Below are 1,153,433 nucleotides of genomic sequence, written 5' to 3'. Positions count from 1 at the left end.
GATATAAACCCAAATCTAGTCGATCTATCAGTAATGACCCAGGGTTATATATAAGTGTAATAGCTTCATTGCGATAACTTTTAAAAAAAACGCAAGACTGTATCGATAAGTAATTGTTCATTTCATTACTATTTTTTGTAACGCCTGGATTATATCTCGCAGCGAATGTACAACTGTAATTTCCATATTGTTACTGTTTGTTCCTGAAAAAAAAAAAACTGTTTCGATGGAATGATACAAGTGTTTGTCGGAAGATCATAAGGAAAATAAGGACACTTGAACGCTGTACAGGTTGCTCAACGGTTGGTGTCGTCATATTCCGTTCAAGAGGATCGCAAAATACTTTAAATTTTGGTTACTTGAAATTGCTTGAGAAGCGTATCGTACTAGAGCAGCATTTTCTGTGCTAAAATCGTGCCAGAGATGAGCAAAATAGGTGACTGGCTTGACGTCAATTTAAAAATTTCAAGGCTGGATTAACAAAAAATAGAGGTTTTAATGCCTCCGGTGTTCTACATAGTCTCGCCTCACCTGGGTGCAATGTACAGAACGTTCATACAACCATGTGAAACTTTCAGGAAAGTCCTTTGGGATGTTGTTCAATTCACGCGTTACATTCGCTTGAATGTCAGTTCTGTCGTTAAAGCGTTCAGCCTCATATGAATTTCAACACTTTGTAGTTATGTAGTAGGTTCATATTCATAACACCAAGTCTCATCGCACGTGACAATTTTTTGCAGACAAAAAATGTCTGCGTTTTACATTGAACCAAGTCGCGACAGGCGTCCACGCTTCGTTGTTTTTGTTCGGGAGTCAAGATGTGCGGGACAATCTTTGCTCAAGGTTTTCTCTTCTTGAAAACGTTTTGCAGAAGGACTTAACACTTGATTTTCAGATCTTCAGTTCGTTAATGTTGTGTCTAGGAATTCTGCCCACTCGGTTCGCTATACAAACAATCAAACAACTCGTATTAATGAGTTTTATTACAATAAGAAAACTACAAATACTTGACTTTGATCAATTTTCGCCGCGCGGGATTAGACGAGCGGTCTTAGACGCTGCAGTCATGGACTGAGCGGCTGGTCCCGGCGAAGGTTCGAATCCTCCCTCGGGCATGGGTGTGTGTTTGTCCTTAGGATAATTTAGGTTGAGTACTGTGTAAGCTTAGGGACTGATGACCTTAGCAGTTGAGTCCCATAAGATTTCACACACTTTTTTTTTTTTTATAAATGTTCCGCAAGCAAAGGGCGGCATACAACATAATCTGTCTTCTTCAGAATAGACAAAACAAGTCCGTGCTGTATAGAGATTGCTAACGAAGTGGCTATCTACATCTACATCCATACTCCGCAAGCCACCTGGCAGTGTGTGGCGGAGGGTACCTTGAGTACCTCCATCGGTTCTCCCTTCTATTCCAGTCTCGTATTGTTCGTGGAAAGAAAGATTGTCCGTATGCCTCTGTGTGGGCTCTAATCTCTCTGATTTTATTCTCATGGTCTGTTCGCGAGATATGCGTGGGAGGGAGCAATATACTGCTTGACTCCTCGGTGAAGCTATGTTCTCGAAACTTCAACAAAAGCCCGTACCGAGCTACTGAGCGTCTCTCCTGCAGAGTCTTCCACTGGAGTTTATCTATCAACTCCGTAACGCTTTCGCGATTACTAAATGATCCTGTAACGAAGCGCGCTGCTCTCGGTTGGATCTTCTCTATCTCTTCTATCAAACCTATCTGGTACGGATCCCACACTGCTGAGCAGTATTCAAGCAGCGGCCGAACAAGCGTACTGTAACCTACTTCCTTTGTTTTCGGATTGCATTTCCTTAGGATTCTTCCAATGAATTTCAGTCTGGCATGTGCTTTACCGACGATCAACTTTATTTGATCATTCCATTTTTTAATCACTCCTAATGCGTACTCCCACATTTTATTGCATTAAGTGCTTCCAGTTGCTGACATGCTACATTGTAGCTAAATGATAAGGGCTCTTTCTTTCTATGTATTCGCAGCACATTACACATGTCTACATTGAGATTCAATTGCCATTCCGTGCACCATGCGTCAATTCGCTGCAGATCCTCCTGCATTTCAGTACAATTTTCCATTGTTGCAACCTCTCGATACACCACAGCATCATCTGCAAAAAGCCTCAGTGAACTTCCGATGTCATCCACCATGTCATTTATGTATATTGTGAATAGCAACGGTCCTATGACACTCCCCTGCGGCACACCTGAAATCACTCTTACTTCGGAAGACTTCTCTCCATTGAGAATGACATGCTGCGTTCTGTTATCTAGGAACTCCTCAATCCAATCACTCAATTGATCTGATAGTCTGTATGCTCTTACTTTGTTCATTAAACGACTGTGGGGAACTGTGTCAAACGCCTTGCGGAAGTCAAGAAACACGGCATCTACCTGTGAACCCGTGTATAAGGCCCTCTGAGTCTCGTGGACGAATAGCGCGAGCTGGGTTTCACACGACCGTCTTTTTCGAACCGCACGCTGATTCCTACAGAGTAGATTTCTAGTCTCCAGAAAAGTTATTATACTCGAACATTATACGTGTTCCAAAATTCTACAACTGATCGACGTTAGAGATATAGGTCTACAGTTCTGCACATGTGTTCGACGTCCCTTCTTGAAAACGGGGATGAACTATGCCCTTTTCCAATCCTTTGGAACGCTACGCTCTTCTAGAGACCTACGGTACATCGCTGCAAGAAGGGGGGCAAGTTCCTTCGCGTACTCTATGTAAAATCGAACTGGTACCCCATCAGGTCCAGCGGCCTTCCTGTTTTGAGCGATTTTAATTGTTTCTCTATCCCTCTGTCGTCTATTTCGATATCTATCATTTTGTCATCTGCGCGACAATCTAGAGAAGGAACTATCGTTGACACTGCTATCGAAGTGCCTATCGTCGACGCTGCTTTTCAAGTGGGCTGCACCAGTCGGGCGCGGCATCCGTCCTCTTCACCTAGGGGCCGCTGCTGTCATGGAAGGGGGTCTGTCACTGTGCGATTGGCTGACTTTTTCTCACAGCCTTCTCTCCTTTATCGTTCCCTACGGGCGTGTCGGCGATGGCTTTACGCCGTAACAGTTGCCCCATTGCGATTTGTGACACGACAGAGTTGACACACTACGACCAGGTGTCCACTTCTTGGCGCTACCTGCTCCCAACTGATTGGTCGAATGCATAATTGCTGTTTACAGTAGTTAGTTAAGGATACCACATCAGTTACTGCAGGGGACTAAAATCACTCTCGGAATATTTTGGACGGACATTGTATGCTACAGCCGTTACTCCATAACGAATCACTAAAATTTACGTCTATTAGCCATGCAGGAGATATGTCATTCCGTTCTCTTCGAGTACTAGTTCTCTATAATTCGCGAGAGCAACATCTCCTGTATCCGAAAATTTATATTTGCGTTTAGGTCTGTTGCGCTGTTACATAGTCTACACCGACCTGTTAAGATCCTTCTGCTACAATGACTGCTTCAAAATGACTCGAAATGCTAAGACAGCTCTGTGTAAGTGTTCACGCTAAGGTCTTGTATAGGATTTCCTTTGCAGATGCATAGTAGTTTCTCACAGCCTATCCAACAAAACTAAGAGTTCCACCTGCCGTCCCTGTCACTAATTTTACGTGTTCGTTCCATTTCAAATCCCTTTTCGCCTGAATACTTGTACGATGCGAAATTATCCATGCTTTCCCCACCAATCTTGTCATCGGATATTATTGGGTTTTGCGTCACACGAAGCGGAAATTTTTTCTCAGTCTTTCTGCATTTCCTTACTTTCATTGAAGGTAGTTTCCTGCACAGAATGTCTTCAGTGAACTATGTCACAGTTTTGCTGACTCTATCTGATAAATCGTTTATGTATATTGCGAACATTGGAGATGCTATTACCTTTCCTCGAGAAGCAATTGATGTAACATTCGTTTCGGATGCTACCTAGCGTCAGCCCAGAATTTGTGAGTAGTCCGTAATGACATCAGTTCCGACTAAGACTGTTGCTTGTACATGTGGAGACATGTAAGCAGGCACTGTGTCGCAGACCGGTGACTCTTTGGGAAAGATTTGTATTGTGGGACGAAGCGGGAGCTGAAAGTAATGACTCCAGGAAAGCTCGGGTAGGGTCGCTACCTCAAAAAAGGGTGAAAGGCTCTTTGAAAGTACGCCGCTATTAAGGGAATTTTGTAGCTAGAACTACGAAAACTAGTATTTGGTTTCACAGTCAGTAAAGTCGATTGTTCGAGTTCATGGGTGCAAGTAGTACTGCATCGATTGGGGCAATTATGATTATTCTGGGGATCTGCTCTGAGCTTCGGAGAAAGCTGCGTACCGGCTGAGGCTACAGTAGGAGAGATCGAAGAAGCGAAGAAAATCGTACACTTTTAAACAAGTTACTGTCCGAGAAACACTTAGTCATAGTGCCATATTACATGGATCCAATGGCGAGGAGCGTTTGGGATATGGAAGAAAGTCCATTATGTACATTTTATTTAACTACAGTACAGTGAAATGACTTACCGTCGTAAGATATCATTACATTTAAATGCTGATATTGATGATAAAACATTAAAAAAATTAATTTTTAGAGCACATGTTAAGATGTTCTAAGGGGTTTCGCAATGGATGTTTCTTTCATTCAGTCTTAAAACTCCACCATATCACCCACAATACATTCAATACGCCCTGACACCATGTTACATGTAAGGCAACGATGTATCTGACGCTTTTATGGCCTAATAATAAGCCCTCAAGTCTTTATAGAGGTTGCTTTTGGTTCTAGTATTCTCATACTTGGCACAATTTGTTGATAAAAGTGAAGTTTTGGAAATTTGTGGTAAGTTCCTATGGGACCAAACTGCTGAGGTCATCGGTCCCTAGGTTTACACACTACTTAATCTAACTTAAAGTAAGTTACGCTAAGAACAACACACACACCCATGCCCGATGGAGGACTTGAACCTCCGACGGAGGAAGCCGCGCGAACCCTGGCAAGCCGCCCATAGACCGCACGGCTACCCCCCGCGGCAAAAGTGAAGTGTTGGTAATGAGAAAAGACTTTAGTTTTTTACTCTTCAATCTCTACTCATGTGGTACGTCTCATGCGACAGCACTGTGGTGCCATTTTCAACAGGGCGATTCTCGTCCATACATGCCAAGTGTCCCTATGAACGGTCTGCGTGATGTTGATGTATTCCCGTGGCTACCAAGATTCCGCCAGTCTCCGATAGAACACTTATACGACCAGCCTGGACGTCAACTCCATCCAGGTGCAGCATCCAGGATTTCAAAGGTCAGTTACAACAGTTGTGGGCAGCTTACCTAAGGAGAGGATACAATGCCATTTTGACTGCCTTCCCAACTGAATCAGCGGATGCAGTCAGGCGAGAGCGACTGCAATGTAATGCTGATAAGTGAAGAAATACTGTAAATTCTCTGTAAATTTGACTCGACTTTGTTAATCGGCGACATAACACTACATGCCCTCTCAGCCAGCTAAGTTTCATAGCGTTTCTTCCTTCCCTTTTGGGTGTTCTACTTTTTTTTTTTGCCAGGCAGTGTATTATATTGTCATTGACAAGAAAGGATGCAATTTCGAGACTGAAAAGTTTCGTATGAATCGATATGTAAACATCTAAATCTACATAATGTACTTCGCAACTCAATGTACAGTGCATGGTGGAGGGTGCATAGTACCAATATTTTCTGTCAAATTCGATTCACGTATTGAAAGACGGAAAAATGAATGTGTGAATGCCTCTCCTCGCGTCCAAATCTGTCTCACCTTATTCTTCTGATCCTTACGCGAGATATTCGATTGTGGCAGCATAGTGCTTGCACAGTTATCTTCGAATAAAAGTTCTCCAAATTTATCAAAAAAACATTTCAGAACTACAGGATCTTTCATCCAACGATTCTCTGTTAAATTCGAGTCATCCGGTAGTCCATGTTCACATGGCCTTAATTAGTGTGAAAAGCTTATGAGGTGTATCAATTTGTGAACAACGTAAAAATTCGATTAAATAATAAAAAAAGATAAAAACAAAAAGTATCTGCAGACTATACAGTGTACACGCGCGAAGCAGCGGGTCCCAAGCAAGTAAAGATATACTATTATTATTGTTTTATTAACGCATTTTATATGATTTGTTTACCGTGGTATGTACTACATCGCTTCCTCATAACTTTGAAATAACTACAATCCATAGCATTTGTCAAAACATTTGAAAGTAGCTGTTTCATGCAGTTGGGTTATGAGCTATCATAGTAACAAAAATTTCAAAACTTTGCCAGCTTCACAATTTACACGATATGGAATCGAAGTGTATACTCATCTTTATCAGTATTTCACTTAGCTCTAAGACTGCGAACACAGATCTGCGGATTACAGCTAAGGGAACATACGAGGGAGAATGCTGCTTCTTTAAGTCGTTTCCACCTACGTTAGTGAAAATCAGATTTTGTGTCATTTTTCTTAATGGAGCATCTTTCTCCTTTGTCTTGTCTTCCCTCGAGTTACCGATTTTTTTTTTTTTTTTTTTTTTTTACCGATACTCACGAAGTGAGTCAGATATGTTGTTAGCAGCTCTTATGGTCAGTCTGTGAATGGGCGCCTCTCCCTAACTAGAATGTTTTCTGCAGTGTCAAGCCGTGAGCTACTCCATGTTGAGTAACTTTCAGGAATGTAACTGAAAACTATTCTGTAGTAAACGAAGCAAACTATTTTGTAGTAAACGAAGCTTATAATTTTTTGAATGTCTTGACATTTTTGAGACTCCTAGTTCTTATGATACTGCATTCTCTGAAAGGTAGCTGCAAAATTTGTATATTAATATACGTAAAAATACAAACACTTTTAGTGGTTAGTGTTTAACGTCCCGTCGACAACGAGGTCATTAGAGACGGAGCGCAAGCTCGGGTGAGGGAAGGACTGGGAAGGAAATCGGCCGTGCCCTTTCAAAGGAACCATCCCGGCATTTGCCTGAAACGATTTAGGGAAATCACGGAAAACCTAAATCAGGATGGCCGGAGACGGGTTGAGCCGTCGTCCTCCCGAATGCGAGTCCAGTGTGCTAACCACTGCGCCACCTCGCTCGGTACACTTTTAGTAAAACGTTGCTTGGGAGAGGGGGTCGTGACCTCGATGACTAACTCTTTCCATACCCCGCTTCCCCTTTGATCTGCGTCTGTTCGTCACAAATTATAATTTTCTGCTATCTCATCAGTGTCGGATCCCTGGCGGTTGTACAACGAATTCTTATTGAGGACCACAGAAGGTCCCAGTTTGTCCTTTTTGAGTACTCTTTTTATTAATAATTGACCTGGGCTGTTTCTCACATCACCTGTCGGGAAAAAGTGTATAACGTTATGTTCACTAACTGTAAGACATCCCACTTGCCGTCACACTGTAGACGTTCCGATTTGTTGTGGTTACGTCAACATTTGAATTAGTACCAGCTCAGTTGTGATATATGGTAGGGTTCAGATATCCGTTCAGATGTGAGTTTTGAATCTAGTTCCTTCACTAAATTTTGCAGCTCTAAGCCTCTGTCATGTGTTTCTTTGCTGATGCAAAGCGATGAGTTTGTATTAGTATCTGTTATAATATCACACCCCAGCAAGAAAAGTGACACAGGTCAAAAAATAGCGATTTTTAGTTTTTGTAATCGAAAAATACGTCTAAAATGCCCCAACATGGACGGAAAACGCCACACCTCTATCTCTCAATTTGTCCACTCCAGAGCAGTTGTGTCAGGTTCCTTGTAGGCTACTTCATGTTTTGCCATGGCAAAAACATTGCCACTTTAGCGTTGGTACTGCAGGTGGCATGGGTTATTCACGAAGAGAGGCACATTCCGATTTGTGAGACATTTCGTGTTTAAGGTAAGTTTGTGTAAAGCAAGTTCAACGTAATTTTTAATATCATTGATTATTACAATGTCTGCGTTTATAGTTTCTGTATCTTACATTAAAATATACTTCAGATATGCATTTGACCAGTCCAGCGGTTGTAAATATTGCGAAATTTCGAACGTTATAGCGTACAAGGAAAACAGAAATTTCGCTCATAAAGAAAATTCATACTGAATCCCTTCTCTCGGTGAAAAGTATTCCTACATTATACAAGCCTGTTTATGATTCTATGTTTTCGTAAACTGTTGTTGTTGCGGTCTTCAGTCCTGAGACTAGTTTGATGCAGCTCTACATGCTACAGCCCGCATCTCGTGGTCGTGCGGTAGCGTTCTCGCTTCTCACACACGGGTTTCCGGGTTCGATTCCCTGCGGGGTTAGGGATTTTCTCTGCCTCGTGATGGCTGGGTGTTGTGTGATGTCCTTAGGTTAGTTAGGTTTAAGTAGTTATAAGTTCTAGGGGACTTATGACCATAGACGTTAAGTCCCATAGTGCTCAGCGCCATTTTTCTCCATGCTACTCTATCCTGAGCAAGCTTCTCCATCTCCCAGTACCTACTGCAACCTACATCCTTCTGAATCTGCTTGGTGTATTCATCTCTTGGTCTCCCTCTACTTTTTTACCCTCCACGCTGCCCTCCAATGCTAAATTGGTGATCCCTTTATGCCTCAGAACATGTCCTACCAATCGATCCCTCCTTCTAGTCAAGTTGTGCCACAAACTTCTCCCCAATCCTATTCAATACTTCCTCATTAGTTATGTGATCTACCCATCTAATCTTCAGCATTCTTCTGTGGCACCATATTTCGAAAGCTTCTATTCTGTTCTTGTCCAAACTATTTATCGTCCATGTTTCACTTCCATACATGGCTACACTCCATACAAATACTTTCAGAAATGACTTCCTGACACTTAAATCTAAACTCGATGTTAACAAATTTCTCTTCTTCAGAAACGCTTTCCTTGCCATTGCCAGTCTACATTTTATATCCTCTCTACTTCAACCATCATCAGTTATTTTGGTCCCCAAATAGCAAAACTCCTTTACTACTTTAAGTGTCTCATTTCCTAATCTAATTCCCTCAGCATCTCCCGACTTAATTCGACTACATTCCATTATCGTCGTTTTGCTTTTGTTGATGTTCATCTTATATCCCCCAGTTCAACTGCTCTTCCAAGTCCTTTGGTGTTTCTGACAGAATTACAATGTCATCGGCGAACCCCAACGTTTTTATTTCTTCTCCATGGACTTTAATACCTAATCCGAATTTTTCTTTTGCTTCCTTGACTGCTTGCTCAATTTACAGGTTGAATAACACCGGGGAGAGGCTACAACCCTGTCTCACTCCCTTCCCAACCACTGCTTCCCTTTCATGCCCCTCAACTCTTATAACTGCCATTTGGTTTCTGTACAAACTATAAATAGCCTTTTGTTCCCTATGTTTTAACCCTGCCACCTTCAGAATCTGAACGAAAGTATTCCAGTCAACATTGTCAAAAGCTTTCTCTAAGTCTACAAATTCTAAAAACGTAGGTTTGCCTTTCCTTAATCTAGCTTTCAAGATAAGTCGCAGGGTCAGTATTGCCTCACGTGTTCCAATATTTCTACGGAATCCAAATTGATCTTCCCCGAGGTCGGCTTCTACTAGTTTTTCCATTCGTCTGTAAAGAATTCGCGGTAGTATTTTGCAGCCGTGACTTATTAAACTGATAGTACGGTAATTTTCACATCTGTCAACACCTGCTTTCTTTGGGATTGGAATTATTATATTCTTCTTGAGATCTGAGGGTATTTCGCCTGTCTCATACATCTTGCTCGCCAGATGGTAGAGTTTTGTCAGGACTGGCTCTCCCGAGGCCGTCAGTAGTTCCAATGGAATGTTATTTACTCCGGGGGCCTTGTTTCGACTCAGGTCTTTCAGTGCTCTGTCAAACTCTTCACGCAGTATCATATCTCCCATTTCATCTTCATCTACATCCTCTTCCATTTCCATAATATTGTCCTCAAATACATCGCCCTTGTATATACCCTCTATATACTCCTTCCACCTTTCTGCTTTTCCTTCTTTGCTTAGAACTGGGTTTCCATCTGAGCTCTTGATATTCATACAAGTGGTTCTCTTTTCTCCAAAGGTCTCTTTAATTTTCCTGTAGGCAGTATCTATTTTACCCCTAGTGAGATAAGCCTCTACAACCTCACATTTGTCCTCTAGCCATCCCTGCTTAGCCATTTTGCACTTCCTGTCGATCTCATTTTTGAGACGTTTGTATTCCTTTTTGCAGGCTTCATATACTGAATTTTTTATATTTTCTCCTTTCACCAATTAAATTCAATATTTCTTCTGTTACCCAAGGGTTTCTACTAGCCCTCGTCTTTTTACCTACTTTATCCTCTGCTGGCTTCACTACTTCATCCCTCAAAGTTACCCATCCTTCTTCTACTGTATTTCTTTCCCCCATTCCTGTCAGTTGTTCCCTTATGCTCTCCCTGAAACTCTGTACAACCTCTGGTTTAGTGAGTTTATCCGGGTCCCATCTCCTCAAATTCCCACTTTTTTGCAGTTTCTTCAGTTTTAATCTACAGGCCATAACAAATAGATTGTGGTCAGAATCCATATCTGCCCCTGGAAATGTCTTACAATTTAAAACCTGGTTCCTAAATCTCTGTCTTACCATTATATAATCTATCTGATAGCTTTTAGTATCTCCAGGATTCTTGCATGTATACAACCTTCTTTTATGATTCTTGAACCAAGTGTTAGCTATGATTAAGTTATGCTCTGCTTAAAATTCTACCAGGCGGCTTCCTCTTTCATTTCTTAGCCCCAATCCACATTCACCTACTACGTTTTATTCTCTCCCTTTTCCTACTTCCGAATTCCAGTCACCCATGACTATTAAATTTTCGTCTCCCTTCACTATCTGAATAATTTCTTTTATTTCATCATGCATTTCTGCAATTTCTTCGTCATCTGCAGAGATAGTTGGCATATAAACTTGTAACACTGTAGTAGACGTGGGCTTCGTGTCTATCTTGGCCACGATAATGCGTTCACTATGCTGTTTGTAGTAGCTTACCCGCACTCCTATTTTTTATTCATTATTAAACCTACTCCTGCATTACCCCTATCTGACTTTGTATTTATAACCCTGTATTCCCCTGACCAAAAGTCTTGTTCCCCCTGCCACCGAACTTCACTAATTCCCACTATATCTAACTTTAACCTATCCATTTCCCTTTTTAAATTTTCTAACCTACCTGCCCGATTAAGGGATCTGACATTCCACGCTCCGATCCGTAGAACGCCAGTTTTCTTTCTCCTGATAACGATGTCCTCCTGAGCAGTCCCCTCCCGGAGATCCGAATGGGGGACTATTTTACCTCCGGAATGTTTTACCCAAGAGGACGACATCATCATTAACCATACAGTAGAGCTGCATGCCCTCGGGAAAAATTACGGCTGTAGTTTCCCCTTGCTTTCAACCGTTCGCAGTACCAGCACAGTAAGGCCGTTTTGGTTAGTGTTACAAGGCCAGATCAGTTAATCATCCAGACTGTGTAAACTATGTTCCTTAAATTGAACCTAAACAGTGTTGCTCATTAAAATGTATTAATTTTCATAAACTACAATTTGACATTTTGTATTTTTCTAAGACATCAATTTCAACTTCTTTTTCGTATTTCATTTCAACTTAAGTACTAATTTTGCATAAACGGGCGAGTAGTGCAGTCGACGTAATTTAGTGGCTGTTGTACTAAATTGTTTGCATGGAGGGTCGTGAGTTCAAAACTCACCTGCACTGAAAAATTTGAATTTCTATATTCTGTTCGAGTACATTCTATAAATATGCACAAATGGCAAGAATCATTGTACTGGAATGTTCTGTAGCCGTATATATACCGTATGTGTTCTGGCTGGAGGCAGTTCGTTCCGCGCTCTTGTATCTGCAAGTGCTATATCATTCGGAATGAAAAAGTGGCAAAAGCATTTAATGGTGGGTCATAACAAAAACAAAAAGTTTTTAGAAAATCAATAAAAATGACTCAACTCAAAGAATTAATTGATAATTACCTGATAACATCTCTTATTCGATGAGTACAGAACTACACGTCCATATTGCTGTTGTATAGACTATAATGGAATTAATATTAAATGTTTTTCCAAGCACCGACGAAAAATTCAGTTAATATTATAATGGAATTTACTGCTAAAATTACTAACTTGAAATTTAAAGGACGCTTATACTATCTCACTATAGGTGTTGTAAATTCTTTAAATCGATTTTTCTCAAGCACTGGGTTTTTGAGTTGTGTCACTGTTCTTGCCGGAGTGCGATATGATTAGCGGTTCTATCACTTGTTCGGCGCATCTTGATTGCACAGCACGCTTCTTTTCACCTCGAGGTGTGCTGAACCCGCGCCGCGCTGTGTGTGTGTGTGTGTGTGTGTGTGTGTGTGTGTGTGTGCTACAGCAACGCAGCAGCACTGCTAAGTCGATGCTGGAATATTGTTTCCTCTCCGTGTTCTTACTGTCCGTTTTTTTCCCCTTTATTGTTATTTTAATACCTATACAAACAGGTAGGCTGTCAGCAGCATGCTACGCCGCTCTTCAGCCATAGTGTTGACAATGACAGAACACAGGTTGGAGGAACAGAATGAACAGAGTGACGGGCTAAAAAATAGTGGTCACAGATACACAAAAAAAAAACCATGGAGCCATTCACACTCGACGATAACGACACCGAAAACACGTTGACACGGCACACAGAACACTGACGAATCCGATGGCACAAGTGAACGTAGAAGCGTGACGGCGGACACTAAAAACACAAAACGACGTCACACAAACACGAGACACAGATGGCGATGATCTCCGGCGCGCGAAAGTCCACGTAGCGTGTGCGAGTCCGGGGACCTGCCAAGAGGGGAAGAAAGGTGAGGGGGAGAGGGTGGGGAGGGGAGAACAAAGATGCCAATGGCTGAGGAGATGAGAGGAGGGGGAGAGGGACAGGGGTGCGGAGAAAGGGAGGAGGGAGGGTGCCCAAAGGAACAGACAGAGGAAGAGGGAGGGAGGATCAAAGTTGATAGCAGGGGTAGATGGAGGGGAGGAGGACATCATCAGGGAGGAGAAGCTGCCGGAAGCCACCTTGGGAGAGGGTAAGGAGGGTGGAGAGATGGAGACCGGGTGGGACGTGAGAATACAGGTGCGGCAGCGGGCGGGGTTGGGAGAGGATGGGCGAGACAAGCGGGTGAGGAGGGTCGAGTTTGCGTGAGGTGTACAGGATCCGTATCCTTTCAAGGAAAAGGAGGAGGTGGGGGAAAGGAATGAGATCGTACAGGATCCGTGTGGGGGAGGGGAGGCAATAGGCGAGGCGGAGAGCATGGCGTTCAAGGATTTGAAGGGATTTATACACTCCTGGAAATTGAAATAAGAACACCGTGCATTCATTGTCCCAGGAAGGGGAAACTTTATTGACACATTCCTGGGGTCAGATACATCACATGATCACACTGACAGAACCACAGGCACATAGACACAGGCAACAGAGCATGCACAATGTCGGCACTAGTACAGTGTATATCCACCTTTCGCAGCAATGCAGGCTGCTATTCTCCCATGGAGACGATCGTAGAGGTGCTGGATGTAGTCCTGTGGAACGGCTTGCCATGCCATTTCCACCTGGCACCTCAGTTGGACCAGCGTTCGTGCTGGACGTGCAGACCGCATGAGAAGACGCTTCATCCGGTCCCAAACATGCTCAATGGGGGACAGATCCGGAGATCTTGCTGGCCAGGGTAGTTGACTTACACCTTCTAGAGCACGTTGGGTGGCACGGGATACATGCAACGTGCATTGTCCTGTTGGAACAGCAAGTTCCCTTGCTGGTCAAGGAATGGTAGAACGATGGGTTCGATGACGGTTTGGATGTACCGTGCACTATTCAGTGTCCCCTCGACGATCACCAGAGGTGTACGGCCAGTGTAGGAGATCGCTCCCCACACTATGATGCCGGGTGTTGGCCCTTCCGCCGGCCACTGCCGACAACATCGATGTACTGTGGAGACCTCAAGCCCCACGTGTTGAGCAATTCGGCGGTACGTCCACCCGGCCTCCCGCATGCCCACTATACGCCCTCGCTCAAAGTCCGTCAACTGCACATACGGTTCACGTCCACGCTGTCGCGGCATGCTACCAGTGTTAAAGACTGCGATGGAGCTCCGTATGCCACGGCAAACTGGCTGACACTGACGGCGACGGTGCACAAATGCTGCGCAGCTAGCGCCATTCGACGGCCAACACCGCGGTTCCTGGTGTGTCCGCTGTGCCGTGCGTGTGATCATTGCTTGTACAGCCCTCTCGCACTGTCCGGAGCAAGTATGGTGGGTCTGACACACCGGTGTCAATGTGTTCTTTTTTCCATTTCCAGGAGTGTAAAAGGAAGGGGGGGCAGAGATCCAGGCCGGATGGGCGTAGCAGAGGATAGGGAGGATGGGGGATTTATAGGTGTGGAGGAGGGTGGAGGGGTCCAGACCCCATGTACTGCCCGAAAGGAGCTTGAGGAGGCGGAGTCGGGAGTGTGCCTTGGCTTGGATTGTCCGAAGATGGGGGGTCCAGGAGAGGCGACGGTCGAGGGTGACGCCAAGGTACTTGAGGGTGGGAGTGAGGGCGATAGGACGGCCATAGATGGTGAGATAGAAATCAAGGAGGCGGAAGGAAGGGGTGGTTTTGCCTACAATGATCGCCTGGGATTTGGAGGGATTGACCTTGAGCAACCACTGGTTGCACCAAGCGGTGAACCGGTCAAGATGGGATTGGAGAAGGTATTGGGAGCGCTGCAGGGTGGGGGCAAGGGCAAGGAAGGCGGTGTCATCGGCAAACTGGAGAAGGTGGACGGCAGGGGGGTGACGGCGGCGGCATGTCCGCCATATACAAAAGGTATAGAAGGGGGGAGAGGACGGAGCCTTGGGGCACACCGGCGGAGGGAAAAAAAGGTGTAGGAATCTGTGTTATGGATGGTGACGTAGGAAGGACGGCGGGAGAGAAAGGAGCCGATCAGACGGATGTAATTAATGGGAAGGGCGAAGGTTTGGAGCTTGAAGAGGAGACCGGAATGCCATACGCGGTCATAAACATGTTCGAGGTCCAGGGAGAGGAAGACTGCAGAGCGACGGGAATTAAGCTGTTCAGAAAGGAGATGAGTGAGGTGAAGGAGAAGGTCGTCGGAAGAGAAGGATGGCCGAAAGCCACACTCGGTGATGGGAAGGAGGTGGTGCTGGCGGAGATGCTGGTGGATGCGGCGGGTGAGGGTAGAATCCAGGACCTTGCTGAAGACCGAGGTAAGGCTGATGGGACGGTAGGAGAAGACGGCGGATGGTGGTTTATCAGGTTTAAGGAACATCAGGATCCGTGAGGTTTTCCACAGGTTGGGGTAGTAACCGGTGGACAGGACTACATTGTAGAGCCTGGCCAGGGTGGAGAGGAAAGAGACAGGAGCTTCACGAAGGTGACGGTAGGTGACACGATCGTGACCAGGAGCGGTGTTGCGTTTGGTGCGGAGTGTAGCAATGAGATCCTGTGTAGTGATAGGGGCATGGAGTTCTGTGAGTGCAATCGTGTCCAAGTACTGGAAACCAGGCGCTAGGGGAGGGACAGAGGTGTCAGTTCGATCGCGGACATCCGGGAAGAGGGAGTAATCCAATTTGGGATCATCAGGGATGGAAAATACATCGGAGAGGTAGGAGGCAAAGTGATTGGCCTTACTAAGAGTGTCAGGGAATGGGTGATCATCATGGAGGAGAGGATAGTAGGGGGATGGTTTAGTTCCGGTAAGGCGACGGAAGGCTGATCAGAACTTGGACGAGTTGATAGGTAGGGTGGCATTCAAATGGGTGCATGTCTGTCGCCAGTCCCGGCGTTTCTTGGCCGCGAGCAAATTACGAATGTGTCGCTGGAGTTGCCGGTGGCGTCGTAGTGTGTCCGGGTCACGCGTATGGAGGAAGGCACGGTAGAGACGACGGGATTCACAGAGGAGGAGGACAGCCTGTGGGGGTAAGGTAGGATGGTGGGAGTGGATGGCGACAGTAGGGACGTGGGCTTCCACGGCCTCAGACAAGGTCTGCTGGAGAAAGGAGGCGGCATGGGTTACATCATCAGGGTGGCGGTAGGTGAAGGGGTGGCTATCAACCTGGGTGGAGAGGGTATCCCAGTAGGCAGTCCAGTTGCCATGGGAATAGTCATGGATATACTTTGGGGGAGGGTCATTACGAGGGTCGGGGCGGGGGCGACGACCGTTGGAAACGGTGAGGAGGACAGGGAGATGGTCGCTACCAATAGGTTCCAGGACATCCACCGTTATGCGGCCAAGGAGGTTAGGGGAGGAAAGGATAACATCGGGAGTGGAGTTGGATTCGGGACGGGTGTGCTGGGGGATGGGGATGAGGTCCCCTTGAAGGGAGGAAAGGAACCGATGCCACCGCCGTAACTGGGCGGCGGAACGACTATGGATGTTGAGGTCAGCGGCGATCACGTAGGAGGAGAAGGTACGGTCAATGTGGGAGAGGAAGTCGAAGGGAATAGGGACGTTAGGGCGGACATAGATGGTGGCGCAGGTGACGGTAAGGCCAGGGAGAAGAGACTAAGGATCAGGTGTTCGGTGGGGTCGGGAAAGAGAGGTTGGAGCCGTACTGGGATCTGGCGGTGGTGACCAATGGCAACTCCGCCACGCGCAATCGGGAGGAGATTATCGGAGCGGTGAAGGAGGTAGGGCGACATGTGGACGGTGTGGTGGGGTTGGAGGAAAGTTTCACTGAGGAGGAAGGCATCCATGCAGTGGGTGGCAAGGGTGTGCAGGAAGAGGTTTTGTTGGCAGGAATGGAGCGGATGTTGTTGAAAAGGATACGGTGCTGTCGTGCCATGACAGGGATTTAGACAAGGGTGTCAAGACGGGAGAAGGTGAAATGGGCCTGGTTGTTGGAGTAGGTGGCATACATTTTCAAGTGGAAAATGGAACGAGCGGCGAGGGAGACCTGTTGAAGGGTGTGAGGGCGCTGGGAAGGGTGGTCGTTTTGTAAGACAGTGGTGAGGAACCTGATGATGTCCTCAGCGGTGGGGGGGGGGGGGGGCGAAGGGAATTGCCAGGAGGGGTGGGAGCGTCCAGAGGATGGATAGGTACAGTGAGTTCAGGAGTGGTCGGAGGGGGTCGGGCTTTACACTTTTGGGAGTAGGTGGGATGGGGGAGATTGCAGGTTTTGCAGGAGGGAGGGGATTGTAGGTTAGGGCACTGCCGGAGGAAGTGCATTTGTTTACAATGCGGGCAGGTGGGGGCCTCGCGGCACTCAGCTGTTGGGTGGGCGTTATAGCGCAGACACCTCTGGCAGCGCAGGGATTGAGGAGGAGAACGGGAGGAGTCGACCTTATAGCGCTGGTGGAAGAGGAGGGCACCCTCCTTCAATAGACGGTCAATGGAGGGGGCGTCCTCGGAGAAAACCCGCATGAGGTGGGTGGGGCCGGCCGAGTTGAAAATGCGGCGGACCGCCCGCACCTCCAGTGTGGGATGCGCCTTGAGCTCCGCTAACACCTCCTCCTCCGTGATCGTCGGACTGAGCCGAGTGATCACAGCGGTGAGGGTCGGCGAGCTTGCGGGGGTTGGGGTTGGTGGGTGGGAGATGGAGAAGGAGCAGGGATGAGGGAAGCGTTGGGGCCAAAGCGGGTGATGGGGAGGCGGGAGAGGATGTCAGTATGGAGGGTAGGGCTGGGGGAGGAGATGAGTACGGAATCCCGTCTGGGAGTGAGGAGAGAGACGGGGGCACCAGGGACGTGTTGACGGAGGAGGAGGGAGAGATTCCAGGCCTCGAGAAGGGAAGGATCCGGACGGGAGAGGAGGTATTTGTATAAAGAAGGGGGGAGGAGGAGGAGAAAGCGGAGGGAGCAGGGGCAGGTGGGGCGACATCCATGGCATCCTGGGAGGGGGAAGGAGGACGTGGCGGGGCCTTTTTGGGAGCAGAGGAGGTGGCGGTGCAACTAGGGCGTTTAACGGCGGCAGAAGGGTGGGTGGTGACATGAGGGATGGGAGCTATAGGGAGGTGGCGGGAACGGGCAGGTCCCGGCGTGGACGCAGCAGACGGCGCCGGAGATGGTGACGGTGAAGGCGACGGCAGAGGCGGTGATGGTGAAGGCGATGGGGAGAGCTGGGCGTGGGCAGTGGCCCGACGGGCCACCACCCTAGCTGGAGCTGCAGTAACAGGCTGGGGGAGTGGGGGGAAAGGATCAGAGGGAGAGGAGCGGGAGGAAGAAGCTGGAGAGGGGGCGACAAAAAGCGAAGGCGAAGGGAGAGTGCGAACAGGAGGGATGGAAAGAGGGGGGTGTGACTGGGTACACCATGTAATGGTGGTGGTGGCGGCAGAGGGGGAGTGGTGGTGGGGGCTGAGATGATGACAAGGATATAGAAACGTACACAGGACAAAAAGGAAAGGGGAAGAAGAAGAAGAAGTATACTGGGGACAGACGAAGACGGACGAAGGCGGACGACGATCAGAGTCCCACGCTGCTGGCGCGGAAGCTGAAACTGACGCCGACGCCGATTGGCAGGAATGCCGCAGCTGGCGCCGCTACCGCGGACTGGGCTGCTGCTGCTGCTGCTGCTGCTCGGCTGTACCGCTGGCTGGCTGGCTGGCTGGCTGGCTGGCTGGCACCTGCAAAACTAGCGCTTCGATTAGTGCTGGAATGGCACAACCGAAGGGCGGTAACCTTGCGGAATACCGCCGGAGATCTTTTTACTGTCCGTGTTATTACGTATACTTAAACCGAACATAGCGCTAGACTAGACTGGGCCTGTTCTTTCGAATGGGTATATAAAGCTCCGATTTAAAAAGAGTTTTGTTAGTAGCGGGTAACAAACCGACGTTGTCCGTTGACACTGGATATCTCATGAGGCGGCTGACGAATTTCATCTACACGCTGCCAAAACGAATTTGAAAATATCTGCCAAACACCAGAGGAAATGAGTCTCACGATTCTTGCAGGAGACCGTCGGTCTACAGGGCGAGTCGCATTTTATTTCGTTAAAGTTCCAGACATCGAAACAAGGTTTTCAGCAGATAACAGCAGGGAGGCAACCACGTAATTTTGTTGTCAGTTTAATAGTCGTAACTCTTGTATCAACCGAGTTATTGAACTAAGTACGGTATTTTTAATGAAACGATATACACTTTTAAACTGTACTCGTAAGTTGTTGAGGAAAGGAATGCAGTTATACAACGATTGTTGGTGTGAGCACTGTACCTTTTACGCAAAAATATTCGAGAAATTTGCTGAATCTGAACGGCTAGTTGGCCGGAATCTGCTATTGTGGTGGAAAAACCGCCAAGTGAGCCATTCATGCCAAGCTTCACGTTGCATCTACCCTTTATACTGTTTATTCGTTTCCACAAAAGCGGTTCCCTTAAGCATGAGCACCTACACAAACTTCAAATAGTTTTCCCAAACACCATCTGATACTCTGCAGGTCAGCATATAGCCGTATGAAGCAGAGACAAATGTAAATGCGGCTAATCCTAGCAGCGTAGGTCCGTCTTCTCGGTGGATATAACAACTGACAAGGAGACGGCACGACCGTGGCGTCCGGGAGTTGTCCGAAATTTTGTGTGGTGAAAGAGGACCCCTAACACATCACGTGTTTAAAATATATAAGGACGCACTTCTCGGAAAATCCCGAGAAAAATCGATCCAAAGTTTCTTAGGTGCCTTATGAGTCTAAAATGTTAGTCAATTGCCAAGCCGCCGTCTGGTCCACATGGGAGCCGGCACGGTAGCTCAGCGTGTTCGGTCGGAGGGTTAGCTACCCTCTGTAATAAAAAAAAAAATGATTTAATGGATTCAACGACGAACTGGAACGGGTGTCTTGGGACGTCCGCCCCGAGCATATAAAACGAACGAAAACGAACAAAATGAGATTAAAAAAAAATAAAAAAACATGGTTAGCGGGCGGACCCTTACGCCAGAGGTCTCGGGTTCGATTCCTCCTCCGGCACTTTCTTTTTCTGCTGTTGCTTACAAAATTGCAGCGCATTGTTACAGGAGAATCGTGAAATTAATTCCCGGGAAGACTGTATGAAAATTCATTCTGTAATTCACCATCAGTTATCGTCACCAACGTTCCGAGACATGATTCAATATGCCTGGTTTGCCTCAAAATTATCAGAAACTCAAAAGATTTTCGTAAATGTTAATGTTGCATGTTTTTGTACAGATTTATTGCAAACGCCCTGTGATTGTAAAAAATCCGCTTTTATATGTTGCGAAATGTGTCGCAAAAATTATTGCTTTGTTTGTTTTTACGATAATTACCACTGCGGGTCTTGTTTATAATTATTATATGTATAAAAATTGAATGTTTCCTTATCGAATTTGTTATTCTGATTAAAAACCCAATGATTCTCCTTATATACTTACCCATGAAAAATGGAAAACCCACCGCCATGAATTGTCTTGTTGGACAAAAGGAAAATAATTTTTATTCAATAACGTACCTAATTTGTTAAAGATAATGTTGGTTACGGTAACTTTCTGAATAATTGGTGGAATAACAAAAGAAAATGAAACAGAAGAAAAAAAGTGCCACAGGAGGAATAGAACCCCAGACCTCTGGCGTAAAGGTCCGAGCCCCAAACATCTAGGCCTGACGGCTGCTCGGCAATGGACTAACATTTTATACTCATAAGGCACCTAAGAAACTTTGAAACGATTTTTCCCGGAATTTTCCGGGTAGTGCGTCCTTTTTTTTTTTAACCACGTGAGGTGTTAGGGGTCCTCTTTCACCACACAAAATTTCGGACAAATCCCCGACCCCACGCTCGTGCCGTCTCCTTGTGAGCCTGGCAGGAGAGCCCCACAAGGCGGATTTTACACCACAATAGCTGATTCTGACTATACTAGCTTTCATTTCTAGCACTCTTCTGGAATATTTTTGCCAAGAAGTTTCGACGCCAACAAGCGTTATATAACCGTTTTTCCAGGGGCCATCAAATGGCATTACAAAGTAATTAATTCAAGATCTCGGTTGATACGAAAGTTACCGAAGATTATACACGTCAAAAAGTTAAGGGCCTATGAGTACAACCATTTGCCGAAACACTGCTTTGTGTTTAAGAGCGAATCGCTCCTGATGATAAGCGCTCAAGTAAAAGCAGAAGTCTGCCAACCGGCCCTCCGCTGGAAACAAGCCCGGACGACGGCTGCGCCCCGGCCAACAGGTGGGCGGTGCAAATCAATACAGCGAGCTATTGCGCCTCGGCGTACTATCATTTGCAGAAAACTTCATTTCAACATCATAGACCATTCACGGAATGAAATATATGTTACATCTCACCCGATTCGCTCTGTATACGTGAGCTTAGAATTTGAGTAGTTACATGTGAAGTGGTCAGCACGAAATGAGGATCGTTAAGGTGCGATAAAATCTTGTACTGAACCACCACACAAATAGCGTACATGCGGTGCTTTTTAGGCAAGAACATTTGGAGTAATTCGCAATGGTGCCCAATATACTGCACAATATTTAGAATAATGCAGTGCGTTCAACTCAGAGACGCTGTTTTCAGGCCCAGAGCGAATTACACCTGATGAGAAGCGCTAAAGTAAATGCAGCTGTCGGCGGGCCCGGACGTCTGCTGCATCCCGGCCAACAGGTGGGCGTTGCAAATCAATACAGCTAGCTCGTGCTCCTCTACATACTGTCATTTGCCGGAAACATCGTTTCTAGAGCCTGGACCGATCACGAAATGAAAGATGAGCTACGTCTCGCGCGACTCCCTCAGACATGTGAGCTTATACTTTTAGTCGTTTCTTATGACGTGATCAATACCAAGTAAGTAGCGCGCCCACATGATAAAATCTTGCGAAAGTGTTGCCGATGCAGGATTTTTTTCACGAATTGACCTCTCTATTATGTCACATAAATGTTCGACGAGATTCATGTCCAACGATCTGGGTGGCCAAATCATTCGCCCGAAATGTCCAGGATGTTCTTCAAACCAATCGCGAACAAATTTGGCTCGGTGAAATAGTGCATTGACATCAATGAAAATTCCATCGTCATGTGGGAGCATGACGTCCATGAATGACTGGAAATGTTAACCATTTCCAGTCAACCAACGCTTCGGATAGACCAAAGAACGCAGTCCATTCCATGTAAACACAGTCCGCACCATTATGGAGCCACCACCAGCGTGTACAGTGCCTTCTTGACAACTTAGGTTCAAAAATGGTTCAAATGGCTCTAAACACTTGGGGACTTAACATCTGAGGTCATCAGGCCCCTAGACTTAGAACTACTTAAACATAACTAACCTAAGGACATCACACATACCCATGCCCGCTGCAGGATTCGAACCTGCGATCGTAACAGTAGTATGATTCTGGACTGAGGCGCCTAGAGCCGCTCGGTCACAACGGCCGGCGACAAAATGGTTCAAGTGGCTCTGAGCACGATGGTACACAACTTCTGAGGTCATTAGACCCCTAGAACTAGATAAAACTAACTAACCTAAGGACATAAAACACATCCATGCCCGAGGCAGGATTCGAACCTGCGACCGTAGTGGTCTCGCGGTTCCAGACTACAGCGACTAGAACCCACGAACCGGCGATATCTTGAGTCCAAGATTCTATGGGATCTCCGCTACACTCGAAACCTGCCATAAACTCTTCCCAACTGAAATCGGGACCCATCTGACCAGGCCACGGTTTTCCAGTTATCTAGGGTCCAACCGGTATGGTAACGAGCCAAAGTAAAGTGCAGCAGGTGACGTCGTTCTGTTAGCAAAGACATTCACATCAGTTGTTTTCTACCATAGCCCATCAACGCCAAATTTCGCCACACTGTCCTAACGGATAGGTTCGTCGAACGTCCTATAGTGATTTCTGCGATTATTTCTCGCAGTGTTACTTGTCTGTTAGCAGTGACAACTGTACAGAAACGTCGTTGGTCTCGGTCGTTAAGCGAAGGCCATTGGCCACTGGGTTGACCGTGTCGAGATATAATACCTTTTCACATAAATTAGATGAGTACAAATGACAGCTCCGCCAACGCACTGCCCTTTTATAGCTTGTGTATCCCACAGTAACGCTATCTGTATATGTGCATATCGCTATCCCATGACTTCTGTCAACTCAGTGTAGACACCTGTATGCTTTACATCTACCAATTCCGTTTAGAACGTGACGCTTTGGACTAACGTCATCTGTTGTTATATACACTGAAGATGATCATATGACAGTTGAAATCTAGATTTGCTGTAATAAATTGACGGATTTCGCGATCGATTGATGTTCCATTCACTATTGTCTATATTCAAAGATCTCAGCGCACACCGGAATTATATGGATTCCAATCTTGTTAACGTTAGGGATAATTCACAACGGTGTTCCATATACTGCATAGTATTTAGAAAGCTGCAGTGCGTTCAACTCAGAGACGCTGTTTTGAGGCCCAGAGCGAATTGCGCCTGATGAGAAGCGCTAAAGTAAATGCAGCTGTCGGCAAGCCCGGACGTCGGTTGCGTCCCGGCCAACAGGTGGGCGTTGCAAATCAATACAGCTAGCGCGTGCTCCTCTACATACTATCATCTGCCGGAAACTTCGTTTCTAGATCCTGGACTGTTCATGAAATGAAAGATGAGTTACATCTCGTGCGACTCACTCTGACATGTGAGCTTATACTTTTATTCGTTTCTTATGACGTGCTCAGTACGAAATAAGTATCGCGGATGCATGATAAAATCTTGGCATGAACCACCAAACATATCTCGTACATGCCATTCTGTTTGGATTAGAACGTTAGGAACAGACAATGGAAAATTGAACTGCAATAGAGCGCTAAATCCGTTGTTTTATAACAGAAGATGTAGATTTCAGCTATTACATAGTCATCATCAGTGCATATACTATAACAATAGGTGACGTAGCCGACCCCTGTGGCCGAGTGGTTCTAGGCGATTCAGTCCGGAACCGCTCTGCTGCTACGGTCGCAGATTCGAACTCTGCCTCGGGCATGGATGTGTGTGATGCCCTTAGGTTAGTTAGGTTTAAGTAGTTGTAAGTCTAGGGGACTGATGTCCTCAGATGTTAAGTCCCATAGTGCTTCGAGCCATTTCAATCATTTTGAACAAGGGACGTTACTCCAAGGTAGTTCCAAGTCTAAGGGACTGATGACCTCAGATGTTAAGTCCCATAGTACATGGAGCCATTTGAACAAGTGACGTTACTCCAAGGTATCACGCTGTAAACAATATTTGCTGATGTGGTGCATATAGAAGTCTAACATGAGTATAGCATTGAGTTTATATCACAACGGGTCTACGAAAGTCATAGGATACCTCCTAATATCGTGTCGGGCCGCCTTTTGCCCGGCCTAGTGCAGCAGCTCTATGTGGCGTGGCCTCAACACTTTAATTCCGATGCAGGAACACTGAGCCATGCTGTCTCTCCAGCCGTCCATAATTGCGAAAGTGTTGCCGATGCAGGATTTTGTGCTAGAACTGACCTCTCGATTATGTCACATAAACATTCAATGAGATTCATTTCCGACGATCTGGGTGGCCAAATCATTCGTTCGAAATGTCCAGCATGCACTTCAAACCAATCACGAACAAATGTGGCTCGGTGAAGTAGTGTGTTGACATTCATGAAAATTCCATCGTCGTTTGGGAGCATGACGTCCATGAATGGCTGGAAATGGTCTCCACGTAGCCGAACGTAACCATTTCCAGTCAACCAACGGTTCGATTGGACCAGAGGACGCAGTTAATTGCATGTAAACAAAGTCCGCACGAAGGTCGCTCTGGTCCAGCGGTTATGGGTGCTTCGGTCCGGAACCACGCTGCTGCTGCGGTCGCAGGTTCGAATCCTACCTCGGACATGGATGTGTGTGATGTCCTTAGGTTAGTTAGGTTTAAGTAGTTCTAAGTCTAGGGGACTGGTGTCCTCAGATGTTAAGTCCCATAGTGCTTAGCGCCATTTGAGTCATTTTTGGACAGTCAGCACCGTTATGCAGCCACCACCAGACCGCACAGTGCCTTGTTGACAGCTTGGCTCCAAGACTTCATGGGGTCTCCGCTACACTCGAAACCTGCCATAAACTCTTCCCAACTGAAATCGGGACCCATCTGACCAGGCCACGGTTTTCCAGTTATCTAGGGTCCAACCGGTATGGTAACGAGCCAAAGTAAAGTGCAGCAGGTGACGTCGTTCTGTTAGCAAAGACACTCACATCAGTTGTTTGCTACCATAGCCCATCAACGCCAAATTTCGCCACACTGTCCTAACGGATAGGTTCGTCGTACGTCCTATAGTGATTTCTGCGATTATTTCTCGCAGTGTTACTTGTCTGTTAGCAGTGACAACTGTACAGAAACGTCGTTGGTCTCGGTCGTTAAGCGAAGGCCATCGGCCACTGGGTTGACCGTATTGAGATATAATACCTTTTCACATAAATTACATGAGTACAAATGACAGCTCCGCCAACGTACTGCCCTTTTATAGCTTGTGTATCCCACAGTAACGCTATCTGTATATGTGCATATCGCTATCCCATGACTTCTGTCAGCTCAGTATAGACTCCTGTATGCTCTACATCAACCAATACCGTTTAGAACGTGATACTTTGGACTAACGTCATCTGTTGTTATATACACTGAAGATGATCATATGACAGTTGAAATCTAGATTTGCTGTAACAAAACGACGGATTTCGCAATCGATTGATGTTATTTTCACTATTGTCTATATTCAAAGATCGCTGCGCACACGGGAATTATATGGATTCCAATCTAATGAACGTTATGGATAATTTACGACGGTGTTCCATATACCGTATAATATTTAGAAAGCTGCTGTGCCCTTAACTCAGAGATGCTGTTTTGACTCCCAGTGCGAATCGCTCTTGATGAGAGGCACTGAGGTAAAAGCAGTTGTGAGAAGTCTGTTAACCACCCCCGCGCGGGCAGCAGGCCCGTACGTCGGTTGCGTCCCGGGCAACAGGTGGGTGTAGCGAATCAATACAGCAAGCTCGTGCGCCGATTATCTTTATGAGCTCGCCCGTGCTGGCATATTAAGAGCTCAAACGCACCTGCCCGACGCACAGCGTTACCGTAGGAGTGTTGGCATCACAGTTCACTGCTTCAGTACTGCTGCACGGCAGAAAAACTTTATTGTGGACGCTTTTTTTATTGTATTTCCATCAGGCAAGCTCGGAACAAAATAGGTTGAACCTGAACTGACGTGCCAATCGGTATGTCAACATGACAAACAGCCAATGCAGAACCTATATGTACATCAACTTGATTACTCTGACATTCATAGTTTAATGCCTGGCCCAGGGTTCGCGGTACCAGCTTCATGCTGCTTCTCCACCGTCCCACTCTCGAACGGCGTGCGGGAGTATACACTACCGGCCATTAAAACTACTACACCACGAAGATGACGTGCTACAGACGCGAAATTTGGCCGACAAGAAGAAAATGCTGTGATATGCAAATGATTAGCTTTTCAGAGCATTCACACAAGGTTGGCGGCGTTGGCGACACCTACAACGTACTGACATGAGGAACGTTTCCAACCGATTCCTCATACACAAACAGCAGTTGACCGGTGCTGCCTGGTGAAACGTTGTTGTGATACCTCGTCTAAGGAGGACAAATGCGTACCATCATGTTTCCGACTTTGATAAAGGTCGGATTGTAGCCTATCGCGATTGCGGCTTATCGTATCGCGACATTGCTGCTGGCGTTGGTCGATATCCAATGACTGTTAGCAGAATATGGAATCTTTGGGTTCAGGAGGGTAATACGGAACGACGTGCTGGATCCCAACGGCCTCTTATCACTAGCAGTCGAGATGACAGGCATCTTATCCGCATGGCTGTAACGGATCGTGCAGGTACGTCTCTATCCCTGAGTCAACAGGTGGGGACGTTTGCAAGACAATAACCATCTGCACGAACAGATAGACGTTTGCAGCAGCATGGACTATCAGCTCGGAGACCATGGCTGCGGTTACCCTTGACGCTGCATCACAGACAGGAGCGCCTGCGATGGTGTACTCAACGACGAACCTGGGTGCACGAATGGCAAAACGTCATTTTTTTCGGGTGAATCCAGGTTCTGTTTACAGCAGCATGATGGTCGCATCCATGTTTGGCGACATCGCGGTGAACGCACATTGGAAGCGTGTATTCGTCATCGCCGTACTGGCGTATCACCCGGCGTGATGGTATGAGGTGCCATTGGCTACACGTCTTCGTCACCTCTTGTTCGCATTGACGGCACTTTGAACAGTGGACGTTACATTTAAGATGTGTTACGACCCGTGGCTCTACCCTTCATTCGATCCCTGCGAAACCCCACATGTCAGCAAGATAATGCACGACCGCATGTTGCAGGTCCTGTACGGGCCTTTCTGGATACAGAACATGTTCGACTGCTGCCCTGGCCAGCACATTCTCCGTATCTTTCACCAATTGAAAGCGTCTGGTCAATGGTGGCCGAGCAACTGGCTCTTCACAATACTCCAGTTACTACTCCTGATGAACTGTGGTATAGTGTTGAACCTGCATGGGCAGCTGTACCTGTACACGCCATCCTAGCTCTGATTGACTCAATGCCCAGACGTATCAAGGCCGTTATTACGGCCAGAGGTGGTTGTTCTGGGTACTGATTTCTCAGGATCTATGCACCCAAATTGCGTGAAAATGTAATCACATGTCAGTTTTAGTATAATATATTTGTCCAATGAATACCCGTTTATCATCTGCATTTCTTCTTGTTGTACCAATTTTAATGGCCAGTAGTGTAGAACAGTTAAATCTTTCCGTGCGAGGTCTGATTTGTCTTATTTTATTACGATGATCGTTTCTCCTTATGAAGGTGCCAACAAAATATTTTCGCCTTCGGAGGAAAAGTTGATGAATGAAATTTCATGAGAAGGACCTGCCAGAACGAAAAACGCCTTTGTTCTAATGACTGCCATTCCGATCCGTTATCATATCCATGGCACTCTCTCCCCTATTTCACGATAATACAAAACGAACTGCCTTTGTTTGAACTTTTTGGGTGTCTTATGTCAATTTTATCGGACTCTGATCCCATACCGCGCAGTAGTACTACAGAAGAGGACGGACAAGCGTAGTGTATGCAGTCTCTTTAGTAGACCTGTTGCATTTTATATGTGTTCTGCCAATTAATATCAGTCTTTGGTTTGCTTTCCCCACAAAATTATCTCTGTAATCATTCCAGGTTAAGTTAATCTTAATTGTAGTACCTAAGTATTTAGCTAAATTGACGCCCTTTAGATCTGTGTGATTTATCGTGTAACTGAAATTTTCCGGATTCCTCCTAGTACTCACACGGATAACTTCACCCTTTTCATTATTTACAGTCAATTACCTCCTTTCGCACCATACAGATAACTTGCCTAAATTATTTTACAATTGAATGAAGTGCAGTTGCAAATACTAACAACCTTCAGCTGTATAAGGGGATGACGACCGAGAAAATTTCTGTCTGACCGAGACTTGCATCCGGATTACACGTTTTTCGCGAGCGGTCGCGTTAACCACTCTGGCTATCCGAGCACGATTTACCGTCAGACTCAAACTTCCATATGTTCTTGCGTCACATTATGTAATTCCTGCACAAGGAAGATTATTTTTTGATTGAAAGTCACTGCCCACCGGGGAATAAATACGATACTGCAGTGCCGTTGTTAAAAAGAACGATGCAATGCATCATTTTTCGTAACAACACAGGCACTGCAGGGTCGCGTTTTAGAATTGTTTTTGATCATCTGATCACTTTACAAGACCATAAATGACAGCATCATCTGGAAACCATCTAAGATGGATGCTCAGAGCGTCACCTAAATCGTTTATACAGGTGGGGAACATCAGAGGGCCTATAACAATTCCTTGTGGGAACGCCAGATATTACTTCTGTTTTACTCGATAACTTCCCTTCAGTTACTACGAACTGCGACATTTATAACAGAAAATAACGAATCTAGTCGCACAACTGAGACGGTACTCTGTAGGCACCCAATTTGATTAGAAGTCTCTTGTGAGGAATGGCGTCAAAAAACTTCTGGAAAACGAAAAATATGGAATCCCCTATCGACAGCAGTCATTATTTCTTGAGAATAAAGAGCTGGTTGTGTTGCACAAGACGACGTCCGTGTTGGCTATTTGTCAATAAATCGTTTTCTTCGAGATAGTTCATAATGTTCGAACACAGAATGTTCCACACTCCCACTGCAAATCGACGTCAGTCGTATGCGGCTGTAATTCAAAGGATCACTCCTATTTTCTGTCTTGAATATTGGTGTGACTCGTGCAACTTTCCTGTCTTTCAATAAGTTAACTGTTGTATATGACTGCTACAGACAGAGTGGCTGTATCAGCATACTTTGTAAGGAACGTAGCTGGTATACATCTAGACCGGAAGTCTTACCTTTATTAAGTTATTTAAGGTGACGGATTATATGTGTGTCTAAGTTACTCCTGTTTCCAATTGATCTTGATTCGAATTCGGGAATATTTACTTTGTCTTCTTTGCGGAAGGAATTTCAGAAACTGTGTTTAGTAGCTCTGTTTTATTGGCATTGCCACTGCTGTTGCGCAGTGAAGGTGCTGATTGCGTCTTGCTGCTGGCGTGCTTTAGATATGATCAGAATCTCTTTGGGTTTTCTGCTTTATTTTATGACAGAATTTTATTGAGGGAACTATTAAAAGCATCTCGCTTAGAAGTTCATGCTAAATTTCCAGCTTGTGTACAACTTCGCCATTACTGGGGATTTTGCGATCTTTCAAATTTGGCATGCATTTTTCGTCGCTTCTGCAGCAGTGTTCTCATCTTTTGTATGTATCATTGGGGATCAGTACTATATGTTGTTAATTTATTTGGTATATACCTCTCAAATGCGGTCGATACTATTTCTCTGGATTAAAACCACCTCCGGTATACGCTTAGGTAGTCATATAGGAAGGTGTGGAAACTATCTCTTAGGGGAGTGTCAAGCGAATTTTATCCGCTTTTTTAAGCAGATGTATTGTGCATTTATTTTTGATGGGTTAGGGTGTCGCGGTTTTCAGTCTTGCTACAACGATGTTGTGCTCACTAAGCCCTGTATCCGCCAAGATGCTCCCTATTTGCTCAGGATTATTTTTTGCTGAGAGGTTAAGAATATTTTTGCAACCATTTACATTGCAAGTGCGCTCCTGAACTAAATGTTCAAAATAATTTTCGGAAAAAGCATTCAGTACGATTTAGAACGACGACTTATTCCTAGCACCGGCATCAAGCATGTTTTATTTTCGTCAACTTGTCGAGGGTAGACTGAAGTGAGCGAAGTGATTGTTTGAGTGGGTTACCTAACTGAAATGAGACTCACATTCTCTTTGAACTGTTCAGCAACTGTATTATCTGAGTTTGGGGGTTGGTAAAACGGACCACTTATTTGTTCCGGTTGTCAAGTATAGCCCCGACCTATACAAACTCACACGAACTATCTACTTTAGTTTCACTATACGGTATGCTGCTCCTGACAGCAATAAACACTCCACTACCAACTATATTGGGTCTATCCTTTCTGAACACGGTTAGGTTCAAAAAATGTTCAAATGTGTGTGAAATCTTATGGGACTTAACTGCTAAGGTCATCAGTCCCTAAGTTTACACACTACTTAACCTAAATTATCATAAGGACAAACACACACATCCATGCCCCAGGGAGGATTCGAACCTCCGCCGGGACAAGCCGCACAGTCCATGACTGGAGCGCCCCTGACCGCTCGGCTAACCCCGCGCGGCCACAGTTAGATCCTTTATAAAAATTTGGAGTGAACGTATCACCGGTTTAGCCAGCTTTAAGTATCTGTAACGATCTGAACTCCAGTGCCTTCTATTAGAGCTTGGAACTCCGGTCTTTTCCAGCACAGCTACGACAGTAAACAATTACAATAGCGATTATAGATAGGTCTATCCTCGTCCTGTGTTTACGTTGCACTCTTTTAGACTGACGCCCTTTCTGAAGATTCCCTAGACAAACCGCTTTTAAGAAAACTGCCCAATACGCTCCACACAGCTCCCGCTACCTGTACAGCCGCTTCTTGTGTGTAGTGGAGCTCTGACCTATCAACTGGAACCCGGAAACCCACCACCCTACGGCGCAAGTCAAGCAATTTGCAACCTAAACGGTCGCACAACTATCTGAGCCTGCGATTCAGACCCTCCACTCGGACCTGTACCAAATGAACGTAGTCGGTTCTGTCGCCGGCCACTGTGGCCGAGCGGTTCTAGGCACTTCAGTCCGGAACCGCGCTGCTGCTAGGTCGCAGGTTCGAATCCTGCCTCGGGCGTGGATGAGTGTGATGTCCTTATGTCAGCCGGCCGGAGTGGCCGAGCGGCTCTAGGCGCTACGGTCTGGAAGCGCGCGACCGTTACGGTCGCAGGTTCGAATCCTGCCTCGGGCATGGATGTGTGTGATGTCCTTAGGTTAGTTAGGTGTAAGTAGTTCTAAGTTTTAGAGGACTGATGACCTCAGAAGTTAAGTCTCATAGTGCTCAGAGCCATTTGAACCGTTTGAACCATGTCCTTAGTTGTCAGCTCCAAATTATGTAAGGGTTTCTAGGTATATTTGATCAGATAGTGTACATGGTTCAAATGGCTATGAGCACTATGGGACTTAACTTCTAAGGTCATCAGTTCCCTAGAACTTAGAACTACTTAAACCTAACTAACCTAAGGACATCACACACATCCATGCCCGTGGCAGGATTCGAACCTACGATCGTAGCGGTTGCGCGGTTCCAGACTGTAGCGCCTAGAACCGCTCGGCCACCCTTGCCGGCGGTCAGTTAGGTTTAAGTAGTTCTAAGTCTAGGGGACTGATGACCCCAGATGTTAAGTCCCATGGTGCTTAGAGCCATTTGAACCATTTTTTCGGTTCTGTCAATGATGCTGCAGATGGTGATCTACTCCTTCACCTCACAAGCAAGACTGGCAGTCTTTACCATTTAAGATGGCGGCCCGAAACCAGAGAGGATCTCTTCCGATCCAAAGTCACACACATCATTACTACCGACATGAGCCACCACCTGCAGCTGGCAGCACCCTGTGCGCTTTTTGGCATCCTGAAGCACCTGTTCCACGTGTGGAATGTGTCCACCCGGTAGGCATACAGAATACACACAGTGCAGTAATCGAGAACAGGACACGCAGGAATGCTAGGGCCGTTGTACTTCCTCACGAGATACTTTAGGTAACACTACGTAACTCTACGCCCCAGCACCGCTACACGATCAAACGTCGACAGGAAGACATAACTCGACATCCTAGGATCGTTACTGAAATTGCTAAAGCGAAACAATGAGCGCTGAAAGGTCTGTAAATGGGACAAATACACTCTTGTACTCAGAGCCATTGCATCATAGGCGGGAGCACGGCTCCTTTAAATAACGTAGCTTCCGCAGCCCGAAGTCACATTCCGTAATGCTGCTGTTCTACTCTTTCGGAGAATCAGAGAGAACGACAGTCTAATGAGTTACAGTGAAACCACCACGAGCTGTTCCATTATGGCCAACCTGCTCCCTGTTTACTGACTTCAACAACTAGGCAGCCAAACCTGATGCATACCACTGCCGTGGTGTGCCCATTGCCGCCTACTGGTGATGATGATGTTTGGTTTGTGGAGCGCTCAACAGCGCAGTCATCAGCGCCTATGCAAAGACCAAGTTGTTACACAGTCCAATTTTTTTACACAGTCCAATCTAGTCACTGTCACTAATGATGATGAAATGATAAAGACAACAAGAACACCCAGTCCCAGGGCAGATAAAATCTTCAACCCGACAGTGAATCGAACCCAGGACCCCATGATCCAGAGGCAGCAGCGCTAGCCACTAGACCACGAGTTGCGGACTCTGCGTACTGGGTCATTGTAGATGAGAAGACTTTGAGCTGCCAGACCTCCTCCTCCTCTAGGTTATCGTGGATGATCCGCAAGCTGCCATCTTCGCACCGACCAGTCAAGGCGCGTCCGAGCAGCCCCTAGTTGACTTGTGAATATCTGCTGCTTGCTCAATCCAGGGTGGGTGACCAGGGCCTTTGTGCACGATAACGGGCATCCTTGACCACATTCGGCAGGCTCCACCTGAACGCATGACGGAGCGATCATTGAGAATGCTGAGGTGGTACCTGATTGGGTCACCATATCACGTCTGGTGGATTATGCATACCATCCCGACAGCCGAAGCACTGACCTGTGGCAGCTACGTAACGATGTGTTGATAAGGCATCAGCATTCCTTCACGGCACATGCACCGCACGCCTGTACTATTGTAGAAGTTAAACTTCTGTAAACTTTGCTCAACCAATAAATGTATTTACAGCTGACACTATATCACCGATGCGTCTGTGGGTACACTGGATCACTCACCCTCGCACTTTGCTCGACCTCTTGATCACAACGCGACTCCAGCCTCAGGTTGTAACACTGGCATCAGGAAGTGGTGCTTGCACGTAACATAGGTGTCAGAGTGGCTACCATCTCAAGACTTCGGTGGCAGTGAAGCTATGTCTACAGCGCTGTGTAGCAGCACCAGTACATTAAATGCCTTATTTAGTGTATTTGTGTTACTATACACAAACTGTCTCCTTCAGTTTCACTATACGATATTCCCATCTCTTAGGGATATCAATAGCACCCTCAACGTGTCACTTGTTAAACCAGATAAGCCTGCTGGTGTGTCACTGTCAAAGTGGATGTTAGGGACACTTGTAGGTGATTCGTGCATGTGGCACATGACTGTTCTGAACTGAAATGGGCCCTGATACGCCGTATCGATTAGTGTGTAGTTAGTGTTGATGTATTCGGGTACAGTTTTTTCTGTTTAATTGTAAACAGAAAAGGTAAGTTAAGCAAGATGCCTGACACATGTTCTGCTACAACGGGTGAGAGTGTTGCTGCTTTGATGGAACAGGTGCAGTTTTTATCAGGGTTAAACTCACAGCCACAGCAGGAAAGAAAGAGTTATGTAGGCAAGTAGAGGAAATTTTAGTCGGGATCTGATGATGCCATGACAGTAGTGTATGTACCCTCGCCTTCACTGCGTTAATAATACTCTTCCTAGTAATTCAGCAGAAGATGTAACTGCGTTTATGGATAATATTAGGGATACCGCCAAAATGAGTGGCTGACCAGATGGGATTATTCTCCATGTAGCTAATTCGCAATTAACAGGCGAAGCGAAGATCTTTGCGTTGTTGCACGAGGTCCTGGGTAAAGTGGAAACATTCAAGCAGCTGCCTGATGGGTTAAGACAACGTTTCCAGAGACAGAAAAGCACAAGATTTTTCGGGAATAATTGATACCGTAACGCAGAAGCATGAGGAGTTGGTAGAGACTTTTTCAGATAGTATCCCAAGGGTCGTTTCACAGACATACCAGATCACGCAATACGCGAGAGCGGGTACAGTCTTGCTCCAGGAAGACGAAAATAGGGCTTTAGGTGTTTTCTTATATGGTATTGCTTGAGAGATGTCACATAGAGTAGAGAATGAGAAATCTAGGGGCTCTTACCGTCGCGACGCAGCTAGGGGAAATAGTCACTGCGCCTAAGGCATGTACGGACCATCATGGTCTCTCTGCGGGGATAAAATGTTATAGATGCAGACAGGTCGTGAACGGTAATAGTGTCAGCAACTTGAATATTATAAGTGTGGTCGAGTGGTATACCAAGCACAGGAATGTGGAAAGAATAGGAAAGGGAAGAAATGGCAACAGATGAAGCTGTTAAACACAAATGGCAGTGCTTCAGCCGTCAGAGAGCAATCGCAACAACATGTTAGATTGCTGCTTGTCAGACTATATAAAAGGCAAGGAACATAAATTGTAAGTGGATACAGGTGCGCACATGTCAGTCGTCATTCTGGACCTCATAGGAGGAGGAGACTGGGCTTCCCCCACTTACAGGGTGGTCTAGTGGTCAGTCGGCCTTTGGCTGTGGAGCGGTGCGGTACGTCCCGGCCGCTCCGTGTCGCGTTTCCGGGTGTGTTGTTGTTTACCGCGCCGGCGCGCTAGTGTTACGTATTGCCGTCACGTTCCTGACACACGATGGCTCTTTCGTATCGGAAAGCCACGATCAAGCTGCAGTTCGACACTACGTACTCTAGACCCAAGGCCCACGAAGTAGAGCCTTTTTTACGCGATGTGGTACATGTTGATCCTAACGAGCTGATCGGTATCCACTTATCTATTGTCTCCAGCGTCGTATATCTTAAGTTCACTGACGACGAAGCATGTGACAAACTTCTCAGACGCTCGACGGCAGGTTATCGGTTCTGCCACTCAGACGGAAACGTGGGTGTGGTGACGCTTGAACGTGCTGGATTGGGAATCCAAAATGTGCGCGTGTTTGAGCTCCCTTTTGAAGTTCCAGCGGATTTGGTCACCCTTGCTCTTCGACCCTATGGAACAGTTCTCGGCCACACGGCCGAAAAATGGAAGACCTTCGACACCTACCCTGTCCTTAACGGGGTGCGACAAGTCCGTATTGACCTGCATCGCCATATTCCTTCGTATCTCACGATCGCTGGTTGCAGGGCAATAATTATTTACGACGGTCAGCCGAGAACCTGCTCCGGTTGTGGCCAGACGGGACACATGCGTACCGAATGCCTGCAACGCCGTCACGTGCAGACACCCTCGACCGACCAGATTCGTCCGTCGACACCGACCTCTCTGCCGATTACGTATGTTGCGGCGGCGAGACGGGAGACGCCAGCTGTATATGACGACCCCACTGTATTGGTGCGAGCTTTGGAGGACCCTGCAGTAGCTTCCACGGAGCCCCAAGCGTCTTTCAGTACTGATGCTACTGATGTCCTTTCGTCGGACCCCGGCGCACCGTCACAACGGCTCGTCGACGGTGCGATGGAAGTTGAAGCACAGGATGCAGCGTCCTCCCCTTGCCCTACGTCGGAAACAGAGGCGCGGCAGCGTAAGCAGAAATCACCCAAGCGTCATAAGAAGCGGCGCTAGACAACCGACGACGTAGAACAGCCCGAGGCGACACCGCTGGATGACGAGGTGCCTCAACCGCTCCACCGCGCCGACACAGGCGACCCTACCGTCTCACACGGTTCGACGTCTTCTCCCACTACCGCTGGGTCTGGACCACATGGGGATGCGGGAGATCACCGCAGCTCCGACACCGGGGATGCACCCTTGCCTCCGTCTGCCTCTCGAGATCCAGTGGTGTCAACGTTCCTGGGCGACTGGGCGCAGGAGATGGAGTTGCAGGATGCGTTTCAGAACCAAGACGATGCACCGATGCCGATGGCAGCGTCTACGCGGCCGGCGACAGACGCCTAGGACGGCATGAGCACCTCTCGTCGCTGCCTAGCACTTCGCAAGACCGGCGCTCCACGTCACGACTACTGCCCCCCTGTCATACCATGGTCACCTCCCGAGACTTGATGGACCAGGCATACCGCCTCGCCACGATCAACGTCAATGGCATTACATCTGATGTCAAGACCCGTATGCTGAAGGATACGTTACGCGCTGCGGATCTGGACGTTGTTTTCCTTCAAGAAGTCCGATCAGGACTCTGTTTCGATGCCTACGGATATGACGCCTACACTATGCCTGCAGATGTGGGCGGCGGAGGTACGGCGATTCTACTGCGGGAAGGGATAATGGCCACTGATGTCTCCTATTTACTGTCGGCCCGGGGGGTCACACTCACGATTGGTACAGTACGTCTGGTGAACTTATATGCTCCTTCAGGCACCGGCAAAAGGAGAGAACGGCGCACCTTTTTTGCCGAAGATATAGCCCCGCTCTTCCAGGGCAATACCGACCACTTGGTAGTAGGCGGCGATTTTAATTGTGTGCTCCGCCCATCCGACCAGGAGCCACACTATACCACCTGCCCGGCACTCCAGGCACTTGTACAGGACTTGGCCTTGTTGGACACCTGGATCATCCGACACGGCGACCGTGGAGCACACACCTACTTTACTAGTCACTCCGCGAGCCGTTTGGATCGAGTCTACGTCACCCGCGGCCTACGATCGGCCGTTGTCGACGCTGAGATGTGGCCGGCAGCGTTCACGGATCACCTCGCATATGTGTGTACTCTCACACTGCCCCCCCAGCGCGTCCGCCGAAGTAGGGGTCCGTGGCGCCTCAATGTGGCCCTTCTTGATGAGATAAATTGCAGACGCGCAGTCGAGTCCACATGGAGCTATTGCCACCGGCGTTTACCCGCCTACCGTTCTGTACTTCAATGGTGGTTACGGTGTGCAAAACCCGCACTGTGCCGAACATTAGTCAGCTATGGACGCGACCGAGCGCGCTGGTATACTGCGACTACTGATTTTTACTATACTGCGCTCCGCGAACTGGCTGTACAACCGCCGTCGCCAGAGCGACAATCAGCAGTACAACGCGTCAAGGCACAATTGCTTCGTATCAACGCCGTACGTCTTGCGGGTGTGTGGGTGCGAGCGAGGACGACTGATGATGTTCGTGGGGAACGACCTTCCCTCCACCATATCATTCAAGAACGCCGAAGACGCAAGAGGCAGCTCATTACCGAGGTTGAGACGAAGGACGGGCGACGCGTTGACGCACAAATGGATATCGTCCGAGCGTTCACACAGTCATATAAACTTCTTTACGAGAGGGAGTCTCACATGAATGTAGGGGTCAGGGAAGTCCTATCTGACCTACCAGTCTCTCGGAACCTACAAGATGATGCTACGCTCTTGTCGGCGGTGACTTTGGAAGAACTGCGAGAGGCTCTGTTGCGTGGCTCTCCCAACAAAACGCCTGGCCCTGACGGCCTCCCTCTTGAATTTTACAAGCGGTTCTTTGATCTCATGGGCCCAATGTGGGTCAGGATGTACAGTGAACTCCTGGACGCCGATTTTCAGGTACCATCTGACTTTACTGAGGGTCTCTTGATCCCTGTGCCCAAACCCGGCGGAGGCCGTCACCCTCTTGATTTTCGCCCGTTGACAATGCTAAACACTGACTATAAGCTGTTGACACGCATGCTCCGTGAGAGGCTCAAACCTACGGTAATGGCGGCCATTCACTCTGATCAAACCTACCTCGGGGGCGACACTAATGTGTTTACGACTTTAAGCACCTATAGAGACGTGGTGGCGCTCATGCAAACTTGCCGCCTTCAAGGCGCTCTTGTTGCGCTGGACTTCGACCATGCTTTCGACCGCGTTAACCATGGTTTCCTGCGTGCTGTTATGGAACACATCGGTGTCCCGCGTCTGACGACGTCTGTTGTGCTTCGATTGATCCATGGGGCTGTCACGAGGATTATGATCAACGGCTGTCGGTCCGCCCTCGTCCGTGTCAACAGGTCCGTCCGGCAGGGTTGTCCTCTTTCTGCCATGCTCTTCGCCGTTGCCCTCGAACCAGCTCTTCACGGACTACGGCGACGCTTAGAAGGACTTACCCTCCGTTCCGTAACCTTTCGATGTGGTGCATACGCCGACGATGTGATGTTCTTAGCACGGTCTGGTGACGAAATACACACGGCGTTTTCCTGGCTCCACCAGTAAGGGGCGGTGGCAGGCAGTGTGCTCAACCTTCGGAAATCACGCTACATGGAGGTAGGACGAGGAATGCCTGCAGGTCTGGCCGTACCTCTGACAAAGGTCCCGATGCTCAAGTGTTTAGGGATATCACTCCATCGACAAATACAACGCACGGCGGCCTTTACGTATCGTATGGTCTTACGACGACTCCGTTTAGAGGCTCGTCTCAATAAATTCATATCATTGAACATTTTGCAACGCGCCCAATACGTTAATGTGTACATGGCTTCTCACCTTAACCATTACGCCCATGTACTGCCGATAACGGACACGATGGCTTCCAGGATACAGGCAGTGTTTGGACACGTGGTGAACGATGGTGCTGTTTTCAAGATCCGTTTTGTTACGCTTACTTTACCCTTCGACAAAGGCGGTGTTGGACTCACTCACGTCAAGCACAGAGCGCTGGCACTGTATCTCCGTTCCATGAGGCGACTCTGGCTTTCACCAACAGCCAGTCTCCCAGGCCTACTGATTGAAGAAGTGGCCCCACGTACGCTGTACCCACCGGTACCAGTTGGACATTTATCGCCCTCGCTGTCACACATTAGAACGTTTTTCGTAGAGCATAGCTATGTGTTGCGGGTTATATCGGAGACACGGAATCCGACAGCGAAGACTTATTATAGTGCTCTCCAGCACTGGACTCCGGATAACGACATTGTACGGCGCCACCCTACGGTCGACTGGCCACGAGTATGGCGAGCTATCCACGCGCCGTTCCTGTCTACTTTCGTGCGGTCGACGTGGTATGTGGTCGTTAACGAGAAACTTCCAGCCCGACAACGGCTGCATGCCATTCACCTAATTGACGACCCTGTGTGCCCCCGTTGCACGACGTTAGACACGGACGAACATAGACTGAACTGTGGCCCCGCGCGTGAGTGCTGGAAACTGATCCGCCAGATCCTGGCTTTCCTGCTCCGCCGCCCCTACGTTTCGATTTTACCCCAAGAACTCTTTCATCCCGACGCTGTCTATTTCCCTATGACCCGGATGAATGCGGTTAATTGGGTACGAGGAATGGCGATACACTACATATACCGCGATGGAGACAAAGACGTCCTCGATTTATGGTACTATATGATCGACGAGTTTCTGGTCTTAACGAACAGACAGGATTACCGGAACCTTTTTGCGAACTATTTGGGTTCGTCATTCATGAACCCACCACCCAGCTGGGGTGTGCCGGGTGTGAGAAGACATTAACTTGTAGATGTGATCTTTCCACGATTCCCCTATGGTAACAGAAACAGTCTCTGACTGTGTGCAGCGGCCCCGGGCGCTCCAACGATTGGTGGCTGGTGATGTCCAATGCAATGACGACCGCCCGTTCCTGGCCGCCCGCCTAGCAATGTGACCGCGGCGAGCAAGATGGCCCTTTTTAGTTCACTTTATTGGCAACTTTTTGCGCATGGCTGCCTTGTTTTTTTTTATGCATTCTCAAAAAAAAATGTAGTTAGTAGTTTGTGAAATAAGCATTGTAGGCTGTGATTATATTTTTGTTGAGCTTAATAATTAGTGTGTGTCGAAACACCATTTTCTTTAAGTATTCATTGACATATTTCTGTACATGTTATTTGCATAAGTGCCTTAGTACAACTTCAGTTTTGTGGCTTTTTCATCGCATTTCCATGAAAGTAACCAAAAAGATGGGAGGTTATTTTATGCACAGACAGATTTTTTTCTTTTCTTTTTTTGTAATATTTTTATTTTCCATTTGAAGTGTAAAATTTGAGCTTAATTGTTATGTTCTGCACCACAAAGGTGAAGCTTTGTAAGACTTTTCCCAATAAGTTGTTTTCTTGCGTACTATTTTGTAATTGAATCTCATTTGTATTAAAAAATAAATTTTGTACTAAAAAAAAAAAAAAGTGGCTAGCGTTGCTGCCTCTCGATCATGGGGTCCCGGGTTCGATTCCCGGCCAGGTTGTAGATGAGAGGCGGTATCAGCACTGTGAGCTGGAATCCAAAACATAGCCCAAGCAATAGCGATATGTAATTCTCTAACGAAGAAATTCAACATACAGCCATCTGCAGGAAAAGTGATGTGCTTAGTCTTCTAGGATATGCATGATGTGGAGTAGTTACTAATGGAGAATGAGGAATTGGTTAGAATATATTGTTTCACGCGCAGAAGTGTAGACTGCAGGAGTAATATTGATTGTGAGCTTATAGCTGCTGTAGGTCTGTATGACTTTGGTAAGGATGTGGTTAGTTAGTCGAAGGGCCCAGTGATAGTTATATTCGAGGTTTTTGACGAGGAAGACGTTGGCAGGTCAGAGGATGACCAGAGCAGCAAGCAAACCGTCGATACAGCAACATTATGGGGAAATGTGGGTCACTTGCAAGGCAGTGATTGGCAGGCAATGGAAGCTTTGTTTCTACAGTACATAGATTTATTTAATATGAAGGGTCATTTACCAGCAACATCGCTTACCCCACACTGTATACCTGAAAATGACAATGCACCGATTTACTGGAAGCCATACTGCATAGTGAGACACCTTCTACCTATAATGGAACAGTATAGAGATCAGCAGTTAGCTGCTACTATTATACAAAACATTGATAATTTTTGGAGCACTAATATTTTCATCATACCAAAAACGTCAACAAATAGTACCAGGCAGTAAAAGTCCTGTGCCGATTGTCGCTACTTAAGTCTGAAGACTGTGACAGATACATATCTGATCCCTAATAGTATGGAAACATTAGACAAACTAGGACTGCACTGGTGCATTATAAAAATGGGTGTGTCGGGTGGGTATCACCAGTTGGAGGTACTTTTGGAAGACAGACCAAAGACCACTTTTACAGTCCTATTGGAGCATTGTCAGTATAAAACAACGTGCTGTTTGAACTGAAAAATGCGCCACCCACACCCAGAAGGTTATTGGATGGAGTTCTACGAGGGGTTAAAGCCAAAAACTTGCATTATGGATTTGGACAGCTATTTTGGAGTTTATGCAAATTCGTAAACGATTTTGCACAGATTGTGGAATACATTAATAATTTTTTAAGGGAGGGTGTGAAATTCTACTGGTCAGCTGCACATCAAACTGCATTTGAGACAATGAAGGCAGCATTCGCTTCTGATCCAGTACTAGTTTTTCCAGATTTTGAAAAGGAATTTATTCTCTTCCGTGACGCTAGCAATGGTGTGGTTGGTAGTGTTTTAAGCCAGAACATCTATAGACAGGAACATCCAATCATTCAGTAGCATACGCTTCAAGGAAACTGAAAATGAGGTGTTAGCAGTAATATATGGGATAGCATACTTTCACTATTATTTATATGGATGGAAGTTTAAATCATCACAAACCATTCATCACTGAAATCTTTCAAGCAGGTCAACGAGATGGACACTCAAACCCAGTGAGTTCGATTATGAGGTAGTCCACGAACTGGGAGGATGCATGTACATACAAGTAACCTAAGTAGGAAAACTGTAGTGTTAGAGGCACTAGAAAAGAGTCTGACGGAGTGTAAGAGAACACAAGCGACCAAAAAGGACTGTCAGGTACTCAGGTTACAGCCATAATCCGTGACAGGGATTGCTCTGCAGAATACCGAAATGCAAACTCCTCATAGTGGTTATGGTGATGCTGAAAAACGAAGTCCTTAAAAAGACCATCAGACGGATTTAAATCCTTTCAGATGGTTTGACTTGATATTTTGGGACTTTTTAATAGGATATAATCTGATTTCTATCTTCGATTCGAGTACATTCTAGAAGTATCCACAAATGTCAAGAATCATTGTACTGGAATGTTCTGTAGCTGCCGGCCGTAGTGGCCTTGCGGTTCTAGGCGCTACAGTCTGGAGCCGTGCGACCGCTACGGTCGCAGGTTCGAATCCTGCCTCGGGTATGGATGTGTGTGATGCCCTTAGGTTAGTTAGGTTTAATTAGGTGTAAGTTCTAGGCGACTGATGACCTAAGAAGTTAAGTCGCATAGTGCTCAGATCCATTTGAACCATTTGTTCTGTAGCTTAATGTATACCGTATGTGTTCTGGCCGGAGGCAGTTCGCTCCGCGCTCTTGTATGTGCAAGTGCCGAATAAATCTTCGTTAAGTGAAGTTAGTGTTCGTCATTCATCTACTTACACCTTCCTCTAAGTGGCATTATTCTGGTGTAGGCGCTAGGTATTGGAACTTGTGATGAAGAGATCACTTCTGCAGTCAGAGCTAGAAAAGTAGCTGTCATGTGTCATGCCGTGCATCATCCCATGGATCTTGTAGTGGAATGTAAGAGAAGCATACCGCTGAAGAATAACTTGGTCATCCTAGTCTCTGTCATCTCGTTTAAGAACGGATTTGGTGAATTGTGGATAGTTAACTGTCGCCCAGAACCGCAGATCCTTCCAAGACGCATGTGCTTAGCAAACGCTGAGCCGTTAATTGCAGATCAGCTGAGCGTCATAGAAACCTCGACTATCACCAGGTCTCACTAAGGAACAACAGAAGAATCTTCTAGCCATTATTTAAGAGTTCTTTGAATGCTTCAATCCACAGGTGAAGAGGAAATTAGACAAATCGACGGTGAAGCACTGGTTTAGCACTGGAGACTATCAACCAATATGCCAGAGAGCATACTGTGTGTCAGCAACGGAACGTTGAATAATTCGCGATGAGGCAAAGAAAACGATGAATGGCTCTGGCTCTGAGCACTATGGGACTTAACATCTGAGGTCATCAGTCCCCTAGAACTTCGAACTACTTAAGCCTAACTAACCTAAGGACATCACACACATCCATGCCCGAGGCAGGATTCGAACCTGAGACCGTAGCGGCCGCACAGCTCCAGACTGAAGCGCCTAGAACTGCTTGGCCTCTCCGGCCGGCAAAATGATGAAGAATGACATCATTCAGCCTTCGCAGAGCCCATGGACGTCACCAGTTGTTCTCGTCAGAAAGAAGAATGGTAGTTGGCGCTTTCATGTTGATTACAGGAAGCTTAATAAGATAACTATAAAGGACGTTTACCCTCATCCACAAATTGACGATACACTAGATTGTCTGAAGGGGGCTAAGTTTTTGTTCAACATGAACATGTATTCGGGATGCTGGCAAATCGAAGTAGATGGGGCTGATCGTAAGAAAACTGCATTCATCACACCTGAGGCCCTGTATGAGCTTAAGGTAATGCCGTTTGGTTTGTGTAATGCTCCAGCAACTTTTGCACGAATGATGGATAATCTTCTAAGGCACCTGAAGTGGACGATGTGTATTTAGATGACATTATAGTGTTCTCAGAGACATTTGATGAACACATAAAAAGACTGAGGGCCGTTCTTAAGGTTCTCCAACAAGGCGGACTGAAACTTAATCCAAGAAAGTGTCTCTTTGGAGCAAAAGGAATCTAAACACTTGGACACCTTGTGTCAAACGAATGTGTGCGGCCAGACCCAGAAAAGGTGAAAGCTATAACGGAATTTCCTATTCCTAAAAGTTTTAGAGATGTGAGAAGCTTCCTCGCATTGTGTTCTTATTACCGTCGTTTTATCAAAGACTTTTGTATCAAAGCCAGGCCACTCCAAGAGTTGTTAAAAGCCGATGCTAAATTTATCTGGGGTGGTGCTCGAAAAGATTCTTTCGATGTGGTGCGAAAAGCTCTGACGACTGACCCTGTACTTGGTCTGTGTGATGAGAGAGCACCTACAGAACTACACACAGATGCCAGTGGGTATGGGATGGGTGTTCTTCTGGTGCAGATTTCGTATGGAAAAGAGAAGGTTATAGTCTATGCTTCTAGGACATTTACAAAAGCCGACAGAAACTACTCAGCTACAGAAAGAGAATGTCTTGCTGTGATTTGGGCCATGTGCAAATTTCGACAGTATCTCTATGGAAGGCCATTCACAGTTGTTACAGACCATCATTCACTTTGTTGGTTGACAGGTCTTGAGGATCTAACAGGACGACTCGCCAGGTGGGCACCACATATCTTCAAGAGAATGACATTACCAAAGTGTGGAAAAGTGGAAGAAGACACCATGATGCCGCCTGTCTCTCAAGAAACATTGTGCAAGACCATCAAGACTTTGATGAAGATACTGACTGTCTCGCTGCACTCCAGGATCTCTCTGCTGAGGAGAAGAAGGACGCCAAGATATCTCAAATTATGCTTGCCTTAAATCGGTCAGAGGATGTAAAGGACAATTTAAGGTAGTTAATGGATTACTTTGCAAGAAAAACTTTGATCCGTTTGGAAAGGGGTGTCTACCAGTGATTCCTAAACGCATGCGCTTAGATATTTTACAGAAATTCCATGACACACCTGAGGCCGGACATTTAGGATTTATTAAGACATACGATAGGATCCACAAGAGATTTTTCTGGCCATGTTTATTTAGGAGTGTCCGTCACTATGTGTCGTACTGTCGAGAGTGCCAGAAGAGAAAGGCAATTCCTCATTTCTGAGGAACTGACTTTTGTCTTCTGGCACTCTCTACAGTGCGACCTGGCCGACTCATACCAATTCCACCAGCCGAAATGCCTTTCCAGCGTGTTGGGATTGACCTCCTCTGCTATGCCATTACAAAAGCCGTTAAAACAGCCGCAGCATTCGAGGTAGCCAAATTCATCGTAGAAGACGTTGTATTAAAACACAGTGCCCCAAGGTCGTTAATTACGGATGGAGGGAAAGCTTTTCAATCGAATCTTGTGACAGAGATAAACCGTCGGTGCAACATTACTCATCACATGACGACTGCCTACCATCCGAAAACTAACGGGCTTACTGAACGCCTCAATAAGACCTTGGCCGACATGCTATCAATGTTCGTCAATGCTGAGCAGAACAACAGGGATGAGGTGCTACCTTTCGTGAGGCGACGACGACGATGGACACTGTGTTTCCGTTACATCCTGATGACGTGGACGCCGACTACATCAGCCAGGTGTTAACCAGAGCTGAGGAAGCTCGCCAGTTAGCTGGACTCCGCACGCTGCAGGCTCAAGAATACGTTCGCCCAAGGTATGACGGGAGCCACCACCCTGTTGTCTACCAGCCTGGTGACCTCGTTCTGTTCGCAAGGTTGGTCTCTCTGAGAAGCTCCTCAGGCGCTACTTTGGACGTTGTAAGGTTGTAAGACAGTTGTCTGATGCTACTTATGAAGTTGAAGACTTCGACCCCGACACAAGACGACGATAGATCAGAGATATGGTCCACGTTCTTCGAATGAAGCCCTATAAGGAAGGATGCAGAAACCCAGGGTAAATTCGAAGCTCCAGTGACAGGCAACAAGCGGAAAGGTAACGAAGAAGGTAGCAGCAAGGGAAGTTCTAGGAAGATCACCGCCAGGGTGAATATCAGTAATCGGGAGTCGGAGTATGCAGGACCGATGACGTGTTCCCGGACTAGGACGACGTAACACAGAGACGCTCTTCTCTTAAGGAGAGAGCAATGTCGCTGAAGAAGCAGAGTAGCGCAGTCGCTGTAGTGTAGTGGTTATGACACTAGATTGTTACCTGGAGGGTCGTAAGTTCAGAACCCACCTGCGCGGAAGCATTTTAATTTCTATCTTCGTTTCGAGTACATTCTAGAAGTATCCACAAATGTCAAGAATCATTGTACTGGAATGTTCTGTAGCTGTATATATACCGTATGGGTTCTGGCCGGAGGCAGTTTGCTGCGCGCTCTTGTATGTGCAAGTGCTGAATAAACCTTCGTTAAGTGAAGTTAGTGTTCGTCTTTCATCTACGTACACCTTCCCCTACATGACAATATCATATACTACTCTACATAGCTGGAGATTATGAACAGTCTCATTCCCTCCACAGACTAATGGCAGAAGAGAGCAAGTGCATAAGACAGTTTCTAAAATAATCATCTTGGTGTTGAAGCTCTTTTTTTCCGTGTTTGCTTTAACGATACATATGTTTTTGGATAGGGTCCGCCTTTAGCAAAACACAGTTTTGTTTTATAACCCAAACATGTTTCACTGCAGTTGCAGCATCCTCAGTGGGCTTTTATTTTCCATCTTTTTACCACATGGTGTGGTTTTTCTGACGTGTTGTGTTTCTACAGTGACCGTTTGTTCCACACTTTGTCATCTGCAACCACTTAAACTCTTTTTTTCGTCTTCATCACTGTCAAACACTGAATATTGAGTTGCGACTGCCACTGTCACTGTCACTCACTGTTTCACTGTTTATCAGATGTAAAAACAAAACATGAAGACGAAAAAAGAGTATAAGTGGTTGCAGATGACAAACTGTGGAACAAACGGTCACTGTAGAAACACAACACACCAGAAAAACCACACCATGTGGTAAAAAGATGGAAAATAAAAGCCCACTGAGGATGCTGCAACTGCAGTGAAACATGTTTGGGTTATAAAACAAAACTGTGTTTTGCTAAAGGCGGACCCTATCCAAAAACATATGTATAGTTTCTAAAATGTTGAATTAGTGTGTTAGCAGTAGTCATGTGGATTGGGATGCATATTTGCAACGCGTAGTTTGTGTGCATCACTCTAAACTGCATACCGGTACAGGCCTTTCGCTTTTTATGGTGGTGCATGGTAGGAAAATGCCATCCCACTTTGATGACTTTATCCCTAAGTTAGGACCAGACTTTGAACTTGTTAAGAAATTTGCTAAAAGAATACAGGAGGTATGTCAGACAGTAAAACGAGCGGAAGAACAGTCCATACATCATTCAAAATTACCACAGTATTGAGTGCATCTGTGGGTACTAGTTACCAGCCCCTGCACACTTAAAGGAAAAACGAAGAAATTTTTGACGAAGTTACAGCATTCTTATCAGGTCATTGAGATGAGTTCTCCAGCATCTGTGAAAATACAGTTTCCAACCACAACGTTTATCATCCATGTGAGTCGTGTTAAACTGTTCAGTGGTATGGTAGGTACATTTCGCAAGTCCCCATAATGGAGTTGAAGGTACCAAAATAACTGGGAATATTCGGAAGCATATACCAGTAAACAGGCAGGACGTGTATAGTTGACATATGCATGAGGGGTACGCAACAAATAGTAATATTTATGTATAATTGTGTTATGTCTATGAATTTTTGCGTTTTTGTCCCATGTATACGAGATTTCGAAGAAGGGAAGAGATGATGCAAATTTCTTTCCTTAGGTGGCGAACTGGATGGATTGTCATTATTCTGATATCGCTGCACAGGATCAACAGAGAAGGAATGCATGAAGTTCATGTTCAACCACTGGAAGCAGGTCTGTTATTTTCTCAGCAACCGGATGTGTTGCTGAGGGGTCACCTTTGGACACTGAGGATACCACTTATGTGTGGGGGATAAGAAATGAAGTGCGTAGATTGCAGGAATATTCATAGAATAGCATAAGGAAGCAAGTAATAAAATTCTCACCAAGGTGTACCGTCAGTTCCAGGAACTGAAGCTAGCAAATGAGAGACTGAGAACTCAGTTGATGGAAATCACTGACACTGTGCAATGGACATTGGTTCGTAGGAAAAAGAGGGTAGTTAGACGCAAGAGCGAAAATCTTGAAGGTGGTATTTGGAACAGCGGGTGACAATGATAGCCAGGAGCTGAATAACAGAGTCAGGCAAGTGCACATACTGGCAGACACTTCCAAAGCTATAGCAAGATGGCATAAGATGCAATTGACAAACTTAGAGCAAGGCATTCTGAGCAACACCAAGATGGTACGTGAGTGAACCACGGCGGGGTTAGCCCAGTACACCAAGGATACACCGCAGACAGAGAGCAGTGATTCAGGAGAAATGTGGAAACAACTGTGCTTACTCGACAGCAAACTAGCGGTACCTAGAATCTTACGAGTGTTAGCAGAGCAGCTCAGCGGTGGAAGAATTGAGCTGGGGTCATTACAGGAGGCAGTAAACAAGTAGTTAGGTTCTCTATTATTACCGTCGCAATAATTCTTGCAACTAACAGAGAAAGAATTTCCTGCGGAGCTACGGGAGAAATGCAGTCATGTTTTATCACCCAAGAGGCAGTAAACGAGCATTTAGGTTCTGTATTACTGCCGTCGCAACAGTTCTTTCAACTAGCAGGGAAATAAGTGCCTGCGGAACTACGGCATGCAGCTGAAATGTCGGAGAGAAACTTAGCCATGTTTTACTAACCAAGGCAGTAAACAAGCAGTTAGGTTCTGTATTACTCCTGTCGCAACAACTGTTGAAACTAGCAAAGAAAGAATTTCTTGTGGACCTATGGCATGTAGCACAAGTGTCGGAGAGAAACTTAGCCAAGTTTTACCACCCAGGAAATGTGGAAGATATAACAGACAGAGCGAAGTTATACATGGTAGGTCGACTAACAATGGTAGGGATCAATGTGCAATAATGACGTTACATAGTTCATTCTTATCTAGTAAATTGGCAAGTGACAATAAAGTAAAGACCAGAGAAGTGCTCATAGTTTCGAAGCATGGAGAAGCTCACGCTCTTATGCCACTGAGCGAGCTACGTGATTGTGTGTGGGAGAAGATCGCTATTTATCCAACCAAGGAAGAGCAGACTGACGTACAGACATACAAGATGCAACTCTTTCTAGAGAGAACAAAGCCAACGGAATGCTGTGGCCGCATTTTCAAAAGGTGGGAACACACTGATTATATTCAGTTTCTCGCCAGAAACTGTAATTATGAATTGTTTCAAGGAAGGGCGCGTAAAATTTGTGTTACGAGATAGTGACATTTTGATGAGCAGTACGACATGTGAGATAGCCGGGACAAACTTCCGCCTCCCAGCTACACTCAAGGGTACAACTGCACTCCAGTTCACTCATTCTGCATTGTATGAGGTACTGCCAACCCAAAATTAGACTTACTTGAATAACACCCTGAATCCTGATCTCATAAATTTCTTAGGCTTTACTTTTGTTCAAATGGTTCAAATGGCTCTGAGCACTACGGGACTCAATTGCTGTGGTCATCAGTCCCCTAGAACTTAGAACTACTTAAACCTAACTAACCTAAGGACATCACACACATCCATGCCCGAGGCAGGATTCGAACCTGCGACCGTAGCAGTCGCACGTCTCCGGACTGCGCGCCTAGAACCGCGAGACCACCGCGGCCGGCTTTACTTTTGTCTCTGGCGTATGTGTATACATCTGCCAGATCTACCAGCACATCAGATACCTGTTCAGTGGTTAACTAGCATAAACCGAAACAAAGAATGATGGAATTGTAAATAATAATAATAACCGAGTACAACTGTAAAAACAAGTCGTTAACATTAGAATGATAATGCACAATAAGGACACAATCTATGTAAACAAGTTTTGAGAGCAATGGAGTTTGCACCAAGCACAGTTATGTAATTAGCTTTATGAAATACTGTAGGAGCTAAGCAGATGCAAAATTGTAAGCGATATTTTTTGGAATGAGGGAGGAATGATGCACAGTAGAATAATTTTACTGTGCAGGCTTAAATTTTTTTTTAAAGTTCCGTCAGGCGAGCTTGGAAGGGAGTAGGTTGGAGCTGAACTGATGTGCCAATCATTATGTCAACATGGTGTACCACCAATGCCACAGACATTGCGAACTGACTTCAACACCGAGGCAGCCTATGCTGATGAGTACCACGGCCGTGGCCTGTCATTGGTACCTAATGGGTCATCGCAGGTAAGAGGACAGGTGAGCAGCCAGCCCACCTCCTCCTGTGCGTCATCGCAGATTGTCTACACTGAGGTGACAAAACTCATGGGACAGTGATATGTATATACACAGATGGCGGTAGTATCGTGTATACAAGCCGTAAAATGGCAGTTTTGAGGTAACGGGCGAATTGTGACGCCCTGAAAATATTCTACGTTCGGAGTTGGCGTAGCCACACGGGCCGCTGGGCCAGCCGAGGCCCGGCAGCAAATACGTGGTGCCGAACGTTAGCCGGACGAGAGGGGTACCCCCGGCACATGGTCCAGCCGCGTGGCTGGGAATTCCATTGTTCCATTGTGACACTGTGTCGATGAAGGAGACACGCTGGGAGTGCCAAAGATGGCGGACTTTGTGAAATGTTAATAGCATACATTCCACAGTTCGTATAGAAATTAATAGTAGCCAGATGAATCGGGATACCACAAAAAGAAACATGTACATTACCATTATTTGCACGACGCTTCTGATGGTGTAATCAGATTTTCAATATCTTAATTCGTTTGAAGTTTAGTATCAGACTGTAAATTATACAAGCAACACTCAGCAACGAATTTCCAAAATCTAAACGGTTCATCTGATTTCTTCGATTTACGTGTCTTTAGAAAGCTATTAGTGTAAACCTAAATTGGTATAAATTACAGGCAAGTAACTTGAATAGTACATGAGTTATTGGAGATCAAAAGTGAGCGATTACTACTAATCGCGTCAGCCGTAAGTACACCACAGTGACACGAAAAAACGGTAGCAACATGCTTATAAATATATTTATTCACGCATGTCTTTTTTTAGATCCAATATATGGTATTCATGAAGAAATTGGTTAAATATTTGCTGCGTTTAGAAAGCACAGAGACAATATTCTACTGGCCTACCTTTTGTTGCTATTCCTTTGATATATGTTTATTTAATTAGTTTATGTATTTAATAACGTGTGTTAGAGTGTGTTTAGGGTCCAGCTGTAGGAATATTTATTTAATTTCAAGTTATTTATATGTAAATCCAGTATTTCGTGTGTGTTTCAATATGTTTGTGAGTGTACGTTGGCTTGGAGACATGGAGGGAGCGCTCTAGCCAATCACAGCACTCGTTACTAAGAGAGACGTATGGAGGTTGGGGAGGAGCATCGTTTCCGGAGAGGACACGGGCGAGTTCGGGACAGTGTGGCGCGGGAGAGAGTCGCACAGGACACGAGGAGTGCTCGACCTGACGACGTGCGATCACGAGAGTCGTGACAGAGACTTGGGGAGTGAGGAGCGGTTTGCGCGTGGTCGCGGCTGATAGCAATACTTCGGAGTGCCGATTGTGAACTTGTGAGATTTCGGTGGTTTCTACAGTGAAGACGCAGTATGCGTTCAGAAGTGAATATCTCGCGAGCTATGTTGTTGTTCATAACTAATTACGTGCAGTATGAATCTACTGTGTCCCTGTTATTCAACTTATATTTTATTTAATTGCTGGACCAATGACACCAATAACTGTTTTGCAGAAATATAACGCATTCTCAAAAGTACTTCTACTATCGTACTCATCATTTAAAGTCGTTAAGATAGTACCTGCAGGTTATATTTAATTGCAGTCTTTCATATATAAACGTCTATGTGACGTTCAAAATTCGCATTTGCCGAGTGACAGGAACTTCGACCATTCGATTCATGTGTCTATTCATATTGTATACTGTAGACTCAGCAGTATTTGGTTTGTAATGCGGCAACTACGTATCCCAGGTCCTAGACAACGAAATCAGCCAAAACTTTTAATATTTCAGCACTGAGTCAGAGGGTGCGTAGTTGAGGGCCATCATCTCAATTCATATCTTTTGGAATGCCCGCCACTGTAGTGGCAGAGCTGTCGTTTGTAATCAGGTGACCCATATGAAAAGGTTTTCGACACGATTATGGCCGCACGACGGGAATTAACAGACTTTGAATGCGGAATAGTAATTGGAGCTAGACGTACGGGACATTCCATTTTGTTAATCGTTAGGGAATTCAATATTCCACGATCCAGCGTGTCAAGAGTGTGCCGAGAATACCAAATTTCAGGCATTACCTCTCACCACAGACAAAGCAGTTTCTGACAGGCTTTACTTAACTACCGAGAGCAGCGGCGTTCACGTACAGTTGTCTGTGCTAACAGACAAGCAGTATTGAGTGAAACAGCTGCAGCAATCAATGTTGGACGTACGACGAACATATCCGTTTGGACAGAATGGCGAAATCTGGCGTTAATTGGCTATGGCAGCAGACGACCGACGCGAGTGCCTTTGCTGATGGCATGACATCGGCTGCAGCGCCTCTCCTGGGCTCGTGACCATGTCGATTGGACCCTAGACGACTGGAAAACGGTGGCCTGGTCAGAGGAGTACCGATTTCAGTTGGTAAGAGCTGATGGTTGGGTTCAAGTGCGGCGCAGACCCCACGAAGCCATAAGCCCAAGTTGTCACAAGACACTGTGGAGGTGGTGGATCCATCATGGTGTGAGCTGTGTTTACATGGAATCGACAAGGTCCTCTGGTGCAACTGAACCGATCATTGACTGGAAATGATTATGTTCGACTACTTAGAAACTATTTGCAGCCATTCATCGACTTCATGTTCCCATACAGCGATGGAAATTTTATGGTAACAATGTGCTATGTCACTGGGCCACAGTTGTTCGCAATTTGTCTGAAGGACATTCTGGACAATTCCAGCAAATGTTTTGGCCACCGGACCCTTCAACATGAATCCCATTGGACATTTGTGGAACATAATCGAGAGGTCAGTTTGTACACAAAATGCTACGCTGGCAATACTTTTGACAGTTATTGACGGCTGTAGAGGCAGCATGGCTCAATATTTCTACAGAGGAATTGTAACGACTTGTTGAGTCGATGCCACGTCGAGTTGCTGCACATCGCCAAGCTAAAGGAGATCCGACACGATATTAGAAGACTTTTGCCACCTCAGTGTGCAAGCTGCCATCTTTGCACCAACCAGCCGAGGTGCGTCATTGTAACCTCCTGGCTGGCTCGTGAACATCTGCTGCAATCTTGGCGTGACTGGGGCCTCTGTGCTTGACAACGGACAGCCTTGACGACAGTCGGCAGGCTCTACCTGAGCACATTATGGGGCTCGCGTCGAGAGCGCTGAGGTGGTGGCTGATCTAGGTCGCTGTAGTACGTCTGGCGGACGCACCTGCCTCTTCCACCACCGTCTCCAGCTCTGCACGCAGCCGAGGTACCTACCTGCGCCAGCGACGCTGTCAGCGTTCCTTCGCGGCAAGTGCTCTCCGAGCCTGGACGCAGCCCGCAGGGTTGAAGAGCTAGCTAAACTTTTGTAGACTCGACCAATAAATGTATTTACAGATAACACTGTATCACTGACGCCTCCAGGCGTGCACTGGACCACTCGCTCTCACACTTCACTTGAGTTCCTGATTACAATGTGACTGACATAAGGAAGCGGCGCTAGCACATAATAGTACGATCGCTGATGCGGAAGTTGTGCTCCAAAATCGCTCTTCCCTGTGACGTCTAAGGTTTAGTTATTGTGTATGAGTTATGGTTTTACGCTTGGTGCGGTTACATGTGACTAACTATATCATTTGGATTTCCTCTCTCTGAAGACAATAGTGACCATGTATGTGGCGAAGAAGGGGTTGAAGACTTCGACGAGCCACTGGACAACATCGACAGTAATAGGATGTGCAGCGGCTAGATCAAGGTGCAGTTCTGCTTGGAGCTTCCCCAGGAACTACGTTGGGCAACATGACTGATGCTATCAGCTACTCGGTACCAAACACTAGGCATGAATCTGTAACACGTCCTGAAGAGGAGAAGGTCAAGATCTCAGAACAGGAGCCCTGCATCTTCCGCAGCGTAAGAAATAAGCGGCAAAGTGAAGTTACTCTGGAATTAAGGAATTCAAAAACAAATTCAGAAACTAACCAAGTACCGTCTGCTGCTAATACTCCAAACGTAACTGTTGCCCTTGTAAATGTTGCTTTCCGATCCCTACGAAAAAAATGTTGGTTTCTCGTGGAAACTGTAGTTACTCAGCGGGCTACTAACTTTTACAAAAGGACATATAGCTGTTCATCTCTAGTTTTCATGGAATGTTTGGATAAAAACAGTCTGTCTCCACCCTATGACCCAAGGGAAAATATAGCATCTGTCCCTATCAACACTCAAGAAGGCTGTAATTAATGTACTTTCAGTCAGAAACCAAAGTGGAGGTTGAATTAAAATCTCCAGAAACAGCCAGTTTCCTAGTAATAATGATAATGCGTGTGGCTAGACCAGGAGCCCCACCTGTGGGGAATCCGGCCACCTGGAGCAAGTTTTTTAGTTGACGCCCCTTCGGGAACTTTCGTGTCAGTGCGGGTGAAATGGTGGTGAAGACAACACAACACCGTCTCCCCGAATGGAGAAAATCTGAGCCACGCCCCCTCGCATGGCTGACCATTTTACTATAGAGGCAGACTGCTTCCTAACAGCCTGTGAAGTATCAAACTCTAAAAATACGTAAGCTCTCGTTCCTGCTTTCGTTCTTCACAAACAGAGAGTAATCAGAAAATCTGATACACAACTTGAAGAAGCAGAGATACTGGAAGCCGTGCTATCTGTGTTAGAAGGTTTACCAAGCAATATATTATGTGATGGCAAATTGTAATTTTCAGACCGTTAACCTGCTTGTTATGTTTCGACTCAACTTCGCAGGAGGGAAAGTCTATTCATGGGACTATATGTCCTGTAGAGCCTTATGTACCAGCTGTCATTCAGTACTTTAACTGCCTCCAATGTAGGCACACCAGCAATCAGTGTCGGTTCCAGATGAGTAACATCAAATGTAGTAGACCTCATTCTGGTGAATCCTGCGCCTCAGTTATTGCTATTTGTGCTCGGTGTAGGGACGACATCAATTCACGTATTGGCCCTGCCTTAAATGTCATAGACAGCGAAGAACTTAAGAATTCGCGGTGTTTAATAACTTTAACTTCAGGTACGCGCTAAACATTAGTCGTATGCCAACCAACGCGTCCATCACCGATAGACAATAACATTTCTTACCCTCGCCGATCATTACCGCTCAAACAAACTACAGCGCTCCATGTTTCAGGAACACACACATTTTCCGCTCGTTGCCTGGCGGAAGCAGGGACGCCACTCAATATGCGGATGTGCCTCTGCAGGCAAACATCGCTCACCAATTTTATCGACGGCCGACGTAAGTAGGCAAAAGCCGCAAGGTACATCAGTGGTCATAGTACCGAAACCTTCTATACGCCACGCAACGTGCAGCCACATCTTCAAGTCAGAAACCCAGACTGTCGGTTACCCGCAGGCTAGTAACTCCACAAGTGCCAATTCAACGATAGCGTGAAGTTCACGTTAAACTGGTAGAAAAGAAAGTAAATGTTATTGACATTGTCATTTAGAATGTACGAAAAAACAGTGTTATGACCGGTAACGGTATCACATACTTCGTAACAGGCATATTTAATTCTGTTCCAGCCTAAAGTATGAAGCTCGAAAAACTGCTATTTAAAAGAATTGTTGTAGGTTGCGCAGTGTCCTTTATTAGCTCAAGAACGACCCGTTTGTACAGGGCATCATCAGGTTATGTCAAAAAATCAGAAATTTTCTCCCATAAAGCATCCGTCAAAGAAGGCATTGTACCGAATAAAACGTACTGAATGGCAACCTCATGGAGGCGACGACATGCATAGTAGCCCAGAGCGACCTCGCACGCAAACTGTAAATAGCCGTACAGTAGAACGGCGCCAGAGGCTCGCCCGTATTCACGTAGTGCACTCATGTCAGTGAACACGGACGGGCCTCTCGGCCCGATGTAGTGTACGGCTGTGTTTACAGTTTGCGCGCGAGGTCCTGCTCTGCGCTACTACCCCCGTCGTCGCTTTTATGAAGTTGCCATATAGTACGTTTTATTCGCTAAAATACCTTCTTCGACAGATGTTTTTTTGGCATAAAATTTTTGAATTTTTAACATAATCTGACGATGCCCTTGCGAACGCGCCTTTCTTGAGCTAAAAGAGAACATTGTGCAATATACGACTGTTTTTTTTTAAATAGTTGCGGTAGAAGGTTGCTGTACCGCCAGGCTAAAATGGAATGGAATAATTTTTATGAAACTTATAAAAATATTGCAGTGGAACACGAGGTCATCTAACTCCAACAGAGAAAGCTTCCAAAGAGGTATTTCATAATTCATCCTAATATAGCCCTGTTATGCCAAGCATGGTTCAAATATCAGCAGATTGAAACTACCTGGCAGGTAAAAACTGTGTGCCAGACGGGCAATCGAACCTGGGACCTTTGCCTTTCTCAGGCAAGTGCCCTACCGGTCGAGCTAACGAAGTACGACTAACGACCGCCGCCCCCCTCCGAGCCCTCAGAGCCTTACTCCCTTCAGTACTTCATGTCCTACCATTCAAACTTCGCAGATGTACTCCTGCATACCTTGTGGGTAAGAACTCTTAGAAAAAAGGACACTGCGGGGACATGGCTCAGCCACAGACAGGGAAATTATTCTCGGAATGAATTTTCGCTCTGCAACGGAGTGTGCTCTGATCTGAAATTTCCTGTGTGCCGAACTGGGTCTCAAACATGGGGCCATCTCGACATCTTCTTTCATAAAAAATAATTTTTATGGTTCAAAAATGGTTCAAATGGTTCTGAGTGCTATGGGACTTAACATCTAAGGTCATCAGTCCCCAAGAACTTAGAACTACTTAAACCTAACTAACCTAAGGGCATCATACACATCCATGCCCGAGGCAGGATTCGAACCTGCGACAGTAGCGGTCGCGCGGTTCCAGACTGAAGCGCCTAGAACCGCTCGGCCACAACGGCCGGCAATAATATTTATCCGTCGTAAATTAATACCTCCTTGCTCCGTAACATAGTTCTGTATACTTTTTTTTTTTATTAAAATACAGTTCCCTTCAAGAATTAAATCTTCCTTCTTCGTAAAACGTAAAACCATTTATTTATATATCAAGGATAAAAGTTATACCTTGCCTTCCTATGTATTTCATTGCGGAGCTTTCTACTTTATGGTACTCTTTAAAATGATTGCGTAATTTTCACTGTACTTTTTGTTCTTAGCTAGCCTCTGATGTTTCGTACTTAGATGTATCCAATAACCTTCCTTACTTTTGATCTTTTCTTTTAAAACACACTGTCTGCCCTTTCATCTAGTTGACTGCGCTTTTCTTAGTGGTAGGGTATGGTATTTCGCCTGGTTTAGTAAATATGACGGTTTTGTAGCGTTTGCAGAAATTCTGTTGATAATTGCAAGTTTCTGTCTGGAAACATTACAAATGTGTTCCACATTCTCACGCACAACTCTCTGTTCCTCATTACCGTTTAAGTAACAAGTGGGACATCCTAGCTAATTTACTGCTTTTATCTAGTGGGTCTTAGAATTCGTAGGTAGTTTTCTGTTGACTGCTACCTACCAAACCAACCTTACTGCTGCTGGATTACGATTACAGATATTCGGCCAGAACGCGCTGACCAGTCGATATGTGGGAATTTCAGTTCAATATTGTCCAATTCCGGTAGCTGAATGGTCAGCGTGACGGATTGTCTACCATCTGCACCCCGGTTCGATTCTCCGCTGGGTCAGGGAATTTTCTCCGCCCAGGGACTGAGTGTTGTGCTGTCCTTATCGTCATCCTATCATCCTCATTGACTGCAGGTCGCCGAATTGGCAGTCTGCCTTCGGCCGTGCTACGGCACGGACGTCTGTTTACGTCCCTGCCGGAGAAGTTCGCGCTCGCGCAGTTGTTCACCTCTTCGGAGTACTCGCGCGTTTAGACGACTCGATATAGAATGGGACATGCATACCGAAAGTCGACTCTCAAGATTAGTTTTTCGAATGAATATGCGAGACCGAAAGCCTACGAAATAGAAAGGTTCCAACGAGACGAAGTTAAACTTCAATACAACGAACTTATCGGAATCCACCTTTCCATAGTGAGCAGTGTCGTTGACGTCAAGCTGATTAACGATGCAGTATGTGACAGAATCATCCGAGATACTAAACATGATACTCAAGTTTCGTCACTCTGATGGACATGGTGGAGAAGTAACTATTGATCATGCAGGATTGGGCTTACGAAACATACGCATTTTTGAACTTCCCTTCGAGGTTCCGTCTGACTCGGTCGTTGACGCCTTACGCCCATATGGAAGAGTGCTTAGCCACGTTGAGGAAAAATGGTCCAACTTCACGCCTTACCCCATTCTCAATGGGGTGCGTCAAATCAGAATAGAACTGACACAACATGTACCCTCGTACTTGTTCATAGGCGGATGCAGAGCTATAGTCATCTACGATGGACAACCCAAAACATGCTCAGGCTGCGGGAAAGAGGGCCACGTGCGTTCCGAATGTATGCAGCGGAGGATAGTGCAAGTTCCAAACGGCGAACCCGTACCTCCGTCCACGTTGACGCCGCTGCCACTAACGTATGCGGACGCATTTCGAACAGATCCCATCCCGAAGAATGACGAGCTACAGAATCCTGACAGTTTACGACAACCGACTGCAGCAGAGCCCGCCTCCAGTGACGAAACGACGCACACCTCTGCCGCTCCGGCGCCGACGACGCCCTTAACCGAGCGGAAAGGATCGGTAGGAGGTATGTAAATTGATCCTGCTGTTGTGCCGACAGCTGCTTTCGTCCCTGAACACCGGGAGTCACTTCCGCACTCGGGTACGGAGGCGCACACGCACAAACAACGATCGCCGAAGCGCCAGGAGAAACGACGGCTAGCGCCGTCGGATACCTGCTTACTGGAGTCCACGTCAGACGGACTTGGGTGTAACGCCGATACAGTGCATCCGGATGCGCAACGGGAGGTTCTACCTCCCACACAGCATTACGACGCGAATCATGCTAGACAAGGGTTGAATACAGACATACCGGACGGAAAGCCCACGGAAGGAGTCCCTCCACCCACCGCAGCAACGCCACCGCCTTCGGTCAGCCCGGCCGGAGAGACACGACAGGAGCTGGACCTCCAGCACAGGAACTGAGCCGACGAATCCGATACTGACCCACACACCGACGACGCACCCACAATGGCGAGTGCTACGTCCACCGGATGTTAACCGCGCAGAAGATGCAGACTGACGCACAGACAGCATGTCACCGGGCAGCAGCACACAAATTAACATAAGCGTTCGTCTGCGCCTTACGCACTGAGGAACAGCGGCAGGCATATCAAACAGCCTCTATTAATATTAATACGATCAGAATGCCAGTCAAATTGCAATTATTACGAGATATGTTGCATGCGTGAGACGTCGACATCGTTCTGCTCCTGGAAGTATGTGTTGAGAGCTTCCCCGACCTCTATAAGTACGATACATACATTACACCTACTACCGACGGCGGCAGCGGAACAGCGATACTACTACGTAGCGGCATAGTAGCCGAGGACGTGGTGTACTTGCCGTCAGCGCGAGGACTGGCGCTCACAGTGCTGGGAGTACGGGTCGTTAACATTTACGCACCGTCGGTGTCCGACAGAGGGCGCGACCGATCCCGATTTCACACAGAGGAGATTGCAACACTATTCTTAGGTCGGTATGAACATGTCTTATTTGGAGGCGACTTCAACTGCGTGCTCGCACCAAAATATCAACACCCGCATTATACTTCATGCCCGGAGCTGCGGCAACTCATACAGGACATGAGTCTCATTGATACATGGGAGAAGATACATGGCGACAGACGTGGATACACCTACGTTACGAGTCACTCTGCAAGTCGACTCGATCGCATTTACGTAACACGTCATCTCGAACCTGCGATCCTCGATGCGGAATTGTGCCCTGTCGCCTTTTCAGATCACATAGCATATATATGCACGGTCTCCCTGAGTCGTCAACAAGTGTGGAGGAGTCGCAGTGTTTGGAAACTAAGTGCAGACGCTTAATCGAAGACACTTGGCACGTGTGTGAACGACGCCTCCCGTCATATCCGACGACGTTGCAGTGGTGGCTGGAATGTGTTAAGCCTGCATTGCGCCGAGCGTTAATTGCATACGGAAGAGAGCAGATGATGTGGAGGCGACACAAGACGGAATTTTATTTCACGATGCTCCGCGTACTTTCTGTACAAGCACCTTCACAGGAGCGTCGTGCCAGTACAAAACGAGCACAGGTCCAAATAATTTCCATAACGCGCCGCCGTCTGGAGGGTGTTGCAATCCGTGCAAGGGCCTTTGAACGAGTCCGTGGAGAATCACCGTCGATGTATCACGTTATCAGAGAAAAACAACGTAGCCGCAGAACCTTAATACAGACGGTCGTATTTCCAGATGGTAACCGCATGACAACGCAATAAGATATTGCCAACGCTTTTGTGGAACACTACGGTAATCTCTATGAAGAAGCGGAACACGATCAGGTAGCCTTTCATGAGGTCCGACGAACGCTCTCCGCGTGTCTCGACGAGTCGGCCAACCTGTAGTTAACAGGTGAAATCACAGTTGACGAAGTAATGGAAGCGATTGATAAGGGAGCGTCGCACAAAACGCCGGGGCCCGACGGGTTTCCGTTAGAGTTCTATCGTACATTTAAAGATCTCATGACTCCACGATGGACTGCCGTGTACTGCGAATTGATGTCTCCCAACGTGCCTCTTCCACCCTCCTTCGTGGAAAGAATGATCATCCCCATCCACAAACCATCTGGCGGCACAGGGATACAGGCCTACCGGCCACTGACCCTTCTTAATTGCGACTACAAGATCTACGCCAGGATACTTGCAGCACGCTTTAAACGCGTAATACGCCAAGTGATTTCACTCGACCAAACCCAGCTAGGAGGAGATAGCAATATACAAACGGCACTCAGCGACTACTGCGATGTTATCGCACTGGCATAAACATGTCGTCTCCGGGGTGTATTGGCATCGATAGACTTCGACCGCGCATTTGACAGGCTTAGTCATGCTTATCTCACGGACGTGATGACGAAAATGAAGTTTCCGGAAAGTTTTGTCACCGTCGTCATGAGACTACTTCACGGAGCCGCATCCAAAGTGCTGATCAATGGACGCTTGGTGGGGTCCATCACCATCTCACGATCGGTCAGACAAGGGTGCCCGCTGTCAACGATATTGTATGCCATCGCTGTCGAGCCGCAGCTCTGCGAGCTCCGGATCGACTCCAAGGAATGACGATAAGGTACAACAACTTTATATGCCGAACATACGCAGATGACCTAGTGTTTTTAGCACGGTCAGGCGACGAGGCAAGAGAGGCCTTGCATTGCATTAATTTGTATTGTATGGCTACGGGAAGTCGCCTGAACATGGCAAAGTCGGGAGCGATGAACATCGGGAGAGGACTCCCGACAGGAAGTGTAGCACCATTACAGCCGATCAACAAGATGAAATGCCTAGGAATTATCTTCCCTACAGACGATCGACGCACGGTGGCACTGAGTTACAGACATCTTCTACAAACAATTCGTGCGAGTGTCCTAAGTCACAGGTTAAGGGCACTGGATATGATACAACGGGTCACCTTTGCCAACACTTATCTAGCATCTCGCATCCCCCATCTGGCACAAGTTCTTCCTATGCCGGTGGTGCTGTCCCGCCGAATCTTGGCGGCTCTAGGATATTTTGTGAGCACAGGTCTGCTTTTTAAGGTAGGATACGAAACCCTCACCCTTCCTCGTAGTCGTGGAGGTCTTGGACTCGTCCACGTACGCGACCGAGCAGTGGCTATTTATGTAACCACAATGATAAAGATGTGGACACGACACTGGACAAGTCTGACGGGCACCTTGATAGACGAACTCGCTCCAACTTCTCGTTCACCTCCGGTAGCGGTGGCTCACATCTCACCATCGCTTGCCCATATGCGAACCTTTTCTGTGGAACACAGCTATGTACATATGGAACTACCGACTACCAGGACGGCAACGGCACGTGATATATATCACATCTTGACTCGACGACGGCCGAATAATGCTGTAGAGCGCCGCCAACCAACAGTTACGTGGTCAGTGGTATGGCGTACAGTGCACCATTACACGTTTATACGGGAACGCGCGCACTGTGGCATCAGGTGGTAAATGGGAAATACGTGACTCGTTACAGGTTGCATACAATTCATATGGCGGACGAGCCACTGTGTCCGCAGTGCAATGTTATAGACACAGAGGAGCATCGCCTCATGTGCGGACCTTCGGCGGACGTATGGTGTTTCGTCAAAAAATGATCGCTTTCCTCCTTCGGGTGGGGCCGCAAACAATAGAACCACGCACACTACTTCTCCCAGATAGGACATATTATCCCCGAACAAAGACAAACGCAGTGACTTGGATTCGAGGTTTGACTGTGCGTTATCTTTTCCGAGACGGCAGTAAGAATGTGCTCGACTTCTGGGCCTTACTACAGGAACATCACTCACAGCTTATGAGACATCCGAGATATCGAACTTATTACGCAAATTTTTTAGGGAGTGCCTTGCTTGATCCCCCACCCAGTTGGGGTGTCCCGGGTAGGAGAATGTAATTATTGTCTATAAGTATCAGAACAAGAAAGGGCCAGGACAATGGAGAGGATCCACAAACACACGTGAAGACGTACCTGACACCAACGCGAAGTATAACGGGATTAGCGAGGTACGCGCCTAAAAGAGGAACGAAGAACGTTATTGTTTTGTAAAAAACAAGGAAAAGTCCACTTATTTACGTTTCCCAGAAAAATTTTATTTTATAAAAGTCATCGTCTTATTTATTAAAAAAAATGCTAGAAGCAGTTTATGTTTGTTATTGTTGCACCATTCTGCAAAAAAAAAAAAAGTGGTAGAGCACAAAAAAACGTAAGAGTCGCGTGTTCGCGTCCAACAGATTTTTTTTAACCACATTTCAGTGTAAACTTATGAGTAAAAAAAAAAGTGGCTTCACATTGAAAGACCGCACCCGGCGAACGGCCTGCCCGACGGGGGGCCCTAGCCATACGATTAAATAAATAAAGTTCACCGTAATTCCTATTTTTGCCAGCTGTTAACTTTCTGTATACTTCTTTGACGTGTGTAATTTTCTTTTCCTGAATTTTGAGTTAAACGTAGTTTCAATCACTTAGGAAATGTTTCAGATGGAAGAGTCGTCTGGTTTGTGCTGGACATTTATTGGAGGGTTAAAATTGCCTTGAACTCTCTCGTTTAACAAAACAGGCGTTAGACTGTTTGGTGTCATTTTCCATTCACACATACAAAGCTTTAGATTTATTGCAAAGGTCAGTAATATTTAGTCCTCCGTAGCTAGTTGCGAGCTTTAGTGTATCATATTTGAGTATAAATATGTGACCTTCATCCACGAAGTATCCTATCACAAGCATGAATCGCTTTGCTGTTGTTGGGGGCAGTGGCAGAACCTGTGCCACAAAATTAACTTTGCTTATTATATTGATATTGACGAAGATTAGTTTCAGGATCTCGTCTAATTGGCTGTGACTATGTTTCTGTATAGATGCCCGTATGTTTGTTAGTAGCTGCGTGTAGTTCACGACAGTGGTGTGCTGTATGTTGCTTGTAAAGTCGATGCCAACGTATTTCATTTTTCCCGGAGTGGCTAAATGCCTCTTAATCTGCATTTGGATTCTTCTGACTATATTTGTGATGACAGACTTTTTAAAATTTATTCTAGCTTTAGATTCTTGCTCACATTTGTGTACGATCTATAGGACTTCATCTACTTCCATTACACTTCTCACCAAACAACCTACCTTACATTTGTTCTGTCAAAGCGGCAACAAAAGGTTTGATCGTAATAGCGAAGAGCGCCATTGATACTGGTCATCCTTGTCTCAGAAGGCTTTGCATCTTGATTTCTGTATTTAGCTGTCCGTTAACCATTCCTTTTGTTACAACATTACTTAATACGTTTTTTATTAAGTTGATAAACTGAGGTGAAAAGTTTATATCTGGATGATCTTATATAGGTAATGATGGTTTGTTTACCTTATCAAATGCTTTTTCAAAGTCTAAAGAAGCAATTATACAATGCATTTTACAGGCTTCAGCAGTTGCTATTGTATCTCTGTAATCGCTTATGTTTTGAAGAATTTTCCTACCCTTACTGACTCTGTCAACGTGTCCATTTACGTTTTGAAAGTTTGTGCGAGGATAAGCACCATTACTTTATAATCGATGTTCAATAAGATAATTGGCCTTAGGTTGCCAATTATTTTATTGCCTGGGCTTTAAGGAATTAAGACCATTATTCCTTCTAAAAGTTCCCTGGATGTATTACAGTTCAGGTCTTTTAGTTACCTCTATACGTATAAAGATTATTCTTCATTTGTAGCAAAAAATGTAGTAAAATTCCGTGGATATTCCGTCTGGTGCGGGGGATTCTCTTTTGGAGCTTTGTTCGATCGCTGCTGCCACTTCTTTTTCGTCAGTTTCTGTTTTTAAATTCTCTCTTTGCTAAGCTCTCAGCCGTCCTTGGTAGTTTCTTGTTATTTTTTGCTGTGCGCTTTCATCTGTAACTTCTCTCGGGTGGATCATGAGCATATTCCGTATTTTTGGTTTAGAATATTTTAGCCATAGTATTATTGCTGAGCCATTGTTGTTGTCGTTTTAAGTCCAAAGACTGATTTTTTGCCGCTCTCCGTGATCCTCTATCCCGTGCGGGCCTCTTCACCTCCGAATAACTACGGCAACCTACAGCCTTCTGGATCTGCTTACTACTCGTATATTCATCTCTTGGTTTCCCTCTATGATTTTTCTGTTACCCCCCCCCCCCCCCCCAAATTTCCCTCCAATGCTAAAGTGGTGATCCCTTGATGTTTTATAATGTGTCATATCAACCGATCCCTACTTTTGGTCAAGTTGTACCCCTGATTTCTTGTCTCCCTAGTTATGTTCTGTAGCTACGTGATCTACCCATCTAATCTTCAACATTCTTGTGCACCACCACATTTCGAAAGCTTCTATTCTATTTTTGTCTAAATTGTTTATCGTCCATGTTTCACTTCCACACATGGCTGCACTTCAGACGAACACCTTCAGAAAATACTTTCTAACACTTAAATCTATATTCGATGTTAACAAACTTCTCTTCTTCAGAAACGCTTATCTTGACGTTATATATCTACATTTTATATCTACTTCGGTCATCATCAGTTATTTTGCTGTCCAAATAGCAAAACTCATCTACTACTTTAAGTGTATCGTTTCCTCAACTAATTGCCTTGGCATGGCCTGGTTTAATTCGACAGCATTCCATTATCTTTATTTAGCTTCTGTTGATGTTCAAGTTATACCCTCCTTTCAAGACACTGTCCATTCCGTTCAACTGCTCTCCCAAGTCCTTTTCCATCTCTGACAGAATTATAATGACTTCTACAAACCTTAAAGTTTGTATTTCTGCTCCCTGAACTTTAATTCCTTTAGTTTCCCTTACACATCGGGGTAGACTACAGCCCTGTCTCACTCCCTTCTAAACCACTGCTTCCCTCTCATGCCCCACGACCTTTATATAGCATTTTTCTCCCTGTATTTTACCCCTGCTACCTTCGGAATTTCAAAGAAAGTATTGCAGTCAACATTTCCAAAAGCTTCCTCTATGTATACAAATGCTATAAATGTAGGTTTGCCTTTCGTTGACCTATCTTCTAAGATAAGTTGTAGGGTCGGTATTTCCTCGGGTGCGCTTGCGTGTCTCCGGAATCCAAACTGATCTTCTCCAAGGTCAGCTTCAAACAGTTTTTTCATTCTTTTGTAAAGAATTCGAGTTAGTATTTTCTAACCATGACATATGAAACTGACAGTTCGGTAATACTCACACAGAATTATTACATTCTTCCTGAAGTGTGAGGGTATTTCGCCTGTCTCATACATTTTGCTCACCAGGTGGAGGAGTTTAGCCGTGGCTGGCTCATCCAAGACTATCAGTATTTTTGACGGAATATCGTCTACTCCCGAGGCCTTCTTTCGACTTAGGTATTTCAGAGCTGTATGAAATTCTTCTCACAGTATCATATCTCCCAGCTCATCTTCATCTACGTCCTCTTCCACGTCTGTGATATTGTCTTCAATTCCATCTACCTTGTATTGACCCTTTATATACTCCTTCCAACTTTCAGCTTTTCCTTCTTTGGTTAGGATTGGTTTATCATCTGAGCTGTTGATATTCATACAGCTGCTTCTCTTTTCCTCAAAGACCTCTTAAATTTTCATGTAGAAAGGATCTGTCTTTTCCCTGCTGAAATATGGTTCTAAATCCTTACATTTCTGTTCTAGCCATTCCTGCTTAGCTATTTTGAACTTCCTGTCAATCTCATTTTTAAACGTTTGTAGCGCCTTTCGCCTGCTTCATTTTTATGTTTTCTCCTTTCTTTAATCAATTTACTACCTTTTTTCAATTTCTTCAGTTTTAATCTACAGTTTATAATTGATAAACTGGGGCCAGAGTCCATATCTTCCCCTGAAAATGTCTTACAATTAAAAACCTGATTCCGAAACCTCTGTCTTACTATTATATAATCAATCTGAAACCTTCCAGTGCCTCTAGATCTCTTCCACGGATACAAGCTTGTCTCATGGCTCTTAAACCAAGTGTTAGCGATGGTTAAATTTTGCTCTGTGCCAAATTCTGCCAGGGGGCTTCCTCTTTCATTCGTTTCCCCAGTCCATATTCACCTATTGTTTTTCCCTCTCTTCCTTTTCTTATCATCGAATTCGAGATCTTCATCACAATTAAATTTTCATCTCCTTTAACTATCTGAATGATTTATTTTATCTCATCATGCATTTCTTCAATCTCTTCATCATCTGCGAAGCTAGTTGGCATATGAACTTGTACTACTGTGGTAGGCTTGGGCTTCGTGTCTATCTTGGCTACAATAATGCGTTCACTATGCTGCTGTCAGATCACCTGAAGTTTGTTCTTGTAGTAATTTGTTTATTTATTTTATTTTGTGCTCTCATGTTATCGCCGGTCTGATTTAAATATTTGCCCTTATATCGACTTTAATACATGTAAAGAAGAACAAATTATATCTCTGTGCAAAGTGGGCCTATGCCATATCTTTCTGTCAAGATCTTTGTTATAGGCAACAGTTGTAAAGTGCATGATGGATGCTGGAAAAGTTTCGCTGTCAGAATGTAAATTAATATAGTTTGTGTGGAAGTGTGTATAATGATATAACGACTGGACATCAAAATGGAGGCGGACAGATGGACACTAACCGAAAAAACCCGCCTATGCTGTCGCAGTAAGTAAAAAACTAAATTTACATACATATCGTCAGATAAGCTATAGTCATGGCGATACATTAAAGTGTGTTCCATCTTTTTGTCATAGAGCCAGCATTATGCTATCAATAATGATGTAACTTCCTGAAACCATCTGAAGATGAACCTGAGAAGGTTCGAAAACCGGTTCATGGAATAAAACATAATTATTCAAAAAAGTGACTGGTTGCAGTTTTGTATAACTTATTTACATTCAATATACAGCCACGGTTCTAAAATATACGTAACGGATAAGCATAACAAACTAGGAGTAACGCTCACTGGTAGGTAAGGAGAGGTGCGATACAACCTCATGAGGTCGATGTTCCAAAACAGAAGAGAACGCCTTTGAGATGATGGGAGTCGGCAGGCAGTTCTCTGAAATCTCAGGAGGTTTCAAAACAGCGCCGTGACACGCAGCAGACGCCGCCTCGCAGCCGATAAGAAATTGCCTCAGGGCCTTATGGGGAGAGCTCGCCACAGTCTCCTGAACCTGACGTGTCGCCAATTGGATTTCCTGTTTTCAGAGATGTCAACGAAATGATTCTGATCGAGGCAGGTAGCTGCTGCGATCCCCGAACCGAGGGGCACCAGGGACCACAGGCTCATTTCTCGCTGGCAGAAGCTCAAGAGACTGCTGGTATGCTCGTATCCAGTATTCCTACAGTTTAATCTACAGGCTGTCCAGGAAGTGACGAAATATTGTGAACTAACCGTAAAATGCAAACTTTCACGGACGGAAAGTTTAACATTGCGAAGATTCACCGGGATATCACGTCTGTTCTAATGCGATCGTTTAAATAACCCAACGTTTCCTTCCCACCTACGACGGTTACGAAGAGGCCACAGTGGCGTTCAGCTATCTTCTGAATCTAAGCCCTAAGGTCTTCTTAACCTTCATTAAGGATGTCAGTGATCGTATAGGCTAGACCTTAGAGAAACTGAATACTATCGTAATATATAAATCCACAAATAAGATTGTGGGGTATCTGAAGTCGGTAAAGGATACTCGTTAGCTGCTGGAGAAAGCAGGAATGTATATAATTCCGTTTAGCTGTGAACTAGGTAAGAATGGCAGGATAAAGAATAGAAGAGCACAACGGTAAATGCCGGAGAAGGGAAACAGATAATCCAGCTGTAGCGGAACACTCTTTGTAACCAGGAAGATCTAAGATTTTATTTGAGAAAACGTAAGTCCTGGCAGCCGCGAGTAAATTCAGTCAGTACCGAGCCGCCGTGCGCTCCGGACCGGCACGGAAGCCATGAATCTACACAAGGTACGACAGCCAGAAGAACTGTAGAAAGCGACTAAGTTGCAAAAATTGTTCAATGTCTCCATTCTTAGGATTGGTTTTTGGTTTCTGGATCATAAGTTCACGTTTCATTCATAGTGATGAGGTGATTTAAAAATCCTACAAGATCCCAGCGAAACTGGACCAGAATGAAGACATTATGCGATTCACGTAACTGAATACGACGTTACATGTTCTTAAACACATGTTGTAACGTTTCGTGAGTGATTGTAGCAACACATCGTTTCATTTCTTTCTGCAGTTCGGGAGTAGTGTAGATTCATGAACAGCATTCTTAAAACATACCACAAAGAAGAAGTGAGGTAGAGATAAACCAAGAGATCGAGGGGGCCACAACTTCTTGGAAATCACTTATTTATGAAAACACTGATCCAAGAAAATCTTGGCGTTCTTATATGATGTCTCGTAACAATATGCTGCTGAAACCACGTGTACTGTAGATGATCTTTAGATATAGTGTTTACAAATAGTTGCAAACTGCTTACTGTGTCATGATAAAGCTACAAATACGTGGCACTGCACACTAAACACCTAATTTTTGTTTCTACCAAGACGGTTCGTGCAGCGGATGTTGATTTTCTAGATATCCATTATGATATTGGATATTGTTTTGCAGAAACAAAACTTCTTTTCTCAGCTTTCCTCGACATGTGGAAACCAATCGTTGCTTCATGTTATCGCGAAGTTCAACATAGTACTTTGCCATTATGGTTTTAGCATTTTGTAAGTAGTGTCTAAGTTGGATTCCATCTTTATCCCAAAAGACGGATTCGAGGAGCTTGTCTCCCGATCTTTAAGTTTTGAACTTATTTGGACGTGGAGAACCATTATGTCTCCATTCTTAGGACTGGTTTTTGGTCTCTGGATAATAAGTTCGTGTTTCATTCATAGTGATGAGGTGATTTAAAAATCCTACAAGATCCCAGCGAAACTGGACCAGACTCGACAGTGAAACAACCACTTGTTCATGCTTTTATTTTGCACTGAGATATTCGGGAACCTATTCGGATGAGAGCTTTCACATATCCGAAATCTCATCAATACTATGACTGACATGTTTACGGGATATGTTCATGGTCTGTGCTATCACCACAGTTTCTGGAAATGTGACATGAGTTGGCCTTCCAGAACACTCTTCGTCTTCAGTGCTGAAATACCCTATTTTAAATGCAGCAACCCAGTTCTTGATTGTGAAGTAGGAAGGGCAGTTACCGCCCAGTACAACACACATATCACCAAAAATTTATTTGGCCATGTTCCCTTTTTGAAAAAGATAGTTATTCACAGTATGACTATGCTTCACTATGAATTCTCTATTTTATTGCGCAATGATCACTTTAAACCTGCACGTAAAAATAGAAGCCAATGTTACTGCTACACAAGTCCTATCACATATAATGTAAAGAACAAAGTTTAATGACAAAATATCATAGTCAATCTACATCAGTTTTCTAGGAACAACCAAGGACTTACTAGCACCCCATTATAGTTACTGTGCTATGCTTTCTCTTCATATCTGTCACAAGCAGCCAGTTGCATCCTTACTATTACCTATATTATTGAGAATGATATACTCCTGCATTATTTCTAAGCTAAGCATGTCTTTTTATTCTGGCCCTTACTGCTTCCTTCTGAGCCATAGGAATGGGAAAAGGCCTGACATTAAATTCTTCATGAGGTAATACTCTTAAGGATATTCAAAATCTACTAGCCCCTGGGCTTATCAGAAAACACATTCTTGTATTTAAGTAATAATTCAGTAAGCTGCATTTTCATTCCTTTGATAAATTATCCATCTCATCTAACTTATTATATATTGACTCTGTGGACTTCAATCTCTTCATTTTCCCTTTGCAAGTGAGCCATCACTTGACCCCCTTCAAATTCTCTTTTAAATCTAATTTTTGTCAGTATCCCTCAGCTCAAACACCAAACACCAAAATGCTCAAACACCAAAATGCTACCTCCCACAACAATATTACAATCATACTTCTACAGAAAATCTTTCCCTAAGACGATGTTCATAGTCCAACCAGGTATCACAAAACAATTTACACAAAAATAATATTTTTCAATCTTCAATATAACAAAACTTCCCTTACATCTGGTTTTACTGTGTGACCCATTTGCTGTTTCTTTTTTCTTTTTACACAAGTTACAGATAGCTCCATCACCTCCCTGCATCTTATTTGCTACCAGAAAGATTCAGACACTGCTGACACATTAGAATCTGACTAAAATAAAGGAACATTCTCTGTATTTCCCACTTAAGCATCAATAACTGGCTGCACATTTTCAATAAATGCCCTCTCTAATTCTGTTTCCTTCACCAAATCCTCCTCAGTTTCTTCCCTACTTTCTTTCTTCACTGTATAAGCTTTTTTTCACATTCAATTTCTGTACTCCCTTTAAACAAATCATTAAATATTTCCTCAATACTCTGCCCCCACTTAATTCCCACAGCTCTCTGGAAACTTTAAACTTTAACTTATCCCAATCATTTTGTATTAAAACTTTATAGAACTTACCTTAATACACCCAGTCACTTTTTCCCCATCCAATTGCAATTAACATCCTCATTCAGAGCCATATGTTCACGTTACATAAAATACAGGTTTTTTCCAACTTTTCTTTGGGGCAATCCTCATCAAAAACATTTTCATTATTAGGTTGTAGAAAAATGTTTCGCTACCAGTCACAATAAAAATTTATTTATTTGTCACACGACCGGTTTCGTGCTTGCGCCCTGTCCTCAGGTGTTATTTTTGATACACGTTATGAATTTTTTAATCATTGATCATTACAACAAATTCAGTTACCATGTACACTCATTGGGAGAGGCACATCATTAACATTTATTTCATAATCTACTGCATCATTACTATAAACAACGTCAGTAGTAGCACATTACATTTAATAGTCTTACATACAATATTCATAGAATTCTCCTCATCATTCACCATTGTATCTGTACCCATTACCTCTTTACAGTTAATTCCAATGCTACTAATTACCTTGTACACAGTTCCATATTAACATCTGTTTTTGTTTTGCACATAGCTAATGTCACTGTCTCAGATATCTCAGTAATCTTAAATGAAGTTAAAATCACACTATTTTGAATATTTTCTGCTTCAGCCACCCCATTTCTATACTAATTTATGAGCTTTCCTTTTTGTAATAATTTGCCATTCCATTGTAATCATGGTCCTACATATAGTTTAGTTATTGGCCCTCTGTCGCCTTTACGTGAGAAATCATTTAGTTTCTGGACTCTCTGCCCTGAATGTTAGCACCAGCTTGACCCCTATGTCTTAGACCTTGCCTTTCATCATTATTATTTCTTCGCTCAAAATTATCCATTCTTCTCCCAAAATTGCTGTCTTTCACCTGATGCCTGTTTCTCCAGTCCATATTCTGATTACTGTGTCCATTCCTCACATTTCTCCATTCATTGCTTGCCATTAAAATTATTGTTATTGTTGTAGCTGCCCTTCTCCTGATTCCTATCATTCTCTCTATGTGCAACAAATTTCAGTCTACAACATAGAGCCCTACCCAGTTTCTCAATGATATTGAGTAATTGTTCCCCATAATCTGCAGAGCTATAGACGAGCTTCCATTGCAAAGATTTTCGCAGTCTCCTCTTCAGAGTTGAGATTTCGGTAAACACACACAATAGCCTGTCCAAATGGATTTAACTCCCTAACACAAACGTCCCCCATGATTTCATTTCAATTCTTGTACAACCAGGCTACTACAAATAACCCTTCTGCAACCTCAGCTGCTTAGCCTGTCTTCGTTATTTACTCAAGAACATAATTTCAAATGTTTTGAAACCAGCAGACTGCTCAGCAGGCTAATTAGCCCATAACTGAGCTCCCCCTTCTAATGGCCTCTTTACAAATTTAATGTTAGCTATCTCACCCATTCCAGCTACAAAATTATCCTTATATGCAGCCAGTAAATCCACTGCATGATATTTATTCACTCCACTAAAATACTTGGTACAGAATCCTCGCCTGATAGGATACCCTATTATTAAATTTCCGTACCCTGGTGCTTCATTAGACACAGTCTCTTTCAAAAATTTAATTCTAGTTCTAATTATTTTGCATTCCATCTTATCCCTTTATTACATTTAGATACTTCTACTTTTATGGACTTGAACTCTTCATTCATTTGTACATCAAACATCTTACATCTTCGCTCTTGAGACTCAATCTGTACCACAAGATCACTTTGTACAGCTTCCATTTTGTCTGTTAACCCTGTATTTACTTCAACATCCCTATGACTAACCCCCAGTACCAATTTGGCATTAGTTTAAATTTTACTTTCAATTTCGTTAATTTGATTTCCTATTGAGCAGACTTGCTGCTCACAGCATTTGTCAAAACCCCAAGATTTGATTCAAAATTTTAAAGGTTACTCCCAAATCCAAATTTCATTTCCCCTACTTTTGTATTTATCTTTTCAAATGTAGGTTTGATTTTATTTTCCCGTAGTTATTACCATAATCAGCCAACATAATCATGATCAATCTTATTTGATTTCCTAATGCACACTGATATTCCCTATCTTCATTTTGTATCCTAGGGCTGCCTACACCTCTTCTTCCAGTCTATAACCTACAATTATGTGGCGGCTTCTTGGTTTAGTTGGCCATGTATGATGGTCAGAAAGAAAATTACAATGCAACTGTGGCTTTATTTAAATTAAATTTGTAGTGCGCTGCCCCTGCTGCTTTGTGTTTGGTCCACTGATGTTCCCAATCCCGATGCATATGTGGTGCAGAGATGACACAGCACAGAAATGCTGCGCTGTGGAGATGATGCAACTTGGAGATGCTACAGCAAGGAGATGCTGCAGTGCAGAGATGCGGTGGCATGTAAATGTGGCTGTGTGAATGTGCGGTCGTGTGGAGATGCGGCGGAGCGCACATACAGTTGCGTGCAGGCATAAGCAACGAGCGGACAGAGCAACAACGAGACATGACTGATAGGAGGCACTGCGGCAAGCGACACTGTGGCGTGGCGATGTGGCAGTATGGAGATGGTGCGGTGTGGGATGCTGTAGTGCACAGAGCCTGTGGAGTGAAGATGCAGTGGTGCTGAGACTGTGATGTAGAGACTGCTGCCTGGGTTTGCTGCATCATGGAGACTGTGATGTCGACATGCTGTGGCATGGAGACTATGACGTGGTCATGGTGTGGCACAGAGACAGTAGCCCGGAGAAGCTGTGGCACAGAGAAAATGCGGGGTAGCAACGCTGCCCCTGGGAAGCTGCCAGTGTGAGAAGCCACTGCCTGTGATTTACGTTTCCATTGTCTGTGATTTCCCTAAATAGCTCCTGGCAGGTGCTGGAATGGTTCTTGTGAAAAGGGCATGGCCGATTTCCTTCCCCATTCTTGAAACAATCCAAATTTGTGCTCTGTTTCTAATGACCTCAATTTAGATGGGACGTTAAACCCTAATCTACTTTTCTTGAAATACTCTAAATTCAAAAGAGTGCATGTGAATCCAAGTTGTGCTCTTGATTCTTCCAAAGCGATTGGCAAACCAACTGCTCACTGACAAGAGACCCCTTGTCTTGCTGAGCATGTGTATTTAAAAGCACAGTCATATGACTACTATGCTATTCACTACATTAACTTACAACCTGACCATCATTCAGGAAAATTGGAGAAATTATAATATTGAGACATTTAATAATATAAATTGGATATTCTTGGTTAATTTCTGACCTAAATCTAGCAATAATAACTAACCTTAATAACTGAAGTTAAGCAACTCAAAACTATGATTTCACTCAGCTTGATACTACAATCCTAAGCTACTCAAAATTACAAGTTTACACGGATTAAAACTTCGAAGAATCGCTAAATAGACATAGAAATTAATCGGTTGACTCTCATGCTGCTGTAAATCAATTGTGTTCATATGGAAATATTTTGCACACTTCCTTATATTAGTTTGGGAATTGCTTAGAACTATTCAACTATTTTTTATTAATAAAAGTGACGAGTTCTGTTCATTGCTTGTGTCAAAATCATCTAAGTGACGTATCTTATTTATGCATTGTGTGTCTGCATAATTAGTTATGGATCTTATAAACGATAATAACTTCAAATGTTAATAATAATAATGAGCCTCATTGGTGGCCGGCAGACCCCTCGTAGGGCGGTTCGGCCGCCACTCCACAAGTTCTTTAGCGCCACTACGGCGACTTGCGAGTGAATGAGGATGAAATGATGATGAAAGACACACAACACCCAGTCATCTCGAGGTAGAGAAAGTCCCTGACCCCGCCGGGAATCGAACCCGTTACCCCGCGCGCAACAAGCGATGACGCTACCGCAAGACTACGAGCCGCGGACACTTCAAATGTTAATAGCTTTTGTCAATAATATGTTTATAAAAGTGATTTAATTTTCAGTGAGCTCGTCGCACTGCTGTGACTGAAAAGCTGTCTTTAGATCTTCTGTGACACAGCTGTAGGCCATTTAGGTTTCTCCAGTCAATATATCAGCGTTTATTTTATACTCAGTCACTTGGCTCACCTAGACTAGCACTCCGCCTCATACTCTCTTCCCTTTCCATTTGGGATTTCCACGCTGTCTGTTTCCTGTAGCCTTTCGGCCGGCCCCTGTCTGCTCACGGTTTGCGGCAACTGCCCGGCCAAGCTCGTCAGGGTCACGCCTGACTTAACGAGCCGAGTCACAGAATGGCAACTTGCCGACCACTAACGGCTCAATCAAATACTCAGCGCTCATACAACTCTTAGAGGGCTAGCCGCTCGTTTGTCACAGTATCAGGAGCAATGAAAGGAAGGCCGTTGTAATACGGTCGTACCGTTGGATTTACAGTTTATAATTAAAGCATACAACTATTAGAGGGCTAGCCGCTCGTTTGACACAGTATCAGGAGCAATGAAAGGAAGGCCGTTGTAATACGGTCGTACCGTTGGATTTACAGTTTATAATTAAAGCATTTTACGCCACGGCGCAGTACAACACCAGGAGGAATTTTAAGCATGACAGCAATGAAATTGTCGACACCCTCGCTACGAGTGTTATCACCAGTTTACAAAAAAGTACGAACATGTTCCTTAAGCAGACGTTTTCGAAGATTTGCGGTGGCAGATCAGAATCTTATGAAACAATAAGTGGCGCATTTCGTATCAACAAAGGCAAGGATGGTTGACGGGAATGGAAGAAGGCCCAGCTCATAGCAATCTATAAAATGGGTAGAAAATCGGATGCACATAATTACCGGCCAATTTCACTGACATCGATCTGTTGTAAAATCATGGAACATATTCTGTGTTCAGACATAACGACCTTTCTAGACTCTGAGAAGCTCATCTACAGAAACCAGAAATGGGTAGAAATGGGTAGAAAATCGGATGCACATAATTACCGGCCAATTTCACTGACATCGATCTGTTGTAAAATCATGGAACATATTCTGTGTTCAGACATAACGACCTTTCTAGACTCTGAGAAGCTCATCTACAGAAACCAGCACAGCTTTAGGAAACAGCTGGTCCTCTTTGTGCATGATACACAACAGGCTCTAGATACCGGCTCCCAGGCTGATGCCATATTTCTCGACTTTCGAAAGGCGTTCGATTCATTTCCGCACTGTCGCTTGCTCCAAAAAGAGCGCGCTAACGGCCTATCCAATGGTATATGCGGTTGGATAGATAGTTTTCTAAGAGACAGGGAGCAGTATGTGGTCATGAACGGGGTGACTTCGACTGAAAGAAGCGTAACTTCGGATGTGCCCCAGGGCAGTGTAATAGGTCCGCTGCTTTTTACGATTCTCATAAACGATCTGGTTGATGGTATTGACAGCGGCATTAGATTGTTTGCCGCTGATGCTGCAGTCTACAGGAAAATAGTATCACACGAAAGTTGTGAACAAATCAATGAGGATTTGCAGAAAATAAATGCGTGGTGTAATGACTGGCAGTTATCTTGCAATATTAGTAAGTGTAACCTACTGCGTATAACTAGGCGAAAATCCGCATTAATGGTCGAGTACAAAATAAATGCCCAGTCTTTGCAAGCGGTAACATCCGTCGAGTATCTGGGTGTGACTATACGAAATGATCTCAAATGGAATGATCAGATTACACAAGTAACGGGCAAGGCGAACTCTGGATTGAGGTTTATTGGTAGAATCCTGCAGCGATGCAGTCTTTCAACAAAGGATATAGCTTACAATATGTTAGTTCGTCCAGTCTTAGAGTATTGTTCGTCTGTATGGGACACTTACCAGTTGGGTCTGATTCAAGAGAATGAGAAGGTCCAAATAAGAGCGGCAAGATTTGTGACTGGTACATTTAGTTATCGCAAGACTTTGAAGTGGGACACACTTGCAGATAGACGGCGCGCTAAACGGAAGGGGCTGCTCACTAAATTCCGAAATCCGATCTTCGCCGAGGATGTAGAGCATGTATTGTTACCACCAACTTTCAAATCGCGCAATGAGGCGTTCAGGCAGTCTTTTTTCCCTCGCGCGATCCGCGAGAGGAACAGACGTGGGGAAATGTTACTTTGGCGCGTATTGTGCCCTCCGCCACACACCGCTTGGTGGCTAGCGGAGTATATATGTAGATGTAGATACACCAGAGAAAGTTCCTTGTCAGCATATTCCGCCTTCACTCTAACCACGGGTGGTTCCGACTGCACCCCTGTCACCCACAACCTATGACTCACCCCTGTACACTTGTGGGGCGGAGGACGATATATACACTCCTGGAAATGGAAAAAAGAACACATTGACACCGGTGTGTCAGACCCACCATTCTTGCTCCGGACACTGCGAGAGGGCTGTACAAGCAATGATCACACGCACGGCACAGCGGACACACCAGGAACCGCGGTGTTGGCCGTCGAATGGCGCTAGCTGCGCAGCATTTGTGCACCGCCGCCATCAGTGTCAGCCAGTTTGCCGTGGCATACGGAGCTCCATCGCAGTCTTTAACACTGGTAGTATGCCGCGACAGCGTGGACGTGAACCGTATGTGCAGTTGACGGACTTTGAGCGAGGGCGTATAGTGGGCATGCGGGAGGCCGGGTGGACGTACCGCCGAATTGCTCAACACGTGGGGCATGAGGTCTCCACAGTACATCGATGTTGTCGCCAGTGGTCGGCGGAAGGTGCACGTGCCCGTCGACCTGGGACCGGACCGCAGCGACGCGCGGATGCACGCCAAGACCGTAGGATCATACGCAGTGCCGTAGGGGACCGCACCGCCACTTCCCAGCAAATTAGGGACACTGTTGCTCCTGGGGTATCGGCGAGGACCATTCGCAACCGTCTCCATGAAGCTGGGCTACGGTCCCGCACACCGTTAGGCCGTCTTCCGCTCACGCCCCAACATCGTGCAGCCCGCCTCCAGTGGTGACGCGACAGGCGTGAATGGAGGGACGAATGGAGACGTGTCGTCTTCAGCGATGAGAGTCGCTTCTGCCTTGGTGCCAATGATGGTCGTATGCGTTTTTGGCGCCGTGCAGGTGAGCGCCACAATCATGACTGCATACGACCGAGGCACACAGGGCCAACACCCGGCATCGTGGTGTGGGGAGCGATCTCCTACACTGGCCGTACACCTCTGGTGATCGTCGAGGGGACACTGAATAGTGCACGGTACGTCCAAACCGTCATCGAACCCATCGTTCTACCATTCCTAGACCGGCAAGGGAACTTGCTGTTCCAACAGGACAATGCACGTCCGCATGTATCCCGTGCCACCCAACGTGCTCTAGAAGGTGTAAGTCAACTACCCTGGCCAGCAAGATCTCCGGAACTGTCCCCCATTGAGCATGTTTGGGACTGGATGAAGCGTCGTCTCACGCGGTCTGCACCTCCAGCACGAACGCTGGTCCAGCTGAGGCGCCAGGTGGAAATGGCATGGCAAGCCATTCCACAGGACTACATCCAGCATCTCTGCGATCGTCTCCATGGGAGAATAGCAGCCTAAATTGCTGCGAAAGGTGGATATACACTGTACTAGTGCCGACATTGTGCATGCTCTGTTGCCTGTGTCTATGTGCCTGTGGTTCTGTCAGTGTGATCATGTGATGTATCTGACCCCAGGAATGGGTCAATAAAGTTTCCCCTTCCTGGGACAATGAATTCACGGTGTTCTTATTTCAATTTCCAGGAGTGTACAGTATCGGTGCTTTGAGTTTATCCTGAGGCAGTGAGGCGAGCGCACCGCTGCTGCCACGCGCTAAGGCCGCTCGCAAAGGAGTGTCTTGCTGTGGTAGTAGGCAATATAGCAAGTTATCACAATGAACAAATTGTCGTGCCTCTCCACGCCACAGAATGGACAAAAAAACCAGTCAGAAGAAAGCCATCACCATCAAAGAACCGTCGGTCCTGCAGCTCAAAGCGACTGCCAATCGATACAAGAAGAATCGCGAGGAAGAGTTTCAGCCTGTTCCCCCTTTGTGCATTGAGTGCAGAGGTATCACGTGGACAGCGCTGTTCGACACGATGTCGAGATGCTCTAGACACGAAATGATCTTCGAATCTGTTAACTCAGACTCAAAAAAATGGTTGAAATGGCTTTGATCACTATGGGACTTAACATCTGAGGTCATCAGTCCCCTAGAACTTAGAACTACTTAAACCTAACTAACCTAAGGACATCACACACATCCATGCCCCTGGCAGGATGCGAACCTGCGACCGTAGCGGTGGCGCGGTTGCAGATTGAAGCGCCTTGAACCGCTCGGCCACCACGGCTGGCTGACTCAGACTCGCCATTCCGCTCCAAGCAACGAGCATGGCCGTCCACAGGGCAATCAAGAGTCTGTGGCCGCCCATATCGCCGATGCGCTGCCGTCGTGAGAGAAGGCGACTCCGCAGAGAAGAGAGAGGATGACAGAGGCGCTTCTGAGAGGTCCGCCTTGGTACTGTGATGAAGCAGCAGTCTGAGAAGGGCTGCTGCGTGCTGGGTACGGTAATGCAGCTGTAAGGCTGCATAACCGGACCAACAGGAGGAGATCGCCGCTATTTGCCATAACGGTTCAAACGGCAGACGGATCATCGCTCTGTGGGAGCTGCTGGGCTTCCTCGTGATAGTGGAAACTCTCCCGACCGCGATGAACCTTCAACCCCAGTGCTACAAGTGACAGGGCGAGGGCCATGTGGCCAAGAACTGCGGCTACGCAGCGCAGTGTGTAAAGTGGTCTGGCAAACACCGCACCTGCGACCGCAGCAGCCAAGTTTCGCCGAACTGCCTTGGCTGTCCGGCTTTCTCGAGCCACAGCCGGCCCGACGGCGGGGTGGCGGCCGCGGCCGCAACGGCGCAGCAATGGAGAAGAGGACGACGACGTTGACGGTCAAAGACCAGCAAAGTTAAAGCACGGAAACAACTCCCCTCACCGAGAGCAGAGAAGACTTGCCGAAGGCGGTCGGTCGGGAAGCACCTCCCGTCCCTGAGAGCAAGCCGAGCGACGGCCTAAGCACTGCCGTAGAGGAGGCAACAGCAGAAAAAGCCGTCATAGCGGCAGAGATGGCCGCGTTTGCAGCTGCCCGGCCTGCTGAGAAGGAGACAACTGCGCCTAGCCGTCGCTCAACGCCACAGACCAGCCGCAGGGGTGCCAACCCTGGAGACCGGTCCTGCACCATCGCAGATGGCCCTCGCCAAGAAGACAGTTATAAGGGTGCCTGCCCCAGCATCTGCTCCAGCAGCGACGCAGGGGAAGGGCATCATGAAGAAATGAAGAAACCGTTCGCCCCATCGACAACGTCAGCGACGGGGGTGACCCGAGACGAAGAAGACAAGAAAGCAGTACCCATCGCGAAAGCGTGAGAAGCAGGCATGGAGCTCACCAAAGAGACCGCAGCGCAGCTCTCAGACCAGACAGCCCTGCTCGATCACCAGCTGCAGAAAACCTGCGCCACGTAGTAACAGAAGAGGCATAGCAGCAGCGAGCTGCCCCCGGCTGACATCAACCTGAAGCTGCGCCAAGTCGCCACTGACGCGGCACAGCAAAATGGCTCACCGCAGCTCACGGCACTGCCACATTGGATCTATCTTACTAAGACAAACACTGGCTCTGACACGGTATCAAGCTGCATGGTAGCCACCATTAACATAACTTACCCTTACAGGATCTGTCGCAGATAGCAAGAAATCCGCTACTGCTCTTACTACCTGTCCCAACTTCCTCAGATGTTTTTTCCCCTCGGCTCTTGTCTTGGCACTTTTTTCCCTTTGCCTTTAGAAACCGCCTGCCTTCGATCTACTTTCGTCCACTTTCTACCCCCTCCGTCCGTATTATGATTTCATTAGTAGACTATATTTACAACATAATGTAGATATGGATCTTGTCCAAAGACCACAAATAAAATAAGATAACTTATTCACCAGTACACATGTTAAAAGTGTTTGAAAAATTTGGTCCAAATGGCTCTGAACACTATGGGACTTAACATCTGAGGTCATTAGTCCCCTAGACTTAGAACTACTTACACCTAACTAACCTAAGGACATCACACTCGTCCATGCCTGAGGCAGGATTCGAACCTGCGACGTAGCGGTCGCGCGGCCCCAAACTGAAGCGCCTAGAACCGCTCGGTCACGGCGGTCGGCCAAGCATGAAGGGATGCAGTTGGTTCGCAGCTGTCAGCGTGTCTTCGATTGCTACCACAGGTCCCATGCAACCGCAGGAGAATGTCTTCCATAGCAGAATACTGCTCCCACCAGCCTGCGTCCGTGGCGCACTGCATTTTTCGAGCCGCAGTTCACCACGATGACGGCGTTTGTGGAGACGACTATCGACCTACGTACCAAAATGTGACTCACCCGAAGAGCCGACAGGTTTCCATTGATCGAATGTCGAATTCGGATGATCCCGTGCCCACTGCAATCGTAATTGACGATGTCGTTAGGTCAACATGTGCACATGTAAGGGTGGCCTGCTGCGGAGCTCCATATTCAACAATGTACAAGGAACGATGTGATTCGAAACACTTGTGCGTGCACCAGCATTGTGCTCTTTCGGCAGAGATGCCACAGGTCACCGTCCATCCTACTTTACAGAGCAGACAAGCCTCCGAACGCTACGTTCTTTGAAGAGGCGTGGACGTCCAACCATTTAGCGCCTTGTGGTGGTTTCACTGTCCTCCTCCCTATTTCCGTAGACGCTCATGACATTAGCACTTGAAAATTCAACCAGCTTAATCATACTGTCAACATATTCCTTCACAGGCTCAGCGTAACACTAATCAGTTCTTTGAGAAAGGCGCTTACCTTAACGGATTTTCTCATTGACAGCCCATATCATCGCCTGCGTGACTGCTCTGTTTACTTTTTTTGTTATCGCGTCACGTGCCTGCAACGCAACCAGGTGGTATCCGACGTCGCGATGGGCATAGGTCATAGTGTTCTGGCTGTTCAGTAAAAAATGATCGTGCAGCATTGTTGGTCGTGAGGCCCCTTCAGTGCAAGTTCGGCCGCCGGATGCAAATCTTACCACAGGTGACGCCGCAGTAGGCGACTTGCGCGTCCCCAGGCGGAGAAAATCTCCAATGCGGCCGTGAATGGAACCTGCGCCCGCTGCATGGTAGGCAAGCACATTACCACTCAGCTATGTAGGCGGACGGCCGACCGCTGTTCGCTATATTGTCTGTTTAGTCATCTAAAAACTAATAAAATAAAAACTAACAAAATGTCTAATTGATTATTCCACAGCAACTTATTTTGAACTTCCCGAAAATAATAACACATCGAGGAATGAACACAGCAGTTATATGTATACTGAACTGGTGGCCGCGGTTTCTCTGTACAAGTTTTTAGCGCCCCACTGTTAGTATTATCCGTATGATAATGTTGTCTGGAGTCTGAAATTAGACTAAGTTATTTTTCATCTTAGCCCGCTCATCAACTTCTCCTGGTCTTCCCTCCTGCTAAGTGCTCCAAGAGAGCCCTGAAGTCATTGAAACGAGTGCATATTCGAAAGATATATCCAACTGCCCATAAGCTGCCATACTAGCTTCTCGGTAGCCTGAGGGGAACAGTGGCATTTTCTGCAAACCCCAGCGTACTGTGGCACTCGAGAATGGTGTCGCTGCATAATGTACTCAAACGCTCGTACGTGCCGCTATAGTTATTTACTTATCATTACTGTTGCAAAATCTTATTCCAAGAGATCCTGCTAAACGACAGTGTGAGGTAACAGGCGAGTCGTGGCGCCCTGGAAATAATTTTAAGTTCAGAGCTAGCGGCCACCGCTCGGGAAGGCACGGCTCGTTAGCAAGCGCGTGATGTCGCACAATTGCCGGACCGCGTGGTCCATCGAGCACGTGCCTGGGAATTCCGCTGTGACGAGAACGGTGCTTTGTGTAGATGAAGGAGACACGCCGGGAGTGCCAAATATGGCGGATTTTGTGAAGCCTTAATGGCAGACATTTCACAGTTCGTATAGATATTAATAGTAGCCAAATGAATCATGATACCTCAAAAAGAAACATGTATATTACTATAATTTGCACTACGATTCTGACGGTGTGATCAGATTTTCAATATCTTTATTAGTTTAAAGTTTAGTTTCTGACGGTAAATTGTACAAGTAACACCCAGCAACGAATTTACAAAATTTAAACGCTCCATCCGATTTCTTCGATCTAAGTGTCTTTAGAAAGTTACTAGTGTAAACCTAAATTGGAATAAATTACAGGCATGTAACTTGAGTAGTACATGAGTTATAGGATGTCAAAGTGGCCGATTACTATCGATCGCGTCAGGCCATAAGTACTCCGCAGTTACACGAGAAAACGGTAGCAGCATGCTTATAAATATATTTATTCATCTATGTCTTTGTTTATATCCAATATATGGTATTCATGAAGAAAATGGTTAAATATTTACTGTGTTTTAGAAAGCACAGAGACATTAGGCTACTGGCTTACTTTTGCTTGCTATTCCTTTGATATATGTTTATTTAATATGTTTATGTATTTAATAATGTATGTAAGAGCGTTTTTATGGTCCAGCCGTAGGAATATTTATTTAATTTCAAGATATTTAAATGTAAATCCAGTATTTCGAAAGTGTTTTATATTTGTGAGTGTGCATTGGCTCTAGCCAATCACAGCGCTCGTGAATGGGAACACTTGATGGAAATGGGAGAAGAGTACGAGACACGACACGGGGAGGGGAGGGCTGGACGCGGCGGAGCGACGGACGCGGAATCAACGGAGAGACTTGGAAAGTGTGGAGCGGTTTGCTCGTGATCTCGGCAGATAGGAATGCTTTGGAGTGCCGACTTGTGCACTTGTGAGATTTCCGTGGCTTCTACAGTGAAGACATAGTGTGCGTTTATAAGTGAATATCTCGTGAGCTGTGTTGTTTTTCATAACTAATTACGTGCTGTAGGAAACTATTGTTTCCCTGTCATTCAACTTATATTTAATTGCTGGACCATCGACACCAATAAGTGTTTTGCGTAAATATTCCGCATTCTCAAAAGTACTTTTACTATCTTACTCATCGTTTAAAGTCATTATGATAAAACCTGCAGACTTTATTTAATTGTAATCTTTCATTTATAAATTTATATGTTACATTCATAATTCGCAATTGCCGAGTGATAGAAACCTTCGCATTCGATTCATGTGTGTATTCTTATAGTATACAGTAGACTCGGCAGCATTTGGTCTGTAATGCGGTAACTACGTATCCCAGCCCCTAGACAACGTACCAACCAAAACTATTAATACTGCAACTCTGAGTCAGAGGGTACGTAGTTGAGGGCCATCACACCAACCTTATTTCATTCATTTTTTAATTTTGAAAGGCCGCAACAGCATCCTCCAGTGACTGTTTGTACGCGTAATCGGGCCTAGATTTCGCAACCTTACTTTTCATGGGAAGCTCTTTTACTAACCCAGCTGTCCAGTCAACATTCATGATCTCCCAATTTCACTTCTATCACTTCCTCTCTCCTGTTTTCCAAACTTCACAGAAGCCACTTCTCTTCCATATTCTGTCTTCCATGAGTGCTAGACTAGCAATGAATGTAGGAAAAGTTCTGTGGAGGTAGGCTTGCAGATTCATAGACCGATGTCATTTGCGTTTATTTGCAACTGAAACCATTAATTTCAAAATGACTCAAGTCCACCTTTCTGCACTATATGAGTTATTGGTGTCAATGTATTCATTACACAGTAGGCGTATCATTGATAGTCAGAACAGTACAAAATTTTCAATATAGGGGCATTTTATAAAGGGAGTCACATTCATAACAGCACAGGTACTTGACCCAGTGCGCTTCTAATTGTTAGCAAAGTAGATGACTTCATGCTGTTGAATTTCAAAACCGCACATGTTCACCCTTATTTGTTCGCGCGCCTTTGCTGTCTGGCGGAAAAACAGATTGCAGCAGTGACTGTATATGTACTTCTGATCTGCGGTTGGTGTTGGAGTAATAACGTTATGATCCCTTTTTGAGGAAGCTTGAGTATGAATGCCTGTAATAGTTGTGCAGAAGACGCACCAGTTCCAATACCGAAAGTCAAATCCGAAGTCGTTTAGGAAGATCTCATTAAAAGACTACGACTTTTAAGGTCAGCCTTACGTAATCTAGTCTGGGAAACCTATGCCAGAGAGAACTACTGCACGTAAGTTTTAAGTTTATTAAAACAGATAGTTTATGTCATTTAATAAAAATGGCAAATTCCAATTAAGTTGACTATTTCCTATAACACAACTTCAGTTCTCGGAGATATCACTGATAATATCTCTGACCTTTCGTTTTAGGTGCAAGCGCAAGTACATGTCGAATATTTGGAACTTCAGAGAATTTCCTGATTACACAATAGAACACTATGGGTTCCAGGAATGAACGAATACGTACCTTTCAAGCTTGATATCTGTTTCTATGTCAACGAGAAATAGGAAGCGGCTGGAAGAATCACGAAAACGTCATTCAGAGAATGGGAACGTTTGAGCAGGCTTACTCTACGTTAAGTTTCCAGTCGATGACGTCCGACAATAACACGGGAGGATCTAATGGTTCAAATGGCTCTGAGCACTATGGGACTTAACTTCTGAGGTCATCAGTCCCCTAGAACTTAGAACTACTTAAACCTAACTAACCTAAGGACATCACACACATCCATGCCCGAGGCAGGATTCGAACCTGCGACCGTAGTGGTCGCGCGGTTCCAGACTGAAGCGCCTAGAAGCGCTCGGCCACTCCGGCCGGCGCCTAATGTCTCTGTGCTTTCTAAAACACAGTAAATATTTAACCAATTTCTTCATGAATAGTATATACTGGATATAAACAAAGATATAGATTAATAAATATATTTATAAGCATGCTCCTACCGTTTTTTCGTGTAACTGTGGAGTACTTATGACCTGACGCGATCAATAGTAATGGGCTACTATGACCTCCAATAACTCATGTACTATTCGAGTTACGTGCTTCTAATTTGTACCAATTTAGGTTTACACTGATAGATTTCTAAAGACATGTCTATCGACAAAATCGGACGAAGCTTTTAGATTTTGGAAGTTCGTTGCTGGATGTTACATGTATAATTTACCTTTAGATACTAAATTTTAAGCTAATAAAGATATTGAAAATCTGATCACACCAGAATCGTCGTCAAGTAATGGTAATGTACACGTTTCTTTTTGAGGTATTATGATTCATCTGGCTACTATTAATTTCTATACGAACTATGAAATGTCTGCCATTAAGATTTCACAAAGTCCGCCATCTTTGGCACTCCCAGCGTGTCTAGTTCATCGACACAGCGTCGCAATGGAATTCCCAGCCACACGGCTGGACCATGCTCTGAGGCTATCCTCTCGTCCGACTAACGTTCGCCACCACGTGTTTGCTGCCGGGCCGCAGCTCGCCGAGCGGCCCGTGCGGTCACGCCAACTTCGAACTTAAAATATTTTCAGGGCGCCACAAATCGCCCGTTACCTCACACCCTGAAGAGATACTGTTTGTGAGAAAATAAAGATGGAAATTTAGTGTGAGACACTCGCAGCAGTCAGAGAGACCTTAAAAAAGTATCTTCAGCGTCACAAATATAAAATCAAGTGCTAGAACATGCGGAGGAGCTGTCAGAGTTTTGTGCAAGATGGAGGAGCAGACTACAGCATCTCAGAAAGCATGTTACTTGAGGGTATGCGAAATATACCATTTCCCCATATGACAGTGACGAAAATGTTTTATTCGAGGCAGCTGTTGTTGTACGTTCTAGGATTTCATCACATGTCAGATGATCATGCATTTATGTATCCCTATACTAAACTTATTGTCAGAAAAACGCCCCATCAAACACATTTTTAATTACTTATTTGTATTTTCTGCTACCAGTCAATTTTATTTGTTTTTATGTTTAATTTAGCATGTTTCAAGGCGTTTCTAGCACCTTCTGCTTATATTCAGGCGTTTATATATATTAAAAATTGTTACTTAAACATAAAATGTTTTAAACTAAATTAACATAAGACTTTTGATTATTGGCCGCTGTTGGTGCGGCTGCTGGCGTGTTTGGAGAGAGGGCAGGTGACAGCGGTTGGCCAGAAACTGATGTCCAGTGATGTCTTCTGCTGGTGAGAGCTGTGCCTCATTGTTTGTTGTGATTGATACGACAGCCTGTGTCGGATGCAGATGGTTTTGCATCAGTTGTTACGGTGCAAAAATCGAGTGATACACTTTTTTTCTTTGACAGTTAATCTGTATTTGGTGGTTTTATGTTCTGAATAAGCTTCCTACTTTGGTTGTCGCTGGTGCTGAAGGTTATTTTTACATCTGTGTTTTGGAATAGCGTTGCTAATTTGAGGACAATATACTAAGATATGGCATTTTCACATAATACATACAAATATTTAAAAATGCCGTATATTGGTATAATGTCTGACAAATTAGCAATGCTATTCAAAAACATAACCGTAAAAATAAGCTTCAGCACCAACAGCAACCTAAATAGGAAGCTTATTCACAATATAAAACCTCTAGACACAGATCCTGATGCATTCAACATTTACAAAGCTACCTGCAACCAATGCAACAAATATTATATAGGTCAAACAGAACTCGATTTAAGGAACATTGAGACAGCTACAGACTGGATAAATGTAACAAATCAGCAGTGGCAACACCCGTTAAAGACACAGGCCACCTTTTGCAAATTGGAAATAATCTCGAAATTTTGCACGAAATCGGAAAAAGAATGAATATCGTCGAAGCAGGGAAATTTTCATTCATAAAACAAAATATGAAGATAGTATTCTCAGTGAAATAACCGAATTAAAGAACTCAGATGTTTTCAGCAGTCTTCACCTAGTTCTAATGTAATATACTCAAGCTGTGCCAATGTGAGCCAAACAACTACCTGACTGTCAGTATCGCGAATATCGATGTAGTTTGAAATAGTCAATACTCATTCACACGCTGCGAGGCCTCAACATTGTATTAAGTGTTTACTGTTTACATTTATGTAGGACAATTTGTGCAGTGAGTTACGTCAAAAAACAGTATCAAAATAAATAGTGCAATAGCGTAATATCTCACTACAGCTCCACCAACGAACCAATGAAGCAAACGAACCTTTGGGACGCCAAAATCTTAAGTGAACAACTGTCACATAAAAAAGTGTATCACACGATTTTCGCACCATGACAATTGACACCAAACTATGTGCATCCCACAAAGACTGTCGTGTCAATAGCAATAAACAACGAGACAGGGCTCTACACCAGCAGAAGACATCATTGGACATCAATTTCTCGCCAACCACTGCCCCCCCCCCTCCCGCCCGCCAAATAAAACAATAAACATAAAGTCCTATGTTACTTTATTCTAACACTGTTTACTTTTAAGTAATAATTTTCTTTGTATATAAACGCCTGAAGATCAACAAAACATGCTAGAAACTCGTACAATACGTTGAACTTGAAAGCAAAAAAAATTGACTGGTAGCAGAAAATACAAATAAGTACACTACTGGCCATTAAAATTGCTACACCAAGGAGAAATGCAGATGATAAACGGGTATTCATTGGAAAAATATATTACACTAGAACTGACATGTGATTACTTTTTCACGCAATCTAGGCGCATAGATCCTGAGAAATCAGTACCCAGAAGAACCACCTCTGGCCGTAATAACGGCCTTGATACGCCTGGGCATTGAGTCAAACAGATCTTGGATGGCGTGTACAAGTACAGCTGCCCATGCAGCTTCAACACGATACCACAGTTCATCAAGAGTAGTGACTGTCGCATTGCGACGAGCCAGTTGCTCGGCAGCCATTGACCAGGCGTTTTCAGTGGGTGAGAGATCTGGAGAATGTGCTGGCCAGGACAGCAGTAGAACATGTTCTGTATCTAGAAAGGCCCGTTCAGGACCTGCAACATGCGGTCGTGCATTATCCTACTGAAATGTAGGGTTTCGCAGGGGTTCGAATGAAGGGTAGAGCCACTGGTCAAACACTTCTGAAATGTAACGTCCACTGTTTAAAGTGCCGTCAATGCGAACAAGAGGTGACCGAGACGTGTAACCAATGGCACCCCATACCATCACGCTCGGTGATACGTCAGTATGGCGATGACGAATACACGCTTCCAATGTGCGTTCACCCGATGTCGCCAAACACGGATGCGACCATCATGATGCTGTAAACAGAACCTGGATTCATCCTAAAAAATGACATTTTGCCATTCGTGCACTCAGGTTCATCGTTGAGTACATCATCGCAGGCGCTCCTGTCTGTGTTGCAGCGTCAAGGGTAACCGCAGCCATGGTCTCCGAGCTGATAGTCCATGCTTCTGCAAACGTCGTCGAACTGTTCGTGCAGATGGTTGTTGTCTTGCAACGTCCCATCTGTTGACTCAGGGACCGAGACGTGGCTGTACGATCCGTTACAGCCATGCGGAAAAGATACCTGTCTTCTCGACTGCTAGTGATACGAGGCCGTTGGGATCCAGCACGGCGTTCCGTATTACCTTCCTGAACCCACCTATTCCATATTCTGCTAACAGTCATTGGATCTCGACCAACGCGAGCAGCAATGTCGCGATACGATAAAGCGCAATCGCGATAGGCTACAATCCGACCTTTATAAAGTTCGGAAACGTAATGGTACGCATTTCTCCTCCTAACACGAGGCATCACAACAACGTTTCACCAGACAACGCCGGACAACTGCTGTTTGTGTATGAGAAATCGATTGGAAACTTTCCTCATGTCAGCACGTTGTAGGTGTCGCCACCGGCACCAACCTTGTGTTAATACTCTGAAAGGCTTATCATTTGCATATCACAGCATCTTCTCCCTGACGGTTAAATTTCGCGGCTGTAGCACGTCATCTGCGTGGTGTAGCAATTGTAATGGCCAGTAGTGTAACTGATGATGATAAAAAATCTTCCGGGTTATGTCAAACAAGTAATTATTCCACGCAAGTCACGGTTCCTAAACGTAACCAGTACGGCCACAAGCGATTTTAACGCTCGTTTTTGCACAATTTCCTGAAACACCAAATCAGTGGAACTGTGAGACAGTTACTCATTTTCACGGATTCCCGTACAGATCAAAACCATAACACTACTACGGGCAAACATCGACATTCTTTGTCCGCGAGTGGACGTTTTCACTACATACACAACGTATTCCCAGAAGGAAGGAAGGGAAATTCGGGTTTAACTTCGCGTCGACATCGAGATCATTAGAGACGGAGCACAAGCTCGGTTTGTTTCAAATGAAACATCCCGGAATTTGCTGGTAGTAATTTAGGGAAATCCAGGAAAACCTAAATTAAGATGGCCGGACACGGATTTGAACTGTCATCCCCCTGGATGCGAGTCCAGTGTGCTAACCAATGCTCCACCTCACTTGGTGTATTCCCAACCACAGGCCACTCATACATGTCTCGTATTCCTGTTTTTGCCCGTATAGAGCCGAAGAAAAGAAAGCAAAATACAGTCCACACTAAATCGTGGGTTAATCTGTGTGACCACCGACCTATTACCGATATAAACCCGTCCAGGCGATAACGACGTTACCTGGCGGGGAATGACTGAGTTTAACCGAGGGCAAATTGTGCCTTAGGGCCCGGCACGAGCATGTCGGAAACCACATGACATATCTGATTTTCGTGGAGTGCTGTTGTGAGTGTCTTCAACACTTTGCGAAACCAAATAGTGCAGGAAAGTGCAAGTAATATTAACGTTGTTGTTGTTGTTGAGAAATCCATCGTCAAAGATTACAAATCCTTCTTCCCCAGTTCGGAAGAACCTGTTCCTGTGAGAAATAATCAAGGGAAGTAGAAAGTGGAGATATGTAAAGTCTCTGACTACTATACGCAGTATAAGACTGTAAGCAGGACTGCAAGTGGTTGTAATTTAACGGGCTGCAACTAATTACTCCCTTATGAGACGAAACTGCTGCAACCTACCAGGTTGGGTTAATGTTACCAAAATTATAAAGTGGAATTAATCGTCAGATGAACTAATTTGTTGCTCTCCAATCACCAGATGGGAGAGCTCGCAACAATATACTACATTTATGGCTCGACTACTCGTCTTTTGGGTCTGGTTGTGCACTGGCGGATTGTGCCCTAAGGAAATCTTTTAAATCATAAAATTCTAGCCTGAGGAATGTTTAATGAAGATATGAAATATTAAACAACATGAAGCAGGGAAATTTCGTAATGTCAAGGATGTACTTTAACAGTATAATATTAAATTTCAATTTTATATGCATCAAGAAAACACGTTATATTGAGTGGTGACCATGTAGAGACAAATATGATTTGATATAGCAAAAAATGGTTCAAGTGGCTCTGGGCACTATGGGACTTAACATCTGAGGTCATCAGTCCCCTAGAACTTAGAACTACTTAAACCTAACTAACCTAAGGACATCACACACATCCATGCCCGAGGCAGGATTCGAACCTTCGATCGCAGCAGTAGAGCGGTTCCGGACTGAAGCGCCTAGAACCTCTCGGTCACCACGGCCGGCTTGGTATAGCAGCCCAGTCAAAGGGACCAGAACGCTCACAGGCAACGTTCGACACGTGCCAATGGCGTTGTGCAGCGCTCCAGCACATGAACCTGTCTGAGTGCCAGTTCACCAACAACAACGTTCAGCATCAAAACTATTTGCTGATTTACAATGAACATACAATATCTGTTTGTAAACCGATGTACTGAAATGACTATGGTCAGTATAGCGGTACTTCACGATTATAATTCAACACACACACGGCCCACAAGCCTTTACCAACTCTTACCCCAATCAATAACAGCGACCGCAAGATCACGACACATGCTCTGCTGCTCCCGCCTCAGGTTTGTTTGAGCAGCCGCCAGTGCGCTTGCGAACAAGTGCAGAGCTGAAACCGCGTTTGAGTGGCGTCTTCACTCGATTCTGCCTATTTGAGTGTGGCTGTCAGCTGTTTGAGCAGCGGGTAACATGTAACCAGAAGCTGCCCTGAAAAATTTTTCTGGCCCTCTCAAGCTGCAACATTCGCACATGAACATATCTGTCTGAGTTTTAGCTAGGATAATCTCACGTGATCCATGTTTAAGGATCATCTCACGTGGTCCACGTTTACTGCTTCGTTTTCGAAGCTGTTGCAGTAGCCGTGTTAGCGGCATTTTCGTGTTTATGCTTCATACCTCACGGTATAACTGTAATGTTTTAAAACAAATGAACTTTATATATTGTGTGTGTATGTAAATTTTGAGTATCGGTAATTTGTTTTCATTGTATTACGAAGAAAAATCCCGTATCATTGTGAGGTGATCCCTAGATGACGGCTCGTTGCTTACGTAAGAACGTAAGGCTTGTAAATTCTTGTGGTTTGCATTCGCATGAAACCAATAACTCATTGATTATTAGCACCATAGAAAACAAGCAAATGTTTCTTTAAGAGACTTTTACAAATAATATTTCTCGAAATAAAACATGTTGCATAGCTGTTATACCGCATAATCGCCAGTATCTCAATCACATTCATTTATTTCACTATATGCCTGTAATAAGTAATGAATTCCCACAACTGTGCTATAGTTTGCTCCCAGCCAATTCCACTGTAACATGTGTGCTCGCATTTTCACTAGTTTCTCTAAAGTAGATCCATTTGTAGATGCACTGCTGGCTTTTCTAAATTGGTACTAATGCCCAGTCATCAGTTCAAGTTTCTTTGCGTGTGTCTGAATAGAACCTCATGCCAGAATAATTAGAACAGTATAAAAACTAAGTGTTAGTATGAACCTTCAGAGTGTGTCGGATCATGATAGGATCATGCAACAACTTGTAAGGCTACTGTGTGCCGTGTTAGTACAATTAGTAGGTAGTATGCAAATAATGTTTATTCTGCAAGATGCAGGAGTGTGATGAATTTATTCTAGAGACTGTATTTGAAGTGTGAGGATATTTACAGAGAACTATTATTTGTAGTAGTAGTTCTTTTATTGGTGGATTGGCAATTTTGACTTTTTGATGGGTTTAGCTAGGGAATTGTCAGTAATTACTTAACAAAAAGTACCACAGGTGGGAAAGGTTAACATAAAATTCATAAGTCTTGCATGATGGCACCAGAGGTAAGTTACCTACTTTAATATATTAGCAACATATCTTTCAGCTGTCACTGTCTGGTATTTCACCTTCTTGCAGTTGTTAGGTAACGGGCGAGTTGTGGCGCCCTGGAAATATTATAAGTTTAGAGTTTGGCGGCCACCGCTCGGGCCGCTCGGCAAGACGCCGCTCGTTAACGACCGCGTGATGCCGCACAACGGCCGCAGCACGTGGTCCATCCAGCACGTGGCTGGGAATTCCTTGGTGACGCAGTGCGCTGGGAGGGCCAAAGATGGCGGACTTCGTGAGACCTTAATGGCAGGCATTTCACAGTTCGTATGGAAATTAATAGCAGCCAGATGAATCTCGATACCTCAAAAAGGAACCTGTACATTACTATTATTTGCACGACGATTCTGATGGTGTAATGAGATTTTCAATATCTTTATTAGTTTAAAATTTAGTTTCTAAAGGTAAATTATACATGTAAGACGCAGCAACGAACTTCCAAAATCTAAACGCTTTGTCCGATTTTGTCGATAAACATGTCTTTAGAAAGCTATCTGTGTAAACCTAAATTGGTATAAATTAGAAGCATGTAACTTGAATAGTACATGAGTTATTGGAGGTCAAAGTGGCCGATTACTATTGATCGCGTCAGGCCGTAAGTACTCCACAGTCACACGAAAAAACGGTAGCAACATGGTTATAAATATATTTATTCATCTATGTCTTTGTTTATATCCAATATATGCCTTTTATGAAGAAATTGTGTTTTAGAAAGCACAGAGACATTAGGCTACTGGCCTACCTTTTGTTCTATTCCTTCGATATATGTTTATCTAATTTGTTTATGTATCTAATAATGTGTGTTAGAGCGTGTTTATAGTCCAGCCATAGGAATATTTATTTAATTTCACGTTATTCAAATGAAAATCCAGTATTTCAGAAGCGTTTTATGTTTGTGAATGTGCATTGGCTTGAACACATGGCGGGAGCGCTCTAGACAGTCACAGCGCTCGTTACAAAGAGAGACGTATGGAGGTTGCGGAGGAGCATCGTTTCCGGAGAGGACACGAAGTAGTCCTGGCAGTACAGGAGTGCTGGAGGGTACGGGACAGGACGCGAAGGACGCACAGTCGGCAGAAACTTGGAGAGTGTGGAGCGCTTACCTGGTAGTCTTCCTTTCGTACGAATAAGTTGTGGTGTAATGTTAGGCAGTCACACATTACCATTTTCTTAAAAAATTTCAACAAAGACCTACGTCGTATCCATAAGGTGATAATCATCTATAAGAAGCTGATGCAATATTCCAGGCACTTAACCTACTAGATTTTAACGTTAGCCGACTCTACTTTATAAAGCATAGCCATAGGGGTTTCATGTTTCCTCTAAAGGGTTTGCAGCACTTCTCTCCTAATTTTTTCCGATGTCCCTATTTCTGAAGTAGTACAGCCCACGTGTAGAAGAATATGACAGTTTGGTCTTTACACCATGTCTCTAGAGTGTCCTGTCTTTCCACTATTGAAGAACTTGTATGTTGTATCATCTCTCTACTATATCTAGTCGTTACTTAAAGTCCTACAGCTTCTGCCGCAAATTCCGGTTATCCTCACTGTATTACGATTTTTTTTGTAAGTGTATGACTGGTGATTTGGTACCTGTATTCTCGTTTTGTATCACGTTTTTTTTACACATTTCACAATTTTTTCCCCAAATTTTCACAATTTTTCTACTTTTTCCGTATTTTTCCTTATGTTCTTCATATTCTATATGAAAATGTTCAACAATATTTGTGCTCTTATTTTTTACCTTACCAGTTTTTTTTAGCGTCCAATAGTTATTCGGATTCCCGATCCAAGCCAGAGAGAGTCTACAAAAATATCTGCAAGGTCACTTGTTCGTCTTCTTTTTCCAAATGTCAGTCCAGAAAAAAACTGTCAACGCACAATGCCAACTGCCAAAGCTAACCCTTTTATTCACCAAAACACACGTGGACTTCGATGGAGGTGCAACGATACCTTAATTGTCTTAAATACAAATTCATGTTTGCTGATTCTTACAAAAACCACCTACATGACAACCTAACAACGATGGCATTCGTTTCTACTTTCTCGTTTGTTGGTAATACAGAATGCTATCCAATTACGACTGTCAAAGTTTCGTACGTACTACAATGATACAGGATGTACATAACAGATTGAAATAATATTTGAAATTTATCCATACACATTATAAAAATGAGTGTATGCATGTACGTATGTTCCTCATTTGTTCCTAAATCACTGGATCTATTTCATACAAAAATGGGTACATATATCACTTGCTGTTTGGGAAGAACCACAGTGAGAATAAGAACCACCTTTCTCTCAAAGGGGTGGGAAGGGGGTGGGGAGGGTGAAGAGGGAGCGTAGCTCACGACGTGCAAATAGCCAAACTCTGTCCATCGACTACTCGAGAATGAGAGCAGTTAGTGACTTGCAACCAACTTTACACATAATTATGAACATTTACGAGGCTTTTTCTCGCCGATACTCACCCCTCTGCCCAAAAACATGATGAAAGAAAGAAAGTATTTCGCTTACTGCATTGTTGCTGTTCGTGCAATAAAACTGCCACTTCAGGTATTATCTTTTAATTTATTACTTTTTTACTAATTACTCTAACATGTTTTACAGAAAATATTCAGGTATACCACTGAATGTACCTTGAAAAATGTATCTTTGTACGACACATAGTGCATGAGATATGACGTCATAAACACTGAGATGCGTGAAAAACTGCCGCACCATTCATGAAGTTTTAATTTATTACTTCTTTACTACTAATGCTATTTATAACATATACCACTAGAGATTGTGAGCGTGTGGGTGCTATTCTGTCGTTCTGCGCAACTGATTAATCTGAGATGTACCCTTTACCCTGTGGCTCCTGCAAGATGCAATTTCCACCCCCACACTACTACAGAAGTCAGACAGACGCTCCTAACGTTCTAAAGAGGAATGCCTGAAAAACTTTCAGCAATAAATATCTCCTAGAGTCATCCGCTGTAAGGAAATGACACAAAAATTCACAAAATTTCTTACGTAACTAGTGGGATACTTGGGTACTGGAGTAGTGCCAGTTAGTGTAAGATAAACATGAAATTAACGAAAATTATTATTTATTTTGCAAAAATTCTGAGAAATTACAATGGCAGCTTTAGTTATGAACTGATCAAGTTATTTCCGGGTTATTTTTGAAATGTGAAGCTACCTCTCAAGGATAGGATTCGCTAATGAAATTTCTATACAAAGTTTAAGATTGTTATTGACTTGGTAGAATAGCGCCCGCACCTCGTGGTCGTGCGGTAGCGTTCTCGCTTCCCACGCCCGGGTTCCCGGGTTCGATTCCCGGCGGGGTCAGGGAGTTTTTCTGCCTCGTGATGGCTGGGTGTTGTATGCTGCCCTTAGGTTAGTTAGGTTTAAGTAGTTCTAAGTTCTAGGGGACTGATGACCTAAGATGTCAAGTCCCATAGTGCTCAGAGCCGGTAGAATGGCTGAGAGCCGCGCCTACTCAACTTCAATAATTATTTGTTAGAATGTTGCTAGGTATGGTCGACGCTGTCGTGTGTGAAATGCAGTGAAGTGTGGAGGAAATATGGGGCTCGCAAGAGCTGTAGCGCACAATACTGTAATCTGCGGTGACTGCTGTCTGCGCCGCTGGCTGCTGACAAATAAGATAACTCTCTTGCTATCTGGATTGACCTTCGCCAATCAAACTCTCCCTACGCCTTGATGAAGTCAAGGACTCCTATTCGCCCCTAGTCTAACTATTGGCGTGGTACACCGGTCAGATAACAAGTACACCGCGATCCCACTCAAAAATTCGCTCACAGGCGTTTAACTATAACTCTGTCCGTTCACAACGCACAATAAGTGTGGCGGCCAACACAGTGAACAACGCTTGAGAGGTGGCAGAAGCTCCCTCTCATATTTCTATCTTACTCTGAGAAATTCGATTTTCCTCTCTAACTGCATGCGGTGAGAAGTTGCTATTCCTTCACACGCAGACTTCCCACGCAGCGTCTCTCGTCTCCCGGGTGGTCCGGTGACAGGCGGGCTCTGCTGATCTTCAGAGGGTTAAGCCGACGGGTGTGAGGGAGTCGAGTGAATGCTTTCTAGACGCCGACATTGTCAGTAGAGCGGCGGAGACACGCCCGCAGGAGCCTGAAGGAGCGGCTGGGCTAGAGACTCCGTCACTTCGCAGAAACTTAGCGTAAACACTTTCTGGCGGGCTACCAGCGAGGCGTGGGAATGACTTGTGTCCCCAGGCAGTCTTGGTGCGCAAATTCCCGCGTTTTCTGCCAAATCTTAACTATGATTGGCTTGCTCAGGGCATAGCTCCGTGACGTAGCAAAATCAGCGCAGAAATTGGCGCCAAGAATCTCCATTAGTGGAATGGTAGTGCTTCGGCAATAGAGTGGGATTTTCTGCCGGTTTTCGAGTTGCTGATTGGAACGTTTAACCACGGCCACTGTCGTGGGGGCGGGAATGTTCTGTGTTCGGCTTGTACGGGTGCCCTTGAGGGTGTCGGCTCTCGCCTTTCGGTCGGAGTAGGTTACAAGACTGAGCTCTCGCTGTTCTGAACAGCCTGCCTTCCGTTGGCTGTCTAATATACTTCTATTTAATTGCAACTGTTTGGCGAAGTTGCTGAAGTTTCGACTTCAACGTAACTTTCCGATTACAGTTCGCAATTGGGCGTTCTGCGTACAAGAGGCCTATGTTGTCTGTCTTGAGCAGTTTTGGCTAAAGTTGACTGTATCGGAGTTACTGTATGACTTGTTAAAATCAATCACTGTACCGTCAGTGATAGAGTGGTGAACCTTCTTCGTCTCCCTCAGAGGCGCATTTGTATTGCTAGGAAGTCTTTAGTCTGCAACAACCAGGCCAGGACAATTTGTTTCGGGCTATTCTCGCGACATTATCAGCACCACGACGGGACGTCGAAGCAACCAGCCATCGCCTCCGGTATGCCAGATCGTCTCCGTGCAGTTAAGAAGACAGCTTGGTAATGTAAGTCCGCAGCACCAGCAAAGCAGGCAATTTTGCTAGGTGATAATCCGAGCTCAGCAGAGCGCTCCTGTTTGTCTTTCCTAACTTTGATTTGTCTTGGGTGTTCATTGTCTGAGTTCTCACTAATGTAGCAGAAATTAATGTTGGGTTGGCTGTGTGTCTCTCTTAAGATTTGAGTTGCAAGGAATTGGCTCCACATACCACTTCGTCATAAATGTCACAATCTAGTTTAGGGACAACTTCACGTTCACAGCATTTATTTGAGTATCTAATTTGAGCCAATTTGATGTATTGTAAATGTTTCATGTGTTTTTGTTTATTATTTTGTGTTTAGTTATAATAAATCATATTGTTATCTTGGACAGAACTTTCATTCTGTTAATTGGTAGAACAACCCTATCATTTCTCACTACATTAATGAAACTTTCCTTTATTTAACTTATTTATCAAATGAAATTATTGCAGGTGCCAAACTCTTTTCTACTCCACTTGCAGGGTCGATTACAGTCAGTTCACGTTTCTTTTGAATCCATGTGCAACAGCAAAAGTCGCCGTTAGAATAGGGGGGCTTAGAGCATCATTTACATATGTAGATTCTAGAAGAATTTAGTGTTAAATACACTGATAGCCCGGGCACCTCGCACGCTTAATCGCAAGGACTCAGTATAGAGTCGCACTCCGATTTGCTCTCGACAGAGGTGCTCTCCCAGTGAAGTACTGAGGAGAGACTTGTTCCTCGCTCTTTGAGTACACGTACGAGCGTGCACGCTCTCGTTATGTGTTCTCGCTCCAAGAGCGACAACGGAATGGCCCCTCTCTACGCCAGACGTGAAGGGGTATATCTTTTGGTCTCCGCCATTACTCCTTCAGTTCAAGGCGTCAGAAATATCGTCTGCCAATCAGCATTGCTCTTCTAAAATGGGAGAATGACGTTTCGTTTAAGGCGACCAATCCGGAAATCTGTAGCACTGGCATTAGGCGTTTGCTGTCTCCCTGTGAAAATCTCTGAAACTGCATGCTATTTTTGTAAAGAATGAGTAAGCTGGGCGCTCCCACACAGTGTAGCGGAATTTGCTTTTAAGCTGAACACGGGGTCGTTCTTCCTTTCACTCGGGCAAATGCTGTCTGCTCTATGAGTGGTCACCGTCCTCTGAAGGGACCAGCCCCCCGGCGTGTTGTTTGCATCTCCTGACCTAAAAGCCTCTGCGACTGTCGTGTCTTGAATGTGTGTGTGTACGCCAGCTTCAAATATTTCAATCTCGGAGCGCATTTGCGATTTACTAGTTATTTGCATATCGTTTACATGATTTCATACAACATTGACTTTATCTTATCGAGTTTGGGTTCCAATGAAGTGTATTGATGTTCGGAACATGATTGTGAGGGCGGAATATGTAAGCAATGAAGATCAGGAGACCACGATGTCTTATAAGGTACCTGGAAAATTATGTCATTGTACAACACACATTTCAGGATATATGACGTCAAACTCTGAGCTATGCGAAAACTGAACTACAGGGCGAAATACTCTAGAGATAAAGGTGAAATATATGTACAGATATGTGTGAAATATATTACATATGTGTGAACTATATTTGTGACACATGTGCTGTGGGCCAATTCATGGGTAAAAAGCTCTTCCTAAACCTCTGAATGGAGTTCAACCAAACTTGGTAAAATATTATTTAATATCTGGAAAAAAACTGTGGGATAAGAACCAGAAGCCGCATATTGGGGTGGTGGTGATGACTTGGAGGGAGAGAAGGGTGCAGGAGATGGACAGACAGAGGCAGAGAGGCGGAAGGAGGATATGGACACAAACAGTGGGGGAGGGGGTGGGGGAGGAGGAGGAGATTGACAGAGGAAAGGGGAGAAGACAAAAATGAACAGAGAAGAGCCAGAGCAGGAGACGGACTTCGAGAGTGAGGTGGAGACAGAGGGGAAGGAAGAGATGGACTTTGAGGAGGGAGGAGAAGATGGGATTAGGGGGAAGGAGCAGATGGACAGAGAAAGGAAGGACAAGGAAATGGATAGAGACAATGAAGAGGAAGAGATGGACAGAGAGCAGGTAGAGGAGAATGAGAGAGAGAGAGGGATGAGAAAATGGACACAGATAGAGGGAGGAGGAGATCGACACAGAGAGAGGGGTTAGGAGAAAGAAAAAGAGAGACGGGGGAGAAGGAAAGGACTTGCAGGAAGCGAGGTGGAGACAGAGTGGGTAGGAGGAGATGGACAGAGGAGTGAGAGGTAGATGAACAAAAGAGGGAGGCGCAGATTGACAGAGAGGTCGGAGGAGTAGATGGTTGGCGAGAGAGGAAAGGAGAAGATGGATATAGAGAGAGGGAGGAGCAGATGGACAGAGAATGGGGCAGGAGGAGATGGACAGAGTGGGCGATTGGTGAGCAGAGGAGCAGAGAGGGAGAGAGTTGGTTGGTTGGTTGATTTGGGGGAAGGGAACAGACAGCGAGGTCATCAGTCCCGTCGGATTGTGGAAGGATGGTGAAGGAAATCGGCTTCCAAAAGAACCGTCTTGGCATTTGCCTGAAGCGATTTAGGAAAATTTCGGAAAACCTTAATCAGGATTGCAAGATGCGGGGTATGGGGGAGAGACGGACAGAGAGGGAGGCAAGTTTATATATTTCTCTTAATTTCTTCATGGTTTCCTTTATTGATTGACAATATCGGGGGTGGCTACACCCTTAGTCGTTCTCCCTCCCTCATGGACTGAGTACAGAGGTTTTATTCATATACTGATTGGATAACCACCAATTGTCTGGGCTGCAATAAGTTTTTTGTGTCACCTACAGTTCTTATGGCATTACACGTCTCTAAAGTGACCAATTTATTTAGATAAAATGGCAGTTTTAGAGTCTTGCTGCTCTTCCCACCCGCTCCCCAGCCATTCACCCGCCCGAGAAAATGTTCTGCGGACGACCATGGCTACAGGCTACAGCCCTGTCTCAATCCCTTCTCAACCACTGATTTCTTGCGATTCTTAAAATTGTAGATAAAGGAATATTAAGGTTTAACGTCCCTTCGAGTTCGAGGTCATTAGAGACGGAGCAGAAAGACGGAATGGGGAAGGAAATTCGGCAGTGCCCTTTCAAAGAAACCGTCCAGAATTTTCCAGATTTAGGGAAATCGCGGAAAATCTAAATCTGGATGCTTGGACGCGGATTTGAATCGTCGTCCTGCCGGATTCAGGTCCATCTTACAACTGCAAACAGGATTCTGTAAAACTGAAAATAACCATTCGCTCCCTAGATTTTATCTCTGCTACCTTCCGAACATCAGTGAGTATATTCCAGTCAACATTTTCGATAGCTTTCTGTAAATTTGCAAAAGCTATAAACGTAAATTTGCCTTTCTTTAACCTATCTTCTAAGATAAATCATAAGCTCAGTATTGCGTCACGTGTTCCTACTTTTCATTGGATACCAAACTTATTTTCCCCAGCGTCGGCTTTTACCAGTTTTTCCCTTCTTCTGTAAATAATTGGTGTCAGTATTTTGCAAGCATGACTTCTGTTTGAATAAGAATCATTATCTTTTTCTTAAAATCAGAGAGTATTTCTTCTGTCTCATACACATGGTTGTCAGAAACGGTCTGAAAAGCAGGGTAGATTTCGCTGAGAAAAAAATTCGATACGTTGTGCCGTTTCCTACTTAATTAGCATTGAAGTTAGCCAATCAGACCGCTGCGTGCGTAATTTCAAGCGACCCGCCAGATACATTAAGCGTCAGTTTTTCCCATAGCGCCGACTGATGTGGCCGAGCGGTTCTAGGTGCTTTAGTCTGCAACTGCGCTGCTGCTAAGGTTGCTGGTTCGAATCCTCCCTCGGGGATGGATGTGTGTGATGTCCTTAGGCTAGTCAGGTTTAAGTAGTTCTAAGTCTAGGGGACTGATGACCTCACACGTTAAGTTTCATAGTGCTTATAGCCATTTGAACCATTTGTTCCCCTAGAGCACATGACAGCACTCGAGACTGTTCAGCCTTTGAATCGGGCTCGATCCTTACTACTGTCGGATGGCCAACATTTGTATCGCTCTCTTATTCTGTTTTAGGAAACTAAACGGAGGACGCCTTCGGCGACATCGAATCTGGCAGGCCGCTTGCATTTGCACGCGCTACACTCGGTAACTGCAATGCTAATTAACTCGGAAACGGCGCAACATGCCGATTTTTTTCTTAACCATTATTTCTTTGAAACTTCCTGGAAGATTGAAACTGTGTGCCGGACCGAGAATCGAACTCGGGACCTTTGCCTTTCGCAGGCAAATGCTCTACCAACTAAGCTACTCAAGCACGACTCACGCCCCCTCCTCCTCACATCCTTAATTCCGGCAGTACCTCGTCTCCTACCTTCCAAACTTCACAGAAGCTCTCCTGCGTACCTTGCAGAACTAGCACTCCTGGAGGAAAGGATGTTGCGGAGACATGGCTTAGCCACAGCCTTGCCCGCGAAAGGCAAAGGTCCCGAGTTCGAGTCTCGGTCCGTCACACAGTTTTAATCTGCCAGGAAGTTACATATCAGCGCACACTCCGCTGTAGAGTGAAAATTTCATTCTAGTTATTTCTCTGCACAACCTACCGTACAACACCTTTTACAAGCTTTTCAGACTGTTTACGACCTCCTTCTATAGTTTTGTCATTGCAGGATCTGCGGGAATGTCGTTTGCTTCAGGCGCTTCGTTTCGACTTACGTCTTTCAGTGCTCTGTGAAATTCTTCTCTTAGTATTATATCTGCCATCTCATTCTCGTTTACTTCCTCTTCTGCTTCTATAATATTGTCTCCAAGTTAAATGCACTTGTATAGGCCGCGTGGGATTAGCCGAGCGATCTAAGGCGCTGCAGTCATGGACTGTACGGCTGGTCCCGACGGAGGTTCGAATCCTCCCTCGGGCATGGGTATGTGTGTTTGTCCTTAGGATAATTTAGGTTAAGTAGTGTGTAAGCTTAGGGACTGATGACCTTGAGTCCCATAAGATTTCACACACATTTGAACACTTGTATAGCCCTTTTATATATTCCTTCCGCCTTCAGTTTTTCCTCCTTTGCAAGTATGTAGAAGCCCATGCATACGTAGGAGAAAGGCTTATGCCGTCTACAGGAAAATTAAAGTGGATTTTGGAGGAAAGAGAAGCAGTTGTAGGAGTATCAGAAGCTCAGATGGCAAGTCAGTGCTAACAATAGGCAAAGCTGAAAGATGGAGGATATATACAGAAGGGATGCACAAGGAAAATGAACTCGAAAATAATATTATAGAAACGGAAGATCGAGTAACTAACTGGGTGGTACTGAATCGAATTGGGGAAAAATTATTTTTTGGTACAAGCTAAATAATTTTTGCGATATTTTCAAGGCACTGATTGTGTAGTTCATTTTAATCTCTAAGAAAAACTGAAATTTTATGGAACTGATGGCTTTACACACAAGTAGTCTGAGTCATACTCAACAAACAGAATGCAAAAGGTTGTTCTGAATAGTTCGAACGATGTTGGAAAGATAAAAAAAATTAGAGATTAGGGAGAAATCACAAAACGACATCGACAAGACTCAATTTTGGATCCACTCCTATTCCTTATACTGAGTATCTCATTTGTCTTTTTCACCCAAAATAACTTTTCTGGTGCATTAGATGAAAAATTGTTTCAACCAGTGTTTTTTAACATAATTTATTAGTTCTTGCTGAAGGTATAAAATGGTTCAAATGGCTCTAAGCACTATGGGACTTAACATCTGAGGTCATCAGTCCCCTAGAACGTAGAACTACTTAAACCTAACTAACCTAAGGACATCACACACATCCATGCCCGAGGCAGGATTCGAACCTGCGATCGTAGCAGTCCCGCGGTTCCGGACTGCGCGACTAGAACCACTAGACCACCGCGGACGGCGCTGAAGGTATACATTTTATGTATTCCCACAGATGTAGGAGATACGTGGTAAAGGTTAAATTTTTTAAAGGGAACCATATACTTTTTATTCAAGAATACACTCATCCTCTCCGAGAAGTATTCAAAAACGTATCACACTGTACCATTTTATCCACGAAAGTAAAGAGCACGTCATGTAGGAAGGGGGCCGAATTTTCAGTCGTTCTGAGCGTCCCCCTCTATTAGCTGCTGGCAGCCAATAATAATCATTCTCTATTCCAGCGGCTAGCAGCTAGACGGAGAGAATCTCGCTCTTGGATGCTGCACTGTTGCTGTACTTCGCGATAAACGAGTTATTCATTCAACTATCAGTTTTTGTGTTTTCTTTTGTTTTTAGTTTTTCCTTGTAGCTGTGAATGTGTATCTGTAAATGTTTTAGTGCGGTTAGAAAAGTCAGATGACGGCAATAAACGTGAAATGCTTCACTCGCAGGCGAGGGGTATTATTTCCCGCATTTATAACTTTTTCAAACGTGAATTTAAAAGCAGGTCTCCTACTGTTGGCATCTGTAGACACAGGAACGGACTGAAGAAGAAGCATGTGGTGTCGGCAAGAGAACTGTAAAAAGATTGTCAGGGCTGTAGGAACCGTAGAAAAAGTTGGTTTCATTTCGTATGGAAAGCATCGAATTCGCAAGAATCCTGTAACACAAATGGATGGTTTTAACAACGATGTTGTAAACTACTCTATATGAATGGTGAATACCCGACATCACGAAAGCTTGTTATACCGAGGCGCAGTGATTATCACACTGGACTCGCATTCGGGAGGACGACGGTTCAATCCCGTCTCCGGCCATCCTGATTTAGGTTTTCCGTGATTTCCCTAAATCGCTTCAGGCAAATGCTGCAATGGTTCCTTTGAAAGGGTACGGCCGATTTCCTTCCCCATCCTTCCCTCACCCGAGCTTGCGCTCCGTCTCTAATGACCTCGTTGTCGACGGGACGTTAAACACTTATCTGCTCCTCCCCTCCCCCAAAGCTTGTTATAGTTATGCCGGACAAAACTGGCTTCAAAGGTAAGCCCTTTGTCAGTGTAAAGAATTTTATTACATTGGTTCCAGATATGTTAAGAAGAGAGAGTTTAGTTCAAAGAAGTGACATAGGTGCCGTAAGTACTACATCCCAAGATCCACGATATAAGAGGAGGAGGTAGTTCAGCAGTTCCTGGAATCATTTCAGGAAGAGCTCCTGGAAAATAAGTCATGGTACTGATGGTTTTAAAGTTCTAGATTCTCGGAAAGCATTGGATACGGCGTCCCACTGCAGGCTGTTAACGAAGGTACGAGCATATGGAATAAGTTCACAGACATGCAAGTGGCTCGAAGACTTCTTAAATAATAGAACCCAGTATGTTGTCCTCGGCGGTGAGTGTTCATCAGAAACAAGGGCATCGTCGGGAGTGCCCCAGGTAAGTGTGATAGGACTGCTGTTGGTCTCTATACACATAAATGATTTGGTGGACAGGGTGGGCAGCAATCTGCGATTGTTTGCTATTATTTTTTGGTGTACGATAAGGTGTCAGAGTTGAGTGACTGTTGGTAGATACAAGATGAAATAGACAAAATTTCCAGTTGGTGTGTTGAATGGCAGCTAGCCCTAAATGTGGGCAAGTAGGGGTGGCCGAGCGGTTCTAGGCGCTACAGTCTGGAACCGCGCGACCGCTGCGGCCATAGGTACGAATCTTGCCTCGGGCATGGATGTGTGTGATGTCCTTAGGTTAGTTAGGTTTAAGTAGTTCTAAGTTATAGGGGACTGATGGCCTCAGAAGTTAAGTCCCATAGTGCTCAGAGCCATTTGAATCTAAATGTGGGAAAGTGTGAGTAGGAAGATCAAACCTGTAATGTTCGGATACAGTGTTACTAGTGTCCTGCTTGACACATCAAGTCCTTTCAATATCTGGGCGTAACGTTGTAAAGCGATATGAGATGGAACGAGCATTTGAGAACTGTGGTAGAGAAGCGAATGGTCGACTTCGGTTTATTGGGAGAATTTTAGGAAAGAGTGGTTCACCCGTAAAGGAGACCACATACATGACCTATTTTTGATCACTGCTCGAGTGTTTGGTATCCGTATCAGGTCGGCTTGAAGGAAGACATCGAAGTAATTCAGAGACGGGGTGCTGGATTCGTTACCGGTAGGTTCGAACAAGACATGTTATGAAGATGCTTCGGAAACTCAAATGGGAGTCCCTGAAGGGAAGGCGACGTTCTTTCCGAGAAACACTATTGAGACAATTTCGAGAACCGACATTTGAAGCTGACTGCCAAACGATTCTACTGCTTCCAACACACATTGCGCCTAAGGACTACGAAGATAAGATATAAAAAATTAGGCATCGTACAGAGGCGTATATATATAGTCATTTTTCTCTCGCTCTGTTTGGGAGTGGAACAGGAAAAGAAATGTCTAGTAATGGTACAGGGTACCATCCGCTACACATCATAAGGTGGCTTGCGGAGTTTGATGTAGATGTAGGAGTAGAAAATGTTCTCGGCTCTTCTTCTGGTTTTGTTCCTGAGAGTAAACCTGTATTTAGCTGAAAGAAAAACAGCAGTGACGATCATTAGAAAATGAACTCTGTCAGTTTCGTGACGTGGTTCACCATTCTTGTCTTACCTTGCTTCGAAGTCGGCCATTGCCAGTTATAATTCAACTGTTACAGAGAAAGCGCCAGAAAAGCGGATATTTTTCCCTGGCTTAAAAATACAAATATTTCGCACAGTATAAACCAGACTCGTGACGATCTTCTGCAGCTAGTTAATTTATACATGTCACGCGACATAACGTAAAAACTTGACTTCTTTGCTGCTCGTGAATGCGGTCACACAGTTTTGCGTTTACCCACGTATCACTGTCAGAACAGCCCCATGGAATTAATATGGGCAAAAGGTAAAGGCTATGTGGGAGGAAAAAAAACTAAACATTCAAGATAACAGACACTGAATTACTTGTGGGCGAAGCAATAGACAACGTCCTCCCTTTAGCGTGGGCGTAGTCTATCCGGATACTGAAAAGCTTCAGAAATAAAAATCTGACAGGGAAGTGATGGTGGATATATGCCTTGAACTTATCATCGTAAATTTACAATCAAAATGGCTTTGAGCACCGTGGGACTTAATATCTGAGGTCATCAGTCCCCTACAACTTAGAACCACTTAATACTAGCTAACCTAAGGACATCACACACATCCATGCCCGAGGCAGAATTCGAACCTGTGACCGTAGCAGTCGCGCTGTTCCGGACTGAAGCGCCTAGAACCACTCGGCCACAGCGGCCGGCAGATGGAAAACAGACTTAATAGCAGTGACGATGGTATTCCGATGTAGACTTTGGAACAAAGTAAACTAATAATATTTATCAATTTTAAAGACTCATGGTTTAGAAAATGTGTTTGTCAACATATCAGTTGCATACATAATAATGAGAACTTCCTAGCCTTTACTGATTAGGACTTCGTATCCTATGAATTATGCAGACTATAATGTTCAACATATTGCCCTAGGAGAAATTAAGCTTCTCCCAGCATGTTGTATGCCCTAATAACACGCGAGAATGCGGCCAGATAAATTCGTCAAAAGTCCGATATTTCCACATGTAATTCCCTGTCAGTTTCAAAGCCCGAACTGCAAAATGCCTTAAAATGACAGTAACTGTTACTTGTCGAGATATCGGTGGTTTTCGATACTATCGGTTAGCATTCCCTGGAGTTATTCGCAGATGTTGGTTAATTGTTTGCTTTCTCAATGAATTATAAATGCGGTCTCTCACTGTAACGTCGAACTAGTTAGTTTACACTCATAATGCCAGTTGACAGCGAAAAATATGACAACTTACTGACCATTTTTACGATAGTCTTTTACATTAGTCTTTTCTACCAGTAATTCTTTTTTACGCCTAGTGATTACACTTAATTACAGTCAAACACATCCACACACTCACACCTTATACACATTTTTAAAAATTCTATTTAGTAGTAGCAATTGTCAAGCAAATATAGTGATTTAGATTTGTGCTTGAAGTTAATTTTGTTGTGCATTACATTGTTACTTATAATACAGTACAAATCGCAATAAATGGCAATTATTACAAGCAGTTTCAATGAACTTGCCATTAGACAATTGTCATTTCGAGAAATATTGTGCTTCACGTCTTGTCAACTGTTCTCACCTCCCGACGTCACGCAGACTAAATCTGTGGAGCAGTGGGCGCCACTTCGTCGAGACGTGAATTATATTTCTCTCATGATGATTGATCGAAATCGGTATTAAAATTTATTATTCCCTTCATAGATTTGATGTACCGCAGGCATGTGACACTTTTCAGCAATAACACAGTTCCGCGATGTGGTCTTGGCCCGCTCTCTGCTGCCGCGCATTCGCAGTTCTCATCCCTCAACGCTTGCTTACCGCTCCGCCTCTATGGGCGGAAGCGCCATCCTACCAGACGCGGGCCTTAGTAGCTATGAAAATGATAAATACGACATAACGACTCTAACTTAAATAACACTTCAGTGCATTTCATTAACTAAATAATTTAATGTTTCAAGGCCCATTTGAACATTTAACAGATTGGCAATAAACACTGAATGCAACAGTACTGCACTGTAAGTAATCGGATATTGTTATTGTACAGTACCGTATTATAGTACTTGTGACAATGCAGAAGTAACATGGCCTTTTGCGGCAACCTCTACAGTGATACTACCACTACATGAAAAACAGAGCGTTTACATCACATGCCCAAAGTGGTGATCGTTGGCATTAATACACTGGGTCATTATGTGGATGAAGGACGCCCTACATCGTGCTTCTACTTCCTCTATGGTGGCTATACAAGTATCAGCAATGCGTTGCTGCATGCCTTCTGGAGTTGTTGGAATATTTTGATAAGCAGCATCCTTGACTGCTCCCCACAGAAAAAAATCCAGCGCCGTAAGGTACGAGATCGGGCATGCCAGCTAACTGGCCCACAACAACCATTTCACCAACCAGGATATCAACAGTCCAGAATTCGTCATGCTCATAAGGTGCTATGTGCAGGGCATCCATCTTGCTGATACTACGTGGCCATCCTCTGATTCAGAGGTATGGCTTCTAAGAGTACAGGAAGATTGTGTCTTAAAAATCGGGCGTATTGTCTGCCTTTTTGGTGCCATTTACAGAGAAAGGTCCGGTAATGGCATCTCCAACGCTCCATGGACGTTGATGCTCTACCTGGGGAGAGGAGGAGGGGTGGTGCCTGTGTTTACATGAGTCGGAAATCATAGACAAAACCCAAACCTATACTACAGCACTACATTGGGTACATAATTTGTACAATCAAGGCAGTAAACAGCTCAGTTTTTTCACAACCTGTGGACTCTTCATCGTTTGCACGTCCACGTTTTTTTGACAAAAATGCTACAGTGCGATACATTTTTGAATAGCTCTTGGACAGGGTAGGTCTATTCTTGAATGAAATATACATAATTAGATTTAAACAAGTCCTTCTAGGCGCTTCAGTCTGGAACCGCGTGACCGCTACGGTCGCAGGTTCGAATCCTGCCTCGGGCATGGATGTGTGTGATGTCCTTTGGCTGGTTAGGTTTAAGTAGTTCTAAGTTCTAGGGGACTGATGACCACAGATGTTAAGTCCCATAGTGCTCAGAGCCATTTGAACCATCTGAACAAGTCAACCTCTACCCCGTATCTCTCATATCTGTGAGGATATGTAAAACGTATACCCTCAACAAGAACTACCCAGTGATGTTAAAAAGATATTGGTTGAATCAATTTTTCATTTAATGCACCAGAAAAAAGTTATTTTGGGTGAGCAAGATAAATGGGACACCCTGTATATGTGAATGACCTTCCACTTAAATCTCAACAAGCAGAATTGGTGCTTTTTTAATCCATTTAGAGAGAAAGCAACGTAAGAGATGGTGAGCGATATTTTCCAAAGAACTATAAAGTGGCTCTCAGTGAATGGACTCTCCCTAAATTTTGAAAAAAAAAAAACTGCATCCAGTTGCGTTCAAGAAATAGTGTATGCCAACAATTGATGTGGCGCAGTGGTTAAATACTGGACTCGCATTCGGGAGGCCGACGGTTCAATCTCACATCCTGCCATCTTGGTTTAGGTTTTCCGTGATTTCCCTAAATCGCTCCAGGCAAATGCCGGGATGGTTCCTTTCAAAGGGCACGGCCGACTTCCTTTCCCGTCGTTCCCTGATCCGATGAGACGGATGACCTCGCTGTCTGGTCTCCTTCCCCAAAACAACCCAACCCAACAATTGATGTAGCACATGAGCAGGAAACAGTAAATAGAATGCCTCAAATTTCCGGAGTTACATATTAATAAAAACTTGGACTGGAAGTAGCATATTAACGAGCTTCTCAAACTATTAAGTTTAGCTACTTTTACTTTTCTTATAGTTACTAGTCTCGGAAAGAAATGAATTAACTTGCTGACATATTTTGTATATTTCCACTCAATAATGTCTTATAAAATAATTTTCTAGTGTAACTCATCACTTGGAAACAAAGGACTGATTGCACAAAAGTGAGCAGTAAGAATAATTTGTGGTGTTCACCCACGGACGTCGTGTACGTACAACTTCGAGGAGTTAGGAATCTTAATTGTGCTGTCGCAATGCATATACTCGCTAATGAAATTCGCCATATGTAGAAAGGAGTTCAATATTCAGCAACAAAACTCTTTCATCATTTACCCAATAACATAAAATTTCTGACTAGGAGCAAAACAAATTTTAAGTCTAGGTTAAAAATGATCTGTCCTGGAGAACTCCATCTATTCCATCGACGAATTTCTACTTAAAAACTGGCAGCCAGGAAAAAAAGAGCACCCTGAGACTAGAAGGAATCATCTGTTTGGCAAAGTACGGAAGTGAGTGTGTGGGAGAGCGGGAGAAGGGGGGGGGGGGGGAGGTTAAAATTGTAAATGGAAACCAAAGTATGAACAGAGTAAGCAGGTTCAAATGCATGTTGGTTGCAGTCGTTATTTGTATACGAAGAAGGTAGCACGGGACAGCGTGGCGAGCAGAGCTGCATCACACGTTTTCTGAGTGAAGAGTACAACAAAATTAATAAGAGGCGCTTTATGTGTTGGAATATACCGAGATACATTATAACAATGAGTTAATATTGTAGAATTGATTTATGTGATTGCATGTCCATAAATTTAGGAGAGCAATGTTCACCTGCGGAGAATATTTACAAACGGAAATTTGAGAATTTTTTTCCTTTGTTCTTGTTTTCAAAAAGTGACAGTAGGAAACTGTACTACTTCTACATATGACATAAAGAACAGCTATGTGCAATTAATATTTTAGCTTCCTTAACGAAGAACAGAGATTAAAAGGATTGCACAAGAGAGTGGAAACGGAAAAATTTCATCACTAAAAATATTAAAAAGTATAATAAATGGCTTCTTCACTGCACGTCATAACTCAAAACTGGAGGGTTTTCGTGACAGTTTTACTTTGGCGTACTAGGAAATCATTACGTAGTGCCACCGCTATAGAGGCTTGGCAGTGCCATAGATTGCAGTACAAAACTCAAAAGGCTGCCACGACTGTTCTTTATTTCCCCATAATAAAAAATACTGAAATCTGAGCTGTGACCCTAGTCGCAAACAAGCGAAATGATCTATCTGGCTCATATCTTCCAAACCTTAACCCAAGTTAACAGCAGATATCGAATGTGAAATTCATGTTAATTTCGTGTACAAAATTCGAGATACTTTTGAACGGTATCTATTTGTACCAGAAATACCATGAAATCAAAATCTGCAGTGTGTATACGTGCACACCTTACGCTGAGCCAAGTCACGTAATTTTGGAGGCAAAATATGTTGGAGACGAAAATACTGTTCTGCGCATCTGAATGCTCATTCCACAGATGTTCCTACTGTGTGAATGCGGCAATGGACAGTACTGATATTGTTGACGAAATCATAGTTCGAAAATGAAATATTTGCTGCATAATTTAGCATTGCGTACAGCAGTCAATAAGAAACATTACTGGTAAGTAGTACCTTTGTCCTTAAGACCAACAAGCAGTGACATGCACAATTTCCTTTACGAAGTCTGAGTAATGTTTGAAACGGAGTGTACTTGTAGTCGCATCCCCCTCCCTCCCCCCCCCCCCCCCCCCCCCCCGCCCGGCAAAACCACGCAATATTTATATCAACAAACGCTTATGCCCTTTTTTTCCAGCGGAAACGTAATATCAAATAAGTAGTTACACAAGAGCATTGCTGCACTGAGTTTCAAGTTTACATCCGACATATAAATATAGATTTGAAGTTTTCATAAACCGAATCATGTTTTTAACGCTCGCTCTAGAATAATATCAGTCAGAAGCCTTTAATGTCTCGGGTCATGTCCACGTGAAATGAAGTTACACGGGACACGCTGTTACCTTTGTTAAATGGAACACAACAATTAATGCCGTGAACATTAATCATTTTCGGTAACCTTTATGTTCTCCTACTGTCTCTACTACTCTCGGTATTGCAGTTTTCACGGACGTTGGTGTATCGTGTTGCATGCATTACGACCAATTTAGTTATCGTTTCCCCGCAGATAAGCTCCCAGCAACCTCTGAGTTCCTGAATTCAAGCAGTGGGGCAGTTGCAGCTGGCTGTGATGTATCTGATGTGAATAGTTATCGCAGCAAGAGAACGGAGAACTTTGTGTAAGCGGTTGGTGCGAGAAGCGAGAGAGCGCAAAAACATCGATTCGGCGTTAGGCAGGCTGACAGTGAACCCCACTCACACGCAGCCTGCACTCTGCGCCTCGTATATACTGCGCTGTGTCGTGAAGGCAGCCGTCAGAAGTAAGGCGGTAGTAAAAAATCTAACAGCAGGCAGCGTAAAAGTTGGCCTGCAGCGAACATCAACGCAGCCACAAAAGCTGGAGCGAAGCCAGCGCTGTGGAGCCGTGAGTCATACATAGCCTTCGTGAATACGGCACCATTACACGGGCTGCTTTTGCCATCTTGTGTACGCGACCTTCAGTGACACGTGCGACTGAAACATGAGCAGAGCAATGCGGCTCGTATGGCGCCAATTAAAAGCATCCAAACTACGTTTATAAAGTTTTGCTTACACAAACGCAGGTCGCTGCTTTTTTGTTGTTGTTGCGTAGAAGTCTAGATGCTTGGTTGGCTGATTTGGGGGAGGGGACCAAACAGCAAGGCCATCGGTCCCAGCTACATCTACATTTACATCTACATGGATACTATGCAAATCACATTGAAGTGGGCTCATCGAATTAAGAGGGTTCATCGAACCATCTTCACAATTCTCGCTTATTCCAATCTCGTATAGTGCGCTGATAGAATGAACACCTGCATCTTTCCGTACGAGCTCTGATTTCCCTTATTTTATGGTGGTGATCGTTCCTCCCTATATAGGTCGGTGTCAACAAAATATTTTCGCATTCGGAGGAGAATGTTGGTGATTGAAATTTCGTGAGAAGATTCCGTCACAACGAAAAACGCCTATCTCTTAATGATGTCCAGCCCAAATCCTCTATCATTTCTGTGACACTCTGTCCCACATTTCGCGATAATACAAAACGTGCTGCCTTTCTTTGAACTTTTTCGATGTACTCCGCCAGTCCTATTTGGTTAGGATCCCACACCGCGTAGCAGTATTCTAAAAGAGGACGGACAAGCGTAGTGTAGGCAGTCTCCTTAGTAGGTCTGTCACATTTTCTAAGTGTCATGCCAATAAAAGGCAGTCTTTGGTTAGCCTTCTCCACAACATTATCTATATGTTCCTTTTAATGTAAGTTGTTCGTAATTGTAATACCTAGGTATTTAGTTGAATTTACGGCTTTTAGATTAGACTGATTTATCGTGTAAACGAAGATTAACGAGTTCCTTTTAACAGTCAAGTGGATGACCTCACACTTTTCGTTATTTAGGGTCAACTACCACTTTTCGCACCATTCTGATATTTCTTCTAAATCGTTTTGCAGTTTGTTTTGATCTTCTGATGACTATATTAGTCGATAAACGACAGCGTCATCTGCAAACAACCGAAGACGGCTGCTCAGATTGTCCCCCAAATCGTTTATATAGATAAGGACATCAAAGGGCCTATAAAACTACCTTGGGGAACACCGGAAATCACTTCTGTTTTTCTCGATGACTTTCCGTTAATTACTACGAACTGTGACCTCTCTGACACAAAATCACAAATCCAGTCACATAACTGAGACGATATTCCATAAGCACGCAATCACTATGAGCCGTTTGTGTGAACAGTGTCAAAAGCCTTCCAGAAATCCAGAAATACGGAATCGATCTGAAATCCCTTGTCGATAGCACTCAACACTTCGTGTGAATAAAGAGCTAGTTGTGTTTCACAGGAACGGTGTTTTCTAAACCCATGTTGATTGTGTGTCAGTAGACCGTTTCCTTCGAGGTAATTCATGATGTTCTAACACAATATATGTTCTAAAATCCTACTGCATATCGACGTTAACGATATGGGTCGTTAATTTAATAGATTATTCCTACTACCTTTCTTGAATATTGGTATAACCTGTGCAACTTTCCAGTCTTTCGCTACGGATCTTTCGTCGAGCGAACGGTTGTATATGATTGTTAAGTATGGAGCTAATGCATCAGCATACTCCGAAAGGAACCTAATTGCTATATAGTCTGGACCAGAAAACTTGCTTTTATTAAGTGATTTAAGCTGCTTCACTACTCCGAGGATATTTACTTCTACGTTACTCATGTTGGCAGCTGTTCTAAATTCGAATTCTGGAATATTTACTTCGTCTTCTTTTGTGAAGGCATTTCGAAAGGCTGTGTTTAGTAACGCTGCTTTGGCAGCACTGTCTTCGATGGTATCTCCATTGCTATCGTGCAGAGAAGGCATTGATTGTTTCTTGCCGCTAACATACTTCACATACGACCAAAATCTCTTTGGATTTTCTGCCAGGTTTCGAGACAAAGTTTCGTTGTGGAAACTGTTACAAGCATCTCGCATTGAAATCCGCGCTAAATTTCGAGCTTCTGTAAATGATCGACAGTCTTGGGGATTTTGCGTCTGTTTAAATTTGGCATGTTTGTTTCGTTGTTTGTGCAACAGTGTTCTAACCCGTTTTGTGTACCATGGAGGATCAGCTCCGTCGTTTGTTAATTTACTTGGTATAAATCTCTCAATTGCTGACCATACTATTTCTTTGAATTTAAGCCACATCTGGTCTACACTTACATTATTAATTTGGAATGAGTGGAGATTGTCTCTCAGGAAATCGTCAAGTGAATTTTTATCTGTTTTTTTTTTAATAGGTATATTTTTCGCTTAATTTTCAAGGATTTGGGGATTACAATATTCAGTCTCGCTACGACAACCTTGTGTTCACTAATTCCTGAATCGGTTTTGATGCTTGTTATTAACTCAGGATTATTTGTTGCTAAGAGGTCGAGTCAAGAAGATGAGAGAGGACGAGGAAGGAAACAGGCCGTGCCCTATCAAACCATCCTGGAATTTGCCTGAAGCGATTTATGGAAATCACAGAAAACCTAAATCAGGTTGACTGGATGCGGGTTTGAACCGTCGTCCTCCCGAATGCGAGTCCATTGTGCTGACTACTGCTCCACCTCGCTCGTTCAGAAGTCTACATTTCAGCCACAAAGTAGCTGAGAGGACAATTCGATATCAACACGGCAGTGCAGTGGACGGCTCATTTAACGTCTTTTCAGACTACAAAATGGTTCGAATTGCTCTGAGCACTATGCGACTTAACTTCTAAGGTCATCAATCGCCTAGAACTTAGAACCAATTCAACCTAACTAACCTAAGGACATCACACACAGCCATGCCCGAGGAAGGATTCGAACCTGCGACCGTAGCGGTCGCTCCGCTCCAGACTGTAGCGTCTAGAACCACACGGCCACTCCGGCCGGCTGTCAGACTACAATTAGGTTCTTTTGCAGTGTGTACCTACATGGGACGAGGTACTATAAATCTCTTACAACGTGTTACCAAACAGCAAAATTAATGATAAATACTTCTTCCAGAGGGTGTTAATATGCAGCAGTTTGTCACATCTCAGCAAACAGGGAATGGATAGTAGAAAAAATTGTCATTGCAATGTGATGGGTAAAATGTTCCAGCGCTTCACGTTTTAACTCTTATCTTATGAAAAGTCGGACGTATTTGTGCATCCGCACTGAAGAAGGTGGATTCGTTGCCCATGTAGGCGAATCAGATATGTGAATGCGTGGTGTCTGTTCTTTCGGACCGGGGCTCGAACGCAGGACCTCCTACTCACTATACAGTTGCGTCAACCACTGCACTATCTTGACTCAGTGTTTGCCGCACGTACTCTCTCGGCACGCTCCATCTAAGGCCACCTATTCGCAGTCCCTGGACTCGCCTCGATGGGCAATGAGTCCACAACCTCCGTTGCGGATGCACAATATCATTCCACCTCCGACAGAATCTAAAATTAGCGAACATGGAGGACATGGACGGGGATTGCGGAGAGGCAGCGCATGTGGGGGAGCGTGCCGAGGTAGTCCGTGCTGCTGTGTCCGCATCGCGCAGCGCCTAACACCACGGTAGCTCAGCGTGTTCGTTCAGAGGGCTGGCTGCATTCTCTAAGAGAAAAGACTGAGTAAAGGAATCAACGATGAACTTGAACAGGTGTCAAGTGAAGTCTCCTCAGACCAAATGCAACGAACAATCACGAACAAAATAGGAAAAGAACGCGATAGCCTAGTAAGCAGAAGATCCTGGTTCGAGTCCTGGTGTGGCACACATTTTCACTGGTCGCCACCGATTCCGTATAAAGTCCCGATGCAGTTCCATTGCTTTCCTCTTCTGTCTTCATCGTCCACCTTCAGTTTACATAAACACTTTTTACCTGACTTTTTCCACACTAAGACCTTCGTATCGAAAGAAAAGTGAAGTTAACTGCGTTGTCATCAGATTTTACTTTTTCTTAACGTTTAGCAACTAAAAAGAAAGAGGAAAGCAGCAGTTCAGAGAAATAATCAAGACGTGTGATTTGAATCGGACAGTTAAATGCATTTTACCTGTACTTTTATCGATACAATTGTAAAGAAAATTGGGGAAAATTGTAAGACGACAAAATCTTAATATTACCTGACTCACTTCGACAGTTTTCTTAAGAATGTTCCTTTTGCAATATATTTTGTGTCTTGCCTTAACATTGCTTTTAGTATCTCTATTGGGTTAATACAAATTGTAAAACCTAAGTCTGTGTTTTGGGGAAAACCAGAAAGTCATAGATAAAGGCGGATGTCATTTCTGTTTATTTTTGTAACATTTTACGGGTACTTTGGAGGATACGTCTGAAAACAACATGCATTCTATCAATACGTTCGCAGCTTGTGGTCTTGCGGTAGCGTTCTCGTTCCCTCACACAGGGTCCCGGGTTCCATTCCCGGCAGGGTCAGGGATTTTTCCTGCCTCGAGATGGCTGGGTGTTGTTGTGTCGTCTTCATCTTCATCATACATTCCCATTACGGTCGGAGGAAGGCAATGGCAAATCACCTCCACTAGGACCTGGCCTAATACAGCGGTGCGTGTCTCCCGCATCGCCGGCCGCTGGTGGCCGAGCGGTTCTGGGCGCTTCAGTCTGGAACCGCGCGACCGCTCCGGTCGCAGGTTCGAATCCTGGCTCGGGCATGGATGTGTGTAATGTGTTTAGGTTAGTTAGATTTAAGTAGTTCTAAGTTCTAGGGGACTGATGATCTGAGATGTTAAGTCCCATTGTGCTCAGAGCCATTTGAACCATCTCCCGCATCGTCCCCTACGCTCCTCGGAGTATGGGACCTCATCATCATCTATCAATATGATATGATATGATGTTCGACACACGCGACGGCTCTTCACACCATGAAGCTAGGAATAAGGCCGTTGCGCCTCTGTAAAGCATTGGAACAATGGAGCCTCTGCCGAGGTCGCTGCCACAGTTGCCGAAAATGATGATTCTGGATAGTGCTGAACGGTGATTCTTTCGCTGAACACAGTCGTTTGCAGTTCGTCCTTCCCAGTCATGGGAGGCGTTTGTGATGTGATGTTAACGGCGGCGTTCGCACGGAACAATAGTTCTTTAGTCCTGCTGCTGCGGCCAATGGTGGGGGATGACACAAGGCGTCCATTACTTGCTCTCTCATGGCAGGTGCAGATACAAAGAGGTTACAATCTGTTTGATGCGCAATCCGACGATCGTCTCTTGTGGTGGTCAACTGAAACCTTGACGATTACTATGCCTGACTTCACGTTCCCATACAGCCCAATATCGGGTCACTGTCACATCCGAATGGCCCACAAACTTGGACACTTCACTGTTTGACTAGCCATTTAAATGGAGACCGAAATTAGATCCTTTTCTCACTCTGTCAGGTGCTGATAACGCTGTCTCAGACGGGTACGTGTCGCATAGTTGTCCTTCCCAATGTCCACTCAGCATCTGACTCTGACACTCCCTATGTACCCCACAACACGAAAAACACTAATATACGCTATTGGTCGTTTTACCTGTCACAAAGAATTGCAACTCCTATAATGTACACACCCGCCGATGTGTACGTACTTACAGCGACATCCGATCATATCCTCTGCGTCATTGACTTTTTTTAGCAGGCAGTATATTTAAAGAATTATTTCTGTAACAGTTCTTGCTGATGTCAAGGGCCGGCCGGTGTGGCCGTGCGGTCTAGGCGCTTCAGTCTGGAACCGCGTGACCGCTCCGGTCGCAGGTTCGAATCCTGCCTCGGGCATAGATGTGTGTGATGTCTTTAGGTTAGTTAGGTTTAAGTAGTTCTAAGTTCTAGGTGGCTGATGACCTCAGATGTTGAGTCCCATAGTGCTCAGAGCCATTTGAACCATTTTTTGATGTCAAGGAGCAGGTGTAGTCTGTCGAGTTCTCTTTCCCTTTCCAGTAAACTAACCTCAGTAAAAATTAAGGCAGGAGGTGGTGCGCGCTAGTGTAGTATGTCAAACCTAAAGACCCATATGCGAGCGGAGATTCATTGCCAAGTAGTTTGTTAGATCGCTTCACCACGTCTGAATGAACCTGACAAGTTTATGCTAAATACCATTTGCTTCTACACCCTAAAATAACAGCTGAACTTTGTAATGACAAAAATAAAGAGTAAACTAAAAGTTAATTAATACAGGGTGACAATTACTGAACTACTTCATCCAACATGTAAACGTCACTACAGATATTCGGATTTAAGTTACGACATGTTCGATATGCGTGCCATCATTGGAGATGATGTGGCGCAGACGAATATCGAAATACTGCGTGACCTGCTGAAACGGTTCAAATGGCTCTGAGCACTATGGGACTTAACATCTATGGTCATCAGTCCCCTAGAACTTAGAACTTCTTAAACCTAACTAACCTAAGGCCATCACATAACACCCAGTCATCACGAGGCAGAGTGACCTGCTGAAACGGCGGAAAATCGATGCTGTCGATGACCTCCTGAATGGCGGTTTTCAGCTCAGAAATGGTTTTGGGGCTATTGGTGTACATCTTGTCTTTAATGTAGCACCACAAAAAGTTGTCGAATGAGTTCAGATCCGGAGAATATCGCGGCTAATCGAGGCCCATGCCAGTGGCCTCTGGGTAACCGAGAGCTAGAATGTGGTGCTCCCCAAGGAAATCAAACACTCTCTTGCTTCCATGGGGTCGAGCTCCGTATTGAATGAACCACATCTTGTCCAAATCAGGGTCACTTTGGATAATGCGGATGAATTCATCTTCCAAAACTTTCATATACCGTTCGGTAGTCACCGTGATATTAAGGAATACACTCCTGGAAATGGAAAAAAGAACACATTGACACCGGTGTGTCAGACCCACCATACTTGCTCCGGACACTGCGAGAGGGCTGTACAAGCAATGATCACACGCACGGCACAGCGGACACACCAGGAACCGCGGTGTTGGCCGTCGAATGGCGCTAGCTCCGCAGCATTTGTGCACCGCCGCCGTCAGTGTCAGCCAGTCTGCCGTGGCATACCGAGCTCCATCGCAGTCTTTAACACTGGTAGCATGCCGCGACAGCGTGGACGTGAACCGTATGTGCAGCTGACGGACTTTGAGCGAGGTCTCCACAGTACATCGATGTTGTCGCCAGTGGTCGGCGGAAGGTGCACGTGCCCGTCGGCCTGGGACCGGACCGCAGCGACGCACGGATGCACGCCAAGACCGTAGGATCCTACGCAGTGCCGTAGGGGACCGCACCGCCACTTCCCAGCAAATTAGGGACACTGTTGCTCCTGGGGTATCGGCGAGGACCATTCGCAACCGTCTCCATGAAGCTGGGCTACGGTCCCGCACACCGGTAGGCCGTCTTCCGCTCACGCCCCAACATCGTGCAGCCCGCCTCCAGTGGTGTCGCGACAGGCTTAAATGGAGGGACGAATGGAGACGTGTCGTCTTCAGCGATGAGAGTCGCTTCTGCCTTGGTGCCAATGATAGTCGTATGCGTGTTTGGCGCCGTGCAGGTGAGCGCCACAATCAGGACTGCATACGACCGAGGCACACAGGGCCAACACCCGGCATCATGGTGTGGGGAGCGATCTCCTACACTGGCCGTACACCTCTGGTGATCGTCGAGGGGACACTGAATAGTGCACGGTACATCCAAACCGTCATCGAACCCATCGTTCTACCATTCCTAGACCGGCAAGGGAACTTGCTGTTCCAACAGGACAATGCACGTCCGCATGTATCCCGTGCCACCCAACGTGCTCTAGAAGGTGTAAGTCAACTACCCTGGCCAGCAAGATCTCCGGATCTGTCCCCCATTGAGCATGTTTGGGACTGGATGAAGCGTCGTCTCACGCGGTCTGCACGTCCAGCACGAACGCTGGTCCAACTGAGGCGCCAGGTGGAAATGGCATGGCAAGCCGTTCCACAGGACTACATCCAGCATCTCTACGATCGTCTCCATGGGAGAATAGCAGCCTGCATTGCTGCGAAAGGTGGATATACACTGTACTTGTGCCGACATTGTGCATGCTCTGTTGCCTGTGTCTATGTGCCTGTGGTTCTGTCAGTGTGATCATGTGATGTATCTGACCCCAGGAATGTGTCAATAAAGTTTCCCCTTCCTGGGACAATGAATTCACGGTGTTCTTATTTGAATATCCAGGAGTGTATATACCGAATATTCCGTGACTGGACATTGCACACCACACAGTCACCCGTTGAAGGTGAAGAGACCTCTCAATCGCGAAACGCAGAATCTCAGTCCCCCAAATGCTCCAATTCTGCTTATTGACGAACCCATCCACATGAAAGTGGCTGACAACAACAAGGCTCACGTGCGCGCATACTAATTCCCATCATGCCCCGCGGCCAACCGTAGAATTTTAATGCCCTAACGCGAACTGTTTAGAAGTTATGACGATTTTATTTCATATAGTTCAATAATTGTCATCCTCTACGTTTACGTAAGCGATCTACTTATGTAATTTTAGGTAAAGGGGGGGCTTAGTCATCTTGTAAAGCCATTGCTCATTTCCTCTGCAGTGTCCAATCACAGTATTTTATTTCACGTTAGTATCTCACAGCATGAGATATCGTACTCACCCACTCTTGGTTTCACCTTTTGATTCTTGGTCCTGCCAGCCCTGGTGTGTCCAATGCGTGTACAAAAAGTAATGTGGAGAAAGTCACGACTACCTCACTACCTAAAAGGCCGACTCCACTGACCTGGTGGGACGACATAGCACGTAAAGGCCGTGGTACCGTCGCTCGATAACGTCATGCACCACAACGTGGGACGGTCTGTCGCATATTCAAGCATCCAGTGGACACCTAGCCTCAATGTGCCTACACACTTGCGAGCAACGTGCTAGTGAACGATTCTTGAGACGCTCGACGAGAAAAGCTGAAGTGAAGACGTTCGCATAAGCATTCTGCGAACCAAATTGCTCGCGAACACGTAAACAATTTCGAGCGCGTGCGTTCACCACGCTGAGCAGTTAGGCTGCAATGTCAGAAATTTTCTTGCGAGCAACTCATAACCCGTTCGGTTCGAAGTTTGTAAACACCTTCTGTGTCAGTACTTCCTATTCATGCTAGGCCCTACCAAAGAATTAACAGAAAAGCACTCCCCTGTCCTTGGCTTATATAAAGTGAGGCTATCAAACGTCCGGATTTTTCTGACATGTCCTCTTTATGGGTCCTAAAATTTGCGAACGGAAGGAATTTTATAATTTGTTAAAATGTGCGGAATTTTGATTCGTTTTAGTTCAGAGAGACATTACACGACAAATTTTCAGCGCCGACGTTGGCAAAACAGCATTATGTAACAAGAGGTAGTTAAAGTCTGCGTGCAACGTTATGGCCCTGGCATGCATTGTTATGATCGTTACGTGCCGCTAAACTTCGTGCTGTAACGCACACTGCCAACTTTAATGATCTGACAGTGTTCCTACAAGCTTATTTTAACTTCATATTCGCTGCTACCACATTTGAACATAAATGTTTCTACACTGCCCTTTCTCGGAACCTTGTTACTATCCTGTGTAACTTGTTTCACAATAGGTGATCGTTAAGGTGTGTTGTCAGTGCAAAGCAAGACGCTGGAAATGATTTCCCCCGCTCCACTCCTCTCCCAGCGACGGTTCACATTCTTTTTTTTTCCCGCTCTCAACACCACAGATAAAGTGTCATGACATTGCGCACAGACGTCCCAGTCACTGTTTGATCGTAGTTTCAATTAGGTCAACTACTTATTGAGACTGCAGAAACTATCACTTCGTTTTTAAAGAGTGCTCTTCAGAATAAGGGCTCCATGATAAATGTATAGTATTCGCAGCAGATAATTGTAACACAATCTGTGGTCGATTGTATCGGGGTTCAGAAGGGAAAACCGTTTTTCAAAACTTAAAAAAGGCTGATAGGGAGAAAAGGTTTGACTGGGGTCAGGTATCCAGCTCACATCCTAAATAATTGTATTCCTCCAGCTGTGAACACTTTAGAGCCTGGTATCGAATATCAGACAGTTTCAATATTTCCAGAACTATACAGTCCGATTACTGCAAGTATTTTCAAAATTTTTCGATACTGAACACAAGAACTCGTTCTCCCATAGTAAAACGAAGTAGTTGTCACTACTTCTGGTGATAAATAGATTGATAAATACACAAATCAAGAAAAGTTTTGCATCACCTCGGTTTCGAGAGTTTAGGAACCTGTACACAAAATTGGAATAAGGATCAACATAAACATCATTTCCGTTCTTTTTACTGCTCAGGGAAACCACACATTAGATGTTGTAGCACATTACAGCGAGACCTTCAGAGGTGGTGGTCCAGATTGCTGTAGCCACCAGTATATCTAATGCCCAGTAGCACGTCCGCTTGCATTGATGCATGCCTGTATTCATCGTGGCATACTAACCACAAATTGATCAAGACACTGTTGGTCCAGATTGTCCCACTATTCAACGGCGATTCGGCGTAGATCCCTCAGAGTGGTTGGTGGGTCACGTCGTCCATAAACAGCCCTTTTCAATCTATCCCAGTCACGTTCGAGAGGGTTCATGTCTGGACAACATGCTGGCCACTCTAGTCGAGCGATGACGTTACCCTGAAGGAAGTCATTTACAAGATGTGCACGATGGGGGCGCGAATTGTGGTCCATGAAGACGAATGCCTCGCCTATATGTTGCTGACATTGTATACTGCTGATATTGTTGCACTATCGGTCGGAAGATGGCATTCACGTATCGTACAGCCGTTAAGGCGCCTTCCATGACCACGAGCGGCGATGTCGGCCCCCACATAATGCCACCTCAAAACGGCAGGTAACCTCCACCTTGCTGCACTCGCTGCGCAGCGTGTCTAAGGCGTTCAGCCTGACCGAGTTGCCTCCAAACATGTCTCCGACGGTTGTCTGGTTGAACGCATATGCAACACTGCAACACTCATCAGTGAAGAGAATGTGATGCGAATCCTGAGCTGTTCATTCATCATGTTGTTGGGCCCATCTATACCGCCCTGTATGTGTCGTGGTTTGCAAAGATGGACCTCGCCATAGACGTCGGGAGTGAAGTTGCGTTTCATGCAGCCTATTGCGCACAGTTTGAGTCGTAACACGACGTCCTGTGGCTGCACGAAAAGCATTATTCGACATATTCGACATATCACCACCACATGGCTATTGTAATGTGTAGAACATCTCTATAAAATGTACAGCTGTAGCTCTGCTTGCACTGTAATAATAACGATATCCTCAGTATAACATCATACACACATAACAATAATAATAATTACAGATGAATGAATACTTCCTGATTGGTCTTTCCAACAACTGCAGTAAGGGTCCACCCAGGTAATGAATGCATTGCTATTACGTTTGTCGCTACTACTTCTTACATTGTAGGAGCTGGATAGACGTTTTAAAAAGATTATACAATCTCTGCATGTGCAACACATTGGGTTGGTGAACCGAATCAGGTAATGCATCTTCTTGCCATTCTGTTGACTTACCATTATTTGTTGACTAATATTCCTCCTGTCTACAGTCATACTATCCTTAGCAATCATGCCTTTCCATTCTTACGTGACGTCCAATGCTTCGATGCCGTCGCGTAAGAGGACGGCCGTTCCGCCGGCTCTGTCGGTGCATGGGATGCTGTAGGCCGTGTACCCATAAATGTTCAACTGCAGACCGGGTGGACTTCTTGAAGGAGGATGATATCCAGGTCCACAGAGTTTGCCATGGAATATGCGCGTTCTGATGACAGAGTGGATGCCACACGGAAGGATTTGTTCTTGATTCGGTTGAAGGGACGAAACAGCGAGATCATCGATCCCAGCGGATTAGGGAAGGATGGGGAAGGAAGTGAGCCGTGCGCTTTCAAAGGAACCATCCCGGCATTTGCGTGTATCAATTTAAGGAAATCACGGAGAACCTAAATCAGGATGGCCGGACGCGGGTTTGAACCGTCGTCCTTCCGAATGCGAGTCCAGTGTGCTACTCATTGCGCCAACTCGTTCGATCGGAAGGATCGGGACATCTTAATGTGGAGTATGTATGTGTAAATGGCAGCCCACCAATGGTAATGGGGCCGCTTGGCAGCCCAACCTTGTGGCAAGCGTGTATAACGCGCCCCTTATTGCGGGTGTTAGGCTCTCTGCAAGTCAGGCGCCAGCCCCTTGTAGCGGAGGAACGTCAACTGCGTCTGGTGCGTGTTCTGCCTCCATTTCAGCACCCCCAATCAAAATGGTTCAAATGACTCTACGTACTATGGGACTTAACAGTAGTAGGCCAACCTTAGCGTCGCCCCACTCTCCATTGTTGCCAAATTTATTCAAGATGGCGACGATGACGTCATCCAAGATGGCTGCATGTAGACTTGGCAACATCGCATGACGTCATCCAAGATGGAGGGTTTTAGCAGGAGAATAGTCCAATTGTGTACATCCACTATCCAAACCTCAAGAAAATATGGCGGGAAGTTTGAATTTTGGCAGATAAGATAGGCCAATTGTGCTACATCTACTAACCTAAGCCTCCAGAAGGAAAAATGGCGGAAATTTTGAATTTTGGTGGGAAAATAGACCAATTGTGCTACGTCCACTAACCTAACCCTGCAGAAGAAAAAATGGCGAAAAGTTTGAATTCCAACAGGATAATGCATGCAAAACCTGTACTTGTCTTTATTATTATTGATTATCATTTATTATTATTTATTATCAGTTATTATTATTGACCTGCCTCCACTAGAAAATTCCCTCCAAAATCAAATTCCAGCACGATAATGGCTGCAATACCTTACTTTTGTATATTATTATTGGTAATCTTTTATTCTTCCCCCATGAACCATGGACCTTGCCGTTGGTGGGGAGGCTTGTGTGCCTCAGCGATACAGATAGCCGTACCGTAGGTGCAACCACAACGGAGGGGTATCTGTTGAGAGGCCAGACAAACGTGTGGTTCCTGAAGAGGGGCAGCAGCCTTTTCAGTAGTTGCAAGGGCAACAGTCTGGATGATTGACTGATCTGGCCTTGAAACAATAACCAAAATGGCCTTGCTGTGCTGGTACTGTGAACGGCTGAAAGCAACGGGAAACTACGGCCGTAATTTTTCCCGAGGGCATGCAGATTTACTGTATGATTAAATGATGATGGCGTCCTCTTGGGTAAAATATTCCGGAGGTAAAATAGTCCCCCATTCGGATTTCCGGGAGGGGACTACTCAAGAGGATGTCGTTATCAGGAGAAAGAAAACTGGCGTTCTACCGATCGGAGCGTGGAATGTCAGATCCCTTAATCGGGCAGGTAGGTTAGAAAATTTAAAAAGGGAAATGGATAGGTTAAAGTTAGATATAGTGGGAATTAGTGAAGTTCGGGGGCAGGAGGAACAAGACTTCTGGTCAGGTGACTGCAGGGTTTTAAACACAAAATCAAATAGGAGTAATGCAGGAGGAGGTTTAATAATGAATAGGAAAATAGGAATGCGGGTAAGCTACTACAAACAGCATAGTGAACGCATTATCGTGAACAAGATAGATACGAAGCCCACACCTACTACAGTAGTACAAGTTTATATGCCAACTAGCTCTGCAGATGACGAAAAAATTGAAGAAATGTATGATCAAATAAAAGAAATTATTCAGATAGTGAAGGGAGATGAAAATTTAATAGTCATGGGTGACTGGAATTCGGTAGTAGGAAAAGGGAGAGAAGGAAACGTAGTAGGTGAATATGGACTGGGGCTAAGAAATGAAAGAGGAAGCCGCTTGATAGAATTTTGCACAGAGCACAACTTAATCATAGGTAATAATTGGTTCAATAATCATAAAAGAAGGCTGTATACATGGAAGAAACATGGAGATACTAAAAGGTATCAGATAGATTATATAATGGTAAGACAGAGATTTAGGAACCAGGTTTTAAATTGTAAGGCATTTCCAGGGGCAGATGTGGACTCTGACCACAATCTATTGGTTATGACCTGTAGATTAAAACTGAAGAAACTGCAAAAAGGTGGGAATTTAAGGAGATGGGACGCGGATAAGCTGACTAAACCATAGGTTGTACAGAGTTTCAGGGAGAGCATAAGGGAGCAATTGACAGGAATGAGGGAAAGAAATACAGTAGAAGAAGAATGGGTAGCTTTGAGGGATGAAGTAGTGAAGGCAGCAGAGGATCAAGTAGGTAAAAAGACAAGGGCTAGTAGAAATCCTTGGGTGACAGAAGAAATATTGAATTTAATTGATGAAAGGAGAAAATATAAAAATGCAGTAAATGAAGCAGGCAAAAAGGAATACAGACGTCTCAAAAATGAGATCGACAGGAAGTGCAAAATGGCTAAGCAGGGGTGGCTAGAGGACAAATGTAAGGATGTAGAGGCTTATCTCACTAGGGGTAAAATAGATACTGCCTACAGGAAAATTAAAGAGACCTTTGGAGATAAGAGAACCACTTGTATGAACATCAAGAGCTCAGATGGAAACCCAGTTCTAAGCAAAGAAGAGAAAGCAGAAAGGTGGAAGGAGTATATAGAGGGTCTATACAAGGGCGATGTACTTGAGGACAATATTATGGAATTGGAAGAGGATGTAGATGAAGATGAAATGGGAGATACGATACTGCGTGAAGAGTTTGACAGAGCACTGAAAGACCTGAGTCGAAACAAGGCCCCCGGAGTAGATAACATTCCATTGGAACTACTGACGGCCTCGGGAGAGCCAGTCCTGACAAAACTCTACCATCTGGTGAGCAAGATGTATCAGACAGACGAAATACCCTCAGACTTCAAGAAGAATATAATAATTCCAATCCCAAGGAAAGCAGGTGCTGACAGATGTGAAAATTACCGAACTATCAGTTTAATAAGTCAGAGCTGCAAAATACTAACACGAATTCTTTACAGACGAATGGAAAAACTAGTAGAAGCCGACCTAGGGGAAGATCAGTTTGGCTTCCGTAGAAATGTTGGAAGACGTGAGGCAATACTGACCCTACGAGTTATATTAGAAGCTAGATTAAGGAAGGGCAAACCTAGGTTTCTAGCATTTGTAGACTTAGAGAAAGCTTTTGACAATTTTGACTGGAATACTCTCTTTAAAATTCTGAAGGTGGCAGAGGTAAAATACAGGGAGCGAAATGCTATTTACAATTTGTACATAAACCAGATGGCAGTTATAAGAGTCGAGGGACATGAAATGGAAGCAGTGGTTGGGAAGGGAGTGAGACAGGGTTGTAGTCTCTCCCCGATGGTATTCAATCTGTACATTGAGCAAGCAGTAAAGGAAACAAAAGAAAAAATTTGGAGTAGGTACTAAAATCCATGGAGAAGAAATAAAAACTTTGAGGTTCGCCGATTCTAAACATTCATGGTGGTGTCTGTTTGTTCTCTATCGTGTCTCCCTACCACTTTCGCGCAACGACGCTCTGAGCGTGTTTTTTAGGGAATTGACTAGTTTGAACCTGGGACCTGTTGCTGGTAAGGAGACGCCAGACCACACATGACATGTAGAATTCAGAAGAGTTCAGTGAGACTAGCGATGATATAACCAAATACTAAATGATCTCAGCGTCAACTCCACTGCACTCCCTGTAAAAGAATCTTAATACTAACTAAATATAGTGGAAAGGGTTCAAGGCTTTCCTATTTTTAGTTAGCTGGTAAAATAACGTCGAAAAAGCAGTTAAGTTTACCATTGAAAATTTTATTCTACTCACAAAACATCATTTATAAATTGCACTATTGATAAAAGGAAATGTTTTAATACTGGATGGTAAAAAACCAACTGCGTTCAACAAAAATGTGAACAAATATTCCCTGAATGGGTTTCCAAGTTCTACAATCGATAGAAGGATGACCTATGCCATATCACATCTATAATCTAGGTTTAATTTAAGTATCACAAAAGACAAAACTATCAAAATGGTCTACAGTGACCCTCAATTATCTTTAATTACTTATCTAACTTGTCGTAAATTACAGTGGCTGATGTGGCTTCTCAATAACTACATAAAAGAAAAATCATCGCGTTTCAGATCTGTTCTTCAAGTGGCAAATGTGAACACCATGAGTTTTAATTAACGATCGACACTAGTATTACGCAAAAAAGGGGTTAAAAGATGAGACATCTGCAGTTCTGAGTGTAGCTTTATGCGCTATTATGCGGCATAGCGTGCGTTCATTACCTTGTCGGTGTTCGTCAGGGGGGGGGGGCGGCGGCCGGCCCAGCTGCCATCCAGCTCGGCGTCTCGGAACTAACTCTCCTCTAACTTCTCCTTACTACAATTTACCGAAGTTAGTTTAAAAAAACTATCTGGCTATGTTTTCATCTGACCAATCAGGGTCTCAATGTTAACCTTAAGCTCCGCCTACAAAAATTCTGTCTATCAATGAGAAACGTTATACTTCTCGTGGTGAGGCAATGTTTTAAAGTTTGCAACGTAACAGAGACGCGAAAAAGTCTCACGCTAAAACGTGCGGGTTGTGTGGCCCTACTGGTTAGCTGGCGCCGTAGGTGTCCAGACCGTCCATTATCGTAGGGCCTTCTAGCTTAACACGGTTCTGCTCTCGGCTTCTGTCCTCGTTTCTCCCCTCGGAACTGCGTCTGCCTCACGGTGGGAAGGTACGACATGCATTTAGGCATTCTTGTGTTAGTCTGTGGCATTCCATTTGCTCATTCGTTAATTGTATTACTTTGGTTAATTTAATGTCACGATTTACTCGGAGGTATGTAACATACTAGTAGATTTGCTTATTATGTCAGGGTATTCATGGAAGGTGTTGGATTTGCCTGACACCTTACACGATGACATCGTAATTCTGTCAGAGACAGCAAAGGACTTGGAAGAGCAGTTGAACGGAATGGATAGTGTCTTGAAAGGAGGATATAAAATGAACATCAACAAAAGCAAAACGAGGATAATGGAATGTAGTCGAATTAAGTCGGGTGATGCTGAAGGAATTAGATTAGGAAATGAAACACTTAAAGTGGTAAAGGAGTTTTGCTATTTGAGGAGCAAAATAAGTGATGATGGTCGAAGTAGAGAGGATATAAAATGTAGACTGGCAATGGCAAGGAAAGCGTTTCTGAAGAAGAGAAATTTGTTAACATCGAGTATAGATTTAAGTGTCAGGAAGTCATTTCTGAAAGTATTTGTATGGAGTGTAGCCATGTATGGAAGTGAAACATGGACGATAAATAGTTTGGACAAGAAGAGAATAGAAGCTTTCGAAATGTGGTGCTACAGAAGAATGCTGAAGATTAAATGGGTAGATCACATAACTAATGAGGAAGTGTTGAATAGGATTGGGGAGAAGAGAAGTTTGTGGCACAACTTGACCAGAAGAAGGGATCGGTTGGTAGGACATGTTCTGAGGCATCGAGGGATCACCAATTTAGTATTGGAGGGCAGCGTGGAGGGTAAAAATCGTAGAGGGAGACCAAGAGATGAATACACTAAGCAGATTCAGAAGGATGTAGGTTGCAGTAGGTACTGGGAGATGAAGAAGCTTGCACAGGATAGAGTAGCCTGGAGAGCTGCATCAAACCAGTCTCAGGACTGAAGACCACAACAACAACAACAATCTTTTATTAACATTCATTATCATTCATTTTCATTTATTATCATTCATTATCATTTACTATCATTCATTATCATTTATTATTATAGGCCTACCTCCACTAGAAAATAGCGCCAAATTCAAATTCCAACACGATATTGTCTCGAAAAGTGTACTTCTATTTATTATTATCATTCATTATTTATTCAAGATGTCCGATTTTCTCGGTGAGAAAGCCATTTTCCTTACATCCATAGCAAAAATCTATCACAAGTTCAAATCGCAACACCGTAACTGATCACATGTACGAACTTTCTCCCTCACTTATCTTTTTTCACTGGTAGCCTGTCATAATCGTGTCAAATAAGAAACTGCTCTTATAGTAACGTAATTCACGTCCTTTGATTTTGCAGGGGGGAAGGGACTGAAGACTTTATTTCAAGCAGTAAGGTCATCACTTGTTCTCCAACTCAGTCAGCACACACATCTTTGATATCGCAGTGCACTCGCCACGACGTCCGCGCTCCAACTGAATTAGTTCAAATCCTCGCCACCGCCTGGCCAGCACGCGGAGACACTGCTGACGCCTGTCACATGAGGCGGCCGACCACTAGCGCGGGGGGCGAGCCCAGCGATCGCTCCCACGTCGTAAACATGTTTTCGCTGCACACGCTGGAACTTGCCGAGTTTGACGTCACAGCGGCCCCTTGTCCACTCACCAAGTGTTTTCGTCGCCTCCACACATTTCCCGCCAAAATTGTCTTTCTCGGAGCTGAATCCCACGACGGTCGGCCGTTTGCCTGCAACACTTTCGGCTCCACGTTCCAACCTGTCGATGTCGACCACTCATCGTCCACCACGTGTCCCTGTACGAACGAGCACGCAGTGCTACACTTTTGGCCGCAAAGTTTGCTCGACAGTGGAATCTGCCATGACTATATAACAGCACGTTTGGACCGCACTAGAACGCCCGCTAATTGACTCGATCTCATGTGAGCGTAATAACTGTACAATCGCTGCGCCGCCGCCCTGCTTACGTCACACACCCTCCATACATGCGACGGACATAGCCTTCTGTAAATATCTGGAAAATGACTATTTCAGACATTACGGTCATGCAGGTGTGTTCCAACTGACTCCTCCATGCTCACACAGCGAAACTCCAGAGCGCAGCTGACGTATGCGAGGACAGCTGAGCCTGCTCCATTGGCAGCTCCCTGGCCGGCTGACGTCAAGCGACCAGCGGTGCCCGCACACCCGCACGTCCAGCACGCCAGGTAGGCGGCGAGCAGCATCTCAGAGTCCGACTACGTAAACATCTTTCCGCGGCCGCGAGCACTTAACGCTGGACACGATGGAACCTGTCGACCGCGTGGCGGTCAAGGGATACGTTTGGCGCCAGAGTTTGACCGACAGTGGAATCCACCATGACCGTATAACAGCTCGTTTGCTCGTCGCGAGAACGCTCGCTATTTCACTCTCACCACCCCGCTATATTCAATAATTGAATTTACAACTTCATATACATATGCAAACGTGTTGAACTCCCTAATTTCAACCACTTTTCGAGGACCAGACCGCCACCTCCTCTTCCTCCTAGAAACCAGCGCCAAGTTTGAAATCCGCCTATAAACAAAGCTCACTTTCGCTTCCGCTACCAACCTAACAAAAATGTTTCAATCTAAGCCACCAGAACTCAACCTCTTCCTACACGTTTCTGGTAAATTGACTCACCCTGCACTACGTCCATGGATGGAGGAACGAATTTACTTTATTTAGTAATGGAGTATATATATCACACTGACATATACCACATCATACAGACCTGCAAAACACTCCTACATAACCCATTTATAATGTTCTAGACACACACTTGCTAATTGTAAACAGTTAAAAATAACTCATAGCACAGCCTACAGACATGTGAACCACTCATAAATAACGCAAAACATTTACCTCCAAATAGCCAAACAACTGCTAATTTTCGGAAATAATTTCAGAGCATACACTGATGGAAGGAGGGACGAGTGTACTTTATTTATTTGCGACATATCTTTTTGAAACTTTCACTTCTCATAGGTTTCGATATGTAACGCTCAAATAAGGCAGTTTCTGAACTCCAGTAGTGCACTACAGTTGGATACACAACCACACCCATCAAGATATTCATTCCAATCCAGACCTGTAACTCCTCTACAGATAAATTTGTCCAGTTATTTGTCTACTCACTCACATTCTGACCAGATTGCCGTTATTGTGCAAAAACAGCTCAGACTGCGCTGTGCTGCTCGGGGAAGCAAGGAAGGGCTGCACTCTATTTATTTGGAGCCCTTTTATTTAGTCGTGGAGTATATTTGTCACAAAACACCCGCACTGATCTCACTGTGGTCATCTGACACAGGCCACAAACACGTAACCAACTCCTAATTTCACCACACAATACAATAGCAAACAGCTCTTAAATAATGCAATACACAATATCAGCAGACGAGCTCTGTACTCTTAAACTCTCTAAATAAAGCACTGCACAGTGCACAGACATGCTCGCAAAATAGTCCAACAGACGCGCCCAAACACCAACAGCTACCAAACCGACCAAAAAGTCTGTGGTCGGCCTCCCTCAAACATGACCTCAACACAGTCGCATTCGCATCTATCACCGGAGAAACTGATATCGCCTATGCGCCTTAGATTACGCTCCAAGGCAGGCCGCGCGTGCGTGCGGCCGGCGGGGAAGGGGATTCCAGAGTCTTCAGCCAAGTTCAGCTTCCGAGCGCTCGTGACAGCCGACACATGTGAAAGCTGCATTGTTCTCATGTATACCGCCGGCGTCTCAGGTCTGGACCTGCCTTCACGTCTATTCCCAGAATAACTCGCAGCTCGTTGACACACTCGATTAACGCGGCAGGGAGAACATTTACTACTCGCATGCAACCGAGATGGTGACGGAAAACCAATCACTCTGATCTGCACTGCAGGCGCGTGTAATCATTCAGAACACTCTACTTTTTTTCGAACAACTTATTTAACCATACAGTGTATCTATCAAGCTATCACAAAACACCAATCCCAGATGTGCCCTGGGCCATGTTGCACAGCCCACAGACACACACCCAATCATAATTTCAGTACGCACTATAGCAAACTGCTACTAAATGATACATCATACAGATGTGTAGATACGCTCAGTACTCGTAAACTATCCTAATAACGCATAGCAGAGCCTGCAGATCCGCTCGCAAAATAACTCAGCACACGTGCACAGGTACCCCCACTCTCCACCCTGCCCCCAGGATCGTGAAGTCACCCATCCATCTGATTTCAGACCTCGCACAGGCCCTGCTCGGCTTCCGCAAGCGTGAGTTGGCGCGGTCAACGCGCTCGTCAGCGGGCAAAGCACACACATACGTCCGTCCAGGACCGCGATCCCGAGCTGTGACCACCGAACGCGGCTGAAAGTCAACTTTATATCAACGTAGCATAATCCAAAGCGCAGTCTCCATACGCTAGACACATCATAGCAGCACATGTCTTTACCTCCTATGACACTGTAGTACACTGCACATTGCTCCCCACACGACATTAAACGACCCTTTAACTAAAGATAACTACACATCCCTGGTCTCGCCTCGTCGCATGACCAGCCATCTAAAAACCTTCACAATATTATTCTTACTTTACAACATTTTTTTAATAAGATCTGATTTACACCTCCCACTGCACCTAACCTCACACCCGTCCCACCATCAATATACGCAAACGTCCTCAACCCTATCTTGACACTCATATATCACCCCACAAACCATGCACATCAATCAATTTACTATTCTCATCCCCTCTTTTCGAATTACAAACGTAGCCTCTATCTAAACACCAATCAACTCATCTTTCTCGCACTTTCAACAGTAAAATTAATTACACACACACCCAGAAATACCAAACGCAATTGAAGAGTCAAACTTTTATACAGAGCATCAAGCACATACGACAATATTTAAAGCCAGGTCCATATTTACCACCTCCACCTTCAATTAAACATTTTTACCATTTCCGCAAGATTCTGCCAGCGCTCGATTTGTACCTATTTTTCCGCTCTTAACTGTTGTCACTAGTGGTCGAATATCACTTTCTATAGAATGCATAAATTTCCACATTAAAAAAAATCTCGCCCCGCCGTTTAGAGACTCTTATATCCGAACACATAGCATCATTCAACTATCACTTGCTCTTATCTAATAACTCATCCATCAGGTCTAGGGGCAAGGTCATCCCTTTCTTTCTTTCTTTCTTTCAGCAGCAGACAGCTATTTTCTTTACAGTGATAGCTAAACTGTGCCATCAACTTAACATCACCATTCGCGAAACATATCTTCAAATACGTAAACACACTTACTCAATTATACAGCGGTCCCGCTGAGGACATGACCTTCAATATTACAGTTCTTAATCCAATAACCACCGAAACAAGTACTAAATGATCAAACTAATCCCATAGCGCCTTACAAAGCGAGTGTCCGAGCGCCGCCGCCGGCATGTAAAAGCGACATATCTGTCCATCTAAACTGCCGTCCATTCAGCCCCAGGACCAGCATGCTGAAGTGGGCTCTCTCCATACGTGCTCTCCAGCTATTGTCTAATGACATACAGTGCACAAATGGATTCCTGAATAGCGCAGATCTCTATCTCCCCCTTGCATCTCCAACAGGACATGTAAACAGTGTCCCCCCAACCAGTGAACCCGACGTCATTTACCCTTCACAATTTTCACTCGCATATATAAAATCATATTCACTCCTGCCAAACCTCACTTAATAATAAAAAAGCATTCTCCCTTTCTAGGCATAGATGAGTATGCATTTATCTTCACCCATCTGACCTCTGCAATTTAAGTCGGAGAAAGACATATCTATTACCTTCTGCAACCCTTCTATAAACAGAACGATCTCAGTTACTACAACAGGACCTTGTTTTGACCATTCACCACAAATGCGCGCAATGTTGTACACCTCAAACTAGGTACAATTACAACAGATCCTCAACACCCTATCATCTTTATCCTGTACCATCAAACAGTGAAAAAATCACGAAGGAACCAATGTGATCCACCTCCAGCGCGGACAAACGGAATTCACAATACTCCCCCCTCCCCCCCCCAAATAACTCAAAGTGCAACCATCCAAGAATTCTTAACAGCTCACCAAATCCAACACCTCAAACTACAGATGCCTATATGAACAAGATCATATTTAATACACACACACGCTGCAGAGACCCCTTTAAAGTTCGATCACTCATACTCTAAGCGAATGAGAAGCTGCCTCTGGCCCTTGTTCAAACAGTGTTTTCTAACACACTTTTGCACACTGCCGAGCATTTCGTCTTTCTGCCGCGACTTCAAAGTCATTGTCTGATTCTAAACAGACAGTAACAATGACTGATGCACAGCCTCTCACAGGAAACTATACTTCAAAGTCATTGTCTGATTCTAAACAGACAGTAACAATGACTGATGCACAGCCTCTCACAGGAAACTATACTTCAAAGTCATTGTCTGATTCTAAACAGACAGTAACAATGACTGATGCAAAGGCCTCTCACAGGAAACTATACCTAGCATCTTAGAAATCATATTGTTGTGGTTGGCAGGAGAGCCAACCGTATGGTGAAAGGAGGCCGAAATACACGCGTCTCAGCTCACGCAGGCTGGCGTGAGGTATGGAACATGACAAGGGAATTAGAATTGAGAAAAACGGACGTAGCTGGTGGAATACTTAACTTTAATCCATTAATGGAGAACGTCGCTCTTTATGGTACATGATTCACAATATCAATAGTACGGATACTGGCGCCTTGCTAGGTCGTAGCAAATAAAGTAGCTGAAGGCTATGCTAACTCTCGTCTCGGCAAATGAGAGCGTAATTTTTCAGTGAACCATCGCTAGCAAAGTCGGCTGTACAACTGGGGCGAGTGCTAGGAAGTCTGTCTAGACCTGCCGTGTGGCGGCGCTCGGCCTGCAATCATTGATAGTAGCGACACGCGAGTCCGACGTATACTACCGGCGCGCGGCCGATTTAAAGGCTACCATCTAGCAAGTGTGGTGTCTGGCGGTGACACCACACATATGTTTACAGTTGATAGCATAACATTGCATGATTTTAAATAAAGGACAGCCACAACACAAGGAAAATAGAAGAGCCTGCTGGCTTTGTAGCGACTTCCCTCGAAAGTGATTGACCACCTCTACAAACTCATATGTCGCAGTGACCCAATGGTTTATAGCTCTGCATTTCATTTCTAGTGATTGGTCATTTTAGCACACAGGATCACCGTTTTCGGTGCTAGCAACCCGACTCAAGCAAGCATTGTCAGTCAATCATTATGTCGTACCCAATGCAGAGATGCGATGGACAAGACACCACCGATCTGCTGTAATATTATCCATCACAGCTGATATCGCGAAAAATTTTACAGTAAGTCCAACACTGGCCAATCATGTGACAGCTTGTTTTCTTAATTTCAGTATCATAGCTAAACCATACATCCTCTACTTTGCAGGTATCATTGCGATCATTCATAGATGACTGCTCAGAATGTCCATTCACACTTAATTCTCGAACACATAAAGACGATCAAATTATACCAAACAACGCTATACATATTTCTAAGACCTCGCTCATAGTACTCGATCAATCTCTCTGCGTATGGCGGTCACAGAGCTATCTAGTCCTCTTACGTTAAAAGACCATCCTCACCTCGGCATTGACCTACCTACCCCGCAACATCGCTACCCAATTATTCCTCAACCGAGCAGGCGAATACATCTACACTCCACCTCTCTTGACTGAATAGAGCTTCCCTAGTCATAACCCACCCAAGTGCATCACATTTCTCGAAATGTAACCAAGTCTTGGAGCTTAGCACACCATATCGATCTATAGTAACATATCTCGAAGTGCCTTAATTTAATAGCATACAGTTAAGAAGAACAAGAACCGAGCGATATTTATACACAACATAGTTCGATAGATTTTTAAGCAAATCATCCAATCTATCATGTGTAAAGTATTGCTCTAGAGTTCATGATCTGTGCATCGAAGGCTCCGGTAGGAGAGAGAGAGAAGGAGAGAGAGAGAGAGAGAGAGAGAGAGAGAGAGAGAGAGAGAGAGAGAGAGAGAGAAAACATAAACACACACACACTCCTAAGACTAGAACGTTCAGCACTTAAAAACGGGCAATAACCTTAGATCGCTTACTTTTACGTCCTGTCAGACATACATCCATCTCCCCGGTCACCCTACGATGAGCTATCTCTATCCCAATCGTAAAACTTTTCCTTTCTATGATACGAGCCCAATATAGCCCTGCGGACACGTCTAGTGCCCAATGATTACACCAGATCACGAGTCAGAAATAATACTATTACTCCGTCAGCTCTGTATAAAAAATGATAGTTACTAGCAGCCGGTGCATCCTACATCCAAACAGATACGTATAGCAACAGCGTCGAACATGTGAAAATTACAAGTCATCTCGTCACCGACCCTGTAAACACCCGTCTGTCGGGTAAGTGTGTACACAATGATTACAGCCTCCCACAAATACCCACAGCTAACTTAGTTATTACGCTGAAGTCTCGATTTTGCGCCAAGCATGCGACAGGGTGGGGGTCGCGTAAATCAAGCTGCGATTAGAGGATTGTGTCAACTTTTATCACACATGAGATGGAAATTCTCTGATGACCGACGGGGTTCACCGTTAACGATCGCAAGTAGACAGTGCTTTAAACCACATACCGAACACATACCCGCATACGACTAGAACGTTGGCTATATCACGTGACTAAAGTATCCAAAAACAATACTTGAAAAAATCTACCTTCAGCAACTTGTCCGTCTCTAGAATAAATGAGTCAACGTTTGAATCGTACCTAGTTGCAGCTCTGTCTCAAACCATCAGCCCGTACACCCTCTGTTATCATTTAACACAGATTTGAGTAAGTTTAGACGTAAATGATTCTCTGTCCTCCTGAAAAGCATCAAATACTGTATTCAACTCGCGTGTATCACTGCTACCTCAGTAAACATACAAAATAATACGAACTCAACGAAAAAAATTGGCTGCCTTCCTTATTCGGCTAGCTTCGACGTCATCGTTTTCCTGCATTCCTCTTGTTGCCTCATACTTGACTCCATGTACAATATCCCCCCTGCGAACCAGAAGATAAGCAAGTACGTTCTCATTTTCACCGCATTTGGGTGTATATTAGGTTAGTTTATATTTATGCGCAAATTAGTTTACGCATTTGTTTCGATTTTATGTCAGATCCATCCATGCGACCGCGACACAAGTTATCGTTGCGTGTTCTAAAATTGTCTCTAAATGTAACCAAGGCGTATCTAGTCACTTCCACATTCGGAGAGCGCTTGCTCTGTTTTCTGTATCTCTATGTACATGCACGCCACGTGGTGGACGGTGAGCGGTCGGCATCGGCAGGTTTGGACGTGGCGCCGAAAGTGTTGCAGGCAAACGGCCGACCGTTGTGCGACTCAGCTACGAGGAAGACAATTTTGGCGGGAAGCGTGTGGGGGCGACGAATACACGTGGTGAGCGGACAAGGGGCCGCTGTGACGTCAAACTCTACAAGTTCCAGCGTGTCCAGCGAAAATATGTTAACGACGTGGGAGCGATCGCTGGGCTCGCCCCCCGCGCAAGTGGCTGGCCGCCTCACGTGACAGGCGTAGGCAGTGTCTCCGAGCGCTGGCCAGGGGATGTCGAGGATTTGAACTAATTCAGTTGGAGCGCGGACGTCGTGGTGACTGCACTGCGATATCAAAGATGTGTGTGCTGACTGTGTTGGAGAGCAAGTGATGACCGTACTGCCTGAAATAAAGTCTTCAGTCCCTTCCCCCCTGCAAAATCAAAGGACGTGAATTACGTTACTATAAGAGCAGTTTATTATTTGACGCTATTATGATAGGCTACCAGTGAAGAAAGATCAGTGAGGGAGAAAGTTCGTACGTGTGATCAATTATGGTGTTGGGATTTGAACTTATGATAGATTTTTGTTATAGAAGTAAGGAAAATGGGTTTCTCGCCGAGAAAGTCGGACATCTTGAATAATGAATGATGGTAACAAATAGAAGGACAGTTTTCGAGACCATATCGTGTTGGAATTTGAATTTGGCGAAATTTTCTAGTGGAGGTAGGCCTATAATAATAAATGATAATGAATGATAATAAATGATAATTAATGTTAATAAATGATAATCAGTAATAATAAAGACAAGTACAGTTTTTGCATGCATTTCCTGTTGGAATTCAAACTTCCCGCCATTTTTTCTTTTGGAGGTTTAGGTTAGTGGACATAGCACAATTGGACTATTCTCCCGCCAAAATCCTCCATCGTGGTTGACGTAATGCGATGTTGCCAAGTCTACATGCAGCCATCTTGGATGACGTCATCGCCGCCATCTTGAATAAATTTGGCAACAATGGAGAGTGGGGTGACGGAAGGTTGCCCTACTACTCTTAACACCTCAGGTCATCAGTCCCCTAGACTTAGAACTACTTAAACCTAACTAACCTAAGAACACCACACACATCCATGCCCGAGGCAGGATTCGAACCTGTGACTGTAGCAGCAGCGTGGGTCCGGACTAAAGCGCCGAGAACCACTCGGCCACAGAGATCGATTAGCACCCGAGAGGGGAAGGGTTTGGTGACGGTGTGTCGTAGATGGCAATGGGCTCCATCGCCTGGTGTTCCTACATCCACATCGATACTCTGCAAGCCACCTGACGGTGTGTGGCGGTGGCGGAGGGTACCTTGAGTACCTCTATCAGTTCTCCCTTTTATTCCAGTCTCCTATTGTTTGTGGAAAGAAAGATTGTCGGTATGCCTCTGTGTGGGCTCTAATCTCTCTGATTTTATCCTCATGGTCTCTTTGCGAGATATACGTTGGTGGGAGCAATATACTGCTTGACTCCTCGGTGAAGGTATGTTCTCGAAACTTCAACAAAAGCCCGTACCGAGCTACTTAGCATCTCTCCTGCAAAGTCATCCACTGGAGTTTATCTATCATCTCCATAACGCTTTTGCAATCACTAAATGACCCTGTAACGAAGCGCGCTGCTCTCTGTTGGATCTACTCTATCTCTTCTATCTGCCCTATCTGGTACGGATCCCAAGCGGTTCTAGGCGCTTCAGTCTCGAACCGCGGAACCGCTACGGTCACAGGTTCGAATCCTGCTTCGGGCATAGGTGTGTGATGCCCTTAGCTTAGTTAGGTTTAAGTAGTACTAAGTTCTAGGGGACTGATGACATCAGATGTTAAGTCCCATAGTGCTGAGAGCCATTTGAACGATGTCTTTGGGCGGTAGTGGTAGAGGCTACAGGCAACGACCAGTCGGAGACTGTGTCGGCAGCTTGGTTCCTGTCTCCACCCCGTTGGTCGTCTCCCGTCGAGGCGGCGTTTCTTATGACGCTTCGGGGACCGTTATTTCCGGGCCCGCGTGTCCGTCCCCGTCGGAGAGCTGGGATTAGCACTTTCCGCCAAGAGACCGGCGTCCGGAACCGATGCCCCTGGTACGACGACGGTGGTGGTGGTGCCGGGCGCTGTGTCCTTCTAGTGCGGCCGTCACAGCGTCATCAGCGGCTAAGCTCGCGGTCGCGTGGGTTTGCGTTATGGCCGGAGCGTGGGTACACACGGGCCGCACCGCTTCCACGTACGTATGCGGTAACGCGATCGACACCTCTGGATCTTCTGGTTCCGCACGTGGCACCTGGACAAGGTGGCGCTGGAGGCAGTTCGATCGGACGTAGGCTTTCTGTCGAGAGTTGGCACACGTCTTCGCTTGTCCGTTATAAATAGAAGGCTCGGCAACCGCCGATGAACTCGCACGGCGGCACGTGTTTGCGGAGTTCTATGCGTACCTGTCGGACGCCATTAAGAATGTGATAGGTTTCAAAAATGGTCCACTTCTCTTCCATGTAGCTTACAAGGGAACCTCCCCATCGCACCCCCCTCAGATTTAGTTATAAGTTGGCACAGTGGATAGGCCTTGAAAAACTGAACACAGATCAATCGAGAAAACAGGAAGAAGTTGTGTCGAAATATAAAAAAATAAACAAAATATATAAACTCAGTAGTCCATGTGCAAGACAGGCAACATAAAGGAGAGTGCGAGCTCAGGAGTGCCGTGGTCCCGTCGTTAGCGTGAGCAGCTGTGGAACGAGAGGTCCTTGGTTTAAGTCTTCCCTTGAGTGAAAAGTTTACTTTCTTTATTTTGGCAAAGTTATGATCTGTCCGTTGGTTCATTGACGTCTCTGTTCACCGTAATATGTTTAGTGTCTGTGTTTTGCGACCGCACCGCAAAACCGTGCGGTTAGTAGACGAAAGGACGTGCTTCTCCAATGGGAACCGAAAACATTAGTTCGCAAGGTCATAGGTCAACCGATTCCTCCACAGGAAAACACGTCTGATATATTCTATACGAGACTGGTGACTGCATGTGCGTCACATGACAGGAATACGTTGTCGACCCACCTAACTTGTAGACTTGGCGAGTGGGTAAAAAGATTCTTCTACCTTGCCCGATTTAGGTTTCCTTGTGAATGTGATAATCACTCCCAAAAAAGTGATGAAAACGTAAGAGTTAGTCACATAAACTACAACAAATGAATTCAACAGTTTCACAGTCGCACAGTTTTCCCTGTGCTCTGTCTAAACATATTTTTTTAACGTTTTCAAATTTTTCCTTGTGTAGACCGTCAAATCCTGCATATGTCCAAGCAGATCTGAATATGTCCTGGAATTTTGGAGAGCGAAGTTGATTATGTGCGAGTGCCTGAACTTTGATAATTGACACACGGTCACGTAAACAATACTGCTCTGTGTACCTGTGCAGATTCGCAAAATCATAGAATTTGTTCACAAAGTACTTCACTTGCCGAAAACCAAACGCGTCTAACGGTTGCACAAGAGGTGTACAACCTGGAGGAATTGTAATCACGTCTACTCCCACACTAAAATTGTACAATGACTGATCCTTCTGTCTTGTATAGGTTGTATAAAAAATTAAACTTCCACATGAGGGAAGCCTTGAACCAAGAACCTCACCTTCCACAGCTACACATGCTAACCACGGGACCACGGCGCTCCTGAGCTCAGACGGTCCTTGATGTAACTTATGTTTGACATGGACTACTCAGTTCGTATATTTTGCTTATGTTTTTCATAGTTACACACAACTTAGCGGCGGCCTTTGCCTCGGCGGCCCGAACAAATCACTGGGACCGGAAGGCTTACCGAACGAATTCTACCGCTCCTTCTATCCTCAAATGGGTGGTCAGTGGATTCAGATGTTTCAAGACCTCCTCCGTGAAGATTTTACCGTCCTCGTGGATTTCCTCGAAGGCGTCATTATACCATTTACAAAACCGAGAGGTTTTCACCTTTGTCACGACTATGGTCCTCTTAAGCTTCTGAATGCGGATTACAAACTTTTCGCTCTTATCCTTGGCACCCGTCTTCAGGTCACAGACGGCCGCATGATCCATACCGACCAGACATGTTCACAGGGCACTTGGCGTCTACGCCGTGACGGCGCTGACGGTGGCTTGCCACCTCCGAGGCGCCCTTGTCGCCCTCGATTTTAAACAGGCCTTTGATCATATCGACCACGGTTTCCTTCGCACTGCGCTTGAGTGCATGGGCCTCTCACAGGCATCAACAAAGGTGATCCTACGTTTAATTCACGGGGCGCGTATTCGGATTATGCTCAACGGCCACCAGACCAACCACGTCACTCTTGGACGGTCGGTGCGGATGGGATGTCCTTTACCAGGAATCTTATTCACGGCCGCCCTCGGAGCCACGCTGCGCGGCCTTGGCCAATGACTGGAAGGCATCTGCATTTGAGGTGTGACCTTCCGATGTGGTGCCTTTGTAAGGTGTCAGGCAAATCCAACACCTTCCATGAAAACCGTGACATGATAAGCAAATCCGGCAGTATGTCACACAGCTCCGAATAAATCCTGACATTAAATTAACCAAAGTAATACGATCAATGAGTGAGCAAATGGAATACCAAAGACTAACACAAGAACGCCTAAATGCATGTCATACCTTCCCACCGTGAAACAGACGCAGTTCCGAGGGGAGAAACGAGAAGCCGAGAGCAGAACCGTGTTAAGCTAGAAGGTCCTATGATAAGGGATGGACACCCACATCGCCTGCCGACCACCAGGACCACCCTCCAGCCCATGTTAAAGGATAGAGCCCTCCAGAAGAACAGTATAGATCTTACAATAACACTAAAAGGATCACACCAGCTGCAAGTTTTAGCGTCAGACTTTTTTTCGTCTCTGTTACGTTGCAAGCGTTAAAAACATTGCCCCATCACGAAAAGTGTAACGTTTCTCATTGGATAGACAGAATTTTTGTAGGCGGAGCTTAAAGTTAACATTGAGACCCTGATTGGTCAGATGGAAACACAGCCAGATTTTTTTTAAGCCAACTTCGGTAAATTGTAGTAAGGAGAAGTTAGGAGAGAGTTGCTTCCGAGACGGCGAGCTGTATGAATCTGCGCCGCCCGCCGCCCTCTGACGCTGACTAACCAACGACAAGGTAATGAACGCATGTGATGCCGCATAACTACGCATAAAGCTGCACTCAGAACTGCAGAAGTCTCATCTGTCACACACCCTTTTTACGTAATACTAGTGTCGATCGTCAATTAAATCTCATGGCGTTCACATTTGCTACTTGAAGTAAAAATTTGAAACGCGATAATTTTTCTGTTATATAATTATTGAGAAGCCACATCAGCCACTGTAATTTGCGACAAGTTAGATAAGTAATTAAAAATAATTGAGGGTCAATGTAGACCGTTTTGATAGTTTACTCTTTTGTGAAACTCAATTTAAACCTAGATTATAGATGTGATATAGCATAGATCATCCTTCGATCCATTGTAGAACTTGGGAAACCCATTCAGGGAATATTCGTTCACATTTTTGTTGAACGCAGTTGGTTTTTATCATCCTACATTAAAATATTTCCTTTTATCAATAGTGCAATTTATAAAGAATGTTTTGTGAGTAGAATAAAATTTCCAATGGTAAACTTAACTGCTTTTCGACGTTATTTTACCAGCTAACTAAAAATAGGAGAGCCTTGAACCCCTTCCACTAAATTTAGTTAGTATTAAGATTCTTTTACAGGGAGTGTAGTGGAGCTGACGCTGAAATCATTAAGTATTTGATTATATCATCGCTAGTCTCACTGAACTCTTCATGTCATGTGTGGTCTGGCGTCTCCTTACCAGCAACAGGTCCCAGGTTCAAACTAGTCAATTCCCTAAAAAACACACTCACAGCGTCGTTGCACGAAAGTGGTAGGAGACACGACTTGGAACAAACAGACACCACGCAGAATGTTAGACCTTTACTGACGACGTAGTGCACTTGGCGCGGTCCGGCGAAGAAATGCAAGCGACACTTCAGAGGTTGTGTCGCTACAGCGCGGTATCAGGCAGCGTCGTCAACAGGTGCAAGATGACGTACATGGGTGTCTGGAGAGGCCTTCTCTGCCCGACAGTGATCCCCTTCAAGATGGTTCCAACACTGAACGCATTGGGAGTGACGTTCTGCAGTACAGTTCGCTGAACAGCCACATATCGCCGGCTACTGCAACAGACACTTGCTGTGCTCCGTGACAGCAAATTCCGCAACATGGACATGATTCTCCGGACACATTACGTCAACACTTACCTAGCGTCCAAACTTAACGGTCACCATGGCCGATGGTTTCCAGCCAGCGTACAGGAATTTTGTGAGCGCATGCCACATATTCAAAGTCCGCTACACTACTTTAGCAAGGCCTCCGCTGGCAGGAGGCCTGGGGTTGACTAATGTACACAATAGCTCGTAGGCGTTATACATACGGACGACGCTACTCGCATGGACCATGGCCAGCATCAGCTTGATGGGAATACTGCTTCAGATCGTCGTGCCTCGAGATTTTCAACCGCTTGTCCTTGTGGGCCACATAGTTCCATCTCTCACCCACATTCGAGATTTCCTGATCTAACTGACAGAGGATCTACCGGCGGTGAGGGCGCCGAGCACGAGAGACTATTACCCCATCTATGAAGAACGACAACCCTACAACAACGTTGAACAGCAACACCCAACAACCTGATGGACCAGGGCGTGGCAGGCGGTCCACACCCCATACCTCCCCATGTACACTCGTTCCTTGTGGTACGTGATGGTGAACGGCAAATTAGCCACATGCCAGTGCGTCTATTCCATCCATCTTACAGACGACCCTCTGTGCCTACAATTTGCTATCGTCAACTTGGACGTGTGCAGTTTGACATGTGCTGTGACGGGTAGCTGTTGGGATCTTATACAACGTATGCTGGTGCACCTGTTGCGGCGACATCCAGAGTCTACCACACTGCACGAACTCCTATGCCCAGATACTGTTTCTTCCCTGCCAGAACGAACGCCGTCAACTGGCTGAAGGGCATGGCGCTGTATTACGTTTTGCAAGCTGTGCCCATTGTTCTGATCTGTACTTGGCTGCAGAAATTGGAAGACCTCATGTTGGTTGTTGCTACTTTCAACCCCTACGACCTAACAACAGTTGTGTTATACAGGGTCTGTGTGGTGTCACCGCCAGACACCACACTTGCTAGGTGGTACTCTTTAAATCGGCCGCGGTCCGTTAGTATACGTCGGACCAGCGTGTCGCCACCATCAGTGATTGCAGACCGAGCGCAGCCACACGGCAGGTCTAGTCTAGAGAGACTACCTAGCACTCGTCCGAGTTGTACAGCCGACTTTGCTAGCGATGGTTCACTGTATACATACACTCCCATTTGCAGAGACGACAGTTTAGCATAGCCTTCAGCTACGTCATTTGCTACGACCTAGCAAGGCGCCATATTCAGTTACTATAATTACTTCAAGAATTTCATCGCTTACAGAATCAGCAGACACAGGCATTACTGGATGCCATTGGACTGCTCGTCCAGGGTCAACGTGCAATGCAAAACGATATGGCAGCCGTCGCTCCACTGCTCACGCAGCCACAACACGCAGTTGCACCGACCTTCAGATCCTTTGATACTGCACTGGAAAGCTGGACGGAGTGGTCAAGCCAATTTGGATTCCATCTCGCTGCCTACAGAATTCAGGATAACGAGTGGCAGCCTTTTCTTTTGTCGTCTGTCGGTGTGCAAACCTACTGTGTCATAGTCAAATTATTTCCCCGACGCGACGTAGCAACTTTGTCCTACGAAGAAATTTTGTCTGCATTAAATGCCTATTTCAAACAATCAGTCAATGTAGTTTCGAAACGGTATACCTTCTTTTGTACAAAACGTACGGCAGGTCAGACTAATCGGGAGTGGGTTGCAACCTTGCAAGGCTTTACTAGGGATTGTGCTTTTGAGTGTCAATGTGGACTCCCATATTCAGATACTATGGTACGTGATGTAATTGCACAGAACGTTTCTGATGTTCGTATAAGGGAACAGATTTTGAAACTACTCAATCCCACCCTTCAACAAGTGATGGACATATTGGATCGGCAGGACACACTTGATTTTGCTCAGGAATCATTTGAAACTTCGCCAGCCGTGTGTCAGGTTAATCGGACCGCCGGGCGAGCTGCACGGAGCAGTAAACAGCCCTCGCGCCCGGCCGCGCCGCTGCCGCTAGGCTCTCAGCCACGTGTGCCGCGCCGGCAAGCAAATACAGTGCTCAAATCTTGCCCGCAGTGCGCTACTAAACATTCGCGTGAGAATTGCCCGTCCCGCAAAGCTATTTGCTTTTACTTTAATAAAAAAAGACATCTTTAGAGTGTTTGCCAGAAAAAGCTTAGATCGGAAACTCAAAACCATTCCTGGCCCTTTGCTTCGCGCCGGAATAGGAATCGAACCAAGGATACTCAGGCTCGCGAAACTTCGCCCATGGAAATTCATGTCATTCATTCCACTCCGCCCAGTGCCACTCTCTCTAACAGGGACTGTGTTCCTCCCACAAATAGTGTGCGTCAACATCGCCGGAACTCCCGTCAAGTCGCAAGTGATTTTGTACCAGTGTCAGTTCACGTTGCATGAGACAGTCGCTCTTGTCGTCAGCAGGACAATAAAATTTTTGTAGACTTGGACATTAACGGCAAAGTGATACCATTCCAGCTCGATACCGGAGCTGCAGTTTCACTGATCAATCAAGACACTTACAAACTGCTGGGCACACCTCCGCTGCGTGCCGCAAATGTTAAGTTAACTAGCTACTCTGGTCAAGAGATCCCTGTGTTAGGACAGTGCAGCCTTCTTGCAACATACAAAGGAAAAACAAAACTTGTTTCATTTTACGTCCTTCGTTCTTACTGTGCAGTGAGCTTGTTTGGTTTCGCTTCATTTCAGTTGTTTAACTTGTCTATAGTAAATCAGGTCCTATCAGTGAACCAGACTGTGCCTTCAGACAGTGTTTCTCGTCTATGTGAAGAATTTGCAGACATTTTTGCACCGAACCTCGGTTGCGCTAAGAACTATAAAGCACATTTGGAACTGAAAGTAAACGCGCAACCGAAATTTTTCAGAGTGCACAATGTTCCCCACGCATTGCGTGATGAGGTCGCAAAAACATTACACGATTTGGAATCACAAGGTGTAATTGAATGTGTGCAGGCTTCTTTCTGGGCATCACTCTTAGTAATTTTGCCAAAACCTTCGAGAAAGTGGAGACTTCAAGGCAACAGTGAATCCACAACTGGTGATTGCAACTTTTCCTTTACCCCGCCCGGAAGATCTTTTTGACAAACTGTGCCCGGGTAAATATTTTTCGAAGTTGGACCTAGCAGATGCGTACTTGCAAATACCGGTGGATGAAGAATCCCAGCGCGTTTTGGTGGTTAACACGCATCTTGGTTTGTATCAATTCAAACGACTGCCATTCGGGTATGCATCCGCCCCTGCATTGTTTCGGCAATATCTACAAACTGTTTGTGCGTCGGTCCCTAATGCAGCAAACTATCTAGACGATATTGTGATCTCCAGAAAGACGGAAGAAGAACATTTAGCCAATCTCAGAACATTATTTCAGGTCTTGCGACAAAATGGTCTTCGCTTACGGAAGACAAATGTGTGTTGTTTGCTAGTGACTTGCCGTACCTGGGACATGTACTCAATGCCCAACGCATACGTCCCAGTCCCACGCACCTCCGTGCCATACAAGACTTGCCTTTGCCGCAGAATTTGAAGCAGCTACAGAGTGTGCTGGGAAAAATCAATTATTATCACAGATATGTGCCGCATGCTTCTTCCATTTCAGCTCCGCTTCATCGCTTACGCCTTAAAGGTATTCCGTTCGTCTGGACGACAAAATGCGAACGCGAATTTCGCCGGTTGAAATCGGCGTTGCTTTCCACTACTTGCCTTACGCCATTCGATCCCCAGAAGCCCCTTTTGTTGATGGTGGATGCATCGGATTTCGGGATCGGTGCTGTGCTTGCGCACAAAGATGGATCGCACGATCGCCCTATTGCCTTTGCGTCCAAATTGCTCTCGTCCGCGCAAAGAAATAATTCACAGATCGAGAAAGAAGCATTGGCTCTCGTTTTTAGTGTTACAAAGTTTAATGGTTTCTTGCATGGTCGTCACTTTAGCATAATTACAGACCACAAACCTTTGACATCGCTTTTTCATCCGAACAAGCCTGTACCTCCACGTACAACGCAGAAATTTATTCACTGGTCTATTTTCCTGTCTCATTACCGCTACGATATCTGTATCGGTCCACTGCTAAGCACGAAAACGCCGATGCGTTGTCCCGTTTGCCTTGTAAGTAGGCTGTTTAGGTTTTTATATTGGTAGTGCGACATAGCGCTCTGTATGAAAATTACTGGCTGTGCTGTGTGCAGTCGGTGGCTGGTTAGTATTGTTGTAATATTTGCTATTGTAGTGTTGGGCAGTTGGATGTTAACAGCGCGTAGCGTTGCGCAGTTGGAGGTGAGCCGCCAGCAGTGGTGGATGTGGGGAGAGAGATGGCGGAGTTTTGAGAGCGGATGATCTGGGCGTGTGTCCATCAGAGAGAGTAAATTTGTAAGACTAGATGTCATGAACTGATATATATATAATATGACTTCTGAACAATATTAAGGAAAATATATTGTTTGTTCTCTATCAAAATCTTTCATTTGCTAACTATGCCTATCAGTAGTTAGTGCCTTCAGTAGTTTGAATCTTTTATTTAGCTAGCAGTAGTGGCGCTCGCTGTATTTCAGTAGTTTGAGTAACGAAGATTTTTGTGAGGTAACTGATTCATGAAAGGTGTAGGTTATTGTTTAGTCAGGGCCATTCTTTTGTAGGGATTATTGAAAGTCAGGGTGCGTTGCTCTAAAAATATTATGCGTCAGTTTAGTGTTGATCAGAATAAGTAAAGAGAGTAATGTCTGAGTACGTTCAGTTTTGCTCAGCTGTTTGAAAAGCAAATAACGTAAGGGGTTTATCAGCACAGTCATTCATAAATTTTTCGAAGGGGAAGTTTCAGCCTGTTTCTGAGGATAAGGCATTCGATTCCTCCGAACTTGCTTGCATGTTCATTGATTCGGAAACCGATGACGTGGTCGAATCGTTTCCAATTGATTTTCGTCGTGTAGCTACAGCCACAACTGCCGACCCTGTCCTTGCTACCGTTCTGCGTTTTGTTGCTACGCAATGGCCCTTGTCAAAGTCACGGATCAGGGACCCGTTGGTTCGCCGATTTTTTGCTCACAAGGAGAGACTTTTTATTCGACGTATTGTTTTGCTATTGCGTTCTGATAATGATCAGTCCAGGGTCGTGGCTGCACGTTCGTTACAGTCCTCTGTCTTAAAGCTTCTCCACAAAGGACATTGGGGTATAGTGAGATCGAAACAACTTGCTCGTCAGCACTGTACTTGGTTCGGAATCGATGCCGCGATTACGAATATGTGCTCTTCTTGCGTGGTGTGTGCCGAACAACAATCAGCACCACTGCGGAAATTCTTTGCATGGCCAAAAGCCTATTTCCCTTGGCAACGCTTACACGTCGATTTTGCTGGTCCATTCTGGAATGCTCGATGGTTGGTTGTGACAGATTCATTCAGTAATTATCCTTTTGTTGTCCGGATGTCTTCCATGACATCATCTGCCACCATACAAGCGTTATCTGCTATCTTTTGCATTGAAGGTCTTCCACAGACAATTGTTTCCGACAATGGCCCACACAATTCATGTCCGCAGAATTTCAGTCATTCTGCAAGACCAATGGTATTCAACATCTGACGTCCGCGCCGTTTTCACCACAGTCAGACGGTGCCGCTGAACGATTGGTCAGGACTTTCAAGTCACAGATGTTGAAGTTGAAAGAGTCGCTTTCTCGGGATTACGCGTTATTGCTCTTTTTGTCCTCGTATCGCTCTCTGGCTGAGTTGCTCGCTGGCTGAGTTGCTCCACGTTCGCCATCATCGAACCTTGATGTCTTTGCTACATCCGCCGCATCAGGTTCCTGTGCAGTGGCAGACACCTGCTTTTGCCCCAGTCGACGTTGTCTGCTACCGCCACTACCGAAGTTCATGGCGTTCGCTCGAAGGGCTCATTCTTCGCTGCCTCGGTCGCGCTATGTATCTGGTTTTGGGGGCCTCTGGTGAGGTGCGCCGGCATCTCAATCAGCAGCGCCTCTGTCGTCGCACGGGATCTGCCACTCGCCGTCTGCTTTCAGCGACGGTGCCGTCCGGTCAGCGCCCCTGGGACGCATCTACTGGCTCGCCTCAGCCCCAGGTGTTACCGACGCTGCCTTCCATTTTGGCCCATGGCGACGCGCCGCCGCCACCGCCGCCGCCGCCTGTTCTCCCGCCGGCGACGCCCTCAGTGCACGCTCCGCTGCAGCCGTCGGGCGCCTCCCTGCGTCACGCGCCGCCGATCGCTCCCCGGACCAGTTGTCCTCCGACATGGAACTCTTGCCCGCTCCGGACCATATATCGTCTTCGCCCGTCGGGTGCCCCGGTCCGATGGAGGTCGACCCTTCGGCCCCTCCTGTCTCTCTACGGGTGCATACACCGCTTGTTGGCGTGCACCCAGGAGTAGGTTTTCGGTCGTTTCCTAGCTCCCCGAGGTCCGAATGGCAGGGTGCGGGTGGCACAGCCTCGCCTGTTGTTAGGCTCCCCACGTCGTCGCATACGTCAACATGGGGTCCTCCCCACGGCGGGCGGAGGCCTTATACCACAACCGTCCGCCGATTTGTGAGGGAGGAATGTGGTGTCACCGCCAGACACCACACTTGCTAGGTGGTAGCCTTTAAATCGGCCGCGGTCCGTTAATATACGTCGGACCCGCGTGTCGCCACTATCAGTAATTGTAGACCGAGCGCAACCACACGGCAGGTCTAGTCTAGAGAGACTCCCTAGCACTCGTCCGAGTTGTACAGCAGACTTTGCCAGCGATGGTTCACTGTATACATACTCTCTCATTTGCAGGGACGACAGTTTAGCATAGCCTTCAGCTACGTCATTTGCTACGACCTACCAAGGCGCCATATTCAGTTTCTATAATTACTTCAAGAATGTATTCTGAACAGATAATATTGTGAATCATGTACCGTCAAGAGCGCCGTTCATCATTAATGGATTAAAGTTAAGTATCAAACTAATTATGTTCGCTTTCTGAATTCTCATTCCTTGTCATGTTCCAGACCTCACGCCAGTATAGTTCTTCCCGCTTCACGCCAGCCTGCGTGAGCTAAAACGCGTGCATTTCGGCCTCCACTCGTAACACGCTGTTGGATCTTCTGCTAACACAAAAGTCTGTCCCAAAAGTTCCCAGAATGAATTTTTTAAAACCATTTATCATATCAGTTTACAATCTTTTCAGAACTTTCAGACGTTTTCTCTCGATACTGATAGAACCTGAAGATATTAATTGAAATTTGTGCCAGCGCCAGGACTTGAACCCAAGTCTTGTTCTTACTTAACAAATGCGCTAACCATTACACCACCAGGACACGCGAAGTGGCCGCGCGGTTAGAGGAGTCTGTCATGGCCTGCGCGGCCCCTCCTGCCGCAGGTTCGAGTCCTCCCTCGGGCATGGGTGTGTGTGTTGTTCTTAGCATAAGTTAGCTTAAGTAGTATGTAACTCTAGGGACAGATGACCTTAGGAGTTTGGTCCCTTAGAAATTCACGTACATTTGAACCACTATGGCAGTAAAGATTACACACCTGCATGGACTACCCCATTCCAGTGCCCTCCTTAACACAAACTCCAAATCACGCCTTCGGCCTGTTTTCCCCTTCTGAAATTGTCGCTATTGCCGAGGCTCTCCCGTAGTGGAATAGCACCCCAGCTCTGTACATAATGGGGAAATCCTGCGTGTACATCAGGCATAGGTGGTCTATTGATCTGATGGAATTATTGTTGTCTTGAGACATATGAGTCTCAACTTTACCTTCGATAATGAGAGAAGCTGAAGAAATGAATTAATATTTGTGCTACAGCCGGAACTTGAACAGAAGTTTCTTCCTTACTATACAGATGCGCTAACCCTTTAACCACTGCAGCAGTATGGACAATACACCTGCATAGACTATACTAGCCCATTGCTGAAGGCGTGAAACGAAGTTCTTGTTAATGAGGACCCTCAACTAGGGTAGTCTCTGAAGCATTGTTCTGAATAGTGCTATGGTGGTGTAATGGTTAGCACATTTAAAGGGTATTGTACCGGCCGACATTGAAAATAGGTGCAACATTCTTCGTTATTCTTCTCAGAACAACATATTTTTTGTAATCATAACTCAATTTCACTTAATACACCGAAGCCGGATACCAGTGTAGGAAACAAGAACAATTTATTTATTTAATTGATCTCATGTTCACTCCAACAAAATAAATCCCTACATCCAATTGGGTGAGATCTGTGAAATGAATGATTGTATGGTCGTCTGCTAACCGCAGATAGTGAATGTGCAATATATGATCATCTTTGAGAGGGTCCTTTGGTCACCTTTGATGCAACCAAAGAGATGAAATTTACCTGAGCTCTGAGCGCCTGAAATGTGGCTGGCCAATACGGTAGCATGGTGCTCCCCTACCTCGGTGGAGGTGCGAGATGACCTGAAGAACGGCCATGTTTCAGCACTCTGGCGCTGGATCTTGTGTTGGTAAGACCAGTCTTAGGTGTGCTCCGTAAATACAAAAGAGTGGAGAGAATGGTATGCATGTGAAATACTTAAGAGTAGTTTGGAATAATTATTTCTCTATTTCAGGAACTTTTTTTTGGGGGGGGGGGGGAATTAAATGAAACCACGTGTAGCAATAAGTTGAAATACTTGCGAGTGCTAAAGTTAAGCTGAATTACTGGCGTGTGTATTATAAGTTGGAAATATTTAAGAAATGGCGTGTGCGGGACTTGAAATTAGAGACGAGCACTTCCACGTGGTGACTAATGTGTGAGTCTCAATCTGTGTATGAGACAAAGGATAAAGAGAAGTACTCATCCAAGGTATCAGTTGAGGACTCGCGTGTGTGACGAATATGATCTTAATATTACTTTGCGTGTTATGTTTCCGTGTGACGCTTGATTCAAATTATAATACTCTGAGAGAGAAGCAAGGTGTGTCAGCCGTCTATCCAGCAACGCCACTTGGCTTGCATTGTACAGGAAGATGTGCATATATCCCCCAGAGTTCGTAGTAGGAAAGAAAGGTTACGAAGTGGGGCAGTGTCGTGTGTAACTGGGATGAATACTAATTGAAGTGGGGAAGCTGAAAGTGAAGTGATTCTAACGTTGTGACTATTCTTTGTGATTGTATTCTATGTTGCCAATGTGATGTATTTCACGTACTTTAATTATGTGTGGTTTGCATGGGAGAGTAGCAAGATAGGTTCAGAGGCAGTGGGTTATGCATGTTCCTTTTTGTACCCCTCGGTCTGGACGAAATTTTCGTAATGATGGATGTGAGAGTCGAAGTGTGTGATATAGCAAAAGATCCACCATTCTATCCAGAAAGTGCACTGTAGCGTTAGATATTTCGAGACCATAAGATGGAGAATCACCAATGTAATGCCATGCCAACTGGCGGAATTTCTCATGTGTAATTGTGGTATAAAATGTAATGGTGTGTTTAGGTTATCTTTGAATCATAATACTATTAATCAGAATAAAAAAGATAGTGAAAAGAAAAAGATTGGTGGCCTTGTTCTTCGAATAGTGTGTAGTCATGATATCCAGAATTTATAATGTGTTCGCCATTCATATTCAGTGCGATGGCCACGTGTTGATCAAAGCCGTTGGGTAAGAAAGAAAATGTAGTATTGCCAGTGCGTAGTGAACAGTCAGAGTTGTGTAAATTACTAATAGTCAGATGTGCGTTATCCGTTTCCGTTGCGTAATATTCAAACAGGAGAATAATTTGTAGCCTAATTGTGTGTACTAGAGCTCACAATCAGTCATTGATGTTAGACGAGAAACAAGAATAAATCCACTCGCTTGGCAGACCACTCCTCTTGCAGGTCTGACTGCTTGTGCCCCTCAACATTTGCATCATAAGCGGTAAGTGACATACCTGGGTTCAAGTACAGGCTGTGGCACAGCTTTTAATTCGTTTCTTCAGCATCTGTCATTATCAAAGTTAAAGCTGAGACTCATATGTCTCAAGCAAACTATAATTCCCACGTTCTCCCACTGCTTTAATGCACCATTGCCAACGCTTCACCCAGTCACTGAAGTCTTCAGCGGGAATCTCCTTCAGTGTGATCATCGAAGTTGCTTTTATTGCCTGCAGCCTCACATGCCGAGTTCCTTTCAGGATTCTTTTGATCCTTGAGAAAAAAAAGTAATGGTGCTAGATCAGGGCTGTACGGCAGCTGGGGTAGCGCTGCCACACCCGTTTTGGCCAGCAACTCGGAGACAATGAGCACGGTGTGGCATGACGCATTGTCATGGTGCATGATGCAATTGTCACGAATTTCTTTTCAGGCGCATCAATCTCTGTTGTGCAATTGTTTGAGCACTTCACAGTAAACAACCGTTTGAGCACGTCACACTAAAACTCCTTTTGACTGTTTGTCCTTGTGGCACAAATTCACTGTAACAACATTTTTTCTGCCGCAGAACACAGTGAGCATTGCCCTGATTCACGAGTTGCTCATCCTTACTTTTTTTAGGCGAGGGAACTCCTTGGTGTGCCACTGGCTACTCTGACGCTTTTTTTTCTGGATCACACTCCAAACTCTACATCTCGTCCCCTGTGATCACTCTGTTCAAAAACTATGGGTCTGCCCCGTAGCTCTCACGCAAATCCTGGCACTTCAACAATCGCTGCTCCTTCCTCTCACTCGTCAGCACTTTTGGCACTATTTTCGCGCAGTTTCCTCATTTGGATATCCTCAATTAAAATGCGGGAAACGATTTTTTTTTTTGGTATTCCACACTCCTCTCCAATTATCCGATCACTTAATCGTCTGTCCTTGTCCACAGCTTGACGCACTTTTTGTACCGAGTCGTCCATTTGTGTTGTAGATTGGCGTCACGAGCGCTCGTCGTTGTTGACGAACACCCGACCTTCAAAAAATGGTTCAAATGGCTCTGAGCACTATGAGACTTAACAGCTGAGGTCATGAGTCCCCTAGAACTTAGAACTACTTAAACCTAACTAACCTAAGGACATCACACGCAGGATTCGAACCTGCGACCGTGGCGGTCGCGCGGTTCCAGACTGAAGCGCCTAGAACCGCTCGGCCACAACGGCCGGCTATACACTATCTCTTATTCAATAAGCTTTTTATGTAAATGTTTCTCACATGTCACTAGACAATATTCGTTTAGAGTGATCTCACTAGGCTTCTTTTGCTTCCCGGAATCTCTTGTGCCACATGAAAGTATGGCGTTGTTTCATCAACCCATCACCGTAGGCTTTCCGACACATTTCGAGCGTCTCCGCACCATTTTCCCCCAGAACTTGATGTCATAATGCTTCGCCAAAAACTGGTCCATTTTTTGGTCGACGAAGGTGCAGTAGATACTTCTGAGTCGAGCGTGACACTGCCTCAACAGTTGCCCGCAGGCGACTGCTACCGATCTCGTTTCGAAGCTTACATTAGACCCCCACCAACTTCTCCACCCGAAGCTCTGCCCCGCCAGCCAGAGTTGCCAACTACCAAAAATCATTCCGGGAGCTTCTGCGACAGACTCTGTAACAGCCTCAATTTAATTTAATGTTCATTGTTACAAATACGCACAATATTCGAATACGAATGTCTCTTAAGAACCTTTTAGGAAACATTAATAATATCGCGTTTCATTTCTATCACAGGAGATAATCGGTACCTCTGAGCGCAATACCTGACCCCATCAAATTTCACGGGACAACAATACACGAACAGTCAGTGGTTCTCACTGTAAATATTGCTACTGTAGTATTCTGGATGTTTGGAAAAACCTGTGACAGATGTATGAAAATTACCAATTTTTTCCTTTCTTTTCTAAGTCGCCATATTCATTAAATACTAGTACAGAAAGAATTCCTGGAAATTAGCACGTGGAGATCATTTGTGATGGTAAACTGCGCTCATCTGGTAACTTTTGCATTCCCGAATGAGATTTTCACTCCGCTGCAGAGTGGAAATCTCATTCTGGAAACATCCCCCAGGCTGTGGCTAAGCCATGTCTCCGCAATATCCTTTCTTTCAGGAGTGCTAGTTCTGCATGTCTCGCAGGAGAGCTTCTGTAAAGTTTGGAAGGTAGGAGACGAGGTACTGGCCGAAGTAAAGCTGTGAGTACCGGGTGTGAGTCGTGCTTCGGTAGCTCAGTTGGTAGAGAACTTGCCCGCGAAAGGCAAAGGTCCCGAGTTCGAGTCTCGGTCGGGCACACGGTTTTAATCTGCCAGGAAGTTTCAACTTTTGCATTGTTAATGTATAATTGATGGTCGTTCAGTGGCTACTGAATAGTGTATCCTCTTTTTTTTTAATTCCAAAATATGAAAGTGTCCTAATTTTCATTATTAATGGAAAGTATCACCTTTTCTGCATTCCAAAATAAAGTAGCACCAATATTGAGCATAAACAAAGAAAAGGAGGGGATACTGTGTACATCCCAATTATCAGTGGTAGATAAAGAAACAGAAATTTACACTTGAGTCATTCCAATCTAAAGAAATATCCAGAAAAGTTTTCGGTGTTTTATTGGAATGAGTGGACAGACATTCAATGAAATTGGTTCATACATACAACGTCGTAAGATGAAATTCGGAAATTCGTGGTCAGGCCTTTTGGGACCAAATTACTGATGTCATCGGTCCCTAAGGTTACACACTACTTAATCTAACTTAAACTAACTTAAGCTAAGGACGACACACATACCCATGCCCGAGGGAGGACTCGAACGTCCGACGAGGGGAGCCGCCAGGACCGTGACAAGGCGCCTGAGACCTCGCGGCTACCCTGCGCTGCATCGTAAGATGAAAGAGCTCTGCAATCACCAGCTAAGTGGGACATATTTGCAACCATTATTGTACTTTTTATTAGTTAAACACATCGAAGCAGTGAAAAGTCGAATAAAACGCATTGTAGTGAAGGGCTGAAATTCGTCGCTTTGCTTCTCAAGGTCATTTGAAATAGGATTCTTTCACCAACAGCAACTTCTTCTACATCTACATGTGCAACTTAATCTATATCTATACTCCGCAAGCCACTTTTTTGGTGTGTACCAGAGGGTACTTTGAGTATCACTTTCAATACATTTTTTTCCCGTTCCAGAAGCGAATGGTGAAGGCTAAGAACGATTGTTGGTAAAACTCCGTGTGAGCTAGTATTTCTCTGATCTTGCCTTCAAGGTCTTTCCGCAAAATATACGTTGGCGCAAGCAATAGATTGATCTTCCCTGTTTCATCAATAAATCCTATCAGGTGAGACGGACTAGTAACAGTCAAATATCGATCCAACGAGGGTTTTGTAAGCTACGTTCTTGGTGGTTGGACTAAACGTCCAGAGGATTCTTCCAACGAATCTCAGACGGGCATCTGTCTTTCCTATGATTTGTTTTATGTGGTCCTACCACTTTAAATCTCTTCGTTCATATACTCCCAGATATTTATGCATGTGATTGCTTCCAGTGACAGTTCAGCTCTTGTATAGTCACACAATATCTGTCTTTATGAGCAATACGTTATGTGTGTTTATGTTGAGGGCCAACCTGGCAATCCCTTTACAAGACATACGTACTTCTGTCGTTTATTTGTGTCGTATTGTGATTTAATTACTTCAGCCTTCAGTTCCCTGGAGAAATGTGTTCTCAAATTGACATTTCTCCTGCATATCTGCATCGTCTTAGGAGCTTTAACAGGAATGTGACCTTGCATTTATAACACTAAAACATGACTGAACGACTGCGGACCAACGTAGCTCAGTGTACGGCTGTCGGCCGGTAGTTGCACAACTGCTTGCTCGCAGTTCATTAAAAAGATGGTGGATGGGGTTTTGTGATTTTTCTGCGAGCTGCAGGAATTTCCTACCGATCAACTATTCTGTTGAGCGTATGCGCTTACCGATACTATTCCATTACTTTTCCTTATAGAGCCAAAAATGGTATGTATGTGCTTTACCTACAATATAGATATTATCTAGTAATTAATCCAACACAGAATCTTTCGATGGAAAGGAAAGTAAGAAAGTAGAATGGAAGATTAGGGGTCTGACGATATGGTCATTGTAGGTGGAACTCAAACTTGGATGGGACGAGGATGGGAAAAAATTGGCTGAGTCCTTTTAAATGGTTCAAATGGCTCTGAGCACTATGGGACTTAACATCTGAGGTTATCAGTCTCTAGAACTCAGAACTACTTAAACCTAATTAACCTAAGGACATCACACACATCCATGCCCGAGGCAGGATTCGAAACTGCGAGCGCAGCAGTCGCGCGGATCCGGACTGTTGCGCCTAGAACGGCTCGGCCACAACGGCCGGCATTCCTTTTGAAAAGAACCCCTGTGGCATTCGCCTTTTATTCACTTGGGGAGAAGATAAGGGGTCTGAAGATGTGTTTATTGCAGGTGGAGCTCAAACTTGGATGGAACGAGGATGGAAAAAAAATGGCTGAGTCCTTTTAAAAAGAACGCCTGTGGTATTCGCCTTTTTTTCATTTAGGGAGATCGAAAGAAAACCTAAATTTGGATGCACCGATTACGATATTAGTATTCTAATCAATACGGCATTTCACTCAGTAGGAAGTTATCAACGTCTTAGTATCCCCGCTTACAGCAGGCATCGACAGATCGACAGTGGAAATTCAGACATGCTCCAAGTCTCTAGCAGGAAGGCCGTCATTGCTATCCCCAAGACGGGCATATCACTATCGGCACTAGTACTAACAATTAATGCCCACCACATTCACTATTCCTAATGTCCCACAGAAACGGTACGTACGCGCTTGGCATCCGCCTACAGCTGGAATTTTAGCACTTCCCGTTACGTTAGTAAGAAGCAGCAGCATCGGCACTTGTTTTGTTCGGTGTGAAGTGTTCAGTCCACTTTTATACTGCTACGCTTACAACGACTCTGCTTTGTTTTTGATCTGTTTGATTTTCGCTAACGCAGTTAACAAGTCTAGTTCCGTTAACGGTTAAGCTTTCATATCGGGACTGGACAGAAAAACCTGAGATCAGTCAGTAAAGATTGAGCATTATCTCCATTGGACAAGAGTGGGGAGTGAAAGTGCTGTGGCCATTTTTAAGAATCTGTTCCAGTGCTTGTCAGAAGACATTAACGGAAAACCTACATCAGCACGAACAGGCAGGGAATTCAACTGCTTTATATTTTGACAGCAACTTACCAGGGAAGCCATCGTGGTCGGCATAGGGTAGACCTGAATGCTGCCGACAAAATTTCGGCGGTTATTCGGGGATATTTTCTGAGTATTTTGGTATAAGTAACCCGTGGCCCATTCATCTTTATAACGTGTATTACTATGTTTCAAATGGTTCAAATGGCTCTGAGTACTATGGGACTTAACATCGATGGTCATCAGTCCCCTAGAACTTGAACTACTTAAACCTAACTAACCTAAGGACAACACACAACACCCAGCCATTACGAGGCAGAGAAAATCCTTGACCCCGCCGGGAATCGAACCCGGGAACCCGGGCGAGGGAAGCGAGAACGCTACCGCACGACCACGAGATGCGGGCTGTATTACAATGAAAGTATCAGCAAGTCAAAGTAGTGCCGTACTAAAATGAGGGTAGGAAAACCACATCGTCGTTCTGGGCAAGGTCCTAATTGGAGGCGGTTTGGCATTGCCTTTCTTCTTCGAGCTTTTATGAAGTGTCAAATGTTTATCTGTGTCATCTTCATGGTTGTTATGGGAGCTTGTACACTGTAACATCAGGTTTGTGACGGCACATGGCTTGCTCCTTTCGAACAGCATCAAGAGGCCGCTAAGCTTAACGGTCCTGTCGGGCGGACGGATCACCATCAACACATGCTGTTACTTACACTGCGGAGAAACTTTAATCCAGGACAGTGGAGCAAAGAGTGGTGGTCAAGAACTTTATGCCACCACCTTGTCCTCCCCTTGTCGTCAAAATACAGGCAGCGTAAATTTTCTAGCACCAGGATACGAACCGGCTTATCTCCGAATGCAGAGCTTGCGCACAGGCGTTTGTTAGCGACCTCGGCTACGGAGATGGGTTTAAAAAGTTCTACCCAACAGTGCAAATGTCAACGGGATGCGCTATGTCTCTTGTTTCGAAGCAAACATAGACTCACTCATGGTATATGCTGCAGACAACAGTAACGCCCACTTTACTATTCGCCCTCCAGCTTGCCTTCCATACTCCTCGGTTGTGTCCCGGGTTTGTTTTTGCACACTGATGAGCAATACTCAAGTATAGGTCGAACGAGTGTTTTGTAAGCCGCCTTCTTTGTTGATGGACTACATTTTCTAAGGGCTTTCCTAATGAATCTCAACCTGGTACCCACCTTACCAACAATTAATTTTATATGATCATTCCACTTCAAATCGTTCCGCACGCATACTCCCAGATATTTCACAGAAGTAACTGCTACCAGCAGCGGCTGGACTCGCATTCGGGAGGACGACGGTTTAATCCCGCGTCCGGCCATCCTGATTTTATTTTTCTGTGATTTCCCTAAATCGCTTCAGGCAAATGCCGGGATGGTTCCTTTCCCGGGGCACGGCCGACTTCCTTCCCCATCCTTCCCTAATCCGACGAGACCGATGATTTCGCTGTTTGGTCTCTTCCCCCAAATCAGTCCAATCCAATACTTCTACTCGGTGCATATACACCCGCATCGAAGTCAGGCTACATTGAGTATACGCTCCAGCAACGCCCTGAAACGGAAACTTTTCTATCACCTGTTATATAATCTGAATGAAATTCGATTATGGCCTAGTGTATATTTTGTTTTATGTTGTCTCAGTTGCTTTCAGTACTGGGGGTATTTGGATCAACATCTTCCAGCTCTGAGTTTGTGCGACTGTGAATCATTAGTAGGGGGGGGGGGGGGGAAATCCATTTCTAAATGAGGAATTTAATATATCATTCTTGTCAGCTGTTTTCTGTTTCAGCACCAGAGTGATTTACGAGAGACCGAATGGATCTGTTCATTGGCTTTATATCCATCTTTCGCCTGGATCTGACAGCGAGAATTATTAGAGGCGACACACACAGCTATTCACTATCAGTTTTCATGCAGTCACTTTTTGCTTTCACAACAGTCTTCGAATGGTACCATTTTTCGCTGTCTTTTATTACTTTATCTTTTCCACAATTTGTAACGTCATTTATCTTTAACTAAAATTATTTTACGTTTGTTGAATCTGAACTAAATGTTCTTAGTTCTTCTTTTAAGTAGGTTCTGAAGACTATCGATTCGAGCATACAGAAAGACTTTTGTGCAATGGCATTATGCTTTTCGTGCAACAGTATTATGATATTTGTAGCAAAAACTGAAATGTGTTCTTAGGAATAAATCGGCAATCACTTGCTGTACAACAGATTTTATTGTCCGTATAAATTGCGTTTGTTTTTTAAAAATATGACCGTTTGCACGTGAATCAGCTTCAGACATGCAGCTGGTTTACAAGCAGTTCCTATATTTCATGGAGATGGTGTTCCCATGGTTTCAGTATACGGTTGATTAACTTTGAAAACTGCTCGTCTCCGTTATAGCCTGCAGCGCACTGATACTAATTGTAAAGAAATACTGCGTCCTGATCGTGTAAATTGCGTTTGTTTCCTTCATTTTGACATTCCTTGTCCTACCAGCGCGTCATGTTCAAATGGCACTCGGAGAAATCGTATATTTTTAATAATTTAATAAAGAAAAACTCTCTTCCCCAAGATTCATAATAAACACTCTGAAGAACTGAGCCGGCCGGTGCGGTTTTAGGCGCGTCAGTCTGGAACCGTGAGACCGCTACGGTCGCAGGTCCGAATCCTGCCTCGGGCATGGATGTGTGTGATGTCCTTAGGTTAGTTAGGTTTAAGTAGTTCTAAGTTCTGGCGTGAGGTCGGTCGCTTGACGGCGCGTTCGGCGCGGGCCCGCCCGTTGCCGGCGCGCCGTAAGGCACGGAGGCTCGCACTGGGGCGTAACGCTTCCAGTCGGGCGAGCCGCGGTAGTCCTCACAGGGGAAGTGATGCGTCTCTCACAGCCTCTCCTTCCCAAGTGGCCCTTTCCGCCTTTCCGTGGTGCCAGACGTTAAGTTCGGCATTTCTGTCTTGCGACAAAAGGGAGAGCTGCGACCCAACCCGATGCGAAAGCGAAGGGTGCGTGGCACAGGGGGAGCTGTGTCAAGTGACCGAACATCCGTCCCTTTCTGTTCGCAGGGCACAGACCAGCAAGTGCTCTGCATGCCGGCGACCTCGTTTGTCGGCGTGGGATCGCGGCGCGAGTCGGCAAGGGCGCTTCGCCACGCCCCTCGATAACCGGGGCGTGTTCTGCCAAACCCAGGAGGTGGTGACACCGCCTGGGCCAGGTTAGATGGGTCCAGACCGCTGAACGACTGGGTGACAGACCCACCACCTGAGTAGGAGTGGGTCCTTGGCCGAGAGGTGGAAGCTCGGGCTAGTAAGAGGCGAAGGGCGAGAGGTGCATCCGCCTTTCCGGAGTGCGGGGTGCACTAGCCGAGGAGCGTCGGGTGAAATCGACGATGTCGGAGCCACCGATGGGGACCAGTGCGCTGGCAACGGCGCGCTGAACCCTGCATTTCGAGAGTGCCCTTGGCCTTGGGGCGAGGCCGGTGGGTGAGCTGCCTTCTTTGTCCCCCCCCCCCCCCCCCACAATGCCAGAGGAGCCGGTCCGGGGTAAAAGACGGGCTCCAATCTTTTATCACTCGTTTATTCAAGATGGCTACAATAGAAACGAGTGATTCGTGTGCGTCGAAACGCGCTTCTTCTGCGGCTGATCCCTCTCCCCAGGACGAGCTGGGACAGGCAGAGGGTGAGACAGTGATACAGAGCCATGCCAGAATATCACTGCTCTTGGAGCAAAATGTGAAAAATGGCAAGATAAGTCAAGCGGCTCTGTCCGTAATTAAAAACGAACATACAGCATGGGCCATTGCTGATGCAAAGCTTGAAGGCCATGTGCAAGAGCTAGAGAAGGAGAATAGTAGATTACGAAAGCAACCGGTCAAGACCTGGGCGGCGGTGTCTGCGCAAGCGCCTACCAAGCCAAATACTACCAAAGAGACAATAGATAAAGTAACTCTGCCTGGGAAAGACACCAGTGTGAAGAAAATTCAAGAGTTGTTTACCACAACCATCAATCCAGCACAAGATAAGATCAAAATAAAGAGGATTAAACCGAGCAAAAACTCAGTAACGGTGGAAGTTGCGTCAGAGGAGGATAAAGATAAGCTATTGCACAACCAAAAGTTAAACTCAGTAGTTTAGTGCGAACCTCCAAGGAACAGGAATCCCTTAGTTATCCTTTACGACGTACCCACTGTAATGACCGATGAGGAGCTTACTGACACAATTCGAGAACAAAAATTTGACGACATAAATGAGGAAGAATTCAGAAACTGTTTCAAACTGAGGTTGAAGACTGCGCCTCGGGGGCGTGATGTTGTTCATCTCGTTGCCGAGGTCACGGCACCAATGTAGAGGAGGATTACGGTAATGGGCAGATTGTACATTGGCTTCCACTCGGTGAACGTCAGGGACTATATCGTCGTGCCTCGCTGCCACAACTGTGGTGACCGGGACCACATTCTAAGGCTTTGCACCAGGGAGTCGGCTTGCACCGAGTGTGGCACAAATGGTCACAATCGCAAAGATTGCAAGGCAGCAGCTGTCTGCATCCGTTGTAAAAGCCACGGCAGAAAGTCATGCGGTGCCACGGGACGTAATTGCCCAACATATCGGACGCTGGAACAGCGATTAATTTCCAGAATCGATTATGGCTAATTACAGCCTACGGAACAGGATGCCAAAGCGTAAATCCCCGAGGAAGAGGAGGTGGGATGCTATGAGGGCAAATAGATTTAAGAATTTCTTGATGTCGCTCTCAGGCGCCACTAAGACAGAAACATTAGACAAGGCCAACCAAAAAGAGCCCTATATGATAGAAAAAAGTATGCAAACAGATCTCCCCTCAATGGGAATAGATCCCACCCCTCAAAGCCGGGAAACGAAGCCGATAGTCTTTCAGAAGCGGCAGGGGCATCCTGTGGCTGTGACAATCTCAACAGAAAATCAAAATAAAGTAACCTATCCAATTCAAGACAACACAGTCACTAGTAGCGGTCTAAATTCCACCACACAAAGCACTCCAGTAGTCAGACTGCCACCCGGTAAGGGTGTACCCCAATATCGAGTACACGATGTAACTGGCTAGGCTGGAAGAGCCGATTACCCTGGCCACTGCCTTACGACATGTGGTCCGTGTAGGACATGAAGAGGGTAGGAGGGTCACCTTCTCTGTAAGGGAGGCTGTGGACAGAATTCAGCTAAGGTCAGTGAATCTCCCCACTGATTTCGGAGCCCTGCGCGACCTGCTTAAGAAAGTTTTCGAGAGACGAGGTGAGAAGTTTAACCTCAAGGACATCTATGAACAGGCTGTACTGGCAAACGGACGAATTGCTTTCGACTAGAGTAAGACCTAGCCAGACGATCACATGCACACATACGTTCCTTGATGACTGAAATAATTATTGGACAACTAAACACTCGCAATAGCCGACTTGTGATGCAGGAATTCCGTAAAGAGGTGGAGGAGAGGAGACTGGAAGTGCTCTGCCTACAGGAGCCGTACTCCCAAGCTGGTAAAATAGCTTTTGCTGCCGCAACATGGCAAATTGTCAGCAGAGGAGATGACCCAAGAGCGGCGATAGCTATCACAAACAAACTTCTGAGGGTCACTACACTCTCACAGTTCATAACTAGCCGCTGCAACGTCGTGGAGCTTCAATCTCCAGTGGGAGTAATCATTCTCATAAACACGTATTTCCAATACGTAGATGATATCGAGCAACATTTAGAACATCTGGCAAGAGTTACCACGGCGTTGCAGGGACGGAAGGTAGTCATAACTGCTGACATAATGAATCCCCCCTGTGGTACAGCGGCGCTAAAGATACAAACGGGGACAAGGTGGAAGAATTTATCATGACTTCTCAACTCGTGGTGGCCAACAAGCCGGGTAACCCTCCTACCTACGCAGCAGGAGGAAGACAGGACACGAACATCGACGTAACGTTAACATCACCAAATGCAGCAAATCTTATACAGCGCTGGAAAGTCCTGAGCAATACCACCACTAGCGACCACAATTTAATAACTTTCACTCTAGGTGAAAGGGAGTGCCGTTGGGCCATGGGGTGGGAAGTACAATTTTACTACAATAAAGCAGACTGGGAACGCTTAGCAAGGGAGTGCGACATTCCTGCCTTACCGGAAGGTGATATATATCAGACGTGGACGAAAGAGCTGAGGAACTGGTGGGCGCAGTACACAGAGCGGTGCGGGCCGCTGTACCGACCAGGAGGAAGGTCATGGCGGCCTCACCGTCACCATGGTCGGCCGAATTAGAGGAATTACGTCAATCTGTCAGGAGGCTGAGGAGGCACTACCAGCGCAGTGTCGTCTGGCTGGAAAAGCAAAGATGGCAGTTGCAATATAGGGAGGCCAAACAGAAATTTCAGAAGGAACTGCGGGAAGTAAGGATGCGTAGTTGGGAGAGCTACGTGTTGAATCAGTTGGCCTTGGACCCATGGGGTCTCCCCTATAAATTAGTGAGAGGAAAAATCCGCTCTCCCATGAAGTTATCGACAGTCAGGCAGGGGGACAGGATGACGGAATCTTGGCAGGAGACTGCGGAGGTCCTCCTCCGGTGCCTGCTGCCGAACGACAATGCGGATGGAGAAACCGAGGGACAACAGCAACTGCGAAATACGGACTTAGACGAATATAACAACGATACGGCAGTCTACCCATTTTCGGAAGAGGAGGTGGCTGCACATATGAGATCCTTAAAAAGAGGGAAAGCTCCTGGACCAGACGGCATTGTGCCTGAGGTGCTGCAATTCCTGGCACCCCAGTTAATTGCGCCACTAACTCATCTCTTCAACGAGTGCCTAAGACAAAGAAAGTTTCCTAAGAGGAGGAAAACCGCAAACCTGGTAATAATAAAAAAGGGACCTGAAAAAGACCCGGCCGAAGTTAAATCATACAGGCCGATTTGCCTATTGGACCTGTTCGGGAAGCTACTAGAAAAACTGTTGGCTGACAGATTGACGGCTCACCGGGTGCTGTGCGGGATGAGCGGCAGGCAGTTCGGCTTCAGGCCGGGAAGGTCGGCATCTGATGCTATCGCTCTGGCGGCTGAGGTCTGTGGCTCAACCCCGCCTAAGTATGTAATTGGCATCATGGTGGATATCAGTGGAGCCTTCGACAACCTGTGGTGGCCTTAGCTCTTTTCCTGTCTGCGGGAGAAAGAGTGTCCAGGGCCGCTATATGGGTGTCTGAGGAGCTATTGTAAGGATCGGAAGGTATGGTTATCATCCTCTAGCGGGAGAGTTGGGAAAGCAATCACCAGAGGGTGTCCCCAAGGCTCCGTTTTGGGACCCCTTTTCTGGGGCATTCATATTGAACCTTTATTAGACAACCTACAGCAAAGAGAAGAAGTGGTAGAGGTGATAGCCTACACAGATGACCTCCTCCTGATGGTCGGCTGTCGCAGCCGAGAAGACATTGAACCAAAGATCGAAGGGGCCATAGAGAAACTGCACCAATGGTGCCAAAATACAAAAATGACAATATCTCCGAGTAAGTCTACATACCTGCTTCGAAAAAGACAGCTAATCAGGAATCCTACACCAGTTCTTCGGCGACGGGAGACGCGATACTTGGGAGTCATAATTGACGAGAGATGTAACTTCGGGAAACACATAGACACTGTAACCCAGAGAGCTCTCCAGTTACTAAAGAACCTCATCTCCATTGGACATAAAAGATTTCATCTCCCCCTCATCTCATAAAACTGTACCATAACAGTGTCCTAACTTCAGTAGTGGGTTACAGCTCGGGAGTGTGGGCGCACAGGCTCACGAGGGTCGTGCCCACCATGACAGTGAGAAGGGTCCAGAGAAGCATGATTCTGAGATCTTTGGGGGCTTACAGAACATCTCCAGGGGGAGCCCTGTTAGTCATAATGGGGCTCTGCCCGTTAGACATCAAGATACGTGAACAAGCGGCGTGGTACTGGGCCAAAAAGGGGAGCATGGAGAAAATGATAGAGATCATGGGTGTGAGGGTGGAGGATAAGAGGGAAATACGAAACAGAGGGGAGGAACTTTGACAGAGGGCCTGGGAGGAAGAAGAAACTAGGAGAAGAGCCTTCGCCGGCCAGGGCGGCCGAGCGTTTCTGGGCGCTACAGTCTGGAAGCGCGCGACCGCTACGGTCGCAGGTTCGAATCCTGCCTCGGGCATGGACGTGTGTGATGTCCTTAGGTTAGTTATGTTTAAGTAGTTCTATGTTCTAGGAGACTGATGACCTTAGAAGTTAAGTCCCATAGTGCTCAGAGCCATATGAACCATTTGAAGAACCTTCCAGTTTTTACCAGATGTAAAAGAGCGTGGGGGTATGAAATATTTCGAACCTGCACGAGGACTCTTTCATTTTCTCACTGGCCATGGACCCTATCCGACATATTTATGTCAGTTTGGGAAAAGGGCAACCCCCGAGTGTGACTGTGGCGCGGCAGAGGGGACTCCCGACCATGTGGTTTTCGAGTGCCCTCTCTTCAATGATGTCGCGACAATACTCCGAGACAGACTTCCAAATAACGACACATACCAACTACTCAGTCAAGAAGACACTTTTCACACTTTGAATGTATTGGCAGATGGGGTATCACGGAAAATGTTAGCAGAATACCTGAGGGACCAAGAATAGGTATCAACTCGTAGATCAAACCGATTGAGACCAGATCCCATTCCCATACCGCCTGTGCGTGGACTGGCCGACTTCCATCATAGTTGGAAACCGTCAGGTACGGGACTGGGGGGGGGGGGGGGGGGGGTCAACACCATCGATTACTACAAAAGCACCGGATACGACGTAGGTTAAGTTAGTTTTGTAGGACTTAGATGAGGACATTAATTTAGGAAACTGCAGCGATTACTAACCTTGGACAGCCCAGTACCAGGGGCATGCTCGTCGGGTTTAGCTCGTGGAGCCTGGCTATTCTAAGTAGGTTTGTACTCTACTGGCTCATCTGTGACGCTGCAGGTAATAGTCATTTTAGATTAGTTAAGTAACAAGTAGGTTAGATCAAACTGCCCATTGTTATAGAAAACTAAAACTAACACACTGAAGTAGTTTAAACGGTAGCTCACTAACATAACAGTAATAGTAAAAGCAGCATTGTAATCCAATTTATGTTTCAATTTATGACCCACTAATCATCTTAGGAGGTGGGTTAACGTGTGTAATTAGTATTGTTATTGAAATAAAGAGTTAAAAAAAAGTTCTAGGGGACTGTTGAACTCAGCTGTTAAGTCCCATAGTGCACAGAGCCATTTGAACCATTTTTGAAGAACTGAAGGTAGTTCATTTGGAACCGGAACCGTTCATAATGTTAAAAATAAATGCAATCTAAATGGGCAATAAAACCTGTTAAGCCTCATATCCGCTAATCCCTCTCTCATTGGTGACACAATCGAAAAGACTGCTCCTATTTGTAGCCAAGAGGTCTGAATACTTCTTTCACGTGCGATTGTCTTAAAATTTCGCGCCGTTATTTCCGCTGTTTGCCACAAGTGAAGAGGTTTCAGACAGCCAATATGGGCAGGAATGTAAACAGCTGTTGAAGTGGTTGCAGTCTGCCGCAGCAGGGGAGACCGCCGCTGGCTCGGGAAGTAGGTCGGCAGCTGGCAGCTGGCGTTGCCTTGGCAACCAGCCGCGCCTCGCCTCGCACCGCACCTCACCTCTGCCTCGCCGGCACGATGTTTACGACCGGCGTCGTAATTCCTTTGTTACACAGCGAACGTCTGGACTCGTTCGTTTTAAGGCTCGCTGGTCTTCAGGTATGCGAAGTACTCCAGGAAAGCAATTAATTTGAAGCGTGTTAGCAGTGTCTAGCTGAGGAACCTGAGATATGACGAGTACACAGGATCGTGCTGTATGTGCAACACCATTTCTTCCCAGCATACTAATAATCTCGCATACGCTTTTAAAACTAGGAGATAATTTTAAAACAAAAAATAGAAATGTGATTTTCACTACTACTGAGGTATGGTTTTCACAGGGAAACATGAAATTTTCAATTAAGAAAGGAATTATTTCCAGAATATTTGCATTTTACAGGGAGAGTTTGGGCTTTAATTGAACCTAATGATCCCTATGGATAGGTAGCTCCATGGCCAAATGTAAATTTACATTTACATTTATATCCTACAATCCACTTTACTCTGAATGGCGGAAGGTACGTTGTATGGCAATAACAAATGCCTCCTCCTTGTAACAGTCGCGAAGTATTCGGAGGATAGTACCGGGTGGATACAAATGAAGTGCAGCTACTCACAGAGGTCGACTGTGGGCTGTAATTCTCGTATGGCAGCGAAGCTTAGTAGTAGATGTTCTAATACGTTAATGTAGAACCGATTTACGCTGAAAAAAAATGTTCCAATTTTAGTCACTAGGGCGTTTGAATGCAAGTAAGATGTATAGAAACCTGAGCTTCTAATGGCGTAAACTATGTTCAAAGTACTTACGGGCATTCAGCCAGGTTGAATTTTCGACAACTGCCGATATTTCGGCTGATGCACACTCCGCCATTTTCAAGGCTTAACTGCAACGACCAGACGAAGTGCAGAAAACACGAGAGCTCGGTTCTGCGAGTCTAACAGAAAAGATAACACACACCTAAACAAAAGCCACCAAAGATGAACGAAGTCAGAGCTATCGATAGTAAGAAACTATGGACAGGTATTTGAGGAAACGTTAACTCTGTCCCTATGTTTTTTAACAAGTGAAAGAGCAGGATTCCAGGCCGAGTTTAAACAAAAGCCTCCATCCCTATTCACAAGGTTGCTAGCCAATTTAATTTCAACAGACTCCTTAATCACACGATCCCAATAGCCGGACGTGCATGCTAATATCTCGGTATTATTATACCACATGGGGTGACCAGTGTCCAAACAATGTTCGGCAATAGCAGATTTGCTAGGCTGCTGTAGTCGCGTGTGCCGTTTATGTTCAATACACCGGTCCTCCACGGTCCTGATGGTCTGACCAATGTATGCCATGCCACAGCTACAAGGAATGCGATAAACACCTGCCTTACGTAAACCAAGATCATCCTTAACAGACCCCAAAAGCGCTTTAATCTTAGATGGAGGTCGGAAAACACATTTCACATTGTATTTCCGTAAAATACGACCTATCTTGTTTGAAGTGCTTCCTATGTAGGGCAAAAAGGCAATAGATTTAGGAGTCAACTGAGAATTATCATCAGTCACCTGGCACACAGTTGGTTGATATCGCAACGCCCGTTCAATCTGTCTTTCACTATACCCATTGTGGCGGAAGGTAGCCTCAAGGTGGGCCAGCTCAGCAGGCAAAGTCTCAACGTCGGAGATGACATGGACAGATGGAGTTGCGATGGGTAGCCCGTTACCTCCTGTGATTGCAAATCTGTTCATGGAAGACTTCGAGGAGCGTGCATTGGAGTCGGCGCCATTGAAACCTGCCTGTTTTTTCAGATACGTTGACGGTACTTTTGTTGTTTGGCCGCATGGCAGGGAGAATTTGAATGCCTTTTTAGAACATCTAAACTCGATCCACCCCAACATTCGTTTTACCATGGAGGTGGAAGAGGATGGTTGCCTTCCCTTTCTTCACGTTTTGGTTAGGAGGAAGGTGGATGGATCGTTGGGACATGCAGTTTATAGGAAGCGTACTCAAACTGACTTGTATCTGCAGGCGGACAGTTGTCATCATCCGGTCCAACGTGAAGGGGTACTTCGTACCCTGCTACACAGGGCACATGTCATCTCCGACGTTGAGACTTTGCCTGCTGAGCTGGCCCATCTTGAGGCTACCTTCCGCCACAATGGGTATAGTGAAAGACAGATTGAACGGGCGTTGCGATATCAACCAACTGTGCGCCAGGTGACTGATGATAATTCTCAGTTGACTCCTAAATCTATTGCCTTTTTGCCCTACATAGGAAGCACTTCAAACAAGATAGGTCGTATTTTACGGAAATACAATGTGAAATGTGTTTTCCGACCTCCATCTAAGATTAAAGCGCTTTTGGGGTCTGTTAAGGATGATCTTGGTTTACGTAAGGCAGGTGTTTATCGCATTCCTTGTAGCTGTGGCATGGCATACATTGGTCAGACCATCAGGACCGTGGAGGACCGGTGTATTGAACATAAACGGCACACGCGACTACAGCAGCCTAGCAAATCTGCTATTGCCGAACATTGTTTGGACACTGGTCACCCCATGTGGTATAATAATACCGAGATATTAGCATGCACGTCCGGCTATTGGGATCGTGTGATTAAGGAGTCTGTTGAAATTAAATTGGCTAGCAACCTTGTGAATAGGGATGGAGGCTTTTGTTTAAACTCGGCCTGGAATCCTGCTCTTTCACTTGTTAAAAAACATAGGGACAGAGTTAACGTTTCCTCAAATACCTGTCCATAGTTTCTTACTATCGATAGCTCTGACTTCGTTCATCTTTGGTGGCTTTTGTTTAGGTGTGTGTTATCTTTTCTGTTAGACTCGCAGAACCGAGCTCTCGTGTTTTCTGCACTTCGTCTGGTCGTTGCAGTTAAGCCTTGAAAATGGCGGAGTGTGCATCCGCCGAAATATCGGCAGTTGTCGAAAATTCAACCTGGCTGAATGCCCGTAAGTACTTTGAAGATGTATAGAAATGTTTCCATACGTAAAGTATTAGGAATGAGACATGGACAGAACAGGTCAAACAAGTGAGAAAGGCATAATGTTGATTTTATTGTTAACAACGATCTACACAATTTGTTCAATATGAGCACCGGAGACGTCGGCGTGTTGTTGTACAACGCCAGATTTGCACCTGGTGGCCAAAATTGGAACTATTTTTTTTGCCTGCGTAAATCGGTTCCGCATTAATGTTTAGCATATCTAGCAAATTTCGCCGCCATATGGTACATACAGCCTACAGTGGACCTCCTTGAGTACCTGCACTTTACTTACAGCAACCCGGTACATCGATCTAACTTTTTTTCTTTTTGGAACATTTGCTCTTGAAATTTTAATAGCACGTCTCAAGAAAATGTACAACTTTTCTTTGGTAGCGTGTGCCACAGAAATTTGTTCAAATTTCCCGCGAATCTTTCACGCTGAGGAAACATAACTCTTCTCCGAAAATTCTGTATTATCTTGTTCTTCTGAGCGTCAGTCCCGACTAGTAAGGGGGCTGCTGTGCTACAGATTTTGAAAATTTATCTCATTTAACGTTGCTTCCGGAAGCCCTTCAGCCATCGCAGTCGTTATTACCTAGCACAGAGGACTCGTGAGCGTTCCCTGTCAATGAATTGTGTAAACTTTGTGCTGTGTGTCATCGTATTATAGCTGTTCGTTTATCGTATTTTCTGAAGCGGAAATTGGAGACCAGCACAGCATTTGCCTAAACGAGCGTGGGAAACCGCATAAAAACCACACTCAGGCTGCAGACACCATTTCTCGTAAACAGTAACGATCAGGGTAGAATTGTCGGTGTATTTCACAAGCCAATTGATCATGAGCAAGCAGAGATGCACATATGTCTGCCAGCTGATTTTAGTGATTTTGGCTTAGAGCATGCGGTAACCACACATTCAATTTTTGAACCTTCTCCATTGCATGCAAATGTCGCACGATGGTGAAATGATGACAGTTCATCACATTTGCCAATTCTCAAGTGCTCTGACGTGTATCGTTGTGGATTAATGCGTTGAACGAGTTTCATCAAACGCCGAAGGTCTTCCTGGATGTGAACAGTCTCTAACGTCAAAACAATCCTACTTAAAACGAGAAAACGATTTTCTTGCCATGCTCTATCCAATAGCATTATCCCCACACATGGCGCCAATGTTTCTGGCTACCTCCGCTGCTGTCACCCCTCTATTGAACTCAAACATAAATATGTTGAAAATGTTCCGATTACTTCACCTTGCGGGGCCGCCCGTATTGCCACCCGCACCGCCCCCGCCAATCAGCCCGCACGCTATTCGTTCGTTTCTTTTGTCAGTCGACGCGACTGAATAGAGTTATCGAGTAGCTGATGAGTTTTGCTAAATACTGTGTTCATGAAACATACTTGGAGGCATTGATAGGATCAGATAGTCAATACAGATTTAAAGCTGTAAAACATTTCTAGGGGCACTTCCGCAAGAAGCTGCATGGACTTCCGACGTTTCCAACTGGGTAATATTTCATTACAATGTTCGTACATAAAACATTCTCATTCAGCAGTGTAGGATGTGACAATACCAAGAACGTATTTTTCAAATTTCGGGTACTCTGTGGGTAGTAAATAATGAAACCTTATACTAGGAAAAGGAGGAAAAGGAAAAATAGGCGAGTATCATTGCTAAATTTCTTTAGTTTTAATCTGCAGTTCCTACCAATAAATTGAGATCTGAATCCACATTTGCCCCTGTACTGTTGTATTCCGAGAAATGACGACGCTAGAAAATAGTAGCGAACTGCAGGAAGACCAGCAGATGTTCGCCACTCGGCTCTGGAATTGGTGTTTCACCATCAACACAAACAAAATTTACGGATTTTATATAAATAAACACGACTGCCGGACAGTACAGTGTACGGGGGAATGTGTAAGAATAAATTTAAAATTAAATGACAGCATAAAGTTAATGCTAGGTAAGGCAGATGCCACACTAGAATTCAGTGGAAGAACCCTCAGTAAGTGTAGCAACTCACAAAGGATGTAACTTAGAAAAACCTCGTTCGACTGATACTTAAGTACTGAATCAAAGTTTGATGCTCTTAACATGCAAGACTAATAAGGAAGGTTGAAAGAAGGGTAATACGTGTCGCTCTGGTTTGTTTTGCAATCGTAAAAGCGCCACAGTCAATCAGTAAAAGACTCATATTGCGCAACATGAAGTGGTTTACTGTTAAACGTCCGAGAGAGTAAATTTATCGAAGGATCGGACATCTTATTAATTCCTCTTATATATGTCTCGTGACAAGACTATAAAGGTAAAATTAGATATAATCGAGGTCATTTAGAGGCTTCCCAGCAGACGTTCTTCCCACGCATTCTTCGCGACTGGAGCTCTACAACTGTAGCATATCCAAAGAAGAGCGGCGTCTTTCGTTTCCGTGAAAGATGGCCTGTGGAATATACGTGTAACCTTCTTGGCCGTTTTCTTATATCGATTTATTCCGTGGAAGAAAATACTCTACTGGCCATTAAAATTGCTACACCAAGAAGAAATGCAGATGATAAACGGGTATTCACTGGACAAATATTATACTAGAACTGACAAGTGATTACATTTTGACGCAGTTTGGGTTCATAGATACTGAGAAATGAGTACCCAGAACAACCACCTCTGGCCGTAATAACGGCCTTCATACGCCTGGGCATTGAGTCAAACAAAGCTTGGATGGCCTGTACAATTACAGCTGCCCATGCAGCTTCAACACGATACCACAGTTCATCAAGAGTAGTGATGGCGTATTGTGACGAGCCAGTTGCTCGGCCACCATTGACCAGACGTTTTCAATTGGTAAGAGATCTGGAGAATGTGCTGGCCAGGAATGCAGTCGAACATTTTCTGTATCCAGAAAGGCCCGTACCGGACCTGCAACATGCGGTCGTGCGTTATCCTGCTGAAATGTGGGGTTCCGCAGGGATCGAATGAAGGGTAGAGCCACGGTTCGTAACACATCTGAAATGTAAGGCCCACTATTCAAAGTGCCACCAATGCGAACAAGAGGTGACCGTGACGTGTAACCAATGGTACCCCACACTATCACGCTGGGTGATACGCCAGTATGACGATGACGAATACTCGCTTCCAATGTGCGTTCGCCGCGATGTCGCCAAACAAGACCATCATGATGCTGTAAACAGAACCTGGATTCATCCAGAAAAATGACGTTTTGCCATTCGTGCACTCAGATTCGTCGTTGAGTACACCATCGCGACATTGTTGCTCGTGTTGGTCGAAATCCAATGACTGCTAGCAGAATATGGAATCGGTGGGTTCAGGAGGGTAATACCAACGACCTCGTATCACTAGCAGTCGAAATGACAGGCATCTTATCCGCATGGTTGTAACGGAGCGTGCGGCCACGTCTCGATCCCTGAGTCAACAGATGGGCACGTTTGCAAGACAACAATCATCGGCACGGACAGTTCGACGGCGTTTTCTGCAGCATGGACTATCAGCTAGGAGACCATGGCTGCGGTTACCCTTGACGCTGCATCACAGACAGGAGCGCCTGCGATGGGGTACTCAACGACGAATCTGGGTGCATGAATGGCAAAACGTCATTTTTTCGGATGAATCCAGGTTCTGTTTACAGCAGCATGATGGCCGCATCCGTGTTTGGCGACATGTGAAAGCACATTGGAAGCGTGTATTCGTCATCGCCATACTAGCATATCACCCGGCGTGATAGTGTGGGGTACCATTGGTTACACGTCTCGGTCACCTCTTGTTCGCATTGGTGGCACTTTGAATAGTGGGCCTTACATTTTAGATGTGTTACTAACCGTGGCTCTACCCTTCATTCGATCCCTGCGGAACCCCACATTTTACCAGAATAATGCACGACCGCATGTTGCAGGTCCGGTACGCGCCTTTCTGGATACAGAAAATGTTCGACTGCATTCCTGACTAGCACATTCTCCAGATCTCTCACCAACTGTAAACGTCTGGTCAATGGTGGCCGAGCAACTGGCTCGTCACAATACGCCATCACTACTCTTGATGAACTGTGGTATCGTGTTGAAGCTGCATGGGCAGCTGTACCTGTACACGCCATCCAAGCTCTGTTCGTCTCAATGCCCAGGCGTATGAAGGCCGTTATTACGGCCAGAGGTGGTTGTTCTGGGTACTGATTTCTCAGGATATATGCACTCAAATTAAGTGAAAATGTAATCACATGTGTCGCGCGGGATTAGCCGAGGGGTCTCAGACGTTGCAGTCATGGACTGTGCGGCTGATCTCGGCGGAGGTTCGAGTCCTCCCTCGGGCATGGTTGTGTGTGATTGTCCTTAGGATAATTTAGGTTAAGTAGTGTGTAAGCTTAGTAAGCAGTAGTGTGTAAGCATTTAAGTCCCATAAGGTATCAAACAATTTTTTTTTTTTGTAATCACATATTATATATTTGTCCAATGAATACCCGTTTATCATCTGCATTTCTTCTTGGTGTAGCAATTTTAATGACCAGTAGTGTATATTACATAATGAATGTATGACACTTATTGTGAAAAGAACTTGTGATTTTACAGTTAATTCATTGGCCTTGTATCGCCTAACATGGTAAGAAACATTCATGAAATAACCTTTTACGGACATCTGCAGATAAACGGAATGAGAAGCCGCGGTGCTTACAGCTGTGCCACCAGTTGAGCTGACGTCATCATCCGCCAAAGGCGTCTCAGTTACGTCGTAAACTTTGACGGTCGTTCTCTCGGAAACGGTCGAATATCTACGGGTGAACCGAGACACGTGTTCGCTTACTTGATTCCTCTTCACTGAGCGAAGTTTCTGGGAAATAAGTTTATGGCACTTGCCGTGCTCTCCTCACCAGTCTGCTTTCAACTTTACGTTATTCGCGTCACTTCTGATTATGAAAGTGTTCTCGCGTGGTGTTATTGGCTTGTTTAGTGTGAGCTACACGACTCATGCCGTCTTAGGCACTCCACCAGATATTACGCGAGTTATGCCGAGACTAGAAAGCTAGATGATAAGCCGTAATAGCTCCCCTTTTTAAAGCTGTGCTAGTGGTGTTACGTTCTCACGTGGTGCTAATAGCTTGTCTAGTGTACGCTACACGACCTATTTCGTATTATACTATCCACCAGATAATACACAAGTTACGTCGAGACTATAAAGCAAGATAAGCGGTAATACCTCTCCTTTTTAAAGCTGTGCTACTGGTGTTACTTTCTTGGTTCCATTGTATCCCATCCTAAAATCTCTCTTTGCAGCAGCAAATGGATGATCTGACAACACGTAGTACATAAACTTCTGGACAATTGTCTCTTATCTCATTTTATTGTAGAGAAATGAGCTGCAGTGACAATGTTTTTTTAAATCTGAAATGTTTCTTTGATACAATCATAGCACTAAACTTCAGTTTCAGCCTCGTTTCTATAACGACGAATGCCGGAATCTTTGTTTCGCGAATGGCTAACGCTTTATCAGCCAAGATGTTATCGGCAGCGTGCCGCAAATGGACTCTGCTCAGTGAGTGATCAATGTCGCAGCCGCGATCGGCTTTGCCGCAATGAGTCAGCATCGCGTCTGCATCGGTACGCATGAGACAGCATGCGCTGCGTAATATGTTCCTAAGCGCCACGAATATAAACTTTTTTTTTTCAGATCTCATTCCTCCTGTTCTATTGGTGATGGAAAGGTGGGATCAAATGTTTTGAATAGCCCTTGGACTAGGGACCTTTTGTATACCCAACAGAAGAATCGTCTTATTTTCACTATCCTAATAAAAGGATCAAACGGTCGAAGTTAGGATATTACACACTTCTTCCATCTTAGGTAAGCTGAGCGAATCGGTTGGTGTTCTTTTTGCATTAGATATGGTCTGCGGTGCGCCTTAAGGGACTTACGGAGGCACTATTTTGTTCATAGAAGATTCCTGAGATAACTCGAAAAACATGGTTTTTGGATACAGGAAACGAGCCGCGGATTCCAAGACGGCTACGCACAGCAAATGACAGAAATTTTTGTGTTATTTTCTTAAGATCCCGATTTCGAGCAAACTTGAAAATTTTTTTGATATCTTTATCTGCCTCCGACGTGAAGAAGTTAAAATTTGTCCTACTTTTACACTTGAAATGCACGTAAAATTACGTGTGAGGTGAAAACGTAATTTATAAAGTGACGTAACACGGAGAAATATGTTGTAATGTGTCTCTGTATCATCACAATGGTTCTGGAAACTGATGTTGTTGTGGTACTGAAGAGCAAGAAAAATTTTTGTGACCCATAATGTTTTCCTCATATGGGTAATATGCCCTACTGTAGCGGGGGAAAGAAGGAACCAGTGGAAAAAAATCTCCTATCGGAACACAAAAAAAGGCGAATATGCCCCCGCTTATCAAAAGGCTGACTGAAAAGTGGGGTACCAGCCGCTTCATTTTAAAAAATTTCCCTAAAGCTTTGCCATGCGAACATAACATTTGCTGAGACACGAGGAGACAGTGGTAGTGAGAAAGAGACGTAAAAGTAATAACATTAGAATATGGTGAAGACTTATTGTGGCATAGAAAGAGCGAAGGAACGTGGAGGAAAGAGAGGGACACAGGGGCAGCGGACCATAACTGACAGTGACAGAACAGTACTACCAAAAAAGTGAAGGAAATAGTGCCAGTGCGAGAGGAGTAAAGAGGATAAAGTGGAACTGGTTGAGAGCCAGTGATAATCAGATAGTTTATGACAATGACAACGAGGAAGAGAGAAACAGTAACAGCGAGCGGAGACTACGGGAGTGGGAAGGAATGAATGTTAACAGTAAGAGAGAGCAAGAGGGAGACAATGACAGTGAGAGGAGACAGTGTTCGTAGGGCAGTACGAAGGAGATTGTGGTTGTGAGTCAAAATTTTTGGGAAAAATTTTAAAGGTGCTAAGGAAGGTAGAATGAGGCAGCTAGAGCCTCACTTTCAGTCAGAGTCATTTAATAAACAGGTGCATGTTCGCCTTTTTTGTGCTTCCGTTCGTCTAAATCTAAATCAATATTCTGCAGACCACCTTGCGGTGGATGGTGGAGGGTACTTTTTGTTCCCCTATCACATCCCTATTTTCCTGTTCCAATCGCGAATGGTTCGCGGGTAGAACGATGTCTGGTGAGTCTCTGTGTTGCTCGAATCTCTCTGATTTTATTTTAATGATCTTTTCGCTAGTAGGAGGAAGCAATATATTGGTTGACACTTGTAGGAACGTACGCTCTCGGGTCTTTAATAGTGGACCATACAGTGTTACAGACTGCGTCTCTTGCAGCGTCTGTCGCCGGGGTTGGATGAGCATCTCGGTGAAGCTTTCGCGCTTACTAAATGAACCTGTAACAAGACGTTCTGCTCTATTTCCTCTATCAATACTATCTGATTCAAATCCCAGACTGACGAGCAATAGTCAAGAACTGGTCGAATGAGTGTATTGTTAGCTACGTATTCCTTTATTGAAAGACTACATTTTCTGAAAGATTCCAGTGAATGAGGCAACTCTTATCTGCCTTACTTGCCTTATCCGCGATTAATGTTATGTCGTTGTTCCACTTCAAATCACTCCGTACGCATGCTCATAGATGTTTTACGCGAGAAACTGCTTCCAGTGATTGTTCTGTAATCGTATAATCATATAACAAGGGATCTTTCTGTCTATGTATACGCAATTCTGCAACCGTGTAATCATACAATAGTGGGTCTTTCTGTGTATGCACACGTAATATGTTACATTTGTTTATGTCGAGGGTCAACTGCCACTTTCTGCACCAAGCGTAGATCCTCCTCAGGTCCACCTGCATTTCGCTACAATTTTCTAGCGTTGCAGTTTTTCTGTATACAGCATCACCCGCGAAAAGTCTCATGGAACTTCCGATTTCATCTACTAGGTCAGCGCTTCCCAACCATTTTAGCTGCACAGACCACCTATTTTGTAAGAAAATCTTAGAGTTCAGTAACTAAATATACAAGCAAAATATATAAATACTCTCTCTCTCTCTCTCTCTCTCTCTCTCTCTCTCTTTATCAACATATATAAATAAATATATTTAAATATATCAATATATATAAATATATTTTAATCATTCTTGTAATATATATAGTACAAGAAGGATTAAAGAATATTTATCTCTTTTGTGAAGGAAAGATTTTCATTGAATTCACTTAGCTGTCACAGCTACACGCGAAAACTCAAAATCCAGTGGTCAGAATCAAAAAGAACTCAGTGGGATATTTGACATTATTTGTCCCCCATGAGACAATCAAAATCTGGATTACAGCTGTTAATTTTAGCCTCAAATCAGTATCTGCGTTCAGTCTATTGTGGTACTTATGTTAGAAAAAGTAAAGTTGAAAAGTCTCATTAAGACACATAGGTTGTCGAAAAGCTCATCAAATGTCTCAGTAAAATTTTGGAAATTGCTGGGTGCTCTTTCCGAACGTTTATGCAGAACGACACAACAGTGCCGAATTAAAAAAACGATTTTAGAGTCTGGTCTCGTGATATTTCAATTAACTAGTTTTCTTGACTTGATGACATTTTCATTTTTTAAGTACTTTTCATCAAAGGGATTTCCGGTCCATTAGATTTCTCGCTCATTCTTTGGGTAGTAGTTGCCAGAAGGAACACGAAAAGGCTTATTTACTGCCCAGTAACTCTAGTTAGTTGATATCTCATTCACATGAATGCAGAATAAAAGTATACTTACAGTTTAAGACAAGTAACTAAAATAAATTATTATTTGTTGTAAAAGTCGTAGTCTTTGAAGAATGAACTCTTTTAGATGAAGTTTCTCTTTAAAGAAAATTAGTATTTACAATTAGGCTTATTGAAAATATTTGCACAAAATTAAGAAAGATATATACTTTTAAATTATCTGAGGCTGGATATGATCTGTTATGGTTATAGCTGCTGTATCATCAATTTTGACTTCGTTGGTTTCCAGAAAACCATATAATAGTGAAAATACGTCGAAGAAATTTTGTTCCACATTTTCAGCCCATCGAAGAAGTTTCATTATTATTTCTACTCTTGATGAACTGTGGTATCGTGTTGAAGCTGCATGGGCAGCTGTACCTGTACACGCCATCCAAGCTCTGTTTGACTCAATGTCCAGGCGTATCAAGGCCGTTATGACGGCCAGAGGTGGTTGTTCTGGGTACTGATTTCTCAGGATCTATGCACTCAAATTGCGTGAAAATGTAATCACATGTCAGTTCTAGTATAATATATTTGTCCAATGAATACCCGTTTATCATCTGCATTTCTTCTTCGTGTAACAATTTTAATTTCCAATAGTGTAACTATCAAAGTGAAGTCCTTGGAGTTGTTCTTTAAGTTTTGGAAACGAATGAAAATCAGATGGGGCCCACGTCGGGACTGTATGGAGGATGATCGATGACAGTGAACCCAAGGAATCGGACTGCTGCAGATGTCGCAGCATTCGTGTGTTGTTTGACGTCATGCTGAAGGAGAGAGAGCTCCATGTGTGGACGAATTCTTCGCATCCGAAACTCGATAACAGCACGCTGTTTCAGCGCATCAACATAGTTAAGTTACACACCGCCATGTTACACGTAGCAATTCGGAGCACTATAGCGGCAGATGGCTGCAAATATGTAGACACGAAGAATGTAAACATGTGTAACGTTAATAATATTTGTTTTATTTAAATTTTTTTAAGAGTTTTCACTTAAAAATTCCAAGGCATTACTTTTGAGCATATACTAGTAAAATTGTACAAGTGTGCCTCAGCTGCTAGAAAGTTTTCCTGTCTCCATTGTTAATGATTATCAGTCAGAGCTAGGTGTTTTTAAGGAAAGTAACACACAAAAAAGTATTTACAAAAATTTGCAAGCTCGGTCATTGCAGTCATCCATACAGTTTCCATCATGTCTCAAAATATTATTAAATCCGCCTTTGCAAACAGAATATGCTGGTGTAAGTGCTTCCTCTGTTGCAGTTTTGGATGAAGCTGTTGATGGCAATGAACGACGCACGGAAGTGTCGGGTCTCAGCTGTAACGGTGCGTAGGTGATATACAGACTGACTCCTCGATGCATCCTGAAATTTTACCTGTGGAAATTGCAGGTGATATATTAAGTATTAATTTTCACCTTTCTCTCTCTCTCTCTCTTTCTTTATTTTGCAACGACGCAGCTATGAAAATCAATGTACGTGCCGAAACGGCAGTACCTCAGTATTCGTTCTACAAACCTGCTCAAAATTCTTTTATCAGTCAATATGAAGAAAACTCTGTGAATAATAATCCGGCATTATCTCCACGGATTCTAGGCGAGGCGGTGTTGTGGTAGCACCCTCATCTCACATTCGAGAGACCCGTGTGCAATGCCTGGGTCGACCATTCAGACGTAGATTTGCGGTCACACATAAGAGCAAGACCCCACATCTGATCATCTTAGCCGTGGACGGGGGGTAAAAGACTAATTTTCCTTCCTTTTTACTTTTTGTGTCTGGATATTGAGTGAGAAAATTCAAGCGTGTAGTTCCTGAGGACAACTGTGTCCGAGAAATTGCCAGCTCAACAAATTACACTCGGATTGTGGCATGTTATGCGTTTACGTCATGTGCAGCCAGCCAAGGCCTCCCGCCAGCCGTGTAGCACAGTCTGTAGGGTGTAGACTTCCAGCCGCCTAGCGTACGCGATTTTCGTAATTTTCAGCATCTAATAAGGTATACTGGAAATCCATGTTAACAACTTCTTTTAATGTGCTATTTCCGTCTAAATAAAAGTAAGTGGTACAGCGACAGGCATTTCATCTCTTATTTCATTTTGTACTTTTTAATCTTGACGACTGAGAACCCTGAAGCTCTCGATAATTTTTATCTTTTCTTCGACTCTCGACATGCGTTCTAGGCCCTGTGCCACACTGCCCGCAGCCCTCAAAGGGGTCGCCGACCATAGTTTGGGACTCGCTGTTCTAGGTCATTAATATACGGGGTGATTTTTTTCCACTGTGTACAAACTCTAGGGATTGATCGATGAGAGGATATGGAAGAAAAAAAGTCTAATGAACTTATGATTGGAAGTGCATGGTTTCCATGCTAGATACCATTTATTCAATCATACATTGTTACAGAGACTGCGGTCTAATAAGCGCTGTACCATGCAACCACAGCTACAGTATGTGCCGAAAATGGTTTTCATGTGCCTCAACTCATGCGTGTACGCGCCGTTCTGTTCTGTCTCATATGTTCACATTGGCCAGGCTGCAACCGAACAGTGTCAAAGGAAGCAAGAAAATGCTGCTCCATTGCCTTCACATCTGGAATGGGCTCTGTATACACGATACTTTTGAGATGGCCTCATAACCAGGAATCACGCGGGTTGAGACCCGATGAACGAGCAGGCCACGCAACTGGACCCCCTTGTCCGACCCATCGGCTAGGGAAGATACGATCGAGATGCGTCCAGACATTAACGGCGTAGTGGGCTGGAGCACCATCAAGTAGCAGTCACATAACCCTTCGAATCGTCATTGGCACTTATTCCAGCAGGGGAGGCAAAGTCAACCGCAAGGAACGCCGATAGTTCCGGACTGTTAGCCGATGTGGAAGAAAGACTGGTCCCAAAATACAGTCCCCAATTATCCCAGCCCACACATTCCCGCTGCATCGATGCTAATGATTCACTGTCACCATACCATGGAGATTCTCCATACTATCCCACAGACGACTGTTATGAAAGTTGAAGATACTACTCCGTGTAAAGGTGGCCTCATCTGTGAATAGGATGGATGACACAAATCCCTGAATCGTGTTTGCCTGGTGAAGAAACCAGTGACAAAACAGCTCCCGATGTGGAAAGTCTGTTGCTAGTAAGCCCTGAACACCCTGTAAGCGATAAGGGTGGTAGCAACTCATGGAGAATGTCCTACACGGTCGTCCGGTGGGCCAAATGCCTGGTACTGACACGGCGGTTGTCTTCCAGAGTGTTGATCACATTTTCCTCCAAGTCTGGTGTCCGAACATTTCGGGTACGTCCTCCTTGATTTCCTGCTTCCTGAAACGGCCCTGTCTCAGACAAACGGTGAAACACTGTTGCAAACATTGAATGCTCTGGGGATAGGTCTTCTGATACGACCTCGCTGCTCGCGCCCATTAGCATTTGCCTTTCTGTAAGTAAACACCACGTTGGTAAGCTCTCGATTCGGTTACGGAACCATGGCGTAAAACGCTGTATCACATTCACTACAAGATGAGTCAGCAAAAGAAGTGAATCGGACACAACGTTACCAATTACTATGGCAGGAGAGGGCGCTAGGACATGACGTATGAGGATGAGTACCACTATCTAGGAGGAAAATGATCGTGTGCTGAGCTGAGAACTGAAAGAAGAAAAAGTTATTCGAGTGGGAGTCGAACCAATGGTATGTAGTTGAAAACACAGTGATGTGATCATGCACAATGAAGACGGTGACCAACCTAAATTACGCAAAAGTAATTTCAGTCATATGTATAGCAAAAGATAAAACAGCTGCCCAATTAAACTTTACTTCAATAAGAACCTTATTTTGCAATCGAACAAAAAAACGATAGTTTGCAATTGCGATGTCAAAGCTCATGAATTAATCTGCTTCTGGCTAAGTAACTATGACAGTAAACTACTTTATACGAACGTACATTGACTGTTTGTAATGAAACATTATAATTACATTATGTCTCTTAACAGGGGAAAAGTTCTAATCAGTTTGACATAGGGTGGTTCTCAAACTGAACTACCGATAGACGGCAATTTTAAGGTAGTCACTGAGCTATTATTCTAACATGAGCGTTAGTTATTTTCACTGAATTTATATAAGTCTTTGCTCTGTACAGATTATGATTCGTATGTGAGGACACTCAAACTGTTATAGTTAGGTAAATTACTGCAACTCATAATTTTAAGACCACTAATTTTTCAAGAATAATTAACTGGGCTCTACACAAACGTTTACTGTAGAAATAGAGGGGGAGGAAGGGGGGGCAGGTGGCCCTCTCATATTTTTCTTTCTCCTAACGACATTACAGCATGAAATAGTGGCAACAAAAAAACACAAATATAAATAAACTAAAGTATTAGTTACAAGTCTGTTGTGTACGTAGAAATTGTAAGTGGACTGTTTAGGTTTTTATGTTGGTAACACCACGTAGCGCTCTATATGAAAATCACTAACTGTGCTGTGTGCAGTCTGTGGCTGGTTGACATCGTTGAAATATTCGCTATTGTAGTGTTGGGCAGTTGGATGTGAACAACGCGTAGCGTTGTGCAGTTGGAGGTGAGACGCCAGCAGTGGTGGATGTGGGGAGAGAGATGGCAGAATTTTGAGAGCGGACGATCTGCAAGTGTGTCTATCAGAAAGAGTAAATTTGTAATAATATATATATATATATATATATATATATATATATATATATATATATATATATATTGTTTGTTCTCTATCAAAATCTTTCATTTGCTAAGTATGCCTATCAGTAGTTAGTGCCTTCAGTAGTTAGAATCTTTTATTTAGTTGGCAGTATTGGCGCTCGCTGTATTGCAGTAGTTCGAGTAACGAAGATTTTTGTGAGGTAAGTGATTCATGAAAGGTATAGGTTATTTTTAGTTAGGGCCATTCTTTTGTAGGGATTATTGAAAGTCAGACTGCGTTGCGCTAAAAATATTGTGTGTCAGTTTAGTGTTGATCAGGATAAGTAAAGAGAGAAATGTCTGAGTACGTTCAGTTCTGCTCAGCTGTTTGAAGATCAAGTAACGTAAGGGGTTTATCAGCACAGTAAACTGATAAATTTTTCTAAGGGGATGTTTCAAAATTACCTTCATATCTGCACAGCTACTGCTCTTTACATTCAATAGAGTCCGCTACAGCTGGACCGAGCCACCAACTCGGGACCTTTGCCTTTCACGGGCAAGTGCTCTACCATTTTTTCATTTTTCGAAGTGTAAGTGAGCGTGGGGGGGGGGGGGGGGGCAGAGTGGGCAGGGGTCGTAACCGCGAAGCCTGGCCACAGTGTCCTCCTCGCCCGTCAAGGTATGGTGAGCGGAAATCAGTTGTGGGAAATTAATTTTTTAATTATTTTAATTTTTTTATTATTTTTATTTATTTATTTATTTTTTAAATTTATTTGTAATTTGTATTTACTTTATGCCACACCGAAAATAAAGGTACCGAGCACCGAATTGTGCTCTGAGTAAACAAAGCAAATATCTCGGTACTTTCCTACACCGAGGTAATATACCTGTATACGGTGAAACGAAAATGTACTTCGTACACGATGAAGAATGGTGTGTCGCTTCTGTCCTTAAGCTTTATCACGCACGTCGTATGTTATCCCACCGATAATCGGACATGTTCTCATCAGCTCAGTCAATGGGTATCTTCTCCTACCTGTTGATGATCCAGCTGCGTGGAGAGTCGTCTAGGGCAACCCCTACGTAATTAGAAAAATATTGTCCTTATTTTTGGTTCCGTACAATCTTTCAGTGACGTTCTTGTAGGTTGTTCCAGAAGCCCAATACATATTTAGGTCCATCGTGAAGTAAGCATTGTACCACATGCCGACGGACCCACGTGACTGCGTTGGTTTTTGGTGCGCGGGAAATACAGTTCATCCGGACATGGTAGAAGCCGAAGTGTGATGTGTTCCGGATTCAGTCGTAGAAAATACTACAAAATTTGTCGCACCAAGCGCCATACGTCTTCTTCCGTGCCATGTGAGAGACGGTGTTGGTCCGTCTCCGGTACCACACAGTCTGCACATAGAGATGAGTCCACCATATTTATCTTGTGGAGACGTGGTCGGGTGACCGGGCGATCTGTTTGCCGTTGGCTGTGGTGTACCGTGTGGATCGGACGTCTGTAGCCAGTGTAACTGCGTGTTTCGTCCGCCACACCACCTTCCAACTAACCAGAGAGTTTTTGGTCTTCCCGATGTTTGGTGGTCGCCTCTGCTCTAGGACGCGATATATACACTCCTGGAAATGGAAAAAAGAACACATTGACACCGGTGTGTCAGACCCACCATACTTGCTCCGGACACTGCGAGAGGGCTGTACAAGCAATGATCACACGCACGGCACAGCGGACACACCAGGAACCGCGGTGTTGGCCGTCGAATGGCGCTAGCTGCGCAGCATTTGTGCACCGCCGCCGTCAGTGTCAGCCAGTTTGCCGTGGCATACGGAGCTCCATCGCAGTCTTTAACACTGGTAGCATGCCGCGACAGCGTGGACGTGAAAAGTATGTGCAGTTGACGGACTTTGAGCGAGGGCGTATAATGGGCATGCGGGAGGCCGGGTGGACGTACCGCCGAATTGCTCAACACGTGGGGCGTGAGGTCTCCACAGTACATCGATGTTGTCGCCAGTGGTCGGCGGAAGGTGCACGTGCCCGTCGACCTGGGACCGGACCGCAGCGACGCACGGATGCACGCCAAGACCGTAGGATCCTACGCAGTGCCGTAGGGGACCGCACCGCCACTTCCCAGCAAATTAGGGACACTGTTGCTCCTGGGGTATCGGCGAGGACCATTCGCAACCGTCTCCATGAAGCTGGGCTACGGTCCCGCACACCGTTAGGCCGTCTTCCGCTCACGCCCCAACATCGTGCAGCCCGCCTCCAGTGGTGTCGCGACAGGCGTGAATGGAGGGACGAATGGAGACGTGTCGTCTTCAGCGATGAGAGTCGCTTCTACCTTGGTGCCAATGATGGTCGTATGCGTGTTTGGCGCCGTGCAGGTGAGCGCCACAATCAGGACTGCATAGACCGAGGCACACAGGGCCAACACCCGGCATCATGGTGTGGGGAGCGATCTCCTACACTGGCCGTACACCTCTGGTGATCGTCGAGGGGACACTGAATAGTGCACGGTACATCCAAACCGTCATCGAACCCATCGTTCTACCATTCCTAGACCGGCAAGGGAACTTGCTGTTCCAACAGGACAATGCACGTCAGCATGTATCCCGTGCCACCCAACGTGCTCTTGAAGGTGTAAGTCAACTACCCTGGCCAGCAAGATCTCCGGATCTGTCCCCCATTGAGCATGTTTGGGACTGGATGAAGCGTCGTCTCACGCGGTCTGCACGTCCAGCACGAACGCTGGTTCAACTGAGGCGCCAGGTGGAAATGGCATGGCAAGCCGTTCCACAGGACTACATCCAGCATCTCTACGATCGTCTCCATGGGAGAATAGCAGCCTGCATTGCTGCGAAAGGTGGATATACACTGTACTAGTGCCGACATTGTGCATGCTCTGTTGCCTGTGTCTATGTGCCTGTGGTTCTGTCAGTGTGATCATGTGATGTATCTGACCCCAGGAATGTGTCAATAAAGTTTCCCCTTCCTGGGACAATGAATTCACGGTGTTCTTATTTCAATTTCCAGGAGTGTATATCTCGCGCCGACGGCTGTTTCGTCTGTGATATTGCGATACGTACATAACTGTGTGCGATGCAAAACTGCCCGAAGTAGTAGAAGGGTGGGAGTATCTCTTGCGTCGTCAGTGGTGGCATAAGAGAGGATGGAGCTAAGGACTCCAGTAGGAGACCTGATGGCGCCACAGCTTAATGTGCGAGCTGACAAACAGGGCCACCGCTCTGTCGTGGACATGGACTAGGCCAAGACCTCCCTTTTCTGGGGAAAGTGTCAGCGACTCATAACTGACTTTGAAGAGCATGCTTGTACTGACGTAGGCTCCGAATGCCTCTAATAGACGTAGCGCCATCAGTAACGTTATTGGATAGTCACGCGCTATGGGTGGAAGGCCCGATGCGAGGTAAACATTGACGAAATGTGTCTGTTGAAGAATGTCGAGGTTCCGCAGACGAAGGTAAGTGATCTGGACCCGAATTTGTTGTAATAAGCGGCGGTAGTTAAGGGCCGCATTGCGCCGTATGTCGGCGTGAAACTCGGTTCCGAGACATTTGATAGTGCCACTAAGCTGTAGGGAGTCGACACACGCTGGGGTCAACCCATCTCCTATGACCCTGGTAACCGACTTGGTGACGTTGAGACAGCTACCGGAAGCCACACCGTATGTTGTAGGCCATTCTAGTGCGTTGGTTACATCGTCGCGATTACGGAGCTCTAGAACCAGGTAGTCTGCATATGCCATACAGCGAAATGTAACGTCACCTAAGGTGAGTCTGGTGAGGGGTTGACGGAGGCCACAGGGGATCGATTCCAGTGCCAGAGTGTAGAGTAAGGTAGACAGGGGGCGTCCTTGAGCAACGATCTGAAAATCGGGATGACCTGCGTGAGACCCCAGTTAACGAGCACCTTGGAAATCGCTCCTCGGAGGAGGCGCATCACGACGTCTGTGACTGAATCTTGTGCGCCTCTCCTTTACCTACTGCATGAGTTGGAGAACGGACGTTAGGTACGCGTGATTCACTCTATTGAAAGCTTGGCTAAAGTCTAGTGATGCCAGCGTTCCCGGGATGCGGCGTGCCCTCGCTAGTGCTTGTACGTCACGGTATCGACACAGTGCTGTTTGGAAGCTATTGATACCCCCTTGGGAAGCCTTATCTGGTAGGATGACGTGAGGCAGGGTCGGTCGTATACGGTTTGCTAATAGTCTGGTAAATATCTTGATGTCGCAGTTGACGAGTGTTAGCGGGCGGTAATCATATATTCGAACCGCACCTGTGAACCGGTATGATTATTCCATCTACGAAGGACGCTGGGAGCGGCACCGCGGAGGACCTACGCTCAGGACAGACGTCAGTAAATACTGGAAAGTTATATAAAACTCCACAGGGAGCCTGTTGGGGCCAGGAGACTTGTTCGCCGCTCCTTTACCTACGGCGTCGTTCAGTAATTCAGTTCGTAAATCCTGTGGGACAATGCCGTAAACCAGTCGTGAGACTCCTGTCACCGTCGTCGGGTCAGAATACTGAGCAGAATAAAGTCGTGCGTAATAGTCTGCCGCCTCCAAGCAGCGGTCTCACGACCATACGTAATAAAGGTTCTCAGTAGGGCCGGCTTGGCGCAGTTTAACTACCAACTTATCGATGTAGGATACGTCGCGGGGTGGCAGACGCACGAACTCCAGGTATCCTCGATGGCACGTCGAGAATCCGGACTATCGAGATGAGCAAGGTTTAATTTCCAGGGATGCCGGCTGCGCCACACCCGTTGGTGACGAAGGGTTACGGCACATATACAGGGTGAAAAGTATTTAAACCGACAAACTCTGGGAGGTTGCAAGAGACATCGAAACAAATAGTTTTCTCTGATGTCATTTTTCGTATGAGGAGTGTTTAAACCGGTAGAGGAAGGTTTCTCTGGTTGCAAATTAATTAAACCAACAAACACTTTTCCAGTTTTTTATGACCAAGAGACAACATATTAACACAACCAAATTTCAATTATATTAGATTTTCAAAAATGCCTCCATTGACACGTAAACAAAGGTTACACCGTCGGATCATGTTCTGTCTGACACGGGCAAAAACCCCAGGATTATCCTGAATTGTTCCTGCTGCTGCTACTATCCGGGCAACCAGATCCTCCTCTGATGCAACAGGAGTTGTATAAACACGATTGCGCATCTAGCCCCGCAAAAAAAAGTCCAGAGGATACATATCTAGGGATCGAGCAGGCCATGGTACAGGACCACCTCAGCCAATCCACGTTTCTGGGAACCGTCGGTCCAGGAATCGACGCACATGATGACCGAAATGTGACGGCGCCCCGTCATGTTGGAACCACATGCGTTGTCTTGTAGGGAGCGGGACGTCTTCCAGCAATTCTGGCAATGCTCTGGCAAGAAAATTGTAATAGTGCCTGCCATTTAATGGCCTAGGTCACAGATAGGGCCCAGTAAAACAGTCCCCAACAACATCGACCCACACATTAACGAAGAACTGCACTGATTTGAAGGATCCCGCCCCACATGCTGCAAGACAGCTTCCTCACATTGCAGCGTTCTTACCGTGCGACGGCGTCCCTGTCCAGGTAATCTCCTAAATGACCCGGTGTCACGCAGACGTTGGTACACAGCAGCAAAGGTCGTATGATGCGGGATACGGCGATTAGGATATTGTTATTGATAAACCCGCTGTGCAGCTCGTCCGCTGTGGTGCGCTACGTAGTACGCACCAACCATATCAGTGTACTCACTCCAGGTGTATCGCTCCATTAGTAAAGAGAAACAATGCAGTACTACACTGGTGGACAGCAGTTGCCTACAACTGAAGAGCGTAATACGCCCTGTAACTACTGAAGATCGTAATACGGCATCTAACAACTGACGAGCGTAGTACGGCCTCCACCGTTTTAAATAATCCTCATAGGAAAAAGTGACACTAGGGAAATATATTTCTTTTGATGTCCCCTACAACCTCCCAGAGTTTGTGTATTAAAATATTTTTCACCCTGTATAGGCCTCGTGATCAGAAAAGACTATTGGCCACACCTCCGCGTCGCTCACTGTTGCTTCAAGAGAACGGGAGACGTAAATTCTATCAACGAGACTAGACGAGTGACTCGTGAAATAAGAGTATCCCGTTCGATTTCCTCGGACAGGTTCACATGTATCTACCAGCTGGAGATCACTGATGAGTGTTCGAAGTTCGGGGTACGGTCAATGGCGTGGCAGCTGATCTGTAGGTGCTTGGGTGCTATTGAAATCGCCCCAAAATACGAAGTCATCGTGCCTGCTCTGAAAAAACGGTGCTACTCCTTCTGCAAAGAAGAGCGATTGGTCGTGACGGCAATTCGTTCCGGAAGGGGCATACACATTGATAAACTAGACGTCTAGCACCGTTACGGCCATTCCTCTAGCGTCGGGGAGATACCGTACTTCGTCTGCCTCGAGACCCTCCCTGAGAAGAAGTGCGACCCCACTGTTCGTTGGCGAGGAGTGGGACTCATGAGCCGTTTAACCATAGATACACGGGAAATCGGTGACGAAGACTTCTCGGAGAAAGACAGTGGCAACGTCTGCTGCAATGATTATGTCCTAGAGCAGAGACAGTTTCGTACCTGTCCTAATGGTTTTACTGTTGATGGTCGCTAAGCGATAGGTCTGTAGATTGACTCCTACAATGGGGGCCGCCGTCAGCGTCGCCGTAGAAGTTGGGGTCTGTAATCCGCAGGCCGCGTCCGCGCTTTCATCTGTTGCTACTCGGGAGGGGCTGAGGTGAGGGAGGAGAGAACCCTCTCCTCATCCACCACAGCGGACGTCGAATCGTCTTCAATGTTGTCCGCGCAAGGTCCGTAAATTAATAGTGGCTGCGGGAGAACAATTGTGAGCTGAGTGGCTGAGTGACCAGGGGTGAATCCGCAGCTGTTTCTGGTTGTGTACAAGTGGCGGGCGCTGTGCTTGTGGCTTTATCCGAGAGAGGAAACGGGTGTGTCGAAATCAGAGAAAGTGACAGTTGAGGGCGATCCTGTGTCATCCATTTTTCTCGTCTCGTCGGCCATCGCTCGTCAACTGTAGAAGACGTCCGCTGCAGGCAATCGTGTGAGGGTGTGCGACGTCACTTTTTATGTTTCCTCGGTAACCTTTGTTTGCGGACGTGGGTTTCTGTGTCCGAAAGAGTGTGTGGTTCCCGCATCGCATCCACCTCAGGGAGAAAAGTGGAGGTCGGTACAACCCTAGAGTCGAGTTCCATTCTTTCGTCCGAATCTTCTTGTTGAGTCGATAGGCGGCTTTCTGCAATCTGTGTGGACTGCGTAATGGTGTTGGACAATCCAGGACTTGCGACGGGTGTGCATTCTAATGCTTCCTGTCTTCCAAGTGGTCTTTCGTCTGCCATGACGGTAGATCATGTAACCCCTGCGTAATTGAGGGGGAGGGCCGAGAGCGCAGGAGGTGGTGCCGCGTCACCTAATGGGGTTTTTGTGACCAAACGTTGAATACATGTCGAGCGTACATGACTCTCCTGGCCTCAATCAGAACAAGTACGAGGCTGTCCATCGTACATTGCGATTGCTCGACATTCACCTATGACTAAGTAGGATGGCACGTGCTTCCTTAACTCAATTATGACTCGTCGGACGCCGTTGAGGATCTGGTATGTCTCGAAGGTGTTCCATTTTTCAGCCACGTGGCTAACTGCCGTCCCATACGGGCGGAAAGCTGGGGTAACTACGTCCGGCGGCCCTTCGAAGGGGAGTTCGAAGACTCTTAGTGTGCGTAATCCTAGTCCTGCATGGTCAACGGTAAGTGCCCCGATGTGACCATCGGAGTGTTGGAACTTGAGAGTGTTCTAACATCTACTCACAACAGCGTGACATAACTCGTCATCGACCGTCTGGACGTAAACGACGCTACTTGTGATGGATACGTGGATACCGATGATGTGCTGTGGTGGTACTTGAACTTCGTCAGGGATGAATCGCTTGATTTCAAAGACTCGTGGTCTTGTGTGGTCGCGCTGGAATCTGATCTTGATGGTAGCTTTTCTGTATGGATGAGCCATAGCGAGTACTAGCTGCGGCGAGAAAGTATACGAACTACGCGCGCTCGCGGCTTTGCAAACAGGACGTAAACAAGACGTCCTCGCCGCCCAACTGCCGAAAACAGGCTGGCCATCTGAGCTATCCAAGCATGACTCACGCCCCACGCTTGGGTAGCTCAGATGGTAAAAGTCTTTCCCGCGAAAGGCAAATGTCCCGAGTACGAGTCACTGTCCAGCACACAGTCTTAATCTGCTAGAAGTTTCACTAAAGTAACTTTTTCTTGATGCCTCAGATTGAGTCCCACCAATCAATCCTCTATTTTAGCCAAATTACGCCGAAACGTCTTTTCAAAAAAATGGCTCTGAGCACTATGGGACTCAACATCTGAGGTCATCAGTCCCCTAGAACTTAGAACTACTTAAACCTAACTAACCTAAGGACATCACACACATCCATGCCCGAGGCAAGATTCGAACCTTCGACCGTAGCAGTTACGCGGTTCCGGACTGAAGTGCCTAGAAACGCACGGCCACCGCGGCCGGCGAAACGTCTTTCCTTCTAGACGTGATTCAGTACGTCTTCATTAGTTACTCGATATACCCATCCAATCTTCAGCATTCTTCTGTAGCCCCACATTTCAAAACGTTCTATACTCTTCCTGTCTGTTCTGCCTGTGGTCCATACAAGGTTACGCTCCAGACTAATATATCTTCTACACAAAAAATTATATTCGACTTCGCCATTTTTCTCCTTTTCTGAGAAGTTTTCTTGCTACTGAAAGCATGCATTTCTTACTTCTTTGCTTCTTCCATCGTCAGTTTTTCGCCAACCACTACCAAATTTGACTACTACTTTTGGCGTCTCATTTCTTAATTTAAATTCCTCGGCATCGATAACGCCCCAGTACATTCATTTTACTTTGATTTATATTCATCTTATCTCTTTCTCTTAATTGGTATTCCAAGTTCTCTGCCGTGTCTATCAGAATCTTAGAATTTTCCGTCTTACCGTGGTACAGTTGTTGCTGTTGTGGTCTTCAGTTCGAATACTGGTCTGATGCAGCTCTCCACTTTAGCCTATCCTGTACTGGTCCCTTCATATCTGCCTAAATACTGCAGCCTACATAAATTTTCACCTGCTTACTTCATTCAACCCTTGGTTTCCCTCTACAGTTTTTACCCTCCACAATTCCCACCAGTACTAAATGGACAATACTTTAATGCCTCAGGGATGTACAGTCAACAGATCCTTTTTTATAGTCACGTGGCGTCATAAATGTCTTGTTCCCACAGTTAGTTTCAGTATCATTTCATTAATTATTCTATCATTTCCTAACCTAATTCCCTCAACATCGTCTGGTTTAATTCGATCGCATTCCATTACTGACCGGCCGTTGTGGCCGAGCGGTTCTAGGCACTTCAGTCTGAAACCGCGCGACCGCTACGATCGCAGGTTCGAATCCTGGCTCTGGCATGGACGTGTGTGATGTCGTTAGGATAGTTATGTTTAAGTAGTTCTAAGTTATAGGGGACTGGTGACCTCAGATGTTAAGTCCTGTAGTGCTGAGAGCCATTTGAACCATTTTTTCCCATTAGTCTTGAATTACTTCGGCTGTTGCTCATCTTATAAACTAATAACCTGTCCCACTCTAAACTACTGCCTAGCTTTCATGTCCTTCGACTCTTGCAATTGCAGTGTAGTTTTGGAAAAGTTGTTGATAACTTTTCACGAAGTGCATCTCGGTTCTGCTACCTTCAGTCTCTGCTGTCAGCGTAGCCGTAGAGAGAGCTGACGCAAGGGGCCGCGTTATCGGTGACGGGTGATAGAATTACTCTGGCTGCTTGGCCACTTCCGTAGCGGCAGCATACAACACACCGGACCGAACAGACCTACCCAGCAGCTCCCGGCACAACGGAAGGCGATGGCGTGCGCCTGCTCTGCACATTAGTCAGCAACAATTTAGGCCCACACTGGCAGGCGGACAGTGACGGCGTAGCTGCGCAGCTAGGTTACCCAGGCTCGAACCCAGGCTCGCCAGGGAACGAAAGGTAGTCACCCAGCAAGTGATTCTACGTTACGATGACGCAAAGTTGACGTATAAAGTGTAGCTCAGGCAGCTATTGAAGGTAAAATTTATCGTCGGAAGCTGGCTGCTTCATCTGAGGCTGTGATTGGCCTTCTTTTCGTAGTTGCCAGCTGGTACCGACTGCGTCATTCGGCATACCGTCCACATCTGGAGACTAATGAGTACAAGTCATAATGAGGGTCTGGTTTGAGTGGTACATGTGTGAGACAGCTGGTTAGCGTTTCTCGAACAAGCAGCGTCCCCACAATAACAGGCTGAAGCGTCCAGGCATCGCTGTTGTGTAACGATGACTTCATTTTCCTGTTTATTCAGCTCCTCCACAAGCCCTGCTCGACCTGTGAGATCTCACGACTTTGGCCTTCAGAGGCACTGGCTGCTATATTTAACAGCATCAGTGTACTGAATGAGTGTTCTTGCAACTTCAATATGCTCTCTTGCTCCATAGTGCCTGGTCAACAGGCTGACGGGCACTTCTGCCCTTATGACTTCATTGTGCTGATCGACAAACGAGCTTCATCAGTTCGTTGTTACCAGCAAAGACGTGGTGCAACATCCTTCAGTCTCTTTGAAAAATCCTTCTCCAGATTGTGGACTGTTTACATTTCTTTACTAAAAAGTTTTTAACACATATTTCACGTGTTTACATAAGAAACACAGTCCTCTTCGTTTCTCCTTACTTTACGCTAATGCAGTATAAACCACATAGTTCAGTAGCTGTTTACTAACTTCAGTGCAATTTCCTAATATTATCACTGTGTGTACTTGGTGCACTGGAAGTTCACCTATTCAGGTTTTTCGCTTGCCGTAGTACAGATTATGCAAAGTGGAGTCAGAACCACGATGGTACCAGATACTCAGAAACACTTTGCTATGACTACTGGACTGCTTATCATGGCTCCAGCGTAATGGAGCATCTGCTCAGTGGTAATGCGTCCGTTCTGCGTAGCTCTACGTTCATCCAGCGAATAGAGAAGGTCAAGCTTCAAAGTGTTGTTTACGGAAGTTAGGTTCTGATGTGGCAGCACCTCCAATGATTTTTCTGGCCAGTACAGTGAGAGCTGTGTCAGATTCATTACAATAGTACCAGTGACAGTAGCTGGGAGGCGAAAAGTAGTTGCTGCTATATAAAATGTAGTACCGTTAATAAATAACCCACTACCTTGTAATGTCAGTCTCATCATTCTGTTGTGTTGTCCTCAGCAGTGAGGCCAGCCGAGGAAAAGGAATCCACTTCTCTTTCTCTCTCTCCCTTAGAAAGACCAGACTCCCATGACCATTGTCACACACCAACAATCACACAACTCATTCTGTTACGTTACCGTACCCTTGGTCCACTTACACATTATGCTGCTGAAGTGCTGAACAAGCCTGATATTGAATCATATATAAGATAAAAACACAAATCACCCCTAGCTAACGAAACAAAATAACCCCAACAAATAAGACGACTATATGAACACAGCACGGTTTACCACAAAGCTACGCCATATATTTCGTAAGCCACGTTACTTATTGGCGCATCCTGAGTGCATAAGGTAGTTCGCTGTGGGCTCTGACCTAGCTGCTGATCCTTTCCTTTCCTTCTTGCCTCCTATCCTCTTTTCAAGTAATTGTAGTAAGCCATTCAGAGTACCTTCAAAAGTTTTATTGTGCCCCACGTGGACAATGGTGGTCCGCGTAGGCAACTGTAACTTAATGTTTACTGGAGACATCGTTTCTACAATTTGGTACGGCCCTTGATGTCATGTAATAAAGTCCTTCATTCTTAATTTCGGTATTATGGGCCAGCCCTATATTCCAGCAACTTAACAGTACACTGTCCCATTTCGTGTTGCCATCTGAGTACCTTAGTATTTGCACTTTTCATTCACTTCCATACATCACTTACAAGGAACCCCTTGAGTGCGAGGTCGCAAAAGGCCAATGATGTTTACGGCTTTCGACGCCCCACACATTGTCTACCACACAACCACAATATTGGCTGCTAATAGCAACAAGGAGCCGAGCTGGAGGTATCCGACGGTGGACGCAGCATGAGGCCACGAAGCGTTGTTGAACTGCAAGGTCGACGAGTAACTCGCAACAGTGCTATAGTGCTAGTGGTATTGATACAAAGCAGAGCAATGGCAGCGATAAACAAAGCAAACATTGCATTATACCTACAACAGTTGCCGAAGTTGACATTTCGTCAGAAAGGAACCCAAGGAGCTTCGCAGGGTGAGAAAGAAGTGGAAGATGTAATACTAGCGTTTCTGCAAGATGAGCTAGTGGAATTTGTGGTGTTGTATACGCTCGACTGTACTTGAGGAAAATAATGACGACGATACCTGTTTAACAAGTGAAACTAATATTGAAACAGGCGTTGAACCATGTAGTTGATCATTCTTGTTGGACAGGAGGGAGGCATAGATCCTGTCTCCATTGGAACGTACTAAAGGACAATCGTTATCCAAGGAGCGGGTGCTAAGCATAATGACATACATGGAATATCATCCGCAGCATAGCAAAAAAACAGTTATCGACAGATATCGAATAAGTGCGTAGCAATATGACCGTGTCGTTCTTAACAAAAACTACGGATATACAAGGAGGGCAAGGCGCATTTGTTACAAAAACTGGTGTTTTTGCGCGTTCTGAGGATGCTTGATACAATTTACAGGATGTGCATGATAGCGACCAACTACATTATCAAACTGTGCGCGAAGTAGACTGCAGTGATTTCATGGGAAGCAGTGGATGGTTGCATAACTTCAAACGGTGCTACAGAATTGGAGCCATAAGATAACGAAATTTCAAGCAAAGTGCCAACTTGATGATGCACAGCAGACTACGGAAACGGCCCGAAAATATGTGGCTGAGGTAAATAAATTTATTCCATCGTTCAGTAAGGTATTTGTGTTCAACTCCGACCAGTCGGGATTTGAAGAAGAAATGCATATGAAATGAGCCCTGGAAATTAAAGGAGCCAAGAGAGTAGTACCGAGATTAACTAACATCAATGCCTTAACGCACTGCCGGCCGGGATGGGCGAGCGGCTCTACGCACTACAGTCTGGAACCGCGCCACCTCTACCGTCGCAGGTTTGAATCCTGCCTCGGGCATGGATGTGTGTGATGTCCTTAGGTTAGTTAGGTTGAAGTAGTTCTAAGTTCTAGGGGACTGATGACCTCAGAAGTTTAGTCCCATAGTACTCAGAGCCATTTGAACCTTAACGCACTCGTATACAATTATGCCGACTGTTAATCTGGATGGTAAATTGGCTGGAAAGTTATTTACTGTGCTGCGAGAAGCTGGAGATGCTCTGCGCCTACGATTCTTTTTGCGTGCGTGACCTTGAAATGATAGAAGAGAATATTTACATCTCAGCAAGAAAGAGTGGAAAAATGGGCGTAATAAAACTACAACTGTGGTATGAGCACCACTTTTGGCCAACAACTGTTCAAAATTACTTGCGTTTGGTTGATTTCCAGTCCGCATATAAAGATGGTACTTCTTTCAAGCAAGCTACCCATCGTGAAAAGTGTGTGACATTGAAATTCATACCACCTGGAACCACAGCACAAATTCAGCTTCTGGACGTTTATTTTTTCCGTGCCTATAAAACACATTATCGCACTATCTGCTGCTACACATTAAAGGGTAGCCAGGTTCACAATAAGCTCCACGAAAAACTGTTTTGCGTCAGTTCTCATCACCTCGTTACGCCAATATAGTAGGTATCTGGCTGAACGTCCTGCACAGTTTGTAACTTCCAAGGAGATCGCTTTCAACCTTTCTGATCAATGCAGCACTCCATTTTTCATTCGTTGCTCATGGTGCAAGTTAATGGTTTGTTTTGAACATTCCTTGAATGTCGACGACGTCCATTTTGTGAAGTTTAATACATACATTCCATAGAAGATTGACCTCTGAACCTCCCAGACATTCGTGAGTCGCTAGCAGCTTGTATTTCTTCTATCACAATTGTTGACACTTTCAAATGAGCCTTGCAAAAAATTTAACTTGTGACCTTGCAGTTCGCAGCTCGTGGTCGTGCAGTAGCGTTCTCGCTTCCCACGCCCGGGTTCCCTGGTTCGATTCCCGGCGGGGTCAGGGATTTTCTCTGCCTCGTGATGACTGAGTGTTATGTGATGTCCTTAGGTTAGTTAGGTTTAAGTAGTTCTAAGTTCTAGGGCACTGATGACCATAGATGTTAAGTCCCATAGTGCTCAGAGCCATTTGAACCATTTGACCTTGCACTCAAGGGATTCCTTGTTAATTTTCACAAATTTTTTTTATCAGTTCCCAGTTCTTCCTTATTTTAGGTTTAATAACTTCAAAAGATGAAGGCATCTCCCTTCCATACACATCTTGTCTAGCAACATCCCAACACTGTTCTGCACCTTTGAATTCTGTGCAGGCACAACATGGGTAGATAAATACCCCAGTCATTTTATTGACTGTTTACAAAATAGCTTATCATTTTACCGATGGTTCAGTGAATGCTTCAGTCCTTCCATTAACTCATGGGTACAAGGGACTGGTTCATATTTTGTGGATTCGTAACAGGCAACATAGCTGTTTGATTAGTTCCAACATGAAGTTGGTGTTCTACAAATAATAAATGTGTCAGGGTCAACAAACTTCAGTAACCACTAATTCGTGAACGATTGTGCTACTGTACTCGGCTGCTGATTTGGAATGGCAACTGTCATGATGCAGTGCGAAAAATCGTCTATGATAGTCAACATGTAGCGGTTATTCGGCAGTGTTTGACTAACTGGACCCAAACTGTCCATCCCTACCATTTCCAATGGCTAGGTAATCTATGAAGTAGTATTTGTTGATTGCTTAAACAAGAATGTTGTGCACGTGGCACCAAATTTCTCACAGACTAATAAAAATTCTGTCTATGATGTGATTCAGCCATCTTATGATATGTTGTCTTGAAAACTGTGTTTTCTGTTAACACACGCTCATGGCTTCTTTCAATAATTCCTCTTCTAGCACTCCATGCTCCATGATGTGCATCCAAAGTTTAGTTGTCCTACGGAGCAATCTATTGTGCATGGTGAAAAGCGGTTGTGTCTTGGACTGGTGGCAACTTGCATCAGTGATCTGTGCCCTCTGTCGTTCTGCAAGACTTTGACTAAATGTCAATCTGACTCCAGTCTTTCTGCTCAGCCCATCTGCGTTATCATGCTTCTTGTCTGAGTTGTGGATTACCTTAAAACCAAATACACGTAACTTCATTACCCACATGTCAACATGTTCCAGCGATATTTCAACCCTAATAGCCATTTTAATGTTGTATGGTCAGTTATAACATTGAATTTCTGTCTAACTTTAAAACCTAAAGTACGTAACACTGTATATTAAGTGGTACCCTTTTCCATTGCTGAGTAATTTTTTTGGCTTTATTTAAGTTAGTTTCTTGATGTGTATGTCAGTGGGTGCTCTCTTTCTTCCACTTCCTGGCTTACAATGCATCCTATCACTTGGTTGCTTGCATCACAGGACACAATAAATTCCTTTTCATAGTTTGGAAATATTAATACAGGGCTAGTTGTTAGTGCCTCCTTTAATTTCTAGATTGTGGCTTGATTTTCAGGCATCCACTAGAATTTTACACCCTTTTTTAATAAATATGTCAAATCTGGCAACATCAATAAACCCACAGAATTTTTTAAAATAATAATTGAATGCTCCCAATAATGACTGTAGCTGTTTTATAGGCTGCACTGGTGATGAATCATGCTCTGAAGATTTCAACCTTGGATTAGTCTTTACACCATCTTTGCTAATCACATGGCCTAGATAGTTTACTTCTGACAAGACGTAGTGTCACTTCTTGATACTCAACTTTAAGCACACCATATGCAAACTTTTAAACACTTCTGCTAGGTGTTGCGTGTGATTCGTCGTATCCTTGAAAAAGACGACAATGTCATCGAAGCAAACCGTGCACTGATGCAGCTTCAACCTTCTCAGTAAGCCATATAGTGATCACTGAAGTATGGCCAGGCCATCTTTAGACCATACGGTATCTGTCAGTATTGGTAATGTCCCCATGGAATTGTAAATGTGGTCTTTGGTTAGTCATTCGGCACTACTTTCAACTGGCGATAACCACTTCTTAGATCGAAGGCGGAAAAGTACTTGCATTGCTGTAAGTTATCTAATGGTACCATAATATTGGCATTGGATATTCATCCATAACTGTTGTAGAATTTAAGCATTTCAATAGCAATATTCACAACAGCCTGCACTTTTTTGTCGCATTCAACCTTTTTTTTTAGTATAATGACAACCAATTCTCCCTAGGGTCTATTACACTCTTCATTAACACCATCAATCAATAGTTGATTGATAAAATGGTACATTATTACATTATTGGTTTCAAATAGTGAGGCACTCTGTACAGTTTTATGTACACAAGTTATTTGCCCCCAGTCGAGAATCTGTGCTGTGTTGTGGGTGTAGCCAGCAATTGCCCCTTTTTATAAATAGTTCCTCCATGCGTATCCTATCCTCTGCCTTCAAATGCTAAACTTTCTCGCTCAATATAACTGTAATGATAGCTTGTTTATGGCAGAGGTCTACAGCTGACCAGTCTCAATCGTTCTCATCTGGAACATCCAAACTGGCCACTAATAACCCTTTTCCCAAAACGCCTTCAACAGCTCCGAAATGATCGACACTGATGGGAACCACATATTCTCTATTCACCTCTAACATGCATATTATGCTTCTACATAGAAAACTGTATGATGCAGCCAATGTGTCATTGTGAACCAGTGGCTCTACCATACACAAGATACGATATGGTAGCCCATGGGGCCAGGTTGAAAAGTGGGGATGGAGGCCACCATGGCGTCACTATCTGGAGGCCCACCCACTGTCATCCGCGATGGGCCCAAGGAATCACCCGGCCGCCGTTGCGATGACCCAACTACGGGCGGCTCCGGCGCGGCACTGCGGAACCGCGCAGGCGCGTCGACTCGCGCCACGGGCTCTGAAATCATACGACTAGCGGCACAGACTAAAAAATGGTTCAAATGGTTCAGAGCACTATGGGACTTAACTTCTGAGGTCATCAGATCCCTAGACTTAGAACTACTTAAACCTAACTAACCTAAGGACATCACACACATCCATGCCCGAGGCAGGATTCGAACTTGCGACCGTAGCACCAGCGCGGTTCCGGACTGAAGCGCCTAGAACTGCTCGGCCACAGCGGCCGGCTTAGTTAAGTCCCAAGAGTGAAATATGGCGGTGGTTCTGTGATGATTTGGGCCGCCATATCTTGGTATTCCAAGGGCACCGTGATTGATCTGTAACGTCGTATTACTGCCAGGGACTATGTGATCACTTTGGTTGATCAGCTCCATTTCAAGTTTCAGTGTTTGTACCCAGCGCTGCTGCTTTGTACCAAGACGAAATAGATCTTGTTCACACAGCTTGCATCGCTCCAGAACTTGTTTTGCGAGCCCAAGGTTGAAGTGTCGGCCACCCCGGCCGGCGGCAGAGACTCCTCGGCGTACAAGGCGCATTTTGGTTCGAATGCCCGCGCAGGTCTCCAGATGGGCCAGAAACGACGTACAAGGCGTTACCAAGGCGACGATGAACCCGACCTTGTAACCAGCGGCGAGTGCCGCGATAGCTGCGAAAAGATACAACGTCGTCGGGCAAAAACTTGGGAATAGGCCGTGGCGCAGACACACGGTTGAGTGGATCTAGCAAATGCATCAATGTCCGATGCGGACGACCCAATTCAGCCGGTGACGAGCCGGAGCGTGGACCGATAAGACGCCAAAAACAGTAGTAGTGCAGCTTCCCGAGAATGCGATTCGTGCAACTTAGACATTTGCGTCTTAAATGTGAGAACAAAACGTTCAGCAGCACCGTTCGACTAAGGCGAGAACGGAGCAGAAGTGATATGCTGAACACCTTGCGAGTTACAAAAATTCTCGAACTCGGAAGAGACAAACTGGAATCCATTGTCGGTAACGATAACTGAGGCAAACCTTCAATTCAAAAAATTGAAGTCATGGCACGAATCGTAGATGATGAAGTCGTTGATGGCATCTGCACAACTAAGGGAAAATTTGCTATACGAATCGATGACAATCAACCATCGTGCTTTCCAAAATGGACCAGCAAAATCCAGATGCATGAGTTGCGAAGGTGCGATGGTACGGGGCCAAGAGAAAAATGTCTGTAGATGTGCGGATTGATTGGCAGCACACTCCGTGCAAGAAGAACAAAGCTTGTTAATATCAGAATCTGTACCAAACCAGGTACAATGACGGCGAGCTAACTGTTTCGTCCCTACAAAACCCCAATGACCTCGATGTAGCAAGCGCAACACAGCGGATTGCAAAGAACGTGTAACGACAACATGGGGCTGATCATTGTCCGTGCGGAGCAAAAGAACACCACGTTGCACAAATAACCGCTGTCAGTGTGCAGAGAAATGGCGAGCAACAGGATCTGAAATCCGTGAACTAGAAGAAGGCCATAGCGTAGCCATGTATTGCAAAACAAGTCTAAGAGAAGAATCGGCAGCAGTAGCAGCCGCTACGCGACGATAGTCGAGCGGAAAACCTTCGACCACATCATCGTTTTGTAAATCAATAAACATACAAGCCTGTTCAGATTCATCAAAAGTTGTGTCTTCAGAAATGGGAAGACGAGATAACGCGTCAGCGTTACCGTACTGAGCAGTAGACCGACAGAGTATGTCGTAACGGTACTGCGAAAGAAACGAAGAACAGCGGATCAATTTTTGAGTAGTACGTGGAGTACGGGCTTCGATGGGTGAAACAACGAAGTCAGTGGTGTATGGTCGGTGATGAGAATAAACTTGTGACCATACAAGAAATCATGGAATTTTGTCACACTAAAAATGACAGCTAAAGCTTCATTTCGATCTGCGAATAATTTTTCTGAGCAGATGAGAGCAATTTAGATGCAAAAGCAATTGGACGATCGCGAGAATCGGTTTTACGGGCAAGAACCGCTCCAATCCCAAAATGAGAAGCATCAACCATGAGAACTAATGGTTTCTGAGGATCAAAGGGCGTTTAACAAGTACTAGATAACAACGCTGCTTTCAGCTTCTGGAAAGCCTTGTCACATTCTGGTGATCAAACAAACCGAAGGTTTTTCCGTCAAAGATGATGAATATGAGCTGCAGAGAAGAGGCATGGGGTATAAAGCGGTGGTAGTAATTGATCTTGCCTAACATCGCTTGCAGTTCCTTTGCCGTCGTTGGCAAATCGGCGATGGCTCGCAAATGTTCCGGCGATGGGTGTATGCCCTGAGAATTGATTACATGTCCAAGATAAGTCAGTTCACTCGCAAAGAAGGTGCACTTGTCTCTGTTTATTTTCAGTCCATTGTCCCAAAGGACTTGAAAGAGATAATTCAAGTTTTGTAAATGGTCCGTCGGTGTCAATCCAGAAACGACAATGTCATCTAAATAGTTAAGACAAGAGGGTACTGATGCACAAAGGGTTTGTAGATAACTGTGAAATATGGCTGGGGCAGAAGCACGTCCGAAAGGAGGGCGTTTGTATTTGTACAACTAGAGGTGAGTATTCACTTCCAAGAACTTTTGGGTTTCTTCATCAAGTGGTAGTTGAAGATAAGTATCCTGCAAATCTATCTTGGAAAAAAGTGTTCCGGGTCCCAACGGATAATGACACTTAAATCAGAACTTGATTTCTACTACTTAAAATTTTTTGAACTCATCCTTTTATTTATAAATTTACATAATAATAATAATAATTGCATCAGTGCTTTTTTCCAGATTTTGTTTCTATTGGGAATTCACTTGAGGTTTATAACGTTTCATATGTCATTGATTTGTTCTACATGCACACTCACTACTGGCTATCCCAGAGAAGTCTACTGATACCTTGTAGACAAGTCACAGTTGCTTGAGTGCTGCTAATTTCTACTATCCATAAACACATATGTGCTGTGTCCACCGTCTACGTTCTACCACCTTACACATCCTACCCTTTTTCTTTCATCCTCATTTTCTACCATTCATCCGATGAGTTAGATTTTCCATTTTTTCATCACGTTCCATCTTATGAATTCTATTTATATCTTGGTTGGTTCTCTAAACTGAGGCGATTGTCTATCTGGAACATAAGCACATAGATAGTGTGGTTCTATACTTATACGAGGGGACTGATGAACTCAGATGTTAAGTCCCACAGTGCTCAGAGCCATTTATACCTATACGTGAAAGTTACAACAACAAGTCCTCTTAAATTATACGTTATTCTCTTCAGTGGTTTACTCTCACGTTTTATTTTCTCTTACTCTCACCGTTGTGTATGCTGTTTGACATTTTGCTGTGGTTTGTGGTCTGTCCATCTTTGATTTGTGATCTGTTATTACCTCACTCTTTTTCTTCCTAGGTCGTGTAAAGTTCACTCTTTTATCATCTTTTATTTATTTCCTTTCGTCATGGCCTTCGCACAAAAGTTCGGCTATCTTCCCTGTTAACAGTACTTGGAGATTTACAAAAAATTACCTTGTCGTATTCTTATCAAACTAGCATTTAAACCGGCATATTGTTTTAATCATCAACTATATTCTCTCAGGGCAACGTTCCTTCACTTCTGCTTTCGTCAAACTATCATCATCTCAGGGCTACATGACATATCACTCACATAAACCCTAATCATCAATGTCCATGACTTCTTGCTCAGTGCTCCTTCACATCTGATGGACATGTTTAACAAATACGCACATCTTCACCAATGGGCAACTACAGCCAATTATCAGTTTAATGTACCCTTTTTTCGGTATCTCATACACCGTCTTCCTGACTTCACTTGATGATAATTAGACAAAACTTCTCATTCCTTGAAATTCCTGACGTGCGAAATATCCTGTTTTCTAATTGGTATACGGCTCTGTAACGTTTCTAATTTCACGATGTCGTAATGACCGAAAAGAACTATTTTCCACACATGGTATGGCCTAGAAAATACAGGAAAGAACTTCCTGCTCAGATATCTGTTCTTCTTAGATCGTCTCCGCGATCGTAATAAAACTTCGTCGCCTACAGTAAGCTTAACCTCTTTTTTGTCCTCTTTGATTTTCGTTCCTCTTCTTAGCTTTTGTGTCCATCCTCTCCAGCGCTGATTTTGAAATTTTTTGGTGGCCTTTATGTCTTACAGGTGGGTAACCTACAATCTCTCTTATTCATTATTCTTCTCTTGTTAATATCTCTCACGTCCCACTAGTTTATCGACAAAAATAGAATTTTTTCCTATGAGTGCCTTCACTAAGTTTTCTGACCTTACTGAAATTTCCAGCACCTACTGACTGTCTAATTATCTTCGTTAAACAGGGTATTCCACAGATCTTATTCGCAATTACTATCTGCTTCAAAAATGGTTCAAATGGCTCTAAGCACTATGGGACTTAACATCTGAGGTCATCAGTCACCTAGACTCAGAACTATTTAAACGTAACTAACCTAAGGACATCACACACATCCATGCCCGATGCAGAATTCGAACCTGCGACCGTAGCAGGACTGGAGCGCCTAGAACTGCTCGGTTACAGCGGCCGGCCTATCTGCTTCCTCTTTCTTGCTCTACCCCCTTCTTCTCTGTTGCTATCAACAGCACATTTGAACATGTTTCAGTGTTTGAAACGTCCTCTTTCTCGCTCAGTTTTTCTTCTGGTACATTTAACAGCGCATCTACGAATACTCTTTAAGTTTTAAATATTGAATATTGGTAACCCTATTCTGCTGCATTACACCCTATGTATTCCGTTTCTTCTTCTTCCTATTCGCTGCTCCACGTATCTTCCCATTCTTCATCATCTTAGACATCCTCTACGTCAGCTGTTGCTTTAATCTCTATAACGGAAGTTGGAATCAAATCTCCCAGTGAACCAATTGTTTGAGCCTCCTCACAATCTCTGGTTTTTTGTGACTTGTGTAGTCGATTGCTGCTTTCACTTGTTTCTCTTCATTCCCTAGCGTCGTTCCGTCTTCTTCTTCAGTGACAACCAGACATAGCGAGTCAAGTCTTCCTTCTCCCAATGCTTGTGCGTTATCTATGTGTTTTAAGTTAATCTTCTCATCCTTTAAATTCACTAGTGCAAACCTCACCTTCAAGTGCAGCACGACATGATAATACTTCAGGAAATCAAATCCTAATACTACCTTTATGGTCAAATTTCTTACAGCTGAGAAATTTGTACTAAATGATTCTGACTGGCACTCAAATTCAGCTTTCAGTTGCTCTTAGGCCTCTGTACATTTCTCTTTCACTGTGCCTCGTATTTTCATTCACACCATGAATTTTAAACAAAGGCGCCTCTTTTCTCTATGGTCCGTATATACCACATACTCGCCCATTTTCACACTTAATTATAGGATATGGTGGAAAATGTGTCTGTATGAAGTGCACAAGTTCCCTTGCTTCTGTACTTCGAGCACATCCTGATTCATGCAGTAAGTGTTCGAATCCTTGTTCATCTTGCATTCTTCTTCCTGCCATAATTATTTCCCACTGTATCTGGAGTAGTAGCTTCGTCAAACAAATTCGAATTGATTCTGCTTTCTCATGTGGTTCGTCTAAGACCTGATTCCTGTCGACCATCTCCCTGGTATACTGTACTGGTCCTGCCACCTCGATTCTACATAATGATCCATTATTTGTATTCCAAACTTGACTTGGCCCTGCTTCGCTTTACACCAGTATTCGTTGGGGATTGTGCATATGAACTTTTCGTACGTCATACACTCTCTGTAACCACCTTTATTCTCGCGGCTACCTCTTCTCTGAAGAGTGTGCAGACAAAGTCTCTCTTTAAAAGATGTGGCCAGAGTCTCGGTAATGGTTCTAGAAAATGCTCTATCCAAATCTTTAGGTGCAAGCGGTTCGATGTATCCGAAAATAAGGAATTTTTGTGTACTGACAAACTGCTTCTAAACCCTTCCTCATCCACATCGCATGATAAAATTCAAACGGTTGTAGTTCAGTTTACCGGTGGCACTCATTGTGCCAGTACTGACCCATTCACCATTATGTGTCCGTAAGTTCTTTTAACTCTTCTTCTTCTTCTCGAATTTTCTCTCCTTCGGATCTATTCATCTCGTTTTCTCTTTCGTTGTTGGTAAAGTTTCGATTGCTTTCTTTTTCTTTGATTAGCGCATCTAACGTTTTTCTGTTCCTTCGGTTGATGTGGGCCTGCGTCTTCTTGAATTGTACTGAGTCTCTAATATCTTTGTGACCCCGTAGGTTTGCTGGTACCACTATTTCATTGTGTGTTGATAACTGCACGATGGTGGTGGTTAACAGTTCGACTTGCTCTATAACTTTGCTTAACGTACACTTCTGTGAGTCAACGTTCTGTGGACAACTGGACAACTTCTGCTTCTTCACTAACTTCTCGCTTTCAGGTTTTAATTGTTTTGAGGTTATGAGCGTTCATGTTAATGTTTTCCTTAAACTATCCGTAGTTCCTTCTGCATTTAGCGTCGACGTCTCTATCGTCATATCAAAATATTGTACCCGCTCATCTACTTTCTTCGACACTGCTTCTGTACTCCGATAACCTGATCATAAATCTTTTTATTTAACAATTTAATTTGTTCCTCGCAATTATTTATGTGAGCGTCGAGTTTCTTATTTACTGCCCCAACTCCTTCTTCTGTCTCTTTGTTTATATTCTCAAACTGATTCTCATTCAGATAGCACGTCTCTTTTTTCTCACTTTTCTTAAATCGTTCCTCACTTTTATTGAATACTTCAGTTAAGAAACTTTGTGGACAAAATGCTACCAGTTGTTGAGGTGTGGGCTCGAGAGTGACATCGCTGTGCTGCGTCTTCGTGGCCTGTTACTTTGGACGTCTGTTACTCGTGCAATTTCTACATCTTATTCGTTCCTAAACTCAGCTTCTGAAACTTCCTCTTTATTCTGTGCCTGACTTTGTTCGCGCTCTCTACATTAGTTATATTATGCGGTGCTTCACCTTAGCCACGCAAGTAATTCAACAAAGGAAATCAAAATCTAAGTAGCTACGTGTTGGCAGTCACTAGTACTAATTCATATTTCATTATACGGACAAATTAATTTATTCCGATTTAATTTTTCTCTCTCTTACAGGTTTTCCACAAGTTACAGGACAGTATGGTTAAAAGGGTCGCGTAACACCTATATAATTCCAGTATTTCTGTTATTGAGTGTAGTTTCACAACGCATGTAATGAACGCTCTGTTTACCATATACCGCCCACTACTAATAGATATGAACCACATGGAATTCAATTTCTCTTTACTTATCTCACAAGTAGAATTGTCAAAATTTTATTACTGATTTTAAGATATACAAGCAAAGATTTATTTCTTTTTTCCTATAGTAGTATCTGAATGCAGGCAGAACTGGTTGTCATTGTGCCATTGAATGTGGCAGTGTCAAAACTGAAGAAGGTTCAAAACACTGGCATGGTAATATTCTCGTACGTGATTACATTTTTCAGTGCGGAATTTAATATTGCGGCCCCTGCCTGCGGTTCCAACATCCCACCGAGTCATATTCCCCGGTAAAGCGAATAAAACACCGACCCACGGAAAACAGGGAGATGAGTCAGATAGTAATAGCGTACAATCAAGTATTCTTACGAAGGAAGAGATGTATCACTAAAACCATGCATAGCACAACAACTAAACACTGGCTGGAAGTTTCATTTGACAATATTTCTCGCGCAATCTGTCTGTTACAATATTTATTCACAATGTAACGGGTCCGAATAAACCTATGACTTCTTTAATTCAGCTGCTTTATTTTTTCTTAAGAATTTAGTGTTTGACATTATGTGCTCACGTTCGCACACATTTATTCTAGCATAGTTTAAATCAAAATCCTATAGATAGACTATTTTTTTTCAGAGAGTTTTGCTAGACCTGAAGATCAGTTCTGAGCACAAAAAAAGGCTGTCAGTTTTTCCCATAGTTGTTGTTTCCTTCTGTTACTGGTAGTACAGCAGAAACTGCTGTGTAGAAGGATGATGATGATGTTTTGGTTTGTTGGGCGCTCAACTGCGCGGTTATCAGCGTCCGTAGAAATTCCCAACCTTTTGCGCAGTCCAGTCTCGCCACATTAATGAATGATCATGAAATGATGAGGACAACACAAACACACAGTCATCTCGAGGCAGGTGAAAATCCTTGACCCCGCCGGGAACCGAATCCGGGACTCCGTGTTCGGGAAGCGAGAACGCGACCGTGAGACCACGAGCTGCGGACTTGTCTAGGAAACCTACTCCTGTCGCGAAAGGGGTATCTACTGTGTAAACATGGCTTCTACTTCTTCATGGTAGGTACTTGAATTCCACTTGGCAGAGCATCGTGCCCCTCCTTACTCAATTATAACATTAAGTTAATTATATTTAAAACCTGTTTGTGTAGTTACTAGAAAATAATATTTACTACAGGACGTTTTATTGTTATAAAATGTTGTCTGAGGTCTGCAATAAAACATGTTTACAACTTTGGTTCGCTTTCCAGATGTAAATACAATACGTTGAAAACACATCGACATGTGAAGTTGAAATTTTCTGGGTTATTAGGCCGCTTCATATTTCTTCTAAAATGATCGACGTTTCGGCCCCTCTGCTGGGATCTTCTTCAGGATCTTCTGGTGTACACTACCGCTGGAACACTGTCTGAGACGAGTGTCGCATACTCTTACAAAGGGGAGTTTTTTCGCGTTCGTGCTGGAGAAGTGATAGTATTGGTTAAACTTAATATGGTTACCATTGGTGGGCCATAGTCATAGGCTAATATTTCTGCTCTAATGCAGAAGAAGGGGCGTTGTTGGTTAATCTCCTGTGGATACCATTGGCGGCCCATCTTCATTGGATAGGAAGGCACTATTTCACACTTACGCTGGAGAAGGGTTATTGGTTGAAATTGCAGCTACTGCTATTGGTTGATCGTCATCATAGGCTAGATTCGAAACGGACACAGCAAGAGAGGGGGAATGTTTACTCAAAATACTATTGTCCGCAGCGGTGACTTGCAGCGCATTGTTTATGTCGCTCGCACACCGCGGCCGCTCATTCACTTCCTCGATGGCGGGGAGCCATCTTAGAAATTTCAACCGCTTCTCGGACCTTTCTTCTATAAATGTTTGTTTCCTTAGCCAGTACACGTACGTTATTAAAATCGATGTCAGAACCACAGTTCCCATGAAGTTCCGCTACTGCCGATAGTGCACTTTGTTTTAGCCGCATGTGCCGTTCATGTTCTTTAATGCGTTCTTTAACAGTTCTTCCCCTATATACACTTTGCCACAGCCTCAGGTCACTGCACACCACAAAGCTTTACGCCTCGCCTGGGCCCGTCAACAGCAACATTCGACTGTTTATGACTGGAAACATGTTGCCTGGTCGGACGAGTCTCGTTTCAAATTGTACGAGCGGATGGGCGTGTACGGATATGGACACAGCCTCATGAACCCATGGACCCTGAGTGTCAGCAGTGGACTATTCCAGCTGGTGGAGGTTCTATAATTGTGTGATGCGTGTGCAGTTGGGGTGATATGGGAGCCCTGACACGTCTAGATACGACCCTGACAGGTGACACGTACGTAAGAATCCTGTCTGATCACCTGCATCCATTCATGTCCATCATTGCGACGGACTTAGGCAATTCCAGCAGGACAATTCTGCGACAGCCCACACTTTCAGAATTGCTACAGTGTGTCTCCAAGAACACTCTTCTGAGTTTAAACACTTCTGCTGGCCACCAGATTCCCCAGACTTGAACATTATTGAGCATATCTGGGATGCCTTGCAACGTGCTATTCAACCCCTTCGTACTCTTACGGATTTATGGAGAGCCCTGCAGGATTCCTGATGTCAATCTCGTCCAGTGCTACTACAGACGTTAGTCGAGTCCATGAGACGTTTTGTTGCGGCGCTTATGCATGCTCGCGGGGCCCTACACGATATTAGACAGGTGTACCAGTTTCTTTGGCCGGCCGCGGTGGTCTCGCGGTTCTAGGCGCGCAGTCCGGAACCGTGCGACTGCTACGGTCGCAGGTTCGAATCCTGCCTCGGGCATGGATGTGTGTGATATCCTTAGGTTAGTTAGGTTTAAGTAGTTCTAAGTTCTAGGGGACTGATGATTACAGCAGATGAGTCCCATAGTGCTCAGAGCCATTTTTGAACCAGTTTCTTTGGTTCCTTTGTTCTTCCTGAACAATAGTGGCACTTTCAAATTACGAAATAAAGGTGGATAGCGATCACCCACACTTCTCTCCACAGTGGACCACAAAGGCTCAGTAATAATGAGATCTGGTGACTGTGGTGGCCAGCAGAGATGCGACAATTCATCCTAGGGCTCGCGAAACCAGTCCTGGAGCGATACAAGCTGTGTGAACAAGATCTATTTCGTCTTGGTACAAAGCAGCAGCACTGGGTACAAACACTGAAACTTTAAATGGAACTGATCAACCAAAGTGATCACATAGTCCTTGGCAGTAATACGACCTTACAGAGCAATCATGGTGCCCTTGGAATACCACGATATGGCGGCCCAAATCATCACAGAATCACCGCCATGTTTCACTCTTGGGACTAAACTAAGGCGGCCGCTGTGGCCGAGCGGTTCTAGGCGCTTCAGTCCGGAACCGCGCTGCTGCTATGGTCGCAGGTTTGAATCCTGCCTCGGGCATGGATGTGTGTGATGTCCTTAGGTTAGTTAGGTTTAAGTAGTTCTAAGTCTAGGGGTCTGGTGACCTCAGATGATAAGTCCCATAGTGCTTAGAGCCATTTGAACCATTTATCAATATATACGTACACAGATGATGATAGTATCACGAACACAAGATATAAAAGCAGGTGCTTACAGCCATTTGAACCACTTTTCTACATATACATCCATACTCCGCAAGCCACCTGACGGTGTGTGGCGGAGGGTAAACTAGGCCAGAAGTAGGAAACAACGTGAAACAACACTGATGTAACCAAATGACATTCATTCATTGCTCTACAGTCCAGGTTTTGTGGCTTTGGTACCACGTTTTCCTTTACGGGCATTTCCATTACTGATGTATGGTTTTGGTATTATAGTAGCCCTGCAATTCCCTGCATCTGGAGCTCCCTTCGTGTTGTTTTCGTGCTGACAATATCTGTGTGTGTGACATTCATTACGGCAGTGATGTTTAAAGCTCTCGTCCTCTTATATTTCGTCACAATAATCTTCAATGACCGCCCGTCACGATCACTCAACACACACTCACGTTGTGGCTTGGTGGATGATGTTTCTCCGCTTTCCTCGCATGTAGTATAAATCTTCGATACGGCCCCTCTTGAAACACCAAACTCATTGACTATCTTGGTGACAGAAATTTGTCCATGTTACAATTCAGTTAGCTCCGACACAGTGCACTCACAACTACACAGAACACTGTCCTGACCACTACTGACATTTGCTACGTATTGAGGGCGCAGCTGCATCTCGTGGTCTAATACAACTGTGCAAAGTCCAGGCTAATACTATGTGATCAAAAGTATCCGGACACTCCCAGAAACATACGCTTTTCATATTAGGTACACTGTGCTGCCACCTACTGCCAGGTACTCCGTATCAACGACCTCAGTAGTCATTAGACATCGTGAGAGAGCAGAATGGGGCGCTCCGCGGAACTCACGGACTTCGAACGTGGTTCAAATGGTTCAAATGGCTCTGAGAACTATGAGACTCAACAGCAGAGGTCGTAAGTCTCCTAGAACTTAGAGCTACTTAAACCTAACTAACCTAAGGACATCACACACATCCATGCCCAAGGCAGGATCCGAACCTGCGACCGTAGCAGTCGCGCGGTTTCGGACTGAAGCGCCTAGAACCCCTCGGCCTCGATAGCAGTCAGCTGATTGGGTGTCAGTTGTGTTATACGTCTGTACGCGAGATTTAGACCCCCTAAACATCCCTAGGTCTACTGTTTCCGATGTGATAGTGAAGTAGAAATGTGAAGGGACGCGTACAGCACAAAAACGTACAGGCCGACCGCGTCTGTTGACTGACAGAGACCGCCGACAGTTGAAAAATGGCTCTGACCACTATGGGACTTAACTTCTGAGGTCATCAGTCCCCTAGAACTTAGAACTACTTAAACCTAACTAACCTAAGGACATCACACACATCCATGCCAGAGCCAGGATTCGAACCTGCGGCCGCAGCGGTCGCGCGATTCCAGACTGTAGAGCCTAGAACCGCTGGGCCACACTCCGGCCGACGCCGACAGTTGAAGAGGGTCGTAATGTGTAAAAGGCTGACATCTATCCAGAGCATCACACAGGAATTCCAAACTGCATCAGGATCCACTCCAAGTACTATGACAGTTAGGCGGGAGGTGATAAAACTTGGATTTCATGGTCGAGCGGCTGCTCATTGGCCACACGTCACTCCGGTAAATGACAAACGACGCCTCGCTTGGTGTAAGGAGAGCAAACATTGGACGATTGAACAGTAGAAAAACGTTGCGTGAAGTGACGAATCACGATATATAATGTGGCGATCCGATGGCAGGGCGTGGGTATGGCGAATGCCCCGTTAACGCCACCTGCCAGCGTGTATAGTGCCAACAGTAAAATTCGGAGGCGGTGGTGTTATGGTGTGATCGTGTATTTCATGGAAGGGGCTAGTATCTCTTGTTATTTCGCTTCGCACTATCAGAGCACAGGCCTACATTGTTGTTTTAAGCACCTGACCTGAATCCTATAGAACACCTTTGGGATGTTTTGGAACGCCGACTTATGGCAAGCCTCACCCATCTACATCAATACCTCTCGTTAGTGCAGCACTGCGTGAAGAATGGGCTGGCATTTCCCAAGAAATCTTCCAGCATGCGATTGAACGTATGCCTGCGAGAGTGGAAGCTGTCATCAAGGCTAAGAGTGGGCCAACACCATATTGAATTCCAGCGTTACCGATGGAGGACGCCACGAACTTATGTAATTTTCAGCCAGGTGTCTGGATACTTTTGATCACATAGTGTATCTAGCATATGAAGTTGTCCAAGCATGCGTTTGGTACGATGGTTCCATATTTCTTTGTTCCGTCCCTGTACTTTGATCTGGAATATGATCATGTTGGTTCCGCTCAGGCCGAGTTGTGGTTCGCTTCATCGAGTAATACTATATGTATAACAGATGAGATGATATGCTATGATCTTTTTATTTACTTCTTCGGGAAGTGATAAGCAGAGTGGTGCCTTTGTGTATAGCTTTTGCAAGTTTTGAAAGATTTTTTATTCAGTTAACCATACTACTGTCGTGCAAGCCTTAGCTGAAAAAGAGGTAGAGCTCGTTTGTGATAATACTGTACCATATATGCGAAACTTCTACAGATTTTGTTAGTGTCAAGGAACCAACCCACGAGTTTATAATTCACAGGGGAATGAAACAAGGTGACCCTATTGCTCCCAAGCTGTTCTCTGCAGTCATGAAAATGGCAGTGTTTAAATTGAACTCGAAGGAGAAGGAATTAGAATTAATGGGAAGAGACTGAACAACTCGAGGTTTACAGATGGCATTGTGCTACTGGCAAACGATCTTGGAGAACTACAGACGTTGGTATCGGATCAGGTCTTGGAGCGTTAGCAATGAGACTCAACATAAACCTTTCATAGAAGGAAGTTACGTGTAAACAAATGGAGCACGGTAGAAAACGTACAACCAAAAAATAAGTTACTGGACCCTGTCAAAGAAATACATCTATCAAGGCCAGCTTCTAAATACCGCTGGAGACATAAGATCTGAAATCTTTCGAGACCTCAAACTATGCTCGTAAGTATTTGGAAGGCATTCACTTATCTTCAGGTCAAACATGACATTAAAAGTGAAAACAAATAGTTTGAAAAGTATGTTCTCTCCGTGTTGGCTTATGGCTGTGAGACCTGGACACTTCATGAATATACAAGACGGAAACTGAGAACTGCACAGCGACGCATGCAAAGGTCTATGTTGGGATGTACAAGAAAAAAAAAGGGGGAAGAAGACAGCAAATCAAATACTGGCGGCAAAGACATCCAGGAGAGAACATCCTCTATGAAATGGCAGTGCACTGGCCATGTTGTCAGAAGAAACGATGACCAATGGACAAAGACACTGCTGGAATGGAGTCCAGGAGATAGAGACAGATCACGAGGAAGATCGCCAGAACAATAGAACAAGGACGTAGAGTTGACTGACTGAATATCGTCCAAAACTGTCGCTCATGGAAGAAGAAGTTGCAGACGTACCTGGTCTCCGTATATAAAGAGGCTAAATCGTTTACTGACATAAGTGGCTGTTGCTGATTATGAAATATCCAGTCTCTAACAGTACATAAACCTGAATGGCATCTAGCTAACTTGTTAAAGGAATAAATGCACTGACATTGTTAAGAACATTGTGTGATAAAGATATTTTTCTGACCAGCTGTCTATCATAGTGTGCTGGAAAGAATTTGCCCAGAAACCTTATTGGTTTACTGAATACCGCCGTCGTTTTCGCGGACCGATGTAAGCCACCGCAAGTTTAAAGGAAGTTGATAAGCGGCGTGAATTGAGTTAACACGATACAGTGACGTTAATCTGCGCGCGAGAGATAAGCTGGTGTGTGCTGTGAGAGCCCGGGTGGTCGCACGGTTGCGAAGGCAACTCTCCGCGCCTTTACATGCGCTTCGAGGTCACCGCAGGTGCGCGCCCGTCGCCGTGCACCTGTAGCTGAGTTCAAAGCATACACATATCGTTTGACTCTGTTGATCGCTACAGCCTCTGCAAGATCCAACATCACGAATTCAGTGTTGTCTGCAGGAATTAAAACGTTAACATGAATTAGACAAATGTTTATTATGCACATTTGCATTTACATATTTTATACACTCCGCAAGAAAAGTAAAAATAGTTGACGGAGGGTACTTTGTTTACCACTGTATCTTCCCACCTCCGCTGATCCAATCGCGAGTGGTACGTGGAAAAAAAGACTGCCGGTAAGCTTCCGTGAGAGCTCGAAGCTCTCCAATTTTATCTTCGTGGCCATTTTGCGAGGTAAACGTGGGAGGAAGCAATATATTTGTTGATTTTTCTAGAAAAGTACGTTCTCAGAACTTTAACAGTAAGCCACACCGTGATGCAGAATGCCTCTCTTGCAGCGTCTGCCACTGGAGTTGGTTGATATTCTCCGTGACGCTGTCCTGCGTACTAAATAAACCTGTAACGAAACTTGCTGCTCATCTTTTGATCTTCTCTAAATACCTGTATCAATCCTGTGTGGTACGGATCCAACAGTGACAAGCAACATTAAAGTCTTGGTCGAAGGGGGGCTTTGTAAGTTACCTACTTTGTTGACAAACTATATTTCCTGAGAACTCTTACAATGATTCTCAGACTGACACCTGCCTTTCCTGCAATTAGTTTTGTGGCGTCGTTCCACTTTGCATATCTGCGTGCGCATACTCCTACATATTTTATGGACGTGGCTGCTTTTAGTGATAGTTTTGAAATTGTGTTATCATCCTCTGTTTTCTCATTAAGTTACATTTGGTTATGTTGAAGATCAATTGCCACTCTCTGCATCAAGTGTCGATCTTCTTCAGGTATTCCTGCATTTCGCTACAATTTTCAAACGTTCCAACTTTCCTGTATAAAACAGAATCATCCACAACAAGCCGCTTGGAACTTCCGATATTATCTACTATGTAATTTATTATTAATAGTATTATTATTCTTATTATTAGTAGTATTGTTATTAGCGACTTCACCCAATAAATGGGAGTCGTTAAGGAAATATCTGTCAACTTTCTTTTAGGTTCTTCTTGTTCTTCCATTAGGCTTTCATTCTTTCCGAGAAGACTTGCTTACGTTCCCCCGACCACTTTGGTCCGTACTGTTTTTATTTTGGTATCTTTCTGTTTTGCTTGCTCTGATGCAGCTTCCCATTTGACTGCTTTATGTCTGAAGATGTCCTTTTCTGAAAAGTCTGTTGGTCTTATGTTTGCGTTCTTGAGGTCCTTTACAATTTCGTGTAGCCAAGATGTTGAATACTTAAGTGATGTTACATTGTCTATTATCCTGTTTGTTAATCACTTTTCTAGTCGTCTGTTGAGATGACCACAGAATTTCTTTCGCCTTTTCATTTTGAAAATTTTTGTGTTGTTTTGATTGATTCTAGGCTGTGACCGCCTTGGGTATGACTGGCTCTTGAAATTTTCTTAATGGTCTTTCCTTCCTCTTTTTTGATTTCTTCGAGTTCGTGTTTTGTTCTATGCGTCAGTGTTTCGCTTGCGGAGAGGACTGTTGAGTCTGTGTTGTAGCGCCAAATTTTTGTTTGTCTTGACATGGATTTTTTGTTGTAGAGGTTTTGGATTAACCCTAATGCTTTTTTGATTTTTGGGGGAAATTTTGTTGTGAGATTTTATTCATGGCCTGTCGGTTTGATGATTTCTCCGAGGTATTTAAAGTACAGTACCATGTTGATTTTACAGTATTTTGTTTTTAGGCCCGCGATTTCTGTCTTTAGACATAAGAATTCAGTTTTCTCGAATGAGATTTGTACCCCTACTTTTTCGGCACATTCTTCGAGTTTTCCGAGATGTTTGACGGCTGTCTCTTTGTCTTCTGCAAGTATCGCCAGGTCGTCCGCAAACTCAAGGTATGGAATGTAGAGGCTGTTTTTGGGAAAGTCCCGTAGAATTGGCCTCAAAAACTCATGTTGCATGAGTTCTTTCTCCCATTGTTCCACATCCTTGCCTGCGAGGACGTTGAACGAAAAAGGAGAGAGTCCATTCCAAGATGCTACTCCAGGCGGGTGTAAAATGCATGTGCGCAACGGAAAAATATTAAACGCTAAAACGATGGTTTGGTCCTGCCTGCTACCCCCTGAATCAGATCTTAGGATCTCTTAATGCTCTTTAACGGTGTTTCTTATTATACATTTATTGCAGATTAAAAAACAACTCTTTATTACAAATTTCTATAATTCCTAACGGAAATTTCTGATCAATTGCCCAACTCTGCCCCATTTTATGCCCACGTGATCTAACATAAATAACGCGAAATGACTGACATCATCTACGTACCAAACACTAGAAGACACTACTTTCAAAGATGATCTACGGTGGTGTGGAACCTCAGTGGAAATAAACTAGTGTGATCACAGCTGTTTAGCTTTATAGCTCTAATAAGCCAAAGCAATTAGCAATATCACCATATATATACTGCGTCCACACGTCTGCGACGACGGAAGAACCCAGACACAAAATAAAACTCTTTCAAACACTATGACGGCAGAAGGCGGTCCTCTGACTAATATACTCTAATACTGTCTTCTCTTCTCTGTGTTCTACAGGTAAGGACGGGGTTCAAATAACGGCTCAACCTGACTATAGGAAGGACAAGTGTTCTGAATCACTGTTCGCTGCATACTCAACGACCACTTCCAACCTGGAGGCGAAGTCCAGAATCGTGTAAGTGTCTAACCAATCTAACTATAAACTCTCTTCAGAGCAAAGACAGCAAGTCCGCCTGTACCAACAAAGCTGATACTGAGCGACACATACGGGAGCTAAAAAATGGAAGACCCTTCCTCTCGACTGCTAACTTTCCAGCAAGACTCGGCTCCCCTTCCTCGTAACTGCAGATAGCTAATCATATTCTCGAAACCCCGGAATATTCTCCCTCTCTACAGATTCTTTCGAACGCCAAGCAACCACATTTTAGTCTTTTGTCTTCCAGCGCTGTAAGTTTGCGAGGAAAAACCTATACTCGTACAATGGTATGCTTCTGAGTAAAAATCCTTGGAAATAACCCAGTCTTCGTGATTTCCAAGGTGACGCTTCCTCGTTCCTCTCAAATGCGTCCAAGATTTGCAGAGTTCCCGGTTTCCTTCCGGTCCGGCTACAAAACCGGCCGACCGTGATTCTATTGTGCTCCAGCGCTCAGGTGCCCTAACGTTCGTCTTGTTACTCCTGTGTTTAAGCAGGACCAACACACCTGTGGGGACCTTCCACCTAGGTCTTGAGTTCCGTCTGCCGTTTCATCTCCACTGGCGTTCCAACCTCTGCTAGTACAGGCAATCACTCATTACGCCATTTTGATAATAAAAACACTCTGTCACCTTTCATGCAAAAGCGTAACAATTATTTACAAGGCGTACGTCAAAATGTCAGTCTCTTTAAATATCCGTATATACGATGAACAACCTATCAACTGATACCTAATTGTGGTTGTAGATCACAGCAAAGTATATAGATGAGTACTTGTAAGGTGTGAAATTAGAGCCACCTTACACCATCTCTTTGTCTCAAATTTGAATGTCAGAGGTTTCTGAGATTTCTCCCAGAAATTTCACTCCAGATTTCGTGCCAGTTAGTGTTTGTTTTATTATTTTTTGTGTTATGGGATCTAGTCCTCTCTCTTGTAAACTTTGAATAATGAAGGCCTGTCTACAGAGATGTACGCTTTTTTGAAATCTACAAATTTACGTACCAGAGGTTTTTGTCTGAAGGCTCACATTTTGAGGTTAAGAAATTTGTTCTGGGCATGACCCGTTCGGTCTGAATCCTGCTTGATAGTCTACTAATTTAGGATCTAATTGCTTTTGTGCTCTATTCAATACACAAGATGATAGAATTTTGTAAGTGAGCACTAAGAGGGAGATTCCTCTATAATTTTTTACATCTGACTTGTTGCCTTTTTATGTAGGTGATTGATTAGAGCAATCTTCCAGTCGTCCCGCATTTTATCGGTTTGTCAAATGTTGCGGATTACTTGTGTAATTTTTTTGAGTAAGTTTGCCCCTAAATTTTTGTAGAGTTAAGCAATAGTTCCATGCTTTATTGTTTTTAAGTTTCTTGACATGTGAATAAACTTCCTATTTGTTGGTGGTGCCAAACCTTCTGTTGTGATTTCCGGATGCCTTTTCGGGAATCTTTCTTTGGGTTTCGAACAATTTAAAAGCTGTGAAAAATGTGTGGTTAGTTCTTGGCAATTTTCTTTATTTATCAAGGCTAATGTACTAAGAAGTTCTGTAGTGAGTACCCTTTGATTTGGTTCGCAAAGGTCTTGTGAAAATCGTGTGTGTTTTAATTTTTGAAGTTGTCTCCTGTTGACTCCAGTTGGTCATTGACATATTTTCGTTAATTTTGTCTTATAATCTTGGATGTTTGTTGGGAACTTCGAGGAATTTCGAATGTGTTTCTACTGAATTGTTGCAGTTGTAATTTTGAAATGCCTTATTTCCTTTCTTCTAGTGCATTTTCACATTCGTGATTGTACCAAGGGTATTTTGGTTTTTCGTGCAGAGGAATCAGGTCTTTCACTGTTTTGATAATTTTAGTTTGAAATTTCTCCTAGTCTTCTGCAGGTTGATCTTCCCATTTTTCTGTTATTTTGAAGTCTTTGTTTTCTTGAGCAAATTTTGTGATCACCAATGTTTTCCTTTTGAATTTTCTTTTGGGTGTGAATTTAATTTCGATTCTGACTAAATAATGATCTGAATCGATTTTTGCATCTCTGTATAACTTGCACATAGTGTATTTCATTTTTGTTAGTCGTACGAAATTGCCACATGATCAGTCTGGAATTCTCCTAAACGATAGATAGGTGTTCGCCATGTTTTCATTTTTTATTTTTCCTAAGTCGAGTTGATGCAATTTTAAGTTTGTTATCATAATTCAACAAGTCGTCTGCCATTCATACTGATTAACTTGTGAGCAGGATAGTCTCCCACTGTCCTCTTGTATTTGCGTTCCCTGCTAATTTGGGCATCAGCATCACCCAGTAGAATTTTCACATCGCTTTTGGAATTTTGGCCATTTCTGTTCCAAGTTCTTCACAGAACCTTTCTGTTTTCTCGAGCTTTTTTCTATTGTCACTATTTTCTGGTGTGTATACGTTAATCAAGCTGTAGTTTTTGTCTGTGTGTTTGATTTTTAAGGTCTTATGTCGGATGTTTATGTGTTTCACGTCTTTTACACAATAAAGACTATGCAGAATAGTGCTGCTTCTTTGGCAATTTTCTTTTCTGTCCTACTTTTAAAATTATATAATTTCGTTGCCGAATCTGTGAAGCGCTTTTCTTGCAGGGCGAGAAATTGGATTTTCTGCTTCCTGAGTTCTGTTGTGAGATTCCGCAGTTTTCCTGCTCGAATGAGTGTCTGAATGTTGAAAGTTATAATGTAGATGTGTGTTTTTCGTGTAAATTTACCACAGCAAGTTCCCCAGAAACCGAATGCTTCGTTGCCACTTTAGAGTGCGTGGTCGTCCACCTAGGGCAATTCTTTCTTTATTTGTACGAGTCATGTTTGCTTGTTATTAATTTTATAGCTTTTAATAGTGGTGAAAAGCCAAAGACTGTGAGTTCCTGGAGCACGTTTCTAGTCGCAACTCCTCGTGAGGAGACGCTGGTCATACTGCCGCTTGTTCCAAGTCGGACGAAGCATGAATTTCGGCTGTCATTTTGGTCCACGCATTTTATTTCCCATCTACTCTGTATATCTGCCGGCTATTCCCCTATCCGTCACCCGGAGACCTCCAAAGTCACCTGATCTGAATCCCATAGGGGCTATATAGGCCCAACTTAAGAAGACTCTGCGGGACAATTGAGCAGACCGTCCTCCGGGAACTGTGAGTGCCCTATGGGATTTGATTCATTCTTCATGGGACAGAATTGCCATGGATGAGGACTTTTTCCACAGACTTTTTCTTCGAGGAAATATAAATATTGCTACACATGTGAAAGGTCTCTTGCGCACATCGTTTGCCGAAGATCGTGTGTTGAGCCACCACTGTTGTCATCGTTGGCCTCATGGGTCCCCAGACCTCAGTCAGTGTGATTATTGGTCGTAAGGTTACCTGAAGTCGCAAGACTACCGCGATCATTAGGGATGCTGTCCGCCCCGGTAGCTGAGTGGTCAGCGCGACGGACTGTCAATCCAAAGGGCCCGGGTTCGATTCCCGGCTGGGTCGGCCGGCTGGGTCGGAGATTTTCTCCACTCAAGGACTGGGTGTTGTGTTGTCCTAATTATCATCATTTCATCCCCATCGACGCGCAAGTGGCCGAAGTGGCGTCAAATCGAAAGACTTGCACCAGGCGAACGGTCTACCCGGCGGGAGGCCCTCGTCACACGACATTTCATTTCATTGGGGATGCTAAAAGACAACATCCGACAGCAATTTCACCCCATACCTACTGAGATGCTGCACAGTGCTCTTCACAATATTGTCCCTCGACTACAAATATTGTTGGTGAATGACAGTCGCCATGTTGAGCACTATAGCAAATGCTCAAGAACGTCGTGTTCGCTAAAAATCATTTTTTGCTAAGTATTGCTTTTGTATCATATGGAGTGTCATCTGTTCGTCATTTTGTGCAATTTTCTTTGATTTCAATTAAACCCCATCAACGTATCAACTTTGATCTCTCTACCTACATTATTCAGTGAAGTACTGAGATTTCAAATATTAACAGCGTTCTGGGATATCCTATATATTCGTAGACTCCTAACACAGTACTGGTTCTCGAAATGTTTTGTAAGCGGGTTTTCATTGGATATCTGATGTTTGTCTTCAGTCGTCTGAAAGTTCAGATTTTTGAGCATTTCCGCGATTCTCTCCGGTGAGTCAAACAAACGTTTGGCTGTTTCTTCTGTCCGTCTTTTTATACGTCCAGTATCTTCTGTTAGTCATATTTGGTATGGGTCCGACACAGATGAGCAGTTTTCTATGTCCTGTCGCACTAGTGTATTGTAAACAAAATCCTTTGTAGACCTATTGCCCATTTCCAGTGTCATACCACTGAAGCAAATTCTGTCACCTGGTTTACCTACAACTGAGCCCAAATAATACTTCCATTTCAGTTCCCCAGAAATTACTCCACCCAGGTATTTGTGTAAACTGACGGATTCCGGTTGTGACTTTTTAATGTTGTAGTCATAGGATGCTACTTTTTTGGATTTTGTGAAGACCTACCGGGATTTTTGTGTAGCTTTCTCCATAAAGAACTTCATTACAGATAACTGATGCATCTGGAAATTTGAAGTTACTATTGTTATTGTTTCCCAGATCAGTAATGTACGACATGAACAGCAAGTGTCCCAAAAAATCTACGGAGCACACCTGAAGTTACTTCCACATCTGTCAATGATTCGCCATCCAAAATAAGATTGTGTCACCGTCCTTCAGCGAACTGCACAACTCTCCTTTTTGCTCTCATAACACATTTGGGTCATTAAAACAAAATATCATCAATGACTTAATAACGCTAATGTCCAAAAGCTAAGCTTCATCAATTCTTAACTCGTAATGGCCATGATTGGCACTGTAACCACTCTTCTCTGTTTTGTAATATTCACTTCATTTTTTGATAATTTTGAAATTTTGTTACCTCCAATAGAATTCCTATCGATCCTCCCCTTTCTTTTCTTTCTTAATTTTTTCTTCCAAATGTAACCACTCAAAAAATTTAGCGTTAGCCTCTTCACTCAAATAGGTCGTATGCTTTTCGAAATATTTCGCAGTACGCATTCTTAACGGTGAGAAATATTCAGACATGAAAGTAACTTCGGGCGTAACCCAGGAAAGTGGTATATGCCCACGACTTTTCAAAACATAGGAGACGGTGCTGAAAATTAATGCCTCAGAATTTTTATGTGAAAGCTCATAAGGCTTTTTAAGTAAAACAAACTATATAACAATCTACATCTATGTTCTTCATGTATACATATTTATTTCTCAACATAGTTACCCCAGGCGACGAACACATTTCTCCTAACAAGAGACTATTTTGTTGATACTATCACTGTAAAACGATTAACTTTATTGAGGGAGCCACAGTTTCTCCTCTCCTTGCACTGCTTCATCATTACCATAGTGAACTTCCGGAAGGTGTTCCTTAAGTTTATGAGCGGGGAGCGTACATTCCTAGCAGAGTCTACCAATGCTTTACTTCCTCCAAGGAAGAGCAACACGTTTAATGACAAGTTCGCTTAGTAAGCGCCAAAGCGTCATGGTGATGTTCATCCAACTAAATGAAAATGAAGGAAGATTGAGTCGAGCATTTCCGACGACTAGACACTAAAAACGAGTCGGGGAAGGTTGCGAAAGGAAATCAGTCCTGTCCTTTTCAATGGAACCGTTCTGGAACTCATCTAGGTTTCATCGCAGTGTATTTTAGATATTTTCTTTGATTAATGCTGTCGATCAATTCGATCATCTTTATAACGGTCTGTGTTAAAAATTGTAAAAGAAACATAAAATTTTCAGCTGAAAAAAGCATCATCAGTAAATAAGAAAAATGTAATGACAGATAAACAGTTGTTTTTCATCGCTACAATAGTCACGTGTTGTCTCATCTTTCACAGACTTTTGATTTCTTTTTATGCCAGACGTGGCACCATCCAGATGGTGATACCTGTCTAGGGCAGGTCATGCAAATTGTGACAGTTGTTCACGATGTACCTTTCGCCAAGCATCTTGAGGCAGACTGCGCAGTATAGACGTGGATACTTGTGTGTGAAGAAATGGGTAGTCATATTTTAGGCCGGTATCACGTGCGGATGTCGGACGCTTCTCATCACTTTTGAGGTAACTGGGAGCAACATAGTATCGAGACAGAATCCTACAATCTGTTATGGTGACCTAAAGCCAAAATTTCAGCGATGGGTTCGTTTTTCAAGATGATAAATCGGGCACCTGCTTCGACAGCCCACCAGGAGTCAGAAATCAACCGAACAGAATCGTCTGCACCATCTGTGAACGTGAATCCGACTGAGCGTACTTGAGATCATTTGAAACTCTCCCGTTCTCATCGCAAGGACTCTCCTGATACGTACGATTAGCTGAGAAACAAGAGCGGAACAGGCTCGACAAGCAAACTTCTAAACCAGCTTGTGAACAATATGCCAAGCAAGTTACCATGCAACACGGAATCGAAAATTACTGATAAGGTGGAGGGAGTTGAGAAGAAATGATAATGTAGCAGTCTGATTTCATTTACTTTTTTAATTTGTGATAAGTTTCTATGGTACCAAAATGCTGATGTCATCGTTTCCTAGGCTTACTACTTAATCTAACTTAAACTAACTTACGCTAAGAACAACACACACATCCATGCTCGAGGGAGGACTCGAACCTCCGACGCCTGCCGGAGTGGCCGAGCGGTTCTAGGCGCTTCAGTGTGGAACCGCGCGACCGCTACGCTCACAGGTTCGAATCCTGCCTCGGGCATGGATGTGTGTGATGTCCTTAGGTTAACTAGGTTTAAGTAGTTCTAAGTTCTAAGGGCTGATGACCTGCGAAGTTAAGTCCCATAGTGCTCAGAGCCATTTGAACCATTTTTGGAACCTCCGACGGGGGGAGCCACGTGAACCGTGGCAAAGCGCCGAGACCGCGCGGCTACTCCGTGCGGCTGAAAAGCCTGAGAGAAATTTATTTTTCAGGAATATTGTAAACTATTTTATTGATAGTTGTTTAACAAAGAGTTACAATAATTTTAATCAAAAATCAAGAGGTACATTTCTTTTTTAATTACTGAAGAAAATTTCAAAATTAGAACAAGAAGCGCTTTAACAAAAGGATACAAAAATTTTGATCAAGGAATCATTATGTCGTTTCCAACCTTGTATATAGTAGTAAAGTGGGTAAAATTTTCAAAGTCCCAGAGGGGAACTACACTCCTGGAAATTGAAATAAGAACACCGTGAATTCATTTTCCCAGGAAGGGGAAACTTTATTGACACATTCCCGGGGTCAGATACATCACATGATCACATTGACAGAACCACAGGCACATAGGCACAGGCAACAGAGCATGTACAATGTCGGCAATAGTACAGTGTATATCCACCTTTCGCAGCAATGCAGGCTGCTATTCTCCCATGGAGACGATCGTAGAGATGCTGGATGTAGTCCTGTGGAACGGCTTGCCATGCCATTTCCACCTGGCGCCTCAGTTGGACCAGCGTTCGTGATGGACGTGCAGACCGCGTGAGACGACGCTTCATCCAGTCCCAAACATGCTCAATGGGGGACAGATCCGGACTTACACCTTCTAGAGCACGTTGGGTGGCACGGGATACATGCGGACGTGCATTGTCCTGTTGGAACAGCAAGTTCCCTTGCCGGTCTAGGAATGGTAAAACGATGGGTTCGATGACGGTTTGGATGTACCGTGCACTATTCAGTGTCCCCTCGACGGTCACCAGAGGTGTACGGCCAGTGTAGGAGATCGCTCCCCACACCATGATGCCGGGTGTTGGCCCTGTGTGCCTCAGTCGTATGCAGTCCTGATTGTGGCGCTCACCTGCACGGCGCCAAACACGCATACGACCATCATTGGCACCAAGGCAGAAGCGACTCTCATCGCTGAAGACGACACGTCTCCATTCTTCCCTCCATTCACGCCTGTCGCGACACCACTGGAGGCGGGCTGCACGATGTTGGGGCGTGAGCGGAAGACGGCCTAACGGTGTGCGGGACCGTAGCCCAGCTTCATGGAGACGGTTGCGAATGGTCCTCGCCGATACCCCAGGAGCAACAGTGTCCCTAATTTGCTGGGAAGCGGCGGTGCGGTCCCCTACGGCACTGCGTAGGATCCTACGGTCTTGGCGTGCATCCGTGCGTCGCTGCGGTCCGGTCCCAGGTCGACGGGCACGTGCACCTTCCGCCGGCCACTGGCGACAACATCGATGTACTGTGGAGACCTCACGCCCCACGTGTTGAGCAATTCGGCGGTACGTCCACCCGGCCTCCCGCATGCCCACTATACGCCCTCGCTCAAAGTCCGTCAACTGCACATACGACATACGGTTCACGTCCACGCTGTCGCGGCATGCTACCAGTGTTAAAGACTGCGATGGAGCTCCGTATGCCACGGCAAACTGGCTGACACTGACGGCGGCGGTGCACAAATGCTGCGCAGCTAGCGCCATTCGACGGCCAACACCGCGGTTCCTGGTGTGTCCGCTGTGCCGTGCGTGTGATCATTGCTTGTACAGCCCTCTCGCAGTGTCCGGAGCAAGTATGGTGGGTCGGACGCACCGGTGTCAATGTGTTCTTTTTTCCATTTCCAGGAGAGTATCTCACTACATTACGGCAATGTCGAACGAGCCGGCCGCGCTATGACAACATTTCGCGACAGAGACTGGGTCACGGCAAAACACAATATCGAGCAGAATGTAATGGGTCAGAGCAGCCGAACAGGGTCACGTCACCTTCGTTAAGTGAAGAAAGAAAGAATACGCCAATGCAACGAATGGTACCAAGATCTTTTACGAACCAGTTCTATACTAAAAAAAAGTCTTGAAGCAAGCACGGCAAAACCACTGATAGCATCGAAATGGCAAGCCCTACGCGGTGTTGACGAATGACGTCGGGTAGAAATTAACCGCTACATCTGTCCATAAATACCCCAGCAGTTTAGCTCGTAAGGCAGTCAGTCAGACGGATCGATGGCGTACATGACATTCCCTCTCGATTCCCTGGTTGCAGCGAAGTGACGTTTGGCAAAGTCTATTGTAGATTTCCTGCACGCTGCTGACAACAGCCGGTATTACGACAGTTGGCTAACTCGCCATAACCACCAGTCGCAGAGTACAACACCACAGTCTGGCTCTGTTGCAGATGGGAGGACCTGTATGTCTTTCCTTCTCACCAGGATCAGGAGCGTTCCTGACATTCCGGGGGACTGATCGGTGCCTACCTGGACGGCTACGCGGCAACCGTCATCGCGGTACGACGGATTCCGAAGAAGGATGGTGAGCGGGAGGGGGCAGAGTACCTCCCAAGTCGTCGTGTGTAAATTCAAATCACGCCGCGGTACAGTCGGCATCGAGGCCACCGCAAGCGGCGAACCGCCAGTGCAGTAGCCGACTGGAACGAAGCGTGCGGTGGCAGATGCCTTGAGTGGGCTGAAGGCCGCTTACGACACGATTCCTCAGCGGGCGTTGACAGAAGATACCAACCACGAGAAAATACGCCACCTGCATTTTTATAGAAATAAATGACTAATTCTGAATCTTCTTTCACTGTGCCTACCGAAGGCCACAGGTCACTAAACATCCTTCTACGAAAACTGACAAGGAACGAATTGGGAGAGTGCATCCTGACGCAAAAGCAACTCTAATTACGTCCTCCCAATAGTCGACTCTTGCAATTAGATAACCGTTTTAAAATAACTGAAGATAATTCAAAAACAGGATTACAGAATTCGCGGACGGCCATCAACAACAAGACGGCAGTGTAATTTATATACAGTCACTTTCGGTAAGATTGCGCATCTAGCGAGCTATTCATTTATAGAATAATACACTTATAAAGTTTTTAGGCAAAATGCATCCATAATACCAAACCATTTAACAAACATGTAAGCACATTAAAAGGAAACACAAGGACTGATGAGCTGAAGGCTCTTAATTAAACAGAAGCCACTGTTATTCAGTTACAGATGTATAAGGAATACTGTTTTGAAAGAAATATAGATGAAAAACAATGCCACTGACATACGAGATTACTCGAACTGAACAGAAGCCCCCTTACGGTGTTATATGTTATGACTATACGAAATAAAACAGAAATACCATAGCTCGGGAAACGCCAAGTTTCAGCGAACTGAATGTTAAATGCCTGTCATAACCAAGGGCAAATATTAAAATTAATTTTACTTCAACTGCAAGGTCACTCAAAACCTAGCCACCATAAACTGCTTCTGCTTATTGATGACGATTCCCAGCCAATAGTCTGTCACGAGCTTATCCGTTCTGTTGAACGGCCGACCATCAAAACAACAGTGATTACAGGTCAGATACACAGTGATCAGTACTACAACACATAAAACACACAACTGAATGCAGGTTTAACATATACACTGTTAAAGTCTATATAATTAGGACGGCAAATCAGGGGACGCACATTATATCCAACTGCTACACGTAAAACTTATTAACTCTGCCCAGAAGAAAATAGTACTATCAGGATAGATGAACTGCAGTATTAGTTTTTGCTTCATCCACTCGATACTGAAAGTGAATCAACTATTATTCTGGTGACGGCAACTACAAGTGTCTGACATGCCGAACATTACAAATCAGCCTTCGTTAGCCACCTTCGACAACACAGGGAGTGTAACATTCACAAACTGCTCACTGAGTAATCTTTCTCGGCAACTACCAGTCCACATTCGTTACACAACTTGACGAACATGGCTAAGTAGAGGCTGTCTTCCCTTCTTAGAGACCATTCCATACAACCAGTTCTGCTTGAAACTCAACACAAATGTTGATCCAAGTATGCCGCGCGGCCTACACACGTTCACCGGCCAAGTTAACTCCCGGCGTTGTGACCGGCCAACAGCCACGAGGAAAACTGTCCATATAACTGCAGTCTGCAACTTTTTTCTCCTCGCCAGCGGAGCCGCATAATTGCCTTCCCGGGCCATGTCCTCTTTAGGCCGGCTAGGGAAGTCATATATTCTCTGAGCAAAGATAGGCGAGCGTAATAACTATTGACACCCACACTCGCACATATGAATTACCCAGCGCAGATTTTAATTTCACAGATGCCAAGTAGCGGACTTTCGATCAGGTTGCCTTTATTGTTGTTATTGATTTTATTGTTCAGTAATTTTTTATTTACTTTCTTAGCAATTTTATTGTTCAGTAATTTTTTATTTACTTTCATAGCGATTAGTCTTTCATTCCCTGCTCTCCTGAATCTAAGCCCACACACCTTCACAGATATGCAGCATCTGAACCGTTTTTTGAAAAGTTTATACGGTAAAAAATTACCTAAACATATGTGAGAAAATATAGTTTTCCTTATTTGAATAACTATATGAGCTTTCGTCACTCTTTCAACACACCCTCATTGGATATTCATTCTGCCTATTCGGTGCTCGTTGGACACACTTGCACAGCTTCTCAGCCACATTTGTCTGTCTGAACAGTGTCCAGTACACTGTTTGGCAAAAAGCAATGTATAAGACACTTGATAGGTAGAGATTTTAACTTACGAGCTATAGACTGGGAGACTGATGTGATTCGGACGAGTAGGAGCGAAAGAGAATTACGTGAAATTGTTCTAAGTGCATTATCCGAAAATTACCTCAAGCAATTAATCAGATAACCGACTCGCATAGATAACATTTTAGACTTACTGGTGACAAACAGAACTGAATTTTTCGACTCAGCGTAGAACTGGAGTTCAGTATCATAAGGCTGAGTCACCATGGTTTTAGAAAGCTTCGCTTGTGCGAAACTCAGCTTGTCCTTTTCTCACATGATACACTGCGAATTATGGGTGAAGGGCAACAGGCAGATACCACATTTCTAGATTTCCGGAAAGTATTACACAGGGTGCTCCATCGCAAGCTGTCAACGAAGGTAAGAACATACGGAATAAGTTAACATATATGAGAGTGACTCGAGGACTCCTTAAGTAACAAAACCTAGTATGTCGTCCTTGACAGCCGGTGTTCATCTCTATTGTCAGGAGTGCCCCAGGGAAACGTCATAGGACCACTATTGTCCTCTATACACATAAATGATTTAGCGGACAGAGTGAGGAACTAGCTGCGATTGTTTACTGATGATGTTGTGGTATACGGTATGGTATCGAAGTTGAGTCACTGTAGGGAGATACAAGACGACTTACACAAAATTTCTAATTGCTGTGATGAATGGCAGCTAGCTTCAAATGTGGAAAAATGTGAGCTGATGCGGATGAATAGGAAGAACAAACCTGTAATGTTCGGATACAGTATTAGTAGTGTCCTTCTTGCCACAGTCAAGTCATTTAAACATGTGTGCTTAACGTGGCAAAGCGATATGAAATGGAACGGGCATGTGAGTCCTGTGGTAGGCAATGCGAATAGTCGACTTCGTTCTACTGGAAAAAAATTTAGGAAAGAGTGTCTCACCTGAAGGAAGAGCGCATATAGTTTGTTAGTGAGACCTATTCTTGAGTAGTGTTTGGGATCCATGCCATGTCAGATTGAAGGAAGACATCGAAGCAGTTCAAAGACGGGCTACTAGATTTGTTACCGGCAAGTAAGAAAAACACGTAAATGTACGGAGATGCTTCAGGAACTGAAATGAGGATTCCTAGAAGGAAGGCGACGTTCTTTTCGAGAACCACTATTGAGAAAAAATAGAGAACCGGCATTTGGAGCTGACTGCCAAACGATTCTACTGCTGTCGGCATACAATACACGGAAGCACCACGAAGATAAGATACGAGAAATTAGGGCTCATATGGAGGAAGATAGAGAGTCTATTTTCCCTCTCTCTATTTCGCGAGTGCAGTAGGAAAGGAACTGACTAGTAATGGTACAGGGTACCCTCCGCCACGCACCTTACGGTGGCTTGTGGGATATCTATGTAGATACAGGCGTACACGTAGATGTTACAGAATCACTGAATACGGCTATAAATAGGAGTACAAAGGAAGGCAGGATTATCTTTCTGTTAAGAGGGAAATGTCATGTGACTCGGTCCTCCCGTCGGCTAGACCGTACGCCGGGTGCAAGTCTTTCGATTTGACGCCACTTCGGCGACTTGCGCGTCAATGGGTTGAAATGATGACAATTAGGAAAACACAACATCCAGTCCCTGAGCGGAGAAAATCTCCGACCCATCCGGAAACCGAACCCGGGCCCTTAGGATTGACATTCTGTCGCACTGACCACTCAGCTACTGGAGGCATATTTCTGCTTAGCAAGAGCGACAAGAGACAGTTTTGACATTACTTGACAGGTCATCATGAAAATTTCAACTTCACCACTGACATTGTTGAACATCAATGGACATCGTTTAAGGGCTTTAGACAAGTAAGTGTGAGGGAAGGACAAGACTCACCGTGGTTAGGAAGCTGCTATGAAAGCAAAGAGAACTTCACTGTAAAACTAAACGAAGCCAAAGCCTCAGAGATAAACAGAAATGAAACGAAGCCAAAATTAGCGTAAGGAGAGCTATGCGTGAAGCGTTCAACGAATACGAAAGTAAGTTTGACGGGAAATCCTAAAAAGGTTGTGGCCTTATTTCAAATCAACGAACGGAGTGAAGGCGTATCTGCAGACACTCTGTGACTATAATGGAACTAAAACAAAGAATGGCACGGAAAATACCGAAATACTAAACGTCTTTTTCAAAAACTGTTTCACACAAGATGACGCTGTAGCCCCTGCTTTAAATCGTCACACAAACAATAAGTGATCAAACGACAAAATCAGAGGAAAGGCTATTGCACATGACAAGATACAAATTCCAATATACATAGAGTATGTGTCTGAAGTTTCCACTCTTCTAGCAACGGTGTGCAGTAGGTCTCTTGAGGAGGGAATTGTTTCCAGTGATTGGAAGAAAGCACACGTTTTTCTCGTTTTCAAGAAGGGTCCTCGAACAGTCGCACAAAACTGTAGGCCTATGAGTATATATCTGAAGGCGGCCTGTTGCATGATTTTGGAACATGTTTTATGCTTGCATGTTATGAGATTTTCGGAGACAGAAAATCTCCTCTGTAGGAACGGACATGGGTTCCGAAAACAACGCTCGTTTGAAAATTAACTTGTCTGTTCGCCCACGAGGCACAGAAAGCAGAAGATACAGGCGTTCAGCTAGATTCTGTGTTCCTTCACTTCCGAAAGGCACTTGATACAGTTCCATATCGCCGCCTAATTAACAAAATACGAGCGTATGGAATATCAGACCAGCAATGTCACTAGACACAAGAAGTACTAGCATACAGAACACATCATGTCATTCTCAATGGAGAGAAGTCTTCAGTCGTAAAACTAGCTGTGGGCGTATTGGAGAGAAGTGTTGTATGAGGATTACTTTACACAGTATATATAAATGAACAAGTAGAGAAGGTCGAAAGTTAAATGAGGCTTTTCGTGGATGATGCTGTTGTACCCAGAGAAGTCATGAGGTTAGAAAACTGTAGTGAAATGAAGAAGACCTGTAGAGGATCGACGCTTGGTACAGGGAGTGGCAACTGTTCCTGAATGTAAACAAACGTAATGTTTGCGTGTACATAGACAGAAAGACCCATTATTGTACGATTAAACGATTTCAGAGCAATCACTGGAAATAGTTACTTCCATAAAATATCTAGGAATATGCAAACGGAGAGATCCAAAGCAGAATGACCACCTAAAACCAACTATGGGTAACGCAATTGCTATGCTGAGATTCATTGGATGAATCCTCAGGAAATCTACTAAATCAACAAAGGAAGTAACTTACCAAAAATTCGTTCCACCACTACTTGGATAATGCTGGTCAGACTGGGATCTGTAATAGATAAGATTGATAGAGTAAAAAGAGAATGTCTAAAGAAGAGCAGTATGATTCATTGCAGGTTCATTTAGTAAGAGCAAAAGTGTCACAGAGATGCCAATTCTAGCGCAAGAAGCATATTTTCTGAAAATTCCATAATATAAACCAAGATTTTAGTTTTGCTGTATCCCCCCAGCTAAAAATTTATCTATACTCACAAACGAAATTTTTATTCAACTAAAAAGTAAATTTATTTACTTAAATTTTAATATTCAACAAACTAAATTTTATTAGCTTACATCGAGTTACAAATTTTAAAAATGCAAATATTCTAAAATTTATTCGAATTCAATAACATGGACCGATTTACCTTTATACCTTGCTATATGAAATTCAATAAAACTATTGTCTCTAATTTATCATTGTCTTGTGGAAAGATTTTAGTATAACGATCAGAATGGATACTTTCATATTTATCATCTAAAAGTAATATAACTTTTAACCATACTTAGTTATAAAAATTTCAGCTTTTGAATTTTTCTAAGATTTACTTTTTTCAGTTCTGTTAAATTAGTGAACACTTCCCCATAGCCAGTACTCATGTTCACTTTGTTTTGATATTATTTATGTAGAAAAACTTAGATTTTCTAATTTTTTTGAGTTGAAAATTAATACTACATTTCCAGCTTAAAAATTTTCAATAATAAGTCTATGTAATGAATCATAAGTTAAATTTCTTTATGAAACATACTAAAATATGCTTTTGTACAATTTGATATGTTATCATTAAAAATGCATATAGTTTCATTGTTGTTTTTTCAGTAGTCAAAACATTCATTCATCTAGTCATATTTATGACATAGATAGCATAATTTTAAATGAAATTGAATGGACATTCATTGACATCATTATTTACTGTGTCATTCTTTTAAAATCTCTTAAGCATCATAAGTTTTTAAAAAATTATTCGGTGGTTCAAGATTCCATAATTCTTGAGGAAGAACTTCATTTCTTCCATTCTTTCCATAGATATTTTGTAATTTAACATAATCAAATAATGAAGAATCAATTATCTGCTCATTTTTTGATTAGTTTGTAAAACAACGAAAATAAAGTAAGGCATATAAAATTCAGTAGAAATGTAATAATTAGAAACTTATAGTTCAAAATTTCTTTTTCCATTTAATCTGGCAACCTCTGTTGTTTGTGATTCAAAGAAAACACATGGAATTTTTGGGCTTTTCAGTCTTTCTTGTTCTAGTTCCTGTGAATACTCCAGTTCATATTTAAAAACAAGAATACGAATTTCAGTTGATACAGATATAGTACTCCATTTTGCTTGTTTCTAAGTTTTCCATTCTCAACAATATGCCCTTCCATAGATAATTATTTTGGCAGAAATGAAGTCAGTGGAACAAGAGCGGATGAAGGAACAAATGAGTGTTCTATTCTAGACACAATGACGTTTACCTTTTTAATTCTAATAGCACCAAACAGTTTTGCCAAATAACCACTGATCAATTCTTTTAGTGGATTTTTTTATCATATGTTCGATAATCTGTCTTATCTGTTCTAGTAGTACTGAAATTCATATGAAGTTGTGAATGATTTGGATGAATCCATCCACCATCAATATTAATATTAATTTCCAATTCCTTGTGTGGAATATTTAAATTATTTTATGTTGTCCCATTAACTGGAAAGGAGTAAAATTGCTGACCCTCGATTTTATCCATGATTTATTAAGAAAGAATTTCATTAAGTCATATTTAAAATTACTGTTATACAAATATATAAAAGTCAATCAAATAATCATTTTCATCAGTTATAGTGATAACTAAATTTTGAATAGCATTAAAAATTGGAATATGTAAAGGTTAATTTGGTTCATAAAATACTGGTCCTCCAAATACCTTATTTGATTTAAATGAAAAAAAAATTTTTAGGTTCTCCATGAGAATGATCAATATTTTTAACAAACATTCCATCAGCTAGATTAAAATTTATATTTGTTAATTTAAATAGAATAATTTTAGGAAGACTGTTATCAATTGTTTTTACAATACCTTCAATAATGTGACTATTAAATATTAAATTTGCCAAGACAATATTCATTAGCCATAAATAATTTATATTATTTTCAACAACATCTCTATTTAAAATTATGTCTGCTTTAATGTTCATAATAGGGTTTTTCATTTAAAAAATTTTACCAAATTTTTCAAAGTGTATTGACCAATAGGAATTTCTATTGTTTCTTTGTTAGTGCAAAATTGTTAAGTTCTTTATGTAATATGTGGAGTTAAATAATTTGCATAAAAACGAACTAATATAACATTTAAATACGTTTCTCTTATTGTTACCACTAAACTATTCTTAAGAACAGATGAATTATTCCTCAATTGAAATATGCAACCAATTTTTTAATAAAATTTTTATGTAATAAAGACTGATTGGAAACCAAAAATAAGAATTTCTGCAAACTTCCTGGCAGATTAAAACTGTGTGCCCGACAGAGACTCGAACTCGGGACCTTTGCCTTTCGCGGGCAAGTGCTCTACCAACTGAGCTACCGAAGCACGACTCACGTCCGGTACTCACAGCTTTACTTCTGCCAGTATCCGTCTCCTACCTTCCAAACTTTACAGAAGCTCTTCTGCGAAACTTGCAGAACTAGCACTCCTGAAAGAAAGGATACTGCGGAGACATGGCTTAGCCACAGCCTGGGGGATGTTTCCAGAATGAGATTTTCACTCTGCAGCGGAGTGTGCGCTGATATGAAACTTCCTGGCAGATTAAAACTGTGTGCCCGACCGAGACTCGAACTCGGGACCTTTGCCTTTCGCGGGCAAGTGCTCTACCAACTGAGCTACCGAAGCACGACTCACGTCCGGTACTCACAGCTTTACTTCTGCCAGTATCCGTCTCCTACCTTCCAAACTTTACAGAAGCTCTTCTGCGAAACTTGCAGAACTAGCACTCCTGAAAGAAAGGATACTGCGGAGACATGGCTTAGCCACAGCCTGGGGGATGTTTCCAGAATGAGATTTTCACTCTGCAGCGGAGTGTGCGCTGATATGAAACTTCCTGGCAGATTAAAACTGTGTGCCCGACCGAGACTCGAACTCGGGACCTCTGCCTTTCGCGGGCAAGTGCTCTACCAACTGAGCTACCGAAGCACGACTCACGTCCGGAAAGGCAAAGGTCCCGAGTTCGAGTCTCGGTCGGGCACACAGTTTTAATCTGCCAGTTTCGCAGAAGAGCTTCTGTAAAGTTTGGAAGGTAGGAGACGGATACTGGCAGAAGTAAAGCTGTGAGTACCGGACGTGAGTCGTGCTTTGGTAGCTCAGTTGGTAGAGCACTTGCCCGCGAAAGGCAAAGGTCCCGAGTTCGAGTCTCGGTCGGGCACACAGTTTTAATCTGCCAGGAAGTTTCATATCAGCGCACACTCCGCTGCAGAGTGAAAATCTCATTCGGGAAACATCCCCCAGGCTGTGGCTAAGCCATGTCTCCGCAGTATCCTTTCTTTGAGGAGTGCTAGTTCTGCAAGTTTCGCAGAAGAGCTTCTGTAAAGTTTGGAAGGTAGGAGACGGATACTGGCAGAAGTAAAGCTGTGAGTACCGGACGTGAGTCGTGCTTCGGTAGCTCAGTTGGTAGAGCACTTGCCCGCGAAAGGCAAAGGTCCCGAGTTCGAGTCTCGGTCGGGCACACAGTTTTAATCTGCCAGGAAGTTTCATATCAGCGCACACTCCGCTGCAGAGTGAAAATCTCATTCTGGAATTTCTGCAAAAGTTAACAAATAGACAAGGTACACTTTTATCAAGTTATATTACATGTTGAATAATAGGACTGAGGAACTGTGGAAAAGCGACACTAATGATTATAATTATATTGAAGCTGCAGAATGGCTAAATATGAATGAAGTTAATCATTTCTATGTTTTATCTAAAAGCTTTGAACAACCGAAATATCAACAATTTATGAATAAGTTTGAAAAATTTAAGGACCAATTAATGTAAATTTTCTATTTTATTTTAAAATAATGATGGAATTATTTCATTTGATGAATGTGAATATAATTCAGATGTAGTATTTGGCGATTTCATACTTGAAAATCAAGATGTAGCTTAGAGTGTATTTTATTTAAGGTCTACATAAAGGAATAGATATCTTTTAATGCTAACATATTATGAAAAAAATTAGAGATGATACAAAATTTTTAAATACTTGCAGGCAAGGAAATACAATTTTCAATAATTTGTTGGGACAGGTTTAAAGTTTGTTGATTTTAAAGAAATATGTAGTAAATGTTGCAATAAAGATGAAATCGGTTTTATAATGTTAGACATGACAAGATAAATTAATGACAGCATGTATAAACAGAAGATTAAGTTGTTTTGAAGATTAAACAAACGATAAATGTAAACATTAAAGATAGATGTTGAACATAAATGATATGTATTACATACGAATATGGTTACCAAACACGACCGAAAGATAGATAAAACTGAAAGACAACATAGAAAATAGACATTAAGAAATTGAAAATCAATCAGTTACCAATGCAAGTTAAACAAGGAGCCTAATGACAAGGTAGTACTATTTTGAAAGCTATTGAAAAGTTGAAAAAAATGATTTCCTTACAGTCAACAATACGTAGAATAATTTACTGAGAGCCTAACAATTAATTAATATGAAAGTGATAAAAGAGATTACACATTAGTTTACTCAGAAATACAGATTTTATTTAATAAATATGAATAAGAAATTTAAGATAGAAAAAATTAAAAATCAAGAACAATCACTGAATGAAAAAATAAATGTAAGTGAAAGAATGGTAGATTATGTTAATTATAGTGAGGATAAAGTTTTAAGACTAAACCTGCAGGTACATTTAAATATATTGCAATATCTGAAGGTGATAATTTAATAATTGGCCAAAGAAAAAACAAAGGAACTATTGGATTTATGAATCTTTTAACTAAAAAAACAAGTAACCGTGGAAAATGTGAAAGAACTATTTACTACACTTTAATTTTATTTAATTCAGGAGCACTCTGGTCAGATAATAAATCGAATAGAGTAAAATCAAGTGAAGATAAAAAATAAAAAATTTGATGAAAGGAACTGTCAATGTATGTTTGCCAAAAAATTACCAGTAAATGTAGATTAAATTCTACATTCACATGATGCTGAAAAATAGATGAAGCATTTACACAAAAATATACAAAAAAGGCAATAAAATATATTTGGATCAATGATGTTGACAAATTCATTGATAGATTAGCATTACTTCAAGGAGAAAAATTAGCTGGAAATGAGATATATTACAGTGAAACTGTTGGAAAACACAACAAAATAAATAAATTTAGTAAGAAATTCCTAATTTGATTAAATTTTTGAATAACTTTTCTGACATTGTTTAGAAAGTGAAAAATATGGAATAGGATAAGGGAACACATTAATTAATAAGTTGCCAATTGAATTACATACATCTGGTTATAATTATTGAGGTCCTGGAACGAAAGTAAAGGAAATATTAGCTAGAGGTGATCAATCAATTAATCGATTAAATGAAGCTTGTAATAACATGATATTGCTTATAGAGATACAGTGACTTAGAAAAAAGATACAAAGCACATAAAGAACTTAAGTTCAATGCATTCTAACAGTTCCTCATTTGGTCAAAACTTAGCAGCATCTGCAGTTGAGGAATAATATATGGAAAACAAAAATTAGCAATGGGATTAAATGTTGTTGATAAAGGGTGGGGTTTGCAAAATTTTCTGTGTATATAAATGGATAATTTTCTGTGTATATAAATGGATAATTTTAGTATTGATTATACTAAACATTTTAATGCCAAATTAAGCCAAAACCTGTCAAATTTAAATTAAATAATGAACAAAAGAATAGTACTGGCAATTTTAACTCATAACCAAAAAAGAGAAAGAGTTATGACAATTGGTGTAAATTTTCTTATTACATTAGGCATTCCTTCTGTAAAACAAATTGTTGAATATTTAGTGATAAAAGAAACAAAATATTAAGGTCAATTTTTACTAGTTTCACTTGCTAAATTACATGGAATTGGCTCATTGGCTCATGTGCAGCAGCATTTGCTAAATCAGTTCATGAAAAACAAAAAGTGATATAGAAATAGAAGAACAAAAAAGACAGTATTCTGTAAAATTTTCAAAACAATAGTAGAGAAAGGTGATAAGCCTTTACCAATGTTCAGTGTAGAAAAACTTGTAAAATAATTAAAAATGAAACATCTTTGTGTTCAATTTACAATTGATGAGTTGCCTTGTAATTACCTATTTAATGTGGAGAAGTTAATTGAGACACTTCTTATAATTATGGTACTCATTGGGTTTGTTTTTATAAATCAAAAACTTTGAAGTCATAATGATTCATTTTGTGGTACTATAACGATTTAACTAATAAATTAATTATGAGAAAATAACTTGTACTATAACATTGAAGAATACAAAATTTTAATTCTTTGTGGTCATTTGCATTTAACTGTTTTACACTTATTATGATATATTTATAAGCTACAAGATATTTTAAATATAATATACATTTTTTAAAACAAGTTATATCGTAAAGACAGTGGTAAGTAAGGACATAAACATATATCAATCAGAAATTATGAAGAGAATAATTTTATAGTTGAAGATTTTCAATCAAAAGTTAAGAATTTCCAATAAAAAATTAAAGCTATTGAGTTGTCAATAGATTCAAAAATTAATGAAAAATGAAACCAATATCACGGTCCTCAGAACAGTTAGAATTAAAAAATTAAAAATATTCAATCATTCATAGATTGATAAATAAAACCATCATTAGAGCCATTAGAAAAGATGAAAGATATCCAGTGTTTTCAGTCATCAGTAAATCGAAAAATAAACAATATAACCAAGAAATGACATAGCGAATTGAGAGAAATTTTTATTACTAGTAAGAGACGTATTAGTTTCCTTGGTAGATGAATAGTGAGTGTGAATGATCCAATCAATAAAAAAGATGTAGTTAATAAACAATACTTAGAAAAACAAATAAAAGGTCTTACATCAAAAGATGAATATACAAATATTTTAACACACATGAGTAACTGTGAAAAAGATGAATTAAACAAATGTTTCACAAAACATGAATATACAAGTATTTTTCAGAACTAAATAACTATGTCTCTGAAGGAGAAATAAGAAATCTTGTTAGAAAGAAAGAAGGAATTGATATTTTATAAACGATCAATGACCATGTCTATTAAACAGATTTTTAATGTAATAATTAATCAACTTAACACTACAACAAAATTTGATGAAAACATGAAAAGCATGGAACGAAATATTCCATTCGCCTTAGATAAATGCCATAGAGTAGAAAACGTAGTACATGAGACACAAATAACTGAATTTACTTTTATAATTGGATACAACAAAAAATGCATAATGTTGAATAAGATTTTAGCCTTAATGAATTACTGTCATTGGTAAAAATATAAACAGAGATGTGAAATGTGAAAACTGTGATATTACAGTAAGTGCATTTTAGAAGGTATTTGAAATCAATAATAATAATAATCAATCAATAGTGGTACATAAAAGGTACAGATAAAACTTTTCTTATACAGGAAAATTTCCTTACATGTGGTGAAATAATTTATAATTTAATTATTTTTAATTCTATATAGGTGGATAATTGTTTGATGCTTCACAATTATTAAACCTACTCTTTTAAATGTAAAAAATTACTGACACGCATAATACTCATAGAGTAACAATTGAAAACGAAAAACTATGATCTGAATGTCTTTGTTCAATTTGTAAAACTAACAAAGGTAATTTGTTAAAAAAATCATAACTAATATAGTGCACTTATTAATATTCGAGAATAAATTATCACTGAATTACATAAAACAATGACGAAAAATTTTAAAAGGTAAACCGATACATCTTTTGGAATACTTGATTTATGGCACACTGATTTATTAGAAACGGTTCCTGGAAAATTAAAAAGAAAGTAAAAAACAAATAAAGGATATAAATGTTTATTAATTGTAATTGTTCTTTTTATAAATATTGTTGGGAATAAACATTTGGATAAAAATCTTGTTGATGAATATAATAAAACAAACCATTCGACATTAAAAATTAAACCAAATGATGTAAGCAAAGAAAATGAACAAAACTAAATATAAAATTGGTGATAAAGTAAGAATATGTATATTAAAAGGAATTTTCGAAACAGGAAACAATTCTTATCTAAGATAAAATATTTAAATGGTGAAAGAATAATAGGAAATTTTTATGTACAAGAACCAATGAAATAAACTTTTCAGATCTTTGTCTCATTGCTTTAGATATAAAATTATAAATAATATATTTAATTTTTAGGGTTTGATAATTCCTATAATAGTTGGTTTAGTAATATTGAAATTTTCTCATAAAATTTTTATGTGTAAATAGAGATGCTTAAAGATAGAGCAAAACATCTACACAACATCGCTTAGAATTTATAGACTATTTTAACTGAATGTAAAGAAGAAAAGAGAATTAAGATATAACACTATACAGAACTCATACAATTTGTAAAACAAAAAAATTAAAGATTTATTCTGAGGTTAAAAAGAAAAAGTAAACAATCTTCTTATAAATCCTCTTTATAGTCCTTCAAAAGAATGCATCAATTCTGTATAACGAAAAAGTAGTAAGTCATTCTAAACTTAATGAAAACAATTAATCGACCTTACAGAAGATTTAAGGTTAATAATGATGGCTTTTTTCATAAGTTCTAATACATAAATATAAAGAAACTAAGCAAGAGTAACTATCAGAAAATTTTTCAGGTTACAATTTTCGACATAATGACAATTTACCACCTAAACGAATTCACATAAAATCTTGTCCTTTTACATCAAGAACAATAACTTATGAAATTAATCATAATGATAGTATTGTTGAAACACAAGTTTATTCTATTCAGATTAGAGAAGAATTGATAACTATAATTAATATTATTTTATACAAAGAAGAATGATTAAATCTAATATGATACTTAATTGTTATTTTAAAAATCAAGAGAAGATGCAAAAAATTAATGTTAAAAGAAGTAAGAATTTTTATTAATTACAACTGATTTAGAAAATTATTGCCAAAAATCAATAAATAAACTAGTAACTGAAATGGAAGAAATGCAAAGGAAAAATATGGGTGGACTTCCTTTTTATAAATATCTTAGCATTAAGTGTAACAAACACAAACCAATTTCTGGTTCTTATTACATCGATTATGCAAGAGAAATTAAAGCCAATGAAGCATTAATTAATTTAAAAAATGAAGATAAAAAATGTTTTGTTTATTAAATTAAATCAGCTTACATCCAGCACATTGTGGTGGGGAAACAGTTACAAAATACAAAAATATTCCGTTATTAAGTTTTGAAAAAGAAAAAAATAATAATTTTTGTGTTAAATTAACGAATTTAAAGTTGGAAAAGCTGTCAAATACTTCCAGTACCATTTATGCTCAGGATGAAAATTTCATTGTATATACATTTTGTTTCATTTGAAAAGAAATTAATTCTCAGTATCATTGGATAAGTAAATTATCTAGGCTAATTAATTTACAAACAAATAAAAATGGACATCAAATTGATCCATACAATAGATATTTCAGACATTTTTGTTCATAGGAAAGTTAGACAATTATGAAAACATCTGTAAGGTTCATAAAGAAGTAAATGTAGATTTGTCCACAAAAAGCGAAGACATTGTATTTTAAAATAATAATCATTCATTATTACAGCCTCTTGAAATTAATGCAGATTTAAAAGCTGTTAACCCTATTCAACCACATCCTGAACAAGCTTATATAATAAATAACAGAAAGATATGTATTTTAATTTTGTTATTATGTCATATATTCTCATGGCTTTATAGAAATCCTGTTCTGAATATTGGCAAAGGTGCAGAAAAAAAATTGTTTGAAATGTTAAAACAAGTATCTACAATGATTAAAGAAACATATGATAGAAATGTACCAATGATGACCGCTAAAGAAAGTAAGACACATTTTAAAATGTCACTATGGTATAATTTCCCTATCTAGTTTATCTTGAAAACCTCTCATTAAATCTTCTGGTATTTTTTGATTTTTTATACTTTTTCCCAATTTAATTTATAAGGAAATTCTGTCATAAAGCTTTCAGGCAGTTCATAACGATATGATATTTCATCCTATAAAAATACACTGAATGGGTTTTCCTTTTTAATATAATCAATAATTTTACTTCTATAAATTTCACATGTTATTGAAGACAATTTATATAATTCCTTAAAATTAATTTTCGAAATTATAATCAATCAATGTTACAATTGAATAACCTTTTTTAAAAAATAAGTTTCTAAATCAGAATAACTTGATCTGCATTCTTCTTTACAATAATTTTTGAAATAGCTCACCTTTGGAGTACTCCATTTATTTATATAAGGAAAATATATTTTTGGTATTCAAAACATTTACAGTTGAAATGTAACTTTGAAAACTTTGTTTGTTTGTGTGGATGAATACGTTTTGGTAGTAGTTATTTACGAAGAAAAGGTTTTATTAGTTTTTTATACTTTTAAATGAATTAAAATTTCGTTTGAGGGTATAGATAGATGAGGTTTGGTGGTTGTTATTTACAAAGAATTAATTTTTAATACATTTTTTATATTTTTAAATAAATGAGAATTTCTTTTGTTGGTATTGATAAATAAGAGGATACAGCAAAACTGAAATATCCTTTTTAGATTTGGAAATATTAAAAAATAAATAATTATAATTAATTAATTCAATAATATGTTAGTATTAATTAACTGAATAATTAAATTAATAAATTAATAAAACAGAGAAAACTGTCATGTAATATCTACTCATGAACCGTACAGGACTGCAACAGACAATGTGGGAGGTGAGAATGCTACACAAAGTACCCTCTACCACACACTGTAATGGCATATATGTATATATGGATGTAGATGTAGACCATATGTAAATATAATTTGGTAATCGTATACATCATCAGTGGCATATAAATGATTAAAGTTAGAAGTCTCCAAGGCAGGTAAGATGAGCAATGGAATGTACTAGGGTTTTTTATGCAGTAGTACTGCTAGGACTGATGAGATACACTAGGGATCTCAACAGTGTGAGACCTAGAGTGATTGCTGTGGAGGACAGGGAATGCTGCGCTCTCATATGAGACAGTATTACCAGTATGACAGGGTTTGAAGTGGTCTCACTATGGGTCTCCCTTTCTCCAGCTGGTTGGCTTTTACAATATCCAAAAATATGGAAGATGTGGATGTGACAGAGGCCCAATGTTCGGGAATGTGAGGACAGATATACCATCGTCATGGTTCTGGTCAACCACGTCCGACCACACCAAGTGAGAACTGCCTTATTGTGGACCAAGCACATTTTAACTCTTGCACATCTGCGACTGTCATCTGTGGATGAGGTAAGTTGTTGAATCCTTCCTAATTGTCGAATATGGGGTGTCTGGGAAACCTGTTATCTTGGGTCGCTAGACAATGTTCAAACAAATCGTATTATAGAGTTTTACTACGAAAAGTAATTGACAATACTTAAATTTGAGAAATACACTCCTGGAAATGGAAAAAAGAACACATTGACACCGGTGTGTCAGACCCACCATACTTACTCCGGACACTGCGAGAGGGCTGTACAAGCAATGATCACACGCACGGCACAGCGGACACACCAGGAACCGCGGTGTTGGCCGTCGAATGGCGCTAGCTGCGCAGCATTTGTGCACCGCCGCCGTCAGTGTCAGCCAGTTTGCCGTGGCATACGGAGCTCCATCGAAGTCTTTAACACTGGTAGCATGCCGCGACAGCGTGGACGTGAACCGTATGTCGTATGTGCAGTTGACGGACTTTGAGCGAGGGCGTATAGTGGGCATGCGGGAGGCCGGGTGGACGTACCGCCGAATTGCTCAACACGTGGGGCGTGAGGTCTCCACAGTACATCGATGTTGTCGCCAGTGGTCGGCGGAAGGTGCACGTGCCCGTCGACCTGGGACCGGACCGCAGCGACGCACGGATGCACGCCAAGACCGTAGGATCATACGCAGTGCCGTAGGGGACCGCACCGCCACTTCCCAGCAAATTAGGGACACTGTTGCTCCTGGGGTATCGGCGAGGACCATTCGCAACCGTCTCCATGAAGCTGGGCTACGGTCCCGCACACCGTTAGGCCGTCTTCCGCTCACGCCCCAACATCGTGCAGCCCGCCTCCAGTGGTGTCGCGACAGGCGTGAATGGAGGGACGAATGGAGACGTGTCGTCTTCAGCGATGAGAGTCGCTTCTACCTTGGTGCCAATGATGGTCGTACGCGTGTTTGGCGCCGTGCACGTGAGCGCCACAATCAGGACTGCATACGACCGAGGCACACAGGGCCAACACCCGGCATCATGGTGTGGGGAGCGATCTCCTACACTGGCCGTACACCTCTGGTGATCGTCGAGGGGACACTGAATAGTGCACGGTACATCCAAACCGTCATCGAACCCATCGTTCTACCATTCCTAGACCGGCAAGGGAACTTGCTGTTCCAACAGGACAATGCACGTCCGCATGTATCCCGTGCCACCCAACGTGCTCTAGAAGGTGTAAGTCAACTACCCTGGCCAGCAAGATCTCCGGATCTGTCCCCCATTGAGCATGTTTGGGACTGGATGAAGCGTCGTCTCACGCGGTCTGCACGTCCAGCACGAACGCTGGTCCAACTGAGGCGCCAGGTGGAAATGGCATGGGAAGCCGTTCCACAGGACTACATCCAGCATCTCTACGATCGTCTCCATGGGAGAATAGCAGCCTGCATTGCTGCGAAAGGTGGATATACACTGTACTAGTGCCGACATTGTGCATGCTCTGTTTCCTGTGTCTATGTGCCTGTGGTTCTGTCAGTGTGATCATGTGATGTATCTGACCCCAGGAATGTGTCAATAAAATTTCCCTTTCCTGGGACAATGAATTCACGGTGTTCTTATTTCAATTTCCAGGAGTGTACATAGACGTGTCGCAAGCAAAGGGCGACATGCAAAATAATCAATGTTCTTCAGTACAACAATTCCAAGATTGAGCTTTGACGCTTCTGTCTAGTTGCTATTCTTCAGGTTGCTCCGGCGCGGCGATTTTGTTCTTTTCGCATAGAGGCCGCTGCTGTCTTGTTGTCGTCCTGGGGAGGGGTCAGTCAGTGTGCAATTGGCCGACTTCTTCTTCACTGCCCTCCCTGCTCTCTCGTGCCCGACCGGTGTGCCAGCGCCTGACTTTAGGCTGTAATAGTAAGGACTGCATCCACCATTGGTCAGAGACTAGCAGCAGCCGGATAAAGGAATTACAGTCTCATGCGTCGGTTGTCGTTAACGCTACTACATAAATAGCTGCTGGACTGCTGATGAATGGCACCACGTTTTATTCAAAGATGAGTCGTGGTTCTGCTCTGCCATGAGTAACCATCGTCGTCTAGTACAGCAGTGAACTGGGGAGAGATTTCGTTTAAATGCCAATGATGGTTTAGAATATTTCTTGTTTTGTACTATAGTATGGAATGTAACTGTTTTGCTTTGGTAATATTGTTGTATGAATCTTTTTTAATGGAGTATATGAAACTGTTAATGTATGCCTGATCTTCTTTGTAATGCCTTTGTGACATACGCTTTGTAAAACCAAATGTAATGTACAATACGGAAGTATGAATTGTAATGCGAGAGCGATATCGATAACTGGCAGTAGAATAGTGACATTCAGTTGGTGTTCAGCATCGAAGCGGGCGCGCATGTATTGTGTAATCATGCTAGACAGATGCACATGAAAATTTATGGTCGCCCTCTTGTTTTGTCGGTCACGGTATAAACTAAATCTCGACGTGGGCGTTATGAAACTAAATGTTATGTGAATATTGTGAGCTTTATTGAGTACTACAAACAGCAGTGGCAATGCCTACGCGAATGGACTGTGAATGTTGAGGTTAGAGTCGTAACTCAGTTTCACGAACTAATGTACTTTGCATTTATTATCTTCTGTGCAACTTAACGAGTAGCCTCGCGCGTTGAAACGTAACTGTCGCCGAGGAGACTTTTAAACAGTTTATGACCTGTGGTACTGTTTTCGCCAGAACTGTGAATCCGCGACCGTGTTGCTAAACGCTCATGGACTGTAACTTCGCGATAAGCGATGGAAGTGTATTTCATACTGTTTTAAAACGGTATGCGAGACGTTAGAAGCAAAAACGTGAGTGTAAAGTACGTTGTAATCGTACATTTATGAAGGTGGATTTATACAGCAACAACTACGTCTAACCTGCCTGCCAACGAAGGAATGTTACAAATGATGATATTACCGCCTGTAGAATCATATTCCAAGCAGGAGGACAAATATGTTGGAATTTAGTGGCTGATAGAGTTAAAATAATTACGCAGCTAGCATCACCGCGACACCACTGACGCCGCAACGTATCGCTTACAAAAAGATACTCGTAATCTACAACGACAAGCGCTCTCCCTCTGTAAAGACTCAAATACTCATGACAAGGTGGGAATTTATTTGGCTCGCACAGTTTAGCTGAACAAAATTATAGCCCTTTTCCTACATCTACATCAACATGGATCCTCTACAAATGACACTTAAGGGCCTGGCAGAGGGTTCATTCTAAATTATTTACGAATTTATTTACGGGACTCTTCATGTTTTATGTTGTTTTGGTGTTTGTTGCCGAACTCTGAGGTGATTGCTTTCGTTAAGTTTGAAAGTAAAACGGGTTCTTTTGAGCTTAGATAATCGAAATTCACGGCCAAAGATACGGAAAGTACATCTCTTAGAACCATTTTCTTCAGGACTAGGTAACACAGCATGTTATGGCATAATTTGTTTACGCTATTGAATCATTTTCTTCACAGATCCCTTTCTCGTCACTGTTTCGGTGAGGCACAGCAATGTTACTTCTGGCGTCATGGGCGAGGAGCCATCAGGTACGACTTCAGTTCATTACGGCCGGCAGAGTGGTACGTTGGGGACATCCAGCATCATCGTGTGTGATCTCTCATGCGACAGTTCCTAAATTCCATTCTTCAACTGGACAATGCAGGACACGGCACATGTCTCTATGAACTGTGTGCGAAATTTTGAGGTACTCCAAGAGTCAGCAAGATCCCCAGATCCAGCTTGGTCGTCAACTATCTCCCAGTGACAGGATCCACGATATCAAGGACCAGTTCCAACGATTGTGGTCCTCATTGCCTCACGGGAGGCTGCAAAGGTTGTATGACACTCTTCTCAACAGAATCGTTGCACCCACGCAGACCAGAAAGACCGCAGCGTCATACTGATAAGTGGGCTCATACCACCAAGTTCTTTGTAAATTTGACTCAGTTTTGCAATCACAGTTATAATATCACATACTCTCGCAACCCGTGTAGTTTCTTTTCGTTTAATCTTCCCGTTCTGGTACTTCATTCGTTAACACATTTTTATTAGATCGCTTTCTTGTCTGCTTGTTCGGTACAAATTTTGCAACTAATGCTGGCAGCCCAATTGCCTGGTGGTCTACCAGGGATCATATTCCACGGTGTTCAACACCCTTTATCTCCACTGCTCCTTATCTTCTCAGAGATAATTTCCTGGACTCTTCCCAATTTAGTAAAATCGCGATATATGCAGGGTAAAGAAAACATGTCGCTGTTGGAGGTCGGCATGCGATTCATTATCCAGATTAAAGACCAGGTAGCAAAATAAGATTAGCGAACAAAATAAGATGCGTTTTGACAACACATGTATGAAAACGATAAACTGGCAACACTGTCCCACCGTGCAGCACATCGGAATGTACTGAGGGACGTATATCATCCTGCACTACCGAACCAGCCGTTGTTACTCAATAAGTAGACTGCTGGCACATCAAACCCACGTCCACCAGGGAGCTGTGATTGGAATGCTCGCCACGTTCCATTTTTATTTTTTAGAAGTACGTATCCTAGTTCTCGTCGTTAATAAACAGGGCATCATTTTGTCACAAAACAGTGGTCTATTACATGACAGTGGGACCCATTAAACTGCATGCGTGTATGCACTAACCGCGCAGTGCACTGCCATAACCGGTCTCGTCAAGTTCATATAGGGCGGCTTCCTGATGGAGTATACAAACGATGAATACGTTGATACACTTTTGGTGATGGGTACATCTGACAACCAAGGTGCTCGTGCGTATGTTGCACGGTATCCTAAAATGCGCCATCCTGACAAGAATGTTTTTTGCTGTCTTGAACAACGCCTTTGGGAAACTGGTAATATTCGTTGATAGGTAATGGGCAGAGGTCATCCAAGGACCAGACGTACTCCACAAACAGAGGTCGCGATTCTCGAAACTATTCACCAATCACCTCAGCGAAGTACCCGTGATATTGCAGACCAATATCCCTAACATCGATTTGCTGCAGAATCCTTGACATATCCTCAATTCGAATATAACAAATTTTCCTGAGACGGAAAAGCTTATGTTCACGAATCAGCGACGTTTTAGAAAACATCGCTCATGCGAAACTCAGCTTGCCCTTTTCTCACATGATATACTGCAAACTATGGATGAAGGGCAACAGGCAGATTCCATATTTCTAGATTTCCGTGAAACGTTTGACATGGTAACCCACTGCAGTCTGTTAAAGAAGGTACGAGCATATGGTGTATGTTCACAGACATGCGAGTAGTTCGAAGACGTCTTAAGCTATGGAAAGCATTATGTTGTCCTCGACTGCGGGTGTTTATCAGCGCAAAGATCTCGTCAAGAGTGTCCGAGGGAAGTGTCATAGGACCACTATTATTCTCTGTATACATAAATAATTTGGTGGAAAGGGTGACCAGCAATCTGTAGTTTTTTGCTGTTGTGTACAGTGAGGTGTCGATGTTGAGTGACTGTAGGAGGATACAAGATGACTTAGACAAAATTTCTAGTTGGTTGATGAATGGCAGCTAGTTCTAATTGTAAAAAAAAAATATGGTAATGCGGATGAGTAGGAAACACAAACCTATAATGTTCCGATTCAGCATTAGCAGTGTCCTGCATGACACAGTCACGCCGTTTAAATATATGGTCGTAACGTTGCAAAGCGATGTCAAATAGAACGGTCATGTGAGGACGCTGGTAGGAAAGGCGAATGGTCGACTTCGGTTTATTGGTAGAATTATATAAAAGTGTGGTTCATCTGTAAAGGAAACCACTAGTGCGGCCTATTCTTGAGTGCTGCTCGAGTGTTTGGGATCCATACCAGCTCAGACATCGACGCAATTCAGAGGTGGGCCGCTAGTTTTGTTACTGGTAGTTTCGAACAACACACAAGTGTTACGGATATGCTTTTGAGCTCAAATGGGAATCCCTGGAGAGAAGGCGACATTCCTTTCGAGGAACACTATTGATAAAATTTAGAGAACCGGCACTTGAAGCTGACTGCAGAACGATTCTGTTGCCTCCAAAAGGACCGCGAAGATAAGATCCGAGAAATTAGTGCTCATACGGAGGCATATACACAATCGTTTTTCCCTCGTTCTATTTGCGAGTGGAACACGAGAGGAAATGGCTAGTAGTGGTACGGCGTACCCTCCACCAGGTTCCGTAAGGTGCAGTGCGGAGTATCAGTGTAGATGTAGACCCCAGATATCTCAAAGACTGGTTGTTGCACGATGAACAACTGCATCCTTATTATTACATGTTAACTCAACACCAGCAGTCAGGAGACCGCATTCGATGAATACAGTGTTGTGAATAGTTGGCGCACGGAGTGGAAGATAACGCACATTTTATAAAGAACGTGATGTGGACTGACGGATCTAGCTTCACTCATGAAGGTATTGTCAGTCTGCACAACTGCCAATATTGGTCGGAATACAAGCTGCATGTTACCCGTGAACTTGGCTTTGGCATAAACCTGTGGGCTGTAATCGTGGGAGGGGTGCTTCTGGGCCATTGCCGGAAAAGATAAATGCGCTCTGTATCGTATGTTTCTTTGCAACACTTCTCCTGACGCATTAGAAAACGTTCCACTTGGTATTCGGTGACAGCTATGGTTTCAGCATGAAAGTGCACCGCCACACTACGGAATGAATGTGCGTAACTGTTAAAATGAAGTGTTTCCAATGTAACGGACTGATAATGAAGGTTCAATGCTCTGCCCCCCACTTTCCCCTGACCTTAATCCACTAGCTTTTTATTTGTGTGGACACTTGTAGGAACAAGTTTATTTTACTCTGCTCATGGACGTACACGCCGTAACAGCTTGAGTGCAAGCCGCTTTGGCGGTGGTGGATGCAGGTATGTTGCGTAAGGTCCAGCAAAATATGATCTAGCGAGTGGCAAAGTGTTTGCAAATGCTAGCTGGTCAGTTTGAACAATTCTCTAAAGTGAATATTGTTCATAAGTGTACATACTGCCACTGTGAAGATAAGCCTGGACCTCATTTTTTGATAGGATAAAGGGATAGAAGAAATGGTCTCAGGGGCAATGTGGTCAGGGGTCATTGTATGAGACCTGGCCAAGATGTCTCTTCTGTCGCCAAACAGAAACATATGGAAGGGGTACATAGTCATAGGAGAATATTCATTTATTTATTGACAAAAAACTAAATCCGCCTCTTCCATGACCTGTCCCTGAAAAAAAAGGAAACTAAACACAGAACTACACTTCTGTAAGACGCACATGCGGTGTCGATACTCCACGGACGCCACTGCCCCATTTTCATGGTATGTCTTCTTGTAATGTCGTGTGGGTATCATTATCAGTGTGAATGTACCAAATTTACATCCTGCGACGAATAATCCAACTACGGGGCTGTTCGTGCAAGATGCTCCCTAAGAAGTTCGAAAGGTATTGACTCCACTAACAGCACAATGAAGATCGTTTAAATAGTTCCAAAAACCCATAAGTTCTATGACACCACTCCAAATAAATATTGAATCACATGACCTCTGAGCCACGAGACAGAGTTGTGTTGTGCCTCGGGTAATAAACAGCATCCGGGTAGCGGAGAGTGCGGGAATCGACTTAAGCGGGTGACATCCGCAAAAAAGGAGCCACAATTTGGCGCACAAAACACCAGTTCTCTTCCGCCAGCCTTCAATGTCGTCTGTATCCTGGACACTGCAGTGCACACATAAAGGCGAATCCGCAACATATATAATGTGGAGTCTCTCTTGAGTAAAACTTTGAACAAAACTGCTAAGGTTCAGTGACCGTGTCAGAATTACATTAGAACAAATAAGCCCTCGTTCACAAATATTAAGTCAAAATTGACCAGGTTTCGACGCTACTATGAGCGTCGTCTTCAGAATTCTGAAGACGGCGCTCATAGTAGCGTCGAAACCTGGTCAATTTTGACTTAATATTTGTGACCGAGGGCTAATTTGTTCTAATGTAATCTCCCTTGAGTAATTTGTTCTCTGTTCACCGTCAAGTACAGGTCGGACATACGTCTGAAATCTAGCGTGACCGCGTTGACAGTGTGCCATGCCACGTTCCAATGCACGGTAGGATATGTCAATTCGACGAAATTAGATGCCAGTGGGACAGCTGCGGCACAGCCCAGAGTTCATGCTACCTCCTCTCGGCCATGTTGCAATCAGTTACAGCATTGCCAGAGCCTCTTTTTTTATCGCATTTCTATTAAACATATTGGCGGCACTGGGATTTGTTAGCTACAATTTTGTCTTCAATTGTATGAGGAATCGCGTGCCGACCACCAAATGTATAATTTTTTCTTCGCCCTGTATATACAGTTTACTCAAACCATTGTTTTCCACTCATGCTAGATGGCGCTGTACTCGACAAATATCAGGTGTGCCTATTTTAGCAGTTAAGACCCGATGCATTTGATGCTGCATTTCAATTATGATTTACATGTAAACCTTTGAGCTTTTAACAGTGGATAGTGATGTTCAAACGTTACCTGAATGTTGCAAATGTAATTGTACCGTACAATAATATGGATAGACATTGACATTTCTGGCAAATGAGCCGCTTGTATGATAATGTAAGTAGAGTGTCAGTGAACTCTGTATTGTTGCCAAATTTATTCAAGATGGCGGCGATGATATCATCCAAGATCGCGGCATGTAGACTTAGCAACATCGCATTACATCATCCAAGATGACGGATTTTGGCGGGAGAATAGGCCAATTGTACTACGTCCTCTAACCTAATCTCAAGAAAAAATGGCGGGAAGTTTGAATTTTGGCGGGAAAATAGGCCAATTGTGTTACGTGCATTAACCTAGGCCTACAGAAGAAAAAATGGCAGGAAGTTTGAATTCCAACAGGATAATGCATGCAAAAACCATACTTGTCTTTATTATTATTGATTGTCATTTATTAACATTCATTATCATTTATTATTATTTATTATCATTTATTATTATTTATTATTATTGACCTGCCTCTACTAGAAAATTGCGCCAAATTCAAATTCCAACACAATAATGGCTGCAAAACCTTAATTTTGTTTATTATTATTCATTATTATTCATTATCATTTATTAACATTCATTATCATTAATTGTCATTTATTATCATTCATTATCATTTATTATAATTCATTATCATTTATTATCATTCATTATCATTTATTATTATTATTATTATTATTATTATTATTATTATTATTATTATAGGCCTACCTCCACTAGAAAATTGCGCCAAATTCAAATTCCAACACGACAATGTCTCGAAAACTGTACTTCTGTTTACTATTATCATTTATTATTTATTCAAGATGGCCGATTTTCTCGGCGAGGAAACCATTTTCCTTACATCCGTAACAAAATTCTATCACAAGCTCAAATCCGAACACCGTAATTAATCACACGTACGAAATTTCTCCGTCACTTATCTTATTTCACTGGTAGCCTATCATAATCGCGTCAAATAATAAACTGCTCTTATAGTAACGTAAGTCACGTCCTTTGATTTTGCAGGGGGGAAGGGACTGAAGACTTTATTTCAAGCAGTAAGGTCATCACTTGTTCTCCAACTCAGTCAGCACACACATCTTTGATATCGCAGTGCAGTCGCCACGACGTCCGCGCTCCAACTGAATTAGTTCAAATCCTCGCCACCGCCTGGCCAGCACGCGGAGACACTGCTGACGCCTGTCACAAGAGGCGGCCGACCACTAGTGCGGGGGGCGAGCCCAGCGATCGCTCCCACGTCGTAAACATGTTTTCGCTGGACACGCTGGAACTTGCCGAGTTTGACGTCACAGCGGCCCCTTGTCCGCTCACCACGTGTATTCGTCGCCTCCGCTCGTTTCCTGCCAAAATTGTTTGTCTCGGAGCTGAATCACGCAACGGTCGGCTGTTCCCAGCCACAAGTTTGGCGCAAAAGTGAGACCCCTCTGCGAGCGAGAACGCAGTGCTACACTTTTGGCGGCAAAGTTTTCTCGACAGTGGAATCCTCCATGACTATATAACAGCACGTTTGGACGGCACTAGAACGCTCGCTAATTGACTCTGTCTCGCGCGCGCGCAATAACTGTACAATCGCTGCAGCCGCCACCCCACTTACATCACACCCTCTATACGCGCGATGGACCTAGTTTTCTGTAAATACTTAATTGCATTTCGTTTTTAATCATATTAAATAACTGAATTTACAATTTAATATACGTATGCAAAGGTGTTCAACTACCTAATTTCAACTACTTTTCGAGAACCAGACAGCTTGTCTTCCTAGGAAGCAAGGCCGAGTTCTAATTCTGGCAGTAAAGAAAGGTCACTTCTGCTTTTTCTATCAGCCTAACAAAATCGTTGTAAATAACGTGCACCTCAGCAACCCGAATGCCACATCCCTCCTAGGAACCAGCGCCAAGTTTGAAATCTGCCATTAAACAAAGCTCACTGGCGCTTCCACCACCAACCTAAGAAAATTGTTGCAAACCAAGCTCATCACCGCTAAACTAAGCCACCAGCACTCTACCTATTCATACATGTTTCGGGTAAAACGACTCACCCTGCACTAGGCCCATGGATGGAGGAATCAATTTACTTTACTTAGGAATGGAGAATATTTATCACACCGACATGTTCCACACCGTACAGAACTGCAAAACACTCCTACGTACCCAGTTATAATGTTCTAGACACACACTTGCAAATTGTAAACGGTTAAAAATAATTCATAGCACAGCCTACAGACATGCTAACCGCTCGTAAATAATGCAAAACATTTTCCTCCAAATAGCCAAACAACTGCTAATTTTCGGAAAAAAATTTTAGTGCATAGCCAGCTGGAAGGAGGTACAAGTGTACTTTATTTTTTTGCGACATATCTTTTTGAAACTTTTACTTCTCATAGGTTTCGATATGTAAGGCTCACATAAGGCAGTTTCTGAACTCCAGTAGTGCACTACACTTGGCAACACAACCACACCCATCAAGATGTTCATTCCAATCCAGACCTGTAACTCCTCTACAGATAAATTTGTCCAGTTTTTTGTCTACTCACTCACATTCTGACCAGATTGCCTTTATTGCGCAAAAACAGCTCAGACTGCGCTGTGCTGCTCGGAGAAGCAATGAAGGGGTGCACTCTATTTATCTGGAGCCGTTTTATTTAGTCGTGGAGTATATTTGTCACAAAACACCCGCACTGATCCGACTGTGGTCATGTAACTCAGGCCACAAACATCTAAACAACTCCTAATTTCACCACACAATAGCAAACAGCTCTTAAATAATGCAGTACACAATATCAGCAGACGAGCTCTGTACTCTTAAACTCTCCAAATAAATCACTGCACAGTGCACAGACATGCTTGCAAAATAGTGCAACAGACGCGAACAAACCCCCCCAGCTGCCAAACCGACCAAAAGTCTCTGCTCGGCCTCCCTCAAACATGACCTCAACACAGTCGCATTCGCATCTATCACCGGAGAAATTGATATCTCCTATGCGCCTTAGATTACGCTCCAAGGCAGGCCGCGCGCGCGTGCGGTCGTCGGGGAAGGGGGTCCCAGAGTCTCCAGCCAAGTTCAGCTTCCGAGCGCTCGTGACAGCTGACGTAAGTGAAAGCTCCATTGTGCTTCTTATGTATATCGCCGGCGTCTCAGGTCTGGACCTGCCTTCACGTCTATTCTCAGATTACCTCATAGCTCCTTGACGCACACGATTAACGCGACCGGGAAAACATTTACTACTCGCATGCAACCGAGATGGTGACGGAAAACCAGTAACTTTTATCTGCCCTGCACGCACGTGTAATCATTGAGAACACTCTACTTATTTTTTCGAACAATTATTTAACCATACAGTATATCCATCACGCTATCACAAAACACCAATCCCAGATGTGCCCTGGGCCATGTTGCACAGCCCACAGACACACACCCAATCATAATTTCAGTACGCACTATAGCAAACTGCTACTAAATGATACATCATACAGATGTGTAGATACGCTCAGTACTCGTAAACTATCCTAATAACGCATAGCAGAGCCTGCAGATCCGCTCGGGAAATAACTCAGCACACGTGCACAGGTACCCCCACTCTCCACCCTGTCCCCAGGATCGTGAAGTCACCCATCCATCTGATTTCAGACCTCGCACAGCCCCTGCTCGGCTTCCGCAAGCGTGAGTTGGCGCGGTCAACGCGCTCGTCAGCGGTCAAACCACACACATACGTCCGTCCAGGACCGCGATCCCGAGCTGTGACCACCGAACGCGGCTGAAAGTCAACTTTATATCAACGTAGCATAATTCCAAAGCGCAGCCTCCATACGCTAGACACATCATAGCAGCACATGTCTTTACCTTCTAACATTCTGCGTGGCTTCTGCGACTTCTATATCGTGTCTCCCTACCACTTTCGCGCAACGACGCTGTGAGCGTGTTTTTTTAGGGAATTGACTAGTTTGAACCTGGGACCTGTTGCTGGTAAGGAGACGCCATACCACACATGACATGTAGAATTCAGAAGAGTTCAGCGAGACTAGCGCTGATATAACCAAATACTTAATGATTTCAGCGTCAGCTCCACTACACTCCCTGTAAAAGAATCTTAATACTAACTAAATTTAGTGGAAGGCGTTCAAGGCTTTCCTATTTTTAGTTAGCTGATAAAATAACGTCGAAAAAGCAGTTAAGTTTACCACTGGAAATTTTATTCTACTCACATAACATTGTTTATAAAGTGCACTATTGATAAAAGGAAATGTTTTAATACAGAATGGTAATAACCAACTGTGTTCAACAAAAATGTGAACGAATATTCCCTGAATGGATCGAAGGATGACCTATGCCATATCACATCTACAATCTAGGTTTAAATTAAGTTTCACGAAAGAGAAAACTATCAAAATGGTCTACAGTGACCCTCAATTGTCTTTAATTACTTATCTAACTTGTCGTAAATTACAGTGGCTGATGTGGCTTCTCAATAACTATATAACAGAAAAATCATCGCGTTTCATATTTTTACTTCAGGTGGCAAATGTGAACACCATGATCTTTAATTGACGATCGACACTAGTATTACGCAAAAATGGGGTTAACAGATGAGACTTCTGCAGTTCTGAGTGAAGCTTTATGCGCTGTTATGCGGCATTGCGTGCGTTCATTACCTTGTCGGTGTTCGTCAGGGGGCGACGGGCAGCACAGCTCCGCTCACCTCGTCGTCTCGGAAGCAACTCTGTCCTAACTTCTCCTTACTACAATTTACCAAAGTTGGTTTAAAAATCTATCTGGCTGTGTTTTCATCTGACCAATCAGGGTCTCAATGTTAACCTTAAGCTCCGCCTACAAAAATTTTATCTATCCAATGAGAAACGTTATACTTTTCGTGGTGGGGCAATGTTTTTAAAGTTTGCAACATAACACAGACGCGAAAAAGTCTCACGCTAAAACTTGCGGCTGGGGGGTGGCCATTTTTGTGTTATCGTAAGATCTATACTGTTCTTCTGGAGGGCTTTAGCTTTTAACATGGGCTGGGGGGGGGGGGGGTCGTGACGTAACAGAGACGTGAAAAAGTCTCATGCTAAAACTTGCAGCTGGGGTGCTCCTAATGGTTAGGTGGCGACGTTGGTGTCCAGTCCGTCCCTTATCGTAGGGCCTTCTAGCTTAACATGGTTCGGCTCTCGGCTTCTGTTCTCGTTTCTCCCCTCGGAACTGCGTCTGTCTCACGGTGGGAAGGTATGACATGCATTTAGGCATTCTTGTGTTAGTCTGTGTTATTCCATTTGCTCACTCGTTACTCGTATTACTTTGGTTAATTTAATGTCATGATTTATTCGAAGCTATGTGACATACTACTGGATTTGCTTATGTCAGCCTGACACCTTACAACCTCCTATGACACTGTAGCACACTGCGCATTGCTCCTCACACGACATTACACGGCCCTTTAACTAAACATAACTACACATCCCTGCACTCGCCTCGTCGCGATGCAAGCCATCTGAAACCTTCTCAATATTATTCTTACTTTACAACACTTTTTTTAAAAAAAGATATAATTTACTCTTCCCACCGCACCTAACCTCACACCCGTCCCACCATCAACATACGCAAACGTCCTCAACCCTATCTTGACACTCATATATCACCCCACAAACCATGCCCATCAATCAATTTACCATTTTCATCCTCTCTTTTCGAATTACAAACGTATCTAAACACCAATCAACTCATCTTTCTCGCACTTTCAACAGTAAAATTAATTTTACACACACTCAGAAATACCAAACGCAATTAAAGAGTCAAACTTTTATACAGAGCATCAAGCACATACGACACTCACACCAATATTCAAAGCCTGCTCCATATTTATCACCTCCACTTTGAATCAAATATTATTACCATTGCCGCAACATTCTGCCAGCGCTCGATTTGTACCTATTTTTCCACTCTTAACTGTTGTCACTAGCGATCGAATATCACTATCTATAGACTGCATAAATTTCCACATAAAAAAAATCTCGCCCCGCCGTTTAGAGACTCCAATATCCGAACACATAGCATCATTCAACTATCACTTGCTCTTATCTAATAACTCATCCATCAGGTCGGGGGCAAGGTCATCCCTTTCTTTCTTTCTTTCTTTCAGCAGCAGACAGCTATTTTTTTACAGTGGTAGCTAAACTGCGCCATCAACTTAACATCACCATTCGCGAAACATATTTTCAAATACATAAACACACTTACTCAATTACACAGTGGTCCCGCTGAGGACATGACCTTCAGTATTACAGTTCTTAATCCAATAACCACCGAAACAAGTACTAAATGCTTAAACTAATCCTATAAAGCCTCATGAAGCGAGTGTCAAAGTACATAGCTGTTCATCTAAACAGCCGTCCACACAGCTCCAGGACCAGAATGCTGAAGTGGGCTCCCCCTATACCTGCTCTCCAGTTATTGTCTAACGACATATTGTGCACAAATGGATTCCTGATTAGCGCAGATCTCTATCTCCCCCTTGCATCTCAAACAGGACATGTAAACAGTGTCTCCCCCAGCCAGCGAACCCGACGTCATTCACCCTTCGCTGACAATTTCCACTCGCATACAGAAAACCATAGATGAGTATGCATTCATCTTCACCCATCTGATCTCTGCAATTGAAGTCGGAGAAGGACATATCTATTACTTTCTGCAACCTGTCTATAAACAGAAAGATCTCAGTTACTACAACAGGACCTTGTTTTGACCATTCGCCGGAAATGCTCACAATGTTGTACGCCTCAAACTAGGTACAAGTACAACAGATCCTTAACACCCTATCATCTGTATCCTCTACCATCAAACAGTGAAAAAGTCACGAAGGCACCAATGCGATCCACCTCCAGCGCGGACAAACGGAATTCACAATACTCCCCCCGAATAACTCAGAGTGCAACCATCCAAGAATTCCTAACAGCTCGCCAAATCCAACAGCTCAAACTACAGATGCTTATATGAACAAGATCTTATTAAATATACACACACGCTGCAGAGACTCCTTTAAATATTGATCATCCATACTCTAAGCGAATGAGAAGCTGCCTCTGGTCCGTGTTCAAACAGTGTTTTCTAACACGCTTTTGCACACTGCCGAGCATTTCGTCTTTCTGCTGCGACTCCGAAGTCATTGTCTGATTCTAAACAGACATTAACACGGACTGATGCACGGCCTCTCACAGGAAACTATACCTTGCACCTTGTAAATCATTTTCTTACAGTCGATAGCATAACACTGAATGATTTTAAATAAAGGACAGCCACAACACAAGGAAAATAGAAGAGCCCGCTGGCGTAGTAGCGACTTCCCTCGAAAGTGATTGACCACCTCTACATTTAAACCCATATGTCGCAGTGACCGAATGGTTTATAACTCTGCATTCCATTCCAACTGATTGGTCATTTTTGCACACAAGTACGGGATCACCGTCTTCGGTGCTAGCAACCCCGGAACTGGCGGTCCATCAACCAAAATTTGTCCCCCAACTCAAGCAAGTATTGTCAGTCAATCATTACGTCGTACCCAATGCACAGATGCGATGGATAAGACACCACCGATCTACTGTAATATTAACCATCACAGCTGATATCGCGAAAAATTTTACAGTAAGTCCAACACTGGCCAATCATGTGACAGCTTGTTTTCTTGATTTCAGTATCATAGCTAAACCATACATCCTCTACTTTGCAAGTATCATTGCGATCATTCATAGATGACTGCTCAGCATGTCCATTCACACTTAATTCTCGAACACATTAAGATGATCAAATTATACCAGACAACGCTATACATATTTCTAAGACCTCGCGCATAGTACTCGATCAATCTCTCTGCGTATGGCGGTCATAGAGCTAACTAGTCCTCTTACGTTAAAAGACCATACTCACCTCGGCATTGACCTACCTACCCCGCAACATCGCTACCCAATTATTCCTCAACCGAGCGGACGAATACAGCTACACTCCACCTCTCTTGACTGAATAGAGCTTTCCTAGTCCTAATCCATCCAAGTGCACTACATTTCTCGAAATGTAACAAAGTCTTGGAGCTTAGCACACCATATCGATCTATAGTGATATATCTCAAAGTGCCTTAATTTAATAGCATACAATTAAGAAGAACAAGAACGGAGCGATATTTATACGCAACGTAGTTCGATAGATTTTTAAGCAAATCATCCAATCCATCATGTGTAAAGTATTGTTCTAGAGTTCATGATCTGTGCATCGAAGGCTCCGGTAGGAGAGAGAGAGAGATAGAGAGAGAGAACATAAACACACACACACACTCCTAAGACTAGAACGTTCAGCACTTAAAAACGGGCAATAACCTTAGATCGCTTACTTTTCCGTCTTGTCAGACATACATCCTTCTCCCCGGTCACCCTACGCTGAGCTATCTCTACCCCAATCGTAAAACTTTTCCTTTCTATCATACGAGCCCAATATAGCCCTGCGGACACGTCTGGTGCCCAATGATTCACACCAGATCACGAGTCAGAAATAATACTATTACTCCATCAGGTATATATAAAAAATGATAGTTATTAGCAGCCGATACATCCTACAAGCAAACAGATACGTATAACAGCAGTGTCCAACATGTGAAAATTACAAGTCATCCCGTCACCAACTCTGTAAACACTCGTCTGTCGGGTAAGTGTGTACACAATGATTCCAGCCCCCCACAAATACCCACAGCTAACTTAGTTATGACGCTAAAGTCTCGATTTTACACCAAGCATGCGACAGGGTGGGGATCGCGTAAATCAAATTGCGTTTAGAGGAATGTGTCAACTTTCATCACACATGAGATGGAAGTCCTCTGATGACCGACAGTTGCACCGTTAACGATCGCAAGTAGACAGCGTTTTAAACCACATACCGAACACGCAGCAGCATACGACTAGAATGCTGGCTATATCACGTGACTAAAGCATCCAAATAGAATACTGGGGAGAAAAATCTACCTTCAGCAACTTGTCCTTCTCTAGAACAAATGAGTCAACTTTTGAATCGTACCTAATTGCAGTTCTGTCTCAATCGATCATCCCGTACACCCTATGATATCATTTAACACAGATGTGAGTAAGTTTAGACGTGAATGATTCTCTGTCCCTCCTGAAAAGCATCAAATACAGTATTCAACTCGCGTGTACCACTGCTACCTCAGTAGACATACACTATAATACGAACTCAACGAGAAAAAATTGACTGCCTTCCTTTACTCCGCTCGATTCGACGATGGATCTGACATAAAATCGAAAGAAATGCGAAAACTGATTAGCCCATAGATATAAACTAACCTCATATACACCGAAATGCGGTGAAAATGAGAACGTACTTGCTTATCTTCTGGTTCGCAGGGGGGAATTTGTACATGGACTCAAGTATGCGGCAACAAGAGGAATGCAGGAAAACGATCACGTCAAAGCGAGCGGAATAAAGGAAGGCAGTAAATTTTTCTCGTTGAGTTCGTATTATAGTGTATGTCTACTGAGGTAGCAGTGACACACGCGAGTTGAATACTGTATTTGATGCTTTTCAGGAGGGACAGAGAATCATTCACGTCTAAACTTATTCACATCTGTGTTAAATGACAACATAGGGTGTACGGGGTGATTGATTGAGACAGAGCTGCAACTAGGTACGATTCAAAAGTTGACTCATTTATTCTAGAGAAGGACAAGTTGCTGAGTTTAAACACTCCCACTGGCCACCAAACTTCCCAGACATGAACATTATTAAGCATATCTGGGATGCCTTACAACGTGCTGTTTAGAAGAGATCTCCACCTCCTCGTACGCTCACGGATTTATGGACAGCCCTGCAGGATTCATAGTGTCAGTTCCCTCCAGCACTACTTCAGAAATTGGTCGAGTCCATGCCACGTTGTGTTGTGGCACTCCTGCATGCTCGCAGGGGCCATACACGATATTAGGAAGATGTAACAGTTTCTTTGGCTCTCCAGTGTATATAAAGAAAGGATGGAGAGCTTATAAATTAGAAGGGTATTTGGAAGGAAATAGGAGGCGAGGGAGAAAGAGCTATCAGATCCTCTATGATGTGGTGGACAGCAGCACATACAAAACGTTAACAAGGAAGCAACGCATCGCAAGAAATGACGACACAAATGTCCTGATAATATAGCAGAAAACTATTGATGATGATGAGAGGGAATACTGATAGTTTTTATAAACGTGTATTTAGATATTAAGGATGACTAGACACAGTAATGTGAGTCACAAATAGTAAAGGAAGTACGATATCAATTTTAAACTGTAGTTCCTGAAACAGGAACAAAGTAGAGACAGCGCTGATTTAAAAAAATAAAAGTCATATTCAGGAACCTTGCATGAAAAGCGAACATAGAAAGAATCCGGAATCGTGTAGAAACTTAATTTCACTTCTAAGAATTTCAATTTCCCTTTTACAATCGCGACACTACGTTTTATCTGAAGTGTAGTCTTTTATGTCGTGAATGCCGCTTACTGCCGATATTTACGTCGCACCATAAAGCGCACAGATTTTTATGTTTCTTGACTAGGGCAGTTTGCCATGTCAATGGAAAACCAATAGTTTCCAACTACAATGTGTGACCTAGACAAAAATAGTGCAATGTCTACTACGAGAAGAACCGGGTGGAAACTGTATCAAAATGTTACATCCGGTCAAAATAAGACCATACCTTGTGAGGCCAAATAATGCCAAGAAGACCCATAAAAGTGATTCCTATTCATCGAATATTATCAAGAAGTCTGTGCTAACTTTGATGCTCTATTGCCAACAGATCGATCTTTTCTCTTTTCTGGTGACTTTATGTGAAACACTTTTGAGGAAAAGGCTTCTGCAGAATATTTTGTCAGGAAGACCGAAAACTGTTTCAATAAAATTTCAAATCTGACATTGTATAATACTTACACTGACAAGATATACTTGAAATCGCATTTTTGTCTCGAATTTCACGACAATACGTATCACATCCAATTACACGACATATAAACATTGCAAAATCGCAATAAAATTTTTTAGTGTTCGTTGCCAACCACAAAATCAGATGACGCTATCAGGGAACGTAGTTAATATACTGATTAGCAACGAAAACACGAACTGTTGATGTTCTACAATATTTATTAATTTTGTGGAGCGACTTTGGGCTTACAAGGCCATCATCGGACAATAACTGACTATCGCTATGAAGACGTTAACAGTATTTAAACTGCTTCGTCAAAGATATTACATATGCATTTTAAGTAGCGAAGGCACACAGAGAAAAACACTCTCCGACAATGTAATCATGAAAGAATTGGAAGAAATTGAAGCTAATCTTCTTCTGCTATATACTTATATTAAAAGAAGTCTTTCACAAAAATTATCACATCATAGTCGATTCAAACCAGCAAATACTCAAGTAAATCGGCGTATTGTATAACTCACAGTTACCCTCACATCGCTGTGTTCCTTCACATCTGCAAAATCTTCACAGTGCTGTATTCCTTTATGTCTGCTGTCCTCAAACTCTCGTCATCTCATTACTATCTAATATCACTCACATAAATTCAAGTTATCAAGCTTCATGGTTTCTTATTCAGTGCTGCTTCGCATCTGGCCAACATTTAAAAAAAACAACCTCAACCACTATGAACATCTTCATCAATGAGCGACTACAACGAATGATACATTTAATGCTTCTCTTCTCAGTACCTCCTACACTACCTGCCTGACTTCTCGTGATGACACTTGGACTTGTTCTGTGGTATTCTTACATAGAAGTAGTTCACATTATTACTGCATCATCTTACAACATATCTGACACTGGATGTCGTATCATTTCTCGTTTTCTCATTCTCTAAATATCCTGACATGTGAAATGATTTCCAATTGATCTGCGACTTCGTAGAGATTCTCATTCTACGACGCTGTGAGGCACAATCTTCAGCACGTGGTATCCACAAAGTACATAAAAGAATTTGCTGCCTAAAAGTCAACTCTTCCTTTATCGTAATAAAACTTTGTTGCCCACAATAAGCTTTGTCTCACGTATCGATCCTTTCTGATTTTGCTCCCCTTTCCTCTTGTGGTATTCTAACAACACCATCACTTGCAAAGTAGATTAGAAATCAGATTAATAATGTTGCTCACGCAGCATATGTTCGCTTTATTGGGAAAAAACAAAGTTATTGACTGCGGATGGTATCGTCAGATTGGAAACAATGAAGTCACTGTAAAAAAATCATTAATTTTGTCACTTATCTTGAATGGATTTCGTCGAAGTTGTTATGGCTCATCTTGTTGATTCTAGGGTGAGTCCACTTTGAGTGCTAGAAGGTCCAGATCTGTATTTTAGCAATATTTGAAGACCTAAAAAATGCGTTTTTCAGGAAAATCTTAATGATAAAACAATACCAGATCACAACAACGGTATAGTAGAAATAATTTTTGACTTAGAGTTCACGATCCACTTTTTTATTAAACTTCTTGTAAAATCACATATACTTCTTCTTAATTGTCACATCATCAAGAAAACAGTTTTGTATCAATCTTCATATATTTAATTTCCACTTTAACCAAACACAAGACTTGACTGGTCTTTTACAAAGCGAAATAACAACTTAACTTCTGCAAAGAGAAACCAAGTCTGCTGTGTGCGCATTCGCGCCAAAACGGTTACAAGTAAGTCAAAGATTATGACAGTGTCGCAGAAATGAATACACACAAGAACCATATCACTGTAATATATCGATACATCGAAGTACCTACACATTAATAAAACCAAATGTGAATATTGTCACAAAAATATGTCTGTTACTTAGCAGAAAAGTAGTACAACATTACTGGTATCGAGAACTGGGGTTGGAGTGCCGTAATGGTCACGTAAATAAAGAACCATTACAGTATCCACAAAGTACATAAAAGAAATTGCTGCCTAAAAATCAACTCTTCCTTTATCGTAATAAAACTTTGTTACCCACAATAAGTTTTGTCTCACATATCGATCCTTTCTCATTTTGCTCCCCTTTCCCTTCTCTCCAACGTTAATTTTACAATTTCCTGTTGTCGTTTCCGTCTAAGAGGTGGGTAATCTATAATATCTCTCAAAATGGTTCAAATGGCTCTGAGCACTATGGGACGTAACAACTGAGGTCGTCAGTCCCCTAGAACTTAGAACTACTCAACCTAACTAACCAAAGGACGTCACACACATCCATGCCCGAAGCAGGATTCGAACCTGCGACCGTAGCGGTCGCGCAGTTCCAGACTGAAGCGCCTAGAACCGCTGGACCACACCGACCTGCTATGTATCTCTTATTAAGTAAGCGTCTTATGTAATCTTTCTCACATGTCACTACACAATATTCGTTTAGAGTGATCTCAATAATCTTCTTTAGCTTCCTGAAATTACCCATGCGTATTTATTGTCTAGTTGTTTCCATCGAATGGGTTATCCCCCCCCCCCAGATCATTTGCATAAACTTTACCTGCTACTTCCCCGCAGCTCTTCCCTTTCACCTCTGAGAATTTTCCAGCGTCTGAGACGTCCTCATCCTCACTTGTACCCTCTCCCCCTTCTGGTGCGTTTAACGCAGAGTCAACAAACACTCTCAACTTAAAAATTGGACAATCCTCTTCTATTACGTTGCATCCTATGTATTCTGTCGTGTCCTGTTCTTATCCACTGGTCCACAGATCTTTCTATTCTTCGTCATCTTGTAAATCATCTGTTTCACTATTTTCGATGATTTAAGATGGAGTCACATCTTCCGTCGAATCACCTGTTTGAACTTCCTCACCACCTCTTGTCGGTTCACGGCTAAGTTCGCCTATTGCTTCTTCTGTTTGTTGCTCTTCGTTCTCTAACGCCATTCCCTCTTCTTTTTCGGTGACAACCAAACCTAAAGAATAACTTCCTTCAGTCAACGTTTCTATCCAATATCTAAGAATTTCAATTTGATCTTCTCGTTCTTTAAATTAACCTGTGCAAATGCAGCATGAGGTGGTTATGTTTTAGAAAAATCATGTCGTAATATGGCTTTCACCTTCAAATTTATCTCAGACAAAAAGTTTGCACTAAATACACGCGACTGCGGAGGTCAAACACGTCATCAGCCTTTAGTTCCTCTTTGAGGTATACCGCGACGCCGTTGCCAGTGGACGAAGCGTGGGACGTAAATGCATTATAAACGTACGTGTACAGGAAAAGTACTGACCTATTGGCGGAAGGCTATGCCGACGTCAACAGCGTTTAACATGTCCTGTAACAACCATAATTTAGGACTGGTGCATACGTTGTTGACACTGATGGTCGCAATTCTATTTACCTGAATTCCGACTCCTGTGTGCAAGATCACCATCAGCTACTAATGTGCGAAGTGAGCCGTGGTACAACCACCACTTCCTACGATTGCAGTCGTTTTCCCCGACGTCGCGTTTTATATTTCGGTGAAGCGTGTTGCATTAGGACATGTGACTCAGAATCGGAATGCAGGTCGTGAGTTGCCGTTTCATCTCCCTCTCTCCTGACGTCACCACAGTCTTATCATCCATCTACTTCCATGGCACCATAAACCAGGGTTGGCAGTGGCTGCTGTCGAATGGCGTCAGGCTGTTGCTCCCCCTCCGGCACATATCTGTTCAAATCTGTCCTTGGTGTGGTGTCGGAACGTGACGTCTCGGGAGAGAGAGTCCGTCAGGCGAAGATTCTGGCCTCACTACGTAGCCTAAATGTTGGAGAAGGTAGTGTTCACATGATCCTGCGGCTAACCGCACAGTGGTAGTTGTGTAAGGCGTCGTTGGAGACACACCGAACTGACGTAAGCTTCATGGCCATATCTGATTGTCATATTTCATTATTGCTCTGTAGTCGCCTTTGTTGATACATGACGGTACGTGTTTAGTTGACTCCATCTTAACTTGCCTGACTTCGTTGAGAGTCGGATATGTTGTGAACGTATTCCATTTTTCGGCTATGTGGTCGAGCTATATGGTTGTGAGGCAGTAATGATAACGTCAGGTGGCACTTCAAAGTGAAACGTCCCCTTAGAAAAATTATACATAACTGTGCTTAAACCGACACACAATATTTTTTTAGCGCAACGCAATCTGACTTTCAGTTATCCCTACAAGAGAATGGCCCTGACTAAATTAACCTATACGTTTCACAATGGTAAATACGACGCCCTCAAACTTGAAAACATGATTACACTGTAGAGTTCTTAATTTATGATATTTACTAAAATGAAATGATGAGAAACATTTCATGTCTATTGTCTTGCTAGTTGGAAGATTGTTTACTGCATTATGAAATGCCTTATGGCTAGCGAAGGACGTTTCACGCCTTGCTTTGCCTATTTTGTTTAATATCTAGTTTCTAGCTGCACTGCAGCATTGGTTAAAATAAAATTTTATAGATGTACTAGTATAAATATTTTCTGTCTACAGATCCAGCATATAATAATAATGTGATATACTTCCAAAAAATGAGGGAGCACAATAAGACATTTCCCTTCACAGGAACTGCATACATAATTTTCTTTTCAAGTTCTTGGTAATTTATTTCATAGAATAAGTTTTTGTGGTGCACCACTTTAATTATATAGACATTAAGATGTGAATATACATTTCCCTTATCTGCGTTGTTGTCTTTAGTGTACTATTTTTTCTGCTTGAGCTTTGTCATGTTTAGATATAAGTTATTGCATTTGCTGCTGCTTGCTTTGACAATTTCCATTTTTGTTATTGCTGTTTGTGTTAATTGTTTTGTGTTGCTGCATTGCCTCGTCCCTTAGTTTAGCATCTGAGCTCAGTAGATTTAAGTTAACTTAAGAGGGGGTACACTATATAAAAGAATGAGTTGCGATGAATTGGAAGAAATGCACTGAGAGGTTATACGAGAAAAGTACAGATGGCAGGTATAGATAGGACTTTTTGGAAATAATGAAGAACGAAGGGAGATCTCCAAGAAGTAAAGAAAGTTTTGTCTGCAAAATACTGCAGTGAAACAAACCCTGTCCTTTCCTTTTGTGTTATCCCACTATGTGTTTGTGTACCCTTGTGTATTTTTTTCTTCCTGTCTCTGTGTACTGTTTCATACAATTTTTTCTCTTCTAATATTAAGCTACATTCACTATGATGAGGAATATTGTTATCCTCAAATAATTTGCATTAATAACATGTTATTTACTTTGTAAAGATGTTTACACATTATTTATTCTGTTTTGTTCTAATGCTCATGTGTGAAGTTGATGTTTCAAAAGTTATTCAGATCTTTTATATATTCACTTATGTCATAATTCCTGTAACACTAATGTATCTGTTTATTTCTATTCTTTTGTAAAGCCTGTACTACTTCAAATTTATCTGTATTGTGATGTTCTTTAATAATGTATTTTGTACCTTTGTTATTGTTTTCTTATGTTATAAAATTGTAATTGATACCAGTTCATCAAACTAAGTAACTTGTAAATTACATTTCACTGCACTCGTTTCTGTTGGTCATAGTATATGGAAAACATGTGAGAAGTAGGGACTGATAGTGTTTGCACGTGTGTTAATAATTCAGCAGGGGACTGGATAACAGCATTGCTGGTTCTAAGGACATTTCAAACAAATTCCTTGTGAGTGGACAAGTGGTGATTTATGGACTTGTTATATTGTCCACAAGACTCTTCGATGGTGATTGAGCACCTGCACAGTCGCAACAGTTGGCTGCTAGCCATCTCTACAAGGACTACAGTGGGTCTACACCTTTGATGACTCACCAATACCATTATTTCTACAAGGACTGCAGTGGGTCTGCACCTCTGGTGGCCCATCAATAACATAATCTCTACTAGCACTACAGTGGGTCTGCTCTGTGATGACCAACCTACCAATATTCTTCAAAACTTCGACTGACTCTGCTCTGGGTTTGCTCTGTTGTGGCCCATTACCTGTCAGCATGTCAAGAGTCAGCACTGTCTTTCCGTTGGAAGGACAACACTACTTCTTCAAGACTGCATGGAAATCTAATACTTCCATGTGCATTTTCTTTTACTGCTCAGACTTTGAGAAAAAAAACGGCAATTTTACTATGATGAATGATCAGGACTGTCTTTATGGACTGTGAGAAAATTTTAGCTTTTGACAAACATTGTATCGATAAGTGCGTGCATTTGATTTCTTTGTTATTGTAATTATGAAATTTTTTTTTCAAATCTGTATTGGCCACTGCACAAACCAATTTGTAAAATTTTTTGTGGGGAGCATGTGGGCTATGTAAGTAGGCTGTTTTGTTTTTTTTTATTATTGGTAACGCCACATAGCGCTCTGTATGAAAAATCACTGGCTGTGCTGTGTGCAGTCAGTGGCTGGTTGGCATTGTTGTAATACACGCCATTGTAGTGTTGGGCAGCTGGATGTTAACAGCGCGTAGCGTTGCGCAGTTGGAGGTGAGCCGCCAGCAGTGGCGGATGTGTGGAGAGAGATGGCGGAGTTTTGAAATTTGTAAGAATGGATGTCATGTACTGCTATATATATTATGAGTTTTGAACACTAGTAAGGTAAATACATTGTTTGTTCTCTATCAAAATCTTTCATTTGCTAACTATGCCTGTCAGTAGTTAGTGCCTTCCGTAGTTTGAATCTTTTATTTAGCTAGGGGTAGTGGCGCTCGCTGTATTGCAGTAGTTTGAGTAACGAAGATTTTTGTGAGGTAAGTGATTTGTGAAACGTATACGTTAATTTAGTCAGGGCCATTCTCTTGTAGGGATTATTGAAAGTCAGATTGCGTTGCGCCAAAAATATTGTGTATCAGTTTAAGCACAGTCTCGTACAATTTTTCTAAGGGGACGTTTCAGAAGGGAAGCTCGAAGACCCTCATAGAGCGTAATCCGAGTCCTGCATGATTTAAGGTGTACGCTCCCAGGTGTCCACCTGCGAGTTTGAAATTGAGGCCGCTGGCATTTGTGGACACTACGTCATAAAAAAAGTACGGTGCCACTTGTCATTTTGACAAATACCACGCTACTGGTGACAGTTCATTCGGAAACAATACCATACCCCGATTTATAAAGCATGTATAGTTTTTAAGGTGGATATAATTAGTGAGAGTTGTGTATGCCGATAGAAGCAAGACCGCATTTTTTGCAGGGTCGCTGCGATAGTGTTTTTAACACCTGCTCACTTATAAGCGTTGTGGGGCACGGCGAAGCAGCCAGTTCCCACACAAAGGCAGTAGACAACTTCATAAGCAACTTCAAGATGCTCGCAGACTCTGAGGATCTTACGGTTATCTGGCGCAACAGATTTTTAATTGTGACGAGACGGGCCTATTCTGGAAAAAGATGCGGAAGCGCACCTTTATAACGGAAGAGGAGAATGTATTGCTCACTCACAAGCCAATGAAAGACCGTCTCACACTGCTATTCTGTCCCAATGCCAGCAGCGATTTGAAAATTAAACCACTGCTTGTTTACAATTCAGCAAATCCACGATCCTTCAAGAAGTGTAAAGTGCAGAAGAGCAGGTTAAATGTGATGTGCAGGTCCAACAACAACGCTTGGGTGACACTCAATGGAGTGTCTGGTTCTTCGGTGAAAAAATATTTGCTTGAGAACTGTCTGCCACTCCATGTCTTCCTTGTTATGGACAACACTCCTGCCCATTCTCGAGGCCTACAAGATCATCTCCTTGAAGAATTTCAATTCATAAAGGTCCAGGTTCTGCCCCCCAACACCACTCTGTTACTCCAACCTATGGACCAGCAGATGAGTACTGTATTTAAGAAGCTATATACTAAAGCACTTTTCGAGCATTGCTTTCAGATGACTGAAGTTGCCACTCACAGAGCGTTTTGGAAAATCACCTCAACATCGTTGCCTGCGTCAGTCAAGTGTCACCAGATTGGGGCTACAGTCGTAGTATTTAATTGTAATTACAGTTATAAATACGTTTGGTGGGACTACACTGTTTAGCGTGTGGGGCTTGTGACAGAGATAACTGGTGACCAGAACAAACTGACATTTCTGGCTTAAGGCCGTAGCGAGTGGGGAGCAAAAAGAAAAGTTCCAGCTATCCAGGTAGTTGGCTCCTGCCCACAGCTGTGAGGACAACTCGCAGTGGCGGCCCTTGCGGTGCTCTCTGGATAGTTGAATATTCAACTAATACTCAGTATGCATTGGAATGTCTGTGCAATTGTGTGTGTTGGATGAATTCTCCAATTTTTACATGGATATGTATTCTCCAAATTTTGCTTGGATATTTGAGACGATTCAGTATCCATCCTCTTCAAGCATTTGTACTGAACGTATTCATACCATTCATATTCCTGTCACTCAAGTCATCTTGGACACACTCCATGACTGGGCACTCCTCTTCGGCGGGCCGAGTCGGGCTGCAGACCAGGTGCGATCTGCATCTACATCTACATCTACATCCATACTCCGCAAGCCAACTGACGGTGTGTGGCGGAGGGTATCCTGAGTACCTCTATCGGTTCTCCCTTCTGTTCCAGTCTCGTATTGTTCGGGGAAAGAAGGATTGTCGGTATGCTTCTGTGTGGGCTCTAATCTCTCTGATTTTATCCTCATGGTCTCTTCGCGAGATATACGTAGGAGGGAGCAACATACTGCTTGACTCTTCGGTGAAGGTATGTTCTCGAAACTTTAACAAAAGCCCGTACGGAGCTACTGAGCGTCTCTCCTGCAGAGTCTTCCACTGGAGTTTATCTATCATCTCTCTAACGCTTTCGCGATTACTAAATGATCCTGTAACGAAGCGCGCTGCTCTCCGTTGGATCTTCTCTCTCTCTCTTCTACTGTCTGGTACGGATCCCACACTGCTGAGTAGTATTCAAGCAGTGGGTGAACAGGCGTACTGTAACCTACTTCCTTTGTTTTCGGATTGCATTTCCTTAGGATTCTTCCAATGAGTCTAAGTCTGGCATCTGCTTTAACAACGATTAACTTTATATGATCATTCCATTTTAAATCACTCCTAATGTGTACTCCCAGATAATTTATGGAATTAACTGCTTCCAGTTGCTGACCTGCTATTTTGTAGCTAAATAAGGGATCTATCTTTCTATGTATTCGCAGCACATTACACTTGTCTACATTGAGATCCAATTGCCATTCCCTGCAGCATGCGTCAATTCGCTGCAGATCCTCCTGCATTTCAGTACAATTTTCCATTGTTACAACCTCTCGATACACCACAGCATCATCTGCAGAAAGCCTCATTGAACTTCCGATGTCATCCACAAGGTCATTTATGTATATTGTGAATAGCAACGGTCCTATGACACTCCCCTGCGGCACACCTGAAATCACTCTTACTTCGGAAGGCTTCTCTCCATTGAGAATGAAATGCTGCATTCTGTTATCTAGGAACGCTTCAATCCAATCACACAACTGGTCTGATAGTCCATATGCTCTTACTTTGTTCATTAAACGACTGTAAGGAACTGTATCGAACGCCTTCCGGAAGTCAAGAAACACGGCATCTACCTGGGAACTCGTGTCTATGGCCCTCTGAGTCTCGGAGAGCTCGGCAAATACAATAATCCGATTTTCCAGGACTAAGTTCCGTGGAAGAAGGACCAAGAGACACTCGTCCATGACAGTGGCTGTAATCGCGGCGATAGTTTTCTCCAGCCTCTGAGCATTAGCACTGATGGTGCACGAGTGGATAGGCGTATTGCCTGTGGATATCTGGGAGGTGAGTGGCCTGTATGTATGACTTTTTTCTACAATCTCAGGCATCTAGCCATGACAACTACTAGGATCGTGGTTTAGTGCTTCTCAATACAATTCAGTGCACTCTCTCTTGCAGTGGTATTTGTTGTCGTTACTATCCTACCAGGTGGAAGACCCCCCTTTCCCCTTCTTCTTCGTCCTGGTGTAGCTGAGAGAACTAATTTAAGAATTCTGTAGTGCTTTATAAAATACACTTACCAGACCTGTAGTGGTTGGGAATTCTGCTATCATAACACACCGAAATTTGAAATTCCAACAATCATTTTATACAGCCAATCCCAGAGGGGTCAGGGATAATTAACTTAACAGTTTGATAAATCAGACTGCAAGAAAGGTCGACGCCTAAAATATCCCTGGGCTCGAGGCGAACTTTGTCGCGGAGGAACACCTGCAAGAAAGTTACGTTATGTGGGCTACACAAAATCAGGCGAAACTCGACTCCAAAAAGAAGGCGGTGGAAGAATTAGTTCCATCTTTCCTCTGGGTTTGCATTGCAAGGTCGTCTTTAGAATCCTCGTTTCTTTCGTTCCTTCCATTTCTGTTTGTGTTCATCTAGTTTGTCATTTACTACAAAAATATCCAGTTGTGTCTTATATTTTCATTAGAAATCCAGTCCAACTTAAGAGGAGAGCTCGGCAAGTACCATAATCCGATTTTCCAGGAACTTCGCTCCGTGGAAGAACGGTCTAAATAAGCAAATACAGGTCACGGCTTATCCATAGAAATACGACCGTTTCTGAGAAACCTAAGGCCAGAGTTTTCGAGGTATTTATGTGCCTTTTATCACGTAAGTAATTCAACTGAAGTGGTGGCACAGTTGCTTGCATCACGGTTGCACGCCTTTGCACCCCATTACTTTTATTTTTGTTTTTCATCTATCTACCCATACCCGTAGAAGATTGCTACACGAATGTTTTCCAATGCACTGTACACTGAAACAACTCTGTGCTTATTCTTCTTCTGATTGTGACTCTGGTGAATAAATACAAAAGAAAAAAAGACAGTAAATGAATGAGAAAAGTATTTGAAACTGCTTTCGGTGAAATTCCTTACTGTATTTTAATTCATAACCAGCTGCAAGCGCTAGTCTTCGGCAAAGTGATGAGCTTTCGTGATTTGCCGCGAAATTATTGCCAAAGTGAGAAATCTTCGGCAATGTTAACGGCGTTTCTTTCCCGAGTGAGATTCATATGAAGACACGTCACTGTGGAAAACTTACCTTCTCGCGATTCTCTTAGTGTTCGGTATTTCTATGTTTCGAGTGTTCCTATGATCGGTTTAATACAAGGGAAATCACCAAATTTTCCTGAGAAATAAACATAACAATAAAATATAAAAATAAATATAAGTATTGATATCAGAATGAAACATAAGAATATGAGAATCTGTAAAGATTGTAACCCCTGAAAATATCATATATATAGTATTTAATAAATGTATGACACTTATTTTCAAAGCCAGTTGCATTGTACAATTAATATAAACCCCTTGTATCTCCAAACTTGATAAGAAACAATCGTGTTGTAACCTCGTAAGGACATGGGTAAACAGATGAAAAACAAAAATAAAAGTAATAATCAGGTTTCGAATACTGGTTGCGACAGTGTAGTGCCGCGACGCTAGCCACTGTGCTATCATTTCTGCTGAAATTGTGACACGCTAAAAGGCGTCTAAACTACGTCGTTAACTGTTACCGTCGTTTTCTCAGAAACTGTCCAGTATCTACAGATACGCCGAGACACACGTACTTGTTATGACTCCTCTTCCACTGAGAGAAGTTTCTGGGAAATCAGCTTATGGCACTTGTGTTTTCCTTGTTAGTGTAACGTTTCGCTACTCGTAAAAAATTCATTCCAGGCACCTGAACGGGGCTAGAATGATCTCTCTTCATAATCAAGGTTTCACTGCCATGTAGTAAAACAGGTACAGCCATCAGCAAGTACAATTTCATGTTTGTGATTCTACATGCACTTTTTTAATGTTCTGCTTGCAGTGCCACATCAACTCTCATATCTCTGGAATTTAAGATCAACATTGTTAGCTCCTTTGAAAGTGATATAGTCTGCACGTTTCATTTTACTGGGATTGTGCTGAGAGACCGAGGACGAATGAAATGAATGGAGCTACCGTAAAGTGCAGCTCACCGTAGCAGCCACATAAAAAATGTGAAACTACCGCGGCAGCATGCGGTGTAAGCGATGCCGTTATACAGCTGCTGAACAGGTGTGTCACGTGGCTTGCACCCAGACTGAAACTTCAGGTGACACACACAGTCTAATGCGGCATTCCCGGCGGGGTCGGGGATTTTCTCTGCCTCGTGATGACTGGGTGTTGCGTGATGTCCTTAGGTTAGTTAGGTTTAAGTAGTTCTAAGTTCTAGGGGACTGATTCCATAGATGTTAAGTTCCATAGTGCTCAGAGCCATTTGAACCATCTAATGCGGCAGATATTACAGGAGTGACGTAACCTCGTCGTCTGGCATTCCATATCGCTCACAGAATACAGATGAATATGATGTGTTGCACTTCGGCGCGCTGTACATCTGCCTTACACAATGAGAATTTATGAGACTTTCTACTTTTGTTTTGCGATTACCACTGAATCCAGGAGATACTGAGTTCAATATTGGTTTTGTCGGTCTTGTGGAGTATATATTTACGACAATAGTGCTGAAAAGAGCAACGGGGACATAAAAGAGTTAGAAACGACTCCAAGTAAAATGTCACAGACAGGTGCAGTAATCGACATTAATGTAAGGAATTTGAGGAAAAGAAAGAAAATATGGAATTTAACACAAATATCCAATTTGGTTTCCAGTAGTGGGGAAAAACTAAATTCTGGAACAATTTTGATATCGTAAGTGACATGCAAATTAATTAAATTGTGACAGCTGATTGGTTTATGACATTAACCCATTGTTCTGCTAAGTGGTTTTTCATGTAACCCTTTCCTCTCCCCCACCCCTGAACCTATTCTTCTGTTAATTGAGTTATGACCCTCTGAGGATTGATTCATGACATCCTAGGGATAATCTGTCCTTCCAAAAAACTCTCCCTCCCCTCGCCCCTCCTCCTCCTCTTCCCCCACCACTCTGGGAAATCTTTTCCTGATACAAACACAGATTTGGTAGCAAATTAATTGACTAATTAATTAAATCGATAAAATAATTAACCCCTCCTCATGTTGGAAACGTCTAAGTCCTTACCTCCCACCCCCTATTCCCCACCCCCCTCCTCTCCCCTCTCCCATCTAAAAATTGGTGGAAAAAGACTCAGTCTGTACTCGAGAGGAAGGGTCTCATGACAAGAAATTCAAATTCATCTCAATTACAAAGCAGAGGGTATACTGTTTATTTATAAAATTCAGTTCGCAGGGGCTGGATCTCTTTTATTTGGTGGGATAAGCTCATCATTCACAGATGTTCTGGAAGATGCAAGTCTTGTAAAATACATCGAAAAGACGTAATTAAATAGATCACTTTCCTTTCGGATCACGCAAGGAATTCTATCACGACATCGACGTCAACATAAGTTACTACATGTAATTACACTATTAAAAATCTTTCGATAGTGTCTTTGCACCCACTACAGGGCAGATGTGCCGGGTGGGCCACTGCTCGCAAACGCGCTGACCCCTTCGCCGGACTACACCACAAGCTGATGTCTGACAAGGGGAGGTCACCAATCGGGACACGCCTATTTCTCCCAAATTGCGTGTGTAGAAGGAGGTGGGTCTCCACATCACGTGTCGTAAATACACTCCTGGAAATTGAAATAAGAACACCGTGAATTCATTGTCCCAGGAAGGGGAAACTTTATTGACACATTCCTGGGGTCAGAGACATCACATGATCACACTGACAGAACCACAGGCACATAGGCACAGGCAACAGAGCATGCACAATGTCGGCACTAGTACAGTGTAGATCCACCTTTCGCAGCAATGCAGGCTGCTATTCTCCCATGGAGACGATCGTAGAGATGCTGGATGTAGTCCTGTGGAACGGCTTGCCATGCCATTTCCACCTGGCGCCTCAGTTGGACCAGCGTTCGTGCTGGACGTGCAGACCGCGTGAGACGACGCTTCATCCAGTCCCAAACATGCTCAATGGGGGACAGATCCGGAGATCTTTCTGGCCAGGGTAGTTGACTTACACCTTCTAGAGCACGTTGGGTGGCACGGGATACATGCGGACGTGCATTGTCCTGTTGGAACAGCAAGTTCCCTTGCCGGTCTAGGAATGGTAAAACGATGGGTTCGATGACGGTTTGGATGTACCGTGCACTATTCAGTGCCCCCTCGACGATCACCAGAGGTGTACGGCCAGTGTAGGAGATCGCTCCCAACACCATGATGCCGGGTGTTGGCCCTTTGTGCCTCGGTCGTATGCAGTCCTGATTGTGGCCCTCGCTCAAAGTCAGTCATTTGCACATACGGTTCACGTCCACGCTGTCGCGGCATGCTACCAGTGTTAAAGACTGCGATGGAGCTCCGTATGCCACGGCAAACTGGCTGACACTGACGGCGGCGGTGCACAAATGCTGCGCAGCTAGCGCCATTCGACGGCCAACACCGCGGTTCCTGGTGTGTCCGCTGTGCCGTGTGTGTGATCATTGCTTGTACAGCCCTCTCGCAGTGTCCGGAGCAAGTATGGTGGGTCTGACACACCGGTGTCAATGTGTTCTTTTTTCCATTTCCAGGAGTGTATTTCGCTTGAGTCATCCCACAACATAAAACACAGTAACTTCACAATGCAATATATACGCATTTTACGCCACATAAGCCACAGTAATGTTACAAAGCAATGTATACAAATTTTACACAAACAGTTCAATTATCTTTTATATCTGTACAGTACCAGACAAAATTATCGTATGCTTACACTCACACCGACTATATGTCGTGATGCTCCTCAGTCCTAGGGAAGCACCGTCTGCCTTTTCTTTCTTTCTACAGATGTGACATTCAGCAGCAGAAAAGCTGTTTTACACTGATCGCCATACTGCACTGAAAAGTAAACCTCGCAAAGTGCCATACATATAGGGACAGGAGCTTGAATATTAGTGCGTGAAGCCGATCTCAAACTTTCCAGAGATGTATAGTGTCCAATGTTCACATCCAACCACGGTTCAGAAATTATACCATGCTTACGTCAGATGTATATAAAATGATCGTTAGTAGTGGGGGATACCTTCTACAAGGAAACAGATAAACGTATAGCAGCAGCCTCTGACATCTGAAAATTACAAGTCATTCTGTCACTAACTCTGTAAACAGCACATCTGTTTGGCAAATGTGTACATGGGGATTGCAGTGCCTCACAAGCTCCTATCATTAACTTAGCTATGACGCTGAAGTCTCGATTTTACACCCAAGGTGTGACAGGGGGGATCGCATAAATCAATGCTCGTTTGGAGGAATGTGTCAAGTTTCATCACACATGAGATGGAAGTCCTTTGATGGCCGACATTTTTACCGTTAACGATCGCAAGTAGAAAGTGCTTTAAACCACATACAGAACACGAGGCTGTATACGTGTAGAACGCAAGCTATGTGATGTGCTGGAAAAAAAATTGACCTGCAGCAATTCTCCTTCTCTAGAATGCATGAGTCAAGCATTAAATCGTACCTCATTACAGCTCTATCTCAATCGATCACTCCATCCACTCTCAGTTTTTCTTTAATGCAGATGCAACTAAGTTTAAAGTTTAATCGTTCTCTGCTAGCAGCTAAACAGTGCTCGCATACATGACTGCAATATAAGGAATCAGTTGAAACAGAAAGTAGAGTTACCAGCTATTCCATCAGTGTGAGAGACAAGTCTAAATGTAGAGTTTGTGAATGACCTTCGGACTGTTGTTTGGGGGCTCTGCACAAAGGGATAAAACTTTTCCAGTTTCCTTATGTTGAGAGTGTCTTTTATTTAAAATCAGCCGATGTGTGGCGTGTTATGGATCCGCCGTAAGACACAGGGGCAGTAGCAGCAGCAGTTTGAGGTGTAAATTCGGGGAGTGACTGTATATACCGTTAGGAATTCTTGGATGGCTGCACGCTGCGGTATTCTGGGAAGTATTGCGAAATTTCTTTTCCGCGCTGGAGCCCGACGGCAGCTTTGCGTCATCGCGTGAGCAATGGCGCCTAGGTGACTTCTGTGTCAGATGAAGTTAGTGGAACTTCTGTATTTCTTAATTTTTCTCTATTTAGTTGAAGAGAATAACGATGATAGCATGTTGGGGGTGATAGATTAATGGACACGGATCTGTAGTACTTGTATGTAGTTTGGGAATGCAACGTAATGCGCGCGTTTCCATCGAATGGTCAAAACATGCTCCTGTCGCACTGACTCAGATCGCTCTGTTTCTGCATGGGTTGCAGAAGGTGGTGAGTATGGTTTTCTCCGACTTCTGCTCAGTTCCGACTTAAAATGGAACGAACACATGAGCGAAGCTGTAGAAATGGCCGCGGCTGCAGGAAGTGTAGTGACAGGCTAAAAGCAGGTTGTAATTTTACTGCATCAGACAGGTTCTAGGAAGGTGATTCGTTGTGAGATATGAGAGTACCAGAAATATGACTGAGTAGTGGCTATAATCATTAAAGGAATTGTCAATAGGATCCAACGCAAGTATGTCCTTGAATGGAAAGAGCTGTTTCCAAATCCCAGACATCATTTCTAGCGGATAGCGTAACACTAGAGATCTTAGAGGCTAGTGTACATTTTCATACGACCTCAATCGGCACATCATCTACTACTACCGTTTGTGTTCCTTCTCAATCAGTCATCGCCTATAACTCACTGGGTATATCGCAGAACCTCTGACATCGCCTCGAGAAATACTATAGAATTAGCGGTTTGAGAGAATGGCAAATACCGCTTACACACCACGTTCCTTAGCCGAATCACTTTCAAAATTCGGTAATTTTATTACGAGGTTGCATCGTGATCTGAAAATAGACATTCCTACAATCACCGTCACGGTATTTGTCCGGAAAAAACCACCTCATTCAGAGGTAATGTCGTACCTCGATTCGTAAAGTGGGTATAGCTTTTAACATGGATGGTTGTGTGCACTTGAAGAACCAAGATCGCGTGCGGCAGTAACATGCAGTAGTTGTTGCAATTGGTTTTTTTTAAACATCTGGCAGATTAAGTTTCTCTTTCTCACACACAGTGATAGAACTGGTAGGAAGAAATCAAAGAAAAATGCGCACCGATCGTTGATTTTCGGTCAGCATTATTTCGTATCGTAGGCAATCAGCTACTGAGGAAGTCTTATACTTACTAGTATTGGTGGGTGCGTGATTTGTTCGCATTTGAGCATTAGGTTTATAAAGTATGTGTTTGTGGAATGGAAATAACCTAATACTTAGTATGTGTTGGGCGGCTTTCGTGATCAAGTGGAAATTTAAGAAGATTGTGTATGGACGTGCGTTTGCACCAGGTCGTTATTCCCTCCCACGTAAATTGTTCGACTGACTGCTTCTGCAAATTTCACGTCTTTAGTTAGTTGAGAGAAGATCGATTGTGGGGTGTGCATCTAGCATGTGGAAGACACATTTGCGTTTCTCTAGATATGAGAAACACCTTAGTTGACCTTGTAAATTATAGGGATGATTTCGAATCTCTTACATCACCGAGATTGGTAATCATGGGTGGAAATATCATTTTTCGTCTGTTTGTTTCTAGTTACTCAGCAGTCTAGAGTCCACCTAGGTAAAGTTTCGGGTTTGTATGGAAATAATTCTCAGTCCACATTTTCGGAATTACGTTGCAATCGGTAGGGTACCGCTGTGTGTACAAACCATGCGAAAATTTATTCGTTCTTGTAATCCCAGAGTCTGGAGATGGGTGCAGAGAAAAGCAAGCAGGGAAGCAGGTCTGGACCAGAAACGGTAACGCGTTTGTGTCTAGGGGGAAATGGACCAGTCTTTGCACAACAGTTCTGAGAGTAACTTCGATCCACTGATAGCTTTTTGATGTAAAAGGGATGATTTTGTATGGTGGAGTATACGAATTGTACGTTTACTACATGGACATGATATGCGGTGATATATTGCTGTTTGAGATCGATTTCGCACACTAATATTCAAGCTCCTGTCCCCAGTGGGAGGACAGTGTAATTGCGTAGGTGTCCTTCCATATTTGACGATATGTGTGACACTTTGTGAGGTTTAGTTGTTGGTGCAATATGGCGATCAGTGTAAAATAGCTCTTTTGCCACTGAATGTCACGTCTGTAGAAAGAAAGAAAAGGCAGACGGTGCTTCCCTAGGACTGAGGAGCATCGTGATATATACACTCCTGGAAATTGAAATAAGAACACCGTGAATTCATTGTCCCAGGAAGGGGAAACTTTATTGACACATTCCTGGGGTCAGATACATCACATGATCACACTCACAGAACCACAGGCACATAGACACAGGCAACAGAGCATGCACAATGTCGGCACTAGTACAGTGTATATCCACCTTTCGCAGCAATGCAGGCTGCTATTCTCCCATGGAGACGATCGTAGAGATGCTGGATGTAGTCCTGTGGAACGGCTTGCCATACCATTTCCACCTGGCGCCTCAGTTGGACCAGCGTTCGTGCTGGACGTGCAGACCGCATGAGACGACGCTTCATCCAGTCCCAAACATGCTCAATGGGGGACAGATCCGGAGATCTTGCTGGCCAGGGTAGTTGACTTACACCTTCTAGAGCACGTTGGGTGGCACGGGATACATGCGGACGTGCATTGTCCTGTTGGAACAGCAAGTTCCCTTGCCGGTCTAGGAATGGTAAAACGATGGGTTCGATGACGGTTTGGATGTACCGTGCACTATTCAGTGTCCCCTCGACGATCACCACAGGTGTACGGCCAGTGTAGGAGATCGCTCCCCACACCATGATGCCGGGTGTTGGCCGTGTGTGCCTCGGTCTATGCAGTCCTGATTGTGGCGCTCACCTGCACGGCGCCAAACACGCATACGACCATCATTGGCACCAAGGCAGAAGCAACTCTCATCGCTGAAGACGACACGTCTCCATTCGTCCCTCCATTCACGCCTGTCGCGACACCACTGGAGGCGGGCTGCACGATGTTGGGGCGTGAGCGGAAGACGGCCTAACGGTGTGCGGGAGCGTAGCCCAGCTTCATGGAGACGGTTGCAAATGGTCCTCGCCCATACCCCAGGAGCAACAGTGTCCCTAATTTGCTGGGAAGTGGCGGTGCGGTCCCCTACGGGACTGCGTAGGATCCTACGGTCTTGGCGTGCATCCGTGCGTCGCTGCGGTCCGGTCCCAGGTCGACGGGCACGTGCACCTTCCGCCGACCACTGGCGACAACATCGATGTACTGTGGAGACCTCACGCCCCACGTGTTGAGCAATTCGGCGGTACGTCCACCTGGCCTCCCGCATGCCCACTATACGCAGTCGCTCAAAGTCCGTCAGCTGCACGTACGGTTCACGTCCACGCTGTCGCGGCGTGCTACCAGTGTTAAAGACTGCGATGGAGCTCCGTATGCCACGGCAAACTGGATGACGCTGACGGCGGCGGTGCACAAATGCTGCGCAGCTAGCGCCATTCGACGGCCAACACCGCGGTTCCTGGTGTGTCCGCTGTGCCGTGCGTGTGATCATTGCTTGTACAGCCCTCTCGCAGTGTCCGGAGCAAGTATGGTGGGTCTGACACACCGGTGTCAATGTGTTCTTTTTTCAATTTCCAGGAGTGTAGTTGGTGTGAGTGTAGGCATACGATAATTTTTTCGGGTACTGTACAGATATAAAAGATAAATGGACTGTTTGTGTAAAATGTGTATATATTGCGTTGTAAAGTTACTGTGGCTTATGTTGTGTAAAATGCATATATATTGCATTGTAAAGTTACTGTGGCTTATATTGTGTAAAATGCATATATATTGCATTGTAAAGTTACTGTGGTTTATATTGTGGGTTGACTAGAGACGATGACTGTGTGTTCTATCGTGAGGGACATATAGATTCAGCACAGCGATAACTGCGAGAGACTTTTTACGTGAAAAATTATGTGTGCTATAGATACTGAGATACATTCCACAAACACAGCCATCAAGAGGAGACATTACCTGTACATGGATCAGAGTCAGACTGTAAATATGTTCCTGGCTTCCAATATCCTTGTGAGTCTCGTATGTATCTGATGATCTGTGAACAACTTTGCGGGTTTAACTGTCTATGCAATTTAGCGATCTGTGCAAAATATTTTTTCCACTAAAACTCCCAGAAAGAAATAACGACAACAGCAATTTGGCTGTTAAATTCGATAAGAGCCAATCATAACGTAGCAGTGAAAACATTCGCATATGTTGAGAGCAGGGAGGACAGCACGTGATGGCGTGGGTACCACGCTAGGTCCGTGAGGAAGAATGCATTCAATGTTATTCTGCATTATTTTCATAAACAGGTTCTGTTAGGACAGGAATTTTCGTGCATGCAAGCTGAGACATCAAGAAAGTGAGCGTTAACTATTTATGTAACACTATACAATTTCTGCGAGGTCATCTAAGTTCTTGGTTTTTACATAGTCATGTGACATTAGTATAAGATTGAGAACATTGTTAGATGGGTTTGCGAAGGTTTGTAGCTACTCTGTCATCAACGGTAAAGAAAAGTGCTGTCCGGAGGTGTCTCGCATATGGGGGGCTGCGCCTTGGAGTTCTGTGATGTCAGTATAACAGTGGCTGTATACCTGAAAATAGATGTAACTTTCACCTACGTTCGGCGGCGGCTCGCGGCTGTGCTCCCGCCAGATCACGTCAGCACCTGTGTCTAGGTGAACACAAATTTGGATAGGACTTTCTCAGAAATCAAGTATGAAAGGGATATCCCCACCTAATGCATGTGGGCGTCTGTGCATTGTTTCACAGCTGACGACTGCGTCACTTCGCAGTCCAGTGGACATGGTGTGTGTGTGTGGGGGGGGGGGGGGGGTGTCCTTGCGCTTGTTGATTGTATTATTTTGTGAGTGGGCCTGTGGGCTGTGCCATGTGCCATTTGGACAATTTACGAGTACTGAGCGTGTCTACACATCAATGTGCTGCATTATTTAGGAGCAGTTTGCAGGTCTGCACTGAAATTATTTCGGAAAATTAGGAGTTGTTTGCGTGTCTGTGTACTGTGACCCCAAGCGCATCAGGGCGAGTGTTTTGTGCCAGTGTGATAAATATTCTCCATCCCTAAATAAAAAGTTACAAAATAAGTAGAGTGCACTCCTTCCTTACTTTCCCCAGCAGCCCAGCGCAACCTGAGTCATTTTTGTACCATTTTCCCCCTAAAGACCAGCATCTGGGATTAGGTCACAGGAGGGATGACAGTACACTCTGGTGGCAGTAATGTGTACTAGGTCAGTTGGAGTCTAGATCTCGTGGTGGAGTTATTGCTTGCAAAATAAAAACTTATGTCCATCATAGGCAGTGTCGTTTTCCTGCCATTTCCCCTGACGTTAGTACCCTTTTTGCACGTTCGTACACTTTAGTACATGTTAGTGCATGTTAATGTACGTTAGCCCAACAACATGGGTTGGTTATGGGACATGGCGGTCGGTTGAGGATTGTGATGGAGACTTTAACTATTTCCTTCAAAGTCCAGGAGGGTGTGGAATTTGGGAAAATTCATTCCAAGTCCATGGCAGCGCTCTCTGGTGGTGTCAATATATACTACGACTCACAGTGAATACGATGTATTCCACCATCTTGAATAATGGTAGTCGCGTCATCATATGACACCACGGACGACAGCGCCCTTTGGTGCCGGTACTGTGTACTAAGTCAGTTGGAATCTGGAGTTGCCGGTCGCTGGTGGCCAAGCGGTTCTAGGCACTTCAGTCTGGAACTGCTCGACCGCTACGGTCGCAGGTTCGAATCCTGCCTCGGGCATGGAGGTGTGTGATGTCCTTAGGTTAGTTAGGTTTAAGTAGTTCTAAGTTCTAGGGGACTGATGACCTGAGATGTTAAGTCCCATAGTGCTCAGAGCCATTTTTGAAGCCTGGAGTTCTTGGTGAACACAATGTATGCCACCATCTTGGACTACAACACAGATGAGAGCTCCTTCTGGTGGTGGCACTGTGTACTAAGTCAGCTGGAGTCTGTAACCCGTGGTGAACAAGCTGGATGGTCATACTGCATGAAAATGATTAAATAAAGACTTATATCCAAGTCTGTTCCCCACAAATCCTTAGGAGGAGGTGACGGTTGGGCGACTGAGGTTAGTACAAGAGCCCTTCCTTTCGCGCCATTTTATTAGTGTTGTAGAGATACGCCAATTGACCTTTGTTTACTGCCAAAATTCAAACTTGGTGCCAGTTCATAGGAAGAGGTGGTGGTCGTGTGACTTAGATTAGTGGGGTTAGCCCAAGTGAGCTATCTTCCCGCGATTTTCTTAGCTCAGTAGAGGTAACCGGGGTGTGGTGCATTATCCCGTTGGAATTTGAACTTCGTGCCATTTTTCTGGGGAGGGAAGGGCGGGGGGGGGGGGGGGGTGGCATTTTCCCGCCAAAATTCAAACGTCCCGCCAAATTCCTCAATCTTGGATAACATTACAGCTGCCATCATGGATGATGTCATGCGCTGTTGCCAAGTCTACACGACGCCATCTTGAATGATGTCATCACCGCCATCTTGGATACATCTGGCAGCAATAGAAAGTGGGGCCGTACTCGCCTTGCCCCAATACTGAGGTCGGTCTATATGAATTTTTGCTGTACATGTCACTTCACGTTTCTATTTCACTATCACATCTGAAACAATGGACCTAGGGATGTTTAGGAGTGTGAAAACCTCGAGTACAGACATAGACACAAGTGACACCCAATCTCAAGACAATGTTCGACGTCTGTGAGTTCTGTGGAGCGCTCCATTCTGCTCTCTCACGATGTCTAATGACTACTGACGTCGCTGATATGGAGTACCTGGCAGTAGGTGGCAGCACAGTGCACCTAATATGAAAAACAGATGTTTTTGGGGGTATCCACATACTTTTGATCACATAGTATCTGTTACATTGCTCCAGCTGTTAATATAACGCTCTTTAGCTAAGGACAATTGATAATGTGATTGCAGATAATTCTGGGGTGACACCTGGGTTGTGATCCGACATATACGAGGGTTGGAACTTTAATAGTGGCAAATGTTTATTTACAACTTATACAAAATAGTTAAATGTTTCAAAGTTTTGCTGTCCTGCAGAGTAGTCACCAGAATTGTGTATAACCCGTTGTCAGTAATGTGGAACTCGTATTATAGCTTTAGCAGCGCCAGTTGTGCTGATATTTCGAGAGGAGAGGGTCTGTTTCCCGCATCTCTGTAACAGTTCTGAAACGAATGGCAAGAAGTGCTTCCTTCCTCTTAGGAATCAAATTGAAATCACAAGGGCTTAAGTCCAGGGATTGTGGTGGATTGCAGGCTGTGTTCCAAAAGTGAACAGCTTAGAGAATGAAGCTGTGACAAATGGTTCAAATGGCTCTGAACGCTATGGGACTTAACTTCTGAGGCCATCAGTCCCCTAGAACTTAGAACTACTCAAACCTAACGAACCTAAGGACATCACACACATCCATGCCCGAGGCAGGATTCGAATCTGCGACCGTAACGGTCGCGCTGTTCCAGAATGTAGCGCCTAGAACCGCTCGGTCACACCGGCCGGCAAGCGCTGACACTTCCTGCGGGATCCTCCCACCATTTTGTGGGAGAATGCCCGGTCTCGTGTAGCACCAACTTGCGACTGATTTGGTCTATCGATGAGGCTTGATTCCTGAGATGAAGGAACCACTTTATGGCACTCGTTTCACAACTGTTACAGAGATTTGTCAGCCAGTAGAGCGCTCCACTGGATATATCAACACATCTGGCGTTGCTAAATCTTCCTACGACGTCCACATTACTGGCAAGGGGTTATACACAATGCTGATGACTACTCTCAAGGAAAGGAAAACTTTGAAACATGTGTCTGCTTTGTGTAAGATGTAAATAAATATTTTCCACTATTAAATTCCCAACCCTCGTATAAATTTATTACTCTACATTTGGTGGTCATCCACGTCAAACAGTCTATTCGAGCCATCTTATCGCTGTCCACAAAAGATGACTGTTTCCCTGGGTCCTGGTGCTTCAATGTCAACATTTTTTCGTATTCTTCTTGCTGTCACATACTCGTTTCCATGTTCAAGAATTTTTCTGCTCCAAGCAGGAGACATGCAAGTACTCCCTGATTCCCCTTCAATTTCTCCGTATTTTAGCGTATTTTCCGTCAATTTATACATATGTTCCGTCAATTTTCACTTCTATGCATGCATACTTCTTGCCATGTATTCTACAGCTGCCTGAAAATTTAGAACAATTGTCAAGACCTAGAGCAATTGCGATGTTTTTCTGTCTGTGCAATCGTAGTGGTAAATTCCATATCCTGATCAAAGTGCTTGAAATATGTAGATAATCTATGTACACTGGTATAGGACGCCGTCTGGTATACTTTGGTGTATACAGGGTGTTGCAAAAAGGTACGGCCAAACTTTCAGGAAACATTCCTCACACACAAATAAAGAAAAGATGTTATGTGGACATGTGTCCGGTAACGCTTACTTTCCATGTTAGAGCTCATTTTAGTTTCGTCAGTATGTTCTTCCAGCTACGCTCAATGGAGCACGTTATCATGATTTCATACGGAATACTCTACCTGTGCGGCTAGAACATGTGCCTTTACAAGTACGACACAACATGTGGTTCATTCACGATGGAGCTCCTGCACATTTCAGTTGAAGTGTTCGTACGCTTCTCAATAACAGATTCGGTGACCGATGGATTGGTAGAGGCGGACCAATTCCATGGCCTCCACGCTCTTCTGCCCTCAACCCTCTTGACTTTCATTTATGGGGGCATTTGAAAGCTCTTGTCTACGCAACCCCGGTACCAAATGTAGAGACTCTTCGTGCTCGTATCGTGGACGGCTGTGATACAATACGCCATTCTCTAGGGCTGCATCAGCGCATCAGGGATTCCATGCGACGGAGGGTGGATGCGTGTATCCTCGCTAACGGAGGACATTTTGAACATTTCCTGCAACAAAGTGTTTGAAGTCACGCTGGTACGTTCTGTTGCTGTGTGTTTCCATTCCATGATTAATGTGATTGGAAGAGAAATAATAAAATGAGCTCTGACATGGAAAGTAAGCGTTTCTGGACACATGTCCACATAATATATTTTCTTTCTTTGTGTGTGAGGAATGTTTCCTGAAAGTTTGGCCGTACCTTTTTGTAACACCCTGTATATCTGAGAATGAGCAATGAATGAGCATACTGCACAGTCATGTATCTACATTCGCAATCTAGTAGGTGGTACACGCTAAGTAGTGGGGTTGGGGGGGGGGGGGGTGTTATTTAGTGTGACAATACAGAAATTGGAAAGCATGCTACCATGTCCCTGGTCGGTGTTGAAATTATAGAAAAATTGCTAAAACCGATAGCATTGCAAACTGTGGACCTTATTACAGAACATCATCTCATATCGATGGTGCCTTTTCCGTCCCATCCATCTACTGGTACACTGTTGATTAGCATGTAATGATTGACTGACACCACTTGTTTGAGATGGAGAGCGCCACCTTCTGGGGATGGCTGGCATCGAAACAGTGATCGCATACACGGCTGCAATATGAGGAATCGATATTCTTGGTGTCGTCGAAATGGAACCTTTAGAGATGTTGCAGATGACATTAAATGTAGAGGTCATCACTTTTGGACAGCTGTTTGGAAATGATCCACAATGCCACAAACTCTTCAAGTTTCCACGTGCTGTGATGTCCTCCACATTTTTGTCAATAAGAAACAAAGCCTCAGTCTTTTAATTCAAATATCCTGTGGGTTGTGGGAACAGCATAGGTTACAGCATGCAATGTTCAGATTCTTGTGAGAGCCAATGGATAAAATCGTGTTACTGTCAGGTTAGCACCTGATACACACCTCGAAGTCGTGGTTGAAAACAAAATGTATGATCGTGTACCAAGCTGCAGTCATATACAATGTAGGGATACTTTCATCCAATTGACGGCCTGTGGGATATGATCCTCATATAATAAGTGTGACGAAACTTTTCACTGTTCTGTGAAAGTGACTTCGGTCACTCGCCATCTGCTAGAATGGACCAGTTCCTGTATACTTCATAGGGTCGCCACATATGCTCGATGTCAGTATGCAGATGGTATTTGTTTCTATGTATTGGAAGAGATGCACATGGTAATATCGTAATGAGTTCTCTAAAGGGTGACGTTAGGGAAGTTTTTATATTTTGTAGCTTTTGTCTCTTGTATGTTACAAAATAACAAGGAGGTAGAGAATGTTTGGATGACAGACTGAATGCATCCAGAGAGATGCAGATCTCCTTCAGAATGCAGCACCTGAGGGTAGTTTGGAAATGCACCGCAATGTAATAGCAAAATCCTGGTCCTTCTTCCAGTTCCAGTATGATGTGGAGTCTTTCTAATTTTCCTGATAAGAAGCACAACTGAAACTGCTTGTACTGTCTTCTTACTACATCGCGTTGCTGAAGAAAACTTCCTTTGGTACTGGCCTTACACACTGCACATGGTTGACAGAGCTGTGAGAATATGCTCCCATTTCTACCTAGTGATTAAGACACAGTCCTCATTAACTGAGCTCACCCTGTTTCTCTACTGGATGGACAAGGCGGTACACTTCTGCTGTGTTCCAGCTTAACCTGGAACGATCACATGGACAAAGCTGCTTGGAGGACGGGGCAAAGATTGCTGAACAGTTACAAGATGCAGAGAGGGAGTTTTGCTGGATGGGGTCCTTAGCAGGTAGCTTCGAAAAAGGTGACCTGTTTCGAGGTAAGAGAGTGCCACGAGTACGATTCACCATTGGCTATAATCTTCCATAGGCTCCAATGCACGTGTAAAATTGAATGGGGAGACTTGACTCCAAATCACAGGCGCATTTCTACCAGAAAGTGTAACACTATATATCTGAAAAGCCAGTGTATTGATCATAGAATTTTGTACTTTTCTTATGACTTCAGCTCAGCGTGTTTTTTAAGTGATTCCTTGCATTCCATACCATCTACTACATGTCATCATTTTCAGTCAAACATCATGCTCCCTCACCTATAGCCTCTTGATTGTGTCGCTGAACCTCTATTACGCTGTAACATAGTATCGATATAGAATGATTTACAAATACTGTTCGTTAGTGTGAGAAATATATACCAGTGACATGAGGGAGTTGCAAATATCTGCTTAATACCACGTTCCTTATCAAATCACTTTCCAAATTCGGTGTCGGGTTGATTTTATTACGAGCTTAAGCCGTTGGCGATGTGCCCTCGCACTTTCGTTGTGTTAATATATAGCCAGTGATCACCATCTATATTCAATGTTGTGATATTTGTGTGAAACACCACTTCATTCGGAAGTAATATCGTACCTCGATTTATAAGGCATGTGTAGTTTTTAACGTGGATATAATTGGCTCTGAGCACTATGGGACTCAACTGCTGTGGTCATTAGTCCCCTAGAACTTAGAACTACTTAAACCTAACTAACCTAAGGACATCACATACATCCATGCCCGAGGCAGGATTCGAACCTGCGACCGTAGCAGTCGCACGGTTCCGGACTGCGCGCCTAGAACCGCGAGACCACCACGGCTGGCCTGGATATAATTAGTTATACTTGTGTATGTCGATAGAAGCAAGACAGCATTTTTTGCAGGGTCGCTGCGATCGTGTTTTTAATACCTGATCACTTATAAGACGATTACGTCTCTCTTCCTAAGACACACAAGTAGCAACCGCAAGAAAACAAGTGGAGCATGTCCACTGATCGCAAACTTTCTCTCATTGTTGTTTGGTGTCACCAGCATTATTATTTGTGAAGTATTATACAGCGTAGGGGATGTGTGACAGATTCCCTGTGATCAGTATGTGTTGTGATGTAAAGTTACTGTGGCCAGTGTCCACCATGTGCAAGGAAAATAACTATGTTCGATAATCAGTGGGTATGGATTTGACTTGAAAAACTGTGATTTAAGTGCATCGATAGCTGTAGGGGGGATGAAAGTTTTTATGTAGAAAGTTATGTTCAATCATAAGAAGGAAACAGATATTGATATTTATAGAGCCACAGCCTCCAGGGGGAGGTATTTCCAATAGTTTCCTCATTGTCAAATGTCATCATATTGGGGCTGCAATCATAGTATTTAATTGTAATTATAGTGATAAATGTGTGGATGGTTTCTTAGGACTACAGTGTTTAGCACGTGGGGCTTGTGGCAGAGGTAGCTGGTGACCAGAACAAGTTGACATTTCCGGCTTAATCTTCGCTGATCCATTATGGAGCATGGGACAACGGCTGGCATGTATTTCTTGATGCAATAATTCACCAAGAGCCGCATATATTGTAGAAATTTATTTTATGAACTTCTTATGTGCTACCAGTTTCGCCATTACATTGATGTCATCTTCAGCCCCCACACGTCATAGTCGTAAAATCGCTATACACGGAAGGAGGCATATAACTGGATCCGTGAATCAAATCGTTATGCAACAGCTCTTGGTGGCCAGGCGACACTTCATACCATTCGAATTCCTATCACTCTGGTCAGAATTTCAATTCATCGAGGTCCATTTTCTGTACCCCAACACCACTCTGTTACTCCAGCCTATGGACCAGCAGATGAGTTCTGTATTTAAGAAGCTCTATACTAAAGCACTTTTCGAGCATTGCTTTAAGATGACTGAAGCTGCCACTCAAAGAGAGTTTTGGAAAATCACTTCAACATCGTTGCCTGCGTCAGTCAAGTGTCACCAGATCGGGGCTGCAATCGTAGTATTTAATTGTAATTACAGTGATAAATATGTGGCTGGCATTTCTGGCTTAAGGCCGTAGCGAGTGGGGGGCAAAAAGAAAAGTTCCTGCTGGCCCGGTAGTTGGTTCCTGCCCACAGCTGTGGGGACAACTCGCAGTGGCAGCCCTTGCGGTACTCTCTGGATAGCTGAATATTGAACTAATACTCAGTATGCATTGGACTGCCTCTGCAATTGTGTGTGTTGGATGTATTCTCCAATTTTTACATGGATATTTGAGACGATTCAGTATCGATCCCTGTCAAGCATTTGTGCTGAACGTCTTCATACCATTCGAATTCCTATCACTCCGGTCATCTTGGACTCACTCCATGACTGGGCACTCCTCTTCGGCAGGCCGAGTCGGGCTGCAGACCAGGTGCGATCGCTGACACAATCGTCCATGACTTTGGCTGTGATCGCGATGATAGTTTCCTCCAGCGTTTGAGCATTATCACTGATGGTGCACGAGTGGATAGGCGTATTGCCTGTGGATATCTGGGAGTTGGGTGGCCTACATGTATGACCATTTTCTGCAATCTCAGGCTTCTAGCCATGACAACTACTAGGATCGTGGTTTAGTGCTTCTCAATACAATTCAGTGCACTCTGTCTTGCAGTTATTTGTCGTCGTTATTATCCCACCAGGTTGAAGACCCTTTCCCCTTCTTCTTTGTCCTAGTTTAGCTGAGAGAACTAATTTAAGAAATCTATAGTACTTAATAAAATATACTTACGAGTTTTGTAGTGGTTGGGAATTCCGCAACCGTGACAGCATAAATTCACACTGAAATTTGAAATTCCAACGATCATTCTATACAGTCAATCCCAGAGGGGGAAGGGTTAATTAATTTATCCATTTGATTAATTAGTCAATTAAGCTGGTATCAAAGGTGTGCTTGTAACATCGAGGGGATTTTTCCTAGGGGATGGGGGACGAGGATGGGAATGAGGGAGGGTTGGGGGTTTCTCAGAAGGGCAGATTGTCTCCATGGGGTCAAAAATCAACCCCCAAGATGTCACACATCAATTAACAGAACAATAAGTTAAGGGAGGGGGAGAGGTTACAAAAGAAAAAAAAACAGAACAATAGTTTAAGGGCATAAATCAATGAACTGTCCCAATTTAATTAAGTTGCATATCAATTTGATATCAAAAGTGTGCCAGAACATAGTTTGTGCCACTGCGACACAAACATACCAAAAGAACATTTTAAATACCACGTTCCCGTATCTAATCCGTAGGTAAATGTGAAACTTTAACCAATTAATTGTCTATGAGAATATGACTTTCTAATGTTTTTGTGAAAGCAAAAGATTTTTTCGCACGAAAATAGCAAGGAAATTTGCAGTATTGTGGCAAAAATGTAGGGTGGATCCGGAAGTGGGAGCTCGCCTTTAAATAACACTTTACCGAAAGAACTTTATTAATATGAAGAGTATGACGCACTAGCTGGCTCGATGTATGCAGTATTTAATTTAAAACCATATGTTTCAGAAAGACATGGTCCCATTAGAATTATAACATAGCATAATATTATTAAGAACTAGATAATGGAGCCCAGTATTTCCAAAAAACATCATGTTCTTAAATTAAATAAAGCACACATCTGGACAGCAGCTGCGTCACATTTTACTAACTGATACTATAACACAGAACCAAATGAATATTCTACGACCATCCTCGCCCGAGGTAGATCATACTCTTTCTGTAAAATGCTTGACTAAGTATTCCTTTAGAGAAAATGCTGCATCGTCTAGGAAAACATATGGACACTTGATACTCAGTTCTGGCAAAAAATATTTTTCAGGTATTTTTAGTCTTCCCATTTCTGTTTCATGTCAGAAGGAACATTCCATCAAAAACACCTACCTAATTCTCTTTTCCATAGGAGCCTAGATTCAATATAAAAAACCAATAATTTGCATCATTGACAGCTAATAATCCTTTCGAAAAGAAGGATTTTTTGCGATAATACATGGAACCAGATTTATTTGGTCTTTTACTGAGAATGTGTTTCCCATCAACACTTCCAAGACAGTTAGGGAATTTGCCATCTGCCCCAAAACATTGTGCTGTTTTCCAAAAGTCATCTTGCGTTAGCTCGGTCATGTGCTTTGTTAACAATGTTGCCCATTAGTTTTAAAAAGTTGTACATCGATTATGGCAATAGAAGATTTTTAAATTCTGAAAGAAAGACCGAGTTGGCAAAACTGTGTTGTTTGAATTCAATTGCAGAACAGGTTTTATTATGTCCACGATATAATCAAACATTGTAGGTAATATTCGAGCGTATTTCTTGAATAGCAAAGGGCGACATGTCAGTTCTTCATACAAATGATATTAGTCATACGCGTTTTTTGTTGACAATGTTCCTTCACTATTGGAAATTTAAAATAATTGTTTTCCATTTAAAAAAATCTTCGTCTGTCCATAATGAATTAACTGTGGTGAACCGGTGGGTGTGATATCAGCAGAATAACGCGTCTGCTTCCAATAACTGTCCACGACTGAGCTGCTCAGGTACCAGTTAGTTTCCTCAGAACTGAATGACGAATATTATATAGTGAAGAAAACGTGCAAAACCGAAATAAGTAGTTTTAAATTTTTAGACGAAAAGAGGAATCTGTACCGAAAAAGTAACTCCAGCAGTTGATGTTGCTTTGCCTCATTAACATACAGTATTCTTACAGCAAGAAAATAGAGAAACTCATTTTTCTCGTGTACCGCACGAGTCTGGGCGCGCTTGTAGGAGTGTGTAGCTATATCGCACCACTTCGCGGTGGCTCGCTCGCCTACTAGCGCTGCGCCACGGTCGCATCGGACCGCTCACGTAGGACGAAGTAATAGTGAGCGGCGGGTACCGACTGCTGCTCACGCGGCGCTAGGCTCTGCTTCGCACATTCACCGGTCCTTTGGAGAGGGCAAACTTTTCAAGGATCCATTGGGCTTGTCTGAAGAAACTGAGCCACATAGGCCAGTACTATAGGATATTTCCACTACCATTAAAATGCTAGACGAGTTGTAGAAAAAATGCCGGCCGTTGTGGCCGAGCGGTTCTAGGCGAGTCAGTCTGGAACCGCGCGACGGCTACGGTCGCAGGTTCGAATCCTGCCTCGGGCATGGATGTGTGTGATGTCCTTAGGTTAGTTAGGTTTAAGTAGTTCTAGGTTCTAGGGGACTGATGACCTCAGATGTTAACTCCCATAGTGCTCAGAGCCATTTGAACAATTTTTTTTGTAGAAAAAATGGAAACAGGAAACAGTCACATTACAAAGAGGATTACCGAAATTTTATCATCAGGTAAACGAGTGACACTGAATATTAAATTTAAAAATGTCAGAAATCTACATGGAGAAGTTCAAATTGCTCTGAGCACTATGGCCTATGGGACTTAACTTCTGAGGTCATCAGTCCCCTAGAACTTATAACTACTTAAACCTAACTAACCTAAGGACATCACACACACCCATGCCCGAAGCAAGAATCGAACCTGCGTCCGTAGAGGTCGCGCGGTTCCACACTGTAGCGCCTAGAACCGCTCGGCCACTCCGGCCGGCACACGGAGAAGTCCCTCTGTCCGTGTAGAGTTTTGTATTGTATGGAATCAAGGGAGAGGATGTTGTTAAGGGTGCCCAGTATCCTGTTTCTACGACACAAATACACACGTGGGTTAATACGGTTCTTTATTTACATGAAACTGCTACTTAATTGCATAGAATCCATGTTCGTGAGCCGTGCGGAATAGCCCCGCCGTCTGAGACGTCTCGCCACGTTTTGCGTGGCTCCCCCAGTCGGAGATTCGAGCCCTCCCTCGGGCACGGGTGTGTGTGTTGTCCTTAGCGTAAGTCAGTTTAAGTTAGATTAAGTAGTGTGTAAGCCTATGGACCGATGACCTCAGCAGTTTGGTCCCATAGGAACTTACCACAAATTAGCATTAGCATGTTCATGTACAAGCACATCAGTGATAATACTCTTGCAGACAATATTGGTAATATTGCTATTACAGGCTTTGGTCTCACTGCTATAGAAGGTAATCTGGTCGCTTTGTACTGTCGTAACCTGCGATGTGAACTGAGCTGCTCTGTGAGTATCTGACAGACGCCAACCTGGAAGACTGGAGGGAGACAGCGGTGACATTGGCGGCCCAAATACATGCTGTTGAGAGGGTGTTGGCGGCGTGTTTCATGTCGGTGTGTCTCTGGCCTCTCTCGTGATAGGCATGCTTGATCGAGAGCCTACTACCGATCTTCACTCTACATCTTCGCCGACTGGTGTGCTGGTGACAGCTTACACCAGCACAATTTGGTGTATAACTTCGGACATACGCTTTGACGCACGTATCTTCATCAACAATATCTTATCGACCGCAGAGAAACAGCATAGGATTCATCTAGAGCAGAATCCATACTGTCCGCACTGCCATATGAGAGATACCGTCATAATGCAGAAACGTTTGTTGTTTGAAAACCATAGACATTTGGAAATCGGAAAAGCATCAATGCTCCAATGTACTACATAAGCAGCCACAAGACATACTAGAATGGAAGCAGATTCAATTATACCTTCCAGCCTTTCTGTGCAAAAAGTGAATATTAACACTGTTAATTTGTAATTACATATCATATGTAGTAATGCATAATGGAACAAGATACAATAGTTTCCAGGACCACCTTAGGAAAGACAGATGAAAAATATTTATAAATCCACGACTTGGAACATTTCCGCGCAGTCGTTTCTTGGAGAGCTCTAACTTTACTTTAAGGTGACAAAAGGCGTGGGATATCTTCTAATATCGTGTCGGATCTCCTTTTGCCCGGCGTGGTGGAGCAGCTCGGCGTGGCATTTATTCAACAAGTCGATAGAATTCCCGTGCATAAATATTGAGCCATGCTGCCTCGATAGCTGTCCATAATAGCGGAAGTATTGCCGGTACAGGATTTTGTGCACGAGCTGACCTTTCGAATATGTCCCATAGTTATTCGATGGAATTCATGTCCGGGGATCTGTGGGGCCAAATCATTCACTCGAATTTTCCAGAATGTTCATCAAACCAATCGCATATGATTGTGACCCAGTGACATGGCTCATTGTTATCCATAATTGTTTGGGAACATGAAGTCCATGAATGGCTGCAAATGGTCTCCAGGTAGCCGAACATAATCATTTCTAGTCAATGATCGGTTCAGTTCGACCAGAGGACACAGTCCAAAAAATGGTTCAAATGGCCCTGAGCACTATGGGACTTAACATCTGACTGAAGCGCTTAGAACCGCTCGGCCACTCCGGCCGGCGGACACAGTCCATACCATGTAAACACAGCGCACACCATTATGAAGCCACCACCATCTTGTACAGTGCCTTGTTGACAACTTGTATCCATCACTTCGTGGGGTCTGCGGCACTCTCGAACTCTACCATCAACTCTTACCACTTGAAATCGGGACTCATCTGATCAAAAAATGGTTCAAATGGCTCTGAGCACTATGGGACTTAACATCTGTGGTCAACAGTCCCCTAGAACTTAGAACTACGTAAACCTAACTAACCTAAGGACATCACACACATCCATGGCCGAGGCAGGATTCGAACCTGCGACCGTAGCGGTCACGCGGTTCCAGACTGAAGCGTCTAGAACCGCACGCATCTGATGAGACCATGATTTATTTCGCGCGATGTTGCTTGTCTGTTATCATTGTCAACTTTACACAAACACTGCTGTTCTCGGTCGTTAAGTGAAGACCGACGGTCCCTGCGTTGTCCGTGATGAGAGGTAATGACTGAAATTTGATGTTCTCGGCACACTCTTGACATTATGGATATCGTAATATTGATTTCCCTAATGATTTCCGAAATGGAATATCCCACGCGTGTAGCTCTAACTACAATTTCGTGTTCAAAGTTGCTCGTGTAACCATAATCACGCCTGAAACCTTTTCACATGAATCACGTAAGTTTAAATGACAACTCCGCCAATGCACTGCCCTTTTATAATTTGTGTGCGCGATTCTACCTCCATTTTCGTTCGTGCATATCGCTATCCCATGACTTTTATCAGTTCAATGTAAAACGATGGTAAAACAAAGAGTGCGAATCCATACTAATATTGTAGGAGTAAATACAAAAGTGCGATTGTCTATTACGATTTCACGAGTAAACCGCTGAACCGATTTCAGTAAAATTTGGTATGGAGGTAGCTTTAACCCTGAGGAAGAATATAGGCTACGTTAGGAAAAAACAATCAACTGTTAAGAGCGTGAAGTAGGAAATGAAATACATTTTTTTATACACCAGTTGCGACAGTACAGGTTGAATGGGAATGTGCGTGCGGTGCGGATGACGAAATAAAATAAAATATCTCTCGTCAACTCGCCGAAATTCAAAGTTCTAACCTGTTCAAAAGTTCTGTATCAGTTCGGGGCCCCCACGTCCTTCTACACGAAAAGATTAACTCACACATTACACGGCACAAACACCTCGATGAACCACCGTAAGTGTGGCTAGACTTATAAGTTTAGCTACGTTTCGTATATGGGGCGCCAACTCACATTCATCGCAATGTACCCAATCTTCCACAGACGTATTTTGGATTCGCTACGCAAAAATAGTGTACGTACGCATGTATTTTTAAAGTTTCACAAATTCGAGTTTATCTCCAATGAGAACACAGAAAAATCGAAAGCCGCAGTTCAAGCCTGACTGGTGGTGGTGGTTAGTGTTTAACGTCCCGTCGACAACGAGGTCATTAGAGACGGAGCGCAAGCTCGGGTTAGGGAAAGATTGGGAAGGAAATCGGCCGTGCCCTTTCAAAGGAACCATCCCGGCATTTGCCTGAAACGATTTAGTGAAATCACGGAAAACCTAAATCAGGATGGCCGGACGCGGGATTGAACCGTCGTCCTCCCGAATGCGAGTCCAGTGTGCTAACCACTGCGCCACCTCGCTCGGTCAAGCCTGACTGAGTCTATTAAGATCTCAGAGTCAGTTGAATAAACCACGATTAATTGTATGAGTTACCTCTAGAAAACTGTTGAAGTACCACAGTATCTCAAACCATAAATTCCACAATGGCTACAGACTGAAACCTTCTAAGTGGGGCTTTTATCACACGCAACCCAAAAAATAAGTCCATCAGATACCGAAAAAAATGTCCATAAGTAGAAACTCTGAACAATTCACACACGCGAACTAACGGCTGTTTCATCACAAATCGTCCGCCCCCGGTAGCTGAGTGGTCAGCGCGACAGACTGTCAATCCAAAGGGCCCGGGTACGATTTCCGGCTGGGTCGGAGATTTTCTCCGCTCAGGGACTGGGTGTTGTGTTGTTCTAATCATCATCATTTCATCCCCATCGACGCGCAAGTCGCCGAAGTGGCGTCAAATCGAAAGACTTGCACCAGGCGAACGGTCTACCCGACGGGAGGCCCTCGTCACACGACATCACTAATCATATAAAACTTTATTGAAACGCAGCCTAACACAGCGTGACCACCTCCAACAGCACAAGAACATAATCTCTCCTCCGAAATGCCGCTGTTTACCAAAAAAACCTAGGTCAATCACCACTGAAGTCAGTTAAACTACTGAAAACGAAAATTGCTGAAATTCTTAATTTTAACCTTTTATACACATACGATACAGCAAATCACATGGAAATTTTCTGAGAAATATTATACTGATATCAGTTTTCTTTAGTCTGCCGTAGATTAATTGTAACCCATAATTTCTATAGCTTTCCTCCATTTTCATATTTAAAAGAGTAAATATTAACAAACAATTTAAATTATACAGTAAATAATTTCCTATATATCTAACGTTTACAGTACTGCTGCTATTTTAATGTTTCTCTTTTTATTTAGTAAGAGAAACTGTTTTTAATTGCGTTAAATCCACTTTTCGGAGTCTCATTTAAACATATAATTCATTTCTGTAAATCTACTATCACAGTCCGATAAAGTTCTACGAGATTTATCCGTAGACCTCTCGTTTTTGCAATCGCATAATTCATTGCCGAAATATTCACTTTTACAACATTTAACTTACAGTAACTTATAAACTAACGTGGATGTCGAAAGCTCGTCTTAACACACGTAATCGTCCACCTTTTACACTTGAAATGAGCCTACTGGCTCTTCAGTGACACATATGGTTCGATAGTTTTTAATTTTGGGATTGGACACAAAAAGCGGCCATGAGAAACGAGCAGCCATTGTGCTGCCCAACGGACGGGTTTTCCAGGTCGCGCGGTCACCTTAGCGGCCGATAGGAAAAAATGGCTCTGAGCACTATGCGACTTAACTTTTGAAGTCATCAGTCGCCTGGAACATAGAGCTAATTAAACCTAACTAATCTAAGGACATCACACACATCCATGCCCTAGGCAGGATTCGAACCTGCGACCGTAGCGGTCGCTCGGCTCCAGACTGTAGCGCCTAGAACCGCACGGCCGTTCCGGCCGGCGGCCGATAGGAGTCCAGAGACAACCCCATCTGTGCAGCGTAGTGTGAAACTGGCCCTTCAAGTGCTCCTGTCACTCTGATTTCAGCTGTCAACAGGAATATGGCCCTATCTTAGCCACCGCCTGAGCGCCTGCGGTCGTGTTTTTCTGACTGAATAAAGTGTCTCTTCCCTTTACAATAGGATGTCATGTTACACAGTGAACATTAAACACGTTAAAAAATTATTAAAATTGTTTCTTAATGTACACGTTGTATAACATATAGTTACTTCAATAGCACGACGCATAGATGTGTGCCGCTGCGTCATGCTTTGGGGCATTTGGTATGGGGGAGAGAGTGGGCGCACATCAAGAGCTGTGCTTGCCCGAACTGGCTAACACGAGAGAGCAGCAGATGTTATTGAACATACAATCGCTTACTCACTCCCCTTCACTCATCTTAAGAAAACTACTGTTATGGGAGCGCAACTGCTACTAACAGGTGGTATAATAAATGTATGGTACAACAATGTAATGGAAAATCACTTATACTATTAAATTTAATTTCTCAGTCCAGTCAGCTGCATCTGCAGTGAGTGTGATGAAATCCTTTGCGCTGCCTGGATATGATGTTAAAGTAGACTCGTGCACGCTACAATCAATTGTCTATGTTCTCTCACCAAAACAGTAAGATGAGTTAGGGACATTTTCTTTCGTTCGTAAAGGAAGTTTTTGCATTCTCCATTATTTGCGCGGATTTCATCAGCTGTGTTCCATGTTTAATGTGCAGCTGTTTAGGTCACAGTTTCACAAATAAATCATTAATAGTCATAGCTAGGAGAAATACCCGTTTTGACACTTCAATCGGTTCAGTAATCCATCCTAGGAAGAAAAAAGAAGCATTGAAGATAACGTCTCGTCGACATCGAGGTCTTTAGAGAGGGATTAGGAAAGGGTAGGGAAGGAAATCAGTAGTGCTCTTTCCAAGGGAGGAGGAGGAGGACGAGATTAGTGTTTAACGTCCCGTCGACAACAAGGTCATTACTGTAGCGACGGAGCACGAAGTCGAATTAGGGGAGGAAGTCGGCCTCGCCCTTTCAAAGGAACTATTCTGGCATGTGCCGGAATCCTTGCCAAGGAGACAATCCGTGCATTTGCCTGAAGAGATGTAGGGAAACCACGGAAAATCTAAATCTGGATAGCCGGATGGGGATCTGAAGCATCGTCCTTCCAACTGCGAATCCAATATGCTAACCACGGCACCTCATTTTAAATTATTTTATTTCTTCTAGGACTGTCTTTCTTCGCCATTAATATTCTTTAAGGAAATCCCATTTTCTCTAACCGGATATGTACGTATGTATACAAAGCCTACTCGACTGGTTACAATGTCTGATTTGGACCTTCAGTGTCAGAGATAATCATGCACCAACGTCCAAATGGCTTTTTGTATTCTTTTAACCTCGCTGTAAAGCAAATGTCTCTAAACGTATTATTACGGTGGCGAGATTGTTCGCGTAACAACGCCGCCGCTTCGTAGGACTGAAAGAATAAGCTGTAAACTCTGACACCCTCGCTCGCCGTCTGCATGGAAATATTCAGCGATCTGGCACAGACCGGGTTCTAAAGTGTCGCAGTAATTTGTCTGCTTTGTTTTTCTTCCCAAGTAACAGGAGATAAAGCGAATACCCCCTTCTTGGCATTCTCCTTACGGCGTGCCCATAACACCAAGAATTGCTCCCGGGAACTATTGTGATGAAGTTCTCCTTTGAAATTGTTACCTAGAATTCCTGAGAGTAAAACTTCTATGAACGTTGTGTATGTACGCCCGAGGCTGTATCACTGTAACGGCCACGTCTCCTTTTTAACGTTTCCAAGCGACATTTTATCGTAGTCTCACTGCCACCTTAAAACCAATTATGAGGTCTTTCTCTGAAATACTGGCGAGGAGATCACGGCAAATGCCATAAACCGATTTCCCAGAAACTTCGCTTGGTGGAAGAGGGGTGATAATAAGCGAACACACGTCTTGGTTTATCCGTAGATACACGACCATTTCTGAGAAAACGACAGTCAAAGTTTTCTAGTTACTTTATGCGCAGTTTAGCGGGAAATGTGGGTAACTACATGGTGTTCAACATTATAGTAACAAACCGTTCTATCCCCATCCTGTGTCTAATTCACGATATAAAAAAAATGTTCAAATGTGTGTGAAATCTTATGGAACTTAACTGCTAAGGTCATCGGTTCCTAAGCTTACACACTACTTAACCTAAATTATCATGAGTAAAAACACACACACCCATGCCCGAGGGAGGACTCGAACCTCCGCCGAAACCAGCCGCACAGGCCATGTCTGCAGCGCCTTTTTTTAAAAAAAATTTTTACCATCTTTTTTTCTTTTTTTTAACTTTAGACCGATAGTGGTAAAAAAAGTACAGTTGGACGCGAACATGCGACTATAAGTTTAGAACGCACGACGCTTGCCACTATTTTTCGCTCTATCCATCTTTTTTTATTTTTTTGTCGCTCTATCCATTTTTTTATTTTTTGTTTTTATTTTTTGTTTTTTATTTTTATTTTTTATTTTTTAATTGCGCTGACCACTTTTTATTTTTTTTATTTTTTATTATTTACTTATTTTCAATGTCAGGCCTACCACCTTTGCTGTACTACCGCGTAAATAGTGTCTACAAAGTCCATATGTTGACAAATAGTGCCTAATTAGAAAATTAATTAATTAAGGAAATAAATAAAACTGAAAATGCCCAAATGAAAGAAGACAATGCGGATAGTACAAATGCAAAAGAAACATAACATGCTCCTGTAGCAATGAAAAGAAATTCGTGTCGGGGGCGACACCTGCTCACGACCCGACGTTCGATAGAGCAAGAGAACCATCTATCGACTCGTTCTCCAGACGTTGGTGTAAGACTGGGTCGTCTTCTCGAAATTAACTAAGGGTCCGTAAGTGTGATCGATGTCTATCTCGGCTTCTTCGTCTATCTCATCGCTCACCCCTCACACCCCATCTGGCCGGCGGGTCGGTAAATGTAAGTCGCAAGTAATTAGCGAAGTCTTGCCTATATTTCTTATCTGTTGCAGCTTCGTGTGTCCATCCAGGAGAAAATGCCAAAAATCAATTTTGTCCTTTTCCGATTCGTTATACACGTAGCCCACCACCATTCCCCGTACCCATGTCACTGCACTGGTTTTTTGGACCGGAAAATAAGATTCTTGGGGGAAAAAAAGGTGTCTGATGAAACTGTGTGAGGGGCGGAGCGTAACGGGAACGCCAATATCTGTTGTGCCAAGTGCCACACTGGAGCCGTCCCACTACATGCTAAACGATGTTCATCAGTGTCCACTGTTGCGCAGCATAAACATAGTGGAGTGTCTGCCAAATGGCTCGTGTGCCGCCGTTGATTCGTTACGAACTTCCTATTTACCACCTCATACCATGTTGAGCGTACCGACGTTGGGAGGTAAACGTTCCGTATAACGCGCCATATCTGTCGCCAGTTCTTGTCTGGGTACTTCTTTTCCATGGTATTCCTGGGACAACGGCGCAGTAAGAGTTGGTATACATCTCGCGTCGTCGGTAGTCGTGTTGTTGGGAAGGAATCTCTGACATAGATAAGCTCCAAAAAGAAAGACCTGAAATGTGACAGCTTCAGTGAAATATGGCTTACATTGACTGGAGGCAGCATTGAAGTGGGCGCTAGTACATCCGCCAACGCACCCAAGATATGGCGAAATTGACCGCGCCACTGTCGGAAAATCGTACTGACGAATAACGCCCGTGCCTTTTCATATACGTTCACTAGACCAAGTCCACCGTCTCCAGGTGGTAGCGTAAGCGTTGTGTATTGGATCTTAAAAAGGTGTCCCACACTAACGTAGGTTCCGAAAGTTGCTCGTATCCGTGATGCCATTGTGCGCGTTAAAGGCAGGACATGCGTTACGTGAGTGAGTCTCGGTGCTAGGTGTACGTTAACGGTGCTAGGTGTATCTGAATCATATTCAACACTCTTAATTTCTGTAACAGCACCATTGTCCGCTTCAGCTTCAATATGCGTCGGTAGTTATCCGCTGCTGTTCACTGCACATCCGTGTGGAACGTAATAACTAGGCATTTTATGGTCTTAACTAACATGAGCGTGCCTTCCTCCCCCGGTTGTAATCCTCGACCGACATTGATGCAGAGTGATTTTTGTAGATTAAGCACGCTTCCTGCCGCCATCCCGTATCGCTGTATCCATGCCAACGCCGTACGTACTTCTTCGCCTGTCCGTGCCACCAGCATCACATCGTCAGCATAAGCGCGGCAATGAAAGGTCAGTTGTGGCAACGGCACTCCCTCCAACCGTCTTCGGAGACCATATAGACAGGGTTCCAAAGCCACTGCATACAAAAATATCGAAAGGGGGCAACCTTGACGAACTGACCTTGAAATAACAATGTAGTCAGTGCCCCGCCAATTCACCGAGACCTTTGATCGCGCGTGTAACTGTCGCATGATCACTAGAATGACGGCCTGTGGGATTTCCAATCTGCCCATCACCGCATGCAAAAAGGTATGATCCACTCTGTCGAACGCATGCTCGAAGTCAATAGCGACGAGTGCCCCGTGCACCCGGCATGCCGCTGCTAATGCAATGATATCTCGGTAGTCACCGAGCGCCGTATGTACGTTACTCTTACCACCGAGGCAAGTTTGATCTATGAGGAGTCTATCAGAAATTGAAGACCGCAGGCGGGCCCCAAGGATGCGCGCGAAAATCTTATAGTCGCAGTTCAAGAGAGTGAGTGGTCTATAATATCCTGGCCTTCTGCCACCGCGTGGTTTGGGTATTGGGATGATGTTACCCTCCGTGAATTCGGCAGGTATCTCAGTCTGCGGTAACAGGAGTTCGTTGTACATCTGAATCCAGGTCCGTCCCATGAGGTATGCAAAGGCACGGTAAAATTCAATTGGCAAGCCATCCTTCATGGGGACTTGTTCGGAGCCCCCCTGGCAATTGCATCCGTCAGCTCGTCCTCTGTTATCGCTGTGATGAAAGTCTCTGCATCCAGTTGTGGTCCTCTATCTGGCATTTCCGAGATGACATCAAGTAGTGTCTCGTGGTTCACTTGTACAGGTCCATATAACTGGCGGAAATAGTCAGTAAACACATGCGCAATATCACGCTGGTGCACAACTTGCTGGCCAGTTGCAGAGATTAGTTCCCTGATCAATGTCCTGCGGCTTCGTTGGCGTTCACGTACTACGTGGTGCATGGAGGGGGTTTCGGCAGCAACTGTGTCCGCCAATCTCGCCCGGACCATTATACCTTCCATTCTTAGTCTCGTCAGCTGTAATAACTTGGCTTTTATCGTGCGCATGGCCGCGTGCCTTTCCGGCGATGGTTGTTGGGTCATCAGCTCCCTGAGGGCTGTAAAATAAAAATCAGCCGTCGTGCGGTTCCACTGCGATTTGTCCTGCCCGTATCGTATCAACGTTCTCCGTAACGTTGGTTTTGCGCATTTAATCCACCACTGGAGAACCGAGGTGTATACTCGTTGGCGGCTAACGCAGGTCTCCCAGGCCGCCTCTATCGACCGGCGACATTCAGTGTCACCTAAAAGTGCACAATTCATTTTCCAGTGACCCTTACTCCGCCATATCTTCTGACGCGTTAGTGAAATCGTACAGACGTATGCCATATGATCCGTATAAGCCGCTGGCCATATTTCGGCATCCAGTATCGCTGTCCGTAGAGCTCGTATCACATACACTCTATCAAGTCTACTCGCCGAGTGTCCCGTTACAAACGTATAACCCGGTCTGTCGCCATGCTGCAGTTCCCAGGTATCCAGAAGCGCCATTTCGGTAATCAACGCACGCAGTTCCATGCATGGCACATAATGAGGTACTTGGTCCTTTTTGTCGACGACACAATTAAAGTCGCCACCCACTATATAGTTATCATAGCGTCCAGCGAACAACGGTGCTATCTCTTCGGTGTAAAAGGTCGCCCTTTCTCTTAGTTTTGTGGAGCCAGATGGCGCGTATAAATTTATGAAACGAACGCCGTGGACAGTGATCGCTATGCCACGTGCCGAAGGGAGAGACATGACGTCCTCCAGGCCTATTCCTTTCCTGGTCAGAATCGCCACACCGCATCCACTTCCATCGTGCACTAAATAATGTGCCTCGTAGCCGTAGAACTCTCGCGGCGATGTGAAACGCACTTCTTGTAGGAGTACAATATCCACGTCCGCAGCGCGTAACAAATCTTTCAGCATTTGAATTTTAAGCGGTGCCCGAATGCCATTAATGTTTATCGTGGCAATGCGGTACGCCTGGTGTGTGTTCATCAGTTGTAGGGAGGTGTCATTAAGCGTCTATCTGCACCCCCGGCGCTCCTCACCACGCTAAGTTGTTCAACATTTCCCGACCCCTCCCGGCCTCTGGCCAGGACTATCCTCAATCGTCGCGTTCTTATTTTCATTCTGTTCCTGTTGGTCCATTTCTTGCGCCCAGTCTCCCAGCATATTTCCGGAACTGGTCGAAGGATAGTAGGCAACGTCGTCACCGCTCTGATGTTGGACAGTTGTCATCTCCACTTCTGCCTTCCGGTCACCAGAAGGAGAGTTCAAGTTATCGTCGCTGTGTAATTCCAGCATCGTCATCTCGGTATCTGTTGAATCCACTGGCCTCAGGTCGATACTGTCGTTGTCGTCCACTGTCCCCTCGGGACTATGGCTATCGTCAGCAGAAGTCAGTCGACGCTTCTTTCTTCTCTTCGGCGAACGCTGTTTCCGTTGCCTTGCTTCCGCATCGGTTGTTTGGGTTGCGTATCGTCCGTCTGGGTCCTGGCCTATCACGCTCTCGGTGGAAGCACTGGCAGCCACCACGGATGAGCCTGGAGCGGCCGTCAGCTGCATCTCTTGTGTGGTGTCCTGTGTCTGCTGTGGTGGAACCGGTGGTCGGAGTTTCAGTCCGTTGGTGTCCATGTTCTCTATAGGGCGCAGCTGCTGGTGTCCATCGGAAATCTCCCTCACATCGCCTCTCAGGGTTTCCACTAAGGTCAACGGTAAGACAGTCATCTGTTGTGGCGCCTGAACGTCATTCCGTGGAGTTTGCACTAAACGTCGCTGGAGGCATTCCGAGCGGACGTGACCTTCTTTCCCGCACCCCGAGCAAGTGCGAGGTTGCCCATAATACACTCCCGGAAATTGAAACAAGAACACCGTGAATTCATTGTCCCAGGAAGGGGAAACTTTATTGACACATTCCTGGGGTCAGATACATCACATGATCACACTGACAGAACCACAGGCACATAGACACAGGCAACAGAGCATGCACAATGTCGGCACTAGTACAGTGTATATCCACCTTTCGCAGCAATGCAGGCTGCTATTCTCCCATGGAGACGATCGTAGAGATGCTGGATGTAGTCCTGTGGAACGGCTTGCCATGCCATTTCCACCTGGTGCCTCAGTTGGACCAGCGTTCGTGCTGGACGTGCAGACCGCGTGAGACGACGCTTCATCCGGTCAAAAACATGCTCCATGGGGGACAGATCCGGAGATCTTGCTGGCCAGGGTAGTTGACTTACACCTACTAGAGCACGTCGGGTGGCACGGGATACATGCGGACGTGCATTGTCCTGTTGGAACAGCAAGTTCCCTTGCCGGTCTAGGAATGGTAGAACGATGGGTTCGATGACGGTTTGGATGTACCGTGCACTATTCAGTGTCCCCTCGACGATCACCACAGGTGTACGGCCAGTGTAGGAGATCGCTCCCCACACCATGATGCCGGGTGTTGGCCCTGTGTGCCTCGGACGTATGCAGTCCTGATTGTGGCGCTCACCTGCACGGCGCCAAACACGCATACGACCATCATTGGCACCAAGGCAGAAGCGACTCTCATCGCTGAAGACGACACGTCTCCATTCGTCCCTCCATTCACGACTGTCGCGACACCACTGAGGCGGGCTGCACGATGTTGGGGCGTGAGCGGAAGACGGCCTAACGGTGTGCGGGACCGTAGCCCAGCTTCATGGAGACGGTTGCGAATGGTCCTCGCCGATACCCCAGGAGCAACAGTGTCCCTAATTTGCTGGGAAGTGGCGGTGCGGTCCCCTACGGCACTGCTTAGGATCCTACGGTCTTGGCGTGCATCCGTGCGTCGCTGCGGTCCTGTCCCAGGTCGACGGGCACGTGCACCTTCCGCCGACCACTGGCGACAACATCGATGTACTGTGGAGACCTCACGCCCCACGTGTTGAGCAATTCGGCGGTACGTCCATCCGGCCTCCCGCATGCCCACTATACGCCCTCGCTCAAAGTCCGTCAACTGCACATACTGTTCACGTCCACGCTGTCGCGGCATGCTACCAGTGTTAAAGACTGCGATGGAGCTCCGTATGCCACGGCAAACTGGCTGACACTGATGGCGGCGGTGCACAAATGCTGCGCAGCTAGCGCCATTCGACGGCCAACACCGCGGTTCCTGGTGTGTCCGCTGTGCCGTGCGTGTGATCATTGCTTGTGCAGCCCTCTCGCAGTGTCCGGAGCAAGTATGGTGGGTCTGACACACCGGTGTCAATGTGTTCTTTTTTCCATTTCCAGGAGTGTAGATTATAATCGCTCGACAACCTCCTATGTACAAATAAGAGGGGACGTGCTTTCGCAGTTCTATCCGTATTTGTCTCCCCCCATTTAAAACGGGGTACGTGGTAAAACTCGTCCGTTTCTCGGCCACATGGGATAGAACTGTATCGTATGGTTGAAAGGCGTCGGTAACAAGTTCAGCCGGGACCTCAAATGGAAGTTCGAAGACTCGTATAGTGCGGATCCCCATTCCCGCGTGATCGACTGTAACCGCACCAACATTCCCGTCGGCATGACAGAAACGATACCCGTTCGGTGATCGTTGTAGAAGTCTTTCGCAAGCAGCCTCGTCAACAAGCTTGACATAGACGACGCTTCAAACGATCGATAAATTGATTCCCACGATTTCCTGTGGATCGATTTTTACCTCTTCTCTTAAGAAACGTTCAATGTCGTGTGCCTCTGGTCGTGTGTAGTCGTTCGCAAAACTGAACTTAAAGGTCGTTTTTCTGTACGAGTGTGCCATCCCGCACACTCTTTTAGGATATTCCTACTTTCGTAATAATACCGACCATTTTCTTCATTTGTGTTGCCTGTTGTATAATTAGTTTATTAATGCTGATAATGTCCATGCAACAATGGAAATGCTTTTTCTCATCACGGCGAACCAATTAAAACATTGTTATTTGTGACTGCTTTTCGACTGTTTCTAGCTTGCAGTGGAAATATGTTGTTCACATGCATGTAGTACAGTGTGTCGTATTACATTATTACATTCATATAAGAGTAATCACAGTGAAACTTCTTTACTTCAGATCTTGGACGCTTTTTACCGGAAGCACAAAGGGATCACACCTGTGAGATTATCCCTTTCTAAATTTTTGTAACAGATCGTACAGATACGCTAGCTTACTAGGCACCGGGAAGATAACGAAGGTGGTAATAAACGACTACGATTCGAGTGAGTATTGTTCAAAAGAAATGTCGTTTAGTTACTTCTGAACATATATTTTATAGATGGGAAAAAGAAGTTTGAGAATGACGTAATCTGGCGTAATAGGATATAATGGCTTCGTTAAATGCGCCTTGTTTGACCTTTTTTCTAAAGCCAGACTAAAAGAATTTGTTTCAGCGATATCATCTTCTGCTACTAGGTTTTAGATATTGCTAACAATATAGACGCAAAGTAATTTACAGCGACTAATAGTTGGATTAGACACTTAAAAAACAGCAATAAACCGCATTAAAAACTGTTGAGAATTGGGTCGGAAAATGAAGTCACTCAAACCGAAGTGATAGATGAGTTCATTAAAAATTAACTTGAATAGTAAACGCAAGATTCACTGACACTAGCGAGTTTGAGTAAATCTTGCGTTTACTATGCAGGTCAGTTCGATTTTGAAAAAGAAATTGCGAGGTAAAAGTACGGATACACAAAAGAGTAAAAACATTAAAAAAACGTATAGAAACGTCTGCACAGGGCCACGACTGCAGTTACACATTCATACACAATATTGGTCGTAATTGGTTCAGCGGGTTCATTGTTATTTGTACATATACATTGTCTTACAAAAGAAGTGAAGCACCCATAAGACATAAACATATGACAACGTAACTTTGTACACGTATAATCTATCAGAGGATAGACTACGTAAATGATTAAGAGTCGCAATTCTCTGTGACAGGTAGAACGGCCAGTTTTTCGTGTTTAATGTACCTGATACGGTATATGAGAGGTGTGAATAGCGCCAGATGTATGGGCGGTCACTGTGGAGGACACGGATATGCTATGTACTCGTGTGATACAGCATTCATAGCACCTGATGGAGTCTGGTATGGGCCTCGTTATGGCCATTTGGCCATCTGGTCGAATCGCGAAATATCCAGATTTGTGGGGCATTCTGCTACGACAGAGGCCCGATACTAAACTGCATTGGAACGTGAGGGTCGGCATACTTGTCGTCTAGATTTTGGTCGACCAGTCTGACCTCCACAAAGGAAAATCTCTGTATTGTGAACCAAATACATTTTAACCTCTTCACATCTGTACTTGCCATCCCATAATAAGTAAGGACCCCCTGCAACATTCTGTGCATTCGGCACCATTGTTCCGAGGCTAGCAGCATCTGGTCTACGGAATCACCGTCCCATGGGTAGACTGCCATTAAAACCACATCACAAACAGCGGGGCTTAGAACGATCCCGTGACCGGGAAGTATGAACTAATGGTGAATGTCGCATTGTGTTTAGCGAAGAATTCTGATTCCGAACTACCCCAGATGACCATTATCGACGTGTATGGCACGATCTGGGAGAGGTTCCATTCTTCCAACGTTTTGGAGAAGCACAGCGGTGCAACTCCTGGCGTCATGGTGGGACGAGCAATCGGGTATGACTTCAGGTCCCAGCCTGTAGTGTTTGAGGGTACGCTAATGGTACAATGGGACGTTATGGACATCCTGCTTCCTCGTGTGTTGCCTCTCATGTGACAGCATCATGGTGCCATTTTTCAACCGGATAATATACGTCCAAGCATGGTACATGTCCCTAGGAACTGTCTGCATGATGTTGAGGTACTACTGTGGCAGAAAGATCCCAATAGGACATGAATGGACCAGGTCGGGCGTCAACTCCGTCCTTGTATCACTATCCACAATAGCAAGGACCAGTGGCAACAGTTGAGCGTCAACTTGCATCAGGAGAGGAGACAACTACTTTGACACCCTTCTCAACGAAATTAGCACATGCCTTGAGGCCAGAAGGGGTGCTACGTCAAACAGATAAGTCGGATCAAACTGCCAAGTTCTTTGTGATCTTCCAGTTGGCTGTCGACCCTGAGGTCCAAACTAGGGCATTAGAATTACCTGCCCTTCTTTAGACGAAGTGGCTCAGATTTCTGAATCACATGAACATACGGCAGTGGCAGAGGACGTACTTTCCTACATTTGGCTGGTGTCGAAGTTAAATAAGTGAGGTAAACAGCACCGGTGGCCTTTGGGGCTGTACAGGCGACCTTGCCATCCGTTGACCCATCTTGTGTTGACGACGTCGACGATTCGACTGCGGTGACCGCACGGCACTGCCCGATTTCACTCGTGTCGCACTCGGCAGGTACAAGTCAGTCGACGCATCGTGACTCCTACTGGCGACGTTTTTTTGGGTTCTCGACTCGTTATTCTGTCACATCTGTTTCCGGTCCCCTAGAACATAGAACTACTTAAACCTAACTAACCTAAGGACATCACACACACCCATGCCTGAGGCAGGATTCGAAACTGCGACCGTAGCAGCCCCGCATTTCTGGACTGCAGCGCCAGAACCGCACGGCCACCGCGGCCGGCTGGACTGTCATGGTCTGTTGGATTTTCTTCGTGGGGCTTTTGTTGGGGCCCGGTCTTTCGGCCTACGGCAGAGATGGCTGCCAGGCCTAGTGTGAGCCACAAAGGTCGGCATCTGTTTGTGATGGATGTTGGTTGGGAGTAGATGACTCGCCATTCTAATCTGACTTATTCATGATCTGTTGGATCTGCGACGCTGCTGTCTCTGTGTCAGCTGACGATGAGTTCGATAACGGCCTTTTCCCGGCAGGAGACTCCTACTTGCGGCAGTGTGCACTCCCGCTACTAGCCCAAATGGCACTCAGCCATCCTACTTTTGTCTGTGGACTATAGCACTGACGGTGATCGCTCCCGTGACTCATGATGTGGAGCCTACGGATATGAAACCGGCGCTGTCCGTTCTGTACTCGCCCATGAATGAGTTCTCGTGCCCGCTGATGCCAGTGGACCAGATGTTCTTCCAGCCTCCGCAGCGTTTCGCCTTTCCGGCAGACTCAGCTGCATCGGCATTGACAACTTCTGTGACAGACCCACACACACTCCATTTTTGCGACGGAGGGCGCGGCAGAAACCTGGCCGACTTCGGCCCTACAGCCTTTCAGGGGGTATGTGACGTAGACGCAGTTGAGCCCGCGTGGGTCTCGCTGCAGGGCAATGCGGCAAACTACCACAGACAGCATGCGCAGATCGTTGTATGGGCAGAACTGCTAACCCAGGGGTTTATTTGCTGAGCCCGTCAGATCTTACGTTGATATTGATCAACACGGACCTGGCTTTTGCATCGTGCTGTGCGCTTTGTTCTGCGTGCTAGTTGTTCAAAATGGCTCTGAGCACTATGGGACTTAACAGCTGAGGTCATCAGTCCTCTAGAACTTAGAACTACTTAAACCTAACTAACCTAAGGACATCACCCACATCCATGCCCGAGGCAGGATTCGAACCTGCGACCGTAACGGTTGCGCGGTTTCAGATTAGTTGTTCAATGTTTCGCTCTCGATTCGTTTGTGGTTTTGTCTGCGCACATCTCTGCATGGAATTCGGTCCGTCTGCTTCCCGTGGAGTGACTGAAACATCATGAACATTAGGTTTGTTTTCCTCTTCCGGGATTCTGCTCGTTGGCCTCTGGCGTCGAACAACCACTGGCTAGAGTATTCCAATTTGTGCTCACAGGATTATTTGGGGGCGTTGTCATACCGCTCAGATACAAAAAATAGTATTCCAAAAATATTTACAATCTGAAAATATAGCTGTAGACATTTTCAATAAATACTCCATGTGTGCTTTTAAATGTTGTTATAGTACATTTGAAACTGATGTAGACATTGTCCTAATTTCAGAATGTGTTTGTAACAGATATACAAATAACCGCCATCCTAAAATTTGGTGTTTTTTCTCCTACGTCGTAATCGATCTAGAAACTTAAAAATCACATAGTGTACAGACTATCTGCCTACCTGCCTGAATTTTTTCGGATACAAGGAAAATGCCTACGTAATTAATAATTCGAAAAGTAACTAAATGGCCAATGCCGTAGACGGGGTAGAGCATACCGGCCATAAAGCTAAACACGGATAAATAAGTGGTGAAAACCAGTTTTCTCTTTAAATAAAATATATTATTTACTACACATATGACATATTGAGTGTAAAAAATAACCACACAATTTAATTATCTTTTTATTTAAGGAAAAAATTCATTATTAATATCGTGAGAAAGAGGCACATTTTTCATATAAACAGATATTTTCACCCGCACCAATAGCAGTGCACTGTTCATGAGCACGCACTGCATATCGTAGGCACTTGTTCCAATTTTCATAACGAACCGACTGAATATTTTTCGAAATATTACAGGCAGTTTGTACCGTCTTCATCATTTAAGCCTTCAATCAATTTTCGTTGAGGCGGATTTCTGAGCAGTTCTCCTTCTTCACATTGTTTTTCTCCTCACATCTTTTCCGTTTCAAAGAATTCTCATTCTCCTTTGTTTCGTTCGCATCTTTCTCTGCTACAAGACTACAGACTACTACAGACTACAGACTACAGTGCAGCACAACCTTTTTTCCCTACGTCTGACCTCAGATACAGAGCCAACGTGTAAAATCTCTCGGGCTGATATTAAATGAAGACCTTAATCGTGGAACCAGAGTTTCATTTCTTTTATTGGGACTCCAGTCGCTCGAACATCCTGGTTGCCCCCTTCCTTTCTTCGGAGCTCGCATGGCGTCGCGCAAAAACACAGTCGCAGCCGCAGCCAGAAACCACACACCCCTGGTGAAGTGCGCCGTGAGAGATAGAACACGGCACGCACTGCTCCCCGGACTTGGCCGGAATCGTTTAATGACCATCCCGGATTAACTCTCTGCACTGCTACACATGCAAAATTCAGTCTGACAAGGGGACCGTGCCTACTCGTCATCATCGATATCGTCCAAGTTTATGATATATGCAGAGTTTGGCCAGAAATGAAACTGATAGAAGTGGGAGCTCCAGAGGCCAAGCGAAAAAAAAAAAAGCATTTCTGGCAAGGTTTGGGCGAGGTATGAACAATTATATTAGCGTACTTTCCAGGCAGCAGAGAGAATACAGAACGATAACCTGACTGTCGTGGGACATAGTCCCAGGGAGGAAACCTTTCTTTTTATTTTAAATTTTTACATTACTTACACTGAAAATAAAAAAAGTTTAATATTTTTTATTTGTTAATATTCTCATAAACGGAAAGACAAAGGAAAATTTAGGATTGCAAATAAATTTTCAGGAAGGGGTGTTCACGATAACCGATTCAACAACTGCGCCAAACACTTGTCTTATACAGTATAGGCGTTGCTGACCGCAGCGGCGTATTCTGCCCGTCTACATATCTCTGTACTTGAATACGCATGCCTATACCAGTTTCTATGGCGCTTCATTATAAATGACTGATGCCTGTTCTAAATGCTTGGCCGTCTAGAGCTCCCACTTATGTCAGATTCATCTTTGGCGAAGATACGTACGTGCCGCAAATTTGGACGAAATCGATAATGACGAGTAGGCTCGGTCGCCTTGTAAGATATGGGTCGCCAGTCTCGCGTTGACGCGCATGCGAGGGTTAAACTTCACACTTCAAGAATCCATAAGACATCTATTGCTACCCAGTTACTTTCTGGTAATGTTACGAAGTCCGACCACTGGTTTGGAGTACGTTCACCTCCTCGAACTGGCCTCTACCAACTCTTAACGATAACGACAGCCACGAAACAGGAACACAGTAGAGAAAGAGTAGCACCAAGAAACATCACTCTCCAAATTTTGCGAAAATAAATGAAATTTATTGACACGAATTAAGTTTAGCCAAGTCCGTCACATTCATTCAACACACCCTCCAATTAGCTAATGGCTCCACGATTTTGCTCTGAGGCTGCTATTTACGGAACATGGTCAACAACTGCGGAGAGAATCAAGAAACAGCCAAAGCCGAATTAGATACCAGCACGCAGGAACATTCTTTCGAATGATCTGAGGACTTTCCTTACAGAAAAAGTAACATTGTTGATTACTAAGGACTACCCATTCCCGATTTCTGATATACGAACTGAAAAAGCCAACTCCGCCCCAGAGTGAACGTAACTTCTCCAGCCCACGAGGGCTCAGACCTACTCCTCTATTTCGCGAACTCCAAACCGCTCCACGAAATCGTTCAACATAAAGACCTCAAAGCCAATCAGAATCAGAAGCAAAATCAAGGCTTTGTCATTGGCCATTCCCTGCTCACATTCAGAACCTTTTCTGCAACGCCGGCCGCAGTGGTCTAGCGGTATAGGCGCTCAGTACGAAATCGCGCGACTCCTACGGTCGCAGGTTCGAATCCTACCTCGGGCATGGATGTGTGTGATGTCCTTAGGTTAGTTAGGTTTAAGTAGTTCTGAGTTCTAGGGGACTGATGATCTCAGATGTTAAGCACCATAGTGCTCAGAGCCATTTGAACCATTTTTTCTACAACGACTGTCATGGGAAATTGCTCTCTCGGGAAGTGCACCAAGTAATACATTGTCTTGAATACAATTTTTAGTGGGTTTTTAAACTAAACACAATTTCTTCCTGTTTTTATTTGATTATACTCATAGAGAGCCACTATTTTATTGTTGCCCATCACTTGTTCATCATTTTGTTTCCTTTCATTGTGGCGCTAATTGTGACTGTTTGGTAAAAAAAGATAGTGGTGTGTCTACCGGGCGAGATTTTGTGTGTGTGTGTGTGTGTGTGTGTGTGTGTGTGTGTGTGTGTGTGTGTGTGTGTGTGTGTTTGTGTCTGTATAATGAGAGAGAGAGTTAGAAAAAGGTGGGAGGGGTTTAAGAAGCACATGTATTCGAATATTGGAGGATGTTTGAATACTGTGCTTTATGTAGGGAAGTGTCTTTGTATATAGTGTTTTGTTGCACATAGTTGTATTTTAGATCAAGAGTTTTTTCCCTTTTATCGCTGTTTTTTGTTTGGGAGATTTGGTGGAGGCTACGATTTGCCATGAGATTCTTGAGATCAGTCTCACTCTTGTTTGTATGGTGGTTTTCTTGTATGAGGTGATCTGTCACTTTTTAATGCCCTGAGGTAATCAGAATCTCTAGTTTTAAACTTCCTCACGTCTGAACTATGCAGACAGAATGACATAAACAACAGGTTAACTGAAAATTACCAGCTTCGGAAAATTTTTCTGTAGAGGTGTCCTTAATGGTTGAAATGGCTCTGAGCACTATGCGACTTAACTTCTGAGGCCATCAGTCGCCTAGAACTTAGAACTAATTAAACCTAGCTAACCTAAGGACATCACACACATCCATGCCCGAGGCAGGATTCGAACCTGCGACCGTAGCGGTCGCTCGGCTCCAGGCTGTAGCGCCTAGAACCGCACGGCCACTCCGGCCGGCAGAAGTCCTTAGTTTTTAGATTTTTCTGTCCTGTGTTGTTTGTACGGAATGACTTTCATAGTCCTTGTTTCTTCAGAATGCTCCCCACCCTGTGAACGGTTTTGTTACTGTAACTACGTGTCATGCTATGTTCTTCGTAAGGTGTGTCAAAGGCATAAAAACAAGCAATTTCATATGTAATGTAATTCCAGGTGAGAAATCGAAATAAATTAAACAAAACTTTAGGCTTAAAACAGAAACACAACCACGAACTTTCTATGATATTTTATAGAACTAAATCGAGACCGACAGAAGATGACATGTAAATGTCGAAACATGTCAGCGTAAATAGAACAAAAATACATTGTGTTTTGCATAAGGCGGAAGTTAAAAACCCAAATTTAGTTAGCAAACAATCCGAGCAAGATGATTCTCGTGTTGAACACTTAAATGAGTTCAGTTCTTTTGAGTTTTTAACATCAACATTTCATTAAAGGGTGGAATGTAAACCAGATTTTTGCAGAATTAAATAATAAAACGGAACTGTTGCTGTATATGCCGTTGATTAGAAACTTGCTGTAAACTTCTATTTTTGGAGGTTAGTTATCACAACATTTTCCATGTATAGCCTGTACCAGAAGATCAGGCAAGGGCTCTATAGATCCTAAACTGCGGCACTGTTCTTGACCTTCAGCAAGAAAAGAAACATGCTTTACGTACAAACCTCCCGACAGTATGGGCGAGAAACGACGGCTGTTCCGAAGCCACTTTTATTCACGAGTTGGAGCACAGCCACGTCTGAAGCGCTGAGAAATGGCGCCGGTCGCCAGACGTGGCATGCGACTGGCCGGCTCCCCACGGCCTTCAAGGTCGATTGACGCGCCAGTCACGGACGACACGAGCGTCTGGGCGGGCACCGAGGCTCTCGTATAACTTTCGCACTGGTCCCCACATTTTCTCAACGCTGGAGGAAACGGCCTTTGCCAGTTCAGCAGCTCAGAGTTCCACAGCGACTGCGGAACTCAGATGTATTTATAGACTTGAAATGCCTAGACTTCGATTACTTAACGGCACTGCACTAACGTCGTCTCCTCCACGGAGCTCGAGATAACCCAGCGCAGCGTCATTTATCTCTGCATCTACAGTAGAGATGTCTCACGTAAACCTCCACGTACTTCACAAACGCTCAAAATATCAAAACAATACTTTCGGCAAATTAAACATACAAAAGAAGCTACATTTCATCTTTTCTTCTTCTTCAAATACCTCGCCCCCCAAGAACACTAGCGATCAGTAGCATGATCTGTTATTTGTCCGTAACTTTTCTGAATAACGATTTTATGCTAGATCCAAATCACTAGCTTAAGTGTGAAACTAATCTATTGAGACTTGGTAACAGTGCGTGACAAAACCACTTACTTAAGAAAGTTTCTTATTACCATTACTGTATTCCTCGCACACCTTGGCAGTAGTATGAACTTTTATTTTAATATTTCTGCAAAATACAGTGTCAAAGTGTATTACTAGCAATGTGAAACCAAGTATACTAAAATGCGATTACAGTGTTTCCCGTCTGTTCTCATCTAGAATAGCCTTTGCTACCCCACTTTTGAGCACAAACATAAACGTGTAAATTACTTTCAATGTGTGTGGTGCCAGTTACTCAAACTTGAATCTGACTATCTTTAAATGAAATTGAATACAAAGAAAGGATGTCAATAATATGCAGAACGGCTTCCTCACCAAAAAATTATAACACACAAATTGTAGTGTATTGAAACTCTGCCTTTAGAGGAATGCACTTACTGAATTTTGTGGCAATTTTACAAATAAATACACTTTACTAATTCCATCTCACAAGGTTCACTTACGCCCTATCATTGATTCTTACCTGTTGTGTCTGCTTACTGCCTAATAAATCACTGCGGTTTTAATTGCCTTAGTATTTGTTTCTTTAGCTATTTTGTCAAATGAGAATTTTGCTGTCTTTCCAAACATGTAGCTAGCTGTCCACTCAATAGTGCAAGTAATGTTACGATCTACATTCACACTCTCAGAATAAACCTAGTGAAATGTTGCCAAATAAATCAAAGGTTTCTTTTTTTTTAAATTGAAATGATATTGAGATCATTTTAATAACAAGGAAGTGAATCGTAGTAACATGAGATTATGATCTACCTTTACATTATCATAAACTGTGGAAACTGATTCAAGCAAACAGAATTTAAGTTATAAAATTTACTCTTCCCTTTTCTTATAAAATACTTTCAACTTTTAACTGAAAGCGGGAGGTGACGAATAATAACTCGTCCTGGATATCAAATGTAAATACTGTTGCTAAGAATGCAATCTTTACACAACAGTACTTCGTGGTTAGCTCTCGCAGCAAATAAAAATTCTATTAATATTATCTTTTTCCAATCGTGCTGTCACTCTATGAAATCTTCTCAATATTATGCTCTATCCTCAATCATGTCAGGGAGCATCACAAACAAAATTCGTCGTCTATTCAACACCAAAGCTCCTCACTCACCAAACAACACTCTTTCTCTCCACAGCCGACTTACTCTCTGTCTCCTACTACCAATAAACATCCAAACACGCTCATGATGGCAGAGATGCCAACAAAACTGCCATTTCCATTATATGTAAACCTTTCGAGTTACTTAGCCAGGATAATCTTCGTCCTGGACCACAACGCAATGTCCCAATGCAGCTGACACCAGTGATCCTCTCCCTTTCCTTTCTTTCCCTCAAAACCTTCGATTTACATATAAAGTACTAGGTGCTTTCTAGTTTCCATCCTCGAGAAATTCTGAGACCGCTTACGCTACTGTGGCTACACTCTCAAATGAAGTGTCAAACCACCGTATCAGCCGATATGTAGAATGGCGCAGAGTGCACTAATAACGAAGCTGTTGCCCTCCGTCATTACGGATTCCAGTAACACTTCTGCCACTGAGGGACCATATCCTTCAAGATAAGACTAGAGAATGAAATGAAGGCGCTGACGAGCCAAATCTTTATAACCACTGCTCACTGCGAGAAGGAATTCCGCCTCTTGGTGTTACGGGCACATGACGCGGTAAGAAAAGCACAGAATGGGCTGTATAAACCTGGTCAAGATAGTGTTTATGAGACTCTCTCGGAATTCACAGTTGTTAACGAACATGGGAAGAGCCTACCACAGAAACTCATGGAGACGTTGATTTCGATGTAGCAATCAGTTGTTGTCACAGGTCCACGCATGCACACCTCCCACATGCTCTGTCCCCAGTACTTCGCTGTGTCATTACGTCTGAATGAGTGTGAGGAGCACACGTGCTTAGTGTCCAGTTGAGTGCAAATAAAAATGCTGTTCACGATAAGACAGCGCGTGTTTATTGTCGAGTGTTATGTCAAGCATAGTTCACGGAAAACTTGTGCAGAACGGTCTGCGCAAAAATTTAAGACGGGGAGCGATTCAGTAACACGTCCAGTAAAGTCCACAATGAAAAACTTAGTGGTAAATGGCACGAAACGGGCTCTGTAGTGACGGAAAACAAAAAAAAGGACGTGTTGGAACACTAGGAAACATTGCTGTAATGAAGGAAAACCTGGAGCAAAGTCCGACGGAATCTTAACGCCGTTTATTTGTGATAGTGGGAATGAAGATATTGTCCTGTCGAAAAAAGTATCACCTGCGTCTGTATCCGTACAATTTTACTGTTGTACATGAGTTAAACCGCACAGACGAACTTTCCGCGTGTTGAGTTCGCCTATAGCTTCGGAGTGAAATGGAATCAGGGCTTTTGAATCCTGAGTTTTTCATTTCTTCAGACGAGGCCTGGTTCAGCCTGTCGGGATATATGAACGCCAAGAAAATTGCGCCACTATGCATCAGAAAATCCCCGTAACTCTTGAGATTGGTGTTTGGTGTGCAATGTCTGGTGTCCGCATCGCAACACGATTCTTTCACCAAACTGTTAATGCTATTCGACATCTCTAGAAACTGTTTAATCCATATGTGGCTCAGCTAACAGAAGATGAACGATAGAGCGGATATTTTCAACAATACGGAGCATCAGCACATATCTACTTGACTGCCTTGTCACGATTGCACGAGGTGCTCGGTGTTGAGAAGACCGCCATCAGGGGCATTGCAGTCTCCTGCCCATCTCGATCGCCTGAACCCTCTCCCTGTGATTCTTCCCTGCGAGGCAAACTGAAGATTCAAGTATATTCAAATACTTCTCCCCCAGTCGAAGAACTACAGCAGAACACTGAAATCATTACTGCAGCTATCCTTCAAGCAGAGTTGCCATGTGTGTCTCGCCGTTTGATAAATTAAGCACAGCACTGCATCGACGTCAAAGGTGGCCATTTGCGTCATCTTCTGTTATGTTCATTAAAAAGGGTCAGTCCTGTGTCTGTTTTATGGTAAATTTTTTGTTGGTGCATAGTTCGTAGCGTTTTCTCGTAAGTTTCATAAACACAACAGACGCATATAACAGAGACCTTAGTCATCAATAAGATATTTTCCTTCACTATTGCCGGCCGGAGTGGCCGTGCGGTTCTAGGCGTTACAGTCTGGATCCGAGCGACCGCTGCGGTCGCAGGTGCGAATCCTGCCTCGGGCATGGATGTGTGTGATGTCCTTAGGTTAGTTAGGTTTAATTAGTTCTAAGTTCTAGGCGACTGATGACGTCAGAAGTTAAGTCGCATAGTGCTAAGAGACATTTGAACCATCTGAACCTTCACTATTTACAACAGTCTGCCAATGCTGGGGTAGCTTTTCGATTCAGCGACTGTAAAAAACACGTGATCTTGACGCGAAGAACTCCTCGAATCACGTTCGGAGAGCATTTTCGTCCAGGAAATAAGTCCCTTGAAGGTTGTTCGATAGAGTGTGGCCGGCCGCTGTCGCCGAGCGATTCTAGGCGTTACAGTCTGGAACCATCCGACCGCTACGGTCGCAGGTTCGAACACTGCCTCGGGCATATATGTGTGTGATGTCCTTATATTAGTTAGGTTTAAGTAGTTCTAAGTTCGAGGGGACTGATGACCTCAGATGTTAAGTCCCATAGCGCTCAGAGCCATTTGAACCATTTTTTTTTTTTTAATAGAGTGTGGACAAGATGAAAAGTTGAGGGCGCAAGATCAGGTGAATAAGATGGGTGCGGAATGATTTCCCAGCCCAACACCAGTATAGTGTTTTTTGTATTGCTAGCAGAATGTGCACGGCCGTTTTCGAGGAATAGCATCACTTCACACAGAGTTCCTGGTCGTTTCTCTTGTACTGCGTCTGCAAGATGTCTCAGTTGTTGACAATAAATGTAAGCAATGATGGTTATTCTTCGGGGAAGCAGTTCGTAGTGCACCACAATGTCGCTGTTCCGGCAGATGCGTAACATCGTCTTTTGTGAATGCGCGCAGGTCTTTGTATGGAGAGTTGCTGCTTTGTTTGGGCTCAACCATTCGTTTCTTTTCCTTCTGTTAGCATAGAGACGCCATTTCTCATCAGTAGTGATGATACAGTATAGGAATGGTCGGTGTTGTTCACGAGCCAATTGATGGCGAGCAATAAGAGACGCACATATGGCCAGCCGGCCGCGGTGGTCTAGCGGTTCTAGGCGCTCAGTCCGGAACCGCGCGACTGCTACGGTCGCAGGTTCGAATCCTGTCTCGGGCATGGATGTGTGTGATGTCCTTAGGTTAGTTAGGTTTAAGTAGTTCTAAGTTCTAGGGGACTCATGAGCTCAGATGTTAAGTCCCATAGTGCTCAGAGCCAGCCGCACATATGGCCACCAGCTGATATTTGTGATTTTGGCTAGAGTATGCGGTACCCATACACCCGATTTTTGAACTTTCCCCACTGCATGCAAATGTCACACGATGATGTAATGATCAAAACTCAACACGTTTGCCAGTTCTCGAGTACACTGACGTTGATCATTGTGTTTTAATGCATTTAAATGATTTTCATCAAACCCAGAAGGTCTTGGTGAACGTGGAGAGTCACTAAAGTCAAAAGGATCCTACATAAAACGGGAAAACCATTTTCTTGTCGTGCCCTGTCGAGTAACATTATCTCGATACACGCCGCAAATGTTTCTAGCTGCCCCCGCTGCTGTCAGCCCTCTATTGAACTCAAACAGCAGAATACTTCAGAAATGTTCAGATTTATCCACTCGGCACTCCATTTTCTAGCGTCCACAGTTTCACTCATTACCTCCAAATACCAAAATAAAAAATGCAAAACAAAAAGGCTAAGAACCTCGAACCTGCATATAAGATTGCCCGCTCTGTTAAGCAGCACACGCAGCGATCTGTGGCTTCTGACGAAAGGGTTCAGCGCTGGAACTGACACAGGTGTTTCTGAACGCACTGCTCAGTGCACGCTGTTGAACATGGAACTCCGCAACAAATGACCCCTGCGTGGTTCCCATGTTGAATCAACGAAACCATCAAATGCAATTGTAGTGCACAAGGGAGCATCAAGACTGGACTTTGAATCCATTGAAACCTATGCCTGGTCGGATGAACCACATTTCTTGTGATTACCTGGTTGATGCTCGTGAATGCATACTCGGTCATCAAAGCAAATTGCTACACGGAACATGCATTGCAGGCCACTTGGGGCAGTATTATGCTGTGTGGGACATACACCTGGGCTCCCGTGAGACCTGTAGTAATTGTTGTGGTATCCAATGCCAAATGTGGCGTGAAGACACCAAATGTAGTGGATGCATGCCAGGAGGTGGCCTATTAACACTCGGCAGGGACTTTCCAAATGATTTATCTCTTTCCACTACAATGCTCCGTTCACCTCCGTCACAAGGCCCCGCATTGCTGAGGAAGCACCCCAGCAGCCTGTGCAATGCAATGCTGTGTCGAGCTGGCCTTGTACGACAGCAGAGTGCGTCGTCATCAGGATGCCACGGTTGACTCGGCAGTCTGCGTCCCAGCCGACTCAGCGCCGCTAGGTGTGAGCTGCAGGCAGCCAGCTGCGTCCTTCTCCTCGCCAGCGTGGCTGAGATCGACGAACAAGCGCCCACTATTCAGCATCTGCATCTGCAGCCTTCGCCTCGGGAGTCTCCGCCATGTGTCAGGAGCAGAGACGACTACACACAGTAGCGAGCTGAGGACTGGCCCGCCCTGGCTGGCTGCGGACCCCGCTGGCTCCCCATCTGTTGCCGTGTGTAGCCGGTGGTGTGACAAGCCCCACTGTCCAGAAGAGCTGCCACACTTGAATGCCCCACGTTGGCCTCAGAGGGTCGAAGCAGTGACCTGCCATAGACTGGAACGCTGGCGCCGGCTCTGCTCTGCCTGTAGCCGGTGGTGCGACACGCCCCGCCATCCAGGAGAGCTGTTGCACTTCAATGAATCTCGTTAGAAAACGACACCTTATTTATACTCGGCTGCGCTCCTCTATTTCGTTAACGCACCGCTTGGAGACGTGTACGCATAACACGCTAGGCTGGCCAGTGGCCCCCTTCTGCCTGCGACTTGCGCCCTGCAAACTGCTGTGTGTGTCCCCTCCAGCAGTTCTACGCCCCCGTGGCCTCTATTTGCCTTCGCAACTGCTGGTATGTGTAACTTACTGCAATACAGCCTGCACCTGGCTGTAACTCGTGCTCCGAATATCGCGCAAAACTAACTTTCCCTGTCTTAAACTGTGGTGCCGCTACACAATAATCGAAGGCACCATAATTCTCGTAATTTTCTTGAGCGAGATCTGGACTTCCACGTTTCTTATAGCAGCTGTGCAAGGAGCTCCACGTTCGATGCATACACATACGCATTCCCGTATTTGGCACGGGATGTGTGCCGGCTATTTCCTGTGGCAGTTGTCACATGACGGTTTGGCGCCTTTTCACTCAGTTGATTGTAAACTAAGACGTAATGCGACTAAATTAAGCTTTTTTATTTGCTGTAGGTGCTCAAACTGATGTCCCTATGATGCGAGACCAGCCTTGACTTCCTTTAACCCATTGTCAAAACCTCATCGAATTGCGGCTGCCGAATTTCTTGAAATGGCAAACAAATACCGTCTTCTAACTATTCGAGAGTATGGGGATTGTTTATGTACACGTTTTCCTGTAACAGCCACGAAAGGTGAAAATTACATGGATTTACACTATTTAATCGAAAGTATCTGGACACATATCAGTGGACATTAATGTGGTATGAGTCAACCCTTCACATTTAAGACGGCTTGAACTTTGCAGGGGACACTTTCAATGAGTTGTCTGAATGGCAGTAGAGAAATGGCAGTCTGTTCTTCTTCAGTAGCCGAAACCAGAGAACACAGTGATGCTTGACGCTGGGGGGTGCGGAACGAAGTCCACGTTCTAACTCATTTCAGAGATTTTCTAATGGTTTCAGCTCGGGACTGTGGGTAGACTGGTCATTTCGGGAATCGCTGTCCGCAAATAATTGCCTTATGAATACAGCTCTATGATTTGTGTATTGTGACGCTGATACAAAGAATCATCGTCTCATAACTGTTCCTCTACTACAGGCAGTACACAGTGCTGCAAAATGTGTTCATATCCTTCCACATTTAACATTTTCTTAAGCACTGTAGGAGGTCCACCCCCTAACCACGAAAATTACCCCCATAAGATAGCACTACTTCGTCCGTACTTCACGGCACAACACACGATGACAGGAAACATTCTCCAAGCATTTGCCCAACCTTCCATCGGATTGCTACAGGTAGAGCGTGACTCATCGCTTCACATCACTCGTCTTCAGTCACCCACCGTCCAGAGGCTTCGCTCCATACACCATCTCAGGTGTTACTAAGGAGTGACCACAGAAATGTGTGGCTTATAAGGAGCTGTTCCACCATTCTAGCCAATTCTTTTTAACCCCCTACGCACAGTTTTGTGCTAGTCGGACTACTGATAACAGTTTAAAAGGCACGACTGATTATTTCCGCTGATTTCACGAAATATTTTACATCTGCCTTCCAGAATGCCCATCGCTTCCTGTACATGAGGTCTGCCTGGTCTTGGTTTAGCTGAGATTGTTCCTTTGTGTTTCCACTTCCCAGTTTCGTTACCAGAGGTCGACTTGGGCAGATTTAGAAGAGCTGAGATGACCGTCATCGGTCTCTTACTAAGTTTACATCCCATGACTAGTCCATGTTCAGAGCTCACTGATCTCTCATGACGGACACATTCCGATTTTATTGCTTTTCTGCTGACAACACAGTACTCCACGTCTCCTTTTTTACTAGGCGTTTCACCCCTGAAGACATGCAGTGGTCAGTTCAACATTACGTACGGGTATTCGGATACTTTAGATCATATAGTGTATCTCAGGGGAATGAGGAAAACAGTCAACTATTATATCCTTAAAACTAGACGCATGATAGTGGGTGCTCTTGCATTGTCTGACGTGAAATAATCATAGACCTTCTGTTTTTTTGTTAGATCTCTGAAAAATGTTTGCAGTATATTGTTTACTTACCTGTCATATGTTATGGCTTGGTAGGAAAAGATCAATGCAATAACTGGTGCTGCAGTGATTGTAGGAAACCCTCTGCAGATATGTGTGCTGTCACAAAATTGCTACTATAATGTCTGTCCCCGGTAGCTGAGTGGTACTGGTACAGTAGCTCAGCGTGTTCGGTCAGAGGGTTAGCTGCCCTTTGTAATAAAAATTGAGTTAACGGGTCACCACTAATCTTTAAAGGGTGTCATGGGACATCTGCACCGAACAAATGCAACGAACAAAATGAGAACAATATAAAAAAAGTGGTCAGCGCGATAGAACGTCAATCCTAAGGGCCCGGGTTCGATTCCCGGCAGGGTCGGAGATTTTATCCGCTCAGGAACTGGGTGTTCTGTTCTCATCATCTTCATCATTTCATGCTCATCGACGTGCAAGTCGCCGAAGTGGCCCTAATCACACGACATTTACATTTCATTTTCACCACTATAATCCACGAAAATAATTTTTTTCGCATTCCAATGTACGAAGAAAATTTTTGTAAAATGTAACTATTAAATAGAATGGTCTGCACTTATAACTGATTATAGCTGATTGTTCAGCTGTTTTTAGTAATGCTATTTGTTTTTGTTGCAAGTTTCAAATAAATGGTTCAAATGACTCTAAGCACTATGGGACCTAACATCTGAGGTCATCAGTCCCCTAGACGTAGTACTACTTAAACCTATCTAACCTAAGGCCATCACACACATCCATGTCCGAGGCAGGATTCGAACCTGCCACCGTAGCAGCCGCGTGGTTCTGGACTGAAACGCCTAGAACCTCTTGACCACAGCGGCCGGCCTTGTTGTAAGGATTTGTTTTTCGATCCTTCATGTTGAGCAAGTTTAATTACTCATGTTAGTATGACATTATCTATGGTCCGGACAATACTTGATGTGACGGATACGGACAGCACTTGTTGTGTAGCATGCAGGGGGAATTGGGCGCTGTCCGTAAACAGCTGGAGGTCGTGTTGGCCACTGTGAGCAGGTTTCAGGCCGCTGCCCTGGGCTGCGGTGGTGTTGGAGCATCTGAGACGAATGCTTTGGCATCTCTGGAGCCTACAGCGCCACCTGGGATCCTTGATACCGCTGCCTGTTCCAGTTCCCACGTCCCGGCTTGTCGATCCTTACGTGAGGGTGAGTGGCGAACAGTGGAGGGGTCACGAATTTCTGGGCAGCAGGCGAAAGTGTGCACCGGCCGCACGGCTTTCTCCTTGTATCTTAAAAACAAGTCGGACTATTGTCCACTGCTGAAAATACATATGACCCAGCACGGGACGCCTCGGCTGTTGGGACTATGGCCGATTTCCTGAGACGTCAGGATAAGCTCAGCGGGTGAAACTGCTTGTCGTTGGGAGCTCCAGTATTAGGCAGGTGACGGTGGCCCTCAGGAAAGTAGCGCGGAGGTCGGGAAAGAAGGCCAATGTTTCCTGGTGTGGGGACCCGTCCGAGATGTGGGAGGAGGAACAGCGGGCAACGACCGAGTGCACTGGCTGCACCCGGCTGCAAATCGTGGCTCATGTAGGTACCAACGACACCTGCTGCAGGGTCCAAAGGCGTTTCTCGGTTCCGACAGGCGGCTAGCCGATTAGGTGAAGACAGCTAGTTGCGCCTACAGCGTGTATGCAGTGCTGTTGTTTTGCAGCATCTTTTCCAGAGCCAATCGAGGTCCTCAGGTTTGGAGGACGGTATCGGATGCAAATATCTATCGGGTGGCGAACTGTATGGTTACCCTTAATAGGTCAGGGGTTAACTACGCACACGCAGGAAACAACTAGTAGTGTAGCGAAGCAGGTGTGGCGCGCATACGTGTTTTTTTTTTCTTTTTTTTTAGGAAAGAGAAATCTCTCCATAGGCCTGATGTGTTCTGAATCTAGACAGAGTACAATTCGTCATAGCAATTCGGAGAAAGAATATGTTAACATAGTATTAGATAACTGCAGGAATGTCTATGGTAAGATCGCAGAAAAAGTCTCGCTTATAAAAGATAACAGTGCACAAGAAGTACTACGGACAAAAAACTGGCTCAAACCAAATATGAGTAGCAACGAAATTCTAAATTTAGCTTGGAATGCATATCGCAAAGACAGGTAGAACACTGATGGTGTGTATAGCCGCAAAAAAACGATACTATGTAGTGAGATTAATACAGAGTCCGAATACGAAATAATTAGGGTGAAGGCAAGTGTTACAAGTTGATCAAACATAGTCATTGGATGTTTTTATAGACCCCATGCCACAGAAGCAACAGTGGTGGAACATTTGACGGGAAACTTGGGGAATACATCGTGTAAATATCCTGGTCATGTTGTAGTATTAGGTGGAGACTTCAGCTTAGCAGCTCTAGACTAAAAGACTCAAGAGATTAGGGTGGGTAGTAGGGACAAGGAATCGTGTGAAATTGTGTTAAATGTCTTATCCGAAAATTAGCTTGAGGAATTAATCAGAGAACCCCCTCGTGAACATAATGCTTCATATTGCTGGGGACAAATAGATCCGAACTTTACGAAGCCGTTACCGTAGAACAAGGAATCAGTGATAATATGGCCGTTACAGCATCACTGAATACGGCAGTACATAGGAACACAACTAAAGATAGGAAGATCTTTCTGTTTAACAAGAGCGACAAGAAACAGATTTTAGATTACCTGAGAAGTCACCACGAAAATGTCATCTCCAGCACTGATAACGTTAAGTATCGATGCACAAAGTTCAAGAGCATTGAGCAAAACGTTTTACATAGGTATGTGTCGAGAAAAGTTGTGTGGGATGTTACAGACCAACCGTGGTTCGACAGCCATGTTAGAAAACTGCTATGAAAGCTATGGTGTCGTAAGCACAGCACGCACTACAAGGCAACACCACAGCGTTGATAGGTCGACAACCCACTCCAGAGCCGGCGTATAGCACAGCGAGTGCCGCACCTAGAAGTCGCAGCGGTGGTGCCGTCAGAGAAGTGATATGCGCCGGCCCCACTGCAGGGCGGCCAGTTCCAAGTCAGTTCTAAGATCAGCTCGACCACCAAGAAGACCGCCTTCTACTTGTGCCCTTCGTGCTGCATCATCTGCTTCTAGCGAGTTCACGCCAGACCGTCTTCAGTGAACATTCTAGTGGGACAAGAACTGTTTACAATCCAGTCTTAGCTTGTGAAATAGCACCTGAACTTCAAGATCTGCTGCCTGAGCCGATTTGTACAAAAATGAATATTCATCGATAAATGTGTGTGTTCTAGCCACTAATCATTATCAGTGTTTCAGTTCTCTACTCGTTTTTATCTCATAGTGTTTCCCTCAGCGCACTATAAATAGTAAGGGGGGGGGGGGGGGGGGGAGGCGACGAGTAAAACCTCGTTCTGTGGTTGTATCAAAAGTACGATACAACAGCTGGCGACGAGGATGGGATAGGATATGCCTAAGTTACAGGATTAATTTTTATTTTTCCCCGCGCTTCTTACTTGGTTTTTTCTTCCTATTTCTTTGCAGATGATAAATGGGTATTCATTGGACAAATATATTATACTAGAACTGACATATGATCACATTTTCACACAACATGGGAGCATAGATCCAGGGAAATCAGTAACCAGAACAACCACCTCTGGCCGTAATTACGGCCTTGATAGGCCTGGGCATTGAGTCAAACAGAGCTTGGATGGCATGTAGGTACAGGTGCCCATGCAGCTTCAACACGATACCACAGTTCATCAAGAGTAGTGACTGGCGTATTGTGACGAGCCAGTTGCTCGGCCACCATTGACCAGACGTTTTCAGTTGGTGGGAGATCTGGAGAATGTGCTCGCCAGGGCAGCAGTCGAACATTTTCTGTATCCAGAAAAGACCGGACAGGACCTGCAGCATGCGGTCATGCATTATCCTGCTGAAATGTAAGGTTTCGCAGTGATATAATGAAGGGTAGAGCCACGGGTCGTAACACATCCCAAATGTAACGTCCACTGTACAAAGTGCCGTCAGTGCGAACAAGAGGTGACCGAGACGTGTAACCAATGGCACCCCATACCATCACGCCGGGTGATACGGCGGTATATGGCGATGACGAATGCAAGCTTACAATGTGCGTTCACCGCGATGTCACCAAACACGGATGCCACCATCACGATGCTGTAAACAGAACCTGGATTCATCCGAAAAAATGACGTTTTGCCATTCGTGCACCCAGGTTCGTCGTTGAGTACACCATCGCAGGCGCTCCTGTCAGTGATGCAGCGTTATGGATAACCGCAGCCATGGTCTCCGCGCTGATAGTCCATGCTGCTGCAAACGTTGTCGAACTGTTCGTGCAGATGGTTGTTGTCTTGCAAACGTCCCCATCTGTTGACTCAGGGATCGAGACGAGGCTGCACGAACCGTTACAGCCATGCTGATAAGATGCCTGTCATGTCGACTGCTAGCGATACGAGGCCGTTGGGATCCAGCACGACATTGCGTATTACCCTTCTGAACCCATCGATTCCATATTCTGCTAACAGTCATTGGATCTCGACCAACGCGAGCGGCACTGTCGCGATACGATAAACCGCAATCGCGATAGGCTACAATCCAACCTTTATCAAAGTCGGAAACGTGATGGGACGCATTTCTCCTCCTTACACGTGGTATCACAACGACGTTTCACCAGGCAACGCCGGTCAACTGCTGTTTGTGTATGAGAAATCGGTTGGAAACGTATCTATCAGCACGTTGTAAGTGTCGGCACCGGCGCCAACCTTGTGTGAATGTTCTGAAAAGCTAATCATTTGCATACCACAGCATCTTCTACCTGACGATTAAATTTCGTGTCTGTAGCACGTCATCTTCGTGGTGTAGCAATTTTAATGGCCAGTCGTATGTATGTCTAGTACATTTGCGTGTGGATTGACTCTACTACTGAGTGGAGTGTATTATTTTGCGTGTGGCGTCTAATCCACAATCCTTACATCCATGGCTTCTGCGCCACAAGACGGTTCTCTAGTTTGTGTTATTCAGTTACAGGGCTAGCAAATCCATTTCTCATGAAATTTCAATCACCAGTTTTCTCCTCTGACTGCGAAAACATTCTGTTCGTACCCACCTACATAGGGAAAAATAATCACCACGATAAAATAAGAGAAATCGGGGCTCGCCTGGAAAAATTTAAGTGCTCATTTTTCCCGCGTGCCGTTCGGGAGTGGAACGGTAGAGAGACAGCGTGAAGGTGGTTCATTGAACCCTCTGCCAGGCACTGTATTGTGAGTAGCAGAGTAATCACGTAGATGTAGATGTAGATCCTATAATCCGTGACGCGGCTAACACAACAACAGCGGAATCTTCGAGCAGCACAGCAGCCTCAGCCACGGCCTCATCAGCCATTCCACCATTCCGCAGTTTCAACAAACAGCATGAGAACTGGCTCAGCTGATGAATCATACGGACGCATACCAATTGCAAGGTACGAAGAGCAAAGCATTTTTTCTTTCCATAGTGAGCGCGGACGTTTACAGGCTCATAGTGAAATTGTTTCCTTACAGACAACCAAACAGTTAGAATTTGAGACTTTAGTTATCAAGTTAACGACTTACTTTAATGAACGAACAGTCGTGGCTCCTGCTAGGTTCAAGTTTTTCCGCCTTCAGCGGGCAGCAAGTCGATCTCATAAACAGTGGGTAACTTAATTACAAGATTTAAATAGGCATTTCAAATTTTTGGGTCATTGTGGACAGTCATAAAGTCATGTAATGCTGCGTGACACTATAAATAAATAGATTTGTGATAATAGAATTGGTGCTGCTATTTTGAAAAAAAAACTCAACTTTCTTTAGATACCAAAGTGTGAGATGCAAATGTCAACTATTAACTAATGACATAGCGACAGTGTTGGTAGTGCTGTAGAACGTAAGCGGTTCTAGGCGTTACAGTCCGGAACCGAGCGACCGCTACGGTCGCAGGTTCGACTCCTGCCTCGGGCATGGATGTGTATGATGTCCTTAGGTTAGTTAGGTTTAATTAGTTCTAAGTTCTAGACTACTGATGACCTCAGAAGTTAAGTCGCAAAGTGCTCAGAGCCACTTGAACCATTGTAGAACGTAAACAGTCCCGTGCCCGCCCGGCCGTTTGACACAGCGTGTGACGTCACGTACAGAAACAACGAGGCCTACGAGAAAGACTGGCCGCGGCACGTACGTCACGAAGGTAGTCTTGCCCTCGCTCGCTCGCTCGAATCAGCAGACAAACTACGTTTCTACACCTGTTAACTCGTAACTAGGTGTGTCCTTACAAACTATAACTGAATCTTCTACTGGAATCCGCTATTATGGAATCTTATGTTATTAGTCCTACAATGATAGGAATTCCATGGGCCTACTTATAATTTTTTACGGCTGTACTGGCGTACAATAAAATAAAATGATGCTAAAATAATTATCAGTTGCATAAGGCACCAGTTCCAGCATGTAATGAGTACTGTTAAGGAGAAGAGACTAAATGCTATAAACAAGCCTACCATTTATATCGAGTATTGATTGTAAATTAAATTTTGCTGTAGTACTGTTCATCAGTAAGACTTCATAACAGCAGATTCCAGCGGAAGATGCAATTCTCGTTAATACTTACACGCCCAGCCGCGAGTTAACAGGTTCTGAAAGGCATTTTGTCTGCTGAATTGAGCGGGCGAGCGAGTTCAGGAATACCTTAGTGACGTACCCGCCACGGCCTGTCTTTCTTGTGGGCCTCGCAGAGACAAAGAGAGCCATGACGCTCCGGCAGAACTCCGGTAGACGGGAAAACATAGCGAAGTCTTTCCCAAAGTGCTTTAGTCGCCATAAGCGTACTTATTGCCCAAGTCGTGACCGTATTTGTTATTTTTGCAACAAAAAAGGTCATGTTCAGTCAATGTGCATGAAAAAGCTGCGTACACAGCAAATTCCCAGGCAACATGCCACAAAACCAATTCGGCTCATTAATGTCACTGTACAGTCAGCCACGGAACAGTGCGACCTGGTAGCTGTGGTAAATGTTGTGAAAGGTCATCCAAGTACAAAACTTAGCAAACACCAGTCGGATGATTTTCATATGCCAAACAAGTCAAGCCGAAGCAGACGCAAGTGCACTACAAATCATTGCCCACTTCACCTGTCATGCATTGTAGCAGCCCACAGCAACAGGCAGGAAGTGATAGTTCTCTCATAGAAGTATAACGTTGTCGGGACAAGGTGTTTTTTACATTGAATGTAGCTAGACATTCTGCAGAAGAACATTTAGCCAATCTCGAGTGCCTTTGTCAAGTACTGTTATCAGCAGGTCTCAAGTGTAGTAAAGACAAGTGCTCTGTTTTCCAGAAGGAAACAGAATATCTGGGACATGTCATTAATGTGCAGGGTTTTCACCTCACCCAGACTCATTTGCGAGCAATCAAAGGTTTGCCGGATGCCAATTATCTAAAGGAACTGCAAGCAGTGTTAGGCAAACAGAACTATTACTTCAAATTCATTCCTCACGCCTCTCAGATTGTAGATACGCTTCACAAGTTAACACTGTAAGTATAATCCGTTTGCATGGACCAAGGAATGTCAGTTGACTTTTGCTCAATTGTAACAGGCACTATTTAGTAACAAGTGCCTCATGCATTCAGATGAGGCTAAACCAGTGGTGTTAGCGGTTGATACTTCTTCTATTGGCCTAGGCGCTGTTCTGTCGCACCCCGTCTGATCAGCGGACTTGCCTCCAAACTTCTGACTAAGACTCAGGTAAATTAGTCAGACTGAAAAAAAAAGCACTGGCGTTCATTTAAGCGGTAACCAAGTTTCATCATTACGTCTATGGGAGGAAGTTCTACTTGGTCACGGATCATAAGCCACTCACTTCACCCTCCACCCAACCAAGACTGTTACGCCACACATGGTACAGAAATTTCAACGATGGGGTTCATTGCTGTCGAACTACAACTATGACACCTTATACCGCCATGCGGCTCAACGTTTCAACGCCATGTGTTTTCAATGTTAACAGTGGACAATGATGATCAGTGGGACACCTTTGAGGCATCATGTTGTCAGATAGATGCTCTTGACGCTTCCGCAGATCACAATTTTCCAATGGACTTTCGTCGAATAGCACAGGAGACAGCCGCGGATGCAGATTTAAGCATTGTGCTCAATTACATGTGCACAGCGTGGCCAACAAGAGTGAAAGACAGTGTTGAGGTGGAGTACGTCGGTACTTCGATCACCGTCAAGCCTTATCAGTATGGGATCGTGTTTTATTCTTACACGCTAAGAATGACCAGGCCTGGGTAATGAACCCACGCACCCTTCAGCAGGATGTTTTAAGGCTGTTGCATCAGGGGCTCTGGGGTACTGTGAGTACAAAGCAGTTAGCTCGACATTGTTGTACTTGGGCAGGGATGGACGCCCACACTGAAGACGTGACCTCACGCTGCGCCGCTTGCATAGAGCAACAGGTCACTCTACCTTAATGCTTTTCTGACTGACCACTCCCCAGCAGTCGGTCCTTGGGAACGCATCCACAATGATTTTGCTGGACCTTTCTGGAACACAGGATGGATTACTGTAGAGGACGCCTTTAGTCAATTGGCTCAAATGGCTCTAAGTTCTATAGGACTTAACATGAGTTCATCAGTCCCTTAAACCTAACTAACCTAAGGACATCACACACATCCATGTCCAAGGCAGGATTCGAACCTGCAACCGTAGCAGCAGCGCGGTTCCGAACAGAAGCGCCTAGAACCACTCGGTCACAGCGGCCGGCCGCCTTTGGTTGTCTTCCCTTTGTGGTTCTGATGAACTCAACGACGTTCACCAGTACTATCAGAACACTTGTTTCTATTTTTTGCATCGAGGGCTTGCCGGAAGTGTTAGTGTCTGATAATGGACCGCACTTCTCCTCACAGGAATTTGAACAATTTTTCACGGCCAACGGTATTGAACGTGTGGCCACAGCACCGCTCCACCTGCAATCAAATGATGAAGCTGAAAGTTTCGTGCGAACATTCAAGGCGCAGATGAGTAAACTTCGTGGAACTCCTTCAAGGGAGCAGGCCTTGTAACTGTTCCTGTCCACCTGCCTCGAGATGGACCTTCCCTAGCCGTACTCCTTCACGGCCACTGGCGTCGCACCATACTTCATTTGCTGCACCCACCAACGACTAGTACCAGTCACTACAGACATTCTTATTTCTAGACCCAGGACGAAGTACTGTTCAGGACCTTGTGGCCAGGACAGTGATGGCAACAGGAGACCATTTCGCGTGTCCTTGGACGCAACATGTTCTCGGTTTCTTTCCCTACAGGATCACTACTCAAAAGACACCGGCACCAGCTTCGTCCTCTGAGACTCCTTGATCTACATTTACATCTACATTTATACTCCGCAAGCCACCCAACGGTGTGTGGCGGAGGGCACTTTACGTGCCACTGTCGTTACCTCCCTTTCCGGTTCCAGTCTCGTATGGTTCGCGGGAAGAACGACTGCCGGAAAGCCTCTGTGCGCGCTCGAATCTCTCTAGTTTTACATTCGTGATCTACTCGGGAGGTATAAGTAGGGGGAAGCAATATATTCGATACCTCATCCAGAAATGCACCATCTCGAAACCTGGGCAGCAAACTACACCGCGATGCAGAGCGCCTCTCTTGCAGAATCTGCCACTTGAATTTGCTGAATATCTCCGTAACGCTATGACGCTTACCAAATAACCCTGTGACGAAACGCGCCGCTCTTCTTTGGATCTTCTCTATCTCCTCCGTCAACCCGACCTGGTACGGATCCCACACTGATGAGCAATACTCAAGTATAGGTCGAAAGAGTGTTTTGTAAGGCACTTCCTTGGTTGATGGACTACATTTTCTAAGGACTCTCCCAATGAATCTCAACCTGGTACACGCTTTACCAACAATTAATTTTATATGATCTTTCAACTTCAAATCGTTCCGCACGCATACTCCCAGATATTTTACAGAAGTAACAGCTACCAGTGTTTGTACTGCTATCATATAATCATACAATAAAGGATCCTTCTTTCTATGTATTCGCCGCTGCATTTCGTTTTACAGATTCAGCACGCAGCCAGGAGCAAGGGCCACGGCCGTCCGCCACGGACCAGACGGTATCTCAATCCGAGGCACTTTCCATGGAGGTGGACACGCCCTCTTCCCATATGCCTTCGTAACAGCAGCCCACGACACCGTGGGCGATGCCTCTGCGGCCTGCCGCCTTTCTCTCCGAGGGCGGTCCTCCAGCATCCGAGACTCTCACCCCACATGTAGGCGTGCTCCCTCCCTGCAGTTTGCGAGGTATTCCCGTGGTGGCTCGGGGTGAATGCCGTTGCGCGGAAGGGAGCTTGTTACCGTCTTCTGTCCCGGTTTTCGTCCCATCCGCTGCTCCTGCACCCAGATCTCCACCCTTGTCGTCGGTTCGCACCAAAACCATATGCCGCCACGGTCACGTGATTTGAGGGAGGGGCGGGGGAGGGGAGGAGGGAGCAGTGTGGGAGGAGTGTGGTGGCGTAAGTAAGCACAGCAGGCACCACCAGGTAGCACCACAGACATCGATAGGTCGACAACCCACTCCAGGGACGGCGGATATCACAGCGATTGTCGCACCAAGAAGTCGAAGCGGTGGCACCTTCAGAAAAGCGATATGGGCCAGCGCAGCAAGGGGGCGGTGCAGTTCCAGGTCAGCTTGGCTACCGAGAAAACCGCCTTCTGCTTGAGTACCTCGTGCTGCATCGTCTGCTTCTAGAGAATCCACACCGGCCTGTCTTCAGTGTAAATTGTAGTGGGACAATAACAGTTTACTATCCAGTCTTAGCTTCTGGAATAGTAGTTGAACTTCAGGATCTGCTGCCTGAGCCGATTTGTACAAAATTGAGTATCCGTCAATAAATATGTGTGTTCTTGTCACTAATCATTGTCAGTTTTTCAGTGTTCTCCACGTTCTCCTCTCATAGTCTCCCCTTCAGCGCTCTACATACAGTTGAGGGTAACGACGAGTGAAACCTCCTTCTGTGATTGTATAAAAAACAAGATACAACAAAAGCAAAGAGACATCACTGCAAATTTAAACGTAACCACAATCTCCAGACAAACAAAAATGGAACTGAGTCAAAATTAGCATAAGGAAACCCATGCATCAAGCGTTCAACGAATTCGAATGTAAGACTCTGTCTACCGACTTAACAGAAAACTCCTAAGGAGTTTTGAATTTATTTTCAATCAGTAAAGGATTCGAAGCCACCTGTCGAGACGCTTTGTGACGATAATGCCACTGAAACGGAGGACGATACGGATAAAACGGAATTACTAATCTTTTTCGAAAACTGTTTCGCAGAGGAAGATCCCACTGTAGTGCCTCCTTTCAATCTTTGAGCGACAAAAGAATGGTTGATACCGAAATAAGTGACCATGGGATAGAAGGGAAACTGAAGTTGCTCAACAGAAGGAATGCCGCTGGACCTGACGGGATGCCAGTACTATTCTACATAGAGTATTCGAAAGAACTTGCCCTCTTCTAGCTGCAGGGTACCATAGATCTTTGGAGGAGCGAAGTGTTCCTGACGATTCTAGAAAATCGCAGGTCATCCCCGTTTTCAAAGAGGGTTGTCGAACAGACGCACAAACCTATAGGCCTGGTCTTACTTACTGTGTAACAATAAAACACAATCCTATACTTTGACCTTGGTCGGTTGTAGAAATTAGGAACATGTTTTATGCTTACCTATTATGAAACTACTGGATATCTAAAATGTGCTTTGTAGGAATCGACATGGTTTCCGAAAACAACAACTCGCTCTATTTGTCCACGTGCCAAAGAAGGCGGTGGATGCCGGCATCCAGATAGATACCGTGTTCCTTAACTTGGTTCGATACTTCCCCCTAACGAACAAAGTGCGAGCATATGGAATATCAGACCAACTGTGTGACTGAATTGAATTTCTAGAAAACAGAACACGGCACGTCATTTTCAATGGAGAAAAGATTTCAGACACAACAGTCACTTCGGGTGTATCCCGAGGGAGAATTATAGGTCCGTTACTATCCACAATATATATAAATGGCATGGTAGGCAACATGGGAAGTTCTATGAGGCTTTTCTCGGATGATGCTGTTGTACACAGGGAAGTTGCAACGCCAGAAAATTGTAACGAAGTGAAGGAAGACCTCCAGAGGATCTACGCTTGGTGCTGGGAGTGGGAATTGAACCTCAACATAATCAAATGTAACGTACTTCTGTTACACAGACATAAAGTGCCATTACTGTCTGATTACACGACTGCAGAACAATCAATGGAATTAGTTGGTTCCATAATATATCTACACATATAAAAAAAAGTTGTGCATCACCTCGGTTCCGAGAGTTCCAGAACCTGTGCAGAAAATTGGAATAGAAATCAACATAAACATCATTTCCGCCTTTTTTATTGCTCACGAATACCACACATTGCATGTTGTGCCACCATACAGCAAGACCTTCAGAGGTGGTGGTCCACATTTCTGTACACACCGGTACCTCTAATACCCAGTAGCACGTCCTCTTGCATTGATGGATGCCTGTATTCGTCGTAGCATATTACCCACAAGTTCATCAAGGCACCGTTTTTCATGATTGTCCCACTCCTCAACAGCGATTCGGCAAAGATCCCTCAGATTGGTTGGTGGGTCACGTCGTCCATAAACAGCCCTTGTCAATCTATCCCAGGAATGTCCGATATGGTTCATGTCTGGAGAACATGCTGGCCTTTCTAGTCGAGCGATGTCGTTATCCTGAAGGAATTCATTCACAAGATGTGCACAATGGGGTGCGAACTGTCGTCCATGAAGATGAATGCTTCGCCAGTATGCTGCCGATATGATTGCACTATCGGTCGTAGGATGGTATTCACGTATCGTACAGCCGTTATGGCGTCTTTCATGTTCACCAGTGACATACGAAGGCCCCACATAATGCCGCCCCAAAACATCAGGGAACCCCCACCTTTCTGCACTCGCTGGACAGTGTGACTAAGGCGTTCAACTTGACCGGGTTGATGGCCTATGCGACACTCTTCGGTGAAGAGAACGTGATGCCAATCCTGAGCGGTCCATTTGGCATGTTGTTGGGCCCAGCTGTGCCGCGCTGCATGGTGTCGTGGTTGCAAAGATGGATCTCGACATGGACGTCGGGAGTGCAGTTGCGCATCATGTAGGCTATTGCGCACAGTTTGAGTCGTAACACGACGTCCTGTGGCTGCACGAAAAGCATTATTCAACATGGTGGCTTTGCTGATAGGTTTCCTCCGAGCCAAAATCCATAGTTAGCGGTCATCCACTGCAGTAGTAGGCATGTCATCGACAGTTCCTGTCTCTTTCTGTATCTCCATGTCCGAACAACATCGCCTTGGTTCACTCCGAGACGTCTGAACACTTCCCTTGTTGAGAGCCCTTCCTGGCACAAAGTAACAATGCAGATGCGATCGAACCGCGGTATTGACCGTCTAGGCATGGTTGAACGACAGACAACACGAGCCGTGTACCTCCTTCCTCGTGGAATGACTGTAACTGATCGGCTGTCGTACCCCCTCCATCTAATAGGCACTGCACATGCATGGTTGTTTACATCTTTTGGCGGGTTTAGTGACATATCTGAACAGTCACAGGGACTGTGACTGTGATACAATGTCCACAGTCAACGTCTATCTTCAGGTGCTGTGGTAACTGGGATGATGCAAGACTTTTTTTGATACCTGTAGCAATATGCGTGCGGGGCGATTTAAAGTCTAATGACTACATAAAACTAATCGCAGGAAAGGCTGATGCCAGACCCATATACATTGGAAGAATCCTCAGGATATGCAGTCCATCAAAAGATGATGCTTATCAATCCCTCGTTCGACCAATACTTGAATGTCGCTCATCAACATGGTATCCATACCAAATAGGATTGATAGAAGGAACAGAGAGGATCAAATGAAGAGCAACGCGTTTCGTTACAGTTTCATTTAGTAAGCATCATTTAGTAAGCGCGAAAGCGTCACAGAAATGGTCGGCCAACTCGAGTGGCAGACGCTGCAAAAGAGGCGCTCTGCATCACATTGTGGTTTATTGCTAAAGTCCCGAGAGCGTACGTTCCTAGAAGAGTCAACAAACATAATGCTTCCTCCTATGCCTATCTCGTGAAAAGACCATTAAGATAAAGTTAGAGAGATCCGAGACCACACGGAGGCTTACCGGCAGTCGTTCTTGACGCGAGCCATTCGCGACTGGAATAGCAAAGGGGGAAGTGGCTAAGTACCATTCGCCACATACTGCAAGTTGCCTCGCGGGTTGTAGATGTAGGTGTATAAGTTGTTTATTTCGACTTAGAGTCAGTTAGTCAGCTCATCAAAGGTGTCGCCAGTAGATGACAGTTTCCAAGAAACCTACAAACATGTTCTCTCACCAGCAAACAAAATCGCTTTTTGACCAATAATATACGTACTTGTAGCTTCCACCACTAATTGCAGCGCCATGGAAGAACACACCGCACTAGAATTATATAGTCAATGTTGACCTGCATTACAGTATGTAAGAATAACAAGCTGGCTCGCGGGAACTGTTGTCACAAAGTAATATCTGAGTGACAAAGTTGCCCAGTTTTAAGGTGGCAAAAAAACAGCAACAAAAGAAAAAGATGGATACTTGAAGTGTTGAGAAAAATTACTCCATGTTAACATGCTCACTGACATCCAGTGTCTCTTGCCGTTTATGAAAGATTATTAATGATGTTACGGAACAGAATAAAGAAAGAATACATTGTAATTAGAGAAGAAGTTGCAGTTTAAAAATGTTGGTATTGAATTTATGGCGAGTGAAATATCAGTTGAATTACATTTAGTGTTGTAATATAAATACACTCCTGGAAATGGAAAAAAGAACACATCGACACCGGTGTGTCAGACCCACCATACTTGCTCCGGACATTGCGAGAGGGCTGTACAAGCAATGATCACACGCACGACACAGCGGACACACCAGGAACAGCGGTGTTGGCCGTCGAATGGCGCTAGCTGCGCAGCATTTGTGCACCGCCGCCGTCAGTGTCAGCCAGTTTGCCGTGGCATACGGAGCTCCATCGCAGTCTTTAACACTGGTAGCATGCCGCGACAGCGTGGACGTGAACCGTATGTGCAGTTGACGGACTTTGAGCGAGGGCGTATAGTGGGCATGCGGGAGGCCGGGTGGACGTACCGCCGAATTGCTCAACACGTGGGGCGTGAGGTCTCCACAGTACATCGATGTTGTCGCCAGTGGTCGGCGGAAGGTGCACGTGCCCGTCGACCTGGGACCGGACCGCAGCGATGCACGGATGCACGCCAAGACCGTAGGATCCTACGCAGTGCCGTAGGGGACCGCACCGCCACTTCCCAGCAAATTAGGGACACTGTTGCTCGTGGGGTATCGGCGAGGACCATTCGCAACCGTCTCCATGAAGCTGAGCTACGGTCCCGCACACCGTTAGGCCGTCTTCCGCTCACGCCCCAACATCGTGCAGCCCGCCTCCAGTGGTGTCGCGACAGGCGTGAATGGAGGGACGAATGGAGACGTGTCGTCTTCAGCGATGAGAGTCGCTTCTGCCTTGGTGCCAATGATGGTCGTATGCGTGTTTGGCGCCGTGTAGGTGAGCGCCACAATCAGGACTGCATACGACCGAGGCACACAGGGCCAACACCCGGCATCATGGTGTGGGGAGCGATCTCCTACACTGGCCGTACACCTCTGGTGATCGTCGAGGGGACACTGAATAGTGCACGGTACATCCAAACCGTCATCGAACCCATCGTTCTACCATTCCTAGACTGGCAAGGGAACTTGCTGTTCCAACAGGACAATGCACGTCCGCATGTATCCCGTGCCACCCAACGTGCTCTAGAAGGTGTAAGTCAACTACCCTGGCCAGCAAGATCTCCGGATCTGTCCCCCATTGAGCATGTTTGGGACTGGATGAAGCGTCGTCTCACGCGATCTGCACGTCCAGCACGAACGCTGGTCCAACTGAGGCGCCAGGTGGAAATGGCATGGCAAGCCGTTCCACAGGACTACATCCAGCATCTCTACGATCGTCTCCATGGGAGAATAGCAGCCTGCATTGCTGCGAAAGGTGGATATACACTGTACTAGTGCCGACATTGTGCAAGCTCTGTTGCCTGTGTCTATGTGCCTGTGGTTCTGTCAATGTGATCATGTGATGTATCTGACCCCAGGTATGTGTCAATAAAGTTTCCCCTTCCTGGGACAATGAATTGACGGTGTTCTTATTTCAATTTCCAGGAGTGTATAATTGTCATGTAAAACCTGAAAAGCAATTATATCGGTCATGCAATAAAATTTTTAGTTAGTTAAATAATAGCAAAGAAATATCTTTTTTGCGTGTAATTGTCATGTAAAACATAAAAAGCCATTATATCGATCATGCAATAAAATTTTTAGTTAGTTAAATAACAGCAAAGAAATATCTTTTTTGTGTGTTATGATTATTGTTTCGTATGGAACGAATATCAGTGCTAGTGCGAAGGAATATGCAAATATAAAGAAATACGGTTAAAAGTTTAAATATAAGGCGCTTTCAGAACGAGACAGATGGAAGTAAGTAAACTGCTTATTAATGGCTCTGAGTACTATGGGACTCAACTGCTGTGGTCATTAGTCACCTAGAACTTAGAACTACTTAAACCTAACTAACCTAAGGACTTCACACACATCCATGCCCGAGGCAGGATTCGAACCTGCGACCGTAGCAGTCGCACGGTTCCGGGCTGCGCGCCTAGAACCGCGAGACCACCGCAGCCGGCACTGCTTATTGTTTCAAAAATAATCACCATGACTGTTAATACATTTGTCTCAGTATGAGAGAAGATCTTAAGTGGATTCATGGTAAAATGTTTGCGGCTGCCTATTGAACCATCATTGTACACTGGCGTGCAACTCTTTGTATGAAGCAAATTGACGGGCACGAATGTCGTTGTCGTTCTTTACGGCTGCAAAAGCTTGCAAACCGCATCGGGAGATATCGGGACTGTATGGGGAACATTTAAGGGGCCCTCCCAACGACACTTCTGCAGTGTGGTCGAAACAATCTGACAACATAATGCCCGCTCACATATTTCCATTTACCTACATAGACCCCGAAAGCAAGTTGTTAACGAAATCGGATACCAACATGCTAAGACGAAGTTAGAAATTTCCCACCATCAGAGCAGAGACTAGATGGTGTTCGACGCGACTTATCCAACTGTGTAGCAGACGCATTATAGGCGCCTCCCTTATTGCAAGGACATTTACAGTACTTGCGGCGCACTCAACAGGTACCTGTAGATGAGATGGTATTGTCTTGAAATCGATAGTACATAGCCCGCATCTCGTGGTCGTGCGGTAGCGTTCTCGCTTCCCACGCCCGAGTTCCCGGGTTCGATTCCCAGCGGGGTCAGGGATTTTCTCTGCCTCTTGATGGCTGGGCGTTGTGTGATGTCCTTAGGTTAGTTAGGTTTAAGTAATTTTAAGTTCTACGGGACTGATGACCATAGTTGTTAAGTCCCATAGTGCTCAGAGCCATTTGAACCATTTTTGATAGTACTTATCAGGTATCCCCCTCAACAGTCGTCAGGTTCATTTTCTCTAATTTTTCGGCACATATTTGCAATTTCGATTTTGCAATATGTATCTGTGGCCAGCTGAAACAAATACCGCTCAAAACATATTTCACGCGAAACCCAATGTCGACGGAAAGTGTTGTTTCATTTATTCTTACAAACAAAATTATTTTTAAAGAAGAATTTTACTTTTCTGTTAGATAGAGTGATCCCAAATTAGTCTAGTGCCATATTTTTTTATCGATATGATTAAACGGGGACAGTAAAAGACGATGGAGAACCAGTACTCAAGCAGCGACTGAGCAGCGCTGTTGCATAGCGATAGCAATCAGCGTGGGCCCAGTTGGTGGCGCATCTGCTGGAGTACTGATTCAAATGGCTCTAAGCACTATGGAACTTAACATCTGAGGTCATCAGTCCCCTAGACTTAGAACTACTTAAACCTAACGTACCTAAGGACATCACACACATCCATGCCCGAGGCAGGATTCGAACCTGCGACCCTAGCAGCAGCGCGGTTCCGGACTGAAGCTTCTAGAACCGCTGGACCACAGTGGCCGGCGGAGTACTGGTCATTCTTCGTTTTTTACTGGCCGTATTAATTCATATATATAAAACGAATGTAAGTTGGAACTGCTCTAACAAAATGGCACGTAAAATTGCGACGTGAAGGTACATAATTTCCTTTGTAGCGGTAAGTAAGTCGACGCGTTTCGTCGATACTGGGTTCCTCATGAAAGACGTGATGAGCAGTATTTGTTTCGGTTGACTCGCACAAAGGAAATGACAAACATATGCCGAAACACCAGAGAAATGAGCCTGACAACTCATAGGAGAGAAACCCTGTAAATGAGATAAACATCACGATAAAATAAAAAATTGCAGTTACAAGGAATTTGACTTTCATTGGAATAAGTAATAGCTGATATTACTATGGAAAATCTGTGCGTAGCAGACTCCACGAAAATTTGGCGTTTGTTGTATGCTGCCTTCATGGTGTTGCAATTTATTGCCCGGCCGCTGCGTATTTGGTAGGTCCTGAAAATCTGCATCTCCTGTGTCATTGATTTTATGTGAAACTTCGAGAATGATAGTTCGCAGAGGAGCGCAAGAGCCGTGGTTGTAATAAACTACTTGTCCACGGAAACAGTGCTGGTCACTATGATGAAATCTGAGACGTGCGAAGAGCACATGTAAAGTCGGAAATAGTCCTGCACTAATACGCCAAGACACTCAATATATATGGTTACTTAGTTATTGGAACAAGCTTTTTTCATTCGTTTTTCATTATCGGACTCTAAGAAAATACAGGCTTCTTCGGGAACTTGTGGATGGGTTCCCGTCGATAAACGATTTACGAAAATGTAACAGAGATGCTCTGTGGAATCTTTGGAAGGAAGACAACATCGCTGCTCACCCCGGTCCTCGCCAGGCGGTGATGTCAAGCTGGTTTGTGTTTCAAGCTGCGACCATCGCCATACGTCCTGAAACTTGAGTCGTGATTGGTTGCTTCAAGCTCACTCCAGCAGTGCCGCGTTTCACGCTGCTAGCACTCCGCTCGATAGTGAACAGCTGCAGGGAAATTAGTCCCGGCTGGCAGCAGCGAGGCTGCAGGTTAAATGTAACAACGCTATCGGCGATGTGCCAGCGGCTAGCTGCGAGGTGTTAGCAACGAGGATGCAGCATAAACGTACCCAAATGCCCGAGCGCATAGTACTGAATTGAGTAAAAGGTTTGTGAAATACTCTTTAAATATTGGTGACATGCTTTGTCCATTGTGACAAAGTACTTGGTTTGTTACCTGTAGTTGGTGCCAGAAATCTCTTTCGTTCCAACATTTTTATGTTGAGATTCACAAAAGCAGTGTAAAAAGAAGCAGCATAGTGCTCTTCGATTATTAACATCGCTGTTGTACTTTGTTTTCTTTGGATTTTAAAGTTGGTGCTGTTAAAGTGAAGTAAATTTGCAGGGGATGCACTTTTCTTCAACGTGATTGACACGACTGAATTGTAAATTGAAAATCATTAACTACATTTCATAATGATTCTTAAATTGCTTAGGTTTATTTATTTTCATTTTGAGAAACTGATAGATTCAATGGCTCTGAGCACTATGGAACTTAACATCTATGGTCATCAGTCCCCTAGAACTTAGAACTACTTAAACCTAACTAACCTAAGGACATCACACAACACCCAGCCATCACGAGGCAGAGAAAATCCCTGACCCCGCCGGGAATCGAACCCGGGAACCCGGGCGTGGGGAGCGAGAACGCTACCGCACGACCACGAGATGCGCGCAGAAACAGATATAGTTGCAGAATATCAATAAGAAAATATTGTTAAAATGATATTGAACATGAGACATTGACATACTATGCACTCATAACACTGCCTCCCCCAGCGAAATGTGGACCTTGCTGAGATGGGGTGGCTTGTGTGCCTCAGCGATACAGATAGCCATAACGGGATAAGCTGAAAGAAACAGAGGTTGTTGAAAGTCTCAGAGAGAACATTAGGTAACGACTGATGGAAATTGAGCAGGGAATACAGCAAAAGGCGAACAGGTAGCTTACAGAGGTGGAACAGTGAAGGCAGCAAAGACGCAGAGATCAAACGTAAAAAGACAAGCTCTAGTAGTTAGATAACATTGGGTATCACAGGAGATATTGGAGTTAATTAATGAGAAAAGAAAATACAAATGTCGAAAAAATGAGATTGACTGGAAATGGAAAATGGCTAGAGATGAAATGTAAGGAAACTGAAGCATGTAGAAGTAGGGGAAAGATATATACTGTATGTAGAAATATTAAAGACACGTTTGGAGCAAAGAAGTGTAGATGTAAGAATATCAAGAGTTCAGATAACATAATCAGGACTAAGTGAAGAAGGGAAAGCTGAAAGGTGGAAGTAGTATATAGAAGGGCTATACAATCGAAATTAAATTCAAGGCAGTATCATGAAAAGGGAACTGTCATAGTAGAGGATGAAGTTGGAGATATAATACTGCAGGAAGAATTTGACACCGAGAGAGGTGGCACAGTGGTTAGCACACTGGACTCGCGTTGGGGAGGACGCTGGTTCAAATCTGCATCCGCCATCCTGACTTCGGTTTTCTGTGATTTCCCTAAATCGCATCAGGAAAATGTCAGGATGGTTCCTTTGAAAGGGCACGGCTGACTTCCTTCCCTAATCCAATGGGACTGACGACCTCGCTGTTTGGTCCCCTTCCACCAGGTCAACCAACTAACCAACCAACCAATACTCAAGATGTATGAGACAGGAGAAATACCCTCAGCCTTCAAGTAAAATGTAATTCCATTTCCAAAGAAAGCAGGCGCTGACAAGTGTGAGTATTACGTAACTGTCAATTTAATAAGTCAGGACTGCAGAATTCTGGCACGAATTATCTACAGAAGAATGGAAAAAACTGGTGGAAGTCAACCTCATGAATATCACTTTGAGTTAGGGAGAAACTTAGGGACACCTGAGTCAATGCTCACCCTATGATGTATCTTAGAAGATACGTCAAGGAAAGGCCAATAATACACTCTCTGCAATTCTGAATCTAGCAGGGGTAAAATACAGGGAGCGAAAGAGTTTATTCAACTTGTTCAGAAACCACACAGCAGTTATAAGAGTCGATGGGGAAACAAGGGAAGCAATGACTGAGAAGGGAGTGTGACAGGTTTTAGACTAACTCTAACTTCACTGAATTATTACACTGTAAAGAAAACCAAAGAAAATTTGGAAAAGAAATTAAAGTTCAAAGAGAAGAAATAAAAACTTTGAGATTTGCTGACCACATTGTGATTCTATCAGCAAAAGACTTGGAAGAGCAGCTGAACGGAATAACAGTGTTTTGAAAGGACATAAGGCGAACATCATCAAAAGCAAAACTAGGTTAATGGAATAAAGTCTAATTAAAACAGGAGATGCTGAGGGAATTAAATTACGAAATGAGACACTGAAAGTAGTAGATGAGTTTTGCTGTTTGGGCAGTAAAATAACTAATTATGACTGAAGCAAACAGGACATAAAATGTAGTCTGGCAGTGGCTGGAAAAGCGTTTCTGCAGAAGAGAAATTTGCTAACGTCATACCGACTTAAGTATTAGGAAGTCTTTAATGAAGCTATTTGTCTGGAGTGTAGCACTGTATGGGAGCGAAACGTGGACGAAAAACCGTTCAGACGAGAAGAGAATAGAAACTGTTGAAATATGATGCTGCAGAACAATGCTGAAGTTTGGATGGGTAGATCATGTGACCACTGAGAACATGCTCTATAGAATTACGGAGAAAAAAAAGACTTGTGATATAACTTGACTAAAAGATGGGATCGGTTGATATGACACACTCTGAGACATCAAGGGATTACCAATTTGATACTGGAGGGAAGTGTTGGGGGTAAAAATTGTAGAGTGACACCAAGAGATGAATACAATCAGCACGTTCTATAGAACGTAGTTGCAGTAGATATTCGGAAGTGAAGAGGCTTGCACATAGCGTGGAGAACTAAATCAAACCAGTCTTCAGACTGAAGACCACAACAACAACGTTACCTACTATTTCCAGTATAGAATAACATGTGTTCTCGTACTAGATTTCAGAACACGTTTTGCACATGTGTTCACCTCCCTCTTACTTTTCCCTCGTCTTCGACATCCAGCCAATAGGTGGGCTCCGGTTGTCACTCCGCTTTGCAGTTATTCGCGCTGGGGCATTAGCGGGCTGCAGTGTGGCGGAGCGATTGATAAACAACTGGTATGGGCGAAAGTATAAAAGCTGAACTTTCAGAAGATACTGCGTGGTATCAGAATTATGACCCAAATTTTTGCGCGGCATCGATCGCTGGACCCGATATCCTGCAGATGTGCTTTTCTCTCTGTAAATATGAGGTCGAGTTGATGATATTTCCTTGTGAGAAGAGGATATTCCCCGAGAAATTCAGTGACTTCTAACTGTGCAACGTATATGTTGAAACGTGAAGGCGCGTGGTGCTTCGTCCCGGATCGAAGGAATTCAGAATTACCATACCCATCAACAAATCACTATTGCGTTTGAAGCAGTTGTGGTACGCATGAAGGTGCTGTAACATTGCTGACTTGAAACAGCTGACGGCACACGATGTGTCGCATAGGGTACCAACACAGGGCGCTAGCTGAATGCGGCACATTAGTCCTTGTTGTCTCGGCTGCTCCACCACTTCACGCCTAATATAATCACAAGAGCATCATTCAGTCTAACTCTCCAGGACGTAAAACGTTGGCCCATTTCCGCACTGGTTTACCTAAGACGAACGGATACGCTCGTGAATCGAAAATGTACATCTGCCTTAAAGGCGTACGTTAACGGAAATAGAGTGTAGGTAGTAATTAACTGGACAGGTCACATTGAAATGTGGAGTTGTGGAAAGGTACATGGAAACCAGACACAAACATAAATTGCGGCTTTGGACATGAGGAACATTTGTATTTTTCTGCTCAGGCTGATGATTCATCTAATCATAAGAAAACCAGTAAGCTTTAAGTTTTTTTTAAATTCTGAAAAAATTATAATAATATTCTCATCTTGTTCCTACCTAGTCATAACTAATTTTAGAATAACAAATGTTTTAAACTCATCTTATATCCGCAATGGCTTCATTATTTCGTCGGTGTTGTATTATGACGTTGCACTGGTTTCACACATTTCACTGAATCATTAAAAGTTAACATTCTACATCTACATCTACATCCATACTCCGCAAGCTACCTGACGGTGTGTGGCGGAGGGTACCTGAAGTACCTCTATCGGTTCTCCCTTCTATTCCAGTCTCGTATTGTTCGTGGAAAGAAAGATTGTCGGTATGCCTCTGTGGGCTCTAATCTCTCTGATTTTATCCTCATGGTCTCTTCGCGAGATATACGTAGGAGGGAGCAATATACTGCTTGACTCCTCGGTGAAGGTATGTTCTCGAAACTTCAACAAAACCCTGTACCGAGCTACTGAGCGTCTCTCCTGCAGAGTCTTCCACTGGAGTTTATCTATGATCTCCGTAACGATTTCGCGAATACTAAATGATCCTGTAACGGAGCGTGCTGGTACGGATCCCACACTGCTGAGCAGTATTCAAGCAGTGGGCGAAAAAGCGTACTGTAACCTACTTCCTTTTATTTCGGATTGCATTTCCTTAAGATTCTTCCAATGAATCTCAGTCTGTCATCTTCTTTACCGACCATCAACTTTATATGATCATTCCATTTTAAATCACTCCTAATGCGTACTCCCAGATAATTTATGGAATTAACTGCTTCCAGTTGCTGACCTGCTATATTGTAGCTAAATGATAAGGGATCTTTCTTTTTATATATTCGCAGCGCATTACACTTGTCTACATTGAGATTCAATTGCCATTCCCTGCACCACGCGTGAATTCGCTGCAGATCCTCCTACATTTGAGTACAATTTTCCGTTGTTACAACCTCTCGATATACCACAGCATCATCCGCAAAAAGCCTCGGTGAACTTCCGATGTCATCCACAAGGTCATTTATGTATACTGTGAATAGCAAATAATAGCAATAGCACATTACTTGTTCTACTTAGTATCTGTACTGGCGGTGAGTGATGAATTGCTTATGTGGTCTGTAAAATCTTTTTTAGATTGTTATCATTAAATAATTATGTTTTAACGTTTTTTGTATGTCTCAGATTAGACCAGGGGAGCTGAATTAAATTTCCAAGGGTGTCTGCTAGTTCTGAGTGTCACTTTCGAAGGAAAAGCATACATATGTGGCCACGTTTTAAAATAAAAATGGAAAAGTAGACTTTTCTTAGCAGTTTTATTTCTATACTAAAGCTTGTGCTGTAATCTACTTTTCTACGTCATTCTCATCAATATCAGGGCACTTATCGTATCGTAAAACCAGCTTTTCGCTACCGTCCTCTAAGAATCTGCCGCCTGAGCATAGCCTTCGATAATTAAACGTTCTGTGAAAACTAAATAGAGCACACCTCTTTATCTTAGAGAAACTCATTATCTAATGCCAGAATCTTTAACTGTTTGTTCTCTCTCACTTTTTCAGCAACTTTCTGCACCAAACAGTCAATAATGACTGAATGTCGCCCACTTCGTTCCTCATCATTCACATTTGCACGACTGTCTTTAAAAGCTTTTCGATCTTGACGTTATGTGATGAATAGACCGCGGATTTGTAGGTCGTTAAGAGTGAATTTTAGGTGCCTAAAATAGGCCCCTTCAGTACCTCATTTAAGCTATATAAAACCTGAAATAGGCCCTAAAAAGATTCTGCAGAAAAACTAAACATAATGTAAAATACACAAACTTGACATATGAACATATTATTATTCATTAAAAATAAGGAAAATGAAAAACAGACTGATGGCAGTACTTCTCAAGAAAAGCTTTGAAAATAGGATTTTCTAGTTTTCGAAAGGGGATGTTTCCTGCCACTATAGCATAACACAAGTTAACTATAGAGTTGGTTCCTTTTGTTGCGTTTATCAGATGTTTTTGTTAAAAGTGTTTGCTTCAATTTTGATTTAGTTCAACATTTGCCCTACGTAACACTCCATCTGGTAAGTGAGACATTTTATCATTCGAAAGTAATACAAGAAAAAAAAAAACGAGATGCTCTATAGAAGTGAGTATATAAGGCATTTGATATCGTTAAGTGCCTCCGGTACTTAATTTTATCAAAATAAAATAAAAAAATATGATACAAATTAGCGATTTTAGTTTTCCAACTGTCCTGTCACTGAATAGATTTTTGTCATAATTCTAAACTTTTTTTAAAAAAAGCAGTACATGGTGCATCATTGTAAAGACATTTACGCTTTATCTTACAGGTGTCACATTTTCACATTGTTTACTTTTCATTTATATCAAAATTGAACTCTGCTACTTAAAAACGATAATCAAAGTGAACAGCTGAGCCGAGGTGTCTCTTAGTATAATTTTAAACTATATTTATAAATTACTCTGCTTCACAAACGCTGTGGTGTCGAAAGATGTGAGAAAAAATTCTCAATTCTGAAATGGGAAGAAAACTTAAGAAGCATAAAAATATAACATAAAAACTTTGCATGCTTGGCAGAACATAATTTTTCCATCTGTTGTATAGTGTGGAAACTCCGGTAACCACAGTCTAATACGAATAGACTTTCAACTAACAGTTTTCGGCATTTTCTTCTGTTGAACTATTCGCGCATTGAACGATGAACATCTTAACACTTCATGCGTCCATCAGTATACTCCGTACTATTTTAGTTTGGCGAGCGGATAACAAAAATTTAACAACGGCCTCACTTTCCTACAGTGAGAGTGTAACTAAAGAGTTTGTGTTCTTTTTTTTAAATTTTTTCTACTAGAGTGGCTAGGCAGCTTTAAGTTTCCCCTCGTGTATATACCTTTTAGGATTTTATGCTGAAATAGGCAAAAGCAGGCGTTAACGTCGAAATAGGCTTTTTGGATGCTAAATAATTAACGATTTCAAGTTTAGTTAGCCATGAAACGCCTCGGTACAAGTTCATTTGCAACTAGGAACACAGGAAAAGAATAGGTTTTTAACTGAAAGTCTGCTGTCTACTGATGAATTTCCTTAAGTGACAAGAAGTGCGCTTTATGTAGTTGTTCCAAAACGTTTGAAGTATCGAGAGTTACGCTCAGGCGGCAGATTTATATGAGAATTGTATTCAATAGCTGGTTGACGATACGATAAATGCCTTAATATTCGTGGGAATCATGTAGAAAAGTACACACATCAAAAAGAGGTTTTACATTACCCCAGTTCCCAGAACTCCTGAAGACAGACATTGACAGTAGATTTTGTATCACAGACACAGTCCCTTTGACTGTTCAGAGATGTCACTAAACCCGCCCAAAGATGTAAACAGCCATGCACGAGCAGCGCCTATTAGACGGAAGGGGTCAAACAGCCGATCAGTTCCAGTCATTCCACCAGGAAGGAGGTACACAGCTCGTTTGCCTGTAGTTCTACCAAGCCTAGACGGTCAATACCGCGATTCTATCGCGTCCGCATTGTTACTTTGTGCCAGGAAGGGCTCTCATCAAGGGAAGTGTCCAGGCATCTCGTAGTGAATCAAAGCGATGTTGTTCGGACATGGAGGAGATACAGAGAGAGAGGAACTGCCGATGACATGCCTCGCTCAGGCCGTCCAAGGACTACTACTGCCGTGGATGACCGCTACCTACGGATTATGGCCCGGAGGAACCCTGACAGCAACGCCACCATGTTGATTAATGCTTCTCGTGCATCCACAGGACGTCGTGATACGACTCAAACTGCGCAACATGATACGCAATTTCACTCCAGACGTCCATGGCGAGGTCCGCCTTTGCAATCACATCACCATGCAGTACGGTACAGATGGGCACAACAACATGCCGAATGGACCGCTCAGGATTGGCATCACGTTCTCTTCACCGATGAATGTCGCATATGCCTTCAACCAGACAATCGTCGGTGACGTGTTTGGAGGCAATCCGGTCAGGCTGAACGCCTTAGACACACAGCGAGTGCAGCTAGGTGGAGGTTCCCTGCTGGGGTGGCATTGTGTGGGTTCGACGTCCGCCGCTCGTGGTCATGATAGGCGCCGTAACGGCTGTACAATACGTGAAATCCATCCTCCTACCTATAGTGCAATCATATCGACAGCATATTGGCGAAATATTCGTCTTCATGAACGACAATTCGCGCCTCCATCGTGCACATCTTGTGAATGACTTTCTTCACGATAACGACGTCGCTCGACTACAGTGGCCATAAGGTTCTCCAGACATGAAACCTATCGAACAAGCCTGGCATATATTGAAAAGGGCTGCTTATGGACAATGCGACCCACCAACTACTCTGAGGGATCACCTCCATTTCGCCGTTGAGGATTGGCACAATCTGGACAAACAATGCCTTCATGAACTCGTAGATAGTATGTCACCACGAAGACAGGTACACATCAGTGCAAGAGGACGAGGTACTCGCTGCATGGTGGTGCAACATGGAATGTATGGTTTTTATGAGCAATAAAAATGGCGGAAATGACGTTTATGTTGATCTCTATTCCAGTTTTCTGTACAGGATCCTGAACTCTCGGAACCGAAATGATGCAAAAAAAAATTTTTATGTGTGTTGACTGTAGATTAAAATCAGCGATGTACAAGTTCCACTTCCGGCCTTTCTGCCCATGTCTCCGCCGCAGCTTTTAAAGCAGCTCAAGGTGTAACGACGGAAAGCCAAGGGTATACGTTTACTGTAGCACAGTGGTTAAAGCAGGGCAGGTTACGATTCCGCAAGGCTGGCGAGTTTCACGGGACCCGATCAGCCTGCTGCGCATGCCAACAGGTTGCGCTATCGATCCAACGTGACTACAGAGTAGCCAGGTGTACTCTGAGGTGACAAATGTCGTGCGATAACGATATGCACATATTTAGATGGAGGTAGTATCGCGTACGCAAGGTACACTGAACCACCAAATAAACTGGTATAGACATGAGTATTAAATTTCAGAGATATATACACAGGTAGAATACGGCGCAGCGGTCAGCAACGCCTATATGAGACGAGTGTCTGGCGCAGTAGTTAGATCGGTTACTGCTGCTAGAATGGCATGTTATCAAGATTCAAGTGAGTTTGAACGTGGTGTTACACACAGCGCACGAGCGATGGGACACAGCATCTCCGAGGTAACGTCAAGTCCGTATCATGAATTCATAACTGCTGTACCAGATTGGATACCTCCAACATCTCGGCTGTACCTTTGGAGAAGACGAAAGTCTTCTCCATCTCTTTCTCTATTTCAGCCATACGATTGTGGAACAAGCTACCCTGCAACCTGCGCGTTATTAAAAATCATAATACATTTAAGAGTAGATTAAACCTTTATGTGCGGTCTAACGCACGGCTTTCCGGGCGGGAAGGAGCGCCTGGTCCCCGGCACGAATCCGCCCGGCAGACTTGTATCGAGTACCGGTGAGTTGGCCAGTCTGTGGATGGTTTTTAGGCGGTTTTCCATCTGCCTCGGCAACTGCAGGCTTGTTCCCCTCATTCCGCCTCAGCTAAACTATGTCGGCGATTGCTGCGCAAACAACTTCTCCACGCACACGTACACCACCATTATTCTGCCATGCAAACATAGGGGTTACACTTGTCTGGTGTGAAACGGCTCTGAGCACTATGGGACTTAACAGCTGTGGTCATCCGTCCCCTAGAACTTAGAACTACTTAAACCTATCCAACCCAAGGACATCACACACATCCATGCCCGAGGCAGGATTCGAACCTGCGACCGTAGTGGTCACGCGTTTCCAGACTGAGGCGCCTAGAACCGCACGACCACACCGGCCGGCTGGTGTGAAGCGTTCCCTGGGGGGTCCACCGGGGGCCGAACCGCACAATTACTCTGAAAGAGTGGTTCGGTGTGGGGCAGCGGAGGGGTGAAGTGGACTGCGGTGGTCGCCTAGTGGTTGTGGACCACTGCTGCTGCGGCGGAGACGGAGCCTCTCCGTCGTTTCTAGGCCCCCGGTTACCATGTAACATACAATATACCACACAAACCTTTATGTGTCATCAGTGGCGTGTATTCCCTCTCAGCATTTCCCAGCTATTTTCCTTCTATCCAACCAGCGAACCATTATCTCCGTCAAACTGCAAACTATTCATGTTCTTTTTTTTCATCACTGTCTGTGATCGTTTTCTTCCATTCATATCATCTGCCAGTACGGTATTAATTCTCTGTCTTCCTCTGACCATTCAATTTGTTATCGACAGTGATGTCTCCTATAATATCTCTGTTAGATTTAAGTACCCACATTCGACAAGACTAAAGAGAGAACGGCTTAACACAATGTTAATAAGACATTTCTTAAATTCTTTCTTAAATTTCATAGATCCATTATGTCTGTACATGTAGTGTCTGAGGAGGAATAGTCAATATTCGGTGATATTACAGGAACGATCATTGACAGCAAAGAATTCTAGCAAATATGGGCTTTAAAATGCGTACCTTAAGACCTATATGCACGTCTTTATCTTAGATAATGTAAGACAAATCTCTTCTACTGCTCTTTCTTTGCCTTCCTTATTTTGGAAGAAGGAAGTATGGGCCAAAGCAAGAGAAAATTGTCTGGTACACATGGACTCTAAAATTCATGCAATACGAGCTATGTGTTGTTGTTGAGTAGACGAGATGTATCTCACATCAGCGAATATGAACAAGTGCTCATAGCTCTTAAGGTATGAATTTTAGAGCCGATGTTCATTAGACTCTTCTGCTTCGAATGATAGTTCCTGTCATGGACCTAAACGCTGACTATTCCTCCTGGGAGAAGGAGGAGAGTAGTGTTTTAACGTCCCGTAGACAACGAGGTCATTAGAGACGGAGCACAAGCTCGGATTAAGGAAGGATGGGGAAGGAAATCGGCCGTGCCACTTCACAGGAACCATCCCGGCAATTGCCTGAAGCGATTTAGAGAAATCACGGAAAACCTTAATCAAGATGGCCGGACGCGGGTTACTCCTCCTGGGACTTATAGCATTGGCATAGTCATGTGAGTTGAGGCGATGTTAGTGGTACCGTAGTTGATGGCCGGATGCTCTTTCTGAGGTATAGAGCCGACGTACAGAGAGAGAGTGGCCATCAGTGAAATTACACGAGATTGGCTGATTAATTGCGACGCCATTTTTTTTTGCCATTGGTCTCTCTCGATTTGTAGGTTGCAGTGCTTTCTGGAGTATGTTTATTGTTTTGAAGAGTGTAGCAAAACTATTTCAGTTTATAGTGTACCAGTCTACAGAATTCTTGTATTGGGAAGAAAAAATCGATTTCGAAAATTTCTGGGCACTATTATTTACAAAACACTACGTCTGTCAGTCGTAATGTGGCGTGCAGCTCAGTAAGTAGCACTGAAGATTACAAATCCTGCTCTCGGCAGTTTCATTCTCGCTGTCGCCAAATTATTATTATTTTTTATTTATATTTGAATTGAATTTATCGAATTGAAATGTCAGTTCACAAATCCTGGCTCATAATTTTTTTTATTTTTTTTGTTATTATTCGCATGTAAATGCAAGTATCTGTAACAACAAAAGTTTTTTGAGAATCTTTAGCGTTTCTAAACATCATTGAAAAAGTATTTCTTCGGGATTTTTCTGGTATGAAACATAGTTTCCAGCTCGACAGTGATCTCATCTAAAATATAGTAGCTGGGAAGGAAAAAGATGTATAAAGCTGAGAGGCTGCCGAATTAAACAATTAATATCAAACTCTGATATCACTTCAGAGCGTCTGACATAATACAGTTGAAACTCTTTTTGTTTTCCTGATCGATTTCCATTAATGAAGTGTGTTTCATGTGCTGCCCGTCTTTTTTTTTCTTTTTTAATCTGCGTGGTGAGTGGAATATTAAAACCCTCTACTCCCAGGCGAGCTAAACGGTCTTTAGAATTACTCAAAGTGTCGCAGAAAAGAAATTCATACATTATGGAGCTTTGAGGAGATTTATATTCGAAACTGTGCCGAGTGCTGAGAAGCTCATTAACATTTATGTAGTTTGTAAGCAAGCCGTGCGTGGCAAGCTATAAAACTCTTAATATATATACAGTCATTATACACAGCGATCTTCTAATTTTTGCCGCGCGGGGTAGCCGTGCGGTCTGGGCATCTTGTCACGGCTGGAAGGCTCTCCCCCGTCGGCGGTTCGAGTCCTCCCTCAGGCATGAGTGTGTGTATTGTCCTTACGATAAGTTAAAGTTAGATTAAGTAGGCCGTAGGCCTAGGGACCGATAACATCAGCAGTTTGGTCCCATAGTCCTTATCACAAATTTCCGATTTTCAATTTTTCGTTACACCAAAAATAAATGTCTACTCACTAGTAGACATTTATTTTTCGGCTACGGCTAACAGAAACGTGGTCAAGCGGACTGCAAATTGCAAGTAACGGAGCCAGGACTATTTTCTACTTGCTTATGTACGTGATGTGGTGACCGTCCGGGCCCCCATGCGCTGTTGCCGTTTTTCAGTGTTCACTAAGCCTCGTGATGCCAATTGAGGAGCTGCTCGACCGAACAATAGCGGCTCCGGTCAAAGAGAACAATCATAATGACCGAGAGGGCGGTGGGCTGACCACATGCCCCTCCTATCCGCATCATCAGCTGAGGATGAAAAACCGGTCGCATGATCACGATGGGCCACCTGTGGCGTGAAGACGGAGTGCTTTTTATGTACGTAATGTTCGCCCCCGGCAGCTGAGTGGTCAGCGCGACAGAATGTCAATCCTAAGGGCCCGGGTTCGATTCCCAGCTGGGTCGGACAGTTTCTCCGTTCAGGGACTGGGTGTTGTGTTGTCCTAATCATCATCATTTCATCCCCATGGACGCGCAGGTCGCCGAAGTGGCATCAAACGGAAAGACTTGCACCCGGCGGACGGTCTACCCGATGGGAGGCCCTAGTCACACGACACTTTTGTTTATGTACGTAATTTACAGACCCTTGTGGCGCGAATGGTCACTATGATAGGAAAACGGATAGTAAATGTTGCAGCCCCACACTCTATAATAGCATTTGAGTTCCGTCCGGCAAACTATTAGGCAGAGATAGCCCTACACTGCCACGACATTATTAGCGCACCTGTGTGGTATTCATACCCCCCGGGGCGTTGCATCGCACCCGTTCCGCGCCCAGTGATTATGGGGCAGAGGGGCTGATTACTGACCATAGTTGTTGCGCTTCCTTAAGCAGCGCCACCGACCCAAAGCGGAAGCCGTTGCTCGTTTGCAGCTCCAAGTGTATTGAGCGTTCTTGACTTCAGCCCTGTACTCACTTATTATGCATATCCGACATACAATAGAAAGCACAGTAGTTTTACATTTAGTTTACTATGTAGTTGAGTATGGTGGTCAACAAGAAATAAAAGAATCTAATTACTTGCGGGATTGTTTTTCACAAGAGACAAAAGTAACAATATTGCACAGCGCCATTTTTTGTGGTTTCAAAACGAATGTGGGTAGCGTGAGGGGGAATTTGGAGTGAAGGTATCCTACAATAAGTTTATCAGTTCACAGTAATGCAGTAATACGAACTGTTTCGCCGGGCCGGCCTGGGTGGCCGTGCGGTTCTATGTGCTACAGTCCGGAACCGAGCGACCGCTACGGTCGCAGGTTCGAATCCTGCCTCGGGCATGGATGTGTGTGATGTCCTTAGGTTAGTCAGGTTTAATTAGTTCTAAGCTCTAGGCGACTGATGACCTCAGAAGTTAAGTCGCATAGTGCTCAGAGCCATTTGTTTCGCCGGCTTCATTGTAGTAGGCGGCCAATGTGGAACCTATGAAATCTGTAGTACGTTTCTGGAGTCTGTTACAAGGTTAGAATTAGAACGTTGAAACCGATTACTTGTAATTAATAGCTAGGTACATCCCTAGTAGACTGTCTTTATGGAAATCAACGACGATGTTAGAGGCAAAACACAGCTTTGGATTGGAAGAAAGATGGAGAAAGCATTGGGATGTAGCCTTCACAGAGGCACAACCGCGGTATTTGTTTTAAACCAGTTAAGGAAACCAATGAAAACCTATATCAAGATAGGCGATCGAAAATGAGAACTTCTGTCCTCCCGAATGCAAGACAGCCCTTGGTAAAGCAAAGTGGTTTCCTATCCAACCTTCAGGGTGAGGACAGCTTTACTTACGTAACATGCATGGACAGCTTTTCTTTCACACCACTCACGAATGCAGCATCGGAAGAATGACTTCTTACACAGAAAGGCCGAAATGTTATCACCACCTGCCTAATAGCGTGTAGGTCCCCCTCTGGAACGCAGTGATGCTGCGTGACATGGATCAGACGAGTCCTTCACAGGTTTCGGGAGTTAGGTGCCACCAGATGTCTACCCACAGCTCACACAATTTTCGTAAATTATGGACTGTTGCTGGTATAGGGTGCGTTTTGTCGGGTTCAGATCAGGTAAAACTGGTATCCGACACATCAGCTTGAGTTCACTATGTTACTTCTCAGACCACTGCAGCACGAAGCACGGAGAAGGTATAAGGCATAAAGGAATTCAGGTGGTCTGCATTCCACATTTTTTCTCTTGTTACTTTGTGTGTTTCTGCTGTTCCATCTGTTTGCCCGTTTTGACAATATTGATATTAAGCTAGATTTTTACGTTTCTCTTTTTAAACATTTACTTATCGACACGTAGGATGTGTCCCAGCAAGGTTCCTATCTACCTAACCACCGCTGGTTTCTTGTCACACAATTCTCTTTGTTCTGTTCCATCACATTGGTTTACTGATGTTGCTGTCGCTTTAAATCTGTGATCTGGTTCCTGTACATGGCAGTATAAATAATGCTGTGCTGGTATTATACACTGAAGAGCCAAAGAAACTGGTACACTTGCCTGATATCGTATAGGGCCTTCGCAGGCATGCAGAAGTTCCGTAACGCGACATGGTGTGGACTCGATTTACGTCTGAAGTAGTGTTGGAGGGAACTGACACCATGAATCGTGCAGCGCTGCCGTAAGAGTGCGAGGAGGTGGAGATCTCTTCTGAACAGCACATTGCAAAGAACCCCAGATATGCTCAATAATGTTCATGTCTGGGAAGTTTGGTGGCCAGCGGAAATGTTTAAATTCAGAAGAGTGTTCCTGGAGCTACTCTGTAGCAGTTCTGGACGTGTGTGGTGTCGCATTGTCCTGTTGGAATTTTCCTAATCCATCGAAATGCACAATGTACAAGAATCGACGAGCGGTGATCAGATAGGATGCTTACGTACCTATCACTTGTCAGAGTCGTATCTAGACACGTCCGGGGTCCCAAATCACTTCAACTGCACACGCCCCACACCATTACAGAGCCTCCACAAGCTTTAACAGTCCTCTGCTGACATGCAGGTTCCATGGATTCATGAGGCTGTCTCCATATCAGTACCCATCCATCCACTCGATACAATTTGAAACGAGACTCGTCCAACCAGGCAACATATTTCAAGTCATCAACAATCCAATGTTGGCGTTGACGGGCCCAGGCGAAAGGGGAAAGCTTTGTGTCATGCAGTCATCTAGGGAACACGGATCAGCCTTCGGCTCCGAAAGCCCTTATCGATGATATTTCGTTGAATGGTTCACACACTGACACTTTTTGATGGCCTAGCATTGAAATCTGCAGCAACTTGCGGAAGGGTTGCACTTTTGTCACGTTGAACGATTCTCTTCCGTCGTCGTTGTTCCCGTTCTTGCAGGATCTTTTTCCGGCCCCAGCGATGCCGGAGATTTAATGTTTTACCGGATTCCTTATGTTTACGATACACTCGTGAAATGGTCGTACGGGAAAATCCACACTTCATCGCTACCTGGGAGATACAGTCCCCCATCGCTCGTGCGAAGATTGTTAACACCACATTCAAACTCAATTAAATTTCGATAACCTGTTATTGTAGCAGCAGTAACCAATCTAACAACTGCGCCAGACACTCGTCGTCTTATATAGGCATTGCCGACCGCAGCGCCGTATTGTGCCTGTACATATCTCTGTACTTGAATACGTATGCCTATACCAGTTTCTTTGGTGCTTCAGTGAATCTCGTAGAAGTTTAACTTTGCTATAAACTTTTATCGCCATGATTCTGATTTCTGTTTCCAGTGCCGCTATATGCAGAGCTGCATGTATTTCTGCTGCAGGTTCCCAGGGAGGGAAAAGTAAAATCCACCTAAGTGCCTTATTCTGGATGAGTTGTAATCGGATCAGATGGATTTTTATGCTATACCTCGTACATTATATCCACGTAATATGTCAGAAAGTACTGGCCCTTTGCAGAGACGAAGTTTTGATCTTGCTGCAAGATATGCGCTAAGAAAGAATGGCGGAAGTGCTCTGGCTATTTCCGTGCACTTCTTACAATTGTCTCTGCTGTGATGTTTCAAGGACCTAGTGTGATACCCAAGTATATAACAGATTCTGACCACGGGATGATTGTGTCTTGTATTAGAAGATTAAGTCTCTGATGTGGACCTTTCTTTTTGAAAAATATACTATTGTTATTTTGTCTGAATTTCATGTATTTTGTTTTTTATGCACCAAGATATGGCAAGTGCAATCTCTCTTTGTAGTTTTGAGATGATTGCATAGTGTAGCCGGCCTGACATATTGAGCGCTATGTCATCTGCATTTTGTGCTAGACTGACACTCATGTAATGGGATGTCATGTATCTGAACTGAGAAGATCGGTAACGAAATTACAGACCGTAGCAGTAGTCCAGTTTTATATTTTTGTATCTGGAAGGGTACGTTCGATGTAAACATTTTCTTTATTTGCAATTTCCTCCATTGCAACTTTTTGTAATGCTGCATGTTTGTTTTGTGTGTCTGTGTGAAGTGTAGTGCAATGTTTGGGTTGTGTGATGATGATGATGATGATAATGGTGATGACCATGATCATGATGAGGGAAGGGAAAGGGTGAAACCCGGTGTGGACACATAGTCTACTCCTCGCGAATACACCAAGGAGGCCTTCAAGCTTAACATCTTCAACCGACGGGCGGATCATCGTCAACAGTGTCACGTGTCCGCACTTCATGGGACACTGCGGAGAGGTTTGGTATGACATGGGTGCAAATTGTGGCGATCAGGAACTTTACACTACCACCTCTCGTCCCCTCGCCGGCCAAATACTGGCCACTATTATGATTTGAATCGGCTTACATCCGGGCCGAGCACCACCGCACAAGCGGGCGCTAGCAACGTCGGCCACAGAGGTGGGTAGGTAAGCAGTAAGCAGCGGGTTTTACAGAAAGTAATCTGTTGTTTTCACATAACAGTCTTGCATGGGAGTTTATGTAATGAGTTTGTATGTCAGATTGTCACGCAAGACTTTATCGTAGCGATAATGTTTTATCTAAATAGTGCTTGTTCCACTGTGCTCCCAACTCGTCTGAACTGAAAGGTGCAGGAGTACGCGTCGTGGATGCTAAAGAACACCCACTGTATCGAAACTAGCAGCTGCAGAACCAACAGATGGCCATAACACACAATCCAGTATTGTTAAATAGTGCTTTCTTTTTACAGTTCTTTCCAATGATCAGAATATTTTAAAGGATACGTCAGTTGAATTTTGAGTTTGGAGTCAATTTGGTGTGTTGGTAAGTGGAGAATGGTAATCTAATTGGTAACAGGAAAGTAATAGATACCATAACGCCCGACTTACAGAAGTCGCTGATGGTGTGTTGCTTGCGGCGGATACCGGGGAGGATCTTGAAACTCAAGTCCGAACATGGTACGATCGTCTACAAAGACTTGGTTTTATATCCCGCCTGGAAGGCGGCGCGTGTGTTGGATCAGGAAAAGGTAAAACACGTCGGTACTGCTGTATGAATTTAAATCCCCTTTACTCAAGCAATAAGAATACATAGCCTGGAATGAGGTGCGAAGCTGAAGCGAAGTGTCCTGGCTGGCTGCACCTGATCAAAATGGGTCGAAGCAGTCGCGGAGCTCGTACAACTCGACAGCACCGGCTAGGGGGCGCTGTCGTCTGTGTCTCGTGGTAGTGCCAGCCTTTGAAACTATGCGTTGCTAACGATAACACACTTGGCCTCCATTTAATCGTTCATAAGACTAAATACCTCGAAACTATTCCATCTCCTGCAACTCTACAAAATAATGGAGCTCCTCTTATCAAGTTGGAAATCTTTTCTACAGTATATTGACGGCTATGTAAATGTGGAAATTGCGAGCAAGAATCAAAGCGACCTGAATGCAATTCAGAGATGCCACTCGTATTCTTTGTGTTAAGAAAATGCCTAACCACCAAAAATCAGAGATTTACCGCACAATAGTGAGCCCAGTTGTATTGTACGATACCGGGTGTTGTCCCGCACCCCAAAAGCGCCGAATACCCACCACATGTCAAGGGAATTGCGAATACTGAGAAGATCATTAGATATTTCCCTGTTCGGCCACATAAACAATGCAATGATCTGACAACTATCTGAAGTGGTTCCAATCCACGAAAAGATGCAAGAATGGAGACTTTGGTGGTATAGCCACACAATACAAGCCGGCCAGTGTGGCCGAGCTGTTCTAGGCGCTACAGTCTGGAACTGCGCGACTACTCCGATCGCAGGTTCGAATCCTGCCTCGAGCATGGATGCGTGTGATGTCCTTAAGTTAGTTAGGTTTAAGTAGTTCTAAGTTCTAGGGGACTGATGACCTCAGATGTTAAGTCCCATAGTGCTTAGAGCCATTTGAACCACACAATACAAGTACTACCTGCTTTCGTCATCATCTCAGCCTATCGTCCCACTGTCGAAGGCTAGAAACAACGTAGAAGACCTAAATTACGATGGCTGTAATCCATAAACGCAGATCTAAGTTCAAGAAGCCTAAATCCACAGGAAGGGTTAAGACCGTTTTACACGAGCGACTTTCTGATAAAAACTGACTGCTCGAAGTGCGTGCGCCTTTCGTGCCTGCGTGTTAATCAGCAACGAACAATGACGCGAGCGTGTTTATGACGCCAGTGGCCTATTGACTGTGCCGAGTATGGAGTTCTAAATTTACGAGACTGCTACACATTGCGCACACGCACTTACAAGGGACTAAAGCAGCGTCTGTTAACGTCGGAGGTTATAACCTATTCTAGTGAAGCTCACTCCTATTATATAAGTGGATTTAGTGCTTCCGTGTCTTCTTAATCTTTATTAAGTTATTTGATTTCTTTTCGTGGAATATTGCAAAGTTGCAAAATGACATGGTATTTTTCTCTACTAGTGGTCTCCTACAAGACAGACAAAATATCTGAAAGCAAAAAGTACGAAGATAAAGCATAAAGGTGCTATTTACTGCGTTCTAAACATTGCCTGAAATGTTCGCAGGTTCATGTTTTCTCTCGTTATTAGACGTATATGTTATGGAATGTTTGGATGGCAGTGTTCCTATTCCTTCAGTCCTCAGCAGTATGATCAAAGTACCGCACGGCGTTTGACAAGAACTTCCGTAAAAAGTAAAGTCACTCATGACATCACTTCCACCATTCAGATGCCAAACTGCACAGCAGACAGCTCTCAGAACATCGGTAATTTTGGTGCTGACGTGTGAACGAAAATGACCAGTGAGAGCAGAAAAGACTTAGTGTAAAGTATTGATTATTCTTTGCTACTGTAATGTTATCTTGAAGCTGTGAGAAAGGAAGACAGGCACTCTAAGGCGCGGAAACAGAGACGATGCTGAGGGGAGACCAAACTAGGAGAGATACCGTTTCATGAAGTAAGCCGTAAGGGGAGAGCCTTGCGAAAATGGAGACGCCCCCAGACGCGGTCCCAGGGCGTTAGTTACTCTTCAAGGAACTAACATGTAACTTCAAATGTCGTCTAGACGCTATGGTAGGTTGCCACAGTAGAACTTTGTTACCCAGGCACGTACTTGCGCATAAAGCCAGCTTGATACCAGCCCTGAGAACAGCAACGTCAGTAGGCTCACAAGGGTTAGAAAGAGAGCGAAAACCCCAAAAAACTGTTGACGTAGCAGTCCCTACTCTGGGGAGCTCGAGGGGCGGGGCTAAATGACGTATAACAATGATGATGAAAGCCTTATTTGGCAGAGCAGTTACGTTTAGCTTTCAGCTGAACAATGTTGATACCAAATGCGGACTTAGTTAGTGCAACTGTATTAACATACCCGCCTTAGGAGCAGTAGACGGGACCTAACTAAACCGCGATTGGCAGAGACCTGCGGGACTAGCTGGGTGGCTTTAAGTGGGAAACACAGCGCCCCCACGCGACTCATTAAAACCCCTAGATTCCCATGTTGGCGGCGTTCTTAGTCAGACGATCTCGGCGCCGAATCCGCGTCCGTCGACTTCAGCCTCGGTCCAGCTCCGCGTAAGTCTGCTCTCTCACTTGGAGTGCCTCTGTGAACAGTGTCACATTCAGTATGTTTTGTTTTGCAAAGTTGTTGCCTTAATATGCTGCTAGTGTTAGCTACTGTGTTTAGCATCCACTCGTGGGACTTCTGCACTGGTTTCTGTTGTAACAGTTTTATTCATGCTTTTTCTAACCCTAGAACTAGCCTCCAGTGTACCAGTTAGTCCTGTTTGGAATAAACAACTATTTCAATACCCTGTTTCCCCAAGAGTCTCCACAACGAGTTCCCTACCGAGTCTCACCACCTGCATTTCTAGTAAATGCCCTTACCAGTGTTGGCTCAGATAGAAGAAAACAATCAAATACCTTCACTGTCAATTGTCCGTTCTGCCTTCTGCTCTGTACCGCTCGGGAGTGCAGACTGACCAGTAACCCCTTCTCTCCCTCTCCCACCTATGACAGGACAAGACATTAGTAAGGGAATAAAACGCCAGGGGCGCTGCAGTAGGCGCACTTGACTCGAATCATCAATTGAAACAAAGTTGTTCCTGTAAAAGGGACTTTAGACCAGAGGAATTAGCTTGTACTGATACAGAAAGCGAAGCCCACTCCAACTGGACGAAGAAGAAGAAGAGGAAAATAACTATACACACACCAAAAGAAATTTTCTATCACCCTGGTTCCCGGAACTCCTGCAGGTAGACGTTGACTGTGGATATTGTACCACAGACACAGTCACGTTGACTGTTCAGAGATGTAAATAAACCCGCCCAAAGATGTAAACAACCATGGATGAGCAGGGCCTACTAGATCGAGGGGGTCCGACAGCCGATCAGTTACAGTGATTCCACCAGGAAAGAGGTACACAGATCGTGTTGCTGTAGTTCAGCAATGCCTAGACGGTCAATACCGCTGATCGATTGCGTCCGCATTGTTGCTTTGTGCCAGGAAGGGCTCTCAACAAGGGAAGTGTCCAGGCGTCTCGAAGTGAACCAAAGCGATGTTGTTCGGACATAGTGGAGATACAGAGAGAACTGTCGATTGAATGCCTCGCTCAGGCCACCCAAGGGCTACTACTGCAGTGGATGACCGCTACCTACGGATTATGACTTGGAGGAACCCTGACAGCAACGCTACCATCTTGAATAATGCTTTTCGTGTAGCCACAGGACGTCGTGTTACGACTCAAACTGTGCGCAATAGGCAGCATGATGCGCAGCTTCACTCCTGACGTCCATGGTGAGGTCCATCTTTGCAGACACGACATCATGCAGCGTGGTACAGATGGAACCAACAACATGCCGAATGGACCGCTCAGAATTGGCATAACGTTCTCTTCACCGGTGAGGATCGCAAATGCCTTCAACCGGAGAATCGTCGGAGACGTGTTTGGAGGCAATCCGGTCATGTTGAACGTCTTAGACACACTGTCCAGCGAGTGCACCAAGGTGGAGGTTCCCTGATGTTTGGGGTGGCATTATGAAAGACCGACGGCTGGTCACGGCGGAGGTTTGCGTGCTCCCTCGGGCATGGGTGTGTGTGTTTGTCTTAAAGATAATTTAGGTTAAGTAGTGTGTAAGCTTAGGGACTGATGACCTTAGCAGTTAAGTCCCATAAGATTTCACACATATTTAAACTTTTTTTTTGAAACGCCGACTTACGCCGCTGGTGGTCATGGAAGGCGCGAGGCATTCGTCTTCATGGACGACAATTCGCGCACCCATCGTGCACATCTTGTGAATGTCTTCCTTCAGGATAACGACATCACATGACTAGAGTGCACAGGATGTTCTCCAGACATGAACCCTATCGAACAGGCCTGGGATAGGTTGAAAAGGGCTGTTTATGGGCGACGTGACCCACCAACCACTCAGAGGGATGTACGCCGAATCGCCGTTGAGGAATGGGACAGTCTGGACTAGCAGTGCCATGATGAACGTGTGGATAGTATGCCACGACAAATACAGGCACGCATTAATGCAAGAGGGCGTGGTACTGGGTATTAGAGGAACCGGTGTGTACAGAAATCTGGGCCGACACCTCTGAAGGTCTCGCTGTATGGTGGTACAACATGCAATGTATGGTTTTCATGAGCAATAAAAAGAGCGGAAATGACGTTTATGTTGATCTCTATAACAATTTTCTGTACAGTTTCCGGAACTCTCGGAACGGAGGTGGTGCAAAACTCTGTTTGATTTGTGTATATGGGAAAAAGAGAAATTTGTTAACATCGAGTATAGATTTAAGTGTCAGGAAATCTTTTCTGAACGTATTTGTATGGAGTGTGACAATGTAAGGAAGTGAAACATGGACGATAAACAGTGTAGGCAAGAAGAGAATAGAAGGTTTTGAAATGTGTTGCTACAGAATAATGCTGAAGATTAGGGTGGTAGATCACGTAACTAACGAGAAAGTACTGAATAGAACTGGGGAGAAGATTAATTTGTTACACTACTTGACTAGAAGAAGTGATCGGTTGGTAGGACACGTTATGAGGCATCAAGGTATCATCAATTTAGCACTGGATGGAAGCGTTGAGGGCAAAAGTCGTAGAGGAAGACCAAAAGATGAACACACGAAGCAGATTCAGAAGGATATAGGTTGCAGTAGTTACTCAGAAATGAAGAGGCTTGCACAAGACAGAGTAGTATGGAGAGCTGCATCAAACCAGTCTCTGGACTGAAGACCACAACAACAATAACGTGGGATAAATTGGGTACATCTTACTGTTTTCTTAGTTTAGTCCCAGTTAATATTATTTTCTGTTTCTTGTTTTCATCAAGTCTAAGAGAGACGAGATGAAACCGCCACTTACAACATTAATATTTAGTCCAGGTAATGTAGTACATGTTGGGGGGAAATAGTGATGATTAATTAATTGCGAAGTAAATCACGTCGCGAACAGTTGTGGAAATATTTTTTACAGTAACGTTGTTTTATCAGTAATTGTATTGATCCTTATCCGGAATTCGCAGCTAAACCATAGGCATCAGCGTGTCTAGTGACAGCGGTGACTATTTTATCTTTTAGTATTGCGAGAGTATGTTACTTTGAGTGATATAGTACACTTAGTGGTGTTCGGATGGTGAAATGGTTGGTACTACTAATGTTTTCAGGATAGTTCGGGATGTTATAGAGCTAATGTAATATTAAACACCTCATAGAAACGTTTGCTTATTGATAGCTGCATTTTTGGTAGATATTTTAGAGTTGTATTTTGTAAGGAACACCACTATTTACTGCTTAAAGGATAGGCTGTTTCGAGTATCGACCACTTTTTGTAACCAGCTATTTGGGATATTTGCAAGTGAGATGCCAACGCATGATGTGGCTGAGTTCCTTTTGCTTCTGTGTTTATTATCCTAGAGCGGTATCCGTTTTATCGACTTGTATTAACAGGGACGTTCAAACACGGAAATTAACCGGTACTCCAGCAGCGAGTGAGCAGTGCTGCTGCACGGCGCATCAACCAGTGAAGGCCGGGCGCAGCTCATTCGCTGTGGGGTACAGGCTTTGCTCCGTGTTTTAATGTCCGTTGTAATAAATATCGATAAAACGAAAGCCGCCCTTGTGTAATTTGGGACCACTCTTTGAATGTGCAAGAAAAATCTCGCTTTAAAAATCTTTTGTTTGTAATGGGAAACAAACCGACGCTTTGGGTTGACACTGGGCATCGAATGAAAGACACGATGAGCAGCATTTGTCTGCGATGTCTGAAGGTAGACATTGCAAAAATGAAATTGCAAATAATATCAGAGAAAAGGCGCCTAACGATTCTTTTTGAGGATCGCCCTGTACATTACCGTGAGCTGTGGTGCCGGCAGAAGAAAGTCGCCGGCTGGCGGGCTACGGCTCGGTAGTTCAGATCCGACCACCAGAAGTTATGTGTCAAGACACCAAGGATTTGCAGGCGTTGGCTGCAGTTTGGTGTTGATTTAAATCGATGGGGAAGGATGAAACTTTACGCTAGACTGGGTTTCGATTGGTAGGCAGATGCGCTGACCAATAAGCCATCCGGACACAATGGTCATCGCAACCAGCACGCCTGCGTCAGACCCAAATTTTCAACTTATCCACACACTACTAATGCAGTGCCCCTTGGTCAGCATCCTCATTACTGGCGGCATTTCGACGATTCCCGTAAGAGTTAGAGCCTGGTGTGCGTGCACACTGAAGGGATCATCGGCTGTCCTCGTCTTAATTGTAGGCATATATATAATTATGTCTTACTTAGTATTTATCATTCCTGGAAGGTCCTTGAAATATCATATGTTTACAATATCTGTGTATTTTATGACATCCGATGTGTGTGTAAGTAGTAGCATACTGGAATATTCGATATTTGTGTAAACAGTAGCGCTCTCCGCCCAAGAATTCCATTCTAGCTTTGTTCATAGTACATGTGCCTTTATTTCTAAACGTTGCACTTCACTGACGACCCTGTTTTCGGATTTGAACTTGAGTGTGTTTACGACGTACAGAGTGACATTTATTGAATTATATGAAATAAAATCCTCATAACTTCTGAAAGATTTGCTTTAGGACGTTCAAACTGCACGGCTGGCCGCGGGGCATGATAAGAATTAGTATACACTGCATAGTTTGTTTTAGCGACTTTGCCCACTTTCTTTTGGATGGGTTCGTCAATTAGCAAAATTGGCGCATTTTGGGGACAGAATTCGCATTTCGCGATCAGAAGTCTCTTCACCCTCAACAGGTGACTGTGTGGTGTGCAGTGTCCAGTCACGGAATAATCGGTGCGATATTCCTTAATGGCACGGTGACTACCAAATGGTACGTGAAGGTTTTGGAAGATGATTTCATTCCCATTATCCAAAATGACCCTGATTTCGACAAGATGTGGTTCATTCAAGACGAAGCTAGACCTCATCGAAGCAGGAGAGGGTTTGATGTCCTGGAGGAGCACTTTGGGGACGGCATTCTGGCTTTGGGTTACCCAGAGGCCACTGGCATGGGCCTCGATTGGCTGCCATATTTTTCGGATCTGAACACATGCGACTTCTTTTTGTGGGGCTATGTTAAAGACAAGTTGTACAGCAATACCCCCAAAACCACAGCTGAGCTGTAAACACCATTCAGGATGTCATCGACAGCATCGATGTTCCGACACTTCAGCGGGTCATGCAGAATTTCGCTATTCGTCTGCGCCACATCATCGCCAATGACGGCAGGCATTAACCTAAGTTCGAATATCTGTAGTGGCGTTTACGTGTTGAATATAGTGTGTCACGCCCTAGTTTGTAACTAATTTACGTTTGTTTTTCATGTAGTTCAATAACTGCTACCCTGTATATACGTGAAGAGTCAGGTAAGTCGTAACATCCCTCACATTTCGAGAACCGTTTCAGGTATCAAAACGATAGTACGCTAAGGGTCATGTACTTTTATATGTAGTAAATTGTGTTAACACTTGTATCGATCGTGATATTGAAGCACGTATGGTTTTTTAAATGTTGTTGTTGTTGTTGTGGTTTTTAGTCCTGAGACTGGTTTGATGCAGCTCTCCATGCTACTCTATCCTGTGCAAGCTTCTTCATCTCCCAGTACCTACTGCAACCTACGTCCTTCTGAATCTGCTTACTGTATTCATCTCTTGGTCTCCCTCTACGACTTTTACCCTCCACGGTGCCCTCCAATACTAAATTGGTGATCCCTTGATGCCTCAGAACATGTCCTACCAACCGATCCCTTCTTCTTGTCAAGTTGTGCCACAAACTTCTATTCTCCCCAATCCTATTCAATACTTCCTCATTAGTTATGTGATCTACCCATCTAATCTTCAGCATTCTTCTGTAGCACCACATTTCGAAAGCTTCTATTCTCTTTTGTCCAAACTATTTATCGTCCATGTTTCACTTCCATACATGGCTACGCTCCATACAAATACTTTCTGAAATGACTTCCTGACACTTAAATCTATACTCGATGTTAACAAATTTCTATTTTTCAGAAACTCTTTCCTTGCCATTGCCAGTCTACATTTTATATCCTCTCTACTTCGACCATCATCAGTTATTTTGTTCCCCAAATAGCAAAACTCCTTTACTACTTTAAGTCTCTCATTTCCTAATCTAATTCCTTCAGCATCACCCGACTTAATTCGACTAAATTCCATTATCCTCGTTTTGCTTTTGTTGATGTTCATTTTATATCTTCCTTTCAAGACACTATCCATTCCGTTCAACTGCTCTTCCAAGTCCTTTGCTGTCTCTGACAGAATTACGATGTCATCGGCGAACCTCAAAGTTTTTACTTCTTCTCCATGGATTTTAATACCTACTCCAAATTTTTCTTTTGTTTCCTTTACTGCTTGCTCAATATACAGATTGAATAACATCGGGGAGAGACTACAACCCTGTCTCACTCCCTTCCCAACCACTGCTTCCCTTTCATGTCCCTCGACTCTTATAACTGCCATCTGGTTTCTGTACAAATTGTAAATAGCCTTTCGCTCCCTGTATTTTACCCCTGCCACCTTCAGAATTTGAAGGAGAGTATTCCAGTCAACGTTGTCAAAAGCTTTCTCTAAGTCTACAAATGCTAGAAACGTAGGTTTGCCTTTCCTTAATCTTTCTTCTAAGATAAGTCGTAGGGTCAGTATTGCCTCACGTGTTCCAACATTTCTACGGAAGCCAAACTGATCTTCCCCGAGGTCGGCTGCTACTAGTTTTTCCATTCGTCTGTAGAGAATTCGTGTTAGTATTTTGCAGCTGTGACTTATTAAACTGATAGTTCGGTAATTTTCACATCTGTCAACAACTGCTTTCTTTGGGATTGGAATTATTATATTCTTCTTGAAGTCTGAGGGTATTTCGCCTGTCTCATACATCTTGCTCACCAGATGGTAGAATTTTGTAAAGACTGGCTCTCCCGAGGCCGTCAGTAGTTCCAATGGAATGTTGTCTACTCCGGGGGCCTTGTTTTTTTAAATAGGATGATATATTATCTTCTTTAACGGCGTCGGCAAGCGTTTGAAAAGAGGAGTGAACTGATTTAATGCTTATTATTATTGAGGTTGAAACTCATCAAAGGAATCCAAGAAATGTACTAAAATGGGAAAGCAGTGTGACCGGAGTCAGCTATTGCTATGTGAACAGCCCCAAGCATTATTGGCAGCGAGGCTCCGTCTTCAAATGCAGCAAGAAAAGTCTGCGCTTTTACGATAAAACCTCATTTCCTGCACGACATAGATTCAAGGTAAGCTATGAGTTGTGTATGTGATACTATGGCATATTCTAGCTTCTAGCGTATCAGATAGGGCTTAGGAAAAGTATTTCAAATGTGTGTACATTGCCAAGTTTTGTGGAAACAGCTACAGTTGCGTCAGACAGTGCTTCCTGTTGCTGCATACTTCTCAAAGCCGAAACAGAAGAACGATAACAGCTCCATTCAGGAGAAGAAGAAAAGTACTGTATTAACTTCCTTAGATATGAAAAACACTGACATAACTTTGCCTGGAGACGTCTGAATACTTCTTAAAATAAACCACTTGCTGTCGGACAAATGTGTCTATACACACTACACGAACTAGTAATAGCCGAAATACACTTTAAATAAACTAAACATTTCATTCAAAACGACTGGAAAAATGTCACCCACAAAATAAATATTTTTTTTTAACTAAACGTAGTTTTACACTTAAATATATGCTCAAATTGTTTTCCATCGATTGCCACACACATTTCCAATCACCGTCCGAGAAATACATGAACAGATGAAAGTACATTAGATGTACGCCGTTACATTCTGTGGCGATTCGAAGGCGCATATCGTCTGGCATAGTTGGATCTGCATGATAGACTGAATTTTCCAGTGTTACGCATAGAAATAAATTGAGAGGAGTCAAATCAAGATTCCTGCCCAGTCATTGTACTGCAGCATTCCGTCCTATCCAACGGTCAGGGAACTTTTCATTCATTATTTGCGTTGATATAAGGGAAGAGTGAGCTGAGCAACCGTCCTGTTGGAACTACATACACTGTCTGTTATCCAAGTAGTGCCTCTTGTGGAAGAGCTGACAGAATGTTCGTAAGAAAGTGTGCATACGTATTTCCATTTAAAATTCCTGGGGTGAAGCAAAGTCACACATTGGAATTTCCTGACATGGTGCACTATAGATTCACCTCTCAAGGTCGTTTTTGTTGTACATGACGAAGCCAGCATGGATTTTCGGCTGACCAGTGTTGTATGTACTGTATTGTATTTACATTATCGTTTTTCGTAAACGATACTTAATACGTAAAGAGGACACGTTGGAAAGACCTAGTGTCGTCTCCAAAGTAATGCAGGGCAGACCAAAATATTTCTATACGATATTCGAAATGACATCCTCCGAGTGCGTGATGTAGCTGCAGGTGATAATGTTGGAACTTATGTGGATGCAAGATGCGTGTGACCATCCTATGGCTGATCGCACTATCCTTAGTAATACGTCACGTGCCACCATTGACCGTATAAAAGTAGCATATGTAACTTCTCCCGATTGGTGTACATGTCTGCGTGCCAGGAATGCTGAAGCAGAAATTGGCTGCCGACAAACGACACAGCTCCTGCTGTTCTGCAGTGTAGACAAGTAAACAGTCGAGAAGCGTTTTTTTAATTTATTGGCATTCGGGACGTGCCCATACAGCTCTCTCAGAAGTGGAATGCCAGTTATGACGATATGAATACAAGAAAAACACAACACCCAACCCCTGAGCGGAGAAAATCTCAGATCCGGGTGAGAATCGAACCCCGGCCCCTTCGGTTACAATTCCTCCACTCTGATCACACAGCTACCGAAGCGGACCGCGAAAGGCTTGAGACGACCATGTAGCCTGGCATGAGCGCGTTTATAACGGAATAAGCGATTCCGGTCAATTTGCCTATCAATTTTAGAATATTTCTCGATTTTTTTTCGGAAAGTTTCAACCTCAAAAAATGGTTCTAATGGCTGTGAGCACTATGGGACTTAACTTCTAAGGTCATCAGTCCCCTAGAACTCAGAACTACTTAAACCTAACTATCCTAGGGACATCACACACATCCATGCCTGAGGCAGGGTTCGAACCTGCGACCGTAGCGGTAGCCCTCCAGAAGAACAATATAGATCTTACGACAACACTAAAAGGGCCACACAAGCTGAAAGTTTTAGCATGAGACTATACGCAACATTAAAAACATTGCCCCACCACAAAAAGTATAGCGTTTCTCATTGGATAGAGAGAATTTTTCTAGGCGGAGCTTAAGGTTAACATTGAGACGCTGATTGGACAGTTGAAAACACAGCCAGATACCTTCTTCTTAAACCAACTTCAGTAAACAATAGTAAGGATACGTTCGAGAGAGTTGCTACCAAGATGGCGAGGTGTGTGAGGCTGCGCCGCCTGCCGCCCCTGACGCTGCCTAACCACCGACAAGGTAATGAATGCTCACGATGCCGCATAAGAGCGCACAAAGCTTCACTCAGAACTGCAGAAGTCTCATCTGTTACATCCCCTTTTTACGTAATACTAGTGTCGATCGTCAATTAAACTTCGTGGTATTCACATTTGCTACTGGAAGTTAAAATCTGAAACGCGATGATTTTTCTGTTATATGTAATTTATGACAAGTTAAATAAGTAATTAAAGATAATTGAGGGTCACTGAAGACCATTTTTGATAGTTTTCTCTTTTATGAAACTTAATTGAAGCCTAGATTATAGATATGATATGGCATAGGTCATCCTTCGATCCATTATAGAACTTGGAAACCCATTCAGGGAATATTCGTTCACATTTTTGTTGAACACAGTTGGTTCTTATTATCCTGTATTCAAATATTTCGTTTTATCAATAGTACAATTTATAAACAATGTTTTGCGAGTGGAATAAAAATTCCAGTGGTAAACGTAACTGCTTTTTCGACGTTATTTTACCAGATAACTAAAAATAGGAAAGCCTTGAACCCCTTCCACTAAATATAGTTAGTATTAAGATTCTGTTACAGGGAAGTGTAGTGGAGCTGACGCTGAAATCATTAAGTATTTGATTATATCATCGCTAGTCTCACTGAACCCTTCTGAACTCTACATGTCATGTGTGGTCTGGCGTCTTCTTGCCAACAACAGGTCCCAGGTTCAAACTAGCCATTTCCCTAAAAAACACGCTCCGAGCGTCATTGCGCGAAAGTGGTAGGGAGATACGACTTAGAACAAACAGAATTCAGAATGTTAGAAAGGACATCACATACATCCATGCCCGAGGCAGGATCCGAACCTGCGACCGTAGCAGCAGCGCGGTTCCGGACTGAAGCACCTAGAACTGCTCGGCCACTGCGGCCGGCTTCAGCGTAAAAAGTCACATTTGTTTCCTAAGGGACGTCCTGGTGGCAGGCAGCGCCGCCTATGAGTTTGACACTCTGTAGAACTGTTGGATGACAGTTCCTGATATGGCTCTCCATTTGTTCTTCAAGACACCCTCTACAGCCATTCTAAGTTTGTGGCAACATTTCTGGGACACCTTGTATATAAGTCATCGGTTCTTTTGAGCATGACAAGCAGGCCAGAGGAAACAGTAAAGTCTGCTTTTGCTATCATTTAGTATATGTATTGCTAAAAATGGCTGAGATCAGCTACAGGGCAAGCCTATGAAGCATCACAACTGGTGCCCTGCAGCAGTAGAGAAAACATAAATAAACAATGAAGTTCAAAATGGTTTAAATGGCTCTGAGCACTATGGGACTTAACTGCTGAGGTCATCGGTCCCCTAGAACTTAGAACTACTTCAACCTAAGTAACCTAAGGACATCACACACATCCATGCCCGAGGCAGGATTCGAACCTGCGACCGTAGTAGTCGCGCGGTTCCAGACTGTAGCGTCTAGAACCGCTCGGCCACTACGGCCGGCAAACAATGAAGTCTGTGACACACTCCACACAATGCAAATATCTCAGAATAAAGAAATAGCCTTAAAGACAAATTCAGCTTGCTGAAGTCAGTTTGTGTGTGGGTGGGGACGGGGAGAGGGGGGCTGGGGTTAAAGGGGGTATGGGAGAATGGGCGTAGGGTCGTTGGTGGGTAGAGGGTAGGGAGTGTCTGTTTCTCTTAATGTAGCACAGAAAAGGTGTTAACATTTAACAATTACTTTTAAACAAATAGCATGTCTTGTGTTTAATGGCCATCCAAATTTTTGTTTTCCATGGTTTTCCAAAGTTACTTGAGACAGATGCCCACCCTGCCACAATTTGTGAGTGCACTACTTTTCTAAAGAACTCCCCATCGATTGGACTTTAAACCTTAATCTTGCTCCGTTCGTTCACGAAGTGATTCTTGAAACGAACATGTGAAGTCAGTGGTAGGGCAACCAGATGAAAGTCTTAGATTTTTTGTGGGGGTTCTGTGAAATTATGAATTCGTCTTCAATACTCTGTCAGTAATGTCGCTATTCCCTGAAGGTTCAGTATTCGAGTCCGATTGCAGGCGTGGTAGCGTATCCAAATGCGCTATTACTGTGTGTGTGTGTGTGTGTGTGTGTGTGTGTGTGTGTGTGTCCTGTAACTGTAAGGCTCAAGGGTGTCTGTTTTTACTGTGACGCAATTACAAAGAAAATGTTGCAGAACAGTTGCTATTGAAGTGTAATGTATTCTTACACAAAGTGAGTGGCTGTCCGATACAGCTAGAGGATTGACTGTATGACGAGCGGCTGAATGCCATTAAGATATTGTATCACGTGCTTATTGTCTAAGAATGCTGTTCAGTGTTCGGATCTTTATCAAGTGAAGCAGATGGAAGATCTAACTAAGTTAGGATCGTGGAAAACTTTGTCCTTGCGAAGCGTTCGTGTGAGACTCGAGGAACTGCTATTTAGGTAGACAGTGTAACAGTTCTTCTACCTCCACCGTGCAGAAATTATGAGAATGAGGTAAGAGATTCAGGGTACATACAAAGGGATAAAGTTAATCACTTTTCTATTGCTCAGCACTGGAATGGTATAGGAAAGGGAATGGCTAACTATTACTGACAGGAACTACCTACCGCCACGCACTGTATAGAGCTTACACACTTTATTTGTATACTTAAATCTCTTATTCTCGACATTCGAGCATTTTTCCTTAGAAAAGAATATTAATAAAGAAGTAAAAAGGTTAATGTAGGTAGAGAAAGATATACCTTGAGAAATAGAGATTGTAGGTTGGACTGGTATGGCAACTTCAGGCAAGGTCGTTGGCCAAGAAGATATGGGAATTGTAGCCAAAGGAGAGAAGAGAAAAAAGAAGATCCAGAGAGAACTGAATAAAATACGTAACATTAGAATGAAGTCGAGTTGAAGAGTATTTTTTGCAAGACTGGGATTTTTCAACAGAGGATGTGAGAAACGATCTATAAGGCTGTAATAAAAATACTATGAAAAGAATGTCTTCCACGGAGAGTCGCCAGTATATTTCTAAAGCACTATCCCGGAACCGAATTCCTATTTGAGACTGCCTATCCAGCCGCTTTCAGAGGAACATAAATTTTGTTTCTAATATTTCGCCTAACTATTGCCCAAATTTAAAAATCTAAATGCTGTCATAATCTAGTCATTAATAGTTACAATCTGACATTAAAAGTTTAACAGAAGAGAACAAGTAATTCAGCTAGAAACTGTATATTTGTTTTGAGGCTCCGTAACTGATGGCCCGCAAATACCCGCGGTTTATTCGTCCAGTATTTCAGAATGAGAGCACTTAGCGGCTTCCAACAAACTTTAAAAATAATTTCAAACTTTTATAAAACTTAAAACTTTTCTCGTTACACCCCCCCCCCCCAAAAAAAAAATGACGAATTGAAAAAAAGTTTATCGCTTACTACATATTTGCAGTTCATGCATTGAAATTTTAGCATCAGGAATGACGTTTTAATTTATTATTTCTCTCCTACTGACTCTCCTTGCAAAACAGTTTGCCGACAATGTCCGCATACACCACTGAATGTATCAGCTAATTATATCATCGTTCGATCGTCACATAGTTAGAACATATGACGTTATAAACATTGAGATGCGTAAAAAAGTAGCTTTTGCTTAAAATGGAGTGCAAATTATCCCGGACTATATGCATTCAGTGTTTCATACTGAGAGAACATGCGCGGCCCCTCCCGCCAGAGATTCGAGTCCTCCCTCGGGATTGGGTGTATGTCTTGTCCTCACCATAAGTTGCTTTAAGTAGTGTGTAAGTCTATGGACCGATGACCTCAGCAGTTTGGTCCCTTAGGAATTAACATACATTTTTTTGAGAGCACATAGCGGCTTCCAACAATCTTCAAGCATAATTTCAAACCTTACATAAGCTTTTTCTCCTTACATGCTCAAAGACAAATGTTTAACACATAAACTCATCTGCTAAGTAATCATACCTTTGAATCTATCCTGTACTTGGGAGTTTGATTCTTTAAAGAATCAGAGGTTTACTAGACTACGTGACGGACTTTACCATTATCATCCACTAATTTTGATGACTGACTTCACCAAGGATGCCAGACGATGCAACGTATTCCAGAGTTTGCAATCAGAAGGGATATTTATTTGTAGACGTTAAGCATTTCTTACGGATATCTGTTCCCAAAACGACTGGTAAGGCATTTCCCCTCTCCTCTGCTCCCTCTCGCGGCCGGTCGACCACTACCTGACACTAACAGAGCAGTTCTGTACGGGTCAGAGGTCACGTATTTAAATTCCGTACCAGGCTTTCGATGTCGCCGAAAGACTGCCAGGAATAAGTACATCCAAAGCCACGTCGATCGTTGGAACGGACAAGGCCACGGCGCAGCGACGAAAGGATCCCAGAAGAGCTATTTCATTTCCCGTCCGCACAGCTGCAGCCAGAAGAAATTCTCGCCGCGTTTCTTAGCACGGAACGTTTTGTACGATTCTGGCGTAGTTCAAGATACGTCACAAGCGTCCTGCCTATCGAAGGGACTTCGTGTTCAATGACTTCCCTCTAGATCCTTGTACCCACCCACATTCCTGAGAACGACAACAATTTGAAGGAGCAAGCTCTAAATTTTATATTCTTTGCGACATTACACTAGTTCGCTGATGATCGTCATCAGCCATATATCATCCAATCCTGGAGAAAGATATCCACTTTTCCATGAGTTGCGGTCTTCATCCTTGTTGCTCCCGCATTTTTGCTGAGGTCAATCACCCACCTCGGAAATGTTATCTCCGCGGTCTTTTCTTGCCTGTTGGAGTTCAGCGTGAAATTTCTTTAGTCAGTCTACCATTGATTCGTCCTGCTGCATGTCACACTCAGCTCCATTTTTTTATATTTTTTTATTACAATCGCACATTTGTAACGTTCGTTTTTCCGACAATATCACTCCTGCCTACGAACAGTTATAATGGCTACGTGCGGATATGTGTAGAGATTATTGTAGTCTTTTTTTGCACTAAGTTTACTCAGACATTGAACTTCATCTTATTTATCTTCAAATCTATAACGTTTGTCCGAACAGCATAACAGAAATACTCGCTCCTAACAAAGCGTAATATTATCTCTACCACTACATAACACAGAAATCTTCTCAAAATCATTTTCTGTAACAGGAACCATACTTTAGAAAGATCTCCCTCAAAATGTCAAAGAAATTACACTCCTTTCTAACTTCAAAAAGCACCTAACTGCCCACAAGCTATTACAATAGCTATTTCTTCAACATAATTATTGCAGCTGACAATAGTTTTTACATTTGCCTACCGATTGTGCACGGAGTCCTCTGTACAGGGTGTTTCACAATTTTTTATTACAGGCTTCAGGTATCGTAGAGGGCAGTTAGTAGGGTTTGATAGGGAACCCATGTCCGAAAATGTGTCGTTTGCATGAAAAATAAGTTTGAAAATCGGATAACTTTGAAATACCCCGTTTTCCGGTACGCACACAGTGGATACAATGAGATCTGAGGTGCGTGCTCTGTAGGAGACCGAAGCAGTAACAGTGTCTTGAGCACTCGTGTCGGCTTCTCTTCTGCGTGACGAAGGACTTCCTCCTCAAAGTTGAGAGAGCGGCACATCCGTTGTGTACCACAGTCAAGCCGCCTAGATGCGAGCGTATCGGTTCTCCGCAGCCGTTGTTGCAATGGGACGTTAATGGCATGTGATGCCATAATTAGAACAAGGACTGACGACGGCGCCCTCTCCTCAGATTAAGTGGTTTCCGTGAAGCAGGACATCTGAAAGTGATCCAACCCTCAAACTTATTTTATATCCAAACGGTACATTCCCGGACATGGGTTCCTTACAGACATTTTATTTATTATGTTTCCTCTACAACCTCTAGAAGCCTGTAATGGGAACTGTGAAATACCCTGTATGTAGACTCCCTTACGGAAGAAATCTGGTGTCTTAATAGTTTCTGTCATTCACTTCCCTTTTTTGATAATATTAAACACAATTGAAAATGTTTTAAACCTATTAAAATACCTTTGGCTACTAAAACTGCAACAGCAGGAAGTGTGGCAGCTAAAGGTGTTACTTATTGTGTAATAAGAAAAATACAGGTTTAAATTTATGGGTGCTTTGGGGAATACAGGAGGCACAGTGAAGTATATGCCAAGTGGCTAACTTGGCGGTTCACACATGGTATGAGTGAAACAAGGATGGAAATTTTTCTGATTTACTCGAACTGCTGAAAATCTTTGTGGGTACTGTTTTCCACTGTTTCCCCAACCTCTTAGCATGAGATGTAACATGAGAAGTCCATTATTATACGTAAACTAAGCGTCTGTCCACGGAATGGCGTTACGCCGTTTTCCAAGCCCTAATAAGCTGAGGAACCAACCATCACCGCAAAAAGTTGTTCTCTCTTTTCTGAGATGCACTTATTCTGGCTATTTTGTGGCTCTCCCTTCTCGTCTTGAACATACCTGTAGAGACCCAGTGTTTCTTTGTTGAGTTCCTAGTGCTACATTTAATTAATTTCTTGGGAAACTCGACTTTCAGATACCGTTTTGCGCTGCAGTTATTACATGTTAGACCTCAATCGATCTTGCTTACCCGGTCGATTTTAGTTTTTCGCAGCTTCAATTAATATATACGAATGGTGCCTATAAATCACTGTTCCAGTTTCGTTACCACGGTGAAGTGAGGTTGTCTGTACCTCTGCTTATTTGATGAAGAGGCAGTAGGTTTTCCTTATCGATATCGGTAAACTTGGAAGGAGGTGGAAGAGGAGAAGGAGAAGAGGAGGAGAGGATTGCTGAAGCAGGGATTAAAAACAAAAACCATATTTACGCCAATAATGCTGATTTATTAAACGTGCCTAGACCACACACCTTGTGGAAAAAAGAGCAAAGTGGTCATTGATGGAAGGTTATTTCACTGCAACATTTTGCAGGCCAGCAATGGCTCGAAAACTTGGAATGTGTAAATACCCACAGTTATTGCTGTGCACAGAAATTTGCGTTTTACCACCAGACGTTGTGTAAGATAGCCGTTGCCACTAAAAGAGAGAGTGGGCAGAGCGGTTTATAAATTACTCATCTAGGCAGAATACTTGGCCACGCCAATACTTCTTTCGCTTCACTCAACACTACATCACATCGTTCACATGAACCAAAGTTTTAAAAAGCAAGTAGCAACTCGTTAAACCATCCGTGATTAAAATGCGGCATAGCTCGTGTACGGAACACAACGCGATTGTGGAAGCCAGCATAACCCACATTTCCAGAATAACAACCAGAAGCGGTATTAGGAACTTGATTTACGAAAAACCATATTTGGGAGCCCTTGTAAACGTAACAACAGTGAACTGCTGATAAGGTGTTGTCGTCTATTTGAAGCAGTCTTTAACGCTACTGAATGGAGAACAGGTGAAAAAAGTAGGTAGATTTAAAATCCTTGTGGAGAAAGACTGAATACGATTTCTCCCTTCGAGGAAAGCCATGACATTAACGCCGACGCTGGTTTAACTGCTTAACGACTACAGTGCCACATAAAAAACTCCCAGCAGCGTGAGTACAAGCAGGCAAGCTTTCACGCTACCATGAGGCTGAACCGCTGAACGGCTAAGGCAGACTGACTGGTTGCAACGCTCGACTGAGGTGACCTTGACTCGTTAATGGGGACAAAGGCACGGGACGACTTGGTGCGCGTTAAGCAGCGCCAGCCGCTCCCGACCCGCTCGTTTTAAGATCGCTGCAGCTCTAATGCTTTGGCTCTGCTATCTCTCTCTCTCTCTCTCTCTCTCTCTCTCTCTCTCTCTGTGTGTGTGTGTGTGTGTGTGTGTGTTTGTGTGTGTCTTCTCCATTCTTTCCTTCCCATTGCAATAGTTATATGGTGCTTTTAATAGTATAGCATTAATAGTGGAAATAGGGAAGATACAAAAAGGAGCAGTGCGAAAGAGACACGCAGATGTTCATCCAACTCCAATGGCAGACGCTGCAAGAGAGGTGTTCTGCAGCACAGTGTGGTGTACTGTTCAAATTCCATGAGCGTACGTTTCTAGAATAGTCAACCAATATATTGCTACCTCCTATGTATATATCTCCCGAAAAGACCACAAAGATAAAATCGGGAAGTTTCGATCCCACGCAGTGAGTTTCCAGAAATCTTTCGCCCCACGAACCATGTGCGACTGGAATAGGAAAAGGGGAAGGTCACACTGGATACAAAGTACCCTGCGCCACACGCCGTAAGGTGGCTTGCTGAGTATAAATGTTGATGTAGATGTATTCAGGAATCTTCCACAATGATTTGTATTTATTCTTAATTCGGCTCATGCGGAATACTTAGTTTTTTGTGTTCCGCGATTTTCGGTGTTTTTATTTGAATAAACTGATGTTACGGGTTTCATCGTTGGTACGTCAGTGTAGAAGGTGTCAAAATCTAAGCTCAGGGAATAATTGTGTGGTTTCATGGCTGAATGGACCCAGAAGTCCCGAGTTAGATTCCCGGCCAGTCCAAGGATTTTTATCTGCCATTTCTTACTTCTTTCAGCTTTGGCAATACTGGTTAATGTGAAAAAGTGCCTAGTTGCACCGCGGTTCCGAATCCTCGTTAAACTGGCTCTCCGTAAGTCAGCTCGTAGGGCCGAGGAAGGCAACGGTGTATACCTGTACCAACTTCAATAGGTCAATAGGCCTCTGAATAGTAACCACTGTGATGTTCAAAGTAGCCTCCAGTTTCACGACTGCATTACCTTAAGTGAATAATCCGTGCATTTCACAGGCTTATTGAAATACACAATCCGAATTCCAGTATTGCATTTCTGCACGAGTGATATCACGTGTGTGGGACAAATTCGCTTCGAAATTCTACATATAAATATTTTAGATACAATTTAAACGTACTGCTCTCTTCTTTTCCCCATTATCTCAGTATCTTTAATTGATGTTATCGAAATTCCCGTGTGTGTCGCGATACATTGTGTATTTTCGACCGCTGAATGCCGCAGAAAAAGGACTATATCATCTATTCTGAGAAACATTTGTGCGAATCCAAATTTCAGTTCTGTGGGGGCCGGGAGAGGGGAATTGCAGTTTACTTGTCCCTCCCCTCCCCCCCCCCCCCCTCAAATATAATTTGACGTCACCTCCATTTTTAATGTGCCACACGCGACTAGGATTTAGAAGGAAAGAATCAATCTGAAAATTTGAGAAGTCATACAGCTGATTTAAGAGATATAGTGGCAACAAGCACATAGAACTTAGACAACGTCATAATGTGCGAGGGGCATTTTTTACCCGGCCAATTTCGGTTGAAAATTGCAGAATTTGTTGTGTGCCATTGAGGAATATTCCCACTTTAGCCTCTGCAGTTTCATGAAGTTCCAATTGGTGACGGCGCTATATGTAGCCTACAAAATGGCTTCCGTAACGAAGATACATTCCAATCAGACAGCTGTACTGAGATATTTTTGACGGGAAAACAGAGCATCGAAGATATTCATAGGCGCCTGAAGAATGTCTACGGAGACCTGGCAGTGAACAAAAGCTTGCTGAGCCGCTAGGCTAGGCGTCTGTCATCATTGCAACAAGATCGCGTAGAGCTGTCCGATCTCCCGCGGCCGCACGTGGCTGTAACTCGCGCAATGTTAAAACGAGCGCGCACTCTCATTCGAGATGACGCACGGATCACAGTCAGACCCCTCGCTCCTCAACTTGACGTCTTTGCTGGTACTGCTGACACACTCGTCCACCAGCTGGGTACTCACAAGTTTGTGCCCTCTGGATTCCCCGCCGCCTAACAGAAGGCCATGAAATGCAACGAAGGACCATCTATGCGGAATTGCTTGCTCGTTAGAGGGCTGATCGTGACAATTTACTGACGAACGTCGTCACAAGCGATGAAACATGGGTCCAGCACTTTGAACCTGAAACAAAACGGCAATCCAAGAAGTGGCGGCACACCACATCTCCTCCAAAGAAAATGTTCAAACCCGCACCCTCTGTCGGTAATGATACGGCGACGGTCTTCTGGGACTCTGAAGGGATTATTCTCTTTGATGTCCTCCAATACACAAGAAAGGAAATAGGAGTAATCCACTGAATTGCAGACCCATTTCCCTAACGTAGATTTACAGTAGGATTTTGGAATGTCTATTGCACTCTAACATTACGAGTTACCTGGAAGAAAATGATTTATTGACTAACAGTCAGCACGGACTCGGAAATTATTATTGATCTGAAACTCAGCTAGCACTTTATTCTTACGAAGTACTGAGTGCTTTCGAGAGACGTCAAATTGATCCCACATTTTTAAATTTCCAGAAGGCTATCGACACCGTTTCTCATAAGCCAATTCTAATCAAATTGCGTACCTACGGAGTATCGTCCCAGTTGTGTGACTGGATTTGTGATTTCCTGTCAGAAATCATAATCGATGGAAAACCATCGGGTAAAATTGAAGTAGTATCTGGCGTTCTCCAAGGAAGTGTTATATGCGCTCTGCTCTTGCTGATCTGGACTGAAGAGCCAAAGGAACTGTTGAAGGCATGCGTTTTCAAATACAGAGATGTGTAAACAGGCAGAATACGACGCTAGTGTCGGCAGCGCCTATGTAAGACAACAAGTGTCTGGAGCACTTGTTAGATCGGTTATTGCTACTACAATGGCAGGTTATCAAGAGATAAGAGAGTTTGAACGTAGTGTTATAGGCAGCGTACGAGCGATGGAACTCTGCATCTCCGAGGTAGCAATGAAGAGGGGATTTTTCCGTACGACGATTTCATGAGTGTACCGTAAATATCAGGAATGCGGTAAAATATCAAATCTCCGACATCGATACGGCCGGAAAAAAATCCTACAAGAACAGGACCAACGACGACCGAAGCGAATTGCTCAACGTGACAGAAGTGTAGTCTTGCCGCAAATTGCTGCAGATTCCAACGGTGTACCATCAACAAGTGGCAGCGTGCGAACCATTCAACGAAACATAATCGATATGGGCTTTCCCTTGATGACTGCACGACAGCCGGCCGATGTGGCCGGGCAGTTCTAGGCGCTTCAGTCTAGAACCGCGTGACCGCTACGGTCGCAGGTTCGAATCCTGCCTCGGTCATGGATGTGTGTGATGTCCTTAGGTTAGTTAGGTTTAAGTAGTTCTAAGTTCTAGGGGACTGATGACCACAGATGTTAAGTCCCATAGTACTCAGAGCCATATTGAACTGCACGACATATAGCTTTACGCCCCCCCCCCCCCCTGGGCCCGTCAACGCCGACATTGAACTGTCGATGACAGGAAACATGTTGCCTGGTCGGTCAAGTCTTGTTTCAAATTGTATCGAGCGGATGGACGTGTACGCGTACGGAGACAACGTAGTGAATCCGTGGCCCCTGCATGTCGGCAGGGGACTGTTTAAGCTGGTGGAGACTCCGTAATGGTGTGGGGCGTGTGCAGTTGGAGTGATATGGCAGCACTGAGATACTTGGAGATACGTCTCTGACTGGTGACACGTACGTAAGCATCCTATCTGATCACCTACATCCATTCATGTGCATTGTGCACTCCGACGGACGTAGACAATTCCAGCAGGACAATGCGACAGCCAACACGCCCAGAATTGCTACAGTAGTCGCTCCAGGAACACTCCCCATTCATGAGCATATCTGGGATGCCTTACAACTTGCTGTTTGAAGGGGATCTCCACTCCCTCGCATTCTTACGGATTTATGGACAGCCCTGTGGGCTTCATGGTGACATTTCCCTCCATCACTACTTCAGACATTAGTCGAGTACGTCTCACGTCGTACTGCGGAACTTCTGCGAGCTCGCGGGGACCCCTACATCCAAGCTCCGCAAGCCACCTGACGGTGTGTGGCAGAGGGTACTTTGAGTTCCTCTATCGGTTCTCCCTTCTGTTAGAGTCTCGTATTGTTCCTGGAAAGAAAGAGTGTCCGTATGCCTCTGTGTGGGCTCTAATCTGTCTGATTTGATCCTCATGGTCTCTTCGCGAGATATACGTAGGAGAGAGCAATAAACTGCTTGACTCCTCGGTGGCCGGCCGGAGTGGCGGTTCTAGGCGCTGCAGTATGGCGCCGAGCGACCGCTACGGTCGCAGGTTCGAATCCTGCCTCGGGCATGGATGTATGTGATGTCCTTAGGTTAGTTGGGTTTAATTACACTCCCGGAAATTGAAATAAGAACACCGTGAATTCATTGTCCCAGGAAGGGGAAACTTTATTGACACATTCCTGGTATCAGATACATCACATGATCACACTGACAGAACCACAGGCACATAGACACAGGCAACAGAACATGCGCAATGTCGGCACTAGTGCAGTGTATATCCACCTTTCGCAGCAATGCAGGCTGCTATTCTCCCATGGAGACGATCGTAGAGATGCTGGATGTAGTCCTGTGAAACGGCTTGCCATGCCATTTTCACCTGGCGCCTCAGTTGGACCAGTGTTCGTGCTGGACGTGCAGACCGCGTGAGACGACGCTTCATCCAGTCCCAAACATGCTCAAGGCGGGACAGATCCGGAGATCTTGCTGGCCAGGGTAGTTGACTTACACCTTCTAGAGCACGTTGGGTGGCACGGGATACATGCGGACGTGCATTGTCCTGTTGGAACAGCAAGTTCCCTTGCCGGTCTAGGAATGGTAGGACGATGGGTTCGATGACGGTTTGGATGTACCGTGCACTATTCAGTGTCCCCTTGACGATCACCAGAGGTGTACGGCCAGTGTAGGAGATCGCTCCCCACACCATGATGCCGGGTGTTGGCCCTGTGTGCCTCGGTCGTATGCAGTCCTGATTGTGGAGCTCACCTGCACGGCGCCAAACACGCATACGACCATCATTGGCACCAAGGCAGAAGCGACTCTCATCGCTGAAGACGACACGTCTCCATTCGTCCCTCCATTCACGCCTGTCGCGACACCACTGGAGGCGGGCTGCACGATGTTGGGGCGTGAGCGGAAGACGGCCTAACGGTGTGCGGGACCGTAGCCCAGCTTCATGGAGACGGTTGCGAATGGTCCTCGCCGATACCCCAGGAGCAACAGTGTCCCTAATTTGCTGGGAAGTGGCGGTGCGGTCCCCTACGGCAGTGCGTAGGATCCTACGGTCTTGGCGTGCATCCGTGCGTCGCTGCGGTCCGGTCCCAGGTCGACGGGCACGTGCACGTTCCGCTGACCACTGGCGACAACATCGATGTACTGTGGAGACCTCACGCCCCACGTGTTGAGCAATTCGGCGGTACGTCCACCCGGCCTCCCGCATGCCCACTATACGCCCTCGCTCAAAGTCCGTCAGCTGCACATACGGTTCACGTCCACGCTGTCGCGGCATGCTACCAGTGTTAAAGACTTCGATGGAGCTCCGTATGCCACGGCAAACTGGCTGACACTGACGGCGGCGGTGCACAAATGCTGCGCAGCTAGCGCCATTCGACGGCCAACACCGCGGTTCCTGGTGTGTCCGCTGTGCCGTGCGTGTGATCATTGCTTGTACAGCCCTCTCGCAGTGTCCGGAGCAAGTATGGTGGGTCTGACACACCGGTGTCAATGTGTTCTTTTTTCCATTTCCAGGAGTGTAGTTTGTTCCACTCTGTCAGCTTCCAATCTTACCGTGAACATATGCAGATGTCAGAGTTCATTGCACTCGCGTGTGGCAAAATATAGGTTGTGTTTGCCCGTTAAAGTTACTCATACCTAACATTCTTAAACAAGAATGTTAATCATTCTCTTGCCTAATTAGGCTGGCGGCCGTTTTCTTCATTCTTTAAACAGTGCAGCTAGGTAAAATATTATCTGTTACTGTTTGAATATTTACGTTATTCTGACTTTCACTTTCGATAAGCCACCTCTGTTAGGTACAACACGGTCAGTATGACAAAATTCCTCTCAGAGGGTAACACTGCTCTGTAGCGTTATGCCATAATTTGCTTTAACAAGATAGTTATATTTCACGACTTGCCTCCTACTTTAAGGTTATGGCATAGCAGTAGCAGACGGTAGTGTTATAAGCTGACCTCACGGCGACGCGGCTGCCGAGCGCCGACGAGTTTATCTCAACCACAGGGCATCCAGACTTCAGATTGTAGAATGAAGGCTTTCACGACCGGGTGACATGGCTGTTGATATACTTTCCGGGATGTGAGGTCGTGGTCCAAGAACTTTTCTGCTCCTTGCAGTCGGCAAGACTCAGCGGAGCAGCGCCTCTGAGGAAGTCCAGCGCAGTCCTGGGCGAAACGTAAGGAGCAGAAAAGTTCTTGTACCACGATCTCACATCCCGGAAAGTATATCAACAGCCATCCTGACTTCAGCGGAGCACTGGTGGCCTGAGGCTCCGAGTGCGATCGGCGACGTGCATTGCGCGCATTGTCGGAGAATCTACACACCAGCAGCCAGGCGGAGGGATCCTCAGGGCTGGGCAGCGACGACGAGGGAGAAATTGTAAAGAAAGTTCAATAAGTAATTGTAAAACTCCACGCCGCCTCAGTCTTTGGCGCAGCCACTGTGTCTGCTGCTAACAATTACTGCAGAAGCCGTAACAAGTAGCAAACGGCCATAACAGATGTATAAAATTAGTTTTTTTATAGTCTCACAGAAATAAATTATCAAAATTTTGCTGGCCCATAAGATTATTTTCATGCGAGTGACATGCCCTGCTGTGTCAGGGAAAAGAACAGCAGAAAAATGCTCCTATCGGTGCACAAGAAAGACGAATACACTCCTGTTTAAAAGACTCTGACTGTTAAGCGGGATACCAGCTACATCCCTCTACCCTCCGCAGCACCTCTAAAATTTTGCCAAAAATCTAACCACTAACGAGAAAACTGATCATTACAGTTTAAGTCCAAAATGACCACCGGCAGCGAGAACACATGCTTCCAGTCTGGCATGGAACGACAGCTGCACACTTGCTACCATTTCAGTTTAGATGTCCGAACAGGCTGCAGTAATACGTATTGCATATCATCGGATGTAATTGGTATGCCCTTGTAGACAGTGTCTTTCAGTTTTCTCCGCAGAAAAATGTCCTCATGAGTTGGCTCTGGGAAACGGTCCGTCCACTCCATCGATTTGGAAACAATTCGGAAATACATGCTGCAATACTTCGTGCACTACGAGCTAGATAGCTACCACGCTAGTATCAAAGACTCCTGCTCGTCTGCAGAGAAACGTCGTCTAGCATCCGTCGTGGAAGATTGTATGTTAGGAGGCTCGATACTTGTGCGTGTTTAGTATTCCGCCTATGAAAAACATGCCTCTAAGCTAATGGTTCACTATCCCACACCTCACGTATACATTCCATGGACGCTGAAGTTACACCTGACGAAGCCAACGGGGACTGTCAACAGGCCAGTAATGCGTATTTTTGCGGTTTATCGGGTCATGATTGGTAAATGTGGTTACATAATTAAAGAAGGTACATGACACGTCTGGAGTATCCAGTCCTAACATCCATGTACAGAAGTTAACACGATTCTCATAATCATTTCCATGCTGCTCTTGCTGGATAGAGATGTGACATGGTTAGAACCTATGTCGATAGAGAATGCGTAGGACGCTTGCCTGACTCATGCCACTTCCTCGTACAACTGCGCGGGAGCTAACGTGCGGATCAACTGCAACAGCAGTAAAAACTATTGATTTCTCCCTCTACTGGAAGAGCCACTCGTGACGTTAAGCTACAGTCTCATAATAGCCAGCTTGACCTTGTACGTGTATCCCTGAACGTGAAAGCGCGCATGTTCCTACGGCTTGCTTTAAATGGAAACGTCTGTCTTTCTAAACATCATTTGAATGTTACAGTTCTTCCTATTTCCGTGCTCGCTAAGAAAATTGGTGAGGAATTCCGCCTCATGCGAAACAACTTTGTAGTTTTGTTTCCACCCGGACATGTTTCAACACTTTTTGTGCTATCTTCAGTGAGTTTATTTGTTAATTTTCCTTCTCACTTGAAGCTGTTGGATATTTATACTAGTACCTTTGGGTCTACTACGCAATCTAGAGCTTGTCATAGTTTTTATGTTGTGGTGTTTTAATTTGTTTGTGTAGAGGTAACACGTTTATTTATTGAGCTTTCGTCGTTACAATTCATATCCTACGATTTGTTCACCAAGCACAGAGTTTTCCCGTCGTTACGAGTTCAGTCTTTCTAATGGAACTAGATGAAGACTCACAAAAACCTCCACTAAACCTATGTATCATCATTACCTATTTATTGTCTATCGACCGACCTTGCGTCACTGATAAAACTGATATGCAGATTTACACACTCATTAATTACATGCTTTCTGCCTGCTCAGACAGCGTAACGCAAACTGAACTAGCTTGTGAGACAGGGAGATGAACGATTCCGCGCTGTGTATTAACGACCCCATTCGGCGCACCGGCCAGCCCGAGAGTGGCTTTTAGGCTGTTCCCCACGCTCGTTTAGGCAAATGCTGGAGTGGTCTCGATTTTACACGCCAGACAGTAAGGCACACAAACGGGTAAAATGCGTTAGCACACGGAACAAAATTTTCACTTTTCACAGATGTATAGCGCCCATAACTTCCTTCACTTATGCTACCTTGACGGCTGTGGCGTCAGAAAGGGCGTGCAGCCTCAGAGTTTAATAACAAAATCCATGAAAAGCGGACCCCATACTATAAAGGATGAAGGTTAGCGCAAATAAAGAAAGAAAGATTAATTCCCAAAGTTTATGAATTACTCCTTAACCTCAACTGTCTCATATTCTTTAAGTAATGTGAATGTTTTACTGCCATACTTTAAGGGTGTGGTATCATAACAGCCCCCGAGAAGAGTCTTCCAGAGAATCGAAGATGCAGCTGTCCAATCACTTCGTCGCGTTGGGATCTACTAGACAGGCTTTTTTCTAATCGAGGAAATCATGCTCTATTCACGTATAAAAAGACAAAAATTTACTGAATGGAATTATGTAATCATGTAAGAGATACCTGAGTTGAAGATGGAAAACACACAAATAGAAACAGACGAACAAAAGCGATTTCAGGGATACCTGTATGCACCAGGGTACATCAGGCACAATACCCTCCGCCCCTTCAGGAATCGGTCAGCCAAGCAGCCTCGTTTCCCAGTTGACACACAGATACCTAAGGCCGGTGCGCCCTCGGTACATGCCTTGAGCGGAGGTTCCACGTATGCAGTTGACTTGATTCTTGTTGAGTCAGACGGATCGAGTCCACAGAACTGTCTGTGTTCTTCCCTCGTCTTCCAGATATATTGTTATTCTGTAAAAATGCAGCGCGCAACATTTAGACGAACGAATTTAAGACGAGAGGCTTTTCTGAATACTAAATTCAGATTAACTAGTAGTACAGCTACTGTTATAAAAGTTGTGCATGCAGTTGTAGGAGTTGCATACGAGGTACACTTCTGATTCCTATACTGCAAATGCAAACACAGTTATTACTTAGTACCCTTTCCCGGCATAATAATTCTTGATATTCTCCTCGGGTTTGCTGCCAGATCCTAAACCCAACAGTTCTCGATGCGTCGGCGAGCTATGTGTCCGCCATGTACAGAAGAACTGTGCTGCTGCTGAGTCCCGCTGAAAGCTGATGCCAAAGGCCCAAGTCCTCATCTCTTACAGGCCTCCGTACCGTACACGGCACAGGTGCTGCCTATCATAGTTGCTACCTTCCAGGATTGGGCTAATGGCACCGCCTTTAGCGGTACACTCATCCTGTCCATACTTAAAACTTTGTGTTTTGATACGGGATAGTACAGGCTTCCACGTCCTGCTAATAAGTCCCTATTAATCAAATTATCAGCCAACCTAATCTGAACTGGCCCTTTAAATACACTGTTCTAAAACAAGAAGTACCCGGAACTATCACAGTCTCATCAGATTTTATCCAGCGTCAGTCGTTTAAGCAATGTTCTCCTACCGCTGATTTTTCAGGCTGTTGTAGCCTCGTGTGACGGCGATGTTCCACGTACCTGGCCTATTGAACGGCCGATAAATCCTTCCCATAATGACACGGAATTTTATATAAGCCACGTTTCCTAAGTTTCAGATCATCATTGTCAGAGCTGAGTAATGCTCTAATCTTGGAAGGTGGGTGGAACACACTCTTAGTGTTAATACTTCATAGAATTCTTCCAATTGTGGGCGATATGCCTCCAGAATAAGGAATAACGGCCACAGATCTATGCTCCTCTTCATGCATCTTTGAGGATGGTCCTGACTTCATAGCCCAGTGAATCTGCTTCGCAGAATACCCACTTTCCTCAAACGCAGCCTCAAATGTGGAAGTTCCAGGGTTGAATTGGCTCTGAGCACTATGGGACTTAACTGCTGTGGTCATCAGTCCCCTAGGACTTAGAACTACTTAAACCTAACTAACCTAAGGACATCACACACATCCATGCCCGAGGCAGGATTCGAACCTGCGACCGTAGCGGTCACGCGATTCCAGACTGTAGCGCCTAGAACCGCACGGCCACGTCGGCCGGCCCCAGGGTTGAACTCTCACCGTCGGAAATGGCATATACTCTCCGTACCAGAGCCCTAAGAACGCTGCTATGTTGATAATGTGGATGGCGGCTCTTACCGCACAGATACCGATCGGTGTGTGTCGGCTTTCGGTGAATACTATGGCCCAGATACCATCGTGTATTCTGTAAACAGTGACGGTCAAAGTCGATATCTCCCATTACTTCCGTCTCCCACGATAAATTTAATACTGAGATATAGATAGCTGAAGCGGTCCAAAATCTGTTGAGAGTATGAAGTCAGTGTCGCCAGACACAAAAGGATCAGTGTATCTCCAGGAGCACTTCCTTTGCAAATCTCAAGATCTCAGGGTCCTATCGTCGAAGTCCTCCACGAATAAAATGGTGACGATGAACGATGAAGGACTACCTATAGCCACTCTGTCATTCTGCTAATGTTGCCATTAAATGAAAAATACGTTGAAGTCAGCACTTGACGACATGGTTTCACGAGTTTTTCATCCAGTTTTTCAGCTGTCAGACATAAGGACTCTTCCAGAAGGACTCGTGTAAATAGAGATACCACATGAAAACTCACAAGCAAATCCGATGAACCCAGCATCAAAGATTACAATCGTAGGATTAAATCCACCGAACTGAAGATATGGTGTACACACTTGCCAACAAGTGGATTAAGAACAGATATTAATTACTTCGCCAGATTGTAAGTGGGTGCACCCAAATTACTAACTAAGCTGCGTAAGGGAACCCTCCCTTATGTATCTTTAGTAGACCATACAACCTAGGTGGGATGGTGGCACCAGAATGAAGTTTCCTGAGTAAATCTTCCTACAACATGCCCTGTTTCAAAAGAGAAACTGTGAATCCTGTGAAGTCGCTACATAATTTTCTGTAAGCCAGTTCGTTCGGTAGTGAATCCATTTGAAGACGTAATCATCCTGTGTCAAAACAGTTGTGACATTTCCTTTGTCAGCTGCTAAAACTATTTCTTCATCATCATTGCTAAGGGAACGAATAGCTGCTCTCTCCGCGTAAGACTTCTCCCTCGGTGGCCGAGCCCGACGCAATGTACGGAATACTTCTTGCCTTATTTCTTCTACCTGGTATTCAGAAAGGCTGTATTTCGCATGCTCTACAAAGCAGATAAATTCTGTAACAGGAAGTCTCCTTGGTGTGGGAGCAAAACTTAATCTTTCCTCCCATACCACCACCGTGGACCCATCCAACTCCTTACGGGAAAGATTAGACAATTCGTCGAGGTGTATCCCCTTCTGATACTGCAGGATGAGAAAGAAGCGTTCCTATTTGGTCGACTGTCTGGTAACGGCGCACCTATTTGTCCAGTCCGATAGTACTCATGTGGAACAATCAACCCACTCCCACACATCTCTTGAAAACTGCGGTGACAGATTCAGATTTCTGGAAATAATATTCAGCTGTCTAACGGGTATCACAAACACAGTTTCTTGGATAAAATTCACACGCTTTTATTTACAGTACTGCATGCAGCCAAGCTGGCAGAGGTAAAGACTTAACTTCCTCTGTCGGAGTTACAGTTGTTCGTCTAACTGGACACTGTTCTTGGTTCACTGACTAGTCTCTTCTGTTAACTGATGACTGTGGTGGAGGTGTCGATGACAGACTTCCAAGATCCGTCGTGCTTTCTGCTCGCATCACTCCGTGCGCCGAATTAGCTACAAGGGATAGGCAAAATAATGTGAACAGTGGTAGTAATGGGATGGTTGTGTTGGACGGTCAATAACGCAGTTAAGGCACGTGTCGCGCTGGACTGTGTGTGTTCCGTACGGACTAGGCGTCAGTGCAGATTGTTTACGACTAGAGCACACTTCGTATTTGCATTCAGAGGCTGAGGTCGACGTGCAATGAAAGACCTGACAGAGTTCCATAGAGGGTAGATTGTGGGGGTCCGATTAGCTGGAGCATCAGTAACCAAGACAGCCTAAAACACCTTTACGTGCGTTGTGACAAATGTGACCATAACATACAATAAGTGTTAGCCTCTGGGAGGAATTTTGAAATGTTTGACCGTATGTTTACGTAATGGACAGGGGGTATCGGACATTAATTTCGTATAAATGGCAATTAGTAGAAAGACTTTAATTCTAGAAATAATGAAAGCAGTGAAAGTTTTTCGTGAATGAAATAATAAACGGTCGCCAGCCTAATTAGGCTTATTAATATGGGAACATTAAGTTCAAAGAATTTCATTATAATTTTCCAAAAAGGACTCTCATTGCCGGCCGCGGTGGTCTCGCGGTTCTAGGCGCGCAGTCCGGAACCGTGCGACTGCTACGGTCGCAGGTTCGAATCCTGCCTCGGGCATGGATGTGTGTGATGTCCTTAGGTTAGTTAGGTTTAAGTAGTTCTAAGTTCTAGGGGACTGATGACCACAGCAGTTGAGTCCCATAGTGCTCAGAGCCATTTGATTTGAACTCTCATTATTTCTCTCTTTGTAAAGTGCAATGAACACACACAGCAACCGGACGAAGTGAACATTGATTAGCAGTAGTTATCATTCGCATAAATTAGCAGTCATGGAAAGATAAATGGGACTTGACTCCTGTTCATAATAATCATCATCTCAACCATTAACCAATTCAACACCAAAAAGATACCAAAGAGATCGTTGTACGCTAACAAGAATTGTGCCAAGACAACACAATACCACGGCGGCTAAAGTGACTGCAAAGCTCAATAGCCATCTTTGAGAGCCCGTATCTATAGACACTGTCCACCGAGAACTCCATAAAGCGAATATTCGTGGACGAGCTGCTATACTGGCCAACGGCCTTGCCACAGTGGTAACACCGATCCCCGTCAGATCACCGAAGTTAAGCACTGTCGGGCTGGGCTAGCACTTGGATGGGTGACCATCCGGTCTGCCCAGCGCTGTTGGCAAGTGGGGTGCACTCAGCCCTTGTGAGGCAAACTGAGGAGCTACTTGATTTAGAAGTAGCAGCTCCGGTCTCGGAAACTGACATACGGCCGGGAGAGCGTAGTGCTGACCACATGCCCCTCCATATTCGCATCCAGTGACGCCTGTGGTCTGAGGATGACACGGCGGCTGGTCGGTACCTTTGGGCCTTCATGGCCTGTGCGGGAGGAGAGCTGCTATACTGAAACCTGTGGTGACGACAACCAACTCAAAGGAGCGTAAAACATGGTGTCAGGAGCATAAATCCTGGACGGCTGATCAGAGGAGACACGTCAGATAGTCCGACGCGTCAACGTTTTCGTTATTTCCATCATCGGGCCGGGTTTATGTCTGCAGAACACCTACAACCCTGATTGCTTGATTCCAGTGGTTAAGCATGGAGGTGGAAGTGTGTTAGTGTGGGCAGCCGTATCATGGTATTCGGCTTGTCCCATCATTACTCTCAAAGGCCGCCTTGCAGCGAACGATTATGTGAACATTTTAGGCGATCAGGTGCATCTCATGATCCAAATGTTGTTTCCCAACAATAATGCCATATTTCAGGACGATAATAGCACCCATTCACAAAGCGAAGACAGTACAATCGTGGTATGAGGAGCATGCAACTGAACTGCAGCGTCTCCTATAGACAGCACAATCCCCGGACTTGAACATTATCGAACCCCTGTGGGCGGTATTGGAGCGCAGACTCCGGAGCAGATTTCCGCCTTCCTCGTCACTAAAGGAGTTAGTAGAGGCTTTGATCGAAGAGTGGATAACATTCCACTGGAGACTATACGGTCATTATATGCCAGCATTCCAAGAAGAATCGTAGCTGTATTACTGTCAAATGGGGGACCAACCCCTTATTAGTAAACTATTCCAAGTAAGTAAAAGATGTTCACATTATTTTGCCTATCCCCTATATAAGGAGGCGTAGTGAATACGGTTAGCTAGTTTTATGGAGTGGTCTCTATCTACATCTACATCTACATGTATACTCCGGTAGCTACGAAGAGGTGTGTGGCGGAGGGCACAATTTGCGGCAAAGTCAAATTTGTGTCCCCCCCCCCCCCCCCCCATTCCTCTGTTCCACTCGCGGATCGCGCGAGGGAAAAACAATTGCCTGAACGCCTCAGTATGAGCTGGATATGTAGAGCGCCACTCATCGATCTTGCGGCGAGTAACGAACATTCTGGAGCAAGGGCAGCGCCTGCTGGCGGTTGACTCCGTAGCGGCGCTGTAACAGCATCATATGCGTTAGGCGTAAACTTTGCCGATCCCACGCTAAGCAAGCTTTGCAACACTGTGGTTTCACACAGAAATGATATTTCTATTGCCTTTACAAACTGTTTGAATGTGATATCTAACAAGTCGGTGGTGCCGTATGTTCACTGCACGTGTAACTATTTATAAACTGTGAAATTATTCTGTTGAAAATAACAGTATTTAAATGTTCTTCGATACGTATGTTTCCTTGTTATGAGAATATAGAAACAAACTGTAAACTCAGCATCTACCGTAATATGCCTGCGGGGTGCTGTATTTCGGTTAGACACGGACCTGTTCGTAAATTGACCACGCAGCAACTTCATACATGCTTAATATCAGAATAAAAGGTGTTCCAAGAGGAATGGTCAGTATTCAGGGATATGATGGGAACGATCACTACAATCAAGAGTACATTTACATCTACACTCTGCAAGCCACCCAACACTGTGTGGCGGAAGGCACTTTACGTGCCACTGTCATTACCTCCCTTTCCTGTTCCAGTCGCGTATGGTTCGCGGGAAGAACGACTGCCGGAAAGCCTCCGTGCGCTCTCGAATCTCTCTAAGTTTACATTCGTGATCTCCTCGGGAGGTATAAGTAGGAGGAAGCAATATATTCGATACCTCATCCAGAAACGCACCCTCTCGAAACTTGGACAGCAAGCTACACCGCGATGCAGAGCGCCTCTCTTGCAGAGTCTGCCACTCGAATTTGCTAAACATCTCCGTAACGCTATCACGGTTACCAAATAACCCTGTGACGAAACACGCCGCTCTTCTTTGGATCTTCTCTATCTCCTCCGTCAACCCGATCTGGTACGGATCCCACACTGATAAGCAATACTCAAGTATAGGTCGAACGAGTGTTTTGTAAGCCACCTCCTTTGTTGATGGACTACATTTTCTAAGGGCTCTCCCAATGAATCTCAACCTGGTACCCGCCTTACCAACAATTAATTTTATATGATCATTCCACTTCAAATCGTTCCGCACGCATACTCCCAGATATTTTACAGAAGTAACTGCTACCAGTGTTTGTTCCGCTATCATATAATCATACAATAAAGGATAGTAAATATGGGCTCTGAAATGCATATCTTATAAGCTATGTGCAAATTGCCCAGTCACATTAATGTGACCACACGTCATAAGCCTTATTAACCACTTTTTGCAGCACGGACCGCTGGGAGACGTGCAGGAAGAGTCAGTGAGGTTTTGAAAAATGACGGCAGGGGTGTGGAACCATGTCGACTCCAGTGCCTTGGACAGTTGCGCCAGCCTCTCAGTCGAGGATCCATCACGCAATCGAGGTGATCCCACAGATTATCGATTACGTTTAATTACGGAGAGTCTCGTAGACAGGCGAGTACGGTAAGCTCATCCAGGTGCTATCTGAACCACGCACGTATACTGAGAGCTTTGTAACACATTGCACTGTCCTGCTGCTAAATGCCATCGTGCCGTGGAGAAACAAACGGCGTGCAATGATAGATACATACTTGTGTTGGTCCAGCGTGCCAGAATTGCGAGATCAGGAAGGGAATACAACGAAAACATTCCCGTGACCATAACTCTTCCTCCTCCGACCTGGGTCCTTCCGACGACTGTTTGCTTTCAGACGTTTCACGTCGTACACGCCAATGGCCAAATTCATCTGAAAAAAAAACCATGTGTTGCCACTCAGTGGAAGTCCAGTTACGGTACTGTCACGCAAATTGGTGCCTTCGTCGCCAGTGAACAGTAGTCAGCATGGGCGCAAGAACCAGACACGTGCTGCGGAGATCCATACGCAGCAACGTTCACTGAACGCTCGTTGAGCAGACACTGTTGGTAGCCGTTTGGTTCATTCGGTCTGTCAGTTGCTCAACAGTTGCAAGTCTATTCACCAGTACATCTCTCCTCAGCCGTCGTTCACCTCTGGCCCGTGGTGCACCAAGTTACCTCGGCTTCAGTTCTGGGCAGCGCCATTTTGCCATACACGGCATACTTAAACCACGGCGGCACGCAAACAGTTTACAAACTTAGGCATTCCGAAATACTTCCACTATTTGCCCGAAAGAAAATGATTGTGCTGTATTGGACGTCAGATAAATAACTCCATTTCTGCATTATGACAACAAATGCAGTGTTTTCTGCATCCCCAAACATACTTTATGTACCCTCCACTATTACTGCTACATCTAGCGTCTGTGAATGGTTATTGCACGCTGACGTCGAAAATAGGCGGTGATTACATTTGTGTGACTGGACCGTTCATGTTTCAAAGTAGCGAAGATGAACAAGTCCTCGTAGCTCTTACGGTATGCATTTTAGAGGCCATGTTTACAAGACTTCTGTGCTTCGAATGACTGTTCGTTTAATATCCCTCAATGACGCCTGTTCTTCCTGTAACACCCAGTATAGTGACTGCCGTGAACATTAACTTTGTGCTTCCGAGTGAATTATTTTGTCCCTGTCTGAAATATCTTCCTCTGTTCTGAATAATAGTAAAAAGAGTAAAAAGTATGATTCATTATTGTTCTCATAGTTAAATACACGTCCAAAGATTCCGATATTAGAAGGCTGCTTCATGACTTATGGCTCAAAATTATTGACCAAAATCGTGCTACATTGCACCTGGCAGCTGGTATTTGCAATCAAGATTTCTTTCAGCTTTCTAAATTGCATTTACGTAGTCGGCGTTGTTCATTTTGATTACCATTTTGTGTGTTCCGCGATGTATAACTGTGAGCATGTGAAAGAAGTGTATTAGTGGTGACGTTAATTTGTGAATGAATTTGTGTCTGCTATAGTTCTTGCTATGTTTCTTTTGCTGAGATATTCCACTCGAATCGAAGGTGTGAACAAGCGTTTCCAACTTACGTTCACTGAATACTGTCGACGAAAAAGTGAATCCGTAAATTTTTATTCTTTTGTTTACATGTTTTTGTGCATTCTTTGATGGAGATGATTTTAAATAGTTTGTGTCTTGTTCTGCGATTCGTAACAATGATTTTACAAATTACAGCCAGCGTTATTAACAGTTAAATGCGAACAACAGTTAGTTTTATAAGAGGGGTGTAGAATCAAGTGCGTCGCTGCATTCCAGTATACTAAGTTTTCGGCACACAGATGGTGCCCAAAGCTCGTGACATTTCCGTTTAAGACTGTTTAGCATTACATTAACACGATCGCTCTTTCGTTACGCGAACTGCAAATAAAAGCCGCTTTCACCAAAGGTTTCTCTCTTAAGTTATGTGCGATTTAAATTAGTTCCGGTATTCCTTCAGCGCTCGACTACCGTCATAACTGCAGTTGGGCTATAAATGACATAAAGGCTGCTTTCAGCGGGATAAGTACACAAAAACAACCAATAAAAAAACTAGCCATCGGCTTCAAAAGGAAGACGCAATATACCAATTTTTAAACACATTGTAAACTACGAGCTTTTAATTAAATTTAGAATAAAATAAATAAATTCCAATTTCGACGAAAGCAAAGGCCGATATATGTGAAAATTACGGCACCGTCAGTCGAGTATCAAGAGCACCAAAAATAATGAGTATTGTATTGAAGGATACTAGGTTCAAATGGCTCTGAGCACTATGGGTCTTAACATCTGAGGTCATCAGTCCCCTTGAACTTGGAACTACTTAAACCTAACTAACCAAAGGACATAACACACAGCCGTACCCGAGGTAGGATTCGAACCTGCGACCGTAGCGAGAGCGCGGTTCCAGACTGAAGCACCTAGAACCGCTCGGTCACACGGGGCGGCTTATCAAAGGATGGGAGGGAAACTTTAAATTACACTAAAAGAGGATCAGTTTAGTTTTAAGAGGCGCAAAGGCACTCGATAAGCAATTTCAACCTTGTCGTTAATAGTAAAAGGAAGATTTAGGAACATCAAAACATTCACAAAAATTATTCGTAAGTCCCATAATGGTGATGATGAAAATGAAAAAAAATTGGAAATCGAAAAAAGTCAGAACGACTAAGAAAATCCTGTTGCGTGCCAATAAAATTTACCAATAAAAATTCCTCAATAACACTTCTGAAATGGAGAAACGGGACGTAATATTGGAAAAAAGGTGTGATTAACATTTATGAAGTCTACACTTTGCTTGCTGGACTTCATATCTTATGACGTTAATATAGTTATTACATCAATTTGCTGCTTTCTATTTTTTAATTTTGATTGGCTTAACTGAAGTTGGATAAATTTTGTTTTAAAAGCTAATTTTTTTGTGTTAAAATGTAGCCCCATATGGCAAGATGAATGTGGGAAATCTCACAAAAACATCATCTATTGGACGATAGAATCTACTTTCAAAAGCCTAGGACTGAACAAAGGCAGTCCTCGTCCCTCCAGTTTGTCGGATTATTGTGCCAACTAGACTGCAGAATGACTAACTCTTTGAGTGTATGTGGCGCTATGTTACCTCCCACAAAATTAGAGAGGGTCCCAATTACTAGAAAGGACAACTTCTCGATCTTGAAATTTCACTTTTTTTCCTCCATCTTCTAGCGCAGAAAATACTATTTTCGTTTTTCAGCTAACTTACAGTGGGTCCCATTTATCTTGAGCACCCTCAATAACTGTTTGTCCAGATGCAAATTACAAAATGTTTCAAGCAAATGTTCTTTAGCCGTCAGGGGGACATCAATCAGCATGATTGCCTTCGTTGTAGTTTTGTTTTTTACAAATATATGAAAAGCGGTATGACTTTTTTAAATGGCACCCTGTATTTTTTATTCCGTAATTCATTTCCTCTCCTAAAGACCTATTCAAAAATGTATCACAGTGTACCATTCACTGAAATTCAACTTTGTTAATTACATAACACAACATTGACTTTGAGCCCGGGATCACAAACTCTTCCACTTGCTGGAGTTGTCGGAAAACAAATGAAAACCAAGTAAAAACATAACACAAAATTGACTTTGACTCTCCTGTACCATTGCTCAGGAGCAGAACATTCAAAGGTGCTCATAGTGATGACTCTGGACACCGATACACTGGTGCACTCGATGAGTGAAAGAATTATTTACTGCTTCCAGTGTTGCCTGCATAAGAGAATTTGATGTTCCTGCATGTTCTCTGGAGTTGTAAATATCGCGATAGACAACGTCTTTAATTCATCCCCAAAGAAAAAAGTCCAGAGGATTTAAATCAGGAGAACTATCAGGTCAAGTAACTGTTCCTCCTCGACCAATCCATCTGGCAGGATACCTTCGGTTCAGAACACGACGTGTACGCAAGGCATGATGTGCTGGACATCCATCGTGTTGACATCACATAAGCATTCTGGTTCTTAGCGGCACTTCATCCAGAAGAGGAGGAAGAATTCGTCTGAGGATGTTGGCATACGTTGTGCCGTTTAGACTACCATTGATTAAATAAGTGCCAATAATTAGTACCAGGCATCCCACATCAGACGTTAACTCTCCACTGACGCTGCTGTTCCACCTGTCTAAGCCATCGTGGGTTGTCGCTGGACCAATAATGCATGTTCCTTGTTTGAGAAGAAACATTCATTGGTAAATAGTAATTTGGAGAAGAAGTTCGGGTTGGCGAGGATTTGCTGCTGTGCCCACTGACAGAACTGTACACGATTCCGGAAATCATTCCCATGCAGTTTTTGATGTAGGTATACATGGTAAGGATGGATCCGGTGACGTGTAAGAATACTATGTACACTGGTTTTAGAATACCAGTCTCGTGCGCAAGCTGTCGTGTGCTCACATGTGCATTCATAGCAACGGAAGCGAGAACAGTAACTTCGGCAGATCCGTCTGTGCGATTGCTACAACGATTGCGTCGTCGTGAGTTGAAACTTCCCGTTCCCTAAAGCGTCGCAACAAGGCGAGAAAACATCCGTCGGGAAGGTGGGTTCTTGTCAAGGTATCGCTCTCTGTACAGTTCTGCTGCCTGCGTAATATTTCGCCCAAATTAAACAAAAACAACAACAATAAGAAAAGAAACGTTTTGTCGTTGCAGTTTTTAGGAAGGGCAGCCTTTACTGTATGCCTACTCTACACAACAGTATTTAAAAGGACTAAACTACTGTACTAAACGTATCCGAACATAAGAGAACAGTACTGCAATTACTGTTCTGCTATCTTGCATTCCCAATAAATTAGTATCATTTCTACCTTCTCTTCGGTGGTGTACACTCTACTCACATAACTCTTCAACTGACGATGGTTGGCAGAATGACGAGTGCGCATTCTACTTATGTTAACGTTTGTCCTCTGTCAACGTCAGCACGTGGATGTGTTCAATTACCCCGAGTACCTGCACTAAGCACTGGGAGCGTCAAAGTCAGTGTTGTGTTATCTAATTAATAACGTTGTGTTTCAGTGAATGGTACACAGTGATACATTTTTGAATAGGTCTTTAGGAGAGGAAATACCGAATAAAAAATACAATGTGTCATTTAAAAAAGTCATACCGCTTTTCCTGTATTTACAAAAACACAAAACTACAACGAAGGCAATCATGCTGATTGATGTCCCCCTGACGGCTAAAGAACATTTGCTTGAAACATTTTGTAATTTGCATCTGGAAAAACAGTTATTGAGGGTGGTCAACATAAATGGGACCCAGTGTATTTGAGCCCATACATTAAAATGTATGCATACACTTACATGACAGTATTTTTCAGACCCCTTACAATATCTCTTCTATATACAACTGAATGTAAAAACAGCAAGCCATCTCAGGTCTTCTTTGTTCATGGACGAATAATAAAGTACCGTTGTGATTCCGTTTTGCAGCAAAGGAGGGGGCCGCCCTTGGCAGAACTGGAGACAGGTGTTGGACACGTATAGTGCTTCCATGTTTGTATTGTGCGAGGACTGCACGTATCACGGTATTGGACTGCTCCCTTTCTATGGCTCGATAAGGGCTGTTTGAAGATGTGACGGAGAAAAGACTGAGGGCACTATTTCAGCATTATTCTGTAAAGGTTTTCATCCTCGTCGACTTCAGAAGAGCGTTGAAACCTGCGAATAGCGTGAACAGCGTGACTAAGACCTAAGTAATATACGCCGAGGTGACAAAAGTCAGGGGATAGCGATATGCACATATACAGTAATATCGCATACATAAAGTTTACAAGGGTGGTGCATTGGCAGATCTATCATTTGTATTCAAGTGAGTGATGTGAAAAGATTTCCCACGTGATTATTGCCACACGGTGGGAATTAACACACTTTGAAAGCGGCTTGGTAGTTGCAATGAGACGCATGGGACATTCTGTTCCGGAAGTCGTTAGGGAATTCAATATTGCGACATCCACACTGTCAAGGGTGTGCCGAGAATATCAAATTGCAGGATTACCTCTAACCACAGACAACGCAGTGGCCGACGGCTTTCACTTAACGACCGAGAGTAGCGGCGGTTGTGTAGAGTTGTCAGTGCTAACAGATAAGCAGCACTGCGTGAAATAACCGCATAAATCAATGTGGGACGTACGATGAGCGCATTCGTTAGAACAGTGCAGCGAAATATGTCGTTAATAGACTATGATAGCAGAAGACCTTTGCTAACAGGACGACATCACTTGCACAGCCTCTCCTGGGCTTGTGACCAAATGTTTGACCCTAGACTACAGAGAAACCGTGGCCTGGTCTGATGAGTCCCGATCTCATATTGTAAGAGCTGATGGTAGGGTTCGAGTGTTACGCTCACCCCATGAAGTCATGGACCCAGATGTTCAACAAGACACTGTGGAAGCTGGTGGAAGATCCATAAAGGCGTGGGCTGCGTTTACGTGGAATTGACCGAGTTTTCTGGTCCGGCTGAACCGGTCATTGACTGAAAACGATTATGTTCGGCTATTTGGAGAACATTTATAGCCATTCACGGCGTTCATGTTCCCAAACAACGACGGAATTTTTATGGACGACAGTACTCAATGTCACGTGCCGCAATTGTTCGCGAGTGGTTTGAAGAACATTCTGGACATTTCGAGTGAATGGACTAGTCACTTAGAGCAACCGACGTGAATTCCAGCTAACATTTATGGAACATAATCGAGAGGTCAATTTGTGGCAAAATCCTGCATCGGCAACACTTTCGCTGTTATGAACGGCTATAAAGGCAGCACGACTCAATATTTTTGCAGAGGACTTCCAACGACTTGTTGAATCCATGCCACGTCGGGTAAAAGGTGGTGCTACATGATATTAGGAAGTATCCCATGGCTTTTGTCACCTCAGTGTATAGTGGTTGTTAATGTCACAGTATATCGCTCTGTGCTCTGCAGTGTAAATCTGCAGCTTAGGTGAATCGCAGACAATTAGTACTAGAAACTCGTAAGAATTCTGTAATGAAGAAAAAGACTGCACCAAGATTCCAGGAGGGAGCAAGGAAAGTGCCTGACGCTCAACCCCGTCCCCAAACTTGCGGACGCCTATGAAAGATTGGTAAAGTTAAAAATCGCAGTGGCAGACCTATGTATGAATTCTTAAGACAAACTGTGAAACGCAGCAGTTACGCATGAATTGGTAATTAGTTCATGTGTAACTATGTTAAGACCACGAAATGAAGATGAAATGTTGCAGTAGTCACTTGCATTTGCTTACGCAGAAAGGGGAAATGTCCTGTGGCACACTAGCGTCATATCTGGTCGACTGAAACCGTTAGATGGGTTCGTCACGATCGATGCCTCAGTAGCCTTGAACCCGCTGCGCTGAGTCACTCTGAGAGAAGCATTACTTGGACTTGCATCGCTCGAGTGCATTGCTTCATTATGAAGGTCTTTCGTTGACGAACTTTAGAGACTGGAGGTCCAAGCCAACAAATTTCTCTACTTCCATTCAGTTCTTATTCTTTAACAACTTTTAAAAGGCCGGTAATGATTTTGTTGTCGCTACCAACGCACCGTTAAAATTTTGTGTATTACACAGCACGATATTTCGCTTTTATCACTTGAATAAAAATAAAAATCTAGTCAGTAAGGACCAGATGCATGATATGCAGCAACATGAAACAGTATGAATCAAATACTTTCATAAATGCTAAATGTTCAACGTGATAACACACCAGGACTCATACCCAGGCTTTTACTACTATTATTTTTCAGTTCTTTTACCTGTCGTCAACAATGCTGCCATCCATGTGATGTGTCCTCGATGTTGGAAACACGAACATAATTAAACTGGAAATTTCCTGTTGAGATCTTTTTACCTTCGAGAACAAAACGCTTTCTTAAGAGTAGAAATAAGGATCTTTATAAACCATAATTTTCATGCTTGGTGTCGTCTCTTTTGTACATAAATCTCAAAGTGAATGTATGACTTACTGTTCAAACTAAATAGTTCACCAGAAAATGCAAACTAAAACTCTTCAGAACATTAATAACGTCTTTAATCGTGTTTATTCTTTGTTTGCAAATAATCTGCATTACTATGGTTTGACGAGAAACTAAACGCCTGATAATGATACTAACAACAATAATAATAATAATAATAATAATAATAATAATAATAATAATAATAACAATAAAACATCTTCATTTAAATCCATACACTTAAACTCTTCCTTGATTTTACTATTACTACTGTAACATGACTGGTACAGATCGCTTCACGATCTTCTTTCAATTCAGTTACATTTATTTCATAAATAAAAGATGGTAGAGCTGTTGGTGGTGACTAAAAGGTTCTCACGTAAGAAATCAGTTCCCGGACAACCGGTGTTTACTGTTGTTTGCAGCAGAAAAGCTTGCCTGGTTCCCAGGGCCTGCTCGCCATATTCTGTTGTTGGCCTTCCAGGGATTAATCCCTTCTGCGAGATCCACTGGAAATGTAGAAAGTATCTATGCAGCTTGGAAGTCAAGAAGAATTCCACCTTCTCGTTCCCATTAAACGTGAGAAATTTTGTACCATATCAACAGTACTCCTATCTTTCCAGTCCTGTGTATTGTCTTCACTACTCGACACTATGTGTCATATATCAACCAATAGTAAAAGACGTTCAACCTCGGTACCAACTCATTTATTTACACTACCGGCCATTGAAATTGCTACACCACGAAGATGACGTGCTACAGACGCGAAGTTTAACCGACAGGAAGAAGATGCTGTGATATGCAAACGATTAGCTTTTCAGAGTATTCACACAAGGTTGGCGCCGGTGGGGACACCTACAACGTGATGACATGACGAAAGTTTCCAACCGATTTCTCATACAAAACAGCAGTTGACCGGCGTTGCCTGGTGAAACGTTGTTGTGATGCCTGGTGTAAGGAGGAAAAATGCGTACCATCACGTTTCCGACTTTGATAAAGGTCGGATTGTAGCCTATCGCGATTGCGGCTTATCGTATCGCGACAGTGCTGCTCGCGTTGGTCGAGATCCAATGACTGATACCAGAATATGGAATCGGTGGGTTCAGAAGGGTATTACGGAATGCCGTGCTGGATCCCAAAGACCTCGTATCATTAGCAGTCGAGATGGCAGGCAACTTATCCGCATGGTTGTAACGGATCGTGCAGCCATGTCTCGATACCTGAATCAACAGATAAGGACGTTTCCAAGACAACAGCCATCTGTACGAACAGTTCGACGACGTTTGTAGCACCATGAACTATCAGCTCGGAAACCATGGCTGCGGTTACCCTTGGCGCTGCATCATAAACAGGAGCGCCTGCGATGGTGTACTCAACGACGAACCTGGGTGCACGAATGGCAAAACGTCATTTTTTCGGATGAATCCAGGTTCTCTTTACAGCATCATGATGGTCGCATCCGTGTTTGGCGACATCGCGATGGACGCACATTGGAAGCGTGAATTCATCATCGCCATACTGGTGTATCACGCGGCGTGATGGTATGGGGTGCCATTGGTTACACGTCTCGGTCACCTCTTGTTCGCATTGACGGCACTTTGAACAGTGAACGTTACATTTCAGATGTGTTATGACCCGTGACTCTACCCTTCATTCGATCCCTGCGAAACCCTACATTTCAGCAGGATAATGCACGACCGCATGAAGGTCCTGTACGGGCCTTTCTGCATACAGAAAATGTTCGACTGCTGCTCTGGCCAGCACATTCTCCAGATCTCTCGCCAATTGAAAACGTCTGGTCAATGGTGGCCGAGCAACTGGCAATACGCCAGTCACTACTCTTGATGAGCTGTGGTATCGTGTTGAAGCTGTATGGGCAGCTGCACCTATACACGCCATCCAAGCTCTGTTTGACTCAGTGCCCAGGCGTATCAAGGCCGTTATTACGGCCAGAGGTGGTTGTTCTGGGTACTCATTTATCTGGATCCATGGACCCAAATTGAGTGAAAATGTAGTCACATGTCAGTTCTAGTATAATATATTTGTCCAATGAATACCCGTTTATCATCTGCATTTTTTTCTTGGTGTAGCAATTTTAATGGGCAGTAGTGTATTATTATTAATTCCTTTAGCTCTTTATGTGGAGCATAGGGCTGCAACAAAGGATCGCCATCTTGTTCTGTCTTCTGCTAGTATTTTTACTTTTTCCCGTCCTATTCTTTGCTGTTTACCTTCTGCCTCAACTGATTGTGTCCACGTCATTTTGGGTCTGCTTCGTCTTCGTCGACTCTGCGAGATCCAATAAGGTGCTTCCTTCGCAATATGTCCATTTGGTCTCCTAAGTGTATGTCCCAACGATCTCCATTTGCCGGCCGCGGTGGTCTAGCGGTTCTAGGCGCTCAGTCCGGAACTGCGCGACTGCTACGGTCGCAGGTTCGAATCCTGTCTCGGACATGGATGTGTGTAATTTCCTTAGGTTAGTTAGGTTTAAGTAGTTCTAAGTTCTAGGGGACTGATGACCACAGATGGTAAGTCCCATAGTGCTCAGAGCCATTTGAACCATTTGATCTCCATTTCCTGCTTCTTATTTGCAGCTCAGTTGGCTTCCGGCTGGTTCTTTTCCAGTTTCGTTACACATGTCATTTGGTCACCATGCCCCCAGGATGTTCCTCGGACATCTGTTGCTGAATGTATGCAGCTTATGGATTAGCTGCTTTGTCACCTTCCATGTTTCGCATCCATACAGAAACACAGATTTTACATTACTTTCAAATATCCGCAGTTTGGTTGTTAATTGTATTTCCTTCGATCTCCAGATAGAGCGGAGATATGCAAAAGCGCCTTTGTCTTTGTTGATGCTGCTATTAAAGTTCTCTGTTGCACCACCATATGATGTAACCATGCTTCCAAGGTAGCAAAACTTATCCACCCTTTCGATTACCTGGCTTCCATGCTTAAGCTCTGCGGTGTCGTTATGCCTGTATGTCTTTATTTGTTTGGGCATTAATTTTCAAATGGATTTTCTTCGCCGCAGATTTGAGATCTTTTAGTTTCTCTTTCACGTCGTTGAGGCTGTGGGATAGAAAGCAAAGGTCATGTGCAAAATCTAGGTTTTCTAGATGTGCTCCATTGCTTCGTTTTATTCCTCTCGTTTTATCCATTGCTTGCGTCATTACAAGATTCAGTACTATGTTAAATAGTATCGGTGAAAGCATGCAACCTTGCTAACTCCTGTTTTCATTGCTATTGGATATGAAAGCAGACCTTGATGTTGAACCTGGGACTTGTAATTTCCAGACATGCAACTTAGTAAATCTAATACTAGGATTTGCACCCCTTATCACGGACACTTTTGCAGCATTCCTCGTATTTTCATACATCGAAGCACTTTCACGCGTTCATCACATCGGCGGCCGGCCGCGGTGACCGTGCGGTTCTGGCGCTGCAGTCCGGAACCGCGGGACTGCTACGGTCGCAGGTTCGAATCCTGCCTCGGGCATGGGTGTGTGTGATGTCCTTAGGTAAGTTAGGTTTAAGTAGTTCTAAGTTCTAGGGGACTTATGACCTAAGATGTTGAGTCCCATAGTGCTCAGAGCCATTTGAATCATCACATTGGCTACGGGGATGCTGTCAGCCCTCCAACAGAATATGGACTGGAAACGGAGAACTTTGAATTCTTATGATTGGCTTCCTGCGTTTTGTCCTGCGCTGACTGTGCGGTTTGATGATGTTCGTGTCGCTTTTTGCTAATATCATGAAGCGTTAGTTTCATGTTTGAACTTTCGCACACTGGACAGTTCGCATTTAGCTGGTTCTTTTGAGCATCTTGGATATGAGTTTCATTGTGTTATTTCTCTTATTTATTTGGAAACGCGAATTGTGCTTATAAAGAACTCTAATTCTGTTCTCCATTCAGTCTTCCTAATGTTGTCAATCAAAGTCCCACATTACTAGCTTAAGTTCTTCATGTTAGTTTTCTGTGTTTTTGTTTGTTAAGAGTGACATTGCAATAAGATTTCATGTTGATTCTGAATTTGAATAAATCTCGGTAAATGTGACATTGACTTTCATTTATGAACCATACTTCCTATATCTCCTCCCCTGATTAGGCGACGCTTATTTAAGAAGTACGCCATACCCTGCCGCACTGGTAGCATCCGTTCTCGTTACATCGCTGAAGTTGAGCGCTGACGGACTTAGCTGGCACTTGGATGGGTGACCACGCGGGCCGCTTTGGCCGAGCGGCTCTAGTCGCTTCAGCCCGGAACCGCGCTGCTGCTGCGGTCGCGGGTTCGAATCCTACCTCGGGCATGGATGTGTGTGATGTCCTTAGGTTAGTTAGGTTTAAGAAGTTCTAAGTCTAGGGGACTGATGACCTCAGATGTTAAGTCCCGCAGTGCTTAGAGCCATTTTAACATTTTTTTTTTTTTTTTTTTTTGTGACCACCCAGGTCTTCCAAGCGCTGTTGGCAAGCGGGGTGCACTCAGCCCCTGTCAGGCCAGTTGAGGAGCTACTTGATTTTGAACTAGCGGCTCTGGTCACAAAAACTGACAACTGCCGGGATACCGATGTCCTGATCTCATGGTCCTCCATGTTCGCATCTAGCGACGCCTCTGGGCAGAGGATGACACGGATGTCGGTCGTTACTGCTGGGTCTTCAAAGTCTGTTCTAAAAGAGTTCATTTTGTTTAATCAATCTTGATCAGGAATACACCTTAGTGTGGTTTCAATGTGATGGTGTTTCCGTTGTGCGCAGTGGTCAAATTTTGAGTGGAACGTCGCATAATGTGCAAAGCTGTTTATTTGTTGTAACGAGTGGATAGCGCTCGCACATTTGTTTCAGATCTCAGACAAATTACTAATGCAGATTATTTGAAAAATGTTGTCATTACCGCCTTGAGCTGCTGATAAAACGGATGCTATGTGGTATTCATCCGTTCACAGAGTTAACACCGATTGCTGATGTAACCTGAAACGCTGCGCTACCTGTCACAGTTTATATAGTGACGAAGTAATTTTTATTAAGATGTGACAGTAGTGGAAAATTCGTGGTTTTATTCTCTTACATCAACGACGTGATGTTCACCTAATGTGATGCTGTAAATACTTTTAAGAACATGATGATGGTCACTCGACCGACGGATTGTTTAAATAAAGATTTTATCAGCAGATGAGTGCGGAAATCATGACTTTTTCAAATATCTAAGAAATGTGGAGCACCACCTGCCGAAAATAATGCAGATTAATTTCACTTCTCTTCGGTGAGATACTGCCGGTAATTCCGTAATCGTGTCGTTTTCAAAAATGGTTCAAATGGCTCTGAGCACTATGGGACTTAACATCTCTGGTCATCAGTCCCCTAGAACTTAGACTTACTTAAACCTAACCAACCTAAGGACATCACACACATCCATGCCCGAGGCAGGATTCGAACCTGCGATCGTAACAGTCGCGCCGTTCCGGACTGAAGCACCCAGAACCGCTTGGCCACCGCGACCGGCGCTATCGTTTTATTCGTGAGCAGGCAATACACTTATTCGCCGGTTATACGCTGTCTGATCAAGGTTATCTGGACACTTAGTAGTATACGTAACTATGTGATGTTTTCACCGTTCGCCTTTGTGATGATTTGAACTCAGCTTGGGACACTTTCGATGGGGTATCTGAATGTCTGTGGAGGAACAGTTGCCCATTCTTTCTCAAGAGTGGAAACCAGATAAGTTAGTGATATTGGACGCTGGGGTTTGGAGCGAAGTCAATATTCTAAGTGGTACCACAGGTGTTCCATGGATTAAGGTCGGGACTATGAGCAGGCCACGTCATTTCAGGAATTTTGCTGAACACAAACCATTGCCTCGCCGGTGCTGCTTTGTGACAGGGTGCATTTTGATGCTGACACAATCAGTCATCGTCTCTGAACTGTTCCTCTACTGTATGTGGTACGCAGTGCTGTAAAATGTCCTCATATCCCTACGAAATTAGTGTTTCTCTGAGCACAATGAAGAGGCCACACCGTAACCACGAAAAACACCACAGTAACGTAACACCACCTCCTCCACACGTGACTGTTGGCTATACACATGACAGATAACATTCTCCAGGCATTTTCCAAACCCATATCCTTCCGTCGAATTGCCACGCAGTATAGAGTGGTTCATCACTCCAAATCACTCGCTTCAACATAGTCATTCATTACTGAGTGGCGTCGCTCTTTCCACCACCTGAATCGCCGCTTTGCACTGACTGCAGAAATGTTACTCTTATAAGGAGCTGCTCTACCATTGTACCCCATTCCTGTTAATTCACTACGCATCGTCATTGTGGTACCTGGACCGCTGATACCACCTTTAGTGATCCCTTCTGCTGATATAATGCGGTTTTTTACATCCACCCTCCGAAATGCTCGACGGTTCTAGTATATGAGGTGTGCCTGGTATTGGCTTAGCTATGGTCGTTCCTGTGCGTTTGCACTTCCCAATCACATGGCCAACAGTCGACTTGGGCCGGTTTAGACGGGTTTAAACGCCACTGTTGCATTTGTTACTCGGATGATATCCGTTGAAGTAACTGAGCTCTCTTGACCGTCCCATTCTGCTTCTGTACTGACAATAGACGCAGACACAGCAGCTGAACGAGCTTCCCTAGCTCGACCTGGAGCAGGCTGAGCATAGTGTGCTCTTCCAGCAGTACCTGATTGGATTGGGAGTTGTGACCTAACTCAGTGAGGGTCTTAAATGGTGATTTTGGTGTGTCCTGCTGGGAAGCGGATCACTCTCGCAGCAGGTCCGACCAACGTGTTGTTGGCCCTTGGTGTGGTTGATGGCCCAGATCCCTGATGAGCCTGTTTTGGGATTAACCTGCTTTCTCGTAGAACTTGCGTGGTGTGGATCGGAAGCGGTCCATCAGCAGCAGGATGCCGGTGCCTTCGTGTGCACTACTGGTCATTAAAATTGCTATACCAAGAAGAAATACAGATGATAAACGGGTATTCATTTGATTAATATATTATACTAGAACTGACATGTGACTACATTTTCACGCAATTTGGGTCCATGGATCCAGATAAATGAGTACCCAGAACAACCACCTCTGGCCGTAATAACGGCCTTGATACGCCTGGGCACTGAGTCAAACAGAGCTTGGATGGCGTGTATAGGTACAGCTGCCCATACAGCTTCAACACGATACCACAGCTCATCAAGAGTAGTGACTGGCGTATCGCCAGTTGCTCGGCCACAATTGACCAGACGTTTTCAATTGGCGAGAGATCTGGAGAATGTGCTGGCCAGAGCAGCAGTCGAACATTTTCTGTATGCAGAAAGGCCCGTACAGGACCTTCATGCGGTCGTGCATTATCCTGCTGAAATGTAGGGTTTCGCTGGGATCGAATGAAGGGTAGAGTCACGGGTCATAACACATCTGAAATGTAACGTACACTGTTCAAAGTGCCATCAATGCGAACAAGAGGTGACCGAGACGTGTAACCAATGGCACCCCATACCATCACGCCGCGTGATACACCAGTATGGCGATGATGAATACACGCTTCCAATGTGCGTCCATCGCGATGTCGCCAAACACGGATGCGACCATCATGATGCTGTAAAGAGAACCTGGATTCATCCGAAAAAATGACGTTTTGCCATTCGTGCACCCAGGTTCGTCGTTGAGTACACCATCGCAGGCGCTCCTGTTTGTGATGCAGCGCCAAGGGTAACCGCAGCCATGGTTTCCGAGCTGATAGTCCATGCTGCTACTCCTTACACGAGGCATCACAACAACGTTTCACCAGGCAACACCGGTCAACTGCTGTTTGTGTATGAGAAATCGGTTGGAGACTTTCGTCATGTCAGCACGTTGTAGGCGTCTCCACCGGCGCCAACCTTGCGTGAATACTCTGAAAAGCTAATCATTTGCATATCACAGCATCTTCGTCCTGTTGGTTACATTTCGCATCTGTAGCGCGTCATTAGTTGTCTTGGAGTCAGCAGCATTGCCCCACACCACGGTCGCGTACTCAGCACTGGCCGTATATGTGTGAGGTTCGGCGGAATGCTGTGGCGTGGAGGCAGGCTCGACTCCGGGTTCAGCAGGGGGTGTAGTGCATGGAAGCGCCCTATTGTCGTCTCCGTAATCCAAAGAATTTGAGGGCCGCACGAGAGGCGGTGATCTAGCTTGACGCCGAGGTAAACTGCAGTCTTGGACCACGGGATGGAACTGACAACAGAGTACTCCACGCCTCCTTTTATACTTGCATGTTAGTCTCTCGTGACATCTAGCGGTCAGTTCCGCACGACGTAGGGGTGTCCGGATACTTTTTATCGGAGAGTGTAGCTATTGTTCTTTGCTTTTGGATAAATCTGCAAGTCCATTTGGAGTACATATTGAAGTTTTATTACAGTTTCTGACGTCCTGTGAATCGAAGCTAGTTATTTTTGTACTTCTCTATGCCTGGATATAATCACTGCAATGTAGTATATGTGTTAACGTTTCTACTAGATTGCCCTTTTCACAATATGGAGTTGGTCTTAGCTAGATGTACAGTTTTCTGCTGTGCGAATTACCTCACTGACGGCATCGTACCAAGCTGAACTAAGTCTGGATGAATTATATATTTCTTGATGTTCCTCCATGAATTTCTCCAGTTCTTGGCTACACATTTGTTCTCGTTGGAGTTGTCCGTCTGTCGTTTTGTAAACCATTGGGCTGTTTGAGAATACCTCCAATAGATACTCAAATTGTCATGATCATTGTATGTTGAGCCTTTTTGTACGTATTTTACGTGATTTCGTTTCATACTGCTGCATTTAATTGATTTCAGGCCCACTAAATACATATCAATCAATCATACTGTAGTAAGAATCGAAGTTTCCGTCTGTGCGCAATAAGTTAGACTTGTTTATGCTGAGGATCAAATGTTAGCCTGTGTACCGAGCGTCGATCTTCTTCCCGTTTTCCGGCAACTCGCTACAATTTTTTTAATGTTGGTACTTTTCTACCTAAGGCAGCAGACTCCGCGAACAGCCTCATGAAGCTTCCCAAGTTATGTGACAGATCTTTTCAAAATATTCCGAATAGTGGCAGACCTATGAAGTTTGCTTGGGATACTCTCACAATTACTTCCACATTTGAGAAATTCTCCCTGTAAGTACGATTTGCTGAGCTTTTTCTGATACGAACTGTTTATTGTAATAAAAATAATTGAACCCACTTTTTAAAACTCTACACTTGCTGTCGACAGCACTGCAATTCAAATCCCCGAACAGCCATCCAGAATTTGGTTACACGTGGTTTCTCTAAATCTCTTGAGGCGAATGCCAGCATGCTTCGTTTGACCGGCCGATTTCCTTTCTCTGTCCGAGGCTGTCCTCCATGTCAAATAACCCCTTCTTCGACAGAACATTCAACGCCTATCCTCCTTCTTTCCTTCCTTTGCATACCACAAACCTGGCCCATTATCACGTAAACTCGTATTTTCTTCATTAAGCGACAGTGAGGAACTATGAAATGCCTTCCAGTAGTCAAGAAGCACAGCTGAAACCTTAATTGGAAAGCTTTCTTTATTAGCACACATAGGAGTCTTTTCCTTTGAGAAACGCAAATGTTACATAACAAATAACAATCAGTCCAAATCATAAATGGTATTTTCTTTTATGGTATGCAACCGATTTCAGTAGTACACACACTGAAGAGCTAAAGAAGCTGGTATACATACCCAATATCGTCTAGGGTCCCCGCGAGCACGCAAAAGTGCCTCAACACGATGTGGCTTGGACTCGTATAGTCTCTGAAGTAGTGCTGGAGGGAAATGACACCATTAATCCTGCAGGGCTGTCCAGAAGTCCCTAAGTGTTCGAGGGGGTGGAGATTTCTTCTGAACAGCACGCTACAAGGCAGCCCAGATATACTCAGTTATGTTCATGTCTGGGGACTTTGGTGGCCAGCGGAAGTGCTTAAACTCGGAAGAGTGTTCCTGGAGCCACTCTGTAGCAGTTATGGACGTATGGGGTGTCTCATTGTCCATCTGGAATTGTCCTAGTCCGTCGAAATGCACAAAACGAGTGGGCCTTCGTCTCCCGAAAGCCCATATCGATGATGTTTCTTTGAATGGTTCGCACGTTGACATTTGTTGATGGCCCAGCACTGAAATCTTAGCAATTTGCGGAAGGGTTGCACTTCTGTCACGTTGAACGATTCTTTTCAGTCGCCGTTAGTGCCATTCTTGCAGTATATTTCTCCGGCCTCAGTGGTGTTGGAGATTTGATGTTTGACTGAATTTCTTATATTCACGGTAAACTCGTGAAACTGTCGTAAGGGAGTGCGGACCTCTTTGCATTCCTTTAATGTGTCGATACTGGCGTAGAGCAGAAGCATTGCTGCTACTGTTTCAATAAAACAGCTTTACGAGTAAAGCCCTGTTTGTTTTGTCTAGACCTAAGTTGATTGTCTGCAACTGTAATGTACACTGATTATTTTCAACCACAATTCGCCGCTCCAGTACGGGAGTAACAGGTTAGTTAGGTTTAAGTAGTTCTGAGTCTAGGGGACTAATGACCTCAGATGTTAAGCTCCATAGTGCTTAGAACCATTTGAGCAGTGAAGTGTCGTATTTGTCACATTGATGACAATGAGAGACAAGAGGGTGAAACCTAGTAGAAGCACATAGCCTACCCCTCGCGAATAGCATCCAACCGAGATTAACACCCCTTCTGACCGGCGGTTTACCCTCATCAACACTGTCAAATGCTTTCGCTCCATGATACATTGCGTATAAGTTCAAATGTGTGTGAATTCCCAAGGGACCAAATTGCTGAGGTCATCGGTCCCTATACTTTCACACTACACCAACGAACTTATGCTAATAACAACACACACATCCACGCCCGAGTGAGGACTCGAACCTCCGGTCGGAGAGGCCGCGGAATCCGTAACGTGCCTCAAACCGCGGTTGCAGGTAAGTCTTGAGCTTAATGCGCGACGTTAGCTTAAACTCTGACGATCAGGAACTACACGCCGCCAAATCTCCTTTCGTTGTCAGAAAAATTCTGACCTTGAAAGTTTCTTCCCCTCCAGGATTCGAGCTGGCTGCTGTCGAGTAGAACACCCTTGCATAATCGTGCTTTTGTTGCCTCGGCTACTAATTTCGACTCAGCAGCCTCTAACGCATGGGGAAGTGTTTGTACAACAAAACAGGAGAAGAGAGAAATAGATCTCTGTATACAGGACGGTTATAATTAAACTTTCACTATTTGAGCCAGTGTAGACGAAAAACTGTGTACCCAACTTTATAGTAATGATGTTCAGACCGTGCGCCGCAGGATTTGAGTTGTTGATAGTGTTAGTGTAATGACTTGTCGTTAGGCGCCGGTACTGGTGCGGCGAATTAGGGTTGAAAACAAGCATCAGTTTACATTACAGTTGCAGAAATCAACTTAGGTCTAGACAAAATAAACAGGGCTTTATTCGTAAAGATGTTTTATTGAAACAATAGTAGCAATGCTGTTGCTCTTCGCGAGTATCGACACATTAAAGGAATGCAGAGAGGTCCTCTTTCCGCAGCGGGGTTGAAGAACATGATTTGGAAGTTAGAATTAACTGAAAATTTGTGAATTGGTCCTGGGAGAGGCCGACGGCCAATTGCACCACTAGTTGTTGAAAAAGCTACAGTTGCCTTGGACGTGTATGCTGCACGCAGCGTGAGATCTTCAAGTAGTGCACGACCTGTGTCACGACAGCTGAGCATTCCATGGGCCACCGTTCGAAAAGTACTGCTAACAATTGTGAAATGGTATTCGTACACACTTCCAGCCCTTAGTTAATATAGAGGCAAGTCACGCTGAGCAACGGTTGTAACCCAGGACTTAAACATGGTACGCAGTTAACAAATGTTACTCCCTCACGTGGAAATTAAAATCTGTTTCTTTCAATGGTTTATTCTTTCTTTTTGGCACATTTTTACATATGTTTAGACTAAGTTCTATTGTCGTACCATCTCTCATTTTTCGTGGGGGCCCTGCCGAATAGCGGAAGTTTAATTGTAATCGCCCTGTACAATGAATGGCCAAAAGTCGTTGCATGGTAATGGAAATGAGCGTTTGGCGTCATTGGCCGGGAGGCCTCTTACGGGGCAGGTCCGGCCGCCTTGGGTCTTAGTACATTCGACGCCACATCGGGCGACCTGCGCGCCCGATGGGGATGAAATGACAATGATGACAACACAACACCAAGTCCCTGAGCGGAGAAAATCCCCGACCCAGCCGGGAAACGAACCCGGGCCCCTTAGAATGGCAGTCCGTCACGCTGACCATTGAGCTACCGGGGCGGACATTGTTTGGTAAATGGGTGCGAGTCGCTCGGCGACCCTTGGAGTCTATGTGGTTCATTTGTCTCATTACAGTCCTGGTAGAAATGTGTTTCGGACGCCATAAATTGAAATCCGTGACTAACTGAATCACAGTAGAAAAACTGATCATCGACCGCTCATGATCTGCCAAGCCGACGCTACATCAATTTGTCAAACATTTGTGGTCACCCAGCGCGGCGCTTTACGCGCGTGGAAACAATGTCTTTGCTATGTTAAAAATACACACTAGATACTGTTGACCTTGGGAACCCTAATTCTTGTGTAATCTCTGATATGCTATGACCAACGTGTCTTGCATTGTTTATCATCGCATGTTCAAAGTCGGTGCTAAGTTCACTAGAAATCTGCCTGTTCAGACTCACGCCATATTTCACTCCAGCTACAACATTCAAGCGTAGTGGCACATCTTTGAATGAGACAATCCTTCCCGTGAGTTTTGGCCACTCAGTTTATTTAGTGTACGGGAGTTATACTCTAAAAAACGGAAACTACAGTCGATTTCAGTTTGTGCATAAGAAATCACTCCAAACCAACAGACAATTACTGTTATTCTTGCTTTAGACAGAGAGACAATAGTAAGAAAACGTGGAGAAAATTCATTGATAATGGATATAAGGGGTGGCATTCGCAAATTCACATTAACAAACTAATACTTTGAACATGATCAATACATAAAAGCTACTGTATCAAATCTAAAGCAATATTATGTTATTATGAGCCGTCTCCACAATGGACGCGAAAGTGAAATCTATAACTTACGAAATAAGTCTTTAATTTGGCGACACGTACACTAACTTTAATGTACTAACATTTTGACTCTCGCCATGACAATGATAAAACCGTCAAAATTCGAAAAACAAACTTATAATGTTATTAAAACCGCCATTATGTATGTGGTGCTGAATTTGTGATCTACGTGAATAGCAGTTTTGTCACTGTAGCCAGTCATTACTTTGTCTTTTCACAAGATCCGCTTACAAGCAACCCAAAATCGCCCCAGAAGTAAGTAGATCATTACGTGAATCTTTAACCAAACTAATATTAATGTAATGCGTTGGTGATTTCGAAGGCGTAATCGTAAACATGGAGTGGAGATGTGGGACGCTGGGTGGACCTTTTTACTGGCTAGTTGCCAGAGGGCCAATTCACGTGACCAGAGCCTGTCTGGGCAGAGAGTAGACAACCTCCGACGGTCGCCATGTTTTCTAGACTGACATTCAGTTACCTTCCGTCTCAAGCTAAAACGAGTCACCTACCGACTATAACAAGACATGCATTTCACAAACGCCACTAAATCATTACTTCTAATCTTTCAGGGCCTCTCAAATGAAAACCTAACACCTACCATAACACAAAGTTATCTCAGCAGGTGTCCCGACTATTGTTACGTTTCGATAGTGTCTTCGCTGTTGTAGGGGAACGGTATAGTACCACACCACAGGTGAACGCAGTTATTGGGTTATGCTCTTCGTTGTTGGCAGACTGTTCTAGCATCGTACGGCTAGCGCCTGCGATCCGACTACCCTTCATACCACTGTGTAGCAGACGTGGCCTACATTCCTCGCCCGCTCGCTACACGGACTCCGGCGATCACGTCGGGCGTTGAAGCACAATCGGACGAATTATACGCTTCAGCGATTTGGTTGGGAAACACTGAGCCATCTCCCGTGCAACCCAAATATTTCACAGTGTATTTTTCATATCTTTGGCGACCTGAAAGAAGATATGCGTGGACGTCGGCTTCACTAGAACGAGAAAGTGCAAGGGTGTGTGCAGTTGAGGATCCGTTAGCGGCCGACCATGTTCTATGAAACAGGAATTGATTGTCTCATCTTCCAGTAGGCTAAATGTCTTAACGCGTGTGGTGATTACTTTTGAATGGAGTCATTCCATGGTCTCGTTGTGGCTGGTGTTCAGTTTTCATTTGACTGCCCCTCATACGAGGGTGTGCTGAAAATTAAAGCCTACGAATATTTTTTATGTGAAAACTCTTAAATATTTTTAAATACAACAAAAGCTGTTAACGTTCTACATCTTTTTTCTTCATGATTAGATATTTGCAGCCCTCTGCGACAGCCGGACTGCGAATTGTAGCATGTAACATGGCGGTGTGTAACGCAACTATGATGGTGCGTGAGAAACAGCGTGCTGTAATCGAGTTTCGAATTCAGAGTTCGTTCGTACATGATGCACCCTCTCCTTCGACATGACAATTCCAGACGACACACGAGACTTCAACATCTGCAGCAAACCGATGCCTTTGATTTACTGTGAACGATCATCCTTCATACCTGGCCCCATTTCAAAAACTCAAAAAACAACTTCGACGACTTCACCTTGATTATGATGAGGCGGTGTAAGCAGAGGTGATGTGAATCCGTCGACAGTGTCACTCTACAATGACGGTCTCAACAAACCGGTCTCTCTTGGGGAGAAATGTGTCCGTAGTCAGGGTGACTATGTTGAGAAATAAATGACTGGCATTGAAAAATAAAACTTAGAAAATTAATAACGTTCGATTTATTTAAAAACTTTTAGGAGTTTTCACTTAAAAATTTCACAGTCGTTACTTCCCAGAACGCCCTCATATTGCTTAATAACAAACGTCTTTTCTGCAGAGTGTTAAAAAAGTGTCAGATATGTTGAGAGGCTATAGTACTTGTCAGAGGGAGAGAACACAGGCCAATCAACGTGGGTTGCTGTGAAGTTACCATATGAATAGTACTGAAGAAATTTTTGTGATTCATTTGGTTTTTCTGATAGTTTTAACGACTCCGGTTTATCGGTAGTTGCTTGTGTTTCATCATACATCAGAATATACTGCTCTTGAAAATTGACTTGTATACCTCATATATTGCCATAGTCTTGCACTTTTTCGAAACTTTTAGTTTGGATGTTCAAAATTATTTACAGGTACAAGATATAAATTACGTGTAGTTGGTTACTCAGACAATGTTATATAAAACTTTGTCGAAAGAAAATTAAACGTACAATGACATCAGTATTATACGTCTGGAAGAATATTTTTGGAAATAATAAGAGTTTCCCGCTACAGAAGAATGCTGAAGATTAGATGGCAGATCGAATAACGAATGAGGAGGTACTGGATCGAATTGGGAAGTAAAGAAATACATGTCGTAACTTGACTACTGGGAGGAATCGGTTGATAGGACACACGTTGCATCATAAAGAAATCGCCAATTTGGTAACGAAGAGAAGTGTGTGACCCACGGGGGAGGGAGGATGGGAAGTGGGACTGAATACTGTATAGGGAGATCAAGACTCGAATACAGTAAGCACATAAAAATGGATGTGGGATGCAGATATGAAAAAGCTTGCACAGTTCGGAATGAAGACAACAACAGATTGCACATCGTTTGAACGCTAAATAAAATGTAGCCGTCCGTATCCTGATTTATATCAGATGGATCATCATAACAGAATTTAGCCCCTGGTATTTATCATCCATCAAAGTACTGTTAGGTAAACGACTTCGCTGGACACGTCATTTAGAGCTGGCAGCGTCATCTGAGGTGCGTTATGTCATACCCGTGTTGTAGCGAGTTGTTTTTCTAGGTCCCCTTACGACCACAGGTTTATCAAGCGCTAGCTCACAACCCCGGCAGTGCCCGGGTTTTCATTTTTACAATTATCTATTAGAAACGAAAACAAAAAATGAATTGTGTTCGTAGCTCAGTATCAAAAACATTTCATTTCCTCGTATTCTTGAAAACACCTTGGAAATTATGAAACAGTCGTACAAAGAAATATGCATAATGTACAAATGTGTAGATACAGTATCCTAGACAGTTTCTGAACGATGGGTGCAAGTGCTTCGATCGTCTACAACGTGATTTTGTAAACGTCTCTGCGGCAAGCCTCGCCTTGGCTGTACTGACGGCTATTGTTTTCGCCAACAGCAGTTTGCGATTCAGAGTTGAAAGCTGAATCGACTGTAGGAGTACCTTAATAATAAAGAATACATGTATTAAAACTTCATGTATGATGTGGAATTTTTGACGTGTATCAGTGCTTATGGCGTCATCTCTCTTGAAATATGTGTTGTACAGTGGTATATTTGTGTAGGTACATTCAGCGGCCTATGTCGATACTGTCAGCGACATATGTTGTGAGTAAAGTTAGTAGCAAAGAAGTAATAAACTTAAGCGTCATACACGATGCGGCAGTTTTTCACGCATCTCATTGTTAATTACGCCATACATCCTGAACTATGATAAGTACGTCGTTCTTACCCCCATAGCGATTGTTGCCTGACAGGAAGAGATATGTGCACCAACTTTGGTTGAAACCGGTCCAGTGGTTTAGGAAGAGATGTAGAAAACACACACACACACACACACACACACACACACACACACACACACGCACGCACATATATACATACATCCATTTTTATAAAATGTATGGATACCTGAGAGGAGAAAGTGTGAGAGTGTGCACCTTGGACACATATTTGTCCAATCTTAGTTTTTTTCGGTGTTGGACGGGGAGGGGATGGGGAGGGGATAGCAGTCTAGCTTTCAGAATACCTTTCATTTGCAGCCCACACCACGACACATCGCCATCACCAGCGCAAATGAGTGTGGTAGAAGTAACTAGGCAGGTGTCCCCTCGTAAGTGTAGTTTCCTGTTACTCGTTTGTTGCAAAAGTTTCTTGTTGATAACCCAATGTGTTTCTCTTTGAGATACTGGTCATAAAAAAACCTATAGAGCAAGCGTGTGTGTGTGTGTGTGTGTGTGTGTGTGTGTGTGTGTGTGAGCTCGCAGTGGTGAATCTCCTCGCAGGGTTAATTATTAGTTCGTTTGTTGTGTCTGGTACATCTATCTCGTGTACAGTCCACGCCTAATCCACCGGTGTGTATGCGACCCAAGATGCGAACGTGCTTTGCAGAGAATTCTGCATTCACGGCGCTGCTAGGAGGGTTTATTAGCTCCGCTCCCAACTATCTGTACAATGATATGCATTGATCACATATTCTTCGGACAACTTTTACTACTTAGGGCTCAAGAAACCTTCAGTGAAATCCAATATGATTTCTTGAACCTCTAGGAAAGATGGTGTGTGAAGTAGGAAAGAGTGGCGAACTCTTAATTCTACATATATTCTAGGAGGAGGTTAGTTGTGACATTGTGCTCCGTCGACATCAGTGTCAGAAATGTGCTCGACACTCGAGATCAGTTGGAGAGTCACACGAGAAGGAATAGGCCCAAGCTTCATGAAGCAAACATCTCGATATTTGTTCGAAATTACTTAAGTAAACTGGGAACGCGAAATCGGAATGACCGAACAGGGATTTGAAGTGACCTACACTCAGATACGACTCCAGTGCCTTAATGACTGCCTTATATTGTTCAGTTCTCTTTTATGGACCTAACTTCTACTGATTAATGGTTATAATGCTGCACCATTTACATCCAGTGTTTTTATTTGAAAAAGAAATAAAAACAAAAAGCGATGGTAAAAATATGACTTCCGTTTCACACACGAATTTTAACAGGAGGTAGCTTTTCGAATTTCTGAATTACTGTGAAACCACGTCACTATTAAGTATGTGTACGATGCTGAAATATGTTATCGTTGCAACGATTGGTTGTCTAAAATGGAACTAATTTTTCTAAAAGGAGAATAAAATAATGGTCAGTCAGCTGATAGATTACTGATTAGGTGATAAAGACAGGTGAGAGTATTTATCAAAATATTTTAATTTAGAAAACTCTCCAAAACTCGACAAAGCCCCGAGGCTATATAAACTCAATCTCATGTCTTATGTGAAATTTACGGGTTCATTAGCTCCGCGCGTAACCATAATGTACCACCAATCCCTGAAGCAGAAAATCCCCCGAACTAGTTTCAGAGGACCACATGGCAGACACCAGCAAGACAAACAGCAGAAGTAATATACAGACGTTTTGTCCTGTCTGACTGGAATTTACGAAGACGGGAAAAATATGCACATGCTGGTATACCGAAAAAGCTTTTTCAGAAGCTTCTGTATGGCACACGTACAACGCATTGACATTGTCTTGTACCCTTCTACTAAAAAGTCTCGGAGCATGTTCTGAGGCGTTGGCAGGTCGGTAGTCGGTTTGGTGCTGCCTTGCTCTAACGTGATGACTGGACTTGCAGACTTCTAACGAGAGCAACGTCTCAGTTTATGATACGTCTTTTGTTTGACAGCATGTGGAATAATGCAAGGGACTGTCAGTTGGCGCACTTAGAATGATTTAGATCGGCCAGTTTCGATGGGTGATCTTCGCAATATGACGAGATTAAACTTTGACACTGTAGAGATGTGCAGGATAACACCCGTGCCCATGTCACATTCTTATGACTGATGCTGTGTCTCGTTGATGGTTTCGTCCTTGAATATCATGTTCTTTTAGGAATGAATGTTTGTTTTGTCCTCCCGTCTTGTGAGACGTAGCCCGGAATCGGTACCATTCATCAAATGCCCCTTTCCTCATAACGTTTACTAAGTCCGTGTAAGGTGCACATCGAAGGAAGGGCATTCCTTCCGTGACGCTGCTCTTTGCTAACTGCTCAGCTGCTTCGTCGTCTATGATTCCCGGAAACGATTTGACCCAGAGAAAGAGCACTCTTTTGTATTGGTAGAGTCCGCTGAAGTTGAACTACAGGCGCCTGTGTGCTTATGCTGTGGCACCCCGACACCAGGTGTCGGAGCAGCTGCAGTCGTGTCCTTCCGCTCCGCGTCGGGCAGGCTCGGCTCAGAGAGTGCTGCAATGAACACCTGCCTCTCGCCGCATCCGCTCACCTGCGCTCTACTGCAACGGTCGCCCAACACTTTCAAACGTCCAGCGCAGCCGGCTTGTACAAAAAGTGATAGTGCTTGCTTTCTGATCAAGTGTCAAGTATTTCGATGAACAGGACTTTTTTAAAACATTTATCCATATTAATAGTGATATTAATTTATCTATATTAATGGTGGTTGAGGTTTATGGCTGTGGACTTGAATTACTCGTACTGGAAGAAATACAGCAACCAGCCACTTTTTTGTACAGCTTTATGCTATGTAAGGACGTGTTTCAGAATTTCGCCCACCTCCAAACTGTGTAATACTGGTAATTTAATCTTCATCACTATAATGATTTTGTTGGCCGCATTTTGCATGGTGCAGCTACCCTACGCATAGTAAAATATCGTGAGCTAACATGTTTTACGAGTTATGTATTTACGTTTAATTACTAGACAGGTGATCTTACTTTTGTTCTGCAATCATGGCACCTTTTCCACCTCTATACCCACAACACAAAATATTTTATTTTCGTATATGCATTGACGTAACGCAGCATTCGCAGCCGTGTCAACTAATGCGTTTATTTACGTCTGGAGCCAAAAAGGTCAGTTACAGGCTTCTTGCGCATTCTAACAAAAAGGTCAGTTACAGGCTTCTTGCGCATTCTAAAACTACTTCTGAAGTCAGTTATGTTTATAGGTCAAATATTGTTGCCCTTAAAACTATGTACATGACGTTGGATGATTAAAAATTTGTTCAATATACAACGTAACTACTGTAATCAGTTGCACAAAGTGGTTCTTTTCGTTTTCTTTGTCTATACTATGGAAAGACTTGGATTTTTTTAAAAATTGTATTACAAATTTTACTCTGTGGCAGTGAAGCTCGATAAATAGGAAATTTTATTGGGTGTCAATGAATATTTCGCTACATTTCAGACAGTGGCGGGAATTAAAATTTTGCGCCCCTAGGGGCACCATATCATATGCGCCTCCCTCCCTCCCCTCCTCCCCAAAAAATCATGTTTTAAATAATGACTACCACCCGATCACTTCACAATTGCCGTTTTGGGTGGGAACGCTGTGAGCTGTTTCAGTACTTTGCTGATCGTTGTTCTGAAGGACGCGTCAGCAGTCTAGTCGCGCTCAATCAAAATGTAATATATGGCTCCTGAAGTGTACCTGATGTACGGCAGCAGATAAAACACACTTAAAACTGCATTTTGTTAATATATTCTTACGTCGAAAGACAACAGAAACGGACACAAGGAAAAATAAGTTTTCCTTTATGGCCCAAAAATTCAGCAGAGCGTGTAGGAGACGACGGAATTTTGTTATACATTCACTTTTAATATGATCTTTTACACGAAACCGTTGAAAATGAAAATAAAAAAGTTGGGTTACGATCTAAAAATTTAAGCGAACCTGTCATACATAAGAAATTAAAACTTACTTTTACAGAGATGTGTTCAAGATTAAAAATAAACTCTTGTTTTACGATCTAATAACTTGAATGTGTAGTACATAAAAGAACACGTCCGCTATTAATACGTGAATCTATAGAAACGCGTAAGAAATGAAAATGAAATAGAGATTTCTGTGCATAAACTAATAACTAAATACAGGCGAACAAACACAGAACTGGAATTGCTATTACATAATTTTACAGATTAATGTGGAAAAATGAAATTTGTTTTATAATCTAATAGTTAAAGCATTAGGGTCTGTGTAACTAGAAGCTGCATTAATAAGTGTACCCAATACCTTCAATCCATGTAAGGGCTGAACAGTTTTGTACTGCAGCTATTGCTCTCACCATAGCTCTTCCTAACGGTATTAGCAAAGCTTTTACGTATTTATCGACAGAACTGAACTACATTATTTATTAACACTTTTTCATCTGAGCGTACTATCCGATAACGTACATTTCCGCGATAACTATACATTTCAGCAGACGCCAAGAATACGCATCAGTTATAATATACTACAGTAAGGGAAAGAAGGGTCTAAATCTGTGTCATATGACGCTTGGAGTTTTGCTGCACGTTGAGCAATATCGACAGGTGAACTGTTCTTAAGGTTACGGAAAACTGTGAAGGAGTCCAACAGTGTTCTATAGCTTTCCTTTCTCCTCACTTATTCGGTGTACAAGTTGTCGAGTACTGGAAGAAATGTTTCGACTCTAATCCGCTTCTTCATCATGAAATCTGCGTTTTAGTTCTCTTTTATATGTGCATTCATAGTCTATATCAGTCACAGTCTCTTTTAGTACGGCCTCAGCTAAGTTTTCGCACTTGTGTCCCGAATTTGGTAAAAACAGAAGGAAACGTTCAACAGGTTCAAAATTCTCGTTCACATATCGTAATACGAAAGATAATTGATCAATATGTGAAATGTCTGCGTTAGAATCTACTGCTATAGAGAAATATTGGACTGTTTTATTTCACTTACGATAATTCTTTCTATTCGTTCAGAAAGAAGCTCTATTACTTCTTCACAGATTGTTGAAGAATGATAACTTGTATGTCTCTGCTCTGGATTTCCATATCGTTCAATGCCCTCTGTGAGAAAAGGATCAAACTTTGCTATAAGTTCATGAGACATCATAAATTGACCATTATGTAATGAATGGAATCTTTCAACGTGTCCACGTAGGGGAAGTCCACGACTTGTTAGCTTCTTCACTACTGTAAACACCCTTTTCAACACACTGCGCCAGTACATTTCTTCTGTCTCAACATATGACTCGAAATGGTTATCTATTGTTCCAAGTGACTTTTTCTTGTTAAGAGAGATAATTCAGAATTCTCATGATGAGAAAAAATGTTAGAAATATTTTTCCAACCTGCAATACCATTAGTTGCGAATTTGGCCTTACCTCCGAACAATTTACATGGTGTACAAAGAAGAGCACCGGTGCTACAGGAGTATACTAGGAAATCACGCAAAGTTGATTCACCATTTAAAAGTTTTAAAATACAGTTTTGTTCAAATATCTGGTTTTATCGCCTATTGATCTTCTTGAATTAGAAAAACCACCGTTACAATTCTGATTAATGCCACGTTGTAAGAGAATGTCGATTGTTGATTCATTGACACACCATTCTGCAGGATCATCACTAACAAGGTTATTTCTTTTTGTAATGTCTGACTCGACACTTAGTTTTTTGTGAAACTCGAAATGAGGAACATTTGCTTTTCTTCATTTTTAACTCCGGTTTCGTCTGTATTTACTTCTTTTACAACAGCTGCAGTGCCAGAAATATCATCGGTCCTACTTGAACTCGAAGTCGAACCAGCAACATTTTTTGCGAAAAATTTATCTACTCTGCTAAGCGGTTTTAGAACATTGGCTTCTCGTTTCGCCTTTCCTTCGATAATTTCCGAAATTCCGCCTCACTTAATTTTGGACGTTTGCTTTTTTCATTGTTATTCGTTTTAAGGCACTTACAAAATTGTCAACCGACAGTCAAAACAAAAGAAACAAAATTTGTAAAGGGAAAGAAGGAAAGACTGTATCCAGTTCCAGTCGTATTACACCGCACATGAGCACAAAGATGTTTACTTTAAACACGGCACACGAGCACAAAGAGTTTTCATTCAAACACGGAGCGATGAATTGACCAACTCGGATAACTCGACGTAACTGTGCAATGAAAGAACGACAGTGCAGAATAATTTAATTTCATTGTCACCTGTTTCTCTGTTGTCAATGGACAGTAGAAGCACACCTAGCAGCTGGAATTAGTCTCGTAAAGAAAACGGACAGACCCTTTTTTGGCTTCTGTTTCCGGCGTCGACGGAATTTTAGCGGGGACGCAGATATGTTCTGAATATTCTTGACACTGTCTTTCTAATTCAGAAAGCAAATAATTTTTGCCATTTCTTGTAGTGATGTGTGCTGGATCGGCTCTTATCCCACTTATTCTTATTACATTGTACGATTTCTGTGGGCAGAGAAGACAGACTACAAAGTTTAAGTAGTTTTGGTGACAGTTGATGTTGTGTGTTGTCATTTGTGTGAACACTACTGTTATGTCCACACACAAATGCACCTTTTGTTTCACGAAGAAAAAAAGCTTAGTTAAGAAGTTTAATATAAAATTCGATTGCACAGAGTGGGAACTTAGATATGTGCAGGCTGCAGCACAATAAATGAGACAAACGAAAATTGGTGTCTTCTTCTTTTTTGGCCAAAAAAAGTAACTAAGTAAATAAATAAATAAAATTTTTAAACTGTTGTGAAGTGTATTTCACACATTATTAGATATTCTGCTTATGTTCTTTTCGTATAAACATGTGTTTAAAAATGTAAAACATTCCCAGTCTCAACATCTTTCGTTAAATGGGTGAAATTAAATCAAAGCTCAGAATTGAAAATGGTTGAAATGGCTCTAAGCACTATGGGACTTAACATCTGAGGTCATCAGTCCCCTAGAACTTAGAACTACTTAAACCTAACTAACCTAAGGACACCACACACATCCATGCCCGAGGCAGAATTCGAACCTGCGACCATAGCAGCAGCGCGGTTCCAGACCGAAGCGCCTAGAACCGCTCGGCCACAGCGGCCGGCTCAGAACTGAAGACCACATAGCTATCACATTAATTACAGTAATGGTGGGTTGACCTGATACTTCCCCATAATTTCTACAAGAAATACTGTGGCCGACACATGTTACAATATTTAAGAAACTGCTGATTAGTTTATCACAGCTTTTCAGGGGTCCCGGTATTTTCTCGGGGAAAATATAGTACGGTTAAGTAGAAGCCGACAACATTTTCGGAATAATAATGTTTCAAACATTGCATTGTAGATTGCCGTAATGACAGCTTAGTTCAGAATATTCTGAATAATCATGAAGATGATACCAGGCAGAAAGCCAATGTTAAATTTCCATTCAGTCGCCAAGTAAACTATGTATATTTCCAAGCTTGTACTGTTAAATTTCGTTTTTAAGGCTTATTTAAACTATCAAGTTGTTTAACAATATTAAAAAATTTTGTCGTTTGTAAGCGCAGTTATTTTAAAACGTAAGAGGTTACAATGAATACAGTCCGCCCCCGGTAGCTGAGTGCTCAGCTCGACAGAATGTCAATCCTAAGGGCCCGGGTTCGATTGCCGGGTATTTTCTCCGCTCAGGGACGGGTTGTTGTGTTGTCCTAATCATCATCATTTCATCCCCAGCGACGCGCAAGTCGCCGAAGTGGCGTCAAATCGAAAGACTTGCACCCGGCGAACGGTCTACCCGACAGGAGACCCTAGTCACACGTCATTTGCATTTACAATGAGTACAGAGCAAAAAATGCCACATCACCTAAGGTTCTGCCCCCACGCTAGTGGTCCTACATGTAAATCCGCGCCGGCCGGCGTGGCCGAGCGGTTCTAGGCGCTACAGTCTGGAAGTGAACGGCCGCTACGGTCGCAGGTTCGAATCCTGCCTCGGGCAAGGATGTGTGTGATGTCCTTAGGTTAGTTAGGTTTAAGAAGTTCTGAGTTCTAGGGCACTGATGACCTCAGATGTTAAGTTCCATAGTGCTCATAGCCATTTGAACCATTTTTTGTAAATCCGCCACTGATTACAGGTTTGTAGGTTTAGGGTTGCAGTGAGATCTATGGCCGTTTCTAGCGAAAGAAGTATTTTAAAATTCGTTGTATAACCAAATTTAGAGAAAGATTTTGTTTTACAGCAGAATCTATTTTAAACTAAGGTCCATCCTTAAACAGTAGGGATCATTTGATGTTATTTTTAACATTTTATGACATACTATACGAGATGTTGAGTCCTGATAACTACTGTAGTGCACTCATGTGTTGAACATGCACGCCGACGCTTAACCACACTTTAACCACTGAATTCTGACCGACTTTTGAAAAACAAATTGGAAATTTGTGGTAAGGTCTTATGGGATCAAACTGCTGACGTCATCGATCATTAAGCTTACACACTACTTAATCTAACTTTAACTTACGCTACGGAAAACACACGCACACACACCCATGCCCGAGGGAGAACTCGAACCTCCGATGGGAGAAGCCGCGCGAACAGTGACAGGACAGCTAAGACCGCTCGGTTACCCCGCGCGGCCCGACGTTTGAGTGTGATGATTATTTATTCTGAACAAAACTCTGTTCTCGTGCGCAAGTGACTCAGTAGTTGGAGGTATTCCAGAACTAAACACCCGACAAATGTTATTACATCGTAGTGTACTTGACGTCTATACTGGTCAGTTGACATTCATGAACACGCTTATTAGCTGGTTTACACGTTGGGTTCAGTTAGCAGTTGAATAGCCTGATCACTCGTTCGCTTCGTTGTTGCATATCTCAACCTTGATTAGGTGTAGATGGCTTCCTTTCCAGCGCTCAGAAAAAAATTTCCCCAACAACCTGACCATACTGGAGTCAATATAACTATGCCCAAAATGCCTTTCCACTACAGACGATACGTTACTGACACTTATGGAAGACCTCAGGAACTGCTATTGACTTTCGCTTTGGAGACACCAGATTGAATTCCGAAGTTGCGTACTATGAAAGTATGCCGTTTAACAGCATCGGCCCATTGAAGATTTATAATAAAACTCGTCACTCTTAGTACGATTCGTTATAATTAAACGTCACATAATGTCATATCGGCAGTTAAAGCCTTCATCAGATCTAAGTTACAGCACAATATCCAAAAATTTCGCAAGTTAATTGTGGTGTAGTGATAACAGTTAAAAAGCGAAATATTTAAGTATCTGGTTCGTGTTCTACCACGAAAGCAACATTTTTTTCGCCCTCGCGTTTGTAAAAGGTTCGTGTAGTATTCAATGTATGTATAAGTGTGTGCGCACTCTCCATCTCTCTCACGAGGGGCCTATCATTGTTAATAATTTTAAAAATTGAGCATGAAACACAAATGGGGATAAATATTCGAAACACACTGATAATGTGGTAAAACAAACTACCACGCACAGTAAAAAGAAGCTGAAAACACTGACACATTTGCAAAAGAATTAAAACGTAACTTCATCTCAGCCGTCTATAAGGTACAATAGGAAATTTGCGATCAAGGTCGTTTAGAACACTTCTTTTCCAAACAAGAACATTTTCAATTGAAGTACATCTTTAAGCACCAATTTTAAGTTTTTCGCCATTTTATAACAACACATTTTACCAATACCGATGTGTTTTCGAGAGAGCCTCAAGGTACTGGCTTTTTGAAATAGTATTTATTCATAAGATATGAGATAAATGAGCTTCTGTTTTAGTTCGTCTGCTAGAATAATTGTCTACCCAGTCTATTTACAGACCAACTCCTGGAACTAGTTTACGAGTTTGTAAAATGAACTTATGTTGTTGATACACCTTAATGAACACTGTTGAATATATACGTTATTAGATGTGATGCTGACTGGCTTCAGCTTGTTTTTATTTTATTTTATTTTTATTTTTATTTATTTATTTATTTTTTTGCCTGTAAATCAGCAATTAGTCTACTTTCGCGATTGATGCTGGTGCTGAGTAAATGTTCAAGGAGACCAAGCAGCTAATGCCATCAGTCTTGTATTGAATGACCCGGACAGAGGTACCGTATCCAGTCTGTCTGCATACAGAGTAAATTCTGTGTGCAAGTGTAAGAAAGTGTTCTGAATGTTTGTGTAGCTTGTATCTGAGGCGGAACATGGGAACCATCCCTGTATTCACCTATTGGCATGTGCGAAACTGCATAAAAACCACATCCAGGCTGACTGGTACACCGCCCCTTGGTCATTAGTCTGCCGGGAGGATTAAATCCGGGGCCGGCATTTCTTCCCGTCCCGGGAGTGGTCGAGTTAACGCGCGAGGCTGCCTGGGAGGATCTTTTGTGGTTGATGAAGGCGTGTTAGTAAAAGTAGTTAATACAGTTTTTTCAGTATGTTTCGAGCTTAATTCTGCAAACACTTTAATCTCTTTCTCATCCACTGCTCAAGCCACATGAATGCATAGCTTGAAACATTTATAAATGACGTAGCTTCGAGGTTAAGGTACCCTGAAGTAGAGAAAGAGCGTAATTTTATTTTATCTCTAATTGAGGTTAATGTTATGGTTTTTAACGTCATGTCCGCCTCGACTGTTCTGAACAGAACGATCACGAAAGTCGATAGTCAGCTCTTTTCATCTTCGATATAGCGTGTGAGGTCAAAAGGCCATCACATTTGCTCGAAGTCTTGTGAACTGTAGGTTAGTTAGCCAGTCGCACCAGCGCCTGCGGTGTGCCGGGCGGCCCCTTAACGTGCCACGAGCTGGGTCGGCGGTCTCTAGACGACGCGCCGTGACGAACCCGGCGTCAATGGTAACGGCAGCAGGCTGTATTATGTCCCGAATCGCGGACAGAGTGCGGAAAATTTTTTAAGCTCCCAACCCACAATCAACGAAATACCCTAAGGCCCACTGACACAGTCTGAAACCGAAGCGGCGTTCTGGCAGTCCTGCCAGAGACCAGACCTTACCAAAACGACCCCTCACCGACAAAACAACACGCACTCTGTCATGCTTGCCTCTTTGATCACACGGCTGCTCGCTGTTCAAAACATTGTCTCACAACATGAGCACTATTCGATAATATTCCACAAAAATTTATCTATTATACATGTAACGCACAAGTAACATTCTTAGTCAGTTTGTGACCTCATGTTACAATATTCAACTCTAAATCTTGCAATAATGACTAAATTTATGAGATTTATTCGCCACATCCGGCGCTACGATCTCACTGGACAAACCCGAAATTTTACATACATTGGCACTGCGCTCTTACCTTAGAGAAAATGCCAGCTTTATATAAACTAAATGAGAACACAAACTGGGAATCAATGAGAACACAAACTGGGATTCACATGCCGGTATTAATGAAGTGTGTTCATGTAGAAAAAAATTATTTTAGACATTTTTCAGCTCATTATGCAACAAATTGTTTATAAATATTTACTAATTTGTTTTTTAATGAAAGTAGCTCGTCATCTTCATTGCTTTCAAGCGGCATGTCATATGTGCACTTTGTGTTCCTATTACAGCTTTCATGAATTTTATCAACAATAATAACTACAAATGTTAATAACTCTATCAATTTTGTGGAAAGTTGTGGTAGAATATAAAAACTTCTAGATTAAATGAGACCACGCATCTAAAAGTAGAAGCGTTGAGTCGTTGATAGGGATATATAAAAAGAAAGAAAACTAACTAGCTTTCAGAGTAATCCTTTTTCGAGCTAGAGTAAAATACTCGCAGAAAACACCTGCCTAATGCAGCACTGACACTGTTCATCCACCAGGCACAATGTAGGGGCATAGGTGTGTGTGTGTGTGTGTGTGTGTGTGTGTGTGTGTGTGTAAATTACTCTGAAAACTAGCAACATTCCTTCCATTTTGCTTGTGCCTATCGACGGCTTAGCGCTTCCGCTTTTCGGTGAGTGCTCTCCTTTAATCCATAACGTAATCAATTATATATTTAGAAGAATGGTTTAGTTTACAATGAGCTCATTTCACCACCACGAGCTATAGCATGTCTGTTAGGCATTTTAGGTATTTTCAGTGAATATTTAAATTTTGGCTCCACATTTTTATTAGTCACGGCGGACACTTTTGTTCGTCTCGGAAAGCACGCTGCTGCAGCCTCGCTACCCCTTCCACTTGTGATTTCCCCTCTAACCGTTTCTGCTGACCAGCGCTCCCACCTGGTCGCTCACAGCTAGCCGCGACCCCTTGACTGCTCTATCGAGAGCGGAGCCTCACCCGCATTGCCCAACCACATCACAAGTTGCCGGCCGCTAAACCTACTAACCAAAAAAGGATTCACACAGTTCTTAGAGGGCTAGCTGCTCGTGATGTTACATCATATAGCCCCTCACCCCAACCAAACAACATTTTATTAAAACATTAAAGACAAAAGGAGAGGAAGCACCATGAAGCAATTGTCTGAATGGAGCGGAAATCAGTAGACGTGATGTACAGACCAACAAATGATTACAATCCCAGAAAAATTTGATGGTTTATACAAGAGAAAGAGCTTCGCAAATAAAGCTAGTCAACAACACGTTGGGTCAGCTGAGGTCCTAATGTCGACTTGACATTGATTGACAGACTTGCTGGATGTCGTCCTGAGGAATATCGTATCAAAATCTGTCCAATTGACGGCTTAGGTCGTCAAAATTCCTAGCTGGTTGGAGGGCAGTGCCTATTATGACACAAACGTTTTCAATTTGGGTGAGATCCGGCGACCTTGCTGGCCAAGGTAGGATTTGAGCAAGCAGTAGACGAGCATTACCTTGATGAAATGTATGCTCGTGGTGGATCACCATGAATGGCTACAAGATGGAGCGTAGAACATCGTCGACATACTGCTGTGCTGTAAGGGTGCCACGGATGACAACCCAGGGGGTCCAGCTATGAAAAGAAATCCACCCAAGACTACCACTTCAGGTTGTTGGGCTGTATAGCGGGCGACAAACAGGTCACTATCCCACTACCCTCTGGGCCGTCTCCTCACACGTTTTCGCTGGTCATCAGGTCTCAGTTCGAAGCGGGACTCATCACTGAAGACAGTTTTATTCCATTCAGTGAGATCTCAAGCCGAATGTGCTTGACACTACTGTAAACGGGGTGTTGGTGTACAGTGCGCAATGGTAGTCTGCGCAAGGGGCGCCGTGAGCTCAGCCCACTCTCTGTCAGCCACCTGTTAATGTTCCTTGTGGTCCCTGAAACGCCAGGTGCACGTCGGACCGATGATAAAGGCGAGTGCTCTCTCTGACGGTTATTCGGTCCTCACGTTCCGTCGTCTTTCTGGGTCGACAGCTTCCTTTTTGATGCTGTGTTCGGCCATGGTTCACCCAGTTCTGCCACCATCGTCAAATAGTGGCATCGCTCCTATTCGAATGTCGAGCGACTCGTCGATTATTCCTACTGTCTACTTTGAGCCCAACAACACGTCCTTCCTTAAGAACTGACATCTGCATATATTGTGAGGCATAGTTACTGTCCAACTGAATACACGGAATGAAATTCGCAAAGACCGTATATCCTGGTATCGACATGTCCTCTGTTTACTACCTTTTCCAACTGAACGATGAAACTGCACTACAGCGTCACGCATTCATTCATCGGCTGCTGAAGTTTGCAGTTGTGCATTTTCCGTCGCTACCTGTAAGAATATAAATTTGTGTCCAGTTTGCATAACTCCTTCGTGGATCGTCGTTTTTTTTTCTTTTTTGTCTTAGAGTGTATGTCAGTTTACAAGACTTTTTGAAAATTTGGGAAATCAAAGTAGCATGAAAACAGCGTAAACATAGAATGACATTTTCACTCTACAGCGGAGTGTGCGCTGATATGAAACTTCCTGGCAGGTTAAAACTGTGTGCAGGGCCGAGACTCGAACTTTTCAGCGTAAACATGGTATAATTCTAGAAAATTACCGTTGTTGAACATAGGACACTTTTCAGTTACGCTCTTGAGTAACGACAATGCCCTTTACCGACAAAAATGACAGTATCACTGACTTCCCTCGCCGCAGGCAAAAACAACTTAAAGAAACAGTATTCCTCTCATTCACACGATCACATAACCGTAGTCTGCAAACTTGTGTTCATAATCGTAGTTCTAATTTAAATGCTAATAACAATTAGTTTTACATTATGAAAATTATCATTACTGTAAGCTATGCATAAGCTGTATACTAAGCATTAACTTCTGAAAATTATTGTTATACTAAAAGATTTTATATATTGTAAAAGACCTGACGTAGCTGTGGAAAAACCAGAGTTGAACATGAGCAGTTCTTGCTTGTAAGGATGGGTTCGAGTCTTCCTACGGTCGTGGTGGTAAGACCCGTAGATGATTTGGGAAACAGGGGAGATGGGTGGGGAAGTAGCAGACAAATCAGCGGTGGACATATACACTCAGGTTACTAAAGTCATGGAATAGCGATATACACATACACTGATGGCCATAGTATCGCGGACGCAAGGTATAAAAGGGCAGTGCGTTGGTGGAGCTGTCATTTGTACTCGGATGATTCACGTGAAATGATTTCCTACGTGATTATGACCGCACGACGAAAATTAATAGTCTCTGAATGAGGACTTGTAGTGGGAGATAGACGTATGGGGCATTCCATTTCAGAAATCTTAGGGAATTTAATATTCTGAGATCTACAGGATCACGAGAGTGCCGAGAATACCAAATTTCAGGCATTACCTTGTACGACAGACAACGCGGTGGCCGACGGCCTTGACTTAACGACCGAGAGTAGCGGCGTTTGCCTAGAGTTCTCAGTGCTAACAGACAAGCAACAATGCCTGAAATAACTGCAGAAATCGGGGTGAGACGTACGACGAACGTATGCGTTAGGACAGTGCGGCGAAATGTGGCGTTAATAGGCTATGGCAGCAGACGACCGACGCGAGTGTCTTTGCTATCAGCACGTCATCGCCTGTAGCGCCTCTTCTGGACTCGTGACGTATGGTAAACAGTGGCTGGTCAGATGAGCCCCTATTTCAGATGGTAAGATGTGATGATAGGGTTCGAGTATGGCTCAGACCCCACGAAGCCATGGACGCAGGTTGTCAACAAGGCACTGGGCACGTTGGTACTGACCACATAATTGTGTGGGCTATGTTTTCATGGAATGTACTGGGTTCTCTGGTCCAACTGAACCGATAATTGACTGGAAATGGTTATGTTCGGCTGCTTGGACTCGATTTGCAGCCATTCATAGACTTCATTTTCCCAAACAACGATGGAATTTTTATGGATGACAACGCGCCATGTCTCCTTACCACAGTTGTTCGCGATTGGTTTTAAGAACCTTCTGGACAATTCGAGAGAATGATTTGTCCACTCAGATCACCAAACATACACTCCATCGAACATTTATGGAACACAATAGAGAGGTCAGTTCGTGCACAAAATCTTGCACCGGAAACACCTTCGTAATTATGGGCGGCTGCAGAGGCAGCATGGCTTAGTATTTCTGCAGGGACTTCCAGCGATTTCTTGAATCCATGCCACGTCGATTTGCTGCTTTACGGCCGACCGTTGTGGCCGTGCGGTTCTAGGCGCTTCAGTCTGGAACCGCGCTGCTGCTACGGTCGCAGGTTCGAATGCTGCCTCGGGCATGGATGTGTGTAATGTCCTTAGGTTAGTTAGGTTTAAGTAATTCTAAGTCTAGGGGTCTGGTGACCTCAGATGTTATGTCCCATAGTGCTTTGAACCATTTTTTGACTTTTGTCACCTCGCTGTGCACAGTCCTTTATTAAATCATTCAACTTGATCCTGCCATGAACATGAACACATCTTTAATTATTTCATCCTACTGGTGCAGTCATGCAAGTGCAGCTTCTTCTTCAGGTAATATTCCACACTGAGCAGCAGAGAGCTAACGGCCAGTGGCACAGACGGGCGAGCTGCTTACATAGAGGAGTGTCGACACGACGTGCTAACTCGGCGACGATGACGTAGACGCTACACGAGATCCAGCTGTGGCTGCGGTGCGGAGCAAGGCAATGATGTCTTTAATTTTGCGGCAGGACGCAGCGTCCCAGAGGCGTGGCGATGTCGCTGGCCAAAGTAGAAGTCTGAACAGACGGCTGGAGAGCAGAAGCGGGCGACTGGCGCAATTCTAGCTACGCGAACTGGGCGGTCAGGTGGAGGTCTGTGGATCGTGGCCCGGCGGCGACATAGTTACAGCGAATTGTACTGAAATGCAGGAGGATCTGCAGCGAATTGACGCGTGGTGCAGGGAATGGCAATTGAATCTCAATGTAGACAAGTGTAACGAGCTGCGAATACATAGAAAGATAGATCCCTTATCATTTAGCTACAAAATAGCAGGTCAGCAACTGGAAGCAGTTAATTCCATAAATTATCTGGGAGTACGCATCAGGAGTGATTTAAAATGGAATGATCTTATAAAGTTGATCGTCGGTAAAGCAGATGCCAGGCTGAGATCCATTGGAAGAATCCTAAGGAAATGCAATCCGAAAACAAAGGAAGTAGGTTACAGTACGCTTGTTTGCCCACTGCTTGAATACTGCTCAGCAGTGTGGGATCCGTACCAGATAGGGTTGATAGAAGAGAGAGAGAAGATCCAACGGAGATCAGCGCGCTTCGTTACAGGATCATTTAGTAATCGCGAAAGCGTTACGGAGATGACAGATAAACTCCAGTGGAAGACTCTGCAGGTGAGACGCTCAGTAGCTCGGTACGGGCTTTTGTTAAAGTTTCGAGAACATACCTTACACCGAAGAGTCAGGCAGTATATTGCTCCCTCCTACGTATATCTCGCGAAGAGACCATGAGGATAAAATCAGAGAGATTAGAGCCCACACAGAAGCATACCGACAATCCTTCCTTCCATGAACAATACGAGACTGGAACAGAAGGGAGAACCGATAGAGGTACTTAGGGTACCCTCCGCCACACACCGTCAGGTGGCTTGCGGAGTATGGATGTAGATGTAGATGTAGGAGACTTCAAAGCTGCGTCAGTACACCAATAGCGACGACTTCCACACAGCGGGCGCCGCGCCGAACATGACGTGCTCGGCTGGTCCAGCGTCTAAATGCTGGTTCTCGACGCTGAATTCGCAGAAGAACTGCGTTTGTGGGCTACTGTGAACCATTTGAAATAGGTCAATTTTCGGGGTCTTGAGTAATAGGCAGCAAGCGTCGACGACGCAGAAGTCAGTGGGTTCTCGAAGGCTGGCTCCAGGGCATTGGTGCCCGTGACTGTGTCACGTAAGTCTTGCTGCTGCTGAAGGGTGCTGATTAAGCATTGGCTGCAGCGAATGTCAGCGGCTTGTGGCCTGATTTCGGTGCTCGTTGTAGTTGTAGGCTTTGACTTCTGCCTCAAGTTCCCCTGTAGTTGTGTCCGTTACAATGTGCTATCTTTATTATTATCATTATCGAATCCTAGGCAACTTTTGGACATTTAAAGTGAAGTGACAGCATATTATGTTTGGAATGGGGGGGGGGGGGGACAGGATGATACTAAGAAGTTGTGAACCCCCGCCCCCTCTCCCCATAGAACCTAACCCTGGATCGGTGTATGACGGTCAGAGATGGGGGTTTTAATCGGCTGTGTTCTTTTACAACGAATGACTCCAAAATTTACATTAAGCTATTTTGGGAAAGCACGAAAAGCTAAATCAAAATGACCAGGTGGGGATTTGGATTCGGAAGGCCGTTTGAGAGTCTGAACCACTGCACCCCAGACTGGTGGTGTAAATGTTCTAACCGTTTCATACGGGGTGTTCAAAAAGTCTCTCCGCAGTGCCGTATGGTTCAAATGGCTCTGAGCACTATGGGACTTAACTTCTAAGGTCATCAGTCCCCTAGAACTTAGAACTACTTAAACCTAACTAACCTAAGGACATCACATACATCCATGCCCGAGGCAGGATTCGAACCTGCGACTGTAGCGGTCACGCGGTTCCAGACTGTAGCGCCTTTAACCGCTTGGCCACCCCGGCGCAGTGCCGTATGATTGTTGGCCGCGTGTGCCGTATGATTGTTCGCCTGCCTGTGTTACTTCCCTTCAAGTGGACTCTCCCAACATTCCACCGTTTCGTTTATCTCAGCCAGCGTCAGTAGTATCGTTGGTGTGTGTCGTTACGTGTTTGACGTGAACATTTAAGTTTAGTTCCTTTGTTCATTTGTCTCGTTTTTGTCACTGTTAAAATACTAGCCATTGAAGAACGTGTGTTTTTAGTCGAACAAGTGTTCAAAGCTGGCTGTAAATAGACAGTTTCAGTTCGTCAAACATTTAATTCAGTTTTCCCGGAGACAACACTCCCATATCGCTATACTGTGCGAGATTTGATTTATAAATTTCGAAGTACGGTTTCAGTGACAGATGCATCGAGAAGTGGACGTCCTAGCGTTTTGTCTGAGGATAAACTGTTCGATATTTAAGATAAAATGTCCATGAGCCCGAACAAGTCAGTAAGAAAACTTGCCCAGGAAATCGATGTTAGTGTCGGAACGGCCCAGACAGCTGAAAGGAAAAAGTAGAACTTTTCCCATACAAAGTAGCAGTCGTGCAAGAACTGAAAAATACTGATCATGGCAAGAGACTGCATTATTGTCAATAGTTCAAAAATGTCGTTCAACAAAATGGAAGGGATACTCTTAATGAAACATTTTTCACTGATGAGGCGTAGTTTCAATTATCCGGGTACATGAACTCGCAAAATTCTTGTATGTGGAGTACTGCGAATCCATTGTGTATTTATGAGGAACCACTTCATTCCGTGAAAATAAGAGTTTGGATTGCAATTTATAGGCGTCGGATTGTGGATCCCATATTTTTCAACAAACCAATAAACGCACAACGATACTGCAGTGATATTCTGTACCCATTCATAGGAGAACTTGTGTTAAGTGAAATACTGAACGATTATTTTCAACAAGATGGTGCAACCGCGCATATAGCTCGCGTTTCAATGTCACTGCTTGCTGGTGTTTTTGGTGATCGCATAATTTCACAGGGACTTTGTCCTCCACGATCGCCTGACCTAACATCACATGAATTTTTCTTCTGGGGTGCAGCGAAAGCAACTGTCTATAAAAACCGTCCAATATCCACTTTCACTGCTTCTGTTACAGAAGTAATGTTACAGCTTGTGTTTGGAAACATGATTAGACGAATTGTGTATTGTAAATAAAAATTAATATTCAATAAATTAATAACTTGTATGTCACTGAGTTTCATTTCGGGTATATTCACTGCGGCATACGACACGCGCGGCTAACTATCATACGGCACCGCGGAGAGACTTTTTGAACACCCCACATATATTCATCCATTCCTCCCCAGCTACTGCTTCAGTGCTTTCTATGCTGTAGATAAGAACAGTTGTTATCCCCTTTTTGAAACTGAATTTTTATTATTGTTTTTACCAAATACGTTTGGGTAGCTTCAGTGCTCTACCAGGAAACAAAATAGATCTTTTTCTTCTTAACTATAAATATTTTTGTTGTTAGATATGTAGCACTTCATGACACCACGCATAGGTCACATTAAAGTTTACATTATTTACAAGTACATGAATCTGATGCACGTACTTTTATGTCTGCCGTGTTGTGTGTATGTTCATTGGCTCTTGTATTGGCAGTAGATGAACCACAAGATAAGTTTTCAAACAACTGCGGATGACAACCTTGCTGTTCACTGCACATGATCTTGCTGCTTGGACAGCTGAGCGCTCATGGAAATTATGGATGGTACCAGTGGAGCCAGATGCTGTAGTAAGTGCTGAATCACAGTCCTGTTAGCCATACTTGATAATGTAAATATTAAGGTAAGCTAAGTGTGCTGCCATGGAACACTAAGTATCTCAAAAACAAAACAAAAATTAATATATGTATTTTCATGGGTAGTAGTACAGGACAATGTAGCCCACCTCCCCTTTGAATGCGAATGCAGTATTTCGACTTCTAAAATTAACAACTACAACAACGGACAGTTTTATGCAATAATCGATTGTTAGGTACAAATGGTTCTGAGCACTATGGGACATAACTTTTGAGGACATTAGTCCCCTAGAACTTAGAACTACTTAAACCTAACTAACCTAAGGACATCACACACATCCATGCCCGAGGCAGGATTCGAACCTGCGACCGTAGCGGTCGCGCGGTTCCAGACTGTAGCGCCTAGAGCCGCACGGCTGGCTAGATTGTTATCATTCCTCTGTCAGCATTTCAGTTTATTTCATCAGTGATGTTAGACATTTCTCTTTTTTGCTGTCTACAAAATGACTAGATAGAAGAAAAAATTGAAATTGTGGAAGCGTTTGCAAAAATAGGTTAGATTAAGGAAAATCGCGGAATTTTCGAAATCAAGTTTCCGGATAGAGCACTACCAGTAAAGAGAACAATACAGGGTCTGTATAAAAAATGGCGCATCTACGGATCTGTGCAGAATACCTTCACTTCGCACTCCAGAATCTATTGCGAACATTCGCCGAAGAATTATTCAGAGCCCAAAGGCTTCTATATGTAAATTGGCCCAACAGGCGCATGTAAGCAGAAGCAGTTGCCAGCGGATACTGAAAAGTCTTAATTTGAAGCCATATCGTGTGACAGGTTATGCAGCAGTTACAGGAGGATGAGAGCCAGAAACGTGTAGACTACTGCACGTGGCTTTTTAATAACATCAATGATGGTGCTTAGACCCTTTCCATTACATCATGAGCTATGAATCATGGTTTCATCTTGCCGGTCATGTGAATTTGCAGAATACGAGCTACTGGGCAACGGAGAAGCCTAACGTCATGCTTCTTCAGCCACTCCATGATGAAAACGTCGGCGTTTGTTGCAGTGTAGCAGGACGGATATTTTTTTACACTACTCTCAACACGGTTACATATATGAAAATTTTTGACACATTTTGTGCTCAATTCACTGAATATGAAAGGCAATGCTGTTTCTTCCAGCAAGATGCGGCAACATTCCACACGTCTAAGGTAACCATGGAATCAGTCCACGATGTCTTCACTGAGGAACGAATTGTCAGCAAACATTTATGGCTACCACGTTCGACGGGTCTGATAACACATGTCTTTTTTCCTGTGGGGCCACTTGAAGAGTGAAATCTACGAAACAAATCCACACACAATACAGGAACTGAAAGACAACGTCAACTGTGAACCTGACGCCATTGATATCCGAGCTTTACGGCGGGTATATGTGAATGTGCTCAGACCTCTACAGCTGAGTATTTATGTTGCAGAGGATCACTTTTAACATCTTCTATAAATTTATTTTTCAATGCATTTTTCATTCTAAATAAATGGTAAGTGCATTTTAGCTCTTCGTTTCTTTAATTTCACTGCATTTCCTTTATACTTACACAGGCTACTTTCATTTGCGCCACCCTTTAGAGTTAGGAAAACATGTTTCGTATAAATAATAATAACAATTCAGTTGCAAACGACGAGAAACAGTCATTCTTATCTACAACATAAATAGCGTTCTTCACAGCGTAAGAACGTCGTACATTAGTGGCACTTCACTACTAAAAATGATATTTGTAGAGTTTACAGTTGCTATTAAGGTTGGAAAGAAAGGAGACGGTAAGACTCAGTGCTGGCATAGTGTTCATTAATAGTACGAAATGGAACCCAAAGGTAGAAATTCTAGGGAGTGAACAATTTGCCATCGACAGCGCTTTATTCCCTTACTCCATAAGGCAATGCGGAAAGAAAGTGGACCACACCCGCGTAACTTGACACTGTGCAACGCCACCTCAGCCCCTTTCTCATCAATTCAACTGGTGAAAATCTTTTCCAATACGACGGTTCGAAGGTTACATGAAGAGCGAAGTCAACCACACATGCGAGCCTTAGAGACCTTCATCACTGTGTCGAACAGAACTTTTGGTGGATGGTAACCATGCACTGGCACATTTTAACGTTGCAGCAGTGAAGGAAATCGTTTAGTAGTTTAGTCGCGAAACTGTATAGCCCAGAGGTCTGGCGAACACGTGGCAAGGTAAATGTTTGTATTATAATGGTTACTCAACAAGGATACAGCCGAATTTTACTGCAGCTTTCCCTAATTCTAGCTTGTGCCCCATCTCTAATGATCTTGTTGTTGAAAAGAACGTTAAACACTAATCTTCCTTCGGTCCTTGTATCTACCACGGCTGCTTCAACATCATATGTGAAGGAAATGTTCAAAAAGTAACGGGAATTTTTGTTTATGGAAAGAATCTTATTTATTCTTCAACATCAATCTTATCCAATTAAAATAGTCCTCATTAGATATTATGTACATATACCAGCGCTTTTCCGGTCCCGGAAACACTTGTGGAATACGATCTTCGGAACATCTTTTAGATCTCTCAGGGATGAGTTTTTAATCTCATCTATGCTTGTAAAACGACGGCGCTTTAAGGGTTTCTTCATTTTTGGGAACCAAAGACAGTCATAGAGCCAGGTGTGTCAAATATGGACGTTGGGAATCATCACAGTATTGTTTTTGGCAAAAAGATCACGAACAGGGAACGACGTATGAGAAGGTGTGTTATCGTGCTAATCATCAAAACCATTAATAGTTTCACCATAAATCCGGGCTTTATTTTCGAACTGCTTCACGCGAACGGCATTTATCTTCCAAACAGTAACTTTTGTTGATCGCTAGACCTTGTGACAAGAACTCATGGTTCACTACACCGTTAAACTGGAGAAACACAATGAGTATAACCTTCACGTCAGGCTATATTTGTCGACTTCTTTTCGGTTCTTGTGAACCAAAGCCACCGATACATATGAGCTTTACCTATGACGCCAGGAATGTACACGCTATCTTCATCACCTGTTATGACACGTCTCAATAATTCCGCATAGTGGTTGATTTCATCTAGAGTCTCCTCCGCAACTTACACTGCACTGTTTCTATTCGAAATTCAACAGTTCTGTGTCAAACTATAGTGCCATACCTTTCATACTCATGACATCCGAACAAAAATTTCATGACGTGACCAACTAATACGCCAACAACGTTCGTCACTCCTCTGGTCATTGTTCGTAATCATTTATTTCACTTTTTTCACGATTTCATCGGTTGATGGGCTGGCAAGTTTAGGCCGCTCGTCATCTTCGACGTCTTCACTGCCTACTTCGGAACGGTGATGCCATTCTCACATCCCTGTTTTAGTCCTAACAGACTCAACAAAAGGAATATTAACATTTATAAAATTATGCCTCACTTCATTCCACTCTTATAGCAAAATATAATACACATTCTGTGACCCATTTTATACAAAATAAATAATCGCCGGAACAACCGTTTTGCTGCCAGACCACAAACAAAATATCTTATGTGGCTTACACTATACAAATGCGTGTCACACATGATTAGCAAGGCCACAACGAAAACGTAGCGTGAATCTACATAATACAACACACGAAATTAAAAATTGTCCTTACTTTTTTGAGCACATCTCGTACTCACATATTATTCTCTGTTTTGCGAGTTAATATACGCTGTGTACTATTTTAGAAAAATAAGGTTTTGTTTGCGTTAATTATAAACTTTCAGTGATTTTAATATAGGTTTATATAAAGTAATAGGGAACCCGGCGATGTTTCGGAATTGCTAAATATGTGTGGGAATTGGATATACATCCTAAGCTCATTCCTCCTCCCCTCTTCCTGCTCACACCCTCCTCCCTCTCTCTTCGTGCATCTCCCTCTCACTGTCTATCTCTTCCTCAACCCTCTCTATGCCTATGCCCATCCCACCGTCTATGTCCTCTTTCTGACCCTGATTCTTGTTTATTATTATGTCAAACAAAATCTTCGTTGGGGACTGAAGTCGCTTAAAATGAATGCGTAAATCGATTGAGATGATTAGTATACGGGGTATGAGAGAGACCTCTCGATCTGTAGGGATAGTAGGGATGGCTACTATTACAGAGTTTAGCACGATTCAGATTCCGTAATAGAATTCTAATCATTAGCTGATAATCGATAAATATACTTTTCCTGCTTTCTATAAAACAAACGGGAAGGATAAAAACAAAACAGCACGTTGTTGTGTGTATAGTGTTTTGAATTATAGTCTTTCTTTGCAAACCAATTTATTTGCCAAGGTCGCTATGTTAACACAATTACTGGGTAACTAGTTTCGGCAGTATGTATTGCCATCCTCAGATCTATAAAGAGAAAATATGTCAAGGTTACAGGCTTACAGTCAAAAAATTAAAAAATGTAGTAGGCCATACATAACAGCTCAGTGACAAAAATTACATACCCATAAAACCGGGTAGTCGTAGTTATGTCATACGCTGCTTACACCACTCTATCACATGCCGTAAAGTAACATTTCTTATAAAATTCTGCTCATGTGGACGGATGCAAACCACAGTGAACATACAATAACTAATTCCTCTAATAAGTACTTGTTTTTATTTTAAAAACATACCATAAAGAAGTCGAGATATTACAATGACTTGCCAGGTATCTATCCTGAAGAATGTACAACTTTGAATACGTATGGCATGAACAAGTCAGATACATGCCATATTTGCCGTTTGTGGTATAAAGCCATGATGACTGCGACAGAGTAACTGATGACTGGATTTGGAGTATAACGGTAATGAGAGGTACCTTCAGATGGCGGTATGCACTGCCTGACGTCAATTGCAACTAATGTAACGGGATCACATTTTTGCTTAACATTGGAATAACCAGAAGATGTGTAACATCAAAAAGTTATACACCAATTAATCAAAACGCCAAAGTTCACACAGGTTGTATACGAGGGGTGTCTGTGCAAAAATAGTCTCCTTTTAGACTTATACACTTCCTCCAACGCTGTTCTAATTTTTTGATCCCTTCCTACTGATATGAGTTGTCCAAGTTTGCAAAACAGCTATTAGTTACAGCAATCACCTCGTTTGAATAAAATCTTTGCCCGCCAGCCATTTTTTTCAATTTGGTGGACAAATACTAGTCCGAGGGAGCCAAGTATGGAGAATAGGGGGAATGTGAAGCGAGTTGGAATCTTGTTTCCATTAATTTTGCGACCACAACTACTGAGGTGTATGCTGGTGCATTGTCGTGATGGAAAAGGACTCTTTTTGCGGTCGAATCGCGGGCGTTTTTCTTGCAGTTCGGTTTTCAAACGGTCTAATAACGATGAATAATATGCACCTGTAGTAGTTTTACCCTTTTCCAGATAGTCGATGAGGATTATCCCTTTCGAATCCCAAAAGACAGTAGCCATAAACTTTCCGAACAAAGGAATGGTCTTCCCCTTTTTTGTTGCAGATTCTCCCTCGGTAACCCATTGTTTAGATTCTTCTTTGGTCTCAGGAGTATAGTAATGTATCCATGTGTCATCCACAGCGACGAAACGACGCTTTAAGTCGTGCGGATTCTTCCTGAACAGCTGCAAACCATCCTTGCAACACTTCACGCTATTCCGTTTTTGTCAAGCGTAAGCAATCGCGGAACCCATCTTGCGGATAGCTTTCTCATGTACAAATGTTTATGCAAAATATTATGTGCCCGTTTATTCGAGATGCCCACAGCACTTGCAATCTCTCGCACTTTAACTCTTCTGTCATCCATCACCATATCATGGATTTTATCAGTGATTTCTGGAGTCGTAACCTCCACAGGGCGTCCAGAAAGTTCAGCAATACTTGTGTCCATATGGCCACTCCGAAAATTTTGAAATCACCTATAAAGTGTTCTAATCTAAGGTGCAGAGCCACGGTAATGTTTATCAAGCTTCTCTTTAGTCTCCTGGGGTGTTTTGTCTTTCATAAAGTAATGTTTAATCACCACACGAAGATCTTTTTCGTCCACTTTTTGACAATCACTTGACTTCCTTGATTCACACGAATGAAGAAGTCGACCAATATGGCTGAAACGTGGTGTACGTTCTTTCCAGAGATACTACTAACTAAATATGACCTCGATACGCGCCGGTGGTGTCATCTCCCTGTCTTTGGACGGACTTTTAAGCGTCCCTCGTACAAAGAAACAGTATGCTGTAAATTGTCATGGATGGCTGCCTGCAACATCAGATAAATATAGGACAATTTGCGACGTAACGATGACATGATATATTAAATGCGTTAACAAGTTCACCCCTTAAATACACACACAGATGGAAAAAATCACAATACCAAAAAGTAATTAATGTAGAGTAATGAAATTTCGAGAATACGTTTGTCTAGGTAACCTATTTAAAACTAACATTGCAAAATCGCGGGTTAATACAGTGCGAGATAAGCCATTGCAACTGTGAAATTCTGATACATTAATAACAGATGTAATCACCAGAATGTTGAAAGCAAGCATGCAAACGTGCATGTATTGTGTTTGTGCCGGATGTCAGGTTTAGGGATGGAGTTCCATGCTTGTTGCACTTGGTCGGTCAATACAGGGAGGGTTAAAGCTGTTTGTGGATGACACTGGAGTTGTCGACCGATGATGTCCCATATGTTCTCGACTGGATACAAATCTGGTATCGAGCAAGCCAATACAGCATGTCGATATTGCGTAGAACATGGGTTACAACAGCGGTATGTGGGCGAGCGTTATCCTGTTGGAATACACCTCCTGGAAAGCAGTTACAAAATGGATCTGAGCACTATGGGTCTTAACATCTATGGTCATCAGTTCCATAGAACTACTTAAACCTAACTAATCTCAGGACATCACACAACACCCAGTCATCACAAGGCAGAGAAAATCCCTGGCCCGCCGGGAATCGAACCCGGGAACCCGGGTGTGGGAAGCGAGAACGCTACCGCACGACCACGAGCTGCGGACTAGAATTCAGTTCATGAATGGCGCCACAGTAGGTCGAATCACCAGATTGAGGTACGAATTTTCAGTCAGGATGCGTGGGATAACTACGATAGTGCTCCTGCTGTCATACAAAATGGCAACCTAGACAATAACACCAGGCGTAGGTCCAGCGTGTCTAGCACGCAGACAGATTGGTTACAGACTCTCAAGTGGCCTCCTTCTAACCAACACTCGTCCATCACTCACAGCGAGTCAGAATCGGCTTTCATCAGAAAACACAACAGACCTGCAATCTGTGCTCCAATGAGCTCTCGCGTGACACAATTCAAATTGGTGCTGGTGACGCATTACGATGCGCCAGACCCGTACGCTGAACACGCTGGTCTTTCCTCTTCTTCCCTCTCGGTAGTACCACGTGGCTCTCTGGAGCCCGATCTCCTTGCGACCGTACATTCTTGTGATCACCGCTGCGAGCAGTCATCTGCAGTGGCTTCGTTCCTGCCAAGTGGTCCTGCAGTATTGTAGTAGGAACGTCTATCCTCTGGTAGGCCCTCAGAGAGGTGCTGATAATGGCGACTTTCTTACCATAAAGGCATTCTTTACTAACGTTGACTCACAACGTCCAATCTCAAACGCTCATTACTTATAGTGCGTGTACTTAAACCTGATTTGCATCCTCATGTGACTGGTGCGAACAGACATCATCTTTCAGATGTAGAAACACGCCTACCAACTTTCGTTTATGTCGCACAACTCCTCCTTGGTAATGCGTTTTATTCTTTCTTTTTTCCGCCAGTGTATAACAGAATTAGTTTTCGCGGGAAGCCTAACAGTCAATATTTACAGTTTTGTGAAATAGGATTTGACGTTATTGGTTGGTTGCAAGCGAAGTATGACATTAACAAAAGCGTAATAGGAAATTACAAAACAAGCCCACACACCACGTACAATAGTAATATAAAATAGAATTAGTGTAAAAATATTTTTACTAAACATTTGTACCATTATAAAACTACACATAATATATATCTTTATGCTTTACCTGTTTCCATCTTTTGCAGCAACATGCAATCACTGTATGAGCAAAACTGCAATTGGTTTATAATCATTAGACACCATTACTGCGAGTACACAGGAAGACATTTTATGACGGAAATTAAAGTAAGTTACACCTATAAGCCAACTACATCAAATCACAGCAATGATACCTTATTTTCACACTCTACATCAATTAGCATGAACAACAAAACACTTATTTTATAAGTAATATCCGTATTGTATCTGTGATGTACTTGTGGGTTTGTGAATTACGTATATATCAGTATCCTACATATTCCGTAGATCTTATGACAATATGAATACCATAACACTTATAATGCATGGGAACGATATTTGCGTAATTCATAAAACCAGGAGTACATTACAGACACAATACGAATATCTTATATAAAACAAGTATTTTATTGTTTATGTTGATTGATACAGGACGTGAAAATAAGGTATCGTGCTGTGATTTGACGTAGTCGGCTGATAAACGTAACTTACGTTAACTTCCCTCATAAACAGCCTTCCTACGTACTCTCAGAAGTGGTGTATAGTGATTATAAAGTAACTGCAGTTTTGGTCATACAGTGACAGCACATTGATGTAAGGAAGGAAAAAAGTAAAAAAAGGTATATTTAAAATATATTTTTACTAAAAAATGATTTATACATTAATTGTATTTTGTATTACTATCCTACATTGTGTTGGGGCTATTTTACAATTTCTTTCTTAAATGATTGTTAGCTTTCATCCTACGCGTGCAGCGAAACCGACCAATAAGGTCAAATCCTATTTCATCATTCTTTAAATGTCACATGTGTAGCTTTGCCCTAAGACTAACGTTTTTATACGCACTGTATGACATGAACTTGCTAATGTATGTAATATATGTTGTCATCGTTACGTCACTCATACTGTTTCTCTACATATATTTGTGTAAACGTTGCCGTTATTGCGTGTAATTTTTTAATTTTACGTTTGTTTTGTTAATTCCAGTGTTAAACAAAAGCATGAATCTGTTATGCTAGTTGTAATTGACGTCAGGCAGTGTAGACTGCCGTCTGGTGGCACCTCTCAGCTATTTGCTCTGCAGCAGCCAACATGGCTTTACACCAAAAGCGACAAGATGTATCATATATCGTCTTTTTCATGCAATACGTACTCAAAGTTGTACATACATTATGATAGAATACCTGGCAAGTCATTATAATATCTCGACTTTTAATGGTCTCTTTCTATATTAAAAAATTAACTGTTAGTGGTATTCATCCATCAATATGAGCAGAATTTTATGAGAAATATTACTTTACAGCATATTGCATAGTCCTCATGTGACAGAGTGGTATAACCAGTGTATCATGTAACTGCGACTGCCCGGTTTTTTGGGTATGTAATTTCTGTCATTGAGCTGTTATGTATGGTCTACTACATTTTTCACATTTTTCAAGTGTAAGCGTGTAACTTCGAACAATTTTCTTTTTCTGTCTCAGAGGACGGCAATACATGTTGCCAAAACTAGCAATCCAGTAACTGTGTTAACATAGCGGTCTTCACAAATAAATTGTCCTCAAAAGATGACTACAGTACAAAATTGTAGAGCGGCGTCCTGCATTTAATTATCGCGGCAGATAGCGATATACAGTTTTTGTTTGAAACTATACATAAGAAAAAAAAGAGTATACATGTGAGAAACAATTTATCTAATGATTTGCATGCCTTGCAATCGTAGTTGAAACTGACTGCTAGGAAGAAAATAAAACCCACATTTTCACAGCACGCAGCTGCATTTTCTTCCTCGCAGTTGGGTTTAACAGAGCCTGTGCATTGTCCTCTATTGTGTCCTAAGTCAATCGAAATGTTTACAGGTATCATGTAAATGTAACAGTTTGAAGTAGATCGTTCGAGAACTTTCCTAGATTTTTAAAGTTTTGCATCACCCCGGATCCCAGAACTCCTGAAGACAGACGTTGACTGTGGATATAGTATCACAGACATAGTCCCTTTGATGTCACTAAACCCGCCCAGAGATGTAAACAACCATGCATGAGCAGCGCCTATTAGACTGATGGGGTCTGACAGCCGATCAGTTCCAGTGATTCCACCAGGAAGGAGGTACACGGCTCGTGTTGTCTGTAGTTCAACCATGCCTAGACAGTCAATACCGCGGTTCCATAGCGTCCCTCATTGTTACTTTGTGCCAGGAAGGGCTCTAAACAAGGGAAGTGTAAATGTGTCTCGGTGTAAACCAAAGAGTTGTTGTTCTGACATGGAGGCGATACAGAGAGACAGGAACTGTCGATGACATGCCTCGCTCAGGCCGTCCTTGGGCTACTACTGCAGTGGGTGACCGCTACCTATGGATTATGGCTCGGAGGAACCCTGACAGCAACGCCACCATATTGAATAATGCTTTTCGTGCAGCCACAGGACGTCGTGTTACGGCTCAAACTGTGCGCAATAGGCTGCGTGATGCGTAACTTCACTCCCAACGTCCATGGCGAGGTCCATCTTTGTAACCACGACATCATGCAGCGCGGTACAGATGGGCCCAACAACATACCGAATGGACCGCTCAGGATTTGCATCACGTTCTCTTCACCGATGAGTGTCGCATATGTCTCCAACCAGACAATCGTCGGAGACACGTTTGGAGGCAACCCGCTCAGGCTGATCGCCTTAGACACATGTCCAGCGAGTGCAGCAAGGTGGAGGTTCCCTGCCGTTTTGGGATGGCATTATGTGGGGCCGACATACGCCGCTGGTGGTCATGGAAGGCGCCATAACGGCTGTTCTATACGTTAATGCCATCCTCCGACCGATAGTGCAGTCATATAAGCAGCATATTGGCGAGGCATTCGTCTTCATGGACGACAATTCGCACCCCCATCGTGCCCGTCTTGTGAATAACTTCCTTGAGGATAACGACATCGCTCGACTAGAGTGGCCAGCATGTTCTCCAGACATGTTTATGGACGACATGACCCACCAACCTCTCTGAGGGATCTACGCCGAATCATCGTAGAGGAGTGGGAAAATCTGGACCAACAGTAACCTGATGCACTTGTGGATAGATTGCCACGACGAATACAGTTATGCATCAATGCATACAGGTGTGTACAGCAATCTCGACCACCACCTCTGAAGGTCTCGCTGTATGGTGGTACGATATGGAATGTGTAAGGGCGGAAATGATGTTTATGTTGATCTCTATTCCAGTTTTTTGTACAGGTTTCGTCACCCCGGACCCCAGAACTCCTGAAGATAGACGTTGACTGTGGATATAGTATCACAAACATAGTACCTTTGACTGTTCAGAGATGTCACTAAACCCGCCCAAAGATGTAAACAACCGTATTAAAACTATATATCCTACATCCGTCCGATAATGCGTAAGAGTATCTGGTAAAAACTTGTAGTAGATCGAAGAACTTTTCGAGATTTTTGGTAACAAAATTTGTTATTTCCGTCGGAATTTCATTATGAAATAAACTGGTCAAGTACTTTTCGTGGATTTTGGTAACGACTTTAAACAACTACGTGCCTTTATATAGCGTTATAAATTAAGCATCTTTCTTTTTGTTAATAACTGAGGAGGAAAACAATAGGCAAGAATTGTAGGACCTGCTCCTCCGCATGCAGATGGTCTTCGACCTGAAACTAGTAATCCACAAATAAATCATTCAGATGATGAAACAGTGGCTCTGCACCATTTTCCTCACTTATCTGCTAATAACCGTTTTTGTATTGCGTACGGGTTATCGCAAAACCAAAGTGACGCGGCTTTAATCAACAGCATAAAGCACCATCGATGGCGTCTTGAATGTTCGGCACTTACTTACTACCCATCTTATACACAAAGTTCAGTTTTTATCGTGGATTCCTACCGCGGTCCCGATAACATTAGCTGACCGTTTAAGATGCGGTCTTCTAGAAAACACACAGTAATCAGCCACGTGTAGAGTGTTTTTTATTCTCTTGAATGAATAATTCATACGTCACACACGCTGCATATAGCAGTACCTTATCGTATACCTCCACGTGCTCAATGTGTCGCAGTAGTATATAGCTCTTTAATGCCGTGAATTGGGTCAGGTTTTGATACAGAAGACCGACGTAGAGTTTGCCACGGTGTGACGCAAAGAGTACGGAAGTCTCTGCGCATAATGTAAATGAAGGAGTTTATTTGATGAAGGAACAAAGCTTCGCGAATGTATAAAACTATCCACAGAAAACCAGAATATTACGTTACAGTCCACTTACATTGCGAGAGATAACCATCGCGATAAATTAAGAACAGTAGGATCTAGCACGGAAGCATTTACACTATCTGTTCAAAAGTGTCCGGACACTTATTAGTGGACATTAAAATGGTATGCGTTCCATCTTTTGCCTTTATGATGGCTTTACAATGTCGGCGAAACAAGACACAGCCAGGGGAAAAGCACCACAGTCGCAAAGATGCGAGCTGGTGCCAGAGACTCGCCACTTGCGAAAGTTCCACCAGCGCCACGAGCGGCGCTGAGGGTGAAGATATTGACTTCGCCTCGGTCAATTTCCGACCGAGTACAATCAGCCAATGACCGGACGACAACGGGCAGAAGCCTACTCGGAAGATAGAAGAGCAGGTCTCGCCTACTTCGTTAGAGATCATCGTCCAGGGCTGACTTAGACAGGGAACGTCGTTTAGTGAACTCTTAGAATGGAACAGACAGTTTTTGTAAACTGTATTTGCTATGTACTGTGAAGTATACCTACTATTATTTGCTATGAGCCATTGAGGGCTTTTCTGTTTCGCATTACAAGCAGTGTTGCAGAGTTCTTTATTGAACAAGTCACAAAGATAAGAAAACCTTTTAATTCATTTATGACTTTGTTACTAATTTGTTGGACTGTTGTAGAACCTTCGTTCTCCTAGCCTTTTATCTGACCCTGGGGCGTAGCTGTGTAATAGTGGCAGGGAGAAATTGCCTTAGCGTTGTACTGCGCTAGAAGCCGTTTCACGAACTCACAAACTCGGCCTACCGTTACAACAGTGGCAACGCGGCCTCCACAGCAGTAGCGATGGAGATTTGCAAAACTAGCGACGAGGGTTTGCAAAAGGCTTGCACTCTACCGGGGACATTTTCAGTGTATGTATGTCTGTAGATGAATGGCAGCCCATTCTTCCTCAAGAGCTAAAACTAGAAGACGTAGTGACGTCGGAAGCTGGTGTCTGGAGCGAATTAGAGGTTCTAGTTCATGATTCAAATGGCTCTGAGCACTATGGGACTCAACTGCTGTGGTCATTAGTCCCCTAGAACTTAGAACTACTTAAACCTAACTAACCTAAGGACATCACACACATCCATGCCCGAGGCAGGATTCGAACCTGCAACCGTAACAGTCGCATGGTTCCGGACTGCGCGCCTAGAACCGCGACAACACTGCGGCCGGCTCTAGTTCATCCCAGAGGCGTTCCAGTGGGTTCATATCGGGACTATGGACATGCCAGTCCATTTCAAGAACTTCATTGTCCACAAACAATTACCTAACAGATGCTGCTTTATTATAGGGTGCACCGTCATGATGAGACAATCATCAACTACCACCTGTTCCTCTGCTGTAAGCAGTACTCAAAGTTGTAAAATGTATTCATATACTTCCGCATTTAGCGTTTTGTTAAGTGCAGTAGGGGGCCCAAACACTAACGCCGAGCTCCCCCACATCGCAACGCCGCCGGCCGGTGTGACCATGCGGTTCTAGGCGCTTCAGTCTGGAACCGCGTGACCGCTACGGTCGCAGGTTCGAATCCTGCCTCGGGCATGGATGTGTGTGATGTCCTTAGGTTGGTTAGGTTTAAGTAGTTCTAAGTTCTAGGGGACTGATGACCACAGATGTTAAGTCCCATAGTGCTGAGAGCCATTTGAACCATTTTTTCGTAACGTCGCCTCCTCCGTACTTCAACGTTGGCCCACTGTTCCATTAAAATGTGTGTGAGTCCCTAAGGGACCAAACTGCTGAGGTCATCGGTCCTTAGACTTACACATTAAACTAACTTATCCTAAGTGTGGTGTCACCGCCAGACATCACACTTGCTAGGTGGTAGCTTTCAAATCGGCCGCGGTCCGGTAGTATACGTCGGACCCGCGTGTCGCCACTATCAGTGATTGCAGACCGAGCGCCGCCACACGGCAGGTCTAGAGAGACTTCCTAGCACTCGCCCAAGTTGTACAGCCGACTTTGCTAGCGATGGTTCACTGACAAATTACGCTCTCATTTCCCGAGACGATAGTTAGCATAGCCTTCAGCTACGTTATTTGCTACGACCTAGCAAGGCGCCATGAGCAGTTTCTATTGATATTGTGAATCATGTAAAATAAAGAGCGACGTTCTCCATTAATGGATTAAAGTGAAGTATTCCCTTTTTCTCAATTCTAATTCCCTTGCCCTGTTCCAGACCTCACGCCAGCGTGCGTGAGCTAAAACGCGTGCAATTCGGTGTCCTTTAGGAACACGGTTGGCTCTCCTGCCAACCACAACACTAAGAACAACACAGACACCAATTCCCGAGGGAGGACTCGAACCTCTGGCGGGAGGGTCCGCGCAATCCGTGACATGGCGCCTAAGACCGCGCGGCCACTCCGCTCGGCATAGATCCTTCCAACGGATTACCACAGAGTATAGCGTGATTCATCACTCCAAATCACTCGTTTCGAGTATTCCGCTGTCCCCTGCCGTCACTCTGTACACTACCTCAAGCGTCGCTTAGCACTGCCTACATCAATGTATGGCATATGAGGAGCTGCTCGGCCATTGCAACCCAGCCCGGTATTTAACTCTCAACGTCGGTCATTGTGCTAGCTGGATTGCTGTTAGCACTTTGGGACTCACGAGCGATTCCTTCCGCTTGTGTAACGCGATCTGTTTGCAACCATCCTCCACAGTGCCTGTAGATCAATTCATGCCATGTACCTGGTCTTGGTTTAACTGTGGTTATTCCTTCACAATCACATCACCAGCGTTCGAGTTGGGCAACACTAAAACAGTTGAAATAGCCCTGATAGATTCGTTTCTCATGTGGCAACCAGTGCGTATTCCAGGTTCGAAGTCATTAAACTCTCCTGATCGACCATTCTGCTGTTACTGCTTCTCTACTTCTAGCCTCCTTCTACACTAGGGGTCCCATCTCTCGTGACATTTAGTGGACAATTCCATATTATATCGGGTGTCTGGGTGTCCGGATGCCTTTGATCACGTTGTGTAGGTGCTCATTATTACACTCACTATTCGAGGGTAGAAGTATAGAGTATTAGTTTATAAATGGTGTCTTGTGCCCAGTGCAATGCTTTTAAATGCAATTTGCAAAGTAATTACGCAGATGTAGATGTTAACTCTAAGTCAAATAAATGACGCACCACGAAGGAATTATCCGAATGGGACGAAAATCAGTAGATGTGATGTACACGTACAGACAAACAAATGATTACAATTTCAGGAAAACTGGATGATTTATTCGACGGAAAGAGCTTTACAAACCGAACAAGTCAACAACACGTTGTTCACCTCTGGCCCATATGAAAGCAGTTATTTGGCTTGGCATTAATTGACAGACTTGCTGGGTGTGTTATTGAGGAACATAGTGTCAAATTTTGTTCAAATGGCGTGTTAGATCGTCAAAACCAGAGGTGGTTGGAGGGCCCTGCCTGTAATACTCAAAAAGTAGTCAATTGGGGAGGGATCCGGCGACATTAATGTCCAAGGTAGGGTGTGGCAAGTATGAAGTAAGCAGTAGAAACTCTCACGCTGTATGCCGAGAATTGCTTGCCATGAAAGGTAGCAAAGCAGGGCGTACAATATCGTCTATGTGACGCTGTGCTGTAACTAATGGGGTCCTGCTATGAAATGAAGTGCAACTCCAGACCATTACTCCTGGCTGAAGGGCTGTACGGGGACGACAGTCAGGTTGGTGTCCCACCACTGTCTGGGACGTCTCCAGACACGTCTTCGGCCTGTAATCTCATTGACTGGAGTAAAATTGCTTTGAGTGATGAATCCCGCTTCTAACTGAGCCTCAATAACCACTGAAGACGTACATGGAGGTACTCTGGACAGCGGTGTGATATCAACCTACCTGTCTCTGGCCATACTGCTCGACAGTCAGAAATGATCGTCTGGGGTGCTATTTCCTTTCATAGCAAGACTCCTTTGGTCGTCATCTGCGGAACCCTTACGCCACAGTGGTACGTCGATGATATTTTGTGCCCCGTTTTGGTACCCCTCATGACAAGCTATCCTGATCTTACATTTAAGCATGATGATGACCGGCTGTAGACGGCGAGAGTTTCTGTTGCTTGTGTTCGTGCTTCCCAAACCCTACTTTGGCCAGCAATGTTGACAGATTTCTCCTCAGTTGAGAACGTTTGGAGCATAGCATTATGGACAGAGTCCTCCAAACAGCTCGGGATTTTGACGATCAAACGCACCATTTGGACAGAATTTGGCACGGTATCCCCCAGGAGGACATCCAACCAGTCTATAAATCAATGCCAAGCCGAATAACTGCTTGCATAAGGGTCAGAGGTGGACCAAAGCGTTATTGACTTTCTCAATTTGTGAAGCTCATTCTCTTAAATAAAACATCCAGTTTTTCTGAAATTGGAATCATTTGTTTTTTTGTGGATGCACGGAACATCAACCGATTTCTGACCCATTCAAGTAATTCCTTCACATTGAGTGGTTTTTTTCCTTTTTTTTCTTGTTGGAGTACATATGGAACTGCTGACAGAAGTCATTTATTACCCGTTTACAGAAAGTTAATGGCAAACAAAATGTGAGGAGGAAAGTGTCTTTGGCATGATGCGTCATTGCCAAGTAACATAGCTCGCTGAATTTTGGACCACAGATAGAATGAACTACTACAGTGTAGTACAGAAGGTAACGGAAACAAATACACAATGCGACGAACAGTTTTATTCTGACTTGTATTGTGAACATATGTATATTGTGACATTTATCTACCGTTACTGTGTGATGTAACGGTAGATAAATGTCACAATATACATATGTTCCCTATACAAGTCAGAATAAAAAAAGGTGGGAATTTAAGGAGATGGGACCTGGATAAACTGACAGAGCCAGAGTTTGTAGAGAGTTTCAGGGAGAGCATTATAGAACGATTGACAAGAATGGGTGAAAGAAATACAGTAGATGAAGAATGGGTAGCTGTGAGAGATGAAATAGTGAAGGCAGCAGAGGATCACGTAGGTAAAAACTCAAGGGCTACTAGAAATCCTTAGGTAACAGAAGAGATATTGAATTTAATTAATGAAAGGAGAAAATACAAAAATGTAGTAAACGAAGCAGGCAAAAAGGAATGCATACGTCTCAAAAATGAGATCGACAGGAAGTGCAAAATGGCTAAGCAGGGATGGCTAGAGGACAAATGTAAGGATGTAGAAGCGTATAGCACTAGGGGTAACATAGATACTGCCTACAGGATAGATACTGCCTGGCAGATGAAGATGAAATGGGAGACATGATACTGCGTACTGAGTTTGACAGAGCACTGAAAGACCTAAGTCGAAACAAGGCCCCGGGAGTAGACAACATTCCATTAGAACTACTCATGGCCTTGAGAGAGCCAGTCCTGACAAAACTCTACCATCTGGTGAGCTAGATGTATGCGACAGGCGAAATACCCTCAGACTTCAAGAAGAGTATAGTAATTCCAATCCCAAAGAAAGCCGGTGTTGACAGATGTGAAAATTACCGAACTATAAGCCACGGGTGCAAAAGACTAACACGAATTCCTTACAAACGCATGGGAAAACTGGTAGAAGCCGACCTCGGGGAAGATCAGTTTGGATTCCGTAGAAATGTTGGAAGACGTTAGACAATCCTGACCTTACGACTTATCTTAGAAAGTAGATTAAGGAAAGGCAAACCTACGTTTCTAGCATTTGTAGACTTAGAGAAAGCTTTTCATAATGTTGACTGGAATAGTCTCTTTCAAATTCTGAAGGTGGCAGGGGTAAAATACAGAGAGCGAAAGGCTATTTACAATTTGTACAAAACCACATGGCAGTTATAAGAGTTGAGGGGCATGAAAGGGAAGCAGTGGTTTGGAAGGGAGTGAGACAAGGTTGTAGCCTATCCCCGATGTTGTTCAATCTGTATATTTAGCAAGCAGTAAAGGAAACAAAAGAAAATTTGGAGTAGGAATTAGAATCCATGGAGAAGAAATAAAAACCTTGAAGTTCCCCGATGACATTGTAATTCTGTCAGAGACAGAAAATGACCTGGAAGAGCTGCTGAACGGAATGGACAATGTCTTGAAAGTAGGATATAAGATGAACATCACCACAAGCAAAACGAGAATAATGGAATGTAGTCGAATTAAATCGGGTGATGCTGAGGGAATTAGATTAGGAAATGAGACGCTTTAAGTAGTAGTTTTGCTATTTGGGGACCAAAATAACTGATAATGGTCGAAGTAGAGAGGATATAAAATGTAGACTGATAATGGCAAGGAAAGCGTTTCTGAATAAAAGAAATTTGTTAACATCGAGTATAGATTTAAGTGTCAGGAAGTCGTTTCTGAAAGTATTTGTATGGAGCGTAGCCATGTATGGAAGTGAAACGTGGACGATAAGTAGTTTAGGCAAGAAGAGAATAGAAGCTTTCGAACTGTGTGGCTACAGAAGAATGCTGAAGATTATATGGGTAGATCACCTAACTAACGAGGGGGCACAGAACAGAATTGGGGAGAGCAGAAATTTGTGGCACAACTTGACCAGAAGAAGGGATCGGTTGGTAGGACATATTCTGAGGCATCAAGGGATCACCAATTTATACTGGAGGGCAGCGTGGAGGGTAAAAATCGTTGAGGGAGATCAAGAGCTGAATGCAGTAAACAGATTCAGAAGGATGTAGGTTGCAGTAGGTACTGGGAATGAACAAGTTCGTACAGAATAGGGTAGCATGGAGAGATGCATCAAACCAGTCTCAGGAGTGAAGACCACAACAACAACTGTGTGGTGCATATGTTTCCAATTTTTGGTGATTGTCACAAAGCTCAGTGCAACCTCAGTAGGTCAGGCCTTAGAATGAACCAGTCGGTTCGAAACTAGTCACCAAAATAGATGTACTGCAACTGTGACAGATTTGTAATAAACAATTCAAGAAATGATACTTTTATTCAAAGACTGCTATCATACTGAAGTCGCCGCGAGTTATTATGGTCACCTGGATATTACAAAAGGCGAGACATGGTTCATAGTAGGCACAGTGAACACCACGGACGGCAAAGCTTGTTCTGCAACGTGCTTCCATGTTGACCACAAAACCATATAAAGTTAGTAAGGAGTTCTTGTGGTAGGGCGTTCCATTCCTCCATCAGCGAGGTCGACCACTCCTGGATGGTCGTTGGTGTATGTCGATGCGCTGCAGTGCGTCTCCCGAACGTGGTGGGTTTAAGTCGGGGGAACGGAGAGGCCAGTCCATTCGTCGAGTATCATATCGTTCTAAGAGTTCCTCCACCTGCGCAGATAGCCATCGAGGAAAATTAATCAGGGCCGATTGCACTACTGAAGAAGTGATACAGCATCACAATAACAATGACCAGTGTGTGTATCGTGCTCAAAGAACTGGAGGTCTGATGCCCAAGAAACAGTATGCATCTCTATACAATGACCCATGGGCCACCAAAACGGTCATGGTTTACAATGTTCCTGAGTGCATTACGTGTTTCCATGTCCTGCAATATGAAGGCGTGTCAAGCAATAAAATTTAAAGCACTTTTTAGTGAGTTATACGAGGGTTGGAACTTTAATAGTGGCAACTATTTATTTACAGCTCGTAGAAAGTAGATATGTATTTCTAAGTTTTACTGACCTTCAAAATAGTCACCGGCATTGTGTATAACCCGTTGGCAGCGACTTGGAAGTCGTAAGATACTCTCAGCAATGCCAGTTGTGCTGACAGTTCGAGCGGCGCGGTTTATTGCCCGACGAATTTGTAGCAGTTCTGAATCGAATACCGTGAAGTGTTTCCATCACTTTAGAAATCGAGTTGAACTCACGAGGGATTAAGTCAGGTGAGTGCAGAAGGTGGTACAGCACTTAGCAGCCCCATCAGTCAAACAAATCAGTAACAGTTTGCACTGTACGTGCTTGAGCATTGTCCTACAAAATAATGGTCAGGTCCTGCAAAAAGTCTGCCACTTTTCTCTACTCGACATAGTGTTTTGAGGGAATATTTTCTGATCATTGCCGGTACGATCCGTAAATAGCGAAAGTGAAGTGTAATTGGCATCACCCAAGCAAGCTGGTTTATTTTCCTTTCCACGTCTGATAAATTAAATGGTGATCAACCTCTAAGATACTAACGAAAGACATTTCCATCCACATCTGTACTCCACAAACCACCTTACTCTGTGTAGCGGAGGTTACTTCGGGTACCGCTTTTTCTTCTTGCTTCCATGATCAATTCCCTTGGGAAGTATAGTTGACGGTGAACCTCCTTACGTGCCATAAGTTTACTGAGAATCTTTTACGGATTTTTTAAAAACAGGTGTGGGAGGAAGTACTATGTTACTTTACTCTTCTTGGAATGTACGTTCTCGGAATTACGGCAGTAAATCTCACTGTGATGCACAATACTTCTCTTATGGGATCTGCCACTGGAGTTGGTTGAGCATCTTCGTAAGGCCCTCTCACCGAATAAACGATCCTGTGATGAAACACGCTCTTCTTCATTGGATCTTCTCAATATATTCTATTAATTGAACATAGTAAGGATCCCAGACTGGTGAATAACACATGTCCTTCAGGCTTCTGCAATAAATCTCAGCCAAGTATCTGTTTTTCCTACAATTATTTTTATGTGCTCATTCCTCTTTAGGTTACTCCTAGGTATTTGCAATAGCTACTGTTTCCAATTATTTATATCAAATAGTGTAATTGTACAGGAGAGAATCTCTCCGCTTTCTTATGTGTAACATGTTAAATTTATTTCCACTGAGGATCAACTCCCAGTCCTCGAATCCATCATCGATACTCTCCAGGTCCTCCTACATTTCGCCATAGTCTCTTAGCGCTGCAACCTTCTAATAGACAACTCTGTCGTCCTGGAACAGCCCCAGAGAGCGCCCGATCATTTATGCTTACTGTAAACAGTAACGGTTCCATAAAATCCCTCACGGGGCTCGTCAAATTACCTTCACATCTGTCGATTTTAAGAACAACGTGTTGAGACATACCTGCGTTGAAGTTCCTAATCCAGCAAAAAATCTGGTCAAATACTTGGGAACCTCGTATCACCTTGAACGAAATAAGTGCTTCTAATAATACAGTGGTGTGCAAAACATAAGAGCAAAAGTTACTTTTGAATGATGTGTCACTGTTAAGTAACATAACTCGACAAAACTTAGACTATACATAGGAAGAACTGCAAATGGTTCAAATGGCAGTGAGCACTATGGGACTTAACATCTGATGTCATCAGTCCCTTAGACTTAGAACTACTTAAACCTAACTAACCTAAGGACATCACACACATCCATGCCCGAGGCAGGATTTGAACCTGCGACCATAGTGGTTTCGGACTGAAGCGCCTAGAACCGCTCGACCACAGCTGCCGGCTCTAACTCATCCATCAGTACTATTTGAGAGTAGGTAATCAGTACGACTAAGAGATGACACTGCCTTTAAATATTGGGCTACACATCTGGTATCATGTTACGCAGGTTTGCCGAGAGCACTAATGTGCTGCTACCTGGACTCGGATAGGTGCGCCGGCCCTGGATCAAATCCGTCTGGCGGATTACCGACAAGGGCCAGTGCTGGCCAGCCTGGATGTGGATTTTAGGCTGTTTTCCACATCCCACTAGGTGAATACCGAGCTGGTCCCCACGTTCTGCCTCAGTTACACGACTCGCAGACATCTGAAACATGTTCACATTATTTCATGGTTTACACTAGACGCAGACAGCTGGGGTACACTGATTCTGTCCTGGAGCGGTATGGGGTGGCAGCAGGAAGGGAATCTGGCCACCCCTTCCAATTAACCATGCCAAATCTGATTGTAACAATGCCAACCCAGCGAACACTGCAAGCAAAAGAAAGAAAGAAAGACCTGATATCATGTTGTACCTGAAGCAATTCCGCAAGGCCTCACCCCCTCCCCTCCCCAGGGGGGTGGGGGCACCCCATCCAGCCCACACTCTTGAGACAATTGTTTTAGGTCACCCAGGGGAATCCCCTTCCTACCCACACATACATCGCCCTTTTCTTCTCCCTTCCCCTATGGAAAACCCTGGAGCAATAGAAATCAAGTTCAACCATCCCATCCCCTCCCATTCTCTTTACTATGTTATGAATCCAGTTGCTTGAGCCCACAACTTCCTTATTCTAGTTTTGTGTGCCATAGTGAGAGGATCAGATCACCATGAAGTGTAAGTAGGGACCAGCCAGACCATCCAGGCACCAAACGAGGTGGGGCAGTGGTTAGCACATTGGACTCACATTCGCGAGGACAGAAGTTCAAACCTGTGTCCAACCCTCCTGTTTTAGTTTTTCTGTGGCTTCCCTAAATCGCTTCAGGCAAATGCCAGGATGGTTCGATGACTGGGTGTTGTGTGATGTCCTTAGGTTAGTTAGGTTAAGTAGTTCTAAGTTCTAGGGGACTGATGACCATAGATGTCAAGTCCCATAGTGCTCAGAGCCATTTGAACCATCTGAACCAGGACGGTTCTTTTGAAAGGGCATAGCCGATTTCTTTCCCCTATCCATGCCTAATTCAACGGGATCGATGACGTCACTGTTTGGTCCCTTCCTCCAAACCAGTGAAACAGCTATGCACGCAGAATAAGACTTAATTTGAAAGTAATTACTTGCCTGTCAGTTATGTGGGCCTCTCTGTTAGCAGTAAATGACCAATCGTTCAGTACCTGAACGGAGGTACTCACTTCACCTGGCTAGTGAATCTTCTTCATCATCACTGCATTCATTTTCGACATCCATGTCCCAGCCATTTTTATACAGATGCGTTTAACCACACCACAGTGCATGTCACAGCCATTTTTATATACAGATGCGTTTAACCACACCGCAGTGCACCACGACCAGTACAAGCGCTGAGCCACACTGGCATCATGCGGTATCCCGAGCAGCTGGGACGTGGGCTGTGCTCCACAGTTAACGGCTGCGAATCGGTGGCCAATGGCGGTGGTGACAGGTTGTATCTCTTCCATGTGGACTCTCTTCCAACAGTAATAGGAAGCCGTAAACCGTCAGAAAAATATACTTTTTTTGATCGATGGATGTGCTGCATTCCACCACAGTCCACATGATGGACTAGCGCACACACCTGCACAGAAATATAATCGTTCCGTGTATGTAAGAACATTGGTGTGATAGCATCGCCTTGAGCAGGAACCAACTTGCCTAAGTGGAAATAAACATACTCGACCCCTGTTGGCTGAAATAAACAGTGGAATGTTGCTCCTGCCTATAAAAAAGGGCATTTTCGGTGTGGAATCTCGTACCATTCTGACCCCGAGTCACTTCCCTAGCTATCACTGAGTAGACTGGCCTAAGCAACTCTCTGGTGTTTCTTAGTAGAATCTATCCTATCCTATTCTTCCTGGCTACTGAGTAGATTGTCTTGAGCAACTCTCTGGAGCTTCTCTGTCGAAGATATTCTACCCTATCCTTTCTGGCTGTTGATTAGACTGGCCAGGATACTCTCTCGTGCTTCTGATTAGCAGCTGCTATCCTCGTGGTTTTGCAGCCTATACCTTGTTATCTTTCTGTGTGTGAAACATGAAGCACCATATTGGAAGTGATGATGCTACTAATAAGCGTTCCAGAATGGACTCTATTAATTCTGCTGGTATTTGATGATTTCTTTCCATGTCGTTGTTGTGTGCGTATTTTAATTACAATCTGATGATGAGTTACTTTTGTTGTAGATAGGAGCATGCCATCGTCCCTGATGCAAGACAGTACACTGTAGGATCTGATGGACCTTATTGGTGGTCCAGGGGATGGCGCATGGCCAAATGGCGAATTTTGCGAACTTGAGTACTTGCTTTTTCTCTCTCTCTCTTTCTTGTGTGCGAAAAATGCAGCTACCTAACGCAATACTCTTTTCCTGTTTGTTGCAGAATTTTTCAATGACATTGGCCGGCCGGAGTGGCCGTGCGGTCTGGAACCGAACTACCGCTACGGTCGCAGGTTCGAATCCTGCCTCGGGCATGGATGGGTGTGATGTCCTTAGGTTAGTTAGGTTTAATTAGTTCTAAGTTCTAGGTGACTGATGACCTCAGAATTTAAGTCGCATAGTGCTCAGAGCCATTTTTCAATGACATTGCGATGATGAGAATGGATGAAATGCAGCTAAGCCCAATAACTATTAAATCAACGCCACAGTCTGTTATTGAAATTGATTCGTCTGCATTGGAGGAGGTTGAAGTAATAGAGTCAATACCTAATTCTTCTGTATACGACATCCTGGTATATGAACCGATTCCTTTCTCCAGCATGAACTCATGGAGGCTGACTCACTCATAGAGGAGCTACTACTTAAATAGTAGTTCTTTCCTTCTGTTCTAAAATAATACTTTGTTAGTCACACGTACTACCATATATTATTTACTTGGGATTTCGTTTGTTTGAGGGTGCATTAGATGATAACAGAAATAGGTTTCAATGGATTAAAACATGCTGCTGAGACAGAATTGAACGATCAAGCCCAGGCCATGACTGCGTGCTATAGTATTAGCTCATGGGGGATGACAAGAATCATTGAGGAGCAAATACATAAGTAGTAGTAGTTCATTTCCCTTGTTTCTATTCTACAATAATAATTTTACAACCCAGCCACTTGCATTCATTACACTACTGGCCATTAAAATTGCTACAGCACGAAGATGACGTGCTACAGACGCGAAATTTAACCTGCAGTTAGAAGATGCTGTGATATGCAAATTATTAGCTTTTCAGAGCATTCACAAAAGGTTGGCGACATCTAAAACGTGCTGACATGAGGAAAGTTTCCAACCAATTTCTCACACACAAACCGGCGTTGCCTGGTGAAACGTTGTTTTGATGCCTCGTGTAAGGAGGAGAAATGCGTACCATCACGTTTCCGACTTTGATAAAGGTCGGATTGTAGCAGACGTACTGTTAACAACACCTGTCGACATAGGAGTGTTGGCGCAGTGGCTAGCACACTGGACTCGCATTTGGGAGAACGACGGTTCAATCCCGCGTCTGGCCATCCTGATTTAGGTTTTCCGTGATTTTCCTAAATCGCTGTCTGGTCTCCTCCACCGAACAACCCAACCCAACCCATAGAAGTGTTACCTGACGTTAACTTGTTGCTCTTCTTCGAAGGCGGGATCCGCAGGGGACTTTACCAGTACATGTACAGGTACACCATGGCGAATAACGCATGAATGAGTGACGAGGAATGGAACCCATCTGACGATTTAAGTTATATCATTCACTTGGATGTAAACAACCTCTACAGACAGATAATGCGACAAACTCTGGCGTTTGGAGGGTTCCTGTGGCTTCCCAAAGATCAGACAGCCAGACTGAAAGATGAGATCCAAAACGTGGCTGCTGATTCTTATGAGGGATATATCCTGGAGACAGACCGACGTATCCCACCCATTTTTATGGTGCACACAATGACTCACCACAGTGTCTAGAACACATAGTGATGCACAGTGATTCTGTCCCGAAGCTGATGACAATGGCTGAGAATAAGCAGGGGTACATCCTGCAACACAGCAATGTCTGAGCTTGAGGATGTAACTTCCTAGAATCCCCTGCGGCATCTCCTTCATGCAGCATCGTTGGTTAAATGAATAAATTGATTTAAACGCCAAATAGAGGACTCTCGTGACGTGTGACTCTAAAAAACGTGTTTATAAACTAATGAACAGTTTTGGAAAATGTTAGAGAATTTCACGTAATTCATTTAGTTTACCAAATTTTAAAATGGCCACCGTCTGTAATTAAGGACTGGTCGCTGTGGAGGTGGCTAACGTTTCGTTTCTTTGCAGTTCGCAAAACCTATCTACACTCCTGGAAATGGAAAAAAGAACACATTGACACCGGTGTGTCAGACCCACCATACTTGCTCCGGACACTGCGAGAGGGCTGTACAAGCAATGATCACACGCACGGCACAGCGAACACACCAGGAACCGCGGTGTTGGCCGTCGAATGGCGCTAGCTGCGCAGCATTTGTGCACCGCCGCCGTCAGTGTCAGCCAGTTTGCCGTGGCATACGGAGCTCCATCGCAGTCTTTAACACTGGTAGCATGCCGCGACAGCGTGGACGTGAACCGTATGTGCAGTTGACGGACTTTGAGCGAGGGCGTATAGTGGGCATGCGGGAGGCCGGGTGGACGTACCGCCGAATTGCTCAACACGTGGGGCGTGAGGTCTCCACAGTACATCGATGTTGTCACCAGTCGACCGGACCGCAGCGACGCACGGATGCACGCCAAGACCGTAGGATCCTACGCAGTGCCGTAGGGGACCGCACCGCCACTTCCCAGCAAATTAGGGACACTGTTGCTCCTGGGGTATCGGCGAGGACCATTCGCAACCGTCTCCATGAAGCTGGGCTACGGTCCCGCACACCGTTAGGCCGTCTTCCGCTCACGCCCCAACATCGTGCAGCTCGCCTCCAGCGGTGTCGCGACAGGCGTGAATGGAGGGACGAATGGAGACGTGTCGTCTTCTGCGATGAGAGTCGCTTCTGCCTTGGTGCCAATGATGGTCGTATGCGTGTTTGGCGCCGTGCAGGTGAGCGCCACAATCAGGACTGCATACGACCGAGGCACACAGGGCCAACACCCGGCATCATGGTGTGGGGAGCGATCTCCTACACTGGCCGTACACCTCTGGTGATCGTCGAGGGGACACTGAATAGTGCACGGTACATGCAAACCGTCATCGAACCCATCGTTCTACCATTCCTAGACCGGCAAGGGAACTTGCTGTTCCAACAGGACAATGCACGTCCGCATGTATCCCGTGCCACCCAACGTGCTCTAGAAGGTGTAAGTCAACTACCCTGGCCAGCAAGATCTCCGGATCTGTCCCCCATTGAGCATGTTTGGGACTGGATGAAGCGTCGTCTCACGCGGTCTGCACGTCCAGCAAGAACGCTGGTCCAACTGAGGCGCCAGGTGGAAATGGCATGGCAAGCCGTTCGACAGGACTACATCCAGCATCTCTACGATCGTCTCCATGGGAGAATAGCAGCCTGCATTGCTGCTAAAGGTGGATATACACTGTACTAGTGCCGACATTGTGCATGCTCTGTTGCCTGTGTCTATGTGCCTGTGGTTCTGTCAGTGTGATCATGTGATGTATCTGACCCCAGGAATGTGTCAATAAAGTTTCCCCTTCCTGGGACAATGAATTCACGGTGTTCTTATTTCAATTTCCAGGAGTGTATATCGATTTGTGTGTTCTGGACCTCTCCAAACTCCACATGCACCGATTCCATTATGAATCGGATCCCAAATTACTTTATATGCATACAGACAGCTTCACCTATTGAGTGAAAGGCTTTGAACCATACGAAGTAATTAGGTACAGTCCCAGAGCATTCAACACGTCTGTATATATGGCCGACAATCCTTATGTAATAATGCCAGAAAACAAGAAGATTGTCAGCCTGATGAAAGGTGAAGCAAATGATTCAAAGATTGTGCAGTTTGTGGGGTTCAGGACGAAAATGTACGCATAACACATAAATGAAGGTGCCACCCAGAGGGAGGCTAAGTGTGTGCATCACGCAGCCTCAAAGTCTCTCATGATCGAGGGTTACAAGAGTTGCTTGCTATAGGACACTCTGCACATGGTGCGCCAGTCTTTCGATCGCGAGGTTATGAGGTATATGCTGCGCTGAAGCTGGAAGTAATGCTGTCGTCTCATGACGAGGAATGATTCACCTTTGGAGGTGTACTCACATAACTCGCTGAGTGATTAAGTGTGGTTGTGTATTCATTTATTTATCAACAATGGTTGTGTGTGCGAGTGTATGTCGAACAGTTGGATGTACAGTTTGTCATAGTGTGTATGAGTATGAATAAAATACTGCACGCTATTTGTGCATGCACAATATGTACACAACTGCACAGACCGTGTGTATGTGTGTGTGTGTGTGTGTGTGTGTGTGTGTGTGTGTGTGTGTGTGTGTGTGTATGTGTGAAATTTTCTTCACCTGGTGCTGCTAGTACACATTTCCCACATGTTCTACACAGGAAATGATCAGGAAGAAAAGATTAAAATATAAATATAGTGTACAGAATGATCTCACAAGCCTGCCAATGTGACCGAGCGGTTCTAGGCGCGTCAGTCCGGAACCTCGCGACCGCTACGGTCGCAGGTTCGAATCCTGCCTCGGCCATGGATGTGTGTGATGTCCTTAGGTTAGTTAGGTTTAAGTAGTTCTAAGTTCTAGGGGACTGATGACCTCAGATGTTAAGTCCCATAGTGCTCAGAGCCATTTGAACAATTTTTTTTATCTCACCAGTCAGAAAGAAAATAATGAAAATATAACTGTTGTGTAAAAGAGTAACAAGTTTATAGACTGAAAGAACATTATACAATACAAAGTTAATGGGGAACATGGTATTTAAGTACTTTGCTCTGCGAGATTTAGTCTAAGTAAATGTGCCTGATAGTATTAGCTTCGGAAATTGTAAGCCAGTGTATAAGGCATCAGAAAAAATTCTGTAAAAAGCTTTCTAAATAAACCATCGAAAGGATAGCAAAATAATTCTTAATAAATCAAACAACAGTGTTAACAAATTATGTTTCCAGCACCTTTCCCAGCGATAAGTCCCTTCAAAAGTTAATGTATCGAGACCACTCACAACGCGCAAAATACAGAGTCCTTCCGAAGGTTCAGGTCATGAACTTCTCACACAAATGCTTTATGAGCGCGGCTAAACTGCCTCCCAAGCCGACACAGGTGCCTCGCAAAACGTGTCTCATACAGTCCCTTTAACTCGCCCCCTCCCCACCCCCACCCAATATTCGCCTTCCGGAATTTATACTCTTTAGTCCCTCTGTGGGTCTCCAAGTAAATCTGTCCTAATTCACCAGAATCGGAAAGTTCATATCTTTTGAGCAACTCATGATATGTGCGTCATAATTGTACCATGGCAAACACGCTACATTTCTGAATAAACTGTCGCTAAACGCCGGCCGGAGTGGCCGAGCGGTTCTAGGCGCTACAGTCTGGAACCGTGTGACCTCTACGGTCGCAGGTTCGAATCCTGCCTCGGGCATGGATGTGTGTGATGTCCTTAGGTTAGTTAGCTTTACGCAGTTCTCAGTTCTAGGGGACTGACGACCTCAGATGTGAAGTCCCATAGTGCTCAGAGCCATTTGAAACTTTTTTTTTTTTTTACTCTAAACACTGCTCATCCAAGTTAAATATCCTATGGGTTATCGTTATTTATAGCACTTGCATAAAGCAACATTCTCTTAACAGTCAAAATGCATTTTCATTTTAAGACAATAAGTAGGGTGTCTTCCCTGTAGGTAAAGTCCCCGTATTTCCAATTATGGACTCAGAATTGACGTAGCACTTCTGGTTGTAGTGTAGCTGGCGATACTAATAATACGCCCTTGGAGTCATGCTATTTTGATTTTGACTTACGTTAAAGCAAAATTATTTATATTTTTTAGCTTCTAGGACTTAATCTGATGTGTACAGGTCGTCTGGGTAGAATGGTTTGCACTGTCGTATTCGATTTTGGTGCTCTGAGGTGGATAGAGGAACCGTGACAATACAAACCAGTTAGTGACACACAAATATACACTTTATTGCGCTGCATTACTTCACTAAAGTTGTTGGATTTGCTTGTGGACAGATTTATCTAAGCAGAGACCTGTCCAAGCAGGCTTTACTGAATACCATGTCAGCAAGACTCAGCCCATCCTGGGCGCCGCACTGTCTATCACTGTAGTAAACATATTACCCTATGTGAAGGCTATAAGCGACTTCACTTGTAGACTATGTCTCGCAGGCTGGTCACTACGGACTGTAGCTACGAACAGCAACCCTGGAACTCCGTGATAGAACTGTCGTACACCAACACCGAACATGAAGCGTCCGTTGCTGCCTGTGACCACCGCTCATCACAACGCAGAAGTACATCTCATTGGTGGCGAACATCAATGCACCGCCCGTGGTGCCAGTCGGAAACTCAGCGTGCCAGCTCCGGTTGCGTCCGTTGGCTAGGGGGCAAAACTCCTCTCCCCCGTACTTCCTCACTGTCATCGTGTAGTTTCGGTTGCTGCTACGACAGAGAGGGGGGAGGGGAGGGAGGTGGAGGGGAATGTGGATGCAGCAAGCGATGAGGGAGTGGGAGCCAAGTCTGTAGCCGGTGTCGAGCCCATGCTCGTGCCCCAGCATTCGCCTTGCGAACACCTCAGAATGCCAGCCGAAAAATAAGGCGGAGGGCACTCTCCTGCATCCGACAATGGAGCGTAGTCTTCATGGTGTTGACCCACAACGTCGTCATGATGTGGGATACTGGCCCTCGGTAGCCTGCGGCGTGGAATGGACCATGCCCAGAAGACATCTGTTGTCCACTTGGTGCTGGCTGGGATGTCGGATCCAGGTTCATGGGCTCGGGGCCTGATAGTGGCGACGCAGGACGTTAGGTCGTCGAATGGAGTGCAGCAGCTAAAGCAATGTGCGAAGGTGCCGTCCTTGGAGTAACCCCGCTGGTGAAGGTCTGTTGTGGGGCTGGGAGCAGTAAGACGAGAGGGAGGACAGCAAAGCTTGCTCCTGTGTGTGCTGGATGCATACCTGGTCCATTTGTTATTTCAAAGTGCACACGAAGCGCTCTACTGCTCCGTTAGACTGGGGATTAAAAGGAGCACTGGTTATATGACGAGTGCCATTGGTTGTGCAAAAATCCTCAAATTCTACCGACACAAACTGAAGCCCGTTGTCAGTCACAAGCAAATCTGGAAGATCTGCAATGCAAAATATGGACAGTAAAGACTGGAGCATTCAAACTATCAATGTTGGATTCATGGGCACAGGAAAAGGAACCTTTCTATTTGCATTGATGACAGTCAGCCAACGAATGTTCCAGAAGTGTCCAGCAAAGTCCAAATGAACACACTTCCAAGGAGTTTCTGGTTTTGGTTAGTCAAAGAAACGTTGAGGAGGGGCTGCCTAGTGTTACATATAAACATGGCACTGTGCCATCATCTGTTGTATTTGGGCGTCCTTGCCGAACCAAGTGCAGTGTCTGCGAGCTAACTGTTTCATGCTGACCACGCCTCAGTGACACTGGTGGAGCAAGTCTTCGAAGAGCGTTTGGTATCACCACACACGATTGTTCTGATTCAGTGTTTAGCAAAATAGCAGCATGAAGCATTGACAAGTAATGCTAACGTGCGAAATATTGGCGGATCACTGGGTTAATGATTAGTTTCACAGAGCGAGGCCAACGCGTGTGGATGTAGTGTAGCAAAATCTCCAAGTTCAGATCTGTTGCCGTTGCCTGGACGACTCTATAGCGATCTAAAAAGGGGAATTGGTCCAGAGCATCTAACTCATGTGCGTCTATCTGACAACATGATGCTTCCCATGTGTCACGGTCTACATCCACTTCCACGGGGAGACGCGAGAGCATGCTTGGATGTGGGCCTGTAAATTACCACTTACTGATAATCTACATCTACATCTACATCTACATGACTACTCTGCAATTCACATTTAAGTGCTTGGCAGAGGGTTCATCGAACCACAATCATACTATCTCTCTACTATTCCACTCCCGAACAGCGAGCGGGAAAAACGAACACCTAAACCTTCCTGTTCGAGCTCTGATTTCTTTTATTTTATTTTGATGATCATTCCTACCTATGTAGGTTGGGCTCAACAAAATATTTTCGCATTCGGAAGAGAAAGTTGGTGACTGAAATTTCGTAAAAAGCTCTCGCCGCGACGAAAAACGTCTATGCTGTAATGACTTCCATCCCAACTCGTGTATCATATCTGCCACACTCTCTCCCCTATGACGCGATAATACAAAACGAGCTGCCCTTCTTTGCACCCTCTCGATGTCCTCCGTCAATCCCACCTGGAAAGGATCCCACACCGCGCAGCAATATTCTAACAGAGGACGAACGAGTGTAGTGTAAGCTGTCTCTTTAGTGGACTTGTTGCATCTTCTAAGTGTCCTGCCAATGAAACGCAACCTTTGGCTCGCCTTCCCGACAATATTATCTATGTGGTCCTTCCAACTGAAGTTGTTCGTAATTTTAACACCCAGGTACTTAGTTGAATTGACAGCCTTGAGAATTGTACTATTTATCGAGTAATCGAATTCCAACGGATTTCTTTTGGAACTCATGTGGATCACCTCACACTTTTCGTTATTTAGCGTCAACTGCCACCTGACACACCATACAGCAATCTTTTCTAAATCGCTTTGCAGCTGATACTGGTCTTCGGATGACCTTACTAGACGGTAAATTACAGCATCATCTGCGAACAACCTAAGAGAGCTGCTCAGATTGTCACCCAGGTCATTTATATAGATCAGGAACAGTAGAGGTCCCAGGACGCTTCCCTGGGGAACACCTGATATCACTTCAGTTTTACTCGATGATTTGCCGTCTATTACTACGAACTGCGACCTTCCTGACAGGAAATCACGAATCCAGTCGCACAACTGAGACGATACCCCACAGCTCCGCAGCTTGATTAGAAGTCGCTTGTGAGGAACGGTGTCAAAAGCTTTCCGGAAATCTAGAAATACGGAATCAACTTGAGATCCCCTGTCGATAGCGGCCATTACTTCGTGCGAATAAAGAGCTAGCTGCGTTGCACAAGAGCGATGTTTTCTGAAGCCATGCTGATTACGTGTCAATAGATCGTTCCCTTTGCAGGAGAATAAGACCCCATCGTTGCAACTTTTGTGCAGTGCGGTTTGGAATGGGCTTGGCCAGGTTGAAAAGTGACTGCAGCAGTTTGTAGTCAGTGACTAAGCAGAATTTCCTTCCATAAAGGTGTTAGTGAAATTTAGGCACTCCATAAATAATTGCGTGAACCTCCTTCCCTGTCTGAGAATAATTGGTCTGAGCCTTTTAAGGCGAAAGCTAATGGTCTTTCTGCAGAACCAATTCTGTGTGAATGTACCGTGCCATTGCCATAATAGGATGCTTCTATGGCGAAAACAACTGGTTGGCCTGGATCGAAGTGGACCAGACAACCATTGCTGAGCAAAGCGTCTCTCAGTTTCTGAAATGCAATTTCACATCCGTGGGACCACACTAAAGGCACACGATGTAAGGGCGCCGTGAATTGTGTCGGATGAACACCTTGGGAATTTATCACACACCTAAGTACTTAATTTAAGTATGGAAGAATACACTTCTGTCTTTGTTACATTTGAGGCATGTTTCTGACAACGGTTTGAACAGGGTAAGCAAATTACTGAGTTGATCCTCTGCCGCGCAGCCTTATACCACAATGTCATCCATGTAGTTTGTTCATGAAGGCACAGATGCAGTTAATTGTTCCAGATAGCACTGAAAGATCGTTGGTGCAGATGTACTACCAAAAGGCAAGCGAAGAAATTTGTAGAGTTCTACGTGTGCATTGATCACACACTTCCTGTGACTGTTCATCTAATGAAATTTTGTAGGTAGGCATCGGGCAAACCGTTATTGGAGGAGTAGTGACCCGCTTCTAAGTGGTCCATAAGGTCATCAGGTCCGGCAGTGGGAATGAATCAACAACTGCCTGCGGATTCACTGTCGCCTTAAAGTCTGCGCAGATTCTCAATTTCCCTGACGGTTTCTTCACGAAAAGTAACAGAGATGCCTACACACTGGCTGTGATGGACTTAATGACGTCTTTTTCTTGCCACTATGCAAGTTCCTTTGCAACATGTTCACGGAGCTCATTGGGTACCGCGCGAGCTCTGCAAAAACGGAGCAGTACATTGACAACATGAGCAACAAAATTGGTAGCTATACCTAAGCGCTCAGCAAACAAATCTTTAAATTCGCCACACAACTGAGCAAAACTCTTCCGAGAGTCAAACGAAGTAACTGCTAGCATATTGTCTACAATACGCACTCTAAGCGAGTCAAACAAAATCAAGGCCAAAATATTAGCATTGTCCCGTGAACGAAAAACCGGGAATAACAGTCTTTTGAAAATTTTGATAGGCGGCAGGAAGGCTACAAGATCCTAATACTGAAATATCCTGCCCACTATACGCTGTCACCATAGTTGTTGTGTTCTGTAACTTGGGTTTGCCAAGCAGATCATAAGGATTGTGATAATGAAGCACCAGTGTCTAATTGAAACTGAATACTTTGATCACCAATAACAATGTCCACAAAAAGTTTGTTGGAGTGGCGTTGCACTGAAGATACTACTGATCTTTGTATTGCACAGTATCGCTGTTAAGTTCTGCACCAGCATCACAGATCGGCTCAGAATCAACAACATGCACTCGTAAGTTTGAGTTATGTAGGCGTTTGTTCTAAGCGGAAGTCTTCGTCACCTGCAAACAGCTTGAACGTGCCCGTTCTTAGCACATGCAAAACAAGCCGCATAAACTTTCAGGTTTGTGAGATTGGAAACAGCACGGGCAAGATTTCACGCCGGTAGATTTATGGCCAGATTGTTTATGTGGCGAGCTGTGGCGTACCTGATTGGGCCAGTGGGTATTTTCCTTCTAAGTGGGTTGCTTACGTTGCCTGGCAATGTTATCTCTTGGAGCTTCGGCACTAATGTTCCCTGCTTGAAAACTATAATCAGCGCTGTCACACGAATCTTGAAAGTCAATAGTCTGCAAAACATGTTGCAACGTGGGGTCAGGGTATTTTAAGATTTGTTCACGGATTCTACTACCTGTCACGTTTTGAGTAATAACGTCACGAATCATCAAGTCACTATAGTATTTTACTCATTCACGCTTAAATTGGCGCTGCCTTGTGACCCCCTGCATATCGGTCAGCAATTGCCTGAATGATTGACCTGGTTGTTTCTTGAGCCTAAAGAATTTAAACCTGGCAGCCGTCACATTGGTCTTACCGTCTTAATATTTGTTCAGTACTTGAATAAGCTTCTCATACGTAACTAGTTATGGCTTTGTAGTAGGGAATAACTTTGCACAAATGCAGTAAACGGCGACACCAAAGGCGGAGAGAGAAAAAGACTGCTTCACAGTTCCCTGAATTTGGTAAGCTGCCAGGTGTGCTTCAAATTGTCGCAAATATTCCAACCAGTCTTCCTTTTCTTCTTAAAATCTTAAAAATGTCGAAATGGAGGCAGCGGCGAAAGCTGTGTTGCTTGTGGCAATGCAGTAGGTGACGGAGTCCGATTCCATGCCACAGTTGGTGCCATCTACGTTAGCATGAACCCCTCCATCAGTTCTGTAAGCTGATCCATTGACTGCATCTGTAACTAAAGAAGCTGATTTAGATCTAGCGGCTGTGCCACAGGCATAACGTAGGCAAATGAGGGGTTTGGAGCGGTGGGTTTGGAAAAATTTGGAAATTTGTGGTAAGGACTATGGACCAAACTGCTGAGGTCGTCGGTCGCTAGGATTACATCCTAATTAATCTAACTTAACCTAACTTACGCTAAGGACAACACACACACCCATGCCCGAGGGAGAACTCGAACATCCGACGGGGGAAGCCGCGCGATCCGTGACAAGACGCCCCAGACCTCGCGGCTAGTCCGCGCGGCCGTTGGTTTGACATAGTAAACAAATTCTAATACAAGCACACAAGAAATCCTAAAGCTGACTTATGAACTATGGCAGCACAGCACGTAAACAGCAAAAAACGAAAAGCGCCAATCTGTAACAGAAATTTTCCACAAGTACGAAAAGTTAACGAACAAGCAAGCATGGAAAAGCAAAGTAACACAGTAAATGATGCAGTGCAGTGAGTTCGGAATTCTCGTCGCCAAATGATGTGTACGGGTCTTCTGGTTAGAACGGCTAGCACGCTGCTTATTAGGTTTCGGTGCTCTGAGGTGGAGAGTAAGTTAGTGACACACAAATAAACACTTTATTGCGCTGCGTTACTTAATTAAAGTTGTACCGCAACTCGTTGGATATGCTTGTGTACACATACAACAAAGTAGTGGCCTGTCAAGGCGTGAATTACAGAATAAAATGTCAACAAGGCTATGTCCGTCCTAGGCGCCACACTGTCAATCACTGTAGTAAACACCTGTCCGTATGCGACCTTTGCCTTTGCCTTTCGCGGGCAGGAGTGCTAGTTCTGCAAGTTTCGCAGGGAGAGCTTCTGTAAAGTTTGGAAGGTAGGAGACGAGATATTGGCAGAAGTAAAGCTGTGAGTACCGGGCGTGAGTCGTGCTTCGGTAGCTCAGATGGTAGAGCACTTGCCCGCGAATGGCAAAGGTCCCGAGTTCGAGTCTCGGTCGGGCACACAGTTTTAATGTGCCAGGAAGTTTCATATACAGTAACAGCTTACAGTGACAAGGAATAGGCTGTGAAATTCTGGTTGAACGAAAGAGGGAGAAAACGCCTAAAATTAAGCAGAATGCAAAGTCGGGTTTGTTTCGTAAAATCTAAACATGAACAGTACAAACAGTAAAAGGCTGACACGAAGTAGGAAATATACACCAAAATGAAATTTGCGGAACTATGAAAGAAAAACTGTTTGAAGGATTTACTCGTAGAATTCCTCGGAAGAAATGTTTGTAGCGTTACGAGCATGTAGGTGGCCGATTTGGTCGTCTAGAATTGGTAGGCGGTAAGGTGAATTTTCTCATGGCGCGGCTTGGCCGCCTTAGCCAGAGCGCCGCAGCTAGGCAAGTCGCACCTATCGGTACAGCCTAGCCAGGTACACACGAACAGCGTCGCCGGACATGGGTAAATCCCAAAGCTTTGTGCAGGAGACCATACTCCAGTTCTGGCCGAGTGTCAGATAAGCTGAGAGAGGGCTTCTTACAGCTCTTTGAGAGTTTACAATCAAATACTGATGCGAATCAGAATACACTAACGATCCCAGAAAAATGAGTCCAGTCCAATGAAACAACAATGATTTAAGTATCTTTAAAACAACAAAAATTAACAATTTACAGTGACTAAATACACTGCAGTGCCAAAGAAACTGGTATAGGCATGCGTATTCAAATACAGAGATATGTAAACAGGCAGAATAATGCGCTGCGTTCGGCAATGCCTATATAAGACAACAAGTGTCTGGCGCAGCTTTTAGATCGATATTGCTGCTACAATGCCAGATTATCAAGATTTAAATGAGTTTGAAGGTCGTGTTATAGTCGACTCACGAACTATTGGACGCAGCATCTCCGAGATAGTGATGAAGTGCGGATTTTCTCGTGCGACCATTTCACGAGTGTACCGTGAATATCAGGAATCCGGTAAAACATAATATCTCCGGCATCGCTGCGGCGGTAAACAGATCCTGCAAGTACGGTACCAACGACGACTGAAGCGAATCGTTCAACGTGACAGAAGTGCAGCCATCCCGCAAATTGCTGCAGATATTATTGCTTGGCCATCAACAAGTGTCAGCGTGCGAACCATTCAACTAAACATCATCGGTATGGGCTTTCGGAGCCGAAGGCGTTCTCGTATACCCTTGATTACTGCACAGCACAAAGCTTTACGTCTCACCTGGGCCCATCAACACCGACATTGGACTCTTGATGACTGGAAACTTGTTGCCTGGTCGGACGAGTCTCGTTTCAAATTGTATCGAGTGGATGGGCATGTACGGGTATGGAAACAACCTGATGAATTCATGGACCCTGCCTATCAACAGGGGACTCTTCAAACTGGTGAAGGCTCTGTAATGGCGTGGGGCGTGTGCAGCTGGAGTGAAATGGGATCCCTGTTACGTCTAGATACGACTCTGGCAGGTGAGACGTACGTAAGAATCCGATCTGACCACCAGCATCCATTCATGTACATTGTGCATTCCGACGGACTTGGGCAGTTCCAGCAGGACAATACGGCACCCCACACGTCCAGAATTGTTACAGAGTGGTTCCAGGAACACTCTTCTAAGCTTAAACAGTTCTGCTGGCAACCAGACTACACAGATATGAACATTACTGAAAATATCTTGGATGCCTTGCAACCTGCTGTTTAGAAGAGATCTCCAACCCTCGTACTCTTACGGATTTATGGACAAACCTGCAGGATTATTGGTGTCAATTCACTCCAGCACTGCTTTAGACATTATTCGAGTCCATGCCACGTCGTATCATGGCACATCTGCGTGCTCACGGGGCCCTTACACATTCCTAGGCAGGTGTACCAGGCTCTTTGGCTCTTCAGCATACAGTACTGGCCATTAAAATTACTAAACCACAAAAATGACGTGCTACAGATACAAAATTTAATCGACAGGAAGAAGATGTTGTGATATGCAAATGATCAGTTTTTCAGAGGTGGCGACACCTACAACGTACTGACATGAAAAAAGATTCCAACCGATTTCTCATACGCAAACAGCAGCTGACCGGCGTTTCCTGGTCAAACGTTGTTGTAATGCCTCGTGTAAGGAGTAGGAATGCTTACCATCACATTTCCGACTATGATAAAGGTCGGATTGTAGTCTATCGCGCTTGCGGTTTATCGTAACGCGACATTGCTGCTCGCGTTGGTCAAGATCCAATGACTGTTAGCAGAATATGGAATCAGTGGGTTCAGGAGGGTAATACGGAACGCCGTGCTGGATCCCAACGGCCTTGTATCACTAACAGTCGAGATAACAGGCATCTCATCCGCATGGCTGTAACGGATCGTGCATCCACGTCTTGATCCCTCAGTCAACAGATGGAGAAGTGTGCAAGACAGCAACCATCTGCACAAACAGTTCGACGACGTTTGCAGCAGCATGGACTGTCAGCTCGAAGAAAATGTCTGCGATTACCCTTGACGCTGCATCACAGACAGGAGCGCCTGCGATGGTGTACTCAACGGCGAACCTGGGTGCACGAATGGCAAAACGTCATTTTTTCGGATGAATCCAGTTTCTGTTTACAGCATCATGATGGTCGCATCCGTGTTTGGCGACATCGCGGTGAACGCACATTGGAAGCGTGTATGCGTCATCGCCATACTGGCGTATCACCTTGCGTGATGGTATGGGGTGCCATTGGTTATACGTCTCGGTCACCTCTTGTTCGCATTTACGGCACTTTGAACAGTGGATGTTACATTTCAGATGACTTACGACTCGTGGATCTACCCTTCATTCGATCCCTGCGAAACCCTACGTTTCAGCAGGATAATGCACGACCGCATGTTGCAGGTCCTGTACAGGCCATTCTGGATACAGAAAATGTTCGACTGATGCCCTGGCCAGCACATTCTGCAGATCTCTCACCAATTGAAAACGTCTGGTCAATGGCGGCCGAGCAACTGGGTCGGCACAATACGCCAGTGATTACTCTTGATGAACTGTGGTATCGTGTTGAAGTTGCATGGGCAGCTGTACCTGTACACGCCATCCAAGCTCTGTTTGACTCAATGCCCAGGGGTATCAAAGCCGTTAATACGGCCAGAGGTGGTTGTTCTGGGTACCGATTTCTCAGGATCTACGCACCCAAATTGCGTGAAAATGTAATCACATGTCAGTTCTAGTATAATATATTTGCCCAACGAGTACCCGTTTATCATCTGCATTTCTTCTTGGTGTAGCAATTTTAATCGCCAATAGTGCATTTAGACACCAATGGATTACACACATTGACTGCGAGCAGGTACTGATTGACACAAATGAGAAAATTTCTGCCGGACCTAGATTCGGATCACCTGTTTACTAGGCAGATGCTCTGACTGCTAAATCATATGGACACACACGTCAGCGCAGCTGCACGGACTACAATCCCACGTTTCCCGTCAGACCCAAATTCTCAACTTATCCCACGCTACTAACGTAGTGCGCATTGCTCATTATCCTTGTTACTCGCGGCGTTTCACCGTTTCCAGTAGGAGTTCGAGTCTTGTGTGCATCTGCACTGATGAGATTATTGGCCGTCTCACCTTAATTATATGTATGCCTAAGAATTTAGTTGAATTTACAGCCTTTAGATTTGTGTGATTTATCGTGTAACCGAAATTTAGCGGATTCCTTTTAGTAATAATATGGATGACTCCACTTTTTTCTTCGGACTGAAGACCTCAGACTGAAGGCACGGCTTTCTGTTGGCTCAGACATTCAACGGACACAAGCAACAAGCCTCTACTGGTGCAGAAGCCACCCAAAACGGTGAAGTCCGTGATCGTTTGATAGCAGTGCGGGGCCGTTTGCAGAAGCGGTGGCGTTCGCTTAAAAGCTGGCGCGAGCGTGTTTGTCCTCCAGCGGCGAGACTCGCCGATATGCAGGCATTCGTGCTCGCGACATTGATCGGTGCCTCGCTTTGAAGAGACGCTCTCTCTGCCTAACTCCGTTGCTTTGCTGTACCGCGCGGGCTTTCACTGTAAACCGTATCACGGTCTCCTTACGAGTTAACTCGTCACTGGCGCGCTATCTCTCTTTGGCAGATAGCATCCACGTATTCTAAAACTTTTTCACTAGGCAGAGGATGGCAGTTTCTCCTTACAGGGTGGCCATATTCGTTAAGAAAGCAGTAGATACCAATGCCCAGGTTGATACGGTGTTCCTCGCCTGCCAGAAGGCGTTCGATTCAGTTTCTCACTTCATAATCAACAAAATGCGAGCGTACGGAATATCACACTAGCTCTATGATGTTTGAATTTCCCAGCAGACATAACACAACATGTCGTTCCCAACGGAGCGAAATTTTCAGTCGTTAAAGTAACTTCGGGCGTACCATGGGGGAGTTTTAGAGGACGATTACTTTTCACGATATACAGGGTGCCCGAAAAAATGCCGACGAACTCTAGGGAAAGGTTCCTTATACAGAAATAACTAGAAAAGTCTGGTAAACATGGGCTCTACAATGCATTCCTCAAGAGGTGTGAGCACTTGATTATCTTGGTTAGTGTGAAATACAGTATATCTGTTTTACTAAACAAGTGCTCATAGCTCCTAAGTTATGCATTTTAGAGTCCATTTTTAACAGACACTTTTTTCTTGATTTGGTGCATGCTACCTCGTCCTGAAATATGAAAGTCAAAGAGCTTGCAGTAGAAGAGTTGTGTATCATAGTATCGAAGATGAACAAGTGCTCATACCTCTAAGGTATGCGCTTTAGAGCTCTTGTTTACTAGATTTTTTTCTTGTCTTGGTGTAAGGAACCTGTCCCTTAAGTTTGTCGGTTTTTTTTTTTGACACCCTGTATATACATGACCGAGCAAAAACCGTCTTAAATTCCACAAGACATTTTGCGGACGACGCTGCCGTATACAGACAATCTCGCAACACTAGAAAATTATAGCGAAATGTTGGAAGACCTGCAAAGAATTAATGTTTCCTGCGGGGACTGGCTTTCTAGCATAAACAAATGTAAAATATACCACGTAAGGGGGCGTATTTACCCACTATTGCTTGATTATACGATTGAACAACAATCGCTTGAAGCAATCACGCCCATGAAATATTTGGGACAACGTGAGAGGAGCGATTTAAAGTAGAACGATCGTATAAAATTAATCACAAGTAAGGTAAATGTCAGGCTGAGATTAATTGTAAGATTCCGCAGAAAGTGCTGTCCACAAACGAAGGAAGCAGGTTACAAAATCCTCGATCGACCAATACTTGAATATTGCTCTTCAGTCAGGCATCTGTACCAGATAGGATTGTTAGGGTAAATAGAGAAGATCCAAAGAAGAGCGGCGTGTTTCGTTACAGCTTCATTTTGCAAGATCGAAAGCGACATGGAGACGCTCATCGAACTTCAGTGTCAGACGGCAGACGCTACAAGAGAGGCGTCGCACATTACGGTGTGGCTTACAGAAGAGTCAAACATTACATTGCCCCTCCTGCTTATGGCTATCGTAAAATAAGACAGATTCGAGCTCTCACAACCCTTCTTCCCGAGGATCATTAGCTACTAGAAGAGGAAAGACAGGAGGAGACAGTAGCACACAAAATACGTTCCACCGCACCGCGTAAGATGGCCTGTAGAGTATAGATGAAGATGTAGAGACGTAGATATATTCATCTGGCTTCTTCTAAATCCAGATGCTGGGCCGATTACGATCAATGTGATGTCCGTTTTCCCATCCTGTGCTAGGTACATTACGTTAGCTGCTTTTCAATTTTGATTTTTTGTTTTTGCTATTACTTCCCATCCCCTCCCCCGCCCCCTCCCTCACTAATTTCATTCCACTGCGCGAAAAGTGAACTGTGAATTGTTTGGGACCAGTACGGAATGTTGGCCTTCGGATAGCGTCTTTGATTAATAATGAAAAATTTCTAACTCCACGGTTCGATTCCAGCCCCCGTATAAGTTTAGAATAAAAAGTCATCAGCAACGGCTGCCGAAGACTTCTGGTGTACGGAGTTGCTCTCGGTCTATCAACGGCCTTGTCAAAGAGGGCGCATGAGCGTCCAGAGTTTTGGGGCACGCTCTTTCCCTTTGGGTGGGAAACTGACACTAAAAGACTGAAGAATCAGCGATGAACAAAGGCGGGATGATGTTGGAAGCAATGCAAACAACTGCTCTAAAAACACATAAAGTGTATTCACAGCATATATGGCATATATCGCAAAAGAGTCCGGATTAGTCCTCCATTCGGATCTCCAGGAGGCGACTGCCAAGGCGGAGGTAACCACTATAAAAGTATTGAACTATCAACGGAAGCGTAACATTCTACTAGTACGGGTGTTGAACTTCATGTTTGCATGTGACAGAGAAGTTATTAAATTTGAAAAGGAGTGTGCAAAGACTCTGTCTACGTACAATGGGTATCAGTGATGTGCAACTGGATGAAAATAAGGATTTCTTGTGGGGAAGGTATAGAGTAATATCAACAGTAGCAGAAAATTATGCAACGGGTGTAGAATTTGTCATGAATAGGAACCATGGACCTTGCCGTTGGTGGGGAGGCTTGCGTGCCTCAGCGATACAGATAGCCGTATCGTAGGTGCAACCACAACGGAGGGGTATCTGTTGAGAGGCCAGACAAACGTGTGGTTCCTGAAGAGGGGCAGCAGCCTTTTCAGTAGTTGCAGGGGCAACAGTCTGGATGATTGACTGGACTGGCCTTGTAACACTAACCAAAACGGCCTTGCTGTGCTGGTACTGCGAACGGCTGAAAGCAAGGGGAAACTACGGCCGTAATCTTTCCCGAGGGCATGCAGCTTTACTGTATGATTAAATGATCATGGCGTCCTCTTGGGTAAAATATTCCGGAGGTAAAATAGTCCCCGATTCGGATCTCCGGGCGGGGACTACTCAAGAGGATGTCGTTATCAGGAGAAAGAAAACTGACGTTCTACGGATCGGAGTGTGGAATGTTAGATCCCTTAATCGGGCAGATAGGTTAGAAAATTTAAAAAGGAAAATGGATAGGTTAAAGTTAGATATAGTGGGAATTAGTGAAGTGCGGTGGCAGGAGGAAGAAGACTTTTGGTGAAGTGACTACAGGGTTATAAACACAAAATCAAATAGGGGTAATGCAGGAGTAGGCTTAATAATGAATAGGAAAATAGGAATGCGGGTAAGCTACTACAAACAGCATAGTGAACGCATTATTGTGGCCAAGATAGATACGAAGCCCACACCTACTACAGTGGTACAAGTTTATATGCCAACTAGCTCTGCAGATGAAGAAATAGAAGAAATGTATGATCAAATAAAAGAAATTATTCAAATAGTGAAGGGTGACGAAAATTTAATAGTCATGGGTGACTGGAATTCGATAGTAGGAAAAGGAAGAGAAGGAAACGTAGTAGGTGAATATGGACTGGGGCAAAGAAATGAAAGAGGAAGCGGCCTGGTAGAATTTTGCACAGAGCACAACTTAATCATAGCTAACACTTGGTTCAAGAATCATAAAAGAAGGCTGTATACAAGGAAGAAGCCTGGAGATACTGACAGGTTTCAGATAGATTATATAATGTTAAGACAGAGATTTAGGAACCAGGTTTTAAATTGTAAGACATTTCCAGGGGCAGATGTGGACTCTGACCACAATCTATTGGTTATGACCTGTAGATTAAAACTAAAAAAACTGCAAAAAGGGGGGAATTTAAGGAGATGGGATCTGGACAAACTAAAAGAACCAGAGGTTGTACAGAGTTTCAGGGAGAGCATAAGAGAGCAATTGACAGGAAAGAAATACGGTAGAAGAAGAATGGGTAGCTTTGAGGGATGAAATAGTGAAGGCAGCAGAGGATCAAGTAGACAAGAGATAAGAGAACCACTTGTATGAATATCAAGAGCTTGGATGGAAACCCAGTTCTAAGCAAAGAAGGGAAAGCAGGAAGGTGGAAGGACTATATAGAGGGTCTATACAAGGGCGATGTACTTGAGGACAATATTATGGAAATGGTAGAGGATGTAGATGAAGATGAAATGGGAGATAGGATACTGCGTGAAGAGTTTGACAGAGCACTGAAAGACCTGAGTCGAAACAAGGCCCCCGGAGTAGACAACATTCCATTGGAACTACTGACGGCCTTGGGAGAGCCAGTCCTGACAAAACTCTACCATCTGGTGAGCAAGATGTATGAGACAGGCGAAATACCCTCAGACTTCAAGAAGAATATAATAATTCCAATACCAAAGAAACCATGTGTTGACTGATGTGAAAATTACCGAAGTATCAGTTTAATAAGTCACAGCTGCAAAATATTAACGCGAATTCTTTACAGACGAATGGAAAAACTAGTAGAAGCCGACCCTCGGGGAAGATCAGTTTGGATTCCGTAGGAATATTGGAACACGAGAGGCAATACTGACCCTACGACTTATTTTAGAAGCTAGATTAAGGAAAGGCAAACCTACGTTTCTAGTATTTGTAGACTTAGAGAAAGCTTTTGACAATGTTGATTGGAATACTCTCTTTCAAATTCTGAAGGTAGCAGGGGTAAAATACAGGGAGCGAAAGGCTATTTACAATTTGTACAGAAACCAGATGGCAGTTCTAAGAGTCGAGGGACATGAAAGGGAAGCAGTGGTCGGGAAGGGAGTGAGACAGGGTTGCAGTCTCTCCCCGATGTTATTCAATCTGTATATTGAGCAAGCAGTGAAGGAAACAAAAGAAAAATTCGGAGTAGGTATTAAAATCCACGGAGAAGAAATAAAAATGTTGAGGTTCGCCGATGACATCGTAATTCTGTCAGAGACAGCAAAGGACTTGGAAGAGCAGTTGAACGGAATGGATAGTGTCTTGAAAGAGGACATAAGATGAACATCAACAAAAGCAAAACGAGGATAATGGAATGTAGTCGAATAAAGTCGGGTGATGCTGAGGGAATTATATTAGGAAATGAGACGATTGAAGTAGTAAAGGAGTTTTGCTATTTGGGGAGCAAAATAACTGATGATCGTCGAAGTAGAGAGGATATAAAATGTAGACTGGCAATGGCAAGGAAAGCGTTTCTGAAGAAGAGAAATTTGTTAACATCGAGTATAGATTTAAGTGTCAGGAAGTCATTTCTGAAAGTATTTGTATGGAGTGTAGTCATGTATGGAAGTGAAACATGGAAGATAACTAGTTTGGACAAGAAGAGAATAGAAGCTTTCGAAATTGTGGTGCTACAGAAGAATGCTGAAGATTAGATGGGTAGATCACATAACTAATGAGGAAGTATTGAATAGGATTGAAGAGAAGCGAAGTTTGTGGCACAACTTGACCAGAAGAAGGGATCGGTTGGTAGGACATGTTCTGAGGCATCAAGGGATCACCAATTTAGTATTAGAGAGCAGCGTGGAGGGTAAAAATCGTAGAGGGAGACCAAGAGATGAATACGCTAAGCAGATTCAGAAGGATGTAGGTTGCAGTAGGTACTGGGAGATGAAGAAGCTTGCACAAGATAGAGTAGCATGGAGAGCTGCATCAAACCAGTCTCAGGACTGAAGACCACAACAACAAACAACAGGAAGGCAGAATAAACAAATGCCAACAACTACAGATTGTTTATACGTCGCGACGCAATAAGCAGAAAACGAAGATATGGAGGAAGTATACGAGGATACTGAACTTGTAATTAACTCTGTCAAGGGAGATGAAAATCTAATTATCCTGGACGATTGGAACAGAGAAGTATGTGAAGGCAAGAATGACAGAGTCACTGGAGAATTTGTGATCAGTGGTATGAATCAGAAAGCAAAATGACTGACTGAGCTCTGGAACAAATTTCAGCTAGTAATATCGAAATCATTGTCAAAAAGTCACAAGCGAAGAAGGTGTACTAGGGAAAGGGTTGGAGATACGGGAAGATTCCAACTGGATTGCACCCTGGTCAGACAGAGATTGAAGCAACCGTCGGTTTTTAAGGCCTACCCTGAAGCAGATATAGACTCAGGTCATAATGCAGTCATGATGAAGAGAAGTGTAAGAGTACAGTCCTAAAGAATCATTGTGCGAAGATGTGGGATCGTGAAACACTAAAATGATGAGGGGCGTTTGAGGTTCTGAAAGGCTGTAGACACTGTGATAATGAATACCGCAATAAACAATTAAGTGGAAAAGGCATGAAGATATTTAAAAACGGTAATCACGGAAGTTGGAGAGGCAAGTAAATGACCAAGGAAGTTATAGGAAGTCAAAGCTTTTGGCTGGGCTGCCCGTCATCAACTTCTCCCTGCTTCCTGACATGCCACCAACACCACACACCGCGACATGTACGGCAGTATCTGCCGAATATTAGAGAAGGGATCGTGTATCTCAGCCTAACGACGACTCAGGTTCTGACTCTACGTCACTGTGAAGGCCACACAATGGCTGATATGCACTGCAGCCAGTGCCAGTCGCCGCTCACAAGACACAGCGACCAGCGTTAGGGGGCGCTCACAAGACACTACAACACGCTCCGGGAGGTACTAGCAACATGTGCAGTGCTCCCCTCAATTAATTCGCGTAGTCAGCATTTAGAGACCAACATGAGTCGTATCACTTCATTTCGAATCTTCTAGCAGCTTGTGACATGCCCCAACTGATAGTGAAACATGTTGTGCCCAATGGACTTCGATTTTTTTTTTTACACTGAAGCCCCAAAGACACTGGTATAGGCATGCGTATTCAAATACAGAGATATGTAAAAAGGCAGAATACAGCGCTGCTGTCGGCAACGCCTATATAAGACAACAAGTGTCTGGCGCAGTTCTTAGATCGGTTAGTGCTGCTACAATAGCAGGTTATCAACATTGAAGTGAGTATGAACGTGGTGTTATAGTCGGAGCACGAGCGATGGGACACAGCATCTGTGAGGTAGCGATCAAGTGGGGACCTTCCTGTACGACCATCTCACGAGTGTACCGTGAATATCAGAAATCCGATAAAACATAAAACCTCCGATATCATTGCGGCCGGATAAAGACCCTGCAAGAATGGGACCAACGACTAAAGAGAATCGTTCAACCCTTCTGCAAATTGCTGCAGATTTCAAAGCTGAGCCATCAACAAATGTCATTGTGTTAACCATTCAACGAAACATCATCGATATGGGCTTTCGGAGCCGAAGGCCCACTCGTGTACCCTCGATGACTGCACGACACAAAGCTTTACGCCACGCCAGCCGGAGTGGCCGTACGGTTCTAGGCGCTACAGTCTGGAGCCGAGCGACCGCTTCGGTCGCAGGTTCGAATCCTGCCTCGGGCATGGCTGTGTGTGATGTCCTTAGGTTAGTTAGGTTTAATTAGTTCTAAGTTCTAGGCGACTGATGACCTCAGAAGTTAAGTCGCATAGTGCTCAGAGCCATTTGAACCATTTTTTACGCCACGCCTGGGCCCGTCAACACATACATTGGACTGTCGATGACTGGAAACTTGTTGCCTGGTCGAACGAGTCTCTTTTCAAATTGTATCCAGCGGATGGACGTGTACTGGTATGGAGACAATCTCAGGACCCTGCCTATCAGCAGAGGACTGTTCAAACTGGTGGAGCTGTAATGGTGTGGGGCGTGTACAGTTGCAGTGAAATGGGACCCCTGAGACAAATAGATACGACTCTGATGGATGACACGTACGTAAGCATCTTGCCTGATCACCTGCATCTATTCATGTACCTTGGGCATTCCGACGGGAAATTCCACTAGGACAATACGACGCCTCGCACGTCCTAAATTGCTATAGAGTGGCTCCAGGATCACTGTTGTCTCCTTAAACACTTCCGCTGGATACCAAATCCCCTAGACATGAACATTATTGAGCATATCTGGGATGCCTTGTAATGTGCTGTTCAGAAGAGATCTCCAGTCGTATTGCGGTTCTTCTGTGTGATCGCGGGGGCTGTACACGATGTCAGGCAGTGTACCAGTTTCTTTGGCTCTTCACTGTAGATTTCTACGCTGGAAGACTTCGTTATTTGCCTACGACTACCTGGCTTCGGATTCTTGGGCCTTCTTATTATACTATCTTGTTCTGTTTTGGGCTCTAGTGGACTTCCACTCGGCATGCATAAGTTATGACCTAGTTCACTTATGATACTGTCAATGTATTTGTTTCTGAATAAATCAGAGTATTCGCCATGTCAGTCCACCATACTTCACCAACCATGCTGTAATAACTGCAAATTACGGTGTACACATTTATCGAGGATTCCAAGGCCCGGTTGATATTAAGGACATTGTTTAAGCGTGTTTTTCCTCTATTCAACTGTTGAGCTTCATAGCATATCATTTCTAGCTACACTATGGGCCGTCGTCTTGGTGATTAGGGTAGCCAGAGCTGGTTTCTGGTATTCTGAAGTAAGATTCGTTGACACAGCCCGGATCTGAGAGGTTTGTCTTTTTATAGTATTTCTAAAGCAGATTTAGGTAATAAACTACTGGGACAGCGTAACAGAGAATGATTTTCCCATGAATGCAAGTATTTTCCGCGTTGGAAATAAACTTCTGAAAAATCCTGGCGTAAGCACCTACTTTTCAGAGGACTGCTGTTAGTGGAATGAGAAATGACCAATGAAAGGGCTTGCAATTCGCCCCTGAGACTGATTGGCTGAAATGACTAATAGTCGAAAAACATTTCGTGGATGCGCTTGAAGCTCGTGATATTAAGGAATAGCCTGCCATCTAAAATGGGAGACAAGTGATATCTGAAAGAGGGTTGCATACACCAAGTGACGAGTGAGTAATTCTCAGTGACCGAAAAAGTTACTCTGTTACTACAGAAAGTTTAAGAAGTCACAAGTACGTTCCTGATTGTGGTGCGGAATTTCAGAATTTCTGATTTTATAGGCAAGTATTGTAGATTAGGACATGCTCGCCTGTTTGATGAGAAAATATTTTGCACTAGTATTGAAACGTAAATAACGAAATTACCAGTCTGACCAGTAATATCATATCATGCTGTACTGAATATTCATTTCATTGACTATGTAGAAGCTCTTTCTACCCAACATGGCAGCTGTACAGAATAGAGTTACTCAAAGTTGTAAACGGTGTCTCCTGGCCCCGGATCAATACTCATAGCCCCCCCCCCCCCTATAAAGGGCAAAAACTAGCTGTCTAAGTGTGGGGCCACCATCGCTTTTCATTCACCAACATTCGTCAAAATATTATTTCGATATTTTACACTGACATTTTCACTTCGGAATCTCGCTGTTGTTAAGTGATTTTTTATGTAGTGGTGCGTTGTTTACATCTATTGTGTGGTTGCTTCCTGAAAACGAAGTGTCGGGAAACGTTTTATTCTATCTGCACATTTATTAAATCTCCGAATATTAGGGCATTTCGATCCCGCATTACATTTAACCGCACATCCTCATTAATACAATATTACGTGTATTACAAGAGCAATAGATCATAATAACGATAATAATAATGAAAATGGTATAGTAATCAAATTCCAATGTTCAAATGTGTGTGAATTCTTAAGGAACCAAACTACTGAGGTCATCAGGCCCTATACTTACACACTACTTAAACTAATTTGTACTAAGAAGAACACACACTCCCATCTCCGAGGGAGAACTCGAACCTCCTCCGGCGAGAGGAGGGGGGGGGGGGGGGGGCTATCCGTGACATGGAGCCTCAAACTTCGCGGTCACTCCGCGCGGCCTATAGTAAACTAATTTATAGTAAGAACAAACAACACACACTCCCATCTCCGAGGGAGAACTCGAACCTCCTCCGGCGAGAGGAGGGAGGGGGGGGGGGGGGGCTATCCGTGACATGGGGCCTCAAACTCCGCGGTCACTCCGCGCGGCCTATAGTAATCATTACACTTTGCATCTCATATGGCCAATTCATAAAATAATAATAATAATTTCAGGAACTGCTAAATATACTCAGAAGACTTGGAGGAGATTAAAACAAAATTAGTTGAACTGGCTCTGACCACTATGGGACTTAACATCTGAGGTCATCAGTCCCCTAGACTTAGAACTACATAAACCTAACTAACCTAAGGACATCACACACATCCATGCCCGAGGCAGGATTCGAACCTGCGACCGTAGCAGCAGCGCGCTTCCGGACTGAAGCGCCTAGAGCCGCTCGGCCACAACGGCCGGCACACAAAATAGTCAAAGCAGCCTTTGTAATAGCTCCAAAGAGACACGAAAAGCATTACTGCTTAGAAAACAAGGCCTGGTACAAATGTTACTCCACCAAAAGAACTGAAGAATTTATCGATTTTAAACAGCAAATGTGTCATACATCAAAAATGATGAGGGCAGTCAAAAGGAAGTTTGAATGAAACCAGCTGTCACTAATTCAGGAAGACTTCCAAAAGGACAATACCAGAAATGTGTATAAACTTTTAAGCAAAGCCTCCAAACTTACCAACCACCTAACTTGTGCTTCCAAAATAAAGAGGGAAAATTAGCCCTTAATAAACGAGAAAACTGTGAAATACTACAAAGCTATTTCAAGAAGTTGTTAAATTATGAGGAACCAACAGAAATATTTCTAGAACAAAATGGAGGATGCACTTAAACAAACACTAAAGATTTAAAGAACGATAATGCCCCCGGGGAAGGTCCAGTAGCTTCCAAAATTTGGAAGACACTGGAACAGTCAAGAAGCTACGTGGAATATGTCAACAAAAGCTACACCAGGAGACAGGAGAAAAGCATTAATTCACCCAGTCCACAAAAAGGAGATCAAACTGACTCCAACAACACTAGAGGAATATCCCTCCTTCCAGTGACCTACAAAATTCTTTCATGAGTATTGTGAAACAGGACGGAATGCCAAGCAATTAAGATAGTACCAAGAAGGATTTGGAAAAAGACTATCCTGAGTGGAACAAAATTTAAATCTGAAATTTACAATCAGGAATAGAAGAATGACAACCAAAAGCATTTATATAACATTTGTAGACTTCAAGAAAGCACATGATTCGTTTGACAGGGAAACATTAATCAACACCTCAAAAGGGTTTGGAGCTCACAACAAGTCACTGATAGTCATAAAAGACACACTAACAAACCCAAAATGCAAATTTAACTTTTTATGTGAAACCTGCAAAGCTTTTGACATCAAAATTGGTGAAGACAAGGAGAGAGGCAGCCCTCACTGCTGTTCAAATGCGTGCCAGGAAAGGTAGTCAGGGAGTGAAGGACAAGAACAGAATAAGAAGGAATTTTAAAAAATCACAAATTGGAGAAAAGGGTATAGGCTGAATATTGACTGTTTGCCATAAAATTTGAAACAATGCAGATAAATCTCCTACAATGGACGGTTTCAAAAGCTTCGGTTTCTCTTTTGAAAAAACAAATTATACGACAGATATCCAGGAGACGCCGAAATAAATGAAAAAATATAAAAGGACACAACATTTAAATATCTTGGTAAAATAATACAGACAAATGCTTTGAACAAAGAAGTTAACTTGAGGTGGCTTTTCAAATAACAAAAATCCTGTATATTAAGAAATCGATTTCCATAAAAGCGAAATACGAGCACTACAACACTGTCATTAGATCAGACTGCCTTTATGCTTCAGAATGTCTTTCGTTAAATGCAGCCAAACATTTAAGTGAAACAGAAAAGAAGGAAAGGAAAATAATCAAGAAAATCTTGGCACCAAAATGTAACAAAGGGAAATGGAAATTAAGAAGTAATAAAGAAATTTGTGGAAAAACAGAACGAATATTAAAAACAATGAGGCAAAGTTTTATTCTATGGATACCTACACAGGCTAGATGAAAAAAGTAACCTAAAGAATTTCGAACTTTTTTAACAGAAAACCGAACACATCAATGACTTGGATCAAAGAAGCTAAAGCAGACCTGAGGTAATTTGAAATAAGGGAGAAAGAAATAGGAGAGAAAAGTTCAAAACGAAAGAAGAAAGTTTCAAGAGTTTCTAGGAAACAACAAAGAAAAAAATTGCGCACTAGAAAGACGAGAAAACGAAGGGAAAGGATAAAGACCTACTGGAAATAAGGAGAAAAGAAAGAATATGTACGTTATTTGATGTGGACCTCAGTAGGCCAAATTAAAAAGGTATAATAATCGATATTATAATGAATGTATGGCGTGTACGAAATGTCAGTCTAGTTAATAATAGATTTAGTAATTTCTTCTCTTTTTCCAGATGTGAGTAATGATGTCTAACAGAAATTTATGGGATAAATAGGTGTGAGTGTTGTACCCTGAAACGCTTCTCAGAATTTAGCCTCTAGCCAGGCCTATAAAACAAGTTTAATATAAGGGTCAATCAAATGAAAACAAGACCGATGGAAAAAAGTAAGTAAACTGTTTGTCATTTCAAAAGTAATCACCATAATTCTTAATACATTTATCCAACTGAGAGACAAGAAGGTCAGTGCCTTCATGGAAATCATGATTGTACCCAGGCGTGCAATTACCGTTCGGATATATTTCGCTAGGGCTCCAAAAATATGAAAATTGCATGGGGAGAGCTAGAGACTGCATGGAAAATGTGTAAGGGCTTCGCAGTGAAACTTCTGCAGCGTAACAGAAACAACCTTGGCAACATGTGGGCCCGTCGATTTACTATGGGCGAAGAGATGCACGCCTTTTGAAACAATAAACAGTTTACTTACTTTTTTCATCTGTCTCGTTTTCGTTTGACTGCCCTTTATATACACTCCTGGAAATTGAAATAAGAACACCGTGAATTCATTGTCCCAGGAAGGGGAAACTTTATTGACACATTCCTGGGGTCAGATACATCACATGATCACACTGACAGAACCACAGGCACATAGACACAGGCAACAGAGCATGCACAATGTCGGCACTAGTACAGTGTATATCCACCTTTCGCAGCAATGCAGGCTGCTATTCTCCCATGGAGACGATCGTAGAGATGCTGGATGTAGTCCTGTGGAACGGCTTGCCATGCCATTTCCACCTGGCGCCTCAGTTGGACCAGCGTTCGTGCTGGACGTGCAGACCGCGTGAGACAACGCTTCATCCAGTCCCAAACATGCTCAATGCTCAATGGGGGACAGATCCGGAGATCTTGCTGGCCAGGGTAGTTGACTTACACCTTCTAGAGCACGTTGGGTGGCACGGGATACATGCGGATGTGCATTGTCCTGCTGGAACAGCAAGTTCCCTTGCCGGTCTAGGAATGGTAGAACGATGGGATCGATGACAGTTTGGATGTACCGTGCACTATTCAGTGTTCCCTCGACGATCACCAGAGGTGTACGGCCAGTGTAGGAGATCGCTCCCCACACCATGATGCCGGGTGTTGGCCCTGTGTGCCTCGGTCGTATGCAGTCCTGATTGTGGCGCTCACCTGCACGGCGCCAAACACGCATACGACCATCATTGGCACCAAGGCAGAAGCGACTCTCATCGCTGAAGACGACACGTCTCCATTCGTCCCTCCATTCACGCCTGTCGCGACACCACTGGAGGCGGGCTGCACGATGTTGGGGCGTGAGCGGAAGACGGCCTAACGGTGTGCAGGGACCGTAGCCCAGCTTCATGGAGACGGTTGCGAATGGTCCTCGCCGATACCCCAGGAGCAACAGTGTCCCTAATTTGCTGGGAAGTGGCGGTGCGGTCCCCTACGGCACTGCGTAGGATCCTACGGTCTTGGCGTGCATCCGTGCGTCGCTGCGGTCCGGTCCCAGGTCGACGGGCACGTGCACCTTCCGCCGACCACTGGCGACAACATCGATGTACTGTGGAGACCTCACGCCCCACGTGTTGAGCAATTCGGCGGTACGTCCACCCGGCCTCCCGCATGCCCACTATACGCCCTCGCTCAAAGTCCGTCAACTGCACATAGGGTGCACGTCCACGCAGTCGCGGCATACTACCAGTGTTAAAGACTGCGATGGAGCTCCGTATGCCACGGCAAACTGGCTGACACTGACGGCGGCGGTGCACAAATGCTGCGCAGCTAGCGCCATTCGACGGCCAACATCGCGGTTCCTGGTGTGTCCGCTGTGCCGTGCGTGTGATCATTGCTTGTACAGCCCTCTCGCAGTGTCCGGAGCAAGTACGGTGGGTCTGACACACCGGTGTCAATGTGCTCTTTTTTCCATTTCCAGGAGGGTATTTTATTATGCCGTTTGGAAATGTTGGCATTCAATTTCTGTGTGCTGCAGAGTTTTTCTAAAATTACAAAAAATTACTCTTGAGAAGTAGGGTTTTTCCAGATGTAAAAAGGTGTTTCAAGATACAACATGATAAACATGATACTGTATCCTGGAACAAATAATCTATTCAGATTTATAAGTGTTGCAGTTGAGAAAATCCTGTCGTTACTGTCTTTAATAATGTATATGTTACATTAGTACTGTATTACATACCAATAATCAGTAAGTTAAATCAAATTAGGAAGAAGTGTTATCAAAAACCAGTTAAGAGTTTAAAACAATTTGAAAGAGAAGCTATTGTAAACGAACAAAAATTTCAAATTTCCGGGACAGGGAAAGTTGATAAGATGTTAAAGAAACTCAGCTCATTCGCAAATATCACATGTTTCATGGTAAAGGACCTTTCGTTTTAAGGTACAGCATGGTGCGCGACTAACGAAGTATGGCTTAACCGTCCACACATTATGTTACTTGTTTTAAAAAATGTACAACATTTCACTCGTCATAAAACTCTGTAACTGAATAATTAAGAATATCCTCAACATAACTAGCTTATCATACAGAATTGAAATATGTAGATTTAATAATATTTTCAAACGCTGCACGAAACACAACCTCATGTTTCACAAAGACAGAAACAATATAAGATACTGGAAACTGCTAATGGCGGTCTCTAGTGCGAATTCTTCATGTGATTCTAAAATTCCTCACTTGACTGAAAGTGAACATCATGTGTTCCTAGGCAAACTATACTCCAGATCTAATACTATCCCCCACAGAAAGAGCTAAATCTGTGGGAACAGTTAATTGGGCTAGATAAGTGCAAATAAATAAAAGTGACATGTTAAAAATGATATGGAGGAAAGAAAACAGAAATAGACAGGAATGCGGTTTCCTTTCAACAGTTTGACAATACTTCATCTTCTACAATTTTGAATGTGTGTGTGTGTGTGTGTGTGTGTGTGTGTGTGTGTGTGTGTGTGTGTGTGTGTGTGCGCGCGCGCGCGCGTGCTTGTGTGACTACCTGTTGGAAAATAAATTTCTGGCAACTCCAGGCAGAAAAATATATGTAGACCCACAAATATCAGTGCAGATGTGGATTTGTACCTGCAGTTTTTCATGATGGGATTGGTTCATCGTTGAGACCCCACAGTGCCATCATTTCCCTGTATCGATTGAGTGCTTTCTCACAAGCTGAAACCTTGCCAACTCACTAGGGAGATCGGGTTTCTACTCTGATCCAGTGCATCTGATTAGATTTCTGCTCATCACGCCATATTAACTTTATTGAGTAATTAAATTGTACAGGTGGACGTTGCGATTAGACACAGTCATCAGCATCTTCTACATAAAGTCGTTCATAAACGTCTCCTTTCCACTTACTAGTCGGTGTCAGCTTCATTGACCTTGTTGGCCAGGTTGTTCACGAAAAATAAATAGGTGGCGCTCGATACAGGTGCAGGATGTCGTCATACGAAAGATATAGATGGATTTGTATGATCACGCGTTCTATTGAAGTCTCTCATGTATGGAAAGCTCAAGCATAGAGGTTAAAATTCCGCCCACAACACACAGTCTTCAAAGCCATTGTCAATACTGAGTATGGGGCCCCTTAGGGATACGGCGGCTAAGGAGGGGAAGAAATCCAGTGTGCACTCCGTGTGCATTCCGGGAGGAGTCATTCCTGATGTGGAAAGGGTCCTTCCGGATGCCATGAAGAGCACAGGGTGCAGCCAGCTGCAGGTGGTGGCACTAATGACGTGTGTCGCTTTGGATCTGAGGAAATTCTCTCTGGATTCCAGTGGCTATCTGATTTGGTGAAGGCTGCCGGTCTTGCTTACGAGATGAAGGCAGAGCTCACCATCTGCAGCATCGTTGACAGAACCGACTGCGGACCTTTGGTGCAGAGCCGGGTGGAGGGTCTGAATCAGAGGCTCAGACGGTTTTGCGAGCGTATTGGCTGCAGATTCCTTGACTTGCGCCATAGGGTGGTGGGGTTTCGGGTTCCGCTGAATAGGTCAGGAGTTCACTACACTCAGCTGGCGGCTACACGGGTAGCGGAGGCTGTGTGGCGTGGACTGGGCGGTTTTTTAGGTTAGAAGGCCTCGGGAAAGTGCGGGATGGGCTGCGATGTCAAAGGGTGCTTGGCAATTACAGGACGTGCTTGGATCAAGGAACAGTCGGAATTATAGTTGTAAATTGTTGTAGTTGCGCTGGAAAAGTCCCTGAGCTTCAAGCGCTAATAGAAAGCACAGAAGCTGATATCGTTATAGGTACAGAAAGCTGGCTAAAGCCTGAAATAAGTTCTGCAAAAATTTTTACGAAGTCTCAGACGGTGTTCAGGAAAGATAGATTAGGCAGAATTGGTGGTGGAGTGTTTGTGTCTGTCAGTAGTGGTTTATCTTGTAGTGAAGTCGAAGTAGATACTCCGTGCGAATTGGTGTGGGTGGAGGTTATACTTAACAGCCGAATTAAGTTAATAATTGGCTCCTTCTACCGACCCCCAGACTCCGATGATACAGTTGCGGAACAGTTCAGAGAACGTTTGAGTCTCGTAACAAATAAATACCCCACTCATACGGTTATAGTTGGTGGGGACTTCAACCCACCCTCCGTATGTTGGCAAAAATACTTGTTCAAAACCGGTGGTAGGCAGAAAACGTCTTCCGAGATTGTCCTAAATGCATTCTCCGAAAATTATTTCGAGCAGTTAGTCCACGAACCCACGCGAATTGTAAATGGTTGCGAAAACACACTTGACCTCTTGGCCACAAACAATCCAGAGGTGATAGAGAGCATCATGACTGATACAGGGATTAGTGATCACAAGGTCATTGTAGCTAGGCTCAATACCATTTCTTCCAAATCCATCAGAAACAAACGCAAAATAATTTTATTTAAAAAAGCGGATAAAGTGCCACTAGAAGCCTTCCTAAAAGACAATTTCCATTCCTTCCGAACTGACTATGCGAATGTAGACGAGATGTGGATCAAATTCAAAGATATAGTAGCAACAGCAATTGAGATATTCATACCTCATAAATTGGTAAGAGATGGAACGGATCCCCCGTGGTACACAAAAAAGGTCCGAACGCTGTTGCAGAAGCAACGGAAAAAGCATGCGAAGTTCAGAAGAACGCGAAATCCCGAAGATGGGCTAAAATTTACAGACGCTCGAAATTTGGCACGTACTTCTCTGCGAGATGCCTTTAATAGGTTCCACAACGAAACATTGTCTCGAAATTTGGTAGAAAATCCGAAGAAATTCTGGTCGTATGTGAAGTACACAAGCGGCAAGACGCAGTCAATACCTTCGCTGCGCAGTGCCGATGGTACTATTATCGACGACTGTGCCGCTAAAGCGGAGTTATTGAACGCAGTTTTCCGAAATTCCTTCACCAGGGAAGACGAATGGAATATTCCAGAATTTGAAACACGAACATCTGCTAGCATGAGTTTCTTAGAAGTAGATACCTTAGGGGTTGCGAAGCAACTCAAATCGCTTGATACGGGCAAGTCTTCAGGTCCAGATTGTATACCGATTAGGTTCCTTTCAGATTACGCTGATACTATAGCTCCCTACTTAGCACTCATATACAACCGCTCGCTCACCGATAGATCTGTACTTACAGATTGGAAAATTGCGCAGGTCGCACCAGTGTTCAAGAAGGGTAGTAGGAGTAATCCATTTAACTACAGACCTATATCATTGACGTCGGTTTGCAGTAGGGTTTTGGAGCATATACTGTATTCAAACATTATGAATCACCTCGAGAGGAACGATCTATTGACACGTAATCGGCATGGCTTCAGAAAACATCGCTCTTGTGCAACGCAGCTAGCTCTTTATTCGCACGAAGTAATGGCCGCTATCGACAGGGGATCTCAAGTTGATTCCGTATTTCTAGATTTCCGGAAAGCTTTTGACACCGTTCCTCACAAGCGACTTCTAATCAAGCTGCGGAGCTATGGGGTATCGTCTCAGTTGTGCGACTGGATTTGTGATTTCCTGTCAGGAAGGTCGCAGTTCGTAGTAATAGACGGCAAATCATCGAGTAAAACTGAAGTGATATCAGGTGTTCCCCAGGGAAGCGTCCTGGGACCTCTACTGTTCCTGATCTATATAAATGACCTGGGTGACAATCTGAGCAGTTCTCTTAGACTATTCGCAGATGATGCTGTAATTTACCGTCTAGTAAGGTCATCCGAAGACCAGTATCAGCTGCAAAGCGATTTAGAAAAGATTGCTGTATGGTGTGTCAGGTGGCAGTTGACGCTAAATAACGAAAAGTGTGAGATGATCCACATGAGTTCCAAAAGAAATCCGTTGGAATTCGATTACTCGATAAATAGTACAATTCTCAAGGCTGTCAATTCAACTAAGTACCTGGGTGTTAAAATTACGAACAACTTCAGTTGGAAGCACCACATAGATAATATTGTCGGGTAGGCGAGCCAAAGGTTGCGTTTCATTGGCAGGACACTTAGAAGATGCAACAAGTCCACTAAAGAGACAGCTTACACTACACTCGTTCGTCCTCTGTTAGAATATTGCTGCGCGGTGTGGGATCCTTATCAGGTGGGATTGACGGAGGACATCGAAAGGGTGCAAAAAAGGGCAGCTCGTTTTGTATTATCACGTTATAGGGGAGAGAGTGTGGCAGATATGATACACGAGTTGGGATGGAAGACATTACAGCATAGACGTTTTTCGTCGCGGCGAGACCTTTTTACGAAATTTCAGTCACCAACTTTCTCTTCCGAATGCGAAAATATTTTGTTGAGGCCAACCTACATAGGTAGGAATGATCATCAAAATAAAATAAGAGAAATCAGAGCTCGAACAGAAAGGTTTAGGTGTTCGTTTTTCCCGCTCGCTGTTCGGGAGTGGAATAGTAGAGAGATAGTATGATTGTGGTTCGATGAACCCTCTGCCAAGCACTTAAATGTGAATTGCAGAGTAGTCATGTAGATGTAGATGTAGATGTATATTGAGATACGACACTGATACGTGACTTGTCAGTGACATGAGCACTGACCGTTAATTACATAATGAATCATATTACTGCACGGAGCTCGAGCCCGCACGAGCAATGCCTGACCAGTTCGGTTAACTTTGTCAGTACTTCATGCTTTGAACAGTAATCCATTCATCTTCTTATACATTCCTAGATGGGCCTTTAATATTACTTTAAGAGCGATATAACATTATAGACTGCAGAGTTCCTCTGAAGTCGGTATGTTACAGTTATCCTCGGTATACTGGCGTCAATTGGTTAATTATTTCCAGTCACGGCGCCTCAGTGCTTGTTCTGACCCCTTCATATGCACTTCTCACACCTGATTTAGCTAAGGACACCTTGTTGCCACTCGATCCTCTGTGGTCATACGGCATATTAAAGAGGAATGAATGCCAGGTTCATGCTGTTAGCGACCCATATGACCCGTGTTCTTTAATACCACTGTTACGAAATGGATTTGCAGTTTGCGAACACGTATTAAGGTCAACTGTTTGTGCCTGACGTGGACTCGAACTCAGATTTCGTGCTTAACACGAGCGGTCGCCGTAACCACTTCGGCTATCCTTGCACGCATGCAGGTCCGACCCTAACCTTCATAATTATAAATTATTTCACGTTGTCCACAACCCTTATGCTCGGACATTTCGTGATCCCACACAGGTAAAGACAAATATTTCACTATCGTCAGTCGTGTATGAAGACTTAAGCGCAATGAATACAGTGGTATTATCATTGATGATTACAATGTCTGTGTTTATACGGTGTCTGTAACTTTTTATTACAATAACCTACAGACATACATGCATGTCTGGAGGATACTGTAATGTACGGATACAGAGACTGTACAAACGCAGCCATTGTGATCACCAGTGATAATACCACAGTATTCACTCTGCTTCTGATATTTAATCGAATACACGGTGATTCAGCTGAGCTGTTGAACTCAAATATTCCCGGCACCGTTTACTGCATCATAATTCTGTTTCTATCTAGGTGAATTATGAGAAAGTCCTCAGTAAACGACGTATAGTCTCTTTTCGTAAATATTTTTTATTTCAGAGATATCAGTATCACGTTTTCTTTTTCAGATTAAGTTAAAATAATTTTTACTGTTAGTATCGTAGTTCTGAAACAGATGAATTCAGCGGCGTTTCACTCATCAAAATCTGATGTAGGTTGCAGGGTAATGCATAAAGGAGACAAAAGGTAAATGTAAACAGAGTGGGTGTGTTCCAAAATGTCAACTATGGTAGAAGGGCAGGAAGCTGGCATTTAGCTTCACCAAATACACAAAATGATATTAACCTTATTTACAGATCACATTGATGAATGTATGATAATATCGAGGTATATTCTAAACAACTGGTACGTGTGCGTTTTACAAATGGTGCATAATCACGAGAACGAGAAAATAGAACACGTCTGGTAAGTTTCAACTGTTTCAGAACGGAATGGAGTATACTGAATTCGATGGCTTCAACTTTTGAATACAATAACAAAGAGTTATCACAGCCCGAAAGTAACGATAATGGTGATACAAATGACATAAACGACATAATTATAGTAGCAATACGCATAGTTAGTGGTGGCTTAGAAGTGGGAAAGTAAATACTGTAGTGTACATACTTTGTGTCCGCGGCTCGTGGTCTCGCAGTAGCGTTCTCGCTTCCCAAGCACGGGGACGTGGGTTCGATTCCCGGCATGGTCAGGGATTTTCACCTGCCCGGAGATGACAGGGTGTTGTTGTGTCGTCTTCATCATCATCATTTATTCCCATTTCGGTCGGGGGATGGCAACGGCAAACCACCTCCATTAGGATCATGCCTAGTACGGCGGTGCGGGTCTCTCGCTTCGTTCCCCTAAGCTCTGTCAAGACGCATGGGACTTCATTTCCATTCCACATACTTTGTTGAATGGCTGTATTGAAAATAACGAAGAATCAGATGAACAGGTGAGCATGTGCACAGTGTAACAGAAAAGAAGTCTTGTCAGAAAGAAGGAGGGAGCACAGATAAAGAAGGACTGCAAAATGGTTCAAATGGCTCTGAGCATTATGCGATTTAACATCTGTGGTCATCAGTCCCCTAGAACTTAGAACTACTTACACCTAACTAACCTAAGGACATCACACAACACCCAGTCACCACGAGGCAGAGAAAATCTCTGACCCAGCCGGGAATCGAACCCGGGAACCCGGGCGTGGGAAGCGAGAACGCTACCGCACGACCACGAGCTGCGGACAAGGACTACAAGACCTAGAATAGGGAACTAGGAAGGACATTTTGAAGACAGTTAGTGATAATTTATTTGTTTTGAGGACAAAGGGGGTACGATAGTGAAGGTCAGTTATTCTGTAGAAGTGCAGAGGAGGATGAATGTTTAAGGTTCAGAGAGAGGAGACAGGTTTTTTCAAGTTTTTTTAATTTGTCATGAATGGACAGATCGACTAGTTACAAGAGGGGGAGTATGAAAGTAATCCTGCAGATGTATGTGTAATCTCTAGACATGGAAAAGTTTTTAACAGAAGTGAAATTGTGTACATTTTACTAGAGCTCCAGAAAAAAAACAGAAGAAAAAGTTGAGGAATTTCATGAAGTGGAGAGGAGCTGAGAGTGAGATCGCAGATGGAGTGGTACTCTTTTTTCGTAACAATTTCCATTTTACTGCATAACTATTTCTATTAAATACTGCAACTTTCATTTGTTTTATTGCTTGAGTGAACGAGAGATAAATGTGATGCTTATGTTACGTGTTATTATTTACAATTGTGAGTAATTGAGTGTATGATAGCGTGATTCTGTATTGTGTGACTGAGTCACACGAAGTGGGGAAACTTCTGTATTGTGCCAGTTCACGGTAACGGGGAGACTACAAATTTCTTTAAATAATTCAGTCATTTAGAGGAGGATTAATCTGCTATTATTTTTGTTTTCAAAGTTGTTATTCAATAGAACTAATCTAAATTAGTATGTTACTGTGGTTGGTGCAAGACAGAAAATGTGAGATTGAACACATCAAAGTCGCAAGCCGATTGGTTGCATCTGGACAGCCAATCATAAAATAGCGCTTTCGTGCTAACTTGTAACCATGAGTAGGATTACTATGTTGTGTCAGGAGGACCCAGTCAGACGTGTATACACTGATTACTACAAAAATGTTTTAATTTTAAGTGACAGTGAGGTTTAAAAAAATCGAGGAGTGTAGGAAAGTATCACCGAGCGAACGTAAATGACGACTGTGTGAACTGTGACTTTATTTCATACAACGTAATTCCCCATGGCGTACTGTGCAGTGATTACTGAGAACTGCTAGTTCAAAGTGAACAATCACAGAGTACTGAGCGAGCATTCGATCCACAGATAATCTGTATGTCTTTTCTGTAACATGTAGGGCGAATACCTTAAACCGACTGCCAAGGGAGATGGAGTTGCAAATGTGAATGTCACTTTTGAAATTGTATCTAGCATTGATTTGGGCGTTAATTGAGTAGTTAAAAGAAACAATATATCACAAGTTTCATTCTGCAACTTTCTCTCATTTGGTAGCCAGCCAGACCTGGAACTAGCAAAAAATAATTGCACCCTGTCAACATGTCTATAGCTGCTAATTTTTCTTACAGCTTTTTTAGCCTACAAGCACTATTAGTAGCTTCAGTAAGGACTGTTTGCATGCTCATGTCACCAAAAGGGGAGTGAACGTACGACTACAGCAACAGACCGTGCAGCCACAACCTGTTCCTGAAAATCCCACACACTACATTCGACCCTCATGCCACCTCATCCTCTTCAACACAACCTCCCAAACCAGATAACTCTAGTCTCCCCACCGTCTTCCACCCTCACTGCCGTGATAAAGAAGGTTGGACCTGAGATCATGGCAAAAGAGGCGGTCTCTGGGCTCAGTTCCCATCCTGCCTTAGAATTCCACATGGCCCTGTCCATCTACATCTACGTAGGCGCCACTCTCCTCATGGCGTTTTATCTAAGTGTGCTCTCACCACTGATCTGTTTCTCACCGAGAGAGCCCTGACTTTTGAAAGGAACACACAGAAAATGTGGTGGGGAAGGCTAACCAAAGACAGCGTTTTATTGGCAGGACACTTAGAAAATGTAACAGATCTTCTAAATAGGCTGCCTACACTATGCTTGTCCGTGTTCTTTTAGAGTACTGCAGCACGGTGTGGGATCCTTACCAGATAGGATTGACGGAGTACATCAAGAAAGTTCAAAGAAGGACAGCACGTTTTGTATTATCGTGAAAAAGGAGAGAGAGGGTGTCACTGAAATGATATTAGATTTGGGGTGGACATCATTAAAACAGACGTTTTTCATTGCAGCAGAATCTTCTTACAAAATTTCAATCAGCATCTTTCTCCTCCGAATGCGAAAAGATTTTGGTGACACTGACCTACATACGGAGAAACGATCAGCATAATAAAATAAGGGAAATCAGAGCTCGCACGGAAAGATAAAGATGTTCGTTTTTTCTGCACACTGTACGAGATTGGAATAATAGAGAACTATTGTGAAGGTGGTTCGATGAACCCTCTGCCAGGCACTTAAATGTGATTTGCAGAGTATCCCTGTAGACGTAGATGTATAACTTCCGTCACAAACTCGAACCATAAATTTACTTCACCCAATCCTATTATTGCCAAAAATGTATCCTACCTAATGAAAACCACACCACTAACAACAAAAATCCACCCACCTGTCTTCACTGTAAAGCCATCCGTTTTCTCAGTGACTATATCTCGCTTCGTTTCCTCACCTGCAACACCTGCAATGATACCCATTGTACCTATTCTGTCATATTCAAAGCCAAACCCCCACTCGGCAAACCAGAACCAACAGTGCCCGTGTGATCCATTGACAAATCAATAAATGCCTCCTCTCACCTCCCACTGCCAGAGATATCGTCAGATTCTTGACCATCATCCACCAAAATATCCATCCTTTCCAGCGACTTAACACCCTTCAACAAATTTCCCGTTCAGCCCTATATACATTCCACTCCAACAGTGGCATCAGTTAACGGACTCTTCAGTGTGACATTGTCACCATCCTACAGCACACCCATGCTGAAAGTAACACTACTCCACGTATCGTTTTAGCATCTTTCAACCGGATTGGTCACCTTACTGGAGAATCCCTCAGTCCAGCAGAAAGTGATCACCAATCTTTTCTACTCACCATACACAACTCACTATCTCATGCACCATAACTCCATGTAATTTTGATTGTCATTTTACTTCTTAAAATTGTCAATTTTTTTAGTTCAAAGCTGTCCCTGTTCACCCCATTTTATGCTATCTTGCGAACTTAGTTGTCATAAAATATAACTCCCAATGATGTTGAGACACTTATCTAACATGGAGGAATGAATAATGTTTTTGATCAACTTAAGTTTTGGAAAACGAACTTTTTCCACTGCTTTAGTGGCCATAAGTGAGCGTGTTTATTATTAGGAGAATACCACCGACGTTTTACGATTCCTGGTGTGAATGAACTGAGGAATGAAAGTGTGTGCCGGACCGAGACTCGAACTCTGGACCTTTGCCTTTCGCGGGCAACTGCTCTACCATCTGAGCTACTCAAGCACGACTCACGCTCTGTCCTCACAGCTTTATTTCTGACAGAACCTCGTCTCCTACCTTCCAAACTTTACAGAAGCTCTCCTGCGAACCTTGCAGGACTAGCGCTCCTGAAAGAAAGGATGTTGCGGAGACATGGCTTAGCCACAGCCTGTGGGATGTAGAATGAGTAGAGCACTTGCCCGCGAAAGGCAAAGGTCCCGATTTCGAGTCTCGGTCCGGCACACAGTTATAATCTGCCAGGAAGTTTCATATCAGCGCACACTCTACTGCAGAGGGAAAATCTCATTCAGGAATGAAAGCAATCGGGCTTTAACGCGAAATCTAGCTCATTTCAAAATGCAGTAATTGCCTTAATCATTTTTTCAAAAACCTCTTCGTGGTTTTTCCAACTGAAGTGCTACTTGTTTGACTGTATCCCAATGGGCATTTGGCGCGAGGGAACTCGTGGTTTGAGAGGTGAACGCTTACTTAATTCACATCAGCTATCCGCTGGTAATACCAGGTGAATAATTTCATACAAAATAATCATGTTCACACCAGTTACGGTTATCAGGGGACCCGCACCAAAGTAGACATTTGTTTTTAATTTGTATGGCGCGAGCCTACGCTGCAGCACAGATGTGGCCCTGGTGCAGCTCCTTCACTGTGCCGGGTAGTGTGTCGTGCCCCGTTGTTTAGGTACTGAGAGGCTGGCCGTGTCAAAACAAGTGACCGGGGGCCAGCGATCCCGTGGAGCGCGATTGGCCGTCTGCCGTGACGGCGCGATGTGTGTCTGGTATCAACAGACGCCTCCCACCACGCATCAGTCGCGCCTCCTCGACGCCACAGGTTGGTGCTGCTGCTGCTGCTGCGTCTCCGCTGTCTGCCTGCGTGCGCTGCGTCAGTCCTACGTGCCATCGACACCTCATACGTCCGAGTCACCGGAACTGCGCAATAAGTGCAGGTCGGACCGCTTCAGCGTGGCTCACTAGCTAAGCGCGTACTTTATCGATAAAGGAAATCAGTTTCCCCTAATGAACTTGAGATAATTGTGAATACTTTGTGAATAAAGTCGTCTAGATCGCTTAAAACGATGGATATCGGAAAGTGAGATCCGATCGGTCGCGAAATGGAAACCACTGTGAACATCAAATATGTTTTACAGTATTTGCAACAATCAGCTATACCTTCTAGCTACTTCTCTACAGTCATCACTCCGATTGAGATATTTGTCGTAGCGTTGTATTATCCGATACACTCGTCACAGAAGGCAGCCGCCTGTTCTTTCCACCAATTCTCTACGCTGGTCTACAGCTCCTTGTCTGTGCCAAAACATTGTCTTGATAGCCAGCGGTTCATTCGAGCAGAGATGAAACGCAGAGGGAGCCAATTACGGTCTGTATTGTGGGTGATCAGACACGTATAAATATTGATACAGAGTCATCTTTTGACAAATTACGCATACGTCTAGTACGAACAAACATAGGTTTATCAATAAAGAAATTGGTAGACTGGTCGTTCCTCGTCGCAGTCTATGATTGGTTTATCATGAAGTATGGTAGGTGATTACATCCCTGGGTGGAAAATTCTCCAAACTCGTAGCGAGTGAACGTAGAACTGAATCAATACGAACAATGGATACGGTAAGCCACGCATGGCCAACGTCCACGGATACGTCGGTAAGTGCAAAATACACACGTCCGCCACGGCAAACCGCTACATTGCCCCTGCAGAGTGTGGCCTAGAATATTGTCATGAAGAAGGACACGCATGACAGTTATGTTATGTGGGCTGCGTGGTATCAGGCGAAATCCCTCACCTGACCCTCATACTTGGCGGAAGGCACTATTTTATAAACATGTTTAAGTGCTCACTGTGCGCTCAGAAATGAAAAGAAGACGTGACGCGATCGATAGCCAAACTAGAGACACTGCCGAACATATCTGTGCAAAGCTTCATCGGATTTTCAGAGTGGTTTCCATTTCAAACCCAATCGGACCTTACTTTCGGAATAGCTCCCGCAAATTTCTTCATTTATAACTTGGTTTTGGCTACTGCCATAATCAGATCTGTAATCAAGATTGAAGGAACATAAAAATGAGACGTGCTTGTTATTAATTATCAAACTACAAAGGATGTAAAATTAAAAAGTTAAAAATTCAATTTTTTTTTTAAATTTGGCTTACCAAAACTTAGGACTTTTCAGACAAGGCTGTCAATCATTTTATAAGTATTGCTTGAAAGAAAAAAGCGAACGCAACGTCCCCCACCTCTCGTCTAGAGCATGTGACTTTGTGAGTAAGTATAAAGAAATAAAAAATAAAACAGAGAGAGGTCCGAGTTGACAGCTGACTCCCCACTTAGGCATACTTTTTCTTCATACTATCACTGTACGTTGTTTTACGAGCTCTAATTTTAAATTTTATATTATTACTTCATACCCTCATCGTGGTCTAGCAGCGGTCCAACATGCCACTCTTTAGCCATAGGTTTTTCTGTAATGACGAAATACGATGCGTATTTTTTTAAGTAAGTACCGTTTTGAAATTTAAAAAAAGACGTGCTAAGATATCTCAATAATTTTATGTTTACATGAAAGCATGTACCTTAATCTACTTTTCTACATAATTTCCGTCAATATTGAGGCACTTGTGATAACGTTGTGCCAGTTTTTGAATACCCTCCTCATAGAAGTCTGCCGCCTGACTTGTTAACCACTGCGTCACCACTGTTTTGACTTCGTCATGTGGACGTTGACCGCCCAGGTATTTCTTCAAGTGCAGGAACAGATGGTAGTCACTGGGCACAAGATCGGGGCTGTACAGAGGATGATCAAGAGTTTCCAATCGAAAAGATGTGATGAGATCTTTGGTCTGATTCGCCACATGTGGACGGGCATTGTCTTGCAGCAAAACGATGCCCTTGCTCAACTTGCCACGTCTTTTGTTCTGAATTGAACGGCGCAGATTGTGCAATGTCTTACAGTAAGCTGCTGCATTGGTTGTCTCATTACGAGGCAGAAATTCCGCAAGCAATACTTCTTTTCTGTGCCAAAAAACTGTGCACATGTTTTCCCGTGCAGAAATTGTTTGCTTAATTTACACTTTTCTGGGTGAATCTGAATGCCGCCATTCTATGGATTGTTGCTTTGATTCTGGTGTGACGTAGGCCACCCATGTTTTATCTGGGCGGTCAGCGTCTTCAAGACGATGACGATATCAAAACAGTGGTGATGCAGTGGTTAACAAGTCAGGCGGCAGACTTCTATGAGGAGGGTATTCAAAAACTTGTACAACGTTATCACAAGTGCCTCAATATTGACGGAAATTATGTAGAAAAGTGGATTAATCTACAGGCTTTCATGTAAAAATGAAATTATTTAGACATCTTAGCACGTCTTTTTTTAATTTCAAAGGGCACTTACTTAAAAAAAAACACGCCTCGTATTTGATATGATGTTGACCATATTCGTTGTTTCTTGACATAATTATGCGGATTATGTTGTGGGAGCATCTGGTGACAATGAGAGAGGAACATCGCTATGTTGTGCGGTCAGTTATATAGAGGACCAAGGCACGCGTGAGTTACCTATGGAAACATGCTAATTCCGCGACAGGAGAAAAATGGAAGAATGATAGTTTGCATCGTCTGGCTAATTACAACAGGTGACCTTTCAGCCTGTTACCCAGCCACGAACGTAACGGAATCACAAGATTACTTAAGCGTAAACCAGTTGCATATATTTGCTTGTGAAATAGCGACTGGGAATTCTGGAACCATTTATGTATTTTTATAGAAGGGGAAGTGTGCTGTATACGGATCAGATAACGAAGTGACCGACATTCGAGCACATTTAGAGCGATTTTGTCGGTTCGTTGTTGAGCCACGCGTGCAGAATGACTGTAACAACAGCTGTGCGCTTTTGTGCCCGCACGCTCCCCTTTAACGTGAAGTATTGAGTGCGCTATGCAGGATCGTAATACCCTAATCAAATTTCTGTGCACTTCAGCTGATCGCTTCGCAAACTGTATCGAGTAAAATAAACACGCCGCAGAGATAAAAAAGTATACAATGAAATCGAGTAAACAACAGTTACGGTACGAGAAGGAGGAGGGTTAGAACATTGTTAACTTCCCGTCATTAGGGACGGCGTATAATGGAAACGGGTGGGCAACGAATTCAGCCATGTCCGTTTCGAATGAGTTGTCCCAGCATTTGCCTGAAGCGACTTACGGAAATCATGAGAGACCTCTGTCTTGATGGCCAGACTGGGATTTGAACAGGCAATCATCTGAATGCGAGTCCATTAGTAGTAGTTTTTGTAGTAGTATTAGTACTAGTAGTTTTACCTATCCGTGGATCACTTTTGTAAGGGCATTGGACATTTCATGGTTCTACAGTTTAAGAATAAGAAAAAAGTGTGACTCATATATACAAGCATTTACATACATTACGTTCTAGTCTGACGAATATTGGTCAGCTAATCAGCTGTGGCCCTATAGTAGGCTCCATCGGGGAATTTTCCTGAACTAATTTATAGAAACAGTGGAAACCCTAAATCAGGATTGCCGGATGGAGATTGACAACTATGTTCTTCCAGATAAGAGGCCAGAATGTTTAAAACAGCCCAAATAAGAAAAAGAAAAAAAAATGTGGTGCGAACTGTTGTCGATATAAGAGATATTTTATTTTTATTATTATTATATACTTCTGTCATATTTTACACCACAACCTTCCTCTGAGTTGTGTAAACAATTCTTTGTACTATAGAATGTATTACTCACCAAGTATATTTTAATTGCATTTTTAAATAAGTTCGTTTTTCTAATCTCTTTAATCTTGGGAAATTGTTATATAGTTTTACCACTGTGAAGCAAATGCTGTTTTAAAGGTAATTTTAGTATTTTTTCTTATTCCATGGTAGTGGATAGCGCTGTTTGTGATGTAACTATTAACTTCTTTTTGATGTGCATAACGGATTGGTAAATGTACCCAGAAGGTGTAGTTAAAATCCACAGTGTTTCGAACAAATATTTGCAATGAGCCTGATTCATATTTTTGGTTGTTATACATGTGAACCCTTCTCTGCAGCTCGAAAATTGCGTATACATTTTATGCATTTTTTCACCAGAAAATCTTTCCATAAGTCAGCATCCGTGCCACTGCGTCACCTGTATTCCGCAACTGGCCGGCCGCTGTGGCCAAGGGGTTCTAGGAGCTTCAGTCCGGAAGCGCACTGCTGCTGCGGTCGTAGGTTCGAATCCTGCCTCGGGCATGGATGTGTGTGATGTCATTAGGTTAGTTAGGTTTAAGTAGTTGTAGGTCTAGGGTACTGATGACCTCAGATGTTAAGTCCCATAGTGCTTAGAGCCATTTGAACCATTTGAACCATTCCGCAACTGATTGTGGTACCTGACACCTGAGGTAGTTGAGCGACATAAAAACGATCAAGAAAAACAGGCGTGACCAAGTTTATTCAAAATGGTTCCAATGGCTCTGAGGACTATGGGACTGAACTTCTGAGGTCATCAGTCCCCTAGAACTTAGAACTACTTAAACCTAACTAATTTAAGGGCATCACACACATCCATGCCAGAGGCAGGATTCGAGCCTGCGACCGTAGCGGTCACCACGGTTCCAGACTAAAGCGCCCAGAACCGCTCGGCCACTCAGGCCGGCACCAAGTTTACTCTCTGACTGGTTGTTGCTATGATAGCTACACTAAAAGTAACTATAAATTACTTCATTATGTGTGTGAAATCTTATGGGACTTAACTGCTAAGGTCATCAGTCCCTAAGCTTACACACTACTTAACCTAAATTATCCTAAGGACAAACACATACACTCATGCCCGAGGGAGGACTCGAACCTCCGCCGGGACCAGCCGCACAGTCCATGACTGCAGCGCCCGAGACCGCTCGGCTAATCCCGCGCGGTACTTCATTATGCTGATCTAGGTGTAAGAACGATGTTTACGATGTCGAGAAGAAATGCAGTTGTTATTTAAGATGTGACTCGAGCATCCAGATGTGTTACTAGGTGTAGTACTGCCCTGCGTCCATCTCTAGCAAAACCTCTTACTCCGCACCTGTAGCATTGTTGGACGGACGCAGGCAAACGGTGATGGAACACTCCCTAGAAAAATTTACGTGTCTGTTACAAGAATGACGTAGTCTTACAACTAATCGTTCTACGTTGTCCAGTTGTTTCTAGTTATCGGTGCGCCGACGTTTGCTGGATTCATGCCAGCTAGATACCCTGGATTAACATCCCTCCGATATAGAGGTACACGAAAGCCAGCTTTGGCGTAGCACTTGTCTTGTTGTTAGGCTCTCGTAGCAAGGTACAGCTTATACTGTACATGCTTTCCCAGACAGTGTTTACATCCGTGTCGATTTTTGTTACCTGGGCCTTAGGCTGTGGTCGAAGGGCTGTGTCTGTGGTTAAAGTTTCGTCTTCTGATGCTGGACACATGCTCATATGCTATATAACATCAGATTGTAACTTCAAACTCAGAAGAGCTCGGCAAGCCTTACTGCTGAGCAAACAAACAGCATCTACTTTTCCGCACTACATGATTCATGACAAGTCGGCGAGACTTTGCGATCTTAAAAACCGATCTGATGATGATATGACCCGACCGTTGCGTGAATGCCTATAAATATTCTTAATTAGGAGGAGAAACGTTGGACACAGAAACATGCCTACTACCACAACAAAGATACAGTTTATACGACGCAAGAATTAGTAAGCTAGTTAAGACTGAATTATAAAGTAACTTAGATAGTTAATTATTTGCACACTTTGTGGATAATGTTTGTAACAATTCACTATGATGTAATCCATGTCAGTAGACTTAAAAATAATACAAACTCCTCTCTGGAAACATGGCTACTTTCTGGACCTTTCAATAACTGAATTTTTACTTTAATCGTAATCTAGTAGAAACAAGTATAGCTGTACTCAACTTTTAAGGCTTTACTAGGTAGGATGCCAACGGCCTGGTTCGCTGAATACACCGGTTCACGTCAGATCATCGAAGTTAAGCAACGTCGGGCGTCGCCGCTACTTGGAGGAATAACCGTCTGAATACATCACGCTCTGTTGGTAGCTTTCTCTTTGCTATTCCAGAGATGTTGGCATAAAGTTCCTGGACACCAGACTTTGAGCCCATGACCTGAATTAAATTCCATACCTCTCCGCAGTGTTTCGTGAAGTGAGGGCTTACACTGAGGTAACAAAGTCATTGGATAACAATATGCATTTATACCAATGGCGGGAGTATGGCGTGCACGAAGTACACTATGTGATCAAAAGTATCCGGGTCCACAGCTCGTGGTCGTGCGGGAGCGTTCTCGCTTCCCGCGCCCGGGTTCCCGGGTTCGATTCCCGGCGGGGTCAGGGATTTTCTCTGCCTCGTGACGACTGGGGGTTGTGTGGTGTCCTTAGGCTACTTAGGTTTAAGTAGTTCTAAGTTCTAGGGGACTGATGACCATAGATGTTAAGTCTCATAGTGCTCAGAGCCATTTTGAAAAGTATCCGGACACCCCCAAAAACATACGTTTTTCATATTAGATGCATTGTGATGCCACCTACTGCCACTTACTGCTTATCAACCACCTCAATAGTCATTACACATCGTGAGAGAGAAGAATGAGCCCTCCGCGGAACTCACAGACTTCGAACGTGGTCGGATGATTGGGTGTCACTTGTGTCATACGTCTGAAAGCGAGATTTCCACACTCATAAACATCTCAAGGTAAACTGTTTCTGATGTGTTGTGAAGTGCAAACGTGAAAGGACACCGGAGTGGCCGTGCGGTTCTAGGCGCTACAGTCTGGCACCAAGCGACCGCTACAGCCGCAGGTTTGAATCCTGTCTCAGGCATGGATGTGTGTGATGTCCTTAGGTTACTTACGTTTAATTAGTTCTAAGTTCTAGGCGACTGATGACCTCAGAAGTTAAGTCGCATAGTGCTCAGAGCCATTTGAACCATTTTATTGAAAGGACACGCACAGCACAAAAGCGTACAGGCCGACCTCGTCTGTTGACTGACAGAGAACGCCCACAGTTAAAGAGGATCGTAAAGTGTAATAGGTAGACATCTACCCAGACCATCACACAGGAATTCCAGACTGCATCAGGATCCACTGCAAGTACTATGACAGTTACGCAGGAGGTGAGAAAACTTGGATTTCATGGCCGAGTGGCTGTTCATAAGCCACATATCACGCCGGTAAATTCCAAACGACGCCTCGATTGGTGTAAGCAGCGTAAACATTGAACGACTGAACAGTGGAAAAATGTCGGGGCGCGGGTATGGCAAATGCCCGGTGAACGTCATCTGCCACCGTGTGTAGTGCCAACAGTGAAATCCGAAGGTGGTGGTATTATGGTGTGGTCGTGTTTTTCATAGAGGTAGCTTGCACCCCTTGTTGTTTTGCGTGGCACTTTAACATCACAGGCCTACATTGATGTTTTAAGCACCTTCGTGCTTCCAACTGTTGAAGAGCAATTCAGGGATGGCGATTGCAACCTCTACACTATCGAGCATCTGTTCATAATGCACGGGCTGTGGCAGAGAGGTTACACGACAATAAATCCCTGTAATGGACTGGACTGCAGAGAGGCCTGACCTGAATCCTGTAGAACACCTTTGGGATGTGCTGGAACACTGACTTCGTGCCATGCCTCCCCGACCGACATCGAAACCTCTCCTCAGTGCAGCACTCCCTGAAGATGAGCTGTCATTCCCCAAGAAACCTTCCAGCACCTGATTGAACGTATGCCTGCGGGAGTGGATGCTGTCATCAAGGCTAATAGTGGGCCAACACCATATTGAATTCCAGCATTACCGATGGAGGGCGCCACGAACTTGTAAGTCATTTTCAGCCAGGTGTCCGGATATTTTTGATCATATAGTGTAAAAATGCCAATGCCCTCGTAGAGCTGATACGAAGGTTGGAACTTAAATAGTGGCAACTGTTTATTCACAACCGATACAAAAGAGTTACTTATTTGCACCTGTTACTGTCCTTCAAAGTAGTCAACAACGTTGTGTAGAACCTGTTGCCAGCGATGTGGAAGGCGTAGTATACCGTTAACTGAGCCTTTTCTTTTGATGGTGCAAATGGAGCTGTCTACTGCCTGTCGAATGTCTGGAACAGTTCTTAAGCGAATGCCACGAAGTGGATCCTTCATCTTCGGAATCAAATGAAAGCCACAAGGACCTAAGTGCGGGGAGTATAGTGGATGGTACAGTACTTCCCAGTCCCGTCGACCGAACAGGGCAGCCACAGCTTGCGCTGTACCCGCCCGAGCATTGTCGTGCAAAATGATGGGTGGGTTGGGCAGAATGTGTCGCCGCTTCTTTCGCAAAGCTGGTCGCAGGTTATACTCCAAAAACGAACAGTAATACTGTGCATTGACGGTCTGCCGTGGAGGAACGTAATGCGTTAGGATAACACCATCGCAGTCGTACACGAGAACCACCAAAACTTTAGATCGCTCCATTCTCACTATCAACAGAAGATGCTCTGCTAACGGTACACTACGCCTTCCACATCGCTGGCAACTGGTTCTACACAGCGCTGGTGAATACTGTGAAGGACAGTAACTCTTTTGAATCGGTTGTGAATAAATAATTGCCACTATTGAAGTTCCAACCCTCGTCTTTATATTCAGCTGATACATGTGAAAAAGTTTCCGACGTGGTTATGGCCGCACGACGTGAATTCACAGTCTTTGAACGCTGAATGGTAATTGGAAATAAATATATGGCACATTCCATTTCGGAAATCGTTATTGAATTCAATATTCCGAGATCCGTAGTGTCAAGAGTGGTCGGGAATACCAAATTCCTGGTATTACCTCTCACCATGTCCAATGCAGTGGCCGACGGCCTTTACTTAACGATCGAGAGCAGCGGCATTTGCGTAGAGTTTTCAGTGCTAATAGACAATCAGCACGGGTGAAATAACCGAAGAAATCAATGTGGAATGTAGGAATAACCTACCCATTAGGACAGTGCGGCGAAATTTGCGTTAATCGGCCATGGCAGCAGACGACTGACGCGAGTGCCTTTGCTAACAGCACGACGTCGTCTGCAGCGCCTCTCCTGGGCTCGTGACCATATCGGTTGCACCCTAGACGACTGGAAAACCTTTGCCTGGTCACATGAGTCCCGATTTCAGTTGGTAAGAGCTGATGGTGCGGTTCGAGTGTGGCGCATACCCCACGGAGCTACGGATCCAAGTAGGCTACAAGGCACTCTGAAGGCTGATGGTGGTGCTATAATGGTGTGGGCTCTGTTTCGATGGAATGGACTGGTTTCCCTGGTCCAACTGAACCGATTATTGACTAGAAATGGTTCTGTTCGGCTACTTGGAGACTATTTACAGCCATTCATGGACTTCATGTTCCTAAAAGTGTTTTGGTTAGGAAGAGGCTGATTGAGGGCGTGCAACCTACCTTGAGTTATGGTCTGAATGCTATTTCTTATGACAGCGGGAGCATTCTCGTGGTTATCCCAGTCAAATTCGTACGTCAGTCTAATGATTCGACCTGTTGTGCTACCATTAATGAACAGCATTCCCGAGAGTGCTTTCCAACAGGAGATCGCTCGCCCACATATTGCAGTTGCAGCTCAACATGCTGTAGCATCGACATGTTGCCTTGGCCTGCTCGATCACCAGACCTGCCTCAGTCGAGGACATCATCGGACGACAACACCACCGCCATCCACAAACAGCACTGACCGTCCCTGTATTGAACGACCAAGTGCAACAGGCATGGAACTCCGTCACACAAACTGACATTCGGCTTCTGCGCAACACAATGCATTTACGTTTTTCATGCTCGCATTCAACAGACTGGTGGTTACACCGGTCATTAATGCACCAGCGCTTACATAATATGTTATCTTGCAATGTTAGTCACTTAAATGTGGCCGGCCGAAGTGGCCGTGCGTTTCTAGGCGCTGCAGTCTGATACGGGGAGACCGCTACAGTCGCAGGTTCGAATCCTGCCTCGGGCATGGATGTGTGTGATGTCCTTAGATTAGTTAGATTTAACTAGTTCTAAGTTGTAGGGGACTAATGACCTCAGAAGTTGTGTCCCATAGTGATCAGAGCCATTTTTTAACTTAAATGTGCTACCTAGACGGAAGTAGTTCGAAAATTTCGTACCTGTACATTATTTTTTGGTGTTGCGATTTTTTCCCCCAGTGTATCTATGTATTCAGCACTGGTTATACACAAATGAAAAGTTTTTTGGAGGATAATCTAACGTGGAAAGCATTATTAAACCAGTGTTTGGGCAGGAGACGACAGCAGTTATAATTCCTCTTTCTGTTTTTGCAGTCTTTTGGACTTGATCGTGATGGTTACATCATCAGCAAAGCGCACTATTTCCGCTTTGTCAATGTAAGGTGCAAGGTCATTTGTATATGGCAAGAACGGGAAAGGTTCCAGTATTGAATCCTGTAGATCACCAGCAGTAACTGCGAGGCCGAGCGGTTCTAGGCGCTTCAGTCTGGAACCGCGTGACCGCTACGGTCGCAGGTTCTAATCCTGCCTCGGGCGTGAACTTGTGTGATGTCCTTAGGTTAGTTAGGTTTAAGTAGTTCTAAGTTCTATGGGACTGATGACCTCAGATGTTAAAACCCATAGTGTTCAGAGCTATTTGAGCCAACAAGTAGTAAATTTTTCCCATTCATAGGAAGACCGAGCATGAAAATTGTACGAGATATCTAACATGACTCTTTGCTTCCTGTGAGTTAAATCTAAAGTAAATCAGTAAGCACTTAGAAGAGGATCTTTATAATAAATATTTTCCGAAAATATATCGAGTAATTTAACACTGCGATACACGGCTTTATGTAATAAGATGTGAAACCTACATATTCGGAAGTGATATCTGTACCTCTGGTGCGCCAGGAATCCACCTAATCAGTATCGAATCTGCATGTAATCAGCACAGCTGCGACAGCCAGATATCGACAGCGAAGAAGTAAAACAAACAGAGTTTGCAGGGCTCGGTACAATGTGTCAAGTCACAGCGTAATTGAGCGTCGCGATAACACTACGAGTATCTGTGTTTCTCTCATTTGTCAGGAATATACGGAAGTATGTGTAAAACGCTTCCTGTGTTAAAGTAGTTTCCGCCTCAAAGTATGGAGGTAATTCTTTTTCACTATGCAACAGATGAACACGTTGTGTGCCTAGTACGCAGTAACTCTAACTTCTACAATCTTCAACATAATATCTCTGCACCAACTTTCGTTCACAGCACGATTGACGGACGGTGTGGCCTAACGGTTCTAGGTGCTTCAGTCTGGAACCGCGCGACCGCTACGGTTGCAGGTTCGAATCCTGCCTCGGGCATGGATGTATGTGATGTCCTTAGGTTAGTTAGGTTTAAGTAGTTCTCTTCTAGGGGAGTGATGACCTCAGATGTTAGGCCCCATAGTGCTCAGAGCCATTTGAACCATTTGAACAGCACGATTTAGACAGTCCGCTGCACGCTCCATTCAGGAAATATTGTCAGGGATCAGCGAGGAGGTGTTCCGGCGGTTAAGCAAAGAGGGTAATGACAGCCTGATGGCTTCTCGTCGTGTCTTCTGAACTAATGTTTTATGAAATCCGCTTTTTCTAATAACGCCCTTGTCGACTGGCTACATAATGTAGAGTCCACCTCATTTTCTTACTGGTCCCCAAGCTGTTCGTGGGACACTGCAAGAGAACTTCTTCTCAGAGTTAGTTATTTAATGTTTCATAGGTCATTTGATCGATTTCTTGAAATGACGTGGGACGAGTGAGTTTACAAGATATGTATACGTCATTAGTATTTCTTCAGGCACCCAGACTTTAAAGGGAAATTAGTTCATGGAATGTAAGGAGTTGTGCCACGAGAAATGATTTGAGGTTAATTTCTGAAACTTGCTTTGCTATCTGTCGGATGTTTTATATTATTTGGAAACGATCAAAAACTTTGTTGCTGCATATTGATGTCCTTTTTGAACTACTTGCAGCTTTTATAATGGGCAATAAAGATCATTTTTCCTCTGGCGATTTATGTATGGATATCAATGTTCTTCTCAAATTGTGATTGATTATTTACACTGAATTTTATTAGCGAATATATGTATTATGACGGTGCAGGTAAATGCCTATCTCCTTGAAGAGGCGCTTTCGTGATGACATCTGGTGAAAACCACATATTATTCTCACAGGCCTTCTTGTTTGTATTCCGCAAACAGAGACCCCCATAGCCATATTTCTTGCTTCCATGTTGAAGGACCTTCTTGATAGACACTAAGTGACAGCCATATTCGTGTATTAACGATGTGAAGTTGGGACTCTTTTTTTATGATGTCAAGAGCGCCGCACATTATAGTGCCCAGGTTGATGGTGTGTTACTTGGCCACGAAAGTGATTCCGATACAGTTGCGGATTATCTTTTGCCCAAAAAATACGAACTTACCGGAAATCGGACCAGATCTGTGATGACTGGACTCAAAACTTACTAGTAAATAATATCAGTATGTCATTCTTAACAGGACCATACTGACAGATGTAAAAGTGATTTCGACAGTCCCTCGACTGGCTATTATAGTACCGTTAGTGTTTATAATAAATATAAATAATTAAGCGGATTACATTGGAAACTCTGCGAGGCTGTTCTGCGCGAAATTGTTTTATATAGGGAGGCTGTAACGTCACAATACTTTAACAAGATGCAGGAAGACATGAAGAGACTCGACGACAGGCGTGCTACAGGTAAACAGTATATGGCTCAATAACTTATACTTTTGAAAAAGTTGAGCAGTTGAAATATCTGGGATCGAAAGTCACTTCCGCTAATGCTACCTCATATAAAGTTAAAACAGAGATTAATCGCAGGCATCTGAGCCAATTTTGAGTTAAGAACTGTCATCCTCAAGACTCTTAACTCGTGTCGCCAAATTAACCATTTATAGAACACTTAGAGCTTATACAATACTTGCCATTAAAATTGCTACACCACGAAGAAGACGTGCTACAGACGAGAAATTTAACCGACAGGAACAAGATGCTGTGATATGCATATTATTAGCTTTTCAGAGCATTCACACAAGGTTGGCGCCGGTGGCGACACCTACAACGTACTGACATGAGGAAAGTCTCCAACTGATTTCTCATACACAAACAGCGGTTGACCGACGTTGCCTGGTGAAACGTTGTTGTGATGCTTCGTGTAAGGAGGAGGAACGCGTACCATCGCGTTTCCGACTTTGATAAAGATCGGATTGTAGCCTATCACGATTGCGGTTTATCGTATCGCGACACTGCTGCTCGCGTTGGTCGAGACCCAATGACTGTTATCAGAATATGGAATAGGTGGGTTCAGGAGGATAATACGGAACGCCGTGCTGGATCCCAACGGCCTCGTATCACTAGCAGTCAAGATGACAGGCATCGTATCCGCATGGCTGTAACGAATCGTGCAGCCACGTCTCGATCCCTGAGTCAACAGATGGGGACGTTTGCAAGACATAAACCATCTGCACGAACAGTTCGACGACGTTTGCAGCAGCATGGACTATCAGCTCGGAGACCATGGCTGCGCTTACCCTTGACGCTGCATCACAGACAGGAGCGCCTGCGATGGTGTACTCAACGACGAACCTGGGTGCACGAATGGCAAAACGTCATTTTTTTGGATGAATCCAGGTTCTGTTTACAGCATCATGATGGTCGCATCCGTGTTTGACGGCATCGCGGTGAAAGCACATTGGAAGCGTGTATTCGTCATCGCCATACTGGCGTATCACCCGGCGTGATGGTATGGGGTACCACTGGTTACACGTCTCGGTCGCGTCTTGTTCGCATTGACGGCACTTTGAACTGTGGACGTTACATTTCAGATGTGTTAAGACCGGATCTCTACTCTTCATTCGATCCCTGCAAAACACCACTTTTCAGTAGGATAATGCACGACCGTATGTTGCCTTTCTGGATACAGAAAATATTCGACTGCTGCTCTGGCCAGCACATTCTCCAGACCTCTCACCAATTGAAAACGACTGGTCAATGGTGGCGTAGCAACTGACTCGTCACAATACGCCAATCACTACTCTTGATGAACTGTGGTATCGTGCTGAAGCTGCATGGGCAGCTGTACCTGTACACGCCATCCAAGCTGTGTTTGACTCAGTGCCCATGCGTAACAAGGCCGTTATTGTGGCCAGAGGTAGTTGTTCTGGGTACTGATTTCTCAGGATCTATGCACCCAAACTGCGTGAAAATGTAATAACATGTCGGTTCTAGTATAATATATTTGTCCAATGAATACCCGTTTATCATCTGCATTTCTTCTTGGTGTAGCAATTCTAATGGCCAGTAGTGTATATGCCTCCAAAGGTTGGTCATTAAGATCAAAAGTGATTGGAACGCTAGAGGCGTATGAGAGAAAGATGCTTCGAAGAATTGTTGGCCCAACTTATGAAAGAGGAAGATGTAGGAGGAGCTACTGTCATGAGCTGTAAGTAACGATCCATCTATTAGAAGAACAGTGACATTAAGCAGACTGAGATGGGTGGAGTAGATTGTACTAATAAGTGATGTGAAAGAGCTGAAAGGATATTAGACGGAAATATAGGGGCCAAAGAGGACGGGATAGGCCAAGAACCAGATGATTAGATGGAGTCGTGGAGGATTTGTAAAAAATGGATTACTTTATATTGAAAGCTCGAGCGTTGGATCGTGATGATTAGCGGAGATTACTGAAGAGTCTTAGTTCACAATGAACTGTAGAGCTACAGAACAGCAAGAAGAGGAAGTAGACGCAAACAGTACAACGTTGCGAGCTTTTGGTTGTTTTCGTGACGCCGTTCTGTAAACACTTCGAAGTCGTTAGCACTGTTTACAGGCAATATTTTATCTTCAAAAACTACCTGGTTGAGAAATGTTCTATTAACTTGTATTTATTCTTCATTTTTATGTTTTAAGTATCTCAGATCTTCCTGTGCGACTGCTAAAAGTAGTTTTGGTGATCTAGAATTTCGTTGTCTGACCAGTATTCCGATTTTGAAATTCCCCTCTCTCTTTATGAAGCCAAACAGAACTTGTAGAGTCTTCATCAAACACAGATCACTTTATGGTGAATAACTGTTGTTAGAGAAAAAATTTCGCTGAAGCTTCCCGGCGGCGCTAGGCTCCTAAATTATTTACTTGTAGCAACAAAAACAATATCAGCTGTGTGTATTAGTTTTGTTTAACTACAACCGGTTTCGGTGATAGAATCCACCCAAGTTCAGGCCCATATGAAACATATATGTTTTCAACGGAAATCATCTCCATATCTGTACTAAAAGGAGCAGAAGCCATCGACATCCGCCGAACTTTTCTTCGTGGTGCGCCTGGTTGCGACACGTCAACTCAACTACTTTTGTTCTTGGTCATGCCCTGAGAGGCGGAAGGGTGTAGGTACTCTGCAAAGTGCGTATGTGATGTATGTTGCCTATAATGCAGTCATTTACTCCGTGTGATAGGTGTTAAACAGAGCAAAATTAACCTTCCTAATTCGCTTCTAAAATATCTTTCTCTGTTAAGAGACACACATTCTTAATGATTCCGTGTGGAAAAGCACTCTGTCACTTTACTGGACTACAGATGCAGCAAAACTGATTAGTAGACTCTGCTAGACGGGTGAAATCTGATCGTCCCAGGTTCGGTGAATTCAAAACAGCAAAACAGAGACGCCTAGCGTCGCCGGGAAGCAGTAGTGGGCATTTTGTTTCTAACAAAACTTGTTCCCCATGACGAGTTGTAATACCCTTATACGTCTCACGTCACGCAAAGGCTTTGAAGGACCCTCTATGTTCTTCAATCTATTAATTTAACATGAACGAATGTCCTGCTTATGAATGACTGCTGGTGCGGATTCAATTGAAACGGAGTCAAACGTTATCTCAAAATCTGTCAAGGCCAAACAAAGCAATAATTCAGACTCATTGCTCCTTTCTACAAGTTTTGAGGAAACTTTCAACAGCTGAGATAGCATTCAATACTATTTATTCCTGATGAATAATATCAGCGGTTAAGACTGTCATCTTCTTATCTTCAAAAACTTGTTGTTACGCTCCTGTTCCATTATGACTGTATCACGTAATTCATTTTGACATTGTAGTGGAGAGTATTTGGCACATTGCACACATGTTTGCTAAAAATAAAAGCAGGTTTGTCGCAAATAAAACAATACAGTTAAAAAGCACCTGTAACTGGAGATGTCCACATAAATAACATTCCACTGAGACTTGTTAGATGTTGAATTGCGTAAGAGTGCACGTTTGTGTTTACGTTTACGTTTGCATGATGAGCTAAATAATCATGGATCCACATTCTTTGAAACACACTGTTCAACTGTAGTATGCAATATGCTGATTAGTTGAACTGTGCGGTTCTAGCCGCTACAGTCTGGAACCGAGAAACCGCTACGGCCGCAGGCTCGAATCCTGCCTCTGGCAAGGATGTGTGTGATGTCCTTAGGTTAGTTAGGTTTAATTAGTTCTAAGTTCTAGGCGACTAATGACCTCAGAAGTTAAGTCGCATAGTGCTCAGAGCCTTTTGAACAGTTGAACTGTGTACTTCAAAGAATGTGGATCCATCAGTTGTTGAACTCGTCATGTAAAGGTAAACGTGTGCACAAATGTGCTCTGTTACACAGTTCAACATCTAATAAATATCAGTGGAAGGTGGTGCGTGTGGACATCCCTAATTGCCAAGGTGCTTTGTAACTGTGCAGTTTTTATTTGTATTTTTATTTTCAACAAACCTGTGTTGAATATACTGCATGTCATACACTATAATGTCAATAATGTGAACATAGCATGCGTGACACAGTCATAATGGAACAGGACATATAACAATAAGTTTTTGAAAGACCAGAAGATGGTCGTCTTAATGATGAAACCGGTCATAATGTATAAACAGTACTGAATGCAACCAAATCTATAAAAAGTTTCTTCAAAGCAAATACAGATCGCTCCTTCATACCTTTAATCATGAGAAATTCGTGTAGCTGGAAGATTTTTGTACAGTGGAGGGGGGAGCGCCTTGAACAGCATATTAAAAATCCTCTCCGGTGAGGTGTGAGTTTAGGGGTGGGGTTGGGTGTCTTTTAAGGGTTATAAAGGTCACTTTTTTGTTTTTCTTGAATAGCTCTAAAACTGGTAAAAAAAGGAAGCTACATTACATTTCATACAAAAATGTCTTAACCATTTTTTTTCTAAGACTAATAGTCCTCGCGTTACAGGGGATGGAAAAATCGGAGACTATTAAAAATAATGTTTTAACGGTATAAAATTAATGTTTATTGTTAAATGAAATATGTCAAGAGAGAATATTAAATGTGTGTGCCACATCTAAGTGCAGTAGAAGCTATTATCTGATAATCCGTCTATTTGGGGTGTAAGAGGATGGAGGGGGTGGTTTGGAGGCTAGAAGCGCGAAAGACGGTAGGTCACAGAATTGTGGTCATGCGCTTCCCTATTTTGTATGTTTGTGAACTGAAGACCGAAGACGCAAGTGCCGGCCGGAGTGGCCGTGCGGTTCTAGGCGCTACAGTCTGGAGCCGAGCGACCGCTACTGTCGCAGGTTCGAATCGTGCCTCGGGCATCGATGTGTGTGATGTCCTTAGGCTAGTTAGGTTTAATTAGTTCTAAGTTCTAGGCGACTGATGACCTCAGAAGTTAAGTCGCATAATGCTCAGAGCCAACCCATTTGAAGAAGTAAGTCCCTGCTCTTCCTACCCTTCAATGTCACAAAAAGGCACGACAGGGTAATTCACGACGTTGTACCGACCCTTCCACAGCTCACATTTTAAATCACTGACAACGCAGTGCGGAAAATGTGTTAACGCAACAATGAATAGAGACATGAGTTACTGATAATACTAAAGCAGGAAACGCATATGGAAAGATTCCATTTAAGTCTCTGCACACTGTACTATACTGATAGAGGGAAATTGGTGTATAGTCGCGCGGAGTGTCCGCGCGGTTAGAGGCGCCATGTCACTAACTGCGCGGCCCCTCCCGCCGGAGATTCGAGTCCTCCAGCGGGTATGGGTGTGTGTGTAGTTTTTAGCATAAGTTAGTTTAATTCGTGTGTAAGTCTAGGGACCGATGCCCTCAGCAGTTTGGTCCCTTAGAATTCCAATCACATTTTGAACAAATTGGTGTATAGTCATTATGTACGACAGCTGTTGCATTCTCCCGAAAAAGTTCCTCCACCAGCAGCTCTGCTCGCCTTTCAGTTTACAGAAAGATTATACCTCTCTAGCATTTCCTGTCCAGTTCTGTTATGTCAATATACAAAATACTTCACTGAACTAATGTTTCTATAGCAGAGTTATTTTAATTTCATTGAATGAGTGCTGATTAGCGCTTCAGTGAGCTTTTATGTCAAATATATCGAAGCGCCAAAGAAACTGGTGTAGCCACGAGTATTCAAATACAGAGATATGTAAGCAGGAAGAAACGGCGCTCCGGTCGGCAATGCCTATATAACACAAGTGTCATGCACACTTGTTAGATCGGTTACTGCTGCCACAATGTCAGGTTATCAACATTTAGGTGATTCTGAACGTAGTATTATAGTCGGGGCACGAACAATGGGACACAGGATCTTCGAGGTAGCGATGAGGCGGGGATTTTCCTGTACGACCATTTCACGAGTGTACCGTGAATGTCAGGAATCCGGTAAAACATCAAATCTCCGACATCGCTGAGGCGGGAAAAAGATCCTGTAAGAACGGGACCAAAAACGACTGAAGCGAATCGTTAAAGGTGACAGAAATGCTACCCTTCCGCAAATAGCTGCAGATTTCAATGCTGGGCCAACAACAAATCCAGCGTGCGAACCATTCAACGGAGCATCACCGATATGGGCTTTCGGAGGCGAAGGCCCAGTCGTATACGCTTGATGACTATACGACACAAAGCTTTACACCTCGCCTGAGCCCCTCAGCACTGACATTGGACTGTTAACGACTGGAATCATGGTTTCTGGTCGGACGAGTCTCGTTTCAAATTGTATCGAGCAGATGGACGTGTACAGGTATGGGGACAATCTCATGAATCCATGGACCCTGCATGTCAGCAATGGACTATTCAAGCTCGTGCAGGCTCTATAGCAGTGTGGGGGTTGTGTAGTTGGAGTCATATGCGACCCCTGATACGTCTAGATACAACTCTGAAAGGTGACACGTATGTAGGCGTCATGTCTGTTCACCTGCATCCATTCATGTCCATTGTCCATTCCGACGGACGTGGGATATTCCAACAGGACAATGCGACACTTCACACGTCCAGAATTGCTACAGGGTGGCTCCAGCAACATTCTTCTGAGTTTAAACATTTCTGCTTGCCACCATACTCCCCAGACATGAACATAATTGAGCGTATCTGGGATGCTTTGCAACATTCTGTTCAGAAGAGATCTCCACCCCCTCCTTGTACTGTTACAGATTTATGGACAGCCCTGCAAGATTTACGGTGCTAGTTCCCTCCAGCACTACTTCGGACATTTTGGGAGTCCACGCCACCTCGTGCTGCGGCACTTCTGCGTGCTCGCGGGGGCCCTACACGATATTATTATTAACGAGCGAGGCGGCGCAGTGGTTAGCACACTGGACTCGCATTCGGGAGGACGACGGTTCAATCCCTTCTCCAGCCATCCTGATTTAGGTTTTCCGTGATTTCCCTAGATCGTTTCAGGCAAATGCCGGGATGGTTCCTTTGAAAGGGCACGGCCGATTTCCTTACTAACCCTTCCCTAACCTGAGCTCTCGCACCGTCTCTAATGATCTCGTTGTCGACGGGACGTTAAACACTAACCACCACCACCACCACCACCACTACACGATATTAGGCAGGTGTACCAGTTTCTTTGCCTCTTCAGTGTACATTCTTATAAAAATATGGCTGAGAACTGTTTAATTTTTTTATGTGTGGCGTTGTCGATGACTTATGTTGTACTGGTGCGAAAGAGATTATTTTGGTACATGTGACACCTTCCCGCTGTCTCCTGTTGACAGTATATTGTAAATCCGTGTAACTGTGTTGTAGCCAGTTGGTGGTGAATCAATGAATGACCAGAAAGCTAATGCACTTCTCTCGCCTTTAACTGTATCACTGACAGGAGTAAATGTTTCCATTCAAGAATAGCTGGCACTTGCAGAGTTGGTTGCACTGAGTGGAGCCACTAGGTGCGAATATGTGTGGTGGAATGGAACTACTGATGTTCAGGTCTAGAACAGTAATCCTCTGTAAGTCATCTCTTGACTTATGTTCAAATGTCAGAAGTTGTATAACACCTAGGTAACCTACTTCTGTTATAGTCCAGGCAATGAACTTGACATTTGGGAATACATATTGACAGCATGTTACACTTAGGACTCGCCCTTCATTGTGGTAGACAATTGACAGTTTCAGCTGTTGAGCTTTATTACGTATAGCTCACTTCACAATTTCAAGTATGTGCTCCCTGAATAAACTTAAAATAACTCCACTATATAAACACGAACTCGGTGAAGCTGATTTGTCTGTTCACATAATAGCTCTGGACAGAAAACGCTGAAGAGGTACAGTCTGTCTGTAAACTGAAAATTGAGGAGTGATTGTTGTGTGGGAAGTTGCCTTTACCGGAAGAATATTACAGCTGCCGTATGGGTTTACTAATAATCAATTTACTCTCTAGTAGTGTATCATATTTTCATTCCATGTAGTGTTAACATCCCCGGCCTCGTCTGCACACTGCGTCACTAGTGCTTCATAGGGCGCACTGTGGGTGGTCGGTATAACTTTGCGGCCCACCCTGCAATTGCTTCTTTTGGCGTTGTCGGGTAGACAGAGAGCGGAATCGCCAGCTCGATCAGTTTGCATACCTATGAAGGAGGGACGTGAACACAATCCGGTAACCCACCTTCCCTCGCTCTTGTACGCCACACATCCCCCCCTCACCCTTTCACACCCCCGGAACACAATTTGTCCCTTAATACGGCCCATTGCACTTAGACGTGGTAGACATATGTAATATTTCTTGTTAACCAACTTCATTTAAAAATAAACATTAATTTTATACCATTAAAGCCATATTTCTACCTGTCTCCAGTTTTTCCATCCCCTGCAACGCGGTATATTAGTCCTAGTGCAAATATTATTTCTATCAATTGTAGTTTAATTTAGTACTGGGGAATATTTTCGCTAGAATCTGCGTTTTCGACTTATTGGAGAAAAACATCAAAAAGTGACCTTTAAACTCCTCTCACCCCGCCCCCACCACAGCACTCACAAACCCCACAGGTCATGTATTTTAGTATGATGTTCAGAACACTCCGTCATCGCACTGTGCAAAAACATGCGATTGCACGATTGTCTTCATCAAATCGACTTTTTTTGGTTTTCATTGACTGGATTATAGGGCAGCTTTAGAAAGACTGAAATTTTCTTGCTGTATCTGTTAGGTGATATCCAATGCTAGTCCACGTTTTCAAAAATTATGCACCTGAAGGACGCGCTTTTTTGTGTAATTTATTTATTAACATTACATCATTACAGCATAACATCTTTACAACAATACATGAACAGAAACGTAACTGTGAATAGCAGCTGAATATTATACAGAATCGAAATCATTTAAAGTAAACAGAATGAAAACAAAAACAATTGAAATGTGTCACAGGTTATTCACAGAGTTCTTTTGGTAACAATCCTTAAAGAAATGTATATGAGTTGTGAAATTTAAATAAATTGAAATAAGTGTATCATGTAATAAAGTAAAAGAAAATGGAATACTCTAACGAAAAATGGGAAACAAATGGATATTTCTAGCAAAGATATCTGATAACCATACAATTACGCAACTGATAATCTGTTTGCAAAATGTTCGGTGAACGGCTCAGTCGTTGATGACCTTCCCACAGGTAGGCCATGCATTTCACGGCGTCACTCTGTTGTAACTCCAAAATAGCGTAGGGAGTGTGTCCCAGTAGCCAGGACACGGCGTTGCTCTTCGTTCTTGGGTGCAGTTTAAAGTCAGGAAAGAGAATCCACGTTGGTGTCACACTGGAAGGCGCAGTTTGGTTAATAAGCCCCACCATCAATCGGCATAACTCCCATACTTTCCACACGTAGCGGCACGCTATACGGTGGTCTCTGGCGTCGGCATCTCGACACTGGCTGCATTCGTTCGTCTGACTAAGGTGAATGCCTGCTAGTCGCTGCTTAGTCGGAAAGGTGTCATTGACTACTCTGTACCACAGTGAACGGATATCCGATGGCCCGCATCTCGTGGTCGTGCGGTAGCGTTCCCGCTTCCCACGCCCGGGTTCCCGGGTTCGATTCCCGGCGGGGTCAGAGATTTTCTCTGCCTCGTGATGGTTGGGTGTTGTGTGCTGTCCTTAGGTTAGTTAGGTTTAAGTAGTTCTAAGTTCTAGGGGACTGATGACCATAGATGTTAAGTCCCATAGTGCTCAGAGCCATTTGAACCATTTTTTTGATGTCCGATGGCAGGAATGGGTTGTTAACATTAGCCCAAACGTGCTTCCAGATGACCGTTGGCATCCGTATTTCCAGTTTGTGCGCTGGTGGACAGCCTAAGAGAGCTTCATAGATCCGTCGAGCCGACGTATTCCGATCTGTCGCCGCCTCCAAGACGTAACTGCGTGCGAGGTAAAATTCCCTGACGTAGGACATCTTAAAAGGGATACCCACTATTGAAATTGGAGCGTATTGTCATTGAGGCCGGTATCGATCCAATATGGCCGCTGTTGTCCCATTCGGATGGTCGGTTTGTAGCTTCGCTGTTCGGTGGATGAGGAGTGCTGTGCACTTCCGTCGGAAGTCGATCAATCCCAGTCCACCAAGTGATCTATCGAGGACTCAGGTGGTGGTTCGCACTTTGAAGGTGGAGTGTCTCCACAGCATCCAGTACACTGCTTTCATAATCGAATTACCCAGAAGTTTCGGGGCAGTCAGCAGCTGGCCGACATACCACGCCTTGGTGAGTATCGTCGTATTAATGACCGACACTGCCTGGTGAAGGTTCAGACGTCGGTTGGTATGACAACAGCACAATCCTCTGACGGTGTTCAGGAGTCGTCGAGCACTCCTTATCGGCTCATCCCGCAGTTACGTCTTCTCTACTGACTACACAAGTCTCCCCGCCTCCAGTCATACTGGCGGGTCCGCCTCTCGTGACATCTAGTGGTCAGTTCTGCGTTACATAGGGGAGTCGGGATATGTTTGACCATATATTCTAATACAGAGAAGAGGATAGGCACAGATTGAGCAGTCTTTGAATACTATCATACGTGCCGTCAAGGACGTAGGTCTTAGATTACACACAAGCTTTAGATTGTGTCAAACTGTTGTCATCTGTACAGGGTGGTACATAGGTTTGTGACCACCCTTCTAAAAAATTGCGAGGCTATGTTACCAAGAAAATGGCCGGTTTTAAAGCTGCCATCTTGGATACAATTCGTATTTTTGAAACTGAGCAGCAGTCAAATGGCATATCACACAGATGGGGAACCACACGAAAAAAACAATGGTGCATTTCATTTGAGCGTATCCTTATTCATTCTTGATTTATGTCGCATTATGTGTGGCCAATAATCTCATTATTGATGAACGGATGTCCTGCGAGATTCGGCTAGTATTGCGCTGAGGACTTTTACTGAACGATGCCATAACATGATCCGGAGCCGTTCTCGATCGTCCACCTTTCGGTCTGTCCGCGACGAGTCAGTTTCACGGAATTTCGCGAGAAGTTTCACCACCAAACTATGGGTAATGGATGGTCTGTATGAGTATGCGTGGTGTTGGTTGAAGTCTTCTACAGTAACACTCTCTGCTGATTTCAGGACAATCTCAATGTGTTCGGCTGATGTTAACGCCATCAGTCCTCGCTGTAAGAAAGAAGACAGCTATGAGCAACGGAAAGGCCTATTGTTTTTCTCGCGTAATTGTGTATCTATCTCATACGTCATATGTTCCCCTCTCTACTGGAAAATTACGAGTTGTATCCATGATGGCTGCTTCCAAAACTGTCATAGTCTTGATAACATATCCTCACAGTCCCCCCCCCTCCCCCTTCTTCCATCCTCATACTACTTGATATCAAATTTCTGTTTATTCATCTCTTTAGTTGGAAGGATGTTTCCTCACCTATGAACAACCCTGTAGATTGCTATACAGCTGCAAAACCGGGACGCTGAATCGTCGTGATAACAAAAATGTTAATCTCTTCTGTCAGTAAAAGTCCGAAGCAGTTGGAAAGATCGAGGGGGTGGATCACGTCACTAATACTCAAGTCATAGGAAGAGCAGATGTCATCTTCATTGAAGCCACTATCATCCTATACTCGTAAGTTAGCCTTGTGATGTCAACTTCATTGAAGGCACCATCATCCAACAACCCTAAGTTGGCCGTGTGAATGTCACCCGACTTCTTCGGTCATTTCTTTGCAGCGAACTGCAGTGTGTTTCGAGATCTCGTGGAGCCCCAATGATGCGTCACGCATCGTGGGCCGGCCGCTGTGGCCGAGCAGTTCTAGGCGCTTCAGTCCGGAACTGCGCTGCTGCTATGGTCCCAGGTCCGAATCCTGCCTCGGACATGGATGTGTGTGATGTCCTTAGGTTAGTTAGGTTTAGATAGTTCTAATTCTAGGGGACTGATGACCTCAGATGTTAAGTCCCATAGTGCTTTGAACAATTTGAACCACGCATCATGGAGAGGACCCAGCTTAATAGACTGGGCATGAACTTGCAGAACATAGTAAATGTTGGTTCAGACTATCCTTATGGCTCTCTGTAGAGGTACATTGAAGGCATCAAGAGATAAATACTGAAGGTTCACCGGATTCAACTACGTCCACCTTCGGCCATGGAACGTGCTGCGTATGGATGTATACTTCACACTTAAAATGACCTGTGAAGTGAATCATGACTTTTATACAAATTAACTTGGAGCAACAGGATGGAAAACACGAACACTCAGAAACGTGTTATGGCTGACGACGAAGATTGATTCATTATGCTCAGCATCAAATAGAATCAGTTCTTTGTATCGCAAGTGGCTTCTTCTGTATTAAATTAATTTGTTCTGACGATCCCCTGACAATGTTTCACTTTTCACAAAAAAATATAGTACACTACACTCTAACACGAGATCTCTGGAACTATTATACACTCCTGGAAATAAAAAAAGAACACATTGACACCGGTGTGTCAGACCCACCATACTTGCTCCGGACACTGCGAGAGGGCTGTACAAGCAATGATCACACGCACGGCACAGCGGACACACCAGGAACCGCGGTGTTGGCCGTCGAATGGCGCTAGCTGCGCAGCATTTGTGCACCGCCGCCGTCAGTGTCAGCCAGTTTGCCGTGGCATACGGAGCTCCATCGCAGTCTTCAACACTGGTAGCATGCCGCGACAGCGTGGACGTGAACCGTATGTGCAGTTGACGGACTTTGAGCGAGGGCGTATAGTGGGCATGCGGGAGGCCGGGTGGACGTACCGCCGAATTGCTCAACACGTGGGGCATGAGGTCTCCACAGTACATCGATGTTGTCGCCAGTGGTCGGCGGAAGGTGCACGTGCCCGTCGACCTGGGACCGGACCGCAGCGACGCACGGATGCACGCCAAGACCGTAGGATCCTACGCAGTGCCGTAGGGGACCGCACCGCCACTTCCCAGCAAATTAGAGACATTATTGCTCCTGGGGTATCGGCGATGACCATTCGCAACCGTCTCCATGAAGCTGGGCTACGGTCCCGCACACTGCTAGGCCGTCTTCCGCTCACGCTCCAACATCGTGCAGCCCGCCTCCAGTGGTGTCGCGACAGTCGTGAATGGAGGGACGAATGGAGACGTGTCGTCTTCAGCGATGAGAGTCGCTTCTGCCTTGGTGCCAATGATGGTCGTATGCGTGTTTGGCGCCGTGAAGGTGAGCGCCACAATCAGGACTGCATACGACCGAGGCACACAGGGCAAACACCCGGCATCATGGTGTGGGGAGCGGTCTCCTACACTGGCCGTACACCTCTGGTGATGGTCGAAGGGACACTGAATAGTGCACGGTACATCCAAACCGTCATCGAACCCATCGTTCTACCATTCCTAGACCGGCAAGGGAACTTGCTGTTCCAATAGGACAATGCACGTCCGCATGTATCCCGTGCCACCCAACGTGCTCTAGAAGGTGTAAGTCAACTACCCTGGCCAGCAAGATCTCCGGATCTGTCCCCCATTGAGCATGTTTGGGACTGGATGAAGCGTCGTCTCACGCGGTCTGCACGTCCAGCACGAACGCTGGTCCAACTGAGGCGCCAGGTGGAAATGGCATGGCAAGCCGTTCCACAGGACTACATCCAGCATCTCTACGATGGTCTCCATGGGAGAATAGCAGCCTGCATTGCTGCGAAAGGTGGATATACACTGTACTAGTGCCGACATTGTGCATGCTCTGTTGGCTGTGTCTATGTGCCTGTGGTTCTGTCAGTGTGATCATGTGATGTATCTGACCCCAGGAATGTGTCAATAAAGTTTCCCCTTCCTGGGACAATGAATTCACGGTGTTCTTATTTCAATCTCCAGGAGTGTAGATAGTAGAGCAGAAACATAGTCTAGTCAAATACAGGCATTCACCTGAGGAATAGATTAGATATCAAAGTGCAGTTTCTGCTGCCGGAGCATATTTCTGGTGCCTGTCAGATCTTGTGTACCACAGGGTACTCAGCGGAAGCGGTGTGGATGAGCGTAATTCTTCGTTTTCTAGTGGGCTGGCGCGTGGTCGAGACATTGGATTCCTATTTGGAAAGAGCGGTGCTTAGATCCGCCTCAGTCATCCTGATTTCAGTTTTGCATGCGCCTCTCAAACTACTGCAAGCAAATTGCGGGACGGTTCCTTCAATAAAGCCATGGCCTACTTCTCCCACTATGCTCATCGCGTTTGAATTACTTGTTCGTATCTAACGATCTTCACATCGACAAGACACGCAGTGAGAGATTGTTAGCAGACAGAATATTAACTCTGATGTTTTCGTCCTGTTTATTTTCTGTCTGTCTCTCTTTCTCCATATCTGCTAAAGAACATGCTGTAATAATCTTCCTCCGTCTCCGGTAAGCGTTTGAAAGAGTTTTCCTTCTGTTTTCGTCCAGTGTTCCATGTCCTCATTCCGTCCTCAATCTACTTAATTTGTAGTCCCCTTTATCTTTACACATTTCAAATGGTTCAAATGGTTCTGAGCACTATGCGACTTAACTTCTGACGTCATCAGTCACCTAGAACTTAGAACTAATTAAACCTAACTAACCTAAGGACATCACACACATCCATGCCCGAGGCAGGATTCGAACCTGCGGCCGGAGCGACACTCGGCTCCAGACTGTAGGGCCTAGAACCGCACGGCCACTCCGGCCGGCCTTTCACATTTCAGATGTTTCCAATGTCTTGAGGTGTGATTTCCCTACGCAGCAGTAGTGCAGATATTTACGTCTTGCCCCATGTATTAAAAATCCAGATTTACGAGTGTAACGAAGTTTTGTTTGTGCTGTTTCTGACAGTTACAACAGTTGACAAAAGCCGTAGGGAAAGCCTAGAGAAAAATAAAACTTTGTTTTCCTGCGTCAGTGAATCGTGCGTTACGCCCGGCAATTTTATTTATTATTAAGATAAATACGACATTTTGTAAAATATGCTTGGCCTGGATATGTTGGACTGGTTACAAGAACTATTAAAACGATGTTTGGAGAATATAAACGTTACACTCGACTCCATCAGCCGACTAAACCAGCTGTCGCCAAACACTGGCTCACATATGAGCGTGAAATGAAATGCGAAAAGATACAGCTGAGTGGTGCAGGCGCAGAACTTCTGGGACAATCGAGATGAGAGTGGCTGGTGATTTAATTAATAGTAACAAAGGCTTTCGCTTAGATTAAATGTGAGATCCGGCGCTCAATTTGCTTAATGCACATTGGAAAACATATCGATGCACTCTTTCTCTGCTCATACACTGGTGGCCATTAAAATTGCAGTACTATGAACGCGGCATGGGACAAACGTTAGACTGGCGTGAGGTATACAACATGCTAGTGTATACAAATAATTACCATATCAGTGCAACCACACTAATTAGGAACGACTAACAACATACATTATACATTTGTACGTAAGATAAGGATGGGTTTTTTTAGTCAGAAATCGTGTTTGAAAGTTGGTTGTTTTTAAGAAGATCGCGTTTGACAAATGTGTGAAGGAGAAACATCTACCATACCTGTCGGAATTTGACACCGGATGTGTCAAAAAATGGCTCTGAGCACTATGGGACTTAACTTCTGAGGTCATCAGTCCCCCAGAGCTTAGAACTATTTAAACCTAACTAACCTAAGGACATCACAAACATCCATGCCCGAGGCAGGATTCGAACCTGCGACCATAGCGCAGCGGCAGTATCGTGACCTGTCAAGTATATACGATATTACAGTGCCTCTGTTCCTTTTGACATGCATGCAACTATATCCGTTATGAAAGACATTAAATGTATTCGCAATCGCGAATAGCTCTAATGTATTTCATAACGGCTGTAGTCGCCGCAGTGCCTGTGCCTTTGGTCATGCATACATGTCCAAGTTTGCATCGTAATCAGAATACGAGAGGCACTGCAATATCGTATTTCTCTGCCGATACCGGGCAAGCGACTTACAAGTACAACGTCTGACTTGTGCGGGAATATACATAATGGATCTATGAGACCAGGTCATCGACGTATGGTTTGGGTCTGGCAGTGAGTCGTGCACTTACAGCCAATTGGTAAGGAGACCGCTCACGAGATTCAGGAAATCTGGGTTCGAGTACCGGTCCGGCAGAAATTTTCGTTGTCATCATTCCATTATACAGCTTCTGGTTGTCATTATTCGTAATTGCGAATACATTTAATGTATATCAAGTATATGGTTTATCGTACTGGTCGCGTCGGTCACAACACAACGACTGACATGCGAATATGGAATCGATGGGTTCAGGAGGCCCATACACAATGCCTTGCAGGATTCCAATGGCTCCGCGTGAGTAGCCCCCGGGAGGAGAGATTCCGTTCGCTCGGGGATGCAGTGCCGTATAGCCACGTCACATAGCTTGAGACAGGAAACGGACGTGTTTGCAGCAAGACAAGTATCCAAACGGACAGTGTGACGGTGTCTGGGCACCACGGACAATCAGCACGGCTGCCACTGTTGCTGCTTCCCTTGACGCGGCAGCAGAGAGTGGAGCACTGAAAGTGGTTCGATAATGACAATTTTGATATAAAAGTGACACCTCGTCGTCTTTTCAGACGACTCTCGGTTCTGCGTATAGCAGCACTATGAAAGTGCCGGTTGGTTATAGTTAAAGCTCAGTTTTCGCAGAGGCCCATTGTGGTCTGTAATTGTCGTATGGCAACGAAACTCAATAGATACGCTAACGCGTTAATGCAGAAAAGATTTACGCCGAAAAAAATTAGTTATAATTTTGGCCATCAGGTGCAAATCTGCTGCTGTACATTGTCGGTATGACATCCACGGTGTCATTTGACAATGGCCGTGGTGGTCGGTCAGTAGCGTAGCAGTATATCATAGCAGATACAGTTCGTGAACCTACTTCCCCTCTTTGACTCGTCTCACGAGCGCACTTGAAAATTATGTGCTCAAGCATCTCTGTGGGTAGCTACCCAGCTCTGTGCGGTCCATTAATTTATGTAGTAGCGGTATTTCGAGTAGTGCTTCGCGGTTTGCTTCGGCGCGGTGAAGCACTGAAAGGTTGTGCCCTGGTGTGTGATAACGAATTCCCTTCGGCCTCCCTATAGGGCGACCAATGGTAGATTGATAATACGAGACCAATTAGGTATTTTAATACTTGTCAACACTGCTAATAGTAAGGACCAGTGATTCCAGATTATGTTCAATTATAACATCTAAATTTGTAATAAGATTTGAGTCACGTAAAAATCAGAATTTGAATTTTCAGAAATTACCTCTCGTATCCCAAAGCCCAAATTCGTAATTATAAGAGTAGGAACCCCCTTATTACCTTAGTAAATAATGCCAAATCAACTAGGATTTCCCCTTCTTGATAACCGAGTAGGAATATGGGCGTAGGCATGAGAAAATGCTAGTGGTCACCGCCCCCGTTACTGAGTGTGTTGGTTTTGTGCGTGTGTCTTGGTTCAAATGGCTCTGAGCACTATGGGACTTAACATCTATGCTCATCAGTCCCCTAGAGCTTATAGCTACTTAAACCTAACTAACCTAAGGACATCACACAACACCCAGTCATCACGAGGCAGAGAAAATCCCTTACCCCGCCGGGAATCGAACCCGGGAACCTGGGCGCGGGAAGCGAGAACGCTACCGCACGACCACGAGCTGCGTACGCGTGTGTCTTGTTATCCGTTGCGTGCACTAGTGTTATGTCAATAATTAAAACTCAGGGTCGTACGCACACGAAATATTATCACCCACATTCAACTACAGCATCCAGGGGGGGGGGGGGGGGAAATAAGAATACTGTGTCATACTAGTGTGCGAGCACTAAATAACCAAGCGGGCAAACAGTACCGACCAGCACCACAACCAGAAAAGCCGGTTACTGCGCAGTATGACTTTTGGCTCTGGGGATATCCAAAAAAACGCGCTTACGTGAGACACGTTCGGTCTCTACCTGATCTGAACGCCAATATACAAGAACACGTTGCTCAGATTCCACCGAAATTGTTGCGAGAAACTGATGATCACGTCGTTTTACGGATGCAACATCTCGTCGAGGTTTCTGGTGCTGATATTGAACAAATTGTGTAAGTGTCGGTAAATAATAAAAGCAAAATTATGGATTTCTAACTTGAATGACCTTTTGCACCCAAATCCCGTTCGTAATCCATTACATATGGAGTCATTTCTATACGCCTTCCGTGCATTCACAGCGCTAGATTTGCATCACGTGGCCAAAACTAGAACTAACTTTTTCCATCATAAATCCGTTACGCGTTGATGTATCAGCATATCTACCAAGTTTCGCTGACATACGAAAATTACTGCCGACACTGGACCCACTTTAATTATGACCGGGATTAGCCGAGCGGTCTAGGGCGTTGCAGTCATGGACTGTGCGGCTGGTCCCGGCGGAGTTTCGAGTCCCTCCCTCGGGCATGGATGTGTGTGTTTCTCCTTAGGATAATTTAGGTTAATTACTGTGTAAACTCAGCGACTGATGACCTTAGCAGTTAAGTCCCATAAGAGTTCACACACATTTGACCATTTTTTAATTATGACCATGAGGTATACTCGTATGTGTGAGGAGACTCTGGAAAGAACGAACTTCTCCAGATTGCATTTGTCATCTTCATATGGTTCAGAAATTGGATTGTGTACGCGTTGCACTTGGTAAACTACATGACCACCTGTGTGTCGCATAACCGTTACATTTCTGACAAGTTAAGGCCGGTGGCTATGTCCTATCTTCGATGTCTCTGCAACGTTAACTTTCAAGAAGATACTTTCAAGAGCGGTTCTGGCACTACAGTATGGAACCGCGCGACCGCTACGGTCGCAGGTTCGAATCCTGCCTCGGGAATGGATGTGTGTGTTGTCCTTAGGTCAGTTAGGGTTAAGTAGTTCTAAGTTCTAGGGGACTTATGACCTCAGCAGCTGAGTACCATAGTGCTCAGAGCCATTTGAACCATTTGAAGGCTGCGTGTTGTCTATGTAGCCTTGACCTAGTCTGATAGAGGAGGCGTCAAAGTGTTTACCTACGGGTATGTTTTCCACACCTCTCACCATTTGTGGTACGCCACCACTCAGCAGCCACTACGACAGATGAACTCTAGTATAGAGCTGAATCAGGAAGTCATCCAAGTTCATTTCGACACAATGCCCACCCGAGTTATAGCCGTTGTTTCTGCCGGAAGTGGCAGATCTGTGAACTAAATTTCAACCCAGCCAACAGTCTTGCCGCAGTGGTAAAGCCGGTTCCCGTCACAGCACCGAAGATAAGCGCTGCCATGCTTGGCTAGAACTTGGATGGATGACGGCCCGGGTCTGCCGAGCGTTGTTGGTAACCGGGGTTCACTCAGCCCTTGCGAGACCAACTGAGCAACTACTTTACTCAGAAGTAGCGGCTCCGGTCACAAAAAGTGAAAACAGCCGGAAAAGCGGTGTGCTGACCACATGCTCCTCCATATCTGCATCCAGTGGATCCTGTCGGTTGAGGTGACACGGCAGTCGGGCCGTATTGTTGGGCCTTTCAATGGAACGTACGCCCATATCACCTAAAACATCTTATTATGCCGCATACGCACAAAAAGTAAAATTCTGTTGTCTGCTAACCTTCATAGTGTAGCAATTTTATTTGCCTGTAGTGTAGGAGAATATTGTTTTACTTATCGCGTAGCCTTATACTTGGTCTTAAATTTTTGTGAGGCTATTTTATTACTTGACGCCCACAGAAAACAATCGCTAGAACGGGACGTAGCACGATGGAGCCCAAACGGCGAGCACCAAAATCTATGTTCGACGTTTGGAGCAGCAACTGCGCAATTTGGCGAAATACTCTGTAAAGAAAAATACAACCAAGACGTAAATCTAGAAACTTATAAATCAGAACAGTATAATAGCCGCCTAGATCGAGGGCGCAACTACGGCGCAGAAGTCGACATTCCGTAGGCTTATTTGTTCTATTTCGTAATGTCGATAAGCGGAGGTTACCGACCGCGACCGAGTATCAGCAGCCGTGACGTCAAAGCGGAGCTGGCGGATGGTGAAGGGCGTGGCGGAGAGGAGCACGTGCTTAGCTCGCTCGCTGACAGCGGGCTCTCAGGCAGGACGTAAATGGAGTTTTATGGAAGTGTTAGTGACTTTTTTTTTCTTTTCTTTGTGCTACTGCCGTTCAAGTTTGTATCTCAAATGGAAGTCTGTTTTTTTGTTCGCTAGAAGTTATTATTTAACAATATTTATAGCTCAGTTTCCTGTCTACAACATTCATCATTCTTTCAAAGCGCTGATGGAAGGAAGAGAGGAACTCTTAATGTAGCTATCTGTTGAATCATTCTTATATGTCACATCTTTACCTTCCATTTACTGTGTCTGTCCAAATACATTTACCCAAATGTGAATAATGTAGGTTTTAAGTCAAACAATTTCGTAACTGCTCCGAATTTATTATTAGATTGCCTTAACTTCGTGAGGCTATGGCATCCCATCAGTCAAAAACAACAGTGACATATGATAGCAAGAATTCTTTCAAGACGCAGCAATCGATTTGATATTTAAAGTTGAATAATCCTAAATAGTATAGTTTCTTGGAAAATATTTATCCGGTTTAGAAGACTGAAAAGTGGTACGACTCCTTAGTTTGAGATCTGCGATAATAGTAGCAGAAATTACCATAGTTCAATTTGATAAATCAAAGTTCATAGCGAGGTCTCTGCTATTTATACAGTAGTGACTAGACAGAATAAGACGTTTAGTAAGGACTTTCTTACAATTCATCTGAGTGAAAACGGAGTTACACTTTCTCAAACAGTTCTGGAAAAATCTGAGGTAACTATCTTAGCTGATTCACACTATAAGTTACGTTTGCAGCATTACCTTCTGCAGAACACCAGATGTTTTCCATAATTTCCTTATGAAGACATGTTTCAACACTTATGTGTCATTTCCAGTGAGTTTCAGTATATATCCTAGACAATATGATACATGATTGGCAGTTTAACCTCTGTCATTATTAATTTTAGACCTGATGGTTGTACTACTTTCGTTTACTTGCGGTGTGATTGTTCACCTTTAAGTGCATCATTTATGATTTGGATTTAACAAACGCTTAGTTCTGATGTAAACTTTATGACAATGTGTCATCTGAAATGAAACGAGAAATTGACGGGTTCTGGCATAAAAACGTCGGACAATATACTGCAGATAGAAAAAGAATTATAATCCAGGATTTTCTGTAACAACGATTCTCTCCGAGGCATGCTTGTCCGGAAAGTGTGGTGATGAAAGTTACCCTGTCTATTCTTATCTGTCTGGTAGTTACAACGGAGTGGCGAAAATAACTATCACATGATGCAGCATGGCCAAATAAGATAGCTCGCTTAATCATGAACCATGCCACAGTATAGTACGGATGGTAACTGATAGAAATACACAGACGAACCGAAATGACACTAGTCTTCATTCTGGAAACATCCCCCAGGCTGTGGTTAAGCCATGTCTCCGCAATATCCTTTCTTTCAGGAGTGCTAGTCCTGCAAGGTTCGCAGGAGAGCTTCTGTAAAGTTTGGAAAGTAGGAAACGAGGTACTGGCAGAAGTAAAGCTGAGGACGGGGCGTGAGTCGTGCTTGGGTAGCTCAGATGGTAGAGCACATGCCCGCGAAAGGCAAATATCCCGAGTTCGAGTCTCTGACCGGCACACAGTTTTAATCTGCCAGGAAGTTTGACACTAGTCTTGTCTGTATCCTTAGCTGAGAGGTTAGTGTGTCTGATTGCCATGCAGCGGGCCCGGGTTTGATTCCCAGCCACGTCGGTGATTTTCTCCGCTAGAGGACTGGATGTTGAGTTGTCCTCATCATCATCGACACGCAAGTCGCCCAGTGTTGTATCAGCTGAAATGACTTTCAACTCTACGGCTGAACATCCCCGATTGGGGACTCCCGCCATCAATGCCATACGATAATTTCATTTCATTTCGATACTGCTATTCAAGGAAAATAATTAGACTGATCTCTCTGCGATTTATGATGGTCCTCTGGACATCACAGAAGGCGGGACATGGCTCTTAATATGTTGTATGGTCACCGCGGACGGTAATAGGTGCTCTGCAACGTGCCCCCGTACTGACCACAAGGTTCGTAAGGAGTTCTTGTGGTGGGCCATTCCTTCCTCCACCAGCTCGGTTGGCTACTGCTGGATGGTCGTTGATGCATATGGATGTTCTGCAATAAGTCTCCTTAAGACATCCCACTCGTGCTCGAAGACATGTAAGGCGGAGGAAGGGCAGGCCAGTACAATCGTCGATAATACCTCCACTCGTGCAGCTCGATGTGGTAACGCATCCTGTAGCAGGATACTGGGTCGTTAGGAGAAACGTGTGGAGCGACTGGCTGAGTTTGGGTTTCACATTCTGGATAATCACATTTATTGAATTTTAACATGATCATAACCCAACAGAGTAAAATTCAATCCTACATGGACTCACAACCCGCTATAGGGAAGTATTAAGTTAGTAAATAGCCAGCGTTCATACAACAACAGTCGTTATTCAAGAAAGATTAATTCTGCATTTATTTCAATAAGTTGATAACTAAAAGTAAATTAAGGAAACATTAATCTCTTGTTATTCAACAACTTGGCAAGTAACATTCTGTTCAGGCAGCATTAGACAATACACCTTTCAGTTAATGAAACAGGTTCGCCAGCAACACTTAATTCAGAAAACACTTATGCTTTTAGTTATTTAAAAATAGGCTGGCACGTAACACTTAATTAAAAATAATAGCCTAAATATCCTGCTATTTTCCAAACAACACTTACTTAAGGAAGAATTATGCTTTTGTTCTTAAAAATAGACTGGAAGGTAACACGAAATTGAAAGGCATCAACCAATACATCCTTTAGTTATTCCAACAGGTTTGGCAGAACACAATTGAAGAAACAGTATACTTTAGTTGTTAATAATAGGCTGGCAAGTAACGCATAATTGGTAAAGGTTAACTTCAAAAATCAGCCAATATTCAAGGTGCAATTATGATCGACAAGAAAAACAACTTTTTTCAGTATTACAATTAAGAAAATATAGGGAATGAAGTTGCTTAGTGATTGTTAAGGTTATCACAAAAAATCTATCGTACCAACACGTCCTACTAACATGAGCAAAATACTGTTCTAAGAGATACAGTATATTTAGGTTCATGTGGGGATATAAACAACGTTAGCTTTCCTTATTCACTGCGTGGTGTACTAGTGTAGACCTGCTTCCCACATGTGACAGGCATTTAGCACATTGATTAATTTAAGTAATATATGTACAAGGGAATCAGACCTGCAGCAAATTATAATTAATAACCAACAATCAATTTTCTTATTACCAATGCGTTCAGTACTTCTCCTGCTCACTACTAGTGTGATCCCGCCAATATATCAGTAGTCACCCAACCCAAGTATTGAGTGTCAATTATGTGAGCCAAATCTGAATTAAGAAAATAGCATGTAGAAATGTCAGATTCAATAGAAACACTTTGTGAGTAGCAAACACAAGGACACACTCTGTCGGTGGGCTCAGTATAGCCAGCAAATATAAAAGCACCTATTAACACAAAGAACTTGAGCAGCCCAGGCTGGCTACACATGCCAAGTATACAGGCCCACCAGGGTACTGTTACCGCATAAACAGTTCGCCAGTGATCAAACGTAACGCAACTGTTCGGGCCATTTTCTGGGAGCACGTTCAGGAGATAAAAGGCACAACAGCCCACCATCCACTCACGGCCAACTCATCCTCGCTCCGCGCTCTCTGCTCTTCCTCTGCCAACTTAGGCTACCAGTTGGAACAGTGCCAACCATGGCACAATTGTCATCGCTAAAAATGAAGTTCAGGGCCAAATTCACTCCAGACTCAGGGAGGAAGTAAAGTGTCACAATAAAGTGGCTGGTGAATGCACAGTGATCAAATAATTGGAGGTCAGTACTCCCACGCAACATTATGCCTCCCCACACCATAACACCTGGACAACAAAAACGATCAAGGTCGATGATGTTCCTGGAGCCATTATGTATTCTCACCTCTCGCCGTATGAGGGCTCGTCCAGCATTTTTGAACATGATCATTGGAAATGCATCAGCTAGTCAGATAAATCACGTTCCTTGTCACACCAGGTCGATGATCGTATCTGGTTATGCCGTCATCCACGTGAACGGCTGTTCGAAACGCGCACCACACCTCAGAGACAGGTCAGTGCGAGTAGTATTATACCACGTGAAACATTCACTTGGTCTTCCCTAGGACCTATGGTACCATGACAGCCATGGACCGGATGAACATTATTGCGGGGAACTGCATTCCTTCATGTCTGATATTTTCCCAGACGACGACGACGACATCTGACAACAGGATAACTGCCCATCTAACACACCAGAATCGTGCTACACTAGTTTGTGGAGCAAGATAGTGAACTCACGTAGATGCTTTGGCAACTAAATATGCCTGATCCGCTGGAACGCATCTATATTACGATATTGTTTTGTGTGGTGCCCTCAAAATAAAAGTGACTTCCAATTTAGATTCTTTTGGCTTCTTCGAAGAAACCTTTAATTTCATAACAGTATCTGGCATGTACACTTCAAAGACAATCAGTGCAACTTTTCTCGACCTCACGTTGGCTCTTCGTAGCACCACAGCATCTCTAACATACAAAGGACATATAGAAGAAGCACCAAAAAACTGTAGCATAGCCTGTCTCAAAGTAGACAGGTTACACACCAAACAAGACGATCACTGAGTCGATGGCTGAAAATACAGCAAAGAGCAAATGTTACGACTGTACGTGACATGAGGTCAAATCATTACCTATGAAGTTAGTCAGCTGGTGTATCAACGAGGACTGTCCTACATGTCTAAAAGTAATTGTGTATCATTCAGAGCAATGTAACACGGAGTAAGAACAGTGATCGCAAAAAAAATCGTAACTGACAGAGATTGGAGATGAGTATCACGTTTTGTCAGTGATAATCGGTATTAAACCCGACAGGAATTTCTACCTTCAGTAAAATGGGTCAATTTCAACGATTTTCCCAGTGAAGATAGTGAGGCGAGCTTCGTGCAATGGACGTTTGGAGGCGACTTCCTCGAACAAGGTAAGAGCTCACAAAGATAAATAAAGCTGCATATACTTTCCAATGGAACAAAAAACACAGAATCTGGATAGTAGCTAGAAGGACTCACATAATATTGTCTGATAAGCCGCGATTTTACTTTTTTTTTTTTTTTTTTTCAAGTGATGCAAGTCGTCGAGTGGACCGACGTCCCAAAGAGGCGTTTAATCCACAGTGTATGGAGGGTGTGGTTCAGGCTATAGGTTGTTCTGTAATGTTTTGGAGATTTTTCCATATCATGTCTTGGATCCACACATCCAGTTTAATGTGTACATGAACTACAATGTGTTAATTCAGTATTTTTAGTGGCCAAGTGTTGTGCATTGTCATACATCTTACTGATGAGTATAGTGTGTACACGGCAGGATGGTAATGACGACTCTGGACTAAAAGCAGTCACAGTGTGTGCAGTGTGTGCTACCTTTCATTGTACACGATTTCACATTCCAAGATGGCAGCAAGCAACATCCGTTCGTAAGCCACAACCTCTTCCCCTCGACCCTCACCGTCCCATATCCCTCCCCCTCTCCCTCCCCCTCCCTCTCCCTCCTCCCTCTTTCCTCCGTTCTTCTCCCCAACTGATCATAGTGTAGTATTAAAATGAAAATGTAGTTTCAATAAATAAATTAAATACATTTAAAAAATTGAAAATGGCAGAATGTTTTTTATACCGACTCTCCTCTCCCCCTCTCCATCCAGTCTCAGTGCAGTATTAAAATGAGACAGTAATCAGCTACAAATGGAGTTAAGTTCGAAGTTAGGCATTAAAAAATCATGTACCCTTCACTTGAAAGTCGAAGATATGCACTATTTCTAAGGAAGTCAAAAATATTTTTGTACATACCTCTGTATTAAATACACACACACACACACACACACTGATGAAAGATGAAGTTTGGATTTGTCTGAGTTATCAGAAACCAGACACAGAATTTATCAACTCGCATCCAAACTGTATCAACTTGCTCCAAACATTATATCAGTTTGCCCCCAAAACAGTATCAACTTACCCCACAGGTGTAAGAAATTGCCGCAAAACTGTAACGACTTGACCCAAAACTGTAAGAACGTCCTCCAAAACTGACACAACTCGCCCTGAAACTTGCACTCCACCCACCCCCTCAAACTGTATCATCTTACTCCTGAAACTGTATCAGCTTAACCTGAAAGTTTTGTCAGAGGAAGCTTACAACTCCTGTGGAAGGTAAAATGAAAGGCTGGTAAGTTACATTAGAGAAAATAGAGGGTAATCTAGAGATAGTGCTTAGATAAACAATGATGAACTTACTCCACTGAGCCACTGAACCATGAGTAGGTACCATGATGATAATGATACAGGGGAAAATATATTTGAACAGTTCCACCTTCCCAGAGGTGTTTGTCATATCAAAAAAAAAAAAAAAAAAAAAAGTATTCTGGTCATATTGCTATGCATTCCAAGACACATGGATGCCGCTTTTTGTGACCAAAAAATCTTGTCATTGTTCACTTTGCTACCTATTTGTGCACTTCAGACTGTAAGTTAGATCAGCAGTAGTGCTTATGTGTGAGGGATTTGCAACTAATTTGCATTAATTTAACCTGTGGTCCAAAGATTGAAATATGGTTATCTACTACCCTAGAATTTATTTCGGTAGTGTCAATAAGCGAGCTGCATATGTATTTAGTAAGTTAAACAGATAATTTAGATGCGAAAATATTTATTGCACCCAATAAATGATAAATAATTTTACTTTCGAGATATCAACTCTGCCATCTTCGTTGGGGATGTTACATCTTTATCACTGCCTTTGGTCGTGCTGTGTGTGAACAACGCAGACACTCTCCAGTTAAAGTGATACTTTGCAAAAAAACCATTAAAACACATTCTTCCACCGTTTGTGATATGACCAACCGAGGCGGTGCAGTGGTTAGCACACTGAACTCGCATTCGGAAAGACGAGAATTCAAACCCACGTACGGCCACACAGACTTAAGTTTCCTGTGATTTCCCTAAATCGCTCCAGGCAAATGCCTGAATGAAAGGGCGTGACCGATTTCCTTCCCCATCCTTGAAACAATCAGAGCTCGTGCTCCATCTCTAATCACGTGACGGGACGTTAAACCCAATCTTCCTTCTTTCTACCTTCTTATCGTTTATGATATGGTGTATGTCTATGTCGTGTGTGTGTGTGTGTGCGTGTGTGTGTGTGTGTGTGTGTGTGTGTGTGTGTGTGTGTGTGTGTGTGTGTGTGTGTGTGCGTGTGTCTAATTCAGAGGAAAATATCTTACGCTATTTTACGTAAATAATGGAAATTGACACAATATTTACACTGAAATACTAAACACCTTTTTCTAAAGCTGTTTCACAGAGGAAGACCGAACTGCAGTTCCTTCTCTAAATCCTCGCACAAATGAAAAAAATGGCTGACATCGAAATAAGTGTCCAAGGAATAGAAAAGAAACCGAAATCACTCAACAGAGGAAAGTCCACTGGACCTGACGGAATACCAATTCGATTCTACACAGAGTACGCGAAAGAACTTGCCCCCCTTCTAACAGGCGTGTACCGCAAGTCTCTAGAGGAACGGAAGGTTCCAAATGATTGGAAAAGAGCACAGGTAGTCCCAGTCTTCAAGAAGGGTCGTCGAGCAGATGCGCAAAACTATAGACCTATATCTCTGACGTCGATCTGTTGTAGAATTTTAGAACATGTTTTTGGCTCGAGTATCATGTCGTTTTTGGAAACCCAGAATCTACTCTGTAGGAATCAACATGGATACCGGAAACAGCGATCGTGTGAGACCCAACTGGCTTTATTTGTTCATGAGACCCAGAAAATATTAGATACAGGCTCCCAGGTAGATGCTACTTTCCTTGACTTCCGGAAGGCGCTCGATACAGTTCCACAATGTCACCTGATAAACAAAGTAATAGCCTACGAAATATCAGACCAGCTGTGTGGCTGGATTGAAGAGTTTTTAGCAAACAGAACACAGCATGTTGTTATCAATGGAGAGACGTCTACAGACGTTAAAGTAACCTCTGGCGTGCCACAGGGGAGTGTTATGGGACCATTGCTTTTCACAATATATATAAATGACCTAGTGTTGGAAGTTCCATGCGGCTTTTCGCGGATGATACTGTGGTATACAGAGAAGTTGCAGCATTAGAAAATTGTAGCGAAATGCAGGAAGATCTGCAGCGGTTAGGCACTTGGTGCAGGGAGTGGAAACTGACCCTTAACATAGACAAATGTAATGTATTGCAAATACATAGAAAGAAGGATCGTTTATTGTATGATTATATGATAGCGGAACAAACACTGGTAGCAGTTACTTCTGTAAAATATCTGGGAGTATGCGTGCGGAACGATTTGAAGTGGAATGATCATATAAAATTAATTGTTGGTAAGGCGGGTACCAGGTTGAGATTCATTGGGAGAGTCCTTAGAAAATGTAGTCCATCAACAAAGGAGGTGGCTTACAAAACACTCGTTCGACCTATACTTCAGTATTGCTCATCAGTGTGGGATCCGTACCAGATCGGGTTGACGGAGGAGATAGAGAAGATCCAAAGAAGAGCGGCGTGTTTCGTCACAGGGTTATTTGGTAACCGTGATAGCGTTACGGAGATGTTTAGCAAACTCAAGTGGCAGACTCTGCAAGACAGGCGCTCTGCATCGCGGTGTAGCTTGCTCGCCAGGTTTCGAGAGGGTGCGTTTCTGGATGAGATACCGAATATACTGCTTCCCCCTACATATACCTCCCGTGGAGATCACGAATGTAAAATTGGAGAGATTCGAGCGCGCACGGAGGCTTTCAGACAGTCGTTCATCCCCCGAACCATACGCGACTGGAACAGAAAAGGGAGGTAATGACAGTGGCACGTAAAGTGCCCTTCGCCACACACCGTTGGGTGGCTTGCGGAGTATGAATGTAAATGTAAATGTAAAAACTTCGTTTTCGTATTACGCTGATTAAATACAGAAGTATGAATGTGTACGCAAATACCTTTGATCTGTATGAAAATACAAGTAATGCATACATTTGACTTTCAAGCGAAGGTTAAGTGATTTTTAATGCATATCTTCGAACTTGGCGCCTTTTTTACCCAATTGACTTTCTTATTTGAGTACTGCACTGATATGAACTGGATAGGGGAAAGACGGACTGGTAAAAAGCACTGCTGGGATAGTTCCGCTATCTCGGATTTCTAATTTATTTATTTACTGCCTCATTTTTGTACTGACTGTGACTGACGAGAGGAGAGGGGGGGGGAGACGGAGAATGGAACGGGAGGAGAGGGGCAAGGAATGGGGAGAAATGGAGGGGAGGTGGACAGGGCCATGGCTTATGAAGTGGAGTATTGCCGTCTTGGATTGTGACATCGTGTACAAAGAACGGCAGTTTACACTGCACACGCTGTGACTTTTTTTTGTTACAAAGTCGCCTTTACCAACCCACTGGTGACAACAGCCATGTTCACAGTGGTTCACGCATACACTTCTGGTTTGTTGACTGCTCAGGTACCCTATTGCACCTCGATTGGCCAATAAATTCCCAATCCTAATCCTGCAGAAGATGTCTGGGACTGTTTAGAACAAGGAGTGAAGCGTGGCAATAAGCATGTCCTGAATTTGGTAGCTCTTCGGGAATGACTCCAGCTGGATGCCGAGCGAGGTGGCGCAGTGGTTATCACACTGGATGAGCATTCAGATCCGCGTCAGCCATCCAAATTTAGGTTTTCCGTGATGTCTCTAAATCGATCCAGGCAAATTCCGGGTTGGTTCCTTTAAAAGGGCACTGATGATTTACTTCTCTGTCCTTGAACTTGTGTTCCGTTTTCAGTGACCTCGACGTCGACGGGACGTAAAACCCAATCTTCCTTCCTTCCTTCCTTCCAGATGGATATGACACAGCTGGAGAAACACGTCGACTCGTCATCACCGAATTGAGACCATTATCAAGGCTAGACGTTGTGTCACAACTTATCAGCCTAATGTCTCCTGAGGGTGAGTAACTTTTTGTCCGGTTTTGTTACGCCGAGTATCATTAGCACCCTGTTGTAACGGCACGGTAGCTAATGCAACCTGCCGATTACTTCAGGAATTTTTTTTTTTTAATTATCGCTGGACCGGGGCACGAAGGTACGAAGCCAGGTGGCGTTGTGATTATGGCTCTGTACTCGCGTACAGAAGGACTAGTCTTCAAGTTCCAGGCCACCCTTCTGGATTCGGATTTTCAGTGGCTACCTTGAATCGCTTCAGGCAGATATTATCATAGTTAATTTGAAAAGGATACGGTCAACTTCTTTTCCCAGTACTACCTTGTGCTCAGTGTTAAATGAACTCATTAGTCATGATCAACCACTGAGTGATCAAGGGTTGGCACGATATCATGTGAGTGAAAATAAATATGTTTTCTTAATATTTTTTATGCTGATTCAAAAAATATTCATCATTTTCTTCTACCAAGTACATTTTTTTCGTAACGAAGTAAAGTATAATTTATTTTTAGTTACAGTAATTTTATAAGGAAAGACAGGTGGGTACATGAAAATGCCCTGCACTTTATGTGACTGTAGAAAGGTATGGCAAAAGCATTGGAGTGTGAAAGTTTGGTCAAATCGGAGATAATTTGTGCCTTGCTTGAACCGCTTGTAAACCACAAAAAATTGCTTCCATGAGTAAGTATCAAATTGAGGTTTATTGATCAATTTATCTTCATCTACATCTACGTGATTACTCTGCAATTCACATTTAAGTGCTTGGCAGAGGGATCATCGAACCACAATCATACTATCTCTCTACCATTCCACTCCCGAACAGCGGGCGGGAAAAACGAACACCTAAACCTTTCTGTTCGAGCTCTGATTTCTCTTATTTTATTTTGATGATCATTCCTACCTATGTAGGTTGGGCTCAACAAAATATTTTCTCATTCGGAAGAGAAAGTTGGTGATTGAAATTTAGTAAATAGATCTCGCCGCGACGAAAAACGTCTTTGCTTTAATGACTTCCATCCCAACTCGCGTATCATATCTGCCACACTCTCTCCCCTATTACGTGATAATACAAAACGAGCTGCCCTTTTTTGCACCCTTTCGATGTCCTCCGTCAATCCCACCTGATAAGGATCCCACACCGCGCAGCAATATTCTAACAGAGGACGAACGAGTGTAGTGTAAGCTGTCTCTTTAGTAGACTTGTTGCATTTTCTAAGTGTCCTGCTAATAAAACGCAACCTTTGGCTCACCTTCTGCACAGTAGTATCTATGTGGTCTTTCCTTCCACAATTTCTATGAAATTTCCCTTCATTGGTCAAGAAAAATTCATACCTGAATGTTGTACAGTACTTCGAATTCACAAACTGAAACTCAGGATCACGACACTGGGAATACAATGAATGTTACAGAGAGAGGTGAGTGGGTTGCCTTCAGCCCTGTTGCTGTCATTTTTGTAGAAAATAAAAAAACATTCAAATAAAAATATCATGGTCAAAACCATGTTGGAAAATTTTAAGAAATTCGTTTGTCTAAAAGTCCAAATTCCTGTGCTCACATGACGACTACTACGAGAAAATCTGTGACTGTATAGTAAAGAGTAAGGAGAATGCTTCCACCAGGACGTTAAGGAGATGGCAGGGAACATGGAATGAGAGTATGATGGGCGGCTATTGTTGGATGTTGATGATGGACAGTAAAGATGAAGATTTTGCAAGGAAATAAAAAATGAGAAAGTTAGCATATTAAATGAAACGGAATACTCATAATGTCGCCAAGGCAATTGTTTTTAGTATCCTTAATATATGCTTAAAAGAGGAAAACAATAATTATGAAATTACTGACATCGATTGAAATTTTATTTAGTAGTTACGCTTCCATTGTGCTGACGCTGTAGAACAAACTGAAAGAAAATTCCAGAAACAACATTAAATTGATTCTACAACACCTGTTTTTGAGTAATCATTTCACAAAGGTTTAGAAAACGCAGCCTTGTATAATTACTCCAGTCCAGTATTTCCGGGACATAAGCAACACTAGACCTCGAATAAAGACGAATGTTTACACAACTTTGAAGACACACCATACCATTCATCTTGCTGTCACTATCGTGACCTGTCCAAACTCCACAAGTTCACGTCGCCTTGTGATAAATGTCCTAATCTGACTTCTCTGCATGCAAATAAACAACTGAAACATGTTTGCGGTGACTGACCAACTGAAGTGTGTAACTGTTGGCCAAACGGAACATTTTGTAACTACTTGATTTGGGATAAGCACAGGGTATCTTTCTTCTCCGTGTTTCATTATTTCCTCTTCACTCAGGAGAGATGCGCAGGCTCCAAAAGGTTGTACAACTGTCTGTCAGAAAATGTGTTCACTTGCCAGTTAATGGAAGGCAAAACATAACTGAAGAGAGCACTTTACTAAAAATTGAAGTACAAGCTTTGCATTATGCTACAACCTAATTGCTTGATTTGTAATACTCTAAAGCGGATTATAAAACTGGGTTCCTCCAATTTTCGCATATCACGAATTCTTCTCGTTCTTCCGTCTCTAATTATCTCGTCGCTGATGGCATGTTAATCGCTAATCATTCCTTTTTTCTTAATTGTTTTCTCCAAATATGTTTTCGTTCATCTGTGACGTCGCAAGAGTTAATTAGTTTTATATGGTCTACATTACGACACTATGACATCCTTTGTAAACCTTAGCTTATGTAGTCCCCACGTACCAAAAGGTACGACATTCATATCCGTAGCCCAGTTACAAATATAGATTTCCATCCTCGTCACAATACGGTTGAAAGCTGCAAAGACCTTAGAATTTGGTGTATCTTGTGCTCTATTAGCGAATGTAGTTCCTTTGATAAAAATACACGACCAATTTTGTTTACTATTCTTGTACTACTCGAGCTTTGTCTACGTCTGTGATGATGTCGTCGACGAGTCTGTAGACCTTCTCTCCATTTTTTGTGACAGGGAGGCAGATATTCTGCATAAGGTCTTTCAACGTGGTTTCGTAGCGGAAGTAGAAATACGGGCCCTCCCTTCAGTCAGCACATCAACGCCAGAATAGCAGATAGTGAAATAAATGATCACAGAATGAAAAATCGATTAAAATCGCGCAGTCACACTTAAACAGATGCCCTTACGATTCTGTACAGGTTACAAGAAATAACTTGCTGTCCGTCTAACAATATCTCAAAGGACATGGCTGGAGCGACCAAGTGTTCCAAGCTAATGGGAAAAGGTGTGGGTAAGACCCGTTTTTAGAAGAAGTATCATCGGACAGATGCCGATAAATTTAAGGCTAACTCGCTGACGTCAGTTTCTAGTAGAATTTCGGAACCAGAGGCATACTCCTGAGAATCCACAAACAACGACCTTGCGAATGCAGTTCTCATTGTTCGTCTGCGAGGTGTAGAAGCAAATAGATAGCGGTGACGAGGCTGAAACTCTTGAAGTTCTTCGACTTTTTGAAGATATTCAGTTCATTTCCGAGCTGTCTCTTATTGGACCAAATACGATCTTATGGAATATCAGACCAGTTTGTGACTAGATTCGGGACTTCCTAAGACAATGAAATTAGCATGTCGTTTTTAATGGGGTTCTGTACTACTTGATCAAAAGTATCCAGACACCCTATGTAATGCAGAATTGTCCATTAGGTGCAACGACTGGCGGACCCTCCGTTATAAAAGGAGGCGGCAAGTATTGTGCTGTTCGTAAAAAAGCAATAACAGCAAAATGGGTAGCTCGGGAGATTTCAGTGACTTCGAATGTGGGCTAGTGACTGGATGTAACCTGAGTAGCAAATGCATCAGGGACATTTCAACCCTTCCAAAGTTGCCCAAACAGACTGTTCGTGATGGGACTGTGAGGTGGAAGTGCGAAGGGACAACCACACCTGAAAAAGTACGTGGCAGACCTCACGCTCCAGAGATGAACATGTCTCTTCGAGCATTGCGGAGAGCTGTTTGTAAGAAATCGCCTGACATCAGCGATAGGAATCACTCGTGAGTTATAAAGTACTACCAGCAGTCCAGCTGGCAAAATGACTGTGCGCAGGGAGTAAAAAAGAATGGCGTACAGTGGTCGAGCAACTCCAAATCAGTCACAAATGCTAAGCAACACTTGAGGTGGTGTAGAGAACGACGCCACTGGACGATGGATGACTGGAAAGAAGTGATTTGGAGTGACGACTCACGCTACAACCTGTGGCAATCCGATGGGAGGGTTTGGATTTGGCAAATTCCTGGAGAACATTACCTGCCACCATGTTTAGCGACAACAGTGACGTACGCAGGACCCCGAGTTACGGTATGTGGGTATTTTTCCTGCTAACGTGTGTGTTCCGCTTATTGGGCTTCAGAAAAAACTAAATTTGGAAAAAAGTCCAAATGTTGGTGAAATCTTATGGGACTTAAATGCTAAAGTGATAAGTCCCTAAGCTAACACACTATTTAACCTAAATTATCCTAAGGACAAACACACACACCCATGCCCGAGGGAGAACTCGAACCTCCACCGGGACCAGCGGCACAAAATGGCTCTGAGCACTACGCGACTAACCTTCTGAGGTCATCAGTCGCCTAGAACTTAGAAATAATTAAACCTAACTAACCTAAGGACATCACACACATCCATGCCCGAGGCAGGATTCTAACCTGCGACCGTAGCGGTCGCTCGGTTCCAGACTGTAGCGCCTAGAACCGCGCGGTCACTCCGGCCGGAGCACATAAATTTGGAAGGATATGAACACATTTTACAGCATAGCATACTGTGAGCAGTAGAGGAACACATCGGAGACAATGATTGTATCAGCATCTGTGAAGTGAGCGTTTGTGTATCATAACATCCCTGAATTTGTCTGACCTGTCCAGAGGCCCGGCATGAACCAAACGGAAAACACTTGGAATGAATCCGAACATCAACTTCGCTCCAGACCCCGCGTCCATCATTACCTTCTCTGGCTTCGGCTCTTGAGGAAGGATGGGCTGTAATTGCTCCGCAGACTTTCAGACACATCATTGAAAGCGTTACCAGTAGAATTCAAGTCGTCATAAATATGAAGGGTGGACAAACTCCACATTAACGTCTACTAATAGGTGTCCGAATACTTCCTATTAGGTAGTATGTTGTTGTGAAGCAGAATAATTTTACTGTACATGCATAGGTTTTTCAAAAGTTCTAGCAGGCAGCCCGAAACAGAGCACGTTAGCGCTGGTGTGTTGTGACTATCGGTATGTCAACAACGTGTTGCCAGTGCAGCAAATATCAGGGAGTGGTAGGCAGGAAATCAAGCACTGTGTGCTACTTAACAAGTCACTGCGAGGAAAAGCTAGATAACTTCACCGTTGCTGCCTACTGGGCCGTCGCAGATGGGAAAACTGATATGTGGCCTGCCTTCCTACATAACGGGTCATCGCAGATGATTTGCAAGCTGCCATCTTCACACCAACCAGGAGTGGCGCATCCGCGCAGCCTCCTGGCAGACTCGTGAGCATCTGCTACCGCCTTCGTCGACCCATGGTGGATGCCCAGGACCTAGTCTTCACAACAACCGACATCGTGGACCATACTCGGCAGTACCCACCTGAGCGCATGACGGGTTGTCTTCTTGAGCACTGAGGTTCAAATGGTACAAATGGCTCTACGCAGTATGGGACTTAACATCCGAGGACATCAGTCCCCTAGACTTAGAACTACTTCACCCTAACTAACTTGAGGGCATCACACACATCCATGCCCGAGGCAGGATTCGAACATGCGACCATAGCAGCATCGCGGATCCGTACTGAAGCGCCTAGAACCGCTCGGTCATAGCGGCCGGCGCACTAAGATCGTAGTCGCACTGGGTCATCACAGAGTGTCTGAGTGGGCAGGGCCTTCTACGCCCCACTGCCGTCACGAGTACAGCACATGGCTGTGACACTGTATTGTAAGACTAGCTGATGGGGCATCAGCACTACTTCGTCGTAGGACTCTTGATATTTTTAATAATATCGTGAATGCGATACATCGATTTACCGGTCCTCGATATATCAAAGAAATGTATTCATACAGAAATATATCGAAGAAACAAGTATGGACGTACCGTCCTATAAAAATATCGGCTGTACATTCTAAATACACTGCCGGTTTTAGATCTGAATATTTAAGTATTGATTTATTATTAGATATTCTCTACGTCAACAACCTAGCTGCCTGCTTAGCTCCCTTAGAGCAAGAATTGAAAGGAAAACGATGCATGTTACGCTTGGTGATAACCGCTTTGCTAACAGTGGTAACTGCATGTAAGTGGTGCGATAAAATGTGTCCGATGGTCCGTAGTTCTGTTGCGTCACATATCGGATTTGTCTGGAACACTTCATGCCGATTTCCCTGTTTTTTTTTTTTCCCTCCATATCTGCAAACGACAGCGAGTTAGCAGTTATAGTGACATAACTACGTGGTGAAGTTAAACATTGCAGTTTCTATTGGTAGCGCCGAGAGTCGATTACATCAGCATATCCCTGACTCGTCTCCGGCCACCGAAAAAACCAATCTTGTCATTAAGATTACGGTCATCTTTTTCAGCAACTGTTTTTTTGAAGAACGCCGATGTGAAGGAATAGCATATTAGTTGGGTTAAAATTGTTGTTTAACGCAACTAGTGTGCTATATCTCCAAATCGGACATCTTGTTAGCCTATTCAATTCACACCACCAACCCCCAGTGCAATCGGACTACTTCTTTGTGCCACTTATACGTGATAGGAGCTCAAAAAGTAGTAAGACTACATCACACAGTGAAAGAAAAATTATTTTCTACTACAATTAAAAAAGAACAATTTCATATATTTTGCCGACAACTGCGAAAAAAATATAATATAAAATAAAAATATCGGCACTCGTTATTGCTATTTCGGTATCGCTATGTCGATATACGAGGAAAAGATTCACAAGTATATATCGATATTTCTTTAAAAAATTTTGCTGTATCGATATTTTATAAAGTGCCCTACTTCGTAGCACATGCGCTTACGTCCGGCCGCCGACTTCAGCTCTAAAGAAACTTATAACTATGACCACATTGTACGATAAATAAATGTTATTACGCATACAGCTGCGTCAGTGACGCCTCCGGCCCGGAAGTGGACCACTCGACCTCATTCTATGTTCACAACGCAACTCTAGCATGCAGGTTGCAACAGTATGATCGGGTATAAAAGTTATGTTGACAGTACTCAAAGTAAGTTTTATAGATCGATACTGTTCAGGACAACAGCCTCAGGGAGCTTTCTACGTTACCCATCAGATGATTACACACCAAGTGGCAAGAAGTCATGGAAGGTCACTAGATTTGATATTCGGCTGATGAAGCCTATGCAATGCATTTGTCTCCGCACATTTCCGTAAAAAATGGGTTCCTGACGTAAAACATTGAAATCAGCGGAGATGTGACTCAAAGATGTTGTTTGATCGCCCTGTGATGCTCTGCAGAGATGGCGGGACGGGCGTTTGTCAAAAATCTGTGGTCGCCATGTGTGATCGTTTGCGTGTGTAAAAACATCTCTCTGCAATACTGCAGATTCGCCATAGCAACTGCGATGTCGGAAACCTGAGCCGCGCTGCTGCTACGGTCGCAGGTTCGAATCCTGCCTCGGGCATGGGTGTGTGTGATGTCCTTAGGTTAGTTAGGTTTAATTAGTTCTAAGTTCTAGGGAACTGATGACCACAGCAGTTGAGTCCCATAGTGCTCAGAGCCATTCGAACCGTTTGAACCGAACCTGACTTCTTGTGTAATCTCCAAAATGTTATGACCCTTGCACCTTACACAGATTGTCATCCCAAGCTCAAAACATGCTCCTATTATCAATACACACATGCTTGTAGGAGACAGCTGAGATATCTTGTCTTCACTCACGCCATTCGTCACACATAACAGCATTAAATTTCGATTACACGATAAATCACAAAAATTTAAAGGCTGCCGTTTCATCTGAATGTCAGTGGATTACAACTATGAACTTAAAGTGGAACTGTTACATAAAAAATGTTGTCGGGAAGGAGAACCAATGACTCCGTTTATCGTCAGAAAACTTAGGAGCAACAACTCTAGTAAAGAGGCTGTCTAGACAACGCTTGTCCGTCCTGTTCTGTAGTAATGCTGCGTGTATTGGATCCTTACCAGATAGGGTAGACGGAGGACATCGAAGAAGTTAATAGAAGAGCAGCTCGTTTTGTATTATTGCGAAATGGGAGAGGGAGTTTTACAGATATGATAAGCAAGATCGGATGGCAATCATTAAAACAATGATTTTTTTCGTCGCGGCGAGAACTTTTCACGAAACTTCATCAGTTTACTCCTCTGAATGCCAGATTATTTTGTTGACTCAAAAATGGTTCAAATGGCTCTGAGCACTATGTGACTTAACATCTATGGTCATCAGTCCCCTAGAACTTAGAACTGCTTAAACCTAACTAACCTAAGGACAACACACAACACCCAGCCATCACGAGGCAGAGAAAATCCCTGACCCCGCCGGGAATCGAACCCGGGCGCGGGAAGCGAGAACGCTACCGCACGACCACGAGATGCGGGCTTTGTTTAGTAGAAATGACATCTTGATAAAATAATAAAAGTCAGTGTTCGCAGGAAAACATGTAATTGTCGTGCACGGCACACACACACACACACACACACACACACACACACACACACACACACACACAACACACACGCGCGCGCGCATGTACGCACTATGGAAGGAATAACAACTGTAAAATATTTCGATTATCCATCCACAGCGACTTAAAAATGACCACACACGTAGAACTGTAGGAGAATCTGACGCTAGTCTGAGATTCATTATGAGACTTATAACGAAATGTACAAGAGTTGCCCAGAAAGTAATGCACTGCATCTTTTTCTTCAGCGATTCTTTATTGAACACAATGAGAATTACACACACGAAAGGATGGTGTTTCATCTACACACCCTATTTTTCCACGTAATCTCCATCCCGTTATATGGCCTTCCTCCAGCGCGAAACAGGGCGTGTATGCCTTGTCGGTACCAATCCTTATCCTGGTGGCGGAGCCAGTGCTTCACTGTGTGGATCACCTCTTCAAAATGTCTTCCACGAATGGCATTCCTTAGTGGGTCAAAAAAGTGGAAGTCCGAGGGGGATAGGTCAGGGCTGTCGGATGGTTGGGGTAACACGGTCCAACCCTATTTTGCGACGAGTTCAGCAGTCCTCAGACTTGTGTGGGGCCGAGCGTTTTCGTGTTGCACCAAAACATCTCCTGGATTGCTGTGACGCCGAAGTCGCCGGAAGCGCGTCATGAGTTTTGTCAATTCGTTGGCATATGCTTCTGAATTAATGGTACAGCCCCTTAGCATCACATCCATGAGAATCACACCTCCACCGTCCCAGAACACGGTGATCATGACCTTACTGGCAGAAGCAGTTGCTGTGAATTTTTTCTTCTGTGGGGAGTGGGGATGGCGCCATTTCATCGACTGTCGTATGGCTTCGGGCTCAAAAAGGTGAATCTAGGTTTCATCACCTGTCACAATCCGGGAAAAGAAGGCCTTCCCGTCAGCTTCAAAACGTTGCAACAAATAAAGACGAGTGTTTTTTTTTGTGCGATTTGTGATCCACCGTTAGACACCGTGAGACCCACCTTGCACACACTTCTGAATATCCAAGATTGCGGATAACTGCAACCACACTTCCTTTGCTGATTGACAGATGCGGCGCCAACTGCCGAGTCGTAATGCGTCTGTCCTCGCGAGTGACAACATCTGCTCGCTGCAAAATGGCAGGTGTGACAACCGTGGATGGTCTGTCCGACCGCTGCAAATCGTTGAGCTCCACCGACGAACCGCCGTCTAATGACCTCACCCTCCATGCCCAGCGACTAACTGTACTTCTGTCGACAGCAGATGCTCCATAGACTTTGCACAAGTGCCGGCCGCGGTGGGCGAGCGGCTCTAGGCGCTACAGTCTGGACCGCGCGACCGCTACGGTCGCAGGTTCGAATTCTGCCTCGGGCATGGATGTGTGTGATGTCCTTAGGTTAGTTAGGTTTAAGCAGTTCTAAGTTCTAGGGGACTGATGACCTCAGAAGTTAAGTCCCATAGTGCTCAGAGCCATTTGAACCATCTGAACTTAGCACGAGCGTTTTTGAGTATTCTCTACAGTTCCTGTCTCTGCAGTGAGACGTTCAATGAAGGCACGTTGCTATAACGTACATCACTTACAGACGCTTTTTTGAAACAGTCCTGCAGTTATACAATCTGTCCGAAGTAACGGAAACTAAACGCGCTCACTCAGGAGACTTCAGATAATACATACGTAACGTTCCGTATTCGTAGCATTGTTTTCGGCTGAGAAAAAAATGCTGTGCGTTACTTTCTGAGCAATCCTCGTAATTCAGCCGCGAAGGAGACGCCTTACAAAACACTCGTTTGACACGTTCTTAACTCTTTTTATTCACTATGAGACTCTTACCAGAGAGGTTGAATACAAAACACAAGGCAGATTCGGAGTGCAACCGTGCGTTGGGTCCCAAGCCCGCTCAGTAGCCACGAGGGTGTCATGGAGAGGGTCATTAAATTTCAGTTGGAGACGCTCCAAGAGAGCTTTTGTGCAACACGGAGATATTTACTGTTGAACTTCCGAGAGTTCTCGTTCCTAGAAGAGTAAGTACTTGTATCTAATGAACTAATCACGATCGGAAAATCAGAGATTTTCCAGCACATACCGGGGCATACTGCAGCCGTTTGTCAAGCACACCGTTAACGATTGGAACAGCAGCATCCAGTGTACCCTTCGTAACACACTGGAAAGGTGATCTGAACACTCAGTATAATGCGGAATTCACCACCAGATGTCACAAGAGGCGTACCCGCCAGTGTGAAAGAACACGGATAGAGTTTGGGGGGAATGAGTTGTTGGTGGGAAGGGGGGCTGGAGGGACCAAATAGCGAGGTCATCGGTCCCATCGGATTAAGGAAGAACGGGGAAGGAGGTCGGCCGTGTCCTTTCAAAGGAACCATCCCGGCATTTGTCTGGAGCGATTTAGGGAAATCACGGAAAACCTAAATCAGGAAGGCCGGACACGGGATTGAACAGTCGACCTCCCGAAGGCGAGTCCAGTGTGCTAATCGCTGCGCCACCTCGCTCGGTAACACAGGTAGAACTGTGTTGTCAGCAGAGAAGCAATAACAGCGGAATGGGTCGCTCAAGAGCGCTCAATGACTTATAACGTGGACTAGTTATTGGATACGATCTGAGTAACAAATCCACAATGGTCATTACAGCCCTTTAAAGCTGCCCAAGTCAGATGTCGGTGGTGCGATTGTGGAGTGGGAATGTGAAGGAACAACCATATCTAAATCAAGACCAGGCAGATCTCCTTTTCTGATGGACGGGGAAGTCGAACATCGGAGAGAATGATTGTAATAATTCGTATAAAATAAGCATAAAAAATCTCCCGTGAGTTCCAAAGTTTTGCCAGCCGCCCAGCTAGCACAATGACTGTGTATATGGGGCTATAAAGAATGAGGTAAAATGGTTGAGTAGCTCGTCATAAGCTACATATTTCTGTAGTCAATGGTAAGCGACGCTCGAGGAGGTGCAAAGAGTGACGCAACAGGACAATGGATGATAGGAAACAAGTCATTTGGAATGATGACGCTATAGACTGTGGCAATCCGATGGAAGGGTTTGGGTTTGAGGAAAGCCTGGAGAACATTACCTCCCATCATTTTCAGTGCCATCAGTGTAGAACGAGGGTGTTGGTGTTACCCAGTTGCAATGTTGTTCTTGGTTATGGTGTGTTACTCTTACTCCTCTTACGAAAACGCTAAACATGGAAGGATATGAACACATTTTGCAGTTTTGTGCACTGCGTACAGTAGAGGAACAGTTCGGAGAGGATGATTGTTTGTAGAAGCATGGCGATGCATCTTGTCGTAAAGTACCATCTGTGAGGTAATCGTTTGTGTACAATAACGTTCCTGAAATGGACTGGCCTGCTCAGAGTCCTGGCCTGAACAAAACAGTAAATCTTGGAGATAAGTTGGAACTTCGCTCTAGACCCTAGCGTCCAGCATCAGTCCATTCTCTGGTTTCGGCTCTTGAAGAAGACTGGCCTGCCATTCCTCCACAGACATTCAGACACATCACTGAAAGTGTCCCACGTAGAGCTCAAGCTATCGTAAAAGCGAACGGTGGACACATGTCGGATCAATGTCCACTAACAAGTGTCCGGTTATTTTTGATCGGACAGTGTATGTAGATGTTACCGAACATTTAATAAGTGTGCAGACTGTTTGAAACTGAATCAGCAATAACTATTTAAATATATTCAAAATACTGAAATTTATGCGTCAGCTACTATTGCAACCGTGAACGTTGTTCCACGATGTACAATACGGCAACATCACGTTCCGATGCAAAACTGTAATCTAGGATAAGATATTTACAACTGGTTAGCGTAGACTTAGGCATTCGAGACACACCAGGCGCCACAGTTCGTGGACATGAAGGTGTGTTTAAAGGACAGAGCGTAAGTGTGCGTTTATACACTGTAGCCCCGCCCTGTTTCTCCTTGCCGACGAGGGAGTGCCGTTTTGTGACTTGTGCGCACTCAGAACTGCGACTGTGAGTCGCAAGAAAAAATTGGCTTTAATAACTCGACGATGTCATCTGAGGACTAGAGCGAACTCCCATCGGATTTCAGAACGAAACTATTTGTTTAATCAATACCTTCATCATTGTACAATGAAGGCGGAGATATTCTGTACCATTTCTAGACATTCTTTTACCTGCTCCATTCACCAAACGAAGAGAGAGAAGAATGATTATTGTATGCCTCTGTATGAGCGTTAATATCCATTATTTTGTCCTCCTATGTGATATGAATCTTGGAGACAGTGGAAACTATTGTGCGATCTGTAGTAAATACTGAGTATCGAAAGTTCATCAACATCCTATGGTGAAAGGATCGTACCTTCCCTCGACGATTCCCATACAAGGCATGTTCAAAAATAAAACAGTATATAGGAATTTCGTTAGCCCGGTTCGCACGATATTTTCTTTGTGTCTTGTCTGGTACCTGTACATTGTTAGCCATACTGAATATTTAATATGTTATCAACTGTCAGAAAATTTACATGTGTTTTGCTAGTAATTGCGAATACTTGTTATGCATAAGAATGGAAGAGAGAATTAGTAATAAATTTTGTTATAAGAACAATATAAAGTACAGCACAGTGTTATAAATGTTAAATGTGTTTTTTCTTGGGTTGCTATAGAAGAAAAAAAATGTTGCGAGTATTACAAGCATTTCGAAGAAGGCCGCGAATACGTAGAAGATGATGAGCGCCATGGACGCCCCAGCACACCATCAACAGATGAAATCGTGGAAAAACTGAAAGAAATAATTATGAGCGATCGCTGGATCAAAATTAGAAATTTGCTGATGATGTCGTGTTTTGCCATGAATTTCTCTAGGATGTTTTACGTATGAAATGGGTGACAGAAAAATGTGTTCAAAAATTGTCAAATTTCGAACGTAAGTAGCAGCGAATGCAAGTTGAAGGCTTCGTTATCTTAGTGGAAGCAATATGAATCGCCAATGCCGAAGGAACCACGATAATGCATCTGTTCACACTTAGTCGCTTGTTTGTTAATTTTTGGGCAAAAACAAAACTGTAGTGATGCCGCAGCCTCAGCATTCCCCAGACATGACGCCCATGTGACTTTTTTTCTGCTCCAAATATAAATAGAATATTAAAGAATGGATAAGGGAGCTAAAAACTGTCCCCAAGATTGAGTTCCAGAAGTGTTTCGGTGACTGTGGAACGTGCTGGCGCAAGTGTATAGTATCTAATGGGAACTATTTTTAAATGATGATAATACAGATGTAGATGAATAAATGAAATATTTTTCAAAAAACAAAATTCTCCGTTACTTTTTTAAGAGAACTTTTATAAGCTCACGGCGAATTTCCATAACACATTTCCGTTGACCGAAAAATCAGTCTAGCAGCACGCTCTGACTTGGTGGGGATTTTAGACGCTACAGTAGCACGAGTGCTCTGTACGAGCCTTGTTCATAGGTCTACCCCACTTGGTAGAAATCCCTCAATGAACCTTAGACGGCCATTCGCATTTCCTGCAACTGGAATTATGTGCTCGTTCCAGTCGGTGACGTTCTCTAAGTTTAGACCTAGATATTTCATGGGTGTGACTGAGTCAAGTAGAATATTGTTACTACTGTTGTCGAACATTACATGCTTGTACCATCTACTCATATGCAGAAGATTATATTTACTCAGATTTAAATCAAGCTGCCGTTCATCGGAGCAAATACAAATTCTGTCCAAGCCATCCTGAGCCCCCATATAGTTACTCAGTGACGACATTATCCTGTCGCAACAGCATCATCAGAAAACTGTCTCAGATATCTAGCCATCCTGTCCAACAGATGCACAACAGGAGTGGTCATGTAACTCTTCCACACAGCAGTCCGCCTGCTTAGCTGGGTGTTATCGTGCTTGCCTCTCGTGCAGTGGGCCACGGTTCGATTCCCGGACGGGTTCGATATTTTCTCCTCTCGTGGACCGTGTGTTGTGTTGTCCTCATCATCATCATTTCATTCTCATCATCGGCGCACAAGTCGCCTAATGTGGTGTCGACTGAAATAAGTCTTGCACTTAGTGAGCGGACTTCCCCGAATGGGGCCTCCTGGCCAACGATGCCATACGCGCATTTCCAGTTTTTTCCCCGGAGCTCTCCTGACGTTACCTTCGTTTCTGATAAACACTTACCATCAAGGATAATTGGCAAGGCTGTATCACTCATTATCACACTTTGCAGCAAAAACTACTAAATGCTGGGGAGGAAAAAAAAATTGGCTCTGAGCACTATGGGGCTTAACATCTGTGGTCATCAGTCCCCTAGAACCTAGAACTACTTAAACCTAACTAACCTAAGGACATCACACACATCCATGCCCGAGGCAGGATTAGAACCTGCGACCGTAGCAGTCGCGCGGTTCCGGACTGCGCGCCTAGAACCGCTAGACCACCGCGGCCGGCTGGGGAGGAAAAGAAGGACATGAAATGAAACACTACGTATTGAGAGGGTATGTGATGTTATTTCAGTGATTACAAAATAATGTCAAATTTTCAAAAGGACATGGCAATGTCAACCTGGTTGTCAATACGACGTTGCACTCTCTCTGATCTGGATGCATGCAGTGATTCGGTTGGGAAGGGTGTCATTAATCCGCTGCGTCCTCTCCTAACGCAAAGTGATCCATAACTACTCGTTGATATCCTGGATACTGTCACCGGGACAAAGTTTTCATCTGAGGTGGTATCACGCATGTTCTATCGGGGACAGATACCGGGATCTTGCTGGCCACACGGATAGTTGATAAACACGTGCCATGTGTGCACCAGCATTGTCCTGTTAGGAAATGGACCAACTACTCCGTCACATTAGATGTAACACAGGATGTCCGTAACGTAACATTGTGTAAGTAGAGTTTCATAAACTGCTACCGGTCGTCAGCTGTAGTCATACCCGATGGCTCCCAACACCTACGCCAGATAAAACACATGTCTGCAGCTCGTGGTCTAGTGGCTAGCATTGCTACCCCTGGATCACGGGGTCCCGGGTTCGATTCCCCGCCGGGATGGGGATTTTCACCACCAGTGACTGGGTGTCTGTGTTGTCCTCATCATTTCATCATCATTCGTTCAGGTGGCGAGATTGGACTGTGTAAAGATTGTGTATTTGTAAGGGCACTGATAACAGCGCAATTGAGCGCCCCACGAACCAAACATCATCATCAGCAGATATAACACCGCCGCACTTCTCCAAAACATTGGAAGAATGGGAGATCGCGCCAGGTCGCCGCCATACTAGCCGATCATGATCATCCGCAGTAGTACAGAATCGTGATTCATCGCTAAACACAATGCAATACCATTCCATGATGACTGGGTGCTGTGTGATGTCCTTAGGTTAGATAGGTTTAAGTAGTTCTAAGTTCTAGGGGACTGATGACCATAGATGTTAAGTCCCATAGTGCTCAGAGCCATTTGAACCATTTTTGAACCAATAACATTCATCAGCAATCCGTGCTTCCTGGCCATGGCACCATTCGAAACGCAGCCGTTTGTGTTGTGGTGTTAACGGAAGCCTAAGCATGGGACGCTAATTCCCTGGTCCAGCTGCTGCTATTCTCTGACCAGTGTGCGGGATGTTACACAACGTTGCAGGAAGTCCATTCTTGTTCCCGAATTCAGATGTGAAAGGCGTACGGTGTGCTTGGTGCACAATACGGCGATCCTCCTTTGTGGGGGATTAGATGTGGTCGACCGGAAGTTTGACGAGTATTCCTGCTCTCATGTTCCCACGCAATCCAGTATCGAGCCATCTCCACATCGAAATGCCCCATTAATCTGGATATTGCACTTTTCGACCAACCGGTGTGATGGAAATCTAAAAAGAAGCTCCTTTCAAACGCCGTCAGGTACTGACAACGCCGTCTCACACGGGTACGCAGCATCTCCATGTCCTTCTCTGTGATCTCTCTACCTCTGACGCAGTTCATGACACTTACCCTACCAATCCTGGCAACAAGATCAAACACTAACAACACTAATACTCTCTTCTGGCTGTTCTACTTGTCAAAGAGATTCGCAACTCCAATTATTTGCATACTTATCGATGGTGTGTTTGTATACAACGTTACATCAATATCCGACCATGTCTTCTGGCCGCTCCACTTTTGTTGTCAGGCGGTGTGTCTGTCTGTCTGTTCGTAGGACTGCTACAAAGTGGTCACTGACCGGCGAGATTACAGAAATATAGGATTATCTCAAAATGATAGCTTGAGATGATTTTTTGCGGGACGGTGTCGTTCGTCAAGTATCTCAAGGCTATTTGACAGACTTTACAAAAGGTTTTAGTTTCTTTTTTCCTCTATGAAGCGAAAATAAAGAAACAACTGCATAAACTGTCCACTGATTACTGTGCTATGGCGAAACTGGATAAAAAGTGTTCGGCTTTCAAGCTGCCTCAGTTGAGCTAAGATTATCGAGCTTTGACAGTTTTAACGTCATCACCATTAGAAGTTTTAACTATTGTACACTATGATCGAGTGAAAGCTTTCCCAAGTTCGAGAACTGTATCTGTACTAGCAAGGGTTGGAAACCGAAAACGTTTTATCTAATTATGTAGTCTACTTAGATATAGTTTATTGATTTCGTCTATATTAATCGGAAATGAGGAAACGGTTTCATATACAATAGTTCAAAATTTAAAGAAAATTTAATGCTTTTGTATTTATGAATTTAAAATGAGGAAATGCTTTCAAATGGTTCAAATGGCTCTGAGCACTATGGGACTTAACATCTGAGGTCATCAGTCCCCTAGAACTTAGAACTACTTAAACCTAACTAACTTAAGGACATCACACACATCCATGCCCGAGGCAGGATTCGACAATATTTTCATGTTTCACAAATATTTATTGTGTTGTTACAAATTTACATTATGGAAATAATCAATCATGATCCCTAAAATATGTGTTGCTAAATACGATAAATTTGCAGTACCTTTACATTTATTTTATGTGAGTCGAGATAAGAGAAAGAAGTCAGAGAAAATCGTAGTGCCATTTAGCAGTTCGAACTGAAACCTTACAGCACAACGGTAGCCGATCAACTGACGAATTTAGATGCTGTTGCTCGACGCCAAAATTGCAACTGACTATTCGATGACAGAGTGCTGCATTCCACAAATGCTCTTTTATACTTATGAAGCAAGGCTGTATGTCTGGGGGTGCGTGAACTCGCAGAACAATCGAATTTAAAGTTCTGAAGCTCCTCACTCAGGAACACTTTATGACGTGAAACCATGAATGTGATGTGCAGTTACTGTAACACTAAGTATTAGATCGATGTTTCTCCACCAAACCATAATTTCTTAGAGGTATGTGAACAATACACTAAAACCTTTTTTTTTAAGAAACCAGCAGCTAACGAAAAGACCTACGGTTATTTACTGGAAGACAAAATGAACTACCTTAGCATCAAAAACACTTCGTAACATAGGTGTCGACTGATTGGCGGTGACTGTAGGTCTTTTAGTTAGTTGTTAGTTGTCTGAAAAGTGGTTGCAGTATACTATACACATCATTTTGCAACTATAAATCTTAAAATTACAGTCAGGACATTGCATAAATAACTGAGGAAGTTCTCTTTAAAGATGTTAGAAATGATAGCAATCAGTTTAGTGACTTTGTATCCACGACAGTTTATTTAACTGATCGTTAGGCATATTGGTTATCCTTTTTTTATAAATATTAGCTGTGGCCTGAGCTTTTAGGCTGTTCGTTTGCTGATTATGCAGTGTTTGGCCGATGTGGGCGGTAGAAGGAAGCTAGAGTTCTTTAACAAGCTTTTATTTTTATCCTGGTATGTGGGGGTGTGAGCAGATTCCAACTCAATATATTGTTAATTTCTTTAAATCAAAGGTTTTTTTAACGTATTCTGACCATACATTATCACAGCTGTGTTACTCTTCATCATCTTTCAACAGGGTCATTATCGCGAGTTTTTTTTTTTTATTAAATTGCATCAGTGTTGCAGCTTCCTTATAGTTGCTGTAGTGAAGTTTTTTTTTTTTTTTTAGTTTTCATGATTTTATATTTGCGTCATGGGCTAGAGCATTTCGAAAACTTGGTTTAGTTTCGCTGACCTAAAGGCTACTTTGATGTTAATAATTAGGTTCTCTTTGAAAATCACCCTCTGGTTCTTGCCGTGTAATTTGATAACCAGTGAGAAAGAAACTTGCAAGCTTTTGTCAATTGTTCATATTTACAATTAAGTATATGAGTATGTTGTTTATCAGTGACGTTTGAGTTCAGTAAATATGTATGACAGAAAGAGTAGGCGGCAGAGTACATGCCTGTAGTAAGTTTTAATTACTGGGTAGTTTCCATTTTCAGCAGTTTTTATCGATTTCTAGAAATGGATAGAGTTCTTATTTCTTTTATGTCAGATGTTGTAGTATTGTTCTTCTCTCTGTTATTGTCCATAGTCTATTTATGTTTACTTATATTAAGTCTTTTCATAGACAGGAAATATCAAGCGTGGATTCAAGCTGCTTTCCAATCATCCGTTAAGTAGTGAAAATTTTACGTATGTAACACGTTTGTGTCTAATATTAAATGTGCTCCATCGTATATTTCATAACCCATCTGCCGAATACAGAGCAAAACTACAGAAAAACATTTACATTGTAGATGGGCTGCCCCAATACGTAACTGTGCACTCCACAAGGAAAAAAAGATAGGAACATATGAGGAAGCATTTTAATGCAGACAATACGATTATAGGTCTCCTGCTACATACATCTGGTTTGGTGGGGCTTGGTCATATGAAGTATGCACGTGATTGTCACATACGTTTACAGTTGAGGTGGGAATTGTTTGTTTCTCCCTAGAGTCTACGACAACACTGATAAGCGACAAACTACGAAAACATTATCTCTGCGTGACATAATCCAGATTCGTTCTTCTCTTGTATCTCGAGCTCTCACGGCAAACTCGGAGATCGGCGATATTTCGTCTATCCTCTGCTCTGTATCGCACATATGGAGAACACAACAAGCAGAGCCGCTTGGTTACCCAATGCTAGGAGGAACGTGCACAACGCTTTCTACTCGACTGAAGACAACGTTATTTTTGGACAGTTACTGTCATTAAATGCACTCAACTTACGAGAAGATCCTTCTATTGACGGAAAGTGTCACGTCCTAATCATCTGTACTGCTGAAAATCTTCTCTGGACGGATTGTAAAGGAAAACGGAGTCCCAGTTTTGTGTACAGCAGCATGATGGTCGTAGATATTGTCCCCACATCGCTGACTTACGCTTTAGAAGCATTCTTACCGAACGGAATACGATAAATTAACAAATGACGCTAAATTAAGTGATGAAAATGGAATATTTTTATTGTGTTTCTGGTTATCTGAATAGCTTTTGAAAGACATCGAGAGCACAGATCAGTGATTATCACTGCACTGAAAAAACTCATTTTTCTGGAGGAGGCTGTTTGATTGTATATAGCGCGTGTTTTGTATTGATACTACAATCATTGGACTTAACTTTTATTTTTTAAGACGCACCTTCGACTTATAACCTGAAGTCGTCTGGAAGGGACCAGGCGGAATATCATATCTGGTAGAGAAACGACGACCAGCGTCACAGCTGAAGCATCATCGAGCATGTAGGCTTCTTACCTTTCCCGTTTTTGAAACTCTTCTGATAGTATAGCAGCAACAGTAGCGGTATAGTAATCGCAGTGATTGTTATTGGTGGTGTAATCTTTAGCCCGAAGACTGGTTTGATGAAACTATCCACTCTGTTCTGTCCTGTGCAAGTCTGACCATCTCGGCGTAACTACTGCAAACTGCATCCATTTGAATCTACACTCCTGGAAATGGAAAAAAGAACACATTGACACCGGTGTGTCAGACCCACCATACTTGCTCCGGACACTGCGAGAGGGCTGTACAAGCAATGATCACACGCACGGCACAGCGGACACACCAGCAACCGCGGTGTTGGCCGTCGAATGGCGCTAGCTGCGCAGCATTTGTGCACCGCCGCCGTCAGTGTCAGCCAGTTTGCCGTGGCATACGGAGCTCCATCGCAGTCTTTAACACTGGTGGCATGCCGCGACAGCGTGGACGTGAACCGTATGTGCAGTTGACGGACTTTGAGCGAGGGCGTATAGTGGGCATGCGGGAGGCCGGGTGGACGTACCGCCGAATTGCTCAACACGTGGGGCGTGAGGTCTCCACAATACATCGATGTTGTCGCCAGTGGTCGGCGGAAGGTGCACGTGCCCGTCGACCTGGGACCGGACCGCAGCGACGCACGGATGCACGCCAAGACCGTAGGATCCTACGCAGTGCCGTAGGGGACCGCACCGCCACTTCCCAGCAAATTAGGGACACTGTTGCTCCTGGGGTATCGGCGAGGACCATTCGCAACCGTCTCCATGAAGCTGGGCTACGGTCCCGCACACCGTTAGGCCGTCTTCTGCTCACGCCCCAACATCGTGCAGCCCGCCTCCAGTGGTGTCGCGACAGGCGTCAAAGGAGGGACGAATGGAGACGTGTCGTCTTCAGCGATGAGAGTCGCTTCTGCCTTGGTGCCAATGATGGTCGTATGCGTGTTTGGCGCCGTGCAGGTGAGCGCCACAATCAGGACTGCATACGACCGAGGCACACAGGGCCAACACCCGGCATCATGGTGTGGGGAGCGATCTCCTACACTGGCCGTACACCACTGGTGATCGTCCAGGGGACACTGAATAGTACACGGTACATCCAAACCGTCATCGAACCCATCGTTCTACCATTCCTAGACCGGCAAGGGAACTTGATGTTCCAATAGGACAATGCACGTCCGCATGTATCCCGTGCCACCCAACGTGCTCTAGAAGGTGTAAGTCAACTACACTGGCCAGCAAGATCTCCGGATCTGTCCCCCATTGAGCATGTTTGGGACTGGATGAAGCGTCGTCTCACGCGGTCTGCACGTCCAGCACGAACGCTGGTCCAACTGAGGCGCCAGGTGGAAATGGCATGGCAAGCCGTTCCACAGGACTACATCCAGCATCTCTACGATCGTCTCCATGGGAGAATAGCAGCCTGCATTGCTGCGAAAGGTGGATATACACTGTACTAGTGCCGACATTGTGCATGCTCTGTTGCCTGTGTCTATGTGCCTGTGGTTCTGTCAGTGTGATCGTGTGATTTATCTGACCCCAGGAATGTGTCAATAAAGTTTCCCCTTCCTGGGACAATGAATTCACGGTGTTCTTATTTCAATTTCTAGGAGTATATATTTCAACAGAATTCACCGTTTTGACTACCGGTACTTCATTTAGCTTCATGTTTATTTTTTCTCTTATTCCATTTGTTACGATAGCTCCTTCGTGTGTGAAAGAGCGTTGTGCAAACAACGTAGGTACTTCCCCTCGTTTTCGCATCTCCTGTTTGCAGAACTTGCGACATAAACAGAAATTCTGGAAGAAAGCGAAGAGCGTTCAAGAAACTTAGCCTCCATCAAGTATTACAAGCTTCAGCTATCATTAGCTGGCGTGAATAAAAACAAATGTTCTTCTATTGCGCTTCAAGTACGAGTACTAGGCTTTGCCCGTATGGTCTGTGTTACATTGTGGAAGATCTTTGACAAAGATCTTCGATCAGAGCCCTTTGGTCAGACTGATTGTGTGCTAGGAAGGTTTTATCTAAGATATCTTTTATCTAAGGTCTTTGATAAAAGTTAAAGCGTGGGCCTAGCTTTGATCAAAGTTCGCCATCGTTTACTTGTCGCTTCAGTACCTTTAACGTATAAAACAACGTCGAAGACCACATGTGTTCCTCCTAGGAGTCGAGGGTGCGTTTTCTCTGTTTTTGGCACATATTTGCAAGTACATTTTTACAACGTATAGCTGTAGTAGCCCAAACAAATACTGTTTCTCACGTCTTTCATGCGACGCCCAACGTCGACGGAAAGTGTCCGTTTGCTTCCCGTTACAAACAAAATGATTTTAAAGTGAAATTTCATATGACCACGCGACACAGTGGTTCAAATTAGTCCATTTAGATTCATACTAACAGGGACCGTAAAACTTAAAGAAAAAGTACTCCAGCAGTGACTGAGCATCGCTGCTGGACGCCAGAAGAAGTAAGCGCTGGTTGAAGCGGCGTGAAAGTCGCTGGTGAAATACTGGTTATTCATTGTGTTTTAATGTTCCTGTTGATACATATCGATAAAGCAGACATCTTACTGGACTAATTTTTCACCGCTCTATAGAATTGGCACCCAGATTCCAATTTAACAATCTTTTCGGTTATAACGGGAAACCAACCAACGCATTCCGTCTACGCTGGGAAGTGAATGAAAGACGTGATGAGCAGTATTTGTCTGGGATGACTCCAGCTACAGATTTCGAGAACTAAATTGCAGATATCTGCCGAAACATCAGAGAAAATGCCCCTGACGATTATTAGGTGGAATACGTGCATGGCTACCTCAACATTGCGACTGTGGAATTCTTTATCAAACAAAACACTCTTGACTACAAAAACCGCAATAAGTGGTTAGAATCTATAAAGAAATAGCTACAACGATCAGCTGCACTCGAAATGGGTACACCGTGGAAGACGTAAGGAACAAGTTTAATGGATTGAGGAGCGTATTATCCAAGAGTTGTCAACAAAGTGTACATTAATGTAATAAATGTATTTATTTTTTACTCTAATAACCTTACCAAACATTCATAAATTTCACATTAAGTGATTTATAAAATGTTGAGTCATATGTTTCTGGAATAATACGTGAAATGCTACATTGTGGGATGTTAGTATTATATTGCAACATGGAACAGCTTTCCCCTTTTGCTAAAAATGGTAACCTAAACATGAGATGATCTGTATCAGAACTGGTACTCGTGAGTGACATAAAAAGACACTGAAGCAGTTACTTTTTTCCCTTGTTTCGCACGACGCGTTTCGAGAATTTATCCTCACTATGAAGTGCAAATATTTATATAGGATTTTTGCGTGAAGTCTGCAGGTGTTTTGTCCTGTCTCAGATCTATTTTGCGCTTGCAGTAAACGACTTAAGGACGATTACAGGGCAAGAACGCACAACAACACACATTCCAACATCACATAAGATATCTACATACATATTTACTCTTAACAATGAGAATTGCACCTGATAACGATAGTAAATTCTGGAAATGCATCATGCTTAGCATGAAATAATGCAGTCTTTCATTGAAACCTCCTAGCAGATTAAAAAACTGTGTACTGGACCGAGAGTCGAGACCTTTGCCTTTCGCGGGCGAGTGCTCTACCATCTGAACTACCCAAGCACGACTCACGTTACGTCTTCACAGCTTTAATTCCACCAGTACCTCGTCTCCTATATTCAATAATTCACAGAAGCTCTTCTGCAGACTTTGCAGATCTAGCACTCCCGGAAGAAAGGATATTTCCACAGCCTGGGCCGTGTTTTCAGAATGAAATTTTCACTCTGCAGCGGTGTGTGCGCTGATATGAAACTTTCTGGCAGATTAAAACTGTGTGCAAGACCGGGACTCGAACTCGGGACCTTTTAATTCGCCAGGAATTTTCATATCAGCGCACACTCCGCTGCAGAGTGAAAATTTCAGTGTGGAAACATGCCCCAGGCTGTGGCTAGGCCATGTCTCCGCAATATCCTTTCTTCGAGATACTGACGGAATTACAGCTGTGAGGACGGGCCGTGAGTCGTGCTTGGGTAGCTCAGCCAGCCTTCAGCGGTGCAGCGGTTCGGACGGTGTTTACGTTACTGCCGCACGTGGTGCGCGAGAGGTGTTTATATTAAGTGTGTAGCGGCGTGCCGCGGTAACACATAGATCGAATCATGGGCTTGTCGTCTCGCACATCGACACTGAAATTTAGTTTTGTTAACGAATATGCTCGATCGAAGGCTTACGAGACAGAACATTATTTACGGGACGAGGTAAAAATCGAACCTGACGTTCTAGATGGTTCAGATGTCTCTGAGCACTATGGGACTTAACATCTGAGGTCATCAGTCTCCTAGAACTTAGAACTACTTAAACCTAACTAACCTAAGGACATCACACACATCCATACCCGAGGTAGCATTCGAACCTGCGACCGTAGCAGTCGCGCGGTTCCCGACTGAGGCGCCTAGAACCGCTCGGCCACAGCGGGTGGCTGGACTTTGTTTCTCTCATTCGGACGGGAAAGGTGGAGCCATTACAGTTGAACACGAAGGCATGTGACTACGAACGATCAGCGTCTTTGGGCTTCCATTTGAATTGCCATAAGAATTGGTGACAGACGCCCTGCGTCCTTACGGAACGGTTCTACCCCATGTGATTGAAAAATGGGCGAGTTTCTCAACGTATCCTGTCCTCAATGGTGTCAGACAAATACGGATCGAACTACGAAAACATGTTCCGTCATACTTGTGCATCGCTGGTTGTAGGACGATTATCATCTCTGACGGACAACCAAGAACGTGCTCTGGGCGTGGGTGGGAGGGAAACTTACGTTCTGAGTGTAACCAATGAAAGTTGTTATAGCTGTGACGGGATGATCCACCACTCACACCGCCTCCGACTATGCTCCCCATGACCTATGTCGTGGCATTACGCGATGTCGTAGGTCGCGCGACAGAAACGTACCGGAACCTAGAGACAGAGGCAGATCGTGGCGAACCACGGAAGGACAACGTTGCGCTGGACCGTCTGCAGCAGTTACAGGACGCCCTTTCTTCGGTGCAGCTTGCGCCCTTCAGATACGGTTGTAACGGACGTCGATAATTCGACGGCGCGCGATTTAGAAGTCCCCCACGAACATCAAGAGGCAATGCTAACGTCTGATTCCGAAGCCCGGCAACGAAAACAGTGATCACCAAATCGCCGGAAGAAGCGCCGCCTCACAGTGGAGAACGAATAACCAGATCCCGCAGTCAATGATGAGTCGTTTCGGGCACAGAGCAGATGACCATGGCTACAGAAGAACTGTCTAGCTTGGATGCAGGTGTGACCAATGGGACGGTGACATTGCCTTCCGATGACGATGCTTCGGAAACAGTAGAGGAGTCCGATGGTCGGCAACAGGCTACTGAAGACTCTACGGCGACTACAATGCACAACAACGATGGGATGCTGGGGGACCACAAGACCCACCCCAGTGTGGAACAGATGATTCTGGAGGAACTGCTCCCACAAGAAAGAAGGCAGCCTGTGTACGGAAGAATTAGTGACCGTAAGGTGCCTACGTTGACAGCCATGCAACAAGCTTATCGGATAGGATCTGTTAACATCAATATCACTGGAACGCCGGTAAAAATCAAGATGCTCAATGACATGATAAGGGCTGCAGATATAGACATAGCGCTCTTACAGGAAGTTCGGATGCTTCCCCCCTCGGACTTTTACGTTTACGATATTTTCTGTCCCCCTTGTGACGAGAGAGGCCTTAGCAGTGCGATACTATTGAAGGAAGGATTCGTGCAGACGAAGTAGAGTATTTGCCTTTAGCCCATGGTACGGCCGTTACCATAGCTAGAATACGTTTGGTCAATATATACGCACCATCAGGCTCTGATAAGAGAAGGGAACGAGCAGATTTTTACGCCCATGAGGTTACATTGTTTTTCCAGGGACCATGCGATGCTTGCATACTTGGCGAAGATTTTAATTGTGTGCTCGACAGGAGGGACCAACATCCTAACTATATAGGGAGCTGGTCAACGAGATGGAATTAGTCAATACATGGAACCTAAAGTACCGCAAGCAACCGGGATTACTTTTTTTACGAGCCAGTCCGCAAGCTGTTTGGATCGCATCTATGTTTCAATGGAGCTATCGATGTCGCCGGTGGACGCAGAAATCTGGCCGACCGCGTTTATAGACCATGAGGCATATATTTGTACGGTTACCTTTTTTAGACAGCGGGTATGGGTGATTGGAAGATGAGCGTATCCCACTTGCGTGTTGCAGAATGGCGACGCATGGTGGAGGACACATAGCGTAGCGACCTCCGTTGACGAAATTCTTATGGTTGTGTCCTACATTGATGGATCGAGTGCACGAAGCCACCTTTACGGAGGCGTTAATAGGCTATGGGAAGGAGGTTTTTCGATTGCAGCGCAAGACCGCTGACTTTTACCTTACGGCCCTCCGGGACCTGTTTGCCCAACCACCTACACCAGAACGCCAGACGGCCGTCCACTGACTCAAGGCGAAGTTGATACAACTTGTGGCGCTGATGATGGCGGGTACGATGATACGCGCGAGGTCTCAGGACGGCCTGTCCTACGAAGTTTCCTCGATGCATTATGTGATACAGGATAGAAGAAGAAGACGAAGGATGTTAATTCATTAGATCGATCTCGGAGATGGCCATCGTATTTCAACACAAAGGGGCATAGCATAGGCGTTCACGGATCACTTAAGCAGGTTCTATGCAAGCGACTGGGAGGGCCGGAGGGAGCTGGGGAACGTCCTGGAAGAGACCCCAGACGCGACGCGTGTGAACGGGGAAGCGGACGTGTTACCTGAAATTACGAGTGAGAAGCTGGAGGAAGTGATTACACGAGGAGCCCCGAACAAGTCCCCGGGCCCAGTCGATTTCCCCTTGGAATTTCACCGTGCTTTTGTGACCATTATGACACCAATGTGGTTATGCATGTTTAATGAGCTCCCGCGGCAAGAAGTACCGATTCCCATCAAATTCAAGGAAAGGCTCGTGATGCCGATACTCAAGCCACGTGCGGCAAACGACCCTGTGATTGTCGCTCCTTGGACCTCCGTAATAGTGACTACAAGATCTTTATGCGCATACTGGGCAGCCGTATCAAAATGTATATGACGGATCGAATGCATGCTGATCAGACTTGTCTTGGCGGCATCAGTAATATCCACACAGCTTTGGGAGAGTAACGTGACGTCGTCGCCCTCGCGGCTGCACGCCGCCTCCGGGGGCATTGGTTGCTGCAGATTTCGATCATGCCTGTGATCGAGTGGATGATGTGTACCTCGCGGCGGGCGGTGATGAACAGGATGGGTGTCTCGCCATTATTGACCACTCCAGTGATGCGGCTCTTTCACGGCGCCAGATCATCAATGGTGATCAACGGAGGGAGAACAGAGTATTTTAAGATCTTGAGATCTGTCAGATAGGGTTGCCCCTTGTCGATCCTCCTATATTCGATCGCCGCCGACTTACTGGGATCTCCCTGAGGCAAATGTCATTCAAATGTAGAGCATATTCTGACTTCCTGGCAGATTAAAATTGTGTGTTGCGGACCGAGACTCGAACTCGGGACCTTTGCCTTTCGTGGGCAAGTGCTCTACCAACTTTTTTTTTTTTTTTTTTTTTTTTTTTTTTTTTTTTGCTGAATGGTGTGACAATAACAAACTGCTTCTAGCATTTTTTTTAAATATGTAAGACGATGACTTTATAAAATAAAATTTTTCTGGGAAACGTAAATAAGTGGAATTTTTATTTTTTTTACATAATAGTGAAAAAAATATCCTGATTCTGTCAGGACAAAACAACAACGGTCTACATTCCTCTTTCAGGCGCGTACCTCGCTAATCCCGTCATACCTCGCGTTGGTGTCGGCTACGTCTTCACGTGTGTTTGTGGATCCTCTCCACTGTTCTGGTCCTTTCTTGTTCTGATACTTATAGACAATAATTACATCCTCGTACCCGGGACACCCCAACTGGGTGGGGGATCAATCAAGGCACTCCCTAAAAAATTTGTGTAGTATGTTCGATATCTCGAATGTCTCATAAGCTGTGAGTGATGTTCCTGTAGTAAGGCCTAGAAGTCGAGCACATTCTTACTGCCGTCTCGGAAAAGATAGCGCACAGTCAAACCTCGAATCCAAGTGCTGCGTTTGTCTTTGTTCGGGGATAATATGTCCTATCTGGGAGAAGTAATGTGCGTGCTTCTACCGTTTGCGGCCCCACCCGAAGGAGGAAGGCGATAATTTTTTTGACCAAACACCATACGTCCGCCGAAGGACCGCATATCAGGCGATGCTCCTCTGTGTCTATAACATTGCACTGCGGACACAGTGGCTCGTCCGCCATATGAATTGTATGCAACCTGGAACGAGTCAAGTATTTCCCATTTACCACCTGATACCACAGTGCGCGCGTTCCGGTATCAAGGTGTGGATGGTGCAGGTACGCCATACCACTGACCATGTAACTGTTGGTTGGCGGCGCTCTACGGCATTATTCGGCCGTCGTCGACTCAAGATGTGACATATATCACGTGCCGTTGCCGTCCTGGTAGTCGGTAGTTCCATATGTACATACCTGTGTTCCACAAAAAAGGTTCGCATATGGGCAAGCGATGGTGAGATATGAGCCACCGCTACCGGAGGTGAACGAGAAGTTGGAACGAGTTCGTCTATCAAGGTGCCCGTCAGACTTGTCCAGTATCGTGTCCACATCTTTATCATTGTGGTTACATAAAGAGCCACTGCTCGGTCGCGTACGTGGACTAGTCCAAGACCTCCACGACTACGAGGAAGGGTGAGGGTTTCGTATCCTACCTTAAAAAGCAGACCTGTGCTCACAAAATATCCTAGTGCCGCCAAGATTCGGCGGGCCAGCACCACCGGCATAGGAAGAACTTGTGCCAGGTGGGGGATGCGAGAGGCTAGATAAGTGTTGGCAAAGGTGACCCGTTGTATCATATCCAGTGCCCTTAACCTGTGACTTCGGACACTCGCACGAATTGTTTGCAGAAGATGTCTGTAACTCAGTGCCGCCGTGCGTCGAACGTCTGTAGTGAAGATAATTCCTAGGCATTTCATCTTGTTGATCGGCTATAATGGTGCTACACTTCCTGTCGGGAGTCCTCCCCCGATGTTCATCGCTCCCGACTTTTCCATGTTCAGGCGACTTCCCGTAGCCATACAATACAAATTAATCCAATGCAAGGCCGCTCTTGCCTCGTCGGCTGACCGTGCTAAAAGCACTAGGTCATCTGCGTATGTTCGGCATATAAACTTGTTGTGCCTTATCGTCATTCCTTGGAGTCTATTCCGGAGGCCGCAGAGCAGCGGCTCGACAGCAATGGCACACAATATCGTTGACAGCGGGCACCCTTGTCTGACCGATCGTGAGATGGTGATGGGCCCCACCAAGCGTCCATTGATGAGCACTTGGGATGCGGCTCCGTGGAGTAGTCTCATAACGACGGTGACAAAATTTTCCGGAAACTTCATTTTCGTAATCACGTCAGTGAGATAAGCATGACTCAGCCTGTCAAATGCGCGATCGAAGTCTATCGATACCAATACACCCCGGAGACGACATGCTGATGCCAGTGCGATAACATCTCGGTAATCACTGAGTGCCGTTTGTATATTGCTGTCTCCTCCTAGCTGGGTTTGGTCTAGTGAAATCACTTGGCGTATTACGCGTTTAAAGCGTGCTGCAAGTATCCTGGCGTAGATCTTGTAGTCGCAATTAAGAAGATTCCGTGGCCGGTAGGTCTGTATCCCTGTGCCGCCAGATGGTTTGTGGATGGGGATGATCATTCCTTCCACGAAGGAGGGTGGAAGAGGCACGTTGGGAGACATCAATTCGCAGTACATGGCAGTCCATCGTGGAATCATGAGATCTTTAAATGTACGATAGAACTCTAACGGAAACCCGTCGGTCCCCGACGATTTGTGCGACGCTCCCTTACCAATCGATTCCATTACGTCGTCAACTGTGATTTCACCTGTTAACTACAGGTTGGCCGACTCGTCGAGACACGCGGAGAGCGTTCGTCGGACCTCATGAAAGGCTGCCTGATCGTGTTCCGCTTCTTCATAGAGATGACCGTAGTGTTCCACGAAAGCGTTGGCAAAATCTTTTTGCGTTGTCATGCGGCGACCATCTGGCAGTGCGACCGTCTTTATTAAGGTTCTGCGGCTACGTTGTTTTTCTCTGATAACGTGATACATCGACGATGATTCTCCACGGACTCGTTCAAAGGCCCTTGCACGGATTGGGACACCCTCCAGACGGCGGCGCGTTATGGAAATTATTTGGGCCTGTGCTCGTTTTATACCGGCACGACGCTCCTGTGAAGGTGCTTGTACAGAAAGTTCGCGGAGTATCGTGAAATAAAATTCCGTCGTGTGTCGCCTCCACATCATCTGCTCTCTTCCGTATGCTATAAACGCTCGGCGCTATGCAGGCTTAACACATTCCAGCCACCACTGCAACGTCGTCGGATATGACGGGAGGCGTCGTTCACACACGTGCCAAGTTACTTCGATTAAGCGTCTGCACTCAGTTTCCAAACACTGCGACTCCTCCACACTTGTTGACGACTCAGGGAGACCGTGCATATATATGCTATGTGATCTGAAAAGGCGACAGGCCACAATTCCGCATTGAGGATCGCAGGTTCGAGACGACGTGTTACGTAAATGCGATCGAGACGACTTGCAGAGTGACTCGTGTCTGTCGCCATGTATCGTCTCCCATGTATCAATGAGATTCATGTCCTGTATGAATTGCCGCAGCTCCGGGCATGAAGTATAATGCGGGTGTTGATCTTTTGGTGCGAGCATGCAGTTGAAGTCGCCTCCAAATAAGACATGTTCATACCGACCTAAGAATGGTGTTGCAATCTCCTCTGCGTAAAATCGGGATCGGTCGCGCCCTCTGTCGGACCCCGACGGTGCGTAAATGTTAACGACCCGTACTCCCAGCACTGTGAGCGCCAGTCCTCGCGCTGACGGCAGGTACACCACGTCCTCGGCTACTATGCCGCTACGTAGAAGTATCGCTGTTCCGCTGCCGCCGTCGGTAGTAGGTGTAATGTACGGATCGTACTCATAGAGGTCGGGGAAGCTCTCAACACATACTTCCTGCAGCAGAACGATGTCGACGTCCGATGCATGCAACATGTCTCGTAATAATTACAATTTGACAGGCGCTCTGATCGTATTAATATTAATAGAGGCTGTTCAATATGCCTGCCGCTGTTTCTCAGTGCGTAAAGCGCACATGAACGCTTATGTTAATTTGTGTGCTGCTGCCCGGTGACATGCTGTCTGTGCGTCAGTCTGCATCTTCTGCGCGGTTAACATCCGGTGGACGAAGCACTCGCCATTGCGGGTGCGTCGTCAGTGTGTGGGTCAGTATCGGATTCGTCGGCCCAGTTCCTGTGTTAGAGGTCCAGCTCCCATCGTGTCTCTCCGGCCGGGCTGACCGAAAGGCGGTGGCGTTGCTGCGGTGGGTGGAGGGACTCCTTCCGTCGGCTTTCTGTCCGGTGTGTCTGTATTCAACCCCTGTCTAGCATGATTCGCGTCGTACTGCTGTGTGGGGGGTAGAACCTCCCGTTGCGCATCCGGATATACTGTATCGACGTTACACCCAAGTCCGTCTGACGTGGACCACAGTAAGCAGGTATCCGACGGCGCTAGCCGTCGTTTCTTGTGGCTCTTCGGCGATCGTTGTTTGCGATTGTGCGCCTCCGTATCCGAGTGCGGAAGTGACTCCCGGTGCTCAGGGACGAAATCAGCTGTCGGCACAACCGCAGGATCAATTTCCATACCTCCTACCGATCCTTTCCGCTCGGTTAAGGGCGTCGTCGTCGCCGGAGCGGCAGAGGTGTGCGTCGTTTCGTCACTGGAGGCGGTCTCTGCTGCAGTCGGTTGCCGTAAACTGTCAGGATTCTGTAGCTGGTCATTCTTCGGGATGGGATCTGTTCGAAATGCGTCCGCATACGTTATTGGCAGCGGCGTCAACGTGGACGGAGGTACGGGTTCGCCGTTTGGAACTTGCACTATCCTCCGCTGCATACATTCGGAACGTACGTGGCCCTCTTTCCCGCAGCCTGAGCATGTTTTGGGTTGTCCATCGTATATGACTATAGCTCTGCATCCGCCGATGAACAAGTACGAGGGTACATGTTGTGTCAGTTCTATTCTGATTTGACGCACCCCATTGAGAACGGGGTAAGGCGTGAAGTTGGACCATTTTTCCTCAACGTGGCTAAGCACTCTTCCATATGGGCGTAAGGCGTCAACGACCAAGTCAGACGGAACCTCGAAGGGAAGTTCGAAAATGCGTATGTGTCGAAAGCCCAGTCCTGCATGATCAATAGTTACTTCTCCAACATGTCCATCAGAGTGACGAAATTTGAGTCCATGTTTAGTATCTCGGATGATTCTGTCACATACGGCATCGTTAATCAGCTTGACGTAAACGACACTGCTCACTATGGAGAGGTGGATTCCGATAAGTTCGTTGTAGTCAAGTTTAACTTCGTTTCGTAGGAACCTTTCTATTTCGTAGGCTTTCGGTCTCACATATTCATTCGAAAAACTAATCTTGAGAGTCGACTTTCGATATGCATGTGTCATTCTATATCGGGTCGTCTAAACGCGCGAGTACGCCGAAGAGGTAAACAACTGCGCGAGCGCGAACTTCTCCGGCAGGGACGTAAACAGACGTCCGTGCCGTAGCACCGCCAAAGGCAGACTATGCTCTACCAACTGAGCCACCCACGCACGACACACACCCCGTCCTCACAGCTTTACTTCTGCCAGTACCTCGTCTCCTACCTTCCAAACTTTACAGAGCTCTCCTGCAAACCTTGCAGAACTAGCACTCCTGAAAGAAAGGATATTTCGGAGACATGGCTTAGCCACAGCCTGGGGGATGTTTCCAGAATGAGATTTTCACTCTGCAGCGGAATGTGCGCTGATATGAAACTTCTTGGCAGATTAAAACTGTGTGCCGGACCAAGACTCGAACTCTAAAGGCAAAGGTCCCGAGTTCGAGTCTCGGTCCGTCACAAAGTTTTAATCTGCCAGGAAGTTTCATATCAGCGCACACTCCGCTGCAGAGTGAAAATCTCATTCTAGAGCATATGCTGATGAGTTGTGTTCCTCGTCCGGAATGAGGAGGAGACTCGATCAGAACTGGACTGGCTACAGACGTATGGAATGGCATCTGGTGCGAGGCCAGCTTCCGAAAAACCATGTCCATGCCATGTGGGGCGTGGACTAGAACCAGGAACGGAAGTACTGTTACCTGTGGTGCAAACCATCCGATGTTTGGGTATCACCTTTCACAAGGAGACGGCAGGAACGGCTGCAGAAAACTACCGACGGCTGTTGCTCAGAGTCTGTACGTCAGTGCGACTTAACGCCCTACGGTCGATGGATATGCTGCACCGAATGTCACTCGGCAACCTTTCAAATAGTTCAAATGGGTCTGAGCACTATGGGACTTAACTTCTGAGGTCATCAGTCGCCTAGAACTTAGAACTTCTTAAACCTAACTAACCTAAGGACATCACACACATCCATGCCCGAGGCAGGATTCGAACCTGCGTCCGTAGCGGTCGCGCGGTTCCAGACTATAGCGCCTAGAACCGCTCGGCCACCTCGGCCGGCCGTCAACCTTTATGTTGCTCCCATGATGTGCCAACTGACACACCTTCTCCCATTGACGCGCACGATGGCTATGAGGTTACAGGCGACTTTTGGATACTACGTAAGGTTGGAATTGCTTTCCATGGTACAGTACAACTCGCTTACCCTTCCAGCGCGAAACGATGGCGTTGGTTTCGTGAAAGTACACGAGAAGGCGCGTGCCGTGCATATTACGAGTAGTACTATGCTAAAACGGTGGCGCAACAGGAATCACTCCCTTACGGGGACGATCATCGAAGAACTAATTCCAACATCGCATCTTCCCCCGGTCAGGGTCGGCCATATATCGCCCTCTTTAACTTACGTGTGCACGTTGATCGTCGCCATGCCCGAGGCAGGATTCGAACCGCGCGACCGTAGCGGTCGCGCGGTTCCGGACTGTAGCGCCTAGAACCGCTTGGCCACTCTGGCCGGCGCAAACAAGTCATGTTACTATATTTGCTCATAAACAAATCCATGTAAACCAGGATTGAGAACGATGCAGTCTTATTCTTATATGTATTTGCGCTGCTTTCCGTCATTGTCACGGATATGCAGGGATCTGCTAACGCCAGTTTAACAACTGTTGGACTCTGCTATTGCGAGTATTGGGGTACTGCTGATCCTGTGACAGTCAGACTAGCCTATTCTTCAGCGTGGAAGGGAGGCGAATGAGAGTCTCACAGTCCTTGTATCCTCTCCCGAGGACAACGACTGTTGCAACTGTTAGCTGATAACCTCGCGATCGTCACTGGGTCAGAGCTGACGTTTGAGCAGACACAACACGTGTTACGCTGGGCTCAGACGGGAATCTGCCAGACTGCGCGAGTGTGTCAGCGTGACGCACACAGTCCGCAGTTACATGTGCCGGGCAGACAGGGCGTTGTCCTATTGACAGATACTAACACAGCGGGTGCCTCGTAAACAGACACACGCTGATTGCACACGACATTACGCTGTGCAGTCAAGAGTCCGCGAAAATAGGAGCCGACTTGAAGTTTCTGCAGACGACCTTTACCACCCATGACCACCGGCATCAGCAATAATCATGTTTCACACCACAGCGTTATGTGATGTGACCTCTCCCCCTGATGCCACTATTTTAGCAGATAACTGTGTGAGATGGTGCAGTAGCTAACGCACGGGGCTCGCATTTGGGAGGAAGAGGGTTCATTTCCCCGTTCCGACATCGGCCATATATTTACCATAAATCAACTGAGGAAAATTTCGGAATCCACATCTACTTATATACTCCACATGATACTGTACAGTGCATGTCAGAGGGTACTTTGAGCAAACAAACATTGATGGTTTTCTGTCCTATTCCATTCTTCTGTTGATCAGTGGGAAAATGGCTGCCTCTTTCCATGCCCCAGTCTCTCATGTCTTATTCTCATGATTCCGCCGCGAATATACAAGCGTGGCAACAGAACATTCGCAGTATTCCTGGAATACCGACTCTCTAAATATGTGTAACAGGATTTGCGAGTATAACGTCGTCTTCCTTCCAGAGTCGCATTTATGTCACAAGCATTTCTGTTCGTATTTGCTACACCGACCTGTGAAGATCGTAGCAGAGCATCTCTGGTTCGTTAGATGTCTGTTGTCATGCCTACTTGACTCCAAACGATGGAACAAAGCCGTACGCTCTAGCATCCTGCATGCGGTTTCCTGTACGAATGCAATGCACTTTCCCAGAAGCCTGTAAGTTTTACATTTACCATACCTAATACTGCTTTTACGTGATCGCCCCATTACATACCGCTTCTTAGCATTACCCCTAAATATGATGTGACGTGCTCAAGATGTTAATCATTAATCTTGCAATAAGATACCATCGATTTTAGTTCTTTGTTATAGGCATTATCTTACATTAATCCACATTAAAGGAGAGCTACTTTTTGTTACGTCAAGTGGAAACTTTGTTCAAGGCCTGATACATTTCCTTACGATCGTCCGACTACTATACTTTCCTACAGACAAGAGCATAGTTACCGAACGATCTTTAATGCTGCTGATCCTATCTGCAGTGTTGTGCGATTTCCTTTTACTGTCTCATAATGATTATACGTGTTAATGTCTCCCGGATTGGACACCATTCCAAGGGCTCAGCTTGTGCATCTACATCTACATCAGTAATATGCAAGCCATCATACAGTGTTTGGTAGAGGATACCTATTGTACCGAAACAATTATCCACATTCTTCTTATTATATTTGCAGGAGACGCGCGGAAAGACTGAATGTCGGCACGCCTCTGTAGAATCCTGGATTGATCTAACTTTATTCTCATAATACTATTAACGTTCAAGAAATCATAATGAAAATAGATATAATGCCAGGTGCATGAATAAAGACATTCGTTAAATCTGGAGGAAAATTAATATAAAGGGAAATTCGAAAATTGTTAACGGAACGTTTCATTATTTTTCAGAGTGCATCCGGGACAGCAGCACTTCTTTTTTCGACATTTCAGTTGTCAACCTTACAGCCATCGTCGGGGCGAGTCTGTGACTTAGGTACGAGTGTGCACGTGTGCCTCTTTATACTAAGATATGCTAAAATCACATTGCCAACAGGATGTTTGCGAAAGAAGGTAGTTCTTCAAAACTGCAAAAGCACTGTTTGGTTCTACTTCACAAAATAGGGGACAGTCAAACCACATCAAAATATAGACTCATTAACGTACTTTCCATACTAAGATTATCACCAGCTGGATAGGAAAGGTATTCGAATTTTAGACAGGCAGAGGAACCACCTGGCTTTGCAAAAGGCTGTAGCACAATCGTCCAGCTGGGGATGGGAGCTCCTTTTGGCGTTCTTTCCGTGTTTGCGAATGAAATATGATTTTTTAAAGGGGGATTAATCTAAAACGTATAAAAGGAAACCAGTCTCTACAATTACATCTTTGCAATTAATGTATTTTCAGTCGAGTAACACAAAATAGTCACATTTATAGTGTTTAGGCCTAATATAGAAAACCAGCCACCCGATTTCTATAGCAGTTTCACAGAAATAAAACGAGACCCAGCTGTCGAAAAATGTTTAGGTGAGTAGAAATAAAAAAAAATACATTGTGTTCTGCAGAAGGAGGAGTTTGAAAACCATAGTGTTATATCGGTTTCAATAAAAATGTACGTACTGACAGCTGAAGATAAACTAGGCACTGATTTAACCAATAACAGTTCGAAAGAAGGCTTGCAAATCGGCAGTTATAAGGCTAAAATAAGGTATATGAATACATCAAAAAGAAAATTACACAATATTATATTAATGATTTTTAGAATAAGACCGTCTGTATCCAACTGAATAAAGACAATATCTCTTTTGCCACACGCGCTTCGCCGTAATTTATTAAGTTTTTGTGTTTTCGGCAGTTGTAAGTGGACTAACTGTAAAAGGAAAGGTCTCTGCTGCTGCTATTATTTTATAGCCTCTTCCCCGTTTCACTTCCTGCCCGTAGCGTTTTGGGAGGCGATGGAAAACTTTGTTTAACGACTGTGGTGTAATGTACCTAACTGGAGGTTCAGCGCGGGCCGTTCCTTCCTCCGTGACACTGCCGTTCGCAGAAATGCTGAAATGTCCCAACGCAGCACAAATGTTCGACACAGAGGGAACGAGTGCTACTATCTCATTCCCGTGAACATTATCAAGCTATTCATATTGCACTATCAATTAAGTATCGTAATTGTACGTTCACGGTCAGCGTATAGTATTCAGTATTGCATTTGCACAGTTAATTCTTATATAAAGTTTACCGTTCAAACACATGTCTCAGTAACGCCGGCGAGGCAAATGTGTACGAATATAAGATGTAATATGCGAGAATTGTCTTAAATTGTGCACTGAAATGTGCCGTTTGCAGTGTTATGCGGTACGTATGAAAACGCACCACTAAGTAATTGCCTTTTTACCGCTTGGATAAATGTTCTAACATCACTTTCCGCCCCGTTCTTGGGGATAGTGAGCCAATCTTCTCTATCTCTCTATATTGAGGGAACCCAGTACTCCCTGGGCTTGCGCGGCAACAGTCACCCTTCGCACACCAAAGAAAGAAACTCGACGCTACCGGCGGACGATCGATAGCAGCATGAAACGATATACTGATTACAACCTAAAGGCGACGACTTTATGGACAGCAAAAGAACTAGTAAGGAATAAAAGTGTCATCAAATTTTCAAAAGTACGGCTCAGAAGCGAGCGAATTGGCGCAGTAGCAACACACCGAACTCGCGTTCGAGATTACGGTGAGTCAAAACTCTGTCCGACCATGCAGATTTAGATTTTCTGTGATTTCTCCAAATCGCTGAAGGCAAATACCAGGACGATTCCTCTGAAACGACATCGTCGATTTCCTTCCCCATTCTTTCCCAGTACACGCCTATGCTCCTTCTCTAATGACTTCGTCGTCGAAAGGACGTTAAATACTAATCTTCCATTTAAGTTTCCAGTGTGTCTGAAAAGATGGGGGAAATGAAATCATCGATGAAAGGAGACAAGGAAGGTGAAATATTTTGTGCTTCCAAGAGGCTCTACTAAAAGGCTCTTTCTTAATGGAAGGGCAGCAATAGGCATTCAATAGCGCCTTTAACATGGAGATTCCTCTTCTGCGGGAATTTTACTACTGCTCCTGAGAGCAACAACACTGGCTGCAGAAAGACGGTCACTACTGCACATTGCTCTTCCGAATTCTTCACCGCAGTTTGAGCACAGGTCTGGTGTCAGTGAATTTTCTGCCGGCCGCGTAGGTCTTGCGGGTTTTGGGCGCGCAGTCCGGAACCGTGCGACTGCTACGGTCGTAGGTTCGAATCCTGCCTCGGGCATGGATGTGTGTGCTGTCCTTAGGTTAGTTAGGTTTAAGTAGTTCTAAGTTCTAGGCGACTGATGACCTCATAAATTAAGTCCCATAGTGCTCAGAGCCATTTTCCTCCAGTAATGCTAGGCCTGCAAGTCTCGCAGGAGAACTTCTGTATCGTTTCGAGGGTAGGAGACGAGATACTGGCGTAAGTAAAGCTGTGAGGACGGGTCGTGAGTTGTCGTTGGATAGCTCAGTAGGTAGAGCACTGCTCTGCGAAACGTAAAGATCCCGAGCTTGAGTCTCGGTCCGACACACTGTTTCAATCTGCCGGGAAGCTACAATAGCAACCCTCATTACTAACGAATGCATAGCCCTTTCTCTTTTTCTATTAATTCTTTTAGCAGATGTCAGACCTGAGTGTCCTTACAACAAACTACACAATGTTGTTATTGTGGTTTTCTATCCTAAGAATAATCTGATGTGGCTCTCCACGCTAGTCTACCGCGTGCCAGCCTCTTAATTTCGCCACAGCTACTAAAATCTAAAGCCACTTGAACCTGCTTACTATACTCAATCACTGGTGTCCCTCTACAATTTTTACCCTCCACAGTTTCCTCCACTACCATACTGACGACTCCTTGATGTCTCAAGATGTGCCTTATCAAAATGGTTCAAATGGCTCTGAGCACTATGGGACTTAACAGCTGAGGTCATCAGTCCCCTAGAACTTAGAACTACTTAAACCTAACTAACCTAGGGACATTACACACATCCATGCCCGAGGCAGGATTCGAACCTGCGACCGTAGCAGTCGCGCGGTTCCGGACTGAGCGCCTAGAACCGCGAGACCACCGCGGCCGGCGTGCCTTATCAATTTTTAATACATTTTAGTCGAGTGTTACCATATATTTGTTTCCTTTCCAGTTCAATTCAGTACCTGTTTATTAATTATTCGAACTATCCAAGAAAAATACACCGAAGGCTGAATAACGAACCTGTGTTAGGGTTAAGTGGCACTTCTTGTCAGGAATACAGAAAAAAATTAGCCGTAAACTGAATGAATTGCTAATAAAAAATAATGAAAAAAAGAAAAACTAATAGAAAATAACTGCGAATTATGCTGGTAACGACCTATACTCCATTGCGATCTATCGTTCTAAGATATCTTCTAAACTCAACAAAAAATGTTTTCTTATTGTATGCTTACAAGGTATTATTTAAAATGATTCCTTGGACAAGTCGGGTTTGCAGCTTCCACTGCTGAACCTACAAATTGTAACTGTAGTCCTCCGTCTGTGTCTTGTTTACATCGACATGCAAGCATTATGTTTTGATGTTTGTTTGGAACTCCCGTCTGGAAATAGTAAATTTTAACTGCGAGTACATCATTTTTAGCGCTGACCTAGCTATAAAAACTGGTTTTTGCCTAGCAAAATTACAGAGCTTTTGTTACTCTGTACAAGTAAAACGGTGGGATAAAGATGCCACAGCTTTGCATGTCTCGTATTATGGGCATGTCGTTAAGTGGAGACAAAAAGTTTCTCCCAGTGACCACTTCATGCCATATGTTGGATGAATTCAGAGTGGGTTCTCTGCCCTGTACTGGGTGTGGAACGGATTTTTCTATGATATTTTTCTTTGTGCATGACATTGGGAGATGAAATACTTGTGGACGCATGTAAAACACTTCGGCATAGTAGTCGTATACATAATCGAAGCCATCAAATGAGAAACTCAAGTTTATTGGTGGAGTCAAGTATCGTGGGCGGAGCATCTTCAATAATTGCTTGGTTATCGAACCGACCCAAACTTCATAGTCACTTTTGGCTGCTTGTTAGGAATAAAAGAAGAAAAAACGTTGCACCTTTGAGTGTTTTGAGCGGTTGTAGCGGCGTGCTTGGGTGCCCTCATTGGTTCAGGTGACTGCTGGCGCTGGGCACAAGTTTTCGTTTCTGACGTCATATTCATTACATTGCAGGTTCAGTTTATCTGAACATGTAACACTTATATAATTTCTTGTCATTACAGCTACATTCATTTCGTTCCCAAGTATCCACTCAATGCATTTCAATGAATTTAATTCCATCGATGTACCGCTATATCCGGTTAAGACAAGGGTCTCTACCAAATCTCCGTACCATGTGGTGCTGTTCCTGCATACACCGTGGAATCTCCTTTAGCTGTACTGGGCTGAAGTAATAGGAAGCAGCCATATCGATTAAATGTCTGGGGTTACGTGTACCCATAGAAAGCAGAGAGACACATAAAGCTAATCATAGACAAGACAGATGAGCCCTCAGAAAGTGTAGTCCACCCACTGTGGAAATACCTTACAAAACCCTCCTTCGACCGATACCTGAGCATTGCTCCTTAGTTTGACATCCTTATATTCTTACCAAAAAGGATTTATGGAGGAATTAGAGAAGATACAGCGGAGGGCATCGAATTTCGTCACGGGTTCATTTAGCAAGTGTGAAAGCGTCGCTGCAGTGGCAGATGCTACCATAGAAACGCCGCGCGTTACGGTGTTGTTTAGAATTAAATTTCCGAGAGTGTCGTTCGTAGAAGAGCGATCCAACATGTTGCTTTCTCCAACATTTATCGAGATTGGGCGGGGGATTTACATTGGTACATTCCCAACCCTCCGCCACACACCGGGAGCTAAGTGGTAAAGTATAGATGTGGACGTCGAGGACACATCAGTGACAGTGATAATTTGAGACACGTCTGGAGGTATGCTAAAAGAGCCTGATGATTTAAGGCAATTGCTCATGATTCGGCTGCGAATTCTGCTCAGGCACAACTATTTGTTTGTGATGACATATTCATCTTATTTCTCTTAATTTTCTTTCCCGAAGACTACAAGCTCGATACTGCATTCTGACCCGAGTTGAAGCCTCGATCGACGAAGAGTGCAGGTAACACATTATAACTTCAGCTGGTTCTCTCGGCCTTCGAGTAAGACGCACGTAAGAACCGCTATACCGACGAGGCTCTGCACCTGGAATTCTCTGTGCTCCTATCCTACAGCAAATGGTAGTATGCGTATGGTCATTCTGGACCACTTCGACCGTTGGACTGCCTACATTCAAGATCAGGGACGATGACGTTCGACCTTCACCCTCACCTTGATCGACTTATGTAATCACCTTCCCTCCCCCTCCCACCTCCCCTCTCCAGTCAACGACAGCATAGTATTATAATGAAACAACCAATCAAAATCCAAGATTGTGGAAGTAGCCCACCTGTGCTAGAGGTAAAACTAAAAAAAATTTAAAAAAACAAGCTACACTCCCCTTACATCATCCCAGTCCCCGTCTCCAGGCAATCAAAGAGAAGTATTAAAATGAGACAGCACAGTCGTAACGTAGTTTCAATAAGTAAATAATATAAATTAAAAATGTACGCCTTGCTTATAATATCGTTTTTACAAAGTAATCCAGCAGCTGTGTATGGAAAGATTTATTTCCCTTTGCACTTGCGCACACACACACACACATACACATATATATATACACTCCTGGAAATTGAAATAAGAACACCGTGAATTCATTGTCCCAGGAAGGGGAATCTTTATTGACACATTCCTGGGGTCAGATACATCACATGATCACACTGACAGAACCACAGGCACATAGACACAGGCAACAGAGCATGCACAATGTCGGCACTAGTACAGTGTATATCCACCTTTCGCAGCAATGCAGGCTGCTATTCTCCCATGGAGACGATCGTAGAGATGCTGGATGTAGTCCTGTGGAACGGCTTGCCATGCCATTTCCACCTGGCGCCTCAGTTGGACCAGCGTTCGTGCTGGACGTGCAGACCGCGTGAGACGACGCTTCATCCAGTCCCAAACATGCTCAATGGGGGACAGATCCGCAGATCTTGCTGGCCAGGGTAGTTGACCCACACCTTCTAGAGCACGTTGGGTGGCACGGGATACATGCGGACGTGCATTTTCCTGTTGGAACAGCAAGTTCCCTTGCCGGTCTAGGAATGGTAAAACGATGGATTCAATGACGGTTTGGATGTACCGTGCACTATTCAGTGTCCCCTCGACGATCACCAGAGGTGTACAGCCAGTGTAGGAGATCGCTCCCCACACCATGATGCCGGGTGTTGGCCCTGTGTGCCTCGGTCGTATGCAGTCCTGATTGTGGCGCTCACCTGCACGGCGCCAAACACGCATACCACCATCATTGGCACCAAGGCAGAAGCGACTCTCATCGCTGAAGACGACACGTCTCCATTCGTCCCTCCATTCACGCCTGTCACGACACCACTGGAGGCGGGCTGCACGATGTTGGGGCGTGAGCGGAAGACGGCCTAACGGTGTGCGGAACCGTAGCCCAGCTTCATGGAGATGGTTGCGAATGGTCCTCGCCGATACCCCAGGAGCAACAGTGTCCCTAATTTGCTGGGAAGTTGCGGTGCGGTCCCCTACGGCGGTGCGTAGGATCCTACGGTCTTGGCGTGCATCCGTGAGTCGCTGCGGTCCGGTCCCAGGTCGACGGGCACGTGCACCTTCCGCCGACCACTGGCGACAACATCAATGTACTGTGGAGACATCACGCGCCACGTGTTGAGCAATTCGGCGGTACGTCCACCCGGCCTCCCGCATGCCCACTATACGCCCTCGCTCAAAGTCCGTCAACTGCACATACGGTTCACGTCCACGCTGTCGCGGCATGCTACCAGTGTTAAAGACTGCGATGGAGCTCCGTATGCGACGGCAAACTGGCTGACACTGACGGCGGCGGTGCCCAAATGCTGCGCAGCTAGCACCATTCGACGGCCAACACCGCGGTTCCTGGTGTGTCCGCTGTGCCGTGCGTGTGATCATTGCTTGTACAGCCCTCTCGCAGTGTCCAGAGCAAGTATGGTGGGTCTGACACACCGGTGTCAATGTGTTCTTTTTTCCATTTCCAGGAGTATATATATATATATATATATATATATATATATATATATATATATATATATATTTCATAGTACTTTACAGGGTTCTCAAAAATATTCGAACGCACTGAATTTTTTGGACTCTGTTTACCAAACAGATGACGTAAAGCAGCACTTGTGTTTGTACTAAATTCGAAAAAAGTCTCAAATTAATTATTTTACACATCTCGATTGTTGCCGAGTATCACAAAGCAGGTAGACAGGCATAGACAAGACTGAACTCATTGACAGCATTCGAAAAGTCTTGTCTTTATCTTACCTCCAGTCGACAAAGTATTACACACATGCTGATTAGGCATCGGCAAGACAGGACTCCCCTTCTTGAGCACTATGCTTGTTCTGACAAGTCTCACATCCAGTCAGCGCAATACAACATACATGCTGCATTGCAAAGCACACATGGGCACTATAGCTTAAAGAGCACTTATCAACGAGAGTACACAATATTGTTACCATGAGAAAAACTTGTCCGATATCAGTGTCAGTCAAACGTTATATGATCTTCTCAAATTAATGATTTTCCACATCTATGATGCGTTTCAAGTCTCACAGTGCTCTTTCCCAGTCTAAGTCCGCAGCTCGTGGTCGTGCGGTAGCGTTCTTGCTTCCCGCGCCCAGGTTCCCGGCTTCGATTCCCGGCGGGGTCAGGGATTTTCTCTGCCTCGTGATGACTGGGTGTTGTGTGATGTCCTTAGGTTAGTTAGTTTTAAATAGATCTACGTTCTTAGGGACTGATGAACATAGATGTTAAGTCCCATAGTGCTCAGAGCCATTTTTCCAAGTCTAAAATCTCTGCAAAAAATGCGCCAGCAAAGCAAAAAGTTCAACATTTGCGTCAAGTATCACAATGCTATTTTCCAAATTTACACATATCCACAAACTGGTCCTAAAACATGTTTGTGACCTCTAAATTAAGTTTTCCAATGCTATTTCCATGCCCAGTTGCAAATAACGTTCTGAAGTTACAGTTGACGTTGCAGTCTAGACGTAAAAGATGGATGTCATAAAACTAGTTGTCGCTGTTGTGGTAGTCTTCAGTTCTAAGACAGGTTTGATGCAGCTCTCTACGCTACTATACACAATGCAAGCCTCTTCATTTCCGAATAACTCCTACAAACTATATCGTTTTGAACCTACTTACTATATTTAGCATTTCTCCCAATATTTAATTGGTGATCCTTTGATGTCTCGGAATGTGTTCTATCAGCCTTCTTTTAGTCACGTTATGCCACAAATTTCTTTTCTCCCCAGTGATATGTAGCACATCCTCATTAGTTACATGACCTACCTATCTAAACTGCAGCGATATTTCGAAAGCCTATCTGAACTGCTTGTCGTCCACGATTCACTTTTATGCAAGGATACATACTAGAGAACACGTCCAAACACTTAAATCGGTGTTTGATGTTAACAGACTTCACTTCAGAAACGCTTTTCTTGCCGTTATCAGTCTACATTTTATAACAGCCTCTCTACTTCGGCCATCATCAGTTATTTTACTGCTCAAATAGCAAAACTCATTAAGAACTTTTAGTGTCTCGTTTTCTAATCTAATTCCCCCAGCATTCCCTGATGTAATTCGGCTACATTCCATTAAGCCTCTTTTGCTTTTGTTAACGTTCATCTTATATTCTTCTTTCAAGACACTGTCCATTCCGTTCATTTGCTCTTCCAAGTCTTTAGACGTCTCCGACAAAATTACAGTGTCTTCGGCAAACCACGAAGTTTTTAGTTCTTCTCCCTTAACTTTAACTCCTTCTCCAAAATTTTCGATAGTTTTCTTTACTGCTTGCTCAGTGTACAGATTGAATAACATCGGGGACACGCTACAACATTGCCTCACTCTCTTCTCAACAACTGCTTCCTTTTCAATCCCCTGCCATCTGGTTTCTGTACTAGTTGTAAATAACCTTTCGCTCCCTGCTGCAATGTCATAGACTGTATTCCATTTGAAGGGTAACCTAGTGGGGACTGTTTAAATGATTGAGAACGTTGGCATAATTTTAGCGTTCTAACAACATATATATTTTCTTTAAACAGACATAAATTATGCTAAACAAATTACTGATTGAATACTGTAAACGACTAACAGGTGATTCAAGACTACACAGGACCAGGATCCTAAGTAGCAGAGGCGGTACAACTAGTGGAGTGAGTTAAGTACTCTTGCCCTAAAAATGTGGATAACGCAATCTGAATTGATATGACGCTGAGCAGACTTTGATTGATCAAATCTACTGTACTTTCTCTAGATAGGTGCAGCTGAGAGTAAGTGGCGATTGAGATCTGTACACCCTGACAATGCAGGAGCGGCAGTATGTTAACCTGTTCGCTCCGTGCGGCGATGTAAATTGCAGCTGGCGAGATGTGTGCGGCGGAGGTGAGACATGGAGATGGCACTCGCGAATCGATCGCGGCCAGGAAAGAAATGCAGAAATCTCATGGTCTAGCGATCAGGCAGACGGATCGCAATTTACCCTCTACCAGAGTTCAGAAACCACGGTAGATTTCAGTATATGACACACTCATTCGCTAGTTATACCAAGGACCAATTTGGCTCAATTAAACGTCAGAGCGCACAAGGACACCAAACGTGAAGACTGATAAACCAAAAACGAGTAAGTGTGTCCTTGGCAAATGAGCAGTCGAGACGTTTTAAGTCACACTCTCGGTACAGTACGAACTTCACCACAGGCTCCCCAGTCTAAACTACTTGTAAGTGAAGTCAGTCTCGGGACAGGTTCCAAGTTCAAACCACACATACCACAGCCTAGACTAGAAGTGTTTCCAGACCAAAGTCCCACACCCTAGCGCTTTGCACCTCTCCAGAACAAAATTCCGTTTTCCCCGCAAAGTGCATGAACGACACCGCCTTCACCCTGTCGTGAGCCAATCACAGGGCTCTAGAGGCGCTAAACCTCCCACACGACAGCACAAACTCATGTCGAACCAGGGAAAGAGTTAAGAAACCTGCATCTCTGAAAAAAAATAACGCCAATTACTGATTTTCTTAAGTTATCGAAGAGGGGGAAGAGACGATTTTCTCCGAAGTCGAGTCGCCTCCCACGGCAACAAGCGAACAGATACAGTCTCAAAGATCTTTATCTAAATCGCCTGTGCCTTGGAGCTTGTTAGTCGTAGCTATGAGGCGTCATAAAGTTTCTATCTCTGAACGTTTCTCAGACACAGGATTTTTCTTATACAACCGGCGCAGCCGATGGAAGTGGCTCACAGGCCTATTTGCAGTATCGGCGAACACGAAAACGTGTGAATTTTTACTATGTGTGGCTCTGCACACAATGCCCAGTTTACGACTCCAATGTGTAGATGCATACCTTCAGACTGTCACCCCCAGCCCAGGCCTTCTGCTGGCGCCACGGCAGATATCGCGGCATTGTTCTGCTGGAAACCTGCCTCGAAGATGGGCTGCCCTGTCTGCCCTGTACAGCTGTGGGCTTGTCTGGCAAGGTATTTAGTAAGGGGTGGGCTCGCCGCCAATTGCTTTCAACTCCCAACATGTCGTTTCCACAAGCTAAGAACCATAAAAATACCTCATGCTTTTAGCGCCCTACTAGGCTCCATCAACGTTTGCTCAGGCTGTTAACTATCTAGAGCCTCGCTCAAGGTGCATTAGGTTGTAATAAAATATTTAATAATTTTCTGCATGCAGAAAATAGGTGAGAGAGTAACTTGTCCTCTCTCACATTCAACATTGTCAAAAGCTTTCTCCAATTGCACAAAAGCTGTAAACGTAAATTTTCCTTTTCTTAATCTGTCTTCTAAGATAAGTCATAGGATCACTACAGTCTTGCATGCTCCTACATTTCTCCAGAATCCAAACCGATCTTCCTCGAATTCAGCTTCCACCAGCTTTTCCCTTCTCTTATAAATAATTTGTGTTAGTATTGTGCAACCATTGCTTATTAAAATGATAGTTCGGCTTTATTCACAACTGTAAGAACCTGCTTTCCTTGGAAATGGAATTATTACATTCTTTTTGAAGTCCGAGAATATGTCGCCTGTCTCATACATCTCTCACTCCAGGTGGACTAAAATTTGTTATGGCTGGCCATTCCAAGGTTATCTGTAGTTTTGACGGAATATCGTCTACTGTAGGGACCAGGTTCCGACATAGATCTTTCAATGCTCTGTCAAATTATTCTCGCAGTGTCAAGTTTCCCATTGCCTTTTCATCTACTCTACTGGCCATTAAAATTGCTACAACAAGACGAAATGCAGATGATAAACGGGCATTCATTGGACAAATATATTATACTAGAACTGACATGTGATTACATTTTCACGCAGTTTGGGTGCATAGATCCTGAGAAATCACTACCCAGAACTACCACCTCTGGCCGTAATAGCGGCCTTGATACGCCTGAACATTGAGTCAAACAAAGCTTGGATGGCATGTACAGGAACAGCTGTCCATGCATCTTCAACACGATATCACAGTTCATCAAGAGTAGTGACTGGTGTATTGTGACGATTCAGTTGCTCGGCCACCATTGACCAGACGTTTTCAATTGGTGAGAGATCTGGAGAATGAGCTGGCCAGGGCAGCAGTCGAACATTTTCTGTATCCAGAAAGGCCCGAACAGGGCCGGCAACATGCGGTCGTGCATTATCCTGCTGAAATGTAGGGTTTCGCAGGGATCGAATCAAGGGTAGAGCCACGGGTCGAAACACATCTGAAATGTAGCGTCCATTGTTCAAAGTGCCGTCAATACGAAGAAGAAGTGCCGAGACGTGTAACCAATGGCACCCCATACCATCACGTCGGGTGATACACCAGTATGGCGATGACGAATACACGTTTCCTATGTGCGTTCACCGCGATGTCGCCAAACACAGATGCGACCATCATGATGCTGTAAACAGAACCTGGATTTATCCAAAAAAATTACGTTTTGCCATTCGTGCACCTAGGTTCGTCGTTGAGTACACCATCGCAGCGTCAGGGGTAACCGCACATATGGTCTCCTAGCTGATAGTCCATGCTGCTGCAAACGTCGTCGAACTGTTCGTGCAGATGGTTGCTGTCTTGCAAACGTCCCCATCTGTTGACTCAGGGATCGAGACGTGGCTGCACGATCCGTTACAGCCATGCGGATAAGATGCCTGTCATCGCGACTGCTAGTGATATGAGGCCGTTGGGATGCAGCACGGCGTTCCGTATTACCCCCCTGAACCCACCGATTCCATATTTTGGAAACAGTCACTGGATCTCGACCAATTAATTTTAGGATTCTTTCGAAATTGGCACGTACACAATGGCTGCTTTACGTCTTTTTTTTGGATAAACATGTGCAAAAAATTTCATTGTGTCCGAATACTTTTTAGCACCCTGTAAAGGGTGCTATGAAATACTACAGTTTACTACATTTATGTAGTTTTTGGATACATGTGTGTGTGTGTATCTGTGTGTGTGTGCACTAAGGGGGATATCTTGTGAAAGGTGTACTTTTTTGTATTATTTTATATACTTACTGAAACTACATTCCGACTGGACTGTCTCATTTTCATTTACGCTCAGACTGGCAAGAGAAGATGGGAGGGTCGTGAGGTATAAAACACAATAGGGATTGTTCGCCGATTTTTTTAAATTTATTTTATTTACTGAAGTTAAATTCTGATCGAGATGGCTCATTTTAACACTATACTGATATTGGCTGTAGAGGGGTGTTGAGGGAGGAGGAGGCATAGTGAGGGGAAAGGCATACAAAGCACAGTTGGATTAGTTACATGTTATTTATTTATTTATTCATTAAAATAGATTCTGACTGGCTGTCAACTTCACTGTTTCTGGAGCAGACTCCTCTCGATTTGTAATTGTTAGAACCATATATCTGGAGCCAGTAACACTATGTGAAACATATTCGTAATATCAGATTAGATAAATCACGAAGCAAGGCATGTTTTTGGGGAATACTTCGAACTATATTTTAAAATTTGAAAGCTAGGTTTTATCGTATTGATATTCTTCTCCTTTTTCTTCTTCTTTTTCTACCTCTCAGCGTATTGAAGGATCATATTACTGTTTCTGATAATGAATATTTAGAAATCAAGAAAAGGGCATCGTATTAACATTTTTTATCATATAAATTATCGTGTGATTGTGAAGAGATCAACTGATTAACGGTGGACTCTCCAGTTATCATAATTCCAACATTTTCTAGATAGACAATGAGTGAAATGTTGTTGCATGATTAGAAGGTGGGAAACATGATACTGCGAGAAGAATTTGACAGAGCACTGAATGATCTAAGTCGAAACCAGGTCTATATGCGTGAACAAAGTTTAAAATAAGTTAGAATATTAGTTATAAGAGGTCTATATGTTGTAACGAAACACATTAAAATGTTCTTATTTTTTAAAAATCACAACAATTGAAAAAAATTACACTTAAACAAGGAAATATTGGTAGAGAGAAGAAGAAATTTACCCTGCAGTACTTTATTGCTCTTCCTCGGTGCTAATATCCTTCACCATCGAACCACTTAAACAAAAACCGAGTAAATTTAAATAAAACAACAAATTGTCTGGAATGTCACATTCTCCTTTAATTAAATTTGCGGAACTTTGCTGGTCTGGCAATTTATTTTGCTGAATGTATTGTATTCCTTACCGCAGAATAGATGCTGCATGAATTAAAATTTCGAATTTTTCAGTACCTTCAAAGTGTTGTTGCGCAACAACACCTTTTTAAGGTTTCACAAGTTTTTTGTTGTTGTATGTCATAATGGATATTTTCTCTTTAAAAGTTGACGAAAGTCGATTTTCTAAATGATACGCCTTTGTCACGTACACATCAACGTCTTCTTTGGGTTCTTGTAAATCATCTATAGTTGCAGTATTCAGAGACGGTGGAAAAACAATTGATTCGTTGCGATTACATTTTCTGTTACAAAGTTGCACATGTGCTTGTAAGCTTTAGAATACACATCTCGAATTCCATGCTGTTCTTTTTTTTCCTTTTCTTTACATTTCTTCGAGGTACGAGAATTCTGGTAAGTGTTTCGGCAAAAACTGCGGTGAAACATGAATTTATTCTGGGAATGCAAATCGCTTAATTTATGAAGAAAATGTATATCTTCCAAATGCATTGCAAGGTACTCTATGTATACAAACGATTTGTCATTTTCTATTAGATTTAACTTTTGTTTCCGGCCTTGGCATTTATTGAGATTTTTATTACTTCGACGACTCCAGTGACATTCTTGCCTCGATCTACATCCTCGGCTTGAACAGCAGTCTCGTTTTCAGGAGCACTGTCGTTTTGACAGAAAAATATTTTACAGTTAGTTATAATACATGATACTGATATTCAATGTGATACATGGTATTCAAATCAGCACGAATATAAAGACTGAAATGATCTTACATTTTAATTTTTGCAAACTATTTCGTGCGCATAATGAGACATAAAACAACCCGGTTTATAAACAAAATCGCCGCGGTTTGAGGCGTCATGTCATCGGAGGTTCGAGTCCTCCCTTGGGCGTGGGTGTGTGTGTTGCTCTTAGCATGAGTCAGTGTATTTAGTGTTGTTGAACAACAATGCCCTTATAAGGTTTCACATGTTTTTTGTTGTCGTATGTCATAATGTCACCAAACCTCAGCAGTTTGGTCACTAAGGCATTCAAACACATTTTTATAAATAAAATCGATTTATAAATATATTTGTATAAATACTTACTCTCTTTCTGAAAACGAGAGACCTTGCTTTCTCTGATCGTATTCCCTCTCCTTCGGCGGCAAAGCTGTGAAAAGGGTGTAGCACCGACTGTGGTACTTTTCATAATTCTTAATTATTGACGGCACTATAATGTCAGCCGAATGCAGATTATTATCCTTCCAAATTTTTAACATATGTGGGCACTTGCTTAACGTATCCGTTTCGAAACATTTCGATTTTCCACTTTTTTGGGAGCAAAGTGTGCAAAAACTTTTAACGTTAGATATTTTCCTCTCGAGTTTAACGGCCCAACTGGTTTTGGAGCAGACGAGAAGCAGTGAACTATTTTTGTCCTTAAACTGTTCCAATTAACTACGACTTAGCCAAATTTCAGCTTTCTTAGTATCATTGTACTCACTGCATATTTTTTGCATGTTCACTCTTGAGCCGGCCCCTGTGGCCGAGCGGTACTAGGTGCTTCAGTCCAGAACCACGCTGCTGCTACTGCGGCCGCATGTTAGAATCCTGCCTCGGGCATGGATGTGTGTGATGTCCTTAGGTATTTTGGTTTAAATACAGTCTAGGAAACTGATGACCTCAGATGTTAAGCCCCGTAGTGCTTACAGCCATTTGAACCACTTCACCCTTGAAGCACACAAAGTCAGCTGACTACTTTTTACCGTTCGCTGATAATATCTCAAGGACCGACAAGGTCGAGGCATCTACCCACACTATCTACATCCGAAATGGTGCTGAACAGGCGTTATGCTAACATTCTTTCGCCACTTTGTTTGATCCTCTTAGACGGTAAGCTTGTCTTTTGGTGCACGTCAACGGGATTCACATCAACTGGCCACGTACAGCAGTTTCTTTACACTGTATATAATGTATCTTCTGCAAGTCACGTTATGTGGTGAAGGCTACTTCAGGTACATAACTCTCAACATTTCTCCCCCACCACATTCCCATTCCATTCGCGAATGTTGCCGATGAAGAAAGAATTTCGTAGGCCGCCGTATGATCTCTAATTTCTGTAATTTCCCGTTGTGGCCATTTTGAAAAATGTGCGTGGCATCAAGTATAAAACCTGACAGTTCTTAGAACGTACGCTCTTCAATACCAACAGTAAACCTCTCCATGCCTCACAGTGTGTCTCTTATAACGTGCGCCACTGTAGTTTCATGAGCTTCTTCCTAACGGTCTCACACTTGCTAAACGAATCATTAACGAAACATGCTGCTCTTATATAGATCTCCCCTCTCTTATTTTTATTGTATTTACTTGTGTAGTTTCGTAGGACCAAAGTGAGAGGCCCCATCTCCATGTTATTGCAACTAGTCACCACGTGAAATTACAGAAGACAATTTTATAACAAAGAAAATGAAGTCTACACGAATCCTAAGCAGAAGACAAACTGATAAGTAAACAGGGTGGTCAGAAACAGCGTGGAAATCTTGTAAAGATGTTGCAGGGTAGACTATGCTGAGAAATATGTTCTTGTTGTGGTCTTCAGTCCAAAGACTGGTTTGATGCACATCTCCATGTTACTCTATCCTGTGAAAGCCTTTTCATCTCCGAGAACTACTGCAACCTACATCCTTCTTAATCTGCTTAGCTTATTCATCTCTTGGTCTCCGTTTACGATTTTTACCCTCCCCGCTTTCCTCCAATACTAAATGGGCGAGTCATTGATGCCCCCGAAAGTGTCCTACCAAGTGACCTCTTCTTCCAATCAAATTGTGCTACAAATTCCTCTTCTCCTCAATTCTATTTAGTACCTCCTTATCTACTCATCTAATCTTCGACATTCTTCTGTAGCACCTTTCTGAGTTAATCGACATTGAAGATAGCCTATCAGGACGTTGCGCTCGCTAATTCAAGCGGTCCGCAGGATGAATTAGAGCCAGTTGTTCTCATAGAATAGATAATAGCGAACGAGGCTGCTCAGCCTTTGGATCGGGTTCGATCCTTACTACCGTCCCATGTCCAAGCTGACTTTAGGAAACCAAACTAAGAACACGTTTGGCGACTCTGTCTCTGTGTGGCTGCTTGAATATTCGCACGCTGCGGCCTGATTGGCTAACTTCGACACTAATTAACTCGAAAATGGTAACACGTATTGATTTTTTTCCTTAACAATTATCTCTCAGCACAAGCTACCCTGCAACAGCCTTACAAGCTTCCCAGATTGTTTCCGACCACCCTGCATACCACACGCAAGTATTTACAACTCGCACAATGTGTAACACAGTTAAAGGATTACTTTTTCGGAACCCCGTAATTATCTTCCATTGCGATGTGTAAGTTTGAAATTTTGCTCAAAGGCCTCCACCAACGTCCTCTTATAACAGTGCAATAGCGTAGCGTCCTGCGGCGTCTCCCTCGGGCTCTGCGACGCTTCATACAGCAAAGTGTCGATACATGCGAGACAACAAAATAAAAAAAAAACTTTTTTAATGTAACACGTTTTTAAAACGAAATAAAAATGTAAAATAACTTATCGTAGCCTATAAAGATTCCTAACTGCATACGTAAGTGATGCATGAATTGTTCACTTCCCTATTACTGCATGTGTCCAACGTTTTTCGTTTTAAATTCCACCAGTATTTTTATAGCTATTAAAATTTCATTAGCACAAATTTTCGGGACATTTGTTTGGAGTTATAAATCTGTATGTGACTAGGAAAAATTATTTTATACTTTTTAGTATGATTTAAAAAAAACGTGTTATATTTAAAAATATGTTACGTAAGTAATTATTTTCTGCTTTTTAGTCTTGTGTGTGTCAAATTTTGCCATCGATTTCCGACTTTTTGATGAGATTACAACAGAGAAATGTGGTAAATCAAATGGCTCTGAGCACTATGGGATTTAACATCTGAGGTCATCAGTCCCCTAGAACTTAGAACTACTTAAACCTAACTAACCTAAAGACATCACACACATCCATGCCCGAGGCAGGATTCGAACCTGCGACCGTAGCGGTCGCGCAGTTCCAGACTGAAGCGCCTAGAACCGCTCGGCCACCCCGGAATGTGGTAAATTTCAGGATTATTTCAGTTTATCTTCACCTGAGTCAACAAATTTATTGCTTCGCCCTACGACGAAAAGATCTCGAAGGTAAAAATGAGAGAGAACTAAGCTCACAAGTGGAACAGGAAAAGAAGAAACAGCAGTGGTACACCAATTACCCTTCACCACACACGAGACACGAAAGCGGGTTAATATTGCACTGTCATCAACTTCTGAGCTAATATGAATGTTGCAAGTCTCTAACTCATCGGGAAATGATAGTGGTAAACAAAGTATCCACCCACCTACACCAGAGAAAAAAAGGAGTGAATAGCGCATTGTCATTCAGTTCTGAGCTATGTTGAAAATTTTAAATCTCTGTCTCATCGGGAAGTTATTTTAAAACCAACTGCAAAATTTATACCGAAGACACAGAGAAGAAAGCGACCGAATAAAAACGAGTAAAAAATGGCGACACCTCAGAAGTTCATTAGAGGTTTAAGGTGGGTTAATGATGTTGCATTGGCACTAAATTTCACCACAATTCTGCCCAGTGCCATCGTGGACGTGTCACCTGATGGAAAAATCGTTGGCGCGCGGGATTAGCCGAGCGGTCTTAGGCGCTGCAGCCATGGACTGTGCGCCTGGTCGCGGCAGAGGTTCGAGTCCTCCCTCGGGAATGGGTGTCTGTGTTTGTCTTTAGGATAATATAGGTTAAGTAGTGTCTAAGCTTAGGGACTGATGACCTTAGCAGTTAAGTCCCATAAGATTTCACACACATTTGAACATTTGCTGAAAAATCGTCACAACCCCTCGTACACCCATTCTGTTGGTGCCTTGTCGGGTAGTCACACGGTCTGAGGCACCTTGCCATGGATCGAGTAGCTCCCCCCATCGGAGGTTCGAGTCCTCCCTCGGCCATGGGTGTGTTTCTGTTAGATTAAGTAGTGTGTAAGCCTAGGGACCGATGACCTCAGCAGTTTGGTTTCATAGGAACTTACCACAGATTGCCAGTTTCCTTCTGTCGGCGCCTCTGCGATGGAAATCAGAATCGCTATACCCAGGGTAAAAATCAATCGGTTTTCTTATGGGAGGCCGAGGAAAACATTTCAGGCATTCCGATGCTTACAATCGACACGAAAACCCCTCAGGAGATGGCATGTAAGGCGTCACTGAAACCATCCCTTTCCTTGTGGTATTGATTCCCATACCTTTCGCGGTCGAAAATGACAGTTCGTGATGCTGTGAGCAACAGGATGACGTTCTTGAAAACTGCTGACACCCCCCGCTCCTCCTCCCGGACGATCCAACCCTACTCTAAGGACCTTGTTGAGTTGCAGCACCACTGAACGCGATCTGACCTGTTTGGAGTGTAGTACGATCACAATTTAGGCTCTGGTACACAGGATGGAAACACTAGGGATCGTTCAAAACCATTCGACAAAATTTGAGCATGATACGAAGCAGCAAAGGGTGAATGTTCTTTCTCATCCCTCCTGCTACCCGTCTCATGTCGCGTGATCACGGGAGCGGGGAAGGGGAGGGACAACACATGGACATGTGCTTGAATAAAATGGGAAATTGGAAAGAGTCCCTCTAAGATCCCTCCAGTTTGGCAACACCCTCGGTGCCACTCACTCACCTTTGTTGAGCACGTTAAAAACATGACTGTCAGTGACTTCGACAACAGTTCTGTTTATAAATGTGTGTGACCCAAATATTAATTTTTTCAGTAGATTCGGATAGGTTTTGTTTGTAAAAGTCTAATTCCTCTCTCTCAAACGCCACGCTATGGGGAGAGAGGGAGAGTTTTAGTTTTAATGAATCAAAATTTACGAAGTAAATAAGTATTTTTTATTTATACGTAACCATTTTCCACGCAAAAATGAGAACACGGATTTTCCTGAATTTCAGCGCCAACTAGCAAGAATCAAAAACAAATGTTTAAGACAAAATGTACGTAGTTCTTATGTAGAATCTGATTCTACAATAAAAATGGGGGTTCCTATTTGAAATTTTAAAGTTGGCTCCCTCCCCACCCGCAGGGGGATGGGGTGGCGGGCTAATTTTAGCACCAGCAGATGTCCCTCTAGAAAATAATCAACTTTGGATTCTACATATGTTTTCGTGTGAAGCATATTTTTCGAGTTATTCTGGTTTGTCAACTTAAAATTTACACGCTGAATACTGGGTGAACATTAATAAAACCGACAAACTGCACGGGCCGGTTCATGACTGGAATTGAAGTAAAAAAGGTCCTATGAATATGTGTCCAGTAAAGGACGGTGTGTTTAATGAAAAACAAATTGTCCCTGAACACAGTACAGAGGTGCACGTCACAACATACGTTCAAAGTGGGCTGCATGGAATGCATTGCACGCGTTCACACCTTGCATCATGGATTGCTGATGACAGAAATCCCATAACTGTGATAGTCTGGTGCAAAAACCATCGACAAAATCCATCCCATAGAGGGAAATCCGCTGATGATAATCCTTGCACTTATTGCAGGTGACAGTGGATGTGGCGGCTCTCACGCAGAATACACATAATCGTTCTTTGGCTTACACCATGTTGGTGGGCCACGTTCCTGGAACTTGTACTATGGTTCGTCTCTATATCCTGTAGAATCTGTTCCTCCAGATCTGGTGTATGCACAGTCTGCCGCATCCCTGCAGGTTCGCCTGTCTGGAAGGACCCCTGATCACTAAATCGCCTAAAAATGCCTTGAAATTTTGTGTGATGCGGTTGGTGTCTGTGAGGGTACTTGTTTTGGTATAGCCGTGCTGCCTCTCGACCATCTGCATCTGCTAGGCTGCACACAAACACCATCTCGGCTTGTTTCCTGCATGAATACCAGACCATTCAGCTGCTTACAGTACGCTGCGTCAATCACAGAGCCTGTAGTACGCAACTAACACATGGCATGTGGTCAGAGGAACGTTCATTTGTCAACGCCAACTACCGTGGCAACGATGCCACATGTTCGTAGGACCTTTTTTCCTTCAATTGCAGTCAGGAATCCGTTCCTGCAGTTTGTCGGTTTTATTAATGTTCACCCTGTATACATAATTAAGTTTTCACGGAACCGTCAGTGTGTGAGCCGGCCGATGTGGCCGAGCGGTTCTTGATGCTACAATATGGAACCGCGCGACCGCTACGGTCGCAGGTTCGAATCCTGCCTCGGGCATGGATGTGTGTGATGTCCTTAGGTTAGTTAGGTTTAAGTAGTTCTAAGTTCTAGGGGTCTGATGACCTCAGATGTTAAGTCCCATAGTGCTCAGAGCCATTTGAACCATTTTTTTGAACCGTCAGTGTGTGAGTCCTCCTCGCACTTGGCCAATCTTTTTGTGGTCTTTTCGTTTTACGTCGCTTGCGACGCATATTTCTTTTTTTTTACGATATTTTACATCGCTGTCCTCAGTCTGTTGCAGACTTACAGAACATATTCTATGCCCACGCACTATGACTTTGGAGAGCAAAAATCTTCTCTCTCTCTCTCTCTCTCTCTCTCTCTCTCTCTCTCTCTCTCTCTCTCTGTCGTGTGTGTGTGGATTCCGTAAACAGAGATCTTGCTTAACTCAGCTTGCCCTGCTCGTCCATGAGTATCGTACCAGATTTATGACTGGATTCAGCACTTTAAGAGACAGAACTGGGCAAGGTACTCTTAACGGGAGGAAACTGACAGATGTAAAGAGTCATAATAGGGATTGATGACGCCGCCGTTACTGTTTACAATATACATGGTGGACTATTTTAATCCACAACGGGGAAATGTGTTACAGGAAAATGTTCCAGATGAATGGCAATAGGTTAAGCATTGCTGCTAATCGCCGTGACCTAAAACGTGATTTTCAGGGTGATTTGGAAGGTAAAGTGATTTTTTAAAATGGGAACCCTAATATTTGATTTAAGATTTTCAAACATTGAATCAAATACTAGGGTTCCCAATTTAAAAGTCACTTTACCCTCCAAATCACCTTGAAAATCACGTTCAAGGTCACTTCCATTAGTAGCAATCCGTGACCCTCTTTGCCATCTGCAAATTTTATCTAAGACATTTTGCTGTATCTCATTTCCATACCGAGTTATTCCTCATCACGGATTAAAATGCCCCATCCAGTATATAAATGATCTAGTCGGTAACGTCGGAAACTCTATGAGGCTTTTTACATACGACACTGCTGTCTACAGGAAGGCTGTATACCCAAAATGCGTGCTGAAAAGTAAGGAGACCTATAGAGGATCGACGACTGGTGCAGGAATTTGTAGAGGGCTCTGAATGTAAACAAATGTGACGTATTGGCCATAAATACACGAAAAGATTCACTGTTATTCGATTACACACATCGCGATAGCTCACTGGAAACAGGCAAGTACCGTAAAATACCTGGGAACAACCATACGGAGTGATGTGAAGTGGAATGGCCACATAAAACAAGTACCAGGAAAGGCAGATGCTAGACTGAGATTCATTGGCACAAACCTAAGGAAATTTAGTTCACCCACAGAAGAAGTGATATGCTAACCACTTGTTCGACCGATTCCTGATTATTGTTATTCAGTATGGGACCCTTACGAAGCAGTATAAACAGAAACAGTAGAGGAGATATAACAAAGAGCGGAGTTCTGCCGCGGGATCCTTTAGCAGGCGCGAGAATGTTACGGAGATAATCGACAAACTCTAGTGGTAGTCGCTAAAAGAGAATTGTATTTCGCGGGGAGGTTACTGTTGAAATTCCGAGAGAGTACATTCAGGAATGAGTTGGATAACATGTTACTTCCTCCAACATACATCTCGAAAACGATCACGACGTGACATAAGATAAATTAGAGCTCACACGGAACTTAGCGGACAGTCATTCTTCCCATGAGCGATATGTGACTGGTACAGGAAAGAGGGAAGAGCTGGTACCAAAAGTACGTGGGCCACACCCCGTAAGGTAGATTGCGGAATATACACGGCCCAGTCACATTAAGGTGACTACCTTCCTTGTTCGACGTCAACGTGCAGTAAGCACTCACAAACGGCAGGTGGCAGCACTGACAGTGGAGAGTATATAAAAGGTGTCGGGGAGAAGTGGAAAACTGCAGTCGTTGCCGTAATGCGGAAACGGAGCATTTTTATGACGTCCAAAAGGGCATGATGGTTCAAATGGCTTTAGCACTATGGGAATTAACAGCTGAGGTCATCAGCCCCTAAAACTTAGAACTACTTAAACCTAACTAACCTAAGGACATCACACTTTATCATGCTCGAAGCAGGATTCGAACCACCGACCGTAGCAGTCGCGCGGTTCCGGACTGAAGCGCCTACAACCACTCGGCCACCGCGGCCGGCAAAAGGGCATGATAATTGGCTTTCGGGCCGAGGGTGGAAGTATTTCCGTAACGACAAAGTTTGTAAACTGCTCGCGTGCCACAGTGGTTAAAGTATACCGTGCATGACAAAATGGCCCTATCCAAAACCGGCGCCGAGGCAACTGTGATTAACTTCAAGCCATAGATGACGGGGGAGGACTACGGCTGTGGAAATGTGAAAGGACGAATAGACGTGCAACTTCTGAGCAACTGCCCGCCCAGATGAACCAACGACTGATTAGCGAACGTTGCTGCTCATGGGCCTCTGCACCAGGCGCCTGGTTTATGCACCGATGTTGACTGCTGTTCATCGCCGATAAAGGCTGGAATTTGCATGCCAGTATCGCAACTGGAACTCCATTGAATGGCGACAGATGAATCACGTTTTGCGCTCCATCAGACAGAAGAACATTGGCGTGTACGGCCTGAAACGTCTGAAAGCAAATACCTTGCGCCAACTGTCGAAAGGAACCAGGTCGAAGGCATCCCCTGGGTCAAATCGTTATTCTGAAACGCATAGTGGATCACCACAAGTAAGCATCTATCCGTGGGGACCATGTCCGTCCATAGATGCAGTTTGGTTTCGTCGGCACGTAGGCATCTACCCTCAGGGCAATGAACGTGTAACGCACCTTGCAGTGTACGTGCGTGGCTCTAAAAGCTGTAGGATGAGTTACCGTGCCCCCCAAGCCACCAAACACCTCGGATTTAAGACCAAGCGAGAATATATGGGGTCACCTCGATCGGGCTGTTCGCGCAGCTGGCCATGGCACTTGTGTGGGCATGGCTGCACATCACTGTCCATACCTTCCAGAACCTCACTGACTCTCTTCTTGCACATCTTACAACAGTCTGCGCTGCAAAAGGTTGCTGTTCTCGTTTTTAACAGGTGATCACCTTAATGTGACTGGACAGTGTAGATACAGATGTTGTGCTAGTTTTCTGCAACTGATTTCCAAATTTAACTATACAAATGGTACCAAAGTATATCACGAACAAAATATCACCACTCCTTACACGTCCTCAAACGACTTTCTTTGCTCCCTGATGTGCAGTTCTAGTGGCCAGCATTGCATCTTTGACTCCATTCGTTTTCGGATCAAAGATGGAAATTTGCATATTCACAGTAATACACTACTGGCCATTAAAATTGCTACACCACGAAGATGACGTGCTACAGACGCGAAATTTAACCGACAGGAACAAGATGCTGTGGTATGCAAATGATTAGCTTTTCAGAGCATTCACACAAGGGTGGCGCCGGTGGCGACACCTACAACGTGCTGACACGTTCTCATACACAAACAGCAGTTGACCGGCGTTGCCTGGTGAAACGTTGTGATGCCACGTGTAAGGAGGAGAAATGCGTACCATCACGTTTCCGACTTTGATAAAGGTGGGATAGTAGCCTATAGCGATTGCGGTTTATCGTATCGCGACATTGCAGCTCCTGTTGGTCGAGATCCAATAACTGTTAGCAGAATATGGAATCGATGGGTTCAGGAGGGTAATACGGAACGCCGTGCTGAATCCCAACGGCCTCGTATCACTATCAGACGAGATGACAGGCATCTTATCCGCATGGCTGTAACGGATTGTGCACCTACGTCCCTGAGTCAACAGATGGGGACGTTTGCAAGACAACAACCATCTGCACGAACAGTTCGACGACGTTTGTAGCAGCATGGACTATCAGCTCGGAGACCGTGGCTGCGGTTAGCCTTGACGCTGCATCACAGACAGGAACGCCTGCGATGGTGTACTCAACGACGAACCTGGGTGCACGAAAGGTTAAACGACATTTTTTTCGTATGAATCCATGTTCTGTTAACAGCATCATGATGGTCGCATCCGTGTTTGGCAACATCGCGGTGAACGCACATTGGAAGCGTGTATTCGTCATCGCCATACTGGCGTATCACCTGGCGTGATGGTATGGGGTACCATTGGCTACACGTCTCGGTCACCTCTTGTCCGCATTGACGGCCCTTTGAACAGTGGACGTTACGTCTCAGATGTGTCACGACCCGTGGCTCTACCCTCATTCGATCCCTGCGAAACCCTACATTTCAGCAGGATAATGCACGACCGCATGTTGCAGATCCTGTACGGGCCTTGCTGAATACAGAAAATGTTCGACTGCTGCCCTGGCCGGCATATTTTCCAGATCTCTCACCAATTGAAAACGTCTGGTCAATGGTGGCCGAGCTACTGGCTCATCACAATACGCCAGTCACTACTCTTGATGAACTGTGGTATCGTGTTGAAGCTGCATGGGCAACTGTACCTGTATACGCCATCCAAGCTCTGTTTGACTCAATGCCCAGGCGTACCAAGACCGTTATTACGGCCAGAGGTGGTAGTTCTGGGTACTGATTTCTCAGGATCTACGCACCCAAACTGCGTGAAAATGTAATCACATGTCAGTTCTAGTATAATATTTTTGTCCAATGAATACCCGTTTAGCATCTGCATTTCTTCTTGGTGTATCAATTTTAATGGTCAGTAGTGTATGTAGTATAATGGATGCCTCCTTTATAACCCAGCAGTTCCATTACCCCTAATAGAACCGCTGCAAGTATGTCAAACATTGGCTTTTGTTTTATAGTTCCTACTTATTTTAACAAATAATGCGGCGTAATGCCCGAAAGAATTTTGATGAAATTGGCATTGGCCGCGGAACCTTAGGCAAGCAGTTCTGTGTTTGTTACAGATGGTGACCTTTTAGACGCACATGTGGTCGATAAAGGAGTGTGTAACCTGTGATGCATGCGTCTTCAAGTTTTCCTTCTATCGATTGAAGCGCTTAAATATTTCAGAGAGTCACGCAAGGAACAGTTTCTGCGGTCGATGGCGATTTCGCTACCTGGGACGGGAATATTGTGTTCGGCCGTGATTACGATGGGCCGTGGGTGTTTAGCCATTCTGCTACTTCTATAGAGCAGTCCTTGACCATAAATTAAGTGAATAGCAGGTTCTCGCATCTGCTGACTGTCAGCTGAATAGATGGTGGCTTTCCTTTTGGCTTGTCTTCCTAGATGTTTGAAGCGTTCATGGCCCTCCACGTTACCGAGAGTAGTTAAGCTATTTTAGTGAGACGCAATATTGTGAGCAGTGACTCTTACTCACAGCAAGGCACTTCTAGCCTGGGAATACACGTAATATTGCCTTATAAGCGAACACCATATTTCCCCGTTTCCCACTACTGGATTTGAGGCCGCAGTAACAGATACATCTAATCACCTTATAAGGAAACTTGTTTTTTCCTGGCTTCTGGCTGGCTGGGTACCAAGTAATAAAGCCCCTATTAAACTGGAGAAACACAAAGAACATACTACGAGTCTGGAAGTTATAAGCTGATAACGTCTTAGGCGTTGTCGAGTATATGGTCACAATGCAGATTTGTACATCTGAGTACTCATGTTTTGTGTAACAATACTGCATTGTTATTTGTGAACCGATGAGTTACTCGTGTGAAATTGGTCGTCAAGAACATTGTGAATGGTTTTACTCACATTTCTACATCTACATCTACATGGATATTCTGCAAATCACACTGAAGTGCCTGGCAGAGGTTTCATCGAACCATCTTCACAGTAATTCTCTATTATTCCAATCTCGTACAGCACAAGGAAAAAATGAACACCCATATCTTTCCGTCCGAGCTCTGACTTCCCTTATTTTATGGTGACGATCGTTTCTCCATATGTAGGGCGGCATCAACGAAATATTTTTGCATTCGGAGGCGAAAGCTGGTCATTAGCAATAAAGCCTTTTGCAAAAGTGACTGTTTTGTTTCTTTTTGGAAGTTGTTATTAACTTAATTGTTTTACGTGATGGGCTGTGTCCAACAACAAAATGAATAAAAAACTGAAATGAAAGTTCCAAATCATATTTTATGAAAATATGATTGCGCCAAAACGTATTTTGTTCAGTGAATTGGTTTAAAATGTATTAAGTGCAACTTAAAAATTAAGATGGTGGCTTCGTGCATCGGGAAATGATTTCAGTCACGACTAATTCTAGAGCATAATCTAAATACCTAGGTTCTACCGTTAAAAATTTTGACATATTTCATTAGGTCACAGAGCGAAACGTTTTTCTTGCTTCCTGTAAAATTACAGTCTGTGTATTTAGTACGATTTGAAATGATGCTCGTGAAGTATATGCTTGTTTTTTAGCAAATACTGCAGTGAATGTGGGTACTGCAGTTAAATGTGAAAGACAGAAAGATTCTGATAAGCAATTTGTCACATAGCAAATTCTGTTTTGCCGAATCAGCTGCAACAAAGAAATCGGGTATCGCAGAACTGCAATTAGCGACAGGCTACTAAATGTAACGACCGTTGCACCGATTATGTCCTGACGTGGTCGAATGTTCACGTCTTACTGTCGTGAGCATCTACGGAAAGATGATGATGATATTTGGTTTCTAGGGCCCATACGAATTCCCAATCTTTTCTCAGTCCAATCTCGCCGCTTTCATGAATGATGATGAAATGATGGGGACAACACAAACACCCAGTCATCTCGAGGCAGGTGAAAATCCCTGACCCCGCCGGGAATAGAACCCGGGACCCCGTGCTCGGGAACTGAGAATGCGACCGCGAGACCACGAGCTCCGGACTCTACGGAAAGAGGTAGGACAGTGAAATTACCAGTAGGTGCTAAATCGTTGGACGTCCATGATTCTGCACAGAACGTGAAGTTCGGAGGCTTGTCTGCTCTGTAAAATACGATAGATGGTGGTCTGTGGCATCTCTGGCGAAAGAACACAACGCTGGTGCACGCACAGGTGTCTTGGAGCACACCGTTGATGGTACACTTTTGAACATGTAGTTCCCGCAGCAGACCACGTGTTCACATGTTGTCCCAGTGACATCAGTGATTACGGGACCATCCGGATTCGAACGTCGATCAGTGGAAACGTGTTGGATCTTCGGGTGAATCACATTTTTGTTACATTAGGTCAATGGTCATCTCCACAAACGCCGTCGTCCAAGTGAACGGCGGCCAGAAAGGTGCAGAGCGCCACGGACGCAGGCTGGTGCAAGCAATATCATGCTATGGGAGACGTTCTCCTGCGCTTTCATGGCAGTAATCGAAGACAAGCTGACTGTTGCAAACCACCTGCATCCGTTCATGCTTGATATCTTCCCCGACGGCGATGTCATCTTTCAGTATTATTGTCCGTGTCTCGGAGCCAGAACCGTGCTACAGTGGCTTGAGAAGCATCATAGTGAAGTCTCGGTGATGTCTCGGCGACCATATTCGCCTGGTGTAAACCCTATGCAACCCATCTGGGTCGCTATCGGGCAACATCACTGCGTACGCAAATCAGCGGCTCTTTATTTACGTGAATTACGCGACCTGTGCGTAGACATCTAATGCCACATACCTCCACAAACCTATAAAAAAACTGTCGGATCCCTGATACGCAGAAGCAGTGATTTATTCCGCTACAGAGACGGACAAACAAGATATTCAGCAGGTGGTTACAATGATTTAGCTTATCAGTGTATATTACTTTCTGCTGCTAATCTCGAAAAGATGAAAGATACGAATTCAACGGCGTTGCACCCTTCAAAATCCGATTGGTAGTTTCTGAAACTGTGTAGAACATAGGAGTTATTTGTTCTGAACGTGAATCCGATATTATGTTACACAGCAGTTCGTGCTGTTATACGGAATTGTCGTGACATGCTTAAGGGGCGTTCCAAAACTGATACTAATCACGCTTAACTACATGTGGTATGACCTACATACCAACTCGAATGCAAAAGAGGTGGCCTGTAAGGATGATTCGCCTGCTAGCTATGGTATCTGTTCGGCTCTTGTTTCTCCCTTGTAAAAAAGGTGTCCTTCAAAAATTGAATAGATTTTTAAAACAAGGAATATGGAAAAAAGGTTTTTAAAGAATAACTTCGTGCCATGAATTTAATGACTTACATTGCAAAATGACATCGACAACAGCAACAATCAGGAAATCGTAAGAGAATCTGGTTGCAAGCATACCTTTAAAATTTCATTTATGCCATCAAGTGTTCCAAATGCCACCGTCCATTGCAATACTCGCTTGTAGTTGCTGGAGCAAGGACTCCTGGACAGAGAGAAGAGATTTCTTCGATACGATTGGACATGTTTCAATAATGCTCTTGGGTCGTCGGAACGTGCTGCAGAATTCAGCTCTGAGTTTATCCCAGGCATAAAGTCCAGTGGCGTCAAAGCGGCCAAGTGAGCAGGCCAACCGATAACGCCTTCACGTCCCATACAGCGACTTTGAAAGGGCTGCTTGGGCGCTTTCCTAGCCAAAAGTGAGTGGTAAGCCCGGACCCCTTGATATTAATCTCACACACATCGACGTATTTCGAGCGCTACTTCCTCTAGCAAAGCCGGTAGAACTTCAGTAAGAAACTGTGCGCGTCTTTTACCCATTAATGAAGAAGCACCCAATCATGTAGTCTCTAATAATCCAGGACTAAACTTTCAACTCCACTGGTTCTGATTTCCGACCTATCTCTGCTGGTGTGGATTCTCAGCCTGTCTTTACACTGGACCGAATGAAAACGAACACAAGCTAATACGCATACGCATACAATGCGCCAGTGTTCACTGCCGTTCTCTTGTGTCTGTGAAGACCATTTTTTTAGAGGAAACGGAAGAGAACGCGAAATAACAAACATAGCCTACGAACGCTGTGGTCTGATTTTTTGGCTCCATTAAGCGGCGCACGACACGGGATACAACAATCTTTAGTTAGAGCCACGATACAATACTTTGACATTCATTGAGGATTATTTTATACTGCGAGCGCACTGTTTTTGACAGAGCAAGCCAAATGGCCTAGGAAAGAAAGAGTTTAGGTATCTCGATTTGTACGTAAACGTGAATAGTGACAGCCCGCATCTCGTGGTCGTGCGGTAGCGTTCTCAGTTCCCACGCACGGGTTCCCGGGTTCGATTCCCGGCGGGGTCAGGGGTTTTCTCTTCCTCGTGATGGCTGGGTGTTGTGTGCTGTCCTTAGGTTAGTTAGGTTTAAGTAGTTCTAAGCTCTAGGGGACTGATGGCCACAGATGTTAAGTCCCATAGTGCTCAGAGCCATTTGAACTTTTTTTTTTTTTTTTTTTTAAAGTGACAGTAGTGCACTTAACACTGAACTTCAGTTCCAGATTTCCTTAGCATTAGGTCAAAACTTTGCTCGTATGTTGGTTGGCGCTTTTCGATGGATTCTCGTCACAGCTGACGAGGAAATTTAAAAGCGGAGCACTAATTACCGACGAACAACTTAACCTGAGGAAAGGTCAGCATTTACACTAGAGCTATTAGCAACCGAAAATACTTTCGTAAGTAGTTGTGTCGCATTTCGTTGGATGCCATGTAACTGATGTCTGCAGTGACATATACACTGAAGAACCAGACGTGCCGCAACACGACGTAGCATCCACTCGACTAATGTCTGAAGTAGTGCTGGAGGGAACTGAACGCGCCGGCCGGAATGGCCAAGCGGTTCTAGGCGCTACAGTCTGGAACCGCGCAACCGCTACGGTCGCAGGACCGAATCCTGCCTCGGGCATGAATGTGTGTGATGTCCTTAGGTTAGTTAGGTTTAAGTAGTTCTAAGTTCTAGGGGACTGATGACCTCAGCAGTCAAGTCCAATAGTCCTCAGAGCCATTTGCACCATTTCTGAGAAAAAATTTCCATCCATAATTTAAAGTCAACTACTAGCCCTCTCCAGAATTCTGGTGTTTACAAGATTTCATGTAATACTTCCGGTGCCTATTATATTGCTCAAACAGGACGTGCCTTTTCAATTCGCTTTAAAGCACAATTTCTAAGGAAAAACATGGTCACAGTTATACATCGCAGAACACGTAAAATGGTAATCAAAATGAACAACGCCAACTACATAAATGCAATTTAGAAACATATAAGAAATCTTCATTGCATTTCAGCTGCCAGGTGAAATGTAGCACGATTCTGGTCAATAATTTTGAGCCATAAGCCATGAAGCAACCTTCTAATATCGGAATCTTTGGATATGTACTTTAACTATGAGAACAATAATGAATCATACTTTTTACTCTTTTTACTGTTATCCAGAGCCGGCCGCTGCGGCCGAGCGGTTCTAGGCGCTTCAGTTCGGAACCGCGCGACTAATACGGTCGCAGGTTCGAATCCTGCCTCGGGCATGGATGTGTGTGATATCCTTAGGCTAGATAGGTTTAAGTAGTTCTAAGTTCTAGGGGACTGATGACCTCAGAAGTTAAGTCCCATTGGAACCATTTTTGAACTGAAAGTCATGAAACCTGCAGGGCTGTCCCCAAATCCGTAAGAGTACAAAGGAGTGGAGATTTCTTCTGAATCGCACGTTGCGAGGCATCCCAGATATGCTCAATAGTGTTCATGTCTTGGGAGTTTGCCTGCCGGTTAGCCGTGCGGTCTAACGCAGTGATTTCCGGGCAGGAAGTCGTGCGCGTCCCCGGCACCAATCCGCCTCGGCGAATGCGGGCTGGTTCCCCTTATTCCGCCTCAGTTACACTATGTCGGCGATAGCCGCGCAAACACTGCCTGCACGTACGCGTACACCATAATTACTTTACCACGCAAACATTGAAGTTACACTCGTCTGCTGTGAGACGGTCCCAGGGGGATCCACTGGGGGCCGAACCGCTCAATAACCTGGGTTCGGTGTGGGGCGGTGGTGGGGTGAGTGGACTGCTGTAGCCTGTTGTACACAACTGAGGGCTACGGCGGGGACGAAGCCTCTCCGTCGTTTCTAGGTCCCCAGTTCAATATAATGCAATACTGGAGAGCTTGCTGGCCACTGGAAGTGTTTAAACACAGAAAAGTGTTCCTGGAGCCACTCTGTAGCAATTCTGGACGTTTGGGGTGTAGCATTGTTCTGCTGGAATTGCCCAAGTCCGTCGGAATGCGCAATGGGCATGAATGAATGCAGGTGATCAGACAAGATGCTTACGTGCGTGTAATCTGTCAGAGTCGTATGCAGATGATGCTGTAATTTACCGTCTAGTAAGGTCATCCGAAGACCAGTATCAGTTGCAAAGCGATTTAGAAAAGATTGCTGTATGGTGTGGCAGGTGGCAGTTGACGCTAAATAACGAAATGTGTGAGGTGATCCACATGAGTTGCAAAAGAAATCAGTTGGAATTCGATTACTCGATAAATAGCACAATTCTCAAAGCTGTCAATTCAACCAAGTACCTGGGTGTTAAAATTACGAACAACTTCAGTTGGAAAGACCACATAGATAATATTGTGGGGAAGGCGAGCAAAAGGTTGCGTTTCATTGTGCAGGACACTTAGAAGATGCAACAAGTCCACTAAAGAGACAGCTTACACTACACTCGTTCATCCTCTGTCAGAATATTGCTGCGCGGTGTGGGATCCTTACCAGGTGGGATTGACGGAGGACATCGAAAGGGTGCAAAAAAGGGCAGCTCGTTTTGTATTTTCACATAATAGGGGAGAGAGTGTGGCAGATATGATACGCGAATTGGGATGGAAGTCATTAAAGCAAAGACGTGTTTCGTCGCGGCGAGATCTATTTACGAAATTTCAGTCACCAACTTTCTCTTCCGAATGTGAAAATACTTTATTGAGCTCAACCTACATAGGTAGGAATGAGCATCAAAATAAAATAAGAGAAATCAGAGCTCGAACAGAAAGGTTTAGGTGTTCGTTTTTCCTGCGCGCTGTTCGGGAGTGGAATGGTAGAGAGATAGTATGATTTTGGTTCGATGAACCCTCTGCCAAGCACTTAAATGTGAATTGCAGAGTAGTCATGTAGATGTAGACGTATCAGTGATCCCATATCACTCGAACTGCACACACCCCACACCATTACAGAGCCTCCACCAACTTGAACTGTCCCCTGCTGACATGCAGGGTCCATAGATTCGTGAGACTGTCTCCAAACCCGTCCACGCCCATACACTCGATACAATTTGAAACGAGACTCGTCCAACGAGTCAACATGTTTCCAACCATCAATAGTCCAATGTCGGTGTTGGCAGGCCAGGAGAGTCGTAAAGCTTTGTGTCGTGCAGTCATCAAGGGAATACGAGTGGGCCTTCGGTCCCGAAAGCCCATATCGATGATGTTTCGTTGAATGGTTCACACGCTGACACTTGCTGATGGCCCAGCACTGAAATCTGTAGCAATTTGCGGAAGGGTTGCACTTCTGTCACTTTGAACGATTCTCTTCAGTCGTCGTTGGTCCCGTTCTTGCAGGGTCTTTTTCCGGCCTCAGCGATCTCGGAGATTTGATGTTTTACCGGTTTCCTGATATTCACGGTACACTCGTGAAATGGTCGTACGGGAAAATCCCCACATTATCGCTACCTCGGAGATGCTGTGTCCCATCGCTCGTGCGCCAACTATAACACTACGTTCAATCTCACTTAAATCTTGATAACCTCCCATTGTAGCACCAGTAACGGATCTAACAACTGCGCCAGACACTTGTCTAATATAGGCGCTGCCGACCCCACCGCCCTATTCCGCCTGTTTATACAGAGCGAGTCAAAAGTCCTTGGTCACCTTCATAAGTTGGAAGATTAAAGGGATAGTTGAAATGTGATGATGGGAACATAGGTTTGATGTGGGGCCGCATCATTTGGAGTGAATGCCCTTCATGGCCACCATCTTGCAATCCGTTATTTTGGATTCAAGTCATTTTTTAAAAAAATGGGATGCGGGGTATATGACACATAAAATAACACACCGCTTAAGCTCTGGAATTGAGTGGTGTAATTTGTTTTTGTCTATCTTGTACAGTTTAGAGGTTATTAATGTTCAAAGTTGGGAAATTACCTTAATACCGACAGCTACAACACATTTTCTACGTGTTGTCCATCCCGTGCGATGCACAACTGTAGTCGCCGCAACCACTCTGGCTGCACACGGAGGAGAGAGTCTCCTGCAATTTGGTCACAGGCGTGTTGTATGCGTTCCTCCAGGTGTCTAGAATCACGGATGCTCTCAGCTTACACTGTCTGCTTAAGATGTCCCCATAGGTAAAAATCAAGTCGGCGTTGAGTCGGTATCAAGGTAACTTTGAACATTAATAACGTCTAAACTGTACAAGATAGACAAAAACAAATTACACCACTCAATTCCAGAGCTCAAGCGAGTGTTATTTGATGTGTCATACACCCCCTCCCCCTTCCCATTAAAAAAATGACTTTGATCCAAAATGGCGGATTTAAAGATGGCGGCCACATTCACTCCAAAAGTTGTGGCCCCACATCAAACCTATGTTCCCATCATCACATTTCAATTTTCCCTTTAATCTACCAACTTATGAAGGTGTCCAAGGACTTTTGACTCGCCCTGTGTATCTTTGCATTTGAATACGCATGCCTATATCAGTTTCTTTGGCGCTTCAGTGTACGAAGCAATTCAAGGATTTTATTAAAATACGTGTCAGAAATATAATTTCAATAAAATATTTATTACAGATATGTATTACAGATAAAATATGTATTACAGATATTACAGATAACATGAACGTAAGCTATTAGTACGACCAGGTCTTTCGTATGCTTTTAATGTTAATCTTCATACTAGATACTTGTTTTCTTTGCGCTTGTTACTTTTACGGACGTTTTTGTGCTTTTCTTTTTTACGAGGGGCATTCATTAGGTATGCAATTTTTTCTTCTGAAAGCAGATTGGTTTTGTTCAGGATTATTGACACCATATTATTCCCCCTTTTTGGCTGCAAAACCCTATTTTTCAACGTAATTTCCGTTCAATGCGACAGCCTTACGCCACGGGAACGCCCGTATCCCAGCATTGAACTGGTCGAATTTGGAATCAACGTCTTGCTACATCAATAACCTCCCCATCATCCACGTACTGCTTCCCTCGGAGTGCATCCTTCACTGCTCCAAACACTTGGGAGTCGGAAAGTGCGAGTTTCGGGCTGTAGGGTGGAGGAGGAAGAACGGAGTAACGAAGTTTTGTGAGTTTTATGAAGTTTTGTGGGCTCCTCTCGGGTGCGCAAACTTTGGTGAGTCCCAGAAGACAGTCGCCATGACTTTACCGGATGAGGCTGCTGCTCTGAAGTTTTTCTTCGGAGGAGAGGTGGTGTGGCACCACTCTATGGATTGCCGTTTTGTTTCCGTTTCGAAATGATGAACCCTTTTCATCGCATGTGACGATTTTCGACAAATAATTGTCACGTGCAGCCTCACAACGGGCAAGCAATTACGCTCGGTGCTCTTTCGTTGCTCTTTATGGTCCTCTCTTTGACGGCGAGGAATCCTTCGCACACACACTTTTGAGAACGCTAACTGGTAAACGAGTGTGCCAGCACTACCGACAGAGACGTCTAGTTGTGCAGCGAGGTGTCTGATTGTGATACGTCGGTCACCTCGAATGAGAGTGTTCGCACGTACAGGAGTCATCGCTGTATGTGGCAGACGGGCACGCGGGAACTGGTGGTTTGTGTGGCCTTGTTGCGATGGTGGGAGACGCCACGCCCAGCGACTCACCGTGCTTTTGTTCACTGCCAGGTCTCCGTAAACATTCTGCAAGTGCCTGTAAATATCTGCGATGCTCCGGTTTTCCGCCAAAGATACTCAATGACGGCTCTCTGTTTGGAATGCACCTCCGTTACAGACACCGTTTTGAAGGCTATGCACAGCGCCGCCATCTATCGGAACTCGAGGCCCACAAAAAAGACAGGGCTTGGCGCCTAAGTCATAGCACGTGACACTGCAGGTGTTAACGAATGCCAGCAGCCGTCTCCGGTGGCGAGCGAGTAGCTATTTCAGCCGAGTTTAATAAAGCTTGACTGCGTGCGTAAGTGCTTACAAGCTCTCGATAGCACCCGACGAAGTTGAGACCTTTGAGTGGGTACCTTTTCAATTACATGTTGCTTTCCCTTGAGCTCTGCACGGAGCCGATCGTTCGCCAAGTGTGCCGGACAAGCTGGCTACTGTGACGTCACACCTTCATTAAAGGGCTCATATTTCTCGTGCGCTCCGTCAGAACTTCATGTAACTATAGGGGCTGAAGTGGAATTATTCCACGATGTCCCACAACGCATTTTTTCAACCAAAACTAGTCGGGAATGAATGTGTTGCATTACTTACTTAACGCCCTTCGTAATAAAGAGAATTGCAAATATTGTTCTTAATCACTCCGCCCCTTCTTGCTCCAACCATTTAATGAGTTTATCGTCTTTCTTACGTCCACAGTAATACCACTGACGGCTTCGGCAATTTTCTATCGATCATGTTTCTTCTCCTTCGGCGTTTCCGCCGTGGAGCTCTTGGATCACAGAAGCACGGATGATATCTGTATGCATCTATCAGCAACATTACATTCTCTCCGGATAACTACATCGCACGCAAATCATGTCAACAATAAAAAAGTGAGAAAAGAAAGCGGTCAAAAGTTCTCTGTCCTGTTAGTGCCAAAGCGAAGAGAAAGCGAAATTCCTTTTACTGTTTGTTAAAAGACCGGCAACCAGCGGAAAACGAACGAACACAAGCGAATACAAACTGAACGCGACCGAATGCCGTTTTGCTGACGCGTGCCTAACATTTACAGCAAAAAGACTTCTCGTTCCTTGTCGCTAGTTTGCTTGTGTTCACTTCCGCGTATAGTAGACTTCAGCGGCCCAATATGCATATTTTTTACATATATCTTTCACTGATTTCTAAAGGCAGCTTCATCGGTAGAGAAAATTCTTTTATGAAAGTAGCTACTGTCCCGATGTCACAGGAGACCGGAGCAACAGATTTCCATGCGTGTAGCGAAATAACGTAGGTCAATCTGCTGACGAAGTAACACATGGTACGGACAGAAACTGTGTGCGCACAAAATTCGTACAACGCTTGGCTGACGTACTCCAGAGATACTCAAACTTGCTCTGGAGCCAAGTGGATTTTGAACGACAGCTGACAAATCATATATTTCGTCCGCTCCTCTCGTTTCACAGTTGCTCTTTACCCTCCGAGAAGTTTTGCAGCACCATTCCAATAACAATTTTTTGCAAATTCGCTGAATTGTTATTTCATGTTGCTCATCGTCTCTCGGGACATCTTTCGTGTGCAACCCGACTCTTCTCTTCTCGTTCCTTCTGCAGTCTCTGTGAGTAGCAGCGTATATAGTTTCTCTTGGTTTGTGAAAGAGTTTTTTTATTTTTTTCAAACTAATCGGCACTCGATACACGTGAACAACACAGGCAGAATAAAAGCTACATTTCCCCTGGGCCTCTTTTATCATCGCGACTGTGCGACAATGTCCTCCTCATCTCGTGTGACGCATTTCCCTATTGAGGAGAGAAAACTTGACTTCCACATAAGAGAAAAATCTGTTTCATGTTCAAGACAAACAAATCCAAATTTATAAGTACTTCAATTTTTCCGAAAATACTAACTGGATTTTGAAGAGTGATATTCTGTTGAATGCATCTCTTTTAGAACGATACTAGCAGCACAAATCACTAATTACTATAGGCCTAGTTACATTTGAAAAAGCGAAGTTGATGCCACTAATTAATGTAGCTATGCAAATAAAATACACATAGCTTAGTGAGAACTGTCTCAAAAACCATCTGGATGAAAACATAATTACGAGATCTTAGACAGTTCCGGGAATATATGAGTTGAACAGTATAACAGAATCACTCAGCATAATTATTAGCGAAGAAAAAAAAAATGACAAGATTTGATTTGCGTATTGGCATCTACAAATCACACCCTGGCAAGGAAAGTGACAAGTCGGAAAACGGCATCGTTAGTTTATGTCACTGGAAAATACGTGCGAAGTGCCCCATCGTGGACGAAAAAGATCATGAAAGTTATTGCAAACAGTACATACTTGAAATCTAAAGGAAGCTTGCAATATTTCAATATAAGTTTTATAGAATGAATTCTTTAAGTCGAATTTTCTGAAGCATTGCATTTTTGAGCTTTGACACTGTTCTTGTCGTGATGCGTAATGTCCATTTGACAGATACATGGCACTGAATCAACCTTTTTTCCCTTTTTCAGGAAGCATCCGGTGTCATCCGTGCGACGTAAGTACAATATGAGACACATTAGAACTCAGTCTGTAATCCAAGGTATGTAAACTGCATGGCAATACATGTATTGCAAACTGTGAAACTACTATCATAGGACTTGGACAAGTTGGAGTATTTCGCAGAAAATACAAACCGTCTGTACCGGGGAGAAGCATGTCATACATAATCTTTAAATCATCGATCTCCTCAAAATACATTATATTCAAGTAATGAATACTGGTGCACAAAATTTGATGCGACACGAAGTGATGTACGAAAGGCAAAGAAAATAAGCTATCCACGAGAGCTGTAGAAGTCAGTGTTTGTGGAGAAATATACTTATGAGAGATAAACTGCCTAGAACAACGCCAATTCTAAGTAACAGAATTGGCCTGTTTATCATCCTTATGACATGTTCGTATGGTAATTACATGTTACGGTGAAATGTACATAAAAAAGTGCATGCAATACAATATCTTGATTTGCTGTAATTTTAAGGATTTTTAAAGTACGACGTTAAGTTCTCGCTGTATACGGCTTTCCATTTTCACTAAAATTTGAAACGATCGCTAATAAGAACGCGGATTCAACGCGGATTGCGTCTGATCAATATGAACAAAGTATCGCTTTTAGAGGCGGCATGGTGAAGTCTTAAGTAAATACGTGTCACTTGTTGCCATCGGTGTTGCGGAGGGAAGGGGGGAAATGCTCGGTAATTGAACAAGAGAAGTACTACTGCTGCAGCTGGTGCTGGCTGCCATCTGGTGTGCGGGCAGCAAGTTTCCAACTGTTGCCGGCAGATGGCAGGAGACTATGGCCTCACATATCGAATTTCCACGGAGCGCGGAAAATGCGCAGGCGGCCCAATAATTTCTCCAGACTGCGCGCGGCATTTACAACGAGGTAGCGTTGCAACATGAATTGCAGTAGTCTACCTGTTTATAACACGACATCGATCTTGTGACGTCGCCGTTGCTGCGTCTCGATCTATACGTGAACAAATAAAACTTCTGTGAAGAGCGACAACAATCAGTTACGCGATTGTGGGCCCAACAATGAGTTTTGCGGTAGCTTGCTTTTGAGCGGGCGCCAGCGCAGCTACCGCAGATTGGCGGTTTTTTCGCAGGTTTGGGGAAACGTGTTTTTTGAAGAAACAGGAAACTCGTGGAGATTTTTGGACAAGAAAATTTCGGTACCGTGTAAATTACTACTAATGCCATCTCTGATATTTTAATTCAAACAAACATACTTAGTTTTCTAGATATTCTCTAGATGTCACTCTCTCTTCAAGTCAGTAGTTAAAATCTCTCCGTGACATCACTGTGACGTACACGCGGACCGAAATTAGGATTTTTGCGAAGGAAGGCAAGTGTGAAATTTTCTGCCCCTTCTTTCGCTCCCCTCCCCATATATATATAAACAGTTTTATAACAGTAATTTAGATACTATTTTTCGAAATAAATTCACCGTCTCATAACATTAAATCATTTTATCGACTGAAATAAGATCAAATTCAAAGCAAACAATAAAACTATTAAAAATACAAAACACATGATTACTCATTGTAGAAATAAGAAATTTAAAATTTGTCTTTGAAGTTTTTGTGCAAAATTTTTTTTATGGTTTCATCATAGTTTATGAAAGCAGCTCGTTTGTATCCTATGGAGATTATACACTTAACCTCTGTTGAGCAGTCGTGCTCCTCATATAATTTTTAATTAGTTTCAGCTTTCTGACACTTCTTTCTTCGGAGGAGACAGGAACTAGGATGGTAAGGAATATTTTTAAGACTGTAGTAAGTTGGTCTACCATTCTACCAACTAATTTTTCTAAATTAAACTTAACGTGGAAGATGCAGTAGCATCTTGCAAGCCCCTTTCTATTTGTCGGTCCATGGTGCTTGAAACTTTCAAATGAATTCATTCTAGTTACACTGCTGTAGTCTTTTAGTCTCCCACTTTCATTTCTTGAATTTGAACACCACACAGAAAAGTAAACTTTACCTTAACTTTCTCCAGCACGTTAAACCTGGTACTCAGCTCCTTTATCATTCTTGTCAGTTATTGCTGACAGGGACATCCCGAACAAATCTTCCTGTGAATGTTCGGATACTTCATTCTCGCAAAGCTCATTGGCCTTTTTTCTTAACTCTTATCCTTTTCCTGAGAATTCCATTGATATCTCATCATTTTCTGCTGACACTTTGGCCTCTAAAATAGCTTCGGGGTACAGGAGTCCTTAGAAGAAAGCTCAAAAGGCCTTGAATATTTCGACCATCTTTATCAATCGTAAGTTCTTTCTTTGCAGAAACTGATTGGCACGATATATTTTTTTTTAAATACTGCATGCCAGAAACCAGTTAAAGCAATGAATTTGAGTTTTTTCATGTTCTTTATAATAGATATGCTTCAGTTTTAGTTTCTGGTATTGACAAGTTATAAGTTTCAACATCTTCCACAGTCTGCACAACTCTATCAAAATGCTTGTAAACAGCTTCGACCGCCTCTACTCTTGCAGGCCACCTACTCGTGCTCTTGGATGTTAATACTAAGGGTAAATGTCTTATGAGCTTTCGCATCTAGAAGCTGACGCCACAAAGTGTAGATAAATACAATGGATAGTTCCAAAAAGAGTTTGGGCTTCAGCAGATGTGTCTGTTGTATGTGCTCGTATTATATTTGATAAGTCAGCCACCGATGGTACAAAACAGGCCACTTCATTCTTCTCGAGAATTCTTGTCTGGACCCCTTTCTACTTTCCAGCCCTGTTTGCCCCCACGGTCACAAGACTACCCTCTGCAGTATTTCATGTTAAACCCATCGTGTTCTATTTTTTGCAGTATCTCTTGACTAAGACGTTCTCCTGTTTTGTCTCCAACTATAATAAGGTCAACAATACCTTCCACAACTCCTGAATCATTTAACTTGAAAAGCGAACTAATAGAGTCGTCTGATCATTGTGGTTTGTAACTGGTGTGTGGTCAAACATCAGTGAAAAGTATTCAGCATCTAAAGTATCTTTTATTATATGTTGTCTTATTTTGTTCGGAAGTACGTCAAGAAACCCATCTTGCATATTTTTGGAAAAATAAGCTAATCTGCTCTCTCTTGTGACGCTCAATAGCTGACGAAGGGGTCCACTATAGTGTAATATGAGATCAATTGTACTTAGAAATTTGACACTCTCTGGATCACCAAAATCACCAAATTCTTTTGTTCTTCTAAGCGGTCTCGCTTTCTTTGCCAGAAAAAGAACATCAATAATACAATGCAAAACTGCTTTCCATCGAGATTCCTCTTCTTTATTTGGTCTTTTAGCTCTCTATCAAAGCTTCGCTTCCGAGAGAAGCCTCTAGAGCGTTCCATGAGCAAAAACCAAGCTTGTGATTTGGTGAATTTTCATGACCAGGAATTTTTCCACTTAGCTTTTTCCTATTAACTGTTCCTCCCTCTTAAGTTAAAAATGATTTCGACTCAGAATCTAAACACAAGTGAGCAGATAATCTGCAGGGTATACAATATACAACATTTTTTGCTCACACTTAAGTCTAGCCATGATCTTTTAACTTTTTTCACATTTTTATCTCCGAAACCAATCTTTATTTAAATTTCGACCTTCTCTATAGCTTTTACTTACGTTAGGACTACGATCATTTTCAGATTTCGTTTTTATAACATAACATCTTTTAATGTCACAAAACCTTGTTGGCCAAGTATCAGGATCGTTGAAATCAAATTCAAACTCACAAGTTTCACCCTATTGATGGAGGCCAGCTGCTGTTCCAGGAATTGGTGTTTGGTATTTCAGTGCATCGTCTACGTTCTTCTTACTCATGTCATATTGGTAGTTAGCTTCAATTTCACCCAAAATGAAACGGATACGAACATATCAGTAAAGTAAAACCTATGGTATAAGATAATGCAACAAAAATTTATCGTTATTTGCCTCAAGCTTGAATACATATTTTCATTGGTGAATTTATATTCACATGTATACCCTATTTCATCTTCGATTTCATATTTGTAAGTCACTTTTTAGAACATTCAAATCTATTCTTATATGCTCTATATTCCGGTACAAGAAGATACGTGTATTTATGTATGTGTACGGGGTGAACATTAATGAAACCGACAAACTGCAGTGACGGACTACTAACTGGTCCTATGCACGTGTGTCCGGAGGTGGGCGGTGTGTGTGCAACGACAACAGACTCTCCCGGAACACAGTACGAGCCGCATCGCATCCACGTCACAATTTACATCTTGAATCAGAAATTGTTTGACATCTTATATGGTTCAAACCATTTCCATACGAAACCAGAATCTAGACTCGCGAGTTGTGGACTATAATTCTGTGATACAAACAATAATTTTATGGAGCTTCAAACACAGATAACACTTTATGGTTCAGAGGAGTGGGTAGGTTTAGGATATCTGGGGGAAAACTGCCGAAATTGGGGAATTATTTTGTCAGCAATGGGGGAATTTCGAAACCTCACTTTGGAAACTCTACGCCAGCGCACCAGTCATTAATGCGGAACCTTCAGATGCGGTCGGCTGTGAACAGTCGGTCGGAGGAAGATGCGAAAGGTGGTTTACAGAATTTTACGGTTGCGTGTCAGAAGAATACTGAACAGCATTTCACAAATAGGGAATGTCGTCCAAGAAAGATGAAGTTTTATTTCAATCTTATGGCATGATTTAGTTACTATAACTGAATAACAGCTTTCCACAAAGGACATAATCAGCTATGAGTGATATCTTAATACACTCCTGGAAATTGAAATAAGAACACCGTGAATTCATTGTCCCAGGAAGGGGAAACTTTATTGACACATTCCTGGGGTCAGATACATCACATGATCACACTGACAGAACCACAGGCACATAGACACAGGCGACAGAGCATGCACAATGTCGGCACTAGTACAGTGTATATCCACCTTTCGCAGCAATGCAGGCTGCTATTCTCCCATGGAGACGATCGTAGAGATGCTGGATGTAGTCCTGTGGAACGGCTTGCCATGCCATTTCCACCTGGCGCCTCAGTTGGACCAGCGTTCGTGCTGGACGTGCAGACCGCGTGAGACGACGCTTCATCCAGTCCCAAACATGCTCAATGGGGGACAGATCCGGAGATCTTGCTGGCCAGGGTAGTTGACTTACACCTTGTAGAGCACGTTGGGTGGCACTGGATACATGCGGAAGTGAATTGTCCTGTTGGAACAGCAAGTTCCCTTGCCGGTCTAGGAATGGTAGAACGATGGGTTCGATGACGGTTTGGATGTACCGTGCACTATTCAGTGTCCCCTCGACGATCACCAGAGGTGTACGGCCTGTGTAGGATATCGCTCCCCACACCATGATGCCGGGTGTTGGCCCTGTGTGCCTCGGTCGTATGCAGTCCTGATAGTGGCGCTCACCTGCACGGCGCCAAACACGCATACGACCATCATTGGCACCAAGGCAGAAGCGACTTTCATCGCTGAAGACGACACGTCTCCATTCGTCCCTCCATTCACGCCTGTCGCGACACCACTGGAGGCGGGCTGCACGATGTTGGGGCGTGAGTGGAAAACGGCCTAACGGTGTGCGGGACCGTAGCCCAGCTTCATGGAGACGGTTGCGAATGGTCCTCGCCGATACCCCAGGAGCAACAGTGTCCCTAATTTGCTGGGAAGTGGCGGTGCGGTCCCCTACGGCACTGCGTAGGATCCTACGGTCTTGGCGTGCATCCGTGCGTCGCTGCGGTCCGGTCCCAGGTCGACGGGCACCTGCACTTTCCGCCGACCACTGACGACAACATCGATGTACTGTGGAGACCTCACGCCCCACGTGTTGAGCAATTCGGCGGTACGTCCACCCGGCCTCCCGCATGCCCACTATACGCCCTCGCTCAAAGTCCGTCAACTGCACATACGGTTCACGTCCACGCTGTCGCGGCATGCTACCAGTGTTAAAGACTGCGATGGAGCTCCGTATGCCACGGCAAACTGGCTGACACTGACGGCGGCGGTGCACAAATGCTGCGCAGCTAGCGCCATTCGACGGCCAACACCGCGGTTCCTGGTGTGTCCGCTGTGCCGTGCGTGTGATCATTGCTTGTACAGCCCTCTCGCAGTGTCCGGAGCAAGTATGGTGGGTCTGACACACCGGTGTCAATGTGTTCTTTTTCCATTTCCAGGAGTGTACATTGTGCTTAATAAACTTGACCCATTCGATCATCGAATAATGCTAATTATGAAAGAAACCATGACTGACAACGAGAGAAGAAGACGAAAACCAAATTTTTCACATTAACAAATAACTGCCAGAGGCAAGGCCGGTTTAAGGCCCAAGGGGCACAAGCCGCGGGTTGGGCCCCCAAGATGAGAGGGACGCCAGGAGCACCAACGTGCAAAATTTGCAGATAGTATGTATGACAATTAGCACCGAAAAGTGACACCGTTGAAACTGTCGAGGAAAACGGTAGAGCGTCAGATCATAAGTCACTTTCACGGAAAAATGTTCTCGAACCGGCACATACCAACGGTGAAGGATGTGGTAATCGAAACGAAACAAGAAATACGGTTTGCTTTGAATGGAACCCAAGGTACTGGGTTGGTAGTTTTTTTAATTAAATCCTTTACAGAACTGAAAATCAATGAATTTCAAGGTTTTACAAATTTTGATGTATAGCTTAATAATATCAGAATATCATGTAAATCATTCCCATTAAACACGGAATTAATAATAATAATAATAATAATAATATGATACAAAAGGCCATCTATAGCCGTGAACATTTTATATTCACAGGAAATTGTTTTTTAAATAACATACCGGTCCATCTTGTTGCAGAACATTTTCTTCGTGCTGTGTCATATATTGTTCGAACTGCTTTTAGATGTAAATTAGAGAAATTGAACAACATTGTTGAAACAACTGCCATAGGATTTAAGTTTTTTCTGCAAATGAGAATTTTAATTGTTTTACAAGAAAATTAACCAGTAATATTTATGTTAGTGAGATGAATGATTTGTTCAAACTTTTTATAGATGAAAGTGATCTGTCCACTCGCCGTTGAGTGTTCATCAGAAACAACGGTAGCGTCAGGAGTGCCCCAGGGAAGTGTGACAGGACCGCTGTTGTCCTCTGTACACATAAATGATTTGGCGGACAGGGTGGGCGGCAATCTGCACTTGTCTGCAGATGATGCTGTGGAGTACGGTAGGGGGTCGAAGTTGAGTCACTCTAGGAAGACTCAGGACGATTTAGAAAAAAATTCTAGTTGATGTGATGAATGGCAGCTGGCTTCAAATGTGGAAAAACGTAAGTTAATGCAGATGAGTAGGAGGAACAAACCTCTAATATTCGGTTACAGTATTAATAGTTTCCTGCTTGACACAGTCAAGTCGTTTAAATAGCTGGGTGTAACACTGCAAAGCTATATGAAATGGATTGAGCATGTGAGAACTACGGTAGGGAAGGCGAATGGTCGACTTCAGATTATTGGGAGAATTTTAGGAAAGAGTGAGTCACTTGTAAAGGAGACCGCATATAAGATGCTGGCGCAAGCTATCCTTGAGTACTGGTCGAGTTTTTGGTATCCGCACCAGGTCGGACTGAAGGAAGGCATTGAAGCAATTCAGGGGCGGGCTGCTAGATTTGTTAGCGATGGGTTCGAAAAACACGTAAGTGTTACGGAGTAGCTTTGGGATCCCAAATGGGAGCGAAGGCGACGTTCTTTTCGAGAAACGCGATTGAGAGAATTTAGAGAAGCGGCATTTTAAGCTGACTGCCGAACGATTCTACTGCCGCCAACGTACACTGCGCGTAAGAACCCAGAAGACAAGATTCGAGCAGTTAGGGCTCATACAGAGGCATACAGACAATCGTTTTTCCCTCACTCTGTTACGAGTGGAACAGGAAAGGAAATGACTATTAGCGGTACATAGTACCCTCCGCCACTCACCGTATGGTATCTTGCGGAGTATTGTGTATATGTAGAAGTGAAACACCCCAAATACCTTCTGGTTACCAATAGCAAGTTCATTTTTCTTCAAAACTCTCCTCTTTGACGTATTTTTTGGAACTCGATAGATGGCTGCAGCAGTTTTTCACTGTCAGTATTTCTCTGTTCATTTAGCATGGATCCCTTAATTGATTGTCTTGTTATAATAATTACCTTCAATACTTGTTCACATAAATAAGAATACAGACGGAAGAAAAAAGTTGCTGTTCAGAGCGGATATATTGGCCGCAGAAATCACCACTAGCCAGACGTTGTCCTGTCTAGGCACTATTCGCCAAAAGTTGTTAGCTGGCGACGACCTCTGGTGAAGCATTCGTGGACTAGGAAATTTGTGACTAAGTTAGCAGTGTTTCGGCACAGTTATATTAAAAATCTTAATTTGTACGTAAATGTGTTATAATTGCATAAAATGAGAACTTCAATTAAATCAGAAGATGTCAAAACTAAACAAACCGTGACTGCGAGATAACGCAATATCCTGGCGACTACAAATGACTGTGCTTAAATGACAGGGTATTCAGTCAGCCTTCCCTATTTTTCTCGCACATTTTTAGAGTATGGGAACGACTTCAGCTACATGATTGAGCTTGATGTGATATAATAAACCATTTGTATTCAGTTTAGATTCCGTAAGTCTTGGCTTGTTAATGTCGTTTTGACTGATTATACCTTATCCTCCCAGTTGAGTTCTAACACGTGCGTGGGATACGCCTTGATGATCATGCGAAAATGGTGTTTTCTGTCAAATATGTGCAACCATAGGAGCTGCCGATTTAGAGAATTGGGTGGTAGGTCAAAATAAACTGGTAGTCGAGCACGCCTCCATATAGCCACCAATACACATCGTAATATGCGACATCAAATATTTACAAGACACAATGTGTTATGTGCCAAATGAATAATTCTAATGATGTTTGTAGGCTATCTAATAAAATCATCTTATGACAATTTGTTGGTGGTAAAAAAGGGGCTTTTCCATTCTCTTTTGTGCAACCAAAACACAAATTTTACACTGCAGCACTGAATTGTCTTGGAAGAACGGTTGATACGACGAAATTTTATTGGTTAAACATTACCACTGGCTTACCACACCACAACATACGAACTTCACACAGAAAGCAATTATTTGTCAGTGTCCACTAATTGCGTTTAAGACTCCAGTCTTCCGGTTTAACTGCGCACTGTTTCGATCCCGTCATGAAGCCATCTTCACTACAGTTTTTACAGTCAGTATCAAAACAGCTTCGAATTACTCTTTATTGGCCTTAAAAATTACTTAAAACATTCTAGCCATATTCATTAAATCCACCGTTAATCAAAAATTATACTACAAAAATTTATGTGATATTCTAATACGACAGTCGTCACCACAGATTGGACTTACTAGGTAACTGTTACATCGATGTTAAATTTAGTGAGTCATTCGTTTCGAAATCTATATATTTTCCAAAGTATTACATTTACGAATATGACCTATGCTTGAATAGAACCAAAAACTCACGGAGGTTGGATGCGCTTCTCAAATGTTACGAGTGCCCCTCTGGTCATACGACGCACGTGCAAGTCTTAGTCAAGTTCGTCTTATATTTTCTGTCACAGGCCACCACAGAGGTATTCTTGCCTTCTCTGAGCTGTTCCAGTGTTTTCATCTTCAAGTCTTTCTGTATTGTGATGCAAAATTGAAGGCACCGGCCATGATTTTACGGTTTCAGTTGTACTGCAGACGGTAAGCTTTTAAAGTTAACCGCCGTCGTTAAATCTTGCACACAGTTTGCTGAGGTATTCGAAGCTCGTGGCTTGCGAGGAAGGTTGATTTTTATGGACTGCTTAACAAACATTCCCCCTCCCTCTCCACGGTGGCATGTGGCGCACTCGATCGACCGGTACTTTTCTGTTTACAGAGACAACTAGTGTCCCTAAACTGTCGATTCTAACACAAAATGCTCTATTTCCATGGAGGTTCTTTTCATAAGTCGCTATGGATGCCCGCTGCACAAATAAACGCATCGAATATTCCACCAAGCGAGGTAGTGGAGTGTTTAGCACACTGGACTCGCGTTCGGGAGGACGACGGTTCAAACCCGCGTCCGACCATCCAAATTTAGGTTTTCCGTGATTTCCCTAAATCGCTTCAGGCAGATGCCGCCATGGTTCCTTTGAAAGGGCAAGACCGATTTACTTCCCTATCCTTGCCACAATCCGAGCCTGTGCTCCGTCTCTATTGGCATCGATGTCGGCAGGACGTTAAACCCAATCTTCCTTCCTTTCTTCGTGTATTGCAACACACAAAAACTCCTTTCTTGCCTTCTTTCGCCATTTTGTCAAGGCATTGCATTCGTAACCCAACTGGTGGGCACTTGCAAACTCGGTGAGTCTACGTTTCTATTCATGCATCAATCATATCTGAACATGTGATACTTTGGAAAATATAGAACTTTTGAATACGAAGGAATCATTAACAACAGCCATATAACCTAAACCGACAAACCACATGCATAATTGTTACAAGACCTACTGTATTTCTGCCTGCAAGTAATTATGCCACAAAATAGGCATTGGAAGCGTTAAAATCGGTCTACAACAGCACTGCGCACTCTACTCCGACCACGGTCAACACAAAACAAGCAAAAACATGGCGTCCAGAGCTCTCAGTCAATCAGTGTTGATGTCAGCATTGGTCTCATTTGCTCTGTCTCATATATATATATATATATATATATATATATATATATATATATATATATATATATATTTGTGTGTGTGTGTGTGTGTGTGTGTGTGTGTGAAAGACAAGCTGAGAGAATTTTCCGCAGAAACCTAGTTCCAACAACAGTAGAAGCGCTCTAGACTGAGATTTCTCGCTACTTCCCTAAGCTTTACCTGCAGATTCCAGTGGAACGGTTTCTTCATTATGGCAAAAATCAAATTCATTGAGCACCCGTACTGAAATGACCCCATTCTAATTTACCAAGTTGTCATTGCCATTTTGGATATTGACCAAACAACGGTTATTTCTTAGCGCTGAGTGGAAACAAACTACAATTTATTTAAATGACTTTCCTGTAAGTGTCCCTCTTCATTTTACTCCCAATAAGTAAACCCCTCCTAATCGCAATGTACATCATCATCATCATCTTCTTCTTCTTCTTCTTCTTCTTCTTCTACGTGATCAGGCCCAGTAGACCGCACGCTGCTACAAGTTCCTCCTCCATTGTGTTCTGTCCATTCCTGCTATTCGCCATCCGTCCACACCTATTGATACTTGGTTTAAACATTCATCGAGGCCATCCCTTCAACGCTTCTTGGGTCTGTCTGGAGGTCTCTTTCCTGTAGATGTGAAATCCAGGAGCTTTCGAGGCCATCTGTGATCTTCCATCCGGACCACATGGCCTGCCCACTCCATTCGTTTGGCTTTGACACTTACAGCTATGTTGGGCTGCTGCTCTCTTGGTTGTGTCTGATCCTCCATTCCCCTGTGTCTGCATCCACAACCGAACTGAAAATCTTCCGAAGCACTTTTCTCTCAAAAACGAGGAGCTTATGGAAGTTCTGTTTCCGGATACTCCATGTCTCGCAGCCATATAGAACAACAGGCTGGATCAGGGTTTTGTACAGTCGAATCTTGATCTGTCTGGAGAGAATCAGTTGTGCTAGGCTGTAGTAAGATCGGTTTCCAGCATGTATTCTGCCATTTATCTCTGCTTAACATGACGAGTTCTCAGTGAAAAGTGCCCCTAGGTATTTAAGTTCACGCACTCTCTTGTAGGACTGGTCTCCCACCTGCAGTGATCGTAGATGACCAGCAATTTGACTTTGACCACGCGTCATAACTAGGTACCCTGTCTTGGTTTCGTTTATGTTTAGCTCAAATTTGCTAGCAGCCTCCTTTAGTGCTCTGGTCATTTTCTCCAACTCCTCTTCAGACCTAGAGAGTAAACAGTTGTCGTCTGCATAGGCTAAGTGTGCCAGTCTCTTTCCTTCGATTTCAATTCCTTCGTTCTCTTGGTAGGTCTCGCGTACGATCTTCTCGAGGGCAAAGTTTAACAGGATAGGCCCATCTCCTTGCCTAAGACCTGTCACAATTTCAAATTCCTCAGTTAAGCGATTTCCCATCTTCACCTTTGCACGTGTTTTGCTCAGACATCATAAATGGAAAAATATAATTATTGATTACGTGAGTCCACTTTATGCTTGTTCTCTATTGAAAACTGCTGTCGCTAAATGCTTTCCAGATGCTGGGAGACATTGCAAGAGACATTTTTCTGCTCTGAAATTTACCCTCCGTACCGAATTAGCGTTAGAATTACTACTGCAATTAGTGTTGAGTCATTCTCCACTTCACCTAATCATACGTTTCATGCTAGTGTTAAAACGCTACGATACTCCTGTGAAATTAAGAAAAGAAAAAAAGGAGGAAAAAGAGTAGTAATTCCAGCCTCATGACAGAAGCCGTGGAACACACTGCAATTTGTGGAGAGAAGTAAAATAGGCGTGGTGATGGGTTCCGTGTGTGTGCGCACATATTCGATATGACGCTGGCTACACCGCATCCACTCTCTGAACAAATACTCAAACTGATTAAGCAGCCGTCAATACCGACTACTGCGAGTTATTAGCGCGCTCCCTGTATCCCATAAGCCGTTATTTCAGTGTTTGGTTGAATGTAATAACGTGTCTGTTCAGAGTCGTTGTAGTCCCGAAACCGGATGCTGTCTATTGGTCTCCTACTCATTAGTAGAAATTGTAGCATTGGGTTGAAGGATTCACAAGCAAGCATTGCAGTTGTATATGTACTGCAGCAACTCCTAATGTATGAATTTATTTAATTATCTCAACGAATTCTTTCTGACGGCATGATGAGTAACTTTCGAATCCGGCAACTAGTAATTTTCCGTCTTTTAACACGTCCAGTGGCAGTAACCTCTCCGTATCCTGTCAATTCTACAATCACGTATTTAAAAATTTGCCCTCAAAAGGAAACTATTCAACTGGAACAACATTTCATACACCTGTATATCTCCGAGGATAAGTAGATATTTCGACTTTTTATCCATTCGCCTGTCGTCAGTGCAGCGGATGGCGCACTTTTGGCCGCTAAATTTTCAACGCCAAGAAGAATAGCAAATAACGAAAATTTTCTTATTAGGCGTATACAGTACATCAATATCTACATATACAGGATGGTCCATTGATAGTGGCCGGGCCAAATATCTCACGAAATAAGCATCAAACGAAAAAACTGCAAAGAACGAAAGTCGTCTAGCTTGAAGGGGGAAACCAGATGGCGCTATGGTTGGCCCGTTAGATGGCGCTGCCTTATGTAAAACGGATATCAACTGCGTAGTTTTAAATAGGAACCCCAATCTTTTATATATATTCGTGTAGTACGTAAAGAAATATGAATGTTTTAGTTGGACCACTTTTTTCGCTTTTTGACAGATGGCGCTGTAATAGTCACAAACGTATAAGTACGTGGTACCACGCAACATTCCGCCAGTGCGGACGGTATTTTCTTCGTGATACATTACCCGTGTTAAAATGGACCGTTTACCAATTGCGGAAAAGGTCGACATCGTGTTGATGGCTATTGTGATCAAAATGCCCAACGGGCGTGTGCTACGTGTGCTACTCGGTATCCTGGACGACATCATCCAAGTGTCCGGACCGTTCGCCGGATAGTTACGTTATTTAAGGAAACAGGAAGTGCTCAACCACATGTGAAACGTCAACCACGACCTACAACAAATGATGATGTCCAAGTAGGTGTTTTAGCTGCTGTCACGGATAATACGCACGTCAGTAGCAGATAAATTGCACGAGAATCGGCAATCTCAAAAACGTCGGTGTTGGGAATGCTACATCAACATCGATTGTACCCGTACCATATTTCTAAGCACCAGGAATTGCATGGCGACGACTTTGAACATCGTGTACAGTTCTGTCACTGGGCACAAGAAAAATTACGGTACGATGACAGAATTTTTGCAAGCGTTCTGTCCGTAGCTCGTGGTTGTGTGGTAGCGTTCTCGCTTCCCGCGCCCGGTTTCCCGGGTTCGATACCAGGCGGGGTCAGGGATTTTCTCTGCCCCGCGATGAGTGGGTGTTTTGTGCTGTCCTTAGGTTAGTTAGGTTTAAGTAGTTCTAAGTTCTAGGGGACTGGTGACCTCAGAAGTTAAGTCTCATAGCGCTCAGAGCTATTTGAACCATTTTTAACAGCATGCCTTCTCAGAAATGATAAGTTCACAAAGGTACATGTATCACATTGGAACAACCGAAATAAAATGTTCAAACGTACCTATTTTCTGTATTTTAATTTAAAAAACCTACCTGTTACCAATTGTTCGTCTAAAATTGTGAGCCATATGTTTGACTATTACAGTTCCATCTATCACAAAGCGAAAAAAGTGGTCCAACTAAAACGTTCATATTTCTTTACGTACTATACGAATATGTAATAAAAATGGGTTTTCCTATTTTAAAAAACGCACTTGATATCCGTTTGACCTATGGCAGCGCCATCTAGCAGGCCAACCATAGCGCCATATGGTTTCTCCCTTCAAGCTAGACAAGTTTCTTTCTTTGTAGTTTTTTCTGTTGACGCTTATTTCGTGAGATCTTTCGCCCGGTCACGATCAATGGATCACCCTGTAGACTCCTCAAGCCACCGTACGGTGAGTGGCGAAGGGTACCCCATATCACTACTAGTCATTTCCTTTCCTCTTCATTCGTATTAGAGCAAGAGAATAACGACTCTCCAAAAGCATCCATAATTGCCCTAATTTCTCGCATCTTATATTCGTTGTTCTTACACGAAATGTACGTTGGCGGCAGTAGAATCGTTCTGCAGTCGGCCTCAAATGCCGGTTCTCTAAATTTCCGTAATAGTGCCTCGCGTGAAGAGCGTCGACGTCCCTCCAAGGATTCCCATTTGAGTTCACGAAGCATCTCTGCAACACTTGCGTGCTGATCAAACCTACCGGTAACAAATCCCCCTCCATCCATGATTCCCAGGATATCGTGTGAGAAAAGGGCAAGCTGAGTTTCGTACGAGCGATGCTTTCTAAATCCGTGCTGCTTTGTGGTCATAAGCTTTTTTGTCTCAAATAAATTTGTTGTATTCATACTCGGTATGTTATTAAGAATTCTGCAGCAAACCGATGTTAAGGATATTGGTCAGTAATTAAGCGGGAATGTTATTTACGTTTCTTATATACAGGAGTCACTTGCGTTTTTTTCCAGTCTCTTGGGACTTTGTGCAGGGCGGGAGATTCGCGATAAATAGAAGGTAAGTAAGGGGCCAACGCCGCACAGTAATCTCTGTAAAACCGAACTGGCATTCCATATGGACATGGCGACTTGGTCGTTGTCAGCTCTTTCACTTGCTCCTGTACAACACGGAGAAAGAATAAATGAATCTCTCTATGATTTGGGTGTATACAGGGAGCGAAATTTAGAACACAATGCTTAATTTACCTGACTGGGAACCGAGTTGACCTATGCTTTGATGACAGATTCGGGTACGTTAAAAAAATGGTTCAAATGGCTCTGAGAACTATGAGACTTAACTTATAAAGTCATCAGTCCCTAGAACTTAGAACTACTTAAACCTAACTAACTTAAGGACATCACACGCATCCATACCCTAGGCAGGATTCAAACATGGGACGGTAGCGGTCGCGCGGTTCCAGATCGTTGTGCCTAGAACCGCTCGGCCACTCCGGCCCGCCAGTCGGGTACGTCATTCCATGCTGATCATCTCAGTGGCACAGGTCACCAGTCGTTATGACTGGCGAGTGGTGGAGTGCTAGTGTCTCGACAGCCGATGGGTAGATGTTTTACTGATCTGGAGAACGTGCCGGCCAGGGAGCCGAACTTCCTTTGTATTGAGGCAGGTCAAGACAACACGGGCAGCATACGGCCTTGCATTATCTTGTTGAAAGACAGCGTCAAGGTCATCTTGAGTAGAACTACGGGCTTGAAAATCACGTTTCCGAGGTGCTTGCTCCCAGACGACAGGCTGTAACAATCTGCCCATTGTCAAAGTCGCTAATCGTCAGTGAAGAAACAATACCGCATACGTAGCAGAACGCGATTTTTACAGGAGAGCTGATACGTTTTTTCGTGTAACTCTGGAGTACTTATGGCCTGACGCGATCGATAGTAATCTGCCACTTTGACCTCAAATAACTCATGTACTATTCAAGTTACATGCCTGTAATTTATACCAATTTAGGTTTAGATTAATAACTTTCTGAAGACACGTCGAACGACAAAATCGGATGAACCGTTTAGATTTTGGAAATTCGTTTTGGGTGCTACTTGTATAATTTATCGTCAGATACTAAACTTTAAATTAATAAATATATTGAAAATTTGATTACACCATCATAATCTTCACGCAAATAATGGTAATGCACATGTTTCTTTTTGAGGCACCGTGATTCCTCTGGCTATTATTAATTTCTAAATGAACTGTGAAATGTCTGCCATTAAGATTTCACAAAGTCCGCCATCTTTGGCACTCCCTGCATGTCTCCTTCATCGACACAGCGTCACCATGGAATTCCCAGTCACACGGCCCAGTGCAGCCACACCAACTCAGAACTTCGAATATTTTCAAGGTGCCACAACTCGCCAGTTACCTCAAACTAGACAGGTCTGGCTTCCCTCAAGACATGTTAATGTTCATTACGATGTATCGGAGGAACGTTTGGTTTAAACTTTCTGAATACAGCCTACTGATTGGATCATACTGTCTTTTTCAGGACAGCCTTCGCTTTCACTCTGTGTCTACATCCAGAATTCCCCATTCATCAATTTGAGAATCATGTCATGGATTGGGAGAAGCCTCCTGGCTCTGGCTGCCTGCCTCTGAACGAATGACTGAAGTAGGAGATTGTTCATCAATGTTACGTATTTTTCACTCGTCGAAACTCTGTATCTCCACGCACATTGGATGGGGATATCCAGTTGTGGCAGCAAGACAGCCAATTTCAGACGTTTCATGGAGAACACGCTCTTTTTCAGGTGGTGGTAGAACAAATACTTCGCCTTAGGTCTTTGTGCAGTGATGACTTCACTTTAGGCTTTTGTACAGCAAAAACTCCAGGTAAGGAAAAGAGAGATTAATGATGACACGAGCCTTGCTGCCGCTGGAAAGATGTCTGTTACAAAGGGAATGCAGAAGTCATATACAGCAGCCATGACTGTCGTCCAACCCACCAGTGTTGTTGAGATGCGAAGTTATTTGCTCCATTCAGGAGCTGAGTACGCTATCTGAAAGTCACACATCCAGTTTGTTGCTCTCAGTGCGCGTTTTGGCAGTTCAGTGGCGTCTGCTCCTATCTTTACATGTACGTTCTACGTCTACTTAACAACTTATGCAGTCACTGGCCGCATCTGCAAATTATTAATGTAATGGTGTTTTTTCCTCCCTGTCCGCCTGTGCCAAGCTCATACTTTGGCCTTATAATCGTTTTCCTGCTCGTTAATGGTTCCTTATAAATACAGTGGGTAAATTTCAATTCTAAAGATAATACATATTTTAGTGACGATTTGTTTCCGTTCATAGCTAGAAACGTCCTCCTCCCATTAATATGTCTATGTGAGTGTCGTGGTACCCATTTGTTTCTTGCTTAACTGGGCAATCCCTACCAATATTCATTTAAATAAGATGTTTCCCGTCACGTGAGAGTATCGTAATTTCAAATTAATTTACATAATCATCTGAGGTGGTTCCTCACTCTGCTGGTCACCAGTGTTTGGTTCTGTGCTTCCTAGGAGTGTGCTCCTGCTGCAACCGACACCCCGCAATTTCTATCATTATCTGGTATCTACCTGGCCACAGTAGCGTAGCACAACATTGTAGGAGCCGAAACAAACAGCCAAAGCCCATTGATAAAGTGGAATATCGTACGATGATTCGTTTTGTGCATTTGAAACAACACTGCAACAGTTTACACTGAGTTTGTGGAAGTGTACGGAAACAAAGCATCATGATATGACAGAGGCCTCCATGGTAGTCGAAACAAGTCTGAACGACTACGAACTAAACGTAAGACAACTTCTGTTAAGATCCGAGAACCACAAGAGAAATTGAAGCCCTGATGCAAGGAGACCGGCGTACCACAATCGAAGCAGTTGTAAAATAAGCAAAAAATAGGCATGGATCAGTTTTCAACATCTTGCACGACATTTTGAACGTGACAAAGGGCCACGTTGATACCAACAAACTGGGCAACTTCATTCACAGTGCACTCACGCACATGTCCATACACGATAGCTCCTTTCTGCCATTCCGACACATCTCCACATCTTACTATGCTGATTCTGTACAACGGACAGGCACATATACATCACTTCACTGCCGTGAATTCATCAGTGAAGAGTCACCTGATCACCTGCTGCCAGTTTTACACCGCCAACAGTGCTCTAAAGATGCATTTATATAGGCGTTATTTTACGGCAACATTTAACCACAGTAGCATTGCCATTAACAATGCTTCAATGTGGCTGCAATACAAGGAGATATTTCATTATGGCCGGATAATATTGCTGATGCTGCAGGCTGTTGCAAGTAATTGTCGAAGTATTCGAGGTGATGCTGGTGTTGTCCACCAACGGTGGAGAATATTAGGGTAGATCTGGGGGACATTTACACTGATTTCTTTTCGGAATTTTAAAAATTTTCCTTGTCAGATTTATCGTGTAAAAAAACTGTTTTGAATTATATAATGGTTATTGAAATATAACTTCAGTATAAACTTCTAACTCAGACTCAAGTCGAGTGCGTAAACGTGCCCCGTGTTACACACCTATGAGAGCATTTTTACGCATATCATGGAACACAGTGACGAGTTAAAAAAAAAAAATCTCGAATGAAATTTTCAAAATATGTTTTTTGAAGATAATCAAAATTGCTATCATACTTACACCCATTAACACAGTAATACACAACAATTTTACTAACAGTAAACAAATTTTTTGGCGAAGCATAATATGCCCTAAATAGAAGTTTCAGTATTAGAGGCCTGTTTATCATCATTGTCCATGCTGCAGTTGATGATAAGATAATGTGTTTTCTGAGGCACAATCGTCGTGAGCCCACATTTTATATTAAGACATTGCACCCATTCTTGATTTCTTCTTAATCCGGTTTATCGTTCCAAGCAGTAAATACAAAGGAAATTTTCATCTTCTTCATTAGACTGCTGCAGGTTGTAAGACAAAGAAACAAGTACGGAATGGGACATTTATTGAGAGGGGTGTGCTTGCTAACAGACGCTTTGGAAGAGCCGCGCAGCGGAGCCGCGTGGTCTAGGACCCCTTGCCACGGTTCGGGCGGCTCCCCACGTCGGAGGTTCGAGTCCTCCCTCGGGCACGGGTGTGTGTGTTGTCCTTAGCGTAAGTTAGATTAAGTAGTGTGTAAGCCGAGGGACCGATGACCTCAGTAGTTTGGTCCCGTAGGAACTTACCACAAATATCCAAAAAATATCCTTGGAAGCATTAGTTTGTGAGAAGAGACTGAGAGCAAGAAGGAGAAACAGAATGATAGACAACATATAGGGAAGAGGAAATTACGTAGACCTAAGACAGGAGAGCATGGAGAGCTATCATGTGAAAATCTGCCTTTGGGCAGAGCACTAATGTTGACATCAGAACTAGATCTATGCACATTTCTCCTTGTTCTTCCTTTTATCCATTTCTTTGACTTATCAGTCCTTGCTCTCATAGATTTAATTCTTTCTACTCTGAGATTCATTAGGTTCAAATAGCCTGTTTAGCAATTTCCACCTTTTATTCCCCTGTGCCTTAATTTTTTTTTTTTTTTTTTTTTTTTGATTGCGTTTCCAACTGCTGTTGTTTTAAAGTTACCTCGAATGGGGTATCAGCTAGGATGCCAATGCAAAATAATGTGTAAACGTGTCCCATCACCATGTTTGAATTAGTTTAGAAACTACAATAGTGATCTTTAGGCTTTCAAATGACATGAATGTACTTTGTATAGTAGAATAATCTCCTGTAAACGAACATATATTCACATATTCTCAATTCTAAAATTTATGCTCAGTAGGTGCTTCGATATTTGAGTAACAAAATTTACTCACCTTGCAGAAAAACACAAATGCGTTCTTCGCTTTATGACATTCCTTCCACTGGTGCTGTGAAGCTAGTCAGAGTCCTCAGTAGACAGCAGTACTAATCTTCCATTGTCGGTGGCGCTCCAGCAAGAATCGTTCCCGAGAAAAGTGCTCTGTGTAAACGAGCCCCGCGCATAAACGTCCCCGGTGTCCTCTATAGATTGCAGGGCAATATCTATCCCTCTCCTTGCTTCCCTCTCGCTCACACCTTTGTTTCCTACTTTTTTCACAGACAAGGGCTGCAGTCACGTGCCTGAGAGAAAACTATATCGTTTCGCTTTTGTTTGAAAATGCACGCGTATATATTTAATTCCGTTTGATGTTTGTTGTTGAGGAGTTTGTTGTGTGTAGTAATGGAGATGCGGACCAAAAGAGAGAACTTTGAATATTATAAATGCAATTTATCCAAGAACAGAGCTACGGAAATTCGAAAGTAAGGTCACAGTTTGAAAAAAGGCATTAGCAAACTATTGAGGATAAGGCCGAAATCACGCTCAATTTTGTTGTGTGTTTTACTATGGGTGTTTCCGTATGTCAGTGAACAAAAAGAAAATTTAAACAAAAGCTGTGGTCTTATTTTAAATGTATCTTACTAAAATCCGTCAGTCTTTCTACCAAAGCATTGTATACTTCTGGTGCCAAGAGGGTTATTGACGATTAGTGCACTTTAAAGCGGTATGTAAAATTTCTGCATGAAATGGAAGGGTGATCGCCAACCTCGTCGTAACTGGTGCACACTCTCTCATATTTGTATTGGATGTAGCAATTCTCGGACCAATTTGCTTGTACGTGTTATTGGAAACTGTGTTTAGCCATTCTGATAACATTTTGGTCTAGGAATGCATCCAGCATCAGCCCATAAACTAAATTTTCTGAAGCATTCCACTAATCCACAACGCCCGAATTCTCTTGTTTTTTTCTAACTTTACTCCTTGTTTGATGTAAAAGCAGCAGAGGCACAGCCACTTCCACCAGCTGGCGTTCGTCAATTTTGGGGCAATAGTGTGGCCCATTGTAAACGCTTCCAGCCCAGAAGCGTATTGTCGCAGACATTACGGGGCAGTAATGGCCGGTAATCTAGTGATACATGTAGCTGCAATTACTGAGCAATTTGCAATTTTGTAGTTCGTGGAACTTGTAAATAGGCTGTTTAGGTTTTTTTATTGGTAACGCCGCCGCCACGTAGCGCTCTGTATAAAAATCACTGGCTGTGCCGTGTGCAGTCTGTGGCTGGTTTGCATTGTTGTCTGCCATTGTAGTGTTGGGCAGCGGAAGCTGGATGCTAACAGCGCGTAGCGTTGTGCAGTTGGAGGTGAGCCGCCAGCAGTGGTGGACGTGGGGAGAGATATGGCGGAGTTTTGTAATTTGTAAGAATGGATGTCATGAACTGATATATATATATATATATATATATATATATATATATATATATATATATATATTATGACTATTAAGGTAAATACATTGTTTGTTCTCTATTAAAATCTTTCATTCGCTAACTATGCCTATCAGTAGTTAGTGCCGTCCGTAGTATTGTAATAGTTCGAGTAACGAAGATTTTTGTGAAGTAAGTGATTTGTGAAACGTATTGGTTAATGTTAGTCAGGGCCATTCTTTCGTAGGGATTTTTGGAAGTCAGATTGCGTTGTGCTAAAAATATTGTGTTTCAGTTTAAGCACAGTCGTGTATAATTTTTCAAAGGGGACGTTTCAAACTTTTATAAGAATGGTAACAAATATTTTATCTCGTTAGCTTATAATGTGACATTCGGGAGGACGACGGTTCAATCCCGTCTCTGGCCATCCTGATTTAGGTTTTCCGTGATTTCCCTAAATCGCTTCAGGCAAATGCCGGGATGGTTCCTTTGAAAGGGCACGGCCGATTTCCTTCCCCATACTTCCCTCAGCTGAGCTTGCGCTCCGTCTCTAATGACCTAGTTGTCGACGGGACGTTAAACACTAATCTACTCCTCCTCCTTATAATGTGACACGTAATTTGAGGAAAAAAAGTGGCATGAAGCATTGTGGGGCTTAACTTCGATGGTCATCAGTCCCCTAGAACTCTCTAGAACTGCTAGAAGACCAGAACCGTAGCGGTCGCGCGGTTCCAGACTGTAGCGTTTAAGGTCAAACAGCAATTGAAAATAATGTTTGCAATGATTTTACCGGAAATTTCGGAACGTCACAATGAAGCTAGTTTTATGTTCAGGATTATATACTTCTCATTATAACTGAAAAAATGTTTTTGACTTAACTAAAAGCCCTTTGAGCATTAGGGTGTGTCAATCTACAAAACTACAAACAATTATAGAACATAAACGACGTTTCGACCTTCTTTGGAGCGGTCTGCTATTCTGATGTTTCTCCTCCCTATATATAATCGAAACGTCACTGGACAGTCCACAATCAAAATGGCAGTGGTGGGACGCTTATAGGGAAGGCAGATGCATGCGCTACTCTCTTAGGTGATTGGGAGGCAACGGCTAATCTGAAGCTTGTACCCAAGCTGCAAGAAAATGGTATCACACGGAAGTCCCCTTGTTTATACTTTTTTATACTGTGGTACGTGGGTCTTGTGGAGCTGGCTGGCAAACACACGCCGCCTGGCATCGCTGGTAGCCAGCGTGTCTGCAGCTGCAGTTTGTAGCCATTCTCCCCGTTCATGCCGCCAGGGCATTCAGTTACCTCAACAGCACTCTTTCACTTTCCGCCGCAGCAGTCATGCTTACTGAGCGAACAGACGATGAAACGTTGCTTTCGTTCGTCCTCAGAGCTCCTGCGACGTTGCGCGCAGCCTCGCTCACTGCGAGAAACCACACACTAAGGCGTCCTCACACGGGACGAGTTAACTGGCGGTTCTGTGGAGCTGTACGAGTTTTATAATCAATCTCTGTTATTTCACGTTGAGGAGGCATTGCCGCGAATGAAACACAAATTAAGTTCTGTGACATTTCGGCGTCGTGCTACCAAACATTAAACCAATAAGTGGCGAGAATGCTCTCTATGTCACAAGCAGAACTATGGAAATGCAATAGGGTACAGCGGTGCTGTTACACTCACGGGGCTAATCCACCTGAAATAAGAAACGGTGCAACAGTGCGCCAGTTCCTCACAGAGAAGGTCGTTTTGCCTTCAATGTGTGCCAGTGTCTCTGTTATCGCATGTGATTGCAGCAGGGGTGTTATTTGTTACATTATTGACGGGGCTGAAGAACAAACTCTAGAGATAAGCTAACTGTGGTGGATTATTGCCATAGCTAAAGAATACTATTTAACAAATTAAGGTGCACCATGCACAATAACGTGAAATTTTAAACTCTTCAAGTTACCTGTATAAGAACGCAGGGTACTCGGTCTTTGTATCAACAAATATCGATGGATTTTTCCACAAAAGCCTCATTGCCGTGTGCTTGGAAATGTCCGCACTTGGGGCTACTTCGTCCAGTACACGTGGAGTTATTTCCACTTAACAAAACTATTAGTTTAATCGATATTTTACTGTGAAATTACAGAGAACAAATTTTCTTGGTTCCTTTTCAGATGGTCAGTACATACAGAGAGGGAAAATCCAAGTGCTTCATGGTCCAAGGAAGATATGAAACAAGCAGGCATCTTCTCTGGATAAAGTGCTACTTGGTTTGTGTGGATGCAAAAACGACGAAAAGTGTTTGCTTATAAAAAATGCTTCCGATTTTGGCACTGAAATACACTTGGAGCAGTAGCCTCTGGATTGGGTAGAATAGCCCCATCGTTTTTAGATACTGTGATTTTTGCGTTCTTGAGATGAATTCTTTAGAAATTTCGACCTTTCATATACTGGAATGTCTTCATAATCAACATACCGTAATTAATTACATTGAAAGATTTTTTAAAAAAAGTTTCATACCGTATTATATAGGGCTTACAGCTGAAATGTGTAGAATAACCCCGCTGTACTCTACTGAATTTCGCCGTGTTCATTTGAAGCCCATATATGGTGCGTTTTACATTATAATCTACGTCCTGTTGCACAGTAACCCTGTTCCTGGGTACACTAATAAATTTTCGGAGCTATTGTTCGACACAGACGGCAAAAGTCCAACTCAGACCGTGTTTCACAATCATAATCTAGATGATGCGAAGAGTGACAGTATTGCAGAAGAAGGGCAACACTCATAACTTACTGCTACACAGCCAGCGGAGCTATAGCAGGGGTTACCCAAGTCTAGTGTAGTTAGAGCCATCGAATTACAAAGTACTGAATACCTGTGAGAACGAAGTCTTTCACGACGACACTGTTGTATAAAACATTCTCGGTCTTCTTACCGAGTCAGTTCAAGGTAAAACTAGTTGCTCCTGACGAAGGCGGTGGTGTAAATCGTCAAAAGTTCGAGATTTTATCCTAAATTGACGCGACAAGAAGTCAGAGAATGTTTTATTGAGGGCTACTGTGTATCTGATTCGCGTCTTTCTGTTCGCAAATAATTTTTATTCACCTTCTTGTTTTGTGAAAGTTTGCGGGACTTTCTTCTTAATTACATAGCAATATTTTCTATAATGTTCCATGTTATGTAAATAAAACTGCACTCTTTCGTTGGAGTGAACTTTTCTAAGCTGATATCCTTATGGGATGAACACGGAACGTTCGTTTTTGTCTTACAACGTGTTCATGGATATTGAAGTTTTTATTTATGTGTACTATGGACAGGACAACATGACTAACATACGGATAACGAAGAAAATGAGTGTTTCAGTGCAGATGATCTTACACCTGTCCATTTTTTAAACAACTGTGTGGTCCGCTACCCAGGTACAGCCAGCAGCTGCCGTTCGAGAACGCTGCAGTCGCAAATCACATGAAAGCAGCACGCTCACTGTGACGTAGGCACAGCATCTCACGAGGCTGGATTTCCCGGACAAATTACGCTACCTACAACTCCACAGATTTACTCGTAAACGTGTGTTTGGCAGGGCCGGACTAGCTCTCAACACTGCTGACTATTAAAACCAGTATAGGTAAGTGTCGCCAGCCTCTATCTGACCAGCGAGACTGGACTACAGTTGTCGCTACTCCTATGCCACTAATAAAACGTCCTGTATCAGTCGAACTAGTTTCAGTCAGAAACCGTAATTCTACCACTGAAATGGAAAATGCATGGTGTTGACAGTTCCTACGACGCCTGCAGCTGGCTTCTAGCACGTCTTCTTGGGTTGTGAACCAGTTGTCAGTAACAGGGAATGATTCCATACAACCGGCTGGCACACTGACCTAATTTCGCTGCTATGGCCCGCGCCATATGACTGCTTGGCCTTAACTAGAAGTCTACAAACCTACCAGTGAGGCCTTTTAATAGAGGTGACAACTAAATTGTCCCCTGGGGTTACCTCCTGCTCTGAACAATGTAACGTGTTTCCAGAGTGAATGGAATAGTTCGTCGTCTCACGTGACTGAAATGTTGTCAGGTCTTGCACTGGTCGTTAGCGAAAAAGTCTGTCGTACGATACGCATGCAACACACGAGAAATCAGGGCATGGACACTACACTTCGAGGGTGGTCCAGGCTGCGGGTCTTCCACATGCCACCGTGAATACCCTGTCTGATCAAAAGTATACAGATACCCTTTGATAATGCGGAACTGACCGCTATATGACACGAGAGTCAGTATTGCCAGTATAAAAAGGGGCACGGAGAATTCTGTCGTTAGTAGAGAAGCAATGTTGTTGTTGTTGTTGTTGTGGTCTTCAGTCTTTGTTTGACGCAGCTCTCCATGCTACTCTATCCTGTGCAAGCTTCTTCATCTCCCAGAACCCACTGCAACCCACATCCTTCTGAATCTGCTTAGTGTAGTCATCTCTTGGTCTCCCTCTACGATTTTTACCCTCTACGCTGCCCTCCAATACTAAATTGGTGATCCCTTGATGCCTCAGAACATGTCCTACCAACCGACCCCTTCTTCTCGTCAAGTTGTGCCACAAACTTCTCTTCTCCCCACTCCTATTCAATACTTCCTCATTAGTTATGTGATCTACCCATCAAATCTTCAGCATTCTTCTGTAGCACCACATTTCGAAAGCTTCTATTCTCTTCTTGTCCAAACTATTTATCGTCCATGTTTCACTTCCATACATGGCTACACTCCATACAAATACTTTCAGAAATGACACTTAAATCTATACTCGATGTTAACAAATGTGTCTTCTTCAGAAACGCTTTCCTTGCCATTGCCAGTCTACATTTTATATCCTCTCTACTTCGACCATCATCAGTTATTCTGCTCCCCAAATAGCAAAACTCCTTTACTACTTTAAGTGTCTCATTTCCTAATCTAATTCCCTCAGCATCACCCGACTTAATTCGACTACATTCCATAATCCTCGTTCTGCTTTTGTTGATGTTCATCTTATATCCTCCTTTCAAGACACTATTCATTCCGTTCAACTGCTCTTCCAAGTCTTTTGCTGTCTCTGACAGAATTACGATGTCATCGGCGAACCCCAAAGTTTTTATTTCTTCTCCATGGATTTTAATACCTACTCCAAATTTTTCTTTTGTTTCCTTTACTACTTGCTCAATATACAGATTGAATAACATCGGGGAGAGACTACAACCATGTCTCACTCCCTTCCCAACCACTGCTTCCCTTTCATGTTCCTCGACTCTTATAACTGCCATCTGGTTTCTGTACAAATTGTAAATAGCCTTTCGCTCCCTGTATTGTACCCCTGCCACCTTCAGAATTTGAAAGAGAGTATTCCAGTCAACATTGTCAAAAGCTTTCTCTAAGTCTACAAATGATAGAAACGTAGGTTTGCCCTTCCTTAATCTAGCTTCTAAGATAAGTCGTAGGGTGAGTATTGCCTCACGTGTTCCAACATTTCTACGGAATCCAAACTGATCTTCCCCGAGGTCGGCTTCTACTAGTTTTTCCATTCGTCTGTAAAGAATTCGCGTTAGTATTTTGGAGCTGTGACTTATTAAACTGATAGTTCGGTAATTCTCACATCTGTCAACACCTGCTTTCTTTGGGATTGGAATTATTATATTCTTCTTGAAGTCTGAGAGTATTTCGCCTGTCTCATACATCTTGCTCACCAGATGGTAGAGTTTTGTCAGGACTGGCTCTCCCAAGGCCGTCAGTAGTTCCAATGGAATGCTGTCTACTCCGGGGGCCTTGTTTCGACTCAGAAGCAATAACAGCAGTGAAACTTTCAGGCAGATTAAAACTCTATGCCGGACCGAGACTGGAACCCGGGACCTTTGCCTTTCGCGGGAAACGAGTACAGCAGTGACAGAGTATGAACTTATCAGAATATGACACCTGATAAACAAATCAATGACAGACATTTCAACTCCTCCGCTGCTCCTGAAGTCGTGTGTTGGTGGTGTGACTGTGAAGTGGAAACGCGAAGAAATAACCCAGACAAACCTTTCGTACTGATGTGCAGGGGCCGTCGAGCACCGCGGAGGATGGCTGTTAAAATAGTATGGAATTAGCGGAAGGAATCGCATGGTGGGAAACTGCTTCCACGAGAGTTATCTGCCATGAGCAACAATGTGTTTATGACAGAGGCCACAGCCCAATATCAAGGATTGTAACAGTGAACAGACTATCCACGAAGCAGCAGGTCACTCGCCTTTTTTGTATCTACACTCCTAAAATCGCCTTTCTATGTGTGGCAGACGATATTTCTGGTACCACTATCATTTTCCTACTTTCTTGTTACATTCGACAAAGGCACGTGGTAAGGATGGATGTGGGTAAACCTCCAAATGAGCTGTAATTTCTCTGATTTTCCTCGTCGTGGTCATATTCCGAAATATATGTGGGATGAAATAATTTGTTGCCCGACTCTTATTGGAACGTCTCGAAATTTCAACATTAAACCTCTCCGTAATGCACAACACCTCTCTATTAGCGTGTGCTATTGGAGTTCGTTAAGCGTGTACGCAACGCTCTCGCGCTGTATAAACGACCCCGTGACGAAACACGTCGCTTTTTATTAGATAGTCTCTGTCTCTTCCATTAACGGTCTCAGGCTGATGAACAATACTCAACAATTTGGTAAAGAGTGTTTTCTAAATCACTTATTTCATGGATGCTTTACATTTCTTAAGATATTTCCAATGAATCTCAGGCTATCATCTGCTCTTCCTACTATTTGTTTTGAACTGGTCATTCCTCTTTAGGCCACTGCCGATGGATAAGTATTTTATGGCAGTTCCTTCTTCAAAAGGTTCAAATGGCTCTGAGCACTATTTCAACTCCCCTAGACTTAGAACTACTTAAACCTAACTAAGCTAAGGACATTACACACATCAATGCCCGAGGCAGGATTCGAACCTGCGAGCGTAGCAGCGCGGTTCCGAACTGAAGCACCTAGAACCGCTCGGCCACACCGGCCGGCGCAGTTCCTTCTTCCAGTGACTTGTCGTAAATAGAGTAGTCGTATAGTAGTGGATGTCTTTGCCTGTTGATGGGTAATGTGTTACATCAATTTAACTGTAGAATTGACTGCCAATCCCTGCACCAATCAAGTCTTGCTTCATTGCGCTACAGTAATCTTGCGTTACAACTTTCCTATAGACACCAGCTGTTGTGACTGTGCTTCACCTTTAAGCGTCAACACCTACCAGCTGTCAAGTTGACGTTGAAAATTGATGCGGCTAAGTCTCCTCTAGGAGGGACACATGTATCGGATTCATCTATTAAAAAACTTCTGGAGAAAGGAAATCCCAAGGAATTAACACTAAAGTTCAATAGCTGTGTATTTCTGTCCTTGAGCAACTATACAAGAAGTTCATATGACATGCAGAGCGGCTCCACTAGGTAAAGCTCCAACTGTGGAGAGGCGGGGCTCGAAAATGAGAAGTTCTACATCGCTGGTCGAAGATCGAACACCACAGATTTTATAAACTAGAATCTCCGTTCTCTATCTTCATGTTTGGTTGGGGCAGTCGGACAATCCCGTGTGACAAGTTTCCGAGAGCATCGCGAAATTATTCAAATTGTGGTCTTCTTCCTTTGTGTGTGGCCGTGAGGGCGGGTTCCTTGCCGTTTTGGTATAAATAGTGATGACAATTGTCACCTGTACGTTTTTGGTGGAGGGGGGGGGGGGGGGGGCTGAGTGTTGCTACTTCTCTCTTGCTGGTATGCGTTGCTCAATGACCTTCGCTCAGCGTTCGCGAGCATTGAGACTGCTGAGGTATGAATTCATATAAGAAATAGTTAGCAACCACATTCTTACAGCATATTTGATACAAATGTGACCATGAGAGGTCTACCAGATAAAGTAACTGCTGCCTTCAGTGGTCCCGGACGGGTGACCGACGCTGTTATTTCCAGTGATGGAATGGTACCGTATGGGACAGAAAAGATTTGCATTTGCTTTTAGACTGTATGTCCACTGCGTCGAATAGCTCTTCTGATTTCGCCTCTACGATAGCACTGGCTACAGTTGTCGTAGACCACGATACAGCATCGTCTACGAACAGCCTAATGAAGGCTCCAACGTTACTCACTAAATAAATAATGTAAGTTGTAGACATTAATAACCCTACAACACTATGTTTGGTACCCCTGGACTTATCTTTACATCTGTTGAATTCGTTGCATTAAGAACAATATTTTGTATTCTGCCACCAAGGAAGTCCTGAATCCAACCAAAAATCTGGTCTGATACTCAGAAATGGACCTGTTTGATCCTCCATTCTTATAATTGTCATTTGTAATTCCTAGCTTACTGTGAAATAGTCGAGTAGCCTAGTCTTTTTCTCGTTTCGTAATTATACGTCTATTCTGGGAGGAGGACTGCGTAGGAACCCATTTTTTTATTGATTACTGTTTTTGAGCTTCACGTCAGCAACCTGTTTCACAGTTTTTTCTCGTAAGCCCCACTAGAATAAGATCTACAGTGTGGATGTGTGGGTAATTCGATATGCACATGTAGCAGTAGTGATCAGGGTAGATTTTCTTACTTTTCTAGGGGTCTTCGCATTGAAACTCGTGCAAACGTGGCTTGTGGCCTCTTTTTTACCCGTATGCGATAGGCCGAGGGAGCCAACGCAGCTGTGCACCTGTTTTGCCATAAGCACCACTTCATGTCATGTGCTCATCACACGCTAGGTTGGCCAGTGGCCCCTTCTGCCTGTGATTTGCGACATCCAAAACTGCTACGTATACTCTTTCAGCAATTTGACGGCCCTGTGGTCTCTATTCTACTTTGCAACTTTTGATATGCGTAACTCACTGCAATCGGGCCTGCACCTGTTTGTAACTAGTGCTCAGAATACTGCATAAAACTAACTTTCCCTATCCTAAACGGTGGTGTCGCTACAGCAAACACTGGTCTGAGTTATGGCTTGGGAGTGGATAGTGCTCTTCGGAGTACGTTTAGTACACTGGTGTTCAAAACGTAAGGATGAAAGCAAGTAACATAGCCCGATGAAACTTGGACCATACATAGAAAGAACTGTTACAGTGTGGTACAGAAGGTAGCTGAATGAAGCACGCAATGAGACGAGCAGAAACGATAACTGGGTTCAAACACAATAATTACACTGAAGTCACCGCGATTTATGATGATCCTCTGAACATTATAATAGAGGGGCATAGCTCTTAATAGGGCGTATGATCACCATGGATGGCAATTCATGCTCTGCAACATCCACCCATGCTGGCCACGGTTTTAGGTTAGTAGTTCTTGTGGTAGGGCAATCCATTCCTCCACCAATAAGGTTGACAATTGCAGGATGGTCTTTGGTGCATACGGACGTGCTACAATGCGTCCTTCCAACGCTTCCCACACGAGTTCAATGGGACTTAAGTTGGTCAATAGGCAGGCTAGTTCATTCGCCGTAAATCCTCTCGTCCAAAGAGCTCCTCCATTTACGGTGTTCGATGCAGTCGCGCATAATCATCCACAAAAATGAAGTCAGAGCCGAATAAACCCTTTAAAAGATGTAAATGGGGAACGAGAACACTGTCACAATAAAGTTTTCCAGTGAGCAGCCCCTGTTCAAGGATTTGGAAGTCAGTAGTGCAACGTTATGTCTTCAGACACCCTGCACCACCAAAACGATTATTTCGACAATGTTCCTGGATGCATTATGTGTTCCCACCTCACCAATGAGAGTACGTGCAGCATCGTCAAACATAACCGTATATCACACAAGTAAACTTTCATAGAGACTTCACAAGACACTGCACACAGTGGAACAAGGGTATAATAATGCTCTGCCTACTATTAATGAGTGTCATATTAGTTTTCCAAAAGTCCTTGGCATAATGCAAAACGTGTGAACTGAAAAGCACGAAGTTAAATAGATATAGTTAAGAAACATGATACGAACACCTTTTACTCGGAAAACTCATATTTTATACACTAAATTCTAATGCTCGACAACAACAGGGCAGCACCATACCATCCAGTACCAGATTCGGGGAACGGGCTATATCTACATCTACATCTAGACGGATACTCTGCAAATCACACTTAACTGTTTGGCAGAGGATTTATCGAACCACCTTCACAATAATTCTCTCTTATTCCAGTCTCCAACAGCGCGAGGAAAAAATGAACACCTATATCTTTCCTTGCGAGCTTTGATTTACCTTATTTTATTATGATGATAGTTTCCTCTTATGTAGGACGGCATCAACAAAATATTTTCGCATCTGGAGGAGAAAGTTGGTGATTGACATTTCGTGAGAAGTTTCTGCCGCAACGAAAAACGCCTTTGTTTTAATTATGTCCACCCGCAATCCTGTATCATGTCAGTGACACTATTTCTCCTATTTTTCGATAATACAAAACGTGCTGCACTTCTTTGAACTTTCTCGATGTTTTCCGTTAATCCTATCGGGTAAGGATCCCACACCGCGCGGCAGTAATTCACAAGAGGACAGACAAACGTAATTTAGGCAGTCTCTTTAGCAGATCTGTTGCATCTTCTAAGTGTTCTGCCAATAAAACGCAGTCTTTGTTTCGTATTCACCACAACATTTTCTAGGTGTTCTTTCCAATTTAAGTTGTTTGTAATTGTAATTCCTAGGTATTTAGTTGAATTTACGGCTTTCAGATTTGACTGATTTATCGTGCAACCGAAGTTTGAGGGATTCCTTTCAACACTTATGTGGATGACCTCACACTTTTCTTTATTTGGGGTCAATTGCCAATTTTTGCACCATTCAGATATCTTTTCTAAATCGTTTTGATTTTATGATAACGTCACTAGTCAATAAACGACAGCCTCATTCGCAAACAACCTAAGACAGCTGCTCAGATTTTCTTGTAAATCATTTATATTGATAAGGAACAGCAAAGGGCCTATAACACTACCTTGGGGAATGCCAGAAATCGCTTCTGTTTTACTCGATTACTTTCTGTCAGTCACCACGAACTGTGACCTCTCACACAGTAAATCTGGAATCCAGTCACATAACTGTGACAATATTCTATTTGCGCACAATTTCACTACAAGCCGCTACTGAGGAACAGTGTCAAAAGCCTTCTGGAAGTCTCGAAATGTGGAATCAATTTGAGATCCCTTGTGAGTGCCACTCAGCACTTCGTATGAGAAAAGAGCTAGTTGTGGTTCACAAGAACAATGTTTTCTGCATCCGTATGACCGTTCTCTTCGAGGTGATTCATAATGTTCGAACACAATACATGTTCCAAAATCATACTGTATATCGACGCTAATGATATGGGCCTATAATTTCGTGGATTACTCCTACTGCTTTTCTTGAATATTGGTGTGACCTGTGCAGATTTCCAGTCTACGCACACGCTTACCTCTGCCGCACGTCACAGAAAATGACAAGGGCACAGGAACATAACCATTGGACACTCAAACGTGGAATGGGGACTCTTGAGCTGAAGAATCGCGTTACCCGCCGATCACAGGGTAACAGTACGACGTAAAGCTTATCAGGAGGTGCTTCCAACCTGCATACAGGATATCTATCAGACTGCCCGTCTGAAGGTGTTTCGTGCTTCTTTAGCAGAGCTGAACACTATTGGCCATTAAAATTGCTACACCAACAAGAAATGCAGATGATAAACGGGTATTCATTGGACATATATATTATACTAGAATTGACATGTGATTACATTTTCACGCAATCTGGGTGTATAGATCCTGAGAAATCAGTCCCCAGAACAACCACCTCTGGCCGTAATAACGGCCTTGATACGCCTGGGCATTGAGTCAAACAGAGCTTGGATGGGGTGTGCAGGTTCAGCACGATACCACAGTTCATCAAGAGTATTGGCGTATTGTGACGAGCCAGGTGCTCGGCCACCATTGACCATACGTTTTCAATTGGTGAGAGATCTGAAGAATATGCTGGCCAGGGCGGCAGTCGAACATTTTCTGTATCCAGAAAGCCCCGTACAGGACCTGCAACATTCGGTCGTGCATTATCGTGCTGAAATGTAGGGATTCGCAGGGATCGAATCAAGGGTAGAGCCACGGGTCGTAACACATCTGAAATGTAACGTCCACTGTTCAAAGTGCCGTCAATGCGAACAAGAGGTGACCGAGACGTATAACCAATGGAAACCCATAACATCACGCTGTTGTGATACGCCAGTATGGCGATGACGAATACACGCTTCCAATGTGCGTTCACCGCGATGTTGCCAAACACGGATGCGACCATCACGATGCTGTAAACAGAACCTGGATTCATCTGAAAAAATGACGTTTTGCCATTCGTGCACCCAGGTTCGTCGTTGAGTACACCATCGCAGGCGCTCCTGTGTATGATGCAGCGTCAAGGGTAACCGCTGCCATGGTCTCCCAGCTGCTAGTCAATGCTCCTGCAAACGTCGTCGGACTGTTCGTGCAGATGGTTGTTGTCTTGCAAACTTCCCCATCTGTTGACTCAGGGATCGAGACGTGGCTGCACCATCCGTTACAGCCATGGGGATAAGATGCCTGTCATCTCGACTGCTAGTGATACGAGGCCGTTGGGATCCAGCACGGCGTTCCGTATTACCCTCCTGAACCCACCGATTCCATATTCTGCTAACAGTCATTGGATCTCGACCAACGCTAGCAGCAATGTCGCGATACGATAAACCGCAATCGCGATAGGCTACAATCCGACCTTTATCAAAGTGGGAAACGTGATGGTACGCATTTATCCTCCTTACACGAGGCATCCCAACAACGTTTCACCAGGTAACGCCGGTCAACTGCTGTTTGTGTATGAGAAATCGTTTGGAAACTTTCCTCATGTCAGCACGTTGTAGGTCTCGCCACCGGCGTCAACCTTGTGTGAATACTCTGAAAAGCTAATCATTTGCATATCACAGCATCTTCTCCCTGTCGGTTAAATTTCGCGTCTGTAGACGTCATCGTCGTGGTGTAGCAATTTTTGTGGGAAAACTCTTAAAAACTTTTTGAATGAAACAAACGCTATTAACATTATAAATATTTATTGTTCATGCCTACATATTTATTTCTCGACGTAATCACTCTGGCGACAACTATATTTCAGCCAACGAGAGATGAGTTTGTTAATTCCGTCACTATGACATGTTTCACTTTGTTGACGGATCCACACCATCAGCTCTGCTCGCACCGCTTCTTCACTGTCAAAGCGTAGTCCTCGAAAGTGTTCTCTCAGTTTTGGAAACAGACAAAAATCGGATGGGACCAAGTCGGCACTGTACTGACGATGATTGATGACAGCGAACCCAAGGCAACGGATTGTTGCAGATGTCACAGTGCTCGTGTGTCGTCTTAAGGATAGTGTGCTCCACGTGTGATCGAATTCTTCGAAGTGGAAACTCGATTACAGCACGCTATTTCTCACGAACCGACATAGTTACGTTACACACTGCCATATTACACGCAACAGTTCGGAGCCGTCCAGCGGCAGAGGGCTGCAAATATGTAGGTATGAAGAATAAAGGTGTAGAACGTTTGTTTTGTCTAAAAAAGCTTTATGGGCCTGTACATAAAAATATTCAGGCATTACTTTTCAGCACGCCCTCGTAGATATGTCAACTGATTCTTCCGTTGCTTTCTGGTAAAAAAACTTAATTATAAATGAAAATCACAATACTGTGAATGTTCTACAGAACTCTGTGTGAAATTAACAATATTCTAAATTTCATTTATGCCTGTAAATATGTTTATACACTGCTGGCCACTATAATTGCTGTAAAAGAAGGGACTGAAAAATGACAATTTTTTTGTTGATTCTCCCATCACTTCTTGGTAGAACAAATTCATATTTAAGATTGAAAAAAAAGTTGCAGTCTTATTCAATTAGTATTACTGATCATGTGCTGAAGGATATTCTTAGGTACAAAGTCAACACAAAAGTGATACTTACTTAGAGCTAACAAAGCAAAAACAAATCTAACCTAGCAGAAGCACTTGAATTAAATAAGCAGTTAGCTCCAAACCGTCGCCTGATTATGAATGATCAGGTACAGTTGGGCACATCCACACTGTTAAGCTTCATACGATCCAGGCAACCACACTCACTCCCCCAGAGTTCAATCCCAATGATCAGCTTTGTTTCCACGAACCTGTACTACAATATAATTTTCATATACACTCCTGGAAATGGAAAAAAGAACACATTGACACCGGTGTATCAGACCCACCATACTTGCTCCGGACACTGCGAGAGGGCTGTACAAGCAATGATCACACGCATGGCACAGCGGACACACCAGGAATCGCGGTGTTGGCCGTCGAATGGCGCTAGCTGCGCAGCATTTGTGCACCGCCGCCGTCACTGTCAGCCAGTTTGCCGTGGCATACGGAGCTCCATCGCAGTCTTTAACACTGGTAGCATGCCGCGACAGCGTGAACGTGAACCGTATGTGCAGTTGACGGACTTTGAGCAAGGGCGTATAGTGGGCATGCGGGAGGCCGGGTGGACATACCGCCGAATTGCTCAACACGTGGGGCGTGAGGTTTCCACAGTACATCGATGTTGTCGCCAGTGGTCGGCGGAAGGTGCACGTGCCCGTCGACCTGGGACCGGACCGCAGCGACGCACGGATGCACGCCAAGACCGTAGGATCCTACGCAGTGCCGTAGGGGATCGCACCGCCACTTCCCAGCAAATTAGGGACACTGTTGCTACTGGGGTATCGGCGAGGACCATTCGCAACCGTCTCCATGAAGCTGGGCTACGGTCCCGCACACCGTTAGGCCGTCTTCCGCTCACGCCCCAACATCGTGCAGCCCGCCTCCAGTGGTGTCGCGACAGGCGTGAATGGAAGGACGAATGGAGACGTGTCGTCTTCAGCGATGAGAGTCGCTTCTGCCTTGGTGCCAATGATGGTCGTATGCGTGTTTGGCGCCGTGTAGGTGAGCGCCACAATCAGGACTGCTTACGACCGAAGCACACACGGCCAATACCCGCCATCATGGTGTGGGGAGCGATCTCCTACACTGGCCGTACACCTCTGGTGATCGTCGAGGGGACACTGAACAGTGCACGGTACATCCAAACCGTCATCGAACCCATCGTTCTACCATTCCTTGACCGGCAAGGGAACTTGCTGTTCCAACAGGACAATGCACGTCTGCATGTATCCCGTGCCACCCAACGTGCTCTAGAAGGTGTAAGTCAAATACCCTGGCCAGCAAGATCTCCGGATCTGTCCCCCATTGAGCATGTTTGGGACTGGATGAAGTGTCGTCTCACGCGGTCTACACGTCCAGCACGAACGCTGGTCCAACTGAGGCGCCAGGTGGAAATGGCATGGCAAGCCGTTCCACAGGACTACATCCAGCATCTCTACGATCGTCTCCATGGGAGAATAGCAGCCTGCATTGCTGCGAAAGGTGGATATACACTGTACTAGTGCCGACATTGTGCATGCTCTGTTGCCTGTGTCTGTGTGCCTGTGGTTCTGTCAGTGTGATCATGTGATGTATCTGACCCCAGGAATGTGTCAATAAAGTTTCCCCTTCCTGGGACAATGAATTCTCTGTGTTCTTATTTCAATTTCCAGGAGTGTACTTTGCTTTGTTTTCCATACAACCTTTAGTGGTGTATTCACAAAACCTGCATGCTTTAGTATTGTGTTGTTGTGCCGTGTTTGATACCATCGATCTTGTAAATTCTAATTAGCCGTAATTTAGAATGTTTAGTGCATAACAGGAGTTATACGTGCATGGTTTGACACTTCACACCTAATGTCACGAACAAGATTCTGTGTGAGATAAGACTTTTGTTTCTAATGTTTGGTTTTCTACTTACTAGTGATTAGTACTAAACTCCGATAGCTGAGCGGTCAGCGCGACAGCATGTCAGTCCTAAGAGCGCGGGTTCGATTCCCGACTAGGTCAGAGATTTTCTCCGCTCAGGGACTGGGTGTTGAGTTGTCATCATCATTTCATCCTCATAGACGCGCAAGTCGCCGAAGTGGCGTCAGATCGAAAGCCTTGCACCCGGCGAACAGCCTACTCGACGGGAGGCCCTAGTAACACACAGTTACATTTTAGTACAATAAAGATGAATTTTGTTTCTTTACCAATCTTAAACGAATGCAGTATAGTGGTATGCACTTGTAATTAAATTTTTAGGTGATTAGGCCGCATACGGGGTGAGGTATTTAGTACATAGAACTGCTAGGTCACAGCCAACGGCCTTAACCGTCTTAAATGCTGGGCTCTTGTCGCAGTTGCCGGCTGTGTGAATCAGAGATAATCTTATTGTGTATCCACGGCAACCCATATCAAAATGGTTCAAATGGCAGTGAGCACTATGGGACTTAACATCTGAGGTCATCAGTCCCCTAGTATTTAGAAGCACTTAAACCAAACTAACCTAAAGACATCACACACATCCATGCCCGAGGCAGGAGTCGAACCTCCGAACGAAGCGGTCGTGCGGTTCCAGACTGAAGGCAACCCATATCACCACCCCCGGTGCTGTGCCCGAATGACAGTGACGAACAAAATCTGACAACGATCGTTCTCTTTGGAGCCTGTAAGGAAGAAGCATTAATTGTAATGAATGAAGCCTTGTTCGTATGAGAGGCACCATTGTTTTTCTCGTGTAATTCTCTGTCTGTTTGGTATGTCATATGACCCCACTTATATCTGAAAATTGCGAGTTTCGTCCAAGATGGCGGATTCCAAAATGGCAGCCACTTAGATAACTTAGACTCATATGTTTTCCCCCTCACTTATGTCGTATACTTGACTTTAAAGTATGTTTATCCAGCTGTTTTCGTTTGAGAAGGGTGGTCCCACACGTATGGACCACTTTGTATTTGGAATGTTTGGTGAAACGTAGCCAGCAACATCCCCGTCATTTGCTAGCTTTACGCGCTATAAGCTTCGGGTAGATATGGAATATCCGAAAAAACGTCTCCACTTCCTTCCCCGCGAACTGCCGCTATTTTCTACACTAGAGTTTGTGTTACACAGGAATAGTGTCTTGTCTGCTGGGAGTGACAAACTTTTTATCCGGAGCGCTTGGAGACACACAGTAGACATGCACTGTATCTTTGTCTGAGGCACATTGTCCGAAGAACAAATTACTGATAGTTCCAACACTTTGATTATGTCCAAGATTTTCGGCGGGCCACTCTTGGCTGGAAGACAAATGTCAGAACTGGTAGCACCCTCATAAACTGAATATTTCTTTTGTAAGCTGTTCTGCGGCCTCAACAAGATGTATTAAATATTGTAACAACACACCAGAGCTGATTTTTTATCTTTTACTTACTGCCACCGGTTTCGAGCGATGGCTCAATCTCTTGCGATACCTAGATACAATCAAACTAGTATTGGTATATATTGTTGTCTCTTGTTCTGAATTACATGTCATTGATAAGAATTTTCGTAAAGTTATCAATAAATGTTTTCTTTCGCAGTTGCGTTTGTTCGTTTGAGATGTTTTTGGATTTATCTGTCTATTTGATCACATTTACCTATATCACGTACGAAATATTTATTGTGTGCGTTTTACTTGTTCTGCTTTGGTGCATCATGTCCCTCCTTCCGTAATTCGCACACAGTTGGCTTACTTAACCTTTACTAGTAAATATTTGCTTATGGATTCTGTCGTCTTCTCTGTCGGCACTAATCACACTTTTCTCGCTGTTATTGTCGGTAAAATTAATAGCGTGAACAGCAATTTGTTGTGTGTGGTAGGTATTTTCCGCGATAGCTTTTCGCGACAGCTTTCCTCGTTCGCACTGAAAGGTGGCAGTACGCATCATTTTGAATTGGAACGCGACCAAGTTAGCAACTGCTACGGCCGGGTAACCGGTTCGCCTTGACGGGTAATTGAACACAACTGCCAGATAGCAAAAACCTTAGACAGAATCGAGCAGTTCTAACTGCAACCATGAAGGCTAACAGTAATGTGGGGATTACCAAGGGCGATCACACGATAGTTTGTAGGAGGACGCGGTGGGGAGGGGGGGGGGGGGGGGAGGTTAGACCTGGGGGTTTGGGTATTATTTTTAATATTCTGGAAGACGAATGGCAACATGTAGATATCTATAAAAAAGTTTCAGTTCTGACGCAGTTAAAAACCTACATAACACCGATTTTTAAACCATTTTCTTGAAAGAAAAACACCTGACTGCACAATATATTTGCCTTTCCCTTCGAGCTAATCTCGGAGGGGAAGGGGGTGGAGGCAAGGGGAGGCGCGGCTCTCTCTTGCCCCCGGGCATGGGCACCCTTGGGCGTTATTACTGTGAAGAGCAAGTACTGTTAGTGGATGTAAGAAGCTTGTTTCCAAACATGAGAGACAGTACAAACCGTCGACGTTTGCGCTGTTCGGCGGAAATGGTCAGTGCAATACAGATACAAAGATAATCGTAGGTAACAAACTAAACGCGATTATTCTGTAACGAGCCACCGGAGACCACGGGTCGCTCATATCACAAAATATTCAGAAAATATCCCTGAACAGTTTCAGAAATTTTGTCGGTGGAGTTAGTATTCGTCCTTTATTGTGAACTTGCAAGCAACGCCGCATCCGGACTTCCTGTGAAGCTGCGAATAATCATCTTTTTCCCACTTGTAAAAATTTGTTGTAGAAACCTACGTCTGTAAATCTAATGGTTTCATTTTACTGATCACTGTTTTAACTTTGTCTCCTTTGCGAAAAATAAGTAGATGTTCCATAGTTACCTGATACACAATGTTCCCAAAATTGTAAGGAAATGTTATTAGCAGGCAACATAATCGATACTGATAAGTGTATATGAATGCCATGTTTGTTGAATTGTGATGTGCAAGCTATGTGTGTTGCCTCTTCTCGTATAAATATGTCTGTCTCCATCGCTCACTCTCTCTCTCTCTCTCTCTCTCTCTCTCTCTCTCTCTCTCTCTCTCAAAAATATTTAAGTAGCCCTACATGTTTTACATTCCCAATTCAGAAACGTTCGCAGCTCGTGGTCTAGTGGCTAGCGTTGCTGTCTCTGCATCACGGGGTCCTGGGTTCGATTTTCGGCCGGGTTGGGGATTTCCTCTGCCGGGGACTGCGTGTTTCTGTTGTCATAATTTCATCATCATCATCATCATCATTCGTGACAGTGAATAGACAGTGTTTCTGTTGTCATAATTTCATCATCATCATCATCATCATTCGTGACAGTGAATAGATTGGATTCTATAAAAATTAGACTTGTAAGAATTGGGACTTTGTACGGGCAATGATGACCGCGCAGTTGAACGCCACACAAACCAAACATCATTACCCACTTCAGAAACGCGTGTTTGCGTTAGAGTCGACTTAACTAACGTGATATCACAGCTAACAGAGCGCAGATATCATTCTTTAGATGTTCTAACGTAATGCGTGCAAGTGATATCGGGAGTAATTTCTCCAAACGTTTGTGGGATACTCTAAATGAAACAGAGACCCCATGCCTAGCAGCGAATGTTTGTTAACGGTAAAATCGAAACCATTGCAAAGCTCCTACACGATATCCAATGGCGTGGCCAGCCTGCAAATCAGATTTAAGTTGTCCACGGCAAGCGAGAGTAAAAATAGTTTTTAACATCAATACAGGGTCTTAGGGGTACAAGTGTAGACACTATGATCATTGGTACGTTAATATGTACCCACCTCAGTGTGTTAGTTGCTTTTTCTCTGCGTAACAGACTTTCCACAAACACATCAAATAACTTAGTATCTGATGTTTACTACACAGACAAAACTGCATCACTAAGGGGATCACGCCTGTCATTATAGACAGCAAGTTTCGCGTCCACAGATCCACACTTCAATAGCTGATCTGCTGCCCAGGGGAAAATAAAGATTAATGGCTTTCTTGTGCCACGAGCACTTAGAAGTACTAACCAACCTTTAAATATACTACTCATAATAGCTATAATTATTAATCTTGAAATGAAGTAAATACTGATGTAACTGTCAGTACTCTGACGTCAGTCATCAATATAAATATCTGCACTCATTCACCTAAAACTCTGTCTAACTGATTCCCATTCCGCCGGCCGGTGTAGCCGAGCGGCTCTAAGCGCTTCAGTCTGGAACCGCGCGACAGCTACAGTCTCAGGTTGGAATCCTGCCTCGGGCATGGATGTCTGTGATGTACTTAGGTTAATTAGGTTTAACTAGTTCTAAGTTCTAGAGGACTGATGACCTCAGATGTTAAGTCCCATAGTGCTCAGCGCCGTTTGAAACATTTTTTGATTCCCATTCCCCCTCCCTCTTGTCGAACTGACCTGGTATTTCATCAATAATGATCTCAATATTGGTGGATTCCACAAGGAAGTGTTATAGGTCCTCTGCTGTTCCTAATGTATATAAATGATTTAAGAGTCAATCTGAACAGTCCTCTTACATTCTTTGCAGAGGATGCTGTCATTTACGGTCTAATAAATCCATGACAAGATCAGAACCGACTGCAAAATGATTTAGACAAGATACTTGCATGGTGTGAAAAGTGCCAATTAATCCCAAAAATGAAAAGTGTGAAGTCATCCACATGAGTACTAAAAGGAATCCGTTAATTTTCGGCCACATGATAAATCAGACAAATTTAAAGGCTGACAATAATTCAGCTAAATAACTCGGAACTACAATTACGAAGAACTGAAATTGTGACGGTCACATAGATAATGTTTTGGGGAAGGTAAACCAAAGACTCTGTTTTATTGGCAGAACACTTAGAAGATGCACCAGGTCTATTAAAGAGGTTGTCTACACTAAAACTGTCCGTCCTCTGCTAGAGTATTGCTGTGCAGTGTGGGATCACTACCAAATAGGACTAGTAGACACATGACATCGAAAAAGTTCAGAGAAGGGCAGCTTGTTTTGTCTTATCGCAAATTCGGGAGAGAGTGTCACACATATTACACGCGAGTTGGGGTGTCAGTCATTAAAACATTGGAGGATCGAAGAGATCTGTCCACGAAACTTCAACCTCCAACGTTCTCCTATGAAAGCGAAAGTATTTTGTCGACATCCACCTGCATAGGATCGACGTTTATTGCACGGGCTGGCAGTTGACTATCAACATACACCAAAGCAACGTATCAAGTATAAAGAGGCAGGGAGACCTATCATTTTATGATTACACAACTGTAGAACTATCACCGCAGGCAGTCATATCCATCAAATACATTATAGAATGTGTACCTTGCGATTTACAGTGGAACGACAACATAAAAGCAACCGTAGTAAAGGCAAATGCCAGGCTGAGATTCATCAGAAGAATTCTCAGGAAGTGTACCCCACCCACGAAGGAGGTAGCTTACAAAACCGTTGTTCAACCAATTTTTGAATGTCTCGCGTCAGTCTGTGATCCCTACTACATAGTTTTAATAGAGGAACCAGAGAAGGTCCAAAGAAGAGCAGTGTGTTTCGTTACAGGTTCATTTAGTTAGCGCGAAAGTGTAAGTAAGAGGCGCTATAAGACAGGTATTATTCATTACGGTGTGGTTTTCTGTTAAAATTCTGAGATCATACGTTCCCAGGGAAGTCAATCGATATACAGGGTGTTACAAAAAGTTACGGCCAAACTTTCAGGATACATTCCTCACACACAAAGAAAGAAAATATGTTAGGTGGACATGTGTCCGGAAACGCTTACTTTCCATGTTAGAGCTCATATTATTACTTCTCTTCAAATCACATTAATAATGGAATGGAAACACACAGCAACAGAACGTACCAGCGTGACTTCAAACATTTTGTTACAGGAAATGTTCAAAATGTCCTCCGTTACCGAGGATACATGCATCCACCCTCCGTCGCATGGAATCCCTGATGCGCTGATGCAGCCCTGGAGAATGGCGTATTGTATCACAGCTGTCCACAATACGAGCACGAAGAGTCTCTACATTTGGTACTGGAGTTGCGTAGACAAGAGCTTTCAAATGCCCCCATAAATGAAAGTCAAGAGGGTTGAGGTCAGGAGAACGTGAAAGCCATGGAATTGGTCCGCTTCTACCAATCCATCGGTCACCGAATCTGTTGTTGAGAAGCGTACGAACACTTCGACTGAAATGTGCAGGAGCTCCATCGTGCATGAACCACATGTTGTGTCGTACTTGTAAAGGCACATGTTCTAGCAGCACAGGTAGAGTATCCCGTATGAAATCATGATAACGTGCTCCATTGGGCGTAGGTGGAAGAACATGGAGCCCAGTCAAGGCATCACCAACAATGTCTGCCCAAACGTTCATAGAAAATCTGTGTTGATGACGTGATTGCACAATTGCGCGCGGCTTCTCGTCAGCCCACACATGTTGATTGTGAAAATTTACAATTTGATCACGTTGGAATGAAGCCTCATCTGTAAAGAGAACATTTGCACTTAAATGCGGATTGACACATTGTTGGATGAACGATTCGCAGAAGTGTACCCGTGGAGGCCAATCAGCTGCTGATAGTGCCTGCACACGCTGTACATGGTACGGAAACAACTGGTTCTCCCGTAGCACTCTTCATACAGTGACGTGGTCAACTTTACCTTGTACAGCAGCAACTTCTCTGACGCTGAGATTAGGGTTATCGTCAACTGCACGAAGAATTGCCTAGTCCCTTGCAGGTGTCCTCGTCGTTCTAGGTCTTCCCCAGTCACGAGTCATAGGCTGGAATGTTCCGTGCTCCCTAAGACGCCGATCAATTGCTTCGAACTTCTTCCTGTCGGGACACCTTCGTTCTGGCAATCTGTCTCGATACAAACGTACCGTGCCACAGCTATTGCCCCGTGCTAATCCATACATAAAATGGGCATCTGCCAACTCCGCATTTGTAAACATTGCACTGACTGCAAAACCACGTTCGTGATGAACACTAACCTGTTGATACTACGTACTGATGTGCTTGATGCTAGTACTGTAGAGAAATGAGTCGCATGTCAACACAAGCACCGAAGTCAACATTACCTTCCTTCAATTGGGCCAACTGGCGGTGAATCGAGGAAGTACAGTACATACTGACGAAACTAAAATGAGCTCTAACATGAAAATTAATCGTTTCCTGACACATGTCCACAGAACATCTTTTCCTTATTTGTGTGTGAGGAATGTTTCCTGAAAGTTTGGCCGTACCATTTTGTAACACCCTGTATTGTCTCCTCCTACGTATATTTCGCGAACAGACAAAGGTAAAAGTGGAGATATTCGAGCTCAAAGTGTGGCTTACCAACAGTCATTCTTTAGGCGGATCATTCGTAACTGGAACAGGAAAGGGGGGAAGTAATAGCTGAGCATAAAGTACCCTCCTCCACACACCATACGCTGGATTTCGAAGTGTAGATGTAGATATTAATATTAGTTTGGCGGTGATGTAATTGTGAGATATCTCAACAAAGGGTTCTCCTCGAAATAATACTGAAATGAAACGTTTTTCTTCTTGACGGCGCAGGAAGCGAAGTAGACTTTGCGAAAATTTTTCTTTGGATGATTGGAGGGGGGGGGGGGGGGGCGGGGGCGGGGAAGGTGAGATATAAAAGGATCTATCCCACTCCTCGCCGCTTGGTACGCCCTTGGTGTACTGTGTTACCACTGCGACACCTCGCTCCGTGTTTTCTCGGAGCCGGCCGAAGTGGCCGAGCGGTTCTAGGCGCTTGAGTCTGGAACCGCTTGACCACTACGGTCTCACGTTCGAATCCTGCCTCGGGCATGGATGTGCGTGATGTCCTTAGGTTAGTTAGGTTTAAATAGTTCTAAGTTCTTGGGGACTGATGACCTCAGATGTTAAGTCCCATAGTGCTCAGAGCCATTTGAACCTTTTTTTTTTTGTTTTCTCGGGGAAGGATTGAAGGAATTTAAAATAAAGAAGATGATGTTGGAAATGTACAGTGGAAGGATCCAGTAGGTGGGACATCGCCAGACCCATCCGAAGACGCTGTATCTTGAATACAACGTTCATCACCTTCTCTGTAGTTGCCATGTCACGTAGTGTTGCCCTGAGCATGCCAGTAGTCATGCGGCGTTCTGAAAATTTCAAAATGTACCAGAGCCCAACTGTTACTTGTGGTCAATCTCTTGTCTGCAACTGTAGTAGTGGTTGCGAATAAAATGCCAAGACCAGTTGTATTTTTATTTTTATTTTAGAAACCGCGACCTGTTTCGGCCCCCAAAACCGCTGTCCAGTGGTAGATGTCCTGGGAGAACACAGAACGACGTCTGAGTTGTTTTATCTCTTTAAAATACAAAGAAAAGTTTAAATGGTGCTATAACTTTATTCAATATTATTTGTACTCTCATATGGCCGCACATATCTGACAGGTAGCAAAGCAAGTTTTAGATCTAACCTAAAATTATTTCTCCTGGACAACTTTTTTATTCTATGGGCGAATTTTTATTTAAAGACTAGAAGCCTGCCTGTATGATTAGGACCAGAAAATTTTATGTTCATTAATGTTAACACTAATCGTTTATACATATCGTGCAAACTGTCTCGTTCCACATCATATCGATGAAAGAATGGTTGAAATGATCTATGAAGCACGGAACTAACTAACCAACTTTTACATGTACTTGTCCTCTCTGAGAACCTATATTTCACAACCTGAACTGGAGACCTTGCTACACGTGGACTAATTTTCTACGACTGTTTTTCTGTGGCTCCAGCGACTTGTTTTCTTGGGAATATCGAGGCACGACCAGTTGTACAACAGAGACACGTATCTTCATACCGACAAGGCCGTTCTCTCCTGCGCAGCTAGCGCACGTGACAGAGCGCAAAGGACGCTGTAAACGTCTGACGATCATTACTTCTTCACAGTCGCTGCTACAAGTGTCGGTGGTGAAGACAATTTGTGTAGAGTGTTCAGTGACGAATTTGCTTTTACATAATACTGTTTTGATGAACAACGTTTCGCTACACGTACACGCACACATATGTATACGTGGTTATTTACAGTTAAGTATTAACGTAACTGTTGATGGTGTTAGCCAAAATTTCAATGGCTGTTTTGTCAATATAGTAGTGGTTTTTGTCAATATAGTAGTGTTTTCGATATTTAGCGTTGTAAATCGCGAGATACACGTCTTTTTCATTAAAAAAAGTGATAGTGAGCCTTTGAAAACTGTAATAAAAGTGCTATCATTTATTGTTGGCCGGCCGGTGTGGCCGTGCAGTTCTAGGCGCTTCAGTCTGGAACCGCGTGACCGCTACGGTCGCAGGTTCGAATCCTGCCTCGGGCATGAATGTGTGTGATGTCCTTAGGTTAGTTAGGTTTAAGTAGTTCTAAGTTCTAGCGGACTGATGACCACAGATGTTAAGTCCCATAGTGCTCAGAGCCATTTGAACCATTTATTGTTGGTCTTTGTAAATGGGCTAAGAGAACCAAGAGAATTAACCACACGGATCCTACCCCTGTTAATAATGGGAACCGTGCCCACTTCATTGGAAATTGTTTTGAATTTTCCAACAACGTGTATAAAGAATCTGCAGGATTCAAGTTACGTTGGAGGAACGAGCCTTCACCAGCGAAAATGCGTATAGGTAGTGTACGGCTGACATGATAGGTAGATTTCAGAGATGCATTCTCTGTCCGGGAAGAGTGGGTAAAATTAAAAAAGTCATTACCTGGTGGGTCATTTTTTGGGGGAAGGTTACGGAGAAAGTGATCAGATACTGAAAGCAAGGTGAAGGGCCTAACGTTCAAACATCTGATGGCAGTGTTGCAGTCTGAGAAGAAAGATGTTCAATCCAACATTTAAATAAGTGAGGAAGGACAGCGTGAGGGTCTTTTACACATACATAGTGGGAGTCAGATTCAGTTCCCATGTTCGGCCGGTTAGTAATTTTCGTCTATTGTGGACTATGTTTTTGACAGTTGGTAGGACAGAATCAGAAATTAATTTTTGGTCAAATTTCATCTTTTGGCGTGCAGAGACCTTGTTTTGTGAGTTACAGTCGTGATAAATGTTGCGGTTAGCAAAGAGCAAAGAATTCCCGTTCATTTTCGCTCGCCTTCTTGTACGAACAAGCGAACAAGCTTCGAAATATTCCTGCGACAGATAATTAATGAAGAAAACAAAGTGTTTGTGTGTTATTTGTAAGACGTCTTTGAAAATTCTGTGGAACTAATCGCTTTTCAGGATATTTGTTCATGATTTTTTTGCGTGTGGCGGTTACATGACTGCAGTTTAAAGAATTCTAAATAGCATAATAATTTAAATTTAATGAAAGTAAACACATCAGCCTTTGACACTATTCTTGTTAGTTGAGGAACACACGTAAACTTGAGAGTAAAGTAAACATCTTTGTCTTTAACACTACACATTTTACTAGACAAGATTGCGGTAAATAGCTTCATAGAGCATGCGACGTTACATCTACATCTACATCATACTACGCAAGCCATCTAATGGTGTGTGGCGGAGGGTACTTTCGGTACCACTATCTGATCCCTCCAACCCTGTTCCACTCGCGAATAGTGCGTGGGAAGAATGATTGTCGGTAAACCTCTTTATTGGCTCTAATTTCTCGAATTTTCTCCCCGTGGTCAATACGCGAGATGTATGTGTGGGGAGTAATATGTCGTTTGACTCCTCCTGAATAGTGCTGTCTCGAAATTTCGATAGTAAATCCCTCCGTGATTCACAACGTCTCTCTTGTAACGTCCGCCAGTGGAGTTTGTTTAGTATCTCCGTAACGCTCTCTCGCCAGGTAAACGATCGCGTGACGAAACGCGCCGCTCTTCGTTGGATCTTCTCTATCTCCTCAATCAGCCCTACCTGATAGGGATCCCAGATAGATGAACAATACTCAAGAATCGGGTGAACAAGCGGCTTATAAGCCACTTCTTTCGTGGATGGGTTACATTTCCTGAAGAATCTGCCGATGAATCTGAGTCTTGTGTCTGCTTTTCCCACTATCTGTTTTATATGATCATTCCACTTAAGATCGCTCTGGATAGTTACGAATAGATATTTTACGGCAGACACTGTCTCCAGCTATTTGTCATCAATAGTGTAGCTGTACAGTAGTGGATTTCTTTTCCTATGTATGCGCAATATGTTACATTTATTTACGTTCAGAGTCAACTGCCAGAGTCTGCACCATTCATCAATGCAGGTCGTTCAGCAAATTCTTACTATCTTCTAGCGTTGCTACTTTGGTATAAACAACTGCATCATCTGCGAATAGCCTTAAAGAGCATCCGACGCTTTCTACTAGATCATTTATACACGAGGGTTGTCCAGAAAGTAAGTCCCGATCAGTCGCGAAATGGAAACCACTGTGAAAATCCGGTGAAGCTTTGCACAGATGTGTTGGTCAGTGTCTCTAGTATGCCCGTCGATCGTGTCGCGTCGCTGTTTTCAGTTTTGAGTGAACAGTGAACAAGTAAAGATGCGCAGGGAATAGCGTCTCGCGCCAAGTACACTCCTGGAAATGGAAAAAAGAACACATTGACACCGGTGTGTCAGACCCACCATACTTGCTCCGGACACTGCGAGAGGGCTGTACAAGCAATGATCACACGCACGGCACAGCGGACACACCAGGAACCGCGGTGTTGGCCGTCGAATGGCGCTAGCTGCGCAGCATTTGTGCACCGCCGCCGTCAGTGTCAGCCAGTTTGCCGTGGCATACGGAGCTCCATCGCAGTCTTTAACACTGGTAGCATGCCGCGACAGCGTGGACGTGAACCGTATGTGCAGTTGACGGACTTTGAGCGAGGGCGTATAGTGGGCATGCGGGAGGCTGGGTGGACGTACCGCCGAATTGCTCAACACGTGGGGCGTGAGGTCTCCACAGTACATCGATGTTGTCGCCAGTGGTCGGCGGAAGGTGCACGTGCCCGTCGGCCTGGGACCGGACCGCAGCGACGCACGGATGCACGCCAAGACCGTAGGATCCTACACAGTGCCGTAGGGAACCGCACCGCCACTTCCCAGCAAATTAGGGACACTGTTGCTCCTGGGGTATCGGCGAGGACCATTCGCAACCGTCTCCATGAAGCTGGGCTACGGTCCCGCACACCGTTAGGCCGTCTTCCGCTCACGCCCCAACATCGTGCAGCCCGCCTCCAGTGGTGTCGCGACAGGCGTGAATGGAGGGACGAATGGAGACGTGTCGTCTTCAGCGATGAGAGTCGCTTCTGCCTTGGTGCCAATGATGGTCGTATGCGTGTTTGGCGCCGTGTAGGTGAGCGCCACAATCAGGACTGCATACAACCGAGGCACACAGGGCCAACACCCGGCATCATGGTGTGGGGAGCGATCTCCTACATTGGCCGTACACCTCTGGTGATCGTCGAGGGGACACTGAATAGTGCACGGTACATCCAAACCGTCATCGAACCCATCGTTCTACCATTCCTAGAGCGGCAAGGGAACTTGCTGTTCCAACAGGACAATGCACGTCCGCATGTATCCCGTGCCACCCAACGTGCTCTAGAAGGTGTAAGTCAACTACCCTGGCCAGCAAGATCTCCAGATCTGTCCCCCATTGAGCATGTTTGGGACTGGATGAAGCGTCGTCTCACGCGGTCTGCACGTCCAGCACGAACGCTGGTCCAACTGAGGCGCCAGGTGGAAATGGCATGGCAAGCCGTTCCACAGGACTACATCCAGCATCTCTACGATCGTCTCCATGGGAGAATAGCAGCCTGCATTGCTGCGAAAGGTGGATATACACTGTACTAGTACCGACATTGTGCATGCTCTGTTGCCTGTGTCTGTGTGCCTGTGGTTCTGTCAGTGTGATCATGTGATGTATCTGACCCCAGGAATGTGTCAATAAAGTTTCCCCTTCCTGAGACAATGAATTCACGGTGTTCTTATTTCAATTTCCAGGAGTGTATGAGGGTCTGGTTTGAGATTTCGCCTGTGTCACGCAGCCCACACAACACAACTGTCGATCAGTTCCTTCTTCATGCCAATTCTCGGCCGCACACTGCAGGGGCAATGAAGACGCTCCTGCAGCGTTTCCGATGAGAAATGTTTTCTCATCCACAATACAGTTCGTAATTGGCTCCCCCTGAGTCTCATCTCTGCTCACAAGAATCGCTGGCTATGAAGACAAAATTTTCCACAGGCAACGAGCTGCAGACCATTGCAGATAACTGGCCGAAAGCACAGGTGGCTGCTTTCTATGACGAGGATATTGGAAAGTTGGTACAACACCACGACAAAACTCGAAGTTGGAGCGGTGACTATGTAAAGGAGTAGGTGGAAGGTTTACCTAACTGTTGCAAATGAAACGTTTCTGGTTTTCACTATGGTTTCCATTTCGCGACCGATCGGAACTTACTTTCTGGACAACCCTCGTGTATTGTGAAGAGCAACGGTCCTATCACACTTCCCTGTTGTACTCCGGATATTACTTTTACATCTGTCGATTTAGTTCCGTTAAGAGCGACGTGTTGATTTCTATGTGCAAGAAGGTCTTGAATCCAATCGCAGGTCTGCTCCGATACTTAGTAAGCTCGTACTTTTTTCATTAAACGGCAATGCGGGACAGTGTCAAATGTCTTACTGAAATCAATTAACACGGCATCAACCTGAGCGCGTTGTTCACTGCGCTGTGGATATCATGTAGGAAAAGGGGAGTTGATTCACTAAATCGTTCGTGTAAATTGTAAATTCGTAACGGCGAATCAAATATTTTAACGGTTTGTCCGTACAGCAGTTGTAGAAAATGCAAGGGTTCCGCGCTATCAGGAGTCCCACGATCGCGCTGCCTTCTTTCCGGAGAGAAATTCGTATGTATATTTAAACATTAACCGTTATCAGTTTTGATCTGAAAATTATAACACACTTTAGGATGAAGTGTGCATAATTATGAGCTTTTCTTAAAGCACTGTAAATAATAGATAAGCTACATAAAATTGCACATACTATCGAACGTTTGAAGAATAATTTCGTCATAATTCTATTTTGTCAAACTACAACTGAGCATTAGAAAGTGGCACTATGGTCTGGTGCACATTATTACGAACTTGCACCGAGAGATTATTTAATTTACATTGCTAACATAGCTCGTCTAACAATCGTTTGGTGAGACACCCGTGCACGAAAGGACGACCTGGATTACTTTCTCCGGAATATAATTAAAACTAATCGATGGGAGGCCATTTCAAATTATTCCCATAACTAGTGATTACGTTGTCTTAACCACTTTCTTCTCTCCTGGCCTCATCTTGGTTCTGATCAAATCTTAGTGTGACGATCTTTTCTGTGCATAACCGTCCTTTACTGAATCTTTCTGGATACTCTTCTACTTACTGATCTATGTGACATTCTATTCTCTTCTGTAGTACTTTGGAGAATGTCTTGCTGTGGCTGAAAATCGTGATATGCCTCTGCAGTTGCTGACATTAGCTTTGTCCTGTTCCTTGTGTAAAGAATATTTGATTCTAAAATGTAAATTTCCACTGACTGAAATTTCACTCTTATTAAAATACTCTGATCTATTTTGCCATGGTCCAATGAATTTCTTGTAGAACCCCATCTGACGAGGACGCCTTCCAACGGAGCTGTGGCTTCTGCAAGGCCTGTCTTGCTACTGCGTCGAGTTTGTATAAGAGATACGTTTGATGACTGCATAATACCACCGAATGTTTTAATAAGTGTGTGAATATTTATATCTCTTCAAGCATCAGGGATATTTTCTGCATTCCACAAGTGTTCAAAGAACTTCCGTGAATGTTCTTTCTTTGTACCCATCATATTTAGGAGTCTCCACACTGCCTGCTTCTTTGCGAGATGTTGTAGTATTTTTGAGGGGTTTTATGATCTTCCTTATTTTCATCTTATCTGGTGAGGTTAAGTCTAAATTGAAACTGTGGTTCTTGCAAAGGCATTGTAAGCCTTGTAAGGACTTTTGAAAACAGATTACCCATGTATGTAAGTCAGGATATGCCATACAGTAAACGAGATGGCCTCCCATACACAATATTTAGACCTCTGAATCAAACTAGTAACGCAATCTTCACCGAAGTTCTTCGAATGCTACCTAAACAGGGAACGCTTACTGTACATAACGGTTTGTAATGGGCGTAGCAAAAAGGAAATGGAATTTACGTGAGCCTGGGTAATAGTAACAAACATATGATCAAGGACGAAAATGTGGAAACTAAGACCGCTAAGAGCCCAGTGCGGCGCTATGAGCATATGGACACAGTCTATTACGAAAGTTCATAAATACAAGACATTAAATAACCACTCTTACTCTGTCAGCTACATTAAACTCAGACACCGGCTGTGGTGCTGAAAAATCATGCTTTAAAGCAGAGGTAGAATGTTCATAGTAACAGACTCTAGTTTTGATATTTATTGTAGTAAGAACCGTATAAAATCTAACAACTGCTGAAAACAAGTCGCATGTTTTACTTCAAGTGATTCTATACTAACGGTATAAGCTCATAAAAAATTGAGAAGTAACGGTAAGGAAAAATTCATTTAAAAGAATAAATGTAAATACAAGCAATTGTCTCCAAAAGTAACTAAGACATCATAGCACGTGCAACATTAATGCTCAGAAACACGTGGTGCATGGAGTTTCATAACGGGAGAAAGTCAGACAAAGGAAAATCTATGGAAGTCGCAAACATTTTTAAACAGTCAGTGATAGGAAGTTTGAAGAGATTAAACGTTATACCATTCGGATTTATTAGTAACCAATCGTTACTGTGTCGACTACGGAAACCTACTCTCCTAACACAACATAAAGTCCAGATATCTACCATGGGAGACACACTTCGAACTTGACAAACTATTAGTGAAGTCCACCATCTTACACTTCCTGATACTAACCAAGAAAATAGTTACAGGTGAACTTCTGTGTTTTCTCTTATTTCCGACACCATTTATTTGGTATTTTCTCTGAAGAGCCAAAGAAACTGGTATACCTGCCTAGTATGGTGTAGGGCCCCCGCGAGCACGCTGTAGTGTCAGAACACGACGTGGCATGGACTCGACTAATATCTGAAGTAGTGCTCGAGGGAACTGACACCATGAATCCTGCAGGGCTGTCCACAAATCCGCAAGAGTAAGAGGGGTGGAGATCTCTTCTGAACATCCCGTTGCAAGGCATCCCAGATATGCTCAAGAACGTTCATATCTGGGGAGTTTAGTGAACAGTGGACGTATTTAAACTCAGAAGAGTGTCCTTGGAGCCACTCTGTAGCAGTTCTGGACGTATGGGGTGTCGCATTGTCCCGCTGGAATTGCCCAAGTCCATCGGAATGCACAATGGACATCAATGGATGCAGGTGATCAGAAAGGATGCTTACGTACGTGTCACCCGTCAGAGGTGTATCTAGAGGTATCAGGGGTCCCATAACACTCCATCTGCACACGCCTCACACTATTACAGAGCCTCCATCAGCTTCAACAGTCCCCTGCTGACAAGCAGGGTCCGTGAATTCATGAGGTTGTCTCCATATCCTTACACGTCGATTCACTCGATACAATTTGAAACGAACCTCGTCAGACCAGGCAACATGTTTCAGTCAACAACAGTCTATTGCCACTATTGACGAGCCAAGGCGATGCGTAAAGCTTTGTGTCGTGTAGAAACGGCTCTAAGCACTATGCGACTTAACTTCTGAGGTCATCAGTCGCCTAGAACTTAGAACTAATTAAACCTAACTAACCTAAGGACATCACGCACATCCATGCCCGAGGCAGGATTCGAATCTGCGACCGGAGCGGTCGCTCCGCTTCAAACTGTAGCGCCTAGAACCCCACGGCCACTCCGGCCGGCTGTGTCGTGTAGACATCAAGGGTAAAGAAGTGGGCCTTCGGCTCCGAAAGCCCATATTGATGATGTTTCGTTGAATGGTTAGCACGCTGACATTTGTTGTGGTCCAGCATTGAAATTTGCAGCAATTTACGGAAGGGTTGCACTTCTGTCACATTGAACGATTCTCTTCAGTCGTCGTTGATCCCGTTCTTGCACGATCTTTTTGCGGCGGCAGTGATGTCGGAGATTTGGTGTTTTACCGAATTCCTGATGTTCACGGTACACTCGCGAAACGATCGTATGGGAAAATCCCCACTTCATCGCTACCTCGGAGATGCTGTCTTACATCGCTCGTGCACCAACTCTAACACCACGTTCAGACTCATTTAAATCTTGATAACCTGCCATTGTAGTAGCAATAACCGGTCTAACAACTGCGCCAGACACTTGCTGTCTTATACAGGCGTTGCCGACCGGTGCGCCGTATTTTGCCTGTTTGCGTATATCTGTATTTGAATACGCATGCCTATACCAGTTTCTTTGGCGCTACAGGTTTAACACTGTATTTGGAAGCTGCTCTTAAGATGGGTAGGTTTCTGTCTTGAGCAATTGATAAAGACTACTGCAGCTGCGAGTAAGGTGGCAGTTCCCACGGTTGGAAAGAAGGCAACAAGGCTGGTAAAGTCGTATGGCGCCGATTCACAAGGAAGGATGGTTTATCTTTACTTTTGCAGTCCAGGGTGAACAGGATCGTTCAGTTTTATTATACGTTGCCTATTTCAACTCCTACAGAGTCGTGGCTGGACTGAGAAAGATTTACGAGGCCATCTAGAAAAGTAATGCCTCCGGATTTTATATCTGAAAACTCTTAGAGGTATTTAAATAAAACAAACGTTATTGACATTCTACACCTTCATTCTTCATGTCTGCATATTTCCAGTCCTTCGCCGCTTGAGGGCCTCGAAGTGTAGCGTGTAACATGGCGGTATGTAACGTAACCATGTCGGTGCATAACAGCGTGCTGTAATCGAGTTTTGAATTCAAAGAGTTCATCCACACGTGGAGCAGCCTCTTCTTCAGCATGACAATGCCAGAGTGCACACGAGCGCTGCGACATCTACGACAAGCCGACACCCTAGGTTCATTGTCGTAGATCACCTTCCTTGTAGTCCCGACTTGGTCCTATCCGATTTTTATCAGTTTCTAAAATTTATAGGATGCCTTCGAAGACTTCACCTTGAGAGTCACCGAGCGATGTGGCGCAGTGGTTAGACACTGGACTCGCATTCGGGAGAACGACGGTTCAATCCCGCGTCCGGCCATCCTGATTTAGGTTTTCGGTGATTTCCGAAAATCGCTCCAGGCAAATGCCGGGATGGTTCCTATCAAAGGGCACGGCCGACTTCCTTCCCCGTCCTTCCCTAATCCGATGTGACCGATGACCTCGCTGTCTGGCCTCCTTCCCCAAAACAATCAACCTTGAGAGTCACGAGGCGTCGAGGTTACGGCTCCGTCAACAACATGAAACACTTTGCAGTGATGGTAGTAACAAACTGGTCTCTCGTTGGAAGAAATGTGTTTATTGCCAGGATGACGATGCTGAGAAATAAATACCTAGACCTGAAGCATAGAGATTTAGGCTGTTAATAACATATGTTTTATTTTAAAAAGTTTAACAATTTTCATATAAAAAATTCAGAGGCATTTCCACATCAACATCTACGTAGATACTCCGCAAGCCACCGTGCGGAGGGTACCCTGTACTACTGCTAGTAATTTCCTTTCCTGTTCCACTCGCAGATAGACCGAGGGAAATACGACTATCTATATGCCTCGCTACGATCCCTAATTTGTTGTATCTTATATTCGTGGTCCTTATGCGCAGTGTACGTTGGCGGCAGTAGAATCGTTCGGCAGTCAGCTTTAACCACCGGTTCTCTACATTTTCTCAATAGGTTTCTCGATAAGAACGTCGCGTTCCCTCCAGAGATTCCCATTTGAGTCCCCGAAGTATCTCCGTAACACTTACGTGTTGTTGGAACCTACCGGTAACAAATCTGGCAGACCCCCTCTGAATTGCTTCGATGTCTTCCTTCAGTCCGATCTGGTACGGATACCAAACACAAGAATAGGTCGCGCCAGCGTCCTGTATGCGGTGTCCTTTAGGTGAACCCCTCTTTCCTAAAATTCTCCGAATAAACCAAGGTCGACCGTTCACCTTCCCTGTCACAGTTCCTACACGCTGTTCCACCTCATATGGGGTTTGCAACGTGTGCCGAGATATTTAAATGACTTGACTGTATCGAGTAGGCCACTAGTAATACTGTATCCGAACATTACAGGTTTGATCTTCCTGTTCATCCGCATTAAATTACATTTTTCCACGTTTGGGGGTAGCTCCCATTCATCACATCAGCTGGAAAGTTTGTCTAAGTCACTTTGTACTCAACTTGGACATCTTACAGTACACCAAGCCATTACCAGCAGCCGGCCGTGGTGGCAGAGCGGTTCTAGGCGCTACAGTCTGGAACCGTGTGACCGCCACGGTCGCAGGTTCGAATCCTGCCTCGGGCATGGACATGTGCATTACTTTGCAAAACGCCATCATATGAAGGCTAAGTACACGGGGTAGCTGGAAGTATGGCATCCCTACGCTCGAGGCAATTTGGAATATCTGCGATAAGGATATGGAATACAAGGAGTTTTTCAATTTATTGGAGCAAGAAATAAACCCGAAAATAGAATCATTTAAAATATGTGGCTTGCGGGTAGCGTTGCTAAATTATAATAGTGCACATCGCACAGTGTAAAACGTGTGTGTTGCGAAAAGTAATAAGTTCGCGTCGCAGAAAAATTAAATTCGCGTCCAAGATTTACGAACATTTCGCGAGTGGAATGCCATGAATAATCGTCATGAATGGAATACGAGGAAGAAGAGGGGAGCTGACTGCAGAAGACGTGGAGAGACCAGTCATATATCGGGAGAAAGGCTTGTGTGCTCAGGGAGGGCGCAGAAGCCAGTTCAAGTCATCGCAGGAGCAACTGGGGTGCGCTAGGGGTACACACGTGGAGGTCGGAGGTTCGCCGCACAGGCGCGTCTCCCGAACATTCTTCAACCAGCTACGTCATGAGAAGTGCGCAGAAACTTAAAGTAAGACGTCGATCACCTCAGTTATAGAAGGAGCTTAAATATTAGCAATTAGATACTGAGGTGTGTCTTCATGTTGAAGAGCTCGAAAAGAATAAGGGGATACACGGTGAGTGTTTTATAGGTTAACGAAGAGCAGGAAATCGTTCAAAAACCTGTAGATTCAAAAGAAAACAGTGCTGTGGCAAATGGTCAAGTAATGAATAATGATGATGAAACTATTAAAAATGGAACTGTAGATAGTATTGAGAGTTAACAGTTTCAAGCCCTTAGAGCTCTTAAGAGAGAGAGAGAAAATTGGCCTCGGATAGCAAAATTACTAATAATAACAGCAATTTTGATAAAATGAAGGAGGATATCAAGGACAATAACATTAAAATAGAAGCAGCTCTCACTGAAAACACAGAAACTAACAATCAAATGTGAGAGGCGTTCCATTAGAAATGCAACACTTTTTAATTTTTTTTAAACAGATAGGTTTTATTCAGGATTCCAATACTCCATATTATTTCTCACTCTTTTGGCTACAAAACCCCATTTTTGAACAGAACCTCCGTTCAATGCGGCAACCTTACACCACCTTACTGGGGGGTCCTGTACGCCTGCTTGGTTCCACTCTGCTGGGTGAGGTCGAAGTCAACGTCTTGCATTATCAATAACCTCCCCATCGTCCACGCACTGCTTCCTGCATAGTGTATCCTTCATTGGGCCAAACGGATGGAACTCGGAAGGTGCGAGATCCGGGCGGTAGGGTGGTTGAGGAAGAAAAGTCCAACGAAATTTTGTCAGCAGCTTCCGGTTCGAGGTGCTGAACCCGTTTTTCTATACCTGTGAGAATGTTCGACAAAAAGTTGTCAGTATCAGCTCCGTAATGAGCAAGCAATTCCGCACAGATGGTCCTTCGATGATCTTTATGGTCTTCTGTTAGGCGGTGAATGTGTTATTAGTAGCAACAGAGACGTCCAGTTGTGCAGTGAGGTGTTTGTGATCCGTCGATCACGTCGAGTGAGAGAGTCTGCACATTCGAGCACTGCAGGCGTCGCAGCTGTGTGCGGCCGGACAGGACGCCATTTTGAAGGCTACCTAAAGCGCTGCTGCTTGTCGGAACTTCATGAAACTATAGCGGGGTAATATTCCACGATGTCCCACAACAAATTCCGCGTTTTGTCAACCGAAATTGTCCGAGAAAAAGAAAGTGTTGCATTACTTATTTAACGCTCCTCGTAGAAGCACCTGCTACGTACGGTAACAGTAAAATAGACAACAAAACTGAAGAGTCTATTAAAAGTACTAACGAAGGAACTAGGCGATTAAAGTTAATGATTGTGAGTTTCATGGAAGAACACAAATTGATAACAATAGGAGTTATCCAATAGAGTAAGAACAAGTGAGGCCTCTATGGGAAAACAAGATAAAGAGGTCAATGACAGTAAGAAAGCCATTAATCCCTTGAACACTACATTTTGTGAGGAGGCTGAGAAATGTGAAAGGACAGCCTCTGAAACGGATAATAAGGTAGCTCTCCGTTATGGGGAGGTTTACTATCTTTTGGTTCAAAAAATCGATTTTTTTTAAACTGCATTTTTGGATCCATAAACGTTTTTAGAATCAACCTCTGAAACGGTTTTTCCGAATACGGAACGGAAATGTTTGCTATTCGTGGTTGAACAAAAAAATACACCTGCCTGAAACCGGGTTTTTTCACGTACCAGTTTGTTTCTTTCGGAGGACGAGTTACTGTACCGTTGCTTGGGAGGAAACACACAAAATTCAAATGAAAGTTTGAACGTGTGTTTGGAAGTTAGCCACCAAGCATTTGCATTCTGGTGCGAAGACTGTGGAGACTGCGACTCTCCTGGCAGTGAGCAGCTTCAACGAAGGACATTCAGCAATTCAGAGGACGTCACCCTGAGACTCTATTCGACGCAGCTCGCCAAGCATTCGGACGACCACTGGATTCAAGCGGCGGAAAACCGCTTGTCAGCGGCCATACGAGCAGCTCTGGAGCAGCGCAGGATGGCCCAGATCGAACAGAACGGCCTCTATGAGGAAGAGGAAGGACTTGTTTATGGACCCGGAATAGCAGATTGAACGTGCGTTGCATAATATTGCATTTAGATGTAGTCAAAACTTAAAACGCGATTTCTTCGAAATGACTTTTTTTATCGCGGTTAATGGTAACTTCAAATCTACTGAACCAATTGGCATGATTCTTTGTTTCCGACGAAGCTAACCAAATTGTCTAGGAGTTGTACCACTTTTATTCCGATCTATCAACTATAAATATTTTTACTTGTCTGACGAAGTATAAAATTCTATGAAAAAAAACCTACTTATTTTCAAATGGCCGCCATTTTGTTTCCTATGGTCCAAATAACTTAAGCGAGATTCAACTCGTAGATAATCTTATATACTTCGCTAACATCAACTCAATTTTGATTTCAGGCGAGCCGGCTGACCTGTGACATACCACGCATGTATATCTACATCGAAATCTTGTTTCTTTCTGACGGCACCTCCACCTATTCTCTCCGACATTTCCGGTCGAAAAAATTCCAGTTTGTAAAGGAAATATCAATAAACACTGTGACCAAATTTGACACTGATAACATAAGGGGAGAAAGTCAGACAAAGGAAAATCTGTGGAAGTTGCAAACATTTTTAATCAGTCAATGATAGGAAGTTTGAAGAGATTAAACATTATACCATTAGGATTTATTAGTAACCAATCGTTCCTGTATCGACTACGGAAACCTACTCTCCTAACACAACATAAAGTCCAGATATCTACATGGGAGACACACTTCGAACTTGACAAACTATTAGTGAAGTTCACTATCTCACAATTCCTGATACTAACCAAGAAAATAGTTACAGGTGAACTTCTGTGTTTTCTCTTATTTCCGACACCATTTATTTGGTATTTTCTTTGAAGAGCCAAAGAAACTGGTATACCTGCCTAGTATGGTGTAGGGCCCCCGCGAGCACGCTGTAGTGTCAGAACACGACGTGGCATGGACTCGACTAATATCTGAAGTAGTGCTCGAGGGAACTGACACCATGAATCCTGCAGGGCTGTCCACAAATCCGCAAGAGTAAGAGGGGTGGAGATCTCTTCTGAACATCCCGTTGCAAGGCATCCCAGATATGCTCAAGAACGTTCATATCTGGGGAGTTTAGTGAACAGTGGACGTATTTAAACTCAGAAGAGTGTCCTTGGAGCCACTCTGTAGCAGTTCTGGACGTATGGGGTGTCGCATTGTCCCGCTGGAATTGCCCAAGTCCATCGGAATGCACAATGGACATCAATGGATGCAGGTGATCAGACAGAATGCTCACGTACGTGTCACCCGTCAGAGGTGTATCTAGAGGTATCAGGGGTCCCATAACACTCCATCTGCACACGCCTCACACTATTACAGAGCCTCCATCAGCTTCAACAGTCCCCTGCTAACAAGCAGGGTCCGTGAATTCATGAGGTTGTCTCCATATCCTTACACGTCGATTCACTCGGTACAATTTGAAACGAACCTCGTCAGACCAGGCAACATGTTTCAGTCAACAACAGTCTATTGCCACTATTGACGGGCCAAGGCGATGCGTAAATCTATGTGTCGTGTAGAAACGGCTCTGAGCACTATGCGACTTAACTTCTGAGGTCATCAGTCGCCTAGAACTTAGAACTAATTAAACCTAACTAACCTAAGGACATCACGCACATCCATGCCCGAGGCAGGATTCGAACCTGCCACCGGAGCGGTCGCTCGGCTTCAGACTGTAGCGCCTATAACCGCCTGGCTACTCCGGCCGGCTGTGTCGTGTAGACATCAAGGGTAAAGAAGTGGGCCTTCGGCTCCGAAAGCCCATATTGATGATGTTTCGTTGAATGGTTAGCACGCTGACATTTGTTGTGGTCCAGCATTGAAATCTGCAGCAATTTACGGAAGGGTTGCACTTCTGTCACATTGAACGATTCTCTTCAGTCGTCGTTGATCCCGTTCTTGCAGGATCTTTTTCCGGCGGCAGTGATGTCGGAGATTTAACGTTTTACCGAATTCCTGATGTTCACGGTACACTCGCGAAACGATCGTACGGAACGATCCACACTTCATCGCTACCTCGGAGGTGCTGTCTTACATCGCTCGTGCACCAACTCTAACACCACGATCAGACTCATTTAAATCTTGATAACCTGCCATTGTAGCAGCAGTAAGGGATCTAACAACGTCCAGTTGTGCAGTGAGGTGATTGTGATCCGTCGATCACGTCGAGTGGGAGAGTCTGCACATTCGAGCACTGCAGGCGTCGCAGCTGTGTGCGACCGGACAGGACGCCATTTTGAAGGCTACCTAAAGCGCTGCTGCTTGTCGGAACTTCATGAAACTATAGCGGGGTAATATTCCACGATGTCCCACAACAAATTCCGCGTTTTGTCAACCGAAATTGTCCGAGAAAAAGAAAGTGTTGCATTACTTATTGAACGCTCCTCGTAGAAGCACCTGCTACGTACGGTAACAGTAAAATAGACAACAAAACTGAAGAGTCTATTAAAAGTACTAACGAAGGAACTAGGCGATTAAAGTTAAGGATTGTGAGTTTCATGGAAGAACATAAATTGATAACAATAGGAGTTATCCAATAGAGTAAGAACAAGTGAGGCCTCTATGGGAAAACAAGGTAAAGAGGTCAATGACAGTAAGAAAGCCATTAATCCCTTGAACACTACATTTTGTGAGGAGGCTGAGAAATGTGAAAGGACAGCCTCTGAAACGGATAATAAGGTAGCTCTCCGTTATGGGGAGGTTTACTATCTTTTGGTTCAAAAAATCGATTTTTTTTAAACTGCATTTTTGGATCCATAAACGTTTTTAGAATCAACCTCTGAAACGGTTTTTCCGAATACGGAACGGAAATGTTTGCTATTCGTGGTTGAACAAAAAAATACACCTGCCTGAAACCGGGTTTTTTCACGTACCAGTTTGTTTCTTTCGGAGGACGAGTTACTGTACCGTTGCTTGGGAGGAAACACACAAAATTCAAATGAAAGTTTGAACGTGTGTTTGGAAGTTAGCCACCAAGCATTTGCATTCTGGTGCGAAGACTGTGGAGACTGCGACTCTCCTGGCAGTGAGCAGCTTCAACGAAGGACATTCAGCAATTCAGAGGACGTCACCCTGAGACTCTATTCGACGCAGCTCGCCAAGCATTCGGACGACCACTGGATTCAAGCGGCGGAAAACCGCTTGTCAGCGGCCATACGAGCAGCTCTGGAGCAGCGCAGGATGGCCCAGATCGAACAGAACGGCCTCTATGAGGAAGAGGAAGGACTTGTTTATGGACCCGGAATAGCAGATTGAACGTGCGTTGCATAATATTGCATTTAGATGTAGTCAAAGCTTTAAAAGCGATTTCTTCGAAATGACTTTTTTTATCGCGGTTAATGGTAACTTCAAATCTACTGAACCAATTGGCATGATTCTTTGTTTCCGACGAAGCTAACCAAATTGTCTAGGAGTTGTACCACTTTTATTCCGATCCATCAACTATAAATATTTTTACTTGTCTGACGAAGTATAAAATTCTATGAAAAAAACCCTATTTATTTTCAAATGGCCGCCATTTTGTTTCCTATGGTCCAAATAACTTAAGCGAGATTCAACTCGTAGATAATCTTATATACTTCGCTAACATCAACTCAATTTTGATTTCAGGTGAGCCGGCTGACCTGTGACATACCACGCATGTATGTCTACATCGAAATTTTGTTTCTTTCTGACGGCACCTCCGCCTTTGCTCTCCGACATTTCCGGTCGAAGAAATTCCAGTTTGTAAAGGAAATATCAAAGATAGTAAACCTTCCCTTAAATGTCAGGGTAGATTTGGTTCAAAATCTTATTGAAAGAAACACAGAAGAAGTGTATGAGAAAGTAAACGGTAGTTTGTGCGAGGTAAGTGATTTTACTAACTGGGGCATTGATCTAATTGCGGAAAACATATGGAAGCAATTAAATTCTAAATTAAGAAGTATGGTTACAGCAAATAATAACAGTGGTAATACCAAAGAAGTGCAATGTTTGAAAGTGTGTACTTTCCACAATTTCGCTGCAAACGGGAAATTGCTGGGGGTGGACGGAAATAAGGAAACACCAAATACAAAACATTACCAAGCTCACATAATACGGTGTAGGAAAACCGTTGGCATTCGAAGCAGCTTCCAATCGTCTCAGAATGGATAAATACAGGCCGTGTATGGTTTTCAAGGCAGTCTTATATCATTCTTCCCGAAAAAAAAAGAAATACTGGCAAGTTCAGGTAACGATGGTGGAGGTGGATAGGAATCAGGCACCCTTCTTTCCAAAGTGGACCACAAAGGCTCAATAGCACAGAGGTGTGGTGACTGGGATGCGCCAATTCATCCTCGTGCTCACAAAACCAGTCCTGGACTATGCGAGCTGTTTGAGGTTGCGTTACTAGTACGCTGGTAGGTGACGCTGTGACTTGGGCAACGCGAGCTGGAGATACTTGGCAGTCATGTGATGATGATGATGATGATGATGATGTTTGGTTTGTGGGATGCTCAACTGCTCGGTCATCAGCGCCCTTACAAAGTCCCAACTTTTACACAGTCCAAATGTTTTTCCCACAGTCCAATCTATCCACAGTCACAAACGATGATGATGAAATTATGAGGACAACACAAACACCCAGCAGAGAAAATCCCCAATCTGGCCGGGAATCGAACCAGGGACCCCATGATCCCGTTTTTTACCATGGAATATGTGATACCTGCAAATGAAATGACTTTCTTTAATATCTTAATAATTTTACCTGTTTTCAAAATGTAAATTAGTGTTATGTATTCAGCTTTAATGTAGTCAACTGGCAGCTGGTTTTTGATAGCACTTCTGCTTAATTTGATTTCACTTACTAATTATTGTTGATAGTACAGTAATAATGTAAAGGTAGACGATTAAGTACAATATTGATTGCGCGAATCAAAATGTTATTCTCGGTAAACTGTAGTTTTATGAGACTGGTGGCATAGTCAACAAATGTGGTTCCCCAGGGCTCAATATTAGGTCCATCTATTGTTCCCCATGCATATAAACAACCTATACAAGAAGCAGAATTAGTTTGACGGCACCAGTATCGTAATCAATCCAAGAATACATACAACAACAGATCAAATGATAAACAACGTTCTTAAAAGTATCACTGACTGGTTTTTGGTGAATGGTCTCATTCTCAATTTTAGAAGCACGCAACATATACCGTTCTTCGGCCTCTAGAGGTATAACACCAACGATAAGAGTAACACATGCTGAAGAAATAATAAAGTGGAAACTTTAAAATTCTTAGGTGTCTATCCTGATGAGAATGTAAACTGGAAAAAGTATGGGCAAGTCTGTTAGATCTTCTTGAAAGTGAATGAGTTGATAACAATTGAGGTGCAGGATGCGCTTCCTCGTCTTAATCATTTTGAACTCCAAAGTTGGCACTCGTTAATATTAATAAAAAAACACAGCTGTGCTGATGCACATTTATTATCATGAAATGTTTCGTACAAAAGGACATCATCAGGTCACATGCAGGTGGACAAAAGAAAAATTAGGATAATGCAGTAGGATATTGCAGGTATGAATGATATGAAATTCACACTGCCAATAGTATTCATAACAAATTACCACAGAGTTGTGCCAATATCATGACTTACGTAGTCTAATTATGTTTATACGTAACGGCAAATGCTAATTTTGGAACATGAGGATCGTAAAACGCTCCGCTGGTAGACACACGGCGGGGAGTGAGTGCAGACATGTCATGTACACTAGACTGTCCAGAGAGAGGTAAACTCCTAAACATACTGGTCGGCTTCTGTCGAGTACGATTTACTCGTATTTGTTGATGGATAGCATAGCTGTCACAATTTAAGACAGCAACCTCAATCACAGAAATGACATTGAAGTGTGAAAGATACCGCGCAGGTGTTCAAATAACTTGCAAAAATGCGTGTAAACAAAAGCAAGACAAACAATTACGTACAATAAAAGTGAGTAAATGTCAATTCTTACACAAAATTTTATCGTCATTAGACAGATAAAACAATAATTCACTGACTATACGAAACGATTGTGAACTAAATATATGCAATAAACAGAAACAGTACCAGTATCACACAGAATCACCGTAACTAATGAATAAATGTGATTGCAAAAAATCATATTGTCATTCAGTATGTAAAAATGTTTGTGTAGCAAATAGAAATGGAGATTACGAATTAACGCTCCGTCGACGGCAAGGCAATTAGAGACACAATCTAGGATTTGGGAAGGATACGGAGACAACTTGGCCATGTCCTTCTCAAACGATCCAGCCCAGCTTTCGTCTTAAACGATTTAGCAAATCATGAAAAACCTAAATTTGAACAACTGTCCTCCCGAATGGAAGACCAGCGTTTCAGCAGCGCGCCACCTGGCCCGGCCGTGTTGCGAGATGCGTGTTCGCGTGTCTGACTGCGAAGAAAAGCTTGCCACGCACCTTGCTCAACAGCTGCGGCCTTGACATGTCGCAGGCTGCGCGCCACGGGCTCGCGTCCAGAGACATTTATTTGTGATCTCGATTCGCCGCTCAAGGCGTTGCATTAGTCTCGTCCGGTGCACTAGCTCCGATGCGTTTGTCAGCCGAGCTCAGCAACGACGCTGAAAGGAACTAATCAGTTTCAGAGGGTAAAAGATCGAGTGCACAGAATTACAAAGCAACATCGCTTGCTCCCATCTGTTGCAGGAATCTAGAGAATATGCTAAGATCGAACATTATGGTTTTCCTGAAGGAAAATAAACTTCTCCCAAAGGATCAGCATGGATTCAGGATTCCCCATCCTTGCAACAATTTGTCTCTAACAACGTCAATGTTTACGTGTCGTTAAACTCTAATCTTCCCTCCCTCACTTCCTAGTGGACCTGACAGCAAATACCGAATGAATTCATAGACGCTCTGGTAGGATAATAACATTCGGTATAACTGCTACAAAAGTGTAACAGCAGTCCTTGGGAACCTAAACGGAAATCCTTCGGACAAACAAGACAGTTCGGTATAGCCATACTCGTTTTACCCATACGTGACATCTTGCAAACAGCAGGTGCCGGAACACGTACATTCCGACTTCCCAGATTTCTGAAAGGTGTTTGATGCTGTTCCACATCGTCGACTACTAATCAAGATACCATCATACGAAATTCCTCCAATAAGGTGTGAGTGATTCGAGGAATATTTGACTAACAGAACCTAGTATGTCACTCTGGACAGCGAATGTTCGACATAAACTAAAATAACGTTGGGTGCGATACCAGGAAGTGCAATAAGATCTCTGGGGTCTTCATTATACGAGTACATAAACGATTTATCAGACAGAATGTATAGAATTAATAAAGATACCATCATACAAAAGTACCTGGGTAAAGGTGTGACCGATTCGAGGAATATTTGACTAATAGAACCCTGTATGTTACTCTGGACAGTGAATGTTCCACATAAACGAAAATAGCGTCGGGTGTGATACCAGGAAGTGTAATAAGAGCTCTGATGTCTTCAGTATACTAAAACGATTTATCAGGTAGAATTTGCAGTATTATTAATTTGTTCGCTGACAATAAGGTTGTATACAGACAAGCATCGTTGTGCGATTATCGTAGGGAATAGTATAGAGAATTGGAGAAAGTATTCATTTGTTATAATGTACTGCACCTGTCTTTAATGGTAGATAAATGCAGGATAAAGTTGTTAACAAAGAGAAAGAACCCGACAGCATACGATTACAAGATTAGTGGTAAACGTCTTGAGCACGCTATATCACGTAATTATTTTTTTGCGATATTACTAAGAGCAATATGAAATGGGACAGTCACGTAAAATCAGGGCGAACGGAAGACTTGGAATTGTTAAAGGGTTCTGGGAAAATACAGTACCTCTGTAAAGAAAATCGCATAAAATACGCTACTGCGATCAGTTCCACCAATCCTATAAGTAGAGCGTTGTTCCAGCGTTTGGTGTTCTTCCCAACTAGACCTACCAAGCGAGGTGGCGCAGTGGCTAGCACATTGGACTCGCATTCGTGATAACTGCGGTTCAAATTCGCGTCCCGACATTCAGATTTAGGTTTTCCATGATTTCCCTAAATCGCTACAGGCAAATGACAGGATGGTTCCTTTGCATAGGTACGGCCGACCTCCTTCCCCATCCTTGCAACAATTTGTCTCTAACAACGTCAATGCCGACGGGTCGTTAAACTCTAATCTTCCCTCCCTCGCTTCCTAGTGGACCTGACAGCAGATACCGAATGGATTCATAGACGCTCTGGTAGGATAATAACATTCGGTATAACTGCTACAAAAGTGTAACAGCAGTCCTTGGAACTTCAATGGAAATCCTTGAAAGAAACACGACAGGTTTCTCGCGAAACCCTGTCTAGTAAAATTAGAAAACTTGTATTCGAAGAACGATGTACAACAGTTATACTGTCACCGATGTCAATCGCGTATGGGGATCATGAGAATAAGATAAGGGGGTTAGGGTAAATACAGAAGCATATAGACAGTCAGTTCTCCGAGTTTAATACGCCAATGGAATAGGAAAGAGAATCGATAATATTAGTAAAATACCCTCCACCATACGCAGTTCTGTGTCTTGCAGGGTATATATGAAGACGCGTTGGAGAGGCAGAACGCCAACTCCGACAAAGGCAATGGTTTTCCCTATTCGTGAGTCGGAAACGTAAAAAGACGGGGACTGATGCACATTCAACGCTAAACCTTGTGCAAGTGGTGCCCTATTGCGATTACCTTCATTGGTTATTCTGTAGCTCTATAAATTTCCAACTTCTTGTGTAAAAAATTGAGTTGTGTCAGTGTTAGTATTTTATGTACATGTATTTTTTGTCAGGTCTTTATTTCAAAATTTTAATTTAGTATGATGGAGTCATTTATTATACGAGAGCGCTGGAATATGTGGTCAGGCATTTGACGATTTGCATCACTTCCGCACCGTATGATTTCCATCACTCCCGTAATTTTAAATGAATCTTTCCTCTCATAACGAACTACGATTAACAGTACTTAGATAGAACTGCTTTATGATACTTCATTTTCATGTTTGTATACAGCCGCTGTACGTATTTTATGCCATATCACGATCAGATATATACTATCCTATTCTTTTCTCTTATTTTATTACTAGAAGGTGTTGAAAAAAGTATTCCATATTTTGAGAGGCGGTAGTATGGACCAAAGTAAGACAGAAATGTCTTTTAAACGGGGGATCTAAAAAGCATATCTTAGGAACTCGGGACACTTTTCGTCTACATCACTATGAAATATCTCTCGCTGGCGCAAGCTCTTTGCTTTCCACGTTTTGTGAGGTGGTGGTATGGACCAAACGCAAAAAATTACCATTGAACGTGAGCTATAAAATGCACACCCCGAGAGCTATGAGCATTCATCTTTGATTCTGTGAAACACATCTCCTTTACTGAATGAGTACTCATAGCTCTTAAAGTAAGTATTTTACACTCGTGTTTACTGGGCACTTATTTCCTTGTTCTGCTGTGGGGTAAGCAAACCAAAGAATGCGATGTAGGGGCAGAACACTTAGAAAACGCAACAAGTCTACTAAGGGGACTTGTTACACTGCGCTTGGCCGTCCTCTTCTAGAGTACTGCTATACAATCTGAGATCCGCGTCAGTTAGGACTAACAGAGGACATCGAAAAAGTTCAAAGAAGGGCAGTTTGTTTTGTATTATCACGAAACGGGGAGGAGAATGCCATTTATATGATAGGCCTACATGTATTGGGTGGCGATAATTGAAACAGAGGCGTTTTCCATTGCGCAGGACTTTCTCATGAAATTTCGATCACCAATTTTCTCCTCAGAGGGATAAAATATTTTGCTGGCGCCCACCCACATAGGGAGAAATGCTCATTATAATAAAACTAATAATCAAACATCAGGTCTCGCATGAAAAGGAAAAGCTAGAAGGTGATTGTATGAACCCTCTGCCAGGCACTTTAATGTGAATTGCAGAGTAATCACGTAGATGTAGATGATTTGATCCGTAACACTACTTCTCAAAATATGGAAAACAAAGAGCTTGAAGTAGAAGAGATGCTTTTTACAGTACAGAAGATGAAACGCTTATAGCTCTTTAGGTATATATTTACAGGGTGTTTCAAAAATGACCGGTATATTTTAAACGGCAATACAAACTAAACGTGCAGCGATAGAAATACACCGTTTGTTGCAATATGCTTGGGACAACAGTACATTTTCAGGCAGACAAACTTTCGAAATTACAGTAGTTACAATTGTCAACAACAGATGGCGCTGCGGTCTGGGAAACTCTATAGTACGATATTTTCCACATACCCACCATGCGTAGCAATAATATGGCGTAGTCTCTGAATGAAATTACCCGAAACCTTTGACAACGTGTCTGGCGGAATGGCTTCACATGCAGATGAGATGTACTACTTCAGCTGTTCAATTGTTTCTGGATTCTGGCGGTACACCTGGTCTTTCAAGTGTCCCCACAGAAAGAAGTCACAGGGGTTCATGTCTGGCGAATAGGGAGGCCAATCCACGCCGCCTCCTGTATGTTTCGGATAGCCCAAAGCAATCACACGATCATCGAAATATTCATTCAGGAAATTAAAGACGTCGGCCGTGCGATGTGGCCGGGCACCATCTTGCATAAACCACGAGGTGTTCGCAGTGTCGTCTAAGGCAGTTTGTACCGCCACAAATTCACGAAGAATGTCCAGATAGCGTGATACAGTAATCGTTTCGGATCTGAAAAAATGGGCCAATGATCCCTTTGGAAGAAATGGCGGCCCAGACCAGTACTTTTTGAGGATGCAGGGACGATGGGACTGCAACATGGGGCTTTTTGGTTCCCCATATGCGCCAGTTCTGTTTATTGACGAAGCTGTTCAGGTAAAAATAAGCTTCGTCAGTAAACCAAATGCTGCCCACATGCATATCGCCGTCATCAATCCTGTGCACTATATCGTTAGCGAATGTCTCTCGTGCAGCAATGGTAGCGGCGCTGAGGGGTTGCCGCGTTTGAATTTTGTATGGATAGGGGTGTAATTTCTGGCGCATGAGACGATACGTGGACGTTGGCGTCATTTGGACCGCAGCTGCAACACGGCGAACGGAAACCCGAGGCCGCTGTTGGATCACCTGCTGCACTAGCTGCGCGTTGCCCTCTGTGGTCGCCCTACCTTTCCAGCACGTTCATCCGTCACGTCCCCAGTCCGTTGAAATTTTTCAAACAGATCCTTTATTGTATCGTTTTTCGGTCCTTTGGTTACATTAAACCTCCATTGAAAACTTCGTCTTGTTGCAACAACACTGTGTTCTAGGCGGTGGAATTCCAACACCAGAAAATTCCTCTGTTCTAAGTAATAAACCATGTTGTCCACAGCACACTTGCACGTTGTGAACAGCACACGCTTACAGCAGAAAGACGACGTACAGAATGGCGCACCCACAGACTGCGTTGTCTTCTATATCTTTCACATCACTTGCAGCGCCATCTGTTGTTGAAAATTGTAACTACTGTAATTTCGAAAGTTTGTCCGCCTGAAAATGTAATGTTGTCCCAAGCATATTGCAACAAACTGTGTATTTCTATCGCTGCTCGTTTAGTTTTTATTGCCGTTTCAAATATACCGGTCATTTTTGAAACACCCTGTAGTAGCCATGTTTACTGGATATTTCTTCCATGCTAACACATTTCAAAATATGGATTACTTTTCTTTTAACGCCCTCTAGGGGGATGAGATGATGACCTGTAACGTATATCGAAACCGGCAGTCAGAATTGACATAAAAAGTGTTCAGAAATGGCGGCAACCAGTCGTCTTTCATGATTGTAGAATTTTTATTTTCCTATTGCCTGTTTCAAATCGCCTAGCGACTCATCATCAGATGGTACAGTTCTTAGCGGTAGTTCATCGCACTGTTAGGGTCGATGTGTGGCTGTGACAAGACAGAAAATGGTGGCAAAAATGTCACGGATTGTGGCTAGGCGTCTGGAGCTATTTACGTCACGTAATCATAAGTTCAGTTTGATGGCAAGCTGACAGCTATTTGATTCCACGGAATTATTCTTGGGACATAAATCACTTTAGAAAGCATTGTTTACGTTCGTCATATTTGTTACGTAAACACCACTACACACACTTTGCCACAAGTAACGGCTCCTAGCTGCTTTACATGACGCCTACGTATACATCTACATCTACGTGATTACTCTGCTATTCACAATAAAGTGCCTGGCAGAGGGTTCAATGAACCATCTTCAAGCTGTCTCTCTACCGTTCCACTCTCGAACGGCAAGCGGGAATAACGAGCACTTAAATTTTTCTGTGCGAGCCCTGATTTCTCTGATTTAATCGTGATGATCATTTCTCCCTATGTAGGTGGGTGCCAACAGAATGTTTTCGCTATCGGAGGAGAAAACTGGTGGTGGAAATTTCATGAGAAGATCCCGTCGCAACGAAAAACGCCTTTGTTTTAATGATTGCCACTCCAATTCACGTATCATGTCTGTGACACTATCTCCCCTATTTCGAGATAATACAAAACGAGCTGCCCTTATTTGTACTTCTTCGATGCCATCCGTCAGTCCCACCTGATGCGGATCCCCCACCGCACAGCAATACTCCAGAATAGGGCGGACAAGCGTGGTGTAAGCAGTCTCTAAGTGTTCTGCCAATGAATCGCAGTCTTTGGTTTGCTCTACCCACAACATTATCTGTGTCATAGTTCCAATTTAGGTTATTTGTACTTGTAATCCCTAAGTATTTAGTTGAATTTAAAGCCTTCAGATTTGTGTGACTTACCGCCTAATCGAAATTAAGCTGATCTCTTTTAGTACTCATGTGAATAACTTCACACTTTTTCTTATTCAAGGTCAATTGCCACTTTTCGCACCATACATATATCTTATCTAAATCATTTTGCAAGTCGTTTTGAATATCTGATGACTTTAAAAGACGGTAAATGAGAGTATCATCTGCAAACATTCTAAGACGGCAACTCAGATTGTCTTCTATGTCGTTAATATAGATCAGGAACAATAGATGGCCTATAACACTTCTTTGGGGAACGCCGGATATTACTTCTGTTTTACTCGATGACTTTCCGTCTATTACTAGGAACTGTGACCTTTCTGACAGGAAATCACGAATCCAGTCGCACAACTGAGGCGTTACTCCGTAGGCAAGCAGTTTGGTTGAGAAGACGCTTGTGAGGAAAGGTATCGAAAGCCTTCTGGAAATCTAAAAATATGGAATCAATTTGACGTCCCCTGTCGATAGCACTTATTACTTCATGAGTATAAAGAGCTAGTTGTGTTTCACAAGAACGATATTTTCTGAAACCGTGCTGTCTATGTGTCAATAAATCGTTTTCTTCGAGGTACTTCATAATGTTCGATTACAGTATATGTTCCAAAACCCCAAATCGACGTTAGTGGTGTAGGCCTGTAATTCAGCGGATTACTCCTACCTCCCTTTTTGGGTATCGGTGTGACTTGAACAATTTTCCAGTCTTTAGGTACGGATGTTTCTGTAAGCGAGTGGTTGTATGTAATTGCTAAATATGGAGCTATTTTATCAGCATATTCTGAGAGGAAGCTGACTGGTATACAATCTGGAGCGGAGGCCTTGCCTTTATTAAGTGACTTCAGCTGCTTAGTTACACCGATGATATCTACTTCTATGTTTCTCATCTTGGCAGTTGCTCTTGATTGGAATTCAGGAATATTTACTTCGTCTTCTTTGGTGACAAACAAACCATGGCCAGGCATTTTCTTTAAGTCGGAAACCGAGTGCTTATTTTATCCTAACCACTTCATCTCATCTTCATCACAAAGAGGGGCACCTTGTCGAAGTGACGTAAATTAGAATGCTTGCACCAGAAGGCCGAAAAAGACCAGACAGAAACTTCCTAGTAGATTAAAACTATGTATCGGACCTGCAGCCGAAACTCCGACCTTTGAATTTCGCGAGGAAGTGTTCTGCCGACAGAGATATCCAAGAACACCTCCAGACCAGCCTTCACAGCTTTAATTTCGCCAGTACTTCTCCTTCATTTTGGAAACACCAGACAGGGTCTCCTGGCCAATAATGCCATATGATCATTTATTTTTATATATGAATTTAAATTATATCAACTGTTATGTTATTAACGTATCCTATTTACAAGGTGCACATCTCCCTAGCTGAGGGGTCAGCGTAGATGACTGCCATGTGGAGGACGTGCGTTCAATTCCCAGTACTGCCAAGGATTTTTCCCTTGGCGGGAGGACTGGCGCGGGGTGCACTCAGCCTCGTGATGCTAACTGAAGAGCTAATTGACCGAGTAGCACCGGCTCCACGGTCTGAAACGTCTCCAAAACGGCCAGGAAAGCGATGTGCCGACCACGTGCTCCTCCATACCTCATGTACCTGACGCCGCAAGGCGGAGGATGACACGGCGGCCGGCAGATATCCTCTGAGCTTTCACGATCTGGAAGAGTGGCTCGTTTATTTACAAAGTCTGTAAAACTGGGGTTCAAGATTTACATTCCTTCCATATTTCTTGGGACTGAAATTATGTTTAACAGGCTTATTATTGATTGTTACATATTGAGTGTGAGCTACACCACTTAGCTTGCCGATGGCTTCACTTAATGATAATCCTGTTTGGGCGTTGGGCGGGTAGTGAGGGGGGGGGGGGGGGGGGGGGAGGGGAGAGGTGACGGTTTTGTGTGTGTGTGTGTGTGTGTGTGTGTGAGGTGAGGAGTGGAGAGAGAGAGGGGGGGAGGGGGTGTCTGACTGCAGTCAATTCTAAAAAGCTACGTGGTACTTAAACCGGTAACTCTCCTTGTTGCACGTAAAACTGAGTGATGCAGACGACGGTAGGGGTCGAAATAAGCCTTGGCCTTGATTGAGAAACAAAGTTGCCATTTGCAAGAAATAGTTAAGAGGAACCACATAACCTATATCAGTATGACCAGGCATGGATTTCAATCCGTATTTCTCAGACAAGTTTTAAGCACATTTACCGCTCAGCCATCCTAACTCATGCCTGTGCTCTGGAGAACAACTGTAATGTAGAGACCCTTGACTCGCAAAAGAATTCGAAAAAGTATTGAAATCAAATGTGAAATTTTTAGAAATTGACTTTGAATTTCATCGTTTGCCTTCGGTAATTTCTGTGAGTACATGTTTGCATGTTTGGGTTACATTCTAACAACTGTATCTGTGTAACCAATAAAAACTGGACAGATGCTATACGGCATGTTTTATTCGAAGTCCTTAAATGCTTGCTGTTTCGCCTGAAACACCTTGTATCGAATCGTGTAAGTCTCCCGTAATGTCCTGTCACCTTTCCTCTGCTGAACGGTGTTAGTTGATATCCTATTCCGATGTCACTAATTCCAGTCTCTGCCATTTTGGCATTCGTGCAACGATTGCTAAGAGGAAGTGCATTGCGATATTCGTGGAAATATTGAAATATCATGTAAGAGCTACTTCATTCCGGCCAAATAGCGACGGAATGAGATTTGACAGCTGTATTCTGGGACGCAGCAGTGCGTACATGGGACGTCACTCCACACACAGGCAGCTCCCATGGCGGCTCACCTCTCGGGAGTCGGCTGAGCGCTGCCAATTCGGCCGCGTTATCTCGTGTCCACAGCGAACAGACGTTAATGCTGGGATTACAGCCTGCTTGCGAGTCATTAATTGGTTTCATCTGGGCGGGCTATGCGAGATTTATCTCAAACTTCGCACTCGCTCTCACCGAATGATGACAGATTGGCTGGATATTTTCTCACACCCAAATTTATTCATTGAGTCTACGAACTACAGAGGATTTTTTCCATATTTTATCTCTAGGCGGGGCCATACCGGCTGTAGGAATGGCGAAGTACGCCCCATCCAAGGGAACAAACACAAAGAGGGGGCAAAAACTGACTGAAAAAAAGAAAAAAAAGAAAAAGAAAGACGATTTCAGAAATAACTACGAATCCTCAAGCCATTCGTAGTTTTAAAAATCTCCCTGCGAGAAAAGGCTTTTCCCTCGGCTAGCAACTGTAAAAGCTCTTTATTGTCACACTGTAAACTATACAGTGTAATTTCGTATAAGTAACATCGAAAGGAAAGGACTGCTAACGAACAGACGTCTGCCGCTAACATGGGTTTTGTGGCGACAGAGTGGTCGGTTCACGCAGCTCCAGCCTATACAGTTCGACAATGGAGTTTTTGCTTCTAGTTCGCGACGGTATTGTAGGGTCTCAAATGTCGGCGAGCAGATGCTGAAGCAAATTTCCTATTTGATGGAAGGTATCCGATTTTAGCCGATTTCTGCAAACTGAAGACTGAAGTGAGCCGCTACGGTGGAAGAAGCAAGTAAAATTGGTGAATCGCATATGCAATTTACTTACTCCACCAGCCAGTACTTTTGCTACTACTAATCTCCTGTTGGTATAATCTGGTGTGTGAATAAAAAATAATTAAAGAAAAATCGGTCTGTGACCCATTAATAATATTACGAAAGTTGTTAGTCTTTGAGCCTATACACAGCTATACTCTTTTCATATAAGAATTTAATAGAATTATAGATGTAATGGAATGGTATCGCATCATACCATCCTCCTTTCATTTCATGGCAGGAAACGTCTTAAATTAAAACGCAAAATCTTGTTTCGAAAATGTGCATCTGCTTTTGGTCCAAATGTAGGAGAGATACTGATACAGTGGAACTAGTTAACAAAAAAGCTGTTTTCTAGTTTCAGGTGAAAGCGTTGACACGGCTCCCCAACTGTTTATTTGAAGTTTTTTTTTCAATTTATAAGTCAAGAGACGCTACAGAAACAGTGAAAGAGGTTTGAGGATTCTTATGGCAATGCCAGTGACTGCACGTTTTTATGAACATTGTCTCAGCGGGTAAGAGATTATAAAATACCACTTAAGGTCGGGAATGGGTGAAAGCCAACTCTCAGATTTAGTTATCTTGTCTATAGAATACGACACAGCCGCCAAACATGACACCACTGACACAATGTATGAGTTTACAAATCAAGAACATGCAAGTTATAATTGTCATAAAAGTACTGTTCCTGGGAAGATATATTTTCTCAGCTCTTAGTTATAAACATTTTCCTTTTATTCCTAATTAATAATTTATCCATTATTTAAAATTTACGGTGAACAAATAAAATCTGTTACTTATTATACATCACACTGTACCGCATGCCGTAAAAAAAATATACATTTATAGTTTTCTTTCAAATATTTTTACAATGTTTATACAGTTTATAGTTTATTTACTACAAAGATACATTTTATTTATTGTGTGCAATATTTTTCATCAATATAGTTCTGTAAGTAATACTTCCCAATAATGTTTCATTTTTATCAAACCTACTTCCAAAATTATAAAATTTGATAAACCTTACAAAGTCCAAGCGAGCTAGGGGTAAAAAGAGTCTGCACCACTTGGACTCGCGTGATCCCGGCAGTTCTCATGAACCCAACTACCTAACAAATATATTACAGAAGGGAAACGCTAATTCTTTTAATAGATTAATTGTCTAAATGAAATCAAGCTGAGCCAGAGTAACTTAATTATGGTGTTGGTTCCTGTATTAACAACACCTGGCATGATGTGCAGTAAAATTTCACAGTTCTGAAATTGAGTTCAAGTTCTAATTTAAATATTCCTTTTATTATATAAATTTAGGTGAACGCAACAGAGTAAAATAATCTGACATCATGAAATAAAATTGGATAACAATGTATTTCCACAACAAACAAACAATGAAACAATTAATTGATATATGATTATGGTGGCGAGACCACACTGGTTGGTGGTGAACAAATAGATAAAAGCCTACAGAATTTGAATGACAATTAAGCAGTTTACCATCCAAGACTAACGGCTTGAGTGGCTACACGATTCTGTCCACGATTTCATGCCAAGTCCCTGATATCATATTCATCCCTGTAGGGTTTTGGTGAGGCGCGCGAGCTTTTCCAAATATGGAATGAAAATTAGCGACTGAATACAACCCATGTTTCAAGGCAAACACTACGCCGCTAATATAAATTACCAGTTGTGCTTGACTGCAACTGCATGACGACCGTTGCCACCCCCTCCAATGTCCTTCAACCTCTGACGCTCATTAGTGTGAGATTTTCTATGTCCGAAGCCTGCGTGAAAGGTTCTTTATGAAATCAAAGACCTGAGATAACTCCAAGAGTGCGTACCGCGTAATCCCCGAAATTCTCATCGCTTCTTTGATTTAGGGTTCGGTGTTATAATTCTGAGCACCGCTTCTGCCAACCAAAGGGTTAGCTCCAAAGCTTCCGGCCAATGAAAGTTTAATAACAATGTTACTTCTCTAACCTACGGTAATTTTGTTAGGATGAACCAATCCGCGATTCTCCCACACCCGAGGAAAGCGTGTCGAAAACTTTCGCAAGGCTCGGAACCAAAGCGTCGCCTTCTGCCACCACAGAGCAGAAACTAAGGCATATGGTTTCTCATGCAACGTAGAAAGATGTAATCTCAATAAATTGTGTTTTAGCCAGGACTCGAGGAATTCGCCCTCTTAGCAAATAATTACCTTCACTTACTTGAAGCATTAAATGGCTGACCGAAGTGCAATTGTTCTTCTGCTCTGCTTTTCTGGCGAGTGCCTCACATTCACAGACGCAGTTCTCGTAAGCGACGGGAGAATCCAGCCAACAACGTTCATTCTGGCGCCAGTTAACCCACCAGCCAGCAAGTATTTGTCGTCCCGAGGCTGGCGAGTCTTAAGGCGACTTTAACCTCTCCTCCAGGGCAGCTTTCAGGTAAACGGAGGCCAACTTCCCTCTTCCATACATTCCCACACCTCACATGGAGAGCCCAAACCTAGCAATCATGTGAAGTTACTAAAAGCATGCCCTATGCACACCTGATTCAAATGTAACTGGAAGGAAGAGATGATGTTAAATGGCGAATGGAACACATAACCACTCATAGATCCCCGCGAATCTGTTTAATCGTGAGGATGAGTTAATTATTTCCCAAATTAGCGTATCAGCATTAAGAGTTGAGTTAATACGAGAGGAGGCGTCCCACTCTTGTGTATTGTGTATCATGTATCGAACCGGGGACCTAGAAACGACGGAGAGGTTTCGTCCCCGCCGTAGCCCTCAGTGGTACAAAACCCCACAAAAGGCTACAGCAGTCCACTCACCAACCGCCGCACCACACGGAACCCAGGGTTATTGTGCGGTTCGGCCCCCAGTGGACACCCCTCCCCCTCCTCCCACCCCCCCCCCCCCCCCGCGCCCCCTCCTCCCCCCCGCGCCCCCTCTCCCCAGGAACGTCTCATACCAGACGAGTGTAGCTCCAATGTCTGCGTGGCAGAGTAATTACGGTGTACGAGTAGGCGGAGACAGTGTTCGCGCAGCAATCGCCGACATAGTGTAACTGAGGCGGAATAAGGGGAACCAACCAGCATTCGCCGAGGCAGATGAAAAACCGCCTTAAAAACCATCCACAGGCTGGCCGGCACACCAGACCTCGACACTACGCCGCCGGGCGGATTTGCGCCGGGAACCAGCACGTCTTCCCGTGCGGGATGCAGCGCGTTAGCCGCACGGCTTGCCGGGCGGGTATCCCCCCTTAGAATGATCTCTTTCAACTCGTGTAGAAAAACTTGAAGAGTGGTAGTTTTAGAGGGCGAGGACCGCAGCTCTGACAGCTGTTTCTCCGTTGTGCCACATTTTAACAGGTTTAGTCAATTCAACGAGAAAAGAATGTTACGAAATAGCCTAATAGAAAACCAAACCTACATTTAAAAAAAAAGTGAACCGGAGGCTGTGAAATGAAAAGTGCTAGAAGGATCACAATGTCATTGCTTGCGGAAGGAGATGTGGTCCCTATAACGGCGGCCGGCCGCGGTGGTCTCGCGGTTCTAGGCGAGCAGTCCGGAACCGTGCGACTGCTACGGTCGCAGGTTCGAATCCTGCCTCGGGCATGGGTGTGTGTGATGTCCTTAGGTTAGTTAGGTTTAAGTAGTTCTAATTTCTGGGGGACTGATGACCACAGCAGTTGAGTCCCATAGTGCTCAGAGCCATTTGAACCTATAACAGTGCTGAGATCCCAACTCGCCTCTACTGGAACTCGGGCACACACCCATGTGACGACAAAGCTAGCACGCGCAAGCATCTACCGTCCAGTGCACTGTCGGGCATAAAACCGTGAAACGGAGGCTTTAAGAGAAGTAGTACTCTGGGTGGCTGCAACCTGGCAAGCTTCAACTAGACACTTTGCCTCGGGTTCTAAGTAAACTGAGGTTACTAATGTCAAGAGATGACGGTATGCACATATACACATGGTGGTACCATTGCTTACACAAGGTATAAAAGGGCAGCGCATTGTCAGAGTTGTCACCTGTCCTCAGGTGATTCCTGTGACAAGGTTTCCGACGTCATTATAGGCGCACGACGGGAATTAACAGACTTTGAATGCGGAGTGGTAGTTGGAGTTGGATGCATGAGACATTGCCTTTTGAAAATAGTTAGGGCATTCACTATTCCGACACAACTGTGTCAAGAGTGTGCTGAGAATACCACATTTCTGGTGTTACCTTTCACCACGGACAACGCAGTGGCCGACGGTCTTCACTTAACGACCGAGAGTAGCGCCGTTTTGCGTAGAATTGTCAGTGGTAACAGATAAGTAAAACTGCGTGAAATAACCGTAGAAATCAATGTGGTACGAGCGACAAACGTATCCTTTAGGACAGTGCCGCGAAATTTGGCGTTAATTGGCTGTAGCAGCAGACGACAGCCACGAGCGCCTTTGCTAACAGCACAACATCGCCTGCAGCGCCTCTCCTGGGCTCGTGACCGTATCGGTTGGTCCCCAGACGACTGGAAAACCTTTGCCTGGTCAGATGAGTACCGATTTCAGTTGGTAAGAGCTGGTGGTAGGGTTCGAGTGTGGCACAGACCCCACGAAGTCATGCATTCCACTTTGTCAACAAGGCACTGTGTAATCTGGTGGTTGCTCCATAATGGTGTGGGTTGTGTTTGCATGGAATTGACTGGGTCCTCGGTGCCAACTGAGAAGGTCATTGACTGGAAATGGTTATGCGTGGCTACTTGGAGACCATCTACAGCCACTTGTGGATGACAGTGCTCCATTTCACCAGGCCACAACTGTTCGCGATTGGTTTCAATAGTATTCTGGGCAGTTCGAGCTAATGATTTGGCCGCCCAGTTCGCGCGTCATGACTCTCATTGAACATGCATGGGACGTCATCGAGAGCCGACCTCGGTGGCCAAGCGGTTCTAGGCGCTTCAGGTCGGAACCGCTCGACTGCTTCGGTCACAGGTTCGAATAGTGCCTCGGGCATGGATGTGTGTGATGTCCTTAGGTTAGTTAGGTTTAAATAGTTCTAAGTTCTAGGGGACTGATGACCTCAGATGTTAAGTCCCATCGTGGTCAGAGCCATTTGAGCCATAATCGAGAGATAAATTCATGAAGAAAAAACTGCAGTTATGGGCGGCTAAAGGGGCAGTGTGGCTCAATATTTCTTCAGGGGACTCTCAACGACTTGTTGAGCCCATGCCATATCGAGTTGCTGAACTACCCTCGGCAAAAGAAGGTCCGACAAGATATTAGGAGGTACCCCGTGACTTACGTCAGCTGAGTGTAGTTACACCATATAATTACCCCAGTAACCATTCATGAAAGGAACACACTCACTTTATTGCATAACATTGCAGATGTTCGACAGAGACTACAATTCAACATGCTTTCTGTGCTGGTTGAACACCGTGAGGCACCCATTGGGCATACACATGGCGAAATTTCAGTGTGTCTTTAATCATGTTATGCACACTCCCGACGCTCAATCCGACCTCTGTGGCAATGTCTGCTACAGTAACTCGTCTGTCATGAATGATGAGAGCATCTGACTGCTGGACTACAGAACTGGTAATGCGTGCATCATCGGTCAACGACATCAGTGCTTCCCATAACTGCTTCTGTCATTCCTTGACCATCGCAACGGACATGCAGCGCTCTCCTAGTGTCATTCTTCGATGTATTTCCGCTTCCCGCACTGCTTCCGATGACAGGACACCCATTTGCTCTTCTTTTCAAACTTCCATTTCACTGTTTTCAGCCCGACAGAGTGCAGCGAACGGTCGCCGCTTGCACGTGCTCCCTGTGCGCCCGTGTGCCTCTAGCGGCGAGTTTGGGACTTCAGCACTCTTATAGGGACGGCATCTTCTTCCGCACGGAGGCATATCATAACCATTTTAGCGGTTTCCATTTTGCAGCCTCCGGCTCGTTTCTTTATGAATGAGTACTGCGCAACCCACTGTACAGTGCACCGTGGACGGTGTTTTGCACCATTGCTACCCATGTCCTTGCTGGTCCCCTTGCTCATGAAGCGATGCCAAAGTGATCACCGAGAATGGGCCGTGAATCAGTGAAATCGTGTCATCTGTTCTAATGAATAACGCGTTATGTACGCCAGGTCGATTGTCGTGTCTAAATACGCCGTCACTCAGGCGAAAGGTTGCTCGAAACATACATCGCGCCAAGGGGATAGGCTGGAGGGCCAGGATAATGTTATGGGGGACATTCAGCTGACGTTTTAAGGGACGTGTGATAGTAATAGAAGACTTCATGACAACAATCGATTACGTGAATATTGTTCACCTGCATCTCTTCATTCTTGATGTCCTCCCTGAAGGCGATGGCATCTTCCAGTAGGATAACTGCGCGTACCACAAGGCTTTATTCGTCCTACAGTGGTTTGACGTGAGTGATAGTTAACACATGTTGACTTCTCGACTACCAAATTCGCTTGATCTAAACCTAATGGAACACCTCTGGACCATTATCAGGTGCCAGCTCCATGCTCACAAATCACGGGTCGGTTATTTGCAGGATTTTCGAGACCTGTGGTTTCACATCTGGTGACAAATACCCGCAGAAATCTACGAATGCCTTGACACGCACAACTGCTGGTCTATTGCATTCCAAAGGTGGATTGATACGCTGTTAAGCAGGTAGTCATAATGTCTTCAGGCAACGGCCTTACCGCAGTGGATACACCAATTCCCGTCAGATCACCGAAGTTAAGCGCTGCCGGGCGTGGCCGGCACTTGGATGGGTGACCATCCGGGTCGCCATGCGCTGTTGCCATTTCGGGGTGCACTCAGCCTCGTGGTCAAAGAAAACCATCGTAACGACCGGGAGAGCGGTGTGCTGACCACGCGCCCCTCCTACCTGCAGCCTCATTGAGGATGACACGGCGGTCGGATGGCCCTGATGGGCCACTTGTAGGCTGAAGACGGAGTGCTCATAATGTCTTGACTCATCAGTGTATAAATTTGTGACCAGTATGTCAGTGATTATGTGATGGGCTGCAAGTAACAACGCATATATGGTTTTGAACGTCGCCTACGAGACAAGTTGGCCGAGATTGGACAACAACAACACTACGATAAATACGGTACAATGTAAAAACATCACTGGATAGCACCATCTTACTTAGACAGTGTTTATCGATTTTCAAAGTCGTGTGTCGACCTGTCGTACCTCACCGTCTACCTTCGGTGACTGCGCTCTTAATCTGTTACCACTCACTTCGTAGGTCTTTCATGATTTCGTCCATCCATCGCTTCCTGCGTTTGAAAAGCTGACGTGTTCCTTCGGGACCTCCCACATCATAGTTTTGGCCACATGGTGTTCCTGCAAGTGAGCCACATGTCTTGTTCACCTGACTGATAATTCTTCTTGCATTCATTTTCTGTACACTGTTAGTCACCTTATCGATTTATACACGTCCTGGCACTTCCTCTTCTTCGTTTTCTGCCATTCGTATATCGTAACGGACCATGGACTGTTCTCTTGAATTTTCGTTTAAATACGAGTAGTTCATCGTCTTTCGCTTTTGTGATACTCAAGGTCCTGTTCCATATAATGCCACATGAACTATTATATCATTATTGCTTTCTGTGCTGTTTTGCAGCAGACCTTGTATAATGTCATTGTGTGTGCCATGCTGAAGTATGAAATTACAATGAAATGAATACCCCTAGCTTCATACAGGCGTTGATATAAGTCAACAGGGACAGTTGAAAATGTGTGCTCCGACCGGGACTCGAACCCGGGATCTCCTTTTTACTTGGCAGACGCTCTACCCATGTGGGCCGCGCGGTTTGAGGCGCTGCAGTTATGGACTGTGCGGCTGCTCCCGGCGGAGGTTCGAGTCCTCCCTCGGGCATGGGTAGGTGTGTTTGTCCTTAGGATAATTTAGGTTAAGTAGTGTGTAAGCTTAGGGACTGATTACCTTAGCAGTTAAGTCCCATAAGATTTCACACACATTTCAACATTTCTACCCATCTGAGCCACCGAGGACAGAGGTTCGTGCGACTGTAGGGACTTATCTCTGGCACACCTCCCGTGAGACCCACATTCCCAACTTATTGTCCCGCACTATATTCATAGTGCCCCTGCCCATTATACTCATTACTCGCAGCTTTTTGCCGATTCCCTTAGGATTTCGGGCACTGTGTGTGCATCCGCACAGAAGAAGATGATCAAATGGCCAATGGCCGTTTAGCCTTATTTATATATAAGCCTCACTGGCCATTTGACCATCTTCTGTGCGGATGCATTATAATGAGTTTGTTACCTATAAGCTGGTTTACAAACCTTTGCAGAGTCGAAGGCCTGAAGATGATTTAAGCACGACAGATCGAAACCGGTCACCGGTTTAAAATAAAATATTTTTGCGATCAGAACTGTTTTCAGCCAATTTTATTGATATACCTGAGATCGCTGTTTTCCTAGAACAATGTTCCAGAAAGTATTCTCTGGCAAGAGAGAAAATTTCTCATAGCTAAATTTACAGTGTACCACCTATAACGTTAGACTTCTTACCGCAAGGATGATTATAATCCACAAACCTTAAGGACATTGGTACTTTATACTTCCTATATGGAGCATGAGCCGAGTAGTAGCAACATCAATAAGAATATATATGTGTGGTGTCTGCGTTGCCTGCATATTAGGCAGAACAGACACCACTGTTTTTGATACAGTGGAAATAAATATCAGTATTTTGATGGAGGTACCCACGTCAGACGCAACTGGGCATTGTAATAATTCAGTGACGAAAGTTGGAAGGTTGCGCCAACTGGGACTCGAACGCAAATTTTCCGCATGACGCGAGCGGTCACCTTAATGGCTTCGACTATCCGAGCATGCTTTCCCTCCGACGCAAATTCTAAACTTACCGCACACTACGAAGTAGCGTCCCTGTTCATTTACCTCATTTACTCGCACCGTCTCTTGTATTCCCGCAAGAAGTCCCGACCTTATCGAACATCCGCACGGAGGATATCATGGCAGTCAAGCTTACAGATGTACCATATCCACTGAGGTGACAAGTCATGGGATATCTCCTAATGTCGTGCCGAACCTCCTTTTGCCGGGGTAGTGCACCATCTCTATGTGGCATGGACTCAACAGGTCGTTGGGAGTACCTTGCGGAAATACTGAGCCATACTGCCTGTATAGTCGATCACGTTGGTTGTGCATGATTTTGTGCACGAACAGACCTCTTGATTATGTCCCATAAATGTTCCGTGGGGTTCCTATCGGGCAACATGGATGGCCAAATCATTAACTCGAACAGTCCAGAATCTTCTTCAAAGCAACCGCGAACAACTGTAGTCCGATGACATGGCAAATTGTCATCCATCGTTATTTGGAAACATGAAGTCCATGAATGGCTACAAATGCTCTCCAAGTAGCCGAACATGTTTCCAGTCAATGATCGGTTCAGTTGGACCAGAGAACCCAGTCCGTTCCACAGAAACGACGCCCCACACAATTATGGAGTCACCACCAGCTTGCACTGTACCCTGTTGACAACTTGCGTCCATGGCTTCGTGGCGTCTGCGCCATACTCCAACCCTCCATCAGGTCTTAACGACAGAAACCGGAACGCATTTGACCAGCCCACGGTTGTCCAGCCGTCTAGGGTCCAAACGATATAATCACGAGCCAAGAGAGGCGCTACAGGCGATGTCGTGCTGTTAGCAAATGTACGCGCGTTGGTTGTCTGCTGCCATGGTCCATTAACGCCAAATTTGGCAGCTCTGTCCCAAAGGATACACTCGTCGTACGTCCCATATTGATTTCTGCCGTTATTTCACGCAGTGCTGCGTGTCTGTTAGCAGTGACAACTCTATGCAAATGAATTTTCCGTGGTGAGAGGTAATGCTGAAGTTTGGTATTCTCAGCACACTGTTGACATTGTGAATCTCGAATAATTGAATTCCCTATCGATTCCGAAATGGAATGCCTCATGCGTATAGCTCTAACCACCGTTCCGCGTTCAAAGTCTGTTAACTCTCGCTACGGTCGCAGGTTCGAATCCTGCCTCGGGCATGGATGTGTGTGATGTCCTTAGGTTAGTTAGGTTTAAGTAGTTCTAAGTTCTAGGGGACTGATGACCTCAGATGTTAAGTCCCATAGTGCTCAGAGCCATTTGAACCATTTTTTTTTTTTTTGTTAACTCCCGTCGTGCGGCCATAATCACGTAGGAAACCTTTTCACGTGAATCACCGGAGTACAAATGACAGCTTCGCCATTACTCTGTCATTTATACCTTCTGTACATCTGCATATCACTATACCATGACTTCTGTCACCTCAGTGCAATTATTAGAATCAAAACATATTTTATGAGAATGCTTTAGTATACTAGTATATTCGTGAATTCATTTGTTTATTTGACTTCTGAATTTCTTAGTGAAACTCTCACGGTGGTCGTATGATCTTGCTATGACGTTACGAAGCTGTAAGCTATCAGACGCTATGGATCTTAAAGACACCTTTTACGTTTCCCAAGCTGTATTGTTAACGAATAACGTTATCTAATTGTGGTTTTCCACACCTTCAAAGTACTTGAGAATCCACGTCTGGCAGCAGGAAGTAAAAAATTTATGGGTTCTGATTTGTATATTAGTCACTTAAGACTATGAAAATTCCCTTAACCATCCTTTTAAAAATCTTAGTGGTTTTACAAACGGGGACTTGACGTAATGAAGTACCAAGTTTATTTAATTCACATAATCTGTCCGTTACAAAATCCGGACAAAATAATTACGTCTAAAACTTTTTTTACGAGTATAAATGGCCCACATCACCGTATTTTTTTAAATTCATTTTTATTTTAAATTTTTGTTTTGGAATTACCTTTGTTGTGTGAGCCTATATGGCCTGATCGTTAATGTGGACCAGGTATCACTAGGCTGCGAATTTCATAAGCAGTGAGTCACAGCAATGGTGAATGTAAAGCGAGAAGGCAGTTCGTGCTGCAAGAGCACAGGAAAAGCTCAACTGCCCCCGTCATGGGGATATCCCGTGCCGACACGAGGGGACTCTGCCGACAGGAAGAAGGGGACGAGTCATGCCCGCACTTCACAATTACGCTGCAATGCCTCACTTATCCTATTTCATTAATTCTATGCAGCGAACTACCGCCGATTACGAACTATTGCTAGTAATTTATTCATTCAAAGGTCATATTGTAAGGGACAGCCAAGTTTAAACGGGACATATGAAATAATGTAAGTAGACTGATTTTTACTTCAAAATTAATCACCATAGTTGCTAATACATTTAATGTTAGCGGTTGCCTACGGAAACACAATTGTGTCGTCCGAAGTAAATCGACGGCCAGGAATGTCTTCTTCAGGAGTCCAAAATTATGGAAATCATTCGAGGAGAGATTGGAACTATGTAGGGGATATAGAACGGGCCTCCCAGAGAAACTTCTACAGCTTAGTTGAAACAGGCACGCCTGCTCAGGGAAGTCATGAGGACCTATTGGTTTCGCTGCAGGGACCCACTGCTTATTGATTTTCTGGGAGACAGTGCTGCAGTTAACGCATAGCGTTAAGTTGAATCGCGCCATCATGCCGAAACACCTAGGAATAAGAAACATCCTATTACACGTTGCCAGCGTTGTATCGAGTGCGCTGCCCAAGCTCCGCTGCGAAGCCCTTAACGTCTTCCGTACAATCCCGATCTTTCTCCATGACATTTTCATACACTACTGGCCATTAAAATTGCTACACCGAGAAAAAATGCATCTGATAAACGGATATTCATTGAACAAATATATTATACTAGAGCTGACAAGTGATTACATTTTCACGCAATTTGGATGCAAAGATCCTAAGAAATCAGTACCCAGAACAACCACCTCTGGCCGTAATAACGGCCTTGATACGCCTGGGCATTGAGTAAAACAGAGCTTGGATGGCGTGTACAGGTACAGCTGCCCATGCAGCTTCAACACGACACCACAGTTGATCAAGGGTAGTGACTGGCGTATTGTGACGAGCCAGTTGCTAGGCCTTCATTGACCAGACGTTTTCAATTGGTGAGAGATCTGGAGAATGTGCTGGCCAGGGCAGCAGTCGAACATTTTCTGTATCCAGAAAGGCCCGTACAGGACCTGCAACATGCGGTCGTGCATTATCCTGCTGAAATGTAGGGTTTCGCAGGAATCGAATGAAGGGTAGAGATACGGATCGTAACGCATCTGAAATGTAAACGTCCACTGTTTAAAGTGCCGTCAACGCGAACAAGAGGTGACCGAGACATGTAATAAATGGCAGCCCATACCATCACGCCGGGTGATACCCCAGTATGGCAATTACGAATACACGCTTCCAATGTGCGTTCACCGCGATGTCGCCAAACACAGATGCGACCATCATGATGCTGTAAACAGAACCTGGATTCATCTGAAAAAATGACGTTTTGCCATTCGTGCACCCAGGTTCGTCGTTGAGTACACCATCGCAGGCCCTCCTGTCTGTTATGCAGCGTCAAGGGTAACCGCAGCTATAGTCTCCGAGCTGGTAGTCCATGCTGCTGCAAATGTCGTCGAACTGTTCGTGCAGATGGTTGTTGTGTATCAAACTTCCCCATCTGTTGGCTCAGGGATCGAGACGAAGCTGCACGACCCGTTACAGCCATGCGGATAAGGTGCCTGTCATCTCGACTGCTAGTGATACGAGGCCGTTGGAATCCAGCACGGCGTTCCGTATTACCCTCCTGAAGCCACCGATTCCATATTCTGCTAACAGTCATTGGATCTCGACCAACGCGACCAGCAATGTCCCGATACGATAAACCGCAATCACGATAGGCTACAATCCGACCTTTATCGAAGTTGGAAACTTGATGTTGCGCATTTATCCTCCTTACACGAGGCATCACAACAACGTTTCACCAGGCAACGCCGGTCAACTGCTGTTTGTGTGTGAGAAACCGTTTGGAAAATTTCCTCATGACAGCACGTTGTAGGTCTCGCCACCGGCACCAACTTTGTGTGAATGCTCTGAAAAACTAATCATTTGCATATCACAGCATCTTCTTCCTGTCAGTTAAATTTCGCACCTGTAGCACGTCATCTTCGTGGTGTAGCAGTTATAATGGCCAGTAGTGCATTTATGGAGCCTTGAAGTTCGAAGTGGTGCATGCTTAGGTACAATCATGGTTCCGCAGGCAACCTCATTCATTTTCCAAGACCGTCTTGTCTCACAGTGAGATAAGGGTATTAACAATTATGGCGATTACTCTTAGAATAATTAACAGTTTAAGTACTTTTTAGGGTCCTGTACCTCCGTCAATAAGAACGGAACACTTACAGGATCACATTGTTGTCCGTCGATCTATCGATCTATCTATCTGTCGGTCTGTCTCTTTGCCCGACTGTTAAAATTGCTTCTTCTCAAGAACGGTTAGATGCATCAAGCTGAAATTTATGTCGCATGCTAACGTCTGCCGTGCCTCTGCGGTATGAAAAATTTAAGCATCTAGCAAGTAACATCTTGAGTGCGAGGTCGCAAAAGTTCAATGATGTTTACGGCACTCGAAACCTCGCGTATTTTCTATCACCCAACCTAGTGGCAATATGGGGCAGGACTGCAGGTATCCAGTGGTGTGCACAGTCTGAGGCTACGGAGCGTAGTTGAACTGCTTAGTCAACAACAGTGCTACAGTGCTAGTGTTGTTGTTACAAAGCAGAGAAATTGCAACGATAAACAAAGCAAACAATGCATTATGTCTACAACAACACTTGCCGAAGTTGACACTTCGTCAAAATGGGACGCTAGGATTTTTGCAGAGTGAAAAACAAGTGGCGGATGAAATATTACCGTTTCTGTAAGATGAGTCAGTGGAATGTGTGGTGTCGTATATGCTCGACTGTACGAGGCGTCCAAAGATGACGATAAGTGCTTAACATGTGTAAGTGATGCTGAAACAGGTATCGAGCCACGTGTTCATCATCTTTGTCGGACAGGGAGCCACAAATGCCGTCTCCAGTGAGACGTGGCAAAGGACAGTTGTTGTCCATAGAGCGGGAATTAAACACGATTACATACATGGAAGATCACCCGCAGAATAGTAAAAAAAATTATGTACAGATTTCGAATAAATCCGCAAGTATATTATGCTGTGCCGCATACGAAAAACTGCGGATACTAAAGGGAAAACAAGGCACACTTGTTACAAAACCTGGTATTTGCACGTTTCAAGGATGCTCGATGCAGTTTACAGGATGTGCATAATATGACCTATTACGTTATGCACATCAAACTGCTCGCGATACACACTGAAGAGCAAAAGGAACTGATACATCTGCCTAATATCGTGTAGAGCCTCCGGGAGCAGGCAGAGGTGCTGCAGCACAACGTGGCATGGACTCGACTAATGTATGAAGTAGTGCTGGAGGAACTGACACCATGAATACTGCAGGGATGTCCATAAATCCCTAAGAATACTAGAGGCTGGAGATCTCTTCTGAACAGCACGTCGCAAGGCATCCCAGACACGTTCAATAATGTTCATGTCTGGCGAGATTGGTGCCCAGCGGAAGTGTTGAAACTCAGAAGAGTGTTCCTGAATCGACTCTGTAGCAATTATGGACGTGTGGCGTGTAGCTTTGTCCTGCTGGAATTGCACAAATCCGTCGGAATGCACAATGGACATGAAGGAATGCAGGTCATCAGACAGAATGCTTACGTACGTGTCACATGTCAGAGTCGTATCTAATCTGTATCAGGGGTCCCATATCACTCCACCTGCACACGCCACACACCACTACAGAGCCTCCACCAGCTTGAACAATCGCCGGCCGGGGTGGCCGGGCGGTTCTAGGCGCTACGGTCGCAGGTTAGAATCCTGTCCCGGGCATGGTTGTGTGTGATGTCCTTAGGTTAGTTAGGTTTAAGTAGTAAGTTCTAGGGGACTGATGACGTCAGAAGTTAAGTCCCATAGTGCTCAGAGCCATTTGAACTTAAACAATCCTCTGCTGACATGCAGGGTCCATAGATTCGTGAGACTGACTCCAAACCCGTCCACGCCCATCCACTCGATACAATTTGAAACGAGACTCGTCCAACGAGGCAACATGTTTCCAACCATCAATAGTCCAATGTCGGTGTTGGCAGGCCAGGAGAGTCGTAAAGCTTTGTGTCATGCAGTCATCAAGGGAATACGAGTGGGCCTTCGGCTCCGAAAGCCCATATCGATGATGTTTCGTTGAATGGTTCACACGCTGACACTTGCTGATGGCCCAGCACTGATATCTGTAGCAATTTGCGGAAGGGTTGCACTTCTGTCACTTTGAACGATTCTCTTCAGTCGTCGTTGGTCCCGTTCTTGCAGGGTCTTTTTCCGGCCTCAGCGATCTCGGAGATTTGATGTTTTACCGGTTTCCTGATATTCACGGTACACTCGTGAAATGGTCGTACGGGAAAATCCCCAGTACATCGCTACCTCGGAGATGCAGTGTCCCATCGCTCGTGTGCCGAGTATAACACACCATTCAAACTCAATTAAATATTGTAACAGCAGTAACTGATCTAGCAACTGCGCCAGAAACTTATTGTCTTCTACAAGCATTGCCGACAGCAGCGCCGTATTGTGCCTGTTTACATATCTCTGTAGTTGAATACACCTGCCTATACCAAAATCTTTGGCGCTCCAGTGTAAATTACAGAACTGGAAGACGTAAGATAGTTAAATCTTAAGCAAAGTGGCAACTTGACAATATACAGCTAGCTACGTAATCGGCCCTAAAATTGTAGACGAGATAAACAAACTTATCCCATTGTCCAGTAATTAATTTGTTTACAACTCTGAACAATCGGTATTTGAAGAGGAAGTGCATATGTAAGCAACCCTTGAAGCCACAGGTACCAAGTGTGTTGTATCTAGGTCAACTAACGTGAGTGCCTTAACGCATTCATATACAGTTATGTCGACTGTTATTCTGAATGAGAAACTGGGTGTAAGGTTATTTATTGTGCTGTGAGAAGTTGGAGGAGCTCTGTCCTCGACGATTCTTTCTGGTGTGCGTGATCTTGCAAGGGCAGTAGGGAATATATTTACGTCACAGCAAGCAAGAGTGAAAAAATGGCCCTAAGATAACTCATACTGTGATATGAGCGTTTCGTTAGGCCAGTAGCTGGTGAAAATAACTTACTTTTGCTTTAATCCTAGTCTGCTTATAAAAATCATGCTCCTGTAGAGCAAACTATCCCTCCTGAAAAGTGTTACATTTCAATTCTATCACCTGGAACCTCTGGACAAATTCAACCTCTGGATGTTTGTTTTTACCGTGGCTATAAAACATATTATCGCACTACCTGCAGTTGTGCCTTGAAGCATAGTCAGTGTCACGATAAGCTCCACGAGAGACTGCTTCACATTCGGCTGCATGCCATCACATTCCATCAGTTCTCATCATCCCGTTACACGAATATGACTGTATATGCATTCTTTAAGAGTGGATACCTAGCTGAACGACCTGCGGTTTGTAATACCTAAGGAGTTCATCTTAGATCTTGGCGGTGCGAACCTTTGTGATCACTGTGGACGCCATTTTTCATTCGCTGATCATGGCGCAAGTTAATGATCTGTTTAGAACATTTCTTGAATGTCGTCGATATCCATTTTGAGAAGTGCAATGCATACGTCGCATAGGAGATTGATCTCTGCGCCTCCCGGACACTTATTTTCTGTTGCCTTCCTGATGCACATGGTGTGTCATTAGTAGCTAATATTTTCCTCCCATAATCATTAACAGAACACTTTCAAGCGAACCTTGCTAGAGACTGAACTTGAGACTTCGCATCCAAGGGGTTCCTTGTAAGACAGAACAGTCAAAAGATACGGCCTTTTATGTCACATATTTTGATACTTCCGCCTTCCTCATCAAAACCTATTGTAGTGTTCTGATCTCGAGGGGAATGCTCAGGGTTCAATTGTTGAATTAAACTATACACCTGTAGACCGACTGTTGCAAAAAAAAAAAAAAAAAAAAAAAAAAAAAAAAAAAAAAAAAAAACCTAACTTCGATTTCAAAAAAATGGTTCAAATGGCTCTGAGCACTATGGGACTTAACATCTGAGGTCATCAGACCCCTAGAACTTAGAACTACTTAAACCTAACTAACCTAAGGACATCACACACATCCATGCCCGAGGCAGGATTCGAACCTGCGACCGTAGCAGTCGCGCGGTTCCTGACTGCGCGCCTAGAACCGCAAGACTGGATCCTATGTGCCGCTAAATGTTGTTCAGACCGTTTGACATAATTTGACTTTATTTCGACGGACGTATCAAAAGCCAGAAACGTCTGTGGAGCCACTTGTAAGGTGTTCAATTTACCTGTGATGGAATCAACTCTACGAACTATCTCTTGCAACGCTGGCGAGTGAGAGCGAATTTCTGAACGCGTGAGCGTTGCCTGAATTTGCTGTAGTTTCCACCAAGGACTGATGAAACTCCTCAGAGGAGGCCATTCCGTTCGAAATTGAAAATCCCATCCTCGTCGCAACTAACTGTAGTATCCTGCGGTCGGCAGAAAAGACACAGTCAATTTGAACACACTTTATTGTAATTAAAGAAAAACGCCTTCTTGGCATACACTGAGTGTTGGAGTGTTGAAAAAAAAAAAACACAACACTTGTTGTGGCAAACCAGATAAGGAAATAAGAAAATCGAAGAAAATACTGACCAAAATCTACACTACAAAATACAACGTGCTACCACAATGCTAAGGCGAGTGAATACAATGCTAGGGCCGGCGTAAGTACTGGCCGGAGCAGTTCCTAGCGGGTGGTAAACACTGTCGGTGTGACAGTTTAGGCGTGCTTATAAAGCCACGTCGGCGGAATGCTACACGAGTCATCTGAGTTCCGATTGGTGGGACACTGTCACATATTGTCTGGCGAAGTAGTTCCCTGTTTATTTGGAAAGTCTGTTATTGTTTCTATCGGCTGGCGATGTTTCTCTCCGCGCTCTTGAAAGGGGTTCGGCAACCCATCTTGCGTGTCCGTTGTGCGGACCCTCTAATAATAAGGGGCTGCCACGACACCTCAGATTCTTCTGTCATCGTTTTAACATAGCCTTCATCTCTCAACGATTTGAGGAGTCGGTAGAAACAGCGTGATTCTGATTCCATGTTAAACAGTAGGTCCCCTTTCCACGTTGGAAAACTGGGGGAGGTTTCGGACACGCAAGTCGCCGATGTGGCATCCGATATAAAGACTTTCAGCAGACCACTGAACTACACTAACTTATTATTATTATTGTCTATATACATATTTCAGTTTGTTCGAAACCCTGAGAGTGCGAGTCCTATTCGCGCTTGTCTGGTTTTTTCCATGTATGTCGTTTTCATTTGACTACCCTTTGTACAATAATATGGATTTTGTCAGCTTAATACAAGGAGAAGCGCGTCGTATATACGGACATATGAAAATACGCGCGTGCTTAACGATGAGGGGACAAGTGGTCGGCCGTGGCCTTGTTGAAGAACCATCCCGACATTTGCCTGAAATAATTTAACAACACCACGGAAAGAATATATCAGGATGTCCGGACAGAGCATGAGCCCGCATCCTCCCGAATCTCAACAAATCCTGAGTCTTAACAAATGCACTACCTCATTCGCTTATACCTAACTTACAACGTTTTTACAATGATGAGCCGACACATTTCGACCACCATCCACCGCGAGGTTGTATGCTGCCTGTTGGCGCTAAGGGCACGTGACGCGGTAAGAGAAGTAAGTGGGCGGAGTAGAGGAGAATGGGGAATCATTCTAGCGACGATAAGTGGCTCAAATGCGGAAATCATCCGACATAAGCGACTTTGGCAAATGCCAGATTGTTGTGGGCCAGTGTCTGGGAGCGAACGTCTCGGAAACCGCGAAGCTGGTCGGCTGTTCGCTCGCTACTGTCGTGAGCATCTATGGGAAGTGGTTGAAGAATGCTGAAACCACGAGTAGGCGACAAGACGTTGGGCGTCCGTACCTGATCACAGAACATAGGGATCGGAGGCTTGGCCACTCTCTAAAGCAGAATAGGTGGCGATCTGTGGCAGATGTGACGACAGAGTACAGTGCTGACGCAAGCACAAGTGTTCTGGAGCACACCGTTCAGCCCACAGAGGTGAACATGGTGTTCCACAGCAAAGAACCCCTACGTGTTCTCATGTTGACCGATCAGCGTCGTCAATTATGATTAAAATGGGCTCGGGACCATCGAGATTGGACCTCGGATCAATGGAATCTTGTCGCCTCGTCGGATGAATCCCGTTTAGTGTAAATCTAGGTCAGTGGTCGGGTCCACATACGCTGTCTTCTAAGCGAACGGCTTCTCCAGACATGCAGCGCGCCACGGACGCAGGCCGGAAGGAGCAGTATATGTCATGAGTAGGGCCCGGATTTTAATGACAAGTCATATTTTTTTCTGAACTATAGGGTGAATTTTAGAACAATTTATACACAAATCTAGGCATTTTAGTGTCGAAAAATGTATTTTTAATTGTGCATATAAGGTCATATTTCAACAAGTTTTAGTAATAGATCATATTGTGGCTAACTTTTACTATAATAGGTCATATTTCCGTCACTTTTGCCAAAAATACATATCTTATGGGACACACGAATAAGAAAATGAATACGTTGCTCACAAGACAATATTTTACGTGCTATTATGAAAGTTAAACAGATAAATTAGTACACAGCTTTATTTCTCAGGACTGTGTCAGAAAATCGGTGTACCACAACAATCGTGTCGCTAACATAAAACATTGTTGCGCACAGTCGACAATACGCTCTCAGAGCCAACAAAGGCGGCTTCTGCAGTAATAATCATCGCAGTCGCACAGGTGTTTCCAGAAACCAGTTTGAATACAGCCTTCACCTTCTTCAACATGCCTAAGGCAAGGTGCTCCGACAGCGTGAAGTTGCGAGGATATGTTTGAGAATTTGGAGAGAAGTTCTTCTTTAGTACTGATGGGAAAATATTATTTTGTAAACTGTGTGAAGTTAAAGTTAGTGCAGAAAAGCGCTTTAATGTGAAACAACACTGTAATACCGCTAAACACAGCAGCTGTGTGAAACGAAGTGCTGAAAATAACAACAGGAAAACGCTGTTATTTGAACAGACAGGTCAATCGTCAACCGTGCAATCATTCTGCAAGGATTTTTGTGAGATGATGGTGTCCTGCAACATCCCATTGGAAAAGCTGAAGAATCCACGCTTCAGAGGGTTCTTGGAGAAGTACACAACACATCCAGTTCCAGATGAATATACACTGAGAAAGAACTATTTACCCGTATTTACCCGTATTTACCCGTATTTACCCGTATGCTACAATGATGTGCTCAACAAAATACGAATTACTATTGCTGAGCAAAAGACCTGGCTGTCGATAGATGAAACTACAGATATTAGTGGGCGATATATTGCAAATGTTGTTGTTGGTGGTCTAAAAGTTGATGACCCTGGAGATGTGTTCATACCAACGTGTGAAGCTCTCGATAGAGTAAACAATTCGACGATTGCTATTTGTTTGACAAATCTCTGAAGCTACTGTGGCTGAATGGTGTGAAAAGAGACAACGTTTTGCTGCTTGTAACAGATTCTCTACCCCAGTATGGTGTACACCACTTGCCTCGCACATGCGTTGCACAGAGTTGCCGAAGAGGTGCGATCACATTACCCTGATGTGGACAAATTAATTTCCTGTGGCAAGAAAATCAATGCGAAGGCTCCGCTACGGGTACAGAAATTCAAGGAACAAGCACCTTCAGAGCCCCTCCCACCTAAACCTGTTCTTGGCTTGATGCTGCTGAGCATTACTGCATCAACTACACCCAAATAAAGACAATCTTCTGTGAGATTGATAGCGATGAATGAAGTGCTATCAAAATTGTGAAAGAAGTTTTTACATACTTGAGATACATTGTCTCGAAACTTGACATACATCAACGCCAATTTTTCAATGATATCAAAAGCCATCAAACGACTGGAAGCTGTTGGCACTCAGCTATGTGAGGCCCTGAGTATTGTGCAACGTGTGCAGAGTGAGTCGGGTCGAGCTCGTGGTCACGTGACGGACAAAGTGAAAACTAAATTACAAAGTGTTCTCCAACGGAATAGTGGACATTCTACACTGTGCAAAATTAGTGACACTCTTTCAGGGAATGCCGCAACATTTAGAGATACTGAAACAAAGCTGTACTCAAGTGACCTGGCTGTCTTCAAATACGTTCCAGTGACATCTTGTGAAGTGGAGAGGAGCTTTTCCAGGTACAAAACTATCCTCAGCGACAACCGTAGATCTTTGACAATGGAAAACCTGAAAATGCACCTTGTGATCCAGTGCAATTTTGCATATACTGAAGGTTGACATACGGTAATAATTAATGTGAAACGATTTAAATACTATGTAGAAATAAAAACATTGTTTTACTGTTTCGATAGATGATCTTTTCACTGTACTTTGTGTTTAGAAAATAAAACATTCATACATTCAAAAAATAGGTGCAAATTAGACACAAACCCCACAGAAAGAAAGAACTATACTTACAATATTTTGAGAAGTGACTTTTGTATTACTTTATGGTGAATAAAAAATTAAATAAACAAACAAGAATGCTTTAAATAAACTTCTATTAAGTCATATTTTATTTTTAAGGCCATATTTATGTAAGTTTTAGGTCATAAATGCTAGCATATTTCACTGTTTTTGAGGTAATTAAAATCGGGGCCCTAGTCATGAGGGTCATTCCCCTGAACTTCCATGGGATCTGCGTTAGATTGGAAGACACCATGAAAGCTGTGGACTACCTGAACATTATTATGGGCCACTTGTAACCCATTATGCTTGATGTCTTCCTCAACAGATATGGCATCTTGCAACAGGATAACTGACCGTATCACAAGGCCAGAATCGTACTGCAGTAGTTTGACAAGCATGACAGTGAACTCACGTTGATGTCTTGGTCATCAAATTCGACTTATCCGAATCCGATGAAACCCAACTGGAACGCTATCGGGTGCCAGCTCCGCGCCCACAAACTATAGGCCCGTAAATTATGGGAAATGTATGACCTGTACGTAGGTATCTTTTGCCACTAACCTCCGGAAACGTATCAAGTACTTGTCAAATCCATGCCACGCAGAATCACTGCTGAATTTCGCTCCAGAAGTGAACCATCACGCTTTTAAGTAGGTGGTCATTATGTTTTGGCTCATCAGTGTATATTTCAAGGAAATATTTCCGACAGTGGCCGCATTGGGTGAATGAAATTAATCAGGGATGCAAGATGAAAATTTGTGCGAGAACGGGACACGACAACGAATGCTCCACTTTTCTAGAACGGTTCCTTAAGCACCTCAGCCATCCGGACACGCTTCTTCGGCCGACCCAAATGCTCAGCTCGTCATACGCCATTACGGCATCCCTGTCCATGTAGAGACAACACAGGCGTATATACGTAACAGCTCTTGTATTTGTGCGTACTCGGAACAACTTAATAATATGAAAAGAAATTATGCACTGTTCACTTCATCTGTCAATACTACTGTGGCATAAGTGTGCAGCAATTCAGCTCCTACACTGGCTTCCAAACTGCCACTAATTAATCCGTGCGCTGCGAAGCGCGACAACAATATCTTAGATTCCAGAGCTTGTGTACGCGCTCTGTAGCCAACCTTTAGATCCTAGGAGAGTACTGCCATCTCTCACGCGGTCACCTAAGCTATGCAGTTAACTTTTTTTCCTGAGAATTCTGGCACTACCGAGTGTGGTGGCGCAGTGATTCAGACACTATCTCCGTCCTGTCATCCAGATTTAGGATCGAAGTGGTATTTCAAAATTGGTTAAGGCAGTTGGCGGTATGCTGCCTCTGAAAGGTTAGGAGTAGGGCACTTCAAACCAACCGGTTTGGATAACAGTCTGTGGACGCGGGCAGTCTGCTCCAAAAAGTACTCACTCCTGGCGACTGTAGAGTACAGTCGACGGGAGATTGGCAAACGTAAGTACAGCTGAGGCACACATACCTATTTCATGAGTGATGTGCTAGTTATCACGCACCTGGCTTTGTGTAACAGCAGTGGGCATGTCGCCAGCGAAAAGGGATGCCACTCATAATTACAGTCTCGTGATAATCCAAAGTGGTTGAATTATGGAGAATCTGGCGGATGATCGGTGGCTCTCTTCACAACACGACAGTACTGCTATGCTACATTATGAACGATGACACTATTTGCGTAAATAAAATACGTAATGTGAATTTAAATACACTAAAGTGTCAATGAAACTAGTATAGGCATGCGTATTCAAATACAGAGCCGGCCGCGGTGGTCTCGCGGTTCTAGGCGCTCAGTCCGGAACCTCGCGACAGCTGCGGTCGCAGGTTCGAATCCTGCCTCGGGCATGGATGTGTGTGATGTCCATGGGTTAATTAGGTTTAAGTAGTTCTAAGTTCTAGGGGACTGATGACCACAGATGTTAAGTTCCATAGTGCTCAGAGCTATTTTTCAAATACAGAGATATGTAAACAGCCAGAATACGGCGCTGCGGTCGGCAGTGCCTACATAAGACAACAAGTGCCTGGCGCAGTTGCCAGATGGGTTATTGTTGCTGCAATGGCAGGTTATCAAAATTTAAGTGAGTTTGAACGTGGTGTTATAGTTAGCACACGAGCGATGGAACGCAGCATCTCCGAGGTAGCGATCAATTAGAGATTTTCCCTAACGACCATTTCTCAAGTGTACATGAATATCAGGAAACCGATAAAACATCAAATCTCTGACATCGCTGTGGCCGGAAAAAGATCCTGCAAGAACGGGACCAATACGACTGAAGAGAATCGTTCAACGTGTCAGAATAGCAACCCTTCCGAAATGGCTACAGGTTTCAATGCTGGGCCATCAACAGCTGTCAGCGTGCGAACCATTCAACGAAACATCATTGACACGGAGTTTATGAGCCGAAGGCCCACTCGTATTCTCTTGATGACTGCACGACACAAAGCTTTACGCCTCGCCTGGGCCCATCAACATCGACATTGGACTGTTAATGGCTGGAAACATATTACCTGGTCGGACGAGTCTCGTTTCAAATTGTATCGTGCTGATGCACGTGTACTGGTATGGTGTCTACTTCATGCGTGTCAGCAGTGGACTGTTCAAGATGGTGGACGCTCTGTAATGGTGTGGTGCTTGTGCAGTTAGAGTGTAATGGGACCCCTGATACATGTAGATACTACTCTGACAGGTGGCGCGTTCGTAAGCATCCTGTCTGATCACCTGAATCTATTCATGTCCATTGTGCATTCCGACGGACTTGGGCAATTCCAGTAGGACAATGCGACACCCCACACATCCCGAATTGTTACAGAATGGCTCCAGGAACACTCTTCCGTGTTTTTCTGCTGGCCAGAAAACTCCCCAGACATGAACATTATTGAGTATATGTGGGATGCCTTGCAATGTTCTGTTCAGAAGAGATCTCCACCCATCGTACTCTCAGGGATTTATTGACATCCCTGCAGGGTACATGGTTTCAATTCCCTCCAACACTACTTCAGACATCAGTCGAATCCATGTGACGTATTGTTGCGACACTTCTGTGTACTCGCGGGGGGCCTACACGATGTTAGGCAGGTGTACCTGTTTCTTTGGCTCTTCAGAGTATAATAAACGCTAATCGTATGCTCTTCAATCTGAAAGATTTGTTGATGTCACTAATGCTACAAAAGAATAATATTCAGCTATGTGTGACACTAGTACGGCCGGTACTTTTATGTCGTTGTGAAACCTGGGCGACATCGATATATATACCTAGGAGAGGAAGGTACTTCGAAAGATGAATGAGCCCTTTTGCCGTACCATGGAAGGTAGTTGGGAACAAAAGGAGACCTGTACCAGTGGTTTTGAAAGCCACACATTGGTCCAATGTTGGGGCAGAAGAGGCTGCAGTGGTTTGTCTACATCTTCGAGCTGATGGTCCCTCCCTAATCGAGACCTCCTTTATGAAACTGCTGAAAAACGACCCAGAGGACGTCCAGTGACGCGATGGAAGGATCGAGTACTAACTGGAGCCGACTGCGGTGGAAGATAAAGCTAGACAGTGGCAGCCATGAACTACCAGCTGCAGTAGATATCTTCTCCTCTGTGACTGACTAACTTAGCTTTATTTGTTGTGATACGTTTTTAGGAGGTGGTGCCCCACAGCTGTTACATATTTGAAGAATGTCATATTACCACCTTGAACTACTGGTAAAATACTTCATTTATACAACCAATTTCAGTCGTTTGGCCATCATCAGGTTCCTACATAACGAATAAAATCTTATGTAAGCAACATTACAGACTTAAACTGCTACGAATTTGTTAACTGATGTGAATGTTAACAACAAGACGTGACATTCCATTACGTGTGTGTTGTTGTTAACATTCACATCAGTTAACAAATTCGTGATAGTTTGAGCCTGTATTGTTACTTACATAATATTTTATTTCGTTTATAGGACCCTGATGTTGGTCCAACTACATAAAGTGGTTGCGTAAATGAATATTTTCCAGCAGCTCAAGGCGGTAACATGTCATTTATCAACTCTTTTATTGCACTTATTTTTATTTATAGTGTGCAGATTTTTTTTATTTTCCTTCTGTAGTGTGGTTTTTCCTTTTGTTCCCTGCTGTAGGCCTTCAAGGCCCGCTAACGCAATAAACGATAGTGATGATGATAATGAGTGTACGTCCTTGTTAGCACGGCGATTCGGGAAAACCGCGATATGATGGTGTTCGAATTTTTTTTCGCTCGCTGCAGGGCGCTGTAAAGCGAGAAGGCAGAAACAGCTGCGTCAGCTGGCAGAAAACGCCAGGTAGCTAGTAGCGGATTGCTTGTCTCTGGCGCGGCTCGCTGTATCTGCCACCGGAAAAGTTTGCAGCCGCTGTTACTTCTGGCTCAGACAGAGACTCAAATATACATAACCAACGTACAGAAGTGTTTATACAGGAAATTTCTTTGTTAACAATTTACTGTAAATAAGCGTACACACTTGCGACCCAAACGGCTCGGGAGCACGATGCTCACGAGTTTGTACGCTGCCTCATCGTGAGCCACCTGCTTACTGTTTATTTTCCTGGGGAGCACAAATGGCTCATGATTCCGCCGACTGCTGAACTAACTACTGTAGTATTCGCGATTTTCAGTTTGCCTCTCATCCACTAAGACACCGAACCATACAAATTTGGCATACTTCATTGAACAATTTCCACTAATTCTACAAGAAAATTTATGAAAAAGATATGTTCAGATTCATGGCTGTTTTGACAGAAAACTTCACTGATGAGATTAGGAAACTCATGGTGACAAACCAAGGGCTTGTTTCATGTTTTTCGGGTTCATAAACATTTTATTTTTATCTGATATTACTTTTATGTTGTAGTTTATGTAGTGACACGTTCCAAGACCTTGGAGATTTGCTCCTCAATTTGGTCCTACGGAATTTCACGTGTAAATAAAAAAAATAAAAAGACCACCGATTGTCACCTGTATTGTTCACTTCATATATTGACAATATAGTTTCAGCTTGGAAAGCGAAAGTACCTGCTGGAATTTAGCTAAGTCAGTAGAAGACAATCAATACCCTCTTACTGGTCCATGGCGAGGGAAGTTTAGTAGCCTCAGAATATGAAGTACATAAATCCGTTAACCTCCTCTCTGAGAGATAAAACGACAAAATCTCAACAACAACCAAGATAACTGCATTTCGAGGGATACTCACTATTCGTTCAAAAACGGATATCGATGTTGTGATGTGAGAATAACTGGGTTTCGTGCAGCCCCGGATCTACGATATTTCCAAATCGGGAAAAACACTTGGTAGTGGCGCCAGCACCAGCCCCCCCCCCCCCCCCATCCCTCCAACTCAAGCATTAAAAAAAATCGATTTTTCAAAAGTATGTTCATTTTGTAGAGCACATCTTCCTGAAGAGTCTGATATAAAAACTTTTGTTCGAGGAAATGTAAGACATGTTAGTTGGTCTTAAGTGTGCCAAAGTGCAGTGCCATGCCTCTTCACACCGCATTCTTCTGTCGCACGTCACCGTATTTCGCTGTATGGAATTCAGACGTTTAATGGACGCCACCAAACCTATATTCAGGTCAGTGGGATTTAAAATGTCCTGTGGTGCCTCTCCTACTTCCATTCGACCGGTTCGACGTCCTTCCTCCCGCCCCCCCCCCCCCCTCCTTAAAAAACGCAATTAATACTGGGTGGGATTACTTGTGAGCGGGAGAATAAGAATTCTTCAGGAAATTTGCACTCCTTATGGCCTATTAGCTAACAACTTTATCTTTTGTGTGACGTAAAATTAAATATAGGAAACGCAAAACCAATACAGAAAAGAGATAAGCAAAACAGTACACATTTCTTTAGTACTTACGTCGCAGCATTTTTTTCTCTCTAATCTTGCTGCAGCCTTTCATGGTGTTCTTTCCTTTCTGCGAAAGAATTTATTACCTCATAAAAGTTCGTCAAACATTTTGCGCTATGAAAAATTAAAATGTCGTTTTCTAATCCCTAGTAAGCTGTTAGTACGAATAATACTGAAGATTGGTGTGGTTTTACGATTTTATTACGTCTGTTTTGTCACTGCTAGATAAAACGATATAGGCCTTTCTTATGTTGCAGCAGCTGTAACACACACGTAATAAGCGAGGCTGTTTTGGCACATACAGTCATTTTTATCTACGCCATTTACATATCAAATACCTATTAGGCCCACTTGTTCAAGTAAAAAGTTTTATGTTAGGAAATAGTTTCTCATTTCATTCATAAGCTCCAGTTTATCAAGCATGCGATCGAAAAGTAGCAGCAGTGCGAAATTTTTCTATAAAATTGGAATCGCCATATTCTTCAATATAATTTGTGTGACGTCCTCGTTTCTTCTCCTTCCGCTTTCTAACAAACAATATTGTCATCACTAATTCTGTAACTATTCCTGCCATTGTCAAAAATTATCCCCCGGTTTACTTCCAGAATCACGGGTTGAGTTGTCACGCGTTTATTCTCCGGTTATGCGTTATCTCGTGTTCATTCAACGCGTTTTCCGCCCTATTCCGAGAATAGAACTTAAGCGGAGGCTAACCGGGGCCAGTGCGACTGGCCCGTAGTAGTGTAACGATCTGGCAAAAGTTTTCTGTCAAAATTCCATTTTATTCGATACACAGAGGAGAACATAATGTGTAATCTTCCTTGCCTGTTATTCCTGTTAGTCGTTTATTTCCAATCTGGTAGTCTGAATCTATGTATTTCGCTAGTAATTGTAACTACGCTTATCATTCGCACACCCAGTCAACCACATAAACAAACAGCGATTGGTATTCACCCGTTCGGTTTTGTACAGCTCAGCTCGTACAGCCCTGTCCCTTTTGTCTGCGGGAAGGATTTTTTATTTCTTGATGTGACCGGCTTTCCCCTGGCAGAGACATCACCTACACTATGCACATATTCAAAAATCAGCCAATGATTCGTTCAGAAATCAACTTAGAATGTATTCAGAAATGTTCAAAAACCAACAGGGACGCGTTTCACGGTTCAAAATCGTATGAAGAATCGATAGACTAACGTGCGCTGGATACCAGGCGCTTTGTCAGACAAGGTTTCTTTCCTTCAAGAATATGAATTTGGCTCACCCTGCAATTTCCGCCTGGGGCAAATACTCCGAATAATCCTCAGCCCTCCCCCCCCCCTCCCTTCCCGCGCCGGCCGTGGTGGTCGAGCGGTTCTAGGCGCTTCAGTCTGGAACCTAGCGATCGCTACGGTCCCAGGTTCGAATCCTGCCTCTGGCACGGATGTGTGTGTATCCTTAAGTTAGTTAGGTTTAAGTAGTTCTGATGAGTTCTAGGGGACTGATGACCTCAGAAGTTAAGACCAGCAGTGCTAGGAACCTCCCCCCCCCCCCCCCCCCCCGCCACCCCTACATCCGGACGGGCCTGGTTTAATGTCTTGTACAACAGACACTGAAAATAAAGTTGCGAACTTCTCTAAAATGTGTGGCACAATACCTAGGACTTAGGGAACACCTAGCAGAAGAAAAATTCAAAATTCTGCAAAATAATGAGTGACTCATATCTCTTGTGTGGGTACTAGAACTGCGTGTTACAGTGCAAAGCCTTTGGAATCGTAGAAATAAATAACAGTCCTCACAGGTTTTTAGGAGAATCATGTTTTGCAAGAAACACAGGATTAGTGCACCTCTGAAACGATGCAAAACAATCAACAGTAAAAGACCCGAAGAAAAGTGTGTTAACAGGGTTGCTGCATTCAATCGACAACTTGTTCGGAAATATTTTCAAAACCCAGAGGAAATATTTTCTACGTGTGCCTTCACACTAATGCCCGCATCCAGTGACGCTTATCGGTTGAAGATAACACGGTGGTCGGTCGGGTCCTTGATTAGTATGGGACTGACAAAAATTGAGGAGACAGGTCACACTTCAAAAGAAAAACTAGCACTACCTGTTCTGTAAATAAAAATCGCGTTTTCTTGCTGTACTGTATGTTATTTCTTCCAGACGCGGTTCGCCTTAAGGCATCTTCAGTGCGATCTAGAATGATACAGTTTCGTTTCTATATGCGTTATTTATAGATTATAAAACTGTTCACTATTAGTCTTTTATGTAAATGAGTGATTACTTACAGTTCTTCGTGTTTTTGGTTGTCATATGCGTTACCTCTCAACTGCTCGCGTGCTGGAGGTAGCACTATAACTTCATTTGTGAAACATAAGCACATTTACAAGTTCCGAACTTTGATTGCGAAGAAGAAAGTCCGGAAAATAAAAACGCGCTTATGTTTCTTATATGAAGTTATAGTGCCACCTCCAGCATGGGACCAGATGAGAGGAACGCAGATGCAAACTAAACGCGTGAAGAACTGTAAGTAATCACTTATTTACATAAAAAACGAGACGTGTACTGTTTTATAATCGACAAATAACACATATCGAAACAAAACTGTATTATTCTAGGTGGTTATGCAGATGACTTAAAGTAAAAAAAAAAAGGCGAAACGCGTCTGGGAAAATAAAATACAGTACAGTAAGAAAAGGCGGTCCAAACAGATATTTCTGTGCTTGTCGCAGAGGATTTTCACGCAAACAAACTTGTTAAAAATAGCAAGTTCAGCAGAAGAAACGGATGTATCCAGAGTTTATAGGTTCACAGTATTTAGTCGAAGGTAGTCTTCACTAACATTACGCACTCTTATAGAAAATTCAGCTGAAGTTCCGGGAACCACACAACTCAATGCAAAGTTATTTGGCCTGTACAGAGAGCGTTGCTGTGCTGGATGGAGAATGTTGGAGGAAACTGGCTTAAGTCAGACAGAGAGTACTGCACCAGAAAACAACGATTCATATAACAAAGAGGAGGTCACGGTGGAATTTTACCACAAGGCTGCTGTCGACAGTTCGAGCCTGTAGTGTAAAATGTACGCGCTGACCATGTAAACAAGAGCGGAGTGCGTACTCGAGCGACATTACTGTGTTCTGTTCAAGTTATACTGTTACTAACTGCAACGCGGCATCTAATTATAGCAAAACCCGCCTGCGAGATAGACGAAGCTGCATCTTTTGCCCTAACCGACGGAAAAGCGTTCTTCAATATTCTTACGCCTTAACGTGCAAGAAGAAGGAACCATTTAAAATTTGAAGAGTTTTTAAAAATTGCCGCCATACTGAACACATTGTCAACTATTCTCAGAATCACCGCAGCCGAAATCCATTTCCAGATTTCGGTTCTTCACTTCTGCAGGAACGATTTTAGTAACGTCCCTTTTCTCTCGGAACTGTTGGTAATGGATTAAACCGCGACTGAAAATTGAAGGAACTAGAAATAAAAGAGAGATAAAAATGTGTACACCGGTGCGTTTTTCATTATCAAACGGTCCTGAATCTGAGAACAGATTGCGTGTTCTTTTATGATTAATAGTTTCTTTCTTTGTCTGAGGGCTAGACTTGACACTGTGTGTGAGGCCTAGCCCTCGTTACAACCTCTGCCTATAAAAATGGTGCCAGATACTTCCGGAAACTTACCAAGGACTTTTCGAATCCATGTCACGCCGGCCGCGGTGGTCTCGCGGTTCTAGGAGCGCAGTCCGGAACCGTGCGACTGCTACAGTCGCAGGTTCGAATCCTGCCTCGGGCATGGATGTGTGTGATGTCCTTAGGTTAGTTAGGTTTAAGTAGTTCTAAGTTCTAGGGGACTGATGACCACAGCAGTTGAGTCCCATAGTGCTCAGAGCCATTTTTTGAATCCATGTCACGCAGGATTGGCTCTCTATGCGTTCCAGATGTGTACAAACATTTTATTAAGCAGGTGGTCATAATGTTTTGGTGCATCAGTGTAGTTATAACTTAAGTTAGTAGCTACTGTTGAGAGTGTCGATAATTCATTGACACTACTTAACTTTGTGCAGTGTACTGGAAAAAAAACGTTTTTTAATCCAAAGTATTTTGTATAGGGGTTTGGTTGCCGTTGTATTCTTCAAAGTGTGCCTTTCACAAGCAAGTTGGCAGGTACTTGTTGACCCATCTCTTTCCTCAAATTATGCAGTGCGAAAACATCTTTGGCGAAAACCTTGGGTCTGTGGTACGACAGTCGCAGTTTCTCGAAATTCATTATTAGTAGCTACAATTTTCTACTAGTTAGGATAATGTCTTTTGCTAATAATATCTCCGTATATTCTTTCAGCTTCCTGGGCACTACATTCTGCTGCACAATACATCAAATGCATGTTATTTTGTCGCTGTTTGACCTTGTAGAACTTCGTGGCTGTTATTCAGTCAAGGATTCTTTGATGGAGAACGCAAGCAGCCACAAATACTTGTGAGAAAACTTTCTTTTTACCTTTACCCGTTTCGGGCTATCGAATAGCCGAGAGCGTTAAAACACTGCTTCCGGTTTACTGGACCGGACACCCTCTATGTGGTACTTAAGAGGTTTCTCACATCCAACTAGGTACATACCGGGCTAGTACCCACGATCCGCCTCAGATACACGTTATGCGAACATTTACACACAAGTTATACACTTGAACATATATTTACTCTATACGCAGTAGACAGGTGAGTACACAGATTCTTCCGCGGTGGGTGGGTGTGGGGGAGGGGAGAGGGGAGTGGGTGGTGTTGGGAAGAGCATCCGACCACCGACTATCTGTAACATTACTTCAACCCATATAACACTGTGCACGCCATAGAAGAAACAGTAAAAGGCAAGAGGAGAAGAGGAGTAACAAGATCTATTTCGACTTATCATGACACTCTACAGCTCACTGCAATTGGTTCAAATGGCTCTGAGCACTATGGGACTTAACTGCTGTGGTCATCAGTCCCCTAGAACTTAGAACTACTTAAACCTAACTAACCTAAGGACATCACACACATCCATGCCCGAGGCAGGATTCGAAACTGCGACCGTAGCAGTCGCACGGTTCCGGTCTGCGCGCCTAGAACCGCGAGACCACCGCGGCCGGCTCACTGCAATTGTTTTACTGTAGATAAACAGGGCGATTCCAAGAAAACGTTTCCAAACTGACATGACACGTCGAGCATACAACAAAGATTGGTAGTCACCTAGAAACCCAGGGTCGCAAAGGCCATCCAGGGCTACTAAATGGCGTTGCAGTTGTTTAGTCACATGCTGCAAGTGGACGCCCACTACATGAGATGAGAAAAGTTTTGTCCAGATGCAGAGACACTCCTCACATCGACGTTGCACCCTCTCAAAGACACCTGTTGTATCTCGAAGACATACCGTTGCCGTAGCCCTTCGCACTAGGTCCTCCAGCGATGTAAGAGATATTTCACACACAAGGCCCTCCAGATACACATAGGAGAAAATCAATTGGGGACAGATCGAGTGATCGTGGTGACCATGCTACTGGTCCACTTTTTACGCTCTGTACATTACTTTCATAATATAGAAAAATATGCTAATGTGCAACATTGGTAACACATATAAGGTGTGATTTAAAAGTTTCCTTTCGAAGGACGTACAGTCAAGAATCTGTACACCAGTCAGGCAAAATGTCCCTGAGCTTTGAGGCAATCACTCCACCGACCCACTAGGTGGAAGGTAATCGTTTGGTAAAACACCGTGTCCTTGTGGGTGAAGAAATCCGTAATTGCCTGCTGCACATCCTCCTCCAGCAGGTATCGTCGACTTTTCAAGGCCTTTTTTAAGAGACCGGAGGCGCGAAAATCGCATGGGGAGATGACAGGACTGCAGGCCGGGTGCTCGGCTGCCTTCCACTTGAGTTGACGCAACTCTCACATTACGACTTTTGCGATATGGGGACGTGAGGTGTCATGAAGCAGCATCATTCGACAACGGTGCTTTCCGACAGACATGCTGCCCCGTACACATTCTTCATTCTCCGATGGATCACTACCTGTGTTTGTCCTTCGGCATTCAAGAAAAGAATATCAGCATGTTGGTCCTGATCGGACGCATTTGGCAACAACATCTCCAGAGTTCACGTTTACGGATTTACCACACGCACGTCGGCAACACTCAAATGCTACATTAATCCTTGCCTGTATGTCGGTGCTTATGCAGGGCTATTAAAAAGAAGGGACAGATTTTAAACATACACTTGTGCTTATAAATAAGGATAATTACAGAATGTGGTGCCACACAACGTGGCACTGGCGTTAATAGCATAGGCAAATAGGGAACACACACGACACAGATCTGTAAGTCCACGGTATTGGTGATAAGGTGAGAAAACCGTCCCGAAACACATGCGCTACAAAACGTCACTGTTTCCTGCTCATGTACTCCGACGTCTGTATGGCATATAATCACCATACAAACGTACACAGGCCTCACAACGGGTTGGCATACTCAGGTGGTCGAGCAGCTGCTGAGGTGTAGCCTCCTCTTCTTGCACCAGTGCCTGTCGGAGATCCTGAAGTGTCCTAGGGGTTTGACGACGTGCAGCGATACGTCGACCGAGAGCATCCCATACGTGTTTGATGGGGTTTAGGTCTGGAGAACAAGCAGGCCACTCCATTCGCCTGATATCTTCTGTTTCAAGGTACTCCTTCACGATGGCAGGTCGGTGGGGCCGTGCGTTATCATCGATCGAGAGGAAGGTGGGATCCCTCAAAAAGCGTACATACTGGCGCAAAACGACGTCCCGATACACCTGACCTGTTACAGTTCCTCTGTCAAAGACATGCAGCGGTGTATATGCACCAATCATAATCCCACCCCACACCATCAAACCACGACCTCCACACACGTCCCTTTCAAGGACGTTAAGGGGGTGGTACTTGGTTCCTGGCTCACGCCAGATGAAAACCCGGCAAGAATCACTGTTCAGACTAAACCTGGACTCGTCCGTGAACATAACCTGGGGCCACTGTTCCAATGACCATGTACTGTGGGCCGGCCGGAGTGGCCGAGCGGCTCTAGGCGCTACAGTCTGGAACCGCGTGACCGCAACGGTCGCAGGTTCGAATCCTGCCTCGGGCATGGATGTGTGTGATGTCTTTAGGTTAGTTAGGTTTAAGCAGTTCTAAGTTCTAGGGGACTGATGACCTCAGCAATTAAGTCCCATAGTGCTCAGAGCCATTTGAACCATGTACTGTGTTCTTGACACCAGGCTTTACGGGCTCTCCTGTGGCCAGAGGTCAGTAGAATGCACCTTGCAGGTCTCGGAGAATAAACCATGTCTGTTCAGTCGTCTGTAGACTGTGTGTCTGGAGACAACTGTTCCAGTGGCTGCAGTAAGGTCCAGAACAAGGCAACCTGCAGTACTCCGTGGCCGTCTGTGGGCACTGACGGTGAGATGCCGGTCTTCTTGTGGTGTTGTACATTGTGGACGTTCCGTACTGTAGCACCTGGACACGTTTCCTGTCTGCTGGAATCGTTGCCATAATCTTGAGATCACACTTTGTGGCACACGGAGGGCCCATGCTACGCCCTAGTATTCTATCCCTCATAACGTCATCGATATGCGTTCTTTGAGCCATTTTCCAATAATACGTCTAAAAACGTCTGCACACTTACTCGCTGCACCGTACTCTGACATGCACCAACACACTGTGCGTATGTGGACTGTTGCCAGCGCCACCGTGCGACGACTGAAGGTCAAATGCACCGCATGGTCATACCCCGAGGTGATTTAAACCCGCAACCCATCCACCAGAGCGTTGTTTCACCATGTATTGGCATTATCCTTAATTTATGAGCATGAGTGTATATTGCTTCCACACTACAAAAGATGGAAACACAATTCCAACGTTCCTGGAAACAAAAAACTTCAAATTTTTATGAATTAAGTGTGAGCACCATGTGTTACACGAAAAGTATCAAAACGGTAGCTCATTTCCTGCCACACAGCCGCGCGGGGTAGCCGCACGGTCCGGGGCACCTAGTCTTGGTCCGTGCAGCTACTCCCGTCGGAGGTTCGAGTCCTCCCTCGGGCATGGAGTGTGTTGTCCATAGCGTAAGTTAGTTTAAGTTACAGTAAGTAGTGTGTAGGCTTAGGGACCGATGACATCAGCAGTTTGGTCCCATAAGACCTTACCACAAATTTCCAAATTTCCAAAATTTCCTGTCACACACGAAGCAGTTGGTCTCTCACTGTCGAATTCACAGCTTCAACAATGCGATGTTGCATACCTTCAAGATTGTCAGACGTAGGTGGGATAAAAACGCGGTCTTTTATGTAACTCCACAGGTAAGTGCCAAGGGGTGAGGTCTGGAGGTGTGGGAAGCCACTGGCGATGAAGTTCACTTTCTGCTCCTCCTCTTTCACTCCACGTCCTAAACGGTGTCATTCAGGTAACGTCGGACGTGCTTAGAGAAATTCTAATGAATATTGTGATAAAATAAGAGAAATTAGACCTCGCGCGAAAAGATTTAGGCGTTCATTTTCCCATGTTTTAATCGAAACTGGAACGTAGAGAATTGGAAAGAAATTTTGTTGTAGGAAACGGTTGCCAAGTAGGCAAGTGTGAATTCCAAAGTAATTACATAGATGTAGATAACTTTTCACACCCTATGTTTCGTTCCTGTTGTCCTGAGACTGGTTGGAATATTTGGAAATTTGTGGTAAGGTCTTATGGGACCAAACTGATGAGGTCATCGGTCCCTAAGCTTACGCAGTATTTAATCTAACTTAAACTATCTTACGCTAAGGACGACACATACACCCAGGCCCTCGTACGTGTGGTGCTCTACGCGTGCGGCCGGCCATTGTGGCCGAGCGGTTCTAGGCGCTTCAGTCCCGAACTGCGCTGCTGCTACGGTCGCAGGTTCGAATCCTGCCTCGGGCATGGATGTGTGTTATGTCCTTAGGTTAGTTAGGTTTAATTAGTTCTAAGTTCTAGGCGACTGATGATCTCAGAAATTAAGTCGCATAGTGCTCAGAGCCATTTGAACCATTTGAACTAGTATCGGGCTCATAGGCCCATCACAGTGGCATCCGCATTACAGGAGACAAAAATCTTTCACAATAAATTTATTTCTAAACGTCGCTACATCTTTAAGTTATGGTGTGTGGAACTGCGGCTGGTCGGTGAATCGTAAGGACATGCACGGAAACCAGGCGCAAATATAGGTTCCCTGTTTCACACATGTACGACTGGATGCTTTTTGTTGTTTATGCCGCAATTGCTGAAGGTGACTCTATTGAGGAGTCGAAACTGGTAGCCTAAATAAAAAGCTGTAAAAGTAACGGCTGTTGGAAAATTACTTTTGCAAATATTTATCTTAAGTGCATATTGTTTCCTATGTTATAATGTGACATCATTTTTTCATGTAATCTAACCTACCTTACTTAGATTGAATACACTTGTTTCTTAGCACATACCAAATATCTATGCCGATAAAATTCGTGTTATTATCTAATTTTATGTTAGTGGATATCAATACATAAATTTCGATACTAAGTAACAATCACTGTGTGCTTTGTATTCAGAGATACTGACTGAGATTAAATAATTTCATTTCTAAATTGTATTATAAGTTCCTTCGTTTCGGGAGCCACATTAATAAAATTTGCTGAAAAGCAATTCCATTTTTCACTCTGGATTTTTTATAATCACTGTAATTATACCACGATCAGCTCAGTTCGTCATTATATTTATTTTTTGATGAAATCGAACGATATAAATGTTGCAGATGAGTGTCCAGACAGACTGCAATTACATGTGTGTTATTAAATGACAGCTTACAAGTTCGTCAAATTAGTGAAGGTTTTAAATTTCAGTACTTTTTTAACTTCATTTCATAGAATGACTTACTATATGACGTGATGTAAGCATGAACATACTTGGGTCGCAATGTGGAATACATATATGATAATAATAACACAACGACAGAAGATAAACAACGGTGAGGCACCATGTCTCCGGTACATATCGACAAGGTGCGATCAACTGAGCAGTGGTGAATGTTTGTCAGTATATCTTTGAAGACTGCTTACTGCAAACCTGACAGTGTCGAATAATCCTAGGTAGAAAGCAACGTTCTGTGCGATGAGTTTTATATTTACGTAGACGTGCCAGTACCACAATAATGTTATTTTAAAGTGTCGACGAATATGGATCGTTGTTCTCGTTTGTGTTTACTACGACAGTGATAACATGTCAAAATGGCAGATGTAAATTTACATACACCCACATAGGCTGACGGCGTAAATTTTAGAGTACAGGAGTAGCTATTGAAATCAGCAAATGGACGAAATCAGCCAATCGTGATATGAGTGACAATGATTATTCAAATGCCAATATGGAAAATGGATTAAAGATTGTATTGTCTATATTAAGGACTGATTTAAACAGAGAAATGTATTTCAAGACTTAACATTTACAAGGACAACGGTGCATTTGTCAATGAATTTTTTCTAGGTCCGTCTGTTGGTTAAGAATAATATTAGTATGTTTCGTCATGTACGCTAAAATCTATATTCTTTCCAAATTATTTAGCAAGCTGCCTGTCACTCCTACACACTCCCGGGACAGTTCTGACTCGTGTTTCAGTTTTCAGTTTATCGATATATTAATGAAGTCTAACGTAAGCCTCAGCACTGACGTATGTGTTCTTCACTACACTCACGAAGACAAAAACTTTCTCAGAATTTATGAATTCCAGACAAAGTGGTGATCTGTACTCACTGTTCCGTTGCACACTGATGAGCCAAAGCATTACGAACACCTGCATAACAGCACGCTGGTATGCCTTTGGAATGCAGTATACCAGCCATACTACATGCTATGGGTTCAACAAGTGCTTGGGAGATTTCTGGATGTAAGTGTTACCAAATGACTACGCATGGGTCACGCAATTCCCGTAAATTACAGACCGGTGGTTTGCGGGCGTGGAGCAGGCGCACGTTAACGACAGGGACAGTTCCCATCTGGTTCAGACTAGGCGAATTTAGTGGAGAATACATCAACGTGAGTTCGCCATCACGCTGCTCACACCACTGTAGCAAATTTCTGGCCTTGTAACACGGTAAGTTACCCTGCTAGAACATGACATCGCCGTCTGGCACGAAGTTAGCATGAAGGCAGTAGTATTCACGTATCTACAGGTCCCATTGAAGCCGAGATAAATTTTTGTCATGGTATAACGCTGCCCCCACTGCCCTGCGTTTAGGCCCGGTGCAGCCATTGGACTGGATGACGGCGTATGCAGACACAACCGTCGACCTGGAATAACAAGGAACGTGATTCATTTGACCAGCTGGTACTTTTCCACTGATCACGGTATAATCTCGATGATCCCGTGCCCACTGTAATAGTAATTAATGATGCCGTTGTGTCAACACGGGAACACGTATGGGTCGTTTCCTGAGAAGCCCTTGACGAAATCCGCTGAACGATGTGCTCTGAAACGCTTGCACCAGCATTGTACTCGGCCGTCAGATGTACCACAGATCGCTGCAAATCCTATTTTACAGAGCGGGCAAAACCTCCGACCTTCACGTTCTGTGATGAGCCATGGACGTCTGCTCGTGGTATCGCCATCCTCAGTCCACTTTCCATAGAATCTCACGGCAGTAACGCGCCAACAGCTGGCTAACTTCGCTGTATCCGAGTTGCTCGTTTCCAGGCGCCGAGCCATAACAACCTGCTCCTTGTCAGAGTCACTTATGCCAGTGTATTTCTCCGTTTGCGTTCGGTATCGTCGCAAGGAAGGTCCCCATTCGTCTATGTTTCTGTTATATTCTATGCTCGTCGTGTCATGTGTCCGGAACGCCACAAGACGGTATTGTTTCGAGACTGGTAGTGGTCACCATATTTTGGCTATCAGTGTATGTTCAATCAATTACTTATTTCTAGTGGTGAATATTTGGTCGAAACAAAGAATAAAACTTTCTCATAATGTGTGTATTGGAATCGGAGACAAAGTTGTGATCGGTATGCATTATTCCGTTATATAACTCCGTTTAAGGTTTGCAGATAGTCAAAGTTACTATAGCCACATATAAAGTAATCTTGTCTCCTTGCCTGAGTAAATTCCAATGTTGTTACTAATCGCCCAGAAATGCGACATTCGTGGAACTTCCACAAACTGCGCAACTTACACAATGCGGAAATGCGTGAACCCGCTATCCACAAACGGTTTTCTACTCCGTTTCTGGCAAAAGCAGCCCTAGGTAAACGCTGCCCTGCTAATTTTTCCTTTAACTTCTGCTGGCGACTTTTAGTCGCTCAGCACTGTTGCTAATAAAGCGCAAACACCTTTGCAACGTGACAGAAACTTATATACTGACCTGCAAGGGCACACATGGTTCCAAGTAGGAGAGTCAGTGTAAAATAGCCCGATGTCCTTCATGCGGGCCGTCTTTCCGCTTTTTTTTTTTTTACACACACACACACACGCGCGCGCGCGCGCACACACACATGCAGACGTGAGCACACACACACGCGCGCACACACACATGCAGACGTGAGCTTTGCGCCTTCACAGTTCCCAGCTCAGCTACACATTTCATTGGCAATTATCAATCTGGCTATCTCGTCGTAGCCATCCTCATACTAAAGGACGTTTCAGTCTCAATAGAGCATCGAAGATGGTTGCATAGTGGGTGACACAGTCCACTCGTATCTCGGGTGGCATGGTAGAAATTCCCGTCCAGATGCCCGAATTTAAGTATACCGTTTTTTTTTTTCCTCAGTCGTTAAAGGTGGAAATGTTCCTTCAAACGAACTTGGTCGAGTTTCTCCCTACATCATTGCCTTTCCTGAGCTTGTGTGCCATCTGAAATAGTCTCATCGTCGGTGGATGGTTAAATCATCTTTTCTTTTTCCATGATGAACCTGGAAATATTTTCCTGTCTGTATTAACAGCTATTCATCACGAAAAAGATTCATTCGAAAGTTTTTATTGATATCATATTAGAGCTATGGGCCTTAAATTTTTCGGTTCACTGTGTTCAAGAATTTTAGACCCTTTACTCTTAAATAATACTTTCATCATGGTAAATTCACCATTACTTTTCTTCATGAGAAGCAAGTAGCACCTTCAAGCACACATGTTACGCTGCAGTTTCGAGTAAACCAACCTAATACAGGTATTAATCTATAAAATACGACTGAATGTAATGAACATGTGAAACTAAAGTATACTTCTTCTTCGCTTTCTTCTAATGCATATCCGTTCCGGATATGCATCACAACTATGTCATTTTTGCTTGTTCGAAAACGTTTCTCGCACTTGTGTGAAATCCGCGTTCTTAAGTTTCATAGATAAGGTGTTCTTTCTCGCCTTCTTTTACGAGGTAACTTTCCATGAAAGATGTCCCGCAGCAGTTTATACTTGTTTTCCTTCCTCATTACAAGGCTGGTATCTTGTAGTTTTCTTCAGTTTTCTGTGTTAAGAACTTATTTTCTTTCTTAATGTCGTTGCTAATAAACTTTTAGGATTCTCCTGTAGATTCACATCTCAAATGGCGCAAGTCGTATGCCCGTCGTCTCGGTCAAGGTCCAGATCTCAGCTCCATAGAAAAGTATTGGAAATATGTAGCACATAGAAAACTTAATTTTACTTCGATTGAAAGATGATGGCTCTCGAACAAATTTATCGTTTTACTCTAGCTTTCGCACTACGGAATTTAATTTCATGCGAGTTACCCTATTCGTTGTTAATGTTACTTCACACATGCGTATTTGTTTATTTGTTCAATAAGTTTACCATTAATGTTTAGATGACAGTCTTTCTTGCTCATGACAATTAATTTTGTTCTACTTGTGTTGATTTCTAGGCCACAATGCTCCCTACTTTCATTGAACGAGACAGAAGATGTTTAAGACTATTTAGGCGGTCAGTAAATATCACGTGATAAACAGAGTAGCGGATGCTGTTCCGTTTCTCTCCATTAAAGACGATTTTCAGGAGCTTCTTTCAAGATATATTATTCCAAAGAAAGATGAAATACCAATGGTGACAGTGCACAGCCTAATCTCACTCTTTGGCATCTCCCATTTTCTGCCCTCACAGAATCACATTGATTCTAATACACATAAATTATGATGCGAAGTTCTGTGCCGTCTATTCCACTGCTTTTAGCACATCGACCATCTTGTACTGTTCAACCCTCTGCCAGGCACTTTATTGAGAATAGCAGGGCAATCATGTAGATGTAGATGTAGATGTAGAACGATGCTGACAGCTGCTCATCGGCGGCGGAGGCTGGAATTTGCACGCCTGTACCGTAATTGGACTTCCTGTGCTTGGCTATAGGTGATCTTGTGAGATGAGAAGTAGTCGTTGGCATGTATGGTGTGAAAGGTCTGAAAGCAAACATCCTGCAACAACCGTCGGAAGGGTCCAGGACAGAGGAATGTTCTCGTGACATTCCCTGTGTGATTTCGTAATTCTGGAATGCACAATGGATCAACACGAATATGCGTCTACCCCTGGGGTCATGTCCAACCCTACAATCAGTTTGTTTTTCCTCTTCATGATGGCATCTGCTAGCAAGGCAGTGCAAGCTCTCACTCAGTTTGTGGTGTACACGCTTGGTTCGAAGCGAACCACGACGAGTTTACCGTACTCCCCCTGGCCACCAGAGTATCTCTGGATTAAAGCCCAATCGAGAATTTGTGGGACCAACTCGATCGAACTGTTCGCTCGATGCCTCCTCAAGCGAGAAACCTAGCTCTCCTGGTCATGGCACTGGAATCGGTACGGCTCCACACCCCCGCCGCTACATTCCAGAACCTCACTGAATCTCTTCCTGCAGGTCTTGCAGCGGTGTGCACTTGAAAATATTGTTATTCAGGCTTTTGGCTGGTGGTCATATTAATGAGACTGGATGATGTCATACAGACAATTTTATTTTGGTGCAAAGATAGAATTTTCTTTTGCAGTCAGAGAGCTGTGTGAAATTTTGTACCTGATCGTCTTTGAATGAGAGTTAGCTAACATAATGCATTTGGTGCATTTCAGATATATACTACTTAATATGAAACTAAGCTGTTCCAGTTGTATAGCGCATTAAAGATCTCGACAAAACACACCATTTTTAGTATTCTAAAGTGTCGTAAATTATGAAGTCACTGGACAAATGTAGTATAGATGTTGGTATTATTTAGTGGGTGATTGTAAAGGAACAGCCTTAAACACTTTCAGACAACCATGAAACCACAGTTCCAATAAGTAAATGTTGCACCCTCTCTCACAAGATAGATTTTGCACACCGGCCCACACGTACGTCCAACATTAAAAGGAATAAATAAGCTGTATTAACCAGTCAATTACATTTTTTTATAGTGTAGAACATTATGCATTATTATCTTCCTCCCTAAAATGACACTTGGTCAGATGATTGAAGTTCGACTTTGTGCCACCAGTAACATTACCTCATTTAGGCCTAAGAGGAGGTGTTACTTATTACTTCAGTGATTACTTAGCATGTTATTTTAGGTACATATGTTCGTATTGTTACAGAACAATAATACAGCCGGACGTCGTGGCCGAGCGGTTCTAGGCGCTACAGTCTGGAACCGCGCGACCGCTACGGTCGCAGGTTCGAATCCTGCCTCGGGCATGGATGTGTGTGATGTCCTTAGTTTAGTTAGGTTTAAGTAGTTCCAAGTTCTAGGGAACTGATGACCTCTGAACTTAAGTCCCATAGTGCTCAGAGCCATTTGAACCATTTTGAACGATATAGACAATTTAGACGCGTAAATAGCATTGTGGCACTTAATTTTAGAGTCCATAATCATGTTTCAGGTGTCAAATGTTTCATAACCTGTAAGTTACTCAATAATTGCACTCTCCCAGTAGCTGACATAATATTTTAGAAGACATTAGTTTTTACAGTTATAGAACAGTAATACAAACAATTCAGACTTGTAAATACTTAATTTAGAGCGCCATTATACCCTGCATGAAATGTGGCACAAAGATCAACATTTTCTCGTTGTCCAGTGCAGTTTAACCTTGGTAGGGTGTGTATGTGAGTGCTTTGTGCGGACGCAGGAGGAGCTGGCCGCAGTTCGCGAACGGCTGAAGACGCTTGTGTCCGTGGTAAGCCGCTGCTTCTGAGTGTTTGCGGCAGAGGAGAAAATGGTGCGTTACACTGGACATCTCATGTGTCGCATGTTTAGCTCATGGGCTTTGCTGTCGAAGCACCTCTCTGCGTACCAGACACTGGTGATCTGCGCTTACTGCAGAGTGACTGGTTGTTACGCAGTTGCATCGCTCAAGGTGGAAGGTAAATGCGGAAGGTGAACGTCTGGTCTCGCTCATTCACTTTGTAAGTGGACAGGTGGTGGTCATTCCGTCAGAAGGGTGCGAGCAAGCACATGATCGTGAGGGCAGGGGAGGGTTTGATGGTTATCCGGGGCTTCAATATTAGGTGAGTTGTAGAGCCCCTTAGGGAAATAGAGTCCGGGGCTGGACAGAACTCCAATGTTCATTCAGTGTGCCGGCCGCGTTGGTCTCGCGGTTCTATTGGCGCAGTCCGGAACCGTGCGACTGCTACGGTCGCAGGTTCGAATCCTGTCTCGGGCATGGATGTGTGTGATGTCCTTAGGTTAGTTAGGTTTAAGTAGTTCTAAGTTCTAGGGGATTAATGACCACAGCAGTTGAGTCTCATAGTGCTCAGAGCCATTTTTTGTTCATTCAGTGTGTTTATCGGGTAAGAGTGAGGGGTCTCATCCAAGACGTAGAGGAGGTCCTGCTTGCAGCAGTCGAGGGTGCTGGGTCCTACTGAAAGTTGTTGCACACGTCGGCACCAATGACGCCTGTTGCGTGGGTTCTAAGGTTACAGGTGGTAGGCGGCAGTGGTGAAGACTGCTGGCTGCTGGCTTTGCACGTGGGTTACAAGCAGAGCTCACAATTTGCAGCATCATACCTAGTGTCGATCGGGATGCTATAGTTTGGAGCTGAGTGGAGGGTCTCAATCAGAGGTTATATCAATCCTGGAACATTTATGGCTGAAGATTTCTGCGCATGAATTAATGGGGGTGGAGAGTTGTAAGTCTGCCCTAGATAAGTCGGGGATGCGCTATACAAAGGAAACAGCTACTACAGTAGCATAGGTCTTCAGGAGGGTACGTTTTTTTGCAGTAGGCAGTATTGTGAAGTCCTCTGATGTTCGCTCGCCGGTTGATATGCAGAGAGTGAAATCAGATCACGTACGAAGCAGAGATACTTGAGCTGTCAAAATTTTAACAGTAAATTGTTGAAGTATTCGTATCAAAATTCCTTAGCTTACTCCCGTCCAGGAAATTTGTTGAGCTCAAATTGTTCTTGGAAGCAAGAGCTACTGAAACCCAAAGTAGATAGCTCCGAAATATTTAGTTATGCACGATGCGTATATCGTAAAGACAGATTAGGAGCTACAGGAGGGGGAGTATTGATCACTGCCGACATAAATATTTTGTCTTTCGAGGTCGAAATTGAGTATGTCTGTGAAGTTATATGGACACGATTTAGCAGGCCTATGTGAACTCAAGTTAATTATCGGATGTTTTTATCTGCCATTTGATACCGCCGTAGCAGCTGTAGAAGCTACTCAGATCGTGCAGTATTAGTTGGTGGTGACTATAAGCTATCGATTATAGGCTGGGACGTCTATGCATTCATTGTAGGTGGCACAGACAGACTGTCTGGTGAAGTACTTTTGAACACGTTTTCCGAAAAATGCCTCGAGCAACTAGTTAAACAACCCACGCACAATGGAAATATTTTAGGTCCTGCAGCTACAAACAAGCATGACATTGTCGACTTTGTCAGCAGAGAGAGAGAGGTTAGAGATCATGATGTCATCACAGCGACAATGATTACTGTAGGCCGTCAAGAAAGCTAGAAGAGTATTTACGCTAGGAAATGCAGATAAGAAGTTGTTAGGATCCGGCTTAGACGACGAATGGACATCATTTAGTTCCACTATGATGGGCTGAGAGGAATTCTGGTTAAAATTTAAACTGTTTGTAAATCGTACTGTGGAGACGTACGTGTCAACTAATTGGGGTAAGAGCGGAAAAGACGAGCAAAGGTCGACAGACAAAAATTAGTAGAAATTCGTTGATCCGTAAGAAGATCAACGCGGGAAGCATACAACTTCCACCATCATACACTATGTGATCAAAAGTATCCGGAGACCTGGCTGAAAATAACTCACAAGTTCGTGGCGCCCTCCATCGGTAATGCTGGGATTCAGTATGGTGTTGGCCCATCCTTAGCCTTGATGACAGCTTCCACTCTCGCAGGCATATGTTCAGTCAGGTGCTGCAAGGTTTCCCGCGCGGAGTGGCCGCGTGGTCTGGGGCGCCACGTCACGGATTGTGCGGCCCTTCCGCCGGAGGTTCGAGTCCTCCCTCGGGCATGGGTGTGTGTCTTGTTCTTAGCATAAGTTAGTTTAAGTAGTGTGTAAGTCTAGGGGCCGATGACCTCAGCAGTTTGGTCCCTTAGGAATTCACACACACACACACACACACACACACACACATTTGCTGGAAGGTTTCTTGGGGAATGGCAGCTCATCCTTCATGGAGTGCTGCATAGAGAAGAGGTTCGATGTCGGTTGGTGACGCCTGGCACGATGTCGGCGTTCCGAACTATCCCAAAGGTGTTCTATAGGATTCAGGTTAGGGCTTTTTGCATGCCAGTCCATTACAGTGATGTTATTGTCGTGTAACCACTCCACCACAGAGCGTGCATTATGAACAGGTGCTCGATCGTGTTGAAAAGTGCAATCGCTAACTCCGTATTCCTCATCAACAGTGGAAAGCAAGAAGGTGCTTAAAACGCCAATGTAAGGCGGTACTGTGATAGTGACACGCAAAACAAAAAGGGGTGGAAGCCCCCCTCCATGAAAAACACCACCACACCATAACACCACCGCCTCCGACTTTTACTGTTGGCACCACACACGCTGGCAGATGACGTTCACCGGGCATTCGCCGTATCCACACCCTGCCATATTGTGTACCTTGATTCCTCACTCCACACAGTGTTTTTCCAATGTTCAATCGTCCAATGTTTACGCTCCTTACAACAAGCGAGGCGTCATTTTTCATTTACCGGCGTGATGTGTGGCTTATGAGCAGCAGCTCGACCATAAAGTCCAAGTTTTCTCACCTCCCGCCAAACTGTGATAGTACTTGCTGCGGATCCTGATGCAGTCTGGAATTCCTGTGTGATGGTCTGTATAGATGTCGGCTTATTACACGTTAAGACCATCTTCAACTGTCGGCGGTCTGTCAGTCAACAGACGAGGTCGACCTGTACGCTTTTATGCTGTACGTGTCCCCTCACGTTTCCACTTCACTACCACATGGAAAACAGTGGACCTATGGATGTTTAAGAGTGTGGAAATCTCGCATACAGACGTGTGACACAAGTGACACTCAATCACGTAACCACGTTCGAAGTCCGTGAGTTGCGCGGAGCGCCCCATTCTGCTCTCTCATGATATACGACCATTTCACGAGTGTACCGTGAATATCAGGATTCCGGTAAAACATCAAATCTCGGACATCGCTGCTGCCAGAAGACAGATGCCGCAAGAACGGTACTAAAGACGACTGAAGAGAATCGTTCAAAGTGACGGAAGTGCACTTCCACAAATTGCTGCAGATTTCAATGCTGGGACATCAACATGCGTCAGCGTGCGAACCAGTCAACGAAACATCATCGATATGAGGTTTCGGAGCCGAGGGCCCACTCGTGTACCTATTATGACTGCAAGACACAAAGCTTTACGCCTAGCCTGGGACCCTCAACACCGACACTGGACTGTTGATGACTGGAAACATGTAGCCTGGTCTCGTATCAAATTGTATCGAGCGGATGGACGTGTATGAGTTTGGAGACAACCTCATGAATCCATGCACCCTGCATGTCAGCAGGGGACTGTTCAACCTGGTCGGGGTCATTAATGGTGTGGGACGTGTGCAGTTCGAGTGATATGAGTTCCCGGATACGTTTAGTTACGACTCTGAGAGGTGACACGTACGTAAGAACCCTGTCTGATCACCTGCATCCATTCATGTCCATTGTGCATTCCGACGGACTTGGGCAATTGTGGCAGGACAATGCAACGTCCGACACGTCAAGAACTGCTGCAATGTGGCTCCACTCTTCTGAGTTTAAACTCTTCCGCTGGCCACCAACTCCCCAAACACGAACATTATTGAGCATATCTGGGGTGCCTTGCAACGTGCTGTTCAGAAGAGATCTCCACGCCCTCGTATTCTTACGGATTTATGGACAGCCCTGGTGTCGTTTCCCTCCAGCACTTCTCCATGCCACGTCGTGTTACGTCACTTCTGCGTGTTCGCTGGGGTCCTACACCATATTAGGCAGGGGTACGAAATTTTTTGGCTCTTCAGTGTAGTAGAGATGCAGTTAACAAGACCCATTTCTTTTATGTTATATACTCAATAGTAACGTAATTAATTTGAAAGAATATCCCAGTATTGACTTCCGGTTGCCACACAAGTCCATTCTTGACACCAGATGGTGCAAAATTTACTGTAAAACTTGCTGTGCTGTAGAATAAGAAATGGCAACTTCGTCAATGCGTCTTCCTATTTAGGAACTGATAAACATGGGTAGTCTTTCGTATGCAGTACAGCGTGGCATACATCTGCCATGGTCATTCCTCTTTTAAATATATCGATACTTGTGCATTCTTCTGTTTAAGAGTAAGAATTTGTCTATCGGCATTTGAGACCTATAAGTATGAGATATTCCGATTATACTGCATTTGGAGATCTTACATGCCTGTATTGACAACAACGTTTCACGTTCATATTCAAAATCAGAGAGCTCTATTGTGTAAAATGGAATTACAGAGAACTGATTCTTTCATAGCTTTAACTGATACTCTGTCATAGCTCAAAAAGCTGTGCCCACTCACCAAAAACTTGCTTGTTAACTTTCAAACCATCCCAGGCTACATGGGCAAGACCTTGACTCACGGCACTTGGAACTCAATTGAGAAGCTCCGCTTGGCACTGAGATCATGAAACCTTCTAGTATTGATTGACTGAAATATTTCCTCCATGATTTGACACTTAGAACAAGTCTAGGGATATGCAGTGGAGTAACGAGAACACAACAGCACAATGGCACCTACAATGGTTTTTATTTCCGTTCTTCTCTGGGCGGTGACTTTTTAATTCGTATGCAAATTTTTACACAGATTAAAGATGGGATTCGAGAGACTTTCCTTAATACTCTGTTTTCGACAGCCGTCCAACAAACTCGACAGGTTCAGTGGAATAGAAAGCACGTTTTGCAATTAGATGCCTTTCATTTTTCAGGTTTCGAACTTTTACTGGATAACAAGTGGCACCCGTAGCGAGAGGCTTTATTGCTTCCAAAAATAGGACTAAAAATTCAAAATAATTTGGCTTTAACGTAGGAATTTAAAAATATTTTTCTTCCATTTGGCATCGATCCCGTAGGGATTATGATGATCAAATTAAATGAAGAACAGCTTACCAACAGGCGTACAAATAAATATTCTTCACACTCTTCATCGGTTAATGATACGGCAGTTACCGCTGTACTGGAGAAAGGGTCGTCCAGTCCCCATGGAAAATGGAATAATTCGGTGTATCAAGTGATCGAGATGAGGTCATACGTTGTATTGGCTAGGGCTGGGCAGACTATATTCTTATTCTAACTGGCTCGAGATTCCCCGACACACCGCATAGATGAATCAATAGCACGTGACATTTGACTCGCACAGCGAAATTACACGCCTCTCCTTAAAGTCTGACTGTTTCGTGAAATACGGGAGGAAATAGCGTTAAAGTCTACCACCATAAGAAATCTGTTGTATTTGAGAAAATCTCATACAGTACGGTACAGTACAGATATATAAAAATTTATAGTAATTTTTACGTGAAGCTAAGAGTCAGAGGCGAAAATGTCGTCCTTCAAAAAATATTACCTGTCTCTGAACCTGTACAGTTTTTTATTTTATTATTAAAAAAACACAGTTATTTACGAAGTGAGTTGCAAAAAAAAAAATTGTTCAAATGGCTCTGAGCACTACGGAACTTAACACTTGAGGGCATCAGTCCCCTAGAACTTAGAAATACTTAAACCTAAGTAACCTAAGGACATCACACACATCCATGCCCGAAGCAGGATTCGAACCTGCGACCGTAGCAGTCGCGCGGTTCCAGACTGAAGCGCCTAGAACTGCTCGGCCACTCATGCCGGCAGTGATTTGCAAATGAGCCTTTCGACTCCTATTCACATATTAGAATAATGGGTAAAAATTACCAGCTTTTAATCAGTTCGAAAAAAAGATGGTAATATTCAGGTTAAATAAGGAAGAAACGCAATAAAAAAATTACATGCCAAGTAAAGGTAATAACTCATATTAAACGGACGGAAAGTACGATAGCGTAAGTAAATTACCCCGGCATTATCCATCATGGACATATTACAAACTGAGTTCATAGATAAAAATGTTGCCAAATTTTAATCAGCTAACAACTGAAAATCCTCGACATGTGCTCGCGTGTCCCATTAACGATGCCAGAATACTGGCGCCGATGGGCATCTGCGAACGGCAGCGGGGTGGCTAGCCTAGAGCGTGCACCAAGTACTGTCACAGAAAACAGGGGTAACGACAGTCATACATCAGATATAAAAGTTAAACTTTGTAAGAGAGGAATCTAGGTTCCAGACAAAGCTGATTGACATAAGTAAAATGGAAAGTGTCGTTGTGGTCTTCAGTCCAAAGACTGGTTTGATGCAGTTCTCCGTGCTACTCTTTCCTGTGCAAGCCTGTTCATCTCCGAGTATATACTACAGCCTACATCCTTCTGAATCTGCTTAGTTTATTCATCTCTTGGTCTCCCTCTACGATTTTTACCCTGCTCGCTTCCCTCCAATACTAAATTCGTAATGCCTCAGAACGTGTCCTACCAACTGATCTCTTCTTCTAGTCAAGTTATGCCACAAATACCTCTTCTCCACGTTTCTATTCAAAATCTCCTCCTTAGTTAGTGATCTACCCATCCAATATTCAGCATTCTTCTGTAGCACTACGTTTCAAAAGCTTCTATTCTCTTCTTGTCTAAATTCTTTATCGTGCAGTTTTTACTTCCGTACATGGCTACACTCCGTACAAACACTTAAAAGACTTCCAGAGGCTTAAAACTATACTCCATGTTAACAAATTTCTTTTTATCATAAACGCATTCCTTGCAATCTGGTTTCTGTAAAAATCGAAAATAGCGTTTCGCTCCCTGTATTTTAACCCCGTCATCGTTACAGTTTGAAAGCGACTACTAGAGCCAACATTGTGAAAAGCTTTCTTTAAGTCTACAAACGCTGTAAACGAAGGTGTGCCTTTCCTTGACTAATCTTCTAAGATAAGTCGTAGGGTCAGTATTGCCTCGCTTGTTCCTACATTTGTACGGGATCCAGACTGATCTACCCCGATTGTCGACTTCTACCAGTTTTTCAATTCGTCTTTAAAGACGAATCGAAAGTGATGCAAAGAAATAATGAAACGTAATACGAAAAGTAAGTTGCGTTGGGGGATAGCCGCTCTGTTATTTGCAGGCACTCGCCAAGAAGTGTTTATATATCAGAATGTGCTATGCACTTGCGTTTCATTCTCACTTCCAGTAGAGACGTGGTAAATCTCATTTCTCATGTAGACTTAATAGCGTTTACATCTACTGTTGACACATTGGGCCTCATAAGAGAGATAGATAGATTCACATGTCCTCTTGGTAACGTATAGCGGTGCTGTCTCTAGTTTCTGCTTGCAGCATTTTAAACCCCATTTATATTTCATAAATAGTTATGAGATGTTTGTTCGTATACTTACTATGAGCCTCGTTATCAGCAACGTATTAAACGTGCTGAACTCTATAGTAGTGTCATAATGTTATGCAAAAAGTGCTAGTAGGGTTTGGTTATATAAATCGCATATTTTATTGTAGTGTTTACACTTCCAGAGAACTAATCATAACTGCCTGACAAAATAAAATGAGAGCACCCACAAGGAGAGGAGGAAACAAAATGAAGTTTCACAGAATGAGAGGATATGTGATTTTATTTCAGTGACTACAAAATAGAGTTACCTTTACAAAGAATTTGGCAGTATGAGCCCAGATATCAGTACGACGTCGCAACACCTCTGGCCTGACTGCACTCATGCTGTTGGGAAGCGTACTGCGAAGCGGTTCTGTATGATATGCGTGGAGTGGAAAGGCATATTAAAATGTAAATGAAGTCATCTCTCGCAGATAATTATGCCGCTGTGATTTCCAGACGCAATAAAAAAAGCTCAAACATTGTAAAAGCCGTGTTTACTTCTTAATATATCAAATGTGTCTGCAATCCGCAAAGAAACTTTTGAAATTACAATGCACCGATGTCTTTTTTTTTAAGTATTAACACGGTACGAGGCGTTACTTCGATGTCGCATAGGAAAAGTCGCTCGAAGTGAGATTTTTTGCCACAGATTATGTGTCATCGCTGTTAACGTAATCGATATCTGGCTCCGTGACAGTCGCGCCTTCTATATACATAGCCTGCAAGCGTTCTTGGAAATTACCCAAACCAGTTTTCCGACTGAAGATCACAACAACTTCTAAATAAGGTAGGTTGAATAATGCGTTAAGTAAATAGTCTTCATTTTTATTATAGCTCAACATGTTCTTATCACAGGCTTAGCTTAGTAGAGACTTAACAATCTAATATTCATTCACATTGTAGAGCGACATTTCTCCTCCACTACGTGGCTACCTTTAGCAGCAGTCATTGTGAAACAACCAAAACAGACAAATCCCTCGTAAATTTAGAAGGCTCTGCCAATAAGACCTGTTTATGTATTGTTTATTGCTTCCATCTATGTTTCGTTCTAATACACTAAGGCTTATTTCTGTTGACTATTTTGCACCTCACAGCTCTTAAGGTTGTATGTACGTTATCAAGCAGGAACCAGTACTTCTCGGTCATTATTTATTCCAGTTTTCAAGAGCGAATAAGAAGTCACAGTAGTGGCACACTGAACAGACAGTCCTCATTATCTTTCATGGGTGAAGGGTCCGTTTAGGAATGTGCGGAGGGGTGACGGTTAGGGTATATTGTCAGCCATGTGGTGTGGGAGGTGCTCTACTACACTGAGTGAGTTTTCAAACTCGGTAAAGTTTCTACTACAGCAAAACCTTCCATGCAACATGAAGCGTTTCCATAGCAAGCTTGAGTCTTCAACGACCCCAGCACATGCAAGAGACTTCCACCACAAGCTGCAGACAGGCGACATGGTATGTCGGCACTATGTGTATGACATACGATAAATGTGAAAAATTGTCTGAAGATTGACCTGCCGGTTGAAACAGATAATGACATTAATCAAGTTTGATTCCATCGGAATAGTTGGGTGGGGGTGGGGGAAAGGAATTCAGCAATTAGTTGCAAATCCAATCTGTACTTTTATTGGAAATCTAGATTTCAGCTGTTGAATAGCTACCTTTTATGGTTTAATTAAGTCATGTAGAACTTTCAGGCTTCTGACGACACATATTACTAAACGATTTTAAGGTGTACACGGCCAGATTCTCACTGAGGCTCAGTTAGAATCTGGCCATGTACGCCTTAAAGTCTTATACTAACTTGTGTTATCAGAAGCTCGACGAGTCCATACGACTCGAGTTAAACGCACTGAGATAGCAATTCAATACCTGAAATGTAGATCTGCAATTTTATTTATTCGTGTGGCTTACTTGGTCATTTTACAGTCTTGGTCAAGGACTTCACACATAAAAAAATACACAAAAATATTTTTAATGTAAACAAGAAAAGAAACCGAACAGAGAAAATATTGTAACTGAATACCTAGGTCTCTTAACCACTCCACAGCTTTTTGTGTCACCAAATGCAGCTCACTGACTCCAGCACGAAATTTTCGTATTATATATTCTTCAGTCACGTGCTGGATAGTTTTCTGGGAAAACCAAATCCATTCACACGTTTGTTAGGGTCAGTTATAAGATGGAGAATCAGTGGGGGAAACTTCTTTTCATTCTTGACAAACTTCATATGCAAGAGGCGCATCTTGCGTTGGCCAGTGTGGTTTTCTAGATTTCAGTCTGCTGGCAGATGTATTCTGTAGTTGATTATGTCGAAGTGAGTTCTGATGAGTGAAACACTTTTGGAACTCTGATTATTTTCATTGATTGATGCAATTTGACGTTAAGCATGCGTACATGTGCACTGTTTTTCCGTACTGGAGCAAAATATTCTGCTGTGGAGTAAATTAATGCCATTGCAGTAGTACATAGAGTATTTACATTTGCACCCGTCCTGACCCAGCCAGTTTTTTGAGAATAAAAGTTCTGTTCTACAAATTTTCGTGCGAACTGCCGAATGTTTGCAACTTTCTGCCACAATATTTCGGCGCAGAGTCTTCTGGCTATCTTCAGATGATACTGGCCAAAACTCCCTGAGCTCTGGTACGCCGGCTACGGAGGACACGAAGTTTTTCGACGACTGGATTCCATGCCGAATTCAATTGGTAGCCGCCGTCACGATTAATAAGAGACTCATTGTCAGACAGCCGTATTTCCACGGATTCATTAATAACAGAACTTCAAAAGTTAGACGTATGGGCAACAATTTTTGTCTCATTTCCACTGGTCATGCCATGAATTACTATGAGAAAAAAATTGTGGCCCATAGGCTAACTTTTGGAGTTCTGTTATTAATGAATCCGTGGAAATACGGCTATCTGACAATGAGTCTCTAATTAATCATGACGGCGGTTACCAGTTGAATCCGGTATCGAATCCAGCCGTCGAAAAACTTCGTGTCCTCCATAGCCGGAGTAGTTCTGTGATGGAACCTCGGGAAGACAATCGAATTGATATCGATGCGGCGAGTTTTCACCACGGAGGGAGCGCGGCGCAGCAGAATCGAACGCGCTCAAATAGCGCACGAGCAACGCCAAGTGAATCCACCACGAATGTGCCGGAAGGGCCTTAAATACCAGAGCTCAGGGAGTTTTAGCCAGTATCACCTGAAGATGGCCAGAAGACTCTGCGCCGCAATATTGTGGCAGGAAGTTGCAAACAACCGTCAGTTCGTCCGAAATTTTGTGGAACAGTAGGTACGCCGGGAAAGTTTTAAATTTCGCAATCTTAATTCTGGTGTTCACTTTCTTGCTTTGTTTTCTAAATGGTTCTTAAGAGTAAGTGCACGGTCGAAAATGCCCCCCAAGTATTTTGGGTATGAGTCCAGGGTGACATTTTCGAAAACCCCATTTAATTTGCCATTTGCCTCATGGGTATTAAGATGGTGATCATTTACCTCCGTTTTAGATGGATTTGGCTTCAGTCTCCGTTCCTGAAATACCCTCCCATTATGTGTAAATCTGTAGTAAAAATTCTTCACACTCTTCCAGCTTTTTAGCTTGATAAGCTAGTGCTAGGTCGTCAGTAAATTGTATCTTTTTAGCGCTAGTGTTGGACATATCGCTGGTATGAAGATTAACACTGGTTTATGATAACAAAGAGCCTTTCGGTAGTCCATGATTAAGCCTTCACCATTTGGTCCCTATGTCTCCAAGGAATATTGAAATCGTCTTTTGCTGAGCACACTATCCATTAAAATAACTAACCAACATGGTAAGATTTCTGCAAATTTAAGTAGTAGTCCACGGCGCCATACAGTGTCAAATGCTACCTTAATATCAACAAATGCTGTTTCAGTCTTTAATTTGCATTGGTATTCTGCTATTCTGCTTCGATGAAAGATGCTAGTGACAATACCTGATCACAGCAACTGTGATTCTTTCGAAAACCGGTTTAATGCAGGGGAGCTACTTTGTCAATTAATGGTTGAATTCGGTTTAGCAACATTCTTTCTAGAAGTTTATAGACTTTACTAAGTAGTGATATGGGTCTGCAGCTCTGCAGTCTCTTTCCAAGCATTAATCCTGACTTGCGGGGCCTGCTGGTTAACCGGATGCAGAATGGAAATTTTAAGGGGTGGCCAGATGCCTTTCCCATCGCCACCCCATACCCCTCGGGAAGAAATCAGTGCACCCCAACTGTCTGCATCTAGTGTAATCCACGAAATAGTGCGGATGTGTTCAGATGTCTGCGAGGCGTGTAACTGAGGCGGAACGTGGGGACCAGCCCGGTATTCACCTAGTGGGATGTGGAAAACTGCCTAAAAACCACATCCAGGCCGGCCGGCACACCGGCCCTCGTCGTCAGTCCGCCGGGCGGATTCGATGCGGGGCGGGCACGCCTACCAGAGTCCAGGTTAGCGATCTCAGCTACCATGACGGTTACCCTGCAGCTCTGCAATACAAACATGTATTGGATTTGCGACTGATTGCTGAATTCCTTTTCCTTTGAAACATAATGACATTATTTCTCAATAAACAGAGGACTTGGCTGTTTTTACTCTTTGTGAAGTAGTGGATATCGAAAAGCTGTTCATGCATCTGATAAAGTGTGGATGACACTTACGTTTCTGGTCATTAAAACTGCAGTACTGGGAAGGACACAAAATAACGAAATCTTACTTTTTGTATGCATACAATATATTACGAAGAATACGTTATTGAGTTTGTAAGTGATTTGGGGTGTACAGGCTGTCAAATTTAGTACACAGAACTTCCATCTCTGGTAGTAACAACCGTTCTAACCCGGATGGACATCTGGTCGAACTGAGTTCGGATGAGAGATACAGGTACGTCATTACATGTTGCTGCAGTTCTATGACATATACCTGGTGTAGCAAGAAACGTGATTCATCGGACCAGACGACACGTTTGCATCGATCCACGGTCCAGTCTCGATGACCCTCTGCCCACTACAATGGTAATCGACGACGTCGTTGGGATGACGTGGCAACACGTAGAGGTCGTCTTCTGCGGAGTCCTACCTTCAACAATACGCGATGACCACCTGTTTCACCTCCAGCACTGTAATCTGACGTCAGATCTTCCCGTCTCCCTGAGGGTGAGCTCCCAGTTCCACGTTCTTCAGTTGCCTGCTCGTGATTTCACCGTCCACTGCTGCCGCCGAATACCCGAGCCCCGACTAATGCACAGCAGAATGACGACCAAAGCCCTCCTGTTAGAGGAATGTTGCTGGCGAGGGAACAGGAGGGGGGAGGGGATCACGCCTGCCGAATGAGTTTTGAAATCTCTTTCGAAAACACATGTTATTTTACTCGAAAAAAGTAAGTTATAAGAGTGCACGCACATATAGGGATCCTACGTTCAATATTATTTTAGCAATATTTTCTTATTAATATTCTGCACCGATATGTAAAATTTTATGCCTCAGACTGAGAATGAACAAATCCAAGCAGCTGAACAACTATTATGGAACAGAGTCAATAATTTTAGATTTACAATTTAAGCGCGCTAATCTCGTTAAAGAATATCTTAACTGCTGCAAATGTGCATCACTTTAACAGTGTTAACAGAGTCATTTTTACAGCCCAAAGGAAATAACGCACAACAGTTGTGATAATAATGAACTAACGCTGCGCTACTTCTTCAGTGGCTCATTCCAAATTCATTCATTTCATTAATTTACACTGCATTGGTGCATCACAACGTAAGAGCGTTCCAAGCAAAGAAATCTTCGCTGAGTGTTGTGTGATGTCGTTAGGTTAGTTAGGTTTAAGTAGTTCTAAGTTCTAGGGGACTGATGACCATAGATGTTAAGTCCCATAGTGCTCAGAGCCAGCCCCAAGGAAATCTTAAGCGCCAGCAACAGGTTAGAAACCCCTCAGTGTTACACGAGAAACAAACCACCACTATCTCTTGTTAGTTCACCGGCATTATAAACACAAACCTCTTACGCTGCTGAACAGTAGATCGCTCTCGGGCATTAGGAGACTGCGGCAGCGCGAAGCGAGTGACAAGTAATCGGTCAGCTCTAATGTTTAAAAGCTATGCTTTCAGAAGGTCATAACTGCTTATTATCAGATTGATGGTCCAAATTTTCATTTGCAATCGATTGCTTGTGCTGGTATCTTTAAAGTTTAGTTTTTTTTCTTTGAGATACGAGGTGAAGTCGGAGAAATTTGCTTGTAAGTACTTTTTTTTTTGCCTGGGAATTCACTTTCAAATCAATTAAGTACGAAGAAAATCGAAGACAGCCATTCCATTAGCTCCCTCATTCTATCAGTATCATATGTGGTGTTAAATATCACAACTTTCTGATATCTATAACCTACTAATTTATGGCCAGAATAGGGTTAACGGACATCTGGAACTACTGCCATACTCTCTCAGCACAGCCTGACAGACCACGAGACGCCATTTGAGAGCACTGTATTCCTGTCACAATGAAATTGGACTTAAATATCGAATGGGAAATTCTGATTTGTATTTGTTCTAAATTTCTTAAAACTGTGTATAATTGCTTTACTAATTCTTTCATCAAGGAAATAGTCGATTCACTTTCTCAACCCCCTGAAAATCGTTCCTTTTCTCTTCCTTGATTCTGTGGTTGAAATGTCAAGATCCACTCCCAGTTAAATACTCGTATAATATTCCACAAATAGTACAATTTTAAAGCCATTGGGAATACAGTAGAGTCCAGTTAATTCGAACTAACTGGGACCGGACCTTGTTCAGATTACCGATTTGTTCGAATTAGCCATAATTACGGTGATGAGTTTGTAGACTGAAGTATACTCAGCAGATAAGTACGTGCACCATGGTAACAAATGGGAACAAGTGTGGGGACATTGGCGCACTCTCACTACCTGCCCTTGTTGCTGTGCATTGTTGAGACCTTTGTAGTGACTGAGGTCAGTGCACTACCAGTTGGCTAGCAAAGTGCTTGGTTATTTTAGTTATCGATCTCTGGCACGCGTAACAGTTGTATTCGTTCAGTTGTAGTGGTGTACGTATTTTCATCATGAGTAAACGGAAACATACAACGCTAACTCACAAAGAGAAACTGAATGCTTAGCAGCGGATAGACAATGGTGAGAATGTATCTAAACTGGCAACGGAACTGGGTGTCGGTGAAGTAACCATTAGTGAATGGAAGAAGAACCGAGTGAAGCTTCAACAGTCCTGTGCAACGTCTTCGGGAAAAACACTCGAAATTCGGCAGACTTTGAAACAGTCCCAGTACGATGAAGTGGATGAAGCTCTTTTCCTCTGGTTTAAGCAGGAAAGAGAAAGGGGAACTCCTTTGAGTGGAGCACTGGATCAGGAGAAGGCTGTTTACCTGAACAAGTTAATGAATGGTGATGAGTCTTTTAGTGCGAGTACGGGTTGGTTGGACACATTCAAAAAACGTCATGGAATCCGTCAGCTAACAATTACTGGATAGTAGCTTTCTTCTGACCGTGATGAAGCGGAGGAATACTTCGGTGCGTTTGAAAAAATGATAAGAGAGGGAAAGTATTCTCCCTAAAAATTTTTTAATGCTGACGAGACTGGCCTAAATTTTAGGGCATTGACAACAAAAAGCCTGGCATCAAAAGCAGAGGACCATGCTCGTGGTTTTAAAATGTGCAAATATCGTGTAACTTTATTAGCGCACGACTCTGCTGGAAATCACAATCTGCCTTTAATGTAGATCGACAAATCTGCTAGGCCCAGAGCTTTTAAAAACTGCAACATGAAGTCCCTGCCCGTATATTATCGCAACCAGAAAAAGCATGTATGGATGTTAAGCTGTTCAAAGAATGGTTTCACGGCCAGTTTGTTCCGTCTGTTCGACGGTTTTCTAAGGAAAATCATTTGTCTCCCCGTGCAATCCTTTTGATTAATAACGCGCCATCTCACCTCGGCACTGAGGAATTATGTGATGGAGAAATTATGGCGAAGTTTTTGCCGCCGTATGTTACGCCATTTCTACAGCTGATGGACCAGGGCGTACTGTACATTAAAAATGATTTACAGAAAACAATTTTTAAGAATGCTGATCCAAGATGACAGCATTCCTTTAGTGGACAAAATAAAAAATACCAGTGTGAAGGATGTTGTTTATTGGGCCGCTGAGGCAAGGTAGAATACTTCAGAAAATACTCTGAGAAGATGGTAGAGAAAACTGTGAAAATCTCTTGAATTTCAGTATAACCTAGCTGAAAATGAAGAGGAAAATCTACTAAAAATGTTACAGACAATCCCTGGATGTGAAGAAGCTAGTGAAGGAGAGGTAGATGAGAGGATGGCAGCGGATGGGACATGTGTGGAGAACCTTACTGACCCTGATTTAGTTGCTGCTGTGACTCAAGACCAGGAAGAAGTGGAATGCTGTGACGGAAGTGGCAACGAGCCTGAAAGCGACAAAGGAGAGCTGGTGCCACACAGTGACGCAGCAGAAGCCCTTGACCTCGCGCTACGTTACTTGGAGCAAGAGCCCACTGCTACACCTGCTGATTTGATGTTTATGAGACGATGGCGCAACTATGCGTCATATAAAAGTCATTGTTTTTTGCCGTAATGAAGACATTCATTACGCCAAAAAACAATGACTGAGTTTTTGTCGTCTAAACACTAGGGATAAAATGACCGCTGTATTTTAGTAAGTTTGACGGCTTTTCTTTCATTGTTATGCATTGTTTACACTTAACGCCGGCAGCAGTGGCCATGCGGTTCTAGGCGCTACAGTCAGGAACCGCGCGACCGCTACGGTCGCAGGTTCGAATCCTGCCTCGGGCATGAATGTGTGTGATGTCCTTAGGTTAGTTAGGTTTAAGTAGATCTAAGTTCTAGGGGACTGATGACCAAAGAAGTTAACTCCCATAGTGCTCAGAGTCATTTGAAACTTAACGTGTTCTTGCCAATTGTTCTAATACATCTTTATTGTACTATGTAAATAAAATAGTGTGTATGTACAGCAGTTTACCGCACAGTTTTCCATACTTAGACTAATAATTTTCATGTTCGGATTAACCAAACGTTTGGATTACTGGGGTTCGAAGGGCTCTGAGCACTATGGGACTTAACTTCTGAGGTCATCAGTCCCCTGGAACTTAGAACTACTTAAACCCAACCAACCTAAGGACATCACACACAGCCATGCCGGAGGCAGGATTCGAACCTGCGACCGTAGCGCCTAGAACCACTGTAGTGCCTAGAACCGCTCAGCCACTCCGGCCGGCACTAAAACTCCGGTAACGGAATGTAATTGAATTAAGCGATTAATTCAAACAACTGACGATGGTCGGAGTAAAGAGGATATAAAATGTAGGCTGATAATAGCAAGAAATAATTTTCTGAAAAAGAGAAATACACTGCCGGCAAAAAATTAGTACACACTTTTAGAGGTTTCCAATCCACCCAAGACTTATTGTTGCAACAGTGTATGTGGATTACATGAAACGATTACATTTACAAGTCGACAGCACAAGCGGTTCGGAGGTCTCAGGTATCGACTCATCCTGAAACGCCGACATTAGTATATGGTGTAGCCACCACGGCCGGCAATGCAGGCGCTGTCTCTGGCATCCAGTCGATCGTACAGATGGCGAATACTGTCCTTGGAAGAGTTACATTACTCCGACTGCTCGCCCTGTTCACGTAGTTCTATAAGAGTTGTTGGTTGTCAAGTCGCATGAGACACTTGTCGTGGCATCATATCCCATAAGAGCTCGGTTGCAGACAAGTCTGGAGGTCGTGGTGGCCTGGAAGTCGCTTCACGTCTTGCAGAGCACGTTGAGTTCCACAGGCAGTGATGACTGGGTGTTGTGTGATGTCCTTAGGTTAGTTAGGTTTAAGTAGTTCTAAATTCTAGGGGACTGATGACCATAGATGTTAAGTCCCATAGTGCTCAGAGCCATTTTGAACCACAGGCAGTGTGTAGGCGAGCATTATCCTGTTGGAACAACAGTTCACCTTCTTATTCCAAGAACTGCAAAAGAATGGGTCTCACAACATTCTTCACGTACCAAGCGTTGGTTAACGTCCTGTCCAGAAAGACCAAAAGTGAACAAGGATAGTAGCTTATGGCACCACAGAGCATAAGGCCTGGCGAGGGCCAATATGTCATAGACCAGGGCGGCACAAGATGCATGCACCGGTGCATCGCCCAGTGCAGAGTGCAGAAGACGGCTGCGCTATGTTGACGACGGTGCAGACCCCTCCACTCCTCTGCTTTGCGCAACAGCGCTGCCCCTCACTTCCTTAGCTTGTGGCGCGCCGCCTGTATCGACCTGTTTCAAAGCTTTTACCCTGTTGTCTTCGTCATTGCCAAATACTAATGTACACTAGGTGGAGAGCTTAGTTTGGTGTACCGGTACAAAAGAGATTTATATAATAACTGTAACGTTAGAAATAATTTATTCGAAAACGAAAACTAGGGAATCCAAACAAATGTTATTTCGTTTCGCATGACCTTTAGCCAAAATATACATGCTAAAGTACTTGCAACAAACCTCGTTTGTAGATACAGAATTCTCTTCTGAAAGAATTTGCAACTTCCGTAATTCTTCTCTCTGGCATCCCCTGTTATATCACTATACTTTTCTGAATGCAATTTGCTGTAGTGCCTTTCAATAGACGATTTTCTGACACACGCAATTAGTGTACCGCAGATTAGACATTTGGCTTTATCGTCACAACGCACAAAAAGTAGGAGAGTGCCCATTCGGGTTTAAATTGACTTTCGGCAATTTTCCCTTTTTTTGGAGCAGATGGTTCCATTATTCCGGTAATTGTCTTGCGCTTACGTATTCCAATGTTGACTAAGCCAGCGCATTCGGCAGCGCACAGCGTCGGCCTCACCTAGCAAGCCGAGTTGAGGCGAAGTATGCCGAGTTGAACCGATGCACTGTGCAGCACTCGCTGCACGTCGCTTTGCACGCGTGCGGTTTTCCGTGTTTGTGCGGCCCTGTCTTAGACGAATGCACTCTACGAAACAGCGCTCACCAGATCTACGTCGTAAGCGCAAACGACAATGACTTGCGTGCAGGCAGAATCTGCTCTCATTGCTGAAGACCACGAAGGGCCGTTACATCTCTGACAGCACCAGTCCAGCTGTGCACGTCGATGCTGTGGTGTGAGTGGAAGAGGGGCTAGAAGTGTCCGCCCCCGTACAGGGGCTTGTTGAAGTATCTCTCATTGAACCTTCATTCAGCGTATGTGAATTTCTGTGAGTGTGTCCCAGACCCAAGTGACCCAGACCAGTATGTCCCATCCCGCCAAATGCTTCAGTATTTACTTGTACGAACTCAAAGCTTTGGGCAGTTGTGGTGCTATATAATTTCCCAGTGCGTAGAGGCAGGAAAGTATCTTAGAGCTCGCATGGAACTTGGACATAACTGGTGGGCTGCTGTGGTTGGACTGGGAATAACTAGTCGAATATGGGCATATGGGAAGTACCTAATTAGTTGTACTTGTGAATGGTTCTCACAGTTGAAACCTTTCTTGGAGATCCTTAAGGTGAATGGTCAACCATGGTTACCTGATAATTACCACTTTCCTGAAGATCTCCGTCAGTGGCTTGGTGTGAATTTTCAGGAGAAGAAAAATTTGTCACAAAAATTTGGGATGAAGGCAAGAGTATCTGGCAACAGTATAGACAAACTGTTGGATGCATCTGATGAGAATGATATGATGTTAAGGGTGGTGATGATAATGATGATCATGATGATGATGATGATATTGAGATAATAGGTGACAGCTCTACAGCAGAAAATGTGGATAAATGCTCTCAGCAGTTTGAAAAGATAGGTATACCAGCAGAGAGCTTGCAACAAGTGTCACAGAAAAAAACAACTATGCTTTTGAAGGAAGATCTCGGAAAGCTGGTAATGCGGAAAAATGTAGTAGTGATTAACAGAAAGAACAATGATCAAAACTCAGAAGCAGACAGTAGAATGCTCAAACTGACATCACCTAAGAATGAACCAAGTAGTGAATATACTTCACATGATAGTTCTACTATCGAAAACTCAAGTTCCATCACCAAGACTTTGACTAACACCCAAAAAGTGGATTCAAAAGTACATTACGAAGCTCCTCCAGTGGCTGCTACAGAAAAAAATAATAAAGTAAAGAACACATCTAATACAGATTCGCAATCACTAACAAATAGAATCAGTGCGCCGAAGATAGTAAAGAGACAAATTGCTCAGTTAAAAACTCATTTTGACTTGATTGCATTTTTGAAAATGGAGGAAACTCTTAGAAATCAGAACAAAAAATCATGTATTACTCATAACTTGGATATGCTGCAATGGAACACACTAAAAAATCTTATTTCTTTACATATCACAAAGCTTAAGAAGAAGCATGCATCCTGAAATGAAGAGAGATATGAAACACTCATGAAGAAAGTGCGGGAAACAACAGCAGTTAGCCTAGGTTAATATTTATTATGATACTGTTTTTGTTGTTGTGTTGTCTTGGTAGGAGTAACATCTGTATTTTGCCATGAATTATGAATAACTGAAGTGTGAAATTCATCAGTATTACACAGTATATAGAATTCAGTATATAGAGGAAAGTATGCTTGAATTAATTTTGAGAAGACTTTTGCGTTGTTGCAGAATATGCCTTTTGCGTTGTAGCAGAATATGCTGTATATAAATAAAGATGTTAAAAATATATTTAAAAAAAAAAAGATAGCTGAGTGGTCAGCGTGACAGAATGTCACTCCTAAGGGCCCGGGTTCGACTCCCGGCTGGGTCGGAGATTTTCTCCGCTCAGGGACTGGGTGTTGTGTTGTCCTCATCATCATCATTTCATCCCCATCGACGCGCAAGTCACCAAAGTGGCGTCAGATCGAAAGACTTGCAACAGGCGAACGGTCTGCCTAACGGGAGGCCCTAGTCACACGACATTATTATTATGGGCTAGAAGTGTGCATGCCAGCAGTCCCACTGCTAATAACCGGTTCCCAACAGTTTGCGTTGACACAAGGCCTCTTATCCATGCTGTGGTAGCTACACGATCTGCCTCTGCTGTCTTACAATACGGCCATCCTGGCAGGCATCTGTCCTGCGTCGACATCCTGAACCTCGTCCAGGGTGCGAGAAAGTGCCACCACCCCACTCGGCAGGCCACAATCACGCCCCTTTCAAACTCGCTCTGATGGTTGTAGAGAGCACCAGTGCGTCTCCGTGACATGGTTGCCTGCGTCCTCCACACGTTTGCACCACGCTGAGCTTTCTGGCTGTGAGCATTCCCTGTTAGATAATAGACACAGATAGCATTCTTCTAGCTATGCTACTACACTAGCTGTTGGCGGACGACGTTGAAACCATCATCAGTACATCTACTATCCACCCGGTGACATATGCCGTCATCGGATCAAAATCAACGTCATCTTTTCAGCTGTACCAATTTTTTTGCAGCCAGTGTATATTAACATCGGTCATAGATTAAAGCGTTGGGAAATATTTTATGAGAGTATTTATTTGTAGTGTAGCATCGTACGTAAGTAAAACGTGAACGATTAACAGCACTGTCCAGGAGGCAACAGAGGATTTTGTAAGGGAATGCTCCAGAAGAATACTGAAAATTAGCCCTTCAATGCATAGTGTAGCTGATCAGCTACAGACTTCATCTCTTCGATGTATCCTATACTGAGCAAGATTTTGTGACAAATTCGTTATGTAGTTAAGTGTATACACTCTACTGCAGCTGCTAAGATGCTAGTAGTTCTACATAGCTACCGTAAATGGCAGGATGAACTGAACCACTTTGACAATTAGATGTGTGGGTTTACCACCGCGCGTGTGTTTTTGCGGGAAGTAGAGACGTTTTTTGGTGCTTGTGCACTGATTTGTGGGTCTAAAATGACTTTTTTTATTTTGAAAATGTAAGTAGATATGATGTAGACAGTTAATTCGAATGTCTTTATGATATATTTGAAATTAGGTCTGTTTTTGTGTGTGTAGCGATTGTCAACAATACTGCTTTGTTAATTTAATTAAAAAATGTTTTCAATAGTTTTTTTTTTTTGTAATGTAGGCACTATAAAAGTAAACGTGGTAATTTTTACAGCTTGAAATAAAAAATAATCCAGTTAAGGGTTAGGTGGGTAGATCAAGTAACTAATGAAGAAACACTGAACACAACCAGGGAAAAAAGAAAAACATGCCACAATTTGAGTAAACAATGGGGTACGCTACATATTGAGGCATGAAGGAATAGTTAATTCCGTAATGTGGGAAGTGTGAGGGATAAAAAATTCCGAGGGGTACCAAGGCTTGTATACAGTACGGAGTTTCCGATGGATATGGAGTGCAGTTGTTACTCAGATGTAAAAATACTGGTGCAAGACTGACTAGCGCGGAAAGCTGAATCAAAGAAACCTTCAGAGTGATGTCTGTTACAAAAACTGTGACCTCGTAATGGTCCCAATAGCAAACAGTGTAAAGAAAGAGAACGCCTGTTTCCTTAATAGCTTCAGCTCTTGTTAGGAGATATCTCTCGACAGTTATGCTAGTGCAACCATACGGCGTAGTGTTTCACGAACGGTGTGTGCTTTACTAAAAAATTCCGGACTGTGAGGACTTGGTCGTCGTCTCCGACTGCGGGAGAAATCTTCGGAAATAACACGGCAAATACACTGAGAGACGGCCGATTTTAAAGAGCTATATAGGGAGCATCACTACTCGTTACGTGATTTTCTTTTGCTGACGTCATCGTTTCCGATTAGAAACATTCCATTGACGCAAAGTTGGCATCCATATTTTACTTATCCTCACTCCATATTTTTTGTTTAATTTGTGATGATGTTTATGAAACTCAAAACTGGCAAGATAATGGTGCAAACGTTTGAGTAATCATATGCGAGAACGAGACCTCGGTTCATAAGAGATACCGGAAAGCTACAAACACCGATAGACACCTTCACAAGGAATACATCTATCATCCAAAGCTTAAAAGAGGTGTCATATAATCCTTGGTGGAGAGGACTAATAAAATTTGCGAGGCTGCTTATTTATTAGAAAACTTGACTTACTTACGGTAGTCTTTCAAGTAAAACGATTACTCAAGTAAGTAGCTAGAGCCATGACTAACGATAACGAAAGCCGCCAACTATGGAAGTTTCCCTCCCTTTTATTAACAAGATTTCGAATCGCGTCGGAAACGTGTTGACTAAGTGTGGGATTGAAATAATCTCAAATCCATGAAATGTACTCGCAGTTTCGAATGGGAACAATCTTCAGCTGTATGAGGGAATCACGATAGTGAAATTGTGCCGGACCGTGAATCGAACCCGGACTTGCGCTTTACGCGAGCGGTCGCCTTATTCGCTTTGGTTATCTGTGCACGATACAAGGCCAGACCCAAAGGTCCATATGTCCTCGTTCCTGCATCAAAACCTGTACTCGTACACCGTTTATGTAAATCACGTACTGCGGAGGACATTGTAATTGAAAGTCGCTGCCTGGCATTGGTGGATAATTACGAGATTGCAGTGCTTGTGTTGCTGAGAAAAAGAACGATGCAATGTTCCTTCGATGCAGTGCAGTGCCTGTTCGTTCGGTGATGCATGCACGTACCGCATCGTTCTTCTTAACAGCACAGGTACTGAAATATTCTAATAACCTTACAACCGACAAGAAAATAAAAGTACAGCAAAAGATATATGGCGACGTATACGAAATTTCGTGTGGCTGTGAGCAAGTATCGTTTGGAACCACAAAATCAAGTATTAATACCCTGTAAGAGGTCCATGACAAAGGAATTTATGGTAGCGTACTCGAACAGCTGTAATTTCGATGGATTGCTCACGCGCTGCCTGCGATATGTAAGCTATAATAGAATCGCAGACCAGAGAACAGTGTCAGCTGCAGTAGGAGCCGTGTCCGCAGCAGTAGTAGTAGCCAGCAGTTGGGTGTATGGAGGTAGCTGGGACGGTCGTGGGGAGCGATGGCGCCGCCTTAGCGATGTAGTATAAGGTAAAAGCAGCCGCGCGCATATGTAGTTTGTTGCAACTAAATTTGTACTATTGTTATATCAAGTCCCATGTAAATGTTTTAAAAAATCTTTTAATAATAATTTTTCTTATAAAATTAACTTTAATAATCATTCATCTGAATTTAAAGAATTTACTAATTTCTCCAATCCATGGTCATCCCTACTATAGTAAAGAAAAATCAGTTGGTTCTTTTATACATGACAAATCTAGCGCCCAGCATTGCACTGGACTGTGCGAGAAAAAAATTATTATAGGAGCAGATATATACGCGTTATCCGGCGACTTCATTGAGGTAAGAATTTTCAATTTATTCAGAATGATCTTTCCGGGCCAGGACACAGCACTGCCGACGTCCAAATTTACCAGTTTAGATTCACTGTCAGTCAATTATTGAAAGGTTATACATGAGTCACATTTTTATTGGGAGATTAGTCACGTTTAATTGCGAGGTTACGGAATAATAAACTGTTGGGAGGTGACACTGAATGTGAATGCTATACATATTTTACCTGTTGGGAGGTTAAAATCCGCTTAGCTGAACACGAAGCAGACTGCCGCCTAGGACATACTGACAAATGGGCACTGCGTCTACATCAACATCTACACTATGTGATCAGAAGTATCCGGACACCCTCAAAAACATACGTTTTTCATATTAGGTGCATTCTGCTGTCACCTACTGCCAGGTACTCCATATCAGTGACCTCAGTATTCGTTACACATCGTGAGAGAGCAGAATGATGCGCTCCGCGGAACTCACGGACTTCGAACGTGTTCAGGTGATTGGGTGTCACTTGTGTCATACGTCTTGCACGCGAGATTTCCACATTCCTAAATATCCCTAGGTCCACTGCTTTCCATGTGAGAGTGAAGTGGAAACGTGAAGTGACACGTACAGCACAAAAGCGTACAGGCCGACCTCTCACTGATAGACACCGCCGATAGTTGAAGATGGTCGTAACGTGTAATAGGCCGACATCTATCCAGACCATGACACAGGAATTCCAGACTGTATCAGGACCCGCTACAAGTACTATGACAGTTACGCAGTAGATGAGAAAATGTGGATTTGATGGTCGAGCGTCTGTTTATAAGCCATACGTCACGCCGATAAATGCCAAACGACGCCTCCCTTGGCGTAAGGAGCGTAAACATTGGACGATTGAACAGTGGTAAAACGTTGTGTGGTGTGACGAATCACGGTACACAATGTGGTGATCCGATGGGAGGGTGTGGGTATGGGGAATGCACGGTGAACGTCATCTGTCAGCGTGTGTAGTGCCAACAGTAAAATTCGGAGGCGATGGTATTATGGTGTGGTCGTGTTTTTCACGGAGGGGGCTTGTACCCCCTGTTTTGCGTGGCACTATTACAGCACAGGCCTACATTGATGTTTTAAGCACCTTCTTGCTCCCCACTGTTGAAGAGCAATTCGGGGATGGCGAATGCATCTTTCAACACGTTGGAGCAGCCTTTCGTAGTCCGCCACCGGCAGCTGAGTGGTCAGAATGTCAATCCTAAGTGTCGGGTTCGATTCCCGGCTGGGTCGGAGATTTTCTCCGCACACGTTCTGGGTGTTGTGTTGTCCTAATCATCATCATTTCATCCCCATCGACGCCCAAGTCGCCGAAGAGGCGTCAAATCGAAAGACTTGCACCCGGCGAACGGTCTACCCGACGAGAGGCCCTAGTCACACGACTTTTACATTTTATTTACTTGTTCATAATGCACGGCCTGTGGTGGAGTGGTTACATGACAATAACATCCCTGTAATGGACTGGCTTGCACAGAGTCCTGACCTGAATCCTATAGAACACATTTGGGATGAAACTTCCTGGCAGATTAAAACTGTGTGCCGGACCGAGACTCGAACTCGGGACCGTTGCCTTTCACGGGCAAGTGCTCTACCAACTGAGCTACCCAAGCACGACTCACGCCTCGTCCTCACAGCTTTACTTCTGCCAGTATCTTGTCTCCTACCTTCCAACCTTTGGGATGTTTTGGAAGGCCGACTTTGTGCAAGGCCTCACCGACCGACATCAATACCTTTCCTCAGTACAGCTCTCCGTGAAGAATGGAGTACCATTCCCCAAGAAACCTTCCAGAACCTTATTAAACGTATGCCTGCGAGAATGGAAGTTGTTATCAAGGCTAAGGGTGGGCCATCACCATACGGAATTCTAGCATTACCGATGGAGGGCGCCACGAACGTGTAAGTCATTTTCAGCCAGGTGTCCGAATACTTTTGATCTTACTGGCAGGTCAGATCACAAATCTAGCACATCGCCTCTGAATTTCTTCGATGTCTTCCTTCAGTCCGACCTGGCACGGACCCCAAACATTCGAGTAGTACTCAAGAATAGGTCGCACTAGCGTCTTATATGCAGTCTCCTTTACAGGTGAACCACTCTTTTCTAAAATTCTCCCAATAATCCGAAGTCGACCATTCACTTTCCCTGCCACAATTCCCACATGGTCGTTCCACCTTATATTGCTTTGTAACGTTACACCCAGCTATTTAAACGACTTGACTGTGTCAAGCAGGACACTAGTAATACTGTATGGGAATTTCACAGGTTCGATCTTGTTATTCATCCGTATTAACTTACATTTTTCCACATTAAGGCTAGCTGCCATTCATCACACCAACTGGAAATTTCGTCTAAGTCGTTTTGTATCTTCCTACAGTCACGCAACTTCGATACTTCACCGTACACTACGGCATCATCAGCAGACAACCGCAGATTGCTTCTCACCATGTCCGCCAATTCATAGAGAACAACAGCGGTCCTATCACACTTCCCTGGGGCACTCCTGGCCATACCCTTGTCTCTGATGAACGAACACTAACCATCGGGGATGTCATGTGAGAGAAGCGCAAGCTGAGTTTCGCACGAGCAGTGCTCTCTAAAACCATGCTGATTCGTGCACATCCATAGACATCCAGTCTATACTCGGGAGATTAAAGTCGCCTCCAACGAGTACTGCATGATCTGGGTATTTACGCACGCCTTAATGCTTTCCGAGATCGAAACAAAGAAATCAAATTCAGTGAGGCCGGCCTTTTAGCAAATACCCAGTAGCACCTTGAGCGCTTGTGAGAGAGATTATGAAGATTTTTGAACCCTATGACAAGTTCATAGGAGAAGAAGAGGGACTTATGTTAAACAAACTATGGACGCCGACTTTGTGCAAGGAAAATGAAGACAGACTACTTTTAATTGAGAACCATGTAGTCGACCAGAGATAATCATGCATTCGCCTTCAAGTGTCGACTGGCAGAGCTCTCTAAACAGATTTATAAGTTCGAGGACCATCGACCCATTTTACCCACGAAGACGGCACATTAGGGATTATCGTGAAACAAGACGCTGACCATGAAGCACACGGACTAATATTCACACAAGTTTTTACTGCAATTGTCATTATCACCGAAATTAATAACAACAAATATTTTCATTGCAATTTCTGTGAGTGCAGAAATTAATGCCAAGATCTCGAAATTTGAATGAAGTATTTTAGTGGAATTCACCATGTTTCGACTGTCGTGGATGGAAATGCAAGCTGGCCGCGGTGGCCGAGCGTTTCCAGGCGCTTCAATCCGGAACCGTGCGGCTGCTAGGTCGCAGGTTCGAAACCTGCCTCGGACATGGATGTGTGTGATATCCTTAGGTTAATTAGGTATAAGAGTTTCAAGTTTAGGGGACTGATGACGTCAGCTGTTAAGTCCCGTAGTTTTCAGAGCCATTTGAACCTTTTTTTCTGGAAATGCAAATTTTTACATTTTCAAGTTCCGATGACTAAATCTCTCTAACCTGCGCCACTATGTCTTCATTCAAAGGATCGCGTGTGAGTTAGGCATTACGAGATGAATTAAAAGAAAAAATTCGACAGTGAGTGAGATTTGGGAAGACGTTTCAGCGCACACCCGTTGCTCATGCAATTAGAGCGACAGAGTATATTGGCCTGGGCTAGGAGAGACGTCTGACGAGCCTAATAACTGGGAGACGCCCACGGTGCTTTATTCGTAAGACAGTCCTGTGACCTCGTGGCTACGTCACTCCTCGTTTCTCCACATGTCGTAGGGTCCCACGATTCTCTTGCAGTGAGGCAAAGTAGACTGGCGGCGTTGTCTGCCTCGTAGTCCAAACAAACTTCCAACAAAATACCTGTTCACTTTTTGCAAAACTTGTTTCGAGTACTCGGAGACGTTCGCTGGGAAGCATCTGAAATACTGAAATGTCCCGTGGATGATACTACTCATTGCTATTGCTAGAACTACAGTCAAGTACAAAGACAGGATTTCTTATGACTCTGCCCCGAGCTGCAAAAAGACATTAACCCTACCAATCCCAAGCTTCCGGCCACTTCGTTATTCTCTTCTGTGCCTTTCCTTTTTTTTTTTTTTTTTTTAGTGAACTAACGAGTCGTTATATACAAAATTTATCGAATGAAGATTAAAAATATCTGAGTGTAAAATATTTACTCTTTTCTGGTTTATGTTTGTCACCGCTTGCTTATCATTGTCGCTTGTCCAGGACTAACTTTTCGCATTTTAACTGTTCTTGTGCTGTTTTCCGAGGCGGAATACCTCCTAGAAGCCACACTCAGTCTGAATGTCATAAATCATGAGCCCGCATTCGATCTGTGTGCGGTAGACCTCTTTGTGTCGCAAGCTACACGAGGCTTGATTCTCGAAGTGACCTTACTCCTCCATTATTAATCGAACTACTTACACCTCAAACGAAGAAGCTAAATTTAGCGTCCTGCGAAAGATTGCCCATTTCTGGGTACGTGTGGTCGTGCATTTCCTTCGTCTTAACTCTGCACAAGATAGTCGAAAGTGTACATGCTCTGTCACATCAAGTCCTCAGGAACCTCAACGGCCTTTCGGACACCCGCTGCTTTTACGTCTACAGTGACGATTGTACTAGAGGCATGTAACGACTTCCAACACTACAATATACAGCTTACATTTCAAAAGGTCTGACAAAGATGAAGCGAGAGTGTTCACATTTTTAACGTACTATTTATCGTGGCGTATTACTGTGCAGATGTTTTTCGAGCGTGAATTTGAGACGGAGCGGTTTCTCTCTTCCTTTTTTTCATTTTTTAGGTCGAGAAACACGTGTATCAAAACTGGATTGACACGACGAAGCATAGCAAGCAATAATAATATCTAATATTCGACTTATTAAACAGCCAGTCTAGTTATGCTGAAGCCTTTACCCATGCTGACGCTTTGGAAATGCAATTCCATTTATAAAAAATTAACCTGCGAAAGACAACAAATGAATTAAGTTACTGTAACGAATGTCAACGGAGACGGCCGAAAGCGTGCACTGCGCAGGCAGGCGGGAAACAAATACTGTCTAGTTTTTGTAACAGCAAAGGAAAAGGAGGTAAGTTACATAAAATACGGATCTCGACTTTACACCAACAGAATACCAGTAGAGTACTTTTAATCGAGAACGGTCGTGACAGTCAGAGACAATTACGCATTCGTCATCACATGACAGATGGTGGTGCCCTCTATGCAGCTCTATAAATGTAGGGGTCCCTCACTCTTAATGCAGCTCCCGTTTTGTTTCTCAAAATATCTCCCTCAGTCAGAGACGAAACGTCATATAATAGTTTTATATATCGTCCACTGCCTCTCAGACCGGAAGTTTCAGCTGAAGTTTGAGGGCTTTCAAAAAAAATTTAATGGTGGCCCTCAACTACGTAACCTCAGACTCAGAGTTGAAATTTCGTTTTATAGGGGCTGGGGTACGTAGTTGCCACATTACAAGCCAAATACTGCTGAGTCTACAGTATACAATACGAATATACACATGAATCGAATGGTCGAAGGTTCCTACCACTTGGCAATTGCGAATTTTGAATGTAACATAGACATTTATAAATGAAAGATTGCAGTCAAATAAAATCCGCAGGTACTATTTTAACGACTTTAAATGATGAGTACGACAGCAGAAATACCTTTAAGAATGCCTTTTATTACTGTAAAACACTTATTGGTGTCGATGGTCCTGCAATTAAATAAAATATAAGTTGAACAACAGGGAAACAATAGATTCCTACTTCACTTAATTAGTTATTAGCAACAACATACCTCGCGAGATATTCACTTCTGAACGCATACTACGTCTTCACTGCAGATGCCACAGAAATCTCACAAGTGCACGAGTCGGCACTGCGAAATATTTCTATCTCCCGCGACCACGCGCAAACTGCTCAACACTCTCCAAGTATTTCCTGCGACCGTCCCTCACGCCTTCCGTCCAGCACCCCTCTGTCCCATGCGAACTGATACTCCTCCCTCACTTCCATCCATTCCCTCCACTGGCTTCGGTAGTTGCTTACCGTAGTAAGCTGTGATTGGCTAGAGAGCTCCCGCCATGTCTCCGAGCCGACGCACACTCACAAACATATTGAAACACATACGAAATACTGGATTTACATTTAAATAACTTGGAATTAAATAAATATTCCTACAGCTGGACCATAAATACGCTCTAACACACATTATTAAATACATAAACATATTAAATAAACATATGTCAAGGGAATAGAAACAGAAGTAGGCAAGTAGCCTAATGCCTCTGTGCTTTCTAAAACAGTAAATATTTGACCAATTTCTTCATGAATAGTATATATCGGATATAAACAAAGACATAGACGAATAAATATATTTATAAGCATGCTGCTATCGTTTTTTCGTGTAACTGTGGAGCACTTATGGCCTGACACGATCAATAGTAATTGGTCACTTTGACCTCCTATAACTCATGTACTATTCTAGTTACACGCATGTACTTCATATCAATTCAGGATTACACTAATAGCTTTCTAAGGACACGTCGATCGGCAAAATCGGATGAACCGTTTAGACTTTGGGAATTCCTTACTGGGTGGGACTTGTATAATTTACAGTCAGATACTAAACTTTAAACTAATAAAGATGTTGAAAATCTGATTACACCGTCAGAATTGTGCAAATAACGGTAATGTACATGTTTCCTTTTAAGTTATCATGATTCCTCTGTATACTACTAATTTCTATACGAACTGTGAAATGTCTGCCATTATGGTTTCACAAAGTCTGCCATCTTTGGCACATCTCCTTCATAGACACAAAGCACAGTACACGACACAGCGTCAACATGGAATTCCCAGACACGCGGTCGGTCTGGACGATGCGCTGGGGCTACCCCTGTTGCTCCAGCTGATGTTCGGCACCACGCAGTTGCTGACAAACCCCATCTTCCCGAGCAGCCCGTGCGGCCACGCCAACTCCGAACTTAGATTATTTTCAGGGCGCCAGAACTCGCCCATTACCTTACAAATTAAATTTTGCGGGTTTCTTTCCTTCTCCGTAAACATCTCCCGTTCCTCTAGCACATTGTTAGGCTATTACATTTTTAACAACGAGCTTTTATACGCTGTGTTTGTGCTTTAGCAATTTCGGCAATTGAGTACGCACCTGACTCACTGCATTTATCCCTAGTTGAATGTACTCCATGTTTCAAGGCATGTCCAAGAAAATTAAATTATTAGTCCAAATATGACTTTAACTTTCCGCCGACATATAACGTCTTACATAATTCTGCAGATCACTTCAAGGGAATGGCATGATGAGTCTTCAGAAGCACGCGACAGCTGGTTTCCTTCATCATTCTTCCGCATCTTTGGGTGTACCCTTTTGCTCACACCGAGCAAGGTAGCTCAGTCGTTAGCACCCCGGTGCCAGTTCCAAGAGGACAACGGTTCAAATCCGCGTCCGGCCATCTTGATTTAAGTTTTCTGTGTTTTGCCAAATCGCTTGAGGCAAATTCCAGGATGTTTCCTCTGAAAGGGCACGGCCGATTTACTTCACCATGCTTCCTTAATCCAAGCTTGTGCTCCGTCTCTAATGAGCCTGTTGTTGATAGGACGTTAAACTCTAATCTTCCTTCCTTCCCTTTCTCCCACGTAGTCGACCTCTTGGCTTTAGAAACTATTTGTTTTTAATTGGCACATTCATAGCAAGCATTTTGGATGTGCTCGCGCATGCAGAGAGGGCCATTAGAGGAACGGGAGGAAACAATCACTTAACAGTCCGAGTTGGGCGCGTTATTGTTGATGGGATCGTAAAAATGTAGACCACTCGACCGGCTCTGAATGGTGCGTACACATACCACAACCTACGTTTCAGTATTCGTGTCATACGAGAACAATTAACTGGCTGAACAATCCATGTAACAGTTGCCAACTTTGATAGACTTCAAAGAAGTCGATCTATTGAAACGTAAGCACCACGAAATCAGAAAATGTTGGTCTTGAAGAAACAAAACTGGCATTTATTCCAAGAATTAATGTATGCTATCGTCGAGGATTCTCGTGTTGATTCCATATTTCTAGATTTCCAGAGGGCTTGTAACAGCGTTCCTCACAAACGGCTTCTAAAAAATATTGTCCCCATGAAATATCGTCAGATTTCTTGTAAGATAGATCACAGTTCGCAGTAACTGACGGGAAGTCACCTTGTTAAAGGAAAGTAATCCTGAGGTTCCCCAAGGACGTGTTGTAGGCCCTCTCTGTTGTTATTAATCCATATAATTATTTAGTAGACAATATATTGCTTCCTCCTGTGTATATCTTGCGTAAAGACCGTGAAGGCAAAATTAGGCACATTCGAGCCCACACGGAGACTTACCAACAATTTACCTTCTGGTGGACCTTTGCATCTGGTACAGGAAAGGGGAAAAGTGACAGTGGTACACAAAGAACTGTTCGCTACACATCATAAGGTGGATTCCGCAATATAGATGTAGGTGTAGAGTACCCTAAGAACAGAGCAATTAAAGTAAATTGTTCAGATCCGTCATCACAAAAAACTGACCAAGTGATACCGAAATATGCAACTACATCTATACTCCACGAGCCAACTTTTGTTGTGATGCGGAGGGTACTTTGTGCGCCAGGATCACTTCCAACCTTTCCTGTTGCAGTCGCGAGTAGTCTACGCTAAAAACAATTTTTGGTAAGCCTCAATGTGAGCGCAAATCTTTCCGATCTTACCCCCGGAACGTACACACTCCCAAATTTAACAATAAACTACACACTGATGTGCAATGCCTCTCTTTTATCGCCTGTCATTGGATAAGGGTTAGCATCTCCATGACGCTTTCGCGTTTACTAAATGAACCTGAATCTTACCTATTTCCTCTATCATTCTTATTTTTACCGATTCCAGACAGACGATCAACATTCAAATATTGCTCGAACGAGAGTTTTGTAAGCTGCTTCGTGGATGAACTTTGAGGATTCTTCCAATAGATCTCAATCTGCCATGTGCCACTCCTGCAATTACTTTTATATGGTCGTTTCACATGAAATCGATTTTTACTCTTATTTGTATCTGTATGATGGACATGACTGGTTTCAGTTACTGTTCTGTAACTGTGCAATCAAACAATAATGGGTCTTCCTGCATATTTATGCGCTTTTCTTTATGTTAAGGGTGAATCGCTAATCCCTGCATCAAACGTCGGTCTTCTGCAGGTCTTCCTGCATATCGCTGAATTTTTCTTGCGTGACCACTCCTCCGTAATGGCATCACACGCGGAAAGCCTCTGACTACTTCCCGCGTTATCTGCTAAGTCAATTATACATATTCTGTAAAGCAATGGTCGTATAAGACATCCATGGAGTGTGAAACATGATTCAGCATACTGTTGTCAGTGGTGCCGCAGTTTTACAGTTTTTTCTTCTTCCACTGGCGCCTGCCACACTTTGTGAGGAAGAGCCAGGAGGAGGAGAGAGGCCCGGCCGTTAATTAGCCGGCACTTGGGTCGCCAACTTTCCACGCCTGCGTGCCGCGCTGGGCATCTCCCCTGTTGGCGCGTTTAGTCGACACCAAACTTAAGTTTGCTCAGGACCACTACTCTATTGGATTTAGGATCTAATTAAGTTCCGCTACACTCCCTCCTCTCCCCCACACCCCGCTCGCTGTTTCTCACCCGGCATTTTCCACTACTACACAACGAGAGATTGTGGCGCATTGCTGAGAAACAATGGGCGTGTACCTACAAGCGTTAGATAAACAATGGAAACACGCTAGAACATAAATGCAGATGTTAGCCAAGCCTGCAGTTTGCACTGTTGTGTGTGACCTCTAACGGCACCTGTACAGCGTCTTCGACAAGTTGCAGGTGTCAGCCGTGTTCAGAACAGTGTTCTATGTAACGCATTATGTCGGATACAAGTGAATTCGAACGTGAGTAAATTGATGGCGCTCGTATGGGGGGTGCTTGTGTGCCGAAGAGATTGATGTTTCAAGAGGCGCCGTATCGAAGACTCATGCCGCATACAGAGAAAGCGGAAAACATTATCCACTTAGTCACCAAGCAGACGAAAGTGTGTGTTGAGTGACCGTGATGGGCGGTCACTGAAAAGGATTGTGGCGAAAAATAAGAGGGCGAGAGCGGTAAAATTCACTGCGATACTGAATGTCGCAGGCACGCACCCTGTCAGCACTAAAACAACAGTCGGCCGGAGTGTCCGTGCTGTTCTAGGCGCTACAGTCTGGAACCGAGCGACCGCTATGGTCGCAAAAAATGGTTCAAATGGCTCTGAGCACTTTGGGACTTAACATCTATGGTCATCAGTCCCCTAGAACTTAGAACTACTTAAACCTAACTAACCTAAGGACATCACACACATCCATGCCCGAGGCACGATTCGAACCTGCGACCGTAGCAATCGCGCGGTTCCGGACTGAGCGCCTTAACCGCGAGACCACCGCGGCCGGCTGCTATGGTCGCAGGTTCGAATCCTGCCTCGGGCATGGATGTGTGTCATGTCCTTAGGTTAGTTAGGTTTAATTAGTTCTAAGTTCTAGGCGACTGATGACCTCAGAAGTTAAGTCGCATAGTGCTCATAGCCATTTGAGCCAAAACCACACGAAGGAAGCTCAGGAAGCAGGAAATTGCATGGTGACTAGAAATTCCAAAACCACTCATCAGTGATGCAAATGCCCACAACAGCAAAACGAGGTGCCGAAGCCATAAACCCGAGACTACGGAACAACGGAAGAAAATCATTTATTTACTTATATGGATATTGATGACCTGCAGTCGTCTAGAACGAAATCAGAATTATATCAATACCTTCAGCTACTGATATATATCAAGGGGGACAGGTGAAAATGTGTGCCTCGACAGGGACACGAACCCGCGATCTCGTGCTTATAACATGGCAGACGCTTCAGCCTTCTTTTCCTTCTTTTTTTTCTTTTTTTAAAATTTCATTTTGTTCGTACTAGATCGCTGCATCTGCTCGGTGCGGACGTCGCAAGATACCCACTTCAGTTGGTCGTTGATCCATTAATTCAATTTTTTATTACAGAAGGCAGCTAACCCTCTGACCGAACACGCTGAGCTACCCTGTCAGCGAGCCACCGAGGGCACAGAGGATACGGAATCTGCAGCGACTATCTCGCGCACGCCTCCCGCGAGACCCACATTCGCACCTTGTATGTCCACACACTACATTCGTAGTGTCCCACCCGAACAAACTCATTACTCGTGGAAGGCATTCTTACCAAGTCCCGTAAGAGTTCGGGGAATATGTGTGCATCCGCACAGAAGAGGAAGGTCACGGACAGTATTGCCAAAACTACATACAGGGTGTTTAAAAATGACCGGTATATTTGAAACGGCAATAAAAACTAAACGAGCAGCGATAGAAATACACCGTTTGTTGCAATATGCTTGGGACAACAGTACATTTTCAGGCGGACAAACTTTCGAAATTACAGTAGTTACAATTTTCAACAACAGATGGCGCTGCAAGTGATGTGAAAGATATAGAAGACAACGCAGTCTGTGGGTGCGCCATTCTGTACGTCGTCTTTCTGCTGTAAGCGTGTGCTGTTCACAACGTGCAAGTGTGCTGTGGACAACATGGTTTATTCCTTAGAACAGAGGATTTTTCTGGTGTTGGAATTCCACTGCCTAGAACACAGTGTTGTTGCAACAAGACGAAGTTTTCAACGGAGGTTTAATGTAACCAAAGGACCGAAAAGCGATACAATAAAGGATCTGTTTGAAAAATTTCAACAGACTGGAAACGTGACGGATGAACGTGCTGGAAAGGTAGGGCGACCGCGTACGGCAACCACAGAGAGCAACGTGCAGCTAGTGCAGCAGGTGATCCAACAGCGGTACATCGCACGGCCGACGTCTTTAATTTCGTGAATGAATATTTCGATGATCGTGTGATTGCTTTGGGCTATCCGAAACATACAGGAGGCGGCGTGGATTGGCCTCCCTATTCGCCAGACATGACCCCTGTGACTTCTTTCTGTGGGGACACTTGAAAGACCAGGTGTACCGCCAGAATCCAGAAACAATTGAACAGCTGAAGCAGTACATCTCATCTGCATGTGAAGCCATTCCGCCAGACACGTTGTCAAAGGTTTCGGGTAATTTCATTCAGAGACTACGCCATATTATTGCTACACATGGTGGATATGTGGAAAATATCGTACTATAGAGTTTCCCCAGACCGCAGCGCCATCTGTTGTTGACAATTGTAACTACTGTAATTTCGAAAGTTTGTCTGCCTGAAAATGTACTGTTTTCCCAAGCATATTGCAACAAACGGTGTATTTCTATCGCTGCTCGCTTAGTTTGTATTGCCGTTCAAATATACCGGTCATTTTTGAAACACCCTGTACTTATATGGATATGGTGTCTGTTCTTTCGGACCTTCCTCTTCTGTGCGGATGTACACATATTCCCCGAACTCTTACGGGGCTTGCTAAGAATGTCTTCCACGAGTAATGAATGTGTTGGGGTGGGTGGAGGTGTTGCAATAAGAATAATGTAAAATTCCCTTGAAAACCACACAGGAACTTTATCTATCGACTCAGAAACGAATGGAAGCTGTTTTGAATGTCAACTATTTTCAAACACCGTATAAGGCATGGTAATGTTGTACTGTTTTTGGTGTTTCCATATTTTTGTTCTCACCCTGTACATCTAAATGACATCTGCGTGATTACTCTGCAATTCATGCCTAAAGAATGCCGTGAGAGCTCTGATTTCTCTGATGGTTAGCAGTTAAGTCCCATAAGATTTCACACACATTTGAACTTTTTTTTTTGGGGGGGGGGAGTACGGTGAAGACGTTTTGTGATTGAAATTTCGTGAAAGTATTTCTCGGTAGTAAAAAATTGGTTTCTTTTCATGATTGCCACCCTAACTGTCTTATCGTATCCCCGATACAATGAATACCGGGTTATTCTTCTTTGAACTTTATCGATGTCCTCCGTCAATCCTATCTGGTCAGAATCCCTTACCGCGAAGCAGTAATCCAGGACAGGGTTGACAAGCGTAATATATGCACTCTCTTTAGTAAATGTTTCGCATCTTTTATGCGTTCTGCTAGCAGAAAACAGTCTCTGGGTCGCCATCCCCATACCGTTTTCTTAGACATGGTTAATATTTAAGTCCTTTGTAAGAGTAACAACAAGGTATTTCGTTGAATCAACAATATTTAAAATTGGATGATTTATTGTATGACCGAAATCTATCGGATTTTTTAGTACTCCTGTGGAGAAACTCGCATTTTTCTTTTTTTTTTCTTCTGGGTAATTTCCACACCTCCCATCATGCCGATATCTTGTCTAAACCATTTTTATAATATATTTTGATCGTCTCATAACTTTACTAGATGGTAAACGACAGCAATATCTGCAAACAATCTAAGAGCGAATAGTGTGGAAGAAGGGGGAAACGTTATGGTTCAAAAATGGCTCTGAGCACTATAGGACTTAACTTCTAAGGTCATCAGTCCCCTAGAACTTAGAACTACTTGAACCTAACTAACTTGAGAACATCACACACATCCATGCCCGAGACAGGATTTGAACCTGCGACCATAGCGGTCGCGCGGTTCCAGACTGTAGCTCCTAGAACCGCTCGGCCACCCCGGCCGGCAAAACGTTATGGTAACGAAGAAGCTATTAACGAAAATGTTGACACTATATGACCCTGTGAGCGGTAGAATATCCCAAATGAGAGACGCTGGGTACACGGTTATTCCTCATTTGTATCTGAGACACAGGGCATGACTGACTCAATCCAGGGTCGTACGCTGCTGGTAAAGCTTTTTCACAAGAACGGTGATCGTGCGCCAGCAACTCTGCACTAGTTACGGACACTCGAGGGTATGAAAAAAAAGCGTTGGTCCGATGTCTGCCATGCGTCTTGATAAAATGACTAAGAAATTTAAGAACACAGGTTCTTTTGAAGTGTATGGTGGCAGAAGGAGGAAGACAACTGATGCGACGTCAAGATGTGGGCACAGCATTGCAGGAATGATCGAGCGGTTGTGTGCGCACATGCATTCCACTGACAATCGCCCGAACTTCGACTATGCCTGTGAGCACGGTACATAAAATTCTACGAAACATCCTGCATTGTTATCCATACAAAATTAACCATGTTCAGGAGATGTTTCTTGCTGACCTGCCAGTAAGACAAACGCTTTCTCTAGAATTTCTTCCTCGAATGAAAGCTAACGGTGAATGGCCATGGAACATTCTGTGGTCAGAGGAATCCATTTCCATCTCCAGCAGCATGTCAACACACAGAAATGCAGAATATGGGCAAATGAAAATTCGCTCGCACGTCAGTCAGTACCACTTCATTCTACAAAGGTAACTGTGTGGTGCGGGTTAACGGCTTCGTTTATCGTAGGGTCATATTTATTTTCGAGAAGATGGGTCCTGCGGGTACTGTTACCTGTACCCTCACTGATAAACGACACGAGAGTCTTTTGCGCAGCAACATCATTCCAACCCACAAACAGTGTGGATGTGTGGATACGATCATTCTTATGCAAGATGTTGCTCCTCCGCACATCGTACAACCAGTGAAGCAGCTGCTGCAGAGGTATTTTGGAAATGCTAGTATTATCGACCGTCATGTCCCTACAGCTTGGTCGTCCAGACCACCTGATCCTAATCCGTGTGCCTTTTCTCGTTGTGGGGTTATCTCAGAGACAGGATGCTGTGTTCCGTGCTCAGGCTACAAACGTAGCTGAACTGAGGACAAACATGCACAACACATACCGCACGTGATCCCTGGGGCACTCCGGTCAGTTGTAGAACATGCTGCTTCTCGATTTCATCATGTAACAGAAAAAGGTAGACAGTATATTGAACAGAATGAAATGATAATTAATTCAAGACAATAAACTGTCGACGGGCGTTGATATACATCAGCGGGGACAGTTGAAAATGTGTAACACGACGGGGACTCGAACCCGGGATCTCCTGCTTATATGGCACACACTCTATTCATCTGCGCACCGAGGGCACAGAGGATAGTGCGACTGCAGGGATTTATCCCTTGCACGCTCCCCCTGAGACCCATATTCTCAACTTAATGTCCAAACACTACATTCGTAGTGCCCCTGCCCACTACACTCATTCGGACATGTCCGAAAGAACAGGTACCGCCTTCACATAGTTAAGGCTAACTGGCCATTGACCTTCTTCTTCTGTGCGAATGCACACGCATTGCCCGAACTCTTACGGGACTTGGTAAGACTGTCTGCCACGGGTAATGAGACTAGTGGGCAGGGCCACTAAGAATGCAGTGCGTGGACATTAAGTTGGGAATGCGGGTCTCACGGGGAGCGTGCAAAGGATAAATCCCTGTAGTCGCACTATTCTCTGTGTCCTCGGTGGCTCATGTGCCGGCACGGTAGCTCAGCGTGTTCAGTCGAGTTCTGCTTGCCCTCTGTAACAAGAAAACTGAGTAATGGAAACAATGATCACCTTGATCCGATGTCTTGTAGAGTCCGCCCACACCAAACGCAACGAACTATGCAGACGGAAAAAAAAGATGGATGGGGCGTTTGCCATGTAAGCAGGAGACCCCGGGTTCGAGTCCCGGTCGGGGCACACATTTTCATCTGTCCCCGATGATGTATATCAACGCCCGTCGTCAGCTTAGGGTCTTGATTTAATTATATTTCATTCTAAGAGAGCTGCATGGTCTTCGTATATTGAACACGTCTTACGCCAGTCTCACAACAGCTAAAAACTGATTTCATTGTTACTTTTCATGTGGGTTTTGTTCTCGGGACAAATAGCAACGAGATGTCATTGTTGCTTATTACGTAGTTTTTTGGCTCAGGACAATAAAACGGATTCTTCACATCCGTTGTAGTACAACCTTCTTGTTGGGAATGGGCTTGCCTACGTCTCACAACTGTTGAACGAAAAGCATTTGCGGTCATGCACAGTGCACATAGTACAGTTAGTTTAATTTGCAAGGCACATCATAGCCGTCGTATTGGGATTCATCTTTCATCTGCAGTCGAAACCATTCACGTTATGAGGCTTATAGCGACATCTAGTGCGAAAACTTTTATTATTTTCTGTTTCCGTAATGTTTCCCCCTCGTGAACGATATTCCGTTCACATTTGACGTCATTCTGAGTAGTAGTTCTTTTCTTACAGCGTTTTGAAATTGGAACTTTATTTATAACTATTCTTTAGATTAAGATCAGCGTAGGGCCAATTACACCCCATTACGGAACCCGAGATATACACTATGTGATCAAAAGTATTCGGAAACGTGGCTGAAAATTACTTACAATTTCGTGGAGCCCTCCGTCGGTAATGCTGAAACTCAATATGGTGTTGGCCCACCCTTAGCCTTGATGAAAGCTTCCACTCTCGCAGGCATACGTTCAGTTAGATGCTGGAAGGTTTCTTGGGGAATGACAGCCCATTCTTCACTGAGTGATGCACTGAGGAGGGGTATCGATGTCGGTCGGTGAGGCCTGGCATGAAGTCGGGTTTCCAAAACATCCCAATGGTGTTCTATAGGATTCAAGTCAGGGCTTTGTGCAGGCCAGTCCATTACATGGATGTTATTGTCGTGTAACCACTCCGCCACAGGCCGTGCATTGTGAACAGGTGCTCGATCCTGTTGAAAGATGCAGTCGCCATCCCCGAATTGCTCTTCAACAGTGGAAAGCAAGAAGGTGCTTAAAACATCAATGTAGGCCTCTGATGTAATAGTGCCACGCAAAATAAGGGGTGCAAGCCCCCTCCATGAAAAACACGACCACACCATAATACCATCGCTTCCGAATTTTACTGTTGGCACTACACACGCTGACAGATGACGTTCACCGTGCATTCCCCATACCCACACCCTCCCATCGGATCACCACATTGTGTACCGTGATTCGTCACTCCACACAACGTTTTTACACTGTTCAATCGTCTAATGTTTACGCTCCTTACACCAAGGGAGGCGTCGTTTGGCATTTATCGGCGTGACGTATGGCTTATGAACAGCCGCCCGACCATGATATCCAAGTTTTCTCATCTTCCACCTAACTGTCATAGTACTTGTAGCGGATCGGGATGCAGTTTGGAATTCCTGTGTGATGGTCTGGATAGATGTCTGCCTATTATACATTATGACCCTCTTCAACTGTCGGCGGTCTCTATCAGTGAACAGACGAGGTAGGTCTGTACGCTTTTGTGCTGTACGTGTCACTTCACGTTTCCACTTCACTCTCACATGGGAAGCAGTGGACATAGGGATATCTAGGAATGTGGAAATCTCGCGTGTAAGACGTATGACACAAGTGACACCCAATCACCTGACCACGTTCGAAGTCCGTGAGTTCCGCGGAGCGCATCTTTCTGCTCTCTCACAATGTCTAATGACTACGGAGGTCACTGATATGAAGTACCTGGCAGTAGGTGGCAGCAGAATGCACCTAATATGAAAAACGTATGTTTTTGGGGGTGTCGGGATACTTTTGATCACGTACTGTAGCTTTGGTTTCACTACATAACTTCCCTTCAATTACTACGAACTGAGGCCTTTCTGCTAGGAATTACATGTTCAGTCGAGGAGCTGAGACAGTACTCCACGGGCACCCTGTTTGACTAAAAGCTGGTTGTGTGGAATGATGTCATAAGCCTTCTGGGAATCGTGGTATATGGAATGAACTTGTCGATTGCACTCGTTAGTAGGTGTGAATAAAGAGTACATTCAAATCGTCTTTTTTTCCAAGGTTTTTCTAAAATCTATTGAGACGTACAGCCGGATGGTTCATGTGAAAGGTCACCGTCGACATTTTTCCCAACTTTCCCTAATTCAAGCTTGTGCTCGGTGTATGACAAAATCGTCATCAACTAGTCGCTAAGCCCTGACCTCCCTTCATTCTCCTCAGAAATCTAAAATGTTCACCATCCCATTTATGAAAGCAAGAATGGAACTGTCTAGTAGAATACAAGTACCTCTGCAGATGAATTCACGAAAATGTGGAATGTATTGAACCACCTACGATCACGAGTAAGGGAACATCTACATGTATACTCAATAAACCACTGTGGAGTGCATGGCGCTGAGTACTTCCCATTCTGCCACTATTCGGAAGTCCTTCCTATTCCGTTCTCGCATGGAGCGCGGTAGGAATGATTGCCCTAGAGCACGCTTGAAGTTACTTCTACATCTGTTGATGACATTCCACCCTAGATAACATGCTGTGTCGTCCGTAACAAGAAATCCTCAATCCAGTCACAAATTTCGTTTGATACGCCGTATGAACTAACGAGAAAGAGACTGTTGGTCTTGCACGCAGAAGAAGAAGAAAATTATTATTTCGGACACAACAAGCTACTGGCCACGTGCCTCTATTACTCGACGAAGCGGACCGTTAACTCGGCTGTTCAGGGAAGTATTGCGGACTAGATACTGTTGCATTGCCTACTGCACGTTAGTACAGTTCAGTCACGAAAACCAATAGAGGAAAATGCTTTCTCCGGCATCTGCGATTATTGACTGCGAAAAGGGGAACATAGAGACAGCTTTGACGAGAAATGTGATGGAACCTAGAAGAAAAATGTTAAGGATCAGTTAGTCGATGGTATGCAAATTGGGGGAGGAAGGACACGACGCGTATAGGAGTGCAGTTCAAGTACCTACCTCAAATTAGAGGAAGAAATGTAGTTACACTAAATATCCCATCGATGATATGGATAAATGTGTTATTAAGCAAAAATTTATGTAATATTATTGACTAATTAGAAATACAAACTCTGCCAAAAATTGACAACTTTTATCAAAGAGAACTGGACTTCACAGCTAGCGAGGAGACTGAAAAAACTATTCTCTGTATCGGCCATGGTTTTAAAATATGCCAAAATATAGGAGTCATCATATGTGGACGAGTGTGGACGAGATGTACACTATCTGAACAGAAGCGTACGGACACCTCTATGTAACATGGAATTGACAGTTAGATGTAACAAGAGGCGGACCAACCAGTATAAAAACAGGCGGGGAGTACTCTGAAACATCCCCTCAGAAAAATTTATAAATGACAGTGCTGGGAGACCTCTACGTTATTTGATTCTCATACGGCTGAGCAAAACTTAACGTGCTCAGACATTTCTCTCTTTTCTTATTCTGATCAACACTAAACGGACACACAATATTTTTAGCGCAACGCAATCTGACTTTCAATAATCCCTACAAAAGAATGGGCCTGACTAACAACAACCTATACCTTTCATGAATCACTTACCTCACAAAAATCTTCGTTACTCAAACTACTGCAATACAGCGAGCGCAAATACTGCCAGCTAAATAAAAGATTCTAACTACTGATGGCACTAACAGTCGGCCGCGGTGGCCGTGCGGTTCTAGGCGCTGCAGTCGGCAACCGCAGGACTGCTACGGTCGCAGGCTCGAGTCCTGCCTCGGGCATGGATGTGTGTGATGTCCTTAGGTTAGTTAGGTTTAAGTAGTTATAAGTTCTAGGAGACTGATGACCACAGATGTGAAGTCCCATAGTGCTCAGAGCCATTTGAACCATTTGAAGGCACTAACTACTGATAGGCAGTTATCAAATGAAAGACTCTGATGGAGAACAAACAATGTGTTTACCTTAATTGTGCTCAAAATGACTTTTGAGCACTATTATATATATACGGTGAGCCACCTAACGTTACCGCTGGATATATTTCGTAAACCACATCAAATACTGACGAACCGATTCCACAGACCGAACGTGAGGAGTGGGGCTAGTGTAATTGTTTAATACAAACCATACAAAAATGCACGGAAATATGTTTTTTTAACACAAACCTACGTTTTTTAAAATGGGACCACGTTAGTTTTGTTAGCACATCTGAACATATAAACAAATACGTAATCAGTGCCGTTTGTTGCATTGTAAAACGTTAATTACATCCGGAGATATTGTAACCTAAAGTTGACGCTTGAAACCTCCGACGTTCAGTTGCGTGTTGTAACAAACACGGGCCACGGTCAGAGAGCAGCATCTGCAGGGCCAGCCCGTTCTCCTAATCTTACACCTCTAGACTTCTTTTTGTGGGGTACGTTAAAGGAGAATGTGTACAGTAATGTGCCTACAACCCCTGCGGCGACATTACACCAGATGTACTGCGGCGTGTACGACATTCATTACGCCAGGGATTGCAATTGTGTGCAGCAAATGATGGCCACCACATTGAATATCTATTGGCCTGACATGTCGGGACACACTCTATTCCACTCCGTAATTGAAAACGGAAACCACGTGTGTACGTGTACCTCACCCCTCATGGTAATGTAAATGTGCGTCAGTGAAAAAGACCAATAAAAAGGTGTTAGCATGTGGATGTAATGTGCTGTTCCAGTCTCTTCTGTACCTAAGGTCCATCACCGTTCCCTTTGGATCCCTACGTAATTCGGTGCTCTCCGATACACACGATCGAACAGCGGAGGAGTGGTACTCAAGCGTCAACTTTAGGTTACTATATCTCCGGATGTAATTAACATTTTACAATGCAACAAACGGCACTGATTACGTATTTGGTTATATGTTCAGATGTGCTAACAAAACTAACGGGGTTCCATTTAAAAAAACGTAGGTTTGTGTTAAAAAACATACTTCAGTGCCTTTTTTATGGTTTGTATTAACCAATTACACTAGCCCCTCTCCTCACGTTCTGTCTGTGGAATCGATTCGTCAGTATTTGATGTGGTTTACGAAATATGTCCAGCGGTAATGTTAGGCGACTCACCCTGTATATATACATCAGTTCATGGCATCCAGTCTTACAAATTTCCTTTTTCTGACGGACACACGTCCAGATCGTCCGCGTTGCTGGCGGCTCACCTCCATGTGCGCAACGCTACGCGCTGTTCACATCCGACTGCCCAACATTACAGTAGTGAATATTCCAACAATGCCAATCAGCCACAGACTGCACACAGCACAGTCAGTGATTTTCATACAGAGCGTTACGTGGCGTTACCAGCATAAAAACCTAAACAGCCTACTTACAACTATATTGTTAGCAGAGAAGCAGTAACAGCAAAATGGGTCGTTTAGTGCTCACAGAACTCAGTGATCCTGATCGCAGACTAGCCATCGGATGTCACCTGAACAAGTAAGCCATCATGGACAATTCAAGCCTCCTGCTGCTCCCCAAGTCGACTGTTGGTGATATGACTGAAACTGGAAACGCGAAGGAACAACCACAGATAAACCAAGGTGGGGCAGACCTCACATACCGTCCGTCAGGCACTGCGGAAGGGCGTTATAGAAAAATTGCGTGGTATTAGTGAAAGAAGTCACTCGTGATTTGTCAAGTGCTGTCCATTTCTGTAGTCAATGCCAAGCGATGCTTCAGATGGAGTAAATGGCGACGCTACGGGACGGTGGGTAGCTGCAAGGAAAGAAGATTAGGATTAGCGTCCCGTTCACATCGAGGTCATTAGAGACGGATCACAAGATCGAATTGTGTCCAGGATGGAGAAGGAAATCGGCCGTGCCCTTCAAAAGGAACCATCCCGGAATTTGCCTGAAGCGATTTAAGGAAATCACCGAAAACCTAAATCTGGATGGCAAGCCGCGGGTTTGAATCGTCGGCTTCCCGAATGCGAGTGCAGTGTGCTAACCACTGCGCCACCTCGCTCGGCGCGGGTAACGGGAAATGAGTGATTTGAAGTGATGAATCACGCCATAACCTGTGACAATGTGATGGCAGGGTTTGGATTTGGCGAACGCCTCGAGAACGTTACGTACTGTCATTTGTGACGTTAATAGTGAATGGACAACATTCAGTTCCATTATGATATACGTACAGAGGTTATGGGCAAGGTTTAAACGGATTGTAAATCGCGCTCTGGAGAACTGTGTGAGGAGCACGTAGATTAAGGATGGAAAAGATCCACCATGTTTTAATAACAAAATTCGGGAAAATGCTGAAGAAGGAAAGACGGTTGCACTCTCGGTTCAAAAGAGAAAGCACAAGGAACAAGAGGCAAAATTTAGTAGGGATCCTTGCGTGTGTAAAATGATCGATGCACGAAGCGTACAACTACCACCGTCATACCTTAGAACCGGTGAAAATTCTGGTCCTACGTCAAGTCGAAGGTCACTCGTTGATCAGTTTGTTGTCCCAATAGAAGATATCAAAAGGAAAGATAAAGTTTTAAATTTCACGTTTAAGAAATCGTTCACGCAGGAGGATCATGCAAACATACCCTCGGTTGACTATCGCACAGAGTCCTGTATTGAGGACACTGTAATAGGCATTCCTGGTGTAGAGAAGCAACTGAAGGATTAAAAACACGTAAGTCGCCAGGTTCGGATGGACTCCCAATCTGGTTTTACAAAGATACAAAGAGTACTCTACGGCAATGGATTACTTAGCTTCCGTTTATCGCGAACCTCTCGGCCCACAAAAATTGCCAAGTGACTGGAAAAAAGCACAGGTGACTCGTGAATGTATAAGAAGAGTAGAAGAATGAACCCAAAAATTACCGATCAGTATCCCTAACATCAGTTTGCTGCAGAATTTTTGAACATATTCTAAGTTCGAATACAATAAATTTCCTTGAGTTGGAGAAGCTTTTGTTCACAAATCAGCACAGATTTAAGAAGCATCGATCGTGTGAATCATAGCTTTTCCTTTTATCACTTGATAACCTGAAAACCATGGCTGAAGGGCCATGGGCAGGTTCCATATTGCTGGATTTTTGAAACGTGTTTGACGCGGTGCCGCATTGTGGACTTTTGAGGAAGGTACGAGCACACGGAGTAGGTTCCTATAGATGTGAGTGACTCGAAGACTTCTTGTGTAATAGAACCCAGTACTTCGTCATACACGGCGATTATCTTCAGCATTCTTCTGTAGCACCACATTTCGAAAGCTTCTATTCTCTTCTTGTCCAAACTATTTATCGTCCATGTTTTCCTTCCATACATGGCTACACTCCATAAAAAATACTTTCAGAAACGACTTCCTGACACTTAAATCTATACTCGATGTTAACAAATTTCTCTTCTTCAGAAACGCTTTCCTTGCCATTGCCAGTCTACATTTTATATCCTCTACTTCGACAATCATCAGTTATTTTGCTCCCCAAATAGCAAGACTCATTTACTACTTTAAGCGTCTCATTTCCTAATCTAATTCCCTCAGCATCACCCGATTTAATTCAACTGCATTCCATTATCCTTGTTTTGCTTTTGTTGATGTTCATCTTATATCCTCCTTTCAAGACACTGTCCATTCCGTTCAGCTGCTCTTCCAGGTCCTTTGCTGTCTCTGACAGAGAATTACAATGTCATCGGCGAACCTCAAAGTTTTTATTTCTTCTCCATGGATTTTAATTCCTACTCCGAATTTCTCTTTTGTTTCCTTTACTGCTTGCTATACACCAATGAGCCAAAAAAGTAGCCGGCCGAAGTGGCCGTGCGGTTCTAGGCGCTGCAGTCTGGAACCACGAGAGTGCTACGGTCGCTGGTTCGAATCCTGCCTCGGGCATGGATGTGTGTGATGTCCTTAGGTTATTTAGGTTTAAGTAGTTCTAAGTTCTAGGGGACTAAGGACCTCAGAAGTTGAGTCCCATAGTTCTCAGAGCCATTTGAACCAAAAAATTATAACAACTACCACCGCGTGATTGAACGCCGCTTGGCACAGTTGCGAACACGTGACAGTGTAAGGAAAGTGAACAAGTGGAGCAGAGACGAACAGGAAACCATTACAACAACGATGATGCAATCGGAAATGTGCTTACTCTAGCCTAAACTTTGTAATACGAAGAATCTGTAGTCTGTCAATAGAAACTGTTCTTGAATTTATCATTCTATCTAGAGCACTTTTCATACACTGACTACCATTTTCTTTAACGGATAAAAGATGTTCTCACCTAAGCGTAGCTTCTGCAGAAATTTTGAGCTGAATGGTGTCATCGTTCGCTTTTTAAATACGCAGGAAAAAAACTCAATCGTACGCGGTAGAAAATGTTTCAGATGGCTCTGAGCACTATGGGACTTAATCTGAGGTCATCAGTCCCCTAGAACTTAGAACTAGTTAAACCTAACCAACCTAAGGACATTGCACATATCCATGCCCAAGGCAGGATTCGAATCTGCGACCGTAGCGGTCGCGCGGTTCCAGACTGATGCACCTACAACCGCTCGGACACAGCGGCCGGTTCGTACGCGGTAAAAAAGTAAATCCAGGAGGTAATGAATCTTTATTACGTCACGAAACCTGTTTACCGTCACGTAAATGCCTGCATTTTCCAGTTTTACATAGGGCAAGAAAACACCACGTATTAAGTACACTCAGCACGTAAAAAAGTTTATCCTCAACGTGTCATTTGGCATGGCTCCGTCACATTGTTACGCAAACCTGTGTCCAAGAAAATAAGGCACAAAACTGACCGCTGTAAACATTACATCATTCACGGTATATTCGTCTACAAAACAACACGACAACAAGAGGATTCGGGCGCAAACGCCATTTACATTTTTAGAGCTAAAATAAAAAGGCCGGCGTTATTATGCCGCATGCGCGGGTGGAAATGGCGCAGGCACAAAAAACTGAAAACGTACGTAAACAGCAGAGCGGTCTCCCGGAGCTGTAACCGAATGTAAAACGTTTTCCTCTGCTAGTATGTGCGATCCCTCTCAGCTGAGAGGTGCTGAATTTCTCCGGTCGAAATCAGTAGGACGCAAATATCTCAAGTAATGCAAAAAATACGTTGCTGGCAATTAAAGTTGCAACAGCAAAAAGAATAGTAGCCAACGATATTTTACTAATCGTGCATAAAAATATGCTATTAAATTTGTAGGCGATTTGATGGTAGATAGAGGTGCAAAATGTAGTGCACAGAGCTGCCACTCCTGGCAGCAACTACACTATCCCTTTTATTTACCATCCGTTTAATTTATTTGAGAAAATTATAGGAATGCTACGCTGTAGCGCGTGGCGCGCGCCAACGATTATGTTTACCCACTACAAACTACGGCTAAGAGCGCGAGGTGCTCTTTCGAATGAACGAACAGTTTTACTCCGTGAAATGAGAATTCTACGAAGAAGTAATGATTCAGACCGTTCTTGTTCTAGACGAATTTGATGATGGTCGATCTGTAATTCTTTGTCTAGGCTACTCGCTATTGTAATCTGGAAAATATGAGGTGCAACAGGTCTACCAGAGAGACTGTTTACACTTCGCTTGTCCTCCCTATTCTGGAGTACTGCTGTGCGGTGTGGGATCCGCATCAGGTGGGACTGAAGGATGACATCGAAAAAGTACAAAGAAGGGCAGCTCGTTTTGTATTATCGCGAAATAGGGGAGATAGCTTTACAGACATGATACGTGGATTGGAGTGGCAATCATTAAAACAAAGGCGTTTCTCGTTGCGGCGGGATCTTCTCATGAAATTTCAATCACCAGTTTCCTCCTCCGATTGCGAAAACATTCTGTTGGAACCTACCTACGTAGGGAGAAATGATCATCACGATAAAGTAAGAGAAATCTGGGCTCGCACGGAAAATTTTAAGTGCTCGTTTTTCCCGTGTGCCATTCGAGAGTGGAACGATAGAGAGACAGCATGAAGGTGGTACATTGAACCCTCTGCCAGGCACTTTATTGTGAATAGCAGTGAAATCACGTAGATGTAGATATTATATTAATTTCAAGGTATATTATCGACTTTATGCATTTAGTATCAAAGGTTCATTTGTGAAGAGCCGGCTACTTCTGGATTGTAAGAATCGGCTAGGTTGGATGCGTAAACAAAACCTGAAATTTCATAATAGCCTTTTCTGGGGGAGAATTCCTTTTGTTTAAATTTTCACCTTTATTACAGTACGACAACTACCATCTATCCTCCACTGAAAGAGTTACTCTGGCACACGAGTAGACTCCTTACTATTCACGAATTTGTAGAGAAATTCAATGAACAAAACTGCACAGTCAGAAACTTAATATTTTTTTATATTTAAGCCATTTCAGCAGTATCGCCGAAGCAGAAACGAGACCACGTTAAGACATTCAATCAATCAGTTACCAAATCTCCGAACCCATGATAAAACGAATTCAAATTTTGCAGTTTTGTTACAGAAGAATTAGTCTCATTATTCGTGTGCGTAATAATTTTCAGAAATATACTCTAAAAGACAGTCCCTTCAATAATTAACATAAATAGTTTGAGAGGAGGCTGGCTTTGGGAGATATACACTCCTGGAAATGGAAAAAAGAACACATTGACACCGGTGTGTCAGGCCCACCATACTTGCTCCGGACACTGCGAGAGGGCTGTACAAGCAATGATCACACGCACGGCACAGAGGACACACCAGGAACCGCGGTGTTGGCCGTCGAATGGCGCTAGCTGCGCAGCATTTGTGCACCGCCGCCGTCAGTGTCAGCCAGTTTGCCGTGGCATACCGAGCTCCATCGCAGTCTTTAACACTGGTAGCATGCCGCGACAGCGTGGACGTGAACCGTATGTGCAGTTGACGGACTTTGAGCGAGGGCGTATAGTGGGCATGCGGGAGGCCGGGTGGACGTTCCGCCGAATTGCTCAACATGTGGGGCGTGAGGTCTCCACAGTACATCGATGTTGTCGCCAGTGGTCGGCGGAAGGTGCACGTGCCCGTCGACCTGGGACCGGACCGCAGCGACGCACGGATGCACGCCAAGACCGTACGATCCTACGCAGTGCCGTAGGGGACCGCACCGCCACTTCCCAGCAAATTAGGGACACTGTTGCTCCTGGGGTATCGGCGAGGACCATTCGCAACCGTCTCCATGAAGCTGGGCTACGGTCCCGCACACCGTTAGGCCGTCTTCCGCTCACGCCCCAACATCGTGCAGCCCGCCTCCAGTGGTGTCGCGACAAGCGTGAATGGAGGGACGAATGGAGACGTGTCGTCTTCAGCGATGAGAGTCGCTTCTGCCTTGGTGCCAATGATGGTCGTATGCGTGTTTGGCGCCGTGCAGGTGAGCGCCACAATCAGGACTGCATACGACCGAGGCACACAGGGCCAACACCCGGCATCATGGTGTGGGGAGCGATCTCCTACACTGGCCGTACACCTCTGGTGATCGTCGAGGGGACACTGAATAGTGCACGGTACATCCAAACCGTCATCGAACCCATCGTTCTACCATTCCTAGATCGGCAAGGGAACTTGCTGTTCCAACAGGACAATGCACGTCCGCATGTATCCCGTGCTACCCAACGTGCTCTAGAAGGTGTAAGTCAACTACCCTGGCCAGCAAGATCTCTGGATCTGTCCCCCATTGAGCATGTTTGGGACTGGATGAAGCGTCGTCTCACGCGGTCTGCACGTCCAGCACGAACGCTGGTCCAACTGAGGCGCCAGGTGGAAATGGCATGGCAAGCCGTTCCACAGGACTACATCCAGCATCTCTACGATCGTCTCCATGGGAGAATAGCAGCCTGCATTGCTGCGAAAGGTGAATATACACTGTACTAGTGCCGACATTGTGCATGCTCTGTTGCCTGTGTCTATGTGCCTGTGGTTCTGTCAGTGTGATCATGTGATGTATCTGACCCCAGGAATGTGTCAAAAAAGTTTCCCCTTCCTGGGACAATGAATTCACGGTGTTCTTATTTCAAATTCCAGGAGTGTAGTTTATAACGATGGCTCAGACCGGGATTGGACTCCAGTAGAAATGAGCTCAGATGACACATACGGGTACACCATTTATTTCATGCTGCTTCAGCTCTATGACAGAAGTCAACAAGAGCAGTGCCTGACGAGTAGTGGCATGCCAGTCGCTCGGCAACCCATGTACAGAAGTGTCCAGTTGGAGAGAGATCTGGAGAACGTGCTGGCAGGGGGAAAAGTCGAACGTGTTCTGTATCTACGTAGATCAGGACAGCGCGAGCAACCTGTGATATTCGAAAGATAACGTCATGGGGATTTTAGAAACTGCCCACAGCCAACAGACTCCACATGTTGGAGATGTAAGGTCTGCTGCCTCACCTCCCTACTAGGTACTCTAGAGTTGATCGTGTAAACAGTGATATCCAATACCATCACGCCAGGTGGTGTGTCCACATAAACTTCTACATCATACTCCGCAAACCACCTAATGGTGTGTCGCGGTGGGTACTTTTGTACCACTAACTGAGCCCTCCAAACCTGTTGCACTCGCGAATGGCGTGTGGGAAGAATCACTGGCTCCAATTTGTCGAATTTTCTCCTCGTGGTCATTACACGAGAGGTAAATGTGGGGAGGTAATATATTGTCCGACTCTTCCCAGAAAGCGCTCTCTCGAAATTTCAGTAGTAAATCTCTTCGTGATGCGCAGCGCCTCTCTTATAACGTCTGCCAGCGGAGTTTGTTGAGCATCTCTGTAACGCTCTTGCCCCGGCTGAACGATCCCGAGACGAAACGCGCCGCTCTTCGGTGGATCTTCTCTATCTCTTCTATCAATCCTACCAGGTAGCGAAAATAGACAGATGAACACTACTCAAGAATCGGTCGAACAAGTGTCTTTTAAGCCACTTCCTTCGAGGATGAGCTACATTTCCTTAAGAGTCTTCCTATGAATTTAAGTCTTGCATCTGCTTTTCCCTCTCTTTGTTTTATATGGTCATTTCGCTTGTGATGAATGTAATCTGACAACCTTATATGAAGATGGTATATGCTTTTTCGGACATGTCCGAAAGAACAGATACCATCTTCATAGAGTTAAGGCTAACCGGCCATTGACCCTCTTCTTCTGTGCTGGATGCATACGCATTGCTCGAACTCTACGTAAGTTTTTCTGCCGCGACTAATGAGTGTAATGGGCAGGGGCACTACGAATGTAGTGTGTGGATATTAAGTTGGGAATGTGGGTCTCGGGAGCGTGCAAGGGATAAATCCCTGCAGTCGCACTATCCTCTGTGCCCTCGGAGGCTAAGATGAATAGCCCGCACGGTAGCTCAGCGTGTTCGGTCAGAGGGATAGCTACCCAATATATATATATATTGAACTTAAACGAGGGTCATCGGACGTCCGCCCCGAACAAATTCAAAGAACAATATAATGTTATTAAAAAAGATGGATAGAGCGTCTGCCATGTAAGCAGGAGATCTCGGGTTCGAGTCCCGGCCGGGACACACATTTTCAGCTGTCCCAGTTGATGTATATCAACGCCTGTCGACAGTTTAGGATCTTGATTTAATTATCACTTCATTGTGACAACCTTCGTTCTCCTTGTCAGAGACCCCAGAAACGGACACATACACTGTGATGCTGTATACAGGAGCGAGACTCGAGTGAAAAGATAATGCTGTGCCATTACTATGCCAGCTTTGTTGGGCACGGCACTATCGCCGTGCCTCTCTCTCCTCTCACGTCAGGGGAAGCTGCAACGACGATCGCCCAGCTGACAGTCCACAGTGCTCCAAACGTTATCCCACTGTCTGAGTGAATACTAGTCTTACTGGAAGCAAGTTTATTTTCTAACTCAAAAGCAGATGACGTCGCTGTATGATCCTGCAGGGATAAGCGAGCAACAGGTTTGTCATCTCGGACATTAGTCGCACGGTGTCACTAAAATCGTGCATGGCATTCAGAATGGCCGTCTTGAATCCATCGATTCCAGTTTCCGATGACAGTCGTAAGATCCCAATCGATGCAACCAGAAATACTGCGGAGCTATAAATCATAGCCTCGATAGGCTACAATGCTGTCGGCATAGAATTCCGGCATGTGCTGATAGACGTTTCTCCTTCTTTCACGAGGCATAACACGATTGTCTCACAGTGAACCACACTAAAATGCGATTTCTTACTGAGAAACCCCTTTCACTGAAATGCTTAAGTTTTGTAAGCTGTCCAGTCGCATTAATGTGGTCATTTGTCGACATTTTCGAGCCCGGACTGCTGCGAGAAGAGCAGGAAGAGAGTCAGTGGGCTAAGGAAGGTACCGACTGGAATGTGGAGCCATGCCAATTCCAGTGCGGTGGCCAGCTGCGCTAGCTTTCTCAGCTGAGGATCCAGTCCCGAACAGCCCGACCGAGAGAGTCCACAGATTCCCGATTAAGTTTAAATCCGCGGAGTGTAGTGGCCACAGGAGTACGGTAAACTCACCCTGGTACTCTTCAAACCACATTCACTGCGACCTGTGTGACACATTGCATTAACCTGCTGGTAGGTACCACAGTGCCGAGGACAAAACAGACTGCATGTAGGGATGGAAATGGTCCCCAAGCACAGATGCACGATTGTGTTGGTCCACTGTGCCTTCGACAATGACGAGATGACCCAGGGAATGCCGTCCAGCCTGAGCCTCTCTGATGATTGTTACAGGGTGTTTGCTTTCAGACATTTCACGCCGTACATGCCAATGGCCATCCGTCCGATGGAGCATAAGACTCGATTCATCTGAAAAGACCACCTGTCACCACTCACTGGATGTCCAGTTGCGGTACTGACGTGCAAATTCCAGCATTCGTTGCCGATGAATAGCAGTGAGCATGGGTGCATGAACCACGCGCCTGCCGTGGAGGCTCATATGCAACAACGTTCGCTGAAAGGTCGTTGAGAAGATATAATTGGTAGCCCCTTGGTTCATCTGGGCGGTCAGCTGTTCAGGAGTTGCACGTCTATTCGCTGTACACGTCTCCTCAGCTGTCGTTCACCCCTGTCATATACGGCCCGTGGTGCATCGCTGCTGCCTCGGCGCCGGTTTTGAATAGCGCCATTTGGTCATGCACTGTATACTTCAAAAACGGCGGCACGCAACTTAGCTGTTTCGGAAATGCTTCCTCATTTGGCCCAAATCCAATGATCATGCCGCTTTTGAACGTCGGATAAATCGCTCCGTTTACGAATTACGACGACTGCACTGTTTTCCGCATCCCTCCGACACATCCCTCCGACACGATTTTTATACCTTGCACTACTAGTGCTGCCACCTGCCGTCTGTGAGTGGTTACACACTCAAAAATTCAATGTCTCTCTTTTAGTGTAAAGGGCATTACACTTGCGTAAATGAATATATGATCCTTTCCAAACATAGGACATCATCGTCAAATGTTACGATATATCATAGCATCTGTGATACTCATATGTTTGTAAGCTCTTTGTATGTATCAAAACATGGGGTGCGTGGTAAAAATCTCAGTGACAAATTTAAAGTGTTCAGTGAGAACAATTTACGTGTTCAACAATAAGAATGCAGTGGGAATGTATTTACAACTTTTGGACAAATGTTATGAAAACAAACACTCCAGACCGACGTTTCACGTAAGTCACATGCAACAAAAATCTGTAACGCAACCATCTGTGTGTGGCGTGTTTATAATTATGTATTATTTATATTTTATGACAATTAATCTGTAAAAAACACACCACATGTCATAAAGAAAGCGTGTAAACCGTCTGAGGATGAATCACAACGATGCGAAACCGGTAACGGTACCCTTTGGATAACGGAACTGAAAGTAAATTTGTGGCTGGTTGCTGTCCTAACACAATCAACATTTGTCTTCAAACAACAGCCACGGTCTCCGTCATATCATCATATGACAAAATTGCAAGGAGATGAAGGGTAGGGTGGAGGGTGGAGAGGAGAGCAGCAAACAGGGGATGAGGGGGATCAAGGTGGCGGGAGGTGTAGAGGACACGGATATGTTCGAGGAAAAGGAGCAGAGGCGGGAAAGGAATCAGGTTATAAAGGATCCACGTGGAGGATGGGAGGCATATACGGAAGGCGAGGCGGAGTGCATGGGCCTCGAGGATCTGGAGGGACTTACAGAATTTGGGGGGTAGGGGGTGGATATCCAGGATATCCAGGCTCGACACTAAACATAGGCAATGACCACATTAATGTGACTGGATCGTGCATATCCAGGCGGGAAGAAATTATTGTATAGGAGTACCAGTCAAGCATTCTATAGCATTTTCATACAGGAGGAACGATAATTATTTGCGCGTAAGTTCATTAGTAAAAACGTAATGAGGTGCACATTAATTGCAAGTGGTGCTGCATTTCTGTCATGATGCATAGCGAGTAGGCCACCAATTCCCCGTAGCCTGTAACACTGGAGATGACGGCTGGCACTGTTACAGCGGAATGTCAGCAATGCGGCAAATGACGAGCTCATCATAGATGAAAAAATGGGCATCGTTTGTGAAATCGTTCTGTTCGTGCTGCAGTTTATTATGAAACCTTCTTCCTTGAAGCATAAATCTCTATTTCTTCAAAAAATAGCTAAATTTATCTCTTTGTCTTTTCCATATTGAGTGATTCAGCTAAGTTGTTCATTCCAAACGGTAGTTGAATGGCGAATCATTCTTAGATGCCATACTCTTTTCCCTTCCAGATGGCGTCGATCCTATCACATGCAGTCAAGGATCATTAGAATCGGTTTTAAATTAAACTATTCTTGACTATTCCGCTTTTGTATGTGGACTCTCTTAGCCGCGTCGAGCTGGAGCAGCTGACTGTGTAACACAAACTTCTCCTATAACACAGCAATTGATTTCCTACTGAAAACAGATAAATCCTAAGTGCTAAATATTGTAATTTCTCTGAAACTACTAGAAGGGTTTTGAGCAGTGAAACACCGCTGAATACACCTCCATTAGAACTACGGTACTAGCACCAGAAATATCTATTGATCCATTTGTAAAAGACAAGTTGATACCGATATCTCTGTAATTAATACAGCTATTGAAAGACTCTGTACTTCAATAAATGACGAGTTACTCGCAATTCACTTTAGTCAAAAGAGATTTACAACGTCTTAAGCTGTTCAGGAAATATTTGAAACGAACGGCTTAATTGAATCACCTTGTATAAGACTTTTAACTATTCTTGAACTGTTAAAGATATGTACCTTTAGGTGTAATTTTATCTTTTTTTTATCATTACGTAGATAGTCACTTGGCAAATTTTATTGATCATATGATGGTTCTTTGTCATCGTTTTTTATTTACTGACAATTTCATGCCAATCACTGGTTTGGTCCATACTGTTTACGGCGTAGTGAAATGATTTTGTGATTGCGTCGTAAAAAATAAAAGAATATAATTATCGTTTAAGCTGTGATGTGCTGCCCTCTTCAAGTAAGCGTTGCAGAACATTTTTACCTAAAAGCCGAATTAATAAATTTAATAATTTTAAACAGAAACAGTTACTTAGATATTGTCAATGGCTTATTAATAATCAGTCACAATCAGTGGAAGATAAACACTAAAAGCGATTAAAATAAGAAAACAGTCTGTAAACAGCCTTACAGTTTGTCAGTTGTGATAGCAACTAAGTGTTAGATCTTAATTCCTCATTCTTTTGTCTAAGGTAGTCTTATGTCAAAATAAACTAAAAGTTCTTCATTAAACAAGATAAACAAATATCTCTTTTTTGTGACGGAAAACGGAAAGATGTTCAATAATATTGGTAATTCCAATTAGATTATCACCTTCTCCTCGTGATACTTATTCCTCGCACTTACGCCGTTAGTTGGATCGGGGCCTATTGGTGCATTCTCTACTTCATTGCTAAAAAGCGTAACAAGAGCCGGACATTTCCGACTTCTATGTAATTGGCCGGACATGACCGCAAAACGCCGGACATATCCGGTAAAGTCAGACACCTAATAACGCTAGTTTCATCATAAGAAATCTCAAAGGCGGGTTCACATCAGGTGGCAACAGAACGGAACGGCAGGAAATGTCACCATCAAATGGAGACGTGGTCACACTATATGGAACGTCAACACATCTTCATTTCGCTTAGACCAGTACTGAACAGTGAAATTCAGGTTATGAGATACCATTCGTTGGACAAAAAGTCGGAATATGGTATTAGAATTAAGGAACTAGCAAAGATAAAGTTTATTAATGGCCAAAGCAAACCTCAAGACTGATGCTCTTCGTATGGTAAACTGCCCAGAAGGGAAACAATAGAAAAAATGTCATTCAAATATTGCAGAACAGCGACATCTGTTTGCTAGAGGAGATATACGCATCAAACAATATTTTGAATACAAAGCCTAGAGCATTTTTACCTTTCCATAGAGTTTTTTTTAATTACCAAATAACGTTCAAAATAACCGTTCTTCAACTTAAACTGATCTGACTTTTTTATTGTTAAAAAAAGATTTGTTAATACAAATTGCTTCATCAACTTATTTTCTTATTTACACACAGTATAGGCTGTTTCTCTGTTCAGGTATCCTTCTTTTCTTGTCTTCAGCATTCAAACCATCTAGTACGTGCTCCGCTGTATTCACGATTTACCTAAGGGAGGAAAAAACTATGCGCCATCTCTCTGTGAATTGTGCAAACTTTGTCCCGTGTGTGATCGTATTTGAACCGTTTGTGCACTATATTTTTTGAGGCTGAAAGTGGGGACCAGCCTAAACGAATTTGGGAAACCGCCTAAAAACCACCCGCAGACTGACCGGTGAACAAGCTACAGTCGTAAATCCGCTGCGCTGATTCGATCCGGGTGTGGCGCACCTTCTTGTCTCCCACGCTAGCGCGCTTCGCGTCACGCTATAGGCTATACGAGAAGCTTTTATCTGTCGAGGTAATGTAAAACCTAAAACTTTTTCGCTGTCAGTTATGTGTCCTGTCTTGTAGAGGAACACTATAGGCAGAAATATGCAAGTCGTCACGATACGAAAACAAAACACTAAAATAAATGCTACGAAGACACTGAAGCATGAAATCCATTACTATAGCAAGAGTGAGTGCGACGAAAATACATTAATTTCGGATGTTGCTCAGACAACGAGAACGTCCCCCTCACCAACGTCAACGTCAAAACTTTCTTCCGGAGAAACCATGACATTGACGTTCCGCTGTGGGCCTGTATGGATACCGCCATCTCAAATTAACTCTTGAATATTTTGACGTTCCGATACGCCCCGTGTGAAATGATTTTAATTTGGAAGGGCATGCGTCGTCATAATCACGACGTTTACCAACCATAATTTTGTCGTATTTCATCTACAGTGAAAATGACCATTTATTCCATCCAGTTGGAGGCCGTGCAGAAGGGGTAACGAGATAGACGTGCAGCAGTGACACAGGCACAGAGAGGGCGAAAAACTGACCGCAAAATTACAAGAAAAAGATGGTTCAAGAATTAGCAGGAAGAGGTACGTCGGTTCTCCTACACGTGCGCCGTCTAGGAGAAGAAACCTTTCCCTCGGCTCGCGGCTATATACGCAGACCAAGGGCGCCCATACGATAGTTTCTAAGAGAGGGGAACGGGGTATTTTTAATGTTTTGGAAGCGACTTGTAGCACAAAAAAGTTGGAGACGCTTCTCTGCTAAAAACCTGCGTAATAATGACTTCTAAATCATTTTCCTGGAGTAAAAACACCTTACAACATATAATTTTTTTCCTTACCCTGAGAGTTAGGGAGGGCGGCTCTCCCTTGCCTACCGAAGTGGGCGCCCTTGACGCAGAATGTTGTCACATTACCATTTTTACAGGGTCAGTTGATCCAAGCGGCATCACAAATAAACGACAGCCACCGGACAGACGTCAGTCATTATAACGTGGTTAATGTGACAACACTGCGCCTATTTCACACAGCTGCCAGCTACACAACTCGCACATTTTCAACAATGGAATTCTTGATGCTGTTTCGGTACGACACTGTAGGGTCTCAAACGTCGGAGAGCAGGTATTGAACAAATGTGCAGCCGGCCGCTGTGGCCGAGCGTTTCAAGGCGTTTCAGTCCGGAACCGCGCTGCTACTACGGTCGCAGTTTCGAATCCTGCCTCGGTCGTGAATGTGTGTTTCTCCTTAGGTTAGTTAGATTTAAGTAGTTCTAAGTCTAGGGGACTGATGACCTCAGATGTTAAGTCCCACACTGGTTAGAGCCATTTGAACCATTTGAATAAATGTGCTGTCTGACGATGTATTTTCAATTTTTGGCAGTTTCTGTTGGCTGAAGACTGGAATAAGACCCGACAGTCGTGGAAGCAAGGTGGAGAGGATAATTGTGTAATTTACTTGCCCCTCCAGCCAGTGCTTTTGCAGCTCCCAAGTTTTGGTTGGTACGATCTGCGACGCAAGTCAATAATAATTCAATAATAAGCCTTCAAAATGGTTCAAATGGCTCTGAGCACTACCGGACTTAACTTCTGAGGTCATCAGTCCTCTACAGCTTAGAACTACTTGAACCTAACTAACTTGAGAACATCACACACATCCATGCCCGAGGCAGGATTCGAACCTGCGACCGTAGCGGTCGCGCGGTTCCAGACCGAAGCGCCTAGAGCCGCTCGGCCACTCCGGCAGGCGGGACTTAACTTCTGAGGTCATCAGTTCAGTAGACTTAGAACTACTTAAACCTAATTAACCTAAGGACATCACACACATCCACTCCCGAGGCAGGATTCGAACCTGCGACCGTAGCAGCAGCGCGGTTCCGGACTGAAGGCTAATCAATAATGTTAAGTGAGTTGTTGGTCATTGTGGCTATAGACAATTATACACTAATCATTTAAGTTCAACCTTCCTGCAAACAAACGTATGTTTTGCCATTGGTCATCGCCTTCAATGCTCAAGCAAGTGTTGTGTTTTAGCGAGAAAGAAATTTGACTGTCTTGTCGACAGAATACGATTCAGCTGCTAAACTTGATATCAATAATATAAGCAATAGTTTGTTTCTCTCAAAGCAAGAAAATGCAAAGTAAAATTACAATAAAAACACTATTCCTGGAAAGATACGAGGGGCGTCCAGCAAGTAATACATCACTTTTTTTTCTCTTTCAGTTTCGCTTGAAAAAATGTAGAATTTGCTATAGGACATCGTGGTTTGTTATTGGACATCGTGGAATATTCCGCTTCAGCCCCTATAGTTTCAAGAAGTTGTGACAGATGGTGGCGCTATACGTGGCCTTCAAAATGACGTCTGTAACGGAGGTGTGTTCCAAGCACTGAGCTGTAATTGAGTTTCTTTTGGTAGAAAACAAGAGCATCGCAGATATTCATAACTGCTAGACTCCGCCCCCGGTAGCTGAGTGGTAGCCGGCACGGTAGATCAGCGTGTTCGGTCAGAGGGCTTCGTGCTCTCTGTAATAAAAAAAAACTGAGCCAAGGAATCAACGATCAACTTGAACGGATGTCTTGTGACGTCCGCCCAGACCGCACGCAACGAACTAAATCGAAAAAAAAGGTCAGCGTGACGGAATGTCAATCCTAAGGGTCCGGGTTCGATTCCCGGCTGGGTGGGAGATTTTCTCCACTCAGAGACTGGGCGTTGTGTTGTCCTAATCATCATCATTTCATCACCATCGACTTGCAAGTCACTGAAGTGGCGTCAAATCGAAAGACTTGCACCTGGCGAACGGTCTACCCCACGGGCGGCCCTAGTCACACGACATTTATTTTATAACTGCTGGCAGCGAACAAAAAAAGCACGGTGAGTCGTTACGCGAGGCGCTTGTCAACATGGCAACAACATCACGCAAGCCTGTGTGATCTGCCGTGTGCCGACCTGCCGCATACGGCTGTGGCTCTTGCTGTGTGTTCGTCGCCACAGAAATGCAAACGAAATTCCCCGTGACAACGCAAGACCTCACACAAATCTGCGCACCCCAGAGGGGCTCACAAAACTTCACTGGACTGTTCTTCCTCGTCCACCGAACGGCCCTTTCCTTGCACCTTCCGATTTCCATCTGTTTGGCCCAATGAAGGATGCACTTCGCAGGAAGCAGTACGTAGATGATGGCTCTCACGTCGACCTGCAGAGGCGTACCATGTGGAGGCCCTTCCACTAAGGTGGCGTAAGGCCGTCGCATTGAACGCAGATTATGTTGAAAAATAGAGTTTCGTAGCCAAAAGAGTGGGGAATAACATAGTGTATAGCAATCCTGAATAAAACCAACCTGCTTTAAAAAAAAAGTGTGTTGTGTTACTTATTGAACGCCCCTGTATATTTTCGCAACTCTTAATTATAGCCCATTTATGTAATTTCTAATTAATAATTTATACACTATTTATAATTTATGAGGTTCAGGTAAAATCTCTTCTGTATTATACGTCATACTAAAACCAAGGTATAGTAGCAGCCAAAGAATAATATACAGGGGAAGAGACCAAACAGCGAGGCAGCGAGGTCATCGGATTACGGAAGGTCAGGGATGGAAGTCGGCCGTGCCCTTTCACAGGAACCATCCCGGCATTTGCCTGGAGCGATTTAGGGAAATCACGGAAAACCTAAATCAGGATGGCCGGACGCGGGATTGAACCGGCGTCCTCCCGAATGCGAGTCCAGTGTGCTAACCACTGCGCCACCTCGCTCGGAAATATATAGGTCTTACGTTACTTTCAGTTTGTTTAGGAAGTCTATACAATTAGTAATTTATCAGTAAAACCCAGATTTCTTAACGAATCGAACTCCTATGTATAGAATCGTTTCGAACGTCTGATTACAAATGAGTTAATGTGTCAAATATTTGCTTTAAGCATGTTAGCGAGAAAATTTTAGGAAAGTTTTGAAATTATGCTTAAAGTTGTCAGAAGTCGTTAAGATCTCTCATTATGAAACACTACATGAATATAAACTGGGAAATTTGCGCTATATTTTAAGCGGAAGCTTTTTTATCACGCATCTCAATGTTTATGATGCCATATCGCCTGAACTACCTGTCGTACAAAAATATAATTTTGCAGGTACATTCAGTGGTGTATGTGGATAATGTCTGCAAACTATTGCGAATAGTGTTAGTACTAAAGAAGTAATAAATTAAAACGTCATACCTGCTGATGCCGTTTTACTGTAAGAATAGCGGAAGTGTAGTGATGAACTTTTCTCCTTTCATCATTTTGTGGGGGCGCTACAGTCTGGAACCGCGCGACCGCTACGGTCGCAGGTTCGAATCCTGCCTCGGGCATGGATGTGTGTGATGTCCTTAGGCTAGTTAGGTTTAAGTAGTTCTATGTTCTAGGGGAATGATGACCTCAGAAATTAAGTCCCATAGTGCTCAGAGCCATTTTTTTGTGGGGGGTGTCTCCGAGGAAAAATTCAAAAAGATTTGAGGAACGCCGGAACAAAAATCGATAAATCCGCATTTGCTGTCAATACAGAAAGTAACAAATAGTGATCTCTAAATGGCTCCACAAGCTATAAAAAGAAGAAACACACCATAAAACACTTGATGTCGCGTTGTGCTGAAAATTATTTTATGGCAGCATGTATTTTTTCCTCACGTATCTCCCCCCTACAGCACAAACACGCGAATACAGCAAAAGTGGATATACCGGGTTTTGTTCCGGCGCTCCTAATTTTAAATTGTATGTAAAGTTTGTTAGAAGTCGCCAATTCTCAATTACTGGTTGAATAAGTCTGGGCATTTAAGTGCCGTCAATTGCCTTGCCTCGAGAAACATACACAGTTTCTCACGTGGCTTAGTATGTTAAAACTATTAACATAAGATTATACATTTTAATGAGTATTACAGCATTTTAAATTTTTAAATTCTTTCAGTAACTAGGTGAAATATTGAAAATCAAATTTTTAAACCCCTGGTAGATGTTAGAGGGGCAACCTGCAAATTGGTTGGGTTCCGGTTTCCGGGATAGTCGTTTAGTAATATACATACACATTTACTGCAACTTACACTTCATTTGTTGTGTGCAATACTTTTTATGAATACAGTTCATTTAAACAATATTTTACAATAAAGTTTCTTTTATTAAACCAACTGACAAGATTTAAAGTCTGCTAAAACAGCGTAACAAACTGCAGGAAGGTAGTGGATAGTGTTACGGGCGGGGAGGGGAAGGTTGGGGGGGGGGGGGGGGGCGGCGCAGCGCAGCCTTGGCAGTTCTGTCAGGGGGGTAAGATCAGCTGTCAACAGCTCTGTGTATTTCTACGGAGTGCCAACGCGAACCTGCTGTCCGCCGACCTCTACGGCAGTCAGTAGCGTGGTAGTATACACAAGGGTTGCGCAACCTGGAGACGCAGCTGGCGCACGTAATGCTGTGTGAGGCAGGCGCCTGCGCCACACAACTCCAATCACGTGCAACTTGCGCGCGCCAGTGGGAAGGTAGCGCGGCAAGCGGTTAGGCAGTTCCACTGCCTGCCGGCGCTCCGGTAAGTCCGCTGGCGCACTATTCGTTACTCGCTTCTCTGTCACATCTACGGGAACTGATTGCACCTGGTGACAGAGCCCACCCGTTCCTCGAAATCAGTTTCGTTTTACATTCTTAATTTCCAGTGCAGTTATGAGGACAATTCAAACAGAAGTTAAGCATATTTTTGATAGATGGCAGCACTGAGCAACACGGCTGGCGCATGCGCAGAAGAATCTCCAGTACTAAGCGGTGATGAAGACATGTTAGGGGAGACGTAAATGTGGGTGTGTATTGTTGGCGCGAATTATGAACTAACGCACCAGCTAGAAACGTACTCCTCAGCTGAAGTGGCACCAGTAATGTGTGTTGAGATGAGAGTGCGTAGGAATAATTATCCGTACACACAACATTGGCTGCAACCTGTTAGATGATGAGTTACCTTTCCTTACTCTGCGTGAAGTGCAGGACACTCACATGGCTTCATAAGTACGAGAAGTAGTGCTTAAGTTTCAGTCATCACCTCGAAGAAATGAAGTTACGTAATTTTTTTGTTTAGTTTTTTGACAGTAGGGTCTGCAGCATGGGCTAAATCGAAACATACGATATTGTATAAGAAGTCAATTCCGGTAGCCGCAATGTAATCTTTATTTGCTTGTATTTAGAGGTCTCTGCACAACAAGGCTGCCTGTTTCGGTTTACAATGCCATTTTCAAGTGCACGTGCGGATGTTGTGAATAGTGAGTCGTATATACGTCTAGAACGTCATTTTTATAAAACACATTTTTACTTAGGTTTAGGATGATTTGACGATCATATGCGATCCAGAGACCAACTGTGAGCTGTCTGCTATGAAATAATATTATTATAATCACGTATTCTTTATAATACGAAAATTTTCATCACAATCGTTTGACAGATGTTTGACAGTTGGGTACTTAGATAGCCGGCTGCTGTGGTGTCGCGGTTAAGGCGCTCAGTCCGGAACTGCGAGACTGCTACGGTCGCAGGTTCGAATCCTGCCTCGGGGATGGATGTGTGTGATGTCCTTAGGTTAGTTAGGTTTAAGTAGTTCTAAGTTCTAGGGAACTGATGACCACAGATGTTAAGTCCCATAGTGCTCAGAGCCATTTGAACCAATTTTTTGAACCGTCAGTGTGTGAGTCCTCCTCGCACTTGGCCAATCTTTATGTGGTCTTTTCATTTTACGCCGCTTGCGACGCATATTTCTTTTTTTTTTTTCACGATATTTTACATCGCTGTCGTGAGTCTGTTGCAGACTTACAGAACATATTCTATGCCCACGCACTATGACTTTGGAGAGCAAAAATCTTCTCTCTCTCTCCCTCTCTCATCTTTGAAAGTCAGGGATGCCGTGTTTGTTGCAGAGATTTTATGTGGTTAAGAATTTTTTGTATATGTGTTGTCTATGATTTCATATGTTCATCCTTTCTCGTGGTCGAAAATTTCAAGAAAATGTTCTGAGTAGGGCTTGTGTTTCAGGGCAATTTGTTCATTGAGTAAGTCGTGTGGGAAAATTTTCGTATGTTTATTACTCAAAATTTTCCAAAATATTCATAGTGCGTCATTTAGATACATTGTGTAAATTCTGTAGAGTTTTCAGTGTGTTTTGCTTTGTGGTTTTCATTCTTAAGATGTAGGTAGAAAGTTCATCGATTGCTTTCGCATGGTGTCATATGTTCTTTGAACATAATGTTGATGTTTCTTCCTGTTTGCCTGGTGCAGAATTACCTAAAGTTTTCACAAGAAATTTTATAGACTACTGAGTTCGAAAATTCTGAGATTTTGTTCTTTCCTGATCTTATTCGTGTTTTCAGATTACTGGTCGTGCGAAACGCTAATTTTACATTTGTCTTATGTAAAAGTTCGTTCATTTTCTTCGTTATGTGACATAGACATTTCGTTGACACATCTATTACTTTTGTGATAGTTTTAGGTTCTTTTTTCAGTGTTGTATCCTTATGTATGGTTTGTAATTTTAGGTTTTGTTTGTTGGTTGTGCATTCTGAGCAATATATTTCGGAGGAAATTATTTTTCTGTGCTTGCATTCTAGTGTCATAATTTATTTTTGTATTGAATATTGGTCGAATGGCAAATTTACAGTTCTGTTGACCACTGATTTGAAAACTGCATATTTATGTGCATTCAGATGACAAGGATTTTTGTTAATCATGTTGTAGTGTTTGCTGATCAGTATATTTCTTATTTTATTTATTTTTAGGTAAAGAAAATAAATGAAGTTGGTTTCAGTTCATGTGGCAAAGTTTATTTCTGGATGTAAGTTGTGAAAATTTTTGGTATATTTCTTGGACATCAGCACTGATACCATTTATTAGCAATAGGATATCCAGTACTTATCTGTAGTAATATACACTGAAGTGGCAAAGAAACTGGTGCAGGCATGCATATTCAAATACAGAGATATGTAAACTGGCAGAATATGTCGCTGCAGTCGGCATTGCCTATATAAGCAACAAGTATCTGGGGCAGTTGTTAGATCGGTTACTGCGGCTACAATTTGAGGGTATCAAGCTTTAAGTGAGTTTGAACGTGGTGTTATAGTCGACGCACGAGCAATGGCACACAGCATCTCCGAGGTAGCAATGAAATGGGGATTTTTCTGTAGACCATTTCACGAGTGTACCGTGAATATCAGTAATCCAGTAAAAAATCAAATCTCTGAAATCGCTTCGCCCAGAAAAAGATCCTGCAAGAACGGGACCAACGACGACTGAAGAAACTCGTTCAACATGACTGAAGCGCAATCCTTCCGCACATTGCTGCAGATTGCAGTGCTGGACCATCAACAAGAATTAGCGTGCGAACCATTAACGACACAAGGCTTTACACCTCGCCTGGGCCTGTCAGCACCGACATTAGACTGTTGAAGACTGGAAAGATGTTGCCTGGTCAGACGAGTCTGGTTTCAAAGTATATGGACGTGTATGGGGTTGGAGACAACGTCATGAATCCTCGGACCCCGCATGTCAGCAAGGGACTGTTCAAGTTGGTCGAGGCTATGTAATGACGTGGGCCGTGTAATATTGGAGTGATATGGGACCCCTGATACGTCTAGATACGACTCTGACAGATGACACGTACGTAAGCATCTGTCTGATCACCTGCATCCATTGTACATTCCGACCGACTTGGGAAATTCCAGCAGGACAATGCGACAACTCACACGTCCATAATTGATACTTAGTGGCTCCAGGAACACTCTTCTGAGTTTAAACACTTCCGTTGGCCACCAAACTCCCCAGACATGAACATTGTTGAGCGTATCTCGGATGCTGTGCCCCCTCATACTCTTATGGATTTACGGACAGCCCTGCAGGATTCATGGTGTCAACTTTGTCCAGCACTACTTGAGAAATCGTCCATGCTATGTCATGTTGCTGCGTCGCTTCTGCATGCTCGTGGGGGGCCCTACACGACATTAGGCTGGTGTACCAGTTTTTTGTTACCCTTTAGTGTATAATTTTTCCCTGTAAGTGACTGTTGAAACTACAAAATTTCTCCTCTGTTGCATTTATAAATATGTCTGCAATCGTTTGTGCTATACTGTTGCCCATTACAACCCCATCTGTTTGTATATCAAATTTCTTATTAAATTCAAATTAATGTTGAGAGAGGGTAAGTGATAGAAGAAATATGAATTAGTGGGTTGCCATGATAGATATTTTTCTGTATTGAAGTATGATATTTTTCATTGTATCTGTTTTTTCCGCAACTTGTGTGTTGGTGTATAGACCTTTTATGTCGAATTAGTTCAGTTTCACAGTTTGAGGGATTTGTATGTCTTTGATGGTATGGACTAAGGTTCTTTAGTTTTTTATGGTGTGTTTTTTGTATGTACCATGTGATTATAATTAAACTGACAGTGTTTCGAGTGCTGCAGCGTGGGCTGTATTTATCACAGGCCTCTGAAACATCATACATATGTTCATTAATTGGTGCCCAAGGAGAGTATACCTAAAAACTATAGTTCCACTGCCTACCACCGGGTGAAAATATGGCACTGTAAGTAGTCAGAATGTGGCGTGAATGCAGGAAAAGGCGAGGAACGATCAAGCACATAACGGTGGTTCTGGCACTTTTACCGAGATATGGTCACAAGTTACAACATGCATTCCTTATGGTCTCCCAATCAACAGCATGCTGCATCCGTAATCCTAATTTTCGACAGTTGCTCGCACCATATTCAGTGTAATCAGAGCGATTATGTCGTCCTATACTATCCTTCATATCAGAAAGTGTCCAAATACATCCCTGATAGACCCGATCGTTGAGAAATCACATGGATTTAGCTTGGGGGATCTTGATCTTGCCTAGAAATGAAGCAGTCATTACCGAAGGTTTCTCGAAGCATATCTTTCATCTGGCAAGCGACATGTGGTGTCGACCTGTCTTGCATGAAAATAGTTGTGTGGACACAGCCGCGTTCGTGCAAAGCTGGAATCGTGTTTGCACAAGGAAGCCCTCACAACATGTAAATGTTACTGTACACCTAACAGGCCCACGAGGTGTCATCTCCCCAAAAGAAAAACAGACCGACAATGACGGAGTTTGTGAAACGACACCACACAGTCACATAAAGTAAGTGCAACGGACTTTCCTGCGCAACATTTAGCGGAGTAGAACCCCATGTGCGACACTTCTGTACATTTGCGGCACTGTGCAGAGTAAAATGTGTCTCGGCCATCCAAAGCATATTCCCGGACCACATGTCATACATTTCCATTCGTGCCAAAAAACGAAAGGCAAAGTCACGGCGTTGTAGCCTATCTTGGGACTTCATTTGGCGCACATTATGAATCTTGTAGGTATACCAGTGTAAAATGTATTACAAAATCTTTCGAACTGTTAACCAGCAGAGAGGCAATTCCCGTGACACAGCTCGAGCACTGTCTGCAAAATTGGAGGCAGGTGGTGCACGGTCGGCTGTATCTGCAGCAACTTCAACAACAACTGCCAGTCTCCCTATCCCTGCTGCACTAACCGATACACGTGTTTCCTCAGATTTCTTGATCGTATTCTTTATCGAATTTATTGACATGGGGCCTCTTTGCAGCTGTTTCTGCTGGCGATATTCTCGCAATGCAGCGTTGCTATTGCCGCCGTTCTGACAAAACAACTTTACCGGCAGTACATGCTCTTACTCTCAATGGGTATTTCGTTTACTACGGAAAACTTCCTCCTTCTGAACCCTTTACCCAACATTCACTTCACACAAGAAATCTACAAGTGGCAGACAGCATACTGATGTCAAAATAGGAAGCATTTCGTATTCTGACTGCTTACAGCGCTATGATTTCACCTGGTGGCAGAAAGAGAAACTATTATTTTTCATCACACTCTACGAGCGCACCGATCTATGAGCATACGTACGATACTTCAGCGTCCTGTGATGTGCACAGCGTACACTGCAGCACTCAGAATATAACTAAAATTCAGCAGTCAGTTTAATTATAAGCACTGAATTAAACCCACCCAATAGATAGGCTAGTTAACAATTTATTTACTTTTTTAGTTTTTTGGATTCTGATTGCGATGCAAGTACGTACTCCTCGTACACATTGAAAACTGCTCGCCACAATACTATTGCACGCCACTAGAGGTGCCAAAACGAGATGGCGCACCCATTGATAAGATGGAAATGGGCTGTGTCATTTTGTTTTGGCTTTCCTAGAGGAGTGCAACTGTACTATGGCGCGGTGATTTCAGTATGTACCAGGACTGCAGACACGTACCACAAACAAATGAATTACGTAACTTAATTTTTTTGAGGTGATAATTAAAACTTTATGACTACCCCTCATATTGGTTTCCAAACCTATTGGGTTTAGGGACTTACCAATTACGTCAGATCTTCTTCCATTACCATTGAATAGTAAATAATAATAATAATAATAATACATTAAAGAAGCGTAATGGAAATATGTTGCCAGGGAAAGCTATTCAGAAAGCCTGATGGTTAGGGCCAGTTTCTTACGAAAAACAGGAAGTCCAGGTATGGCACGAACTTCCATTAGCCCTCGAGGCGTTCGAAATTTCTGAGTATCGTGTCACGGTTATTTCATGTTGTTGCTTCTTTATTGATTTCATCGCCCATTTCATGCCACTGAAGCTAATCCAACTGAAATAACGAAATGAGAAGTCTTGCAGGGAGACAACATTTTCCAGGAAAGTGCTGTTAATGGAGACAGCTGAAGACTAGTGAACTTCTGGCACTGGAGTCAAAAGCCAATCGTTCGGCAGCTTAGGCTTGGTTAACAGGAAGACTTAAAGTGTTGAAACAATTTGAGGAGCTGCCATGAGTTTACAGAAACTGGGAAAATTGGCCGGCAGCGCCACCGGGTTTTAAGATGCAAGTCATAAGTCTTCTAGGGATTACGTGGTGATTAGAAGTTTTTCACCTGTTCTCCACAGCTTTGATAATAACCATTTTATACTGGTTGTGCCTCGTAAGACATTAGAAATCTTTCATTTGGTGAACGATTCAAGGTATGCGAAACGAGTATTTCGGCAAATGATTGTATGCACAGGGGCATGTATTTTTATTCTATGTTTAATCCTCTCAACTCTTGCATGAACCGAGATATTGATGTATGTTTTAATGGAACGGTATAATTGCATTAATGTCTATGGAAAGCTCTTGAAAAGACGAGTAGAGTGATACAACACTTGTTAATGCCAGCGGTGAAAAGTTTCGCGACAGTATTCGGGAAATGTGCGAAATCTGAAAGGCTAGGCGACCGGAGTCGACCATTACGGTATACACGCCACCAAGTGCGGATCTCATGCCAGGCTCCACTGCTGTATCAAGCCTTTCAACTGGTTATTTTTTCCAAGAAATCTGTTCAATTAAATATGAGTATGCACACACATTTGAAAAAGTGTTACTGTGCCGCTGCTGAAATTAGCGTATTCCATTTACAACATTCACAGCCGTTCCTGTACCTATGTTACATAAAGCAGGGCCACGAGGAAAGACGAGGAGCGTTCAGGAAGTAATCCAACATTTTTTTTCTCGGTCAATTTCGGTTGAAAAAATGCGGAATTTGTTGAGGAACATCGAGGGATATTCTCGCTTTAGCCCCTATAGTCTCATGAGATTCCGGTAGGTGGCGGCTCTATACATAGCCTTCAATAAGGCGTCTGTAACGGAAGTACGTTCCAAGCAAAGAGCTATTATTCAGTTTTTTTTCTTTGACAATCACCATCACATTCAACTAAAAATGAAAAATAAGGTACCATGTGAATATCGTTAGATTTAACAACAAATGAAAAATAATTACTTGTTTTGTAAATAAAGCTGCTTTTTCCTGCTGCTAGTTACTTTATTTATCCCATATGCATTTCGCCTTCTTCTGTTCTAAGGCATCATCAGTGGGATCAATAACGATACAGTTTTGTTAGTTTTAGATTATTAAACAGTTCACTTCGAAATTTTTTTGTAAAAAAATAATTACTTACGATTTGCTAATCTGCGTTTCCTCACATCTGGTCTGGAAGTCGCACTACCACTTTTATCAAAAATGGTTCAAATGGCTCTGAGCACTATGAGACTTAACTTCTGAGGTCATCAGTCGCCTAGAATTTAGAACTAATTAAATCTAACTAACCTAACGACATCACACACATCCATGCCCGAGGCAGGATTCGAACCTGCGACAGTAGGGGTCGCTCGGCTCCAGACTGCAGACTGCAGCGCCTAGAACCGCACGGCCACTTCGGCCGGCCCACTTTTATCACTGCCATATAATCACATCTTTGTGTTCTCGCCTTCCACACACTGTTCACGATGTTTCTCAGTCTTTTTTGTGGTGGACTATTGTTCTTTTGTCACTAGATACAACTATTTCATCGTACACTATTTTAAAAAACGTAAATATTGCGACTCCATTACGTGTTTCATATTCTTTGCTTTGTTTACTTAAATGTTGCCAAGCTAACAAAGTATATGTTCGAGACTAACTTCTATTTATGATGTTTATACCGTGTGGGTGCATGAGTGAGAGAAGGAGAGGGATAGAGCCGACGATTTGTGTGTGTGTGGGGGGGGGGGGGGGGAGGAGGCGGGTGTACTAGTTGTTAGCGAGTGGTTGAAATAAAGTTAAATTTACAATTGTAATATAATATTTGCATAACCGAAAATAAATTTAACAAACTGGGAAAAGAAAATTGAGTTTAGTTATTTAAAACTGTGTCATATGTTTATTGATTTCAAATATTTCCGCATCCCATATCGTATGGGTGGCTTTCTGTTAACAGATGTCCTGCAAAGCTTGAATGTCCCTTTCCTAAGAAGCCAAAGGTCGCTTCGTGACTATATAAATAATATTTTGTAGAGCAAAAAAAAATGGTTCAAATGGCTCTGAGCACTATGGGACTTAACATCTGTGGTCATCAGTCCCCTAGAACTTAGAACTACTTAAACCTAACTAACCTAACGACATCACACACATCCATGCCCGAGGCAGGATTCGAACCTGCGACCGTAGCAGTCACGCGGTTCCGGACTAAGCGCCTAGAACCACTAGACCACCGCGGCCGGCTTTTGTAGAGCATAAGGAAATTGTTTCCGATTCAGTAATATTAGTACTAATGAACTGTGTATGTTCCTGAAGAAACTTAAAGTCTTTTGATTTTGATATGAACCTCGACCTAGGTAGCTTTGAACTTTATACTATTTTGCCTGGGCAGAGGTATCTCCTGAAATATCAAGAAACCGGCTGGAGATGGTACAGTGACTGTTAGCGGTGTACATGTTGTCTGATTTTCATTTTTTTCTGAACGTAGAGCATTTATTACCGGGCAGAGACTATTTTAAGCCTGCGTCGCGGATGACAGCGAGGCTGTCGTCCCTTATTAAGACTGTTTAACAAGTTGAGTCGAGCCGAGAACTGATCTGTGTCCGCGGATCAATATTGTAATCCATCGCATAATGCTCCCGCACATATATAGGACCGCGCTGATTCCAGTCGTCGGCGGCATTCGCAGTGAAATTCGTTATAAAATTCGGTGGGGTATAGGAGCTAATTCGATTTGTGTCGACTCATGGTAAAATTTTGCAGTAATTTGAGCATGGCTGTTCAGAAGATCACGTAGCTCAGAATCTTCTTGTTTTCTTTTTTTTTTTTTACTTTATCTTTTTCTCACATCTACGCGCGGTCGCAATGGTTACTATGAACTTGGCATGGTTAATTTAAGGGGTGGCCGGGTGCCCTTTTCCCCGGGAGACAATATGCAAGTATCTGCGTCCAGTATTATCTATGCCAAAGAGTGCGAAAATTTTTGGAATATTTGCGAATCGTGTAATTGAGGTGGGACTTGGGTACCAGCCCGTTATTTACCTAGTCGAATGTGGGAAACCGCCTCAAAACCACATCCAGGCTGGCCGGCACACCGACCCCCGTTGATAATCCACCCCACCGGCGGATTCGATGGGGGACCGGCGCAACTCCCCATCCCGTAAGCTGCTCTGTAACGCGCACGGCTATGCGGGCGGGTATCGTATAGCTCAGAATGATGATTCGGTGGCACCTATGGTGGACTGGTTAGATTTTTCTACGAACACTGATGACAGTCATCACAACGGATTTAGATTTTTTCTGGAAAGGGATGAATGTCAGATGAGAAACTTCTTGAATAAGTAAACAGCAGTACTGACAGGCAGAGCGCCAAAGTATGATGCGTCGAAAGGGTTGCATCGCGCTGTAAGCTACAAGACATTTTTAAATAAGTTGTAGAGAGTATTTAGTAGAAGAGGAAATTTGCCTACGAATTGAATACACATAACCCAGCCGCAAACTGAATCGAAGACCTGGACAGGGTACAAGCATTGTCGTGTTTACACCCAAGAATCAGGGAGGAAGAGAGGCAAGGGGATAATAACAGCGTACTCTTACAAGTGGAGTGCTTCTGCACAGGTGACCCAACGCCAATACGCATGAATTAAACTCTGACAGGCGCATTTGTTTGACAACGCTCCTCGCACAAGGTCAGTGTACTGTGCCAACGTTTATTCACAGTTTCCGTATAAAACTAATGTACACTGCTGACCATTAAAACTGCAACCCCACGAAGGTGGAATACAAAAAACGTCAAACCGGCGAGAAGTGTGCTATCTACATCTACATCTACATTTATCCTCCGCAAGCCACCCAACGGTGTGTGGCGGAGGGCACTCTACGTGCCACTGTCATTACCTCCCTTTCCTGTTCCAGTCGCGTATGGTTCGCGGGAAGGACGACTGCCGGAAAGTCTCCGTGCGCGCTCGAATCTCTCTAATTTTACATTTCTCATCTGCTCGGGAGGTATAAGTAGGGGGAAGCAATACATTCGATACCTCATCCAGAAACGCACCCTCTCGAAACCTGGATAGCAAGCTACACCGCGATGCAGAGCGCCTCTCTTGCAGAGTCTGCCACTTGAGTTTGCTAAACATCTCCGTAACGCTATCACGCTTACCAAATAACCCTGTGACAAAACGAGCCGCTCGTCTTTGGATCTTAGAAGTAACTGCTGCCAGTGTCTGTTCCGCTATCATACAATCATACAATAAAGGATCCTTCTTTCTATGTATTCGCTATTCATTACATTTGTCTATGTTAAGGGTCAGTTGCTACTCCCTGCACCAAGTGCCTATCCGCTGCAGATTTTCCTGCATTTCGCTGCAATTTTCTAATGCTGCAACTTCTCTGTATACTACAGCATCATCCACGAAAAGCTGCATGGAACTTCCGACACTATCTACTAGGTCATTTATAAATATTGTGAAAATCAATGGTCCCATAACACTCCTCTGTGGCACGCAAGAGATTACTTTAAGGTCTGCAGACGTCTCTCCATTGAGAAAAACATGCTGTGTTCTGTTTGCTAGAAAGTCTTCAATCCAGCCACATTGCTGGTCTGATATTGCGTAGGCTCTTACTTTGTTTATCAGGCAACAGTGTGGAACTGTATCGAACGCCTTCCGGAAGTTTTTGTTTATTAAATTTCAGTGAAACTGCCCATAGTAGGTAGGTGTAACGTCATCTACATTCTGTATCGGATTTAAACAGAGACAGCATCATCGCCTATCGAGACTGCGGTTTCTCATTCCACGATATTGCTGCCCGCGTCGTGCGAATGTTGAACCGATGGGTTCCGGAGGGCCACTATCAACGCCATGCAGAATTTCAACGGTTTCACGTGACTAGCGCCAGAGGGATAGACACACTGAGGTGACAAAAGTCGTGGGACAGCGATATGCACATATACAGATGGCGATAGTACCGCGTATGCAAGGTAACAAAGGGTAGTGCATTGGCACACCTGTCATTTGTACTCAGCTGATTCGTGTGAAAGGTGTTCGACGTGATTATGGCAGCACGACGGACTTAACAGACTTTGAACACGGGATGACAGTTGGAGCTAGACACATGGGTCATTCCGTTTCAGAAATTGTTCAATATTCCGATGTCCACAGTGTCAAGAGTGTTCCGTGAATACCAGACGCAGTGGCCGACGGCATCCACTTAACGAGTGAGAGCGGCGGCGTTTGCTTAGAGTTGTCATTGTTAACAGACAAGCTACACTGCATGAAATAACAGCAGAAATCAATGTGAGGTGTACGAAGTAGGTATCCGTTAGGATAGTGCAACTAAATTTGGTTTTAATGGGCTATAGTAGCAGCTAGCACCATGACATCACTCGAACCGCCTCTCCTGGGCTCGTGACCACATCGGTTGGACTCCAGACAGCTGGAAAACCATGGCCTAGACAGATGAGGCCCGATTTCAGTTAGTAAGAGACGATGGTAGGGTTCGAATGCTGTAGACCACCCGAAGCCATGGATGCAAGTTGTCAACAAGGCACTGTGCAAGCTGGTGGTAGCTCCATAATTGTGTGGGATACGTTTCGTGGAATGGACTGGATCCTGTGGTCGAACGGAACCGATCATTGATTGGAAACGTGTATGTTCGGCTATTTGGAGACCATCTGCAGCCATTCATGAACTTCATGTTCGCAAACAACCACGGAAGTTTTATGGATGACAATGCGCCATGTCATTGGGCCACAGTTGTTCGCTGTTGATTTGAAGAACATTCTGAACACCTCGAGGGAATGATTTGGCTACCCAGATCACCCGACGTGAATCCCAACGAACATTTATGGGACAGAATCGAGAGGTCAGTTCGTGCACAAAATCCTGCACTGGCAACACTTTCGCGATTATGGACGGCTATAGAGGTAGCATGGTTCAGCATTTCTGCAGGGGACTTTCAATGTTGAGCCCATGCCACGCCGATCTGCCACACTGCGCCTGACAAAAGGAAGTCCGACACCATATTAGGAGGTATCCCATGATTTTTGTCGCCTTAGTGTATAGCTCGCTCGACTGTACAAAAGCGTACGGCCGCCTGACGTCCCGTGAGCCTTGAATTCAATTTTTTGCAGCAAGACAAGTATCCGTTTATGTAGTGCGACGCCGACCGGAGTGGCAGTGCGGTTCTAGGCGTTACAGTCTGGAACCGCGAGACCGCTACGGTCGCAGGTTCGAATCCTGCCTCGGGCATGGATGTGTGTGATGTCCTTAGGTTAGTTAGGTTTCAGTAGTTCTAAGTTCTAGGGGACTGATGACCTCAGATGTTGAGTCCCATAGTGCTCAGAGCCATTTGAACCATTTAGTGCGACGATGTGTAGACAATCATGTGCTGTCAACACGGCTACCACCGTTGCGGCTTGCTATGGAGCTGAAGCCGACAGGAGTTTACCGACTGTGGTGCGATTAACGACAACATGGACTAGGAAATGGCAACACAACGTCGTGTTCTTTTTTTCGGAAAGTTCTTGTCCTTTGTATAGAATCACGATATACGTATCTGTCTATGGGCACTCTTTAAAGGAGAACGAACTTTGTCAGATGCGTTCTCATTGTCATGGGGATCCTGCACCTGACGTGATGGTATGGGGCGCCTGTCATTGGCTATATGATTACCTCTGGTTTACATAGCAAGCAACTTGGACAGGAAGCACTATGTTTCTGACGTGTTAACGCCGGTGGCACTACCCCATCTTCAAGGTCTCTGTGACGTTATCTTTGCACGAGGTAAGAGGTAACGCAGCCCTCATGTTACACATTCCGTCCTATTCTTTACAGCTGCAATGTTTCAGAGAGAGAGAGAGAGATCAAAGAACCTACACTCCATATAGAGACTAGTTACAGAACGTCTTTGCATAATTTTAGCAAAAAGCAGTTCGTGAATTATTGTAAGCAAAGCTGTTGGAAAATTCAAAGTGTCATTTATGACACAACTTCCAAACTCTAGAAGGTCTACTGGTGTAATATACGTCTGGAAAGATACATTATTATCGCGTGATCCAGCATCTGCTTTCTGTTGACAGAAGTGGAAGGCGTTACAGCTAAGTTGTCTTTCTGAATGGCGACATCTTGCGCCTGTGTTTCGATAAGCCAGCGCCGGGATATTTTAAATTTTGCAGCAAGTAGTTTCTGTCTTAATAGTTTAGTTGGGATTTATGTTTCCTTGGTTTCAGAGGAATATTTTCGCTGTCTGCTAGGTTATTCGTGAGTTTAAATACTGATTTATTGTACTTATCCATAACCTATCCTTTCAATTTGTGTTCTCAGTACCATTTGATAAGTGGTACAACCCCTTCCTTTTATAGTGCATACTCCCCACTTCTTGAAGGGAATACAGGCTGCTGTGCTCATTTTCTGGGACAATTACGTTTTTCATGATATGCGTCCATTAAATAACACTTAACATAAATTGCAGAGAACGCAGTCTAGAGCTTTCCTCCACTGTTCTACCTGTCTCTTTCTCATACCAGGAGACTCTTCTGCCCCATTATTTAAGTTGACCTTCCCTGAACTCCTTTCTTAAGTTCAGGAGTAAATTCCTTATTAAGATCTTCTCGATTCATTTCTGTGTCGAGATTATGCTAGTAGCTGTTTGGCCTCTTCGTGTGTCGTACTGCAGGGAATATTATACTGCACGGCCAGCGGGCATTTCTTCTTTTTTGGCTCGCAGGTGACCTCTGCTTTCAATTTCTCGTATTCGATTTTTTTTATATCTTTTACGGTAACAACATCCACTATTAAGATGTTCTCAGTTGATCGAATACTGTTTATTTTTAGTTTCTCTTTCTTAGGACCGATAACTTTAGGGATAGTTTCCCTAACTTTCTTGATATCTTTCACTTTCTTCGGTTTGACACATACCGTCAACCCTTGCTTGCCCACTTTCTCGTCTACGTTTTACTTCACCGTCTGAATTGTGAGACCGTTGTTGAAGCCACTGAGTTATGCAATTTTTGAACTTTTTCCACATTCTCCACCCTGTCAACGAGCCTCGCCTGTGGTATAGCCCAAAATATTAATCCTTCTTTAAACACTAACATTTTAGCTGTCGTTATATTCTGTCCGACATTTAACTTCTCGTCCAGGAAACGGGACAGGCATCGGTAAGTTGCCTCAATACTCACGTCACTAGACCTGGTAGCATCTGAACTGCCCGACGCCCCGGTGTCCTTGTCTTCGTCCTTCTCTTTTAGAAGCAATGGTTAAACGTTGCTCACCAGCTGACGGACTGCAGTGACAGGTCGGAGCAGATGTTGCGCCACGACGCCCGCTAACTTAGCTTGTGGGCGTCACGTGGTGCCGGGTGCGACTGTTTCTGCTCACGGTGGAATGTGGACCGTAGCGTAGGCTCAGCACTGCGCAAGTGTACTGCTTGTTCGGCGGAGGAGCAAGCGTCTCGCGAGACACCACACTCACCACAGAAAAAAGCTTCAAAGTTTGTTTATATTGAACCAGAGACTTAGACGAAACGTTTTGTCACTAACTACGAAGCACTGGCACTTAACTAACTGCACACACAACAGGGGTTTGCTTGTATGTTGTATGTTAACTGAAGACCTAGAAACGACGGAGAGGCTCCGTCCCCGCCGCAACTGCAGCGGTCCACAACCCCACGACGACTATCGCAGTCCACTTCACCCCTCCGCCGCCCCACACCGAACCCAGGGTCATTGTGCGGTTCGGCCCCCGGTGGACCCGCCAGGAAGCGTCTCACACCAGACGAGTGTAACCACTATGTTTGCGTGGTAGAGTGATGGTGGTATACGCGTACGTGGAGAACTTGTTTGCGGAGCAATCGCCGACATAGCGTAGCTGAGGCGGAATAAGGGAACCAGCCCGCATTCGCTCAGGCAGATGGAAAACCGCCTAAAAACCATCCACAGACTGGCCGGTTCACCGGACCTCGACACAAGTCCGCCGGGCGGATTCGCGCCGGGGACCAGGCGCTCCTTCCCACTCCGGAAAGCCGTGTGTTAGACCGCCCGGCTAACCGGGCGGGCGGGGTTTGCTTAATCACTGCCCTATTCAGTACGAAATCTGCACTTCATTATGAACCAAAGTTACGGCACGTCTCAGGCAAAGGCCATCTCGACTCCTTCTGGATACAAAGGATGTTTAACAGATGCCCTGGCCTGAACATTCTCCAGATCTCCACTTCATTGGCCGGCCGCTGTGGCAGAGCGGTTCTAGGCGCTTCAGTCCGGAACCGCGCTGCTGCTACTGTTGCAGGTTCGAATCCTGCCTCGTGCATGGATGTGTGTGATGTCCTTAGGTTAGTTAGATTTAAGTAGTTCTAAGTCTAGGGGACTGATGACCTCAGATGTTAAGTCCCATAGTGCTTAGAGCCATTTGAACAATATTCCAACTTCATTGTTATCTTCTACATCTATATCTACACTCCGCAAGCCACTTTGCAGTGTATGGCGGAAAGTACTTGGTTTACCACTGTCGCTTACCCCCTTTCCTCTTCTAGCCGCTAAAAGTTCCCGAAATGAACGATTGCCGATATGCCTCCGTGTTGGCTCGAATCACTGTAGCTTCACGTTCATGCTCTTTCCGCGATGTATACGTAGAAGCAGGGAATGTACTGGTTGACTCTCATAGAAACGTACGCTCTCGGAACTTCAATAATAAACCACGCTGTTATGCAGAACGTCACTCTCGCAGAGTTTGCCACTGCACTTGGTTGATCATCTCTGTGACGTTTTCGTGTTACTACGCTGACCAGTAACATTTATGCGACCACCTGTTTCAAATGGTTCTAAGCACTATGGGATCTAATATCTGAGGCCATCAGTCCCCTAGACTTAGAACTAGTTAAACCTAACTAAACTAAGGACATCACACACATACATGTCCGAGGCAGGATTCGAACCTGTGACCGTAGCAGCCGCGTGGTTCCGGACTGAAGCGACCACCTGTGAAAAACTGAATAGCCCCCTTTTGCAGCGGGTGCGAGACGTGCAGCGAGAGTGTCAGTGAGGTTGTGGGAAGTACCGTCAGGGATTGGAGCCATGCCGACTCCAGTGCCATGGCCAGCTGCTCTAGGTTCCTCGGTTGAGGTCCTATGTTCCATCTTTCGAACAGCCCGATGGAGATGGTCCCACAGGTTCCTGATTGGATTTAAATCCTAGGAGTCTGGAGGCCAGGGGTGTACGGTAAACCCATCCTGGGGCCCTTCAAACCACGCACGTACACTGTGAGGTGTATGACAGTCTGCGTTGTCCTGCTGGTAAATGGCATAGTGTTGAGGCGAAACAACCTTCGTGTAGGGATGGATATGGTCCCAAGGATAGATGCATACTTGTTTTGATCCATTGCTCCTTCCAGAATGACAAGACCACCCAGGGAATGCTATGAAAACATTCCCCAGACCACATCGCTCCTTCCTCCGTCATGGAACCTTTGTATTCAGACATTTCACACCGTACAGTCCAACGTCCATCTGTCCGCTGAAGCATAAAACGAGATTCTTCTGAAAAGGCCGCCTGTCACCACTCATTAGACGTCCAGCTGTGGTAATGGCGTTCAAATTGCAGCCTTCGTCGTCGATGAGCAGCAGTCAGCAATGGGGATTGAAGCAGAAACTTGCTGCGGAGGCCTATATGCAGTAACGTTCGCTGGACGGTCGTTGAGGACACACTGTTGTTGGTAGCCCCTTGGTTCACCTGGGCCGTCAGTTGCTCAACAGTTGTGCGTCTATTGGCCAGTACACATCTCGCCAGCTGTCGTTCAACCGTGTTATCTATGGCCCGTGGTGCACAACAGTTGCCTCGGTGCCGGTTTTGGAGAGCGCCATTTTGCTGTGCACGGCATACTTCAACCACAGCGGCACGCGATCAGTTTACAAACTTAGCCGTTTCGGAAATGCTTTCACCCTTGGCCCGAAAGCAAATACTAATGCCCGTTTGGATGATAAATCGCTCCGTTTCTGCATTAGGGCGACTGCACTGTTTTCCGCGTGCTCCCAACACGCTTTGTACACTCTTCAATGCTAGTGCTGCCACCAGCCGTCTGTGAGTTTTTATTGCATGTTAACGTCAAACATAGGCGGTGGTCACATGTGACTGGCCTACTGCGCTACATCCTTTGTTTATAGTCCACATTTCCTGAGGATTCTTCCAGTGACTCGCAGTCTTACATCTGCCTAGCTCGCAATTACTATAATATGGTCATTCCATTTCAGATCGCTACATATGCATAATCCTAGATATTTTATGGAAGTGACATCTGCTTATAAGTTGCCGAGAATATGGAACAACACCACTCGCAAGTCGCGGCTGTTGTTCGTCTCTGCGTCGACCGTGATGACCGAGCGGTTCTAGGCGCTTTAGTCTGGAACCGCGCCACTGCTACGGTCGCAGGTTCGAATCCTGCCTCGGCCATGGATGTGTGTGATGTCCTTAGGTCAGTTAGGTTTTAAGTTCTAGGGGACTGATGACGCGAGATCTCAAGTCCCATAGCGCTCAGAGCCATTTGAACCGTTTGTTGATCTCTGCCATAGAGCCAAGCAGTGTGGAAAGACGTGCCTGAAAGTCACCCAAGTTCAGTTCGAGCTGATGCCAAAGATGGCAGCTATGTGTACTCAAGTCCGCACCGTGTATACCACCGTATCACCTACAAACTGAATCATGTATTCTCCCTGTTGTAGTGTTTGCGTGCAATAAGTACAGTATCGTTGCTTATTACTCGACCACAGTATATATTGCAGTTGGCCTCCCGCGGCCGTTGACGGACACATGTGGTGACTTCACAGTAAACAAGAACAGTTGTGAGTAAGGTTTGGTTTGGTTGTTTGGAGGGAAGAGACCAAACATCGAGGTCATCGGTCTCATCGGATTAGGGAAGGATGGGAAAGGAAGTCGGCCGTGCCCTTTCTAAGGAACCATCCCGGCAATTGACTGGAGCGATTTAGGGAAATCACGGAAAACATAAATCAGGATGGCCGAACGCGGGATTGAACCGTCGTCCTCCCGAATGGGAGTCCAGTGTGCTAACCACTGCGCCACCTCGCTCGGTGTGAGTAAGGGAAACGCATCGCACTGTGAATGTCTTTAGGACATTTGTGCATATGTTATCAAGTCGTTCAGCGTGTCCTGGTGAAATATCACGATAAAGACTCGCGAAAAAACGACCGAAGCGTCCTCACTCCCAGGTGCAATAATATTGCGACGGCAAATACTAACCTCCTTCGACGGGGGAAAATTCAGTTATCCATTCTGGTGTTGCAATTTTAATGGTCAGTACTGCTGTTTGTCTGTTTTGGAACTTTGTCGTCTCGCTCGGAATTATGACTCGGTTATTCTCGCAGAGCACAGAATCCCACACATGGAAAAAAGTTATCTGTTTCCGTCCTATCCTTTGCGTCCAATTCTGTGATTTAAAAGCTCTCAAGTTTTCACAAAATTGGTGTCTCTCTGTATCGTTCGTAATATCACAAATATTGCTGTCTAATTACACATTATTCAAAAATGTCAAATGCGTGTGAATTTCTAAGGGACCAAACTGCTGAGGTCATCGGTCCCTAGACTTACACACTACTTAAACTAACTTATGGTAAGAACAACACACACATCCATGCCGGAGAGAGAAATCGAACCTCCGACGGGAGTGGCCGCGCAGTCAGTGACATTGCGCTCTAACCGCGCGGCACACATTAATCCACAGCGCATATGGGATTTTTATTGCGTGCACTTCGCTTCTTCCTTGGGGTAGATTCATGTATCGCACTCTCCGAGCGATGTCACGCAGTGGTTGGCACACTGGACTCGCATTTGGGAGGACGACGGTTCATATCCACGTCTGAACATCCTAATTTAGGTTTTCCATGAATTCCCTGTCACTCCAGAAAACTGTCGGGATGGTCCCAGCGAACGGGTACGGCCGATTTCCTTCCCCATCCTCAAATCAATCCGAGCTAGTGCTCCGTCTCTAATGAACTCGCTGTCGAAAGTTTAGCCTTCCTTCCATTTAGAATCCCACCCCACTTGACATTGTGTTCGTCTTTCCGTAATTTGGACACCATCGACTTACTCAACCTGGACATATAGCTTGCTAGTTCCGTCACTTTTTCCTTTAGCATTGGCACTCTTCTTTCCTTTCATCTTCAATTAATTTAATGGCATTGACAGTAAGACATCGTGACTGCCCGCATTTCCAAATGGCGCTAAGCACTATAGATCTTAACATATGAGGTCATCAGTCCCATAGACTTAGAACTACTTAAACCTAGCTAACCTAAGGACATCACACATACATGCCCGAGGCAGGATTCGAACCTGCGACCGTAGCAGCAGCGCTGTTCCGGACTGAAGCGCCTAGAGCCGCCCGAATTTTCCGTATCACTTCTGTGCTTGCACTTCGAAGCAATAAAGCACACTACTTTGCCGTGGAATCTGGCTGTACCTATTATAGAGCGCCCGCATCTCGTGACCGTGCGGTAGCGTTCTCGCTTCCCACGCCCGGGTTCCCGGGTTCGATTCCCGGCGGGGTCAGGGATTTTGTCTGCCTCGTGATGGCTGAGTGTTGTGTGATGTCCTTAGGTTAGGTAGGTTTAAGTAGTTCTAAGTTCTAGGGGACTGATGACCATAGATGTTAAGTCCCATAGTTCTCAGAGCCTATTATAGAGCCGGCGTAAGGAGTTCCCTGACAGGTTGCAGCTGTTGTTGCCAACTTTTAGCTACAAAAGGCTAACAGCTGCAGGCGAAAACAGTAGCCATCTACAGAGCTATGACAACACACAGATATTTAGAAAGTAGCGTTATGTTATTGGTTGAGGTAGACCCATGAAGCTGCTGCAGCAAGCCTACTGCAAAGTTCAAGGAGCAGCTTACGGAGATTTAACAATAGTCGCGTGACCATAACAGTTCTCCCTACTGCCTGGTCCACGGTTCGGTTTGTCGAGTAACAAGTGGGCCGCATTTATTCTGTTGCCTAAGAGCATTTGGATGCTTGTAGACTGCATGTGAAAAAATTTCCTTTGTAGAAGTCAACCACACAAAGAAAAAACGTGCTGGAATTCTCTATGTTCCCTGTATATTGTTCTACGAAAAACATACTTATGTACTTCAGGAACTGAATTGCGCATATGCCTAGTGCCGTTGTCCGCCTCCATAGCTCAGGAATGAGCATGTCCCGGGTGTTATGCAGAAGACCTGGTTCGATTCACGATACTGATGGGGATTTTTTCTGAGTGGCGGTACTGGAAGGGGTTGGAGTCAGCCTTGTGATGCCAGCTGAGTGAAAAGTAGTGGCTCCGAAGTCAAGAAAGCAACGGACGGGAGAGCAGTGTGGTGACACAACATCCCTCTTTACCGAATACAATCATGCTTTTAGCAGAGGACGACACGGCTGTCGGTCACCCGATTATCCCACTAGGGCCATAACGCGGAGCTTTGCGTTTTTGCTAGTAATCACGGTGTCGGCGTGTTGCAGCATGAAAATGGTTCAAATAGCTCTAAGCACTATGGGACTTAACATCTGAAGTCACCAGTCCCCTAGACTTAGAAATAATTAAACCTAACTAACCTAAGGACGTCACACACATCCATGCCTGAGGCAGGATTCGAACCTGCAACCGTAGCAGCAGCGTGGTTCCGGAATGAAGCGCCTAGAACTGCTCGGCCCCAGCGGTCGGCGTTGCAGCATGAACTGCACGCTTCGGTAAAGGCATTTGGGAGCATCCGTGGTGCTTTATTACCTAACCGCCGCACAATACCGACAGAGATTGGTTAGAGCATGCCCGAGTCCCTCTCACATCACTCACAAGTATTCCACATGTGACCAGGACAGCTAAACAAGCAGTTCCTATCTTGTGGATTCTGTCAAACCAAAACTAGCTATAAAACAAGAAGATTCGTTGGGAAAGTCTTCAGGAAATGTAATCTATCCACGAATGAAGTGTCTTACAAAACACTCGTTCGACAGATTCTTGGAAAGAAAAATCGGGCAACATATTATTTCCTCGCACGTACATCTCTCGAAATGACTACGACGAGAATATCAGAGAAATCGGGGGTCAAACTGAGGTTTACCGATATCCATTCTTCCGATTTACCATTCGCGAATGGAACAGTCAAAGGGGAAACTGCATCAGAAGTGCCGTAAAGTTGCTTGCGTAGTGTAGATGTACCCACCCCATTAGGCCAAAAAGTTTCGAGACTGGAATAAAGAAAAATACAGGAAAGCTAAGCTCGTGGTTTGAACGCTTCAGGTGTTACACGCAGTTTCCTACCACTTGAATACAACGCACGTAACGCTTATAGAACCATGTTAAACTGTAAGAAAAGTCCTTCTTTCGGGTGTTGTTCAAGTCATGCGTCACGCTATCTTGTGGCTTGAATGTGAGTTAATGTACGTTTACATCTCCAATCTGTATCGTCACAAGAATGCGAGACGTACAGACGCGTCTCCGGGACTTGTATCGCGACTTGTATGAGAGCGCTACCTGGAAGCCATATACGTGTTGAACCGTGCGTTTACATTTGGCGATTTGTATCAGTGCTTTCGCTGGTGCAGAGCTGTTCAGAGTTCTCGATGGCTTCCCAAAACGATGTGGAAGACTTTAAATTTATGTGTGCTGGTGCACTTTGCCTTTTTGATAAAGAAAGGAAAATCCACAAGACGCAACGAATACAACAACAGACTCGATAGAACATTCAGGATCAAATAATCGTTTGTAAACAGACATGACGACACGGCGCGGAGAACAACTGGTACTGGGCGTGCGCAACTTCTGCGACTTGGCGAGTATATCGCGAATAAACTATGTAGAAAATCTATTTGACTTGTAAAGGCGGGAAAGTCCGCATTCAAGTTGACTCAACTTTTGCATGAGATGATGTACCGCGACATGTCAAATTCACATGACGCTCATATAAGTTGTGATACGTGTATTTCAGTGTCTTTGTCCCTTCCTGTGAACTTCTGCAGCTCGTCGTCTTTTGATTACACCACGTTTCTTCACCCATGATGATTTCGTCCAGGAAAGAATTGTCGGCGTTTCTCATTTTCATCAAGTCGCGGAAGGCATCGACGCGTCGTTGTTTGTTCAGGAGTCAAGGTTCAAAATGGTTCAAATGGCTCTACGAACTATAGGACTTAACATCTGAGGTCATCAGTCCCCTAGACTTAGAACTACTTAAACCTAACTAACCTAAGGACATCACATACATCCATGCCCGAGGCAGGATTCGAACCTGCGACCGTAGCAGCAGCGCGGTTCTGGACTGAAGCGGGTAGAACAGCTTTGCCACAGCGGCCGGCATGTGTCAAGGTCTTCCGGAGAAACTCTGCACACACTTTACTCTCCTTCAACACAGTCTGGGATCTGTCTTGAACACTTGATACAGAGATGTTGCTCGACACACTACGGCCACACGTCCGCTGCTTCCTGCCAGCTGACAACTGACTGGTCGATTGCAGATATATTCTTTACAGTTGTTAGTTAACGCTGACGTACCGAGCGAGGTGGCGCAGTGGTTAGCACACTGGACTCGTATTCGGGAGGACGACGGTTCAATCCCGTCTCCGGCCATCCTGATTTAGGTTTTCCGTGATTTCCCTAAATCGCTTCAGGCAAATGCCGGGATGGTTCCTTTGAAAGGGCACGGCCGATTTCCTTCCCCACCCTTCCCTCACCCGAGCTTGCGCTCCGTCTCTAATGACCTCGTTGTCGACGGGACGTTAAACACTAAGATCCTCCTCCTTAACGCTACGTTACTTATAAGCGAAGAGCAAAATAAGTCTCGCAGCTTCTTGGCCCGCAGGGTAGATGCAGAGAAAGACTGTACTGCAAAAGAATGAGTTATCTCTCCTCGCGGCAACACACATGACAAGAGAGGTCCTTTCGTAATGGAAAAACAAAGAGATTGAAAAGTGAACATCCACTGTATTCACCACGTTTCACAGCCCCGTGATTTACACCCATCCCCACTTATGAATAGTTTTCTGCAGACCACTGAATGTAACGAAGAAGCTATGACGGTGGTAGGTGTGTATTTTCCGTACCTTTCAGTGCTGTAAATGCGTCCGCGTTGTACAAGGACTGGGACATTTCGAAATCTTTGGGAAAAGTTGGTTGCAGACTATTTGCTATTTACAGCTCTTTTAAATCTCTCCAAGTACTAAGCATAGGTAGCCAACTTTATTAACTTTGTATTTGAAAATATGGCTGAAATTCAAGTTGCACGTTCGATTTTCGTTTCATCGAAACAAACTAGATATTGTGGAGGACTGATGATAGTCTTTACAAATTCTAGAAACCTTTTTTGTTGTAAATATATGAGTAACTGGGTAATGTCTGTAGTAGCTCTGTTTGAGTGTGCAATCCTTCTATGCATTTTATATTTAATTTAGGTTTGACGAGCCAGCGGCCTTGCCGCAGTGGTAACACCGGTCTCAGTCAGATCACAGACGTTAAGCGTTGTCGGGTTAGGGTCACACACGGATGGATCACCGCCCAGGCTGCCGAGTGCTGTTGGCAAGTGGGGTGCACTCAGCCCTCGTGAGGCCAGTTGAAGAGCTACTTGGTTCCAGAATGAATTTTTCGCTCTGCAGCGGAGTGTGCGCTGATATGAAACTTCCTGGCAGGTTAACACTGTGTGCCGGACTCGTGACCTTTCGCAAGTTGTGAGTCGTGCTTGGAGGCTCACGGTCAGATGGTAGAGCACCTGCCCGCGAAAGGCAGAGGTCCCGAGTTCGAGTCTCGGTCCGACACACAGTTTTAATCTGCCAGGAAGTTTTATATCAGCGCACACTCCGCTGCAGAGTGAAAATTTCATTCTGGAAACATCCCCCAGGCTGTGGCAAAGCCATGTCTCCGTAAAATCCTTTCTTCCAGGAGTGCTAGTTCTGCAAGTTTCGCTGGAGAGCTTCTGTGAAGTTTGGAAGGTAGGAGACGAGATATTGGCGGAAGTGGATCTGGTAGTACAGGTCGTGAGTCGTGCTTGGGTAGCTCAGATGGTAGAGCACTGGCCCTCGAAAAGCAAAGGTCCCGAGTTCGAGTCTGGGTCCGGCAGCCAGTTTTAATCTGCTAGGAAGTTTCAGCTACTTGGTTGATAATTAGTGGCACCGGTTACGAAAACTGACAGTGGCCGGGAGAGCGGTGTGCTGACAACGTGTAACTCCGTATCCGCATCTGGTAACTCCTAAGGACTGAGGATGACACGGCGGCCGGTCAGTACCATTAGGCCTTCAAGACCTGCTACGTTTGTCGAGCAAGCATGCTAACTTTTAACCAGTATTAAATTCGTGGATGTGTTTTATGCCTCTGATTGGGTACCACTTTGCAGGAGACGGGTAGATTGTTACAAATTATGTCTTGAGGCTTAATGATGTAATATTGAAACATCCCCTTAGAAAAATTATGAATGACTGTGCTGGTAAACCTCTACGTTATTTCATTTTCAAACAGCTGAGCAAAAATCAACGTACTCAGACATTTCTCTCTTTACTGATTCTGAGCAACACTAAACTGACACACAATATTCTTAGCGCAACGCAATCTGACTTTCAATAATCCCTACAAAAGAATGGCCATGACTAACAATAACCTATACCTTTCATGAATCACTTACCTCACAAAATACTTCGTTACTCGAACTATTGCAATTGCGCCAATACTGCCAGCTAAATAAAAGATTCTAACTACTGAAGGCACTAACTACTGATAGGCATAGTTAGCAGATGAAAGATTTTGATGGAGAACAAACACTGTATTTACCTAAATACTGTTCAAAAGTCATAATATATATATCACTTCATGACATCCGGTCTTACAAATTTCGTTTTTCTGACGGACACACGTCCAGATCGTCCGCTCTCAAAACTCTGCCATCTCTCTCCCCACATCCACCACTGCTGGCGGCTCACCTCCAATTGCGCAACGCTACGTGCTGTTCACATCCAACTGCCCAACACTACAATAGAGAATATTCCAACAATGCCAACCAGCCACAGACTGCACACAGCACAGCCAGTGATTTTCATACAGAGCGCTACGTGGCGTTACCAATATAAAAACCTAAACAGCCTACTTACAACATAACAACTATTTTCCTTGAAATTTGTGCTTATTTACAAAGAACTTTAATACAAATGATGACGTCCGCATAACACGGAAATTTATTCTTGAACTAGGTATAGACATAGCAACAAATTACCTTTATCGGATACCTTAATCACCAAATTTAAGAGAGAAGGATGCTTGATCCCTATCCACCTCCATAATCGTTATCTGAACTTGCTAGTATGTTGCAGAAAGAATGGTATAAGATTCCCTTGAAAACCATTCAGGACCTGTAATTATCCATTGCGAGACGACTGGAAGCCGCTTTGAATTCCATCAGTTTTCCTACACTGTATTAGACATGGTACGCTTTATGTTTCTGGTATTTCCATATTTTTGTCCACCCCAAAAACACGACAAAAATTCTGCTCTGAGCAGCCGAGAGCTCACTCCGTAGATATGCTTACTCTACACCTTGCAACGATCATTATCTTATTAAAAGGCGTCATCTCCGACGCCCTCGCTTCAGTTTGCACCGTGGATCTTTCAGACTTTATATCCATTATCAATAGTCTGCCATACAAATTTTACGTTACAAGACTTTTGTACACATTTTTAAAGCAAGAAAGCTAAATCAAGCAGACTTTTCAGACCGCAGAAATAAATTTTCGAAAGACTGTTTGCCTCGTTGCACCGGACTGCGAATATTCCTATGTGAAAATATTGCACTGCCCTATGAGGAAAACCATTTTGGGGTCAAGAGTAGCAAGAATAACTATCTCTGTCCTAGCGTTTATCCTGTCATAAGGGGTGCACTGTCTTCATAGTTTGGCATATTGTTTTTATTTTTATTTTGATGCAGATGCCCTTCCTGTCCGCGCAGTCGTCGGCAAACCTGAGGTAGTGAAGTTGTGTCCACTATCAGTCAAGGAATTGTGCAAATTATGTTCTGTGTATTATTTATTTTATCTGGTTTGTGTATCGTATTTTTACGAGGCGGAGACTGGGGACTATCCCAGCATTTGCCTAAACTATCGCGGAAAACTGCCTAAAAATCAGAGTCATGGTGGCCAGTGTATCACACTAGTGGCGGAGTGGCTGAGCGATTCTAGGCGCTACAGTAAGGAACCGCGCGACCGCTGCGGTCGCAGGTTCGAATCCTGCCTCGGGCATGAACGTGTGTGATGTCCTTAGGTTAGTTAGGTTTAAGTAGTTCTAAGTTCTAGGGGACTGATGACCTCAGAAGTTAAGTCCCATAGTGCTCAGAGCCATTTGAACTTTTTTTTTCCGAGTTACGCTCACCTCCTTGTCTGAGAGTCTAGCCACGCGACAGGCGAGGAATCAGAAATCCTAGTGGAATAAATAAATGTTCGGATAAAATTGTCTTCGCATATTACCTTGGCAGTGCACTTGTTGACCACTATCTCTGTCTTGCCCAAACAGCATGCTGAACCGTGCAGTGCCCATGATCAGTAGAATGTGTTCTTCCATTTGTAGTGGCTTCTAGAAGCTGGTCTTCAGCGCATCAAGTATATCGCGACAAACGCGTTTACCACGTGCGAGCTTATCTGCAAGTCAACTGAGCTGCCTCGTATTTACGCTAAACTAAAGATGGAACGCATGATTTGATCTGTTTTTAAACGGGTTAAAATTGATAAATTATAATCACAAACTCGCTTCCATCGCGGTATGGAGAAAATTAAGGGGAAATCATTGTAACACGATATAGAGTATCGCTTCAGTTTTACTTAATGAGTTCTTGAATAACGCAAAAGTATATCCAAGTTCCATTGAATACGTTCTGCTATGAGCTAAATACGACGTTCTTGCTAATGCGTCGCGTGTCGTAGTCCCCCACTCGGCCCAACACGTGTGGGTCACGTGCAGCTCGACGCTGCACAGTTGCCAACATCTGCAAATGTTTCCGCTGCCCCTGAAGGACGACTGCTTCTGAGGACACCTTTTACCCTCTTGTTTTTATTGGCGTTATAACCAGTTGCGCCTGCAGGTTTTCGTGTCAGGAGGGGCAAAGATTTTCCCCACACATATGATCATTTTCTCCTATTTGTTCCTACAGTGCACTTTTAGAAACTGGTCAATTTTATAAACATTAACACGCTAATATTATAATCATACAAAAACCTGTTTCTGCATTCTCAAACTTCACGTCTTCCCGCCATATACGTTATTTTCTCCTGGATCCATCGCAAACCCTATTTTCTTAATTGTTTTCGAGCCGTTAAAAATTTAATATGAATAACACTTGCTACATTTTGCGCTTTCGAAACAGTACCACAAGCTACAACATCTATTTTAAATCGATTTGTGTGGAAACTACATCATGTTCCCGCTCCCACGCAAACTGTAAGATAATGCATAACATGAAACTGTAGAATTTGTCTCAGAATCTATATAATTTTGAGTTCTATGTGAAATGTAGGTGGCATTTTTAGGGCCACTTCGAAAATGGTTCCGCAAAATTTCGTCACTTGACTATACTCAAACTGTAATAAATCATCAGAATTTGAATTCGTTTTGCTCTTAAAGGGAAGATATGTAATGCACAAAACAACTGATTTCAGCTTAAAAGTTAGCGCGATTGGCTTACACTAATTTAGCAAGATTCTCGTTGACAAGTTCTTCTAGTGTCTTAGATTTGTTTGCCATAACATTAACAAAATTACTTAACTTTTTAACTGTATTTTCTGCCATTCGTAATTCATACGCGTTTTTGCACACTTGTGAAACAGTTCGAAATTGGTGAATGGACAGGTTATGAATGTGCAATGATGACTGGCATGGCAGAATAGCACACACGACTGACAAAGTGCACCGTAATGCTTCAGCATAAATCAACCATGGATATAATGACAGCGATTCTAGTCAACATGTTATCTTTGTACCATCTAAGTCATTCTTGAAATTATAATTTTGTCCACGTTCCTGTGAATTCAATAAAATCTTATACTTAAGAGAATTGTCAGTCTAATTTTTTTTTTTTCAAGTGGTTTCCATCATCATAAATACTATCCAGGAAAATGCTGTCCCTTTAGTCAAAGCACTTGAACCAGTAGAGGTACGTCCTAAGCCTATATTTTCTCCATCAGTACAATTTATGGGATGTTTAATAGTTGAAATGGCTATGAGCACTATGGGACTTAACATCTGATGTCATCAGGCCCCTACACTTAGAACTACTTAAACCTAACTAACCTAAGGACATCACACACATCCATGCCAGAGGCAGGATTCGAACCTGCGACCGTAGCAGCAGCGCGGTTCCGGACTGAAACGCCTAGAACCGCTCGGCTGTTTAATAGATATATCTGAGTTTGACTCATACTTTTCTTGTGGTACTTCATCACAGGTAATATATTTTTAGATTGCCTCAAGTTCACTTTCGGTTTTCATTCGTTTATGAGGTACAAAAAAGTTACTAATAACGATCATTTTTTTACTCTGTTCAACATGTCACAAAGCAAACATTCTAAACAAACAGCATTGATGCACCACTGCTCACATACAATTCGTTGTTGTCTGTGGAAAAACTGAACCCGCATCTCGTGGTCGTGCGGTAGCGTTCTCGCTTCCCACGCCCGGGTTCCCGGGTTCGATTCCCGGCGGGGTCAGGGATTTTCTCTGCCTCGTGATGAGTGGGTGTTGTGTGATGTCCTTAGGTTAGTTAGGTTTAAGTAGTTCTAAGTTCTAGGGGACTGATGACCGAAGATGTTAAGTCCCATAGTGCTCAGAGCCATTTGAACCATTTTTTGAAAACTGAGAGACCATTCACTGCCGACAACATTCTCGTCTGGCTTTCGTGACAGCACGTTATAAAGACGTTCATGCTCAAATGTGCTGGGTATTTACAATGTTTGTTACGCAATTAATTATATGAATGCTTTTGTACGACCCGAGTTTGGTGGTATGTAATATTTCTTTCCTTATTTATGAGACACGCATTGTTGACAAGTAATAAAATCCCAAATATTATGGCTATCGAATGTAAACTTAATTTTGTTCTTTTCGTCATATAGGTTCCGTAATGTATTTAATTTTTCAAGAATGATATCTTTTTAAGACTTCACAAAAATTTTACATGTGTGTGTTTAACGTCCATTTATGACACAACAGACCACTCTTTTAATTTTGGGAAGAACGAAAAATTGACATGCCTCTAGGAAAAACACAACGACGTTGATCAAGAACATATTCGCACATGCTACAATAGCAGGTTATCAAGATTTTAGGGAGTTTGAACGTGGTGTTATAGTCGGCGGAGGTAGCGATGAACTGGGGATTTTCCCGTTCAACTATTCCACGAGTGTACCGTAATTCCGGTAAAACATCAGATCTCCGACATCGCTGCTGCCGGGAAAAGATCCTGCAAGAACGGGACCAAGGATGACTGAAGTGAATCGTTCAAGGTGACATGAGTGCAACTCTTCCGAAAATTCCTGCAGATTTCAGTGCTGGGCCATCAACAAGAGTCAGGATGCGAATCATTCATCGAAATACCATCGATATGAGCTTTCGGAACCGAAGGCCCACTCGTGTGTCCTTGATGACCGCCTGGGACCGTCTACACCGACATTGGACTGTTGATGACTGGACACATGTTGCCTGGTCGGACGAGTCTGGTTTCAAATTGTGTCTAGCGGATGGATGTGTAAGGGTGTGGAGACAACCTAATGACTCCATGGATCCTGTGTGCCAGCAAGGCACTGTTCAAGGCGGTGGAGTCTCTGTAATGGTGTGGAGCGTGTGCAGCTGAAGTGATATGGGACCCCTGATACTTCTAGATACGAGTCTGACAGGTGGCACGTACGTAAGCATACTCTATCACCTGTATCACTTCCGCTGACCACCAAACATGAACATTACTGAACATATCTGGAATGCCTTGAAACGTGCTCTCCAGAAGAGACCTCCACCTCTTCGTACTCTTACGGATTTATGGACATCCCTGCAGTATTCATGGTGTCAATTTCCTCCAGCAGTATCTTACTTCAGACATTAGTCGAATCCATGCCGCGTCGTGTTGCAGCACTTCTGTGTGCTCGCGGGGGCCCTACACGATATTAGGCAGGTGTACCAGTTTCTTTGGCTCTTCAGTGTATTTGGGAATTTGTTATGTCGCAATGCGTAGTAACCTCGTAACTTACTTGAGAGGAAATTCTTGGTGAAGCCAAGAATTTACGTGCCGCAGCCGCAGGCCCTTTGTCTTATCAGGTAATATTTAATGACGCTAGTCTCCGTGTGGCTTCTACGAGGTAATAAGAGTTCTTTCTCTCATCCGGTATCGAGTGTAATTGTTGTTTGAGTCAGCTTCAGAGTGTTTATACTTTTGTTTTATTTTGGGAAAGAGAGCCGTTGAAACAAATCTGTGTAGAACACGACAGAGTCTGAAGTTTTGCAAAAAACAGACATAATGTCTTATGGGACAGCAGCAATCAGTGAAATTATAATGTTACTTAAAAACCGTATTGATTGCAAATATTTTTATTCATATGACCGGTTTCGGTTCATTCAGAACCATCTCCAGATCTGATATTTCAGTTACAAGAGTAACCCGTCCAAATCCAGCAGTTTTCACATGCTACGTCACATGTGATGTAGCATGTGAAAACTGCTGGATGGTTCTGAATGAACCGAAACCGGTCATATGAATAAAAATATTTGCAATCAAGACGGTTTTTAAGTAACATTAGAGTCTGAAGTGTCGCCTTATAGTATTCTCTGTACATCATGTGTCTTTGAAAAACATTATGTAATTTTCCACCTTGGCTGTTTTTTTTACAAGTATTCACTTTATTAATCTTACACAACTGGGTAATAGTGGAGGATGTAATAAAGTGAAAACTTGTCACAAACAGCGGAGATAAAGAGCTTCAAAATTTCTATTAACAAATATGCGGCTGTGGAATCCCACATGATGAAAATATGAATTGTGTAAACTATGTTGTTAATTTTCTTTTTAATACAGTCTGTACACTACGTATCGTGTAAATTATGTTGTTAATCCGATTTTTTAATACATAAATTAAGTGAAAACAAACTTCGTGAGTTTTGGTTAGAGATTTACCTTGTTCTTTAATTCTCTGTCCTAGGGCGACCAATGCGTGAGATGCGATGAAGGAGTGTGTTTTTATTTCAAAGTAATTCGAATATAAATTTTCCTGAGTGCAAATAATGCAAACCCATTTTCGTCCTCTTTAGTTTTATTAACCTGTTCCGGCCGGAGTGGCCGAGCGGTTCTAGGCGCTACAGTTTGGAACCGCACGACCGCTACGGTCGCAGGTTCGAATCCTGCCTCTGGCATGGATGTGTGTGATGTCCTTAGGTTAGTTAGGTTTAAGTAGTTCTAAGTTCTAGGGGACTGATGACCTCAGAAGTTAAGTCCCATAGTGCTCAGAGCCATTTGAACCATTTATTAACCTGTACTGAAGATTTTGTTTCGAACTTATTCGTCACATGGTGCCTATTTTCGCATCTTCGATCAATTTTTTATTCAGACAGACTTACTTTGTGAATAGTAAGCTATCATAATGTCCAGAGATTTAGTATAAGGTGATTTGCACTAGATGATGCGAAATTTTTGTCAACCGTGTCGTCAGGACCGCGTTCATCCATTTCACAATTACGGGTTACAAGGCATAGCACTGCGTCGCTCTCTTTAAGGTTTATGTTCTGGTATAAAGTGCTCTGTGATCAAGATCACAAATAAGTACCAATTGTCCGCTAATTCCACAGAGCTGCTAGTATGTTCAGGGTATGGTTAGATACAGAAAAACAGAGCAGATGGTAGGTATGTCTTCCATGCAGTCAGAAACATTATCCCTGTCTGCAATTTCAGTTAAATAACAGAAAATTAACTCGATTACGTTTGAATATTCACTATAGCCAGATGTTTATTCAGTATAGTCAGATACCAGTCCGTTGCGCATGTGCATTCGTTATCGTCTGTTGGGTCTGCAAATTTAACATTAGTCACATGTCCTTAAATAATTAATCATTAGTCAGGTGTGCAAGAAACGTTTCAATACTAAAGGCGTAAACCGAAATTAGCAAAATGCATCGAGAGCACACATTTTAACAAGAAATGCCTGTAATATAAAGTTCTGTCAGAAGATGACCAGTTACTCGTAGAATAATGAAATAAAAACTCTGAAAAGATTGGTGTAGCTATTTTAGAAGAAAATGTCTTTTATGCAAGCGGTCCCTATTCCATAGTTATCTAACTGGTGCAGAAGAATGGCGTGGTCCACATAAAGTAATGATTTTGTTGGTTGGTTGGTTGATTTGTGGGAAGGGACCAATCAGCGAGGTCATCGGTCCCATCGGAATAAGGAAGGATGGGAAAGGAAGCCAGCCGTCCCCTTTCAAAGGGACCATCCCGGCATTTTCCTGAAGCAATTTACGAAAATCACGGAAAACTTAGTTCAGGATGGCCAGACGCATGTTTGGAACCGTCGTCTTCTGGAATGCGAGACCAGTGTGCTAGCCACTGCGCCACCTCGCTAGGTAATGCGTTTGTTAAATCACAAAAGATGCCAATAGCCTTAACTTATCATTTAGTTATCCACATTCCACATATACAAAACCATAAATACATAAATTGGGTATTGCTTTAACTATGAATCTGTCAATAAATTCTATGTACTGAGATATCTCACTGGGCTCTTTTACGTTTCCCTTTCTCTAGAAACTACAGAAAAAAATAATACTAAAGAAAGTGGGATATAATAGATATTCTCTCTCTTTCCCTGTTGTAAAATTGTTACCATCACCATTGTCGAATCACACCAAACATTCGGCAGCCACGGCTGGATAACAGACTCCCCTAGATTTTCCGTGCATTCAGCCTTCAGCTATAACCATCCAAGTATCTCCGGCATTTTTTCTATTGTCATGTATCCACCTCACGTAAGGCTGTCATTTCTGTGTTTGTGTTTTCATCCCTTGTAATCCACCGAACAACTTCCTTGATCCATCTACAGTCCGTTTGACGGAGCACATATCCCGCCCACCCCCATTTCAATAATAATTACTTCTTTGCCCCAATCTCTTCCCTGATCCATTTGTCTGTTACCTTATCTCGCCCACTGTCTTAACATCCATCTTTCCATTGCTCGCTTACTTCCTCAATCCTCAACTTTTGAGTATTTTACACGCTAAAATTCTTGTGTTATTGCCGTAAGTCAAAATTGGTGACGCATACGGATTGAAAACTTTCCGTTTCACGGACATCAGAAGCTTATTGTGGAATCTACTTGCATAACCATTTGGAACTCTGCTGTTTGTATTGTCTGTTCAGTCATTGTCTTTAACCACAACGAAAAAAGTATCCACTGATTTTATGGCTTCGTTATTAAATTGTACAACTTGATTTGGACGTGTTCGTAATGCATTATTTTAACCTATACATGTTATAAATTACAGTTCCCCGTCGCGTTTTTCTGTCTGTATGTGAAAACCAATGTCAGGAACTTGTTTAGACTATGTCAGCCCAAACTGGAAAAACTGTCACGATTTATAACGTCTTATTTCCAGCTATGTCGTTAGGGATGGAGTGCTCACACGACAAGAATGAAAGACGTAACGAGTCTGCCATGATGAAAGAACATCAGCATTATCTCCAATGAGGTAAACCAAGGAAATTTTAGATCCTTGTGGCTGGACGGAGATTTCCGTATCTTTCGGTCGCTAATGCACATTTTTGAGCTCAGACTCATGTAATGTTAATAGGTTTGTTTTATTATCTCAAACGTGCTGTCCCTGATACATTGGATACAGAATGATCCCTGCCCCTCACAGTTTGTTTGTCCACAATGGAATTCTTTCGCAATGTGCTCTTATTGTCCCATCTGCAGTAGTTTACGAGCTAAGGAACTAAAATAGTGTCAATACAGACTGCTTTATATCGAACAATACAAAATGTTGCAAATATTATACGGATATTATAGAGGCGTTATAAACACGTGAAATTAAAGATTGCCTTCGTCGTTTGCAATGAAGATAAACTGGCAGGCCGTGGATGCGATTATCGTGTTACGGCATCACCGTTGGCGTAATAGGGAAACCTAAGCCTGCTGTCTCTCTAACGACATACGCAATACCCAGCTCTCAGATTGTGTCTTTCGAATGATGAACGCTCATTAAAAGAATTTGTTGTATATTGCTAATGGGAAATTTCGAAATCTCGAGACTTTAACACTAGACGTGAATGCAATACGAATGTAGATACACGTTGTCATTTTCTCCCCCAGTTCTTGGTAATGAACGTCTAATAATGAGTGAAACGTAAACCGTGGTTTGATTAAAGATTAAAGGCTGAAAAATCGTAATTCATTTAATATGTTAGCGGCAAATATAGGGGCAGGAAAGTTGCATATTAGAGCACGTTCTCTGCTGAAATACATCGATCTGCCACATAGTTAATCGTGAAAAACTTGCTGCACCTGTCCTGAATGTTTGATACCGAACATTCACTAACTTCGAATATTTATGGCAGTTTAAACCTGTTTCCCATTATCTTTGACTTCCGTAAGGTGTTCGACACATATCTGCACTGTCATCTAGAGGAAAAAAAATACAAGCTGACGGAATATTGTCCGAGCTTTGTGAACGGATTCAAGACTTACTAGCAGCTAGAACTGAATACTTCGTTCTTCACGGATCGAAAGTGTCAGATGTAAATGTAGCTTCGGGAGTATCTCAAGGCAGAGTTACAAGCCTCGTACGCCTTGCCTCACAGCTGAATAAACGTATTAGCAGATACAGCGATTACATTTGAAATAGTAGACAGATATCTTACTTATTTCCATCAGCTTATTTTCATTTGACTGCCCCATATATAAAAACTATTTGGTGGATCACGTCGGAAGTTTCGTGAAGTTGCCCGCCGATTATACCTTTGTACATACAGCGAAGTTACAACATCAGAATGTTGTAGTAAAATGCAAGAAGACCTGCAGTGTTCAGACGCTCGGTACGAGAACTAGCAGTTGTCCCTCACAATAAAATAGTGGAACGTGTGATGCATAAATTTTCGGAAGGACCCCTTACAATTAGATTACATGACTGGAGATTACTCACTGGAAATCGCCACAACCTTTATACACCTATAAGTAGAATATCTGATCAAAAATACCCGCACACACCAGTGTAAGGCGGAATTGGCCACTAGATGTCACGAGAGGCGGACTAACCATAGTGAGCCTATATATCGAGAGAGTGGCCAATCGTGGCTGCCATGTTTTTACCAGATTGCGCGTGGGACTTGCGATTAGGTAGCGACGCAAGCAGAAGGCTAGCCACTTCACGAGTAAAACAAGGCATGTGTTTGACGCATGAGACAAAAGCAAATCTTCTAACTTAATACTCGGTACATGATTAAAACAAATCCATTCGTCCATGTTTATATAGGCCTAAAAGATTTGTGAGCAAATGGAAGAATCGTGAGGCAGTGTGTATGTCTGCCTAATTTTCATTTAATGTATCTCAGAGTACATGATGGTATTTCAAATTTTTCCGTGCGGATATTCATCGCTGAAATTGGTAAACTCTTGTCTCTTTCCATCCCCACATAATGCATTTTAAGTGTGTGTCGATCTTATAACATTTTCTTATGCTGGCAAAACACGTCATTCTGTACACACTTTTAGGAACTCTATACCACGGGAAATAGGAAAAATATCAGTACTTAGGTACTCTACTGAAACTGCAGAAAGTAATTCAAAATAGTTAACTGAATATTCACACGATAATTATAATTTACAGAAATGTGAATAGCCAAGACTACAGAGCCAAGTGCGGGTCGCCAGTCGGAAGTACGTAGACTTAGGGTTCCGTACACATGTTAAAACACATCGTGTAGCATGAGTTGTCAACTCAGGAACCATTAAAAGTATAGAATATAACGTTTAAAAAAGCCTGGATAGAGCAGAATTCGAACTCACGATATTTTTTTTATTTTTTTTTTTCACTTTGTTCGTTGTTGATCATTGTGTTAGGTCGTTGCGGACGTCACACATCTGTTGAAGTTCGTTTTGTTGATCCTTCCACTCAGTTTTTTTTTTTTTTCTTCCGAACACGCTGAGCTACCGTGCCGGCATCCTTCGGTTTACAAAGTTAAAACGCTGCCCCTGTGCTACACGGCCACACTAGTGACACTGAGCTGTTCATTTACTTTTTTTTCATGGGCCTTACTAAAGATATTTCACAGGGGAGAATTACTTACTTCACAAAGAAAGGAATAATTTATTGGTTTCCATAAGCCGCCTTTACGATTACCACCTTCACGGTTGACTTTCACTGTCCATTGTTTACGCGTTTCTTCATTTCTTGGGTAAACGAGCATCATACTGTACATCCATCTTCACTTCGGTTTTTGCACCCAACAGAGGAGCAACCAGGCATTCCTTTTGACTGTCCTTGATGATTCATATTATTAGTGACACTCAGTAAATCACTTTAAATAAAAATTTTGACTCTAAAATTGCTATGAAGTTGTAAAAGTATCGTCACAGTTACGACCAACAGAGTGACTGTAGGGTAATTTACGTAAATAGAACCGACAGAGAACATGCAAAAGTCCCTCAATACCTACCGTATTACAACCTGTACATAATTGTACAGCCGGCCGCGGTGGCCGTGCGGTTCTGGCGCTACAGTCCGAAACCGCGGGGCTGCTACGGTCGCAGGTTCGAATCCTGCCTCGGGCATGGGTATGTGTGATGTCCTTAGGTTAGTTAGGTTTAAGTAGTTCTAAGTTCTAGGGGACTTATGACCTAAGATGTTGAGTCCCATAGTGCTCAGAGCCATTTGAACCATAATTGTACAATGGAATTGGCGTTCGAAGCGTTGAAGAGAACCAATAGTACATAATCACACACGGTATCTATTTATACTCGTACCAAGTTAGCGCCAGTTTGGTAAAAACATGGCGACCTCGGCTCTCAGCCAATCAGCGATGCTATCACCATTGGCCACTCTCTCCCTCTATATAGGCTCTCTAACTAATCAGTATGAAAGAAAGCATGGAGTATAGTGTAGTCAGTAGAGAAGCAGGAACAGCAGGATAGGCTGGTCAAGACGGCTTAGTGACTTCGAACGTGGACTAGTCGTTGGATGTCACCTGACTAACAAATCCGTCAGGGACATTGCAACCATTTCTGTCTACAAGGTGAGTGTTGGTTATGTGGCTGTGAAGTAGAAACGCAAAGGAACAACCACAGCTAAACCAAGGCCACGCAGACCTCATGTACTGGCGGACAGGGGCCGTCGAATATTCCGGACGGTAGTTACAAAACATCGCACAGAAATCAGCGGAAGGGATCTCTTGTGAGTTCCAAAATCCTAGCAGCAGTACATCTGGCACAATAACTGTGTATGGGGGGACAATGGGCGAGCAGCTCCTAATAAGACACACATTTCATCAGTCGATGCTATAAGCGACGCTTGAGATGATGTAAAGACCGGCGCCACTTGACAGTGAATGACTCGAAACGAGTAGTTTGCAGTAATTAACGAATCTATACCTCGCGGCTGTACGATGGAAGGTCCTGGGTTAGGTAAATGCCATCATGTGTAGAGCCAACAGTGAAGACGGGGGAGATGATGTTACGGTACGGGGTATTCTTCATCGTTATGATGTGATCCCCTTATTGCGCTTAAGGAAAAGCTAAATGCGGAAGGATATAGATTTTACAGCATTGTATAGTTGAGGAACAGTTCAGAGACGATGATTGTATAGCTGTCGTAAAGTAGCATGTGTGAGGCAATGATTATGGATAGGCTTGCCCAGAGTTCCGACCACAACAAATGGCACCTTTGGAAAGAATTAAAACGTCTCCTTCTCTCCAGACCCCAGCGTCCAACTTCGCTATCTCCTCTGGCTTTGGCTGTTGAAGAAGAATGGGCAGCCATTCCTCCATTGACATTCAGACACGTCATTTAAAGTGTCGCTAGCAAAGTTCGAGTCTCATATTACTGTGCACCGTTACGTATCCGGATACTTTTGATCAAATATTATGCAAGTCCGGAGAGTCTGAAACTGGAACGACCACATAAAACTAGTTATAGGAAATCCTGATGCCAGACTGAGGTTAATTTAGGGAGCGCGAAAGCATCACGAAGATATCATCCAACTCAAGTGACAGATAATAGCCGGCCGTTGTGACCGAGCGGTTCTACGCGATGCAGTCCGGAACCGCGCTGCTGCTACGGTCGCAGGTTCGAATCCTGCCTCGGGCATGGATGTGTGTGATGTCCTTAGGTTAGTTAGGTTTAAGTAGTTCTAAGTTCTAGGGGAATGATAACCTCAGATGTTAAGTCTTATAGTGCTTAGAGCCATTCGAACCATTTTTACGGTAATTATTTGTTGGTGTCGGGAATTTTTTTATGGTCAGTGTACATCCAAGCATGTATTACATTTCATGCTTACTTGAAGTTTATTGCATGCGACTACACAGCAGCCGGCCATGGTCGCCGAGCGGTTCTAGGCGCTGGTACATACACCGCCAGAATTTCACGTTGAATCGGTTTGCTATTGGGGCGTTTTACTCAGAAGAATCTTTCTGTACCACGTTCTTCAACTTCGGAAGGCATTTCCATTTGCCGCTCCATTTCACACACGAGCTGTGATGTACTCGTACCTCTTATCCAAAACGCAGCAGAACTTTGTTTTCAGAAACCAGCACATGTACTGTCTTGTACAATGCATATCTCTTGTAGCGCACTTGTCTTAGCGTAGGATGGCATGTTTCACTTACTTTGCTAGGTACCCGTGTATACATTTATGGCAGGTTTTAGGCCCTTGACGAACTGGAAGTTAATCAGACAGTTGCCGGTATTGTTACTCACGTGAATTATCTGAGTAGGTTCCAGTTCTGACAAAAATTTAAATTTTCTACTGTTGTTAAAGTTCTGACACAAATTTAAATTTTCTACAGTTTTTATGGTCTATAATTGTAAAACTGTGATTTTCATAAACAACATTCTTTTTTTCAGGTTTACATCGTCGGTTGATGTGCTGGAACTACAATTATTACGGGTACTTCAGAGTCGTTACGACCCTTTTCGAAAGGTTTGTACCAATTTATGTGCTATAAAGTGTTCTATGACATACTTGAGCACATGTAAACGTAGAAAACAAGTACATTATTTCATGTTACTTTTAATCGAAAATCCTGCTATTCAAGCAATGGAAAATCATATATAACGGTAAATATGTATTGCTTACACGATATTGCATCGAGCTGCCGGATCTAATTTTCTACCATTCTTTATGCTTTGGCGAGCAACACTCGCTAGAAGCACCATAGTCGATGCCTGGAATCTCTAACAATGACACAGACGCTCTACCCACTGCTTTGTTTCTGCTGTAAAATGCTCCAAAAATTCCTGAGAACTTCGCTTTTGAATTTCCTTTTGGTCTGCGTTCTACGAATGTGGCATCTGTTATGTGCAAAGCTTTCTCACTGTTAATAATCCACGAAAATGTGCGTAATATTTCCTGTAGTGCACGTGTGGCGCGAAACGGTAAATACTGCTTATCACCTTTTCCCATTGTTTTCACCAGTGTCTAGATTTTAGGGACGTTTTGTTACGTGGATAATTTCCAAAATAAATACGGGCAGTTTAACCTCCACTGTACATTTTTAACTGGTGAAACCGAAGGAGCAGATTAATTATAAGACGCCATCAATTTCGGATAAATTTCCATTGGCAATGAATCTTACAAAACGAAAAAAATTCCGGGAATACTATATTCCGTTGTTCCATGTCTACGAAACATGGCACCACTATTTAAGAAGGGCTAAAAATAAAACTATTACACATATCAAGTTGACACTTGATGCAAGGATTGCGTTATACACACTCTTGTGGTTGTCGTAGTTTATGTACTATACAGGTATACAATATGTACCAAAATAACCGTAATAACCGTATTTATAATACAACGTTATGGGTTTACCTTGACATTTTATATATTTACAAGAGTGTTACCGAGCGAGGTGGCGCAGTGGTTAGCACACTGGACTCGTATTCGGGAGGACGACGGTTCAATCCCGTCTCCGGCCATCCTGATTTAGGTTTTCCGTGATTTCCCTAAATCGCTTCAGGCAAATGCCGGGATGGTTCCTTTGAAAGGGCACGGCCGACTTCCTTCCCTGTCCTTCCCTAATCCGATGAGACCGATGACCTCGCTGTATGGTCTCCTTCCCCGAAACAACCAACCAACCAACCACGAGTGTTAAATATGGAGCGAATTTTGAGAACAATGGATTCCCTTCGAAATTAAAAATGGCTTAACCACTCACAAATGTGTGTTTACATGTCATCGTAAGGACGTGTCTTAATAGTAGTAGGGTAGTAGTAGTAGTAGAAGTAGCAGCAGCTTTATTCAACCTTGGATCACTTTGGCAAGGATACTGGAAATATCATAGTACTTCAGTTTAGGAACAACAAAGTAATGTGATTCATATATACAGGCATTTACATACTTACAGGTCTAATTTGACGAGGATGGGACAGGTAGTCGGTCGTGGCCTTATAGTAGCAACCACTGCGATATTTGACTTAAGTAATTTTGGGAAACCAAGGAAAACCTAAACCAGAACGACTGATTGAATACTGGAGCCTTTATCCTTCCGAATTCAGTGCCTCTCTGTTATAAACAGCACTACTTCATTCGGTTGATCCATATCGTACAATACTGTTTTACAAAGACGTTATTTAATAATGTAAAAGGCTATTACTACACTGTTCATTCCTTTTTTCCTACCAGTCACCGCACACGATATGTTCACGTAGTATTTCACAATGTTACAAAACATACACTATCAGCTGACATCAAAACCATAGCGACGAGTTTTGTTTAAAAATGTAACCAATGCTGCCAACGATGAACATAGAGCGCACGCTACGCTCCACGCGTATCTATTGCTACAACCTTTTGATTTCGTTTTCATTCGCCGGCGTCGCCAACTCACGTTGTAGCGTGACATCTACATGGGAGGAGATTTTAGTATACCTAGAAGTCCAAAATATGCCAGCGGCCTTGCCGCAGTAATAACAATGATTCTCGTCAGATCAGCGAAGTTAGCGCTGCCGGGCTGGGTTGGCACGTACATGGGTCACCGTTCAGGTCTGCCGAGTGTTGTTGGCAAGCGGAGTGCACTCAGCGCGAGTCCTACGAGAAAGACAGGCCGCGGCGCGTATGTCACGAAGGTAGGCCTGCGCTCGCTTGCTCGCTCACTTCAGCAAACCACGTTTCTGCACCTTTTAACTCGTAACTAGACCTTCTACTGTATCTTCTACTGGAATCCGCTATTATGGAGTCTTGCTGTAATTAGTCCTACAGTGATCGGAAGTCCATAGGCCTACTTATAATTTGTTACGGCTGTACTGGTGTACAATAAAATTAAAATCATGCCAGAATGATTATCAGTTGCTTAAGGCACCACTTCTTGCATGAAATGAGGACTGTTAAACCGAAGAGACTAAATGCTATAAACAAGCCGTTATACCATTTATATCGAGTATTGATCTTAAATTAAATTTTTCCGGAGTGGCCGAGCGGTTCTAGGCGCTACAGTCTGGAACCGCGTGGCCGCTACGGTCTCAGGTTCGAATCCTGCCTCGGGCATGGATATGTGTAATGTCCTTAGGGTAGTTAGGTTTAAGTAGTTCTAAGTTCTATGGGACTGATGACCAAAGAAGTTAACTCCCATAGTGCGCAGAGACATTTGAAACATTTTTTTTAATTAAATTTTGTTGTAGTAATGTTAATCAGTAAGACTTCATATAAGCAGCTTCCAATAGAAGCTGCAGTTCTCGCTAGTACGTACACGCCCAGCTGTGAGTCAACAGGCTTAGAAACGCATTTTGTCTGCTGAGCTGAGCGAGCGAGTGCAGGCCTACGTTTGTGACGCACACGCCGCGGCCTGTCTTTCTCGTGGCTCTCGACTCACCTGTTGTGACGTCACTCGAGGAGCTACTTGTTTGAGAAGTAGTGGCACCGGTCCCGAATACTGACAACTGCCGGGAGAGAGCTGCACTGACCACATGCCCCTCCGTACCTGCACCCGCTGAGGCCTAAGCATGACAAGCCGGCCGGTCGGTTCCGTTTGGCCTTCAAGGCCTGTTCGGACGGTTTTTGGTAGTCCAAAATGTAAGGTCACTTAATTAAATTGATGTGCGATGTTTTGTTTAGCAAAGAAGTTGGTACTTGGTATCTGCTAAAATATGCGGTACGATTTACTGTGTATTCCGGTGAGGAAAATCCGACAACGGTATTCGTTACGCCCGGAAGAGGCTTTGGATGCTTTCAATTCTGAGGTAATTCCTTTCAGTTTATAATTATTCATTTTCACTGAGATGGCACTGATTGTTAGGTATCATGTGGGCACAGCCAGCCAGATAACAGATCCGAAGAGTTTCCCTAGAACCAGTGACCTACTTTCCTTCAAGAACATCCATTTAGGATGGAAATAGAAAGTTGTGCCAGTAACGTTAGCACGTACTTCCTGGCTCGGATCGTGTCCCTGTATAGGACGCAGTAGGATCACACAGTGTCGCTTTTGTCGGTTTTCTGGAGGTGGCAGAACGTAAAATCTGCGTCGAGAAGTCAGTGTAAACTACAGTGGATATCGTGGTAGGCGCCATGATGGCAGAAGGCTTGTACTAAGAGCTGAGTCACTCAAAGGAGTAGTAAGAACCTCTAGTACACACTGATGAGCCAAAACCTAGGTCGGATTGAGGAAGGACATCTTGCCTGTACAGAGGCGGGCTGCTAGATCTGTTACTATTGCGTTCGAACAACACGTGAGTGTTGTGAAGATGCTTCGGGAGCTCGAGTGGGGATCCCTGGAGGGAGGGCGATGTTTTATTCGAGAAGCGCTTTTGAGAGGATTTAGAGAACCAGTACTTGAGGCTAACTGCCCAACGATTACGCTTCTACCAACATACATTGCGCGGAAGGACCGCGAAGATAAGATACGAGAAATTAGGGTTCACGCAAACACATATAGATAGTCGTTTTTCCCTCACTTTATTTACGAGTGGAACGGGGGAGGGAATGACTAGTAGTGGTACATGGTACCCTCCGCCACGCACAGTACGGTGGCTTGCGGAGTATCTATGTAGATGTAGATGTAGACCACCGCTCACCGCGAGGCTAAACGCTCCTTGTGGTATTGCGGACACGTGACGCAGTAAGGAAAGAATGTAAGCGAAGCCGAGGCGAATGGGCAGTCATTCCAGCGAAGATAGGGCCGCAAATGCAGAAATCCAATGATACGAGGTGCTATCCAAAATTTTCGGGACTGGTGCTGCCCTCTGTTGAAAACCTTACCTTTCGACTAATGGTCACAATCACCCTCGAAGTAGGGCCCATTCGCACGTACACACCGGTCCGAGGGCTTCAGCCACTGATCAGACGTTTTCTGGAAGTCCTGTTCTTTGAAGGTCTTTATCACTGCCAGCGGTGCTTCTTGAATCCTCTCTAGAGTGTCGAACCGACGGCCTTTCAACTTGAATTTCAGTTTTGGAAATAGTGCGAAATCGCAAGGTGGCAAATCTGGCGAATACGGTGGATGGCGTACAACCGCCATGTTGTTTTTTGCCAAAATGGTCCTGGTGAGCAAGGACGTGTAACGCGGTGCATTGTCGTGATGCAGCAGCCAGTCCCCTTGATGCCAAAGTTCGGACCGTCGTCGCCGCACGTTTTCACGGAGCCGTCGCATAACGTCACAGTAGTACGCGGAATTCACCGTTTCGTTGAGTGGAACGAATTCTTTGTGCACAATTCCCTTAGTATCAAAGAAAACGATTCCGTGATTTCCCTAAATCGTTTCAGGCAAATACCGGGATGGTTCCTTTGAAAGGCCACGGCCGATTTCCTTCCCCATCCTTCCCTCACCCGAGCTTGCGCTCCGTCTCTAAAGACCTCGTTGTCGACGGGACGTTAAACACTAACCTCCTCCTCCTCCTCCTTCTCCTCCTCCTCAAAGAAAACGATGATCATGCTCTTCACTTTGCTCTTCAGCTGTTTAGCTTTTCTGGGTTTTGGTGAGCCCGGGCATGTCACTCAATCACACGCGTACGGCTCATGCTCTGTCCCCCAAACACTTGTTGAATCATCGCAAGGGTCTCTGCACCACTTTCCCCGAGATTCACACAGAATTTGATACACACGCGCTGTTCTGTTTGCGCATCCATCGTAAAATCGCCACACACCAAACACAGGGTACTACGGAAATCACTGTGGACGCGCAACACGTCCTCCCAGCTGAATGCCACTCTGCACACTGACTCATCAGATACGCAACTCCCGCCCCCTAGCGGTGCAACGATCTACTACTCCTACTTTCCATATGGCAGCACCAGTCCCGGGAATTTTGCATTCAACCTCGTATAAGAAGTTTTCAAAAAGGGCAAATTTTTGTGGCGCTGCGGCTGGAAACGAGAATCCCTGAAATGGCAAAGCTGGTCGCCTGTTGGCGTAGTGCTGTCGTGAGCACCTATGGAAAGTGGTTGAAGGATGGTGAAATAACGAGTAGACCGTATGGTACTGAATGACCACGTCGGAGGCAATGCAGGATAGACAGCGGCCTGTGGCAGATCTACTACGGGAGTACAATGCTGGTGCAATAGAAACGTGTCGCCTGTCGAATGAATCTCATTTCTTGTTACACCAGGTCGATGGTTGGGACCTTACACGCCCTCATCTAGGCAAATGACTGCACGAAACATTCACTGCGCCACAATGCAGGCCGGTAAGGGGAAAATTATGCTAAGGGGTACATTGCGTTGGGCTTCCATGTGAACTGTGGTGGTAGTCGAAGACATCATGATAGCATTGTACTACGAGAACATTATTGCGGGCCACTTGCATCACTTCATGTTTGAAATCTCTCAAAAATGGGTCAAATGGCTCTGAGCACTATGGGACTTAACATCTATGGTCATCAGTCCCCTAGAACTTCGAACTACTTAACCCTAACTAACATAAGGACATCACACAACACCCAGCCATCACGAGGCAGAGAAAATCCCTGACCCCGCTGGGAATCGAACCAGGGAACCCGGGCGTGGGAAGCGAGAACGCTACCGCACGACCACGAGATGCGGGCGAAGTCTCTCCCTACGGCGATGACGCATTCCAGTAGGATAACTGTCCATAGTACAAGGTCAGAATCGTGTACAGTAGTTTTAGGAGCATTGGGTAGTGAACTCACATTGATATCTTGGTTATAAAATGTGCCTGATCTGTACCCACTGGGACACATATCGGACGAAAGCTGCGTGCCTGTAAACCACCATTCCGTAATTTGCAGGAATTGCTTCACTTGTGTGTAGACATCAGGTGCCACATACTTCTGGAATTCTGTCAAGGACTTGTAAAATCCATGCCAAGCAGAATCTCTCTTGTACTGTGTCTGAAAAGTGGAACAACACGCTATTAAGTAGGTGATCATAAGGTTTTGGCTCATCGGTGTACACTGATGTGTATAACAGGGTAGTGCATTGGTAGAGCTGACATTTCTAAAATGGTTCAAGTGGCTCTGAGCACTATGGGATTTAACTTCTGAGGTCATCAGTCCCTTAGAACTTAAAACTACTTAAATCTACCTAACCTAAGGACATCACACACATCCATGCCCGAGGCAGGATTCGAACCTGCGACCGTAGCAGTCACACGGTTCCAGACTGTAGCGCCTAGCACCGCTCGGCCACTCCGGCCGGCTGACATTTGTACTCAGATGGTTCGTATCAAAAGGTTTAAGACGTGACTATGGCGTCACGACGGGATTTAACAGACTTTGAACGCGGAATGGTAGCTCGAGCTAGATCCATGGCACATTCCATTTCGGAAATCGTTAGGGAATTCAATACTCCGAGATCCGCAGTCTCAACAGTGTGCCGAGTATACTAAATTTCAGGCATTACCTCAAGCACGGACTAAGCAGTCGCCGACAGCGTTCACGTAACGACCGAGAGCAGCAGCGTTTACGTAAAGTTATCAGTGCTAACAGGCAAGCAACACTGCGTGAACTAACCGCAGAAATCGGAGTAGGACGTACGACGAATGCATCCGTTAGGACAGTGTACCTAATTTGGCGTTAACGGTCTATGGTAGTAGATGATTGACGCGAGTGGCTTTGCTAACAACATGACATCGTCTGCAGCGCTTACCTGGGCTCGTAAACATATCAGTTGGACCCTAGAAGACTGGAAAACCGTGGCCTGGGCAGGTGAGTCCTGCTTTCAGTTGATAAGAGCTGATAGTATGGTTCAAGTGTGGCGTACATCTCACAAAGCCATGGACCCAAGTTGTCAACGAGGCCCTGTGCAATCTGGTGGTGGCTCCATAATTGTGTTTCCCATGTTTACATGGAATGGACTGGGTCCTCTGGTCCAACTGAACCGATGATTGACTGGAAATGTTTTGTGTTCAGCTACTTGGAGACCATTTGCAGCCATCCATGGACTTGATGTTCCCAAACAACGATAGAATTTTTATGGATGACAATGCGCCATATCACCAGGCCACAGTTATTCGCGATTGGTTTGAATAACGTTTTGGACAATTCAAGCAACTGATTTGGCCATCCAGATCGCCCGATGTGAATCTGTCGAACATTTATGGGATATAAGTGAAAGCTCAGTTCGTGCACAAAATCCTGCACCGGCTACACATTCACAATTACGGACGGCTATTAAGGCAGCTTGGTTCAGTATTTCTGCAGGGAACTTCCAACGATTTGTTGAGACCATGCCACGTCGAGTTGCTGCACTACGTCATGCGAACGGAGGTGCGACACGATATTAGGAGGTCTCGCATGACTTTTTCCACCTTAATTTATATCAAAACGTTTTTCATTCGCGATGTGTTTACCTTCGCGATTTCCGCAATATGAAGATGAACCTGTGAAAAGGTGATCCACACTCCCAGCCGTATGGCTTGGAAACAGGGGTTCACTGCCTCTTCTCTGCCCTGACCAGGCCTAACCAAGGCATCGAATTCGTTTCTTACTGCAGGTGTGGTTCGAGCTTCATCTCTCCCTGACAGCCACGTGTGTTAGCTCGCCATCTCTTGATTCGGTCGCTGCTCCGGCCCTAACTGTGAGGGCCGGGACCAGGTGAATACTAGGCTGGTTCATAAGGGCAAAGTTCCACGATTTAAAAACATCTGAAAAAGTTCACACACTTGGTCATCACGAAGCTAACAGCGATCCAATGTCTGAGGATACCTGGAAACCAAAATCTTTGATCGTGAATTTGCTTTATTCAGCTCAAGACGTTTACAATCAAGGACTGGCTTGTTTTCTACGTATTATTAATAATGTTACATAGAAATATCTTTGATAGACTCAAACGATTGTTAAAACGTAATCACCAGAATCCAGATATGGCGATAACAATTTTTGCCCATGGAGCATGTGGCGTCACAAAGAGATACACGCAGAGAAAGCAGTTTGATGTAAGTGTCCATAGCCACCGCGAGTTTATCGAAAGAACTCTGCATAAGCTGTTCTTTTATTTTGAAATAAAGACATTATTTATCAGATAGCTAATTCCAGTTATCAACCTACACCACACTAAAGCTGTCATGTATATATCGACATGAACCATTATGTATTTCTCGTATCAGTTTGGGATGGGCTAATTAACATATGATAGCGAAGTCCGTACATAAAATGAAAAACCAGGACTCTTACGAGCGTTTCAGCACTGTGCCACCATCCATCAAACACTGAAATACTTTAGTATAACTATTAAAATGCATGTCAACGAACTTAACAGCAGTCGTGTTGTTCACTTCGTTGATATGCATCCCATGTGATTTTAAGACACTGATCACGCCGTCGGTGTTTTGATGTCAGTAGTGAAAACGACCGGAAAACCTAGGAAGACACACAGATTCGCATGTGAGGGATTCGTCCCACAAATCAAAAGGGACGGCACATATCGCCCACGAATTTAGTGATCAGCGTTTATTGTCCTTTTCTTCTCTGAAACGTATTTACGGAGATTTGTTGCACGTTATCCAGTGTAACCAACCGAATACCTTGCGGTATCGACGGCGTCTTTGCCGACAACACAAAGCACGCCCCTCGCCGCACACGGCTATTCGTCAGGCAGCACTGTTAAACCTCCCGCCAACGGGCTCGCTCTTCCATTGCTCGTTATCTCCGATGTGGTCACCACGCACAGATCCCACCAAAGGACGCGGAACTGACACGACCTCACTGGCTGCCACTCTGATTGGCGGGCGCATCTTTTTAAGCAAGAACTTCGCCCAGACTCGGTGTATCTGTAGACTTACCAACTTTTGAACGTAAGACTGCTTTGAGGAAAACACATACACATAAATCTGTGCTGCAAAGCATTAATACTATCAGTGACGTATCGGTGTGTATCAGCATTCAAGAGTCTTTGTTTTTTTATCAAGAAAAGACTTTATGAGGAAGGTAACAAGACAGACTTAAACAGTTATTGTCCACTTGCCTTACTGACATCTTTTTCCAAAATATCCGAAAAAGTAATGCACTCAAGAGTAGCTGCACACTTAAGTGGAAACAGATTACCTAAGCATATCACATTTAGGATTCCTGAAAGGTTGTTCGATTGAGATTGCTAGTTATACATTCACTCATCAAATAGTACAGGCCTTAAATAATAATATTTCGCCAATTGGTATTTTTGTGATCTCTCAGAGGCCTCCGATTGTGTAGATCATGAAACTTTCTCAGAAAAACTCAAATTCTGTGAAACTGATAGCTTTAAACGCAGCTGGTTTGAATCGTACTTGACAAACAGAATGCAAAAGGTTGTGCTGAATAATTCAGACAATGTCAGAAAAGTAGAAAATTTTAGTGACTGTGGTAAAACCACAAGGGAGTCTCACAGGGTTCAATGTTGGGCCCACTTCTTTTTCTTATGTATGTGAATGACTTTCCTCTTAACATTCGACGAGCAAAGCTTGTACTCTTTGCAGACGGTACTAGTGTGACAATAAATCCCATTAGACAGAAAGCAACCGAAGAATTAGTAAATGGTATCTCCCAAAGAATATTAAGTTCTCTGAAAATGAACTCTCTATAAATTTTTTAAAAAAAGCAACTACATTAAGTCCTGTACAGTAAATAGTCACACTAACAATTGATGCTGCACATGAACAGGAGTCAGTAAGTAGGGTAGAATGCTCCAAATTTTTGGGTATACATACTGATGGAAACCTGAACTGGAAGAAGCATGTTACTGAGCTTCTCAGCCAACTACGTTCAGCTACTATTGTTCTTAATTGCTAATCTTATACACAAATTATCAACCTGCTGACATATTTCCCATATTTCCACTCAGTAATGTCGTACGGAATAATTTTCTGTGGTAACTCATTACTTAGAAAGAAAGTACTGATTGCGGAAAACGAGCAGTAAAAATTATATGTGGTGTTCACCACGGACGTCATATAGGCACCTCTTCAAGGAGCTAGGCATTTTAACGGAGCCGTAAAAACATACTCTCGCTAATAAAACTCGTTATAAATAATCCATCACAATTTGAGAAGAGGAGTGATGTACACATCGACTACACTGGAGGGAAAAATGACTTTTATTACCCATTGTTAATGCTGTCAGTGGTTCGTAGAGGAGTTCAATATGCAGCAATAAAGTTTTTGATCATTTGCCCAATAATTCAAAATGTCTGACAAGTAGCGAAACAAGTTTTAAATCTGATGTAAAATAATTTCCCCTGGATAACTCCTATTCCATTGACAAATTTCTACTTAAAAACTGGCAGCCAGTAAAAAAAAAACCTAGTCATTTATATCTCAGTAATTGGGTGTACATATTTTAAATAAAATTATTATTGTGTTATCTTTTTGTAGATTCCTGATTTTCTTTATAAGCCACCTCAGCTACCAACACATCAGCCTTAATCACATGTAGACAACTGCGAGGTAATTCTACCGGCAGAATTTCAAAAAGTGTGTTCCAGTAGTATTGTCAGAAACTTTCTTTAAACGTATGAACGCTACTTACGTAGGTTTGCCTTTCTCTAACCTATCTTCTAAGAAAAGTCGTAGGGCCAGAATTGTTTTTAAACTTTTCGAAATTAATCATTGCAAAATATAATTATTGTGGCTTTAACAATTTTACCTTATGTTAAAGTCTACTTCAATAAGTAACGCAATTTAGACTGCTCAGAACCGAACGCCACGAGGGATTATCCGAGCGGTCTCAGGCGCTGAAGTCATGGACTGTGCGGCTGGTCCCGGCGGAGGTTCGAGTCCTCCGTCGGGCATGGGTGTGTGTTTGTCCTTAAGATAATTTAGGTTAAGTATTGTGTAAGCTTAGGGACTGATGACCTTAGCAGTTAAGTCCCATAAGATTTCACACACACACAGAACCGAACACACCTTTCTCATGAACTTTGTCTCCTAGTATTGCAATACTAACTACTTTGAGATCGAAACAAACGAGGTAACGCAGTTACAACCCTGTTTCCAACAATTCATGGTAGAACATAACAGATAAATCTACACATCAAATAGTTACGCATTACATTTGCATACTGAAAGTGAACAAATCTTAACGGAACACTGGATTTAAGTTGCATTTTTTAAACGATTTTGTGATACCTACGGCTGACATTTCTTTATTTCATGTACGATTGTACAATTTCAGCCTTACACCATTTGCAAAAACAAGAACTGTTGGAAACTTGTTACTATGTTTTTATAAGTTAACTATCTTTATCATACTAAATCGGTTGACTTCCGGAAATGTGAGTTCGCTGCTTCTGGGTAAATAAATATTATTACGTATTCCCCATTTGGTAACTATAATGACGAACTGTTGAGTGCTTATACTTTGCTTAAGATGAAGATCAGCTGCTGAAGATCGTCAGCTATCTCTAGTATTCTAGGACAAGTGTTGCAAACCGAGCGAGGTCGTGCGTGGTTAGCCGGACGCTGTGGCCGAGCGGTTCTAGGTGGTTCAATCTGGAGCCACAGTGCTGCTACGGTCGCAGGTTCGAATCCTGCCTCGGGCATGGATGTGTGCGATGTCCTTAGGTTAGTTAGTTTTAAGTAGTTCTAAGTCTATGGGGGTGATGACCTCAGATGTTAAGTCCCATAGTACTTAAAGCCATTTGAACCATTTTGGTGCGTGATTAGCACATTGAACTCGCATTTGGTAGGATGACATCCTGAATAAAGTTCCCATGATTTCCTTGACTCGCTTCAGGCAAATGCCAGGATGGTTCCTTTCAAACGACAGAGCCGATTGACTTCCCCATCCTCCACTAGTCCGAGCTTCTGCTCCGTCTCTAATGACCTTGTTGTCGACGGGACGTTAAACGCTAATCTCCCTTCCTTCCATTCCTTTCTTTCTACATGTTCTGACACTCAATAGAGACGGGCAAAACCGTCTTTCTCAGGTGTCGTATCAGGACAGCTCACTCACTCGAATGAACTAACTCTTTTCCATGTCACCACTCACCGTTCACTTACTGAAATAACTGAAAGGAAGGCGTTTTGTTCAAAATGGCTGTGAGCACTATGGGACTTAACTTCTGTGGTCATCAGCCTCTAGAACTTAGAACTACTTAAACCTAACTAACCTAAGTACATCACACACATCCATGCCACAGGCAGGATTCGAACCTGCGACCGTAGCGGTCGCGCGGTTCCAGACTGCAGGGCCTAGAATCGCTCGGCCACCTCGGCCGGCGAAGGCGCTTTGTCTTTTCTGTATTTTTACCTTATTTTAACCTGTTCTGAAATGATATAAAAATATGATGAAAAATTTTCGGTTGTATCCCTCCTAATTTTGAAATTTCCGTAGAGTCCTACAGTTCTACCTCTGTAAGGTTTGAAACTATAACAGATAAATTGAGAACACTTTTTCAGTTTGAGAAATTATGAAACAAAATTCATCCTTGCATTTTTTCACAATTTTAGGGAACACAAAATATAATATAAAAACTAAATCATAATTGAATTGAATTTTCTACCTCCTCAAATTATCTGCTGTTGTCGTTCACAATTAACATGACAATATATGTGTCTAAGAGGAAGGAAATGACCAGTATTATGATGCATAAACTAAATTTGACCACAGTCAATAAAATTCTTTTGTGTATGCGAGCGCATTGTAGATGTATAATATTTTCCGACGTTTCGGCCATTGTTGCAAATGGCCTTCTTCAGGGTATTTTTGCTAAACGCTGAACGAGAGAAACTTTAATTCTTATATTCTGGCGAAATAGTCTGTCAGTCCAATTTGAAAGGGTATTGAGGATCAGGAGGAGGGGTGTTAGACGTCCTTTATTGGTGGTAGCATTATTTCTTGTCATTGGTGGAACTAGACATTCTTGATTGATGTTTGCTTAATTGGTTGCCACAATGGAAATATAAGGATGAGAAACGGGCGGAAATTATGACGTAGCGCTGTCTACTTGCTGCCTAGTGCCGTCTGAGGCGTGCCACTAGTGTGTGTACCTAGGTCACTTTGGCCTTTCGCGCGCCTGTGTGTGTGTTGTTTCGCAAGAGCTGCCGTCCCGTAACGCTGTTACTGCTGGCAGCCAAGACGCTGGAAGTCTGTCCATCCTCTCTGTTCGTCTCCTCGATGCGCTGGTACCACGTTATGAACTTATCTGTGTTGTGACGTCATTTCCTAGAAATGTTTGGTACATGCCTTCTGCGACTCCTTTCATTAAATGTAAGATTTTATAGGCTTGTGTGATGCTGGGATTCACAATGCTGCAAAGGACCAAGACATTCTGTGTGTATTACTGTGTCGTTTCGCCACGAATTTGGGCCTTTACTTCAGTTGTTTTTCTGCTAAACGGACTTTCTGTTGATTGCCACCAAATGTTGTCTTCAGTTCGAACTTGCCATAGCTGTAGAGCTTCTCTTCGTTGTTTTTCAACCATTGCTGACCTGTGACGTCCAAGTAAAACGTACACGTGTACCAAATATACCATGTCATCCTACCTGTAGTATTTGGCGACTCAGTCGAATCCTTTCAGCCACTTCGGCAGGTCCTTACCAGAACCTCTGGAAAACACTGATGGATGCGTGATGTTCAGCTGACTTACTACTGAGTTGGAATTCATTGGGTCTTCTAAATATATGGACCATGCGGACGATGTACTGACCGTGTAGGCGCCAAATGGCTCTAAGCACTATGGGACTTAACATCTGACGTCATCAGTCCCTTAGACTTAGAACTATTTAAACCTAACTAACCTAAGGACATCACACATATCCAAGCCCGAGGCAGGATTCGAACCTGCGACCGTAGCGATCGCACGGTTCTGGACTGAAGCGCCTAGAACAGCTGCGGGCTGTAGGCGACAACTTTTACGTTGCCTAATTGGAGCCACTGTGATGTAATCTTCAAGTACCTGGCGTCTCCACCAAACAATGTAACGTCGACACCACAATCAAGTCCACATCCGAAGGCATGGTCCTCAAAGAACCATTACACTAGGAACTGACACCAACGTACAGCCAGAACAGAACTGAACTCCTCGACGGAGATTGCATCTATTTATACGTTCATAGAATATTCCAGAATTCTGGTATTTATGGAAACATCAAATATTCTAGAATATAAATACATGAGATGTTTCAGGAACATTCCAGAAACGATAAATACACTGCAAGAAAAAATAGTACACCTGGAAAGACGACATAGATTTTGATCCGATGATGGAACAGTAAATGTACTGATAACGGTTTCGGCGTCGTCATCCAACAGATAGCGTAGTGACATAGCTACCAGAACGGCACCTGCATCTACCCTTTAATAGGAAATGCTCGCATCCAGAAGGATCAGTGTGTTGTGGAAGTGTGAAGCAAGCTGGCAACCATGTCACGGAGATGCATACGCCTTCCTACAGCCACCTTAACGAGTTTGAAAGGGGTCAGGTTGTGGACTTCCGAGTGGCGGGTTGGTCCTGTCGGAGATTTGCCACTCAATATGGACGTGCTGCGCCAGTTGTGCAACGATAGTCACGTGAACATTCTCACACCCATAGACGAGGTTCTGGACGCCCGCCAGGATCATCCTGTTTGTAAGGGAAGCAGTGACAGATCGTACAAGTACCACAGCACAGAAAAGAGGGCTTGTGAGCCCAGACGTGTCAGCACGAGCTGTTGCGAACCGGTTATTAGCAGTGGGACTACGGGCACACACACCTCTAGCCTCTGTTCCACTCACGCCACAGCATAGACATGCACGGCTCGACTGATACCGTCAGAGCATCACTCGGAAGATGGAATGGGATGGTGCGCCGTGGTCTTCAGCGATGAAAGCAGATTCTACCTGCACACAAATGCTGGTCGTTCGCGCACATAGGTTGACGTGGTGAGCGCTGTCTTGTAGAGTACATTTGTCCGTTCTTGCAACAGGAACGTGATGTGTTTTTCCATCAGGGTAAGGCTCCTCCACAAAATATACATAACCTTGCAGTATCCGAAAACCGGTTCATTGCGTCGGCCCTTTGTAACTGGTTCCGTGGATGTGTCGACCGTTTCGTTTCCGACCTGTTTGTAGGTGCCGCAGGTACAGTGGCACTTGCGACCAACTAGTTTTGTACCACTGTATTTACGACCAGAGCCTCCCCAACTGTTGTGGCTTCCTTTAACGCGGCAACAGATAGGTGCACAGTACCATCATTGCTGCTCCTTTCACTCACAGGAGTTAAATCGTTCATTTTTCAGTTGGATACAATGTAAAGCGACGTTATTATTACTAAACAGTGAGAATAGCCACGTCTAACAGCAACCAGTTTTTCACCGTGATATTTTCGACCACAGCCTTTCCCACTATTGCTGCTTCCTTTGGCAGTTGTAAATGCCATGGCTAAAATATTTCTTGTCAGAAACACCACGCTGGATCGCAAAATTCACAGTTGCAAAGTCCGCGGCACTGCTTGTTTCACTCGCCTCTACCCTATAGCTCCGCAAAACAAAGTATTTCCCCTAATTCGCGTTCTTTAGTCTCAGGTGGTATTTTCATCTTTACATCGCATGGTTATTAGAGCACCCGACAAAAAAATGATCGCCTAACGAGATATCATGCTAATACCATGATAACACAGCCTCTGGCCTTGACAATAGCTTCAGTTCGGCTAAGAAGACAGTCCGCAAGTTTCTTCAGGAATGTTATATCCAGCTGAAGACATTGATGATTAGATACCGTAGACCTACAAAACTGCAAAGGTTTCGACTGCTACGTTTCACCTGCTGCTTCAAATATTTCCAGACATTACCTATGGTTTTAAGATATGGTGATCCTGCGCGCCAGTCGCGGTGCGATACGGTGCCAGAATATTCATCAAACCAGGAAAATATGCCTCGGTAACCTGAATTACTGGGCCTAATTCTTGGTACTAAAACAGATATCACAAACCCACCTTCGGCCTGTAGTACACTATGGGTTGAAACCTCACTGGACCGTCGGTGCACTCGACGTTTTGCATTATTCGGAAAGAGATAATCGCTTGTAGTCGGACCACACAACACGCCTGAAGCCAGCTGTTGTCCAGTGGCCGTGTTATTTGGCCCACTGAAGACGCGTAGCTTTTGTGTTGCTGAGGGCAATGGCCATTCGCGAGGTAACCGACATCGAATGTCCGTTATATGCCCTTTCATCATTTTCGCTTTGAACCTGGTTTAAATGGCGCTGCATTCACTACCAGCAACGATTCCTATCGGGTCTGAAACCTATTGTCATCGAGAAGGCGTAACAGCCGACTCCGGTCCCAGATGGTTAATTTGTTAGGGTCTTTTTACGACCATTGCTCTTCGCTATGTTGCATGGCTGCGAGTGTTAAGCCATTCATTGCAGACACCTGGGGTAGTTCGCACGAATACAACAACGAGTCGCGCAACTTCATTCTCGATGTGCTAATGGGCACAGCCGAACACAAGTCCTTTTTTCCATTCTCTACCGTCTTCAAGTCGATCCATGTTACTGTGCTGATTCCATGCGCCGCCTGGCGCTTACACTCTACTTCATAATTGCTATGACTTATATCTGCAGTGGAGGACCACATGGCCGCCTGCTACCACATTAACGCACTCTACAGAGATCCAAAGCTTCCGCTTTGCTCTTAAGAGACTCACAAACATTTTGGCTGGTGAACTTATATTCAGTCCTACTTAATCGCTTAACGGAAGCCGGTGATAATACAAATACTGTACATGTTAATCTTGAAATTTATTACATTGTACACCGAGCGAGGAAGCGCAGTGGTTATCACACTGGACTCGCGTTCGGGAGGACGACTGTTCAAACTCGCGTCTGGTCCTCCTGATTTAGGTTTTCTGTGATTTCCCTAAATCGCTTCAGGCAAATGCCGAGATGGTTCCTTTGAAAGGGCAAGGCCGACTTCCTTCCCCATCGTTCCCTAATCCAGTGAGACCGATGACCTCGCTGTTTAGTCTCGTCCCCCGAACCGACCAACCAAATTGTGCAGTGTCAGTATTTGAAAGACACTGTCAGATAGAGACACTGCACTAACGTGTTTCACGCTAAAGTCAAAACAACCTAACTAGAAAACTAAATAAGTCTCTCCTTGTGGGGGAATCACATAATTGTACGAGCACCATGGGAAGGCCGGCCGAGTGGCCGAGCGGTTCTAGGCGCTTCAGTTTGGAGCCGAGCGACCGGCATGCCTCGGGCATGGATGTGTGTGATGTCCTTAGGTTAGTTAGGTTTAAGTAGTTCTAAGTTCTAGGGGATTGATGACCTTAGAAGTTAAGTCCCATAGTGCTCAGAGCCAACTGCACCATTTTGATTGTTCCCGTAAAATTCATTCTGTAGTTGGATAACTCAGTCGCTAGAGTACTAGCTCGATGATTTTAGTTCCCGTCCAGCACATATCTTTAATCTGCCAGGAAGATTCAAATGTGCGCACGCTTCGCAGCTGAGTGAAAGTTCTTTCTGGAAATGAAGGTTTTTTTTTCATTATCTTCAGTGGACTATAATTCAATATTTTATACCTTACAGCATTTATATATTAAAGAAGTGTTGAGGTAATTTTAAATTTTCATGCAGGTATGCAACAGGATGAAAGGCAGATTGTTGTCTGCCACATGCGTTTCGCTTCTTTTATTTATGAAGCATCTTCACTGGCGATTTCCAGTGTTGCTAGTTCATGTGCAGATGTGTTTACGCGGTCATACTCTAGAAGGCCGAATGCCAGTGTTTTTTCACACACATTTATTGCTGCACTTCACTTGCACTTCCTTCCTTTATAAAAGACGAGAAACGCGTATGGCAGAAAACGAACTGCCTTTCATTTAGCTGCACAGACGGAACATACCTCCATGAATTTTGAAGCAGCAAAGGAACGACTGAAAACGGAAAAAATGACAATAATTTTGAATTTGCTACTGCAGTACACTTTTTTCCGTTTTCAGGGAGAAGTTATTCTGGGTTATTAACATCTATCGTTCCTACTTAGGATTCGTGTGGTCCTTTTCACGTACGTGCCCCAATAAAACAGTGCTTAGTCGTTCTTTACAGTTCAGGACATAATTTTCTTCGCATCTGCACACACATTTCACAATTATGTTTGAATGAACTGAAAATAAGACTCCCTGGAATTTAAACAAAGGATTCTTATCCGAATATCCATAGCCAAAAAAAAGTAGCAAATCGATAGATGGGGTGCGAAATTGACCAAGTGTAAGGTCTAGTTTTGCAAAGATAAATATAATTGCCAGAAAATAATTGAAGTAATTTAGAAAAACTTAATTAGCGATTTGAGGGGAAACTCTTGTCCGAATCTTCATATCCAAACGGTGAGAGTGATATGGAAAAATGAGATATTAAACTGACCAGCGGGAGGTGTAGTTTTGCAGAAGAATATTTAACTATATGAAAGCAATAATGGAAATTAAGAAATACGTAATTATTTATTTGAGCATCTGCTGCTAGTAAAGAAAACGAAGTGTCAAACATATCATATCACAGCAAAAACGGAAACTTCTCTGCTTTCTTTTGATCTATACACTCGTAATAATAATAGAAATCCGATCGATATTTAAATATATGATATTTCATGCTTCCTGAACAAAACTTGAAAATAAAAAGAAGCTTGAAAAAAATGGTCATGTGTTTTGTGAAATGATTTATCCAAAAGTAGGAAATAAAACAAATTATAGAAACTATCTTAGAATGGTGCTCAAAATCATGTGCATTCGGTACCGAATGAGAATTTAAAGTTCAGTGTTTAACTGGGAATCTTAGGATTTAAAGAGAACTAGAGGATCTACGTCTGGTAGAATTTCATTCAGTGGTCTCCGTACACCTGTAACGTATTACAGCTCATCTGAACATAAAAATAGCCAATAAGCTATAATGTAGGAACAAATAATGAATTATTTCATCATGTATTTGGTACATAAATACAGTAAGAGAAAATATGTCACTATATTCTGTTTATACTAAGCACGAAAATAAATAATCATATACATGCTTAATACAAAAAAGCAGTATATTTTCCGCATCGAAGAAAAACTAAATCATTTGTTTCTTCTGTAGCTTCAAATGGTTCAAATGGCTCTGAGCACTATGGGACTTAACTTCTGAGGTCATCAGTTCCCTAGAACTTAGAACTAGTTAAACCTAACTAACCTAAGGACATCACATACATCCATGCCCGAGGGAGGATTCAAACCTGCGACCAAAGCGGTCGCGCGGTTCCAGACTGTAGCGCGTAGAACCGCTCGGCCACTCTGGCCGGCGTTTCTTCTGTATTAGTGTGTTGAATGTGGTACAAGCTATGACGTTAAGTATCTATTTAGTACAGGACAGACGAAAGAGATGATATGCACCTGCGAGGTCGAATAGCAGTCGATACGTGTGAGTTAGTACAGTTATTTTTGTCGTCCCCTGGCGTGGTAAATATTGCGAGGAAGTGGACGGCTTCCCTGTCTCTTGCCACCGGTAGGTAACATGTTCAGGGAAACTTTCAAGGAAACAGCTTTAAGCTTTGCCCTGTCGCGCCTACACGCTGTCTGAGACACGTGACGATACTTTCATCGTGTGGCCACGTATCGAAGCGGAGATGCAGAAGGCCCATCCAGAACCTCACTTAAAATACGAGTAGTTTCGGAAGAGAGAAAAAATTACGCTGTGATTTCGTTTTTGAACTGGGAATTCTGTAGAACTGTCAGAGTAGTTCTGATAAATACGGCTGCGGTAGTCCTGAACCAGATATCAGCCAATACCCCCAGCAATGTTTCCCACACAACTGTAATTTTTATTGAAAAATATCACGCCTACTTTTTAAAGTGACGAAAGGTAAAAATATTTAGCTAACTTCTAATAACTAGTAGACACATGTTTTTCTGTATTTTTCTTAAAGTAAACCACGCAATAATGACTCACTGAAGTGGTCGGTACCGGTTATTCCTGTCTATGTATATTCAATTTAAATCGTTCAGCACACATCATAAATGATGCCGTAAGTTCATTAGATTCCTCTCTGCTACTATTCATTTCACTCCAATGAATGATATTCTTTTCTTAAATTTTTTTCCCGATGATAATGGATAAGCTCCATTAACCTTTTACCAAAATGTTACCTATTCTGTATTAATATCTATTTCCCTTGTGTTGTCGTCGCACAGTAATAAAGGGTATTTGGACCCAGGAATTTATTTCTCAATTTTCCAATTCAGCAAAATAGCAGATGACAAGTATTGGTTCAAAATGGTTCAAATGGCTCTGAGCACTATGCGACTTAACTTCTGAGGTCATCAGTCGCCTAGAACTTAGAACTAATTAAACCTAACTAACCTAAGGACATCACGCTCGAGGCAGGATTCGAACCTGCGACCGTAGCGGCCGCTCGTTTCCAGACAGTAGCGCCTAGAACCGCACGGCCACTCCGGCCGGCAGACAAGTATTGACAACAAAGGAAATGAACAGACGACTAAAACTGGCCTAGAGTGCTTTTACTAATCTGAATAGAGTTTTCAAAACTGTTTCCGATGTGTCAAATGAAGAGCTTAAAATTGGAATGTATAACCAGTTTTGACTTACGTTCTGGAAGTCTGTTTTTTCGTTAGTGAGGTGGTGGGGGCAGGGGGAATCTTTCTCTTTCCGTCTTGCTTTATTCTACTTCTCAACTTCCTGTAGTTCGCCCGTCCTACCTTCGTCGGGTTTGTTATCGGCAGCAGGTATGGTCAGCCTGTGGATGTGTAGCCATTCCTGGCTGGGATGTTTATGAGCGGTCAGGACACAAGCCCGTCCAAGTGGGCAGAAACTGAAAAATATCCTGTGTTTAAGTTGGCTGGTAATTTCCTAGAACTACTTGCCATTTTAGGCACTTTTAGCTCGTGTGCTACATAATCCTATGACAGTTAGGAGATCATTTTGGAAATGGTTCTTTAGAGAGGTAAACGCGCTTTTAATTATTAGGAGAGAAAATAAACAAATTCAACACGAAACAGGCGGAAACGGAAGATATAATTATAGCAGTAATTAAAATGAAATGGAAATCGGTGCGACATGTGGCCAGGCGTTTAGATGGTACAGGCATGGAGGAAGTATTTTGCTGGAGGCCAAGAAACAGGAAAAGGCCGAGAAAATCACGTAAAATGAGGTAGATATGTTTACCGTGTAGATACCACACGCCTGCTTAGACTCATGGCGTTACCAAATAATGGACATAAAACACTCACTGAAGTTCAGTATGCATCAAATACCAGCCAGAAGATAATTACAGTTACTTTCATGACATCTCACCCTTGGCCTCAACAACACACAGTCAGGCTGTCGCTTTTCAGTCCATTCTAGATCGCGAATTACAGTACAGATCATTCTGTCACCACAACCTACATTCCAAAAAAATAATATAGAAGCAAAAGAAGAACTGGCAATTTTTTGTGCTGTTTCAGTTTGCACCCTTATGACGTCACACACCACATCATCATTACCACACAGGTCATACTCAACATTCGGTATCAGTAATTTCAACCCACTATGACCTTACATTCTACACTGAAGAGCCAAAGAAACTGGTACACCTGGCTAATACTGTGCAGTGCCCCAGCGAGCACGCAGAAGTGCCGCAGCACTAAGTGGCATGGACGCGACTAATGTCTGAAGTAGTGCTGGAGGGAACTGACACCATGAATCGTGCAGGGCTGTCCAGACATCCGTAAGAGTACGAGGAGGTGGAGATCTCTTCTGAACAGCACGTTGATGATCCCAGATATGCTCAATAATGTTCATGTCTGGGGAGTTTGGTGGCCAGCAGAAGTGTTTAAACTCAGAAGAGCGTTCCTAGAGACACTCTGTAGCAATTATGTACGTCTGAGTTGTTGCACTGTCCTGCTGGAATTGCGCAAGTCCGTCGGAATGCATAATGGACATGAAAGGATGAAGGTGATCAGACAGGATGCTTACGTACGTGTCACCTGTCAGAGTCGTATCTCAACGTGTCAGGGGTCCCATATCACTCCAACAGCACACGCCCCATTCCATTACAGAGCCTCCACCAGCTTGAACAGACCGCTGCTGACATGCAGGTTCCGTGGATTCATGAGGTTGTCTCCATACCCGTACACATCCATCCAATCGATACAATTTGAAACGAGACTCGTCCGACCAGGCAACATGTTTTCAGTCATCAACAGTCTAATGTCGGTGTTGATGGGTCCAGGCCAGGCGTAAAGCTATGTGTCGTGCTGTCATCAAGGATACACGAGTCAGCCTTCGGTTCCGAAAACCCATATCGAGTAGTTTCGTTGAATGGTTCGCACGCTGACACTTGTTGATGGCCCAGAATTGAAATCTGCAGAAATTTTCGCAAAGGTTGCACTTCTGTCAGGTTGAACGATTCTCTTCAGTCTTTGTTGGTCCCGTTCTTGCAGGATCTTTGTCCGGCCACAGCTATGTCGGAGATTTGATGTTTTACTGGATTCCTGATATTCACGGTACACCCGTAAAATTGTCGTACGGGAAAATTCCCACTTTACCGCTACCTCAGAGATCCCGTGTCCCATTGCTCGTGCGCCGACTATAACACCTCGTTCAAACTCACTAAATCTTGATAACCTGCCATTGTAGCAGCAGTAACCGATCTAACAACTGCGCCAGACACTTGTCTTATATAGGCGTTGCCGACCGCACCGCCATATTCTGGCTGTTTACATACCTCTGTATTTGAATATGCGAGCCTATACCAGTTTCTTTGGCGTTTCAGTGTAATATTCACTAGATTATTATAATCCCTCATCACCAGTACATTCAGCCATTTGACACTCGTCCCTCGATAAGGCATCTTCTGGTAGGTTGAACCTATCAATACCTTTTAGTATCCCAGACATGTTCCTTCAGATTCAGATCAGTCGAATTTCCTGACCACAGAATCAACGTGAGTATATTATCATGCTCTTTGGATTGTTGTAAAACGATTCTCGCCTTTTGACGAGGCAAGTTATTCTACGGAAGTATCCCTCTCCATCAGGAAGATATCAGGGATGAGGGGATGCAGGTGATTCGCAGTTATGTTCACATAGTACCCAGCTGTCATGGTGCCTTCGCTTACTACCAATAGCCGCATGGAAGCCCAATTGAATATTCCCCATAGAATAATACTGCCCCATCTTACCTGCGTCCATGTTGCGGTGCATGTTCCGAGCAGCAGTTTGCCTGGATAAGCTTCTAACATCCACTTTCTATGATAAGGCGTGGACGTCATAACTTTCTCAGCTGTTCGTTGTTTCAGCATCCTTCAACCACTTTCCACAGGAGCTCACGCAACTAGCATCCTAACTGCTGATAGCTTCGCCATTTCCGAGGTGCTCGTTCCCAGAGGTCGGACAATAACAATCTGCCCTTTGCCAGAGTCCATTATCTTACTGAAATTCCCCATTTGCGCCCTGTATCGTCGCTAGAATGATTTCCATTCATCTCTGCTCTGTTCAGATACTTTCGCTAACGCGTCACGCACACGCACCGCTACCTGTCGATATTAAATCTCGCGGTGGGCAGTGGTCATTATTTTTTGGCTTATTAGTGTATACTGGAAGTTCTGCACTGCCCACATAGTGGATACGAGGAAGCTACGTAGTTGCCACACTCACAGCAGAGAGCGACTACTATTTATTTACAGTTGGAACAGCTCATTAAATTGGCGACAGAGTGTCACTGACGCGACTGTGGACACTGTACAAAGTTCAAGGTGGCCCCTTGCCTATGAGGAAGCCACAGATGCGCCACCTTCAAATAAGGGAAGAGATCAGCATGCTGGCATAACTCAACAACAACAACAACAGCAAAAAACGACAACATTTGGTCACCGAGGACGTAGAAATAAACGTTCTGATTCATGGAGACGATAAGCTGACGTAATGGTACAAAAAATACTCCTAAAACATCACAGAACCAACTCTGCCCTGAACTAAGCCCTTCACATACTGCAGGCTAGACAACTAATAGGGCCGTCGATGCACTCTGCTCTCTGCATCATTTGAAAAAAGCAAGAATCACAGTTGTCGAACCACACCACATGCCTCCAGTCAGCTACGGACCAGTTTGTGTTGCTCAGTCCATTGGAGATATGCAGGTTTGTATCCATCTGCGAGAAATGGACTTTCACGAGGTACCCGACTGTATGCAGTTCCCTTCGTAAAGTTCGTTCCGACACTGATTGAGTTGCACTATCCGATAATGGTACCTGGACAGCTATCAGTGGACATTAATGAGAAGTGTGTTCACGATCAGCCTTTATGAGGGCTTGAACTCTATGCGGGTCACATTCAGTGAGGTGTCTGAATGTCCGTGGAGAAATGGCAGCCCATTCTTCCTCAAGAGGAAGGCTTATCACCTTCCTAAGTGGGTGGAGCTCTGACATTACCATTCCCGAAGGTAGTTCAAACGGGAGTCCGAAAACACGTATCATACACAGCCCAAGTGCTAAATGGTCTACAAACACGTCACAAATACTGCCATCTGAATGACGGAAATGGAGACCATTCATAGTGTCATTTAGAAAACTGCCGCTCGCTGCGTCGTTAATTAACCTCACATATACCACACTGCTAACTATGAATAGGTGTATGACAAGAAGATCGTTATAGTCAATCTTAACATCATCTCTAAGTAATTGTTCGATTTCATGTGCTTTCGGATGGGCATATTCACTTAAAAAACTGACCATCAATGTCGATTTGCGAAAAGAAGAAGCCATTTTTCTTTGAAAGGCAATTTAGCGCGCGAAGACGGCTGAAGCAGAGAAACAACCCCGAACATGATATCAGTGGCAAGGACGTAAACAGAGACGTCCGGCCCCTACACTGCCAAAAGCAGACCGCCACCTTCAGCTATACCCAAACATCGGGGTGTCACCGTGAAACGTCCCCTTAGAAAAAATAATGAATCACTGTGCTGATAAACCTCTTACATTATTTGATTTTCAAACAGCTGAGCAAAACTGAACGTACTCAGACATTACTCTCTTTACTTATTCTGTTCAACACTAAACTGTAAAGCAATATTTTTAGCGCAACGCAATCTGACTTTCAATAATCTCTACAAAAGAATGGCCCTAACCTATACCTTTTTATGAATCACCTACCTCACAAAAATCTTCGTTACTCGATCTACTGCAATACAGCAAGCGCCACTACTGCCAGCTAAATAAAAGATTAAAACTACTGAAGTCACTAACTACTGATAGGCGTAGTTAGAAAATGAAAATTTTGATAGAGAACAAACAATGTATTTACCTTAATAGTGTTCAAAAGTCATAATATACACTCCTGGAAATTGAAATAAGAACACCGTGAATTCATTGTCCCAGGAAGGGGAAACTTTATTGACACATTCCTGGGGTCAGATACATCACATGATCACACTGACAGAACCACAGGCACATAGACACAGGCAACAGAGCATGCACAATGTCGGCACTAGTACAGTGTATATCCACCTTTCGCAGCAATGCAGGCTGCTATTCTCCTATGGAGACGATCGTAGAGATGCTGGATGTAGTCCTGTGGAACGGCTTGCCATGCCATTTCCACCTGGCGCCTCAGTTGGACCAGCGTTCGTGCTGGACGTGCAGACCGCGTGAGACGACCGCGTGAGACGACGCTTCATCCAGTCCTAAACATGCTCAGTGGGGGACAGATCCGGAGATCTTGCTGGCCAGGGTAGTTGACTTACACCTTCTAGAGCACGTTGGGTGGCACGGGATACATGCGGACGTGCATTGTCCTGTTGGAACAGCAAGTTCCCTTGCCGGTCTAGGAATGGTAGAACGATGGGTTCGATGACGGTTTGGATGTACCGTGGACTAATCAGTGTCCCCTCGACGATCACCAGAGGTGTACGGCCAGTGTAGGAGATCGCTCCCCACACCATGATGCCGGGTGTTGGCCCTGTGTGCCTCGGTCGTATGCAGTCCTGATTGTGGCGCTTACCTGCACGGCGCCAAACACGCATACGACCATCATTGGCACCAAGGCAGAAGCGACTCTCATCGCTGAAGACGACACGTCTCCATTCGTCCCTCCATTCACGCCTGTCACGACACCACTGGAGGCGGGCTGCACGATGTTGGGACTTAACATCTGAGGTCATCAGTCCCCTAGAACTTAGAACTACTTAAACCTAACTAACCTAAGGACATCACACGCATCCATGCCCGAGGCAGGATTCGAACCTGCGACCGTAGCAGTCCCGCGGTTCCGGACTGAGCTCCTAGAACCGCTAGACCACCGCGGCTGGCGGAAAAAACTTACTCCCGTGATACATGTATCTCTACAGTAACTTTCATAAACGTGTACCTCTGCTACTCTCTTCAATATAACTGACTCGGTGAACGTAGTATGATGAAAACGGAGCTCGAAAACAAACAGTATATGATCAACACTGTGATTGTTATATCTTGTTTTCATGAAAGGGTCGACCTAATGTTCACTCAGACTACATAAACAAGCACAATATACCCATATTCACTTCGTTTAGCCATTCCCCTTTATGATTCCACTTGGTGACCGAACGAAAACTATACTGTTCCATATTGCACAATACTAATTATTGAATAAATACCTCATCCTCGTATTCACTCCATCGTTTCCGCAACCCAACTCGCACTTATTTACTCTGAGCCGAACATTCAGACTGGGTTTGGGATATCAGATAGCGATGTCTCGGAATGTCGATGTATCGCAATCAGTTACGCGAAATCTTGAATCGATGGTTGCTAGTTGAAAAAAGGCAGCTTGAATATTTTGTGGCAATATATTCGGATAATATTATTATTATCAGCATCTAACTCAGAGAAAACTCAACTCCACTTTCTTTTTAATACTGATATATTTAAACCATAGTAACGGTACCTACAGTTCTATATATTAAATTTATTAGAGGAACTTCGATTGTTGTCAATTTTGTACTGTCGTAACCGCCTCTCACTCAAAAGGAAGATTGGTAGAAATGTTTGAAGTGATATTCATGCCAACAAATTAGTATTTTATGTTCTTTAGTTTTGGACCAGATAATCTTTTCGTGTAAATTATCTGTAGTCAGAGTGATTTTGGTTATTTATTTTCGCCTCTCCATTTTTTCAGCTGCTGTAGTATAACTTTTTCATTTTTCTTTCCTAAGATATCTCTGTTTATATTAAAATCATGCACACTTAAATTTTGGGTTTCCTTTATTTTTTTATCATTTCTTGAAACGCACACCTCACAGTTTTAAATAACATATTGTCATCTGGATTTTAAAAGCAAATTTTTTAACTGACATATTAGACTTTATGAAACGCATGACTATTTATATTTCATTCCAACCGATTTCGGTCATAAACCATGTTCACGGTCATCTAAAAATTAATCTGCAGCCAACATTATGTATCAAAACTCAAATATCGTTCATTTAGGACATTATAAGTATTACATCTGTGCGGAAAGCAGTTAACTGAAGAGGTCAAACACGAGACATACAGTGTATGTCTCATGTTGGTTCTCTCAATTTATTTAGTTTTCACACAGATTTCATACTTGTAATGTTCGAGATGGACAATACTTTCAGTTTTGATATGTAATGCTGGCTGCAGATTAATTTTTCGACGACTGTGAATATGGTTTATGACTGAAACCGATCGGAATGAAGTATAAATAAAGTTAGCATATGTGTGTCATGCATTTCAATAGCTGATAACTGCCTTAACAAGAGATATAGATGAGATAGTCGTCCATATCGATACTTAGTTCTAGGATATTCGATTATTTCGAAACTCGATATTTGTCTTTTGATGTCACACCCCTAATTGAGAGTAACTGCCTGCACGCCTTTTCTGCAGGTGCCAAAAGCCCACCGCCGGCAGGCCGGAGTGGCCGAGCGGTTCTAGGCGCTTGAGTCTGGGACCGCGCGACCGCTACGGCCGCAGGTTCGAATCCTGCCTGGGGTATGGATGTGTGTGATGTCCTTAGGTTAGTTAGGTTTAAGTAGTTTTAAGTTCTAGGGTACTGATGACCTCAGATGTTAAGTCCCATAGTGCTCAGAGGCATTTTAACCATTTTGAACCCACCCCAATCCTTACTGCACAGGACATCCCATGCCACTTTTTATCTTGGGTATAGCAGAGGATGAATCGCTAAAATGAGTAGGGCACAAGTGGCTTTCGGCTGAATTCAGTCAGTTTGGTTGTGATGACAGAGTGATCTCTAACGTAGCCCGAATTCTAGGTTAGGCTGTAATTTGGTTGAGGGTCGGCGATACCGACAAATATGAATGCCACATAGAGGTTGTGGTATCAGACCGTGGTGTAGCGCAGTGTTTACGTTCCCGCCGTATTCAAACGCTCGATTTTAGCCGAACGCCAGTTGTGTCGCACTCATTTTAGTTGCTCGTCAGCAGAGGTGGGTAAAGGTAGGATTCGATATATCGTAGCGATATCGATATCTGTACCCTTACACCTCTTCCACTTCGTTTTTTTTTTCCCCTCCTCCTTCGCTCTCCCATTTCCGTTCCTACATTTTTCTCGCCTGTCACAAACTGCGCAGCTACTGAAACAGCGATTAGGGCACGCGCCCCGGCTTCCGTAGCGTAGTTACAACGCCAGTGGGGCTAATACAAAAGCCCGGACGGCCGAAGACTCAGGGAACGTCCTATTTGTGTAGAGTGGTTTTTGGATGTCGGTGCGGGCGAATACTTATGGGCGCGCGTGTACGATCGGTGCGAGGGATGGGGCGGTGCGCAGCTGCGCCGTAGATTGTTGCATCCGCGGCTGAGTAGATAAGTGGGCGCGCCGGCGGCTGCTGGCCAGTGCGCCGCGGGGCTCGCCATGGCACGCACGCTGCCGCCGCCCGCCGCCGCCACTGCGTGCCGCGACATCGATCTGAGCCGACTACCGCCGGCAGCCGCCGCGCACGGTAAGCGTCGCCCACGTGCCTGCCTCGCCTCCTGTAAACAAACTCCTCCGTGCCCGCACTCCACATTTACTCTCGTTTCCGGGACGCCGACTGGCTCCGAATGGGTGGCTGTGTGAGAGTGAAAGTTACAGATTGTGCTTTTTCATTTTTTATTGTGGCCCAGTGGTAAAGTACCCGACTGTAGATGTGAAGTTCTCGGGTTCGATCCCCGCCCAGCTCCTTGATTTTTGTCTATCAATTCACTGATGCCGACATATCCATCGCGAGAGATTTTGCATCTGTATTGCAATTTAAAATTAATCCTTTCATTTCGTGTTTCACTTGCACATTCGCACCCCGCAAGAAAAGGGACTCAAATCGAAAAACGGTGTATTTAGTTCATATCACCAAAATCAAAAATACGTGTGATGTATCCAACGCGCAAATAAAATAATGCAATTTACTGTCAACAATACTTACATGAAATTTAAAGGAACCTTATACTTCTTAAATATAAGTTTATAGAATTAATTTTTGAGTTGTCACTGTCTTTTCCCGGAGCTTTCTTTTATTATTACTTTCGATTAACAGTTGATCAAATTCTGCGCTATGTAGTCATGGAAAAAATTTTACAAGACGCTCACTGTGTTTTTGAGGTATTGTGCCTAGTATGTGTACATGAGTATATTGTTGTGACGGGGTATATGGTGGGGCTCTCCAGGAAAGATGGAGCAAAGAGCGTACCCAGGAGCTGATCTTGGCGGAGTGTGGGTGGGGGGGGGGACGGTGGGTGATTTAGTATTAGTTTCGTGATGAATTACTAAATAGTTTTAAGATTTCACGACATATAATTCGGAGTTCACTTGTTACTAGTCAGTAACCTTTACATAGCTTTCTTCAAACTGATATGTCTGTATGTGTGGTTTGTGAAGATCAATTTTGCCTGGGATGGGGGAGGAGGAGACGCGGCGGCTGCCTCCTTGCTGGTCACGCCCATGGACGTAGTTGTACCGAGTTCCAATGTCACGGGCAACAGAAGTTGGTGGCACATGTACCCCTGTAGCAGAAGAAAATCACCAGAGAGCGAGATTACAAGTGTCTTCGCGCAGCTAGATGTGGGAATCAGTCTGAGGACCCCTCTTTCACGCCTCCTGATTGATTATTGAATGAATGTTGAACTGTATTGTAGCTTAGAACGCATTCCGTATTGCCCTTGACCTTCGGTCCATCAGTTAACAGTGTACCTAGCGAGAAAGACTGGGCATGGTAAGTAAAATCTTAATAAGAAACGTAAAGATAACAAAAATTTGTAATTTTAATTGTTTAGCGTGAGAACGACAATTGAAGGTGCACTCTCATTCCCGGATCGCAGACGGCTGCTGTGTAGTTATTAAGAACGAGACGGCTATGTTACTGAGTCACAGAAGCAGTGGGCGTTGGTAAACAGTTTGGATTCGTACTCGGAAACAGAGGTGTCCTAACCCCATCCGGTCATTTTGATTTAGATTTTTTTCTTTGAAATTATAAAAGTCCAGAAATAGTAAAAAGTGAGAAAATTTGACATTCTTGCAAGAAACCATGGTAACTTTTTTTAACATAAATTTTTAAATTTTTTAATCTGGACAGGTAGTTTTTATTCTTGCATTTGGGTCAACATACGTAATAATCTCGACGGAGAGTACTACAGGTATAGCCAGTTAAATTGTGGAAACTGGACTTACGCCTTTCTGCCCAAAGACTAGCGTAATTATGATTTCCTCTCAAATGCTTTAGGCAAATGTAAGGAATGCCGTCTTATTCATCAGGCTCTTATCCTTAAGCAGTACTTTATTAAGCACTACAAGCTAGTTTCGATTGTATGCCCGTTATTAGTGCGTAACAAAGTACTACTTCAAAATAAGAGACTGATGAATACGACGTCATTCTTTAAATTTATCGCCGGCCGTTGTGGCCGAGCGGTTCTAGGCGCTTCAGTCCGGAAACGCGCGACCGCTACGGTCGCAGGTTCTAATCCCGCCCCGGGCATGGATATGTGTGATGTCCTTAGGTTAGTTAGGTTTAAGTAGTTCCTAGTTCTAGGGGACTGATGACCTCAGAAGTTAAGTCCCATAGTGCTCAGAGCCACTTCAACCATTTGAATTTAAATTTATTGGGGTTGTGCAGCCCACCCAGAAGTAATCACACCAGGCGAATGACAAACTTCTTGAAACTTTCTGGCGGATTGAAACCGAGCGAGTCTCGTACTCGGGACATCTGCCTTTCACGAGCAAATGCTCTCAGTAGGTAGAGCACTTGCCTGTGAAAGGCAAAGGTCCCGAGTTCGAGTCTTGTTCTGGCACACAGTTTTAATCTGCCAGTAAGTTTCATACCAGCGCACACCCTCATCTTTGCGGCCTTGAGTTGTGCCCCGTCTTTAAGGATGTTGACGTAATTTTGGACGCTAAGCTTCATTCCGGTAAATACGAGACAACTGAGTTAATGAGTCATCGAAATAGTGACCCTGGCCACGAACGCTTCTCACATGTTTCTGGAGTTGTTAACAGCTTTAATTCAATTTGGTTTTGCAATAGAAATAGGTAAATAAATCATATTCAACTCAGATTGGTATGGCCAAGGGTGAGTCAGATACATACTTGTCGGCACACTATGTTCCCTATTAAAAATATCGTTAAAGTTTTATTAGGTGGATGAGTGAGTATCAGAAGTTATCGGTTCGATTCTTAGTCAGCAATATATATTTCTGTCACTTCACACTGAAATTATCTCAGAGTAAGCAACGAACTTGGAATATTAACTGAAATAAATGAATAGTGTCTTGAAAAGAGGTTGTAAGATGAACAACAACAAACGTAAAATTAGGGCAATAAAGTGGATGTTAATTCAGGTGATGCTGAGGGACGTAAATTTGAGGATGAGACAAAATGAATTATAGACGAATTTTATTATTTGAGCAATAGAATAATTAGCAATGGCTGACATTAAGAGGTTATAAAATGTAGACCGGTGACAGCTTTTCCGGAAAAGAGTTACATATTAACATCGATTATAAAGTTAAATGTTAGGTAAGCTCTTCTGAAGGTGTTTGTCTGGTGTGTAGCCTTATACGGTAATGATATATGGACTATCAACAATACCGACAAAAAGAGAATAAAAGATTTTGAAACGTGTTTCTATAGGAGAATGCTGAAGTTTGATGTGAAGGTCGAATAACAGATGAAGAGGTAATGAATCAATTCGGGGAAAAAAATCTTAAAGGACCAATTTAGCTGAAAGGTTGGACGTATTGATGGTGCACATCCTGAGTCATCAGGGAATCGTCAGCTTGGAAATGCAGGGAAGTGTAGCGGGTAAACATTGTAGAGGGAGACCAAGGCTTAGCAACAAACAACTGTTTCAAGTGGATGAAGGTTGTTGTAGTAGATAGGCAGAGGATAGACTAGCGAGGAAGCTGCAAGTGCTCAGTACGACGACGACCACGGAAACAACAACTGCTACTACTACTGCTACTAAGTCTCTCAACTTTGGAAATATTTCATAAACGCGTAAAATACCAATTTATTCCCTAGTTCGGATTCCGTGTCAGAATGTAGACCTCTCTGTAAATGGGTAGTCAGGTTGTCCACAGGTCGAAGAAAAAATGGAGGGAGGTTAGGGGTCAAAGTACAGTTTATGTCCAATTCATTGATGATGGAGATCAAGCTCGCATTGGAGAAGGATGGGGAAGGAAATTGGACGCTCTTTTCTGAGGAACCATCCTGCCATTTGCAATAAACGTCTCAGAGAAATCACATAAATCTGAATGGCCTGACTGAGGTTTGAACCGATGTCTTCCCGAACACGAGCCCAGTGTCTTCCCGTCGTGTGAACTCACTCGATCACCTGTCGAACAAAGAAGAGGGCAAATATCCTCCAATAGGACCATTACTAGCAAAGTACTGCGACTTCAAACCAAACCCCAAGTTGACGACATTTTTACTTTGCCAGTTTAGGTGCAGTTAGATGGAATTTGACGTAGATTTCCTGAGTCAGCCAATAACACGTTAAAATACTGCGTAATCACTGTCACGCCCCTCCCCATTCTCTAGTTTTACACCTTGCTGGCGCTACAATGCATGGTATTTTTCAGCTGTTTTTGACGTCGGAATCTCGCTTGCATTTTCAGTCCATTACTAAAAAAAAAATACTTTAGGCATTTGCATGTCTGAATTATTCGAAACACTGAATCTGTTGCGTTCATGGATGATCGCAAGTTTGGTGTTATCCCAAGAGGAATATATAATTTTAGTGGTACCAATGCAGAGTACAAATTTGTGGTTTTTTGAGGTGGTTAGAACTGTCAAAAAGTTTCAGTTGTCTGACACGTACCGAGTGCGGTGGTACAGAGGTTACCACTCTGCGACAGGACTAGTGCTCAAACCCCCGTCCAGTCATTCACCTTTATGTTTTCACTGTTTTTCCTAAATTGTACACGTCGCTCCTTTGTATCGTATTGGAGTTCATGCGGTTGCACATACGAGAACTATTTTCTTTTTTTTCTCAGGATCCGGTTGGTCGTGAAACGGAAACCACATTGAAAATAAAAAATGTTTTATTTTCAACATTTGGCTACAACTTCGAGCTACTTCTCAACTCCGTCACCGATCCGACTTAGAGTGGTACCAACTTTCCAATACCCTCGTTACTGAATGCAGCCGCTTGTGCTTTCCGCCAATTCTGTACGCTGGATTGCAGCTGGTCGTCTGTGTTAAAATGCTGCCCTAATAGTTCGCGGTTCATGTGAGCAAAGAGATGAAAGTCAGAGGGAGGCACGTCCGGACTGTATGATGGGTGATCAAACACATCCCATCATGGACGTATGTACGCTCTGCTTCAAAGTTCCTGCACCACTGTCGCACTTTGCTGTTACTCGTGGCTATTACGTTATGTGGGCTGCATGGAAATCAGGCGGAATCACTCAACACAAGGGCACGCACTTCATACTTTATGGGAGACTCTGTTGTTGTAGGCTTCTTGATGTGCACACTGTGCGCTCAGAACTAAAAAGTGCAAGGTGACGCGATAGACGGGCATACTAGAGACACTGTGCCACATATCTGCGCAAAGCTTCATCGGGTTTTCAAAAATGGTTCAAATGGCTCTAAGCACTATGGGACTTAACATCTGAGGTCATCAGTCCCCTAAACGTAGAACTACTTAAATCTAACTAACCTAAGGACATCACACACATCCATGCACGAGGCAAGTTTGGAACCTGCGACCGTAGCAGCCTCGTGATTCCGGACTGAAGCGCCTAGAACCGCTCGACCACCGCGGCCAGCTTCATCGGGTTTTCATTGTGATGTTAATTTCCCGTTCGATCGGACCTTGAAAAACAAAAGCCCTCATAGAAGTTAGTTTAATAGTTTCCTAGAACTTTATTAGGTGGTTCTTCGTCTCAGTGAAGAAGTTAGTTTGATAGTTACCTAGAACTTTATTAGGCGGCTCTTTGTCTCAGTGGTAATAGTGCCAGACTATACTAGATTTGACCCCTAGTCAGTTCTAGGATTTTTGTGCATTACTTATCACTTTTTTCGCCTGTGGCAATGTTTGTTGTGTGAAAAACGCCGAGCTGGACTTTGCTTCGCGGTCCCCTACAAATGGCTGAATAAATCTATTCAAACGCCTGAGAAAGGCAACTGCATACCTCTTCCTATAGGACAGTGCCTAGTAAAGTAGTTTAGTGTCCAAACCAACCTTCGGAATGATAACAACTTTACCAAATATTTTACTATCTTCCTTTTTCTTTCTTTTTAAACAGACTATCCGATGATTTGTTAACATGTCGAAACCAGTAGTGAAACCAATTGTGTGATCTGAGTTTGAGTTATATAATTTAAAAAAAAAATCGTTTGTAAGTCGGTTCCTCTAAGGCAATGTGCCTACACTGTGCAACTTGGGTTTACCATGTAAGATCATGATATCTACGGTATCGTCTGATGTCATCTCCCATTTGCATCAGTGGTAAACAAATAAACTTTTTAACTGTAAGATAACAGATAAAGTTACGCTGAACTCAAACCCCATTATATGTAGTAGTTTTATTTGCACAAAGTACCACTCAAAAAAAGAGATCACTGAAAGAGTATGCTCTGTCTGTATTGTCGTGTGTAGTAACATGGTGCAAGGAGTGGCAAACCGTGCGAATGACGTAGGGGCGCTACTGTACGGCGTCACCCAATACTAAGAGTGGAAGGCCGTGTGTTGAGTATTGAATATATAACTGCTCAGACAAGTTTAAGGGAGCACTAGTGGGGCAATAGGCAGTACAGCATAACAAAACGATTGGTGTCAAAATATATCACTGCAAATAATAATTCATAATACGAGGGGTACTCAGTAAGTAATGCAACATAGTTTTTTTCTGAAAGCAGGTTGATTTTTTTCAGGATTCCAATACACCATATTATTCCCCAGTCTGTTGGCTACAAACTCTATTTTCAGCATAATCTCCGTTCAATGCGACGGCCTTACGTCATCTTACTGGAAGGGTGTATATGCCTGCATGGTATCACTCAACCGGCCGTCTTGCTACATCAGTAACCTCGCCATTGTGCCGATTCCCGGCACGAATCCGCCCGGCGGATTAGTGTCAAGGTGCGCTGGCCAGTCTGTGGATGGTTTTTCAGGCGGCTTTCCATCTGCCTCGGAGAATGCGGGCCGGTTCCCCTTATTTCGCCTCAGTTACACTATGTCGGCGATTGCTGCGGAGACACTTTCTCCACGCATGCTTACACCATTATTGCTCTACCATACAAACATTGGGGGGTTACACTCCACTGGGGGCCGAACCGCACAATAACCCTGGGTTCCGTGTGGGGTCTCGGTGGAGTGAATAGACTGCTGTAGCCTGTTATGGGGTTATGAACCACTGACGGCTACAGGGGAGGGGGGATGAAGCCTCTGTGTCGTTTCTAGGTTCCCAGTTCCATACAATACAATACAACCATTATTCACGTACTTCTTGTCGTGGAGCGCATCCTTCATTGGACCAAACACACAGAAGTCAGAAAGTGCGACACCCGGTCTGTAGGGAGGTTGGGGAAGAACAGTACGATGTCGTTCTGTGAGGGTTTTTTTTTTTTCTTTTTAAGGACCAAACTGCGGAGGTCATCTGTCCCTAGACTTACACACTACTTAAACTAACTTACGCTAAGAACAACACACACACCCATGTCCGAGGGAGGACTCGAACCTCCGGTGGGAGGGGCCGCGCAATCCGTGACATGGCACCTTAAACCGGGCGGCCACTCCGCGCGGCTTCTGTGAGCTTATCTCGGGTGCACAGACTTGTGTGAGGCCTTGTGTTGTCCTGCGAAGGGAGAAGTTCGTTTGCATTTTTGTGATCTATCGTTCACCTCCAGTGAGAGTGTCCGCACGCTCCAACATTGCAGGAGAGACAGATGTGTGCTGCCAGCAGGCACGCGGGATATCAGACAGGTTTGCGCGACCATGTTGCGATGATGACAGACGCCTCACCCAACGACTTACTGTGCTTTTTTTCACTGCTAGGTCTCGTAGGCATTTCACAGGCTCCTGTGAATATCTGCAATGCTCTCGTTTTCCGTCAAAAGAAACTCAATGACAGCTCTATGCTGGGAACTCACCTCCATTACAGACGCCACTACGTATAGCTCCGCCACCCATCGTAACTTCATGAATCTGTAGGGGCTGAAACGGGAATATTGCACGATGTCCCACAACAAATTCCGCATTTTTTCAACTGAAATTAGCCAATAAAACAAATGTGTTGCACTACTTATCGGATGCTTCTCGTACAAAAGATCAGCACAAATTGCCAGGGGGGCACAGAAATGTCGAAAAATCTGTAATGAGAGGGCCACGGAAATATTGAAAAATGGCAGACCCTTGAAGATAGACGCCACCTATCCCACACATTCCCAGTTACAATATTTTCAGTATCGAGTGTTACGTGTAGGAATACTACAGCTCCCGAGGTACCACTCCCAAAGAGAGCGTGGAAAGAAGATTAAACTAATTATGGCGCGTGCACTGGCTCTCCATACGCGAAAGGAACCGTAATACCGTAATACGTAGTTCAAAGGGAAGTATCCTCCGCCATGCACTTTACACTGCTTTGCAGAGCATAGATGTAGATATAGATGCAGTGGCTAGACGGGGGTATGACCTCCGTTCCCCGCAGTCCGAATCCAGTGAACACAATGAACTGGCCTAGCGGGCAGAATGCTAATCCGGCGGCGCACGTATAACCCGACGCACGGGATGACGGGTTCCAGGGACGGCGCCACCCGATACACGGTAGTGTTGCAGCACGTGCGGCAGAACTGTACCGCGGCTGCCCCTGAATGGCACGGCCGCCCTTGCGGAAGCTACCCGCCGACTGCTGACACACTGAATAGCCGCTCATTTGATCAACCGCGGCCACCGTCTGTTCCCACACGGTTCTGCCGCTATACTCGTGCCTTGTTGAACTGCGCCGCACTTCTGTGCCGTCAGAGACAGTACACGGATCCTGAATTCAGCATTATTAGCGCAAGCGATTGCCTGTTTGTAACTTTCAATAACTCTGGTTAGCTGAAAGGCAACTATGACGTCTTTCACAACGAAGTCAGTGCATAAACAAACGTGTGTTTAGAATACCTTTGGTAGCATGTCTTCAGTTGTGATGCCTGGCCAAACCCTAAGATATAACATTGTGGGATTTTATGAGTGCTTGCACTCTAATCCGAGTACGTAAATTCCGATGTGCTGTCAGGTGAAATTATGTATAAAACATATAGGATATTTATACGTGCGTGGAAAACAAAGTTTCATGCACATATTAGAATAGACGAAGAGGCTAGGCTGAATTTTGTTTCATATATAGACGATGTCACAGTTTTAAAAGAGAAAGAGAATGATCTGCAAACAGGAAATTATCTTCTAAGCAAAACTGCTGTAGAGTACAATATCACTACATCTGCAAAGAAAACTAGAGGCAATGAATTTTGTGGGAAAGGACTCCATAAGAACAAAAACAGTAATGAACAACACAGTAGCAGAACAGGTCTAACAATGTAATTATCTTGGATGTGACATTACGTACTTGTGTGACAACGATATAGACAAGATGGTAGCAAAATTTTGTAACATATTTGGAACAATGAACAGGTTCATTAGAAATAAAACAAAAAACAACACGAATGAAGTTTTATGACGTATTGGAAGTCCCCACAGTACTTTACGGAAGTGAGTTGCGGCTCACACACAGTTAGGTCCAGGCAGTTGAAATCTTAGGGATGTGAGACACTGTACCAGAGTAGACAGATTAAGAAACAGCTACATCAGGAAGGAATTAAACAAATGTAAGAAACATAATTCACTCAAAAATGGTTCAAATGGCTCTCAGCACTATGAGACTTAACATCTGAGGTCATTAGTCCCCTAGAACTTAAAACTACTTAAGCCTAACTAACCGAAGGACATTACACACATCCATGCCCGAGGCAGGATTCGAACCTGCGACCGTAGCGGTCGCGCGGTTCCAGACTGAAGCGCCTAGAACCGCTCGGCCTCACAGTTGACTACAACAAAAGAAAATGAAGAGGATATCTCGCAAAATGTAATGTGCCAGACCACCTGTTTATAATCCGGTAAGCCGAATAAGTATATGAAGGCCACGGAAGACATAGACATCATGACACGCAAGGGTCGAATAAATAAAGTGCAGAACAATATGTGAAACGTGAAATTTAGTAAGCGTGTTAAGGCGGAGGCAGAGGACTTAATATGTCTGTGCTTTCGCTGAAGCTTCAGCACCATCAGTGGGCTTTATATTGTTGCCTATAAAACAAAAAAATGTTTTTTGCTACTTATACACATATAACTTTGAGTTTTTAAGACAGTATTTAGAGATCTGAAAAACAGACATTGTTACCACATGCTGTGGACTTCCTGGGTTTTATGTTATTTAATGTAATTGTTTTGTTTTACGGTTTGTCTTCTCAACTGTATAGAACTTAATGTAGAACAGTTATTTACTTCGAAATTTTACGCCGACCATTAACTAGTACTATGTGGAAGACTGAGTGTGTGTGTGTGTGTGTGTGTGTGTGTGTGTGTGTGTAGTTGAATTGGTACGACTTTTATTTGTTTACTGCTTTTATTTTTATTTATTCTTTTTTATGTATTTTGTGTGTATGTGTGTGTGTGTTTATGTATTTCGAAGGGGGCTTTCTCTGATAATTTTTTAGGGCAGAGAACAGAGTTCCATTGCAAAGAACTGTGTATTCCTTTATTACTTGTTTTCCTTCAGTTGTGGCATTTTCTTTTTGATAGCGTTCTTTAATTGTTAGTTTTTGTGGTGGGCTGTAGCCGCATTTGAGAATTTTCAAGTCAGTGTTAATGTGTCTTGTGCTGCCCATAAGGTGCTCAGCAAGTGTAGAATGACAGCTGTTACTGTTTAATGCTGTTCTGTGCTCAGTTTATCTGGCATTAAAGTTTCTGCTTGTCTGTCCTATATAAATTGATTTGCAGTCTTGACATGTCAGCAGGTAAACACCAGATGTGTTATTTTTTTCTGTACTTGTGTTGAATGCCTTAGTTTTCTCCATTATTGAGTTATCTGTCCTGTAGACTATTTTAAGCCCTTGTTTCTTTGAATATATTGCCTATTCTATGAGTTGCTTTGTTGTTGTAATGAGAGTGTACCATTTACTTGTTATTACTGATGTTTCTTGTTCATGTGTGCTTGTGTGTGTGTGTGTGTCCTGTGTGGTTGTGTTATGTGCGTTTATGTTCTGTATGACTGTGTTTGTAAGTTGGGGTGCAAAAAGAAAAGAAAAAAATTGTGTTTTGCTCAAGTCGAACGCTCTTCATAAAAAAATGTGTTTGCAAGCAAACTGAGACAGAAGAGCTTCAACCTTAAGTTAATTACCTCGTCATTAATTACTCGACTTGCCCATGTAATCTTCGGAATTATTCTGTAGCACCACATTTCAGAAGCTTTTATTCTCTTGTTGTTTGTACTGTTCATCGTCTACGTTCCACTCCCATATACAGCAACACTCCAAGTACAAAATTTTCAGAAAAAGCTTGCCAATATTTAAATTCATATTCGAAGCTACCATATTAAAACTTTATGGGAAAGCTCTTCTTGCTATTCTTTTTATAGTGTCTTATTTCTGTCAATGTGAGTCATTTTGCAACCCAAATAGTCACCTCCCACTTTTAGTGTCTCATTTCGTAATCTGTTTCCCTCAACATAAACTGTTTTTATTTCGCTTTTTACTTCCTTTAGTTCTGTTGATTTTCGTATTATAACTGTCCGTTTCGTTCAAATGATCTCCCAAGTCCTTAATCATCTCTAATAGAACTCAAATGTCACCAACAAACAGTTCTTTGTGTCTTCTCCATGAACATTAATTCCTCTTCTAGATTTCACTTTGGCTTGCCTTACTGCTTGCTCAGTGTACAGACTGAATAACATGGATGATTAGGGGACGTATTGCAGCTCTGTCTCATTAAATTCTCAATTACTGCATCTATTCCATATCCTTCGACTGTTAGCCCTGCATTCTGGTTTTTGTACACGTTGTAGATAACCTGTTTGTAAAATGTTGTGACATCTGCTTCTACTTCCATATTGCGTACTGTGTATGTTGGAAGGTTCTTTATGTACCAGTATCTTTTCCCCTCCTCCCTGTTCCACTCACGAACTGCGCATGGAAAGAACATTGTGAGGAAAGCTCCGTATGGCCTCTAATTTCTCACTTATTTTCTCGTCGAGATCATTTCGCGAGGCGTACGTGGAAGGATGTAAAATTTTGGTCGTTGCTTCGTGAACCGTACGCTCCTGAAATTTCATTACTGAACTATTCTTGTAGCTTCTGCCACTGGAGTTCGTTATAAATTTTCGAAACGTCCCCGAGCAGAGCAAACGATACCGTGACGACACGAGCCGCTCTTCATTGCTGTTCCTTCAATTAATCTTATTTGTTGAGGACCCCAGACTGGCGAGCAACAGTTATGAGAATCGGTCGATCAAATGCTTTGTAAGACACTTGTTTCATTCATGAGCTACATTTCATTTAGATTCTCCCAATCAATCTCAGCGTGGTAACTGTTTCTCCTGCATCATCTTGAGATTGAAGCCATTCTGTCCGAGTTTTTTTTTTTTTTTTTTTTTTTTGGAAGGTGGTCAGTTTGATCAAAACATATTTTTTTTCTTTTCTCCTGTTAACCAGACGTATTTCGCTGAAGTTTCAGCATCATCAGTGGGCTTTTATTTTTCTTCTATTAAACAGCACAGAAAGTGCTCTTTACTGCTTGTACACATACAAATTCCAATTTTTAAGAAAGTATTTAAAATTTTAAAAACAAACATATGTATACAAACCTTTTCTGTTTTTCAGATTTGTAAATACTTCCCTAAAAATTCTAATTTGTATTTGTACAATTGATAAAGATAATTTCTTCTGTTGTTTAATAGAAAGAAGGTAAAAGCCCGCTGATGATGCTGAAACTTCATCGAAACATGTCTAGGTAACAGAAGAAAAGAAAAAAATGTGTTTTGCTCAAGGCGGACCCTTTCGAAAAACTAATTAACTTTTCCTACAATTTGTTCTATGTGGTCATTCTACTTTAGGTCCGTCTGTCTGGTTACTCCTATTAATTTTACGGTATTTACTGATTCCAGCGATTTGTCGCCAACAGTGTAATCGAACGGTTGTGGATCTCTTCGTCTATGTATACGCAATACGTTACTTTTATTTACGTTCAAGGTGAACTCCTAGTTCCTGTGGGAATCATCGATCTTGCTCGTGTATTCCTGCATTTCGCACGTCTTCTGACAATAGTGAATAGAAAAATGATATAGGTCGTATAAGTGTTTGTTGTAACCTTTGGAGTATGTTTGGACGTGCAGTAGAAAAGAAAAAAGTGTCAGACGAAAGAAAGTGAATCAGCTGGCAAGCCGGCCACGTGAAAGTGGAAGAGGGAATAACACGAGAGGACCACGCCAAGGTTAGCCACTAGGTCGATATCCGAGCCGTCACAGGGTCTGGCTGACGCCCTCTGTTGTAGTAGTAAGCGCGTGGCGCGCCATCACACGAGCGGGTCGGCGCGCCACGAAGCTGTCAGCGTCTTCCACACTCCGGCATACCTCAGAGTATTGGATTACTTGTCTGGGCCCCCATCCGCCACTGTAACCGAGATTGCTGTATCGCAATAACGCGACACGGCTCGATACTGAGGTATCTAAACAGAAAGGTGGGTATAGCAGATACACTGCTGGCTGTAAAATTGCAGCGCAGTGTACGCGCATGCGATAAACTTCAAGTAACCATGACCACGCTTGGATATAAACTGACGAAAAAAAATTCCCGACACCATCAAATAGTTACCGTAGAGTAATGGAATTTGTGGAATACATTTGTCTATTGAGGTTCGCCAATGGCATTGTAATTCTGTCAGAGACAGCAAAGGACCTGGAAGAGCAGTTGAATGGAATGGACAGTCTCTTGAAAGGAGGATACAAGATGAACATCAACAAAAGCAAAACGAGGATAATGGAATGTAGTCGAATGAAGTCGGGTGATGCTGCGGCAATTAGATTAGAAAATGAGACGCTTAAAATAGTAAATTAGTTTTGCTATTTGGGAAGCAAAACAACTGAGAATGGTCGAGGTAGAGAGGATATAAATGTAGACTGGCAGTGGCAAGGAAAGCGTTTCTGAAGAAGAGAACTTTGTTAACATCGAGTATAGATTTAAGTGTCAGGAAGTCGTTTCTGAAAGTACACTCCTGGAAATGGAAAAAAGAACACATTGACACCGGTGTGTCAGACCCACCATACTTGCTCCGGACACTACGAGAGGGCTGTACAAGCAATGATCACACGCACGGCACAGCGGACATACCAGGAACCGCGGTGTTGGCCGTCGAATGGCGCTAGCTGCGCAGCATTGGTGCACCGCCGCCGTCAGTGTCAGCCAGTTTGCCGTGGCATTCGGAGCTCCACCGCAGTCTTTAACACTGGTAGCATGCCGCGACAGCGTGGACGTGAACCGTATGTGCAGTTGACGGACTTTGAGCGAGGGCGTATAGTGGGCATGCGGGAGGCCAGGTGGACGTACCGCCGAATTGCTCAACACGTGGGGTGTGAGGTCTCCACAGTACATCGATGTTGTCGCCAGTGGTCGGCGGAAGGTGCACGTGCCCGTCGACCTGGGACCGGACCGCAGCGACGCACGGATGCACGCCAAGACCGTAGGATCCTACGCAGTGCCGTAGGGGACCGCACCGCCACTTCCCAGCAAATTAGGGACACTGTTGCTCCTGGGGTATCGGCGAGGACCATTCGCAACCGTCTCCATGAAGCTGGGCTACGGTCCCGCACACCGTTAGGCCGTCTTCCGCTCACGCCCCAACATCGTGCAGCCCGCCTCCAGTGGTGTTGCGACAGGCGTGAATGGAGGGACGAATGGAGACGTGTCGTCTTCAGCGATGAGAGTCGCTTCTGCCTTGGTGCCAATGATGGTCGTATGCGTGTTTGGCGCCGTGCAGGTGAGCGCCACAATCAGGACTGCATACGACCGAGGCACACAGGGCCAACACCCGGCATCATGGTGTGGGGAGCGATCTCCTACACTGGCCGTACACCTCTGGTGATCGTCGAGGGGACATTGAATAGTGCACGGTACATCCAAACCGTCATCGAACCCATCGTTCTACCATTACTAGACCGGCAAGGAACTTGCTGTTCCAACAGGACAATGCACGTCCGCATGTATCCCGTGCCACCCAACGTGCTCTAGAAGGTGTAAGTCAACTACCCTGGCCAGCAAGATCTCCGGATCTGTCCCCCATTGAGCATGTTTGGGACTGGATGAAGCGTCGTGTCACGCGGTCTGCACATCCAGCACGAACGCTGGTCCAACTGAGGCGCCAGGTGGAAATGGCATGGCGAGCCGTTCCACAGCACTACATCCAGCATCTCTACGATCGTCTCCATGGGAGAATAGCAGCCTGCATTGTTGCGAAAGGTGGATATACACTGTACTAGTGCCGACATTGTGCATGCTCTGTTGCCTGTGTCTATGTGCCTGTGGTTCTGTCAGTGTGATCATGTGATGTATCTGACCCCAGGAATGTGTCAATAAAGTTTCCCCTTCCTGGGACAATGAATTCACGGTGTTCTTATTTCAATTTCCAGGAGTGTATATGCATGGAGTGTAGCCATGTATAGAAATGAAACGTTGACGATAAATAGTTTAGACAACAAGAGAATAGAAGCTTTCGAAATGTGGTGCTACAGCAGAATGCTGAAGATAGATGGGTAGATCACATAACTAGTGAGAAAGTATTGAATAGAATTGGAGAGAAGAGAAATTTGTGGCACAACTTGACTAGAAGAAGGGATCGGTTGATAGGACATGTTCTGAGACATAAAAGGGATTACCAATTTATTATTGGAGGGCAGCGTGGAGGGTAAAAATCGTAGTGGGAGACCAAGAGATGCATACACTAAACAGATTCAGAAGGATGGAGGTTGCAGTAGGTACTGGGAGATGATGAAGCTTGCACAGGATAGAGTAGCATGGAGAGCTGCATCAAACCAGTCTGTGGACTGGAGATCACAACAACAACAATGTAACCAGTTTAAGGAATGAACTTTGCAAGTTGACAGGTAAATATAAGCGCGAGAAAAGCTATTGCAAATGTGACATGCTGGTACATTAACAACCGGTGTAATCGTCAGAATGTTGAATACAAGCATGCAAACGTGTATGCATTGTGTTGTACAAATGCCGGACATTACTCTGTGGGATGGAGTTCCATGAATGTTCCACTTGGTCGGTCAATACAGGGACGGTTTATGCTGTTTGTGGATGAAGCTGGAGCTGTCGTCCGATGATGTCCCATATGTGCTCGACTGGATACAGATCTGGTGATCGACCACGCTAAGGCAACGTGTCGACTCTTATAGAGATTGTTGGGTTACAACAGCAGGTATGTGGGCGAGCGTTATGCTGTTGGAAAACACCCTCCTGGAATGCTGTCCATGAATGGCAGCACAACAGGTCGAATCCCCAGACTGATTAAACAGATCACAATGGGCATATTGACGTATGTAGAATAAATGTTACCGTAGTACATTGGCCATCTTCATACAGACCGGCACCAGACGTGATGGTGTGGGTGTCATTTAGTACAGAATATGATCACCTCTGGTACGCGTATCCGATAACATGCACAGCAGGCTTTACGTTTCTGGCGTCTTAAGGTCGGTGGCTGAGCGCTTTCCTCGAAATCTCTGAAAAGTTATCTTTCAACGAAATAACGCAAGGCCGCACCTTGCTTATGCTGTCCTGACCTATGTCGATACGAAGGGTCTTCGAATGTCACCCTGGCCAGTACTCTCTCCAGATCTCATATGCACTGAAAACATCTGGTCATAGGTTGCCGAGAGACTGGCATGTCATTACTCACCAGCCAGTGTGATCGATGAACTCTGGCACAGAGTTGAAACAGAATGGAATGAAGTACTTATATCTGTCATCCAAGCTCATGTCGGCTGGATACCCATTCTGATTAGAGCCGTTGCTGTTGCCAGCGGTGATAGCTCTGTATAGTCTCACACCTTCTACAACCCCTAACTACCTACACCTTTAATCTTGTGTTCGTCTTATTGTACTGTATACTAACAACAAGAAAATTTCGTCGATTTCTATAATTTTTATTAGTATACTTTTAATGGCCAGAAGGTATCTCGGTCATAAATCTTTGTACAGGAGATGCCAGCAAACTGGCTGTGATGACAACACTGTGTGAGTTTCTGATCTCGAATGAGTCATAAATTTATCTCTAGTGCCAACTAAAAGGGATATGAAAGCAGTGGGCAAAAGTCACCGGACGTGTTGCCCCGTTTGAAGATGTGCCGTGTTTGACGCCCAAATATTGCTGGTAGATGCCGCGTATGGCGTCAGTGTGGAATCGGTATCCGAGCAGTCTGTTACAGACAGTTGTGTGGTGAACATAGAAGCACGTCACGAGTTAACCGACACCGACTTTGAACATAGGATAATAATACGTGCAAGACGCGTGGATGATAGCATAACGGAGATTACACACGAATTAGGGTTTTCAATGTGTAGGGTGGATCTTTAATATCGCAGAGACCTTGTCCCTCACACAGGGGAAAAATCGGTGTAGTCGCAAATTTTGGTTCAGTGATAGGAGCCCGTAGTGAAGAATTAAAAATCCTGACCCGTGAGGTCTGAGCGTGGAGGTGGTGGAAAAGGGTTTACAGGTCATTGTTCAGTTTTTCTTGAATGTCTCTGAAACAGCGGCATCTAGCAGAAACTTTTTCCAGTACAAAATTAAATTACATTAAATTTCTTACAAAAAAGTCCTATAAATTTTTTCTCGAGGATTAATAGATTCCATCTTGTAAGACACGGAAAATGGCAGATTATTAAAAATAGTTCCCAGAATTAACTTATTCTGGTAACATCTCCACGGACTGGGGCTAGGCCACGAATCCGAAATACCCTTTCTTCCAGGAGTGTTACATCCTCCTGTTGGTGTTGTTACTCGATAAATGGAACAATAGGCCCGGCTGCAGCGAGAACTAACTTAGTCCAGTTCAAAGTAGTGCGCAGTGTTGCCTCGCAGTGGAAGCATTTGCAGTAGCGATGGCTTGCTGGTAACGCGATTAAATGTGTCGGTGATGAGAAGGAGAAAGGAGTAGTAGTGCTAAGGGAGAATCTGGCGGCATTCACATTCAATATGTTAAAGCTGAGTAAGTCGAAGGTGCAAAAACTATCGGACGAGAGACAACGCTTAACGGAGTAGGATTCAAGCATCTGCCCCAAATAAGAAATAAAATTTACACAATAAATACCCCATTGACGGTACGTACAAATGTGTTATTAGGCACCAATTTCTACTAACTTATGAACAAAACAATGAAATACCAACTTTGGGAACATTTCAAAGCTCTTACATCAGAGAGATGAACTCAGGGCTCGAAGGAAATTCTGACAAAATAAATTTCTGTATATAAGATCTGATCTTAAAATGTGCCAGAATAAACGAGGCGACATAGTTTCAGATAGGAATATTACATCAGATTTTTGAGAAACATGAACCGTCGGAATTAAAGAGCTCAAGTATTTACCCAAACACGGCGAGGATTCGTATACATTACACCGTGAACAAATATTGTTAGAGTGATAGTGTGCGAGGAGGACTGGCAAACAAAAATGCAGTAAAGGTGTAATTGTTGTGCTTTGCAGGACTTTGGGCAATATACGCTATCCAGTTACATTTATATGATCACCTGTAAAAAGTCTGGATAACCACCTTTAGCAACATGGAACGTACAGGAAGAGAGTCGGTGAGGTTCTGCAAGATACCAACAGGGATGTGAAGTCACACTGACTCGAGTGCCGCGGTCATCTCCGCTAGGTTTATCGGTTGACGATCTATGGCGCGAACATCCAGATCGAGTTGGCCCACGGATTCGGACTAGGTTTAAATCCAGGGAATTTGGTGGCCAGCGGAGTACGGTGAACTCATCCTGCTGCTCTGCAGACCACACACGTACACCGCGAGCTGTGTGGAACGTTGCAGCGTACTGCCGGTAGATGCCATCGTGCCGAGGAAAAAAATTGCATATAGGGGTGGGAATTTAAGGAGATGGGACCTGGATAAACTGAATAAACCAGAGGTTGTACAGAGTTTCAGGGAGAGCATAAGGGAACAATTGACAGAAATGGGGGAAAGAAATACAGTATAAGACGAATGGGTAGCTCTGCGGGATGAAGTAGTGAAGGCAGCAGAGATTCAAGTAGGTAGAAAGACGAGGGCTAGAAGAACTCCTTGGGTAACAGAAGAAATATTGAACTTAACTGATGAAAGGAGAAAATATAAAAATGCAGTAAATGAAGCAGGCAAGAAGGAATACAGACGTCTCAAAAATGATATCGACAGGAAGTGCAAAATGGCTAAGCAGGGATGGCTAGAGGACAAATGTAAGGATGTAGAGGCTTATCTCACTAGGGGTATGATAGATAATGCCTACAGGAAAATATAACAGACCTTTGGAGGAAAGAGAACCACTTGTATGAATATCAAGAGCTCAGATGGAAACCCAGTTATAACCAAAGAAGGGAAAGCAGAAAGGTGGAAGGAGTATATAGAGGGTCTATACAAGGGCGATGTACTTGAGGACAGTATTATGGATATTGAAGAGGATGTAGATGAAGATGAAATGTTAGATGCGATACTGCGTGAAGAGTTTGACAGATCACTGAAAGACCTGAGTCGAAAGAAGGCCCCGGGAGTAGACAACATTCCATTAGAACTACTGATGGCCTTGGGAGAGCCAGTCCTGACAAAACTCTACCATCTGGAGATTAAGATGTATGAGACAGGCGAAATACTCTCAGACTTCAAGAAGAATATAATAATTCCAATCCCAAAGAAAGCAGGTGTTGACAGATGTGAAAATTACCGTTTATCAGTTTAATAAGTCACAGCTGCAAAATACTAACGCGAATGCTTTACAGGCGAATGAAAAAACTGGTAGAAGCCGACCTTGGGGAAGATCAGTTTGGATTCCGTAGAAATATTGGAACACGTGAGGCAATACTGACCCTACGATTTATCTTAGAAGCTAGATTAAGGAAAGGCAAACCTACGTTTCTAGCATTTGTAGACTTAGAGAAAGCTTTTGACAATGTTGACTGGAATAATCTATTTCAAATTCTAAAGGTGGCACGGGTAAAATACAGGGAGCGAAAGGCTATTTACAATTTGTACAGAAACCAGATGGCAGTTATAAGAGTCGAGGGGCATGAAAGGGAAGAAGTGGTTGGGAAGGGAGTGAGACAGGGTTGTAGCCTCTCCCCGATGTTATTTAATCTGTACATTGAGCAAGCAGTAAAGTAAACAAAAGAAAAATTCGGAGTAGGTATTAAAATCCATGGAGAAGAACTAAAAACTTTGAGGTTCGCCGATGACATTGTAATTCTGTCAGAGACAGCAAAGGACTTGGAAGAGCAGTTGAACGGAATGGACAGTGTCTTGAACGGAGGATATAAGATGAACATCAACAAAAGCACAACGAGGTTATGGGATGTAGTCGAATTAAGTCGGGTGAAGCTGAGGGAATTAGATAAGGAAATGAGACGCTTAAAGTAGTAAAGGAGTTTTGCTATTTGGGGAGCAAAATAACTGATGATGGTCGAAGTAGAGAAGATATAAAATGTAGACTGGCAATGGCAAGGAAAGCGTTTCTGGAGAAGAGGAATTTGTTAACATCGAGTATAGATTTAAGTGTCAGGAAGTCGTTTCTGAAAGTGTTTGTATGGAATGTAGCGATGTATGGAAGTGAAACATGGACGATAAATAGTTTGGACAAGAAGAGAATAGAAGCTTTCGAAATGTGGTGCTACAGAAGAATGCTGAAGATTAGATGGGTAGATCACATAACTAATGATGAAGTATTGATCAGAATTGGGGAGAAGAGGAGTATGTGGCACAACTTGACAAAAAGAAGGGACCGGTTAATAGGACATGTTCTGAGGCATCAAGGGATCACAAATTTAGCATTGGAGGGAAGCGTGGAGGGTAAAAATCGTATAGGGAGTCCAAGAGATGAATACACTAATCAGATTCAGTAGGATGTGGTTTGCAGTAAGTACTGGGGGATGAAGAAGCTTGCACAGGATGGGGTAGCATGGAGAGCTGCATCAAACCAGTCTCAGGACTGAAGACCACAACAACAACAACACTGTCCTCAAGATTAGATGCATACTTTTTTCGATCGCTGTGCCTTCCAGAATGAAAGGATCACCCACCGAATGCCACGAACAAATTCTCCGTGCCATAAAGCTCCCCCCTTGTTGCTTTCAGACGTTTCACTCTGTACACGTCAACAGCCATCTGTCCGATGGAACATAAAACGTGATTCAACTGAAAAGGTCATCTGTCGCTACTCAGAGCACTACCAGCGGCGATGTTGGCGTGCAAATTCCAGTCATCGTCGCCGAATAACAACAGTCAGCATAGGTATATGAACCAGGCGCCTGATGCGGGGGCATATATGCAGCAATGCTCGCTGAACGGACGTTGAGGAGGAGACAGTGTCGGTAGCCCCTTGGCTCATGTGGGCGGTTAGTCACTCAACAGTTGCACCTGTATTCGCCTGTACACATCTCCGCAGCCGTGGTTCGCACTTGTCTTCTATGGCCCGTGTTTCACCACAGTTGCCTAGGCGCCGATTTTGGATAGCGTTATTTTGCCATGGCTGGTTGAAATGGCTCTGAGCACTATGGGACTTAACATCTGAGGTCATCAGTCCCCTAGAACTAAGAACTACTTAAACCTAACTAACCTAAGGACATCACACAACACCCAGCAATTACGAGGCAGAGAAAATCCCTGACCCCGCCGGGAATCGAACCCGGGAACCCGGGCGTGGGAAGCGAGAACGCTACCGCACGAACACGAGATGCGGGCTATTTTGCCACGCACGGTATACCTTAACCAGGGAGGTATGCGAACAGTTTACAGACTTAGTTGTTCGGAAATGCTTCCACCCTTGACCCCAATCCCAATGACCATGCCCTTTTGGACGCCAGATGAATCGCTTCGTTTTCGCATTACAACAATGAGTGAACTGTTTTCCCGAAACGCTTTACAAACCCGTCATTGCTGGTGCTCCCATCTGCCTTCTGCTGAGTGATTATTGCACATCGACGTCGAACATGGGCGGCGGTCACCTTAATGTGACTGGACCGTGTACTGTAGCGTGTTACAGTGCTCCACTAACTCGTCTGTAGTTGTTATCCTGCCAATATTCTTAAGCTATAAGTATTGTACTTGGGTGGTTACTGCAAAATCACCTTAAGTCTTTCTTAAGAGTCTTTATATTTTGGTTTTTCTCTGTATCCACATCTACATATACAGGGAGTCCCAGGAAAAATCGTCAATATTCAGGGAGATGACAGGAAAGACGATTCGCAGCAAAAAAGTAAAGTAAATGGGGCTGTAAATTGCATAGCTTAAGAACTATGAGCACTTCTCCATCAACGAGACTGTAAAAGAAATCTCTTCTGCTACAAGCTCTTTGTTTCCCATATTTTTGGAGGAGGCAGTATGGACTAAAACACGAAAAAGTTGTCTAGTCAACATCGGCCCTAAAATGCATATCCCACCTTAAGAGCTACGAGTACTTCTTCAGTGGCAGAGACATGTTTCACAGTAGCGATGATGAACAAGTGGTCATAGCTGTTAATATATGCGCTTTAGAGCCCATGTTTACTGATCATTTTTCCTTGTTTTGGTCCATACTGTCTCCTCTCAAAACATGGAAAGCAAAGAGTTTGCTGTAGATGAAATTCGTTTCGCAATATCGAAGATGAAGAAATGCTTATGACTCTTAAGGTATGCATTATAGAGGCAATGTTTACTAGACATTCGTGTTTCAAAACAATGGTTCAAATGGCTCTGAGCACTATGGTACTTAACAGCTGTGGTCATCAGTCCCCTAGAACGTAGAACTACTTAAACCTAACTAACCTAAGGACATCACACACATCCATGCCCAAGGCAGGATTCGAACCTGCGACCGCAGCAGTCGCACGGTTCCAGACTGCGCGCCTAGAACCGCGAGACCACCGCGGCCGGCCCATTTTTGTTTCGAATGATCGTTCCTGTCCCATCCCTAAATATTGACCATTGCTCCTGGGACAACCTGTATAGTCCTCAAGCCACCTTACGGTGTTTGGCGGAGGGTATTTAGTGTACCACAGTAACTTCCTCTCTTTGCTGCTACAGTCGAGAAATGGTCTGTGGGAAGTACTATTCTTGGTAAGCCTCTGTGTGAGCTCCAGTCTCTCTAATTTTACCTTCATGGTCTTTTCGGCAGACGTGTGTGGGAGGAAGTGATATTTTGGTTGAGTGTTATAGGAACGTACGCCCTTGGAACTTGAACAGTAAGCCACACTTTGATGCACAACTCCCCTCTTGAAGCTTCTGCCATTGGAGGTAGTTGAGCATCCCCGTGACGCTTTCGCGTCCACTAAATAAACCTGTAACGAAACGCGGTGCTCTTCTTTGGACCTTCTCTATTACCTATATCAATCCTATCTGGTACGGATCCCAACACTGACGAGCAATTTTCAAGCACTGCTCGAACGAGGCTTCTGTTAGCTACCACCGTTGTGGATAGACACTTTCTAACGATTCTTCCAATGAATCTCAGTCCGGCAGCTGCCTCTTCTACAATTCGTTTTATCGTTAAATCGCTCCGTACTCATACGCCCAGATATTTAATGGATGTTATTTCTTCTAGTGATTGTTCTGCCGCGCGACCGCTACGGTCGTAGGTTCGAATCCTGCCTCGGGCATGGATGTGTGTGATGTCTTTAGGTTAGTTAGGTTTAAGTAGTTCTAAGTTCTAGGTGACTGATGACCACAGCAGTTAAGTCCCATAGTGCTCAGAGCCATTTGAACTATTTGATTGTTCTGCAATCGCGTAAACATACAATAATGGATCTTTCTGCCTATTTGTAGGCAATACGTCAGAGTTGTTTATGTTGAGGGCCAACTTTCAGTCCCTGTACAAAGCGTCGATCCTCTGAATATCTTCCCGCATTTCGCTACAATTTCCTACTATTTGACATCTCTGTATACAATAGGACCATACGCAAAAGCCTCATGGAACTTCCAGCGTTATTCACTGTGTCATATATCATGGAAAGTGTTGTTCGTATAACACTCCTTTGCGGTACGGCCGAGGTTACCTTATCGTCTGGCGACATCTTACCGTTCAGAATTAGATGCTGTGTTATGTTTGCTAGAAGCTATTCAATGGAATAAAACAGCTGATCTCATATTCCATACGGTAGTATTTTGTTCATCCGATGGCAGATTTCTTCTTCATGTTTGTACCAAACTATTGTCAGCAGAGTTCCAATAAAATCAAGTCAAATACGCTGTTACTACATCGCCCCTCTGATCCTCGGTCGTAAACACGACGGTGCTGCCATCTTGGCTAAGTCTTGGTTTGTTTCCCACGAATTATTGACACGAACACAAATACTTCGTTATCTACTGTACACACACTCAGGACTGTCGCCGGCAGATACGAAATCTCGGAGACAAAAAGTCTGACTCACGGTCAGCTTTGTCTACAGCTACTGTTTGTCCATTTAGCCGCTGAGTGTGTCTTACCGTGCCAGACAGCGGGACGAGATGCGCTCCTTTCGTCTTCAGATCGAGTTGCAGACCGGAAATGTAGAATTCAGCCTTTCAAAAACTGAGTTCGCTTAATGTCTAGAACACAGTACTTTCGTCCGAAAGATGTTGGTTTTAAATACTCTTTTTACCATCCTGATTACGTTTGTCCATAATTTTCGTAAACCAATCCACTCAGATGCCGGTGTTCCACTATGAAAGGGGCCCTAGTCAATCGTCCGACACCATTTTATACACATGAGCTGCTTTTATGTCTCTGAAATTTTCTGGAATATTGAAACTGTGTGCTGGACCTGGACTCGGATCCGGGATCTTTGCCTTTTGTGGAAAATCGCTCCATCAGCTGAGCTACCCGAGCACGACGCACGGCCAGTCCTCACACCAATACTTCCTCCAGTATCTCATCTTCTAACCTCAAACTCCACAGAAATGCTTCTGGCGTAACAGGCGGGACTAGCACTCATAGAAGGAAGGATATTGTAGAGACGGCCTCGGGGATTGTTTCCAGAATGAATTTTCACTCTGCAGCAGAGTGTGCGCTGATATGGAACTTCCCGGCAGTTGGATTCATGATTTCCTGTCAGGAAGGTCGCAGTTCGTAGTAATAGACGGCAAATCATCGAGTAAAACTGAAGTGATTTCAGGTGTTCCCCAGGGAAGCGTCCTGGGACCTCTGCTGTTCCTGATCTATATAAATGACCTGGGTGACAATCTGAGCAGTTCTCTTAGGTTGTTCGCAGATGATGCTGTTATTTACCTTCTAGTAAGGTCATCCGAAGACCAGTATCAGATGCAAAGCGATTTAGAAAAGCTTGCTGTGTGGTGTGGCAGGTGGCAGTTGACGCTAAATAACGAAAATTGTGAGGTGACCCACATGAGTTCCAAAAGAAATGTGTTGGAATTCGATTACTCGATAAATAGTACAATTCTCAAAACTGTCAATTCAAGTAAGTACCTGGGTGTTAAAATTACGAACAACTTCAGTTGGAAAGACCACATAGATAATATTGTGAGGAAGGCGAGCCAAAGGTTGCGTTTCATTGGCAGGACACTTAGAAGATGCAACAAGTCCACTAAAGAGACAGCTTACACTACACTCGCTCGTCCTCTGTTAGAATATTGCTGCGCGGTATGGGATCCTTACCAGGTGGGATTGACGGAGGACATCGAAAGGGTGCAAAAAAGGGTAGCTTGTTTTGTATTATCACGTAATAGGGAAAAGAGTTTGGCGGATATGGTACGCGAGTTGGGATGGAAGTCATTAAAGCAAAGACGTTTTTCGTCGCGGCGAGATCTATTTACGAAATTTCAGTCACCAACTTTCTCTTCCGAATGCGAAAATATTTTGTTGAGCCCAACCTACATAGGTAGGAATGATCATCAAAATAAAATAAGAGAAATCAGAGCTCGAACAGACAGGTTTAGGTGTTCGTTTTTCCCGCGAGCTGTTCAGGAGTGGAATGGTAGAGAGATAGCATGACTGTGGTTGGATGAACCCTCTGCCAAACATTTAAATGTGAATTGCAGAGTAATCATGTAGATGTAGATTAAAACTGTGTGCCGGGCCGGGACTCGAATCCGGGACCGTTGCCTTTTTTGGGCAAGTCTTCCGATAACTGACCTACCTGAGCACGACTCAGTTTACTTCCGACATTACCGCATCCCCTACCTTGTGTAAGGACAGCTCGCGGATCGTCCCTTGGGTAGCTCAGTTGGGCCTGCTCCTGTGGCCGATCGGTTCTAGGCGCTTCAGTCCGGAACCGCGCTGCTGCCACGGTCACTGGTTCGAATCCTGCCTCGGGCATGGATGTGTGTGATGTCTTTAAGTTAGTTAGGTTTAAGTAGTTCTAATTCTAGGGGACTGATGACCTCAGACGTTAAGTCTCATACTGCTTAGAGCCATTTTTGAGCTCAGTTGGTAGAACACTTACTGCGAAAGGCAAAGGTCCTGGTTTCAACTCCTGGCCTGGCATACAGTTCCAGTCGACCAGGAAGTTTCATATCAGCGCACACTCCACTGCAGAATGCAATTCATTCTGGAAACAATCCCTCAGGCTGTGGCTAAGCCATGTCTCGTCAGTATCCTTTGTTCCATGCGCTCTAGTCCCACAAGTTACGCAGGAGGAATTCTGTGAAGTTTGGAATGTAGGAGGTGAGGTCCTGGCGGCAGTAAAGCTGTGAGGACGGGTCGTCAGTCGTGCTCAGGTAGCTCAGTTAGTGGAGTACTTACCCGCGAAAGGCAAAGGTCCAAGGTTCAAATCTGCCAAGAAATTTCGTAACAGCGCACACTCCACTGCAGAGTGAAAGATCATTGTGGAGTGTATTTAATTACCCTCCTGTTAAAACATAATATAAAAAGCAAATCATAACGCAACTTTCAGTGCTTTTTTCTCTTATACCAGGCCAGGGTGAACTCTAACGTTACATTTGAGAGCCTCAAACTTACGGAACTAATTCGTAGAGTGTCGCATCGTTTAGAAACTAATAGTTAACATTAGCGAAGGAACTCAGAGCTCTTCACCATCTCGAAGTAATTTAATACATGTATTAATATGGAACGCGGCGTTTGAGCTTCGATATATGTAGACTCATCGAACGCTAAAATCATTATTAAACACTCACACTATTTTTTGTATTGCAATATCGCCCCTGCATTGTTCTTCTTGCAGAGCGACTTTGGTCAAGTATCTTTCTCAGTTTCTTATTTTTGGGTTCTAAAACAATAACAACTTGTCCTAGATTTTACTTTATAAACTTCGTTTATGTTTAAGGTTTCTTTCGTTTTGCAGTATTAAAAGTAAAGTCGGAAGTGTCTTGGGTTGTTAAATCTGCTTCCTTTGTGAACATGGACATAACTCCACTATGACCTTGACATTTTACCTTCAGTGACAACAATTTAGTTTTCCTTAAATAAGAACAAATCTTTACCGAAACCACCGTGGTTAGTTTCACGATGGAATTTTAGATTAACTAATTGCTATGTATTTAATACTTAGTTCTGAAGCAGGATTCTATTTTTATGGGCGTATATTTGGGTTTGTAATCTCACATTTGCAACATTTCCTTAACTATTTTCTTAAAATATTGCACGAAATATTTAAGCGCGTATAGCTTTCTAGAGTAAAAACTGTTGAATATGTTTTCAAATAGAATGTTTATACTCGAAGTACTGATAACACTGTAATGAGTAAAGTCTCAGTTACAGCCTGAACAGTTAAAAATATAAATCTTAAAGACTTTCAAAAGACTATTTCGATCATATTCATCGCTGCTCCTAGTTTATTGAAGAAAAATTAGTTTATTTCAGTACTAAAATGATCATATTCAACCAAGCTTTAACCGGCTACAAAACCTATACAACATATGCAGATTTATGCAGGGAGAACAGAACATCTACAAACAAGGTTTCAGAGTTTGTTGAGCAGCGAGACATTCTAGTATTTTGGTATAAGATACCTGTGGTCTTCGGTGGATCGATACAGAGTATTTGAATTTCGTTTGTTTTCTTACCCCATTTATCTTTGTATGTCTATTGCACTGAACGTATCTGAACTGCAGTGCCAATGTCGGCAGTATGCATCACATGTTCTGTTTTGAGACAATTTTTTTCGATTCACTCACGTACTTGCTTTATTACGGTGTGTTGATAATTTTTACTTTCGGATCGTCTAACTACAACTGAATGAAACACAATTTTCGTGCCATACGCGTTTCGCCTTTATTTCTGCAAGGCATCTTCAGTGGCCTGGAATACATACATATTTTTACTATTTAGTATACATTTTGGAGCAATGTATCTATAGGTAATAAAAAGTTCTGGGTGTTGTTTTTTCTATGACGTAGTAATATTTTAAATTCTATTACAGGTTGCGTGGGCAATTTTCAAAATAGTTCAAATGGCTCAGAGCACTATGGGACTTAACATCTGAGATCATCAGTCCCCTAGAACTTAGAACTACTTAAACCTAACTAACCTAAGGACATCACACACATCCATGCCCAAGGCACGATTCGAACCTGCGACCGTAGCAGTCGCGCGGTTCCGGACTGAAGCGCCTAGAACCGCTCGGCCACCGCGGTGGCCGGGCAATTTTCAACATGCTACGTTTTTGTTCCATTTTGGCGCTGTTATGCACAGTAGTGACAAGATTTCTTTTCGCCCTCAAGTTTCCCTGCAGTATTGCACGGTTCTGTTTCGGGTTTGTTTTATCTACAGTGTTAGTTATACGTTGACCGTTATACTGCGCAGTGTGAAGAGTTTTACTGCTGAACAACCGGCCGGTATGCACCTCATGTATGGTTTCACTGAATGCAATGGAAAACCAGTACAGCGATGCTATGCTGAGCTTTACCGCAGCTATGCTAACCACATCACAGCCCTTTTGCAAAACCGGGGTTGTTGCGTTACTCTGTATTTTATGTTTTACGTTTTGGCGATTGCATGTTAAGACTTTTTAATCGTTGTTTTTCACAGGAAATAGAGTAAATGGACTAGTGAACCGATGAATTCTAATTACAGTGTTACATATACTGAATATCGCCGAGGATTCACCGCTGTCGGAATTAATTTCTACACAGAGAACGAACAACAACATGGCAGCTATGGCAGAATGACTGGGAAACTATAGGTGTCTTATGTGAGTCTCCCAGCAAAAGCTGGTTGTGGGAGGGTCAGTGTGATTAACTCGCTATGTTCGATTGGTTGACTCCACTGGGAGTGCGGACGACGGCGCTGCTCACCTGCGGCCGCATCTCAGGAGCGGCGCGTGATAGGGTGCTTTGGATTTCTTGGAACTCTGGGTCTAGAAATTTAGCATGCTGTCACCAGCAATCGAGGACCCACTCGCATAGAAGTATTTTATGATAGCACGAGTCATGGATGTAGAATACCTCAACAAACGCTTCTTGAAGAATATATCTTCTTCTACTCTGACGTTCCCAAGCCGGCCGGTGTGGCCGAGCGGTTCTAGGCGCTACAGTCTAGAACCGCGCGACCACTACGGTCGCAGGTTCGAATCCTGCCTAGGGCATGGATGTGTGTGACGTCCTTAGGTTAGTTAGGTTTAAGTAGTTCTAAGTTCTAGGGGACTGATGACCTAAGAAGTTAAGTCGCATAGTGCTCAGAGCCATTTGAACCATTTGACGTTCCCAGTGGTTAAGGTTAGGAGCTGCCTGTAAGCTATCTGCTGTGATGGAGGTTTAGATGATTAACAAATGTAGTGTCATGGTTTAAGGGTTTTGATGTTTTCCCTTTTCATTTAATATTTTATAAATTTACTCTTTCCTTTATAATGAACTTCAGTAATTACTGAAAATGCTTAAATTACAAACCCTGACGTGAATGTAAGTAGCAATTGTATACAACTACCTGTAACTATGTGAAAACACGGCTCACATTGGATTCCAGGTACCGGCCAAAGGAGTCCATGGGTCAATGATACCACAATACGCGGAAAATTTTCCTGAACCGCTTCCGAAATTTTGTCGGTGAAGTTTGGGTTCACCCAGCATATTGTTAGCCATGAACCTTGTGATGGTCCATTTAGGGGGCCGTTAATCGGAGTGTTAACCATTCTTGGGTTAAATGTCAAGCTTGGAAACCTGTCAGGACAAGCGAGGAAACCTGTCAGGATAAGCAGGGAAACCTGTCAGGACAAGTGGGGAAACCTGTCAAGACAAGCGTGGAAACCTGTCAGGACAAGTGGGGAAACCTGTCAGGACAAGCGTGGAAACCTGTCAGGACAAGCGGGGAAACCTGTCAGGACAAGCGGGGAAAACTGTCAGGACAAGCGTGGAAACCTGTCAGGACAAGCGGGGAAACCTGTCAGGACAAGCGGGGAAAACTGTCAGGACAAGCGGGGAAACCTGTCAGGACAAGTGGGAAAACCTGTCAGGACAAGTGGGGAAACCTGTCAGGACAAGCGGGGAAACCTGTCAAGACAAGTGGGGAAACCTGTCAGGACAAGCAGGGAACGTGTCAGGACAAGCGTGGAAACCTGTCAGGACAAGCGGGGAAACCTGTCAGGACAAGCGTGGAAACCTGTCAGGACAAGCGGGGAAACCTGTCAAGACAAGCAGGGAAACCTGTCAGGACAAGTGGGGAAACCTGTCAGGACAAGCAGGGAAACCTGTCAGGACAAGCGTGGAAACCTGTCAGGACAAGCGGGGAAACCTGTCAGGACAAGCGGGGAAACCTGTCAAGACACGTGGGGAAACCTGTCAGGACAAGTGGGAAAACCTGTCAGGACAAGTGGGGAAACCTGTCAGGACAAGTGTGATAACCTGTCAGGACAAGCGGCGAAACCTGTCGTAGACAGGGGCCACACGTCGGCCGGAGGGAAAAAACGTCTCCGTGGCTAACGTAACACGACAAAAGAGTTGTGTATCGTGCAGCGAAATGGTGAAGCCGGAGGATAGAGTTATGTAAGCGCTGAAGTGTAACAGACTAGTGATAGCTGGACACAGCAAAGTAGTTCCATCCAAGGTAATGTTTGCTACGAAGCCTCTCCGATCCGGAGTATTTATAGAACCTCAGCGCTTCCGTGAACTCCAAGACTACTTACGCACGCCGGAAGGATGTGGGTTCTTAACTGCCAAGTGTTGCTTCCCTTTGGTAAAGAATTATTAGCGGTTTCACTTAGGAGGACGTCGCACAACAGTGGGAGGCGGCGCGGAAGCCGATTGATCAATGCGAGCTCGGTTTTGTGGATCTTGGTAAGATAATAAATCGGTAGAGTAAGAAGGCGAAAAGTGTATTCGGATACGGGAGCACGGGGGTAGCGCGAACAGTTGGTGTTCATGTGCATGATTACTCTGCAATTCACAGTTAATTGCCTGGCAGAGGGTTCCTCGAAGCTCTTTCACACTATTTTTCTAGTTTTTCACTCTCCAGCAGCGCACAGGAAAAACGAACACTTAAATCTTTCCGTCCGAGCTGTGATTTCTCTTATTTTATTACGATGATTATTTCTCCCTTTTGTAGGTGAGAGTCAACAAATTATTTTCGCATTTGGAGGAGAAAGTTGGTTATTGAAATTTAGTTCAATGATCTCACCGCAACGAAAAACGCCTTCGTTTTAACGATTGCCATCCCATCTCGCGTATCATATCCTTGATATTGCCTCCTCTATTTCGTGATAATACAAAACGAACTGCCCGTCTTTGGACTTCTTCGATGTCCTCCATCAGTCCTATCTGGTAAGGATGTTATACTACGTAGCAATACTCTAGCAGAGGACGGACAAATGTGGTGTAGCCAGTAAAACGCAGTCTTTGATTTACCTTTTTTTACAAAATGATCTATGTGATCGTTCCACTTACGAAGTTTGTAATTGTAATTCCTAGGTACTTAGTTGAACTGACAGTACTTAGATTTGTGTGATTTATCCTGTAACAGAAATTTAACGGACTCCTTTTAATACTCATGTGGATGACTTCACACTTCTCATTATTGAGGGTCAATTGCCACTTTTCGCACCATGCACATATCATGTTTGAATCATTTTGCAGTTAGTTTTGACCTTCTAATGACCTTAATAGACCGTAAATTACATCATCTGCAAAAAAATCTGAGAGGGCTGCTCATATTGTCTCTTAAACCGTTTATACAGATTAAGGACAGCAGAGGGCTTATAACACAGCCTTGGCGAATGCCAGATATCACTTCAGTTTCACTCGATGACATTCCGTCAGTTGCTACGAACTGTGACCTTCCTGAAAGGAAATCATGAATCCAGTCCCACAACTGAGACGATACTCCATAGACACATGATTTTATCAGAAGCCGCTTGTGAGGAACGGAATTTTTTGTAAATCTAGAAACATGGAAACAATAATAAGATCGCATGTCGGTAACACTAACAACTTCGTGAGAATAAAGAGCTAGTTGTGTTGCAGAAGAACGATAATTTCTGATTCCGTGGTGACTGCGTGCCAACGGATCGTTTTCCTCGATGCAGTTCATAATGTTCGAACAAAGTATATGTCCCAGATCGACGTCAGTTATACGAATCTGTAATTCAGCGGATTAATACTACTTTTTTTCTTGAGTATTGGAGTGACCTGTGCAACTTTCCAGTCCTTAGTAACGGACCTTTGTCAGCGAGCCGTTATGTATGTTTGCACGAAGCTATGATATCAGCATGCTATGAAGTGAATGCAACTGGTATACAAGTGGGATCGGAGGACTTTCCTTTATTTAGTGATTTAAGCTGCTCTGCTAGACCAAGGATATCTCTTTCTACGTTACTTATCTTGGCAGCAGATCTTTATTGGAATTCTGGAAAACTTATTCGTCTTCTTTGGTGAAAGCATTTCGGAACACTGTATTTAGTAACTCCGCTTTAGTGGCACTGTTATCGATACATTATCATCTTTATCGCACATTGGAGTACTGAGTCGCCCTTGCGCTTGTGTACTTCACATACGACCAGAATCTGTTTGCATTTTCTGCAAGATTTCATCTGCCTTGTGATGGCTGGGTGTTGTGTGATGTCCTTAGGTTAGTTAAGTTTAAGTAGTTCTAAGTTCTAGGGGACTGGACCGTAGATGTTAAGTCCCATAGTGCTCAGAGACTTTTTTTTCTTGCAAGATTTCAAGACAGAGTTTCTTTGTGGAAACTATTAAAAGCATCTCACATTGAATCTCGCGCTAAATTTCGAGGTTCTGAAAAACTTACCCAATCTCGGGAATTTGACATCCTTTGAAATTTGACACACTTTTTTCCTTGCTTCTGCAAGAATGTTCTGATCTGTTTTGTGTGCCGTGGAGTATTAGTAGCTTCTTTGGAATAAATCTCTCCACTGCTGTCAATACAGTTTCTTTGATTGTGGGTCAAATCTGGTCTACACTTTGAGAGTTAGTTCGGAAGGAATGGGGGCTGTCTCTTAGGACGTCGTCAAACAAATTTTCATCTGTTTTTTGTTAATAGATATATTTTGCCTTTATTTTTGGTGGGTTTGGATGTTGCAGCATGAAGACTTGCTACAACGACCTTGTGGTCAACTAATCCCTGTATCCGCCATAATGCGCCCTGTTTGGTCGGGGGTATTTGTTGCTAAGTTCAAAAATGGCTCTAAGCACTATGGGACTTAACACCTGAGGTTATCAGTCCCCGTAACTTAGAACTACTTAAACCTAACTAACCTAAGGACATCTCACACATCCATGCCCGAAACAGGATTCGAACCTGCTACCTTAGCAGCAGCGTAGTTCCGGACTGAAGAGCCTAGAACGGCTCGGCCACAGCGGTCGGCTGTCGCTAAGTGCTCGAGTATGTTTTCGCAACTATTTACGCTTCGAGTGGACTCCTAAACTAATTGTTCAAAATAATTACCGGAGAACACACTTAGTTCGATTTCGGACGATGTTTTATTCACACCACCGACTTTAAACATGTATTTTGGCCAACATATCGAGCGTAGATTGAAATACCAGGAACTGTAATTTTATCAGTGGGGCACCTATTTCAAATAAGACTCAATGTTGATGCCGAGTGCGGACTGCAGCGAGAGACGGTAAAGAGTAATCAGCTCAGAGGAAGGGATTGGGAGTTCTAACTGGAGCAGCAGAAAGCGTCGAGACGCAGTGTTCGCAGGTAAAATGCAGAAGGGAACTCGCTGTAGTTTATCTACGGGTGGGAGGAAGGAATTCTGCACGAGAGGAAACTGGAGGACACGTAGTTTTCTATTACAATGACTAACATCCAGGTTACTGTTGGAGTTTCAAAGGGTGTCACGTTTCAAAGTGTCTGAAAGTATGGCAACAGATTACTGCAGTTAATTAAAGCAGCTTCCTTCTTAATAGTAAAGGAGGAATAGTGAAGGAGGGATCCTTACGTGTGTTTACGTAACTTGTGCTGTCGCTGTTTTTCCAGTATGTGCAGTAATCTTTGTACGTCGCAAATGAACAGTAGCGGTTTTCGTCTAGTTTTATTCATTATGTGAAGCCACGAGGATGGCCTTGATATTCTTGAAGTTCGTTGATTCTATGGACCGATGCTGGGTATTAGAGACAGTCGGAGAGTCCTGATGATTCGAATTTAGAAATTACACATGGGTGAACCTTTCATAGTGAGGCTCGCGGCCCAATACATTGGTAGGTGGTGTTGGAGGCAGCTGAAAGTGAATATCTTTATGTAGGTGTCTAAATAAAAGGGTGATATGTCAAAAGCTTCCCCTGATGTCTTTAGAACAACTTTATTTTATGCTAAGTAACACGATGTATATGATTATATTACATAATCCAGGAACGTTATTGTATATAGGGCGTACCATAAATGATGCTACAAGCTACAGAATGAGGGGTTGTAGAGCGTGTCTTGAGAAACAAGATGAAGATAATAACCCGTGTCCAGAAATGTCATCGAACGATGCTACAGAATGTCGAAGTTATAGCCACCAGCTTCTGGTATAAGGCCACCCCTACGGCAGCAAACTTGGCTTTGTACGCTGACGGACCGTAGGCGAAACGTCTCGCAATGTTGTTTGTCATTCAGTGATAGCGACTGATTGCCACGACCGTCAGTGGAGAAGATGAAGCTAGCTGCTGCATAGAAAGGTCTTGTTTTCTATGAATGCCTCAGTGGATGATGGCCTCGGACACGGGTTTCCATCCTAAGTTTATTTCTCTCCTGGGACCTTCTACAATCTCCAATGTTTTTCGGTACACAGAGACATGCTTGCATATCCGAAGGAACATTGCATGGTTCTTCTTAACAAAAAAGACACTGCGATATCGTATTTTCATTATTCTCGTGCTCTCTTCGCGCAAACTATTAGTCCTACAGAAAAAATGTATAGAATTTTTTGTAGCAAAATTATTGTAGTTTAATTTTATACTGACACATTTCGGCAGCAGGGTACGATTCTCGAGTTATCCGAGAAAAACGTGCAAAAATGATATTAAACCTGTTCCATATCGGAAAAAATTCGGAATAGGCTATATATCCATATGAAGTTTATTATTCAGAATCACTATCACCCCTCAAAGCAGGTACCTTTCCTCTCGACGAGTTGGAAACGGAACACTTCTACGGCGCATACTTTACTTCTGCTCAAGTGTATGGGATGCATATTAGTTGAGAATAACTGGGGACATTGAGTGTTTAGCAATATATATGGTTCGAAAGGTCGCAGGCTGGTTTGACTGACATTGAGTGAGCTGGTGCAATGCTCAGACTCAGGATTTCCGAGATTTCCTTAAATCACCTAAGCTGACTTTCAGGATGGTTCATTTGAAGCGATACAGCTTATTTCCTTCCTCAGCCTTCCCAAACCCGAGCTATTGAGATCGCGCAAATAAAAGCTCCAACAGACGCGTACTCTCAGTCGGATCGATGTGGACACCTTATAGATGGCAGAAAGGAACTGTCTTGTTCGGTCGTGCCCAAGATCACACCGTGAGTGAAGTTCCCAGATTGTTTAACGTACCGACAGAGAATGGTGTACCAGTCACAATCATGTGAATGAAATAATCGCATGGCATTGATGGCATCGAGTCCCCACATGGGGAAATTCGGCCGAGTTGCAAATCTTTTCAGTTGACGCCACAATGGGTGACTTGCGTGTCAATGACGATGAAATGATGATGGAGACGGCATAACACTCAGTGCCCGAGCGGAGGAAATCTCCGACCCGGCCGGCAATCGAACTTGGGACCGCAGCGTGGCAGTGAGACACGCTGACCACTCCGCTAACGGGGCAGATCGCGTCCTTTTAACACGACGAAAGAAGATTAGTCGTAAAAGAGATCCTAACCGACAAGAACCGGAGACGAGTGTCACGCCTAGTCAGTGGTAATCGGTTTCAAACCCGACAGGAATTGCATCTGCTAGTAAACGCAGGTCAGAATCAGCCAGTTTCTGACAACACATGGCGAAGAGAACTGCATACGATGGAAATTACGAGTTTGGTATCTTGCAAACTGTCATTGCTCACAGCCACAAATACACGGTTCAATCACATTAATGTGACCACCTGTCAAAAGCCAGAATAACCACCTCTCGCAGCGCGGATATTCAGAAAGAGAGTCAGTGATGTTATGGAAGGTGCTGAACGGATGTAGAGCCATGCTGACTCGAGTGCCGTGGCCAGCTGCGCTAGGTTCGACGGTTGAGGATGTATGGCACCAAAAGCCCGATCGAAGTGATCCCACAGATTCTCGGCTAGGCTTAAGTTCGGCGGGTTTGGTTTCCAGTGGAGTAAAGTAAACTCATTCCAGTGTCTTCAAACTACGCACGTATTCTGCGAGCAGTGTGACACAGTCCATTGTCCAGTTGGTAGATGTCATCGTGCTGAGGAAAAACAAACTGCATGTAGGGATGTATATGGTCGCCAAGGGTAGATGCATACTTCTGTTGACCCATTGTGCCTTCCAGAATGTCGAGATAACCCAGTGAATACCATGAAAACATTCCCCAGACCATAATGCTTCCTCCTTCTGCCTGGACCCTTTGGGCTGCTTTGCAGGACCATACACGCCAACGACTATATGTCCGATGGAGCGTGAAACGTAATTCATCTGAAAAGGTCACCTGTTGCCGCTCAGTGAACGTTCAGTTGCGGTATTGATGTGCAAATTCCAGCCTTCGTCGCCGATGAACAGCAGTCGGCATGGGTGTGTGAACCAGGCGCCTACTGCAGAAGCCCATACACAGCAACGTTCGCTGAACGGTCGTTGAGAAAAGACTGTTGGTAGCCCCCTAGGTTCATCTGGGTGGCCAGTTGCTCAACAGTTGCACGTTTATTCTCTCGTACTCATCTCCACAGCCGTCGTTCACTCATGTAATCTGTGGTCCTCAAATGGTTCAAATGGCTCAGAGCTCTATGGGACTTAACATCTGATGTCATCAGTCCCCTAGAACTTAGAACTACTTAAGTCTAACAAACCTAAGGTCATGACACACGTCCGTGCCCGAGACAGGATTCGAACCGGCGACCGTAGCGGTCGCGTGGTTCCAGACTGAAGCGCCTAGAACCGCTCGGCCAATGAAGCCGGTTTTATGGTCCTCGGAGCACAACAGTTGTCTCGGAGCCGGTTTTGGATAGCCCCATTTTACCATGCACGGTATGCTTTAACCACGGCGACATGCGAACAGTTTACGAACTTCTACTGAAATTTTGTTTTCAAATATTGCAAGGAGGAGCGTGCACCGACGGCCAAAAGATTCGTCTAACCCGCAGTAAGTAAAGAAAAGTGCGAAGTTATTCACACGAATACCGAAAGGAATCTGCCAAATTTCGGTTGTACGGTAAATCACACAAATCTAAAGACTGTGAATTCAACTAAATACTTAGGGATTACAATTTACGAATAACTTAAATTGGAACTATCACACAGATAATATTGTGGGGAAAGCTAACCAAAGACTACGTTTTATTGGTAGAAAGAAGATGCAACAGGTCCACTAGAGACTGCCTGCACTACGCTTGTCCGTCCTCTGCTAGAGTATTGCAGTGTGGTATGGGATCCTTACCGGACAACATTGACGGAGGACGTCGAAAAAGTTCAAAGAAGGGCAGCTCATTTCGTTTTATCGCGAAATAGAAGAGACAGTGCCTAGGATATGATACAGGAGCCGGGATTCCAATAAATAAAGCAAAGACATTTGTCGTTGCGGCAGGATCTTTTCGCGAAATTTTAATCACCAGCGCATGCGAAAGCATTTTTTTGGCTCCCATCTACGTAGGGAGAAATGAGCATCATAATAAAACAAGAGAAATCAGAGTTCACACGGGGGAAAAAAATAAGTGTTCGTTCTTCCCATGCTCTGTTCGAGAGTGGAACGGTAGAGAAGCAGCTTGAAGGTGATTCGATGAGCCATCTGCCAGGCAGTTAATTGTGAATAGCAGAATAGTCATTCAGATACAGATTTTTGTGGAGCGTGAGGTTCAGGTCGTATATATTGGGGGTGTTTTTCTTATATTGAGCTCACTCATTCAGGTTACCGCCAACATGAAGTTGAAAGTTTATCCAGACGAGGTGACTACGTGTTGCTCTCTCTTCAATATCTTTGTGATGAGTATGCTGTAGACTCACCCATGTTTCACAACCCATAACAAATGAATGTATCATTGCAATCAATATTTCCGCACTTTGGCTGTTCTGCGACATCTAACCAGCAATCAGTAGTTTCAGCGGGAAATGGCATACAGGAAGGAACTTTTCGACTCTTTTCCTCGCCGAATTGAGGCAATGTTAGAAGGTATTAGCGTGACCTCTCCTGGAGGTGACAGCTTTTTTGACCGATGTGCTTATTTACACAAGTAGGTATTACTAGCATGTGATGGTGATTTCGAGCACCAATGAACATATCAACTCCATAAGCCTACGACAAATATGGCGTTTGTGATTTCAGCATTTTAGTATAGTACAGTGTAGCATGCAGTGAAATGTGCATGCAGTGAAATGTGCGGTGAATATAAGGGCCGATCAAAAACTTTCTCTTTGAGGGCGTTGCTGCAGCGTATATTCACCATATTGTGACTGACGTAGGTATTCAGTAGACTCACCGACATGTAGGCAAAAAAAAAAAAAAAAGTTCAAATGGCTCTGAGCACTATGGGACTTAACTTCTGAGGTCATCAGAACTACTTAAACCTAACTAACCTAAGGACATCACACACATCCATGCCCGAGGCAAGATTCGAACCAGCGACCGTAGCAGTCCCGCGGTTCCGGACTGAAGCGCCTAGAACCGCACGGCCACCACGGCCGGCGGCATGTAGGCAAGAGAGTCCTGTGGCATTCGTGTCTTCCCGACGTGCGTGCTGTGCAGTAAATGTGGAAACGTGAACTAAAGAGGCGTTATTGCCAAATGCGTGCAAAGGGGCCAACGTACAGCTGCCGAAGGTCAGCGGTAGATATCCATCGGAGAGTGAAGATTGTGAATGGGTCAGAGTCCATGTCGGAAACCACCCTTGTGGAATGGTGCATCAAGTTCCGTGCTGGTCGCTATACGACATAAGACGTCGGTCGATCTACGGAGTCAGCCTCATCCATTATTCGCAACAACGATGCGATTAGGGCTGACCGCCTCATAACCTTTCGTTCTCTAGCAAAGGATCTCCTCAACTTCGGTAGCGGGCAACACATTATCCAGCAGGCTACCTTTGGTCTGCTATCATTGGATACCCCAGGCGTTGAATGCCGAACAAAAAGCAAACCGGATGACTGTTTGCCTGAAGCACCTGATGCGTTTCAGTGATGAAGGCAATACATTCTTTGAGGGCACTGTTGCAGACAACGAAAGAACTGGTGCCACACCGGGCATCGGAGGCGAAAGCGTCGACGATGCAGTGGCGTCATCCAGCGTCCCCTCGTCACGAGAAATTAAGGTGGTGGTTGTTGGGATGTTCAAGGGGGACTAAACAGCTAAGGTCATCAGTCCCAGGAATTAAGGAGCCAGCCGTCTGCTGAAAAGTAGATGCTCACCCTATTCTTTGATTACCGGGGAACATTACTTATTGATTTCAACCAACCTGGTGTCTCCATCAATGGGGAACGCTGGAGAAATTACGGCGTGCAACTAAGGCGAAACGTCCGGGATAACTGCGACGAGGGGTGCTGTGCTTCATGATAGCGCACGTCCCCGACATCACAGATGTCGCAACACAGAAGTAACGTCATCTAAAGTGGGAAACACTCGAGCATCCGCCCTATATTAATGATCTCTCCCCACGCGATTATCACGCCTTCGGTCCCTTACAAGGACTTGGAAAGGTCGGCGCTTCCTGTCGAACGAGGTTGTGCAGCAGGCAGCTATTCAAACTAATATATCGGTGGGATGATTGCATCAGTGCTCAAGATTGTTTTGTCTAATTGACACGCAGATTCTGAAGTGTACGGCCTTCGAACGGAAACTTTTTGACCGCCCCTTACAATTTTCTGATTTTGCAAACAATTGTTGCTCTCGTGAGGCAGCTGACGTCTGTGCTATACCTTCATGCGCGTATCAGAATGCATAGGGTTCTACTGATTAACAGCTATCCTGAGTTACCAGTCCCACAGCATCAGCGCGTATGCATCAAAACACAGCCCATCGGACGTTTGTTGGGCGCTGACCGTGGCCTGGCAATGGTCACCTGTTCTTAAATGGATGCATTCAGTCAGTATAGAGTGGGTTTTGAAGTCGCGATAAGCGACAATGAATAACTTTGGAAACAGAGTTACCTGAAAAACATAGACAACTAAAATTTGATTCGAAGGGAGTGCTTTTTCTCGTTCCATGCGGTGGAGAGCAGTAGAAGTATGGCTCATTCTCTAGCCTTTATTGCAACTTCCATTCCCTCAGTCATATGAGAGTCAAGTGGCAAAAAGGTGGCATTAGTATAGGGAGCAGCTGTTTATGGTGGCACACATGAGTGTCAATTACACTCATTGTGAAATACGTTGTGGGAACTGAGTCTGTTAATCTGAAAGAAGAAGCTATATAATTCTGCGTCTGTCAATAAGGCTTGTTCATCCACTATGCGTTTCGATGGTTAACAGCGATCAATACAAGATGGGAGCGTCTTCTACATTGGCGATTTTGTGCAGCAGCATGTGAGGTGGCCGAGAAGTTACGTTGTGACTTGCACTGTTGATAATTACACAGAACTTACAAGAAGTGGTATAGCAAATGTTTTTAAGATATTAAATGTGCTTACAGTGCAAGTAGATCAGTAGGCGTCTTTCATTCTGCCGCAGACATTCACATACAGTTCTCAGTGTATATCAGTCACACAGTGATGTTATATAGCAAAGAAGTTACATTTTTCCCCACAACAGTTTAAAGCCATAGATTTTACATAAAAGAATGATGATGCTAATCAGAAGAATGATTTAATTTATGTATGATGATTTATGGTGGTTTTGTGGCTCAGTAACAATAACGATATTTATTAATATACTCTTAACAAAAACAAGAACTGACTCAACTCATTCTGATTGTCGTAAAGTTCCTTTGTCAAATGTATCTATGTGACAGCATAATGAAAATGTAATACAGCTGAGCACATCATGAAAGTCTTTACCAGTACACGAAAAAGGCTCGATGTACAGAACGAACCAGAACTCCACCGACAAAGTATCATGCGTTGTTCAGTGGTATCTTCTGAGTACTTTGGTGAAAGAGACCCACTGTCTCAGGCGGCTCAAAGTACCTTCATAACAGTGAAGAGGCCTCTAGTATGCAATAACCAAAACACAACACACAGCGCAGTGTAATACAACAATGCTCAAACTAAAGACATCTAGTTTTATCATAGTGCTTTTAGTCTGTTCTGTCAGTGTACAGTACTGAACGTAACAAATGCAGAACTGTTGACCACTATGTTCGCGACAGAGTGTACAGCGACGCACCATCGACTGTCTTACACACTCAATAATTCTAGGAGTTCGGCGTACTGCTTCCGTGGCTGCGGTAATCCTAGCAACCATAACCGTACGAATATCGACCGGAGCCTTTTAAACAAGGCTCTTCACACGCCTCCAGATGAAGGTACCATGTCTGGTGATGGAGTTTGCCGTGGAACAAGACTGCTGCAAGCAATTCACTGTCGTCAAACTGGACGTCAATGCGGTTCCTAACATGGAGTGCAAGGTATACTGGCGCCCGACATGTTGTAACTACATAAACTGACGAATTCTCAACGGCACATCTTGTGGGAACTGAGGGAGGAAATGTTAAAGGAACTTTTTGTCGACTCCAATAAGTATATTAGGAAGTAGGTAAGGTCCAATCACAAGATCGTTGACAACACCTTCTCATACAGTCACGACAACCGTCTTTTGGTAGGATCGATACACCAGTACGTGTGAATTATCTTCGTTCCTACTGTTGAACACGCTCACTCGCGTGAACATGGCCTTGACTGTAAACAACACGAAGATACGAAAATTGGGGCTTTCTGTACATTGCTGCAGAAATCTATTCGAAAACATCACTCTAAATGGGGATTTCGCTGGGTACAACGATTACGACCTCTGTGGATGATGCGGGTGCAATTGTTGTTCATGTAAGACTCTCAAACCAGCTTATGTTCAAAGCTCGTGCAACACGTGAGTACGAGACACGTTCCGCATTGATTTATACTTTATTTTTTTCCATCAGTCATGGTGCGCCACTTGACTCGTAATTACAATGGCAAGTATGTAGTACTTTGGTCCAGCCGTAAGCGGGAAGATAATCACTAGAAGTATAATCCCTGCACAGTCCAGCGCAATTTCCCAACATTTGTCTTTACGTGAGAGGACTACATTGTGTGTAATCATCAAGGACAGCTCAAATGGTTCAAATGGCTCTGAGCACTATGGGACTGGACATCTGAGGTCATCAGTCCCGTAGAGCTTAGAACTACTTAAACCTAGCTAACCTAAGGACATCACACACATCCATGCCCGAGGCAGGATTCGAACCTGCGACCGTAGCGGTCACGCGGTTGCAGAGTGAAGCGTCTAGAACCGCACGGCCACACCGGCCGGCAAGGACAGCTCTGGACGACATGGTTTTTGTAGAAGCAGGGTATAAACACAGTAGAACCTTAAGGAACTGCGACTCATCCAGTAAGAAACTGCCGTTTAAGGCGCTTGTTCAACCGATTCTTGATTCTTATTCATCGGTATGGCTTCCTTACCAGGCAGGAAGGATAGAAGAGCTAGAGAACATCCAAAGCAGATCGTCGCGTCTCGTCGCGGGATCGTTTAATCGGCGCGAGAGCGTTACTGTGATTCTCAACAGACTCCTGTGACAGTCGTTACAACATAGGCACGTGCATCACGGAAAAGTTTGCTATTAAACTTTCAACAGAGTACTTCCCAGAAAGAGTAGGACAGCATATTACTTCCTCCCAGTCAGATCTTGCGTAAGGACCACGAAGAGAAAATTCGAGAAATTAGAGCCAATACACAGGCTTATCGACAGTCATTCTTCCCACGCACCATTCGCGAATGGGTCAGGGTAGAAGGTATCAGTTAGTGGTACTAGGAGTACCATACGCCGCAAACCATTAGGTGTCTTGTGGAGTATGGCGTAGATACATATGTAGAACAGACAGCGTCAATGTACAAGGACGTCAAGTGAATGGAAAAGTTCGAAAGCTGCAAAGATTAAAAGTAACAGTTTTCCCGTAGGGAAAAAATCCGTCCCCAGTAACCTCTAGACACGGTGCGGACGACATTGACTGCTTCGGTAGTGAATGTACTTTATAATCTACTGCCTTACGTAACCCTGGTTTTGCGCCAAGGTTCTTGTCGATGCCTTGCACAACCTGTTCTTCCAGTGCCTGTATGCAGTCTTGACGGGGACGCTCGTCGCGTTCACCCCTTCCATCAAAGGACCTTGTCACACTTAAAAACACAGAAATGGCTGCAATGGTTTACTCCTCACGTAACACACAAATAACACTGACAATAATCTTGCTAAATACCTAATTTTATGCTCGTAGAACACAAACAACGCATGGTTACCTGCAAACTGGACATGGTGTAACAGTATAGATATTTGATTTCGCCACATCCTCCGTTCGCTAGCTCAGTTTGGCTGCTGATAAGACTCATGTCCAAGGAATAGAAAAGCAACTGGAATCACTCAACAGAGGAAAGTCCACTGGACCTGACGGAATACCAATTCTATTCTACACAGAGTACGCGAAAGAACTTGCCCCCCTTCTAACAGCCGTGTACCGCAAGTCTCTAGAGGAACGGAAGGTTCCAAATGATTGGAAAAGAGCACAGGTAGTCCCAGTCTTCAAGAAGGGTCGTCGAGCAGATGCGCAAAACTGTAGACCTATATCTCTGACGTCGATCTGTTGTAGAATTTTAGAACATGTTTTTTGCTCGCGTATCATGTCGTTTTTGGAAACCCAGAATCTACTCTGTAGGAGTAAACATGGATTCCGGAAACAGCGATCGAATGAGACCCAACTCGCTTTATTTGTTCATGAGACCCAGAAAACATTATATACAGGCTCCCAGGTAGATGCCATTTTCCTTGACTTCCGGAAAGCGTTCGATACAGTTCCGTACTGTCGCCTGATAAACAAAGTAAGAGCCTACGGAATATCAGACCAGCTGTGTAGCTGGATTGAAGAGCTTTTAGCAAACAGAACACAGCATGTTGTTATCAATGGATAGACGTCTACAGACGTTAAAGTGACCTTTGGCGTGCCACAGGGGAGTGTTATGAGACCATTGCTTTTCACAATATATATAAATGACCTAGTAGATAGTGTCGGAAGTCCCATGCGGCTTTTCGCGGATGATGCTGTAGTATACAGAGAAGTTGCAGCATTAGAAAATTGTAGAGAAATGCAGGAAGATCTGCAGCGGATAGGCACTTGGTGCAGGGAGTGGCAACTGATCCTTAACACAGACAAATGTAATGTATTGCGAATTCATACATAGAAAGAAGGATCCTTTTGCTCCTTTTACGATTACAACAACCACTTATTTTTCTATAGAGTTTATTAAACAGCATTCAGTCAGTACTGAGCATCATATTATCCAATGCTTCCGAATACAGCATCCATTATTTCTCTCAGACTAACTTTACTTGTTTCTCGAGCTACTAGCTCGCGCCAAAGAGCAACATATTTTTCCGAAAAATAAATGCTTGTAGTCTCCGTCTTCTCAGTCAAGTCGGTACTTTTAACCGCTCCAATCTTTATTTTAATTAACCTACAACAACCATTAACATAACACTGATGCTTGGCAAAGTTATTCCAGATGCATTGACAACATATCCTTTTGTTATAAGCTTACGTGTTACTCCGTTATCCAGTACGAAGACATTCCCTTTTTACTTATCCATATAATAGCCATATAACACTGTTTCATATTTCAAGGTTTTCCTTAAATTTTATAACATCAGAACATGTAATTGAAATTTTTGTTTTTGCGTGGATCACCGCTTTGACGAAATAACTGCATATAATCAGATTTATTAAGATATTCAATTAAAATACATCATATTATCTTCTATGCTACGCTCCTTCCTGTTTTTCCATTTTAAGCCATTGCTTCTTTACCTGTATTTCACCTACCTAGCTTCAGAGCATTCATAATGAGAATTAGCATGCCTGAAGTCTTATGATTTAACCTCATTTTTTAATTAAAATATAGAAAATAAAACCTGAGTTAAGAATCGATATCAGGGGGCTCTACTCCCAATAATATCAAAATTCATCCCATATAACAATGACAGTCTGCTTGTAAGATCAAAGGTGACAACCTCCACGTAAAATTAGGTCAACCTAGGTGTGATATTGGTCCACTTTTGATGTCTCTAAAAATAACTATGTAAGTATGCGAATAGTGTAAGATTTGGAGTACTGTCCCGTAGTACCTTCGAACCTGTGTTAAAGGAAGTATCGGTACTTTCTAGCAGACATTTACATGCCGGACGGCAGTGGTCGTTATTCTCTTCCTCTCCTCTCTCCCATTCCCATTATGTGCTGACTAACCGAGGTTCGCCAGGTACTTCTGCGACTTCGCTGTCACCTTATTATGAATTATTTGATCCCTACATTTTCTGACTATGCTTATAGATAAGTTGCTAAAATAACTAATTCCACGTCTAGGTAATGTTCAGAACAGGCGCTTCACACATTCCGTATCTTATGAACTAGACTTCGCACCTAGATATGCTTTGTAATCACACCGCTCCATTCTATTTCTTTAAAGTTTATCAGCTAATGCTGATCTCCGATTAATGGCTAGCGGATAAGTCTTCCTTTCTTCCGCAGGTTTTCCTCTGTCGTTAAACACCAAGGGAAATAAATTCTTCCTATCACTGCGTTAATTGCTTTGATTATTAACAACTTATAACTAATAATTCCAATCCCAAAGAAAGCAGGTGTTAACAGATGTGAAAATTACCGAACTATCAGTTTAATAAGTCACAGCTGCAAAATACTAACGCGAATTCTTTACAGACGAGTGGAAAAACTAGTAGAAGCCGACGTCGGGGAAGATCAGTTTGGATTCCGTAGAAATGTTGGAACACGTGAGGCAATACTGACCCTACGATTTATCTTAGAAGCTAGATTAAGGAAAGGCAAACCTATGTTTCTAGCATTTGTAGATTTAGAGAAAGCTTTTGACAATGTTCACTGGAATACTTTCTTTCAAATTCTGAAGGTGGCAGGGGTAAAATACAGGGAGCGAACAGCTATTTATAATTTGTACAGAAACCAGATGGCAGTTATAAGAGTCGAGGGACATGAAAGGGAAGCAATGGTTGGGAAGGGAGTGAGACAGGGTTGTAGCCTCTCCCCGATGTTATTCAATCTCTATATTGAGCAAGCAGTGAAGAAAACAAAAGAAAAATTCGGAGTAGGTATTAAAATAGATGGAGGAGAAATAAAAACTTTGAGATTCGCCGATGACATTGTAATTCTATCAGAGACAGCAAAGGACTTGGAAGAGCAGCTGAACGGAATGGACAGTGTCTTGAAAGGAGAGTATAAGGTAAACATCAACAAAAGCAAAACATGGATAAAGGAATGTAGTCGAATTAAGTCGGGTGATGCTGAAGGAATTAGATTAGGAAATGAGACACTTAAAGTAGTAAAGGAGTTTTGCTATTTGGGGAGCAAAATAACTGATGATGGTCGAAGTAGAGAGGATATAAAATGTAGACTGGCAATGGCAAGGAAAGCATTTCTGAAGAAGAGAAATTTCTTAACATCGAGTATAGATTTAAGTGTCAGGAAGTCGTTTCTGAAAGTATTTGTATGGAGTGTAGCCATGAATGGAAGTGAAACATGGACGATAAATAGTTTGGACAAGAAGAGAATAGAAGCTTTCGAAATGTGGTGCCACCGAAGAATGCTTAAGATTAGATGGGTAGATCACATAACTAATGAGGAAGTACTGAATAGGATCCGGGAGAAGAGAAGTTTGTGGCACAACTTGACTAGAAGAAGGGATCGGTTGGTAGGACATGTTCTGAGGCGTCAAGGGATCACCAATTTAGTATTGGAGGGCAGCGTGAGGATAAAAATCGTATAGGGAGACCAAGAGATGAATACACTAAGCATGCCATTTCCTAAATGATACAAAATTCCTCTCCATTCATCATTTGAATAATTGAGTAGGCCGGCCGCGGTGGCCGAGCGGTTCTAGGCGCTACAGTCTGGAGCCGCGTGACCGCTACGGTCGCAGGTTCGAATCCTGCCTCGGGCATGGATGTTTGTAATGTCCTTAGGTTAGTTAAGTTTAAGTAGCTCTAAGTTCTAGGGGACTGATGACCTCAGAAGTCCCATAGTGCTCAGAGCCAATAATTGAGTAACATATCAAACAACTACACTTCATCTTTCTTCCGCGCATGTCATGCGCAATACTCTCGCTTATGCTTCTGCGTCAGTTGTGTCTTTTTCCTGGAATGAAATACGCGAAACTTACGAACGTGATCCACACTACATAGACCTTTCATTTTGACCGTCTTCGAATCCAAACCACCACGCGAAGTCACTTAACTTGGGAAGAAACTATTTTGGTCGCTTGTTACGTTTAGAACGGCTTCAAAGCACAAACAATGAACTGTGATAAACACTGTTTCTCTTTATTACACTTTGTTGTAACGTTCTGTGAAAGTTGATTACTTCCCTCTTAAAGGATATCTGCTGTGAGGAAACGTTAACGCTCCAAAGCTTATTCGTTATCAGTATTCTCATTTAAAAACCATTAAAAGTTTTTTTTTTTTTTTAAACCTATCCCATCGTCTATTGTACGGGCTCGGATCTGGTAATTCCAGTGTAAGCTTCTGCTGCTCACATTCTAACCAGAATTTGTCGTTATGTTGTTGTACACAATCTGACCAATCCTTAAAATCATATTTATGAAGTACATCCCATTCTGCTGCCTCGGCCTCTAGATGTCTTTGCCGCGCTGGTTTAGCCGAGCGGTCTTATGCGCTGCAGTCATGGACTGAGCGGCTGATAACGGCGGAGGTTCGAGTCCTCCCTCTGGCATGGGTGTGTGTGTTTGTTCTTAGGATAATTTAGGTTAAGTAGTGTGTAAGCTTAGGGACTGATGACCTTAGCAGTTAAGTCCCTTAAGAATTCACGCACATTTTTTTTTTCTGGATGTCTGATGACAAATTGTATTTTCTTGCTCTCGTGCCACTCGGACGTGGAAATTGCTCTCAAAAGTCCTTAAAAATATGATTGGGTGTAGTTCTCCTTCTCGTTTGAACTTGGGAACCGATTATCCATCTGGGTACAGTTAGGCACACTAAATTCCTCCCGGCACTCATTTGGCGAATGCGGTTACCCTCTGTATGTTGAAGCAAACCCAGGGAACCGTTTTTGCTCGTTCCAGTTCTGATGATTCTGTCTCACCATTCGAAGAATCAAAAACTGCTTTATCGCCACTGTTCTGTACATTAATACTCCTATTCGCAGTACAAGGACTCCTCGATGCTGTAAAATCCGAGACCCATTTACACACTTCCTGCAAACGCGCCTCTGTCGTTCTAGCAATGCTGCATTTTCTATTCTGTAATCCTCACCACAGTATGAACAGTCCCTGGTATTATTATCTTCAACTTACTTAACGTGCTTTACAGTCTTCGGATACTTGTGTTTTTAAGTTCTTTATTCCTCTATGTTCTTCTTCTACGCAATTAGTAAGTATTAGCATTTCCACACTCGGAAGTATTGCGTGTTCGGCGTCACCAGTAGTAGCTTCCTTAATACATCCCAATAATTCATTACGAACGCAGACTGTTTGATCCACGACCTCTTGTCAGATAATAATATTATTTTTATCAATTTCTTCCCGAACTACGACTTTCATACTGCCGATCTGCCGGGTCAAATTACGAATATCCTTTTTTATTTGTGACTTCTCTTCCCTAGACTGGCGAATGTGCTCTTCTAGTCTGGAAGAAGTATTCGCAGCCTGATTACTTAAGCTAGTTAATTCTGATTTTAAGCTAGTTAATTCAAATTTAATCTCTACGTTAGTATATTCAAACTGGTCATATTCTAGTTATTACTATCTCATGTCTGTGTGAGTATTCTGGTCCTCAAAGGCTATTAATCTATATTCGCTACGCTGTCTGCCGACATTATTACTATTAATTCGAAACTCGGAGCTATTCTCTACATGACCTACAGTTATAGTAACCCAACAGTCACACTGACAAAATGACGCTGAGCACTATGCGACTTAACTGCTGAGGTCATCAGTCCCCTACAACTTAGAACTAATTAAACCTAACTAACCTAAGGACATCACACACATCCATGCTCGAGGCAGTATTCGAACCTGCGACCGTAGCGGTCGTCCGGTTCCGGACTGTAGCACCTAGAACCGCACGACCACTCTGGCCGGCACACTGACAAAGTTAAGTCTGTTTCTTCACGACAGTATAGAACACCTGTATTTTTTTCCATCGATGTGACTTGCACCCACCGAGTAAATTTCTGTTGACGGGAGCTGGCTCGTGATGTACACTGCAACTCGCCAGGAGCTGAGTTCTGCCCGGCTGCTACTACCTGATCGCGACGCGCATATCTCGTCGCTCACGAAGTCAGCTCTGCGATGGCCCCATCGGGACACGTTGCTCGAGGCTGGTAACGCCCGGCAGCTATTACCTAAAATGCTACATTTCTCTATCGACAGCACTCAGCCGCCACCATAAGAACGCGTCGTCTCGTGGTCGTTGCCCTCGAAGAGAGCTGCCGCCACCAGTGACGCTGCGTCCCGTCGCCGTCACTCCCTGGCCGAGTAACCAATGCAGTATTCTCCACTGCACTCGCCTACAATCCTCTCTACTCTTGCGTCAGTCAGTGTCTATTATTTCGATTCGAAATCTCTCCCTTCTCATGAGCAGCGCTCCTGCGAATTTATGCTCACCCGTCGATGTATCGGTCACCACATGCGGCGCCACACCATCCTTATTGGTTGTTATTGCTTAAACCGACAACATCAGTAGACGTCGTACCTAATACACAGTTGACGACAACTTTCAATCAGATACGTATAATTCCTGCGGATATTTTCCTTCTGTCGTTACGATTACAAGAAGACCCGCCAGGTTAGCCGAGAGCGCTAATGCGCTGCTTCCTGGACTCAGGTGGGCGCGCCGGTCCCGGATTGAATCCGCCCCGCGGATTAACGAAGAGGACCGTTGTGCCGACCAGCCTGGATGATGTTCTTAGGCGGTTTTCCACATCCCATTAGGTGAATATGGGGCTGGTCCCCACGTCCCGCCTCAGTTACACGACTCGCAGACATCTGAACCTCATTCGCATTATTTCATGATTTACGCTAGACGCAGACAGCTGCGGTACACGCATTCCATCCCGTGGGGTATGGGGTGGCGGCAGGAAGGGCATCCGGCCACCCCTTAAAATTAGCATGTCAAATTCGTAGTTAACCCTGCTGACACTGCGCACGATAAAGGCAGTAGCAAAAGAAGAAAAAGTTGCGAGTACAAGAAAATTGTTGTCTTTGTAGTTGTAACGACCGAACGAAAATACCTTCAGGAATTGAAGAGATGTGCAGAAAAACGGGCTACCCTTCAAATGTAAAAACTTACAGATAAGTAGTTGAAGTTGGTATCTGTTCTTTTGGACATGTCTGAAAGGACAGATACCATCTTCATATAGTTAAGGCTAACCGGCCATTGACCTTCTTCTTCTGTGTGGATGCACACACATTGCCCGAACTCTTACTGGACTCGGTAAGATTGTCTGCTGCGAGTAATGAGTGTAATGGGCAGGGGCAATACAAATGTAGTGTGTGGACATTAAGTTGGGAATGTGGGTCTCACGGGGAGCGTGCAAGGAATAAATCTCTGCAGTCGCACTATCCTCTGTGCCCTCGGTGGCTCAGATGGATAGAGCGTCTGCCATGTAAGCAGGAGATCCCGGGTTCGAGTTCCGGTCGGAGCACACATTTTCAACTGTCCCCGGTGATGTATATCTACCCCTGTCGACAGATAAGGGTACTGATTTAATTATCATTACAGGTAAATGTTGCCATCTGTTGCTGCGTACGGGAACTATCAGAATTGACATTGGTCTCACTCCTAAGTGACATTTAAGAGTGAAACCTATGTCAGGTTTGATAGTTCCCATACCCAGCAACAGATGGCAACACTTATCTCTTAAGCTTTTACATTTGAGAGTTAGCCCGTTTTTCCTCGCATCTCTTCAATTGTAAAGCAACTACGGACAATATGGCCCAACAAAATGAAGAATTTAGATACGTTTAATAACTTAGCATGACTGTTTCAGGCGGTTTTGCAGAGGAACCACGACGAATAATTTTGAATTGCTTCAATGAATTGGTTAAAGTAACTTTCTGCAAGCTCGAACATACAGAGAGACAAAAATTCAGTCATTTGCGTAACATTAGTTCCATGAAAGTTCCGTGACTTATCAAAAGTTGAGATATGGGGTATTATTTCTAATCTTGCCTTTAAATATCTATAACAGATTCACTTCCTAACTGCAGTAACTGTAGTAATTTGAGCAAAATTCAATCACAAAGAAAATTCGATCTTCCTGTAATAAAATCGGAAAAGTAAATAACTTTCTTCCACATAAACGTTCACTTCAACTTTCTAGACAGATTAGTAAAGCACTTCTCAATTCCAACGATATGTTTTATCTGAATGTAGTCTTTACAGTAACGTCGATTTTGATCGTAGATGGTCAAGACAGGAACAAGAACATAACTAACTACCAGTACATTTTCCTTTACAATATTGATCGTCTATCGTTTTGTTTGTTACATACAGTGAAATACAGGTGCATTTATTTTATTTAAATCAGAGGGCGATAACACACGCCGACAAGATGTTCTATTGAGCGATTGCCTTCGCCAGGTGAACAACAACAGTCAGCTATCTACAGTGGCGGCTGCGCCAAAGATGCTGCGGTCATTTTGTTACAGCGCTCTCCCATGATATGAAACTGACACAGAACCACCCATTTAGATATACGGTACCAATTTCACAAACACACAAAAACATTGGCAATAATTGTGCTAAATATCTAACGTTATGCTCGTAGAATACGTGTACCTGCAAACTGCACGGTACCCTACAATATGACTGCTTCCACTGATTGTTCTGCAATCGTGTAATCATACAATAATGGGTTTATGCAGAGGGACACTGCCAGTCCCTGTACAAAGCGTCGATACTCCAGAGGCATTCCTGCACTTCGTTACAATCTTACAGCGTTGCGACTTCTCTGTATACAACAGTAACATTCCCCGAAAAGCCTCGTGGAACTTCTAACTTTATCCACTAAGTCATTTATATATTTTGAAAGGTAGTGGTCCTGTAACACTCTCTCGTAATATGGCTGAAATTACTTCTATGCCGATGCTTTATTTCTGTTGAATATAACAGCTATGTTCTGTTTGTTAGAAACTCTTCAATACAATCACACAGCTGGTCTGATGTTCCGTACGTTCGTTTGATGGTTGTGCGAGATTGTATCGAAAGCCTTTCAGAAGTCAAGGAACACGACATCAGCCTCTATCTACTACTTTCTGGGTTCGACATCGAGAGCGAGCTGGGTATCACACGATCGTTGTTTTCGTAACCTTTGATTCCTACAGAGGAGCTGAATATGGATAAAACAAATTATGTGTTTCGGTGTGAGTCATTATCTATTAGCATTCAACTATTATTCCACTATTTTTGCAATGAACCAGTTAATTTCGGTGCAGCCGGCCGCTGTGAAGGTGCGTTTCTAGGCGCTTCAGTCCGGTACCGCGCTGCTGCTACGGTCTCAGGTTTGAATCCTGCCTCGGGCATGGATGTGTATGATGTCCTTAGGTTAATTGGGTTTAAGTAGTTCTAAGCCTGTGGGACTGATGACCTCAGATATTAAGTCCCATAGTGCTTAGAGCCATTTTATAGTTTCGGTGCATTGACTGGTAGCAGGGTACGTTTTCCGTTCCAGTGTTTGTACCTTGGCATATATTTGACTAATTAATTTCTGGCCAGCTTATTAGTTTGTGTAGGAGCAGAAACCATTTTAACCTTGACGCAAGGATCAATGCGCGACTGATGACCCTTATTAAGATTGCAACAGTGCCGTAAATTGATTCAGGTCCGCCCATAAACGTTTCCTTGCTGATCAATGGTCTAATATGTCACGTAATTTGGCTCGCGTGACTTATATCGCGACGACGGTCATGGACGCGGATATGTCGTGATGACACACATCACTGCGGACGATACCGAGCATCGTTGCATTTGAAGCAGTGAACTGCATTTGTTATGTTTATGTAACAGCGGCGATAGTGCCAAACCTGATGTCGGAATTCAGACCACTTCTCTCGAAATCAGAAAGGGGGTGCCATGCTTACAGCAGTCAGCAACACCCAATGCCAATATTCTCGTGTGCTCGACGTTCGTTGGCGCTGCCACTCCGTGGTCCAGTCCATTTACTAGACACACGATTTCGCTACATGACACAATTCTCTGACGCACGAAAAAGAAAATGTTTTATTGCTGGATTCAGACCAGCCCGCTCCATTACTATGTCCTTCAGCTTGTTTTTAATAAGGGTCGCTAGGCACGTTTTCACTAACTAGACTAGATGAATTAATTCCTGCTCCTGCACTACTGTTTTAAGCTCCGCTGCAAGCTGGTCGCGCTCAGAAAATCAACGATCAGACCAAATAAAAGACATTGGTACGCTGCTTCTTGTTTCCTCCTGATTGCCTACTGCTTTTCACCAAAGACTTTAAGCTTATGGTGAGAAAAGTTGGGAGATAGTAGTTAAAAGAGCAAAATGTTCCGTTGTGACATAAATACAAATGCCATATTTCCTGTGGAAACCACACTGTTTATTGCTGTTTTAATCAAATTTGGCCAAGTCTGTCCCTTTGAACAAAATCTCCCCCACATAAATATAAGGCTACTACTAAAGCGTAAGACATAGATGTCTGGTTCATTCGGTGTTCTATATCTTCTTCATAATCTGAGTGCTTAACAAACATAGATCCAAGGTAAGTGAATGCTTTACAAGCCTTAACAGTGTTCCCCTCAACATGCAATTATTTTTTTCATCAATCGTACATGCTGCAACCAAACATTCCGTCTTTGCTACAGTTATTTCAAGGCTCCAGATTCTACCAGACCTAATATTGCCTATGAAAGAGTGAAGCATATATTACAGTGCATAATATAGCTTTTTTAGCTGTAAAATAAAATACAGTAAGCCCGTTAATGGAAATGGTAATGTGTCTAAATCAAGAAATGAAATTGTTCATAAGCGATAGACAGAAGCTGATTTTCTAAAAGGGATGTAAAGGTTTCATGTCCATGCATAAATTTGTCATCCCTAAGACATCTATTTAATCTTGGAACAGTTATTTCTTTTTTTATCAACAGACCACATATAGATCATGTATTTATTAATTTAATGACCGACTAAATGTGGAGAGGATGGTAGCCATAATGACATCGACACCTTTACTACAGTTTTACACCAACTGGTGCCTGTGATACCAACCATCCTCTCCGCATTTTATGTTTGAACGTGGAATAATTCGAGCGAAATGGTGTAATGCAATTAAAATACGTGATCTAGACTGTGGTATGTCCATAAAGTAAGCACACAAGATAATTGTTTTATTCCACCAGCCGCTTTGTAATTACTTCTCTCTTTAATTTAGTTAGATAAAGCTACCCGAATCGTGTTCCATCAGAAATCCGTAATGGTTACGTCGTGGCCTGGGGCAACAAGAACGACTTGAATAATGCAGGGTAATGTCGGGGCGCCACAGTTTGCTCAGCTGCTAGCCCTCATGAATGCCACTGTTGTCTCAGGGAGCTGCCAGAAGCACATCTCTGTTCCCGAAAATCCTGCTGAACACACTTCCGGCATTTAAATATTTATTTGCATCGGTAGCAAATTCAAATGCGTTTCCATTACCAAGTTGTTTGGAGGGAGATGTGTGGGGGTTATAACATAAGCATAAAACGGAAACGCCTATACAAACGTCATTATTAATATTACTAATAACTGAAAAGTAGATCATTGTGGACGTTCTATGATATTACTTTATTTTGTTAATCGGTTTGCAAGGTCATCATCAGACTTTAACTAATCATCATCATCAAACAGAATACAAAAGTGGTGAACAACTGCGAAAACGATATTACACATAGGGGGAGTACCGGTGTATGCATGGGGTAAATGTCACCTTTGATAGTGCAATAGTAATCTAAGTAGTAGTATGAAACTGAACATCCTCCTCCTCTCCCCTCCGATCTCCCCATCAACACTAAATCAACAAATCCAAGACGTGGGAAGTAGGTCAGTTGCGCCTTAACCCCACCACGTCCCTTCCCTCGCCGTTTTCCAAGCAATCGGAATGTATTATTAATGTGATGTGTAAAAGTAGCACCATGTCACATTATTTACGAAATATTTATGTAAAATTGCGTAAAGACACATTGCATAATATACCACCTGCCTTCCCCTCTCCTCCAGTCGGATCCTAGTATTTTAGCAGCCCTTCAAATGTAAGAGCAAATTACAATAGAGCCCCATTTTGGCTGTACTCAACAATATCCTAACAACGTAAAATATTTATCAAAAATGCTATTATGCAACACTTTCATATGCAAAATAACTAAATTATGTAAAAATACTGTCGTCTGTGTTTTGATTATTGACTTCAAAAAATCGTTTATTAGGTGGCTCTCCAGTCACATCTGGGAATTTCATTGGAAGCTATATATCATTAGCTTTGGAGTAGTGGATGAATATATGACATACTCTCTATAAATAATTAAAAATCAACACTAGATTATCAAATGTAATTAATAAACTTGTAATAAATAGTTCCTGTAAATGAGTTTTACTTTAACTATTAGTCTGCTAACCGTGAAAAACGCGAAATAAAATCAACATCTAATTTGTGACCTAATTGCTTACTGTAGCCAACAGGCATCTGAGCTGGTAAAATTGTTAAAAGTTAGATCTGTGAATCATACTTAGTTTATGACAAAACAGAGCCTTAAATTAATTATTTCCCACGTCTATGAGGCATATCAGATGCCCCAATATTCTTCCTAACACTGTAAAGACGCATCAATAATGCAAAAAAATCTGTGTTTACATCAAATTTGTGTCAAAAGCATTACTATAGATTGTACAAATTCCACATGTCTGATGCTTTTCAAGGGTCACAGTAGACTAAAATTTAAAAAAAAACGCATCAGCAATGCAGGATAGTGTAATGTTTATGTTATAACAGTATCTAAATAAGTAAACTGTATTCTATCAAGTGATGTGTACTGTCATCACCTAAACTTTTCATCACCAATTTAGGATAGGAGAGAACATAATACATCAATAGCAAAAACACTTTCGATGCCAGTTATTACAAACGATTGAACAAACAGCTGCAATCGGCTCTCCAAAAATCTATAACCAACTATAACCAACATCTAATAAAAACAGCATCAAGCACAACACGATTCAGGTTGGTACAAGGTTCATCACTTCGATTTTCGGAAGGAAGAAGTTATTTTATGACGATATATCACTTGAACTGCAGAACAAGATCCTTTTCTTATAAACACTCACGAGACGACTGCAGTCGGTGGGAGAGATGTGGTATTTTCAAAGACAATGACAGAGACAATAACCTGAAAATAAAAAAAATTGTATTATATGTAAGATTTCACGCACACACTGCAAACACAAAGAAGCTGCAAAATTAAACATTCCAACACCTTCATTGTGTGTATTACTTATTAAAATGCACATAGAATGCATATTGGCAATACTGATAAAAACTTTTAGGTTAAGAGCACTCATTTGCTACGAAAGTTTGATAGGCATACAACACTTGCAAACTCTGTTAACCTTCAAACTAAATGTTTCCACTTCTAAACTGTCTGTAAAATTATTAAAGTAAACTCAACATTAAATTCGTCTTGAGTACTACTGCAGATCTAACCAACAGCCACGATTAGCGGAGCAAATAGTGACACCATTTTATGAAAGAGTTACATGTTTCCTGTATCACCTTATCCAGTCAACGTGAGGTTTAATGTTCTGATACGCATCTTACCAGTCTTTCACTTTATTTTCCGCCGCTTAAGATGAAAATCGATGCTTCACCAATCTTCTCTTCAATAGATAGTATTTCGGTATCATGAGAATGATTGCCCCCTACTTTCTAAGTCAAAAAGAAAACCGATAGCTCGATCTATTCATTTTTATTGATACGTGCTGATGATTTCTTTGACGTAATCTTCCAATCGTGAACGTCATACTCTTCCTCCTCATCCTCATAATCATCATCTTCATTTTCCTCTTTATAATCATCCTCTTCTTCTCCACATTCTGCTTTCATAAATACATTGTTTTTAACATCTTCATGTGTCTTCTTCTTTCGGAGTAGCTGTCGCAACCTCTGAGAAGCGGATCTGATGGGAAGTTAAAATAAATGCTTCTTGACCCCCGTCTTCGTCTCCTCTCCCAAAATCTGGCAAGATTCTTTGTATCTAACATTAGACACGGCTGGATTATGGTCTCTGTTAATAATATCTCTGTTAAGTAATGCCCAGAGACTACATACATATCGCTAGTTTACATTTTTACTCACTTAGTCAGATTGGAAATGGAAGTACTTGGTTCTCGAATCGCATCTTCTTCACCTCTGACAAAACCTGATGATATTTCTGTATCCAACATTAGGCACAGCAGGATCAGCATCTGAAATTAAGAATAATATCCCATTAATATCTCATTTAAGTAGTGGCAAGAGACTAAACAAATATTGTTATTTTCCATGTTTACTCAGTGAGTCTGATGGACAGTTGAGGTACATGGGTCTTTAAACATACTGCACATTCAGGCGTTTCAACGTACCCACCCGAAACATAAAAATGTGTACCATTGGGGCAATGATTGTCAGCGGACAATTATAGTCAGTGATCAATGATGGTCAGTGGCTGCTGATGGTCAGCGAACAATAACCGTTAATGGAAAGTCATGGTCAGTGGACAATGATGGTAGTGGAAAGTAATTGTCAGTGGACAGTGATGGTCAGAGGACAATGATGGTCAGTGGATAATGATGGTCATTTTTAGAGTGAATGTTATTGCGTATGTGTTTCAAATCCTCAATAAACAATTATGAGATACAAAGTAGGACTTATCTTGATGCTGTTTAACCAGTACTATAAGGCAAGTAACCTTGACCTGTACTAATACCCTTACACGTACGACATCCAAACAAGAACTGACAATGTAGCTCACACTACACTTATTAAATACAGAAGACCGCTGCACTCACGAAAACGAATGACAGGATTTTGTGTTTTCCAAACACATTAGTAGTATACCTTTTTTCTTAATGTCACAACATATTGGTGTAGATACTATCTGTATCGTATTCTCTAGAATTTAGTTTGATAATGGAAATAAATACTGATTTTTCAACTGTTCGCTTTGATTATTTTTTAATGCACTACGTCTCCTCTAAAAGTTTGCTCGCGTGGAGAGTGTGAGTGTGCAAACATGCTTTCGAGATCACGTCTCTGCGAAATGAAAGAGGTGCCACACAGCTAGAAACTGGTAGAGATAAGAAATTCCAAAGGGGAATTTGCTTCTGCTGAGTCACAGGAGACAAAAAATCTGGGGAATCCACTACCCACCACTTCAGACCAGCTTCTCAGAGACTGGGACAACTATTCCGAAAGAAGAAGGCCAGTATGGACGTTAAACGCAATGTACTTATGAACGCAGAAGCTGGAGAAGGAGAGGATGATTATGATGAAGAAAAGTTAAGATGATGATTATGATGATGAAGAAGAAGAGAATGACATTCACGACTGGAACACTGGGGCCAGGAAATCGTCAGCAGATATCAACACAGTTGAATTGGTAGAGTGATCAATTTCATTATTGGCTTAGAAATCGGTGGGCAATAATTCTCATCGCAACGAAATATTATCTATTGAAGAGAAGGTTCGTAAAGCATCGGTTATCGCCTGAAGTTGCGGAAAGAAAGCGAAAGACTGGTACGATGCGTATCAATACATTAAACCTTACCTATACTGGGTAAGATGATACAGGAAAAATGTAACTCTTACCATAACATAGTGTCATGTTTACCTTTCTAATCTTTGCTGTTAATTAGATGTGTAATAGTGCTCTAGATTAATTTAATGTTGTGTTTAATGAGCTACACAGACAACTTAAATGCAGAAATAATTATTTATTTTCTAAAATGTGTCAGAATTTCGGAGATTTTTGATGTATGCGTAATATTTGTGCATTAAGCTGGAATCTGGATCTGCAACAGCCCGTATGCCACCAATTCTTACATATTAAGATGAATTTAATATGTGGTACATAATTGAAATACTGTCGTCTACTGACCTGTAATTTATTTAAGTAGTGGCAATAAACAAACTGTGTATATTTTAATAAGTAACACAGACGATTTAGATGCAGAAATATTTAATTTGAAGATCTAGTGTGATTGCTGAGTGTGAGAAATTTTACAAGTATTAAAATTTCTATTTGATCGAATTTTCTTAGAGGTCTGGCACATTACGTTAAGCACGCAAGCTGTATGCTTCTTAATAAGTTATACAGACAGTTTAGAAGTTGTAATATTTAGTTTCAAGGTCAATAGAGTTTATAAGTGTCATACGATTATCGAACTTTCGTCGCAAATGAGTGCAGCTTAACCCAAAGGTTTTTATCAGTAATGCCGGTACGCAAGCAGCGTGCATTTTAGTAAGTGATATACACAGTTTAAATGTTGAAATATTTAGTTTAAAGCTCACTTGTGGTTGCAGAGTGTGAGAAATAATTTTACCAATGATCTTTATTTCGACTATCAACTCTGTCATCTTCTTTGAAGATATCACATCTTTGTCGCCATCTGTGGTTGTTCCACGAATGTGCTTAAACAGCGCATGTTGTTCTGCAATTTTAAGTTATGTATCATAATGAAACACATGCTTCCTTCCTAAAATCCTGTTGTGCATGGTGATTTTTATTAGATGTCGGTGTTGTTGATTGCAGTTTTTTTTAGAGAGCTGTAGTTCGGATCGCAGCAGTTTGTCAATCATTTGTAATAATTAGTATCGAATGTATTATTTCTAGTGATGCATTGTGTCCGTTCTCCTCCTCATCTGGTGATAAAAAAAGTTGGGTAATGACAGTATACATCATCAGATCGAATACACTTTACGTATTTAGATGCTGTCCTAACATAACCGTTACACTTTATTGCATCACTGACGCGTTTTTGTGGATATTTTAAAGTATTATGTGACTTCTCAAACATCACAGATGTGGAATATAATTAATTTGAGGCTCTTTTGTGTCCTAAACCAACCTTGGTACATAGATCGAACTTTTAACCGTCTTATCAGTATACACATCTGTTGGTGACAGCAAGCAGCTGGGGTATAAATTAGGTGCTGATTTTATTTCTCGTTTTTCAGTGTTTTCAGAATAATATTTAAAGTAAAACTCATCTTCAGTAGCCATGTGTTACAAGTTCGTTAATTACATTTGATAAGCAAACATTGATTTTCAGCTGTTTAGAGAGAATGTGTTTTATACTCATTCCACTGTTCCATAGCGGTTTGAAGTCAGTAATCAAAACACAGATGATAATGTTTTCTACATAATTTAGATTTATGTATGTAATATTTTGGTAAATGTTTTACTTTTTCTGATACTTTTGAGAACAGCCATGATTGGGCTTTATTAAGATTGGTTCTTACATTTTAAGGACTGCTAAAATACTAGGCTCTGATTGGAGGAGAGGGAAAGGGAGGCAATACATTATACTGTGTGTCAGTATGCAATAATACATAAATATCATCGAAATAGTGCAGTTGGTGCCATTTTTATGCATTACTTTATGTGACATTCTGATTGGTTGGGAAAGGGCAGGGGATGGGGCATGGGTGTATAAAGCCCCGTTGAGATAATTCCCCATCTTCAATTTTTTTTTTTGAGTGGAGATAAAAAGAGGTGAGGGGAGAGGATTTTTAATTTCTCACAAACACAATTGGATTAGTTTGGTCACCTTGGATTTTTTAATTGGCTGTTTCATTTTTAATAATATTGTGTGATTGGTTGGAGGTGGAGGGGGAGGGATGGGGCTTGTTGACAGGAGGGGCGGAGCTTGATGGCGTCATCATTTCTTGCATTGCAATGTGGTCATGTGACTGTACTCCTTGTATTCCAGAGTGGGCTGGAATCTTCATACTGTCCTACCTGAATATGTTATGAAGAAATTAAGACTAAACAGCGAAAATACACACACACACACACACACACACACACACACACACACACACACACATGTGCGTGTGTGAGTGCGTATGTGCACGTGCTCACATATGATAACGGGGTGGAAGACGAAGGCATTGAATTACACTCGACAGAAGATGTAAATGTAGTAAAACACCCTAACTAAATTAACATTCACAATAAAAATAAACTCATGCAAGACAGGATTACTGAAGAAATGCTTCAAAAAGAATAACAGTTCGTTAGCGATACAGGAACACAGTGTAAGAAAATGGTTCAAATGGCTCTAACCACATCTGAGGTCATCAGTTCCCTAGACTTAGAACTACTTAAACCTAACTAACTTGAGGACATCACACACAGCCATGCCTGAGGCAGGATTCGAACCTGCGACTGTAGCAGCAGCGCGGTTCAGGATTGAAGCGCCTAGAACCGCTCGGCCCCAGGGTCCGGCAGAGTCTAAGATAGAATTAACAATTATAGCAGGGAATTTCTGAGTTCTGATGTGTTTCAGGCACGAAAAACTTCTCTTACTATATAGAAGATAGACATACAATAACACAACAAATTATATGGAGTACATATACGATATTTCATTTAGTATTAATTACTTTTTCAGTGCTGTATGCCACTATACTGCGAGCATAATGGAATGTCGTCGATTTAAGTCGGGTGATGCTGAGGGAATTAGATTGGGAAATGAAACACTTAAAGTAGTAAAGGAGTTTTGCTATGTGGGGAGCAAAATAACTGATGATGGTCGAAGTAGAGAGGATATAAAATATAGACTGGCAATGGCAAGGAAAGCGTTTCTGAAGAAGAGAAATTTGTTAACATCGAGTATAGATTTAAGTGTCAGGAAGTCGTTTCTAAAAGTATATGTATGGAGTGTAGCCCTGTATGGAACTTAAACATGGACGATAAATAGTTTAGACAAGAAGAGAATATAAGCTTTCGAAATGTGGTGCTACAGAATAATGCTGAAGATTAGATGGGTAGATCACATAACTAATGAGGAGGTATTGAATAGATTTGGGGAGAAGAGGAGTTTGTGGCACAACTTGACAAGAAGAAGGGACCGGTTGGTAGGACATGTTCTGAGGCATCAAAGGATCACAAATTTAGCATTCGAAGGCAGCGTGGAGGATAAAAATCGTAGAGGGAGACTAAGAGATGAATACACTAAGCAGATTCAGAAGGATGTAGGTTGCAGTAAGTACTGGGAGATGAAGAAGCTTGCACAGGATAGAGTGGCATGGAGAGCTGAGTCAAACTAGTCTCAGGACTGAAGACAGCAACAACAACAACAACAACATCCTCTTTGAGGACGATAGTCAGTGTAACATTTATGTTAGGTAACAGGTATCTAAGACTTTATAAGATTGTGCAGTATTGTTCAGGAACAATATGGCATCGGAAAGAGGTGGAGGTTCCAGTGTGACACCTGGGTGTCATGGCGTTGTGTCACGAGCGTCACAAACGTCAAAAGGTCACGGTTGGCTGAGTGGCTTGTTTCGGTAGGAACTCGAAGACCAGGGCTGGTAGCACCAGTCTAGTAGCAGAGCCACAGTGAATAGTAGTATTGTGTTTCTCGTGCCATTATTGTTAATTATTGGATTATAAAATCAGTTTGGGAACGGTACCCGCTGTGAACTCTCTAATAGTTAGTGGCTTTCGTCAGTTGTTGAGAAATACCATTAAAATACCGTTTCTTATCGCATAGGTGCTTATGTCTGCTGGAAGTAACTGAAGTGTCTTCTGCTAACAATTGCAGATTTGTAATTATATTTTGCGCAACACTTTAAGCTTACAGTGAACTGTCATGTGATTAAAACCACAAAAACCATTAAATGGCAGCCCTTAAGAAAGTTCAACTGTGTTCTCTTTACTGGAAGCCAAATAGTTAAGGATTTACTTCTGATGGTGTTAATGCCGGCGCATGTCAGAAATGCGTCAACTGTGTCCTGTGTTCGATTGCTGCAAATTGGTGGCAAAATTAGCGATCTAACTGTAGTGGCTATTAAGACCGGTCCACAAACAATGATCTCTCTGCACATTTCTATTACAAATCAGAGAGAACTAATAATTTTGCGTAACACACAACTATTTAAAAAATAGTTTCCCTGTTTCCCGCGGGGTAACTGCTCTTGTTTTCTCTATTAAAGATTTATAAGCAGCTGTCTTCTTATCTCCAGCGCTGTAATCATTGGTCTTAAGTTTCCACAAACATATGCGGCTCTGAGTTTCTATAAAATCAGCCACAAAACCGCTAAAGCACTGATGCGCATCAATCGTTTTAGAGTTCGCTGTGAACGCAGTGACTAGAAATATTAGACAGAACAAACAACTGGCTCAAACACGACGATCTGCTGTCCATACGCTACAATTTGCCTACACAGATGTCATTTGCGCTCACAGATTTGAGCGATTTTGTTCAGACCTCCAACTTCCAGGTTTGCACACGTCTCATATCTGCGCAAATCTCCGGTCTATCATATCAATATTCGGATGTCCATATTTTAGATTCGTTTTTCAAACTAATGGAAATTATAAAAGAGTAGGGTCCACTTGTTGCAGCAAATGTTAAAAGATATTCCAGCTGCAAGCACGTGTTGTCAGTCAAGTGAGGTTGCCTCAATTTCGAAGACGTATGTGTGCTGACTGTAGTACACTGAAAAATCTCTAATGTTGTTATGCAACAATTTTCGTACATTTTGAAAGAATGAGATTTATTAAGGAAAAACAACACGATTTTAAATCAATTAATATTTTTGTAATTTCACTTCCAGCCTCATACAAAGTTTCCCTCTAGTTAATTTTTAACTTATCTTACGTATGTTTTCTATCATTTTCACGCCACTTTATCCATATTTTCAGGTCGTTTTGGTTATAATTTTCCTGCAGTTTGGGTAAGAATTCCTTTACCGTATTCGGAAACTGCGTGAATTCTCACTAGGGGATAATGTTCCCACTGCCCCCCTGCCCCCTTCGTGCTGTCCTGCACCACAAACATTTAGATGATCTTGAATTACCGCATTGAATGTTGATGCTGTTCGGCGTCACAGTTCATCGAAAGTTGTTGGCCGGCGATGCACATAGACGGAGCCTTTCGCAAAACCGTACAATGAAAATGTCACATACTGTGAGATCAGGAGATCCTGTTGAACACTGAAATTTTCGGCATATTCTCACCGCTGTATAATGAACGAGAGAGCTAGTTGCCCCATGGAGACACCTAGCGGCAACCACATGAACTGGTAACTATCAACTGGCGCAAAGGTAAACTTTTAGTTTCATACCATGTTTCTATCTTTATTCCTTTAGATGTAGTCTTGTGAAATCGGATGACTTTTTTAAACGGCCTGTACTATGAACACATTCAAAACAAACTGTATCGGTTAGCAATGAAGTCGTTCTACCAGCTAATGACATTTTGGGTTTAGGGCAGCTGAACACAAAGACTAGGTCTTCACTAACTAACCATCCAAGAGAAACCACACAATAGACTAAAACTATCGACATACCGAACTTTTGATTACGAGGTCCCGGGTTGGATTCCCGGCCAGGTTGGGGATTTTCTCCGCCCTGAACTTGGTGTTTGTATTGTCCTCATCATTTCATCATCATTTGGAGAGCGTGGCGTGAGTGGGTTGTGAAAAGATTGAGAATTTGTAGAGGCACTGATAACAAAGCAGTTGACAGCCCCATAAACCAGATATCATCAAATATCGCCGAACATTAGGACTTCATCCCCCTACCACTCTTCATGCCTACAAGACCTTCATCCGTCCCGTCCTTACCTATGTCAATGTTGTAGAGACGTACACTTCTCCAAAATTTTACCACTCTCTACAAATCCTAGAGCGTCGTGCACTCCGCCTAGACTTGAGTATGCGTCTACCTTACCCCACACGTCTCCTTTGCACTTAATCCAATTTCCACCTCCCCTCCAGCACCTAGAATACCCATGCCTCTCCTACATTTGCGGTAAACACCTTATAGTCTTCCCCATCCTTGAGAAACCTGGCCCGCTGTCTCTCATGTATCAACATGCCCCAACTTTCCTCCAGCTCCATGCACCCCATAAGCTTTCCCAACGGAATTTCAGTTGTCTTTCCCTCCCAGACCATGAACTCATCCCCGAGACCTACCCCTCCTTCTAACCATAGCCTATACTACCCATCCCATCCTAAATGAAAGCTCCAACTTATCCATTCCTTGTCTAGCTGCAACCTTCTTTTATCCAAAAAACTGCATCCAAACTATAAGTTCTTCTCAATAAAGACACCCCTCCTCCTTTTCCGTACAACATCCTCCCCAGTACTTCCCCCATCCTAACCCCAAGCCTCAGTTGCAAGGAGCCGATATCGCATCATATTCTTTGTTATTGAGAATATACATCATATCACCATTATCTTTTCTTAAATATCGTCATCTGTATTTTACCCTGAATATTTGTTTTATTTTAATCCGAAAATTTTTATAAAAATTGATGGCTGAAGATCAGCAACATTACAGCTGCCAGTATGCCCTCCACCCATAACGTGGAATAAGGTTCAAATGGCTCTGAGCACTATGGGACTTAACATCTGTGGTCATCAGTCCCCTAGAACTTAGAACTACTTCAACCTAACTAACCTAAGGACATCACACACATCCATGCCCGAGGCAGGATTCGAACCTGCGAACGTAGCGTTAGCGCGGTTCCGGACTGAGCGCCTGACTGCTAGACCACCGCGGCCGGCCATAGCGTGGATGGGAAAGGGAAGGGAGAGGGGGGTGGCTGGACACTGAAAGAAACAGAAAGTAAAAACATTTACAGTAAACTAACACGTGACACTTAGATGCATGTGAAACGGTTATCTTACAACCGGTGTGTAGGATCAGTATTGACTTACACCACTGAAAAATTGACTATTAATTCTAAAACCATTCAAAGACCGAGGCTTGATCAGTGATCAATGAAGTGATTAGTGTTGGGAATTGCTAGCAGAGGAAGATTAGATTAGACTGTACGTTCTGTTGATACATAATGAAAAGGTAGTCGCGGTTTTGGAACACGTTAGAAAAACAAACGTACATACTCACGAAGAACCTGACACGCTAATGTCCACACATCGAAAGCGAGATGATCGTCGCGGATGGAGAAAAGTTGAAAAACCTTTCTATCTTTTACCTATGAATTAAAAATATTGCCATAAACATGTAAAGGTTTTCATGCTGAAGTGCAGAAGAAAATTTCTAAGTCAAAGTAACCACTCGTCACCAAAACAAAATCACTTTGCGAGCCTTTTTCACAAAGATACCATTACTACGTTGAAGCCGTACCAAAATCCGTTATTATGTATGATCCATGGTGTCTGCTATACTTAATAATGAGTACGCAAATTTATCTGTGGAGTAGGAACTGCCCACTAATAAATCCTTTAGTCGCCCCTTAAACTGTACTTTATTATCAAGCCGTTTATGGTTACTGGAAAGGTATCACCATCACCATAATTAAAACAAAAGTGGTGGTGGGCAGGCTATGTTGTCATGTGAATGGATGGCAGAGCAACCAAGGAAGTTTGCTCTTGATTCCTTGAGGCGAGAAACGACCAGGACGAAGACACAATGCAGAGTCGATAAATGCCATTAGAAAACATCCGCTGGTAACATCGATGCCTAGAGATATCGTCGTGCATCCTATTACTACGACAGGTTCCATCGAGTCCCACTAAATGTTTCCCAGAGCTTAGTGTTGCTCCCACCGGCCCTCGTCCGTGGCATCGCCCACATTCCGGATAACCGTTCGCCTTGTTGACAGCGTTTCCGGAGACGAGCACCGACCTAGCGTCACAAGAAACGTGATTCGTCCAACCAGGTGACACATTTACATTGATCCAAAGTCCAGTCTCGGTGATTCCGTGCCCACTTTACTCGTAACTGACGATGTCGTTCGGTCAACAAGGCAACAAGTGCGGGTCGCCTGCTGCGGAACCCCGTGTTCAACAATGTACGCTGAACAATGTGCTCCGAAACACTTGTGCCTTGACCATCGCTGGCCGCGGTGGCCGAGCGGTTCTAGGCACTTCAATCCGGAACAACGCAGCTTTTACGGTCCCAGGCTCGAATCCTGCTTCGGACATGGATGTGTGTGATATCCTTAGGTTAGTTAGGTTTAAGTAGTTCTAAGTTCTAGGGGACTGATGACCTCAGCTGTTAAGTCCCGTAGTGCTTAGAGCCATTTGAACCATTTGAACCTTGACCATCATTGTACTGTATCGTCCGATCTGCCACAGATCGCCGCCTATCCTACTTTGCAGGGTGGGCATGATTTCGACCTCCATGTTCTGTGACGAAGGGTTGACGTCATAACAATGTCACCTACTCGTGTTCACACTGTCCTTCAACCATTCAATAGATATATGAATATGACTATGGTATCTGTTCTTTCGGACCATTGGTGATCTTGCAGCTCTCGAAGAATGAAATTACAATGAAATCCAGACAATTAGAAGCTTACAGGCGTTGATAAATATCAACGGGGATAGTTGAAAATGTGTGCCCCTACTCGAACCGGGATCAACTGTTCCCGTTGATTTTTATTAACGCCTGTAAGCAGCTAATGGTCTGGATTTCATTAACAGTGGATGTTCATGACAGTAGCACGCAGGACCAGTTTCACCGTTTCCGAGATGCTTGGTTCCAGGCACCGGTTCATAACACCCTGCCATTTTTCAAAATGGCTGATGTCAGTGGATTTCTCCATTTGCGGCCCATATCGTCGTTGGGCTGATTCCCCATGCATCTCTGCTCCGGTTATATACTTCTCTTAAGGCGTCCCTAACCAGGAACGCAATCAGACGGCATTCAATCTCGCACTGTCAACAATTATAATGTTTTAGCTCATTAGTATATATGTAATGGGAATTCAGCTTCGTCTGTTATGCAGGCAACTAATTCTTTATAACGCAACTGTTTTCGCGGACTTGTAGCATTAGCAGTGGGTACTTTTACTAAGGTCCTCTCCTCTAGAATTTTATGCTCTGTAGGACCTTCTTTACGTTATCGTATAGCGTACTACAGTTTTCTAGTGATTTTTGTCCTCATCTGTATTTTCCTCTATTGTAGAAACAGCCACGAAAGCATGATAAAAGTTTTTAATGAAGTACACCAGCCAGCTAAGACGTCCTAGTTATCGATTAGACGGCTGAATCGATCGCTCGGGGACTTCCAGCCAACAGTTCCCCATGACCCTGACTTTCTTTTACATATTACACTTTCTTCCGTTTCTATTCGCGTACGGAGCGCGGGAAGAATGACTGGTTAAATGTATCTATGCACATGGTATTTAGTCTAAGCCTGCCTTAGCAATCTCAACGGGAGTGATACGTAGTAGGCTGTTGTACATTTTTAGAATTGTCTCTTAATACTGGTTCTTAAAACTGGATAAGTAGGCTTTCGTGCGACAGTTGAGAACTGTCTTCAAGCGTTTGCCATTTCAGGGTTTTCAGTATTTCACGGGAGCCAAAAATCCTTTGACTCATCGCAGTGTCCTTCCTCGTGCATGTTCAACTCATTACGACTGTTCAGACTTACCTCTGCTTGCTTCCAAATAAGGGTGCCCTCGTCTGAACAAGAACTATCACACACTTTCAAACAATAGGTAGAGAATCGTTCCGCTGGCTTGTGAATCGTCTCTGCATTTGGAATGTCTGCTACATAAACCATGAGTTGTAGGAGACCACGAAGGTAATAACCGAGAGGACTGAGGCAGGAGGAACGTGCAAGCCAAGGAAATAGACCTGTCTTACCTATTCACCTACCGTGGTGTTGCTGAGGTAAAGTGCTAGATATCAGCATTCGGGAGGTGGGCATTTCAAATCTCCAGCTGGTCACGCGGAATTGGGTATTCTCGGGTTTCCATTATCCAGTTCAGGAAGATACTTGTAGGCCTCCTTTCAAAAGGATACGATTGATATTATTTGCCATTCTTCTCTTATCCGACGTTATATTGAATACTCTAACGACCTCGTTGTTGATTGGACATTAAATCCTAATTCGCTCTTCCTTGTCTACCCTTCTGTCTCCGTAGATATGATCTTGAACATATGAAATTATGGGACTAAACTAAACTGTGTGGATCCACATTTGCTTCCTTTATTGAGTTAGCCGAGATGGGAGAATGTACGGACGGACGTTAGAGTCATTTACATTTCTAGCCCGTACATTATCGTACACTTCTGGCGTCTAACCTGGGTTGTGCCCTGATTATTTTCATCCGCTCACGAATGTTGTGCGAGTTCATGCGTTGACACAAGTTAGCGGGTGACATTGGAAAGTTCGTTACGAGTTTCAGAGTTGAGAAATCCATAAGATATTCTTGTACACATAACTTGATCTTGAAGGATTTTTGGCGGTATTTTTATATGATTTGGTGTTGTCGATCCGTTTCTAAAATGTGTAAAAGTAAATTATCTTTACAGCTACAGACTTCAATAACTTCAAAATTACATTACATAACGACTAACTGTTTTTCACATGTGACAGGGAAACTCGTAAACTTTTGTTCCTCATTAATACACGTCAATTTGTGTACCGCTAATGGCACAGACAACGCCCAGTTGGTATTTCATTTCTCGTTGTAGGCTCCAGGAGTGCTAGTTCCGCAAGGTTCGTAGGAGAGCTTCTGTGAAGTTTGGAAGGTAGGAGACGAGATACTGGCAGAAGTAAAGCTGTGAGGACGGGGCGTGAGTCGTGCTTGGGTAGCTCAGATGGTAGAGCACTTGCCCGCGAAAGGCAAAGGAACCGAGTTCGAGTCTCGGTCCGGCACACAGTTTTAATTTGCCAGGAAGTTTCATACCAGCGCACACTCCACTCCAGAGTGAAAATCTCGTTCTGGAAATATTAAATTTATATTATCGATTAAGAATCGCAGTCAGCTAATCAACTGTGAGGTACGTTACAACGAAAATAACGCAAACGGGAACGCCGAATAGTTACAGGTCTGCGCTGATAAGAAAAATGCTATTCGCGTCCGCATGTTCGTTATCTACGTCTACATGCGGAATTCTTTTACGCCCATCTGCGGATACTGAAATTTTGCAAACCATTTTCATCTACGTCTGTACTCCGCAAACCTCGTTATGGCATGTGACGGTGGGTATTTCGTGTACTTTGTGTACCACCGCCACTTCCTCACTTCCCTGTTCCAGTCGCGAACAATCTGCAGAAAGAGCGATTGTTGGTGAATCGACAGTTCGAAATTCTTATTTTACCTTCATAGCCTTTTCGCGAGATAAACACTGTAAGAAAAAAATAAAGAAAAACAACACTCCAAGAAGGAATTGTGGCAACTGGATGGAAATCGCCGTATGTGACGTACTTGTACAGACAAACAAAGGATTACAGTTTCAGAAGAAAGTGATTCTTTATTCAAGAGAAAGAGATTCACAAACTGAACAAGTCAATAACGCATTAGTCCACCTCTGGCCCTTGTGCAAGCAGTTATTCGGGGTGGAATTGACTGATAGAGCTGTTGGATATCCTGATGAGGGACATCGTGCCAGATTCTGTCAAACTGTCGCTTTAGATCATCAAAATACCGAGATGGTTGGAGGGCCCCATCCATAGTGCTCCAAACGTTCTCAGTTGGGGAGGGATCCGGCGACCTTGCTGACGAAGGCAGGGTTTGGCAAGAACGAAGACAAGCAATAGAAACTCTCGCCGTCTGCTGGTGGGCGCTATCTTTCTGAAATGTAAGCCCAGGATGGCATGCCACGAAGAGGAACAAAACGGGACGCAAAATATCGTCGACGTACCGCTCTTCTGCCCATAGCAGGAGCCCCTAGGTTATCAACTGTGGTACCCTTACACCACAGCGGTACGCCGACGATATTCTACGTCCTGTTTTGTTGTCCTTCATAGCGAGCCATCCTGGGCTCACATTTCAGCAAGATAATACCCACCCGTACATGGCGAGAGTTTCTACTGCTTCTCTCCGTGCTTGCCAAACCCTACCTTGGCTAGCAAGGTCGCCAGCTACGGTCACCGGATGGACGTTCTCCTGGGAGTCAAGTTGCTTGTTTCCGATACACCACTGACAGTTTATTGTAACCTCGCAACCTTGCATTGACGATGGAACACACAAATTGCGTCGCGTCTCATTACTTCAGTCTCCAGCCAACTTCTCTACAAGTGACTAACGCGGCTATGGTCACCTGATGGACTTTCTCCTGGGAGTCAAGTTGCCTATTTCCGATGTACCACTGACAATTTATTGTAACTCTCGCACTCTCGTATTGACGATGGAACATGTTGGAAGCATTATGTGTAGGATCCTCCAACCAGCTCGGGGTTTTGATGATCTAACTCACCAATTGGACCAAATCTGGCACAATTCCCCAGAGGAGGATATCCAACAACTCTGTCAATCGATGCCAAGCCCAGTAACTGTTAGCATAATGGCCAGAGATGGACCAATGCCTTATTGAGTTGCTCAATATCTGAAGCTCTTTCTCTTGAATAAATTATTCAGTTTTTTCTGAAATTGTAATAATTTGTTTGTCTCTACGTTTACGTCACATCTACCTATTTCCGTACTCGGATAATTCCTTCGTGGTGCGTCTTGCATTTACTTTCTTTTTCGGCTGATTCTTCTAGGTACCTACGCTCTCAGAATTTTAGCTCTACACCACACAATGACGCAAAGCGCCTCTCTTTTACCGTATGCCACTGGAGTTGAATGAGCATCTCCGTGATGCTTCTGCGCTTAGTAAACGAATCTGTAATGAAAGGCGCTGTTCTTGTCCGGATGTTCTCTGTTCCCTCTATCGACCCTATAGCGTACAGATCCCAGTCCGCAGCTCGTGGACGTGCGGTAGTGTTCTCGCTTGCCACACCCGGGTTCCTGGATTCGCTTCCCGCAGGGGTCAGAAATGTTCGTGATGAGTGGGTGTTGTGTGATGTCCTTAGGTTAGTTAGGTTTAAGTAGTTCTACGTTCTAGGGGACTGATGACCATAAATGTTACGTCCCATAGTGCTGAGAGCCATTTGAACCATTTTTGAACGGATCCCAGACTTGCTTTAACCCATTCTGTACGGTGGAGCTCTGACGATATGCTTGCATCTCATATGAATGGTCGTGTGCTAAATTTGAACCTCGTAATTTTCTTCCCGTAGACTAAGAATGTAGGCAATAATCATGCCCAAGTTTTAATACAACACAGTCTTTCATGATTTTAATACTTTCCGCAAGTTACTACTTTATGTCGTAATAACTGAAACGAATTTTATGAAATTTTCTGCAGTATATTTTCTCAACACTGGGAAGTGAAACAAAGAGATTTTACAAGTTGCCGTCACAGCCTGGACGTTGTCAAATGTTCGCAGTCTAGCTCATTTATCAAATACACGTTAATGATCCTAATGCCTTGTTAACGTGCTACACCTCTCAATGTAATAAGCATTGCACTGTTTAATTGTCAATATGGTTAAGAGAAACGTTGCTAGATTTATTGATTTTACACGGAACAAGTGGAGAAGTACCATAAATGACTCAATCGGCTTGATGCTAGATAAAAAGAGGAAAAATTGTTCAAATGGCTCTAAACACTATGGCCTTAACATCAGAGGTCATCAGTCCCCTAGACTTAGAACAACTTAAACCTGATTAACCTAAGGACATCACACACATCCATGCCTGAGGCATGATTCGAACCTGCGACCGTAGCAGCCGCGTGGTCCCGGACTGAAGCGTCTAGAACCGCTCGACCACAGCGGCCGGCGTAAAAGAGAAACGACATCGACGATACAGAACATTATTTAAGTCACAAGTGATACACAAAGAGTATTTAGACCATTAAGCCAAGATTGTAATGAACGGAGTGACCTAGAACAGCCATCATGTCGATTTCGGGCAGCTTGCGTCAACGGCAGCTCGTGGTCTTGTGGGTAGCGTTGCTGACTGTCGATCGCGGGTTCGATGCAGACAAAACAGGAATGACTCAGACTTAAGGCCAGCTGGCCCTTGTATGAACAGAAGCATAATGTACGTATAACTGGGCAGGAGGATACCCATGTCGTTATCATTAGCCCTTTCAGAAGACAACAATGAATCTGTCACCTCCAGGGCACTGCGCATCCAAGATAATACAGTAGTTTTCAGTCTCGAGTGGATAACAATAAATAACTCTCATAATCAAAGACAAAACAGCAGGATGTATACCCTATGTCGCTGCTTTTCTGGTCTTAAAACAGGCATACGACTCTGCTGACATAACATCCCTGTTTCCAGTGTGACGGAGTTTGTTGTGGATGAACATAATCTTGTAAACACTAAATGTAAAGCGATTTAGGGGCGATATCTGAAGCTTTCGAGGCGCGAACAGCTTTTAGACAAGGAAATGGTCCGCCCTTTACTTTGTTCAATTGTGTCCCTGAGAGGATGATCACAGAATGAGAAGAAGAATTCCAAACGTCCGGAGTAAGTGACGAGGTGCAATTGGATGACAAAAACAAGAATCGTAGATTGCAATGTATAACTTTTGCTGACCATCTTACAGTACTGTTCTGAAGAAGGAAAGAACGTAGAAGTTTAACGTCCTGTAGACAGCGAGGTCATTACAGACGGAGCACAAGTTCGGATTAGGAAAGGATGGGGAAGGAAATCGGTCGGGCCTTTTTCGAAGGAACCATCCCACATTTACCTCGAGCGAATTATGTAAATCGCGGGTAACCTAAACCTGGATGACTGAACGGGTGTTTGAATCGTCATCCTCCCCAATGCGAGTCCAGTGTGTTAGGCACTGCGTCACCTCGCTCAATAATACTCTTCGGAGGTATAGTAATGGTAAAAACAGAAATCACCTCTCGAAAAGAATTGCAGAAAAAACAGGTGTTGAAATGTCCCATGCAAAAAGCAGAATATATGGCAGACGTAAAAGATTCTCCAAATTTTTGTGAACACAGGGAGGCTGATAAACTCAGGGCAAGGAAGAAGGAAATGATCTTTCAGTCGACTCAAGATGTTTACAATAAGAGACCAGTCTCTTCTCAAGCAAAGTGAAAGCACTGTGTTACATTAATGAAATCACAATGTTTATACACAACCGAAGGCCTATGTTTGAGTAATATAGGAGGAATAGCAAAAATGGAAAGGATAGAGAGGAAGTTCCTAAGAAAATTGTTGGGGCCAACAAATCACAATGATGAATTCACAAACGGAAGTAGTGAAGATCTGTATAAAACAAAAACCTTAACAGCTAAATGTAACAATGAAAAGAAGTGGAGTGATTTTAAGGCCATCTGAGACCAGGATATGGGAAATAATGTTTGATCGTGTCAACAGCAAAATATCCGCTGATGCAGGTAGTTTCAAGAAGAGGTTATCTGAAAGAGATGAAGATTTAACATGAAACTCTGAACAGATACGCTTTTCGAAAGAAAGATTTATGCTCTCATCTCCGAGAAAACCAAACAGCAACAGTTGGAGCAAGGTGGTCAGAAGTTCGGTAACCACAGTATTTTGACCAATCAAAAATTATTGGTAAAACCGAAGTTAAATCAGACCTCTACTCACGTATATCACAGACGTTTTACAGGAAGAGGAAAAGAAAGTATACAAATTACGTTTCGCAGCCTAACGGCGAAGCCTTCTATAAAAAGCTAGTGGCCTATGGTATTTGTGAAAGGAAGACTTTGGTCATCTAGTAGAGTAACTCCCCGAGATAATCAGTTGACTGCCAGTGTTGCCATACTTTTGTTTCTCACTCATGTAATTCGATGATTGCCAGAGAGACAACGAATGCTACAACGGCACGATGTAGTGGTTGCAAGGTCGCAGGCTGTCCTACGGCAATACGGGCGGCGTGAGGCGGGCGCTAGTACAAGCAGAGGGCGCGGCTGTTGCGCAGTCTCTTGCACGCGCCTGTACCGACTCCCCTCCGCCGAATAAAAGCCCAGTCAGCGCTCCCCCAGCGTCTGTCTGGGCCCTCGCGATCGCACTGATACCGCTCTACACAATGCTGCTCGCGAAGCTACTCTCCTGTTCCTTCATGCGCTGAAACTACATCAGAAGTAACATCTCTTAATCTCTCTAATGTCTTGCCCTATGCGTCGAATGTTCTTCATTACTCGTGCATAGTCAGTGCCATGCATGAAGTGTGTGGGTGCACGCGCCTGCGTGTGTGTTGGGGTGGGGGGGCGGGGGGGGGGGGGGGAAGGGGGCGTGAATCATCTGTTGGTCTGGTACACCAGTCAGCCTGTGTACAGATTTTTGGTGGTTTTCCAGGCTTGTTTTGGCAAATGCTGGGCTTGTCCCTGATCTTCGCTGTAGTAGATACGGTACAGAAGCAGTAATAGTGCGGTAACACACAGTTTACACGACTGAGACAGACGGCGCAAACGATTTCCTTCCCATAGATTACATACGGGGATCTGAATCGTGGGAACTAAGTCTCGAAAACTGCAGAAAAAAATGTTCAAATGCGTGTGAACTCTTATGGGACTTAACTGCTAAGGTCATCAGTCCCTAAGTGTACACACTACTTAACCTAAATTATCCTAAGGACAAACACACACACCCATGCCCGAGGGAGGACTCGAACCTCCGCCGGGACCAGCCGGAAAACTGCAAAACACACTAAAATAAATTTATAAGGTCCGTCTACAACGAGATACATTTGCAGCCAGGAGAAGACACCCACTCACAGGCTGTTGACACCTGCTACCGACAACAAAGTTGACACAGTTCGTGGGTCTACAGGCGGATTTATTATTTATTAGTAAATAAATGGTCCGCATGTAGAAACGGCAAGTGTAGGGAAGGCAGGACAAAAGGGAAATGATCCTTCACCAAGAAAAAATAACAGAAAGAGAGACTTTCAAAACGCAGGTGGAAACGACAGAAAGATAAAGCTGCCATTTATATGTACACGTACTTAGAATAATGAGAAATTCGTATTTTCGAAAGCGTTACAATGACGCTTTCGCTACAGAGTCGTGTTAGAATGCAAGTAGAATGCAACTTACATAAAATGACTGCGTGGAACACTTGTATTCACTATTTTTCTCCAGCGGATAACATTCATGTTGTTCTCGATGTTTTCACTTTCACTTATAGCGTGTATATAAAATGCGTTAATATTAGTGATAAATTGTTCAGTTGCCATAAATTATATGAAATAATGTATTAACAGTAATTTGTTTACGCCAGTGAACAGAACATCGCTTTAGCATCACGTCCAGGAAACTCCGGAAATTTGAGAAGTAGATGTGTCATTCAATTATTTAAGAACTGTAATAACAACGAAGTCTCACAAATGTCATAATGTCGTAATTTACACAATAGGAAATCGAAGTGCCCTCTCTCAGTAGCAAGTACTATTTCGCACTATTTCGCCATCACTACGACTGTGAACTTTGACCTGCAAACAATTGATGTACGAGCCTGTAAAGGAAGGGGAATGCTGTTTCTTTAATCATTTACGCCTACGGTCCGGTAATCGGTTTATCTCTTGGCTTCTTTTTGACTTTTAAAATTCTTTACAGTCTTTCCTCTACTGTTTTGTCGTGCGGAAATCCGTATCATTTGCCGGTTCTACATGTGCATTCATGAAAAGTGTCTGACTTGTTAATGTCAGGTAGGTCAGCCTCTGCATATGCAACTTTACCTATTTGGAATGTTACCGATCAGGTGGCAAGCCCATTTATCTGGGTCCACCCTTCGCAAGCAACTGGAAGCTATAAGCTATACTGCGTGGTTTTTTTAATTTTTTTTTTTTAGTGCAGTCACGACCTCTTCCCTTCCCTCCACCCCCGCACCCCACACCTCCGTTCTTGTCCTGCGCCTGAACTAGCACATCACCACTGGCTAATTGGTTTACACATGGGATATAACAAAGTGGTGATACATGTACATTTGAAAAGCCTTCAACCTGTTCATGCATATTCTACTCCATACAGCAGTTCCGAAAATGCAAACCAATTTACAATTCGCCACCATCGCGATTACATTTTATCCGTAAGAACTTTTCACATGCTTCTCGTACAGTGCCATTTCTAGTTTTCATCTCTTCGTCATGATCCCATTTTCCTGTTAGCCAGAATCCTGTGCAGACTGTCTCAAGTATGTTTCCATCCTAGTTTATAATCACGTTGACTATTTTCTTATTAAAAAGAATACATTTTTGTTGTTGTTGTCAACTGCTTTGAACTCTTTACTACTGATGATAATTTCTGTAGAAGTAACAGCAACCTGTGTAACGGATGTTGTTTGAAAGTGTAACCATTGCCTTGATCCCTTCGCGGTCGTCATCCAGCGATTTTCAGAAAATGGTTTCAGTATTTTACCTGAGGAGCCGTCGCCAAACTTGATTTGGACCGCTTGATTCCAGTACAGTCGTCCTGGTGTGTTTACTGTCGACCTCTGTCAGTCGTCACTAATCAAGAAGGCCTCGGTATTTAGCATTGGCAGATGCCGTGTCATAATCCATAACACAGACAAAGCCATCCACTTTCTACTCGAGACATTCTGACAGGACTGGGTCAACGATACTCGCGTTCTAGCAGCCCTGAGATTTCCCGATAGCCACATATTTTGATACTGTGTCGATTGCTGCTCGAACAGTCACGTTGCATGTTATTTGCACGGTGCGAGTGTCAGCGATACACGTGAAACTACGAACTTCTCAGAAAGACAAATTATAGCTCTGGTTAAAGTTTGATAATCATAGCTTCAATTCTCTGTGACGTGTAGAGCGGCCACCTAGTGTTGTTACCAGGCCTGGTAGGGTATATAAGGGACGTGAACAGCGTCAGATGTCGCATGATCACTGTGAAGGCCGGAGATGTCGCGTACTTGTGTGAAACAGCGTTATCAGCAGCTAACAGCTTTTGTGCATCTCAGTTTGGCTGGCTGGTGTAGTTCAGATTCCTGGGGCATTCGGAAGTGACAGCAGCCCCATGTTGGACTTCATGGAAACGCGAGGACAGGCATACTAATCGTCAAGGTAGGAATCGCCCACATGTAGCCACCACAAGGGAGGATCGCCATATTGTGCGCCAAGCACACTGTAACTCCTCCACATCTCCGTCCGAGAACAAGTAAAGGTCTCCCTGCAACATTCTGTCTCTTTCCACACTATTGGTTGGGGGCTATCAGCGGTCCGACTAGGGAATTACTATCCGACGCGTAGACTGCCATTAACACAGTACAAACGGTTGAGTCTGAAGTAGTGCCGTGGCCGTTAAACATCGACTGCCAGTAAATGGTGTCACATTGTGTTCAGTGATGACTCGCTGTTCTGTACTGCCCCGGATGATCATCGTCCGCGAGTATGGCAACGACCTAGGGAGAGATCCTATTCTCCCAATGTTTAGGAGAGGCACAGCAGTGCGGGGGGCACAGCAGTGTGGGGAGGCCATCAGGTATGACAACAGTTCACGGCTGACACTGGCTGAGGGAACTCTTGACAGCACAACAGTGTTTCACGGACATCCTGCGTCCTCATATGTTACCCCTCATGCGACAGTATCGTGATGCCATTTTTCAACAGAGCAATGCACCTCCGCAGTACTTGTCTCTGTAAACTACGTTCGTGATGTTGAGGTACTTCCGTGGCCAGCGAGGCACCCACATGTGTCCCTGACATAACACTTGTAGGACCATCTCAGGCGTCGACTCCGTCCTAGCGCCAGTATCCAGAATAGCGAGGACCAGTTACAACAGTTGTTGGCCAGCTTGCCTCAGGAGAAGGTGCAACGGCTTCATGACACCCTTCCCAACCGGATCACTGTGTGCTTCCAAGGCAGATGCTGTTGAGTGTCATACTGATACGTGGTCTCATACTGCCCAGTTCTTTGTAAGTTTCACTCGACAATTGTAATCACTGAAATAACATCACATACCCGTTCGACGCTGGAAGTTAGAGGTTATAATGGGTCCAGATGAGTTGGAAATGCACATTTCATTCTTCAAATGTTACAACAATGAATTTCGTTTTTAATGAGCTTGAAAACAAGATGGTTTTTTTCACATGAAACACAATCAAAATTAACTAGGAATTAAATGCCTAGGAAACGAAATTATACTGGCTGTGTTTGAGATAGCTAGACTGAACTACGATGGCAAGACCCGTCGTGGGTGCCACTACATCGCACCACGAGCTAACGCTCTAAAACTATACTGCATCTAATTGCGATTGTTTGTATATTTTACACTACTGGCCAATAAAATTACTACACCAAGAAGAAATGCATATGATCAACAGGTATTCATTGGACAAATATATTATACTAGAACTGACATGTAATTACATTTTCAAAAAATTTCGGTGCATAGATACTGAGAAATCAGTACCCAGAACAACAACCTCTGGCCGTAATAACGGCCTTGATACGCCTAGGCATTGAGTCCAACAGATCATGGATGACGTGTACAGGTACAGCTGCCATTGCAGCACCATCACGATACCACAGTTCATCAAGAGTAGTGACTGGCGTATTGTAACGAGCCAGTTGCTCGGTCACCATTGACCAGACGTTTTCAGTTGGTGATAGATCTGTAGAATGTGTTGTCCAGGGCAGCAGCCGATCATTTTCTGTACCCAGAAAGGCCCGAACAGGACCTGCAACATGCGGTCGTGCATTATCTTGCTGAAATGTAGGGTTTCGCAGGGATCGAATGAAGGATAGAGCCACGGGCCGTAACACATCTGAAATGTAACGTCCACTGTTCAAAGTGCTATCAATGCGAACAAGAGGTGACCGAGACGTGTAACCAATGGCACCCCATACCATCACGCCGCGTGACACGCCAGTATAACGATGACTAATACACGCTTCCAATGTGCGTTCACCGCGATGTCGCCAAACACGGATGCGACCATTATGATGCTGTAAACAGAACCTGGATTCATCCGAAAAAATGACGTTTTGCCATTCGTGCACCCAGGTTCGTCGTTGAGTACACCATCGCAGGCCCTTCTGTCTGTGATGCAGCGTCAAGGGTAACCGCAGCTATAGTCTCCGAGCTGACAGTCCATGCTACTGCAAACGTCGTCGAACTGTTCGTGCAGACGGTTGTTGTCTTGCAAACGTCCCCATCTGTTGACTCAGGGATCGAGACGTGGCTGCACAATCCGTTACAGCCATGAGGATAAGATGCCTGTCATCTCGACTGCTTGTGATACGAGGCCGTTGGGATCCAGCACGGCGTTCCGTATTACCCTCCTGAACTCAGCGATTCCATATTCTGCTAACAATCATTGGATCTCGACGAACGCGAGCAGCAATGTCGCGATACTACACTCCCGGAAATTGAAATAAGAACACCGTGAATTCATTGTCCCAGGATGGGGAAACTTTATTGACACATTCCTGGGGTCAGATACATCACATGATCACACTGACAGAACCACAGGCACATAGACACAGGCAACAGAGCATGCACAATGTCGGCACTACTACAGTGTATATCCACCTTTCGCAGCAATGCAGGCTGCTATTCTCCCATGGAGACGATCGTAGAGATGCTGGATGTAGTCCTGTGGAACGGCTTGCCATGCCATTTCCACCTGGCGCCTCAGTTGGACCAGCGTTCGTGCTGGACGTGCAGATCGCGTGACACGACGCTTCATCCAGTCCCAAACATACTCAATGGGGCACAGATCCGGAGATCTTGCTGGCCAGGGTAGTTGACTTACACCTTCTAGAGCACGTTGGGTGGCACGGGATACATGCGGACGTGCATTGTCCTATTGGAACAGCAAGTTCCCTTGCCGGTCTAGGAATGGTAGAACAATGGGTTCGATGACGGTTTGGATGTACCGTGCACTATTCAGTGTCCCCTCGACGATCACCAGAGGTGTACGGCCAGTGTAGGAGATCGCTCCCTACACCATGATGCCGGGTGTTGGCCCTGTGTGCCTCGGTCGTATGCAGTCCTGATTGTGGCGCTCACCTGCACGGCGCCAAACACGCATACGACTATCATTGGCACCAAGGCAGAAACGACTCTCATCGCTGAAAACGAAACGTCTCCATTCGTCCCTCCATTCACGCCTGACGCGACACCACTGGAGGCGGGCTGCACGATGTTGTGGCGTGAGCGGAAGACGGCCTAACGGTGTGCGGGACCGTAGCCCAGCTTCATGGAGACGGTTGCGAATGGTCCTCGCCGATACCCCAGGAGCAACAGTGTCCCTAATTTGCTGGGAAATGGCGGTGCGGTCCCCTACGGCACTGCGTAGGATCCTACGGTCTTGGCGTGCATCCGTGCGTCGCTGCGGTCCGGTCCCAGGTCGACGGGCACGTGCACCTTCCGCCGACCACTAGCGACAACATCGATGTACTGTGGAGACCTCACGCCCCACGTGTTGAGCAATTCGGCGGTACGTCCACCCGGCCTCCCGCATGCCCACTATACGCCCTCGCTCAAAGTCCGTCAACAGCACATACGGTTCACGTCCACGCTGTCGCGGCATGCTACCAGTGTTAAAGACTGCGATGGAGCTCCGTATGCCACGGCAAACTGGCTGACACTGACGGCGGCGGTGCACAAATGCTGCGCAGCTAGCGCCATTCGACGGCCAACACCGCGGTTCCTGGTGTGTCCGCTGTGTCGTACGTGTGATCATTGCTTGTACAGCCCTCTCGCAGTGTCCGGAGCAAGTATGGTGGGTCTGACACACCGGTGTCAATTTTTTTTTTTTTCCATTTCCAGGAGTGTATAAATCGCAATCACGATAGGCTACAATCCGACCTTTATCAAAATCGGAAACGTGGTTGTACGCATTTCTCCTCCTTACGCGAGGCATCATAACGTTTCACAAGGCATCGCCGGTCAATTGCTGTTTGTGTATGAGAAATCGGTTGGAAACTTTCCACATGTCAGCACGTTGTAGGTGTCGCCACCGGCGCCAACCTTGTGTTGAATGCTCTGAAAAGCTAATCATTTGCATATCACAGCTTCTTCTTCCTGTCGGTTGCAGTCCATAATTCACTATTATTGTTATTATTATTATTATTATTATTATTATTATTGTTATTACGAGACATAGTAACAATAGCATTCGCTAAAACGTGGCGCGATCGCAAACTCGGACAGTGCCCTAGATTTCGCGAGCTGTAGTTTAAACTGCTCGAACAGTTCGGAAGGAAGATTTCAATGTCACGTCAAAAGCGCGGTCATTAGAGACGCAATACCAGCTCGCATTACGCAAGGATGGGGAAGGAACTAGGCCGTGCCCTTTCCTAAGCAACCATGTCGCCATTTGCCTGGGCGACTTACAGAAATCGCGGGAAATCTAAATCTCCCGGTCAAGTACACAGTTTTAATCTGCCAAGAAGTTTCACATCAGCACATACACTCCGCTGCAGAGCTAAAATTTCATTCTGGAAGCAGTCCCACAGACTATTGCTAAGCCAGGTCTTTGCATTGTCCTTTCTTCCAGGAGCGCTAGTCCTGCAAGTTAGGCAGAAGAACTTCTGTGAAGTTTGGAAAGTAAGAGGTGAGATACTGGCGGAAGTAAAGCTGTGACGACGCGTCGCTAGTTGTGTTCGGATAGCTCAGTTGGTACAGAACTTGCCCGCGAAAGGTGATACCTCGCACAGTTTTAATCTGCCAGGAAGTTTCAACTCAAATCTGGGTGGCCGGCCGGGGTTTGAACCGCTGGCTTCCCGAACGCGAATCCTTCGTGCTAATCATTGCTCCACCTCTCTCGGTTGACCCGTTCGAGTCGTGACCTAGCACAGCACTACACATGGGGTATGTAAAACATCCTTTGTTTTAAGACGAGACATAACTAACTGATTGTTACTTTCAAAGAATATTTCAGTTTTGTGCCATCTTCTTGTGAACAGTAGCGCTTGTTAAAGAAAGTAAGATTGAGGTACAACGCTCCATCATCGAAAAAGTAATTTATAGACAAGGAGTGCATGCGTTTCGTTGGATAGCTCATGCAGAAAAGTTTTTTTAATTTTTTATCTAGTGCTTGAAGCACTTCTCCAGGAGCCTTTTCTGATTTATGTTCTTTAACTGCTTTATCGAATTCATCTCTGAATCTTTAGAGCTTGAATTTTTTTGTGCGCTAGAACAATACAAGTTACGTTAAATGTCCCCGGATATCCACAACAGCTGCCGCCTCTCAGATAAATTTTTCTTAACTGGAAAACGGCTACTTGGTATTACTAAAGCGTAACCTCCATTGTGTGAAATTTGACGCTTGCATCAGAATCTCCCTAATGACTTGGATGTGCACGTCCTCGCGCTTCATTAGGCTCTCTACATTGCGACGTCGCAGAAAGTGCGTAGACAGATTTGCACGCACCTCGCTCGTCACAGTTACACATCGAGGCGCTGCGTCGAGCTGTGGCTTGCAGTCGCAACTGAAGGTAACTTACAATCACTATGGGAACTTACTATGCACCAACAATTCGTGTAGCCTGAAGACTGTCCTCTAATCTCGAACTTTTTGCTTTTTTGTACCTACATCTCCATCTGTACTGCGCGAGTGGCGCAGGAGCAGGTTTCTTGTGTATCAGAATCGTTTACCCAATTAAAAGTGTCCTTCTGGCTGTTCTGGTTGTTTCTATTTAGTGCTCAATATTTCGATGACTGTTGTTTGATCATGTTGTTCATTATTGTTACATCATTACATTAGTTAGTTTTAAATTAAATATACTACACAATGTTTCACATAATATTACACTTCTTCCGGCTATTATTTAACCACTACACTAATTACAACTTCAGGCAACTGTTTTTATAAAACATTACTGAATTCTGACTTTCAACAATTCGGGCTAGGACTCACCACAATCTGTCCAAATTAGTGAGATTTCACTGTACATAGATCCATTAAAAAAATAAAAGGTGCTGTCATAATACGGTAGCTACAAACGTTAAAAATTGCCTACATACGTCATAAAATTCTTCACATAGTCCGCAACAACTTAGTAAAAACAGCCCTTCGATGTATGTACTCTTCCTGTACATATTTGCAGTACCGTGTTTTAGTTTCCTCATTCAGTGTATGTGGGACTCTACGAAGCGAAGCTACCTCGGGGAGACGGGAGGCCGGATCCGGATGTTTGAAATTCCGCCCCCCCCCCCCCTCTCCTTCCCCTCCGCCTTACCCTGGCCCACCCTAAATTCAACCGGAGGAAACTAAAGGCTCCGACTGAAATAGCATGGAAGCTCACCCTCCGTAAAAACCGAGCCGTGATCAGCGCTAGCGCGAACTATTTAACATTCAGAGCATCGGATTAAATAATGTAACTGTTGTTCAACTACAAATCCTTTCTTTGTACTCCCTTTTATTCTTTGTTAACCTGTGGCGGTAAATGTGGGATGGGCATTCGTAGGAATTTATGCGGGGAGGAGGGGGGGAGGAGGACGGGCAGGGCAGAATTCTGAAAATATCATTTTAATATACACTATAACGGAGGAATGTCTGGCATTCATAAAGAGTCGTAAAGGGATAATTTTGACTCTACATAAAATATCTTCAAATTCAAATTAAACAAGACCTTTTTCATATATGTTAATCCCTATCTTCATCCCTGTTATAATTATTTATGTTAGAATGAAGACAGTCACGCCCGGGTGAAATTACTGCTGATAAACTTTTCGGGGCATAAGGTCGTGGTCCAGAGGCTATTCTGCTTCTAACATTTTGTCCTTCGCAGTTCTGGACGAAACGTTAGGTGCAGAAGAATTTCGTGGACCACGACCTTATACCCCGACATGTTTACCAACATCAATAGTTACTTTATGTGAAAATTAATACATTACTCACTTATTTCAACAAAAAGAATATCTTACTGACTTATAGCTGCTTATGCTAACAAGTTTCATAAACTATAGACGTTCGTATACAGAGTGGTCCAAAACAATCTGAAAAGCTTGTAAAGGTGTTACAGGGCAGGTTTTGCTGAGGAATAATTGTCAAGAAAAAATTTGATACGCTGCTCCGTTTCCGATTTAATTAGCGTTCATGTTAGGCAATTAGTTCGGTGAGAAAAATTCAAGCACTTGCAAGCGGTGAAATGTGGTAATGCACAGACATATGTCTCTCCGTGAGTTACCACTCGTTCAAAAGCTCGTTACCAGTTAAATTGTCGCATTTTCGGAAGTGATAAATTAAAGTTAGGAAACCAAACGAAGAACACGTCTGGGGACGCTGTCTGTGGCAAAATGAATTTGCGCTCACAATGAATCGACGCAAATTAAATCGGAAACGGTGCAAAGGTCTGTGTGTGTGTGTGTGTGTGTGTGTGTGTGTGTGTGTGTGTGTGTGTGTGTGAATTTCTAAGGGACCAAACTGCTGAAGTCAACGTCCCTAGACTTACACACTACTTAAACTAACTCATGCTAAGAACAACACACGCACCCATGCCCGAGGAAGAACTTGAACCTACGACAGGAAAGACCGCACCAACCGTGACATGGCGCCCTAAACCGCGCGGCCACTTCGCACGGCTAGGAAACGGTGCAATGTATCGAAGTTTTTTCTTAACAGTTATTTCCCAGCACAATCTATCCTTCAACATCTTTACAACATTATCAGACTGTTTCTGACTACCCTCTGTCAAGTATTTACAGAGTCTTCTAGGCACATTTAGCATACATGGTGCATTTTATACTCAGATGTGTTGTGCATACGGCTTTGTTGTATTTTTTACTCAAGTAACTGCAATTTGCTAAGTGCACTTAGCATCAGCGATTTTCTGCACGTGGCTTTGTGTCACTGTACACAGCTGGTGCTGGTTTTGGTGCATTTGCAGAGGCTGATTAGCCGTTTCTTCTCCCTTCTAGATGATTTTGGTCTACAATCCTCTTCTTTTTTCCGTTCTTCTTCCTGCCCCTTCGTTCCCTTGAGTTAATTCACCAGCTGAAGTATGAACTTCTTCCTTTCTATTTTTATGTTCGTTACTATAATGAAAATTACCCAAGAATTAATTGCCGCCATGTGGAAGATGTTGCAGAAGACAAGTATAGGTCATCTCCTACATTCAGCCTTTGATCAACAACATCCATGCCATACTTTGTTGCATTATAGAATGTTATGATTTCAGGTTTTCTCTTTCCTTCTTTGTTTATTGCTGCTTCATCATGCTTTGTGATCAGAAAAATGGCATTTTTATTCTTCTTTCCTAGTATACGATAATGGTACAGTCTGCGTTGCCAGTCTGGCGCAGGGCTTATTTCAGCATTTGGCTTTACCTCATCAGGAATGTCGCAACGTATCGCATTCGTTATACCAACTAATGAAGCTTCCTTCTCTTTGAGCTCTTGTCTGTAGTCATGTTTCTCCTTGATTTAGAAACGGCCCCATAAGACGCGGAATGACATACTCTCCGACTGGTTGCTTCTCACTGTTCGTGTTCTCTTTTCTAGGATATGGAAAAGCATTACATATAGACTTTGCCATTACATCGACAGCAGTCCAGCATTTGAGACCATATTTGTCGGGTTCATTGCCTACGAATTGAGTGAACCTGCATCTTGTTTTGCTTGGTAGTAGCTGCTTGTATATGGTTATATTTTCTCCTGAGCGGTAAGAATGAATAAAGTTTTCCATGAAATTTCCTCAAATTTCAGATAAAAGAGCGAATCTGCAGGCCGGCTGGCGTTCTTCTCAGGTTAATTTTTCATCTAAACTGAGAAATCTGAGAAGCTCCTGAAATGATTTTCTTGGAATAGTGTCCTTGATGAAAAGGGCCACTGAAGAATGTGATCAAAGATCGATCACAGACATACCCTTAGAAGAGATGACACCACAAACATATGTCACGGCTATCTTTTCCAGTTCCTTAGGTGACACGGCAAGATGATTGTTTTTAGTAGTTTTCGAGCTTTTTACTCCGTGTATTTTTTCATGAGACGTGGCAATGCTTCGTCGAATATAAGATGGAAAGCAATGGAGGGAGAGTCGTGTACTCGTTGGGAAGTGTTAGAAGTGGGACCTCCTCTCTCCTTTGGCACCTCCACAGCGACTTTCTTCCAAAGATAAAAAACTGGCAATCTCCCACTCGAATCCATTCCTAGTGGCCACCTAGTGACCAACTTTGTACAGGTGTTCAGTTGGGCCTCCTGTGATGAATGAGATGAGGATTGACGTAGATCAGCATTTGAATCCATTGATCCCTCTTCGTCCCCAATATCTTCGTATTCACTTGTCTCCGACTTAAAATCCTCATCTTCGTCAGTGAAGTCAGTTCCCAGCTCAGAGACGGAATTCAGTATGATACGTAACATTTCTTAGTAAGTCCACAGTAACGAGACGAGTTCGAATACGTCTTTCACGTTTGTTACCTGAATGGTAGAACATAAAATGTGGTAGACTGGAACGTGCACGTGCCAAGACGTAATATTGAACAGCAACAAATCAGCACGATTGCTGATCGTTGCCACCTCATTATTGGATTAATTACATGTATTCAGAAGATAAATTAGAGCAGTGTCAACAGACCCCTTGCGCCATTCTAGGTGCACCGAAAGAAATGACCAAGAAATTGTAAACTTTTTGTAAATTTTGAAATTTGTGGTAAGGTCTTACGGGACGAAACTGCTTAGGTCATCGGTCCCTAAGCTTACTTATCTACTTAATCCAACTTAAACTAACTTACGCTAAGGACAACACATACACACCCATGCCCGAGGAAGGACTGGAATCTCCGACGGGGGGAGCAGCGCAGACCGTAACAACACGCTTCGGACCGCGCGGCTACCGCGAGCGGCAAACCATCCACAGACTCGCCGGCACACCGGACCTCAACACTAACCCGCCGAGCGGATTCGCGCCGGAGACCGGCACACCTTCCCTCCCGGAAAGCAGTGCGTTAGACCGCACGGCTAACCGGGCGGGCATTTGTAAATTCTAATACCTAATAAAGAGGAGAAAATAATTAGGAAAAGTCATGTGATTTCGTGAACGAAGTAAAGAATTTGGATAATAAACTGAAAAAAAAGATGGCAGCAGTCATTTTGACCACTTCTGCCGTTCTAGTAATAAATGAGTTGGTCCGTTCCCAGACTTGTCATGCTACAAGAACTATATTTTATAAGTGACGCAAAAAGCAATCCCAGAGAATTGATGGATATCCATGGTGTATGGCGTAGGAATTCTGTAGGTACTGAAAGCTCTGTACTCCGCGCCTTCTCTTGCCCCTTTCCGGCCATGTGGAAGCCAATCAGCCCCATTACATTGTTGCTCTATACAACGTCCTGTCATAGGTTAATGTGAATTATTCCGTTCCTCTCCCTATCAGAAGCGTGTGACTTTGAGAGTTTTTTCTATTACTGTTGCTTAGTAAATCGCCATGAGTTCGTAAAAACTGAAAATTCTTCTCGCCGTTATCAGTAATGAACGTCGATTGATACATTCCTGGTCACTAAAATTGCAATACCAGGAAGGATAGCAAATTACGAAATTTTACTTGTTGCCCGTATACATTAAAGCAGGAAGTATACATGATTGAATTCATAGGGTAGCAGCAACAATGAGTGCGACCTGACTGGGCATCGAGTCGAACTGAGCTTGGATGACAGACAAGGGCACGTCAATGTATGTTTCTCCAACTCTGTCTCTGAGTTCATAAACCGTAGCGGCTAGCAAGGTGGGGCGTACCAGTCTCCCAGTAATCCATAAACAAATGTTTTAAGTGGATGAGAGATCTAGATAACATGCTGACCAGAGCAGCAGTCAAACATCCTCTGTATCAAAGTAGGCCAGGACAGAACGGCCAACACGCGGTCTTGCGTTATCTTGTTAAACGATAACTTCACGAAGACCACAAACAAAGGGCACATCACTGACCTTAACATTTCAGAAAACTAGCTTCTACTAACCAAATTAACGGCTGTGGAACCCCATACCATCGCACTGGGTACTGAGTCCATATCACAATAATGGACACAAGCTGGTAACGTTCATTCTCCTTGGAACCTCCACATACGGATATGTCCCTTGTTATTCTGTACGCAGAACTGAAATTCATTTGGAAGGGTGACAGGGTTATTGTTGTGTCCAATATTGTCGGTCTCTGCTGGCTCGACGAGGGAAACCACTGCAATGGCCGCTGCTACTAACGGTCATTTTATATAGACCTGATGCAGGCATCGTATCATTTCTGAACCATGATTGGATATGAACAGTGGACGCTACACATCTCTGGAATGTTATATTATGCATGTATGACGCATATCCGTGCTGGCAGTCTGTGGTGGTCCAAACGACGTTGTACTGTCCGCGGCTCCTATTCTTGCTGAAAACAAGCCCGTCTCCTGATGCAAACTCAGTGACGTAACTGGACAGCTCTGTACAGCAGAGCAGACAATATGTCTATCCTCTCGGGCGCTAGTCGCGCGGTGCCGTTGAGGTCCTGTGTGGCAGGATCCTGTGTGGCCTCGACTGGCCACGATCGTGCACTGTCGAAATGAGACACGTGCTGGTTGACGCTTCTCGCCCTTACACGAGGCGTAATACGATGTTCTGACAAAAGTCGACATTCAGATGTTCTTGCTGAATGAGAGACCCGCAGTATAATTTTTATCTATATATACTGTGTTGGTGCATAAGTTTGTAGCGTTTTCCAGACGTTTAATAAACACAACACATTCATATAACCGGGATTTTAGTCATTAATAATGTAGTCTCCTTCATTATGTACAACAGTCTACCAACGCTAGGGGGAACATTTCGATTTTCCGACTGCAGAAGTCACGTGGTTTTGAGGGACAGAACACGTCGAGCCATGTTTGGAGCGCATTTTCATTCGGAAAGGAAGTTCCTTGGAGGCTGTTCGATCGAGAGTGGAAAAGTTGAAAATCTGAGGACGCAAGATCAGGTGAATAAGGTGGGTGACGAATGACTTTCCAACACAACTCCTGTATAGTGTTTTCTGTCAGTCTAGCAGAATGCGGGCAGTCGTTATCGTGGATTCGTGCTGTCTTCCTGGTCGTTATTCATGGACTGCGTCTGCAAGACGTCTCAGTTGTTGACAATAAATGTCAGCAGTGCTGGTGACACATCGGACAAGCACGTTTTTTACACTATACTGTAGCTGTTCCATCAGAAGCATAACATTATCTTTTGAGGATGCGCACAGGTATTTGTACGGGAAGTTGTAGTTTTGTTTGGGCTCAATCATTTCTTTCGTTTTCTTATGTTAGCATAAAGACACCACTTCTCGTGATCAGTGATGATACGGGGTAGGACTGGTCGGTGTTGTTCACGAGCCGATTGATGACTAGCAAGCAGAGATGCACATATTGCCACCTGCTGATTTTTGTAATTTTGGCTTAGAGCATGCTGTACCCACACACCCGATTTTTGTGCCTTCCTCGTTGCATGCAAATGTCGCGAAATGGTGGAAGTATCACAGTTTATCACGTCTGCTAGTTCTCGAGTACACTTACGTGGATCATTGTGGATTAATGCGTTTAAATGATCTTTATCAAACCTCGAAGTTCTTCCTGAACGTGGAGAATCCCTAATACCAAAACGATCCTGCTTAAAACGAGAAAACCATTTTCTTCTGATGCTCTGTCCAATGGCACTATACCTATACACGGAGCAAATGTGTCTGGCTGCCTCCGCTGCTGTCATTCCTCTAATGAACTTAAATGCTCCAATTTCGGTACTTGATTCTCCATTTTCTAGCATCCACAGCTCCACTCACTATCTCCAGATGACAAAAGACAATAGGTAAATTCAAATAGCAGCAGTGAACTACAAATAAAAAATGACATTCTTTAAATAAATCCATAGCAACCGAGATTTCAATGTGCAAAATTAAAAACGTTAGGAACTTATGCAGTAACCTAATATAATGTAGGTGACGCTACTCCTACTGACTTTGCCCGGTTTCACTAAAATGCTTCTCATTTGCGTATGCAAACTTATAGTACACTTTATGCCAATTCGATGTTTGTTGCATATCGTCTTCATTTGTAATGCCCATCATTGTAGATTGCTCACCGATCTATTCACCTTCTTGGTTTTCCAGCTACTTTCCAAACATTACTTTATATTTTTTAAAAACAACATTAGCTTCAGAATAAGTTGCGCAATTAAATGAAAACAGTACTCTTCATCACAAAACTTGTATTTTACAATCTTTTCAAAATAACTACTCTCGCTCAGAATTTAACGAAAGCACAGAATTTTTGACTGAATTACTGCTGGTGTTATTAGCCGTAAGAAGATAATAGTTGATTGCCACATCTCGACCAACCTGAGTTTACGTAAAATCATAGTCACAGATACACGACGTCTAGCGTAAAACAAGTCATATCCGTAGAGAAAAATAGATTTGAGCTGTGTTCCTGAAATGAACATTATGCAGCCAACTTAAACTGATATTTACGTTCAACTGAAAAAAACTTAAAGGCAGTTAAAATACAAAAATGTCTGTGAATACCCTGCAGAAAGTAGTGCAACGCTTCAAGTTACCCAATCTTCCCGCATTTCAAGCGGGCCCTTGATTTTATACCTTCAATTATTATTCGAGCTGTACAGGCGACTGCTGGACTTATTACCAATGCCTGCATATTTTTTTTCTGAAACACAGTGACGAACAGATGATGTAAAAGGTGTCACATTAAAAACTGCTAAGGTAGCGCATCGTAATTAGCTTGTTTCGAGAATATGCAGCGTCATCACATGCGTGCAGCATGCAGAGTGAATACCGCGGACGGTAACTTTCTTTTTAATTTTTTTTGACAAAGGTATCATTTCTGAAGGTGACATACGTCATACCCTGTATGAGTGAGACAGTGGTCCCCAAAGCAGGGCAGAATGAAAGGAGCTGCATAGGAGACGGCGAAACTTTTATGTAATAAATGTGCTGGAATAATATTCAGTTTTGTTTTTACATTTATTATTTGAACAGCATCATTTCGCCATGGAATACAGTATTTATTATAATTTCCAAAATTGCAATTTATACTTTTAAATAATTTCCAAATGCTTAAGGTATAGCCAGTAAAAATACAGAATTTAGACATTCCACAGGTAGTAAGTATACGTATTACACAGAACTTGATAGCTGACAAAAATTTCTCTCGTGCTGGAAACATTGTAGTTGTCAAAATCAGTGAAAAGGATGTGAGATTATGTGGCTCTTCTAAGCGTTTGTTACATATACCATCTATACAAAGGAACAAACCATCTTGATTTCCTTTCCTCTCTGTTCCGCTTTGATACTTTCCCTGCCGTATCACTTGCCCACAATGCCACGAGGCAGCACTAAATCTCGCGGTGAGCAGTGGTCGTAATGTTTGGCTCATCGATGTAGCCATTTCTGGCGATTGTTTTCTAATCTCAATGTATTCAGGTTTGCATCGTCTTTCGTTCGTACAAATATTTATTCTGTGTTCGATAATAGCTTTAGTAAGTGTTGTATTCTAAATCCGAACAGCTGTTTAACTTTCACATATGGAGTTCCAAACAGATAGCGTGCAATACTGTCTTGGCTGACCACGGTAATGGTTAGTTATATAAAGTTTGTATTAATGCTCAGAACCGTATATTAAAGTATTCTTTCAGAGAAACTAGCAACAGGAACTGTCCACAAACAAACAGGAAATCCAATTTAGCGTAGCAATAAGCCCACCCAGAATCACTATATGCAAATCTTGGTTTCGATATTAAGTTTCAGCAAAATAAAACTGTGATGAAACAGAAATTGTGACGTCGGCTGCAAGCAGGCATTGAATTGAATTCAGTGGCGATTAGTGAAAATCTGTGCCGGACCAGGACGGGAACCCAGATTTCCCGCTTTGGGCGAGCAGTCGCCTTAATCGTTTGGCTATCCGAGCACACTTACGGTCCGACCCAAACTCCCTACTCATCGCACATCAAGAGGGGCGTCCAACAAGTAATGCAACACTTTTTTCTGAAAGCAGGATGGTTATATTCAGAATTCCAATATACTACATTATTCCCTACTCTTTTGGCTACAAAACCCTATTTTCCAACATAATCTCCATTCAGTGCGACTGTCTGCGCCACCTTATGTTATGCTATGTTAACCGGGGACCTAGAAACGACGGAAAGGTTCCGTCCCCGCCGCAGCCGCAGTGGTCCGTAACCCCACAACTACCGCAGTCCACTTCACCCCTCCGCCGTCCCACACCGAACCCAGGGTTATTGTGCGGTTCGGCGCCCGGTGGACCCCCCAGGGAACGTCTCACACCAGACGAGCGTAAGTTTGCCTGGTAGAGTAATGGTGGTGTAAGCGTACGTGGAGTACTTGTTTGCACAGCAATCGCCGACATAGTGTAGCTGAGGCGGAATAAGGGGAACCAGCCCGCATTCGCCGAGGCAGATGGAAAACCGCCTAAAAACCATCCACAGACTGGCCGGCTCACCGGACCTCGACACAAATCCGCCGGGCGGATTCGTGCCGGGGACCGGCGCTCCTTCCCGCCCGGAAAGCCGTGCGTTAGAGCACACGGCCAACCGGGCGGGCTTTGCGCCACCGTACTGGGAGGGCCTGTACGCCCGCATGATACCGCTCTTTACTGGTCGTCGTTGGAGATAACGGCTTCCTTCATCAATAACTGCCCCATCATCAACATACTGCTTCCTGTGGAGTGCATCCTTCACTGGGCCAGACAGACAGTAGTCGGAAGGTGCGAGATCTGGGCTGTAGGTTGGGTGAGAAAGAACAGTCTAATGAAGTTCTGTAAGCTCCTCTCAGTGCTCAGGCTTGTGTGAGGCCTCGCGTTCTCATGGAGAAGGAGAAGTTCGATTGAATTTTTGTGGCGACGAATACGCTGAAGTGGTTTTCTTCCTGAGGGCAGCACAATACACTTCCGATTTGATCGATGCACCGTGAGAGAGGACATCAAACAGGGAGAAGAGATAGTGGGCGCCTCTCCATGGATAGCCGTTTTGATCCGGTTACAAGTGATGAACCCATGTTTCATCACCTCTAACGATATTCGACAAAAAATTGTCTCGATCAGCGTCGTAACATCTACATCTACATCCATACTCCGCAAGCCACCTGATGGTGTGTGGCGGAAGATACCTTGAGTACCTCGATCGGTTCTCCCTTCTATTCCAGTCTCGTATTGTTCGTGGAAAGAAAGATTGTCGGTATGCCTGTGTGTGGGCTGTAATCTCTCTGATTTTGTCCTCATGGTCTCTTCGTGACATATACGTAGGAGGGAGCAATATACTGCTTGACTCCTCGGTGATGGTATGTTCTCGAAACTTCAACAAAAGCCCGTACGGCGCTACTGAGCGTCTCTCTTGCAGAGTCTTCCACTGGAGTTTATCTATCATCTCCGTAACGCTTTCGCCATTACTGAATGATCCTGTAACGAAGCACGCTGCGCTCTGTTGGTTCTTCTATCAACCCTATCTGGTACGGATCCCACACCGGTGAGCAGTATTCAAGCAGTGGGCGAACAAGTGTACTGTAGCCTACTTCCTTTGTTTTCGGACTGCATTTCCTTAGGATTATTCCAATGAATGGCAATCTGGCATCTGCTTTACCGACGATTAATTTTATGTGGTCATTCCACTTTAAATCACTCCTAATGCCTACTCCCAGATTATTTATGTAATTAACTGCTTCCAGTTGCTGACCTGTTATATTGTAGCTAAATGATAAAGAATCTTTCTTTCTATGTATTCTCAGCACATTACACTTGTCTACATTGAGATTCAATTGCCATACCCTGCACCCTGCGTCAATTCGTTGCAGATCCTCCTCCATTTCAGTACAATTTTCCATTGTTACAACTTCTCGATATACTACAGCATCATACGAAAAAAGCCTAAGTGAACTTCCGATGTTATCCACAAGTTCATTTATATATATTGTGAATAGCAACGGTCCTACGACGTCGGCCGGTGTGACCGAGCGGTTCTAAGCGCTACTGTCTGGAACCGCGCGACCGCTACAGTCGCAGGTTCGAATCCTGCCTCGGGCATGGATATGTGTGATGTCCTTAGGTTAGTTAGGTTTAAGTAGTTCTAAGTTCTAGGGGACTGATGACCTCAGAAGTTAAGTCCCATAGTGCTCAGAGCCATTTGAACCATTTGGTCCTACGACACTCCCCTGCGGCACACCTGAAATCACTCTTACTTGGGAAGACTTCTCTCCATTGAGAATGACATGCTGCGTTCTGTTATCTAGGAACTCTTCAATCCAATCACACAATTGGTCTGATAGCCCATATGCTCTCACGTTGTTCTTTAAACGACTGTGGTGAACTGTATCAAACGCCTTGCGGAAGTCGAGAAATACGGCATCTACCTGGGAACCCGTGTCTATGGCCCTCTGAGTCTCATGGACGAACAGCGCGAGCTAGGTTTCACACGATCGTCTTTTTCGAAACACATGCTGATTCCTACAGAGTAGATTTCTAGTCCCCAGAAAAGTCATTATACTCGAACATTATACGTGTTCCAAAATTCTACAACTGATCGACGCTAGAGATATAGGTCTATAGTTCTGCACATCTGTTCGACGTCCCTTCTTGTAAACGGGAATAACCTGCGCCCTTTTCCAATGTTTTGTAACGCTGCGCTCTTCTAGAGACCTACGGTACAGGGGAGCAGTTCCGCATAGATGGTCCACTGTTGGTCTTTACGGTCTTCTGATACGTAACAAAGAAACCCAGCGAGCTCACAGCTTTGAGTACCCTAAATGGTGGACGGGTGTGTCAGAACTACCACAGAGACGTCCAGTTGTGCAGCGAGGTGTTTGATGGTGATCCATTGAACCTCGAATGAGTGTGTCCGCACGTTCCAGCCTTGCCTGAGTCACAGCTGTGTGCGGCCGGCCAGAACGCGGGAGGTCTTACAGGTTTGCGCGACGCTGTTTCTGTGATGACGATGCTTCACCCAACGACTCATCGTGCTTTTATTCAGTGCCAGGCAAGCGCCTATGGAATACCTGCACTGCTCTGGTTTTTCGCCAAAAGGGAATCAATGACAGCTCTGTGCTTGGAACGCACCCCCGTTACAGACGCCATTTTGTTGGCTGCGTATAGTGCAGCCACGTATCAGAACTTCATGAAACTGTAAGGGCTGAAGCGAAAATATTCCACGATGTCCCACAACGAATTCCACAGTTTTTCAACTGAAACTGACCGAGAAGAAAAGCATTGCATTGCTTATTGAACGCCCCTCGCACTTATGTAACGCCCACTGTCCACCTTGCACACTGTCCGCCCTCTCACGCTGATTCTGCTAGAGTTCGGAAGGGAGAGTGCGTACCCTCTGACAGGATCCTTAATGGCCGTCGAGGTGTATGTATATTTAGAATATATATTTATGTGTGTGGTGTCTGTTCTTTCGGACATAGTAAGTAAGTGTGCGGGAAGTTGCGAATTTAGATCGGACAGGAAGCGTGTTCGGGCAGCAAGCAGTTAAGCCGACCGACCGCATATAACTGGGAAATCCGGGATTGACTCCCGGCCCGACACAAACTTTCACTTGTCGTCATTGAATTCTTTTCAGAACCCGATTTCGACCTATGGCAGAATTTCTGTTTCATCATGTACTATATGTACGGCTGCAGAATCAAGAATTTTGCCTGGTCTTTCGAACATGCCCGAAAGAACAGACACCACACATACAGGGTGGTCCATTGATAGTGACCGGGCAAAATATCTCACGATATAAGCATCAAACGAAGAAACTACTAAGAACGAAACTCGTCTAGCTTGAAGATGGCGCTATGGTTGTCCCGCTAGATGGCGCTGCCATAGGTCAAACGGATATCAACTGCGTTTTTTTTTTTAAGAGGAACCCCCATTTTTACCACATATTCGTATAGTATGTAAAGAAATATGAATGTTTTAGTTCGACCACTTTTTTAGCTTTGTGATAGATGGCGCTGTAATAATCACAAACGTATAAGTACGTGTATAAGTACGTGGTATCACGTAACATTCCGCCAGTGCGGACGGTATTTGCTTCGTGATACATTACCCGTGTTAAAATGGACCGTTTACCAATTTCGGAATAGGTCGATATCGTGTTGATGTATGGCTATTGTGATCAAAATGCCCGCACGTTCACCGGATCTGACGTTCCCGGATTTCTTTCTGTTGGGAAAGTTGAAGGATACTTGCTATCGTGATCCACCGACAACGCCTGTCAACATGCGTCAGCGCAGTGTCAATGCATGTGCGAACATTACGGAAGGCGTACTACTCGCTGTTGAGAGGAATGTCATTACACGTATTGCCAAATACATTGAGGTTGACGGACATCGTTTTGAGCATTTATTGCATTACTGTGGTATTTACATGTAATCACGCTGTAACAGCATGCGTTCTCAGAAATGATAAGTTCACAAAGTTACATGTATCACATTGGAACAACCGAAATAAAATGTTCAAACGTACCTACGTTCTGTACTTTAACTTAAAAATCCTACCTGTTACCAACTGTTCGTCTAAAATTGTGAGCCATATGTTTGTGACTATTACAGAGCCTTCTGTCATAAAGCGAAAACAGTGGTCCAACTAAAACATTCATATTTCTTTACGTACCACACGAATATGTAATAAAAAATGGTGGTTCCTATTTTTAAAAAAACACAGTTGATATCCGTTTGACCTGTGGCAGCGCCATCTAGCGGGCCAACCATAGCGCCATCTGGTTTCCCCCTTCAAGCTGAACAGGTTTCGTTCTTTGTAGTTTTTTCGTTTGACGCTTATTTCGTTAGATATTTGGCCCGGTCACGATCAATGGACCACCCTGTATAAATAAATCTGTACCATCTGAAAAATACTGTATTTTTACCGTATTAGTGGCTACCGAGAGGGAAGACCATCGTGTTCGGCGCATGGCTCTGGCGCATCGTACTGCATCTGCAGCAGCAATTTGAGCAGCAGGTGGCACCACAGTGGAACAACGAACTGTTACAAACCGGTTACTTCGAGGACAGCTCCGAGACATACGCTCTGTAGCGTGCAATCCACTGGCCCCAAACCACCGCCTTTTGCGACTTCAGTGATGTCAAGCGAGAGCTCATTGGAGGACAGGGGTTAGGTCTGTTGTGTTTTCTGATAAAAGCTGGTTCTGATTTTGTGCCAGTGATGATCGTATATTGATTAGAAAGAGGCCATTTGAGGGACTGCAGCCAACCTGTCTACGTGCTAGACACACTGGTCCGCCACGTGGAGTTACGGCTATGTGATTTCGTGTGGTCGAAGGAGAACTCTCGTGGTTATCCCAAGCAGCCTGACTACAAATTTGTACGCCAGTCTTGTATTTCGACCTGTTGTGCTCCCATTCATGAACAGCACTCCTGGGGTGGGGGGTGGGGGGGGGTTGGTTCCAACGGGATAACGCACGTTCACATACCGCTGTTGTAACCTAACATATTCTACAGAGTACCGATATGTTGCTCTGGCATGCCTGATCATCAGGTTTGTCTGCAATAGATCATATAAGGGACATCGCACCACAATTCGAGTGTCATCCACTACCGAAATAAACTGTCCCTGTATTGGTCGACCAATTCCAGCAGGCATGGAACTCCATCCCACAAACTGACATGCGGCATCTGTGCGACACGGCGCATGCAGATTTGCATGCTTGCATTCAACCCTCTGGCGGTTACACCGTTTATTAACGTACCAGCACTTCATATTTGCAGTGGCTTATCTCGCGTTTAGATAACTTGTGATTTTACGGAGTGAATCACTTAAATATGTTATCTAGAAAAATGTGTTTCCGAAATATTATTACTCTACATTTGCTATTTTTTGGTGTTGCGATTTTTTTTCGGTCATTGCATTTAAATGTGTGTGTGTGTGTGTGTGTGTGTGTGTGTGTGTGTGTGTGTCTGTGGGTGTGGGTGTGGGGAGGGGAAGGGGTGCTCTGCACTATCTGTGTCTTTAATGTTCAGGAAAGCGTTAAATCTTGTCTGTCTTGAGGCGAAATATGCACTTCTTCTACAGCAGTCAAAGGTTCAATAATAAGACGTAGGATTTTTTATGTAACATTATATTTCTTTGGTTCTTATCCTAGAAATTTGGTTTAATTCACTGCTGGGTCCTTTTTCTCTGTAGAGCACCATCACCTCGAGAAACTTCCACCGCGACGAAAATTAGTGAACATCACATGTAGAGCATTAGCTTCATGTAATTTGAAATACGTACCTGTCTATTCGAAACCGGTAAAGGCGGTATTTGTTCCCAATAAATAGCGTTATTACCAGTGGCGGGTCTTAAGGGGGGTAGGACGTCAAACGGGCCAACTCGGAGCGGGAGAGGCATCACAGGACATTTTAATTTCCAGTGTCTATACTTTTACAAATAAATTTATACAACTTTGTCAGCATCACTAGGAAGTATTCAGGATTCACACTCATTGCAGTGGAAGTTCGGAAACGTAAAAAAATATTATTTTTTTTACGTGTGAAATTTCATCATGTTTTCACTTACTAATGGCTGCATTTGTTGCTATGGGTACACTTTTCTTCATACGGTAGAGAGATTCTTCGATGAATTTTGCACAGCATACATACCATACACTACAGGTGTATGAAACTCTAGAATTTATTTAATTTATGAAAAAACGAATGATCTGTTGTATTTTAAACTTCATGTTTAGAAAAAACACAAATTTTGTAGTTAATTACCTCAGTTTTTACCACAGTTTTTGATAGATTTGGAAAATTCTAGATTTTCATACACCTTGTGTATGGTTTGTATGCTGTGCAAAATTCATCGAACCATCTCTCTTACTTATAAAGAAAAGTGTACCTATAGCAACAAATGCTGCCATTAGTAAGTGAAAAAAATGATGAAATTTCACATGTAAAAAAAATTACTTCGTTATGTTTTTGAACTTCCACTGCTATGAGTGAGAATTCTGAATCCTTCCTGGTCATACTGACAAAGTTTTATGAATTTATTTGTAAAAGTATAGACAGTGGAAATTAAAATGTCCTATGGTTCCTCTCCTCCTCCAAGTCGGCCCGTTTGACGTCCTACCCCCTTTAATGCAAGAATTAACCTTTTGTCACACAGCCACGGTCTCAGCAGACCAGTTTTCGGCAAAATAACATATGTGCAGATGTTTCCGTGCAGATGCTTTGCATCGCGATTTGGGTACCCATCGTCACAGCCACGACCTTTCCTCTGGCGTTACCTCACTGCTGACACGAGTCCAACAGCTTTCGCTACCTGCTGGGCGCAACAGCGTCTGAATGAGGGCGCCGCAACTATATCCCCCAGCCTTGACTTTTTCTGGTCTCCTCCGTCTCCAGTGTCCAAAGAAAGGTATATTCTCTTCTGTGTACTGTCTGTTCAATTATTCATGGATGCAAAATACATACATCAATTATTCCAGAGAAATGTAGGAACACGTCGAACAATACTGACCCCAAGACGTATCCCATAATGTAGCTTAAACAAACGCTTCTAGCATCTGTAGACCTGTGGTCTAGGGATAGAATTTTTGACTGGTAACCAAAACGTCCCGGATTCGAACCCAGCCGTTGCTTAGCCTTTTACTGAAAATCATCAGTAATGGCAGCCGAATACTTCGGGTGCTAGGAGTAACCCTCGTTCAGCTAACGGCCTTGTCAGAGAGAGCGGAGGAGTAGGCAGACTTTCAGGGCAACCTCTTGCCTCTGGGGTGGGGAACTGACCCTAAAAGGTGGAAGGATCAGCAATGATCAACGGCATGAGACTGCAGAAGGCAGTGGACACCACTAAATTAATAAGATGACACTGTAACTGAAAAAAAAGTCATGATACTCTCTACATTAGAATCATTGGAACGGGATTACAAAGCGGAAGTAAGTATGAGAAAAATATTGGATAATCAACGAAAAGGTAACATTCTACGAATCGGACAGGGGAATATAAGAAGTCTGACCGTGTCAGGGAAGGTAGAAATTATAAAAAGGATGTAGTGTGAGTCAGTGAAGTGAAATGGAAAGAAGATAAGGGTTTATGGTCTGATGGATATAGTGTAACATCAATAGCAGCAGAAAATGGTACGATCAACAGTTGCTCGCAGCAGTTGAAGTGAAATATGAGCAACTAGTTTCTTTATCCTGCAGATGATATTGCAGGCTATGCATCTGGAAAATATCTGGCGATAACAAGCTCGTGGAATGTTGCATTAAGCAGATCTTTCACTGGGCGAGCAACATGGGGTGTTGCCCCATCTTGCGTGAAAACTGCGGTTTCCACACAGCTGCGCTCTTCCAAATTAGGAATCATGTGCTGAACAAGGAGGTCTCGATAACGTGCAAGCACCTGACGGGCCCTTTGGGTGTATTCTCTTCAAAGAAGAACGGACCAAAGATAAAGGTACATGTGAATCCACACCTCACGGTCACATACGACAAAGGCAGTGGGTATAAGTGCACAACGCTCCATTTAACAGTACCACACATTCGGTGGTTCTGTGTATTCCACCGAACCATGTAGTATAAAATGTGCCTCGTCAGTCCATAGAATATAGCGTGGCCAAATGTTGTCAGCTTCAATCTGTGCCAGAAACTGAAGAGCAAGTTCAGAACGTTGCTGTGGATCATGAGGTTTCAGTTGCAGCACTGTCTTGTATGGGTCTCTCTCTTTCCAAGCATGTAGCCCGACTTGCAGGGTCTGCTGGTTAATCGGATGTGGCATGTGAACTTTAAGGGATGGCCGGATGCCCTTCCTGTCGCCACCCCGTACCCCCTGGGAAGGAATTAGTGTACCCCGACTGTCTGCATCTAGTGTAATCCATGGAATAGTGCGAATGTGGTCAGATGTCTGCGAGCCACATAACTGAGTTGGAACGTGGGGACCAGCCCGGTATTCACCTAGCGGACTGTGTAAAACCGCCTAAAACCACATCCAGGCAGGCTGGCACACCGGCCTTCGTCGTTAATCCGTCGGGTGGATTCGATCCGGGGCCTGCCCGCCTATCCGAGTCTAGGAAGCAGAGCGTTAGCGCTCTCGGCTACCCTGGCGGGTCTGGATCTTGTGTGGGTGCCAGTGTAAAATAGGCTGCAAAACTTTTCGCCCTTTTCACTATGGAATAGACAATTCTCGTGACACTGCACGATCACTACCACTACAAACCAGTCTTCGAACTACAACAATAATACAGCCCAGTAAGATAAACACCTTTAGTTTCTCAGGCAGTCGGCAGGAAGAACAGGGAAGATGAGAGTTTTAACGCCCTGTCAATGGCTTATTACAAATGGAGAACACACTCGGATTTAGTAATGATGAGAAATGAAATGTCCGTGACCTTTTCAAAGGAACCATCCCTGCATTTGTTTTAAGCGAATTAAGGAAACCGCGAAAAACCTAAATCTGAATGGTCAGAGGGGGATTTGAATAGTTGTTATCTCGAATGCGAGTCCAGCGGCGTACCACTGCCAACATATCGCTAATTGTGTCAGGAGTGACTGATTGACTGATGACTCACTCACTCACTGAATGGCAGAAGGAAAGAAGGAGAGATTAGGGTTTTTCGTTCCGTCAATATCGAGGTAATTAGAGACGGAGCAAACGCTCGGAATGATTGAAGGGTGGGGAAGGAAATCGGCCATGCCCTTTCAAAGGAACCATCGCGGTATTTACCTGGGGCGATTTAGTGAAATCACGGAAAACCTAACTCAGGGTGATCGGACGCGGATTTGAGTAGTCGTCCTCCCGAACGCGAGTCCTGTGTGCTAACCACTGCGTTACCTCGCGCGGTAGGGAGTGAAGCAATGCGTACAGAATACTGTGGCGACCAGATTATATTACTTAGCAGTTTCCAAGTTTTAAGACAGTTTTTCATAATCGTCAGGATCACAATGATGTTTAGATGTTTCTGTTTCTCAGTAGATTGTCTTCAGTACAGATTACTCGCTCCACTACGAATGAAATACGTTTATCCACTGAGCATGTCGTATGGCGTGCTATGTGAAACTCGTTCACTAAACTTGTCAACATGATATATGGTATCATTCGTTATGAAACAGAAAGAAAACGGACATCATAGGACGGTATTGTTGGCTAGAAGAGCATTTGTGGTTATTCAGCTGTTAGACTGATGATGTTTCCATTATATTACCAGCAAGTACCAAGTGCTCTTTGGAACTGTAGGTGAACTTGAGCCACTGCGACACATTTCTTGTGTTGAAAACATGCAGGAGCTCGTACCAAACTGAGCAAAATGGGAGTATCTTCCGAAAGCGGGAGGTAGAGGAAAGGCCACACGGTGTGCATTTCGTTTTCACCTGGTGGGTTCATTCAGGATATTGAACTGTCTAAACTACGTCTACATCTATACTGTGCAAACCAGTGCGAAGTGCATGAAGTAGGTACTTAGGATGGTCTCGCACTTTATGGTTTCATCCGTTCAGACTGCATATGTAGCGCGGGAAGAATGACTGTTTAAATGCTCTGCGCGCGCTGCAATTACTCTAATCTTGTCTTCACGGTCCCTAGGGCAGCGATACGTAGGGTGTTGAAGACTGTCTTTAGATTCTTCTCTTAATACTGAATCTTGAATTTTTTTTAAAGTTTGATTTCGCGGGATAATTTGCGTGTGTCTTCAATAGTCTGCCAATTCGGATTTTTCACTTTTGCTTGACGCTCTCTCGTGAGTCAAACAGCCTTGCGACAATTTGTGTCGCCCTTTCTTGTAGACGGATATTTAGTTACACATTACAAAGATCATTTGAACGATTTTTTTATCGAAATGACGTGGAACGACTCTATTTACAGCATATGTATACATGGTTACTGTTAACATTAAATAAAACATTATTTTTTAATCATTCTCATGCTACTACTCTGAAAAACAAGTTTTTATCAGCCCACTAGTGTTTAAATAGAAATTCGTCCATGGAACAGAAGAATTTGTCCAAGACAAATGATTTTGGGCAAGATTTAAACATTTCTTTCCTGCTTGTCAGACGTTTTATGTTGTTGGGCAAATGATCAAAAATTTTGTTTCTGCATTTTGAACGCCTTTCTGAGCCACTGGCAGCTTTAATAATGGGTTATTCTTCCTTCTGTTGTTGTAGGAATGGACACCACTGTGATAGGTTATTTATGTCGAATTTCATTATCTAATATATGCATTGTGAGAGTGCAGATAAAATGCGTAACTCCTTGTAGAGATACCTATATGACGGCCATGGGTGAACATCATATATTATTGTAACTGCTCGCTTTTGTGCAAACAGTACTTTCTTTATAAGTGGTAAGTTACTCCAGAAAATTATTCCATAAGAAATTATTGAATCGGAATGCGAAATATATGTCAAGACGCTGATTCGTTTATTTTCAGGACTAGAAATCATACGAAGAACAAAAGTAGCCGAACTTAATTGTTTCAGATCAATAACGTGCTTCTTCCAGTTCAAGTATTTATCACTATGTACACCCTGAAATGTAGAGCTTTGCACCTTATTTACTAACTCCTGTTTATATTATACGTAAATTGTTGGACAGAGCAAAATGTAGTGTGTTTCTCTCAAAATTTTGGTTGATCCCATTTTCAAAGAACCACCTAATAATTCTTTGAAAAACACCATTAACATTGCCTTCTGTGCCTTTCTCTCTAAGGTATTTATTACAATACTAGTACGTTCAGTGTCCTCTGTCAGTCCTCTTTGGTACGGGATCCACACATTTGAGCAACGATAATCTGAGGTGGATCACAAAAGCGATTTGTAAGCAGTGTTCCTTGTAGACTGTATGCATTTTCCTAGCATCCTTCCAGTGAGCCGAAGTCTGCCGTCTGTCTTCCCTACGCCTCAGCCTATGAGGCCATTCCACTTCATATCTCTCAAAAAGGAGTTGACTGATTATAATTTTGAATCACCGATATCGTATTCCTAACATACTACATTTTTTCCCCGTTTAGTGAAGTGCATAATTTTACTTTCCTGAAAATTTAAAGCAAGTTGTGTAACTTTACAACAGTAACTAAGTACATGGGGTCTTAGCTGTTGCCCACATCGGAAAATCCCTGTCACCTGAGTTCCGAGCTTAACTTTCATTTCCCGAGGAAACCGTCAGAGGTGGTTGAAATAACTACCTTTGCCCGTGGCGTTTCATTGGCTTTGACACAGTCGTTCCGTTCAAGACTCAAAATATTTTTCCGCGTCATTTTCACAAACCTGTACAGAATATCAGACTTTTTTCGTGTGGTGGGGCACAAGACCAAGTCTGTAGTGAATTGGTCTTCCACTGCCACAAACTGTGACATCAAGACCGATCAAAGTGGAAAAATATTCTTACAAAAATATGTCAAGAGATCTGTCAGCTAACGATCTCGTTAATGCGCCTCTTCTGCGATTCGGGGAAGCGAGCCTACCTCGTATCGAATTCACCTCAGCGATTAACGACGAGGGCTGGTGAGCTGGTTTCTAGACGATCTCCCACATCCAACTAGGTGAATAGCGGGCTAGTACACACGTCCCGCCTCGGACGCAGGCTACACAAACATTTAGAAAACGTTCTCACGCTTGAACATGAGATTTACTCTAGACGCATACAGATGGGATACACAGATTATGTCCCGGGGATACGCCACAAACTATCACTAACATTGCCATAATCCATTTCGGAAGATGCAAGGAAGAAGAAGAAAAATACGCGAGGACAAATAATTTGTTAGTAATTCAAGCAGTTTCTCTTATTTTTGTCAGCGTATGTAATGGTATTCGATAAATAAAACCTTGGATCGTTAAGTGCTGTGTGAGTCAAGCAAATTAAAGCCCATGCAACAGAAGTTCTACGTGACGGACGATCGGCACTCACAGTCTCTCAGATTTTAGTAAATAGCAACATGGTCCCTTCAGACTGTTACTGTGATGTATTTTCCACCACTATTGCAATTTCGACAATGAACTGCCAGAATGAGCATACCGCGCAGCGCTCTAGCTTGAGAAATACGGAGGTGAACGACTGAAGAGTGACGTCACCCATAGCACATATAATTTATTTTCCAATATACTAGAAGATCATATAGCAATTATTAATAATCCAAAACTGGAACATTTTGATAAGTATGGTTTTTATGAACTGAAGTGTGATTCTTGTATCAAATTTTATAATGAATAAATCGGTCTTGCACGGAATACACTATAGAAAGCGTACAAGACAAATAAATACGTCTGCATATAATTTTATATAAAAGAAAACAAATATGTAGTAGGTAATATAGAGCTCGCTACTGAAATGTTGTAAATAACACATACAAGTATGACCTGATCATCCTAGAACAAATAGAAGTTCAAAACAATTTAAAAAGAGTGCAAAAGATATGTTAAATCAGCAGACACATCTACTTAACAAACGATTCTTAGATAACAGAAACATCTTCAGTGAATCAAAATGTGGCGCAACGCTCTCCCCGAATTCTAAATGCCATGACGGAAACGAGAAGGTCCTACATGGTTTTAGGTACATGACATACTTTTGTGAGTTATATAACTGGGAGTTCGAAGACTTTCGAATACAGTGACCTTCTTTTTTTTTTGTTAAGCTTACCTTCGACATAAACGTATTAGAGCCGAAGTAAGCTGATTTCACGTATTAACTCTGTTGGAACGTGAATAATGTTATTTCCGTTTGCAGCACTTACGGAGGCGCGTGGGGGACAGATCCACTGAGGGCAAATGCCATTTCGAATTTCTTGTCTGCTCAGTATGTAGAGGACCCTTAAATGAATCCTGAAATCAATAAACAACAAACCTTAAACGAATCAGGATAGGAGTCCGTACCTGAAAATCTTACACTAACATTGCTAGCCAGACAGCGTGTCTTAACGGCGTTACCTCTGCATTTTTACACTTTTTGAGGATGAAGCTGATAAACTCTACGTCAGTATAAATCTACCCTTTTCAAGTTGAATTGAGTACTTAGCAGAGGATACTTAATACAAATATTAGCGACTTTCTGTCCTATTTAATTCGTATATTGAGTGAGAGATAAATCATGACTTTGTACGTGCTCTAATTTGTCTGATCTGATTCTCATGAGCCCGATATACTACGCAGGAAACAGAAATATTGCACAGCTTTCCTCGAATGTCGATTCTCTTAATCTAAAGCTGAATAAACGTCGGGAACAGGGCCTGAAGACCACACGACAGTACATAATTCAGCAGATTTCAGGTTTAGTTCTTTCTTAAGAAACAGAATGCAAAAATTTGCGCTACACTGTTCGCGCAGTACGAATAGCAACGCCAAATCATCTGTACTAGGAGAAATTACAATGGGAGTCCTGCAGTGTTCCACGATTGGCCCACTACTGTTCTTACTTTATGTTAATTATCTTACATTCTCTTTGAATCAAGAGGCAGAATTAGTCCTGCTTCCAGATGATACAAACATTGTTATGATACCGAGCAAAGATCAGTCAACAGAGAAAATAGTAAACGACTTTTTAATGAAAGTTACTGACTTTTTCCACAAGTGGGCTGGCTTTTAACTTTGAAAAAACGCAGGACATTCAGTTGTGTACTGTCAAAAACATCCCACTTCCTATTAATCTAGCATACTAAAAAGAAATAATGAAGTGGGTAGAAAGTTCTAAGTTCTTAGGTGTGTATATTGATGAAAATCTAAAGCTGAATAGCCGTATTGTTAACGTGCTAAAACGTATCGTTTAGGCTGCTTTTGCCATAACAATAAATACTAGCTTAGCTATATAGAAGTGAGTAAGTTAAGATATTTTACATAGTTTCATTCACTGATACTTTACAGGATAATTGCTGGGGTAACTCCTTATTTAGGCAAAAATATTGATTCCACAAAAGACAGTAATTAGAATTATGTATGGTGGTCACACACGTGCATCTTGCAGGCATTTGTTTAGGTAGCTGGGAATATTAACCATAGTCTTACAGTAAATTTATTATGAGCAAAACATAGAAGTTTGAAAGTAACAGATATATTAAGAAACACAACATTAGAAAGAAAACTGATCTTCATTACTCTTTAATGAATCTAACTGGGACACACAAAGGGATAAATGTATAACTATAAAACTCATTAACAACCTAGCCACGGAAATAGAATGTCTAACAGATAGCGGAAGTGTTCTCAGATGTAGATTAAAGATGATTCTCCGTAAAAATTCCTTCTACGCCACAGAGTAATTCTTAAATAGAAATAATTAGTCGTTCGTACAAAAAAAACTGTAAATGGCCAGCCTACAGTCACACAAATATTTTTTCGATTTTGAAACATGTGTTCTATGTTTGTTCAGTTGGTACGTTCCACTTCCTAACGGTTGTCGCGAATATGATACACGGAACACGAACTAACGATTTAACTCAGCAAAGCTTCTCGAGACAACATAGCCTTTCTTCCAAAGTTTCCCATTTAAGTTACATGAGCGTCTTTGTTACTCTTTCATATAAGTTTCACTGACTTTTTACGATCCCAGCACCGCGCCTTTGTGGTGAGGGCATTACAGATATAGCCTGCAAACGCAGATTGTGCTTAATGATTCAGGAATGTGCTGACCAATCTTAGCGACCGTCCGTTACTATGCACGTACGGAAAGAAAAGATGATCCCTACGGAATCCATTAGATCTGTCACAAAAGTTCTTTGAATGCGGTAGCCCTGCATTACCAACGAAGGGGACGATCATTGTCATAAAATGTTTCAACTATTGTACACGGATGTGTTATTTCACGTGTGCGTCGCTACCGCTTCCAATGTAAGAGGAACTGGTGCTTTCGTGAATCACTACCACCGACATCATCGTAGGGAGATCGAATTCAAAAGACTCGGATGCGCTCATTAGTCTTCGAAAACACACAGTGAACGTTTTGACTATAACAGTAATCATCGGAGTAACAATTTGCTATATTATTTTGAGTAAAAATTACCACAGACAGGTAGTTTATCGGAGCTTGAAAAATGTCGACGGTTGGTGATTCAAATGAGTGGGTGGGACAGAAACCCACTTGGAATATTTCGGCGATCTGAGATGCAGGTTGAAATAAGAATACTTCACTATTTATACATATTGTACGTTGTACGGTGTGTGGTTGAGAGCACATGTTATCCCTCCTATTCTATTCACGGATGATAATACGAAAAGAATAGTAGGAAAGAAATATAGCCGTGTACTTTCGTGATCGTAATGTGGCACAGTAGACACTGGACTCGTATTAGGGATGATGCTGCTTCAAATACCTGTCAACTCATTCAGATTTAGGTTTTCCGTGATTTCCCTAAATTTCTAATAGCAAATGTCAGGATTGTTTCTTTATAAAGGCCATGATCGATTTCCTTCCACATCGTTCCCAAAGCCGAGCTTGTGCTCTCTAATTATGTCGCCCCCTGTACCTTTCGTTTAGATATTCTGTGATTTTACTGCTGTTTTAATCCCATGTATAGCACCTTTTGCCCTTATCCGTTGAATAAGGCCTGTAAACAGTAATTGTGTGGGTCAACGCGAGTGACGAGGGAGTGACTGAATGAATGTCATTTTATAGGTTCCTTCTCACTGTGTGACCACACTTTTGATCATTTTATCCACATTCGTTTCTTTTAATATGTGTAAGACGCTGAACCGATTCATTCCGAAACACTATCTTTTTGAGTTTTCAGACTAAGGCTCTTTGCGATACACACCGGCTTTCTTGTACGCATCGCAGAGTTTGTGGAGTATCTCTGTGACGCTCTTGCCCTGGATGGTCAAGCTCTTGTCAAAGCTTGTTGCTCTTACTCTCTCTCTCTCTCTCTCTCTCTCTCTCTCTCTCTCTCTCTTCCTGCACTGCTACTTGGTAATGGCTCCAGAACGACGAAGAATACTCAAGGATGGGTTGAACGAGGGTTTTATAAATGACCTCTTTCGGACGAGAATTGCACTTCCTTAGGATCCTTCCGTAAAAACCCGGTTTGGTAAATTTATGTGTTTGTTGCACCTTAAATCTCCCTGTGTACATGTTTTTGTATAGAAAGATTTTAAAAATGGGGTCATATTCACAAAGAACTTGGTAGTATGAACCCACGTATCAGTACGTCGTTGCACTCTCTCTGGCCTGGATGCATGTACCAATTCTGTTGGTAAGGTTCTAGTCATGCTGTTCTATCCTCTCCTGGAGCAAGCTGGTCCGTAACTGTTGTAAATGTTCCTTGATATCTTGGATACTGGCACTGCGACGGAGTTGACGTTCGTGCTTGTCCCACACATGTTCTATCAGGGACAGATGTGGGAATCGTGGTGGCCTCGGGAGAACGTCAAACAGGCGCAGACACTTCACAGAGACACGTGTCATGTGTGGTCGAGCATTGTCCATCTGAAAAATGACGCCACGATACTGTCACATGAGAAGTAACGCATGAGGATCTCCGTGATATATCGTTGTACTGTCAGAGGTATCTCAATCACTACCAATCGCGTTCTAGAGCCATAAAAGATGGCTCCCTGCACCATAAAGCCAAGAGTAACTCCGCAGTGTCTCTCCAAAACACTGGACGATTGGGACCTCTCCCCAGGTCGCCACCATACTCGCAGAGGATGGTCATCCGGGGTTGTGTGGAACCGTGATTCATCGCTGAACACAAGCGATACCACTCATCAGTAGTCCATACTTCCCGGTGACGACACCACTGCAGACGCAGACGTTTGTGATGTGGTGATAACGGCAGCGTACGCACGGGACTGTAATTCCCTAGTCTGCTGCTAGTCTCCGGCTAGTGGCAGGAGATGACACATAATGTTGCTGGGAGTCCATTATATGTTCTTGACTAGCACGTGTAGATGTGCTTAGTGCGCAACACGACCATAGTCCTTTGTGAGTGTTAGACGTGGCCGACAATCTTGACAACGAGTACGCTTGCCTTGACGTTTTCATGCCGTCCAGCAACGTGGCACTATGACATCCGAACGCCTCACAGATCTGGATATTGCACGACTAGAAATGGGATCCGCAATAAGGCTCCTTTCAAACCCAGTCAAGTGCTGCTAATGCTTTCCCACAAGAGACTTGACACCTCCGTGTCTTTCGTAGTGATCACTCAACATCTGACATTTTTTACGCCTCTTATCACCTTATTAGGCATGGTAACAACACTGAACACGAAAATCACTAATGCACTCTGGCTTCTCTGCGCGTCACAGAGAATTGCAACTCTAATCATTTACATAGCCGCTGATGCTGTGTACGTGTACAATGTTACATTGGCAGCCGACTATGTCTTCTGGGTGATCCACTTTTTTTGTAAGGCAATGTATTTCTATTCAAATAGCTCCAGTTATAGGGGATGACAAAAGTGCAAACAACAAGAATCTGAGATCACAAACGAAAGAAGCAAAGAAAATTGATGTTTAACATCCAGTCGATGTCGATGTCATTTGAAATAAACACACTGGCTCACGGTCACGGTAATCTGTTCAGCACGCCCCTTGCGTTACAAGACTGGTCCCAAAACCCATTGGCGATGACCCATATGTACTCTGCGAGGGTGCTGCTGGAGACACACACGTCACTCGTAACTCGCTGAAGGAACCTGAAATAAACTGACCTGCGGCTTGCATGTGATGTACCCTCTGCACAGTAGAAGCGCTAGTCGTGGATTCGCTGGACCGAGAATCTGGATGAATGGTTGTAACGGTGTAGGACGATGTGAAGTTTGGCAAGAGTTAGCTGTCGAATAACAGCGCGCAAGTTTTTTGAAGGGTTGCCATTTTTAATTCTTGTAGTTTCCTTTGTGGTGGTGTACAAAACACGTTTATACTATCACTTATCATCGCTCTGCGCCATATGCAGATTATGACGGTTTTACACTCGCGTATAGCGCCAAAACAATGACTGTTACATTTAACAAACTGTAAACAGTGCCACAGTTTAACTGATAATGCATATTCTACCGTGATAAGCGGGATCTACGCCCAACACACATTCATTTACCTTCGCCATTCTTTCCCGACTGCCGCTGTTACCTTGACCGGGATAGGAAAATGCTTTCGTGTATTTTGTGTTGTATACTCGTTAGCCGCTTTGGTGTCGTCTCGTTGTCTCTGTAGAGCTGTACCATGGGAAGCAAGGAGAGGATGTTGTTTGGTGGCCAGTATCCTCGTTCAATAACACAACTGCACGCAGTTAATAACTGGGTGCTTTATTCATAAACAAAGAGCTACTTAACTTAAATTTCCATGTGCTGTGGCACAAGCTCCCTTCTGTATAGTCCACGTAGCCTCAATGCTGTTGAATTAGAAGTCCGCTATGTTCACTATGATGTTGCTACGTGCTGCCTGTCTCTGTGCTAGAGGCTAAGTCTGCGGCTCCATCTAGGTGACATGCTGGAATTCTCACACGTACAGGCTCGAACTGACAGGCTAAACTGGCCCTCCAGTCCGCGGCGGCGATCCTAAATACTGTCGGCTGAGAGGGCGTTGGCGGCGCGTTTCCAGCGAGTCTTGTCGCAACCTGTATGTCGCATGGTGTGCTGGCGCCAGAGTCTTCTCACATGGCTGATATAACGCCATGACAATAGGGATGCTACGCAGAACGCTGTCTGTCCTCCAGTTTACTTACCCTCTCTCCCTCTCCCCCAATCCAGTGCCAACATATTGCCCAACATTGCATAATCTTTGGTAACACTCACCGAGTAGTCATATGTTCAAATGTGTGTGAAATCTTATGGGACTTAACTGCTAAGGTCATCAGTCCCTAAGCTTACACACTACTTAACCTAAATTATCCTAAAGACAAACACACACACCCATGCCCGAGGGAGGACTCGAACCTCCGCCGGGACCAGCCGCACAATCCATGACTGCAGCGCCCCTGACCTATCGGCTAATCCCGCGCGGCTCATCGAGTAGTCCCTTTTGACATAATCATTTTATATGGATGAGAGGGCATAGTCATGAAAAGAAAAATACCCTCAAAACTTTACGGAACCGCCTGTGGCCTGTGGTGCACCCTCCACAATCTGCAGCTCAAACGCCCCATTGGGCTACAGATGAACCCGACGCCTTGCATAATTTGAAAAGAGGCAAAATCGCGTCTAATCGCTCCATTTTTTCTCCCCTGAAGGCTATTCAATCATTTCTTTGTCTTTATGTGCCGCTCGGAGTAATGATCATTTGAGAGGTGCCCGACTCTAAACGTCTTCTGCATACAGTTCCCTTCGTAATGATCACTCAGAAACTGGCTGAAATGGCCTGCATCTACTGACAACAAAAATTGCTGTCGAGTTAGATACCGGTTGTCACTGATGACAAGGTGTGATACATGGCTGTGAGTGGTAATCCATTCCTTGTAGACAAATTGGGCAGTTTGTGCATATGTACAAGCAAATCAGCAACTTCATTCAAAGTATGATCATGAAAACGTCCAAAGACAACAGATGATTGCTGCCATTCTGTCACATCTCCATGTGGACTCATCTTACTGCGCTGATTCCATACAACGTACTGCCACATACACATCACTGCATTATCATGAGTTACGGTGTTGGGCGACATGAGCGCCTGGTACCAGCTGCACACCACCTGCAGCTCCCCAAAGCCACCAGTGTGCTCTTTTAAACGAGTGACTAACGGTTTGGCCTGGGAGCTTATGTTGCAACATGGCCTTCACGGATTCTGCAACGCCACTACGCCAGTGAAAATGGATGTGAGTCGAATACTGAGATAAGATTTAGGATGCCTTCTTGTTTGTTACATACAAGAAAAGCAAACTTAAACTTAATTTTGTTACAATATAGTAGCAGTAAGCTTCCATGAGCAAATCTCCACCGACATTAAAAATTTTTGAGGAACTTGTAACTATTCTCGACACGTAAAGGCTTTTGACACCGTACTTCACAAACAGCTTGTAATAAAATGGCGTACCTATGGAATCTCGTTTCATTTATGCGACTGGATTCGTGATTTCCTGTCAGGGAAGTCACAATTCGTAGTAACTGACGGAAAATCATCGAGTAAAACAGAAGTGATTTCTGGCGTTTGCAAACGTAGTGTTATATTCCCTCTGCTGTTCCTTATGTACATAAACGATTTAGGAGACAGTCTGAGCAGCCATCTGAGGCTTCTCCAGATGATAATGTCGTTTATCGTCTACTAAAGTCATCACAAGATCAAAACAAGTTGCAAAAAAATTAAAAAAACATATCTGTATGACGCGAAAATTGGCACTTGACCTAAATAATGAAATTATTGTGAGTGTGGTTCAATGAACCCTCCGCCAACACTTAAGTGTGATTGCAGAGTATCTACGTAGTAAGTTCAGTATCTTATGAAAAATCACCTCCTCGGTACTAAATAAACGTGCAATGACATCACTTATGTTGTTCCAAAACTAATAGCATGACTCGTTTCACTAGCTTTCGAGGGCCCTTAAAAGTTACATTCTTTCATCGGAAAAGTTTGTAGTTAGTTGAATAGCACAGCAGGTAATGAAGTTTTGTTTAGTAACCATACAGCAAAATACTCTGCTCTTTGTGTGCTATCATTTGCCAAAATCTCATTTCGATATCTGAAACCGTTCATGAAATATGAGGAATGTTGTGATACTCTGGCTTTATCGCTGGCACAGTGCGATCTCAAATGAGTGCGCTACATCACGTCAGATCAGTGTTCTCGAGATTGGTGATAGATAGAGACCTCCAACCAAGTCCAAAGAAAAATTCAATATGTTTGCTAAATTTCATACGCGGCAACTTATTATGTAAATATGCACCAGACGCAAAATCATAGCAACCCCTATTTTTCATTGCAAATTTAGCACCATGTCTTCTGTGTAAATATCACAATAACTATGACCATTAACAAAATGATGGACACATCATAATGAACTTGACATATAAAGCAAAACTGAGTTTTTTTGCCGAATACTTCCTATAAAATCGTTTGAGAGAGATTGCAGGGCGTGCGCGTCGATTCTGACCGGCCTATAGGCGGCAAACGCTAGTCGGCCTCCCCTTCAGAACTAACGAATGAATTCGCCCAGCTCTTTGGACGAAAACTGGTCACTGCATATTGGCCACAGTATCCTATGCGACCTGTACTTAAGACAAACTGTACTGTGTGAATTGACAAACTACCACAAGGTAGCACCAGCTGTGTGGCATAAGCCGTACAGCATCACTTATAAGTTACAGATGGCAGGAAATAGGAAGATTAGCCATGGAGGGCAATAACAAATGGTACAATTAAAGAAGAAAGGATGAAGAGACTATAATTAACCTTACAACCAGTGTATAACTAAATAGGAGTAGGGGAGGGGAGAGGAGAACAGATTACCTGATGATGATCACATCGAAAAGTGTCACCAAACAACCCTGTCGCCGCAAAACCTGTGAACCCTGTATATTTTTGTAGTATCCATATTAGCCAGTCCCAACGTTTATAAATATTCAGAATGGGCACATACCTCTTGTAGTTGGGCAACAGGGCTATGAGAGCGTTTTGTTACTGCAGGCTGCCTACATCAAGAGCAAGTATACATTCAGAGGTAAACCTGTTGTTCGTTTTGGATTGACAAGTCCATAAACTATTGTTTTGCTAAGAAGATTATGACACCTGGGGATAATCTGTCCTCCTGAGAAACATCCTTCCCTACCCCTACACCTCCCTCTCCTCCTTCCAACCCCTTAGGAAACCTCCAATCATCCCCAGGTCCATATTCGGGCTTGAGTTATTTGAATAGCTCTCTCCCAGTCTATCAGTTTGATTGATTAATTAATTAAACTGATCAATTAATTGACCCCTCTCCCTCTGCTAAAGCCCCCCAAACCTGCTCTCCCCTCTCCCCGTCCCCATCGCTCTCACCCACTTGGAAACTGGCAGCACTTTTATGGAGAGGAAGGACCTCACAGCAGGAAACTCAATTACATAGCAAAGGCTCTATGCTGTTTATTTACAAAATTCAGTTTGCAGGAGCTGAATCTCTCTTTTATTTGAGGTAAAAAGTTCACACCCAACAACTACATTTCGTAATTATGTAGTTACACTGCTGCAGAAATAAGGCGTCATCTTATTGGAAAATTTTCCTGTGTGCACTCACCTTGACATACAGAGATCGACTGAGCTAGTGCACAGTGTCACCACTAGAGGATTTACCTATATCAGCAAGGTTGAGGGGTAAGGGTGGGGGGAGGTGGTGTAGGTGTAGGCGTGACAGGATATTTCTCAAAAGGATTGATTATCCCCAGGTGTCATGCATAATCCTCTTAGCAGAACAATAGGTTAAGGACCTGTCAACGAAAAGAGAACAATAGGTTTACCACTGAATGTATACTTGCCCCTGATGTAGGTAACCGGCACTAATAAATCTCCCTCATACCCCTGTTGCCCTACTACTACTTCTTACCTGTCTTTATGTCACTGTTAATCGTATTCACGCTACGACAAGACCGTTAGTTAGCCATCTCGTGCCAACAAATAACATTATTAAGTCTTGCCTACCTGCCTAGATCAAGGTGGGTCGGTTCCATTAGCACTGCAACTTTTTCGTATGTTCTTGGACGTAACCAAGCCAAGGTTTTTGGTGAGCGGCCGTAATAGTTCACTTGCTGTGGCTCATGGCACTTATTTTGTTCAACAAAGGATGTCATTATTCAGAAAAATACATTTGCAGTAATTTACCATACATTATAAAACGGTTTGCTACTAATAAAGTACAGCTTAATAGGAGCCTAAGGAAATTACTGGTTGCCAAATCCTTAACAGAACTAATTACTGTAAATGTGGTAAACCCGAATCCCAATGACAAAATTTCAGAGCTTGTTCAGAGATATTTCTTGGGTATTCTCATAGAAGGGTACTGTGGTCTGCACTGTCTCATTATGGAGTAATAATGTGATTATGATTATTCGGTTTGTTACTTTAATCCGTTAAATACCTTGAAAACAGTTAAAAAGCCAGGAATATAAGATTACCAATCACAAAACATTGAATAATGAAACGACTCTTAGACGACGCAACAGTACAGCGATGTGGTTGCCATCGCTGTGGAGACAGGCCAGTATACCATCATTGTGCCGCTCTTCCATTGTATTCAGTGAACTCATACAGGAGGTGTATATCCACCAACTCTTCATCAATTAACCTACCCAAACTGCTGTGTACCACTGTAAACGTACAACAAACACTACCGAAATAAAAACCATACAGAAGTGCACCACGCTGAATGTAAGCTTGAGCTCGAATAGTAAAATGAACATTACTGTTGTAGTGTGTGTGAATGAAATAAATTTGTTTCCAAGCAAGACATACAGCAACTGGCACTGACATTAGCACTAAACTAAGCTCTGTTCAAACAGACCTCAAAAAGGCCTGACAGTACCGATCGATCGCTGTGTCATCCTTAGCTGACAGGCGTCACTGGATGCGGATACGGAGGGGCATGTGGTCAGTTTTCATGACCGGGCTCGCTACTTCTCCGTCCAGTAGCTCCTCCATTGGCCTCACAAGGAATGAGTGCAGCTCGAACGTTAGCCCGTTATAGAGATATTTTCACTGCAACACGGATACAAAGATAATCGGGGGTAATCAATCAAACAAAATGCGATTACTCTGTAATGTAGCACTGGACAGAACGTGTTCATGATACCAAAATGTTGAGTTAATATACCTGAACGGTTGTTGAAAATTTGTTGGTAGAGTTCGGATTCATCATATACGTGGTGATTTAGCTGCCCCTACCGCTGTCGATCTATGCAACCCGCAATTTTATATCTAGCCTTCAACAGTTACGCTCGAGATTTTGTATTTTCTCCCACGCTATGTACAAACTATTAGTCCTACAGAAAAATGAAGAGGATCTTTACTGTAGGAAATGTAATGTAGTTAAATTTTGTACTGGGGTGCGTTTCCGCTATATATCGTCGTTTTCGAGTTATCTGAGAAAAGCTAAAGTGGCCTTCAAAAGTACCCCCAGTCCCACAGGCAGGCTCTACCGTCAGGATTTCTGTTGTTCATGGCAGTCACTCCTACCACTGTACAAAAAATTGCGACTGCACAAATTGCTTCTGACACTTGACCTCTTTTGGCCTTCACTGGCCTTATTATGCCCCCGGGTTAGCCGAGCACTTACTAATTGTAAAATTGATTACTGCGCAAATTTAACGCAACAATTTTGTGCGTATAAAACAATTACATCGTTGTATTCTGCAGGCAGTCTGACAAGGAAACTACTGTGCTTGTAATAATTAAGTCTGGATCAAATTTTCAGCGTAATTAGCTTTAGCGTAACGTTTACAAAGATCATTTTTCATTCATTACCCTCACAGCATCTGTAAATGAATAATCTTACCGAAATGTGCGACTATGCTGGTGGCGTAATTGCCCAGTCAATAGGGACCGAAATAGACGAATATCGGGAATAGTTCGTGTAGACGGAAATTTTGGTATTATTGTAGAGGGGAGAGCCACGAACCATATACGAGAAATCGTAACTAGTTAGGGATGAAGGTGGGGTTGGAGGTGCGTTTGAAGATCATTTTTGTACTTTTTTTTGACGAAAACCGTGGCATTCTGCGAAAACGTATCCCAGTAAAAAATTTAATGTAAAATTTAACTACATGAAATTGCGTCCAAAAAGGGCCCTGTTCTTCTTTTTCTTTAGGATTAACATTTTACGCTTGGCGAGTGAGGGAGTCTGAAAATCTCGGGCGTGGTTTTTGAAGACCAGATATAACGCTGAGAGTTGCATAAAACGACAGACGCAGTGGCAGCTGAATCACTGTGTACACTTCAACGAAACAAAAGAATCGCGATTCTCGGTAATACCGTGAAACTATTTGTCATGGCGTATTGGCACGCCTGTTTCCAGCGAACGGTATCATCAAAATCGACCGGCTCCGTGGCAGCGGGAGAAAAGTTCCCTACAGTGCTACAGAAGATCTGTTGCATGATTTTACACGTAAGACAAAAGCAGCGGAAGTCTCACAAATGCCCACAGAAAAGAACACGTGCAAATGTTTTGAGTAGTGAAAGGAACTAACGTAGACGTGTGTCCACTCACTGGGTTCCGTCTTTGAAGGCAAGCACCACAAGTCGATAAGTACACAAGCTTTATATGTCAATAAAAAAGTAAACATTCTTTTTCGATAAATACTTCCTTATCTCGAAGTGTAATTCTTTGCCATTTGCATTTCCTTCCTTTGTGTGTGTGTGTTTAGGTTAGAGACACACTGTAAAAGATATTTTTGAGTAGTCGGGCTGCCAAATTGCTACTTCTCTGTTAGAGCGAGCAGACTTTGTAATGATTTTCATTGAAAAACGAAATTCTGGAATGGTTGACGAGCCCGTTGGGGTATGTGATATCTTGTTCGGTTCAATGCATTCACCACAGGATCCTGTAGAAGAATTGTCTACCTCATCGCAGCACATCCCACAACCATTTATATCAATTCCGTTAATTTACTTCACTGTCAGTTCCATTACAAGCGCAGCTCAAGTAGCTCCCACACAAAAATTTCTCGGTGGGACGAGAAGGGCTCAGTTCGAATTCAGGATAGCAAGTGAAATTACCACCTCAGTCGATGATGCCATTTACGGAAACGACGTTGCGTGCTTGAACATGGCATCTTAATGTTGGACGTTGTTTTGTCAACTTGTTCTTCGGAATAACGCAAAGTTAGAGGGCAATCGATGGCGGTGGCTCTGAAAACAGCGAGTCACTTGTCACGCGAGGCTTGGAGCGTAGGTTCATTCCGTTTTCTGATACCTCGGTCTACTTTGTATCCAGCTTTAGTTGCGTGCCGTGAACGAGGTGTTATTGGTCAGGAAATAACTAATCGCCTCGCTGTCAGAAACTCGTCAGGTCAGCAGTTGTTTCTTAATGGAACAACGACAGTCATCGGTAATATAGTGTCCAAATGTGATTGATGTACCTGTCATATATGTATGGGTATTCTGCTACCTTTATGATTTATATCATCTTCTCTGTGATTGCTATAGTCAAGGAGATTCATCAAATAAATTTGCAGAATCTTTCCGGAAAAGATAGATAGCACGAGTATCACTACATCGCTTCTAACAGCATTAGTTAGTTACATACGTCATTTGCACGACATACCGTAATGATGGAGAAAGAATGACTTAGTAACTTTGTTATCGTAATTTATTTTCAAGCAACAGTACATGTTGCCCATTTGCAGACGAATACACGCAGTACAAGAAAATACGTTAAGTCAACAGTGTCAGAGATCAACATCAATCGAGCTCGTCGCACGTGGAGCGCATACCACAAATATTACGACGTCTTTTCAAAATGTCAGAACTGTGTTTTCAAAGGCAGTTAGTATGTGAAAGGGTGTTGGGGGGAGAAGGGGCGGGCGTAACTTTTTGCCGCATGTTTAATGACAAGAACTCTTTCTCTACATTAATATCGAAGCAAGTATAAACTTTCAAGTATACTGAAACATTGTTCCTTTCAACGGCATTGGAGATACTTCAGAAATAAAATAGCGGTGATTAAATCTTGTTGAAATATGAATTGAAACTTGAGATGTGAAGTTAGAGTGTAGTGTCTCCCTTAGTAACTATCGTTTCAAGGGAATTACCTGCCGCGACGCATTACCGCATCAACCATGCCAATACCATTCCTTATGTCAAATTGAATGTGGATGAATTGCGAGAGCAAATACTCAGAGGTCTGCTTACCTCTCGTCTTCCGTAGGTGTCCCGATGTCCCAATGATTATCCTCTCTTTTGATCACAGGTTATTAGCGATAAAAAAGCAGTGAGATCTAGCCTGGTAATGAGAATCGCTAATTCTGTGTTGGATGATGAACTCCAACTCTTTCGATTTAAAAGAAGGAATGCCATCTCATTTTATTGGTGTAAAGAGAAAACGTATCACACAGCAACATATTTCCAATCGAGAGCCACTAAAGACAAGAACGCGATTTCTGTTCACAGTTCGGACCACGGTATCAAATGAAATACACTCCTGGAAATTGAAATAAGAACACCGTGAATTCATTGTCCCAGGAAGGGGAAACTTTATTGACACATTCCTGGGGTCAGATACATCACATGATCGCACTGACAGAACCACAGGCACATAGACACAGGCAACAGAGCATGCACAATGTCGGCACTACTACAGTGTATATCCACCTTTCGCAGCAATGCAGGCTGCTATTCTCCCATGGAGACGATCGTAGAGATGCTGGATGTAGTCCTGTGGAACGGCTTGCCATGCCATTTCCACCTGGCGCCTCAGTTGGACCAGCGTTCGTGCTGGACGTGCAGACCGCGTGACACGACGCTTCATCCAGTCCCAAACATGCTCAATGGGGGACAGATCCGGAGATCTTGCTGGCCAGGGTAGTTGACTTACACCTTCTAGAGCACGTTGGGTGGCACGGGATACATGCGGACGTGCATTGTCCTGTTGGAACAGCAAGTTCCCTTGCCGGTCTAGGAATGGTAGAACGATGGGTTCGATGACGGTTTGGATGTACCATGCACCATTCAGTGTCCCCTCGACGACCACCAGAGGTGTATGGCCGGTGTAGGAGATCGCTCCCCACACCATGATGCCGGGTGTTGGCCCTGTGTGCCTCGATCGTATGCAGTCCTGACTGTGGCGCTCACCTGCACGGCGCCAAACACGCATGCGACCATCATTGACACCAAGGCAGAAGCGACTCTCATCGCTGAAGACGACACGTCTCCATTCGTCCCTCCACTCACGCCTGTCGCGACACCACTGGAGGCGGGCTGCACGATGTTGGGGCGTGAGCGGAAGACGGCCTAACGGTGTGCGGGACCGTAGCCCAGCTTCATGGAGACGGTTGCGAATGGTCCTCGCCGATACCCCAGGAGCAACAGTGTCCCTAATTTGCTGGGAAGTGGCGGTTCGGTCCCCTACGGCACTGCGTAGGATCCTACGGTCTTGGCGTGCATCCGTGCGTCGCTGCGGTCCGGTCCCAGGTCGACGGGCACGTGCACCTTCCGCCGACCACTGGCGACAACATCGATGTACTGTGGAGACCTCACGCCCCACGTGTTGAGCAATTCGACGGTACGTCCACCCGGCCTCCCGCATGCCCACTATACGCCCTCGCTCAAAGTCCGTCAACTGCACATACGGTTCACGTCCACGCTGTCGCGGCATGCTACCAGTGTTAAAGACTGCGATGGAGCTCCGTATGCCACGGCAAACTGGCTGACACTGACGGCGGCGGTGCACAAATGCTGCGCAGCTAGCGCCATTCGACGGCCAACACCGCGGTTCCTGGTGTGTCCGCTGTGCCGTGCGTGTGATCATTGCTTGTACAGCCCTCTCGCAGTGTCCGGAGCAAGTATGGTGGGTCTGACACACCGGTGTCAATGTGTTCTTTTTTTCATTTCCAGGAGTGTCATAATCACCGAGTTTGGACAAATTAAACCTTTCATCGACGTTCTAATCAATGTCCGAAGCACTTTTAACATTGAAAGATTCACTACAGCTGACAAATTTCAAACAACACGTGATAGATCTACTGCCTATCGTGTGCGACTAATGGCTATAGCAGACTCCATCTGACGTAATACTACGATGGCAGACTCCTTCAGAATGAAGTCAATAGCGAACCCATTTGCCCGCACAAGCCGTAGTTCGTCAGTGCGTGGCTATTACCACCGACGTTCGTCACATTACTCTTATTCACCATACTACGTTATTAACACGATTATTTTATCAAAATTATTCGAAAGATTAATTGCTATCCAAACTGTGGTTATCAGCAAGGTCAGTTTATGATTTAAGTATGTTAAGTATTAATTCTTAAGATTTAACTTTATTCAATGTGCCACCAGTTTTCATTCAGGAGTTTTGTATAGTAAGTTTCATTACAGTGTCTCGGTCTTGATTCGACAGGCTTCTGGGTCCTGTGCCTGACCATACGTCCTGCTGGACCACGTAATCTACGTCCCCTTCAGAGGCACATCTATATTAATCGCTGAGCTAAAATAAAATTATAACATCGAAGTGGCATGATCGCCACAAATGGCTGCCAGCAAGCGTAATTTCCACCACTGATGCAATATTTACTTAGCAATAGAAATGAAAATGTGCAGTGTCAGCATTATTAGCCAGTGTTTCGATAATTTAAATGACACAGGGAAGTTTCAACAATTTTTATTTTCAACTGCGAAAGAAACATTATTCACAGTGAAAACCACTGTCGGGTGGGTGGTTTATGGACGTGTTCCATCGTGTTAAGATCGGGTGAATTTGGTGGCCAAGATATCAATGTGAGCTCACTGTCATGCTCCTCAAATCACTGTACCACGGTTCTGGCCTTGTTACACGTACACGTACCATGCTGGAACACGTCATCGCCGTTTTGCTGTCATATCGTCGATGAATGGTTCACCATTCTTCTCTGTTTAACTAATACACTCTCCTTGCCGCGTCACGTGCCTTCAGCTCCACCTGATGGCATTCAAACTCACGATGGGCATTGGTCAAATGTTTTGGTTCGCGAGTGTATATACTTTTACTGCCCGTCGGCTTGACAGTTTAGTGCAGGGGGCTCGGCGCATAGAACACTCCGTATCTGAGGCCGTGCTGTCACCGGGCTTTTCACTCAACACTGTCAAGACTGAATAAAAAATTCCCGGGAAGTCGCTGTAAACAGTCTACTGTCGTGGGAAACAGTTTGCTGATAACGGGGTCGCCATACACTAATGCTGATTGTAACAGCGTATTGTAACAACGGATACACGAGTCACAGTGTGGGCATCTCTCGGACGTTCAGTTCTGGACAACAACTAGTGAGTAGCCATACCATCCAGAAAAACGACTCTTATGGGTTACAGAACTGAACGCACCACTCGTATACTTATGTTAACTGTACGTTACAGGGCGTGCAGTGCATCGTCATGCTCAAGGCATGGAAAAATGCAGCAACCTGATTAGAATGAGTTTTCTTCCATTGCTGCACAACGACCTCTTTCCACGTAATGTGTGAGAATTGTGTATCTGTAGAGTGCAGGTAACTCTAATGGTAATTTGTATAGCTTTGTATATGTTTGTGTTGTGTGATGATGAGAGAAGGGCGAAGACCGATGCCAGCACACAGCTTGACACTGTCGGGCCACTCACGACCGCTGCGCCAGCCTTCGGAATAGTATCAAGGCGGACACAGAGCGTTATGTCTCCACTCGACGTACGAATCGCCACCAACAATTGGTGCAACGTTTCGTGATTAGGAACTTCCCTGTGCTTGCTAGCCAAATACACTGAAGAGCCAAAGAAACTGGCACACCTGCCTAATATCGTTTAGGGCCCCCGTGAGCACGCAGAACTGCCGCAACACGACGTGTCATGAACTCAACTAATGTCTGAAGCAGTCCTGAAGGGAGATGACACCATGAATCCTGCAGGCCTGTCCATAAATCCGTAAGAGTACGAGCGGATGGAGATCTCTTCTGAACAGCACGTTGCAATGTATCCTAGATATGCTCAATAATGTTCATGTCTGTGGAATCTGGTGGTCAGCGGAAGTGTTTCAACTGAAGAGTATTCCTGGAGCCACTCTGTAGCAATTATGGGCGTGTGGGATGTCGCATTGTCCTGCTGGAATTGCCCAAGTCCGTCGGAGGGCACAATGAACATGAATGGATGCAGGTGATCAGACAGGATGCTTACGCATGTGTCGCCTGTCAGAGTCGTTTCTAGACATATCAAGGGTCCCATATCACTCCAACTGAACACGGCGAACACCATTACGGAGCCTCCACCAGCTTGAGCAGTCTCCTGCTGACATGCAGGGTCCACGGATTCATGGGGTTGTCTCCATACTCGTACATGTCCATCCGCTCGATACAATTTGAAACGAGACTTGTCCGACCAAGCTGGCCGCTGTGGCCGAGTGGTTCTAGGCGCTTCAATCCGGAACCGCGCTGCTGCTGCGGTCGCAGGTTCGAATCCTGCTTCGGGCATTGATGTGTGTGATGTCCTTAGGTTAGTTAGGTTTAAGTAGTCCTAAATCTAGGGGACTGATGACCTCAGATGTTACGTTTCATAGTGATTAGAGCCCTTTGAACTATTTTCGTCCTACCAGCAAACATGTTTCCAGTCATCAACAGTCCAATGTCGGTGTTGTCGGGTCCAGAGGAGGCATAAAGCTCTGCGTCGTGCAGTCATCAAGGGTACACGAGTGGGCCTTCGGCTCCGAAAGTCCTTATGGATCATGTTTCGTTGAATTGTTCGCACACTGACACCTATTGATGGCCCGGCATTGAAATGGCTCTAAGCATTATGGGAGAACTCAAGTGGGAGACAATAGAGCACCCACCCTGTGGACCTGATCGCTCCTCAATAGATTTTTACGCCTTTAATCCTTTAAAAAGGGGTTGAATGGTTGACGATTTCTGTCGGACGAGGATGGGTGGCAGGCTGTTACAGACTTCTTCACACAGCAAGACACAGTACTTTACAAAATGGATCTCTTCAACCTGGAGCGTCGGTGAGATTATTGCTTCAGTGCTCAATGCGATTTTCCCTGATTGGCATATCGATTCTGGATCTTCGAACGGAAACTTTTTGATCACCCTTTACTGACGGAAAAAATTTCAACACCAAAAAATAATTGATGTAGAGTAATGAAATTCCGGGAAAGTATCCGTCTAGGTAACATATTTAAGTGAATAACATTGCAACGTCACAGGTTAATGCAAGCGTGAGATTAGCCATTGAAAATGTGTAATGCTGATACATTAATAACAGGTGTAGCCGCCACAATGTTGAATGTAAGCATGCAAACGTGGAATGCATTGTGTTATACATGTGGGACGTAGTTCCATGCCTGTTGCACTTGGTCGGTCAGTACAGGGACGGTTAACGCTGTTTGTGGATGACGCTGGAGTTGTCGCCCGATGATGTCCCATATGTACTCGGTTGGAGACAGATCTGGTGATCGAGCAGGCCAGAGAAACACGTCGATACTCTGTAGAGCATGTTGGGTTGCAACAGCGGTATGTGGGCAAGCGTTATCCTGTTGAAAACCCCCTCCTGGAATGCTGTTCGTGAATGGCAGCGCAACAGGTCGAATCAGCAGATTGACGTAGAAATTTGCTGTCCTGTTGCGTGACATAACCACGAGAGTGCTGCTGCTCTCATACGAAATCGCACCCCGGATCATAACTGTAGGTGTAGGTCCAGTGTGTCTAGCACGCAGACAGGTTGGTTGCTGGCCCTCAACTCACTTCCTTCTAACCAACACCCGGCCATCACAGGCACCAAGACAGAGTCAGCTTTCAACAGAAAACACAGCAGACTTCCACCATGCCACCCAGTGAGTTACGTCACACACCGCCATGTTACATGCTACAGTTCGGAGATCTCTACAGTCAGAGGGATGCAACGTGCGTCAGTGAAGCAGAAAAGTCGACTGCGTAATATGCACGACTTGTAATACCACAGTCGATATTGAGAACAGAATAAAAAATTCAGAGGCATTCCTTTTCAGCACTCCCTCATAATTTGTCGTTAGTAACTGATTCAGAACACTGTTATACACTCCTGGAAATGGAAAAAAGAACACATTGACACCGGTGTGTCAGACCCACCATACTTGCTTCGGACACTGCGAGAGGGCTGTACAAGCAATGATCGCACGCACGGCACAGCGGACACACCAGGAACCGCGGTGTTGGCCGTCGAATGGCGCTAGCTGCGCAGCATTTGTGCACCGCCGCCGTCAGTGTCAGCCAGTTTGCCGTGGCATACGGAGCTCCATCGCAGTCTTTAACACTGGTAGCATGCCGCGACAGCGTGGACGTGAACCGTATGTGCAGTTGACGGACTTTGAGCGAGGGCGTATAGTGGGCATGCGGGAGGCCGGGTGGACGTACCGTCGAATTGCTCAACACGTGGGGCGTGAGGTCTCCACAGTACATCGATGTTGTCGCCAGTAGTCGGCGGAAGGTGCACGTGCCCGTCGACCTGGGACCGGACCGCAGCGACGCACAGATGCACGCCAAGACCGTAGGATCCTACAAAGTGCCGTAGGGGACCGCACCGCCACTTTCCAGCAAATTAGGGACACTGTTGCTCCTGGAGTATCGGCGAGGACCATTCGCAACCGTCTCCATGAAGCTGGGCTACGGTCCCGCACACCGTTAGGCCGTCTTCCGCTCACGCCACAACATCGTGCAGCCCGCCTCCAGTGGTGTCGCGACAGGCGTGAGTGGAGGGACGAATGGAGACGTGTCGTCTTCAGCGATGAGAGTCACTTCTGCCTTGGTGCCAATGATGGTCGAATGCGTGTTTGGCGCCGTGCAGGTGAGCGCCACAATCAGGACTGCATACGACCGACGCACACAGGGCCAACACCCGGCATCATGGTGTGGGGAGCGATCTCCTACACTGGCCGTACACCTCTGGTGATCGTCGAGGGGACACTGAATAGTGCACCGTACATCCAAACCGTCATCGAACCCATCGTTCTACCATTCCTAGACCGGCAAGGGAACTTGCTGTTCCAACAGGACAATGCACGTCCGCATGTATCCCGTGCCACCCAACGTGCTCTACAAGGTGTAAGTCAACTACCCTGGCCAGCAAGATCTCCGGATCTGTGCCCCATTGAGCATGTTTGGGACTGGATGAAGCGTCGTCTCACGCGGTCTTCACGTCCAGCACGAACGCTGGTCCAACTGAGGCGCCAGGTGGAAATGGCATGGCAAGCCGTTCCACAGGACTACATCCAGCATCTCTACGATCGTCTCCATGGGAGAATAACAGCCTGCATTGCTGCGAAAGGTGGATATACACTGTAGTAGTGCCGACATTGTGCATGCTCTGTTGCCTGTGTCTATGTGCCTGTGGTTCCGTCAGTGTGATCATGTGATGTATCTGACCCCAGGAATGTGTCAATAAAGTTTCTCCTTCCTGGGACAATGAATTCACGGTGTTCTTATTTCAATTTCCAGGAGTGTATAACGTGTGAGCATTACTCAATTGTCACACATGTTCATACTCTGTATCAGTACAATCATTATTTGCCACCTGCACGCAATGAAAACATTATCACATTCAAAATATCAACTTCGAGTACACCTGGCTATAGTCGTTAATAAGAATCGCCTACTCTCGGGAGAAGTGGGAACTAGGCTTCACAAATGGAAGCTGATTTCACAGTTACTAAACATTTATTCAGTTTTAAAACCAACATGAAATATTGCTGCAATATTAATCTTAGAAACAAAAGAAAAACTCAGAAAAATAACATTAAAAAGTTAAGCCAGTTACATAGGACTTCGACTGAAATCGTTAGGAAGACTGAAAGAAGAGAAAATAAGAGTTCCTCATCTGGCCATCACATATTTTCGAATTAACAAGAGAAATAACACAGTGAACTCCACATTCTGCATACAAAAATGAAATAGTTCAATTGCGAGCTGCTCAGAATACCGACTCTGAATTATAAGTAACACCTCGTGCTATCCGCAATTCTGCAAAAGCGACACATAATATCTTCGAACTCCACAGTGAGCACGGGACGAAAGCCAGAAAGCGAAAGCCTACAATATTCTGTGCACTCGACATTGAGCAGAACACAAAGCTCAAACTCTTTTGGAGAGGCGAAAGCTTGTTTATCGCCAACGTGCCGATATGAATGTGCGTCCAAGCTTAAAACCGAGAGGAATGCAAGTAAGATTTGTCTGACATGATATACAAATAATCATTTTACTATTATCACGTTAGCACCAAGACCGAAAAGTCTTTCAGTATTGGTGGACACACACAGTGTCTAGTAGCAAGATCAATACGCTGGATTGAAAATATAAAAAATTATGAATATTCTCACACTGCAAAGCAAACGAGGAGATGGTCCACACGAGAAAAAGGCCTCATATAGAATATGGGATTATAATGTATACAGGGTGTTACAAAAAGGTACGTCCAGGCTTTCATGAAACATTCCTCACTCACAAAGAAAGAAAATACACTCCTGGAAATGGAAAAAAGAACACATTGACACCGGTGTGTCAGACCCACCATACTTGCTCCGGACACTGCGAGAGGGCTGTACAAGCAATGATCGCACGCACGGCACAGCGGACACACCAGGAACCGCGGTGTTGGCCGTCGAATGGCGCTAGCTGCGCAGCATTTGTGCACCGCCGCCGTCAGTGTCAGCCAGTTTGCCGTGGCATACGGAGCTCCATCGCAGTCGTTTAACACTGGTAGCATGCCGCGACAGCGTGGACGTGAACCGTATGTGCAGTTGACGGACTTTGAGCGAGGGCGTATAGTGGGCATGCGGGAGGCCGGGTGGACGTACCGCCGAATTGCTCAACACGTGGGGCGTGAGGTCTCCACAGTACATCGATGTTGTCGCCAGTGGTCGGCGGAAGGTGCACGTGCCCGTCGACCTGGGACCGGACCGCAGCGACGCAAGGATGCACACCAAGACCGTAGGATCCTACGCAGTGCCGTAGGGGACCGCACCGCCACTTTCCAGCAAATTAGGGACACTGTTGCTCCTGGGGTATCGGCGAGGACCTTTCGCAACCGTCTCCATGAAGCTGGGCTACGGTCCCGCACACCGTTAGGCCGTCTTCCGCTCACGCCCCAACATCGTGCAGCCCGCCTCCAGTGGTGTCGCGACAGGCGTGAATGGAGGGACGAATGGAGACGTGTCGTCTTCAGCGATGAGAGTCGCTTCTGCCTTGGTGCCAATGATGGTCGTGTGCGTGTTTGGCGCCGTGCAGGCGAGCGCCACAATCAGGACTGCATACGACCGAGGCACACAGGGCCAACACCCGGCATCATGGTGTGGGGAGCGATCTCCTACACTGGCCGTACACCTCTGGTGATCGTCGAGGGGACACTGAATAGTGCACGGTACATCCAAACCGTCATCGGACCCACCGTTCTACCATTCCTAGACCGGCAAGGGAACTTGCTGTTCCAACAGGACAATGCACGTCCGCATGTATCCCGTGCCACCCAACGTGCTCTACAAGGTGTAAGTCAACTACCCTGGCCAGCGAGATCTCCGGATCTGTCCCCCATTGAGCATGTTTGGGACTGGATGAAGCGTCGTGTCACGCGGTCTGCACGTCCAGCACGAACGCTGGTCCAACTGAGGCGCCAGGTGGAAATGGCATGGCAAGCCGTTCCACAGGACTACATCCAGCATCTCTACGATCGTCTCCATGGGAGAATAGCAGCCTGCATTGCTGCGAAAGGTGGATATACACTGTACTAGTGCCAACATTGTGCATGCTCTGTTGCCTGTGTCTATGTGCCTGTGGTTCTGTCAGTGTGATCATGTGATGTATCTAACCCTAGGAATGTGTCAATAAAGTTTCCCCTTCCAGGGACAATGAATTCACGGTGTTCTTATTTCAATTTCCAGGAGTGTACGTTATGTGAACATGTGTCCGGAAATGCTTACTTTCCATGTTAGAGCTCATTTTATTACTTCTCTTCAAATCATGTTAATCATGGAATGGAAACACACAGCAACAGAACGTACCAGCGTGACTTCAAACACTTTTTTACAGGAAATGTTCAAAATGTGGAGGATACATGCATCCATCCTCCGTCGCATGGAATCCCTGCCGGCCGCGGTGGTCTCGCGGTTCTCGGCGCTCAGTCCGGAGCCGCGCGACTGCTACGGTCGCAGATTCGAATCCTGCCTCGGGCATGGATGTGTGTGATGTCCTTAGGTTAGTTAGGTTTACGTAGTTCTAAGTTCTAGGGGACTGATGACCACAGATGTTAAGTCCCATAGTGCTCAGAGCCATTTGAACCATGGAATCCCTGATGCGCTGATGAAGCCCTGGAGAATGGCGTATTGTATCACAGCCGTCCACAATACGATCACGAAGAGTCTCTACAATTGGTACCGGGGTTGCGTAGACAAGAGCTTTCAAATGTCCCCATAAATGAATGTTAAGAGGGTTGAGGTCAGGAGAGCGTGGAGTCCATGGAATTGGTCCGCCTTTACCAATCCATCGGTCACCGAATCTGTTGTTGAGAAGCGTACGAACGCTTCGACTGAAATGTGCAGGAGCTCCGTCGTGCATGAACCACATGTTATGTTGTACTTGTAAAGGCACATGTTCTAGCAGCACAGGTAGAGTATCCCGTATAAAATCATGATAACGTTCTCCATTGGGCGTAGGTGGAAGAACATTGGGCCCAATCAAGACATCACCAACAATGCCTACCCAAACGTTCACAGAAAATCTGTGTTGATGACGTGATTGCACAATTGTGTGCGGATTCTCGTCAGCCCACACATGCTGATTGTGAAAATTTACAATTTTATCACGTTGGAATGAAGCCTTATCCGTAAGGAGAACATTTGCACTGAGATGAGGATTGACACATTGTTGGATGAACCATTAACAGAAGTGAACCCGTGGAGGCCAATCAGCTGCTAATAGTGCCTGCACACACTGTAAATGGTACGGAAACAACTGGTTCTCCCGTAGCACTCTCCTACAGTGACGTGGTCAACGTTAAATTGTACAGCAGCAACTTCTCTGGCGCTGACATTAGGGTTATCGTCAACTGCACGAAGAATTGCCTCGTCCATTGCAGGGGTCCTCGTCGTTCTAGGTCTTCCCCAGTCGCGAGTCATAGGCTGGAATGTTCCGTGCTCCTTAAGACGCCGATCAATTGCTTCGAAAGTCTTCCTGTCGGGACACCTTCGTTCTGGAAATCTGTCTCGATACAAACGTACCGCGCCACGGCTATTGCCCCGTGCTAATCCAGACATCAAATGGGCATCTGCCAATTTTGCATTTGTAAACATTGCACTGACTGCAAAACCACGTTCGTGATCATCACTAACCTGTTGATGCTACGTACTGATGTGCTTGATGCTAGTACTGCAGAGCAATGAGTCGCATGTCAACACAAGCACCGAAGTCAACATTACCTTCCTTCAATTGGGCCAACTGGCGGTAAATCGAGGAAGTACAGTACATACTGACGAAACTAAAATGAGCTCTAACATGGAAATTAAGCATTTCCGGACACATGTCCACATAACATCTTTTCTTTATTGTGTGTGAGGAATGTTTCCTGAAAGTTTGGACGTACTTTTTTGTAACACTCTGTATAGTCAGTAACTACTAATTTTGTCAGATAGCAGGAAACTGTTTAGTCATTGTTACAGCGTAGGGTCGAACACACGAATTTGTGCTCCTATGGCTCTGCTTAGGAATTTGTGCCAGGAAACTACCACTTCAGAATTCACCAAGCCGATCATTCCGACTTGCTCCTGGGAGCCTCCCAGTCTCCCACCCATGTCTCAAGGAAAGCTTGTACCAGTCTGTTCTGCCCATTTTTATTTATGAAATAAATGTAAGTGAAATAGTTCAGAATTTCATTGGTGACAAATCACTGGGAACAGTAACTACAGTGGAATAGACAGAAGTAATCGTCCGGGGCGACCTAATGTGGAATGACTACAAAAAACAAGTAGTAGAAAAAGAAGATGCCACGTTGCGATCCATTTGGAGAATCTTAAGGAAATGTAATTCATCCACGAAAGAAGTGGCGTATAAAACAATTCCTCGTCCGATTCTTGAGCATTGCTCATCTGTCTGGGTTCCTTACCAGGTTGGATTAATAGGATAAGTAGACGAAGACCAACGCTTTTCGTTACGGGATCGTTAACTCGGGGTGAGAGCGTTACAGAGATGCTCAACAAATCCAGTGACAGACGTTACAAGAGAGGTGGTGTGAATCAAGGAAAGGTTTAGTATTGAAATTCCGAGACAGGAGGATTCTGACAGCAATGTCATCAGTCTCCTATTCACCCCTAGGACAGAAGCAGTGTACTCAGTCTGTCTGGGTGTAAAGTAAATTCTAAATGTTTGTTCAGAGTGTATTTGCGGCGGAACATGGTAACCAGTCCGGTGTTCATCTAGTGGGATGGAGGAAACCGCCTAAAAACCACCAGGCGGATTTATTTATTTATTCTTTATTTAGAGAAAATCGTAGGAACAACTGGGAATCGAACTCTAACCCTTTATTTTTGTAGTCTCGAACTTAAGCACTTTTTTAAAAAATAGAAGCCCGAGAGGATGGTCGGGGATACAGAGGGCAGGGGTCGCCTTTCGAGGCTTGGCCACATTGTCTCGCTGGGTGTTGTGTGATGTCCTTAGGTTAGTTAGGTTTAAGTAGTTCTAAGTTCTAGGGGACTGATGACCATAGATGTTAAGTCCCATAGTGCTCAGAGCCATTGGAACCACAATGTCCCGTTGCCGCTCTCGCGGATCCAAGAAAGGGAAGAGAACTTTATTTGAACAAATTTAATTTTCTTTCACTGGATCCTACTGCCGCCATCAGAAGCTTCCATTTCCATAAAATCTTCTCTCAAACAGATTGGAACCAGGACAGGCCTACCTCCCCGTCCCGGAAGCGGCCGCGTTAACACGCGCGGCTACCCGAGCGGGTCACTCTGGGTGCAGACGGCCAAAATATTGCTTCCTCCAATATACGTCTCGTGAAGTGACCACGGCGAAAAATTCCAAGAGCTTAGAATTAATACGGAGATTTACCAACAATCAGTCTTCCCTCCCGCCATTCGCGAATGGAACAGGGAAAGGGGAAAATATAGTGGCACGGGAAGTACACTACGCCACACACTGTAAGGTGGCTTGTGGTGTACAGACGTAGATGTAGATAGTGGCGCTTGCAGACCATAGGCAGAGACGTAAGTGACAAAAAAAATTTGAGTCAAAACTGGTGGAGTCCTCAGATAGCCCCATGATTAAGCCGGCAGCTCACGGATCAGCAAGAAAGCAGAAAACCCAGGTCCTAGTAGCGATGTAGAACATCGTTTCAGTTCACACTTCGTATTCTGTTCTTACTGATAACATGATGCAACGCTGTTATTCACTCAGCCCATGACACCACATTCCAGGTCGCATCGTCCACAAAGCAAACATTTTCCTTCATCTTTGGAAAGATATCGCTTGTGTCGATGTAACTTTTCTTTCACAGCAGCCGTGGTGAGGGAGAGTCATCCCGATCTGTCTGTACCTTCTTTGTGTTCATGTACGTTCGTCCTCCGCATTCCAGCTAACTGTGTGGCAAAGACCATGTTGGATTGCAATTCCCAGCTGGGCACAAATTTTCATCAGTCACCACAAACAGAGTGCTTGCTGTATGCACTGGGCACCATCAGACCTGCACACGAAATATCGCGCAGCAGTTTATTAAATTGTAATTTAATAATTACAGTTTTAATGCCTTGCAATTATGTAAATATCATATTTTAATTAAATGTTCACATAAGCTAATAACGGCAAAATTGTCGCTGTTCGCTTCCTACCCGTCGGGGAAATGTCGTACCATCAGATCGCAACATTTCGTGTATAGCTTTTTATGTACGGGTCCCCGCGTTCCTGAAGCGATTTACGAAATAACTACAATACCCGTTCAGTTGATGTACCGGATGACCCATGTAGTCAGGCATGTAGACGATATATACGGTAGACGACATATACTAGCAAATTTAAGTTGTCATCATGACGTCAGACCACACTGTGCAGTACTGATGGTAAAAAGTTGGGTTACGGGTGCCGTCCGTCTAACAGTAAGACTGAATATAGTCTTAGCATCAAGGAACTAGCAATTGCTGTAGAATTTATTGAAGGACAAAGGAAGATGATAGTAGATGTCCTTCGCAAGGGTGATATGGCAAGTGCTACTCACTTCTAGAAACTAGTAGATTAGGAAAAGTATCCTGGAAACATTCCAAAACATTAGCTTTAAATGTAAACAATAAAGGTAAACTACGGGGTGTTTTAAAAAGATTCCTCCGATTTTAAAAGTCTATATCTTTACATGAATGAAGATAGAAAGATGAGGTGAATTTTAACTCAACGCATCGAAACTAAAAGTTTACATTGCGCCAGTTGTAAGCTGTCGGTTATCAGGGATGCTGAACAACATAAATCGGAAGACTCTTGAAGGTAGACGCTAACTATCCCACGAAAGTCTATCTCACGCAGTATTAAGTGACGAATCTAGGAATATATTAGAAACATCTGCTTATTGGGCCCGTAGAGACCACCAAGACAACATTAGGCAAATTACAGAGTATTAAGAATCATTTAAATAGTTATTCTTTCCATGTTGAGCACTCGAATGGCACGTGAAGAGACCACAATGTTTCGTACAACGGACTGTGCGTTCTGCTGCGCACTTCAGTGGTTGTACGACATGTATGTATGTCTAGACCTATATATGTGCAAAATTTTCGCAATTACAGAAATCTGAAGGTTAGATGGGTATGTTGTTGTTGTCTTCAGTCCTGAGACTGGTTTGATGCAGCTCTCCATGCTACTCTATCCTGTGCAAGCTGCTTCATCTCCCAGTACCTACTGCAACCTACATCCTTCTGAATCTGCTTAGTGTACTCATCTCTCGGTCTCCCTCTACGATTTTTACCCTCCACGCTGCCCTCCAATGCTAAATTTGTGATCCCTTGATGCCTCAAAACATGTCCTACCAACCGATCCCTTCTTCTAGTCAAGTTGTGCCACAAACTTCTCTTCTCCCCAATCCTATTCAATACCTCCTCATTAGTTACGTGATCTATCCACCTTATCTTCAGTATTCTTCTGTAGCACCACATTTCGAAAGCTTCTATTCTCTTCTTGTCCGAACTAGTTATCGTCCATGTTTCATTTCCATACATGGCTACACTCCAAACAAATACTTTCAGAAACGACTTCCTGATACATAAATCTATATTCGATGTTAACAAATTTCTCTTCTTCAGAAACGCTTTCCTTGCCATTGCCAGTCTACATTTTATATCCTCTCTACTTCGACCATCATCAGTTATTTTACTTCCTAAATAGCAAAACTCCTTTACTACTTTAAGTGTCTCATTTCCTAATCTAATTCCCTCAGCATCACCCGATTTCATTTGACTACATTCCATTATCCTCGTTTTGCTTTTGTTAATGTTCATCTTATATCCTCCTTTCAAGACACTGTCCATTCCGTTCAACTGCTCTTCCAAGTCCTTTGCCGTCTCTGACAGAATTACAATGTCATCGGCGAACCTCAAAGTTTTTACTTCGTCTCCATGAATTTTAATACCTACTCCAAATTTTTCTTTTGTTTCCTTTACTGCTTGCTCAATATAAATATTGAATAACATCGGGGAGAGGCTACAACCCTGTCTCACTCCTTTCCCAACCACTGCTTCCCTTTCATGCCCCGCGACTCTTATGACTGCCATCTGGTTTCTGTACAAATTATAAATAGCCTTTCGCTCCCTGTATTTTACCCCTGCCACCTTTAGAATTTGAAATAGAGTATTCCAGTCAACATTGTCAAAAGCTTTCTCTAAGTCTACAAATGCTAGAAACGTAGGTTTGCCTTTTCTTAATCTTTCTTCTAAGATAAGTCGTAAGGTCAGTATTGCCTCACGTGTTCCAACATTTCGACGGAATCCAAACTGATCCTCCCCGAGGTCTGCATCTACCAGTTTTTCCATTCGTCTGTAAAGAATTCGCGTTAGTATTTTGCAGCCGTGGCTTATTAAACTGATAGTTCGGTAATTTTCACATCTGTCAGCACCTGCTTTCTTTGGGATTGGAATTATTATGTTCTTCTTGAAGTCTGAGGGTATTTCGCCTGTGACATACATCTTGCTCACCAGCTGGTATAGTTTTGTCAGGACTGGTTGTCCCAAGGCCGTCAGTAGTTCTAATGGAATGTTGTCTACTCCGGGGGCCTTGTTTCGACTCAGGTCTTTCAGTGCTCTGTCAAACTCTTCACGCAGTATCGTATCTCCCATTTCGTCTTCATCTACATCCTCTTCCATTTCCATAATATTGTCCTCAAGTACATCACCCTTGTATAAACCTTCTATATACTCCTTCCACCTTTCTGCCTTCCCTTCTTTGCTTAGAACTGGGCTGCCATCTGAGCTCTTGATATTCATACACGTGGTTCTCTTCTCTCCAAAGGTCTCTTTAATTTTCCTGTAGGCAGTATCTATCTTACCCCTAGTGAGATAAGCTTCTACATCCTTACATTTGTCCTCTAGCCATCCCTGTTTAGCCATTTTGCACTTCCTGTTGATCTCATTTTTGAGACGTTTGTATTCCTTTTTGCCTGCTTCATTTACTGCATTTTTATATTTTCTCCTTTCATCAATTAATTTCAATATTTCTTCTGTTACCCAAGGATTTCTAGCAGCCCTCGTCTTTGTACCTACTTTATCCTCTGCTGCCTTCACTACTACATCCCTCAGAGCTACCCATTCTTCTTCTACTGTATTTCTTTCCCCTATTCCTGTCAATTGTCCCCTTATGCTCTCCCTGAAACTCTGTACAACCTCTGGTTCTTTCAGTTTATCCAGGTCCCATCTCCTTAATTTCTCACATTTTTGCAGTTTCTTCAGTTTTAATCTACAGGTCATAACAAATAGATTGTGGTCAGAGTCCACATCTGCCCCTGGAAATGTCTTACAACTTAAAACCTGGTTCCTAAATCTCTGTCTTACCATTATATAATCTATCTGATACCTTTTAGTATCTCCAGGGTTCTTCCACGTATACAACCTTCTTTCATGATTCTTAAACCAAGTGTTAGCTATGATTAAGTTGTGCTCTGTGCAAAATTCTACTAGGCGGCTTCCTCTTTCATTTCTTAGCCCCAATCCATATTCACCTACTATGTTCCCTTCTCTCCCTTTTCCTACACTCGAATTCCAGTCACCCATTACTATTAAATTTTCGTCTCCCTTCACTATCTGAATAATTTCTTTTATTTCATCGTACATTTCTTCAATTTCTTCATCATCTGCAGAGCTAGTTGGCATATAAACTTGTACTACTGTAGTAGGTGTGGGCTTCGTATCTATCTTGGCCACAATAATGCGTTCACTATGCTGTTTGTAGTAGTTTTACCCGCATTCCTATTTTCCTATTCATTATTAAACCTACTCCTGCATTACCCCTATTTGATTTTGTGTTTATAACCCTGTAGTCACCTGACCAGAAGTCTTGTTCCTCCTGCCACCGAACTTCACTAATTCCCACTATATCTAACTTTAACCTACCCATTTCCCTTTTTAAATTTTCTAACCTACCTGCCCGATTAAGGGATCTGACATTCCACGCTCCGATCCGTAGAACGCCAGTTTTCTTTCTCCTGATAACGACATCCTCCTGAGTAGTCCCCGCCCGGAGATCCGAATGGGGGACTATTTTACCTCCGGAATATTTTACCCAAGAGGATGCCATCATCATTTAATCATACAGTAAAGCTGCATGTCCTCGGGAAAAATTACGGCTGTAGTTTCCCCTTGCTTTCAGCCGTTCGCAGTACCAGCACAGCAAGGCCGTTTTGGTTAATGTTGCAAGGCCAGATCAGTCAATCATCCAGACTGTTGCCCCTGCAACTACTGAAAAGGCTGCTGCCCCTCTTCAGGAACCACACGTTTGTCTGGCCTCTCAACAGATACCCCTCCGTTGTGGTTGCACCTACGGTACGGCCATCTGTATCACTGAGGCACGCAAGCCTCCCCACCAACGGTCCATGGTTCATGGGGGGAGGTAGATGGGTATAGCGGATAATAAAGGAAGAGACACTGAATCGAATTAGGGAGGAAATAAATTTATGGCCAGCTTGAGTAAAAGAAATGGTCGCTTGATTACCCACAGGCATCAAGGTGCAATTAATTTGGTAATGATGGGAAGTGTGTGTGTGTGTGTGTGTGTGTGTGTGTGTGTGTGTGTGTGTGTGTGTGGCTACAGGAAGCAGGTTGATGGGTATGTACGCTGATGAGCCAAAACATTATGACCCTGAAAACTATCCACCGCGAGACTGAATGCCTGCTGGCGGCTTTGTGAGAACGTGACGCTGTAAGGGAAGTATGTACGAGTAAGCGGATCAGAGACGAATGGGGAACCATTCTAGCGACGAAGCTTGACACAAATGGGGAAATCCAGTGACGTAACCGACATTGACCAAGGGCAGAACGGCGTGGCCCGGCGCCAGGGAACGAACGTCTCGAAATTGGCGAAGCTGATGGCTCTTAGGCCGGTATTACACTATCAAATTTCTTTGTCAAAGATTTGATCAAAGATGTGATCAAATATTCCGTCAAATATATTTGACAAACATCTTTGACGTAGCGCTAGAAGGGGTATTACACTGTCATCATATTTTTCGTCAAATTTCAAGATGGCTGACAAAAACTTGTTATTAATCGCAGCAGTTGCATGTACCACAATTGTACTGTGTGCACATGCGGATGAGAAGCCTGGGGAAAAAAGGAAACATATCTGGGTGAAGCCGTGGATTTTACGACGACACGATAAAAGCATTCAACAAGACTTGTTACGTGAGCTTATAGTAGAGGACATCAAGTCGTACATCAATTACTTAAGAATGGATGAGCATACATTTCTGTATGTGCTCAGTGAAGTGTGTCCTCATATCACAAAGCACAATATTCACTTAAGAACTGCTACAACTGCAGAAGACAGGCTCACTGTAACACTCCGATTCGTTGCTACAGGAGAGGGTTAGGTTAGGTTAGGTTAGGTCAGGTCTCCAATCTTCTTAATCTATTTTTGTATTCAGGGTGCCTCACGTTGTTAAGCGCCTCATCAGCTTCATACATCTCTATTAATTTTGTAATTGTCGGCACACACCAATTATATTTACTGGCAATGTTTATAAAAGCACTACAGATGACAGAACACTGCAGCGATGCTAGCGCTCCATGTGGTAACATGTCACATTGCAGTGAACAGAAGACAAGCGACTTCTTTAATCAAATCTACAGCGGGGCCCTAGATTTGATCAAATATTGGACGACATTTGACAAAGTTCCGTATTATATTATTAAATATCTTTGACAAAGAAATTTGATAGTGTAATACCGGCCTTACCGAGCTACCGTCGTGAGTGCCTGTGGAACATGAGTGACAGATGGTGAGGCCATGAGCATGTGACATGGCGTTGGACGTTCACAGCTTATCACAGAACATGGAGGTCGGAGGCTTGCCCACTCAATAAAGTAGGATAGGCAGCGATCTGTGGCAGGTTTGAATTTAGAGTACACTGCTGGTGCGGGCACAAGCACATCGTCCAGCGCACATAGTTGAACATGGGGCTCCGCAGCAGATAACCTCGACTTGCTCCCGTATTGACTCAACGACATCGTCCATTACGATTCGAGTGGCACCAAATCGTCGAGACTGGACAACGGGTCAATGGAAATCTATCGCTTTCTCGTAAAAGTCACTTTCATAGTTACACTAGGTCGTTGATCAGTCTGGACACGCCTCCATCCAGGTGAATTGATGTTCAAAACATGCATGGCACCACGGACGCATGCGAGAGGGGGAAGTAATACGCCATGGGTATCATTCACCTGAGTTGCATTTGACCTGATTTAGTAATCGAAGGCACCATGACAGCTGTGGTCTGTGTGAACACTATTGCAGACCATCTGAACCTCTTCGGGCTTGATGTTTGGGGTTTCTCTTCCATTGCACTCTTCGCTGATAATTACTCCTCTCCTTGTCGGTGATGGATTTTTCCATCATTAGCATTACTTCACGATCGAGTGAATGGATTGAGATGCTGCTATTAGTTGATTTTATCCTTTGCTGAAAGGTATTATTGAATCATAGAAATACAATTATGCCATAAGGTTCGAATCAAACTTCCACTTCCATGAATGCTGCAACCTTGGACGACATTCCCTACTTGCGAATTACTGTTCAATATTCTTCCGAAACGCGATCGTAAAATTCAGTACACTACTTTGCTTCCTTCCGAATACTTCCTCCGACAGTCTGTTAGCGATTGATCACATCTGAAGACTCCACATCAGCGACTGTCGAACTGGCGCACTCTCAAAAACAAGCAACTGTAAAACACACTATAGAGCCCAGAGATGCTTAACTGTGCGTTGTCGCGCCTCACAGACGTTGTGCTTGTTCACGTACCGATAGAGATGCGGCAACGGTGACCTCATAGTCTTCCCCGACGTCGATGGTATCTTCCAGCAGGATAATTGTCCATGTTACAAGGTAAAATTGTGCTACAGTGGTCTGAGGAGTATGACAGTGAACTTGCGTTAATGTCTTCTCCACCGAATTCGCCTTACCTGAACCCGGTGGAGCATATCTGGGGTACTATCGGGCAACAGATCCGTGACAACAAATCACTGGCCCGCAATTACGGGAACTTTTTGACCTGTGCGTAGACGTCTGGTGTGCCATAAGGTTGCGGGCGCAAAGGTGAGCACTTAACACTTTTCTCTATTTCTCTTCTGCTTTCTTGGTTACATGGCAATGAAAATTGTACACAATACACCTAGGTTCATAGTTTACACTATACCATAAGGTCAAGATTGCTTTTATGATTCATTAAAGCTACGTTCAACAGTATATTACAAATGAAGAAAATGGATCGTTGCCCCAGGCCTGGGTAAATATGCTATTGCTACGGGGCCAGATTCCTCACTAAAAGAAATTATTATAACAGACTAAAGAAGAATTACAGTATTTGTCAGGTACTGCCATTATTAACTTGTATAGTGTTTTACTACATCAAAATCATCGCCATCTACACCATCATCATCATTGTCTCCATCCTCGTGGTCGTGTTAAGCGTCCAAATGTGACAATAACATAGCACTAATTTAAACAGAAAACATTTTAACGCAAGGAAACACATTGTTTTACTATTATCTGGCCTTTTCTTGCCATATTCTTCTTCATTTTTCCCAGTTTTTCTCTTTAGTCTTCATTATAGACTCGATGAGGCAGAAAATTATGTTTAGATTGCAGAGTTTCCAAGTTGCTGAAAAAAGTTCCATTTGTGCTTTATTTAATTTCATTATCTTCCCGATTCTGATTTCTCTGGCTGCCTCACATTTAAATTATGACGAGCGATGAATGAGCGAGCCCAGTCTTCCTTTGCGACTTGGCTTTCTTTATTAAACAAGGGTTTACACTATTACTTTCGGCAAACTGATACGCTAAATGTCGGAAGTGTTTAAAAGCAAGGCCATAGAACATAGAAACCCGACTGATACAGTGCTCCACCAATTAAGTTTCCGCTGTCTCAGAAATACTGTCCTGAAATGCCCCTGTGATGCCACTCCACAGACTACTTTAAGTCTTTTACGCAATGTGAATTCATTGCCTCCGAATCTTTTAGCTGCATTTCTAACGGAAATCAGTTTTATATTAACTTCTTAGCCTCCTCTAACGGTTTAGACGACAACGACGTGGAGAGTGTTTTTCTCTCGTAGTTTCTGCAACGTGGAATTGAACTAGTCTTATTATACTGACTCAGTCGATATGAATGTTAAACTGTATATTAAGATCTGTTAGATATTCCATGTTAAATAAACCTACGCGTTCAATACTAAAACCGAAGAAGGAGGTACGCATGCCGACATTTTCCCCAGGTAGTTCGTAGCATCTTTGCCCTGTGACGCTGATTTCTGAACTTCTCTATTCAGCTGCCATATATGGCAACTTGTTAAACTAACATTTATTCTTAAAGCGTGAGTTAGGTTATGTACGTACATACGACGTGTTGTTAAATCCTTGGATTTTTGTTGTAGCAGATAGATAGCCATCACTTACGTAATAAATAAATAGAAATTTCCAAAAAACGAACACATCTCATATCTCGAAAGCTTCAAAGCGCAAACCACTAGCACAACACACGTAACTCTTCCACCAAGAAACTGAAGATGCAGAGCTACCACACTACACTCTACATCTACATCTACATCCGTACTCCGCAAGCCACCTGACGGTGTGTGGCGGAGGGTACCCTGAGTACCTCTATCGGTTCTCCCTTCTATTCCAGTCTCGTATTGTACGTGGAAAGAAGGATTGTCGGTATGCTTCTGTGTGGGCTCTAATCTCTCTGATTTTATCCTCATGGTCTCTTCGCGAGATATACGTAGGAGGGAGCAATATACTGCTTGACTCTTCGGTGAAGGTATGTTCTCGAAACTTCAACAAAGCCCGTACCGAGCTACTGAGCGTCTCTCCTGCAGAGTCTTCCACTGGAATTTACTATCATCTCCGTAATGCTTTCGCGATTACTAAATGATCCTGTAACGAAGCGCGCTGCTCTCCGTTGGATCTTCTCTATCTCTCCTATCAACCCTACCTGGTACGGATCGCACACTGCTGAGCAATATTCAAACAGTGGGCGAACAAGTGTACTGTAACCTACTTCCTTTGTTTTCGGATTGCATTTCCTTACGATTCTTCCAATGAATCTCAGTCTGGCATCTGGTTTACCGACGATCAACTTTATATGATCATTCCATTTTAAATCACTCCTAATGCCTACTCCCAGATAATTTATGGAATTAACTGCTTCCAGTTGCTGACCTGCAATATTGTAGCTAAATGATAAAGGATCTTCCTTTCTATGTATTCGCAGCACATTACACTTGTCTACATTGAGATTCAATTGCCATTCCGTGCACCATGCGTCAATTCGCTGCAGATCCTCCTGCATTTCAGTACAATTTTCCATTGTTGCAACCTCTCGATACACCACAGCATCATCTGCAAAAAGCCTCAGTGAACTTCCGATGTCATCCACCAGGTCATTTATGTATATTGTGAATAGCAACGGTCCTATGACACTCCCCTGCGGCACACCTGAAATCACTCTTACTTCGGAAGACTTCTCTCCATTGAGAATGACGTGCTGCGTTCTGTTATCTAAGAACTCCTCTATCCAATCACACAATTGATCTGATAGTCCGTATGCTCTTACTTTGTTCATTAAACGACTGTGGGGAACTGTGTCAAACGCCTTGCGGAAGTCAAGAAACACGGCATCTACCTGTGAACCCGTGTCTAAGGCCCTCTGAGTCTCGTGGACGAATAGCGCGAGCTGGGTTTCACACGACCGTCTTTTTCGAAACCCATGCTGATTCCTACAGAGTAGATTTCTAGTCTCCAGAAAAGACATTATACTCGAACATAATACGTGTTCCAAAATTCTACAACTGATCGACGTTAGAGATATAGGTCTATAGTTCTGCACATCTGTTCGACGTCCCTTCTTGAGAACGGGGATGACCTGTGCCCTTTTCCAATCCTTTGGAACGCTTCGCTCTTCTAGAGACCTACGGTACACCGCTGCAAGTAGGTAAACCACTAGATTCGAATCTTTGTCCCGTGTGTACCTTTGGTCTTGCATATCCTACCTGCAGAAACCCATGAAGGACTTGTCGGAAACATGTGACGCAGAATCGCCACTGTATTGAGTTCCAGAGATGGAACAAAACACTGTTAGGCAGGTAGTCATAATGATTTGGCTCATCAATGTAGGTTGCAGTAGTTGTGCAGAGATGAAGAGGCTTGCACAGAATAGGCTAGCGTGGAGGCCTGCGTGAAACCAGTCTTCGGACTGAGGATCATAAAAAACAACACCTGTTGCGTCGCCTGGATTCTGTCTTATTATCGTAGTTGACCATCGTGTTTATTAGCCACGAGGTTTAAAAACTAGCTGGAGAGACGAACTATTCCACTTTCACGAGTACGTTTCCAAGCCCGGCGAATTACGTCGTCGGCCTTAACCCCAACTGAACTGCAATAACCGGCGCTCTACAAAACAACGACGTACAAAACTTGTTTCGCATGGATATAATCCGCCCAGCGTTTTCCCGGCGTCGGTGTTCACGGGATACTGGTTTTGAAAATTTTCCATGAGAAAAAGCGGTTGTGTGTGAGATGGTGTGCGCCAGCAAGAGGAGAGGCGCGTGGCTGGAGCGAGGCCAAGAGTGTGTGGTGTCGCCACATGTAGCCAGCTGAGCGCCGGCCGCTGGGGGCCCTCTCGGGCGAAACAATGTTAACACTTTCGCGACCAGTGGGACATAACTTGTGAACAGTGAGCTCAGTTGGAGACACGGAGCCAAGCCGTGACTCATTACGTCAAAGCCGCCATGATCTACTGGGGCGATCTGTCGAATTGCTCTTCCAGACACGAGTCTGCTTTTAGTTTGCATCTCGCTGTTAATGTCGATTCGAAGCTAATCTTTTTCTGCAGGGTCAGTGTCGCTGCTGTTCTACTTTGTATACATTTGTATTTCCGTTCCTAAATATCTCCTGTAATTATACTCCTAAAAATCTTGATTTGTACAGGAGAGGCTAAACTTCCGCAGTCCACACCTAACTGAATGATGAGACACTGTACCAATACAAAATGAGTAAACATCTGACGTAAGATCGTTTTTAATGATTATCTCGCCAGAATGAAAGTGAATATTCAGAAAATAAATCATTTTAACGTAACCTCTTTTCGGTCCTCCTAACTGCATTTGATGAAAATACCTATCTCTTTATACCTAAGGGGGGAAAATTCAGTTCTCTGTGCATCATAAGGCAGCAAAAATGTTTAACCTTTTTTTTACTTTGTTCATCATTCTAGATACTGAGTCAAACTAGATACAGCCAAAGAAAAAAAAACTTAAAATATTAGCACGAATTACTCAATAGGTAAACTGATCTTAGTGTTTGCAGACAATAATTCTCGAGAAGGAAGGACTTTCCTAACCATGACGATTACGTGTAGTACGTTTTCTTTCTGAAATTGTTTATTCGTTTCTTGGCAGTACATATATATTTACAAAATGTGGCAAATCTAAATAGCATGACACATCGATTTTACTCTGTAAATGATCTGGAAAACTGTATAAACTCAGTACGTTGCCGTTATTCTGCTACTGTTTGTCAGCTCTCACTCGTAGCGTGCATGATCGCTAGAAAGGACTATTTTTCGTAGCTCTCTGGTATTTCCTAGAAACAACGTGCGCCAATTTCTACAGAAATTCTGGACTTCGCTTGGGAAATCTGAAAAGATTTTATGTCTTTTAGTAGTATTATTTGTGTTCCTCGAGCATCATTTTCCTGTAGTTATATGCAGTAGTGTACATAACTTAATTGTGGAACCAAAAGTTGCTTCGTACCGTCCATCGATTACTGCTCGTGTTAGCCTTGACCACTCTTGAGCATTTTGGTACGAAATATAAAAGAAAGAATCTCGCGAAAGTGGCAAACACAGGCACTGCAAGCATCTTCGAATGCCCCCCGCCACCCTCGCCACTATGGCGGCACCACCGGGGACCGCCACGGTTTTAAACAAACGCACCTTTGAATAGTCTTTCCAATTTGATGTTGAGCTCGCTGGTTGTAACATACCATTTCTTGGCCAGGCGAACGGGCTGGAGCGTTGGCTATTGCGCATGGCAGAGCCTTTCCCATTTCCTGGGGTAGGAGACTGCTGTCTAGACTGGACATGGTAGGCCACTATAACATCTCGTGGGTCCCACAGCACTAGTGAAAGACGGGTCCCTACGCTTTTTAATTTAATCTTTTTGCTTCCGTATAATATGTGAAGGAGACGCCTAACAAAATTCTGTTTCACTAATTTAAGAACTAACAGTTGGTTTGGACTCTGATGTTTGAACCATTGTCTGAGGTACGTAATTCACATTAGTCAAGGCACAACACCTACCTGTCATAGTCGACTTTGATAACGCCCATTCACTTAGCAAGAGAAAATCACTGTTTGAGCAATAAAGTAGTTAAATATCACCCAACCTGCGTCGGGTTTCGACCTCAACTCGTTCTGAGGTGGTTAACTGTACCCATCTATGCACTTGTGAGAAGGATCTGAGTTTTCGTCTCAGTTACCCTATACATAAACAAGAAGAACACGTGAAAAACACGTATACATTAGAACACTAATATGCAAATACATTTCAACACTCATACATCCGCCTGTATTTTAACCTCTAGTCATCGTGCTAGACGAAACGCGCATCTTTATACAAAACTGGGAATATTTCATATTATGATTCTCAGCAGTTTTTCTCGTGTTCCTCACCGCTCTCTCCATATTCTCTATATTCTGCCACTGCTCTCCCAAATCCCTTCTTGAAATTGACGTATAAAACTGTAAACCAATGTGTCGTACACGCCTTCACTTATATGACAACTGATATTGCGTAAAACTACACTAAGTGAGCTAACCCCAATTCAAACAAGTAATTGTCAGACTTTTGGCGTGCTCTCGTTGTCCGAATGTTTTGCTAAACGGCCTACTTCTTTTGGTGCAGACGTATTATCGGCAAAAGAGTTTTAAGCAAGTTTTGCTAACAGAGTGAAGCAAACAGTCTTTGTAACACTGCACAGCAGGCGAGGGTTGAACAAAAGTCGTAAATAAAACTCTTATGCCAATTTGTAATACGTGATATGTTGTTTAATGTATTAAGCTGCCTCATACCTATTCTTGGAATTTTACCGCAGTCTTTTATTGTTTCGATTGTTATAAAAATGTTGCACAGTTATGCGCGCATAATTCTAAACTGTATTATTATTTTAATTTCAATACCTCTAACTCTTTAATTACTCCGTAAAACTGGATTGTAAGGCGTTCTCAGTTGCAGATATAGCCTTGGATCACAATTTAATAATGATGAAGAGTAGGCTTAATTTTAAGAGAATCGTCCGAAAGAATCAGTATGAAAGGAAGTGGGGTACTTTACCAATGAGAAGTGATGACACGCGTTTGAAATTTGCTGAGGATGTGGATACTACGATAACGAATACCAGAGGAGGTCCTCTCTGAAAACCGCAATCGTAGATGGTGGACAGACAATCATAGGTACAAGGAAGGTAACAGCGAATGAACGTTGCGTAACAGATGACATACTTCAGCTGATCGACGAAAGTAGTAAGTGCAAAAAGTGTTTAGGGACAGGCAGGAACACAGAAATACAAATCACTTAGCAATAAATTAAATAGGAAGTGCAGGGCAGCAAAGGCGAAATAGGTGCAAGAAAGATGTGAAGAAATCGAAAAAGAAATGACAGTCGGGAGGACTGATTCAGCATACAGAAAGGTCAAAACTAACTTCGCTGAAATTAAAAGCAAGCGTGGTAACATCAAGAGTGCAATGAGATTCCACTATGACATAACAGAAGAAGAAATTGGAGTCGATATGAATGACATAGAGAATCCAGATTTAGTCGGAATTTAAAAGAACTCTGGAAAATTTGAGATCAAATAACGTAGAAGGAATAGATAAAACTTCATCGGAATTTCTAAAACCATCCGGGGGGAGTGGCAGCCAAACGACTATTCAAGTTGATGTGTAGAATCTATGATACTGGCGGTGTACCATCAGACTTTCAGAAAAATATCATCCACACAAGTCCGCAGACAGAAAGGCAGATGAGTGCGAGATCAGCTTAACAGCCCATGCGTCCAAGCTGCTGACGAGAATAATGTACAGAACAATGGAAGAGAAAACTGAGAATCAGTTAGATGATATTTGATTTGTCTTCAGCAAAGATAAGGCACCGGACAGGCAGTTCTCACTTTGCGACTGATACGGAAGCATGGGTGACGAAATATCCAGACACGCTGACAGGACTTGTAGGCCTAGAGAAAGCGTTCGACAATGTAAAATGGTGCAAGATGGCCGAAATTCTGAGAAAAAAATCAGTAAGCCACAGGAAAGATGGGTAATATACAATATGAACAAGAAGAAAGAGGCAAGAACATCTACATCTACATCTACATCCATACTCCGCAAGCCACCTGACTTTGTGTGGCGGAGGGTACCCTGAGTACCTCTATCGTTTCTCCCTTCTATTCCAGTCTCGTATTGTACTGGTTAGAAGACCAGGGACGGAGACTCCTATTAAAAAGAGTGCAGTCTTTCACCGCTACTGTTCAATCTATATATCGAAGATGCAATGACGGAAATAAAAGTTCAATAGTGAAATTAAAATTCAGGGTTAAAGGATATCAGTGACAATATTCGCTGATGACACTGCTATCATTACAAGGGGACCCTCCATACTGTAAAACACGGATTTTGATGCGCTTCAAGTACGTTGTAGAAGCACTTACTCTTGAAACGTCCCCTTAGAAAAATTATACATGACTGTGCTTAAACTGACACACAGTACTTTTAGCGCAACGCAATCGGACTTTCAATAAATCCTACAAAAGAATGGCCCTGACTAACATTAACCTATACCTTTCATGAATCACTTACCTCACAAAAATCTTGGTTACTCAAACTACTGCAATACAGCGAGCGCCACTACTGCCAGCTAAATACAAGATTCTAACTACTGAAGGGACTAACTACTGATAGGCATAGTTAGCAAATGAAAGATTTTGATACAGAACAAGCAATGTATTTACCTTAATAGTGTTCAAAAGTCATAATATATATAGCAGTTCATGATATCCAATATTAAAAATTTACTCTTTCTAATGGACACACGTCCAGATCGTCCGCTCTCAAAATTCCGCCATCTCTCTCCCCGCACCCACCACTGCTAGCGGCTCACCTCCAACTGCGCAACGCTACGCGCTGTTCACATCCAGCTGCCCAACACTACAATAGCAAACAACAATGCAAACCTGCCTCAGACTGCACACAGCACAGCCAGTGATTTTCATACAGAGCGCTACGTGGCAGTGGCGTTACCAATATAGGAACCTAAACAGCCTACTTACACCCTGAGTACCTGGCTATCCGGTATTTTTTAGCGGCGGGCCTTGGTTTTTGAGAAAACTCGCTTTTGAAGTTCATTGCGTGATTTCTATATCCGTAAGATTACATATATTCCTAGCAAGTCATCGTAGCGCAGCGGTTAAAGTACAAAACTACCGTGCTGGAGGTACCGTGTTGGAATCCTGCTCGTGTGCGAAAAAAAAAGTTCGACCGAATTTTTCAATTTTATTTCAAAGAATATCAACAAACGGTGAAAGGTGTGCGAAATTATAAAGATATATTCAGTTATTAATTTTTTCTGTCATACAATATTATGAAATCTTATTTTTCATCGCCCACATTGCTTGATGTGCCAGAACAATATTGTGAATGATACTTATCATAGAAACAACCGAAGCACAAACTTTAGCAGCACCACACGCATTTTATGAAAGCAGCCATCTTGCAGGCCCACGGTTTCTTTATGATCGATACCGGGAAACACAATTCTTTTGCATTAAAAAAGATTTTTCTTTCATCAGCTAATTTCGATGCGAACCATTCGTATCTAATCACTGCGCTGTATTGACGTAGGATTAGCGAATGTAATGTTATCGAATCTTCCGTAGAAGCGATCTTTCTTTTGTCTTTCATCAAGTCAGGAGAATTCTGAATAATTTTTGTGAAGATTTTCGCCTGTCGGTAAAATTAAACATCGCAGGGCTGGCAATAAGGAGTGCACTTTGGTGGGACCACGTTTACGGTGCAGGTGCTCGCTTTCCTTTCATCAGTGAATCGTATACAGTTTAATCGGTTTCCCTCCCAACGAATCGATAATGTACAAAAATTTTGTCTGTCCCCGTACGGAAGAATTACAGAATGCAGAAATTCTTCGTACACCAGTTTCGTGAACTTCCCGGATTTCGTACAGGACACGACTACATTTCTGTATTTCCCAGTTATTTCGTCTACTCGTTCTTGAACGTTAGAACCGAATTTTCCGTACAGTTCTTACATACATAAAAAAAGACATATCGGAGCAGGATTCGAACATGGTACGTCCAGCGCAGTAGCCACGAACATTTACCGCTGCGCTACGTTCACTTGCTCGAAATATGCGTAATGTTACGGGTATACGAAGCGCGCAATGAACTTCAAAATCGATTTTCTGAAAAACAAACGCCCGTCGCTAAAAAACTGGATAGCCAGATACTCAGGGTAAGTGTCTCTACGACATATTTGAAGGGCATCAAAATCCGTGATTTACGGTATGGAGCTTAATCCACTAAAAAGCTTGCATAAATGTATAAACAAATATAGTCAAGTACATCTGAAGATGGCAACTACTTGCCGAAACCGGTACTTCTAACTGGCAATACATCAATTTAAAAAAACAAAAAAACAAAAAAAAACACTGACGTATGCCGCTACGACCTCTGACAACAGACATCTCGTCGCTACTCGACCGTAGTAGGAGCCAGCGGTGGTGTATGAACTGTCCGCAGTGTACATTTTCCAGTCCAGTCGTCGGACTTCCGAATCTTTCTCAAAGTAGTTAGACGGTTAAAGGGCTTTAATTATTGACTTTTGGAATAATGGGGGATTTAACCATGTCTCGCGATCAAAGTACCGTTGGCGACCCTTGTTAGACTGCTTTTAATAGATTAGTGGTGCAGAAAATTAGTCTGGGTGCGCCAGTAAATTATTTCGGCTAAACCTGCGGAGCAGAACGTCCCGTAATTTCTCTCGAGCGCCACACATTACAACAACGCTCTCTACCCGCCGCCGCTCAAGGCCGGCAACTTCGTTGAGTCTGACGCAGTCAGCACAGATACGGAAGTGTGGGTACAAACAGCAGCAGCAGTGTATACAAAGTGTATCTGATGTAAACACAACAGGAAAAGGAGCCTGCGACAGTGCCACAGCTTTCCCCAAAGTCGTTCTCATAACACATACATGTAGTATTAATCGAGATAAATCCACATGCTGATGGAGGTTCAAGCTTCTGAAACGCTTCATGGAAATAAAATAAGTCGTTGAGGCTAACGATAAACTTGTAGTTGCAATTGATATCATTAACAGTCGTTGTAAAGCCTAAACTTGAAATATTCACATTTAAGGAAGTAGATATACCAAATCGTCTCATTTCTTCGGCATACTAGTACACCTGGTTTCGTTTCAGCCAGATTATTCCTTTATGTATATGTGGTATCTATAGCTGCTGTGTAAGTACACTGGCTGACAAAAAAAGTGAAGCACCCAGAAGATATGGCCGGATGTCTGCAGGATAAAAAGTATTTGAAAGACAAACTCTGGGAATGCTATTTTGTCTAAAACTGACATGGTGAGATTGATCAATCTGTATATTGTGATGTTTCTGAGAGAGAACGTCTCTGACACTGTTGTATTTGTAAATCTGCAATCTTTGTGATAACTTCACATGCAGCAAATTCTTTTTGGTGTGTGTGTGTGTGTGTGTGTGTGTGTGTGTGTGTGTGTGTGGTGCTTTGCACAATATGATGATGTACAAATTACATAAGTGCTGGATATATTTTGGAATATTCGAAAAATACAATCCTGCAACTTCGCAACAAAATCGCGCGGAATTTTCGACGGCAACAGCACACCAGAAATATTTCGCCACAGTGGACTAATAAAAATCGAAACGGACGATAACGTAAAGTGTATCTTGAAAACCATGTAAACAGCCGTCTGATGATGAACTTGCCAGTTCGAAATAGGTAACGACGCTATTTACCTAAATAAATAACAGTATTAATAGTGGCTGGGTGCTGTTTTCTTCTTTGTAAGAATTAACCTACATTAAACTCTGAGAAGTTGTATGGAAAACCAAAACATACAATTTTCTCTAATGTCGTCATTACCTATGAACATTTTTTAATCATATGGAGGACGCAGTCGTTCCAACACTCGTGCAATTACGCATAACACGGGGACGAATCTGACAAATTTAAGAAACGTCCTTCATGAGCAATTGTTAATCCATTTCACTTTCACCGTGTGCACAACGTGCAACCAAATGGTTATCCACTCAGAGCACAGTTTTCACAGTGGTACTTTGAACAGTGTCAAATGCATCCTCAGTTCTGTCTTATGAGCTGTTTACAGGTGAAGCCACGTTCAGACGTGAAGGGCTCTTCAACATCCACAATTCATACGTTTCGGCTGAGGTTGATCCGTATGCCATGTTTACTCGTGGTCATCAATTGCGGCTCTACGAGAGTGTGTGGGTAGATGTTGTTGGTGACTGTTAACTGGGCAGTATCTCCTATCTACGCCATTAGCGGGTAGGCATTATTACAGTTTCCTCTTCATTCCACTGTCAGCCTTGCTGGATGATGTTCCACTCGCTACAAGACAGCGCATGTGGTTCCATTATGACGGCCACCGGCACTTCTCAGTTGTCCTGTGCATCGATTCTTGAGCAGACAGTTTCCAGAGAAGTGGATTGGCATTGGTGTCCCTGTACCATGGCTTCTAGATCCCCTGATATAACGTCTCTGAACTTTTTTATGTGAGGAGAGATGTGCAAGCTTGTTTACAAAACCCTGCTGAATCAGAAGAGAATCGGGTTGCCCAGATAGTAGCAGCAGCGGAAGGCACATCTCAGTTGTCCAGTGCATCGATTCTTGAACCGACACTTTCCAGAAAAGTGGATTGAAATTGGTGGCCCTGTACCATGTCCTACTCGATCCCCTGATATGTCACAATATATATAAATGACCTAGTAGATAGTGTCGGAAGTTCCATGCGGCTTTTCGCAGATGATGCTGTAGTATACAGAGAAGTTGCAGCATTAGAAAATTGTAGCGAAATGCAGGAAGATCTGCAGCGGATAGGCAATTGGTGCAGGGAGTGGCAACTGACCCTTAACATAGACAAATGTAATGTATTGCGAATACACAAAAAGAAGGATCCTTTATTGTATGATTATATGATAGCGGAACAAACACTGGTAGCAGTTACTTCTGTAAAATATCTGGGAGTATTCGTGCGGAACGATTTGAAGAGGAATGATCATATAAAATTAATTGTTGGTAAGGTGGGTACCAGGTTGAGATTCATTGGGAGAGTCCTTAGAAAATGTAGTCCATCAACAAAGGAGGTGGCTTACAAAACACTCGTTCGACCTATACTTGAGTATTGCTCATCAGTGTGGGATCCGTACCAGATCGGGTTGACGAAGGAGATTGAGAAGATCCAAAGAAGAGCGGCGCGTTTCGTCACAGGGTTATTTGGTAAGTGTGATAGCGTTACAAAGATGTTTAACAAACTCAAGTGGCAAACTCTGCAAGAGAGGCGCTCTGCATCGCGGTATAGCTTGCTCGCCAGGTTTCGTGGGGGTGCGTTTCTGGATGAGGTATCGAATATATTGCTTCCCCCTACTTATACCTCCCGAGGAGATCACGAATGTAAAATTAGAGAGATTAGAGCGCGCACGGAGGCTTTCAGACAGTCGTTCTCCCCGCGAGCCATACGAGACTGGAACAGGAAAGAGAGGTAATGACAGTGGCACGTAAAGTGCCCTCCGCCACACACCGTTGGGTGGCTTGCGGAGTATAAATGTAGATGTAGATATGTCCTCTCTAAACGTTTCTGTGTGAGGAGAGATGTGCAAGCTTGTTTACAAGACCCCTGTTGAACCAGAAGAGAATCTGGTTGCCCAGGTAGTGACAGCAGCAGCAGGAATTGAGGATAATCCTGCAGTCTTTGACTGTGTTAGACAGAACAACTCAATGGATGCAATTTTGAACCTCTATTGTAACTGAAATAATTGTGTTGCGCTAATGATTTGTCTCTTGGTAATAATGAATTAAAACTCGTTTTAGTTACTTTTTGTCCTCACAGGAAAATACATTAGAGAAAGTATTTTTACTTTACCATACAACCTCCCAGAGTACGTTAGTTTAATTAATTTAGTTTAATTTAATTAAAAGTTAGTTAGTTTAATTAATTTTCATACAGAGAAACTCCCTCTACCTCTTTAAATTGTGAAATCAGAGACAAATTTTTATTTCGGTGCCCCGTGCAACCTCCCAGAGTTTATCGGTTTAAATCATTTTCACCGTGTATGTACCTTCGTACACTTATGCACCATCGGCGGTATGCTGGTGAACAATTTTAGCTGCAATTCATTGTGACAGATAGCAGAGCAACCAGAGCACTATAATGTTGTCCGTGTTTAGTGGCGTTATTAGGCCTGGTAGGGTGTATGTTAGGGGCGTGAACAGCGTCAGATGTTGAGGGATCACTGAGGAGGACATGGAGATACTACGCACTCGTGTGAGACGGCGTTGTCAGCACTTGGCAGAGTTTAAAACAAACCTCATTGTGGATCTCCACTTAGCCGGCTGGTCCAGTCACTCAGTATCCGAATTTGTGGAGCATTCGGATGTGTTCGTGGGCCCGATGTTGGAATGCATGAGAACATGGGGGCAAGCATACTCGTCGTCAAGGTTCTGGTCGAGGGTTGATCATGCCTGACCACCACAAGGAAAGATAGCAGTATTGTGTACCATGCACTTCGCAACCCTTTTACATCTGACCCTGCCATCCGTGAACAAGTAATGTACTCCCTGCAACATTTTATTTCATCCCATATTTACAATTAGGCCCACTAGGCACGGGCCTAGGGGCGGCAACTTAAGGGGGGCAGCCGTTTTTGCTCTGTACGCAGTTTAATCTTTTACATTTTAAAATAACTGCGCTTACAAACGACAAAAACTTTTAATATTATAAACCAACTTGCTAGTTTAAATAAGACTTAAGAATGAAATTCGACAATACAAACTTGGAAATATACATAGTTTACTTGGTGACCGAATGGAAATTTAACATTGGGTTTCTGTCTGGTATCATCATCATAACTGTTCAAAACATTTTGGAGTGAGCTCTCAGGACGGCGATCTACAATACAATGTTTGAAACATTATTATTCTGAGAATGTTGTCGGCTTCTACTTAACCCTACCATATTTCCCCGTGAAAATACCGGAACCCCTCAAAAGCTGTTATAAACTAATCAGCAGTTTTTTAATTTCTGTAACATGTGTGGGCCTCAGTATGTAAAACCTGACTCTAGTTATATTTCTTGTATAAATTATGGAGAAGTATCAAATCAACCCTCCATTACTGTAATTAATGTGAAAGCTCTGTGGTCTTCAATATCTGAGCTTTGATTTAATGGCACCTGTTTAACAAAACATGTTGATACTGGGAATGTTTCACATTTTTAAACACATGTCTATACGAAAAGGACATAAGCAGAATATCAAATAACGTGTGAAATACACTTCACAACAGTTTAAAAGTTTTATTTATTTATTTATTTACTTAGTCAATTTTTTTTGGCAAAAGAAGAAGAAGAAACCTACTTTCGTTTCTCTCATTTATTTCGTTTGTCTCATTTATTGGGCTGCAGCCTGCACGATATCGAAATTCCTACTCTGTGCAATCGAATAGTACGTGGAATTGAGAATTTTAAATTAAACTTCTTAAGTAAGCATTTTTTTCTTCGAAGAAAGGCTATTTTTATTTTATGTTGGAACAAAAGGTGCATTTGCGTGCAGACATAACAACAGTGTTCACACAAATGACAACACACAAGATCAACTGCCAACAAGACTACTTAAACGTTGTAGTCTGTCTTTTCTGCCCACAGAAACAGCTAAAATGTTATAAGAATAAGTGGGATAAGAGTTGATCCAGCACACCTCACTGCAAGAAATTGCAAAAATTATTTGATTTTTAAATTAGAAAGACAGTGTCAAGAATATTCACAACATATTTGCGTTCCAAGTAAAATTCCGGCGACGCGGGAAACAGAAGCAAAAAAGGAACCGTCCCGTTTTCTTTACGAGACGAATTCCAGCCGGCAGGTGTGCTTCTACTGTCCACTGACAACAGAGAAACAGGTGACAATGAAATTAAATTATTCTGCATTGTCGCTCTTTCATAGCACAGTTACGTCAAGTAATCCGAGTTGGTTAGTTCATCGCTCTGTGTTTCAAAGAAAAATCTTTGGGCTCGTGTGACATATTTAAGGTAAAAAGCTATGTGCTCATGTGCGGTGTAGTACGATTAGAACTGGATACAGTCTTTCATTCCTTTTACAATTTCTTTCTTTTGTTTTAACTGTTGGTTAACAATTTTGTAAACGCATTAATACGAATAACAGGGAAAAAATCAAACGTGCATAATTAAGTTGGGCGGCATTTCGGAAATTATCGAAGGAAAGGCGAGAACGAGAAGCCAATGTTCTAAAAACAGCAAAAAATGTTGCTGGTTCAAATTCGAGTTCAAGTAGTGCGGCTGTTGTAAAAGAAGTAAATACAGTCGAAACAAAAGTTAAAAATGAAGAAAAGCAAATTGTTCCTGATTTAGTGTTTCACGAAAAACTATATGTCTTGTCAGACAGTAGAAAAAGAAATAACCTCGTTAGTGATGATCCTGCAGAATGGTATGTCAATGAATCAAAAATTGATATTCTCTTACAAGGTGGCATTAATAAAAATTGTAACAGTGATTTTTCTAATTCAAGTTCAATAGGCGATGAAACCAGATATTAGAACAAAAATGTATTTTACCGTAAACTTTTAAATGGTGAATCAATTTTGCGTGCTGTTTTTTGTACACCTTGTTAATTGTTCAGAGGTAAGGCCGCAATTGCTCCTAATGGTATTGCAGATTGGAAAAATATTTCTAATATTTTATCTCATCATTAGACTTCACTTGAACACAAAAATTCTGAGTTATCACTCTCAACAAGAAAAAAGTCACTTGGAACAACAGATAACCAATTCAAGTCATATGTTGAGACAGAAAAAATGTACTGGCGCAGTGCGTTGAAAAGGGTGTTTGCAGTAGCGAAGAAGCTAAGACTGGTTTCCCCTACGTGGACACGTTGAAAGATTCCATTCATTACATAATGGTCAATTTATGTTGTCTCTTGAACTTATAGCCGAGTTTGATCTTTTTCTCGCAGAGCACATTGAAAGATATTGAAATCCAGGGCAGGGACATACGAGTTATCTTTCCTCAACAATCTGTGATAAAATAATAGAGCTTTTCTCTGAACGAATAAAAAGAATTATCATAAGTGAAATAAAACAGGCTAGATATTTCTCTATAGTAGTAGATTCTACTGCGGACATTTCACGTATCGATCAATTATCTTTCATATTAAGATATTTGAACGAGAATGGTGAACCTGTTGAACGTTTCCATCTGTTTTTAAAAAACCCGAGACTCAAGTCCGAAAACTTAGCTGAGGCCGTACTCAAAGTCCTGTCTACAAATTCCATTGATATTACTGACTGTAGAGGCAAGTCATATGACAATGCATGCATTATATCAGGAACCTACACTGGTATGCACGCACGCATTAAAGAACGAAATCCGAAAGCACGTTATGTGCCAGCTGCAGCATATACTTTGAATTTAGTTGGCACTAGTGCTGCAAGCTGTTGTCGGGAAGCATGTTCATTTTTCACTGTAACGCAAGACCTTTATAATTTTTTTCTCTGCTTCTACACAGCGCTAGGATAAACTTCTTTCCTTCATGAAATGAGGAAGCAAAACGGTAAAAAGTTTATCAAAAACACGTTGATCAGCAAGAGAGGAAGCGTGCGTAAGTCTGTATGAAACCTGGGAGGGCGTTATCAATGCACTCACACATATTTCCAATAATACGCTTGAAAAACCGCTTGTGCGAAATGAGGCTTCGGCTTTATGGAATCAATTCAGCAGACTAGAAACACTATTCATGATGGCAGTTTGGAAGGACATACTCCAGAGGTTTCATTGTGTAAATCTGAAATAGCAAATTGTAAATAAATTAATGAACAAAGTAAAAGCATATGGACTACGAAACCAATTGTGTGATTGGATTGAAGAGTTCCTAGATAACAGAACGCAGCATGTCATTCTCAATGGAGAGAAGTCTTCCGAAGTAAGAGTGATTTCAGGTGTGCCGCAGGGGAGTGTCGTAGGACCGTTGCTATTCACAATATACATAAATGACCTTGTGGATAACATCGGAAATTCACTGAGGCTTTTTGCGGATGATGCTGTAGTACATCGAGGGGTTGTAACAATGGAAAATTGTACTGAAATGCAGGAGGATCTGCAATGAATTGACGCATGGTGCAGGGAATGGCAATTGAATCTCAATGTAGACAAGTGTAATGTGCTGCGAATACATAGAAAGGAAGATCCTTTATCATTTAGCTACAATATTGCAGGTCAGCAACTGGAAGCAGTTAATTCCATAAATTATCTGGGAGTAGGCATTAGGAGTGATTTAAAATGGAATGATCATATAAAGTTGATCGTCGGTAAACCAGATGCCAGACTGAGATTCATTGGAAGAATCGTAAGGAAATGCAATCCGAAAACAAAGGAAGTAGGTTACAGTACACTTGTTCGCCCACTGTTTGAATATTGCTCAGCAGTGTGCGATCCGTACCAGGTAGGGTTGATAGGAGAGATAGAGAAGATCCAACGGAGAGCAGCGCGCTTCGTTACAGGATCATTTAGTAATCGCGAAAGCATTACGGAGATGATAGTAAATTCCAGTGGAAGACTCTGCAGGAGAGACGCTCAGTAGCTCGGTACGGGCTTTGTTGAAGTTTCGAGAACATACCTTCACCGAGGAGTCAAGCAGTATATTGCTCCCTCCTACGTATATCTCGCGAAGAGACCATGAGGATAAAATCAGAGAGATTAGAGCCCACACAGAGCCATACCGACAAGCCTTCTTTCCACGAACAATACAAGACTGGAATAGAAGAGAGAACCGATAGAGGTACTCAAAGTACCCTTCTCCACACACCGGCAGGTGGCTTGCGGAGTATGGTTGTAGATGTAGATGTATTGATACTAAAATAGTGCATGAATTATATGAATCACTTGTAGAATCTATTGCATCTATTCGTGGCATGTTCGACTATTATGAAAATAAATCCATGGAGTTTGAACTGATTTAGACTATGAATGCACCTACAAAAGATCACGAAAACGCAAACTTCATGATGACGAAGAAGCGGACTCTGAAGAAGTTTTTCTGACTGGAAGGGAGAAATTTAGAGTCGAAACATTTCTCCCAGTATTCTATAACTTGTAGCCGGCCGGTGTAGCCAAGGGGTTCTAGGCGCTTCAGTCTGAAACCCCACCACCGCTACGTCGCATGTTCAAATCCTGCCTCGGGCATGGATGTGTGTGATGTCCTTAGGTTAGTTAGGTTTAAGTAGTTCTACGTTCTAGGGGACTGATGACGTCAGATGTTAAGTCCCATAGTGCTCAGAGCCATTTGAGCCATCTACAACTTGTACACTGAATTAGTGTGAAGGAAGGAAAGCTATAGAACACTGTTGGACTCCTTCACAGTTTTCCTTAACCTTAAGAACAGTTCACCTGACGATATTGCTGAACGTCCAGCAAAACTCCAAGCGTCATATGACACAGATTTAGAGCCTTCCTTCCCTAGTGAATGAGTGCATTTCGCAGTACTTTTGAAATCTTCTGAGATTAGTGATGTACCAGTCGAAATGTGTAAATTTTTACGAAAAGAGAGGTTACAGTCCATGTTCCCGAATGTTGACATACATTCTGTGTATGGCACTTACAAATTGTTCGGCAGAACGCTCGTTTTCGGCTCTTAAAAGACTGAAATCGTACCCGCGTTCTTCGTTGTTTGAGGAGAGATTGAACGCCTTGGCCACTCTTCACATCAAAGCCGACATCCTAACTGATAACTGTCTGAATTATGAAAAGCCAGACGCAAACTTTGCTGACTGGTGAGTTTATTTATTATTATTAGTTTTAAAAATTTAAGATTATAATGTGATTTTTATTATAACTTAGAGCACATGAATTGGATTTACAAACTACGTATTAACGGTCTATTTTACAATTGCCGATGGCAGAACGTGGAACTAAACCTCGAGTACGTGCACATGTGACCGAAGGCGCCCGACAATACTAAGCAATACCCGAATGACCCAGCCCGTTAGGCGCTACACCAAGAAGAAATGCAGGTGATAAACGGGTATTCATTGGACAAATTTATTATACTAGAACTGACATGTTATTACATTTTCACGCAATTTGGGTGCATAGATCCTGAGGACACAGTACCCATAACAACCAACTATGGCCGTAATAACGGCCTTGATACTCCTGGGCATTGTGTCAAACAGAGCTTGGAGGGGATTGTGCAGGTACAGCTGCCCATGAGGTTTCAGCACGATACCACAGTTCGTCAAGAGTAGTGACTAGCGTATTGTGACGAGCCAGTTGCTTTTCCACCATTGACCAGACTTTTTCAGTTGGTGAAAGATCTGGAGAATATACTGGCCAGGGCAGCAGTCGAACATTTTCTGTATCCAGAAAGGCCCGTACACGACCTGCAACATGCGGTCGTGCATTATCCTGCTGAAATGTACGGTTTGGCAGGGATCGAATGAAGGTTGAGCCACGGGTCGTAATACATCTGAAATGTAACGTCCACTGTTCAAAGAGCCGTCAATGCGAACAAGGGATGACCGAGACGTGTAACCAGTGACACCCCATACCATCACGCCGGGTGATACGCCAGTGTGGCGATGACGAATACACGCTTCCAACGTGCGTTCACCGTGGTGTCGCCAAACACTGATGCGATCATCATGATGCTGTAAACAGAACCTCGATTCACCCAAAAAGAATGACGTTATGCCATTCGTGCATCCTGGTTCGTCGTTGAGTACACCATCGCAGGCGCTCCTGTCTGTGATGCAGTGTCAAGGATAACCGCAGCCATGGTCTACGAGCTGATAGCCCATGCTGCTGCAAACGTCGTCGAATTGCTCGTGCAGATGGTTGTTGTCTTGCAAACGTCCCCATCTGTTGACTCAAGGATCGAGACGTGGCTGCACGAACCGTTACAGCCATGCGGGTAAGATGCCTGTTATCTCGACTGTTAGTGACATGAGACCGTTGGGACCCAGCACGGCGTTCCGTATTACCCTCCTGAACCCACCGATTCCATATTCTGCTTACAGTCATTGCATCTGGACCAACGCGAGCAGCAGTGTCGCGATACGATAAACCGCAATCGCGATAGGCTACAATCCGACCTTTATCAAAGTTGGAAACGTGATGGTACCCATTTCTCCTCCTTAGACGAGGCATCACAACAACGTTTCACCAGGCAACGCCGGTCAGCTGCTGTTTGTATATGAGAAATCGGTTGGAAACTTTCCTCACCTCAGCACGTTGTAGGTGTCGCCACCGGCGCCAACCTTTTGTGAATGCTTTGAAAAGGTCATCATTTGAATATCACAGCATCTTCTTCCTGTCGGTTAAATTTCCCGTCTGTAGCACATCATCTTCGTGGTGTAGCAATTTTAATGGCCAGTAGTGTATATAGACGATCTAGTTGCTTTATCGGAAGTTCCACGACGCCGTTCGCAAAAGTACGAGGAAAATCAGATGCCAGACTGAGACTTATTAGGAGAACCTTCAGAAAGTATCACTCATTCACGAAGGAAGTGACTTAAAAACACTTTTTCCACCGCTTCTTGAGTACCGCTCATCAGTCTGGGACCCTTATCGGATTAGATTAGTAGAAGAGGGAGGCAAGATCTAATGAAGAGCGGCGCGTTTCGTCACAGGTTCGTTTAGTCAGCGCGACAGCCCTACAGAGATGCTTAACAGACTCCAGTGGCATAGGCTGAAAGAGAGGCGTTGTGCATAGCTGATAGGTTCACTATTGAATGTCCAACTAAATGTTAATATCTCCAATTGTAGTAATTTTATTTCACTACTGATCCAATCATTGATCTCATAAGCCCACGAAGGCTTGTCGACCACCTATCTCCTTCAGTCATCCCGCGACTTCGCTATCCTTCTCCAGTTCCGCACTCGTAATCGTCTCAGATCCATCTCTGCATCATCCAACCATCGCACTCTTGATCTCCCCACTGCGTGGCTACCCTCTGGCTTTGCAGACTGCATCTTCTTTGGCACTTACTGCTCTTCCATTCTTTGTACACATCAAAGCCACTGTAACCGCCTTTACATCTATGGTGACTGGTTGATTCCAACAGAGTTCATAGTGTTCTGCATTGGTCCTAATTCTCCAACCACCATCATTACACCTAAACTAAACTCCGTTCGAAGAGGCCACCAAAGACCCAACGGTACCGACCGAATGCCGTGTCATCTCAGCCGATAGGCGTCACTGGAAGCGGATCTGGTGGGACATATCATGAGCACATCGCTCCTTCGGCTGTTATCAGTGCTCGTGAACGGAGCGGCTACTTCTTAATCAAGTAAGTCTTCAAACAGCCTCACAACGGTTGAGTGCAGACCGCTTTCCATCAGTGCTCGGCTGACGCGTATGGTCACATATCCAAGTGCTAGCCAAGCCCATCACTACTTAACTTCGGTGATCTGATGGGAGCCGATGTTACCATTGCGGCAAGGCTATTTGCGCCATTATCACGTAATACCCCACAGGTATCTTTCAAAGTACATTGCATTCCCATGCATCCAAGGTATTTCTAACTTTTCGTGTTACTGTCCACATTTCGGTTCCGTACATAACAGGTTTTATAACAGTTTTGTAAACTGTCATCTTCAGCTGTCTTGAGATGTTGGAGGATCGCAACAGGTTTAGGAAGCTGTAATAGCACTCGGTTCCTATTGTTATTCTTGCCTTTATCTCAGGTGGTAACATATTATCTTCTGTAGCCATACCTCACAAATATTTAAACTGGTGTACTCTTTCAAACATTTCAATCAGTTCATCGCCTCTCCACCTTGTTTTGTTTCTTGTGTTGATCATATATTCAGTTTTTTATCTTACTTATGACCAAGCCAAATGCAGACACTTCAAGTTATGAAACTACGTAGTTTCTCAGTAGACATTCCCTATTCCTCCTAAGCATGGCTGTCATCCAAACATGCTATGTTCTGAGGCGTCCTGTTGAATATACATTGAAGAACCAAAGAAACTTGTACACCTGCCGAATATCGTGTAGAGCCCCCGTGAGCACGCAGAAGTGCCGCAACACGACATGGCATGGACTCGACTAATGTCTGGAGTAGTGCTGGAGGGAATTGACACCATGGATACTGCAGGGCTGTCCTAAATCTGTAAGAGTACGAGGGAGTGGAGATCTCTTTTGAACGGCACATTCCAAGGCATAATAACTTTCATATCTGGGGAGTTTCGTCTCCAGCAGAAACGTTTAAACTCAGAATAGTGTTCTCGGAGCCACAATGTAGTAGCTCTGGATGTGTGCGGTGTCTCGTTATCCTGCTGGAATTGTCCACATCCATCGGAATGCACAATCGACATGAATGCATACAGGTGATCAGACAGGTTGCTTAGGTATATGTCACCCGTCAGAATCATATCTAGTCTATCAGGGGTCCCATTTCACTCCAAATGCACACGTGCCTCACCTTTACAGAGCCTCCATCAGCTTCAACAGTCCCCTGCTGAAAAGCAGGGTCCTTGGATTCATGAGGTTGTCTCCATACCCATACTCGTCTTTATCAGCTCAATTCAGTTTGAAACGAGACTCGTCTGACCAGTCAACATGTTTCCAGTCATCGACAGTAAAACGTCAGTGTTGTGTCGTGCAGTCATCAAGGGTACCTGAGAGGGCCTTCGGCTCCCAAAGCCCATATTGATGATGTTTTGTTGAATGGTTCACACACTAACACTTATTCGTACTTTTTCACTTCCCTCAATTTTCTGAACCAGTTCATTCATTTTCTCTAACAGCTCTATCCCACCAGATTTGAAAATTTCACTTCTTATCGTATGTTTCCCCACAACTCTGTAGTTCTTCATCTCCTTAACAGCTATAATCATTCCTTCCAGTGTTGGTTCCTCTTCATCACCTTTGCTGTCAGCTTGTTCCACCTATTTCTCTTCTGCAAATTCCTGGATTTCCCCATATTTTAATGGTGTTGTTCTTTAAAATATTCTCCTCCTCTGTCTTTCATTCTTTATTCCTGCATTTCATAGTCCGATGCTGCCATCCTTGTTGAATCTTTGAGAAGTTGAAAGAATCACCCGACCAGTTCCAAATAAAAGTTTCTTGGAACCTTTGACCTAGGTTTCGACAAGTTTAAAATTGTCTTCTTCAGAAGATATAGTGGACCTTGTTATATCACATGCTAATACATTACATTGTGTCCATTATACCTTCTGAAGAAGACAATTTTATAACTGTCGAAACCTAGTCAAGGGTTCCAATAATCCTTTATCTGCAACTGGTTGGCCAATTCTTTCAACCTCTCCAAGTTTACTATCATATAGTTGCTGAATTTACAGCCTTGTTTTATCTCTTTTACTCCCTTAAACTTGTTCTAACATACTTTTCTCTTCTACACTCCTTGACATTGTTCAGTATATTTTTCTCAAATCCTCTCTCTTTCCTTTTTGTTTTATGGGATGGACACTGACAATGCCTGTCAAAGCAACACTGCAGCATCAAAGCTACACTGCAGCATATCAGTAAAGCTGATAGCAGACTTTTTTTCATTATTTCTACAACTATCTAACAGTAACGTCCCTTAGCTCAGTGTAGATTCTGCGACTTTGCTGACATAAAGACATTTCTCACGGGCCATCCCTGTCGCCCATTTCCAGAGAGATGTGCATTGCACCAATAACACACAGACTGTGCTGACTGAGATAATTGCAGGAAAAAAACAGTTGTGACTGAAATCATAGTTTTATGAATAGTAACATGATAATCATTATATTAATAAAAAAATTAATTTGTTTATGCAGTTTGTTTATGGAATGTGTTCTATACAATAACATCTTTGCAAAACTATACAGTCATTTACAATACATGTGTATGACTTGAATGGCAAATTTTCTCAAGAAGCCTGTGCTTCTCTATATCCTTCGGTTTTGTCAACATTATAAAAGGACTTTGCACTCACATGCAATTGGAAAGCGTGAAAAATTGCTGGTTAAACTCTACTAGAAACCATCTGAAAGTGGCTTCATGTAACAGAACTTTATTTCCTTTGTTCAATCACATTTATAATTAATTAATCTATTAGTAGTTTTATTGTGAAGGAACTTGAGATTAAAAAATTTTGAGTGTTAACTACCAAAAACTATAGTGAAAAGCCTATGCATATAGAAACTCTGAAGAATTGTTTTTCTCATTTTCAGGTGACATCATGGAGACGTTCATGGAAGAAGGAATCCAGTGGCCTGTTGTAACAGTCCTTTTAAGTTTACCTTTATTGTGGATCAGTGTACGTGGAGACTTTGGAACACTGAAGTTCTATCTGCGATACTTTGCATACATATTTTGTGTTTCTGTGGCGGGATTAATATGCATTCCATTATTTTTGCTGCGCCCTTGGAATGTTGACAATTTAACGTAAGTACTAGTAGGTCTGTAAAAATCTGGTTTCTATTCTATAGCTTAGTACAGCTATATACTTCACCATTATCAACAGCACCACTAAAATCAATCTTACCATTTATCATCACTGCTATCAGAATCACATCACATCAAAAGTTATTGTAGACCACAGTATCCTTCCTTTCACTATTTCTTCTTTTATTAGTGCTATAATTTTGAACTGTCATGACCAAGATACTATGATAGAAAGAACTTAACCATTAGTATCAGCAGAGATGCATATACCATTCTTTATTATGTCATCACATCTCATTTACGATGGGTTACTGTTCTATGCAAGTACAATGTTCCTTGAGTTTTCATTATTTCTAGTTCACCAAATCTGGTCTAATCCAGATTACATCAGCCTGACTACATATTCACATCTCTTTTCTTACGCACAACAGAACTTATATTACTCTTTTCTGTTTCCATATTCAAAGGATTATACCCATTGCAAACCCCATAAAATTCTCATCCTTTCCCAAAATTACAGGTTTGATTCACTCTGAAGTTTCTTAAATTCACCCCTTACATAACCACAGGTAGGGAATTTATTACAGATAGACAACTATGTACCAAACATGCTGTCACTATTAGGAGAGGAGACGAGGTGAAAAGGAAATGTGGACTGTGGAAGCTGCACACCAATTCAGCTTATGTATTTCATTTGGTACAAAACCTGTAAAGAAAATTCTAAAGAAACAGGAAATACTGCATAATAGGTGTAAAACAAACCATAGGATCCAAGATAGAGAGATGCTAAATAAAACACATTTGGGTGTCAAGAGAGCAATGTGTGAAGCCTTCAATGACTACCATGGCAGAATGTTGTCAAATGCTGTTTCACAAAGCCCAAAGAAATTCTGGTCATTTGTAAAGGTTGTTAGTGGCACCAAAGTTAGTGCCCAGTCACTCGTAGATGAGACAGAAACTGAAAATTTAGGGTAGCAAAGCAGAAGCAGAATGCTTAACTCCATTTTCAAATATTCCTTTAGAAAGGAAAAACCAGAAGAATTGCCTGAGCTGAGCATTAACCATGTACCACTGAAAAGTTGAGTGAAATAAGTGCTATGTCAGTTTGGAAACAACTGAAATCATTAAAACTGAACAAATCTCCAGGGCCTACAAACTTCTATGTTGAATTTGTGGCTCAGTTAGCTCCCTTGTTAAGTGTAATCTATCATCGATTTCTAAACTAAAAGAAAACATGCCCTGTAGTTGGGAGAAAGTGCAGGTCATGCCCATTTACAAAAAGAGTAGTAGAAGAATCCACAAAACTACTGTCCAGCATCCTAGTCATTGATTTGTTGTAGAATCTTAGAACATATTCTGAGCTCAAACATAATGACCTTCTCCTAGCTAAACAGCATGGATTCTGTAAAAATCAACCATGTGTCACCCAACTCACAGTTTTCTTACATGACATACTGAAATCTTTGGACCAATACAGTCAAGTAAATGTAGTATTTCCTGCTTTCTGAAAAGCATGTGACTCAGTACCATATCTGAGCTTGTTATCAAAAATATGATCATATGGGGTAACAAGCAAAATTCATGGCTGGAGTGAGGGAGGACACAGCAAGTTATTTTGGCTGGAGAGTCACCAACAGACGTAGAAGTAACTTTGAGTGTGGCTCAGGGAAGTGTGTTGGGTCTCTTGTTGTTCATGTTGTACATTAATGACCTTGCAGACTCTATTAATAGTAACCTCAGACTTTTTGCAGATTATACAGTTACCTATAATGAAGTACTGACTGAAAGAAGCTGCATAAGTATTGAGTCAGTTCTTGATAAGATTTCAAAGTGGTGCAAGTACTGGCAACTTGTTTTAAATGTTCAGAAATGTAAAACTGTGCACTTCACAAAATGTAAAATACATCCTATGACCATTATACCAGTAAGCCACAGTTGGAATTGTTTAACTCACACAAATATCTGAGTGTAACACTTTGTAGGAATGTGAAATGGAGTGAACATGTAGGCTCAGTTGTGGGTAAGGCAGGTGGAAGACTTCAGTTTATTGGTAGAATACTGGGTACATGCAGGCAGTCTACAAAGGAGACAGCTTACCAACCACTTGTGCAACCCATCCTAGAATATTGCTCAAATGTGCGGGACCCATACCAAATAGGATTAACGGGAGATACTGAATATATATGTATCAACAAATGACCAGGTAGCATACAGTGGTATTGTCAGAGCATATTCCTAGAATGGTGAGAAGAGTGTTTGTGGTGTCACCACCAGACACCACACTTGCTAGGTGGTAGCCTTTAAATCGGCTGCAGTCCGGTAGTATACGTTGGACCCGTGTGTCGCCACTATCAGTGATTGCAGACCGAGCGCCGCCACACTGCAGGTCTAGAGAGACTTCCTAGCACTCGCCCCAGTTGTACAGCCGACTTTGCTAGCGATGGTTTACTGACTTCTACACTCTCATTTGCCGAGACGATAGTTAGCATAGCCTTCAGCTACGTTATTTGCTATGACCTAGCAAGGCGCCAGTATCCGTACTATTGATATTGTGAATCATGTACCATAAAGAGCGACATTCTCCATTAATGGATTAAAGTTAAGTATTCCACCAGCTACATCCGTTTTTCACAATTCTAATTCCCTTGTCATGTTCCAGACCTCATGACAGCCTGCGTGAGCTAAAACGCGTGCATTTTGGCCTCCTTTAGCAATACGGTTGGCACTCCTGCCAGCCACAACAGTGTTTGCTGGTGAAATACTAAGCACTCGCAGATATCTCAGGAAAACTTCTTACTTCTGGTTTCTTGGGCTGGCTCTGTGTCTTATCAACCAGTCTGTGAACTCAAACACTTGCAGGAAAGCCCACAATGGTGATCAAAATGCATTGTTGCAAAATCTCACGGGCTGAAGGAGTAATTTATATCTGATTAATTTTACACATATTCTTGGGTGTCTTTTGACAAACTGTGATAGCATCAAAATGTCTATTTTACCATTCAAGAATACTTTTTAGTATCTGAAAATGGTGCTTTGAGTAACTGGGCTGTTATCACATGTAAGAGTTGGGTTGTGATTTATGGAGAACTATCCTTTAAGTAATATACATTTAGTTTTATTTGTAGCTATCACCAACTTGATGCTCCTAAAGTAAATTTATATCTATAAGAGCACATATTTGGCATTTTCTTTCAACTCCCATCTGCATCCCCAGACACCACTTAGATGTCTTCAGCCTAAGTCTCGACTCCATTCATGTTATTAGCTTCACCAAACAGTTCCAGTACGAATTTAGTCTTCAGATCCCAGAACATACACCCACATATTGAGCTTTAAGGCAACACTGTGTCATCTATATCATTACTTTGTGATGTCTACCAAGCCTTTGTCCATAAGGCCCAAACAGTAATCCTTAACATGCTAAAGGAACAACTGTGTACCAGACCAATGTTTATAAGAAGAGTAATCATAGAGTTTTATTACTTTGAAGACTCAAGCTGCGAAAGTGAAAATTTTGTGTTCATTTTTTTCTACATGCTCACTTTCCAAAGCAACACATTTTTCTCAACAGTGGATGATTTGGTGGAGATCTTGGTTGTAGAAATCTGCATTTCAGCTGCTCAGGAAATGTTCCACCTTGAAAATCACCTCATTGCATTCTGAAAATGGTCTCTTCATCAAAGGAAAGCCACTGAGTGCCATGTCAGGATCATATGGGGGTACCACAAATTTTGATAGTCCAAAGATGCAGCTTGTGTGACTGTGTCTTTCGCAGAATAAGCTCAGGCATTTTTATGGAGTACAAACACCTCCTCAGACAGCTTTCTGCTCCACATCATTTTGACAGCCTCCTGTAACATTTTCAGGGGAATTTAGTTGTATACTCCTGTGATGATTTGCTCCTTATTAGCATAATCTGTTAGCACCACACCATGGTAAAACACCTAGCATCACCTTGCTCGATGATGGCTGACTCTTTTGCCTTTTTCAGCAGTGGTGAATCCACATGTTTCCACTATTTGCTTTGCTCCTTTGTCTCAGTATAGCAATACACACAGCTCTCATCCAGTGTGATTAGGTGGCTAAAAAAAGTTGTTTAGATTGGACTGAGACACCTACAGCATTTCTACTGCTGCCTTGGTTTGGAGGGCTTCTTGAATGGGTGTGAGCAGTCACAGAACCCAGTGAGCAGCAACCTCTGTCATGTTCAAAATGTTGAGCCAGATGTTGAAAACTGATCTATGACTGATTTGTGCTTCTATCGGCGTCACCTCAGATGTGATCAGAGTGTCAGCTTCTCTTGTGATTTACCATCCTTTAAAGAGAGATAGCCTGACATTTTTGTCATTCAGATTTCTTTGACCATGCAGGGAGAGCCTCTGCCACCCAGTCACTGTGTCAAACAATGATCCTTTGTTGCTGTACACTTCCATCAATTACCATGGATTGTTGCTAAGTTGTTTTTCTTCAAATGCAGAAAATGAAGCACACTCTATTATTGGTCTGTGACATACTGTTTTGGCTACTATGATAGTGCAACACAAGGATTTCAACATGTACCAGGACTGCAGACATGCACCAGCAAACAAACAAAAAATCAACAGTGTAATTTTTTGAGGCTATAAGTAAAACCTTATGACTAATCTTCACATTGGTGTCTGCACCAACCCTTCTTTATTGATCACAGTGACACCCCTGTTTGCTTCCCATTCTGCTATACAAAAATATCAACTTAGCATTTCTGTTGGACCCTGTTATATGGTATATGGTACAACCATACATTTTTGCAGATATAGTGTCTAATATGGACAAATCATGTGACAATTCTGCCTGTATATGCAAGTGATTACTTACTTGCAGTTGGGGGGCAAACACTTGTAACAAAAATGATTCTTTTTTACAGAGTTTTATGACTTAGTGGACAAGTTAAAGATGGTAATTACCACTGTGGCACTCTGCTGCACAAGTATTGTAGTCTCACATTGAGGAAGTTTCCTGTTACTTGCATTCAGTTTGTGGATGAGCATCAAGGATTTACTTGTTGACAGTATGGAGCAAATTTCCCCTTCCTCTCCCATCCCCCTTCAAACAATCACACCACCTCCCCCTCCTCATTTCCAAAACTCGCTGTATTATTACATCCTGAGAAGTAAGTTTGAACAAACGTACCTGGTTCATTTGTTTTGTGGTACAAAATGGCCAGTTGAAATAGAACATAGAGAATATTTTCTCATCCTTAAGTGTGCTGTACCATCTATGTGATAGAGTTTTAGGAAATAACGACAAGTAATCCCTAATTATATATGTCTCTGTAGTAATTAATTTTCAGTATAAGATACAAAAATATTGTAATTTATAACCTGAATTGTACAAGCAACTGAAAGAAAAAGTAATCTTTAACTGAGTGCAGTGTAATGAATAATTAGTACAAAAAATAAGTCTAAATCTATTTTTCTTTCTTACAGTGATGTATCTAAAGTACTGAAGTATATCTCAAAACTTATTGGTATCACTTGGGAGATGCGTGACTGTCATCATTTGAAGGAGAACAAAGTGGGTGTGATTGTCTCCAATCATCAAACAATACTTGACATTTTGGGTGAGCATTGTTCGTATTTTTTGACTGATACAGAATATCTTTATGTAGGCCTCCTAACAAAGTTAATCACCACATTGCTTCATTTATTCATCTCATTAAAGTAAAAGAAAAAAAAACTGAAAGATCTGTTCCCCATGGTAACATTATCTTTAATTTCTATGTTACTGTCTCAAACAAATGTTAAATCACCAAAATTTTCCCCAGATTTACACTCTGAGACAAAAAGTGACACGTGGCGAAGGTATTATCAGAATGGGACAGAGGTTGGTAGATATGATGTACAGGTACAAACAAACAAATTATTACAATTTCAGAAAAACTGCATGACTTATAAAGAGAAAGAGCTTCACAAATTGAGCAAGTCAATAATGTTTTGCTCCACATCTGGCCCTTATGCAAGGAGTTTAGGCTACAGAAACAGATTCATAGAATAATAAACCATGCTAAGTACAGAGACTCCTGTAAACCAATATTTAAAAATCTCAGTATACTTCCTCTTCCTTGCTTATATATGTATGAAATATTAAATTTCACAAAAGGAAGTATTTTAAAAGATGGAAATAGCTTCAAGTATAACTGTGATACTAGGCAGAAGCACTACTTGCATGTCAATACAGTAAGTACAAACATTTGTAAGAAAGGAGTGTATCGTACTGGCATAATGCTGTACAATCACATGCCACCCTATTTGAAACAGATGCAAAATTTACAAAAGTTTAAAGTGAAACTGAAAGAGTACTTGCTTGACCACTGCTTCTATTCTGTTTCTGAGTTTTTAGAGTACCAGAAAAGTGTAGTGTAACTGTTCAAATATTCTTAATAAGTCTATCATATTATTTCATTATATTAAATTTGTCATCAATATTCAATATGTCTTGAATAATTTTTAATTATTTATTCTTTCAAAATAACAATGTGTATGATGTTGTATATACTGTACCAATCTGACTTGTCCTACATCGCTTGTGCAAAATAAGTACCTAAACATGATTTACAGGGCCAATAAAGAAATACAAATACAAATACAAGTTATTTGACTTGGCACTGGTTGATAGAATTGCTGGATGTGCTCCTGAGGGATATCATGCCAAATTCTGCACAGTTGACATGTTAGATGATCAGAATCCTGAGAGGCTGGACGGCTCTGCCCATAATGCTCCAAACATTCTCAATTCAGGAGAAACCCAGCGACTTTTCTGGCCAAAGTAGTGCTTTGAAAGCATGAAGATAAGCAGAAGAAACTTTCACTATTTGTGGGTGGGCATTAAATTGCTGAAATGTAAGCCCAGTGTTGTTTGCCATGAAGGACAACAAAATGTAGCTTAGAACATTACCAATGTACTACTGTTCTGTAAGGGTTCCACAGATGACAACCAAAGGGGTCTTGTTGCGAAAAGAGATGACACCCCAGACCATCACTCCTGTTTGTCTGGTCATATCACAGGTGGCAGCCAAGTTGGTATTGCCCCACTGTCCAAGTTATCTCCAGATACGTCTTTGGCCTGGAATCTCATTTACTGAAGTAGAATTGTCTTCAATGATGAGTCTGGCTTCGAACTGGGACCCAGTGATCACATGTCTGGGGCACCCTGGACAGCAGTGCAATACCAATCTGGCTGTTACCTACCATACAGGCTCACAACTATGAGTGATGATCTGGGATGCCATTTCTTTTCATAGCAAGACCTCTTCGGTTGTCATTCATGGCACTTTTGCAGCACAGTAGTACATTGATGATATTCTACACCCTGTTATGTTGTCCTTCATGGCAAGCCATCCTGAGCGTACATTTCAGAAAGATAATGTCTGCCTGAATACAGTGAGAGTTTCTAATGCATGTCTTCATGCTTGCCAAACCCTGCCTTGGCCAGTGAGGTCACCAGATGTTTCCCCAGTGGAGAAAATTTGGAGCATAATGGCAGGGCCCAATAACCAGTTCAGTATTTTGATGATCTAACATGCCTGTTGGACAGAGTTTGGTATGATATCTCTCAGGAGGACATCAAACAACTTTTTCAATCAGAGACAAGCTGAATAATTGCTTGCATAAAGGCCAGTGGTGCATTAGCACGTTATTGACTTGCTTGATTTCTGAAGCTCTCTCTTGTGAATAAATCATCCAATTGTTCTGAACCTGTAATCATTTGTTTGTCGGTACATGTACATCACATTTACTTATCTCCATCTCATTTGGATAATTCCTTCATGAAGCAGGATGTTTGTTTTTTCTTCCAGCTGAAAATGTGGCTATAAGAGCCCCAGTGCTTGTAACATATATAAATAAATATAATTCTTATCTGTACCTTTAGAGATTCAGTATTCCAAGGTGATTGTAGCATGTCACTAGAAAATGAAAGTTAGTGTTGTGTCACTGATCAATGAGAAGTGATTGTCAGAAATGTAAATAATCAGTATGTAACAAAACTGAGCGCATTTACCAAATTCCGTTTTAAGGACATTTGAAGCATGTAATGTACTCATTGTTAACCCAAACATTTGATGATCTTCAAACTCCACTCATGGTGAATGCATATTCATCACGTAGATGTACATTCAGTACTCATATGAAACATTTTACCTTAATATTCTGTTGAAGTCTTCTGATGAATCAGTAATCAGCCTATTTATATATATTTATTCTTTGCCCATGGACCCTAGCTGATGATTTTCAGCTGAAAATATAGGGTGTGTCATAAAATTTTGTAGGCAGGAAGAATAAGACAGATGAAGGCCTGTGTTCTGAATGCATTCGCCATGTTACAGTACACCAAAGCTTAAATACAACCCATGGACAATAAAGAACACAGGATTCCACTTAACAGGCAGGTATGAGTCTGCTACTTTTTGTTTGAATATAAAATCTGACATTTAATTTGATATCTTATACTCACCCATACTGTATATACATTTCTCAGTGAGATACACCTTTAAAGAATTTTTTCAAAAAATTAATTCCATTTATTCCATACCTGATTTTGGTAACTTGTTAAAAAACCTTTTTGCCTGCTTCATCTTGAGCACTCATTGTCAGTTTGCAATTACATTGTCTTGCATAATAATTTTCCTTTCTTCTTGTTACATGTTCATGTACATCCTTTTATAGGAGGTCCAGGTTGAAATGTCAACAGTTATGGAAAGCATAAAATGATACTCACCATAAAGATGATACATTAACACACTAAGCTTTTGGCCAAAAACTTCATTAGAAAAGTAAAACACATAAACATTCACACAAGCAATCACATCTCACAAACACAGTGCCACTATCTCTAGCCTCTCAGCCCTGAGGCATTGGCTGAAAGCTTAATATGTAACAGTCTTTGTGTTGTGCCTGTGTACAACTCAATGTATCATCTTATGGTGAGTGGTAACTTATCCTTTCCACAATTGTTTATTTAGGCGGTGTTTTTCACTTAGCGTCACTGCCATAATATTCTGATATATGTACAGCAAGTACACTGTCTTTATATTATGGTGTTCAGAAGCTTGTCTACAGGTCTGTGTGGGTGGTATTTTTGCTATACACCTCACTGCTCTTTTCTGCACTTCCCCATATATGAATTCATAAGGACAAATGTGAGATGACACATTTATAGTACATTATCCTGAGAACTTAATGATCCACAACCTTTGCTCTTCTGAACATCTGGAATATGTGGGTGCTTATCTTTCTACATGCTCCCATGTCGAATGGTTATCTGTAATAGTTCCTAAAATTGTGTAATGCTTACGTCTTTAATTTCCTCTCTGTTTAATTTAATATTTACATTATAAGTTTCACTCTGTTTGGTTTGGAACACTACACACATTGTTTTAGATTGGTTTATAAAAATATTTTTTCCTACTAGATACTTGTCTGCAGTTCCAAAATTTAAGAGTGCTCCCTTTTCAAGCTCCTCCTTTGTCTCAGCTACAATATAATGTTAAGTATCATCAGCATACTTTATAAAGTTCTGCTTTATGTGTTCTGGGAAACTGATACGTAGAGAATTAATAGTTTCAGGCAGACCACAGAAACTTGTGGCACATCATATCTGACAGTTTGTAAATCAGGTCTGTAATTATATTTTGTCAACTAGTGTGCCTCAAATTTCTTACTGACAGTGATTCACACAGTCAAGTGCTTTAGACAGGTCCATGAAGATCGTGCAAGTCATCTGTTGCCTGTCAAGTGAACTCAGAATATGTTCAACTAAATCAGTCGATGTCATTATTATTGATTTCCCTTCTCTGAAACCATTTTGTGATGAGTGGAGTATGTTAAATTTATTTATTAAACTAACAGTTTTATTCTGTATTATCATTTCATAGACCTTTTCAAGGGTGCAGATTGATGATATTGACTGGTATTTTCTGAATTCACCTCTGTTTCCTTTCTTAAATACTGACATTATTTTACTTGCTTTTAATGAATCTGGGAATATACTATACTCTATTGCAGCATTGAGCACAGGTATTAATGGTTTTTGTATACTTTCCCTACACTTCTTTGAGATGTTACGTAACACTATTGAAACCAAGTGAATGTCTGACTTTTAGTTGCTTTACTAGATTTGAAACTTTTGTATCAATTGCTGGAATGAATGCAGTGGTATGACTCATATGTGGAATTTTTAGCATTAGTTCATCTGTTTTATTTTGTTTTATCAATTCTTCTGCTACAGTTATATAATATCTGTTGAAGGTGTTTGTTGTTTCTAGAGGATCTAGATCCCTGTTCCCATTTGTCAGTGAGTTGATGTCATGTGCCCATTTTTTTTACTTCTCCTCTGTTTTCATTTATGAAGGACCAACAGTCTACAGCTGTCTCAGTGAATAATTCCTTTGTCTTTCTGATGGAACTGCAGTACTCTTCCTTGTTTATTTTATACAATGTATTGTATGTCTCATGTTTCTTTGCTTAGAGGGATCAGAACACGTTTTCACTTGATTTCTTCCAATGAGTACCTTCTTTTTTACTTTTCTACTGACAGGACATGTAATATTATAGCAATAAGTAAATAAAGAAAAAACTGATCCAATCTAGCATCTTCATCATTGTCTCCATATACTACTTCCCATTTTCTACCAATAACATCTTTTTTTAACTGAATTAGGTTTTGTGAGTTAATTTGCCTTTTTTAGCCCCCATATCTTCTGCTCACTCCCATCAGTCCTTATGTTAATATCTATAATGATTGAAAAATGGTCTACTGGCATGGGGTTTATTACCTGTGTGTCATAGTAGCACGAAAGAATATTTGTTACCATGTGATCAATACAAGTTTCATTATATTTAGTTACTCTCATAGGTTTATCTATTTTTATCTTTAGGTTGTATATATGTGGTGCATCCAGTATTATCTTAGTGCTGTATTTTTCCTTGTGCCTATGTTAAAATTGTCAATAATTGTTAAATAAGCATGTACCTATAGATACTGAAATCAGTATTTTACAAATGCAGACTGCCTACTATTCTGCCTCCTCCTCACCTCAACAAACTAAAAACCTGAATAAGACACCATCCTGTAAACAAATACACATTTTTCCACTCCACGTTATACAAGGTGCTAACAAGATGTAATAAGTATTAGGAAGATGCTGCAGATAGTTTACATAAATATGGAGAGCATCTTTGACATAGTACCACAGCATGCATGTTCAGGTAATTATTTCTCATAGTGTATGGTCCCAGAGGACTGTTATAATAATAATAATAATTATTATTACTTTATATTATCTTATTAATTGGTAGCTCTGCTTCCATTTCACAGCATAATTGTGAATAAAGGCAGACACCATGAATGTAACACCTACTATAGTTATTTTCTTGAATATAAGTAACACACTTTCATGTAACAGATGTCACAGATACCTAGGTTAAGTAAAATTTAAAATTTTCTTTTAAATCTCAAAGTAACTCAGCACTGCGAAACTCAGAGTTGCTGGAACCTACAAAGCTGAAGTTGTTGATGAGCACTTTTAGAATTTGCGTGTTCTGAGCCTAAACCAGTACACTGGTCAGAAGTATGTGTGGATCAATCAAAACACCCCAATACATTCTTGAAAGGGTGTATTTTTAGGACAACCTGGAGAAAAATTCATCAGTATCAGTACATAAAGAGGAAAAGGGCTATTCTGTTCACACAGACTTGTTGGCTGCACAGGGATCCATGCTAGAAATGAGAAGCTAAGGAAGACTTCAGCACTTTGTACCACATTCATTTCATTGTAAATTAAAGTAGTTTGTTTCATCAAAACACTAGGGAGCTGAAAAACCAGATAGATGAGCTTCTTGTATGTCTAGAAGGTGTAGAAAATTCTGAAGTGATTTACATCTACATTCATACTCTACAAGCCACCATATGGTGTGTGGCAGTGGGTACACTGTATCACTACTAGTCATTTCCTTTCCTGTTACACTCACAATTAGAGCAAAGGAAAAACAACTGTCTTTATGCCTCTATACAAGCCCTAATCCCTCTAATCTTATCTTCATCATCAGTACATGAAATTTATGTTGACAGCGGTAGAATCATTCTGCAGTCAGCCTCAAATGCCAATTCTCTAATTTTCTCAATAGTTGTCCTTGAAAGAACTGTCCCTTCCCTCCAATGATTCACAGTCGAGTTTCTGAAGCATCTCCATACAACTTGCATGTTGAGCTTAACTGATAACAAATCCAGCCGCCCACATTTGAATTGCTTCAATATCTTCCTTCAATCTGACCTGCTGTGGATCTAAAACACTTGAAGAGCAATCAACAGTGGGTTGCACTAGTGTCCTGTAAGTGGTCTTCTTCACAAATGCACCACACTTTCCTAAAATTCTACCAATAAAACAAAGTTGACCATTCACCTTCCCTACTACAATCCTTAACATATTCATCCCATTTCATATTACTCTGCAGTGTTACACCTACATATTTAATCAACATGACTGTGTCAGGCAGTATTGGAGGGAAGTGTGGACTGTAAAAATAGTGGAGGGAGACTAAGAGATAAATACATTAAGCAGATTTAGGACATAGATTGCAGTAGTTATTTTGAGATAAGAGGCTTGCAAAGGTTCAGTAGCATGGAGAGCTGCATCAAACCAGTCTTCAGACTGAAGACCACAGTAAAAACACCAATAATGGTTAAAATAGAGCATACTACACTGTACATAGGAGTTTTTTGTTGGCATAATGTGCAAGCTGTTTCATAATAAATACAATTACAAAAGAAGTATTCTGCAGTGAAAACTCAAAAGCATATGCATATAGGTTCTGATCTACACAAAAACTGCTTGTTTTGATATTTTTTAATTTGTGTCCAACTTTTACATATGTTGCAACTTCTCCTTTTTTACATGATAACTCTAAATTAATAACTCTAAATTAATGCAAAAAAGACGCAAGTAATCTTAATAGCCCATCAGAAATTAATAAGTTCAGATTTCCGCGAACGGCTACCTCCTATTCTGCTCGAAGGTACTCCAATACCATATCAGAAAACAGTGAAGAACTTGGGTGTAACTTTGGACGAGCATCTCAACTGGGCGGAGAATACAGTCGCAGTGTGCCGAAAAACGTCTGCTTGTCTCTATGCTCTCAAAAAGTTTCGGAACATATTCCCACAGGACTTGAAACGCCAGCTCGTGCAAGCACTCGTTCTACCGAACCTCCACTATTGTGATGTGATTCAACAAGGCATGAGTAGTGAAAACAAAAGACGGCTAGAGCTAACCATGAATGCCTGTGTGCGTTACACCTGCAACATTCGCCGATATGATCATGTTAGTGCTTCATACTCCGAGCTAGGGTGGCTGCGGCCGGACAAACTGCATGACTACCACACTCTATGTCTACTTCACCGACTCCTCATCGCGCAAGCACCCCAGTACCTAGCTTCAGAGATTAAAATCCTGTCATACCATCATAATCGAAACACGAGGTCACTCTTATCTGGTATCCTAACTGTGCCCACTCACAAAACAAAAACTTTTGCAAACTCCTTCTCAGTTGCCGCTGTCCGCCTCTGGAACAAACTGCCCCTTACCTTGAGGAAAATTCAATCTCCTGTTGCTTTTAAGAAGAAGTTGAAGCATTTCCTACTATCATCCGCATAAAATTCTCCACAAAATTAATGTGCAAGGCAAATCCTCTCATCTGTCAAATAGCAAAGCTAGTGTCTCCTATCTTGCTCCTGAGATGCCTTCCTCTTCATCTATCTCTATTAGACACGCAGTCTCCTTTTCCTTTATATTTTCCTTAATTATGTTTCATCATGTCTCTCTATTCTTCTCCTCGCTTCACCATGAGTCTCCCTCATACTCCCTGCTGCCAGCACTCCTATCTTAAATCTTTCTCTTCAATAATGTATTTTTCGAGGTGTAACTTTCTAATTGTTTATCTCACTTTTTGTATTAGATGTAGTTTAACATGCCTACTGAAACATATGACTGTAAAATAAGTAGAATGCCTGGTTAGATGTAAGAGAGGGCCTGATGGCCCTAATCTTGCCAGGTTAAATAAATAAATAAATAAATAAAATAAATAAATAAATAAATGGAAATGATTCTAGTCTTTAGTCCCTTACATTTTACTTCTGCTTTTATTTTCATGATGTTCAGAATAGCACAGAACATCTATTACATCCAAGAGCACCTACTGTCTTTGTAACTGGAATTATTACATTTGTCTTGAAGTATGAGTTGTGACTCATGGCTCTACCCTTCATTCGATCCCTCTGAAACCCCACATTTCAGCAGGATAATGTACGATCGCATGTTGCACGTCCTTTATGAGCCTTTCTGGATACAGAAAATGTTCGACTGCTGCCCTGGCCAGCGCGTTCTCTAGATCTCTCACCAATTGAAAACATCTGGTCAATGGTGGCCAAGCAACTGGCTCGTCACAATACTCCAGTCACTATTCTTGATGAACTGTGGGATCGTGTTGAAGCCGCATGGGCAGCTGTACCTGTACACGCCATCCAAGCTCTGTTTGACTCAATGCCCAGGCATATCAAGGCCGTTATTATGGCCAGAGGTAGTTGTTCTGGGTACTGATTTCTCAGGATCTCTCCACCCAAATTGCATGAAAATGTAATCACATGTCAGTTCTAGTATAATATATTTGTCCAATGAATACCCATTTATCATCAGCATTTCTTCTTGGTGCAGCAATTTTAATGGCCAGTAGTGTATAAGTATTGAATTTTTCATCTATGAACATATAGAGAACAATACTTTCATTAATCAAAGGCAATACATTACTAGAAAAAAATGCAGATGTTCATTTATACCACACAAGAAGTAAAGGCCTGCTGAATGTATCACACAGATTTTGAGTTCCTGAAAAATATGCTCCCTACTCAAGTGTACAACTTCTAAAACACCTTACTGAGAGTCTACAAACAGTATAAGTGAATGGACATTCCAGAAACTATTTTTATGTGTACACTGTAATCATTTAAAAATATTGTATTTATTTATTTTTATTTACTGTGATACATATACCACAAATCCATTTACGCTTGGTAATGCATGGCTGTGGAATGAGTCAAAACATTTAACTCATTATTATACTCATATCATTAAGGACTACAGACAAAGATTAAGAATACAAATTAAAAAAAATAATAATAAAGGCAATCAGTGAGTTCTAATTACACTCACAACCAGAGGTTAAGCTACAATTTTCAGGTATCACTTAAAGTTATTTATACAGTAAAAATAGACCATCTTCTTGACTTACAGAACATAATTAATGTAATGAAAGCAGCAAATCACATTAAAGCAGGAATACACAGAAATACATGGGAAATAATCTTATCTATCTGTGATAAACAAAATGGAAATTTGTGGTAAGTACTATGGGACCAAACTGCTGAGGTCATCGGTCCCTAACCTTACACTCTACTTAATCTAACTTAAAACTAATGTAGGCTAAGAACAACACAGACACATGCCTGAGGGAGGACTCAAACCTCCGATGGGGGCAGTCGCTTGAACCGTGACAAGGTGCCTTAGATTGCACGGCTACCCCGCACTGCTCTGCTAAAGAATTCATCTTTTCAAGCAAGAACTCCTTTAGTTTACTCTTAAGTAGTATTTTATTACCCCATAGATATTTTATATTACTTGGAAGACTGTCAAAGATTTTTGTGCTTGTATATTTTACACCTTTTTGCACCAGAGACAAAATTTTCCTTATTGTGTTATGATGATGGAGAGACTCCTTTATTTTAAGACACAAAGGAATTACAGAATTGGCTATGAGTGGGCATTGATTAAAATCAATGGGGAAAGTTGAAAATTTGTGCAGAACTGGGTTTCAAACCAAGGTCTGCTGCTTACTAGTTAAATGTGCTGACCATACATATACAGTGGTCATCACAACTGCATGGGCTAACCTAGCACCCCTCCTGCTAGACCCAAATTCTCAATTTATCCACACACTACTTATGTAGCCTCTTGCCCATTATCCTCATTACTCGTGGCATTTCACCAATTCCCGCAACAGTTTGATTTTGGTTTGCATCTGCACTGAAGAGATCATCAACTGTCCTCGATTAATTATATATATGAGGTGTCTGTTCTTTCAGAACATTGGCTGTGAGTGAGAATTGATTCATATCAGTTGAGAAAGTTGAAAATTTGTGCCAGGCTGGGATTCAAAGCTGTGCCTCCTGCTTACTGGGCAGATGCACTGACATGTCCAAAAGAACAGACACCATGGTCTATGTATATAATTAAGGCAGGGACAACCCTTGTTTCTTTAGTGCCAATGCACACCAGGCTGGAACTCTTACAGGAATCAGCAAAATGCCGCAAGTGATGAGGATAATGGGCAAGTGGCACCACATTAGTAGTGTGTGGATAAGTTGAGAATTTGGGTCTGGTGGGGGGCATGCTAGGGTAGTCCATGCAACTGCAATGACCACTGTGTCAAAATGGTGCAATGGTTGGTGCATCTGCCTCATAAGCAGGAGACCTGGGTTTAAATACCAGTCCAGCACAAATTTTCAACTTTTCTCATTGATTTGAATCAATGCCCACTAATAGCCAATGTTCTGTAATTTCTTTGTGTCTTAATCCATAGTGGCTGCTGGATCAACAAGGTGTCTGTTCTTTTGAACATGCCCAAAAGAACAGACACCACATATATACCTTTCATTTAATATTAAGAAGGACTGTGAAGTGTGAATGTCATGATTGAAAAGGGATATTGTGAGGCAGTGGTTAGTACTCCAATTTGCTTAAAAAATTATGACATGTGGTTCTTGGATACACTCCACACAAAATTTGGACAATCTTTTCCTACCTTGCAAAGACATTTTGACAGTGGTGAATTGTCTCAGAAGATTATTCCATAACATGTAAGTGAATGTAAGTAACCAAAGTAGTTAGATTTTGAGATGCTGATGTCTTTGATTTTGGCCTTTACCCACATTGAAAATGGTGCTGAGCTAAGTCTTTTCAGGGTTTGATGGATGTGCTCTTCCCTATTAAGCCTACTATCTATATGAACGCCTAAGAACTTCAAACAGTGTATGCGCTGTATCTACTGGCTCTCATGTGCAGTGTTTACTTCCTGTGAGCTTTTGTGATTAGACTGGAAATAAATGTAATTGGTTTTACTGAGGTTTATTGATAGAGAATTTACTGTGCACTAGTTCAGAACATCTGCAAGTAATTGTTTGGCATTTAACTCTAGGTTGGTGGATGTTTTATTGTCTATCACAATACTTGTGTCATCTGCAAACTTTGTAATTGTCTGCCCTGTAGACAGGATTTGAGCCAGTCGCCCATATTCCCTCAGATTCAGTAGTGGCATGCCAGTCAAAGGCCTTAGACAGGTCACAAAATATGTCAACAGGCAATGTCTTCTTCTCAAGGCATTCCCAAAATGTTATTGGTAAATGAAAATACACCTTCAATTGTGGAGATGCCTTCTCTGAATCAAAGTACAGGTAATAGTAACATAGAGATCCATGTATACATTTTTCCTTTGTTACTTCTGCTTTTGGCCCAATTGGCGGTCTTTAGTTTATTACGTTCACTTCCAGTGTTTTGAGCCTATCAGCCAGTGCTTTGCTTCCTCCATTGATCTGCACACAATTTCGTGCAGTGAGTTTGCAGTTTCAATGTGCTCATCACGTTACACACTTACATCCTGTATTGAATGGATTTGTGTGTGTGTGTGTGTGTGTGTGTGTGTGTGTGTGTGTGTGTGTGTGTGTGTGTGTGTGTGTGTCTTTTCTGAACAGCACGTTGCAAGGCATCCCAGATATGCTCAATAATGTTCATGTGTGGGGAGTTTGGTGGCCAGCAGATGTGTTTAAGCTCAGAAGAGTGTTTCTGGAGCCACTCTGTAGCAATTCTAGACATGTGGGGTGTCACATTGTCCTGCTAGAATTGCCCAATTCCATTGGAATGCACAATGGACATGAATGGATGCAGGTGGTCAGACAGGATGCTTGTGTATGTGTCACCTGTCAGAGTTGTACCTAGAAGTATCAGGGGTCCCATGTCACTACAACTGGACATGCCTCACACCATTACAGAGCCTCTACCAGTTTGAATAGCTCCTGCTAACTTTCGGGGTCCATGGATTCATGAGGCTGTCTCCATGCCCATACTCATCCATCTGCTCAATACAGTTTGAAATATGACTTGTCCAACCAGGCAACATATTTTCGGCCATCAATAGTCCAATGTTGGTGTAGCAGTTGTAACTGCTCTATTTCTTCATTTGAAACTTGACTGTGGACTGACTGTCTCTGGACCAAAAATTGGGCCCTTATATATCATCACAATAATAGTTACTGAAACTACATACACAGTGTTTAAAGTTAAATTTACAGAAATTACAATTAAAACTTAACTCATTAAATTATCTGAATACAATCAAAAGTTGTGTCTTTGTAACAGTTTCTTCTACTGGAAGAGTTAGGCCAGATTATTTGGTTAAATCATGAGATTAACAAATATCATTATGCAAACAATACTTTTGACAAAACTGTTAATTACTTTGGAATTAATTCTGGGCTGGTTTTGCTAACATGTCTTCGAATAGAGCCAAATTGATACTTTAAGGTTACTAGTATTTCATCTTCCGAATGTTTATAATCAGTATAGAATTGACATTTGTTTATATGTCAACAATAGAATTCAAGTTATGAAACAGTTACTGATTTGGCCTATAACAAAAGATACTAATAGGAATAGTCAAAATAAATTAGAAAAATCAATTACATACATAAACCTAAGCACAAAATTAGATCTGGTGTTATATTCTTTAAAACTGAGGGCCAACTTTTCTCTTTTATGGAAATGAGATAGCATTCATGTATGTTAATGGTAATTAGCTAAAATTGAAAAAAAAAATGAATTCTAAGGAGGCAGATGGCAAAACAAGAGGGGAATTAAAATTATCCCAGCTTGCTTCATCACATCAGGTTAAGGCAGGGCATAAAGCTTTGTGTTGTGCAGTCATCAAGGGTACATGAGTGTGGGCCTTTGGCTCTGAAAGCCCATAGCGATGATATTTCATTGAATAGTTTGCACGCTGCCAGTTGTTGATGGCCCAGCATTGAAATCTGCACCAATTTTCAGAAGGGTTGCACTTCTGTCACATTGAACAATTCTCTTTAGTCATCATTGGTCCCATTCTTACAGGATCTTTTTCTGGCTGCAGCAATATCGGAGATTTAATGTTTTACTGGATTCCTGATATTCGTGGTACACTTGTGAAATGGTCGTACGGGAAAATCTCCACTTCATCACTACCTCAGAGATGCTGTGTCCCATCACTTGTGCACCAACAATAACACCATGTTCAAATCAACTTAAATCTTGATAACCTGCCATTGTATCAGTAACTGATCTAACAACTGCATCAGACACTTTTTGTCTTATATAGGTGTTTCTGAGCACAGTGCCGTATTCTGTATGTTCACATATCTCTGTATTTGAATACACATGCCTATACCAGTTTCTTTGGCACTTCAGTGTATTTTTTTGCTTTCACTTTTGATGCCTGATAACTTATGAGAATTCATAAAAATTGGGGGTACAACTTCACGTAACCCCTTACTCTCTGCCATCTTGAACACAGTTGTATATGATACATGTAAACTACTTGTAGTATGTTTCTAGATGTATTGATTGGCGTACTTATCAGAGAAGAAGAAACAGTTGCTACTTTGTGGAGGTTTCAGTGTAGATGTCTTAGAAGGCTGTGACAGGAAAAATGAACTGAAATCATTTTTTGGCTGTTTCAATCTGATTTCAGTTGTATATTTTCCAGCTCATGTAGCAAATTAGCAGGACTCGGATTAATAACATTTTTATACATGGTGCTCAGAATGAACTTTCTGATAATGTTGCACAATTAATTTAAATATACAATGTAGAATGTTAGGCACATTCATACAGAGCAGTCTGGCTTATTAATCATAACAGAGTATAATATTTGAAGACTGATTTAAAAGTAGTTGTATGGGGTGGGGTATATGTAGAAAGAGATGATAATTTGAAATCCAATATATTACATAGTAAATTGGTGTTATTATTTGAAAGTAGCTTTACTGTACAGTTATCCACAAAGTCATTAAGAAAGTAATTAAGTCATAAATAACCAAAGAGATTAAAATTTGATGAAAGGGGAAAAAAGAAACTGATATAGAGGATAGAATAAGTAAAGATTTGATATTATTAGCATTCTACAAAACATACTATAGCGTTCTCAGGAAAGTCACTAAAAAGTCCAGAAATATGCACTCCTGACAGATAATAAGATTAAAACTGTATGGAATATTGGGAAATGGGAGACAAGACAGCCAGTCAGTGTACAATATACCATAGCAATTAAACTAAATGATAGTGTTGTGGCTGATAATTCACAAGTAGCAGGTATTAAATATAGCAGCAAAAATAGGATGAAATATTTGAGTTTAAGAAGAAAGAGAATATATTAAAAACACATTTCTATAAAACTTTAGGCAGCTAGAAATAGCACCAACATCCTTTACTGAAATTAACAAAACTATAAAAATTCAAAACAACATAAGTTCATGTGGTGTTGATGGAATTTCCATATGAATTTTGAAAAATTGTTCTAATTTTATAAGTACTGTTCTTAGTGATATATATAATGCATCACTGGCATAGAGAATTTTTCTAGACAGATTAAAGTATGCAGTTGTTAATAATCTTTATTAGAAAGATGACAAGGAAGACTTCAGTAATTATCATCCAGTTTCTTTACTGACATCTTTTTGCAAAATATTAAAAAAAAGCAATATACTCAGGAGTACTCTCACATTTAAGAAGAAACCATTTTCTTAGAACATCACAGTTTGGATTGTAACAGGACTGCTTGACTGGGAATGCTGTTTACACATTCACTCACCAAATATTACATTCCCTAAATAATAAAATATTGATAGTTTTTGTTCTGTGATTTCTCCATGGCATTTCTTGCATAGATCATGTTACTCTCTTAGAAAAACTTAATTTTTATGGAATTTATGGCTTTTCACGCAACTAGTTGGAATCATACTTAGTAAACAGAATGCAAAAAGTGTGATGAGTAATTCAAACAATGTTGAAAGAAGAGAAAAATTTAGTGACTGAAGAGAAATCATGAAGGGAGCCCTACAATGTCCAGTTTTGAAGCTACACATATCCCTTATTCAGGGTGTCTCTCCTAAGAGTCATCAGACACATTTTCTCTGGTGTTTTGGCAGGTATTTGCAATTTCTTTTTTGCCATGTGTTGCTGGAGTCAGCCTAATGAAGTAGTGCTCATCACATCTCTTGAGTGAAATCCAGTGTCAACAGAAAGCATCAGTCTATTTCCTGTTACAAACAAAATTATTTTTAAAATGGAGTTTTATTGTTTTATCAGTTTGAACTAACAGGGACATTAAAACCAGTACACCACCAGTGACAGCACTGCCCTGGCCCACAATGACTGTTACTGTCCGGCAGCAGGGCTGTTCAGTCACTGCTGGAGTACTGGTTTTTCTTCCTGTTTTGCTGTTCCTGTTAATTCATACCAATGAAATGAATATTGAAGGAGACTAATTAGGCCCCTCTATTGAATGGGCACATAAAATTACATTTTCAGGATCATTTTGTCAAACTGCCACTTCATCTATACTGGGCATTGAATGAAAGACGTGATGAGCAGTATTTGTTTAGGTTGACTCCAACTACACAGTGCAAAAGTGTAACTACAGATATCTACCAAAACATCAGCCAAAATGTGATTGGTGCCTTTTAAGAGACACATCGTATATGTGAATGACTTTCCATTTCACATTTGTCAAGCAGTATTGAGGAGACTTTTTTTAAAATAGTTGATAAATCCTCAGTTTTTAACAATTTAGATTTTTGTAGTTACAAATCAAGCTTGTTACAGTGACAACTTGCTGAAATGCTTTTATCAAAAGCTGTTGTTATAGGTTGTTAAAAACTCTAGGTTTTTGCAAAACTTGATTTTTGCTCTCACCCATTCAAATCAAAATTCAATAAACGGAGACTGTGCTTTGCTTCTGAGAGACCTAAAGAGAGAATAACTGTGTAGGAAATTAATGTCAATGATAATATGAGAGAGTTTTCTGGGGGGGGGAGGGGGGGGGGCGCAGAGGGCGGGGGAGTTGGGGGAGGGAGGAGGGAACCTTGTAGATAAGCAATTGCCACGAAAACCAACCAGCAATAGAAATAAATTAGTGGTTTACACAACGGCATTAACTCGTGGTCATGGCTCTGTTTGATCCATTTCTATCATTCAGAAGGAACACCAAGAAAGAAGCAAAAAAGAAGATTACTGCTTTGTTAAAGTACAGCATAAGGGAAAAAAGATGGCTGGATAGTATCTGTATGTGCCACAACAGTTCCAGCAACATCAGGGCTGTCCAAAGACAGATTCTCCAAAGGAACAAGATTTAGAGAAAAAGGAGCAATTAATAACTAGCCACAAACTCTGTGCAAATATGTTCTATGGAATAATGAATCATGAAAAATCCAAATGTGGTTGAAGTATTTCATGATATGCAACAGAAACAGCCAATACAAAAGCTCTCTGTAGATGAAGTATTCTATATACAATTTGTGAATTAGGATTTATTCCCAAGCACAGACAAAGTAAAGAATTGCTTTTTATGCTTGGTTTGAAACAGTACTGAAAGAATGCAACCAACTTGTCTCTGCTCTACTGGATTTTCTCAGAAAATGGTCTGAATGCAATTCATTTATTTTTGAACACATTCTTTCACTGACTGAATATTATGAAGTTCTTGAACAACATGGAATCATCAAGATACTAAATAAATGTTGTTAAACAAAGGATTTCAAGCCCAGTGATCTAAGATGCCTTTCAAAATAACAGCTCAGCAAGTGATGACATGAAAATCCTACGAAGAATGTATTGTCAGTATTGGAAAGTTAACGGAAGTGCTGTTGAGGATGAGGTGCAAAAATCTAGAAACTGCAGGCAGGAAATGAGGAAAGTAGCCACCTTGGAAAAGTAGAACAACTCAGCAAGAAAAACAACAAGAATGTCTTAGAATTCAGGAGGCGTTTTAACATAACAGAAGGAGCAGAAGAGTTTTATAAGGACATTGTTGAAAGCGATCAATAGATTTGCATTTCAGTGTTGTTGTAACTTGTATTTTGTTTTGTATTTCAGTAGTGTTTGTTGCTACTTTGTGCTTCTGCTTATCTAACACTTATGGAAAAGTATGATACTAAAGTGTTAAATTGTAATTATGTGATTATGTGAATTACACACTAATAAGTAACCGTGGGCTTAGGGGTGCTACAGGAAAAGTGGCAAGTTTTTACAAGACATCAATTGAGAATACAAAGTTGTGTATTTGAGTATATGATAATGTAACATGTTTCTATGAAACATAAAGTTATTAATTTCATATAGCTAACACCAAACATACCACTCTGCTGCATGTCATTTTACATGTATGTATACATACAATGAATCAGTCAATAAACATACACATATGTTACTGCAGAAATATTTCACTAATGAATGCATGAACTTTAATTTCATAGAGGTATACTTTCAACCAGTCAGCTACTTACATACCTATTAGGCTCATATTATATCTCAGATAGATTTGTTTTTGGAGTGGGTCCACCATGAGCAAAACACAATCTGTTATTTTTATTTTTATTCCCCAGACATGTTTTGTGAAGTTACAACATCTACAGTGGGTTTTATGTTATGTTATTGTTACCAAATGCTGTAGATTTTTGGATTTTATGTGTTTCAATGTAGTTTTTTTGTTTCACAGTTTATCATTTTTGCCAGTTTCTCCATTATCTTCACTGTGAAGGCCTCCACTAAGTAACTTTCAGTTTTTTGTAAACAGTGACACAAAAAGTTGCTTAGTGCAGGCCTTCACAGTGAAGATAATGGGGAAAGCAGCAAAAATGACATACTGTGAAACAAAAGAATTACACTGAATTACATAAAGTCCAATAAATCCACAGCATATGGCAACAATAAGATAAGATAAAATCCTCTGATGATGCTGTAACTTCAGCAAAACATGTGTGAGGAATGAAAAGAAAAATAAGAAATTGTATTTTGCTCAAGGTGGACCACCTCCAAAAACAAATCTATTTGTACGCAAACATGGACAGAAGAGCTTCAACCTCAAGATGATTATATCTCAGATCCATTTAAAATTAGTGTGTACTGTTAGGAGGTCTGTAAGTATTGTAGATATATTTGGTTCTTTGTCAATCATGTAATAAGTATTTATTTGATCCTGCAATCCTCTTGGCATCAACCTCTGTGAGCCCCTGTCCTGTACTCACCTCTACAGCTATCCCCATACCTCTCTTTCCACTTTGACCATATGAATGTGTATTTATGTAAATCACAGCCTGAAATCAGTAACAATTCATCACAAGTAATAACGTTTGATGTTGGAGGGAGAGTGAAATCTATGTTGTTGTTCTGTGATTTAAATGGAAATTTTGATCCAGAACAGTAAATTTGTATGTATTGTTTATGATATTGCCATTTCACTTTCCATTTAATGACTATCAGTCTAGTAATAGAAACTGTCACATTTATGTTGCAGGTATGTTTAATTTGTGGGAAACAATGGGAAGATGCACTGTCATAGCAAGGAGAGCTGTGTTTTGGGTTTGGCCTTTTGGACTTGCAGCCTGGCTAGCAGGCCTAATATTTATTGACAGAGGTAACCCTGAGCAAGCTAGGAAACAAATAAATATTGCAACAGACACTTTGAAGGCTAAAAAGGTATATTTACATAATTGAGTAAATTGTGATATTAGATTATTAGTTTTAATGTATAGAACAATTTCCAATAAGCATATGAAAACTATCAAAAATGAAATGGACCTTTCATACCATACCTCAGAAATGTCATGTGATTGCAAAAATTAAGGATATTTGGGAAAAAAGTGTAATACAGTTTATGTGTAGAGTAAATCACAAATTACTACAGTCTCATACTACACTGATCAGCCTAAACATTATGGCCACCTACCTAATAGCCAGTATGTCCACCTGTGGTGCAGATAAAGTGGCAGTACACTGTAGCATGGAAGTAACGAGGCATTGGTAGGTTGCTGGAGGGTGTGTACAATATTCCTTGGCCATTATGGTGCCTTGCACAAGTTCCAATGGACCCTTGGATGCCCACATGAATGTTGTCCAGAGCATAATGGAGCTGCCACCAGTTTGTCTCCATCCTGCAGTAGTGGTGTCAAGGAGCTGTTCCCTTGGAAGACAATGAATTCGTGCCCTCCCTTTGACATGCTGAAAGAGGTATTAGGATTCATCAGACCACACAATGCTCTGCCACTGCACCAACATCCAGTGCCCATTTCAGTCATATTTGCCGATGTCGTGGTGTTAACACTGACACATGCAGAGGCAGTCGGCTGTGGAGGCTCATCATTAGGAGTGTTTGGTGCACTGTGTTTTCAGACACACTTCTACTCTGACGAGCATGAAAGTTTGATGTTATTTCTTGTACAGTTCAGCATCTGTCCTGTTTTGCCAGTCTGCCCAGCCTACAACGTCCAGAATCTGTATTGAGGGGTGGCCGCACAACCCCATAATGTCTAGATGTGGTTTCACCTTGGTTTTGCCACTTGTTGAAGACACTCACAGCAGTACTTCTCAAACACTTGAGAAGTTGTGCAATTTCAGAAATGCTCATACCAAACCTCCAAGTCATTGCAATCTGTCCTTGGTCAAACTCAGATAGATCGTGCACCTTCCACATTCTACACACGGACAGCACACTCACTGATACTACATGAACTGTGCATTTGTGACAAGCAGTCATTCCTGAGCAGGTGATGCTGCTATCTCCTGGATGGTTTTATATTAACAGTAGGTTGGTAGTCATAATGTTCTGGCTGATCAGTGTATTTATCACATATGTGTCAATATTTGAATGCAGAGGACAGCCTATTTGTGTTATTGCATAGAAAATTATATGATATGAGTAGTTCCTCAAACAAGTTCAGAGTGGTGTGTAATTATGTAGCCCACTGATAATAGAGAGCAAATTATATTAGATCTCAGATGTATTCTGCAGCTGAGAGACCAACCTGCCTTCCAGGTCAAAAATAACAGTACTTGAAAATGTCCATTGAGTGGTGTGAGCCATACTGCCATGTGTATTAACTTGCTGTAGAGAGGCATTGGGTATGTTGTTACAAACACCAACAAGTAAGAACTTTAGTCTCTCTCTGACAATTTGCATACCGTAAGAAAAACAAGACAGTGAATAAGAGCTGTAACTGATACCCCTCTTGTAACTTGTTTGTCTACATTTCAGTTAGTTTGAAACAGGAATTTGTAGTGAGCTTCATCATGACCCTGTGAATGAGTTGGTTTACATAAAGACCTCAGTTACTAGTAGCATTTGCTCTCAAGTATTTGTAACACATAATCACTTTCTCTTTGATGTCTAATGGTTTAATATAGTGCCTTACAAAAAACGTGAAGCACCTAGAAGCAAGGTTGGAAGTCAGTGTAATTTCTTACACATACACACCATTGATGGGTCTTTAAATTTCAATTCTCTGAGACAGGTATAATGACCACCATAGGGCAATAGTGTTATAGGTGTCAGGTCTGGTAGGGTATATATGTGGCGTGAACAGTGCCAGATATTGAGTGATCACTGCACAGGAACTGGGGACGCTGTGTACTCATAAGATACAGTATTCTCAGCACCTGACATTTGGCCAGCTGGTCTAATAATGTAATATCCAGAAATCCAGAATTGTGGGGCATCAGCAGCTTATGGTCTTGTGGTTAGTATTGCTGACTCTTGTTCCTGGGGACATGTGTTCAGTTCGCAGGCAGGTTGAGGATTTACTCTGCTCAGGGCTGTGTGTGTATGTTATCCTCATCAGCATTTCATCATTACTGACATGCAAATCACCAAAGTGGCATCAAATAGAAAGTTTTACAACAGACGGCTGAACTCCCCAGAAGGATACTGCTAACCAAAAATGCCAAACATACATTTCATTACATTTTTCTTTGGGCATTTGGACTGTCTGGGAATGTCAGGGCTGAAATACTCATCATCAAAATTCCAGTCAAAATGGTTCAAATGGCTCTAAGCACTATTGGACATAACATCTGAGGTCATCAGCCCCTAGACTTAGAACTACTTAAACCTAACTAATCTAAGGACATCACACACATCCATGTGCGAGGCAGGATTCGAACCTGCGACCACAGCAGCAGCACGGTTCTGGACTGAAGTGCCTAGCACCGCTCAGCCACAGCGGCCAGCTAAATTCCAGTCAATCACATCTGACCACCACATGAGAGGATCACCATACTCTGCACCAAGCACAGTGTAACCCCTTCAGATCTGCATCTGCCATCTTAGAACAAGTATTGGACTTCCTGCAACATCCTGTCTCATTGACATCATTGGCTGGAGACTAGCAGCAGTCAGACCACGATGCATAGCCTGCCATTAGTACAAAGTAAGCAGCTGTGTTGGGTGAGGTGCTATGCTGATGAATAGCACGGACTGCTGATGAATAGCATCATAATATGTTTAGTGATGAATCACAGTTCGACATACCCCAGATGACTATTTTTGCTGAGTATGTCAGTTGTTTGTTTTGAAGAGGCACTGCAATGTTAGGTGTCATTATGTGAGGAACATCAAATATGACTTCAGATCTCAGCTGGTAATGACAGAAGATACACTGACATTGCAATGGTACATCACAGACATCCTGCTTCCTCATGTGTTACCTCTCATATGTCAGTATCATGGTGCCATTTTTCAACAAGACAATACTTGTCCACATGTGGTATGTGTCTCTATGAACTATCTGTGTGATGCTGAAGTAATCCTGTGGCCAGTAAGAACCTCAGATTGGTGCCTGAAAGAACAGAGTTCAGGTCATCCCAGTGCCAGTATTCAGGATATCAAGAGCCAGTTACAAAATTTGTGTGCCACCTAGCCTTACAAGAGGCTTCAACAGCTTTATGACACCATTCCCAATTGAATCAGTGCATGCATCCAGGCCAGATGCGTTGCAACATCATATTGATAAGTAGGCTCATACTGCTCAGTTCTTTGTAAATTTGGCTAAATTTTGTAATTACTAAATTATCATCACATATCCTCTCAGCTTGTGAAGTTTCTTTTCATTTCCTCCTCCCCTTCTGAGTGCTTCACTTTATTTGTCATACAGTGCATTTTGTTACAGAACATCAGACAAAAAATTCACCAGCTCCTAAATTCTTAACTCAGATGAAACATGTGGGAAAGGCAAGATTAGTCTTGTAATTTATTTCTTGTAATCACTGCCTCTAAAATAAATTAATTTAATTAATCATGTAACCCCCCCATGAACCATGGACCTTGCCGTTGGTGGGGAGGCTTGCGTGCCTCAGCGATACAGATGGCCGTACCGTAGGTGCAACCACAACGGAGGGGTATCTGTTGAGAGGCCAGACAAACGTGTGGTTCCTGAAGAGGGGCAGCAGCCTTTTCAGTAGTTCCAGGGGCAACAGTCTGCATGATTGACTGATCTGGCCTTGCAACATTAACCAAAACGGCCTTGCTGTGCTGGTACTGCGAACGGCTGAAAGCAAGGGGAAACTACAGCCGTAATTTTTCCCGAGGACATGCAGCTTTACTGTATGATTAAATGATGATGGCATCCTCTTGGGTAAAATATTCCGGAGGTAAAATAGTCCCCCATTCGGATCTCCGGGCGGGGACTACTCAGGAGGATGTCGTATCAGGAGAAAGAAAACTGGCGTTCTACGGATCGGAGCGTGGAATGTCAGATCCCTTAATCGGGCAGGTAGGTTAGAAAATTTAAAAAGGGAAATGGATAGGTTAAAGTTAGGTATAGTGGGAATTAGTGAAGTTCGGTGGCAGGAGGAACAAGACTTCTGGTCAGGTGACTACAGGGTTATAAACACAAAATCAAATAGGGGTAATGCAGGAGTAGGTTTAATAATGAATAGGAAAATAGGAATGTGGGTAAGCTACTACAAACAGCATAGTGAACGCATTATTGTGGCCAAGATAGATACGAAGCCTACACCTACTACAGTAGTACAAGTTTATATGCCAACTAGCTCTGCAGATGATGAAGAAATTGAAGAAAAGTACGATGAAATAAAAGAAATTGTTCAGATAGTGAAGGGAGACGAAAATTTAATAGTAATGGGTGACTGGAATTCGAGTGTAGGAAAAGGGAGAGAAGGAAACATAGTAGGTGAATATGTATTGGGGCTAAGAAATGAAAGAGGAAGCCGCCTAGTAGAATTTTGCACAGAGCACAACTTAATCATAGCTAACACTTGGTTTAAGAATCATGAAAGAAGGTTGTATACATGGAAGAACCCTGGAGATACTAAAAGGTATCAAATAGATTATATAATGGTAAGACAGAGATTTAGGAACCAGGTTTTAAGTTGTAAGACATTTCCAGGGGCAGATGTGGACTCGGACCACAATCTATTGGTTATGACCTGTAGATTAAAACTGAAGAAACTGCAAAAATGTGGGAAATTAAGGATATGGGACGTGGATAAACTGAGAGAACCAGAGGTTGTACAGAGTTTCAGGGAGAGCATAAGGGGACAATTGACAGGAATAGGGGAAAGAAATACAGTAGAAGAAGAATGGGTAGCTCTGAGGGATGAAGTAGTGAAGGCAGCAGAGGATAAAGTAGGTAAAAAGACGAGGGCTGCTAGAAATCCTTGGGTAACAGAAGAAATATTGAATTTAATTGATGAAAGGAGAAAATATAAAAATGCAGTAAATGAAGCAGGCAAAAGGGAATACAGACGTCTCAAAAATGAGATCGACAGGAAGTGCAAAATGGCTAAACAGGGAAGGCTAGAGGACAAACGTAAGGATGTAGAAGCTTATCTCACTAGGGGTAAGATAGATACTGCCTACAGGAAAATTAAAGAGACCTTTGGAGAGAAAAGAACCACGTGTATGAATATCAAGAGCTCAGATGGCAACCCAGTTCTAAGCAAAGAAGGGAAGGCAGAAAGGTGGAAGGAGTATATAGAAGGTTTATACAAGGGTGATGTACTTGAGGACAATATTATGGAAATGGAAGAGGATGTAGATGAAGACGAAATGGGAGATACGATACTGCGTGAAGAGTTTGACAGAGCACTGAAAGACCTGAGTCGAAACAAGGCCCCCAGAGTAGACAACATTCCATTAGAACTACTGACGGCCTTGGGAGAGCCAGTCATGACAAAACTCTACCAGCTGGTGAGCAAGATGTATGAGACAGGCGAAATACCCTCAGACTTCAAGAAGAATATAATAATTCCAATCCCAAAGAAAGCAGGTGTTGACAGATGTGAAAATTACCGAACTATCAGTTTAATAAGTCACAGCTGCAAAATACTAACGCGAATTCTTTACAGACGAATGGAAAAACTGGTAGATGCGGACCTCGGGGAGGATCAGTTTGGATTCCGTCGAAATGTTGGAACACATGAGGCAATACTGACCTTACGACTTATCTTAGAAGAAAGATTAAGAAAAGGCAAACCTACGTTTCTAGCATTTGTAGACTTAGAGAAAGCTTTTGACAATGTTGACTGGAATACTCTTTTTCAAATTCTAAAGGTGGCAGGGGTAAAATACAGGGAGCAAAAGGCTATTTACAATTTGTACAGAAACCAGATGGCAGTCATAAAAGTTGAGGGGCATGAAAGGGAAGCAGTGGTTGGGAAAGGAGTGAGACAGGGTTGTAGCCTCTCCCCGATGTTATTCAATCTGTATATTGAGCAAGCAGTAAAGGAAACAAAAGAAAAATTTGGAGTAGGTATTAAAATTCATGGAGACGAAGTAAAAACTTTGAGGTTCGCCGATGACATTGTAATTCTGTCAGAGACGGCAAAGGACTTGGAAGAGCAGTTGAACGGAATGGACAGTGTCTTGAAAGGAGGATATAAGATGAACATCAACAAAAGCAAAACGAGGATAATGGAATGTAGTCAAATTAAATCGTGTGATGCTGAGGGAATTAGATTAGGAAATGAGACACTTAAAGTAGTAAAGGAGTTTTGCTATTTAGGAAGTAAAATAACTGATGATGGTCGAAGTAGAGAGGATATAAAATGTAGACTGGCAATGGCAAGGAAAGCGTTTCTGAAGAAGAGAAATTTGTTAACATCGAATATAGATTTATGTATCAGGAAGTCGTTTCTGAAAGTATTTGTTTGGAGTGTAGCCATGTATGGAAGTGAAACATGGACGATTACTAGTTTGGACAAGAAGAGAATAGAAGCTTTCGAAATGTGGTGCTACAGAAGAATACTGAAGATAAGGTGGATAGATCACGTAACTAATGAGGAGGTATTGAATAGGATTGGGGAGAAGAGAAGTTTGTGGCACAACTTGACTAGAAGAAGGGATCGGTTGGTAGGACATGTTTTGAGGCATCAAAGGATCACAAATTTAGCGTTGGAGGGCAGCGTGGAGGGTAAAAATCGTAGAGGGAGACCGAGAGATGAGTACACTAAGCAGATTCAAAAGGATGTAGGTTGCAGTAGGTACTGGGAGATGAAGCAGCTTGCACAGGATAGAGTAGCATGGAGAGCTGCATCAAACCAGTCTCAGGACTGAAGACAACAACAACAACAATCATGTAAATAAAATAGAAAGAAACTTCCACATGGGAAAAATATATTAAAAACAAAGATTCCAAGACTTACCAAGCGGGAAAGTGCCAGTAGACAGGCACAATAAAATAACACACAAACACACTACACACAAAATTGTGAGCTTTTGCAACCGGCGGCTGCTTCGTCAGGAAAGAGGAAAGGAAAAGGAAAGATGAAAGGATGTGGGTTTTAAGGGAGAGAGTAAGGAGTCATTCCAATCCCGGGAGCGGAAAGACTTACCTTAGGGGGAAAAAGGATAGGTATATACTCGCACGCGCACACACACACACACACACACACACACACACACACACACACACACACACACACACACACACACACACACGTATCCATCCATACATACACAGACACAAGCAGTCATATTTAAAGGCAAAGAGTATGGGCAGATATAAGTCGAGGCGGAAGTGTGGAGGCAAAGATGATGTTGAATGACAGGTGAGGTATGAGTGGCGGCAACTTGAAATTAGCGGAGACTGAGGCCTGGTGGATAACGAGAAGAGAGGATATATTGAAGGGCAAGTTCCCATCTCTGGAGTTCGGATAGATTGGTGTTGGTAGGAAGTATCCAGATAACCCGGATGGTGTAACACTGTGCCAAGATGTGCTGGCCATGAACCAAGGCATGTTTAGCCACAGGGTGATCCTCATTACCAACAAACACTGTCTGCCTGTGTCCATTCATGCGAATGGACAGTTTGTTGCTGGGAATGACTCCTTACCCTCTCCCTTAAAACCCACATCCTTCCATCTTTCCTTTTCCTTCCCTCTTTCCTGATGAAGCAGCCGCTGGTTGCGAAAGCTCAAAATTTTGTGTGTGTGTGTGTGTGTGTGTGTGTGTGTGTGTGTGTGTGTGTGTGTGTGTGTGTGTGTTTGTGTGTTATTTTATTCCCGCTTGGTAAGTCTTGGAATCTTTGTTTTTAATATAATTTAATTAATCATAAATTCAACTGAACTGCAGATGCTGAGTTTAATTTTGTGTCCTCTTTTCTCCAACTAGCTATCAAATTCTTAAATCTGTGTGACATTTTACATTTAGAGCCCAACCTATTTCTGGGATTAACCTGTGCTTGTCTATACCCCCCACCCCATTTTCTCCCTGTGATCACTTAGAAAATTATCACCACTAGTGCATCATGTGACCACATATGCATGTAGCTACTGTGCACTCCTACAGTACAGTGATCTCAGCCTGTGTCATGTACAACTTTACACTGGCTGGTTAGCACCGGACAATTTGGCACTAATTGGAGCTGTGCAGTGTCTGAATGGCATGAACATTAAAGAGGAAATATGGCTCGAAGCACCATGTGTACTGAAAAGTCTAGCAGATCCATGCACTATGTCTCTCCAAGAGAGATGCAACAAAGAGGGTTACTGAGAGTTTCAATAATGAACCAGCTGAGACAATCACACATGTAGTAAATCTAGTCACTGATTATGGAATAAGAAGTGTCTTATTTTTATGAGCCTTTTTTCTTTCTTACCTCCATTTCCTTTTATTTGTATGCTTTTGTTCATAACTTGTTTGAGTATTTCAACCTAGTGTATCTTTTATTTACACTTTTTGTCTAAAGAATGTGAAAACAGCTTATAAGAACAAGTGAAACAGAAGATTCATTCCATATTTTGCAGTCCATTGGAATGAATAAAAATACAGTCAAAACAGACAGTGGAAATTGCCTCCTTACATCATCTTCATGTTCACTGCAGTATAGAATGGCATGATGAAAAGTAATGCCTCTGAATTTTTTATTCTGTTCTCAATATCAGTTGAGGTATTACATACCATATACAGGGTGAGTCACCTAACGTTACCGCTGGATATATTTCGTAAACCACATCAAATACTGATGAACCGATTCCACAGACTGAACGTGGGGAGAGGGGCTAGTGTAATCGTTTAATACAAACCATACAAAAATGCACGGAAGTATGTTTTTTAACACAAACCTACTTTTTTTTTAATGGAACCACGTTAGTTTTGTTAGCACATCTGAACATATAAACAAATACATAATCAGTGCTATATGTTGCATTGTAAAATGTTAATTACATCCGGAGATATTGTAACCTAAAGTTGATGCTTGAAAGCTCCGATGTTCAGTTGTGTGTTGTAACAAACACGGGCCACGATCAGCAACCAGCATCTGCAGGGACATATTTACGATGATGACCATGTTTACAAGTGTGGCTGTAGTGCACTGTTGTGGTTTGGCCTAGCTGTCACAGTGTCCGCATGTAGCGCTTACTGCTATTGTTATTCTGCATTCGTCTCCACACGTAGACCAACTGTAGTACACCGTGTTACCAGACGTCTGTGACAGTGTAGTGTTGTAGGAACTGTGACCATGGTGTATTCGAACTCTGAAAAGGTGGAGATGATACTCATCTATGGTGAGTGTTGACGAAATGCAGCTGAAGCCTGCAGGGTGTATGCAGAACGGTACCGGGACAGAGAGCATCCAACGTGCCACACATTGCAAAACATCTACTGCCAACTGTATGCAACAGGTATGGTTGTAGCACACAAACGGGTCCATAACAGGCCCATCACAATTGGTGTGTTAGCTGCTGTTGCCATGAACCCACACATGAGTACATGGCACATTGCGAGAGCCGATGGACTGAGTCAAAGTAGTGTCATGCGCATACTGCATCATCACCACTTTCACCCATTTCAAGTGTCGCTACATCAGCAATTACATGGTGATGACTTTAATCATAGAGTGCAATTCTGTCAATGGGCATTAACAGAGAATGCGTTGCAGTTCTACCTGTTTACGGAAGAAGCGGGTTTCGCAAACCATGGGGCAGTGAATCTACGGAACATGCATTACTGCTCCGTGGACAATCCTCGCTGGCTGACAGGTAGAGCGACAGTGACCATGGACTGTAAATGTATGGTGCAGAATCATTGGCGACCACCTCATTGGTCCTCACTTCATTGCAGGGGTCCAAACAGCTGCAACATACATCGCATTTCTACAGAATGATCTGCCAACATTGCTCGAAAATGTCCCATTGGAAATGCGTCTACGTATGTGGTATCAGCATGATGGTGCATCTGCACTTTCCGCAATTAACACTAGGCTGACCCTTGACAGGATATTTGATGGGCATTTCATAGGATGCAGAGGACGCATAAATTGGCCAGCCTGTTCTCCTGATCTTACACCTCTGGACTTCCTTCTGTGGGGTATGTTAAAGGAGAATGTGTACCGTGATGTGCCTATAACCCCAGAGGATATGAAACAACATATTGTGGCAGCCTGCGGTGACATTACACCAGATGTACTGTGGCGTGTATGACATTCTATTACACCAGAGACTGAAATTGTGTGCAGCAAATGATGGCCACCACATTGAACATCTATTGGCCTGACATGTCGGGACACACTCTATTCCACTCCATATTAGAAACTGGAAACCACGTGTGGACGTGTTCCTCACCCCCCCCCCCCCCCCATGGTAATGTACATGTGCATCAGTGAAAAAGACCAATAAAAAGGTGTTATCATGTGGATGTAGTGAGCTGTTCCAGTCTCTTCTGTACCTAAGGTCCATCACTGTTTCCTTAGGATCCCTACGTAATTCGGTGCTCTCCAATACACACGATCGAACAGCGGAGGAGTGGTACTCAAGCGTCAACTCTAGGTTACAATATCTCCAAATGTAATTAACATTTTACAATGCAACAAACGTCACTGATTACGTATTTGTTTATATGTTCAGATGTGCTAACAAAACCAATGGGGTTCCATTTAAAAAAACGTAGGTTTGTGTTAAAAAACATACTTCCATGCATTTTTTTAATGGTTTGTATTAACCAATTACACTAGCCCCTCTCCTCACGTTTGGTTTGTGGAATAGATTCATCAGTATTTGATGTGGTTTACGAAATATATCCAGCGGTAATGTTAGGTGGCTCACCCTGTATATTATTTGGTCAACTTCTGCACCTCACTGACACAAGTTGCAACACTTTGCTGCTGGAGGACTTAGAATTGTAACATGTAACATGGTGGTGTGTGACATAACTATGTTGGTGAATGAGAAACAGCATGTGGTAACTGAGTTCCTAGCAGAAGAAAATGTGCCCCAGTTGAAATACATAGAAGAATGAAAGCAGTGTATGGTGATGACTGTGTCAACATCAGTAATGTGCAATGTTGGGTTGTTTATGCTCATAATAAAGGAAACAGGGGTACTAACCTCAACATGTGTGACAAGGGCTCAGAGTGGATGACTGAGTGCGGTAGTCAATGAGAGTCATCAGAATCAGGTTGATGAACTTGGTGGAGAAAATTGTTGGATAACACAGTCACAGCTGTCAGATGAGTGGCGTATTATGAGAGGCCATAATTGCAGAACTACGATGCAGAAAATTGTGTGCCTAGTGGGTGCCTTGCATGCTCGCTCCTGACATGAAAGAGAAGACACTGGACATCTGTCAATGATTTCTTTTGCATTTTTAGTGTGAGGGTGATGGATTCCTCAACAGCACCATGACAGGTGATGAAAGCTGAGTTCATAATTTTGACCCCAAAAATAAGAGAGCATCAGCAGAGTTCTACTACAAAGGATTACTGATGCCAAGAAAGATGAGGACCATCCTATCAACAGGCAAAGTCATACTCACATTGTTCTGGGATGTTCAAGGTATAAAGAATTTGGGATTCCTGCTTAAAGGCACCACCACAAACTCTGCAAGGTAATGCAAGACCCTAAGAAAATTCAGAGCATGAATTTGAAGAGTTTTTCTGCACATGGAACACCCCCTCCTTCAGCATGAAAATGCCAGACCACACAAGGGTGCTATAATATCTGCAAATATCCAGCTCCTTGCATTCACTGTCATACAACAAATTCTGTTTGCTGAAGCTAACAACATGTTTTGACATCCACTGTTTCAATCACTGATAATAAACAAAGTTACTCTAACCTGATTTTGGAGAGTGAACTTGTCAATCTAGCACACATTTCTCATTTGGTGAAATGACCCAGTAATTTATGGTATATCAAATTTAGTATGCCACATTTAACTAAATACATTTCAACTACTGTCAAGAAGGTACCTATTGATTTCAATGGTACACACAATTTATATAAAGATGCAGAATGGTATGCAGTGAATTCCATTCCATTAGGAACAACAGTATCAGTGATAAAGTGAAGACATTATGATGGAGGTCCTCTCAACAGAGATTAACTTTGAATAAAAGGATTAGTTTTTGTTGGGGAAATGGAAAGGTGAAGGCAGGAAAGTATATGGTTGACGGAGACACTGCAGTAGGGATATTTTGCTTTATAGTAGGAGATACAGTGACAGATGTTATAGAAATAGCTCATTAGGTGTACTGCTGTCACGCTTTTTTAAAAAAATGAAATCCTAGATGCATTACAGCATATTTTTATTCTTTTTTTCAGATTAAACTCTGGGTTTTTCCTGAAGGTACTCGTAATAAAGACCGACGATCATTGCTTCCTTTTAAGAAGGGTGCATTCCATTCAGCTATAAGAATGCAAGTTCCTTTGATACCAGTTGTATATTCACCATATTACTTTCTAAATGTACAGAAGAAATTTTTTGATGATGGTAAGGAATTTTTAACTAACTTCATTTATTTACATTATAATGTAATTAATCTGATTTTTGCAACAAAAAAAGTTCAGTGATAATGTTTGGTCTTAGAGTAATTTCATAACTATGAGTCATTAGTCCACACAAATTTTAAAAGCAAGAAAACCCATATAAAATTATATGATTATCCTTAATGTGTACATGTCAAGTTCATAAATGTGCAGCAGCTACCTTATTTAGCTACTGTCTCAAAAATTGGAAAATATAAGTGTTACATTAAGTGAGTTACCTAAATTTATTGAGTAGTGTATTCAACAGCCATAAAGAGATCTACACTCAACTCTGCCTTCTCTCTACTGTCATTTGTACCTGTGACAACATAACACAAAACAATTTCCATGCAGAATATGTATTCATCTTTAACAAACAAACTGGAGTTCTGTATTCTGACACAAATATTATTTGCTTGAAAACACAAATCAGTAAATGGATAAGGTAAATTAAAATTATATTTTATCATGATCTTAACTGGGTGTGAAAATTTAAAACTTTGTCCTAAACTGAGATTTGACCCAGATCCACTCCTCCCATAAATGGTGTGCTATCAATTTAACCATCCAGCCAGATCTCAGAAACAAACTCAAAGCTTCAACACATCACCAGGTTCTCTTCTTTTCATCATATTATTGTCTTATTGAGACCATGGCTGTTTCAAAATACAGGTGGTTTCATACTGAAGATTAGAACTTCCATCATTAATTAAAGTATTTATTTAAAATACAACCATTGTAAGTTTCATACCAACATTCATCTTTATATGGTAGTGTGCATTTTATACAAGGTGTTTTACATTGTGTTGACAATCAGATATCATAGTTTTCTCCTGTGGTTAAGTTTTTAGGGGTGGTACTGATCTCAGCATCATTTCTGAAATGGGGACATCAGTTATTTAATGCTTCTTATTTCCACAGAGTTATAAATAAAATTGACCTACTCTCACTCCACTTTTGGGGGAAGTGCACTCAGTGAGGAGCACCACACATACCCCAACACTTTGACCATCTACTTCTCTTCTGATGTCATAGCTGGAAATTTTTTAGAGAAAATAGTACAACATATAAGATAAAACTGTCCAAATGTTTCAGGAATAAAACTCTTCAAAATGATGTTAGTTTTTGGGAATTTAAGATAATACTTGCATGCACCTATAACTTTAAAAACTATCTAAAGTTGTGAAGAAATGGTTCATTATGAGACCTCACTTGCAAGTCTGAAATATCAGATGAGATTTGGTAGCTGATGAGTAGGAGGGAAGATCCTGAAACATTGAAATTATGTTGTATTAAACACCTTAAAAGAAGAAGAAGAAAAGGAGGAACAGATGGCAGTAATTTTAATAGAAGGAAAGTTAGCTTTTAACATCCAACAAACAATAATGTCAGTAGAGAAAATTGTGCTACATGAACTGGATGCAGGTGGTGGAAGGAATTGCCCTTGGTATCATGAAGGAACCATCTAAACATTTGTCTGAACTGATTTAATCAAAATCAGGACAGGGTCAGGTAAATAACTTATGTGTGGATCATCAACACTTACCCACAACATTAGTGGTTTTTGAGGAGATGATGACCAAGCAGATACAGTTGTATCAGAACATATTTCACAAAAGAATAACCAAAGTAAAACACCAACGTTTTATTATATTCATGTAATATGACATTTATTTTTATTCACAAGTGATGATATATTTCCTGTTACATCATGAGATGCAGAATACTTTTCATCACTGGATTGTGAAGGTGGGATTTTTCTGTAGTTTTACCTTTTCTTGTCATAAAAAGGTGTTCACAACAAAATGTTGACTCAAATGTAGATGATATTGTTCATATTTCTGTGTAGTTTGAGAAACATTTTTACATGTATATCACAATAACATGACAAGAAATTCATTCTGCTGCGTACCTGTTCTTATGAAGAGTGCAGTTTTGTAAATTAGTCACTTCTAGTTGCATTTCCAAAGATGCAGTATCCTGTGAAGCTGAAAAAGTTTTGATACATATGATCAGTCTGTTTTCTGAGTTATACAAGTCCTGAAACCTTATTTCAAAACTCTAAGGAAACAGCACAATGTTTTTCTGGTAAACCATAAAACAAGTGTGTGGAGGTAATTTTAATGATGAATATATAACACAGAAAGCTGATAAGTTTTGGAAGGAACAACTTTTTGAAGCTATTGCAGTATTATTTCCTAAACCAAACATAGTGCTTATCTCTATCGATCACACCCCAACCTCTGATATTAATCAGTTTATTGATCAAATGGAGGCTCTAAATAAGTACTTGCTGGCACAGTACAGGCACCATGTGACATTAATATTGACACCACACATAAAACTCCAACTGTCACTCAGTTTCAAAACCTGTGAAAATCCAACAACTTGCACTGTGTGAATGATGAGCCATCCTGATTAGATGCGTGCCTGGATAATATAATCTCCAATTTCACAGATGATGGCTATCCATATGGAGTGGTATATCCAGCATTGTCTGATTACTACGGCCTATGGCCGATTGTCAGCTGTGTTAACTATACTGTCCAGTAACCCAAACACATTAAGGGGATCATACTGTTATATCCAGACAACATTACACAGCTAAGGCAAAAATTATCAGAACTTAAGTGGGGTAGAGTATATAACTGTGATGACAATGAGAACACTTTTAACTTATTTGTTAACGTCCTAACAAACTTAGTTCAAAGATGTTACCCACAAGTAACTAAAAAAAAGGTGAAACTAGATGGTGCATCAAACAGAAAAAAAGCAGAACAGCAAGTTCACACCTTAACTGCATGACCAGAGAAATACTGTCATTTCCCTATACAAAATGGCTGGAATTGGTAACCTAGAATTGAAGCAGAGGTACAAAGAATCCAGGAATAAGTACGGGATTGAAACAGAGATGGCAAAGCAGAGAGCTAATGATGCTTTCATTGAAAATTCCAGCAAGAAATGCAGATCTGCGTATAAGGTAATAAACATAATAGCAGGGAAACATAAAAACAGACAAGAAACTCCAATATGTCAGAAGTATTAAATGAATTATTTGTAAGTACCACTAAGTGCGACACTTCTACTACCTCCACACCAAATGATGTAACTTATAGAAGTACTTTCCACAACATACATGGCCTAAATAACTTATCTTTTTAAAGGAAACAGGTTACCTTACAAACAGTACACAAAGTGGTCACAATCCTACATAGATCTTACAGTGAAGATTTCTATGGCATCTCAAACACCATTGCAAAGGTGAAAAGATGTTGGAGCCCTGTGGAAATATTTTGGGTAGCTAGCTGTAGATAAGCTGGGTTGATGAGCATCATTTCTGCCTCATTGGATCATAGTTCCTCTGAGTTTTCCATTAATTAATTGGAGTTCTCCTTTGATTGGTTCTTCCTCCTTTAAGTCTTCTGTGGTTTTCAGCAGTAGTGGATCTTCCCTCTGTTCAGCAGCACTGCTGAAATATCATCCACATTGCTGTGTTCCACTAAAGGATTTCTTGAAAGACAGTGAGCATCCTTGTGTCTGTGCCATTTTTATGTACTACTGAGACGTTGTACTCATGAAGTCTCTGTGACCATCTCACCAGTCAGCCTGATGGATCCTTCAGGCTAGTCAGCCAGCTGAAAGAAAGGTGGCCTATCACAACAGTGATCGGTTTGCCAAATAAATGGCCCAAATAACTGTAAGGCACTCTTTCTGTGTTGTAAAATAGTTCGTCTCAGACTTGCAGAGTACTCTGGAAGCAGAAGCTATCACCTTTCCAGCACCTTCCTGAATTTGACTAGAAGTGCCCCTTTCTCAAAGTTAGTAGTGTTGGCATGAAGTTCCATCTTGGCATTCTCATCATACAATGTTAGAATTGGAGAAGATGTTAGTACCTCCTTAAAGACAAGGAAAGATCTTCCTCGTGCCTTATTCCAGGAAAATTCAAAACTTTCCTGCAGTAGTCCATGATACAGAAATCCTTTATGAATGAACATAAGTACAATAACATTGTGAGAAAGCTTCTCACGTCATGAACATACGGAGGAGTCAGAAAATTTGTGACTGCTCTTATTTTCTCTGGATTGTGACAGATTCCATCACCATTCATTAGGTGCCCCACAATTTTTATTTCTAGAACAATGAGTAGGCACTTTTTTGGACTCAGGCAGAGACTTTCAATCTGAATAAAGTTCAATATGGTTTAACAAATACATTTCATCCATTTAAGGTGTCAAAGCAGTTTGTCCAGGTGGCTGGAGTGTTACATAATCCAAATGACATAACTTTGATTTCATAAAGACCATCAGGAGTTAGGAAGGCAGTCATTTCCAGTCAGCCTTGTCATACTCACTTTTCCAGTAACCTGTCTCCATGCCCATAGTTGAGAAATATTGTGCTCCTTGAAGCAGCCTAGAGTGTCACCAATGTACAGCAATGAATAGACACCTTTCTTTGTACTTTTGTTCTTTTATTGCTAGTTGATACAGAAATGCCATGTGTCATACTTCTTCTCCACAAGGACTTCAAGAGAGGAGCAAGGACTCCCTGAAGGGTCAGTGATCTCATCTTGCAGCATCTTCTCCACTTCCTCCAAGATTATCCATTGTTCAGCCAGTGTCACTCTTTATGAATGCTGGCTAGCTGTTAGATGATCCACAGCACTGATACTATATTGTACCATGGGTTGTTTGGTTTTTCTCTTCTCCACTCTGGATTTGAAAGCATGCATAAATTGTCACAGAATGGGTCTCACTCACCAAAGTTATTCCTAGATCAAGTGAGATTCTATAGGCAATTCGATAGTACCTTCTTTCCCTTCATTGTCTCTTGTGGTAGTGGAGCACAATTTTTCATCATTGACTCTAAGCTGCCCTTGCTGTATTGGTTCAGCTGTCTATACGCAAAAACATTTAGTGATGAGTTGTTGCCACTCATGACAGTTAGTGATCGAAGATTCTCCTTGACCACCTACAATGCATATGATCATCACTGGCATGTGATTTCTTTTGCAAGCCTGAATAACATCTTACAGTCAACAAAAGCTTCACAGTTTAACTGAGCATGACAGTTGATAACTGCAATTCATCTTATTGATGATGGCAGGATAACAATGTCTTCAATGGCAGTCACCCAAAGCTGCCTTTGTTATATGTGCTAGCTGGAATAACTTTTATAGCCTGGAGCTCTGATCTTCCCCAGTCTGTGATTGATTGTGATCCCTGCAAGCAGTCCCATCTGAGAGTAGCGTTATGATTGCATTCTGCTAAAACAGCAAATTTGAAAGGCTGCAATCTGTCATTGATAGTTACTCTTGCAATATGTGTTCCTGTTGGCTTTACATATTTTCCATTTACAACCATCAGTGCAATCACTTTTGTATCATGGAACATATTATTGTTTATCTGACTGTGATAAGCATCCAGTATTACAGAAAAATAAGCCTTTCAACTGACTATTGCCCTTACAGGTTGGCCATTGACAATACCATCAATTTGATGTCCTCACATCTTGGTGACTGTTGTCCACAGAGGAGTTTCATCCATGGCAGCCTCATCTCCATAGATCACTGCCTCACTTAGTTTTCTTGAATTTGGCGGCTTGGTGAGCAGCTTGCACCTCTGTATAGTTATGCGAAACAGCTACTATGTGTTGGAGAGTCACCTCATCCAGGGTAGAGCTATGGGCTTCATAACACTGGTTGACTATAATGGTCTGTGGTGGACTGGAGTGTATAGGACTGTACTGATAACTGGCACCCTGTGGCATAACAGTCATTAAGAACTTGTCTTATTTTCCTGTAGTAGTGCACTACATGTCCAGGAGATCCACAATGACAGACCAGCATGTTGTCCTCCGTCCTCCAAATGTCTGTTCTTCTCTGGGGCATTTTACTTTGTAGAGAAGTCGGTACCAGAGATAAAAGCACCTTGTCTTCAAAATTCTTTATTACCTCATGACATATGGGGTGAGTGCTAATAACCACTACCCCTTTTGTATTCAGTCCAACATTTCTGGCTGCTATATACTGCTGCATCTCTTCTGTCACTAGCTGATGTATGTGAAAAGTAGCTGTGATAGGGACCACATTTGGGAGTGGCTCATACCTCCCTCCTCCAATTATTTTTCTGTTGTATTTCCTCAATGTGCAGCCTTCAGTTGATGAATTCTTCTGTTATTTCCTCAATATGCAAGATTCACTTGATGAATTCTTCTGCTGTTGTGACATCATTTACCAGAAGGGCCTGGATCATAGTTCCTCCTAAACATTGTTCCATTAATTAATTGGAATTCTCCTCAGGTCAGTTCCTCCTCCATTAAGTCTCCCATGGTTTTCACAGTTGCTTGGTACTTGTCTTCTGTGACTCCTTCCATAAAATGTGAGATTCTGTCAGATTTGTCATATTTGGATTCACAATGTTGCAAAGGGCCAAAAATTCTATTTGTATGACTGTGTCATTTCATCGTGATGTTCGACCCTGCTCTTCAGTTTTTCTTCTGCTGAATGGAGTTTTTGCTGATTGTTGTCAAATGTTTTGTTTAGTTTGGCCTGGATTTTGCCCTAGCTATTGAGCTTCAGTTCACTGCTTTTGAACCACTGCTGGGCTGTAAAGAAATGGTTCAAATGGCTCTGAGCACTATGGGACTCAACTGCTGTGGTCATCAGTCCCCTAGAACTTAGAACTACTTAAACCTAACTAACCTAAGGACATCACACACATCCATGCCCGAGGCAGGATTCGAACCTGCGACCGTAGGAGCAGCGCGGCTCAGGACTGGAGCGCCTAGAACCGCACGACCACTGCGGCCGGCTGCTGGCCTGTGCTGTCCAAAAAGAAGTACACATTGACAAAAGAGATCATGCCATCCCATCTGCTGCATTTGGTGACTCAGTCAAATCCATTCAGCCATTTCATCAGGTCTAGGCCGGCATCTCTAGAAAACACTGATGGATGGCTGATGTGCATCTGACTTAGTACTGGCTTGGAATCTATTGGTCTCCAGAATATGTGGACCATGGGAACAATGTACTGGATGCATTTCAGTTTCTGTCCACATAGGTGACAGCATTTACATTGCATAATTGTAGCCATGATGATGATGATGATGATGATGATGATGATGATGTAGATGTCTTGAAGTACCTGGCATCTCCACACATAATGTCATTTTGAAACCACAATCAAGACCAAATCTGAAATCAGAGTTGTCAATGAAGCACAGCACTTAGAACTGAAAGCACATTTATCACTGAAACCAACATACAGCCAGAAAAGAACTGAACTCCTGTGCAGCTATTTATACAAACACCAAATATTCTATAATATGCAGTGATTATAAACACAAGATATTTCAAGGACATTCCATCAATGACAAATACTAAATACAAATAATTGCTGGTAGTCAAGTTTGAAGTGGTGACCCATAGTACAATGTCACGCTGTGTACCTGATAGCCTGTGGCAATATTTAAGTTATTTAAAAGACTAATTATGTCCGGTGAGAAAGGCTATCTACACAGGACAGAACAAGGCAGGTACATGATGATACAGGGCCAACTAGCAGGAAGCCTACCACCTTGCCTACCCTGTGGATGGGCTGCAGGCTCTCCGAGCACACTCGTACTATAGGGCAGAGATGAAATAGCCTGGTGCAAAGTGTTTTATATGAAAGTCAAAGATGCAGCTCTATGTTCTGATCAGGTGCACTGATTTAATCTATTTGAAAGTTTCATTGCAATATCGAAGGTGTGGCTATAAAATAATGGGACTTATTGCTCTAAAAAACATTTTATTTCAAATACACACAGATCAGCCAGAACATTATGATCACCTACCTCATAACCAGTATGGCCACCTTTGACGTGTATTATAGCAGCAAGACAGCATGATATGGAAGCAATAAAGCCTTGGTAGATCGCTTGATGGAGGAAATTCCAGGGAGGGCCGGGGAGAGGGGGGGGAGCTCTGATGCCATGTTCAATCACATCATAGATGTGTTTGGTTGGGTTAAGATCTGGTGTGTTGTGGGGCCAGCACATCAATTGAAATTTGCCACTGTGTTCTTTGAACCACTCCATCGCAATCCCTGCCTTGTGACTTAATGCATTATCTTGTTGAAAAATACAACTGCCATCGGGAAACATGCTCATCATCGGCTGTGGAGGTCCATCATTAAGAGCGTTCAGTGCACTTGTACTGTGACCAGCATTATAATCTGATGTTAGTTCCAGCACAATTTGCCTTCTGTCCTGTTCACCCAGCCTATGATGTCTGACAGCTGTAATGAGGGTGGCTACCCAGCCCCATGATGTCTGGACGTGATTTCACTTGTTTTCCCAGTGTTAAAAACACTCACCGCAGCATTCCTTGAACACCTGACAATTTGAGCATTTTCCAAAATGTGCATGCCAAGCAAAGCCATCACAATCTGCCCTTGATCAAACTCAGATAGATCACTTGCCTTTCCCATTCTACACATGGACAGATAACTCACTGATACTACACACACAGTATTTGTGTGTCTTACAAACAATTATTCCTCGCCAGATGACACTGCTATTGCCTGGATGGGTTTATATCAATAGTAGGTTGGTGGTCATAACACTCTGTCTGATCAGTGTTCAAATTTAGTTGTTGTCACCTTCAATACACTCACCTCCTCTATACCTATAATGCTACATGTAAATTTTCCATTAATGGAAACAGTGCTGGAAACCTTCCTCTGTGAGCTCCTTGATGAGGCATGCCATTTTTCCTTTAGCTGATTCAACAGATTAAAATCGTGTTCCTTTTAATACAGATTTGACCTTGTGGAATAGATAAGTCACATAGTGCTGGATCAGGCCAATAAGGTGGGTGGCCTAACACTGGAATGCTTTACTTTTCTAGAAACCTTTTAATAAACAACGCCCTATGAGCTGGTGCTTTATCTTCATGCAAAACCTATGACTTGTTCTTCCAAAATTTGGGTCTTCTTTTCTTATTTCCTCATGAAGTTCAGCAAAAGCCTCAAGTTAGTAATGTTGATTAATAGTTTGGCTTTCAGGAACCCAGTGGAGATATACATTTCCATGAATATTGAAAAAAATAATCATCATCGTTTTGAGTCTCGATTTCCTCATTTGAGATTTTTTATCTTCAGTGAAGTTAGACCTTCTAGTTCATGTAGTGGCATCTAGTTTCTGGATCATAAGTGAAAAACTAAGATGTGTCACATGTTATCACTCTTGGCTAGAAATTAGAATCAGTTTCAACGATATTCAAAGTGTCAATCCAAGCATTTTCACAAGCTTCTTTTTGTTCAGTCAAGACAATTTCACATAGAGTTGATTTATTTTAAACTGGTTATGTAAAGCTCGCCTTACACATTCTTTGCTGTGTGGAGTGGCTGTGCAGTTTGAGGCGCCATGTTGCAGACTGTGTGGGCCCTCCTACCGAAGGTTTGAGTCCTCCCTCAGGCATGGCTGTGTGTGTGTTGTTCTTAGCATAAGTTAGTTTAAGTAGTGTGCAAGTCTAGGGACTGATGACCTCAGCAGTTTGGTCCCTTAGGAATTCACACACATTCGAACACATTTTTTGTCAATTCATACAGTTTCAGCAATGAACTGAATACTGAGCTAATGGTCACATTAACTCAGATTACCTACCTTTTTGATATTTTCATCTGTTTTTGATATTGAAGGGTATCCTGGGTGTGAGTCACCTTCAATACCTTTTCAGCCATTGTAGAAATACTTGAACTACTCACAAATTGCTATACATGATATGCAGTCTTTTCCACACATTCTTTCAGTAAAAGATAGGTTTTATTAGCAGTTTTTCCATGTTTCATGTAAAATTTCAAACAGTTCATAGCCCTATTATTACATTTATCATTTTTCTGACAAAAAAAACTACAGCTCTTACACAAACGAAGGCCACTGCCACATTAATTTGTCTACAGACACCAGAGATGCTGCATCTGACTGAGACGGCTTCATGCTTAACAGCTATTGAGTATTCATCTTTGACACAAATGTATTTACTGTGTCGCAGCATCAGTCCTCTTATTTTATGGCCACACTTCATGCATTCAACTTCATAATGGAAGTTTCAGTCTGGAAACATATTTGCTGTTTGAATACACACTACAATTTCAAAGATTCTCAGACACAAGGGTATAAACAAAATATGTATAGGAATGTCTCCACACTTCTGAACACATTAAGCTTACCGACAAACAGTAGACTCTTCACATAATGAGGGCGGAGGGGAGGGGGGGACATAAGGAGGTTAAAAATAAAATGCAGAACATAAAATAATAAGATTGAAGAAGGGTATAGCAACAGGGAATACTTAAGAAATACATGGTAGATAGAGATCCTAAATCGACACCCTGTTAGACACAGCAGGGGAAGCCAAGGAAAACGGGAAGTTTCCATAAGTTTTTAAAATACATAAACGTATAGAACAATATCCCATTATTGGGAGAGCGAGGGGGGGGGGGGGCATCTGAAGTCTGTCAAGTAAGTTCTCGAATTTGACATGCTCAAACCTATCCAGAAATTTTTCAGACAGGAAGAATACACCACAAGAAATGCACTGCAAAATTTTTAGCTACTAAGGTGCACTTCAGATTTTTTTTTAAATATTAAAGATACTCATTTTAGCCACATGAAGAACCACTTAAAGAAGTGATTTGTACAGCCCTTCCTGCCTAGCTGCAAATCAGTGAATAAGCAGACACAACCATGACAAGAGAACATAGAGCATGTAAGGCAAAGTCCAAAGTATACACAGACAAAATTTAAGCACTTGAATCACACAAAAAATGGCTCAAGTCACTAATGTTTTGAAAAACTTTCAGTTCACATTATCAACTAATTGTTGCAGATATAATTGTTAAACAAATGACTTCCAGAAGAAAGAAAACCAAGACAGTGCACGATGTTACACTACAGATGACTTTAATCAGTTGAGATTTTAGTTTGTTGATGTTCATATTTTGTAACAATTTCTGTAGTACAGTTCTTATGATAATTTTAGAACAATATATGTTTTACTGACAATGAAACAGTTTCTTTGTTCAAACAAATTTCGGGTTTGCAGCCGGTCATCGTTCAATACCTCGCACAATATTTCAACTGGGCACCTGCCAGTCATCTCCAGGTGAGGCGTCACAGACTGGCAAAAACCTCCTCCATTCTGCAATATATAGCAGGCTGTAACTATTCTGCGCACGCATCAAAACTTGATAGATGGACCATACTGCCCGCTGGTAGTGCCCTCGCTGGTGGAATAGCGGAACTCAGTCACCCTCTGCATTGCTGTTTGCCAGGGCTGTTGGTGCACTCTGTCGTCTTCAATTAGAGCAAATCATGGAGATGATGGGATTCCATGCACTGTTCAGCTGGTAGCCGCTGTCTTGGTTCAACCAGTTTTCTGCCAGTTGTATTTCTACGGATTCTTTAATAATGGACTCCCAGAAAGACATTGCTGTGGACAAAATCCTTGTTTTTTCATACTCCATTGAATGTCCAGTAGAAATACAGTGTTCAACAATAGCAGACTTGCTTATCTGCAAAAGGCGGGTGTAATGTTGATGTTCAGTGCAGCATTCTTTCACAGTGCATGTGGTTTGACCTACATAAGCCATACCACATTGGCATGGTACCTTGTAAATTCCGGCCTTTCATAGTAACATATTGTCCTTAACCGATCCCACAATCTTTGATGGTGGGCGGAAAACCATTTTTACCTAAAATTTTCAGAGGATTCTTGCTATTTTAAATGAAGAGTTGCCAAAGAAAATAAGAAAAGCTAAAGATTGTTCTAGCATGTTCTCCTCTTTATCCACTTCCTGCTTCTTAGTTTTAACTGTTAGTGCCTGTTAATTGCAAGATCGAATACCCATTTTCGCTGAATACTGTCTTTAGATGGGCGAGTTCTTGAGGTAAGCTATCTAGATCTGAGACGTATGAACTCTATGAACAAGTGTTTTAAGCACACTCATAGTTTGCGATGGGTGATGGCAACTTGATGCTTGCAGGTACAAATCAGTATGAGTGGGCTTCTGGTAAACTGAATGCCCTAGAGAACCATCATTCTTCCTTCGAACCAGGACAACCAAGAAAGGCAAACAACCATCTTTCTCTATTTCCATGGTGAACTGGATGTTACTATGAATGGACTTTCTACTGGAATTTTGATGATCTAACTCACCATGTGGACAGAATTTGGCGTGATATCCCTCAACTTTGTAAATCTGTGCCTAGCCAAATAACTGCAGACATAAGGGCCAGAGGTGGACCAATGCACTATTGACTTGCTCAATTTGTGAAGCTCTTTCTCTTGAATATATCATACAATGTTTCTGAAATTGTAATAATTTGTTTTTCTGTACAAGTACATAACATCTAACAATTTCAGTCTAACATTTTCATGTTAGAATGTAATATATAGCTTTGGATATTGTGGAAGTAAAGTATAGTGTGGACAGGAAGATTGTCCAAAGAAATTCCATTATCAAGTAGAAGGAGTCCAAAAAACAGATCAGTGATCATGTAGGATTCAGTGCATAAGGTAAATAAAAATTAACAGAGTTCTTAAAGGACAGTTGTGGATTTGGATCATTCTCATAACATGAATGTGCTCCACTACAATGAGTCAGAGAGCAGATTCTTTTTCACAAGTTAGGTGGGAGATTATCAAGAGAGTAGACTGTCAATAGAGGCTTAAATTGCTGGTGTGACATTTCAGAAGATCAAAGCTGTATAAAGTTGTGGATCAACTGAATTAAAGCAGTCAATGAAATCTATACATAAAACTTGTGTATTTGTGAGTGTGAGAGCTTAATTGAAAATTACTGTATTAACAGTAATTAACAGTGTGTGTGTGTGTGTGTGTGTGTGTGTGTGTGTGTGTGTGTGTGTGTGTGTGTGTGTGTGTGTCAGAGAGAGAGAGAGAGAGAGAGAGAGAGAGACATTTAATTTTTGTGATATTTCCCATTTATTTTGCCCCACCTTTTACCCAGTGACTAGATTCGATTCCTGAACTGCCATTCTAGGATCTTTCTGAAATTGTAATCATTTGTATTAATAGGCAGAAATCTGGTAATAGAGTGGTTCATAATGTTGATCCTTTAGTTTTTGATTGTCAAAGGATCTTTGTTGGTGTGATAAAATGTTGTGTTGAAAGCAATCGAGACCTCATGTTTTCTATTCAGTTATTCCTGAAAGCATGTGTCATATCTGTCAGTTATTGCCGTATCTTCTGTGTGGTAATCAATCAGAAGAACGTCTTTAGCATATTAGAAAATACTTGTTTACCATCATTAATTAAACAGATCAAACTGATATCGCAAAATATTGTAAATTGTATCTGTTGAACATTCACTCTGCAAGTTCATTAATTACTACCCATCTAATTAACCATATTTCATGTCACCATATGTCACATGTAACATCCAGAACCACTCCTACTTGTTGCTTTATTAAGGATATGAGCAATTCCTTTCCAAATTTCAGAAGAATAAATCATTATTCTTAAAGTACTGATTCTAATGTTAGTGTCGCACTCTTCCATCACTGTATCAACTAATTAGTTGTTGTAGAAACAAATCTTTATTTCAGCTTCTTGCTTTGAATTGTAAAATCAAGCTTACACTGAAAAATCATGATTAACTGTTTGGTAAAATTATTTAGTAATGGTACTTTCCTTTTTGTCATGTTACATTTTTGTGAAAAATATTTCAGGTCGTGTCATCATAAAGACATTGCCTCCAATACCAACAGCTGGTTTAAAACCTGAAGACATTGATTCACTGGTTCAGACAACACATGAGCTGATGTCACAGGAATACAAGAAACTTTCAGGAGAAGTTTTATCACAACTACCAACAAACTACCCAGGACTTTGCTACTAAATGCAGATAATGGTGTCTGCTCCACATATGGTGGAAAACATTTTTTCATAATATTTATCTCTGTTATAATGTGTCAGTATTTATTTCTTATTGTCAGTGTCTGTAATAACAGTATGTTGTAAACTGTGCCAAACTTTTGTAACTGTTATGGGAGATAAATTTCTTGTAAAAATCTAAAGAAAATGTGGCATTTGACTCCCATAGCATCATTTGTTGCAAAACATTTTTTGCAAAACATTACTGTGCACTATTGTTTCTACAATTCATGATTTGGTGTACTACCTTGTTATTCAGAGAGCTATTTAATTTTGTTACTCAGAATTTAGTTTTGTTATTCCGAATTAAATGAGACTGACTTTGTGTACTTTTCAAAAGTTTAATTTATTATTCTTAACTCCTTTGCTATAGAGACCAGTACTTTATTGAAACTTCTAAATGATATTGTTAACACCCCATAGACATTTTTTAAACCAGAACTCTTCGATTTCATGAACTAGAAAGGCATTGTTGATGGGATTCATGTGCTGAGAAATAGACGATTTTGGCCATTATTTTTTTAATTCTAACAGTCACTTAGGGTTATGATCAGATGATTCAATATCCATCCAAGGTATGTTAGAAAAGGGGACAAAACTGTGAAATGCCCACAAATGTATGCAATTTAGTCAAATGTTAAATTATCATGACAATTATCATTACAATCAAAGCAATAACTGTTATTACAATGCAGATTTTTGCACTTACACCAGCTTTTATCACAGAGATGACCAGTTTGTGTCACAGAAAAAACACATGTAAATGAGTTTGAAGAAAAAAAATTAAGGCATAGCTTCTTAGTACATATTAAACATCTTATATAGAATTAGAATTATGGACATCAGTAACTTGATAGAAAGAAATTCTGCTACTCAGAATAGCCACTTTTCCAAGAGTGCAACTTCTGCAGCAAAGTCATTCTTGTAGAGTTTGACATGCTGAAGACATTCCCTTTGAATCATTTTTTAATCATGCTTCACTAGTGAAACTTTGCTCAGCCAAAAATTGGCACAATTGGTCAAAAATGATGGCAGACTTTTGTACAAGATAAGATGAGTAGAGTGACATGTGAAAGTTTTCACACTTTTCATTTCTACATGGCTATTCATTGCACCATGGCTAAATGGAACTATTTTTCTGCTGATCAATCTAGGTCATTCATTTCACAACATCTTACTATCCATAATGCAGTACTTCTCAACACTGTTCACTGTGCTATAAGTTTCCATTCCCAAATAGTTAACATTAGCTCAGAAGATTGTCATGGTCAGTTGAAGGGATACCTAATGCAAGAAGCAATGCCTCGTACAAACAGGCAAATTGTAATTACTCCATGCTCTGCCAAGGAACTTAATAATGTACTCAAAAACAAAAATTCCCCTGGAGATGACAGTATCTTAGGTAAAGTACTAAATTCCTGTTCTTCACATATATCCAATTTATTCAGTCACATACACAATGCATCAATATCATGGGAGAAATTTCCAGACACACTAAAATATGCTGACGTCAGACCCCTTTACAAAGGAAGTAGTAAGATACCAATAATTACCAACCAGTCACACTACTTACCTCCTTCTCAAAGGTAATGGGGAAAAATTATGTAAGCAAGAACCACACCATGCCTCTCTCAGATAAGATGCTTAATGTGCCTCAATTGGAATTTGAAAAGCATCTCTCAGAACATACTACTTTTCAATTCACAAGTCAGATTATATAAAATTTAAGTGAAAAAATACTGACAACTGCTGGTTTCTGTGATTTGTCAAAAGTATTTGTTTGGGCAATTCATTGTATTTCCCCAAAGAAGCTCAAATATGGTATCAGAGCTCTTTTTACAAAGAACTTGGCAGTATGAGCCCATGTATGAGTATGATGTTGCATGTCCTATGGCCTGAATGCATGTGCTGATTCATTTGGGAATGGTGTCATAAAGCCATTATATCCTCTCCTGAAGCAAGATGGCTCACAACTGTTGTAACTGATTCTTGATGTCCTGCATACTGTCACTGGGGTGAAATTAACATCTACGCTGGCCTCACACTTGTTTTATTGGGGACAGATCTTGGAGTCTTGCTTGCCATAGGATTTTCTCAACATCATGCAGACAGTTTATAGGCACATGTGCCATGTATGGGTGAGCATTGTCCTGTTAAAAAATGTCACCACGATATTGTTACCTGAAAGGTAACACATGAGGATGCGGGTTGTCTTTGGCACACCACTGTGTTATCTGAGTTCCCTCAGTCACTACTAACCATGACCTGCGGTCATATCTGATGTCTTCCCACATCATGATGACAGCAGTAACACTGCTGCGCCTCTCCAAAACATTCGAACAATGAGACTTCTACCAAGGTTAGTGTCATACTCACTGATGATGGTCATCTGGGGTAGTGCAGAACTGTGATTCACTGCTGAACATGATACAGTGCTGTTCATGAACACTCCATATTTCCCACTCGTAGTGACACTCCAAATGGAGCCATTTATGTTGTGGTGTTAACGACCACATAGGCATGGGTTTTTTTATCTCTAGTCTGGCTACTGTAAATCTGCAACCAATGATGTGGGATGACACAGAATGTTTCAGAGAGTCCATTACTTGTTTTCACATGGCAGGCACAGATGTGAAGGGGTAACAATGTGCTTGATGCACAGTATGATGATTCTACCTTGTAGTGGTCAGACATGGTCAGCCAGAATGTTAACGACAAGTACGTCCGCCCTCAAGTTCTCATGCAACCCAACATCAGGCAGTGGTCATGCTTCAGTGCCCAACAAATAAGGATATCTGCACAATTCAACCATCCAGCAAAATGTAGACCCAAAATGATACTTCTTTCAAACCATTTCAGGTGTCTATAAAGCTGTCTAACATCAGTATGTAGCAACTCCAGGTCATTCCCAGTCGTCAGTCAACATCAGATGCTGTTCATGGTGGTTATATATTCTACCAGGCCTAGTAATAACACTAAACGTGACCAATACTAATTCACTTTGGTGGCCATTCTACATGTCAGAAAAAATTGCAACTCTAATCAGTGACACACTCACGAATGGTGTGTGACACAACATGAAGGAATTATACAAATGGGATGGAAATCAGTAGTTGTATATATCTACAGACAAACTAATGATTACGGTCTCAGAAAATTGGATGCTTTATTCAAGAGAAAGAGCTTCACAAATCAAGTATGTCAATAATGCATTGGTCCGCATCTGGCCCTTACGTAAGCAGTTATTTGACTTGGCACTGATTGACAGACTGTTAGGTGTTCCCCTGAGGCATATCGTGCCAAATTGGTGTCCAGTTGGACTGTTAGATCATCAAAAACCCAAGCTGTAGGAGGACCCTGCCCGTAATGCTCCAAATGTCCTCAACTGGGAGAGATCCAGTGATCATGCTGGTCAAGATATGGTTTGGCAAGCATTAGGACAAACAGTACAAACTCTCACCATGTGCAGGCAGGTGTTATCTTGCTGAAATATAAGCCCAGGATGGCTTGCCATGGAGATCAACAAAATGGGACAAAGAATGTTGATGTACCACTGTGCTGTGGATGACAACCAAAGGGATCCTGCTATGAAAAGAAATGGCTCCCCAGACCAACACTCATGGATGTTAGGCCATATGTTAGGTGACAGTCAGGCTGGTATTCCACTGCTGTCTGGGATATCTCCAGAAACACCAACTTTGATTTCATAAGGAACTGTTGTGCACAGCAACCATAGACTATAGTGAAGGAGAGACACACAGCAATCAGTCACAATCACATTAGTTTTTATTCCTCTTGCCTATCTAGATTTCAGTTATAAATACCCATATTCAGTGCTAAAAGACAAGGGAATTACAGAATTAATTTACATAGAACAATAAGTAAAGCACCATGTTATCCAATAGTAGCTATCCATTTTAGTCAACTTAACTCAGATGGTATGCTGACCAGAATGGATAGCTGCTATTGGATAATATAATGTTCTAGATATGGAAGAATAATAAAAACTGGAGATGCCCCAGACAGTGGTGGGATAGCAATCTGACTGTCACCCAGAATACGACCCCACAGTTGGGAGTGGTGGTGTGGAATGCCATCTCTTTGCATAGCAGGACCACTTTGGTTGTCATCCGTAACACCATTACAGCACAGCAGCATGTTGACAGTATTCTATGCCCCATTTTGTTGCCCTTCGTGGCAAGTCATTCTGGGCTTACATTTCAGCAAGATAACACCTGCCTGCACATGGCAGGAGTTTGTGCTGCATGCCTTCATTTTTGTCAAATCCTACCTTGGCCAGCAAGTCACCAGACCTTAACTATCTCTATAACTGAAAATGTTTCGAGAATTATAGGCAGAGGCCTCAAAACAGCTTGGGCTTTTGATGATTTAATGTGTCAGTTGGCACAATATAACTGAGGAGGATATCCAACAACTCTATAAGTCAATGTCAAGCAAAATAATTGCTTACATAAGGGCCAATGGTAGACCAGTGTGTTAATGACTGAATCAATTTGTGAAGCTCTTCCTATTCAAGTCATCAATTTTTTCTTAAAATCTTTCTTGATGGCCTTTTCATCCAAATTCCAGAACAAAAACTGATTCAAAATATTTTCATGAGAATTTTCCTTTTTTTTTCTTTTTTTGAGATCTGCAGGCTTCTGTTCCGTGTATTCTACATCTACGTCTATGAGTAAATGTAGATAAGGATGCTAATCAACAACCTTACAATATATGATGGAGGCAGCAGATAACTGTGCCAATTTGGAGATTGAACAGGCTATGATAATAGTTAACACATTGTGTTCATATTCAGGGGTATAAGATGGGATTCATATCTTTGTCTGTTTAAATTTATTTATTTTTGTTATGGCCTTACTAAATCACTGTAGGGAAACAATTCACTAAACAAGGACATAGCTGAGTCCCTTATCCAGCCTTTCAAAAGTGAGTTGGTGCTTTGTCTCTGCAGACTTCATAGCTGATGGGACATTACACTGCCATCTCCTGCCCTTCTACCAGTTTGACAAGGGTAAATTTTACTAGTACATGCAGCAGCTCATGTGTGTCAATGGCTGCTAATGCACATGATTTTGCGTAGAAAGCAACCTACATGCACTACTAATAGAATTTATTCACAACAAGAGATATGTGGACACGATACTATTTGGAAACAGTACTAGTTATGTTAGGTCCATACCCAAAGAAAAGTCCAGTCCAAGCCATAGAGTTCCATCTATTACAAATAGAGTCCACTAGAATTACACTTCAGACAAGGGCAATTACACTCATGGTGCACACTCCACTGGCCAAGGCAATTAAATTTGTGGCACACACACTGTTGGTTGCATCATCACACACAAGGAATGGAATCAGACCTGCCCTGTGCCAGATTATATGCCGAAGTCTGTCATGATCCATTCTGAGGGCATGCTGGTGGATCAGCGCCAGCTGAGTAGTGGCACCACAGTAGTTAATAGTAATGTTGCATCAGCTACTGATAGAAATATGTCTCCTTCTTCCAGCAGCAATCACTGGGGGAGAAGATCAGCGCCAGCTGAGTAGTGGCACCACAGTAGTTAATAGTAATGTTGCATCAGCTACTGATAGAAATATGTCTCCTTCTTCCAGCAGCAATCACTGGGGGAGAAGAATGTAAGGTGTGTGGTACAGAGGAATAACCACTGGGGAAGGTGGTGGATTGATGTATGTGGGTTTTGTTGCAAAACGCTGGGGTAGGACAGCATTCAATGGGAGTTGCATGAGATGTCAGGAGACAGGAGGATTCCCTGTGGGTAGAGAAATTGATAGTCACTGACCAGGATGCTGAAGGCAAAGTTGATGTTGGTGATGCCACAGAAATCTGTGGGCAGAGGCCATATGATACAACATGAACATGAGGTGTGTTGAGATCATCCCTCAGAACCTGGCTTGATGGCATCCGACCTCAGGGAGCCATGCTGGGGTGCCTACCTGGAATGGTGGAATGGAGAAACCTTAGCAATGTGTCAGTGGCAGATGCAAAGATGCAGATCCATGATGGCGTAATGATGGATGACCAGTAACCCACTCCACGAGGTTGTGGCATTCAGTCAGAGAGGCCTTGCAAGTTACTAGCAGACCACAATGAGCATTAGGGGTGGTGATGGATAGCGTTTCTGTATTGGTGGTGGCAGCAACAAAATCTTCTGCTTGTTCAAATTCAGTGGCAAAGAGGTTAAAATCCATCTGTCACTGGCGTTTCCCTGAAAAAATGCTGTTGCACATTGCATTTAAGTCATTTTGCTTTTTCATTAACCATAAAAATGTAAGTGTGAAAAGAGTCTACCCCAAAAACCTTGTCCTCTGTGGCATCAGCTACCACAAGAAAATTTACTGGAAGAGTGACCTTGTTGCAAATAAGTAAAACTGAAAGTTTATTGCTTTAGCAATGATACAGAAGCACTGGTGTCCTGAAGTAATTTCACTTGGAGTTTGCCTATGAATGCATCTAAGTACATTTGCTGTGCTGTGTCCTGGGAAGTCTGGACTTCTGTAGTTTTATCATGCACTTGATATTCTTCCATATGTTATGACATATCTGCATGAGAAGTACTAAAATATATCTCTTGCAGGTGTCCTTTTTTTCCACACCTGTGGCATGCTGCATGCCGATATGGGCATGTGCTGCATGTGTTAGGACATATCTGTATGAGAAGTACAAAAATACATCTCTTGCAGGTGTCCTTTTTTCCCCACCTGTGGCATGCTGCATGCCGATATGGGCATGTGCTGCATGTGTGGTAAAGGAAACGTGTAATCAGTGTTGCAGAGGTGACAGACACGATGTCTTCTAGCATCATAAACAAAGCCAGGGCAGCTTGGGCAGTTTCATAGACTTAAGGTATTCATATAACTTCCATCAGAGGGGATCTAATTTTCTCAATGTGTGATTTTTCATTTTCACATCAATGGTAAGATGCACTATAACATCCATGATTAAGGAGTCCTTGTAATTCTGTCTCAATGAAGAGTTAAAATTTCAATTATTATTTAATATCTATAGCTTTGCAACCCAGTCTGCAGATAATTAATTTGGATCCTTTTTCTGCTGCAAAGAATTTTAATCAGGCTGAAATAATACGTGTCTTCATTGAAAACTGTTTTGGTAATGAAGAAATGCACTGTAGGCAACTTAGGTTCCACCAGATTCCTTAATGGCCCTACATTTTGTGTTAGATTATATAGTTTGGGGTTTTATGACAAGAACAAGGCCTTTTGTCTTCTCACATAGGGAATTTGATAAGCCAAAAAATATAACTGCAGCAAGCAACAGTAAGCATCCCACTCTTCAAATTTTATGTAAAATGGTGGAAAGTCTTTACAGATGAACAGGTACCATAGGAGATGTTCCTGCTACAGTCACTTACATTTGTGATACCTGTAATATAGCCATCAACAGCTCACAAAGGCTTGGTGGCTCAGTGGTAATATGCCATACTACAAATTCTAGGTCAGTCTTAGGATTTTTATCTGTCACTTATCACTTCTCTCACATTTGGCAATGTTTGTTGCTGTGGAAACTGCTGAGTTACACCATGGTTGAGAATCCACATTACACTGTAGGTTCTCCTACAGCAGGTAAGTCAGTTCAGGTTGGAGGAAGGCAACAGCATACCACCTCCAACACAACCCTGCTAAGTATAGCATTACAGCGTTGAAGCAAATCTTCAGACTGATGATAGCTTTACTTTAGTTCCAGCAAGGGATATGTGCAGAAGATACTAGTTGGAAAGTGTGCAAGCTGCCTTAAGTCCATTTCCCAAGCAAAATCCAGTCCAGGCCATATCACAAATAGAGTCAACCAGAATAACACTGCAGAGAAGAGAGCCAGACTGGCCCTGCACCAGATTATATGCCAAATCCTAGCATGATCCTGTTAGAGGGTTCACCACAACGTTCAGTAGTAACGTTCCAACTACTGAGTTTCCATGGTAATATCAGATGGTGCAAATACATCCATGTGTGAAGCGTTCAGTGAATTCGAAAGTAAAATTCTATGTACCGACTTGACAGAAAATCCTAGGAAGTTCTGGTCTTACGTTAAATCAGTAAGTGGCTCGAAACAGCATATCCAGACACTTTAGGATGATGATGGCATTGAAACACACGTAAAGCTGAAATACTAAACACCTTTTTCCAAAGCTGTTTCACAGAGGAAGACCACACTGCAGTTCCTTCTCTAAATCCTCATACAAACGAAAAAATGGCTGACATCGAAATAAGTATCCAAGGAATAGAAAAGCAACTGCAATCACTCAACAGAGGAAAGTCCACTGGATCTGATGGGATACCAATTCGATTCTACACAGAGTATGTGAAAGAACTTGCCCCCCTTCTAACAGCCATGTACCACAAGTCTCTAGAGGAACGGAAGGTCCCAAATGATTGGAAAAGAGCACAGGTAGCCCCAGCCTTCAAGAAGGGTCATCGAGCAGATGCACAAAACTATAGACCTATATCTCTGACGTCGATCTGTTGTAGAATTTTAGAAAATGTTTTCTGCTCACGTATCATGTCGTTTATGGAAACCCAGAATCTAATATGTAGGAATCAACATGGATTCCAGAAACAGCGATCATGTGAGACTCAACTTGCTTTACTTGTTCATGAGACCCAGAAAATATTAGATACAGGCTCCCAGGTAGATGCCATTTTCCTTGACTTCCGGAAGGTGTTCGATACAGTTCCACACTGTTGCCTGATAAACAAAGTAAGAGCCTACGGAATATCAGACCAGCTGTGTGGCTGGATTGAAGAGTTTTTAGCAAACAGAACACAGCATGTTATTATCAATGGAGAGACGTCTACAGACGTTTAAGTAACCTCTGGCGTGCCACAGGGGAGTGTTATGGGACCATTGATTTTCACAATATATATAAATGACCTAGTAAATAGTGTCGGAAGTTCCATGCGGCTTTTCGCAGATGATGCTGTAGTATACAGAGAAGTTGCAGGATTAGAAAACTGTAGCGAAATGCAGGAAGATCTGCAGCAGATAGGCACTTGGTGCAGGGAGTGTCAACTGACTCTTAACATAGACAAATGTAATGTATTCCAAATACATAGAAAGAAGGATCCTTTATTGTATGATTATATGATAGTGGAACAAACACTGGTAGCAGTTACTTCTGTAAAATATCTGGGATTATGCATGAGGAACGATTTGAAGTGGAATGATTAAATAAAATTAATTTGTTGGTAAGGTGAGTACCATGTTGAGATTCATTGGCAGAGTCCTTAGAAAATGTAGTCCATCAACAAAGGAGGTGGCTTACAAAACACTCATTCGACCTATACTTGAGCATTGCTCATCAGTGTGGGATCCATACCAGGTCAGGTTGACAGAAGAGATAGAGAAGATCCAAAGAAGAATGGCGCGTTTCGTCACAGGGTTATTTGGTAAGTGTGATAGCGTTACAAAGATGTTTAGCAAACTCTAGTGGCAGACTCTGCAAAAGAGGCACTCTGCATCGCGGTGTAGCTTGCTGTCCAGGTTTCGAGAGGGTGCGTTTCTGGATGAGGTATTGAATATATTGCTTCTCCCAACTTATACCTCCCGAGGAGATTACGAATGTAAAATTAGAGAGATTCGAGCACGCACGGAGGCTTTCCAGCAGTCGTTCTTCCCGCACACCATATGCGACTGAACCGGAAAGGGAGGTAATGACAGTGGCACGTAAAGGGCCCTCCGCCACACACCGTTGGGTTACTAACTCCAAGTACATGTGGCAGGATCAAGCTGTTAATGTTTTTTTTTCCCCGGGGCAGCAGGTCAGGTGTTCAGGTGTGGACATGTGGGTACAAAATGTTTAGTCTATACTGACAGGTATAGTCCATTTAGTTCTGCAGTGATCACCATGCAGGAAAAATCAGGTAGTAAATTATGTGAGACGTTTGTGGGAAGACTGTTAGATGCAAAGAAAAAACAACTAACACACTAAAGCAGTTACATATAAAGCTACCAATGATCACAATAAATGGACCAGCAGAAGAGAAAAATTCATTCATATGACTGAGACAATAAATACAGAACCCTAAGATGATTCACAATCAACTTGAGATACTTAAAAGTTATTGTTAGATATACATTAGACTTAAAGAAGGAAGGAGGTTAAGGATGGATGAACAAAGAAGTGCGCCATGCTCTTTCAGAGGAACAATCCTGGCATTTGTCTTATGTTATTCATGGAAGTAAGAGGAACTAGAGATGAAATTGCTAACATTCGGTGGATTATGGAAAAAGCAAGAGAATTCCAGAGAGATGTGTACCTCTGCTTTATTCACTATGCCAAAGCCTTTGACTGCGTCGATCACAACAAGTTATGGAACGTACTGAAAAACATGGGTGTACCAGATCACCTCATTCATCTGATACAGAGTTTATACCTTGACCAAAAAGCCACCGTGAGAACTATGTATGGAACAACGAAATGGATAAAGATTCAGAAAGGGATCCGGCAAGGCTGCATACTGTCACCGTACTTATTCAATCTGTATGCAGAACATGTTATGAGGAATGCAAGGCTAGAGGAAGGACAAACAGGAATTAAAATAGCTGCAATAAATGTAAACAACCTCACGTACACAGATGATACAATCCTGTTGGCAGAAAGTGAAGAAGAATTGAGAACACTCTTGCTGAAGGTGAAAAGGCTGGTCTTAGGCTGAATGTGAAGAAAACGAAAATTATGGCAACTACACCTACCAATTCATGGGACATAGCAGGAGAAACCATGGAGGTAGTGACCACATTCAGTTATCTCGGTTCCCGGATCTCCGCTGATGGCAACTGCAGCATGGAATCTGGAGACGCCTGTTGCTCGGTAGACAAAAGATGTCAAACCTTGACAAGGTTATAAGGTCCAGAGATATAACACTAGCAACAAAGATCTGTATTGTGAGGGCTATGGTCTTTCCAGTTGTGATATATGGATGTGAGACCTGGACCATTAGAAAACCTGAACAGCGAAGAATTGACTCCTTCGAATTGTGGTGTTGGAGGAAACTTCTTGGAGTTCCATGGACTGCAAAGAGAACCAACAGATCAATATTGGAGCAAATAAAACCAGATTTCTCCTTGGACCGTGGATGCAGTGGATGCTAGTTAGATTGCACCATCCAAAGGGCTATTATGTCAGTTTTCCAACAGAGAAAACAAACAGAATCTTCCTCAAGACAGAGAATATTGCTGCACCAGCAGAGCTGCTGCTTGACCTCATGCTTCAGGCCTGCCTGCATAGGTCAGAACAATTTGACTTGGACAAAATACAGGGTGTTTGAATAAAAACTCCCTAGCTGTAAGTGTAAATTTAATGGGGAAATTAATGAAAAATTGCATCAATGACTACATATCATAAAAGAGAATTCCTTAAAGTTTTGCTAGCGTTACTAGACTTCAACGTGGGATCCATTTGTTGCTCTGCACATGTTGAGATGATAGTCCACTTCTCGTCACATATTCACCAACATTTCAGGCATAACTGTCTCAACCACAGTGACGATTCATTCCTGTAAATGCTTGCTGTCTCTGATCTTTTCACTGTACGCACCATTTTTTATGTGGCACCAAAAGAATCAGTTCAACAACAACTTCAAAAGTTCTTGGTCTACCTGGTGAGTTTGCTTTTAAAACACTACAGGTTTCCTTGAAAGACTTTAGCCAATGGTGGATAGCTGTAAGTGGTTCACCACCATACTGACTCAGTTTTCACAAGCCAAATATCACTCTGCACTTTCTGTTGCGGATTACACATTATTGCTGAGTTGCTGTGCACTGCACACATGCCTGGACTGAACTGAGAGAACAGAGGAAAAAAACAACACTAGTGCCGTTTCAAGGTCAAGCAGATCTGCCAGGTGCAAGGGAGCCAAACTTGGAGAGTTGATGAATCAAACACCACAAACTAGAATAGTGTAGGTCACTTTGTACAGATGCTAGGACACATTAACACTAGGAAGTTCTTTTTCAAACACATTGTACATTGAGATAATGTAAGAGCACATTGACTAACATATTTTGGTTACACACAGATAGGCAATATATGCTTTGTATGTGTAAAGTGCACAGACAGAAAATGAATGTATGACAACATAATACAAAAGCAGTACTACAGTTAGTGTGGAAATCCAAAAATAACAAAAGACCTGTAGGTACACATGTGCTTACAAGAACCTTATAATAGTAATTGGCAACTAACATGTCTGCCAACACATGGTATCATAATAACAGGCAACAATGACTGTAAGGCTGCTATAGTAATTTTAAATAGAAATTATAATGTAATCAAGATAACACCATTATGCAATCAACATTTAGTTACTGTAGAGAAAACCAATGGGTGATTGCATCCATATATGCTCAATACAACCTTATGCAGTGCCCATCAGAGACCTATCAATATATGCCACAGGCAAAAAGCTAGTGATAAGTGCTGACATTAACTGAAGAACCACCCTCTGGAGCTCAGACAGAACATATTACAGAGGACATATATTCAGCAATCAAATACAAGATACACAACTACATGTAACAAACATGATGTGACCTATATCCCCATATGCAGAGTTTGTTGGTACAAGCAGTAATATCAACTTTATGCAAGCAAACATGCAGCAGTGGTGAACATAACAAACTGGACTGTACACAGAGATATAACCAGTAGCAACCTTAATGTTGTAACATACGCTACATACTAACACACACTCAGAACACATCTACCAAAGCACACTCAAGACACTGAGTGTTGCAAAAAGCAGAATGGAACCAATTAAGAGAAATTATACAACAACACAACCTAAAAAAAACATCAATTGAGGCATAAAATACAGAGCACACAAACCACCACAGGTAATATAACATGCACAAAACACATGAATACCGATGGCAAAAGCACAAAACACTCACCAATACCATTGGCCAATGAACTCACAAGTTTCAAACAAGATGCCAGAAGCAGATGTAAATTATATCAGAGGGTGATACTAAATAGAGACAGGTACATAAGACTTGAGGCATATAGGCATGCACATGATTTATACAGACACTGGGAATGATTTGTAACATCACAAACAAAGCAAAATATATGTGGGAATCATATTTACAGAGCAGACTGAAATCTCACCAGTTTTGGGAATGCTAAGTCAGGACGATGGCAGGATGATGAGGAGGTGGAGGAATATAATGGAATTTCTGGTGTATAAAGCACTCCCTAATAATGTCATCGATACAAACATACAATATCAATACAACACTAAGGAAGATCCACACATACCATACAACTCTGCCACTGCCAGCTGTTCTTTTCTACAAGAAGAGATTGCACTAGCAACCTCAGAGTTCAAAAACAAAAAGGTACCTGGACCAGATGGTATTCAATCAGAAACACTGAAAAAACTAACATCGCAGATTGCCCCATTCCTGACAACAGACCTACAGTCCTATGTACCTAGTAAACACCCTAGCAAAGATTCATGAGAATCTACTGTGTAACCTTTTGCAAACTCACAGAGATCTCTGGGGCAGGAGCCAACACCACTTCAGCTTCAGAACTGACAAATCCCTAAATGATGCTATCAACCACACCCTGCAAATATTAATAATACAACACAGAAATAAGGATTGACATTGCTGTGGCATTCAGTAACTTCTGGTAGCCCTCACTATTTCAAAGGTTAAGATAGTTGGAGGTATCGCAATCACTGTACAACAGTTCCCTAGACTACTGTAACAACCGAGGAGTTGAATGACAGATGGATAGTTGGAAAGTAATTAAAAGAATTACCAAAGAAAAGTACCATACCATGGCTTGGGTCAATTTGTTTCATTCTCAACTGCTCCCTTATGTCAGGGAAGAAGTCATATTGTCTACAACCCTTATCACTTACATCCTACTCACCTTGCCATGCATGCAAATTCCAGCTTCCAAGGTGTTGTGTCATCTGTATCAGGACATCAGTTATTGTGTGTACCTAGTCTAGCCTCCCCATCTTTAACCACTACCTTGCAGCTCTGTATTTGATCATGATATCTACCAGGCATATTCTGAGCACAACAAACAGTGCATCAACTGAAGTGGTGCCAAAGGCTCTTGCTAGCCTAAGTAGGACACTTATCTTTCCCAAAACATAGCCACAAGACTTGCATACTGGTTGAACCTACTGGTAACAAATCTAGCAACTCACCTCTGACTGCTTCAATCTCTTCTCTCTATCCAATCTGATGCGGATTGCACACACTCAAGCAGTACTCAAGAATAGTGTGGACTAGCATCCTATTTGTGGTCTCCTTTACAGATGAACCACATTTGCCTAAAATTCTCCCAATAAACTGAAGCCTTCCCCACCACAATCTTCACATGCTTGTTTCAGTCCATATCGTTTCACAACATTATGCCCAGATATTTAAATGACATGACTGTGTCAAGCAGGACACTACTAAGGCTGGATTTGAATATTATGGGTTTGTTTTATTCTGCTCATACACATTAACTTACATTTTTATACATTTAGAGCCAGCTACCATTCATCACACCAACTAGAAATTTTGTCTAGGTCATTTTGTATCATCCTACAGTCACTGATATTTGACACCTTCTTGTACACCACAGCATCATCAGCAAACAACTGCAGACTGCTGCTCATCCTGTCCACCAGATCATTTATGTATATATGTGGAAAAAAGCATTGGTCCTATCATACTTCCCTGGGGCACTCCTGATGTTACCCATGTCTACGAAGAACACTTGCTATCGACAACAACATACTGGGTTCTATTACTTAAGAAGTCTTCAAGCCAGTCACATAACTGGGAGATTATTCTGTCTGCTCATATCAGGGGGTACCACATCAAGTGCTTTTAAGAAATCTAGAGATATGGAATCTGGCTGTTGCCCTTCATCCATAGTTCACAGTATACCATGTGAGAAAAGAGCAAACAGGGTTTTGCATGAGCAATGCTTTCTAAAACCATGCTGACTTGTGGATACAAGCTTTTCAGTCTCTAATTAATTTATTATATTCAGACTCAGAACACACTCTAGAATTCTGCAGCAAACTGATGTTAAGGATATTTGTCTGTAATTTTGGAGGTCCATTCTTTTACACTTTGTATGTACAGAAGTCACCTGCACTTTTTTCCAGTCACTTGGCACTTTGCACTGGTTGAGAGATATGCCATAAATGCAAACTAAGTAAGGGGCTAATGACATAGAATACTCTTTGTAAAACCAAATTGGGATTCCATCCAGATGTAGCGACTAATTTATTTTCAACTTCTCCATTGTTTCTTTATGCCAGGGATGCTTATTACTATATTGTCTATATGGAACTCTGTGTGATGGTCAAATAATGGTACTATTGTACTGTTCTCCTTCATTAACAATTTCTTAAATGTGTTATTTAAAATCTTGGCCTTCATTTTGCTATCTTCTACTGTCAAACCAGACTGGTCAACGAGTGGTTGGATGGAAGCCTTAGACCCATTCGTCAATTTTACATATGGCAAGAATTTTTTTTAGGTTCTCCACCAGATCTTTAGCAAAGGTATGATGGTGGCAGCTGTTGTATGCTTTGTGCATAGACCTTTTCACAGATGCATGAACTAATCTTTGCCTGTTGTGATTTGCATGTCCTCTTTTGAACCGAGACTGCAGCAGCCTTGCTTCTTCATCATTTTCCAGATTTTGTTATTAAACCACAGTGGGGCTTTTCCATCCTTAATCCACTTACTAGGCACATACTTGTCCAGAGTATGCTTTACAATCTATTTAAACTTTGAACATAATTCCTCTATGACCATCATTCTGGAACTAGATGATTACAGCTCATTGTATAAGTGAGATTTATTAATTTATGAAGCCATTGTTGCTATGATAACATCATGATCACTAATCCCCACCTTTATACTGATGCCGCCACTAAGGTCTGGCATGTTTCTAGTTACAAGGTCCAAGATATTTCCATTGCATGTGGGCTGCCAAACTAGCTGCCCAAGACATTTTTCAGAAAACGTGTTTAAAAGTACTTCACAAGACTGTCTGTCTGTACGCCCAGCAATATCAATCAAATAATAGTAAAGGATAGTGAATACTAGAGTGAATATAGTGTGAGCTGCTGGCAATTTAGCGAAGATAGTACCCAATATTATACATGGATGAATACCTAAGGTTAAGCATAGAATTAGCAGTAAAGTTTCCCTACTATTAACTGTAAACTATTTTGTTGTGACTGGCACTCAACAGCTTGAAGAAACCATTTCAGTGTATGCCATTCAAAATCAGTGATGGTTCTAACAAATCGTTCCTCTGTTCTATCCTCTTTTTATATTTTTCTTAAATAACAGAATTCTATTTACATTTCACTGGCAAATTATTTGTTACAAGTATTTATTCTGTGTCAAATGTTGCACATAAAAACAAAACAGTTTAGAAAAGACAACAAATGAAAACTGTAATATGTACTACCTGTTTTAAAATATCAGGTAACAGATATTTAAATATGCAATAAATAAAAAATACAACAATGTCTGAAAATAATGAACAGATGTAATTTTGTAAACAAGTAATATATATACAGTCACCACAAATCACTGTGAGAGCAAGAGTCACAGCACACTCAATACAAACAAAATATATGTGTGACATACATAAAAATAACAATATATAATTTTTGCAAGCACATGGATCTGACATTTGAATCAATAACTACAACTATTTCATATTTCATATCCTTAGGAGTGATGGAGTGGGACATAGGCAAATGCAGCAAGAGGTTAGGAGAGGTAGGGTAGATGACAAAAGACATGAGTCAAGATGGTTTCATCATCATCTTATAAAACATAAAATGTGATTACGGTATTCAAAAATCACTCAACCCCCTCCTGTATATCATGGGACTCTCTCATAAGGTGTCATGCTGTAATCGTTCAATGTGTTTTGTGCAGAGGAAATGATGATCTGATGCTTCACTGTAAATACTGATAATTTAAATTTACTATATCTTTTAAACAAATAATGTTACAGAGTTGATATTTACAACGTTTGACATTTTAATGATATACTTCTATATGAAATGTCAATCTTTAAGATCGACCAAAGCATTCAGATTTTACCATTCAGATCTTTGTTACAAAACTCGTTAAGCTCACTTAAACAGTAAATCCTAAACTATTATATATATGATCAATATTCAAGTTTTATTGGGATCACCATGAAAATTTATGGAGGATGGCAGATTGAAATGATTCCCTGCATTACTACAGAATTAAATAGTTTTCATAAATGTTTCCCTTTATGGACGATCTTAAGTCTGCCATATTTAACACTGCTCCCTCTCCTTGGCTTCTACTGGGTTTCCCTAAGATGTAGGTTCTCGTCTGTCACACTCGCACACTACAGTGCTCAGGTCTCAATAGACAATAGACGCCAGTGAGTTTCCCCATTTCGTGGTGAATCTGCACCCTTTGTGGCACGCGGTCCTGGATGACAGGGTTCGTTTCACAATTCCTGTAGGCTGACTCTTTCGACCATACATTTGAATGAGAGCGCAATGCTCATTAACCCAGATTAAGCCACACACCTCCACTTCATAACATGTTGGCGTGCCATATATGTTATGAAGTAGCACCCAAATTTACAAGATACAAATTCATAGTACAATAATAAATATCCTAAGCGCCAGATCAATAGCGTAATTATTTGTAGTGGCGTTGATGCAGAATGCTTTAAATTTAGAGAAACTTATATCTAAGATAAATTATGAATTGCAGCAATTTAATTACATGCCAAATAAAACTATACATTTATCAAAATCGACTGTGTATTGAAACGCCGCAGAAATATCAGGGCCAATGCACACACTTTCACAGAACCTTTTTGTCACAACGAAGTCTCCAGCGGCCTTCCACAGATTCGGCGCCAAGTATCCCGCTGAATTTCTGTATAGCTCTGCATTCCATTGTCAACGTTTTTCGGGAACAAATCTGCTGAAATTAGAATCAGGTGTAGATACAGAAAACAAACACTTTCCGATACCACCCAGGATCTGCACTGAATACGTCCCCCAGTGGAATCGATACAAGCAGATCTAAGCTACAAAGCAAACAATTGATTTACTGCGTTTACAAGATGCCCGTAAATTCTTAAATGATTCTGACAAGTTATTCACGTCCCACTAGAGACATGCATCTTGTGACAGATTCCCAATCGACTTCATCGGCAAATTAATACTTCCTTTTAATTTAAATAAATCCCTTAGACTCCAAACTAACAACAAATCTCACCCCTCTTTTAATTCCACGCAGTGAAGCTCCATACACAAACCGTTACTCCGTACAACAATAAATTATTCCTCCAAAATATTCCCAGATAAGTAGATAAATATACATCAGTCTTCTTAGGTAAGCATTATTAATTCTCATTTTCGAAATTTCTCCGACCTCCATGCGCCCAAATTGGGGCCACCATAACTTATAACTCGGAAATTACAACAAACATAAAACCATCCAAAACCTTAAGTCTAACACATACATACACATAAATAAATCCCTTACATGCCCCAAAAACCTGATTTATATGCATACTGTGCACTGAACTTTGACTTGATACCGTTCACCAAATAATTGAGTTCTCTGACCACCTCGCACCCAAATGTGTGTCTACACTATCTTTTTATAACTGCAAAGACCTTGTACAAATAAAAAGTCCTTATGTGATAAAAAACAAACAAGCTAACAATAAATACTGAAATAAAACGTTGCAAATTACGCCTCCAAACTTGTCACACATATTGTTCTCTTCATCCCAACCTTGTGTAATTATGGTGTGCACAATCTAGTTGTCCCCTGCCAAAAGATTCTTAAATTTTACTTTCCTTTTTTCACCATCATTTTCAAAATCCAAGCACCTTCCATGCAGTGAAGCGAAGTTTTATATTTACATAATAAATCTGTTCCCAGCACCATATGATTTCCAAGTCCATTCACTACAAAGCATCGTATACTTAAATGATTCTCCTCACACTTTAATTCTAAGAGCACTTCTCGCCTTATCAACTCACTTAAACCGCCAACTGCCATTTTAATTTTTACAGTATTTACAGGTACTAATACTAATTTCTTATTCTTTATCCTATGTACAAAACCTTCCGACACTGGCGACACATTACTTCAAGAATCGAGCAGTGCTTCTACTTTCTCGTCAATTACTTTAATTTCAATGATAGGCTGTACATTAATCATTTCTTTTCGCTCTAAACACTGTTCCCTCAATAAATCATTCTCTATGTCTCGTCCCTTCTCTTCCATCTATAGAGTACACATATACTGTTCGATCCACCCTTCAATTTCGTACTCGTCCCAAAATAATTCATTAAATACTTCTTTCGTCCCACTTTCATTTTTTCTCCCTTTTAGACCTCTCGCTATTTTAAACTTCTCTCGAGTCCACAAATGAGGCAATAACGATCATAATGTTCTACCGTACCACCAGTTACAGTAAAATCACGTTCCTCCTTAAGATAACTTTCTGTTCAAATATCACTTTCTATATTAGAATCGAATTGACTGTATTATCCTTTAGAAATTATCGACATTAGTAGCTACAACATCATTATCATGAAATAAAGAATTAATTTTTACTTCCACGTCATTACAGACACCATCACAAACAGCGCTTTCAACAGCCACTGATAAATCATACTACTGATTACATAAAATCTCATTTATCTCCGTCGACAAATCACCAATTTAAGAACCGTTCATAGTTTCACCGTCCTCTGCCTTACCATTAAATTCCAATGTGTTTCGATTTAAACATGAGCGTAATACCTTTTTCTCACCTACACGCTCCTGCGCCACATTAATTTCAGATTGCACATGAAATTCAAATCCACATTCATTCTCAAACAAACATTAAAGATCCACAGATCCATCCAGACTTTCGGGTTCACCTCCATTAATAGAAAGATAGGCACAGATTCCTTCCTCTAAAGTATCAATACCAGTAGTTTCATCTTTCGTAACTTCTGCACATAAAACAACATTGCTACCTTCTTTCAAAAATAATTCACCAATATCCGCCGATACACACACAAATTCATCAACAGCTGACGAGACTAATGCTACGCTGCCCCTATTAACCTCCTTAATAACTTTCGCTGTCACAATATCACCTGAAACATCATCACCTTCATCACTACAATCGTTACCGCAGTTTAGTACCATCGAACTCCACCAAATTCAGTTCCACCTCAGTCTCCTTCTGGCACATAGAATCTTTCTTGTGTTGACATTCATACACTCTTTCGTCTAACGTTAATAAAACAAACCATTTAGCCCTAAATCGTTGTCATCGCCTTTTTCATTTTGTTTCCTTAGCTTAGGATTACGCCTTTTATGTACCATCTTATTTTAAAATTTACCTATTTGATTCTCATGTCTTACTAACTTCTATTCAAATTTCTGACGCCTTTCTGCCGATTCATTAAAACCGATCACATTTCTGTTTACTCGCGTCCCATCAACACCGACTCAAAGGAAGGCCTCGGCGCTTGTTGGTGACGTCACGTCAGCTAGGCACGGCGAACGCCAGGTCTGTTGCAGGCATACTCATAATGGTGGTGTCTCCCTCTCTGACACAGGAAAATGTGAAACTATCGGCGGTAGTTGACCAACACTCATTGTTCTGAGAGATTTCTGCAATAAATTAATTGTGCAATTAATTACACTTCTTAACAAATAGTGTACTCCTGAACTTAAATTTCCACCTGTTTTAAGTATTGACATACAAAAACAACTTCACGGTCCAGCAGCACAGAATTCGTGCTTCTTTACATTATTTGTAAATCTGAGGAAGTTACGTTTGTACTGGGTTGCTTTTACAAGAAACTGTGAACATACTGGTGCTCTTCTTTAGGTATCTTGGTTGACTATGGGGTGAGGAGCACTCAATGTTAATGAAATACCTTGCGATTGTACACGTTAGGGGAGGGGGTCGGGGACAGAAGAAGAGGCAAAAGAGAAATACTTGTTTTATCAAATAAATTTTTTTATCTTATAAAGTTTCTCCTTTCAGTTGCCAGAGGAGCTCAGCAGTATTTTTGAAGTATGAACCTATTTTGTTTCCTGTTTAGAATTCCTTTCGTTGAAAACGACTGTAATCTAATGACTGGCAACAGTTGGACATTTACACATGTAAATTAGTTCACATTTCCAGTGACGATCTCAAACGAAAGTAAATAAATAAATAAAAGAAACTAGTTCATTGTAAGGGGGTTGGGGTAAGTTTCGATAACAAAATGGATCAAGTAAATATAGTTACTTGAATGTAAAATTTCCGAAGCTTGCAATGGGGCAAAGCATCTTCTCATGTTGATCTACGTTTGTTTCGACAGGATTCAGTAATACAAAACTATGATCTTCATTTGTAGCTTGACGATAGTAAGAAAATCTTTCATCTAAATAAAACTGCAGAATCCAAAACAATACCAAACATTTTGTCCAAAAATAAGAGATTTATAGTGATAAGCACGCCCAGGCGTTTCTGCCTGCAACAGACCTGGCGTTCGCCGTGCCTAGCTGACGTGACGTCACGAACAAGCGCCGAGGCCTCCCTTTGAGTCGGTGTTGATCCTATTCATTGCCAGTTTATTTTGCCATCTCCGGGCCTGAGATGCGGGGAAACCTAGTTTTTCCGATCTCCCATTATGCTGGTTCATTTTGCCAGATGCCGGTCCCTCAAATATAAGTTCTTGGTGTGAGTCCCTGGTCAGGTGTCAGGTCTAAAGGAAGGTCAACATGTAAATTAAAAGAATTTTGGGAGCCAGATGGTACACGTGTGGACCCCCTGAGTGTTTAAAACATGTATTTCTTCCCTTCATTACGTATTTGTATCATGTATTCGTTCATTCAAGTGCTGATTAATGCTTCTCACACTTATATATAGTAATAGAACTACAAAATATAAATATTTAACCGATCCCTAAAGAACTTTTCATAGAAGTTGGGGTACTGAGTAGCCCATACACCTATTCATGCAAAGCAAAAAAGAAAAAGAAAAGAAACTGGTGCGTTGCGTCCATTCGAAGTTTAACGTTCAGAGTACTGAATGAAGCTAGAGGAGCAGAACCTAGCACAACCGTTTCACCACCTGCTAATATAAGCAGATTTACAGCAGATAATTTTATACCTGCATTTGCAAGAAGATTCACAGAGAGAATGGACATATTATTACAAAATGTCAGTGATGTGTCCTGTGTACTCCTCGTATATCGGGTGCCTAGGAAACATGTTTTCTCGGATCGCTAAGCAACAGTTCAAGCACATCGTATTAATGAATTTTTATCACAGGTAGATAAATGACAATGCTTCACTTTGAGAATTTACAATGTGTCAAGCCGCGGCTAGGCGGCGCGGCACTTACGTCCTCTTCATGTAGATGTCACTGCTGTCGCGTTGTCGTCCTAGAGAGGGCTCGATCAATGTACTATTGGCTGACGTCTTCTTCACAGCTTTCTTTCCTCGCCTGGCATGCCGGCGCTTGACTTTACGCTGGAGCACTCTCCCCCCCCCCCCCCCCCCCCCCCCCCGACAAAGCGACGGATCGTCGTCCGTCGTCGTATAAGGAGCTCGACAACAGTGGGGCGTTTGGATGCTGCATTGCACCGGAAGCTGTGGCTGCAGGGGACATCAGGCTTCCGGTCGTAACACGGCATCTGACCTTCGCTTTGGCGGAAACATCCCCTGAAAAACGACTAGAAGGGCACATGTCCACATCCTGAGGCCCATAACCAGATGCCGAAGGCGTTGGTGGGCCCAGCTCCATGAGTAGGACGAGAGATGGCGAAGGCTCCATCTCCATGGGGTCATCCTGTGGTGCCGTGATGAGACATTCTGGCGTCGCCCTCGGGATCTGTGAATCTGGGGGGAGAGACACAAAAAGATCACAGTGCACATGACAGTGGCGAATTTTATTGCGACGTCGGCACTGCAATCCGACTGGGCCTGAAATGAGATGCATATATGCGCCAAGTCGACGAAGGATCTCACCTCGCGTCCACCGTCTACTATCGCTAAAAACCCTGTAAAACACAATATCATGCAGCGCGAAGCGATTCTTGCAGCATTCGTTCAGTGTCGGATGTTGAGGAGGGTGGAGCAGTGTCCGATGACGGCGTCCGTGAAGCAATTCCGCCAGCGATGGACCATCTTGTGGATGCGAATGATAGGAGGCAAGAAACAGTTGTAATGCTTGATCCCTAGTGTGTTTGGTGCTGCTTGAATGTTCTGACAAGACGTTCCCCTTCGCCATCTGACTGTGGATGGAAAGGTGCACTAGTCAGATTCTGTACGCCATTGCGTTCACAGAATGTTCCGAATTCATTTGACGTGAACTGAGGGTCGTTGTTGGACACTATGACTCCAGGTAAACTTTCGAGGCAAAAAAATAGAGGACAACACCTGAACTCTGCTACGTGACATTGTCAAGTTCATTGGCACGGCAAAAGGAAACTTGCTATATGAGTCTACCACAGTGAACCAATGAGTGTTCCGAAAAGGTCCCAAAAGTCTATGTGCACACGTTGCCATAGCGACTGCGACTTATACCAAGCAGAGAATTTGTGTGGTGGAGCAGACTGATTTTCTGCTCATGCGTGACACTGTGACGTCATCTGTTCTATTTGGGTGTTCATACCCTGCCAAGTACAGTGTCAATGCACTAACTGCTTCGTATGAACCATCCCCTAGTGTACTTGGAGAAGTAACTGCAACACTTCTGTCTGCAATGCTTTAGGAGTCAACACATGTGACTGACCACTGTCATTTCGAGCAAGATTCACACCTTTCTGTATAGCGAGGCTATGCCGATGTGCGAAGCATCGGTGCACTACAGAGTTCCTTATGCTATGCATAACATATGCCAAGATGTGAGAATGCATCTTAGCAAAATGTTAAAATCTGAATCAGCTTCCGAGGCCTGTGCAATTTTCCTATAGTTCAGAGGAAAGGACTGAAGCAATTCAGAATCCTGAGCAAGCGGAAGTCTTGGAAGCGTGTCACATTACCATGTTTAGCTGTCAGAAGATACACAATCTAGTACTGGTACTACAAAATCCATCTTTGCCATTTTTGGGCAGTTCATACATGAACCGGCTTCGTTGGATGAAACAAGGACTGCAAGGGCTTGTGATCTGTTACTAAGTAGAATTTTCTGCCATACAAATAGTGGTGGAATTTGTGACACCAAACACAATAGCCAACGACTCTTTGTCTATTTGTGAATAGTTACACTGAGCTTTGGACAACACTTTTGAGTGATAGCAATAGGTCTGTCTTCATCATCAAATCTGTATGAAAGCGATGCACGGATTCCATAAGAGGAAGCGTCAACTTGCAACACAACTGGTTTGTCAGGAACAAAGTGCACCAAACATCAATCACTGAGCAAAGCATCTTGACTTCAATTCTGTGACATTGCAAGGAATGGGCAAGTCCTGTACGGTAAGAAACGGGATTGGAGAGGATCTACACCATGACCAAGTTACTGCAACTCAAGTTTAGGAAAATCACACTTGTCCTGTCCACACTTTTGTTCTGCAGCAGGTAACACACAAAACAAAGCACGCAAATTTGTAATGTGTTGTTCAGGTGGACGACCTGCCGTGACAGTATTGGTACTCGAGCAGTCAGCCGTCACAACTACCATTGGAAAATGGAGGGTGTGGAAGCACTGCCGAAAGGCAAACGCAAATATTTAAACAAACCCAAATGAGTGTCCACAACACACACTGTTTGAGATTCTTCATTGAGTGCCATATGAAGTTATGTGTCGCGCAAATCAATTTTTGAAAAGTAACGACCAGTGCCTAATTTGTCCACGAGATTCTCTGGACGTGGCAATGGATAAGTATCAATCACAGGTTGTGGGTAGACTGTAGACCTAAAGTCAAGAATTTTATTCACCATAGATCATTTTACAATGATATTGGCTTCATTATGCAGTATGTAGTAGTACAAACTAATAATAAAATAGACTAGTGTCAATACATTGTAGTATACATTTTAAGCATGGCAGTGTACCAAATTACACCAGGATAGTTTCTAAAAGTTAATGCAGTAAGCTATACTATTATGTAATATAGTATTGTATAGAATAGTATACCTTGTACATAATATATTGTATACGCTATGTAATTACACGACTAACCACAGCACGCAATAATATGTTTAACCACAGAAAACATTTAAACTCTAATATCCTCCTCAGGCATCTCAAAGAATTCTTTAATGTCATAAAATGGATGATCTGACAGTCAGCTGTACCATTTCATTAAAAAAAATACATTCATAGACTGAACATGAATTGGCAGTTTATTGAACATTTTTAGTGGGTTTACTTTGTGGGAATTTCCTGTTCTTGCTAATCTGTGGCTTGGTATGTCGAAATTACCCTAGCTCCAGTGTTGCGTTCATATACTCCCCCACCCCCATCCCCCCGGTAATAAATTCTGTAATCACCTTTTTAATATGGAGTACAAACACATAAATGTATAAATTTATTATTGTGGGTATTCCGAGTCTGGAAAAAAGAGGATGACAGTGCTCCCTATGACCTCTTTTACATATTATGCATAAGACTTGTTTTTGTAATTTCAAAATGTTCTTGATGTGAGGGGAGTGCCCCCATATAATCAGACCATATGGAATATGTGACTCGTATAGCCCAAAGTATGTCACCTTAAGGTACTCCAAGCTCATTACCTAAGAGTTTTACTCCTTTATCACCTACTTCATTTGATATTCCCATTAAAATCTGTAGGGTTTATCAGGATTGCACAGGAGTGTATTGGCTGCAAACCAATCAAGTATTTATTTTGCTATGCTATTCAGATCTGCAATGTTCTGATGTGTGGTAAGTAGTGTTATATCGGCAGCATAACATATGACTGGCTGAGCTATGTTATCAGGTAAATAATTGATAGCTACAATGAAGAAGAAGGGTCCAAGGGTAGACCCTTGTGGTACACCTGTGCTGATTTCCATTATAGAAGAATTTACATTTCTGACTGAGGCAAATTGTTTTCGGTTACTTAAATAACAACTTATCGTAGCTAAAGTGCTCCCTCTCACCTCATTAAACTCTAGTTTTCTCAGTAGTATGTCGACAGGAATGCAGTCGAAAACTTTGCTTAGGTGGCATAATGCCAGTGATACCATGTTATTGTTTTCAAAAACTGTTAAGGTGTGGTCAGTGATTTCCAAGATGGCCCCTGTTCTGTTTTTCCCGTTGTGAAAACAGAACTGACTGCTGTATAGGATATTGTGTGTCTCAAAGAAGCTGCTTATTTGTGTGTGTATCAGTGACTCAAATGTCTTTGAGAATATTGGAACAATGGAGACTGGTCTGTAGGTTTGGGTAAGATGTCTGTCCCCTTTTTTAAAAACAGAGACGACTTTTGATACCTTAAATGCATCCAGAAAAACTCCAAATTCCACACACTTATTAAACACAAAAGCTGATGGTTTGTCTTTTTAATGATGTTATTCGATAATGAATTGCAATCCATACTCTTAGATCCTGAAAATTTGTATAGAGCCTTTATAACATCAGTAGGTGTGACAGCCCTCCACTGAAATACCAGGTTAACAGGGAGTGGTGTAGCAATGAGGTCCAGTTTAGATGAATTTGTTGCTTTAATACTGTTACTTATTTCTTTAGCTAAGTTTAAAAAGTACTGACCTAATTCCTCAGGTTCAAGCGGAGATGTTTCTGTGCATTTTGGTGTATTCCCTTGTTTTATTATTTGCCATACTGCCTTGCATTTATTGAGAGCCATTTCTATATAGTTTTCCACTGCTCGCTTTTTTGTCAAAAGAAGTTTGGCTTTGTAGATTTTTTGCATTTCAGATATGACCTATGAATGTGCACACTCTGTTCTGTCTCTTGTTAGTGGCTTGCTTAGATATCTGGTACAGCATATGCATGTTTCCTCTAATTTCTGCTAGCTCTTATGTAAACCAGTTCAGTCTTTTGTTTTTCATTTCACTTGGATATCTACTTTTTTTTACTGGTGAGCAAGAACACCATAAATCTCTCAGCACAGAGGTGAATGCGACCTGAAGATTTGGGGAGCAAAACCGGTGGTCTTGCCCATTGACTAGTTTGTACGGGACCAATAGTTCCGCAATGTTGAAATCCCTTAAGTTCAGCAGCGACTTTGTCCCATAATGCCATAGGAGCAGTCCCGGCCCTGCAAAATTTCGACTGATCATTGTCTTTCGTAGTAATAAGTGCAACAAAATTGTTAGCCTTGCCTAAACCTTCAGAAAAAAGTTCAGGGAATTCTTTCAGCAAACTAGCGACACTGTCTGTAACATTGAATACAGGCACTGACAACAGTTTGTCCTGGTTTGAAAACCAAACAAATCAAATGAATCAAGACCAAATATGTTCTCAGAATTGCATGATTGTAGAACAGTAAAAGTCACAGTCCACATATGCGAGCAATACATGGCAGGCAAAGTACGTTTTCTGAGAACTGGTAAAGTCTTGTCCGTTAAAAGCCGTCAGGTGTATGCTAGTTTTGGACAGGCGTGAGGAGCCTAATAGTTCATACATGTTACAATTTAGCAATGTAACAGAGGCGCCCATGTCAAACTGAAATTTCACACGTTTTCCACTAATATGCAAATGAACAAAACATTTGTAGGACTGACGTAGCACGGAAGAAACTGTTCACTTGTTAGTCTTGCTAATGCCTGCCACGGGCTTTGAATGCACTGCATTAATTACATGGGCCTTGTGAATAGGTTTCTGTGAGTGGACAGAATGCTTACGTTTGTGGCATGGCAAATATACGTACTGTGCATGACCTTTATTGCCACAAGCATAACACTGCTTGTCTGGATGGGCAGTCTTGTCATTGGTGCTGTGAATAACAAAGAGGGCATGACTTAATTCTGTTTGCCTGTGTAGAGAGCTGTTGATGCGGCATGGAGAATTGTTTACAAAGGCGTGGTGCGCACAAAATGCCACTGCCTAACGGGCGGGTAATGAGCAAGAGGCGACTCAACTCAATAGATTGCTGGCTACTCAAACTTATCGACCGACACGGCACCTAAGTCATACTGATCTAGTATTTGCACTACGTACTGAAATGACGGATCAGACTGGTTGAAAATATGTTCTCTAAGTCTGATATAACTTATGTTGTACACGATCACATCACGCAACATAACATCTAAATATAAAGCACCACAAGCACGTTTAAATTTGTATTTCTTCGTCATACCCCGAAATCTGTTACCCACTCGTGATAAGTTTGTTCTGACCGTTCCTTGCAGTTAAAGAATTGGTACCTAACTACTGTCACATTCACTTGTTGGTCATAGTAGTTAGTTAGCGAATCTACAACCTGTTCATATGAGAGGTCACTCGGAGAGATGGTAGAAAATAACTTCTGAATGAGTGTAAACACTGCACTCCCTGCCATGAACAATAGATAGAGAGGTTTCACAGTAGCTGGAATGTTGTGAGCAATTGCATGGGCTTCAAACTGTTAGAACCACTTGAGCCATTCCTCTTGTTGTTCATGAAACTGGCGAAAAGGTGGCATGGTACTCAGAGCTACAGCAGGTGTTGATGTGTGTATTAGTAGTTTGTTTCACCAGGAGCTGATGTACTGTGGTTAGTAATGAGGAAATTTGTTGGCTCTGAAACTGTACATCTGCATTAGCTGCATTGCATCTAACGCTTGCAGCTGTGGCGCCTGAGTAGGGGGTGGGATAGATAAGATGGGGATGTTGGAAGAAACGAATATGGACTAGGCAAGCAATAAAAATAAGTACAAAAGCAAATAAAAGTTTCCGCAATGCCTACCTGGAAAAACCGAATAACAAAAACGCTGTCAGAGACTGTTAAAGCAAGTAAATACACCCCTGCAATGAAAAGACAAAGTAGAATTAAGGTGCCAGCAACAGAGGAAAACAGAGAATATATGGTGTCTGTTGCTATGGAATCCGTTGACCACCTCATGGCCAATGTTGTGCCCTGCCTACACGAGATATATGGGGTGCCTAGGAAACCTGCTTTCTCAGATCGCTAGACAACAATTCAAGCAAATCGTATTAATGAATTTCTATTACAGTACGATAAATGGCAATACTTAACTTTGAGAATGTACAATGTGTTGCAAGTAATGGGTGACAGACAAAATAAGAAAAGCTCTGCAGTATTTACAGTTACATATACATGTGGAATATACAGTTCCTAAGTCCCTGCTATAGAGCTTGTAGACTGTCTAGTCTTCAACTGGGCCATGGCCAGGCAGTGCTGCACTTATGTCCTCTTCATGTAGATGTCACTGCTGTCTCGCTGTCGTCCTAGAGAGGGGTCGTTCAATGTACTACTGGCCAACTGCAGGTTCCTCACGTCGGTACCAATGATTTGTGTCACTTTGGATCAGAAGAGATTCTCTTTGGTTTCGAGCGGCTAACAGAAGTGGTGAAGGCTGCCAGTCTTGTTTGCAAGATGAAAGCAGATCTGACCATTTGCAGCATAGTCGACAGGACAGATTGCGGACCTCTGATACAGAGCCGAGTGGAGGGTCTGAATCAGAGGCTCAGACGGTTCTGCGACCGTGTAGGCTGCAGATTCCTCGACTTGCGCCAAAGGGTGGTTGGGTTTCAGGTTATGCTGAATAGGTCAGGTGTCCACTATACACAGGAGGCGGCTACACGGGTAATAGGGGCTGTGTAGCGTGGACTGGGCGTTTTTTTTAGATTAGAGGGTCTCGGGAAAACACAAGAAAGGCCACAGTCACAAAGGTTGCAGGCTGAACACAGGAAGAACGTAGATGCAGGAACTATTTGTATAACTGTTGTAAATTGTCGTAGCTGAGTTGGGAAAGTACCAGAGCTCCAAGCGCTAATAGTACTGACGTTCAAATCGTTATAGGCACTGAAAGCTGGCTAAAGCCAGATATAATCTCAGCCGAAATTCGTGCGAAAAATCTAACGGTGTTTCCAAAAGGTAGGCTAAACACGGTTGGCGGGGGTGTGTTTGTTGCTGTCAGAAGTAGTTCAACTTTTAGCGAAATTGAAGTAGATACTTCCTGTGAGTTAGTATGGGCAGAGGTCATTGTTGGCAACCGGAATAAAATAATAATTGGATCCTTTTAGCGACCTCCCAGTTCAGCTGATACAGTTGCTGAAAGGTTAAAAGAAAACTTGAGTTTGATTTCAAACACGTACCCGACTCATAAGATAATAGTTGGTGGTGACTTTAATTTACCCTCGATATGTTGGCGAAAATACATGTCAATCAGGAAGTACCCATAGAATATCATCCGAAATCGTGCTAAACGCATTATCTGAAAATTATTTCGGGCAGTTAGTTCATGAGCCCATGCGAATAGTAAACAGGTGTGAAAACACAGTTGACCTCTTAGCAACAAATAATCCTGACTTAATAACGAGCATCAAAACGGATATAGGGATTAGTGAACACAGGGGTGTCGTAGCGAGACTGAATATTGTTATCCCCAAATCTTCGAAAAATATACCTATTCAAAAAAGCAGATAAAAATTCACTTGGCGCCTTCCTGAGAGGCAACCTCCAATCATTCCAAATTAATAATATAAGTGTAGACCAGATGTGGCTTAAATTCAAAGAAATAGTATCGGTAGCAGTTGAGAGAGTTATACCAAATAAATTAACAAACGACGGAGCTGATCCTCCTTGGTACACAAAACGGGTTAGAACACTGTTACAGTAACAACGAAACAAACATGCCAAATTTAAACAGAAGCAAATTCTCCAAGATTGTCTATCCTTCACAGAAGCTCGAAATTTAGCGCGGAGTTCAAAGCGAGACCCTTATAACAGTTTCCACAACGAAACTTTGTCTCGAAACCTGCAGAAAATCCATAAAGATTCTGGTCGTATGTGAAGTATGTAAGCGGCAAGAAACAATCAATCCCCTCTCTGCGAGATAACAATGGAGATACTATCGAAGACAGTGCTGCTAAAGCAGAGTTACGAAACACAGCCTTCTGAAATGCCTTCACAAAAGAAGACGAAGTAAATATTCCAGAAATCGAATCGAGAACAGCTGCCAACATGAGTACCGTAGAAGTAAATATCCACGGAGTAGTGAAGCAATTCAAATCACTTAATAAAACCAAATCTTCTGGTCCAGACTGTATACCAATTAGGTTCCTTTCCGAGTATGCTGAGGCATTAGCTCCATACTTAACAACCATATGAAACCGTTTGCTCGACGAAAGATCCGTACCCAAAGACTGGAAAGTTGCACAGGTCACACCAATATTCAAGAAAGGTAGTATGAGTAATCCACTAAATTACAGGCCCATATCGTTGACGTCGATATGCAGCAGGACTTTGGAACATATATTATGTTCGACAAGGGATTGACAAGAGATTTCAGATCGATTCTGTATTCCTGGATTTCCAGAAGGCTTTTGACACTGTACCACACAACCGGCTCTAGTGACATTGCGTGCTTATGGAATGTCGTCTCAGTTATGTGATTGGATTTGCGATTTCCTGTCAGAGAGTTCACAGTTCGTAGTAACTGAAGAAAGCCATCGAGTAAAATAGAAGTGATTTCATGCGTTCTCCAAGGTAGTGTTATAGGTCCTTAGCTGTTCCTTATCTGTATAAACGATTTGGGAGGCAATCTGAGCAGCAGTCGTTTATCGACTAATAAAGTCATCAGATGATCAAAACAAACTGCAAAAAGATTTAGAAAAAATATCTGAATGGTGCGAAAAGTGGCAGTTGACCCTAAGTAACGAAAAGTGTGAGGTCATCCACATGAGTGCTAAAAGGAACTCGTTAAACTTCGCTTACACGATAAATCAGTCTAATCTAAAAGCCGTAAATTTAACTAAATACTTTGGTATTACAATTACGAAAAACTTAAATAGGAAAGAACACATAGTATACGTTGTGGGGAAAGCTAACCAAAGGCTGCATTTTATTGGCAGAACACTTAGAAAATGCAACAGACCTGCTAAGGAGGCTGCCTACGCTATGCTTGTCCGTCCTATTTTAGAATACTGCTGCGCAGTGTGGGATCCTTACCAGATAGGACTGACGCAGTACATCGAAAAAAGTCAAAGAAAGGCATCACGTTTTGTCTTATCACGAAATGTGGGAGAGAGTGTCACAGAAACGATACAAGATTTGGGCTGCTAATCATTAAAAGAAAGCGTTTCTCGTTGTGACGGAATCTTCTCACGAAATTCCAATCACCAACTTTCTCCTCCGAATGCGAAAATACTTTGTTGACATCGACCTACATAGGAGGGAACGATCGCCACGATAAAATAAGGGAAATCAGAGCTCGTACGGAAAGATATAGGAGTTAATTCTTTCCACACGCTGTACGAGATTGGAATAATAGAGAATTGTGAAGATGGTTCGATGAACCCTCTGCCAGAGTATCCATGTAGATGTAGATGTACATGTAGACGTCTTCTTCACAGCTTTCTCTGCTCTATCGTTCTCACCTGGTGTGCTGATGCTTGACTTTACACACATGATGTGGGTCACATTTGTTCAAGGCTGGATAGTTTTCTATTGAATGTGGCTCAGTTAAAGTTGGCAAGCGACGCATACAACTATGTGGAGTCAGTTGACACATTAAAGAATGCAAATGAATTTTAATTTCTGGCAAAAGATTTAGCAGAGTGGTGTTCTGAAAAGGGGGGTGCTGGTTACTATTGTGACAAACTGACCACTCTCAGATAAAGAGCAGGGAAAATTTTGATCAGTTTTTTGACCACATAAGGACTATTTCGAGCAAAACATGTACGCTAGGTTGGGATACAGCCTGTAGTAGCGTGTTCCTCGAAGAAGATGAAGCACAAGCAACTGATGTTTCTATTCGTGGCATTAAGCCATACATCAGAGGAGAGGTCAAAGTAGCTTCTCCGAACTCATTCCATAAGACAGACAATTTGACTTTGTTGTGTGAAGAAGCAATATCATTTGTTGCTACCCTTGTTTGGGACAATGAACCATGTCACATGTTAACCAGTGAATCTCTGTGGATTTTGTAGGTGAAAGTAGTGATATGGCTCATAAATGATTTGCTCCTGGTGTCATAATTATCACAACTTTGGAAACCTTGGAATGCGCTACCTGCAGTCTCACAGCAGATTGACCCATGGCTGTGGTTGTTCCATGCCCGGTTTGATACCCAAGTAACGCATGCGACCACTTGGGGCACCAAGGTGAGAGGAGCACCAGAAACACCACAATTGTATGGATCGTACACAAGATGTATCACAGTTAGTATCAGACACTTGTGATGGCAAGCTGAGAGATGTGCCAAGTCTAGGATTTGTATTCAGCGTATATCACAATTATTAAAGAAAACTGACGTGGGTGTAAATCTAACATGGAAGAGGGAGGAGAGGAGCGCCAAAAGAAAAGTTGTTTGGAGGAGATGGCGAGTGTGATTGTGAAAAGAGAGATGCAAGAAAAACTGGCTCGAATTTTAATGGGTAAGAGTGCCCAGAAAGGCTTAGTTTTTCTTTCTCCAGATGACAAGTGGCTGCTAAAACATAACCTTTATTGTGTTAGTGTTTTGAGCATCCAAGTTATAAAACCTGCAGGCGCATGTTGAGTTAAAGTAACAGTTAATGGCACCTCTTGTGAGTTTGAAATTGAGGTTGCAATCTTACCCTCCCACACATAACTATTAAAATTCTTTGTCTATAAAAGTTTTGAAAGTTTCAAGAGGCGTAAAATATGTAAAAGAAGAACTTTATATTTACCTTCAGTTTCTCTTTTTGTTGTTGTTGGCGCCAGGTCTTGTGTCTAGGAGTACATTCTTGTGGCCAAAATTTTGACTTAGTGGGAACCTGATAACTGATGAAGATTTGCCTGTTGCTATTCTAAATCATACCGACTTTACAATCTCCATTTCATAAAACCTTCAATTACATTGTTGTTGACAAGATTAGCAAAATACATGCGTTTCCATCAGAGGCATGCCCACTACTATCACTTAACATTCTGCAGTACTGACAATATTCCAAAGCGTTTACAAAGCGAAAGAGCTTACAAACTTTCCTAACAAAAGAAGAATCATCACCAAGATATAACATTATTTTATAAATGAATCCAGAAATAAATTTAATAATTAGCGTTAGATTGTGCTATTAATAATGTAAATTTTAAGTATACCAGAAATTTTTTAATTAAAATATTTTTAAAAGAAGAGTGATTTTATCTGTACATACAGAGTACTAACAAACGAATTTCTTTTTACACATTTTAGTCTGAAGTATAATACATCCTATACCAAAATCATATGAAATTCATTCAGTTAAACAGCTGAGATAATGTTCACCTATACAAGAACCGATAGTATAAATGGTATCGGTTATTTATATACAAAAAACGGTAATTCAGTATTCCGTTTATTCACCATTGACCACTTACAGTGGAACAGGTTTGAACATTAAATATACAATTAACAATAACTTTACAGTAAAGTTTTTACAATTTAATTACATTTCTTTTAGGAATATTCTTATATAATAATGTCAATGACTATTTCAAAATATTGTGTTATCTTATAAAATGAGTGTTGAGTAACCAGTCATAAATCTTACATTTGAAAATATTACTCATCAGTGACCAAGTCGATGCTGGAAGTTTCTTGAAGAGTTTTAATCTCGATATTTTGTGTGAGTTTGCAGTCTTTGTGAGTCTGTGTCTTGCTATGTCGAAGTCCAGTTTTCCTCTGGTGTTGTGGGGATTTATGTTCCCTCTGGCCTTGAACTCATTTAAGTTGCTTTTGACATATAGCAGTGCTGTGTAGATATATAGATTCACAACAGTTAATATCATGTGCTTGATAAAGAGGGGGGCAGCAGTGTTCCTTAGGCTTAACGTTGCTCATTATTCTGATTACTCTTTTTATAAAATTTTCAGAATTTTGCTGACAAAGCAAGAAAGTCCCCATTACAATATTCCATAGGAGATGTGTGATTGAAACAGGCCAAAATATACCACCCTTAGACACTCATCAGTGACGACATCTGTCAGTCTCCAGATGAGATAACACACTCTTGCTATTCTCTTGCAGATATGGCTGATATGTTCCTTCCACTTTAATTTTGAATCAATGAGGATTCCTTACAATTTTACTGACTTGCTTTCAACAGCTGTAGTTAAACCCAGAATTAGTTCTTGTGTTTTATCAGGATTACATAGTAGTTCATTAGAAGCAAACCAATTCATTACTAGTTCTAGTTTTTCCTGTGTTGCCTGATGCAGTTCTGCTGTGTCATAATGTGTATTGAGCAGTGTTGTGTCATCTGCAATGACATATATCTGCAAGTCATTGAATTTGTTCCTACATGGTAAGGTAAGTCATTGTCTGCAATGATGAACAGAAAAGGACCAAAGACCAAGCCCTAAGGCACTGCAGTCCCAACTTCCTTCAGCATGGAGCATCCATTTTTGAATGGTACAAACTGTCTCCTGTTACTTAAGTATGATTCGATTACATCTAAAGATGGTTTGTGTATGCCATAAAATTCCAGTTTTGCAAGTAGGGTGTTAAATGGTATATAGTGGAAGGCTTTGCTAAGATCGCAATGTACAATTTATACTAGATCCTTAGTTTCGAATGCAGTTAACACCTGGTTAACAACTTCAGTGACAGTGGTAGTGGTATTTTTACCATGTTGATATGAAACTGTCTGTTGGAGAGGAGATCATGCTTTCCAAAATAGTTATTTAGTTGTAGTCAGTTGTAGTTATTTAGTAGTAGTCAGATTCTAAACACATATTTAAAATGAAAGAAAGACGTCGACAGATAAATTGTATTATTTTTTCATTACATTGTTAGAGAACCAATAACAGTCCATACTTTTGGAGTTGGTGAACCTTGTCACAGCTTTTACAATATCCTCTGGGGTGACAACATTCCAATGGAAAGTATATCTCCTATAGGGCACAGCACCAAGATGATCTTGTGCACAAGTACAATTTTGCTTGATTTTGTTTTTCAGCTCACTTACTGAGGTTAGGAAGTAATTATTTACTTTTTGTGGGACCAGCATTGGATCTTGTGTGTGAGTTTGTGAATTATATTGGTTGATGATGTCCCATGCTGCTTTACAGTTGTTGGGAGCACTTTCAATGTAATGTTTACATGCATGTTTTTTGGACAAGGACAGTTTGCCTTTGTAGTTTTTTTTACATTTTAGATAAGTTCTACAAGAAGTATTATCTAGCTTAGGTCCTTGTTTACAAGAATTTTTATACATTCTGTACAGTCTGAGCATCTCCTCCCAAGTGAGAGCTAGCTCATCTGTGTACTATTTTAGCTCTTTGTTTTTTTGTTTATGCTTAGGGCTACTTTCGATTAATGGTGAGCAGGAGTACCATAACTCTGTGAGTATTTTCAGGAAGTTGTTAAACACCATTTCACCAGCACCCTTCCCAGGTTGCGTGTTATATACAAAATCCCAGTTAACATCAGATAATCCGTCAATAAATTAATTAATATATTCATCTTTCTGCCCTCTTATCCATGTGGCATCAGACTTGATTCTGACTGATGTGTCTGATTTAGGCAGCTGATCACAGCAGAATGTTAAAATCAACGGTTCATGATCAGCTAGGGCTCCACTGGCGTATCTCTAGAAAAAATTTACTGTAATATTATTTAAGCACACGTTATCCCATATTGGTGTGTAAATTGAACATTGTAAATTTAATGAGCTTAAGATATTAAAAAATGTTCTAGTAACATTTTCATCACTGTTGGATATTTCAATGTTGAAATCGCCACAGATAATTAGTTTTGTTTTAGATTTTAGTATTTTCCACATAAGCAGCTTAAATCTTTCGAAAAATGTATTTACATCTCCAACTGGTGATCTACATAAGCTAACTATTATAGTATTCTCTGCATGTAGTCTTATACAGATAAATTCTCCATCTTGTTCTGCACAGTAAGAGCTAACATCTATTTTGGTAAACATTATAGCATCTTTAACAAATATGAGAACACCTCCATTCTTTCTTTCACTTCTACACATAATGTCTCCAACAGCATACCCATCAGGAACAAAATATTGTACTTGATCTTATGTCAGCGAATGTTCTGAGACACAAACAGCATCCTTCCTTTTTCAATACTGCAAAAATGTTATAATTATAATACTTTGTTCCTATTGCAGCGGATTTTCGTTTGCATCACAGTAACAGATTTGTGTTTATTATCTGTGAACACTCTCTCATTCGAATGTTGCTTTTAGCATCTAGTTCAAGTGCAGGAGGTTTATTACCCGCCGATTCACTGACTGTTAGACAAAAAAAAAAAAAAAAAATAAAAAATGATGTACATTCCAGGTATTATTCAAACCGATACTCTCGTAGATTGTTTTATTCCGTGTGAGTCTTTCTTTAATTATTTCATTGATACGTTCGCACACAAACTCTTTTCCTCTATAGTTTAGGTGGTGCCCATTTCTGGTGTGAAGGTTACGCTGCAGTTTACTTATATCGACCACAGCACAATTTGCGTATTCAGAGCACAGTTTCTTTATTTTAATGTTTGTTCTTCGAATTTCTTTATTAACGCACGAACTATATATTAGACCGTGCCTATGAGCACTATAGCAACAACTGTATTCCTTTATTTATTTTTTTCTAGAAAGTTCTGAAACACTTTTACGCAAACATCTGCTTTATTTTACGCAACATCATTTGATCCCGTTATGCATACGACGAAGTCATTTTCTTGCGTGGATTTTGTTTGAATGCAAGCGTCTCAAACGTGTTTAGTTCCCGCTCCAGGTTTGACAACACTGGTCACTGCTATGTCTCGATTTATTTCTAGAAGCATACTAGATATATTTCTGACATGATTGTCTGTTAGGAAAATCACACTGTTCTTTTTACCTGGTGTTGCCCGTTTATCATCATTTTTCTCAGAGTGATTATTCATTTTCAGAGCAATGTCTTTTGCAAAGGTCTGGATCATTTACACTGTCCGTAACACCGTCACTGGACTGCAGAACACCGTATTTGTTTTTATCCGTAAATGTAACTGCTGTTGCAAGGTTCGTTGTTATTTTTCCAGCTATGTCCTACCTTTGTGTCTCACTTCTTTCCACTTTCTTTCCACTTGGATGATTGGTACCTTTCGTCAGGTGCCACTTGATTTGTTCTTCGACCGTAGTTCCCTATTTTCATTCTTGAGTGTGGTGATTTCGCTTCTTAAAGTGTTGACTAAGAATTGTAGACCTGAAACTCGTTCTCTTAAATTTGTTATTTCGACGTTACAATTCTTGCAACCTCCCTTTTTTAGCACATAACTGTCATTTTGAGGAATGACTTTCTATGCTGTTAGCAGAATGTAATTGACTGTAGGTCACATACTGTTTGATTTGGTGTGGCAATTCATAGCTTCAATGGTGACCATGCAACATAGGCGCAAGAAATCCAGGAAAAAAAGACCAATTACTTGAGTTCCAATTAAGCTATGTATTATGGTGTTAAAAGCCAAAACCCTTGTAACAATCAGTGGTGATACTGAAGAGGCTCTGTAACTGACCATCAGAATCCAAAAGCCTACAGAAGCGATCTTTTTTGTTTAGTCACTCACCCAAATTGATGTTCTTGATAGAATGCAAGTGCGCATGTGAAATGAAGTTTGTGTAAAGCCAAAATTGGAGGGACAAAAGTGTGGGTACCAGTGAGTTTATATACTTGTGCTGTATGAGACATAGTACCACCACAAAAACTATATTGGCTAGTGTTCAGAAAATAACCAAAGGCGAGGAGCCCATTAGTGAAGAGAGAAACAAGAGAAAAGTTGACGAAAGCCATTACCTATATAAAAAAATACACAATCACTGCACCCCCTGAGCAGTAGTTGGAAACTAAGCCAACGCATCTAGCTGACTATGAAGGGAGTCTGTTGCACCCACCCGTGCGGGATTGGCCGAGTGGTCTAAGTCACTGCAGCCATGGACTGTGAGGCTGTCCCGGCAAAGGTTCGAGTCCTTCCTTGGGCGTGTGTGTGTGTGTGTGTGTGTGTGTGTGTGTGTGTGTGTGTGTGTGTGTGTGTGTGTGTTTGTCCTTAGGATAATTTAGGTTAAGAAGTGTGTAAGGAACTGATGACCTTAGCAGTTAAGTCCCATAAGATTTCATACACATTTGATTTTTTTGTTGCACCCATTTCTGACAGAATACTCATTGTTGTTCGAGGAAAGGCAGTATTTGCCTGCTGCTGACCTTAATTACTATGATATACCTACCAGACATGCCAGACCTACAGCACGGAAACAATACCAAATTCTGCATCGCTAATGGTCAGCTGCAGAAGAAGCAGTCCAGCAACAGAACAATGCAGGAATAATTCAGCCATCAGCTAGGCCGTTGTCATACCAAAAAAGAAATCGTCAATGATAAAAGGAGCATTTGCCTTTGTATAGATGTAAGGGTAGTAAATGAGGTTATTACCCATGATGCTTACCCCTTGCCATGAATTGACCATACACTAGATAGACTGGCGAACTGCAGGTTTTTCACTACTCTTGATATGGACTCAGGGCATTACCAGATTCCAATAGCCCCCAGGACAAGCCAAAGAAAGCTTTTCTTGTATCGTCAGGTTTACATGAGTTCCTAAAGATGCCTTTTCAGCTTAGAACCATGCCTGCCTCATTCCAGAGATTTGCAGATTTGTTGTTATGAGGCTCGAAACCACTCACCTGTTTGGTCTATTTAGTTGACATTATAGTTTTCTTTTGAACCACTGAGGAGCACTCCAAGCAACTGCAGAATGCTCATTTAAGTTTTGAATTGGAAAAACTCTCATTTGCAGCATCATAAGTTCAGTACTTGAGATGTGTTATTAGTCCTGCCAGAAACATGGCTGACAGAAGCTATAGATAATTTTCCTGCTCCTACTAACGAAAAAAGACCACAGAGTTTCCTCAGGCTGTTGAATTACTACTCTTGATTTGTAAAAGATTATGCTGCTGTGGCGAAACCTTTACTGAGACTGTTGAAAAAAGGAGTAACTTTCGAATGGTCTGCTGAATGCAAACCGCTATGAGGTGCACACCACAGCGCCGCCAGCCTTCCGTGATCTAACTTTGTTGGTGAGCCAGTAAATAGAAACCATAGGGCAATGACACAGCGTCACTGCAATACACTTTGGAGGTGTGGCAGTGGGACTTGGAGTCACATACCACCCTTCAACGGTGGCAATACTCTTCTGTCTGGCATAAAAATTTAGTCCGACATGGGCAGGTAGGATTAGAAAGTATTGGACGTGGAATGGAGGGCCAGTCCTGCCAAAGGAGGCAACTATGGTGGGCATGCCAGGCCCAGCACTAGTCCTGTTTGCAAGCCGATTCCTCTAGGATGGTCAGCGGAACCGGATGGCTATGCCTGCGATGTGGATGTGTAATCCCAACGTGGCGTTCCCCATGGACAGTGTTCTGTAGGGCAGCCACTTTCTCATAGAGCCGTTGCGTGTTGTTGCGTATGGTCTCCTTAAGGGGGATGATGTCTGCTTCCTCATGGAGAGTCACAATCCTCATGAATGGCGGGGCGTGCAGGCTCCACCTGAGAACCTTGTTCTGCAGGCGCATCCTGTTGACACTGATCATGGCCCATGCAGTGGAGCCATACGTGAGGGCAGGCAGGATAACTGCAGATATGGAGCTTGGTAGGCAGATTAAGTTCCCTAGTGCGGAAGAGGGGGCACAAGTCCCTGGTCAGCTTTTGCCCTTGTTGGCGACATACTCTGAATGACAGTGGAACAGCAACTTGTGGTCCATCCGGACCCTGCGATAGGTGGTCGTCGGGGACCAGGGCACCTGCACGCTTGCCATCGATATATTGCGGTGTAGGACTGGGTGTCCTGAAATAGACTGCCATAGTTTTGGTGACAGAAGAGCGATTTTGTTTGCCCAGCATGAGGTGATGGTGGAGTCCACCTGTTGTTGGAGGCGGGCAGTGACGGTGTCAGTGATACGTCCAGTGGTATAGAGTGTTGTGTCATCAGCATATTGTGCCAGGTGGCACTCGGGGATGACCGGCATATCATTCACGTAGATGTTAAAATGAATGGAAGATAGCATGGATCCCTGTGGAGTGCCAGCTCTCAGTGGGTGAATGCCAGAACGCATTCCCCGGTGAGCCACGAGGAATGTCCTCCCTCAGAGGAAATCATCCACAATCTTCACATAGATGTCTGGTATAAGGGTCTGTGTCAGCATCTTGTGCACAAGGCTGTCGGTCCACATCTTATCGTAGGTGTTCTGCAAGTCCAGAAAAATGGCAGCTGCCTACTGGGTGGCGTTGAAGCCTTTGCTGGCGTGTTCACTGATTCTGAAGTTTGGCAGAGAGGTGTGAAGTAAAAGCGAACTGTTCAGATCAGATCGTCCCAGTCACTGCCAGAGGTTGGGAAAGTTAGTGGAGGATCACCAATTCAAGGACCTTTGCCTAGGTGTTTAAGAGGCTGATGGGCCTGTTGTTGGTGGGGACTGGAGGGTCCTTGAACTGCTTGGGGATCACACTTGTGTATGCTGACTTTGAAGAACCATTTATATTCTCCAGTGACCCCTCTAACTGTGTAGTATTCTGAGCCAAGAACACAATGGTAAAGAAAAATCTATTGATTATGCTTCTCACCAGGTCAATAAATCTGAAATTAAATACAGTAATATGGAAAAAGAATTGCTAGCTTTGATGTTTGGGGTAAACTATTTTAAATGTTACTTGTAGGGGAAGAGATTCACCTTGGCAACTGACCATGCTATCCTCTTGTGGTTTTTAAATTTAAAAAGACTCCAGTAGCTGCCTCGCATCAGCTGGACTTTAAAGTTAGCTGAATGTGACTATGAAGTAAGCCATAAATTTAGCAAACCCCATCAAAATGCTGACTACCTAAGCAGAAAGGTTTGAGTGGTGCAAATGGATGAAGTGCTTATAGCAGAATTGAAAAACATCGAGGGAGACAATGCATATTGCAAACAATATGCCACACTGCCTGATTGTGTGTCTGAAGGTGGCATATTATACTGCAAAACTGCACCTGGAGACCAATTAGTAATATCAAAGTCACTCCAGTTTCATGTCATTGCTCAGTGCCATGACAGCATCTAAGCTTGCCACAGTGGCAACTGGGCTACTTGTTTGTAAGAATGTGTAAACTACTTGTAATCAAAAACCCTATTGATGGCCAGGTCTGCTCCATGACATTGATAAATATATACACATGTGCTTGCCATGCACTCAGTGGTCACAACATATGGGCCATGTATTCCATGGCAAACCACACCTGACAGCTCTAGGCCTTTTGATAAGTGGCTTTAGACATAGTAGGATGATGTTTCAAATCACAACAAGAAAAGAAGTATATTCTATGAATTACTGATCACTTTTCCAGGTACCTAGTGCTATTACCACTTGCCAATATGAACACGACCCTAACAGGCCTTGAAGGCTCGAAAGTACTTTCCGGCCGCCATGTCATCCTCAGCCCACAGGTATCACTGGATGCGGATATGGAGGGGCATGTTGTCAGCACACCATTCTCCCGGCCATATGTCAGTTTACGAGACCGAATTGCCAATTGGCAGCAGAGATTGTAGCAAAGAAGTTTGTAATCGACTCATTTTATGATAAAATTCATTTTCCTACAGAAATCTTATAGTCTGTTTATTCATCTAATGTATGAGGGTAGGGAAGTGCTGAACACTAACACCATTTCTATATTCAGGGTGGCCAAATGTATACAGGCCAAAGTTGAAAGTTGGATGTCAAAGGGAGAAGGGTTGGAGATATGGGTCATCACAGTCACTTCTGGATAGGTTCTTTCCTCATAAGTTAAAACAGAATAAGGCTGATCTATAGTCTAGGTAGCATAATCAGTTTTTTACAAAAAGTTGTGGAATAAGTAATCCTTGCAGTAGTGATCTTATTTTATACAGGTTGAAGTGCCTTGCCACATCATTTACCTAGATAACTGACTCAACTGCAATCAAAAATTATTGGTGATAGGTATTCCAAGATCTGGTAACTCCTTCTTCCTGCTTCCTCAGCCTTTTCATCTGCAGGCTCATTTTGTGGGATATTCTTGTGACTTAATGTTCAAGTGAATTTGATGAAATGATACCACAACCATGGAGCTCAGCCAACAGATCCTGGGCACAGCTTGAAGGCAGTTTATTCAGTTGCTGAATAAAAGTTATTGTTGTCCTGAGTTATGATGTGTATCAAAGCTTGGATGATGGCTATCTACACAACAGTGAAAATGCTACATGCACTCATCAGAGATCATTGTTCCTAGCCAACAACACACATAAATGCATAACTAACTCAGCCACTGGATCTAGAACACCTCTATAGACAGTTTTTGAGTTCAGATCTTTGTAGAGGACAGGGAGGAACAGTTGTCAAATGACATTAGGATGTGTATTCTCCTTTGGTCTACAAACATATTTTTTGTGACAAACTGCAAAATGCATGTAGTTTTAGTTAAGAGAAAGGACTGGGTGACATAAATGGTTGGGCACATAACAGATCATGACACTATGCTGAATGAGATTGGAGAGGCATAACTCCAGTGACCTTGCAGATCTGCATGCTACACAACCTATCTCTCTGGGATAAGATTCCAGTCATAAAATTGTAGAATTAATCTCTCAGCTCTTCACATGGTGTTGTGTATTGTTTATGGAACTGGGGACCTAGAAACAATGGAGAGGCTTCGTCCTGCCGTAGCCCTCAGTGGTTCACAACCCCACAACATGCCACAGCAGTCCAACCACCCCACCGCCACCATATGAACGCAAGGTTACCGTGCAAATAGCGTAGCTTCAAGACAGTTTCAAAATGGCATCTATAGGTGATCTATGTTACAAGCAATGTGCTGTCATTGAATTTCTCACTGCAGAGAAAGAAACTGCGAGGAATATTCACATTTATGCAAAGTCTATGGAGCATCTGCTGTTGACAGAAGTACAGTTAGTCACTGGGCATGGAGGGGGAGCTCATCAGAAGGCAGTTCGGTGGAGCTCCATGATTTGCAGCGATCGCGGAGACCATCCACAGCTATCACACATGACATGTTGCAGTGAGCTGATGTTGTCATTCATGAGGACTGATGCATTATGATTCAGCCACTGCATGCTTAATTAGCAAGGGAAGTGTGCATGAAATTATCCACACTCTTGGATATTTAAAAGTGTGTGCAAGATGAGTCCCACAGCGTCTAACAGTGGGTCACAAATTGCATGGAAAAAAGATTTGTCTTGATTTGTTGCAACGTTTTGAAGCTGCGTGGAAGGCCGTCTTGTCCTGGATTGTGACAGGTGATGAATTCTGGGTTCACCATTTTGAGCCCAACATAAAACGGCAGTCGATGGAATGGCATCATTCCCACTCCATAAAGAAGAAAAAATTCAGAGCAACTGCTGCCACTGGTAAGGTCATGGTCACTGTGTTCTGGGACTGTGAAGGTGTGATTCTCATTGATGTGATGCCAAGAGGTGGTATCATTAATTCAGAAGCATATGTCAACACATTAACAAAACTCAAGATGCACCTGCGGCAACTTTGGCGCCACAGCAACCCAGGAGATGTTTTGCTACAACACGATAAAGCTCAACCCGACACAAGTCTGAGGACTGCTGAACACATTGAAAAACAGGGTTGGACAATGTTACCCCATCCACTCTACAGCCCTGACTTAGTCCCCTTGGACTTTTACTTTTTTTGGGCCATTAAAAGATGCCATTCATAGAAGACATTTAGAGGACAATGAGGAGGTGATTGACATAGTGAAGTACTGTCTGCACCACCAGGACAAGGATTGATACTGATAGGGCACACACGCCCTTGTTTTTTGCTGAAGGGAGGCCGTACAATGGGATGGAGATTACATGGAAAAATAGGGTGCAAAGATAACACATCATTCTTTCAGGTATGTAATTCTCATTATGTTCAATACAGAAATGTTGAAGAAAAAATGTGGTGAATTACTTTCTAGGTAACCCTCATATAATGCCAATATTAAAACATCAACTAAAGTGGTAGTAGGAGTTAAAACAATCCAGCAGATGGACATAGCTGGCTAATGGCAAGTATAAAAAAGGATGAGCTAGGCACTCTGCAACATACCAAAACCTCCACCCTAAAAGCTTAGGTCAGAGTCCAGATTCATCACATGCCATACTAAAATGCCGCATGTAAGAACACAGTGCCCACTGCTAAAATGTGTGGGGGGTCACTTCATCCTGCCTGAGCAACTGGCAGGAGGAACGCCTTGGCCAGATAGTTGACTCCACCAACCGCAGCTTATTGTCTGTTACTGCCAGCCATTCCTCATCCGACAACTGCATTAACTTCCTGTGTATTACAGAAACGACAGCCTGCAGGGGAGCGGGGCACTGTGCGACATCATGTCCTCTGCAGGCCTCCTTGGCAGCTCAGTTAGCCTGTTCATTTCCAGTACCACCACAAGTCCTGGCTCCCTGTTGAATGACACATGCTTTCCCTGAAATTAGAGCAAGTACAGCTGGTCATATATCAGATGGGCAAACTTCTCAGTTAGGTACAGGTTCTGTAGCAATTGCAAGCCACTAGGGGAATTGGAGCAGATGAGAAAGCAGTTACTTTGAATATGAAGCATATGCTCCAGTGAATTCAATATCACATGAAGCTCCATTGAGAAAATGGTGCACTCATCAAGAAGGTGAATCATGATGAATTGGCCAGGGAACATTACAGAGCAGCCAAGAGAATTCTCTTCTTCGGAATAATCAGTGTAAACTACTGTGAAACGATGATGCGTATCTAAAATGTTAAGAAACAGAGATTGAAATGTAAAATCTGGCATATCATCTGTCTTAAAATTGGTCGCATCTAAATAAGTCTGGGTCTCTGAAGAAGCCAAGGAGGAAATCTGCTGCAACCTTGATGTAATACATTAAGATCAGCCACACCCATCTCTAAAAAACAATCCTTTGTGCAAATCACATAGGGCCTCATTGCTCATTGCCGGTTACAAAAAAGCTCTTCCATTGGAGGCCTAGCAACAGTATGGTATGCAGGTGTGTATGGTGAGGACAGTGTATTATGTATCAGGAGTACCATAAGTAGCCATCACCTATGGTGAAGTGGTAGTTTACCAGCCTCCACACAGAGGCTTGGTATGGAGCTTGTTCTGAATGCCCCAGTGGCCAACCAATGGTGCACCATGTTCAACATCTTTAAATAAGAGGGTCTCACAGACCCACACACTGTGCACTCATAATCCAGCTGATAGTGCACAAAGGCTCTGTAAAACCAGAGCAGACAAGTCCTCTCTGCTAAGGCATTTTAAAATACCTAGAGCCTTAAGAGACGATTTTTCAGGTCCTTAACATGTAGCAACCATGTAAGATTACAGTCAAATATAAGACCCCGAAAACTCACCGCATCTTTAAAATTAAGAGCAGTGTTCCTCATCCTCATTTCAGGAAAGTTTAAGATGGAATGAGGATGGTTAAAAAGAACGCACACAGATCTTTCGCTTGTAAACTTAATATCACTCTTCTGTGCTCATTCATCCAAGTGTTGACAAGTTAGTTGCTACTGATGTGTTGCTGTTGCAAGGCCTGAAGAAGAGTAAAACACAGAGAAGTAATTTATAAACAAAGAACACTGGACAGGAGGGCCAGGCTTCCTAAGGTGGAATGATACTGCCTGATCCCACACTGAATGGATTCAAAGATCCAGATAAGATGGTGGTTTACCATCTGCTCCAAGGTCTTTTTAATGTAGCAAGTGAGGGCAACACCATAATAACTACTCAGGCATGTATGGTCTTTCCCAGGTTTTAAAAGAGAAATTAAAATTGTCTCATGCCACAAAGCTGGAAAGTGACCTGACGCCCAAATGGCACTAAAAAGTGCAAGGAGGGTCTCTTTGTTTCACCTTGCAAGGTCCCATAGCTTACTGTAATGGATTCTATTATGACCCAGGGACGTGTCATGAGCTGCAGGCAATGCAGAATCCAGCTCCCTCATGGGAAATGGCCTCTCGGCAACTGCTGTGTGGCACTGGAAACCTGGATCCCAACTGGCAGTTGCAGTAACTTTCGAAAAATAGGCTACCATAGTTTGGGCATGTCTCGCTGTCTGGTTTGGAGAGTGACATGCCCCATTACAGTTGCCATGTGGCACCTCCCTCCTCTCCCAGAAGTACTCCTGATGGAAGTCTTTGGGGAACAATTAATGGTGTTCAGGAACTGTTGCATGGCCTCTTCTGGCTCTCATAAATAGTCCTGTGACATTTTGCCAGTACCACCCAAAAGGCTGCAAGATTCTCTGTGGGTGGGCAGCGCTTGAACTTAACCAGAGCTGCATACCTAGTCCTGACTGCAGAGTGGCATTTGTCACTCCACCAAGGGACAGGCTGCTTCTTCTGTTGTCCTGTGGACTGCGGAATGGATACTTCAGCAGCACAGTGGACCATTTTGGTAATATGATCCACACATACCTTGGCACTGACACATGATGTTCAAACTGGGCTAGCCGACTATAAAATGTCCAGGCTGCTCTACTGAGCCCCCATTGAGGCACATTCCTTTTGGGTTCCACTCCATCTGCCAGGTAAATCCAGATGAAGAAGTGATACTATCCGTTATTGAAGCTGTCAGTTGCTTAAAAAGGAGTACATTATTCAGCAACAAAAGTCTTTGATCATTTGCCCAACAACAAAGTGTCTGGCAGATAGCAGATCAAGTTTTTAATGTAGCTTAAAACCATTTCTTTTGGACAACTACTTCTATTCCATGGACTATTTTGTGTTTCAGAACTGGTAAAAATAAAATAAAATAAAATAAAACACCAGCAGCAACTAAACCAACTTCACCAATGGCAGAAACAGTACCAGCTCCTCCTCCATCACCTTCAAGAGTAGCAGAAAAGAATAGACCAGTCACAGTAAGTAAAGTATCATCTTTGTCTCATGATGTAGTGATACCAAATGATTTGGGAAAACAAACTTCCACCCGTGTTTCAAACAGACCCAAAAAATTACCAAAGAGAAATGAAGATTTTTCACGGTTTATCCCTAGGAAGTCCAACCGCCACTTAACATAGATTACAGGGCTGAAAAAACAATTAAATGTTCTCCATTGCCCCATAATACTGTACTCCTCCCCTCCTGTGACAGTAACTCTATCTTATTTCTGCACTTAAATGTCAGGTCTCTGAAAAATAAAGCTGATGAGCTTGGTATACTATTAAAAAGTAACAAAAGAATGATTTTATGTATAAACAAACATTGGTTAAAGGAAAAGGATATAAAACTGTATGTACCATCAGGTTTCAGATTAGCTACATACTTCCGCAGACCCAGTGAATCCTATGGGGGTTCATCCAGTTCATCCAGTCCTGAAACCCGGAAGGTGTACATGATCAAAGGGAGAGCCACGTGTGAAAGCACCCACGTGATTTACCAACTGACCTGCCTGCACTGTGACGCTTTCTATGTGGGAATGACCAGCAACAAACTGTCCATTCGCATGAATGGACACAGGCAGACAGTGTTTGTTGGTAATGAGGATCACCCTGTGGCTAAACATGCCTTGATGCACGGCCTGCACAGCTTGGCACAGTGTTACACCGTCCGAGTTATCTGGATACTTCCCACCAACACCAACCTATCCGAACTCCGGAGATGGGAACTCGCCCTTCAGTATATCCTCTCTTCTCGATATCCGCCAGGCCTCAATCTCCGCTAATTTCAAGTTGCCGCCGCTCATACCTCACCTGTCTTTCAACAACTTCTTTGCCTCTGTACTTCCGCCTCGACTGACATCTCTGCCCATACTCTTTGCCTTTAAATATGTCTGCTTGTGTCTGTGTATGTGCGGATGGATATGTGTGTGTGTGTGTGTGCGAGTGTACATCTGTCATTTTTTTCCCCTAAGGGAAGTCTTTCCGCTCCCGGGATTGGAATGACTCCTTACCCTCTCCCTTAAAACCCACATCCTTTCGTCTTTCCCTCTCCTTCCTGAAGAAGCAGCCATCGGTTGCGAAAGCTAGCAATTCTGTGTGGGTGTTTTGTTAATGTGCCTGTCTGCCGGCGCTTTCCCGCTTGGTAAGTCTTGGAATCTTTGTTTTTAATATATTTTTCCCATGTGGAAGTTTCTTTCTATTTTATTTACAACATATATATATATATATATATATATATATATATATATATATATATATATATATATATTAGCAATGATCTAGACTTAAAGTTTTCTGTTCTTGAAGTTAGTGACCTATGCATTAAAGGTGTTTTTGAAGCAGCTGCTTTTATTGTACCTAGTATACAGCTCATAACTGTGTCTTTATATCACACTCCTGAAAGTAATGTAGAACAATTTATAGAACGTTTAGAAAAACTTGTAATCAGTATACAAAAATATACTAAATACAAAATTTTTATCTTTGGGGATCTAAACATAGACATTAGGAAAATGACAGCCAGAAATGTTAATTTAGTAAACATGTTAAGGTCCTATAATTTCTTTTGTGCTAATGAAAGTCCTACAAGGCACTCCTCATGTCTTGACAATCTAATAACAAATGTATACAAATGTGATTTTGAGCTAGGCTTTTTTAATGTCGATTACCTGTCAGACCATAGAGGTATATGGGTGAAACTAATTACTAAAAAACCAAAAGAAGACGAGGAATAAACTCAGTGTGTCAGACTATCTACAGATACAAATATTAGAAAGTATAGAGAAGAACTTAAGTCTATAGGTTGGAATACTGTTACACATTCCTCCAGAAATGTTGATGAAGCCTTTAGCACATTCCTCAAAATCATTTCTGAAATCTTCCACACATGCTGTCCACTGGTTAAAAAACAAAAACACAAAAAAGTTAGGAAACCTAGCCACTCAACTTTACAGAAGTGGTTTTCATCCAATTACAAAAACTGAGACTATTGGTAATTACTTGTCACGATAAGGTCAAAAAGGGAGCAGTAGATAAAGAAATTCACAAAAACCTGAAAAGAAAATATAGATCTGAAATTAAAATAGCCAAGTGTAAGGCAAATGGTGATTTCATTAAAAAAATCGCACAATAAATGTAAGGCTGCATGGAAAGTAATAAAGGCAGAGATAGCTATGAATATAAACTACAAAGACAACACAAATGCTGCTAACGCCACTGCTGACAATTTCAATCACTTTTTTGTCAACTCTGCCAATCTTAGTCTTCCAACCCACAGCAACCAGAATTCCAATTCAACACGTACACCTATTTCTCACCCCATATCTGGCAGAAATTTTCAACAAAACATTACAAACATAGTGTCAGCTTGTAAATGGAGAGAAGTACAGGTAACTGATATACACTCCTGGAAATTGAAATAAGAACACCGTGAATTCATTGTCCCAGGAAGGGGAAACTTTATTGACACCTTCCTGGGGTCAGATACATCACATGATCACACTGACAGAACCACAGGCACATAGACACACAGGCAACAGAGCATGCACAATGTCGGCACTAGTACAGTGTATATCCACCTTTCGCATCAATGCAGGCTGCTATTCTCCCATGGAGACGATCGTAGAGATGCTGGATGTAGTCATGTGGAACGGCTTGCCATGCCAGTTCCACCTGGCACCTCAGTTGGACCAGCGTTCGTGCTGGACGTGCAGACCGCGTGACACGACGCTTCATCCAGTCCCAAACATGCTCAATGGGGGACAGATCCGGAGATCTTGCTGGCCAGGGTAGTTGACTTACACCTTCTAGAGCACGTTGGGTGGCACGGGATACATGCGGACGTGCATTGTCCTGTTGGAACAGCAAGTTCCCTTGCCGGTCTAGGAATGGTAGAACGATGGGTTTGATGACGGTTTGGATGTACCGTGCACTATTCAGTGTCCCCTCGACGATCACCAGAGGTGTACGGCCAGTGTAGGAGATCGCTCCCCACACCATGATGCCGGGTGTTGGCCCTGTGTGCCTCAGTCGTATGCAGTCCTGATTGTGGCGCTCACCTGCACGGCGCCAAACACGCATACACCCATCATTGGCACCAAGGCAGAAGCGGCCTAACGGTGTGCGGGACTGTAGCCCAGCTTCATGGAGA

General features: G+C 43.5%; 1 protein-coding gene and 2 pseudogenes across 4 annotated transcripts; all 3 read left to right on the top strand.

Annotated features, from left to right (window-relative positions):
* Positions 1–400,758: 400,758 nt before the first annotated feature.
* On the top strand, positions 400,759–400,876 carry LOC126299704 (5S ribosomal RNA; annotated as a pseudogene).
* Positions 400,877–513,964: 113,088 nt separating this feature from the next.
* On the top strand, positions 513,965–1,102,553 carry LOC126298774 (1-acyl-sn-glycerol-3-phosphate acyltransferase alpha-like). Of its 4 annotated transcripts, none has more exons than XM_049990225.1 (8): positions 513,965–514,099; positions 631,982–632,007; positions 855,094–855,169; positions 1,050,652–1,050,865; positions 1,056,331–1,056,464; positions 1,075,546–1,075,727; positions 1,088,085–1,088,253; positions 1,102,020–1,102,553. In XM_049990225.1, exons 4-8 carry the CDS (start codon positions 1,050,660–1,050,662, stop codon positions 1,102,187–1,102,189), a joined length of 861 nt encoding a protein of 286 aa, XP_049846182.1. In that variant the 5' UTR covers positions 513,965–514,099; positions 631,982–632,007; positions 855,094–855,169; positions 1,050,652–1,050,659; the 3' UTR covers positions 1,102,190–1,102,553. The 4 variants fall into 4 exon arrangements, with proteins under 4 accessions (XP_049846182.1, XP_049846183.1, XP_049846184.1 ...); XM_049990226.1 differs by having other exon boundaries at positions 513,969–513,984; XM_049990227.1 differs by lacking the exons at positions 513,965–514,099; positions 631,982–632,007 and adding an exon at positions 815,621–815,704.
* Positions 714,549–714,666, top strand: LOC126299703 (5S ribosomal RNA; annotated as a pseudogene).
* Positions 1,102,554–1,153,433: the final 50,880 nt, after the last annotated feature.

The sequence above is a fragment of the Schistocerca gregaria genome, chromosome X (assembly GCF_023897955.1).
Source record: "Schistocerca gregaria isolate iqSchGreg1 chromosome X, iqSchGreg1.2, whole genome shotgun sequence".
Classification (NCBI taxonomy): domain Eukaryota; kingdom Metazoa; phylum Arthropoda; class Insecta; order Orthoptera; family Acrididae; genus Schistocerca; species Schistocerca gregaria.
The sequence above is the reverse complement of the archived record's forward strand: the minus strand, read 5'-3'. Positions and strand labels throughout refer to the sequence as shown.

Coding starts and splice junctions, on each gene's coding strand:
- LOC126298774 (XM_049990224.1), top strand. CDS start 884,428: ATGGCACGCACGCTGCCGCCGCCCGCCGCCGCCACTGCGTGCCGCGAC. Junction 884,516..1,050,651: donor GCCGGCAGCCGCCGCGCACG/GTAAGCGTCGCC, acceptor TCTCATTTTCAG/GTGACATCATGGAGACGTTC. Junction 1,050,866..1,056,330: donor TGGAATGTTGACAATTTAAC/GTAAGTACTAGT, acceptor TCTTTCTTACAG/TGATGTATCTAAAGTACTGA.